Below are 1,136,924 nucleotides of genomic sequence, written 5' to 3' on the forward strand. Positions count from 1 at the left end.
ACACACACACACACACAGCAACTTCCAAAATGGCCACCTATCCATCTCTCTAAGCTTTATATACTCTCTTACCACGCCTTCTCAATTCAAACTGGCCTATGACATAATCCTTCCAGAGAGGGAAAAGAAGAACAAAGAAGATTAGTTTTCACAATTAATCCTAACATTATCAATCACTTGTCAAAAATTGAAGCAGACATGTCATATACAATTTAATGCAATTTAAAGGTCATTTCACACTTCTAATTATTTTAAATTTCTGCAAAAAGCTGACCTACCAAATACCTACTCTTTCCAGCTCAGATCCTTTAAAAGAGCTGCATTTGAGGTGGATTCCTTTTTACCAGCAAGACAAGGTAGCTGCCACTGAGGTTTAAGCTGGGTAACTTACACCAAACATTTTGCTTCTATTTTGGCGAATAGTGAAGGACTTAGTGCTTCCTGACACTCGTTATAGTTTATGTACATTGTTGAGTGCTGTATGCTGTGATACCATCTGTAGATTTGTGACTGTCACAGTGGACATTATTAGACACTTTAATGATGTTAGCCTGCGAACATGAATGCCAGCTTAGATGATAGTAGGGTTAGGTTAGCTAGGACCCTATACTATGCTAGCTAGCTATTTTACTGTTTTTTCATATCCATTATCCACTTTACTGCATTCACTGCACCTTTGTTTTTCTTTAGTAGATGGTTTGAATCATAAATTGACCATGTTGACATCATACAATTTGAATTAGCCAAAAATGATTTTAAGCTAATCTTAATTTCATACATTATGTAAAGTTGTGTTTTAAACCAATGTTAAGTTGTGAAATGTGCCTAATGTTTAGTAGTGAGATTAAATATGAGTAGGTGAGACAGATGGTGTTTTTTTCGTGCCACCAGATGGCACTGCTCTTTTTGAGCTACGCCTGTTAACTAGGAATGCTAGGGAACGGCGCAGAGACAGTCATGAAAGTATGTTTGTGTTGCTGTCACGTTTATATGCTGGGATATTTCCAATCAAGTTATCTTGTGGTAAGTAATGGCATGTTTTGTACTAAATATCCATTGATAAGTATTAAGGAGTGTTGAAGTCATTCAGTGCTTGCGGTTTGTCCTTGAGTGCAGCTGTATTTATTTGGATGTTAACAGAAGTGTGGAGAACTGTTTGAGCATGAAGGCTCCCAGGAAACCTGTGTAATCTTATTTGACAATCTTGTGGACTAATACACTGTATTTGTTTTACAATGTTACTGTAACATAAAAAAGTACAATATTTTTTAATATTATTAGCAATTTGATGTGTTTAATATCGATTAAAATACCATTTCTGGTTTCAGCATTGTTTCAATACAGGTGAAGGTGCAAAAGTGACTAAATACAAGTTCAGCATTGATTCAGTGCAATTATTGAACTTGCATCAGTGTAGCCCAGTAATGTTCATGGCCTTTACATGTCTTTATGCAGTCCCTACATCCAGTAATGCTCCTGAAGTCACAGTGGATGATGCACTGCAACATCCTCTCCTAGGTTTTGATCAGGGCCTTACTAAACTGTTGAATAGTCTATGGCACCATTTGGCAGTGTTGTAAGGATACATTACGTTCCAGAGGTTTTAAACTTTCATTCATGTCTGGGGAACATGATGCTCAGTCAGTGGCATCAGTGCCTTTGTTACCCAGGAAAGGCCTACATGTTCTTGACATGTGATGCTGGGCGTTTTCCTGCACAAGGGGGAACCCAGGGCTACTGCAACAGCGCAAGATCTGACAGTGACAAGTATTTTGTCCCTGTACCTAACAGCAGTCAGACTACCATCGGCTAAAAAGTGGAGGTTAGTGTGAAGCTCCAAGAACATGGAGACCAGGGACTGATTCACGATGGTTTATGCTTCCTAACTGGACAGATTAATATCGCCGGAGTTTATCTGACTTATACTAGAATGGTCATTAATGATCATTCTTTTTTTTTTTTTTTTAGCAGTGTAGATGCTGCTGGGTTAGATGACCCGGAGACATCTCAGAATTATGCCAGATAATAACAGGAAGAAATCCCTAAGAGAATACCTTACAGATAGCATCTGTCCCCGATAAAATAGAAAACGTGTAAGTTAAATTTGTTGTGGTGCTAACAAATGTGTGCAGTAGAAGTTGACAGCTGTTTAACAACTATGGTTGCAAGAATATCCACTCTAGTATTGTAAGGTGAAGAGCAGACAAAATTATACAAAGAAACCCAGCAATCAACAAGCCTATGAGAAAAACAAAACAGAAAACTCTCCTCTGTAACAAGAGGAAACCTCCAGCTGAACCACGGAGGGCGTCCATCTGCTGCAATCAGTTGGGGTGAAAATAAAGCGAATACAGGAAAGAACAACATAGAGAAACAACAAACAAGACCAAGAAATGGGAGTGAAATAGTGGAAAGCAAATTCAAGGTTCTTAGCACAACATAGTGGCATCTTCGTAACACCCTTGGGTAGCTATTTGTGCAGCTGTTTTGAAGCCCTTATTTAAATGAATAGGGAGTGACACATAACTTTAATACATATGCAAAGTGTTGTGACATTATTACTTTATTTATCCAGAGTACTGACAAGATCTACCCCCACTGGACACTTTACTGGGTAGGCCTTGGTAACGCAAGGTTGGAACCCCTGCTGCTTTCAGCTGCCCTGATTCTTAATTTCATAGGTTCAACAAGGTGCTGGAAACACTCCTCAGAGATTTTGGTCTATCTTGACATGATAGCATCACAGAGCTCCTGCAGATTGGTAGGTTGGAAATCCATGATGCAATCTTCACCGCACTCCAAAATCTAATCAATCTATTAGATTGAGATGGAGTGACTGGGCTTATGACTGAGACCATTTGAGCATAGGGAAGTCATTGTCATGTTCAAGAAATCATTTCGAGGTGAATTTTTGTGGTAATCTTGAAGATAGGTACATTGTGGTTGTAACAGGATGGTGACATTATGCTATTAATATGACATGAGGTTTAGTTAGTAAAAACATCGCTGGTAGAGAACTTGTTAACTTTTACTTGAGTAAACAAGTTGTATCAGTACTTCAACTTTGACTGGAGTCTTTTTCTTTAACACAAGTATCTGTACTATCAGTACTTCCCACATCTAAAGCACATTACGCCACCCGTTGTATATCCAGTCATATCATAAATTGCTATTTTTGTGCCATTTTCAATATCCTTATTTCATTATATACCACATCTGGTTATATTTATATTTCTCACAGTGTTTTGGGAAAATAGATTTCCTTCTTTCTTTTTCTATTACAGCTGTACAAGAAAAGCCACGTATTGGAAACTGGAACAGTGATTAAAAGTTGATCTGACAACATTGGCCTGGATCCAAGACACAAAAGGTCCACATCTTAGTCAAAGCTAAAAAAAACCCAACAACAGCTAGAAATTTCATTTGTTACATTGTTACATAGTTTCATTTTGAAATTTGTCTGAACTTAAAAATAGCATTTCCATCATCAAATTATCTGGTTCTCCAAAATCTGACTGAGCTTAAGTACGTCATGATTTATGCAGTGTATCTAAAATGATTTTTATACATTTACACATTTATTCTGTATCAATTCTTAATGCCACCTTTGAGTTTATTCCCACTGAAAAATATGGCGGGATAGTGAGAAAGTGAGAGACGCTCTCATCATCTGAGAGATGAGGCGGTGTCAGTGACAGGAACATAGACAGGAGATGTGTTAGGAGATGATGGGTTGGGCTTTTCCAGAAGAAAAAATATGATGGGGAAAGAAGAATATACTATATACCCCAGTAGAGAACTTCAAGGGGAAAAGTGATACGCCATGATTATGATGATGATGCGTAATGACTTGGCATCACGAATAAAGAGGTTTAGGTGTTCAGATTTCAGTGTGTGTCTTGGGCGTGAGTGTCTCTGAGAGGAGGGTGCTCTCTGGCTGCAGCAGCTATGTCAAGGGACCACAGCAATGACAGCAGGCTCATTTGCTGCATGATTATCGACAGAGTTGTTGCGACATAGAGGAAAGGCTGCCTACGCACACACTCCCTGTGATGCGTGCACGCGCATGCACACACAGATACTGCACACTCTGTTTCTTGTTTAAGCCAATTATGCAGGCCAGTAACCTGCCATATGGCTGCTGCTAGTTCAGAAACTGTATTTGTGTAGATTGCGTGGACATGGATGGTGTCATTGTAACACAAAGTCGGTTCCAGCCTAAGGCCACAAAGCAGATGAAGAAGAAAGACAAATTTTAACAAGTGCCAACAGTCTAGCACTGTCTAGGCAACTGCTGGGGTAACGTGTTGATGATGCTTCAAAGGACATACTTATTTATTTATCTCTCAGTTATCTTGTATTTAATGAATTTCCATTTTATGACCTTTAACATTGGTCAAAGAGGAATTTGTTTTGTATGGCTGACGGACATTCAGCGACCTATATACACAGATCAGCTGAAGGGCGTAAGTAGGAAAACGTGCTTTCAATTTGGGGTAATGATATCAGCACTACCTCCACAATAATCCATTGTGGATTAATGGATTGGAAAGTTCTGCAATGTCACAGGGGGACACTGCTGCACTGTTTAGTTGAGCGACAATTCAGCAGTAAATTTGGTCTTTTGTTGTCACACAGATCTGAGAACAGCGTACAACAAGCGAAGAAAAAAAAAAGAAAATACCAGAATTTTTATATTTTTGCAACATGGGCCAGTACAATTATTGATATTATTATTTTATTAGTTTCTATACACTTATTAGTTCATTTAAAGTAGTCCAAGGAGCTTTGAAAGAAAAGCGTCTGGACTCCTTTAAGTTGCTTGAAGGTGTTTTACCTCTCATCCAAGAAGCCTCTTCAGTTCTAAGGTCAAATGGTGGAAAGTCCCAGATCAGATTTAAGCCCTATGGGAGAGATATGGACCCCCAGTTGATCATCTAGAACTAAAGAAGCTTCTCGGATAAGAGGTGAAACGTCTTCAAGCAACTAAAAAGAGTCGCTTAGACTATGATTACCTGGATGACTGAGAACTATCACAGACATATTCATTTAAAGCACTTTCTATCACCAGCAATTCAGCATCTTTGTTCTTGAAAATGAGGCTTTAAGCTGTTTTATCAAATAAATCTGATTTATTCTTCATCTCAAGGAAGAAAATAATTAAAATTGCTGTGTGGTTTTTTTGGGGTTTTTTGGTTTTGTTTTTTTGGCTATTAAAAATGACCGTTACCTCTGGTAACACTAAGGGGAATCCATGAAATTCTCTGAGATGATGGACTGCCCACTCGTTTTTTTTTTGATGTGTTGAAAAGAAAAGCAAACCCCCGGCTTAAGAAGACCACAGAGATTAAAAAGAAAAAAGAAAAAAGAATAAAACAACACACACCTTCTCCAACCTGCTACACACACACACACACACTCACTCACACACACATCAGTATGCACCAGCCTTAGAAGAAGAGGGTCTGCAGGCTCTTGTGCTTTTGCTTTGATGTGTGTAAAACAGTGTGATGTCTGTGTGCATGTATGTGTGAGTGTGGTCACATGCATCCTTTTGATATTGTGACATTAAGGTCAGTTGAGCAAGTCCAAGACGGTCTTAACTTTTTAGACTTTGTGACAGATACAATTCCAGTCATAGGAAAATGTGCGTGTCTGATTGAGGGTCTTGACTCCTCTCACGGAAAAACATTAGCGCTCCGCAGGCACAGAGTCACAGGTGTTTAAATTTCCCCCATTACTCTAAGTGGACTGATTTCATTCTTCCATTATTATAATTCCGTTATTTGATAAATATTAGAAATCCACCTTTTGACACTTTTGAAAAGCCCCCTTAGAATTTCAGTGGAGTTAGTTAAGAATTGTTCTTCTTATAAAATTCCACATTAATTCAAATTCCACATTAACAATAAGGCGCAAGGCCTTGTCTCACTTACTAAAAAAAAAAATTCAAAGTCAAACGCCATCATAGCCTTTGCTACACATAATGAAAAGATTACACATTAAAGGCCCATGTTGTAGAAGGTTTTTCATACATACTGAAGTGTGAAGGTCATAAAGCTCTTTTGTTACATACATGCATGGTAATGTGTTAACATGATCAGATCGTAATGACAGTATGACTAAAGCTGTTTGAATATATTTGTAGAACTTTCCTTTGTGTGCTTTATCCCATCAGTTCATGGTCATTTTTCTAACAAATTTTCGAGCAAATACATTGCCTCTGATAAAGTCTTAACAAGGTTTCAACGAAATTATTGCCAGATCACAATCCACACAACATTATTGTAACAGGCTAAAGATTGAAAAGTATCACTAACATCACCAAGGGGACAAATTTTCAGCACTAGGATTGCGTGGTTCCACTCAGTGGGGGTTTTGCTCTCTGAGAGGTTTGCTGGGTGAGGATTTAGGGCAAAATAGTGTGCTTTCTATTTGCAGTTTATACATGAGAAACTATTCAGGAAACTGTTTTAGGCATAGTTTTGAGAGATATTGCCAAAAGTGAAGTTAAGATAACAAACACTGGAAATATTTGAAAGTCCTGTTGTTTGTAATTGCGTGATTACTTAGTTGTTTTTGTATGAAGCCAGATTGCTTCTTTGGCCAGCTTTTCTCGTGTTGCATCACTTAAAAATAATAAGAAGAAGCTTTATCCCTTCAATAAGCAATCTATTCACTTTCATCTTAAAAGTTTAGTTAGCACTAACCAGTTAGTGGTTTTTTTGTCTTTTGTCTTTTTGTCTCGTCTTTCTCCAGTTCAGTGGCTCGATCGCTGGTGTGCCAATCGTCAGTGTCATTCTATTGCCTCTCTAGAGAGTCTCTCCTCCCACAGTTGTACTGCAGCTGGTGACGATAGTCCTTGTCCTGCTCTGGAGATCTGCTGGAAGGTTGAGGGCCACTTTAAACAGTAGGAAAACTGTTTTATGTTATTCCGCAGCAAGCTCACCGAGCCTGTAGAGCAGAACAAGGACCACAGATGCCAGCTGCACTCTAAGACCATAGAATTGAAGGTCATCTGTGGGATAAAAGACTGTCTGGAAAGGCAGCTGATTTTTTTTAAAATATGTTTTTATTTATCAAAGTAATTAGTTCTTTCTTTTCTGCAGCTCATATGTCTAATTTTGCACATGTATACAGGTCACCACAAATAAAATCTTAGTATGCTGGAGAAATGGACTCCTACTCCTCTTAAGCCAAATGTTTACCTTCAAAAGTATGACATGTTGGAAAAAATCATTTATGAAAAGATGTATTTGTGAAATTCTAAAATCCAGTAAATATAAATGTATTTCAGAGCAGACCCATTTATAGATATGAGATTTGTTTTGTTGCAGTTTTTCAGAGCATCATATTTTTCTATTAAAGTTTTATCTGCCTTTCTTTCTTTTGGAGATGTTCTTGCTTCAAGTTGAATGTCTGGCCTGGAACACAACCTGTTATTGGAGACAGAGGTGCGTGATTGGAGCAGAACTACGTTTCAGGACTGATTAGGTCACTGAGGTCTAGTGTTGTGATTCCCAGTGCATTGATTATTTTTTTTAAAATGTTGAATTTATTTATTTTTTATCTTTCGGCACAGTATAAAGAACAAGTACATTGTATTATTAATGGAAATAAATGATTTTGGTTGAATGAATTTGATTGTTTTCAGTTTTACAGTTCAGAGTTACATTACTTGAAAATTATAAAGACAATTCGATGGAAACGTATTAAAGTGTTTTACTAAATATTTCATGAAGCAAATAACAGTATGGAAACAAGAGAAAATTCAACCTCAGTAGCTGATAGGTGATTCTGCAGCATTTGTAAATAAATTTGTTTGCTTTGGAAAACCCTACCACTGAGACAGCCTACAGATCTGGCACCCAACCTCCGACAGTCACCGTATCCAGCGAAGAAAATTAAGCAAATGAATGGGTGTAGATGAACCACTCATTTTAGCAGCTAAATTGTGACTCAGTGTAGTCTGACATGGGTTTGCGTGTCTGTGATATTGGATAATGATGATTATTGGTATTTTCCGAGCCAAAACACTTATCTGCAGAGCTAAAAAAAATGGAAAAGAAGACCAATAACTCTTCATAAACACCTCAGGACACAGATGTCAATGGGTGGAATAGATGTGAGGTATAATTAGGGCCATTAAATAACCTTATAAATCCAGAACTACTTTACAGTATGCTAGCCTGCACAGCCAAAAAAAAAAACTGGAGAAGTAATAATCGACACCATACACTGCTTAAACTACCTGTGCCACCATCCATGCTGTGGTCCTAGTTATGTTTGTGCTTTAGGCAAGATCATGCAAGTAGTTCCTCACACACACACACACACACACACACACACACACACACACACACACACTACTCAAGTACAGCACAAAACATCATGTAGGCACATGCCACATGCTGAGCTGTTAGAATTCACTAATATGTGAAGTGAAATGTTTCCAAGTGAAGGTGAAAATAATAAAATAACATTACAGCCTATTGAGTGTTTGGCTGAAGATACAATTTTTGCAGCCTTATGAAGATGGACTACTGGCTGATGCAGTATACCAATCTTACGTGTGGTTTCCCACTCATCTCCTTTTTAGAAGCCAAAATGTTACATAACAGAATAAAAAATGCTCAGAAGGAAACATCCTTACTTCTTCCTTTGTCTAACTTATTCCCTTAGTCTTTGCGCTCACTTGTAAAGCCCCGGCAGTGCCCTTCTGCTCCCTGTAAAGACAGGAGTTTAGTATGCAGTGCAGTAGGCTGTGTCACGGCGGCAATAAATACTGTCAACAAAGTTATCTTTAGTGGATCTGAACTGGCTACTTTTGCCCTTTTATTAGTTAATCAGCAAGTCTTGTTTGCACTTAATTTTATGTCTGTATGCATCTATCCTCGTCACTTTCTTGTTAAATATGCTTAAGGACGGCATTAGTCGAGGACAGTGAGAGCTGGATGGGTCCCTGAGACCACTGTAGAGTGCAGGGCTCAGGCACATAGTGTCCTTGCATCATCAAAGCAACTGTCCGTGCTATTTCAACTCAAAAAAAAGGAAAAAAGTATGCAAAAAAAGATGAAGTGTCTTTCTTGTCAGGTGAAGGTCACTTCACCTAAATAGTTTTCTCGATGTGAAAAAAATGTTCTAACATGCACTACATCAGCAAGAATTTCTGAGTATGCTCCCCTTTTGCATTTATATTCTGAGAGATCCCACATGTCTGATACAGGCTATGCCCTGTATAATCATGTTTGACCTTAAGGATTCTGCTCAGCTTGGTAGTTTTTCCTCATAGTTTTCTTATTCCTGGTACCAACTGATATTATGTAGGGATAAAACTTCATCATATATCTCCTCTTCTCTGATAATCCTCCTGCTTTAATGATTATTTGTGATGTTGTCATGTCATGCAATCACACATTTCAGCCCAACTTGCATGAGTGAAATATCTATTTCTGTTTTTCTCTGCTTAATATCAATTTGTTAGAAAAGAAACAGGAAATACATCATGTAAAACCCTGCTGGGCAGTCTAACAAAAGGTGCCCTGTGCCACACATTCTTTACTACTCTCCACCACCCTCCATTTGCTTCATATACCCCGCAGGCACTGGCTGCAATCAGCAGTGTAATTTTAGGTAGCTCTAGTATGGACATGTACCTGCCACTTTTCCAACGACCTAAAATTGTCCCTACCTCGAGTGAAGGTTCACTTGCTGCCAAATGATGAGAGTGAATGTCTCTGTGCTGCTGTGTCTCTTACATTCAGTACCTTAATGACTGTGTAAAGTAGTCACAATATACAGTTTTATTTTATGATAATCGTTAGCTTTGATTAGTAAATCTAGGTCTTTTGTTTGTTAATCACGCAGCTATCAACAGATTTTCAGAGCTTTTTTACAAGCGTATCTAATAGACCCTGACCAATACAGGATTATTCACACCGACACTAATATTTGGTGTTTAATCAGAGATTTCTCTGATAGATAAACTATGCAATGTCAACACTCAACACGGGCTGAAGGATGTTTCTCTCATCTCTTCTTTACTTTTTACATTTTCATTTGTCGTCTAAGTGCTGATAACGGCACATCGGTAAATAGCTTACACGAGCTGATAATATTAGCCTACCAATATATCAGCCAGGCTCTAAACTGCTAAAACAGACTTTATCCTATCATTAAATTTGAATTCAATTAAGTATCATAGTAAATGACAAACACATGTCAACACATACCACAGACCCAGAAATAAACAGTTATTGTAGAGTAAATATGACTTTTTGGTGCTAAATTTGGGAATCTCTAGTCTGGAGTTTAACCAAAATTGATTTCATTTTTTTCATATAATATATGCCTACTTTGAATTTGTTGAAAATGGGGCACTGCAAGGCTTCTGTGGATTATTATTATTTCCTAATGCTGATGGTCTTTCTAGGATAAAAATTATATCTGTGTCTGCACCATCATTTTGTATTCCTGCAGCACTGGTCATTTTGGAACATTATTAGTGATAAACAACAAAAATGTCTTATTACATGCTACTCATTAAAAAACATTATTAGATTTGTATTACTCTGCAACAGCAGCAGTAACACTCTACATTGCTTGTTATATAATTTTGCCACACCTCAAGCTGTTTTAGTTTTCTTCACTAATCTATTTTGTAAAGAGATTTACTGAAGATGATCTACAATATCTGCTTTAGTGACCACCATAATGTTAGATTGGATTCCAGCAGATGGGATAACAGGAGCAACTCAACCTCAGTGTTATACGTCTAAGTGTGAAATTCACAGTTAATTGTGTTAAACATGAGGTGGAACATCGACCAGCTCTTTTATGAAGGCAGATAATCCATAAGCAAGCAAACAAATATTTTATTGTCTCTACAGACACTTTAAATGGTTGTACTTCACTGTGTGTGTTCTGCAGAGCTGCACGGTGATGCTTCATACCAGCCCTGGGGTCTACAGTTGATACATGTAATTTCATGCAATGGGCGGTGGCATTGTGTTTTCATTTTGACTGTGACTCCAATATAAAATTGACAATGATCAGCCATTTTTATTTATTTTTTTTGTACAATGTAGAGATGTCACAATACCAGAGATTTTCTAGTTGATACCACCACTAGTAGAATTACACAATACACAATTTGATACAGATAAAATGAAATAAAATCCAATGACAAAATGAATGTGTGTGTTTCACAGTGTTACATTTTGATGTAAAGGACATATTGTCTGTTGTTGTGGTTACCTCATACAATAGTCTCTCTCTCTCTCTCACTCACACACACACACACACACACACAATCAAAAGCAATCAAAATGGGACTGTAATATGGGCTAGTGTAATATTAATAAAAATTGCACAACTTATTTTAAGCAGCTGGGGAGCAGGAAGAAAGAGGGATGCCAACGGGGGGCCTGACGCAGGCTAAATTAATGACATTAAGAATCTCTGTTTACAATAAATCAATACTAATAATATTAATTAAAATAATCATACAAAAAACAATAGGCAAGATAAAATTATAAAAAGGTAACTTAACTAGACAGAGAGGGAATATTTACAAAAACAAAACAGTATCACAGCCATCATAACCAATAACTGGCTGTTCTCTGAGCTCCTCCTCCTGTTTCCATGGCGTTTTCACTAAACTGAACCCCTCCATGGCCACTCCACCATGGCTGCTGATTAAAGTTTGCTATCATCCACTTTCCGTTAGGCTCCCTGCTGGGTTGCTCTGCTGTCCAGCTCCTCTTGCTTTACTGTGTGCCTCATGGTGTATGTCTTTCGATTCATCTGTTGATTGGGAAGACACGGGTAGGAAGTAAAAATTTATGGAAACAAATTACAAAATAAATGCATTCAAGTGAAATCTAAAGAAAACATGCAAATGATAAGTAAAAAGTATGAAAAGACACAATAAGTAACTACATGGCATATGATAAACTTTTCCCTGGAGAAATAAGGAAGGAGAGAAATCCGAGGGTACATCATCGGCCAAAATCTGAACAACCTCTGGGTTTGTACCCTGGCAGACTGAGCTGACAAAATACTGACAGAGCACCTCTGTGCTGTCAATGATTTGAATATTTTGAATTTGTATACCTGTCAAATATGCAACCCTCAACTTAAACAGTGAAGCTGTTTAAAAAGAAAAAAACCTCTGAGATATGCAATAAACCCTCTTTTGTGTACACAGGCACACAGCAACACAAAAAACTTTCTCTTCTGCATCACCTTTCTCTCTCCTTAGTCCATCAGAGCCTATCCTATTTTGAGTCTAAAGCGTGTCTAGAGAATATTTATTTTGACCTGTTTTATGGCTCCCTCGATGCATTGCAGCTGTGAGCAGTCATGTGTCTCATTGATAATGAAAGACGGGGGAAACAAAGAGAGAGAGAGAGAGAGGGATGGAGAGAGTAATACAGAAAGAGAGAGTAAGCATGTGAGTCATGCCTCTATTTGATAATGATGACCCATTGGTTCAGAAGTCTGTGTCACAATCTCAGTGGTGAGAGAACGCATTTGACACGCTCAGGACATTCTTTGGTTCCTGCCTGCTTCAATTAAGTTCCTGCTGTTTGTGGCTTTAGAGCCTGTGGCTCCACTAATCTGATGTGTGTCTACGTGAGTGACTGAATTAGTGTTTGTGTGTATCTTTGCCCGCATATGTGTGCGTGCGTGTGTCCGAGTGCCTATGCTGGTCATTGTGTGTATGTTTTTTTTGTGTGTTTGCAGTGCCCTGCTGCTGATGCATTTGGATCTTGCAGTTTTGTAAACTTATTCTTTTGAAAGGTGTTGTCTTTCACTCACCACCGAAGCAAAATTTTAGTTCATTTTATTAATTTTAGTCCAGGTGTAAAGTTGAAATTCAACAGCCAATCTAGCTATAGTAATGTGTTGTTTTTTGTTGGGTTTTCTTAAGTCAGACGGGTTTATTAGCTGCTATCAAGATCGATGTTATGCTGCTCCTTGGGGATATTTGTCTTGGGCTCAGTTTCTGCCATCTAGCGAACCTTTTTCAGACAGGAAATAGAGTGCCAAAGTTCAAGTGCATAAATAGATATTATCAATATGTAAAAAATAAAAAAAGCAAATGTCACTATGTAAAATATTGCTCATGTGCAATCCAATGATATCTAAAAATATAATAGTGGTTTTGATTATAACCATGATATTTAAAATATGAAATTTTGATATCATGCTGATTATACAAATATGATTAACACATCTGACTGGCACCAAGAAGACTTTGATTCTCTGTTAATATACATGTTAGAATGTCAAGTTACTTGGGAGTAAGTCAAAGTTCTAGAAACTATCCTGAAAGCCTGATTTTTAAGGCTTCCATAACTTAGTCATATTCAGTTGTTGGTTTGAGGGAGTCCCTTCCTTTTGGCTTCTTGTTGTGCCATGCTACTCCAGTCTTCCTGTGCGTCTGGACTTTTGGACTGAGCACTTCACAAAGGCTTTGTATATAGCACTATCTGCACCAATACTGTAAATAAACTCACTGAACTTTCATTCCTGAGCCCTGCATTTGACTCCAGCCAGACAAACCACGACATGTGGCAGCAAACTTTAGACTGCATTGACAAAACAGAGCAGTAAATGAATAGGTACTGTGTTTTGTAAGTTTGAAGCCACATGGAAATCACCTTTTCTATGTCATGTAATGTGTCATGTGTCCATGACACATTACATACACACCCAACCCATATCACATAATCAGAAAAAAGACACAGTGCAGTCTTGTTACTCCCATCAGGAAATCCACCAGCCTGTCATTGACAGTCATTGACAGCATGTGTTCGCCATTTGTTCGGTTTCTGTTTGCTTACATCTTACATGCTGAAGCTTTTCCCCCATCACATACGATACCTGGAAACTGCCTAGCTGTTCAATCCTGGGATCACAGACTTATGTTCTGGAATGGGAGTTAAGGTCTGAGTACTGGTGTTGTTCCAAATAGTGATCGTCTGCCAAAAAGTGATTTCTGATATTTGCCAAAAAAAGACTGGCCCTATTTAAAGTGTCGGAAATGATTTCAAACGTATGACTTCAACATATAATCTGTCAAACATGTCTCTTACGTGTTATATCAAGTCGTTTTGAGCCCGAAACAAAATTCCTCTTACGAGGTTGAAGCAACAATCAGTTTAAAGTGACCTTTATTTATCCAGGTAAAAAGTGTCGTTGACATAAAAACAGACATTTTAACAAATATAATATTAAAGTTCTATTAAGGTATCCTAAGTGGCCAAAAAGACTGGATTGACTATAGCTTAGGGACAATAATGCAGATTCATACTTGTCAAAAAGGTAATTAATTCATTATATATGTAACCCCTGCATGAATCCTGTTGATTATAGTCTATTGACCAATATAAGCAGATGTATTACAGATAGAAAACATATAGAAACAAAGACAATCACTTGTTAAGACAAATTCCCTCTTAGTGAGAGAGTTCACCTCTCGTTTAAATTCATAGACCGAAAACAATCTGAATTAACTCTTGAGTCTCTTGCTCTGAGAACTGTTGTAAAAAGCCTGATTTAATGACTGATATGCCTTTGTAGGGCATCAAAACTGGATACTAGACTACTAACGGACAAACAATCTGAACCGATCACATGCTCTCACTTCAGAGTGGAAATTAGCAGCACTAGGACCAAGCATGAAAACATTTTAAAATTTATTGCATCACCAACTATGTAAAAGTAAATTCCTGTGATAATGAAATACATAAAATACATGAACTACTACACATCTGCTGTAACTTTACTTCAGGGATTCATTCAGTGGTATTATTGAGGTACATGTCAGCTTGTTGCATGCATTATTGTAGTGCTTCAGCAGAGAGTCTATTACACGCTAGAGAGCATATTACAGAAGAATCGGTGAAAATGTGGTTCTCGCAGCAAATTTTAAACCAAATTCTGGACCAGATTAGGTGTCAGCAATAAGCTACCATGGTGATCTATCCAGACTTATCCTCCTTGGCACTGCAAACAGTAACTTTGAGCTCAACATACCCAGTTAATCCATTAATCTCGTTTGATAGTACACCCCTCTGGTCTTACAAGGAAACCACAAGATCCAAAGAAGACAGAAAGCTTTTACTTCTGTCCTGCTCTTAAAAGATCAGGTGCAGCACAACTCATGGCAGCTATGAAGAGACTCTCCAAATGTGTGAAGTGAGTCTTACTGTGCCACACGCAGAAGAAGACATGACTTTATTTTTTAATAATTTCAGGTAACAAGTTCGGGATTGCTAGATCATGTTGATTTTTTATTAAACATGTGGAAAAACTTTATTCATTCATTCAATTAGTCGAATCAGTCAGGAGGATCAACCTGGATCAGTCAGGAGTAACTCAGACAGTTGAACTGTCACATGCACACTGTAAAATTACACTTTTGTCACATTTTGGCTGCTTTTTCAAAGGTCAGGATAGTTATTTTAAGTCTGAGCTAAGTTTTTCTTGTTAAGGTAAGAAAAGGTTACTAAGGTAAGAAAAAAAAACTAGCAAGATTAATTTTCTTTTTTGTGGTTTCCTCCTGAAATCAAAGTCAGCAGTGATGATGTTATTATTGTTGTGCATATGAGTGTTTATCATAAAGAGTGTGTTAAAACATGCAACAAATTGGTTGTTAATAATGAATGAATGACTGAACTGGGCACTGTCACTGTATGCTGGACTTCTCCCTTCACAAAAGTGACATCTCCTATCAAATAAACAGTGGTATCTCACCATTTTGGCTATTTAAAGGGCCAGTTCATCCAAATGACCAAACCTAAGTAGAGTATATGCTGATAGGCTTCAAAGGCATGCATCATTCCCCTTCACAACCCACAGTGATTGTTTGTAGGAAAAAAAAACAATCTTATAAGTCTTTCTTTTACTGTTTCAATTTTCACTGACCTTAAGAAAATGGAGGTAAGTAGCCATGACAAAGTTGGAACATTATTGCACTACTGATGATGATACATAATATGCTGCAGTGGAAACAGGCTTTAAATAGTGTGTTTATGGTATGGTTGTAAACTTTGTCAACTTTGTTGAGAGAAAGTGTTTTTTTTTTCTTATAAAAGTCAAAAAAGTTATTTAATATCTGGGATCCTCCCATTGCCATGACTAGTTCCAAGCAGGGGCACTACCAAAGGGGGGGAACTGGCCATCCCCCCGGCAAGACTGTCCTGTGTTAGTAATAACAATAAGCTGGTGCCAATCCCTGTACAGATCACTGTTGTATCTCAGGACCAACATACAGTGGTGATTATTATGGATTTCAAAATCTTATTTTCAGTGATATCAACTTTAATAGCAGGAAATTAACTAGGCATATAATTCACTTGTCAAATATAATTCTATATTTGACACCAGCATAATAAAACTGGAAATTCTGCTTTTGGTGTGTGTTACGTCCCCTGGCTAGTCTAGGGGGTTGAAGGGACGAACATAAAGGTGGATAGAGAAGGAGGAGCCAAGATGGTAATTTTAGAAGGTTTATTTAATACTGGTGATGGGATTTGGGTTCAGACTGAGGTATAACGTCAGGGAGAGCCAAGGCCAACATAACAAACAAAACATCCCTGATGTAGAAATAAAAAAAACTTACCTAACTCCAAAGAAACAAAATATACAACCTATAACCATAACCTGCCTAACAACACATAAACAGGAGAAAACAGGGTGTCAAAACAAAAGGCAGCTCTCCCCTACAAGCAGTCCGAACATGAAAACAACAATGCTCATACAAGATACAAAGGCATGCAAGCCTGCACAAGTATGGCAACCAAAATGGCCAGAGGGCACAGAAGCACAGCTCCACAGGCCTTAAATAGTGCTCTGCTGATTACCAATTAGCCGGACTCTGCGCAGCATCCAATCAGGACAGAGGAGGTGGAGCCTGGACAAAACAAAGGGTTAGTAGGGAGAAGAGACATCCTCCTGGGGGATGTAACAGTGTGCCACTCCAATATTTTTAGTGGACCCCATATGGCCACGCCTATGAAAAAATTCTGGATGTGGTCTTGGTTCCATGTAATTTGTTTTATGTAGGAACAAAAAAACAAAACAATATCAGAAGTTAAATTAAAAGAAATATACAACCCAGCGTGCCTTAAATCTCATTCTACCGACTGGATTCTGGGCAGGTCGTGTCAGGTTGTTTTTTCCCCGTCACTATTTTTTATGACTCTGTTAGTCAGTTTGTTCCTAATGATGTCACATCTTTCTATTTCTGCTCGGATTAGTGTTTTTTTTTTTTTGTTTGTTTGTTTAAATACAAATATTTTGGGATCCCACTGGAGTCTAAAGCTACGTTCACACTGCAGGCGAAAGCGCATCAAATCCGACTTTTTTGACCATGCGACCCATATCCGATCGTGGTATGACGGTGTGAACAGCACAAATCCGATATTTTCAAATCCGATCTGGGTCACTTTCGTATGTGGTACTGAATCCGATACATATCTGATGTTTTAGAAAGCGACTGCTGTTTGAATGGTCATGTTGCATTAAATCCATCTTTTACGTCACTGACACAAGACAGACACCAATTATCAGCTCCGGAGAAGCGCCTGAGAAGACATCGTGAACGCTTTCTGGCCATCCAGTGAAACTGTTGGGAAGACAACGTCGGAGTAACGGGAACATTTTACTTGTACTGTATAATCTGCAGATTCTGACAGAAATCTGCAACGATTCTTTGAAGCACCGCTCCTTTCTAAAACAGCAATAAGGATCATTATTAGGCCATATGTAACTAACAAAATAACTTTATAACTTAACGTAAAGTCAGAAACAAGTCTTGATATGCTGTTTGGTCTGGGTCTAAACAGAGAGCGTTGTGTGTGACGTCTTCTTTTGCATATGAATCACATTATTAATAAAGCTTCGAGGATAAATAGTTTTTGCTGTTATTATTTTGCTATTATAGTTGCTTCCAGCAGTAAATAATTCTTCAGGTCCCCAGAGGGACCCTGGTTAGGGTCAATGTTAAACAAGAAAAATGCAACTTAAGTGTGTGTGTGCGTGTGTGCGTGTGTGTGTGTGTGTGTGAGAGAGAGAGAGAGAGAGAGAGAGAGAGTGAGAGAGAGAAAAGACTGAACAAATCTTATTACCAGCACTGGATATGAAAAATTTTAAGGCTTTTCTTGAGCACATTAACCTTTAAAAAAAAAAAAAATAAATAAATTTCATTCAGAGGACACAAATTCATTGCAGTACAGTGTCTTGCCCCTGCCTCTGTGTTGCGATACACAAAGGAATTGCATGTGTTTTGGACAGGTTTAAATGAAACAACTAAGGCTTGAACTGTGTTCCAGTAGAGTTAGACGCTATCACATGAAGGTGTCACTTAGCCTTCTGCTGACTGTTCCATTGACTGTCTTTAGACCATTTTTTCTGGCCTTTGTGTCAAGTGAGTGACAATTTGTTTAAACAGTCCACCGAGTCATTATTTTCTTGTTACATAATTGCTGAAACATTAGATTGCTTGGGAAACAGATCAACTGGAACCTTTTGAATGGTGAATGGTGATTCATTTTGTTATGTATTACTAATAGTCCAAAGCTAAGTAAACCCAACACAAATCATTCCACCAAGATATATCAAGTTTTAAAATAATTCATCATACAGTGGGGCAAAAAAGTATTTAGTCAGCCACCGATTGTGCAAGTTCCCCCACTTAAAATGATGACAGAGGTCAGTAATTTGCACCAGAGGTACACTTCAACTGTGAGAGACAGAATGTGAAAAAAGAATCCATGAATTCACATGGTAGGATTTGTAAAGAATTTATTCGTAAATTAGGGTGGAAAATAAGTATTTGGTCACCTCAAACAAGGAAAATCTCTGGCTCTCACAGACCTGTAACGTCTTCTGTAAGAAGCTTTTCTGTCCCCCACTTGTTACCTGTATGAATGGCACCTGTTTGAACTCATCATCTGTATAAAAGACACCTGTCCACAGCCTCAAACAGTCAGACTCCAAACTCCGCCATGGCCAAGACCAAAGAGCTTTCGAAGGACACCAGGAAAAGTATTGTAGACCTGCACCAGACTGGGAAGAGTGAATCTACAATAGGCAAGCAGCTTGGTGTGAAAAAATCAACTGTGGGAGCAATCATCAGAAAATGGAAGACATACAAGACCACTGATAATCTCCCTCGATCTGGGGCTCCACACAAGATCTCATCCCGTGGGGTCAAAATGATCATGAGAACGGTGAGCAAAGATCCCAGAACCACACGGGGGGACCTGGTGAATGACCTGCAGAGAGCTGGGACCAAAGTAACAAAGGTCACCATCAGTAACACACTACAACGGCAGGGAATCAAATCCCGCAGTGCCAGACGTGTTCCGCTGCTGAAGCCAGTGCATGTCCAGGCCCGTCTGAAGTTTGCCAGAGAGCACATGGATGATACAGCAGAGGATTGGGAGAATGTCATGTGGTCAGATGAAACCAAAGTAGAACTTTTTGGTATAAACTCAACTCGTCGTGTTTGGAGGACGAAGAATACTGAGTTACATCCCAAGAACACCATACCTACTGTGAAGCATGGGGGTGGAAACATCATGCTATGGGGCTGTTTTTCTGCCAAGGGGACAGGACGACTGATCCGTGTTAAGGACAGAATGAATGGGGCCATGTATCGTGAGATTTTGAGCCAAAACCTCCTTCCATCAGTGAGAACTTTGAAGATGAAACGAGGCTGGGTCTTCCAACATGACAATGATCCAAAACACACCGCCCGGGCAACAAAGGAGTGGCTCCGTAAGAAGCATTTGAAAGTCCTGGAGTGGCCTAGCCAGTCTCCAGACCTCAACCCCATAGAAAATCTGTGGCGGGAGTTGAAAGTCCGTGTTGCTCGGCGACAGCCCCAAAACATCACTGCTCTCGAGAAGATCTGCATGGAGGAATGGGCCAAAATACCAGCTACTGTGTGTGCAAACCTGGTAAAGACCTATAGTAAACGTTTGACCTCTGTTATTGCCAACAAAGGTTATGTTACAAAGTATTGAGTTGTATTTTTGTTATTGACCAAATACTTATTTTCCACCCTGATTTACGAATAAATTCTTTACAAATCCTACCATGTGGATTCATGGATTTTTTTTTCACATTCTGTCTCTCACAGTTGAAGTGTACCTCTGGTGCAAATTACTGACCTCTGTCATCGTTTTAAGTGGGGGAACTTGCACAATCGATGGCTGACTAAATACTTTTTTGCCCCACTGTATTGTCATCTGGAGTAATCATTTCCTTCCCTTTACTAATTTAACACCAAACATCACATCTAATATAGTCAGACACATCACTTACATTAGGTGCAGCCGTTGCAAATTTAGCCCATAAGTGTCATTGAATCCTCTGTGACTTCTGTGCATCCCAGTGAACCCATTTGTCTGGTCCCAATAGACCAGGCAGTTGACTTCATTTTATCTCACTCACTCCTCCTCATGCCACTCCTCCCTCACTTTATCTATAGCGTTCAGGGTCAGCTGGCTAGACAGACAATTAGGATGTTGCTCTTAGGAATGCATATGTGTGTTTGTGAGTGTGGGTGTGCATGTGTCATTGCCAATGTGACAATTTGATGCAGCAGAAGGACATCAGTAGATATTATATTTAGACTGTCATACTCTTGTAATACAGTGGACCCAAGCTATAGCTGTATATCTGTTGGCTGGTAAGCATGTATGTATGTATTTATTTATTTTTTAACAGAGGAGAGGACAGAGACAGGGGAAGACAAAAAAGCCTTATGGCAAAGATATTAATATACTCCATGCCCTGCTGACACTGCTATATTGGATTGATTTAGAAACACATGCAAACCCTCCACTTCTGTCGTCTTCTCTCATATTTAAGTAAGGAGGAATAACAACAGCAGCAATGAGAAGAGCAAATTCAGAAAACGGATCACCTCTCTCCTTCTCTCTGAAACAATTCAGGAAAACCAATGTGCGAGAGGAAATATGAGCGTATATGTGAGAGGGACGATTGATGGGGGACGTATTGATAGAATTTACACTCCTGGTTGAATTGACAATTATCCGCTAGATGAAATTGGAATTGGGTTGTAAAAGTGATGGGGACCTTTTTGCAAGGAAACCCAGATGCAAATATTGGGATAATTTACATCAGCTCTTGATACCCTCTCTGCTTCATATATCCAAGGATTTAATAGCCTACTTTCCTCACAACTGTTCTTTAAAAAAAATGGAGGAAAAAGGGATAGCGGTGTTGTGGAAGGAGGAGAATAGGGAAAAGAACGAAAGAGACAGATGCAGTATAGAGCTAGAAGCAAATTCACCCCTCAATTTGCAAAGCATAAGCAAATTATGGGTACATAATTTCTTCCCTCCTGCCAGTAGCTTGGGATGCTGCTTGGGTTAGATGGCTTTCCTTCCTGCTAACCAAAAGATGGGCCCAGAAACAAAGCCACCTCTCTGACCTAGGGCGAAAAGAGAAAAGGGGCTGAGGAGGAAAAACTATTGAATGGAAACAATTTTCTAGTAATAATCTGAAAATATTATATTCTACATAACAAAACAAAATCAGCATAGAAGAGAAAGGGGATTAAGAGACAAAGGAAATTAATAAACTCTCAGATGCTATGTATTAAAAAGTAATACAGTCAATCATCAGTTTTGATGCACGTTTCTCTTTGCTCTTCTACGCTACTACTTCAAGGGCATGGATGTTTAGGAGTGTTACTTTCTTGGTAAATGCCAACACATCAGAGGCTCTCTCAAAGGAGTTCACTTACCACCAACACGCATGCAAGCAAACACACTCAATCATAGTCACAATTTCAATTGTCTGGGAAAACCCAAGGAAGGAACTTACCTCCTATTTAACATATTTCTATGCTGTCTGTCTCCTCATTGGCTCAGCATGATTAATGAGGCTTCCCTAGCACGCAGCCTCTCAGGTTACCTTATTTTGCGTGTGTGTGTGTGTGTGTGTTTCAAATAGTGGAATATGTGCACTTGATTAAAGGGCAGTCCATTTTTACTTCTTTTTTCATTCAGAAAAATAATTCAAAGTGGCTTCTTCAACAGCTATGATGACATAAGACACATCGAAACACTGATTTCTCATTACGTAGCCCTTAGCATGTACTGTATATACACAAGTATACAGCTGTGAACCAGCTGCACGCGATCACAGTCTTACATTCCCACCTTTTTCACATGAAACCTAGTAATTTCCAAATGGACTGCCATTTTCAGCAACACTTAGAGATAATCTGTAAATTGAAGCCAGCCTCAGTGGGCTTAACATTTCATGTGTGGCTCAAATCCCAGCAGTTATGTCAATGCAAGCAAATGATTGTTTAGCACCTGCCTTGGCAGCTTTATTGTTACCTTTCAGGATCACTTCATTTGTGTGTGTGTGTGTGTGTGTGTGTGTGTGTGTGTGTGTGTGTGTTTGATTAATTAGAAAAAAAAGAACACACTCTGTGATTATTTTCTTATGAATGGCCATAACACAGAGGAAAATTGCTTTTTACTATATTTTGGTACAATACTGGTACAATATCATTCGTAAGATCAAAACCCATTGACCTCAGCACTTATGACATAAAAGCATTTTTTTAAACCCATATAAACTGGTAATTTATTTGGGCTCTATATTGAAGCAAGAGTCACACAGTATAGAAGTCACACTCAGGCATAAACAGATGGCCTAACATAGAGTAAGCAGTTTTCCAAAGGACTGTTATTCATCGCAAAGTTGCAAAATGAAAATGATTAAAGACACCACTGTATGTACCTCTGTATTTGTATGTGTGAGTATTTCAGCATAATCAGTCATAAACGTAAGTGTGTAGCTGGCCTTGACATGAAGGTGAAGGTAGGTACAAACAGAATTCGGCTGAAAGTGCTACAACGTTACATACTATAACTGACCACTTTTTTTTTTTTTTGGCAAAGGTCACCATACACTCATTGGCTGGTTTATAAGCTAACATCACACAGTTACTCCATATTTCTCAGCTCCCCAGCATGCAAGATGCTCTCTTGGATTAAGAATCGGTGACTGTGGAGGTGATGTGAGTACAGTGAACTCATCGTCATGTTCAAGAAATCAGTTTGAGATGATTTGAGTTTTGTGGCTCATGATGTTGCTGGAAGCAGGATGAATTTTGTGATGGGTCCTCACAAAAGGATGGACATGGTCAGCAACAATACTCAGATATACTTTTAAGAGCATGGCTGTGACTGTGGTTTCTAAATGCTGCTTGGCTGGTACCAAGATGCCCACAATATCCCCCACACATTACACCATCACTACTAGCCTGGACCCCATGTTCTCATGTCGCTGATGCCAAATCCTAATGTTGATGCCTTGGAATAGGAAGGAGGCCAACCCACTAGATTGCTTTAACTTTATCTTGGGCTTTAGTGTTTGGTACCTCTGTATCATCATCCACACAATCAACCATATGTCTATAAAACTCAGGAAAAAGGCTCAGCTTGGGTATGACATCAACTCAACACCGTGCCAACACATTTCCTCTAAAGCGTCCTCCTAAAAACCTACGCCTTACTTATCCAGCCTTCTCAGGACGGTCTGTACAACCTCAAAATCTCTGAACTTTTTACAGTCTAATGAAACTGTAAGTCTGTCAGTGTTTATTCCCATAGAATCTATTTCCTAGTTTTTTCTTCCTCTCTCCATATTATATGGTCCATTTAAAAGTCCAGGGTGCTTAACATATAATGCGTGACAGCACACACATTTCCCTCAAATGTAATCCTTCCCATTCAGCTTAATGTCCTCATGATACACTGGACCAATCCAGTTATAGTCTGTAATTACAGTCACTGTGCAACTATTACCCCACATCATGAGGTCTTAGTGAAAAAGAACTCTGCACAAGTATAAATATAATTAAGCATAGTGGGGGAAATTTTCCTACAGTGATTCTTTCTGGAAAAAAAGTTTCTTTTTTTGTGACAAATGTGAAAACAGATGATTTGCAAATCATTTAAAGCCTATATTTTCATTCTTCATGATCAGCATATTTGCAATGTTTGTTGAAATTTCAGTAACTTATGTTAGCTTTGTCTTTTATTTGTTTTTTGGGGGTTTTTTTATTAAGCAATTTGTTGCTCTATAAATTTCAGCTAGGCGGGTAGTTATGTTGTTGTTGCTTTCATGAACGCTTTTCATTTGACGTCTGATCAAAGAACTCCTATATTGTACTTGAATAGGTTTAGTACAAAGAGCTTAAAGTAAAATGAGTTCTGAGGATTTACCACTTTAGAGGTATTATCTAATGCAGCTTTGATTATAATGCATTCTGTTTGTGTCGTATATTGTAGGTTTTATTTCTGTGAATAATACCTGGTCTCTGCCATTCTTGTGTTATAATTTGTATCCAAGTCTTGTAAGCTGAAAGTGGAGCATTGCTGGCCCATAGCAAAAAAAATCTTTTTTAGATGACTGTAATCCTCACAAACCTAAACAAAGAAAGGATGGTGGGCACAATACTGTCATGTAGGCTTTACATTGGCTTTAAAGAGGCTTAACAGCGCTCTCCTCGGGGTACGCCATTTGGGACCCTCTCGTCAGCTATATTCATCTTACAGCTGCAGTAGGCAGAAAGCTAGAAAAAACAGCCAGAATTGAAAATAGTAAACTCTCATCCTGCTGCTCAGCCACCAGTTGAGTGCAGCAGTGCACCTGCTTGGGTAAGGTAAAAAGCCAATAATGAGTCTAATAAGTTAGTTCTGAGTTATGGCTTTATATAGGATTCACGCCATGCTCTCCTAGATGAAAGGCCCGCGCTACACCCATTGTACCATCATTTCTTGCTTTCTGAGCTGCTCTGAAAAGACATGTGAATGAGTCTCTTGCCACTGTGTAGATGTTCTAAAGTTTGAAAATATAGCCCCAAGGAAGTAGAGGAATCTAGCTACTCCTCAAACCACTTGAGTTACAAAAGGCACATACTGAAAGGTTATAAAAGATTTTTTTCATCCAGTGATGGGAAAAAACTTGGTGCCTACCTTGACAGACAGCTTAACATTTTGTGGCTGTCACATGTTGTTTTTCACTACTGCACTGCTGCATTGACAAAATTATGCCTGAGATGCTAAACTCTCTTTCTATGATTGTTTGCAGTTGGTAATTTGTTTAGAGTAGTAATCAGACCAGCAGGTTCCTCCCAAATTATGCTGTAAAGATAAATGTGCCTCTCTGTAGGTTGTGTTGATGTTGAAAGGACTGACTTTAAAACTTTTACTGTTGGCTTTCTCTTCAACCCCATACATCAATTATATTATAGTGCATATGAGTATGAATACATGTCAGACATTTAGTAGGAACAGAGCCCTCTGCTGTGGTCTCTAATTACTACAGGTTGCTGTGGACTACTTTGAGTCGACCATGCTCAGTGTTGCTGTCTGTTTGCTGACTCAGAAGTTAGCTTTGATATGAAAAGTGGGAAAATATAAACTTAACATGGTGTTTGACTATGAATAAATCACTTATTTTTTGTTGTTTGATATAGTCCAGATGGAGAGACATAATGAAATAATGCATTATATTTAGTTGATTTTAATAAGCCTTTGCATACTTAAGTTAGGATTATATTTCCATCGGGATCAATGAGAACATCTATTACCCAGGATGTTGGCCTCTTGATATTTAAATAGCTGCTTCCTCATGTATTAACAGATTAGGGATGAGTCATAGAAAGGGTCAGCAATCAGCCCATTGCCATTCACTTTAGAGAGCCAGTGATACAGGAGGGGGAAAAGAACTTTACAGAGACGAGAAGCTGTAACATCTCAGGCAGAGAGAGACAACAACATCTTCCCAAAGGTTTATTTTGTAAGAACAGGTTGTTGGACTGTTTCCAGAGGTTGCAGGAAATCCTTAAACTTTATGGATGCAGTTCAGGAAGTTGTTGACTTTCCTTTCTATAACTTAAAAAATCCCCTGAAGGTTTACATAAAATACCACTTCAACATTCTTTCCTTCATTTCAAGCTGAGTAAGCTTTAACTTAGCTATGAATGCAACCATAAATGTTAATATTATATCTATGCTGGGTTTTTTTGTATTTGGTGTTGCAGGTGGGCTGAAGTCTATCCCAGCTGTCACATGGTGACATGTATGTCTTTGTACTGTGGGGGTGGGGAGCCGGAGTACCTGGAGAGAGCCCACGCAGGCACAGGGAGAACATGCAGGCTCTATGCAGGCTCTATGCAGGCTCTATGCAGGGGGTGGCAGATGGCTGGTGGATTGGAACCCTACATCTTCTTGCTGTGAGGCAGCAGCGCGAACCACTGCACCACTGTGCCCGCCACTAACAATATATGATATCTAACTAGCCGTGCGAACACAAACATTTCACATGTTTTTGATTTGACAGTTTACTGTATATGTCAGTTGGCTTTGTTGGATGAAAAAACTGGGGGTGCATAATTTCAACATCATCCCACTACCCTATGTAGTTAAATTTGGACAAATTGTGCAATGAATGCAGGTGAATCCACGGGGCCTTTGATCATTTATTCCAGCCCTCCTACCTCTTTCCTTGGCAGCTGTGATAGAACACAATGAGTCAGTGAGCTGTTTTTACTTGTTTCATCCTCTGTTTTTCTACATCAGTCTAAGAGGTTATAACATGGACATTTTTCTGCATATACTTTTCGCATTTCTCAAAACAGTATCACATATACAGTAAATTCACACATTTTTTTCATTTGCATTTTAATTCAATAAAAAAAAAATGCATTTGACAAAAGCGCTGTGCATTTCTGTGTGCGCATATCGGTTTAATATCAGCTCGCTCTGCCCTGACATCTGTAATAATAACAGGACAATCATTTATCATCTCATATTTCATGTTCACTTTTGTGTGGCTGGATATTGTCATGCCAGTCATTGTTTGCTTTTGTGTGGTTGCTATCACACCAGTGAGTTCAGTCCTGGGCATTTGTAATAAAGTGAAGACAACAAAGGATGATTGTTATGGCCTGTAGTTGCTTATTTGTCAAATAGTTTCCAAATTCTATTTTCTTGTCTCTTCTAAACAACACATATTGGCTGTGTCAGCCATTGTATTTACAATACAATGGCTCCCTTTTCTTCTGTAGCGCTTTGTTGCAGGCTTGTCTCATAACCAACATGAGATCAACCAACTCTCTGATCAGTCGAGAAGGAGAGGGAGAGCGGGAGAGGGAGGTAGCGAGGAGGTAGATGAGCCGAGCAAGATAGATAGAGAGAAATCAAACATGAGAGATATGAAATGGAAGAGAGAGAAAAACGGGGAGCGATGCAGGATGGATGGATGGATGGAGGGGCTTCGCGGATTGTGTGGCTGCGCAACATGAAAGTGAAAGTGGGCCGCAGCTGGGCAAAAGCTGGGGCAGCCTGCTATTAACAGAGTAGTGACTACTGCGCAGGGACTTTAAATTGTGCTTCAATCTGTGTGGGTGCCGTCTCAGGGAACCTCGTTCATCCTCCCCTACATATCTCACATGTTATCTTTTCTTTAATATAACATAACAAGTGTTCTGTTTGTCGCTCTTATTTTTGATATTTGCTTATTATAGCATTAAATGTTTCAACAAAAAAAAGCTTGTCCATTGAAAGAACCTGCTGATCTTCTGGGATTTTCCCACACAGCCACCTCTGGGGTTTACAGAGAATGGCACAATAAAGAGAAACTATCTAGTGAGCAGTTTCTCTGGGGAAAAATGCTTTGTTGATGTCAGAGATCAGCAACAGTAACTCAAATAACCAACCAATGTATGCAGATAAGCATCTCAGGATGCACAACACATCAAACCTTGATGCAGATGGACTATAGCAGCAGAAGACCATACTGGGTGTCACCTCAGAACATAAACTGAAGCCACAGTCTGCACTGTAGGACCACACAAGTCTTGATTTCTGCTAATATTCGTATGACAGGGTCAGAATTTGACATAGACGGAAGCACGAATCCATCCTGCCTTGTATCAATGGTTCAAGCATTTAATGGTATGCGGGATATTGTATTGGACACCTTACTACCCGTTCAGTATCATTTAAAAATGACAGCCTACCTGAGTATTGTTGCTGTCTATGTCTATCCCTTTATGACCACAGTGATGTCACATACTTCAAATCATCTCAGACTGGTTCCTTGAACATTACAGTGAGTTCATTTTATTCAAATAGCCTCCAACAGCCTCTGTCCCAGCACTAGCAAGGTGATGAAATTTATATCTAGTTTTGTGTCTGCCCATTACTTTCTTTGTTCATGCTGATTGAATAAAAACCCCTATGAACCAGTATTAAAACAGAAATGCATGTACATCATAGCAACACACTTAATGTGTTGACTTCACTATTTCTTTGCTGTTTGCTAGAAGCAACAGCGACCACCTCTAGAGAAAGGTAGCACATCCCTTACACAGAAATCTGTCTTTTGAAGACCCCTGGTTAGCTCCTGGGCATTTAATTCCTCCATTAGATGCTAGTAGACAACAAATTAGGGAATGAGGCATCCATGCAATCTCCAACAGTGGTCATTGCAGTTTATGATTACTGCCTTAACACTTCAGCTGCAGAGTTTCACAAGTTTTTAAGGGGTAAGATTTTATTTTACCAGCATTGATAGAACAATTTGTTTTCTGCAAATTGGATCTTTTGTTCTCTTTTAAATGTTTGAATGCTTTTATTGTCTTTTAATTTATTTATTTTTAATTTTGTGTTTTTATGTAATTTATTGTGGTCAACTTTCATGGATTTTCATGTAATTTTATACTTGGCTTTATACTTTCAATGTAAACCACTTTGGTCAACTCTATTTTTTTTTTTAAATTCGTATATAAAAATAAAAATTGACCTTGAATCTTCTAGTTTGCTGTGGGCTGACACAACCTCATTTTACCTCCCTCACTCTCTTTTTTTAATTTCTAGTGTCACTGTTGAGGGTATAAAAATGGAACAATCTGTCAAAGCTACATATTTTTAATATATATATATATTTTTTAGAAGTGATTTCTGTTTTATACAAAATTAACTGAAGCTGCATAGACTGTTAGTTTGTATATGGTTACCATCACTGAGTTTATTCCTATTCTTGATAAAATGACTTTTGAAGATGCATTATCGGTGCTGGTTCAATCCAAGACGACGCCACAGGCAAGCTTGGATACATTTTCTGGATTTCGATTTGAGCACTTATCTCAAGCTGTGTTCTTGATAAAATACCTTCCAGTAACACATTAAATGTGAGAGGAAATCCCATAATGATTTCAGGAAGCCATTTGTTGACATATTGATAAAATGGGGGGGGAGAAAAACTCCCCGAGGTTTGGTCAAAATTTATTGGACTGTACAATGTTTAAATAATTTATCTAAAACACATGCCTCGGCAAGCATTAGGGGCATCCCATACAAAATTAAAGAGACAAATATTTGTTTTCTTTTTTTGTTTGTGTAGCTGCGTCAAAGCCATTTTGCTTTGGATTTAAAAAATAAAAGACTCATGAACTGCTTTTATTACTTTTGGCTTGATATTCATATGTACTGTATCTCTTAAATGTTTCAGAAAAGCAGCTTTTTCGTTTGGATTTTAATTCCAAATTTACTCAAAGCATTACTCATTCCAAAAAAGAGTTCCCTGTTGTGACGGTATTTAACAGACCAAAAAAATGTTTCTTTGAGCACAACATGGAGCCTAACAGATCATTTTTACTATTGTTTTGGGAGAAGGTTGAAACATATACCGCTAGTTTCTGTGTCCAGCTGTGATTACATTACAGAAAAAGGAATGGCATTTTAGTAGCAAAGAGGTTGTGTACAAACTGAAAGGAGAACTAGCAGGCTATCCAGAATGAATCAATACATGTTAATTATTGTAGTATGCTTGATAAGTTCACTGATCTTTCAACAGAAGTTGTACTCAGGCATGCAGCTGGATTACTCGTATTAATAGAAATGCAATATCCTATACATGATATAGGGAAACGGTGCCCATAATGTTGACAGAAATGTTCTTTATTTATGTGGTGATACAGAGTGTGCATGCAGTATTTTGCATGCGGGGTGTAGTGTATGCATTCTGTTTAATAAAGAACCACAGCAGGATGGACCTCTTCAGCACCAATCATGGTGACTCTTCCATTTCTTTTATGCCAGAGAAAAGGGAGCTTTTATATTTGAGGTGAAAGATGGCAGGAGAGAAAAAGCTCCCAGCTGGAAAACATTTGCACTATTACCACAGATTTCTTCATTTATAAACACTGTACAGCTCTAAGCTGATGTTGAGCCATAGAGGGTCTGGACAACTTTTCATTTCTGCATGTTTTTTTTTGAAAGACAGCGCTGGAGTTAAGCTGGGAGACTAAAGTGAGAGTATGATCCAATGTGCAGTGGCGTACTGGAGTGCTCAGACCTCATTTAAAGTGTTCAGGAGTCCAGTGGATGCATAGTTGGAATTTTGCTTGATTTAAAAAGTTGAAAAAAAAAGTTTTGATCAGTAGTATGGTGTTAAAACATTGAATAAAACAGGCAGCTATTAGTAACTGACCCGTAATGTATTATCACATTACTGAATATGTAAGGTTAACCAGCTTTATGTTTCTTTTCTTTTTTCTTTTAGCTCATACTGTTCACACACTGAGGACACGTAATGACTGAAATTTAAATAAGACACGAAAATATTAGCTAGACAACACCCCACTTCAGCTCATCCCATATAACAACCAGAACAGAACAAGGCAATCTGTTCTTCAGTACAAGTCACAGTGGGCGGCTCTAATGCTTTTTACTGGCAGAAAGTGATGCTTCTGGTCATGTAGGACGGCAGCATACATTCAGACATTAACACCTTAGCTCCGTCTGCGTCATGCGATGACTAAATCATTGTTAATTTACGATATTTGAATGAAGGACTACATTTGTTGCAGCGCTTGAATATCACACTACATCATGCACTACTTGGTGATTTCTTGGCTTTCCCAGAGTACTGAATTTGAAAATGGCCATGCAGTCACAGTGCCAGGATACTACGGTGCTTTCCATATTCAATAGGGCTGGCAGTGGAAAAATGCTAACTGCAGGAGGTTAGCAAAACAAATGACTCCCATAATGTGGTATAATATGAAAGGAGGTAAAATGAGGTTGTGTCAGTATTGTTGTGTGTATAAATCAAAATGTGTATTTTTCTGCATATTATATAGTAGTTATTCCAACTGAGCCAGAGCAGAGATTTTAGATAAAGAGCGTATTGTATCTCTATAGGTTTCATGTTTGCAGAGGGCTGCTTTAATGTAATAATGGGCTTTTGATGGGATAGCGTTATTCACCAGACCCAGTGACTACAATGGAGCTATGACAGAGAGCAGCAGAGCTGATGCTGATGCTTCTGTGTAGGAGTGCTGATTTAAAAAAAAAACAGACAACATGTCTGTTTTGTCATGAATCGCTGTGCGGCAGGCGGGAGTTGGACCCAAAATGCAGGACTCACAGACTCGAGGGAATGAACTCAAAACACAGCTTTATTTGCTGGTAAAACAAACATACAAACTAAACTAAACTGGGAAGCCACAAACTAAGAACTACAGCGAGACACAGGGAGATCCACACACAGCATGAGGGACGACGTCACACCGACTCAGAGAAACACAGGGTTTAAATACACTGGGGAGTAACGAGGGGAATGAGACGAAGGAGGGCACAGCTGGGAGAAATCAGGACTGACGAGACAAGCAAAGCAGGACACATTCACATAAGAAACGGACCTTCAAAGTAAAACAGGAAGTATCACACAGAGACGCGAACTTGACACAGTGGAGACAGCAACTAAGAAATACAGAGACATAAACCATAAGGCAGAGGTCTAAGAACCAAAATACACAGGGAAATACTCAGCTGGGAACACAAGAGACTAGACTAGAGAGAGTAACAAAAAACCAACCATGAGAACATAATGCACAATGCAGAGTGACAGAAAACAAGAAACTCAAACATGCAAAGACACAATTACACAGAACAGAGGGGACACAGAGAGACATGAAGGGCAAGGGATCAAAACTAGAAGCCATAGAATAAATCACACACAAGTACAATAATACGAAAATCACAAAGAACTAAAAACGCTGGGTCAGGAGACCCAGGACCGTGACATGTTTAGCATATACTTAGATCAGTTTCAGTGTGGAACACTTATTTGAGGACAGCGGGTTTTTCCGTGCAGGTGAGATGTATCAGCCTTAAAGTAAATTTATGGTGATTTTATATTTACCATTTGTAATTTAATAGATGTTAAATTGTATGAGTGCACAGTGGATCACGGCCCCTTACAAAACAACCATTAGAAAATCCTTGGGAATTTGTATAAGAAAGTATTTCACAGCTTCCAGCCATTCACCAAAGAATTTTCAGTATACACTTACAATCCATGCACTAATAATCAATGCTCACATTATATCTATCTATCAGTTTGTCTGTCTGTATATAGCTATATGTATATATTTATATGTATAGATAGAGATAGATATATAATATAGGAGAGCTTAAATACAAAAAAAAGAACCAGAATTTTTTGCATTTTTTTAATGCAGTTTCGAGAGGAAAATAAAATACAGAGATCGAGTCTATTGAAGGTTACAGGGGACCACTTCTAGTTATAGGTGGTTCAACTGCCACTGGGGTCATTCATGCTGAAAAAGATTCTCACTCATGGAAGTGTAAGCCGCTTAGCATAAAAGCATCCACCAAATATCACATGTTAATGGCCTATATTACCATATTTTAGCTCCACTGAGCAAGCACAGCTCCCAATGCTGTTTGAATGCCATTTTAAATTCCCACCCTTAGTAGATGGCTGCTGGCTTATTTATTTGCAAAAGCTTCTTATTGCCAAATATTTCGTCACGTGGTATAATAGAAGCTGATCAGTTCACCAAAAGAACTAAAGCAGAATATCAGTAGTCAGACTTTTCTCCAACAGTGTATGCCTGCACTAAATAGATTCCTGACTGTACCTGATGGACAGCTGCAATGATGCACACCAGCCACACAACCTTCATCTTATATAAGCCCACTGGCACAGCCAGCTGCTGATATTTTCCAGAGACTGTATGTATTTCCACTAGTAACTATTTGCAAAATGTATGCACTCATGGTGTTGTTCATCACTTTAAATGGATGAAATGTTGCACTGACTTCAGAAGCAAATGCAGTGAATAGTTCCAAAAAAATGTAACCCCCCCAAACTTCTCATTTTTATTACTAAATGTAATATTGAGCATGTTAAAAACACTTGGATAAAACCACACATTAAACAAAAGTGTCCAAACATACAAAGAAGCTCAGTCAAAAAGACAAACTTATGTTCATTCCTGCATACACACTCCCATAACACACAGCAGAAAAACAAGAAGGCAAAAGTTTAAGATTAAGATGAAGGAAATGCTAGGTTGTTAAAAATGAGTTTTCAGCAGTTGTTTACTGCAGATTCAGCCAGCCTGATGAGGAAGGCTATTCCTGAGTTTAGGAGGTGCAACCTCAAAAATGTGTTTTAAAGGAATGGGTAAAAGATCCTAATCAGAAGGGTTTCAACAGGTCTGCAGCATGTGGGGTTTTATATGTAATTAACCACTTCCTAAGCTGGATGCAGAGTAAACACAAGCATATGTCTTTTACTAAATCTGTCTATGCCTGTAGGTAATGTGTTATTTTACATGAAGTTACGGTTGTGAACACTGAGTACATTCTGTATTAAGAGGAGGGCGTAACCAGACATGTTAGAAGTTTAACATATTATCTCAAACATAGACAGAAAATGCATGTCCATATTCATACTTAGCGTATTTACATCTTGATTATTACGTCTTGATGCATTCTCAATCATCCAGGTAAGTAATTCTCCAAAAGTTGATTCTGTTCATGTGGACGTAGAATTTCTCCCACTGAAAACATTACATCCAGATGAACAGAATCAACTTTTGGAGATCTTGATTGTTAATTTGTTCAGTTACAGTATATACTGTTGTACCTTTACAAGTTTATTGGTGACCCTCTGATACTAAATAATGTTTAAATTCTTTACATTGATGCTAGAAAGATTTTGTCTGAAGTTTCATTTTCCAGCATGAGAGCCTTTATACTGTTCGAAGATGGCTATTATTCCACATGTGAAACTGGAGAGGCTTTGTTTGGGCTTTCAGCACCATCATATTGGAGAGCTCCAGAGCTGAGCTGGAGTCCAGCTGAACATTTCAGCACCATTGTATAAGGACAGCTCCCCAAAAATGCGTATGTTACCGTCTGGCAAACCTGCAACAGCTACATTTATTAAGAATGAAATAAAATGCTCTGTTCTACAAATAGGGTATTACATAAAAAAGGCAGTTAAAAATTAAACACCTTTATTACATCTGGCTAATACATTTAAAAATACACCCAAGTGTGTTAGCACACTTGCTTCCTCTGAACACAGAGTAGTTATTTCACACACCTTTTAGTAAAGCCAACACATGTTACAGTGAATGAATGCATAAAAAAGCAATTTTCCTTCCTACACTGAGTCCCTCGTAATGTATGTTCTTAGATATAAAAAATTGTGTGTCAACAATGTTTAAAGCAATGTATGCTTCCAACTAAAATCTTCACCTTTACGTTGTTGTAAGGGAAATGTCTTCATTCCTCATTCACTTGACATTCACAGCCATTAGATTTTCAAGGAAACAGAAAACTAACAGAATGAAGGAGAGGGTTAAATTTAAAAAAAAAAGGTGTGGTCCTGTGTAAGGCCTGAGAAGCTCCTCTCAGCACCTTTCTTAGCTCAATAGCAAGGCCCCAGGCTAGGATTTAACTCTTTCGCTCAGTCTTTCTTATGTTCTCAGTCTTTCAAATCTCTGCCTGCCAGTGCCCACCGCATCTCACTCCACACCCCACCCTACCCATTACCAGTTCTCCCCACCATACCCTTTTTCTTAATCTCCTGGGTCAAGTGGAATAGAGGAGATAAAGGGATTTCAGTTTATGGCTCTCTTCAGAATTCTTCATTTAAGCCCTGACATGTGATAGAGAGGTAAGTGTGGTAGGGAATCAAGATTTTGAATGCAGTTAGAATGCAAATAGAGACACGATGCGCACACGCACACAAAGAGCACATGCAGGTGCCTTGATCACGTTTCTTATCTTTGCACAACACACACCTTTTCCAAAAACTCCTCTCCGCTCTTTTCACCTTACCCTTTGTTCTTTTTCCTCCCCTCTCGCTCTGTTTGTCTGCAAGTCCTGCTTGTTTCTGTTAGTCCGACCACTCTTAGATAAGAAAAAAAAACTTTAATTAACATCAATTATTCACGAAGTTTAGCTCTGGGTGGTGGTTGTGTGCATGCGTGATCTTAATGCCACAGTTAGATTTACGGTGCCTGGGAATAAGGATCTCTGTGGGAGCTTTGTGGCATGTTGCTTGGGTATGTTTGGGATTAGACTGGGTCCTGTGATGCCAGAAAAAACATTCCTCTCTGCCACATTAGGTAGCCATTAGCATGCAAAAACCATAGGTAGGTGGACAACTGAAGCACCTCTAACATATTGCTAGATAAACACCAACTATAAATAAAGAAGCACTTACTATCATTAGCAGAACTGTGGTAATTCATTGAATTCATTACATCCACAGGAAGGGTTTTGATAGATAGCTTCACATTGTTGATGTTGGTGATATTGTACTCTCTGTGTGTGGCTTCATTTTCAACCTTGCCTGCAGAAAATGATTTTTCAGCAAGATGCACTTAATACCACATACAAAATACAGTGTAATTGGTTTCCAACTACCACACAGCTGCTTGGTATTGTTTGCATGGTGACAGAAAAGGAAAAGGGAAAGCAATAAAAATTGTTGACCCAAACAGAAGATAATGTTTTGCCGTTTAAATATCGTTTGACACAGTTCAACTTAGTTCTTAAATCATAGACACCCCGCTCCAAAAAAACCCAAACAAACCAAAAAACAAAAAGCAAAAAACAGTTTTGGTTTTGTTTATGAAAAACACAACTCAACTGATCTTTGTTCTTTGTCTTCTGTTTGAGAATAAATCATCTCTGTGGGTTGCAGACCATTTGAAAGTCTCTAACGGTGCTCGGGCTTAATAATTGCTGTCTGGTCTTTTGTTTGAAAGCACGTACATGCTGACACACAAACATAACACACACAAACAGATGCACTCAGAGGATGCACCCTCTTGATAGCAGGTTTTGCTTCTGTCACAATAATGTTGGCTTTTACTGGCCTGCCACTTAATGGCTTCAGTGGCATGCTTAATGGCTTCAAGCATGGTTAGCTTATACAATGTGCAAAACAGCTGACATTAACTCACACACACACGTCCATGTCCACATGAATATACAAATGAACAACTTCATCTACTCTTACCCCCCAAGACAGACAATGTCCTTGAGAGCAGTTGACTGTTGTAGATATGCATAACAATAAGCCACCCAGCTAAAACCTGAATTAATCTACTCTGTGAGGTTTGAGCACATTTTTTCTGTTTTCCGAATGTGCCTTTTTTGTGTTTTTTCTCTCTGTAGTACCCAGATAATAACTCTACTACACTTACAATCCCATAAACCTCCAAGGTAATTCTACTAAGTTGCACAAATAAAGAGCAACAGTCATTTCAGAATAATGGATGAGCTTTTGATGTATTTACTCTTGCAAACAGATTTAGTCATTGTTGTCCTTAATTTATTTTTAATTCATTTGCTATCAAACAGATACCAGGAGAGATGGGTGTGTAAATTAAAACAGAAAATACTTTGTGACCCAGATTACAGAGTTAAATATATTCAATTCAATTCATTTTTACTGATATAGAACCAAATCAAAACAACTGCAACCTCAAGGTCCTTTATAGTGTAGGGCAAAGACATCATGATAATAGAGATAAAATGAAACAACCCCCTATGAGTGACTGACAACAGAGGAAAGGAAAAACTCCCTTTTTTGAAGCAAGAAACGTCCAACAGAACCAGGCTCAGGGATTGGTGGCTATCTCCTGAGGGATGATGAAGGGAAAAAAGAAAGCAAAAAAAGACAGGACCAAAAAAACCCACAAATCATGGGAGTCATTGAAGAAAGCTAATATGGAGCAAATATTGGTATCCTGTCAGTACTCTCACTGCAGCATTTTGGATGAACTAAAGGCTTTTCCAGGAGCTTTTAAAACAACCTGATAATAATGGATTAAAGTAGTTGACTATATAAGTAATAAATGCATGAACTAGTCTTTCAGCATCACTCTGAGACAGGATGTTTCAAATTTTACAGATATTGAGCAAATGCAAAAAAGCAGTCCTACATATTTGTAGTATGCGCATAAAAGGACATATCCTGATCAAAAGTTACTCCAAGATTCTTCCCAGTGTTTCTGATAGACAAGGTAATGTCATCCAGAGAAAGTATTTGGTTAGACACCCTGTTTCTAAGATTGTCAGGGATGAGTACAATAACCTCAGCTTTATCTGAACTAAGAAGCTGGAAACTGGAGATCATCCAGACCTTTATGTTTTTAAGACATTCTTGTAGTTTCACAAATGAATGTGTATCATCTGGCTTCATTGATAAATAAAGTTGGGTATCATCAGCATAGCGTTGAAAAAGTATGTTATGATACATAGTAAGTTGTAGTAAATATAATGTAAATAAATCAAAGAGTTGTGTATGTATATGTTCCAATAAATTAGAAAAAACAAGCAATACTTTACTAACATTTTACAATATTTGACATTTACTTAACTGCAGTACCTAAGCACAAGTGCCCTTGCTTTTAACATGAGTTTACTAAAAAACTCAAAACCCATTTTTATAGTCAAAAAGTTTTTCCTTTGCTATTATTGCTTATGGGGTAAAGAGCGGTGGTGACATTCATTGCTTAAGTAAAAAGTGTATTTGTTTTCTAGTGTGACACACAAATTTCATCCCAGAGAATCAAAAGCTTTCAGAGGCGGCTGTTGTCTCAGAGATATGAAGAAGATTTCCTTTTTAATGGATTGTTTTAGGGTTAAATCCTCTGTTTGGTGAGGCCTTGCTATTTGGGGAGGACTGAAAAAAGGTTCTTCTCAGTTGAGCTTTTAGCAGTATGATGGCCTCTGCCAGCTGATGGTGCTGGGTTCCTGCTCAATAATGGGCATCAAGGACAGGGTAGCTGCAGACACCTGCTTCTCCAGAGAGATGACTAGGGCGGGGTGTTATAAGCTGTGTGAGTTTAGTACTGTAGTGTTGAGTCACTATGTTTGTTGTAACTTGTGTTCTCCTAAAAATCAGCTATGATAAGTTTATCCATATTTTATACTAATTATCTGTGTCTACTGCATCTGTCTGGAAGCACCAAATGTAGCATTATGAGAGATTGTGATCCTCTTTGAAGAGACCGTGGTTCATGTCCTGCTTGGGAGATGTATTTAGCTTTTTGCTTTTCTTGGTTTTCACTTGGTCTTTGTCTGGTTTTCATTTACTTGTTTATATTTGCTTTTAATTGCTGGTTTGGTTTAGTCCTTTAGAAAGAGGTCACATTTTTGGGTGAAATTATAACTGTCTGTCGGTCGGTCGCATATGTTTCATGACTTTTTGCTGACAGTTAACTTTTTGGTTAGTTAACAAGCTTCTCAGTGACTTTCTTCATTGTTATGTGAACAGGTTCCATGACAGTGTTGACACCAGCAGATAACATCTGACTACAGTTCCATTTAATCTATTTCAGAATTTTGTGTATTGAATTCTGTTAGGCTAATTTCTTGTTGAAAAATGAGACTAATAAGGAAGCTAGTGTAATAAAAGTTCCTGAGCAAATGGAATTAAATAGTCATGTATATACAACACAATCCATTTGAAAGCCACCATTTTTTAAACCATTTTCAGCTGTTTTTATGGATGATATTAGGCATGAAAAGTTTTTAATTTCACTATTTTGTATCCTGAAGTAATATGGATATATATCTATATCTATATCCATATCTATCTATCTATATTATAGATATAGATATATAGATATAGTATAGGTAGTTTTACAACTCCCAGATACCACATTTGTACATTCATTCATTGCAAAGTGACAGGATACTATCATTATCCACACCGTCCTCAGCTTCTGGGGCACCAGTAATAGAGGAATTACAGTTAGGGATCAATCTTCTGCCAAATTCAGGATAGATATCTAGGTCTGACGGTTCACTGTCCATCTGGTGCAAGATTTTACTCTTTTAAAGCAGTGATTATCAAAAATACATAAACTGGTGAGCAGGGATGCAATCATCTGAGTGGTGGTCAAGGTCTCACTTTGTCTGTTTACTCAACGGCTGTCAAGTATTTTCCAACATGTTAGACATTTAAGCTCTAGCTGAAGGTCTCGCTTTACTGGAGAGTTCACTACAAAAATAAAAATCCATTTTACTAATTATTTCATGACACAGAAATAAATCACTAGAAATTTGAGACAGCTCTTTTTTAAAAATGGTTTTCATGAATTAATTATATCATATTATACAACCTGCTAAATGTTTTTTTTAGCAAGCCATAAAACTTGCCAAAGAGTGCTTTAAAGTTTGTGGCTATGCACTGTTTTAAAATTCAGGAATTGGGGTGCAAATGCCTCAGCGTGCCAGAACAGAAGAAATGCTTGTAATTTTGTGTGAGCTGCCTGAATAAAAGGCGTATCCATAATAATAAATAGGCTCTTACCTGTTATGTGTTGGAATGGAACCAGCACACTAGAAAGACACAAATTTTTTGGTTATCATAAGCAATAAAATGACAAAAATGAAAATTAAAAATATAAGGAAACTTTAAAAAATCACTTTGCTTGACAGTAGAAACAGAAGTGAAACATAAAATGAATGAATGCTTTCAAAGATCTCTCTTTTCTCTCTGTTCATTTATTTAATATCAGTGATATCCTCATGGACACACCATACCGCCTCTTTACCAGCCACTTTTTATAAGTATTTTATTTTTAATGCAAAACGCTGGACTTTGCATGATTGAAGTCTTTCATTTCGTTTCCATCTATTCATTTTCTTCCACTTGTCCAATTTAGGGTGGCAGCTGGGCTGGAACCTATCCCAGCTGTCACCAGGTGTGAGACAGGTCACTTTGGAAGAGAAGTAGTAGTAAAATACAAAGTGAGTGGTTATATAAACATTTAATAATAAATCAATGGGATGAAACAAGGACATGAGAGAGCAACTTTGACAGTCTTAGTTTTGTTGTCAGTTTAATCCCTCATTCCTTGAATGCATATAAAATAGTCAGTCCAGTAGTAGCCTGTGGCTCCCAGGCCTTATAATCTCTAATCCACGGTCTGGGGCAGATTAAGAGCAACACAGGGGACTTCATCTTTCCAGGGAGGCAGGGAAGGGCGACAGAGGAGGACAGAGTAGAGAGTAGTAAATCGTGGTGGGAATAACTGTGGGGAAACTAAGCTAACTACAAGACACAGAGAGAAATGAAACCAGTTCGGACATAGAAATGTATGAAAGACAACTCCAAGGATGCGGTGTGACTGAGTGAACTGATCAGAAAAAAAGACAGGATCGCGTTAAAACAAAACATCACAGCAGGGTAAAGTTAATGGAAATGTTTTTTATGTAAAAAGTGTCCAGTTGATGAGACGGATAACCTCATACAGCACAGAAACTGGCATCCCCATCACCACCTCCTGTTGTACAAGGGGGTTAGCTATCAACGGCTGAGTGAAGTGCCCGTGGCAAAGCAGATTACCCCTCTCCTCATCTGTCTGTCTCTTCGTTAGACTCCCCTCTGCATCCCCCGCCCTCCCTGATATTCACATTTCATCTGTCTTTCACCAAGGTAATTCCAGACAGTAGATGCGCGCCCCGGCTGGCAACTGCTGCTGCTCACAGTTGCTGCCGCTTCTTTCTCTTTATCTCTCTCCTGGGTCTCCTCCTCTCTTTCTTTCTCTCTCTCTCACTCTCTCTCTTCACTCCAACCCCACCCCTCTCTCTTCCCCCCCACCCCTCACGGACGCAGCATACCTCCTCTTTACCAGCCACCGCGCGTGCTGCTGGGGCCGACGCTAACACCCGCATACGGAGTGCGGACCGCGGGAGTGTCGCTGCGCGCACCCTCGGTTAATTTTTCTCCTGGTAGCCCAGCCTACGTTTCCCCCCTCCTGGCGAAGAAAATAATAGTGGCTTTTGGAGCTCTCTATACTATACGTGTTAGAGCCCCCTCCTCTTTCTCTCATCTCTTCAGGAAGCTACAGATAATTCCGGAATATGGTACCTCTCCGTGTTAATGCCATGTGACAAGGCTTTTCATCATTTCTTGTATTGACTGTCAAAAGTCGCTGCTGGGTTTTGTCAAGGTGCTCTGCCTGTTGTGGTGGTTAAACGGTGGCTAGGTGAAGGAACAATAAAAAGACAGCCTTTGGGATAAATGGAAGTTTTGGCCGTTGGCTTGCTCCGTTGAGGCTGCTGCTGCTGCTGCTGGTGGTGGTTTGGTGATTGGTGCAGGGGGAAACTGCGTCGCCAGGTCTGAGAGGCTGGGGATCTCGAGTCATTATAACAGAACCTGCTTTTCAAGATAACAAGGTTTCCTCTCACGTTATCAAATGATTACAGATTTATTCCTTTAAATGAGCTGCCACAACCTCCAGCCCGTCAGCTCGTTTTAACGCGTCGGCGTTTGGATGCGGTTTGTTTTCTCCACGGCTCAACGTCTCTACTCGTCCAGAACATGATTTAATGTTGGGAGGAATTTCAACAGGGCACCAGTCTATGACTACCCAGGAATCTCTTCCTCTTTTCATCTACAGGCAAGCATTACACTCTCAAGAGAACACATAAAGACAGAGATCACCGGGAATTTCCTTCACCACCTTACGGATGGACTAAAAAAGGAAGCTTCTGTTTTCGGGATTTTAACTCAGTTTGCTCTCGCGCAGAGAGCTGTAGTTTTTCTCGGTTTCTGGGGGAGAATATTTCTGGACATAATGAAAGTTATATCGGCTGTGTTGCTCGTTGCCGTTTTTTGGAGCCAGGAGTGGAAGTCGACACTCTCGGATTCAATCATTCACATCGGTAAGTTACTGCGCTTTTCCTCCTCTAAATCGCAGCCAGAACGAGACTCTCTGTGAGTCTCTCAGGAAACAGACGGGATGTTTCAGCCTTGCTATGCGCGGTGCTTCTTAAATCACAGCGTCGCTGGCGATATCTTTGGCGCACTGTGGCATAAAGTGGAGTTCTTTGTTAATGAACTCAGTGCATTCAGGATGTAGACAATATATTTCAAATGGATTTCAGTGCGAATATTTGTGAATTTTAGCCTTTTGTTCCACAGCTAAAATGATGACCTGGAGATATGCTATGCGTCATACAAATGAAGTTTGCGTTAGTGCTGAGGGCATTACTGAAAATCAGTTGCATTTATAAACCCATTTTCTGTCTAGTCTACCCATAGTGGGTTTGTTATATATATATATATATATATATATATATATATATATATATATATATATATATATATATATATATATATATATATATATATATATATATAGTTGGGGCATATATTAACACATACATTAAAGGCGGACAATTTTCAGAAAAGAGTCTACCCTTAGAGTGCAGCGTTTGTCTTGCTTTGAGCACAGCGTGCGCGGAAAACAGGTGGTTTTGGATGGCGTGATGTTGCCCTGCGTGTCAGAGAGATTATCCTGGCTGGTAGGAAATTTTCCACTTATAGATTTTCCTGGAGCACGGGGCACTGTCACCTTTCTTTCGCGAGCTACTGCAGTGTCAAGAGGAAAAGAAAAGGTTTTGTCTGCCCTTATGTCTTTTCTGCCCTCCACCACCACCCGTGTAGCATGGCACTGTTGCGTTGAGAGTGATTTCCAAATCAAGGAGCATACACTTTGAGTCGATGTAGCAGCACCTCCGGCTCCTATAGGTTGGGGAGAGAGTGGGAGGGGGAGAGAAAGAGAGAGAGCGCGAGAGAGGGAGGGGGAGAGTTGACAGTGGAGAGCGTGCCTTGCAGGATGAGATGAGGACGCGAGGTGGTGGTGGGCACACATATTCGATGCACAACTCGGTGGCCTCGAAAATGCGATAGACCAGAGCGAGAGAGAGCATACACATGCAAAAAGATAAGCATCTGTCCACTTTTTATTTAACTCGAAGTGCATGGTCAAGATCACATCCAGATCCATTGACACACACACACACACACACACACACACACACACACACACACACACACACACACACACACACACACACACACACACACACTTAAAACCATCTATCTCACAGTATTATGCTGCCAAGGAGGGAAGACCCTGATCCATTTAAACCCTAGTGATTTACAGCGCTGATCCCAGGCCAGGTTTGTGGCTAACTGAGTGCAGTTTCCAAAATCACTGGTTGAGTTCGAGGTCCTTTCTGGGCCATGGACCAAGCAGATGCTCCACATTAGAACTACAACAGCAGTATGGCAAAACGAATGGGATTTGTCTTGTCGACAGCAAATGCATATTCTGGTAATTTGCAGAGAATGGAACCTGCCAATACTGAGTATAGTTTGCTCAGTAGATCAAAAACCTCCCTTTTGTTTCTGATTTAAATTTAGTTTTACATAAATTTGAGTGCTGTAAAGTCAGTAAAGTGCACAGAAGCTTAGTTGGGGTTGTGTGCTGTGGTTCCTGCCCTGTGCAGGTGGCAGCGGTTAGGCAGCTCATCCCCATGAGTGATGGTTTGATCACAGCAGCAGGTTCATGTTCTGCAAGTGTCTCACAGCAAGAGTTCAAATTTTTACCTGCTTGCTGACTGTAAGTTTCTTCAGATAAGAGTGCTAGCAACGTGCTTAAATCAGAGACATTTTCAGGCTCACCATAAACAAGACAGATCAAATTTGGGTAACTACACTTGTCAGCCACTGGAACTGTAGCTGGCAAGAACCTGCTGTTCTCTGTTCTTCATATATTTCAGACATGGTGTCAAATTTCCATTGTCTTCTTGGAATAAACTCTAGCCAATCATTTTTAAACCCAGTGTTTTACAACTGGCATGCGAAACCCAGTCATTTGCTTACGTATTACCCTTTAAATCTTTCTGAGAATGGGATTTGGTTAGTTGTTAAAATCTGCATTTTTTGCAGATGAAGTTTCTGCAAAACTGCAAAAATTCAACAAATCCAAACTGTAAACTAAACAGATAAATAGATGTAGATAGACCGGCCCCCGACTGGGAATTTCGACATATATATATCTATATATATATATCTATATATATCTATATATATATATATATATATATATATATATATATAGATATAGATATATAGATATATATGGATATATGTTTGTATAAGATGGTGTAAACAAAGAATGCTTTCAAAAATGGATGTGTTAATCATTTATTTTCATCAATCAACAAAATGCAGCGAATGAACAAAAGAAAAATCTAAATCAAATCAATATTTGGTGTGACCACCCTTTGACTTCAAAACAGCATCATTTCTTCTAGGTACACTTGCACATAGTTTTTTGAAGAAACCCGGCAGGTAGGTTGTTCCTAGTATCTTGGGGAAATAACCACAGGTCTTCTGAGGCTGTATGCTTCCTCACATCCTTCTGTCTTTTCATGTAATCCCAGACACACTTGATGATGTTGAGATCAGGGCTCTGTGGGGGCCATACCATCACTACCAGTACTTCTTGTCCTTCTTTACGCTGAAGATAGCTCTTAATGACTTTGGCTGTATGTCTGGGGTCATTGTCATTGCAGAATACATTTGGGACCAATAAACAATCATTTATATTTCTCAAAGCGTTCTTTGTTTACAGCATTTTTTCACAGTTGCTTACAACTTTTGCACAGCAACTTTTGCACAGCAGGGAACAAAGTTAGGGGAATAACTCCAGCTTTTAGTATGTTAAATCTACAATACAGTGGAAACCTGGGCAAGAAATGCTTTGAAATTAGCAGAACTGTGCAGTCTGTTATGGGCTGTTATTTCAGTTGGGTACAAGCTTATCTATGTATGCGTTTATGGAAGAAGGTTCAGTGCAGATGGTTAGCTGGGCAGTGTGATTTCTTGCTCAATCTCCTGTCCACCTAGTTTATTTATTTATTTCCCTACTAGATACTAGTACTTTCAATCACAGCTAAAAGTTAGAAACACAAAATGATACTCTTCCTCTCTCGCTCATAGTTTTCTTTTCTCTAAAATATCCATCCTCATCCTCACTTTTACAGCAGATCTTGGAAACGGTACATAAGCAAGGGTATGGAATTAGAAGACACAAGGTGCATTGTGATTTGATCTGTAACTCACAGAAGGTGGTACTATTTTAAGTAGAGGCCAATAGTGGAGATACTTTCTCTCGCCGTCGCTCTATCTCGGCTTGTGTGAGTCCACGTGTGTGTGTTTGTGTGTGTGCGTGTGTGTGTGTGTATCTTATTGACTTAGGTCAACATGAAAAATAAAAAAGTAGTATGCCCACCGGGTGCATCACGTTGACATGTCAGAAGTAATCCCTCTTTAATCTCTTTGTTGCTGTTGAAGATGGAATGAGGGGAAGAGGTGGAAAACTAGACATGCAAGGGGAGATGCATATCAAATAGAGAAAAAGAGGAAGACAGAGAGTAAAAAAGCACCAACAAAGGGAGACTTTATATCACCATCACATACCATTCAGCTGTCTAATCTGAGAACCTGTTGGTCTGTAACTGACTTGCCGTTATTTGGGTGATATTTGCAGGAGTGACCGGCAGATGTTTTCATCTTGCTCTATCCAGGCATTAAATGTGATTGAGCTGCAAGGGGAGCTGGCACTACTGCTTTGCCAGTCTCTCTTTTTTTCACTCTGTCTCTCTCCCATTTTGTCTCTCTAATGATCAGCATGCAGAGGGAAAGGGGGGGGGGGGGGGCAGTCCGCTTGCCTCTTGGCCCTCACTGCATCGTGTTCTGCATGGCAATGTCTCTTTGCTTTATGATGGCAGTTCATATTGGTTCTTCATGTGTGTGTTAGGGAATGAGAGAGACCGGTCGGTCTGGTATATATGTATAATATATATGTATATATATATTTTGATGCCACTGGAGTCTTTAAAAAACTCTGAACCTTCCCAGTTCATTTATCTGTGGTGCTTAATTAAAATCATGTATTTCCAGTGCTGAATACTGAAAGGTCAACCCACAGCATTTATCTAAAACTTCAGTAAATAGCTGACACTTCTCAGTGTTATCATTGTATTCCGGCTATGTAAGCAAACATGCAAACACTTCAACCTCGTGACCTTTACCAGAGAAGCACATTTGTATTCTTTGGTGATTTATTCAGCCAAATTAAGTCCTCACTGTGGTGTCACTGAATTTTAGCCACGCAGTGTGTCAGAGTGCATCCACTGGTACATCAAGCATTAGAGACGAGTCAAAGATGCTGGCTTCTTTCCCTTGTCTGTGAGCCTGGTTCATCCCGGTTCAAGCGATGTCTTGCACAGTTACCTTTCTCTGTCTCTCAGCACGATCACCATTCATAGCACTTTCAGTGCTGTTTATGTTTTTCACTTAGTCTGAGGCTACAGGTTGTTATTATAGTATATTATATTATTATCATTTTTAGTGATAGTGTAGTTGCTTACATTTGCCTAGTGAGCAAAAGATCCTCAATTCAATCCTGGACGGAGACACAAATCACATAGATGTTATGTCAGAAAAGGCATCTGGCATAAAAATCTGCCAAGTCAAATATGTGGAGCTACCCACTGTGGCGTCCCCTTCTGAATAAGGGAGCAGCCAAAAGTTGCTTTTGTTTTATTAAGTATTTGATGTCTTTTTGGTTTCAAATTATTTTTTTGCAAAAAGTGAAATATTTGTATAGTAGAAATTTTGAAACAGAAACCATTTTCATGAGGGCAACACTGCTGAGGTTCCTCGTAGCTGCCAGCAGGAATGCCATGTAAAACAATTTTTTGCACTGTTTTTCGACATGCTTGGCAGTGAGGTTGTTAGAGTTGTACCGAGGAACTTGGAACAGCTCTGCTTCGGAGGCTGCGTCTGTACCTTCTGTGATCCCAGGCTGACTCACTGATGTCGATCACACACTTCCCTGATGGCGCTGGTTTATGGGTAAGGATCTTAGCTTCTAATGTGCTGCTGACAACCAGCCCATGTGTTGCTAAAACTGGGCCAAAGACTGTGACCACAGATATTTTAGGTCCACTGAGATTCATTTGACACGGCTTAGTTGTTCTGTACTGTAGCTTAGCATGGGTTCTTTGACTACCCACTACCATGTACTAAATGATACAGATTCACGTCCTATATTGGTGAATGGCTCCTGGGATTCGTATTTAACATAGTTGCATTCTTACATCTTACACATCATGGTAGCTTCTCATGTTATGTAATACAGACAAATATCCAGAAACATAGAGCATTAATTTGTTAAAAAAAAAAAACCCTGTTTCAGTCAGTTATCACAGACTTGGTAAAGATAAAGCAGGCAAGCAGAAAAAAAGGTTATAAAGTGACGAGTGAGAGAATTGACTTCGAGATTATTGGATCTTTGCAACGCTTGAACACGGGGGGCTCAGTCCTTTCATACTGTTGAGAAAGAGAAGAATTTCTGTCATTTGGATGGGACGAGTTGAAAGACCAAATGAGAGGTTTCCATTATTTACAGGGTTTAGAAATTGGGGTGGCATGTCCTGGTTTTTCCTTTCACTTTGGTGCTATTCCGGTCTTTTCCTTGGAGAAGGATTTCTAAACATCTCAGTTTGTGTGAATGGCTGTTCTTGTCTGGTTTTGTCTCCAAGTTTCACAGCTGTCAACACCGCTTCCTTTTTGAAACTGTCCTTTTCTGTTTGTGTGTGCACACATATATTTAAATCTGAATGTATGCACCAATTCAGCAGGGTGGGCGCTTGGCAGCGTGTGTTAAACGCTTCATCTCTTTTGAGTTTTATGTCTGAGTGTTGACAGATGTGCTGGTCTGTGCTATCTTTGACTTGAAAGATTTAGCGCCTCATATTTCTTAGTGCATGAACAATAGTGGGGTTTTTTTCTCCTTTTTGTTTTGTATGTGAATATGATTCACTGAGGTTCAAATTGTTTGTCTGGTTTCTGTATGTTTGCGGTGTGGTATTTGGGACTGTTATGTATCTTCTTGTAAAGGAAAGAGACAGACAGTGGCAGCTGCTCTGACGTCTGTACCTGGTCACTGAGGCAGAACCCTTAACCAGGCAGAGAGAGAAATTGAGAATGTGTGTGTGTGTGTTTCTGAAGTTGAGATGAAGTGACAGGTAACTGTGAGAAGAAGTATGATTGCTTGTCTGAGGTTGACTGCAGATGCAGGCGAGGGTAGACTGGCCTGCCCTGCTGAAGGTGCTTCATCTCACTGTATCAGTCAGAATACAGGTAGAATGGACCAGATGGGTTGGGAAGGACTAGTACAACACAGGCCCTTGTTCCCGGATGATTGTATTGTGCGTTTATGCAGTTGGCACACGCTTAATGTCATCTGAGGACAAAAACTTTTGTTGCAAGTGTCAGCTTGCTTTTTGCGTAGATTGATTTAAACCACTTCTGGCAGCACAGAATGCATGAAGAATCCACACAAAAAATATAAAAAATGTAAAGGCGTGCCTTTGTGGCTCTGTGCTCTTAATATTGTGTTCTCAATGAAATATTTTCAGAAGCTAGCTGATTTTAGAGACTGTGCAGTGACTAGAAGTTACTCACATGGTAGAAATAACTGAATAACTATTCCTTAAAGCGAATATGTAATCAGCCAACCACATCACAGAAACCCAGTGCATTTAGGCTTGTAGACATGGTTAAGATGTATTCCTGTATTTCAAACTGAACATCAGAATGAGAATGAAAGCTAATTTAAATGATGTTGAACTTGGCATGGTTGTTGGTGCCTTGCAGGCTGGTTGGTCTCAGTATTCCACAAACTTCTGACCTACTGAGATTTTTCTGCAGAAGCATCTATAAGGTTTATAAAAAACAGAAAAAAATCCAGTGAGCAGCAGTTCTCTGGATGAAAATACCTTGTTGATGTCAGGTCAGAATAGAGTAGCCATACTGCTTGTAGCTGATGAGAGCAACAGTAAATCAAATAACCACTCGTTACAACCAAGTTATGTAGAAGAACACTTCTGAATGGAAGCCATGTTTTCCATTCAGATGGAAACCAATTTTTCCATGCTAGACACCTTGAAGCAGATGGACTACAGCAACAGTACACCTAAGAACAGTTAACTGAGGCTACATTTCACACAGGCTCACCAAAATTAGACAACAGAAGAATGGAAAAACTTTGTCTGGTCTAATGAGTCTTCATTTCTGCTGCAACATTCATATGGTAGAGCCAGAATTTGATGTAAACAACATGAAAGCATGGATTCATCCTGCCTTGCATCAATGGTTCAGGCTGCTGGTAGTGTAATGGTGTAGGCGATATTGGTAAATGGAGTGGTTTTTATATAGTGCTTTACTACTTGAGCATTCAAAGCGGTTTATACCACATTCATTCATTCACACCCATTAATATGAGCACTTTTTGTCCACACATAAGTGCTTTCTATCTAACATTCACACACACTGGTATTGTGATGAATGCATTAGAGAGCAACTTGGGGTTCAGTATCTTTCCTAAGGATACTTGGATCATCTAAATCCTTGGATCGAACCACCAACCATCCTGCTCCAGATGACCTGCTTTACCGCCTGAACTACAGTCACCCCACTGGGGATACTGGACCTCACAACACCAATTCAGCATCATTTAAACACCATCTCCTACACCTGTATTGTTCCTGACCATGTCCATACCTTTATGATTACAGTGTACCCATCTTCTGATGACTGCTTCCAACAGGTTAACTCACATCATGGGTGTGGAGGAGACAAAGCTGCAGCAGCTGTGGGATGCTATCGTATCAATAAGATACGATAGCATCACAATCTGAGGGATGATTCCAGGACCTATATATAGTACAAGGGTCCAACCCTGTACCAACAAGGTGTCCGTAATAAAGTGTTTGTAGAGTGTATGGGAAACCTTATTATAATAAATACTAGTGGGACTGTCAGCTTTATGTGTGTGTGTTTGTGAGTGTGCAGTTGCACATTTCTGTTGCATGTACTATATGACATATATACTATATGTGGGTGTCCTTGCGTGTTATTCATCCCTTTTGTTCCTCTTACGTCCTTGTAGCTGTGTGAATATTTACAGCTGCCCTCTCCTTCCTTCCTCTCTCTTTTTCGTGGTTTTTCACGGTCTTGTTCACCGTCTCTGCTGACACAAATGCTGTTTTAGTCTTCCAGTTATCTGCACTGTGTCTCACAGGGGTACAAGGTTCCCTGAATGTGCAGAAAATATGTTTTTGCATGTGTACAACATTTGTGTGAGTGTCTCAGGCACACTTGTGTGTGAGCATGCGAGCACGCATTAGTCGGTGTGCATATTGTCTGAGCTTGCATGCAAGTAATAGTGGTCATTTGTAAGCACACGTCCTGACCACAATCTGTGTGTTTGGCCACATATTCAGCATGGGTGTTTGTTCACGCATCTTTGTGCAAGCGTGTCTGTGTGAGTGCCAACATTATTAGTTTCTTTTTTCAAAAATATTTCCTCCACATCAAATTATGGAGTGGCAATCTAAAGACAAAGTAAACATGACATTTGGAAGTTTGTTCTGCATTGTGCACACACGCAGATACACTAACACATGTGGCCCAGTATACGCATGCGAAGAAGGACAAATTGGCAAGGGAAAATACCCCCGCAAAAAATCTTGACAGTTACATTTATAACACTTTGAAATCCAAAGAGCATTGCCTGCATCGTCCCTTTATGCTCTGTCTTTGCTTCATGCATTTGTGAATGATTCACTGAACAGTGACGCATGGAGATGATCGGTCACGAACTCTATTGTACTAGAGCTGCACAAATCTGATCACATGCATGACTTGTAGTGTGCTTTCTGCTTACTTTCAGTTTCACACTTTTACTGGTAATTTTCACAACTCTCTCACAATGATCCTTTTCTTATTTTCGGTGAGAAGTAGTTAATTAACACGTTGAGGAGGAAAAAAATATTTATTACACGATCCTGTCGGCGCGGCCCTTTTCAGATTTATTGATTTACTTTGAGAGCTCAAAAGAATATTTAAGAATCCTTTTTTTAGCTGTTCTTTGGACTGCTTTGCAGAAATGCAAACACAATACTTAACGTGTGACCTGTGCAACATCAAACACACAGACGCACATCAGCACACACACTCAGATGCTCACAAAATGAAAACAGTACATAAGCAGTAGTAGCTTTTACCTGATAGCGGAGGAAGAAAAACTTGTATTACTGTTGGACTCATTTCTGTTTCTCAGTGAATAACACAGTGAGACTTCACCCCTGACTTGGCCTCTGCTCCCACCTCAGTCTTTGTCTGGAGTCATATTCTCTGTGATATAATATTTCATATCTGTACCTGTGCTGTATATATACAGTGGGGCAAAAAAGTATTTAGTCAGCCACCGATTGTGCAAGTTCCCCCACCTAAAATGATGACAGAGGTCAGTAATTTGCACCAGAGGTACACTTCAACTGTGAGAGACAGAATGTGAAAAAAAAATCCATGAATTCACATGGTAGGATTTGTAAAGAATTTATTCGTAAATCAGGGTGGAAAATAAGTATTTGGTCAATAACAAAAATACAACTCAATACTTTGTAACATAACCTTTGTTGGCAATAACAGAGGTCAAACGTTTACTATAGGTCTTTACCAGGTTTGCACACACAGTAGCTGGTATTTTGGCCCATTCCTCCATGCAGATCTTCTCGAGAGCAGTGATGTTTTGGGGCTGTCGCCGAGCAACACGGACTTTCAACTCCCGCCACAGATTTTCTATGGGGTTGAGGTCTGGAGACTGGCTAGGCCACTCCAGGACTTTCAAATGCTTCTTACGGAGCCACTCCTTTGTTGCCCGGGCGGTGTGTTTTGGATCATTGTCATGTTGGAAGACCCAGCCTCGTTTCATCTTCAAAGTTCTCACTGATGGAAGGAGGTTTTGGCTCAAAATCTCACGATACATGGCCCCATTCATTCTGTCCTTAACACGGATCAGTCGTCCTGTCCCCTTGGCAGAAAAACAGCCCCATAGCATGATGTTTCCACCCCCATGCTTCACAGTAGGTATGGTGTTCTTGGGATGCAACTCAGTATTCTTCTTCCTCCAAACACGACGAGTTGAGTTTATACCAAAAAGTTCTACTTTGGTTTCATCTGACCACATGACATTCTCCCAATCCTCTGCTGTATCATCCATGTGCTCTCTGGCAAACTTCAGACGGGCCTGGACATGCACTGGCTTCAGCAGCGGAACACGTCTGGCACTGCGGGATTTGATTCCCTGCCGTTGTAGTTTGTTACTGATGGTGACCTTTGTTACTTTGGTCCCAGCTCTTTGCAGGTCAATCTCCCAGGTCCCCCCGTGTGGTTCTGGGATCTTTGCTCACCGTTCTCATGATCATTTTGACCCCACTGGATGAGATCTTGCGTGGAGCCCCAGATCGAGGGAGATTATCAGTGGTCTTGTATGTCTTCCATTTTCTGATGATTGCTCCCACAGTTGATTTTTTTCACACCAAGCTGCTTGCCTATTGTAGATTCACTCTTCCCAGTCTGGTGCAGGTCTACAATACTTTTCCTGGTGTCCTTTGAAAGCTCTTTGGTCTTGGCCATGGCGGAGTTTGGAGTCTGACTGTTTGAGGCTGTGGACAGGTGTCTTTTATACAGACGATGAGTTCAAACAGGTGCCATTCATACAGGTAACGAGTGGGGGACAGAAAAGCTTCTTACAGAAGACGTTACAGGTCTGTGAGAGCCAGAGATTTTCCTTGTTTGAGGTGACCAAATACTTATTTTCCACCCTGATTTACGAATAAATTCTTTACAAATCCTACCATGTGAATTCATGGATTTTTTTTTCACATTCTGTCTCTCACAGTTGAAGTGTACCTCTGGTGCAAATTACTGACCTCTGTCATCATTTTAAGTGGGGGAACTTGCACAATCGGTGGCTGACTAAATACTTTTTTGCCCCACTGTATATATATATATATATATATATATATATATATACACATATATATTAGGGGTGCAACGATACACAAAATTCACGGTTCGGTTCGGTTCGATACTTTGGTGTCACGGTTCGATATTTTTTCGATACAAAAAAATGTTCATGCATTTTTAATTTGTCATTTATTAAAATTATAAATATATATTTTAACTCAAAAGTACAGTTTTTAAATTTAACCCTAACCCTTGTGCGTGTTTTTTATTTTGACAGCGAATGCGCACCTGCGGACCACTTATGTGGAGCCCTGGTTATTTAGCTCGTCATATTGCAGCCACAGAAATTCTTTTGTCCATGAAACCATAAAGCTGCACTTTCTTTTTGCCTTATAGTCTGATTTGTCATAACTTCTCCGTTTTGTGGTAAGCTTTTCTTTGGCCGTCACTTCTTCACCCTGACCTGTCTTATTTGGCCCAGCAGAACTGAAATGCTTTTACACGCGCACTCACATAAGCTCAGCGATTCTCTGCGCGATCAACCTCTCACATGTTTAAGCTTGCTGCGGGAGATTTCACTTGTCATGTTTGCATAGTAAGCTAACGATTAATAAGACGATGTCAGAGGAATTGGTGCACAAATTATCATCACTCACAGATCAGTGCTGTCGCTCTCTATACACAGTTCGCACGATTGCAAAGTGAAAGCAAAAAAACAAGCGCAAATTCAAACGCGACTTCAATATGTCACATATTGACAGTGGCTCACCGATGCCAATGACATAATTACCCAGCTACATTTCTGAAAGAATGCAAAAGCATTGACATATATTTTTCCTACAATAGCCCGACGGGCAGGGAAGAGATAGATTTTGGTAGCCCGACTGAAAAAATCGCTAGCTCCGGGACGTCGGGCTAGCGATATTGCAAGCCCTGTATCTGATTGAGGAATCACTCATCTTTGGAAAAGAGAGTTTATTACAGAGAAATGGCTCTTTCCAAAATAAAAGCTATACTATCCGCTTCTTCTGGGCTATATTCTCAGCAGCATAAGGAGAATCATGTGCTAACAGCTGTCTAAATGACTCTGCTAAAGTTAGTAGCATGCTTGCTTTTTTTTGTCTGCTTCCACTTGTCTTTGCACTAGGATGATGTCGGCGTAAATGTGCAGTCATATTCGTTGTGTTCCCACTAGTGCTTTCAGGTTAATCTCGTTGAAATGACCTTAACGCCACAACACGGCAATTCTCCGTTAACGAGCTACCGCCGATCGCGCCGTGCATGGGGCTAGACGGCCAACACGTTAACGAGCTAACTGCGCTAACACACTAGTTCACACCAATGTAATTGAGCATTGCATGGCACATCCAACATACTGTTTTACTTTAGTCCATGACTCGCTTACCTTCAGGGTCATACGTCACATGAAAACCAAAATAATTCCAAACGCCAGATCTGAATGAGGGTGGGGGAGGTGCCCTGCGCTCTTCCTTCTGACGATGCTGTCTGTGTTGAGCGCTCAGTGGATCTGCGCTGGACAGTGCAGCCTAGGCGGAGTAGTCGAACGCAGATTCACTGAGCGCTCAACACAGACAGCATCGTCAGAAGGAAAATTGATAAAATAAATTACAAATGTTGTATTGTTCGATACACATGCGTACCGAACCGAAAGCACTGTATCGAACGGTTCAATATCGATACGAATATCGTTGCACCCCTAATATATGTATATGTATATATATATATATATATATATATATATATATATATATATATATACATATACATATACATATATACACATACACATACATATATATATATACACATATACACATATATATATATACATATATATATACATATATATGTATATATATGTCTATATATATATATATATATATATATATATATATATATATATACATATATATACATATATATATATCCTCTTTCCCCATTTTACCTCCCTCCGTTGTTCTCCCCTCTCCCTCCCTGTCTCCCCCTTAGTGCTTAAAATGCTGTCAGCGATTACAGAAATAGACATTGGAACTGAGAGGTGTTAGACACTTTGCTAATCACTGTGTTTGTTTGTCTGACACACTTGGCAACACGTCACAACGCTGCCTGCGTGTGCCTATCTGGATTGTAGCGTTCACTATAGTGTTCCTTAATGCTCTGAAAAAGAAATTCCCACAAATTCAAAGGGAGACAACAGCGAGAGCAGATATTTGCACACAGTTTGTTATGTTTGGTAAATTATTTCATCTTCTTGCAGTCATGGAGGAATTTACGACTTTTGTTCTTACCCATATGGAAAAGAAATAGTAAAAACTTATAAAACGCTTGCATAAGATGTGGCCTACTTCATATAGTGAATCATATAAGGCTTATATGATTTACTCATGAAGGTGGCCACTTTCTCATTACTTTCATATATTGTTTTAGTAAAGTATCCAAAACATACAAGTTTCATTTATATAATTTTTCAAGGGATCTTATATCTGTTTTCACTCTTGTATGCTTTTCATACAAGTTTCACACAAGACAGATACAAACTTTATAAGATTTATATATATCTTTTCCATATGGGTAAGGCCATCATTGCTTTTCATATGCCACAACTTACTGTGGTAGACAGTAAGTTGTGATTTAACATCGTAAATCTGAGCTGAGCTCTTTATAGGATAAAGTTTCATAAACATGCTCCATTTGTGCTGTTAAGGTGTTGTACCTCATATCTCATTCAACAAAGCCACATGTGGACTCTTCATTGTTGGAGTAGCGCCCCCTGCCTCTACCTTAAGTGCTGCAATGCACAGAAAAACCCCTCCCCCAGTTATTTCTGAAGGGCTGCCTCTGGCTGCCTGGTGCCCTGGCTCCTGTTTTAACTGCTAGTGGGTGCATTTGCTTATGTCTTCTACCGTGTGTTCATAGCTCCCAGTTGGGTTAAACACAGAGGTCAAATTCCTACACAGAGGTGCAGAATTCTTGATTTTATATATATATTTTAAATGTTTACAGTCAAACTATGTGCATCTATGGAGATCAGCACATACTTTGCATTAACACAGATCCGGAGGCTGAAAAGCTGTCCTGTGAAATGATTTATGCAGACGCTCCATGGAGTGCAAACAACATAAGGTAATAATAAATATGCTAGACAGACAGTAACAGCTGTGTTGGTCATTCAAACAGCACTACGTGATGAGAATGTGGCGCTGATCTAACTGCATTAATGCAGCTCCCACTGTTTCTTCTTATTATGCGTGGCGTGTCTCAGAAATGTAATCTACAGCTAATTTTAAATACATATTCCATTATAGTATATAAACATATAGCTCTTGTATCTCTTATTAAATCAACACATGCTTGTCTCTTGGATGCCCCAATGTGGCATAAGTCACAGCCTCATAATGGTTTACAAATTTGTATCCTTAAGCAAGTCAAGTAAACTTCATTCTTATTTACAGTAATGAATGCCACAGGGACTTCTAGCGAGGAAGCAAGCATATTGATTGTTGTTGCGTTTTGTTTGTTTTTTTGTGCTGATTATGCAGCCACTGTAAAAGTAGCAGCATCCAGATTAAAGTGGTGGAATATTAGGTAGTGCAGGTAGCTCCTGGGAAATGTTTTGCTTTTATATGTGTAAGGATCTTTGAACCTAAGAAAATAACATTCTACACTGCTTGCTTAAGGTTTAAATCATTACTATAGTTTCTATTTCTATTGCTGACATTCTTCAGACTAGAAGAATTGTTCACTCCAGAGCCCAGTGTATGTGATTTTAAAGAGCTGAAGTGTTGAAAAATAAATTAAAGCTGCTTTGGCGGAAATGATTTATTTTTAAAGGATTTCTACAATTTTTATATGTTTATTTATATGACACTGTTCTTTGTGTTCCGGTATTAAAAAAAGAAGCTATGTCCAGATAAAAAAAACTACTAAAAGAAATGTCTTACTTCATTGTACACTCAAGCACAACCACTACTTCGTGCACAGTGAATCTGTTATTGAGACGGCATCATTAGAACCCGTCTGGCTGCAGAGAACCCTTTGGGCTCTCTTTTTCTCACCCTCTATGCTTTTGACTTGCTTTTCTCCTGCTCCTTTGTCTTGCTCTCTATCCTTTGCGCCTCTCTCTCTTGCATTTCCTTTACTCTATGTTCTGTAACCATCTGTTTTAACCACTACCAAAGGAAAAACTCACATTTCTGTGTCCTTTTCATTAAGCCTATATTCTTTTAGTGCCTTCTTTATGTGATGTATATCTAAAGTGTATTCTCCTTGCTACCAGCTTGAGGAATGCATATTACTGGCGTTTCTCAGATAGGATTTTTCATAGTTTCAACAACAATGTTCAATACAGATGTAAAAGTGATGCTACCATCAATACCATCTGAAAATTAAAAAAAAGGTGTTTCGGATGTTTTCAGTCACATTGCCACAGTTGTGTAAACTCAATCACTTAGCTGTGCTTTAACAAATATTCATGAAAGATTGGATTGTTCAGAAGAGCTCACCGAACTTTTGTGTGGTACTGCATAAGGACGCAACCATAACAACAAGTCACTTTAGGAATTTAATGTTGATTTCTTCCCCTCTAGATACTCCACAATTAGGTGTAAGTGGTACAAAGTTTAAGTGCCATGAAGGCAAAGACAATGTAATGTTACAGAGCGAGATCACCAGTGCTTAATAACTGTGGAGTTCCAAACCTCCTCTGGTATTAACATGAACACAAAAACTCTGCCCCAGGTGCTTCACGGCATGAGTTTCTGTGGCCGAGGAGCTCCAGTAGGTGCAACGTGTATAGATAGCCCAGTACTTTTGTCCATGTAGTGTATAATAAGACAGTATTTTTGGTACTTAGATGACATCTACAGCTTTTTTCTATATTTATATACATTTTGAACATTTCATACTGATATTTTAACCCTTAAACCACAGATGTTGAACTCCAGGCCTCAAGGGCCGGTGTCCTGCAGGTTTTAGATGTGTCCTTGATGCAACACAGCTGATTTAAATGTCTAAATTACCTCCTCAACATGTCTTGAAGTTCTCCAGAGTCCTGGTAATGAAGTAATCATTTGATTCAGGTGTGCTGCCCCAGGGTGAGATCTAAAACCTGCAGGACACCGGCCCTCGAGGCCTGGACTTACCCACCCTTGCTAAAAACCCTTTGACTGATAATTGAGCTTAATAATTCACTGCACTGTAGTAACTTTTGTAGCATTGCATTGGAAAAGAAATACTGAGTAATGTTAAAAATGTTATTACAGCATTTTGCTAAAGTTTTGAGTCATCTCTCATTTCTTTTTGTATTTCTTTTCCCAGTAAACCAGACGTTCTTGTCATTTTTTAAAAGTGGTCTTGAAAAATAGCATTTTTCTGAAGGTCTTTCAAAGATTTTCATTGGGCATTGGCTGGTTATTCACCCAGTCCTTGCATTTCAAATTTTTCAGAACAATGTCTTTTTTGTTTGTTTGTTAAGCCACTTAACACGGAGCTATGAAGCATAAAAAAAGCATAAAAAACTCAACGGATGAACAAGTGTTGTGTCTATCTATGACAGAAAACTTGGCAAACAATCAATTATAAATTGTTTCTTTAGGCCGTTTGTTACTAAAGAGACAGGCTGTGTTTCTGCAGCCTGTTGCAATTGTATAATTTGTTGCCACTTCTTTAGCGGAACCTGTGAAAAAAGACAAAGATAACACGGTGTAACAGGTACAATCCCGAAAGGCTGTTAGATAAACTTGACATATCTGAGCATAGTGAACAATGTGTCCTTAAAAAAATTTGTGGAATCTAGACAAGTGGAAGAAAAGAGAAGAAATGGCATGCCACAGAAACATATACAATTTCTTAAGTCATGTCTTTAAGAAATGGGAAAACGCCAACAAAAACCTGACACAGGACCTGAGAGATGCATCTGGTCCTTCAGCTGATCCATCTACTGTTCAGTGATGACTCATCATAAATGGTCTCAGTGGAAGGGTGGCTGTCAAAAAGCCATTCTTAAGGAAGGGAAACAGGGAGAACAGGCTGAAGTATGTCAAATTTAACAAGACCTGGACTGAAAACAGGTGGCAGCAGGTCTTATGGAGTGATGAATCCAAATGTCAGATTTCTGGCTGAGATTGTCATCAGTTTGTACGGAAGAGGTCAGGAGAGAAGTGCAGCAGTCAGTGTCTTCTGCTAACATTTGTAAAGCAGGGTGGAGGCTCTTTGAGGCTGAGGTTTGAGGCTGCATTTCAACCAATGGTGTTGGAAATCATTTTCAAATTAATGGAGTTATGAACACAGAAATGTATCGGTAGATTTGGCTCCACCATGGAATATTATCTGGTTACCATCTGGTTGGGATCTACTTCATTTTTCAGCATGACAATGATCCAATACACACTGTCAATGCAGTAAAATCATAGAGCCATCAATTGATCTCCCCAAGCCCGGACATCAATAGTACTGAAACAGTGTCAGGCAACATTCAAAGAAGAGCATTGAATGTCTTCTAAGAATCCTGGAAAACTATTCCCCAAAACTCAAGAAGTAAGAAGAAAGCTTGCAACAGAGAGTTCGGGATGTGTTGAATAATAAAGGAGGTCATACCAAACATTGAATTAGAATCCTACAAACTCTGTTTTTGCCTTGTATGCTGTATTTGTATTGATGGTTTCAATAAATCGCTGCGCAATTTTCACTTTTCACATTGCAAAATATAAAGAAATGAGGACTGACTCAAGACTTTTGTACAGTGCTGTAAATCTCAGCGCAACTTTTTTAGGGAAAGCACTCTAACTTTTGGAGATACAGATACTTCACTGCAACATGTATTTTTGTGAGCGTGGTTTCTCAGTAAATACACGGGTTAAATATAGAAACTAGTAAAAACAGGCTTGAATTTTGCTCCTCTTTACATTTTTGCCTGGAGTGTTCCTAGGAGGGAGCATCCACTTGACTGCAACTTCAGTTGCAGAGAAATAGTTTAGCCATCTGGGTTGTATTTGCAAGATATATGTTCTTTGAGTGCTTTAAGAACATTGCCATTAATCTTCATCATCAAAAACATGTTAACGACGCCTGGCTGCATTAAATAAGATAAATTTCTTGAGTTTCATCTCAGTTCACACCGAGCCTGCTAATGTTAGCTGACAAAGCTCTGTGGGTGAATTATGAGAAGATTTGTTCCCTCGCTCTGTCTTACAGCGGAGTGTGCACGTCTTTCAGCTCAAATGTTTATGCGATCTGATCAGTCCCTTTATCTTTGTCACCAGGGTACCATTCTGCAGCTTGACTCAGACTCTCTGTTTAATGTAGCATCCAGATGCAGGGAGGATGGTGTCTACAAACAAAGAAGTTCTTAATGGTTATGGAATAGAGAAGTCCTCTTTTGAAGCACTCTTTATAACTGTTGGATTATTTATTACTTTAGTTAGTTGAATGATAACTACACTTTTCTTTTTGATTTAACACAGTGTAGGTCAGGTTTATGTGCATTTTTATTTACTCAAATCTATATTCAACTACTGCCGTTGCACTAATTTGCATTACTTGTATTTTTTGTAATGTCTCGACCCTCCTCTGGCTCGTCCTTGTTAGGATAGTCTCAACAAAATGGGAATTTATAAATTGTGTGTGAAGAATAATCTTGTTTAAGTGTTTATTGCTTCAGGGAAAGCAGTGAACTTCAGTCAAGAACATTTAAGCTTCATGCACCACGAGTTTTGTTGCATTTAACACACTGTAATTCAATTCATACTGTAACTCCATGTTTGGATGAGTAGAATTTGAATGTCTTTATTTTGCTTAATTTCTTGACCCTTTTACACACACTGTGATGTCAGAGGATACATTATTGCTTTACCTTTGTTATTTACAGCCATTATTCACTTGACTGAAAATATCTCTTTGCGGTATTAAATAAAAAGAATTAGAACTGGGTCCTGGTAATCCTTATACAAATGTCTTATTCAATTACACTGTGGTCCTGAGCATAAGTCTTGTAGCTAAATCTTAAAAAGTTAAGCTGAAAATCCTCTTTAGTCTGAAGGTCCCGGCTCTAATCGTCAGGATATTGTTGTTTTTGGTCCTATTAATTCCACTGATTTCCGGTGACCTCTGTGTACAGGAGAAAATACGAGTGGGCGTCCTTTTATTTATTTATTTTACTTTTTATATGTGTATGCATAGAAAAGCTTGTGGGGAAAGGTCAATCAGATTTGTGCTCCATTTCCAAATTTTCTGGTATTATTTTGAAAACTATAGTGCATGCTCTCACACATACATGGAGAATCTGGCTTACGTACACTCAAATTTAACAGAGTTCAATGAGCTTAGAACCGGACATGCACAGTAGGACAATGGGCTGTAATTCAGGAAAGGTTTAGTGGTGAGGGGGAGCGCAAGAGTGGATTAGTATGTAACAAGGCTACAAAGACAAGAGTTTAAAGTCAATATTCAGAATTAAAGTGGAATTAACTTTAGACAGCAAAAGTTAGTGCTTAGATATTCCTCGTCTCACTCTTTGTGGATGTTCACAGTTTATTGATGACACAGAGGTTTTTGTGTAGCATGTATTTCATTTGTTTTTTGTTTATCTGTGTGCATGCATGTGACAAGGCTTTAGTTGGATTAGTTTGTCATGTCAACAAATTTCTAGATTTTACATCAACAGAGAGTGATGCAGTACAACAAGACTTATTATGGTATTTTGGAAATGTTAAACCCTCCAGTACTGGCAGGAGAAAGTCAGCGTTAGAGGAAATATAATTTTCAGCTCACAATTTTATTATGAATGCATTTAAAAAAATATGATTAAACAAATCCCAGCTCGGTTAAATAATGTGATTTCTTTATCAGTGTGTCTCTGTATCAATAAATACACATATCAGATTTACAGTACACGCTGCAAGTGGTAAACCTAGGCAGTCAGCTGATAATGTGCACATACAGACACAGACACTCCACTCCTATCTCCTGCTGTCCTGTCTAGCTGTGCAGCTCAGCAGCCCAGTGGAATATGAGAACAGACAGTCTTATTTTTTCATCTCCATGTAGTTGCCGAGGGTTATGCACACTGGACAACCATCTAACCCCAGTGCATTACTGTGCAGTCAAGCCAAATCAGGCCTGTGTGCATTCTCTCATATTGTATGTGTGAGTGAGCGCTATAAGGATCATCTCAGTGCACGACATGCTGTACAGTATGCTTGAACGTGTTGGCATATTGCCATATTGTAAAAATGCCATGGTATGCAGCGTGTTTGTGTGCCAGCTTGTACTTATGGAGACTATGTCTGTGAATATACGTAGTACGCTTGGGGAAAAGAGTGTAATGAAAAGAGTGTAATGTGTAATGCGTCTTAATTCTTCAAGTGGAAAAATGACAGCGCTGCTGAAATGTAACATTAAACAGGGGATGTAAGAGATTACATGAAGAGTTGAAAGGGAGCTGACATTATGCATTCCAGTGGGAAGTTTCTAAACAGTGTCCAATTATGTAGCCTGCTTATTTGAAATTATGTTTAAAAGCTCTTCTTACCATAACAGGTTTATTTGATTTACTTTTATTTGCATTCCTTCCAAACTGCCTGAGAGCTGCTGATGCCGCACTATGTATTTTAAACTTTTTATTTTTGACAATAATTAACAGTCAGTACTAGTATTGACCGCCTTCATTCCAGTTTTTGCTAATTACTTGGATACTTGGAAGTGTGTTCCTTTAGATGTAAAATATGGTTATAACACAGATTTTATTTTCTGCACTGGTCTTGATCTTAAATCAGACAATAGAGAAATGTAATTAATGGCTAGAGAGCAATATGCATAATATGCAATACATTCTACTGCGCTTTATTAATATAAATGAATGGTTTAATGACTTTAGGGGTAGTTTATATGTAATACCAAGCTGAAGTCAGCTGGTATGTAAGGTTTCTTTGTGTGTTTGATGGCAAAAATCCTAGAATAATGGAGAAAAAAACGAATCAGGAAATTTTTTAAAAAGTTTTGTGAAAGCTGTTAATTTACAGATGCAGATACCTGTGGTCTGTTGGTGATTTACTCAGTCAACAATCAAGTAGTCAGTACATCCGTTGTGGAGAATGAGGAAGATGTAGTGCCTTTTAGCCGAAATAAGTACATGGTATGCACTTTATTCCAGGGAGGAGCAGCGTGTTTTTGCTGTGGCCTAAAGACATGTGGTTGGATGCTTCTGGTTTATGTGCATGCTTTTTAGGTTATTATGCAATGGATAGTGACTGTAGTCTGAGGGGAATGCCTTTGGCAGAGTGAGACAGGAATGGTAGCGTGCATGCTCTTTTAGCACCACTATCTCACATCAGTTGAGAGTTCATGCCAACTGCCTTAGGTCGAAATCCTCGATGATTTTGTGTCAGTGTTGGGTTAGTAATTTAACTTCAAAGGTGTGATTTCTACTACATTTAGAAAGTGATTTGACATTTCTGAAAGGAAAACAATCTCTTTCCTTTTCTTCATCCTGTCAGATAGCGATAGTGACCTGTAAGCACGGCCATAAGGTTATGACATGAAACGAGGCTGTCATACTAGCGAGTCGGAAACATCTAGCAATAACCTACATTTGGGCAAGTTCTGATTTTCAGGTACATCAATCTGCTAATGTCACCTGTGTGAACTGGAGGTTAAATGCTTAATGCATTAATTATGAATTTATTTGGCACAAAAGCTCTATTTGATTCAGCAAAAAAAAAAAAACCAAAAAAACTTCCTCCATCATCCAGTTTACTACTTGTGAATTGTGACTTAAGTGAAGAAGTATAGTGGCACATTATCGATGCCATAACATCCAGACTACCAGTACCAGTAGATTACATGACTCATGCCCAGTTTGATACCCTGGGATCAGAAAGCACTTTACAGTGATTTTTAGACATCACATGAATTTGATGATAGAAAGTTTCTTTGCAGAAAACCAGGGGAAGGATTAACCAGACTGAACTATCTGGTAAAGCATGAAGGAGAGAATTTCAAAACCTGGTGCTGTACTCACATTCGTGTATTTATTGATCATATCTCAAAACCCTGAAGTGAATGGAGGAGTTTGGTTGAAGGCTTTAAAGCATTAAGCAAAAAAAAAAATTGAAGTAACAAAAGTGTATCTGTCTCATGGGCTCATGGTCCAAAGAATACTAGTGGCCTGTTGAAAGAATATTTTGTACAGAGGAACTCAAAGCATTAGATCGGCTCTGACCAAAATCAAAAATGCACCTTTGCATTTGAGTTGTCTCAACTCGTCCATCAAAGAACACCAACTTGACTTTCTGTTTCTCAGTCAGCTTCACTCCTTCGTCAAAATGGACCACTGAGCACAAGACATATGAAAGAATGAATAAATTAATTATTGAATGAAGCTTAGCATATTTTCTCCTGCCACTGCCTGAATCTACCCCCTTCTTATAGAGGGCTTGATTTATTTTTAAATTTATGGCCGCTAGAACCACTAGAGTGTACAAAACACCAAATCCCATTTAAAATGTATTGCATTTATCTAAAATTCTAAGTTCAAATGGACTGTTACAACTGTTACTCAATGGATGACACATTGTACCCTTAAAAGCTGTTCAGTAACCATAACCAGAAGCAGTATAACACTGCCAGTGACAGAAATTTCATGAGGCCGGACCTTCCTTTCATCTGTCTCGGCAGGACATTAATGGAACCTGATGAGGTGTTGTCAGCTACCTACTTTGCCAAAATACAAGCTGCTGGCGCTTGTCTTGGCATCAGTTGTGATAGGCATGGAAAAAGCCAGCTTGATCTGCCTTATTTTACCACTCATGAGAAATGGTACAGGCGATGTGGGACTGATTCATTATTTTACAATCAAACTTTCTGCTTTTAAATGTCAGAGTTTTATTTACAGACACCTGTGCAACAATAGCCTTGATGAGAGTGACAACACTAACATACCTATCCTTTTATTAGGCATAAAGCTATAAAGAATACATCACATCGTGCTCCACAATGAAATATTTAGTTTCATCTCCTCCTCCTTCCAAAGAAAAGAAATAGCAAAATGCAGTTTACTTTATTTTGTAACCACTGCAGCCTTTTTACACTTTTGTATTTACTAATTAGTTTTGTTTTTTTTTTTTTTTATTTTTTTTTTAAGTGTTTATTTATTTTCACAGTTTTCTGATTTCAGTTGTTTTACGTGTTATTGCATGGAGAAAACATGCAGGAGGCAAGATTTTGGATACTTAGTACAGGTATTACATCAAAAACACAAAACTTTTTCAAAGCAGTTGACTCACACTCTTGTAGCCATCCAAACTCTCAATTAACATCTTCATCAAATCCACATCAGCCTAGCTGTGATACCAAATTTAGCCAAATTGCAAGGTCACAAAATTATTTCAGTTTGTTTTCTTTTTTTTTTTACGGTCTTGTCTTTATTTTTATTTTAGTTGACTGAAATGTTTTTCTCACTTCTGGTTTCAGTTTTTCTAAATATAAAAAAAGGTAGAAAAATGTGCTTTTATATTTCCTCTTGGTCCACACAACGTCTCTGTATAAAATAGGAAATAAACAGAAAGACAAGCAGTGTGGCTGTTTTCAATAACTCCTGTTCTTTGTTATGTCTTCAGGTCTGACAGCACTTTGATGGGGTCAACCTGTGGCACTAGAGAACATGCCTGTCTGTCTCTTTGTAACATTTCTCTAGCTACGCATCTGTTTCCTCCTCCCTGATATTGTGATGAAACACGTCTTTGTTGTTAGTACTCACTCATACAGACTAAATAAATTACACACGGTGATGCACAGTGCATTGTGTCATGGTTTACACAGTAGAACAGGAAGCTCGTCATCTCTTTGCATTAGCTTGATCAAAATAACTACATTGAAATATTTGGCAGAAGGAAAGCAAACTGAGATTGTTCTTCAAATCCGAGGCCAAATTTTATTGGCAAGCATCGCATTCATCTTGTGAGCAGGACCCTCAGGGGTCTTGGAACTGTGGGAATCCACAGGTTGTGGTAATCTTTGTTTTTGTTCAATTTCATCTCAAATGTGTACAAAAACATTTCAACCAAAAGTGATAGGCTTAAAAAGGATATATTGAGAAGATATAATTCAATTTCTTTACTTACCTACCTGCTGTGAAAACACTTGTTTTGCATTACAGCAATCTATAATGGAGAAAACTGTCTGGTGGTAGTGTAGATCCACCACACCTTCCCTCCTGGGAAATCTGACTCTCCAATCCATCTTTCTTTAAGCAGGTTGGTTAGTTTTTGAGTGGGATCGAGGTATTTATGCGTCGCTTGACAGAACAATGGAAATAGCACAAGATATGACTGCTCATTGCACCATTTACTTTGGAAATGGTTTAAGCAGGCGGGAACAGCAGCTACAAAGCCAGGTAATCCTTGACACCCAAACCGCACTCTGCATTGCATCAAGGTTAGTGGCATACTGCTCGGCTTCATTCATCATTTACTCCAGACAGAACAGTGTTTACAGAAAATAGCCAAAGTGGAAGAAAAGCACAGGCACAAATTAGCCATATGGGTAAGATTTAAATGTCACTTTAACTGCAGAAACTCCTGTCTCTGTGCTCTAAATTATCAAAAGATTATCACCAGTTTCCAAGTGTTTTTCTGATTTTTAACAATATTGTTGAGACAGGTATCAAGAATGAAATTTCTTTTTCTTGTAATAATGTAGCACACTGCATGAAATGGCATTTTACAGCCACATGCAACACACTGCACACGCGCACGATTATGAGAGAGCCAATACAAATGTTAAAATATTAATCTCAGTGGTGCAGTGGAACAGTCTTATGACAGTTCGCTTCTTACAGCCATGCGGTCTTTTTTGTCCTCATGAAGAAATCAGATATAATTTACCAGCTCTCTCAGTTCTTATTTAGGCCTTTCTGAGATAAGGCAGATACTCATAAGACATTTGGGAAGTTTGTTCTTCAAATAAAGAGAGACTTTAACAGTCTTGGCTTTCATTTAAAAACTTTTCTTATTTAATTTTTCATTAGAAACTTTTCTTATGTACTTCATACCATAATACCCAAATGGCAACTTGCACACAATGTTCATGGTGATATTAATAAATAAAGCAATGAAACTCTTGGAGTTGAACAAATAAAACCATAGCTGGAAAAGGGAAGCAAGAATGAAATATTGGGATGTCGTGAACACTGGACATAGAATGCAGATAAGATGAGCAGATGAGCTGTCATACTTGTTTACCATGAAAACAAAATGTAACTAGGTGGAGAATTTCACCTAAGAGTGTGCTCACTTAACCTTTTTTACCCTTGTTAAATTAAGTCAAACATGGTTTCAAGATTCAAATCTAATGAAGTCTTTGTTTTGTCAAACCGCCCTTGCCCCTCTTTTAAAAGTTCAGTCACTGATGGAGTCTGTCTGGCCACGGGATAAAGGAATCACAGCTGTACCATCTTGGACCACAGCTGGCAGCAGTAGTTCATTTTCTGTTCTGAGGTTCCACTGTAAACTCGCAGGTTACTCCAGCCAGAACAAGCAGTAAGAAGAGAGTGGGTTCATGGGCTGTAGAGCAGAACAAAGACTTCTATTGCTAACTGCAATCTAAGACAGTGGAAGCGCCCAACCATGGGAGGAGAGTCTTGCCGAAGAGGCCATAGATATAAATCAGCAGCTGATTCTCTGTTTATCTGTCATAATGTGTGTCTGTTTGTTTTTGCACAGGAGAACTGGATGCTTCTCCTTTTCATACACAATTTCCTCATAGTCACTTCACTGCAGATCCCCTGCTGAACAAGCAATAGCAAGAAAACACCTAACCCACACTACTGTCACTGTTCAATGACCATATTGGTAAACAGAAAACAAAAATAAAATTGCATTTTCACTTTCATCCCAGGCAAAACTGTAATTATGCCATGTTGTTTCATGTATTTTCTTTTCTATCCCTCTCAGAATTGACATTTTTCCGAGCAGATGCTCCAGATATTTTTGGAATCCGGATTTCTCAAGAAGACTAAGAGTGCTTAAAATGATTAGAGGGGTAAAGAAGAAAAAGATGTGAAAAGACTGCCAAAAGTAAAATCTGCAGGATAAAGGTTTCAGAAATAGGTTAAAGCAGTAATTCAGTAGATTGAGATTGGAAGATTGGGAGTTAAATAAATAGGAGTGAGAGTAATCATGAACTGCAATGCAGGCTCTCTCTTTATAATTTGCTCCTTTCATTCTAACAGTATGTCATTTCTTAAACAAACAAATGTGATTTTATGTCAAGTCAAAGAAGTTTAAATTGGCATCAGAAAGAACTGGAGTGATGCTGGGGCTATCAGGTTCAACATTAGTAAAGAAATGAGTTAATGGCCACCCTGCCCTTCCAAACTTCCACAGTCTGACAGCTTTCAAATAATACATTATAAGATGGTGCTTGAAGATTGCTAATTGAAATGCAACTTCTGTGGTAAACATTTACATAAATTAGACATAAGAAACATTAATGTGTAATTAAACTCAACATTTTTAACGTTTGTGAAAAGGTTATTAGCATCTATCTATCTATCTGTCTATCTGTCTGTCTATCTATCTAGCTATCTAGCTATCTATCCATCTATGAATAGATTTAATTTGAGTATTTCTGCCTTTGATGATTGGCTTTCTGTTCGTCAGACTTGTTTTGATTCAGTTATAACAGCTTGTGGAGTATCTTTTTCCTTTCTTTCTCTTCCCTTATTTTATTGACCGCTGGAGTAAACAGTTTGAGGCCACAGAGAGTATTAAATGAGAATATCATCCAAACCCAGGCTTCAGGTGCTACCTGGTAATTTAATCTGTCACGGTTTGCTTGAACGTGAAGTTTTTAGAAAACCGTTTGCCAGTTGTAGAAGTGTTTAGATGTTGCCCTTTGACTGAACCTGTGGTTTCCAAATGGAATGGTTTTAATCTAAAGTGATCACAGCGGGATGTAAAAAGACAGAAAGATGAAGTAAATAGTAAGAGAAAGGGCATGCGAGGGTGAGAGCACAAACAGGAGATAGAGCAGAAGAACTGAGTGAGGGGAAAAGAGAAAGAATGAATTTATAATTCAGAGTGAAATTGAAAATGACAAAGAAAAGTTAAAAAGATATTGAGAACAAGGGCAATTAGAATGAATAAGTCATTAACAAATTAATATTAAAACAGATGGATTCATATTAGAATTATAGAATATGTGCACACATTGGGGGTCAAACGTTTTCAGAGCACCTTGGTGATGTGATATGTGGTTAGGTTGCATTCACTGTGGTAATGTCCTGGACATTTTGTTCCCAGTTTGGCTGCTACATGCCATCTCCTCTTCCTCTTTTCCACTATTCTCTATCTTACTCTATTTTCTCTGGTTGTTACAGAAATACACAGAGTATAAGGATCAGTGAAGGATACTCTTTACGACACCCTATATTAATAGACAATCCTTACTCTGCCTTCATGCCTAAGGTTAGGGAGTTTGCATATGTTTGCCCTGCAGGTTTTTCATCTCCAATCATTTGCAGATGAGAGCCAGAATCTGCTTAATTCACTCTTTCCCATCAGAGCATTACACATTTATTTAAACAGGACTAAGGGGTTTAGGGAAAGCAACTCTTTCTTGCCTTTGCCTTGTCAGTGGCTGTCACACTGGACGGTAGAGATCGTTATGATTCCAGTTTCAATAGCTACCTCATGAGCCATGTTTCAGGGTATTTCTGTGAAGAACATCTGTCAGGCTGCTAGTTGGTCACACATTTAGAGGAGTTTACAGTCTCAATGTGAATGTCTCCACACACTTAGTGTTGGGGCTGGGGCTGAGGTGTTGACCTGCCGGGCTCGATGTGTTTTGGGATATATACAGTCGGGGTGATTGGGGTATAGCTCCTATAGTGAGATATTGAGCAAGGTTACGGGGGCGACCGTGGCTCAGGGGGTTGGGAATCGCATCTGTAACCGGAAGGTCGCCGGTTCGATCCCTGGGCTCTCTGTCCTGGTCGTTGTGTCCCTGGGCAAGACACTTTACCCTACTTGCCTACTGGTGTTGGCCAGAGGGGCCGATGGCGCGATATGGCAGCCTCGCTTCTGTCAGTCTGCCCCAGGGCAGCTGTGGCTACAACTGTAGCTTGCTTCCACCAGTGTATGAATGTGAGAGTGAATGAATAGTGGTATTGTAAAGCGCTTTGGGTGCCTTGAAAAGCGCTATATAAATCCAATCCATTATTATTATTATTATTATTATTATTAAGGTTTGAAAGTAAGTGCTTGGTTACTAGCGTAAACCTGGTTCTCTGAAAACTAAGTGAAGTATTGCACTGCCTTACTTCCATGGGCACATGGAAGAAATAGTTGGAGAAAGCCTGGTGGCCATTATGATACGCCTATCTAAAAAAACAATATATTTTTTAGACAGGCATGGTGACAGTCAAGCTTCTGTGATTGGTGCTTTACCCTGGTAACCAAATAGTTTGTAAGTCAACAAAAGACTGGGAACGTGTAGGAGTTATTTTTGTGTTCCTTTTATTGCTATAGAAAAGCTGCAAGTTAACCAGCCAGAGTATTAGCATGACCTTTACTGCTTTGCTTAGATTTTAATAAAAGCATGAAAACACATAAAAGGTGGTAGTGTATATAATCAGTCTGCTTAACGGACAAAAAAAGGTACCTGTCTGAGAAACCTTTAAACTCTTTGAATATAAAGAACATTTTCCAGAGTATAGTAGCTGTAGATTATGCAGCTACATCATAGAAATAGCTCAGTCAATAACTTAAAGACAGCTCATATTCAGAGTGACTCAGTCAGCCATATTAAATAAACTGAAGTGGATCGAATCGCTGTCGGTGCTGTAATCAAAATCAGTGCATTCACTGCAACTTTAGGTCTATTATTTAATGGGATTCACACCAGATAAGTAGGTTTTGTGTCAATAACAGACTGATTTTAAAAGGTCTTCATAGACAGAAATGTACGATAAACACAATATGTTTGATCTAGTAAATAAAAAATTAAACAAACTAAGCAAGAAAAACACAGAACAACTTCCTCAACAAATAAATGAAATAAATGCCACGGGCTGCTGCTTTAATCTCATCACTTAGATAAGTGGCATGTGTTTCCGTTGGTTACTAGTACCACACTTTTAGTGTCATAATCAAACACTGAGGTTTATGTTGATCCAATGCAATTTCTCTCTCATTGATCTGTCGTTTCACTGCTAATGACTTCTTATTCGCAAAATTCAGATGGATACCATGGTCGCAAAATGAGCTGTGGCAGAGCTGAAAAAATCTGAAAAGGCTCACCCATAATCAGCTCATCAGTTAAATAAACTGTAATGAGGGCTGACAGTATTGAAAATGTCTCTTGCAGAATGGCGACAAAAAGGAGAGACGGTGGTATGATGTAAAGGAAATTCAAAAACTGGCACCATGTAGAAGAAAGTTGAAGAAACACAACAAAATAAAAAAACATTTTTATGCAGTGGTTGCTTGACCACATATAATGAATGAAGCAAAGGAGAAACATTACTGGCATGGCTCTCAGTCTGATTACCCCTGTTTATGAATGAAATCTAATAGACCTTAATGGACAATATTAACTTGAAATATTGATGTTTTTGATAAACAGGAATATTTCCTTGATCTCGTGCAAGCTTATTAATATTAGGTATCTACTACATAGATCATGGCCCATTAGTTCATTTAGCTAAAAGCTGATTAAACATGCACATCCTTGCAGATGGAAAAGGGAATGTTAGCTTTTTACATCTTAGTCACTTAATGGACAATATTAACTTGAAATATTGATGTTTTTGATAAACAGGAATATTTCCTTGATCTCGTGCAAGCTTATTAATATTAGGTATCTACTACATAGATCATGGCCCATTAGTTCATTTAGCTAAAAGCTGATTAAACATGCACATCCTTGCAGATGGAAAAGGGAATGTTAGCTTTTTACATCTTAGTCACTTTATGTTTCATGAGCTACTCTTCAAAATTCTGATGGCTGTGATTTAAAACTATTACTTTATTAAACTAGAGAAACATACCTCGCTAAACTAAAAATCAGTACACACTGCAAAAACCATACAAGCCAAATAGTGTAGTTTTATTACCTGTTATTATCATTATTCTTTTTAACTGTGACTAAATTACAGACAGTTGAAAACAGGTAACATGATAATAAGAGCAGTGTAATCAGGGAAAGTAACAATCAGGAAAGACAGGCTTTTATAAATGGACTAAATTTGCCTGACCACTGTCACTGCTTCATTCACACTCGTGTATGAAATAAAATGTTCATTGTGTATCATTAAGGAGAGCAGCCGAGTCAGACCGTCTAGCTTAGGAAGACAATACACGTTAGGTGACACATTGCATAATGGTCAGATTCTGATCAGCCTTTATTGAGCCATTAAAAATGGTGACTCAGTTATGATATCTCATTTTGTGCTTCATATTTATTAATCAGTGTAACAGGATGACTTATTACATTTAATGACTCTATTTTGAATGTGGTGGTGCTCCACAGATGGCTTCAGATTTGTATAGAAATTGTTTGTGATTGTTTGATGTGTCACTTCTTGTCATCAAATCTCATCATGAATGTCAAAATATGTTTCCAATAATAGTGTCTCAAACTTTGGGTGGCTGTGGCTCAGGAGGTCCTTGACTCCTCTAGTCTGCATGTCAAAGTATCCTTTGGCTACATGCTACCCCTAAGTTGCCCCGATGCATCCATTGCAGTGTGCGTGTGTGCATGAATGTTAGACAGGCATAGAAAAAAAGTGCTTCTTCGTATGTGTGTGCGTGTGTAATTGGATGAATTAGGCTTGTAGTAAAAAAAATGCTTTGAGTATTCATTTAGAGTAGAAAAGCTCTATGTAAGTACAAGTTCATTAGCTGTACTACCTGCTAGAATCAGCTCTCTTACTCTTGCAAGCTGGCATTTCTGGATATTTAGAATCAACTGAACATACCCGGCAGCAATGTTTGACCTTTTCCCCTGCTACAATTTTTTGACAGCTTAGCCTGCTTAGTTTAGCTCAAATATTCTACTAGTTTGTGCTGTTTCTCACCCTTTTGCTCTTTTGTTGTTTGTATAGGCTATGTGTGTGTGTATATAGTATCAGTGGGTATGCAGAGTAAATTTGGCTTTTCTGCATGTAAGATGGTTCATGTAAGGAATTGTCAAACAACTTTAAGCAAACATTTCCATGTGGCTCTCCAAGGGAAACCTATGGTATTTTTGTTTGAATATACAGTATATTTTGTATATATTAGAATATATAGTGTACTCAGTTTATACACATCTTTAAGGCATTTTTTTCGCTTAGATTTTTATGTATTAGAAGGTACCACCAGGCAGGTGTGTTATTGATCTCCGGTACACTGTACAGCATGACAGGGATAGACTACATTAGGGCAGAACAAGGGAGCCTTGCAAAAGGTCTCTTGATCATGATAAAAGAACCTGTAAATGTACGTACTTTTGAAAGCCCACACACTATTACTACCTCACAGTTTTCCACATTGCTTTCTAAGTTTCTCTGTGGATGCCATAAACTATTTGCAGCATATATTAAGTTTGTGATCTCGTCCAGTTAAATATTAAAAAAAGAGCGCAGCATTCTAACATAGCATATTGCTAATTCTATCTAAATTGGTCACTTTTCATTAAAAATACTTGATAGGTTTTATCTAACTGTCTTAACAGGAAATAGTAGTGTCTGCCCTGCTTGATTTTTTGCCCGTTTTTTTTTTTTTTGCATGCATGCATGCAAATGCAGTGCATATCTCCCGTGTTCTTAATCTGAATTTCTCTTTGCTGTTTTCTTTCTCTTGCATGCTGCCGTTGGCAGCTCACCAACTAGCTGCTGTAATTTTCTACTCATTCTTTGTACAGGATGACATTCCTCCTCAAGATTCCATTCTGTCTGTTCTGTTTATCCGTGTGTGAGCAAAAACATGTCTTGGTTCAGAATGGACTGATTAATATTGATGGTGGAGAATATTTTTAAACTTGAGGTACTTTTCTCCGTCTAGATAGTGTTTCTGCTTGTTTTTGGCATATATGTATATGCATATGTGCAGCATGTGAATTCGTGTGGAACGGCATTTTCTTGTTATATAGTATCAACCCTGAGCTGGTTGCATATTCAACATGTCAGTGTTTCTTTGTTTCCTAAAGCCAAATTCAGCAGCTCTGTCACATTGAAGCACCTGTTTCTTTTCTTTTCCTGTATTTATTTTTTATTAATTTATACTCCTTCCTCTGTTAGTCTCTTTTGTTTACTTTCCAAATAATTTCAAGTGCACAATTCTCAAAGTCAAGGTTGCCAGCTTGGGGCAAGCACCAATGAAAAGCAACAACAAAATCACCTTGTACTTTTCCCCTAGTTTGGAAAAAAAGGGAAATACTTTGACAGGAAAAACTACAAAGCATTAGAGAACAAAGTTAATCACTGTGGGAGAATGCCAGGGGCTGATAAATGGAGAGACAGAATTGTAAGCACAACATCAGCTATTTGTTTTCTTTGTTGTGCCTTATTTTCTGCCTTCATCCTCACTGCTCTCTTTCTCCCCGCCTTATATCCCTGCTTTCTTTGTCATATCTCTCGTCACCCTCCTCTTCAATCTCCACTGCCTTTGTATACAGTCTCTTTTTCATACTTTCTATCTCTATGCCTTTCTCTCTCTTTCACCCTCTCTGCTTTCGCAGTAAAATTCTATTTGTAAGGTGTCAGAGGTCCACGGAGGCTGGGTGTGAGCTGAGAGAATGTGTCATAACAAACAACACAAAACAGAAAAGATTGATTTAACGTTTATCGCAACGGTGCAGTGGTGGTTGAGAAAATTGGTGTAGGACTCCAGAGCTGGGTGTGCTGCACAATGAGAGGGGTTTATATTCTTGTGAGCATATATTGTAAATCCAACGCACTGATACGAGTTGTTTTCATAAACACTTTCCATCTGCTAAACAGCTACTGAGAGTTATTGTCCTTTTCAATATTCTCTTGCTGTGACACGAGCACGAATCCTATTTAGAGGTGAACATTTGTTTGTTCACGTTTTGGTAAGTATTGGTAAGAAGAGGTTTATGCTGCCGCTCTTTGTTGTGTGCAGAAATTAAGCGGTATGTTTGATCACTTCAACTGTGTGTGCATCTTGGTTAGTGTAGGCCCGTATGGGGATGGAGTGTTTTACACAGTCGTCAGCATCCATAGAGAATTGTAGTGACAGCAGATAATTCTTTTAGAAGAGTCCACTTAAAATGAAGCGCAGGGGAATGAACTAAATATAGTCATCCAATAAACACCACATCATACTTGAACACACACAAAAGACTAGCTGGGCTGGCTTGATCTTGCATCATATCCCATCAATATTCTACAGTCTGTCACTTCTCCACATTTTTCAATTTGTCATGCGGGAATGTGCGCTGTAGCTGCCGTCGATTATAGCGATGTTTGCAAAAGTGCTTTGTTTTACTTTTAAGTGTGGCCTTTTCAGGAATGTGTTCTGTTAATAGAACTCAAGGGACTTTGGTATATCAAGATGGTTATGCCTGCTATCAGTGTGCGGTCAAATAGGTACTGTAATTACATGTAATCTGGTTTTGATAAATCTCTTGTCATCTACATTCACGAGAATTCACATTAAACAGAAATTCACATTGATGCATTGATTTAACTGCAACCAGATTACAACCAGTTGAGCAACCAGCCAAGTCAAGTCCTCCTGTCATTCCAAACATCAAAGCTACCAGTTTTATATTCGAATGCATGTGCATCAGAGAAGGAAATTCAGGTTAGGGCAGGGTAATATGGCCAAAAATATTTATCACGATATATATTTGAAAATTTGCGATAACGATATAACTGACGATATAATTGACGTGAGACAAAATACTTTACAACTCCAAAAAAAACCAACAACATCAATGTATTTTTACTAAAACAAGCAGTTGTTTTGTATGTGCATTAAAGCTATATAAAAATTTAACAGTGCAAATGAAAATTCCTTGCTGACAGTTTAACCAGAAGGCATTTCCAGTGGAAATTGGCTGACATATCCTCAGCATAACCACGTATAATATCTACAAAATTAAAAAGAGGTTATACACACACACGATATGGTAATATTATGTTGAAGCACAGTACGTATCACTCCACGAATCTCCTGACTACGGTAGCTGTAATGCTCCGACAATCCATAAAGTGGTGTAGCTTCGTAGCTTAGCAAAGTCATAGTAAAACATTTTATGACAGATTTTCGAGCGCCCTGTACCACATAAAATCGGTTCGAGGTCAGTCAGCACAACCGGAATTCATGTATAAGAATTATAAGGGAAACTGTCGATTTTTCAGAAAATCAAAGGATTTTAAGAGTGACTTATTTTCCGAAAAACACGGTAATAATGCTTGCATGCTCTACCAAAAATTGTGCTTTGGTGTGTATCTGACGGAACAAAAGCCAAAACAATTCCACACCACTGAAGTTGCAGCATTTTTACAAACCAATTCTGGTTCATCTGTTTCATTCAACAATCCACTTTCGCCCTTCTCATTCTCCGTCACCGCCATGCTTCTTCTGCCATGTGCATATAAAAACAAAGGCACTGCGCATGCGCGTTTTACCCAAATTCTATCGCGATATTTCATTTTCTTATCATTGCCTAACATTATACTGGTATTACTGTGAACGGTATGATATGGCCCAGCCCTAATTCAGGTGATCCACAATCACATGGAAACTGCTGATTGACTGGTTTGAAGAAGTTAGTGGGGTTGTCTGGGTTCAATGACTGGATGGACAGCAGATTCTTAGCCTTTATCTGACAGCCATCTCATGCTCTTCTTGCTTTCTCTGCACCCAACAAAGTGCCAGCAGTTAGTTTGCTACCAACGCTGTGATCTGCTGAGTGTTTGTTTTAGAAGCCTGATTAGAAGCTAGGAGTTGAATCTTGAATATATTCTAATATCTGTGTGGTTTGCTGAGAGACTTGTGTAAATACTTTTTGTAAACTGTGAATTATGAATACTTAAACAATATACATCTTGAGCACTGTGTAGCAGTTTAGTATGAATGAGAAGACCTTTTTTCCTTACAGTCCTTTTCCTCATGTTTATTTGTTACGAGTATAGGTTGGAAAACTGTCTTTTGTTTGCCTTTTACTTTTCTTAGGGAAACTTTTGTTTGTTGCTTTGGCATTGCTCACCTCAGAAGTGAATAAACTGCTGTTTGGCATCTTGAATTGATGCTGCAGGCCTTTTTTTGGGAGTGGTAGGAGTGAGGGAGTCACACCTCATGTTATGTCTGGGTTACCCCTACTCCGGGCATGTAACAGCAAACATTTGAAATGAGTGCTGATAACAAGCTGGATGTTCCCTCTCCTCTTTAGTCCAGAGGATGTGTGTGTGTGTGTGTGTGTGTGTGTGTGTGTGTGTGTGTGTGTGTGTGTGTGTGTGTGTGTGTGTGTGTATTTTCCAAAAATAATTTCAAATTTAAATTCGTCTGACCACAGAACATCTCTCCACTTTGCCTCAGTCCATTTTAAATGAGCTTTTCCCAGAGAAGGTGGCAGTGTTTCTAGATCATGTTCACATATGGCTTCTTCTTTACACGATAGAGCTTTAACCTGAATTTGTGGATGGCACGGTGGACTGTGCTTCAGATTTCATGCAGTATTTCCATCATACAAAACTTTCCTGTCTTTAATCCAGCAATGCCTGAGAGCCCGGAGATCTTATGCATCCAACATTTTTTAGGCCTTGTCCCTTGCAGACAGAGATTTCTGCAGATCCTCAGAATCTTTTGATGATATTTTGTTATGTAGATGATGAGATATTTAAAGTCTTTGCAATTTTTTGTTGGGCACCATTATTCTGAAATAGTTCCACAAGTTTAACTCTGAACTTTTTTAGATGCTCTTTTTATACCCAGTCAAGCTGCTGACCTGTTGCCAATTAACCTAATTAGTTGCAAAATGTTCCTTCAGTTGATTCTTTTTTAGTAACACTTTTTCAACTTTTTGTTGCCCCCTGTGCCAGCTTATTTGAAACATGTTGCTGCCATCCACATATTTCAAACAATTGTTAACACTGTAAACCCCAAACTAATTACCAGGAAGTTCTAATCTTTGGAAACTGTAGTGTTTGTCGAACCCTTTTTTAAAAAAATGAATAATTATACATTTGCATATACTTCCTTTAATTTGTATCATTTTGTATTATCCGTAAATGTGCTGTGGAATCTTTTCAGGTGTTTCAGGAAAAAGATCATGCTGATACCGTAAAGCTTAAAAAACTCATGTCAAATATGGCATAGTTCCCATTAAAGGGTTTAAAATGATAACATTTGTGAATAAAATGTGACTTTATGAGATTTGCAAAGTGTTGCATTCTGTTTTTGTGTATCAATTTACACAATGACCCAACTTTTTCGGAATTGCGGTTGTAGTATGCACACTAATGAAAAGAAACTGCTCTCCTAGAGTTCTGAATTGCTCGCAGCAGCAATTGTGGCAACATCCATAATATGATTTGAGAGCTTGTGCCTTAGAATGCAGCTCATCATTCAGTGGCCAGTATCGCGGCAATCTAAGAATTGGTAGCGACATATTCAGGTCACAGTTGTTAGCTGTGAATAAAGAATTGAGTTCTTTTCCAGGTAGTCGTCAGTGGGAATGGGGTGTTTGTCTAAGGGGAAATGTGAGTTTGAACAAATTAATGTGCACGGAAAGAAAAGGACTGTCACTCCCACCAGGGATGGTTTTGATTCCATCAATCTGTGACAGCACTGTTATTAGGAAGTTTTGTCTCTAGATAGTTATTAAGAAGTTTTCGTCTCGAGCCATCCATCCACGATCTGTCCTTGAACAGCACATTAGCTGACAAGTTCAGGTCTATCAAAGAGTGTCATTCATTTGTGCTCACCCGGGAAAATCTGGAGCACGTTTCATAGTGTATACTGTTGCCGACGTGTTCTTTTCCTTTAACCCAGCTTTTCCATGTCGTATGTGTGGCTCGATTTTTTTTTAAACTATTGGATTCCTTTGTTTTCTTTTCTTTATCCAGTTCCTTTATTGCTGTCTTTGAATGACAGCCTGTCCATCATTTATAACAGTTGAAGCGTGCGGCATTGATTTTCAAGTTGACAGGCTAACTGTCAGAGTTCATGTTCCACAGGTTTCAAGCTCGACTTTGATGGAATTGGAGATTTATGTGCACACATACGCTCAAGCATACAGCGCATTTGCCTACAATATTTAGTCACAAGAGAACTATAGCTACGTAATTGGTAAGCATGTAACTATAGCATGCCTCATTCACCCAAGCACTTTTTTTCTATGCTTAAGTGCTTTCTATCTAACATTCTCACACACTCATACATGCATTGGAGAGCGACTTGCCCAAGGATATTTGGCATGCAGACTGGAGCAGCCAGGGATCGAACCACCAACCTTCCAATTAGTAGATGACCTGTGCCCCCTGAGCTTCATCCACCCACAAGACATAGCGACATGATAACATGAAAGTAAGTAAAGTAAAATTTTATTCATATAGCATCTTTCAAGATAAAATCACAAAGTGCTTTACAAAGGTAGAAAACAGACATTAAAATCTAAAACAAAACAAAATCAACCAAAAGCAAGTTTAAACTGATACGTTTTTAACTGCTTTTTAAAAGACATGACTGAGTCCACAGATCTCAAACTCAAAGGGAACGAGTTCCAGAGTCTGGGAGCCACTGATACAAACGCTCTGTCACCTTTTGCTTTTAACCTTGTATGCTGGACAACCAGCAACCCCTGGCCACAAGACCTCAGGGAGCTGCTGGGGTGATAAGGAAGAAGAAGATCACTTATGTAAGTTGGAGCTACACCGTGCAGGGCCCTATAAGTCATGATTATGATCTTAAAATTCACCCTGAATATGACAGGGAGCCAATGCAGTTGAATCAGCAGGGGAGTGGCATGGGAGTATTTGTGATGCTTTATCAGAAGCCTAGCAGCATTTTGAACACCCTGCAGTCGTTCCAGGGAGGCAGTACTTAAGCAAGTAAACAAGGAATTACAATAGTCTAAGCGAGATGAAACAAAAACATGAATAATTATTTCCAAATACATTTATAAGGCCGACTTAGAAACAGAGGGACACACAGTTTGGTTTCATTAATAGTTTAAAGTGAAAGTTTTTGACAAAGCATGTCATTTCAGAATGAGATTTGTAACAACCTTAAAATGATTTGTGGATTATGTGTATTATATGTGTGCATCAGTGTTTTTGTGTTTGAAGTGTATCCTGCTATCTAAATCTCACTGAGACTATCCTTTGTGCAGTGTCATATATTCTCACAGGGCCAAGTGTTTACAGAAATTCATTCCAACTCCAGATGAAACACAAAGAACAGTCTCCTTACTCTGGGCTATTGAACAGATGCTTTGTTTGAATGTGTGTCTCTTTGGAGTTGTGAGTGCATGCATGTGAGTATAGCTTACTAAGCTGGCTGTTCAACCATTTCACTATACATTTTTTTTCAATACAAGTGCAATATACAAGTCTGTTTATGGAGTTTTCCTGCACTGGAACTTTTATTGATGTAATACATTTACTTTATTATCTGTATCAAGCAGCCAGTGGGCGATGGCTTCAGAAAATCACAAGGCACAATTGAGCCCCATTTTAAGTTTAAACTTTGTTTAATATTTTCTCGAAATACTTAGCGGGGCTTGTGGAAACACAGACCCAACAATACTGAGCCTTTATTTCATTGCGGTTTCAGTCACTAAATATGGACCATATACCAGGTGCATAGGTTGCCACTTTGGAATTGAGTTTTCTTTCCTAGAGGCTTTGATGTCTGCCACATGGCCACTGATGTGAAACTGTAAGTGAGCTCTCTTAGACTTGGAGCATCTGTTTAAGAATAAAATAAAGCAGTGACTCCTCTATTGATACTAATTATCTGCCTGGAGAAAAAGAAAAACATTCAAGATATCACAATGATAAAAGCCGCACAGAATTTTGCAGTAGGTTTAATGTTTGTCCTTGACCGAGTGCCCTTTTAGCACAATAATGCAGATAGCACAAAAAATAAATAACATTAGGCCTTGGGTAGACTGGTTCATATTTCCAGTAAGCTTGCCACTCAGTGTTGGCTCCAGTCCAGGGTAGCTGGGCATGTTTCCAGGGTGTGAAAGGCAACACCCTGAACCCTTGAACCCATTTGAAAAAAGTACGAGGTAAATAGTTTTACATTGTTTGCAACATTCCTGTATAACCACAGAAAGAGTGAGTGAATCTGCACTCTTGACTGCATGAAAACAGTAAGGTGTATCCTGTATGACTGACCTCCTCGCATCTATTTCAGGCGTTGCTTCTTCTGCTTGGTCGTATCATATCATGAACTCAAGCATCAAATAAGCTTAAAGAGTTTTAAGTCATTGCTTTTGGATCAAGGCAGTTAATTTTTGGCAAAAATAAAGGGGTAGAGGGGTAAACTATTTAGTGTGCAAGATACAAATTAAAGTAAATAATATCATGTCAGGCTGGTTATCTGTATCATAGCTGCCTTAATAGTGAGTAACACTCACTGGACCTTGATTTGGCCATTGGTAGTGCAATGGCAAAGAAATGTATTTCAAGGATCTCACATTTAATTCAACCAATCTAAATACGTCCCTGCTTTTGCTTGTGTTTTGTGTCTTTCTGTATGCCTGCATGTGTGTGCATGTGTTCCTGGATGCATGCCTTCCTGTCTCGCTGCTTGTCTCAGCCAGAGGGATAACTTGAGTTGGCAGCATCTCCATCTTATTACAGGGCTTTTGATTTCACTACAGAAGCCAAAAGGGACAGGAGATGCGAGGGAATGTGCAAGGCAATGAAAGAGAAAATGCATGTAATGTGGCAGCTAAATGACACAACAATTTAACTAACCACTTGAGCCTTTTTTGTGTCTGTGTGCCTATAGGTCTTCCTGTATGCTTTATATGTTTTTGCTTGACTTGAGAAGTTGAGGAAAGGAAGCCTTCGAGTCAGGGTCTCATTTACATCACGGAAACAAGGATGCGACTTTTGTTTTTCAAACCTGAAACCTTCACTGCTTTGATCTATGCATAATGTAATTCATGTTAAGCTACATACTGTTGGGTAGGGCTGCACGATTAATCATTAGAAAATCGCGATCTCGATTCATACTTATGTGCGATCTCATTTCCAAATGACAACGATTTAAAAAAAAAAAAAAAAAAAGACGACGACGACGATTGTACCGCATTTTTATCCGGGACGTAATCTGCATGAAAACAAGCGCTCACTCTTCATGCTCAACAAATGACAAGGGCGGAGCCTTATACCACGTGATACAGAAGCTGTGCCGTGTGATGCTAAAATTAGCAGGGGAAAAAACAACGGAGAGCACGTCAGGGATGACGAGAAAGTGACAGGAGAAAATCCGTTCCGGTCAACCACCCAAACACCAATAACGGGAACCTTATACAGCACTTCCCTATACCCGTCGAACTCAAAGAAATTACAGAGGCTATCACTTATCACCTGACCAAAGATATGGCTCCATCAACACTGTGCAAAATGAGGGATTTAGGAAAATGATCAACACCCTAGACAAATGCTACACTGTGCCGTCCCGCAACTATTTTTCTATTGTTGCACTACCTGCTCTATACACGCAGTGTCGAGCAACGGTGGAGACGGAATTTCAAGCAGTACAACATTTTGCGGCAACAACAAAACGTGAGACATTTGTTGTTTTTATGTTTATTTATTGTTTTTATGTTCAGTCTAAACTGTTACGAAGTTTATGTGCAGTTAATAAGTGCAATAAATATTTATACTGGAAAAGAAAATCGTGAGAGAATCGTGATCTCAATTCTAAGCCAAAAAATCGTGATTCTCATTTTATGCAAAATCGTGCAGCCCTACTGTTGGGTATTTACAGGACTCCATGTTGGCGTCTTTCCGTAGGTTGAAAACCCCTCTCCATAAGTTCTGTGTAGGCAAATACCTATGCAAACACACACAACCACTGTAACATAAATTGAACACAAGACTTCCAAGATATCTAAGAAAGAGTGTTTGTTTGTTTGTTTTTAAAAACTAGAATATCTTTCAAGTAAAGCAAAGCAAAAGACCATTTGATGGAAAGTTACAACTATCTAGACAAAATTACTTAGGTTGAGCCTGAATAATTTCACCAACTAAAAAAGCAGATAAAAAAAAAGGTAGATTTAACCTCCTAGGACCTGGTGTCCACATATGTGGACATCACATTTTGGGTTATTTAGACCAAAATACTCAATTTTGCTCTACATGGGCCCGATATCCACTTACGAGTAAACTGCTGCTGTTCTATCAAGATTTTAAACGAATATCCTAATATGTGGCTATAGCTCAGGTGGCAGAGCAGGTCAGCCACTAATCAGAAGGTCGGTGGTTTGATCCCAGGCTGCCTCCGGGCTGCATGTCAAATATCCTTGGGCAAGATACTAACCCCATGTTTGCCTACTGGTGGTGGTCAGAGGGCCCGGTGGCGCCTGTGTCCGGCAGCCTCGCCTCTGTCAGTGCGCCCCAGGGCAGCTGTGGCTACAATGTAGCTTGCTATCGCCAGTGTGTGAATGGGTGAATGACTGAATGTAGTGTAAAGCGCTTTGGGGTCCTATGGACTAGAAAAGCGCTATACAAATGCAGGCCATTTACCAAATGCAGGCCATGTGGCTCTTATTTTTCTTAAAAACAAAAATAAGGTAAAAAAAAAAAAAATCTGGTAAATCTTTGTTTTTACATTCATTGGGCCCCAATATGCCCAAATATCAAAGAGAAATTAAAAATGCATGTTGTGGAAGAGTTTGGGTCTTAGGAGGTTAAACAAAGAGCACAACAAGAGAAAAGAAAGAGCAACAGCAGTGACATCTACAAGCTGTATGATAAGAATGAGATCCATGCCAGTATGGTCACTTTCATTCTGGTACAGATAAAAGTGGATAGACAGAGCATAGATGAGCTAAAGATAGCAGATGACAACAAGGATCAGAGAACAAGAAGTGAATCATGTCCTGACAGAAACAGATGGAATCACGAGACACAAAATAGATGAAGAATATTTTAATAATAATAATAGATTGGATTTATATAGCGCTTTTCAAGGCACCCAAAGTGCTTTACAATGCCACTATTCATTCACACACTGGTGGAGGCAAGCTACAGTTGTAGCCACAGCTGCCCTGGGGCAGACTGACAGAAGCGAGGCTGCCATATCGCGCCATTGGCCCCTCTGGCCAACACCAGTAGGGTAAAGTGTCTTGCCCAAGGACACAACGACCAGGACAGAGAGCCCGGGGATCGAACAGGCGACCTTCCGGTTACAGATAGGCTTCCCAACCCCCTGAGCCATGGTCGCCCCTTAAAAGCGATTGGAATCGGTGGAAGAAGGGATCGGGAGATAAAGGCATCAGTAAATAAAACAAGATGATACAATTCAAAAAGTAACCTACAGAAAATCGGAGGGATAGGAAAGAGAGTGTCTAGGGATGGGGTAGAATACAAGAGAGCCGCACATCATGTAGATACAGAGAGGTAACAACACCAAAGTGATATAAAGAGGATAAAAATAAATGAAAAAAAAGCTGTCTTATCTGTATAAATTATAACAGCTGATAGTCATTCTTTAGTCTTATTAAGACTATATTTGGCATTTCGGGTGGACCTGGGTCTTTTAGTTTGTTTCTGTGTGTGTGTGTGTGTGTGTGTGTGTGTGTGCGTGTGTGTGTGCGTGTGTGTGCGTGAGCGTATGTTCTTCTGTTCCTCTGATATTAACTGTCATGCCCTGTGAAACTTCTTAGCAAACTGTTAAGGGTTCTGCTGTGAGCAAAAGATACAAGTTAATACTCTTTAAACAAAAGTTAATAAAAGTTCTTAATGATGGATCTCAAAATATAAATGATGACAGATTTTAGCTCAGTAAAGATGCAAAGTTAGATACAAAATTAGAGTCAGGTTTTTATTAAGTTAACTTTTGGGATGTTCTTTGAGTAAAGTGTAAACAGATAACAAAACACTGAGTCTGCAAAAGGGAATGAGGTGGAAATAAACATATTAGATAAATAATAGATTAATGAAACAGTTCAAAGATGAAACACTGCACCAGTATTCATGATGTTCGGGGTGATCGTGGCTCAAGAGTTGGGAGTTCGCCTTGTAATCGGAAGGTTGCCGGTTCGAGCCCTGGCTTGGACAGTCTCGGTCATTGTGTCCTTGGGCAAGACACTTACCCGTTGCCTACTGGTGGTGGTCAGAGGGCCCGGTGGCGCCAGTGTCCGGCAGCCTCGCCTCTGTCAGTGCGCCCCAGGGTGGCTGTGGTTACAATGTAGCTTGCCATCACCAGTGTGTGGATGACTGGATATGTAAAGCGCTTTGGGGTCCTTAGGGACTAGTAAAGCGCTATTTAAATACAAGCCATTTACCATGTTTGGAACAAGCATTTATAAAAATGTTTCATTTCCATGAAGTTTATTCAATACTCTCATTTAGATAACCTCGGGATAAACTGTTTGCGCACAGTATATGACACAAAACATTAATTACAAAAAGCTGGAGAGTCCTATTCTAAGCACCTGTGGGCTTTGAACCTGTTGGAAATGCTGCTGAGATGCATTCACATCTGCTGTCATGGTGGAAAGAAAGTACACCCTCTTTCATTTCTAAGTTTTTACATGCCAGGACTATATATTCCTTACCAGGTCATAAAATGAATTTGTAATTAGTCAAGTGCATTTGATTAGCAACACCTCGCTGCTACTTACCGTTTCAATTCCTATGGTAGCAATAAGGGTGTACATTGGTTTTCACACATTGCTTCTGCACTTGGACTTTTTTGTCATATCATGTTTTGTAATTCATCTGAGGTTGTTTCTAGGTTATTTTTTTTTTAATTAACCTGATAAATGAAACCTTAGAATTGAAAGAGGCTATACTTTCTCTTCACCGTGACTGTATGCATTTCATGTGTTTGTATAGATCTCAATATTATGACCAATATATTTCCAAAATGTTGATTTGAGTGACATTCAAAACTGTGTATTGTTCCCGTGGAAGTGCTTTGCTGAATAAAATTTGTCAGGCCTGGAGGAGTTTTGACTGCCGATGTGCACAGCACACAGCTGCACCCACAGGTCTCTTTGTAACAGTTTCCGCTTTTTATAAAAAGCGCAAGTGTGATTTTTGGGTCATGGAAAAAAACTCTATTGGCACAGTTACTGAGTCACTGTGTTCTTTCTGAACGCTTAAAACCCACAGACGGAGGCATACTGTACATCACCAAGCTATGAAAGGCGACACCTTTTTTTTTTTTTTTAACTTTGTTTGTATTGTTTTTTTTATTTTATTTTATTTTAAATAATTAACTTTTTTTTTTTTTTTTTTACAATTTTTTTTTTTTTACAATTTTTTTTTTTTTACAATTTTTTCAGCAATATGGGGAAAAGAAAAAGAACAAAGCAACAAAAAGGGCATCCAGGCTGATCAGTGAACACCCCAAATGTCATTGAAATACAGGTGGTATATGTATAATCTCTTGCTTCTTCTCCCTTTTTTCAAAAAAGGGAACTCTTTCTAAGGCATCAATGTTGCTTGTGCAAGAACTTCAATAAATAAGGCATATAGGACCCAACTAAGAGGCCACCTCTGCTGACAGCTTCCTTGAATGGGCCCTCTTGGTCATACCTTTATTTATTTTTATTCTTGATTCATTAAAACCAAATAGTTGCAATGTCAGAAAAAGATGTCTGTGAAGGTTCTCAGTCATCTAGGTATCCTGTATATCCCATCAAATGGAGTCGAAGGCCTTTTCTGCATCTAAGCTCAAAACAATGGACTTTTGACTTGACTGATTTTTGCTCATACCATCTATAAGTTTAAGGCTCACCTTACACTGTCATGAATTTGTTTAGTTTTGAGGAAACCTGTCTTATCATCATCTATAATATCGGCAATTACATTTTATCCTTACCTGTCTTCAGTATTACTAAGATTATGGCCTGTCTCCAAGACACGGGCATCTATCTGCCTTTAAGTATAAAGTGAAAACATTTTCATAGTAGGGGTGATACTGTGATACTTTGTAATATTCTACATTCATCCATGCCCAAAGTCCCAAGGCTAGACCTTCTTAAAAGCTAAGAAGCACACATTCTTAAAGCACCATTCACACTTATCTGTAAAATTCAGTAGTTATATTGAATTTATAATTCATATTGCAATCCCCCACACTTTACAGTGCAAGTAAAACTAATTCCGCCTGTCTTTATTGCCCACAAATCACTCAGATATTTACTGCAGCCTGACACATCGCCTTGTTGACGTCTGTTTAGTTTCTGCAATCTCTACTGCAAGAGAATTCACTTTCATTTGCCTGCTTCCCTAAACAAGCTTAACCTGACTTTATCAGTAGCAGAATTATTTTAAAGATAAGAGGTTAAGCTATCTACAGTATGAATTTTCTGTTTTGTTCAAGCTCATATACAGTTGCAGCTGCCTTTAATTAAGATCACATTTCAGCCTTGACGGTTGAATAAGTGGGCTGTCTGTTCCCCGGGCAAAAATAGCAGGCTAACATGTAATCACTGAGAACACAGAATCTGTGTAAATGCATCAACACTCCTATTTAACATCCATTTTGCACTCTGAAGTCATATTGATTCACCAACAATGTTGCATGTTATTTTAATCAGTGTTATTCACTCACTGATTAGACATCAAATTAACATTTACAGACTATAAAATCAACACTGCTTAATAATAATCAGGATTCTGTGGCAACGTGAGTAAAATAGACTGTCGATATCAGCAATTACACTGTATCAGTCTGACTTAGTTAGGCTGCGGTGGACATTGTTCATCAAACAATGACCAAAATCAAAACCTTTTCAATTAGACAGTATTCAAAATATTTTTACATGACATTACAGATTTGAAAAGCTCAAGTTGGCTGATTTACTTTATTTGACAATAAGTTAAAATTGATAATAACCTCTCCTATTTTAAGGGAGAGGAAAAATAAGTGAAAAGGAATTTAAAAGAAAAAGAGAAACCAGAGTTACTAAAGGAATTGAGCAGTTTTAGCCGTTGGTGACAGAAAAGAAAGAAAAAGAATGGTAATTTGTTTTTTAAATATGAGAGACTAGCAAATTGAACTAGTGCAAAGATGTGTCAAATAGGATTAAAATGAACTCAAAAAGAGCTGTTGGTGATCTTGTAATCCTCCACTGCAGTTTTACAGCTAGAATAACTGGCTTATGCTTTCAGGGCAGCAACAGTGCATCTTTACCTAAGACGTTTTGCTGATCTTCTTCTGTACAGTTAAAGGACAGGTAATCCTTCTGGCCAAAGCTCTCAGAGGTGCTGTAGCAACAACTGCACCAACAGTTTAATCATACTGGTCCACTGAGAAAAACGAGACTTCTGCTGCCCAGCAACATTTCCACTCCAAAGTGAAAGCAAAACAAAGATGGAGTTTGGAGGGGAAGGCTCTTTATCTGAACATTACCTGCTCTTCTGTTCAGATTGTTCAAAGCAAACAAAGACAGATTGACTCAGACTGTTATTGTACTTGTGGCCAGCAGACTAACAGCAGCAATGTGATTTTTTTTCTTCTAGCTCAAGCTAAAGACTGCACTCAAACCAGTTCCACCTTAGTCCTAAATATATTAATAAAACACTGGAAGGTGCTCCGGCTTATTCCGCTTTGGCGATGCATTCAAACTATTTCCATTAACTATTAAAGAATCTAGCATCCAATTTTACAATCCAAATTGAATTGTTGCAATTGTTTAACAGAATGGGAACTCATGATGCATTTAAATTTGTCATTATACGAAAACACCTGTTTAAAAGGCAAGCAGTTGGCTGTGGCTCTCTTGGTTCACCAGTGATTGATACCTATTAGAAAGGCTGGGATTGTTAATTATTGGAGTAAAACAGGTACAAAATTATTTTGATTATGATTTTTTATGTGGCACAGTTAACATGCAGAACTACGTGGTCTGTGCTATTATCAAATATCAAAAGTAATATTTTAATGGATTTTTTTTGTCTTCCTCTTGTTTGGGTTTTTTTTTTTTTTTTTGGTTGTTTTTTGTGATGTTAATGGTTTTGGTTGACGTTAAAGGCATTGGAAGTCTTTTTAGTACTTCCAATTCCTTGGAAGTACTAAAAAGACTAGAGTACAACATTTTATTTTTCATTTTAATAATGAAAAATGGACACGCTAGATGTGACTCATTACTTTTCAAAGCCTGCATGGATTACAGATGTGTCCTGTGCTTCTTACATTTAGCTGAGAACAGCCACCATTTATTCTAAAAATATTGACTTATTTCAATGGTAGCTTTGATCATGAAGAGATTTTTATGATTTTGTGGTTTTATTTTAATTATTTTATTTTATTAATTGTGAGTAAAAGCGTAATGTTCTAAATGTGGAATAGAATATATGTATAATATAGTCCATTGTTTTAGTGAAAGAGTTTAAATTCAACAGCTAGTATGCCTCATATAGAACTGGGTATTGAGGTAAATATCTATTTATAATAACTTTTTTTTTAAAGATAACTGGACTGTCAGTGTGCATTTTAGAGGACACTGCTATGCCTTTATTTGAGACTGTAATTTATTAACAGGTCAAGGTTTTAAATATTAAATCTTTTAATCTGCAAATATACAAAATGAATGATTAAAAAAATCAACATAATTAGTATGACTTGTCAAAGGAACTTCAAATGTGAAATAATATCAAGCTGACTAAAACTGTAATATCAAAATTATAACAACACCGTGCTAAACATGGAGAATTGTTAGCCTGGTAAAACTTACACATTACCACTTTTTGGGAAACTTCTGTTCCCTGTTTTTATATTCTTGGGCTTTCTGTACTTAACTTCTTCTCTGCAGGCCTGCTATCTGTCTCTTACGCACAGTGAAGCAGAGAAAACCATACAGAAAAAGACTGAAGCAGAAATAATACAAATATGCTAAAGATCAACTCCTGCCAGCTTCAGAGTGTTGAAGTCAGATATTAAGAGGAAGACCAAGAAATTGGTGTTTGTGAGGGCATTAAGTCATTTTTTTCCCTTCATAAACTAAGTACAATTGATGAGTCAAATGCATATCAAAAAAGTATGAAGCATATTTTAACAGCTTTTGGTATTTGGGAAGTACAATATTTATAGACTAAAACTTACCTTAGAACCAAAGAACATATCAAAACTGAAGTTTGAAACGAACTCAGTGAAGACAGAAAGCTCATTACTGTTCAGTCCCAGAGAGAATTGGGTTGTCACATGAAGAAAACAGTCATCACCCAGCTAACCAATCAAAGGTATTAAGAGTTTTGCATTAACAAGTCATTTAAAAGATTTATAAAACAATTCAATAAATTTCCTCTTCAAATGGATGTGACAGTGCTGGAACAGTGGAGAATCTCCCATCTGACTGTTCAAGTCCCAGATTACCCAGCTGGGGAGTCTAAACATAAGTGACTGAAATTAAAATACTAAAACAAGAGCCGTCCTCTTTTCTCTCTCCTTTGAAATTTATTTAGAGATCTCAATACCAAAGAGACCATGGTCTCCACATTCAATTTTAATATTGATAATGCTCTAGCAAAATGTGCACTTTCGCTGCTGTAGCTTTCAACAAATCCAAATAAATCAGATTTGTTATTTACTTTAAGCTAATACAGTGAGACTTTTGGGCTTTATGAGAACTGTTTGCCATCCGGAGCAGAGTCAATACATGCATGCTTGGTTGCATTATTGTTTTCCATGCATTGTCCTGCTTAAAGGCAAGTATAGGAATGCAGGCTTCCATGTGCAGTGTGCAAAAACTTTAGGGTTTACAGGGAACAAAATTCACATCCTTCTGACTGATAAAGATGGCATTACTACTGTAATAATGTGTTTTGTCTATTTTGGGAACTGGATAAAAAATCTTGCAGTGATGGCGGTCCTTTGGGAACAACAGTACACAGATAGAACTAAAAAAGAAAAGGAAAAAAAACGCTTGGTCCATAGTTCCAAAATAGTACATTTTGTGTAATTTACCAAGTTTGAAAAAAACAAACAAACAAACAAACAACAAAAACTTTACCACAGCCCCCCTCCCCCCCCCCCCCCCCCCCCCCCACACACACACATATTATACATTGTGTTAACAGAAACTGGAAAAGATTAGATTCTCAGATTCATGACTCGTAAAATTGAGCTCATAATACCCCTGAAAAGAAGTGCTGTGACTCTGTATGTGTAATGGAATTACTGCATTTCTTGACATTTGGTCTCTTCTTGTGTCAGCAAACAAGCTCTGCGGGTTATAATCGGAGTGTCATGAGATGATGAGTCTGTGACTTAAATATTGTTTTATTACACAGAAGCTCTGCCAGTGTTATCTTTGGATTCATAAATGTATGAACTGATTTATTTTTGATGTATTGTATATTGAATAACCTTTGTTTCCTTGTGATTGTGGCTTGAAACAATCTTCTTGTTTTAGTTCAGGTATCATTTTGCATCTGTTCACAAACTTTAATTAAAGACCACCTGCAGCTCTGATCGCCTTCATTTCCAAAGATGGTTTTTCAGTTTTAATCCACAGACGTTGCAAAAGTGCTATGAGGTTTCCCACTCTTTGTGGGTATAAACGTAAATCTAATATTCATAAACCCATGTCCATTGTGCTATAAATTTAATACACCTCTGCCTACCACCTTAACGATAGCAAAGTCTTCTTCCTGGTTTGTAATGCTGGCATTTTAATTTGCCCGTTGTAAATCCCTAATCACAAGCCAACGTTTCATTGTAATTGCCGTGAACAAGTGGGACTCTGCAGGCAAAGTGAATAACACAGGCCCGTGTTCATTTTATGCCATGCAATATGGCATAAGACCGATGGTTTTGAAATGAGCAGCAGTTAAACATGACAATAACTGAGGCATAATTATGACTCCATATTAAAAGTGTTTACAGTAGATGTACTGTAGTATTAATCTGTAACGCAAAAGTCAAGCTCATTTATAGAGACCGAAGACAAGGATTAAAAGTACCAGAAAGCGTCATGCAGTCATCAAATCTTCTATCTGTAATCTTTGTTTATCTGAGCAACTTAACAGATTTACATTCAGCTGCAATGTACAATATGGCTAATAGCAGTAAGAATACTGGCCAGTGGCTCTTAATGAAAGCAATCATCTTGGTCGAGCCAGGCAGGGTATTATGGCAGTATTTAATTCACAGCTTCTCTGTGGTTTGTAAGCTATTAAAACAAATGGGATTTCCATTTTTCTTTTTTGCATGGCAAGACCCCTTTTAAGCTTAAGCCAAATAACATATCTGTGATATCATGACTGCTCCCTCATGCTCCCCCCTTCTCATCCACATCCATATGAGCAGACTCCATACATATCTTAGACATTCTTAAACACCAAAGGCGGTGCTCATAAAGTTTAATGTAAGCTCTAACAAGATGTCAAGGTCACGCTGCTGTAATATTATAGGAAGCAAGGCTCTCTCACAATGGCAAGTAATGAAGTTCTATTGGTCATACTTGAGGGGGCTCATTGTTCGGCTCAGGGAGGGAACATTAATGGGATGGATTATTCACGACAGCCTGTTGAAAGGTTTATCACTCAGTCAAACGGGGATATATATTGTCTGCCATACCCCCTGTTGGTGCACCATCTTTGTACATAAACACATGGAGCATTAAGAGAATGCTGGGGACTTTTTCTTTACCTCAGAGGGTGTTGACTTCAGTATTTCCTGGATGTTCCATAAAATTGAATTACATAGGTGTGTATAAGCCACACTGCACTTTAGTAATATTGCATCAAATCTTGTAGCAAGGTCGAAAACTAATCTAAAAACTAATGAAAACTAATCACTTTATTGAATTTACCAAAACAGATTAGCCTTTGAATTATGTTAACTCAAAACAGAGTAAATAAAAAATCAGGGGAAAAAACCCCTCAATAATCTTTGCAGCACATCACACTAGAAAATGCTCTTTATATCATATTTCAACTCTGACTGGCACTTGTGAAAGCAGTGGTCTGTACATCTCTCTTGGAGATTAGAAGGCTTAGGTTGCAAGCTCCGATTCTTTCTGCGTTCTTCTTCTCGCTTGTTCTCTCCGATTATTTTGATCAATAATCCCAATGGATGAACCACCGTTTGGTGTGAGAGAGGGAAAAAAATGTCTTGAGAGTGGAGGGGGATGGGTGAGACAGGGGAAAAAGATTGAACAGGAGAGAAAGTCAGAGTGTGAAAGCAGCAAAGAGCTTAAGAGCCTTGTACACATGTTATTTGACGCAGAAGGTTGTGTAGCAAGTCCCACAGGTGTTCTTGAGAGTGTTGGCGGTTCTGTTTTGACTCCTCACCCCTGAACTCCCTATCATTTTTGTACATCTTATTCCTCCTTTCTTTCTGTGCTTTTCTTTTCTCCCTGTGCTCTTGCTCCTTCCAGCTTTATCTCCATTCCTTACCACCAACCTCCTAATTAGAGATGGTCCGATACCAATATCATAAATTTGGATATCTGCCGATACCGATATGAATCCGATATAGTGTGTTTTAATCAATAAAAATGTTTTTTAATATCCTGTATAAGTTCATACTCAAGTTACAGAAAAAAAAGAAACACTAAAGCTATTCTGTTATACCTGTATGCAAAAAATATACTGCACCCAAAATATTTCATAGTTCAGCAATACTGATCAATCTAATAAACTTCAACCTACTCCATCCTCCCTATTCTGGTATTTTAAAGAGTAAGCAACCTAACTAATAGGGTTCTAAAACTCCCAGCAAAAAAAAAAAAAAAAAAAAATAGGGAACCACCCACCCTCCACCTCATGATGCTTCATCGACGTAATCAACTTTAATTTGATGCAGTGTGGGAACTCAATTATTTTTTCAAGAATAATTAAATAGATTCAGCATCTTTCTTCCACAGAATTGCAGACTGCACAGATGGTGGTATAGCTGATGGTAATAGAAATAGAAAATAGAAAAGAATAAAAAAGTAGTATAGCTTACTAGGGTATATTAGACTTAATAGTTAACTATATACAGTAATGGACTTCTATACATTTTTCATCAGATTAAAACTTTGGGTGTAAGATTTGGATAATTATTTATTAAAAGCTACACATTTTAAATGAGACTAAGAAAGAAAAGTATGTCTTTGTGCCCCCCTTTTCCCTGTTCATGCCCTATCGGCCCCCTTGGCTACACTTTGCTAGATCCGCCCCTGCTCAGTTACCAGCCATCAGCTACGTAGAAAAGGATCCTGGTGTAGAAAGTAATATTAAATAAATTCTAACAACAGCTTATCAAGCTTAAACGTGCTGCTGTTGTTCAGCTGCTGGTTTCCTCCTTCTGGTGCGAAGTGGGCAATAAACAAACAAGAGACACGGACTCATGACAGAAAAGCCGATCAGCTGCTCATTGATCAGTTTCATGATTGAAGTAGCAGCAGGAGAGGGAGGGAGAGAGAAGAGGCAGTCGCATGGACTTACACACTTGCTTTACTTCTCTCGGGGATAACTTTGTCGGAGATGAAATGCTGGGTTGTCAGCAAAGCTCCAAATGCTCAACCAGACCACCGACAGGTCTTGCACGCCACAGCCGCCCTATCACGTGACACATACTGCTTCGACGTGCTAAGGTTATGAGGCGAGTTAAGGCGTGTTGCAAGTTTTGTGAGGTGCTTTTTTGATATTTAACGGATCGGATTACATTTTTTATTTCTCTCCGATATCCGATCCAGTAATTTAGGTCAGTATACCGATACCGATATGTAATATCGGATAGGTCCGTCTCTACTCCTAATATCCATTTACGTTTTTCATTTTCCCTTATAGAACACAGATGATCTACAGTCCTGTTATAAATTGCAACAGGACTGATTTATGAAAAATTGGGCATATTTTATGTTGCAACACTACCACATCTAAAGCGATGTACTAATCTGCTGTTCACGGTCATATAGACATTCACGACTGCACTTTGCTGCTGTTGTGTACCAGCTTCTGCTCGTTTCTAGACCATTCTGATTGACTACCCCTCTCAAAAAAGCGATCTAAGCAGCTGGAGTTGGGGGCTCCTGTGCTCTCAGAGCTGTATGCCTGAGATGATCAAATTATGGATATTCTTTCCATTGCTATTATATACAGCTCCGGAGAGAAAGGAAGGAAAACTCTGACAGTGTTTAGAGCAGTCTGAAGAAGAGTGCTCAACACATAAGACTTGCAAATACATTATCACTTACTTCAGACTTGGAAAAACTTTTTTGTGAATGTTTTCAAAATGATCAGCGCCTCCAAGGATGTTCGCATTTAACATCATCGTAGTAAGGTGCTTGTACCTGCTTTCAAGTTGCAAGATTTCACAGTCAGATTATTATTTCATTTATTTAAAGAATAATTTGTTTTTCTTAAACATTATTTACATTTTTCTTGCATAACACTTTATTAGAAGTGAGTGACTTTTTTTTTGTCTTTTTGTGCGTGTTAACCACCTGAAGGCCACAGCAAAACTGGCAGTTTGATAGAGATCATGTAATTACTTGCCACAGTACAGACACATTGAACTGACACCATCGATGCTTCTCTAGTGTGAATGGGTTTTTTTCCCTGTGATTGCCCAGTGGACAGCCAAAGATAACCTTCGTCTCAGCCTAATTTCAACCTAAAGATGATGAGCTCTATTTTGGTTGGCCTGATTAGTAGTTTGCATTTATCTGGGGCTCCCATGACCCAATCTGATATCTAGGGCTGCGCCTACATGCACATCCGTTTGTGCACGAGTGCATTTGTGTTAGCCTCCCCACTGAGAGATTTATGTAATGTTTTTTTACACCAAGGACAAAGTGTGAATGTGTATGGAAAGAGTTTGTCTATGCAGATTTGTAAGTCTGTGCATGGAAATTACTGATCTCACTTGTGTGTAACGTGAGAGACTGCCATAATCCAGCATCAGATAGATAGAAAATATCTAATGAGTCAACTCTTGCTCTCTCTTCCTTCTTTCTGAGTCAGTTGAGGTCAGTGCAATGATTGCTGCAGTTTTTCATGTGAAGGTTTTCTCATTGATACCAAGGAACAAATTAATGCTTTGGCAGTGAGGAGCACAATTACCACAGCTGCCATCCATTCTGTATTATTTTTGCTAAAACTATTATTAGTTATAAAACAAAAGAGAGGAAAAAGTGTAGCTTCAAATCAGAAATTTGTGTGTTCTGTTTTTATAAATCACATCTTAGTCTGAGTGATGCTGTGTCAACCCAGATAGCCCCACAACAACCAGAACTTGAAAGAACTACAGGTAAATCTCAACTGCCCAAAAGGTGGTAGGTCCCCTAGGAACATTTATTTAACTACCTCAATGAACTTGCCCCCAGTAGTAACCAAGTCATGCCCTTTGTTCCCAAAATCTGTTTCCACAACAGAAACTTTGTCAACAGGTTTGAGGAGATACTTGAAATATTACTTCCACCACCTTATTGTATTTTTTGTTAAAGTGAAAATAACCTGATCCCAACTACAGACAGTGTAAGATGGAAGCTACTGTCCCCTCCCGAGTCGCCTGATGGTTTGCCAGACTGGCTTTGAGGCTAATCAAAAGTCTTGTTCCATGGCCTCACCAAACTCTTCCCACACTGGAGTTTTTGCTTTAACTACTGCCAGAGATGCATTGTGCTTTGCCTGCCAGAACCTGTCAGCTATCTCAAAGCTCAAGAGAACTTTTCCTTCAGCTTAACCGCTTCCTTCACTTTCCTTCAGTGTATCTCATCTGGTACACTCATCTACCCCCATCAGAGACACCAACTGTCTTGTGGCTACAACAATGTACAGTCCCATCAGCAAGTGAGGTGTAGGACGTAGTCTTCTTGGACTAAATGTCCCCAGACTCCCTGGTATGTTTTAATAGTTCTGCTAGAAATGGGATTTGAAGACCTTGAATTGATACCAGACACTATGGATTCAAGTAAATTGTATAAATACTGTGTAATATTGTGAATCTCTCACTTAGTTTAGTCAGTAGACTGCTGATTCAACAGTTGTCTAGGGTAGGAGCTGGGTATTTGCTGGGTGCTGTATTGAGGCATTTAATGGTTTTCAATTTAATGGAAAAAGGTGCATAAGCAACAGTAATCACCACAGTCTTGAGAGGACTGTCAAGTAAAGTCCATTTAAGAACTTGGGGGAGCTTCACAGGGAGTGGAGTGAAGCTGGTTCCAGTGCATCAAGAGCCATCACTCAGGGATTTTGGGAAAGGGGCGACAGCTGTCACGTACCTGATAGCTAGCCACTTCGGAATCAGAGATCAAAGTACACTGCATGAGTAGGGAACAATGCATACATAAATTAAGCATTTCAGTTGGTTGTACACCAGACTGACACAGAGAATAAAAAAACTTAAACAAAAAGTTGGACCCACCTATTTTTAAGCAATCTGTTATGGATTGTAACACATTTCAGCATCATGTTTCTGTAACACTCTTCAGAGTGTTGCACTTTGCTTACGTAGCTTAAGAACAAATGTTACGTAACCTTAGTTGGCAACATTGTTATTTGGCTACTGTTGAATTTTATTTATTATATTCACCATTTTAATTGCATTCCAGAGCAGGTTGTACCAAACTTCATGTGCCCATGTGATTCAGGTTTGTCTCGCTACAAAGAGGTTCTCTGATCAGTTCAACTATCTTTCCATTAAAAGTTTGGACATTGAATTATAATTATGGCGGAAGAATTTTTGTTTTGTGTTATAATTTGTAGCCAACAATCAACATGAATAATTGCTCTATTCTCTAGAGTTCAGGTTAACATCCACCCTTACCTTCTGTCTGTCTGGTTGGTGTCATTTAAGGTCAGTGTTAGGTTGTGTTTTAGCCACATGGTACTTTTCAGCTGAAGCCTCATACATTAATTTTGGCCAAGGATTTCTCCCCCCCCCCCCCCCCCTTTTTTTTTCTCCTTTCAGTTATTCAACTATTAATAATCATCAATAAAACACAATTATTTTCAAAATTCGTCTACTAACGTTACTCACTGACCTAAACATTACAAAAATCAATCGCAGAGAATTGGAAAAGCAAATATTTTAAGCTCCACATATAGAGGAACTCCATTAAGATAAACTGTAGCCTGAAGGCTGTGGGGGTCTATTGTCATTGACATAGCTCACATTGTGCTGTTTACACAGGGTAATAGTTTGAGCCAAAGTAGAGATAAGGATGAACAAATGAAGATCAAATCAAGTCATGAAGCCGAAATATCAGACAGCAATATATAGGTAAAGGACTTGCTGACATAGACACACAGAAAAAGTAAGCGCGATAAACAGAACAGAGATAAGGAAAAGATTTAGGCTTCGAGAAGGAGATCAACAAAGTGAGGAAAAAGAGAAAAACTGATTTGCAGATCAAGCTCAGGGAGTGTTTTAGCTCGTGCTGGTAGCTCTTCCTGATGCAGCAGTATTAAGAGTTCAACTTTTCACCTCTACCTGAATAAAGTGACGAGAGTAGAACAATGTGTGTTGGGCCACTGAAAGCGTAATTGCATTAAAGGAAGACGCAAATATGTGAAGACAGAAAGTAGGGGTGGGTAATAGGAAATGGTAGAGCACAAGTTTTCAAGACTTTTTGAAATTCAAATTCTAAAAGTGGGAAAAGGCCAAAAGGATGAGATGCTGTTAGGGTTGTTCCCTGGCTCTGGATGGGCCTTTGTGGGGTAGATGCAAAAACAATCAAGACTGGTCCATGTAAAATAGGCAATGAGTCTTTGCTGTCTGTTATTTCTGAACATTTGATAACCTAAATTGTCTAATATAATTTGATCATAATTCTCCTATTTATTTGGCAAAAAATCATGTATGCAGGAAAAACTGTGTGTTCTAGGAAATAAAGGGAGGATAGGTACAGTGCAAAGAGCGGAAAGGAAGGAGACTTGAGAACTACACCACTTGCTTCCCTGCATAATGCATGCAGGGTGATTTGGTGCATGTAAACAGTCTCTGAATGTTTTATAAGATCAGGTTGACCAAGTAATACCACGTGGGAGAAACAAAAAATGGTCAGAGTGGACAAAGCAGAAGACATGGCTGTGAAGGTAAAAACCTGGGGGAAAATGATATATTTTATTGAACGTGCGCTTTAGTGCATTTGTTTGTGTGCTCGCGGTGGTGGAGGGAGAAGGAGAGAAAGGGAGTACTGAGATGTTGTGGTTAAGCTCTTTGTATGGATGGAGGCACTCCCTATCTCCAGGAAAAAAACGTTCTTTTCACAGTACAGCAAGCAAGTGAACTGTGGGATTATACAAAGCCATTGACAGAACAAGTTTCCACTTCAAAGAAATTATGGCTTTTAAAAGTTTCATAAAGCTGCCTTAGATTGTCTGAAGGACAGGGAGATAGTGTTGATAGCTGTGGGATTGCGGTGTGTGCCAGGTGCACTTGTGCCCCTCTAACTTTTCCTGAAATGTCCTTAAACTTACAAACTTACACATTAGGCGAATAGGCTGAAGTGGAAATAATTAATGAAATTACAGTTGAATTAAGTATTCAGAGTTATTCTGTCACTTTAGTTCTCTCTTTTTTTGTGTTTTTCATAATTATGGACCGGTCTCATACCGCTGCGTTTGACCTCAGTGGTTGAATGGACTCTAACAACTTCATCATAACTCCCCAGTTCTCATTGAGTAATCTAACCTTATTTTTTCTTAACATATCCTGATATCTTGGCCAAAAAGATATTCAACACACTGGTTTATTACTATAGGTCTTTAAAAATCATTCAAGCCCTCTGCCTCAAAAACTGTCAAATATATGAAATATAAATAAATAATTTGGTCACTTGCTCATATAGATGCCCAAAACAACAGGCACAGAAAGTAAGTGGTTAAGTGAGGGAGTCATAACGAGAGAGTACCTCTTTAGTCTTCTTTACTTTATGGGAAAAAAATGTCTTTAATATTGCCGCATTATAACGGTTTAACTTTGAAACTGCAGTGCACCCTTTTAAAAAACTGCTAGCAGGATGAAGACATTTAAATTTTTTACAAGAAGCGGCACCAGACTTGGTTTTGTTTCATCACAATTTCAAACCTCATTACTCATCAGGGCCTTTGGTGCAGAGAACTGGAGCTCGGCAGTATCTCCTAAAGCTGCAGAAGCACTTGGTTCAGTGATTCTGTGGTTCCTCACAGAAATCCCCACAGAAAGAAGGAAAAGTGTTCACCTGTAATGCTTCTTATTATACTTGTGGTTTACTTTCATTATTAAGCACATAAATCACAGTCCACACCCCTCATGTGTTGAGGGGTGTGGACTCACCACCACTCCCTTGTGACAGGACACAGACATGCATCATGCTGACACAAGGACTGGCACAATAAGGGTTGATGTCAAATAGATCTGCTGTATAATGACATTGTTAAAGGAATTAATGTTGGACCAACATAAACATAAACTCCATTATTAGTGAATAACAGTGCTGTTTACTCTCTCAAATCCCTTGACTAGCATCACATTTGAAAAGGGGTTCTGAAATTCTCCATTACTGCCATTACTTACAATTTTTGATGCTGCATTGATTATTGAACTCTCTGTCTTTTTATCCAGAGCTGTTGTGAAATCAATTTTACATCAAGAACACTTGCAGCATAAAGGTTTCTAAATCAAAGCCTTAAACTTCTAAGGGGGAAAGTCTTAGGAGGGGAAATTGAATGAAATATGCTCTCTCCTCTGCCGCAGTGGTGCCCTAGAGTAAGGCACTTAACCCTCAGCAGTTCTAGTGGAATAGCTCAGCTGCCCACAGAAGACTGCTGTGGGTTGATCCTACGCTTGAATGTGTGCAAATGTAACCAGCGCCTAAAAAGGTAGCTGCTGCAGAAGATCAGTACTAAATGGGGGTGTTAGCATCTGAAAAGCACTTCATGGTGCCATGTCAACTTTTGACTTTCTTTATACAAACTGGTCAAATGAGACTCCATGTGAGGCTCCCATGATCCATTATAGGTACTGAGTGTGTGTGTGTGTGTTTTGATGAAATCATTCATCAGTGCACGAAGGAACACTGTAGGGCGGATCTTTCTGGAGTTAAATCTGCATCATACATAACCATTTTTTAATCAGAAGAAGAATCAGAAAATGTTAAATGCTTCTGCCTGCACCCTGAAATGCTGTGAAGAAGCTCTGTGAAAAGGGGGATAAGAAAATCCAGCTCAACCAGGCAATCATACTTTGCATGATTTTGCCAGAAATAGGTCAGGTATGAATAACATAGTTGAAGAATGCATGATCATTCCACAAAGAAGCCAAATTCAGTTCAGCATTCTGTTCCACACGTATTTGTTCTGTAATCACCTCTGATGAAGCAGCTGCAGCTAACTAAGGGGAGGTTTAACACTACTGAAGTTCAAACCACTAGGCCCCAACCATTTTATTTTTAATTATATATTTATTAAAGCAATAAGAAAAGAACAAACTGAGAGGCAAGAAAACAAGAAAAAAGTTAATGGGAAGATACGATGCACGGTGTACTCAGCTACACAGGTGCAGTATGTGGAGAAAAGAGGAGAGCTTTCCCCCTACATTCCTCTAACAGATGCTGTTATAACATATGACTAGTCATGCAAAGAAACATAAATATGTCTTAAGTTTTCTTCTGGGGTTACTTCCTAATCCAAAAAAAGGTAAATAGAGTTGTTGGTGACTGTACTTGTCTGTGTGTTTGAAAATCTATTATACTTTTTGATGAGATTTCTATTTGTATATTGAAATAAAAAAGCACGCATTTGTTGTTTTTTGGTTTATTTGTCATTTTTACCAGTTTACTGTTGCTTACGAGCTAAGAGAACTGTATTCAACAGCATTCAGTGCAACTAGAAATCAGCATTTTTATTTTAGCAGCTGAAGCATATCATAATTGATGTGACAGTATTTGCACAGCTTACATTGAGATAAGAGGGAAAGATTTGTGAATGAATCCTGAATTACTTAAAGAGAATACTAACCAAAGGCTGTTTCACCAATTTAAAAAAACAAAGTCGGATCAAAACACTGACAGATACTATTGCGGGTGGTTGCTCGAGCAGACAACTTCGACCCTAGGAGTTCAAATGCCCTCTTAGGGCCTCTGGATTTCTGGAGTCTTGATCTCCTCCATACCTGCTTCATGCCCTGGTGGATGGGGCTGTGGCTCCCCACACCCTCTAGCAGATCATTACATGAAGGAACCTTTTAAAAACAAGCGCGTTCATGCTCACAGGTGTACACACGGGTGCTCACACACACAAACTACACCCTTTTTGGCTCCTACCTCAAAGCACACTGTGTGCTGTCGATATTACGTGCTGCACAATAATGTTTAATATTTAGTATTTACTGTTATATTCCCATATATCATCGTGATGTTTATTGTATTGCTCTTGTTTTCTTCTGCTTGTTTTCTTTTTTCTTTCTCAACAGGTGATCCAGGTGATTGATATATGTATTTTTTTGTCTGCTTATTTAGTTGGTTTTTGTTTTTTTTGCCTTTTATCCCCGTCCCTCTTCTCCGCTGTTTTTTCCCCCTCTTCCTTTCTCCCTTTTCTTTTCCTCATTCAAGTCTGTCCCGTATCTAGCAAGTGAAAATAAAAAATAAATAAAATAAACAATAAAAGGTGAATCAAATAGACCAATTACGGCAAGGCTGGGATGGTCAATTTGGTAAAGTAAATCCGTTGGGCATCTTTCTTTGCCTTTAGACAATAATTCTGACGGCAAAAGAGCCAAACGGGACAGGCAAAAAAAAGAAAAGAAACGTGGTTGGTTGCAGTTAATAGACTTACATTAGTTTTTGTTAGCTAACTAGTGACAGAATCGGTAACTCAGGGGAAAATAAGGACACTATAACTGAAAATCTGTTTAAGGGGATCACATTTGTGCTGCAGCAATGAGTTTTATGTTAAGAAACAGAGGACACACTGTCCACTTTCACTGCCTGTCTCTGTAACTCTCTGTCTCAGTGGCTGTTCCCTGTTTGGCTAGTTGCACTCAAACAAGAAAATCAGCTATTTGTTATGCAGTATATCCTCGGCTTCTTAGCAGAAAAGAAAAACAAAACAAAAACAACAAAAAAACCCAACAACAACTAAAAAAAAACAACAAAAAAATGCCCTCTTTTAAATCCTTAAAATACTCTTTGTTTTTTTAAAACAGTAACAAGGGGCAGGAAATAAAACCAGCAATTATTGTTAATGCTGTTGGAAACCATGACAAATTGTTCTTGCTATTTGTTTTTGCAGTGATTGGTGGTCTGCATGCAGAAACAAGTCCAGTTTTATTTAAACTTCAAGCTTCCATGCTAATTTTGGAATAGTAGCTCTAGTGTGGAGAGAGAGAGAGAGAAGAGGTTCTGGGTTTATTTGAAAAAAAGGGCTTCAGACAAGTAGAAGGACAAAGTAGGTGTAAAGTGAAGAGAGTCAGGCATCAGAAGGAAAACAAAATGCAAAAAACAACAAACAGCAAACAAGCAAATGTTTTTCTGTAGTACATAGAGGAGATGAGAACAAAGAAAACATGGGACCCATTAGATTGAAGGATGATTAACATAGACAGGAGCTGTAAAGGATTCAGAAGGCGAAACTGAAAGTGAAAAAGATTTGTAAGCAAGAAATAAACAAAGGGAAAGTCGGGAGAGGACTCGGGGAGGTGCATGGTCGGCTTGAGCGATTCCCTACAAAGTGAAAGCAGAGTGATGAAGTGCTGATATATGGAGTCAACAAGTCTGAAGAAATCGAAGAGGCAAGGAAGAAGGAAGCGGGGGGTGTAAGGGATCTCCAGCAGGGGGTCATGCAACTGACTCAAAGTCGTAAAAGAGGTACAGGTCTAAATCACACGCATCAACCTCACATAATCATTCTTCTTTTTTTTCTTTGGCCTGTCCTGCTCTTATTTTCTCACCTTTTCTGCAGACCAAGCAGAGTGAACTGAGCTTTCTCTTCAATAGAACCTTTTACCTCTCTCTGTGTACTGGACAAAAAAAGGAAGCTTGCAATCCTGCCATGTCTCCAATGGATTAGTTATATGATTATATATGCTGTTTGACAAAAGCTTTTATCCGCAGAACTCAAAGTGATGCACCAGGCGATCTATAGGGAAAAATTGTGGGCGAGTCTCATTCGCGTACACAAAAAAGGCTTAGCGCAGCTGCACAAAAACAGAAACAGTCGATGCAACATATGTGGCATACTAATAAATACTGCAAAAAATAGATTCTGTTGTCATTTGAGTGAACATGATGTGCCAGGTGAAAGATTTAAGTAACTTCACTGATCTGGATATTAATGCTGCTCTCTGTTATGTAAGGACACTTTTTATTCTCTTTTTATTTTTCCTATGTGTGGCAGTTTTTTAATATGCAAAAGGGGGAAAAAAAGAAATCCTACAGCAGGAGTCCTGTGGGTGATGAACAGCTTGTTGGTGAAACTCACAGCGGATTGCAAGGACTGCGCAAGCCAGCAGAACGGCTGCAAACAGGCAAAAATTGGCAGACAGAAAAATGTTTCTTTTTTTCTAGTCACTCCTTCCTGTATGCGTGCTACAGGAACCTAAAGATATCCATGCAGTCAGTAAGTGGAACGGACACTTGTCAGAGCTACATTAAGATTTAGAGATTTATGTTAGACAGGCTTAAACTTATCAGTTTAATGTGCCTCTTTATTTCCTTTATGTCATCCTGTATTGTCAGTTGCTTGAAAATTAAACAGTTCTTTTAAATGTCTTCTTTAATTAATGCTATTCACTTCGATTTTATTCTTCTCTCTCAATGTTCTTTTAATCCAACCATAAATCTGTTAATGACTTTTCCTTTAAACATTTTCTGATACCTCATTCTTTTATTCACTCCCTCTAACCTGAGCTGCAATATGGCCTATGTCAGGTTGGCCATAGCCCATGATTCCTATTACCATTTCTCTCGAAAACCCCCTTACGTGCCACGAAGACTATTAACAACTGGTAGCATTCCACCTCTTGTTGCTGTCATGCTGGGCTGAAAAGTAGGTTCTATTGGGATGATCATATGTGATGTAATGACAGGTGTGGTATTTTGGATGTTATAAAAAATTACATTCATTTGTTTATTCAGGTGGAGAGCAACTAAAGGAGGGGTGGCAAACCAAGGAAGCCTTGCTAACACCAAAGTAACTATTGAAAAAAGTATTTACAATAGAAACCCAAAAATCAATTAAGATTTTAATTACACTAAAAAATAAGTCAGTAAAAGGAGCCCAGGTTAAACAAATAAATAAAAGTTAAATAGAAATAGTCTGAATTTATGAGAAGAAACTGGCTATGTGCTAGACACCACAGCCTCTGAAAACAACCGTGCTAAAGATCCTCGATTTACGGGGCAGGTCCGATCCTTTGTTATAACAGTAACTTGCTGTCCACTCCACAGCGGATGGCGCTGACCTCTGGTACAGAAAGGAGACAACTCGGATGATTCCCATGGCTCTCTGCATCCAGCTACTGTCTTGGAATTAATTTCCGTATATTTTCTGTCAGTGTCTCTGCTGTCTTGCTCCTTTGTTGTTGTCTCCTTCCCATGCTCCTCTCTAGTACTCTCTTTTGAAGTGGTAGACTGCTGAGATTTGGTTAATTTGTTGATAAGGGAGACCTGGATAGGAAGTAAAAGCCATCTACAAATACTATAAAGCAGCAATTTTCAAAGTAAAAACATGCAAATTATAAAATAGATTTAATGTAAAACAAATCAAACCCAACTCTTAAGGCACAGAAAAAAACAGATTATTTTTTCTGGGTTATGCATATTTTTTCCCTTCAACTATGATATGTAGATGGTGAAAACATTGTGCTGGCCATAGCTTAGAAAAAGTGGCACTTGTTCATTAAGTTAAAATCTTGAAAAAACAAACCAAAAAACCCTCCTCTCTTATATTCGATACTGTATGTTTATAGTTTCAAGGTCAAGAACAATGGGGAGATAAAGTAATACCATCTACCCACAGTACAGCCTGTCAGCATGCCCCTGGGCCTGCCTAACATGCCATTACGTGGCCAATGGTGTGTGAACTTGGCCGTATGTATAGCGGCTTGTTCAGCCAGGATGTGCACATCATGTATGTACGAGATGTCCAGGCATCTACCTCTACCTCGCTGTAACTCACATCCCCTGAACTCAACTGATTCTTCACATGAAGTGCGTCTGCTACTTCCCACTAAGTAATGACAACATAAAGCATGTTTATGACCACGGTACTCACTCAAATGGGAAAGGCGAGCATATACCGAGCACATATATGTGTTAGGATATATATCAATATGCTAAACAACATCATCCACAGCTGTTTTTTTTTTTGTCAAGTTTGGATAGATAGGAGGAAAAGGAAGCAGAAGACAGAGGTCAGGGTGACCAGTAGAGTGACAGCGCCAGAGTAGTAAGTGTTAGAACAGATAAGAAAAAAAGTGAGACAGTGTGAGGTCTGCTGTCTATCTAGCCTGTCTCTATGAAGTTAATAAACTGCTCAAGAGCAAAGCATCATGGCCATCAATCATTCCAAAATGGGAAGTAGGAGAGGCAAATTGAAGAGGAGGGGAGCGATGAAGGGCAGTTGAGCAGGACACAGGAGAATGGGTCAAGGTCGAGATGAGAACTTGAGAGAAAATTGACAGTTGGTGTTATAGTAGGACTGAATGGCCCAGATATTTGTTGACTTTGTCCTTATTCCCTATTCTGCTGGATGCCCTTTCGATATCAGAGGAAGGGATAGACTGGAAGAGACGGGAAGACAGTAGCAGGCCAGGAAAAAAGAGAGAGATAAAGTTTGACATACTAAAAAATGTCTTTCCGGGTAGAAGTAGAATAAGACTAAAGATTAAAGGCAGTCATGTCAATGTAAAAAAGAAACTATTCATTTCCTTCTGTTTCTACCTTTAACAGCTGCCAGAGAGAACCTAGAAAACTTTGATTCCCACATTCAAACATTGACTCAAATTGGCCTCATTACTAACGCAACTATCTGGATTTCTCATCTAATGTAAACTTTCCAGGTGTTTGTGTGTTCATGTGTGAGCACATATGCCCTGTCTTTGTGTTCACCTCCTTGGCACAGATTAATTAGCTTCTATAAATCTAGGTGGAGTACCAGTTGTCTATGTAATGAGCAGTGTGGAGTGAATAGGCGGAAAATTAACATTAAATTGCACATCATGCTCTGGGTCTCAGTGTATGGCAGCTCACCTCATTTTCTGAATAAGAACAGCATGAGGCACAGATGTTTCATCTCGACTTGGAAAATATTTCTAATTCCACTCTTGTTATTAATAAGAAAGGGCTTCTAACAACCTTGACTGAACTCCCCATGGTGTGCTATTAGCAAAGAACACAATTTAGTCGTTGACAGATATTTTTGGCTTTTGATTAGCTGCTGTTCTCTCAGACAAACCACTTTGATTTTGGGGGGTGTGTGCTTTTTTTTTTTTATATAAAGCGTTTTACAGACATTAGCATCAGTTGACTTCACCATTTGAAAGAGTTTTGTGGTCCCCATTTGCTTTAGTCAGTTTCATATAAAATGACACTAGTCTGCTATAACCCCGGTGACTCTCTCTGATGCTGATTACCAACTAGCCTGGCTGAGCTGCTGTATGTAGCATATGACACAGCTGGAAACATCTATTTCTTCCAAGGAAAAATGGACACAGGACTCAAAGGTCACCCCTAGAAACTCAGAAATGGGATCCATTTGTTTTTCACATACATACTGGGGAAAAACCTCAAACCATTCCTAATTTCTTTAAATATTTCTTTTAAGGAGTCAAACTTTCTTAATAATACTTTTCCAGGCTTCCTGAAGGTCATTCAAAGTTTTCCTTTGAACAATGACTGCTTTTTCGCTCATTTGTAGTCCAGTCCAGAACGTTTCTTAAGCCACTTAACACTGAACTATGAATCATTCATTCAAAAGGCACCTAACTCACAACCAGTGTTGTGTATACACATAGCATACAACTTAGCAAAGAACCCATTTTAAATAGCATCTGTAGGTGATTTGTTAGAAGCAGCCTATCACAAAAACACATAATTTTTCACATTAGCTGAAAGTGTGAAGACATAAAGTTGCGTACACAAGGTGATTACAAAAGTAGAAATATGATAAATGCATCTAATCCTCCAATTCTCTATCTAGTACTGAAGCCCCATCAGAAATGGTCTCAATGGAAGTTGGCTGTGAAGAAGCTGTCCATAAGGGAGAAAAACAGGGAGAAAAGGCTGGGGTACACAAAGTTAGACAAAACTAGACTGAAAACCGGGACAGGTCTGTTTAGGAGACTTCCCTGTCAACATGGTAGTGATTCCTAAACACATTGCCAAAACAGTAAGAGTGTACCGAGTATTCTTGGATAAGAAAGCAGACAGTGGAACACAATCAGTCATGTACTGGCTACCGAGAGCCTGGACCTCAAAGAAAAGCTTTGAAATGTCCTTTAAGAAGCCTGGAGAACTATTCTTAAACACTACCTACGTGAGTTCAGACTGTGTTAAAGAATAATTTTTTCCTGGAATGATCTTTGTAGTTAGGTTAATTCTCATGACGTACTATTTACATCTCCTTTCGTCAGCTTGTGGCCACCAAGCAACGTAATACATAATGATGAATTAATTAGGAACTGACGCCTTGTTTCATCTTTGGTCACCAAAATCCCTCATCATCTACATGTCAGGCTTGTGCTTGTCATTTTCTGACTCTCCTCAGTCTTTTTTTATGGCACAAGAGAAAGAGAGGTTATTAATAAATTGATGAAATGGTGCTGGGCTATCTTTCATTTTGAGTCTGCATCTTTTTTCTCTTTCTCCCTTCTTTCTCCTTTTGTCCACGGTTCTATCACAGTTTTAGTGTTTTATTCTTATGCAACTAGTTTCTGCCTCTTGGTTCATTTCAGTGGCTGTTGAAAGCCTTTGTGGCTCAAATGGGTGGAGGCGAGCTGTAGAATTGGGCAATTGACTCACTTGGAGAATATTTTAGAAGGTGTTTTTTTCTTTATCAAATACCTAATTTATTGTAGTTTGATTGTAGTTGTGTGCTTGTCTGCATTAGAAATTGTACTCTTTATGTGTATCTCTATCACTGGAAACACTGGGTATAAAGAGACTCACTCAAGCCAGTTGGGTCTTTTGTGTGTGTGTGTGTGTGTGTGTGTGTGTGTGTGTGTGTGTGTGTGTGTGTGTGTGCGTGTGTGTGTGAGTGAACTGTGCTTATGACGTGTGTACACTGGTGTATGAAAACACCATGCGCGTTCCTTCCCTCTGTCTGCAGATGCTGTATGAGATTGGACAAGCCCAGTCAAAGCCGTGTGGGATAAATTTAGCTCGTGCTAACACCCTTGGAGGCCTCTTAATAATTGAGAAGGCATCTGCTCCAATTAATGTGGCCCTCTAAATGGAATCCCTATTTAAATTTTCTCTAACTGGGTCACTCTCTTTCTCACTCTTCTTCTTCTCCTCTCGCTCTCCTTCTCTCTCTGCGGTGCAGTAAGGAAGAAAATGAGCTGCCTTCTACTTTTAAATGGTTTTTAGGGTTTCTGAAACATCATCTGGGATGTTTTGCCTGAGGTCTCCCAAGCGCGCGCGCACACACACACACACACACACACACTGTGTACACGCACTGAAATAAAGTTTTGACAGATTTTTCATGCAGCCCTCTTTTGAATGAGAAAAGGGAGGATCTCGTAACTTCTTTGAACTTTGATATGGCTGATAGATTTAGCCTATTAAATCAAAAACTGGGGGGAGGTGTTACCAGTTGGGCGTATAATGACTGAGTAAGCAGTTACATTGCCTGCCTCCTGGATTCTGATTAGTTACACTTTGAGACAGTTAGTTCTCAAAGTGGATAAAAACTTATTGATTTCCAAACAGCAGGATATTAATTTGAGTAGTTGGCCAGATGAGTGTTTAGACTATATCATGTACATATGTAATCAACAATAATCAATTATCAGTATCATAAATACAAAGCAGTAAGCAGTTGAGAGGTAGATTGATATGTTTTCATAAAGGTAAAAAAAAAAAAGTTTAGTTGAGTTTTGGGCAGGGATAGCTCAGTAGGTAAAGTGGTCGCCCCATGATCGGAAGGTCGGTGGTTCGAATCCACTTAACGGCTACCCTGAGGTACCCCTGAGCAAGGTACCATCCCTACACACTGCTCCCCGGGCGCCTGCTTAGTGGGCTGCCCACTGCTTCACTGAGTGAATGGGTCAAATGCAGAGAAAAACAAGTAATTTCCCCATGGGGATCAATAAAGTATCCATTATTATTATCAACAGTATGGTGAGAGCAAAAATATGACTGATGATCAAGTAATCCATGATATTGAGTTGAATGTATGTCTTCTCTTAACATATGGCAATTTTAGCAAGATTTTAACCAGATTTGTCCAAGACCAGATTGGTCTTTAAATTTTGGATTACTTAAAGTAATCACAATTGCTTTTGACAAATCACTTCCCTGTGCTTTTCACCAGCTATAAATCAGCTTTATCCGAGTCTGTCACCAAACGGGCTGGAGTTCTCTTCTTGAATCCCATCTCTTTTTGCTTTCCAGTGTCCTTAACCACATTGACTTCTCATGCTTCCCGGCTTCACCTCCCTTAGTCTTTACCTAAACAGCCGTGGTATAAAATCATGACTGCTATGTAATCCCCAGTGGCTTTTCAGTATTTGGGCAATCCCTCCTGAGTCACACAGACTGTTTTGTTTGTGTGCGTCTCCACACTTTAGCTTTTCATCTGTCTGCTGCAAAAAGAAGAGAGAGAAAAAAATTAGGGTGCCTGATTGCTTGTGTATTACTGTGTGTATGCATCTGCTTGTGAGTATGCATAATATGTGTGGGTGCTTGTGCTTGGGGGTGGGTGTGCAATGCTAAAAATAGCTCTGTGGGCCATAGCGACAGGGAGATCCAGTATGCAGCTGGAAGCTGACTCACAGGGTGGACACTTTACTAGATGGATAACACACTGCTCCTTCGCCCTGACCCACTGTACTTCTTTCCTCCTTTCTTTCCTTTCTTGCTTCCATTTGATCTAAATGGCTCACAATCGCAAAGGCTCATAGAATTGTAGAAGTCGGCAAAAAGATCAGTGACGTGTCTTTTAGATCTCAACTGAAAATATGGTTTTATGAGCATCTCTAATCCAGATCAGGGAAAAAAGCAGGTTCTCACAGTGGAGTCATTCGCAATGAGAGGTAGACTGGTGTTTCACAGAAAATGAATAACACAACACAGCAGCTACAGTGCAAGTATTTTAAGGGTCAGAGTTTTAAAGTGTACATATATAGTGTATGAAGACTCCCACACTGGGAGAGTGGCTCCAGCACATTCCTGGAAAGACATTTGAGATCTCTGTCTGGAAGAGTGGATACTTGGGAACAACAAAGATACTGTGCAGGACAAGCTCCCAGGCCTCTGGTAGATGTCCTGAGCTTGAAGGATAAAGTCTACCCACAGTGTGAGTGAGGAACTGATAGATAGATTTTTTGATCTGATAGGTTTACAGAGGGTGGTCATGAAAAGAGAAAATACCCAGTGAGCGGCAGTTCTCTGGGTGAAAATGTATCGTTGATGTCAGAAGAAAATGGCCACGCTACTGTAAGCTGATAGGACGGCAACAGTAACTTAAATAACAGCTTTGCACAGCCAAAGTATGCAGAAAAGCATGTCTGAATGCACAACACATTGATCAATCGAACCTTGAAGCAGATGGGCTAATGCAACTACAATGCTAAACCACACCAGCTACCACTCCTGTTACCTAAGAATAGGTCTGATGTGCACATTTCAGATTGTGGCATAAACAACATGAAAGGATGGATCTATCAATGGTTCAGGCTGATGCCACTGATGTAATGGTGTGGGGAATATTTTCCTGGCACACTTTAAACCTTTAGTATCAACTGTACATCATTTAAACACTGCAGCGTACTGGAATATTATTGCTGACCATATACATCCCTTTATGACCTCAGTGTAGCCATCTTCTACTTCCCGCAGGATAACCTGTCATGTCACAAAGCTCAAATAATCTCAAATTGGTTCCTTAAGCAATGACAGTAAGTTTGATGTACTCAAATGGCCTCCACAGTCAGCAGAATCTAGTAGAGCACTTTTAGGATGTGGTGTAGAAGAGGAGATTCACATCATGGATATGCAAATGTGCGATTCTATTGTGTCAATATAGACCAAAATCTTTGTTTCCAGCACTTTGTTGAATCTGTGCCACAAAGAATTAAGGCAGTTCTAAAGGCAATGATAGAAACTCCGGCCTACCCTTTTTAAAAACTGCATTGTCAAATAGCTTACAGTCTAAGCAGATTCCGTTTTGAATAGTACCCACATATGACAAGGAAGAAAGAAAATGGAACTGCAAGAGACGGAGAAAAATAAGGAGAAAAAAAGGTTTAGTTAAAGAGAGAGTGAGGTGAATAAGAATGAGAGTGAAAGAATGTAGAATGTCATTGAGAAGAAAAAGAAAAAAACAAGGAAAGGGGAGAGAGTATGTGTCCGACATGAATCTGTCTGCTTGTGTCACACTGCGTCTGGTCTCTTTTCACCTCTCCTGTGCCTTGGTGATCTAAATGGAAAAAGAAGTCCTAATTTGAATTTTGCATTCACATTGCATCTTGACACAGTTCTGTCTCATGTTAAAAAATGAGACAGTGCAGGACAGTCAGAGAAGAGTGCAAACTAGAGAGGGCGAGAAGAGAAAACTGGCAGAAAGTCAGACTGTATGACTCAGAAAGGGGAAAAATCAGGGCTTAGGAAAAAAAAAGTTCACACTGAGATGTAGGGGGAAAGGGGATGAGTAAAAGACAGGAATAGTTAATGAGGGGATAACATAATTGTGGAAAACCACAGAATGTGATACACCTGTACCTTTCTACGCAGAAATGTTAAACTTCTCCAACTTACATCAAAACCTGCCGACTCACGCTCTAAGTTAAAGCTATTCTAATTGACAGCAGCAGCTACCGCAAGTCAGAAAGCGGTTTCTCGTAGTCATTGGTTACGTTCTCAAAGGTCAGCATGCAGGTGGTTTTAGCCTCAACAAAACTGCCAAGATTTGGTGTAGAGCACTTCATAAACAATATAGTGAACACCAAAGGGGTGAAAGTACCATGTGGTGATTACCAAGTAGCACTCAAAGCAGATTTTTGTCTATAATTTGATCATTGTGCTAGTTTAGCACACATATCTTTACTCCAGTTTTCTTAGAGAGGTAGCTGGATGTTAGTGGTATTTGTGGCTAAATGCATAGAGATGCAGGTCTTTGAATAATGGACATTACTGCATGTGCAGGTGCCTGTTTTCCTAACAAAACATGGCTAGTTGCACCCCTGCTGGGTGTATAGATGCCCCCTGTATAATGAGAACACTGCCTCCTCTGCACATACACGCACACACGGACACACAACAGCAACTTGGATCATCACCGCACTAGCAGAGCCATTCCACATGAGCACCTTTAGCCATTAAAATACACAGCTGAATGGAATACAAAGAATGGCTGAGAACTGCGTGCTGAGCTTGTTTCAGGGGTACTACAAGTTTCTTCCCTGAATCTGACAAAAGAACTAAACAACCTCAATAAAGTCTAACTTGTAGTTGCTAATTTAAAGCACAAATTAACTTTCACACCACTAATTGTAAATAGAGACAGTAGCAGGGAGCGAATGCACTTTAATTTTGGATAGATAATTGCTGTAGTAGTAGAAGGTAGTTGAAGGAATTATAGACAATATAGTGAACAAGAATCATTTACCAGCAAATGGGTGATTTGGGCACAAGGTTGGTTATTATGATGTTTTTAATGTCTCATTATTATCACATTTTTTAATGCAAGTATTGCACAGATATAATATTTTTTTTGTTAGGAGGTTAATATAAACTATTATTATACTATTATAAATTGGTACCCTTAAACATATTTCCATTCATAGCCTTTGTTTCTGGTGATGTCCTATTCTGTTACATGAGTTACATCCTCTTATTGAGATATAGTGTTGCTGCTACAATGTTAGTGCTATTCTTGTGAATTGGTAATACAATTTCTTAAAACAATCATCTTTATTCTTATCTAATTAATACCCCTTAAAAATAATGGATAAAAACTGTCATTTGCATTTTTGTCTGTAAAATCCATCATGCATTATCAACTGCTGCTTTACCTCCACTCCACAGGTTTCCTGGTTCTCTTTCCTGGTGCAGACATAGGCAGCTAAGAAAAGGAATGGATGAATGGACCAGGATGGAAAGGGTTATTTAGGGGGATATTCTCTGCTAATTTAAAGACCAATAACATAAAAAACTGTGGTGCTTTCTGTTTAATTTTGGAGTCACAGAAATGAATTCATGCCTCATTCTCCGTGTTAGTAGCTCTGTCCACAGAGACCTAAAGTAGATAGAGTTGTACACTCTGTCCCTTACAGTTTGACAATTAATTTGTTAATTAGATATACTGATGCCTTGGTTTTTTAGGTCCTCTGTAATTAGTTACTAATTGGAATTACATCTCAAGCAGGGAGACACAGAAACAGAGGAAATTGGGTTTTGTGAGGGCGTAAATTGATTATGTGCTCTTACTGTTGTTTTAGTCATACCTGCTGTTCAGTCTTGTGAGGGAAATACATTCCTAAAGCCAAACAACATGGTCAAGAATTTATAAGTTATAAAATACTGTCTAAGAACTGGTTCTATTAGTAGCATTAAAATAATGGATGTACAGATAGCACATTTTAAAGAAGAAAGCTGTGCACTGGATTACATTTGATCCGGCTGCCCTTGTTAAGAGAAAACCTGTCAGTTGGTGGATTTAGCTTATGATGTGTGTATGTATTCATTTTCATTTTTTACTATCCCCAACACAATTAGCTTTTCTGACCTAACGAGGACAAAAATGAACTCCACTGAGAATGTGGAAAACAGAGACGCAAAGAGCAGGACAGAAAAAAAGAGCAGGTGAATGGACAAAGGAGAGTTATAAATTCACAAGCTTATTTCAATTTCAGAAATGAATACATGAACTTCTTTTTACAGGTTAGTGTTGTGAAGTCTGGAACCACTATTGATTCAAACATCTTTTATATTTTTCAAATGTGGAGAGCAAAATAGCTTTGTATTTCAAAACACTGTAAGAAATTACATTTTATTTAGCCAAAATGCACATTTTGGGGCGATCGTGGCTCAAGAGTTGGGAGTCCGCCTTGTAATCGGAAGGTTGCCGGTTCGAGCCCCGGCTTGGACAGTCTCGGTCTTTGTGTTCTTGGGCAAGACACTTCACCTGTTGCCTACTGGTGGTGGTCAGAGGGCCCGGTGGCGCCAGTGTCCGGCAGCCTCGCCTCTGTCAGTGCGCCCCAGGGTGGCTGTGGTTACAACGTAGCTTGCCATCACCAGTGTGTGAATGTGTGTGTGAATGGGTGGATGACTGGATGTGTAAAGCGCTTTGGTGTCATTAGGGACTAGTGAAGCGCTATACAAATACAGGCCATTTACCATTTACAAGCTGTTGATTGATTTAGTGGAGACCTATTGCTGGATGTTATTGTGTAAAAATACATTGGTTTAGTCATAACTTTGATTTTAGACAGGATGAAACTCAAAGTCTACTTACTTGCTTACTTACAGAGTCTACTAACTCATTATTTGTGATGACTGGACATCAGCCGAGCGTCTGCCTAGTGTTAGCTAACCCCCAGGGATGGACAGACTAAAGTCCAAACAGGGCACAGATAAGACTTCAGTCTTTTTTCCTCTTGTTAGATGCAATTCTAATTTTTCTAGAAGCCAGTGTTGGCTGACCATTGTAGCTGAACTCTTGCAGATCTGCACAGACTGTCACTACTCATGCCTCAGTTTATGGGATGCTGGGACTTACTAACTTATACAGTAATAATGATAATTATTATATAATTTAACTTATATTAGTTAGTGATACCACATAATAATTATATCATACACATCATAATGATACATTGGAGTGTATTGTCATCAGAGGTGGAAAGTAACTAAGTACAAAACAAAGAGAGCTAACTTCACTCAGAGATGGAGAAAGATCAGAAAGGAGAGGAAGAACAGAGGTTAGATTTAAAGGTAAGAACTACTCAGTGGGATTTGATAAACTGGAAATGTAAAGGTTACATGTAAATCTTCATGTTTTTAGATGTTTAAATGTTGTGAAACATGCTGTAAATAAAACGGAGGTAGACTAATTGCTATTTAAAGGCTGTATGAAAATACTCTGCAGTTTAGTGCAGGATGAACAGGTTTGTTTGCTGTACTGTGATGGATTTAGAGCAGTGGCTGTGGTTTCATGGTCAGAGTAAGGTTACATCAAATGTAACAGAGATTCGTATAAATTTTAGCTGTTGATGTTTAGATTCATTCACTGAAATCCACCTTCATACCAATTTTATACCATCTAGAAAAAAGATAGTATAAATAGTGTACTGTCATTGATGAAAATCAGCCAGGACTACTTAACATCTGCTGACATCTGGTTGAATTAAGTTGTGTACATCCACAAAGAGCAGCAGGTCAGCTGATCACAGTCTGTGAACTGAGAAAATCTACTGGAGAGCTCGACAGAAATTATTGTGGGTTATGTTTCTTTTCCCCATACTGAGCCATTACAACCAATTCTAGTCTTCCCCACCTAATGAAACCCACTTTAACTCCTCACTATACATATTTTCCTGTTTAGAGGCAAAGTCACCCAAAGCTGATTATAATTAGAATATAAAGAAGTTAGACTGAAGTTTGTATTCCCATCTGCTGATTTTATGTTATTTCATCATTATGTTGTGTTATTTTATCATTAGGTTAATATAGCACAAGGTTCAGTTAGCTTTGCACAAAAAATATAAACCTCCTCCAAAGAGCTACTTTAATACTTTGTGCTTTATACTTTGAGTATATTACAGAGCTGGTACTTTTTTACTTTTACTTGAGTAAAGAAGTTGAATCAGTACTTCAACTTTTAATGGAGTATTTGTACTTCTTTAAGTCTGTACTTTGGCCAAGTCTGATTGTCATAGATCTTAAAGTGTTGAATGGTTTCTGGTAGGTGAGGATGTCTTGTGACTCAAAAACCATAGGTAAATATTCTGATATCACAGCTAGATAAGAGTCCTGCTGGGGTGCTGTAGGTTCTCTAAGTGCTGTACTGGCCTTAATTGCGTAAAATTTGTTCTTATTGTGTACTAATTGTACCCATTATCATGTAGTACCCCTCAGAAATGTTTCACTTTCCTACCTTTGAAATAAAGGTACTGAATGATAAATATGTGCTTAATAATGTGTTTGAATAATTGTTGAACAAACCGAGGCTTTGAATGGTGTCGGTTCTGGGTCAGAAAGATGTTAGAAAACAAAGGCTAATGTCACAGCTATGTATGTGATGTGCTTTACACTTGGTCACATTGAAATCTAGAACCACCTTGTTGTTGGTCAGTCAGTGAAATTTCTTTTCTCTAAATATCTAAAATTCAATAAACTATAAAAGTTAAAGTCTTTCAGGCACTGAATAAAATTGCTCTTGTCGATCAAATCACCCAAAAGTTGGCTTTTGCACTGATAAGGAAGCAAATATCTCAGAATATGAGAATAACTGGTTGCTTCAGGACTACATGGAAAAGACAAGGCAGGAAATGGGGTTTGTTTTGCTTAAAATAGATGCTGTAAGACCAAAGTTGGTGTTTACAACAGTAAGCACCAGCTGTGTTCAGACAACCATGTTTACTATCTGTAAATTAGACATATGTATATGTATACTGCTGTGTGTTGCTGCTAAGTATACCACGTTTCCACTTTCAGTTGGGAAGTAGTTAAAATAGTTGGGTATATATATGTTAAGCCATATCCATGCAATAATTGCCTAAATGCTGTAAAATGAGCCAGAAGGACACTGGTTCAGTTGCAGAACTCTGTACTTTTCCACATAGTTCTTTCTGGCTGTAATAGAAGTAATTTTTAAAGCAGCTTCCCGGTAGTATGTCCAACTCTGCTGACCATCTTTGCCAAGCTTAGATCTCCTTATAAGATGCGTTCAAGGGGAATCATTTGCACTCAATTTGAATTTTCATCTATTTAATATGTCAAGTAATTTATCAAAGCCACCCAAAAAAGACTAAATCTGAATTTGGTGGAGGATTTGGACTTGAACCAGATTGTTAAAGCAGATTGGAATTTCAGATACAAACCTTGTGGAATAATATGCATTTTGTGCACAAAAGATTTCTTTGGGAATTCACTAATCTCAAATTTAATATGCTTCCAATATAATTCTCTTGATTGTTTCAGGGTATTTTATTGTCTTTCTTGAATGCTTTAAGTGACTATTTTTATTCACAGGGCTGAATTTCAAAAAGACCAATGTGTCTTTGAAAGTGTCACATGATTATTTCCTAAATTATGAAATGGAACATTTTAGGATTAGGCTTTATTACTCCTATGCAGCATTTCTTCTCTCTGTCTTTTAATATCAACCCCTTCCCTCCCCACTGTACGAGCATGGACACACATAAATCTTCCTAAGGCTTTGTATGTGTGTATATTACAAAGAGATGCAATGAAACTGTCTTAATTCATTTTTTGTTTCCTGAGTGGTAGCAATACAGATTACTGGCCTGAATTTGACCCTCTTCTGAATGCTCAACTTGATTAGTAATTGCATAGCTGGATAATAAAAAATCTTTAGCCAGGGGATCTAATAATATAACTGAATGTATTTCTTTTATGATAATAGTGTAGAAAATCTCCCATTTATACACATTAATGGAGCTTATGGAGCTCATAGGGAAGTTTAAGGCTGGAATATAAAGCAATTTCCATCACCTCCCGTAACTTATCTCATTCTGTTTCAGTTACATGCATGTCCACAGAACACATTGATCATTTCAAAGAAGCTCAGTCTGCCGTTTGCCTGTGCGAAACCCAGCTCAGTGGATACCATTACACTGTAAGCTGGAAAGCATCAACAGCCACCCCAAGCTACTGTTATATTTTCGAGATGTTGCTTTCGAGCTTTGCAATTCAAGATAATTTTGTTTACAATGAAAAACTATGGATTCAAGGCTCCATTTAGCATCTTGTATATATTGTTACATACAAGGGTTAACCAGCTCTGTTCCCTTTACTCCACTCATTTATGTTTCTGTTCTGACAAGACAGTTTCCTGATTAGGCAGGAAAGCTGGTTGCAGTACATCAAGGTCAGTTGTATTTTCCGTAATGATGTGTACAGGGAGGGCCATTTATATGGATCACCATAATAAAATGGGAATGGTTGATGATATTAAAGTCCTGTTTGTGGAACATTAGTATATGTGAGGGGGCAAACTCCTCAGGATGGGTGGTGACCATGGTGGCCATTTAGAAGTCGGCCATCTTGGATACAACTTTTGTTTTTTCAATAGGAAGAGGGCCATGTGACACATCAAACTTATTGGTAATGTCACAAGAAAAACAATGGTGTGCTTGGTTTCAACATAACTTTATTCTTTCATGAGTTATTTACAAGTTTCTGACCACTTATAAAATGTGTTCAATGTGCTGTCCATTGTGTTGGGTTGTCAATGCAACCCTCTTCTCCCACTCTTCACACACTGATAGCAACACTGCAGGAGAAATGCCAGCACAGGCATCCAGTATCCGTAGTTTCAGGTGCTGCACATCTCGTATCTTCACACCATAGACAATTGCCTTCAGATGATCCCAAAGATAAAAGTCTAAGGGGGTCAGACCGGGAGACCTTGGGGGCCATTCAAGTGGCCCACGACGACCAATCCACTTTCCAGGAAACTGTTCATCTAGGAATGCTCGGACCTGGCACCCATAATGTGGTGGTGCACCATCTTGCTGGAAAAACTCAGGGAACGGTCCAGCTTCAGTGCATAAAGAGGGAAACACATCATCATGTAGCAATTTCAAATATCCAGTGGCCTTGAGGTTTCCATTGATGAAGAATGGACCCACTATCGTTGTACCCCATTGGAGGGATCCATCCAATGTGGGTTAGTGTCAGACCAATAGCGGTTTTGTTTGTTAACTTCACCATTCACATAAAGGTTTGCCTCATCACTAAACAAAATCTTCTGCGTGAACTGAGGGTCCTGTTCCAATTTTTGTTTTGCCCATTCTGCAAATTCTGTGCGCCGATCTGGGTCATCCTCGTTGAGATGCTGCAGTAGCTGGAGTTTGTAAGGGTGCCATTTGTGAGTAGCTAATATCCGCCGAAGGGATGTTTGACTAATGCCACTCTCCAGTGACATGCGGCGAGTGCTACGCTGTGGGCTCTTGCTGAATGAAGCTAGGACAGCCACTGATGTTTCTTCATTAGTGACAGTTTTCTTGCATCCACATTTTGGCAAATCCAACACTGAACCAGTTTCACAAAACTTAGCAAGCAGTTTGCTAACTGTAGCATGGGAGATGGGTGGTCTCGTAGGGTGTCTTGCATTGAAATGTGCTGCAATGACCCGGTTACTGCGTTCACCAGATATCAACACGATTTCGATCCACTCGTCACGTGTTAACCTCTTCGACATGTCAATGGCTGTGAACAAAGAGAAACTTGTAAATAACTCATGAAAGAATAAAGTTACGTTGAAACCAAGCACACCATTGTTTTTCTTGTGACATCACCAATAAGTTTGATGTGTCACATGGCCCTCTTCCTATTGAAAAAACAAAAGTTGTATCCAAGCTGGCCGACTTCTAAATGGCCACCATGGTCACCACCCATCCTGAGGAGTTTGCCCCCTCACATATACTAATGTTCCACAAACAGGACTTTAATATCACCAACCATTCCCATGTTATTACGGTGTATCCATATAAATGGCCCACCCTGTACTTTATTCTACTTTTACTGACAATATCATAATCTCAAATCAGGCGGTACACATTTACTTCTTAAACGCGATGGTATATCTGGTAATGTTTTTACATTGTTAGTTTGTAGACAGCTTCAGTTGCTGGAGCTGCCACAAAGGTGGGTCTGCCTGGTGTTTATATATTTGCCTCTATGTGGGCAACTGTTCAACAAAACAGTGTACAGTGGTCCCTCGCTATAACGCGGTTGACCTTTCACGGCCTCGCTGTTTTGCGGATTGTTTTTGTGCAATTTTGCATGCTTTTTTTTTCTTTTCTTACGGCGCATTGTGTTCTGCGTCCTGATTGGCTGTAGACCATTGTCAATCAATCTCCTCCGTACCGTGTCTCCTGTACAGAATGTTTCAGCTTGTCAAATTTACATAAATCTTCGATTGCTGGCAGTGTGACTCTGAAGTGCTGTTTGCAAGTTTTCTCGCCAACAAACACAGCAACATCGACTAAACGTTTTGCGCCATCAAAGGCACCTGCAGTAGCAGCCAAAAGGCAGGGGAAGATGCTAACCATCGCACAAAAAGTTGGACTTTTAGACACGCTAAAGGAAGGTAGACGTTACAGTATTTTTCAGACCATATGGCACACCGGATTATGAGCCGCATTAAGTGAAACATAACAGTCAGAAGATAAGTCAGACTTTACTCAACTCATTCTTCTTACTTCCTCCACTTCTGTACTATTGATTCATTAATGTTAAATTCTCTCACAGCTCCATGTTCTGGACCTGAAAACAGGGTTTGATCTTTGGTTTCATTCTATAATACTGGACTTATTTTTCTACGAAGGTTTGAACTTTGAGAGAGAAACAAGAGAGAAAAGTGTGAAAATGTTCATGCCTGTCTGAGAAAAGTGTATAACGTGTGTATTTAGGGATTTTACAGCCTTTAAACATCTATAATAATTGTAAAAAAATAAACCTGGCAATTTCAACTATTGCGGGTTATTTTTAGAGCGTAACTCCCACGATAAATGAGGGACCACTGTACATCAAATTAAAGGCAGAATTTGAATGTGCTTGTGGTGCGAGACCCCACTGGTGTGGTGGCTGGTGTGATTCTGTTATAGGTTGGTCTCTAGTTATATACAGTGAGCTAAATAATTATTTGATTTCTCACTTGAATAGTTGCTAATTGTGATGGTAGAGACATAATATAAAACAGAATTCTGGATTTACAATACGCATTGCATAAAAGTTCTTACTTGATTTGCATGTGATTGAGTGAAATACGTATTTGATACCCAGGCAAAACATAACTTAGTGGAAAAAAACACTTTATTGGCAATTACAGCTGTTAGATGTGTCCTGTAGTTGGTCACCAGGTTTTCACACATCTCGGGAGGGATTTTGGCCAACTCCTCTTTACAAAAACTCTTTTAATCTTTTAGGTTTTGTTACTGGCATTTGGTTTCCACTGAAGTCTGGAGACTGGCTAGACAACTCAATGACATTAATGTGCTCCTTTGTTTCCTTGGTAGTATGTTTTAGATCATTGCCATGCTGGAGGACACACCCATGATATATCCTCAGTGGTATGGCTGAGGGAAAGAAGTTCTTATCCAACTTCCAAATTCAGCACGGGATCAAATAATTATTTCCCCCACTGTAGGTTGTTTGAAATGTCAACATGGTGAAAGCCTTTGCTGCTGCATCCTGTTGCAAGATGATCTCTAATTACATGCCTACTTACATCTCTAATTACATTTCAGGGAAAAGTAAAGAAAGGAGTTTTTTTTTTAAATATAACATCCTTGTAGTGTCTTTCTGTTATCTTTAGTAACTAAAGACTTAATTCATGGTCACCCCTTAAGTAATCTACAAGTGTTTTCTCTTGTGAAAATGTCAAAGCCCTAAAATGTCAAATACATTGTAATGTGTCACTGTTTCCTTGCAAATTGTAAATGGCTGAAGAAGTAATGTGTTTTCTCACTGGTTGCATTCATATATATGGTTTATGAGTGTTTCCCGCTTTTCTGTCTTCCACCAGCCACCACTGAAACACTTTGGCTATAGATAAAGGAAATTACTTTCACAGAGATAAAATGATGATCAGATCGAACACCTTACCATTTGGATACCACATAGAACTTCATTTATATTTCTTTACAAGGGGGGGACTGTAAATGTATTGCTGACACACACAGACGTAGATCTTGCCACCTACACCTCCTGTACACCACTCAGGGGGTGTTGGAAACTAAGGGCTACCTGGCCACCTACCTTACTGCACTAATGAATAAAACAACAGTCACTTGGAGCTATGTCTGTGTGTGTGTGTGCGTGTGTGTGTGCGTGTGTGTGTGTGTGTGTATGGCAAGCTTCTGCTGACGTGCTGGCTTTTAAATGAACTCCTCTGGCTGGCTCTTTGGCTTGCGACCTGATTTAAGTGTCTGCATGCATATACGATAACCTGAGAAGCAGCAGTAAATGACCACTGTCAGAACAAAGCCAGACTCATCCACTTGGCATCATTCATCTTTCACATGCCTTTGCACTGCGACTAAGGCAGGTCAACTAAACATCGTGCTATTATTTTTCTTTTTGTTTTTTTCTGACTGGAAGGTCCACACTACTACTTCAAAGTGTGATTTCTAATGATCAGCGTCTTTCACTACATTTTGTACTGAATAGTTTTAGACCTCAGCCACAAGACCTTAAGACCTGTTGCTGGAGGTTACTGGCTAATGCTAGGTGAAATCGACTGTAAGCAGGGTGCTGGACCAAAACCCTCTTTGTGTTTGCTGCATTTGCTTGTATTTTGGATGAAGACAGCAACTTGTCTGCAAACTATTTGTTTGAGTGGTAGTACCATAACCTGAGAACATTCACCTTCAAAGTAAAGACTGTGCCTCACCCCACCGAGGGTTCACAACCACTTGGGTAATAAAAGTAGTCTCTTGTTGTTTGCAGGGAATATGGCATGTATCTTACAAACTACTGTGACAACCTGCTAGTTACCAAAACAATGGCAAAGAAACTATTCACCAAACAGTTGTGGGATATACACTTTTCCCTAGTGTCCGATATTTGCCAAGGGATCATTAATTAGCTTCCTAGGCCTGTGTGACTGAGGCCTTATTGAGTCATTTTACTCAATAAGGTAAAATGACTTAACGTTGCAGATACTCAAAAAGTTGATTCTATTTATCTGAACGTAGTGTTTCCAGATGATGTCCAGATGAACATAAACAACTTTTTTGGGAATTCCTTACTTTGAGCATGCATCAAGACCTTTGCAGATACCTTTCGCAACTTTTTTGCAAAGCTCTAAACACATTTTAGCTATGCACTTTCTAGTTTCACAGTTACGTTTGCAGAAGCTGCAAGCACAAGGTTAATGATTGCAACGGTCTATAGACACAATCTTGAGAAGCAGAGTAGGAATAATGAGTGTACTGTAAGAGACGGTGGGCGAAAAGGAGGACAAGAACAAGACCATGAACAGTAATGTAAGATGAAATTGTGTGGTAGACCATACCTTGCTTAATGGAATTACATCTTTTATAACAAAAACAACGTCTCATTTCTTCTAATAGTAAATGTGCCATGTAGATTTATTTTGTAAACTGTATGATGACCACATGAGGGTGAAAGTGCTGAACATTTTTTTGAGTTACTTTGTGAGTGATCTGAAAATTATTTTCTCTTGAGCATTGGAAACTGTTTTGATGCAGTTGTTGGTTGTTACTCATTCACTCAGGTTTTGTGAATGAAAACTGAAAACAGTTTTTTCTTTTATATTTTGATAGTTTTGAGAAATGGCTGAAAGGTTTCAAGAAACATCTTTTAAATTGTAAAAACTTGTAAAACATTTGTCTTCAGGTTAGATTTTGTGTTGGTTTAGGTTTTTTTTTTTTTTTTTTAAACCTTCATAAGGGGTTTTTCAAGCCATTTACGCCTTGATCTCTGCACACGGCTTTTGACAGCAAACTTTATTACTTGACTGCCTGAAAAAATGTCAAGGGCTTATGTACTCAGCTTCAAAATTCCTTGAATCTTGCTCACTCAGTTTTTTATCATGGAAACCAGGCCTTTTCATTAATTCTAATCAAATATGGATCCCACAAAAGTGATCCTAGAAATGCATTTTATATTTAGGGCCCGAGCACCGAGAGTGCGAAGGCCCTATTGTATCTGCTCCGTTTCTTATTATTATTATTCACCCCAAACAAGGGCCTTTTTGAGGGCCTAAACATGCTCAAAAACTCATGAAATTTTGCACACATGCCAGGTTTGGTGAAAAATTTTGTATTTTAATGGTTTTACATATGAGCACTGGGAAATGGCTCTAGAGCGCCACCTATGCCTTGTTAAATGCAGCCCTACGACCACGCGGTTTGAGCTACATGTATGAAATTTGGCACACATGTGTATCATGCCAAGACGAACAAAAAAGTCTGTGGGCCCATTGACGCAAACCCAACAGGAAGTCCGCCATTTTGGATTGAAGGTGACATTTTGGCTCTGATTTTACCGTTTCCATGCCTTGTACTTTAACGAACTCCTCCTTGGGATTTGGTCCTATAAACTTCAAATTTGGACAATGTCAACTACACCCTTGTGCCATGTTAAATTGCGGAGCTTTTGAGTTTTCACAATACTATGAGGCCGTGGCGCCATGGCGAATTTCGAAGACTCGCCATGAAAATCTTATTGCCTCTCATTTTGTCATACATTTTCTGACCTTGACCAAAGTGAACACATATGATAAGGCTCCACCCCTGAACATATTTCAACTGCCATATTTGACATCAAGGACAGCGCCACCTAGTGGGAACAGGAAATGTCATATTTTACACTTTGGGGTACAGTATAGTGATGGGTGACATCTGCAGCCTCAAATTTCTCCAGGAAAGCCTTAAGGAGTTGGTCTTGGGTTACAGTGAAAACTGTGAGTTTTCGCGAAAGGGTGTGACCCCAGCAGCATGGCGAACTTTGATGTCACGCCATGAAGAAACAAATTAGTATAACTCAATGAAATCCAGTCTGATCAGTACCAGACTTTACAGGCATGATGTCAGACCCGCCCTGAACAGATTGATGTGCCCATTGTCGGAAATACGGACAGCGCCACCTAGTGGCAACAGGAAATGTCATGGCTTTAACTTTGTTGTACTGATTTTCACAGGTTGATCGTGGCCACCTCAAAAGCGGTGAATATCACCATCAGTCCCTCGTGATGCTTCAGTGCAAAAATTGTGACTTTAAACTGAACGGCGCACCCTGGTGGCAACGCGGTTCATCATGAAAGATGAAGTGGCTTTTGAGGGGCTTGGAAAGTTTATAGAGGCTTGAAATTTGGCACACACCTCCAAATGGATGAAGGCATTGTTGTTATGTAACCATTTTCCTTGAATAGCGCAAAATGGCTCCACAGCGCCCCCTACAATATTTCAAAACATCAGCCTCTGCTCTGTGTTTCATCTATGAGTCTGACACTTGGTAAGCTTGTGTAAGATATCAAGATGTACAAAAAAGTCTCTTGGAGCAATATCCCAAATCCAACAGGAAGTCAGCCATTTTAAAATTAATGTGTAATTTTGATGACATTTTCCCCCCTTTTCAGGCCTCATACTTTGACGAACTCCTCCAAGGGATTTCATCATATTGAAGCATTCTTCAGTGTGTAGAATCTAAAGACCTTTGTGATGTTAAATTGCGAAGCTTTTTCTGGTCAGGGAAACGGGGTGGTCATGGCGGCACTTAGAGTTTGAATCACTCGCCAAAAAGCAGTAATCTGCTGTCACTAAAAAACACAATGTCCAATCTCTCCCAAAGGTCGCAGGTGTGATGAGACTCGAGCTTGGAAATGTTTGTTATGCTATTTGTCAATAATGGTTAGAGCGCCACCTAGTGGCATGACTATAATCCTGGTTGAATAAGATGAAATGTTAGCTGGTGATTAAAAGCATGAAATCCATCAATGTGACATCACATCGGACGTGCCGGTTTGAGGTGTTGGCAGTGGCTCGACGTGCCGGGGGTGCGAGGGCCCTCATAACGCTGCTTGCAGCTTTAATTAAATATGCTTTACAAACTCTGTTCTTCTTTTATAATGGCTTTTAAGTTAATTATTTGGATATTGTAGTCATATAAATGTGAATTACAGCTGAAGCAGAGAATGTCACTTTAATGGACCATAACATTATCAGATGGCTGTACCACTGACCCCCTGCCTTTCTTTAACTTACAATAAGGAAACTATTTCCCAAGTGAAATATTACATTGTTCTGGTTGCATAAATACTGTGAACGTGCGTTTAAAAAAATTCTAATGTTGCTTTTATGGTCATATTAGTGAGTTATTGTTCTGGAAAATGTATTAGATGTTTCTGTGAGTTTTCTATGTGTCATTTTAAGTTTTCTTAAATTTTCAAGAAAGGTACAGAATATTTCAATAAGATCCCAGATAGAATTCCCAAAGCAGGGGATTTGTACTACATTCTTTCTCTAACTTTAATCTTTGCTGAATTTCCAAACCTCAAAAACGCAGAAGGAATTTCTTAGTTGATGAATGAGAAGTGCATCAAGATTCTGCTTGTTCACAACGACGCCACCGCTTTGGCAAACATCCATCATGTAGCTACAAACACTGACGTGTTATCGCTGTAATGAATATCTAACATCAGGATTCATTAGGAGTTGATTATAACCACTTAAACCTACACGGAAACGCAGGCTGGCAGGTTAATTTTTGCATGTATGAAGAGCATGTGTGTGCACGTGTCCAAATATGTCAGTGTTTTTGTTTCTAGCATGCTTGTGCAACCGCGAGGATTGCCCATTGCTAATAGGTTTGTAGATAGAGGAGCTTTATTATGCTCTTTATGACTTTTTAACGGACTCACAGCTCACTGTTGAGCATATATGTGTGTGTGTGCATTTGCATGAGTGTGAATATTAGTAGTGAATATGAGCAAGCTGAGTGCAGGTTTGCAACAGAATGTATTCCGTGGGGGTGGTAGTGTACTGAGAAGAGGCCTTGAGGGAATGAGGGCTCGAGAGATAGGTGGTGGAGAGAGAGCATGACAGAGGGATAGTGATGGGTGGAGGAGAGAAAATGTATTTCATCAGAGAGAGAGAGAGAGATAAAAGGATAGGCAGCGAGACAGAAAAAAGAATGATGGAGTGAAAATGAGGAAAACAAAAGTGGTACTAACTCTGCTCCATGCTGTGTGTGGGCAGATAGAGTGGCAGTAATGAAGAACAATATAGTAAGACAAAGTAAATGAAAAAGAAAAAACAGTCACTCATTTATGAAGCAAATATACACCTGATACTACCATTGCGGCTCTAAAATCCAACCTAATTTTGGACTACAAATGTAGTCTCATGTTACTGTTCTGTGTTGTGATTATCCCCCTGCTGAACCATCTACATCGGTCTGTCATTATCTTACAAAGAAAGGCATATAGCGGTTATAAAAAGTACGTGCCCCAACTCAGTACATGAATGAAAGCAGGGAGTCCACGGCTATTACACAATAGCTGTGGAAGAGAAATGTGGGGAATGGTTGTTGCTGTAGCTAACTGGATCTTTTCAGCGGCTTGTGTATGATGGGCTGAATGAGAAATAAGTAACTTGCAGTAAGTAATGATATGCTAATAAGCCATGTTTTCATTCTGTTATGCTAGTTAGCCACACGGAGCAGTTAATCATTCATTAACACATGTTCTTAGAACGTTTATTTTAAGCATTAATTACAAATAGGTCAGCATAATGAAGTACGGTTTTCCTTTATGATGTAATCATAATCAAGCGATCACATCTGTTGTATACTCTTTTTTTTCTTGTTCATCCATTTCAATGACTTGAGGTATAAACTAAAATGTGGATTTAGGAAATGATTACAGATCTACTTGATGATATCCTCGTGAATTGCAGGATTGAGGACCCAAATGGAGACACAAAAGATTCACTGACAAACAAAAGACAAACCTTTATTTCAGCTGATGGAAACTTGATAATATAAAGTTCACCAGGACAGTGAAGAAAATTCAAAACTGAACCACAGCAATGATTGAAGACCCTAAGATAAACATGAAGGCAAAATAGCACTATCTGTATGTGAAATGGCAGTCAGAGAGTTAGACACAGGAGGGTAATAAGATGCAGGTGGAGATAGTAAAATACAATGAAAATGGAGTAGAAGTAAAACTACACACAAGACACTAGAGACAAATGAAAATAGAACGAGAAGACAGTAACTAAACAGGGAAATGGAGACAGATGAATAGACTTGACAATTAACTTGAACTTGAACCCAAATCCAGACACAAAAAATGGACTGAAAAACAAAAGCAAAACCTATATTTCAGCTGATGGAAACTTCACAATATGAATTTCACCAGGACAATGAACAGAATTCAAAACTGACTGGTGAAACACAGCATGGATAATACACACTGAGATGAGGACTGAGGGAAGACAGCACAATTTATAGACAAAAGGATAATCAGGGAAATAGACACAGGAGGATAACAAAGGTAGATTGACAACAACACAGAAGGGAAAGCGAAGCTAAACACGAGGCACTAGAAACAAATGGCTACCAAAATACAACAGAAAGTAAAAAACAAACAGGGAAATAAAAACACTTGCATAAACTTAACCTAGGAGACAAATGAGAATAAGACAGGAAACACTGAGGAAACAAATTAAATTCTATAACTAGGACTAAATTATAACAAGAGTAAAGGCTCCCAAAGAAACAACAGAAACAACAGAAACCAAACTAAGAACACCTAACACACAAGCTGGAAATAAACCTCAAAAAACACAAAGACAAATCTGAGATCATGACAGTTCTGCTTTGGAGTTTGTTTTTTGTTTTCATTTATATTAGTGCTGCTTTTAGAACGAGTGCTTTCTTTCACTGAAAACATTCATGTTCCTATTCTTGCGTGCATTCGTGTAGCCCAACTAGTATTTAAGTGCTTAAGCAGAAGAGAAACGTTGTGGCAGCATAACCAAGGACAGGAAAAGAGAACTACTTATTATTGAAGTGCTTGTGTAATGATAAACAGAGCTCAAAAATCTGTAGAGGACAAAGAGAGGACATGAGGTTGTGAGGAAAAACAAGCGGGGAAGATGACAAAATGGACAAGACGGGGGATGTGAGAGGAAGAAGAGAAAGATAAGTGACGAGAGAAGGGCCAGAGGATGGCAGGTGATGACAGGGAAAAAAAATCATGTATGTTAGATGACATAGATGACAAGTATGTGATGGAGGGATAAAGATTAGGCTGGGTGAAAAGAAGGAGAAGCAGAGAGGCTATGTGAATTAGAGAGAAATGTGAAGGAGTGAAGTGAAGTAGAGGAAAATGCTGGAGAGAAAAAAGAGACAAAGGGGTGGAGAGTTTAGAAGTTTTGAAATTGTAACTATAGGGAATTGGGACAAGGATAGAGTTTGATAGCGTGAGGTTGAAGAAGACTACGGCAGGAATATAAATGTCAGAAGATGCTGAAGACATGCAGTTTGCTGGAGAAGGAGGGCAAGAGAGGGCGGATTGTATAAATCCATCCTTCCTTGAAATATAATATGACATTTATGATGTGTACAAATCTGGAGCCTCTTACCAGCGCTTCAGGCAAAATCCTCCCAAATGTTCGGCATTAATCAGGAGGGTGAGCTTTAAAGACTCAAGGTGCTCAAGTAGAACGGCTTCGTGCGTTAAAAGCAGATATGAACGTTAAATTCAGATGTTTTTTGATACCTGTTTTTATTACCATTTCTTTCAAGTCCCTTACAGTCTCTCTTACACTTTCCTTTTAAACACATTTCCTTCATTTTTGTTTGTTCATTTTTGTTGTTGTTTGTAATTCATCAAATACTGAAAAAAGTCTTCCACAAAAAACAAGCCAGCTTTGTGTAAGTTTTATTAATTTGATTGTTAAAGGGTTAATGTTTTCATATGCTGATGGTCAAGGTTTGCTTGTTATATTCAAGTTGAGTTTGATTTTTAATATAGTGTGAATGAATTGCTGTTTGGTACTTAACCTTTGGTTGTTGGATATTACCACCATTCAAATGTGCCTGAAAGGCTTTTGCTTCATTATGACAATGCTGCAAAAGAAAGTAAAGAGAGAATCGTGCCTTTCTCAATAGAGGACATATCTTTCAGAGTTTTCTGTTGTATTTGAAAACAAGGCCTCTTGATTCTAGGAAACATAATCACCTGCAATACTGCATACTGTTTGGCGAAGTAGGAACAGCAGAGATAAGTACACTAGGATTTTGTGTTGTTTTGCTTTGCTTTGTTTTAAAGGAAATACCGAAAGTTATTTTTGGCCAAGTTTGACAGCCCTTGTTGGAAAAATAGAATATGTGATTTGTTTTAAATGATGCAGGAAACATCTGAATTATTGATTCAGTAATAAGAAAGCCTCTGTCTGCCTGCTACGCACAAACATATACACATTTTTAAGTACATCGAGTCTTTTCATGCCAGGCCAGATTTACTTGGATTAGATGTCACACACTGCATCACATTGAAATAAGAAAGGGCGTGGGGGGGGGGGGGGGGGGGCAAGAGTGATAACGACAGCAGAGAGAGGAGATAGTTAGGGAAATATGAGGAGGGAAGCAAGCAAGGAAACATGGGGTAGAGAGCAACAAAAATGGAGGAAGGTTGAGCTAAATAAGGAGTACAAAATGGAAAACAGCTTGGAAGGGAATGTAGGCATGACGAAGCATGATAGAAAGGCAGAGGACAAAGAACAAAGAGAAAGAGAATTAGGGAAATTGGCTAAAAGAATGTTGAAAACAGACAGACCTAAGGAAAAGTATGTGAGAGATGGTGAGGTGGAGAGGAAATGAGCAAGTTAGGATAGTTGACAAAGAAAGGGAAACTCTTCAACAGGTAAAGCTCCAAATCAGGAAGTAGGAAGGCAATAATCCAATATTTGGATCGATTATCAGTCTGGTTTTGGCTCAAAAAGCTGGATTGGCCATGAGTATTTTATGCTTACTATGCCAGTAACTATACACCAGTTGCTAGAGGGAGAGCTAACATACCATGGTAGGTAACAGCAGTTTGGACGTAACTCATGCTGTGAGGCAAACAGTGTTTCTTTTATGTCTATAAAAGTTTTGACAAGCCCCTATGACAACACTTGTCCCTCTCACTCTCATTATGGAAGCTTTTATTGTGCTTACAGTAACATAGCATGTTGTTATTTGTTCAATATTATTTTGCCTATTCTGTATCCTACTCCATACATTTGTCTGTGAGGAGGTGCACTCACGTGGTTGCTGGAGATGTTTGCAAGTTGCTAGGTGAAATCAGTAGCAAAATGTGTGCTGCACCAAAACGTTTTTATGATCGTGGCAGTCATTGTAGTTGGCATAGAAGGCAAGACAAGTTTATTTATATAGCACAATTCAACAACAAGGTGATTCAAAGTGCTTTACAGAGACATTAAAAAACAAAAACAAATAAAAAGCATGATTTAAAATTGATTAAAAAAAACAGTAGATAAAATCAGTAGTTAAAATGTAAGTTTTGAAATTTAAGCTTAAAAGTGTGGATTTGGTGTTGTATTCAAATGCAGCTGAGAACAGGTGAGTCTTCAACCTGGATTTAAATAAACTGAGTGTTTCAGCTGATCTGAGGCTTTCTGTGAGTTTGTTCCAGATATATGGAGCATAAAAGCTGAATGCAGCTTCTCCGTGTCTGACAGTGTCTAGAAAACACTGACTGGTGCCTCACCACTGTAGCCAACATGTTTGGGAAAGCCATAACTTTTAGTTTGAATGTTCTCCGTTTTACAGCTTGTCTTACTTTTCAAATCTTTCATACGAACTGCAGGCAGTCTGCTAGCAACTAAAGCAATCTATTTGAGTTTGTACGTGCAGCACTGTACACGTATAGATCTGTGTGATTGGAACTTTAGAAACTTTATCAATTTCATTCTGCCTAACATCACCCTCTAGTAACCACTCGCCAACTGGTTGAGGAATACACATTTTCCCTTGTGACCAGTGGTTGCCAGATGGCCTCTGTGATTGGGGCTAGAGTAATTTCTCACTCAGGTCACAATTAATACAAGAAATGGATCAGTGCAAGTTTTGTCTACATGCTGATATGATAGATAAGAAGGAGAAGATAGACACTTTATCAAACAGAGCTATAATTTCACAGTAGCTGTCAAGGGTATACACAGGTACACTGAAGATACACCTTAGGTCATTCAAGTGGTACATTGCTATCACTCTAATTATCATTTACTTATAACTTGGCTTGGGCTTCAGTATATTTTCATAACTGGCTCACAGCCACCTACTCTACTGTTTCCAGATCCCTGACAATGCTGGCCAGACAGGAGCTGAGTCAGCTGTTGTTTGGAAATCAGCTGGACCTTGCCAAAAAACAGTCCAGAGCTGACTTAAAGAGAAACACAAAACAAATGTTGCCGTCAGTTTTCTGTCCCCGGTTGCACACAAAGGGATACGAATTTAAATGTATCTCAGATGAGCTAGTTATTTCACCTAATGCTTAATGAATGAAGACACACAACAAATGTTTCACCTACTAAAAGTATATTCATATGTGTGGGAGGAAGCAAAGCCTTGGGTATCAACAGTAGGTCTCTACAAAGGAAGCAGTAAGGCAAAGGTCTGTCTAGATTAGAAGGGAAAAAGGTAAGACATTGACAGAGACGTGGCAAAGAAAGGGGCGACCTTGGCACAGCTTTGTGTGACAGTTTGACAAAGAACTGGCGTGCTGCTGAACTACAAATTCTGCTGGCTGCTCGCCTCCTTAACGATGGAGCAAATTAATTTACGTGCCTATAATGAAAGAAGTGAAGGAGGAGGGAAGCAGGGAGGAGAGATGAAAAAAGTAGGAGAACGAAAGATTTTTCTTGCACAAATCAGGTTACCTGGGAGATTTGTCCATGAATGCACAAGGGGATAGACGGCAGTCAGAGGCATCCCTCTGACATATAGTCAAGCACGCACACAGTTTGCTTCCATATTTCATTTAATTGTGCACACATGCTAGATATGGTCAGAGTAACCTACTGCAGATGCACAACCCTGATAACGAAGTAACCATGTTTCTGGGAATACTTGAACACAATAGACCCTGTATCTAGCAAAACTACATGAGAATTGTGTATGTGAGTATATTCTGGTGTGAGGTCATATGATAAATATTAGAGCTGTTTTTATATCTGTTCCTGTCATACTCCACTGGCCTGCTCTGGTCACCAGTGACCATTAATTCTTTGTCCTCCTCCCTTTCCTTTCTTACACACACACACACACACACACACACACACACACACACCTACACACACTTACACATTAATTCTATACTCCCTTTCAGCTCTCACATCATTGCTGTAAATAACAGTGTGTTTGTGTGTTTCGCACACGTGTGTTTGTGTGCGAGTGTAATTTAGGGCATTTGACACTGTAGGACCATAACCTCTGCCGTTCATCGCCATCATCACTCAGCACTGCCGCTACCTTGCTTTCATCATCACATTGAGCCGGAAACACTTAAGTCTAGCCTTGTCACAAATCAGTAATACATCATGTGATTTATGCTGTGACGTGTGTTTGTGTGTGTGTGTGTGTGTGTGTGTGTATTCCTACACATTATCCTTGTCAGGGTTCCTGTCACATTACTGTCATCAGCTGCAGTTTCAACAACAGGTGTGTGTTTGTTCGAGAGACAAAGGAATGATATTTCAGATATTTCTTCAGTGCCCCGTTTCGAGTCGTCCTTAAGAAAAGAAGAGAATCAGATAGAGGCATATGGTGATAGGGAGAGAAAAGAACAAGGGGGAGCTTTACAGTAGTAAAAAGCTTGAATGGATGAGCGTAAAAGGCCAGAAGGCAGGTGTAAAAACTAAGTGAGGTGGGAATGGATTTTCCAAAGCAGCATACAGGGAGTGCAGAATTATTAGGGAAGTTGTATTTTTGAGGAATAATTTTATTATTGAACAACAACCATGTTCTCAATGAACCCAAAAAACTCATTAATATCAAAGCTGAATGTTTTTGGAAGTAGTTTTTAGTTTGTTTTTAGTTTTAGCTATTTTAGGGGGATATCTGTGTGTGCAGGTGACTATTACTGTGCATAATTATTAGGCAACTTAACAAAAAACAAATATATACCCATTTCAATTATTTATTTTTACCAGTGAAACCAATATAACATCTCCACATTCACAAATATACATTTCTGACATTCAAAAACAAAACAAAAACAAATCAGCGACCAATATAGCCACCTTTCTTTGCAAGGACACTCAAAAGCCTGCCATCCATGGATTCTGTCAGTGTTTTGATCTGTTCACCATCAACATTGCGTGCAGCAGCAACCACAGCCTCCCAGACACTGTTCAGAGAGGTGTACTGTTTTCCCTCCTTGTAAATCTCACATTTGATGATGGACCACAGGTTCTCAATGGGGTTCAGATCAGGTGAACAAGGAGGCCATGTCATTAGTTTTTCTTCTTTTATACCCTTTCTTGCCAGCCACGCTGTGGAGTACGTGGACGCGTGTGATGGAGCATTGTCCTGCATGAAAATCAGGTTTTTCTTGGATGGATGCAGACTTCTTCCTGTACCACTGCTTGAAGAAGGTGTCTTCCAGAAACTGGCAGTAGGACTGGGAGTTGAGCTTGACTCCATCCTCAACCCGAAAAGGCCCCACAAGCTCATCTTTGATGATACCAGCCCAAACCAGTACTCCACCTCCACCTTGCTGGCGTCTGAGTCGGACTGGAGCTCTCTGCCCTTTACCAATCCAGCCACGGGCCCATCCATCTGGCCCATCAAGACTCACTCTCATTTCATCAGTCCATAAAACCTTAGAAAAACCAGTCTTGAGATATTTCTTGGCCCAGTCTTGACGTTTCAGCTTGTGTGTCTTGTTCAGTGGTGGTCGTCTTTCAGCCTTTCTTACCTTGGCCATGTCTCTGAGTATTGCATACCTTGTGTGCTTTTGGGCTCTCCAGTGATGTTGCAGCTCTGAAATATGGCTAAACTGGTGGCAAGTGGCATCTTGGCAGCTGCACGCTTGACTTTTCTCAGTTCATGGGCAGTTATTTTGCGCCTTGGTTTTTCCACACGCTTCTTGCGACCCTGTTGACTATTTTGAATGAAACGCTTGATTGTTCGATGATCACGCTTCAGAAGCTTTGCAATTTTGAGACTGCTGCATCCCTCTGCAAGATATCTCAGTATTTTTGACTTTTCTGAGCCTGTCAAGTCCTTCTTTTGACCCATTTTGCCAAAGGAAAGGATGTTGCCTAATAATTATGCACACCTGATATAGGGTGTTGATGTCATTAGACCACACCCCTTCTCATTACAGAGATGCACATCACCTAATATGCTTAATTGGTAGTAGGCTTTCGAGCCTATACAGCTTGGAGTAAGACAACATGCATGAAGAGGATGATGTGGACAAAATACTCATTTGCCTAATAATTCCGCACTCCCTGTAGTGAGTCCCTCCACCAATTATTATTATGTCACAGTCACACTACTGCCTGGAATACTGTGAATTTTGGTCCATAGGTATTGTTCCTCAGTTGACGATTATTGACTCTGGTAGCCGAGACTTTTCCTGTTGCACAATGGCAACGCTTATCTCTCCTTTAAAAAAAGAAAATTCAATTCAACTCTTTGTGTACATATTGCAAATGTTTATGTTTCTCGCACACAGCATCTCACTAAACCACAGTGAGTTATACATATCCGATTTTACACAGAATGAACAGTAATCCCTTTGTTTTTCAAAAAGCAAACCCATTTTTCTTTGATAAGCAGCATTTTATGTTGTATAGTGCTAATTAAGCACATTAAATGTTTATAAAGGTTATCATTCCTACATAGTAAATTGCAGTGGTTCCATTGCACTCTACAGCACAGCATCACACGACTGCAACTGCTAGCGTGGGTGTAGACTCTTAGCCTTGTTAAAAATCTAAAAATAAAAAAAAATTAACCTCTAGATAAACTTCTGTTGTGCAAACCAGATAATTATGCAGATAAATATGCATGTGTGATTACACAATCATGGCAATAAAGCTGACATTAAAGCCCACATACTGACTAATGATCATCCTTTTTTTTTCTCTCTTATTTTCTTTTTTGAATGTACTTGTATATTGTTCACATGTTGAAATAAATTACCAATCAATCAAATCCTTTGATCTTTCACAAACACACACACACACACACACATATATCTATATCTATATATATGTATATATATATACAGTATATATGATGATGATTGAGTGTGTGAATCAAGATTTTGTTACTTTCAAATCAGAAGGAGAAATTGACCAAATAAGAACATGTAGATGCTGCTTTGTTTGTTAACTGCATATATTTACAGTGAATAAAAAGAGAGGATATGTAAAAGCGAACATTACTGAGATTCCAGCAGATATTGGCTGGGGCAAAAGAAAAGACTATTCTAACTTATTTGTGGCTTTGTGTGACAACACATTCCCCTCTTTTTTTTTTTTTACCTCTAGCATCACTCATCCATCCCAGTCGGTTGTTTAGCAGGAAGTAGATAAACAAGTTATTTATTACCTCTTTATCAATGTAAACAAACTAGGAAATGAATACTAAACACTTAAATTTGATCGATACTTCCTGACCAAAACACTTTAAGTTTTTGAATCCTACATCACTAGAAATTGACCACTGTTGCTGATAATGCTGTTGACGTCGAAGGCATGGTTGGGGAAAAATGTTGATGATTTAGTACTTCTGCTCACACGCTGTATATGTGTGTGTATGTGTGTGTGTGTGTGTGTGACTGCCCTTGAGGCATCCGTGTAAAGCAAGATTCAGTACTTTTATATCCTGGCTTGCTGATTTATGCTGTGACGTCTGCCTTTGCACTCACAATCACATTACTGGAAGGGAGGAAGAGCCAGGGCCCTGTGTGTTGTTTGTGTGTGTGCATGTCTGTGTGTGTGTGCGTGTCTGTGTTTGCTAATCAGCATGCAGTAACGCTGTTGTTCCAAAATAGCTGACAGTGAACAGCAGACATTTACCAATCGTCTGTTCTCATCTCTTGTCTTGTGCTTTCTTCTTGTGAAAAGTTAATTATTTTTTTAATATGTACACATTAAAGATGGTAATATTTGGGAGATTCCAAAATAGTTTGATTAGTGTTTGAGTTCAGAAGCCTCAAAAGGTTCATGCTACTCTTCAATCATTAGGAACAACAGGAGCCAAGTTTAGCTTTAGTGAAATAAAGATGAGAAAGAGTCAGCGAATTGTAGTGTGTTTATTTTCCAGACTTAATTCAGATTCTTTGTTCACATTTACCTTGGACTTTCATGCCCCCCTGCAGTGACTCCATGCCCCAGAAAGGGGCCCCACCCACAGCTTGAGAACCACAGCCTTAAGGCATAAAAGCATGTTTAAAACACATTTGGATTAAGATTCAAATCTGCTTCACAGACCAAGGACTTTTTTTTTTCATTATCACCTACATTTTTTTCTCATCTCCCTTTCTGCATGCACACTGGGTCTCGATTAAAGAGTGTTATTTTCAGTCACATGCACGTAGCTAATATATCACCGTGCAGGTGTAGCAGCTTTGATAGAGAAATGATATAGGTGATAACAGAAGAAAGAAAAGTGACATGAAAAAATACTACAATACGGTGTCTTCTTCTCCATTTCAATATCTTTTGTTACCATTGTGGTCACTAGATCCCAAAATGCATTGCTGGTGTGATAAAGGAAATACACACTTTACAAGGAAACAAACCATATGCAAAGAGAGTGGTGTACGATGCAGTAAAGCTTTTAACATATGCCTGGGAGCAGGTTACTATGGAAACATCCTTGTAGAAACCTAGATTAAAGGAGCCATTTACTGTTCCCTCTGCATGTTTGTAAAAAAAAAAAAGACAAAAAAAATATTACAAAACTTTATCCACAAAGGAAAACACACAGAAAGTCATAAATCAGCTTACTAATGTCAAACATTTCGATGTGCTTTTGTCCTCTAGACATATAACCTTTACAGTGTCATGGTTCCAGTTTAAAATCTGTACCAATCCTCTCCCAGCAGTGTCATCTTCAAACTGATTGGGACCTTATTCAAAATTTATCACTAATGGAATAGTTAATGTCTTTGTTCTTCATTCTTTATCGCTTTGTCCAGGCCTGCTTGTCTCACCTCATCTATACTGCATGATTATAAAAACAACCAAGACTCAATCAGTTGCCTGGTATTTACAGTTGCCTAATGCTGAGGAATCAAGTGATTGAACGATACATATTTAATGAGGCCTTTGACGCAGAGGCAGTTAACATATCATTCCTAACCGCATGTGGTTTTGAATGAGGTGTGCGTATAAAGGCTGTGCTGGAATGGATTGCCCTTCAGAAGTTGAGTTTAATCAAAACGTTGTTTAAACTGTTGCAGATGTGATTATATTTAGGGTTTTACAAATTTTGCTAGCCACATATCTTTTTCTAATTAAATGTATTGACAATTAAATTATTGACAGTTTAACAGATTCCAGTAACCTAAAAAAGAGCATAAGGAAGAGATTTTTTTTTAAACAATTAAAGAGGCAAGTGGATTTCTAAAGCACAAGAACCAACTAATCTTATTGTAAAAATGTAATACTGTATATGATTTCCTGGATGATGTATCCAAAGTACTGCAAAATAAAGACGGTGAAGTTTGGGCTCTCTGGGATTTAGTCCACAACCTTTGTGGTATTAACATCAGGCTATGCACAGCCAATTACAGATATAGTTTTCTAAATGTGGTACAAAACAGCCCTCAGCCAAAGCAGCCTTCTTGGTTATTGATGGATTTTGCTACCTGTGTCTTACACACATGCACAGGCACACACATCCACACTATACAGTATGAGGCTTATTTTCTGGTCAATGAAATGCGGTTAGCAGTGCTTCACTGCGCTGGCTTACACAATTAGTGGCCCAGTGGATTCAGGGGATAAACTGGGTTGAATTGAGAGGCTAAAGAGAAGTAAAATAAGAAAAAAAAACATATGGTTAATTGTGTGTAACAGACCAAAGCATAGACCGAATCTCTGCTAGCCAGTCAACACCCCACATTGCCTCATTTGTCTGTCTCAGCAGCACTGCAGGTTGACATTTATTTTTATGACTAATTTAGTATTCACTAGTGGGAACTTTATCTGCCACTACAGATACTAACACACACCAGTTCTTCTTCCATTTCCCCTTGTGGGGCAACTGTTTTGTCTGAGTCAGTGCCCTACACTAGGTAGTTTTTGACACCGGAATGAACATTCATGTAAGCCCATTAGTCCCTTCTTTTTCATGCAGGATGCCAGAACAGGGGCTAAATACTTAAAGTCTATATTTCTAGACTTATTTGAAGCTGGTTTCATGAATGTGGGTAATATAATTGGTTAAATTTTGCTGCCTTTGGTTTCCAATACCAGCATTACAAGGCAGTTAGCCATTTAAAGAATGTAAATGAAGGAGATTCCCTGTAAACACATTACTAGCTATTTAGTGAGTAGTAGTGAGGTGGTTATATATTGGGGAACTCAAGCACAGGTGGAAAAGGCATCAGCGGCTTTTCTATAGGTAGGGTGAACACTAAATCCACTTGGATGGAATTATATTTTGAGGCATTTCTTTGAAGAATTCCCTTTGTAGATTACATACTTCAGAGTTCTGTAAAAATAACCCAAAAGATAATGCCTTTTTTGTTTCTTTCCTTCTTCTTCTAATAGGTGCCATCTTTGATGAGTCAGCACGGAAAGATGATGAGGTGTTTCGCCTTGCTGTGGCGGATCTCAATTTAAACAACGAGATTTTGGAGACAGAGAAGATCACCATCTCTGTGGAGTTCGTTGATGGGAACAACCCTTTCCAGGCTGTGCAAGAAGGTAGGGAGATAATACTGTGTTGTAACATTTATGCATTGCACCAACAGGACTAATAGAATGTATCTGTTTCAAATTGAAATATGTTTTTCTTAAATATGTTGATGCATGCTCAGTCATCCAGGTAAGGAAATCCCCAAAAAGTTGATTCTGTTCATCTGGACGTAGAGTTTTCTCCCACTGTAAACGCTACGTCCAGATGAACAGAATCAACATTTTGGGTTTTCTTAAATAGCTTTTCTTATATTGGCCTTATATAGGGATGGGTGTAATTCTGTGTTTGCTTCACATATTCTAAGTTACACGTTTGCTTTAAATAGATTTAAACAAAAAAAGGAATCATTTGTGTTTATTTTGATACCCCAGCTCCTTTTTTGATTTTCAAATAATCCTGAATTGTTTATGTAACACAGTTAAATACATGTATTAATTTCCATTTGATCCAATGCAGATTTAATTAAAATGTGTAAAATTTCCAGTATTTCTACAGACAATCTTAGTCTTGTTATCATTTTAGAACTGAAACACATAAGCATGCGGTGCTTTCACAGTCATTTCAGCATTTTCCTGACCTATTCTATCTTAAGAACATGAACTGATTCATGTGGGAAAAAATAAAGATTTGAAAAGTTGGCCAACTTTTAAAAATATTTTATTTTTATTTTGCATTGCTGGCAGGCCTTTATGAGTTGACCTGCATCACAATCAGTTGAGGATATGAGGTTTTTTCCCTCTCTCTTTTTTGTTTGGGTTTCCAGCCAGTTTAATTAATTAAAATCTAGTTTGTAGAAGAAATTGACTCTGGGATGTTCATATTTTTAATCAGTGGACATTCTGAATTATACAACTTTTTTTCATCCATGTGGGCATTTATATTTTAATATTATAGCTGCTGGTTCACAAGCCAAACCAACAGGCTTGATTTTTAATTGGAATTCAATATGAAAGAATCACGTATAACTAAGCTTAGTTTGACTTGTTGACTTATCACTGGTAGTAATAAGAAACAGGATTCAGTGAGGGCTACTGGACGTTTGTGCTTTTTATATGAACAGAAACATTTACAAAATTATTAAATCTGAGCATGTTTTCAGTGCATATACATTTTTCAAAAGTTGTTACTTTGTTTTCCTTCCAAAGAGTCAGATTTTCTTTTAATTTTTCAGAGTGGCCTTTCCAAGGACATCCTCAGAGGAATGCCTTCATTTTGTTTGTTAGTTTGTTTGTTAAGCCACCAAACACTGATCTATGAATCATTCAAGCATAAACATCTCTCCCAAGGGATGAACCAGTTTTGTATCTACACTTAACAGACAACTTAGCAAAGAACCAGTCTTAAATTGTAACTTTGGACACTATGTTACTAGCAGCCTGTCACAGAAACCCATCATTTGTGTAGTTGTTTTTGCTTTTTTTCTCCTTTCTTTTGTGCAATCTGTGAAGAATGCAAAAAAGAGATAGCAAGATAGTTTGACAGGCATAAAATGGTATTTTTGCACTAACAAGGTGATTTCGAAAGAGCTATTACTGTAGCCCAAAACTTGCCACATTTCGGTGTGCTGGATACCCTTAAAAAATTAAGGAAACTGGACAAATGGAGAGAAGCTGGAGACCTGCAAAATTATTTACCAGGCGAAAGATGGGATTTGATAGACATATCTTTAAGAAATTATAATAACTTTAAAGAAATAACAAAACCTGACATACTGTAGGACCTGTATCCTGAAGCCTCATCAGAAATAGTCTCAATCAAGGGGAAACTGTCAAGAAGCCCTTTTTAAGGAAGGGAAGCGGGGAGAAAAGGCTGAGGTATTCCAAATTAACCTCAGCAACTTAACATTATTCAAGCAGTGTGGGATTCTTTTGTTGGTTTACCTGCTGATCACATGCTTAAACGCCTAGCAGCAACCCTTGTTCTCACCAATGGGCTCTGTAGCACAACATAAATTAAAATAACCCAGAACATCATTAAAAATAAGCAGAGAGAGAAAGAATGTGTGGGTGTATTAATTGACAGTGCCACAGGGCATACATGAACAAACATACACAGTGAGCACACCATAACATCATGCAAGATGTGAACAAATAAACATATACATTAACTTTAAGCTGGGGCTGCTGGAGATACGAAACAAAAGAACCCAAGAACAGCTTTCTTTATAAACATTTACCTTAAACTTTCATTATTTTTATTTAAAAATTAATCTTAAAGTCATCATCATTCTTTTTTAAACAGATGGCATTGTTGTTTAATGAAGAGTGCTGTGAAAAATTACAGGATGTAATTTAATGATGTGGACATTCAGTTCAGCTAAGCAACTTTGAATGACATGTTCACTTTATTGGTGTAAGCATTTGAATTCAGAAATATTGCAAAATACAAAATATAGAAATGAGGCAGAAGTATTGGCACTGCCTACATGACTAATGAGTCATCTGACAACAGGCTGTGTCACACACATTCTTTTCTACTACACTGTGTGAATTGCTAATCAGGACATTTGTCTAAATTGTCTAATAGTCATCCAAAAGCCTGTGCAATGTAAATAAATTCTCATCTATTGTCTTCCTCTCAGGATGTAAGGATTATGTGATTTTAGAAATGTCATGGTTGATTCACTCTTACAAACGTCTACTGTGTAGTACAAAATTCTTTCTATAGAACATGGAATTAACAAAATCCAACAAGCAGGCTATCACGAGCAGATACAACTGCTGCACATATGGGCTAGTATCCATGATTTGGGAACCATTATACTGAGTTCAAGTTTTTCACAGAGAAGCTCGTATTTTGGCTCAATGAAATGGAAGTGAAATGGAAAGACAAACTGATCGTCACACAAGCATCCATGTGCCTGTGATCGTTTTTGACTGGCGGGCTGCCTTAGAATAAACAGAGATTTGATCAAGGCACAATAATGAGCAGGCACGAAAAGAAACAAACATTTTGTTGTAAACCATGTTTCACCCGTGTTTATGCCCTTTTAGTTTATTTGCTTCGTCTGATACTTGTGCATGCATTGTATTCGTATTTATATTTGAAATATACCTTAGAGTACACACAGCTGACTGTGATTAATTTGTAGTTTTGTTAAATTTACATACATTGTAATTGGGATGAGGTTCAGCCCTTCTCCATGACCCTTTATTCTACCAGCAGAAGAAGGGCAGTCAAGAAATTGCAGTAATTACATATTTAAAAGTGAATTCAGAGTGATCAAATGCATAAAGCTTTTTAATATTGCACGACAAAATTACTACTGATGATTTGCATTAATTCGTATTCCTTCTTTCAGTATTGGATCCCTTTTTTATTGATTAAAGAAAACAAGTGAAGAGGAGGGTAGAATGGGGTCAAAGTTAGAAACGTGAATAAAACAGAATCACTGTTCTCACTGCTTTGCAGGTTTTTTTTAAATTGACTTTAGAGATTTAAAAAAAGAAAGGGGAAAAAGCCCTGAATGGATTTCTAAGTTCTGACAGTTTACATGTTAGGACTTTGAATCCCTTCCATGATTTAATTAACTGATAATCAAATACAAAGAGCCCTATTATCAACATCCATTCACACACTTAAGTAAGAGCACACACACATAAAACATTATATTAGCTTTGGTGAAACAGAAAAGGGAAAAACAGAGAATACATCTGTGGGCTTGTTTGCATTTCACTCAAAACAGGCAGCAGGATTAATGCCCATAGCAAACAATGGTGGCCAAACTGTAAGTGTATCTCCATTTTAGAGATTCCCTCAGGGGAGTTTGTGTGGATGCATTGTATGTGCATGAGTGCATGTGCACTCGTGTACCTCTAAGAGCCTTGTTAAAGCTGTTGCTTTGATATAAGGGTCTACAGTGATGTTTGGCACTCAGGCTGTAATTCTTTGAAGTTCCAACCTTAGTCATTCCATTAGCTGGGCTCTACGTGCGTGTTTCTGCAATTGTTTCTTCCTTATTTATTTCAGTGAAATATTCAGCTTGAATCTCAAGTGTCTTATTTAGAATATTAGAACCATGTGAAATAAAGACTGAAGAGAGATGTGACAGCGCTCCAGGAGACTGCATTTGAATGCTTGCTCTTTGACCGGGCACACTAAGCCACCAGCATGCTTCTGAATCCTCCAATACATGTCTTTATTTGTCCTTTAGTGTTGCTGATAGTGCACATTTTGCATTGAAGACTAAATTAAATTGATCTTTTAAAATTTGGAATCTAATGATTACTGATTAATAACTATTTTGCTTCTCTCTCTCTGTCGCTCTCTCTTTTTCCCTACTTTCATTTGTACTGGCTCCTACAGGCCTCAGAGCCCAGAGCCCAGCCCTCAGTGTGTTGGTCAGTCTGTCCAAACTTGTGGGCACTGCAAAAAATGAAAAAATCTTCGCAGTCTTTCTGTTTCTCTGGTACTGAGCATACTGCCTGTCATTTCTCTGCCAGTCAGCCTATTCTTCTTCTGTTTGCCTGGCTGTTAGTGTAGCTGTGGCTGCTGAACTTGTCTATCAGCCTATTTGTCTGGTTAAGTAGTGACATGGTCGACCTTGCCATTGCCTGTTTCTCACGTACTATAATTTAAATGGATTGGTGGCAATTTAAGTAGATTAAAAGTAGTGAATTACACTGCTTCAAACAGAAGTACTATTTAACTATGAGTTTTCTCTGTTATAAACCTTATAAGCTACAATTAGCAGATTTTCAGAAATTACTTATATGCATTTCACTTATCTTTTTGCTAACTTACAGTCCACTAATGAAAAATATTGGAATTTGTTGCCATATAAATTCAACATTTAGTGGCACTAAATTGGCTTTTCGTGAGGGATTTCTAAAGATAATTGACAATAAATGTCAAAACCTACTGCAGTCAGAAGTATGAACAGCAGCATAAACAACATGTCGTCTTTAAGGGCTAGATTTACATACATGAGCGTGGCAATTTGCACCTCGCCTTTCAGTCACTTTATGGCGCCAGTCTAAGTGTAATTAGCACCAGATTTGCAAAGGTAGTAGCTCATTATGCAGTCAGCACTTGGGACTCTCTCTAAGACACATTATGTGTCTGAAGCAGAGGGTGGTGGATGCAGTTCAGTAGAGGGATTAGTTGGAGATCACCAAGCTAAAAAAAAAAAAAAGTCATGATGTAATAATGCTGTAGGGCAGCAGAATCTCAGATGTTTCACATCTTAGTGGAAGTGATAGGTTAAAGAAGCCAGGTTTATGATCAAAAGAAGCAATTTGCCAGATTTTAGTGATATGATATGATTATTATATGATATGTAAGATTTATAAACAAAACAAGTTGAGGTCCATGCTCTGCATCTCTTCTGTCTTTTGTATTATTAATTGATACAATTGTATTATGTATCAGTCATATATATACAATTTGGTTGATTTATTATCTTCATTTTTTATGCATAAAGACATATCACAAAATGCACCTCTTAGTCATTAGAGATTTCAGGTAGTTTAATTGAGTAATTTATTTTTCAAAGGTGTGACAAATTCTGTGACCCACAGTAAATCTAAGAAAGTAAATCAGTGTCATATTTAAAAACAGAATTTCCATGTTCTTGTACATAAATAGAGTCTACTATTAAAAAGGACTAAAGATATGTGTCTGTGAAGGTTCTCAGTCATCCAGGTCATCGTAGTCTAAGGAGCTTGGAAAGAAAACCGTCTGGACTTCTGTAAGTTGCTTGAAGACTTTTCAGAGTCTTTTCTAAGCACAACATCCCAGTATACTTCAGACCCAGCCACACACTCAGACAAAAACTGGTTCATCCCAAAGACAGAACTACTAAACACAAACTTAACAACATAGTTTGTGCTGTACAGTGTAGCGAGAAATGCTTAGACCTCTACATTGGAGAGATCAAACAGCCACTTCATAAACGCATGGCACAACATAGACGAGCCACCTCGACATGGACTCAATGGTCCATCTGCATCTAAAGGACAAAGGTCACTCTTTCGAGGATGCCGTTGTTCACATTTTGGACAGAGAAGACAGATGGTTTGAAAGAGGAGTGAAAGAAGCCATCTATGTCCACTGTGAACGACCATCTTTGAACAGACCCGGTTTACGACACCAACTATCTGCAATCTATAATCCAGTTTTGAGATCCCTTCCCATCCTGGGGCTTTTGACCTCAGGAAATCACATGGTAGGGTGTGGCTAGGTTTCACAGCGGGTTGTCCTGAAACCTTGGCTGATTATGACCTACACCCGTTTTCACACCTTGACTCGTGTGATTAGGTAGAGGATCATTAGGGGGTCTATTGTCCCTCTTGGGGGAACACTCCCATAGGCCTTAAATCTGTGACTCTCCACCATTTGACCTTAGAAGTGAAGAAGCTTTTCGGATGAGAAGTGAAACGTCTTCAAGAAACCAGACGCTTTTCTTTCCAAGCTCCTTAGACGACTAAAAATATGGTTTACGTTAGTTTGTTTCCATAGAGAGTGAATTCATTTTTTTTACTGCTACTAACTCCAAGATACATGTTGATAATACATGTCAAAGTCACAGCAAATATATGAGATAATATAAACCACAGTAGAGTATGCCTGCTAATTTTAATTGAGAGACCACCACATCTATGTCTAAATCTGCATCTGTGCCACAGTACATCTGAACTGCTGAAAGTAATCTCTAAGCCATAAAGGATAAGAACTTTTACAGCAAAGTGAGTTATAGAAAGATGGCACATGTCAGTATCTGCATCTCTAAAACTGTAGACCATTCTACAAAAGAGCTGCCAAAAAAGATTTGAGTCTCACAGAAAATTATGTCTTTGAATGATTTATTCAGATGATTTACTGCTCCCTTTGCCCGATAGCCGTGTGTGTGTGATTGTACAGAATTGTGTCAGAAGTGTGCAAAGTGGCTTGGATTTAATCACACACTTTCCCTCCCTTTTGCCATCCTGCGTGGCACTTAATTGTGGGTCTGCTCCTGTCACTTATATTCACATTTCACTCCCTACCCGATATCTCTAATTTCTATAGTCCATCCACAATAGACACTAGTTGTGGAACAGGTGGAGCTTTCTGTGGGGTGGGTTATTTGTATGTGTGTGTGTGTGTGTGTGTGTGTGCATGTCAGCCTACCCGTTCATGTCTCTATCGATTAAAGCAATGAGAATCACCTAATTGGATAACAGTCTATGGAAAAGTGGGGGGTGAGGAAATGGAAAGCAGAAGGAGACCACAGGATGGAGGGAACTCAATAGTTGTCTCAGCTTATTTTTCATCTCAGCTTAGTCTTGACACACATTGCACACAGCTGCATTTGCATGCACACTGCCACACACTGTGATTTAAGGGAAAGAAACAAATATCAAACCAACAAACAAAAAGAAACATAAAAATATTGTACCTTTTCTAGAAGGTGTGCAGAGTTATGACAGAGCTTGCCAGCATCACTGGCTAATATCTAAATAGTTTAGATAATTGAATCGCTAATATTTAACGTTAAATACTGTAATAGCTAATTATTTTATTTTATGTATAGAATGACTAATCTCATCACATGACTGCAAATGATCCCTCAATTATACGCACAGCACAGTAGACTGAGTACAGCATGTTAGCTGCTCTAAATATATGAGAAAATCTCCTCACTTCCCAATATCTCGAATGTTTTCCTAGAAGTCAAAATTCCCAAGCAATTCCCATGTTTTGTTTCCTGACACTTTGAATTTATTCATAAAGCAAAAGTCCTGAACATTCATTCCATTGTTGTTGTTTTTTTGCCTTTCTTTGTTTGATATTTTTTAGTTGATTGCGCATTGATTTTCTTTCAGTTTCGGACTGTTGAACAAACAAAAAGCTATTTGGCAATGTCACAACAGAGCTTTTAATTAATTATCTGACAATTTACACAACAGCAGATCGTGTCATACTTTTTACAATCTTTTTACATTAGTTTTCTTTTTAAAAATTGCATTTATTGTACCGTCAATCGGTTCTCAGACAGATCAGCACCGTGGACAGTGCCAAACCTCAAACATTACCTTTTAGGCTTGCCTTGGACTTGTGAAAAAAATGGGCTACAAGCAATGAAAGGTTGCAGACACTAATGCAGTTGCTTCAAAGTATATTTGCTTCAACACTTGCACATATAGAATTAGCTTTAAAATGACAGTTTCTACATATTTCTCCATCAGTCTACATTGAATAATAAAATATTTGGCGCTATGTATTATTTTGCAAAGTTATTTTGTTTTGTGTGCCCTAATTATGCTTTCACGTGTATCTAGAATATGAGTAAAGTAGACTGGATCCTTGGCAAAATGAACAAGCCTTGGACACCACACTACATGTCCATGAGAAAAAATAAATAAATAAATAAATAAATAAATAAATGTAGCAAAAGTCTAGAGTAAATCGAGGAAACTGTGTAAAACTATTTTTTTAAGCTTTGATTCTTCATGAGAACACAGTGGCTTCCAAAACTAAGAAGAAGAAAGAATTGAATAGAATAAAATGGAAAAGAATTGAATAGAATAATCCTTTAATTGTCCCACAAGGGGAAATTTGGGTGTAACAGCAGCAAGAAAGACATATATACAAACAAACAGTACACAAGACACAGAACAGAAACAGACACAATTTTTGCATATTTACACAAAGGACAATGGTTACCAAAAACAGAGTACTGTACCATTATTAAATTAAAAATACAATTAAATACAGATAAATTTTATGTAATTTAATAACGGTACAGTACTCTGTTTTTGGGCAAAAATCTGTTTTTGGTCAGAAATGGGCAAAGCAGAGTAAGAATGAAGGGTTTTGATAGAGGTGACCAAGTATGCAGAGATAGAACCTGTGCGAAGAACAGCCATGTTAGAACACTGTCTTGTTGTAGTGGTGCTTGACACAAAAAGACTTTTCATTATAAAGCATTTAACAACTGACGTAGTCATTTAACAAGCCTTTCTTAAGAACTCAGACACCGTGTGGGAAGGATTCTTTGCTCTGATAAGTAAAATATAACGATGTTTGGCAGAACTCCAGGCATTATGTCTGACATGCACCAGAGACTGCTCATTACCTCACTGATATCATCACTAAAGTCAAACATGATGGTGGTGATAGCATCATTCAGTAAAATTCCTTCCCAGTGGCAAGGATAAGGAGAATGGTCAAAATTTAATTTGCTTGCATGCAAATATTCTTGAAGAAAGCCAGCTCCAGAACACAGACAGTCTAAGATTGGGGCGTCAGTTAACCTTTAAAGTGAAGTTAAGTGATTTTTATAACACATTTAAAACAACGGGAGAACCAAAATATGCTTTCCAAACAGATTCATTTATTTTCCGGGTTGCCAGAAAAAAAAAGAAATTACAAAACATAGAACTCTCATAAGTATAATGAAGCAGCTCAGCAGTGAACAAAAACCATGCAGCTCCAACAGTGAGGTCAGCGTGAGTCAGGATGAGTCTTTGACTGTCAGGGTAATGGACTAATGGGCAAAAAGTCAATTTCATTAATTTAAAAGGAATTAAAGTGAAACATCCCTAAATGACCTTGCATCTTTTTTTTGTTACATCTTAACTTTCACATGATGTGAATCTGTTTTCATTAAAAACACCACCAAGAGTTCTACGTTATATAAATGAATTCTTGCATGAATCTTATTTGCTTCTTGTTGGATTTTTGGTTACATTGCAAAGGTTAAAAATCTGATTAAACTTGGAATATGGTGGTTTCTGGGTAGAGAATAGCAAGATACATGACATGAACATGCAATCACATTTACAAGCTTTTACATAGTTCACAATCCCAATGTTGTTTAGCCTAAAAGATCATGGCAGTCTTTTTCCCCCAAAATATTTTCATGTGTTAAAATGACACAAGCTATAGTGGTGGAAATGTTTCAGCAGCAGTGAAGATTAATTAAACGGGATGCTAATGCAAAATAGGATGTGTATAAAAATTAGAAAATACGTCATCTTCTTAAGATCTTAATTAAAGTTTTAATGGATTTGAGTGACTAAAATATATTAAGAAGTTTTTTCATCTTTTCTATATATATGTTCTGACACAGAAGTCGTTGTGATTCACAGGAACGATGTGGTATAGTGCCAATGTCAGCATGAAGCAAATGCCTTTAGGGTGTGAGAAACATTTGACTGCATGAGCGTGTTGAGAATAACTCAATCAGACTTTGCCATGTTGATGAAGCAAAAGCCTGTACCACTATTATGGGACTTACCATGTATGTTTCATCCCAAATATTTTCATATTGTACCTACAATGTTTAATAATCATACATCTTTCCTTTTTTGAAGGATCCATTTTGCCCAGAATGCAACAAAGGAAGACTTAAATTCTGTAATCAGGCTACAGGCTATTTTGAATTTGTTTTCTGAATATTGCAGTCTTCTCCATCTGTAAAATATTAATCTGGCATTTAAATGATTTAGACAACCCCACACCCCTCTGTTGAAGTCTCAATATGTATTCCAAACATAATCAAGTGCAGAAGCATGTATGCCGTAGCACTCGACATTTGGTATAGAATTCAGTGATCTGTAACGTGCAAGAGGAGGGAATGGTATTGGATTTAGAACTTAAGGCTTCTTTATTTAGACTTTTTCGAAGCATGTTTTCACACCTGCACTATTCAGTCCATTTAAACAACTCTGGTTCATATTTACCTTTGGTGTGGTTCAAACATGGTAATCGCACTCGGGTGTGGACTAGGGCTGCTGCAAACAATTATTTTGATACTCGACTAATAATAATAATGGATTGCATTTATATAGCGCTTTTCGAGACCCTTAAAGCACTTTACAATTCCACTATTCATACACTGTTACATTCACACACTGGTGGAGGTAAGCTACAGTTGTAGCCACAGCTGCCCTGAGGCAGACTGACAAGCTAGGCTGCCATATCGCACCATCGGCCCCTCTGGCCAGCACGAGTAGGACACAACGACCAAGACAGACAGAGCTGGGGATCAAACCGGTAACCTTCCGTTTACAAGATGAGCTTCCCAACCCCCTGAAGCACAGTCGCCCCAATTATTTTTGTGATTAGTCAGCTAATCAGATCATGCATCCGTTGGACATAAAACGTACAGCTTATTGCACCAGCATGCTCTTACATAACTATCATTAGCTTACAGCTTGAAGTGTTTAAGGTATGTGCTAACTAAAAGTAAAGACAAGATGATAGTTTATTAAACTTTTAATGAAATTTGCAGGTTGTCTCGGTGGAGTTTAATAAACTCAGCCATCTGCTCCTTGCTCACTAAAATATAACAGGACACTGGAGTAAATTCTCTACCATCTCACATTTCTGTTTAATCAGTTTTCTGTTTGAAGTTTATTCAGCTGTGTGAAAACTATAACTTTAATCTGAGTCAAACCGATTTACTCAGGAACAAATAAAACACTGAAAAAGTTATCTAAGTGACTTAAATATCATGTTTAACCTGAGAAAAAAAGGGGTTTGAAAACGGAGTTCGCTGTTCTTGCCGGCTCTAGTGAACCTTGACCTCCCGGTCAGCTATCAAGCTGGTGGGTAACAGACGTCTTCGAAAACGTCGGAACACTTTTGCAAATATGTGACATCTTGATAAATCGAGCACATATTTGAAGTCTACACACCTACATTCTCATCTACAAATATCTTAAAAGTTTACTTTGTGACCCAGAAAGAGTAATATTAAAACTAAGTAGCTGCAGCCATTGTTGGATACTGGAATTGGCTGGGCTGCGCTATGAATTCTGGGATAGGTCGGGCCACAAAGGATACACCCGACCCATCCTTCAAATCTGGGGAAAAGGAGTTGCATTTTGACATTCGTCAGGTTGCTGTGATGTAATCAACCTACAAATGCGGCCTGCGAAGGATGCGGCTCCTGAATTTGGACACAGCTACAATACCGGAGACTGCTTCTTCTTCTTCTTTGGCGTTTAACGGCAGCGGGCATCCTTGTAGATGCTTTGCTGCCATCTTCTGTTTCCGTCTGTTATTACACTCTTAAATCCTACTACTTATTCCTGCGTCTTTCAGGATCTTACAAAGCTTCAAACGAGATGTCGACTATTAAATTAGTCATTGATGATTTTGATAGTCGAGTGGACCAAAACAACTACACCAAGACCCTTTGGAAAAGGTGGTCTCAATCGAGTTCCAGACTAACTCCAGAGCAGTTTGTTTGAGAGTCCAACCTGATTACCGGGGCTATACTGCAAGTTTGAGCTAAATGCCTTCCCCCAGCCTGGTATACTTTGCATTTTGGCATGTGGAACCGTACTATAAATGTGCAGAGTACTCAAAGTGCTTGATGTTGCCCAAATAAATATAAATTTGAGGACAAAATTCAATGACATTCCAGAACTTGTCACTTTTTTTCTTGTATATACTTTTTTTGCTCCCACCACAGACACATCTAGCCAATAAGTAGACTGAACGTTCTCACATGGTTTGTAGTGATGCATTTTGGTTCACTTTCAATTCACTTGAAGTTTTCTCTGTGAATAGAAACCAAACTATAGGAAAAAGCAACCATTTTACAAACTCTTCCACCAATTCAGACCAGAGTAAATAAGGTATAGGTGTGAAAATGCACTAAATCTCAGAAATACGGTTCAACCTTGTGGTTACGGTTGAACTGTTGAGTCATCGTGCTCATTAACAAACATAGTATTAAATGGAAAATGTTTTTCACGTTGAATGTTTCTAGTTAAAAAATTGCATGTGATACAAATCTTGAAGCTAATTTTTCAAACCCTGATTATTTTCCTAATTTCATGTAAACCTGATATGGAAAACAATCAATTCAATACAAGGTGTAAACAGCTCGTGCTTTAAATTAGCACCCGATGGAGGTATTTCCCTTCTCACCCCTGGGAGGGGTTAGCGATCCTCGCTAATCACAATTCATTTTAATTATCTCTTATGTGTGGCTAAAATCTGAGCCATGGGCCTTTGCAGAGCATTTACATGGCACAGTAGTTTAATTTATTTGTCCTATGTCTCATGTTTTATGCAGGTTAAAATAATAATCCACAATAATAAAATAACTTATCATCTTAATTGACCAGATATTTATAGTTTCCTGCCTTCCTAAAATAGATTAAATTGATCTGCCATGAGAAGGCAATAAAAAATCCTGCCGTGATTCACTTTTATGACGAAGTATTTACATCCTTCCTCATATAAGTGATAAACAAGTCCTTGCTCAAAAAAAGCAATCTTTTTCAGCATTAGCATTATTTCATTTAAGGCTACATTTGATTAATACAACAACAATTCAATTTTCCTTCAATGACATCATCTAGGAGGTGCATTTAAGGCTGCTAATACAAAATAATATAAAATGTACTTGATTCATTTGAGGAGTTAATTATGTATTTTTTGTGTATTGTTTAAATTGCAAACTTTGTCCTTAAAATAAATTTTCAAGTGTCAAATAAAGGAAGTGTTAATGCTCATATTTAGGCGCCTTTTTTGTTGAGTTGTGTAGACTGTGAGATCGTGTTTATTCTCACTTTAAGTGACACTTTATTCAAACTAATGAGTGCGCTCATCTCCTATATGATATGGCAAAACAATCTGGTTGGAAAAGCAAACGCTGGCTCTCAGAAAAGACTTCAAACGCAAAATGAAATATCTCCTACTTTTAGTTATACCTTCTTATTTAGGCTTTATAAGAATGCAGTGTTCTGAATATTGCATAGTTTGAACAAAGACTGTTATTGAAAGCTGGTGAGTTGCTTTTGTGCATTACGGAGCCCTTCACTCAAACGCTAAAAAAAAAAAACAAGGAAAAAAAGTTGTTTTGTCTTCAAAGGTAGTTTAAAACTTCATCTATGGCAGAAATGCAAAAGTGTTCTAGGTTATATTTTCTGTTCTGACATCTTTTAGTAATGTTCTCATTTGTTGTTCTATATCACATAGACTGTCATATCTACACTTTGCTGCATTTGTGTACTGGCTTAGTATTGTGCTTGCATCAGTTTGACATGCAAGGCAGACTTACACTAATATTATAGAAAAGAAACCGGAGGTGGCAAAATTACAGACTTTCTTTACATCAGTAGAAGTACAGAAGTACAGACATGTAAAAAAAATACTCCACTAAAAGTTGAAGTAGGGAAGCAACTTTTTTACTCAAGTAAAAGTGCCTGCTCTGAAATGTTTTCAAAGTAAGAAAGTACAAAGTAGTTACTCGAAGGACAATTCTACTAACCATTTTTGTACAAAGGCACAATCAGCGAAAGATAATTTTAAAAATGAACTATTTTCTGTTGCCTGCGTAGTAGAGGGTGACTTTGCCTCCACACCAAACAGTAAAATGATTACAGTCAAGGGTTAAAGTGGGATTCAGCAGGTGGGGTAAATCCCAAGCTCTGTGTAGTGGCTCAGCACAGGACAAAGAATTATAACTCACAATTATTTCTAACAAGAGTGCCAGCAGATTGTCTTGGTGTACATGATGTGATTAGCTGACCTGCTCTTCTTTGTGGATTTACACAACTGAATTCGATGAGATGTACGCAGTTTGACATGTTGCCTGATGTCCATCTCATACACTGACACTACACTAGCTAGATCCTGAAGTACCGCAAATGCAACTTACGGACACCTGCACCTCTTCCGGCCCACTTTCACTTCCGAGCATAAACGCTATAAATGATACTTGTAAACCTAGTAACGAGTCTGTTTTGAAAATGTTAGGAGGATAAAGTAGAGATATTTGATTAAAAATGTAGGGAATAAAAGTAAAAAGTTGTCGGAAAAATAAATACTCAAGTAAAGTACAGATACCTGAAAATTATTCCTAAATATAGTAACAAAGTATTTGCACTACGTTAATTTGCAACTCTGATAGAAACTGACACCCGCATCATTTATTCTTATGCCCCACTGTCCTCCTTTCCTTCCTTCTTCCACAGATGGATGGATGTTTTTATCCATCCTCCGCATTCTGTCTTCATTCTCCAATGAAAATGCACAGAGCAGTCAGCTGCCATAGAGACCAACGAAATCTCTTTTTCTGAGGCCCTTCCATCACTCAGAGCTCAGATGACCTCCTCCTGTTTGCCATCCTGTCTTGATTTGTCCATTTATCCAACTGCCAAACAAAAAACTGTATACACAGTGAAACATACACCTACACAGATCCACTTATACAGAGGACATGGTGGCTTTCGTGATGCACTGACATTTCCCAGCTCATTCTTCTTCACTAGATGTATCCGTTTATCTGTCTGCTGTAGTAATGGCTGAATTTCAAAGATGTTAACATCTCTCTTCTTTAATCTTTATCCGTTCCCATCATTTTTTTCCCCTCATCTCTCTTTTCCACTTTATCTTTTTCTCTTTCAATCTTAGCTTTATTAAGTAATGAATGGCAATAATTCAATTAACCTCCTATTTAATCATGGGTGGGGGTGGAGGGTATCCATGGCAACGCTGACATTTTACAAGAGGCAGTTTGATGTTATTTTGTGCGTGTGTGTGCGGAGTCCAGCAGCTGACAGCTGGGCACAAACTAGTTCCAACCAGACTTTTGGAGCTTTGAGTAATTTATATGTTGTGTGTGTGTGTGTGTGTGTGTGTGTGTGTGTGTGTGTGTGTGTGTGTGTGTGTGTGCTCAATTGGTGGTAGGTCTGTTGATTGGTTGGTAGATAGAAAGTGTCATTTGAATAGAAGTCAGAAAGAGAGGACTAGGTTTCCTTCCTGCCCCTGCTGAGCATTGACCAATGAAAACTCTCTTTTCCTCTACTTGGCTGCTTGACAGCCAACTTCCCCATTTACAAAGTTACAAAGTTGTCTTTGTCTTCACGGTAGATGGGGAAAAGATGACTGTGAAATTATTTTGCTGTAACTTCTCTTTTCAAGTTAGCACTCAATAGCAACGCTCCCCTGGAGGGACATCATAATTTCCCTCCTCTGCACACAGTGCAGCACAGTCTAGCAACTGGCAAAAAATGATATTGATCCTTGGTCATAATACACTGTGACATATCTATGAATAACCCCAATCCAACACCCATTTTATATGAACAATAAAGCATGTTGTATTGGTGTAGATGTCACTGTTTACCGTGGTTACTTTGCTAAACTTTCAAACACATATCACTACAATTACATTAAGAGGTATTAGAACTAAGTAATTTGTAACTCTGACAGCATTATTTATATCTTTTTACCAGTAATACCAGGGATGTAAGTCATTCTCCTATTTTTGGTGTGAAATAAGAGAGTCTAGGACTTGTTATTAAATCCAGAGTATGCCTGGGAGAAAAATGAATAAACAATATTTTTTGTTTAATATCCTAGGTAGCTTTGAAACACAAAAAATGTTGGCATAAAGTTAAGGTTTCTCTGTCAAAGAGCCGTATCCTGCATCAAGAAAAAAGGAGACCCAACTAAATGGGAAAGGAGGTCATATTTGCCTTTTTAAGCTCGCCAAACATACTGTGAGAGTACCGATGATAATATTGCCCAGAGTACTTTGTGCATTATTTCTTACTTTCTTCATATTACTGCATTTAACTAATATGTCTACATACTTTCCTTACAGAGTTGGAGAGTATTCTGATTTTATCGTAGTACATCAGTTTTAAGATGTTTAGTAGAATTGGCCAACACTACCAGTTCATTTGTTTCCTTTTTGATATCTATTAATTTGCATGCTAAGTTTATGGATATCAAATACACTTTGTTTTAAGAATATTGTAGTATATTTGAATCATTAGCCCTGGTCACTCCTTTAACCATTTGTATCCCAGCAGAATTCTATTATCATGTTCCAGAATCCTGAGAGTCTGGTAAGGTAATTCATTAGTAATGAATTTAGTTTAAAAACTATTGAAATGTGTAATTTTTGAGTTTTGAATTTGAAGACTGAAATGACCCACTCAAACTAGGCATTACCATTTAAGATTTTACATAATTTTACACCTCTTTCTCCTCTCCATCTTCATTTGCCTATTCCACTATTGCTCTTTTCTACCTCATCTCCACCTCCCACTCTTCCTCCTGAAGCCTCATGTTTTGAACTAAAATCAGGGCTTTACCACAACAAACATGTATAAAACACTGTTTTCCCCTGATATCATTACAATTACTCTGTGTCAGCAGATATGGGATCCTCCACTGTCTTGAAAGGCGCTTTTAAATAAAATGTATTATTATTAATTCATTCATTTATTAAAATGCTGGATGTCTCTGGCTATTATGGGGATGGATATGCAGAGCAGGCGGCTGCAGCCATTATGGGGTGCAGAGGGTTAATGATTTTCATTGGACTGAACATAGCTTTAACATTTCATTGTCATTTTATGCAGCAAGCCACATTATATCTGACTGCTCATCTCAGCTCTTGGGAGTGCATTACTTTCTAGACATTAATGTCTAGACTTTCTAGACAGTTACACATTTTTCAGACTCTGTGCTTCAGAAAAATTCACTTTGAAATAAGACATGGACTTGTGACCAATAGTGTTAAACATTCAAGAAAATTAGATAGATACATATGACGCTATTCAAAGTCATTGTTTTGATTTTTTGTGGAAAATTCTGTAAAGAAATACAGCAGATGTTTTCACCTTCCCGGGTTTCTATGTATTTAAAAGAATATATATATCTACAGTTCAGTTCTTCACTTAAAACTCAGATTAAAATTTAAAGCTTGGAGCTTGATTTTGAGCTTGATAATGAGCATTAAGGATGCTGATCTCTAAATACTCTCAAGTAGAGACTGAATCAACTTAGCATTGTTTTTATTTATTTGTTTTTGTATTTGTCTGTTTTCTTAATGTTATGATCATGTGCACAGAGATTTAGACAAATACCGGCACAAGCTTATAAACATGTGCAAATGTCATAACAGCAAACAAGAATCGCTATGCAGCATGAAAAGTCCCTGAAATAGCTTGAGACGGTGGAGTGCTGCTTCACCAGTGGACAAAACCCTTAATAAATTGCTAAACAGCACTGATACAGTGTGGCAGCACAAGTGCCCACACATCAACACACATAAACACAGTGCTACTCATAGCTACCCAACTCTAATGCTTTGTGTTTTTATCAGAGTCCCCCCCCCCAAAAAAAAACAAAAAACCAAAACTCCATCCTGATTTGATTTGATGCTTTTTGGAAATAAAGTGCTCTTTTTTGGTCTCACTGCTTTTTATTCTGCCCAATTGAATTCAAGGTACTACTGGCATCAGAGCTGACTGCATTACAAAAATCAAAAACAAATAATCAACGTGATTCAGGCTATGAATTTTATCCCCATTACACCTGTCAGTGTCTTCACGACTGTTCATGGAATTATGTGTTCGCACGTGCACGCCCTCACTGAAACCCTTACACACACACACACACACACACACACACACACACACACACACACACACACTCCCTTTATCTTTACACAGCTTTGCCTGCTGCCCCCTCTGTGGCCACTGCTGTTGTGATTTTGGCTTTCTTCCCTTTTTTTCTTTCTTCTTCTCTCCTCATTTTCATTTCATTTCATTCAGTTACATTCAGTGTTGCTTCCAAAATAGAGACAGAGGAGCGACTGGCTGACAAATGAAGGCGAGAAACAGGTGAAATAACAGGTGGAACATGATGTGCGGTGTTTCTTTTAAATTCAATTTTGAAATGATAACAATTCATACTGAAATTATGCCTCAGTCTTGTTTGAAACTCACGTAATCTCACGCAACTTCTGATATTTGCAGCTGCGTCAAGAAAAACGTCAACCCCTCCTTTCTACTCCTCTATTACAGCTTTTCTCTTCTCTCTGCCAAGTTTTAAACTCTGCCATTTCACCCACAGGGAAACTATTTCACGCTGATGATTGACACGCAGTTGACAGTCTGTCAGTAGGACCGCTAATTTACCATAGTGGAAGCTAAAACTGCTCTTTCTCCATCACAAGTGGCTGACGTGTGTAAATCATGTGGGTGAAACTGGTTGAGAGATTTGAAAATAGGAGAGCGTAAAGGCGAGGAGGAGAAAAGAGACCTAACAAGGATATTTGGTCTGTTTTTTTTAGGCAATAAGTGGAACCATTACTGGCAGCTCCCCAGGGAATGGTTGCGCACATGCCCACCTACAAACAACAGTGTTAGGGTCACAGAGGTGAATGTGGAGAGAAGTGAGGTATACGAAGCACTTTAATGAAATGCTCGGAACTGCCAATGCAGTGGCACTGGCCCTAGTCAAGCACTTAAAGAGATAGATAGGGAGAGTGAGATATCCATTCATGAGAGATGAAATCAGAGAGAGATGCACAAAGCAGAAAAAAAAGAACAAGAAAATAAGTTTCACCCCCTGTGGTTTGAAGAAGAAAATTGGGAAAGGGGAAGGTGAATAGGGAATGTGCCCAGAGGAAATGAGCTATTTGACTGTTAAATTGTCTATTCTTCATGCACTTGGAGCCCTCCTGGGTGAAGATGTCAATAATGACTGAAATGTCAGCTCCACATGAAACATAATGTGAATACAAAGTCACTTGTGGCATTTTTTTTTTAAAATTCAGCTTTACTCCAAGTGACATAAGTGCTAAAATATCCTTTAACATTAGCTCAGAAACTTGAAGCTGCACTAATAAGTACATTCACTCTTGTCCATGTACAAAGAACAGCAGATGAAAACAGGATGTCAGTATCGCACAAATTCATTAAAGTCCAAAACAAGTCCTCTTTTTTTTAGTTTGGTATTATCTGCGCCATCTTTTTTCTCCTCAATTCTTGTACACGGGTGCAAAAGGCACACAATTTTCTTTGGCTTTATCTTTTCTTTTTTTTTCAACTCTTACTGTACATTTTTCATCGTGCTTGCAGTCCTTCATTTCAAGGTCCAAGCCTCCAGTATGCCTCAAGCAGACCTCATGAGATCCCCTTGAACAAAAACCTTGATATCTTTATCCTTCATTTATTGTTACGGACTGTAATTCTAAGCCTTAGCTTCTGGCATAAATATAAAGCCCTTAAGTCCAAAGGAAATTGTTACATTACTTCTGAGAGTTACAGTGCAAATAGCTCTCATATTAAGTTATATATATTTTTCCCTTGGGGTGAATCACATGTATTACATATTAAACTAGTGCTTTATTAGTCATTACCAAGGTAAAGATTTCTGATTTGATGGGTTAGAAAAGGTATATTAATAGATTACATTTATATTTATTTATCTCACTTTCAGGTCCATCAATGTACTGCATCTTTGATGAAACTGCATACTAAGATGCTGGGTGCTATTCTTTGTCTACATACAAGAATAGGACATTTATTCTTTTGTCTAGTTACACCCTCTTTATTGTTCTTTCATTAATTTCACCATTCTTTCTCTTTAAGGGGACAAGGTGGGACCGAGCAAGTGTTCGAAAATTTCCGACAAAATAGATTGAGCACTAGATAAATCTCTGCAGACAGCTCCCTTCTTTCCCTCCCACAGGCAGGCAGGCCCGGAGCCACACAGGCATAAAGGACAGTGTTTATAGACAGGAGAAAGCACTTAGTTCCTCCTTCACACCTTTTAGCCAGAAGGTCTTCTGAGACTCAGATAAAGAAAGAGAGACCAGTAGAAGGAGAAAAGAAAGAAAGTCAAGATAGAGGAGAATAACAGGGTTAGAGAGGTTATAGGAGGTAAACTGTGAGAATAAAAGGGGTGTGGTTGTCTCTTTCTGGGGATGAGAAAAGAAAAGACAAAGTGAAAGGAGATGAGCAGATGGGTAGAATAGAAGAAGAGAAAATTAAAGGAATGAGAGCAGCACTGACATAAGATAAGATAAGATAGAACTTTATTAATCCCTCGGGTGGGTTCCTCTGGGAAATTCGACTTCCAAAAAGCACAGCAACGACCGAAGTTACAGTTACAGAATTGTTATATATATATATATATATATATACACACACACACACACACACACACACACACACACACACATATATATATATAAATACAGAGACAAATATAAATAAAATATACAAAGGGGATAAATAGAATAAATAGGAATAAAAAATAAAAATACAAGTGAATTGCACATTTCAAGTATTGAGTCTATTGCACTGTTGACTATTTACAAAAGTATTGCACAAGGTATTGTACAGTGAGGTGGAGAGGCACTACAGCTTAGTTGTTCCCTACTTTGTCCTCCTGTTTCCCCTCCCTCTCCCCTCCAGAGAGGAGTTAAACAGTTTGATGGCGTGTGGGACAAAGGAGTTTTTAAGCCTGTTAGTTCTTGTCTTTGGGAGAAGCAACCTGTCACTGAACAGACTCTTCTGGTTGTTAATGGCCGTGTGCAGAGGATGCCCAGCATTGTTCATAATGTCCAGCAGTTTCTTTAATAACATGTACTGCCAGTTAGCTTTGAAATGTGAATCCACGAGTCTAGCTTCATGAATAATGGGATTGGGGCATCTAATCATCTTAGTGGCTGAAACAGTGAAATAAGAGGTCTTAATGGGTCATGAGAAAGGAGTTAGGAAAAAAAGTAAGCTGTAGCAAATGCTCAAAGTTAACAATAAGTACATGATACTCTGGAAGTTAAAGGCAGATCAGAAGAGGATGGCAAATAAGAGCAGCAAATCTAAAATCAAAGTAAAAGTTGGCCGCTATAAAAAGCTGAGGGTTGTTTGGAAGGTTGGCTGGCATTGACAAGCAGGGAGGAAAGTTTAAATAACAAAGAAAAGTAGAGAAAGATGCCTGAATAGTTGGCTAGTGACACTATTTTCTTGGTAAGATTACTGAGCGGGTGATGTAGGAGCTTTGAGGAAGAGACGAGAGGTGTTTCCACTGGGTGAAAAGTAACAGAAGAAATGGATTTTGGACAAAAGCGTAAACATTTAAAAAGGAGGAAAGAGTGGATGATTGTGGAGAAAAGATTGGCAAAGGAGACTAGATTGACAGCAGAGAGTTGAGGAGAGGACAAGAGGATACACAGTGTTTGATGTGTATTACCATGGGACCAAAGCAGTTAGAGCTCTCTGATATGTTGTCTGTTGAACACAAATGGCTTTCTGATTTTTCTGTGTATGCGCATGTTCTTGGCAGCCATCAAGCTGCGATTTTTATCACAAATTTCCTTTGGGAAATATGTGCCTGGTGTAAACCGTTCTTAAAAGGAAGGCTGTCATCTATTTTGTGTGAAATAACCTTGTGTAACCACTAATTCATTCATATTTTATAACTGCCCTGTGGAGACCACAAGCACTTAATGGAAGAGGGGTTTTTTTGGACCCACAGAATGTTTTTGTGCTTGTGATGTCAGCCACCTTTGCTCATTTATTTTGTATTTGAGCACCCGTAGCTTTAACATCCCGTGCTTATTACACTCCAAGATTCTGGAAAACAACATGTTTAAAGTAATTGTCAGCATACAGAACTAACTGCAGAGATGACAAGCAAAATTAAATGGGACCATGTTGATCTAAGTGAGCAGCCTTTTACTCATCTTCATTTAGCTCAAAGTGACTAAGGTTTCATTGATTGAAGTAAACATGAAACATTTATTTAGACTGTGAAAGTCATAAAAATTCTTGATATGTAATCCCGACTAGTCTAGGATGAGGGCTAACTGGAATTAATCAGGTCTGTGGTTTGATTTGTAAATTGGTGATAGCCTGTGATAGTTTAAAAGCTACCTTGGGCTCATAGCTGGACTGGCCGGTATGGCCGATGGTGATTTTTCGTTTTTATGGTCCGATGTTTTTTTTTTTTTTTCCGTAACGGTATAAACACTGAAAGGTGATGGATTGGCCAGATGCTGGGAGATGTGTAAAAATAACTCAGTTGTTTGGTGGTGGCTATTGCGGAGCTTCCACAGATTCAGTAACATTAGCAAGTGGTGGAGGCCAGCAGATGCAACGTGCTGGCAGGTGGATGACGGAAAGGCAGGAGGAGCAGAAACGCGCTGCTAAATAACAGCAGCGCGTTTAAGCTTGATCAGCTGTTGTTAGAATTTATTTAATATTAATTTCTAGTATCAGCTGATGTTTGCTGGAGCCACAGCTGTAAAAGCTGCTGGTCGTGATATCGGTTTGGTTATCTGGTGAGAGGGAAACATGAAGATGAAACCAGGAGATGTTCTTACTGAATCATCAGAGCTGAACAGGTGATGGAGAAACAGGTTTACCTTTTAGGTGACATGAATGAGTTGAAGGGAAGTTATGAACTGTTTCTGAGAGACAAATAACACCAGGATCCTTTTTTATGTAGCTGACAGCTGGTAACTGTGCAGGGGCGGATCTAGCAAAGTTTTGCCAGGGGCCCAGGTAGGGCATTAACAGGGAAAGGGGGGCACAAAGAAATACTTTTCTTTCTTATTGTCATTTAAAATGTCTCGCTTTTAACAAATATTTATCTGAATCTTACAACAAACGTATTCATCTGATGTAAAATGTGTAGAAATCCATTATTGTACATAGGAATTTATTTTAGGGTCCCATCATAATTTCGTCAGAAGTAGCTAAGTACTGTATATGATGCCAGTATTTTCCCACATTTTCTAGATACTGTACCAGTACTGTGTGTAAAATGCCCTCAAAAAGTCAATTAAGTTTTATTCTTTCTCACCTGTCTTTCTATCTCCTTTCACTTTTTAAAGGTTGCCATGTTAGAAAAAATATTTTGCCCTGCCGTGCTGTTTATTGATGTGGCAAATGAATGGTTTATGAAAATATATCTAAATCTGTCATCAGTAATCAGTAATGATCATGTCTCACCTCTAGTCTTCTCTGTCTTAATTTCAGGTTTTCACCATATGCTGTAGATAGTTCAGGAGGTTAACTCGACCAAGCAGTCTACTTTCGGGTACTGTTTAGAATACCAGAATAGGGAGGATGGTGTAGGTTTAAGTTTATTAGACTGATACATATATACCAACAAGACAGTGTACATCACTGTGACAACAGCGTTTGTTGGTGGGCCGGTCTCTAGTCAAAATGCCCGGGCCAATTTTTTGTCCCAGTCCAGCCCTGCTTGGGCTGCTCCCTTGTAACAAGGGGTCTCCATAGCGAGTAGCTCCACATGTTTGATTTGGCGGCGTTTCACACAGATGCTCTTCCTGACACCACTCCAAAAGGGATTTGTGTCTCTGGTTGGAATTCAATCAGCAACCTTTTCTTGTCACTAGTGATTGTATACTATAAGTAAATAAACAGTCCTCTATAGATGTCTTTAGTTTTTTTGTCCACTCTCTTAACTGCTCACCGAACTCAACTTGGAGTGTGGCTGGAGTCTGTCCCAGCTGTCACAGGCAGGGTACACTCTGGATGGGTTTCCAGTCCATTACAGAGCTTTAGATTAACCCAACACACACTTCCTTGGACTGTGAAAGGAATCCAGGAAAAAAAAAAGGGGGGGGGGGATTAAATGAGCTAGGTCCAAAAACAATGTTTCAACATGGGACATGAGCATGAGCCTCCTGGTTAAAGGTCCTGTGTTTAATCTGCACTGCCACCTTGCCCCTGCCCTTCCAGTGGGGACTTCATTTAAATTTATTCCGCCTCACTAAGAGCACATTGGTAATTTTGAAAACACCCTCTTTGTCATCATGCAAACACACTTACATGTTGTTTCTGGAGTCCTTGACAACTGGTGCATCTGAGGACATATTCCACAGTTATCTAGTTCCCTGTGGTACACTATCTGCAAAATAGGAAGAATACAAACTAAGTTCCCAGATAAGATAAGATAAGATAACACTTTATTGATCCCACAACGGGGAAATTTTTGCGCCACCTCAGCTCAGGTACAGATATATGAAGGAAATACAAAAATACAATTAAGTACAATCAATGAAAAAAAGTAAGATAATACACTATATACAATGGTAGCATACACAGTATGTGATTATGGATATAGTTGGAAATATGGAAGACATAAACTATATAGCTTGGAAGGTCATGGAAGGTCCATTATGCATGAAGTGGTGACCGTGGATGCTCAGTGTCCAGTGACTTATGACATCGTGATTGAGGAGTTATAGAGTCTAACTGCTATTGGGATGAATGATCTGCGAAAGTGCTCCTTCCTGCAGCGAGGGTGTTTCAGTCTCTGACTAAAGGAGCTGCTCAGCCCACTTACATACTCATGCAGTGGGTGATGTGGGTTGTTCATGATGGATGTCAGCTTTACTAACATCCTCCCCTCACCAACCACCTCCACAGACTCCAGGGGACATCCCAGCACGGAGCTAGACCTCCGCACCAGTTTGTCAATCCTGCTCCTGTCCCTGTCCGTGCATCCACTCCCCCAGCAGGCCACTGCATAGAAAAGGGAAGATGCTACCACAGTGTCATAGAATGTCCTGCAGACTCCGAAGGACCTCAGTCTCCTCAGCAGGTGGAGTCGACTCTGGCCCTTCTTATACAGGACGTCTGTATTTGTAGTCCAGTCCAGTTTATTGTTGAGGCGAACACCCAGGTACTTATAAGAGTCCACTATCTCAATGTCTTTCCCTTGGATGTTCACCGGTGTTGTAGGGGGTGACTTCCTCCTGAAGTCTATGATCATCTCCTTTATCTTGCCGGCATTGATTTGAAGTACGTTGGTCTCACACCAGCCAACAAAGTCACTGATGACCCCCCTGTATTCCTGATCATTCCCGTCTGATACGCATCCAATGATGGCTGTATCATCTGAGAACTTCTGTAGATGGCAATTGTCCGAATTATAACAGAAGTCTGAAGTGTAAAGGCTGAACAGGAAGGGTGAGAGAACCGTGCCCTGTGGTGCCCCCGTGCTGCAGATTACCACCTCGGACACACAGTCATGGAGCCTCACATACTGTGGTCTGTTGGTAAGGTAGTCGATGGTCCATGCAGTCAGCTGTTTGCCTACTCCGGCTCCCTCCAGCTTCCCTCTCAGTAGTGCAGGTTGGATGGTGTTGAAAGCACTGGAGAAGTCAAAAAACATGATCCTCACAGTGCTCCCCACCTGCTCTAAGTGAGAGAGGGATCGGTGTACTAGGTAGATGACAGCGTCATCCACCCCAATTCCAGAACGGTAGGCAAACTGCAGGGGATCCAACACTGAGCCCACCAGTGGCTGAAGGTAGTGCAGGATGAGCCTTTCCATGGTCTTCATCAGATGAGAAGTCAAGGCAACAGGCCTGAAGTGGTTGGGCTCCCTGGGGTGTGCGATTTTTGGCACCGGAACCACACAGGAAGTCTTCCACAGTTCAGGTCCAACATTGTCACCCCCTATGTAGCCGGTGTATCAGAGAAACTCAGGAGAGTTTTCTCCAAGCATGACATCCCGGTGCATTTCAGACTCAGCAACACGCTCAGACAAAAACTGGTTCACCCGAAAGACAAAACGCCAAAACACAAACTTAACAATGTGGTGTATGCTGTACAGTGCAGCGAGGAATGCTCAGACCTCTACATTGGAGAGACCAAACAGCCACTTCACAAGCGCATGGCACAACACAGAAGAGCCACCTCCACAGGACAAGAATCAGCAGTCCATCTGCATCTTAAGGATAAAGGACACTCTTTCGAGGATGCCAATGTTCACATTTTGGACAGAGAGGACAGATGGTTTGAAAGAGGAGTGAAAGAAGCCATCTATGTCCACTGTGAGCGACCATCTTTGAACAGAAGCGGGGGTTTACGACACCAACTCTCTGCCATCTATAATCCAGTTTTGAGATCCCTTCCCAGACGCCTTAACGCCCACTCACATCCTGGGCCATCTGATCTCAGGAATTCGCATGATAAGGTGGGGCCAGGTTTCACAATGAACACACCCGAAACTCTGGCTGATTGGGACCCACACCCAGTTTCACACCTTGGCTCAGGCGATTAGCGGATCATCAGGGGGTCCTTTTGTCCCTCTGTGGGGGGTTACTCCCACTAGGTTTATATCTGGGACTCTCCACCATTTGACCTTAGAACTGAAGAAGCTTCTCGGATGAGAGGTGAAACGTCTTCAAGCAACTTAAAGAAGTCCAGACGCTTTTCTTTGCAAGCTCCTTCGACTACGATGACCTGGATGACTGAGAACCTTCACAGACATTCAAGTCGTTAGCCCACCCCCGGCCAGCAGACACTGTGGCTCCTCCATTGTCCTGGAAATGTCCAGAGATTTGTTTCATGTTCCTCCAGACTTCTCTGACGTTTTTATGTTGGAGTTGGTTTTCCATCTTCCTCCTGAAGCACTCCTTGCCTTCTCGAATCTTGTATATAAGATCCTTTTGGACTTTCTTAAGTTCCTCCTTGTCTCCCGACCAGAAAGCACTCTTCTTCTTGTTCAGCAGGGCCTTCAGTTCTGGGGTGACCCACGGTTTATTGTTTGAGAAACACTGTATCTTCTTGGTAGGCACAGTGTTCTCAACACAGAAATTAATGTAGTCCATGATGCAGTGAGTGAGGGCGTCGATTTCCTCACTGTGAGGCTTGCAGAGTTCCTGCCAGTCTGTGCATTCAAAACAGTCTCTTAAGGCCTCAGTGCATTCCTCAGACCACACCCTTATCACCTTCTTCGTGGGGGGGTTCCTCTTCACATAGGAGTGTAGGTGGGGTGGAGAAGGACCAGGTTGTGGTCTGAGTGGCCAAGCGGGGGGAGGGGTGATGCACTGTAAGCCTGCTTTGTGAGATGAGGCATTAAAAAAACACTTAAAATGTATAAAAGGAGAGGAAGTTAAGCCTGTGTTCAGCTTGAAAACATGAAGATGATGCTAATGTGACATATGTCCTGCAGCAGCCAATTGTCACTGCCTAGCATGCAACCTGAGTTCAGGGACTAAATGGGTTGTGACAGCTAAATCCACTGATGTGCAAAGATAGGATTCAGAATTTAATCTAGTAGGACAAAACTTATTGTTGCTGTTGTTTTGTTTTTTTGGCTTGTTTTTTTTTTTTTTTGTCCACACAGAGTAATGGCTAATGATGAAAAAGATGAATAAAACCTAACTGCAGTACATAGAGTACCTATTCAGCTGGTAGTTTTTCAACAAATTGGTAGCAAAAAACATGATCTGAAACCATAATTTAGCTTAATGACCTTCATTCTAACTTTGAGCTTTTATTAAACTAATAAAGGTTAATAAACCTGGTCCTGTAAAATGTGCATTTATCTACTTTTTGCATCTTATTGATCGTTTCATAAGATAAGGTTACAATTTCGGTGAAAGAGTAGAGTTTCTTACAGAAAAAACACTAACTCTAACCCTATATAAAAGAGCAATAAAAACCATCAACCAATAGTTTCAAACTCTGCATAGCTCAGTTGAATAACATCATGTAACAATCACTAAAACACCATAATACGTACACCCATAATGAATAAAAATAAAACGCTTATTAAGAATAAAGAAGGCTAATACCACTACTTGTATCACTGATATGAATGATGTGCATACACAGGAAGCACAAGGCTTTTTTTAAAGTATATTTTAAAATGCTGGGATTCAAGTGATATGTGTAGGAGTGCAAACTCCCAGTGTCAGGAACCACAGCAAGACATTGTTTTAATTTGCCAAAAAAGGGGCAGTTTAATAAATAGTCTAATTTCTGATGCCTTTTTAGTAAACTATTCTTGTCCAGCAAACTTAATATTTTCCTTGAATGATTGGAGAAATTTGTACACAGAGGGGGTTTCTCAGATAGTGTAATTCACCCTAAAGTTCAGTATACACAATATCTCAGTGACCTTTAGTGCAATCTGGATAATTAATGAGTATTGGTACAAATGACCAACAACACAACTAATTGTGAGGTCTCAGTATGTCCTGCATTTAACTTCAGAAGTGCCTTAATTTTTCACATACTCAACAAGGTGCTAGAAACATTCCTCAGAGATTTTGTTGACATGATAGCATCACATAGTTGGTGCAGATTTGTCAGCTGCACATCCATAATGTGAATCTCCCTTTCCACCTAATCCCAAAGGTGCTCTTTTGGGTTGGCATTTGGTGACTGTGGAGGCCATTTGAGTACAGTGAACTCATTATTATAAGGAAACCAGTTTAAGATGATTCCAGCTTTGTGCTATCAGAAGATGGGTACACTGTGGTCATAAAAGAATGGACAAGGATAGTAACAATTCTCAGGTAGGATGTGGCATTAAAAGGATGTTCTATTGGTGCAAAGAAGTACAAAGTGTGGCACGAATATGTCTCCCACACCATTACACCACCACCTGCACCCTGAACTGTTCATAGATGGATGGATCCATGCTTTCATGTTTCTGACACTAGCATTTTTTGGCTAGAATTTTTTGGCCATTCTCTTCTGACCTCTGGCATCAAAAAGTTAGTTTTACTCAAAGTTTTACTTTTTCAGATCATTTTCTGTTACTCCTGTTGGAAGATTAGAGATCAGCAATTTCTGAAATACTCACACTAACCCATCTAAAACAAACAACCATCATGACTTCAAAGGCACTTAAATCATCTTTGTTGACCATTTTGATTCTTCAGCTGGTCACCTTGACCATGCCTACGTGCATAAAATGCATTGCATTGCCACCATGTGATTAGCTGATTACATATTTACATTATCAGGCAGTGGATATGTCATGTTTGACAGCAATACATGTTAAGAACAGCAGAACATTGAACATACTACCCTGTAGAGAGGATCAATGATCCGAACTTTGTTAAATACCTGTGTTTAGTAGAAAGGAGGGGCATGGGACCATAACTGGAGCCTTTATCAATTTTACCCTTGGTCTGTTGTTTGCTGGAAGGGGATGTTGGTGTGTAAAGTACATGATGTGTTCAGACATCAGGGCTCAGGAAGCTTGTCACTGTACTCCTCCATGCTGCCGTCATCCAAATGGAACACCATGAGAAGAGAGCACCAGATCTCATCAGTGTTTACCCTTGAATCACTGGAAAGCTGTCCAGGCATGCAGGTGGATTTTCTGTGCTGACAGCAGCACACTCGGTGCCAAGGCAGATGAAACATGTCTGGTGATTACAGAGAGACAGTGGCGGGGGGGGCAAAGGCAAGTGGAGTGTGACAAAGCCAACCTTGGCTCTCAACATTGTCTTGCTGGTCACTAAAGAAAAATGGATGAGCAGTAGATTGAGTGTCCATTATGAAAGGCCACTTACATAACATACAAATCTGTGGATGAAAAGCATTCACACATGCAAAGATGAGGTGTGAAGCCTAGGAGTCCCGTTAGTGCAACCATGCACTCCAAACCTATGCTATAGTTTACAAGTAGGATCAGGAATTGCAGATTGTTGTACATACACTAAAATATGCAAAAACTACAGTATGATACTCTAAGCAGTGGAATAAAGAATCTGAGATGAGACACAAAGAGAAAGAGAAGCTTGTGCTATAAGTCAAGGTTGACAGACACTGATGTCCTGAATCCCCTTCCCTCTCTGCCTCTCCCTCTCCTTTTACTCATGCGTGCTCTTGCTCAGTTCCTTGCCTCAGCTCTGAGAGATGGTGTGTACAGCATAGCAATGAATTGGTTGCACTCCCCCTGGCCTGGAGAAAGGGCCCCCATTAAACTGCATTAAAACACAATAAGGCCTCTGTGTGCACGTGTGTGCGTGTGAGTGCGTGCATGTGCTCGCATGTGTGATTGAAAGCCAATATTTGTCTTCCTTTTGCCCTGCGTTTCATTCTCACTCTTGATTTCTCATCCATTCACTGTCTGGCCTCATGGCACTCTCCCTTCCCTCGTGCCCCTCTCTGTGCCTTAATCTTACGCTGCCCCCCCTCCCCCCGCCATTCGTCAAATCAATATTAAGTATGTTTTTATTTATGAATAATTTTGTTGTTGGCTGCATCCACACCCCATATGGGCAGTGTTTACGCTATAATCACACTTTGTGTACTGGATATGTGTACGCAGGTACAAGTCTTGGGTTTTCTTTTATATTTTGAATTTGTACGCACTTCTCTTTGTGAATGTCTTTGTTAGGTAGCTGCACATGCGTGAACGTGGTCGACTTTAGATCCGCTCCTGTGTATTCAAATGCTAGAGGATTAAGAAGCATGACTTCCAATTTCCAGACACTGCCTCTGTGCCTTTCAACCCCCAGACTTCTAAAACTGGTAAAAAAAAAAAAAGAGGAAGAAAAAAAGACTTAGAGCAGCTCAGCCCAGCAAATAGCACAACACAGCAATCCAGACTGTAAAGTGGAATGCACGTCGCCACAGGAAAGAAACAAACAAGTGCCCCAAGAGTCGTGGAAAATGTATGAATATAAAAAGCTGATTTCTTCAGATCGTTTCCTTCCCCCTCCTAGACTAATCTGTGTTTTTCCATTGACTGTTTTGTCAGTGCAATGCATAAAGAATATGAACAGTCGCAACAGAATTAGATTTAATCTTCACTATCTTGTCATGCAATTGAATTACGCCCTTTTGTCAGTTTTAATCGGCACTTACAATGACCGCTATTGATCTCTACTAATTAACAGTACATACAGGAAATCAATAAACCAATAGCCAACAACTTTTATCATCTCAAAGTACAGAATATCTATGAAAGTAACACCAGCATACTATGTGAGAAGAATTTCTTCAATAATTACAGAGCACTGCGCTGATTTTCTTTTTTCATCTTGAGAATAAGCCTTGTTAGTCACCTTACCATAAATGTCGTACCCACAGTATCAAAGAGATCTCTCTCCTGTACTTCTTGTATGGGGATCAATGACACTGTCTGATACAGACAATGAAATGCTTTTTTCTTTCTTTTTTTCCAAGCAAGAGAGAACAAAGGCTGCTGTGTGGTAATTCTTTGATCTCCGGAAAGCAATGTGCCAGCTTGCATTGCTCAGAGAAGAGGAAAGGTGAAGACGCCCCCTCAATCCAGCCAGAAGCAGAATAACAGCAAGACAGGACAATAAATGTTATAAAAATTATTTTACTTCATGGTTTTTTGCATTCATATTTATTTACATTTTGCATAGCAACTTAACTTCCTTGGAAATAGAGTTGTACTTCCCAGAACTTAAAAAGCACGTACATAATGTGTTCCTAAACCTTCCTTATCCAGTTCTTTTTGACTTGACAAGTATTTCCTGAATCTTCATCCATCTAGCACCATCTATTTTTTTTATTAGATCCTGCTTATTAAGTATTCCAAACATGGAAAGCGCAAGGATGCTTGTTAGTGCTCTGTCCATACAAATTCAGAAAAATCACTGACTGAACATCTAGTTGAGTTATCCAAGGGCATTTGTGACTCATCTTTTTGTGATGCCTTCGATTCATATATTCGAAGCTGAATACACGTATTGCAAGCCTAACTAAATGGAAGGGAACAGAAGGGGAATAGAGACATATGCTGGAAGGCAACCTTTTCTTGCAAGGCAGTCTGTGTTAAGAGACCTGTGTAATACAGAGTGGAAAGTCATGTTCATCGTCTAACCAGTGAGATTTATGTCACTGCAGCAATGACAGAGTTAAGGCTGTTGTTGCATGCCCTAATGGGCACTGCTGTTAAACTGTGTGTCGAGGAAGTACTTTCATAACATATCAAAAATTTAAAATGAACATTTAAATGGTTTCGAGGCAGGGCCTCTGGTATTCGTTTATCAAGTAGCTTGTGAAGAATAAGTTGCTACAGTTTTTGTTACCATTATTTATTTGTTTATTTTTTCATTTATTTATTGGAACAGACTTGATGCCAGAAATTCCCGACACTTTACAAGTTAGGCCTGAAAAAGCAACAATTAATGACAGACTGACAAATATGTGGATTTTATTTGTTGAGTTCTCAGGTCTTTAGATAACCATAAATTGGATGCATACAGGTCCTGGCAAGTGGCACGTGCTATTCTGAGGACGTCTGATGAATATAAAAATAATGAGAACTGTTGATGTGTAGTTTTTAAACATAATTTCAAGCTGGTTCTTTGTATGGTTGGCACAAATGTTTGTGTAACTGCAGCAGAGTGTGTTTTTTGTTTTGTTTTCCAGTCTGAAGCTCCAGTTTGTTGCTGTGCAGTTGTTATATTGACACATTAGATTAAGTTGAAAAGCTGTTTTCAAAGCAAGCTTACCGCGCTGAATAACTAAAAGAATATGGGTCACCATTCTGAGCTTTTTTTTGCATCTTTCTTTTTTTTTTTACTAAGCAAGCGTCTTCTTCTTCTTGCTGCTCCTTTTAGGGGTCTCCACAGTTAATCTTCTGCCTTCACACTATCTGTAGCCTTCTCTGTCACACCAAACCCTATGCATGTCCTCCTTCCCTACATCCATGAATCTTCTCTGTGGTCTTCCTCTTTTCCTCCTTCATGGCAGCTCCATATTTAATGTTGTTTGTAGTTACAGAGGCAAGGCTAAGATTGTTTGGGAGGGATAGTGGATAAATTGCACAGCTGGTATTTCTTTTCCCGCTCAAATATAAATATATAAGTATAAGTTACTTTGTTTCCTGCTTTAGTCTCACTCCTTCTTGGACTCCCTTGTTTCTTATCGTTAATAATGGTGCTGTAATTATGCGTCTGCTGTGTTTTCTATTGATTTGTAATGCTAGCTTTGTTAGCTTTACATCTTTTATATGCAGTTAATAATCTTTTGGGTTGGTCACTTTTTTCTGTCTCTTCTTGCCTCTCTCTGTCTCACCTTGCTGCTTTTCGTCTTGGGAGCCAGAACAAGTCAGATGTTGAATTCTAATGAAGACCAATCATTGTAGCAGTTGGACAAACGTATGATTCACATGTATAGGGAGTTGTCAGTGAAGAGGGGAGCTCACAGATACACCAACAGTTTGATTTCTCTCTATATCTCTTGAGTATTCCCATTAATTACAAGGGCTTCTGAGTCTGCTGTCTCCTCAGTATCTATGTGTCAGTCTTCTCTTTGCCTTGTTTATTTTTCACTTCTGTATGTTTTTGGTCCCTTATGACATGCACACAGTTTTACCTATTATCCCCCTTGTCCCTGTGTTTTTGTTTTCAGTCTCTTTTTTTCTTCTCTTTGTTCTTACCACGCAGCCTCCTTCTTTTCCCTTCTAATCATCATCCAAGTTGTCCTCAGTTTCCCTTGCTTTCATTTCCCACTTTTTCTCTCTGTACTTTCTTTTGCAGACATGATTCATTTTTACTGTATTTGCTTTCTTTCATCTTCTTTTGTCACCCTGCGCCTCCCTCCAACCCTCCCCCATTGTCTCATGAGAGAAGAGGACCTGGGTGTGAGAATTGTTAGAAGTCTTAATAGCAGTCCTGGACCATCCCCCGGGAACGCTGTGTCTGTTTTCTTTTTCCTTTTTAAAATCGTTTTTACATCATTCCATTTCCTCATCTGTTTCCATCACTCAGTCATTACTGTCTTCTGCCAGCCTGTGATAAATGGTCCTGCAGAGCGCTTCAGGTTATCTGCGTGTGGGTGTGTGTATGCAGGTGTGCATGTGTGCATATATGCACGCCAGTGTGTAAGAGAGGAAATGCATGGTCACTCAGATCCAATAATAGTTATTAGGTTTGACTTATACAAGGGAAAAAACACAGCTGAACTGCATTTGGATTTTCAGATTAAACGCTGCTACACATCTATAAGAGTGTGTAAAAAGCCTATGGAAGAATAAGATTAAGAATATTTAGTATTGGCTGTTTAAAGTCAGATTAAAGTCAATATCTACAAACATACAGGGATGCAAGGATAAAATAACAATGTCATATTTAAAAAATAATAACACTTTAATGTGATAAACTTACAGGTCTGTCATCCGGCAGGCAATAAATAAAGAAAGCAATAATCCATACCACTATTGCTGTTACACAAGGTTACCTTGTTAATAGGAGGTGTTGTGTGTTTGTGCAAATTGATAAATGGCTTTCTTAATTACAATGCTCTGTTTTTTTTCTCAGTGCATTATTTCCATCGTATCCAGGTTTAATAATGAGCAAAATGCCTAGCATTACCATTACAGATGATTATCTCACCAGGGGACACATGAAACTGAGAGAGCAATGCTTCAAAACAAAATTAGCCCGTTTTGTATCCCTAATCCAAGATACATAATGCCAGGCCATGTGTCCATAATGCATGTCTTTATTCCATGTGTCTATGTGTGTTATAAGAAAGCTACACTGATGCTGAAAAAATGCTCCATTGCTTCAGTATACATATGTGTGCAGCCACTGAGAATCAGCTGTTGATTCTGAACACAGTTCAGTAAATTCAGATGCACAGTGAAAATCCAGCATCTGTAGACATCTTTGTGGCAGATGCTGCATAACACAGTGTTGCACTGGTTAACTGAAATCTATTCTCGGGCTATGTTGATGTCATCAGCCACACTGGTTTAGCATGATGGAGACTCACTGTGTGCCCCAGTGGGAGTAGAGGCACGGCGGATCCGGCAATGCCAGTCCAGTGAAGTGCATTGCCACTTTGGTGCCAAAATTTTTTAAGTCTCACATAATCTGCAGCCCACTTGTTTAAGCCTGGTCAACTGTTTAGTGCACTTACAGTGTTGGGAAGGTTACTTTTAAAATGTATTTCATTACAGATTACAGAATACATGCCCCAAAATGTATTCTGTAACATATTCCGTTACGTTACTCAATGACAGTAACGTATTCTGAATACTTTGGATTACTTAATATATTATCATGCTTTTTACAACTACGTGAATGTACTATTGCTGTGATTTATTACTGTTACTGAAGGTCCGAACCGCAGTAAAGGGACCTCTGGCTAATACGTTGGGTTCCGTGTTGGGCTGTAGCCGAAAAGTAGCTTTACTTTGTTGTGTGGAGAGGCGTTGAAAGGCTGCTCCAACGGAACATATTGTTCCGGAAAACACGAACACAGCGTACAGTCGAGTCTTAATAGCTTACTTAGAACTGGGCTCGTCAGGCACTCTTCTTGGCTGCAGTGGTTATTATTATATTTACATGCTTCCAGCTCCTGTTTCTGCTCGATGACAGCTTGTACTTTTCCACTCGCCTTTTTCTCCCTCCTCGCGCTCACAGACACATAACGAGTATGGCAGTCCATTGTCCCTGCAGCACGGACTACACTGCCCATGATGCTACATTCTTTAGAGCAGTAGCATTCTGTCAGCAATCAGCTTAGCACAAACAAACAAACAAACAAAAGTTCCGCCTGGAATAACAGAACGTAGCTGTCAAACAAAACCAAACAGTCCCGACCTGCCACAATATGAAACAGGAAAGTACCGCCATGTAATCCATTTATCTCAACAAAGTAACTGTATTCTAAATACCACCTTTTAAAACGGTAACTGTAACGGAATACAGTTACTCATATTTTGTATTTTAAATACGTAACAGCGGTACATGTATTCCGTTACTCCCCAACACTGTGCACTTATTGGTTTGTATGAAATCACACAGACTCATTCATTCTCTCTTTTTGTGGAAAGAAAAAGTATACATTTTGTCCAGTTATGAATTTTTATCTGGCTGACTCTCTTTACAGCCAAATGAAAGCAGCAGGTGTCTCTTTCATCAGAAGTCTCATTTTGGAGTGGTGTTTCACACTATCAAGGACCAATTGCAGATCTGCTGGTTAAGTACTGCGCAACGAGCACCAGACTCTGTCCCTGTCGGCTTATTAGGTATTCTAAGCAATGCTCCGCAGTTTCTTCTGGCCATTCGAAGTTGTGTTGAAGTCAGTTACACTGAGAACAGTTTGTGCAGCTGAAAAATTATAGATCAGCTAAAAAAGATAATTTCCCTTTGACAGCCTATTCCTGTCAGTCATGAAGATGTGTGTCTATAATGAGCAGTTACAAAGATTGTTCAGTTGTTAAATTTTGTTGTGCTGCGTCTACAAGCAGTTTATTTGTGGAACATTACTGAGACATGCCCCCAATGCTAAATAAAGATTCCGTACTACACTTTTAATCTCGAAATTAAAAAAAGAAAATGAAAGAAAAATAACATGAAAAAATATAGAGCAGTACTGTGTGTCAAGCGTTTTCAGCTTTACATCACAGAGGCAACAATTCATAGATGTTTGTATGCATGGTTTGCATGGGACTGACATCTTTAAGTCACACTCATGAATTTAAAAGCTAGTGAGATTATTGAACAAAATTAACAAAAGTTACTGGCTTTTGCCTTGTAATCCAAATATAGCGGCCTGTTAGCAGCTAGCAGATTGCAGCTGTACCTTTGCATATTATACGTGTGAATGTGCTCTTTTCTTCTTGGTTGAATCAATTTAAGGTGCCTTAGAGAGAAACTCTAACACTTGAAAAATATCAGGCTCCACAAACCATACCCTTAAGCCACTATATTATTGTGTCCATGTTCCCAGTTGCCAAGATACCACTTACATGTATTCACGTTGAAGAAGTTGGCTTATGTGTTTAAGAGCCCTTGGGTAGCAACCTGCATTTATGTGACCATGGATGCATGAAATGTTTAAATGTAAGGTGGCTGTACACTGTAGGAGGCTACAAGAATGAATAAAAGAAACACCAGGGATTTACTGACAGTAGACAGTGCTTTAAGATTTAGAATTTGTCTATATTTGGCCAGCTTGTTTGCTTTTGGTTGACTTTGGCCTGTGTACTCTCCAGCTTGTACTGCACGTTGGATGAATTGTGTGTCACCAACATCTTCTTTTCCCCTGTGATTAAATAGCTTGACTCTGAAGGGGTAAGGGTTAAGCTAGATTTACATTAGAGTAGAGGAGGCTGCTACAAAAGAAGGATCTCCTACTCGATAAATTCTAAACTAAAGCAAAACTGAACTATTCCAGTTTGTGGGTAGATTTAAAGTTAAATATTTCCACACGTCTGTGTAGCTGACCTGACAGTGATGCTGCTGAGCTTTGCTGAGAAACTATTTTAAATACCCATGCTATCAGCATTAGCAGCATGGATCACTGTGATACAAAGCATGCTTTACTGACGTGACAAATGTCACTCATGTCGTATAGTACGTGTTTCCAGGATGTGTGTTGCTATACTTATAGTAATAAACTGTCTCTCCCTGCTGTCAACTTAAAACTAGTGCATATGTGAATATTGCTGTGTAGGTGCACTGCAGCTGTACATACTGCACTAGTGATGCTAGCATCAGAAGGTAGATATTACAGTCCGTGGAGATTTATTTATAAGCAATGTTGTTTGAAATGGTTACATCATCCCAGAGGAGTGTGCCTTCAACTGTGAGGTCACACATTAAGGTTATGAGGCTACAATTTAACCTGCACTGTGGTATCATCATTTTGTGACATCCCTCTGCAAGTTGGCAGCTTTTCAACAGGGAGAAGATCCAAAAAATGAGACCCCTTTCATTTCGAATGACCTCGTACTCAGCACTACACTTACTTGAGTCCTTAGCATCCCCAAAGTTTGAAATTAAGAAGATGAACCGTTGTTGAAACAAAGAGGTAAAAAAAAAGAAAAGAAACATCCATTACTGAGATATTAAAAAGGAAGAAACTAAAAAAACACATTTACTATAAAATGTTAGATGGAACTACTTCTAGAAATGTCTGTCATTCAGTCTAAAGGAGCCTAGTTTATCCTCATCTTAATCAGTATTTGATAGATATCGCCAAAGGATAATGCAAGACAGTAGAATCAGAATGTGACCAAGAAAAAGTGCAAATAACACAGGCTACTAGCTATGTCTTGTGTTATACTGTCAGCTTATTGGAAACAGGACGTTGAAATTTATGTTGCTGATTATGTCAGGAAATCCAATTTTAGACAGAGGAGGGAAGAGGAAACAGTGGATGATTACAAAGGAGATGTAATGCACAAATAGATAATGGAGAAAAAGGTTGTAAAAAGCAAGAGACAGAGTACACCCAGAATAGTGTAGATGCATTTGGACACTGATGTGTGTAGAACAAAAATAGAAAAAAGAGAGTTCTGTCCAATAATTTCCCTCAAACTCAAAACAAGTGTAGCTTTAAAGTTGATTATAAGGGATTAAGAGCTGTTATATAGTTGTTACCCTTTTAAAATCTTAGTCACAGATTTACAAAAGTATAAACAGAAATCCATTATGTAGATATGATAAGTGCTGAGACAGAAATGGATAATGGCACCAAAGTGGGGACAGTAGGGTCAAGGAAAAACCATGCCAAGAATAAAAAGGATGTAGACGTTTGGTACTTAGGTGTTTATCATGCTATAGCCCACAGTACAACGTTAACATGATCTGTCTTGATAATAAACAGAATTCACTGTTAGGGTTAGGGTTAGGGAATAAGATGTCACGTGTGCATTGTTGCCTGCATCTGTGTGATTTGTTCGTCTTTAGTTTTGTGCAAGCTTCTTTTAGACCAAACAGCTAATAAAACTATTTTCTTCAGCTACTCTCTCTGCTTCCTGTATATGTTTCCAGCACACAACATGTAACTGTGAAAAGACTAAGTCAACTTTAAGGAAGTAAATGAAGTATTCAGTTCCAGCAGGATGCTTAGATGTCATGTCAATGATCTGGATTGGTCAGTTTTGTCAAAGCTCCATGATTAGATGCGCATACAAACAGCTAGATAGATAAGTGGGCAGACAGATAAATGGACAGTGATAAATTAGAAAAGCTTGGCAGACAAGAGAACACGTTTGCAAACAAACAAATGCCTGCATCCACTCATACACACAGACAGACCTATTATGACTGTATCTTATGCAGATCAGCATGTGAAGGCACTGATAGATGTGTGATAGCTTTACCGCCTCACCCCCCCCCCCCCCCCATCTCCCCTTAAAATATTTCATATTTCTTATTCAACCTATTAGCTAATTCACAAATCAATATCAGTGAAACTACCTTATAATGGTACGTGAGTAGAAATCCATATCAGTGAAAGGATTTCTAACCAGCATGCATTTTAGTTTGTTTTTCTCAGTCTTGTGGAAAATACATTTTCTACACTTGTCTCTTCCTGATATCAGTCATGGTCTTAACAGTATACGCAAGGATTCAGTATTCAGTATTCAGTATATACAGAACTACTGTGTTTCCATATTTGTCGTATGTTTAGAATCCATTTAGATAACATTTTTAATGTCACTATGTGGCTGGTGCTTTTGAGTGAAATACTCAAATTGCTCCGTCTTTTACCAAGTACACAGAGCAGAGCTTGCTTGCTACATAAAGGAGTGAATGTATGTTAGATAACTTGCAATGATCGCGTGTGCATCTCATTAGAAGGAGCACAACTTTGTGTGTTTCTGTGAATGGAAGGATAATGAGAGTGTAATGCGCCGGATAGCACCTTGCAGTCACACTTCACAGAAATCAGGATAAACACAGCATGGAGACAAAAACTGAACACCATGTTTTAGATTAAGTACAGAGTCGATACTAAATCTGCTGTATCTATAATAGTCACATTTCTATGTTAGAAAGGCATTTACTCTCATCTTTAGGCTGTTGTTTCTTTTTTTTCTAGTGTGGTCTTTTATTATTTCCAAAGCAGCAGCTCATTTTTTCAGCCACTTGAACTTTTCACTTTTTGTCAATGTAGTAAATCGCGCAATGATTCAAAATGTTGTGAGGCTGAAGATCCAAATGCTCCATCTGTGAAAAATGGAAAAGAAAGAAAGGATAGGTGTCTGTTAACATGGCATTACAATATATAAGAATATGTGCATGTGCTCATGCACGTATTCAATAATAAATTTCACACAGCATTTTTGTTTTGCACTTTGATGCTTTTAGTCTGGCTGTGTACAAGCACTTTTCCCTTCTTTGTGAAATCAGTATTCTAATCCAATATACCCACCTTTGATATTTTTATGTGGTGAAGTCAGACAGAATGAGTTAATTTCAATTCCAGCAAAGTGTGTAATCAACCACCATATCATATCTTCATCAATCATGCTTTTTTAAAAAAAAAATCCTCCATTAAATGCATATGCACTAAGAAAAGAACAACAATTTACTGATTACACTCACATTGCAACTCAGACCACAGGCAATCTGTTCCTCCACACTGGTGCACCTGTTTCATAAATAGGATGACATTCCTTTTGTTAGTGTTGGGCTGGTAAAGAGAAACACTGAGCATGCCAGACTGTTAGAGGAAAACACTGAGTGGTCTCAGCTATACACTGTGTGGAGCTGTCTGACCTTTCCCTACCACCTGGTCTCTCCTGTCTGCAGTGTATATTAGCTGACTGGCATTGATTCAGGATGTGTTCGCACTCCCCTCCGCTTTCTCTACCCCAATTTCACCTCCTTCCATCTCATACAGATGGGTCAGTCCGTTTGCCCCGCGGTGCTCCTATTCATTGGCAGGTTGTAGTCACAAGTCAGCTGGCTTGTCATTTTTCCTCACAGGGCTGTTATCTCTCTTCCCAGTTCATTGTGATTTCTATGTCCATGTGTCTTGTGGCTGACAATCCTTTTTCACTATCTTTGTTTTTACCTCATGCCAGGTTTGCCCCGCATACACAAAAATGTACTGGAGAGCTCATTGCACTAAAACTGAGGAAAACAAAGCAAAACAAAAACACAAAATAAGCACAAACACATACAAACACACATAAATCTGCATAGCATTTAGAAAAATACTGAGAATATTCAAGTAGCACACAACAGTACTAGCTATATTTCCAGGGGTTGCTAAAAGGTTAGGGACATAACAGGAACATGCTTGTTGTTGAAATAGTTTATGACTTATGAGGTAAATTTCAAAATTAACACACAACCGATTAATAATTATAATAATAATAATAAGACTTATTATTACAGACAGCCTTATCTACATCATTTCCAGACCTCTCAAAAGCCACTTCATTCAGTTTTAACTGTAAATTGAGAAACTGCGTGAAGCGTCACATTTGTTTACCCAGAACTACCAAAGAAAACAAAATGATAAATATAACCTGCCTATACTGTTGAGATGAGCAAGACAGTCACTTTTGAGCGACTGCAAAATAAGAGCCACATTCTGCAGAGATTATATATTATCTTGTTACACTTTTCTGGGAAGATCATCCGGATACATGTAGTCATATGTGTCCCAGACCACCTCAACAAGTGGTTTAAGTACTGGATCATAATGTGCTCTAGCAGTTTTTACAAGTGTACTCAGTGGCGTCCAGCTGACATCTGATGTTCAAAAATGAATGAATCCACTGGCTCATGAATTTTTAATTTTTATGGACTTGTGTTTTTTTTTCTGTAGTTTTGCATTTTATTTCTTATAAAGACACAATACCCACACTGGTCATTTTATTAAGTGAACCTGTTTAACTGGTTGCTAATACAAATATATAAGTCGTTTAGGCATAAAGGCTTGCTGAAAGATGGCATGCTGAAATTCAGATTGCTCACCAGAATGACAAGAGGATATCTGAATGCACAACATGTCAAACCTTGAAGCAGATGGACTACAACAGCAGAAGACCACAGCGGGCAGCGCTCATGACAGCACAGGAAAATACGGGTACAATTTGCACAAGCTTACCAAAATTGGACAACAGACAAGCAAAAATAAAAAAATGTTGCCTGGTCTGATGAGTCTCGGTTTCTGTTGTGACATGGACTGGTTCTTATACAGCCATTTGGATGGCAGAATTTGGCATAAACAACATAATAGCATGGATTCATCCTGCCTTGTATTAACGGTTCTGGCTGTTGGGGATTTGAGGGATGTTTTTTTGGCACACTTTGGCTTCCATAATAGCAATTCAGCATTGTTTAAATGCCAAAGCCTACCTCGTTACTGTTGCTGACCATGTCCATCCCATTATGACCACATTGTACTCTTCTCCTGACAGCTGCTTCTAGCGGCACAACGCATCATGTAATTAAACTCAAATCAGCTCAAACTGTTTTTGTGAACATGACGATGAGTTCACTGTACTGAAATAGCCTCCACAGTTACCAGATCCATAGAACACCTTTGGGGCAAATACGGAGCAACTGTGTAATGCTATCGTGTCAATTAGGACCAAAATCTTTGACGAATGTTTCCTAAACCTTCTTGAATCGTTGGCATAAAGAATCAAGGCAGTTCTGACCGTTCAGTAATACTTGTGACTAATAAAGTGGCGGCTGAGTAAACACTGTAGACGAAAGACCAGCTGAATGAAGTTGTTACATTTGCTTTTGTCCCCCAAGTTTCTATTATTTTGTATATATTTTCTTTATTTTGTGGCAGTTATAGTGTTCCCAGGAACAGCTTGTCTTTGTGCTATTGTAATGATAAATACTCTTCATGCAGTTGGCACTTTATCCCAACAGAAAGGCCAAATCTCAGAGGGAACCTTCTTTTGGCCCAGCTTAGTGTCTCTGTTAAATTGTGATACCATAATGTAGTTACAACGCTGTGGAAGTCTTGCGTTTTGTTTATTTTGCATCACAACTTCATCTGACTTGACTGTGGATTAAATTATATATTTAATATCATTATAATATTTGAGTTTTTACACTGGTAACATGACAGCATTTATTTTAATTTGAATTTATGTTAGCAGTATGAAAAGCTGTGACATATCACACACGCAGAGAGATTTTTACCTCTCTTGCAAGCCCTTACCTTGTGTTAGCTTGGCACTGAGTAGCACCTTCCTGGCAGAGGTTAAGCTGTTTATGCCATGTGGAGATACAGCTTTCCCCTCTCTCTGCAGTACTGCACTTGCCCTATGCTAGGCTGGCACATGTTGGCCTCATCTTGGCAGAGGTTGCATGATAACTCCTTCCCACAGGGGCTCTTGTTTGGCAAAAGGTTGGAACAGACTATACCAAACGCATCTCCGTGTTCGTACCTCTCTGGCAGGCTTTCATTAGTTCAGCCCCATCATGCTCAGTCTGGGGCAAATCTGTCATTTTGCTCTCTGCAGTAACACACCACAGTGGTTATCATCTTTAGAATTACAAGATTGCAAGGTTTCACTTTGAAGTAAAATGTCACATGCATGTTTTCTAAAATTATTTTACTCCTCCAACTACTGAGAAATATGTTTGTTCCTTGTCTGAAATGCCGGATGCCCTTTAGCTGGCTTGTTGAAGACTTAGAAATATTATATTTCGTGTATTTTTTTTAATTAATGTGTTTACACATTGGTAGAAATATTAATACATCCCTTGACTTTATGGCTCCAAAGCCAAGAAACCTGGTTGGCAAAGTTCGCCTTTGAGTCACAGAGCCAGCTTGTGGGGGCTTGGACAGTACAGGTCAGTTCAATACCAATGGCATTTTCTTGGCTGAATATCAACAGCCCGCTCTGTCTTTTGCATGGCTAATGTTTCCAACACTCGCTCTGTGAGTTCCTGGGAGGCCTCTGTACCAGATAATGCCCTGCAGGTTAGCAGTTTTGGCAGCTATTTTTCTGTGAGTTAGTCGGTTTTTTTCCCAAGCCAGTGTCTGTGTATTAGTGTGCCCATCAGGGTCAGTGAATACTTCAGGTCCTTCCACATCTTTTGTTTGTTTCTTCTCTTTCTGCCTCAATCTTCATAGAGGATTTTTTTTATTTCTGTGCCCTCAGTGCTTTTGCTTCCTTTTCTGTCTGTTTTTCTCCACCATTTGTGTTTTACCTTTTTCTTTTTCCTTACCTCTGTCCCTCCTCTTTCTCTATCTCCCTTGATTTCTTGCTCCTTCGTCTGTTGTTCATTTGTTCCCCTGTTTATTCACCCCCACTTGTTTCCCTGCTGTCATTTCTGTCTTCTTGTATTTTGTGCTTTCTGATCTTCTTTTATCTGAGCTGTCTAAATGGTGGGCTGACAGAAACACAGACACACAGGGGAGCACATAGAAACACAGTGATTCACAGACAACACACGCATACATACATACACACACATGCTCACGTACATTGACAGTCAAACTTTTTAAAGAATTAGCACATATGATTCATAACTACATACAGGCACATGCACACTACAATACTGTGTGGCTTTACTAAAAACGTGGCGGTTTTTAGGGTGAGTCACTCTATACAGCGTGCATTTCCCTCCCCCTGTTGTGAAACAACAGCCTTCAGAAGCTAAAACCATGGCAACAGCCTCTGCAGCCCTGAGTATGGGATCTCGGCCACATGACATCACTTTAAAAGAAAAGATATGCAGGCAGAAACTTACAAACACAAATGTAAGCCCACTAACACACACATACACAAACTCTCGTTGTGTCCAGGACTACGGATTCACAACGCTTTTGGACCGCTCATAAACCCCATTGACTTTTCTTGGAAACTCATCTTTGTCTTTCAGAATCCTATTATTTCTGTCAACTTCATGTGTGCATGTTATTCACAAGGTGGAGAGATGTGCCACAGGGATGCGTGACAGATATTGTGTGTATTCATTGCTGATGAAACACTGGATGAATCTATTAAGCAACTAAGCTTAAGAGGAAGGAAAACCCACAGTAGCCCGAGTCTGTAAGGAAAGAAGAAACAAGCAGATGAGATGTTCCAGACATCACCAGCATCACAAACTACACATCTGAATGTAAATTTTATTTGTATTTACTGTATAATGCGTTACTAAAGGCACTAGAGTAACTTATTGTCGTAGCTTTTTATATTTAATATACAGTAAAAGTTATCCAGTGGTTTTCTAAAGATTTTTTTGTTTTGTATACTTCCTTCCTCCTGTAGAGGCAGATTCATTTTTTTGTTTTATAGTTTTCGGGTTACACAGTTTATCCCTCTATAATTAAATGGAATTCAATTAAATTCCCGAGAATTCCAAAAGAAAGCGGAATTCTGATGAACATTCTACACATTAAAATTCAGCTCAAAAACTATTTAAAAGTTCTACTTATAAGCTGGTTTTAAGATCACAAATAGCCCTTTTCAAACTTTAAGATCTGCGCATTCAAATTTTCATCTCTTTCTCCTTTTCTTACCTCGCTCCTCACTCAACTCCACCTCATCCAGGTTACTTATTGTTAGCAGATTCAGCATGCAGCCGTTGCCTGTCTCCAGTAGCTTGCTCTAACAACAACAGCTGATTAAAAGCTAACGTTATGCAGCTAAAGTTAGGCTTGACTGACAGAAAAGTTCAAGATCACTGTCATTGGTCAGAAGTAAGCTTCATTGACCCATCGACCCGAATCGGACTCCTTTCACAAAGCTTTACAGCCTCCTCAAGAGTAAAGAGACATGGACGTTTCACACCTGGCATTTTGACAGCTGAGGTAAACGGTGGACGGACAGCCTACATTTACTACACTGGCCAGAGTATTTGAGGTGACCTGGGAGTAAAAATGTGAAAAATTGAAAAATATTTAAGTTAAACACATCAGGGTTTTTTTTTCTAATTTCCTATTTATTGCTCAAATTTATGCAAAGACAGTAGAAGAAACTTGCCAGCCATTCATGGCCATTATGGGTGAAATGCAGAGCGGCCAGAGAGAATTAAAGAACGCTGGAGACAAGGTATTGAAATATGTACATCACTGGCTTTGTAACCTGAAATTATGCAGGAGCTGAGGCAGATACTGGAGTGTTCTATAAGAGCAATTGTGCGTTTTGACAGATCATTTTTCTCTATACCGCTACACTTTGACTGACCAGCACACATACACAGACACACACACATGTTGAAAATTACCATATGAAAGCAGAAAATGCATTTCCTGTTTTCCCTCGGAACATTTGGGTGTTTTTACAGCTGCGTTTGACTGTTCATTAACAAAAATGCACACACACTAGACTTTTAGTCCCCTTGTTAAAGGCAGAACTGGTCAACAAGTGAAACTATATGCTTAGCAGGTCTTGCACTTGTCCAGTACATCTGGACATACTGTAGTCATAAATGCAGGCACACACACACACACACACACACACACACATACACATACATATATATATTTGTAGCTCAGATATTTCTGTTTTGGGACAAATTCATTTTTCTTGCCAATTCCGGTCTGAACAAAAGATAGAAATAGAGAAAACTAATAACACCCCAGAGGTTTTAATGGACCAAGGGGTGATTATGAACCATTATTTAATTAAGCCACAGCAATTACTTAGTTTTAAGGGTTTCTTCTGTGATTTTTGTTCAAAGCTTTCAAACAACTTGCTCAATATTCTCCTGGTTTGATTGTCAATCTATTTCTGGTCTCTGCACTTGAAAAAGGAGCATAAAACAAAAGGATTACAGTTTACTACACACAGATGTATGGTCTTTGACTCTTCAGTGTGCACGTGTTTGTTTGTGTGTAACTGGCATCCTGTCTTTTTCCATCACTGTTTAAATCAGTTAAACCATTCCATGTTGTCTCTATTTCTATTAATTATCAGAAATATTAAGCAGTGTATTGTGATATTTGTTAGCGGGGTAGGAATTTAGTCTTTATTTGGGGATTTGGTTATTTCTTATTTTGATTTAATATTCAATATATTCTGTACATCTCACTTCAGGCGCCTGACATTCTTTTCGCTCACAGCAGGGATCGTTGCGCTTCAGTTCCCCTCATTGTTGCTAACTTTTCATACCCCTTTAGCAACTTTTTTTTTTAAATATCTCCCTCTATCTAAATCTGTTGAGAGCAATAAGCAGCAGCACCCTTGAATGAGGATGTTTACACATGCGCAGTGTTCTTGCGGTTTAGAGACTGTTGCAGAAAAGAATAAAATTAAATTAAAAAGACAGCCAGTTGCTTCTTTCTCTCTGAGTGAGGATTTTAAATTTAAATATAGCCAACAGTCAACCAACACAGCACACTGGCTGTCTTCAGCTAATATGCATAGTGATTTACTACCCCCTGTAATAACTGCACAGTGTAATTAAAACCTCATAATGAATATAGGTGGAACACATTTTGAGTACTGAAAGCAATCCTGTGTGAAACAGCCGTAGAACAGCCTGCTCATATTTAGCATGTTCAAAGCCTCTTATTATTATCAGTCAAAAGTCAGTGAGAGCGCTTTTTGTGACACATGCAGCAAAGTCCAAACAGGCCAGTGGATTAGAAGTCATTATCACAGATGGTTTTCAAAATATTAAACATTTTATTATCGATGTGATCTAATGATGTGGTCTGCTGAAGTCACCCTTCAATTATAAAACATACAATGTGATAAGTTAATAGGCTACCTTATGTACTGGCACTATATATCTAACAGTGTATTATTGGTCCTGTTAGTTAATTTAATAAGCATCAAATTACACTAAATGTCTCTATGAGATTAATGGCTCTTCCTTGGGGGACACCATGGTAAAACAGTTGGTTTTAAGAGGGTTTTATATACTAAATACAGATTTCTATATATGATTCATGTTTCCCTCTTCTCCTCAACATCTATTTGGTGCTGTGAATGCTTGGCTGCTCTGTTTAATAATCGCAGGAAGAGTTGCGAAAGGATCACTGTTTGCATCTGTCGTGAGACCTTAGTGGGTTTTGTCTTTGCATTGTTTGTAAGAGAGAAACATAAACTTGCAAGTGGGAGAGACTGTGATTATTTGGCTACGGGAGAAACTCTGTTTAACTGGACCTAACTGAGATGATATATGTACTGCTTTGACATGTGTGGTTGTGTTAACCACACATCAAAAAGACCACTCTAATAGGCTGACAGATATGAGTTGCCATCTTGTGTCACATGTTGAAGTAATTATAACCCACCAGATGAAATGCAGCAGTGTCACATTTGTCCTGCTGAGAAAGGACATTCAGTGTCTTCAGTCACCCGAGACCTTGCTTTGTAGTTTGCTGTGTGCTCTTACATCATGGTAAGGAGGAGATCCAAGCTCCCTACCATTACAAACAGCATATGTGATCTATGTGATTTGGCAGTTTACATTCATGTGAATGTTTTCTCAGTGCAGCATCTCTCAGACTAATAAGACATGGTCTTATGGTGAGGCTAGACTGAAGAGTTTGCTCCCTGCACTGGAAAATAGGGAAAAAATTACTTTAGAGAATTACTTCGCTCAAAGGGGTTTTTTTTCCACTAGAGAGAACAGGAACCTTTTATGCAAGCAGGATTCTCTTTGCTCCTGTAGTGTTCATTAAAACAGTACATTAACCAGCAGTAACAACTGGTACTTTACCTTTGATTCTATGAACCTGACTTGTTTTTACCAGGAAGTGTCCAAATTTCTCCTGTATAAAGGGTGACAGCTATAATGGTGAGGCAGACTGTGCAATTAAGTGCTGTTTTGTGTCTTGCTGTCTTGTGGTCAAATGAAACATAATGATTTTTTTCTCTAATTTTCCGCAAGTGCCCAATTATTTTTCCATATAACGGTTTTAATGCAGCTTTTGAGATAAGAACTGAAGATGCGCCACATTTATATAGTCATTTATATATTATGGAAACATGAAAGGAAAATTCAACACCTGCCTATTAGTGAAGTTAAACACTTATACCAGCACTTTGAGCGCACTTCTCTTTGTAAAACATACAATGCTGGAACTTCATGTATCCGGATCAAAGTTATTCATCGTCTTACACCATCCTTCCCCTTCGGCGTCTTTCCATAGTCACTTGATTCATACCCATCACCCTGAGTGTGCCATAAAATGCTAAAAGGAAAAAAAAAACAGAGGTCAAAGAGCAGCTAACACTGAGTGTACAATGACCACATACATATCTAACCACAGAGTCAGCCTTGAGGACACTAAGTCCCATGTCACCTCTAGCAAAACAAAGCATTTATCTCTTGGACAGCCACACGGGGCTGTCCTTTTTATGGATTTTTCTGCAATCTAATACCCCATAAGAGCATGAAGATTCTTGTGAACCACGGGCACAAAGCTCACCCAAGAATCGATTAAAAATCCTTTGTCTTTAATGAGGAATACTAATAGGTAATGTGCATATTTTTTAAGCTTATGCTGTTTTTTAGCTTATCTTAAATGGTCTAATGTGACCTTGTTTGTTTGCAGACCACCATGCAATCATTAACCTCATTATGTACAACAATGTACAGTGAATGGAGGTTAGGCCTGTCCTTGAATTGGGATTTTTTTCCTCTTAAGTTGCATCTGATTTTAAATTCAGTACAGCTCATGATTTTTTTTTTATTAGTCTACTATCAAATGCATTTGCCTGAATAATGAGGCAGGTCACATATCGGTATTTCTGTTCGAGTAAGGCTCTTATAAGCTTTCTTCACCTTAAACAACATGGAAACACATGGACATAAGCAAATAACACAAGCCAAAGATCAGCACCTTTGAAAGTTATTCGAAAGTTCCAAGTCCTGCTGTCTTTTACGGAAGTGTAGAGCTTCCACCCAGGCAAAAGAAAAATACAAGTGTATCACGTTATAACGTGAAAGGTTTATTGTTCTAACAAGATACTTTTCCTGTTTGTACAATATACTATCATGTTTGTACAATATACTTTTCACGTTTGAACAACATAATATCACGTTATTACAATATACATAATTATCACGTTCGTGCAATATAGGATCACGTTCGTACAATATAAATATTATATTGTACGAACGTGATAATTATGTATATTGTAATAACGTGATATTATGTTGTTCAAACGTGAAAAGTATATTGTACAAACAGGAAAAGTATCTTGTTAGAACAATAAACCTTTCACGTTATAACGTGATACACTTGTATTTTTCTTTTGCCTGGGTGGCAGCTCTACGCTTCCGTAGTCTTTTCTCAAGCCTGGATCATTTCTTGATTATCCATACAGGGAGTGCAGAATTATTAGGCAAGTTGTATTTTTGAGGAATAATTTTATTATTGAACAACAACCATGTTCTCAATGAACCCAAAAAACTCATTAATATCAAAGCTGAATGTTTTTGGAAGTAGTTTTTAGTTTGTTTTTAGTTTTAGCTATTTTAGGGGGATATCCGTGTGTGCAGCTGACTATTACTGTGCATAATTATTAGGCAACTTAACAAAAAACAAATATATACCCATTTCAATTATTTATTTTTACCAGTGAAACCAATATAACATCTCCACATTCACAAATATACATTTCTGACATTCAAAAACAAAACAAAAACAAATCAGTGACCAATATAGCCACCTTTCTTTGCAAGGACACTCAAAAGCCTGCCATCCATGGATTCTGTCAGTGTTTTGATCTGTTCACCATCAACATTGCGTGCAGCAGCAACCACAGCCTCCCAGACACTGTTCAGAGAGGTGTACTGTTTTCCCTCCTTGTAAATCTCACATTTGATGATGGACCACAAGTTCTCAGTGGGGTTCAGATCAGGTGAACAAGGTGGCCATGTCATTAGTTTTTCTTCTTTTATACCCTTTCTTGCCAGCCACGCTGTGGAGTACTTGGACGCGTGTGATGGAGCATTGTCCTGCATGAAAATCATGTTTTTCTTGAAGGATGCAGACTTCTTCCTGTACCACTGCTTGAAGAAGGTGTCTTCCAGAAACTGGCAGTAGGACTGGGAGTTGAGCTCGACTCCATCCTCAACCCGAAAAGGCCCCACAAGCTCATCTTTGATGATACCAGCCCAAACCAGTACTCCACCTCCACCTTGCTGGCGTCTGAGTCGGACTGGAGCTCTCTGCCCTTTACCAATCCAGCCACGGGCCCATCCATCTGGCCCATCAAGACTCACTCTCATTTCATCAGTCCATAAAACCTTAAAATAATCAGTCTTGAGATATTTCTTGGCCCAGTCTTGACGTTTCAGCTTGTGTGTCTTGTTCAGTGGTGGTCGTCTTTCAGCCTTTCTTACCTTGGCCATGTGTCTGAGTATTGCACACCTTGTGCTTTTGGGCTCTCCAGTGATGTTGCAGCTCTGAAATATGGCCAAACTGGTGGCAAGTGGCATCTTGGCAGCTGCACGCTTGACTTTTCTCGGTTCATGGGCAGTTATTTTGTGCCTTGGTTTTTCCACACGCTTCTTGCGACCCTGTTGACTATTTTGAATGAAACGCTTGATTGTTCGATGATCACGCTTCAGAAGCTTTGCAATTTTGAGACTGCTGCATCCCTCTGCAAGATATCTCAGTATTTTTGACTTTTCTGAGCCTGTCAAGTCCTTCTTTTGACCCATTTTGCCAAAGGAAAGGACGTTGCCTAATAATTATGCACACCTGATATAGGGTGTTGATGTCATTAGACCACACCCCTTCTCATTACAGAGTTGCACATCACCTAATATGCTTAATTGGTAGTAGGCTTTCGAGCCTATACAGCTTGGAGTAAGACAACATGCATGAAGAGGATGATGTGGACAAAATACTCATTTGCCTAATAATTCTGCACTCCCTGTATACTACTGGGACGAATTCTGCAGTGATGGGTGGGAGGCAGCGAGAGCCACTCTCATAGCATTCCTTTTTTATGGGGCAACGAACATGAAAACATAAAGTTTGGATGGTTGTTATTTTGGTTACTTTCAGGTTGCAACACAGATAATTGGTCCCACAAGACTTTAAAGGCACGACCTAAAGGAAAACAATCACAAGTATCGTTCGAGCTCAGGTTTCAGCGTCTCTTGTCAGTTAATCATGGGTCCATAAGTCCAATGTGAGAGTCTTTCGGAGGAAGATGCAATACTTTTTAATTGAAAGGTAATAGCTGAATCATCCGGAAAGGTAGGATAACAGATAACTTGTACTTTTCATAATAGTCTTTAGCCTGTTTGTACACAGCCTTGAATTGATTATTAAAGTCTGATTTCTGGGAACCTGGATCCTGCATTAGTCATTTTGTCTCTTAATCGGATTCTGTTCTGAGGTTTGTGTGTCTGTAAAAAACAAAACAGAAAAATGTGTAGTTACTGATGATAATCTGTTTAGGCTGCAGACAGAACTCTCTTCTTTCAAACACTCTTTAAACTTTTTCCCTGCTTGTAGATAACAGAAGAGACTCTGAATCATCGCTCTCTGCTTTTTTTCACCATTATATCTGTTTATCACACTGTTGACATGATGCCTGCCAATTTGGTACAAAAAATATTTTTTTGATTCAATAAAAAAAAAAAAAAGAATTAAGACGCTGTGTAGGAAGTAGCTCACTAAGCTCCAACTCTAAAGTAGGCACTTGATCGTGCAAGTGCTTGTGTTATTTTTATAGTCAAAGCATCAAAATACCAGTTGCATGCATGAATCAGTACAAAAATATTTGTGATGACTCTTCCCACTCATATGTCTATGAGCATTAAATAGCTGAACAGATTGTACTGTTTAGAGACTTCACTGCTTCACTGTAAGAAGTCTCCAACACATGTTTACCAGTGGTGTTGTTTAGCCACTTGAAGAGGTAAGAAGAAAGAAATATGTTGACATTTTTTCCTCACAATGAATCTAAAGTCTTTATCTGTTGTAGGTACATGTTTTTCATGCATTAATAAGGGAATACACACCTTCTATTCAGCAACCTCAATGCAATATTAATGTATTTTTAGTTAGAATATATAACCCGTTTCACTTTACACATAATATCTGGTAATATCTGCACAGAATACTTGCACATTTTTGACTGGTTTTACTTGCTTGGATGGGCCATTAAGACACTGAACAAGTTGGTGAAAGCCGTGCCTGAAGAAAAGTTTATTGTAACAAAATTTAATATTTTAAATTGAGAGAAGTGAGTGAAGAAAAAAAACTTGGGCAATGAAAAGCAAAATGGCCTTTCAGTCCATTTCATATACAGCCTGTGAATACCTTCCTCTCCCTCTAACTGTGCCTAATTTTTTTCAGCTGCTTTTTAAAAACTGGTAACATGAAAATAGAGACGGTGAAAGAGAGACCTCGGTTTATTGGTAGTTTCAATCTCTCTATTTTTGCTTTCTCTGTTTTCCTGTCTTGTCTTTTTTCACTCCATTTATGACAGGTCCCTTAGTGTCCTTCAGTCATGACTTATGGTTAAAAGGCAATTGCTCAGTTAGACTGAAGGAGTCTGAATCAATACACACACACACACACACACACACACACACACACACACACACACACACATAGATAGAGTGAGAGAGACTGCCTTTATAGATCCCCTGGGAAAACAAAATGTTATTAAACACAGTTTTTCTCTAACTTTTGTACTTCTTGCTTAGACTAAGCTGCTGCTCGTCCTGTATGTGTGTGTGTTTGATGTGTACGAAGAAAATCCTGAGTTAGTCTTGTGATCGGAGGTTTTTGGCCTTCTTGTCTTCGCTGTGTAGAGAGACACACAGTGGCACATAGATGCAGTAGTCACACTTTTAATTTAATCATCTTTTGGTGGCTTTTTGGTTGTTTGAATACAAAGTGTGTGTGTGTGTGTGTGTGTGTGCGTGCGTGCGTGCGTGTGTGTGTGTGTGTGTGTGTGTGTACGTGTGCTACATCTGCACTCTGCCTGTGGTTCTTCTCCTTTGTTTCCAAACCATGGAATATCCTGACTAGAAGGTCTCTTCGATTCGCTGTAAAATGATTTGGCACATAGAATAGATTGCAACAAAAATGTATATATTGATGTGGATCTTTGTGATAGATAATATTTAAATAGCCACACATACCTGTTTAAGTGATATAACTTGTAAAAATAAACAAAAATATCCTATTCATTATTATCTTTCACAAAAGTATGTTGGTCATTGGTATTAATAATTAAACACATATTTTAGAGGAAGAAGTATAGTAATTGGAGCAACGCCAGCAGCATTAAGGAATACTTCATAGTTACAGTGGTTAATAAGGGGCTGTTGATTTGGATGGCTGGCTTTAGCACTCTCTAATGTGGAAGCTTGGAGAGTGAACCAGAACTACAGCCCAGTGCACATGTCACCATTTTACAGTTTAATGTAAAAGATGGTTAGTAAATTTGATTAAAGAAATAGCCGTGTAATTTCTACAAAGTAGTAAAAATTAATGAGGCACTAAGTTCTTGCTTATATACTATTATGAGCGAAGGGAAAAAAGGAATTGGCTTCATTTGAAGTAATACCACTCATTGTTAAAAACCCCTCCACATTTAGTGAAGCAATACAAAAATGTTCCTGTTTGAAAGAAGTTACTTGAGTTCAGATAGTGTTGTCAGTAAATCAAAAGTCTTTTTCCAAGGATCAAAACAGAATTAATGCAGAGTCTCTTCTGCCCTTGAACCGATTTGGTGTGTTTTTATTGAGTCTTGGTAATATTTAACACTGCAACAGCTTGGACTGGACTCCTGTCAGTTTTGTTGTTATGCATTATTCATCAAATTCAGTTACTGGCTATTGTGAGCCTGGAAACATTTCTAAAACTATGTTTTCACTTGATCATTGTGGGTTATTCAGTTTAGACTGAAGGGCAAGAATGCCAATATTAGTTGAAAAATAACTTTTTTTGTTTTTATTCTGTGAAAAAAAGGGTTTGGGATGTTTTCTGAAGCAAATGTAGAGATGAGGAGGCGCTCACTGCAGCTAATTATTTGTTGTTTTAAAAATATTATTGTGTATACTTACAGTATATTCATATTTTTATTATCATGTAATATGCCCATTTAACATTTGTCAAATCAGCTAATTAACTTTTATTGGTGGCACAGTGGTTAGCACTGTTGCTGCACAGCAAGAAGGTCCTGAGTTCAATTCCAACATCAGGCCGGGGTCTTTCTGTGTGGAGTTTGCATGTTCTCCCCGTGTTTGCGTGGGTTCCCTCCGGGTACTCCGGCTTCCTCCCACCATCCAAAGACATGCAGCTTGTGGGGATAGGTTAATCGGAAAATCCAAATTGCCATTAGGTGTGAATGTGCAAGTGAATGTGAGTGTGAATGGTTGTCTGTCCCTGTGTGTTGGCCCTGCGACAGACTGGCGACCTGTCCAGGGTGTACCCCGCCTCTCGCCCTATGACAGCTGGGATAGGCTCCAGCGCCCCCCGCGACCCTGAAAAAGGATAAGCGGAAGCGAATGGATGGATGGATGGATGGTTGAGATTACATTGCAGTTATTTTAAGTCATCGTGAGCTTCAGGTTGACAGAAAATAGATAATGGTCACTAATCTTATTTCCATATCAAGGAAATAGCAACACTTTATCATATGCATGCAAGAATTACCTTGTTGCCTTGGTGACATGGCTGTCAATGAGCCTTTTTCTGTGTTCTAAAAATCTTACATTGGGTAAGAAAGATTTTGATGACGAGTCCATTAAAGCATCTATACCATACTATCTTAAATTCTAAATCCTCTAATGATAGACTTTGATTAGTTCACGAGAACTCATTACTTGTAAAGACGAAAATAACTTGGAAACGCACAGATGCTCACACAAACTATGTTCATCCTTTTTATTTCAAAGAGTTGATTAAGTAGGGATTATTATGCTGTGCAGTTACCATAGCAACTCAGATTGGGGTCAACTAGGTCAATCTGTAGGAACAATATTTATACTTTCCTGCTAAAAACTCCATCTGCAAGTGCTATAGAATTATGTAACATTCTGATTTCTTCCTGATATAGATTTTACACTTACCTTGCACTATTTTTAGGTACTCCTTGCTGGTACTGGTTTTGAACTGCATCAACTTTTCAGTGCATGGAATCGACAAAGCGATTGAAACATTCGTGACAGCATTATGATTATATGATACCATCGTACACTTTGGGCAGATTTACTGGCTACTGTTCCAGCACTTTCCAAAAGTGCTCTACTGGATTAAGATGTGATGATTGTGGAGGCCATTTGAGTACAGTGAACTCATTGTCATGTTCAAGAAGCCATTTTTAGATGATTTGAGATTTCTGACAGTGTTAGAAGGGATGGACATAAAGGTAGGCTGTGGTTAACTAACAGGAATGGCAGCCAGGGTGATCTTTTGCTGCTTAGTTCCTCTGAGTTTAAGTTTAACATTGTAATATTTGACACTATTATGCAGATATGCAGAAAATTTAGGGTGCTATTCTGCATACTTGGATTGTACTGAGTGGCTATTTGAGTTATAAGCAACCATTCATAGTCAAATCATCTTCCCCATTCTTATGCTTGGTTTGAACTTCTGTCTTATGACCTTAACCATGTGCCTAAATGCCTAAAGATTGGCAACAGGCAGTTGAACAGATATACCTAAAAAGTGGCAAGTGAGTCTATATGGTTGTTTGAATATTGTATGTACTCTTGATAAATGTAGAACCATTATGGTTTATACTGTATTTGTCACAGAGAAGCGAATAATGTGTTGAATTGATTATGTTTTTTATACATTACCACTGAGTCACAAATTTTGATGTCTTTAGCTCTACAGTTTTCATGATACAAATAATTTGCATAATTTGGCATAGGCCTTTTTTGTTTGTTGCTCAAATTTCTACCAGTGCTTAAAAAGAAAGATTGAAAGTATTTAAAATCGCATATATGTTTGTGTGCAGTTTCCGTTACCCAACAGCTATGCGTTGATGAAACAGATGAGGATTCACTTACTTGTTATGCATCCTTCATAAATGTATGTCTAATTACATTTCCCATGACAAAGGAGATAAAGGGAAGCCAGTATCTCTTTCTACCTCTGTGTCTTGGTCCTGCCATGCATATGTGTGTATTGGCTCTATAGCTCCTCTGAGCACAAGGATTAGCTCCGGGTGTGAGAACCAGTTGCCCAGCATGATTACTGGAGTGTAAGCTATACTTTCATAGCCACAGAGATTGTTACCATGTTCAGAAAGGGGAAACGGTGACAGATGAAGTAGGAATAGTCCTCCAAGTTTCTAAATATCGACTTTTACATCGCTCCAGAGAAGTCAAGTGAAGTGAAGTGGAAGAAAAGTTGAGACGACAACTCTAAACACCATAACAAACAACTATAAGAACACAAAGGAAGGATAACTGGTTGCCACTAGACTCACACCAGCTATAGCTCTTGCAACCCTATATGCAGTTTCTGTCATTTTGGCGAGATTTCCCTTGCAAACAATTGGATGTTTTCATTGTATTTGATCAAATCTTGCATGAATGAGAAATACTAAATTGGTTAGGGCTAAACATTTCAAGTTATGCATCCATAATAAGGCATATTGTTTAAAAAGAAAATGTCCATAAATGTAACAATAAGACAGACAGCCACGGCTTGAATTAGACGTGGCTTTCACTGAGGACTATGAATTGGTAAAAAGTGAGCAAAAGACTTCGAATGGCATAACCATGGCAGATAAAGCAGAATTTCGGATTACATGCAGTACCACTTACAGTGAAGGATGTGTATGGATTAGTCTAATTCTGTGTTGTAGAGATCTTTCCAACAGGGGATTTGTCAATCAGACCTTAGGAACGCAAATACATTGCTGTTTGTAAATGGGGTGTTAATATCAAGTAGCAGTGACACAGATTTTTAGGCAGCTTCTGTGATTAAGTAGTGTTCAGTACATAGAGTTGAATTTTAAAAGCAGTGTCTTAACTGAAGAAATATTTAAACTGGTTATTGTTGGTCTGTTTCTTTTCTATGGTTCTGTGGGTATTTGGTTATTGTTTGCTCAGAATAGCATACCCATTATAACATACTGAAAATGTTTTTCAGGTCAATCCGCAGGAAGTTGTGGTTTTTATGATGAAAAACGACGTAGGAACAAATAGATACAAAATAAGTATCACTTATGGCTCCTGTATAAGAAAATTGTATTTGGTTAAACTAAAAATGTAGTTGGGGTTTGTTAAGAGATATATTCTAAAACACTTCTTCAGCAGAGAATCAGAGAAGAGAAACACACAGATTTTCTTGCTAGCAAGGGCAGCCTCCAGAACTGACACTTCAAGAGTTAGGCTCAGAGACTCGGCCCTGAGGACTGCCCTGGTCTTTATTTATATGCTTCAGTGAGCGTTTGTTCCATACATTGAAATGTGGAGGTGTACATGTGTGTGTGTGTGTCAGAGTGTGACCCCATAAATGACTTCCCTACACCTGCTGGTCTCGAAGTCCAGCAGTTCATCAAACCAAAAGGCACTTAGACTAAAACAGATATAGCTACGTTAATCCTACCGTAAAACAATAAGACAAGGTACGACCTCTCCCATACTCCTAGGATGTGGGGGTGAACGCCAGAACACCCTGGGATGTTACAGACCTCCTAGGATGAGACATTCTTTCAATATGCCACCAACTGTATACTTCTAAACACAAATGATTACATGCAGTATTCTACCATATGCAAACTTATATCATTAAAAGATTATACTGACTACTAAATACAATTTTCCATTGACAGGGTTACAGCCACATGTGCACCAGCCACTGACATTTGTTTCTCTGCTGACCTTTATTATAACTGTGTTATTATTACTTTATTATTGTTTGAAGGACTGAAACATAATTCTACCAGTGGCCGTCTCAGTAAATGTGAGAGGGCCAATGGCATTTACAGAGAGTACAGGTTGGCTTATTACTTTCTGAGGCTTTTTAATATCATCGGTCATTGGCTATATGTTTGTGCTCACAAGACAGTGGTCAAGTTGAATACACGTATAAGTTTAATATCCAGTATTCACTTGGATCCTAACAGGAAAATGGGAAATGGCTGTAGTGTTTTATTGAAACGTGCAATCATACATTGAAATCCAGTACATAAAGCAGTTTTTACAATTCTAATGAGCTTGAAAGTCATTAGGTGGTAAGAATGCTTTCATTCTTCAACACAGTGTGAACTCTCTTAGTCAAGCTTTCTTCTAATTTCTTTAAGCGGTCTTCAGGAATTGTTCTCTAGACTTCTTACAGGACATTCAAAGCTCTTCTTGGATGTCAGTGGCCTTTTGCTCCATTCTGTCAAGATGATCTCATAGTGCTCCACTAATGATGAAGTCCAGGCTCTGGTGACAGTGGTAGTGTCCCATTTTCTGTTGCTCTATCCACACGTTTGTGATTATTGTCATACTCAAAAATAAAACCACTGCCAATCATAAGCTTTTTAAATGGTGGAATAATATTTTAAAGTCTATTTCTGTGTTCATAATTCCATCTGTTTTGACGAGATCATCACCATTTGCTGAAATGTGTACCAACTGGTAGCAAAATATAACGATATGAGGGGTGGCTCAAGACCTTTACACAGTATTGCATTAGATATGATACAATACTTGCTCAAATTAAGGACAACTAAGGGGAAAACTAGGGAACACATGGAGGTAGACATCTGGAGGGAAAACTGATGAGAAATCAAAATCAACACAGGAGGAGATTGGCATTTTCACTGGGGACTGATTGAAGACACAGGTGGAAACATTCAGATTCAATCTAACAAGTAAGAATAGAAAACAAGTGGAACAAAATAACCAAACCAAAGCAAATAAAGTTAGAACAGGAAGTATTTATTACCGAGACACTTATAGTGAAAAGAGAGGCACACTTGGCCCCTTTCTAATGTCTTTCTTTATATAATCCTTCCCTCGCATACTCTCTTCACATCCTAACCCCTCCTACCAGAAAAGGCAAGGAAGAAACATGAGGAGTTGCAGTAAAAGGACATTTGACACAATGAGAAATGTCGCCTCTGAGCTGTCGTTTTAAAGTGATGTCGAATAAATACGGTGTGTGGCACAGCTGCATCATCTGTCCAGTGTTTTGTTACAGCCTGCTGCTGCTGTATTTTGTGCGCTTAGATGTTGTATTAGCATAACCACGTTTGTGACAACTTATATATTTAGGGGTTCTGTTAATTAAATTCACACTATAACACAATGTGACAGTAAAGGGCAGAACGTTTGACCATCTTAATAACTTAAACAACTCATAAATTAAAAAAAAATTCTTATTTGCAGAGTCCTTCTGCACTGTTGCTGTTTCATGAATGCATTTTCTTTTTGTGGTTTTAATGCATAATGTAAAACAACTGTGCAAATGTTCTCTCTAAAAACATCTGTTGCATGGTAGTTTTGCCTACTTGCATTATTTAATAAGTCGCTTTATATTTTTCAAGATATCAGAGCACGTTTTTCTAAACTGTGCTTTTTAAACTGTAATAATATGCTCAACTTAAATGGTAAATGGCCTGTATTTATATAGCGCTTTACTAGTCCCTAAGGACCCCAAAGCGCTTTACATATCCAGTCATTCACATTGGTGATGGCAAGCTATATTGTAGCCACAGCCACCAGGACCTCTAACCACCACCAGTAGGCAACGGGTGAAGTGTCTTGCCCAAGGACACAACGACCGAGACTGTCCAAGCCGGGGCTCGAACCGGCAACCTTCCAAGGCGAACTCCCAACCCTTGAGCCACAATCGCCCTCAAGAGTGGGGCTCAAGGGTTAGCTGACATTTAGAGTCATTGAACATTTTGTAAAGAAAATATTTCATATACTTGATTTATATGACCTCTAATCTATTGTTTGATTCCTTATTATATATTTTTGCCAATATGGAATATTTGTAATAAAACAAACCAAACCAAAAATCACAGTCAAAAACTGTGTCAGTTACTATTAAACAGCAAGTCGGCCGTTTAAGTGGTTGACCAACCAAAAAGTCTCCCATTCATGCTCTTAGACAGGCTGTCAGTCAGAGCTCTGTATGTTACAGCGAGTCAATGTGGGATCAAAAGGCTGGAGCCTTACACTGGGGGCCTAGTGTGACTTCTCCATGAGCAGACTAATGTGATTAGAGTAGACTGTGTGATATTTCAGTCATTTGGCACCAAGCAGGCAGATGGGAAACATGTCATGAATATGAAATGCTGCTTTAGAGGAGTGATGGATTGATCAGCTTTACATTTCAATGTGAAATCTGTTGCCCCATTTATGGCCCAACACCCCCTTTAACCCAGGACTCATCACTTCTGTGACTGCCAACTCTGAGAATCAAACGTGAAGCCAGAATTCACTTTTCTTATAGAAAAAGGATCTAAAAAGATCAACAGGTGCCAATTTTTATACAGCGTAGTTTCACCAAAGAATGACGAATATTTCGTTCTTGATGGTCGCTGAAATACCTGAAAGCGTGTTTTTTTTTTCTTTTGAACATTCCGTCAGTCATACTCACAACATTTTGAGAGTTACTTTGTACATCCCCAGTTTGTGTCAGTGAATATACAATCCATTTTTGACCTGAATAACACCAAACAGCAGTATTCCCCAGTCAGCCAGAGAGTGAAAACACATAAAAAAGAATGAAGAGTTTGTATAACAGATTATATAACTGAGATAATATACTAATGTACTAATGCATACTCTGTATTGGAAGCACTTACAGTATTTGGATCATTTTACAAACACATACTTATCATCACATTATGTCACTGCATCACATAACATACTGTGACTTTACAGTAAATTCTTGTTCTAATACAAGTAATAAGAACATATTTCAGACTCAGGTGGCATTTCTCAGTTAAGACATGTGAGTTTATTATCGTGTTCCCTGCAGATTCACATTATTTCTGTTTTTAGGAAAATAAAAGACAAGGCACAACCTGTCACCAGTGAGCCTGCAAACCTGAGAAGCAATACATCGAGTTCAAGTTTGTTTAAGGTTTTTCTTTGCCATAATTGCTCTTCACTATAATCTTGAGAGATGTGTGTGTGTGCAGTGTAGAGATCCTTCTATAATTTGGGTAATATAGGAAGTGGACTCAATCATTTAACCCCTTCATTTATCAAAATCGCACATGATTTCAATCAGTTAAACCTGTTTTCTTACGACTACTTTGAAGAGGGAAAAAAAGAGAGCGAGAGAGAATTTTCTATGTCCATTAGAAGAATGTCATCGTAAAGGCCAATAGTGTGTGAGACATTTGTCTGATTAGAATAGGGGAGCTGATTAAGCTTTGCCTTAAGTGTTGGTGGTTCAAGAGAAGAATGAAAGCACTCCAGGAAAGCACTCGAGAGTTTACAATGTTGTCCAGTTCTACTAACCACGGTCAAGGATTTGGCATGGTTTATTAAGCATTAAGCATGCTATTATTATCGCCAGCTATAATTAAATGGATATGTAAGTCTAAAAATGATGAATATACGTTTAAAGAAATTTAAAATTAATAATTAAATAACAGCACTGGACACAAACTGCAATTTCATGGGTGTGAGTACTGTATATGATGCTATATTCTCTACCCCGTCAGGCTGATTTTGTAGGTTTTTGTGGCTGTAATATCACAATACTGTGATATTTTAAAACAAATACATTGTACCCATTGTATATCTATTTTATGTTTTAATGTGAAAAGCAAAGACAAACAGGCCCACAGACATAAAACATAGGTACCTTTATTTACAGCATATGCTTAGAAATCATGCACCTTTTTAATTATATTTCAGTGGCATCACTTTAAAGGTAGTAAAGTAAAAATCTTAGTTATATATATTTTTTTCATAGATTCTGATTATAAGTCAGCTGATTGAAATTTGGGCATAGTGTGTGTAGCACGCTTATGTATTCTCCTTCCGCATTCGATTTTGAAAGAGGAAATTGTTCATTTGAATGAAGCATTATTATCAGACTTTTATGAATATTCAATGTAGGAGGGCTCTCATGCACAGAAATTGACAGCAGCAATTACCACGGTGAATCATAAATTGTTGCTGGTGATAACAGGAAAATATTACTTAAGCTGAATATTAAGTAGATCAACAGGGGCTTGTCAAACATTATTGCTGGAAGACTGGACCGCAAGATTACTGGTTTCTATGGAGGTTTCTACTTTCCTTTATTGTCCTGCTTATTGTGAGTGATTCTTCTCTTTATCCATGTCCCTATGCCTCTCCTCTCTCCCCTTTTGTGTCAGATTATGAGGACTGACATGAAAGATCAGGTCCCTGAATAGTTGTTTAGGTCAGCCATGCCCTTTATGACCACACTCATAAATGTTTCTGGGCAGGAGAAAGCAGCTGGTTCTTAAAAGTATGAAATGTGGAAATGCTGTGTTGCAGTGATTTAATGGAAAGGCAATCAGGCAGGGGACTGGGAGAGAAGAGAGGCTGGAAGGGTGAGTGGGTTTGAGGACAATGATGTAGAGGTAGAGACACAATGAGATTGCACAGTTTAGAAGGAGACATTTTGTCTGACTGAGAGAGAAATGGAGAGGAAGAAGTGGAGGTCATTTTTTCTCCTGGGCACATCCATTTCGCAGTGTTTTCCTCGAGGCTCCCTCTGGACATTACCCCAATTATCCCTCCATTCGCCATTATATATGTGGCCTAAACCTTCTCTCACATGTGCCTGCCTACTGTAGCCTGTCTGTGCTCTTCCACCACTATTAGCTTTCCATGACAACCGAGGTAGACTTCTCAAGTGCTGCAGCCTGCAGATCTGCCACATTTATTGATATTGTATTAAAGCTGTTGTTAATGCCCCTTTCGAAAAAGCCAAACACAACAAGGCAGCCTCCTATTCATTTCCTGTGGAGCTCTGTCAAAAGTCACTTTTGCAGAGCTGTTAACAGTCTGTTAATGGTTAACAGTGTAAAAATAAATAGGAATTTTAGAATGGAGGACTGTATTTATATCACATACAACAACGTTTCCAAGCTGAAATTAAGTGAAGGATATTACCATTAGAGGCATCCACTTGCACCTTTAGGGGATCCATTAAAAGTTATTTTGGTGAGCATTTCACCACTTTATCTGTCAGTCACTACCGCCTTATTTGTAAAACAGGCACGCTAAAGTCCACTGTATTGATTGGGTCAGCCTTACAAGTGAATTTTGATCATTCATTCCAAAACTTTCCATCTCCATCCATCCTTACACTCCATCTGATCATTAAAATAATTTCGAGAGACCACTGATGATAGAGATGTGATGCTTTGTATTTCTTGTGAATTTTTTAAAAGGTAGCTAAATGTTAGAAAGCAATTTGTATTTTAGGAAAAATAAATTCAGCTCACATTTATTTGTATAGGACAAATTCACCTTAAAGGGTTTTAAATTCTAAGGCATTATACATTAGACTGGGAGGTTGTGGGGGAACATGAAAAAAGAGAGATAAGAAGAAGAGAGAGTAGACAAAAGTCATGTCATGCACGTAAAACACAGCAGAAAATAAATAAAATCAAACACTCAGCAGTCCTGTTGCTCTATTTTCACCTGTATAGCAGGAGTGGGGCAGGCGGAGGTTTGCCCTGGTGCAGGTGTGTCGTAGCGGTCAGTGGAAGGATCTGGGAGTTTCACATTCCCGTGGCAGCGTACTGTATTATCCATATATTATCCATTGTTGATCTGCACACAGCTGTTGCCACGAACGTCGCACTCGCCTACATCATTGTCATGAGACACTCTCGCAAAAAAAAAATCACAGTTTTAGTAACGCAGTAACGCAGCGTGCTTATGGAAACATAACAGTAATCTAATTATCTTTTTTGCTATAGTAATCCCTTACTCTACTCGTTTCTTGAAAAAAGTCATCGGATTAACGTGTTACTGCCCATCTCTGTGCACTAGTTTTTAAGCATCACTCTTATTACATAATACGACATAGTACTGTGCTTCCTCACAGCAGTGCTAGAGTATAAAGTAATGCCATCCAGAGTAAGTATCTGGTCAGATGTTGGATTTTTGACAATTTTTTTAGCCAAATACAATGACCTCACTTATTGTCCAAGTATATAAGTGAAATATTCAAGTCATCCAGGTCTTTATGTCTTCAGGTTGTGCTTGTACTTTATTTGTATCATCTCACTTCATAGATACGTGTAACTGCACAGTTGCATAGCAATAGAAATTAATGCAGCGCCTTTATATATCCTTTTATTGGTTTTATTCCTTTTATATTCATATTTATTTTTGTTTGTCACTGTAATAAGTGCAACGAAGATATTGTGATTCTGATTTTTCTCTCAGTAACACTGAGTAAAGAAAACAATACGTAACATAAAATGTATTAGACCCATCACAGAACCTCGTGGAACACTGTGGATAACAGTTTATGAACAAATTGATATCGATCAGATGAATTTCCTTCAATGTAAATTGTGTACTCTAGTCTTTGTAGTTAAATGTTTTGTTCAGTAGTATTACACGCTGCATGGTGATGGAGGAAGAAGCACAGAGAGCACTCTCTGAGGCCATGAGATCCTTGGTGTCTTTTTTCACTGCTATGACGAACTCCTGTCTGAAATTCTAAATGAAACTCTTCAAATAAATTTTTCATTTGCAAACGATAGCTCATTTACAAGAACTCTTTCAAGATTTTTTTTTAAATTTATAATTTATAATTAAAAACATCTTAAGATTCTGATTCTGTTATACAAATCATGAAATGAATTTTTTTACACTGATGTGTGATTCAAAAGATAATCATTTTCCTTTGAAAAGTTTTTACAATAATCACTAATTAAAGGCACTCAAAAGTTAAGTTTGCATTATATCTAACAATTGAAGTTTATTCAATTTTTCTTTTAAATAGTAGCCGTAATAATATTCCACTACTGAGTGCTTGTGGGCTTTAAAAGCAATAAGACTGATGATTGGCATATGCTGAACCAATCAGAGATGACCCCAGTGATGTATTTATGGGAGATCAAATGCAATATTTGAGACAGCAGTTTTACTATTTTTCATTATTATGGAGGGTGTAGATAATCACTTAAGCTCATTGACCTTGTCCTTAGTAGAAAATGACTACACCACAGCCATGCTGTAAAAAGCATTCTCAATCATCAAAAGCCTCCGTAATTTAGTAAGGTTGTGCTCCCTGTGGTATATTTTGCTACCAATGATTTTCTTATATGTATTTCTAGTAATCCAGGGAATATGCAGTTTAAAACGACAGGAAAGACAAATACCCTGTTCTCTTGTAGCACTGGTGTTCGACAAAATTCTACAAAACTTATCGTGGAAGGTGACCCAATTGAATTTGTGGAAATTACACACACTTCTCAGAAAAGAACAAAGGTGTTTCTTAAATGGCAATAATTGTCTTGCAACATCGAAAAATTAGGTTCACATTTAAAGAAAGATCTAAAGACAAACACATCACAATGAAGCCTGCTTTCTTTAAAATAACAGTCATTGAGTTTATTTGGCTATATTTCTTGATTATCCATACAGGGAGTGCAGAATTATTAGGCAAGTTGTATTTTTGAGGAATAATTTTATTATTGAACAACAACCATGTTCTCAATGAACCCAAAAAACTCATTAATATCAAAGCTGAATGTTTTTGGAAGTAGTTTCTAGTTTGTTTTTAGTTTTAGCTATTTTAGGGGGATATCTGTGTGTGCAGGTGACTACTACTGTGCATAATTATTAGGCAACTTAACAAAAAACAAATATATACCCATTTCAATTATTTATTTTTACCAGTGAAACCAATATAACATCTCCACATTCACAAATATACATTTCTGACATTCAAAAACAAAACAAAAACAAATCAGCGACCAATATAGCCACCTTTCTTTGCAAGGACACTCAAAAGCCTGCCATCCATGGATTCTGTCAGTGTTTTGATCTGTTCACCATCAACATTGCGTGCAACAGCAACCACAGCCTCCCAGACACTGTTCAGAGAGGTGTACTGTTTTCCCTCCTTGTAAATCTCACATTTGATGATGGACCACAGGTTCTCAATGGGGTTCAGATCAGGTGAACAAGGTGGCCATGTCATTAGTTTTTCTTCTTTTATACCCTTTCTTGCCAGCCACGCTGTGGAGTACGTGGACGTGTGTGATGGAGCATTGTCCTGCATGAAAATCATGTTTTTCTTGAAGGATGCAGACTTCTTCCTGTACCACTGCTTGAAGAAGGTGTCTTCCAGAAACTGGCAGTAGGACTGGGAGTTGAGCTCGACTCCATCCTCAACCCGAAAAGGCCCCACAAGCTCATCTTTGATGATACCAGCCCAAACCAGTACTCCACCTCCACCTTGCTGGCGTCTGAGTCGGACTGGAGCTCTCTGCCCTTTACCAATCCAGCCACGGGCCCATCCATCTGGCCCATCAATACTCACTCTCATTTCATCAGTCCATAAAACCTTAGAAAAACCAGTCTTGAGATGTTTCTTGGCCCAGTCTTGATGTTTCAGCTTGTGTGTCTTGTTCAGTGGTGGTCGTCTTTCAGCCTTTCTTACCTTGGCCATGTCTCTGAGTATTGCACACCTTGTGCTTTTGGGCACTCCAGTGATGTTGCAGCTCTGAAATATGGCCAAACTGGTGGCAAGTGGCATCTTGGCAGCTGCACGCTTGACTTTTCTCAGTTCATGGGCAGTGATTTTGCGCCTTGGTTTTTCCACACGCTTTTTGCGACCCCGTTGACTATTTTGAATGAAACGCTTGATTGTTCGATGACCACGCTTCAGAAGCTTTGCAATTTTGAGACTGCTGCATCCCTCTGCAAGATATCTCACTATTTTTGACTTTTCTGAGCCTGTCAAGTCGTTCTTTTGACCCATTTTGCCAAAGGAAAGGACGTTGCCTAATAATTCTGCACTCCCTGTATTGATTATCCAAATATTTTTTACATGTAATGTTTTTGTTAAAATAAAAAATAATGCAAGAAAGAGCTCATGATGGCATGCATTCTCTCCCCTCAAATGAAATACATTCTCTACATGGTTTTTCTTTAGCTTCTAGAATTCTCACAGTTTCTACATAAACTAATTGCTTAAGATACTTTTCCAGATAATTTCCAAACACAGGAGTCATGCTTCTGGTGATATTATAATTAAAACAAATTTCTCCATCTGAATCAGTTTCTTAAAGTGAAACTGTGCAAGTCTGAGGGGTTAAAACATAGCATGCATTACATGACTGTCCTGCTGTAGCATCCATACATCATGCAAGCCGAAGCCTGCAATCACACAGATTGATTATAGCTGACTAATCAGTCACTTCCAGCTGGCCATTTTTCAAAGACACTGGCAAAATCAATACAGACTTGAGAGATGAGAGGGCTAGAACCTAATTTCAAACAGAACTTGGACCATGATCTGATGGGTCTTAGTAGTTGAAAGAATAATAAAGTGCTCTGATTTGCCCAGTGGCTTCTGGGTTAGGCCTCCTTGTGGTCGATGGTATGTTCGATGTTTCATGGTCATCACCTTGGTACAAAGCGACCAAACCATTCAAAAATGCATATGGTGCAGTCAGTTAATTGATTTGCTCCTCCGGTATGGAAAACGGTTTTTACTGGTCTCCCTTTGGATCATTTCTGATTAACGTCTTTGACTGCTGCAGTGCAGTGCGAAGTGCAACTCTAATTTTTTTCTAAATGGAAATGCAAATAAACCAGATTGAAAGACTATCTTGCTAAATGCTGTTACAAAAGGTGCTTTTAAAACCATTACTTTTTGTCTCCAGTCTAATACACAAACATATTGATAATACAAAATCTTCCACAAAAAGAACGTCTCCGTTTATTTATTTATGTTTTTAATCTGTGTTTATGAGTACTTTACTGAAGCCCCACGAGGAAAAGAAAAAGGCTGTAAGTGATCTTTACTTCTACTGTGGCTACTGATGATATCACAGCAGCACTGAAAGAAATAGCAATAAAAGAGCTTTAAGTACCAAAAAGAGCTGTTACCTGGGTTAAAAAAAATACTCCAGTAAAAGCTGAAGTAGTTGAACTCTTTTTTTACTCAAGTAAAAGTGAAAAAGTATCGGCTCTGAAATGTACTCAAAGTAAGAAAGTAAATTTAGCTCCTCGAAGTACAATTCTAGTAAGCATTTTTTGTACAAAGGTAACTGAACCTTGTGCTATATTATAATAATAATAAAATATTATTCCTGTATCAGAATAAAAAAAATAATATTCAAATTTAAATAGTGATTATGGTAAATGGCCTGTATTTATATAGCGCTTTACTAGTCCCTAAGGACCCCAAAGCTATATTGTAGCCACAGCCACCGGGACCTCTAACCACCACCAGTAGGCAACGGGTGAAGTGTCTTGCCCAAGGACACAACGACCGAGACTGTCCTCGAACCGGCAACCTTCCGATTACAAGGCGAACGCCCAACTCTTGAGCCACAATCGCCCCATTATAATGAATGTACTTAGCTTGAATCTGTTATGTAGAGCACAAGCAGTGAAAGAACAACTATTTTCTGCACTGCGCACCAGTGCAACAGTGCTTTGCTGTGAGTTCACCACACTGATGCAAGCTAACCCATTTATCCTGGACAGAACTACTCAGTATTTTCATGCAGCAGTTGAATTACACTAAGTTAGTACAGATGAGTTTGTTTTGCAGGATGTTTTCACAAACATACATTTTATCAAAACACAAAATATACTAATTCAATATGTGATTGAAAATGATGGGATTATCACATGTAAGCTTTAAATTAGCTGTTTATCACTTTAAATCATCACTGAGCAGTCCTGACCTTTAAATCTTACCACCGTTCTTCCTGTCCCCTCTGTCGTCCGACATCTTTCTCCATCTCTTAGTAAAGTTAGCGCTCTCTTATTTCTCTCCATGGGAAATACAGCAGCTAACAACACACTGTGCAACAGACTGCACACAGACAGTTTGTCTGTTTGCCAGTGTTGGTCAAGTTACTTGAAAAAAGTAATCAGTAACTAATTACTAATTACTTCCCCCAAAAAGTAATCCCGTTACTTTACTGATTACTTATTTTCAAAAGTAATTAATTACTTAGTTACTTAGTTACTTTTTAAAAACACGATTTACAACCTGAAGAGGTGATAAAGTGATAGATCTTTCAGCCCAATTCTACTTTTTCTACATAATCCATCATACAAAATGTAATCAAATGGAAAAGTCTCTTTTTAAAACTTGTTTTATTAGTTTTAATCTTTTAACTTTATGCATGAAGCAAAAATTTAATTATATGCAACATTCTCTGACTTGAATAAATTAGTTTAACATTTAAACCTATTTTCTACACATTCCAGCACATAATATAAAATATTTTTTGTGTTTACACTCAGTCTTTCAAATAGATGCAAGTAAAACACAGCAGAAAATAAATAAAGTCAAAGACTCAGCGGTCCTGTTGCTCTATTTTCACCTGTAAAGCAGGAGTGGTGTAGGCGGAGGGTTACCCTGGTGCAGGTGTGCTGTGGTCAGTTGAAGAATCCGCGAGTTTCTCTGTGAGTTTTCCATTACGTCGTTGCGCACTCGGTGCTTGCTCGGAAGTTTAGGGTTTTTTTTCGCTGCAAAAAGAAGTTTTCTTCCCACGCACGATGGACGCTAATGTTTTTGTCACTTTTTATGGAATCAAACTCAAAGTAATGTCAGTACTTCCACGCTTTAAACGCTGCACGCTCATACTCTCTCCCACAATCGATATGTGATCCATTGTTGATCTACACACAGCTGTTGTCACTAGCGGCGCACTCGCTTACGTCACTGTCGTGAGACATTATCGCAAAAAATCACAGTTTTTGTAACGCAGTAACGCAGCGTTCCTACGGGAAAGTAACAGTAATCTAATTACCATTTTTGCAATAGTAATCCCTTACTTTACTCGTTACTTGAAAAAAGTAATCAGATTACAGTAACGCGTTACTGCCCATCTCTGCTGTTTGCTGATGTATGTTGACCTGATAGAAACACTGAAATTGAAATGACTTTTTATGCTTCTTCCCATGCTTCTGTAGCACTAGCTAGATGCTGAAGTATCATAAACGCAGCTTACGGACACCTGCACTCCTTCCAGCTCACTTTTACTCCCGAATATAAACGCTATAAGCGATAGTTGACCCTAAAGTAACTAGCCTGTTTTGAAAATGTAAGGAGTAAAAGTAAACATTTCTCAGAAAAATAATTATTCAAGTAACATGTAAATGAAAATTCTACTTAACATTAGAGTAACAAAGTATTTGTACTTTATTAATTCCCAAATGATGGGAAAAGATGAGTGCTAAGAGATATTAACTGCTGTGGGCAGTGAGTAGAATAGTTTATACTGTACAGCAGGTCTGGAGTTTTGTAACCTTTTTAGAAGAAGACCAAGTTTCTTGGAGAAAGTACAGAAAAGTCTTGAGATGGACAGTCAGTTAAAGGCATCTACAACCAAGAGAAAAAATATGGACTTTCAATTTCACTGTGGGAGAAAAAATGGATTTAAATGGTAAGGAGAAAACAAAAGGAAGAGTAAGATAAGCGAGATTGATGTAGCCCAATGTATAGGCAGCTAGTGAACAAGTTCCCAGGAAATTATTGACTTGAGGCCAGTATCGATCTTGACACCCTACATAAACACCTCCACATTTATGCATCAGATTCACTTAAGTAGGAAAAGGTGAAGGGAAATGCCCTTGGATGTATTATCAGCACTAAAGTTGTTGCTCACATATCTTTGTCTGCTCATAAAGAGCGCTCATTTTCTCACATCAGATGGCCTAATGGTAAAAAAGAATAATTCTGAGTGTGCTCCTATTTTTTTTTAATAGAAATATAATAAATTTGATGTAAGATTGTTGCAATTACATGGGATTGGAGTGGTAAAATAAATACTCAGGAAGAATTGCTTAATCAGATTATTTACTGGAATAATCAAGTCATGCGTCTATTCTTTAATTGTTTGAGTTCACTGACAGAGGCCAAGGCTCCCTGTTGCTACAATATTGTTATACATCACAGTCCTCCCTAAATCCTTGATTGGCTCCAATGTGAAAGCTTTTTCAGTAAGTCTTTAAAGTGGGTCGAACTGGCAGTCGATTGTTATGTGATTCCATTTAAGGATGTGCTAGTGATAGTGTAAGGGGTGGTACTGTGGGACACAATAGCTTCTAGAAATACTTAAAGCTATTACTGTCTCTTTATTTAATGATTTTGTGAATGGGACTTAGTGTGTATGCATGGTTCAAATGTGCACAGGAGAGAGAGAGAGAGAGGAAAGAGTAAAGTTCAGTCCATAAACATAAATTGATGTGCTCTTATTTGCTTGCTCATGAATCTAGTTTCAGAGTACACATCGGGACCTGATGGACCCAGTGGTTCTGAAAAGGAACGCTGCAGACTCATTAGTTCCCAAAAAGAGAGTAATTTCAAGTGGTTTCATCATCTTGAGGCAATTCCAGTGTGCGTATGTGTTTGTTGGCGCATATCCAGCAGTTTTTAAGTGCACCCATACCGCTATTAAAGATTAGGGATGAAGTAGAGCAACACCCTTGTGTGTGTGTGTATGTGCGCGCGCATGTGTGCATTAACATGTCAGTGTGTGCTTTTTCACAACAGGATAACAAAGACGATTTCTAACATCACTTTATAACCCTGACCAGAAAGCTGGTCCTTTCCTTCTTTAGAACTGGTACATTAGCACCATATTGAGCCCTTTGTTGCAGCCACGTGTGGTCATCTATATAAAGATTTTCATTACCGGACTTTACAACCGTGGTGTGTCTGTGTCTATAAACAAACACAATACACAGGGTGCTAGAATTCTCGTTATACTATCACATGTGCGCATACTGCATGCTTAAGAGTGTAAATGCACAAAAACGCACAAACACACACACACACACATTTACACGCACACACACACACGCACGCACGCACACACACACACACACACACACAAACTTACACACAAACACACAATTGATTGAAACACAAAAAGATTCAGCAGTGAAATATGCAGACTCAGCTTTGTTAGCTAATGCTATTTTTTTAAACTCCCGACTGCATCCCCAGCTGCAGATTTCCCCAGAGAGATGAGTGAAAAAAAATGACCACCGAACTCCAACATAAGGAAGTTTACATAGGATTTCTTTTTTGTCTCTTTGCTTTTTTATTGCACTTGAAACGCTCTTCTTTTGAAACGCTTTTCTCTCTTTATCCCTTCAAAGCTCCTTAGTGTTTTAAAAAAAAATGGATTCTCCACTTAGTCTTCCTTCTGTGTTTTTGAAATATGATGAAAAACAATCCCAGTACCCTTCAAATGGTCTAACTAAATAAGAAAAGAAAACTCAAAGGTCAACAATTCACTTTTTGATTCAGTAATAGATTTTAGATCTAAATTTATAATGTCTTTCCGACTGAGCCTTATGATTTTTCTGCTTCAGCAGGCATTATCAAGGAGCGTGTCAGGAATTCTAGCTCTGTATGTTGCGGAGCAGGCCAGTATCTCTGCGTGCGCTCGTTCTCTGAATTTTTGCAAACAGGCTCAGACACTATGCTATCCTAGTGACGGAATCTAATTGACATAATGCTTTCCCGAGCTGCTTACCCTAACCATCAAAAATGAATGCCTAACCCTAACCTTTAGGCTACGTTCACACTGCAGGCGAAAGCGCATCAAATCTGATTTTTTTGACCCTATGCGACCCATATCCGATCATGGTGTGACAGTGTGAATGGCACAAATCCGATATTTTCAAATCCGATCTGGGTCACTTTCGTATGTGGTACTGAATCCGATACATATCCGATGTCTCAGAAAGCGACTGCTGTGTGAACGGTCAAGTCGCACTAAATCCGTCTTTTACGTCACTGACACAAGACAGACGCCAATTATCAGCGCCAGAGAACACATCGTGAACGCTTCCTGGCCATCCAGTGAAACTGCTGGGAAGACAACGTTGGAGAAACTTTAACATTTTATTTGTGCTGCATAACCTGCAGGTTCTGACAGAAATCTGCAACTATCCTTTGAAGCACCGCTCCTCTAAAACAGCAATAAGGATCATTATTAGGTTATCTACATTATTATGTAAATAACAAAATAACTTAAAGCAAAAATCGGGAAACATGAAGTCCGAAGTCTTTATATTAAGGCCATCAGTCAAACAATATAGTTTGTTCTGGGTCTAAACAGAGCGCGTTGTGTATGACGTCTTCTTTTGCGCATGCGGGCCGCTTTGAGCGTTCACACTAGAGAGCGTTTGCTGTCGCATTTTATTTGTAGTGTGAACGAGCAGACAAAAAAAATCGGATTTGATCAAAAAATCGGAATTGAGCATTAAGACCTGCAGTGTGAACGTAGCCTTAGTCTAAACCTAACCATAACCTAATTGTAACCCTGAGTCTCAAAAATGTCTTCAAACTCGTGAGGACAGGCACCTTTGAGGACAGGCACCTTTGTCCTCAAAAGTGGCTGTTGGTCCCCACAAGTATGGTAAAGTTCAGATGTTTTTGGTCCCCACAAAGATATCTAAACAGGTAAACACACACAGTCAGTAGTTGTCTCAAAGCTTTTGGCAGAGACCCTAACAAGTCATTGCAATTAGATATAAAGCTACAAATAAGAAATGAATCCTGCAACAGAATGCTCCCCTATCTGCATAGTTAAAAAGCGTTCCACAACGCAACACAGTGAGAGAGATACTATTTCAGTTTCACCAAGCAGCCACAAAACTCCTTGGGTTAGTGAAACCTTTCTTGTTTTGTACATCTAGGCAAATTTTAGTCCTATTCATTTCAAAGGAAGAGGAGTAGGTGGAGAGGCAGACAGACTGAAAGGTCTGTGAGACAGTCACGCTTCCACTTGAGAAACCTGGGGGGTATGAGCTTGGGAATTGTTTATGAAGGTTTTTAAATTTCAGCTTTGCATGCTGCATTATGACTGTATTAAAGATAGAGAAAGAAAAAAAAGGTTTGGGCATCAGGGAGAATAAATTGAATATCTTCTTTCCTCACAGGGTGTAGTAATTAAACGCATTTATCATTAGCAGAGATCCCAACTCTATCTTGCAAGATGGCCAGGCGGCATAAAAACGAGAAAAGGAAACTCAGCGAGATTAGTGAAAGACAGAGGGAAATGAGAAAAAATATTGCTGCTTTATATCAGTGAAAGCCTTGAATATAGGGTAATCACATAAAAACCACTGACAGGCAAAGTGATGCAATTCAGTGTTCAGCTGGGAAACCTTAGTCTAATCATTTATGTGGATGCTACTTTGACACATACCACCCACTTAAAGATTTCTGCAGACCACCCATAGCAAAGGCACTTCCACAGGGAATCCTCTTTATCCCCACAACGCCACATAAACTGCTCAGGAGTGGTTCAAGGAACACAGCATCGAGTCCGAGGTGCTGACCCTGTCTCCAAGTTCCCCACATCCAAATCGGATTGAGCGTCCACAGGGTGTCCTGAAAAGCCCCCAGAGGCAAAGGCTGGCTGCCTTAAGAGGATCTATACAATATTAAGCAAGTGGCTTTAAGGTTGTGCCTTATCGGTCTGTGCTGTATTTTAAATAGGTGGGATATATTTTATATATGTATCCATTACTCCACTTGTCCAACTTCAGCCCGTCTCAGCGGGGTACATCCTGGACAGGTTGTCAGTTTATTTAAACATTATGAACTTAATATTAGTTTCTGCAAGATGTCAGTTGCAGTCATTCGGATCATTTCTATTACCTTCCCGCATTTTTGCCTTTTGAGTTGACTTGAGCAATTTGTGTACCACAGTGAAGATCAACCTCTCACAACCACAGCAGGAAATTAACAGTTATCCTTCTCATCTGTCTGTTTGGCATTCTCACTCTATCCTTCTAACTGTCTGTGCATGTCTGATTCCCTGTCTGTCTGCGGAATTTCCTCTCTATCATTAAACTAAAGAGTGGAACAGGAAATTAACAATTATTCTGCAGAGTTACTTACCTTACAATGACTGTCTAGAGGCTGCAGGAAGATATCAAAGGTTAATGTGTGAGTGTATATGTGGAAGCATTAACTGTGTAGTGGGGAAGTCACAATGCAGTCAACAGAATTTTGTGTGCATTGGTTTGGTCTAAATCAATTCTGTTGTCAAACTTAAAGATATGCAACACCCACATTGTGTTTGCTCTGTAATTAAAAAAAGTTTTGTGGTCTGTGAAATACAGTAAAGTAATTTCAGGATGTAAATAAATCTCACATTTGTTTGTCTTTCCCATTTTTTTCATGCTTTCCTTCCACATTGGTGTCACTTCGCTTCAACAAAGGTAAGAGAAAATCATGTGTGCAGTGCAGTGTGCATGGATATGTGACAGTCAATAATACCTCTCGGTGATGAGAGAGAGGTAGACAAAGAAAGGTCATGCCAGAAAGTTGGAAATTGAAACAGTGGTAACAGTAACCCATTACAACTTTAGATTTCTCATTTGTTAACATACGTTCCTTTAATAGTCTGATTTAATTTCAACATTTTCAAACATGAAAAGTATGGAGGGTATCCAGGAAAGTTTGTGTACAGTTAATTTAGGACACATAGCCTTGGTGTACTGAGTCACAGACAGCTGTGAAGCAATGCAGATTACATAGAACGGACACCAAGTTAAGAATATTTGTAGAATTGAATGAAATTAAGTATAACAGCACTATAAAAAAAGCAAAGCTTTTCATGTTCAGTTTTGTTCTAATTCGACCTTATACGCAGAATTAATAGAAATCATGCTGTGTTTGATTTAAGTGATTTATACGAAACAACCATGCACTTTGCTTTTTCAAAAACAATTACACTAATTTTTTTCTATAGTAGAAATTATTTTTAAATAACACGTGTGTTGTACTTGTTCTTATGGGTATAATTTACAATCCCTTTTACTTCAACTACAGTAGCTGAAGAATGCTTGACCATCTTATTCTGTGAGGTCCAAATCAAATGTTTAGATTCTGACAATGTCCTCACAATGTACTTATTAAATCATAATTCCTGTTTACGAGAATCACTTAAAGGATTTTAAGAGCATAAGGTCATGACCGATTCCTGGTCCATTTCCATCATTTAAAAAGATGTAATCTTGAATTTATTTATCTTCTAAGGAGATTAAAGATAAGATAAACTGCACTGATGCCTGAGGACAAATTAGCTCTGTAGCAGTTCAGATAACAGAGGACTCTGTAGATAAATACAATAACAACAAAACATAAGCTTTAAGTTGATATCCTCATCATGCTAATGCAGATCTATCAGGAAAAAGGGAGCACTTATCATATTATTTATTGGCAGGTTTAAATAAATTATGAGAAAAAACAGACTGCCACTTATTTGTGAAAGAGCACAGCAAAGCTTAGACCATGAATCATACCATAAGACAGAAACAACCTTGTGTAGACTACAACAGCCAAATCACAGATGACTCCGTTAAAATGGAAACATAGCATGGCAAAATGTTGCATGTCAGTTCTGCTCTACATGATTGGAGTTTTTTGTGACACTGTCATCCCATGAAAGGGCAGTTGTCCTCAAGGAATCTGTTTTGCTGTGACATTTTATGTCTTTATATAAGATTTTCAGGTTGGTTGCAGCTCAGCTGTGTTGTTCTTGACTGCAATGCAAACAAGGCATTTATAAACTATCGCTCCAAGCAGCGATGAGGGGGCCAAGCAGTTCAGTTGGGCACAGTGGCAACTTGATCTGATCATGTTAAAAGCACTGCTTTAAGAACTGATAGGATAAAGAAAAATACATTTTTGTTATTACAGTACCACCGCCTCCCTTTCACCCTACTGCCCCAGTACATAAAAGTACTTTATTGGATTACCGCAGGAAGTGGTGTTAAGTCCATATATCAAATTTTGTGTCAGTTTGTCAAAGTGTTAATGAGATATGATCCCATCTCTTTTTTTGATGGTTTCACTGCCAATTTTAAGTCACTGCAGTTAGAAAATCATTTGGAAAGTCAAAAAAAAGTTATTGTGAAGCTCATTTGTCACCTGTGAAGAACTCTATAAACCTTCTGGTAATACAGCAATAAGGTTAATATGACAATTTGACATTTCAGTGGTTTGTGAGTACCCACATTAATGCCTAACACAAGTATTACTGTATGTATTTAAGGCAAACATAACCATTTTTCTGCAGTATTCGCAACAGTAGCCGTCAAATAGCACATAATTTCCTCACAACGGGGTCCAAAGTCCATGTAACAAACTTGGTTTTGATATATCTAAGAGATGCTGAGAAATAACCACACTTTCTGTTAAGCAGAATAGCTGCCGATTTAACTAGCTTTGATAAACAAAAGCTTTAAAAATAGTTGTAATCATAATAATTCAATAAAAATACACGTGACTGCTGTGAGGCTTGGTCTGAAAATCATCGGAGCCAGTTTTAATGACGACTCTGAAAAAATATTGCAGAGGTATGTAAGCCTAGGTGGCTTCTTTTATACAGTATTTGTTTGTATGCTGTGCACTTCTACATTTACTCCAACAGCTGAAATCTTCTTTAATTAAAGCTCTGCAATTTATTGTACCTGGGTAAAGTTCACAGTTGGCTGCATTTCTTGTCTTACGAACACACATATACACACACACCTCATTATGTCTAATCACAGTCTACATCATCGCATACATATAAACCTTTTTCATCAGCCAGTGCTCTCACCTTTCAGAGTTCTACAAATGTCTTGGATTGTATTTGTCCCAGCGTGCTATTTATTAAGCCAGTTAGTACGTTGGGATAGCAGGCAGTCAATGAGGCCCATAGTCAGTGACACTTACTCTGACTTTTAGTGATATTAGTTTCACCATTAAGCAAATGAACAGCCAGACAACCAGTCAACCTGGAAAATGTGTGAAATCCAGTATTTAAGCAAATGACGCTCATTAATAGTTTTTAGATAAGCAGCACTAAAATAGCTGTCTACTGCTAGAGGGGAGAGATGAGTTTTTTCTTTTCTTTTCTGTAAGGTGTTGTCTTATTATCATTGTTAAGGCAATGAAAGTGATTAAGGAAACATTGTGAATGGAGTGAGAAGAAAAAAAGGGTGACGAATGAGGTTAGGAGGATAAATGAGAGAGATGAGTTTGATAGTGGGGTAAAAAGGTAGATGGAGATATTTTGAGGTCAGTCAGTGTGCCGTCGGAGCATTATTATATGAATTGGAAAACACGTATACACACACACTCAAAGCAGCAGAATGCCACCGCTTCAAACAATAATCTCTTCATCCATCAAATGTATTATAAGAGATCCATCACAGTCCCCACATGTCAGCGCAAATTGATGTTGTTCCTCACACTTGCATACACATTTGAAGCATGGATGAAGATTGGGCATTGCTTACAACTGATGCGTTATTATCTAAGGCCAGATATCCATCAATACTTCTTTTTTAATCTAACACTGACAGATATATTGCTTCTGAGAAATAAGAAATGAGAAACACTGTGCAGAAAAGCTTAATCGTCTCCTTTAGATAGGAGATGATTAGTTCTTCGGTGAAAACTACATTATCTTACAAATAAAATGGAAATTGATACTATTTTACGGCAAATTAAGTAGGAATTTACACATAGTGTATACCCACTCAATTAATATTTTTTACATTTATTTAATTGCACACATTGCTTTCAGACATTTCTGTCTGAAAGCATAGGCAGTGTAATGTACATTTCAATATTGCAGTTTATATAATTTTCTTTTTATTCATAAACTGCTGGTGTTGGTTCCTTTCGTTCTGCTTTTTTGCATTTTTGTGTATGTACTATGCTGTTTTGTAGACATTTGCATGGGCACCCCTGCAGTTTATCTTTCAGTTAGTTACTCCATAGGTTTCAAAAATAAGTCTGTTGCTGTTCATTACATTTTTAACAACATCTGTATTACTGTTCAGTTACACAGAAGAAAGCAGAAACAAAAAATGGAATTGAACAGGAAACAGTGATTACTGATATACGTCTGCAAATATAAAAAAAATTAAAGATTTCAATTTTCTTGTCCATTCAAAACATACAACAAATCCAAGATGTCATGGCTCACAAAATCCAATTAATCAGACTGACTTTTTCTTTTATACACTCAACAAAAATATAAACGCAACACCTTTGTTACTGCTCCCATTCCCCATGGGATGGACGTAGAGACCTAAAATTCATTCCAGATACACAATATAACCATCCCTCCCAAACAGTGGTCACAAATCAGTCCAAATGTGTGGTAGTAGGCACATCTGCTATATTGAGATAATCCATCCCACCTCACAGGTGTGCCACATCAGGATGCTGATCTGACATCATGAGTAGTGCACAGGTGTACCTCAGACTGCTCACAACAAAAGGCCACCCTGGAATGTGCAGTTTTGTCTCACAGCAAAATGCCACAGATGCCACAAGCAATGAGGGAGCGTGCAATTGGCATGCTGACAGCAGGAATGTCAACCAGATCTGTCGCCCGTGCATTGAATGTTCATTTCTCAACCATAAGCCGTCTCCACAGGCGTTTCAGAGAATATGGCAGCACATCCAACCGGCCTCACAACCGCAGACCTCGTGTAACCACACTAGCCCAGGACCTCCACATCCAGCAGGTTCACCTCCAAGATCGTCTGAGACCAGCCACCCAGACAGCTGCTGGAACAATTGGTTTGCACAACCAAACAATTTCTGCACAAACTGTCAGAAACCGTCTCAGGGACGCTCAACTGCATGCCCGTCGTCCTCATCGGGGTCTTGACCTGACTCCAGCTCGTCGCCGTAACAGACTTGTGTGGGCAAATGCTCACATTCGATGGCGTCTGGCACGTTGGAGAGGTGTGCGCTTCACGGATGAATCATGGTTCACATTGTTCAGGGCAGATGGCAGCTGAGAATGTCCCAGTTCTTGCATGGCCAGCATACTCACCGGACATGTCACCCATTGAGCATGTTCGGGATGTGCTTGACCGGCGTATACGACAGCGTGTACCAGTTCCCACGAATATCCAACAACCTCGCACAGCCATTGAAGTGGAGTGGACCAACATTCCACAGGCCACAATTGACAATCTGATAGACTCCATGCGACGATGTGTTGCACTGCATGAGGCAAATGGTGGTCACACCAGATACTGACCGGTTCTGGGTCCCCAGACCCCCAATAGCGCAAAAAACTGCACATTCCAGGGTGGCCTTTTGTTGTGGGCAGTCTGAGGTACACCTGTGCACTACTCATGATGTCAGATCAGCATCCTGATGTGGCACACCTGTGAGGTGGGATGGATTATCTCAATATAGCAGATGTGCCCACTACCACACATTTGGACTGATTTGTGACCTCTGTTCGGGAGGGATGGTTATATTGTGTATCTGGAATGAATTTTAGGTCTCTACGTCCATCCCATGGGGAATGGGAGCAGTAACAAAGGTGTTGCGTTTATATTTTTGTTGAGTGTATATATATATACATATACATATTAGAGATGGACCGATCAGATATTATTACGTAATTCACGGTTCGGTTCGGTTCGATACTTTAGTGTCACGGTTCGATATTTTTTCGATACAAAAAAATGTTCATGCATTTTTAATTTGTCATTTATTAAAATTATAAATATATATTTTAACTCAAAAGTACAGTTTTTAAATTTAACCCTAACCCTTGTGCGTGTTTTTTATTTTGACAGCGAATGCGCACCTGCGGACCACTTATGTGGAGCCCTGGTTATTTAGCTCATCATATTGCAGCCACAGAAATTCTTTTGTCCATGAAACCATAAAGCTGCACTTTCTTTTTGCCTCATAGTCTGATTTGTCATAACTTCTCCGTTTTGTGGTAAGCTTTTCTTTGGCTGTCACTTCTTCACCCTGACCTGTCTTATTTGGCTCAGCAGAACTGAAATGCTTTTACACGCGCACTCACATAAGCTCAGCGATTCTCTGCGCGATCAACCTCTCACATGTTTAAGCTTGCTGCGGGAGATTTCACTTGTCATGTTTGCATAGTAAGCTAACGATTAATAAGACGATGTCAGAGGAATTGGTGCACAAATTATCATCACTCACAGATCAGTGCTGTCGCTCTCTATACACAGTTCGCACGATTGCAAAGTGAAAGCAAAAAAACAAGCGCAAATTCAAACGCGACTTCAATATGTCACATATTGACAGTGGCTCACCGATGCCAATGACATAATTACCCAGCTACATTTCTGAAAGAATGCAAAAGCATTGACATATATTTTTCCTACAATAGCCCGACGGGCAGGGAAGAGATAGATTTTGGTAGCTCGACTGAAAAAATCGCTAGCTCCGGGACGTCGGGCTAGCGATATTGCAAGCCCTGTATCTGATTGAGGAATCACTCATCTTTGGAAAAGAGAGTTTATTACAGAGAAATGGCTCTTTCCAAAATAAAAGCTATACTATCCGCTTCTTCTGGGCTATATTCTCAGCAGTATAAGGAGAATCATGTGCTAACAGATGTCTAAATGACTCGGCTAAAGTTAGTAGCATGCTTGCTTTTTTTTGTCTGCTTCCACTTGTCTTTGCACTAGGATGATGTCGGCGTAAATGTGCAGTCATATTCGTTGTGTTCCCACTAGTGCTTTCAGGTTAATCTTGTTGAAATGACCTTAACGCCACAACACGGCAAATCTCCGTTAACGAGCTACCGCCGATCGCTCCGTGCATGGGGCTAGACGGCCAACACGTTAACGAGCTAACTGCGCTAACACACTAGTTCACACCAATGTAACTGAGCATTGCATGGCACATCCAACATACTGTTTTACTTTAGTCCATGACTCGCTTACCTTCAGGGTCATACGTCACATGAAAACCAAAATAATTCCAAACGCCAGATCTGAATGAGGTTCAATTTGCCTGTTGCAAGGAGAGCTTAACTTCTGTCTTGCTAGCTTGCCCTGCGCTCTTCCTTCTGACTATGCTGTCTGTGTTGAGCGCTCAGTGGATCTGCGCTCGACAGTGCAGCCTAGGCGGAGTAGTCGAACACAGATTCACTGAGCGCTCAACACAGACAGCATCGTCAGAAGGAAAATTGATAAAATAAATTACAAATGTTGTATTGTTCGATACACATGCGTACCGAACCGAAAGCACTGTATCGAACGGTTCAATATCGATACGAATATCGTTGCACCCCTAATATATATATATATATATATATATATATATATATATATATATATATATATATATAGCCAGTAGGCGTGGTTCACGCCTACTGGCTGAAGAAGCTGACTGCACTCCACGAGCGTCTGGCAGCACAAATGAGCCAGCTGCTAGTTAACGAGAGACACCCGGAATGGCTAACTGAAGGCCGGACGGTCCTGATCCCCAAGGACCCCAAGAAGGGACCGGTCTCCTCCAACTACCGACCAATAACCTGCCTCAGTACTACATGGAAGCTCCTGTCAGGCATCATATCGGCTAAGATGAACAGGCACATGGGTCAATACATGAGCGGGACACAGAAAGGAATTGGCAAGAATACCAGAGGCGCAAAACACCAGCTACTGGTAGACAGAACAATCAGCCGAGACTGCAAGACCAGACTGACCAACCTGTGCACTGCCTGGATTGATTACAAGAAGGCCTATGACTCAATGCCCCACAGCTGGATACTGGAATGCCTAGAATTGTACAAGATCAATGGGACCCTAAGAGCCTTCATCAGGAACTCAATGGGGATGTGGCGTACAACACTAGAGGCCAACTCCAAGCCCATAGCACAAGTCACCATCAAGTGCGGGATCTACCAGGGAGATGCTCTGTCCCCACTGCTGTTCTGCATAGGCCTGAACCCCCTCAGTGAGATCATTAACAAGACTGGCTACGGAAATTTAAAATAAATGTAATCTTGTTTATGTCCAATGATTCTTTTTTTACGGAACGGAGCAGTTGTCAGCCACCTCCTGTACATGGATGACATCAAGCTGTATGCCAAGAGTGAACGAGACATCGATTCACTGATCCACACTACCAGGCTATACAGCAATGACATTGGAATGTCGTTCGGACTGGAGAAGTGTAGTCGGATGGTATCAAAGAGAGGGAAGGTAGTCAGAACTGAGGGGATTGAACTACCAGAAGGCAACATTGCAGACATAGAGGACAGTTACAAGTACCTGGGGATCCCGCAGGTGAATGGGAACCATGAAGAGGCCGCTAGAAAAGCTGCAACCACCAAGTACCTGCAGAGGGTCAGGCAAGTCCTGAGGAGTCAGCTGAATGGTAAGAACAAGATCCGGGCCATCAACACGTACGCCCTGCCCGTGATCAGGTACCCTGCTGGGGTAATAGGCTGGCCAAAGGAGGAGATAGAAGCCACTGACATAAAGACAAGAAAGCTCCTTACCATGCATGGAGGGTTTCACCCCAAGTCCAGCACCCTGAGGCTGTACGCTAAGCGGAAGGAAGGGGGCCGGGGACTGGTGAGTGTCAGCACCACAGTCCAGGATGAGACAACGAACATCCAAGAATACATTGGGAAGATGGCCCCAACTGACCGAGTGCTCAGTGAATACCTCAGGCAACAGAAACCCAAGAAAGAGGAGGGAGATGAGGAACCATCATGGAAGGACAGGCCCTTGCACGGTATGTACCACCGGCAGATAGAGGAGGTGGCTGATATCCAGAAATCCTACCAGTGGCTGGACAAAGCTGGACTGAAAGACAGCACAGAGGCACTAATCATGGCAGCACAAGAACAAACTCTGAGCACAAGATCCATAGAGGCTGGGGTCTATCACACCAGGCAAGACCCCAGGTGCAGGCTGTGTAAAGATGCCCCAGAGACAATCCAGCACATAACAGCAGGGTGCAAGATGCTAGCAGGCAAGGCATACATGGAACGCCATAACCAAGTGGCCGGCATAGTGTACAGGAACATCTGTGCCGAGTATAACCTGGAAGTCCCGAGGTCAAAATGGGAGATGCCCCCAAGGGTGGTGGAGAATGACCGAGCTAAGATCCTGTGGGACTTCCAGATACAGACGGACAAAATGGTGGTGGCTAACCAACCGGACATAGTGGTGGTAGACAAACAGAAGAAGACGGCCGTAGTGATCGATGTAGCAGTTCCGAATGACAGCAATATCAGGAAGAAGGAACACGAGAAGCTGGAGAAATACCAAGGGCTCAGAGAAGAGCTCGAGAGGATGTGGAGGGTGAAGGTAACGGTGGTCCCCGTGGTAATCGGAGCACTAGGTGCGGTGACTCCCAAGCTAGGCGAGTGGCTCCAGCAGATCCCGGGAACAACATCGGAGATCTCTGTCCAGAAGAGCGCAGTCCTGGGAACAGCTAAGATACTGCGCAGGACCCTCAAGCTCCCAGGCCTCTGGTAGAGGACCCGAGCTTGAAGGATAAAACCGCCCGCATGGGCGTGCTGGGTGTTTTATAATTTTTTTTATTTTTTTATTTTTTTACAAAGTTTTAAAAAGTTGTGAAAGGGTTTTTCCAAATTCAGATCAATGCAAGTATATTTTGAAAGACAAACAAATGTGTCATTCTGTCTATCCATTTGTCTGATATGATTTTTTTCTTATCCAGTGTGTAACATTTGGTCTGTTGAGCTACTTTTCCAAAACAGTGCCATTAGCCTTTTGGAATTTACAGCAAATGCTAATGCCCTATAAACTGAATTTTCATAATAATTTAGTACATTATCCTAAATTCGAAGTCTATTACAAATGTATCTAACCATATTTTTATGCTTTTACTTGTCTGAAACTTTAAAGGTAGATACGGACTCTCAGCAAAGCTTAAAGTTAGTTTTGATTTCTCTCACGCTTTAGTGTTACTAAATGTGTCAAATAATAACGTGTATCACAGTTAGTTGGGTAAGTCACTCATTATGAAGTCTGATTGCAGTTCTAATTAAACAACTGCCAAAATGCTCAATGCATATCATGTGGGGAGGGAGTTAGAAGATGCATGTGTGTGAGTGCATGGATAAGAGTGTTTGGTCCCCTCTTGAGTTTAAGAGGCGGAGACATACTTGGTTCAGTTGCTTTATTGTCAGACTAAACTGTGGGGAAAGTTTTCTGCTTTATTCCCTGCAGGTAGGCATACTCTACCTTTTAAGGTGACATTTACTGGTAAACCTACCAATGGAAGAGTAGCATTGCCTGTTAATGTACAATAAAAATGATGAGTAATTATAATAATAGTTACATTATTAGCTGTGGAATAAAAACTGATATTTTAAGAATTATGAATAGTATTATGTATTTTATTGCAGTTTATTATTTTATTCTTTATTTCTTTTTTAAACAAATAGTTGTAATAAAGTAATAAAGGTTTAATTGCTCATCAGTGAGCCCATTAGCCCGTTTAGCTGATTGCAGGTTGTTGGCCAATCCCTGCTTAAATGTGCAGATATTATGGCCACTGGGTGATATCACTTTTGTAGATGCTGAATCAGAAGTCACATTTTGAAAGCTACAATATACTGAAGTTTTTATTCAGCAGTGGTCACAGCAATTATGTGGTGTTAAAATGAAATAATTTATCTTTCGGATATATGTAATTGATTTTAAATGTAACAAATAGTCCCTTTCGTGGCTTTTGTGACACCCGTGTCTGCGACAATGATTTGATTTCACTGAAAAATTTGTGTGCATTCACTCATGATTGTCTTTCTGGGCCATAGTTACAAAAAATGACAGCCGCAAACACAAATACATGCAGTTATGTTTACATCAGTTAAAAGGTCCTAGCATGTAATTACACTACTTCTCTGGAATCTTTCTCTAATGCTATCCATTACCGCTGCTTACCGAACCTTAATCCTAGCTTTAAACCAAGTCTCAACCTAAAATTCAATATTTCGCATTAGGGGACTTGTTTTTATTGTCAAAAGGGAGTGCTGTGTGATTGTGTTTAAATTTATGTTCTCACAATATAAGTAATACAAGTATGCATACACACATAAATCCGATAAGATCTTATCTGGATTTGAGTGGCTACACATAGTAAAACCTCTGTTGTGCAGAGACACTAGGTTTCATATCATATGTGTGTCATGGCCAGATCTTTCATCATCCCTGGAGCTTCTTTCTCTCTGTTACTCTCTTTGTGTGTGTGTGTGTGTGTGTGTGAGAGAGTAAAGAGTTCAGCCATGAGAAGCCATCCAGAATGCTTATCTTGTAAATTCAACAGCTCGACTGCTTTTTTTTGCTGTGGCAGCAACACACAGACGCACTTTTTGCCACACATACAGTGCTCACAAACACACACGCACTTCACACACTCAGAACGCCTTACCCCATGCTGCTATGCCTGAGCTTGACGCGCCATGCATTGACTGCCATCAGTTGAGCTCAGATTTGATGATTCTCACTTCTTTGAAGTCCCAGTCATAGTCCTGTGTTTGTGTGTGTGCATGTTTGTGTGTTTGCATAACAGAGAAGAGAGTGAGACACAGAAAGTGAGGCTGGACACATGAGACATTGTTCTATTTGTACCTATATTCTGACATTGTTCCAGTTTTTTCTTCTGTTTTTCCCTTTTCCCCTGCCTTTTTCTGTTCCCTTATCCCTCTCCATTCTGTCATCCCACTCTCTTTTTTTTACATTTAGATGACAATATATTGTAGCATTGTGTTACAGTTACCTATACTCCTGTTCCTTGTATTAAGCTGTGTTAGCCTGTCTTCAACTTACAGTTAATACCTTTAAAATTAAGTGACTATTCTTTCTGGATACAATGTACTACTTCATATACTACTAAAAGTAAATATTTGGTGTGACCATATTTATTCTTCAGCACAGCTTGAACTGTCTTAGAGAAGATTGCTCATATCTATCATAGATAGTGTTTGGTTTTTTGTTTTTTGTTTTTTACTGTATTGGTAGTAGGGCTGGGTGATATGGCCTAAAATCCATATTACGGTATATGGTAAATGGTAAATGGCCTGTATTTATATAGTGCTTTACTAGTCCCTAAGGACCCCAAAGCACTTTACATATCCAGTCATCCACCCATTCACACATGCATTCACACACTTGAATTTGAAGCATGTGTGGTAACGATATATTTTGCGATACATATATACATGTATATGTATGTATGTATGTATATATATATATATATATGCATGTATGTATATATATATATGTCTGTGTGTGTGTGTGTGTGTGTGTGTGTATATGTATATATTTTTATGTATATGTATATATATGTGTGTGTGTGTGTATATATATGTATATATTAGGGGTGCAACAATACTCGTATTGATATTGAACCATTCGATACAGTGCTTTTGGTTCGGTACACATATGTATGAACAATACAAAATTTTAAATTTATTTTATCAACTTTTCTTCTGACGATGCTGTCTGTCTTGAGCGCTCAGTGAATCTGCGTTCGACTACTCTGCCTAGGCTGCACTGTCGAGTGCAGATCCACTGAGCGCAGTGCAAGCTAGCAAGACAGAAGCTAAGTTCGTTGCAACATTGCAAATTGAACCTCCCCCACCCTCATTCAGATCTGGCGTTTGGAACTATCTTGGTTTTCATGTGAAGCATAACCCTGATGGTAAGCACGTCATGGACAAAAGTAAAACAGTATGTCGGATGTGCCACGAAATCTCAATTACATTGGTGGGAACTAGTGCGTTAGCGCAGTTAGCTCGTTAACGAGTTGACGCCGTCCAGCCCCACGCACGGGCGATCCGCGGTAACTCGTTAACGGAGATTTGCCGCATTATGGCGTTAATGTCATTTTAACGAGATTAATGCTGACTGCACTAGTGGGAACACAACAAATATGACCTAGTTTTTGCAATGAATTTTGTTCACTCAAATTATTTTTTCGTCCCTCAAAATAAATTTCTTCTCAAAATGCAACATTTGCACCTGTAATTTTTTTTTTACGTGCGTTCAAATTGTTTTTACATGCACTCAGAATAATGGCACAAAAAAAACGGCATAGTGTCAGTGAGACAGAGAGAGAGAGAGAGTGAGAGAGAGCGAATACCCCTCAGGCTATGAATGTCACTTCTTTTCTCCATCCATTGATACAACTGTGTATTCCCAAGTGAATGGGAATACATGCTCAATCTCGCCATCTCTTTCTTTTGCGTCCTCTCAGTGTCATTTTCCATACACAGCTTTCATGCTTTAATAACTCTGGCCATCTTTAATATCAGTAGAGGTTAAAGTGGTCCAGAACGATCCGGAACAGTGTTCTGGCACCTTCAGTTACTGAGTAATTGAAACTGATTGGCAGATTAATACATAGGAAAGTCAAGTGAGTTAATTTTTCATGAGCTGCAATCTGGCATTGCTTGTAGCTGACGGCATGAAGAAACTTGCTTAGTAATGAGAAAGTAATGTCATCCCATGGTCCTGCTGACGCTGTAAGCCTTTTTTCCCTCATCTCTGTCATGTGTTCATTCCTCATCTCAACAAAGTATCTATCTATCTATCTATCTATCTGAAATTGAAATTGAATACTTTCGGTGGTTTGAATGTTGTATACAGAAGAGTTTTGCTTTGCTCTCATTAATAATGGAAAGGTTAACTTTCTGTGCAAGGTTCAGTGAGCAATTTCCTTAATAACATCTTGTATGTAGTTTGGTTTACTTATTAAATGAAAACAGAATTGTATTGGCTTTGAGTAGCTAAATTTAATTATACATGATATTAACTTATCTCTTCAGATGAAATGTTATAGAACAATTAGCTGAAAATTGCAAATTGAAATTTTCAAGTACCAAATACCTATACAGTAGGATATAAGTTTGTTGAGATTGTGCTTCAAGGAAGAGAAAGAAAATCTTTCTGCTAGATGAAAGTTGACATCAGTGAGCTAAACACAGACTCACACACCACAGACTTCCAAAGACACACAAACACCAGTAGCAGCATGTCAAGTTCCTCTAGCAAAGCTACTGTCACTGTTTGTACCCAAGAGCCAGCTGCTTTGAGAGCATCAGCAGTTTGGGAGGCGTGCTTGGATGTGTGTTTGCATGTAAGCACATGAGCATTTGGTGTGTATCTGTGGTGGTAGACAGCCACCACTAAATGAAATAGTAAGGCAAAACCACTCCCCTGGCCTTAACAAGGAAACTTCTCATAAAAACATTATCACCTTACCGAAACCTTAGCATCTATAATTGAAAACTCAACCCAAAAACCTCCACCACCCCACAGACACACCCACACAGTGACTCATCAGCCCACACACACACGCACACAGACAAGGACTTAGCTTTTTAACATGCTACACAGACACACATTTAATGTTTAAACATGGCATTGTGAGATAAGAAAGAGATGAAGGGCATCTGGGTGGGAATAGAGGAAGATAGTGAGTGCGAGGAAAATAAATTTAGCCCAGGAAAATATTTCTGAAGATGGCTGCAAGTTGGATTTCATTTTTCAGCTTTTTAGACAGAAATCCATGTTGAATAAATACTCAAATCAGAAGGTAACAGATTTGAAATAGATTGGAATGTTTCACACATAAAAAAGTGATCTAGCTTGTCATTGTAGAAAACTGACCCTTACAAGTCACTTTCCTCATTTTAACCTCTACCAAAAGAGTGCATGGACAGTTAGGGAGGCTAAATATGAAGTGATATTAAGTTAAATGAATGTGAATTGTGTCTGAAAACTTGCAAAGATCTGCTTATGTTATTTTTGGTGTTTCACTAAAACCAAACTTGAATAGTTTTTGTTGTTATTGGGACTGGGGGATGAACTGTGTTGTGCTATTCGATGGGAATATGCTACAAAAGTTTGTGGAGATTCTGATATACTGCATCATATGATCTATTTCTCCCGTGGTCCTTTATGTAATAATGATTAAAGCAGGAGCCTGGTTGAGGTATTTGTTACTATTCTCGCTTTTAGGAAATATAAACAGTCCTTCCATCCTGCTACTTTCATCTGAGGTATTTGCAAGGTTATATTCAATGCTGAATTAGGCTGCAGTCAAACTATTCATGTTTTTATTTCATCTCGGTGAGACTATTTTAACAGTGTTGACAGGTACTGTACAGGTAGATTCATCATTAAGAATTTGCCAGTTCTTTTAGGGACCAAGAAAAATGAACAACTCTGATTTTAATTACCTTACACAGGATACCCATTTATTTGTTTATTTTAGATGTGATTTATTTTGATTTAGCCTGGGCCCTGAATGTGTATAGGAAGTGTTGTCCCAGCACTAAATAGTGCTCATTCTGTAGTTCTTAGGCAGGAACCTGCTGACCTTTCATACTTAATAAATGAAAGAGTAAAGGTGACCAAATATTCACTGTAATGTCTCCCAGGCTGTGGAAGAAGTTAGCTAAGACACTCTGGTTTGTTAAATCAGTATTTTCTTTGAAATAACTTATAAAGACCTATTTGTAACTCATGGGTTGTAACTTTTCCTCTAATTTTGTTATTTTACACTTTAGACTGCTGAGTTACGCTTTATTTTATCCGTTGCACTTAGGTCTTGGTTTTAATAGTTCAATACACTTATTTTTAAATTCATAAAGGTGTGAAGTTTAAATTCATAGTAATAATATTAATCATCATCATCATCGTTATCATCATCTTCTCACTGATGATTGGAATGATCTGTATGTTTGTTCCCAAACTCCTCCTGGACAGCATGTTCAATATTTGAGATATTTAGTCTTCATGGTATTCTATGTTGCCGAGCAACCAGACTAGAGTTATAGACCAAAGAGTACTGGTGCATGGGCTTGTAAAAATAATAATAGTTTATTTGCTTCATTCAGTGCTTGTGTTTCGTTTTGTCTTCTTCCATTGGTCTGTATATCTTTTTTTGTCATCTAGCAACATCAAGATAGCAGAGTTGATCTAATTATGTAGCATAATTTAAAGTCACGAATCCATGTTAAACCAAATCTATAGGTTGTTAGTCAATACCATACTAACTGCTATAGTACACGTGAGAAGCTGTGAGATGTGAGTGTGGAGATATGAGTTCGGCTAAGAACTCATAACCTTGTTTAACTACCCTGATGAGACTAGAGACAAGTGGGACTTGATCCAGTTTACCTGAACATTTTATGTCATACTTTATTCATAGAAGTTAAATTAAAGTTAAAATCGTTTAGGTGTAGGAGTGGAAAAGACAAAACAAAAGCAGCAAGTAACAAATGGTTTAACCCTCCGAGCTCTAACCCCGACACTAACCCTGATTCTTCTTTAATCATCCTCAGCATGCTATAATGATTTGATGCTTCTTTTTTTTTTTACAGCAAAGATAGTTTTGCTTTTCCCTAAAATTAACATTTGGTGTAGAGTTAAGGTTATCATCAATAATGACTCTCAAACAGTTAGTGTTTTTTGTATTGGCTTTGACCTCGAGTCCCTGAACTTACCGCTGTTTCAGTGATGTCAAAGCGTAGAAATGATTGGGCCTTGAGGGGAACGTGATAAGGTAATTGGAATGGTGCTGGTGCCAGAAGTCAAAGGTTTGTCAAATACTACTTTGTTAAGTTATGGGATATGGGTTTGGGTTAACCCCTTGTGAATGCCAATGGTTTGGTGTCTCGTGGGATTTTTATGTCTCTCACTATATTTTATATTAAATCTATAAGAGTAGATCCCTTTTGTTGGACCACTTCCATATGTAACTCTTAGTTACATATTTATATAGAAAATATAAACATGAACTATTTATTTAAGGCCATGGACAAATTTAAATTGAGTGGTTTGAAAGGGAAAAATAGTTCTGTTCATTTCTGGCTTGCAGTAGGAAGTATTTATCAATGAAATACATTTTCTTGCTTACATTTTTTTCTCGCATTTATGACAGTAAATAGAAAATATCTTCATCAAAGACTAAAGAAAGAAAACTGTCAACTGACATTTCAAGCTTTCACTGAAAGTTTATATTGACCTTTATGTGATCTGTAAATGTAGCAATGAAAGGTAGTGTGAAAGTAAATATTGAATCTCAGACTTCAGCTTCGGCATTTGGACTCTCCAGCCTTTGCAGCTTAAACGTAGCTGAATGCACTGTTAGTGTTTCCATGTGGGTTCCTGCAAACAGAAATAACTTTTTCTCCCATTATCATATTGCATCTTGCATGCAACCTTTTTTTTCTGCCCAAGACTGCAAAGTAGTTGCTCTGTGAACTTGGGAATGCATCATGGGAATGAGTTGAGCAATGGACCTCATCTTTTTAGAAAATTTTTTGAATGAGAACAGGACTTAAACCAAACCAGTGTCTACATTCAGACTTTGGCAATAAATAATGATTGCAGTCAATTAACCAAATAAACACTGGTTTTATCTAATTATTAACTCCATTACTAACCATTTTAATCAGTATTTAGTGCAGTGGTTTTTTGTACCTCTCACAAATCATGGTGCGATGAGGATACATCACTGTTTTTAATAAAACATTTATATTAAAATCTTTTTAGATTAAAGTCCTACATGTAAAACACCATTTTTTTTTTTACTTTTGAAATTATATTTTAGATTTAGATTTGTTTTATGAAGTAATAATAGCTCCCAGCCTGTCTCTCTCCCATCTGACAGCACTTGTCTTTCAATTATCAAAGCAGATAACTCTGGAGAAATTACATTGTGGCACAAAATTTAGCCTGCCTCTGGATCCCACAGACTGGCTGTTGATTCATCCTTTGAATTATAAACCCCAGCCAGGATGAGGACCCCCAAATATCCATCCTTCCAATTCTCGCAAAATACACTGTCCTTTTAGATTAGTCATTTCAACAATGATTTTCTATATGGAGTTGGACACGACCAGCTCAAAAGCTAACTTGATATCTATCTTTGCCAAGTCTCTGCCATTCTAGTGGGCCTTGGCACTGTCTTTCATGCAGATATTTTTGCCTGATGTATATTTGAGAATGAAGACCACTATATTTTACCATTTTTGATGCGATTGTCTTGCTTTGAGGGATGTGAATAGCAGTTTCCTCATTTGGTTCATAATCAAAATCATCAGATTCTGAATTGACCTCAAGATAGCTTTCAACTTCAGACGTATTCTCTTCAGACAAATCTCTTCCTCTATAATCAAAGTTGAGTTCCAGAGCCTCCAGGGCTGTCAACTGTTTACTTCTGCTGCTTATTTTGTAAAACTCTGACAGAGGAATATATCATATGTAGCTGCAGAGTGCAATGTTGGTAGGACTGCCTTGCAGATAATCTTTATATGTTTTGCTCCTGAGTGTTCACTCAGTGTGGGTGGAGTTTGCCCATGAGAACAGAAAAGCTTCCTGTCCAAAGTTATAACACCACCTGCATTTTTGTTCTTTACACATAGGGTCAGTAGGTCAATAATAATGTGTATATGTGTAAATGGACTGGTTCTGTTATAGCGCTTTTCTACTCTATCTGAGCACTCAAAGCGCTTTACACAACTCGCCTCATTCACCCAAGTACTTTTTTCTATGCCTTTTCTATACAAGTGCTTTCTGTCTAACGTTCACACACATACATACTCTGATGGATACATTGAAGAGCAACTTGGGGGGTAAGTATCTTGGCCATGCCGCTTGGAGCAGATGGAGATCAAACCACCAACTTCTGATTATTAGGTGACCTGCTCTACCGCCTGAGCTGCTGCCATCTAAAAAAAAAACTGTGTGTGTATTTTGGTAAAATATGTTTCACAGTTGAAAGAAACTCTTTAATCCCCACTTTCACTGCAAAGGTCAAATTAATCTGAACAGTATATATGTAATATAAATATCTTTTTTTGGGGGGGGGGGGGGGATTACAAATATATCAAATTAAACTTTTCCATTTTATATGTTGATTACATCTTTCACGACAAGCAAAAACTGATCATATTTAAAAAGTACTTTTAACAATTTATTTTTTTTAATTTTTAAATTTCAAAACTGGTCAGGAGAGTTAAAGCATATAAGTTAATGTATACTTTCATGTATACAATCCTCTTTTGGGGCAAAAAACTAAACAAAACTGAAGAAACACCCAATTCACATTTTTACAAATGTGTGTACACAATATAGAAATGTTTGCACACACACTACATCTGCTCACGCCACAGACGACCTTCCTCTTTAGAGCTATAACAAGCCATCGCCTGGTTCTGTTTATGTGGGGGACGCTACATTAGTCAGCAGACACGACACAGCTGGGAGGTGCAATGTCTCCCACACGTTGGGCTCTCTGTATGTCATTAGCGATCTTGTTTTAGCCATGAATCCTGTGCATAAAGATTTCCACAAATCTCTGCAGAACATCTCTAATGTTCATTGATTCATTACCTGAACATTACCTAAGTCCCATTCAGACCCGCAGAGCCATTTAATTATGTACTTGTTAAACAAAGACCAGTTACATTTTTGCCCAGCAGACTATTAATGGCCAAACCATGTGTTATTGTTTCTGTTAAGATAGCGTTGTGTTATTTTTGCTTACTGTTTTCAACTCGTGCCATAAAGCAAAAAGTACTTTATGTTTAGTGATGTAAAAGCTGTTTTGTGAACAGACCTTTATTGTTGCCTGCCTTCACACCTACACAGGTAGTCAGTTTGCTCCAGCAGTTTGGCTTTGTTCTTGGACTGTAAAAGTGTTGCAGCAAAAACACCAAAGTATAAATTAGAGAGAACTGTAAAATTGGTAGTTTTTAGACTTTGTGTAGGCCCGAAGACATCTGCAGTTCAATTCTTTGCAGTTCTAGACTTTTTATGGCGAACATTATTCAGTGCTTCACCAAAGGCTTTGTGAAAAGCTGGCCGTTTTTGAACAATGAGATTCTGATTGCATGTGATGTAGTTACACCAATAACACATTTTGAGCTCTGACAGCAAAGCTAGAGCTTCTACAACATTATACAATGCAAAAAGAACTGTAATAATTTTCAATTCAAGCAAAGAAAAACGTACACCTCATCGTTATAATATTAAATCAAGAAAACAGTTTTTGTTTTAGCAGCTCTCTGCTGCTGAGGAACTTTGAATGTCATTGTGAAAGAGCTCTGACACCTCAATGAGTAAATTATTATTTTCTAAGAACAACAATGTCCTTAAAGTCCAAAGGCGAAAACCAAAGAGACTTCTGGCAGTCGTCTGACTTTCTCACTAACTGTCTTTCCCTCACTCGATCTCTTTCATCTGATGTAAGGTACAGAGCAGGCTATTATCTGTCAGGAGCTCATTTTCTGGTTCCCACACTGCCACTGTGGCCGATCAACATCTGATGGGATAGGCAGTGTCAGAGAGCTAATCCTAATGATCTGTCTGGTGAGAGAGATTGAGTGACGAGTGGAATTAGGAAAAGATAAACAAGCATAGTCTATAGATGCACGGTTCTGAGAGAAGAGAGACAAAAAAGAGGAAAAGCACATTAGAATGAGCGAGAGAATAATGCTGCAAAATGGAGGGGAGTGAGCAAGCAGCTGGATTGCCGAGGTAAGCTGGAGAATCTGCCTATCACCGTCACTCACCCTGCCCTATCTGTCTAACTGAGCTTTGCAGGCTTTCTCATTCATGCATTCTCCAGCTGATACTTTTGTATTCATGGCTGTTTTGAGTGTAACTATCAGGAATATCTTCTGTAGATGAAATACCCAATTGCATTATGATTATGATTAAGGACTCAAAGCCACAGTTTAACTTAATAGTAACCATTGGGAAGTAAAACAAAGCCAGTGCTGCTTTGGGCAGTCATTTTATTGTGTCATCTTGATGTTTTTTTTTTCCTTTCTCTCATCCTCTTGCTTCTTATAGCTTGGACATTTTTTATTGTTTTTAACTTTTCTCCCTGCATGATCTCATTGCCCCTTCCTCATGTTTTCTTACAAGACAGGGGTTAATGGAGAGATAGACCTGAACTTAGGAACTGTTTACCGTGAGCGTTACTGTAAACATTCAGTTTACATTCAGTCAGTCAGAAAAAATAGATGTTTTAGCCAACCTTCGGTTCAAGATTGACTCAGCGCGGTTTCATCCTTCTTGAACGCATAAAACTCTTTTTTCGTCAGCCATTCATTCATCATCATTCAATTCCACCCATTATTAGAGAAAATGCAATTTAGTTTGACATAGAAAAGCTTCATAACATTGTTCCATTTTGTATTGCTATCTTAAATGTTCTTTACCGTTATCATAAAATTGGATGAAATCTAAGGTAAAGGTTAAAAAATACCTAACAAGGTGGCAAAAGAAAATATAAACATTTGTTTATTTGCCTCCTGTTACCGAAAATACGTATAATAGAATAGAATAGAATATATAATGTTTATACTAATATCTGCAAGTCAATCAAGCCAGAATTCATCTATGTTATTATCCCATTAGCGAAACTTTTGAATTTCCAAGCTCTTCTCTGGTTCCAAATATTGTCACTCTTGTCAGATGAAAAATAAGATACTGAGTGTCCCAGTTCATATGCATAAAGAGATATATAGTAATTATCTGTGAGAGACAGCAGCATAACTGTTGTAAAGCACTGGCAACTGTCAGAATGGCTGCTTGTCAAAGAACAAACAGTTTCAGCACAACTTATATATTTATTAATCTCTCATTTCAACTTTTACCATAATCATCAATACAACATCACAAGTTGCTTGTAAGGTGGGAAACAGATGGTCTGGTTTGTTCTTCATAGCTGTCTTTGTTGTCATCCGTTTAGATGTTGTCTCAGTTTCTAAATCTCCTCCTGCATGACAAGAACATTGCCCATCTGTAGACACACACACACACACACACACACACACACACACACACACACACACACACACACACTCTTTGCATCTCTGTATGTTGACAAAAAAGTGCTCATCCTGGTTGAGTGTGTAATTTTGTCAAGTAGACTTCAGATTCACAAAGACAAGAAAAGAAAATTTCATTCCCTCCTTTTTCCTCCGTGCAAAGATGTGCTGTAAAGCTAATTTGGATTACAAATAATAATTTTACACCTAGTAGTTCAACAAATGGCACCACATGGATATTTAATTTCAGTATCCCGCAGAGCATGCTAGGTAACTGGTAAATAAGAAGGATTATTTAACTTAATTATTTACCTCAAATATTTACACTTCAAATATTTCTACTTAGCATATCATATTTTTTGTTATTAACCACCACAGACAGTATTAAAGATGGACGTAGTGACATCACCCTTTGTTCTGTCCTATGTTGAAGCTTCGAGAACAGCATTTTCTTTGTCACTATCTTGGTGTTTTGAAACCAAATGTGATGATGAGAGGCAGAATTGACATTGTTGTTGCTGTTGTTTTATACACCATGACTCGAAATGACAGCCTGAGCTGATAAACACAGCAGCAAAGAAGTCCCGGCAGAGGGCTATTTTCCTGTAGCCTTCTATAGGATCAGAAGTATTTTTGCAACCACAACTTCATCCCTAGTAGCTTTTAAAAAGAATGTAGGTTTGAGGCACTTCTACATTTTTTTCCACTCATGCTATGATGTTAATTCTTTTCCTAAGAAATGGATCTAGGGCCCATTTGTCTGGCTGATTATTCAGTTTGCTTCCAGCTCATTGTGGAGAATCTCATGTCATTCCCAGGTCAACCAGGATATGTAATCACTTCAGAATGTTCTGGGTCTGCTCCGGGTTTTCCTCCCAGTTGGTCATGCCCAAAACACATCCATGTGGAAGTGTGTAGGAGGTATTTTAATCAGGTGCCTGAAAGCACCTCTCAAGCCTCCTTTCAAAATGAGGAACTGGTTTTATGATGAGCTTCTTCAGGATGTCTCAGGGCTTCATAGGGATGAGCCCAGACGCTCAAACAAGGAAACTCTAATCACACTTTTGTTGGATCACAATTTGAATATTCCTAAACGGAAAATGAAGTCGAATATCTGTGAAAGGGAGGAAATGTATCTAATAAATATTTATAGTGGATAATATAGACGATAAAGATGACTCTTCACATATGTACTGAAGCTTATAGTCAAAACAGCTTCTTTTTTGAGTTGACATATGAGTAGCCAGTGAAACGGCATGTGTCATACAAATGAAATTTGATTACAGATTTTCATTCCACAAATTAATATTTTGAACATATATTTAACTTAATTTAACTGAAAGAATATGTTAAGCTTTGGCCACAGCGTCTGTTGAAACCTACTATTGAAGCCTGTCAAATATATAAAATTGTTTTTCATCTTTGTTATGGCCTACAGACACAATATTATTATGTAATCATGTATGTATGTTTGTATTTTTTTATTGGTCATTTTGTCATTCCACCTAGTCTTTAGTCTAGTAGTATGGGTCAAGTGTGTCAGTCTTATTATAGTGAAAGGTTGATTTAGGATAAGTTGTCCGGGTTTCTGGAACTGTAGAGAATTTTATAATATCCATTCAGAGGGCATATGTGCCAATTAGCTTAGTTAACACTATGCCCTTTGTGACTATTGCAATCTTTACAGGGCATAGAACTGCCAGGAAGTACTTCACCTGTCTGTATTTTATTGACTGTCTGATTTGTGACTGATTTGCATACTCTAGCTTACTTGACTGAATAGCATGCTTTCACACTGTGCTGTGTTGATGCCTCTTGGTTATTGGAGGGTTGTCAATACACTTGTTAGCCAGCTGGTTTAGGTGGATCGGCACATTCTATTAATTAGTCATGTGGCTGTGTGGTGAAAAAGCCAAGCAAAAACCAACCACACTTCAGGGATCTTTAGCTGCCTCATCATGATGAAGAGTCAATTCTAAAATAAGAATTTGCACATTTGAAATCCCACACATATATATATACATCGGTATATGTATATATATATATATATATGTATGTGTGTGTGTATATATATATATATATATATATATATATATATATATATATATATATATATATATATATATATATGTATGTGTGTGTGTATATATATATATATATATATATATATATATATATATATATATGTATGTATATATATATATGTATGTGTATATATATGTATATATGTATATGTTAGTATGTCCACATATATAGTTACAGGGGAAATGATCCCTCTTGGCAAAAGACGGGAAGTTATTAGTTTTAACTGTTGCTATAAGTAATAAAATAAAATAAATGTTAAAGAAAATCTCTTTTATAATTTTAATCATAATTTTATGAGATCACACAATCTCATATTTATTTTATTTTAATACAAACAAAGTACAAATACTAAAAACAAAATTTATACATGTGCAGTTTTCCGTTAATAAATGCGTAGCCGAATATTATATGCATTGTGTTAAATATATTTTATTGCATGTATGTGTTGCACATATGTAGTATGACTATTTTGTAACACAGTATAACACAGACGGTTCAAATACTATTACACTGTTATCGACAAATGTTCATTTAAAAGAAACATTTCTGAGGGTTTGGACAATATTTCCTTTAACTCTTTATATCTTATCCTAATAAAGTTTACCAGAAAGAAGTAAATGAAATGTAGGACCCAATAAGACATGGGTATTTTATCCAATCATCTTCCAAGTACTACTGCCTTCTTTCTTTTTCTAGTTCACTTCACAGATGGTTTTGTTTAGCAAAACATCTGGCACATCGGTTAATTGATGAAAAGCTTTAAAGTTGTAAAAAAAACCAAATGTAACTATTACAATTGTGTTATTTTTGTTTTTTGTTAGTTTTCTGTGGGTTTACTACACCATGTGTCAGCAGTGGTGCACTGGTTGGTGGGCGGAGAACTAGAAAAGCATGGAGGAAGCTATTAGCTAAGTGACAGCAGTTTTGAGTTGTTTCAGTTTGTAACACTAAAAGCTTCTCCGTGCATGATGATGATGATACTTTCTATGGGTCATAAAAATCCACTCTTATGTTATGTATTTTGCTGCTTTGTCTGGTGACCTATTTCATTTTTTGTTCCATTATTTATGTCCCAAAACTCAGAGACGGATTAAAAAAATTGGCAAGTGAATGGTTCTTTAGCTCCGAAAAATACGATGTGTCGATTTGCTAAACTAATCCTTGCAAGTCATGATGTGGAGCAAATAGGACATTACAGGTGTTACAAAAAAGGGCATGAATTATCCAATTCCCAGCCTATGCTCTGGTAAAATGCCCATGTAAATGGAGATGATGATATGAAAGTGGTGCATAAACACAAGCATTCTTTTCATCAAAATTTATAAAGCTGTGTGTATCCATGTGCCTCTTGGATCAATTTTATGTGTTTAAACATCAAATTTTCATTTGTATTATACTTTTTTTTTGAAGTGAAAAGGACCGCAAAGAAGTGCAGTTTCACAAACTGTCAAAGTCACGAAAGGAGTAGGGAAAAGGGAAAAGTGCTTCAGTCACAAATCACAAACAGAAGAAAAACTGCTGTAGGAAAGGAAGTCACTCTAAGAGGAAAGGATCCTGGCAGAGGAACAGGAATAGTCAGCTTAGTAATAGTGAAAACAACCAAATGATTATATATGGCTGCAGCTAATAATAATACTAAATAACAATAAGAGGTGAGATTATACCTTAAATTATTTATGCAAAGTTTGGAATGATAAATTGCACGTAAAATTTGTATTTGAGTTTATTAGCAGAAAGCAGTCGGATTTGTTTAAGATAAAATTCTCTCACACCTTATTTTTCCCTTTCTACTTCACTGTATTGTCCTTGCTTTCCTCAAAAAATATGCTGGAGGTTTTTGTGATCTACTTGCAACTTTACTACACAAACATAATGTGTATTAAAAATGCAGTGAGCTCACATCCGACCCTTTGTGTTTGTAGGTCAAAGCTAATAGGCGCTTGAATGACCAGTTCTGTCATTACATTGGTCATTAGGCAGCTGTTGTTGTTATACCTACAGCGGATAAAATGATTGAACACGTCACCAATTTGGTAAGCAAATATATTTCTACTGATGCTATTAACATGAAATTCTCATTATTACACATAATTTATGGGCATCTGTGGTCTGATTTCTTTGCATGTGTGGATTGGATAGGTTGTTACCGACATCTGCTGAGAACACCAATGTTCAACACTTATTTTACCCACTGTATATGTTCCTTGGCTTCAGGCATACTGCTGAGCTAGACTTAATCAACTAGTGAAGGTAGGTCCACAACAAGAGAAACATTAAAGGTAAGGAATGGGAAATAAGAAAATAACTACAGCAAATAGACTTAATGAATCCTCCAAATGAGCACCAAGTGTCAAGAAGCAGAGGCATCAGCCCCCCCCCCCCCCCCCCCCCCCCTTATTACATCTCTAACAACACCCAAGCCCATGTAAGCTCCAATATAAACACCAGCCGACGACTGAAAGATACCAAAAATGACTTTTTTAAAGAATGCAATTTTACACAGCCTTGTAATAGTGCCCTGTTTAGTATAAGAAAAATAACAAATAAATAAATAAAAACAGCCATTGAGAGTCCAAGGTTTTTTGGCATCACTGTAAAACTGCAAGAATTGGATTTCATGTTGCTGGAGAACTACTTTTATCTGTCAGCATACAATCTCATTTATCACTAGGACAGGCTGTCCAAGAAGCCTCTTCAGAATAACAGTGGGACCAAAGGAAAACAAGATCATCACTTCATTGCTAGACTATATCTTTAATGGGTTTATTCACTGAAATAGCATCATTTATTTAAAACCCTTTGTGGATTTCTTAATATGAAACAAGAAGGGGGGGTGTAACGATATAACTACCTTCTGCTACTTGTTGGAGTAGATGTGATTTGTGCAGCACTGTCTGTAGAGTCTAGCCTCAGTAGTTTGAGTTTTGCACACTAAAATTCATCCACTGGTTAGCATAAATAGACCATGGAGTGGACATATTGTAGAGAGGTGAAGCAATGAGTCATTACAAAAAAAGTAAGGGCAATTTCCTTTTTGGTCATTATTGATTGACGCAGGAAACGGTATTCATTATATCTGATAAAAGTGCAATGATTGTTTTTCCCGTGCTTCCTTCTGCATATATTGGAGTCTTTCTAACTTTGCCTTTTGTTCTCATTTGACACATTTGAACACTGTGACTCAACAGCATCACACCATTCCCAGTTGAAAAATGGTTCTTTGGTGAAGATGATATATTTTATGAAAAAGTGCAATTCAGATGGCAGAAATTGTGCATTTTCTCACCAGTGGTGAATAATTTATCATTCCGTGTCCAATTTAAGGCTTTTATCTTTATAACCTAGCCGGCCAATAGATTTCATCTTCCTCAAAACATTTTCCATGCCAACATTAAATTCACTTTGACCTCTAGCATTTTAAAAAATATAGTGAACTTAGCCGGGGAGTTTTATGGGCGGTTCATCATCTGGATTTGTCTTTTTTACAGTTTGTGGGTATGAGAGAGTAGTAATGCACTTACTAAGAGGCTCTGAGTCAGTATGTACCAATCTTAGCAAAGACGATGGACAGCGGAGGAAGCTGTTGCACAAAACAGCACTTTATAAATGATGGATTAATGAAAATTGTTCACAGGTTGTATTTTAAAAAGAAAAGAAAAAAAAAAGAAAAGAAAGGGTTTTATTGCCAAATGTTGAGCAGGTTTACAACATTAGGAAATTGCTGCGGTGCTTCAGTGCAAACATACTGTCATAAAAATATAAAAATAAGAATAAGAATTAAAAGTGCTAAGTGGATAGATATATACATGATATATACATGAGTGCAGGTGGTGATCAGTGCCAAACATGGAATGATGCAGTGAACACAGCGTAGGGTCATGTGTTAGTGGTGGGAACAGTCATATGGTTATTGTTCATGTGTCCGACAGCAGAGGGGAAGAAACTGTTCTTATGGCGAGAGGTTCTGGTGCGAATGGACCGGAGCCTCCTGCCTGAGGGGAGCAGGTCAAACAGACTGTGTCCAGGGTGAGAAGGGTCAGCTGAGATCCGAGCTGCACGCCGCAGTGTCCTGGAGGTGTACAGGTCCTGCAGAGATGGGAGTCTGCAGCCAATCACCTTCTCAGCAGAGCGCACAACACGCTGCAGTCTCTGTTTGTCCCTGATAGTGGCTCCAGCGTACCACACGGTGATGGAGGAGGTGAGGATGGACTCGATGATTGCAGTGTAGAACTGCATCATCGTCCGTGTTGGCAGGTTGAATTTCTTCAGCTGCCTCAGGAAGTACATCCTCTGCTGGGCTTTCTTAATGACGGAAGTGATGGTGGGCTCCCACTTCAGGTCCTGGGTGATGGTGGTACCCAGGAAGCGGAATGAGTCTACAGAGGTGATGGGGGTGTCAGTCAGGATGATGGGGGGGAGTGGAGCTGTGTGCTTCCTGAAGTCCACAATAATCTCCACTGTCTTCTGGGCATTCAGCACCAGGTTGTTGTGGCTGCACCAAGACACCAGACGTTCAACCTCCCTCCTGTAGGCAGACTCATCCCCGTCCGAGATGAGTCCGATAACGGTGGTGTCATCTGCAAACTTGATTAGCTTGACAGACTGGTGGGTGGAGGTGCAGCAGTTGGTGTACAGGGAGAAGAGCAGAGGAGAAAGAACACAGCCCTGAGGGGAGCCGGTGCTGATGGTCCGGGAGTCCGAGACATTCTTTCCCAGCCTCACATGCTGCTTCCTGTCCGTCAGGAAGTCAGTGATCCACCGGCAGATGGGATCAGGCACATTCATCTGGGAAAGCTTGCCTCGGAGATGGTCTGGAAGGATGGTGTTGAAGGCAGAGCTGAAGTCCACAAACAGGATCCTGGCGTAGGTTCCTGGGGAGTCCAGATGCTGCAGGATGAAGTGTAGGGCCATGTTGATGGCGTCATCTACAGACCTGTTGGATCTGTATGCAAACTGCAGGGGGTCCAGGAGGGGGGGCCGTGAGGGTCCTGAGATGGGAGAGAACTAGGCGCTCTAAAGACTTCATGACCACAGATGTCAGAGCCACGGGTCTGTAGTCATTTAGTCCAGTGATCCTAGGTTTCTTGGGGACAGGGATTATGGTGGAGGACTTGAAGCAGGCAGGCACATGACATGCCTGCAGTGAGGAGTTGAAAATGCCAGAAAACACTGGGGCCAGCTCGTTTGCACAGTGTCTGAGGGTGGCAGGAGACACACCGTCTGGGCCGGGAGCTTTTCGAGCATTCAGGTTCTTAAACTGCTTCCTCACATCTGCTTCATGAATATGAAGAGTTGTGGTGGGAGGAGGTGGTGTGAAATCCTCTTTTGTGTGGGGTGAGGAGGGGGGTGTTGTAGGTGAACAGTTTGAAGGTGGTGATGGCTCTATGGAGGGGGGAGAGGTGGGGGAATGAGTGTCCAAAGTGTCTCTATTGTTGGGGCCGTTGGAGGTGTGAAGGCTGCCTGATGGCTCGTCAAAACGGCAGTAAAAGTCGTTAAGGGTGTTGGCTAAGAGCAAGTCATCAGTGGAGTGGGGGGGTTTTAGGCTTGTAGTTGGTGATATTCCTAAAACCTTTCCACACAGAGGCCGAGTCATTCTCTGAGATCTGCTGCTGCATCTTCTCAGAGTGCTGATGTTTAGCAATGTCCACTTCTTTAGTGAACCTGTACTTGGCCTCTCTGTAGCAGTCCCTGTCTCCGCTTCTGAACGCCTTTCTCTTTTCCAGCCACAGCTTTTTGAGTTTAGGAGTAAACCAGGGTTTGTCATTGTTATAACTCACCCTGGTGCGTGATGGCACAATGCTGTCCTCACAGAAGTGGATATAGGAGGTGACAGTGTCCGTAAACTCGTCCAAGCTGTTAGAAGCAGCCTTCATTGTGTCCCAGTCTGTAGACTCCAAACACGTGCGAAGCTCCTCCACAGCCTCGTTGCTCCACAGTTTTTTGGTCCTCACGACAGGTTTGGAGAGCTTCAGCCTCTGTCTGTATGCGGGGATTAGGTGGATCATGACGTGGTCAGAAAGTCTGAGTGAAGCGCGGGGCACCGCACGATAGGCCCCGCTGATCGTGCTGTGACAGTGGTCTAATGTCCTCTCCTCTCTGGTCGGGCATTTAATATACTGCTTGTATTTGGGAAGCTCATGGCTCAGATTGGCTTTGTTAAAGTCCCCAAGAGCAATGATGAGAGAGTCCGGGAATGTCCGCTCCATGTGCAGTATCTGCTCCGCGAGTGCGCACTGAGCTGCCTGCGCATCCGCATCTGGCGGGATGTAAACAGCGGCCAGGATGAATGAAGCAAACTCCCGCGGAGAATAAAACGGTTTGCAGTGAATGAAAAGGTATTCCAGAGAGGAAGAGCAGTGCTGAGCAATCACTGTTACATCTGTGCACCAGCCACTATTAATGTAGAAGCAGACACCTCCACCTTTGGTCTTACCAAAGAGAGAGGCCTGCCGGTCAGCGCGCAGCAGATGAAAGCCCTCCAGCTTGAGCGCGCTGTCCGGGATGTCCTCACAGAGCCACGTCTCCGTAAAACATAACACACAGGAGGAGGCAAAGTCTCTGTTCATGCTTCTCATCAGGGCCAGTTCGTCTGTCTTATTCCTGAGTGATCGTACATTGGAAAGGAAGATCCCAGGAAGAGCAGTTCGCAGTCCACGTCTCCTCAGACGCACGAGTGCGCCGGCTCGCTTACCTCTCTTTCGGCGTCTCACTTTCCTGATCAGAGTCTGCAGTAAATCTGCCGCGGATGCGACAAATATTGGAAGTAAATCCACAGGTGTTGTAGTCCTGTGGTTAAGAAGCTCTTCTCTGGTGTAAGAATATCCAGAGGAGTGCCCAGACAGAAGTTATGCACAAAAACAAGACAGAAGTAACGCACTGAAGCACCAGGGCATCCATACGCGGCGCCATCTTGGATCTAAAAGGTTATATTATAAATATGTCCTGTTCCCCACCAAGCTAACCTGTGTTGAGTGCATATCAGTCTTTTGTTCTGCAGTGCTGAGTTGTATGACCACTGTTTTTCCTCCTAATTCAGGCCACCTCATTGTGAGCAATTCCCAGGCACTTTTGGAAACTAGATTTTTAAAATATTCCCCGTATTTCGCAACCCTTCAAAATACAATAAGCAATTTGCAATTTCCTAACTTGGTAGAATACACTGTGAAATGATTGCCAGGCTCACCTTGGCTTTTTTCATCCCCACTGTTTCAACTGATGAAGTATATGGCTGATTACTGAGATATTTGTATATCGCCATACTAATTTATAATAAAAATCTTAGCATGTATTACCATGATATATGTAATATTCAATATATTCATCATAAAAATAGAAACCCCTTTTGTGATTTGGACATGATTATTAGAGAACTGTGAAAAAGAGTTGAGCCACGTGTTGCCTCATTTGTTTGTATTGTAGTAGCCAGACTTGAGTCTGACTGTACTTCTTTAAGATTTTCATTGGTCTTTTTTTGTTTGCTTTTTGTTGGACATCAGCTGCTTTTTTACTCATTTTAAAGTGGGGTTCCATCAAGACAACAGGATGACTAAATGTAATGTGTTTGACGATCTACTTTTCCCCACTACATTGCTCAAGCCTTTTAATTCAATTTTAAGACTTATTTGTAGTTTTCATAAAACATTGTATTCACAATTAAATTTACGATTTTAAGTGTGGTTAGATCATTTCATAGTGTTCTTGTTGTTTCTTTTCCTATTTTAATGGTTAGAAATATTTCTCCACCTCTTGTCATTTTAAGCTAATAGTAAATAAAAGTAAAGGTTTTTTGCTAATATAATAGATATTTATTTAACTACAAAGGTAATAATATTTTACAATTCTTCAGCCAGGAGGGAGTGCAGAAAGGTGAACTTGTCCATGTAGAGCACAAACAGTATGTTTTAAAATGTGTCATGTTAAACTGATAAATTTTGGCAGACGATGTTTTTCTTCAACAATTCAACAATTTCTTCAGTTGGATATATGAAATAAGCCAAAGTTTGTCAGGCATTTAACTTTACTTTTGTGCAAGCAAGACAATTCCTAAGGAGGTATTAGTTAGCAAACATGAATCTTTGAGGCACTCTGGTACTGGTGCAAGTGTGACAATAAAACATGTTCTGCAGCTTCAGGGTCCTCACCATAGTTACAGTTCCCTATGTAGTGTTTCCTTATTATAAAAAGCTTATGGCCATGCCACCCTGAGCACACCCCATCTCATCCGGTTTTGGAGGCTGCCTGGGAAGCGCTGTAAGCTTGTAATACTGGAGGGTCTTTACAATATAAAGCACCTTGAGGCAACTGCTGTTGCGATTTGGTGCTATATAAATGAAACTTATCCCACAGGACCCACAGGAGCCCCTATATGGGTTTTCTTTGGGCAAGCCCATTATGGGTTTCTGCCACAAAACAGTCATGGGGACCCCGACTAGTAAAACTACATGGGCCAAGCTTGTATGGGCTGCCCACGGGGAGAAAAAAGAAAAGCTGAGGTGTGTTAAATTACACAAGAATTTGACTGCTGTTATGTAGTGATGCATCCAAGTTTGAAATTTGTGTTTCAGGTCATCATCAAGTCATCAGCTACTTTCCCTGAAAACCGCTTAAAGAAGTTACAGGAATGCTTGCCTAACAGAGTTTGGTCTAAGTTTACAAATAAAGGTGGTCATACCAAATATTGACTTTTAAGCTGTACAATTATTGCCTTTTTTACTCTATTCCCATTTATGTCTGGATATGTTTCAACAAATCACTTCACCCATTTCCCATTTTTCAAGCCAAATATTTTGCATAGTACAATTGCAATTGCTTTTTTCTGTCCAGCCATTCAACATTTAGGCTTGCTTTCGTTCCAGGAGACTACAAACTCTCATACAGACTACCGCTGTGTCATGGCTTTAAATGTCAGCCGTGTGACACAGTCATGTGCAGATATTAATCTTACTGCATTAGAAGTCATTTGCAGTAATTAAAGCTCAACCTACACATGCTGCATGTATGTGATTTAATATTGTTCATTATATTAGAAAGTGAACAGTGTAGATGTCCTACAGCGTACTGCCCCCTAATGAAGTTCGCAGCTCACAATCATCACAGACATCACCCACCAACATGAAATGTGTGTGTAACTGTAGTTGGCCTGCAGAGCAATATTTATACTGACTAATTGGTGTTGTCAGTGTTGTCCATTCGGTGGCCTGATTGTTATAGTACACATCCAGCTATTTAATGCATTTCTCTGCAACATTTCTGCCAGCACTGTAGTGTCTGATCAACACTCCTGATGTACTGTAATCAGGAGAGATGCTGGATAAAATCCCTTTATTCAGCCCTGTGTGTGTATTAGAAATCTATCCATGTAATAGCAAGCCCCTGCTTGCTCGTTGTCTCTATATTAATTAACCTTTATGGACTGTCTGCCAGTTCTTCACTTTATTATCTATCTTCTGGAGCAAACACACTCACTTGCATACATACAACCAAAGACAGATGAACATTGTGGGGTCTTCACTCCACTCTGTCTGTGACATTTACCACTCTGGTAGAGTGTAACACTTAAGTAGCAAGGGTATTGAATGCAAATGTGTGGGTGTGTGGTCAGATATTGGACTGGACTGGATGTCATGGAGACTAAGGAGAAGGTTACCTTTTTGATAATGGTGTTTGATATATAGGAAAGTATTGTCAGGTGTACTAGAACTCTAGAACGTTAGAGTTCATTATCGGTGCTAAAAACAGAATATAGGTTTAGAGAATCTTTTAGAGAATGAGACAGATGAGAGCACTATTCAAATCTGAAAATCCAGATGGGATTGAGTAACTGTATGTGGAAGACAGGATAATGCAGATTAAAAAAAACCCCACTGAAGGTTAAAGACAGCACGGTGGAAGGACAATAGTGAGAGATAAGTGAATAAGCAAGCCCTTCTCACTCCTGGGGCTTCAAATGTTGCCATTCTGTCAAAGCCCCTCAAAGACATGAAAAAGGTATCCTTTCTCTTTGGTGCTGTGACTCGTCTGGTAAAGCAGTAGGAAGACTGATGTCAGTACCAACCATGAACATATGGACCCTTGTTTCACAAAGTTCAGGGTTGATAAACCAACCCAAAAACCTCAAAGTGGAAAAATAAAACAGAGTGAAAAGTGAACGAAAACGAAAGTGCAAAATACAATGAGACCTGGACAACTGCCTTGTCATGCAGATTTTATCACTAATTTAAGCAGAACTCTTATTCCCTAGGAGGAGAACACAATGGGATTAGCATTCAAATAAGGGTCTAAGGTGGATAGTGAGAATAACAAGGTAATAAGTACAATGAGGAGGACATGGAGATGGAAATATAAAACACTGCGGTAAATATTAACATTGGCTGGGGAATAGAAGACATATTCAAAAAACAGAGTAAGACATCTCTATTAGGCTGTCAGGGACGATACCTACATTTGTTCCCCAAAATCAAAAATAACAAATCTTCAAGTGTGTTTCTGTTTTATACAGTATAGTGGTTTTATTTTAATCACCAGCTACTATCTGCGTTTCTTTGAGTTTAATGAATCTGCTTTCTCCTCTGGTAATGACGCGTGTGATATATTGATTTGTGCCTGTTTTATATATCTTTTCTGATTTGCACTTGTTCATATTAACAGATGCTGCTGAAAGTCAGACCTGACGCAACAAGCCCATTAATACTGCGGCTGGCGTAGCAAAGCTTGGCATCCGTCTCCTATGTTCTTTGCATTCTTCTGTTTGGCTCACAATCTCAGAAAGCCAGCAGATTTTAGATGGAGGACTCTCCTCCGTCTGTGTTGGTCTAGACAATTGTCATCTGGCAGGCACTCAATATCCAATGCCCACAGTTCTTGTCTCTTGCTTCCAGATGCAGCATATACTTGGCATCATCCTCCACATTGCCATCCGCTTTCCTATGGGATGGAAAGCCATACTCACTCCCTCCTCTTTCTAAACCTCTTTACAGACTATCAGTACATCCTTTCAGTGCCCTCAGTAAGCAAATCATTGGTTTACAAGGGAAAACAGGTGTAAGAGCCCATTCCTGCCAACTGCAAGAAGGCACAGCTGTACATGCTTGTCCTAACCGTGCTGCAGCACATTTGAATAACATTTTGATCTGGGATGAATGCCAATATTACTGTGGCAGAAAGTGCAGACAAAGAGGAAACAACACAGTCCTTTTCTCTATTATGCATGTCTGACTATGTCAAAGTTTAGCTGTAAAGCCATGTGACATGGAGTAGGTCCTCCAAAATGTAGATCTTTCAAATGAATTGCTTTCTTACTGTGATATAAAATACTTTGACAGTGTAGTTGTGGATTTCTTTCAGTGTCTCTGATGGTCAAAATAGGTAAAAGCAACCTGATGATATGTAATAGAGTATGCTTAAATATTAGAGATGAGAGATGTAGTTTTCAATGTAAACAAAAAGAAAAAAACAAAAACAATAAAACCCAGCTTCTCACGTGTTACAAGAAGCACAGGTTACCTGCTGCATTAGTGGCTCCTACTGGCTTGCTGAGTCACGTGCACAATGACAGATGGTAACATATCAGCCTCCCTGTGTGCGCTTCTTGACAAGTGGAAAGGTGCAGCTGACGGGAAAGTCCTTCCCCGAGCAGACTTAACAGACCACAGGAAACTGAAAATAAAAACTTTCGGGAAAATGAGAATATTTTATAGGAGGAAAAAGTTATACCTTTTAGATGTTCAGATTACACAGTTTTCAGTGTACGTACAACTAATTTGCCTTGTTTTTAAAATTGAGGAAAAAAAATTCTCATTTTTATGGAAAGATTGAAAAAAGTGCAGTAGTCTTCTGTAGTCGACTAATTTGGCCTGGTGCAAGGCAGATAGTGGTAAGTTCACTGTTGGGTCAGGTCAAGGGCAGAAGTCATCAATATTTAGTTTATAAGCTGATGATACTCTTAGACTAAGGACTTGCAAGCAGTCACAAAAGTGCAATAGTTTATTTTGAAGAATGCAGTGGGCTAGATCCACAATGAACAGTAAACCTGAGAGATGCAGCAGCAGCAGCACAGATCATCTGCTCACATAGCCTGTGCACAAAGAAAACAAATCTAGTGGAGCTCACAGTACAAATCAATGCGAGAGATATTTTGAGGCATCTGAGTCATTTTTCCTACTGCATAGCTACACTAGAGCTTAGGGTTCCCCTACCTGCCAAATCCCACTTTAACCTCTGATTACAAGTGACCCTAAGTCAACCTCTCTCACGGTCAATGTGTTCAGCCTTAAACCGTGGCATCACTAGGCTGTTTTTCACTCTGCTCATCACTGTCTCCTCTTCTCAACCGGAGGGAACGGGAAGGATGGACAAGGAGTGAGTGGGTATGAGACAGGGAAAAAGTGCAACATAGGGAAGAAACCTGGCCAAACAATTCTGCCCCATCATTAACTGGCAAACAATAAGGCTGTTTATACCTGCCAGTAAGAATCTGGGGCCCTTGGCTAGCCATTTCTCAGGGCTTCACAGTTTGATGATCTCCTGTAATTTATTTTTATCTGGCTTACATTGTGTGTTTAATTTTGAATTCTTTTAAGCAATTTAATGATTTTTCTGCTCATTCTCTTTCTGTTTTCTTTCTTTCGTTCTTTCTTTTTTCTCTGAATTAGGCAGCCAATAAGGCATGACATGAGGTGAGAGGGAATTATGGGTACAGAAGTTTATTGTTCCTACACACATATCTCATACTTTTTACCTTATTGCACAGGGTATATCCCTGGGATCTTTGCCAAGTGTGTATGTGTGTGTCTTCATCATAAAATCATGTCTCTTCTTAGGTGACCAAATTTTGTCAGAATGCAAACATTGTGTCTTTTTTTAAACCTCTCATTTACTGCAAAGGATTTCATTTTCTGACATGTGATTATATAATTTCTATAACTGATGACAATAAAAGTAATTCATTCAGAATTGAAGAAAGAAAAAAAATGCTGTTTTGGATACTAACCTTTTAAAATTGGGGATAATTGCAGCTTAGTTCAATAAAATATTTAAAATCCATTAATTTGAAACTAAATAGAGCTGTTGAGAGGTTGTGATGATGCAACAGGACCCAAAGACTAAATTATACTAATGTAATAGCACACAAAACAAATGTCAATACATGAAGCCTAGGCAGGCCTAGAGGAGAGGTACTTCTTTTTCATGAAACTAATTGAAGCCCAAGTTTGTCAAAATGTACAGCTGGTAGGGGGAATGCAAGGAAAGAAAAGGTGTTGATAAACATGAAATTACATTTTAAGCTTTTTTTATAGTGTCCTTAATGCCTTTTTCTTTGCTTTAGTATTATTATGAACACTCATTGTACTCTGCACACACACTTGCACTATACTACTGTGATCTAATGCTTACTTTTCCTTAGTTCCCTATTGTCTTTCTCTTCACTTGTCTTTGCTCTTCTTACCTCCCGACTGGTCTTTTCATCACAGTTTTCTAGCATTCTGTAACAGGTTTTTATTATTCTGCTACTACCCTCCCTATTGGTATTGTCCCCTATCGTTCTATTGGTAGTATTTATTGATTACACTTTACACTGACTTGCATTTACATTCACCTGTCACATCATTAGTTACACCTTGCAGGTCCCAGATTGGATCCCATTCTTTCTACAGAACTGCTTTAATTCCTAGATAGATTCGAGAAATTGCTAGAAACACTCTTCAGAGATTTTTGATCATATTGACATGATAGTGTTATGCAATTGCTGCAGATTTGTCAGCTGCACATCCATTATTCAAGTCTCCTGCTCCACCACATTCCAAAGGTGATGTGGTGCCTAGTGATTTTGGAAGCCATTTGAGTACAGTGAACACATTGTTAGTGAACTAACTCGTTGTGATGTTCAAGACACCACTTTGAGATGATCTGAGCTCTGTGAGATTATACTGCTGGAAGCAGCCATCACAAGTTGGTTACTTTGTAGTAATAAAGGGATGGACGTGGCCAGGAACAATGTTCAGGTAGGCTGTTGCATTTAAACAATGCTCACTTTGTTCTAAGGGACCCAAAGTGTGTCAAGAAAATATCCTGCACACCATTACACCACCAGCCTGAACCACTGATACAAGGAAGGAAGGGCCCACACTTTCATTCTTCCTATGCTAAATTCTTACCCTACTATTTGAATATTGCAGTAGAAATTGAGATTCATCAGACTAAATAATGTTTTTCCCTGTCTCCTGTTGTCCAATTATGTGAGCTTGTATGAATTGCGGTCTTTGTTTCCTGTTTTTAGCTGACAGGACTGGCACCCAGTGTGGTCTCCAACATGTTGTGCTCTTCTGCATGTCTCGGTGGAAACGAATGGTTATTTGAGTTGCTGTTGCCTTCCTACTAGCTTGAATCAGAGAATCGCCCCTTACTGGATACTTGTGATAGTTGTGGGGAAAATTCCCACTATCTGTGAGTATCTCAGCATTTTCTGAGATACTCACACCGGTATGTTTAGCACCAACAACCTCATTCAAAGCATTTTAAATCCCCTTGCCTTCCCATTGCTAATGGCCTCCATGCTACGTCGCATACAGGCAACACTTTGTGGTAAAAAGGATCCAACTCCAGCTCCAAGTAATGAGTGTTTAAAAGACAATACTTTTCAAAAGCAGGGAAACACAAAGGTGTGGTGGTTAGCACCATCACTTCACAATAGGAAGAATCCACTGGCCAGCTAAAGAATTTCTGTCTAGAGTTTGTGTCTTCTCGCCTCTCTTCAACAGTCCCAAGACAATTAACACATTAGGCTGATTGGTGATAATTGACCACGGGTGTGAAAATTAGCATGGATGGCTGTCTGTGTCTAAGTGTTAGCCCTGTGGCAGATTTGTGATGCTCCAGGGACTCTTTTCTTACAACAACTGCCATAGGCTCGAGCCAAAACCGGGACCCTGAATTGGATATGCAGAATCAAATAGATGAATGGATGGATGAGTGGTTAGACACCATCTTAGAAACATGGTTTTAAACAGATGCTTACTCTGGATGGTATTACCCTGGTCTCCAGTTGAGTAGTTTTTAACCAGGATATATCCTTTATATTAAACAAATCTGTAGGACTACTGTCTTGCGTTTGTGGAATATTGCTAAAATTAGACACATCCTGTCTCAGAGTGATGCTGAAAAGCTAATTCATACATTTATTACTCCTAGGCTGGACAATTGTAATTCATTATTGTCAGGCTGAAACCCTCTTTTCACCCTGGAAAGAGTACTGACAGGTACTAGAAAGAGACAGCATATTTCTCCCAAATTGGTTTCTCTTCATTAACTCCCTGTTAAATTCAGAATCAAATTTAATAAATAATAAAATGACAACTAAATAATTGGTCAGGCCCCATCTTATCTTAAAGACATCATAGCACAGCTTAGTACTATCACCCCAATAGAGCACTTTGGTATCAGACTGCTGGTTTACTTGTGATAACTTGTGTTCCTTGGGTATTTGAAAGTAGAGTCAGATGTATATAAACTCCTCTGTATTTAATTATTAGATGACTGCTCTTCCCTCAGTCTGGTTCTGCCAGAGATTTCTTCCTGTTTAACGGGTGTTTTTCTTTCCCACTGTCACCAAATGATTGCTCAAAGGGAGTCGTCTGACTGTTGGGGTTATCTCCGTGTTATCGTAGGGTTTTTACTTTAAAATACAAAGCGCCTTGAGGTGACTTATGTGTACTTACAAAAACCAGAGTTTAAATTGTTATACACATATATACACTTTTAAGCAGAAGCTACAAGTAATGGCTGGCCATAATTGTTCATTTAAAAGTGATTAGAGAAATCAATATAGAACCTGCAGCTCTAAACAGTCAGTGCTGGGCTTAGAGTGGAGAGTAGGGGCGATTGGGGGGGGAGTGTCAGGGTGGGTGGCTGTTTGTGTGTTGTTTTTACATTGATTGCTTTTGCTGATGCACGTGCATGTTAAATTGTGCTTGCCGTGTTGTCCCTCAGGGGTATAGACTAGTGATTATTTTAATGGTTTCAGTACATTTTAACTGTGCAGTAGCTTACCTGCTATTGCTTTACTTTATTTGTGTCAAGCCATGTTGCTTACCTTGATTTCTGGTTTTGGTCTCTTTGTCTATATATCCTCTTTCAATCTCCCTTTCCTCTTTCCTTTCTCTCCTCCATTATAGTTTTGCTTAATGTTCCATGCTGTATTGTTATTATTTCTAAATAAACCTATTTTCATTCTCAGCCTTGTCCATGTTGTTTTACTTGTTGCATTACCTTTCACAACAACCTGTTCGATTCTGTTACGGGTCTTGTATAATTTTTTTTTTTTATGTGGCCTTTATGTGGCCCTCAGGGACCCATGGAATAACCCACCATGCTTACCATAATGACAATTCACCCAGTGTATTTAGATTTCCACATATACACAAGCGTGAAAACACACTTGTTTCACACAACACCTCGCTACAAACATTAACATCCTACACCTCTCTCTTAGCCTGGGGTGGTTTTAACGAATCCTTATAATGTGCGTGTACTCACATCAACATGCAAATAGCAAATACACATCTACACACACACACACACACACGCACACACACACACACACACACACACACACAGTATTTCTTTTTCTTTTCTTCTCTCGCCAGCTACACAAGACATATTGACTGTGAAGTCTATCTGTTCTGGCTCACGGTTAATTGCATGAAGCTCATGTTCAAAGCTATTATTCACTTCTGTCTTCTCAGGGATTATTTACACACACACACACACACACACACACACACACACACACACACACACACACACACACACACACACACACACACACACACACACATACGTGGACACACATATGTGTATTTCTTCTGCTTAAGCATTGATTTCTTTTCAAGTGAGTCCAGTTGTCCCTGAATATTAACATTTAGTGTTTTCTATTGTACAGCAATCATTAATCATTCAGACACCATTGCCTTCTCAGACACACTCTGTCACACACACAAACACACCTGCATGCAAAGACATAAACCTACATAAACTACAACACCTTTTACGTAAGAAAAACAAAACAAAACAGAGACACTCTTTTTGTGACAGTGGGCAATGCTAAAACAGCACTTCTTCAGGTCAGATGTCTTCAGTAGTAGGGTTCAGCTCCACTTGGACAAAAAAAAATTGTACACATGATATGTAAATTCATCTCCTGGCAATGGGAAATGAGTCCTTCAGCTTATTTTTCAGGTTTTGTTTGATACTTTGGCTAATTTTATTTTGAAAAGGGTGTAAATGTGTTTTTATTTGGCGGGCTATATTATAACAGGTATTAGCTGCACAAATAGTGGGGAGAACACTGGCCCACCTTGGCCATTGTCTCTGTAGTTTCACAGAAGCCCATAATCACAATCTGATTACCATTTATTCCCCTTTGTTTGTGTGTCCACCTACTTCAGCGTGTGTGTGTAAGTTTGTGTATATTTAAATGAGTTGGAAGGTTTCTGGTCGAGCCACGGAGATGGAGAGGTTGCAGGTGTTCTTGTGTGCGTCTGATTATTCTTGCTTCCTTATAATGGGATTGAATACATTTGTATTCATATACAAGTGCATGTGTGTTTGTGTCTCTCTGTACCCTTATTATGTAGATGAATGGATATAAAATTGTCCCATATTGTAGTCATGCAGACCTGGACTGACAGCTCACATCCCTCGAGAAAGAAGCAGACAGGCAGATCATACTTTATGACTGACAGGGGCCAGAGCCATGTTGCTCATACACAGCCACTTCCCTTTTACTAACATCCTTTAGTTATTTTGTGTACAGTTTTCAGGGTTGTGGGCTTCATTTGAACACCAGTGAATGTGTGTTAGTGTTAACACCTGCATGTGAGACACTGCTATGCTTGCATTCATGCATGTTCTCATGGGCTAGAACTGCACAATGTCGCCCATTTTTTTCTTTTTACTGGATTCAGATGTAAACCAAATCATCATGTGAGGTCTTATAAACATAAAAAAGACTACATTTCAGCACACATCACTCAAAGCAGTCAGCTTCTCTGCCAGGAGACATTAACATTTTCTATGATTTAGTAGATGGAGAGGGAGAATGGGGTTGGGACTTAGCTCGTTGTGGAGAGCATTAAGAAGGAAACATACAAACTGCGGCAAGGAGTTGGGCGGGAAAAATGAATTACATAATGCAGCATCAATAAACACAAACATTATTGCCTCTATGTCTCATTTGAAAATATATTAATATAACTAAAAAAAGTTGATACAACTCCCAGCCTCAACATTTAATTATTTATTAGCTGCACCACCATGTACAACCTGTAAAAGTAAATGTCAGTGTATAATTAAAATAGCAAAAACTGAGATAAGATAAGCGACACAGGGGTCTAAGCTCTGACCCAATGGTTACTGTGAAGATTGAATCTGTGATCAGACTTGGCAGTGTTCTGAGATGTTGTTTAAATGTCAGCTACAAAGCAGGTGCTCATGCATCAGGTAGACTTTGCAGAAACGAGTAAAAAAGGGAAAGAAGAAGTAGAGGGAATGAAAAGTTTTTTTTCATCTTTCACAATGTACGAGATGGTCCCAAACAAATTCTTATTTTTGGGCAAAGCTGGAAAGGTTTACGATGTTAATTTGAGAGATCTTACTAAAAAAATCTCTTTGCATAGGTTGAAGAGTAAGTCTTAGGTAAAAGATTTAGGTGTTATAAATACTGTTGGTTTAAGATTCTGCTGATAGCATGACAGTATTCCTGATGGCCTTAACATCTTTCTTAGGCAGAAATGTGCCATTGCAGTATTTATTAAAGAATTAAAAAAGTAAAATGAAGACAGTGCCATGTGAACCAAATATGCAGTGTTTCTTGATACAATTGTGCCTTTGTGGCTTTTAAATTCTGTTACGTAAAGTAACTTCAAAGATAATCACAAGTATATTTCAGATTCCCTCACTCTTAACAGCGTGTGCATGGCAGGAGGGTGAGACACTGTGCTGAGATGACTTTGAGGACTATAAAAATGAATAATCTACAGATTTTTTTCATTATTTAATTCTAGATATATAATTATCTTATTCATTCTCATGGTCTGAATACCTCACTGCTATGCAGAGGTGCTGTTTCTATACCTTCTTTGTCTTAATTGCATACTTGAAGTAATTGTTTTTCTTGCCCCACACTGTGAATTATTAATTATTATTATTTTTGTACTGCATCAGAAAGAGGTGTGTGCTATGAATCTGGTTAACTGCATGAATCTTGGGTTCAGTGCGTGTCGCTGATCACATTAGCCTTAACCATTGCTCACCCACAAATTGGATGGGGATGTTTAATAATAAAACGTTTAAATAATAAAAATAGGAATTTGTAAAAAAATATATTATTCATCCACACATCGATCCACCCATCCATGCATTTTCTGCTGCTTACCCAGTTCAGATTCATTCACAGCCTACTGCAGTTGCCATAAGTCAAGAGACTGGTTACACCCTCAACCAGTCACAGATCTGGAACAGAACTAATGTATAAGCACGTTTTTTAAAATTGTATTTATTTGTTATTTTTCCACCAGTTAAATAATAAATTGTCCCACTTGCTCAGTTTCTCAACAGATGGGAATAAAATATGAAAGAAAAGAGGTTGTTATGTTTGCTGTAATGTGTATCAGTTTTCATACATTCATTAAAAATATGCAGCCGCACATTTTTTTATGAATGAAAAGTAAAAGAGAGGAGTGTAGAAGAGGGTTTCTAAACCTAAAACGGGAGATTCCCCTGTATCCCGTTTCTGTAGCTGCATAGGGAGAGTTCAGGGTCAAGCAGCAAAATGTTCAGAAACCCCTGAAATACAAAGGATACACATGTGTAACATTGCTGGATTATTTCAAAGCACAAAAGATCACCATTGCAGTACTCCAAAGCTGAAGATTAGTGGCACAGTCGGCTGGAGAAACTGTTTTGTTGAGACAGCTGAACTGAACACATCTTACTTTGGGATGTTGTTGTGATCAATTTGGCTGTGAAATGGCATTGCTGTAATCACATTACAAGTCTTTGTTATTAAGACAGTTGACGATTAAGTTGGCATTTGCTATACAGGAGTTAGAGTACGTAGTTCCCTCCACAATGGGTTGATAGAAGGGAACAACATACTGGAATAAGTGTAATGTCACTAAATAGTAAATTTTACATTTTTCCATCTGTCCAAAGCAGAGTTTTCCAAATCTTGTGGTGTTTTACCAAGAAAAAATGTGTTATCTTAACAACAAAACTATTGCCAGTGACCAGCAACGTGACTCAGAAATGTTGAAATGAGTCCCACCTGGTGAAATATTAAACTCTGAGGCATTCACTAAAACAAACGGCTAATAAAGATTATGTTTAAAAAGAAAGGGGAGGGGGGGGATAAACTATGCAGCACTTCTATAACTTAATGTACATACATAATGTACACTCATACTATATTATATTACTCTTTTCTCATTCTTGTAAACATCAACATTTCTATATTTCTATCAGGCTTCACGATTTTTAACTTTATCTCTTTTTTATTCTGATCTTCTCTCAGATGCACATCATCGGTGCACCCTCTGTGTCCTGTAAAAGGTCTACTATGTACCTAGTAATTGGTTTTTAATTGACCTGATTCTCAATCCTCTGCTATCACTGTATCACAACACTTTAATTACTGCTTATCAGCCACTGAGCCACATGATTCTATAAAACATCTGAACATTTACGAGAGTTTGATGGGAATAAAGACAGGTAGAGAAAAGGTAAAATTGATAATAAAAGAAAATAAATCAGCAAAGGCATAGGCAGCCTGTGTTTGAAAAAAAAAAAGCACAAGCCTGTGCTTACAGCTAGAATAAGCAAAGATGAGGGCAGACAAGTGTGACTAAAGTGACAGAGGCAGCAAGATAAGGAAAAATTGTGGGCAAAGAGTAATTTTAGCCTTTGTGAAGAGGCACACATAAATTCGTTCACCTGAGAAGAGCTGCTTTGAACTTGTGGATCCTTTGATCGGCCACCATGTTTTGTTTCCTATAGCTATCAGTCCATCTTGCGACAGGTATCAACCCTGAACTGAGCAGTAAAAGTGCTGACATGAAATGGAGCCACGTTTATTCTTTAAGAACGAAGAGGAAAGATGAAAGGGAAGATAAAAACGGGACAGAGATAGAGAACGATAATTCTCCACGAAGATTGAGGAAGAGTAAAGTGTATATCTTTTTTGTGAAATCAGTTAGCTCATATTTAGTTTGACGAAAATGCATTGGGTGGTCATAGCCGCTTAAAGGGTAGTGTTAGCTGCATAAAAGATTAGGTAAACATGCATTTGGCTTCTTTGTAAGCTCCTTTGAATGCATTTGGCTGTTGCAATAACAGCATCAGGGTGAAGAAACTCGAGAAATACCAAGGACTAAGAGAGGAGCTCAAAAAGATGTGAAGGGTGAATGCAGCAGTGGTCTCCTGTGGCAATCAAAGCACTTGGTGATGTCCAGAAGTCCTAAGAACAGCAAAAGTACTGTGGAGGAGCTTCAGGCCTCTTGTAGACGACCCCAGCTTGAAGGATACGCTTGGCTCGCTTGAAGGCGAGTGAGCAAGTTTGATCTCTATTATACATTTATCACCCCAACCAGTCACTCAGATGACCGCCCCTCCCCGAGTTCTGCCGAAGGTTTCTTCCTATTAAAAGGGAGTTTTTCCTTCTTCCACTGTCGCCAAAGTGCTTCCTCATAGTGGGTCATATGATTGTTGGGAATTTCTCTGTATGTACTATTGTAGGGTCTACCTTACAATATAAACCGCCTTGAGGTGATTGTTGTTGTGATGTGGCGCTGTATAAATAAAATAAAATTGAATTGAATTGAATTAAATATGGATGGTTTCAGGCTCCTGGAGACAGTATATCAAGTTTTGACCACAATGGTATAGACTAGAATTACAGTCCATTAACCCCCCCAAAAATAAAATACCAGTTAATAAAATTATATAGTTAGTCTCAAAAAGGTACTGCATTGTTTAATCATTTTATTTTCGTTGCCTTGGTCTTACATAGTCCCTATTTGGTAATATTTTAAAGGTGTGGTTTCTACATTTTCAGATAACGTTCCAACCCCCCTCCCCCGATCCACTATCTTTACTATGTTTAGTAATAAAATATGAAATTGTTTGGTTATTATTTAGTTGGAAGCGACTATAACTCCTTCTTCAGGTAGAAATGAGGAGTGTAGAAAATGTATAGTTATCGCTTCATTTGCCACTTTTGTTAAACTTTATATGCATAGCAACAAAGCATTTACAGGATTTTACAAGACTGTTTCAAAGGTAGGTCACTAAACATCACCATGTGAGATATGCTAATTTTCTGTAATTATCTGATGTTACACCATATAAATATGTCTACACCTATTTTAGTGATATGATATGTTCAAAATCACAGAATATTCAAGCTGGAAAGATACACTCAAACGCAAATGTAATAAAGAGAGATAACAAAAACCGCAGCTGTCTGTCACACTTCTCTGACGGCTAGTTGTTTCTCTCTTGTCATAATTTCAGCTCATTTTTCAGTTAGTTGACCTTCTTCAGTTATTTCTGTAAGTGCTCATGCCACATTAAGTCAAGAGCTGCAGTGAGTTATTGAACAAAGTGGGTGTATCAGCATGCGTTAGCTCTTCTTTTTGTTTTTTTTCTTTTATCTTTTTTATATCAACAGTTTGTTTTGTTTTGTTTTGCTTTTTAATTAAATGACATGTCGCTATTTACTTTGTTATTTTGTTGCAGCGAAGCATCATTTGGTTGAATAAGTTTATTCAGTTAAATGAGTGAAGTTTTCAGTTTTGTGATTCTAAGTATAGTTTAAATGGCAAAGTTAAAGAACAGCTACAAATATAACCACAATCCTTCTGATTATCAGGTTAGAGTGAGCCAGAAAGAACTGGAAGGACATTCCAACACCTTCAGTTTATAGTAATTAAATCTGATAAGCCAGTTTATGCATATTATGGTTGAATAGTCAATTTTTCAAGTGCTGCAGCAAGGCATTACTTCCAGTAATGGCATGCGGATACTTATGCAGTAAAAAGAAAATAATTATTTCCCATGCCTGCTTACACCCTGAGCACATCCCTTTTTTCTTCCTGTCCTGTGATACGTTGGTGTTGGAGATGAAAATAAAGTTGCTTGCAATATCCCAGCATTTAGCTTGCGCCACAGAAGAGGAATTAGCTTAACCCTCTCAAGGCAGGCGTTGCAGATTTGCAACAGTTAAAAGCTAACAACCTGATTACCCCACATACATATTTTATGAGGTTTTTTTTTACTCAAAAGTACCACTGCAGGTATTCTTTTGTGCATTAGCAACAAAAACTTAATTTGAGCCTGAGAGGGTTAAACAGAATAAACCTTTTGCAGGTTTGCAGGTAATTGTAGGTAAATGGCAAATGGATCAACAAATATTACCAAACACACACTTCTACTGCTAGCTAAATAAATCAAAGATGTATTTATCAAAGATTGAGACAGTAACAAATACACAGCAGGAGAGAAAGAGGGAAAGATTATTTTCAAAGGTAGGAACTATGCAGCAAGTAAAATCTTATCAACTGGAAATATTAAGCTTACATGTAAAGTTCTAATTAATTTTGGAATCTTAGGTTGGTCATTTTGGATTTTGGAGAATTGCTGCAGAAAGTAGCAGTAGCAGTGTATGCAGTTCTATTAGGACAAAAATCGCAAACAAGGAATACCTCTCATGTATATTGTATGAGGTGGTCTCACTAATAGTAGTGTTCAAGCACTTTGGAGTTTAGATCAAGAGGACATCATTTCAAGCCACTTTTAGTTTAAAGCCTTGAGTCACACCCCACAGGCAATCAGAAAAAAACTATGGTTACTATATTACTATATATATAAATATTACTATATAGTTACTAATGAACAGCCATCCAGTAGCTATTAGTGCTGATCACAGAGGCGGGCTTCAGCATGACAGATCCAATGACAGCACATGTCTCACCATAACCCCATGCATATGAATGAGCCATACACTGGTAAGACGTCTTTGATAGGCTATGCAGATTTGTCTGACTCATTATCTGAAGTGATTTTCACTGCATGGCGTTAGGCCCTGAAAACAGATGTGAGGTGTGAATAAGTGAGCGAAAGCATGAAAAGCACACCTTTGGAATATTGATGTGTCGTAACCTTGGTAAGAACCCATGCTTTCTGCGGTTGTGGATGAGTGTAAACTGATGCAAGAACTGATACATATAGTAATTAATAAACTTATAATTACATGTAGAAAATTATAACACATTCAACGACCCGTTACTCTCATTAAATAGTCCTTTTCACCTCCATGACCAACAAAAGCATTTCAGACATATACAAAAGGCATCACACATTCATACAATTAAGACCTTGTTGATGCTTTTTCAGTTTCTTAAGAAAGTTTCTTTTTTTCTTGAGTTGATCTACAAGTTGTACTTCTTCTCTGCTTCACACAGCACACCAACGAGCCCCCTCGTGCTCCTCAGCTCTCAAACAACATGTGATATAATTTCGAACAATTCTCGAGCCACCGCTTTCGCAAATTTTTATCCCACTTGGTTAAGAAAGTTATACTGTACAGGTTCGGTATTGTGAACCTGCGTGTCGTGGTTACCTCCAGGGTATAGCACTAAATTAACATGTTTTGTTATCTTTTTTATGTGCCGTTGCTTGACAACATAGTGTGTGAGTGTGACAGATCTGGTCACACTGTATCCTCTATTCTCCTTATCTTGTCACCCCGGTGACTCCAGACTGTCCTGCCGACTTTGTCAGATAAACTTTGACTCTGAAAATACAGAAGAGCAAAAGGGTCATTCTGTAAAAAAAATCAAAATAGAAAAATCATGTGCACGTGGATGAATTTACAATATTACATAAGCTATAACTAAATTTTTTTAGTAGTTCTAGATGCTTCCACACAATCCATGTATGAGGTTGTTTATCATGGAATGGGTTAACTCGTTATTCGAAGAAATATAAGTCATGCTTAGAATTACTCTGTGTCTTCATTGTTAGTCTGAACATATAAAAAACGATTTTTCTTTTTTAATCGGCAGCATATTTTTGAGCACACTCCCACAGTCATAATCATAACGAGAAAGAATGTAGCCAGTCTATCTGGAGCCTGGAAGTCAAATTTTCTTGAGGTACATGGCAGTTTGGTTAGGCAAGGTGGGATGTACTAAATGTATACATGAAAATGTACATGAAGTCTAAACTGTAATCTCAATTTCTTAAAGAAACAAAGTTTATTGCAGTGTCCACTTTGAGGTTTTTGCCCTTCTAGCAGCATTTCCTGCCCCTTTATACCCTGGGGGATGCAGAAGCACATCAAACCGTGAAAGGAAATTATAATCTGAGAACCATTTCATGGGACCTTCAACTACAAAGTGAATGCTACGTCCATATAGCGATCTCTGTAATAGCACACAGTGCCTGACTTTTTTTGTGTCTTTTTGTAACCTGTGCCCCTTTGCTATTCTGGTGACATGCTGTTAACTTGATTGCTTTCAGAAAAGCAGTATGCGGAGGTGGAGTGAGGGGTGGAGGGTCGGAGGGTGTCAGCAGTAACCAAAGGAGTGCAGTGCATCTTTGTGAGGGAGGGTTTTCCAGCTGCTGCTGCACTTACTTATATGCATTCCACTCTAGGCTTAAATCTGTTTGAAATTAAAATACATATGTGTTCTGAATCTGAATGCGACACACTTTTTTTTTTTTTTTTTTTTTTTTGGCCTGTCCCGTTTGGCTCTTTTGCCATCAGAATTGTTGTCTAAAGGCAAAGAAAGATGCCCAACGGATTTACTTTACCAAACTGACCATCCCAGCCTTGCCGTAATGGTCCATTTGATTCACCTTTTATTGTTTATTTTATTTTCACTTACTGAATACGGGACAGACTTGACTGGGGGAAAGAAGGGGAGAAAGAAAGAGGGAAAGAGAAACAGCTGAGAAGAGGGACAGGGGAGAAGGGCAAAAGACAAAAACCAACAGAACGGGCAGAGAAAAAAAAATGCATATATCAATCACCTGGATCACCTGCTGAGAAAGAAAAAAGAAAGCAAGCAGAAGAGAACAAGAGTAATAGAATAAACAACATCACAATGATATATGGGAATATGACAGTAAATACTAAATGTTAAACATTATTGTGCAGCACATAAGATCAACAGAACACAGTGTGCTTTGAGGTAGGAGCCAAAAAGGGTGTAGTTTGTGGGTGTGATCACCCGTGTGTACACCTGTGAGCATGGACGCGCTTGTTTTTTGTTTTTTTAAAAGGTTCCTTCATGTAATAATCTGCTAGAGGGTGTGGGGGGGCCACAGCCCCGTCCTCCAGGGCGTGAAGCAGGTGTGGAGGAGATCAAAACTCCAGACATCCAGAGGCCCCCAGAACACAAGAGACCAAGGAAGACCAACAGAGGGGCAGCTGCGCCACTGTCCCAGAAAGAGCTGAGGAGAGTCCCAGATGAGGGCTCACTCAGCAGCCGCGGAGCAGCTGAGCAGCAGTGTGAATGCGACACACTTGACTGGCCACATATATTTTTATCTTAGTGCTATGTCTTCCTGCGACATCCACTGATAATGGATGACATTAAAACTTTTAACTTGCAAACTTTGACTCATTGACTCATATATAATCAATAGAATACAGTATAGTCAGCTCTCAGTGCACATGTTCTGTGAGTCATTAAATGCATTTTCAGCTATAGAGCTCCTTATCTCGCATGCTTTTTAATTTGAAGTAATTTTTAGATATTTGCATTACCTAATGCATCCTTGTCCTGCCCATCCCTTTATGTAGGACGACTTTAATTTTTTAAAAATCTCTTCTAAAGTGCAGCTAATTGCTACTTTGAACCATAGAGGGAAAGCAAAGTGAATATACTATTAAAATACCATTAATATCAGAGAAATGTTAAACAAGGAGCACATAATGGAAAAACACAATGACAGAGATTTCAGCCATCCCTCAGACACATACACAACAACGTGCACGTAAAACATTCGAACAAGAAAGCATTTTTCTTTGAATCTCCCCCTTTTGTGTTTCCATATGGTAATGTAAGACGCACTAAAAGCAGTCTGGTCTGTCAAATGTCTTCACAGAGAAATGTGAGTGGATGTGTAAGCAGTTATATTCGTGTGTCTGTGTGTATTTATCAAGTGCACATAAGGTTCTTTATATACACTTTAAAAGGAGGTTGAAAGTACACAGGTTTTTAAGAGTTTGCCTCTGTGTGACGTGAGTTTGTGTATGTGTGTGTGTATGTGTACTGTACGTGGGGACAAACCACTGCACTGCAGACATTCTAGCAGCTTAAAGCACCCCCTTGTGAGCCACATGCTGCCATCATTACTTAGAGCTTGGCCTGGTTCAGCCGCCAGCACTAAATATGGGGTGGTAGACACTGTGCCTTACGGGGTCTTTTAACTTCACAATTGGTTGTCCCAGATCTGTCATCCCACCATGGAACAGAGTGTGCACAAATACACATGTGACTGTGTGTATATGTATGTAGGACAGTGCACCTTCGTGAATGCACGTCTTGGTTTATGTGTTTGTTTTCTCTGTCTTTCTTTAGGGATGTTTTCTGAAAGATACTGAGCAGAGCTCAAACTATTTTTGTTGGTGGGTAAATGACAAGTTCTTATTCACTAGTACATAATGCTTCAAGTTTAACACAAAACAGCTTCTGAAAGCATGGCTGATCATGGTGGAAAAGTTCAAATGATTTCCCACTTCACTCTCAGGGGTTTTATCAGAAATGTATGTTTGTGATATTTGGCTATATCCACAGGAGGCGCACTTACTTAATGATATATTTTTCCAAATGCTGTTAGGTCCAGTTAGACTTTAAATCATTTTAAGCCTGTTCTTTGGTCTTGTCGTCATTCAGTCTCTGAAAGCCTTAAAGAAAATACACAAGATCTGTTAAATTACTGCTTGTGGACCAAGGAACCATTTAAAAAAAATCAAAACCAACACAACAGTGAATAAACACTGATTAAAGCAAAAGCTACCTGGTTGTTCATAATCTATCAAGGGTCAAAAATGTGTTCCTATTGAGAAGTAATCCGGCCTGCCTGTATGGCTCATCCACTACACCATGGTAGTCTGTTAAGACCCCAAACACACATGCACAGAGCATACGCCCACACTGAGCCACTGATTGAGTTGCTGCAGTAGCTACTTACTACTGTTCACTCACTGTTTTTGGCAAATAGCAAAAAACCATAGGGAAGCATTTTCATTTCCTCTTTCAAGATTTTTCTTTGGGCTTAATGAGCGCTTAACACTACCCTGACAGTAGGGGTTTAGAGAAATAAACACGAGGCCACATTCAGAAAATGATCACAATCATTGGTCAGAGAAACTTTTTTTTCTATTTTTACATTGCACCGGTATCATTACAAAGTCTTTTTTGCATGTGTCACAATATAATAATTGGGTTTGACAGTTTGATCCCATTTTAAATTCATTTAGCTGTTGACATAGTCAGACAAAACTTCTTAGGGAAATAAAGCCAAAAATCTTGCACGTCATTGTTTATCTCAATTTAAATATTCAGGAGAAGAAATCATGCTCAACAATGGACTTGACAAACCTCAACTGACAAAGCCGTTTTGAATTGCCACAACAGCTTTTTTCCTATACGATGCATCTGGCTCCTCCCTGATAATGGTTGCAATGATGAAACAAGTTGTCATTGCATAATTTGGCAGATGAAACGCTTATTTGGGGAAAAAAAATGCACTGCTGCAGCCAAACAGCCATTGAATGCTGGAAGGGTCCATCTTTCAGCCTTCTGTGCTATTAACCTCCACTCAAAAGAGATTAACACACAGAAACCGAGCAAGCCTAGTTGCCAAGTACAAATATGTGCACATCTGCCTTTGCACATGCAAATAAACACAAAAATGCAAATATGCATATAGAGAAGTCTAGACACATATTGCTGTTTTGGGTTATGCACACGTGTATCCGTCTTTGCCCCGTCTTTTAGACAAACTTCTTCTCAAAAACAAAACATTTTTTAACTTCTGTTTTTCCATTTTTGGCTACCAGTCAATATGAACGCTTTGACAAATGTATAATACTTTTGTTATTATAATAGTTACTTTACAGCCTTTCTCTGATACTTGAAATACACTGAAAAACACTGAGTAATTTTAAAGTACCTGCTTTTAGCTTGTGGCCGGTTAATAAGCTATATGCATATTTATTTCAATTTGATACTACATTTATAAGTGAAAACTTGAGGGATTATTTGGTGATTATTTGTGATATGCCATTACATTTGCAAATATTCCCTTGACTTCCTAAAATGATAAACATTTTAGTGTACCACTAAATTCATGTTTGGATAACATGCAAAAAATGTCCATGTATTTTCACTAGCTATTCACGAGCTATTCTTTCATTCATTAGTGATTCAAAAATCCTCCATTTAATACACATCTTATTATGCTAGGTAAATGCTCTGATCAAGTACATACAGTGGGGCAAAAAAGTATTTAGTCAGCCACCGATTGTGCAAGTTCCCCCACCTAAAATGATGACAGAGGTCAGTAATTTGCACCAGAGGTACACTTCAACTGTGAGAGACAGAATGTGAAAAAAAAATCCATGAATCCACATGGTAGGATTTGTAAAGAATTTATTCATAAATCAGGGTGGAAAATAAGTATTTGGTCAATAACAAAAATACAACTCAATACTTTGTAACATAACCTTTGTTGGCAATAACAGAGGTCAAACGTTTACTATAGGTCTTTACCAGGTTTGCACACACAGTAGCTGGTATTTTGGCCCATTCCTCCATGCAGATCTTCTTGAGAGCAGTGATGTTTTGGGGCTGTCGCCGAGCAACACAGACTTTCAACTCCCGCCACAGATTTTCTATGGGGTTGAGGTCTGGAGACTGGCTAGGCCACTCCAGGACTTTCAAATGCTTCTTACGGAGCCACTCCTTTGTTTCCCGGGCGGTGTGTTTTGGATCATTGTCATGTTGGAAGACCCAGCCTCGTTTCATCTTCAAAGTTCTCACTGATGGCAGGAGGTTTTGGCTCAAAATCTCACGATACATGGCCCCATTCATTCTGTCCTTAACACGGATCAGTCGTCCTGTCCCCTTGGCAGAAAAACAGCCCCATAGCATGATGTTTCCACCCCCATGCTTCACAGTAGGTATGGTGTTCTTGGGATGCAACTCAGTATTCTTCTTCCTCCAAACACGACGAGTTGAGTTTATACCAAAAAGTTCTACTTTGGTTTCATCTGACCACATGACATTCTCCCAATCCTCTGCTGTATCATCCATGTGCTCTCTGGCAAACTTCAGACGGGCCTGGACATGCACTGGCTTCAGCAGCGGAACACGTCTGGCACTGCGGGATTTGATTCCCTGCCGTTGTAGTGTGTTACTGATGGTGACCTTTGTTACTTTGGTCCCAGCTCTCTGCAGGTCATTCACCAGGTCCCCCCGTGTGGTTCTGGGATCTTTGCTCACCGTTCTCATGATCATTTTGACCCCACGGGATGAGATCTTGCGTGGAGCCCCAGATCGTGGGAGATTATCAGTGGTCTTGTATGTCTTCCATTTTCTGATGATTGCTCCCACAGTTGATTTTTTCACACCAAGCTGCTTGCCTATTGTAGATTCACTCTTCCCAGTCTGGTGCAGGTCTACAATACTTTTCCTGGTGTCCTTCGAAAGCTCTTTGGTCTTGGCCATGGCGGAGTTTGGAGTCTGACTGTTTGAGGCTGTGGACAGGTGTCTTTTATACAGATGATGAGTTCAAACAGGTGCCATTCATACAGGTAACGAGTGGGGGACAGAAAAGCTTCTTACAGAAGACGTTACAGGTCTGTGAGAGCCAGAGATTTTCCTTGTTTGAGGTGACCAAATACTTATTTTCCACCCTAATTTACGAATAAATTCTTTACAAATCCTACCATGTGAATTCGTGGATTTTTTTTTCACATTCTGTCTCTCACAGTTGAAGTGTACCTCTGGTGCAAATTACTGACCTCTGTCATCATTTTAAGTGGGGGAACTTGCACAATCGGTGGCTGACTAAATACTTTTTTGCCCCACTGTATAAGGTTCTCTGTGCGAGGCCATCTGTCAAAACACTAAAGCTTGGCTGAACACAACAGGACAGTGATTCCAAATACACCAGCAAATCTGCAACAGAATATCCAAAAAAGTCAAAGTCCAGATCTCATCCCAATTAAATTGCGATAGGACCTTAAGAGAGCTGTGCATAAATGAATAACCACAAACCTCAGTGAACTGAAGCAGTGCTGTTAAACAGACAAGAGACAAGTGAGCTAAAAGTATTAAAACATAAGGTCTACTCAGTTTTTTACAGGGCTTTGTCACAGGCTAGCTCTAGGAAAACTTTCTGTAGACCCAATTAAGTTAGCAAATGGCTTTATGGAAATAAATACTTTAATTTACATCATTTATGTTAAAGTGCAAAATTTCTTCTTTGTATAAATGAAAAGCACTAATGCTATAATTACTCACAGGGTGATTACAGGGGCAGTATGATTTGTTTTCAGTTTTCCTCTACTATCAATTAAACTAAATTATGCTCTTTTTCTTGTTTATGTTTCCCTCTTGGTTCCCACTGCTTGAATACTTACACTAACCTGTAACACATGGATGCAGCTGTGAAACGGTAGTCTTCAAGTACAAAGTAGGCTTTAAGTAACTTATATAATGTTTTCCATAAATACAGATAACTTGTCTTTTATTAGTGACCTTTGAGGAACGTTAAAGCAAAGTAATGTTTAAAGGACACAAGTGAAATGTGGGTTAAATTTTTTATCTGAACATAACCGGTATATATAAAAAATAAGTAAATATAATAAATACATAATATTGTATTTGGAGCTCCTTTACAGTGAGCACTCAACTCCATATGTGAGGTCTAGAGAGGTAGTGTGTCAGATAAATGGTTACATCCGTGGTCATTTCATCTCTCTATAGTGCATTGATCCTGTTCGTCTTAACTGCACACCTGAGGCATTACCAGAAAAAAGAATCAATATTGAGTCTTTCTGAGCTTGTGTTAGACATGATATTTTGTTTTTTTCTCTTTTTCTTCCTTTATGTGAAAACTCACACTACAGTATGCATGATGAACGGCCTAGCAAGTTCACTGTACTACATTTTACAGCACGGAGACAATGCTACTCTGAGTCTACATTAGATTCTGCACAGCCACAAGATACATGCTAATTATGTATTTGAGTTCATTATGACCGCCATTTTCAGAAGCTGTTGATTTAATAAATAATAAAATAATAATAATAAAATCCACAAAATGCTTTGTATTGTAACAGCATGCATACTGTTACATAACATTTCACCATAAACAAATTAGTATCTTAACACATGACATTAAAACATAAATGAATAAATGATAAATAAATTATCACTTAAATGATATTCTGGTGTGTGCAAAACAAACACAATTCAGTTTAAAACTAAAACCAAGTGAGATACAAAATCACAACCTTTTTGCTTCCCATGGAGCTAATTATAGGGAAGAAAGTACTTAATATATGGTCTATTCACTTACCAGCTAATAGAAAAACTGTAATTCTCATGCACATCTGGTGCTTAAGCCATATGTAGAGATATTTGAGAGAATTTTAATAAATCGTTTTTAAAATTTAAGCCTGCTTACCTTTTCCACGTTTGGAATGCTGGAATTTACCAATTATCAATTGAATTTTTTTACTTCTTTCATGTGTATACATATGTTGTATTACCTTGAATGTTAGTCTTTTCTAACAAAAAAAAGATTAGATATATTTCTTGGATCAAGACTTGGCTGGAGTTCAGTGTTCCTTGTATTCATTATTTGCAACAAATCATGACATGACTGACTGTTCGTGGTGTCACACTGGAACTTGCAGTCTCCTCTGAACAGTAGAAGTCTCTTGTAGTAGTCGAAGCTCCCAGTTAGATATCTGAAAGGTTTTTTTTTTGCTTACTCATCTCAAACAAATGCCCCTGTATTCCACTACTGATATTTTATGGACATTTAAATGATTAAGAGAGCAATTTTGTGTATATTTGTGCACATGTATATCTGTTTGTGTATTTGGGCTTTTTTCTGTCTTTTGGCTGTGAGCTGGAATGGACTGGGTTTGTTTCTGTCTGGACTGATAAGAGGAAGCCGCTTACATCCCTCTCTTATCACTCTGCTCAGGGCTAATATCCCTTTCATTTTTTCTCTCTTTCACTCATCATCACCCTTTGTTGTTAGTGGACTGGGAAGAGGTTCAGCAACTTTTTTCTCATTTTTCTTGTCTTTCATCATCGTCTATTTCTTTTATTTTTCTTGCATTCAAGCCACCATCATATTTCTTTAAATTGCCCCAGAGAATGAACCCATCAAGAGGTCATGTTTGTTGAGAGAACGAATATTATTTATTATACAACTGTAAATGTAAACTTGATCATTTTTTTTAATTCGTCAATTTTTGTGATTTTTGACTTCTGTGCATAAAGATGGATAAAAGTCAAAGCGGCTTTGATGCTGACACACACACACACACACAGACACACATGCAATAGCTTAAAATGATTTGAGTCTTCTCATGTGGGGCAGAATGTGGGATGGAATCAACATCCTATATTTAGGTTTTCAATATCTCTCCTATCTTATTTCCTACTTTACAATTTCTGATGACTTTTTGTTGGGCGGAATTGCATTTCCCAATATATATGCTGGATAGATAAATTGATTTCTGTTGCAACATATGACAAGCTATGCCTCTTCGTCTCTCATATCAGATGCAAATGTAATGCAGCATACCCACACATCATTCTATCGTCAGGTCTGTCAATCCAAACAGCAGCGAGAACTTTAAACTCCCATTACAAATGTTTTGCGCTTAAATATACATTTATCCATTATACATGCAGCATAATACATACAGTATGCTATGTACTACATGTAATATAATTATATATTTAAGCCTATCCATTAATTCTACTTTTCAGAGACAACAATCTGTATTTTTATTCACATTGTCAAAACATAATTTATTCACTATATTACTGAGGTTGTAGTTTGCAGTGAATGCAGGAAAATCATATCATTAAAAAAGCATCAAAGTATCAAAAACATGACTAACCACTGTAATAAATATAATATACATTTCACTTTAGCTTTACTATTCACCCCCTCAACACCTTTTTTGCTTCAGAATTGCCTTAATTCTTTACAGATTAGATTCGGTAAAGTGCTCAGAGATTTTGACATGATGTTGATATTGACATGATTTGTTGACTGCACGTCCGTGATGTAAATGTCCTGTTTCACCACACTCCAAAGATGCTCTATTGGATTGAGATCCGGTGACTGTGGAGGCCATTTGAGTATAGTGAAAAGAAAGAAACCAGTCTGAGATGATTTGAGCATCTGGAAATCCTGTGAATGCAATATAACTCAAGAAGGAAGTCAACAACATTTAACGTCTGAGATCAAATGTCATGTTTTCAGAAAATCTCGTGAAGGCTGGCACAAGGTGACACGGGATTTTGAAATTGGTTCCATAGGTATATCTACTAGCCAGCTGAGGGGTAGCACTGGTAGCAATGACCAAGGGGTAGCACTGGTAGTTGCCAATATTTTTTGATTTACTCTTGCCTTCCTAACACCTCAAAGTAATCTAGCTATTCTCTTTTGACCTCTCCTCTTTACAAAACATTTTTGCCTGCTTACAGTTTATTTTATTATATGTTTTTTTCAGACCATTCTCTTGGTGCCCTGTAAACCTAATGAAACGGAGGTTTACAGGGCACCTTAATCGAATACCCATAATTGACACACATATAACACCACCTACACTTTTTATGTATAAAAAGCACATGTTAAGACAGGAAGACAAAAAAATGCCACATGAGTTCTTACTTATCTTCGCATCTCCTTTCAAAGCCATCACTTGTGATCTGTTTGCTGAATGAGAACCACATGAAAACCAACAATCAGTGCCTTTCATCCTCAACATGTAATCTTGAAGCAAAACCCTCATTCAATGCTGAGACAAGGGGCTCAAGTAATGTTATTCTGATTGACTACTTGAAAGGATGCAGTGATTTAGTCACTACGAGAGTGTCCCCTTGGCACGCACACACACACAAACACACAAATGCACACAAAGTACCATGACTTTTTTTGCAGGCATCAAAGCAATGTCTATGTCGAAGAATGTGTCCTTGTGAATAAACATATATTTACCTTGGCTATGTGCCAGTGTAAGCTGAATATTTGAATTACAGAAGTCTATTTTACCGTTATTGATGGAAACATTACCTATTTGTTCTGAGCCCTCTATTCTTTGCACACTGGGACAGGCGAAGAAGAAAAATGAATTATACTATGCGTCATCTTTTCCCTGAAGGCACACTCACTAGAGAGCACGAGGAAAAAGTACCTGCAATGAAATGGAATGATATTCCCAGTCCACTTCTTTCCCTTTTAAATTTTATGGCATGAAATACACAAAGCAAAAACACAAGCACCCATTTCAGAAAGTACTTGACAGTGGGGAGAGAAGAAAAATTCAATCAATCAGAAGTAAGCACACACTTTAGTTTCTGGTAAGACTTCTAGCCTCATAACGAAAGTAAGCCAGCAGCTCTTTATATTACAGCTGTGAAAAAATGTGTCTTCTTAAGCAAGAAACTTCTGCCCATGACTTTTAATTTCATTTAAAAAAAAGGATCAGTTTGCATCCCAGGGCTGTTAGTTTGTATCAACAAAGGACTGATTCATTTGTCCGTCATAGTACAAAAAACCAAAAAAGGAGAACAAAACCAGGGAATCCAAAAAGGCAGACATCACTAGGATTACCAAGTCTTAGAGAACACAGAGCTAGAGGACACACTACTATGGGGATGACACAACAAAGGAAAAATGAAAGTTGAGATATATAAGAGATAATGAGGAAGGGGGAACAGGTGGGAAACAAACTCAGCTGAAGCTGATTAGGATGACAAGACAAAGGAAGTCAAATTAATTCAAAAGATTAGAAACAAAAGACTATCAAAATAAAACAGGAAGACAGACAGCTAAACAGAATAAGCCTGACACAGGAGAAAACTGAAAGACAGAGGAAAAACAGGGGGAGCAGAAAATGAAACCACAAAAAGGAACTAACTAAATACAATGTGAAAGTTGCTGTAGTTACAGACTTATCCAACAAGGCTAGAAAATATACCATTAAAATAAAAAAAAAATGTTTATAAACTTTCAAATTTTAATAAATAAATAAAGTATACAGGAACAATAAATGTAACTATTGCAAACAATGCACCATTAACCGATTAACTTGATTCATTAACTCTCAAAAAATAGTTAAAACCCTGGGTATAAATCCCAGAGCCATAACAATAATAAATATAATACTAGTGCCACTGGGCTAATGATACCACTTGCTTCAAGTAGCAATCAAATTAAGTGCTCATTACAAAGTTAGGAAAGCAGTTTCCATCTTTTTCATCTTGAGAATTTGCTATTCTGTTTGGTCTGACACTGTTAGCAGTTCTCTTATTTTGTCATATTATAGATTTAACTACATCTGCAAAGCATGTTTTAACACTTACTTTCAAAGATGCCATGGAAATAAAGTCATGTATTTCACAATAAATGACAAGTGATATTATGATAAAAGTGGCCTTTTGCTTTAAACAGTTTCATCTGATCTGTTTTCGGCTTAGTATAGCAATATATTATTTTTGATAAAATGATATTATGCCTCCTTTGTCACCAGCAAGTGGAGTTCTTTAAAACATGTACATGAGCCCCACTGGACTTGTTTTGAAAATTAAATTGCATGTAAAGCTAATATTCTCAATTATGCAAGCAATATATACATTAGGTCATATTGTTGAGCATTGCGACGCATGGGGCTATCTTAAGCTTTACCTATATAGTTATTGTTTACCTGTGAGTGTGTATTTATTTGTTTTTAGGGTTTTTTACATATCCAAGTTTCAGATGCATTGGCATTCATTGGTTTGTCATCTTAAGAATATGAAATGTTCCAACTGTTATACCGAAAAGGCAAATTCTAACAATATATTTTTTTGTCTTTTCTCTCTATTATCACCCACCCCACCAACTTCTCTTCTTCTCTCCTTCCCTTGTCTTTTTGTCCAATCACTATGTGATGTCTCTCCAACAAGGTAAGAACCAAATGTCCACAAGTCTCTCACCATTTGGTACAATGCCATCGACTTGTCAGCACCTTGTCAGATTTCTACTAACACAGCTCTGGCAACAAGACACGCACACACACATGCACCCGTACATGCACATTCACACAGGCAAACTTCTATTTAACAGTGTGATTGTTTCATTCCAACTTCACAAACCGACCAGAAATAAAAGCCCTCCTAATCTGTCCTCAGTGTGTGGGGCTTTTCAAACATTTTACAATCTCTGTTTGAGGCAATCACCCGGCCATTATTGCTTCTGCTGGGATTTGAGTCCCTTAATTTCCCCATTACCTTAGAGGGAAGACATTTTGTGCCATGTTGCAACCATTTTAAATATGCTGATACCATGTCTGGACAAGGTGCATCTAATTTTAGCTATAGTGTGTACATAATCGGAAGTCTGGTCTATTTGTTTTGGTCGTTAAAGAGGGCCAAGGGAACAATTTGAAATGAAAATCTTCCCAAGTGAATTTATAAGCTCTTCAGTAACATGATAAAGATTAAAAATAATGTTTACTCTCTACCTCATTTTTATTGTGGGAGAGTTAAAGGTGAAAAATTCACCTATCAGTTCTAAGTAAAAGTATTTCTTTATGAGCTAATTAACACACACTGTACTGCCTACTAAATGTTGATACAGAGGAACAAGACTGTTTTAAGCTGCAAGTATTTTATCATTAAGTACTAGCTAGTGTTCAATATCAATAAACTGAAATTCAGTCTTTCAAAGTTTAATTAATGCGGCATTGTAAATGAGGCCTCTATGTAAGTGCATTACATAGTAGATGCATAACTTTATCTATAGTGTCCTGATTTAGTTCTAGAAAGTTCATGGTTTTCTGCTCAACCTACTCGCATGTCAAGGCAGTAAATTTCAGGGAGTTATTATCCAAAGTGTGAACGGCATTATTCTTCCCTGCAGTCAGAAAGTGTTTGCGTTTAGCTGCTGAGACAGTGAATGTTGCACATTTCTATCAAAGAAGTATTTTTACACGCATTACTCACATGCCCTCGAACATTGTGAAGATGGGGATGATGAGGCTGTCTCGCTATTAGATTATCCAATTCAGTGATTTTTAAAATGTATTTATTTATTTATTTTTAGTTTTAAAAACGGTTATATGTTTGCAGGATCATTTTATATGCATTGTCCTGTATTTTGATTTTAAAATTCATGTTATAAATACATTATTATTATTATTGTTGTTACAAAATGTTAGGGCAACATTTACTCTGCCGAAGCAGGAGCTCAGGAAAAGTATTGACAGAATACTGAGTACTAAGTTCTGCCAAGTCATTCTGTTGTAACTCATCCTGCTGGCCAGTCTTGCACATTGTGTGGAATATATAGGCACTAATAATTGGTAGCGCAGGCAAGGTTATTTATCTGGGTTCAGTTGCTCTTTGATTTATTCCCTAATTAAATTAGTCTTAATATTAAAAGCATGTAAGAGAATTTGTTTTTTAGGATGCAAAAGTCTATTTTTTTTCCCTTTTTTGTTTCTTCATTGAAAATAGGGGCAAAAGACGACAATCTCCCCCATTCTTTTTGATAGAGCTATAAGTGTGTCTTGCTACAATTGCACACACATACCTAGAGATCCTTCTGTCGATATTGGTCATCCACCTCCTGTGAAGCACCTTGTGTTCTAGCGCTTTATCTTTTCATGTGATGAGCTTACAAGGAAGTAGCTGAAGGCCACTGCCACTTTAGTATGCATGTGTGTTTATATATATATTTATATATTCTGAGTAACTATTCCTCCGCTGTGCTTTTTACTTCCTGCGGTGAAGTATGTGCACATGAACACGATAACACGTACCTGAATCCGCACACAAACGTGTTTGTCTTTACATGATATGAAACATGCTCTGATTACTGAAGATAATTGTCTGCCTTAATCATCTTTGATTACCAAACTTAATTGAGCACTTTATATTATTAAAGTGCACTCTTGAAATGAAGTTACAAACTTTTGTCCAAGCCTATCTAGGTCACTGCTTTTATGGTTGTTTCACTAAACAACAAAAAAAAGTTTTTTTTCTTAAAAGAAAAAAAAACTGTTACTTTAACAGCACCCTTGCTTGATATGACCAGAGCAGACAGTGACCTTTAGTCAGTTAACTTGCAAACAGTTTCATTAGGGATTTTAGCTAATTTTCACTGACATGTGGTGGCTTTTTAATTTTGGAACAGTCAACAAAATTAAAAAATACTTTTGAAATACTAACAACACACATATTTAATCTCAACTAATAGGCTACAAATCTGAAAATCAGATTAAAAGTTATTACAGCTATAAACAAATATGGACACAAGAGCATGTGTGCGTGCATATACAGTTTAACCATTGTTTATTATTGCTTAGAACTGTTCGTCATGATCTATGCAGGTTGCCCAGACCCAGACCCATTACAATCTCGGATCTTTTTTTATCTTAGTTTATGAAAGACCAAGGTTTTATTTGTTTTTTTCCATAGAAAAAAGTTAAACTTCAGATGTGGTGATACCGATTAAGCCTTTGTCTGGCAATATAATTCAACTACACAAAGCTTGTAAAATCAAGTAAAAAGTGATGATTACCTTCCAATTTACACTCAGTTTAAAAGCTTCAGCAAGAGTTTGAGGGGTCACTTGAGAATGCATAATGCCAAAAAATAAAAGAAATCAGTTTAGACTTGAGAAAAACAACCGCTGATCCTCTCAAAGCAGAAGCTGGTGATGCAAAATTATCACAGCTTTTCCAAGTGAAGAACTGGAGCGCAAAGTATCATCAAGGCATTCAATGAGAGCCACACAGTACAGAACAAGCCTGACAGAGGTAGGAAACGAAAGACTCTGCAAAGAAAACTAGTGAGAGACGTATCGAAAAACCCCAGAATAACTGCCAAGAAACCAGTGAATGACTTAAGTCGGGGATCGTAGTCTCAAAAAAGACCATCACTAGAACCCTGCCCAGGAACGGATTGTGAGGTTGCAGATCAAGAACAACTCCACTTCTGCAAAGCAGACACTATAAAGGTAGACTAAAGTATGCTAAGGACAATGTCGAGAAAGATTATCCATACTGGAAGTTCATCTTTTGGTCACATGAGATTAAACTAGACCTCTTTGGCCACATAGGCACTGATTATGTCGTCCATATTTAATAATTTCGACATCGATTCTCATGAATTCTCTTCATTTCTAATTGTCAGTTCTCATGTCTAGCTGCTTGTCATAGCAATAATCCTAAAGATTATCTTCTTAAAGTTAAAACAATTGAAAGCAAACTGCAAACTGAAACAACCAAAACTTGCCTAAGAAAACAGGACAAAAACATTTGGTGTCCTAAATACAATATCCTGTCAGCAGAGCACAATATTAGATTTACTTTTGTAAGAAAAAAAAAATCTTTTTCTGTTGAAACTGCAGTTCAGCACTGTTTCCCCCCCACAATACACATATGAATGTACACACATACACATGCACACACACATAACTGCCAGGTAAAACAGAAGGCAGAATAAAGATATGAAGGCAACAAACAGAAACGTGCTAATGCCCTGAACCTGCCCTCCACAAGAGAACACACACACACACACACACACACACACACACACACACACACACACACACACACACACACACACACACACATATATGGGCAAACACACACGCACACTACTCCTTTTCTTAGCCGTCTTTCTCATCACTCCAGTGACTATCTCTGACATCATTGGCTATGCTAAGCCAGCAGTTTTGATTCCTTCATGGCTTCACATTTTCATTATCTTTGTACCACTGTTAAATAAGTCTTGACTGTTATTATCATTTTTTTCCCTTAACTCCCTCTCCAGTCTACATTTTCGTCTTCTCTGTGCCCCATTTACGTCGTTTATATATCTTTAATCTCCAGTCTCTGTCACTCATACTTTTTCTCAGTTGTTTGAAGTGAGAATAGAGGAAGATCGTGGCTGAAAGGCTGGGTCAGTTTGCAGAGGACAAAGGGAGTCGCTGTATTTCACTGCTTTCTTCTTTTATGGCGAGCATCACTTTAATCACTGCTTTAAGGTTCCTCTCCATCGTGACCTTATCGATGATGTAATAATAACATAACTGTATTTTATAATTATTTTTTAAAAAGTATGCTAAAGCTTTCCTAGACTAGAGACAACATATACATTTCAAGCTTCCTTTCGTTGAGCACAGTTGAGCTGCTCTGCCTGTGTGACCAATTATATTCTAATCAAGGTGTCAAGATATTAGACACCTGCTGTGTAAATCAATGACATCCACTCAATCTGTTCAGCAATTAGAACGGCTCAGTATGTGACCTTTTTGGCCCGGTTCTTGAATTCTTGGCTTTTCTTTTTCATGTAGCGTATTTACTCGTTAGAAGAACAATTTTACACACACACACACACACACGCACACACACACACACACACACACACACACACATATATATATATATATATATACCCATATGGAAAAGATATATATAAATCTTATAAAGTTTGTATCTGTCTTGTGTGAAACTTGTATGAAAAGCATACAAGAGTGAAAACAGATATAAGATCCCTTGAAAAATTATATAAATGAAACTTGTATGTTTTGGATACTTAATAAAACAATATATGAAAGTAATGAGAAATTGGCCACTTTCATGAGTAAATCATATAAGCCTTAAGCCTTATATGATTCACTACATGAAGTAGTATATGAAGTATATATATATATATATATACACACACACACACACACACGTGGAATACCTTGATTTTGTACTATTGGCATTACAGACTAACATGACAGTAATTTGACTTGACGACTGGAATTCTTCAAAACTAGTCTATTGTTTCTGTAGCTTGAGATAACTTCCCAGTGCCTAGTGCTCCTAAAGTAGTGTTTTCTCTGCTGTTGCTGCCGTTATTTTGGTTTTATGTGGGCAACTAAAACATTTGTTACACAATGATGGAGATAATCAGTGTAAATTGTCGAGCTGGGACAATTTTGACTTTGAAAACCTCCATTTTTGTCTTTTGTTTTACATCTTCGATGTGTAAAACTTAAGATATACACCGAGATTACCAAGATTGTATTAACTACGTGTGAAATGTGTTCATTTAGGCAGACTTGTGGCTTGTCTTGTTTCTTAGTTTTGAGTTCTACTTTCTTTTCTTTAAAAATAAGTGATCACAGACACACAAAGAAGCTGCTGCTGCAAGAGGCCCTTTGCTTTAACTTTGACTAACAGTCTAGCTCTGACTACTTAAACACTGCATATAACTAGGACCCCCTGCTACCACAGTGGGCTGAAGTCTGACTCACACACACGATCCCACAAACCCAAACATGGTATGAGTGGGATGCCTGCGTGTGCTTGTGTGACATTCCCAAGTGAGAGTTTATTTTCATGAGCACTGGCTCCCCGGGGTACCTTCCCCATGATGACATACATTCGGAAATTTCTTCTCTGATGATGTCTTCACAAGAAAAATGACAGCGCTGATAACTGTTTAATCAGAAGTTAAAACTCCTCATTTGCATCTTCTGTACAAGCGGCCTCTTGTGGTACTGCTAATAATAACTGTTCATTCTCACACCAATGCCAGAGATCATGGGATGCATCCTAATAATGCTAATAATAAGCCATTTTAATAAGTTATTTGACCTTTCAGAATCAGAATCAGAATCAGAATACTTTATTGATCCCTGGGGGAAATTATTTTTTGTTACAGTGCTCCATTTTAAACCAACATTAAGACAAGACAGACAATACGCTAACTAAGAATAGTACAATATATACATATATATACATACATAAGTCACTTATAAATAAATATTTGGAAAAGAAACATGTGTAGTTGTAGCAGCAAACAGTGTGTTAAGTGGATGCGTTGTACAGGGAGATGGCCACAGGCAGGAATGATTTCCTGTGTCGTTCAGTGGTGCTTTTCGGTAATCTCAGTCTCTCACTGAACGAGCTCCTGTGACTGACCAACATGTCATGGAGTGGGTGGGAGGTGTTATCCAACATTGTCTTTATCTTGGACAGCATCCGCCTCTCCGACACCACCTTGAAGGAGTCCAGCTCCATCCCCACAACATTGCTGGCCTTTCATTAACTTTATTATTTTAGATCAGAACATATTAAAAGGTGGCAGAAAAGAAAAGTCTTTTATAAATCATTTTCATCACATGTAAAACAAGGAAGACATCGCATATTTCATGTTTCACATGATGTTTCCGATATCTTCAGTAATCCTGGCCCCAGCACCTGGGCCACTGGTCTATCATTTGTAATGTCGAGGGTTGAATTATGTGGATGCTTACTTGGCATCAGAGAGGCTTATTTTTAGCCAGCTGAAACGGATGAATCATAGGGCCACAAAAATCCAGCTTTAAAGCTTTTTTTTTTCCATGAGTGTATCATGAAGTGAAAGGACCAAACAGGGCTGGTTTTAACTTCAAATAATGATAAGGCAGTAGATGAAAGCCTTTTAAAATGAATCTGGAATGCCTTTGATCCTCTTTTATCCATACATAATACTGATGTTTTAGCACTTTGTGTGTAATGGGCTGAAAATGTATGGAAAATGTGGAAATGCAGGGGAGACAGAAGAAAAATAGAAGCCCTTATTTTCTTCTTTAACAGATTACTGTGTTATTTTATATTCTGACCATGAATAGGCTACAGATGGATGTGAGAAGATCTCTCTGTATATGATTAGGTCCCTAAAAGGTTGTGACCTGATTCAGGGATCTCTGCTTTATTTACTGCTAAGAGTGTTAGATGTAGACAAACTGTTGAACAGTATGATAATCATACCTGCTGTAACACATCTACTCGAAATTCTTCTGCTTGATATCAAGTATTTCCATAATAAGTATATTTATAGTTACACTTGTGTCTCCTGAAATATTATTTCTGTGTGACTGAACACCTGGTCAAACAATAGTTTCTTACCAGAGTGTTTATTTGAAAGGACAAATGGCAATTTCTCAACTTCAACCTCACACAGTTCTGGAAAATAACAGACGCAACATCTAATAATTTGAGCCAGAATGAAAATAGATTAAAAGCGGCTGGCAGGTTTGATCCAGCATGCATGGCATTGACCACATTAATTTGACCAACTTTGAGTCCGGGATGTGCAGAAAATAGCTCCTAAAGCTTCTTGTAAGCAGAAAAGTTTCTCTGTGAAGGCTCAGGTCACAGAAGAAAGTTGATTCTGGGCTGAGTTTTTAGTTGAAAAGTGCTGAATGTGCATGTAGACACAAGTACCGCGCTGTGGAGTGACACGAACACATGGGCACGTGAACACAGAAGTGTGCGCTCTCTCTCTCCCTCACACACACACACACACATGCACACACACACACACACAAACACACAGCTGACTGCGACACTGTGTACTGTTGCACCGAGGGAACAAGAAAAAAAGAAACCAGAAACATAAACCCCCAACAGCAGGTATTGAATAATGTAGTAGAGAAACCACACACACACACACACTCAGGGACACACATATCTGCCTACACCTGGTTTTTGGGGTCTAGGGGGCATGAAGCTGGCATAAGGCCCGCTGTGCCTGTCAGAAGCAATCAGAGCATTCGGCTGAGGGCTGGCATTTACAGCTGATTTGTCAGGATCGGTGGGCCCACAGGGTTCGGCCAGTAATAAGCCTCCACCTGTGGTGATGGATCACCTATGACACAGCTGGCCACACAGGGAGAGACATGGCCACTGGCATGCTTTGAGACAAGACAGAACTAGACACAGGAAGGACAAGAGGGAGAGAGAAAAGAGAACAGGAGGAGAGTGTGCACAGGGGAGTTTTCTCTCCAGTTTTGCACTGCACACAATTCATAAACGGTAAAATTAAATCCCAGGTGACTTTATCTATCTGTCAGCCTCTTTAGGCTGTATATATATATATATAGAGAGAGAGAGAGTGTGTGCAGAGGTTTAGTTTAATATAAGTGTTTAGCTTAGCTAACAATTTCCTTCCATCCTTCTGCTTATCAGTCAGGGTCACGCTAGGGTGGGAGCTGGCTCTCATGGGGCAAGAAGCGCGGTCCACCATGAACGGGTCACCAGTCTGTCGCGGGACTAACACATTAGAGACAGACAACCATTCATGTTCAAATTCACACCAATTTAGGATCACCGTTTAACCTAACATAGACGTCTTTGGACTACGGGAGTCACTAGTGAGAGCCCATGCAGGCATAATAATAATGGATTGCATTTATATAGCGCTTTTTGGGGCCCTCAAAGCGCTTTACAATTCCACTATTCATACACGCTCACATTCACACACAGGTGGAGGCAGCTACAGTTGTAGCCACAGCTGCCCTGGGGCAGACTGACAGAGGCGAGGCTGCCACATCACGCCATCCACCCCTCTGGCCATCACCAGTAGGCGGCAGGTGAAGTGTCTTGCCCAAGGACACAACGACCGAGACCGTTGGAGCTGGGGCTCGAACCGGCAACCTTCCGGTTACAAGACGAACGGCCAACTCTTTGAGCCATGATCGCCCCAGGCATGTGGTGACCAAAAAGAAACAGTAGTGCCCCAGCTGGCTGGTGGATTCAAGCCCAGAACCTTCTTACTGTGAGGTGACAGTCCTAACCACAGCAACGCTGTCCTGCAGGTTTTTTGAAAATGAATTAAACTAATTATTTTTAAATTAATATAAATCTTGATTGTTGTTAAGTTGATGTAGTATTTATTTAATGGCTATAAGCCAAAGATTAAAGAAGGACAAAAACATATAGCTTTTCATGATGGGTTTTATTTTTAAAAACCCCTAGCATAAAAATTACAAGCTCTATTTCTGCCTGTGGACAGGCAAGCTCAGAGGCGATACTTAACTAGACAGCTTGAGATCAGGTGAGAGCAGGAGATCAACGAAAGGATGAGAGCTATTACCGTTCAGGCTTATCTGAGCAATTTGCGAAACAGTGTAAGTGTATACATTGACCACGAAATGATCAAGCAGAGGAGGTGTGCATCAACAAGTGCCTAGCTCTAAGTATGATTCACTTTACATGGTGGCGTATCTGTTAAGTCTGACCAACTGTTACAGTACAAGAGCATCAACTGTTGCCTGCAGTGCAAGTCCTGAATCACCAGAAGGACCGCCGATCTGAGATTTACTGTGGACAATAAGGCCATATAGTCAAAATTACTTGAGCTTGACAGACATTCTTCAGATCCATTTCTTCTCATAATACTTTCTGTAGCAGCTTGCACTGCCATATGATGTATCCTTTCTCTCCCATTCGCTTTCATTCTTTCTCAGCACACTATAACTCATGGGAATGCTGAAACGTCATGTATGGCTGTATGAACGCAAAATAGTGCTCATATATATTAACTTAAATTTTCCTACTTAAAATCAGGCATAGTGCTGTTGGAGGCAGCACAAAGAGCGATCCTGCTCTATGACAGCATAGAGCAGCAGCAGAGTTATTACAAGACCAAAGCTGAAAAGATTCCCTGCTGGTTACCACATTCCTCCAAATGCGAGAGATTTCTGTCATATTTCTGTCCAAGGCTGTGAATGACTAGATCATCACGTCTGTCTCTGTCTTTCAGAAGTCTCCCTGTCAAATCTTACTATTCACACATGGTAAATAACAGATCGAATGTTCATATAGATATCAGCACATGCAAACGCACAAAGTCATATCCAAAGACCAACTCGTGCCCAAACACTCCAACCCAGAGCCATCACTTAGCTCAGTGCCTTGTCAGTCGTTCGGTGTTTTATTTTAAGTAGCACTCATCAATAATGGATGTGATGAAGGGAATAATTGATGGGACACACAGCTTCCTCTAATGCTGCTTAGTTTGACGGATGAAGGGACTGCAGGAACTCTTTGGTGAAATCATCCTCCACCTGCCCACACTCACACTCATATACACCCACACTTATTTTGATGGATGGATGAACAGCAGGAACTCTGTGGCAGGATCTCTTTTAGGACTTTTACAACACTTATTATCCACATCATTTAAAGCAGTATCAATAAACTTTTAGTCAGAAAACCAATAATGGGCTCCAGCCCTCACTACAGAGAGGAGGTATGTTTGGAATATGTGGATGAATTCCCTCTTGTGGTCCGTGGTCAGTGATTACATGTAAAAAAAAAAAAAAAAATGCAGCAATGCTTGTTTGCCAGATATGTCAAAAAATGATATTTCAAATTGCTAACCCAACTTAAACAAGCAAACTAGAAAGGTAATTCTCAGATTCAAATCTAGACTAGAGCATCAACATTTGAACATGTATGTATGGATTACATCATGTATGGATGTAATTCCATACAGGAATTCATGCCCTGTTGATGACCCAGGTACTAAAAAGAGGACCATTTGTCTTTTTTTTCTGTTCATTTGCATGTAAATGCATGCCTTTAAACCAGAAGAAAAAAAAAACTAAAACAGCTCTCTCAGCATGGAAAACTCTGTTCTTGCCTTTGGAGATGTCACTGTCATTTTATCTGCACTGACATCTACTTGCTACTGCAAAGCTATTTCAAAACTGTGAAGAGGGCAAAGGAGGGTGTAGGGGAATGTAAGGCCAGAGCATAAGTGTGTGCTGAATTGTGTGTTTGTGTGCCTGCCTACGCCTGCATGTGTGTTTATATCCAACTCTTAGGCTGTTGTTCTTTGTTCTGTTGTAAAAATCTAGCAGTCCCGTAAGCCATAAACAGTACATTATCCAACACTTCACACGGCAAAAGAAATATATTTAGATTTTTGTCAAAGAGGAGGGATACGTCCCGTCTTTCCCCAAGTACTGGTTTCATTAAAATGCAATGGCTTTAATGTACACTGTGTGTGTTTTGTGCAGTTTTGTTTGTGTGTGTGGACACGTGTGTTAAAGTGGTACCTTGTGTATGGTCAATGCAGTAGAAGTTATGGCTGACTTTTCTGGGTAAGGTTGCCATTCTGGGCAAAGAAATCAAACTCTGATGCTATCTGGCAAGTTGCATACGCATCAGCTCATGTGTATTCGCTGTATGTGCTCTTGTAAACATTAGTATTTCTGCAGACAAACTTACATTTGCTTGTGTGTGTGTTCACTTTACCATGTCCATGATTTGTATGTGGCAGGTGTTCAGGGGCATGAAAGCTCTAAATGCAACTGTCTGTGTGCTTTTTAAAGACTCATTGTAATAGTAATGGAAATGATAGTGTTTCGATACTCCCACTAGGTTTAAATCTGGGACTCTCCACCATTTGACCTTAGAACTGAAGAAGCTTCTCGGATGAGAGGTGAAACGTCTTCAAGTAACTTAAAGAAGTCCAGACGCTTTTCTTTGCAAGCTCCTTTGACTACGATGACCTGGATGACCGAGAACCTTCACAGACAATGATAGTGTTGTTGTTTTTTTGATTCTCCATCTCATGTGAGAAACTATTTGAGTGAGTTAGACTGTTTGTCTGTCTTATGATCTGTATAGTATAATGAGGAGTTTAACTGGAACAACCAAACTGCCACAAGAAATGTTACAGAATATATTTACACCAAAACTACTGAATTCAAGCTTGAATTACAGCGATTACTCACTTCTTGTTTTCCAGAAATGAATATAATTAGAAGTTATCAATATTTTTTAAGTGCCGGTGCTCGAGGTGTGTAATTTATTTTAATTTGCTTTTGTCATCAGCTTCATTACTTTTTCTTAATCCACTGAAAGTGGCAACGGGCAAAAATGTTTAATAGCAGGACGTCATTATATTTCAAGATTTCACGTTGAAGAGCTTTGCAGGGGTTGCATTAAAAATTAAATTAAAAAAATGAGAGAGAAATAAATCTATATTGTTCCAAATAAAGAGTTTGGTTGTTTCATTTCAACCATCCACTCTACAAAACATTTAGTTTTTACTTTAATACGCTTGGAAAGCTATAAAATGGAAGGTTATAGGTTCCAGATTAGATGCCAGTGATTTTAATCTCTAGAGGAAGTGACAGGTGGAGCTGGTCTCATTTAAACCTCTCACACCTGGGGTCTGGTATTCTCTTTGCCATTGAAGTATGTTGTGTCATCATGTCAAGATCCAAAGAGTTCTTCAAAGGCCTTGGGATGAAAGATCAGGGCTGCCTATGAGTCAGGGAATGAATCTAAAAAGGCCTCCAAACTGTGTGAAATAAAACATAGAGAAAGTCATTTACAAGCAGAAGATTCCAGATTTCAAATAAATTCAACCATGGACCAGGCCGCATCATTAAAACACAGAAAGATACACACATATACGTGCGCGTGTGTGTACCTCAAAATAAATTTTACAAATATGACCTGCATCAGAAGCTTACCAAGAAAAAGCTGTTCAATAGGAACTTTAGAGCAACAACAGTTTGCCAATTACCATTCTGGCAAAGGTTAGGAGCTTTATTCATAAAGCTTCTCAGTGCAAAAACTTTGCAGAAAAGTTATTCACAGTCCTTCAGAGAACACCTAAAGGCAGTAAACTGAGCAGAGGGGAAAACAATAAGAATCATAAGCAGGGAAGGAGAAAAACAAGGGAAAGGCAAAGAGGTAGGAGGAATATTTCTCAAATACTGAATGACAGTGAGTTAATGAAATGCTACAGAATAGATCGCGCAAGGATAATGTTTGCGGTTGATCCCATTAGGAATGCGTTCGCATCTCAGCTCTGCTCTCTACCAATCCAATAATGCTATCACAGCAGAAATGAAAGTCATCACAACACGAAGATGTGTTGTAGCTGGATAATGTAAAAGCAGTGATGACTTGGATATATCATCGGGTTAGTAGAGTGCTCACACAAACAGTTAGGGCACTTTTTAAGTCACACAATGAGAAGCTGTCAGTTTAATTTCCACTGGATGTCCCAACCTCACACACTCACAAAAAGGCATTAATGGATATAACAGGCTTCCCTGGTTTTACCGGTGGGATTCGTGCCAGCGTACTGTCTAAAAGTCACCTGAGACAGCTTTTAAAATAATATTACAGGCCAGCCAGTTGCCACATCTTAGTGGGCATGCAGCCTCTGGCTTTTACACTCCTTAATGTCATCTAGACCAGGGACTGGAGCTAAATAACAACAGGTGATCTGAACAGTAGAATAGCATAGAATTATTATGCATGGAAATGACATTTGAAGCACAAAAACTGTGCTGAGTACTTTCGTATTTTAGTCGATAATATTAAGACTTACCATCCACAGGGAGAGGAACTCAATCTGCTATTGTCAGGTCCAACAGGGACGGTTCTGGAGCTGCAGAACCAGGAAAGCTTAACTGATGTTGAGAGCCATACACTTGTGATGTTGAGGGCCCAGCTTTCCCTGATGGTTGGATAAGAAAAGGAAAAAACACCAGTCTTTTTAACTGTTGTTTCATGTTCTTGATGATGGCAGTAAAAGTGAAAAAACCTCCAGCGCTCATAAGTTGTGTAATACTCACCAGTTATTGAATAATGTATCTGTGCTTCAATACCTCTCACTGCATTGCGAACATTTGTTGTGCATCTAAAATCAGATGATCTATAGTGCTGTAAATGTACCTCTTGCTGCAAAACTGGAGCTGATGTTTCCTTTAAAAGTGTTTTATGCTCTCACAGACTTTATGTAAAAGACAGAAAAAGTCCACGTCTTAAAGTGAAGGCAATGCAGAATTGCCTGAAAGTTGCATTCTTTCTGATGGCCAGCAGAGGGTTGCAAAAAGTCAGATTGTTTAGAAGTTCATACCCGCTGTCTTATGTGATTTCATTAAGAGTTTTAATAGTAAGTTTATGGAGATAATTGCAAACTTCTTCTATTCTTTCTCAGTATTGCTGTAAACTCTGTTCTCATTCGGGGTAAAGGAAATAATAAAGCAGGGCATGGTTTGGGTGTGCCCGCTTGTGACTGACAAGTCTCCATATAGGTTTGTCCTCTGGTACTCAGTCAGCTCTACCCCTCGCTTGTCACATCTGGTTTAAGAAAACAGGATTGCAAATGCCAAACTGTCAAAGTCAGGCCTTCAGAATGATATCTGGTAAATGAAAAGATAATGTTATTGTTTTATATGTGGAATGAAATGTTGTGGTGGAGATTTGAACTTTCCGTACACACAAGACAACCATTAAAAATGCAACTGAGAAGATTTTTTACATTTTTCTGCATGCATGCATTAAAAATGATAGACAACAAACTTATTTCTGCTAAAGGCTTCATGATGTTGAGTTTCTGTTGAGTTGTTTCCTATTTTGTTCCTGTTTGTCTTGTAGTTGCAGTTAGTTGCACTTCCAGTCATTGGTCTGTCTCCTTTTTGTGCCTCACCTCTTTCCAACTAGTCATTAGTCTCATTAGTGTATATTCTCTCTGCTTTGCACTCGTCACTTTCCAAATTCTCTTGTGCTCTTGTTTAGTACAATTAAAGCCTGGGAATAAGGGTGTACTACTGTTTAGACAAAGGGATATTACATCTGTTGATATTCTCAGTGGTCTGAAAAGGCTGAAAAGGAAAATCAAGTATTTGCTTGCTCATGTGTGTTTTCATTCCCACATTTTTATCATGTAGGCATGAAAAGCACCTATAAGTATGTGCACTTCTGGACAGTTATGATTAGTAATTAGCATTACTAATGTTACTTTGCAACTTTTCCACTGTTTTAATAAGTCTGAGATTCTGTGTTCTAGAAAGTCTCATATTTTTCTTTGAGTTGCACATCTGCTGGATTTTTTTTCATTAATGTATTACAACTGTTCTGTTATTCTCTCATGCTGCTGTGCTTGCCTTTAAAAAATATAGAAGGCTTTTGGTTATGCTAGGATTAATCTGCCCTGATGCTTCATGACAGGAGCTGGATGTGAACATTTGGACACATATGCACACACAGTCCTCTTGCATAGACATGTAAGCACATGGCTTAATATATCAAACCTGACTGATGTATACACTCACACCAACCCCATCACTGGTGAACAGAAGGAGAGAGTTCACCTGCGTCGTGCGTTCTTGTCATATTTTCAAAAATGATGGAAGATGTTTTCCAAGTGGTACTGAAATGCTAGACTTGATGTACAAATGAGGCCATTGTCTTTGTAAAGCTCTCTAGAGATTCAAGCATTCTCAAGTTAATTGCATGACTGAAAGAATATATTTTTTGTGCAACTTAAGGCGTTATTATAATGTCAAATGCACTCTTTGATCGCTGGCAATAGCCTTGTTATTATTTGTAGGGCCAGATGTTGCATGACTGAAATCATTTGCATAACAAGGAATATGAAGTTGTTAGCATCCTATTTTGTAAATGCGTGTCCATGTGTATTCATCCATATGGACCGTAATTAGTGAAGTTAATCCAGGTCAGAAGAAATTAGAAAATGTGTGGGGTTTTTTTTTCTTACTTCATTTGTTATACATATAATAAGACAAAACATTTTTTGACCTTAGCCTTTTTCTACATCTGTCTGAGGGTTCAAGGCGAGTAAGACTGCTTTCATTATATTTTTGTGACTTTTTAAAAATAATTATTCTGCTTTCATTTCACTCAGTCTTTATCTCTCAGGTCCAGATTATGTGCTTCCACAGTGTAATGGCAGCTGTAACAAGGAAAGCCCTATAAACACTCAAGTTCAAAGAAAACAAAGTTGAAAAGAAGAGCTAAGCCTATAAAGAATGAAAATGTTGTTTAGCCCTCCCAGAAGTGGCTGCTGTGTATCACCCCACTTCAGAGAATTGAGCATACAGATGTACCCTGCATCACAGAAATCCCACTCTTCGCCATGTGCTTGCTAACCCACAGCTGTACTTTTAGCACTCTTAAGTGGACTTTCTGGAAATAATTTTGTTCTGTCTGCACTGTGTAGACTTCACGAGGACTGAAAGATGACATTTTGTGTGTGTTGATTTGTGTGTGAAAGACGAACTAAAAGTACAAGATGTTGGTGAATAACATGTCTTGATGCTATTAACTAGTTTTCTCTAGTTTAACACTATTAAAACAAAGAGAGCATCAGCTTTTGGGGAGGCTGTGGCTTAGGAGCTGAAGCGGGATATCTACTAATCAGAGGGTTGGTGGCTTGATCCCTGGCAGCTCAAGTTTGCTTGCCAAAGCATCCTTGGGCAAGGTATTGAATCCCAAACCTCCAACGCATTCAAGTTTATAGATATAGACAAGAGTGCTTGTATGAATGTGTTTGTGCTTGTGAACTGGTAAATGTCATTTCTACTCAAGTAGAGTAGAAAGGCACTTTACTTATACTCTCGCCTTTACATTACATTTTCGTTATCCCAGATATCCGTTATATCATGACTATAGTCCTGCAACTAGGGTAATCACCACCAAGAATGAGGAATCCTGCATAAGACGCCAACACAACACAGATTTGTGCTCTCAGTATCGCTGATATTGTCTGACCAAAAATAAATTTGACAGCCTACAACCATAACAACTGCTGCCAGCTTTCCAATGGGCTTGGAACAACCTCCCTGCCAAGGGTCATGAAATATTCGCTGCTGTTTGAAAAGGAAAGGGTGCTCACATCAAATTATACCTAATTTGCATTTTTCTTGTTTACTTCATTTTTTACGAAACTACATTGGGAGGGGAGCAATTCATTAAGTGATATTTCAAATCTCCACAGTACTTTTAGTGGCTGAAATGTCTGCTCAGTGTCATACCATTATACTAAGACTGATATTGACTACTGGACAGTTTTAAATAATGCTCACAGAGGCTCTCAAAAATGGAACCAAAACAGTCCACAGCAAATTGAGTCCCAAGGTACACGCACAATAACACCACTATCTAATGGCACTAATTGATGAAACCACAATGTTCTAAATGTGCCCGTAGTTGGCTGCGTCTCTGTTTTGACATCGTGTGCTTACAATGCATTTTCCAAAAAATCTGCCATTCATAAATGTGGCACATCATCCATGAAGAAAAAGATGGGTAGATAATTAACGAGACTGCCTGTAAACATAATGCGGGCAGTGATTACATTTTACCTAACTGTAATTAGGTTATGTTCCTGTACCACACTTTCATTGTATAGGAACATAATATATAGCTGGCAGGGTCACACCTGGTATTAAAATGCGCTCCAATTATGTTGATTGTGGCTGCAATTTGATGCAGCCTCACTGTGTAAATAAGTTGTGCAGAGCATGTTGACATGGCATGGTAAAGAGAAGGCATGTGGTTGTATTGTTTCTATTTGGGTCTCTTTAAAAAAAAAGTGTATTATTGTGTGATTTTTATGCAGTTCTTAGAAACTCAGAGGAAACACTGGGATACAGAAATGCAGCACCTCCATTTGTTGCTCAGTTCAAACATTAAAAAAAAAATAGCAACAACCAATAGCAATAATAATAATTGTTGTAATAATAAAATAAGAACAATTATATATACGTTAAATACAAGTAAAACATCATCATTTTACAGGGAAAGAAAAATAATACAAATATTCAAATAATATCCATGCTGCTCGTTCTGTTCTGAGGCCCAGGAACACTCTGTCCCTGCAGGTGGCTGCTGCAACTTCTATCCAACCTTTTTTTGACCAGTCTGGTTCCAGCATTTTGAATCATTTTGTTATGGAGGTGGCGAGTGAACAACTCAAGCAACACTTCCTTCCATTGTAATATATTTTAGGTATTTCCTTTTGGATTTCATCACTTTAAAAAAGTGAGAAACGTGTGCCATCATTGCAGATTACAATATTACAGCTAACAATAATAATAATAAAACTAAACTTTTTTCCTTTTTTTGTTTTATTTTGTTTTTTTGCCTTCGAAACCTCTTGTAATTTTTCATATGTTAGTAATGTGGTTAGATCCGTCTTTTTCCTACATAATCCCACATCCAAAAGTGAAAATGGAACATCACAAAGAAAAAAACAAAAAAAACAATGAAATTCTAAAAAATAAACAGTGTAATAATAATGTATACTTTATTGATGCCCCGTGGGGAAATAACTCTCTCTGCATTTGACCCATTCACTCAGTGGGCAGCTACTAAGCAGGCGCACTGGGGAGCAGTGTGTAGGGATGGTACCTTGCTCAGGGGTACGTCAGGGTAGCAGTTCAGTGGATTCGAACCCTCAACCTTCCGGCGACCACTCTACCTACCGAGCTATCCCCGCCCTGTATGCCCTGTATATTGATTTGGCTACTGGCTGGTAATATATCCTTTTAATATACCCAGGATGTCACAGGAACCTGTCCTTGCTGACTGCAGGTGAAAAGCTGGGTTTACTGTAGCCTAATCACCAGATTTAAAAAAAATTCACTGTTCTTAAATCTGTTCTTTTTTTAAATTTTTTTATGATAATAGTTAGGGCATTAATGTAAAAGTCTAAATCTAAAAAGAGACCATCGTTAGCAAATGTACACTTATCCAAAAGTTGCCCCGATTTGCTAGAATGAGAAAAAGTGTTGATGAGCTGGTGGAGTTCTCAAGAGACACCAGCACACGTACATGCATTAATCTTGTATAACACTCGAAGTAATATTGCAGAGAAGCTGTGGAGGATGACCCTATGGGAAACACAAACATACACACTTGTGAATTTGTACATTCACAGAAATCTGAATGTTTAGTGTGAATAATTGGTGTAAGCAGATAAAGAAAAGCAATTTTCAGTGTGTTGATTTATAGGCATCAGGCAGGAAACAAGAAAATGAATTAACCGAGGACCATCTTGTGATAAGATCACAGCAGCTGCAACACCAATCAACACATTGAGGTTCAGATGCATGAGTATTTGGGAATCAATCAACGCTATTACCAAAGTGCACAAATACACACACACACACACACACGCACACACAAATCAATATCAGCTATTCTATCACAGCTGGTAACAATCTGGGATTCACACTTCATCCAGAAACACATGACATCATAAACAAACTGAAAGGTCAGTCTTGCATATTAGTCACACTGCGTAGTTAATCTTCATGAGTGGATTAATGTTCATAGTTTTACACTGAGTAAGACAGAGAGTGACCAAGTTAGCACAGGGAAAAGTCGACTGTCTTTTCAGTAGCTAATTGATTTTTTTGGAATAGTGCTTTTCATAAATAGTTCTCTCTATGGCTTTAAAGCTTGAAGAATTGGATTAAAGGCAAATCCCATAGATCATTTTTGTTGTAAATCTTTCATTTATTTTTTCTCCCTTCCCTTCTTGTAGTAGGCTGGATGGAAACGATGCCTTTTAGCATTGACTGAGTGCTTCTCAAACTGTCTCTGAGAAGGCCACATGAACTATTAGCTCAAATATATAATTATACAAATGTTATTTTCATGCCCATGCTGGGGAAAATGTGTAAGTAATTAGCTTATATTTGAATGGATTGTCAGTCATGTTACATGACTGGCAATCATTTTGGGCTTCCAGCCAAACGAGCCCTTAGTGGTTACTCATTTCATACCAGCAATAATCAAGTGGGACATTTTCTGCAGTTAGGAAAACTAGATTAGATGACTTTCCTATAAAACATTTAGTGCACCTTGGCAGCGTGCATAGTGTGTTGAAGAGATATAAAATGAGCTGAATCAATTGGTCATGACTCATTCTTCCATCAATACAGCTCCTCATTTATTTTAATACAAATATTCAAGTTGAACTGTGTCTGTGTTCTTTAAGGATTCATATTATGCTTATTTCCTAATAGTTTTTAACCAGGAATGGTGTAAAAGTTGCTTTCAGGATTGACAGTTCAAAAATATCTAAGCTGTTTCTTAGGCAGCCCCTGGTTTAAACTACAGTTGAGCCTGAAAATCAAGATTTAGATTTAGGTTTTGTAAGACATCTCTCATTAATATCACACTGTCCCCTTGAGTGCCCAACCTCCTGAAACCTGCAGAGGGATAATACCCACAAATTCATCCTTTTTGTTAACGTTTTGAATGGAGTAACATAAGGTAACATAATGCCTTGTTCTCGCAAAAATGTGAGCAAGCTCGTGTACAGCTTTAAAAGTAGTTTGCTTGCTCGGACCACATACCTTTAGGTTTAGGTTTAACAGCATTTCTAGTAGATAAAGGCAGATGTCTTGAACGTGAATTAAGGCTGCGTTTTGGGGAAGGCCCCAAAAACGGTCCCATCTAATATCATGTATAGACACAGAACAGGAAGGGGCATGTATGGAGGTTTGGTCCCACTCCTGAAATTCTGATAAATTATCTCCAATTAATGGTCAATCTGATACCCAGCAGGTAGCCAGTGTAGGGTATCAAGAATGGTAGTGATATAATTTTATCTCAGTAAATATGTTAAAAGTTTATCAGCTGAGTTTTGAATGAGCTGTAGGTGGAAAATCTGATGGGAATTACAGTAGTCCAAACATGATAAAGAACCACATAGATGTCTTTTTCACCATCTTATCAATAAGGAGTTTAGGTACCCACGAGAAGGATCTCAGATCGGACCTGATTTGACCTGTAGGACATTTTGTGACATCAGCATTGAACTTAAGAGAGAAAAGCCACAAGATTTGAGATTGCCCTTAGACTACTGTCTGTCAGCAGAACATATAGCTGGGTATTATCCACATAACAGTGGAAAGTAACACAGCATTTATAGATAATCTTATCCAGTGGAACCGTATAGATAGAGAATAAGAATCGGCCACTGTGGAACACTCCGTGAGAGAGAAAGGATGAGGATGAGATTTGTCTGATAAGTAGGGGCAAAACTGGGAAAGAGCAGCATCCTTGGTGCTACCAGGGCATTCAAGGTAGTTTATAAAGATGTAATGGCCAGATGTTTCAAATGCAAAAGAATCAGGATAGAGCAGAATCCACTACAAACAATAAATCATTTTCATGTGTTTTAAAGGTAAAACTTCCTAAAACTGACTGATAATTTGTCGGTAATTTCGCCACTATTTAGAAACATTATACATTTTTATTGACAGACGTCATCAAATTTAAGCACATAGTCTGTGTTTTCATACAGCTGGATACAGTTAAATCTGTTTTTATTTATTTTTTCAATTATAATCACTGAATGTCCAGGTGTTAGGAACTTTTCATGAACAGCACAGTGTGACAGGGCTTTGAAATGGCAATAGGCTGTTTTTGCAGTTCAACCCCACTAAGTGTTAATCCGATGCACCTGTGTGCTAGCTGTTGGAAAATCCAGCTATGGTTGACTGGGCTGCACAGCCAAACAAACATTAAGCTGTGTTAAGGTGGTGCTGGAGGTGCCTGTTATATTGTTTTATTTTGTTTTTGTTTTCCTTTTTTCTCTATGAACCAAGTGATAGTGTGTGTATGTGCACGTTCTTTCTTTCACCGTAGTTTCATGTGTAAATTGTGTGCATAAAACGGTATGTGTAAATTGCCGCAATTCTCTGGCTTATGAGTCACTGGCTGGCAGTGTGCAAAATGCCATGCAGAGAGCAACAAACAAGCAACATTAAGAGAGACAGGTAGAGCAGTGGGTAGGTACAGGTTGCAAACTCTGCTTTCATATGATCCGGTAGCAGGATGACTCAACCTGCTGCTGCTTTAAGAAAGATTTTGATCTTACTTTTCAATTTAAATATAAGATTTTAAGCCAGCCTGTACTTGTTAGAATCTTCTCCTGCATGTCCCTAAAGTTTAAAAGAAAAAGACTTTCTCTGTAACAACCTTATTTTCCCTAATCCATTTTAGTAGCAACCAAGCCAAAGCTGACTTTTGGCTTTACACAGAATTTGAACTTCGTGCTCCCAGGTGGAAGATCACTGCTTAATCCACTGTGCTACATGTTGCTTCCAGTGCAGGTTTTTTTCATTCTTCACATTGCTTTATACTGCTCACCTAACCCTTCTTAGATTTTTAGGTGTTTAAAAAAAAAGACAGCCCAAAAAGATACAATATACTGAATGGCTGGTATGGCTGGTGTCTTTCACTTGTTTAATCTTTTGCCAAAAAACATGTTGCATCCACAAACTTTCTGAATCTCAAGACTGGAGAGAGCTGTCCTACGAATTGAGATTACTGGCATAGCAAGCTATGTTGAGTTTAAAGTCAAAACCTTTCTGTGTCACTGACGTGGCTCTCTGTATATCTGGCTTAATAGTAATCAGCTCAATGGTAACTGATGCGGAACACGTAAGCTGGTCAGGAGAAGGTTTTGTTCCGAGCTTCCGTTTACGGTCACCTGGAAGTGACACGGTTCTGCGGATCCTCTTAATTACAACATGTTTTAAGTGCAATCTAGATTCTCCTCTGGAGGATTATGGGTTTTTTATGTGCAAGTTGTAAAGCTGTGTCGTTACTTGTCGGTAATAAAACCACTAAATTAAGTGTAAACTGTGCATTGCATTGTCACAGGAATGTGCATGTATTATTTTGGTTATTTGGAAAATTTAGAAATGTTTTTATAGTTGGTTGTAATCCATGGCTTAGTCTGCTTATTCTGAAGAACACCTATTATATCAGTAAAATTAATATCACTTTTGATCTGTAATTTCCATGTTTTTGATTGCAACTTTTTTAGCCTTTTGAAGCTTAGAATATGTCCAGTTTAAAGTTGCATAGCTCAAGTCAAGTTAGAAATAAACAGCAGCACCAAAAGCACACATAACAAATTAACTATTTTCAAATAACTTGAATTAAAATAATTATTTTACCGCTATATGGGCTAAATCACTAGCTTAATGATTTTCTGTGGCATTAATCTCTTTTCCTTTAACATTTTACTATGATTTTATATTTTGTTTTGTTTTTAATTTAATTTTAATCACTATTTTATCATCATTTGATAATGTCTCTGATTGGAGTGGCACTCATAGGAGTAATTTTGTGTGGAAGAGGGGTCACATGGACCAAAAAATACCTATTCTTATAAGTTCGCACAGAGCCAGAAGCAGAAAGCACCGTCACAGTTGTAATACTTGTAATCTTTAACTGGAGTTTTAGGTTTGTTGAGCCAGCTAACCCAAAGAAAGCCCGACTGTGTTGAACTTTATTTGTAGGATACTCCTTAAAAAACTCCTCTTTGTCTAGAAGTTGAGAAACTCTACCCTCCACACATAATGTTATGTTTCTTGCATGTTTGTTGACATATTTTACAAAGATGATCAAACTTAATGTATATTAATAGGAAAAAATATAGACGTTAAACACAATGAAATCATCACAGCTGCTTGCTTGCTTGTCTTAGAGGAAAAACAGCAGTACAGTATATGTAGGACTGCAAAACAAGGTATGAAAGTGGGTCTCCAAGCCCTTTGGTCAGTATAACTGGAAAAGTCATATTAATATAAAATCTGTCAGTCAACAGACTTATCAGTATCACCGTATTGGGAGACTGGAAGTTTCCCAGAGGCCTAAGGGTGACTTTGGCCTGATGTAGACTTGAATAGCGACATTGCTAAAGATGGAAGGAGTTGATGGACCTCTCAGATTTCACGAATTAGGGGTGGCTCTTTCACGCTTGCCAATCGGCTGTTGGCTCTAGCTGCACTGTCGACAGTTTTAGCCTTATTCTTTCATCTGCATCCCTGGCTATGTTAAGTGATCTGAGAACAAGTGAAGAACAGCTGAATTCAAACTAATACAGCCGTTGTCAGGAGTTTGCATTTGTGTATAAGCTTAAACATTTATTTGAATTAAGTACACATATACAAGGCTTGGGTGAGGAGAGATGTTTGTTGTCATATTTAATAAGACATCCAAGACCTCCAATAGCACACTAACTATAGTGCGCCTCAGTGCGTTCAGGCTATTCTTCCTTTTTGGCAAAATTACCCTTCTTGATTCTCTGTAACACATGAGAAATACTATTCTAATGAGCTTCATTCATTCTTTTTGTCTCTCACCCAGTACTGATCTACTGTCAGCAAACAGTACCAGTAATCCAGACACCTGGCATCATAAACCTGGCATTCACCTCGCAAAGCTGTCTTGGCCAACAGACTCCAAAATCAGAGGAGAATTAGAATTTCCTGCACTTTTTTTGTATGTTTGTTTGTTTTTCTTTTGTATCTGCTGAATGCTTTACAGTCAGTTAGATTTGGAGCTATGGGGAAGAGAGGGAGGAATCAACGTGAAGAGTGGGAGTAAACACTGAAATAGTCATTTATTTAAATTGGTGTGCTTACTGGTGCCAAGACACAGCTAAATAGACTGTAGTATATCACAGATTCTTTTGAAAAGAGCATAAATGTTTCTCTGGGGAATTTGATTCAGCTTTTTGGGCACGAGTCCACGTATGTGTGGAAAGCTGTGCGAGTGTGTGAAAACATGTTCACATGTTAATTGTGGTCCCTGTCATCCTGGTTTCTCTTTCATATTTTCCTCTTTAACAGTGCCTGTGACTCTTTCTCTTACACATAGGCACAGCTTTCTTGCAACCTGGTCTCGGTTTTAAAATATGGGTCATATTTTTTATCACCTGGCTTTCCTGTGGGTTTTCATGAGCTTAATACTAGCATAGCAGCAGGCAGAGTACTTTAGATACTAAAATAATTCATCTCTGCCCTCTGAGAACAAACATAAGCCTGTTGCAGCTAATTTAAAATCCCTATGTAAGAGATAGCAAAGTTACTAAGAAGCAGAACACAGAGGGATTTGGACAGTGTCCTTGTTCAGAACATTCTCTGCCCTTGTAAGTTGTCCTTGAAGTGGTAGAATAAACACTTATGCAGCTTTGTTTACCTGAAAGTAGAGAACAACATAACTAACATTTATTGCTGATGGGTCAGGCAAAAATAATACATAAAAGAGTTACATATATGAACGTGTTCTTTAATAGTTTTGAAAGGGACAAAAAAAACATAGAAAGATACTTTTATGATTTTTCCTCATCTGACATCTTCACTCCTGTCCTCTAGGTTTAATGTTAAGAATCAGGAAAATAAATAAGAGACACGTGTTTTGATTGTTTTGTAATATTTCTTTTCTCAATATATTTTCTTTTCCCTTTTGTTAACTACCTCCAGCAAGATTTGTCTGACTCTGGCTGAGACGGATACAAAACTCACCTCAGGAGGCCTGTTGTCCAGAGAAACAGACTGAGATCATAGAAAGGATTATATACAACTCTATAGCCCTGGGCCCTCTGATAGGCTGGTGCCAGAGGAATAGTAAGCTGGTGTTAGCAAGCAGTCATACTATAGGAAAGCTTGAAGAAAAAGAAAAAAAAGCCTTGTAATACACGCTTTAATTGGGTCGATAGGCTTAGAGCTGAATAGGTTGAGATGACATGACTTGCCATGTCAGATAACAGTTTTCAAATTTTATACAAGAAGAGAAAAAAAACTTTGGCAGGAACATCTCTGACAGTTTGCTGTAGCAGGACTGCAATTTAAAACCAATATAATTCAAAAGTTACTCCGTAAGTCTTTAAAACGATGCAGCTCGTGTTATAGTTTAGTAAAGAAGAAGATGAAAAGCAGTGAGCAAAGTACGTGTAGTTTTAGTGTTTTTATGCAAAAAAAGAAAAAATCTACACACTTCCTGCAGCAAAACTGACAAATATATAACAGCAAAAGAAAAGAGGAGTGACATTACAAGAAATTACATGGGCACACATGAAAAAATATCCACCTGAAACCAGTTTATCCGCTTAATATGTTAATTTACTGGGTCTCATCCTTTCTTACCTCACCTCTTGTACCTCCTCTTATCCCTATGACAACACTGACTTCTCTATTTATTTTTCTATGCACATATTTCATGTACTTACAGTTATGTTTGGAGGTGAAGGATTGAAGAGGGTGCAGCGACATGACAGAAGGAAACTGGCAGGATCAGGGAAACGTGGGAAAGTCACAGATGTGGATAACCATGAATCTTTCGGGTGTATACTTCATCCTTTAGCTCATTCAGGGAAAGGAGTAAATGAAAAGTGGCAAAGCGATAGACGGATGAGGAGATTAATGTGTAAATGGGGAATAGAAAGGCGGATAGGTAGATGAATCGATAAGTGAAGAGATAAATGGACCAGGGTTTAGAGATTTAGGATCATTACAGCGGCACAAACCTTCAGTGGGGAGGGAAAAACTGACTGAGGGGTTTCTGGAAAATGACTGCAGAAAGAAATGATTAGGTTAAGATATTTAAATAATGAACAGCAGTCACATCATCAGGAAACATTAGTGGCCCGGCAGTCATACATGGCCACGTCATAACATTGCTTCCAACTGGTTTGACGGATGATGTTGTATGTTCTGGATCACGAGTTGCATCTTCCACCATTCTGATTCAAGTTAATTGCAGCTTCATATTTCCAAACATTTTTTTCCAGATGTGATTTCACCTTGCTGTCACTTTCATGAAAGCATCTCTTGTTTAACAATAATGTAAAATGTTCCTGGAGTGTTCTTGACTTGGTTAGATGTTGTGAAGGAGTTTTTCTTAATCATGGAAATAATTCTGTCATTAACCACTTTGGTTGTATTCTCTGGTGCTGCTGAGCTGGCAACACATTGCTTATCATTTAGATTGTAAAAGATGTCTTGCTGATGGGTTTTTATTTTCTTTTATTTAAGCTTAATTATCTTGTTCTTGGCTTGCATTGACAAATTTGACTTTAGCAAATCTGACAAATCCACTTTGGTAGTGTACAGTAGAAAAATACAAAAAAGGTGTTACTTACACCTAACCGTATAAGACCTAAGCAGTTTGACTACTTCCTTCCATATTTCTTTATCATATTGTGCCTGCTGCACCGTGAAATTGCTCAAAGAGTCAAGAGACACTGAAAATCATGGTCTTATCACAAGTTATTATCATCATAGTAATGATGACACATAAATAGACTTACATTGCAGTCTAACAGTCTGACACCACATGAAGAAGGAGGTTTTCTGGCACTGAGCATAATAACTGAAAAAGGTCAGTTACTTAAAACTGTATCCCTTCCACTTAAGTGCAGTTTAATTTAACCATTGGTTGGATTGAATTTCCCAGCTTCCACAATCAAATCAGTGTGCAGCCATAATTTTTTGTAAATATGACTGCCAAATATTTCTGCAAGGCAGGGCTAAAACTGTAGGAAACGTGGCGTCAAAAGCAAGTTTACAAATGTAAAATATTATAAATATTAATATTAATAGTAACAGTGTTGCTGTCTGCATTAAATCACTGATACACTGTTTCTAAGGGGATGGTGCATGGCATGCAGTCACGCAGACATGAACGTGACCACATTAGAGAATCGATACATCAAGCTTTGTTCACTAAGGGTTAGAAAAGCAGCTTCATCAATAAGTCTGAAATGTTTAATGCAAACACTAGACTCCAATCAAAAAAAGCATTGTCAACAGAAATGAGGATGCACAAGGCGCCTTGTTTGGAGGCAACATGTCTCAGTCAGACTTGGACTGACTGGAATCACTCAAAGAGTTTGGCAAAGATTTGCAGTTAATCGGCGCCTAATATATAAAAGCAGACAGATGAACGTCGCAAATGGTCAATGCATCAATGAACACAACACGTCTGCTACATCAAACAATGAAAAATATAAACCTGAGTTACTAAGGTTTGTTGCAGGGAATATAAACCAAACTGAACACTAAAAACATGTCTTAATTTGTTCCTAATGTGTGTGCAGTAGTTGCCACTAGAAAAGTCTATTTATTAGGAACGAGAGATGTTATCAGAACAAGTGCGTTATTGGCATGGCTGGATTTCTCAAAGCTGTGAGCACAATGCTGAAACTTTGACTGTCCTGTTGCTCTTTACTCAGCCCTCACTGGTATTCATATACAGCAGACCTGAACTGAACTTAACAGAGGGAGGGAGAAGGAGAATCCTGACATAAGACACATAATGTAGAATTCAGTTGAATTCAGTTTGATTTATACTTTACAGCGCCAAATCACAACAACAGTCCCCGTATCAACAATGAGATAAGACCCTGTAATAATGCGGAGAAACCCAAGCAATCTGGCAACTACCTATGACCAACCACAGGAAGGAAAACCCCCCTTTTAAAAGGGAGAAATCTCCCCCAACAAGCTCAGGGAGGGGCAGCCATCTGCTGCAAACGGTTGGGGTGAGGACATGGATACATCTTGTTTTGCTTTTTAAAAGTGAACTGAGCAGGTCCCAGTGTTTCAGGCTTTTAATCACATTTCTACACAGAGATCGGTATACAACGAAAACATCTCTGCATGTTTCAGCAGTTTTCGCACACTGAGCAACAGTCACGTTTCTTTCTTTTACTTCTCTCGATAGGCACAAGAACATATGTCTGTCAAAATTATGGCAACCTAGTATTACGGCAAAACGTCTAATAGAAACACCGATCCACTGTGTCCATTTCATGGTTTGCCTCTCCAAAACATGAAATGAAGTTGCATTACTGCATGCAGAAATTGCATTACCAGCAGGGGGAAACATTATATTTAAAGCCACAAAGTCGGTAGTGAGCAAAAACTGTCAGGGTCCTTAATCGTCAGAATCGATTAGGCTAAGGGACTAATATATATATATATATGTATACATGTAAATGTTTTAATAATGTCTGTTTAAACACTGTTGGCTTGAATTAAAATACAGTGGAACCCCACCTTACGATTACCCCATTTAACGAAAAATTCAAGTTATAAAGGCACTTAACGGCAATATTTCTGCCCGTGTTACGGCAAAATGCCCGTGTAACGAAATGGGCAACGTATTGTTGTTGCAGTTAGCAATTAGCCTATAGCCTATCATTCAGTCAAAAGGTGCGATGGGTGCTTCGACTTAAGAAAATTTTCGACTTACGAAAGACCATCGGGAATGAATTAATTTCATAAGCCGGGGTTCCACTGTATCTCCCTCTGCTTTTACTGCAGATTACAGTAACCTATGGCGACTTCTGCATGCATGCCTATTTCACTTTTTAAAGAGGCAAAGCATGAAATGCCACTGCGGACCAGGGTGTCTATTTTTGCGATATCAGGTTGGCTATTAATAGGATTGTGTTAGTGCTATATTAATATCTGAATGTTATAATATGTTACTGTTATGCTTAGTTAAATTAATATGCACAATATCCCCAGTCCCATGCTTTTCTCTTCAGATATCCAAAGTCAACATACCAGAAATACTGTAAGTGCTCCATCCAATTAGTGCTATTTGACCAGCTGTACCAAATGTCAAATAATGTCAAAATGCTTTTTTGCAGGGGGCAATCATGCTTTTTTTTTTAATCTAAAGAATCTGTAGGGAATAGGAGGCCTGTTGTTCCATTTACGTAGATCACCAGCAGATTTTCTTAGTTCGAGAGTTAATTAATGTGCAAAAATGACTCAGCTGTGTAACGTGTTTTACAGCATAACGGACAGTTTTAATGCTGGTGAATGATATTTGGGTTAAGGCTGTTCCTCTCTATCTGTCTGTTACAGCAGCTGCACCATCAGTTGCTGCACCATGCATGTAGCATTTCTTGAGAGACCCTCTCACCGCAAGGCTTTGTAACTGTGGGATGTTAGACAGCCTGGTGTCCTCAGTTTCACACACTGCAGAAAAACCCAGTGTGTATTTACACATGTGGCACAGTAACAGCATCGTCATTAACACATGGATGCCTCAGTAACTGACAATAAATAACGATCTGTGTTCGCATACATAAAAGTTACGCACAGTTTCAGCTTTTTATGGACGGACATTTTGTGAGGAGCTATACCCTTATCACAAACGTAGTGATTCCTCTTCAGCCTTCTCTCATTTATGCACGCTGCCATGCTATTTTCAGAGAGAAACACATGCATTACACTGTATTACACTGTAACACAGCCTACACTCTATTATTCTGTTCGGACTTACTTATGCTCTCATATTTCTGCCTCATATTTAAGCTGCTCTTAATAGAATGCTGGTCATTAATAAACTGAACTAGCTGCATCTTTGTTTTTAAAGCAATTATTTATTACAAATTTGTCTCATTTAGACCTGGCCCAGTCTGTGGGTGAGAGAGTTGTGCTGTTTTATTTCCATTTTATCTCCCTCTTGATACACCAAACTCGGTTTAAAGGCAACAACTAAGTCCAAGTAAGCTCAAACTTGGTTTATATTTCTCAAAAGGACCATAAAAGACGGGGCATTATAAGCTGATTGTGTAAGTCATGCCATCTCCAACCATGCTTTTCTGTAGTGTGACTGTAAATTTAGATGACTGGAAAAGTACTTTTAATTTTTTAAAAAAAAAAGTTTAAATTTCAGGTCGCAAAAAAAGGGTGCTTCACCCAGGAATGAAATTGAGTGTTTGGATTTTTTTTCTTTTTGTAGAAAGGATCTCAGAACTGAACGTTACCCTATAAGACATTTATGGGGGGGCACTTGGTGACTGAAGAAGTCAAGCTTTCCTGAAGTCATATTTACATGGATTTTGTCAACACTATTTACGACGACTGAAACAATATAATAGAGTAAAGATACATACATTTAGTACTTTTTACACCTGTGATAAAATGAAAAATTAACAGCGCACTTGTTGTGGCAGAGAGCCTTCAGTCTCAACCTGAGTCTATAACCCGTTACCATGGCAATCTGCAGCAAAAGGGGGGGACTCAAAGAGGGTACATAAAGAGAGAGAAACAGAATGGGAGGCGTAAATGGGATAAATAGACAGAAAAGGTGTGATAGAAAAACAGCGACAATGTGTCTGTGAAGGATGCAGCACTGCGACAATGATGGACAGACTGAATGAGAGACATGGAGCAAATGAGTATTTACCGAGTGCTGCTTATCAAGGATTCATTCCGGCGCCTCACACAATGATAAGGTTTAGATTACAATATTCGATCTGTCAGATACACTCTGTCCCATACTCTTTAGCCTCCTTTTTGCACTATAAGCACATTGGTTCCCATTTTAGAATAGAATATGGGCTCATCTCTTTGTTGAATTGTGTGTGTCTAAAGCACAATAGAGCGACTCTGTCGATATTCCATTATGCAGTATAATGTTAGGGCTCCAGAGGACTGAGAGAGAGTGAAAGCAAAGAGGTAGAGAGTAAAATATGAGAAAGAAAAAGGAGAAGTCATGTAATCCTTATGGCATTCTACTCATAGAGCTGTGTTACACACTACATCAGCAAATGGGATTTGATAGGCATATTATGGATGATTTGTCTTGCTAATATTCACTCCAGAATTGAACACTCCCCGATTGCTTCACTTATATCTGTATAACTATATTTAGGATGCTTCCTTCAGTACAGCCCTCTTCCTCATTCTTTTGTTTCTTTCTTGTCTTTAAGTTCTCCGTTTTCATAAAATGTCCATGACTATCTGTTCACTTTCTTAGGCAGTCTTATACATCTACATGTATAAAATATTCTCATCTTAAGCTTTTTAGCATTGTAAATCATGTGAATCATGCAACCTCTTGTAAAAATGTTCAGAAAATCTATCCAGCAGACAGGCCCAAGTGCAGGTCCATTTGATGACATTATACTCATGAATCATTTTGACTGGGTGGTCAACCATTGAATATTCAGCATCTCAGTGTTTGCTGGGATACTGCCCCAGGGGGGAAAAAAAACTATTCATGTAATGTAATGTGATTCTCAAGAATGAAGAAAAACAAGGTTAACAAATAGAAAAGAGAAGCAGACTGAAGCAGAAAACAGCAGGAGGGTTTGTGAAATGAGAACAGACTAGATCATTGGTGTGTGCAGTGCACCTTGTTAGCGGTGGTCTGTAACTAGGGGTGGGTTTTTATAATCGATTCATCGATTAAAATCGATTCTGGCTTGGATAACGTAAAATCAGTTCATTAAAATCCTGAATCGATTTTTTAATATAAATTTATTTTGTCCGAAATGCCAGAATCTCTGGTGACATCTCACAAAATTTCAAGAACCACCAAACAGTAAATGAGAGCAGGTACAGGGATTCTGCACATAGACTTAAACACACAGCGCGACCAGCGGATCAGAATCAGTTAGATGTCGCCTTTCTCACAGTCGGGGCTGAAAGCCGACAGCTCGCTGATCCGGGTCCGCGCTTTGTGTTCACGCCCTTTATGCGCTGATTCTAAAGCTGTTAGTTTGATCTCTCTCCAAACAATATTGACCGAACCAGCAGAAAAAGAAGATCCAAACGCTTCACATAAACATCGTCATGAATTCACTCTTTTACTGTTTTGCTTCCATTGCGATGCGCAGCTCTCTCTCTCTCTCCCTCTCTCCCTCCCCCTCTCTCTCCCCCCCCCCCCCCCCCCCCCTCTCTCGAACAGTTTCCCTTTCTTCATTATTCGCTTGCTTGTTACACAAGTCTACTGTTGCTTACAGCGCTGTCGGCCGCTGTTTTTTCCCCTTTTACATTCTTCCGAAAAGAAAACCTAATTTCTGCTGTTCAATACTGAACAAATTGAAACTTTTTAAAATTATTCAAAATGCAAAATGCTTAGCCGTGTCTCTAATAAAACCGCTGTAACGTCAGAGGTAATGTTGATTAATTAATGGTTTTCTTTCGTTTTTGATGTACTGCAGAATATTTTTATAAAATCCCAGGCCAGGAAAATCACCTACATGTTTTTCTGTGTTTTATCTTCAGCTACTTTGACACAAAGGCATCTGCTGTGATGCTCACACCTTGGATAAAGTCTTGAGAGTGTCAGCTTCCTTTTTATAGATACAAAAATATGTAAATGTCCTGATCTGAATTATATCTCTGACTGTCAAAATTTCCCAGATTTAAATCGAATCGAATCGAATTAAATCGAATCGTGGATCGAATCGATTCGGGACCTTGTGAATCGGAATTGAATCGATTCTAGAAATCAGTGACGATACCCAGCCCTATCTGTAACTGTCTAAAGGATGTGTGATCAGCACATATTTCAAGATGGATTCAAAACAGAAAGAGAAAGTCTGAGAGATGGTGTTCAGATGGTGTTTACATAAGCTTGTCATTCATTTATTCCTTATTATGTTTGATAATCACCACTGTTCAGTTGTCAAACTGGACTAACACACGTCAGAGGTAAAATAAGAAATATCCGTCTGTTGTCACTGAATATTTTCTTTTATTCATCTTGCAACCTTCTGCTTACGACCGTCATCACTATGTTTAAAAATTTCTAGCATGGTAAGCAGTGGTCACATTAGCATGAAATTGGCTTGTTTAAATGACCATAAAACATTCAGCGATGGCACTGGTGCCTCTTCCACAGTTTCCTCTTCATTACAAAATGCTGTGTATATAGATACACTGATGTTGTGTGACTGTGTAGCGTGATGTGAAGACAAAGCATTATGTATTGTTTTTGTGCAGCTTTGTGAATGTCTATATTCAACTAGGTACTTTTGTGACTATATACGTGGAAAGAGTGTCGTCATTCAAACATGATTTTCCTACAAATCGCCTTCTCCTCGATTCCTTGCTCTGTCTATGAACATGTACATCAGTCTTCACTTTTTAATTAGCTTTGTTGAACTTTTTTACTCATGCTGTTTCTTGTGGGAGAAAGGATTATTTTCTTTGTGAGCTCCCAGAGGTGTGAAGCAGAGAAAGGATGGAGAGAGAACTAGAGATGGATCCACAATAATAATCTGCAAAAGTAGACTCCAGAGAGACAGCGAAGGCAAGGATTGGGGGAGATGATCCCTCAAGGATGCGGGCAGAGAGATAGTGTGCAGACCATCAAGTTTGTTTCCTCTCACTTGTTCTTTAGAATGAAAATTGACTTCTGTCTCAGTCAACCATTAATCCTATTGCACTGACTGAATGCCAGGATATAACAGCATACAGATAGATACTTAAACATGTAGACGTGCAGACAACGAAAACCACTGGTTCAATGGTGCAGTTCAAAATGATTATTTCCTCTGTTAGAATGCTGTCTCAAGCACTTTGATTTGCTATAAGTGACTCGGTGTCCAAGGGTGCCAAATTCGCAGCTCTGTAAGATACATTTACAGAGGCATAGGTTTTTTTTAATTATTTATTTATTATTGTTATCTGCACACAAACAGCTACAAAAATTCAATAAGGGGAAGAAAAATTTCAACATGAGGGATTTCGCAGCTGGGCTTAGTGTTTTAATGGTCTTTATTATAGAGGTTTTCCCTCAATTTCAGAAAAGATACAATATGAACAGTTTGGACTTTGACTGTCATTCTCTTACTTTTTTCTTCATTTCATCAGTTGTTTGTTTAGGATGTGGCACCGACTTAGCTTTGCTTTGTTTAGTTAGGATTTTTTTTTTGTTAGGAAAATATAATTTTATAGCTTGAGCAAAAGTATGCTCTTTGTAATGTTAACCACATATTCTAAGGCAGAGTATCTGTAGTAAGCTTCTTACCATGCCATGCCATGTATGTGTTGTGTGACATGGGCGACACGAGAAGAGCATGTTTGCCTACTCTCTCATGGTGTCTATGTCAAACACTGACATTTTAGAGTCTACTAGGCCACTCTCAACACAGTGAAATCCTTTTAAAATTATGCTAAAGCTACAGTCACACTAGGGTGGTGGTCAGAGACCACTGTTCTCCCACGTGCTATGAACTTGCAATCTTGTTGCCTTTGAAATGGTTGCTTCGAAGATGAAATCAACCAGTTGGCTCAGACTGAGTCAGATGGATTGCAAACTGTTGGCAATCTTTCTGCATATATAAATTAGATAGCAATTATCTGCAAACCTTTGTCATAGGATGGCAAGCTGTCCAATTGCCTTCAAATTCCAAGTTGTCTCCGATAGCTTACGGTGTTGCAGGTTCAACATCTGGGTGACCAAAATGTGAAAAAGTTAAGTGCAATCAGCTGGCTGCTACACATTTTTTTCTGCTCACAAGCAAGTTGCTGTCATTAGACAGCATGCGGCCTGCAAGCTGTGGGTTGTCAAACCCTGGACTAGAGTAATGATGTCAGAATTAAGTTTGACAGCGTGGAAAAAATGAAAATGGTGTAAAGAATAGAATAGCAGCCAAATACCCAGGAATTACCAAAGATGTGCTGCCTCTATTACAGATTTTCCTCATTGAACTTGTGCATAAGCTTCATTACTATAGAAAGGAAGCCACATGTGACATGTAGAACCTCCTCCTGTAACAGCTTGTAAATGCAGCAGATAATCCCTTCTCTTCTCTCCCATGTGAGAGATGAAGATTCATATAATTTTAGAATTTATAACTGTATATATAAATCAAGTGTTTAAGTCAAATTTACTGAAACAGTGATTGAAATACATTTTCTGAATGAGTGCTGGTGATGGGTTTACTGAATCTTGAACAAAATGTCCAAATCCAGCACAGAAAACCTGTGAATCTTAATAAACAATACTGATTCCAGTACCATGAATACACATATATACAGCCTGGTTTTATATTGATAAACCATTTTCATTAATTGTGTTTTAATTGATGCTTTTGTCACAGATTAGTGAACAAAGCATTTTCTTTGAGGATTGGAAACACAGAGAAGCTCTCTAACAATCAGGAGTAGCACATGCGCACACATTCACCTTGAGGCAACCCAGTATGACCATTAGCAGCTAAATCAGAGCATTTTGTAGAAAATGATTTTGACCAAGGGGAATATTGGCATTCAGTCATGGAGGGATGGTGGCCACAGCTTGCTTCTAAAAAATGAAACAAAATGTTGTATAATGATGTGAAATAAGAGGGGAAGAGGGAACCAGATCCCAAGATTTAACTGGGCCACACTATTGATATGGGGATGAGAGAGAAGTTGAGCGAAGGCAAATGTCTATGAGGTCTGCTGTTGATGTGTGTGCTAATATGCATGTAGACACATATAGAAGCGTATTTGCTTCCCCTTCACATCACAATTTAACATACTGGGTAAATATGCTTTGTTAGTGCAGCTGAACGTGAATAAAAACACAGTGAAAGCATAAGAAACTCCAAAACAGGACAGAAAAAAACCACCAATATCCAGTGGTCGTTGTCTTTCATACAGGAGTCTTTAGCTTTTTGTATTCTTTATTGTGGTTGCTGCATCCAAGCCCCACTCCCCGTTGAAGTTTAATCTTTCTCACCAAAAAAAGGAGTAACACAGGAGCTAAAAAAGAGATTAAAGATGGGGCATTTAAGAGGTTAGAAATCAGCTCAGTGTGAAATGCTAGACTCAGTCGTGAAGAGGGAAAAAGGGAAATGGGCAAAATAAGGAGGCAGTGAATCAGTGAAGAAGAAGCGATAACCACAAGTTGCACAACAAGTGGGTAGCAGCAGAAAACCAAAGGGCAGCTGCATATCAATATGGACAAGGGACAGATGCGGAAGGTAGAAAGATTGGAAGGTAACAAAAACAGCAGCTTATTCTAAGTATAGAAAGAAAATCAGTTGAACTCGCACCCTTTGGGAACGAGCTGCAAAGTGAGGATAAAGAAAAATTGCTGGCGAGGAGAGCTGAGGTGACTGGAGACAAGTGAAGGATGGGGGAGAAAGGAGAGGTGATAAGAGCACGAATAAATGTTGAACTGAGGAAAAATCAACCCCACTTTACAGCATTGAACTGGGTTAGGAGGGCACGGAGTGCGAATAACTCAGAATAAAAGTACTGACAGAAATTACAGTTTTCAAGGTGGCTTCACTTATAGCTGCCAGTGGTGACTGTGCCATGTTATTCATATCCCAGTTGGGATGTGATGACTATCTTCTGTTTTTATCTCCTTTATTCCCTTTGTTTATTTGTTACGAGGCAGGCTGCCTCACCTGCCTCCTTGGTTTACTTCCATTCTACTGGGTTCAGTTTTAGATGGGAAATTTCACCATGAACTAATGCTTCAGGTAACATATCCCAGTGTCACGGAAGAACTAAAACCCTTAACCCTGAAGAACTAACAATTTGTAGATGGGAATCTTCTATTAAAAGCAGATCATAAAATTTCCTGAAGGAGTTATGGGAAGAATAAGGAAAGAAGAGAGTAGGAGGCAGGAAAGAGGTGTAGAAGTTGGAGAGAGGCAAAAGCCTGAAGCAAAATAAGTCATGAGGAGGAACAGTAGCAGGACAGGAGTGCTCCCCTGTGAGATCAGAGTGAGAAAGAAGGAGAAAGAGTTAGCAGTGTGTGTTTGCCTGGAGGGAGTTGGGGGAAGCCAAAAAGAGGTAAAGACAGCTGGGGGAGGAGGGATGTGGAACATGTGGAGGAGTGAGCAAAGTTCAGAGAGATAGATGGGGCACCATGCAGTGTGAATTAAAAAACCAACAAAAACCAACAGGGCAATCAAAGTGGTTTTTAATGGGGGCAAAGTGGCAAAGATATATATCACACAAATGCATATTTACAGTTCTGTCTTCACATAAAATGTGCACTTGAAATAACATTTAGACCATATTACACCAAGTCTTGGAAAACAACGTTTCTTCCATGTTTGGGAGGCTGAAATAAGCACATTGCTTTTCTCTCTCTTCTCTGTCATTTTTGTTTTAGAGTTTTTAGACAAAATATGTTAATTTTTGTGGGGATAGGTTAATTGGATAATCCAAATTGCCACTAGGTGTGAATGTGAGTATGAATGGTTGTCTGTCCTTGTGTGTTAGCCCTGAGACAGACTGGCGACCTGTCCAGGGTGTACCCTGCCTCTCGCCCTATGACAGCTGGGATTGGCTCCAGCACCCCCCGCGACCCTGAAAAAGGATAAGCGGTAGTGAATGGATGGATGGATGGATGTTAATTTTCATTTTTGAGGTAACATTATTACAAATAAGGATGCAAGATGGTGTGAGTACAAAGGATGGCCCTGAATGCAGGCATTCATTCAAAGAAAATTGTTTATTCAGACCACATAAATAGAAGGAACTTATCAATTTCATAAGGTCAAATGTTTAGAGTACTCTGCATACAAATTTAAGGTTAACCCCCTCTCTGCCAATGCACAGTGCATTCAGACAAGTACTGTTCACCTGGAAACTTCCAAACCCAGACACATCCATCGGATTTCCAGACGGAGAAGTTAATTTGTCACTCCAGAAAACACTTCTCCACTGCGTCCAGTGGTGGTGTGCTTTACATCACCATAGAAACCCATTCCATGAAGCTCTAACCTGAAGGCACCTAGACGTTAGAAGGCACAGGTATGTGCCTCAGCATCTGCTGACTGTATTCTGTTGTGTTTGTTTGTGTCCTCCCAATTCTTGGCTGAGTTGCTGTCATTCCCAGACACTTCCACTATCTTATAATACCATTAACAGTTGACTGTTAGTGGAATATTTTGTGGTAAGTAAAATTTTATAACTGGACTTGTTGTACAGGTTGGATGGATGAGTGAATACTTTTGGCAATGTAGTGTAACACAGAGTGTATTTACTTCATGTCTCAGTTATTTCAGCAAGATTGTCCTTTCCAGGGAGTAATAGTGCAGGGTACTAATTGCCCAGCTAATGGCCAAAGTGCCTTTCTCAATAGCAGAACACTTATTTCTTCTCAAAAACAAGGTGGACTTCTCTTTGCCTAGTTCCCATTAGATGACCACTATCTCCAGTCCAGTATATAAACAGTGTTGGGAAGGTTACTTTTAAAATGTATTCCATTACAGAATACAGAATACATGCCCCAAAATGTATTCTGTAACGTATTCCGTTACGTTACTCAATGACAGTAATGTATTCTGAATACTTTGGATTACTTAATATATTATCATGCTTTTTACAACAACGTGCATGTACTATTGCTGTGTGATTTATTACTATTACTGAAGGTCCGCGTCTCCGAACTGTAGTAAAGGGACCTCTGACTAATACGGCGGGGTCCCTGTCGGCTCATAGCCGAAAAATAGCTTTACTTTGTTGTGTGGGTCAACTTTTCTTGCGAGAGACAGAGAGAGGCGTTGAAAGACTGCTCCAACGGAACTTATTGTTTTCGGAGGAAAACACGAACACGGTGTACAGTCGAGTCTTAATAGCGTACTTACAACTGGGCTCCTCAGGCACTCTTCTTGGCTGAAGTGGTTATTATTATATTTACATGCTTCCAGCTCCCGTTTTTGCTCGATGACAACTCGTACCTTTCCACTCCCCTTTTTCTCCCTCCTCGCGCTCACAGACCCATAACGTGTATGGCAGTCCATTCTCCGTGCAACACGGACTACATTGCCTATGATGCTACATTCTTTAGAGCTATGCTTGTAGCATTCTGGCTGTTAGCTTAGCACAACAACAACAACAACGAAAAGGCGCTCTCTCACCCAGGAAACACACAGTCGCAGAGAGAGAGAGAGCGTCGCCCTGTAACCATGGCAACCGTAACGCTGCCGCCTGGAACAACAGAACTGCTGTCAAACAAAACCCAAACAATCCTGACCCGCGACAATATGAAACAGGAAAGTACCGCAGTGTAATCCATTTATTTCAACAAAGTAACTGTATTCTAAATACCACCTTTTTAAACGGTAACTTTAACGGAATACAGTTACTCATATTTTGTATTTTAAATACGTAACGGCGGTACATGTATTCCGTTACTCTCCAATACTGTATATAAAGCATATTGTACCATAAACTCCTTTCTAGACTCAGTTACACATGATATTATTATTTATATATTTATCCTACCCATAGTCCTGGAAAGCAATGCCCATCAACTGCTAATAAGTCACTGGTGGTTCATGCAGTCGAAGAGATGGGAGTAAAATGAAACAGACCTGACCCTGGAACCAGGAAGACAAGTGAATTAATTATAAGTAGGGTCAAGGGGTACTTGCCGGTAGCCTTCAAAGAGTTTTAAGATTATTATGTACTTGGCCTTGTCTGACTTCTCCAGCAACTCATCAATACAGGCAACTGGATATGAATTAAAACAAGAAGTCTTCTTCAGTTTTCTCATATCTGAGGAAAACCAACAATGAGGTGCCAGGACAATAGGATTAGACCAATCACTTTAAATGGTTCAGTGAGTACCATGTCTAGCTTTGTTTCCACCTCTCGCTTCAATGGTTCCACCTGCGTTTCTGGAATCCTGTGGGGTCTACTTAGGCTTAAAGATTTGGTTTCTTTAAACATACAGTTGTTCGTTTTGTTTTGTTTTTGGGTTATTTCATTAAAAAAAGATAATTATACTTATATAAATTTACATCAATTATCTTACAACAAATCAATGCATTCTTATAAACTTTGAATTAATCAATTAAAAATAGATAGGAGTGGATGCCGGTTTGTGAAAGATGTTGCCCCACCAACCCACCAGCCATACGTGTAGTATGGAAAAGGCAAAGGAAAGGGGAACTTGTAGACATTTAACCTAACATCTAGGGACAAGAAGTATGAAAAAAGAGAAAGTCTATCTTAAAAAACAAAACAAATATGTTTGTCCTATAGTGGCCACAGTAGATAGGATTATGCACCTGAATTGGGAAAGGTAAGACAACAGAATTCAAATACTGACATCAGTGGTGAATGTTTCCCACACTGTACCTTTACGAACAGACTGTCTGAAAATGTCTTATGGCTGATGTCTGTTCTACCAGGCCAAAGGTTTACCTCGTTTAACTAGATTTGTTGCACTGATCATGCTTAGGTACTAAGAAATATTGAATATTGTCAGCTCAGCTTCATTTATTGCTTTTAATTTGTTCATATCTTAGACCTGGATCTACAAAAGCAGCTGTTTTGTTGTGAGTTGTGACTCTATAAAAATGCTTCTATAAAACTATTTCTGCAAAGACCGAGGTTACAACCCCGATACAGTATATAGGCCTTCATGCTTCAAGTTTACATAGTCGCAAAGGAAGCACCAATAATACTGTCTATCTAAGTTGCATGTTTTTCTGTTTATGGTATCTTTATTATAACATACATTGGCTTGCTCCAAATGTTTCTTGACCATGAAATTCTCCAACTCGTTTCTCATGTTAAGGATGCAGAAAACCTAGCTGTGTGTTGTGTCGCCTTATCATTCACGCTCTACTCATTGATCATTTCTGTGATATTCTGGATTAGGCTCTTAAAAGGATCAGGACAGAAGGACGTGGATAGGTGCCTTTATTGAACAGCAGGACATCACACACTAACTTGTTGTTTCTTAGCGGTGCAGAAAACTACCCTTTTTTGTTGTTATGTATTGGTCAACCAAGAACTAGCCCTGTAACAGGCACTTCTGTATTTTACCACTGGGGGGCAACAATTCACTCTATTACATTCCTCCCCTTTTAGATTTGTAATTGAAGTAAGCAACCCTTTAAAGAATGTATTTCACTGCCCCCACCAAAAAGAAATATTCTGTGGCCCTTACGAACAATGAACAAATGTAGCCATTACTTCCATTATTAACTCTTCACTTCTAAAATAACTGGCAGTAAATAACTAAAACATAACTCTACATTTTCAAAGATTCAGTCTCTTTGGGGGAACTCTGTGTCTCTCTGGGTATCTGCGTTCCACAGATGGGCTTTGGGTGGTTTCTGGGTTGGATACTGGTGGTTCATCGGTTGTCTGTTTAGGTGGTTCAGGAGGTAAGGAGTGTGATGTTAAAATCCCAGGTGGACTTGGTGGTATCTCTGGAACAACACTGTCCATAATCACTTCTGGCCGTCCCTCTGAAACCGGTGAAAATATAACTGGGGGTTTCTCCACAGTGTGTCTCCATGGTAACAGGTGATCCACATGTATTGTGCGTGTTCTCTGTCCCTCTTGTATCAGGTAAGTAACACTTCCCATTTTCTTCAGAACTGTTCCCTGAGTCCATTTTGTTTCCCCCCCCCCTGAAGTTTCGGATACGCACAGCGTCTCCCTCCGAAAAAACACGAACAGGTTGGGTTTTGTAATCATGGTGTCGCTTCTGCTCAGACTGTTTCTGTTCAATGTGTCTGCTTAGTTCAGGTTTCAGCAGGCTGAAGCGAGTCCGGATCTGACGTTTCAGGAACAACTCTGCTGGTGTACGACCCGTTACAGTGTGCGGTGTACTGCGATACATGATAAGGAAGTTTGCCAAACGATGACTGAGTGGCAATGTGGCCTTACCATCTGCTTCCAGCACATTTTTCATCAGGGATCGTTTCAGGATTTGTACTGACCTCTCTGCTGCCCCGTTTGATGCAGGATGATAGGCAGGAACAGCTGTGTGTCTGATCCCATTTAACTCCAGAAACTGATTGAATTCCTTTGACACAAGTTGAGGTCCATTGTCTGAAACAAGCTCTTCTGGAAGTCCATATGAAGCAAATAACCCTCTCAAAACCTCAATGGTGTTGTGTGAGGTAATGGATGGCATAGGGAACACTTCCAACCATTTTGAATGACTGTCAATGACAACTAAAAAGTACTGCTTGCCTTTTTCAGCGAAATCAATGTGAATCCGTTGCCAAACTCTCTCAGGCCACTTCCACGGATGGAGTGGTGCAACGGGTGGTGACTTCTGTACAGCCTGACAGACTGAGCAGCTTTGAACCAGTTCTTGTATATCACCATCACAGCCTGGCCACCACAGGTAACTGCGAGCGAGTGCTTTCAAACGACAGATACCTGGATGTTCATGATGCAGGTCTTCCAGCACTTTCTGTTGGTAAACCGGTGGAATGATGACCCGTTGTCCCCAAAGAACACATCCTTGTTCTGCTGACAGCTCATGTATGCGTGTAAAGTAAGGCTTAAGTGATTCGTCTTGCATATAACTTGGCCACCCATTCATGGTGTAGCTCCAGACCTTGCTGAGGATTGGATCCTTCATGGTTGCTCTCTCAATGTCTTTAGCTACTATTGGTAGCTCTTCCACATGTGAGAAATAGAAGATACTTCCCTCAGCGGCAATGTTGTCTGGCGTATTCCGAGGTAGATGTGACAATGCATCTGCATTAGCATGTTCAGCTGATCTTCTATATTCAATGTCATAATTGTATGCCATTAGAATAAGAGCCCAGCGTTGCATTCTTAGTGCAGCGAGTGTTGGGACAGCTGACTTTGGCCCTAGTATAGCCAGCAGTGGCTTATGATCTGTTATGAGGGTGAATTTCCTTCCATACAGATATTTATGGAATTTCTTTACTCCAAAAATTATGGCAAGGGCCTCTTTTTCTATCTGGGCATACTTTCGCTCAGCTTCAGTTAATGTTCTTGATGCGAAAGCCACAGGCCTTTCCTCTCCATTTTCCATGACATGAGAGATGACTGCGCCCAATCCAGAAGGTGATGCATCGCAGGCTAACTTCAATGGCAGATTTGTGCTGTAGTGCACCAACACTTTGTTCTGCAGCAGTAGACTTTTTGCATCCCTGAATGCTTTTGCACATTCCATGGTCCAAATCCATTTAGCATCTTTTCTCAACAGGTTATGCAAAGGCTGAAGAATGGTGGATGGATTTTCCAAAAATCGACTGTAGTAATTTAGAAGACCAAGAAAGGACTTCAGTTCAGTGACGTTTGTTGGTTCTGGTGCATTTGCTATGGCTGCTACCTTTTCCTCTAAAGGATGCAGACCATCCCTGTCAATACGATGTCCCAGGTACTCCACACTGCTCTGAAGAAAGTGGCACTTGGAAAGCTTCACTCTGACACCATGCTTCTCCAGACGTGTGAGTACTTCCTCCAACCTCTTCAAATGATCCCTTTCAGATGAAGCAGTGATGAGGATGTCATCCAAAAAGCAGGTGACATGCTCCATCCCCTGAAGGATTTGATCCATCACAGACTGGAAAAGAGCCGGAGCACTGGAAACACCATAGCTGAGGCGATTGTACTTATAGAGACCTTTGTGTGTGTTGATGACCAGATACTTCTCTGATTCTTCATCTAACTGTAGCTGCTGATAGGCATGAGAAAGGTCAAGTTTACTGAAGGATGTTCCTCCAGCTAAAGTGGCAAACAAATCTTCAGTATTTGGAAGTGGATATCTTTCCTCTTCAACACACTGGTTGACACTGACTTTGTAGTCACCACATATCCTAATTGTTTTGTCTGCCTTTGGCACAGTAACAATAGGGGATTCCCACTCACTTTTCTCAACCTTTGAAATAACCTTCACCTTTTCCAATCTGTCCAGCTCCTTTTCCACAGCTTCTTTTAGTGCATAAGGAACTGGGCGAGCTTTACAGAAAATTGGTGTGGTGTTTGGTTTAGTGTGGATTCTAGCTTTAAATCCCTTTATGCAGCCTTGGTCATCCGAAAACACTGCCTGATGGCGCTGAATCACTTCTAGTACTCCTGGCTTTGCTTCTTTCTGCACCAGTACCTTGTGTACTGTGAAAATCTGTTTCCAGTTCAGCTGTAGTTTCTTTAACCAGTTTCGTCCAATCAGAGCTGGTCTGTCTCCCTGAACAACGATCAGTGGTAGGGTGATGTTTTGAGTCCCATACTGTACTGGTAACATAATATATCCACGCACAGCAATGTGTTGGCCTGAGTAGGACTTGAGCTTTAGCCCACTGGCTGGTTTTATAGGGAAATGAGTGAGATGCATCTGATAATACTTGTCTGATACTACCGACACTGCTGATCCTGTATCCAGCAGCATGGTGGTGTTCTTGCTCCCAAGTGCAACATCCACTGTGTATCCCTTCTCACTGGAGGTGATGGAGTACATTGAATAAACTCCAAAAAGTTCAGCTTCATCATTCCTACTTGAGCATTCATCCTCAGTTTCCAAATACTGAGTTTGCTGACTGAATTTTTTATTCCTGCAAGCACGTGCAATGTGTCCTATTTTTGCACAAACATGACACTTTTCGCTCCTAAATTTGCACTCACGTGCTGAATGCTTTCCACCACAACGATAACATGGTTGCTTCATTCCTGTGTCTTTTTTAGGTCCCTTCCAGTTCTTTGGCTTGTTATTGCCCTCTTGCCTGTTCTGTCCTTTCCATCCTTTGTTGAAAAAATTTGGAGCATTTGTCAAGGCATTTACGTGGTGAGGGTCCTGGCGTCCTGAGAACTCCATCGTATTTTTCGAAGCGAGTTCCATGGATACGGCAATCTCACATGCACGTGGAAATGTAAGATCCTTTTCCGATAGTAGCTTGCGCTGCACAGCATCAGAACGCAGCCCACTAACAAAACGATCCCTCAGAGCCTCATCCAAATATTGTCCAAAATCACATGTGGCTGACAACTGCCTCAGGGTGACAACATAGTCAGAAACTGCCTCCCCTTCTTTCTGGTTACGTTTCTGAAAACGAAAACGCTCAGCTATCACCACTGGAGTCGGCTTATAATGCGCACTTAACGCCCCAGTCAGCGCTGCATATCCCATGGTACTCGGTACCCTCGGAGACACAAGATTCTTTAGCAGCCTGTATGTATCTGCTCCGATCACAGAGAGAAACGTGCACACTTTCTTCTCATCGGAAACATCATTTGCCAACATCCATTGCTCCAACCGCTCCAAATATGACTCAAAATCTTCCTTCGATTCATTATACTCTTCAACACGACCCACATGCATCGCCATGTTAGCTCACCAAAAGCTGTTCCGCTGCAGCCGTGAAGAAAACGTCTTGATTTGTCTTTTTCTTTACATGTGAACACAACCCTCCTACAGCCTCTGTCACGCTGTGGAAATCTTTAGAATCCTCGTCGCCAGTTGTGATATTCTGGATTAGGCTCTTAAAAGGATCAGGACAGAAGGACGTGGATAGGTGCCTTTATTGAACAGCAGGACATCACACACTAACTTGTTGTTTCTTAGCGGTGCAGAAAACTACCCTTTTTTGTTGTTATATATTGGTCAACCAAGAACTAGCCCTGTAACAGGCACTTCTGTATTTTACCACTGGGGGGCAACAATTCACTCTATTACAATTTCAGTTAAATTTTCATTTATATTGTTCCTCAAGGAACTTTATATTGTAAGGTTAAATAATACAAAGAAAACCAAATTACTTGACCCTCTATGAGCAAGTGCTTTGGCAACAGTGAGAAGGAAAAAGTCCCTTTTAACAGGAAGAAACCTCCAGCAGAACCAGGCTCAGGGAGGGGCGGCCATCTGCCACAACCAGTTCTGGTGAAGGAAGGGGCACAGGGCAAAAGACATGCTGTGGGAGAGAGCCAGAGATTAGTTTGGAAAGCTACTCAGGGTTCCTGTTGTTTTTATCAGAGTAGGTAGGGTAGACATTGGGAGGTTAGAATTGTTAGGAGTTCATACTGTAGGATCAGAGACAGGACTTTTTTAAACAGAGAGCCAATCCAGACTTCCTGTAATGGGGTGCTGGTTCCACAAATCGGCAAAGGTTTGTTTGTTTTCTTTCTTTACCTGTATTATTGCTTTCACCTGTGTCTCATTACCTTCCTGTTGGTCTTAAACCTGTTGTGCCTTTTGTCCTGTCTTTCTCCCCTCAACCGGTCGTTGCTGTTCCTCCCCCGAGCCTCCCTGAGTTTTTGTTTTTTTTGTGCATCAGTATGACATCTAATTTTTTCCACTCAACTTAAAATGTCAGTTAACAACTTTATTGGTCTACAGTGTAAGCATTAATATGATGATATACTGAACTAGCATGGCTATTTGTACTTGTTGACCTCATATGAAATTTACAACTATGCTAAATGCTGATTTTAATAATATGGGTTTCTTTGTATTTGTTCTTGCTCTCAGACATTTAAACACTATCAGGACTTCAGCTGAATGAATGAGGCTGAAATTGTTTCACGCATATCTGAACATTATTGGAACATGTAATTATAGTCTGTTAGATTCGTCCATGTCTTAGTAAAAGAGCTGCAATACGAAGGATCTATTAAAAGGCCAACTTTCTTGCTTGTCATCAAATAAACTAAATGCTATTCACATAGTAACACTTCCAGTATAACTAAGCAAAGCACTTTCATACAGTGATTTTAATTCTACATTTTTCCTCTTTTGCAAACTCATACTTTACTGCTTAGCCCAATTGCTAGTGTTAGAGTAAGTGAAGCCAGGGATTGGAGGATATTCTGGGTATGTTGAACTTCCATTTCTAATAAAGGGCTTACGGCCTGCAATGCTAAATGTTGCTTTCTAGTGTCCATTGTTTTGTGTCACTTTTACAAATGAGTCTTTGAATAGAGGAAACTGACTCAGTTGTCCCCTTTAGTTCCCTTTTTGAATACGAAGCCTTGTATATTAGGTGACTCTGGTATTTTAATCTAAAAAAACCCCAAACATACATAACTTAGTGTTGTTATGTTTGGATTTGGGGTGCATGTGAGAAGGAAAAGAACTGACTTTACTCCTCGAGATGTGTTGTTCTTGGCTTCATCTCAGAGAAGAAAATGTCTTTATATCATTTGATGCATACAGTAAATTAAGAAAGACAGCTGGATAAGAAGAAAAAGCTGGATAGATATGTTTAATATCATTTCTGCTTTATTTGTTCGGATGATTATGAAAAGGCATAATAAATTAATTAAGAAGGAGACAGCTCAAGTGGTCCTTTCTCCTTTCTCCTTTCTGTTCCTTCTGTTCCTTCATACCGTGTACATTATAACATACCATAATAGACCCATTTCTGTAATATACTTACATATCTATACTATTGCTAATATATATTGTAATATATCTATATCACTAAAGCACTTCTGGATGGATGCAAACTGCATTTCGTTGCCCTGTACCTGTGCATGTGCAATGACAATAAAGTTGAATTCTATTCTATTCTATTCTATTCTATTGCATCCTTAATAATGGCCTTGTCGTTGTTTTGTTCTCTCCAGTTTTTTTTCCTAATTACTTTCTATCACCTCCTCTATTTTCTGTCCTAGTCTTAAGAAGTGAAAATACTAATGAAAAAAAAAAGAATTACAAGTGACCATCTTAATCATATCTTGAAAACACCCTATGGAGAGTTTTAAGAGAAGGTTATAGCTTTGTCATTGAATTAACAATAATAATGTGTATGTGATCTAAGTGTTTTTTAATCCACTGTTAGCCCATTACACCTTTAGACACTATGATCAGAAAAATGCATTCATGACAGCCTGCAGCATTATAATGACGCTCAGAGTGAACACTGTTTGATATTATTAGTATCAATTACATGACATAAAAATTAGAGATGGCACGATACCACTTTTTTATGTCCGATACCGATATCATAAATTTGGATATCTGCCGATACCGATATGAATCCGATATAGTGTTTTTTAATCAATAAAACTGTTTTTTTAATATCTTGCTGCATTTTGTATAAGTTCATACTCAAGTTTAAATAAACAACAACACTAAAGCTATTCTGTTATACCTGTATGTAAAAAATACACTGCGCCCAAAATATTTCATAGTTCAGCAACACTGATCAATCTAATAAACTTAAACCTGCTCCATTCTCCCTATTCTGGTATTTTAAAGAGTACTTAGAGAAATATTAAGCAACCTAACTAATAGGGTTGCAAACTCCCAGCAAAAAAAAACAAAAATAGGGAGCCACCCCCCACCCTCCACCTCATGATGCTTAATCGATGTAATCAACTTTAATTTGATGCAGGGTAAAAAAAAATGCACAGAAATAAATTATTTTTCAAGAATAATTAAATAGATTCAACATCTTTCTTCAACAGAATTGCAGAATTTACAGATGGTACTTTCCCAAAGGAAAAAGTACTAGCTTACTAGGGTATATTAGACTTAACAGTTACTATATAGAGTAATGGACTTTCATACATTTTACATCAGATTAAAACTTTGGGTGTAAGATTCAGATAATTATTTATTAAAAGCTAGACATTTTAAATGACAATAAGAAAGAAAGGTATGTCTTTGTGCCACCTTTGTGCCCCCTGGCTAAACTTTGCTAGATCCGCCCCTGCACAGTTACCAGCCGTCAGCTACGTAGAAAAAGATCCTGGTCTAGAAAGTAATATTAAATAAATTCTAACAACAGCTTATCAAGCTTAAACGTGCTGCTGTTGTTCAGCAGCTGGTTTCCTCTTTCTGGTGCAAAGTGGGCCAAAAACAAAGAAGAGAGACGGACTCGCAACAGAAAAGCTGATCAGCTGATCATTAAGCAGTTTCCCGATGGAAATAGCAGCAGGAGAGGGAGGGAGAGAGAGGCAGTCGCTCCATATATCGGTTGTTAAACTAAACAAACATTCAGAGATGAACTTACACACTTGGTTTACTTCTCTCTGGGATAACTTCCTCAGATGAAATGCTGGTTTGGTAGGCTCCACGCAGCCGCTCTATCACGTGACGCATACTGCTGCGATGTGCTAAGGTTATGAGCTGAGTTAAGCCATGTCGCAAGTTTTGTGAGGTGCTTTTTTGATATTTAATGGATTGGATTACATTTTTTATTTCTCGCTAGAGCTGGGCGATATGAGATTTTTTCATATCACGATATGTTTTTTTCATTTCAGGCGATAACGATATCTATCACGATATAAGCCAAATAACTATATTTGTAAGATTTAAATGTGCCGTTGCTCACAAGTAAAATGTGAAATAATCAGCAGCTTGTTTTTATTTAAATATTTATTTCCCATAATAAGTTCAACAGGGTAGATGTACTTAAGGAACATGAGACTTTTTCAGATAAATAAAGGCAAATATTGCAAACTACACAAAAGGCAGCCGCTAAAGCGTTTAAGTTTCAAAATAGAACAAATGAAACAGACTAAATTGTCAATTCCACTTAGAAACAAAATATTAATTCTAAAAATAAATCTTAGTTTGTTTTACAGAAGAACAGACAAAACTGACTAACTTTTGTCAATATCAAATAAACTGAGAACTAAAAGGAAATTCTCAATCTCTCCTTGTTGTATAGCTTAGCTTTTCAAACAGTGTTAACAGTTACTTTAGTCTGACAAAAGCCGAATGACGAATTAGCGCTTCCAGTCAGAGACTGAGGCTACGTCCACACGTACACGGGTATTTTTGAAAGCGGAGATTTTCCGTTTTTGTTTTAAAAAATAATCCCGTCCACACATAAAGGCAGAAATGAAGGAAAATGCTGCTATGAACATGCCAAAGCAGCAGGTGGCGCTAGATTCCTAACCGTGCAGAAATGTTGGCCAATCAGAAGTCTAGAAGCCTCGGTGGGAAAAAGTAAACAAAGCTGGGGCATAGAAGCAGAACCGAGTCGTATGTGTGGACGGACAGTAACTGTGTGTATATGTAAGCATTTAAACACTGCAGAGAGTAGAATTAACAGTAACAGTATTGTAGAAATTCATTTCACCGAAACAATAACGTGGCGCACAGTGTGACGCATGCACCAGTTTATTGTATTTCCAGACTTGCTTTCGGCACAATTTACAGTGCACGCTACTCTGTTTTTTGTCAGACTTGAAATAGCCGAAATACCTTCACACTACGGAACTTCTTTGGCTCTTCCGTTCGACAATCTCTCTGGCATTGGAACCGTCATCTGTTTTCTCTTCGGTCACGCTCGGTTGATTTTTCTAGTCGGCACACTCATTTCCTCCATTAGCGCTGGCTGCTTCCCAAACAGACACACGTGCGGCTTGGCACTTGTGCTGTACGTAACAAGTCACGCGACGTGACGCTGCGGATGTGATTGGTTCGGCTATGCGCTACTTAATTTGGATTGGCTGACCTTTTTTTTTTTTTTTTTTAAAGAGGACAAGAGCGGCGAGGTCTATCACGATAGCTTAATTTCTCTATCGAGTAAAAGTTATATCGCGATACATATCGTTATCGTTCTATCGCCCAGCTCTATTTCTCGCCGATATCCGATCCAGTAATTTAGGTCAGTATCGGACCGATACCGATACGTAATATCGGATCGGTCCATCTCTAATAAAAAATACATGCACAGGTCTTCATATTTGCAAAGATGTATAAAATATACAAACAGATGCTTATGCTATCCTTGCTTTTGCAGATCAGACATCAAAGCTTCCTGTCTGTTTCTATGCAGTAATGTTTAGTAAAGTTTGTGTGTTTAATTTAATATGTTGTATTTTCACTGAAAAGACACACAATCAAGTGAAGAGTTTCCATGTTATTGAGATTCAGCTCATGAAGTCTGCACAAATGTAAAGGCTATATGGGTTGAAATGGGAGGAGATGGATAAATGTGTGATGGGGGACCTGAGAGGAAAAGAAAGAAGTAAAGCAGAGGAATCATTATAACACTGGAAATCCACAGAATACAACAAGACCTTGTTGTATTCTGTGGAAGTTGCATAACACAACCTGGAAACTGGAAATTTATTACAGAAGCACATAGAGCAAACACTGACGAAAATACTCAGTAGCTTTTTCGTTTAAGCTTTTTTGTCATGAAATAATGGTCTGTTTAGCAAATGATGTACATTCATGTAATGTACTTTAATGTAAAATGCATGGAGAAAGTTAACCTTTATTTTCAGACCAGATTATCTGTTTATTTTTTCTTTACAGATTCTGTCAGTATAATTGTTCACTTTATTTAATATTGTCATCACTTTACAAATTTGCTGACCAAATTTCAGCTTCATAGTCCTTTTGCTCCATCAGTCTCAATTCTCAGGCTCAGATGTTTCACATAAACAGTTATTAGTTCATTTTAGGAGAGTAGTGTGAGAATAGTTCTCCCCTGTCTGCTAGACTTGGAATATCTAGGTTAGGAAAGATAAACTGATTTTAATTAGCTAGTTTACTTTCAGTTCAAAATGTGCCTATTCAGGAGGGGTGGTGTGGAGCTTGCATCCTAAGTGATTAAGTGAAATCATTTGTGTCCATAAGAATGTAGTATTTCAAGACCGAGTTGCAATGATCCAGCCATAGTATTGAACGGCAATCCAGATATATTATGTAGATTTATATTACATGCATGAGTAAAACATTTTGTGCACATTCTGCTCCGTGTGTTGCTATATAAAACAAAATATCCAAAGCAAGCAAGGCATTAGTAACTACCCAAACACAAACTGATTTATTAGTCACTCAATTTAAAAGGTATGTTGCAATAAAATATCGTTGGACTGTGTAGGAAGTATGTATGGAGTTTAGCTGACTTTAATATGAGCTATCAGTGAGCTTTTGAACGCCTCACACAACCACACAGACTCATCTCAGAACTCAATCTACAAGCTGTTTAGGAGGGAGCGTCTTTAAGGAGGTCTTCAACTGAGATGTCAAATCATCATTTGGCTGTTTAACGGAAGAGAGGTTGTGTTTACTGGAGTCTGTGGGTTTGAGTTGTTGCTGTGGAGCAGAATCTGTTCCTTTACAGCCCTGGGTCCCAAACAACCGGCTGTCTTGCCTGACCTGTGTGAGAGCATAACAGAAAACAACTTTTAATAATAATGGATTGCATTTATATAGCACTTTTCGAGACCCTCAAAGCACTTTACAATTCCACTATTCATTCACTCTCACATTCACACACTGGTGGAGGCAAGCTACAGTAACCAAAATATTAAAACCAGATAATTACAGGCTCATTGCTAGACCTTTGGTGTTGATAAATACAACACAGAAATACCTAGTAAAGTAGACTGGATGAACTATTGTATTGGCATTGATAAACAAAGGGGAAGATTGGGAAAAGACATTCAAATCTTTAATTTAAGAAAAAATAATTTATTAGTATACCAGCATATAGATATTTTTAATTGGATAGTGACATATCATGGTGAAATCAATGACAAGACAGTAATGAAGTAATACAAATTGATGTTTCAAATTGCTTTCAGGCTAATACCTTCAAAATTACAGTGTGACTCAAAATTATTTACCCCGATGTTTGAAACAATCCGTCTTGTTTGAAGGTTACATTGTATAAATTGGAGGTTTAGTTATAGAACTTTTTACTTGGAAACACTAGTTGATAGTTTCTGTAAAATAACTTTTTTTTAATATGCTAAATGTTAATAACGTAGTATTACATAATTAAATAATTGCTCAATTAATTACATGGTATTTACTGGCATTAATTCTTTATTATCAAATCACACTACCACTCTTACATTATTATTGATGTTGTTTTGCAGCGCTTGTATTTACACTCCTGAGAGCATCTTCCAGTTATAGATTTAGAGAATAATATACCTACCTCTTCTAGGAAGCGTGTTCAGCAAACTTTAAAAATTAATTGATTAACTTTGGCAGCTCTGTGTTTTGTGTTAGATCACTCAACTTTGACTATGATCCCAGGTTAAGCACATATGTGAGTAAAGACAGAAAGTCATTGTTAGTGGTGTGCCACGACTCACCATGGCATCTGGTAAATAATAAGCAAAGCTTCCAAAACCTGTCAAAGTGGATAAATATATTAATGTTAAAAAATGGCAGGAAACAAAAGAATATTTTTAATCTGTCATCTTCAAAGACAGTGTCAAAATGTGATATAAAATATTTTCAACTTGAATTTTCATTTATTGAAGCCTAGTGAATTTTTAAATGTAATTATTCAGCTGTAACGTGACAGTGGCAAAATGACAAGACACAGTTTACCGGTGGGCATTTGGTATTAGTTGGACAGACAGCATTAGACCATCCACTTTTAAGTAATTTTTTCATTAAATAAAAAATGCAACAGTTCATGGCAGAATCCTTTTTTCAGCAGATGCATAATATATTGTGTAATATTTAATGACCTCTTTTTTTTCTTATAGAGAGAATACATTATTTCTGCCATTAGTAGATAAAAATAAAAAATAAAAATTAGATTCACAGAAAATAAAATAAAATATTTTATTCTAAAAATAAATAATAGATCTGCAATCAAATCTCCACCTCTTTGCTTTTAGGTATATTGACAAATGAATGATCGTAAAAGTGACCATGTTAAATACAAAAAAACTAGCAAACTAACAACTAACTACAATTCCAGTGTTTGTAAAACTGTAAACTTCCACAAATTGCCTTGCTATGCATTTTGATAGCAACTTTGTTAATGAGAAAATTAATTAGAGGGTCAGTCAGCTGGTTCAGCAGTGGCAGCAGGAGGAGTTAGAGAAAAGCTCAGGTTGTAGTAGAAGACCTGCCAGCAAGCACAGTCCATTATCTCAGTGAGTGACTCAGTTTTTGGAAACAGGTAATGCAGTTTCCCTCAACTCAGTTAACAGTCTCAGAGCTGTTAGCCAAACATGCTTACTGGAATAAGTCCCGGTTGTTTTCTTCCCTCTATAGTGATTCATACTGATTAATTTTTGAAACATGTGCTGCTAATCTTTGTTGTTCTTCTTACACAAACATACCTAATTCACACTTTCTTTCACACTTTTACAAAGACTGTGTTTTCTGCCACATGTTGCTTAAAAGACAGGTGAAGATTTAGTCAAGAGGACTACTTTTCTTTTTCTCATTACATGTGCATTTACACATGCCTCCAACACACACATAATTATGTTCAGTGAGCTGTAATCCATTAACTGACAAGAGCAGATTGATTTCTTAAAAGGTCTATTCAGTTACACACTGTTCCCAATCAGAGCAAATTGACAAATGTGGATAGCAAAGAGCAATTACCAATGATGGTTTAAACTTGTGTGTTACACAGTAGACCGGGAAATGTTAAATCCAACTGCAACCAAAAACTGCAATTTCATGAGTTGACTCCAAGAGTCTGATACTCCATAGAGGTCCATGTTTAAATGTGGTCATTATTTTGTATCTAGTTTTGTTGTAAGCCAATGTTTTATTTACATGTAATGTCATTGTGAATTGCAAGCATACATTGCAAAACCATAAGCTAGCAAGTGCTGGCATTAATGTATACAACCCCTCAGCTTTCTTTCATTATCCAGCTATGTTCACACAGTCTCCAAAGGAGAATAAGATCGTAACCAAAATTGCATACTGGAGGTTTCAGTTTGGATTCTTTTCTTTTGTTAATGGCCTGCAACAGAAAATAATAAATAAAATTAAAATAAAATAATTTTTAAAAGAAACAAGTGAAAGCCATTAGTTGTTAGAATGACTGACTGTATGTCTGATTCAGTCCTCCGGGAACAAAGGAAAGTACATACAAAATGAAAATGGAGAGGATTTTAAAATTAAATGAGGTTTGTTAATGCAGGTTTAGCATTTGAGCTATTTTTGTTGTACTTACTTCCATGGATATATTTTTGTAAAAGTGTTGTGATTTAATGAACTTGGTTGATATATTCTTTGTATCTTTTAAATATTTCATTTACCAGAAAACTTTATTAAAAGTATTAAAGACTTGAAAAAAATCACTCAGTATAAACACTAAACTCCTATAAATATATGAAAATGCTTTTGTTTGTAATTGCAATTTCCTCTAATTTAAGAAATTGCGGGGGGAAACATATATCAGCAGCCCAGTTTTCTAATTTTAATTAAACCTTAAAAACAGTCAAAATAAAGTTGCTAATTGTGCTGTAGGTCAAAATAGAAAAGTCTCTGTTATTTATAAATATAATAAAGAATTTACCAAATATAATTCTGGTCAGTTTTTCTGCGCCTTCTGCCTTTGCTTTCCATAGTTTTCCTATTTACTAAATAAGCAAAAAGTATTGAAACAGTATACTTTTGTATTTGAATTTACATTACTGGTAAAAAGATTCAGAACCACCAGGTTTTTCCAGTTTTTTATTGAAAATTATGTTTGATGTCTTATTGCACTGTGAAATGAAAGCACAGTGTATATATACAGGTATATGTATTAGAGATGGCACGATACCACTTTTTTATGTCCGATACCGATACCGATATCATAAATTTGGATATCTGCCGATACCGATATGAATCCGATATAGTGTTTTTTAATCAACAAAACTGTTTTTTAAATATCTTGCTGCATTTTGTATAAGTTCATACTCAAGTTTAAAACAACAACTACACTAAAGCTATTCTGTTATACCTGTATGCAAAAAAAAAGTTTCATAGTTCAGCAATACTGATCAATCTAATAAACTTAAACCTACACCATCCTCCCTATTCTGGTATTTTAAAGAGTACTTAGCATAAATATTAAGCAACCTAACTAATAGGGTTCCAACTCCCAGCAACAACAAAAATAAATAAATAAAAAATAGGGAACCACCCCTCACGCTCCACCTCATGATGCTTAATCGACGTAATCAACCTTAATTTGATGCAGTGTGAAAAAAATGCACAGAAATCAATTATTTTTCAAGAAATATTAAATAGATTCAACATCTTTCTTCAACAGAATTGCAGACTGCACAGATGGTACCTTCCCAAAGGAAAAAGTACTATAGCTTACTAGGGTATATATATTAGACTTAATAGTTACTATATACAGTAATGGACTTCTATTCATTTTGCATCAAATTAAAACTTTGGGTGTCAGATAATTATTTATTAAAAGCTTGACATTTTAAATGAGAATAAGAAAGAAAAGTATGTCTTTGTGCCCCCTTTTCCCTGTTAATGCCCTATCGGCCCCCCTGGCTAAACTTTGCTAGATCCGCCCCTGCACAGTTACAGCCGTCAGCTACGTAGAAAAAGATCCTGGTGTAGAAAGTAATATTAAATACATTCTAACAACAGCTGATCAAGCTTAAACGTGCTGCTGTTGTTCAGCCACTGGTTTCCTCTTTCTGGTGCAAAGTGGGCCAAAAGCAAACTAGAGACACGGACTCCCGACAGAAAAGCCGATCAGCTGATCATTAAGCAGTTTCATGATTGAAGTAGCAGCAAGAAGAGGCAGTCGCTCCATATATCGTTTGTTAAGCTTAACGCAGGAATGCTTTACAAACATTCAGAGATGGACTTACACACTTGCTTTACTTCTCTCGGGGATAACTTTGTCGGAGATGAAATGCCGGGTTGCTAGCGAAGCTCCAAATGCTATCCAGAGCACCGACAGGTCCCGCATGCCACAGCCGCTCTATCACGTGATGCATACTGCTCCAACGTGCTAACGTTCTGAGGTGAGTTACGGCGTATTGCAAGTTTTGTGAGGTGCTTTCGTGATATTTAATGGATCGGATTACATTTTTTATTTTTCTCCGATATCCGATCCAGTAATTTAGGTCAGTATCGGACCGATACCGATACGTAATATCTGATCGGTCCATCTCTAATATGTATATGTATATGTATATACACTCAACAAAAATATAAACGCAACACCTTTGTTACTGCTCCCATTCCCCATGGGATGGACGTAGAGACCTAAAATTCATTCCAGATACACAATATAACCATCCCTCCCAAACAGTGGTCACAAATCAGTCCAAATGTGTGGTAGTGGGCACATCTGCTATATTGAGATAATCCATCCCACCTCACAGGTGTGCCACATCAGGATGCTGATCTGACATCATGAGTAGTGCACAGGTGTACCTCAGACTGCCCACAACAAAAGGCCACCCTGGAATGTGCAGTTTTGTCTCACAGCAAAATGCCACAGATGCCACAAGCAATGAGGGAGCGTGCAATTGGCATGCTGACAGCAGGAATGTCAACCAGATCTGTCGCCCGTGCATTGAATGTTCATTTCTCAACCATAAGCCGTCTCCACAGGCGTTTCAGAGAATATGGCAGCACATCCAACCGGCCTCACAACCGCAGACCTCGTGTAACCACACCAGCCCAGGACCTCCACATCCAGCAGGTTCACCTCCAAGATCGTCTGAGACCAGCCACCCAGACAGCTGCTGGAACAATTGGTTTGCACAACCAAACAATTTCTGCACAAACTGTCAGAAACCGTCTCAGGGACGCTCAACTGCATGCCCGTCGTCCTCATCGGGGTCTTGACCTGACTCCAGCTCGTCGCCGTAACAGACTTGTGTGGGCAAATGCTCACATTCGATGGCGTCTGGCACGTTGGAGAGGTGTGCGCTTCACAGATGAATCATGGTTCACATTGTTCAGGGCAGATGGCAGCTGAGAATGTCCCAGTTCTTGCATGGCCAGCATACTCACTGGACATGTCACCCATTGAGCATGTTCGGGATGTGCTTGACCGGCGTATACGACAGCGTGTACCAGTTCCCACGAATATCCAACAACCTCGCACAGCCATTGAAGTGGAGTGGACCAACATTCCACAGGCCACAATTGACAATCTGATAGACTCTATGCGACGATGTGTTGCACTGCATGAGGCAAATGGTGGTCACACCAGATACTGACCGGTTCTGGGACCCCAGACCCCCAATAGCGCAAAAAACTGCACATTCCAGGGTGGCCTTTTGTTGTGGGCAGTCTGAGGTACACTACTCATGATGTCAGATCAGCATCCTGATGTGGCACACCTGTGAGGTGGGATGGATTATCTCAATATAGCAGATGTGCCCACTACCACACATTTGGACTGATTTGTGACCACTGTTTGGGAGGGATGGTTATATTGTGTATCTGGAATGAATTTTAGGTCTCTACGTCCATCCCATGGGGAATGGGAGCAGTAACAAAAGTGTTGCGTTTATATTTTTGTTGAGTGTATATGTGTGTGTGTGTGTGTGTGTGTGTGTGTGTGTGTGTGTGTTTGGGTTTTTTTTCTATTTGAGAAATCAAAAACAGCATATAATTTTCAATATGATAATTTGCATTCAGTCAGATTTAATCTTGTATAAATGATTCAGCACACCAAAAGATATACAAGACAAATATAAGATATACAAAAGTGTAGAATGAGGTATACAAAAATATGATAGTTACTAAACACATCAGAATTGACCAAATAGTTATGATCTCTTGAGAAAATATAGCAGTTTACTATTCTATAATGAGTTTTACTAAACAGAGCACATGTACCCATTTAAATCTTCCTCTTTGTCTGGTAACAGTTGCTTGCCTTCATTCTTCAGTGCCAGATGTCTCTTTGGGTGGGACTGACAAGTAAGTACTGCTTGCTGTAAAAGTAACACTTTAAAGGTACTGTGCGATACTGAAAGTATGTACTACACATTACTTGTTACTTTAAAAAGTAATAAATTACTTGTGGCATCTTCAAATTAACTCCTTCATATGACAACCTTAAACAACCTATAAAGGTGTTAAGAGGTATGACCCAGTACTTCTTTTTTTCCATAAAAGGTAAAAACTTGCTCCTTTTTGTGGGTAATGCATTTGGTTGTTGTCATTTGTTCAAACTAAGCTTACTCTTATTTTAGTATTCTGGCAGCATTTCTTTCTTTTGGTCTGCTCTATTATCGTACGCTTCCCACCTTGTCTAAATCTAAAAGAGAAAAGTTGTTTTTCTGCTATCATATTCAGGAAAACAACACAGGGACTTAAAATATATGCCAGCTCTAATAAGCCTAAAACTTCATTCAGTCAGGAAACAGAAACATTAAAGAAATGAATCATATGTTTTAAAAAAGTTCTTTTTTCTTTTTTATGGTCAACAAGCTGTGGCAGTTTAGGAAGTACCTTTTCTATGAACACAGGCATATAATGAAAATCTAGGTTTAATAAAAATTGATTAGAATGGGGGGGAGCATTGGCTGCCACAGGTGCCTGGTGAAAAGAATATACTGGTAAGCACATAAACAGAATCTCTCTCTCCCTCATCCCTGTTTAAGACACAAGGTAATATCTTTTGGTTCAGATCACAGTGGATAGTTGAGCCCTGAGGGAATTTGGAAGACACAGATTTTCATTAAGGGGTACTATCGAGATAAATCCTACCTGTGATACTGGCAAGTATTCCATTTTCTTCCCTGTTTGCTTGTTCCAGGTTGTGCATCTTTTAACAAAGATCCTATGTGTAACTTTGGATTGAGGCTGTATTTTCCCACCAATATTCTCAGTGCAAACACGGGTGCTTTTTATTATTGTGATTACTGGAAGATGAGAACATAGTCATTCCATATTACTTACATTTTATTTAGGCTTGCAGCATAATTAAAATCACACACTGTCTGTGTTTTAAATCAACACCAAACTCAGTTTTTATTTCATTAAGACCTTTCATTTGGGTTAATGAGTTATTCTTTCCAGTATTACAACACACAGCTGTTTGTAGTTAATCTAACCATTCATCTATTTATAGTCAGTACATAAAGCCTACAGTTTTCCTTATGGCAGTGTATTACACTCTTGGATCAGATGTCACTAGGGTTTTTTAGGAAGTGTACCAGAAAGATAAAGACACCTGTTACAGTTGTTTAGTTGCTCAGAAACCCCCCCCCCCCCCCCCCCCCCCCCCCAAACAAGCAGTAATAAGAGTGTCCATAATAACTTTTGGATAATATGCTAACTGTGTCTGTCATTAGATATTTTTTTTTTTTAAATTCTCTTTTGTATTTATATTTGGGCGTGTGGCATAATAATTATTATTAAATCAGCATCTTGAAAATTTACACCTCTTGTAAAAGAACAATAACTTCCTCTTACACACTGGCCTGGATTCAACTCTCAGATGATTGGAAACCAGTCCGTGTGTCATCGCAGGGAGTCCTCAACTTTTAAAAGCAATTATAAGAGCTGATTCGATTGAATGGCTATTACTGGTAGCTGTCTCAGCTCCATGTGCTAATAACAAATTACTCCTCTTCAAAAGTGATGAGCACAAGATGAGTATAGAACAGGATGATGCTCAAACACGTCATATAGCTTACTCTTCATGTTTCTTAAAGGTTGTACATGCTCCTCTAGTCAGCAGTTCACCCTCATGAAACTCCAAGTATTAATTAAAAGGGGAAATAGGTTTATGTAAGAGCTTGTGTGTGTGTGTGTGTGTGTGTGTGTGTGTGTGTGTGTGTGTGTGTGTATCAATAGACATGTCATGCTTCTAAATGATAAATCATCTTTTTTTCTTTTTGTCTTTGCCCTCCCTCTAATGAAACTACAAACCCATGCTGTGAAATAAATATAAACATGCACCCTTACAAACATGTCAACTCACAGAAATAGCACAGAGTATAAACTCCGGGCCTTCTCTGTCTGAGCGGATGCCAGCTCGTCCAAATTGGATCACAGTGTCTTCGAGGGGACTAGGTGTACAAGTATCAAAGAGATTGAAGGGCTGACAGCCAGCCAAATTAAAGCATTAAACCTTAGCATCCGTCTGGTTTCTGCACAGAGCGGGGCAGGAAAGGGGAGTGAGTGGGAGAGAGATTATAGAGGCGAGATTTAAGGGAGGGGACAGACAGGTGGTAGGGAGTGAGAAGAGAGAAAAACAGAACACAGCAGCATGAGATGAAGCGGAGGGAGAAGAAACAGAGAGGAAACCAGTGAGCAGGAGTGGGAGGCAAAAGGGAGAAGTGATCCGACAGCAGAGGGGGAGACAATGTCAATCCACAAAGGTCAGATAAAGGCAAAAGCTGTTACAGGAATGAAAGCACTGGGAATAAGAAATAATTGTCAGCCTAAATTATTATGTGTGACTCTGAACCCACAGGAAGTACATGTACACACTCCATATTTACTATTTTGGAAACAACAAAGTAATTTGCTCTGATTTTTCCTGTGAAAAGTGCTTGAGGCAAGAATAAACAGATGAACAAGCCAAGCAAGTTTTGTGAAAAATATACTTTACATAGAGTAGGTTATTGTTTTTACATTTAATGCCACACAATTATATATATACATGAATAATAAATGTGCTCAGTACCGGAAATTGTATGCATGACAACCATCCGTTACATTATACTTGTTTTCAAGAACATTCATTACACGTAAAACTACATGATATGGAAATGCCATTGCACTAATTACAGTAATTACTGATGGTACTGGACAACTAAAATGTTCAGCCTGCGTGTATTTATATTTCTTTATAATATATGCTTTTGCTGTGCAATGCAACTCTATGGACAAAAGTATTGGGCCACCTACACATTACACCTACAGGAGTTGTTCTGCAATGGAAACCAATGTCAAGTCTCCCAGTGGACAGTTTTTTGTGCTGTGTTAATACCAGAGTTTAACATCTTGATGCATTCTCAACAACTCTGCAGTTACTGAGTCAGCAGAGTGTTGGCAATTTTGATGCAATATGCACCTTAACAACCCCCCCCACCCTTAACTTTACTTTAATTTTATACACATTTGGCAGTGGGACTGAAAACACCTGATTTAAAAAGTGAAGAGGTGATAATGCTAATACATTTGTCTATCTATTGTATGTTGTAGCTTTGAAGTTTAGATTAGAATTAGAAATGTATTTTTGTGCTCTAACACGTACCTTCAGAATGAAATAAATATAGTAATACTTCCTTCAAAGTACAACTTGTGAAGTTGGGGGTGGGTTTGGCTACAAAGAAGTGTTTTTATTTATTTATTTTCCCAATTCAACATGCAGAGCAGTAAGTAGTCCACATATCGCACATATCCCTCATTTTAAGCCAATATAATGCTAGTACGTATCTATATTGGAAGTCCTGAAATTTCCACATGATATTGGTAGGGATCTGCCTATTAAATTATGTGTTCTCTAAGAACCAACCAATGGGCAAATCTGTTGTGAAAATTGATCTTGAATAATAGTCATTCACTCCTGAGTAACATCACCGTTTTCACAGGTTTGGAGTTCCAACAGACAGATACTTGTTCCTTAGATAACAGTATCTGGGTATGACAGCAGGAGATGCAAACCGCTTCAACACAATGACAGCAATAACAGCTTTTAGCGCTGTGCTGTCGAGTGGCACAAACAGCCGGGTGGAAACGGGACAACAGACAAACCACCACTGAGATTCAGACAGCTAGAAACACAAATGGATACTCATACACTGACACACAAACACACACATGCCAATTAGTGACAAACATTGTAATTGCATCTCATAAGGATAGCAAAGTCTCATTAAAAATGAAATGAAAAAGGCCTACATCCACCATACTGTGTACACACAGACAACAGCAAATGTCTTTTTTTTGGTGCTTCATTTCTTAAAAATTAATTTGAATTTGATGTGTTTACCAAAACACTGATTGCTTTAATGAGCGGCACATTGTTGAGTGGTTGTTTGTGTGACCCCCCTGATGAAAACTAATTGACTTTGAGTCTAAAACTTTGATTAGAAATGTTGTCTTAGTAGAACATTCCTCTGTCAGAAGAGAATTGAGAGCCATTTCAGTTACGCTATGAGTTTTACACCTATATTGTTTATGTACTTTATAAAAAAATCTTTCCTTGTTGCTTTTAATGAAGTGAACAGAAACTGGGAAAATAGAGAAGGAAATTGATTGCTTAATTACGAATATGCTATGAACGCAAAGCAATTAACAAAAGCAATCTTTCTCTCTCACACACATTCACACACAACTTCAGCATTGCTTAATAATGTAGCTATAAATAGTTTTATATAAATTATTTTCATTCTGCTTAACTGATCAAAGAGGGCATTAGGGTCTCTTTTTGCATATTTAATTAAATTGAATTCAAAATAAAATAATAAGTTATAATAAAAACTAAAATGACATTTTAAAGATTGCATTGCAGATATAAACCCATGGTGTCAAAAATAGTAAATATGATATTCATATCCTGTTAATCAAGTTTATTTAATTTTATTCTATTCATATAGCACCAGTGGACAGCAACAGGTTTCTCAGGATGCTTTATATTATAAGGTAAAAACCCTAATATATCAGACTGCAATGACCCCAACCCTAAGATGATCCTCTTTGAGCAAGCGCTTAGTGACAGTGGGGAGAACGAACTCCCTTTAAACTAGAAGGGTCCTCTGGAAGCAGCAGCCTCAGTGATGGGCACCCATCTGCCATGTTGAGGGTGTGAGAGGAAATTCAATTTCAAAATCCTAGGTGATTTCAAACTTGGGTGTCCACATTGCCTGCTCACCTATCTGGTGAGGTGATGACAATACCCCACCAGCCCGAGAGGTAAACAGAAAACATCTCCTTCCTTCAAGAATCGCAAATAAGCCTAAAGTTGACAACAACAGGCTGTGGTAGCGTGATGGTAAAGTGGAAACAACCACATTATAATGGTAACACAAGTTTGGTGCTTTGCAAGGATCTGTACAGACAACATGCAAATACAAAGCTAGGCAACAACCCAGGCTGATTTTAAAGCTGAGTGCATGTTGACCCCAGCTTAGCAGCCAGACCTTCAACTTCAACAGGCAACAACAGGCAGTGATGGGCAGGAAAGCGTCTAGCCTCCATTTCTCCCTGTTCATGTTTCTAAAGTAGAATCGTTGGGCTGGTTTTCATCTTTGCTTTGAATAAACAGAAAGCAGAAGTTCCACCTTCGTGAAAGCATCTCCAAAAACAAAATACGAAAAGACAAAAAAAAAGTAGAATTTGGATTAAATACATGACAAATACGGTCACTCCACACACTGTGGTGATGATGGCAGTTTTGATGATGATGTAGGTGTTACTGGTATGGTATATATTAAAAAATAAGCAAACAAACAGTTTACTCACATAAACTTTTATGTAATCCACTACACGCTCTATATGTTTTAGCTCCAGACACCCAAAGTAAATTTTAGTAGTTGTCTTATTATGTTCAAAGTTAAATAAGACTTTTCTGTCATATTCTTGCATTGACAGTCTACCTAATACTAGGGATGGGTATCATTTAGGTTTTATCCGATACCAGTACCAAACTGGTACTTTTGAAATGGTGCCGGTGCTTAAACGGTGCTCAAACCGGTGCTTAAAGAATGGAGAACACAAAATTAGTCCAAAAGCCTCTCATGTTCAGCTGTTTTTTTGTAAAAAGATAACAATGTTAGCCTTTTCTGCAGCTATGGGGCATATATGGTATCACTCTTGGCTGGAAGCAGTGCTTAATCAATGGAAAAAACACAAACTTTGTCCAAAAACCTCTCATGTTTAGCTGTTTTCCACTTTTTCTTTGGTCATTTTAGCTTTTTTGGCCAGGGTGAAGGGAGTATCTGCCATCAAACAAGAAGACAGCCGCATGTAACTGCGACGGTGTTTGCTAGTTCACCTTACATGCATTAATGTAATAACGTGGTTAGCCTACTCAACGTAAATTACACACGAACAACATTAAGCTACTCACGCAGGGAAGAACGGCTGCTGCTGCCATCATCATCCGTCATCATTTCTGCTACACTGGCAGGGCTAGGGGCCAGGACTCTCCTCTTTGGGTTCTTGGGGGATGTTGCTAACTCCGGGTCAGATAACAGGCAACCCACGCGCAGTAGATGTGCGCGGTGTGAGGTCTCGCAGCAAGCTATCAAATACGGCGCATTTCTCGGCTTCTAACAAAATGCTATACGTCGCCAGGTGTTTCATCAGATTCGAGGTGTTACCTCCTTTGCACAGTATCAGCTTAAAGCACTTGTTGCAGGCTGCTGAGTTTGCATCTTTTGCTGTGAAGTACAGCCAGACTTTGACCGCTTCTCCTTGGGCATTTTTAATCTGTAGCTCTGCTCTAAAAGAACGTGCGTACCTGGGCCCGCCTACTATGCTTGCAAAGGTAAAATGATTGGCTGGAATCCAAAGTGTATGACATCTCAAGAAAAAAAAAAAAGCACCGAAATGTGCGCTGCTTTTCAGTCTGGTTACTACCGTTTATGTCAGAACCTGTGCCATAATGGCACCAGACACCGGTACCCCCTACCTAATACTAGCACACAAGTGCACATGCATACATGTCCCTTACGCCACTCATTTAACTCTGACAATCAAGGTCAGCGTCTTTTTGAGAGTGAAATATTTGTGCCATGTTTTCTATATTGCATTATCTAGAGAGAGTGGGAAAAAATGGCTCAGATCAAGGCCTTGACAGACTAAACGTGGCAGTTTGTGCAAGATTTATTTCTTTTTTTTAAAGCAGTTATTGCAGTCATGATCACAATTTTACATTGCAATCGTTAAAGGATAAAGTAGAGGGCTGCTTTAAAAAAAATCTATATTTATCAAACACAACTACAGTGGAGGACCCCAAAAATCACAAAGCATGTCTGTTTGTTAATGTTTTCACGCTGTGTGATTGACTATAAACATTTGCTCATTCAATTATGGATCAACAGAGTGACAGCAGAAGGGGCTTTACTGAGTACTTTGAACAGATTCTGCTGTCGCTTTTCAACTTGAAATACATCAGTCCCTTGCTCCTGGCTTCTCTCTAGGCCTTCACAGGGGGCCTGCCATCTGTCATGTGGTGCACGCACGTCATACACACGGTGTCCACAGTATATGAGCAGCGATGCACACAAACACACCAATATAAAGAAATTCCTGGGAACAAGCATGCAGTGGCATAAGCGATCACACACAAAAACCAGCAAACTCATGCTCACGTGCACGCACTGTTTCCTCCCTCTGAACTCATTCATTCTTGTTACAGCAACATAAGAGTTATCAAGCATCCTGTCAGGGGAATGGGAGAGAGAAATACAGTGGGGGAGAATGACAAAGAAAGGATGGCATGGCTTTGGCTGCAGTGTAGCTCTTGTATATTTATCTCAATTAGATTTTCTGGGACACTGTGTATACATAGGGTTTATTCCACCAGTCTTTGTGCGTTTCAGTTTGTATTAGTAGATATCAAGATATTTGTTGGACTAGATATGTTGTTCCGCTGTAGTTTAGAAAAACACTGCAGTGGAGTGAAGATTGGAAATGTTGGTGTCTTTTTTTGACTGGATGTCTGCAGTTTACCTTTCTTACCTCACAGTAGTCCATTTTTTTCTTCTCATGATTTCTATGCAGAAGCCCAAAAAACTGCTCTATTGCCTATTTTCCAGTGTAGAGTTTATTTACTTCAGTTCCATATGCTTTGTTTTAAGTGTTTGACAGTGTGTGCAACTGTATCCAAATACAATGGGAAACCATCATATGGAGCACAAACTCTTCTCTCTCTCTCTCTCTCGCTCCTCTGGATCTGTCAGTAATCCGGTGCCGCTGCACTTGAATCTCTATTTTTCTCCGAGCTGTATCTTTTGCTGTCTTTGTTCTCCAATTCCTCTTTCTCTGTCTCTTCACATCTCTATTTATGTGTTTCTCAGTCTTTGCCATAACCTCATATGTGCTAGGATCTATTAGCCTCTCTTCCCCCCCCCCCCCCCCACTCTCTCACGTATACACTTCTCTGTCAGTTTTCTTTCCTTCCCCTCCCCTCCCTTCCTCCATCGAGATCATCTGTAAAATAAAAGGTGAATATAGCCTTTAGCTAGGTACTAGCACTTCAAAGCCCTCTCATTTTCCCTCTCTCTTTTCATCATTGGAAGGTTGAGTACTGTTATAAACCCACATAACCTTTTCACCACATGGCCCTGTCTCTGTCTGATCTCTTATCGATGCCAATTTTATCTCAAGTGTGAAGGAGCTACTGTACATTCAGTTTGAATATACAGTATATGGCTATGACTTAAACCTTCTGTTCCAAGTATGTCTAAGGCTTCCTAATTACATCTACTTCTCCAGAAACACAAAAATGCAATGTGTGTGAGCATGTAACAGGGAAGCCTGAGGATTTGAGTACCAGCTGCATATGCATATTTGTGTATATGAGTACCTCCCTTTGAAACTGTTGGTGCTCCTTGTATTTCAGCCTGGCCTCTCAGCAGTTTTGAGGAGTACTCTCAAAAACTGGACATGAATTGTTAAAATTTTCATGTCAGTGAGAGTGAATTTATAGGTAATGAATAATAATAGGGAGCATATTTCGCGTCAGGAATAGTATTTTTGTCGAGGGATATGTCACCATGACAACCAGGAAAACAAAGTTTTAAAAGACATGGCAAGCTGTATTTTAACCTAAAGCGTAAGCCACAAATTTGTAATGCATTACGTTAACCAAATGATATTTGCAATTAATAACATATTTTAAAAAAATATGTGAAAAAGCTGTGAGGTGTATGATTCAAAACTTGAGTCTCCAGGATGAAAGTCAAGACAGCCTACTCCACCACCATCGCTCACAACTACCAGACTTTTTCTTGCATCTTGATCAGCACATGTAAGAGCTGAGTGTTGAAAAATTCTGTTCAAGGACATAAAATAATGTTGGGAAATTCATGCCAAAGACTCGAGGAATAAAAAAGAAAGAAAATTGGTGTCCAAAATCACACTCCAGTAGATTAAACCTTGTGACTATATCACAAACTGTTGTTAGACTGAGTTGTGTAGTTGTAGGTAGGATAATCAGTGTTATTAATTTCTTTGTGTTTTGCAAGTTATGTCTAATCAGTGTATTTTTTTTTTTGTTCTTCTAGGCTGATTGCACTACTGGGGGGAAATATAAATCCATGTAGAAAAAAAAACTGATCAAGTTTATTTTGGCGTTGTTGATTTATTGTTTTCTTGTATTGTTTCTTGTATCTTCTAATTTACTTTGTCTTTGATAACTTCAAACTTGACACTGTACGATTTTTCCAACAACAAGTTTAAATTAGTTATATAAACTGTCATTGCCGTAGGCAAAGACTGCACAGCCAGACAAAGAAACATAGGTGCTACGTGGGCTATGCATCACATGGTGCAAAGCACTCCAGTGAATAATCAAATAAGCAAGAATGATATAAGATCCTTCTGGGAACTCATTTCACCTTTTGGGTTGAAAAATGGTATAGCTGCTATTTTTTCTAAGTTTGAAATGTCATTGCAATATTAGAGAGCCAGAAAAGAGAATAGTTGATGCTGTACTGACTACTGCTGCTTGGAAAAGACAGTAAGGAGGTGGAAGAACACAAGACACTTGCTGGCATGTTGCACTGGATGGGTGCCTGGAAGAAAGGGGCTACAGATCCCTACACAGTCTTGTTGCCAGTACCAGGATTTTTAGGCATGATACAAGCAGCTATGGTCAGCTAGTATACAGTTACTCTGTCAGTGCGCATTTGCGTGTGAGTGTATGTCACCCCAACTGACTCACTGTATTGCTTATGGATGCTGGAGAGATCCATCCTTTCTTTCTCTATTTGTTGTGTTTAACACCTATAGAAATAAATATCATATCATTGTTCGATGGGATCATCAGCATTAGCAGTGGTTACTTAGACACCTACAGATACCTCTATACTCTGATCCCTTCATCACAGTCCACCCACCCTTTACCTCTCTTTCTTTTCACTTTAGCAAACTAAGTAGCTACTGAAGATATGCAAAGATGTAGCTAATTTTGAGCACATTTAAACAAGGCAGCTATCTACCTTCACTTCCATTAATTTTCTATTATTTTAGGCAATTAGCAAATGGCTTAATTATAAATATATTAATCAAAAAATAAGGTATTGTCTCTGGTTTTAAAGGATCTTGATATCTTTTTCTTAATGACTTTTTTATGAAACTGAAGTGCTCAATTAATGAATTTTGGATAATCAATCAACCCTTCCCTTCACATTTTTATTAACTGCTCTCTGTCGTTTCCTATAATATTTCCATCTGTGGGTATGCAATCCCTTTCTTTCTTACTGAAGTAACTCTGATAGAGTCTTGTATCATTATGGAGTTCTCCATATTTCATCTCTCTGCGGTTCCCTCCTTCCTTTCATCACCTTCACCATCTCCCTTTACTGCCCTATGATTTGCATTTGTCTCCGTCTTACTCAACAAGCCTTGATACCTACTTTATTTCCCTGAGCTTTTTACTGTAATGCATGCTTTGAAAACATCTCAATCCAGCTTTTCATTTGTCCTCCCATTTATTTTTAATTCTCCTTTTCTACTCGTTTGCTAATGTTGCTCTCACGATTCATCAATGTATTTACTGTCTTCCAAATCTATGTACACAGCTGCAGATAATTAAGTTTTTTCATGCTGGCTCAGGCACAGGGAAAGGCACCAATAGCATTGGGAAATCCCTTTCTGGTAAATGGTGTAAACACTGCTAAATATTTTGTTTGATATACAGTATGTCACTAATGTGTTAGATAAACACCATCAGATCAGCCTGTTTGCGCAATCCGTGTGTAAAATACCAAAGAGACACATATTCACCCACTCAGAAATCAGAAAATCTTGTTTCCTATAAATAATACAGTTCTGGATTGGGTCAATCTGTTACAGGTAAATGAACATACCCAAGCTCCCCATCTCATGCCAGTTATTGCCAAATGATGACAAAGTGAACTGATTGAAATGCAGTTCCTGTAGCTATTTTGTCAAAATCTGATCAGACTTTCTTTTTTTCTTTCTTTCCAGTGAAACGTTTCACTTTCTTTCTTTCCAGTGAAACGTTTCACTTTCGGAGAGTAATGATTGTGTACAAGCGTATTACACATTTAAAAATAATAGTAATATGAAAAAAAAAACCTTTCCCCCTACATGTTCACATGATAGATCCACTAGATTAAGGAAGTGTTGGGGTAAAAAGAAAACGACACACATCTGTCCTAGCGAAGTAATAGCAGTAAAAGCCCAAAGGCTGTAAACAGAAGAGCTGTGGATTTTCCCAGGGGACACGTTCATCTCCTTGACTTTACAATAGATTGAGCCGGGGCACAAAGATATATATGGCGTCAGGTTTGTCTGAATGGATTGAGGGTGGATGAGCGAATAGCCAAAGGAAAGAAGAGATGAGAAAAAGGATAAACTGTCAACCCATGGGCCACTATACCCACACCACATATGCCCATAGTTTATTTTGAGTCTGTACTTTCTCTTGTGAGCACACACACACACACACACAATAACACACAATAAAAATTAATTCACTGGCAGGCACTGAGAAGCATCAAATAGCGAGCAAGTATCACATTTCGCACTGTCTTTTTTCCTTGTGTAGATATTGTCTAAAAGAAATCACTCTTGACTGTGGGTTGACATAAGACAAATGGATTTTTGAGGATTACTATTTGCTGAAAACTGAAAGTTATGCTAATTCAATGGAAATCACATAGGTGGTAGATGCTGAAAGAAGAGTGGTGAATTTTAACAGGGGATGAAGTAGCCACTAGAGAAGAAGGGCATGGGGTGCATTGTAATTGGATTTAAAGAACAATTGAGTTGCTGGATTGATGAGTGGATGAATGGAGAAAAGGAACAAAAAAAAAACTTCCCACAATTATCTCCTGTACATGTTTCAGGTAATGGAAAACAAAGTAAAGGAATTAGTTTTTAGACCAAATGAGAGGAAAAAGAAAATAGAGCACGGCTGTGGTAAAGAGGCACTTATCTGGCATCCTCATAAAAACTAGGAACTAAAATCTGGGTTCATTATACAGTTCACTTCAAGTTGAATTTGTGAGAGGCAGGAGAAGAGTAGAGGAGTTACAAAAGAGAGCAAGGTGGAAGGATGAGTGGAGTGAAATTAAGGGTTATTTTGCAAAAATAAGAGAAGAGGGAACGTAGGAAAAGTGGCATGTTAGGAATTTCATTGCAAATAAAAAAAGAAGAAAAAACTGTGAGACAGATACTGAAATAAAAGGGGACGGCTTATTCATCTGGTGAGTGTGATAACAGTGAATGCAGCCACTGGATGAATATAGTGGTAAAGGGTACTGAGGGAGAAATGAGGAGAGAAATGAGGAGAGGAGCGCAGATAGAGTTACAGACAAGACAAAAAGAGCCTGGATGAAAGAGAGGATGTATACATCTCCAGGGCACAAAGACTAGAGCTGAATAGATGATGTTAAATGTGACAAGATGAAGGGACCAAAGGGGGTCCATTAAATGTTAATGGGAACAGGGTAGACGGTCGAGAGGCTACCCGGGGCAAGAATAAGAACAGATTGTGTTTGTGAGAAATCATTGGTCTGGTATTTTCAGCAACAGGAAGTGCCAGAAGTCTAAAGAACCTACAGTGATAAATTTCTAAAGAAACAGAGTCGAAAAGGGCACGTTATCTTTTACTCATTCTACCCCCCTGAGCACATTAATTCAAGTGCAAATTCCCTGAAGGAGCGTATATCAGCAAACTACGATTCCACACATCCACGCAGGCGCTCACAGAGGCATTTACAGTATAGAGCAGAGCATATTTTCAGCCTGCCAGCTCTGTGACTAAGCATCTCTCCCTGCCACTCAGTGCTTAGTCGTGTATGGCACTGTGCATGGCAGCAGTTTGGAACTGTGGACCTTCAAACAATACATGTAACAATATACGGACACAAGTAGGTCATTCAAACACACACTCACACACTAAACACAGAGATACACTTCTGGCTAGGACAGTGCTTTGTGAGCTTGCAGGACTTCCTATTTGTCTATGAATTTCTGATCAAACCAGCCACTTTCTTTTGATTACACACTCATCTTACAGCCAGGGGATACATGGTTTTTCATTCAACCACTCTTCTGCTGAAAACAAACTAAGTCCTACCTGTTGCTGGAAGTATAATCATAACCTAATGAATAAATAATACAATATCTGTTTGCTAGGTGTTTTTGTTTTTGCTGCTGAATAGAGACACTTGGGAGATTTGTGAGGAGACTCCCCCTTACACAATGGCAGTCTTTTTTAATATCTTTGTTGCATTGTAGATCATAGATTAAGAGGACTGTTATATTAGAGATAATATGCTAATGTTAACTACACTTTCCCCTTATTTAACATAAAATAGTTCCACAGAGAGGCAGAGGCTGTGCTTTAGGGAGAGAGAGACTCTAAATTTCTTGTGTTTATTGGTTCTCTTCAGGTATTGATTTCCTTGCTTCCTATCCATCTGTCTTTCGCTGTTGTTTCCATCCTTCAGACACCGGGTCACAGAATCTGGAGGACAGTGTGTCAGTGTGATAAAGTCTGTATGGTGTGTGTCAGTGTGTGGTGGAAGGAGAGCTGCTTTGAGAGACACAGCTAGAAGAATCGGTCACACCTGGACGCAGGTGAAGTGCTTGCAGTTCATTTATTCTGACAGACCAACAAGCAGGAGACAGTGCTCAATAACATGCTCTGCTGCAAACAACTCATGTAAAATGCACGCTGACATACAAACATAAAAACGTCTGCATATAAACATTAAGTGGATGGGACAGAGTGTATACTTGATTTATGTAGTGTGTGTTTTTGCAATGGTACTGAAAAGCAGACGAGGCTAATAAAACCCCCATGGCCAAGCACCTGAAGTTGTAGAGAGACACCTGTGTTTAGGAATGACTGATATTTACATCTCTCACATGAACACCTCTCCATAGCTGTTTGTCAGGTCTTAGCTGCTTTAGGGAGACTGAATCCGGCATCATTTATCATGCATCACCATACTGCCCACACAGGGGTGGGGCGTTTGCGTGCGTGGGTTGGCGATGATGTTGGGTTGTGAGTGTGGTTTGGTGGTGGTTGTAGTTCATGATGATACGTCAAGAATTCCAAATAGCAATACTTTCTATTTTTTGCCTACGCCATGGCTCACAATATGAAGTGCTTTGAAGTAACTATTGTTTTAATTTGGCAGTCTAGAAATAGAAGTTAATCGGATTGGATTGAACCGAATTGAACTGAAATACAGATCTATCATTTACTCTTAAAACATTGTTCATCCCTACAGCTTAACATTGTACCAGTAGCTCTAGCTCCTTCTCATGTTCATTCATTAAACTGTTGCCTACATCAGAGTGATGTAAACTTGGGTTGGGTTAATGCAACGAGCCCTTTAAGTTATTAGCAAAAAGTATTAATGAGGCTAATGCTTAGAAGCCCCCCACAGACTTAAGGATGTGTGATGTAGAGGGGATGAGGGCACTAATTCTCCAAAGTGCCCCAATAACTAATGGATTAGCAAAGCTTTCCATTAGCCAAAGCCTTGATCGTGCTAGGCTAATGTGCTGTTTCTAGACTGGAACAATGCAGCTAGTTAAAAAAAAAGTTAGTTAGCATGCCAGCTATAATACACATGTACAGACTGAGTAATTTCCCTAGATGTCCTCAGCCCAAAAATCAATCTCAGTGCCAGTTTTATTTAAATAGCACAATCCATTTCACGTGAGCTATGAAAAATAAAAACATTAAAACTATGGCAAAAATAAGAGAAAACAAAAAAACACGACAAAAACTAAAAAATAGAAATTAACATGCACACAAACTCACACAGTTATTAACTGTAAGCTACTTAGAATAAAAAGGTTTCAAGTCTATTTTTGAATGTAGACACAGTTGCAATTGACCTCAGGTCAGCGGGCAGCTTGTTCCAAAGAAGAAGACCACAGTAAGTGAAAGCACCTTCAGCACACTTAGATCTAATTCTGGGAACTGTCTTACGATCCTCAGCCGATGACCTGAGGAGTCTAGTTGGGTTATAGACACTGAGCAAGTCAGAGATGTACTGAGGGTCCAAACCATTGAGTGCTTTATGAACTCAAAGAAAGATTTTAAAGGCGATTCCGTAATGAACTGGGAGCCAGTGACGTGACTTCATCACTCGGGTTACATGTTCAACTATTCAGAGACATGTAGGCTCACTCGCACAGGTCTAACAACCCTGTGATAGGCCCAGGTGCAGATATTTTTCAGGCCCTTACTGCCACATCATATTGAGCAAACACACATCATATACTCTTTCCTCCTCTTTCACACAGACACACAAACACAGGCTGCATTTACTAGCATGTGAGCTGCATATTCCTAGATTTTATACTGTGCATTTAGACATTTGAACATTTTATTTACACTGCCTTTGACATAGTATTTTATTCTATTCTATTGTTTTTTCTTAATTTTTGCTGCTCTTAATTTCGTACTGTCCACTTTCTGCCGTGACCAAGCAAATCTTATCTCTCTCATCTCTTAAAAAACATTGGCCTTTGGTTCACAAGATCTGACCATCTGACTGTCTTTGCTCACTTGCTCACTAGACATGACTGGACTTACCTGTGCTCAAACATTAGGTTCCTGGTAGATCGATTCTGGGCTCAATGATTTTTAAGAATAGAGGCTGTGACTAAGCAGCATGGTGAGAGTTTGTGAAGTTTAATCATATATTGTTAGAGTTTAATTAATTCCTCAAAAGTGGACTTGAACAATGGGCAGTGAGACTGAAACTGTATTAGCTTCTACACATTAATCATCTACATCAATGCAGAATGAAATGGTTTTTTGGAAAAAACCCTTCAGCTATTGCTAAAAAGGAAAATTGCTTCCAACAATGTTTTTGCCAGTTAATTACAAAAAGGGTTTGCGTTCATATATTTAAAGTTATTGCTCATAAAATCAGATCAGTGTCCTGGAACTGCTTGAGTGACAACTTCAGCCAGTCAGTCAACTTCAAGTCAAACTGTTTTTGAGCAGACCATCCCTCATACGTATTTAATCTTCTGTGTTAACTTTTTTGTTTATAATTTCAGACAAATAAAGAGTGACATGAATTTGGTTTTAGGGTGACTGTAACATCTCGTAAATAAATAAGGCCAGTGATGCTTGAACTAACGTGAATTAATTAAACTTGATTTAATTAAACAAACTGAATAAAACTACAAAACGAAATTAATCAGACAGCACGCTATGCATCAGTAAAACACGCATGCACACAAATCTACAGGCACACATACTAATTTCTCCTGATTTGAGACTTCATCCTCACCTCTTTGAACACTTTGAAATCCAACTCATTAGGTTGTTTTTGTGCAACCAGCTGACACGGTATTCATTGTCATATTGTATAGGTCACATGTTACACACACACACACACACACTTGCACACATGCAGTGCTTTATTCTGCCCTCTCAGCACGATGATTCTGTCTCCTCGAGCTTCTCTTTTTCTAAAACTTTTTTTCTTTTCACTTTCTTTCTTTGGCTTTATTTTTGCAGTGTCAACAGATTACTCCCTGTGGCATTACACAGGCTGACTGTGTGTGTTTTAGATTGTGCTAACTTGCTTTTATACATTGCCATTTCACAGTTTGTGTGTCTGCATCTCTGTTTGTGTTGCTATACTGTCTTTAAACAGTCTTTCACCGCTCTTTGTTTTTCTCAGTAAATCTGTGACAGGATTTTAGTCAGCTAGGAGTAAAATAAACACTGCTAACATTAAAAGATGCAGTGAGGAGCAGAAGAGGAGGATGAAATGAGGATCAGGATAGATAAGGGATGGAAAAGGGAGAGGGAAAGCTGGGGACTTTCAGAGAGGCAAACAAAAAACCAAAGCAATAAAGAGGTGAAGAGTCAAAAGAGTGAAGAAGCAAGGATAGGTGAATGTTTATGTTACCATGAGGGTAAACAAGAGATGATGGAGAAAGCGGCTGGTGAGTGAAGATGTTGCGAAAGATTGGGAGGTGAAAATCGAAAGATTCTGAAGGAGGAATGTTAGATAGGATGTGGCACAGGAAAGCAGATGATTCCAAACTGAGGACACTGTATAGTATTCTGCAGTGCTGTAAGGCACTTAAAATAAAAATCACTGCAAGACTGTGACTCTGAAATGATTGGGGCTGAAAGGTAAGCACTCAGAGGGGCTGTTTTGAACAAGAAGGGAGATAACAGGGGAGTGGGTTGAGAGGGTAGGAGGTAGAGGTATATTTGATAGCACTAGAGGCCTAACAGGAAGGAATAAGAAGTGAAGTAAGCACACACAAAGTGTCTCATTGCTGAGGAGAATTTAGGAAGCGGAGCACAAAAAGTCTCTGGCAAAAGTGACATATTTTGAATAGATATATTTATGAGTCCTTATGTTTTCTAATAGCGTTTTACATCACGGCAACACTGTTACTACTCTGCTACCATATATCTGTTTAATTATACTTCCTTCTTTCTTTTTCTAGACAACACAACGTATGACTGTAATAGCTTGGTATTCATAATAAATGTCCAGTGCATTTGGAAACAATCTCCAAAATGTTTTTCCGGGCCCTTTAATTAACTCTGCAATGTGGTGACCTTGCCTTGGTGCACTCTTACTCTTTTACAAAGACTCCTAGGATCAACAGTATGACATATACTTTCACTGGTGATTTTTCTTAGAATAAAACAAGTAGTACAACATTTTTTCTATGCTTTGAAATCTAATATATGCCTTCTTTTTTTCTTCTTTGTCTGCTCCCTCCTTCCGTTAGCCTGTGAGCTGATGAACCGTGGAATCCTGGCTCTGGTCAGTTCAATTGGCTGCATGTCGGCAGGCAGCCTTCAAACTCTAGCTGATGCCATGCACATCCCCCACCTCTTTATCCAGCGCTCCCCAGCGGGAACACCCCGTTCAGCTTGCCCACCGACCAGTCGAGTCCCTGGAACAGATGACTACACCTTAATGGTTCGCCCACCTGTCTATCTCAATGAGGTCATCATGCAAGTGGTATCTGAGTATAGCTGGCAGAAGTTTGTTCTCTTCTATGATTCTGATTTCGGTAAGGAAATATCTATCTATCTATCTGTCTGTCTGTGTCCATTACATACAAACGCGACATTTTAGTAGGTTATGAAGACGATCTGCTTTAACTGCCGTCTCCAACAGTACATTACAGAGAAAGATAATGGACACACTTCCTTTTTGTTTTTTTCTTACCTTCTCTCGCCCAAACACACATGGATAGACAGGCGTATACATGCGTATACGTGTGCCAGGGCACACTGAAAGAGGCAACCTGTGTCTTCATGCAAGTGACACATCTGTTTGTGTGGATGCGTTACTTTTCTTTATCTCGCGACCACGCTTTCTGGTCCATTAATTCTATCATTAGACCAGAAACATCTGTGTGTCCCTTTTATAAAGAGCCGAAAAGATTTGTCAACCTTGGTCAGTTTTCTTCTAATATTTCTTTTGCTGTTGGTGTGTGTGCAGATATATATGTTGTTGGGTTTTTTTGTTTTGCTTTTTTGTAGTATCTGTGCATGATGTTTGTTGGGGCTGCATAAGTTGTACGATTAGTGACCCCACCCATTGCAATTCCTTGTCTACAACAAACCTATTATCTCTTTACTCAGTTGATCCTCTCCTTGTGTTTGAGGTTACAAACTTGATCAAACTCTCATATACCATATACCCTTTCAGTATATGTCTACACAGGGTCAAGAGCATGTTCTGGTCTGATTTATCCTCCTCATCACTAGATTGACTGCCTGTCATTGTAGGGCTTTCCTTCCAGGTCAACCATCTATCTTTACTTTCATTTCAAAAGGTGATACAGAAGATAAAGGTACTAAGGCAAAGCTTCTAATAGGTTAAAACTCAGAAAAAAATACTTTGGTATCATGCTTGCTAATGGAAAACACCAGCAGTGACATCATTCATTGGTGGGTCGACTGAAGTACAGCACTAAGAGCTTTAGCTCATAGAAAGCAATGTATACGCTTTCTGCCCTAGGTGATTCATTGTTGATTTACTTGTCATAGCCATAATGGAGCTCCATTCCTCTCATTGCAGTCAATTTACATAATCAATATGTTGTATGCATTGAACTCCGATGGGATCACTCCTGTGGACATATTTTTAAGTTGAAGGTTGAAGCATTTAGTCAGTGTACTGAGAACAGTAGGTCATAAAATGTATCTTCTAACTAGGCAGCTCTGCCAAGCATTTTATACTGAATGAATACTGAACATTGTTAATGGTGCCCTTTTAGAAATGCTAATGCTAACAGCATGATAAAACAACATTTGAAAACAGAATTTTTATCCAGTCTGGTAGTTGATAGTCTATATTCCAAAAGCAATTTCAAGTGTGCTAAGAACCACAGTCTTCCTCTATGAGTCTGCTACACTGTTAGCATAATGTTAGCTAATGTTTAACATGGCATTAGTTTGTGGAGAAAGATTAATGTTACAAGGTCTTCAATGATAAAAACAAAACACACACACAAAAAAACCAGAGAAAACCTCAACAATCAGACAACTCCCTGCGAGGAAGCACTTCAGACTTGACAATAGAAAGAAAAAAACTCCCTTTTAATAGGAAAGAACTTCTGGTAGAAACAGCTAGACCGGTCGGGGTGTCGCATTGAATATATAGATATACAACTAATGTGTGTCTGACAATAACTTTTAAATCCAAAAGTTTTTTGTCAGAGTTAACTGGTCGAAACCTTTCATTATACTCAAACCCGGTAGGTTTAGTTTCCTCTCTTGATTATGCAAAGTTAAGCAATCCTGTGGAAGCCTTCCATACAGAACACGAGGTCTTTAAAATTGCATGCAGATTATGAAATGATATATTTATTCCTTCAGGGATAAGTTTTTTCTAACCTTGCTTTTATCATGACTGTACGTGGATTTTTTTTTACCTTTTCAAGCTAGCACTTGTTAAACCACCCATTTTAAATCTAAAATTACTCCCAAATGTACCGTTTACATGTAATATAGTAAAACTATATGTAATATAATGTACAAAACATACATATACACACACGCATGCAGGCACAAGTTGGTACTTCACTTTAATCCCTCCACTCTCTGTGACCACTGATTCATCAGATGGATAATCTGGGGTTTCTCCGTGCTGTTCTCTCAGCCACAGAAGGCCCCTTTAAAGACATCACTGCAGTTCCCTAATGGCCTAACCTCCTGTTTAAGGAAAAAAGGCAGAGGCAAGAGAGAGGGAGAGAGGGAGAAACTTAGAGAGAAGCAGAAAGAGAAACAGAGATGGTCTTTTAAGATGATAGCAATGTTCCCAAAAGGCCTTGCTTCTGTACAAGGAGAGTTCTTTAGAGAACAGACAGTCAAGTGTGTCCTCTCAAATGAAGCTACGGTGAAACTGTCCCAATCCCTATTTTCAGCTCTACTGGTGCGTTCCGGACACTGAGAACACATGTTTTCTCTCTATCATTTTTCCCTCCCTTCTCACGGTTTATCTCTCTTCTCCATTTTCCTTTTCTTCTCTGACCACCTATGTGATTTTTCTTCCAGTTTTTCCTCAGGTGTCTAATATTCTAACTGTAAAATATGATGTATGTTGAAAATTAGAATGACAGTTGTCATTACAACTGAGTGACCTTGCTCATAATCCACTCAGAACCATAGGATCATTGGCCTCGTTGGAAAAACACAGGGAGCACCGCTTTGTGGAAAAAACCCTGTTGACATTAAGATGATTTGTTTTGCTTTGCTGTTAGCCAATGACAAGAGGGACCTTAGGCACAATGGAAAAAGGTTAAAGCACGGAAAAGCCATTTTAAAACTGTGCTGTGTGGTTAACAGCATTTTATTTTTTCTTATTCGGAAAAATCAATACAGTTGCTGAATATAAGTTTCTGTGTGGATAAATGCACTTATTGCTTTTAGAATGTTACTGGAAATCTTATTAGAGTGGAGGACAAATTCATGTGATCCCCTGTTGAATTTGTAAGTTCGCTTACTTGCAAACTACAAAATATCAACCAAAAATTCATAGAAACACATTACATAAAAGTTGTAATTTGATTTGCATGTGACTGAGTTAAATAAGTATTTGAATCATAAGTAAAACACGATTTAGTACTTGGTAGAGAAACCTTTGTTACCAATTACAGCAGTAAGCTGTTTTTCTGTAGTTGGTCACCAGGTTTGCCCACATTTCAGGATATTGTCCCACTTCTCTTTACGGAAACTCTCTAAATCCTTTAGGTTTCTTAGTTGCTGCTTGACAACTCGAACTCTGGCCACTCTTTGACCTTAATGTGCATCTTCTTTAGTCACTCCTTTGCTGACTTAGCAATATGTTTTGGGTCATTGTCATCATGAAAGAACCATCTTCAGTGTTCTTGCTGAGGGAAGGAGGGATGTTTCTTTGTGCTTGACTGTCAGAACGGTGTTTTTTGGGTCATGTTCAGCATTTCTCTTGACAAACATAGATTAGTTGAGTTGATGTTTCTAAATAACTGGAAAAGCAGTTGTCACCTTTTCACCAAACTTCCTGCTAATAGTCCTGTAGCCCATTCTATCCTTGTGCAGGTCTACAGAGGATGTACCTGACATCCTTTAACAGCTTTTTGGTCTTGCCCATGGTGGTGGATAAGTTGGGATGTATGAAACTGGTTCTGTGCACAGTTGGGCTTTATCAAACAACAAATGTCAATCAGGAGTACCCATAATAGATTAATTGATTGATTGATTGATTGATTGATTGATTGATTGATTGATTGATTGATTGTAATCTGTTTGCCACATGGGCACAAGGTCAATCTGCAGGACTCAGAATTCGGGTTGTAGGGGCTCAAATACTTATTTCTCCCAATGGCATGTGAATTCCATATTATCTTTGAGGTCACAGATAATATATACTTAATTTTTGACCTCATTAATCCACAGATTGTGACATCGAAAACAGCTATATGCCACTAGACTATTGAGAAGTCACTTACGTATATGCATCAACAAGGGGCACAGCCACTTACCTCACAAAGACTCCAACGCTAAATTTACTTTGGAGGTCAATAGAAAAACTCTGCAAATGAGTAGCATGCACCTCCTTGTTCCATTTTTCCCCACTATTGCACTGTGAAAAGTGTGAAAATGCCACTGCTGCCACAGCTTGTTGTGTATGACTTTGCTGTAGTGATGTTACACTAAAGAGTGTCATGCCACCTTGCATTGAGGAAAGAAAGAAAGAAAGAAAGAAAGAAAGAAAGAAAGAAAGAAAGAAAGAAAGAAAGAAAGAAAGAAAGAAAGAAAGAAAGAACTGTAATACTGTTGACTACACAGTCAAGTGGGGAAAGAAAAGTGTTTAAACACTAGGTCTTCTGGGATTTTTCTTTCTGAAAATGGTTTTACATTCAGAAATAACAGAATTGAAAATTTGTCTATTTTTTAATGAAAAAACAAAACAAAAAAGCAATAAAGATATCCATGTTTGGAAACACAGTATTGACTTTCCACTGCACATTGCAGTCACTTGTGTTATACAGATGAGCAGAGGTGTGGACTCGAGTCACATGACTTGGACTCGAGTCAGACTCGAGTCATTAATTTTATGACTTTAGACTTGACTTGAAAAAATGTTCTAAGACTTGTGACTTGACTTGGACTTTTACACCAATGACTTGGGACTTGAATTGGACTTGAACCGGTTTACTTGAAAAGACTTGATATTTTACCCCAAATATAAAATTTAACATGCATATTATATAGAGATTGAAAATGTGACGTCATTCACGGGTAGAACCGCAAAGGATTCTGGGAACTCGTGGCAAGCGGTACTAGCGCACGCAGGCTTTCAATTGAAATCAGTCACACAGCGATAAAAAGAAACACAAAAATGTCAAGAAGCCGTTGTATTATTAACTGCAATAGCCGGTCGCATGACAGCCACGGGAAGCCGACGGGTAAAGAGATCGGTTGTTATCGGATTACGTCGTTGAAGAGAAATTGTTCAAGCCATGTTTCCGAAGTAACAAAGATGGCCTGGATTGCAGCCATTCAAAGATCAAATATAACGTCCCAGAACACTCCAGCTCACAGGTTAGTCTGCTCCAAGCATTTACACGAAGGTCAGTGTTTTTTAGTAGTTAATACGTCATTTTCATTACATAATTGGTGATATAGGTTACAAGCAAGTCTGGCGCTGAACAGAAATTGTCGCGCTATGCTCCTTTGTTTATTGTGCATAAATAGTGAATTGTCCTGACACAATATTGCGTTTCGCTTCTGTTATTATGGTACATTGACAAGAACATATACTTTTATTCACAGGATAAAACAGGGTTTTTGTATCACTAATTGCCCAGTACGATTACAGCATACAATATTGTTGTCACTGCTACATTTCTGTGATGGGTACCAGAAATTATTTCCACTACTAATTAATTACCGTTGAGCTCAAAGGTCCTATTAATAAACGGTTAAGGAATGTGTATTTATGACGACAATTTGTGAGACTGGTAAACTTATGATACGTACGATGGTCTTTCTTTCTACACGGTGCATTTCAAGGTCCTGCACCCATCCGTCGGTAAACTGTACCTGGGCTTGTTGCAGTGACCTGAAGTTACTAAACTTCATGAGTGTATGCACTCACTCCAAGAACCGTATGATTATAAATATGCATATAAATATGCTACAATGAGATAGCTGACTTCATCTAACTAGCAAATGTTGTCCAGGCTACGTTGGTGATACAGTTTTTTTTTAATGTGTATGATATTTTTGTCATGCGATTTTAAAGCCGGTCCTACAACCGCATCCAAGAATAACATGCAGCTTATCTCAGAACTGTCGGTGAAAATTATTCTTGGAGCTAGGTTTAATTGAGCTGCATTTTAAAGAGGTGCAATTTCACAATTTGTGTATATTTTCTAAGTTCACTATTTTGTCATGTGTTGAGAAAAACACAGATTTTAAAATTACATGGTCTAATATTTACATTTAGCATATAACTGCAACATTATTATTATTATTTTTTTTTTTAAAGACTCGAAAGGACTTGAAATTCAAAGTTTCAGACTTGTGACTTGACTCGAATTTTACACCAGTGACTTGAGACTCGACTCTGACTTGCCTGACATTACTTGAGACTTGACTTGAGACTTGAGGATAAAGACTTGAGACTTACTTGAGACTTGCAAAACAATGACTTGGTCCCACCTCTGCAGATGAGTAACAAATTAAAGGAGAAAGCCAACATCAGAAAAAGTAAGAAAATGGTAAATCGAGTGGTGTTTATGCAGAACTTTTCTATTCCATCACTCAGTCACTTTTACTTAGTGTTTTTTCTATCAGAAACATTCTGACATTGAGAGATATAAGGGGGTAAGTAGGGGTTGAATATTTTTCCCTAAGAATACTTTGACCTCATTTGGTATTTTCATAATGGGGGTGGGGAGCATTGTCATACCTCTCTCCATAATTCGCCATTACTCTTCATTATGGTCAAGATCTGACTTTATCAAGACTTCAGCAAATTAATCACATTATTTCATTTTCATCAAACTATTCATCATTCATAGATGCTGGCATGGAATATACCACTCCCATCAGGACAGAAATGTTTCATCACCGGGAAAGGTGGTTGCGCAGAACAACTTTATGTATATATTAACATTTTCTTTAATACTAAGTTTGTTGGTATGCCTGCTTAAGTATGCCTGTTTTACATTTTAAATGGAAGAAGATGATCAGTTGATCTCCACACCATCATTGGAGTGCTATATATTTATAGCATGACAAGCATATTAAAAATCACTCAGAGCTAATTATTTCTTCTCAGATTGCTCCTAAAGGGACAAAGTACCCACTCACTAGGGCTGCAACGATTAGTCGAGTTGTCAAGATTACATCGACTATCAAAATCATCGACGACTAATTTAATAGTTGAAGCTTTGTAAGATCCCAAAAGATGCAGGAATAAGTAGTAGGATTTAAGAGTGTAATAACGGACTGAAACAGAAGATGGCAGCACTGCATGTACAAGGATGCCAGCTGCTGTTAAACCCCTTTAAACTTTTAGGAGCCAAAAAGGGTGTAGTTTGTGTCTGTGAGTCCTCATGTGTACACCTGTGAGCATGTATTTGTATTTAAAAGGTTCCTTCATGTAATGATCTGCTAGACACCACATATTTTCAAAAGCGCTCTGACGTTTTCGGAGACGTCCGTTACCCACCAACTTGATAGCTAGCCGGGCTTCAAGGCTCACTAGAGCCTGTGAGAACACCGGACTCCCGGCAAATCGTTTTCAACCCACCACCGTCTTTCGCTACTCAGGTTAAACAAGATATATAAGTCACTTAGATAACTTCAAAATGTTATTGTTTGGCTTTTTTTTCAGTATTTTTTAGTACATTTGTTCCTGAGTAAATCGGTTTGGCTGAGATTAAAGTTATCGTTTTTATACAGCTGAATAAACGTCAAGCAGACAACTGATTATCAGAAGTGTGAGATGCTCGAGAATATACTCCGGTGTCCTGTTATATTATAGATAGCAAGGAGCAGACGGCTGAGTTTATTAAACTTCACCGAGACAATCTGCAAATTTAATTAAAATTTAGTAAACTATCATCTTGTCTTTATTTTTAGTTAGCACATACCTTAAACACTTCAAGCTGTAAGCTAATGATAGTTATATAAGAGCTGATGCATGCTGGTGCAATAAGCTGTACGTTTTACGTCCAATGGATGCATGATCTGATTAGTCGACTGTTGTGGGATTTCTCTTTAGTGTATTGTCCTTTAATGTATTGTCTTGATGAAATGCTTTCATGTTATTTAGTTTAGTACGTCTGGTTCACACCTCATTCACGCCGAGAAACAGATGGTGAGAAACTGGTGAATGTCTCCCAGGAGACGGAAGCTCACACAGGAAGACTTGACCCCAGAGTGGGGGAGATTCACACAGGTGATAGAGAGTTTTTCTGTTTAGAGCCAAGGTGTGAACTGCAACTGTAAAAGCCTTTTGTTCTGCGACTGTGTATAAAAGGGACCTGAATTGTTCATTATCAGAGACGACTTTCAGTGCCCCCTGACTGACGTCCCTCCTTATGCATGAGATAGTTCAGTTCAGTTCAGTTCAGTTCTTTTTTATTTCAAACATATACATTCACCAACGTTTCATAAAATCATTCCATACAGTTGTTTGAAAAGGAGTAGGCAGAAGTATATACTTATTTAGCCCTATCCTCATCATCTAAATTTGAACAACAAAACTGTATATGCCTTCAACTTAGAACATAACATCTCAAAAAAATATTTGCACATGTTCAACTAAAACTATATTTAGATTTGCTAATTTGCAGAAGAAAATAAACATCAGTTTGACTGCTGTCTTGGGTTAATTGCATTTTCTTCATTCTTATACTTATTTAAAATTTCTTTTTTGAGTTTTATTTTAATAAACTGGTTTATATCACTACTGACCTTTATTTCTTCTTTTAACTCATTCCAGAATTTAACTCCCGCTATTGAAATAGACATCCTTTTCAATGTTGTTCTTACTCTTTGTAATTTTAAATTCCACTTCCCTCTAAAATTATACCTCCCTTCTCTTTCTAAGAACCATTTACTTATTTCGATTGGGAGCATCCCTTTCCTTACCTTATATATTATTTTCACTGTTTTAAACTTCACCAGATCCTGGAATTTTATTGCTTGCGTCCTAATAAACGGTGTGGGACGGAGAGATTTCGCAGGTCTTTCCTCCCCACTGCTGTCAGACTCCACAACAAAGACTTTAACTGAACAAACACACACATCCACACATGTGCAATAACACTAAGTGCAATAATCTTTTCTGGCATTGTTGTATTTTTACTCAGTTGTATATAGCATTCGTATTCTATTTTTATCTTATTGTATATTTTTATTCTATTTTATTCTACTGTATATAGTATATTATTTTATTCTATTCTGTACAGCTGTGTACTGTATTTATTCTTATTGTATTCTAATTTTTGCGTCATAACTTTTGCACTGTCCACTTCCTGCTGTGACAAAACAAATTTCCCACGTGTGGGACTAATAAAGGTTATCTTATCTTATCTTATCTTATCTTATCTTATCTTATCTTATCTTATCTTATCTTATAAAGAGTGCATTTGTGTGAGCCCTATACCCCTCCTGATTTATTAGTCTAATGGCCCTTTTCTGCATTATGATTATAGTCTGAATATTACTTTTATATGTATTTCCCCAAACCTCTACACAATAACTCATGTATGGTAATAGCAAAGCACAATATAACATATACAATTTTTTCCTATCCAGAAACTGTTTTACTTTCCCCAAGACAGCAATGCCCCGTGCTAACTTTCCCCTCACATAAGTGATGTGTGATTTCCAACAGGCCTTTTGATCAATGATCACACCAAGAAATTTTATGGCATTAACCCTTTCTAGATATATATTATCGACACAAATTTCAATGTTAATGTTTTTCTTATAGTTTCCGAATAACATAAATTTTGTTTTATTTAAATTTAAGGACAATTTGTTTCTATCAAACCACTTCTTTAATATCTTCAACTCCTGTGTGATCACCTCCAAAACCTGTTGAAATTCTGCACCTGAACAAAGTATATTGGTATCATCTGCAAAAATTACAAACTTTAGTATCTTCGATACTTTACAAATATCATTTATATACATAAGAAACATTTTCGGACCCAATACCGATCCTTGAGGTACTACAATATTCAATATCCATCAATTTAGATTTAAACTCATTTATTTGTACATATTGCTGTCGATTCATCACATAGCTGTTTATCCAATCCAGTACCACACCCCTGAACCCATATTTTTCCAGTTTGATTTTTAGAATTTCGTGGTCAACAGTATCAAATGCTTTTTTTAGATCTAGAAAGACTCGTAGTGCATACTTCTTGTTATCCATACATTCTGTTATTTCTTTCATTAAATCCATCAATGCCAAAACTGTTGATCTATTATTTCTAAACCCATACTGGCAATTTGCCAACAGATCATATTTATCCACAAAGCTATCAAATCTTTTTAGAAATAGTTTTTCCAGTATCTTAGAAAACTGGGAGAGTACCGACACTGGTCTATAATTTGTAAAACAATGCTTTTCACATGATTTATAAATAGGAATAATTTTTGCAACTTTCATTTTTTGTGGAAAAAAAATGAAAGTTGCAAAATAGCTGACATAAAGGTGTTGTTACAACTCATCGTGTCTGCAGGCTTTGGTAATTAAAATTTCCACAACATCGACTAATCGCAAAAATAATCGGTGACTAGTCGACTATCAAAATAATCGTTTGTGGCAGCCCTACCACTCCCCCAGAGATTTAGGCAAGGAGTGTTTTTCTTAGTTTCTTTAAATAACAATTGATTTTGTCTCATTTCTGTACAACTCCTTTTTAGAATTTCTTTGCATAAAAAAGACACCAACCAGCAGAGACAGAGTTCCACCTGTTTAATGAAGACGTGGCTGCAGCAAAGGGAGAGGTGGGCTAGAGGCTCCAGACAATGAGCACCTTCGTTATCACTATAGGTGTAGATAGGTGTGGCATCAAAGAAAAACAACCCACTAGGAACATTCCAGATCCTAATCCAACAGCCGGAAACAGCAAAAGAGAGCAACTGACGTTGAGAGAGTAGCCCTCACTGAACTGAAAACACAGAAGGACGGAGGGAGAAGCTAGCTACTGTCTGGTATGCTGAATGGCAAAAAAAGGGGCAAGGAAAGCTGTACAAGCCCAGCACCTTCATCGCAAACCAGTTCGGATTTGTGCTACTGGGACAGAAGCACAGTGGTCACCTGTTTTTCTCAACTGAGACAATTAATAGCTACACAAGATAATGACCCCAAGCATGGAAGTCCAGACCTCAACCTGACTGAAATGCTGTGTATAAAGGAATGCTTGCAAATGTCCCATCCATTCGCTTCCGCTTATCCTTTTCAGGGTCGCGGGGGGTGCTGGAGCCAATCCCAGCTGTCATAGGGCGAGAGGCGGGGTACACCCTGGACAGGTCGCCAGTCTGTCGCAGGGCTAACACACAAGGACAGACAACCATTCATACTCACATTCACTCCTAGTGACAATTTGGATTATCCAATTAACCTATCCCCACAAACTGCATGTCTTTGGATGGTGGGAGGAAGCTTGCAAATGTCATTGATTTGAATTTATTGCTGCTAACTGCTGGTTCTGTTAACGACTCAATCATAGAATGATGTCTCCACGGAGGATTTAGGCTGTCATCTGCTGAGGCCAGCTGAGGCTAAGAGGTAACAATCTTACCGCCGTCGTTTAGCCGCTCCGGTTCCGAGTGCCAGGACCCTCCGTCCTTTCGCCTGTCGGGACCGGGAAGGCCCCCGGTTCTGGTCGGTCCAGCTGCCTGCGGTCTCCGTTTTCGGCCGCGGAGCCGGCCCTGCTGCTGGCGCTACTGATGATTAGCTGTGGCGTTTGTGGGTGTGCGCGGGAGACAGCGAGCAGGCCGTGCACGGAATCAAGGATCAGAGGATGGCCCTCTGCTCGGACGAGGTTTTTCAGGAACTATTACAAAGAATCCACGACATGGAAATGAAAATCCGACGCCTTGAGGAGAACGCCAAAAGCAAAAGCAATAAAACTCTGCCGGTGGCTTACGGCAAGCAACAACCGGGCGGATCAATACTGTTAAGAAATATACTCTAAAACACTTCTTCAGTAAAGACTCAGAGAAGAGAAACACACAGAACTTCTTGCTAGCAAGGGCAGCCTCCAGCACTGAGGCTCGCGCTGAGAAACTGCCCCGGTCTTTATTTATACTTCAGTGAGCATTTGTTCCTTACATTGGAATGTGGAGGTGTACGTGTGTGTGTGTGTGTGTGTGTGTGTGTGTGTGTGTGTGTGTGGGGTCAGAGTGTGACCCCATAAAGACTTCCCTAAACCTGCTGGTCTCGAAGTCCAGCAATTCATCAAACCAAAAAGCACTTAGACTAAAACAGATATAGCTACGTTAATCCTACCGTAAAACAATAAAACAAGGTACGACCTCTTCTCATACTCCTAGGATGTGGGGGTGAACACCCTAGAATGTTACAGACCTCCTAGGATGAGACATTCTTTCAATATGCCACCAACTATATACTTCTAAAATGATTACATGCAGCATTCTACCACATGCAAACTTATATCATTAAAGTATTATACTGACTACTAAGTTATGTAGATGTCCCCGTCCTGTTGTCTCGGGATGCATCACGCTGCCTTGCCTGGTGTTAGCTTCTGTTTCTGGGGATGAGGGTTGAGTGTGCTCCCTTACCTTCTCAAGGTAAGCTAGGTTAGCCTTCTTGTGTGAGCTTTTCAAGCGCACTTTAAGGTTTGTGGGATTTTTTTCCCTTTAGAAATGTCCCTCATAATTTGTCTCTTTCCACTACAAGACACTTGCTTTATCCAAAACACAGTCATATTCAAAGTAATCCCAAATTGGACTCTGGCGCTTTCTCCTGACTTTTCCTGACATGATTCTGCGCGTGGACGGAGCAGCGACACAGACGACTCGACTAACATACTTACCACCTGCTGGCATAATGAGACACAGCAAGAAAAAAAATCTGGAAACGAAACTTCTTTTTCACCCTTGGCTATTGTAGAACACGCACACATCAACGAAAACTAAACACATTTTTGCTATAAATTCAGTTCATTTTAGTTAGTTTTGTGAACACTCATTACAGTTTTAGTTAGTTTTCCTTTTTTTGTTTTTATTTTTATTTCCGTTAACGAAAATGTTTTTTCACTTCTAGTTTTCGTTATTTCGTTAGTTTTCGTTAACGATAATAACCTTGATCTGGACCGATTCCAGCAACGCCCTACGATGAAGAATATAGCAGGGTGAAATGGTTCAGCAGGTTTGTTAAAACTGTCTGTGCTGAAAGGTCAATTCGATATCTAAATAATTTTAAGATTTTTTTGTGGAAGGAAGCACCTGCTTACAAGAAACGAACGTAACATTAATAAGAAAGGTCAGAGGCTTTATCTTCTGAACTCAGTGTCTCACGTGAACTCATCGCCCTGTTCTCAAATTGAGATAAAGACGTCAGTATCAGCGAGACACACAGTGGACGTCAACCAGCTTTATCACACAGAGACCATGACGTACTTGCACCTTTCAGTGATAAGCCTGCCAGAGACGTATCAGCCGACCCAAAAACAATGGCACCTGACGACTCTCGAAAGAGAAACAGAGTTTCAGCAACACTGTGCAGAAACACATCAGTTGACATAGCTCAAGCAGCTGAGTTAATATGCCAGCCCCCAACAACTTCACTTCCAGCAGAGTTTACAGCGACTCCAGCCAAATATGCAGGTTCAACTCTGTGCAGAAACTCACCAGCTGATGCCTGTACACCTTCATCATCATCATCCTCATCAGTGATCATATCACCATTTAAGTCGTTTCTCGAACCCCTTCAAACCCAAATAAACAGAGGGATTCGTCTGACACCAAAAGTGGGACCACACCCACCTACTAATTATAAACAATATGGTTCTCCACTCCACCTCTGATATCTGATACCGACCGGACGCCGTTACCAGATTGCATCATTCCGACCAAAATGTGTCCGGTCACACTCATTCATATACTGAAAGCAAAATACCAGTTATTATAAGCAACAGATCCTTACACACTAAAAGTACTTATAATCGAACAGTACAGAATCTGAATATAATACTGTGCAAAAATAATCTCTCAATCACTGAAAGAAATATTAAAGCAGCTGTACTAAATATTAGATCTCTATCAGGGAAGTTTCTCCTAATCAATGATTACATCATTTCACATGATATACATGTTCTCTTTCTTTCAGAAACTTGGTTAGATAGAAATTCAGAACAAGCTGTATTAATAGAGACTTGCCCAACTGATTATCACTTCATTAGTGAGACCAGAAAAAACAAAAGAGGTGGTGGTCTTGCTGTAATCTTTCACCAATCACTAAACTTTAAAAAGGTGAGTTCAGCACCTTTGAATATTTAGCTACTGAAATAAATGAACCAAAGAAAGTTTTATTTCTAAACATATATAGACCACCAAAATCTAATACAACTTTTTTAATTATTTTAATGACCTTTGCTCTGCAATATGTCTAGACTATGACCAGATAGCAATTGTGGGAGATTTTAACATTCATACTGACAAGCTTAAAGATAGCGGAACAAAAGCATTAATTGATGTCCTCCATAACTTTGATCTAATCCAGCACATTAGTGAGCCAACGCAAAATCGAGGACACACTCTGGACCTACTTATTAGCAAAGATCTAAATATCTCTAACATTGCCGTTACTGATATTGCATTATCTGATAATTTCTGCATTTCATTTGATAGCAACATCTAATCAGAGTAAGATCACTGTTAAAAAACGCTTCCTTAAAGAAAACTCAGCTGAATATTTTAAACTGATGTACACTTCCACCTTGTTTAAATCACCAACATCCACCAACACACATTCAGTAAACAAACTGACAGATGATTTTCTATCCACAATCTTAGACATGATGGATAAGATTGCATCATTCAAGGTTAAAACTGTCTCTAGTAAAAAGAAGTCTCCGTGGAGAAGTGATCCACTGGTATGTAATGAAAAAAGAGAGTGCCGGCGTGCTCAGAGAAAATGGCGGAAAACTCGACTCCAGGTTCACTGCGAGATACAGTGGGGCATAAAAGTATTTAGTCAGCCACCGATTGTGCAAGTTCCCCCACTTAAAATGATGACAGAGGTCAGTAATTTGCACCAGAGGTACACTTCAACTGTGAGAGACAGAATGTGAAAAAAAAATCCATGAATCCACATGGTAGGATTTGTAAAGAATTTATTCGTAAATTAGGGTGGAAAATAAGTATTTGGTCACCTCAAACAAGGAAAATCTCTGGCTCTCACAGACCTGTAACGTCTTCTGTAAGAAGCTTTTCTGTCCCCCACTCGTTACCTGTATGAATGGCACCTGTTTGAACTCATCATCTGTATAAAAGACACCTGTCCACAGCCTCAAACAGTCAGACTCCAAACTCCGCCATGGCCAAGACCAAAGAGCTTTCGAAGGACACCAGGAAAAGTATTGTAGACCTGCACCAGACTGGGAAGAGTGAATCTACAATAGGCAAGCAGCTTGGTGTGAAAAAATCAACTGTGGGAGCAATCATCAGAAAATGGAAGACATACAAGACCACTGATAATCTCCCTCGATCTGGGGCTCCACGCAACATCTCATCCCGTGGGGTCAAAATGATCATGAGAACGGTGAGCAAAGATCCCAGAACCACACGGGGGGACCTGGTGAATGACCTGCAGAGAGCTGAGACCAAAGTAACAAAGGTCACCATCAGTAACACACTACAACGGCAAGGAATCAAATCCCGCAGTGCCAGACGTGTTCCGCTGCTGAAGCCAGTGCATGTCCAGGCCCGTCTGAAGTTTGCCATGAGAGCACATGGATGATACAGCAGAGGATTGGGAGAATGTCATGTGGTCAGATGAAACCAAAGTAGAACTTTTTGGTATAAACTCAACTCGTCGTGTTTGGAGGAAGAAGAATACGGAGTTGCATCCCAAGAACACCATATCTACTGTGAAGCATGGGGGTGGAAACATCATGCTATGGGGCTGTTTTTCTGCCAAGGGGACAGGACGACTGATCCGTGTTAAGGACAGAATGAATGGGGCCATGTATCGTGAGATTTTGAGCCAAAACCTCCTTCCATCAGTGAGAACTTTGAAGATGAAACGAGGCTGGGTCTTCCAACATGACAATGATCCAAAACACACCGCCCGGGCAACAAAGGAGTGGCTCCGTAAGAAGCATTTGAAAGTCCTGGAGTGGCCTAGCCAGTCTCCAGACCTCAACCCCATAGAAAATCTGTGGCGGGAGTTGAAAGTCCATGTTGCTCGGCGACAGCCCCAAAACATCACTGCTCTCGAGAAGATCTGCATGGAGGAATGGGCCAAAATACCAGCTACTGTGTGTGCAAACCTGGTAAAGACCCATAGTAAACGTTTGACCTCTGTTATTGCCAACAAAGGTTATGTTACAAAGTATTGAGTTGTATTTTTGTTATTGACCAAATACTTATTTTCCACCCTGATTTACGAATAAATTCTTTACAAATCCTACCATGTGGATTCATGGATTTTTTTTTCACATTCTGTCTCTCACAGTTGAAGTGTACCTCTGGTGCAAATTACTGAACTCTGTCATCATTTTAGGTGGGGGAACTTGCACAATCGGTGGCTGACTAAATACTTTTTTGCCCCACTGTATATAAAGAGAGGCTAAATAAGTATCAACTAGCCCTGAAGGATGCAAGGGAGTCATTTTTCTCTGAGATTATTCATAGAAACAACAATAATGCTTGGAAATTATTTGCTACAGTGGAGAGATTAACTGCTACTCCAGTGGCAATAGCCCCCGAACTAAGCTCCACCAGGGCCTGCAATGATTTTGCCAGCTTCTTTATTGAAAAGATCTTGAAAATCAGAAGATCGGTGGGCACATTAGTTTCAACCCCAATACCGACGTTAAGCCCAATTAGCACTTATGCAGAGAAAATGACTCAATTTCAAATAATAAATCAATCAAGCCTCGATAAAATTATTGAGAATCTAAGCTCTGCCACCTGCTGCTTGGATATATTACCGACAGGTTTTCTTAAAAAGGTCCTCCCAGCCCTCAGGGAGGATCTGATCCAAATAGTTAACGCATTCCTCCTATCAGGTGTCTTTCCCAAAGCCTTAAAAACAGCAGTTATCAAACCAATATTAAAGAAAAAGAACCTAGACAGCACATTAATGCAAAACTACAGACCAATCTCTAATCTTCCATTTATCGGTAAAATTATTGGAAAAGCTGTTTTCCAGCAGTTAAACAGCTTTCTCACAATGAACAACCGCTTTGATATTTATCAGTCTAGTTTTCGTAGGCACCACAGCACCGAGACAGCCCTTGTCAAAGTGTTTAATGACATCCGTATAAATATTCAAAATGGGAAATCCACAGTATTGGTACTACTGGACCTTAGTGCGGCGTTTGACACCGTTGATCATGATATAGTACTGGAACGTCTAGAGAGCTGTGCCGGACTCTCTGGTACAGCACTCGACTGATTCAAGTCCTACCTTAAGAACAGGAACTTCTATGTGTCAATTAGCCAATTTTCATCACAAAATATAGAAATCACATGCAGGGTCCCCCAGGGTTCCATCCTAGGGCCCCTCTTATTTAGCATTTACATGCTCCCGTTAAGCCAGACTATAACCACCAATAATATTAACTACCACAATTATGCAGACGATATTCAACTTTATATATCAATGTCACCAGGTGATATTGAACCTATCCAAAATCTTAATAAATGCATTGAGCAAATTAATAATTGGATGTCTCATAATTTCCTTCAACTGAACAATAACAAAACTGAAGTACTTATCTTTGGACCCAAAAAAGATCGATTAAATATCAGTAATCAGCTCAAACTGGTCCAACTAGAAACTACCGATCAGGCCAGAAATTTAGGTGTAATAATGGACTCAGACCTGAACCTCCAGGGCCACATAAAAGTTATAACAAACTCAGCCTTCTATCACCTGAGGAACATTTCTAGGATTAAAGGACTGATGACACAAGGAGACCTAGAAAAACTCATCCATGCATTTATTTCTAGCCGCCTTGATTACTGTAACAGTATCTTCACAGGTTTACCCAAAAAATCAATTAGACAACTGCAGCTGATTCAGAACGCTGCTGCTCGTGTTCGCACTAGAACCAAGACAATAGAGCACATTACTCCAGTTCTAAAGTCATTACACTAGCTCCCTGTAGCTCAGAGAATAGACTTTAAAGTGCTTTTATTAGTTTATAAATCTTTTAATGGGTTAGCACCAGAGTACATTATGGATCTGCTATCATGGTACAAACCATCTAGATCAGTCAGGTCCTCCAGCTCTCGTTTATTGACCGTCCCTAGAACCAGAACTAAACATGGAGAAGCAGCTTTTTTTTTCTCTGCTCCTCACATCTGACACACTATCTGGAGAATGCAAAGCTGCAGAGACACTGAACTCTTTTAAGTCTGAAATTAAAACTTACTTATTTAGACTTGCTTATGAGTAACTGATCCTATTATGGCTCTCTACCTGTTTGTTTTAATTTTTTTCATATAAATTATTGTCTTGATTATTGTTTTGTTGTAAATGTTTTCTTGTATTTTACTTTTATAGTGTTTTACATTTTATTTTTTGTGTTTTATTTTAATCATGTAAAGGACCTTGAATTGCCTTGTGCTGAAAGTGTGCTATACAAATAAAATTGCCTTGCCTTGCCTTGCCTTACCTCAGCCACTCTTACAGCTACACTGGGAGATCAAAAGCTTGATCACTGGAACACTATCCCCACCTCCACCTTGCATCCAGTTTGACATCAAGCAACCAAAACTGAAAGAGGTCAGGGAGGTCATGCTAGCTGGTCACAAGTTAGTGCCTGATCACCCCCAGCTGAGTCAGTCTGGAGAAACACCCAGTGGCCCCAGGTAGATCACTAGTTGCACCAAAAGGTGTGTGTTATAAGAAGACTATGACTGATTAATAGTTGTTCACCCACACCCTTGAGATAACCGTCAAGACTTTGAAGATACCACCTTCATGCTTTGTAACCCTTACTACAGGCAGATCTTGAATAGAGAGCGAACTAAGTTGTTTTCCATAAGTCTACTTGATCTTTGAAGAAATCTTTCCTTTGATTTTATTCACTGTTATGTGGTCCATTTTGCTGCTGCTCCTTCTGGGTCTGCCTGCACAACTTCTATTTCCAGTCCTGAATGTGAACCTGTGTTTGAACTGTGCCTACAGTAAATTGCACAAGACACAGCTGAGTGAGGGCTAATGAAGATGAAAAGGGGGAGCTCGAAAAAAATGGCTACTGTGAAGTTGTTTAATGGTGTTAATTTTTTTATGGGTCTGGTGGACTCATGGTATTACTGGGTTATTAAGTCAATACCTATAACAGTTAACAGATGTTTACTTTGTCCCCATTTCAAACAATATAGACCACATATATAGTTAAAATCTGGCATTTACCTTCTGTCCACAATTTGGGTGGAAAAAAATCCAAACATATTTTTCTTGAAGCAAGGTTTTCAAATCCTATTGATGTTTACTTCTTTGAACTTAATTAGAAATGGAAAAGATTCACATTAGCCCGACCGAATAAATGGCCTTTTCGTATCCCGCCTATACAACAACTAAAGGGCAACTCTGACCTGTGTGTTGCATATGTACAGGGAGTGCAGAATTATTAGGCAAATGAGTATTTTGTCCACATCAACCTCTTCATGCATGTTGTCTTACTCCAAGCTGTATAGGCTCGAAAGCCTACTACCAATTAAGCATATTAGGTGATGTGCATTTCTGTAATGAGAAGGGGTGTGGTCTAATGACACCAACACCCTATATCAGGTGTGCATAATTATTAGGCAACGTCCTTTCCTTTGGCAAAATGAGTCAAAAGAAGGACTTGACAGGCTCAGAAAAGTCAAAAATAGTGAGATATCTTGCAGAGGGATGCAGCAGTCTCAAAATTGCAAAGTTTCTGAAGCGTGATCATCGAACAATCAAGCGTTTCATTCAAAATAGTCAACAGGGTCGCAAGAAGCATGTGGAAAAACCAAGGCGCAAAATAACTGCCCATGAACTGAGAAAAGTCAAGCGTGGAGCTGCCAAGATGCCACTTGCCACCAGTTTGGCCATATTTCAGAGCTGCAACATCACTGGAGTGCCCAAAGGCACAAGGTGTGCAATACTCAGAGACATGGCCAAGGTAAGAAAGGCTGAAAGACGACCACCACTGAACAAGACACACAATCTGAAACGTCAAGACTGGGCCAAGAAATATCTCAAGACTGATTTTTCTAAGGTTTTATGGACTGATGAAATGAGAGTGAGTCTTGATGGGCCAGATGGATGGGCCCGTGGCTGGATTGGTAAAGGGCAGAGAGCTCCAGTCCGACTCAGACGCCAGCAAGGTGGAGGTGGAGTACTGGTTTGGGCTGGTATCATCAAAGATGAGCTTGTGGGGCCTTTTCGGGTTGAGGATGGAGTCAAGCTCAACTCCCAGTCCTAATTTTTTTTTTGCCTGTCCCGTTTGGCTCTTTTGCCATCAGAATTATTGTCTAAAGGCAAAGAAAGATGCCCAACGGATTTACTTTACCAAATTGAACATCCCAGCCTTGCCATAATGGTCCATTTGATTCACCTTTTATTGTTTATTTTATTTTCACTTGTTGAATACAGGACAGACTTGACTGGGGGAAAGAAGGGGAAAAAGAAAGAGGGAAAGAGAAACAGCTGAGAAGAGGGACGGGGGAGAAGGGCAAAAAACAAAAACCAACAGAATGGGCAGAAAAAAAAAAGAGAGAAAAAAAATGCATATATCGATCACCTGGATCACCTGTTGAGAAAGAAAAAAGAAAACAAGCAGAAGAGAACAAGAGTAATAGAATAAACAACATCACAATGATATATGGGAATATGACAGTGTTAAAGTTCGTTCGATTTGGGTAAGAGAAGAAAGCAGGCTGAGTCCGGGGTAGGTGTCAAAAATAGTGATCTTTATTGTACACACTTTGCGCAGTCAGTGTGGGAAGACAATTTGCAATACAATCCTTCCTCGAATGGACCGTCCCGTATCCTTATATTGCCATGATGACATCACAGTTAGATCTTTACTGGAAATGATAACAATTGCCCACCTCTCAAAAAGTTCTCCTTATATGGACATCAACTGCTACTTTTAGAGAAAAACAAGTGTGTATTATATTGTGCATTTTGTGAAAGTGTATCTATCAGAAAAACTGTCCTCAGACGACCCTCCTATTATTACTAAGTGTGTGTGTGAACGTGCGTGTCTTATATAAGTGTGTGCATGTTGTTACAGGCCTGAGTACGTGCAGAACTGAACGCAGACAGGCCTGGGTCCAACAGGACTTGTGGGTCCGAGCGGTGTGATTGCAATGATGTGCAACAACTTAAACAGATAACAAGAATAATACAGAACCTCAATAGACTGATTAAAGTGCTGATAATCTGTGTGCATTAATATTTGCTCAAAGCAACATAGATGTGCTTCAAAGATTATTCTGTCAACTGATTCAACAATGGTAAATGATTAATCAATGATAATTCTGATTATAACTGTGGTCATAAGAATACAAAATAAAATATCTCCTGGGCACAACAGTAAATACTAAATATTAAACATTATTGTGCAGCACATAAGATCAACAGAACACAGTGTGCTTTGAGGTAGGAGCCAAAAAGGGTGTAGTTTGTGGGTGTGATCACCCGTGTGTACACCTGTGAGCATGGACGCGCTTGTTTTTTTTTAAAAGGTTCCTTCATGTAATGATCTGCTAGAGGGTGTGGGGGGGCCACAGCCCCGTCCTCCAGGGCATGAAGCAGGTATGGAGGAGATCAAAACTCCAGACATCCAGAGGCCCCCAGAACACAAGAGACCAAGGAAGACCAACAGAGGGGCAGCCGCGCCACTGTCCCAGTAAGAGCTGAGGAGAGTCCCAGATGAGGGATCACCCAGCAGCCGTGGAGCAGAAGCCAGGGGGAGTTGCAGTGACGCTCCTGTGAGCTCCGCCGGCAGCCAGCTGTGCCTGAGTGACCAAGCCCCAGGCCGAGAGGCCGGGGGCACCCCACCTCCGAAGTGGCCCGAGCGAGCCCCAGGCTCCAGGCCCCGACAAGTGGCCGCCAAGGAGTGAGCCGGTGTGTACCTGGACGCCCATCCCCGGACACAAAGAACCACCAACGCACCGATGTCTGAGGGAGTCCGCCACTGGCAGGGGAAGTGGTGGTGGGGGGAGATAGGCCTCCAAACCTTGGAGGGCCTGAGATGTCCTCAGAGAGGTGGCGCCTGACACCCAACCTGACATATAGACACAGACATACAGGCACACACAGATACAAACATCCATTCCCACCCTCATGCTCTCATATGCACTTACTCCACACTCAACCAACGTGGAGACAGACATAAAGAGACGCTGTACACACGATCACACTCCCCAAGCGTACTCTACGAACCGGGTCTAGGTACCCTTGCCCCTGGAGGGGGGAACTGCACCCAGACTCAGGTGGTGTGGGGTCCGTTCTTCGTACCTCGCTAAGTAAGCTAGCTGGATTTGATTGTTGACGATTTCGCGTGATCCTGGATCGTTCGGTTCCCCGAAGCTCATCCGGGACTTGATGTAATAGCAACAGATCCGTAAGCGTAAACCTGCTTGGGAGCAGGCTTACTTTATGTAAACAAGATTAGATCGCGGCCACTCAGGTATGTCCGCTTCATTTATATGAAAGCAACAGCGATATTTTACCACTGTTTTACCATAAATAAATATTATCAATGTAACTAAAGATAATGCAGTACTTGATCCTTTTATTGATTTCATACAGATACATACAGGTCATTTCCTAAAAAAAGGGAAATGTACTATTAATCATTCTATTTCATGTATTTGATTATTTCAGATGTAAGTCACAGTTTAAAGTAGTAATAGTAAATTACTTCATGTAAGCAAGATGAGAGACCACGGCTATAAAAGCGAAGGTGGATTTGGGAAGTCTGTCGCAGCCATGTCCTGTCCGTATACGCGAGCAGCCCATTGCGGAAGGTGCAAGATTGATAAGGCAAGGCAAGGCAAGGCAAATTTATTTGTATAGCACAATTCAACAACAAGGTGATTCAAAGTGCTTTACAGAGACATTAGAAATAAAAGCAAATAAAAAGCATGATTTAGGAGAGTTTTCAGAATTCAGCGTATATTGCGGGATAGACAGGATCCTTTAGCTCAGCGCGACAGTGTGCTCATAGAGAGATATCGATTTTCCCGTGAGGGTATTATTTACTTAACCAACTTGTTGACGAGGGGGTGCAGGACCACCACCTGTCTTTTTTTGCTCTGCCCTTTTCTTGGTTGCTGTTATAAACAAACAAACAGATTATTTCAGGGTCTCTTTTCAAGAGACTAAAAGCAATATAAGTGATAAATATTACCATTCTGTAGAATATTCTTATATTTCACTTTTTCTTGTTCCCATGTTCTAGTGGGTCCTGTTGTGGCTCTAATGTGAAAGAGGATATAATGTAATATAATATAATAAATTTACCCTACCGCCTACTGGTGTTGGCCAGAGGGGCCGATGGCGCGATATGGCAGCCTGGCTTCTGTCAGTCTGCCCCAGGGCAACTGTGGCTACAACCGTAGCTGCTTCCACCAGTGTGTGAATGTGAGAGTGAATGAATAGTGGCATTGTAAAGCGCTTTGGGTGCCTTGAAAAGCGCTATATAAATCCAATCCATTATTATTATTATTATTAAATTACTTACGAGTTTAATTTGTCAGCAACTTTCTGCCAGCCCTCTCTCCTTGCTTTTGCAGCCTTTGCAGTGTTCCCTTGCGTTTTAATTAAACTCTGAAACTCCTGAAATCCCTCAATCAAGAGTTCTTGCTCCGCTGCCGAAAAATACCGAGCGCGCTCCTTCGACATTTTCGCCGACCAATCAAAGGGTTGCCGATCAATGTTTCTACTATCGATGCGTAGCCCCTGTTAAGCCACCCAGTGATCTCACATTACTTCATCCAGCTATACTAATCGTCAACAACAGGTGTGTTCGGAGAACCGGAATAGCGAGCTCAAAGTTAGCGCGATGATTTGATCTTGGATGTGTCATTTGATCTTGGATGTAGTAAGCGAGGTACGAAGAACGGACCCCTGATGTCCTACACAAGAGTAAACACCATTTGTGTTGGCCCTGGTTTTACCATCTTGGCAACCAAGTATAGTTGGCTCATTCTTTGGGCAAGAAGGCCAATCTAATGGTCGATCTAATCCTTCTCTTCAAACTCACTGTCAGACCCTGAATTGGGGTTGCTGCTGTAGCTCACCTGGCTGAACAAGTTACACATGTAGTGAAGGCTGGAGTCCTCGCTGCAGAGACTGGTTTTGAGTCTGTCTCAGACCATCTCCTCTCATTCTCTCTCCACCCCACTTTCTACTGTCCTATCCAATAAAGAAAAAAAAGGACTCATGTTCTGAAAACTCATCAGCTTCAAAATCTTCCTTTCTTCTAAAATCACTGAAGTTCTCAGAGCGGAAAATCTTTTCACTGTCTTGATCAATAAGAAGCCACACGGGCAAAGCTATTTATTTGTTGTGGCCCACATCCAATCTGCTGCTGGGACAGAGCATGAGAAAATATAGAAAGATTCCTGCAAGGCAGAGGGTAAAATGTGTGGGAATTTGGGAGCAGACAGGTGTAGGTGATAGAAATATAACAATGCTGCAACCTTGTAAGGGAAAACACACTTATACAAATACACACTGCACACACACACACACACACACACACACAAACCAACAGTGAAGGGACACAGCACCTCCACAACTTTATGACCCATGGGTCCAGTGGGCCTGAAAACCACGTGAGAGAGAGAAGATAATCTAATCCTCATTAAGAGAATGAGATTTGGGAAATCCTACAAAACATTTCATAGGACCAAACCATGCTATTGTGGTTTGGTCTTCTGTTCCTTTAGTATTTAATGTTCTGTCTGTGGCACATTTTAATCGTAATATTCTATATATTTTCATGTCCTCAATAATATCCACTAGCAGAATAACACATAATCTCTTTTTCTCAGTTATTGACCCAGGAGGCTTGGAGTGACATAAACAAACTAGGAAAGGCTAATCCAAAAAAACAGAAAGGAAAATAAAGAAAAACTATAAGATTAGAGACTCATTTATATTCAGGTGGAGATTCATTGTTTCTTAGATATAGACATTGTTAAATGACCAGAGTGGTAGTTCAGTTCAACTCACAAGAAGGTCATGATCAAACAATATAGAAAGAAATATCATTTAAGAAGAAAGAAGGCAGCTTAGAGCAGGGGAGAAGAATTTGGACACTTAAGGCATATGAAAGCAGGAGTAGTGTGTGTGTAGGTGTGTGTGTGTTTGTGTGGAGATAGGAAAGTGATGCACATCTAAAAGGTGCCAAGCCTTTTATAAAGTGTTGGTTTTTTACAAGTGTTTGTTAAGCTCTCTGTGGGGACTCGGAGAGTGTGAAGCCCCAGGCTTTAAGGTAAAACGAATAAAAAGAGAGCAAGAAAAAGAGGAAAATAAAAAAAGTGGTGAATGGAAACCAGCACTTGTCATAGGCAGTCAGACGCTGATGGTTTAGAACCTAAAGCGTTTATTTCTCTTATGGAACTAAACTTCCCAAGTTTAGGCTAGCCCCAAAGGGCTGTGTTTCTAACCACAACTTTAAATGAGAAATAGATTCTCTAGAATTCTTTTACAAGAAGAAGTCCCACATTTCATTTTTAAGGTGTAAGTCTATATTTTAAGAATCACTGCTTTCAGCAACAGTGGAATGCCTGAGGCAGGTATTCGGATAGCCAGAGGTAATGGCCGAGGAGAAAGTAAATATGCCTCCTGTTAGTATTCGGTGCTTTTTCTTCCCACTCACCACTTACAAAACTGTTTTGAACCCACCATCTGTTGATTCTGACAAAGAACCTTACCTGTAAAGAAGTATTCCTTGCCAATACTTTTAATTATGTTAAAACCATATTATCCACAAGTTTCAAAAACCTGAAATAGTACACATCGATTGGAATTATACTCTACGACTCCCTTTGGCCTCAACCCAATTCACCATGTAAAAAAACTCACCCTGATTAAAAAAAGGGATGTAAGGTAACTCATTTATGTTAGCATGGATTCTGTGGCCTCAAAAAATTCATATTATAATGTGGACAATGTGCAATCAAATGCCATTTCAGGCTGTAGGGCAAGCACAAATCATTGGAGAAAAACCTGGTAGCTTGATCAAGCTGTTTGGATGGAGGGAGGGATGGAGGGATGGATGGATGGATGGATGGATCATCTTTTACAATTTAAGTTTGGGTATTTTCTAATAGAACTGGAACAAAACAAATGCAAACAACTTAAGCTTTAAATGCCTCATGCTGGAAGAGTGCTGATGAAACAATGCAGGAGGAGGGAAAGGCACAAAGTCAGAGTAGTCAGTAGTTGCAAACTTGTGTATTTTCTTTCACATGAAGGGTTTCAAGTCAGAAAGGTGAAATAGGGAGAATGGGGTAACTCAGAAGGCAGATATTGTGTTGCATCAGCTGAATCTCATTTGCAGGTGTTTGATGTTACACTTTCTCTACACCCAGAGAAGCCTTCTCGCATGTGCTAACACTTCCTTTTCACATTCTATGTGTCCTTTTTACATTATGCCAACTTGTCCAAAGGGTGGACTTTTATCAATAATTGCAAATTTGATTTTAAGAATTTTAAGAAGCCCAAGCTATTTGTATATATAAAGGGGGGGGTTTTTTTGGTCTAATTTCATATTAATTCTACATTGTCGAGGAAGTTAAAACAGCTACAGCTATATAGGTAAAGTAAAAATCACTTCCATCTAGCAGAATGCAAACACTGGTCTCCAGTGTGGAATTGATGGACATTAGACACGGCACAGAATCTGCCTCTCGGAGTGGAATAACAGCGTGGACTTCACAAACACTCAAAATGAGAATTCAGCCCAAGAGAACAGAAAGCAAACAGAGAGAGGTTTCAGATGAAAAACTAAGCGAAAGCAAGAGGGATCGAGGGAAAGCAAGCAAGGGAGAAAATAGTGGCAGCGTCTGAGCAGAGACAGAGTACCACAGAGCTGTTCGGTACATGCAGGTGAAATCCCTGCGTGCTGTTGGCGGCTGCACTACATTAACTCTAGCTTTCAGTTTGAGCCAGGGACTTGGGGAATAGATGGGATGAGGGCAAAAGGAGGGAATCCTAACAAATGGTAGTTCAGGGACACACACGGAACCTTTTGCTATACAAGCCTTGACCTTGTTTTATACGATATTATTAAAGCCATTCCAGCTGATGAGCTCTCGTCACAAAATGCCTTTTTTCATTTCACTGAAAGAAGTCATGAAAGGCAGTGACGCACAGCCTCGCAACTAGAAGGAAAAGTGCACCAAGAATGCAATTAGGTTCTTCTCATCCTCAGTGGAGACATGACTGGAGCTTTTGTTTACCCTCATGTCATTTCAGTCTTTCTTCAATAATATGAAAGTCAATAATACACAGATTGTGTTTTAGGAAGACTTGCACTGGTTAACGTTACACCAGTTATACTGTAATCTCAGTTAAATTAGCCTGGGACTGTGTGGATACACTGAGTGACTGCGTAAGGTGACAGCCCTTTGGGGAAAACTTTTGAGGTGATGGTTGATCATGGTGTTAATGTACCAGTACTGTGTCACAGAGGGATGTCTCTCAAACAGATGGTTGCCTGGGCTGGCAAGGTTGGTGGCAATTTTACCCCTCTTTTTCTCTACTGTCGAGTCCCTAAGCTCCTTGATGTTAAGTAGCTGACAGTCAATGATCCACTCAGCAGTGGCGAGGTACACGCTCAAGCCTTGTCCTCTGAGAAGCAGGAGGCAGGAACTCAAGCAAAGTTTGACATCAAAGACATGTATGTTTAAAAGTGAATGAGCCAGTGGGCTTTCTAGCTCATCTGTTTGGATGTTTACTTGCCTGTTGGTTTGTTTTCATTGGTCTTCCATTTCTCTCACTGTATTACAATCAGTCACTATTAGTAATTCATAAAAAGTGTTGTATAAGTTTTATTTTTTATTATAATTTCATTGTTTTTTTTTTATATTCGTTTTGCTTAATCCTGTGGGCTGGAAAGACCTGCATGCAGTGAGAGGGTCAGGTTAGTTCTTTAAGGTCCTCACAGAATGGGGCAAGGCAAATGAATTAGACACACAACCTGTATTATAAGCTAGGGTGGAGAATGGATTGATGATGGCAAATAAAAGCAGATTGCCCCACCACCCTTGAGCAGACAACAGCACACCATGACAGACACGTGATCAGGCCCAAGCTATTATTTATAACATAAAAATGCAAATAAATAGCTATGATACAGACTTCTCTTTGTTCTGTTGGCAAAAGCTTTTTTTTTAAAACTGTAACTGTGATTATTAGCATGTGTAACCAGATCCCAGGTTCAATTCAGACCTTCTTCATTTTTAAAGTTAGGCTTAACATTGTCCTTTTCCATCAATTTTATAGTTGGGGATAGATCAGGTGATCCTGAATCCTCTTTTAGTTACACTATAATAAGTCTAGGCTGCTTGGGATTTCCCATGATACACTGAGTGTTTCTTCTTCACCCATTTCTGAGCCTGGTTCTACTAAAGGTTTCCTCATGTTTTTAAAGGGAGTCTGTCCCCAAGTGGTTCCTTATCAAGGCTTGTTTGGTTGTTGGAGTTTTTTGTCTATTATGGTAGGGTCTTTATCACAGCACCTTAAGGTGACTGTTGTTGTGATTTGGCACTATACAGTATATAAAACTTAATTCAACTAAATTAAATTAAATAGTGGAGATCGGAGGGTTGGCCTTGAAAGTTATGATTAGCCAAACTGCTGACAACTTAGTTTGTTTCACTACAATTAATTTTGTTTCTCCAGCCTTAAATATATAGATAGATGATGGAGATAAATGTTTTCTCATCATCACTCACAACTAAGTACCCAAAGTGACACAGTAATTTAATGAATGTTTTATTTACATGCATGCACATTTACACTCACGCAGAAGCTTTTTCTTCCAATTTAAAACTAAACCGTAAACAGTTGTTGTTTAGCCGTTGTCCTCTGGAGTCTTGCACCCACATACTGTATGTATTGTATGCTGCACAAAAAAGAAAAAAAGGTCACATTTTTCCTTGTCATGTAACCCTACTATTGCTAAACGACTTAAAGATTGACAAATCAAGGAACTCATTGTGATAATTTCTGTCTTGTGTGCGTGCGTGTGTGTGCACAGGGATTATGTTCGTCTTACTTCTAAATACCATATTTTTCTGAATCAATGCTGTTCTCTCTCCTCTTAATACTTTTATAAACCTCCTAAAATTGGCATTGATGAAATCAGAGCATCTCCCCAGCCCTCTGGGATTTAACAAGAATAATCAATCCAGTTAATTGTTCTGCCACGACACTGGCAATGACGGCGGTGTCATCCGTTTTCCATATCAAATAGATCATTAGGTAGTTACATAACTACACACACATACACATCCTTTGACATCATTAGCAGTGGCCTCAACCAAAATACCTTAATTAGGATTACCTTGACCTGGAATGTATCCCATTAAGAACAGAAGAGGCAGTAAAAATATCCATACTACCATCGTGGTTCTGTTACCACACAAAAATAAGTTTAATGGAGATAATTACAGTGGTTAGTGCTCTCATTGAAAAGTCTTAATAATGACATGACTTATTGGTTCTCTTAGTGGTGAGACAGTATCATGGATTCAGCAATATTTTTTTAGCTACTGTTTCCTCTTCTATTAGGACAGGTATTAACAGCTATCGAAAACGACAACAAATCACTGTCGGATTAAAGGTCAAGATTTTTGTTTTTTCCCCCCGTAACATGGCTAGAGTAATGAAGTATGTATACAGGGATATTTATTGTCCTTAAGATTACATAAGTTCTGGTTTGACCAATATGAGATTAATTTGCTCATTCATTCTCCAAATTGTTATGTGTGCTGTGCTGCTGCTTGACTGGTACACAGCAGCATGATATATTTCGAAAAATTTATATTTTCAAAAACAAACCTTGCTCTGCTTCTGACATTCGGTTGCCATCAAATTCATACTGAGAAAATGAGACAGAAAAACATTACAAATTTTGGACATAACACTGACAGAAACTTGCTCTATTTAATGAAAGTATTTCAGATTTGGTATGTGGTGTCATATCTGGGGGAAATCACACTGAAGTTGAATGAAAATGTGATTTTTTTTTCACATTAAAGCTTAAATATCAATGAGACCTGATGTGAGCTGTTTCCAAGAATATTATGTGCCTCGTATATGAGCAGCTGTGAATGATATATCAGTGCTCTACCTGCAAACTACAGACCTCCAAATCTGCTGTGAGAGATCGGACATTCAGATACTCGAGCAGCCATTGTTCTGTGTCATATGCATAGATCTGCAGTTCCAGATATTTGGAATACAGATTTTGATGGACTTGTTTTGAAATGGCTCCTAAAAAATTGTGAATTCATATTAAAAAGTCTATTATTAGTCTAGAGTTTATTTGCAAACATATTATTAGTTTATACCTTATTAATGTTTTAGTCCTTCATCATAAGTACAAACAAAGTATAATCATTGTATGCCTGTACTACCCAGAAAGCACACCTCTAATGACCTATTGCAATATGCTTTTGATTTAATGTATTTCTGATCTATGTCTCTGTGTGTGTGTGTGTGTGTGTGTCTATATCATGCTTTCAGCATTGAAATTTCCATAAAGAAAGCTATGTAGTAGTAGCATACAGTGTGTGCTTTTCAGACAATGAAACACTGAGCTCAAATAACACAAAGGATAAAATCTTGAGTCGAACAAATGTAGTGATAGTGAGGATTGCTTACCAGTAAGAGCTTATAAATAGAGATATTTACTAAACCTATTCCTGCAGAGAGATAATCCGTCAACTGAAAGAGAGAATATGGTGTAAAGTGATCAGTGATGCCTCTAATATTTGTTTGATATTTATGTCCTGTCCAGTCCTGTGTCATTTTTCTGCACGATGCTTTCAGAAGAATGTGGTTGCTGTTCTGCACAGTTACACCTCTATCTATCTTTTTTTTCCAGATATCCGTGGCATTGAGGATTTCCTTGACAGTACTTCTCAGCAGGGGATGGATGTATCCCTTCAGAAAGTGGAATCCAACATTAACATGATGATCACGAGTCTGTTCAGAACAATGCGTGTGGAGGAGCTGCATCGCTATAGGGATACACTACGCAGAGCTGTGTTGTTCATGAGCCCAGCTACGGCCAAAGCGTTTATTACCGAGGTAAGATAAGTTAGATTTGAGCCTTCGTTTGTCAGTTAATAAAGTAGGTAAACAACACCAGTGATGGCATTTTAGAAGTTTTGTGGAACCAGAACTACTGGAGCAGGACGAACATTTCAAACTCACTGCCAGGGAGAGCAGAGATGATCACACACGTTGACAAGACAAATTGTCATCCAGTTTTGAAGTATGTTCCCTAATGGCATGTTTACACTCCTTCAGCACATGCACCCGGATATCCAGATAAGGCTGACATAAATGTCTGACATATGCCTCTCTAATACTGCATGGAAAGGATGCCAATTAGATGCAGATTAAGAGCGAGGAATTTCAAAAGCCACTGAGTCATTATGACTTTTGAGGTCTTACTGAAAGGAGAGAGCTACTTTAAAGAAAAAGTCCTCTACAAACAATAGTTTAAGCCTTTCTCAATTGGCGAATGGCATGTTAAACAGGTAGCTTACATTTTAAATAGCCTCACAGGACTTTATATAAAGATGTTAGCAAGTCTGGAAGAGCTGAATGCTTTGATGGAATACCAAATTAAATATGCAAACTATAGATATAGATTTTATGTTGTTACATGAGTAGCAAATAAAAAAATGTAGTAGGAATCTGTCTTACATTCTTCACGGTTAAGTGATTAATGGTATTTTGAATTGGGTTTACTCTTGTGACGCTACCAATGTTACCAGGCTTAATGAATGTTTTGCTAATTCACGTGAGCCCTGTGTGTCTCTATTAACCAGATCAGATGAAATTATTGGAGTTTGTCCTCTCAAGGCCACTGAAGTATTATTTGTTAAGCCCTGAGCATGATGGGAAGATATGAAAGTATTCATTGGTTTACTTCTTTCACTCCCGCTCTTTCTCTTGGTACGAGTCGGTGTTAATTTATGGTGCACAGACAAGGTGCATGTTTTTAATGTAATTTTTAGGAAACATGCATATTCAAACAGACGCACACAGTTCTCTTCCCCTCTCATCATACTCTTTATCGCTTCAGAAGAAGACAATTAGAGGAGTTCCTTTTCCTCCTATACATAAATGATATGGAGGTCATGGTTGAAAGCAATAGGCTCTAGCATTAGTTATGAATTCTTAATTTGAATTGGTAGGATGGGGCTTAATCCCATGTGTCATGTTCTCATCTCAGTTTAATTAAAAGTGACCTCGGAAAGAGCAATCACAATCTAATTTGGTTGGAGGCGTGACAGGGGTGGGGGTGGATGGTGGGGGGTGAAAAATGGGGTGTTATTGTGTGACTGTGAGTGTGTTAGTGTCAGTGTTTGTGTATCGTAGTGTTTCTGTGGCTGTGTTACAGCCTTTTAAGTTTAGCATGGAAATACACTGGCGGTAGGCCTCTTAGCTTCAAGGCTTTGCACTCGCATTCAGAAAAGATCGTCAAGCTCACTTTAGATGACTTTCAGTGCTGAGGTCGTTAATCAAACAAACCTGATGCATCATGCAGTACTTGTTACTCTTATCCAATGTAGTGCATTATGAAACTTTTTGTAGAAAGTAGTTCATTACGTCACTCTTTATATTACTTTACTGCAGTCTTCTTCTGGACGATACGTGTCACAACTCGGAAAAATCTCTGCATGGCGTAAGATTTGACAAAGAAAGAAAAGTGGTTGTAAAAATCTAACCTTTTTAAGTTGTTGTAGTGTCTTGTTCTTTCTGAGCTTCTGACTTGATATATAATTGAAATAGTGGTAAAGGCCAACCTGCTTGCACACTTATGTCTCCAACCCGTTGGCGCTGCTCTGTGCTTGCCAGGTAACAAAAGTCAAGAGGTGCATGACAAGCTGAAATGACCGTAACACGCCATTGATCAGCAGTTGTAATGTCAATTTTAATGTACATTATCATTTGTGAGTGCAACAATGGTAAACATAAATAAGTCATACTGTAATTAGTTCTCAGGTAAAAATATAAATCTTCAGTTACAGTCCCACACGACAGAGGTCCCTGTAATAATGACGCGACTCACAAGGTCTTTCTTTTACTTTTTACCCCTGAGCCGTACGAGGCTGATAAGGTATTGTCTTCACCCTGCCATTGGTTACTCGAGAACGAAGCAATACTGGAGTTTCAAATTGATATCATAGCTGTATCTACTAAAAATCTCAGATGATTTCGTATCTCTGCGACCTCGATCTCAAGGTCAAGATCAGAGTACAAGTTTTCTCATAATCTTGTGAATACAATGAGTGGAGAATGAAGTCACCTAAGATTTTGTATCTACCACTAGGCTGAGTGGTACAACTGGCCACCACCAGTATTTTTAAGTATTCAAACAGAGCCATTGGCAAAGTTAGTAAAAACCAGCCCAAAAGAGCACTTCAGGGAAAAATCACTTCAGGGAAAAATCAAAGTCAGAGCAATTCTGCTGTAGAATCAGGGGTGAGAAATGGAGCCCAGACTGCTACGAGCCTGGCTGCCCATTTGTTACCTGTTGAAGGTCAAACTTTAGATGGAGCCAGGCTTCTTTACTACTAGCGGTGTGTTAGCATGTTGTCACTGCAGTTGTTTGAAAGCAGCTGATTTCATGTTAGCAGTGGGCAGTTGTCAAAATATCCCTTATTGTGCAAGAAAAATTTATTTACATATCTCCACTCCTTCATTGGTTTACACCATTTTCTTGTTTCATATGATTGTAGCAATAAAAGGTGCATTTTGTTTTTTTTATTCATTTATTTTTTGACCTTATTTGGCTGTCAAATCAACAAATGAGAGATCCCTCTTTCAGTCCTGGGAGTTCACACAAAGGTTTCATGAGAAAGAATAAAATCTCCCAAATCAAAAATATGAAGGAGTAACCAAAAGTATTTATTCATTTATTTTTTGCCCATTATATAGATAATGATCTAGTAACCAGTAACCAGTTAATGGGATTCCAGTGCAAAGTCACAAAATATGCATTTTGTTGAAGTTATTCTGACTGAACAGGTTATGTCACCTGTTAATTGCCCCTTGTCTTCTGATTCTGATTCAGATCACTGAATGGTTCCTTTTTTTATTTATTTCCTTGTTTCATTTTATCTTGACTTTGGTTTACTTGCTAACATGAATCACTGCTGGGTGAATGGGGAACAGGAGAGAGGATCCTTAAGGCATAGAGAACAGCCAGGCAGGGATAGGTGTCAAACAGGCAAAATTAATTAATTTTAATCTCTAATCTATTGGGTTGTCTGTCTTTACACGTTCCTTGGGATTCGTTTTTTAAATATAAAAAAGGCCTACGAGAAAAGAAAAGAAAGCAGAACAGTACATAGAGTCAAAATGTAAACCGATGCTAGAATGCATCCTTATTATAATTTATTCATTTAAACTACGAAATCTGATCTACAGTTGGTGTGGAATATTGCTTTGGCTATTATACAATATGAAAGCACCCGCCTCAATTTCAGTGTGTGACTGGAACCCAGATTAGTTTTCTAGAGTTTCTCTCTCTTTCCTTTGGGAAGGTTGACAAAGCAGTCATTTAATCTAATTTAGTCAGACATCAAGTGGAAAGGGGTTTCTGAGATGAAGTGTCGGGAGACGGTAAATATTGGTGGATAAGATTGATGGTCACAGATGTCTCTTTCTCGCTCTACCTGGGAGGATGCTCGGGGTGGGAGAAACATATACACCGGTTGAGAGACAGACACAGACTGTCATGGAGACAGCGAGAGATGAGTGGGATGTTGTTGTTTTTTCTCTCTATCAGTTATTTGTGAGGTCATTTGTCATGAAAAGCACCTCCCACCCAGATGCTCTAGGCTACGGTGGATGTGAACTGAAAGCTGTTGCAAAATAACAAGACTTGACAGAAAGAGAGAGAAAGGTGCATAAGATGATTGAGCAGAGAATTATACACATTTAAGACAACGTAACGTTGCTTGAATATACAACCCAAAATGTGATGTCCACATATGTGGACACCAGGTCCTAGGAGGTTAATTTTAGATGAGTGAAATTATCATTTTTACCGTCAATCGAGGCTAAAAACCCATATTACCATTTCTCAAGTATATCCTCCTGAGAACTAGCCTATTCATTCATGTCCTCTGTAATGGACATTTGTTTACATCTTTGTATAAGATCTTTGTATGTATATCTTTTGACTTATTTGAGCTTCCCTACTAAGTCCTGATGTACTAAATAGAGGACATCTTGGGCTTTCCATTGATATCTCATGTGTTTGGGTGGCCTCTTTTAGCTCCAAAGAGGCAGGAAATCACAAAAAAAAGTTCAAAAGTTCAGAGATTTATTTTTATTTTTTCGTGGTGTATTGAAAATCCAAATATCATTTACGTAAATGACATTTTGGATTTTCATCTAGGGCACTGAGCTTTGACATCTGGGAGCTCTTATGCCACTTGAGGACAAGACAACTGTCTTATATCTACTTCAGTGTTGCAATACTACTTAATGCCACTCTGGTGCTGAATAGTAATCCATCATCCCAATCTCATGTCACTGTGTTTCTTCTAGGACCTCTATGTGTTTGGCTGCATTTATCCCTCAGTTTAGCCCCTAAGCACTTTGACCCTGTTTGGTGAGAAACCCTACACAGTGTTTTGATGCCACTTCTGTGCTTCACTGTAAGGATAGTGTTAGCCAGGTGATGATGTCTGGTGTTTGTGAGAGATAGTGCTTGGAAAAAAACAAACAAACATTGGAGAACATTTTTATCTTGTGAGACCAGAGAGGGATTTTTTTTGTGCTCTCAGAGTCCTTTAAATGGCACTGGGCTTTGGGGAACACTCAATGCTTTAGTAATGCTTTTATACTATTGCCCTGATCTATGCCTCACTGTCCGAGGTTAACTCTTGTTTTACTTTGAGTTTCTGTCGCTCTTCGTCTTCACCTTCTTTGACTCCTCTGACGACTAAACTCTTCTTCAATTTAACTGCTGTCCACTTACATTTTAAGCTGCACAAGGACGTTTTGTACCCGGTGGCAGATATTACCATGTTACCGAATGCAAACATATTTGCAACTAATCTGAAAACTAAGTATGTCATTACATAGCCACTAAATTGTTCAATCACCATTAACGTCATGATTATAACTTAAAGCAACAAGTTTGCCAGTTGCCTGTTTAAATTTACAATAAGGTGAAGTGTACCTCTTGGCTTATCTCTTGTTAATTGTCAGATTATTGTTTTCATCCATCCTTCCTTTTCTAAATTCCTTCTTGTGAAGATTATAGTCCAGCATCTTCTGAATTCTCAGCAGAACACCCTCCTCCAAGCACATCCTTTCACTTCACCACACAAACTAATCTGAAGCCCAACATTCCCATTCAATTTTCTGCATTATTTAACATTTTCCTGCTCTGTTGCCTTTTTTCAATCTGGTACATATGGCCGAGTTGCTAGCCACTGGCAGCAAGGTTTCTTGACGATGCATTCATTTCCTTATTCCATCCACTTCATGTAGACATAAGAGTAAAGTTGGATTTTTACCCTGGGACTGTTTTTCTATTAAAAATATTACTCTTTGTGATTTCCCTGGACTCAGTGCAAATAAATAACCAATAAGAGTTATAATATAATATAAAGACATGAAAGGCGATTTCCCCTCTTATGCTCCTTTCATGCAACTTTCATCTTACGTGCAGCTTGAGATGATTCTTAAAGCAGCAAGAGTAACACAGCTGGTAAGTAGTCAAAAAGTAGAAGAAAAGTAGAAAACAGAAAATAAATAACTAAAATGGCTCCATAAATTAAGAACAATAAATGATAGGGCACCATAAGTGATAACTAGGTGGTCCTGTTCTTTAAAAAGAAAACTTTTCTCTCCAGTTGTGCATCAGTCAGCACTTTTTTCACCACTAATAGTTTTGTTTTTGCAGATAAAGCATGAACTAATGAGTCAGTATTTATTGTTAAGAACAAATGTACTAGTATATAATACAGTAAGTCGGAATTTACTCTGAGAAACTGGTCTTCTGCCTATCCTTATCTCTGCCTCAACACATACACACAGAGACTTCATATTAGATTTGCAAAGAAGTTGAAAATATGAATTTTGCCATTTGATCTTAAAGCGTTAAAATTTTAAAACGTTGACATTTTGGGACTATTTTCTCTGTAACTGATATTTCTTACTTGAAGGACCATCAAACAAGTTGGAGATTATTCCAAAGATGACAGATGTCACAAATGAAACATGAAGAAAAATATTCTTTATAGGACATGTTGAATAATGTATTCACTGAAGTCTCCATCCACTGCAAGAGTGTTTTTTTTTTTTCTTTAGTAAAGCCTTCTCTGGTTGTCTTTTATGCCTAAAAAAATCTAAAATAGAGAGGCAGTATTGAACTAACACAACTGGGTAATGTAGAGTATATGAATCAACAAGGACAAGAGTATTTCATATGGTGAAAAGTATATGTCAGCAGAATAGGGGGAGGTAGAACGTTAAAACATTCTATGTATTCTACACAATAAGAAAGCCAGCATAATGCACATAATGCATCTTGAATTGCTGGCTGTTTCCCTGCCTTGGCTCAGTCACTTGATGAATTATAATACCAACCTGGGACAGCTTGCTTCTTATTTATGTATCCTTGATCATACTTTCATGTCTGTGTAATCTCTCTTTTGCTGACAGTTTTCCAATTTCACATAGAAATGGTACATAAAGGCCTCATGATCTATGATCCTCCTCTGCCATGTCTGTAAAATGCCTGAAGAAAAAACATTAAGCACACAAGGAACTTGGAAAGTTGTGAAATTTGTTGGTATAGTACAGTTATGTGGCTCTTTTTGTTGTTGTTGTAACAGCTTCAAGGGTGGTTTTTTTGTTCTTTTTTATCTGTTTGCATTTTCCTCTTTTTTTACATCTTTCTGAGCGCTAATGTTAGAATTAATTCAATTGCAAAATCTGATGATAGATAAACGTAATGGGGACTAGACTTTGAAAAAAGATGAATATCTATTGGAGTTTTGAATGGATATCACAAAGTGGATGACTAAATGTATGGAGAACTGGGGAGGTTTTTTGCTGCGTAGGAAAGCAGGAAAACCAGAACTGAAGTGAGCAGAGCTGTGAGCTTCCCACATTCAGAAGCGGAGTCTGATGAGCAGGGTGATTGGGGCAGTTCAGAACAGATGGTAGATGATTGAGAGTGACTGCAGGTTAGTTGAAGTGCAATTACAAACTTTCACTGTTTGACGTCTACAATAAATAATGTTTTTAAATGTGTTACTTTCGTTGTTGTAGCAGGCAGTTTGATGAAATTTAACATTTAGGCTGTGACATGTTTAATATGATAAATATGGAGCGCTGTTGTTTTTTTTATATACTCTTTTTTTACAGATAGGCTGAACCCAAACAAAATAATATTCTTCCAAATTAATTTTTAAGTTTTCCATAATGCTGATATCCTGCAATTATTAAATTATTCAGATGTTTAAATCAATGTTTTCTAGTCACTGTGTATTGGTGAATTGTAACTAATATAAATTAATTTTTTACTGTTCTAAAGTGATAAACCCTGTAGTTGTAAAATAGCAAACGCAATGTATAAATATATAAATTAAATAAAAAATACTATAAAGCCATTTCATTTATGGTGCAGCCTGGAACTCTCTTTCTACTCAAGCCACTGATTTAGTTTAGTCACTCATCCTTTTTCAGAATGAGCTTGTGTTACTTTTATTTATCTTATTTCTCACTCAAATCTTAAAATTTTATGATTCTTTTTCTTAACTCTTATCATGTCTCCCTATGTTTTTATTTCTTTTAATTATCTTAATTGTACAGCACCTTGGTCAACGGTTTTCGTTTTAAATGTGCTATATAAATAAATTTGACTTTGACTTTTTCCCTTTCTCATGTACACCCTCACAGTACTTCTGCATCTACCTAGCTGAAAAACAATCTTATGGAGCAACTTTTTAGTTGTTGTTTTTGTTTTGGGGTTTTTATATTTTTATGTTTCTTGCTTCATTTTTTTTACTCACATTTTTTCAAAAGTCATGGCTTTCATCATTACACACAAATTGTTTTTACGATGTGTTTGTGACCAGCATGTTTTTATCCCCACACTTGAGCTAGTTCACTGGACTTCTCTGCGAAGTCAAAAATTTATTAAAGATAACATTCAGTCACTTTCTGGGTTGCAAGAAAATATCTTTAATTTGGCATCTTAATTAAAAAAAAATAATTATGTGCTTTGGATTTTTGTAAAACAACACATTTGAACATTTATGGATAACAATGATTATATTTTAGCATTGAAAATATCATTTTGATCATGAACTTGCTCATATTGTTTGTTTAACCACGGCAGAAACAAAAAATGATTTTGGTAATTACCAACACTGCTTAATTTATTGCACCTGTCACATAAACCTTATATTGGGTTGTGATCTAATAAATTTATTAAGCACTGTAGTTGGCTAAATCCACAAAGAGCAGTTACCCTCAGGAAGTGCAGCAGCATGTGGCAGCTAACGGCCTGTCCAAAAAAAAATCTCCTTGCATTCAGAAAATGTAGGAATATGGAAGATATAGCTAATATAAGTTGAACTGACGCAGACAGACATTTAATTTAATTCTTTCTTTACGGTAAATGTGATAAAATTCGGTTGACTGCATCTTGGCATTTCACAGGATTATTGTACTGTATGTATAACATTTCCCTCCGCTATACTTTGTTTGGCATTATTTTGTGTGGTATCAAAGTTTATGCTGACAAATGAATACCTAACTGACTCATCAGCTGTGCAGCTGTTACTATATGAGATGGTAGAAAACTTTTAGATGTAGATGTTGATTTCCTCTGACTCTCTTTGATTTAAAATACATCCACATGCTTATATAAACCCTTCTCACAGCAGATGTCTTCAGCTATCACAGTAGGGAAAGCGGGGGATAGTAATAATGGCTGTGCTCCACTGAGGCAGGCCCTTCTTTGGTGCATACAGATTCACTGTCATGTCTTGGGCGCTTAATATAACCATATTAATGAGCCATCATTATTACAACTGTGCTTTCTCGCTGTAATGAGTCAAAATGTCTGCGATGAAACAGGTATATTAAATGTACAGTTTAATCAAACAAAAAGCCTTTAAAAAAGCTATTATATAAAATAATGACTTATGGTTGGGGCTGATTTTACCCGTTTAAAATAATGGTACGCATTATCAGAAATAACAGTCAGAGAAATAGTGGAATGAGAGACAGTGAGAACAACTGCTTTTCTGAAAGGGGTGACGGTGGGTGAAATTCAGGTCATGAGCCACAATGGAATTTGTTATAGGATTTTTTTAAAACATTTTAGATTGGTGCTTCATTGGCAATTCATTCATTGTAAATTCTGCTGACAGTGGACAATACTTTACCAAAGGACAATTGTTTTGAGAATTTTTTATCTATTTTGATTTCAGTGAGGGGAAGCATATAATTGGTCAGTTTAAATAGATTGTCATGACTCAGATCATTTGTGCATCATAAATCATTAACTTTGGTTTGCACAGAGAATCTTTTATACTTTTGTGCCTAAACAAGGGCAAGTTTTAAAAACTGGCTTATCAGAATAGATTGGACTTACTGGGTTGAAGACTTACAAACAATTACACTGCAGAGGCTTTTTTTTTTTTTTTGGACAGAGGCTGAGCCAAGAGAATACGTGAAGGCCATTTTAAGATAAATGTGTCTTTTTAAATTGTAAATCATGCAAAAAATACACCAGTGGGGCACCAGAATGAAAATATGGACCTGGAAATGTGCACTACATGTCCCCTTTAATTCATTTGCTATAATCATCCCCGAGGGGACGGGATTAAGAGGTTTCCACTGCAAATGGAGCCTTAAATCAGGTGTTGTGATTCTGCCCTGCTCCATTGCCACTGATGAATATGTATTTTCTCATCAACACTCTGCATATAAATTTTCCACAATTTATAATAAATTATCCTGATTCTTTTTGGACCAAAGGGCCGTGAAATATATGCTTGTGAGAGACAATGTATGCTGTCAATTACCGTAAAAAAAAGACAACCTTTTCTACAGGACATATTGTATTACATGTATATTATATTTCATTTTTCATATTATATTAGGAATGAAAAAGAACTCCTAAGCAAGCATTCATTATGCATCGATTTACAAGATAGATTGATGTCATGGCTAATCTGAGCGTATTAATGAATACATTCAGTGGTTTGATTTAATAACTTTGGTGTAGATTCATACTCTGGCTGACTGACACAGTAATTGTTAATTATACTGAGAACCACAGTATTACTGGACTATTTGAGTAAATATCAAATAGTATAAGAAATTAAAGGATTTTGGAGGAATGCCAGCACAGAAATATACAAACTGCGACTCAATATTGTTGAAAATAAACTCCAATATAATCCCTCTTTTCGTATCTTCCCACGTGCTTCCTCTTTTGCTGTTTGCTTACTGACACATGACACATAAAGTAAACTTTTACTGAATGTCTCCTATATTAACCACTCAAATATTGCTGGGCCTTGTCAAAATAAAATTGAAGGTTAGAAAATGACAGTTATTATCATGATGATTTGTGGGTAGTTTGAGTGAGTTGTTCGAGTTATTTAGGTTTTCTTCATCTTGGCATTACACACAGATTGCTGCTCTGTTGGCGTCTTTACTTTGGCAATGGAGCTTGAGGAGCAAATGTTGACCCTTATAATTACGGGACATGTAGCAGACGGCGTAAAAAATAGGAAAGTAGTTCTTGATGGAATAGCATGGAGGGAAAGGGTCGAGTGAAGGGCAATGAAGTTTATTTTACGAAGCAAAGTTATGTAAAGGTGACTACTGCGAAAAGAAGGTGGGTGTGTAAAGAAAGGAGAATGAAAAAGATCTCGAGAGAGCAACTCTGGTAGAAAAAGTGGCATGTGGGGGTGGGATATAAAGAGGAGCAGAGATGTGGTGATTTAAGTTATTGTAGGGAAGACAGAAACTTATTGAGTTTCTGCCAGTTACAATATAGATTATTCAGGTTAGTTTTGATTAATAGTACATGCCTGGCACTTTCATGAGTGTAAAAATTGTATTTACTTCTTGGTACAGGTCACTGGAAGAATGATTAAGAGTGACTCAGAAACAAGACGTCGAAAACTAGATATAAACAGATGATGTAGAATGTGAAGGGTGAATATTTGGAGATGAAATAAACGGATGAGGTAAACACTGCGGGAGAAAACACACAGATGTGCTCTCTTACGCTGAAGGAGCAAGAACAAAGGAGAGTCAATACATGTGAACACATACAGACAAATTTGTCTCCTGAATAAAGTGCTGCATTTAGGTGTTCCTCCTTCCGTGAAGTGACATTTAGATTGTGTCATCCAGCACAGACATATACACAGTCACTTTCTCAGTGGTTCCCTAAAGATATGAAAGAAAAGATCCCTCTTAGACCAGACAGCATAGTATTGGCCAAAATGGCCAGACTGAAATTATTTGATAAATGAGTCTTCAAAGTCGAAATATCTGGCCTATAGTCAAAGGATGTGGATCTGCAACATACAGCCACGTGAAGAAGAACATTTCTAAGCAACTTTTGATGTTTTGAATAGGTGTAAATTTTGAAAGAATTGCAGTCCTATCATAAACAAAGTACATTCTTACTGTTTCTCCAATGATACAAGCTAATATAAATGCACTTGATGAGCTGAAAAACTGCAAGTGTGGGTACCTCTATAAAAGCAGACGTTTTGGCAGTTAGTTGGTCTGGAGCATGTGTTTACGCAATGCCACGATCTTCCCAGAAGTGGACGTTACAGCAAATTTACCTCAAGGTCACAGACTGTGAAATGCTTAGAGAAAATACAGCAAATCCAAGAGCTAAACCTTATATTACACAAGCCTCATTTAGCATGTTTAATGTTTAAGTTCAAGACAGCACAATTAAAAAAAGAGTGCACAAATATGACCTTTTTTGGAAGGGTTGCCAGAAGAAAAAACAAAACAAAACACGGCAGCACGGCTTAGGTCTGAAGACTTCTGGAGCAAAAGCTTCACGACTACACCACATTTGACAAAAAAACACAACAAAATACACAACATATCGGTACAAACACCCCATAGAAAGTGTCAAGCACAGTGGTAGAAGGGTGATGATTTTGGCTTGTTTTGCAGCCACAGAATCTGGGGATCTTGCAGTCATTGTGTTGTCCATGAACTCATCAGTATACCAAAGGGTGTATGTTTGAAAACTAAAGACGGGCCCAAATTGGATAATGCAATGCCAACAAATTTATAAGAGAATGTAAAGAGTGTCAAAGTGTTGCAATGGCCCAGCCAGATTACAGACCTCAACCTGATTGAAATGCTGTGGTAGGACCTTAAGAGAACCATGCAGATAAATTCTCTGTAAACCTCAATAACCTGAAGCAACTTTCTACAGTAGAGTGGGGCCTCCACAATGGTGTGAGAGACTGATTCTGAACATTTTTACTTGATGTCATTGCTGCAAAAGGAAGTCCTGCAAGCTAGCAAATCATGGGGTATATTTAGTTTTTCACATGAGTGCATAGAGTGAGCTGTACATGTGTCATTGCTTCCCACAACTCCAAGGCGGTAAAGATGTGATTCTAGACATAATAATAATAATGATAATAATGATGAAACCAAACTCTGGTTTATTGTGGATTTAGTGGAAGACTTAAATGAGCCGCAGCTTCATTTGTGTTTTGGGCAACTGCTCAAAAAGAATGAAAAACATTTCATTGTGCAACCTCTCTTTAAACGTCTTCATATGGACTTTTTGACTTCTTTCTCTACTGCAGTTTTCTAAATCACCCTCTGGAGGTTCTCTGTCTACCACTTTTGCTTGTGCAGCTGCAACATTGCCATAGACAAAACCAACCCCATATTTTAGCTCTCCAATCTACCTCTCATCACTGGTTTCAGACTATGATGGAAAAGATGAACAGCACTTTTAGGGGGAATGCTGTTTTCATGACATTTATAGGGTTGCGGTGTGGATTCAAGCCTCGGGGATAGGCTGTCAGTGTGCAGTTCTACTGTAACATCCTGAGCATTCTGATGGAGAACATTTACCACAAACAACCTAAATTGTGGTGTGTGTATCTTTTGTGCCAACCCAGCAGGAGTTTGTTTTATTGTGTGTGTGTGTGTGTGTGTGTGTGTGTGTGTGCGTGCGTGCGTGCGCGCGTGCGTGCGTGCGTGCGTGTGTGTGTGTGTGTGTTTATTATTTTGCCAGCGCAAAGCAATCTTTCTCACCACCTGTACTACATGACCACAACAAAATAACCGAAGGTTGATAATTACAGTATTCCTTCGCTGCAGGGTCTATTGAAGGTTCGTGTCCCTTTGAGGTTATGTCATAATATTTGTACTTTCTGCGTGTGTCTGTTTGGTGTCACACGAAGCAGACACACGCTTACCTGGAGAGATAGCATTTTCTGCTCACCATTTTCCAGTGCACTTAAAAGGGCCCTTCAAGGGCTCCTTGAACTTTATCACCAGACAGAGATGGTATTATGTTCTTATCTTAACAAACAGGGTGTGTGTGCGTGTGTGTGTGATGTGTGATGACATTAAGGCTTTATCGGTGCACATGGAGCTGGGAGCACAATGATTACAGAGCATTACAACTAAAGGGCTGAGAGGTTGTGTGTGCGTGCGTGTGTGTGTGTGTGTGTATATGTGTGTGTATAAATACACACGTGTGTGCGTGAGTGTGCGTGCGTGTGTGTGTGTGTGTGTGTGTGTGTGTGTGTGTGTGTGTGTAGAGCACCAAAGGTTAGCACTATTGACTGCTGCTAGTGGAGCCACTAATGGGGATGCCAGGAAGTACTTCAGAGATGATACAGGTGTGTGTGGTGGTGAAGGAGCCGGGGGTTGGGTATAGGAGGGGAAGGCCTGTGTAAGGTTGTCATTGCACATTTTTTTTCAGTTTGGCAATGTGCTTATCTGTTGCCTCTTTCTCTTTCCTCTGTTTTCCTTCTTTGTACACAAGCACCTACATACTCATGCAAACACACACACACATAGATGCTTAATCTCACCTGCACACTCCTCATGCACTCTATGCCCTCCCAATTTTTTTAACCACTTTCAAAACATAGTTACAAGCATACAAATAGTTGAAACTTTTCTCTCTTTCCTCGAGCAAAGATATCCTTAAAAAATGCAGGGCCTTTTGTATTTGCTATTGGAATAAAATAATTTAATGATAAACTATATTTATATAACACTTCTTACAAGATGCATTTGTGTCGTCTGAACTGGGTTACACTTGTGTGTGGGGGTGATTTGAACTCAAGAAAACAGTGTAAGTAAAGTAAAACTAGCATGTGTGTTTTTTACCGATATAAAGCAGGGCAATAGGTATTAATAAAAACAAGAAACAATATGTTGGCGACAGTTGCCTCCAGTAGGTCTGTTTGTGGTGAAGTTTTTGGATTGCTGACAATGGCAGCAGTCCTAAAATGTCCTGATCATTAAACTCTTCTTCACATAATTCACTGAGCAAGTGCAATCCTGATTTACATTGTCTCCATACTGAAGATTGTCCTATGACTTGTGTCTTACATGGTAATTACATGGAGACATTATTAGGGCTTTGGTTTAATAGACACAAATGTTGGCACAAAAGGTGTTGTAATATCCACACGAAATTTTTAAATATGCAAATTTATCAGCTTTTTAAATCAAATAGTACAAAATTTAAAGGAATTGGAGGAATCCTCAGTTTCTATCTTAAAATTGATTACTCTGTGCACTCAAACCAGTTTCCATAAAGAAAGTGGCCTCGGTTTTCTCTAATTGGTTACTGGAGACCAATGTAGTATATGCTGTTGAATCTAATGCCTTCTTAATTATTACTGATGTCAAGCCTGCTGACACACTGGGTTTCAAGCATATTTAAAATATCCCTGCTCAATAATGGTGATGGTCCCAGCCATGGCGCGAATTGGCAAATCATTAGTCCTCCTGTGGTGCTCAGTGGACAAGCCGTCCTTCAAGTGAGAAACTGCTGTTTCATGTCACGATGCAAGATGTCCCAAATCAAAGGTCTAGGCACAGTCAGGGTAAATTGTACCTGCTGGCAATGATAACTATAAATGATTTTTCACATTTGCCTTTATCTGGGCAATTTATAATAGGGGACATTTCTTAACACAATTTTAGGAAAAGTCAGACACTGAGTATTAGAGAAGTGTTGCAAATATTTGACGGGGAAAAAATAGCAGGGGAGAAATTTCCTAATCGTGCCGTGTTTCCAACAGAAAGAGAATGTGGCTGTAGTGACACAGGCTGCACATATATGCATGCATAAGCTCTGTGCACATAAATGAATAAGAACAAATACACTCTGATGCTGATGCAACAATAAGTACCTCATCTGGTGTATGAACTCTAACTCTGCCATTTTGAGCAGCAGCTGGTGATGCTAGTGCTTGTTCTGCTCTGCAGCCCTTGTGAGTTACTGAAATAAATCAGAATATATACTGTATATATACCCTCACTGTCTTCCCCCGCCTCCAATTATAGTGCGTGTGTTGGAGTACACAGTAGTAGTTACCCAACTTAAGATTGGCCATGATATACCCACCCACTGATGAGAGTGTGTTGTTTAGGGATAAATAATAGAATAAGTAGGATGAAAAGAAGCTTTCTACTTCACTTTTTCTCCCATCTCTCTGCGCATAGCCTGTAATAGGATTTATGGTGTTGAAGATGTAGTAGATGTTAATACATGGTATTATCTGGGTTGAATGAAAAAGGAGAAACAGAGGGAGATGAAGCACAATAAAACCAGAAATGAAAAGGAAGAATCCAGAAAGAGTGTGCAGTGAAAAAGGACAAATGGGAATATGATCATGGTTGAAAGACTTGGAAGGGTGGGGTGGTGGGGGTAACAGGGAACTGATAAAAGCATGCAATGTTTCAGCAGAAAACGCAGAGTTGCTGTAAGTACAGTACCCCACTTATGGCTGACAATAAAGAATGAGGCTTGCCTACCCGAAAGCCTCTTATTGTGTATGGCTGGATGGTCACAAACAACATAGTAGCTTTTAAGAAGAACATCTGACATTTACACTGTTGTGCAATGTTGTCTTTTTTTCTTTGCAGAGAGTACAAGTAGTATCTAACAGATAAAAATGTCTGACTACTGAAGAATACAGTTCCAAAAAGTGTTTCCTTACTAAAATTCAGTTAAGTATATAATCTCATATAGTTATAAATAAACTTGAGTCTTTTTCATATTTGAACTGTAGCAAGAGGAGAATATTGTGAACTGTGGTTTTAGCTTATGTGGTTTGGATCTTTTTCTCAGCTTGGAAGGTGTTTTGACCTCCCAGAGCAGTTGCATTACACCTTATTATTTAAGAGCTTGCAGAATAGCTGATAGTTGAAGATGGCTGAAAGATGTGGCCTTTTCACTGTTGCCTTGTGGTTGCATTTTTCATATCACCTTTTTCCTTTTACTATTCTTCTTGTCTTTTATCCACCCATCCCTTAATCTCATTATCCCTTTCCCTGTGTTTTGTTATAAACAGATTCTCCTCACAGGGGTTGATGGTGTTTTGATAAAACTTCAGATTCTCAGAATATACTTGAGGGTTTCTCTCTTTTCCTCTCAGATGCAAAAGATACAAATTCTGCACTTGAACATGGTTTGCAGGCTTGCAGACGGCTACGTTATCCACTTCTCACTCATCTCTGTAATCGGATCAGGTTCAGTGTCAAAAAGTCTCCCTCCCACAGGCCCAGCAGGAAATAGAGGACTAAAATGATTTGATAATTGAGAAGGCAGAAGATGTAATATGTCTTTAGGGTCAGTTGATCTAATATGTGAGCTTTGCTTTAGTTTCAGGGCACAGTGCCTCGTGAATTTGATTTTTGCAGAAGGCATTTTGCCTCCATGTTGTGTTTAATAACTTATTTATCAAGCAGCCTACATGCTCTCTGATCAAGAGCATAGTGGGAGGTTCTTGTTGTAAATGAAGTGTGTAATTGAAATTCTAAATGAGATTGTTTAGTTTGTGTCAGTATGCTGTACTCATTAGATGTAATACCCAGGTATACGCTGAAATAGCTGCAGTCTAAGTGTGGCCATTTTAGCACCACACACGCACAGCAGCCCCGATGTTTTTGAACTTTATTACGACCTGACAGAGGTGCATGAAAAAGCTCAAATGATCAGGCATTAAACTTGCCAGTTTTTGAGTGCAGATTATTTGTCATTTTGGACCGCACCTGTGTGTCAATAGTGAGGCTAATATCCCAGTGCAGTTACTGCTAGTCATACGTACTGCCTGCTGTGCACTCTGTCCAGCTGGTGTAAATGTATCTGAAGTGGACCATTTTAAATGACATTTTTAAGACAGCTATGGAAAATATCATGATCTGATTCCCTGGTTTTGTCCAAAATTCAGGTGAAAACAGCTTTTGACTGAGGTATACAGGGAGTGCAGAATTATTAGGCAAATGAGTATTTTGTCCACATCATCCTCTTCATGCATGTTGTCTTACTCCAAGCTGTATAGACTCGAAAGCCTACTACCAATTAAGCATATTAGGTGATGTGCATCTCTGTAATGAGAAGGGGTGTGGTCTAATGACATCAACACCCTATATCAGGTGTGCATAATTATTAGGCAACGTCCTTTCGTTTGGCAAAATGGGTCAAAAGAAGGACTTGACAGGCTCAGAAAAGTCAAAAATAGTGAGATATCTTGCAGAGGGATGCAGCAGTCTCAAAATTGCAAAGCTTCTGAAGCGTGATCATCGAACAATCAAGCGTTTCATTCAAAATAGTCAACAGGGTCGCAAGAAGCGTGTGGAAAAACCAAGGCGCAAAATAACTGCCCATGAACTGAGAAAAGTCAAGCGTGCAGCTGCCAAAATGCCACTTGCCACCAGTTTGGCCATATTTCAGAGCTGCAACATCACTGGAGTGCCCAAAAGCACAAGGTGTGCAATACTCAGACACATGGCCAAGGTAAGAAAGGCTGAAAGACGACCACCACTGAACAAGACACACAAGCTGAAACGTCAAGACTGGGCCAAGAAATATCTCAAGACTGATTTTTCTAAGGTTTTATGGACTGATGAAATGAGAGTGAGTCTTGATGGGCCAGATGGATGGGCCCGTGGCTGGATTGGTAAAGGGCAGAGAGCTCCAGTCCGACTCAGACGCCAGCAAGGTGGAGGTGGAGTACTGGTTTGGGCTGGTATCATCAAAGATGAGCTTGTGGGCCTTTTCGGGTTGAGGATGAAGTCAAGCTCAACTCCCAGTCCTACTGCCAGTTTCTGGAAGACACCTTCTTCAAGCAGTGGTACAGGAAGAAGTCTGCATCCTTCAAGAAAAACATGATTTTCATGCAGGACAATGCTCCATCACACGCGTCCAAGTACTCCACAGCGTGGCTGGCAAGAAAGGGTATAAAAGAAGAAAAACTAATGACATGGCCACCTTGTTCACCTGATCTGAACCCCATTGAGAACCTGTGGTCCATCATCAAATGTGAGATTTACAAGGAGGGAAAACAGTACACCTCTCTGAACAGTGTCTGGGAGGCTGTGGTTGCTGCTGCACGCAATGTTGATGGTGAACAGATCAAAACACTGACAGAATCCATGGATGGCAGGCTTTTGAGTGTCCTTGCAAAGAAAGGTGGCTATATTGGTCGCTGATTTGTTTTTGTTTTGTTTTTGAATGTCAGAAATGTATATTTGTGAATGTGGAGATGTTATATTGGTGTCACTGGTAAAAATAAATAATTGAAATGGGTATATATTTGTTTTTTGTTAAGTTGCCTAATAATTATGCACAGTAATAGTCAGCTGCACACACAGATATCCCCCTAAAATAGCTAAAACTAAAAACAAACTAAAAACTACTTCCAAAAACATTCAGCTTTGATATTAATGAGTTTTTTGGGTTCATTGAGAACATGGTTGTTGTTCAATAATAAAATTATTCCTCAAAAATACAACTTGCCTAATAATTCTGCACTCCCTGTAAGTAGAAAATGAAAGGTTAAACAGCATTTTTTATTCCAGTCCTTCTGAAGACCAATGAGAACCTGAAAGTGGACTTTATGTTACTCTAGTCATTTAATTCTTGTCAGTTAGAAGTAAAAGCCCGTTATTATGTGAGGCACATGGAGTACAGTTATAGCTGAGAAAATAAGTCTCATCATTGTCTTGATGAGACTTATTTTGCTATGCTTGTTAAATAAAGGAAACGCCTGCGACTCGGTGTGAGTTTCCTCTGGGCCTCACCCATGCACGTTTGAAAAGACAAATCTAAGGTCTCTGTGTTTTATTGCTCCAAGTACTTGTTTAACGAATTGTTTCCTCTAACACTATCTGTTCCTGCTTGACAATGGCATGTCTCCTGCTATGGGGAGCCAAAAAGTCTTGTGTGTGGCTCAAAAAGCTGTGTCTTTTAATCTGAATTCTGGCCTCCTGCATGAACAGGCCTGTTTGCTACAGCACACAGCATGCAAACAACAAAATACTGCTGTGCTAATGCTTTCACTAAAGAGCACTTATAACACAAAAAATGATCTAACAATTACTGTGTTAAAATGTTCCTAGGTGTACATACTGAAAGCTAAGTGGCATTAAAACAAGCACAATTTACTGAGAAGAGCTGTTTAAGTAAATGTAGAGGAGTAAATGTAACTTATTACCACCCACCTCAGGCACAGGCTGCAGCTGTTTAGAGTTGGTTTCCTGTGAAAACACAATGAATCAGCACAAGGTCACATGCCATTCCATCCATTTATTTTGATAACCCAAATGTGACTTTTATCTTTCAAGTGTTTTTATTTTAATTCCACACGGTATAGATTTGCTCCTGTACAGATGCCTCATGTTGGAGATGAACAGTTGTCTTTTGACAAGGATAATTTAACACAAAATGACTACCCTCTGTCTTTGGAAGTAAAAGGCATACTGTAGAGGTTGTTTACTCTGATCAAATCACGAAAGACACGTTGAATTTATGTATCAAAACTACAGAGTAACTTTAACAGAGTCAGTTAATTTTAAGTTGTGTCAATAAAATGTGAGCTCAGTAACTTAATTTCACAGCTGACATTGTTTGCTTACATCATTTTACAATACTTAAATGGCCTTATATCCTTATAAGTTAGTCTTTTCATCGTTTGAAACTGAGGAGAAATTAAAGTTTGTAAAAATTACCAATCCTACTGTATGTCAAGGTCTACAGAATTAACTGCAAAGCATGAGTGGGGTCATCTCCTCCAGCTGAAAACTTTAACATATGCTTCAACCCATGGAGACCACATCAAATGTGTAACTGAGGACCACAGCAGCTGCTGCTCTCACCATATACAGCTGGTTATTCCCTTTACTTGCTCAAACACCAGCCCTTCATTCCATGACACTAATATGAACTTTTTATTTCTCCCCATTGGTAATTGCTTAAGTTCATGTTGTAAGGTTATTACATGATTATGGTTACTAATTCAGAACGTGACTTTCCTTGGTTCTAGTCATCAAAGAGATGACTGAACTAGAAAAACTAGAAAAATATAACTGATAAATGCAAAGCAGTGCTAAATATGATGTGACCGTCCAAGTGCACAACCAACGCAGATGTCTGACAATTTTCAACTAACAACTCATATAGATATTGAAAATAAGACATTGATGTATGACAGCAACATAGATCCTGATTGTAATTTCTTTAACAATAAGACAAATGAATGCAATTATTATACAAATGAGCAACTTAAAAAGGAATTCAAGGTAGAACAGGGTATAACAATGGTTCACTTTAATAGTCGAAGCTTATATGCAAACTTTCAATCCATCAAAGACTACATAACACAGTTTGAACAGCCATTCAATGTGATAGCCATATCGGAGACCTGGATAACTCCTGGAAAAGAAGAAGACTTTAAAATAAATGGATATGAATTCCTTCATGTAGACAGGATCAACAAGAAAGGAGGTGGGGTGGCACTTTACATTGATAAAAACCTAAAGTACAAAAGAATGGGAAGAATGACAACTGTTATTGATGGAGTGATGGAATGTTTATCAGTGGAAATAATTATAGAAAAAAGGAAAAACCTAATTGTCAGTTGTATATATAGAACACCAGGATCTAAGATTGAGATATTTAAGGATAATATGGAGGACTTATTTACAAATATAAATCACAAAAGAATGTTTATTTGTGGGGACTTTAATATTGACTTATTGAATCCAAATCATAATAAGAGTACAGAAGAATTTATTGATTCCATGTACAGCATCGGTTTATTTCCACTGATAACAAGACCGACCAGAATAACATCTCATTGTGCAACTCTATTAGATAATATATTTACAAATATAATAGAAGGAAAGATAAAAAGTGGGCTGTTAATCAATGATATAAGTGACCATTTACCAGTCTTTGCATCGTATAATTGCCATTATAAAGTGAACAACGATGGACATAAGATTATTTACAAAAGAATAAGAACAGAGAAGACCTTAAATTGTCTTAGAAATGAACTTTTAAAGCAAGATTGGAATATTGTATATGAACAAACAGAAGTTAATAAAGCTTACGAAGGATTTTTAAGAACATTTAACACATTACTTGATAAAAACTGCCCAGTAATTGAAATCAATAGGAAACACAACTATGCAGGAAGACCATGGATGACAAAAGGACTACAAAATGCCAGCAAAAAAAAGAATACCTTATATCGAGAATTCATAAAAAAGAGAACAATAGAAACTGAAATGAAGTATAAAACTTACAAAAATAAATTAACTAATATAATGAGATCCTGTAAAAGAGAGTATTACATTAAAAGGTTAGAACACAATAAAGATAACACAAGAGATATATGGAATGTATTAAACAGAATAATCAAAAATGAATCAAGGAATAATGATTACCCTGGGTACTTTATAGAAGGGACAAGAAGTATTAATAACATGGAGGAGATAGTAAATGGCTTTAATGAATTCTTCGTAAACATAGGGCCAAAACTGGCAGAAGAAATAAAGGTTGATGGAATAGAAAGGGACACTGGTGAAAATATTGAAAGGAATAGTAGCTCAATGTTTTTAAGAGCAGTGGAAGAGAAAGAGATTTATGACATGGTTAGAGGACTTAAGAACAAAACCAGTACAGACTGGAATGATATTGATATGGTAACGGTAAAGACAGTTATTGATGGTATCGTAAAACCATTAAAATATATATTCAACTTGTCGTTTCAAAAAGGAGTTTTTCCACAAAAAATGAAAGTTGCTAAAGTTATTCCCATTTACAAAACCGGTGAAAGACATCATTTTACAAACTATAGACCAGTGTCAATACTCTCCCAGTTCTCTAAGATACTGGAAAAACTCTTCATAAAAAGATTTGACAGTTTTGTGGAAAAATATGAATTAATGACAGATAGTCAGTATGGGTTCAGAAACAACAGATCAACAGCTTTGGCACTGATAGATTTAATGGAAAAGATAACGGAATGTATGGATAATAAGAGGTATGCGCTCGGAGTTTTCTTAGATCTAAAGAAGGCGTTTGATACTGTTAATCATGAAATTCTATTAAAAAAACTGGAAAAGTACGGGTTTAGGGGAGTGGTTTTGGAATGGTTAAAAAGCTATGTAGGGAATAGGCAACAATATGTACAAATAAATGAATATAAATCTAATTTGATGGATATAGCTTGTGGAGTACCTCAAGGTTCAGTACTGGGTCCAAAAATGTTTATTATGTACTTAAATGATATCTGCAGAGTATCGGAGATTTTAAAGTTTGTAATATTTGCAGATGACACAAATATACTGTGTGCAGGTGGGGAATTGCCACAGGTTTTGGAAATGATCACACAGGAATTAACGATATTAAAGAAGTGGTTTGATATAAATAAATTATCATTGAATCTCGATAAAACCAAATTTATGTTGTTTGGAAACCAAAAGAAAAACATCGAAGTAGAAATATGTGTTGACAATGTATATTTAGAAAGAGTAAATGAAATAAAATTTCTTGGGGTGATCATTGACCACAAGCTCTGTTGGAAGCCACACATTACTTATGTTCGGGGGAAATTGGCACGGGGCATTGCCGTCCTGGGAAAAGCAAAGCATATGTTGGATCAGAAAGCACTGCACATTTTATACTGTGCTTTACTACTGCCATATATGAGCTACTGTGTAGAGGTCTGGGGAAACACATACAAAAGTAACACACAAACAATAACTATAATACAGAAAAGGGCCATTAGATTAATAAATAATGTAGGGTACAGGGACCATACAAATGCACTCTTTGTCAAAATGCAAGCTATTAAATTCCAAGACTTGGTGAAGCTTAAAACAGCGCAAATAATGTATAAAGTCAGAAATAAATTGCTTCCCAAAGAAATCTGTAAATTGTTCATAGAAAGAGAAGGTGGGTATAACTTAAGAGGGAAATGGAATTTAAAAATACAAAGTGCTAGAACAACTTTAAGAACTATGTCAATCTCAATTGCAGGAGTTAAATTATGGAACAGTCTAACAGAAGAAATAAAAGACAGTCAAAACATAAAACAGTTTAAAGTAAAATATAAAAACCTAATTTTAAATAAGTATAAGAATGAAGAAAACGGGGTTAACCCAGGATGGTAATGTTGCTGGTAATGGTGTTGCGGTTCTTTTTTGTTTTTTTTGTTTTGTTTTGTTTTGTTGTTTTTCCATAACTTGTGTATCTGCAAATATACACATTCTGTATTTTTCATATGAAAGAAACTATACTGTGGTGGGGCTTGCTAATTTCTTGTTTTTGATTTATGTATGTTATGTTTTGTTTTACTTCATATGTTTCATATGTTGTTTGTTTAATTTAAGACAAAAGAAAATTAAATGAATGAGAGGTAAAACTTGAGGGGGTAGGGACAAATAAGTAAATACTTCAGCCTACTCCTTTTCAAACAAATAATGGAATGATATTTTGTAATGATTGTGAAGGCACATGTTTGAAATGTTTGAAATAAAAATGAACTGAACTGAACTGAACTGAACTTGACTCCATATGCAAACGTGTTATTTTCTTGGACAGAAGTGGATGTTCTCTGGTTATATTTGGAGCAGAAGGAATAACACATGTGAAATCATAACTTACGTACATCGGTATCTAACTGTAAATACTATTTACAGTTAGTTAGCATAAGTTATCTTTTGTCCTAGCTTTAAGTTTGGATAAGTAATACATTGTCACAGCTATAAGTAGCAGTAAACGTCTTTAAAACCATGACATTAGCATTTGATGTTCACTAAAAACTGTCATCTTAACCATCTATGGTTGGTTAACACAGCACTACCAAAAAACAAAACAAAAACCATGACTGTACTATGAGCTTGGACTTTCCTTGCATTTAAAATTGTTGCTTCACAGTCGAGAAGCAGTTCGTCAGCCACTCCTGGTGAGTTGCCATCTTCAGAGCAACTATGTTAAGTCCGTCAGTTTGTGATTGAGTTGAGTGGATTAAAGCTATTAATTACATTCAATTTGTTTGGGATAATTAGGTAATTAACTGTGATTAATCAGTTGCAAATATGTTGCAGCAGATTCACATTAAACAGAAAGTCAATTTCAAAATTTCTCCACATATAGTGACATAGTTGCTGCAGGACAGCAACTGAACTGTAAAGTGACACTGGTGTTTAGCAACCTTGCTTTTATATAGAAATACCACCAGAATACAAACACTTAGCAACCAAGGGAGTCGAGTCCTCTATTACAAAGTCCCATATGTATGACGCTTATTGAGGCAGACTGACTCAAATTGATTGATGTTCGCAACATGTTTTTAAATTAGACAGCACTTATTTGAAAACCTTCCCCAATCTGGCTGAGAGTTGTTGCAGTTACTCTGAGCTGAACAGAGTTTGTTTAGAACCAGGCTGCTTCCCAACAGGTGACCCATTTAATCACCTTGTGATTGAAAGTGGTTATCCAGAGGTTAAGAGTGTTGCATAGTCAACCTCTGGATGACCAGTCGGTCACTGCAAGTGCCTTCAATCAGTCACTGAATGCAAAAAAAAAGAAAAAGAAAAAAAATGTAATCCCTGGGCAACCATTAATTTTTTTCTACTTGCAATGAGGATGCTTTACTATATTAACTCTACTGAGACTGAGCCATAAAGGGGACCTTCAAGCTAAAGTATTGGTTATTTTTTATTTTATATTTTTTGTGCAAGTTTAGACGTCATATTTTAAATTTCAACGTGTTTTGTTCACAAGCCATTGATGCAGATACATAGCTAAGTAAATGTAATCTTCAATGAGGCACAATGAATGAAGCTCAATTTTTATTGTTCAGCTGGGGAGATGAATAGAAGGTAGACGTATTTAATATTGTCTAGCCTTCTTTTTGGGACATTATGGTTTCAGTTTCTTCAGACAGACTTTTCCTCTGCCTTTTGGCTTTTTGGTGCAGGGTTAGGGCTCTCACTTGCAGCAGCATCACTACTTTCTTTGCTACACCTGGAAATAAAAACCTTTCTGTATCTGTGTTTTGAAAATCATATGTATTTAGCATAAACCTGCTGTTTCAAAATTAATTCACCTGTGTTCTGTTCTCTTCTGCTTTGTTTTTCTCTGTACTCACTTGCCAGTAAGCAAATGCTGACAAGGATCTGGCAAACAGTAGATAAATAAAGGGCTATTCACTTCACCCAGTTTTTGTGTCGGCTCTTTGCTGGATTTTGTACAATTTCTTAAGGACATGAGTCTGTCTCAGGAAAAGCAGGGCCATCACACGTGACCCGTTGCACCCTGCTCACCACTTGTTGGACCTGCTGTCCTCTGGTTGGTGCCTCAGGTCAATTAGCTCCCACACTTCCAGACATTCAGACTGTCAACAAACACTATATCACTTGAAGTTCAGATCAGTCTTTTAGTCTATTTTTAAACACTAAAAAATTAAGTTGACCTTTAATACCAAATTTTAATGTATTTTTAACACGACTCCACTCTACACCCCTGCTAGGCTTTCTCAGAATGTATTAAAAAAATTGAGCTATTTGTTTAGAGACAGAGTGATGATATATGCACACAAATAATATGTGTTACCTATTTGGTGGAACTGATAAATTAAATTAAAACAGAAAAACAGATTTCTTTGAAAATGGTCAGGTACACGACTGGACTGAAAATAAAATTAGTTCCATAATTCCATAGTTGCTAATATTTTTTAATAGAGTCCAAAAAAATAAAAGGAACCCTTGAAAAGAAGGAAGCTTGTGATCTGAGTCAAGCTTGCTGTAATAGCCACTTTTCTACTATAACTTGAGAGACAGAGGAATATTTTATATAGGTTGTGGACATAAATAGTGATGTGTGAAATGAAAAGACCACACCCCATTTTCTGCTGTACTCCAAGAGAAAGCAGCTTATAACTCATTTAAAGTCCTATAACAATATAAAGAACAAGCACACACACACACACACACACACACACACAAACACACATGTGCATAGACAAATATGTACCTTGGGCCTATCAAGACAGCTTATTCTATTTGTTCCAGTCATTGATCCGTTCATATCTAAATGTCAGGTTGAATAGACATCGTCATATTTGCTGGTGGTGGTTGTGGTGAATGTGTGCAATTGTACGCGCACGCTGTGTTGTGCGTGTGTTATACAATCTCTCTGTGGATTCAGCAGTGCTCGGATCTGTGGTCAGATCAATAAACCAAAAGGCCGACAAGCACACGCATACAGTGCACGCAAAGTCTTGAGTGCTCCGCTGTGCACACACAGACACACACCAAAACACACAGTTTGAGGATGATAGATGCCTTCCATGTTGGCCCTGCTACTCCTTGCCGTCACAACACATACTTTTGCAAGACCTTTGCTGTCCTAGCCTTACATTATACAGTATGTCAGACATAAAGAGGAAAAAGAAAGACAGAAAGTAAGAAAAGAAAGCTGCTGCTGAAAAAAAACATCTGCAGACAGCATTCAGAATAGGTGAATGACTCTGCTGCTCTTTTCTCCCCTGTTTTCATCAAAAAGCAAGTGATTGATCAGCAATGGCAGTCTCTTGTGCAATTGGATGGTGAACAGTGCGAGATCTACTCAAGATGAGGTTTTCCTTGATTTTGTTGAGTGTGACAGGTGTGTGCGGGAGAGAACTATTCAAATAGGATTTCCAAAGAGACAATAATCTGTGAAATACTCTCACACACACAAATTAATACTCACACAGGCATAGTCACATTGTGTAATGTTTAGTATCTTTGTGTCTCTTCCACCTACCGCTCTGTTTTCACAATGCATGCACAACCGTTATAGGCTTTTTAGTTCATTGGCGTGTGACCGCAGCTTGATCAAACTAATTAAACAGTTATGGTAGTGATTTAGAGTCATTAGTTGTTGGGAAGAATCGCAAAGGTCTTACACCCATGTGATTCATGTCACGTTTCTCAAGCGCGTTCAGCACAAAGAAGGCTGTTTTCCTTTGGCAGCATGTACTGTAAATACAGTAAAAGCCACAGTTATAATTATTTGTTATTTAGTTTGTGTTTTAAAATTTGGATTGTGTCTTAACTATGGCCTTGGAAATGTATTAGTTAATTAACTAGTAAGAACCAAATTGATTGGTTGCTTTAAAGTTGCAACCTTTGAGGCTATTACATATATTTATATAATTTTCATAATCACCACACTTTTCATTGACCCCCTCGTGACCCACAGATGACAAGACCACTGATCCTGGAAGGAAATGCTTCAACATAGAATAGAGGTGATCGCTCAGAACAGATTTGTATTGATTTGCAGTGACCCTTACCTATAAGGGGACAAGTTGGTCCAAACAATGCCAGCAAAATGCTCACCGCAGCATAAATGAACTACACGATCTATATAATGGTTTCAGTTTTTCTCTTTTAATTTGCCACCCATCTACACAGTTTATGCCTGTGTGGTCTGACTGTTTTTATTGGATAGTGCACACCGAAGTCTTGAAAACACAACAGTTACTGTGTGTTAGCAAACAGCTGTCTGTTGCTTGTGTAAAAAAGTATTTGTGTGCCTGTTTTCTACATACACAGACACACAGTAAATCAGGATACACTGTATTATTTCCCAAAGGCACTATCTAACATGATAATTTACTGCTTCATTTATGACTGTCATATCCCAGATGCAGAGATACATGCATGTCAGGCGAGTTTATGTCGCTACATGACAAGCAGGTATCACAAGAGGAGGACAAGCAGGATGTCAATGTCAAGATGATGTATTTGGGTGAATGTGGTGTGGGACACCCTTTGAATTTCAGTTATGTACACAAAAAAGAGGCTTAACATTAGAAGTCTAGTTAGCACTGTAATTGCTGAAGTCTGTTTGCTTTGCTCTGTGGATTACATTTTTGGCAGTGCTCAGGCTGAGCACAGTCATAATGCACCACCCTTTGCTTGCCATCTTGTCTTTTAGCACAGTACGAACAGACGTGCTTGACATCAAGACACACAATCTCAACCATGCATCATGCATAAAGCACACTGTGGGAGCAATGTGGGTGAGGTGCTGACATACAGCAGTTACTGTATGTTTCGGGGAAAAGTGCTTCAGTTGGTGAGTGCTAAATGCTTATTTCATGCACAGGGAGGCTGAGTAGCGGGCTGAATAAATGGGGGTAATGGGTTAGTAAAAGCCCGCTTTGTGTTTTGTATAGCTGCAGTTTTCATATGTTTTGTAACTTAGATTTGAAAGAAGGAAGAGTCGCTGAAGAAGGAGCAAGTTAATGGTAGATGACTATGTAGAAAGTATCCCTAGCTTGATCTGACAGTGGGACAACCATGCTAATCAAAACCAAAAGTGGGAACTAGAGAGACTCCCATCTCTGGTAATAAACAAATTGGAAACCATTCATATGAATGCAACACAGCAAGATTGTTTTATTGTGTATAATTTAGATTTAACAGATTTTAATTCTGATTCTGCTTTTTGAGTCCTGACTCTGATTTCCATCATATTATTTTAAGTAAGAAAATAAACCCTGCCACAAATATAACTTTATTTGGTTAACTAAGCATTCTCAAATCACTGGGTAGCTTAATTTTCCAGCAGCACAGTGGCTGAGCAGATAAGTAGATGATAAAAAAAAAGCTGGAAATATCATTGATACAAAATATGGAAAATAAAAAAGATGAAGTAAAACACTGGTTATAATGCATTGTGTCACTCCATCAGTTTGTAAACTTCTTTATCTGTCTCTTTGTTTCGCTTTCATCTGTTCCTGCTTTCCTAAAGTTTCTCTTCTGTTCTAGTCCAAGTGTCTTTCATATTATGATTCCAGGTGGAATGAAGGGTTGTAGATGATAATAGTAATCACAGACCCCTATGTCCACACTCAAGCGCAGACCGGCACACACTTGTGCACGCACAGGAACACAAATTAATTACAGTGATCAAAAACCACACTTGGATGAACCACAGTGTTCGTGTGTGTGTGTGTGTGTGTGTGTGTGTGTGTGTGTGTGTGTGTGTGTGTGTGTGTGTGTGTGTGTGTCAGTAGGCGCATAATCATATAGCACATCTTGCTTTCCAGACAAGAAATGCAACAGGGGCTGGACTGTGAAAGAAGAAGAAGTAGAAATGGATCACTGTGCTTGTGTTTATAGATTTTTTTCTTTGTGTGTTTATAAATTCACAGCTTGTGCTTGCATGTTCAAATGTGAAGCTGGATATGCCTAGTTTGGAGGGTTGGCTGTAGGCTGTTTGCTTGATTTGATCACAAATAGTGCATGAAATTAAATGACACTACTAATTTTTAATTTAGAGCACTTTATTCAATAACAACACCCACTCTCTCACTTCAGGCATCATACCACTGCTTTTACATTCTTAACCTCTCACACAGAGTGCCCCACTATACAGGGAATATACAGCAGTCTGTAAAAGAAGTCGTATATCCTTGTTTGTTTGAACAGTTGTCTAAAATGTGCTGTATAGGCTCATATTTATTATGCGTGTGCATTAGCATAACGTGTGTGAGTAAAATATTAGCAATACGCCCTCTTTTGTCAAGTCAGACCTCAGTGTGAGCGGCAAACCCTGACACTTGTGTGTCAAGCTAAACCATTTGCCAAAATCAACAATTTCTCTTTGTTGTACTCCTTCGGGAGTGACAGGTGAGCAGAGGTCATTTGCAGGATCAAAACAGTGTTTGGTGGTCCCACGGCCGCTTGATAAACACGTACAAGACTGGTGTGCGCTGTAGCATGATGTTACAGATCAGTCTTAGTTCTCTGTGTGTGCTTTCAGACTTTGAGAAAAGGCTTACTTATATTGACACTAGGTGATTGGATTTGTCTCAGACCACGGAGCTGGTTTTAGTGCGATCTTCTGACTTCAGAGAAGAAGAACTGTGGCGAATTGAAGCTTTTGTGAAGGTGGGCCGAGAGGTCACAAGGATTTCTTTGCTATCACTAAAGGAATGATGCCCAGGTGACACCCCCCCCCCCCCCCCCCCTACCTTCCTCCATTGGTGGCACGAAGGCTGTAATGTTTTGTAAGTGTGTGTACATCTGGACAAATACACAAGGGCAAGCACACAGACAAACCAGCCTCGGGACTTAGCAGCAGTAATTGTTGTAGCTGTGGGTGTTTGGTTCTTGTGTGTGTATGAGTGTGAATATGTGTGTGTGTGTGTGTTTGTCTGAGAGAGTGTATTGAACAATTCCAACCCCTGAGGAGTCATGTCTAGTTCTATGAATCTTCCATTTCACTAATTAGCTTAAAACATCTGTCCATACGGATGCTAGAGGGAGGTCATAATGGGAAAAGTGGAAGCACTTACTACAGAACCAGCAGTAGTTGCGTACAAGCAGCGACACCAGACAACCACAACACTGAAACCGCTGACAGGTGAAGATCATTTATCAGCTCATTACAAAGTAATATTCTGCTGTAAAAACTTTGTTTGTGGTCTACTACCCACGTACTATCTGGCTTAGCAATGTTGCAGTCCAAGCACATTCACTTTCCCATGATCTTGAATAAAATATCAGATTAAAGTTTTTCATATTTAAAAAGCGGAAATATTGCAAGCAATCCCACACAAATACTCATAATTAATACCAAGAGAGAGGACTGCAAAAAAGGACATTAAGCCAGAAAGAGAGCTGACCAGAAAAGTTGAGTTTGAGAAACCTGTGTTGTCTTTCTCCCCTCTCCTTTTTGCCTTTATCGCTGCCCACTCATTCAATTTTTCAGTGGAGATAAACAGAAACATTGTGACAGGACAAAACGACAAAAACCACATTACTTACATTTCAGATCCCGTACATGGAGGGGATAAGTGAAAGTAGAGGGGAACAGAGGTTCTGACAGAAAAAACTAAAATTAAGAAAAATATTGTGTCTTACAGCTCAGTCACTCCGCCTTACACCTTGTCTATGTCGAAACTATGTTTTCTGTCGAGTGTTTTACAGCAGCCTTCTGTGTTATAAGTTTTATGGCGATTCGGTGGGAGATTAAACCATTATTAGCCACACACCGCCACCCTCTCCAGCTGTTGCCTTTTCTTTAAAAAGTGATTTATGGCGTGATGTTCTATAGTCACCTAGACAATTATAGCTAATGATAATATGAGTGGCACTCTATTTTTACTCTGGGATTGAAGGGAGAAGGGCTGAGAGCGAGCGAAGAAAAGGAGTAGGAGCAGTCACAGAGTGAGAAGTGAGTAATTAAAGCCCGATGATGGGATGAGAGGTGAGGGGAGAGCAACGATAAGAGAACAAAAATTAGAGGGTGGTTCTGGGAGGATGAAAATGAGAGACAAAAGAGGTAAAAAGCAAAGGTGAGTGTTTTTGACAGCAGAAAGTCAAAAGCAAGGTAAGAATACTCAACCCTCTGATCTCTGTTCAGTCTGTTCAGTAAATGTTTAATTTTGCAGTTCACCATGACATTGCTTAAGATGCATGGGGTTGGCCATGACTCAGGTTTTAGAGCAGGCTGTCCAGTAGTCATGGGGTTGGAGGGCTGATCGCCTTCATGTGCCAAAGAGTCCCTGGGAAAGATACTAAACCCCATGTTGCTCCTGAAAGCAGGTAAACACCTCGCCAGCTCCAGCCCTTTGCCAGTGTGTGAATGGCTAAATGAGAAACACATAACAAAGCTCTTTGTGGATCCTAGCAAAGGTTAAATGGGATATAAATATAGTATGCATAATATATAAATGCTAATAAGTGCAGACCCTTTACTGTTCCCGTTACCAGTTTCTTCCTTTTCCCATCACATAATTGTCTTTTTTTGGGGGTGTTTTGTTTTTTTCTGCCACTGATGCAAACCTCGAGCATTTATCTACCACAACTGAACTAATTGCTAGTAAGTGTAATGTGATTACTGACTTTGGTAAAAGTAATGAACTAGATTACTGTGTTAAAGACAAAGCTAATTAGATTAGGTTCAATAGATCAATACCAAATACTCCAAATACTAATGAGAAGAAGTCTGTTGTTTTATTCAAACACACACTCACACACACACAAACAAAAATATCTACTTATTATGTCATTGATGTCCTCATATCATATGTCATTGTTAAAAGTGATCACAGACGAATAACACACACGTGCACACACACGCACACACACACACACAAAGAACTGTTACTGCTATACGTATATAGCAGAGCAGATTAGCCTTTTAATAGAAATGTACGATATGTGCAAATATACTGCAGGTATGTCTGAAGTTCCAAAGGTTTAGCCTTGACTATAGTACTGTTCGCTCTCTGTTCTCTGCGGTAGACAGCCCTTTTCCAATGTGTCCTCACTGCAGCGTTTAACATTTGTGTAGCTGCTGGTTAGATAGACACATATAAATATTTAAGTTGCACTTCATGGAGACTGTTTTGTTTTTCTCTTGGCTGAAAAACACACAATTCTGAGGCATTTTTTGTTTGCCCCTGATTTTGTCTTGTGTTATTCGCACACACAGAGATCACTGCAGGAGGAAAAGCAAATGAAATCCCCTCAGAAGTTTGCCTAAATTGTGTAAAGTGATAAAATACTTGATGTTGAAGGCTGTATTTGGGTCAGGCAAGCATGACTACATTTGCATGTGTTTGAAAAGATTTTTGACTGATACCTTGAGCACCTTTGATAGAAATTCTGTGTCGAGCTTCACACCTTCACGCTTCACCGTTGCAGCTTTCCACTAAATTGTTTACCATCATATTCACACTTTAGAAGTCGTGATTCACAATGAATCAGTAGCCTTTATATGAAAGTCTGTAATAATTTATTTTACTGTAAATCATAAAAAGCCTGACCACTGTTGCCTTTGTTGGTCACAGAGATTAAGCGCAATTTAAAAAGAAAATGTTGTGTCTTGTGTTTTCGTAGGTGGTGGAGACAAACCTGGTGGCCTTCGATTGTCACTGGATCCTGATTAACGAGGTAAGTGCCATGACAGTGTATCATGTACTTTGTATGCTTTGTGTTGACCTTGTTATTTTATTTATTCTGTGAATACTTCTGGCTGTATATCCAAAAACCCTTTTTTGACTCCTATCTTTTGGATATTTGAGAGAAAACTTGGCTCTTTTTGTTTCACATCAGTTTTTACAAAAACACACATGCCATCGGTGGATGACCTTTAAAAGTTCACAATCAGTTCTAGTTCAATGCTTTTTTGGATTAACAGTTGTAGACAAGACCAAACAGTTCACAAAGTCAATTTCCTGTTCCTCAGAGTGTACAGTTATCACCCTGTGTATTTCTCTCATCCGTGTTCATGATCGCTGATCAGAGTGAGCGCTGGTCATAAGCGAAACATAATGAAACTTTAATGCTGGCTGTAATTTCCCATTAATTTGAATAGGAGCCGATCTTTGATCTTGCTTCGCGAGAAATGCCTTTTAGAAAAACAGCAGAATTAGCTACATTTTTTGCGTGTGCATGTGCATGTTAGGGGGTGTATGTGCACTACAAGCTAATGCAGTGTGTCTTGGCAGCCTCGGGCATTACAATGAACTTGCAGGGCACAACAGGGAGCCCATTCTGCCACACACTAACAAACACACAACCATATACACAAGCAGATACATCGGAGAAGAGCAAAAAGCAGCGTACACGCAATGTGGGACAAAACAAGAAAATATATCTAGATGCTTGAGTGTACTGTAGTTTCTCTCTTTTTCTCTCTCTTCCATTTTCAAGCCTCTAACTGTAGCATAACACTGCTGCTAACTGCTGCTAGTCCTATTATTTGCTCGGTTATGCAAAGAGAGTGTTTCTCTTCATGCATTGGAATGCATGACATCCATTAGTTCTGCAGGACAGCCAATCTTCTTCTCTTTGATGTTTAGTGGAGATTTTGAGACTTTGAGGCTCCAGTAACACTTACAATCTCCCCCAGTACCTTAGATAACCCCTCAACTTTTTTTTATTTATTTATTGTATTTTCTCACTTCAACAGAGTGGAGGAAACCAAGGGAGCCCTGGTTTTTATTCAACATGATTGTTCAGATGTAAAATGTGAATAAATCAGACCAAAACAATGACTCTGTTTTACTTAATTACTTCAGACAGGGCTTTTTATGTCACTTATCTGCTAAATAAAATAGAATGCATATCATAATGTCCATTTCCCATGTACCATTAGGGATTTTGACAAAAGCTTGCTTTTACAAGATGTCTTAGTATATTTTGTTTTTCTGATGGCAATAACAAGCAGCCTGTGAAGAAGACTATCATTATTTAGATGCCTGTTTGGCTAAATACGGATTCAGCGGCCTAATAAACTATACTTTGCTTTCAGTCTGAGTTCTTGGACCAGTCACATAAATGTAGGCTTCTGTTACAAAAAAAGCAAAGGAGGGAACACTGGTGAAGTCCTGAAACTGTAAGCTGTCATCTGGCAACATTCTAGCCTTTTATTAACTGCTTAAAAATTCTAAACAAAGACCGGTCCACGGCACAGCTGTTCTGTTTTCCTGCCTACAGCAGGAACAGAATAGGTCTATATAAGAGCATGGCTGCATGTTTTACATCTAAAACCAAAGTGGAAATGTTTGGACATAATGCTCAGTGCCATGTTTAGCGAAACACAACAAAACCACACCACAAATACCTCATAACAACTGTCAAGCACAGTGATGGAGGAGGGATGTTTTGGGTTGTTTATGTGGCCTCACAACAAACCCCGTACCCATCTCCTTACTCTTCGTACAGCTTTAGAAATGGCTTATAACCTTTTCCACATTGATAGATGTGGAAAAGGCTTTGTTTTTCATTTGTTCCTGAATTTCGTGGGATCGCAGCATGATGTCTGGCTTTTAAGAAACTTTTGGTCTACTCCACTTTGTAAAGCAGATCCTATTTTAGTGATTTCTTGATTGAGAACAGTGGCAGTAATCAGGCCTGGCTACTGCCACTTAAATTGAACTTAGCTTTCCAATGATGTCACACCAGAGGGGAGTGCAATCACTTTTTCATACAAGCCATGGAGGTTTGGATTTTTTTCCCCAGTAAATAATAAAGACCTTCATTTCGAATGTTTTTGTTATCTTTGTCAAATATTTACATTTCTTTGATTATCTGAAATATTTAAGTGACAAACATACAAAAAAAAACAGGAAATCAGGAAGGGGCCAACACTTTTCACACCAGTGTGTGTAGTAGATAAAACCGCGTTTCCAAAGAACAGATTGGAATGAATGAATGAATCATTAGGTGATGATAAGATCATGAATACGTTTGAAGCACCGCAGCTAATATAGATTCATTCTCTACAAATTGCGTAATCATTAGCTATTCTTTTTGTACTGCCTGTGGTTTGTTACTAATTATAAATTCATAAGCAAAACTCAAGTAGCTGCTTGTTAGTTATTTAAAAAAAAGAAGATAAACCTTTACTTTGAGGGTAGCAAAAAACAGTGGTCAGGCACCTATGACTTTAAAAAAAGCTCATTTCTAAGCAATTTCAATCGATGCTTACCAAGTCTCCCTGCATAAAATGTAAAAATCAAGACAAAAATATAGTCATAGATTTCTGTGATGCGCACACTATATTCCATTGGCCACATGAAATGGTTCAGAGGGTGTTTAAAATAGATGAGCGGTTAAAATATTTTGTCATATAGAATGTCCTCTTGTACTTCTTCTGTGGAGAATGAATATTCCTATGTGTGAAAGTCCTCTCCATCCCTGTAGATTATTATGGATGAGAGGGTACTGTATGGTTGTCATAACTGTGCTTTATCTACAGCCAACAGTCAGACAGCCCCACTGAGGGGGAGTTCACAGTTCATAATTGATCATCCTTCCTTTACCCATCTCCTTTGCTCTTCTCAGGAGAAGAGGATGAGGGGTGTGGGGAGAAGAAGTGATAAGAGATGTTCATGACTTCTCTTTCTCTCTGTTTGCCCCTTACATTTTGGAGGATAACTCCACTATTGACCCCGCTCATTCACAATTTCCCCATTATTCGTTATTCTTGATCTTTTCTGTGGTCGTTCACACCCGTTTCCTTTTTGTTCTTCTTTCGCTCCATTCGTCTGTCTCTTCTGCCTCTCAGAGGAAAAATGCATAGTAATAAGATGCTTTGAGATTAGCATTTTCTGTCAATTTGGAGCTTAACACGTCACTATGAAAGCCATGTAACTGGAACTATTCGGATTTTCTTTTTTTTTTTAAATATAATTGCTGGATTATGAGGTCTTGTCCAATTTAAGAACATTCTACAGACTTTCGCATAATTGAACTCTATTAAAGCCTACTGTGTGGTGGTTAGTTTCATTTATTGTTCTTGGAAACAGATTAAGGATACAAAGTGACTCTAACTTAAGGCTGCAATCTCAGCTAAGTTAAAGAACAATTTTATTTGCTGCTCCAGAAGGACTTGCTGGGAGAGAATGAGTCTACATTTGTGCATACTGTGTCCACAGCTTGAAATTGCTCGCTATGACTTCAGCTATCTCATACCCTTGTTGTTAATAAGTGGCTACGCCGAAACTGTCGGATCTTTTTTTTTTTGCCTTGTTAAAGGAAAACGTGGCACCTCTCTCATCCACCTTTCCCTGCATGGCTTGGAAATCTGAATTAGAACACATTTGATCATAATTCTGTCCTTGCTCCTGCCTCATAACTTGTCTGCATAGTGTTGGTGTGTTGTGTGTTTGCATGGTATTTCACTTTGCCGCAGATTTTCTCCATCATCTTGATGCGTTCTTTCTATCAACCTTCTAAATCTAATAGAATTTAAGGATTTAAAGACTTAAAGTACATTTCTTCTGTGGCCGTGTGCTACAACCCTCCCTTTCTTAACACTAACGGCAATAGTTTAAATAATATGATTATTAGTTAAATCCCATTTTACTTTCTTTTACCCTTCTTTGCTTTTTGAAGCCTTTATGGATGTAATGCATTTCTTAAAGATTTAATATTTATCTAGACATTATCAGATATGGGATGTTAGTCTTATCACTTCCATCATGTCTAACATTCACATTGTAATACACTGTGCTTACTGATCTCCTATCACCAGCAGGTAGGCTGGTGTAATACAGCAGACTGTAGTGAATTTTGGGTTATACTTTCTTCTGAGTATTGCTTTGAACAGCTTCATTCATCCTAGTCTCTCTCTTCTTCATGCTCTTTTTTTTTTTTATTCTTTCCTGAAGTGAACATGTGAGAAGACTTAAAGCCAGAGGAGATTATTATGGGCACTGATGGGCTCAGCAGTTGAGTAGCGGAGGACAAACAGAAAACCCCCCCAAAAATAAATAAAAGTAGCTTTCTCCTGTCATCCAAGAGAAATGAAAGGGAAGGGGAGAAATACCATGGGGAAAGAAGTATCTGGATAAGGGTAAAATGGTCGACAAGAATGGGGATAAATTGAACGGATTTGATTTACAGAGTAAACAGCTCATGATGAACTCCAGAAATTAGGTTTAGGGCATTCTGGCTGTCATGACTGACCTAGTGTGTTTAGTTTGAGGTAGCTGGCCTTGGTGTGTAGAATTTAAGCCCACAACACCGACATAAGGACCAAGTGATATTGTAATTAAATGCTAATCTTTAAGAGGATTAAAAGGAATGAGTGATAAAACAATCTCACCTTTGTTCAGTTGTTGGTTAGGACTAAAAGACTGAGTAAGTAATTTGAAACTAGACAAAAATGACGATGGGCATGAAAGAGGGAATTAAAGAATTAAAATTTTGAGCTGGTAATTAGATAATGAGCAGTAATTATTTCATGGATGTTTCAGGGTCATTGTTGTAAATCCAACTCGAACCTCACCCCTATTTTAACTCAGTGTTGCAGAGGCATTTAGCGTTGGTCTTATAATGTTTTGATTGAAGAAGTCCATGAAAGGTTAATGGTTAGTGGCCTGAGGGAAGGTTGGGGTAAAGTGAAACTCGTGAAAAAGAGCGAAGTGATTATATGAGGTTAATATCAACTGTGTAGCAGTACCCTCTCCTTCCCGAGACTCTAGGGTTGTAGATGAGAGCATGTGTGTTTCTTCACGCCGGTCTACTGTATGTGCATCCATGTGTCATATTCATTTTGTCTTAGCTGTTAAAAGGCTAACAACTTTCAGAGCACTGAAAGTCACACTGGGTGATGTCACTTTAGTTTATCCCCAGGGAGATCCGGACAAAGAGCCAAACAGAACATGACAAAGGAAGAGGGACAAATCCCTGTTTAGAGGGCAAACCTCAAACCTCCCAATTCAGTGTGTCTTTGTCTCTGTTTTTGCTGTGTGTTGGTTCATCTATATTTGTTTGCATTTGATCCTTTGAGTGGTGCACTCTGGATAATTTTTGTCTACCGATCTTTCTTTGCATGCCCTTGACGGCCTGCTGTGCATCTTAATTCTCTTTCGGCCCACAAATCTGCCTTTTTAGCAATTTTCAGCATTTTCTCTCTGCTCTGGATCTTCTTTTTTTTGTTGGCTTTTGTGATATTATTCTGCCGTCCGGACGTTGTAATGCTCTTATTGTTGAATTGTATGCAAATAAATGATTGTTGATTGAGCATTGATACACCGAGTATTGTCCCTCCTTCAGCCCAAAGATTCAAAGAACTGCGTGTTTTCAACACTTTGTAATTCAGTCCCCTTCAGGGTTTTATGTCTTCAGCTGTTTGGGATTTTTGCCACGTTTTCACCCCTAAGCCAGCAAACGGATTCCTTATTTGGACTGTTTAGAAAGTATATACTTCAGAGCGCAGAGTGTTAATGCAAGGTTAAACATGTTAAGTTGTTTGAGTAATTTGTCAAGGTATAAATTCCATTCTTTTGTTGTTAACTTTTATAAATAATTGAAATCCACTGTAGAACTACATCTGGTTCCAGTAAAATATGACCACAGAGGTAAAAGTATAAAAAGCAGAAACTTGAAAATCAACTTCTAAGCAGAAGCAAATGAATATTTTTGTGTCTGGTGGTGTGGAGATCTAGGGGCCATTGCAAAGGCAATACATCATCCTTATTAGTGCAGATGACACTGGGTATACCAATAAAGTCCATATAAAACAACCTCTAATCACCATTGATCATATCCCATGAGGACTCACGGGTCTTAATGGACGTTAATTACACTCAATTAAAATCCATTCCTATTAGTCAATGAGGTGTGTTATCTATAATATTACCCTTCACTAATACAAAGTGTGTGTGTGATGGATTGTTTGTGCATGTGCATAATCTGAGTCCTTTCAATCCTATCAAGTGGACTCAGGTGCATACACAAGGGAATCATAAGGGTTTTTCATGATTGTACGGCTTAAAAACAGTCTCATAAAAAAAAAAACCTGACTGATTTATGCACAGACTGGCATGGGCACAAAAGACACATGAAATCACACACAAACACAATCACTGCATACACATACAAAGGAAGTAAAAGCTGTTTCAGTTGATGGCAGCATTACCTCCACCAGGGACGATAAACGTCAGTTCTCATCTCATCACCACATGACCCTCTGCATGGAGGATGGATGGAGATCCATGGATGGAGAGCGGGGGAGGAGAGTGTGTGTCCTAGGGCTAAAATTAGCAGTGATTCCTCCCCCAAGGTTTTGCAAGGACATACAGAGTACGTGCAAACGCACATGTGTGCACATAACAAACATATGCGCACAGTCAGGCCAACACGCAGATATTTTTTACCCTTCTCTCTTCCTCTTTCCATAGGCTGACTTGTACCTTTCATATCTAATAACTATTTTTGCATATGATGTAGACAGCTTTTCATCGCTCGGTGTGGCGATAACGAGAAACATAGGGTATCTAAAACAAAGCCTAACTTTTACTTGTTTAGGAATTAGATCTGAGGCTTTTGAGGTGTAATATTCAACCATGTTTTTCTATTTTTGCTTTTATTTTGTGTGCGCAGTTACAGTTCTTTTGTATTTTGTTCATGCTGGCTTTATGGCTGCATAATGAAGTTGTTAATTTCATACCTACATTTACTTCATCCCTTCTTTCCTCTCCTATACCTATTCCTCTATTCTACCCTTTTTCAGGAGATCTCGGACTATGACTTGCAGGAGTTAGTCATGAAGTCTATCGGTCGGCTGACGTTGGTGCGCCAGATGTTCCCAATGCCCCAGAACACAACCCAGCGCTGTGTCAAACACAACCATAGAATTAACACTTCCCTCTGTGACCTTAAAAACCCAAAGGCTCAGCAGCTAGAGGTGAGTTGGCAAGTTATTGATTTTCAGTATTATGTTGAATACTAGCTTAATTGTCCAAATTCTGTTGCTCACTGCCAAGAACACTTTTCTGTTATTTGTGAATTTTTTAAGTAATACTCAAATATGTGGCATGACTTGCATTTGTTTTTGTTTTTTTTTCATACATGTCTTTTATATTTCAAGCTATGAAATAAATAACTTCAAAATCAACAGGGGTTCATTACTCAGAACAGTTATTACACCCATTAAGGAGTTGTGAAAAGAGTGATTGATTTGAGAAGTAGGCTTGCCTAATGTTACAGAAAGAAATCAACAGAGGATTGATTATAACGTAACAGATGACTCACTGAAAAATATGTGTATTCTAATAATTTGTTTTTAATTTTTAGCTGAAAAATTGTGCAGAAACGGTTATTGGCTGACGTACACTCACAGCGAGCAGAAAAGTTCCTCACAAAAACTGTCAACAAAAATCAAGCTATTGTAGGGAGTTGAGATGAGTGGCTTGTGGCTTAGTCTTTGACAAGTTGTCCCCTTCCAGTTTAATTAAATCGGGTAAGAAAAGATGGATGTTCAGTGGGAATACAGTCGAGTCGATGGAAATCTTTGCCCCCAGTCATTGATGACATTGTGAATGAGAATAAGTGACTTTAAATACACTTGGTGTAGCTCTAGTGTATCATTAAATGCAAACCTCTAACACATTCTGCTTTTAATGATGTAATTTTTTTTGTTTCCTTTTGTTTTGACACTGTCAAGGCAGATCGTTGTCATGGTGAAGTTTTACTTGCCAACTTATTGTGCTGAGTTGCATCCTGTTTGCATCGCTTTACCTTTGATGTGTATACAGAAATCCACCTGCTCCAGTCCACCAAGTAGCTGTGCATATATTGTTTTTTTTTCCACATGTGACCACAAAAACCAAGCCATGATGTCCACTCTCTATAGACAAAAAAGCATGGCTCAGTGGCAAACAAAAGATACTTCTATATTTTGATTAAAAATCACAATGGTAAAAGAGAAGAATTGTAAAACTCAATAGCTTTTGATTACAATGCATGTGACTGCTTGATGAGAGTTTGACAAACATAATTTAAAGGAAGCACGAGAAAGAACATTCTCTGGTCTGACGAAAGAAAAGCTATGGACATTTGTATTAGCTATGGGAACTGAAACTTGTATGAAAAGAAGAAAAGATGAACGAAGCCAAACATACATTAGTAAGACATGGTTTAGCAGACTACAAGCCCATTTAACATCTGTGGAGACGCCTGAACAGCCTTTCTTTTCAAATCGATGCAGCTTGACAGGCTCTTTCATAAAGAATTGGAGAAACTGTACAGTTCCTTGTATGGAAAGCTGACAGAGACTTACCCTACACTTAAACCTAAAAGTTATATCTGACAAAAGAATGAACTGAGAATCCGGTCTTTAAGTCGGACGTAATTAGCTGTGTCTAGGCCCAAACTCCGCTGCAGGTCCCTAAGTCAAACAGTCACTGCAGCATCACTGACTAAATTCTTTCATCTGTAATAAAATGATCAGTGTGGCTGCTCTACCAGGTATAACAATTAAGTTTAGCATCCAGACATCCATCAAAACAGAATTCATGAAATTTATGAAAATTAGAAGTTAGCAGGGAGTTAGCTCGCTAGTTTCAATCTAAATATAAATATACCATCTTCTGACTGAGGGATTTCTGAAACAAATTAAAACGTACAGCTCTGCTACCACTTCCAACATAAATGAAGACAGGAAAGTAAACAGCAGTGGCATTTGTAGGGTTAATGAAGTTTGGCTAGTATATAACAATGTGCTACGTGATTGCTAGCGACACAGCTATGTTAGCATAATATAAAAAGTGAAGCTGGAGGATGAACGCTAACTTTTTTCCACTTGATAAAAGTTAACGTGAGGATTCTCAATGGTCAGGGACAAATGCAGTCAATCAGGATGCTGTAAACGGACCAAACTTCAGCCAGGAGAACAACTGCGATAATCCATCAACAATACGAGGTTAGTCATTCATATACTGCTGCATGGGCTGGGCTGTAGTTACATCCTAAGGTTTTTTAAAACTAAGCTTTAAACTGAATATCCAAAAGTTGATTCTGTTCATCTGGACGTAGCGTTTTCAGTGGAAGAAACGTATCGTCACTCATCCAAGTGACTTCTTCAGTCTTAGTTGACTGCAGGTTTCCCCAATCTTATGAACAGTACATTTGCATAATGTACTGTTTATAATGTAACGTTTCTTCCACTGAACGCTACATCCAGATGAACAGAATCAACTTTTGGAGATTTACTTTCCTGGATGATTGAGAATAAAAACCGAGAGAGGCCGACAGTGATCACTGACTGTTTTTAGGTGCTTGTTGAGATTAAATAGAACAAGATAAAAAGCTTTAAAACATGTTAAAAACACAACAGCCTTATTAAACACAGGGTAGTTTGGGCCCGGAAGCAGGATTCATCATGTCATCACCTAAAGACCGGATATGTTTATAAAAGGGAAATTTCACATTTTGAACTTCCAATAGGTTTCCAGAAAATTTCAGAAATTGTCACTTTTTCATTTCCACTTTAATTTCTCTCTAGAACAGAACAAAGTGTACAAAAAGTAAAAGGATCTTTAATCTAGTACAATGACAACTTTAATTAACTTTCATTTCTAATGAGAAAAATCTTAATTTTAATAATCCTAACAATGTCACCAGAAACAAGTTTTTGAAACTTAAGGGACCACACTTAAATGTATTAAAGTGCACTTGCTATTTTTTTTTCTGTGACTCTCAATGAAGATGATGCCACACCCCAATTTGTGTTTAGCAGCAAAAAAGACAAAAAGACTGGCCATCCATGAAATGAGCCTTATGACCCAAAACTTCCCTTCCCAAACTAATGAGGCAGGAAAGCTAAATAAATAAAGCCTTGGAAAAACAGAGTACCAGGACCTTCATCCCAAAAAGAAAAAAATAAATTCCCAAAGAGAAGAAGGGGTCTGGAGATGCTAGACAGCTCCTTGGTCTGGGTGACAGAAAAATCCTTTCTTAGCCTCCTTTAAATTGGGGCAAGGCAATTATCATTTACTTCGCCCGGTCACACCAAGAAAAGAATGAAGAGATAGGTATGGGAGTAGAGAGATGGGAGCAGATAGGAACGAAGGAAAGTGGATGCAAACACAAGGGGGAGGGCATGTAATTATATGTGGGATGGCTGTATTTAATTTTGACCCATGCAGTAGATTCCAGTATCATTACATATACTGGTTCACACTATGTCTGAATAATGTGGGTTTATTTAAACAGAGACAGAAACTACTATGGGCAAATGTTCCTCTGCCTTGCTCTGTTTTTGCATCTTTTAAACATGCAACAGGTGTTTCAGTATGACATTTAAACATGTCACTTGATCCTAATGCTTTGAATTACAGCAGGCCTCCTGGTTCGATGTTGTCCAGTCATCCATCCATTGTTACTGAGGCTTTTTTTAACCTGTAAAATTAATAATTTTTGACCACATCCTTATGCAGTTTTATGTAAGACCTCACATTTCATTTACAGTACGGCAATGGAAAACACAGAGTGACAGTTTATTTTTCCATCTTCACATTTTGTTTACTATTTTTGTAAATGGCCCCTGGGGTGGCAATACATACGCAATATATGTATTTTTTTTTTATTTTTATGTGACTCATCAAGCTGCCATCAAATGAACAGAGAAAAGGGAGCACAGTCTCATTTATGTGTCAAGACAAAAATATCAAATTAAATTAATATGCTGTTGATTTATGTAGAAGCGCAAGACCCTGGAGGAACATGTTTGATGAATGTTAGAATCACATTGAAACATTTGGATATCTGGAAGAGTTTGTTTCTAGACTTTTGCCTACTAGCTGCTTGTAGACATTCATAGAGGAAAGATAAAGAAATGCATGTGTTTATGTAATATAGGTGTCAACATGCAAGTCGTTTAAGTCAAGGGCAATGTGTTTTTGGGTGTCTAGCGAAAAGAGTGATCTCAAAAGTCATGCACTTGCTGCATGCATGTTCATTTCCATATGCAGACTGATGGATGGCTGAATGAAAAACAAAACAATGATGAGGATGAGGATGAGGAGGACATAAGAAAGAGCGAGTGGGAGAGAGCGAGCTTGAGATTGAGGAAGCAGATCAGCTCAGCGGTCAGAGAGTGGCCCAGAAGCCCAATTTCACACTGCAATGAAGCACATCAACTCAGGCTGACCACACAAGCACACACACTCTCATACAAAGCTTGCTCGGAGAGCCGAAACCAAGCTCCCCACGGAGCAGTAGAGTTTCCCTTTAATTTTAAAAGAAAAAGAACGATAAAGAAAATCACCACGTGGAAGACATAAAACAATGCTGTGAAAGCTAAGATACTTTGAAGGAAGTTAGATGTGAGGAAAATTTGGCATGTCCTTTTGTCCTGACTGTCAGTAAACAATTTGATAAGCAGTAAGAAAGACAATATCTTTTGTTATCCTTTCATCCCCCATGCCAACTTTTTAAGAAACCAAGAAACCTGGTTCTATCCCTTACATTTTATGATTTAATGTTTTTATTCTGTATGAGGTGTACCTGTAAGCTTGGCTGTTATATACTGTGAGGCTTTGGCCATGAATGTCTGCGTCTGAATTACAATATCCCATCTAATATGGGTGGCTGTAGCTCAGGTGGTAGAGCAGGTCATCTACTGATCGGAAGGTTGGTGGTTCGATTCCCGGCTTCCCCTAGTCTGCATGCCAAATATCCTTGGGCAAGATACTAACCCAAAATTGCTCTCCGATGCATTCATCGGAGTATGAATGTGTGTGAATGTCAGTTGTGCTTGTGCGAATGGGTGTGAATGGGTGAATGCACAAGTTGTGTAAAGCGCTTTGAGTGCTCAGAAGAGTGGAAAAGCGCTATATAAGAACTAGTCCATTTACCATTTAATATAAACAGCTATGTTTTCATAGCTTTCATGTTTTGCTGGTTGTTGTTTTTTTACTTTAACAATATCTGAAGATTATTCAGTGAATAACATCTTTGACCTGAGTTGGAATGAATCAACCACAAGGGTTTGTTGCCATGCAAAAATGGCTAATTATAGTGCTGGGATAAAGTATTTGTCCCTGTCTTTGATTTTTTTAATGTTTGTCTGACTGGCATGTTTCTGATAATTAAAGAATTTGTATTATTAGACAAAGATAACCTAAGCAAATACAACATTATTTTTATGTGATGATTTCATTTGTTAAGGGAAAAAAGCTATCCAAACTTTCCTGGTCTTGTGTGATAAAAGTAATTAGACCCCCCTTTTAAATCACGAATTAAAAATGTAATCACATTTTTCTAGGCGACATCTATCAGCCTGAAAGGGGTTACAAAAGTATTTGTAAGCCTTTGGAACACTAGCAAACCACACTGAGAGCCATTATCCACAAATAGAGAAAACTTCCCAGGAGTGACCGGCAATGTTCCCTCTAATTTTTCACGTGTCTGAGCGAACACACAAACTCCCTGAGCGGTCCCTTGGACCACTGTGAGCGACATCAGACGTGTGCACTGTGGTCACTCCAGCATCGAATCCATCCAAGTTACATGGTTTATTAAAATAATCAAATTACAGCATTTATGTACTTTTAATTAACTGCTTTAGCCCACTTACAATGAAAATGTAAAAAAAATCTAGTCATTGACCTGTGCAGTATGTTAACACTATTGGAAGTAAAAATAACTTGAACTCCAATTTTGAAAACACAACTTTCTTTCTTTTTTAAAAAAAGCTCTGACTTGTATTATGAGTCTGTGGTCTGGGAGAGAGTCTGTAACTCTCTGTCTGCAAAATATAGTATATAATGACCAATGCTGGGCAATTAATTATATAGTTACTTCTTCAAAAAAGTAACTCAGTTTGGCAAACAACAAGGTTTTTTGCAGCTATTTTTTAAATGCAGCCAAGGCATTTTTAAATAAACATTTCAAACTATTTACAGAACAATCAGCTGTTCTGCATCAAATCTGATGCCACACAAATTATTTGTGCCACTCCAAAAAATAATTTCTGTCCACTATGAGATAAAGGAGAACAACAGCCTGATACCTGCAGGCCTGACAACAGGAGATATATCACTCCTGTAACACCTGTAACATTCAGCAGTTGCCTCATTGTTCTGACACACACACAACAACACTATACTACACTCTAACTACACAAGATTTGTGCTAAACGTCAAAAATCTCTCACATCTCAAAACTTCCCCCCGTTTCTTAACAACTAGATGCCACGTTGCCATATCATTTTTTGATTGGTCGACATGGTACTTTTTTGGACGAATAGGAAAGGGAGAGGGGGGTGGAGTTTGTTTTTGCTCACACTCTTTCCAGCGTTTTCCTTATAAAACACAGTTTTTACCGTTTATACCCGCAGTAAATATAAGCAACGATAGTATTCAGGAAGAAAACCAAACATTGAATATTTTTTTAATCACAACTGGGGCTGCCACAAACGATTATTTTGATAGTCGACTAGTCACCGATTATTTTTGTGATTAGTCGACTAATCAGAGCATGCATCCATTGGACGTAAAACCTACAGCTTACTGCACAAGCATGCATCTGCTCTCATATAACTATCATTAGCTTACAGCTTTAAGTGTGTAAGGTATGTGCTAACTAAAAATAAAGACAAGATGATAGTTTATTAAATTTTAATGAAATTTGCAGATTGTTTCGGTGAAGTTTAATAAACTCCTTGCTATCTAAAATATAACGGGACACCGGAGTATATTCTCGAGCATCTCACACTTCTGATAATCAGTTGTCTGCTTGACGTTTATACAGCTGTGTAAAAACTACACAGCAAATCCAGCATGTCCAAATTAACACTGTTGGATTTGATTTCAACACTATTAAAGTGTCTATATGGGTCCACACCAGAGAGTGTTAATTTAACTCTTTTTGGAGAGTTGATACGTTAACTCTGATTTAGTGTTAAACACCAAATCTGTCTGGAGTTGATAATTTAACACTTGGTGTTAAGAGTTTATATATTAACTCTCAAAGAGGATTTTAGTTTAACTACGTAAGAGTTATCTTCTAATTCATTCTAAAAAGCGGGAATTTTACTGTTCTGAACTTCTAGAAATTTCTTTTGGAAATAAACATTTACTAAAAAGATGCAATGGTTTTTGAAAAACATTTATTCTGAACTGTGCACCACAATTTCAAAACATTTTCTGAAAGATGTAACAGTATACATGTTCTCACTTTCATTAGAATTTTGTTTATCAAAAGGTCTGACATGGTAAATGCAAATAACAGCATTCTCATCACTTATTTCTTCAATACAATATGCATGTCCTTCATTCATCCCTTTGTGGAACTTCAACGCACTTCTGCTCTCCCCCATATTCCATCTTCACAAGCATATCCTGTGCGGAGATTGAATAAAAATTAGTTGACACTAATTAATGGCACAAATAATCCAGTAATCAATTGCAGCACAGTAAAAAAAAAAAAAGGAATCCTTTTTGAGCCATTACTTGTGTAAAGTATTTTCCCAAAAGACAAGGACACAGGCAACAGGTAGTACTGAACTAAATGTAAAACCTCAACCTTTTTCATTTTTACCTAAACCGTGTGCACAAAACTCTGTAGGGATCTATGCTAACGTAGAACCCAGTCAGGACGTCTGCTACTGCTGTTTGGTTGTTTTGTTTTGTTTTTTATGGGCGATCGTTTTCAGGCTTCAAGTAGCACCATTATACCAACATTTCACATTCTACACATTGTTTTAGGTGTATTTGACCAAAGGTTTGACTGAAAATTCACATGCAAGCTTTTTTTCAAGGCTGTGGTATTTGCCCGCAAACAATACCTTTCAGCTAGCTAAAACAGAATATTATGCTATCACCGAGCAACATGGCTAATGCCTTTCACACAGCTTTGTATCAACTCCAAAGAGCCACAGAAGTAAAAGCTCATAATAATAATTGAAACAATCTTTGAATGACTTACCAAGCATGGCAAACAACTCAAATATGTAGAGCAAAATGTTCTGAAACGGCTTCACTTCAGCTTCGATTGGAGCCGTGCTGGGGGCGGAGTCTGTGAATTTACTCTATTGGTGTCATAGCCCCTGTCGGAGTTCAGAGTTAAGAGGTCAAGAGTTAATGTTTCCATTGTAACACCTCCAGATTTGACATAGAAACACTCATTTTTAACACTCGATTTTAACTACTATCATTTTACACCTCAGAGTTACATTAAAAGAATGTGACTCTGCTTAGAGTAAAATTAACTCTACTTTTGCAAGAAGACTATTAACACCAAAACATTTAACACTTTTGAATTTGCTATGTATAACTTTAATCTCAGCCAAACCGATTTACTCAGGAACAAATAAAATACTAAAAAAAGCCAAACAATAACATTTTTAAGTTATCTAAGTGACTTATATATATTTAACCTGAGTAGCGAAAGACGGTGGTGGGTTTGAAAACGATTTGCCGGGAGTCCGGTGTTCTCACAGGCTCTAGTGAGCCTTGCCCCCGGCTAGCTATCGAGCTAGTGGGTAACAGACGTCTCCAAAAACGTCGGAGCACTTTTGAAAATATGTGGTGTCTTGATAAACTGAGCAGATATTTGAGGTTTATACAGTTACATTCTCGCCTGAAAATATGTTAAACGTTTAATTTTGTGACCCAGAAAGAATAATAAGACTAATATTAAAACAAACTAGCTGCCGCCATTGTTGGAAACTGAGCTGGACTGCGCTATGAATTCTCGGACACTGCTTCTTCTTCGGGGTTTAACGGCAGCTGGCATCCTTGTACATGCAGTGCTGCCATCTTCTGTTTCAGTCCGTTATTACACTCTTAATTCCTACTACTTATTCCTGCGTCTTTTGTGATCTTACAAAGCTTCAAATGACGGGTCGACTATTAAATCAGTCGTCGACGATTTTGATAGTCGACGTAATCGTGACTAGTCGACTAATCGTGGCGGCCCTAATCACAACTCTGGTTTTACGTGGCCTATCAACACAATTTAAAAACTGGTATAAAGTCCACACTTTTTCCGTCAGTTGTTCCGTCTGTCCTGCTCACATCTCCAATGGTTGTACACGTCATTAACGTGGCTTCACTCCACATCAGCCACGCCGCTGTGCTCGCTAAAACACCGGTGTCGGCACATAAGGATGCTGTCATAGCCTGTCAACCACATTGATTAGCTGCATATATACGAATGTGAATCGCATCATTGGCTGGACTATGGGATAAGGTGGCATCATTCTAATCCCATACGGGAGCAGCCAGTCACTTACTGACTAACACTGCAAAACAGAATTGTTAAAAGTATTAATTTTAATTTCAATGCAGGTTAGATTTTTTTCTTTTGTGCACAACACAGATTTCCTGTGCGCAGAGACCGTGCCAGCAGTGCGCAATTGCGCACGTGCGCTGCTTAGAGGGAACATTGGTGACCGGTCTATCAGCATTACTCCAAGACCTCATCGGCAACTCCTCCAAGAGGTCACAAAAGAACCCAGAACAACATTTAAAAAACTGCAGGCCCCACTTGTCTCAGTAAAGTCAAAGTTCATGATTCAGCAGTCAGAAAGAGACTGGGCAAAACTGGCATCCATGGGAGAGTTCCAATGAGAAATTTACTGGTGGCCATAAACAATACCAGGGTTCGTTTCACATTTCCCAAAAAATATCTTGATGATCCCCAAGACTTTTGGGAAAAATATTCTGTGGACTAATGAGACAAAATTTGAACTTTTTGGAAAGTTTTTGTCCAGTTGTATTTTGCCTAAAACTAGTACAGGATTTTTTTCATGATAAAGTTCATTCAGAGCTATGGGCATTATGTATTTCCTCGGGCTATCTTTGTCTAATATTAAAATCAGCTTGGTGATCTGAAACGTTTAAGTGTGACAAATATTAAAAAAAACTAAGAAATCAGGATGTTGGCAAATACTTTTTCACAGCAATGGAAGTACTGGGCAAAAAGTTGAAGAAGATTTAAACACTGTGTAGTATAATATATTTTAAAAAAATATTGTGTTCAAAGCCTCTTTTTGGTGTACAAAATGCAATATTAGAGAGATCAAGGCTTCTGCTTGTGTTGTGTGATTGTATTCATTTGTCCATTAATGTGAGTGGATCCACACTGCTTGCTTGCTTTTTTGTGTGTAGGCGTGGATTCATTGTAGTTCATTTATTTTACCCCATTCCCATTTACACAGAGACAAGAGGCTTGGTACTGTACATTACACAATGATCAATCACAGAATGAGTGGACTCCTCCTGTCTCCTACTTGTTTTTGTTTTGGTGTCAATGACCTTTCAGTACATTAATTAATTTAATCTTGAAAGCTTTTTTTTTGTTCTTACTTATAAGAAGTACCCAAAAACAATGTTGGCTGCGTAGTCAGGCTGTATACTGTTGATTTTAAGGAGACAAGGTAATATTTTTCTTTTTTGATCAAGAAGCTGCTGAATTTGTCCGGAAATAAATTGTTTAATTTTAATAGCATTTTAACCTGGAAAGGCTTGGACTGTTTGTTTTGTGAAACTTATTACTGATTACAAGTTTGTCTTTATTTTCTCACACAATTCAAGTTGCATTGCCTTGTTTTATCTTCCTTTTTATGTTTCTTTCTGTAGATCACCAACCGCTACATCTATGATACAGTCTTACTGCTGGCCAATACCTTCCACAGAAAGTTGGAGGACAGGAAATGGCACAGCATGGCCAGTCTGAGCTGCATCAGGAAGAACTCCAAACCATGGCAGGGAGGCAAGAGTATGCTGGATACTGTCAAAAAGGTATAAAATGGTGAAGAAATTCACACTGTGTTTTTTCCTCTCAAGGCTTACAGGAAGGTGCTTCACCAAGTGTGCAAGCATAATGTGTACTTGGCTGCTCTGGTGAGTCTACCTGAGTATACACAGATGTAGGCACAGAGGTAAGCTGGTTGTTGTTCTGCAAGCAAGCATCCTCAGTTCATACAGTAAGAACTTTTCATATGTGGTTAAAGACTTGTGAACCTTTTTTAGGGAGCCTACTTGCAACTTATTCTGTTCACTTCATTTCGCAATGTCTTAAACACATCAATTACCATTAATGAGAAGTTCACGCAGTAATGCAGTGCATGTGTCACAGGAGTGCAAGCAGAGACAGTGAAGATGGTGATTATTGGTGAAAATAAACAATAGCTTCCTGACAGGTTGAAACAACCAGAATGGCTAATAATTAGTATGCTAATTTGAGATTAATGGTGCGTGAGGTACGATACATTTAAGACATTAATATGGAGTCAGTACCTACAGCTTCCTGTGGCTTTTAGTCAAGAAAACAACTATATCCTATTAAATCTGATCCCAGTTTAATAAGATCCAGAGATTTGTTTACTGCTAACTACTTCACAAATACAGCCAGCTGTCCAATGTTTGTATCAATTCAATTCAATTCAATTTTATTTATATAGCGCCAAATCACAACAAAAGTCACCTCAAGGTGTATCCACTTAGATTATCAGTGTATCAGTCTGAAAGGTGTCAAAAAGCATTCATAACCCTTTAGAACTCTAGCAAACCACGGTGAGAGCCGTATACTGTTATATGAATGGCAGACAGACCTCGCCATAGAACACCTGTTCTATCACAGAATAAGCCTACGTGTTGCAACATCCAATTCAGTTTCCATAAAACATTGTATTTTCTTTCCAATATTAAAATCATTCATATGAGCTGTTCGCACTAAAGTAAAAAGCACCATCACTTCATGCGGATACCCTTTCGGCGCCAGCTGTGGTCGCAAGGTTGGAGCCGAACAAAAACACCCTGATAATGACTGTGTTTAGTCTGTTCCTTCCCATTCCATGCAAGGCCACCTGGGTTGGCTGGAAAACTGTTTACTTAGCATACCAGGGCGAAGGACACTGTCTCAGCTGAACTCTGGACACGCACACACATACGTATACACTGATATGCACACACTAATTCCCCCTCCCTTTCCAAACGCCTTCGATGCTTGTTCCCTCCTGAGCCCGCGCTGGGCAGGATGGCTGCTGTGTTTGCTTCGGATTACTCCTCACCCCCCACCCGACCCTGTGGCTTGTCACGTGTTCCATAATGTTGTACTGTGGACATTTATGTGTTTTTTTGTGCAGAGAAGTTTTTTTGTTTCCTATTCTCATGCTGTCCTCCCAGGAGCCCAGCATGAGTAGAGGTCTCTTTTTTTCCTCTTGTACTTTCCCATTGTAGTGTATATTTCAGTGGTTTTTTTCTGTAACGCTACCGATCTCCGACCTGTATCCCCATGTGATGTCTGTGTTGTGTGTGTAAGGTCCGGGGGGGATGGGGGTCCTATTTCACTTCAGGGCAACCTGCACGTGGCGAATAAAGCCTTGATTGATTGAAATCTGTGGCATGTTAGTTCAGATAGTTGTGCAGTCAGTGAAGAGCAGAATAGATCTAGGCTCCTAAACTTATAGCCAGCTTGAACACAGAGTTTGTCTTTAACTGTGTTTGCATTAATTCAGAGTAAGTCAGGACGCAGTTCAACAAAAAAACGAACCAATCCAGTTTAAGATGAGTCACATGCTGAGGTTAATAAACAGCTTTTGTATTTACAACTGATGGGTTTTCAAATCCAACACCATTGCACCCAAATGTGCAACTTTAAAACCATACAGACATACATATAAAACCTTACAGACTGATTCGAATGCAGAAATGAAACAGATTCAGATTCACATGCTATAAAAGTAGCATATCACTAGGTGCTAAGACGAAATACAAATTAGTGCACAGCACTCAATAATAGACTTGCTCTCTTAAAACATAAAAAGAGCAGTAAGGCACCACAGTTTTTTATTGCAATACCTTCACCAGAATATAAAAAAGGCATATTACACTGTCATTATGTATATAAAAAAACAGAGTCTAACCATTTGTTTAACAAGCTAAAAAAGTGTTTGCTGTTTTCTGACATTGTCCATATTTCATTAGCATTCATTTCCCAATGGCTATGAGTATAAAACCCTCCAAATTCTGCTCCTGAGTTGAATGCTTGATCAATTTCATTGTGCAGAAGAGGGTCATCAAAAATGTTTAGACCAAATCTATTGTGTGATACACCCTGTGAACCCTGTGTTCAACTCCTAGAGGAGAAAAGAGGAGCACAGTTTCTGCATGCTGAATATCAATTTCTTTTTAATCTGTGTCCATCACACGATCCCCCATCTCTCACGCAGGCTGTGACAGTCTGCATATTCATTCACTGGAGATTTTTTCAGTAGCCCTAGTGTGTGTTGAAGCATGGACAGCCCAGACTGTAAATTCTTGACTGTTTTGTCTTCATCAAAACATTGGCATTTACTCATGTCCTGAAGTGCTTTTGGATTTAGACCATCAGTTTTTTAACATTTAGAAATTATGAGGTACCAGACACACTAGATCAGCATGAAGTATCCCACACTGTAGGCATCTGCAATTTATACATTCGGATGCTGTGCTAAGAATAATGTTTTGGACATGGATCCCAAGGGTTGCCAATGAGCTGTGTCCACTGCAACTCCACACCCCCCTGGCATCTCAATGCTTTTTACTATCAGTGCTGCCTGCATTTCCTTCTCACATTTGAAATCTCTGCGTTATTTCATAATATTTCAGTATTTGCGGTGTCACTGTCTTTGCCAGATACATTTATTTATTTGTTTATTTGTTATTAATGAGCACAATTCCTGGCTTTGAGACACTTTAGAAAAGGCCAAATCAGTGTGAAAATGCCGAGGAGCACTTGTAACAATGCTCAAAAGTAGGGATGTGTATTGATAAGATTTTCACGATTCCGATTCCATTTTCGATTCTGTTTAACGATTCGATTCTTTATCGATTCTCTTATCGATTCTTTTTAAAAAGGAGAACACTAAGTTCGATTAGCTTAGAACTTTGTTTTATATTTTCTCTTTGAACAAGATAGAAATTTAGGAGTAACATGGCCTTATAAACCCAACAGTGAGATCTTAAGAGATCCACAGCCTACGGCTCTTCAATGGGGTGTCACAGGGTCCCCAGGAAAAAAAATTGTAAATGTAAAATAAATATTCTTCTGTAGCAATAACAAAGTACTGATGAGTTTTCTCATTTTCTTATTTCATCTTCAGTTTTCCAATTAATTTCAGATTTAATTTGATGTTTTTACATTGCAGTCACTACTTCTAGTATCTGACTAATGCTTGGATATTTTATTAGCCTGTTTATATTGATTTATGTTGTAATACCAACACTATAATCTGTGATTAATATTGGAATTTTATTCAAAATTTTACTATCCCAAGGACAGCCAGGAAAATATTTCTGTTATTTTTTTTAAACAATCCATCTATTTCATCACTCTCCTGCAGTATGCACATATGTGTGTATATGCCAGTTTGAAGAAAATAAATCTTTGTTTAAATAATCATCCATCCATCCAGCCAGCCAGAAAGTACTTGGCGAGAAACCACACAACCCCTACAAACACAGGGAGAACAAACTTCACAGAGTTTACATGTCCCCTGCCAGATGGTGTATTCAAACCCAGGATAATATTAATCATAGTAATAATAATGATAACAGCAATAATAATAATAGTAGCACTGTTGCCTCACAGCATGAAGGTCCTGAGTTAGACGCCATCATCTGGCCTGGGGCCTTTCTCTGTAGGGTTTGCATGTTTGCACTTACTGTTAATTGGTGATTCTAAATTGCTCATAGGTGTGAATGTAAGTGTGAATCTTCATCTGTCTCTCTGACTTAGTCCTGTGTCTATCACAAGTTTAAGACAGGTTGACTGAATTGTTGACCTGTCCAGGGTGTATTCTGCATCTTGTCCTATAGTAGCTGGGATAATAATAATAATAATAATAATAATAATAATAATAATAATAATAATAATAATAATAATAATAGAGATGGACCGATCCGATATTACGTATCGGTATCGGTCCGATACTGACCTAAATTACTGGATCGGATATCGGAGAAAAATAAAAAATGTAATCCGATCCATTAAATATCACGAAAGCACCTCACAAAACTTGCAACACGCTGTAACTCACCTCAGAACGTTAGCACGTCGGAGCAGTATGCATCACGTGATAGAGCGGCTGTGGCATGTAGGACCTGTCGGTGGTCTGGATAGCATTTGGAGCTTCGCTAGCAATCCGGCATTTCATCTCCGACAAAGTTATCCCCGAGAGAAGTAAAGCAAGTGTGTAAGTCCATCTCTGAATATAAAGCATTCCTGCGTTAAGCTTAACAAGCGACTGCCTCTCCTGCTGCTACTTCAATCATGAAACTGCTTAATGATCAGCTGATCGGCTTTTCTGTCGGGAGTCCGTCTCTTTTGTTTGTTTTTGGCCCACTTTGCACCAGAAAGAGGAAACCAGCGGCTGAACAACAGCAGCACGTTTAAGCTTGATAAGCTGTTGTTAGAATTTATTTAATATTTCTTTCTACACCAAGATCTTTTTCTATGTAGCTGACGCTGGTAACTGTGCAGGGGCGGATCTAGCAAAGTTTAGCCAGGGGGGCCGACAGGGCATTAACAGGGAAAAGGGGGCACAAAGACATACTTTTCTTTCTTATTCTCATTTAAAATGTCTAGCTTTTAATAAATAATTATCTGACACCCAAAGTTTTAATTTGATGTAAAATGAATAGAAGTCAATTACTGTATATAGTAACTATTAAGTCTAATATATATACCCTAGTAAGCTATAGTACTTTTTCCTTTGGGAAGGTACCATCTGTGCAGTCTGCAATTTTGTTGAAGAAAGATGTTGAATCTATTTAATATTTCTTGAAAAATAATTGATTTCTGTGCATTTTTTTTCACACTGCATCAAATTAAGGTTGATTACGTCGATTAAGCATCATGAGGTGGAGCGTGAGGGGTGGTTCCTTATTTTTTATTTATTTATTTTTATTGTTGCTGGGAGTTGGAACCCTATTAGTTAGGTTGCTTAATATTTACGCTAAGTACTCTTTAAAATACCAGAATAGGGAGGATGGTGCAGGTTTAAGTTTATTAGATTGATCAGTATTGCTGAACTATGAAACATTTTTTTTTTGCATACAGGTATAACAGATTAGCTTTAGTGTAGTTGTTGTTTTAAACTTGAGTATGAACTTATACAAAATGCAGCAAGATATTAAAAAAAACCAAGTTTTGTTGATTAAAAAACACTATATCGGATTCATATCGGTATCGGCAGATATCCAAATTTATGATATCGGTATCGGTATCGGACATAAAAAAGTGGTATCGTGCCATCTCTAAATAATAATAATAATAATAAGAATAAGAATAAGAATAAGAATAATAAATGTTATGAATCAATCTCTTTCAAAAAAAAATCAAATGATATTTATCCTTCTTTTTGAAACAACAACAACTAATCTGCAATTCAAGACACCTTTTTACAGCTCTTATTTTTCCTTGGCTGAAACAGCAAGATGTAGTCATAGCTAAATTGACTAATACGTTAGAGTCACCTGTAACTGAAGAATGCGAATGGATAAGGTTCTGAAAAAACTCTGTCTTAACTTTTATATTGTTCTGATCACAGAGAGATCAATTTTTTTATCAATAAATCTAATGATAGCTTTCTACCTTTGTCCTGAGTACACCTTAGACACAAAGTGATCGTGCATTCAAAGGACTGCATGAACAAAGTAAATCCACCAGTCGGCAATTTCTTCTCAGTTCCTGCATATTTGGCTTTTGGCAGGTAGAGGACTTCATTCTGCAGTTGTGATTTTAGGAATCTCAACATTTCACCTTGAGTTTACGCGTGGGTTTGGCAACACTTTCATCACTGTTAAATCCAATTGGATCAATGCCCCCTGTTTTGATATCAATAATTAAAAAAAATACTCCAGGGATGACAGTTTGACTGAATGATGAAGCCAAGTGAAATGCTAATTTAGGATTAGTGTCAGACAATAATAAATGCAGCGCAATGGCTTTCATATCTATCTCTGCACTTCACCTTGCGATCAGGCTGGGGTTTGGCAACACTTTCATCAGCCAGCCCCGGCTGCTAAACCAACCTTGATGACTGTCTCAGCAGAGCTCTGTTAAAGAGCCCTAAGCAGTAATAGAGTTGATTTCAACAGCCTGGCATCAGTTCCATTTCGCACTGTATCAGCAGTGTTCTTTACTTGCTGTGCGTGCCTGTGTGTTTAATCAGTGTTTTGGTATGTGGGGCCAATATGGTAATGATAAATACTAATTTGCAGGTGTTGATGAGGAGCTCTATTGATGTTGTTGCCTGGTGTTCATTGACAAACTCAGAGTGGAGAATAAATGCTGCTGTTACACCTGAAGTGCGTGTTGTGTTTGTGCTTAGAAGACTATGTATTGCCTGCTACATTTTCACCTTTGAATCTCTGCGACATAAACTGTTAAGGTTTAGGACTCATTTTAAAATTTTATTGATTACTTTAAAGGCATTGTAAGGCCTGTGACCCAGCCCCTACATCTTCTGCAGCACCTGGGAGACTGTTTTCAAATCTAGGCTTAACGATTCTCAATTTATTTTTGCTGTTATTATAACACACATACGCTGTTACTTTCATCTTAGTTCTGTCAAGCATCCAAAAATTAAAAAGTCTTTTTTTTTTCATTTCGCTGTTATTTTATTTCTCTTCTTAGACTTAATAAAACATCTTTTCCATCCAGGTTCTCCTAAATGACTATTAAGGGCTCAGTTTCAACCTCAGCTGTTGATGCAGAGATGTAAACATGTAATATACTGAGTGTGCGTCTAAGTACGTGCACTCATCCCAGGTGAATAAAATATTTACATAGATTAGTAATCCCAATAGCACATTACCATATCTTATGAAGTGCCATAGACATACTAATATAACTAGTTGTTCTTCAAAGCATATCAGCATTAGGGGTATGCACGCTTATGACAGACACACATATACATCTGGTGTGTTTGAGTACAGAAAGAGAGATATTACTGCAAATTCTCAGAATATTATTTACAAAAATTGGGAAGACTGTCACTATTCTATAACTCAGACATCAGATATCAAATAAGGAGGGTTCAATAAAAAGAGATTACTTGAAAGAATTGAACTTGGTTTATTTAGATAGAGATATTAATGTATATGGCGATTACACTCCGCCGATCAGCCGTGAAAGGATTTATTGCAGGACCCCCGGGAGTCTAGACACTGGTGATGGTGAAGATGAAAAGCTCTGACTGAGGTGTCAGTGAGGTGAAGTTGGGGATGAGGTGGGTTGCATGAATGAGAGTCTGAAAGCGAGAATGACGGAGAGCAAAGATTTAAACTATGCAAACTGGAGGCTGATCGCCCCAAAGAAGACGGGTAAAAAGACGATTGGACTAGAATGATGATGTCAGTATTGAGATTGACAGCTGGGAAAAGTGAAAGTGATGTAGAAAACAGAAAAGCAGCCTAACACCCTGTAGAGCAGGCAGATGAGTGAATATTGATCTTCCTTATTGAAATTAACCATAAGCACATTTATTTGACTTTCCTAAAATATAAACAGTTGTTGCTTTCATCAGTTCAAATCATTATAACTTCTATCCTGACAAACATCAACAGAAGCTGAAGTTTTCCCACTGAATATATGACAGCAGCATGAGACAACGGCATGCCCTTTCAGTCCTTCTCCAGCGTCTGACAGTTGCACAAATTTATCCGCGTGGCGAAACCACAGTAACTTGAATAATTATCCCTAAAAATGACACGAGGTATGACATTGGCCTGTCTGCAGACTCGCAGTTTATACGCTACAGATTAATAATGCTCTGGTCCATTCACCGAAGGTTACTAAAGTGTATGTAGGTGAAATGGAATGTTTATTCTTTTGCTATCACAGTAACTGAGAAAGTAATGCCTCCATGATGAGAAAAAAAAATCACAAGAGACCACCTGTATTATGTATCACTGTCAAATGTCACACACAATACCTACGACTGTGATAATATGAATGTGAATGTGATGTAAAAATCATACGTGTCTCGGTTTCGCTGTGTACAGTTACCATCACTTTTTTTTTTTGCTGAAAAAACTGTTAGTTTTCTAAGATTTGTAGGGAGAAGTGACAAAACAAAAGCTGACATCATTATAGTGATGAAAATCACAATAATAATTACAGTAATTTTGACGATAACAACAATAATTGTAAGATAAACCAAAAATAACACATCCTAAATCTTTTCCTTGCAGTTCGGGGTGAGCGGCCTGACCAGTTTCTTGGAGTTCACTGACAACGGCACTAACCCCAACATCTTCTTTGAAATCTTGGGCACAAATTATGGAGAAGATAGAGGACGGGGAGTCAGTAGGGTAAGTAGTTAAAACAGAACCTGTGTGGCGTTCTACTGTGGGTGAAGGCAGGATAATTTCTTCAAATGCGTAGAGTAGATTTGCATAATTCCTGGATTTACTGGGGAATTCCATTGCACCTAGTCTCTAAATGATGTCTCATATTTACACAGGTATTTCTTCATTTTGCATGTCACCCCTGTAGCAGCATAGTCCAGCTGCTCTTTCATATTTATACCTGTATTCTCTCTTTCTCTGTCTTTCTTTTTTTCTTTCTTTCCCAAGCCATTAACGTCTTGAACAGAACAAATGATTTTTTTGTGTTTTCATTTTTTATGTTTTCTGTCCACCCGTCGGGTAAAGCCTGAGCACTGCAGCTCGCCTCCCCTTCAATAAAGCATGGTGTTAATTGGATTCATTAGAAGCATCTTCAAATGCTATCTGGTAATGATACGTGCATAATGAATTTTAACAGGCATCATAAAAGACAGCCATGCACGCACATATTCATAACATTGTTTGTTCATGGATTGTGTGCAAGTGTGTGGTTGTGGGTGTATGTGTGCACTTAGTTGTGTTTTGCAGGCTATATTAAAAAAAAGATGTTGTACATTCAAATCTCTGATTTTTATTATTAAGATGATCTATACATCTGTGGTAAAGAATACACTTCTGTGAAAAACCGCTGATAAATAAATTACTACTTAAATTACTTGTTTTATGCATAATACTGATAACTTTCTACTGGACAGTGCTGTGAAGGTTCTCAGTCATCCAGGTCATCGTAGTCTAAGGAGCTTGGAAAGAAAAGCGTCTGGACTTCTGTGAGTTGCTTGAAGACGTTCTCAGTCCATGTTCTTGTTTCCAATACACTTACAGAAACAGGACACAAAAATGATGTCCTCAGACACGTATGCACAGTGCGTCTGTCTTCACAGATAACAGTGATCTGTGATTATGGATAATGTGGTGAGGCACCAACATAACACAGCATGCCATCACAGACAAAATTAATCTTTAAAGCACAGGATAATTACATTAAGGCACAATTCCCTAATCGCAGAGCATAATTACTTCTTAGGGAATTCAAGCACTTGTTATACAGTATTCCTGCCACAGTCTCCCTTAATTCTCTGAACATTTGTTCATTTGTCATAGGGATTCAATTAAATTCATACATGGCCAGTGTGTACGGCTGGAAATATAGTGAAATATACTGAAATATTCACTCAGAAACAGAAAAAGAAAGCTAGAGGAAAGTCCTGCTGGAACCTTTTTATGTATATAAATCCACGGAGAAGAAAAACTAGAAAAGAAATTAATATCCTGGTATATCAGCAGAAAAAGAACTATCACCAATACATCAGCCATTCAATTAGTTGTAGTCCCTGAATGCAAATGTGGGTACGTTGCAGAAGTTTCACCAATGCATGCTGATTGCAATGAAAACCAAGAGCTGTTATTTTTCCTTTCTCCTCTGCATTGTGTGCTTACCAAAAAAAGCTAAGAAAGAATATACTTAATTGAAATATACTTAATATTATGAAAGCTATCTGGTTCTCTCACTCAAGTCATTTTTTTTCTTTTGTACTGTGTGCTTAAGTGATACATAGGTCTTGTTTTATTTGCAAAGTAAAATGTACAGCATGTAAAATAAAGTAACTTAAATCAGTCTAAATCAAAAGATTTATTTTTTTTTAAAGAAGAAAAGTTGTCCTTACTGCATAATTTTCTAAATTTCTAAAATATGTAGACCAAGCCAATAACTGTTATGTGTTAGGTGCACATATACTACAAAAATTTATAATAATAAAAAAATGATTGCAAAAAAAATACTGTAATAAAAATATATATTTGTCACCAACATCCAATTTTTTTATCATGGTTAAAAAACTGAGCCATCAGAAAGGAAAGCTGGAAGAAAAAGGCTCGCACTCTATAATTTTCAATCCAAGCTGGTATTCTTATGAAAGAAATAATAATGGCAAAGTAAAAAACAGCAGTGAAATAAAAGGAACAGAAACAGTTTCTTTCATTTGTATGAATTACTGATAAAGTTCCTCAGTTTCATAGACTCTGGGTCATTTACACTTCAGAGCAAACAGAGAGAAGGAAGCTTTTGTATAAGCTTTGTCATATGTTTGCTGAAAAGAAAATTCTTGAAACTCAAATAAACCCACGTGTTCTGTTCACTGCTGAAATGTTGTAACATATTTATTTAACCACCCCTGAGGTCTGGTTACAGAAGTGTAAACAAATAAAGGGACCACATTCCCTATAGAAACTTTTGATCCGTTATTTATAAATTGCTTTGTGGTTATCTTGTATTTTAACATAGGTGGTGAAGTCACATGACATTTCCCATAAAAAATGAAAAAAAAAAAGTCTAAGTCTGGAACCAAACGCAATTACCATTGGTTATATTCCTGCATAAATTATAGATCATCTCCCTTCTCACACTTCATCTTTAGAACATATATATTAATCATGCCATATGAAGTTTAATGTGTTTTTCTTGTACCTGACTACAGTTCTGCATTAAAGCTTTATCTGTTTTTGACAAGTCCTCAAAAAGCCCAGCTAAATTGCAATCAATGTTATTGTGTGCCTTTTTGACCTAACCGGACCATTAACAATACATGCTTATTCCCCTAATTATAGTAATACCACTGGTTTCATGTGAGCATACCACTTAACCTGACCTTTCTTTTCTGTTCTTCCTCACGGTTTCTCTTTGAGCTTTCCTAGGCCTGCTCACAGTTTCATTAATAACTTTTGGGGTTTTTTGTTATTGTTGTTTTTTACTTAATTAATGTATTCTTCTGAGCGCCTTTCTCTTTTACGACTTCCTCCTTCTTCATCTCCCTGTTAGATTCTTCTTCACCAATCCGCTTTGACTTTATCCCCATCATACTTCACACAGATGCATACAGCTATCGAGCGATAATAATAGTAGCAAATACCTGAGATCCGTCATAATTATTACCACTACACTGTGGTAGAATTGGATTTTTGCTCCATTACCTTCGGTTTCTATACACAGAGCCTATATATCTCTCTATATATACATATACAGGCATGTCAGGCTCCACTGATCTCTTACAGAGAGGCGACAAGACTGCCATGTGTAATTGCTTCGTTAGCTATCAGCTACATCTTAAATGACTTCAGAGAGAAAAACGGCATCGAGTACTTTAAAACAGCCACAATAAAAAAAAAGGCTTGTGGCTAACTGAGGAGATAAGAAGGAAGGAGGTTTAGATTTGAAGAAAAGAGAGATAAAATGAAACAAGCTGAACAGCACAAGAGACAGCTAGAAAGGAGATAGATGACCTAATCCTTTCAGATCCCATGCAAGCGATAGAAACAGCAGCTCAGGTCATAATAGAGTCACAATCATTACATTCTTACTCTCACATATGCCCATGGTCTCCTTCCACTCACACACGGGCTCATATTCTCCATCTTTTGGAGGAGAGATTGAAACGTTCTCCCTCTTTATGCAAATCAATGGCCTGCAAACTGCAGTGTTCCTAAATTGAGGTCACTTCAATTATCATCTCCAGTCTTATTTGACATATGTGGTAAATTATGTTAAGTGACTTCAGAGAGTCATGGGACCCTGGGAGCCTTTTCACAGTCCCGCCACCATGTGAAAAACATTCCCCACCATTACATGTTTTGAATGATTGAAAGACATTTTTCTTTTATGCGATCTCTTAATGCGCGCACAAGCTCAAATACCCTTAATAGCTGCAGTCACTTGGGAACACATGCAAGCCCATTCACACGTGCATTTGCATAAATCTTCTGACATGTTTGAAAATGTTCAGTTAACTCTTTTTCTTTTTGCATAACAATTTATGTCAGTCTGCATGACCATAAATGCGTGACACAGAGAGGGAGACGCAGAGTTTCCTCTCGTTTAGCACATAAACACACAGAGAGATTCTGCTATAGAAACAAAGCCAGAAACTGAGTTCCAGACAGGGTTAATTACTGTTAAAATTTGAGAAATCCAAGCCACAGTGACACACAAAGCTGTTTTTCACCAGCACTCCACAGACATATGAATTAACCTTTGGATCAGGATGCAACAAAAGCTTCTATGTAGTTTTTTAAAGGGACAACAATGGTGAATTTTTATTCTGAACACATGTCCCAGATATATTTTTACTTCAATACCACTACAGTAAGCAGAAAAATGTCAGACAAAATTGAGCACTGTCTTGTGTTTCCTTTCAATAACACACCTGTTATTGGCTCACAGACTAATATCCTGTGGTTTGTCTCTGTTTTGATGTTGGCAGTGCACTGTCCCAACAGGATCCTCCATATATCTGCTGAAATAGCTTTTTACTGAATTCAGAGCCTAAACTAATGTTACCTGACTTATCACCTTTTTTTCTAACCAGCATTAAGTGTTGTTTAACATGTCATGAAATGGTTCACCCGAAGAGAAAAAAATGCATATATATAAATAAAGGGACATCCCCGAGGAAGATTGAGGTAGTATTTTTTTTTTTTTAATAAATAGGCATTTGTAGCTCAGCTGAGACAAAACTGAAATCCCAAGACCTACAGGCCAGATAAAGATTCCTGATAACATCAAATACATTATAGCTGATAACACAGAAATAGGCATATTAAAATGTTTAATTAATTTGGATTATTCATGCACAGCATGTTGAGCAGCGCTTCAGATTATCTGTGATTATGGAACATATCTGAGAGGCAACAGCCCTCAAGGGCAAGTTACCAAGCTCTATGGATGAGGGCTAATACCACTGAAACTGACTGTCAATGGTATATGAAAAGGTCCAGGGTGAGACAAATAAGGTAATGGTAAAACACAGAGAGAGGTTAGAGTGATTGATCTGAAAAAAAGACATTTTGACTGGCTCGTGAAGTAAAGTAAAATTTTATAAATAAGCTGCAGAAAGCTGGTCTGGTTGGAAACATGCAGTGTTATGGTAATTGAAGAATGGAAGACAGTGATAGACAAAAATGTCTCCAAGGAGAAAAATCTCTATTTTCCTCATTTTTTTCCATCTTATTAAGTAGATTTGCATGACTCTTCATTCACCATGCCCCCCACCTCCAGGCCAGGTGGGAGATTGCAGAAAGGATGGAAAGAGGAAGCTGTAAAAGATGCATGAGTGAAAGAAAGATGGAAAAGGGCATGGAAACAGGAGAGATAGACATAGGAGCAGAGTGATGGAGAGAGAGGGAGAGACAGAGAGACAAGAGGATGTCATTGATTTATCCTGCTTGCAGGTTCCTACATCTCCACTTCTCTGGTTCTCTCAACTGTTAGCATTGTGCATATGCATCCATGCACTTGTGTATGGCTTCCTTTGCCTTGTGTAATGTTCTTGCATGTTGCTGAGGCTGTATTGTAGTGTGGGATGACAGAACCTGGATAAGTAACAGAAAACAAAGTTGCAATTTCACAAAAGATCTTTAGTATCTATGTTTCAGGCGCCACTAGTGAACAACCAAACTTTTTCAGCATTAATGAAGTTAGAATTTAGTACAACAACACTGAACAATCATTCAGATGAGATTCATAGATGTAGTGAAGGAGGACATGCACACAGTTGGTGTGACAGAAGGCATCTGTACAACCACAGTGAGTGTTTGGTCCATGTTGCCAGTAATAAGTCTTACCCATTCCTGGTTGGTGTTGGAATCTGACAAGGCTGCCCTGTGCACTTTTGCTGATTCCGTCCATAAGTTTTATGGACAGAATTTCTAGGCACAGCCAAGTGTTGTCACCTCTGTTTTTGTGATGGAAATGAGAATTAGCACCTCCAAGTCTGAGTGCATGGTTCTCAGCTGAAATATGGAGAAGTGTCTGCTCAAATTTAGGGACAAGTTCCTGCTCCAAGTGGAGGAGTTTAAGCATCTCGGGATCTTAATCACAAGTGAAGAGAGATGGGAGTGGGAGAGGAGCAACTCTTGACCAATCGTTGTAACAAATTAGAAAGCTGAGCATGAAAGCGATGGTGTCAGTTTATTGGTTAATCCACATTCCTATCCTATCCTATGGCTACGCGCTCTGGATTGTGTCCAAATGAGATCGCAGAGACAAGCAAATGAGCTTCCCCAGATAGGGTGAGGAGTTTGATCAATCGGGAGGGACTCAGAGTACAGCCACTACTCCTCCACATCAAAAGGAACAGGTCGAGATGGTCAAGGTCTCTGAATAGGATAAATTCTGGGTGCCTCCTAGATGAGAGGTTCTGGGCATGTCGTACCAGGAAGAGGTTGTGGGTCAGACACAGGACATGCTGGAGAGATTACATCTCTTGGTTGACTTGGGATCGCTCAGTACCCTCTGGATGAGCTGCTACCCTTGTGACTCAGATCTTGATAAATGGTAGAAAATAAAGAGATGTAAAATTTTTGCAGATATTTTTAACATATGAAGATACATTAAAAACACAGGAATTAAGAGAATTTAAAAATATGTAATTCAAATGAACATTTATATTTCAAGGCTTAACATTTCATCCCTAATCGCCTGGCTCTTATGTAAAATTGGCCGTTATGTACAAAGATTTTATTACAGCAAAGTGTTTATGTACTCAGATCCCAGTAAGTGGTACAAAATAACATAACAAATAGACTTTAGTTATTTCTGATTAAAAAAGATGTATGACATATTGTGAGAGGGAAGTTAAAATAACCTGGTCAGTACATAATTTGCAATGAAAAGACATCAGAAGCCCAAAATAGTAGAAGTACAAGCACAGTAGAACAATAACAAATTGTGAATGAGTACATGCAGATGACGGGGAAAAAAACAAAACAAAACATGTTACTTTAACACGGAGTAAGCTTACTATTAATAGTGATAAGCTCAGTGATAGCATACACCATCTGATCTGCGAGGTGTCAGTCAAACATACTTGGTAAAATGTCAAAGTATCCATTCAAGTCCTCAGTCCTATCACATTATTCTGTCCATTTCCAGTGTGGTCAGGGCAAGAGCACACCAGATTATTTTTTTTCAACCTTTGTGGTAACAGCTTTTACCCTTGTGAACTCATGAATACTAGAGTATTTGCAGGCTTCCTCTGTGGGACTGATTGATGTCTTCCATTTGTTTTAGCTGGAAGGTCGTGTCAGTCAAGAGTTAACACACATGCACTGACCAGCAAGTTATAATCCGGGTGACCACAGCACAGTGGACACTGGATGCTAACTGAAGCTGACGAAGTGCCTCTGGTGTCCATGGATCAGTCTACGTTTGGCAGCGCATATGAATATTATCTGTGTGTGTGCTTGTGACTGAACAGCAGAAAACATAGAGAGAGGCAGAATGAAGAGCCGGGTGGAGAAAAAGAACAGAATCAGATAAGTGAGGCGAACAAATGTGAAAATACAGAGGAGAGGGAAACAGCATTTTTAACTATTACTTGCTGTCAAACAAACCCCATTGGGAACTTCATTGTGGTGCCAAACAAAAACATCCGTTGTGCAAACAGTATGGGTAACACCAAACACTAGCCCGACAGCCACTCTTCTTCTTTTCTGTTTGTTGAGACAAGCCAGGAGAAGTTTTATTCCCCAGGTACTCAACTGTCAATCCCGTCTCATGTCTCCTCCAAGGCAGATTCTGTGCTGTGACATAGGGAATCTGAGCATAAGCACACTGATTTTTAAGAAAATGCCGCAACTGTAATAGGTGGCTGCATATACTGAGGTTCCGCTGTGTATTATCATTTAAAGAATTTGGGAGCATGATGTACTGAAGCGGCTCCCTGAATTTTAAGGAAAGACAGAAAGACAGAAAGTGAGCACAAAAGAAGGGATAAAAGAACAGCAGTGTTATTGTGTGTGCATTATAAAAGTTTTACATTCTGCTCCATACCTATTTCTGGAATACTGCAGGCACTATTGTCTCTATAAACCCTTACCCCTGAAGGAAAAAAAAACATGCAAAGGAGTACTGAAAAAAAGACAGAATTAAATATCTCTGATGTCAGAACCCTTCACCCAACCCTATCCTCTTTATTTCCATTCTGCTGTAGTAAAATATGAAATTGTCTTGTCTCCGCATGAGCTTGAATTGCCCCTATTTAAAACATACGAGCCTACAAGACCAAACATAAGAGTCTTTGGTCTTGCAAAGGGGCAAGATATATATATATATATATATATATATATATATATATATATTAAATAAACTATAAGCAGCTATACATCTTTAAATTTATTAGCTTACAGAAGAAAAAGTAAATAGAAGACTTTAGATTAGTTGTGTTATTCTACAGTGTACTGCAATACTCTATATATTCTTTATCCATTCTTTATGTCTTTTGCACATAGTCGGGCTGCATGTGCACCAGTGCCACCGAGGTACAGAGATCACTGTCAAATCGTGGATGTTATGTTATTAATATAAGGCATATAGCAGTGAGAGGGGAAGAAAAGGTTAGACTGATGTGCCTGGGTGGATGGAAGAATAACGGCTCAGCGAGGTGTGAGTAACATATAAAATTGTGAAAGGATAAGAGGATGGTTATATGAACGAAGGAGAAAAAGGAAACAAGAAGCAGCCCTGTTTTGCCCTCAAGCTAATGTTTTTTAAGCCAGAGAGATGTATGGATAGATGAGTATGGAGAGAGAGTGATGGATGGACAGCAGAGAAGTGGAGTAGGGAAATGAGGTGGGTTATCAGTCCTTGGGTTAATCTTTGCTATGTAGTGGATGGATGGATTGATGGATGGATAAATGGATTGACAGGATCAGGAGGAGACATAAGGGAGGAGGCCTAATTGCCTGTGACCTGGTTGTAAACATAGCACAAGTAAGGTGACAGCTGAGAATGACTGAGAGATCATTAGCAAAGAAGTGAAGGTGATTGATCAGTGGGATCTGACACCAGGTTTGTTTCCTTGTCTTAAGCATACAGTGGATTTCTGAATAGTGGCAACTGGTGCTAGAGGGGGTGGAGATCTCATGTAGAAAAATACGTTTTTACAATAATTTTTTTAAAATAAATAACAGACTTTTGTATGCCTACCTAAAAATAGTGACATTGGAAATAAACGTAATATAGTACACAAATTGGCTACACGGTCATTCAATCATTCAAATTAACTATGGCCTTGATTAGCAGCACACAATGGTGAAAACGAATAGCAAGGCACAGCCTGAAATTGAGTTGTATAAGGAGGACCTGCGGCAAACTGGACTAGTGTATTGATGTGGAATACCATTACCTAACATTACCTTATTTCACCATGAAATTGGCAAATTTCCCATAAACTTTCCACATTTTCTTCAAGCTAAATCTGTGCTGGCTCTGTGACAAATATTACTGCTGGCACCAGCAGAAGCAGAGGCTGCTGCAGTGATGGAACTGATGAAGGAGTTATATGAACTGATGGAACCTATCAGCACATCAGTCTTACACAGTTCTGGCTTCAACATCCTGTTCTTAACTACATTATCCCGCAAGAGATATTGCTTCTATTTAAAATGAGCACCCTCTATGATCAGTTTTAGTCACAATTTCACCACCAAAAAGTTTTATTTTTCTTCTGTAATTTTGCCCCTGTTTATTAGTTTATTGGTTAATATGTTTACACATAAATTTAAAGGCACTCAAACGCTGTATAGAGAGTTTTACAAGAGTAGCTACATGACTTCTTTCATTATAATGTTGCACCATTTATTCCCATTTTATTCATGATTTTCAGCACTCACTGGGCACTTTATTAGGTATTAGGTACTGGTCAACAGCTTGTCAACAAAAATATCCAGTCAGCCAATCACCTAGCAGTAACTCAATGCTTTCTTGTCTCTACAGCTCATCTATCTTGTTAAACCAAAGGTTTGTTTGAGCAGTATTTGATAAATCACCTTATCTAAAATTCAGCAAATTTATCGGAATATATATCTCACACTATGCCATACTTTGGTCTTAATAAATAACAAGGTCTTTTTCACTAGTTTTTAAAAGCAATGGCAGTTTCATCAATTTTTAGATAAAATTCATATTTTGGAGATTAACATTATGGATTTGTAGCCAGTAAATAGTATCAATATGGACCAATGTCTGTGAGGAATGGCTCGAGCAGGTTGTTGAATCTAGCCCACAAAGACAGTAGTAAAGTACTAAGACTAAGAATTAAGAAATGAGCTAACAAGTATATGCCCTGTGTGTGTGTGTGTGTGTGTGTATGTATGTGTATATATATATATATATATATATATATATATATATATATATATATATATATATATATATATATATATTAGGGGTGCAGCGATACACAAAATTCACGGTTCGGTTCGATACTTTGGTGTCACGGTTCGATATTTTTTCGATACAAAAAAAATGTTCATGCCTTTTTAATTTGTCATTTATTAAAATTATAAATATATATTTTAACTCAAAAGTACAGTTTTTAAATTTAACCCTAACCCTTGTGCGTGTTTTTTATTTTGACAGCGAATGCGCACCTGCGGACCACTAATGTGCAGCCCTGGTTATTTAGCTCGTCATATTGCAGCCACAGAAATTCTTTTGTCCATGAAACCATAAAGCTTCTTTTTGCCTTACAGTCTGATTTGTCATAACTTCTCCGTTTTGCAGTAAGCTTTTCTTTGGCTGTCACTTCTTCACCCTGACCTGTCTTATTTGGCTCAGCAGAACTGAAATATAAATCCTGCTGCTTTTACACACGCACTCACATAAGCTCAGCGATTCTCTGCGCGATCAACCTCTCACATGTTTAAGCTTGCTGCGGGAGATTTCACTTGTCATGTTTGCATAGTAAGCTAACGATTAATAAGACGATGTCAGAGGAATTGGTGCACAAATTATCATCACTCACAGATCAGTGCTGTCGCTCTCTATACACAGTTCGCACGATTGCAAAGTGAAAGCAAAAACCAAGCGCAAATTCAAACGCGATTTCAATATGTCACATATTGACAGTGGCTCACCGATGCCAATGACATAATTACCCAGCTACATTTCCGAAAGAATGCAAAAGCATTGACATATTTTTCCTTCCTACAATAGCCAGACTAGAAAAATCGCTAGCCCCGGGACGTTGGGCTAGCGATATTGCAAGCCCTGTATCTGATTGAGGAATCACTCATCTTTGGAAAAGAGAGTTTATTACAGAGAAATGTCTCTTTCCAAAATAAAAGCTATACTATCCGCTTCTTCTGGGCTATATTCTCAGCAGCATAAGGAGAATCATGTGCTAACAGCTGTCTAAATGACTCGGCTAAAGTTAGTAGCATGCTTGTTGTTTTTGTCTTTGCACTAGGATGATGTCGGCGTAAATGTGCAGTCATATTCGTTGTGTTCCCACTAGTGCTTTCAGGTTAATCTCATTGAAATGACCTTAACGCCACAACACGGCAAATCTCCGTTAACGAGCTACCGCCGATCGCCCCGTGCATGGGGCTAGACGGCCAACACGTTAACGAGCTAACTGCGCTAACACACTAGTTCCCACCCATGTAATTGAGCATTGCATGGCACATCCAACATACTGTTTTACTTTAGTCCATGACTCACTTACCTTCAGGGTCATACGTCACATGAAAACCAAAATAATTCCAAATGCCAGATCTGAATGAGAGTGGGGGAGGTCCATGTTGCAAGGAGAGCTTAACTTCTGTCTTGCTAGCTTGCCCTGCGCTCTTCCTTCTGACTATGCTGTCTTGTGTTGAGCGCTCAGTGGATCTGCGCTCGACAGTGCAGCCTAGGCGGAGTAGTCGAACGCAGATTCACTGAGCGCTCAACACAGACAGCATCATCAGAAGGAAAGTTGATAAAATAAATTACAAATGTTGTATTGTTCGATACATATGCGTACCGAACCGAAAGCACTGTATCGAACGGTTCAATATCGATACGAATATCGTTGCACCCCTAATATATATGTATATATCTTGTTAATATGTCTAATGACAATATAATACTCTATTTATATTCGTCTTAAGAAATTAAATTAATTTCTCTTCATCTTCATTCATCTTCATACTCTTCATCTTCATTTTTAGATACCCCTGACTTCAGTCTTTGGCATACACAGGCAGAAACTACCAGAGGACTGAAAAACACAATGGTATCATTGGTTGATAATCTCTGAGTAAATCACCACATGCCTACAGTAGATCTTCTCATAGGCTTGATAAGCAAAGACAAGACGGATTTATGGTGTGCCTGTTCCAGTTTGTGTGTATGTGTCTGTGTTGTTGCACATTATAAAGGGATTATAGTGGGGGCTGGGGGTGGGCAGATTTGTATTGGTTTGATATGCCATCATTCTTTCGCTTCCTCTTCTTCTAACTCTTGTCAGGCTGTTCTCTCTCATTTCATTTCAATGCACCTCCTTTCATTTTATTCCATGCCACACATTCTTTTTTGTTTACAATACAGTCCTTTAAGAACTTAGAGTACCTCAATTAGATAAGGTGTGACTGTCCACACCATTCCCTTGGTCAGACTATCTGTAATCTTCAGTGTGAATGTATGTAAAAACTACCTGTTACCGTACTGTGCCACAGTGTGTGTAATAAAAAAACCCCATCAGAAAGCAGTGCAGAAGTCAGCTTTCATCCAAAAGAAGAGCTTTTAGACATCCTTGTAAAAGCCTGCAGGACTATTCATGAATACTGAATACTAAAGAAATTGAAAAAAAGCCTAAGAGAGTTCCCTCAACTCTAAGGGCAGAAAATGAAACCAAAACCAATGAGACCACAACATACTGGTGATTGACATATTTCAAAGTAGTTAATACATTAGAGGATCAGCTAAACTACTCGAGCCCAGAATGTGCACTACAGTCAGTGTCAAAGCCACGAGCAACAATTCAGTGACTTCCTGTGTCTACACAGCTGTTTGCTGTTTATGTAAACATGTAACTGTAATTTCAAAGAAAAAAACATGCTAATAAAAATGGTCATAACTGATCAAATCTGTGAAAACAATGTTTACAAAGCCTATAAGTAAATACTATTTAGAATGAAACTTGACTAACAAAAGAGTTTCGATGAAAAGTTCAGACTCTTTTTTTCTTCTTCTCTGTGAAATGTATTTAGCTGTTCATCTGCCTATCCTTAACACATTGTAGTTTATATATGAGTAGATTGGTCTAGTTCTAAACTTCTTCAGTGTATCTTGCTGCTTGTATTTTTCTGTCTCTCCATGTTTCTCTCCACTCTCTATCTAAAACTTTCTTCCTCGCTCTATATGTTTAATTTGTGATTCATATGACTGTCCTTTCTTTAGCGACTCATTTTTTGTCTTACCTACAATGTCCTTTCTTGTCTCTCTCTTTTATTCTCCCTCTCTTTCTGTCTGCCAGCTGGGCCTGTAGGCTTTCAGCAGCATTACAGCTTGTAAACCTCGGATTACAGCACCCAGAATCTGCCTAGCACTGCATGCTTCTGTGGATCACAAATACACAAGTGTGACATTCACCCATTCATCATTTACATATAAACATATATGATATTTAAATAGCTTTGGATAAACATGCGCCTTAAAGTAAGACAATGCTGTGACAATTATACATTGCGGTATAGGCACACAATGACTACACAAGCTTAGTGTCTACACTGTTCTCCACTGCATTAAGTTCCACAACGTCCCTTCACTATCATAGTGAGCTCACTAGAGGATTACCTTTCTGCTCCTCAGTATGTTTACCTAATTTTTCTACTGATTATTGCTATTGTTTGCCTATTTCCCCATGGCCTCTATTCACATTGTGCAAGGACATGTATAGGCATAATGCCTTTCAGCATTCAGCTAAATCACCAGTTTTTAATATTGAACTTACAGTACCTGCAAAACAACAACTAAAATGTATTAAGTTTAGTCTTTAAGTTTTCTTATTTCTTAAAAAAGCAGCCTGCTTATAATAGCTTGTGTGATGAAATAGAGAAAATCATTGTATTTACCTACAAGGCCTACTTGTTTTAAAAGTTTTGTTTCATACTTTGGAACGTTTTTGGTTAATAGGTCCAGAGTGTAAGCAGAGCGGTTTAAGGGCTAGAATCTTCCACGAAATGCGGTTGAAAATTTTACTTTTGCATTAGTTTACTGAAAACAAGTGGATTCACCTTGGTTTATTTTACTATAGAGCATTGCTCTTAAAATACACACAGCTTCATTTAGTTTTGGCCTGCTTCCCTGTACACTAAGGCCCTCTCATATTAGCATGGACAATTTGCTTTTTCTATCTATCATTAATGAAATCAAGCGAGGAAAGGCAACAGCTCTTCTGGATCTTAATGATTTATGTTTTTTTTTTCTTTTCATAGCAGAGTTTTAACTGTCATTTGCTGAGCAGTGATGAACTATGTCTGCTGAGAGTTGCTTTCAGAAGCATTCCTGATTCCTGAAGTAATGATTTCCCATCAAGAATCCTATGTAGTTTAAAGGCTATTCTGCTTCCATAGACTGTGCAGCTATTTAATATTGGTTGTCAGCCTTGTCCTGTGTTATAAGATTATGTGGAATATAAATTCCCAATTTCTTGATTACTTATATCTTTCAGTTTGGTTATTCTTTAATTGTTGAAATCCCTTTATACCAGTGTAAAAAATAATCTTTTAAACATGTGGCTAATAATAAAGTAGAAAGCGTTTATTTTTATTTGCAAAAATCTTTCATTTCATTTTCAAAATTTCTATAATGCTACACTTAGAATTAAATACAGGGTTGAAATGATTTGCATTTCCTATATCATTCTAACCTTTTTCTTTTTTTGTGATTTAATATTTTATTATTTCCTTTCCTGCTTGAGGCTCTGTACCTCTGCTCTGTGTTTTCTGTGCCTGTTGTCTTTTTCTGCTAGGTAAATATCAGTTTACAGGAGAGGTCAAGAGATGTGCTAATGCAACAAAATAACTGCTTTTGGACATACCAGACTCTGAGACAGGCCCTCAGTGAACAGTAAGAATCAGAGTGATGGGTGACAGGACTGAATGTGTTTTTGTGTGTGTGAGTGTATTGTATGAAAGTGAGAGTAAGTGAGTGTTGGACAGCTGAGAAGTGAAGGGTGCTAAGTGTACCAGAATGGCTGTAAAACTAACTTTAACTGTATCCACATGCGATAGACACATGCAGCTCTTATCCTAACTTTAACCATTACAACTGAATAAACGTCCATGTAGCCCTTAATGCTAAAACATGCCTTAACCCTCAAATAGTCATTGAAATCTACAAGGTCCCTCCAAAGCTTTTGGACCTTAATAGTATGGTGAGATCCATTATCAGGATCTCACCTTATAATGCAAACAAACACACACAGACAAACACACAGAGATCTGTTGAGGGACCAGCTAGGTGGTTAGACTGGCACAGGTTAGTCTAGCTGTCTGAGTGCTGCAGATATCATATTGACTGAATTACTAGGTAGAATTAGTTTTTTGTACCTATGAAAAAAGGACTATATCTACTCTAGCGTAGCTTGACATAAGATGTAAAAAATACATTTTTGTCAACATTCTTACCTTGCTGTGTTAAGAAGTAAACGAAGAAGATGAATAATTAAACAACTTAAATATTTACATAAACATTTACAATAGGGGTTACTGAAAACACTTACCTGCAGTTTGTCTGTAGAAAATGAAGCAAATAATAAGAAATTACATAAGACAATACATAAGAGTGTTATGATGAAGGGCCATGAAAGTGTAGAGCAAATAAAGCACGCAATAACGTATTACAGAATAAGCACTAGGATATGTTCCTGTACAAACTGTGAGATGTAAAAGGTTCTCAAAACAATAAAAATGTTACTCTCTTATATAACAGAAATTCAGCTACCAAAAGATTGTGCATGAGCTCTACACAGAACGAGCAAAAAAAAATGTAATATTATTCATTGCTTACGTAAGATACAGTCAGTGGAATCAGAAGAAAAGCTACACAAAAATGAAATAACATTGTGCATGTTGCCTTTCTGATGTTCTCAAAGTAAGATTTCAGATTTCATGTTATCATGATTGTATATGTACATGCATAATTTCTAACTGCAGATGTATGCACATGTATTATTTAAACCCCTGTGGTATTTAATGGCTTAAATGTTCCCGCTATACTGAAGACATCCTTTTTGGCTCTCGGAGGAGGCGGACACACTTTTTCTCCTCTCCCTTATCTTCCCTGCTTATGTCCTTGTCTAGTCTCGTGTTTTCTTGTATTACTTTCCCTGGAACACTCTCTCACAGTCTGTTTCTAAAACCTAAAGAAAATTATGGATTTGATCAACTGGTCTCTGAATGCTATTGACATCCTTTTGTCAACGAGAAGTCTGGGCTCAGGAGAGCCCGAGTGCCCTGGAGGGACTTTCCCTGCCGGATACACGATGGATGGGTGGCAGGAATGGAGGGTCGTGTGCCTGGCGGGACTGTCGATCGAGGACGCTGAAGATATCTACCTATTCGGAACCATGATAACAGGGTTCTTGCTGATCGGAGCTGGCTTGGCCCTGGCTTATCGGAGAATTAAGAAAGCGGAACCGGCTGTTCAAACCCCCCCAAGGCCGCCCGCTGGGATTGAAACGGTGGGACGAGGCGCAACTTCTCAAAACAGGCTCATTGAGAGCAGCATGGTTAAGATCTTGGAGACGCTTACAGCTGCCGTGAATACTCAGAATAACACCTCTGAGCGTATATTGGGTTACATCAAGGAGAGGCCTGCTCAGAATAACACCTTTGAGTGAAAGTTGGATTACAGCTCACTGCAGCCGTGAGTTCTCAGAATCGGTTCTCTGAGCAAAAGAATGACAACACCACGGAACCCAAGTTTGATACCATCATGGGGAAGCTCGCGGTTCTCCAACGGGAGACTGAGAGACCAGTGTCGGAGTGTTAAAGAACAGCTTTGAAATTCTCATGAGTTGTTGCAAAAGACAAATTACCATCATAATCCGGCTACCCCTTCGGCGCCAGCTGTGGGCTCAAGGCTGGAGCCGAACAAAAACTCCCTGATCTGTGCATTCCTGTACTATCCTTTTGTGTTACACATTTCGATGTTTTTTTCCTCGCTACCTAGCCTGACCTGTCTCCCCAATGTGATGTTTGTGTATTGTATGTACGGTCGGCAAGGTCTGTCATCTCGGTTGTGGGCAAAAGACCTGCAACTGACAAATAAAGGCTATCTCATCTCTCTCTCTCTCATCATCAACATTAAGAGTCCCCATGGCTTTACATCTTTAGCTGCACTTTGATAGCTTCTGTGTGCTTAGAGTGCAGTGAAAATTTCTGATTCCTTAGTCTTTTGCATATTTGTCCCATTTACGTATTTCATTATCATCAAACAAATTTTAATATTAGACAAAGACTACTCAAGTAAATACAAAATGCAGTTTTGTAAAAGATAATTTGATTTATTAAAGGGAAAAAAACATCCAAAGCTCCCTGGCCAAAAATCATTATCCACAAATGGTAAAAATTTGGAACAGTCATGAACCTTTCGAGGAGTTTCTGGCCAAATTACTCCAAGTGAACGTTGACAACTCGTCCTGGAAGTAACAAAAGAAGCCATAATAACATCTAGATAACTGCAGGCCCCACTTGCTTCAGTTAAGGTCAGATCATGATAGCAATAAGAAAGAGACTGGGCAACAATGGCGTCCATGGTAGAGTTCCAAAGTGAAAACCACTCCTGGCCAAAAGAACACAAAAGCTCATCAAATCATCATTTTAAAGCTGAATTTTCTGCTTACTAAGGTATTCTTTGTCTAACATTAAAACTTGTTATATATCTGAAATATGTATTTGTGAGAAATATGCAAAAAAATAGAAAACCAGGAAGGACCGAATATTTTTCCACACAACTGTATATGTTGGCACTGGTGTGTGTGTGTGTGTGTGTGTGTGTGTGTGTGTGTGTATAGCAGGGCCTTGACAGTGAGCTGTTTCCCTTAAACATCAAGTCTTTCAGCTTGACACATCGTCAGTGCTTCCAGCCACGGTTTACAGTATGAGAGGCTGGGATGGCTGAAACTGGTGCAGAGAAACGCCTGCAAACCCCAAAGTGTCTATAAATAATTAATCTGTGCATGCTGTATAGCTGTGTTTCTTTAGCTACATGTAAGTGAAGTTGTGTTAAACACATATAACTACTTACTGTAAGCCTTAGCATTTTTTTTCTTTTCATCTGTGATGATTGCAAAGCAAAAAGCAAGTAAATAGAGTTATTTGCATGCCTACCTACCTGCACTTACCAGGCAGACACGGTGGAAATAGTGGAAGATAACTAGATTTGAGAATTTTTACTTCTGTTAAGACTTTTGGGGAACCTTGCGTGTAAACTCTATTAGATCAAACCTGTATTCCCAAGTGGAGTCTCACCCTTCTCCCACTCTTCCTTCTGTTGTATCTCCCATTATTCACCAAGAGTATTTTCAGGGTGAAGAACATTTTTTAAATCACTTTCCCCATTTTTTAACAGCATCTCCTCCTTTACTTATCTCTGCTCTACTTTCCATTTTTTTCTGTCTGCCTTTTTGTCTCTTTGTCTTTTTCTCACGTTTCAAGAGAACAGAAAAGACAAACGCCATAAACACATACAGAGGTAAATGCACAAATTATGTATCACCTTATCAATAATTAGCATTATTTTTTTCCTGTAGTGTTAATCATAGACTTTTATATAGCTTTGTTTTAGACAAACACATTTTTTCTCATTTGCCAGACATATCTCAAACACAAAGGTTAATTGATTTAAAAAGCATTTTCCAAGAACTCCAATTGCGCTCATCTTTTTAGGCAATAAGTGATGAAACGTTTTCTTCTTTATTCAATTAAAAAGAGACGGACACTGAATTAAATGATAGCGCAGTTTAATTATTAAGTTACATATTAATTTAAAGTTTGGTATTTAAAAGCACATTAAGTAAGGAAGTTTCAATTATATATACATACCAGAACCCAATCTAACCCGCACTGCACACACACAGACACGCGTCTTCCCAACAATTCAAGTAAGTCATAAAACAGCTTGTGGCTCATCTGGGAAATCAGAACAGGACTTGTTGTTGTCATCGTTATATTGATCAGAGACTGCTCAGTGTATTTGTGTGTGTGTTTGTGTGTGAATGCAAGTGTGGATTCGTAGGTGTGTGAACATGTGTATATGTTAGCATGTATATAAGAAAGAGAATAAAATCTATAGTCAAATGTTGTACTTCAAGTCATGAACATGAAGTACTCCCACTATGAATAACCCCAATTGCTACAAAATAAAATAAGCAATAAAACAAAGAATATATTTTTGCCCCCTGCCTTTTTCCTTTTTTGATTTTATGCAAATTTCACATGTCTGTATATAAAGAGGTTATGAACACTCATAAGTTAATTTTCTGTCTCTTCTCGAACACTTTTTTGATTTGTTTAGAACCCCCCAAAAAAAGGGGGGGGGGGGTTGCTTAGATACTAGAATGCTGAATTCACATGATAGTCCACTGTGGATTTGTATAGATAGATCAGAACTCCTCTGTATTTTCACAGTTGGATAAACCCAGATCTATTTCATTTGATCTTGCTTCTCTTTTTAATACCTCTTTAATTCAGCATGGGTGATTAAGAAATCAAAATTTTAAAAAGTAATTATTAAAATAAGCTGTATCTTTATAAGTTTTATAGCTTCGGTCAGGTGTAAACTTCAGTAATGTTATTATTTCTTTTTTTTTTTTTTTCTTTTTTTTGCCTGTCCTGTTTGGCATTTCATGTTTTTTCAAACCTAATGTGTACCTATGTACACTAGTTTGTTTGAAATGGTGGTTGTGGTGCCTTCAGCTAGTCAACATTCACTTCCATCTGGATGAATCACCTCACACTTACGTCATATGGTTCATCTCGTACAGCCAGAGTACCTACCCTAAAGGAGGAACCAAAAAAAAACAACACACCCTTAAAATGCTATTCTAAAGGCTGCAATCATCCTCTGTTTCTGCAGTACAACCACATAAAATAGAGTACTATTTCTACAGTGGTTTTCAGAATTTTTAAAAAGGTCCAGAAGGGCCTAGTGAAATCATCTAGTACGGTGAAGTGATTGTCATTGCTCAAGTAACAAGTCTGAGATGAATTGAGGGTTGTGAAATTTTGTGTTATACTGCTGGAAGCAGCCGTAAGTATACGGGTATGTGGTCATAAAATTCAACAATCAAGATTCTTTACTGTCATTTTAAGGAAATATACAATGGAATGAAGTTGCACTCAAGGAATATAAAAATGGTAAATGGCCTGTATTTATATAGTGCTTTACTAGTCCCTAAGGACCCCAAAGCGCTTTACATATCCAGTCATCCACCCATTCACGTACACATTCACACATTGGTGATGGCAAGCTACATTGTAGCCACAGCCACCCTGGGGCGCACTGACAGAGGCGAGGCTGCCGGACACTGGCGCCACCGGGCCCTCTGACCACCACCAGTAGGCAACGGGTGAAGTGTCTTGCCCAAGGACACAACGACCGGAGACTGTCCAAGCCGGGGGTCGAACCGGCAACCTTCCGATTACAAGGCGAACTCCCAACTCTTGAGCCACGATCGCCTTATTAAAAATAAGAATGAAATATCAGTTAAGCCAGCGGTCCCCAACCCCTGGGCCTCGGACCGGAACCAGTCCGTGAGTCGTTTGGTACCGGGCCGCGAGAGTTTAGGCTCAAGTGTGAAATGTATGGTTTTCAGGGTTTTTATCGGTTTTCAGCGTTATTTTGTTATCGTTTTGATCGTTAACTCGGTTTTCCTGGGTCTTTTCACGTGTGTTATGAATAAATCTTCTTTTTTTCGGTACCGGTACTAGTTTTATTTTATTGTATTTATCCGTGACACATTAAAGGCCGGTCCGTGAAAAATATTGTTGGGCATAAACCGGTCCGTGGCGCAAAAAAGATTGGAGACCGCTGAGTTAAGCTATAAATATAAACAGTTCATTTCGCACACATAACAAACATCACAATTTCCCAGTATTTCCACTATGCAGCACATTCATTGCCACTGTATGCATTCATAAAGTCCACATTGTGATTTACTCCTGTTATTGTAATTGCTGTACGTTTTGTATATAGGGGTGTACTTCAGTCCATTGTTCAGGATGGTAATGGCTTTAGGGTATAACTGTTGATGAATTTTTTGGTGCATGTTTTAATGGACTGGTAACGTTTTCCTGTGGGTAATGATTCAAAGAGATGATGAGCCTTCCAGTATACTGTTGTTGTTGTTTTTCTTCCAACAGCAGGAGGTTGAGATGTCTTCCAAGGCAGGTAGCTGTTAGTTTGTGATGTTTTGTGGACATAATCAGCAACAATCTCCTCAGTTGGTACTAAGAGGCCACATGGTTTAAACAGAATATCCCCCAAAATGTTATACCACCACCAGTGGGATGATATGAAGCAGGATGTATCCATGCTTTCGTGTTTAGGGCGAATTCTGAACCTACTATCTGAATGTTGCAGCAAAAATTGAGGCTCATCAGTCCAGCTCATCTTCTGTTATCCAGTTTTGGTTAGTCTGTGTGAATTCTACTGAAGTAGGTGAAGGAAGGCACCCGGTGTGCTCTTCTGCTTCTAGAGCTAATCTACTTTGAAGTTTGACCTTTTGAGCTTGCTTTTCTGCATACCTTGGTTGTAACAAGTGGTTATGTGACTTACCTTGGCCTTTTTATCAGTTTAAAGTAGTTTAGCCATTCTCCTTTAACCGCTGATGTCAACAGGGCATGTTCTCCTGCCATTCACTGCACTGGATATTTTCTTCGTTTTTTGGATCGCTCCAAACCACAGAGATGGTTGTGTGGGGAAACCCCAGTAGATCAGCATTTACTGAAACACTCAGAGCAACCTGTCTGGCACCAACAACTATGCCACAATCAAAGTCACTTAAATATCTTGCAATATAGATCACATTCTATATGAATTCTCTATTGAATTTTTGATTTGACTTGCTGTGACCATTTAGTTAAAGGCATACAATGTGTAATATGAATGTACAAATAAAGACTAAGCTTTGCTGTTATGTAAATAATATCGGTAAGCAATGGAATTTTGTTTTTCCTCAGGAGAGAAGAAGGGGGTCAAGAGGCAATTGCTGGGCATTGCTATAACCTCTCTTTTGTCTGTGAAGGTTCTCAGTCATCCAGGTCATCGTAGTCAAAGGAGCTTGCAAAGAAAAGCGTCTGGACTTCTTTAAGTTGCTTGAAGACGTTTCACTTCTCATCCGAGAAGCTTCTTCAGTTCTAAGGTCAAATGGTGGGGAGTCCCAGATTTAAACCTAGTGGGAGTATCCCCCCAAAAAAGGTTTACGACACCAACTGTCTCCCATCTATAATCCAGTTTTGAGTTCCCTCCCCAGACGCCTTAACGCCCACTCACATCCTGGGCCATCTGACCTCAGGAATTCGCATGATAAGGTGGGGCCAGGTTTCACAATGAGCTTACCCGAAACCCTGGCTGATTGGGACCCACACCCATTTTCACACCTTGGCTCAGGCGAATAGAGGATCATCAGGGGGTCCCTTTGTCCCTCTGTGGGGGGTTACTCCCACTAGGTTTAAATCTGGGACCCCCCTCTGTGGGGGGTTACTCCCACTAGGTTTAAATCTGGGACTCCCCACCATTTGACCTTAGAACTGAAGAAGCTTCTCGGATGAGAGGTGAAACGTCTTCAAGCAACTTAAAGAAGTCCAGACGCTTTTCTTTGCAAGCTCCTTTGACAACCTCTCTTTTGACAAACGTTATCACAACAAGGAAAACAAGAAAGTCTCCACTAATGTTGTTCTGTTGACTGAAGACCTTATGAATTCAACTATGCTGGAAAAAAAATCTCTTTAGAAAAAAATTTGTTTCTTTTTACATTATTAGCTTTTACATGACACACTTAATCAACAATTTGCCATCAGTATAGCTTTTGTTCTTTTAATTGTGTCCCTCAAATTCAATTCTGTTTAGGAAATTGGTGGAAGGGCAGGACAGAGTAAAGTGGCTTTTTGATTTTAATTGCCATTCAGGTTGCAGTTTTTGTGTTCAAAGACACAATGATTGGAATGCGGCATGCTTTGCTATATTTTATAATTTTATTTTAATAACACCAAACAGCAAAATAAAATAACACAAGTAAGTGAAAGAAGGGAAGAGAGGAGACGAGAATTCCTGTACACTTGGAAGTAGTTTTCATGCTAGAGTGGATGAGCACACAGACTATGAGGTAGAGAATGGGCAGCTGGTGTTGCAGACCTAGTGTAAGTGGTGAGACAAGCACCCTGTGTTAGCTGAGAGAAAGACGGAGAGGGCGGGCTTATTGTGCATTAAAGTGCACATATTGTTGTTTAAGTAAATTCATTATTGTAGAGTTCATTTACTTATTTCATTTGATCTTGCTGCTCTTTTTAATACCTCTTTAATTCAGCATGGGTGATTAAGAAATCAAAATTTTAAAAAGTAATTATCAAAATAAGCTGTATTTTTATAAGTTTTGTAGCTTCGGTCAGGTGTAAACTTCAGTAATGTTATTATTTCATGTTACTAATTAAACACTCTTTAAGCACTTTTTGAATAATTACAAAACATACTGTGGAAATAAAGAGTAAGCCCATACTGGGCTTCTGTTCCCACAAACAGATGCACAGCTGGATAGAGCTGAACTGAGAAGATATTCCTTAAATGGTGCATTAGATGTTAAAAGCAAAAAAAATTTGGATGTAAAATCTTTACTTACTGTGAATCAGCCCTACCGTTACTATTACTACCACCAGGAGTGTAGGACTGTCATGATCAAAGAATGATTATAATGAGGCATTAGTGTTTTGTTTTGTTTTTTTAATAGTTTCATCGCAGGAATATTTTTGAATAAAACTGTCCAAATAAATCAAGGCAGTGAATAGAATAGATTAGAGCTATGCTTGGAACTGCTTTCGAGGCCGATGGATGAGCCTGCACGCTATAAGGTGGAGAGAAGGCAGTTGGTGGTGCAGAGTTTTCATACTAGTGCAAGTGGACTGCTTGCTGCAACAAGCTGGTGCTTCTCTGACTGCCACTGAACTGGTAGAGAGCATGGAGTGGGGAGAGAACCTTGGACTTTTAGTTGGTTCGTTAAAACATGTCAACCAGCAAGCACAAATATGGCCGAGGGAGGGGAGAGGACAGAAGGAAGGCTTGGTGTGCAAGCTGTTCGTAGACTGACATGCATGTTGCTCATTAGCAAGGGAGAAACGGAGGTTCGGGTGGTGGTAAGAGAGGGGTCACTTGAGAAGAGGGAGGGAGACAGGAGTAGTGGAACTGCTCTTCGGTTTGACTGTGCGCATGTCTGGCTGCCCTCTCTTTATAGCAATGGCAAACATATGACTGCATAGTGGAGTCAACAGAGGGAAGATTATAGCACAACAGATGCTGAAAGCAGAACACCTACTCCTGGGCAGGTGAAATCCAGTTAACACAGGGAAAAAAGAAACAAAAACGAAAAGAGGGAGCCACGTATGATCATGGAGGAAAGCCCTATAGTATTTCTGCTGCTGAAGGTGAAGCAGATAAACTACTAATAGCTAAGAGTAGCCTACACCAAGAGTCCATTATTACACTGCATTAGAAAGTCCAAAATCAAATCTCTCTCTGTGTCTATCCACTAGTGGAGCTCATCATATAAGGTGGGAGGAAGTGCAGCAGCAGCTAATACAGCAATTGCCCAGGTCTAATTTCATGGGGAGTTGCTCTTATGTCTACCAGCAGTAATTTGAGGTAAGGTGTAGAGCAGAATTTTGACAACATTTATTCATACATCTCTGTTTTACTTTTACAACTTCCTACGCATATTGATTTTGTTGCAGTCGATAGTGTCTGTCAGCGCTGTGTACAATTTTCCCACCTCCATGGCTTCCAAATGTCACCTGCTATCGACTGCATTTTGAATTGCTACGAGTCATGTATGTAACAATCAGGCCAGAAGCCACAGTTTGTGTCACAGTGTGCTTTGATGTGTTTGCCACAGGGAGAGAAAATAAGAGATACATGAAATCTCAAAGCACCCCTTAGTGATTGTAAGATGCTATTTAGGCTAGAGGATACCTGCATGCTGTTTGATTGTGCATCCACATACAGTATTCGGGGTTTGTGTTCACATTGATGTGTGTTCCGAGAAAAGGGTTTGTTGTAACAGTAAATGACTCGTGGCTCCAACACAGCACTGGTCGATGGTCCAATTACCTTTAAATGTGTGTGGTTACACATCCTTTAAAGTGCCTGGGGTCTGTCTGAGTCTATGCAAGTGCGGTGGCTGGAAGTAGGAAGGAGACTGATATATCCATTTTTTGTTCAGTGTTATAATAATGTTTTACAGATCACAATGACAAACAATACTGAAAGACTGACACTTTAATGTAGATGTTTTTATTTGTACACTACTGTGCAGTCTTAGCCTTTGTGAATGTCTTTTAAAGATCTTCTTTGGACATACTACTACTTTTTCACTTATTTTTAGTCCAGTCCTTGCACCTGACCATTTTTAAACAAGTTTTTTTTAAACCCTTAACCCTGACCTAGGAATGATTCTAGCATAAAACGCCACCTAAATTAAAGAATGAACCAGTGTTGTTTCCACACATAACAGAAAACTTAGCAACGAACCAGTTTTAAATTGTATCTTTAGGCACTTTTATACTAGCAGCCTGTTATAAAAGCAAACCATTTGTTCACATTTCTTTAGATGAACCTATGAAAAATGCCAAAGATAACACAGTTTGACAGGCATAACATAATAGTTTTGCACCAAGAAGTGCTATTAGCTAAAAACTGGCTGTGCTGTGCAGCATCTCCCTAAAATATTTGAAGAGGCTGGACAAATGTAGGACAAAAGAATGAGTTTCAGGCCTAAAAAAACTAACTGCAGAAGATGAAGAGTATGTGAAAGTCATATCCTTAAGAAATAGGAAGAAGCCCAGTAAAGATGTGACACAGGATCTATGAGATTCATTTGGCCCCTCAGTTGATACGGTTGTTGCAATATCATCCAGAAAACATACGATCAGGAACAGCTTCCTTTTTAAGCTGTTGATTCCAAACACTCTGCTAATGCAGTAAACACAATTGTGGATAGAAAAACACACAATGGAAAACTATCAGTCGTGGAATTGTCTCACCAGAGCCTGGACCTCAACGTTATTGAAGCAGTGTGAGATCATCTTAACAGAAAATGAAACAAAAGGTATCCAGCATCCAAAGAAGAGCTTTGAATGTCCTTCCAGAAGCCCATGGTGATTCATCAAATGTTGTTGAAACACAATTTTGGTAAAATGAGAAACAAAGAGATAGCATGCTTTGTCAAAAGAAAAACTGAACTGAGAGCAATAAATGATGAAAAAAGAGAAATAAAAAAGGAAATTAAAGCAGTGATAGAGAAAGGAGAGAGAGTGTGGGATGTTAATGGCCGTGTTTAGATGCTGTCTTCTTCCTAATGGTTATAACATGCAAAGGCACACAAACACTCACAAATGCACATTTACTTCATACTGTCAGGCTGAGAGCCATTATCCAGAGCTATGAAGATAAGCAGAGGTTGGTGGCCACTCTGCTAGTCATCCAACCATTTTAACTCATCACATGCACACCTCTACAGTGAAGCAGCCTCTATTACTCCTTTTAGGTGGAAGCAAATGCATAAGAGGATAAAAGTGAAAATACTGACATTTACATTTGTTGAAATATTACAAAGGTTCTTCCATCTCCTTCGAGCTTATGGCTTTGTCTCTTATTTCCTCTTTACCGTCCATTTATAATGTCAAAGAAAAAATGAAGATAGTAATGTAAAAACAATGTATGTACTGTTAAGTGTACATACCCTTATCAGTAAGGCTGTTTTTGCATGTCATTGATAAAAGAAGACCATTTAAGTGGATGCAATTTAAATGACAATGGAAAAAAGTAGGAATGTGCCCAAACTCGGCTTTAAGTTTTATGTTCTCACAAACAGATGGACAACTGATCCAGGAAGATGTTTTTCAAAAGAATGAAAGAGCATTTACAGTAAACAATGTGGATTAAAATTTGATCACTTCCCTCACCAGAAAGTGGGCTTTAAAAAATAATTATTGTAGTAGTTGGCTATGACGCATTTAGGTATTGAATCATACCTTTCAAAGTGCACTATGTACATCTATTGTGGTTCTACTGTGGCTCTATATGAGAGTGGGGGAGTGAAATTTGATGTAATACGTGTTGGTCTGGGTGGGTGAGTGTTTTTATCTATAAGTGTACATTAATGGCTAAACAGCCTGACCCTGATTAGTACCCTCTATTATTACTTTAGTCCTTTGCTTTTAGTGATTGATATGTTTTACCTAATCTTATTGACTTATAACTAAATGCTATGAAGAATGCAATAGACTGCCTCATTGGGTTCACTGCTTTTCTGTGTTATTGTGCATATTCTCTGTCCACATTGTTTCTGTCGGATCTAGCACCTCATCAGTAGTTGGAGCAACTGACTGATTTAACTAGTGCAAATGCACGTGGTTATTAAACCAGTCTTTTAGGAACTCTTGTTTTATTAATGCAGTCCCAAGAAATAAATATTAAGTGCCTTGCTTAAGGGTAAGATGACTACAGTAGGCAATTCCTAGGCAGTACAGGAAACACTAATGAAGCAAAACCATGTGGTTTTGATTTTTTAACTCTTTCACTATCACTAACTCTTATCTCAGTACAATCACTGAGTTTTGATTACCACTGTTGGGGCTCACTGCTGCATAGCTCAACAGCTCTGTGGAAGCCAGGATTACAGAGTGCCATAGCAGGTGTGCTTTTGCTGTTAGCCAAAGGCTTTTTTGTGTGTGTCTGTGTAAAAATGTGTCTCGCTGAACCCTTTTTCTTTTTTTTTATTATGAGTTCCGCTTATAATCCCTTTGCTGGATTTTAGATAATGTTCTCTTTGGAGCAGGTTCACTTATATGTGTTGTTGTATGGATTTGTTTTCCTACAGATGTGGTCAGGTGTGAATGTAAAGTGAAAAACAGAGTCTGCTTTTGGTTTTCTAATCGGCATTTTGCTACAGGACTAATATTTTATTGATTATACACATTCACACTTTTAGAAGCACTTATGGCAACTGCTGTGCTGCAACTATTTTTTTTTTTACAGTGTGTCATCATCTTTGTTTAACACCTATCAACATCTTGTTTGTCTTGCATGAGGTTCACCCATCTCCATATCTATTTTTTCCTCCCTAAGTGTCTCTGTTTGGTTTGTGTTAACTGTTTCTCACCTGTGTTTTTATTCGTGAGACCGTTCTATCTTTTTCATGTTACCACAATCTCCTTTTCCAAGTTTGCTTCTGTTGCCACTCATATCAACAGCACACAGGCGCAGCAAAAGAGTAGCGTGTACAAACACATTCACACACTTTTATTAACGGCTGTATTGACAGTGGGTTTGTGGAAAAAATTATTCAGTAGTAGTTTTTCTGTGTTGCAAAATAAAGGCTAGCAGGCTAATATTAAGAGCAATACAGGTTTACAGATACCTCTGTATTTTGGGTCGTTATGAAATAGAGAAATGAGCTACATTTAGCTCCACATCTCCCTCTCCAGGCAAAAACATGGATAGCATGGAATTTGATTTACTTGGGTTTGTCTTGTGATTTGGGTAAATGCAGAAAGATGAGCAAAGATGAGCACTGTATTGTTGATTTAAGTGCTGGAACGGCAACAATGTTGTATGGTTGCTTTAACACATAACAATAAGACAGTTGTACATCCTACACACCCTCATATATCCAACTCACAGTGAAGGTTGATGAGGCTCTTGTGTGAATTATCTAAGGTCACTGGACTCTCTGTTCTAATAGGAATGATAAAGGTTGTAATATTTTCCACTACAAGGAGCAACAAAGAGGGCACGTTGCAAATAAAAATAATAAAGGCTCTTTTAAAGGGCAAAACCTTGCTCACAGCGTGCATTTATAAAAGCCCTGCATGTCTACTTTGGTATTGGCAGTTCAAGCACACATCAGCTTAGTTTAACAGCAAGAATGCTTAAAGATGTTGAAAAAGGTGCTTCAGTGATGTTGGGAAGATGCCAGTGAAGTACACCCACGCATGCTTGAGATATCAAATAAGAATTTAAAAATGTAAAAAGTACCTGTGGACGTGCAGTATTAACACATTTAAATGTGTAATGGATGAAATCCCCAGTGATAGTTACTCTCTCCCCATTGATCAACAGTGCTGTCTGTCATGGTTCACTCATGAGGAAAGACCCAAACAGGTAGGCAGGAAGGCTACAGAAAGAAACAGCACACACACAAAAAGAAAAGAAAAGAAAACACAAAAGTACTCATAAAAGGTTGCATAAGTAATGACAACAAAGAAACATCAAGGATGTAGAAAATAGACTAATGCCACGTTATATGAGGGTACCTTAGCTGTACCTAGGACTGCGCTCTTCTGGACAGAGATCTCAGATGTTGTCCCTGGGATCTACTGGAGCTACTCGCACAGCTTGGGGGGTCACTGCACCGAGTGCTCCGATTACCACTGGGACCACTGTTACCTTCACCCTCCACATCGTCTCCAGTTCTTTTCTGAGCTTCTAGCACTTTTACAGCTTCTCGTGTTCCTTCTTCCTGATGTTTCTGTCATTCGGTATCGCTACATCTATCACTACAGCCGTCTTCCTCTGCTTGTCCACCACCATTACTATCGGTTGATTAGCCATCATCAGTTTGTCTGTCTGCATCTGGAAGTCCCACAGGATCTTAGCTCGGTCATTCTCTACCACCCTAGGACGCATCTCCTATTTTGACATTGGATCTTCCAGGCTATGCTTGGCACAGATGTTCCTGTATACAATACGAGCACTTGGTTATGGCGTTCCATGTATGCCCTGCCTGCTAGCATCTTGCACCCTTTTCTTATATGCTGGATTGTCTCGGGGCGTCTTTACACAGCCCCTGCACCAGTGGTCTTGCCTGATGTGATAGACCCCAGCCTCTATGGATCTTGTGCTCAGAGCTTGTTCCTGCGCTGCCATGATTAGTGCCTCTGTGCTGTCTTTCAGTCCAGCTTTGTCCAGCCACTGGTCGGACTTCTGGATGTTAGCCACTTCCTCTATCTGCCAATGATACACACCGTGCAGGGGCCTTGCTCCTCTTCTTTCTTGTGTTTCTGCTGTCTGAGCTATTCACTAAACATGCGGTCGGTTGTGGCCATCTTTCTGATGTACTCACTGATGTTTGTTGTCTCATCCTGGACAGTGGTTCTGACACTCACTATTCCCTGGCCTTCTTCTTTTCTCAGGCTGCTGGATTTGGTGTGAAACACTCCATGCATGGTGGTTCATCTGAATCTTTGATATAACGCAGCAACAATATAAAGGGAAAACAAACATAATGACTTAGTTGGTGGTAGAGTGGGTATAACTTTTCGCACTTTTACCAGAGGTGAAGAAAGACACAACCACAGACAGACAGGAACTAAGAGGGCAAAAAAAAAAAGTCATGGGAGAAACACCACAAGAATAAGTCAAAAAGTAGTTATAATACAGCACCGGCTTCTAATGGCAAATCTAGAATTAACTCACACACATGATCCGTGTCTACAAAAATCATTACACGAGGAGTGATTTAAACTGTTGGCTTTGATTTTGAAAAAAAAAAAAAAACTTCAAACAGGATGTAGCAGGGCATGGAAAAAGCCACAATTTTAGAGAAGCTTTACCATAAGTACTGGTCCCAAAAGGGAATTGATCAGAATTGGCAGAAAACTGTATATCCAACAGTAACTTCTGGCTTTAGAAAAATGGATAATCCCGTATTTCCCTCTGCACTGTGTCCTCTGCTTCTCTGATGTGTTTGTGTTTTCTTTTAAATACAAATCATCGCATGCAGTTTTGTGTGTATCATAGTGTGCTTGTGATACACAAAAAACAGTTTTTTCCCCCTGTTTTTTTCCCTACTGCCTCTATCTCCACAGGGAAAACAGACTAGTCTGATCTTTGAAGCCAAAAACAATATTTTATTGAACACATCAGGCAGATTTAATAATTTGGTCCAGAGGAAGAGAAAAAAAAAACACTGGGTGTTTATGATGCAATTTGATAGAAGTCTGGGTCAGAAGGAAATAGATGAAATCTTGTATACTGGGAGTTAAAGCAGTATATTATGTGCTGTTTATGATTATGTTGGGGTCCTAGGTAACTCAGAAGGTAATTAATTCAGTGCTCAGTTAAGTCAGATTTTGTAATGATATGGGATATCATGCTGAAGCAATCATATAAGCCTTGTGTTTGTCATTTTTCACATTATGCATCATGCACTTGGGGGTGAACTGCAGATTGTAAACTATACATTCTAGAGAAATTTGATCAAGGGTTTTTTGGCGATTAGCAGGAATATGGAATGGGAACCGTCAAAACATAAGACATAAAAGTTAGATGAGCCAAATGTGTAGCTGAAATGTGAATATGCCTGATTGGTGGTTTACAAGAAGGTTTTTTAATTGGGACATTCTGGTTGGTCACCCATAGATTAGTTAGTCGAAATCCTTATTTTGCTTAATTGACTCTTTTTAATTTCCAGAAATAGATTAGAGTGCAATATTCATGATGCTCAGTACTAACTGCACCCAGTGTACAAAAAAAGATGTTCAGTAAATGTTTGGAACAAAATGAAAAAAATAAAATTTTGTGGAAATAAAAAATAAACGTAGGAAAACTTAGGTGAAGCTGAACTTGTCGAACTCTTAAGCACCTCCATGTGTTGACAAAAATCAGGTAGATGAACAGGCTTTTCGTTTTTATGGTTGGTCTCCGTAAAGACAAAAAGCCTGTTTACTTTTAAGGTGAGACTAGAAGACTATTTTCTTGTTTTATTGCTCATTACACAAGTATTTAAGGGACACACTATTTTGTGAATTGTACTTTTCTTTCGGGTGAACTTTCAAGAAATTGAGCTGCGTTTAAGAAAGGAAACCTTTGTGTGGCCAATTACATTTTTACAGCTTTACATATATATATATATATTATGAAAGAAGTTTGTTCTCTTTTATGTTTGATGAAGTGTGTCACCATTACAACTGTGTATTCTGGCATTGCGTGTGAGTCCATCTGGGCTGGAAATAAGCTACCAAAGTGCTGGAACTACCGTAGTGCACCAGAGATAATGATCATTTTGTTCAAAACAATAACTTAACACACTGTTAAATAAAGGTGGTTAAAACACTGCAAGCTTACAGTTTATTTTGAATATTTAAAAGAATGTGAAAAAACACTGAAATCTAGCTCCATTCTGATGTGGCTCTGTTAAACAACCAGCCTTTTTGGATTTCAATGATATCAGTGATACTTACATTGCAGTGTTTGGATAAATCCAAGCATGTGATTGATGAATCGCTAAGTTTTTGTTCTTACTGAGGAATTAACCAGTCTTATGTTTCAGATTTCTGTGTAACTAACTGTTTGGTGTGTTTCTGTGTGTTTTTGTTTGTGTACATTACAGCTAGCCACATGGGACCCAGTTCATGGATTGAATGGCACTCTGACAGACAGAAAATTGGAAAACAACATGAGGGGAGTTGTGCTACGAGTTGTCACTGTTCTGGTGAGTTTAACTGGTCAGTTTGTTAATCTGTGCGTGTGTCTGTTCTTCGATTATGACAAGATTTCCAATTGTCCAAAGACAAAGAAGACCGATTTCAGTCTTTATACAACTTTTCTATTTTGTTCATCTTGAAGAATCAGGAGAGACTGTATTAATTTGGCATTTCAAACTTTTGCTCCTTTATAAATCTGTCCTTTTGTCTATTTTTGTGCCAATCATTCCACTTTATATATATGGGAATGGATCTAGGGGCAGCTTAAGAGCTTATGTGAGGGCATGAAAAAAAAACAGTTTATCAGACAGTGTTAGGAGTAAAGATGGGGATCATAAAAGCCGAAGAATACCTACCACGGTGAGCTCACTAATGGACCAAGCTATCATAATTTCATTAGCCTTCATTTTGACATTTGACAACTATGTGATGGAGTCTTGATGGTGGTGGGACTCTGGCTTTCCAGCTCTATCTGCCTCGCCCGCAGCATCGATTTGAGTATATCCCTTGAGTGCTTTAAAGATTCACAGCTATAAATTCTTCATATCCCCCCTTTGAAGTGAGAAACAGAGGGAAAAAAGCGATAATGCTAGACATCTTTGTGGCTATCCCTTTTTACTGATCTTTTCATACATTTTTTTCAGTCTTTGATTTTCATCATCCTTAAAGGCAAAAAGGATATGGGCTGTGAATATTGTCCCTCTTCTCATTTTTGGGAAGGAGTATCTCTAGTAATGTGAGAAGGTGTATTGTTTGCACACTTTTAAGTTTGTGTTGCTCTTCCTGTTCTGTAGCTCTGCCTGTGTAAAAATGTTTATGTTTTACCCAAAATGCCTCATCCCCCTTGTCGGCCTACTAGCAGAAAAGCCTAGAAAGGGTGTGAAATGTCCATGTGCATTCCCAGATCTTTCCATGTGTAAATTGTTGCGGTTATGACCCATAAGTGTGCAGGCACTTACGGATGGGAGGAAAAGCCATGTACAGTAGTTTAGTATTAAATGTACTGCATGGGTTTTGTTCAGTAAGACTGGAGAAGAGCTACTATATTAAATACTATATAGTATATTAAAGTCTGGCATATTTCAATCTGCATTTAACACTGATGCTCACTGGGGAAACACAAAGACATTAGACATTATTAGAAAACTTCAGACACTTGTACCTCCTGCTATCCATGCACAGAAGGATCTTGCAGGAACGGTGATGCTATTTGGTCAGTAGGATTTCATAACCTGCTCTACAGCACGTTAGTTTTGCAACATATGTTAGAAGTAAGAAGTGACCCAATTTCAGGGTACTGAAAACTCGGGTTAACAGTGAAGTTAGCTGGATAAGAATAAATCCTGCTTTATAATATAGAGTCAGGAGTAGAAAAACTTTTGGGCACAAGTGACACAATTAGTCAAAAACGATGTTTTAAAACTAAAAAATATAGTTTAAGCGCTTTAAGCAGTTATCAAAATGTGGTTTTCTTTATACTATATGTAAGACTATATAGTTAGCTGGCCTAACAATCTAAAATTACTGTCTTATATATGTTTCTAAATTAAATTGTTTAATATCAGCATGGCTTTCTTCTTTTCATCATATGTAGTGGTCTTGTCCTTTTTTATGCGAGGGTGCACATTTCTCTGATTTAAGTAGCAAGCTGTGGATTTAGCTACAGTAGCCCAAATATGCAGCCAAAGGCAAAATATGTCCCTTTTTAACTTGAGTTCATATTTTTGGAGATAATGAAGAGAGCTCACAATGTTCTCTCTGAATAAAAAGTAAAGTTTTACTTTGAGGGAAGATAAGACACACAGTAACCACAAGTGTAATTAATGCCACATTTGTTTTGCAAGGTGGCTAATGATATCGATCACTGAAGATTGATGAATTAGCAATCAAATTAAATGATGTTTACAATTTGACAGTTGTTCCTTTACTTTCATTTGATAGTCCATCTAACAATAAAATGTATTTTAAAGGGACCATCTGTAGGATTCAGTCTAATGATGAGGTTGGAGATTGCAACCAACTGCTTACCCATCTTTTTCCGAGTGCTTAGAAGAGCCTTAAGTGAATGCAAACTCAAAATGTAAAAGCCTGCTGATAGAGCCTGTTTGGTTTTTCTGTTCTTGGAGAATAAATATGGTCGACCATGGAGAATGTGACAGTGCTCTATCGATACAGATGATTGTCTATACACTAATGAAAACATAATTATTAAAATTCCTATATAAAAAAAGAGCTCTCTAAAGAAAAAAAACTTGTCCACTGTCTTGTACACTAAATATGAATTTAGTGTACATTTTTCTTTGCGTCTCAATTTGAATTGCTTTTCTGTTGTTCTGAACTTTATATCGTCTTTCTTTACCAAACTGAAACTGAGAGAAAAATCATTATCACACAATATAAAATCTAATCTACTGCAGGCGCTGTCTGGGCCTTTCAAAATAGATTTTACTTTTACGGTACACATAGATTTCTCAGAGTGTTTTGGAAATGATCACAGTGGCACAACTTACCACATGACTCTGTCAAAACTAGCATTCCCTAGAGGGAACTTCAAGTGGTATTGCTTAGTTTTTGTGGAGGGAGCAATTCCTGTTTCTGGTATTTTTTTTCCAAAAAGAATAAGAGGAACATTTCCAGTTACAGGAATTAGTCTTGAGGAAAGTTAGGGGAAATGATGGAAATGAGACATGGGAACAGTAACTTCAAGGGACGTGAGATTATATACTGCATGGTGACAAGTGGGAGTATTGTAGCTTGATGGATGTGGGAAGATGAGGTATTCTAGACATATGTTCAGGGAAAACTAGAATCTACAGACATTGCACCCTGGAAAGATGCAAAGTGTTATATGTCAGCTGGTAAGTGGCAAGAGAAACAAAGGGGCTGTAAGGAAAAAAGCAGAGAAAGAAAAGCAACTCGAGAAATACAGCCCAACAGTTTAAAATCAGACTAAACAGCGCAATGTTCAGATGGTTACATGACTCTTTGTTGACTTTTAGATAGTCTCATTATTTTGCAAGTGAAAAAAAATATCAGTTGCATACCCACAAGTGTATTAATTCTCTCAGAGCTAAGATAAGATGAGATAAGATAAGATAAAACACAGTCATGACTAAAAGAAAGTACACACTTTCACAAGTACACCTCATGATTCAATAGCTTTTTCTTCACATTATTGTGGAGGATTTCTGGTGGACACCTTCTTTAGATCCTTGAGGTTTGCAGGCATTCATTTATGCACAGCACTCTTGAGGTTGTGCCACAGCATTTCAATTGGGTTGAAGTGTAGACTTTGGGTGATTGCAATATTTTGATTTTTTTCCAACATGGCCTCATATTTGGTTCTAGAATACTTTGATTATGATCACTGTAGAAGAAGCCCAAATCTTCCCCCCTTCGCCTCTGTGCTTGACAGGTGTTATGAGCTGTTTGTGCTGATATGTCGTGTTTGGTTTTCACCAAATGCCCAAACATCTGCACTTTGGTCTCATCTGTGTAATGAACAATATTCCCGAAGTTTTGTGGTTTGAATGTATCTCTGTAAACCAAACCTGTGCTGCCATTGCAGCCCTTTCCAAACAAGCCATACTTATTCAGTATTTTTCTTTTTCTATGACCTTACGTTTGTAACACGTTAACTGCATTACTAGTAGCATCGCATAGTCCGACCTTAGGCTCCACTCCATATCTACTCATTGGAGGATTAGCATCTGTCTTGAAAGTTTTCCACTTGTGAATAATTCTTCTTACTATAGAATAATAGATGTGAAATTGTTTGGATCATATAACCTTTCCCAGATTGATGGGCAGCAAGAATTACTTCTCTAAAACTATTGCTGATGCCTTTCTTCTTTGCTATTTTGTTAACACAGATCTGCAAAACTTCTGCTTTATAGAGGTCCTCACACCTGTTGTTGGCCAATTAATCAAGTGCTTATAGTGAAATGGCTAACGTTAATATGCATGCCATTTGTGATAACTCTTTGATACTTTAATGTACTTTAATACATTAATGCTATGGAAAAAAAAGTTAAGCTTAAAAAACGTTAACTGCTGGTGTTATGTGTTTTCCACACCTACTCTGTCTTTCACACATAATGTAGTTTAAAAGTTATATAGTGTAATTAACTGTAGATCAGGAAATTTGTACTATTACTTTGCCTTGATTGTCCTGCAGAACAATGCCAACCAGCTTTTCTCCACCATGTCTATTTGTTTATAAAGGTTTACAGAACCCCCCAAATAAGGAAGCAATCAGTGTCAGTTGAGGGGAAAATCAGTATGTATGGCTGTTTTTATTAGTGGGTGTTCCCACCTGAATTGATGGATGCTTGTGGTAAGAGAGGGACTTGGTATGCATGTCCACTCACTGTCTAATAGTTTATTGAACTGCAGCTGCTAGCAAGGATTTGAAAATGCCAAGTTAATGTGTAGAATGCCCTGTGTGTATATGTTTCTGTTTGAATGTCTGTGCTTAATGTGCACCCAATATCCTGTCAATAACACAAACAGTCTCATAAAATAAGACACATTGGTCTGCAATGTTTCACTCATCAGTAAGGATTTATTAAACAAGAATTGTGTGGTAAACGGCTAGAAGGAAAACACATAATCCAAGGTGTAGGAAATGAAAATAAGTCTCATGTTGCTTTCTATTTTTTGTATAAGCAAAGTTTCCTTGAAAATTTAAAAAAAACCCTTGTTTTCCCTTGTGCTTTGTTCACTTAATTGCCTAAAATGACAACGCTTTTGGATGTCATTTAACCTCAACAGAGAGCCAAGTGCCAGAAATCAATATACAAGAGATTTAGGCTTCCCAATGGTATTTAAGAATGAACCGTTAAAAACAAAACTGCTGGAATTTAGGGTGCAGTTATTGATCTTCAACATTTTAATTCACTTTAAGTTGTCAGACAGGGTACCATTTCAGTAAATTAATAAATTGGTTCCATAAATGAATACAAGTATGCCGAGATGAGAACTTCAAATAATGGGGTTAATCATGATTTTCACTTGTTACAGTCAACATACACTCACTCAAAAGGTGCTTCAGCATATAATTTAAATAATGAACATATGCTGAAAGATGTCTGCTTGCTTTCATACTTTGATTTCTTCTAGAATAACACATATGATTATTTTCACATTTGCAGCATTAATATCTCTAGTAGGTAGTAGAAAATAAACCCCAGAGAAGAGCCTACCTGTAACATATAGTTTTACCTTTTCAGGCATTGCTTGTATCATTATCTTTAAATGTAAAATGTAGATTCTCTCAGATATGCTTGCAGCCATCAAAATGATCTTTTGTGCTGCTAACATGGTTATTAGGGTAATGGGGGACTTGATGCTTGAATGAATGGTGCATTGATTGGCTGCTTGACTGACTTACTGACACGCTGACTGTTCGTTGCCTTCTAGGAGGAGCCGTTTGTAATGGTGTCAGAGAATGTTCTTGGGAAACCAAAGAAGTACCAGGGCTTTTCCATCGATGTCCTGGATGCTCTGTCAAACTACCTGGGCTTTAAGTATGAGATCTATGTTGCTCCAGACCACAAATATGGCAGCTTGCAGCCTGATGGTCAATGGAATGGACTGATGGGCGAATTAGTCTTCAAGGTAAGAAGATCACTTGCATACACAAATGCACATGAGCAAACAAATACATATACAAATACATGTTCCCTGTTTATGCACACGCTTATACTATATCACTGCAGAAGGAGGAGAAGCTTGCATGTAGACACGAATCAATTGCTGAACAGAACAGCCTCTCTTAGGTTTAGTTCACACTCGGATGGGTTCCATCATCACCCACTTGGTAACCATTGGATTTATGTCTTTAAACTTCTTTAATTTGGAATGAGACATTTAGACACTCATTCATAAAGAATTGTACTATGTAAGCTGAAGTGGATTTGGGAGGCGCAGAGATTAAATATTGTGTGATTTTGCATACTAGAGAAACACAACAACTTTATAATAATTTGACTAGCTTCAAGTATCTTCAAGTGTTATAATTGCTGGCAGACACTTGAACTGCTTCAGTGGAAAGTGGAAAAGTGGAGATGATATAGTGACACTATAAATGTGGGTTCACCAAAGATGGAGAGGCCTCTAGATTGAGGGTAGTAAATTGGCATATTTGAAAAATAACTACTTTGACCATGACTTAGCCCTACTGACATAGACTTCAGTTGACATACTTCAAAATTTACCAGTTTCATTGCTGTTTAATATTCTGTTATATCTCAAAGTGCCCTTATTATATGTGTGAGAGCAGTTTTTTTAGTTTTGTTCCTTGCAGCATATCCTAGAGAAACATAAATGGAGACCTGGCAGCTTATCTTGCGCTAGTTGTAAATGCTTGAGTTTGATAACTATTTGTCACATCATACATATATTTCATATCATACTCACACCGTCTTTTGCTGATTAAACAAAGTCACACAATAAAACCAAGCTGAACTTTTACATGCAGGAAGTCTAGAGTAGTCACATATGAATTTCTGTTTTTAATATCACTGAAATGTGATGATACTAATAATCATAAATATTTCAAATCTGAAAAACTCCTAGCACATGCAAGATTGCTGTTGCTTTGCTTGGAGTCCATCTTAAAAGACAAGGCAACACAGGAAAGTGTTTCTTGTGAACCTTGTGAAAATAACTCATGATTTGACAGGCACTTTCTGTTCCTCTGTGGCTTTGATTGTTTAAAATATTCATTGACTGTTGTTATGTGGAAGCCAATAATAAACCCTGAGCTTACCTTAGTTTCTTGCAATCAAGTCATTCTTTTATGCTTAAAATAATTTATGTTTTGCTAAAACTTTTTTTTATTACTATTTTTTTCCTATTAAATATGAGGTCTGAGCAAAGGTAGGACTAAATAAATATTTTAGGTTTTAAACTCAACATTTAAGGTGAGTTTACCTGTTTTTTCCTGTTTATTCTTTCGTGACTGCACTCACAAGTAGGGATGGGTATTGATAAGATTTTCACGATTCCGATTCCATTTTCGATTCTGTTTAACGATTCGATTCTTTATCGATTCTCTTATCGATTCTTTTTAAAAAAGGAGAACACTAAGTTTGATTAGCTTAGAACTTTGTTTTATATCTTCTCTTTGAACAAGATAGAAATTTAGGAGTAACATGGCCTTACAAACCCAACAGTGAGATCTTAAGAGATCCAGCCTACGGCTCTTCAATGGGGTGTCACAGGGTCCCGAGGAAAAAAAATTGTAAATGTAAAATAATAAAATAAATATTCTTCTGTAGCAATAACAAAGCATAACATAAATTATTCAGTAGCAATTACACAAGAATATCCAGTAATGACCCTGCCTACAATTAAACACATTCACTTACCTAAAATTGGGGGCATCTGCTGTGGCAAATGGGTTCAAGCCAGTGTTTCCAACTTAGAGACTTTGTCGCTATATTTAGCGAGTTTTCAGACCCCTTAGTGACTAAAAAGTCGCTAAAAAAAGGACGTGAAAGCGCGTATCGATTTTACTCTCAACAAGCAGTGGGTGCTGTAACGCAGTTAGTTCTTCTTTTACTGTTTTACTCTTATGCTGTTTTGTGGATCACAAGGTTTAAAACTACTTATAAACACACACACAAAGTAACTCCACCAGAGCGCCTATTTCAGGTCACTTTTGCCGGTCCAAGCCCAGGTAAAGGAGCAGGGTTGGAATTGTGACATTTAAAAAAACAATAATTGCTAAAATAAATTTAATTTGTAGTTCTAAATAAACTCTAAATGCATTTAGGACGTTTTTTACGCACTTTATGTCTCTTCCACGATGTTATTTCTCTCTCCAACAACATAGGTTACAATTAGATTAGCATGACCAATTATGCAAATTAGGCGATGACGTCATTTAGCGACTTCTAGCAACTTTTAGGACAACCAATAGCGATTTTCCTTACTGAGGAGTTGGCAACACTGGTTCAAGCCTTTTACCACAAACTTAGTCACTGCTCGGTGACATTCGTCTATCCTGGCCTGAAAGGAGACGCTACCGGTAGACTGCAGCGAGAACTGCCAGCATCTGAGCCAGCCAGACTCTGTCTGTCCGTCTCATCATGGTCACCTAAATGCACAGTAATAGCAGGTTTTGTAATAAGGCAGATTGCGCTAACATAATATGCACTGTTAGTTGATTATTTACCTGCCGCATTAACGGGAGAGGACGTGCAAACGTTACCGCTGCTGCTGGGTTGAGATTCACGAGTCCGGAGCAGAATTAAAAACATGACATTCATTTAAGGTTATCACGTGTTTTGTGAGCAAATGCTTTTGCATATTCGTAGTGTTTCCTCCCTTAAATTAAGTATCTACTTTGCAAGTATTGCAAGTTGCCCTGTTGTCATCCGTTCTCGTAAACCTTTGAGCGTTTGAGCCGCTTACGCGCCGTGTTTCCTGTCAGGTAAATGACGCTCCGCAACGCGGTGACGTCATTCGGGGCGACTGGAATCGATAAGGGAATCGTTTGCAAAAATGGCAAACAATTCCAAGGAATTGAAACAGTGGGAACTGATTCTCAACAAGAACCGGTTTTCGATACCCATCCCTACTCACAAGTGAACAATTCTTTTGAACTTCACACACTAAGGTGGAAAAGGGGAGGAAAGAGTGGAGTTAGGTCCAAAAATATGTGGTTATTAATGCAGTTTTTGTAATTTTGCCTCTGTCCACCACCGTATTAGATTTTAAACAAAGCAACCAAGATGTGATTTAATTGGGAGCTTTTATCTATAAATCGAGGGGTTTGACAAAGTTAGACGTTTGGGAATTACAACCATTTTGTTCTTTCATTATTCCATGACAATGAGCTGATAAAAGATCAGTTGTTGCAAAGTGTGGAAGTTGCATTTGGCAGCTGTTCACTGGAACTCTCAGCAAGAGGTCCAAAGAGATATTGAAGCAAGGCAAGGTGTCCATCATTAGAGTATAAAAACAAAATAAGACAACTTCGAGTAGCCAAATCGACAATCTCTGGTACATTCTTAAAAGGAAGGCACTTACAACACCAAAAGGCCTGGAAGATCATTTATGACAACTGAAGTGAATGAATACAGAAGTCTTTCTCTGGTCATGAAAAACCACCTTCACACCGTCTTTCTAATTCATGAACACTCTTGAGGAGGTAGGCGTATCATTGCCAAAGACTACAATCAAGAGATCCCTTCATGAATGAAAATACAAGAAGGTGTAAACCACTGGTTACGCTCAAGAAGAGAAAGGGTAGATTAAACTTTGCCACAAAACATCTAAAAAAGACCTGCACAGCTCTGTAAAAAAATTCTGTGGGTCCATGAAACCAATATTAACTTAAAGCACACTGATGGAAGACAAAGCTGTGGAAACGAGATAAACAGCTCAGGATTCAAAGCTTACCACATGTATATATAGCAGCCAATGAAACAAGAGGGGTTTTTTATGTGACTGCAGAGAGGAGTAGCAGGATGAATTGTAGTGTACAAGGCTGTAGTCTCTGCTCAGATTCAGCCAAATGATGCAAAACTGATCAAACAGCACTTCACAGTGCAAATAGATAATGACCCAAAGCACATTGCAAAAGCAGCCCATGAGCCTCTCGAGGCAAAGCAATGAGATATTCTTCAATAGCCAAGGTCAGTTACCTGATTTCGACTAACAAAGCTTGCTTTTCAGTTTTGCTGCACTTTGATCGCATCTTGAACTGTTTGATTTTAAAAAACGTGGTTTAGAGGTGTGCATCTTACCAGATCCTTTCAAATCAATAGTACAGTGTTTTTCTGCCATGATCATCTCTTAATGGCAGGAAAAACTTTTTTTTCAATTTCCAGCCCAAACACGCACCATTTTTATACAGTTAGATCTAATTTAATTTTAACAACCTTTTTATGACTACGTGAAAGTGTTTGTGCAAGTTCATATTTATATCTGCATCTGCACAATACCTGCTGATGTCCTTTGATGAAATCATATTAACCTGATGCACATTTTGTTCACCCTAGGTCAAGTATATATTTTTCTTTGATTGTTGTCTTTTGTTTTCTTCAGTTGAGCAGTGTTTTCTCAGAAATTTCCGATTCCATCACTTCATTATTTTCCTTCGGCTGTGTGTCAGGCTTGAGTGATTTTGTAAGACTTGGCTCTCCTTTCCTTGACCTTGAATACTTGCAGTTTGTATTTAACATTTCTAGGCCCCTCTCCCCCAGTGGCTCACAAAATTACCGAGAAATGCTTCAAGCACAATGCATATTTATGTGTACACAGATGAGCACAAGTTGCAAATAAACTGAACATGCAAATAATTCTGTTTTCCCCATCAGTCAGCTACAAGGTTTATCTCTCCAAAACCAAATTATACCAGATAATTATTACCCAGAGTGCTTCCTGTAAGTTTTCATATTGACTGACCACATGTGTCAGCATGGCAATTCATCTCATCCTATACACACACACACACTGTTGTATGCATATCACTGTTGTCCCAACCCACAGCCATCTTACAAGAATTCTGAAATTTTCGCCTTACGCAGTGTAAGTGACAATTTCTCCACATTTAAGCATTTTTGTTTTTTCACTGAGCTGTAAAATTTGGATGGAGGGTGGGAATTAAGTTTTTTGTTTGCTTTTGTGTGTGTATGTAAATGTGGATGTGGTCTGTGTCTATATAAGTACATAATCTGTGTGTACGGTACCTGTAGGGCTCAGCGTTTGCCTACAAATTCACCTAACTTGCTAGAGTCAGTTGTTTATGGCAACAAAGAAAATCTCATTATCGAACAAGTTCATAATATGTGCCCTCTCTCACTGTAGTATAGATTTCAAACACCAGCATGCGCTCACAGCAGCATCTTAAATCCCTATTATAGTATAAGCAGATGTCTGCAGTTGCTAGTCAAGCACTGGGGACTGAAAACGTTTTAATTATCCATCATTGTTTCTGCATTAAAGCTAAGCTCAGCCTGTTTTCCTTGGCAGACGCACTCAGTGACGGCTGTTTTTTCAACTTAAAATCTTTGCACATATTTAAAGCAGTCATTTGTTGTCTCTTAACAAGCCTTACAAGTGAAGAGAAAGGTTTTAAGTGCTTCAGAAAGCATACTGACAGAAAACAGATTAATTAATTCATTTGTAAATGATTCAAACGCCACATATTAGAATACAAGTGCAAATTGAGCCAGGGCCTATATGGATTTAAATCTCTTGCTGATATCTGTCAGATATATCTAAATTTAGTAGGGTGTTACAAGGGGGTTCATTATGACATTTTTAAAAGTACTGTAATTGTAACTACTAGTTACCATCACTGTGACATGTGTTTTCTTCCTCTATGCCAGATATTTCCAGATAACTGTTACATTTTTTGCACGCTGTCCTTCGATTCTTTATTTTAGGTGATGAGAAGGCGCAGATGGACTTTAAGGCTGTTATAAGAATCCACATTTTTCAGCTGACTTCCTCACTGACACATTTTCACAGTTTTAATACTTCAAACTTCTTTGCCTCTTGCAGCGAGCTGATGTGGGACTTTCTGCCTTGACCATCACGCCTGAGCGAGAGAGCGTTGTGGACTTCACCACACGCTACATGGATTATTCTGTGGGCGTTCTGCTGCGCAAGGCTGAGCGCACAGTGGACATGTTTGCCTGCCTGGCACCCTTCGACCTGTCACTGTGGGCGTGCATCGCAGGCACCGTGCTCCTCGTTGGCATCCTGGTGTACTTGCTCAACTGGCTCAACCCACCTCGGCTCCCCATGGGATCTGTGTCTTCAACAACGCTGTACAACTCCATGTGGTTCGTGTACGGCTCGTTTGTACAACAAGGTAAGAAAGCAGGATAGAGGGGGTGAAACACAAGTTCAGCAGCAGCAGAATAATGGTTTATTTATTTATCTATTAGTCATATTCATTAGTCATTTTGTTTTCACTTGTTGCTTAAGTTATGTTTATGCACCAAGACTGATGAGATCTGATTAGGTCATGGTTTGAGTTCATTAGACCTTTTCACAATGTTAACCAAATGTTGGAAAGTTCAAGTTTCCGTTTTATTTATTTTGACAGGGTGGCAAACCCTGTCTGCAAGAATACATTCCCAAAAACCTATCTCTTAATAATCTACAACCTTTAAAACAAATGCAACCTTTAAAACAAAGCATGTTTTTTATGCATTGGGCCGCTGTGGTCGATGGGGTCTTTCGCATGGTTTATTTGCAGGGTCTATCTCACTGGTAAAACAGGGGAATAATGGTAGGGATGGGAAGCATAGATGGAAAAAATGAGCTTGTGAAAGCAATCTAATTTAAAAATAAAATAAAATAGCTCCTCTGAGTACCATAGGTGTGAACTGCCTTTTCGTGTTATAGCACAATAGTCAAATTAGAACAAAAAGGAGGAGACATTTTGTTCCACATGGATTGAAGGAAAGATAATGGCCTTATCCCGGTGATCGGTCTGAAGATTTTTCCAGAATTCATCAGGCTGTGCTCAGGTGTGAAGATCAGACAATTGACACGTGGAAAAGGATTTAAATTTCATCGGCGTAGAAACAGATGCACAGCATAAGGAGAAAATTTCAAAAGAGTTAGGAGTGTGTATTTGTGTGTGTGCATACGAATGTGTCTGTTTTCCATCTAGGGCATGTGTTTCATAAAGTATCCATATAAAGAATATAGAAGCTACTTTTGAAGATAAGCATCTTAATATTCTCAGGTTCAATCTTGGGTTTCTCGCAAAATATGTGCTATTTGCCAGTGAGCACAGTGCTCTTTTGTTGTCATGCTCTGGGCCTTGCAATAGTAAATTTTTTAAGCAACATTAATTATGCAAATTTAAGGAGGAATGTTTTTTTTAACACTGCCTGTGAAACATTTCAAGCCCTGAATAAGCAACTGATGAGCATTTCGCCATTTGGTAAATAATCCTCCATCTTGTGCTGCAGCTAATGGTGGTAATGATGATGATGATGATACATGCTAATTGCTGTTTGATATTCACAATCATTTCTCTTTTTAGCTGTAATTAACATTTTAGTCATGGCATCGTTAGAAAGAAAAGAAGAGAGAGAAAGGATCTCATTCTTCCACAGTGGGGTTGTCCTGCACTTGTGTATGATATGGTATGTAGAAAATAAGAGAGCTTACTGAGACAGAGTGTGTCAAACGAGTGGCATGTTTTTCACTTCCCAAGAAAATGAAGGTTGTGAAGTTTGCACCACTCAGTCAGGTTGTTCATCAAACAAGTCAAGTTCATCAAAAATGACCGATTGTTCAGGAAGTACTATTAAGCTTCACCATTCCTGATATTTTCCTCTGTCTACAGATTTTTTTCTGGACTTTTTACATGACACACACACACACACACACACACACACACACACACACACACACACACACACACACACAGGTACATTGAATATTCATTCAGCAGCTTTCTCACAGCACCTCTATAATGTCCCAGACCTTTGTGCTTCACCTAGAAATATTACCCCCAGGGAAAATTGATTCAGATGAAAAGACACCCACAGCAGGAGATGAGTGATGGGAGTGAATAGTCAAACTTGATGCCAGAATTTTGCTTTTGGCTCTGTCACTCACTGCAAGACGGAGCAAGGGTGAGATGAGAAACAGAGAGGTGCAAAGGGATTACACTGATTTTTACAAACCTTTCTCTTTTCTTTTCTTCTTCCCTTTGACTTTTTCTTTAGGTCGCTCCTTTTTTCTTTTTTTTTACTGCACACTTCCATTTTTTCATCTTTTCCCCTTCTTCCTTTCTAAGAGTCTGCCTTACAAATTCTGTTCTTCACTGTGGCTCATGTGAGCCACTAGGGCAGCAGCCAAGTGACTGTTTGTTTACAACCTCACCCAGAGGTCTCTCAGTCTGGCGTGTGTACAGAAGATGTAGTGGGGAAAAATATCTGTACTCCATTAACTATTTCTAATTGGTCTCAATGAGAGTGAAAGAGACAGAAGAAGGAAGCGTGTATAAAGACGCAAAGGGAGGGACTGCATCATATGAAATCTGCTGCTTGGTTCTTGACTTCCTAACTGCTACATCAAAGGGACAAATAAAATCATGGGATTTGGTTTTATTATGCACTAGTAATACAGTATCTTCTCAAATAAAACAGCACATCAAAGAGAAAATTCTGCAGGAAAAAAAAGATCAGTTGTTCACAGATATAGTTTGACGATATGCTGCAGGAAGGGGAAGAAAGAGAGCAAAAAGCCATAAAGCAACAGGGAGCTATAAAGTGAATTAGTCTATGATATTAAAGATTAATAAATAAGTTACAGAATCCATCTGACAGCAGACGGTGTCTCCTTTGCTGCCAACACAAATATAATGTAAGTGTTTTAGCAGTCCTCAAGGGGGACTAAAAGTTGGAAGTGCAGGAAAATTAGTAAATTTGCAGGCGATCACACACAGTCACACACACAATAAAAAAAGATATCCAGGGTAAGAATGAAGTATGTAAGCAGTCAGCGCAGAGGAAAGGTTATATAAGAGAGGAAATGACTTAAAAGATGGGAAATGTTCCTAAGGAGATTAATTTTCAGCTTCTGCTGTGTTGCACGTTAGCCCTGGCTGAGGTGGGAAGGTCATTCCAATATTTTTCAGAACCAAGAGGACGGGGGAGGCAAGGCTGGGATGAGTGATTACCAGGTCACCAGCCCAGCAGACAACATTAGCTTAGTGCAGGGCATTGACTGACTTGTATATAGGGCCTCGGACAGAACATGGCCTGGAGGGATGGGGATATGCACTAGTTTGCAGTCTTGTACACCTGGTTTTAGATCTGAAATGAGCCACTACAGGCGGGCAGCGAAGATAGAGCAGGGGGGAGGGTGACATGCAAGAACTCAGGATGATAGAAAACAATACACCCTACAGCAGTTTGGATGACATGCAGGGAGGATGGTCAGAAGAAAGTTGCAGTACATCAGACCAAAATTCTCAAAAGATTATTCGGAAGGGCCTGCCTCACTCAGCGTAACTGCAGACAACAATACGTGCTCAAAAGGGAAGAAGCTTTTGTGAGATAGACACATTTACATGTCATGGAATTAAAGTGTTTGTCATTACTGAGGATAATAATGTGGTTCTAATTATAGCCTGTAAAGAATAAACAGAATTTTCTAGGGATATTAGAGACAGAATAAATCCAAAGGCAAATTAAAGTGTTCGTTTTTCAGCATGTTTAAGTCTCTCTAAAGAATTGCATTGAATATTTTAAAAAAAAAAATACAGTATTGATGCAATTAATTAATAAGTGATCCCTTTCTTTGATAGCAAACCTCAAAGTGCTAAGACTAAGACAAATATAAAAAGGAGGGAGGAAGCATAAAATAGAAAGCCAAGAAATAAAATGACAGACAAAAAGCGTCTGCAACATATGTCGTTTTAGAACTGCAACAACTGCAACACTTTTTATTTTGACTGACTTTTTTTTTTCTTTTTTCATCCAAGGCTACATTCTCTCGTCGAGATGAAAGCAAAAACGGCCAGACCGAACAAATTTGCTATAAACTCTGTCGGTATTGAAATGGGTAAATGGCCGCATATCTGCTGACCTGTGCAGCAGGGAGAGAAGCTCTGTTATGCAAGTTGGACATCCTGACAAAAAGAAGCAATGAAACTGAGATAGACAGGTTACTCTGTTCCCCGTCCCGTTTCCTCTTTTAAACTTCCTGTCTCCCCGTGTCTGCCTCAAACTTCTCTCCTTTTCCTCTCTGTCCTGTCCTGACTCCCAAGTTTTGCCCGCAGAATTTGAGCTAAAGTAGAAGAGTCAAAAGCAAAACTCTGTTGTCAAATTGAATATTTGTCTTATGCAAATCTTTGTCAGCCATTCTCTCACTTTCTGGTGTCCATAATTAAAAACCAGTAGGGGAGAACAAACACCATGGAGAAACAGACTGGTATTTTGGGTTTTGTTTTTTGGTGTTGTTTGCACATATGTGTGTGTGTGTTACCTGTCAGTGTGAGTGCCGCTATAGCTCAGTTACAACAGTTTTTGTGAGAAAAGCATATGCAATCACACAGATACAGCACACACTCTTACAAAATTAGTTTTCACTGTATGAAAAAATGCACGCGCACACACACAAACACACAGACACAAGCACACACTGAGTCAGGCTCATAGGCCACAATCAGTGCTTTCATCTTTCCATCTGCTTCTCCAAACATCTCTCTCTTCCTCTCTGTGCTTCTCCCTTTTCCCACCAACCCCTGCTGTGTATCTATCTGTATGTGACTATGTGTGTGAAGGAGAGAGAGCTTTGTTGGAGAACCATATACTGTACTGTATGAAAAAAAAAATCTGTTTCCCTACTCTCTCCGTTTGCATTTCAACCCAGCATCCCCCAGTTCTCTCCATTCCCCAAATCTCTGTACTCACTGCTGAGTTTTCTCAGTGTGAGTGCGTTCACAGTCTGCACTCCTCATTCTGTCTCTTGGTTCCTCTATGTGTCTCTCCCTCAATCATTATCTCTGTTTCTGCTGTGCCATACTGCTGGGAAGCCAACGTTATCATCATTTTCCTGCTCTCTCCTTCTCCTTTCCTCTCTTTCTCTCTTTATGACTCCCTCTAATCCATTATCCCTCTCTAACGACTCTTTTGTGCTTCTGTAAAGTGGACCCAACTTTAGGACATCCACCCCTCCTGACTTCAACCCTCTATCTCCATCTTTCCTCCCTCTGTTCCTTTTTCCCGTCTCCCTCAAAGTGTCTCTCCTGCAACAAAGATGCGCCACAGTGAGAAGAAACCGTCTCTCAGCAGTTCCATTAAATGCATCTCTCTCTCGCTCTCTTCCACTCTGTGCACTTTTGTTCTGTTCCTGTTTCTGTCACAATTGCTTCCTGTCCTTCTCCCCTTTTTTCTCCATTCAGCAGCAATCTCTCTTGGCCCCCTCTGTCCACTTCTTTCTTTCTGCTCATGTATGATTACATCCAGCTGGTGCAATCTCATCCTAAAAGCAGGTTTGAATAGGATGTGTACCTTCTGTCCTCTTCACATCTGTCTTCCCCTCGTTCCTTCAGTGGGCAAAAAGTTATTTAAGTACATTTACTCAAGTATGTACTTCAGTATGAGGGTCCTAGATTCTGCCAGTGAAAATTCCCCGTACTGAGTTCTCATGAATACATTTGTCTGAAAGTGTTTCTGTACTTAGTAAATTTCTGTTCTTACAAATCGATCCAGTCTTACGTTGCCATCAAGTACTTATAGGGTGTTTTTTATTGCTACTTTTACGTAAATCTGCTTGACTATTAAGGGCCAGTGAGCCAAACTGTCAAGGAAAGCTCAGAAAATGAGATTTTAGCTGACATTTTCCTGTCACAGACAAACTCAGAGACAAACTGTGCGACGCAAATCCCTGATCATAGCTCAGTATTTGCAGTATCTGATTAGATTTCCTTTTTAGGGCAGTACAGAGAAACCGGTGTTGATGTTTGCATCTGTATATGTTGAGGAAACAAAATGATGAAATATGTGAACCTGAATTAAAAAAAAAAAAGTCAAAATAGGTATAAAAACTTTTATTTGTTTAATTTCACTTTTACTCTTATGATATTAAAGTGTTAATGTAAATATTCCTCAATAAACATGCAAATTATAATAAATAATAACAGCTAAAAGTAACATTGGTTTATAGATGTCCTAAACTCAGTTATAAGCATCCATAATTATAAATATCACTAAAAAAAAAATCATGTTGAAACTAATTTTCAGTCACTGCTTTCTTTCTCAAGTGAAATATCTGCAATCGTGTGATGCGGACAGATGTTTGAGGGTTGAGTAAAGCGTGTGGCTGAGCTAGCTAGTTAACAAAATTTTTCATCATCCTCATGGTCATCAACAATGTCTATTTCCACATATAAAGGTGCGCTGGTCACACCTTTTTAATACCAGCTTGAGAACGCCTTCAAATTCTTTGAGATGTAGATTCAGCAAGTAACTGGAGACATTCCTTAGATATTTTGCTTCATATTGGCATGATAACATCACATAATTGGTGGAGATTTGTAGGCCGGGTATGTCTGTGTTTTCACGCTTTTTACGGCAATTTCTGACTCAACCATCTGAATCCCACAGCACATGTGTACAGCCTCAGTTTCCTGTTATTAGCTACCGGGAGTGGAGCCCGATTTAGTGTGATGCATCCCCTCTGCATTAAGGTTCAAGATGTTCTGCTGCATACCTTGGTTATAACAAGTGATTAAGTTACTGTTGTCTTCCTGAGCTTGTTTAGTATTTTCACCCAGAGGACTGCTGAATGCTAGAGATTTCCTCTTTGTCCAATCAGACTCTGTAAACCTTAGAGATTCCTGTGCAGGGAAATCCCAGCAGCTCAGTATTTTCTGAAATATGTAGACCAGCCCATCTGATGCCAACAACCACATTCAAAGTCACTTAAATCACCTTTTTTCTCCATTCTGGTGCTCAGTTGGAACTTTATCCAAATTTCTATATGCCTGAATGCATTTGCTGCCATATGACTCGCTGATTAGATGATTACCTTTATTAGCAGTAGAACAGGTGTCCCTAATAAAGTGTCTGGTGAGAGTATATTTGTAGAAAGCCACTGTTTGTGAGAATTTTCACTTCTTGTGTGATACTGTATTAGTATAGACTTCAGATGTTGGTTAAATACGATTTATATTCTTGTAAATGCAGCAGTGTCGTTGCCTTTATGCAGATTTCCTGTCTGAATATCAAGATGTAGTTTCACCAGATATGAGGATGTCTTGAAGTCTGGCATTTCAAACAGTTGTTTCTATACATAGAGGGAGATGGTAATTCTGTGCAGTTGTCACTTTGACCAGCTCCTCATTATGATTCTTCTTGTCTGGATTAGCTCTTGCTCTTAATTTATATCAAGACTTTACAATTTATCCTATTGTAAAGTGTCCTTGGGTGACTTGAAAGGCGCTCATAAATAAAATGTATTAGCATTATTATTATTATTAAGAATAGGAACTGCTCTTCATGAGCCTTCTTTCATTTTTGTCTCCATCAGGGGATTTTCTGAGACTTTGTTAGTACACATGACATTTTCCAGATTCAAAATGCATAACAAAGTAATGTTAAACAGCTTCACTTTTTACATGAAGAAGCACATTAAAAATTGAAAAATGCCAAAGACTCCTTGTCTCTTTTTTATAGCTGGCGTAGGGCAACAGATTTGGTCTTTGGTGTTACCACACCGACACATTCAAATGTCCATTTTGTGTTGACAAGCATTGTTCGGTCATATCTTTACATGACTCTTACATGCTGTGTACTCTTTCTCTCGCATTCTCTGTTTTTCCCATCTTTAAATGTTTAATCATACTTAAATGTAATCAAACTTTCATCTGCAGTCAGCAAAAAACGAGCTATGTGAGGACAAATAGCGAGATGCATTGCAAACATTTGCAAAGGAAAAAAATTCTTGAACTAAAATACATATAATATCATGCTTGCCTGCATCTTACCATGCTGTTAGTGACTGAAGATGTTTATCTCTTACTAAATGTGTATCTGTCAAAGCAGCTCCAAAGCACACTGCAATCTGCTGGTCTTGTTTTATCCAGATTCTTTCTCCAGGGAGTCCAAGAAGCTGTAGCTACCAGGGACAGTAATGAGGAGGGTGGCTTAATTGAAATACAAGCATATTTATTTTGGGCACTGTTTTGTTAACTGCCTCGAGAAAACAGGCTGAATGGATGCAGTTTATTTCCCAGTGAATGTGTTGTAAAGGTCAGGCATTGTGCAGAATGCAAGTGGAAAAAAAAAAGATCTAACTGCTTCTTGGTGGGTGTGCTCACAGTAACTTTTGTTCTCTGAATTTGAATGAATGTACAGTTGTTTAGGGCATTTCTTGGGCAAATGTTAAAACTTGTCCACAAAAATTAAAATCCAAAAAGCTCACAACATAATTAGTAAACACATCATAACTGATAAGACGCTTATAAAATTTACCAGTGCAGGATCGATAGCATTTATAGGGTTTAACGCTTGTCAGAAAAGCAATAGAGCAAAATTACTACTTTCTTCTTTCCCAACTTGCACGGCAACAAATGAAGTCCTGATTTCACTCAGTAAACCTCCACAAATCTAGATAATTGCGAGATTTATGAGATCATTTATCTTAACAAGGCAGCTTCTTTTTCTACCAAACCCCAAGAACATTGCAAAATCCCACAGCTGGATAGAATTTTTTTTTAAAAAGAGGGAGAATGGAGGATAGGTCAGTCAAAAGAGATCAAACTGAGGGAGGGCTGGTTGTTTCGCACCTTGTTAGACACCTTGTTAGTGCTCAGCCAGTCATTATAGTGTCTGCTGAGGCAGGAGTATCTCTAATAAATCAAGACATATCTGTCTGTCTTTTATTCAGCTATCATCCGATCTACTTCACTTGGCAAACACAAATCAAGCTAAACTTTTCCCCAGCAATTGCAGGTCAAATTAGTAGTTGAAACATGGGCAGAAATTTTGTTAACTAGCTAACACATGGATGAAAAAGTGGGATTTGCACATCAAACTTTCCTTAGTGTACCTCTCAAAATATTAGTGCCATACGTGCATAAATTCAAAGCCTCGATGGGTTTCACATTACAGATTAGAAGCGAAGACTAAAAACTGCCCACCCCTGGGGTATGCAGTACGTGTTGGTTTATGGTTATTGAATGAGAAAAGGTGCAGATCTGTGTAACCTGGCAGTGTGTGTGGACCTGCAGCCCTTGAAAAAGGGAGAGGAAAAGAAGATGAGACAAGAAAAGTGACAGGAAGAGGGAGGGCATGTGGCGTGCAATGTGCGAAATATTGAGAATGACATTGTTAAAGTTGAATATGAGCGACTCAAACACAATCACCATCAAGAGAGAAGTCTAAGAAGTGTATTTTTTGTGAGCACTTGTGTGCATAGGAATGCACACACTTTGTCCTAGTCAAAGGGAAAATTGCTGAGAGAGCCATCTGTCAGAAGTTGCACTCAGAGAGGCAGCCATGGTCTTATTGGTTTGATTGAACAAGACACAGTCTGCATACAGCCACCTATAATGAGTCCACAGTACTGTACTTTCAGCTTAATGCAATTTGCATGCATGTCTGTGGATGTGCACATGTATAACTGTTCTTACTGGCTTTGTATTACATCCTTTTTGTGAGTGTACGTGTTTATTTTGCTCTTTTTTTTCTTTGTATGGGAAGCTCCATTGTTACTGTGGGCTTGAAACGCACAAAGCTATTGGAATAGTTTCCATCAAACTTTTCCTCAATTCCTTTAACACCCTCTTTGGGATTAATTGTTGAGAGTAAAAGGCATTATCTAACAATCGTCCACAGTTTTTATGTTATTTATGTTTACTGTTATTGTATGGACACTATCGGGGAGGGATATTAAGAAATAGCCTCATTATTTGTGACTTTTTCAGCAATCTTAGTGTTATGGATTGGATGTACACTGGTGTGGGAAATGTTGTCTGGGAAAAGCCGTTAGTTGTGGCCTTTAGAAATAAGCAAATACAAAGCAGCCACATACACATGAACACAGGCACATACAGCCTCGACTTCCTGTTGGCTGTTGTAACCCTTATATCGTACACAGACTGTATTGATCCACGTATAGGAGCCGAGCGGAGAAACATAGCCTGTAAATAAGCTCAAAGAAATTTCTGCTGACCCCATCATTTTTATGTTCCTTTCAACGGTGAAAAGGAGGCAAAAAGTGCTGATGAGGCTTGAAAAAAGGAAGAGAGAAGAGGGGAAAGAACGTTTATTTAATAAGTCCAATGTCAAGCAGTTTGCAGTCTGCATATGGTACATACACTTACACACGCATTCAGAGGAGGACTTTTACCGCAGCTATTTTGGGAGGGCGTTAAGAAGTTGCCACACTAAAGCGTGCACACACGCACACACCCTGACACAGAAAAAACTGCTGTTTATCGCCAGTCTCCACACTTGGCCTGTTGCAGCCTACAGGTTAACTGGCTGCTCTTCATTCATTTTAGGGAATGGGAAGCTGGTCTCCCATCCCAAAAAGCAACCAGTTTTAATGAATTTTCACAAGTGATGATGCAGTAAGTTGCAGTTTTTGAATGGCAGGCGAACAAACTTGTATGAATGTACATGTGCTTGGGTTTACAGTCATTTTGCAAAAGTATATACTTAGTAAGCGGATCTAAACACAAAACACACACGAAAGCACAAAAATCATATTTGATCGATATGACGTGTCCAAATTAGTACATAGAAGATGTGAACGCCAATGTTCTTTCGCCATTTCATATCCTTAAGCTACATTCACAAGTGTTACATAGTCTGAGTCTAGAGGCTGCCTAGAAGATGAGCTTGTTATAAAGTGGGTAAAAAAAAGGAGACCCACATACCCACATTCTGGTATTAACCTTGAAAGTTTACCCAAAATGCACTCTCCCCCCCCCAGTGAACCATCAGAAAATAGAACATTCCGGCCCATTTATGAATAAACTGGTTCTGTTTTTTAGTGAAAGTACCCATAATACTGAAGCTGAATGCCAGTTATAGAAAAAATCCTGCTGAACAAGAGCGAGACTTTGGCCTCATATCGTGACACTTGAAATGGGTGTAAAATTGATTTGGTTGCAGCTTTTGAAATAGGATGTGCACCTTTCTGGTGATGCTACTTAAAAACCACAACATTCCAGCCCACATCCATGTAAGCTGAAGATCTGTAACTTGGGAAATTTGTATGGAAGTAGAACTTGCCTGAGTGTGTGTGTGTGTGTGTGTGTGTGTGTGTGTGTGTGTGTGTGTGTGTGAGAGAGAGAGAGAGAGAGAGAGCGAGAGAGAGAGAGAGAGAGAGAGAGACAGAGACAGCATTTGTCAATAAATATGTTCACTGTCTGTCTGGGAGAAAGTTAATATGTCTCTTTACACCACAGCCAGAACAATAACAGGAGCAAGCAGTATTTCAGAAAGAAAGGCAATGTTGTCGGGGTACAGTTAAAGTTAAAATACTTTTAAATAATACATTTAGTGTGAAGACAGTAAAACCAAAGCAGTACACCACATACTCCCCAAAAGAAAAAATAAAAAATAAAAACTGTAACTGATGCAATCCAAAAGGTCACTGCAGGGTTTTTTCCGAGTTTTGCATTTTCTCTGGCCTATTGTGTAGCGAATGTCTTGGCTGTATTGTGATAAAGTGTCACGTAGACCCTGCATGCTGAGCTTTGACTGCACAGGCACAAAACTTCCCTTCTGCATTTAAAAGAATACTAGTGAAGCTAGCTCACCAGCTCTCTCCATGAACGCTATGACTGTAGCTATGATCGTTGCTGCAGCTTTGTAATTGCATACAGTAACTGTCTCTCTGACTGGTTGTACTTTGGTTCTCATGAATCTGGCTGTGACATGTTCATTTTTAATTGGTATAAAACTGACTACATGCAGCAGTTATGTGTTCAGTGATGGGTTTGCTTGCTGAGCGCTGTATCGAATCTTTTCTATTCCTGAACTTCTGTGCTATGATGATCTGTCATAGAAGGACATCAGGTTCAAATAGTAACAGCTGGACATATCCATAACACCACAGACTGAGCCATACAGCATACTCAGCCTCACCTACACAGTCAGTCAGACTAAGCATCAATAGCTGTTCTCACAAGCAGCAGCTGGATACTGTTAGAGAATCGCCTTTCATAATGAGGAATGAGCGATAAATGCACCATGTAAATGGTCACATTATCGAATCATTTCCATATCTGTATTGTGAGTCTTTTAATTGGCACTGTATTATAACGAGACTCGAACAACGTGGTTCTTATGGCTCAGAAGGAATGCAAAAGCAAGGCGATAGCGTTTGTTTGGTTTATGGCTTTAAATACCAGAAAGAAAACTATCATCTTGATGTGGTTGTTGTTCTTTTCCTTATGAAAAATGCTAAATGGTAAATGGCCTGTATTTGTACAGCGCTTTACTAGTCCCTAAGGAAAAAAGCTTGATGAAATGATGAAATGAAACGATGCGTTATTTCTGCTAAATGCACACAAACACATATGTTAAGTACACATGAGCGCGAAAAGTCTGCTTTGGTTCGCTGTTTCCGCCGTGCACTAATGCAGACATAGCAGGTTTTTTTTTCATGGTGAGCACGCTCTGAAGCACAGCTAAGTGAGGGAATAATTTGCATTTCAATCTTTTAATTTGTTCCCTTTTTGTGAAATTGAGCCAACTTCTACAAGCTAACTGGAGTGAGTACAGAACCCCCATTTCAGCATCCCCCCTAAGGGCGATCCTATAATATTTGAATATCTCTTTCCCCCAGTTGAACTTATATTAAACTCACATTTATATTACACACATTGAATTCTTTGGGGGTTTCAACTTAAGTCACGTTCTAAACATGACACGACTGCAAGGATCGCTTTGATTTGCTGGTTTCTTAAGTGTGAGTAAGAATGTAGAGAGCAAGTAACGAAGAGAAACACCTTTCTGACCAAAAAGAGGACTTTGCTTTTCAAATTGTCATTTACGAAATAACTTCTTTAAACCTAACATTTAAAGAAAAAAAAACAAATGGCTTGCAAAGATTTGTTGCAGTTTGATGGCACATGCTGCTTTTCTGATATCTGTTAGAACATGGGTTTACCATCTATATAACGAACACATGCACTCAACGGTCTAATTTTAATTAACTTAGCTGATCCATGTTTGGCCAGCTCAGTTTGGTCTTGTATTAACTTCTACAAACATACATAATACGTGTATTCTATACATATGTATATACTACACAGCATGTGTCTGTATGGAGTGCACACTTCAGTAGAGGGAGGGTCCAGAGCAATTTGTCGGGCGCAGAGGTGAATCACAGCAATATAAAAAATTAATATAACGTTCATGAATATCAATAACTCTGATGCAATTGCCATAATATCAGCGCTTCTCCTTCACATCACATGTAGCTCTAAAGTACAATACAAATAATCACAAATCACAAAATAATATGGATTTATTTGCATTATGTGAGTTTAATGTGCTACCGAGTAATTAAAGTGCTTACCTCTGAGCAGTATATTGGGCTTCACATTGCCCACAGATCACACCTGAATGTTATGCTGTAGCTTGAGACTGTGTGGTGCAATATTCTTTATTTTATCATAGTGGCCTTGTTCAATAGCAAAATGAAATAATTATGTAAATGATATTGGAAAAATGTGAGTCATATTAGCCTATGTGCACACGCAAGGGCTGCCTACTTTGTCAGCGGAAATGCACATTCATAGGAGGATTTTTTCTGAGATGCAAATTTGGTTGTCAAGTTGCTGATTGCGGTGTCTATTTGTTATGCTAAGTGTAATCAAGACTTTGCTGTCACAATCAGAAATTTAGATGACAATCATTTAACAATCAGTTCAAATTTCACTTTATTAAAAGCTTTTTGTTGCTGTTGAGTTACTGTAATTTCAATTAGCCTGAAGTTAAACTGTGTGAATTGCTCAGGGGGGTGGCTGCGGTTCAAGAGTGAGTTGTCTGCTCATCGGAAGGTCGATGGTTCGATCCCCAGCTCCTTTAGTCCGTGTGTTGAAGTGTCCTTGTGTAAGATTGCGAGAGTAATAGATTAAAAGTGCTTAGTAAACCTTGCTTTTTGGTGTGTGTGAATTTGAACTTGTGTATAAACTTCAGCCATATTTTTTGAGGATGTCTTAAAGTTCCTATACGTATTCAGGGAGCGTACAAGGAAGGGAGACACCATTGGGGCACATCCCTGAATTGGAAACTTCGTGCATCTCAGCTCAAATCCACAACATTACCAGCCTGCTGGATCTTTTTAATGGTTGCACTTGATGGCTTGAAAAAAAATTGCTAACCACATGGAAAATCCCTCTTCGCTTTGGCTTATAGCCAGGGGTATTAGAGGTGGCACATGTACAATGTAGAGATTGAAAAGCAGAAGGCAGGAGAGGTGATGGAGGAGGGATGCATGCACTCTGTCATCCTCCTCCTCCCTTTTTCTATTCTCTCGCTTTTTCCATCTTCACCCCGGCTCCTGCACTGTAATATGTCTTTCCCAAGTTGTTTATAATCACTGGGACACCGTCAGACGGGAGTGATTGAAGTGCTAGAGGAGAAATAGATGGTAAAAAAATAAATAATGATTCCAGCAAGTCATCAGACGGTGGAGGGGTATAATCTGAGGCAGTGGAGGTGCTTGCTCGGTGGTGAGATTTGAAGCTTTACAAGAAAGCCACACATATATAAAACCCTTCAGGATGTGCCCACCGCTCGACTGGCTTCAAAGCTGCACTCATCTCGAGTTACCTTTACTGCAGAATGTCAACAAGGATGGGGAAAAGAGGAGAAGAGCAGAGGAGGAAGGTAGTAAGAGATGCAGAAAGGAGGCAGGCAGAAAAACTAAGAATGTGTGATGCAGATGAATTGGCTTATAGAATAATTTTGTTTGCCAAACCTGCGGGAAACAACAGCACCTGTATCTGTCAAATTTTTCATCCTCCTTCCTGGATCTACATGTTTATTCCTCTCAAAGCAAACAAATAACAGTGTATAGACATATGCATATTCCTTTTTTTGTGAGTTTATGTTTGGATTCTTTGATTTTGTTTGTCTTGAAAAGCTGTTGCATTCGTTGCCTTTAACAAAAAGGAAATCAATAGCACTAAAATTATAGCCTACCCTGGGAGCAAGTTCTTATACTGTCAGGAACTCTAGCGTAAGTCTTTGAGTTTCTTTAGCAATCCAGTTCACTTAAGATCATTGGTATTCAGGAGGTAATACTGATGATATTTTGTTGGAACCTGACTTTAGAAATCAGTGCCATGCATAAACACATAAACACTGCCTGGAGCTGGTGTAAGGTATTAATTACATAGCTCATAATTGCAGATTTAAGAGATTATAGTATTTTTCCGATGCACTTTTTTCCTTTTTTTTTTTTTTTTTGTCACTTAAAATGGCTCTAACTAGCATATTGGGGGAGGGTGATACATTTGCATCTTATTTCTCGTCTTCATTTTTTCCCTCTGTGCTTCATTCAGTTAAAGTAACACTATATTTTATGTACTATAAATGAGTAATACTGAATGATACTATATATATCATTTAGTGTGACCTTGTGTAACCACATGTTAATGTGACTTTCAGCTGACATTGTGATGATTTCATACTAAAGATGTAGTAATTCATTATAAAGTACTGAGATGCTTGACATTTGTTTTTAGAGAATTTAAGAATCTCTAGATTTCTTTTCATTTTAAAGTCTGAGGAAACATTGTTGCAGAATTCTGTGACATGATGACAAGACTTTTGATGATGTGGGTGATCACTGACATTTATTTGATATCGTATAAGACTTAGACAACAAAAGAAAGTCTGAAACTTTTCAAAATACTTTAAAAGATGGATTGAATTTTATAATCATAACCTCAGTTTAACATATTTCTGATAGTGTTGACACATGTACAAGCAATGAAGCAAAACTGGTACTGTTTGGTGTTTTTCTCTGCTCAAAATCCTATTTGACTGTCCGTTTGGTATGAAACAGCCATATGTGCAAAGCTAGATTGTGGAAGACTTGATACGTTCATGTGTTAAACGGAGATAACCTGTTGTTATTTTTCGAGACACTTTTCAGTGGTGTGGAAGAATGAAAAGTGAATGCCTAAAGTGTTGTTAAAAAGAACCTTACATCATCTTACGGGAAGATTGCATGGATTCCAACTGGGGGATGACATCAGCTGAGCACACTCTAGCTCTTTTTTACTCATTTAAAAAAACAATACTCTAATGAACTACTCTGCTCTTATTTCATCCAAGAATAACCAGAGTGTGATGCTTTAAATTTGAAGAGATGGATCAGAAAGGTTGGCAGCAGGAGTGTAGATTTGAAAAACTGATGATGCATTTGAGAGAAATTGATTTCCAACACTGGGTGCAGACATTCCTTATCATCTAAAATTGCGGAAAGGGAGAAAGATACAGATTTTTTTTTTTAAACACATTACTTCTTTTCTATATGATGATAAAGATGATATGGGATGAGATTAATAGTCAGTAAGTCTTTGCAAATGGGCATCTCAAACACGCACTGCACCAGCACCATAAACTAGTGTCTTGAAGGAGCTTGTTTACACTGACAGCATGCAGTAAAAGAGCAGAGAGTAGACTGTCGATATGGACCGTGCACAGTAACGGAGCTGGTCCTTATCATCAATTTGTCCAGCGTCGTCTTCTAGCGGTTGACCTCTTTGTCTCATTTACTCTGAAATGTGGCTTTTTTCCCGACAGAGAAGATAAATCTCTCTATTAGGCTGCTTTACTGCAAGTATTTACAAAACACCTGTACATAGAACAGAGAGCATGTTGTTTCCCCTGACCTCAGGTTGCACTTTCAATTACAGGTTCTTTACTTTTCAGACTAAAGAACAGACAAATGCATCACTTATCTCTTACGGTAATGGTGTTACTTCAGTTTGGTTCATTATTCTGCCATTGTTATGTCTAAAAATGACAACATTAAGAATATGGAAGCTCAATGAGAATCGTTTATTGCCACTGTAATACTTTTTATTGCCTCACTGAGATTTTTATTTGCTTACAGTACACTAAGACTCATTGTGTGCTTTCATCAACCAGTTATGCTGCACTCTATGTCCTGACTGTCCACGGGCCAAGTAGCGTGACTTAACCTTTGACCTTTTAAATATGAATTGCCATCACTTCTGCATCTGTATTAGTTGATCATATATGTCACAATACTCCTTGCCATTTTTTGCATAAAAATCTTTAACAATCTCTTGCTTTCCTTACCTATTTAGCTAACTGAAGTGCAAATTCAATTTAAAATTCAAGAGCTGATTTGTTAAGGTGCTGTGACTCATTAAGTCTTACGAGTGACACTGAAAAGGACTGTCCTGCACCTTTGGCTGCTTTTGAAACAAAAAGTCTTGGTCTGTAAATCACCCCATCAAGTTTACAGCATCATACATGGGATCAAGGGCTTTTTAGATTAATCATCATTCTCACTGATTAATTTGAGTCAGGGCTGTGGGATGGGGGTCATATCCGGTGCTCCCATTTATCTAAGCACTTGATGTTCTTCCCTAATATTTGGGCAGTGGATGTGTGTGAGTGTGTGTTTGTGTGTGTGGTTACCTTTGCCAGGACCCCTAAAAATGTGGGATATCCAGAAGTGCAGTTTTAACAAACGAATCTACACGAGTCTCATCCTAATATTAGTTCATATTTGATACCTTTAGCAATCATGCTAAAGGTATCAAATGTATTCACTCAACAGGTTGGGAGTGGTTGGTGGAGATGGTTGGTGCTACTTTCCAAGTGGTAGTGAATCTTTGAAAAGCAGTGCAAAATAGAAGTAAAAGTTGTGCCTTAATGCTGCAACCAACACATTTCAAAAGGTTCAGCTTTTACTTTCAAGGTGAATATCCTCTGTTTCTGGTTTCATCAAGTCATCATCAAGTTTTATTATAGTTCAGAGAGAAATGGTGAGCAGACATCTTCCATGCAAACTGTGGGTGATCCAAAGGAGTCAAAAGGAGTCTGCAACCCCTTTCACCAGTCAACAGCCAGCATCAGCAATGACTTGTAACATGTTGGGGAATGCACTTTCTTTACTAGAAACCAGCAGTTGCCAACTGGTCTCTGAGCTGTGTGCCTGAAGTTTTAGATATTTCAGTAAAAGAGCAAGACGTTGCAAGTTGAGAGACAGAATGTATTAAGATCCACAAAAAAGTGTGTTATCTGCTTAAAGGTGGGTTTTACACAGCTCACACCGCAATGTCAAACTTTTATTGTGGACATTTTCACTCTTACTAATATCTTGTTGCATTCTCAATCATCCAGGTAAATCTCCAAAAGTTGATTCTGTTCATCTGGACGTAGCGTTTTGTGGGAGAAACGTTTCACACGGTGGACCGACACATCAAATTCACCAGGGAGGATATGAAAAGTGGCAGGTTAGCCTTCTTAGACTGTGAGATTTCCATCAGTAATGGGGGACATCTAAAAGCTGACGTGTACCGTAAACCTACACATACGGATCAGTATTTAAGGTTTGACTCTCATCATTCACTGGAGCACAAACTGGGTGTCATTAGGAAGCTACAACACAGAGCGAACACCATCGCCAGGAAGGCAGAAGAACATCACATCAAGAAGGCCCTGAGTAAATGTGGTTATCCCAGCTGAACTTTTGTCAAAGCTGGAAAGGCACCTAAAGAAAGCTCCAGCTGATCCAGGAGAGAAGGACAACCGCTGCCCAAGCAAAAACATGTAGTGATCCCATATGTGTCAGGAGTATCGGAGCAGTTGAGATGCATTTTTTCCAAACACCGGGTCTCTGTGTCTTTTAAACCCCAAAACACGCTGCGCCAAAAACTGGTGCACCCCAAGGATCGGGTCCCCCGACACAAACAGAGTAACATAGTGTACGCTGTTAAGTGCCAGGAGGATTGCCAGGATTTATACATCGGGGAAACCAAACAACCTCTGGCGAAGCGGATGGCACAACACAAAAGAGCTACCTCGTCAGGCCAGGACTCTGCAATCTATTTACACCTACAGGTCAGTGGACACTCTTTCAAGGATGAGGATGTACACATCCTGAACACGGAGGAACGCTGGTTTGAGCGCGGTGTCAAGGAGGCCATTTACACGAAAAGGGAAAGACCATCTCTGAATCGAGGAGGGGGCCTAAGGGTACATCTTTTGCCATCTTACAATGCTGTGATTGCAGCCATTCCCCAACTTTCTGTGAATGGTACTCATGGCCATTGATCAGTGAGTTTTGGTCAGTGGTTGTTGATCAATGGTCATGAGAATTTGCATAATTAAGATTAAGGAACTGACCTCCCAGCCCATTGTTCCTTCAGTGAGCTGGTTTCAGTCATTATGCAAATGTACTGTCTATAAGATTGGGGAAACCTGCAGTCAGCTGAGACTGAAGAAGTCACTTTATGAGTGACGAATCGTTTCTCCCACAAAACGCTACGTCTAGATGAACAAAATCAACTTTTGGACACTATTACTAATACTTTATAATACTCAACTGATCTGGTTTGCCTGGCCAGAGTTTTTCCTTGAATTTATAGCTCCACTATGATTGCTGTGGATGAGTCATCAGACCTATGAGGAGTTATTGGCTAATAAATTCACAGTGTTGGACAACAGGTTCAGGGGTCGACCAATCATGTCCCAAACATTTTGGATGAAACTGCTTGCTTTTGTCTTTTATTTTCCCGGTGAAGATTAAAAAACAAAAAACAGACTTATAACATAAAGGTTTTTGCTGCCAAGCCCTATTGTTTAATTATCTGACTGTTTAAAGATGTGCCATTGTTCTTGGTTGTATGCATATGCTTCATCCAAACTCATGCCAAATAAATTTCTGAAAGTCCCTGCCCTTTTCCAAGAAGTTTCCAAGGACAACTTCCCAGATGGTTCCGTGTTTACCAAACCATCTGGAGTGTCAGGTTACAAAATATCCAATCAAGGGCTGTTTTTTTCTCAACAGAAATCAGTCTCGAGGGTTGGGAAAGTCAGGTTGCACTACAATATTCTGAAGGGCTTCTTCTTTTTTTTGTCCAATAATACCCAAAACATCAGTCTGTTCAGGCAAACAAAATTAGATTGTGAAGCTGCAAAAAAAAAAAAAAAAAAAGATGGGAAAATGAAATGCCAAGGGGTCTTTTAGCCAGCAAAATTGCAAGTTAATCAGTCGGTCAGTTACACGGCCAAGGGGCAGCTATCAAATTAACTAATCAATTATGTAGATATCCAGCAATCCAATTACTCTTTCAATCAAAAAAGACAGAAAGCAGCACTTAGCATCAGGCTAATGGAAACCTGAAAGTTAGGGGAAAATACATTAAAACTTGAAAGACAGCCACATGGTTCATAGAGTAATTTGAAGAACTGCAGCATCCTTAGTATGCCTCTTTAAATGAAGTTTCAGTTTTAATTCCTAGTTTTGAGTTGTGTAGGAAGAAATAAAGTAATCCTGTTTGCCCAGAGCTACACGAGTCACAGCTGAGAATAAGAGGAGTAGCAGGAGAAACATGGGGGTAAGAATGGAGAGCTATATCGAGGGGACACAACGGGGTGCTTTTGAAGCCGCCGAGCTGTATTTGCAAAAGCTGCTTCATGGCAGCTATGCTTCTCTTAGGATCCTTACGTGTACCCGTATGCAAACTGAGACACCCATACACTCCTACCTTTAAAAAAAGTTTTTCAGGAGTTCAACCAGAGGAAAACGTAAAAGTTCTTTCAGAAAAGAATCTCTGAATCCTAGACAGAAGATTACTATGATTTATTTTAGTAGTCTTGATTAGCTTAGTCAAAGGAACCCCGAAGAAGAACGATAACATTATTAGTCTTGTATCTGTATAGAATGAGTTAACCCAGCTGTCACCTCCTACCAGTCAATCTGAATCATTTCGATTCTGAGATACATGTACTCTGTTCAGAAAGTCTGTGTTTGAAATGTCATGCTGACTTCACACTATCCGTTGAGATAGCTGCTTAGTCGTGAACCTCTAATAACGCACAATTTTTTTTGTCATTTATCCTCAGACGCCATTTTCTGATGAAACAGGATAAAAGGTGTATTTTAAAATGATATAAAAGGTGCCGTACATGCTTTATGCCTGTATATGTGCCCATGAAACCTGACACAACCACTCACTCACTTGGAGCGTTTGCTGACTGCTGTTTCAATACTAAATGATAACATCCATCTAAGTCTTTCCCCTACTATGAAATATGGTTTTGAGAGCACTCACTATAAATGATGCTTCTCTTGGTACAATATACTTTAGTATTGGATTTTATAGAACTATACATTTTTACAATACCAGGCAATGCTTTTAGAATCTTCTACTGTCCAGTTTTGGTGACCGCATGTAAACTGTAGCCTCGGTTTCCTGTCCTTAGCTTACAGAAGATCCACCCAGTGTGGTCTTCTGCTATAGCCTACCTGCTTCAAGGTTTGATGTGTTGTGTGCTCAGAGATGCTCTTCTACATGCCTTTGTTTGTAGCTAGTGGTTATTTGAGTTTCTGTTGTCCATCAAAGAGTTTTAACTTTATCCTTTGACCTCAACAAGGCATTTTCACTCAAATATCTGCTGCTCACTGGATATTTTATCTTTTTTTGACCATTCTTTGTAAACCCTAGAGATGGTCGTGTGGGAAAATTCCAGTAGATTAGCAAAATACTGAAATACTCAGTCCAGCCCATCTGCCACCACCAACGATGGCGTGTTAAAAGTCACTTAAATCACCTTTCTTGGTTTAAACAGCAGGTGACCTATTTCGATAAGTGCATTGAGTTGCTGCTGATTAGCTATGTGCGTTAATGAGCACTTGAACAGATGTCCCTAACAAAGTGACCAGTGAGTCTAAATTTCAAAAGTGTTGTCCTGATCATCTTTCCCTGAGGATTCAGGGTTTTTTTAAATTTATGTGAGCTATAGATCATTAAAATCTCTGATGGTAGTTGGTGACGCGTGAAAGGTGAACAGTGACATATTGCTCAATAAAATCATATATATGCTTTTTGGCCACTCACATTTAGGATGAGATAATGAGACACTAAAAGTGTCTAAGTGTAACGGTATTATAGGCTTATAGCTGTTAAGAGATAGAGATAGAGAGATGGAGATTATCTCACATTTTTGAGCTTTTAAATCAATGCTCGCCTTATGATCAAATAAGCTTAAAGTTTCTGTAATATTAATCTGCTTCTGTCTTTCACACACACACACGCGTATGTATATATATATAGATATATATATAGATATCCATATAAAGACTAGGAAACGAAATGACCTTTTCTAAAAATCTGCTCTACGTGATTTGATTCCGAGCTCAAAATTTTGTGACACTTGGATGTCTAAACTCGCCAGCTACATTAATATTTTATAAAAGTCACTTGTGCAGCCAGAAATCAACATAAAAATTGTTCTGAGACTGGACAATGGCTTTTTTTTCAGTGAATTAATTGGTCCTCCGTGGATATTGCCAGTGTGAAACCCCAAATCCCCAAATACCTTCTGCAGCTGGAACGATTCACAAAGGTCATGTTTTAGAAGCTATTGAAGTCCAAGATACTGCAGTCACGCTCAGGCATGTACTCGGACGTTTTTTGGCACCAAAAAGCATCTCTGCCTGCTGGTTGCTTTCATTCATGAAAATGCTTCATCTCATCTTCCCACGCACATTCCCATGCACAGTGATTTCTTAGGAATACTGTGCTGGCTTATTATTTCGATCATTTCATTATAAAGTTTCTTTTTCATAAAAAAAATAGCTGTTATGTAATTACAGTGACACATACTTTTCTTCAGGTTACCTGATAAAAAATTAAAATTATTACACAACCACTTTATGTGTGACCATTTACTGAAAAAATGAAAAGATTGAAACATTTTAAAGACATAATTCACGATGCCATGTCATCCATACAGTATACGTTATAATGCCTTCGGGCTTGTGCTAAAACCTGGTGTCAACAGCAAATCATGCAAAGAAGGATAACAGAAAACATGTAGAGGGAAAAAGAGATAGTACGTTTAAAATAAATCAAACGGTATACAGGAAGGGAAGATGGAAAAAAAAAAGAATCCAGTGGATATAGAGAAGGTGGTGAGATAAAGAGAGAGAGAGATTATGTGGGTGTCAGATATATTATTGAGGCTGGGCTAAGGGAAGTGGGAGACATGAGAGCATTGGCTGGTCTGTGCTGATGTAACCGTGATCACCACAGGTATAAAAACATACATTTACTGCATAGCTACAGTAAATGTATGCAAAAACACTGTCGTCAGTAAGCAAGTGTGTGGGTATGAATAGAAAGGCTACCCCACACAGCTACCTGAGAAGAATGGAAGAGCCAAAGATAAATGTGTCCCGTTTTCTGCGCTGGTTAGTACACAAACAAATAGATTCCCTCTCTCTGTCTCTCTCTCTTTAGTTTTTTTTTATTTTGTTGTTTTCTTGTTTTTTGAGGGCTACATTTGGAATGACAACCTTTCTTGAAAAACATATAAAGCGGAGCCAGTTTGTGTTTTACTGTTGCAGAACAAGATTTCAGAGGACAAGGCCAGAAAAGCTGTTTATAACACAAGAGGAGGATAAAGCGATTTTATATTTGAAGACAAACAAGCCACTTTTCATTGTAATGTGTTCCCGGCAGCATCTTAATGGGAAAGCCTGACAAGCATTTTGTTCGCATTCATCACATCTTTTCAACAGTATTTATTGCAAAAAGCAGGTTACCGTTTTTTTTAAATGTGCATCCAAATAGTTTTTTTTTAGTTCTTAGTTATATAAAGTGTATTAAAACATCACGAGACAATGGAAGACAACCTCTGATCACTCGATGCTTGCCAAGACCTAAGATTTCAAATGTTACTTAATGTATGATTATTTATAAACTGGTTTTCATATATCAAAGATTTTCTTATCGCAGTGATTTGGAATTTGTTATTTTGATGTTTTCCAGTTCACAGCAATTTCTTGCAGTTGATCCGACCATGTGAAGATCAGATCTATGCCAAAGCATCAGATCAAATCCTGTTAATCCAATGATAATCGTTCAGGATGTGCTTTGCTGTTTTCACAGCTTTTTCTCCCGCAGCAAAGAGCTGCTTTTTTTTTCTTATACCGTGATTTTGACTCTCTTTTTTTCTCTCTTTTGTTTTCTTACTTTTGTTGCAGGTGGAGAGGTGCCTTACACCACCCTAGCTACAAGGATGATGATGGGGGTTTGGTGGATGTTTGCTCTAATTGTCATATCCTCATATACTGCCAATCTAGCAGCTTTCCTCACAATCACGCGTATAGAGAATTCTATACAGTAAGTATTCAACAAATTTTTTTCACCTACTGTTTTTAGTGGTAGCTACCATACTGACTGATATATTGATTTAAATGTTTTCAAGTAAAAACTGCCACCTTTATTGTATCCTTATTGTTGTCATATTTAGGTATATTTAAACCTATGGAGTTAAATGATTCTCAAAAGAGTTACAAATGTGTATTGAACATTTTGTGTGTGATTTTGGGTATACACAATTGCATACTCCAGTCCAAACATAGAGCAGTTTGAACACATACAACCCAAATGCATAGGGCTAAAACCTGCATAAATACGGATCATTTACACGCTAATCTGTAAGTCCATCTTCACAAATCTTTTCATTTTCACTTTCAAAAAGGTTCCCGTGCAACTGTCTAAAGATAGTTGTGACTTTCTGTTCATTCAAATATCGGGAAATACGTGTGCACCAGTCACCTGATCATCATGCCACATGTGCTCGCAGGGTGCTGGGGTTTTGAGACTCTTTTCACACTATCAGTTTGGTACAGATGCACAAATGTGAAACATCTGTTTTCCTTGAAATAACCCAGGAATACAAAGGAGGCTTGAATGTCCTAGTTTTCCACTAGCACTTGAACTCAGCTTAGATTTGTGGATCTGTGCCAAGCTGGCAGTGTGCAAAGACTAAGAGCCTCAAAACCCCAGAGCACATGTGTTGTGATTTGTGCATATCAGGCGACTGGTGCGCACATATTTGATTTATCTGTAAGTGAGCGAAAAGAAAGTTGCAAATATTTTTAGATATTTTCATGCACGGGAAGCTTTTTAAAAGTGAAAGTGGTCAGACTGGTTACATGGAAAACTTGAGCTTGAAAATATTGTGTTGTAAATGATCGCTGTTTGTTCAGGTTTCGACACGAGAATTTTTAAAATAATGTTCAAATTGCTTTGTATCCATGTGTAGATTGGCGCATGCGTTTGTAAGTACTCAGAGTTACACACAGATGAATTGTTTTACACATTTATAAATCTGGTTTATGCCTGTGGATCATATCATACACATTTGTAACCTCTTTAAGACTCATTTAACTCTATTTAAAACTGCACAGCACATCTAAATAGATGCACAACCTCTGTACTGCAAAGAAAGATGAGCCCAAGGCAAAAACTACATATATACATATAGTGCATTTGTATAAATGTGTGCTTTCAGTTATGATTGCACGACACCACGAACACATCTTTCTGTATAAGTATACAAGTATACATGACAAATCGTGCCTAACACACAGACACACACTGCATGCACCTTCAGTGTGCTGAAACCCGGCAACACACAAGCATGCATGCGCATGCAGATTGCTTACACACACGCGCAGTTAATTCTTTACCCTTTCTTTTCTCAAGCTCAGTCCTCCATTATATTAAACTGTCTCACATATGTGTGTGTTTGTGTGTCCGTGTGTGTTCTACTGATCAAGGTAGGAAGAAAAAATGGCAAAGAGAGTTAGTGAAACAGTCAAAGTATGTTGAAATTGTTTTTAAAAGTGTTTTTGCAATCTATTTTTTATTTTTTTTGCCTAGGTATCAAGGCAACTAGAAAAGCTGCCTACGTTCAATGCACACACACACAAACACGCACACACACAGACATTTCCTGAAGCGCTGTGCCCTCTGTTTATCTATCCTTGTGATAATATGTTTGCCTGCTTCTCTCCTGGTGGCACTAGGAAACGCTCATCTCTCATTGGACTAATCAGCATGCCGAAGCATCCGCTATGCCCGGCAGTGCCACAGTTAATTGTGCTTGGCTTTGGAATAAACAACATTTATTTCTCTAAATCTCACAACTATCTGTTTCTTAATTTGGTTCTGTCAGTTTGTCTCTCTGTCATTCTCTTTTATGTGTTTAGAAGACCTTTCCTTTAGTTTACTTTGGTCACACTGCGCCCCTCATTCATGCTGTTGTTTTTTCTTCTTTGTTCTACGTCCTTCCGCCCAGCCTCTTGTAAAATGTGTCAATCTATAGTTTCTTTCTTTCTTTCTTTTGTCTGTCCTCAATTGCTTTTTGTTTGTTTGTTTTTCACTTTGCTGTCATTAATGAGTGGCTCTCAGTTTGCTGCCTCATTCAGCATACATTGAGCTAATTAAGGATTTCCATAAATTTTAATGCATTATCTTTAGTGTGTTGACTCTTCTTGGGTCATTAGTGTCATAATTACCAACTAAACAGCAGCACCCACATGGCCCAAGGCCTCCAAAGATGGGTTTTGGGGATAAGTGGTGAGATGGAACATTCCTAAAATAAACTGAGAGTAATTGTAAAGTGTAACAAAATCTCAATGGAGAGATGAGAAATGTAGCCATGCAGAAAAAAATAGCAGTCTGTGATGTTGTGATTAGCATGCACTTTTATCTGATAATCTTTGATTAACATATTATGCAGATAGAATTAGATTGAATGCATTTGTGTGATTGAGAGAGCGAATTAGTTAGTATGGAAAAGAGCAAAAGAGCGCACACATGGGCAAGAAAGGAAGAGAAGGTCGGGGGAAGAATGGGGGCATTCATCTCCTTAGTGTCTCCTATCAGGACAGACAGGATTTTTAAGTATTAATGCCCTTGTTTCATCCTGAAAATGAAATAACAAGTGAACGCTCAGAACTCTCTCTGGACTATTTCACGCTTGGATGTTTTCCCTCAATTTCAGTGTGAATCCTTTAGGAAAACAGTGAGAGATGGCAGTGGAGAGTAGCAAAGAGAGGGTGCTAGAGAGGAATGTACGAAGGGAGAGACAAAAGGGGAATAAGCATTATAAAGTGGAAATGAAGAGCGCAAGTGCGTGGAAGGAAAGATGAGATGGAGGAAATGGGAGTAAAGAGGCAAAGGTTAGAGATGGAGAAGGAAACAGAGAGAAGAGGAGCGGAAGGAAGCATGGTGAAGGGTTTTGGTAGTGGTGATGAGTCAGAATGGGGAATTTATTTTTCAGGGGTAAAAGTGAGGTGAGAGACAGCAGAGCGAACAGAGAGAATAGATGGAGCGGAAGAATTGGTTAGGCTGGGAAGACTAAAAGATGGATGGAGTGTTTGAGGATAAAGCGCTTCTTTCCTGGCCCAACCTCGTACAGGAGGAGACATATTTTATGGTTGATAAAGATTGCCAATAAAGTCAATCAGGTCATTTCACACTTGCTTGTGTGAATATGTCTGCTGGCTTTATAGTTACAGGTGACTCTTTGGTGGCTGTTGCATTCTTAGTAATCAGATAAAGCAGATCATTGTCCACTGGCAGATATTGATTACGTAAAGCTTAAGTAAGAAATGCATGATATGAAATCTGATTTGATCTGCTGTGACTTGGCTTGTACGTTCATTCTGCTTCTGACATCGGTGTCCCTGAAAAATGAACAGGAATACAAAATATTGCATGCTGCACCAGCACTTCAATGATATTGATGATCTGATGAAAACATAGAGACTGAAATGGCCACACAGATCAAAAGAACTTCTGGGATTTTTAAATTATGAAACAATAACGATTTTCAATTTAGCTAACCAAATGTGCCACAGCTGGAACCACTGCCACTTCAGCTGACTTCAGTCCGAGTATCGATTGCCTATTCCCGTGTACAGTATAGTTAGCGGTTAATGTGTTTCTGATAAAGGCTTCTACATTTACAGATTCAGTCTCCTACAAAACTGTGTAGCCACGATCATCTATGTCCTTTCAAGTTCATTTAGGCCAAATTAGCACCAAAATTAGAGTTTTTGGAGCTGATGATCTTTATTGACAGAAGCTTTTAGCAAAGGTGACCAGGTGACCAAATATGCAGAAACAAAGCTATGCACACAGGAATTATTCCTGCACATATTCAGATTAACCTGCTATTAAAAGGGCCCCTCTCTAGCTATTCAGTCTTTAAATCATTCTCTCACCCCGACACACAGACACACACACACACACATATTCGCTATTTGTCACACAAAACATTCAGCTGCTGTTCACTCCATTTACTTGCTCATTGAGCTGCTTAGGGGTAATATAATTGGTTGCAAAATGAGCTAGCATACACAGGACAGGAACACAATTTTGTGGACACACAGATCCACAGACACACACACAGAAATTAATTTCACATAAAACACTCACAGAAAGACAGTTAAACACATAATGCATATGGGCATTTTTCCATGAGACACCCACACAATAGTAAAAGAATTTGAGGAATTTAATAGTGTTTAAAGAAAAAAATACATTAAAATAAGAGTTATAGATACTTCTTACGTTTACAGATTTTGGTTTGACCACTATGCTTTCATCTAATTTTTTAAAAGTAGTCTTCATGAATAGATCTCCCAGCTTCTTTAATGACTGTCCAAAACTCTTCTTTGAATGTTGGCTGCTTTTTGATCCGTTCTCTGTTAATGTCATCACACACAGCCACCCTTCCACTCAAACCATAACTCAAGAAGTAAGTCACGTAGGATTTTGAAGTTGATATGAAAAGTGTATATACTAAAAATCTTGTATGACTTTGAATCTCAGTGACCTTGACCTCGAGGTCAAATTCTTTGAAAATATTCTGAATGTGATAACTTGAGAACAAGGTGGCATAGGATTTTGAAATCTATACCATAGGTGTATCTACTAGGAGGCTGAGGGGTACCACTGGCCGCCGCCAGTATTTTTAGACTTTGTGAACCACACAATTACACACATTTTCAGTTTTAAGGTTTTGTGTTTTCCTTGCCTTGTCAATCGTGGAAATATATGCAGTGCTTGTTCAAAAAAGGGTAAATCATATGAGATCTGTATTTTCTTTAAACATACATTTCAGTTGTATGCTGGATACTATCCTTGCGATGTTTCATTATTAATCAAAATAGTCAGTGAAACCAACACAAACCATTTTTATCTGTTTTTGGGGGGTTTCTTCCAAATGAAATTTGGTCTAATGTAATGCAGAGCTAATGCATGATTCTTTCTCTCTGTCTCCTGCACACGCACCATTAAAGAACAAGCTTAGAGTTACTATGCAGTGAAAGCAATTCACAAAGGGGGAATCCCGGTCAAAGAGTGTGCTGACAGGCGTGCATATTCACGGGGGAGCGGTGGGGAGGGGAGATTATTTAGGCCAAAGATTAATTGGCGGAAATAAAAGATTCATGTTCATGGCAAAGTTCATTAAAATCTTCAAAGGATTTTTTCTTTCTTTAGAATGGGTCAGCGAGATATTTAAGGAGGGCTGGAGCCAAGGGGGAAGCGTAAGAGCTGTCCCTTCCATATTATGTCACACGTGTGCGTGTCTGTGTGGGTGTGTATTTATCAAAATGAACAGTGTAGTAATATTGCAAGCAGTAGCTACTTATATTTGTGCCCATTGTAAGTCTGCTTCGTGGGTGTACTGTATTACAACTGAATTAATGAAGTAAGATAATATATACTTGTTGTTCTTCATTAAGCAGGACATGTTGAGTGTTTTTGTGTGCATGTTTTGTTTCCCAAACGTTTGTCTCTCAAATCCATGGGTGGTATGTAGCAAACAAACAGTAATTAGTTTTCGTAATGGTTCTCCATTACATTTCTCAGCGGCCAAACTCTTTGAAAGGAAACCCAAGCACCGTTGCGTTATAATTAACAATAGCTTGTGTATTCCCCCAGAGGTGACAATTTATGGGTGAGAGGTGGAACGAAGGAGAAAGGAAGAGAAACTTGTATGTGTGTTTGTGTTTTTCAGTTCTTTATGAGTGTTTCCATTTTCTTGGTGTAGTTCTAGAAATCTTGAGTATGTGGTTATCCTAGCCATCTTATTAGTGCTACTGTTGAAACTGGTTTCCAGCCACATCTTTTCATACCCATTTGTCGTGGCCAGTTTCCTTTTTTAAAATAAATCCTGAATGTCAATTAAATGTTGCTGCCAACTCCTGCTTTTGGTCCTTAGAAAAATTAATGGCTAGGTGAGTGTCTGAACCACAGTACAGCTGGCCACTCCGTTTATACTCAATTTGTACTAGAGATGGACCGATCCGATATTACGTATCGGTATCGGTCCGATACTGACCTAAATTACTGGATCGGATATCGGAGAAAAATAAAAAATGTAATCCGATCCATTAAATATCACGAAAGCAGCTCACAAAACTTGCGACACGCCGTAACTCACCTCAGAACGTTAGCACGTCAGAGCAGTATGCATCACGTGATAGAGCGGCTGTGGCATGCAGGACCAGTCGGTGGTCTGGATAGCATTTGGAGCTTCGCTAGCAACCCGGCATTTCATCTCCGACAAAGTTATCCCGAGAGAAGTAAAGCAAGTGTGTAAGTCCATCTCTGAATGTTTGTAAAGCATTCCTGCATTAAGCTTAACAAGCGACTGCCTCTTCTTGCTGCTACTTCAATCATGAAACTGCTTAACGATCAGCTGATCGGCTTTTCTGTCGCGAGTCCGTGTCTCTAGTTTGCTTTTGGCCCACTTTGCACCAGAAAGAGGAAACCAGCGGATAAACAACAGCAGCACGTTTAAGCTTGATAAGCTGTTGTTAGAATTTATTTAATATTACTTTCTACTCCAGGATCTTTTTCTACGTAGCTGACGCTGGTAACTGTGCAGGGGCGGATCTAGCAAAGTTTAGCCAGGGGGGCCGATAGGGCATTAACAGGGAAAAGGGGGCACAAAGACATACTTTTCTTTCTTATTCTCATTTAAAATGTCGAGCTTTTAATAAATAATTATCTGACACCCAAAGTTTTAATTTGATGCAAAATGAATAGAAGTCCATTACTGTATATAGTGACTATTAAGTCTAATATATATATACTGTATATACCCTAGTAAGCTATAGTACTTTTTCCTTTGGGAAGGTACCATCTGTGCAGTCTGCAATTTTGTTGAAGAAAGATGTTGAATCTATTTAATATTTCTTGAAAAATAATTGATTTCTGTGCATTTTTTTTTCACACTGCATCAAATTAAGGTTGATTACGTCGATTAAGCATCATGAGGTGGAGCGTGAGGGGTGGTTCCCTATTTTTTATTTATTTATTTTTGTTGTTGCTGGGAGTTGGAACCCTATTAGTTAGGTTGCTTAATATTTATGCTAAGTACTCTTTAAAATACCAGAATAGGGAGGATGGTGTAGGTTTAAGTTTATTAGATTGATCAGTATTGCTGAACTATGAAATATTTTTTTTTGCATACAGGTATAACAGAATAGCTTTAGTGTAGTTGTTGTTTTAAACTTGAGTATGAACTTATACAAAATGCAGCAAGATATTTAAAAAACAGCTTTGTTGATTAAAAAACACTATATCGGATTCATATCGGTATCGGCAGATATCCAAATTTATGATATCGGTATCGGTATCGGACATAAAAAAGTGGTATCGTGCCATCTCTAATTTGTACCATCCAAAATCCCCCCTTTCCAGCCCCTCTTAGGTATCACGGGGAATTACTAAGACAGCAACAAAAGACTGATTATTCACCATGTCCTGTAGAGCCAAGCCCAAAGCTCCAAAGTTAGGATTTCAAGTCAGTGAATGGATAGTTGATTTAGGTGTTTTCTGCTTTCATATAGTTATATGCTTTGTAATAGGTGTTTCATGTTAGGCTGATTCCATCATAAGTGTACCGTATGTGTAAAAGTGCAGACTGAGCTGTGTAGTAATCTTGTACTGTGAAGTGAGTGAATAGAAAGCTGAAACGAGTGTTTTGCTAAAGTGCAGTTAACCTGGGGTCTGATCGTTTCTGTGATTTTAATACCACCGTCATTTGGAAAAGCATTTTACAAAAGAATTACCCAGAAAGTATCAAATGAAATCGTAGTGTCTGCTATTATTACGAGCACTAGTAGAACAAGAGTGATGCTGTTAAAAAGTACTACATCTACAGTCAGCAAGGATCAAATGTGTATCAATACAGGTGAAGGATCTTTCAGGCTCAGCCTTTTTTACAGTTGATAGATGAATGAAGATGATGTGAATATTAACCCTTTTCACCACCTGTGTCTCTGTAGGTCTCTGCAAGACTTATCCAAGCAGACAGAGTTGCCTTACGGTACAGTGTTGGACTCTGCAGTTTATGATCAGGTGCGCTCCAAGGCAATGAACCCCTTTGAAAGGGATCCCATGTACTCCCAAATGTGGCGGATGATTAACCGCACAGGAGGAGGCGATAATAACGTTGAGGAGTCAAAAGAAGGCATTCGCAAGGTACGTCTTTTCATTTTTTATTATTATTTTTTGGTTAATTAAACTTTGGCACAGACAAAATGATTGTGGTTAATGAAATAAACACCGGAGTCGAGTCATTCCCCTGATAGGGTTTGAATGAACAGGACAGGTGGTGGTGGTGCCGGTGGTGTTAAATATCTCTTCTACAATATAAAAAAATAGCAAGGATTAGAGGATTAGGGGGATTTGAGTACTTCTAAATAAGCTTTTACTGTTCACTTTAAAAACATACAGATGGGTGTCAAATTAAAAGAAATGACGTGAGTCCCCTGGTGAAGTGAAGTGGTGAAGTGTGAGAAAAAAAAATAGTGCAAAGTTTTTCTGAGTGTTCGCCTTTGAAACCATTGTCATCATAAAACTATTTTATATTGATGTCAGTGGTACCATCTAGTTCCTTAGTCTCTCTAGGGGGATGGGGGGAGGTCACTGAAGGGTTTTTTTGAGTGTAGAAATGATGTGAATCTGTGATACTGGTATGGCTGTTACCACCTCTCACCGCAAATGAGCACTTGAGATTTTGAATGTTAGACAGCACTCTCCACCACCATCATCAAATCACCAAATGAGGAAATGTGCTTTGGAAGAATAATGCTCATCGGTCCAGCAGAGGTCCAGAAACTTGGAGAATCAATGCCGGGCGGGGGAGTGGAAGCTGCTCTGGATGCACAAAATCTTACTAAAACACATTATATTGGCTTTTCACTTTATTTGTCACCCTTCTGCATTTCATGGTATAGCATCCCTAAAAAACAAAAACTCCTTAGTGTTGTGGCTCAGTCTCTCTCCATGAATCACCCGACATCTTTGCTCTCCAAGAGGGCAAATTTACTTGAAAGCATTGCTGTCCAGCATGTTGTTAAATGTTCAGACTCATCATAAAATTTGTCATGTGACTAAGGCGCACGTCACGCACTGTGCGCATATGTTTTTGGCAGCTGGAGTAGATTTTCACGTTCCAAAGGTTTTCATGCTCCTTTGGCTGCTCGTAAGAAGGAAAGAATTGCAAGTTTTGCTATCGTGTATTTTTAATACAGTGATATTTGTGACCATTCATTATTAGTGTGCGTATTTTTGATGTATTATGGGTATTGAACAATTTCTATTGTTGGGATGTTGTCTTTTAAAAGTTTCACAGACATTTTCTATCCTTTCCAACATTCACTGTCATTACTATGTTTTTATGTACTTTTATGTATTACCCAGTCATTTTTATCAGGTGCACTAATATGCAGATTAAAGTTTCTTATTTTTTTTCTTACATAAGTTATGCAAATATCAGTGCCCATTCAGCATTTGCTAGTAATGCCTAATTCATAATGCGTAATACAGAGAATTGAAGATGTTTACCGTATGGTCTACAGTGCATCCTTACAAAGCACCGACTCAGCCCTGTTTTGACATGCCGCTCATGTTACAGGGTCGTCTGTGTTGATCGGGGATAAATGATGTTAATGATACACAGATAACGTTCGCATGACTAAATACTTAATTCCCTTGGTGATTACCCAGCATCATAAATACCTGACTGCTGCATCTCATTTGCATGCATCCCACTTTCTGTTTGCATCGTGCTTCGCTCTTCCAGAGGGTCCCACTTTCTCCTTTCTCCTTCCAGAATATATTAGACTTAAACCGGAGCCAGCATTAGAAGGAGTGATGAAAGTGGCACACGGTAGTTTTAAAATTATGCATTCAATCCAGTGTCTAATAAGATGGAAGAGTGGAACCATTAACACTTACTAAGAATCATTTTTTGTTGGTCATGTAAACATGTTTACTTAATTATTATTATCCCCAGAAACACAAATAAGGTAGTATTTTATTGTAAAATAGGGTTGTTTGTTGCATCAGCAAAAGTATTTATCACCTTCACTACAAACTTGACACCGACAGCTTGAGAAAACACGTTTACCTAGTGAGCTGACATCTGTGATTCTGGCATAATGGGTTGAGAAATAGTGGCACCAAAGACAAATCACACCTCGAATTTTCTGTAACGATTTTTTAAAGGATTTTAAAATTGTGGTATTTCTGCAGCACATGGGCTACCACAAGCTAGTATGGTACAGAGAGATCATGAATACACATTGTCATTTGATGGCTTTGCTCGGGAGACAGTCCTGTTCACGAACCACGATGAAACCTGTCATTATGGCAACACATAAGATAATAGTGTGCTCTCCCACCACTCTGGATATTTGGTTCACATGAAAACAGCAGGTCATAGCCGTGGCGCTCGCCATTAAGGTCGACAAGACCAAAGTCAAACTCCGATTGGCAGCAGGAAGTTGTGGGAAAAAAAATCTGTTACACCCTGCGTGCGAATCACTGGAATACCACACTTAACAAGAACAACTCGAATGTGAAGTATCACTGCAACTGTACAACCCAGGGGAACACCTGAAACTCCCTATGTGATGCAATTCAGACACAGTGTGCACGCTTTAAATGAGTTCATGGCCAGAGACACTGTCAGACATCATGCTGTTGCGGAAATGTAAAAGTCCAGTTCCTGCTAGCAGACTGGGTTGGGGCGACTCATAAATATATATCAAGAAGCAGTTCTTCTGGGCAGTGCTTCAGTAATTATCAGCTGAGACTGAATTTTCCATGATAAGTAAGTCATATGAAAAAAAAAGGGCTGCTTTTCAGAAGCAGCACAGTGGGAGGAGGCAGGACTGACAAGAGGCAGGACTGGATGAAGGTTTTTGAGAGAGGATCTGCTTTTTCATGGATAAATTCTCTATGACGGGGTGACACCTCCAGAGTGGTAAGCAAGCACTGCAGAGCAGAACTGAGAGCGAATACAAGAAGGAAGCCGATATCCCCTCTGAATATGTCTCTCTTGATTTTATACTTTACTTTATTCTTTCATCCCCTGCTCTGCATTTCCGTTCCTTTCTTCTCACCTGCATCTTTTTTCCCCCTCTTTTTTTTCTTGCACTGCACCACCGAATATTTGGCTGTTAGCGTTCTATCTCTCCATCGCGCCCCGCCTCCCCCACTCTCGACTCCTACCCAAATCTTTCTTTCGTTCTCTGCTTCTCCTTATAATATTTCATTCTGCAACCCCGCTGTCTCTCTGTCTGTCTTTTTTTTTCATCTACTTTGTGTTAAAAGCTACAGGGTGCACTCTAGTGGTTCACTAATGCCTGTCCCTCTCTGCTGACTGCATTGACACAAGCTGATTTTTTTTCCCCCTTCTGCTGCAGTGCCACTGACAGTGACACTGCCGCCTTGACTGTGTACGTTTAAGCAAATGAATCAAATTAACGGTTTAATTATTCCTAAATTTGGTGGAACTGGGAAACACTGGATACATCCTCTACATTCTGTACATGCAGAGCTTACCAATCATTGATTTTTCCTTTAGAGAAAACATTTTGTCAATGTGGAGACTTTCAACCTGTTAAGAATTCTTCTCATGCTGACAAATACATTTAGAAGGTAGTAAACAGACGCCTGAAATTATTTATTTTTTAAGCTGGAGGCTAGACGCAAAGCTATAATATTATTAACAGACTCCATGAGTCAGACATTTTTGGTTTTCTGTCTTTGTCTGATTTATTCTGATCCGTTTGTCTTCTTTAATCCCGTCCCTTTTGCTATATTTGATTCCCGTGAGGTTAAGAACTTGATATATTTTCCCCCTCAGTGTCATGCTCTCTCGCTCCCTTCTGTCTCTTCCTGCACTTTCTCTCTGTTTTTTTTCTCCTCTTTCCCAATAAACCTCTTACCCCTCTCCATCACCGTTGTCTCCTGTGCACTATGGATTTTCTCCCTTTTCAGTTTCGATCCCCCGTGGCAGAATAATATTATATGTCAGAACAGGTCAGTGTCTGGGCTGTCTCTGCTATCACTCACACACAAACGTGCAGCCTACACACACACATAAATGCACATACACAAAGACCTACTCAGATTCAAACACAGATACAAAATTTGCATTTCCCCAAGTAGCATGCTTTACACATGCATTAACACATTTCCCCTCATGCACGCCTTGCATACTTTGATACACAAACACACACCAAGCCAGCCAAGCGCTCCAAGGTGAGGCCTGTCAAGGAGTAATATATGTGTCGCTCCCATTTCAGTCAATGATCAAGGCACTCAATAGAGTGAGAGGTGTTGCACCTCTGCCTTGATATCTCATTAACTTTGTGTCACATATGATATCTAAGACCGCTGTGCTCTGTGTCACTGTTTGACATAATGGCATCCTTATTTAAGTCAATGGAGGACTTACTTGTGGTCCCATCTATTTATTATTGCATTGTCTCAAGAGTGAAAGCAAAGTCTTTTTTTGTCTGTCAGTATCAGTTACTTACCCTCTAAATTATATGAAACCCTTACTGACATCGATAATAATAAGATGCGCCGATATTAGCGACGGTAACTGTAGAATCTCGCAACTCCTTAAGCTGGATCACTGAGCATTGTCTTACGTTTTCTTTATATGACTCTATATGGTTAATAAAATGCTCTACTTATGCGACTACAGTTTAAAGCCTCATCTAGTGATTTTTGTTGTTGATAATAATTTCAGCCAATGTGACAGGAGACTGTACCATGAAATGGAAACGTTTTCCACTGAGCGCCGTTTATGTCCTAATACTATAGCACGTACATGCATGCTTGGCATACTCTATCACATTTCACTTGAAGCTCACAAAACTAAAACCTTCAGATTTGCATGTTTATTCACATACGTGCCAATGCCGACACGTACACACACCTGACTCGGTTGAATTAAGTATCCCTGTGTGAATATTTGACAGCTACTCTCTGTCAGGCTTTAAGAGTCTCTGATGACCGCTGAGTGATTTTAGAGTTGAGTGGATTGCCAGTGAGTGATTTTCTGTCTGTATGACTTTCTGCTCCACCATGGGAAGGTACCACTTTAGAAAATGCATCTTTTCCCCTCATGACATTGCCTACTATATATTACCGTTATTCCTAAAAAAAGAAGAGCAGAAAGTATTGAAACTTTCACTGCAACATTATCAACGATAGGCTGGGGAAGGGGGGGCTTCACGGTATAAAGGTCCTGTTCTCCAACAAAGACAGGCAACACTGTGTGAATTCAATATCCTTCCAAACTTACCCTGCAATAAATAATTTTCAAAAGGACGATGAAGGCTTTGGAAAAAAATTTCCCATACTTGTAGCAGCCAATGAAAGCTTGGAAATGGATGGAGAAAAAGAGGTCAGACGAGTGGGCTGAAAGCAGTGAATCTGAAATTAAATGCTTCATACATTATGAATATATTTGGATTATACTATATAGAGGAGCATTTACTTCAGGTAAAGCGCTTTTACATAGCTGCTGTCACTTGTGAAGCCGTCTCTTCACTGAAAAATACCAATTTCTTGGATCTGAATTTCAAATTCTTATTACCTGAAAATGGATCTGACCCACTGAGCTGATAAGGTCACATCAATCAAGAGAAGCATATAATATATAAACATTAATTCACTTTCTATAATCCCTTAGTATACTTTGTTCATGAGGAAGTTTTCTGACCACACAGAATCGTCTTTCATTCCTGGAGACGGGAAATAGAGGTAAAGTGAGTAGGAAAATGATGCAAAGTAAATGGCCCAGCCAGGCTATCAGTGGGGGGACACGTCAAAAATACCTGTGAGCGATGCTATGTAATACTATGCAACGTTTACCAGTGAAGGAAAATTCCTCCACTTATCCTACATATGCTCAACTCCATTGTGCAACAAGCCGTTTTCTGCCACTTAATTTCATCCCATCACCGTCTCCCCATTTAGCATAACGACTCTAGAAATTGTACTAAAAATTATCATCATCTCTTCACCTCTGCTGCATATATCTTGAAACAGGAAGTAAGTATCTGTATAATGTAAGCCTATAAGGTTTCGCCAATTTACCATAATGACTTCAGTGATGATGATAAAGATTATGCCGAGTCCTCATCCAGATAGAGCTGGTGGCAAATCATCCAAGACCTGTTTGGATCCTTCAGCCATCACAGCACTCTAGAGGACAATCGAGACAAAGCAGAGGAGAGATGAAGGGAGGAGTGGAAGATGACATAGATGGCGAATTGGTGCTCGAGGAGTAGGAAGACGGAAATTGGGAAATTTAGGTGGCATGAGGGCGATAAAGGGGGGAGGGAGATGAACTAGTGAAAATTGAGAGAGTGAATGCATGTGGATATGAAGGGACAAGAAAGAAGTGCAAGGAGAGGACTGAAAGGAGGGATGATATAGAGATAGAGAATGAATAGGTAGACAGTGACCTAGACAGAACTGAAGAAAAGGATTAGCCATATGTTGCTAAAACATATATTTTATTTACTATATTGTTTATTTCTTACAGTTTCACTCTTGCTCTAGCAAGGCCTTAAATGCATACATATATGAGACCAATGATTCTGAGTGCTATGCTCTGAAAGGGTTACAAGCACTTGGAAGGGAAGAACTCCCTTTTAACAGGAAGAAGCATTACCAGCCATGTTTCCAGTTTCTGATTAGTTTCATTTTTAGTGGTTGGTTATTTTTGCTGTTTGCCCTCCATTCAGATTTAAGAACCAAACTCGCTGACAAAATCTGCTCCTTTACAACATAAGCCGTCCACTTGAAGGCTGATGCTTGCCCCATGCATTCAAATGTGAAGCCAAGGAGTCCTTTTGGAAGTGAGATTCACCGCTATGAAAACCCAAGCGTGTCGCTGCATCAAAGTCAAAGGACACGTTGTTTGTGAGACTCCAGCGACTTTGATAAGACACTGAGAAAGCACAGAGATTCAGAACAGGTTAATCAAAAATCACCCGCCCATTTAAGGTTTATGAGCGCTTGTTCACTGCCTCTCTCTCTCTCTCTTCATTAGTCAGCCATCCAGTGTGAATCAGCGAGGTGGACTGGGGGTGTGTGGGGAGTAGAGATGGACCGATCAGATATTGCGTATCGGTATCGGTCCGATACTGACCTAAATTACTGGATCGGATATCGGAGAAAAATAAAAAATGTAATCCGATCCATTAAATATCACGAAAGCACCTCACAAAACTTGCAACACGCCGTAACTCACCTCAGAAGTTAGCACGTCGGAGCAGTATGCATCACGTGATAGAGCGGCTGTGGCATGCGGGACCTGTGGTGGTCTGGATAGCATGTGGAGCTTCGCTAGCAACCCGGCATTTCATCTCCGACAAAGTTATCCCCGAGAGAAGTAAAGCAAGTGTGTAAGTCCATCTCTGAATGTTTGTAAAGCATTCCTGCGTTAAGCTTAACAAGCGACTGCCTCTTCTTGCTGCTACTTCAATCATGAAACTGCTTAAATGATCAGCTGATCAGCTTTTCTGTCACGAGTCCGTGTCTCTAGTTTGCTTTTGGCCCACTTTGCACCAGAAAGAGGAAACCAGCGGCTGAACAACAGCAGAACGTTTAAGCTTGATCAGCTGTTGTTAGAATGTATTTAATATTACTTTCTACTCGAGGATCTTTTTCTACGTAGCTGACGCTGGTAACTGTGCAGGGGCGGATCTAGCAAAGTTTAGCCAGGGGGGCCGATAGGGCATTAACAGGGAAAAGGGGGCACAAAGACATACTTTTCTTTCTTATTCTCATTTAAAATGTCGAGCTTTTAATAAATAATTATCTGACACCCAAAGTTTTAATTTGATGTAAAATGAATAGAAGTCAATTACTGTATATAGTAACTATTACGTCTAATATATATACCCTAGTAAGCTATAGTACTTTTTCCTTTGGGAAGGTACCATCTGTGCAGTCTGCAATTTTGTTGAAGAAAGATGTTGAATCTATTTAATATTTCTTGAAAAATAATTGATTTCTGTGCATTTTTTTTCACACTGCATCAAATTAAGGTTGATTACGTCGATTAAGCATCATGAGGTGGAGCGTGAGGGGTGGTTCCCTATTTTTTATTTATTTATTTTTGTTGTTGCTGGGAGTTGGAACCCTATTAGTTAGGTTGCTTAATATTTATGCTAAGTACTCTTTAAAATACCAGAATAGGGAGGATGGTGCAGGTTTAAGTTTATTAGATTGATCAGTATTGCTGAACTATGAAATATTTTTTTTTGCATACAGGTATAACAGAATAGCTTTAGTGTAGTTGTTGTTTTAAACTTGAGTATGAACTTATACAAAATGCAGCAAGATATTTAAAAAACAGTTTTGTTGATTAAAAAACATTATATCGGATTCATATCGGTATCGGCAGATATCCAAATTTATGATATCGGTATCGGTATCGGACATAAAAAAGTGGTATCGTGCCATCTCTAGTGGGGAGATTATGTTTAAACAGAGGATAACATTGAAGCTCACCCCAGATGCCTCACTTTGTGTGCGTGTGTGAGTGCAGGCACATGTTACTCTTCTCTCAATTTAGAGAGGCCTCTCTAACACCTGTTTACCCTCTCAAATCACGGTTAACGTTGTATCTGTAGGCAGCAGTGCTCTCTGAGTCTGTATGTGTTTGTATCAGTGTCACAGTTCTTTAAGGACCTCCTGCCAACCACTCATTGGTCAGGGAGTTGCCAAGGTTACCGAGCAGGGTGGCCCAGCTGTGCTCAGGGTGACAGATCTCTGTGTTTATGATTCCTCTCCCCCTGTGTTTGAGAGAGGTCGACTTTTCATGAACAAAGCTCTCGGGTCCCAAGGTTGCCTACAGCTATGTGACTTGTATCTCTTACACTGCACCCACTAACACAATATTCTCCCTGCGCTTCCTCTTGTCACTCCTTCAATTTTGTTTCTTTCTTCCTCGTGTGCTCTTGGTTCCTCTTTTTGCTGATGTTGTTGCGCTTCTGTAGTCCGGAGTGACACTTGCGGTATTTTTGTACCTGAGCCAGTGCTCTGACACGGTGCACTTACAAGAGGGGCTGAGGCAAGACCCGTTTCATTAGATTTTTAAAAATTGATGCCATATTTATGTGTTTGTCATGTATTTTATTGGATTTGAATGAAATCTCTGCTGAGCCATATAAGCCCGTGATATATATCTGTCACTATGCCATGGTGCAATATCCTCTGTAATAATCCAGGCTATGCTATGACCAGAAAATGCCTTTTTTGGCTGCTGGGCTCTCTCATTTTCTATTTTCTAGTAGTGCAAATCACCCCGACAGGAAAAAGAGAAAGCTCTTTTCCTGCAGAGCCTGATAGCTCATTAGAATTCAACACAACAAGCCCAAACAGCAAACATATTTTCCTGCTGTTACAATTCTGTGCCTATGTGATGACAGTGTTTCTGTGTTGTGACTGAGATTTGGGGAAAGCAGATGAAAAGAGGACTAAAGACGAAGGAAATGGGGGTAAATTTACTCTCCATATTAAAGAGGGAAGATTGTAAGGATTGAAAGAGACATTTGAAATAAGGGAATTATAGATGCTAAACAAAAATGGAGAGAGGGAGAGATGGAAGTTCATCCTTGCTCGCTGTGGTGATTGATTAAAAACTGGCATGTTTGCTGGAGATGTGACAAATCGGCATAGAGTGAAGGGAACAGAGGGAGAGAAAGTATTGAAGTAAGGAGAGGAGATAAGGGTTCGGTATGGTTAAAAAAAACTCAAAGAAGAGAAGAAGAAATATTTATGTTATCTATTTCTATCTATTTATGTTTTCTTCTCTCTGTTCTTATATTTAAGAATGATGCCGAAATTGCCTTCGTATCGGTTTCTCCTTCTTCTGCCGCCCAAGCGTCAATCCATCTGACAGCCGCACAACAGTCTTCTTCTGGATTTAGTTTTTTCTTCCTCTGTTTGCCTCCCTCGCTCACCGAGTCAGTGTGTGTTTTTCCTCTCGTTCCCTTTCATCCCGCGCTATACCTCTTGTGTCTAATAATAATTACAGCACCTCACAAAGAAATCAATGAAAGTCAGCAAATGAATGCAGCAATTTATAGACCTGCTTTATTGCTGGATATAAATTGCATTAATGCAGCACTTGCGAGCACACATCTGTGTTTGTGAACTCGAGTTTACATTTTAGTGTAGGTGTGTGTGTGTGTGCGCACAGTATACTGCTGTATGCAGGTCTGTTGTCATAAAGGTATATCTGCATGTTCATGCAAAGCTCTATATCTGTGACACGGCTTTACAATTTGTAACCAAGAAACTTTTTTTTTTGCATTAAAAAGAAAGAAAGAAAAAATAAAAACAAGTTTGGCCAAGAGATTTAAGGTTGCGTCCTGTAGAAATAAGTTAGAGAAAATAGGAGAAACTGCTCAGAAGGTTTAAAAAAATCCCTTGTTGGTCCATATTACTTTTCCCCCTCTCATTTTAACGGTCTTCCCCAGAAGAGTATGTGAGCTTGTCCAGGCAAGCATGTAATCCCGGCAATGCAACGTGCACTTGTTCATGATTCACTGTCCTCAACATATGCAGGACACATCCTCAATATTTGGCAGAAGGGTGCAAAAAAAGTGCAAAGATTTCTCCCTGTGTGATGTTATCGACCCTGCTGCTTCCCCTTTCAGTCCCTTGATTACCCAACAATCACCTGTAGGCCCCCACACAGTGGATATTTCCTTATCACTTCCTAGTTTTGGAACTGAGATCTACACTTTGATTTTGTTCTTTAACACCTCGATTCCTTTTCTTTAGTTTTCTTTTTTGGTTTGTAGATATCCTGCTGTGTTTGGGATCATTGTCCTGTTGCCTGACCAAATTTCTGCCAAACTTTAGCTGTCAGACAGATGGCTTCATATTTGCCTCTGAATACTTTGGTATACAGAGGAGTTTGTGGTCGACTCAGAGTCTTCAAGGTACCCAGACCACTGTGCTTGACAGCTGGTAGGAGGTGTTTGTGCTGATATGCGGTGTTTGGTTTTTGCCAAACATCTTCACTTTGGCCTCGTCTATCCAAAGGACATCGTTCCAGAAGTCTTCTGGTTTGATCAGCTGCAGCTTTGCAAACCTAAGCTGTGCTGCCATGTTGTTTTTAGAGAGAGGAAGCTTTCTCCTGACAAACCTTCAAAAACAAGCCATACTTATTCAGCCTTTTGCTAACTATACTGTCTTGAACTTTAACATTTAACATGCTAATGGAGGTCTGTGGAGTCTCTAATGTAGGTTTTTGTTCACTGATACATGCACAGTCTCGCCTTGGGGAGAATTTGTTGGGATCACACCATTGTGGTTTTGTGTTGACGCATAGCTGAGTGCTCTACACCAACGGCTGCTTTTATAGTTACTGGTCATCAATTAATTAGAAGAATAGCCTAATACCAGGCCAAACACAGGTTAAACTCTGGTTCTGGTTCAAAGAAATTCTGTTTGGTGATCTTCTATGAAATGCACTCTCATGTACCCGTAACCATGCTTAACACTGCCGTAACAATATCCAATCCATTGCATGTTCCCCTCTCCCCTGCAACAAGATGGCAAACTTTGATAAACTCACATTCCAGCTGGTCTTAAGTTACTGTTTAAGCTCTTTGAGCTGTGCTGTTTTTAAAGACACTAACAAAAAGGAAACATGTCACAGTTTGCTTCTCATGTGTTTGGTAGAGACAAGCGCAGAAACAAATCATCTCCCCAACATGTTTCACATTCTTTACTTGTGGTGTTTAGTAAATATTTCTTATTTTTTCCCCTTTTACTTTAAAGTTTTAAAGATATTATCTTGCAAACACAGAGGCTTTGCTATTATGCTTTTGATTTTCTTGTTTGTTTATTTTTTAGGTATATAAAGGATCTGGGTCTTTAAATATGTGAAGTTAAAAGTAGTCTTTAGCTAAACTGCTTTAAAAAATATGGTTGTGCTGCTTATGTTTTTGTTTTAGCCCAAATTAACAAGAATATACCTACTTATGTATCTTTAGATGCCAAATGCATTACTTGTAGTTGTAACTAGTTGTAAGCTGTATTTGTGTACTTGTAAGTTGTAACTAATACTTAACCAAACTTCAACAATAAGTCTCTCCAAAGTCTGCAAGCAGAGTTATGTTTGGAGGATAACCAGCAACAAGCATTTAATTTAAAGAATATGATGTCCTCTTAGCGCTCTAAGGTTAAGATTTAGTGTTTAGTAAGTATGAAAAAAGTCAGTATGTTGCTGTCTACGTTAACTGAGCTGAGTGGTGTATGAAGGTTTGTAGTGGTTTGTATCAAACTTTATTCATCAGCAAGCACAAACAGCTATGTATCGGTCAGTCTCCATGGGCATTGCTTTAATCAAGCTGAGCTTTCTCGCTTGTAAAACTATTTAGGAGTAATTTCATTTACATAGTTGGTGGTTAATTGGGTAACATAAAAGCTGTGTAGGTAGAGGAGATGAAACCTGTAGTCAGTGTAAGATGTTAGAATAAGAATACTGAATATTGAAGTAAAAACTGCTTTGATTATTTTTTGGCAAGTAGCATAAGGCATATTTGAGAGTTTAAGCAAAAACATGTGTTTTAATCTATCCTACAGTAGTGTAATCTAAAAAAGCATGTTATCTTAGCCTTTGTGGGCAGTTACTGTTGAGAACTGTGTATTCTTCTTCCTGAAAAGCATCCACTTTACTCAAAACATAGAAGTTTGCAGCCTTAATGATTTCTCCTACACCTTTAATGAGCCAGCCCACATTCTCTCATCCATAGACTAACAAGAGATAACCATGCAGAAAAAATACCAAAGTTATCTACTTATTGCAGAGAAATTGATTTAAAAAAACTTCTAGCAATTAGATGATACACATAAAAGAATTTTGATTTTACAATACAGACAACACCATAATTTAAAAGGGCAATCTCAATTCCAAATAGTAATTAAAATGATAAAACATTCCAACAACCTTTTTTTTTTTTTGAGGCAATAGGATTAAATTTTTTTTTTTTATTGAATTCCTTTTTATCTATTACTGAAGTCCAAGATGAAAAAGATAGCACATAATTATTGTATTTATAGGCCCTGCTGGAGATTAAAATGCACACAGTCTGGCTGAGAGAAATATGAAAGGGAGCACAACAGCAATTAGGCCAATAGAAGCACAAAGAGCAAAGTTGTGAAAGTTAGACAATAGTATTATTCAAAGAGCCAAATGCTCCTGCTGAAAGAAAGAAAAATAACCGTTTTTAAACACATTTTTCATCTGCCTGCTCTCCGTCATGTCTAGCCAACTCTGCAACCTGAAGCAGACTGTTAGATTACATCTTAATTTCCCAGATAAAAAGAGGCTGAAACTGAAAAAGCAGAGAATGGATCACTTAGTCCCCTGTGTTTTGAATGAAAGTGGAAAGGGCAAGTTTAATCTCCGGATTGTAGATTAATTAGGAGGACAAAGTAAGAGGTGGAGGGAATTTAAGAGAGAAAAAAAAAGCATTTTATTAATGATTTCGTGGTGGGATATCTGGTTACAATTGACCCTCATCTCTTATCGTCGCCTCACGTTCAACCCGTTCTATTTTTCATTCTCTCCTCCCTCCCTCTTCTCTGGTATTTCTTAGCCTTTTATTTATTTCTCCGTTGTCTTCTTATGTCTACACCACTCTCACTGTGAATAGAAGGCTTCTCTTTCTGTCTTTTCTTTCACCTGCATGTCCTGCTCTTTTCCTTCATCTCCTCTTTTTTTTCTCCTCCTGGTTCTCGCTCAATGGTGTTTGTCTTCATTTTTTCACTCCTTTCTGTTTGATGTCTCCTTCTGTGTTTGCATCATCTATCCCCTTTTCTATCCCTTCCATTCATTCTCTTCACTTCACCTATACTCTTGGGCTTCTCTTCATTATCAAGGTGTTTTCACATCCACACTCCTTTCTCTCTCTCTCTGTGCCTCTCGCTCTTTTCTCCCCTGTTCTCCTCCATACTTCTTTTTCCACTGTCCTCTCATTTTCATGCGACTCACTGGGCAGCCACACTCAGCGTCTTTATCTCTGTCTGTGGGAGAGGAGGCAGCCCAGTGCCAGCAACTAATGGACTTTTGGAGAACACAGACAGCCATGCATCACAGTCCGGAGAACTACATAGGGAGAAAGAGAAGGAGGATTTGGAGTGAAGCCAACGGGAGAGTGATTTGGGACAGAGAAGGAAACAGACGAATGAGGGAAAGAGTGATAGCGAAGAAAAAAATTAAAATTAGAGGATCCTCTCAAGCAATACATGGAAAGGAAATAGGGGAGAAAAATATTTTGCTTGTGGGAGCTATAATCAATAAAAATTCTTTACAGATTTAACACTGCACATCTTTCCTTAATTTACCAATGCAACTTTGTCAGCCAGCTTCATCATAGTCATGCAAACAGAAAAAATGCCTATAAACGTTTTTTTTTAAAAAGTGATGTGGTTTAAAAGCTTGCAAAAAAATAATAATGGAGCCCTTTTTCCAAATGGTGGCAAGAAGAGTTAGAAAGTGACTAAAGAGTTGTTCAGTTTGAAGATTATTCAACTATAGGATTACTTGGACAACAAAGTTTTTAGAAATAGCCTCTTTTCACACTTTTTGTAGTAAAAATATAAATTCAAGATGTGTGTGGATAATTTCTTTCTTTTTGCCTGTTATCATCTGAGATATTAGAATTTTAATTTGACAGAATTGTGGAAAAGCTGATCATCACGATCAATAGACTAGCTATTTAATTTCCATATACCCTTGACCAGCTATTGTAGCATGCCACGAAGGAAGAAAAATGAGTTGCTGTAAATATGTATAAATTTCGGGGTTAATGTTGAACATTGCCACAAGCCCAAGGCTTTTTAGATGCAAGAGGGAGATTGGTTCTCAGCGCTACACTTCTGTCCTGTGAAGCCTCCCTCTGTGGCATTAAACCACTTCCAAAGAACCTTGAAGGCAGGTTGTGAAAGTATGCAAAGGATTTATGGTGCCATACAGTATCAGATTGGTAAAAAAAAAAAAAACAGAAATCTACTAAGAAAAGAGTGTGTTGCATTCTAACATAATTGTGTAATGCAATCTTAAATAAATAAAGAAAATCTGTCTGTGGATGTTAAATGTAATAGCTTCTTTGCCGAATGAGGGAGTTTAGCTAAAGTCCTGCTCACTTTATTACATCTGCAAAGCTTTGCTGTAAGTCAGCCAGACTTAAGCTCCCAGTAACAAAAACTCTGGCCACCCAAAGAGAACAGAATCCACAAGTAGAAAATGGGTTTTTTGTATTTGAAATGTGCCTCCAGATACACAAAAGCAGAATGAACACTGTGAGTTGTAGCTTACATCTTAGCAGGTAGAATAATCTCTGATGTCTAGGTCGCACCTATAGGTGAGAAGAATCCAAAGGATGCATGAGTCTGGAGGTGCACACAAACAAATTTCTTAGCCAGTAATGCATTGCAGAGTTATGACCTCTAGTTGGAATGGAGAACAGAGTTCCAATGACACACACCTACACATCCAGCGACTTGCAGAGTAGTTACAGCAGAGTTCATTTCCACACTGCACTTTCTTCCTTCATGGGCGGTTTGTGGTCAGGTGGACATTGAAATGTATCTGTAATAACCAAGTGCAGACTTTCAATGGCAAACTCATTCCCAGTCTACAGCGGACTGCAATCAAACTGCAAGGCATGCATCTCTAAGTATGCTGACAGCCTGTGAGGGCAGAAACTCTAATTTGCACTGAAGATCTTATCATTCACCTCAAGTCTGAGTCGAACTCCTGGCAGGTTTTTGTGAACCTTAGCCATAACTTAATGGGTAGCCTAGTGTCTGATCTTTTCTTTCCATCTGACAGGTGCTTGTGTTGACTGAATGAGTAAAGGTACATTAATGATTTTCACTCTGTCTCACATGTTTACACAAGGAAGAGTAATGGCCTTTCAGTGATCAATGCTAGCATCACTTTGGGTCAGATAGGCCATAAATGCTGCATAAATAGCAGTCAAGTGGTATTATAATGGCAGATGTTTTTAAATGAAGTTGTGGCTAAAGGGACTGTGTGATCTACAAGATTTGTTTTAGCAAACACCAGCTGTTCATTAATTTTGCGCGAGTGCGACTGCGGAACCACTCAAATTAACCGGAGTGTTGTGAAATACTGGCACAGCTTGTCAGTCACTCTGCTAACTGATGGTGATGATGATCCTACGTGTCAGGCTTATTGACATTCATTTACTCATATGCTACAGTAGTATTTTCAGGTACTATACAGGTAAGAATTTTTTTGTGAAATTCAAATTATTCTGAAATGAATAGAAACTATTGAGGAAAAAAAAGTAACTTCTTTTAATTACCCTCGGGAGTCGATGGAGCTACAGTGACTGATGGTGTGAGAGCACTCATGCACCTAAATCTGTTGCTGGAAGAGCATCTGAGTGTATCAGTCATCATTTTCTCTCCTCGCCTTCATAACTATTTCTTTCCCACGGTTCCAATTAAAACTCCTCCAAATCAGGCTGTATTGCTTCCACATTAACATTTGCAAGACTTTTTTTCTTCTCCCCCATACAAGTAGTAAGATAACTTGAAGTTTTAATAGAAATTCCATCTGAAATAGACATGGAATCTGTCTGCAATATGGGCCAGTGTTTTCCCTTGCAATTACTCCTTGGTGTTATGGAGGGCTTTTGACACTGTACTACAACCATTTGGCACCAGAACTTACCACTGAGACCAATATTAATGAAGTAAATAGAGGAGGCCTGGCACGTTGAACTCTGCAGCCTGCATTTAATCAGTATTTTATACTCTTGGGCAACTAACATGTTAAACTGACAGGGGACATTCAGGATCATTGTTGAAACTGAGCCTGCATACTTACAACCAAAGTAGCGCTACAGTGGTATGGTGTGCTTTCGACCTTCTTTGGGCTGTGATCTCTACAGTTCTTCCTTCCAAATTTATGCCAGACGTGGATGGCTCTATTCACATGTCCTGATTCTTCACTTGTTTTCTTTTTGATGCGTGTCTGTGATTGCAAAATGTGTAACGTGACCACAGTGCAGAAATGTGCCACCTGCCAGATGAGGGCACACGCAGTGTCTGGTCTCACTGGTGTTGACAGGGTGAGGAGCTCAGTAATCTGTGATGACCTTGAAGTCAGCCACTGATCCTTCGCACTGAGAGGCACAAGGTGGGAGACACAGTTCATACATTTAGTGTTATCTGCTGAGCATGACCGAGTATATGGCGATCAAGGGGTTGACCGGCAAGACCTGCTCATTTATAGGTTGATGGGCAGATGGACAGACAGACGTTCTGTAATGAATGCTCTGTCTGACAGGACTGATAGCATCATGTCCCTTTTTGTTGGTACGGCAATATTGCTCATGGAAGCCAATGGATTGTGACACTCAGTAATGAGAAGGTGGAATACTCGTAAGCTGTTTTGAAGTAGTGTGTTTTACTACCCTGACCTGCAGCATAAGGAAAACTGGAAAATCAGTGAGAAAATAAAAGGCCTGGATCCAGAGTCGCATTTATATAGTCACAAATGAACTGACTCAGAGGTGAGGGGCACTATAAGAAACTCTGCACCATTTTCATTTCTGTTAGTCCACCTGAAAGCTGTCAAATGGGCTCGCAGGATGCAAGCAAATAAGGTTCTCTGTGCATGTCTGTGTAGAGACAGCGAGTACTTTCATGGTCTTGTGTTTTATGTTTTGAGTGTCACTTTTTATAGTAATTATTTCAGCATTGTCCAGGTATTAATGGCAACCCTATTGATATGCTTATGACTGTTAGCGGAATCCATAAAGCAAAATCTGCATACTGAATAGGTTCCTATTCTATGCTGCTGTTTCATCTGCAAGTCACAGCATGCTTTGTATATTTTTTTTTCACATTTAACTTGCTCTCACGTCTGTCTCAGTCTGTCACCGTCTGTGTTTGTCATGGACAGATTTTGCCTCTCTTGCCTTTTGTCTGTGTCAGTGTGTGTGTGCATCTTATAGCTTCTTCTCTGTTCTGCCACCCCGCAGTGCAAATGTTGATGTTGATGATTTTTTGATCAAAAAAAAACAAAGACTGCTTGAAGGAGACTCGGAGTGCTCATTCTCTGCCAAACCCAATACTCAGTTTCAAATTAAAGAAAGTGATCTGAATATGCATAAAGTTTAACGGGTCCTTCTTTTTCTCTCGCGTCTCCTTTCTAGCAAGTTTTTGCAACTTCAACTTTTTTTTTTTCAAGCATGGCTTTAGAAAAAGAAAGAAAACATAGCTCTTCCTTTGACTCTCCTTTATTTTTGAAACTTTATCTGAGATTCATCAGTCTGTGTCTGTGTTTGTTTCGCTGACTTTTTTGAGGACAGTGTCGAGGTTGTTGACCACCTTTGTTTTCTTTTTTAGGCAGAGAACATTTCACAGACATCTCCGAGAGTTTCTATTTGTTTGACTCTCTGCCTTTACTTTCAGAAACTTCTGCAGGTACCTGAGACATAATCCTGGCTAGTTTATTCAAACGGTACACCAGTTCTTCACACATTCACTGATTCAGTTCATTTCATCTTCATTGTCAGGGCAAAGTTAGCCGGGCCAAGCTACAATCAGCATGACCAGCAATCGCCCTGGTCACTGCGTTCTACTTTTAAATTTGATGCCAAGCATCAGAAATTTAAAAGGAACGGCAAAAAAGGGTTTAATGACACGTGACCCAGCTGTGCATAAAGCTCAGCTGTTTCTGGATGTAGATGAATATATCTATATTTTCATTACATGTAATGTAGTTGCACTCTCTCAGACATCATTTCTTGTTTCTATTCTTAATAGAAATGTAAAGCATAGTCTAGAGCAAGGGGCCCTAATATAACTATAATTTCTCTCCTTTGATTCTACTCCTGTGATAAGTCAGGGTTTTTTTCATTGTCAGCATTAATAATGTCTTGGTATGTTTTCATTTGGTGCACTGCAAAAATCTTTACAATTAAAGAGTACTTTAAGGTATTTGTGTAGACTATAGCAAGTATAATTCTTTAAATTAGTTACTGCTGCGTGTCGTCTTTGTTGTGGGCTGTTTAAGTTCCAATGTTGTGTGCTGCGTTGCCCAGCAACGCTGCATGCATCTAACAGTAACCCAGGAAGTAAATGAACCTCTCTTGATATTTGTCACAAATTCACATCGTCTGGGTCTCCTAGAAAGCCGGAAAAAAATTGCAAAAGACAACACACACAAAAAAAAAGATTCATACTTTGTAAAGCCATGCAAATATAACATAAGACTTCATTATGAAAAATACTGTTGAGCAAAGGGAAGATGAAAAGGAAACAGAGAGAAATAATTTTTTCTGCCAGATCCTATTAAGGCTGGCATCTTAGTTTTGGCTCACTGATCCGTCTCGGATGATCCGTCTTTCCAACATCTGTCTCCAATTACTTCTCTCTTCTAGTATCACATCTCTCATCGGCTTAACGGGGTCTGAGCAAAGATTTTCATAGAGCGTGGCAATAGGCGATTAATTTCTCTCTTTTCTTTGACTCCCTCTTCCTGGAGAAACAAAGACGACTAATGACAGCTGATGGTAATGAAACAACAGAGAAACAAAGGGAGGAGAGGGAGTGAAGAAGTTGTCATATTGCGTCTCTAAGGATGTAGGCGGCTGTTGCCACTAGAGCGAGCAGTCGGACGAAACAACTCAGGAGGAATTGGCGCAACCTGCATGCCAGGCTTTAGCATCTCAAACCTGGCCATCAGTATGTTGTTGGAAAAGGTAGATAATTATTCATTCACTAGGTAAGAATATAGATATTTTATATATTTTCATCTTCAGTCCAGTCCTTGTAACTGACCATTTTCAAAGGGATATTTTTTGCTTCTCTGTTAAGTCCCTTAACACCGACCTATAAAAAAGCTACCTCTGGGAGCTAGTGTTGTGTCTACACATAACAGGCAACTTAGCAAAGAGCCAATTTTAAATAATGTCTTTAGGCACTTTGTTACTGGCAACCTGTTGAAAAAGAACTAATTTTCTCCTAATTTGTTTGTTGAATCTATGAAAAATCCCAAAGATAACATAGTTTGACAGGCATAAAATTGTATTTTTGCACCCAGAGAGCTATTAGGAGAACATTTGGTATATCTCGGCATTGTGTGCTGTATGTGTTTTAAAAAACTTAAAGAAACTGGACAAGTGGAAGATCAAAAGAGAAGTGACAGGTCTCAGCAGATGAAAGGTACCTGAAAGTCTGGTTCTTAAAAACATCAGGGGAAAAAATCCAGCAAAGACCTGACACAGGACCTGTCAGATGCACGTGGCCCCTCAGCTGATCCATCTGCTGTTCACCGAAGACTCATAGAAATGGTTAGTCTAATGGAGTGAGTAAAACGCAAAATATTGTTCAAATCATCTTTAGTTTATAGAGGAGGTCAAGGGAGAGGTACAACAGTGAGTGTCTACAGCCATCCGTAAAACACGGTAGAGGCTCTGTCTTGGATTTGGGGCTGCTTTTCAGCCAGTGCTGTTGTGAAAATTGATGGAACTATAAATGCAGCTTTTGATCCGACATGCAGTACCATCTGGAAAGCATCTTATTGGCAACGGCTTGATTATTTAGCCTGACAATCATCCCAAACACACAAACTACTTACCTAAATACAGTGGAACTCAAGCCTCATCCATATTGAAGCAGTGTGGGATCATCTTGACAGAGATCATAACAAAAGTGCGACCAACATCCAAAGAAGACCTTTGTTCTTAAAGAAGCCTGGCAAACTATTCCTGAAGACTACTTAAAGAATTTATAGGAAAGCTTCCCTAAGAGACCCTAAACTGGTCGCACCAAATATTGACTTTCAAGCTTGTTTGAACTGTGCAACTTATGTTTTTGCCTTATAAACTGTATTTCTGGATATGTTTACACATGCTTCAATAAATGATTGCACCTTTTTCCCATTTCTTAGCATACTATACAAAAGCTGTGATCTTAAAGCTTTAAAAAAATGCAGCCAAAAAGAAACTGTAGAATTATCCCAACACATCACCTCGTACGTTTCAAGGGAACCTGTCCTGAAATAACCTTCCTCATGTGTATTTATGCAGTAAGATGCATAGACGGGGAGTCGTTGTCTCTCTTTTTGGTGCCCTGATTGATTCGCCTGCACCTAATCTTATCTTTATTCGGATCTTCATATATCTACAAGAAGCCAGCTAGTGCAAACTGGGGCGAAAATTTGGCTGGGGAGCAGCCTCTCATTGTAATGCTCTCTGAGCCTAAACAAAGGCAGTAAAGAGCATGTGGGATGCAAGTAAAACAAGACAGAGAGAGACAGAACTAGCTGTGAGGATGTGGTTTGAGTGTTATGCCGCAGTCAGACCAAAATCCGCTTGGTGAATTTTACTCACGTGGTGTGGACAAAAGCAGGACGGTAAGGTTGCAAGCATAACCTGTACTGCTCACAAGCTGATAGCAGCAGTCATCAGAGCTGTGATACAAAATGTATTTTATCAGACAATGTTATTACCCTCTGTCATTGTCCTTACACTGCAGACACACCAAATTCTCTCCTATCTACTGCATGTATTATTTCACCATTCACTACACAGAATCCTCCAGTTGTATTTTGTGAATTAAAAATCAGTTCTACCTGTTCTCTTTCAAACTGGCAGAAAGGTGGAAAGCTTTGTAACTTCAGCCCTTAAAGATCAATCTGGTTGGACTGAGTAAAAGCATAAAGTCGGTTACCAGACGTGAATGTTTCTAAATGCTACAGACGTGAAACATACGCCTATGGACTGATTGTGTGACGTTTGTGAGAGCGACAGAGACTACCCATAAAGTTTAGAAATCGGCAGAAGCGTTAGATCTCTGGCCTGAGATGTACTGCAAGTAAATTTAAGTTTGTCTCTGGGCTGTTGGCTTTTTTCTGTCAGAGTCTGTCTTCCATCAGTCGCTCTCACATTTCTCAAAATCAAACAAATCAGCGTCAAAAGAGAGTGATGCAAGAAGACATATGCAGAAGTACGCCGTGAGTGTAGGCTGTTGGGAGACAGTTCTGAGCTGGTAGCAGTTATGAGTAAAGATGAGAGACTTCACTGTAAAATACAAAGCTTAATGATGTAATTTCTGAGCTAGGTAATCTTTTTAAAGTTCACTCATTTCTATGAAGCGAAATCAAATTATGATGGGGTCACCGAACAGGCAGGCTGCTCTGCCTTTTTCCCAACAGAAAAACGACACCATAATCTGTCTGTTTAAATGTGTAAATGATAAATGCTCATTCACTCTTCTTGTCTATAAAAAGCAAACGCCATCAGTAATTTAAAGTAGATTGACCTTCCCCTCTAGGTCATGCACTTCTAGATCACTTCCAGCACTGCTGCTCTTTTTAGATCACACAGTAGAAATGTTGTTTTGATCACTTACACATGGACATTTCATCATGGACATCAATCTTTTCAGTAAAGGAACATCAGTTGCCAATTTAAACTAATCCAGGTTCAGATGATGAGAACTAAGGCCAGATGGACTCACAGACAAAACGGGAGTCGTGTCCAAGCTCAAAATCAAAATAGGAGACAAGGCGGTCGCTGTGCCATAGCAAAGGTGGTCCACCAGGTACTGCTGGTCAGTGGTACAGAAGCTAAACCTAACCAGGTAGCTGTCATTAGAGGTACATTTAAAAATTCAAGTTGAGGTTTTTCTTTGTTGTTTTATTGTTGTTTATTTGCTTGTTTGTCTTTTTAATGTATGACTAAAGATCAGTTTCTGTTGAAAGCTGATTAATTCACTGGGAGAATAAACAAAAGAAAAATGTGAGGATAAGCTGTAACAAATCCACGTGGATAGCACAAAACTCAATACTGAAATAATATATGAATAAAAATTAGGAAGAATGTCCTTTATTACAGCCATGACCTTTCCTCTTAAGTTTCTACTGTTTTGCTGCAACTTTGTCAGTGTACTCTCACTTTAAAGAACAAAGCACACAGCCTCCCATGTGTAAAACATTTCACATACATTGCTTTAAGGCTAAATGGTGATCATTTAAGAAACTAATTTCACACTGGGGGATGATTTGTTATGTGCCACTGTAAAAAAGTGTTTATAATCTAAGATGTAATTTATGGATGAGGGAAAAGATTTTTGATATACTTTAGTTTAAACTTTGAGCGAGATGAAGAATCTGGTATTCCTTTGCATGCTGGGTGCCCTTCAAGGGATCTTTCTCAGAGAGGGGGGGAGAGAGAGAGAGGAGAAAAATCAGAGAGAGAAAAAGCAAGTGGACCCTGGAGTAGTTTGGGCATTTTGAAGTTGCAGCATGCCTAGACTCTTAAGCCAAACTGTTTGAACCATGGATGAGATAGAAAGACCTCTTGAAAACTGCAGAGACACACGCACATGGGGCTAGTACTGTAATATAATTGCAATGTAGCGTCTAGAGAGAGTTTTATAAGTCAGAATGTATGTGCAGTCACCCCAAGGAGTATGAGTAGGTGGCCACTTTTCATTTGAATGGCCCTCAAAGTTCAAAGTTCAGCCTTTTGTTTATTTCAATGCTTTTTTCTTCTTCTTCATTTTCTTTATGTAGAAAGAAGGAGGTTTCATGTGCTGTTTGGATATTGTTTAAGGAAATATTTTTATTGCACTTTCTATAGTTATCTTTAAAATAAAAATACACTGTTATGTGTGGAAGCTCTGCTATAATGGAAATTAGTGCTGTCGGGTTATTTAAGGTTAGGCAAGTTAGGGAAAGTTAGTGGACTTTGTAGTCAGTCTTTTTTTCAGATAAGACCCATTTATATGCTTAAATGTTGTGAAGCTTTACTTTTCCAGGGCTTTGAAGTTACCAGCCAGTGAATTCAGGCTAACAAATCTGGCATCCTTTCATTCTAAAATAGCATTTCGGATCTGTTTGGGTCGCTAAGTTAACCTGTCCTACATTTTCTCATGTCACAGTTGTTTCTTCTTTCTTTCTTTTTTTCCAGTATAATGTAAAACTACTCACTTTTTCTTCTTTCTGTTGCAACATAGCTGCAGTGGCACCCCAATACACCGACTGTGTTAGACTGTGGTTACGCAAAATGATGTTATACAACATGTTAACACGCTCATCACAACCCAGTTGGTGATTTTGCTCCCATAATAACAAATAATGAAGCAAAGACATGAATAATTAGTTTCGATTTAACTATTTCCATCTTTCGTGTTTTCTTGCTCCTGTGGTTGGGTGAAAACACAAATCAGAGCTGCTGAGAAACAACTCTGGCTCATGGTTCAGTGGTGTTATGGCTTCATTAAATGAGCTCTACCATCACTAAACCCCTTTAAAACTGATAAACAAGATATATAGACCATAAACAATGAAAGAGCAACAGAATTGGTTTCATTTTCTCTCCTTGAGGCAATTGTTGTTGTGATTTGGCGCTATATAAATAAAGTTGAATTGAATCCTTTTCAGGAAGGAGGGATGGAAATGAAAAAGTGGCGTGAGTCATAGAAAAAATAGGAAGCAGAAAGAAGAGAGACGCTGCAATGACTTTAATTTAGTGATTATGGATCTTACCGAGTTGTCTTTGTCACATTCATGAGACAAGAAAACAAGGCCCAATGCAGTGATTAGGATGCATTGGTGGTTGATAGTGTGTGTCCGTGTGATTGTGTGGTCTGTGTTTGGGTGCGACTGTGCTTGGGTGTGTTTGTTTTGGTATATCTGCGTGTGACTGTGATTGTTTCCAGAGTGTCAATGTTTCTGGGAAAAGTAGCTTATGATTTAATTACCTTGGCCCAAGCAGAGGCACAACCCTGGACCTGTGGAAGAGAGGAAGGAGCACGTCTGTACAGTGTGTGTGGGTTGGATATTAGATGCAGCAGTTAGTGTTGCATGAGATAAAAATCACTTGCATATCAAGTACATTCGGCAAGAGCATGATAACTTAGACACGCATTGAAAACATTTTCAAGGATTTTAAAACTTGAGCCTGAACGCAATTAATCAAAGTTCACTCGACAAATACAAACGCGGTTATTACCACCAGAAGAACCTGAAGACAGCACACCTGCAAATGAAAGCACCAAAAAATATCTCCCAGTGTAGTCTAAGAATATTCCAACCCCCCCCCCAGTCACCCCATTTGTATGATAATGGGAGGGTTTATGAACCCCTAAAATGCGAAATGTTATTTAGCACCAAAAATACTCAGTGATCATGGCACACTGGTGGATTGTGTTCATTTAAGAGATCCTGGAGATCATCTGAAAAACAATTAAATGAGCTCTACATTTGATAAAACAGTCGTCAAATAGTCATAGTCATCAAAAACATAACCCAGTAGAAATTTTATTTCTCATCATATTGTAAGCATAATTTGTAGATGATGAGATTTGCTATAAACAGGTTTTTAGTGAATAGTAACCCATTACCTATTAACCCTTTAAAGCCGGTCAGAGCAGCACGCTCCGTTTTGCGTAACTATTTTTAAATCCCGGTAGAACTGCAACCATGTAAGCTAGCGCAATAATTTTTTTTGCATATGAAACCGAAGGAGTTGTACTTACATCTACTTATGCCATCAGCTATAGTTTTGCAAAAACTGCATAAAAAGCACTTGCAGCAGCAAAAACATAATATTCCAGAAACACGCTTTGCCGATCCGATCAGCTGTTTGTAACACTTCCTATGTCCATCAGCGCGAACTATCGCATATCCGCCATGACCTGCCTGAAACCGGAAGTGACGTCATTTTGCGGAAATGTAGTTTTTTACCTTCAGGGCGTTATGAGCCTATACTGGTGTTTTTAAAAGTCATGTTTGATTTTATGACTTTCTGTATCGTTTCTGGGATGCTTAGAACTCATATTGCACTGCTGGAAATAGTTTATTTTAATGCATATGCTGTTTTTTTGCAAATTTGCATCATACTATTTACTTTCGTTTTTACTGCAGTATATAAAAATTGGTGTATTTCAAAAATAAAACTATAAAGACACTCAAAATAAATTTCCTGTGATGGAAAACTATTTTGCGCAACTCCTTTGTATTTGCAGTTTTGAGGGATAAGCTTCTTAAATTTCTCTAACTAGAAATATATGTTAAAAAAACAAAAACGATTTTAAATTTTTTGTAGTTGATTGCACTTTTTTGCAATTTATGTAATTACTATGCACTTAATGCATACATATTATGAAATTTTGGGCTATAATGGTTGTATTGATGTATAGCAACTTGAAATGCTCCCAAAAATGGCACTACAACATGTAAAAATATAATATAAGCTCTGGCGGACTTGGTAGGTCTTAAAGGGTTAATATCTTGGTACTTCTCTGACTATAATTTGAAATAATGACATGAATATACATAATCTGTATATGCATTCCTATTATTGTATACCTGTTTTTAAAATTGTGTTATATTACTAGTGCAACTGTGGATGGACATTACAGTGGGAAAAAGAGAAAAATATGTAAATACGCAATGGTAAAAAAAAAATGTTACATTGAAATCTATGGGTTTAATAGATGGAAAAGCATTACATTTTTCATTTCAAAACATAAACTCACCCTCATGTTCCTCACAGTTATTTGGTCCGCTGACAAGCATCCCCTATCTCCTTTACTGTGAATTGCAAGTGAAGGATGTGAGAGAAAATGTTACTTCTACCATTCAGTAAAAATTAACATTATTATGTATTTACTGTGGTAACCACGCCATTTTTATTAGGTTATGTTCAAACAGTTTTGATGCAACAGCTTTAATGCAACTGCCAAATTGTTAAGGAGAAGCTTCTTCAGCCGTGCACATGGAAAATCATTGCAATCGCTCAAGCCGCTGCCTTACATTTACCAGCAGTGACATTACTTTTTCTATTGCGATAAATGCTGAAGTTGAAGACATTTTAGTCTCTTCCCTTTTTCCGTACCACAGTTCTGTTTCATTCTTTGCACACCTGAGGGTCATGAACTACAAGCGTCAGACACAAGCAGTGGTACCGTTCATAAACTGGATAAGAAATACCATGAAAGAGAAAGTCAGAACACAGTGCTAATACATTTCAGATACACTATGTAAAAAGAGGTAAGCTGGCCTTCAGCACATCACTCTATGGTACCATTCTAAGTGAGATTTTGTCGTCAGTAATTAACCAGGTTACGAGCCTTTATTAAGCTTTGCACGTAGAGTGGCTGTTCTGGTGCATAAAATCAAGTGCTCCCTATTCACACATATTGTACATTGTTTATGAAACAGCTGCAGCTGGAGGCAAAAGCATTTCCCTTCACAGGCTACAGCATCCTCTTCATTACCGGGACAATGCCTTTTTTATGTGATTGCGCTGTAACGTAGTGGAATTGATGTAACCTTTAAAAAGACATATTGAACCGGTGTTTGTATTAACTGATCCTGTGAGATCAACAACCTCGTGACTAAAAGACACAATAGGAAACAGAAAAATCACGGCGCTCAGTCATAACCAAGTGACATTTTTACCATAAAAGCACTACTGAAGAGTTTTTCATTATTACTCAATGTGCAATTCATTAAAAAATGGAACAACAGGAAACATTTCTGTCACTAAAAATTGAAGCTGATGTTCTAAACCTCTGCTCCCCCATATTTTCTTTTCTAGCTAGTCATTTAGGCCACAGGCTAATATTTTATGTCAGTGCATTTTTTTAGAATTTGCATAGCTCTCTGCTGCCTTTAAACTCACTCATTTTTATACAATTACATTCATATTTTTTGTGTTCCTGTGTAAAGCCAACTCTATTTTTGTTTCCCCAATATTACTCAAAGCAAACACATGAATTCCACTCTGTCTTAATTTCATCCACACATAGAGGCTTTTACATCCATCCTATTTGTTTGCTTGCATTCTCTCCCTTGCAGGGCACCATTTACAATTCAATACACAAGCTAAAACATTAAATGTTAGGAAAATTACAAATGGTGTCATTGGGGTATATTACTGGCACTTTTTTTGACTGATTGTTGGGGTTTTTACACAAAGGGCAATGACAGTGTTAATCAGATTAGCAGAGCTTTGGTTGATTTGACATCAGAGGTCACTGCACATATATTGTGCTTAATAATTGATTTGAGCTCTTTTCACCCAAATGTAGGGGAAAAGTGCCCTTAATGCTCAATTTTAAGCTGTTGAAACAGATTTTTTTGCTAATTTACGTAGCACAAAGCCCATAATCTTTTCAATTCAAAAGCAATAATGAAAAGCCATTAAATTATTCTTAAAAGTAATAAAGTGTTCTCTTCTCTTTTTAAGGTTGTAAAGAGCTGAATTTGCTATTCTGATGCCCTGCGGTGAATTATTGAACACACACACGTACACACATGTACACACTGCAGAGAGCTACAGGCTGTGAAATTACCCAATCACAAGGTCTTGTCAGTTCTCAGACATTAGTCATCTCACATAGGCCAAGTGAGGTGATACACACAAAGACAGAGGGTTTTGAAAAATTTATAAATCTCCATTAAAGTTAATGACACACCAAGTCCAAAATAATGTATTAGAGGAGAAGTGTGTGTCTGTGTGCCTGTTGTCACCCGAGGCTATTTATGTGAGTTGTCAAGAGGTGTTAAGATGTGAATGTCCCAATCTGGTTGTTTATTCTCCATTTTTCATTTTCTTGCGAAAATATCCCGTAGATTTACAGAATATTAACTAGAAGCTATGTTAACAACAGGCACCTTGGCTTGTACTGTGAAATAAACTGTGATTCTCACCTTGAGTCCATTTCCAATTCTTCTCACGGACAAGCTGCTATCTCACTCATACCCGCAGTTTGACCATGCACATACACAACAAGGACATGAAAATGAAAAACAGATCCAACACACACCTATGCAGGGTTCAATGAAGATGAGCCAAAACACTACATGAATCTACAGTCAAGGGGGAATGCCGAACAGTAAAATTGCTGTGCTGTGCTATGAAGTTTGCCGTCCTGCAACGCACAAATAGTGTAATCTTGGCTCGACACAACATTTTTGGACTAAAACTGCTGACTGTAGTTATGAAATTTCAGCACTGGGGTGAATTGGTCCCCTTAGAGCACGTTAGGCAGAAAAGGTCTAAGACGATTCAGCCCATAAATATCTTTAAATAGTTCAATTTTCAACCTGTGAGACATTCTTGGATCTCTTAGAAAACCATCTCAATAACTCAAGTGCTGAATGCTCTGGGATGTGTTCTGCATGACCTCCGATGCACCTTTCTGAGCATTGTTAACCACCTTGTAAATGTCTTTCAGGTGAAGTATGGCCGGTTTGGTTTTGTGTGGGATGCAGCAGTGCTGGAGTACGTTGCTAATAATGATGAGGATTGCTCCTTCTACACCGTCAGCAACAACGCACCAGACCGTGGATACGGTATCGCCATGCAGCACGGCAGCCCCTACAGGGACATTTTCTCCCAGAGGTAAGAGCCTTATAACAGTAAACAGCAGCCAGCTGCATCGTTAACTGCATTTTATTTGTTAGTTTACAAAGAAAGTACATATTTTACTTGCTGGATCTGTTCTGTTTCATACCATTCATCTCAGTTAGATTGTCTTCTCTTTTAGGTATAGAAAAATCCACCTGTTTTGGAAATGAGTAGCATTCAAAATATATTTATATGTATCTTCCTAGTTATGGAGAAGTCCAGTAAGTTGTTTTTTTTTTTTATTGCTACTCCAGATTAATTTCTGTAAAAAATGGCCGCTACCATAAAATTTGCCCTTGTACAGTGCCCGAAGAACCTTAAGACATCAATCTAGACAACAACAAGGTGGCAGATAAAAATTGCCAACTTCTGTCTTCCAGAATTAAGAATGCAATGGCCTTTTTCCCATCTTCTGTGCAGTTATGTGAGGCTTAACGTGAGGTTATCCAAGTGTGACTACCTTGCCTCCCAAATAAGTCAGCAAAGGTGCAGTGCAGACGTAGCCAAGCTGTTTCTGGTTGTGTATCTTGTTACTGTAGCACAAAGCTGAGACTCTGTTGCTTCTCACTGCTGAGTACAGTAACTGAATTTGTTCATTTTTTTCATTATACATCTAGTTTCTTACAGTGACCAGGAATCTTGGTAGTGTCTTGAAATGCAACACAAAGTCATACATCTACACGCTGAGAGGCCTCATTTGTTTTTTGCATTAATCTTTATTGCTGTGCAGTGATGTCACATGAGGTGAAGTGTCTGTGAAAGCCATGAGCGTATTGGTTGCATCTTAATCCTGTGGGTTTATGAGTTATGAGTTTTTTGGTCTATTTGTGGATTTGGATTTGTGTGTGCTGTAAGTGAGTGGAACATCTTGTGTGTGTGGGCCTAACTTTGCAAGCTTCACAGAGTTTGAATGGGTAGGCCTGTCTGTCTGCTCCATATCTGGTGAAGCGTTACACTTCTGAATATTGCCTATCATCACTTCTATTAAAATAAACAAGGAATTAATTGACAGGCTATGGAGGCAGTGTCACACTCTTGGGAAGTCAGTTTTAAACCGTTAACTCACACTGGTCCCCATGCTTCAAACGAAAAACCAGAGAGAAATCGTCAGGAGAAAAAAAATTACAGAGGCATAATTATTTTGTTTTTCTTTGCAGTGAGTTTTAGATTTTACGTTGTGCTATTCTCTAATATACTGACAAAGCACAAAGTCTGGGTTTAACAGGAATCATATGAGCAGTCAGTGTCTTGGCACCATGGAAAGAAAGGTTTCATTATGTTTAGTCATTGCTGAAGGCCAGGTCATAACAAATCTGGAGGCTTGACACATCTTTTGGTTGGATTTGTGTTGACTGGGAAATCCAACGGTATTTGAGAGGGATACATTGTGTACATTCCCTTGTTCATTTGTTCAATTGCTTATTAACACAATTATCTAATCAGCCAACCAGATGGCAGCAACTTGTTGCATTTAGGCATGCAGTCATGGTTAAGATGGCCTGCTGAAGTTCAAACTAAGCATCAGAATGAAGAAGAAAGGTGATTTAAGTGTTCGTTGTTGGATCCAGAGGGGCTGAATATTTCATAAACTGTTGATCTGCTGCATTTTTTTCACACAACCATCTCTAGAGAATGGCCTAGAAAAGAGAAAATTTACAGTGAGCAGGAGTTCTCTGGGCAAAAATGCCCTATTGTTGCCAAAGGTCAGAGGAGAGGCTTGCTAGGAACGCTAAAGTAACTCAAATAATTGCTTCTTACAACCAAGCTATGCAGAAGAGCGTCTTTGAATTGACCTGACAACCCGTCAGATCTTGAAGGAGCAGGTTCCATAAATTTTGATAACAGAATATTGGAAAAACATAGCCTGGTCTAATGGGTCTTGATTGCTGTTGCAACTTTTGTTGGGTTGGTAGGGTCTGAATTTGGAATAAACCACATGAATGCATGTGGGGGATATTGGCTTGGCATGTCACAAAACTCAGATGATCTCAAATTCGTGCTTGAACATGGCAGTGAGTTCACTGTATTCAAATGGCCTCCACAGTCACTGGATCTCAATCCAATAGAGCACCTTTGGGATGTGTTGGAACAGGAGATTCACATTCTGGATGTGTAGCTGAAAATTCTGCTGCACCTGTGTGATGCTCTCATGTCAGTATGACCCAAAATCTCTGGGGAATGTCCAGCGCTTTGTTGAATATATGCCATGAAGAATTAAGTCAGCTCTGAAGGCAAAAGGAGGTTCAACTCAGGAATAGCAAGATATACCTTAAAAGGTGCCCAGTGAGTGTATTTTCCCCACTTCAATAAATAATAATAAACTGTAGATTACATCTTTTGTTCATAGTTAAGTCTAGCCTAGTCTTGCTTATGTAAATGTGTAGCAGAAGGGGATTTTTTTTGGTCAGTAGCACAAACTGATGAGGTTGTTTATCAAGCAGTCAATCACATTCTCTGTAGGCAGCAGCAGTGCAGAGTGGAGTGATGGAATCTATCCAAAATACTGAGGAGAAATGTTGTGGAACTAGTATACAAGCTTGAGTGTTTATTAAGCGTACCAAATGGCACATGCTGCGTTGTCTACAGAAATGAGATGGGCATGATTTTATTCATATCAGTGCATCGCTATACTGGTATGAATCTCGTCTACTAAAAGGGATTTCAAAGGCAGTAACACAGTGTATGGGTAGACAACGCTCAAGCTGGCCAAAAACAACTAGAGCCAGTGGGAGGAATTATATAACCAGCCAACATCTGTTAAGCCTGCAAAACCTTCTCTGATTCAAGTACAAGCACATGTGTCTGAGACCACTGTGTCATTTTTCCCTCTCTTTTTGCATCTTTTTTGAGATTTCATTTCTTGACATGACATGACAGAACAAATATAATAGCTATAGCTGCAGGCTTTTCTGCCTTTGTGTTAGAAAAACACATTTTGTATTAGGATCTCTGTGAAGCTTTTTGATTCTATCCCTATGTAAGTTGCTTTTCGTGGCTTTGGGTAATTCTGCCTAAAGCTGGTTCTCATGTCTTCCTGGTAGGCTGTTCTTGCTTTCAAATCGGTCGTAATGAAATACTTAGAAACATGTCTCAGAAGGATCAGTTTTAAAGCACTCCACCTATGTACACTCTAGATTCATTTGCATATATTATCCCCATAACCTGATACTCGTTTGAAAGCATAACATGCGTTAAATAGGCATCAGTGTGTAGTAACTTTTACTAGTGAGAGTTTCATGTTAATGCATTGTCCTATGTTAGAAAGTCCTAAAAAATACTACTAATACAAACACCATTAAGATAAGCAAGATGATTAAAATATAGCAATGATGAATAAAGATGTCATTGATTGGCTGGTCTAACTGGGGAGAGCTTTAACCACTTCTGAGGAGTATTTACTTTACTTTGTATTTACTGTGTGTATCAGTGTGCGTCTTCTGCATACTTGAGGAGTGTTTGCTATCTGCATGCCCCTGGAGATAATATGAGAGATGAAAAAGAATTTATTTGCTTCGACACTTTGAGGAGAAAGAGAAAAAGGCAGACTGCTACAGCTTCATCAGTTTAAACCATTTAGTTTGTAATGAGAAAACCATCGGCAGAGTTCAAGTGCAGCACCAGCGCATGCCTGCTTCTGTTTGTGTGACTGTGCGGATCTAAAAGTTTTTGGCGGCACAGTAGAACAAATAGAGTGCAAATGTGTACATGCTTGAGTATGTGTGATGCTCTGTGATTGCTGGAGACAGCCTGCAGATTTACCAGTCAAAAAAAAAAAACCAGTGCCGTAAAGGAGTAGTCCTCTAATTTAAACCGACAGCTTCTGACAAGTTGCTTTGAAGTGCTGAAGGGCCAAGAACTTCAAAAAAAACCTTTCTCCCTGGCAAATATTATTTTTGTCTCTGTTTGTCTGAAGGCAGTGATGTGAAGATTTAATCCATAGCTGATGGACATCTTGAGGGTGTTGGTGCCCAGATAGATAGACAGATAGATAGATACCTGGGAAATGTTAGGAGGAACACTTCAGAGAAAATCAACTACACGACCAATATTATATCAAATTTTGTCTTTCATTATTATCTTTCTCAATTTAAGCACATTTGAGGTGAGCAAGGAGAGCCACATCTACCGTATGAGTTTGGCTTTGGTCACAAAGATACATTTATATAGTTGTTTTATTACCTGTCTGCAGGCAACTGTTCATCAGTGGCCTGAGGGCTAATCATTAACTGCTTCAAAAATAGAGCCATGGTGGGCTGTATATCTGTAGGGACCTTGGCAGTGCATGTTGTATGGTACATTTGAGGGGTGAAATGGCGTATACACCTGCAACAAATCACTGCTACAAACAGATAAATCACACCTCAGAGGCTGTGGCTTGGATTGCTGTGGTGAGCACCCGAGCCTGGCTTCACTCTGGAGAAATTACATTATCTTCTTAGACTGTGTCATGTAATTTCTTGGCATGGTTTATATGAAAGCAGGGATTAGAACTTTTGGAGGTCCTGAGTTGGCCGTTTATTATTTTATTATTTTATAATTTCATATATATTTATTTTTATCTTGAAAGGAATCATGTGTTTCTCCACAAAATAACTTGGCAAAAGTAGGAAACCTACCGTGAGGGCTTGGTTAGGGTTCAGTATTGTGTTATCAAATGTAGATTTGTTTGGAGTAGCTTGCCATGATGCCACTTTATTCAGAAGTGATTATTATTACTCTTATTTAATTATTTATTTCATTTTGGTATCTTAACACCATGGCTAAAGTCTTTATTCAGCCTTTAATCCAGCAATGTGTGCATATATTCTTTGTTGCTGTTAATTCCATTTCCAGATGAAAAATCAAAGTCAGCAATAGTAAGTGTTGTGTTGAGAAGTGGAAGTAGTCTTTGACTAAAAGTTATTTTAAATGATGTTAAAGCGCATCGAGTCCCAGTAAATACAAGGTAAACTATATATGGCACATAAACAGTTCGTTGTGATGCTTTCAGCATTCTGGCAAGCTTTTATATCCCCAGCTCTCATGACAATAAAATTGTCAGCAATAGTTAAAAAACTCTTGATGAACTGACTTCTGAAAGTTTGGTTATTGCAAACCTTGAAGGGAAATTTAATGAATTGTATAGTGTTTTTTTTTTTCTTTGGGAATGTATATGATAGTGATAAAGTAAATTACACCAGTGAAGGGCACATATAAACGTTTTTTAAAGCTGCCTTTGCTCATGTAAATCTTACATTTTAGTCCCAGCAGAGGGGTTGTAAACAGAACCTGCAGAAGAGAGATGAAGGTATATTGCCTTGTCCTGTCCTGTCAGAGGTGTCTCATGCATTTAAAAAGAAAAATCTACTATATCTACTGGTGAAAGACGTTTTTACTATCTAGTGGCTAACACAGATGAAATACTGAAATACATTTAATGAAAGTCTATGTAATTGTCCTTTCACCTGACCAATAAAAATTCAAATATAATCTGAACATTGAAAATAAAAAGGAGGTCAGGTCTAATTGAGGAGGTTTGCCTGTGCTTGTGAGTCACACTTACACAATTGTATAAAACTCGCAATGAGAAGGAACACACAATTATACTGACTGAACAATTAGCATGGAAAATCGAACCAGTAAGTCAAATCAGTGACAGAAAAGTAATAGTAGTTTCATAGTCATTTAATAATCGGCAGTGTGTCATACTGTATCAGCAATGTGACTCAAGCTTTACAAGTGACCATTTCTGCTTTCTTTGGCTTTCACTCATTATGAATGTTTTAACTTTGAGACAAAACAGGGTGAACTCATGCTCTAGGATTTGTTAAATTAGAAAAAAAAAATCTTTTTATTAATTAAATAAGCATCAAATGACTATAATGGAAAATTACTGATCTGTATTTTTTGGGGTTGGGTTGCTCATTTTACTATTATATAGTTCAATTCTACATGCTACACTTTCAAAAACATGTTTTTCCAATAGCTCTCTTGTGACCTTACAGCCCCTACGTGCACTGAGTGGTGAGTTGTATTCTGAATTTTCTGCAGCAATCAACAAATAATTAGATGATGAAGTATCAGTTTTCTCCTGTGCACCAACTCCCAGACTAGCCTCATCCCCCATTTGGAAACTTTGGACCCAGCTGCTTTGCTTGCCTTTGTGATTTCTCCATCAGACTGCCCCTGCAGGTGAAGATGTCTGCAGTTGATGATAATGGCTGATGATAATCTCGTACAGGAGGCAGAGGAGGTATTCTTTGACATTCTACTGTAGAGTCGGATCCAAATAACAAGCCAGACTCATTGGCTTTTTCTCAGTTCTCTTTTGGGACCCTTTGAGCCTAGTAATGAAGAATCTTGAGTTCCTCTTTAAGATGATATATGTGTCGCTCGTCCCACTATCCTGCCACAAGTTGTTCATAACAGTGAAGCAGAACAGTGATTTTCCAAAGGACGTTGGTTTTCTACTGTTATTTTTGGAAAAGCGTAACCTAGCTTAGGTGCTACATCCCAGGGAAGCCTTTTCAGAAATTTAAGCCGGATGCTGCTCAAGATGTTGCAGGGCAAACGTGGCGAGGTTATCCTCGCCTTGTCTGCCATAGCAATTTAGCCCATTGCTCTTTCCACAGAGATAGCCACGGACATCAGGAAGCACGGCTTCAGCCTCTTTGCAATAATGACAAAGTGGACGATGAGCATCAACAGCATACTTTTGTGTTTTAGCTTTCTCCAGAAGTCAGATGGAGGATGCTGGATGGCCCCTTATCCCCCGAGTGAGGCGTTTAGACCACTCCTTGACAGAGCCATGGCTCGTTTACACTAAACAATCAAGGAACCAAAACGATAGAAGACCTTCACCGTCACAACATCAAAATCGCAGAGATGCTCACCTCAAGAGGAAGTTTGCTCCAACCATTACTAACCCTGGGTCTCCATGTTTCAGTACACTTGGTCCCGCAGCCCACCCACAATTGTTTCTTCCATTGCACACAGGTGGCACTACTGTGTAGGGAAGGGATCAGATGCTGGTTTATCAGGACCACCAAGATGCAGTTCTGACAGACTTACTTGTGCAACATTGTTGAATTCTGGGCTTCCCCTTAAAACCAAAGCGCTCTTCTTTTCACCAAACTGAGCATTTATCTACATAAGAACTAAACCACCTTGACAACAAAGTTGTCCCCAGTGAAACTGAAAGTGCTAAACTCTCTAATATCACTTGTTGCACCCCACAGAGTGGCGCATGTGCTACCTGTTGTACGTCTGCTGGATTTGGTGCCTGAAAGTGTTGTGGTTGTCCCCTTGGGAGCCCTCCACATCAGGTAAATTCAGGACAATTTAGCTGCCTGCCCCTCAACGAAATACAGTACCAAAAATCCATATTTAATATTCCTCTCCCACTGCAGCCAGTTTGTCATACATAAAAATCCCACATGTTCTCTCTGCAGGGGAGCTCCTTTGGGACAACTGTGTCAGACATACCAGAATGCAAAGATGCATTTCTCTCTACCTAGAGATGAATATACCAATCTTAAGTCGCTGGTGGGAAGTGAAGAAACCTTTGTCTCCTCGCATAATTTTCACTGAACTGCACTTACTTCCCCATTCATTCTGGTGGCACCAGAACAAACAAGCATAGTATAGCTGTTAGTGGGGGAGCTGTGGCAGTTGTCTTGTTACAAAGACATATGAAAGACATATGGTAACCCAATGGACAGGAGTTTTGATAGAGATTCCTGTTTAAGCTGGGGTTCCTATCTGAACTCTGTGAAGGGATCTCAGAGGTCATTCGTGGTGGCTTACTGTTAGCATGTACGAGTGAGTAGGCAATGAGTCAGCATCTCATTTGAGGCGCCACGGGCTTAACTTTTCAAGTTTACAAAAAACCTTGCATAGTTAGCATGCCTCATCTCCCTTTTGAAACCTGCTGCATACATAATGTACGACTTGAAGCACACTATTTTCCTCGGCTGAACTTCATTAAATACTCTTGCATAATTCGGACTCTGCAGAGGCCTTTCCCTGCTTAATAGAACCCAATATCCAAGGAGCAAGATCTTCTACTACAGCCTTCTACTAAAGCCTGTCATGCAGGAAAATGGTGCACTTTCCAGCAGTGGTGCATGGACAGAAGCTCAGACCTCATGTTGTGTCCCCTATCCCCTGTGGTGACCCATCTCCACATGCTTAAGAGCATAAACAGGTTTTTCATTATATGTTGCACATGGCTAACATCAAACAGATGTAACTGTTTATCCAACACAAAGTACACTCATGAGGTATGTCTCGCTGACTGTGTGAAGCTATCAGACAAGCCTACAGCAGCAGGAACAGAGCCTCCATAGGGCATCTGTGCTCACTTTGCGAGCACCTTATCTCATTCACATCCCTCCTCAGTGGGATGGAGTTGTCGAACAGCTGCACAGCGGCATCTTGGGTCTCTCACATTCCCATTCATCTGTTTCCATCTGCACAATATATGTTAGTTTTCCCTGACTAACTCATTTTTATGCATACTTGACAGCTCGTAATATGTTGTCAAATCTCACCCTTTTTATGCACGTGCCAAGAGGTGTTCCTCTAATCCCATCATGGATTAGTGAACTGCGCAGTGTGTAATGCCCCACTCTCCCCTGCTGTTGCAGGTGTGTTGTGGCAAAGGAGTCTAATTTTCACTCTTTTTCTTTCCACACATGGACTGACATAGTAAATTATCATGAAAAAAAACAAACCCAACCTTATTTCAATACCTTATTGTAGCGTATTGTTTTGTGTGTGTGTTATCCACTAGGAAACACTGGTGTCGTGGTGGGATGTTGACCACATGCCTTATCCTAATAACGACAGCTCTTAGAGGAATTAGCATGTGCATAATACTTACTTACAGCAAGCCCAGATTCTGTGATGACAGACCAACTCATTAGGCTGTAAGCTGTGTTTGTTCCCCCTGTGTCAGAAAGAAAACGCTGACTTACAGAACACAAGGGCATGAAAGAAAGTCTTGAAGGTTGGACAGGCACAGAGGGATAAACACAATAGCTCCAACCTTTAGCAGCTTATGCTTATACACACAGAATCTATGGTTACAGTGTGTAACCAACTGTACTGTATTACTCTGTATTAAAAGAATAATCTAAGGCCTGTGGGTCAAGTCCTTTTCCAAAGAAAACTTTCACCTAGATTCTTAGTGAGAAAATTGTATTTTAGCTTTACTTGCTGGTTTGATTTTTGGGGCCCCGTTAAGTATTGACGTTTTTATCTGAGTCTCTTTTTCATGCTCTCTCCCTCATCTTTCTCTTTCATATTGATTAGTTCATTTCAAAAGCAATTTCAATTGCAAACAGCACAAGTTTCAAATGCACCAGCAGCTGTCATGCATTCACTCGATGAATACCCTCCAAATAGTGTATAATCAGTTTTTAAAGTTCAGATTTTAAACAACAGAAATTATTTTATTTTGAGAACTGTGCCTTTGATCTTTTTGGTGTCTTTGTAGTAGCATAATACCTTGAGCGACAAGCGTGATTAGGCTTGATCAAGGCTTCTGCCAAAGAAACCAAAAGCTACATGCTGGTTATTTGATTCACTGCATCGCTCTTTCTGTTGTACTCACTAAGCTCCAGTAAAGCTGGAGGCTCTAAAGCCCTTAGTTTTCACTGCATGGAAATCACACCCAAAAAAAGTCTTTTCTAAAGAAACTCTTGTTTGTCTTTGAAATTTATGTGTTTGTGTGTGTTTATGACACATTGTGATTTAATGTCAGGTGACAGTCTAAGCCCAAGTCTAAGTTGTCTAAGCTCTCTCAGTCTGTAACTGTCACTCTTTGTCATTTCTCAGTCAAACTCAGCCCATGCATTAATTTAATCTTTGCAAATCATTCATCAATTAACGATGAAGGTCTTTTTTCTTACCCTGTTTCTTTCTCGATATGTTAATGACAGTTAATGGCTGTTTTACTTCTGTGCGTTGTTTATCATAGTTCAGCTCGATAATCTGTTTCACTTCGTGAACACAACTGTGGCTTAATGGTCCTTAATTGAAAATTTTGTTGACAGTGTGTATGAATGTGTATTGAACCCTGAGGGTGCTAATTGGTATAATTAAGCTTAGCAAACTTTACTTGAGGGACCAGAGACCCAAGGGTGAATAACCTCCCTCACTCCAGTCCTCGGGATTCATTGTAGAAGCGATATCTGTGTTGACATGGGGCCTTATATTGTGATTATGAGGCCAAAACAGAAACAAAATGCTTCATATGAATGACTCAGTCAAATAAAATAAACAAAGATGGAAATTTGAAATGTTTCAATGGAGTAGTTCCACTGAATAATTATATTGTGTAAACAACTGAGCCTCGTTGCTTTCAGGCTGCTCCCTGTACGTGCCCTCCAACCTGCGTTCCTTCCTCCATAAATGTGGACATATTCTTCTCCAAATGATAAAGCACGTGCCACTGAGATAGAGTAGCTGTTGAAGAAGATAAATGCATAAAGTATTGATCCCTTTTGTGCACGTCACATTGATCGGACTAAGTGTGAGCAGCTGATGCGAAAGCTTCGATCGTAATGAAAAAACGTTTCCTTGCAACTGAAGCCACTGTTAACTGCCGGAGCAATCAGAGCAGCTTGATGATTATCACTGGTGGCTCGCAGTAGGATAGTCTCGTACTTTAACATCATCCTGTTTCTTTCCCTGCAGAGTTCCCATGTTATGGCGTGTTGCCATGCTCTGTGTGTTTTCCCAGCCTCTCAAAGATGACACAGTGATCTTAAACGTGAGGCAGAGCAGTGTGCCATCTCTGCTGCTAGAATGAGGCAGTTAAAATGCTTGATCTATGCCTAGCAAGGTCACTGGTGAGACTTCTGGGTTTCTTCTTTTTATAGTTGACATGAAGAATCTAGCTCTGTAGCAAATCTATGCACCAACAGTGCTGAACTAATATTTCTTCTATCTGAGATGACCAGTACTCTGTGGCTGAATAAACAGACTACCTAGAAGTTGCGGTATTGATGTGTGCTGGTGGGTCAGTCTTAGCTTCTCACAGCTGTTCTTTGCTAAAACACAAGTGTGCAGTCCAGGTGCAGGTACACTACGTTGATTGGTTTAAGCCGCCGAGTCTCTCTGGCGCTCTGTCTTGGCCCTGCTCACAAAAGTGAGATTTTTACAACTCAACAAGGTGAATGTGACACATCAGTTTGAAGCTGACTTTTTTTACCTCCTTGTGATATATTCTGACAATTTTGGCTTGTTTTTCTAAGGCAGGTCACAGAGAAACACGATGTGATGCAGCGAGAGTGATCCAATGTTTTATTGATTCCCCTACACACCTTCCACACACAGGTCAAAATAAACAGCTTCAGTAGGCCTTTACCTGTGGTGATTCAGCATTTAAGAATACTTGGGTGGGTTGTTTGCTGCATCTTTGAGTTAAGCTCTCAAGTTGAAGGCTGGCATCCCTAATCAGTGTGTGAATCTCACCTACCCGAAGTAACTGAAATATAGACAGTTAAGGTTTCATCTTAATGGAGTCTGCATGGTTTCTAACCATGTCCAAACACATGATTGTTGGGTTAATTCTGAATTGTCTGTAGGTGTAAATACAAGAATGAATGGTCTGCTGACCCAGTGATGGACCTGTCCAGGGTGAATCCCTAATTTGGATGAATAGACTTAAGTTTTGTTTGGTTAAATTCAGTCACCCAAACTCTTTAGGTTTATAAAAATATCAGGATTTTGGTTAAAATACACACATTATGAAGTGAAAGGTAGAAAGCTATGTACTAATTCACGTCTGCAAGAGGTAGCATATCTGTAAAGCAGAATACTTTCTGTTTATCTGTGATCAGAATGGATGACAATGCACCTTCTGCCCTACTAGTAGGTCCACAAGGGCGCCTACGGGAATAATTAAAACTGAGATCGAACATCTAATGGGCTGATGGCAATTCAAGCTAGTGTTGTGATTTAGTGCACACCTTTCACATCTTTTCTAAGACAAGCCAAAACATTTAAGGCAACATTTCTTACCCCGCGCTCATCAAAACTACAGAGAAACTACTTTTCGTCTTTATTATATGGACATTATTCTCAATCGTGTATTCTTATGGGTCTAACACGAGTGCGGCGGCTAGGGGCCCGCTGATGCTGCCAGCTTTGTGTTAAGCTAGTAAGTGAGCTGTCAAACCAATGTTGTTCTCATTTAAGGAGCTGACAGTCAGCAGTCGTCTGTGAGCCACAAACTCATTTTAGAATAACACCTCTGTCTCTCATCTCCCTCCACTACCCCTTCTCCGCTCATTTCATTCCACACTCTTCCTCTGTTCACTCATCATTGTCTTTTCTTCTCTCTTTACCCTTCTTGGCTACCTTCTTACTATTCTGTCTCCTCTACTTTCCTACCTGTGCTCCCCCTTTACCTCCATTGTATGATTCTGTTGTCAGTCATCCATTCAGCCAGAACACACTGCCAGGGTTTTTGCACCCCTCTCATTTTCTCTCACTTGGGTTTCTTCCCCCCTATCTTCAAATTCTTTTTTTTTTCCACTTCTCACTTCACTACGACTTCTACCTTTCATTGTCTCCAACTTAAAATTGTGTTTGCTACAGAGGTGACAGGAGATGAATGTTCATAGAACTACTGCAGACATGTTTCACCGCTCCACAGATGTTAGTGTGCTCCAAAATGATGCACTCTGCCTTTACCCCTCTTACAGAAACAGTTAAGTCTATGTAGCAAGCTCTGAAATTCACTGAAGTGTTTCACATATTCTTGATCATCTAACTCTCACTGCTCTGCATTTTAACTGGCTACAGCTGCAGTAAAATCTGCTACTAGGAATGTAAATCTTGGGCCACCGCCTGCATTTATAGGCTCCTTATGGATGGGCCTGGGGAAGACTGCAGAATCAACACAATATATGAAGTTATAGCGCATTTAAAGGGCAGTAAGTGAGATTTTTATCATCCCATTGCAGAAAATAGCCCTAATATATCTAGACGGGGTTGAAAGCTAAGTTGATCAATACCAGTGACTCAACCATCAGTTTGCCAGGTGCTGAGATAACAGGCTTTCAAAACTCACTTTGTAGCCTGTAGTCTGTTTGGAACAGCCTCGCCATCCATTTGAGTTCGAAAGACAGTCCCCATACCCCAGCAGTGGTGCAGCAGCACAGTGTGACATCTCTGAACAGTCCATTTTCACCACACTAGGGATCTAATTTCTAACATTAGGGGCAGCCTATTAAACCAGTTACAAATAGACAATGCTGTCAGATTAACTTGTAAAAGCTCTCTTTTCAGGTAATTTAACTTTAAATGTGATATATTTTGGACATATTCAAACTCTGACTGGGTTTTTGACTAAATCAAGCACAAGGAAATTACTTTTAAGTCCATTAAAGTTAATATGCAGGGTTTTTTAGTTTTTTATGACAGTTCTTTAGCCTAACTCGCGCTATTACCACCTGGAAAAACATCTTCAAATCTGTCCAAATGAGTTACAGCAACGGAAATGTCAGGCCAAATTAAATAGCCTAGGGCTCTATGGACGGCAAACACTTGAGAGAATTTTGGAATATCATGAGCCAAAATCCCCAGGCCTGAATGAAGTCTCAAAACTCTAAAATAGAGATTAAATTATAGTCTCGTAGTAGTAAAAGACAGCCTCTTTACACTGTACCATGTTTGGTGACCTTATGAAAATGGAAAACGTTTCCTTTAACAGACACAGCTTAGTCACGGTGCAGGTCCCTTCGGGTGGGAAAGGGAGATTAAATGTGTAAAACAGTGTTTGTGCATATGGTGGCTTGTTTGTACTAAAGGTCTGCGCCTGACTATAACCCTCGTTTAGGGTCAGTTTTGCATCTGAAAGGTGGCGACGGGTGTTTTTTATGTCTATGTTTTCCCTTTCAGAGTGAAAAAGTTTGGAAAGGGAATATTTAAATAAATCACAGAAACATGGAATTTACTGTAAATTGTGCTTCGCAAATGCCAGAAAAAAATCCTGCCACATTTTGCATCTGGAATAGTTTTGATAGTTACAGGTAGAAGTTTTCTTTTATTTGGAATGAGAGGGGGAAATATTGTCAGTGTATAATTGGCATGGCTGGATGGTTCAGAGCTTAGAGCACAGTGCCAAAACTTTGGCTCTGCCCTGTAACTCTTCACTGAGTCGTCACCCTGGATGTTTGGAGCACAGTCCTGAAAAGTAGTCCTGGTATTTTGATGGGACAGATGTTTAACTGAGCTCAACATGTAACGTCGGAGAGTGGGGGAGAATCCCAGTACTCTTTATTTTGCAGGCAGTCGCACAGAGAGACCTTCATGTTTTATTTTTATTTTATTTTTTCTGTTTAATTCTCTCTTTTACTTCAGGGTTACATGTTGTAATAGCTTATAATATATAGCACAGCCCTCCTCTGGATGAATTCTGTGCTCCACATGAGTCTCAGTCTTCAGCAACACATACAGTCCTTTGCTATTTCTATCACAGGTGCTTGCCCTTATATAAAAAAAAACATATTGATTCTCCTTCAGCTGCCTCTCACCGAACTGAACTGCCACACTGTTATCAGAGAATAGCCCGTATGTAAAACCTGCTTTTCCACCGTGTTAGTTTTGTTTGCATCTTAATACACCCCTCGCCCAGCCTGCTTGTTCATGACCCGCTAATTTGCAGTGCTCTCGGTATGAAGCTGGTCATTACTGTTAGCAGAAGTTTTCCACTCCCATCAGAGGTATTTTTGCATTTGCAGTGTGACGCTAAAATCTGGGTCTGCACATCTACACCTGAGAAGACAGACATTAAGAAAATGCATCCTCAAACTGTACCCACCAAACTTGTAATCAGAATAAAAAGTTCAGATTTATCCTCACAAAGACAGAATCACAAAACCGCCCAGGAGTGTTTCTTCGTAACAAAAAGAAGATTTGCAAATGCCTGTGCCCTTTGTGGCTGTCTTTCTCTCCTTCTTTTTAAGTATGTGCCCACATTAAACGTGTTGCTGAACGCTTTTCTTCTTGTACTGTTCCACACTCTAGCTCTCTTCTTGTGTGTGATCTCGTTATATTTCTGCCTTGATTGTGTGTTGTCGTTTGACAGAATTCTCAGGCTTTTCTCAACTTAAACATTTTTCTTTTCGCCCCCCTTTTCTTTATTCTTGTCTTCTGCCCCTTGGTCCTTTATCCAAATCACTATGGTGTTCCTTCTTTTTTTCAGTTTGAGTCAACTAATAATGTGTGATCATCCCAGCATCAAGGCTGCTGCCATAGAGTTGCCATGGCAACACCTAGTCCACACACAGTAATGGCCACTGCAGAGAGAACAGGGAGCCAGTGACAGAGCGCACACATACTTGTACCCACACACACACACACACACACACACACACACACATAGAAGCAAACAGTTGCCCCCATCACATGGAGCAAACCCTTGCTCATTTGCTTTAACAACCAGTGGGAGTGTTAAAGCCATTATAGATCTCCCCAGTCAAAGTCAACGATCTTAAAGCAAGGTGATAACTCATTACACACACGGTGTTAATGCGCACTTACAGCACACCAGCTGTTTCGCAGATACACTCAGAGACGCCCCATAAACACATACCATGTGTAAATATACACTGTTACTAGGAAAGAAAATATATGTGTATATATCTACCCATCCAGAACTTATGGCGTACAATATATGCCATATATTTTACCTGACAGTGAAGCATTTAATTGGATGCTAACATGTAGTTGACATTAATATGGAAGCCCCACCATTATATACTGCTAGACCTGACACTAATAACGGTACTCTATGTCCTTAGATTTAAATGATGTATAGTAGATGCTATTCTGGGTGATTAAAGTGATCTATTTCCTGATACCTCTGGCTGCAGTGTGGTGAGTGATGAACCCCTGGGGGGGGGGAATGCAACAGACCTTGGAGGAAAGGGGGGGGATGAAAACAAATACACACTGGTATGTTATGCTAAAAGAAATGAGGGGGCAACTGAGCCTTATTATGATCTCCCATCAGACTCAGTGTGATACAGCAGGTATTTCATGAGGATGTGCATGCTGTGACACACACAGTTTAATACTTTAATTAACTGCTCACAGATCCCTTTAGTTTATTATTGTTTCAAGGCAACTTTGTGAATAGGCCACACTTCCAACTGAGTTGATGTATATTTTGCTCACACTGGCAAATTCCTTTTTATTTATTTATTTTTAAGGAAGATATGTTTCTTTGGTGAGACGGTTAAATTAGAGCGTGAAACAGATGGTGTACTGCGGGAGCCCTTTGACTCAACCCATTTTTTTGTCAGGCCTTTCATATTCCCGGTCAGGAACGGGATGGAGATGAATGAAGAACAGTGGTAACTGCTTCTGTTTGCTTAAAAATGAACATCGCCATGCCCACTTTCTCACACATAAGTATGCCTTGCTTTGCGTCTAAATGTGACCACAGCAGTTTGGAGCTGTGTGGTGAAAAGTAAGCATACGAGTTATTAAGTATCTGTGAGTTTGTCATTCCGAACTCACAGATTCTGAAGGCGCTGACACATCATCGGAACAAGAGCTATATTGACAATATTCTATTTACAAATGAAAATGTTAGTCTGACGTCAGCATTTAAAGGGTCCTGGAGTTTGACGAGTAAAGATGTTTTTCATAGTTTGAGTCGCATAACTCAGACAAGGTTGGATAACAAAAAAAAAAGGCAGCAAGCATCGCAAAATATTATCAGCTTGGTCGTAAATTCTTACCTTTTTCCGCAAGTATTCTGCGATTCAGCGACTGTGCATGTGTGCCTGTGTGCATTTGTCCAGGATAATTAACCTCAATGAGATAAATGTAAGCTAAATGTAAATGTGGCCAATATGTGTGTGTGTGTGTGTGCATGTTCTTGCGAGTGAATGTCAGTGTTAGGGTTTGATTCAAGGGCCTATCGGGGAAGCAGCCTTTGCATAACTCTGATAGGCCAATTAGTGCAGAATGATAGATGATGAGCTCCGCGGAAGACAGGGTCGTAATAAAGGGATGGGAGAAAGCACTCTGTCCTGAATCTTAACTCTGTTCTGCCTCTGTCCTCCTTCAGAGACTCAGAGATACACGTGGTGTAGCCCTAATATTCCTTTACTCCTGGTGTGGGGAGAAAGCTCTTAAGTTATTATTTATTGTTTTGTTTGGCATCCTTCTCGAGGGAAAAGAGGTTGTAATTTGGTGAGTCATTGTATTGATATCTGAAAATCACATTTAACTCAGCTGAGAGGCATTTGACAGAGCTTGTATTTAAGCTCACCTGAGTTTTCGTGTTGGTATTAATACCGAGGTGACGTCAGTCACTGTTCAATGTCCTTTTTCGCTGATAACAAGGTTATTAATTTCCCTCAAATGTCAACAACAAAACTCCTTTTGTAACATTTACTGTCATAGTCACTGTGTTTACAGGTGTTAAAGTAGATGAAACATGGTAGCGCCGCTGCTTATTGCGACTCACATCTCATGACATTTTTGACACATAAGAACAGTCAGCTCATGAGCAGAGATAAGAAGCAGCAACTCTAAACAGAAAGCGTGCCTCTCCTCTCAACAGACATGAAACAATATGAACTCAGACAAGAAATCTTTAGAAGATGGCTGATTTTCAAGCGAGAAATGATGAAATATTTTGACAAAACACGGCCTGCCTTCTTTGATAGGTGGGATCTCTCTTATTCCATCTCATTAGCCTGGTGTGTAATTCGTCTTTCTCTGAAGCCGTCTGTCAGCGCGCGTGCTTGTTTGTGCGCCTCTGTGTGTGTAAAGCATCTGTTGTTGGAGTGGCAGATAAAAAGGGTCAGTACAGTATGAAAGGCGCAACGTTTCTCTTGGGAAAAATGCTTTGCTTTAACTTTTATAAGCTGCGATGCTTTCAACGGCTGAGAACAAAATGGTAAAGATGTTGTTTAAATTTTGAAAACAGAACAACTGCTTGGCATTGAACCTCAAGAGTGTTAATGTGCTTGTCTTTAAAGGAGAGACGTTTGACATTTTTAAAATATTCATTAAAAGGAGATTGAGGAAGTGGATGAATATAAATATCTTCACTGGGTGTCATTTTAAACTCTTATCTCAGTATTATTGTCTATATTACGAGTAAGATCACAGTGTGGGATTAAGCAATAACTTGAAATTTTTTGTGTGACTTTATCAGTTTCTCGCATTGCCGTGGAGGAATTCTGGCCCACTCATCTTTATAACACTGCAGGTATTCATTTATGCACAGCTCTCTTAAGGTCCTGCCACAGCATTTCAATAGAGTTGTGGTCTGGACCTCGGCGCTTCCTTTTTCAGCCATTCTGTTGTAGATCTGCTGCTGTGCTTGAGATTGCTCTCCTGTTGCTTTAGACAGATGGCCTCACATTTGACCCGAGAATCCTTTGGTGCTGCAGAACTCAGTGACTAAAAGGTGTCCAGGTCCTGTGGCTGCAAAACAAGATCACATTATCACCACTGTGTTCCTGAAGTCTTGTGGTTTCTTCAGATGCAACATTGCAAGTTATTTCTTTTTAGAGAAAATAGGCTTTTTCCTGGTTTCCCTTACATGTCATACTTATTCAGACTTTTTCTAATTGTACTGTCATGAACTTTACCATTTAACATGCTAACTGAGACCTATAGAGTTGCTTTTGTGTTTCTTACAATTTCTCTGTGCATTTCACAGGATGACCTTGGAGTCAATTTGTTAGGAAGGTTGTGGCATTGTGTTAACACACACCTGAATGCTCCAGACAAGCAAACCTCCAAAACTTCTGCTTTTACAGAGGTGGTCACACTTCCTGATGTCCAGTTAATTAAGTTTGTTTCATTATCAGCACCTGGCTGCTTTCCTCTTAATTGCTATAGAAGCAGTAAGGGTGTAGGACTGCATTGAGTCCTGTGAAAGCTTTCTTTTTTCACATGACTGTATGTGTTGGGTGCGGCTGTGTGCAGACAGGAAAAGGACCCAAGGTGCAGACTCCAGAGACAGATGTAAACTCAAAAAACCGTTTTAATGTTAAACTCAAATATAACATAACTGGAAACAATCAAAAAAATAAACTAATACCGGCGGACTGACAGAACACACAGCTTGGTAAACGGTAGATCGCAACACAGACACTAAGAAACACAGGGCTTAAATACACAGAGGGAGCAATCAGGAAATGAGTAACAGGAGGGAAACACAGCTGGGGCAAATCAGGCCTAACGAGACAAGAGGAAGCAAAACCAGACACCTTAACATCAGACATGGACTTTCAAAGTAAAACAGGAAACACATAACACAGACTGAACAAAGACACAGACTCATATGCAGGCACTACAAAGGGAACAGAGACGTGGGAACAGGGCAGACACAAACACTGACTGAACACGGGGATATAGGAACTTAAGATACACATAGACGCGAACTAGACAAGGGGATGCAGGTGATAGGGGAGACAGAGCAACTAAAGAAGACAGAGACCTAAGCCATAAGACAGAACTTAAAGAAACCAAAAACTAGACAGTATAAATAATATCGTAAACTCAAAAACCCTGGGTCGACGACCCAGGCATCCTAACAGTATGTCCTTCCCACAATCAATAAAACTTTAAAAGCAATGGGCGTAATATGAGTGACAGCATACCGCTGTCAAATTTTCCAAAAATATGATGTAGGTCTTGACACTTTCATAAGGTTCTCATTCATAAAACAATGTTTAACTGCCCAAATGGCTTTGCCTCAGATAATCTGTCCATTAAATAAAAAATATCACAGTGAAAGAGTCCTGACTCGTTGTGGCATTGAGGGATAACTGTCAAGTTCCAGCGCACACAAAAAGCTTTTCGCAGTAAAACCCTTATCTTCATGGAACAAAAGTGAATCCATATCTGAAACCACAACAACAAATATTTAGGAGTGATATGTTGTTGAATAACTGGCTGACTTATTATACCTATAGCTACAGTTAAAAGTGCACAATATCACTCCATTTGTCATTAAATATACATCAATATATAACCCCTATAATCCCCTTTGTGGTTGCATCCAGAAGGGCATCCAGTGTAAAATATGACAAACATGCAGAGCTACCTGCTGTGACGACCCAAGGGAGAATCCAGAAGTAGCCTCCTCTTATTCTTTTTCTCTGTCTTCTCCTATATGACTCCAACTACATCTAGCCTAAACATACCCAACCTGGTAAGTACAAAATACAAGTTTTAAATTTGAAGCAGAAATGTTACTTTCACTCACTTTTTTTTCCCAAAAGAAAATTAATTGGGCACTGCATTGATAACTGGTTGCTGCTCAACTGGACAAATCCAGGCCTGATTACTACCAGCCCTCTTCATTAGTTAATTAGACAATTTTCAGAAGCATGGTGTATGCTAAATGGTCCCACCTGTAGCACACCAACACCAAATAAACAAAAAACAAATAAAAATCCACCAGACACAGGGAAGAAGATGTCTGAAACACATCTTCTGGAATGCTTTCAAAAATATGTCTGAGACTTTTGGACTCCAATGGTGCACAGTGTGAGAGATTATTCAAAAGCTGAGAAAACTTGGAGCAATAGTTAGCCTTCTGAGAAGTGGCCAGCCTTCCTCCAAAAGCGCCACGGTGCCTCATCCAGGAAGTCTAAAAAGATACAAGGAAAACATCCAAGCAAGCACAGGCCTCTCTCACCTCAGTAAATCTCAGTGTTCATGCTTCCACTATCCAACAGACACTGGGCAAAATGACAGAGTGGTGAATTGAACACCACTTCAATCCCAGAAAAAAATGAAGGCTTGTCTGATATGTTTTGGGAGAATTTTCTGAGGTGAAGTACTTAGAAGACAGGAGCCCCTGCTACATATGCTGTACACCACAGACTACACAGAATTTTATACAAATAAAAAGCGCATTATACTTACAGACATACACAGAGGTAGGAGTAACTGCTTCAGGGCCAGGGCAACTCTCCATAATTGAGGGAAACATGAATTTGGCTCTCTGGCAGAAAATCCTCAAGGATAACATCAGATCATCAGTGGGCGAGTTAAAGCTCAAGCGCAAATCCGTTATGCAGCAAGACAATGATCACAAGCATGAGAGCAAGTCCACCTCTGACTGAGTTGGGAATAAAATTAACGCTTGGGGGTGGCTTAAGGTCTAGAATTGAACCCCAGCGAAATGCTGTGGTGTAACCTCAAAAGAGCCTTTCATTTTCACAAACCTGTGCTGCAGAACTATGAGAAGAGTGGGCCCCAAACCCACCAACAATGTCCGACAGTATTCAGCTGCAGTTGTTGCTGTTAAAGGTGCCACAAATGGAACAAAGCCTGCAAGTCAGTTCAGGCAAGACAAGTCGAGCTGTGCTGCATCACAACCACGTAACGTGCCTCACTCTGTTTATGTAATATACCAAGCATATACTCCCAATTTAGCATTTTCTTTAGGCTGTGTGTATTCCCATCCATCCCTGTGACTAGACAATGCCTCTGTCGGCTCTTTCAACCCCTTCTCCACCACAGAATCTGCCTGTAGGCACTTGGAAATAATTTCTCATCAGCCACCAATTTGTATGTCCTCCATGTTTCCTGGCAGTGACGTTGTCACTAACCTGCAACTATGTTCTCATGCAGAAATGAATCATTTCAAAAGTAAACTGTCTGATTGAACTAGTTATTACTTTCAAGGGCCGATTGGTTTTTCACACTTGCCTTTTGGCATCGATAGATGTAATTATTATAATCTAAAACTCACATTTTGTGTTTACTCAGGTCGCCTTTTTTCTGTTGTATATTTGCTTTTCTGTCCTGATGTTCTGATCCTGTTTAAAGTTGGCATCTGCTGCATCTCTTTCCTGTGTGACCATGTGTGTAATAAACAAAAAATAATAATAAAATAATCAAAACAAGGGCTCGGTTCAACAACCTAATCTTAGGCATGCTAACTTGCAGTTCAGCAGTGCGCCCTGCATGCAACAGTGAAGTGTTTTGGGGCTATTGCTCCTTCAGCAATCAGGAGTCTAACTCAGAAGGGGGCAGGGAGTGGTCAAGCATGAAGCAATTTGGGAGTCCTGTGTTATACAATATCATAGTCTAAAAGTAGTTTACAGTTTTTTCTGATTGCTTAAGCACATTTTTTGTAACTATTGGCTAATTTTGCAAAACTCTTCACACAAATAAGAAAACCTGTCACCCAATAATCAAAACATTGTAGTTCTCTTGCAAAAGCAAACACAGCTAGATTACAGTTTTTTCTGATTGCTTAAGCACATGTTATGTAACTATTGGCTAATTTAGCAAAACTCTACACACAAATAAAACAACCTGTCACCCAATTATCCAAACATTTTAGTTCTCTTGCAAAAGCAAACACAGCTAGATTAACTCTTCACACCTTTGTAAAAATGGTGTTTCCGTATCAAACAGTACACACAAGCCATCATCTACTAAGCACACAATGCGCCAACTGCACACCGATGGTATGAATACAAAACACATCTGGCGTTTGCCTTCCCTGTGCACAAGGTAGGCTATGTCAGTTTGAGCTCATACTTCTGTCATAGATCCATAAGCATGGAGGGATCCAAACTTCAAGTACTGGTGTTTAGTCAAACACATCAAAACAAACACAAGTGTTTATTTCCAAGTATAGGATTATTTGCAATCGCCATAATGACTATATGGGTTACGTGGTCTGCAGTGAACATGCTTCCTCTGCCCCCTCCTCGTCTTCCTCTTGCTCCTCCTTGTCCTTGTCGTCCTCTTCATCCTACTTCTTCACCTCCACGTCCTCTTCCTCGGCCTCCTCTACTTCTCACTCTTTCTGCTCCCTCCATTGTACTCCGCACACACAGCTTACCTGTATTATAGTGCTTAGGCTGATTGCAAAGTGAACTAATTATCTAAGAAAGTTTTCACATGTGAAAGTGTGCCAGACAGTTGGCAAATTAGTGTTAATGATAGCCATACATGTGTATACTTTTGCTAGGAGTGTGTTGGAAATTTGGAAATTGAGTGTTGTGCAGTGAATTGTGCCTACAGTCTTGCAAAGTGTGTGTTACAAAATTGCAAACTGAGTGCAAAGCAGTTTTTGTGCTTTTAGTTTTGCAAACTCAGTGAGTGGTTTTGCTATAAGTCTGAATAGTTTTAGAGATTGTGCTACAGGAATCACAGTTAGGGTTTAAGCATTCAGAAAAAACTGTAATAACATGTTTGAAAGGAAAAGAAGCAGAGCAGGCTGTGTTACCAAGAAGAAAACAAATGCACGGTTGATATGTGATGAGAGAGTTTTACAACCAGGACGTGACTAGGCCAGTAGTGTCTGTTTACTATAATGGCTATCAATGCAGATCGGTTCGATTTGAGTGACTAATCCGCATCATTACTATCAAAGTCTTATCTAATCATGGCACTAATCTGCGCTGATTTGAGCCGAACAATTGCACAATCAAGTCGACAGTTGACGGACATGATCTCTCATTCGAGTGACTGTCGGTGGATTTGCTGTTCAAATTAGTTTGTTGTTGTCTTATTTTCTTCCTCTCCTCTTCATTTCTCTTCCTTCCTTTTTTTTCACCCCATCAATTTCAGTCATAGCTGCCATTGCAACTGTACAGTGCCACGCATTCCCACCAGCATAGAAAACATCCCTAAATGAGAGTGGCGTTGCTATAACGCGACGTGCCGTGCATGTTTACCTGATTTACATCTAAATGATCTATGTTGTTTGGGTTTTTGTTTTTTTTAGGTATTGTGAATGAAATTAATTATGTAAACTAACTGCGGTGCTCATTTGCATTTCTTGATTGATTTCTGTCCGTTTTGTGTGATGAAAAAAACGAAGAGGGGAGATGGGCACTGACGTTTGTGTGACCATTGAAATTGCAAGAAAGGCGTTTGCCCTCAGGAAGTTCTGCAGATAATTGCAAGCATCTGTCTTGATGTGCACATGTATGAATCCCGAATCAGTTTGAACATGCGTGGCAGTCAAATGTGCGACCTTTGTGCACGCCTGGTTGTGCATCCACAATCCTGGTGCCAGTCAGTGTGGAGGCTTAGTTTGTCTTTGATGAATCTATTTGTTTTCTGTGTTAGTGTGTATGTGTCTGTAAGGTACTGGATATGCATATTCCCAAACTCCTCTCTTTCTCTTTTTCTGTGCCCCTCTCTACTCCTCGCCAGATTACCTGTTAAATATCTATACGCTTGTGTGTCTGCAGCTCTCCTCCAAACTGAAATGAACGACCCAGTTAAATAATAAGCTGAAGGCTAACAGAGGGACCCCATCAACCTCTGAGCTGTATCCTCTCTGAAGCCATCAATCGTGAGACTAAAGCTAGGCTGCATAATGACATTGTGGCAGTGTACTCTCGCTGTGCTGCAAAACATATTAATGTTAGCCATAATGAGTTTGACAGCCCAATATGGTTGTCAGGGATCAGGGCGAATTTCAATTGGCAAACACTGCCCTCAAATGGAAGAGAGGAGTTACAGCAGCTGCAGGAAACGCTGCAGTGTCGCCAGGTTGTGTGACATGCAAACATGCTGTGTGTTTGATTGCACTCTTTAATCATTAAAAAGTCGCTCAGATACCATCAGTTACTTAATTAGTCTAATTCTGTGTAGCTGCTGGCTTGCTGAACATTTCCTTTTCTTTTTTTTACATGAACTTTGTGTGTGTTGACATTTTCCATTTGCCAGAAATTTGAATATGCCTAAACAGAGATTTTGAAGTACTTATTTAAAGTATGGATGGATAATTTTATGACTAACATGCCTGCCTTCCTTGCCTATATCCTAGAATCTTGGAACTCCAGCAGAACGGTGACATGGATATACTAAAACTCAAGTGGTGGCCCAAGGACAGCCCCTGTGACTTCTACAGTTCAGTCCAGACACGACAGCGTGGCAGTGCCCTTGATATCCACAGCTTTGCTGGCGTTTTCTGCGTCCTGGCTGCTGGCGTGGTGCTTTCCTGTCTCATTGCCATGGTGGAAAGCTGGTGGTCACGAAGGAAGGGATCCAGGGTCCCCTCCAAGGAGGTAGGGTGATGGATGAGTGACTGAAAGGAGGAGCAATGATATAGCAGGAGGTACAGGACCTACAATAGATTCTACCTCTTTTCATCCCGTGAAAAGGGAAAAGCATAAATATGTAATAGGTTGAACAAAGGGAATGGATGGATCAAGACAGGGAAAAAAGTGTAAAGTGAGAGTAGAGAGACTTTGATGGAATGGGGGATGGGTTTACTTACAGGTCAAGCTAAAGAAAGGGGAGAAGGATATAACAAAAAGTTTAGACTTTAAATAATTATGTAATTAAAGTTATCAACAAATCCCTCCAGTTTGGGATGCAGGAGCACCAAACACATGAGCAGAGACTTCATAATAAGGGAGGCGTGAACTCTAACAGCCCCCAAAACTGCTGAAAATCACCCTCGTTCACAACGTTACTTCCCCTAAAGTGAATTTGCACATAAGCAGTGTCAGCAATACACTTTCTATGGCGCACATTGTAACTGCATTATTTGCTATGCTTTTGCATAATCTGTCAAAAAGAATTTTGGAAGTCCTTTATTAGCTCTCCAGTAATATAACTGGCATTGATCTTTTGCTTAGTCTTGTGAATATAAAGCTCTACAATGGTAGAAAACAAAAAAGGTAAATCACGACTTCAACGATTTCAGAAGCTCAGTGGAGGGAAAAAAACAATTCATTTTACTTTTACCCACAATCACCATCTGAACACACAGACTATTAGCTTATAAAACATGCTGTCATGTTTTAAATTCCAATTGTTTTTGTAATTAAAGTAACCATCAAATTATCGAAATGATTAACCAGAGACATTGTCTTCCAAAAGCAAATTGAATGTCAGTGTAAACTGAATTAAGCAGCAAATTAAACTTAGGTTAATTGAAGTGAGTGTTAATTTTTCGCTCATGTGTTAGTCCTACTTAATCATCATTACGGTATACTCCCAATTTATAGTGATGTCAAATAAAATCAAATATTAATAACTGACAACGATCTGGGTGACACGTCCAAGTAGATTAATATCTTGACAGTTAAATCGCAAGCCCAACACACGTGCACCAACGCCTGGTTAACTCTGTCATCACAAAAGCCTCTACAGGATTTGATACAAAACATACAACCCCAGTTTGGACTCAGGTTATTGATAAACTGTTGTCATTACTCTTTTTATACTCTTTCAGAATTAGAGAATATTTGCCCTATAATGGATTTAGTTTCCCACAGCTGCTGTCCTGTGAAATCTCACCTCATTTTTAATGCTTAATTAATGGTCTTTTGATCGCGTTAGCTAAATAAAAGTGGCACAAATGCATCAGTGTCAACAGGATGATCAACCACTTATTTTTAAGTTAATATTTTGTGAGAGAGAAAAGAGGACACTGGCACTGTTAAAAGCAGAATACAGAAACAGCCAGAGGGCCTGTTGGAAAGCTGCAGACCAAAAAGCACTGACTCACAGTATTAAACATGGATATTTATACCAGCGTACTAAACAGTGGCAACACTCCACCTTGTAAATTAGCAGCAGCACCCTGTGAAATATCCAATCAGGCTGTGTGTGGTTGATCACCTCAGCAGGAATATCATTTGAGGCAATCAAAATGACTCTGGTAACATCTTCTTCTGGTAGGAACCCTGCGGTATGTGTGACATGGTAGCTTTGTTTGCTCCCTCATTAATAAAACTGCTGATATCTTCAAAGAAAAGCCCAAATGGTAGTATTTTACTTTTGATGCCACATTTGGTGGCATCCAACAATTTGCCCTGACACAGACTCATCAGGCTCATCTGCTTTAAAGACGCGATAGCTATTGCTGCAACCACTGTGCTGATTTATCCACGAACTCAGTTTGCCAGAACAGAAGGAGAAATTGTTAATAAGTATATATGCATATGCAAAACATGCCATTGATGAACTGAGAGAAATGTAACTATGTGTGAAATAATATTTTCACTTTTGCTGAAAAGTTTATTATTTTTGCATCTGCAGCAAATTAGAGTGAGACATGAAGCAGCACAGATTAATTTTTAGCTGAAAATGTTTTTCCCATCAGGTAAATTACTTTAGCTTCAAACAGCTGCTTTTTCCCCCCTTTCTCAGGAGGCTGTCTAATGAAGACAGGTTAAGGTTAACCCGTATGTAATGGTTTAAAAAAACTCATGCTAAATTGATTCTTAACCAGAACATCATAAAAACATCTTACTGGCAGTCAGATGAGAGGTGTTTTGAAATGTCTAACATAATGTGTTACTGATGTTTGGGCTGCGGAAAAAAAATGTCTTCGGCTACTGATTTGTTATCTGCGTGACTCTGAAGACGAGAAACAAGTAAAAGAAGCCTGTCCCCTCTCCTTAATCACCGGTGTCACGCTAATTTAAAATTCCGCTAAGAATAATTTGGAAAAAATGACAAATAGAGGGGTAGTGGAAACTGTGACTGTACAGTCAGGATGATTTAGAGACTGTTCAGGTTACTTTTCATGATAAAACACCAATAACACTACTCATCTGGAAAGTCAATTAGTTGAAAGTTTTAGCTTGAAAACTCTATAAATCATTAAGTGAATGTGGAGAACATTGATATGTCATCAGAAAATTACTGCATCGCTACAATATCTAAATTCTCTCTAGTTATGGTAATTTAGTAACTTAAATGGTGATGTCCTGTAACATGAAGGGCAGAATTACACTAGAGGAGAGCAGAGGGGTGTTTTGTTGTTTGAACAATGCGCCTCATCGGCTAATGTGCACGAGACTGTTTGGCACAAAACCTGAAAGTTGGACTTATAGCACCTTTGTTCACTTCACTCCAATATAGCACCTGCAACGGCTCAATGGGAACAAATGTTTAGTTGTGTTTATTACACATCCTTCAGGCTCCTCGTCCACTGATCAATGTAATTGCACAGTTACATTCGGTCTCAGTGTTGATTCTTTCCTCTTTAAAGACTTAATCAATTTAAGGCTTGATTTGCTAATGTTATGAAGGGCTTTGTGCTCTTTTCTGAATATGTAAGAGCGAGCTATAAGGTCATATGGGAAGTTTTCCATGCATCTGGTATAATGTGTCATTAAGCTGACTACAAGCTGCGGTGAAAATAGAGCAACATGTTGACTGCAGTCCTCTCTGCTTGACTGTTATTTAGTTTCTTCTATACTGAGGCTGTAATTTCATTTTCTATCATCTAATTGCTTTGGTAAATCAAGTTAAATGTATTAGATGTTTACCCAGCATGCTTGCACTCATGTAGAGATCATTCTAGATGTAAGTGAGGCAGAGATGGTATATTTCTTAGTTGAGTTCCTGCCTAAGCATTGTAGCTAATAAGAAAAAAAAACAGTTATTAATTGTAAGCTCTTCTTCCACAACATGCGTCGGATGGCAACATATGCAACATTGGCAGTTAGTCAAGATGCCAATGTTTCATTGTTTATTATCAGTCAGCTTTTTTCTAGCTCTCTCTCTCTCTTTTTTTTTAAATACACACTCACACACAATGTACCCCCTACCTCTAATTCCCGGCTCAGTTAGCAGCTTTAATCTGTCATTCAGACCAGTAGTCATGTCTGCCACTGAGCAGACACAAAGACACCAAACCTTGAGTTGACCCAAAGTCATGTTAAGCCCAGTGTGGCTCAGCTGAAACACAAACAAACACACACACACACCCCCAACCCCCCTGCTATCTTCATTAACCACTAAGAGCAGCCAGTGGAATCAGCCCCAGATTGAACACGGGAGTGGAATCGCGTCAATGACGACAGGAAGGACAGCAGGCATTTGATTCTCTTTGTGGAGAATAAAGGTTTTACATATCAAGGACTCAGGTAGTCACAGAGAACTCACTATTATTATCAATTTAGTTGGATGCATGTCATGGGTGGCAGCTGGATCTGGTGATCTTATATTTAACATGTTAAGACACTTTCCCTTTAATATGGATGTTATATAACCATAATGGATATATGTCAGTGAGAACCAATAGTTGTGTAGATGAGGGAGTGAGATATTATTGTGAATCAAAACAAAGCCCTCGTAAAGCAGTGGGAGCAAACAGATGGGATATCAAAGTTAAGACCAGACTAATAGAGCATCGTTAAAATAGTCCATTCACCGGCTCCGTGTTGAAATGAAGTTGGCTCAGTCAGCCGTGATTGTTTTTGATGGCTGACCCCTGACATTCATCCTTCACCCTGTCACAGCATTGACCTATTGATTGCTGTTGTATAGCTCAAGGTTTGCCCAGAGCAACCGCTGAACATAAAGGAGTCAGTATGCTTCAAATGCAGTGCCTGCCGGATCATCGAACAGCATCTGAAACCTTCGACACCTACACGTTTCCCATTCGCAGCCTCTCTGAAACCAACAATCTAACAAGCGTGGTCAGCTCACTCAATGATAGACGTGGAGGGGGAAATGTAGGCAGGATGTGAACTTGTCTTTCAAGCTCTCTATTTTCACTCTCCGCGCAGCTTCTACCATCACTTTTCACCAAACATGAAATTCATTGAGGAGTTACTGGCCCTACGTGTGAACTATGTGCATCCATATATGACTATCAGATAATTATGTTTCACCGCAGCTTTGAACATTAGAGCTTTCATAGTCAAACATGAAGAAAAATGTATATTTGTCTACAAAGGTAAGTTTAAAATAGAATTCGCCTCGTTGGACATTTTTATTTGGCCGAAATGGTATTTCGTGTCTTGCAAAAACTGTGCAAATGCCACACTCTGATCTCAAATCACCATCTGTGCAGAGTGTTTTCAAACGGGCAGCCAGCTGCAAAGACGGTTGCTGAGAACAGAACAGGAGAGTGTCAAGCTGGGACCACTGCAGCATGTCCTGACTCAGTGGAGGAAGGAAGACAAATTTAAGTCAACTTCAAAGCAGCTAATTAGATAAATTGCATATGTTGCAATTTATCGACTTGGGAAATCTCTGCATCTGCATGCAATTTGGCCTTAGTCATGGCCAGTGGAGTAAGCCTAGTGCGTTCAAAGTCAGCTTCCAAAAGTTAAATTAATAAAGTGAATCAAGCCATAAAGCTTGTAATTAACTCCATGCTTTACTTTCTAACAGTTTAAATAAAGAACTTGATGGCCTCTGTCTTACTGTCAGAGTGAATGTTGAAACCACTTGAAACCATTACAACGGGTCAAGAGCGTGTGGCTCTTTGTTCATTTTTGAAAGCTTCACATAAAGTAGGAAAAGCCTGGTGACCCACTCTTTATGCGTGGGCACAGAAAAATTGGCTTAGTAAGATGCACTGGCAGCTGAAAGATACATTGGGAGTGCAGACTTGGCACGAGGACTCTTTCCACTGCCCTACTCCAACACAGTTAGTTACTCTGTCCAGTAAGCATACAATTTATAGACTATCTTTATAGAGAATTCACTTTGATATCTGCCACCCGGTGGTTTGAATGATTTCCTCTACAAGTGAAAAAAGATAAAACACGACTGAGAAACACTCTAAGTGTAAATATGTCACTGGGGTGATCAGATAGGTCGCTCCTCCCACAGATGTTTGTCAAAGGAGACAAACATCTCCAGATTCTGTACTAAAAAGTGCACTTATACATGTAATCATGTCTGATTAAAGAACATCAAAGACAAATCCAGATTTGTCGCCCATGATACATGAACATGGCCTCCTTTACACCTAAATAGATCTTTTGAGTTCACCCTCATGCGTGCATGCATACATGTCATTGCTGCCTCGGTTTTAGCTCACCTCTTCCATCATGTCAGGCTTGCCTCAAAGTGACGAATGCTCAAACTTTGCGTAAGATATGCCATGTCATAAAAACCCATTAAAATCAAGGTATACAATTTGTATTAAACATGCTTCGTTGGCCCGGGTGTACGTCCATTCACCAGCAGCAATGAAGAATCGGGTTGTTTTGCTCTTAGCGGGCCACATGAGCACCCTATGATGAATGCAAACCACTCATAAAAAGTAATCACTTGCACAAATCATGACTACATTCATCCATCAAACATTTGGCCAACGCAGCGCCTTCACTTGCACATACCTACAGCCATACAAGCTTTCTGCATACCTGACGATCAGCAATTCACTGTTCAAACACTAATACAACTAATTGTGTCTCTGTGTTTCTTATAAATATTAAAACATGCATAATCACATATTGTACATGTCTTTACATGCCTTCACATTCATACTATACGCTGTATCTTGTGTTGACTGTGAGCTGTCGGTGTTCATGCTGCTGTTGTGTTCTGTGTTGTGGAATGGCTGACATTGTTATCTATGAGCCTGCTTCTGTGCATAGAGTTTGCTTAAGAGGTTTTTTTTTTGTTTGTTTCTTTGTTTTAAATCGGGCTTATACACTCACAAATACACAAAGACACACTTCCACAGGCCTGACTCGTGTGAGTAACCAATGATATTAATTTCATCCTGAGCACACTTAAAAAGGATATTATGTAGGGAAAATAAAGGGGAGTTTGTATGACTGTGTATTAACAGTCTCCCTGCAAGTCCTTCCTGCAGTTCTTTGGGGGTTTTTTTTACAGTCATTCACTCTTCTCAAATGAGTTATGACTGCAGTTCATGTTCATTCTTAAGGCACAGGCATGATTTCTGAATTCATTATGTGCTAATGGTCACAAGGGTGGCTAAAACTGATCAACCCTTAACGTTACTTTAGAAGTTGCTCTTGATGCTTTTTTTGACAAGCTCTTTCTAGATGAGTGTCTGAAGCCCATTTCATTCATAACAGGGTGGCTGTGCTGCTTTACCCCTTTTTGCCTATACACACACATACACACACACACACACACACACACACACATATATATGTTCAACCAGAGGTTTGTATGAAAGAGTTCTGTCATTGGACTCAATCTTCAAAACTTCAAATCTGAGAGGAACTTCGGAAATCACATCACAATCACTGTCAGAACTCTTCCATAATGGTAACATCTGTGGTTTTGACTGTGTAGATTTAGCATGAGAGGAGCTGGCACTTCCTTGTGTATCAGGTTCTTTGATACACACAAAACAGGTGACTTCTTATCGCTCTCTCTTTTGTTTTTTCTTGGTGGTTTGGATGGGAATTGCCACTCTTCTTGTTCTACCTCTACACAATGATCTGTGTCACTGTGGCTCAAAGCTCTCATATTGCCTTTTTGCTTTGTTTTTGTAGATAAGTACTCTGTGTTGAGGGGTGTAGCGGGCGAGGGGGAGAAAGAGAGAGAGGGAGAGAGCAATACAAAATGGCATTTAAACATCTCCCCTTTCCAGGTATATAACGACTGTGTGAATGTCTCTCTGAGGACAAAACACAGAGCGACCTGCTTAACTGTGTGTGCTGACTGACTGCCATGTCTTTCTTCTCACTCACCCCCCACCCATCTGTCTTTCCAATTTCCTTCTCTCTCTCCTCCACCTTACCGTCCTCCCATCTGCCTGATCTTGTCTGTCACTCATCCCCTTCTCCGTCTCTGCCCGTCTTCCGTTCGTCTGCCTGTGCATCAATTTGGCTTCTTCCTTGGCGGGGTTCTTGTTTTAATCTTCTCACTCAACTTGCATGAACACAAACACACATACATGCGTATGATTCACTCCACCGCTCTCTTTCTGTCTCTCTTCTCTCAAACCTACACACTTACGCGCTTGCACATCACACACTCACACCAGACACAGGCAGATGGCCCATCTGCCAGGCAAGCTGCCGATCCATGTTCTCACAACCCCAGCGAGCACCCCCTTGCCCTGGGCGGTCAAACCCAGAACCAGACCCCCAACACTGCCAACACCACTGCCCCTACAGCCACCCATTACCAGCCCCCAGCATGCTGTGACATTCCCTGCGCCCTGATTGTCCAGCACTCTTTCGAACCCACAAACCCCTCCGAGCTCACCCCCAAAATGAGAATGACAACCTTCACCACCTCACCTCCAACCCCAAGGTTATATATACAATAGAAGATTTAAAAATATATATATAATTGGTTATTAATGCTTGTGTGTTTTTGAAATGTCAATATGAATGATTATTTATTAAGAGATATAATGAAAATCAGGAAGAATGGTGCAAATGCCGGATGCAGAAGTACCTCATTTTAAAGAAAAAAAAAAGTTTTGTCATCTGGCATGGTGCCAGCTGAACTGTGCAATCATGCCTTTATACCACGAGAGGGTGCTGTCGCTCTATTTTGAGGCAAATTAAGCACCATCTTTCTAAGATAAATGTGTATGTCAGGTCAGCGAAGTGTTTATTTTTAGGTCACAGAGACTTTTGCTACATTTTATATCCCAAATGAAGCCACAAAATATTCTGTCTAAACCAAACATTGTTCTTCAAATATGGCCTTGACTGAAAAATTTGAGTTTTACATTAATTATTTTACTTATAGGCCATTATAGTTCTTAATAAGTGACTTAGTGTTGCTATATCTTATGTAATGTTATAATAGATCTTGTGATGCTGGGAAATGTTACACTCTTCACAGTATAACATAATCTTGTAGTCAGATCTGGCTCTGGGATCTTCTTAAAAAAGAGGAAAGAAACCTTCCATTTTTCCTTGCTTCAGTCCCTTTTGTTCACCCAGTTACCCATTAGTCTCCTTTCACAGACAGCAGGCTGACCATTTGTGATTCACTCTTCTCTTTCAACTCCCCCGCATTTCTTTCTGTACCAACACTGCCCCATTGATGTCCCCTAACTCAAACTTTTAGTGTTTGTATGATAGTTTCACGACAGACGTTAGCGCCCCCTCGTCCTCTCCTTCCTCCCACTGTCCCTCCTTTAGATGGGGCATCACTCCTGGTCCCCTCGTCCTGTGAACTACATACAGTAGGGCCAGAGCCCCCTCCAGAATCCCCCAGACCCAAAGGACACGGTCAGTAAAACTCTCTATCCCCCCTACCTGTATTAATGTGACTCCTATCATCACAAAAACCCTGTATGACGTTACCTAAATAATACTACCCTGGAATTTAAAACACCAAAAATGAAACATCCAAGTTATGTGGTTCCTCCCACCTCACCTACCTCTGAGACAGAAAACCTTACCTCATCTCACCACCTAAAAACCTACAGAAGCACACTGGCACGTTTGTGGACAATGAACAACGTAAAAGTTGTGGAAACTTCTCCAGCACTGTCTTCTGCTCACCTGAGCCCTCTCTCGTCTATGTGCTCACCTCATTCATTGCAAACTGAACTCCCCTGCACTACTATCCACCCTACCCTATGCAGTAAAAGCATGAAACACCTCTCACTGAGTGTTACCATTTTTTAGACTATGTGGATAAGTTATCATATAAGTAAATGTGAATATAGTCATATTTCTTTATAAGTTTCATTTAACTGATACTGTAAGTTAAGTTAAAGCTTAAGTTAATGTATTTGCTGTGTTTCAAGTGGAATTGTTAAGATTGTTAATTGTTAGACATTTTTTGATTTAAGTTAATGATGCAATCCTAAAAAAGAAGAACTTCAGCAATAAATTATGGCCTGGTACCAAATTTACGAGATGTTAATCTCAATGTGAATTTTCCTTATCAAAGTGGCCATAATGAACCAGGTAAAATACATAAGACAAAGTCAGGTACTGTCCAACATTTGAACTGTCTTGCATAGAATAAGTTGTATTTGAAGATTAAGTAGATAATGTATGGTAATGCTTGCTTGATAATTGACCTAACACCCTGGAATCACAGAGCACACAGCATGACTGCAGTGTGTTTCCTGCTGGTATTCCAGATTATCTGCACTCCCTTACAGACCTTGTACAAGTGTGTGTATGTTTCTCTCTTCCAATATCCTGACCACAGCTCAGAGTGTGCTTCTCTATCTTTCCCTTCCATCCTTCCCCTCCTCTCTTTTTGCTCTCCCCGCTTCCTGCCAAATCCATGTTTCCCTGTGGCCATCAAAACATTTTTGTGCTGAACTATTGCAAATACAACGACTTGAAATCGTGTGTCATGTTTGCTTGTTGTCCCGCCCTCATCGTTTCACCATCTGCTTTGTCTAACACCTTTCTCTTGCTTTCACTATTATTTTTAATAACCATTTATACTGGTTGGATGGATGACATCCCTTTTGCTGAATACAAATACACCCCATACTATGTCCTCTCTGCACATACTCTGTTTCCTTTGTTGTTCTCTTCCTCTCTTCCTTACTCCTGTATTTGCACTACCCTCACTCCTTTCCTTTACTCCCTTTACCTCCTTCTCTTCCTTTATCCAACTTTCCTCAATTTATCCCTCCCATTTGCATTCCTCTTATCTTGTCCTTCTCCATATCTCCTTATCTCCATCTCCCATTCTTAAACATTGTCCCTCGATCTTTCTTCTATCCCATCCCTACTCGCCTTTCCTTTCAAACGTCTTCTTCCATTTTCCCTCACTTCCCATTAACATTTTCCCCTCTTTCCATTTACCATCACCTCTTCTCCGTTCTACTCCTTCCCTGCCCCTCCCCACCTACAGGACGATAAGGAGATCGACCTGGAGCACCTACACCGCCGGGTTAACAGCTTGTGCACCGAGGACGAAAGCCCCCACAAGCAGTTCTCCACCTCTTCCGTCGATTTAACACCCCTTGACATGGATGCGCTACCTGCTGCCCGCCAGGCGCTTGAGCAGATCAGCGATTTCCGCAACACCCACATCACCACCACCACCTTCATCCCTGAGCAGATCCAGACCCTAAGCCGTAGCCTCTCTGCCAAAGCCGCCGCTGGATTTTCTGCTGGTTTCAGTAGCGGTGGCAGTGGCGGGGGTGTCCTCCAGGACCACCGGACTGGTGGGATGGGCCCTTTCAGGCAGAGGGCCCCCAATGGTGGCTTCTTCCGCAGCCCCATTAAAACAATGTCCTCCATTCCCTACCAGCCCACAGGTCCAGGACCCAACTTTGGCTATGGCAATGATCCAGACAGGGGCACCTCCATATGAGGAGTTGCTAAGGTTGTTTCAGGAAGAAGAGTTATATGCAGGAGGAGGCGAGGTGGTTCTAGTCAGTCATAGGTGGTAGAACAGATATGATGTGGCTAAGTTCGAAAGTCAGAAGGTGGAGATCTGTGTACATAGGAATCTTTCTGTTTTCAGTTTCAGCTGGGGTGTTTCCAGGGGTGTCTATTTTATACATGGGGAAGTCAAAGGAGGTGGAAGTCTGTTGGGGTGTTCCTCATTTGTGCAAACCACGGTGGTGAGGTGCAAGAGGGGAAAGGGTGCGGGAGGGGGCTTGACTCTTTGCTTTATTGTTGTTGTTCTTGTGATTGGGGGATTATTTTTGAGATGTGTGTGAAAGGGAATCTTGTTTTTTTTATTGTATCAGTTTTATGACATGGGATCTGCCTCATGTTACGGGATCTGATGAAACAACCTGACTCCTATTACTATCTAAACTCCCGTCTCGGAGGGTTTAGTTTATACTAGTTCAGCTCCAGGAAATACTCTTATATTCTTGTTAGCTCCAGGGCTGTCATTTGTGGATGACTGGTGATCTCTTTAGCCATGAAACAACTTCAAGGGGGCTTCTACTACTAAGCAATTATGGGGCTGTTATTTTGTGAAGGTATATAAAACACATATACTTTTGTCAGTGGCCCTCGGAATACATACAGTACACAGCCCGTGTAGTGTTTTGAAAAGGCCCCAACTCAATGAATATTGGAAGAATCCACTTCGCCAGTTTAACTCTGCCTTTTCACGCTGTTTTCTCTTTTCTGGTGGCGTTTCACCAATACCTGGGGCTCTAAATCTGTAATCATCTCCAAGATGGTGTCCACACTGTGGCCTGACTAAAGAGAAGGCTGAACACATAGCGACACCTTCCTGGTGCATCGATCTGGAAACTGTTGAAATGCCATGACAGTGCAACAGTATGACACTGTAGAAATTGCCAGTTTGGTGCATCAATCTTAAACTACTTCTGCCATTTTTTTTCTTTTTTTGGTGCATCAGCTTGAAACTGTTTTCACCATTCTGATGCACATTAAACTCTTTGTCAATCCCACTGCACTGTACCAGTGCCCACAGACCTGTAAGTGATTGTATGTAGATCTGACCTTTTCTTTTCTCACCTGTACTGTGCTATCTGCTTTTCAAGTCAAGGTGAGATCCTCTAATCTGACTCTAAGAGGTATAGTAAAAAGCAGCTTAAAAAAAAAACTAAAAAAACCCATAAAGGACAAGCTGAAAGACTTCAAAAAGCTTATGCTTATTATATGTCTTTTATTGAATTTTGTTTTTGGAAAAAAAAATAGATTTTAATGCGTGGAATGTGTTTTGGTCAGGAAGTACAAGAAAAAAAATTAACATTGTTCTAAGCTGTCTATGTTGTTTTTTTATTTTTCAGCAAATTTTGAAAAACTGCTAAATGAGTGCTGTAGTCTCTGGTTTTGCATCATTAAGTCATTCAGACGTTTGATTTTTGTTTTTTCTTTGTTTTGCTTACTTTTAGTGCTACCATGGCTCGGGTGTTTAAAAAAAGATAAAATGTCACTCTGTAATGTCATCAAGTTCATGAATCACTTCTTATCAGGTTCAAGTGGTGAAATGGAGTTTTATTTTGTGTTGAGGAGAAGCCATTGCAACAGCATCTTCAGTGCAGGCCTTACGTGACAACTAGTTCGCTGTAACCTCCCAGCTTCCAGTTAAACCCAATATATCAGTGTACTGGGACTATTTAAGAAGAACAGATCAGTGGTTGTGCTGCGGGTGATGGGAAAGTTATGAAGATCCAAAGGCCATCACAACTCAATGGCTGCCTTTTGCGAGACGAGTCCAAAATGCGGTTCTGTTTCATACTTTTCATGTTAAGGGTACTGTTTATATAACTTTTTGTTTGTGTGTCTGTTTGTTTGTTTGTTTTTTTAAGTGCCAATTAATTAAAATGAGACCATTAAGGTGCATTTTGGGGTGGGGAATGGTACACTGAGAGCATTAAAGGAATATTTTATGGGTCACGGGAGGGGGGTGGGCGGGGTTGGTAAAACGGAACCAAACCTTTTTCACTAACGCTGTATTAATAATTGATAACGATAGTTGTTTAGAACAAGTTTTCAGTTTGTTATCTTAAAGAACTAAAACTGCAAAATGTTGTGTGTAGAGAATTCAGTCACGCCACAGTGTTTTGAAGCAAGCGTTCTTAGGCATTCTTTTCTTATATTAGGCTACAGTATGGCTATCGAATGACAAATAGGACACAGACATTTAAAAATTTTTATTTAGTATAAACAAAAGAGACATTATAAAAATGTATATTTTACATGTCAATGCTATTTTTGTTTAACAAAAAGAAAAGAGTATATCACATTGGGCTTTGGTGTTGAGTTTGAGCAGTCACATTGCTGCATTTGGCTTTTCCCTTGTCTTGCCCATGGTAAACATGAACACACACGAACCGTTTGCTTTTCTCATGTCATCCTGAGTTCATTTTATTATTTGCTAGCTAAATAACGAAAAGTGGCAAGTTCACTAAAAAGAAAGCATGCACAAACTTGCTGTTTTGCTATCTGTTAACATTTTTAATTTCATACATAGAACTACAGGATTTACTTGATAATTTTCAAAAATTTATGATGTACAGTATTTAATATAGGCCTATTTTGTTGTATGTGTTGCATATTATTCAAAAACCGAACAAACTGGGGCCTCTGTTACAAGTGGCAAAGCTTTCTGTGTATAATTTGTCTAATAAACAGGTTTTCTACAGTGGGATGGTATTTGTTGTCTTTGCTAATGTAGACAACCATCAGAGGAAAGTCACACTTCAAAATTCAACATGAAAAAACACAACAGTTTGTGAATAATTAGTTAAAGAAGAGGATATTTATCGTTCCTTACATTAAACAGCTGTGCTCAAACTTATTTTGGCATGTTCCCCCTGCCCCATGACTTTCATCAATTCTTTACAATATAAAAACAACCAGATGAATTCTCTGTGATGTAAACATTAGCACAGTAACATCAGCAAACTATTGTTTATTTCTGAGGAAAAAAGTAATTCTACATAGTGTCACTTTTGCTTTTTTCTAACATGCTTGGCTGTGTCCCACCTGCAGTGGCTCTAAATCCCACCACAGACTGAGAAACACTGCACTAAACATATCACTTCCTGGTTCCCAACACAAGGGAAAACTCTTCACATTTTTTTCTTATAAAGGAAGCATCTAAAGATTTAAATTCACAGCTTTCACCGTTTTCATGTATTTTACGGCAGCGTTGATCCAGATACTGGATATCAGAATCATGATAGAAGTGGATACAAATGTTTTGTGAGTTCATTTCATGTGTGGAATACGTGTGAAGTTCAAGCCTGAGCTAAGCTTTTGTGTCTTTCCTATATAGGCTATCACTTCAAAGGCCCATATACTGCTGTTAACAGCTGGATAGAGATCCTGCTAAGGATGACTGCTGTCAAGTTCACTGGAGCATTACACTGCAATAGCCTTTGTGAACCAGATAGTGGCACTACATAGCTCCCACAAGTGTCTCTCTGAACTTACTGTTAGCACTCAGTGATGAGTTGAATGGTTGTCAGGCATTCCCAGAGCTAATTAGAATTAATGGAAGACAGTGATGGACACAGCTGAGCCACAGCAAATTTGAACTAAAGGTCTGAGATCACTGTAAGCAACTTAATGTAGACTTAACCACTCACATTTCACCCTTTTGAAGAGGAAGCATATAGATTATAGACTCTAAAACAACTATGGATTCTTTTTATGGCATAAAATATAACTTGTAATAGATCTCTATATATTTAATGAGAAGCCTCAAGAAAATAATATAGACACGCACAAAGCTTTGTTAAATATGATTTTACTAAAGATTAAGTCTATACTGGTTTAGCTATAATGAAGGGAGTCTAGTTGAAATGCTGTTAATTTCGAGTTTTATTGACACAGCTCCTGTAGGTAAAATGGATGAGTTCCAGTGAGTTCCAATTAAAACATCAAGTATTTAAATTCCATGATCTTCATTTTTCGGGAACAGGAAGCTTCCCCTCCGTTGTTTCCTATTTTAAAGTTACACATTTAGAAGATTACTTCATCCGAAGCAATCCCTGATCTATGCGGGTTTAGTTGATTTAGTTGAAACGCAGATACGTTTTGAAATCCCTGTCCAGCTCCCCTCACCCCAGTCTCGTGCCCGTCGCGCCCCTGTCTCCAGGGAGATGGGAATGAGAAGGGGCAGCACGCAGACTCCTCTCGCGCACTGGAATGGGAGCCCGCCACTCTCCCTCGAGGAGCCCCCCAGGCGTGACCAATGGAACATAGAGTCTCCATTGTGGCTGCGACACTTTAATAATCGTCAGCTACAATATCCAACCTGTCGGTAGCTTCAGGAGCCCGGCACAGCCCGTTAGATGGGGGGGCTCGTAGGTGGGAAGAGGGGGCAAACGCTCGGCGCCAGACCTCTAGCCCGCAAGACGTCCCCATGATGAATACATGAATAAAAAATGGAAAAGACTGATGTCGGATTATCTCTGAAATTATGGGGTTCCTTCACACAATTCCTTGCCATATATTGTGTCGTGGATATCTCGCGGATTATGAATGAAAACGCAAAAAAAAGAATTCTTTATTTTTTTTTATTATTTGATAAGTTTATTTCATTTGAATTTGGTTAGATTTTTTTTTAATATTACCAGGATACTTTGGCAGCTACATTCGGGTTTGCATCTCTTGATCTTTGTGTCCCATACACCGATCTTGTGCATATCCTTCTAATCCTTCTAATTGACTGCGCTGAGCCCATTTCCCATCAGCAATCACCCTCTTGCTATTTTGCCAGATGCCTAAAGTTTACATCTCGGTAAGCACGGCTCCTTTGATCATCAGACTGAACGTGGTTCAATTTGCTTCCCGTTGATTTTTTTTAACTGTAGCTTTAAAAGCCGTATTTCGTTTTTCTAAAGGTCGCCTATCTTATAGAAGGCATGGTGAAGTTTGGCAATAACGTCGGTGTGTGTGTGCGCGCGAGAGAACCCTTCAACTGCGCGCCACTTGTGTCAGTATGGAAACAGTGTTGAGACCCCTACTCATGTTTCCGTTCCCTGTGAAGCCCTTTTTTACCGAAAGGGCGGTTCCGAGAGCTGGATCAAAAGGTTTTAGAGCCTCTACAAAAGAAAAATGGAAACTGGAGATGATCTGAGAATGAATGAATGAGCGCGCGAGCCCCAGGAACCGCTACATTCTTTTTTTTTTTTTTTTTTTTTTTTTTGGCTTTTGGTCACGCTTCATCTACCCACGACTTTTCTTCCTCAACTTTGTTCATTTCTGCTACTGGTGAAATCCAGCAGTTTGGTTTTGGCTGAAGCGGTTTTATAGTGGAAAGCATTAAATGAACTAACCGAGTCGCCGCTTCCACAGCCGTGGGTAGCAAATTAACCACTTGAACCTTGCCATGCGCCTCTTTAACCCTCTCCCTACTCTGCGTCATTCCTGAGATGTAACACGGGCTCAGAAGCAGGTAGGTGTTCTTGTCCCGTCCACGCTCCTCACCTAAAAACCGTCATCACTTGCACGTGCGTCCTGTGGGAGGTTCCCCTTACCTCCCTTGTGTTAAACACCCCCTTAAATTGTAACGTTATCATAAACAGTCCACCGTCGGGGGGTCATAATCGCCTCTCTCGGGCTTTACCGAGACTTCTCATTGGACGTCAACACGCGACCGACGCGAGGAGGGGGGCTTCCAGGCGCGTGCCGCTTTTTAAACCGACGCCGCGCCTTGAGACACCAGAGAAGGAGTCTCGCACGCGACACTCACATTCACACGGTGAGACAACATAGCTGTGCGTGCCTCCGATAACTTTTTTTCTCCACAGTGTTTTTCTTGGGGGGAATCATGGATGTCCTAACTGTGGAGGGCTGGAGCAAATGCGCACGTGAGGCGCCGGCCACGCACTCGCGGCAGCAGAGTTGTGGGAGCCCCAGAGAGGTGGAGAGGGGAGGGAAGCAACAGTTCGAGGAGTCCCGCTACGAACCTGGGCTGACGCTCGTGGACAGCGATAGCGACCCACGCGCCTGGCTGGCTTCCGCTTCTGGCACCTGTGCGGCACACGCCACTTCACCCGACTACCTGCGGCACTCGCCATGTCCGAGTACCGGCTCCTACCACGGTGAGGAACAGCACCAGTGCGTGCAACTTTTGAGCAGCTTTTATTATCTAAAAACCGGCTCATGCAACAGGCAGCAGGGGCTATTGGTGGTAACTGATGTAATTTATCAAGCTCTGGAAGTTAAATATAAACAGAAGGAGCGCTGCCTTTATGTAAATTATAACGTTTTTTGCGCAGTTGGAAAGTTGTAACGAGTTTATTGTCTAAAATAGTACTGATACGCTTTTTTCACAACCCAGAGTGTAGCTTAATTTCTTTTCATTTTTCAGAGACTGGCTCCCCGGGTTCCTCAGGCCATCCCAGCCCACAGAGCTACAGAAAACCTGCCAAGAGCCTCACGTCTTCTTCTCTCAAAGTCAGGGAGTTGTGTCGCCTTAAAGGCACCCTCACCGGGCCCGAAGAGGAGGCCTCCGTGAGACAGAGAGCCCCCTCCCACAAGCCTGTCAATGGGATTCAAAGGCAAAGGAGAGTGGCCGCCAACGCGCGTGAGAGAAGGCGAATGCACGGGCTCAACCATGCGTTTGATGAGCTGCGCAGCGTCATCCCAGCGTTTGACAACGACAAGAAGCTCTCGAAGTATGAAACTCTGCAGATGGCGCAGATTTACATCAACGCCCTCGCCGAGCTTCTCCAAGGTCCAGTGTCCTCCTCCTCTTCCTCCAGCAGCAGCAGCAGCAGTAATAACGACATCTCCAACAACACCAGCTCGCCAAAGTGTGACATTATGCTCTCGTCCACCGCTGGTTATGACGGGATGAAGGACAGGGCCTCTCAGTCTCCCTCAACCTGCAGAGCAGCGGACCCTGCGCCCGTTTCAGGTAGCAGCTTACCTGTGCACATCAGCGGGGTGCCCTTCTGTTCCTCCTTCGACGAAAGTTCGTTTTCCACTAGAGTTGAAAAAGCGATGTGTTCCCCGTCTCCTTCGGCATCTGCTCGGGCGGGCAGTTCGCAGTTTGCAAATGGGAGGAAAGCGTCTCCCCGGAGCGACGGAGAGTTTTCCCCGCACTCCCACTTCAGTGACTCGGATGAAATAGCGATGGAGCTTCATTCGAGTGAAGAAGACGATCTTTCAGAACTGAAGCTGCCCTCACACCATCACCGCACAATTTCCTTCTAAATTCCCACATAAAGACACAGTATAGCGAAGTTTCTCTATAGCCTACAGTGAAGTAATGTCCATAAGACGTGTCAATCATAGCGATAGTCCTGCGTTGACGAAATGCGTTTGTAAGAGAAATTCTTGCTTTTTGCAAATAAAAGAAAAAGAAGTTTAATGTTTAATTTAACATGTTGCATCGTTTAAAGATCTTTTTTAAAAATGTGAGTAAGGCCTAATTCGATTCTGCCAATAAATATCTATCCTATAATTTTTCAGTCTCCATGGAGACGTGGTTGGAAGACCCCTCTGCCATGTCGCGCGCAGCACTGCCACGGGTATTTCCCACGTCCCTCCAACCAAAAAGCTGTCTTCCACAAAAAAATCACAAGTTTATGGATAATTGCTTATATTTGATAATGTAAATACGTTTTTGTAGCTATGAAATGAGTTTTGTTGTGATTTATGTTTTTTTTTTGTAAAAATGAATTTTGTTTTGCAACTTTAAAAGTTCACGATGTGCACTTTAAACTATAAGAGCCAGAGGCTTTGTTTGTTGTTTGTTTGTTTTCACACCATAAATATAAAAATAGAGGTTTGCTTTGTTTGTTAGTGTAGTGCTGCCAACTCCATACAAATAGCCTATTTAATGTAGCCATCATTGCTGCCGCCTTTTGTATTTTCTTTTTTTTTATCTTCACATCAGCTTGTGTGTCTTTTTTCTTTGGTTGGTAACTGTTTTTGTTCTTGTATGTAATGTATTTATTGCTCATAGCCCATGTTTCATGTGATTTGCTTTTTTAAGTTAAATTTGCCCCAGGAAAAAAGCAATCATTCGCCATTCTTAGTTATGTTAATTTGATTTTGGAAATAATAAAAAAAAAAAAGCAAACGAAAATGTCATGTCTCTGTTTCTGTGACCCTGTTGATGATGATAATAATAATAATAATAATTTCTTTATTTCTATGGATAAGTTCCAAGTAAAATAGCACCAAAACGTTTTATTGCCTAATTCTTGCATATAATGCATAAACCTTAACGAATTTTGAATCGATAAAATAACGTTAACGTCAGTTTTGGTTCCATAGGTTTTATGAGTTAGGCAAATACAAATAGGCCAAGAAGTTTGATTTTATCCCTAAAGCTATAGGAGGAAAAAAACAAATTTAAACACGCATTTATGTCTAATTATAGACGCTTTTAATATTTGAGCTTCTCTTATGTAATGTGATGTAAACACGCGCTCGCATATGTTGCAGGTACACGCGCCCCCCCTGGCTTGTTGCACCTTGTGCTCCAAAGTTGCAGTGATCGACTTCTTCAACACAGAAAAGTTCGCTTTAATTAATTTCAGTCTGTTGCTTCCTTGAAACAAACTTTTTTTTTCTTTTTCCTGAACTCTTGCCACGCTGTCCATTTGGTGAATATCGGATTTATTAATGGGGAATGTGCATTAATTTCAGGCTATTGTTGGCAGGCTCGTGGGCCGAGGTGTTGGATGGCCTCAGTGAAGCACGCTCTGTCAGCTGGTGAGCGCTCACGGGTCCCCACCGTGTCCCCGAGGACCTGACTCGAGAGGGAACACACTTTTCTCCATTAAAGAAAGGCCTGCACACACACGGGTGCGCGCACATACACGCACACACTGACACACGTGTACACCTCTTCGCCTCCGCTTCTTTCTTTCTCTTTCTTTCTTTCCGTCAACTTAGACAAACACGCACGTGGAACGCACGCACCCCGCTCGCGCGGGCTCTGGCAACCTGGGCTGCTGCGTGACTCAGGCTCAAATTAGTCGTCCCCTCCACCCCCGCCCCTCTTTCTTCAGGCTATTTACTACAATGCTTAAAAACCCTGGCGGATAAAGGTGCCTGCTACAGAGGAGAGGAGCAAAATAGGCACCTTCGAAATTATTCATGATGGTGAGCAACCTGTTTGCTACCTGTCACTGCTATGTCTCCCACCCACTGTTATGAGCCAATCGCAGTCTGCGCCCCTGCGCTCGCCCCTCGAAGGCAGGGAATAAAGGGGAATATAATAAGGAATCCGTGTTAAATTATTAAAAGAATTTATGCAGCTAGAGCTGTATCCGAGTATGATCGGACAGCAATTTGAGCCGAGTTCGTTTTGCGGTGAAGCGAGCTCAAGTTTCGTAAACATTTTTTTTTTCAAATGGATACAGAAGAGCCAGAACAGTAACACTGATCATCTGTGTAACCACCAACCCCCCGCAGAGATGTTTAAGACGTAACCGACTAGAATGAGGCCACAACAAGTATTCAAATTCTGGTCTAGGATCGGGTTCAAAGAATCACTGACACTTCTCGTTATTCAGCGCAATGTTAACAGCTGTCTGAATCAGATAAAAACAAATAAATAAGTAAACAAATGAAACGAGATTAGCTGTAAAACGACATCCACGCACAACAAAGAATGTGGCGCCCGACGCTTTATGTTTAAGCGAAGCAGTTTGTTTTTATTTCTAGAGCATTCATGCTTGATGGGCTATGCAAATACTCAGGCTTAACTGGGAAACCCACAACCGCTGAGCTTTCCGAGGAGTTTCTATAATATGACAGGCTATTTGGATTTAAATTGATGGTTTACCGCAGAAACCACAGGATTCGACTTCTAATAATGCAATACCTTTATTTTATCTTATTTTTTGCAGGGTAGAGTAATTTGCTGACTTCTTTCTTAATATAAAACGACACAATTTTTCGGCTACATTAGGGTTAAAATTTCTATAAACAAACATATACAAAGTTTAAAAAAACATTTTAAAAAAAGCATATCTGTAACAGGTGGGATGCTGGTAGGCAGGTGGAGGTCTCGCTGTTTCAGGCACATTAATTATTAATGCATGGACGTTATGAAAGAAAAAAAAACAGAGTTCGGGAGAATGGGGCCCCTGACGCGTGTGGATACTGCTGCGAGTAAAAGGAGAAGCAAAAAGTAGAAACAGAACAACAAACGCACATAGAGCTTAATTTGCTTGTGGCTAAAGCTTAAACTCAGATGTAAGTTTTGCACATTGTCTTTACTGCTTTAACATATTTTCGACCTCTGCAGATGCCAAAAGAATAAGAAACTTAAATGCATCATGCACAGTGCATAACACTGAAAAAAAGGTGCAAGTTTTGTGCAAACTGGTTAAATCAGCAGGGATCAATGAAATAATTATTTTTTAATTCTATTTTTCCTGCATTAAGAAGTTTAAAAGTTCCAGTGAAGTCCTGGGATGATAAACAGTCAATGCATCTGAGGCTTGTGTACCTTCGTGCTCATTTCTATAAATATATTCAGAAAATGTGCATTCCCCAACTTTTTTTTAATGAAAAGAAAGGCACTTGCATTTTGTATGAGATATGGGGAGCCGAGTTGTGTGCTGTCCAAAAAGCCACTGGTCTCTCTGGGGACCCAGAACAAAAGGCAGAACTGGGCCATAGTTTCCATCTGCTGTCTCAGAGACAGAGAGAAAGAGAGGTAGAGAGAGGGCAGTGAGTGAGGACACCATGGGCAGATATAGAGACGGAACAATGAGTGAGTGTGTGTGTGTGTGTGTGTGTGTGTGTGTGTGTGTGTGTGTGTGTGTGTGTGTGTGTGTGGTGCTGGTGGGGGGGACGAAAGAGAAGAAGAGCAGCAACAGGGAACAGGATGAGAGTAAGGGCAATCAAAAGTTGGAATAACTTAATTTCTATTCGGTTTAACCAACTGTAAAGGGCTAACACACACACGCAACAATAACTAAACACCTATTTGATCTTTATTTGATCCTCATATTAGCCTAAAGAACCCACCTTTCATTAGTTGCCTATTATAACGCGTTGCAATGTAACCTATAGTGACCAGCAAACACACAATGCAGCTGTGATGCAAGGAGCACCTGTTGCATTGCATGCTCCAACTCAGTGATGCTATTAATTGTTAATGAGTTTCATTGGAAATGTTGACACTGAATAACAAAGTTATCCTTTGTGTAATTTTACAGTGAAACTACTGGTAAAAACAGAACTTGTCACATACTGTAAATAAAGCAAAGTGTACACTGGATTCAGATGAGCACAGGTCTCAGTGTTGCTGACTGAGGAACAGCCAAAGAGTGGGAGGACAGCATTTATGTAATGCTTTGGGAAATATTACATTTTTTTTTAATGGATTTACTTTGCATTTTCAGTGAGCTTGTGATAGTCAGTCTGTGTAAAATCACCTAATTTTATATTGTAGAATAGATTTTTAAATGCAATTTAGTTAAATTAAAACTCATAGCAGGAAAGGAAAACGTGAACAATGGGCACGTAATTTAATGGCAAGTATGAATTTCCCTTTGAGATCGATAAAGTTATTTTTGAGTTATTTTTGTTCTAAGTATTGTTTGATAAGATCAGAGCTGGCACAAATGAGACATGAGTATGAACATGTGATGTGCTCACACAGGCACTGCTTCATTTTACACACATGCCTGCGCTCGTGTCTCTCTAAATTTTTGTATCCCCACTCCGAGACTCGCTGACATTAAAAATGCAACAAATTTCAGAAAATTCTGCAAAATTAAAAATCTTCACAGTAGCAAAATGGCATATATGTTTAGGATATATATGGATTTCCTCCTAGAAAATAAAGCTATGAGTAAGCATAAAGATATTTCTCAGTAGGGTTCAAGCAAGAAAGTTGGGAGTTTGAGTTTAGATAATGTCCTGATTCTCTAAAAAAATTTTTAAAAAATAAAAAAAGAGCCACAAAACAGAAAATACAAAAAATGTGATTGTTACAGAAAAGAAAATACTATTAAGCACACTTCTGCTTTTATTTTGAAAGGGTCTAAGACCCCAGGGCTGTCCATCCTTGTAAAAAAAAAGGTGTTAAGCTATTTTGACAAAATACATCCTGTGGTTTCAGTGATTACATGCCGCCCATGCCTCAGAGCATTTCAGCCTGCACACGAACACACCAAAGCAGTCGCACTACGACAAGGAAGAAGATCATTTATCTCTGCGGTTCGCTCCATGAAAGATGTCCATGGGTGAAGCAGGGTCTCCCAGGGCTTTGTTCTGGGCAGGGTTCACCTCTTTGTGTCCACCACCTTCAAAGCAAATGTACATGAACACGAACATGAGGCTTCTTGGGTAACCGGCCCATTGAAGAACAGCACAATGGTGCTACCAATTATCCACAGAGCTCAATGCTCCTGTGGAATCAGTTACATGGCTTTGTGTGTGTTTTTGTGTGTGTATTTATGCCTGAGAGAAGGGGTGTGTATGTTATATTTGCATGTTTGACGATGTAAAGCTTTGATCTGTAAGTATGTGTCTGGGTACATCTGTGCATGCAGCATTACTCAGTGTGTGTCTTTATATGTAAGAGAGTGTGTTTTTCCTTTATGGTCCTATGTGCTAAATCTTGTAAACTTTTATTTTTTTTCTTTGTTTTGTGTGTGTGTGTGTGTGTGTGGGGGGGGGGGGGGTTACTTTTTAAAATGAGATATAAATATTTCACATATTTTTTATTTATTTATATGACTTTTTTGGAAATACTTCCCTGAATTTTATTGACATAAAACTGCTGGCTATAGACCTCAGCAGTGCCTTGATTATTTCTATTTATAGTACCCGAATTGCAGTTCTTCACCCCAATATGAAGACACCTTAACTGCAAATATTTTTACTCCTTTTCACACAGCGTGATTTTCACCAGGGTTGGATTACAAAGGGTGTTCAGCCCATCCTCTGTGGAGTCGGTCTGCATTTAGAGACCTCCACCAAGACTCTGCAAACATGAAAGGAAACCTCTGTAAGCTTCTGAAGTGATTTGGCTGCAGGTGCATTACTATCTTTTTCACACATTTAAACATGAGAGGTCCACGAGGGCGTGAATGTAGAGAGCTAGCTTCAGCTCATTGGTGTGTAAGTGTGTGTGTGTCTGTGTGTTTACAGCTTGATACACACCTAAGCTTCTTTAGTGTGACACCAACTCTTTAACTTGACACCAGTGATTTTTACCAGCTGTAACCCTTGCTGGCTATCTGCCAGATTCACGTGTACAATACAAACATGTGTGCATGCCATAACACAAGGTCATACATCACCTAGCATCACTTCAAAAGGCTCTATTTGCTTTAAAAATGTGACCAAAGCTTGTTTTAGTATAAGCTTCATCCCTGCATTAAAAGGCTTAATTAATTAAATATTAGTTTAAAAAAAAAAAGAAGAAGAAGAAGAGGAAGAAGCAGTGACTGCATCAGTCTGACCCTGATGATCTGACAGGCTACAACCATTGACTGTAGAAAACAGTCAATGGTCTTTTCTACAGTCATTGGCTAGAACCAGCATCTGTGCAATGTCACATATTGGGTTTTGGTTTCAAGAGCTCTGAACTGCAAAGGCTTAAAGCTACAGTACGTCCTGTTTAACAAGAAGAAGAAGAAGAAGAAAGGTTTTAGCAAAAGAAGAAGAAGAAGAAGACGACGTAAATAAGAATAAAAGGAAGTAAAGAAGAGTGTGAGGGGAAGAATAAATATGGACACTTATCTAAAAACCATGTAGCCATATTTTTACATGCTGTAGTGCCATTTTAGGGAGCATTCCAAGTTGCTATACATCAATACAAGCATTATAGCCCAAATTTTAATAATATGTATGGATTAAGTCCATAGTAACAACAGAAATTGCAAAAAAGTGCAATGAACTACAAAAAAATTGAAGATCGTTTTTGTTTTTTTACATATATTTCTACTTGGAGAAATTTAAGAGGTTTATCCCTCAAAACTTTAAATACAAAAAAGTTGCAAAAAATAGTTTACAACAAGAGGAAATTTATTTTGAGTGTCTTCATAGTTTTATTTTTGAGATACACCAATTTTTATATACTGCAGAAAAAAAGAAAAACAATCTTATGATGCAAATTTGCAAAGAAAACAGCAGGTGCATCAAAATAAACTATTTTAAGCAGCGCAATTTGAGTTCTAAGCATCACAGAAACTATTCAGAAAAGCCTAAAGTCAAACATGACTTATAAAAACACCAGTATAGGCTTCTAAGGCCTACATGTAAAAAACTACATTTTCTGTGAAAATGACGTCACTTCCGGTTTCGGGCAGGTAATGGCGGACATGCAATCGTTTGCGCTGACGTCTATTTCAATGTAGGAAGTGTTCTGAATAGCTGATCGGATCGGCAAAGTATGTTTCTGGAATATTATGTTTTTGTTCCTGCAAGCGCTTTTTATGCAACCTTTGCAAAGCTATGTGTGGAAGGAAACCGTGACCTAGGACAAGCTGATGGCATAAGATGTAAGTACAACTCCTCCGGTTTCATATGCAAAAAAAATTATTGCGCTAGCTTACATGGTTCCGGTTCTACAGGGATTTAAAAATAGTTACGCAAAACAGAGCGTGCTGCTCTGACCGGCTTTAAAGGGTTAATTCAGGTCAAATTCAAGGGTAGAAGATTTTGATAATTGGAAAAAAAAAGTTTCAGTTTTACTCCACACGTCTTTTTGATATAAAAAGATCTGCTCCCTCCTCCACACGACCTATAATTAAAACCATAAAAATATAAGGTAATCCAAGCAGAACACATTGTGAGCAGGATGGTGCAGGGTCAGCCGGGTTGCACTGTCAGTGTAGCTCAACCACATAGCAGACTGAATGTACCTGCAGCTCTAAGATTACAAACATGCACTTTGGCAATGCAAATATTGGTGATCTCTTGAAGCTTGTTGTTATTTTACTTCTCAGTTTTGCATAAAATGCACAAATACAGGTTGGGAAAGGATTCGTGTTTCACCATTAAGTTGACAGAGGTCAACTATGAGCCCTTTTCCTCTTGTACCTACTTGGGTTCAGTTCGACTCAACTCGACTTGGTTTTTAGGGTTTTCTAATAAGTGGTAGTACAGTACCTGGTACCAGGTACTCATTCAGTACCTACTCAGCCGGGTTTCCAAGGTGATCCAAAAATGTGACATCAAGAGACTGCACGCAACTGATTGCCTAGTCAGTAGCATTGCGGAATCATTTTACAGCATCTCCTTCACAAAAATAAAAACTGCCTTTTTTGTAGCCTGGTAACGAGGGCAATGGTTGCACAAAAAAAAAAAACAGGGTGATGCTGCAGCAGTATATTAATAACTGACCTCATATGTCGCCGAAGTACTTGCTCATAGGGGGTCATATGATTGTTGGGTTTTTCTCTATATGTATTACTGTAGGGTCTACCTTACAATATAAAGTGCTTTGAGGCAACTGTTGCTGTTATTTGGCGCTGTATAAATAAAACTAAATTGAACTGAATTGGTATACCATCACCTCGACGTCCTCCAGTGTTGAGATTTTTGTGTAGCATACAAATGATGACATAGGACTAGGGATGGGTACCGGTGTCCGGTGCCATGATGGCACCGGTTCTGACATAAACGTTAGTAACCAGACCGAAAAGCAGCGCACATTTCGGTGCTTTATTTCGGTGCTTTTTTTTCCTGAGCTGTGATACACTTCCAGCCAATCATTTTACGTTTCCGAGGATAGTAGGCGGGTCCAGGTACGTACGTTCTGTTAGAGCAGAGCTACAGATTAAAAATGTCCAAGGCGAAGCGGTCAAAAGTCTGGCTGTACTTCACAGCAAAATATGCAAACTCAGCAGCCTGCAACAAGTGCTTTAAGCTGATACTGTGATACTGTGCAAAGGAGGTAACACCTCAAATCCGATGAAACACCTGGCGACGCATAGCGTTTTTTTAAAAAGCCCAGAAATGCGCCGTATTTGATAGCTTGCTGCGAGACCTCACACCGTGCACGTCGGGTGGGTTGCCAGTTATCGGACCCGGAGCAACATCCGCCAAAAACCCGAAGAATAGAGTCCTGGCCCCTAGCCCTGCCAGTGTAGCAGAAATGATGACGGATGATGATGCAGCAGCAGCCGTTCTTCTCTGCGTGAGTAGCTTCATGTTGTTTGTGTGTAATTTACGTTGAGTAGGCTAACCACGTTATTACATTAATGCAGGTAAGGTGAACTAGCAAACATCATCATAGCTACATGCGGCTGTCCTCTTGTTTGATGGCAGATACTCCCTTCACCCTGGCCAAAAAGGCTAAAATGACCAAAGAAAAAGTGGGAAACAGTTAAACATGAGAGGTTTTTGGACAAAGTTTGTGTTTTTTCCATTGATTAAGCACTGCTTCCAGCCAAGAGTGATGCCATATATGCCCCATAGCTGCAGAAAAGGCACACATTGTTATCTTTTTACAAAAAAAAACAGCTGAACATGAGAGGTTTTTGGACAAAGTTTGTGTTCTCCATTCTTTAAGCACCGGTTCGAGCACCGTTTAAGCACCGGCACCGTTTCAAAAGTACCGATTTGGCACCGGTATCGGATAAAACCTAAACGATACCCATCCCTACATAGGACTTTCGGCCACGTTGCTATAAAGATCTCACACACATTAGGTGGTACTCAGTTGTAATGGAAAACATCCAAAACTGAGTCGAGTTGAGTCAAGTTGAGCTGAGAAGGTACTAGCTATAAGGGCCCCAAAATGCATCAAGAATATATCACCCACACTATCACATACCCAACAGCAGCCTTAATCATTGATGCCATCCCAATGTTGCAGCAGGATTAGACATTCATTGACATGCACCTGGTGTAGAGTTCTGCTGCTGTAGTCTGTCTTCTTCAAGATTTGACGTGTTGTGGGATCACAGAATCTTCTGCATACCTTGGTTGCAATCAGAGTTTGCTTTGCCTTCCTAGCAGATCGAAGCAGTGTGACCATTCTCCTCTGATATCTGACATCAACAACACAGAGACCCGAGGCTCACTTTTCAGCAAGTCATCTTGACAATGTCTAAATGCATAAATGCCACCATGTGATTGGTTAATTAGATATTTATGTGAACAAACAGCTGAACAGTAGTAAATAATAAAGTGAAGAGCAAGTGTGCTTGAAAGAGTACATGCTGCTAGTATTGGAGTACTGCAGTGTGAAAGCTAATTGTTTATTTTCATGTGTTGATTCACTTTTTGGCTCAATGCATTTTTTTGGTGTGGATGTGCGTGTATTTTTTCCCATCTTGTAAATAATAAAATGGCCAGTAAGTGTATTGTTTTATAATTAGTCAATCTGAGTGTGAGATTGAACAATCACTGCAACTGTCAGACCACACAAAAGATGAATGCAGCATTGATTGAGAATTTATTTCCACTGATAAAGGGAAAAGGTCTTCTGACCCGAACAACCATTTAGGATGTTTCCATATAAGTGTCAGTTTTGCATACTTTGTTTGGGTAGTTTTTGTTCTCTCGGTGTTTCCCTGTCTGTTCCTCCCATTGTCTCTTTTGCTAATGTGTCGCCTCCCTGTGTCTGATCTCCTATTAAGTGTTAGTATCCATGCCAGTATTAAATATCTTGCTTGTTTCCTGTCTTACTTTGAGGGCTGGTTTTCTTTCATGCTTAGTTTTGCTTCCTGTCTCTTGATAGCCTTGACTATTTATTTCCCCCTGTGTTGATAATGTGCTGATTTCCCTGCTTTGCCTCATCCCTAATTGTTATGTCGTTGCTTCCTGTGCCTGTTTTTGTTTTGCATCATGTTTTCAAATGGACTTTTTTCCAATTTTGTGTTGGACTTGCAACCAGCCTCAATAAGACCTTGTCTTTCGCTTAATTCAGCCTGCAATGAGGACCTTACTCCACTCTGCATTGCAATATGTAAGGTGTTCAGGTGGAGGGAATGATAACGTGTTGGATTCAAATACTCTGTTGCAATATTAATGAACACAATGTAATGAAAAGTAAACTTTTTAACCAGGGAACACACAGCTGCCAGTAGTAAAAAACACAAAGGTAAGGTAATGGAGTGGTCATGGTTAACTTTTCTCTCCTCTCTGATCTCCTGTCTTGTCCTTCCTGTGCCCATTGTACAGTTGCCCTATACGAGCTCTCCTTTCAGCTAGTTGCCCTACTCAGGTGAGGGATACAGTATATTGAAGGAGATTTTTCTTGTATTTGATTCCGCTCCTTTTCAGAGCAGCTGAAAGCCTGGCCTCCATGCTGCTCCCTCCTCCCTGTCCTGTCCAGTTCCCAGGGGACCCCCACTCTACCGGGCTGGCCTGGGTGGAGCGGTCTCAGAGTGGGGCAAGTAGGGAACAGACAAGGGTATCACTTACAGCCTCCCTCCTGCACTTACACAGCGCAGAGTACACAGGCACCAACAGCGCACCCCTTCACCTTGCCTATCTCCCTCTCTCGGGTGCACACTCAGTGGTTTTGATGTGCGTTCACACGTACATGGAGACACAAGCGTCTTTTCCAAGTCTTACCAATTCGAGATACATGTCCTATCTTTTTCATCTGTCTTTTCAACCTGTCCGCTCAGTCACTGATCCCGGGTGGAGGCAATCCACAGTGGAGCTGTGAAAAGTCATTTCTTTGCACTGCAAAGCCAGGAATTGAGATTTAGTGACTAAGAGTTATGCATAAGTTTATAGTATCTGGATAATTTTAAAATGTTCAAACGCTTATGCACACAACACATAGAAAAATTAATCAATATTGGCTTTCCACTATTGTCAGTTCAGTGTGTCTTCACACACCTTTGCCCTACTTATTATACCCACCAGCTATGTCGATAGGATTCAGTGTTAGAGGCACAGATTGCTTGATTACGATCTGATTTTCTTGAATTAGCAATCTATGTGTGTATTATTGATTAAACCTGAAGCTTTCATTAAATGCTGAAAAGACTGATTATGTTGTTTGCTTCTGAGTTAAAGCTCAACTAACTTCACACATCACCCACTTAATCAGCATAGCAGTGCTGTCACGTGGTTCTTGACTGGTTCTTTTACACACAGAGCAATAGCTATAGGGCATACTCAGAAACAACAAGCCCCCCAGTAGAAAAAAAACAACAGCACGATACTTCCTACAGTGAAGGAAGAGGATTAACACAGATCTTTTCAACTACACAGGAAGGAAAGTGGCCCCTCCCCCCCCCCCCCCCCCGCCCAAAAAAAAAACCCTCACAAGAATGTTGTTTATAAGATTAAGTTTGTTTGTTTTTTCTTTTTCATTTTTTGAAATAATTTAATTGTGACAATTTAAAAGCATATCATAAAGCTTATGAAACCCTTAACTCTTAACATTTCTAAGTATTTGTTTTCTGTTGGTAGGATGAGCTGTGGGGCATTTAAAGGAATCTGTAGGATCCCAGCAGGATAACATAGCCAGACATTTCTGAGCACTGTAAAGGACTAATGAGCTTCTTAGCGGGGCAGCACAAACACACAAAAATGGTTGTTTAACTAACTATAAGATGTGACTCAAATTCCACCTGTTAACCTCATCATTTCTCCTGGTGAGACATAAACCACTTGCTTTCTAAAAACTGAAACTAGCTGTGTACCACATTTCCATTCAGATTTCATTCAGACTCTATTTAAAGTTAAAAAAAAAAATACCGTATTTTCCTGCTTGTGGAAAAAAAAGACTTTAGTTGATTTTTGGAACTTGGAACTCAAATGCAAGCCTAAACAATATAAGACATAAAAACCTAAATTAACTGTTGCACGGTCAAAGGAGGTTGAAAAATGTAAATCAGGTTTTTTAATGGAAATTGGAAAAAATATCTAAGCTCACTGATGGAGTTTGTGTTGGCTAATTTTACCATCCTGATCTCTCTCCTCCCAGATCTGTGCTTCATTTTCCTTGTTTTCACATCATTAAGGCCAATCCACATCCTCCTCTTTGGGGGCGGGGTCCTGTGGAGATCAGTGACGCCTCACTGACCACATCAATCAATCATTCTCCATCTGACTAGCTCTCTCCTGCTTCCTTTTGTCTCTCTCTGTATGTATCTGTCTCCATATCTCTCTGTCTCGCCTACACAACTTTAATATCGCTCGCTTCCTTCTTTCCCACACGCAACATGGGAACTATTTATCATAAGAACACAGATAAATGTTGTCGAGCAATTCTTAGAAAAGCGGCCACTGAAGAAGGCTCTTTGGGTGGTGAACTGTAACCATCAGCAAGTAGCTGTTATTATTGAGGTATTTATTACTGTATATTTTTAATTTTCTACATACACTGTAGACCACAATTATTCAATTTCAGTTTCACTAGCCACACCCAGACCTGACTACTGCCAGATGAGCTGAGTCGAGAAATAATTTAAAAAGCAGAAAACAAAAGCAACAAATAATGCCATGATCTAAAGAAACTCAAGAACAGATGAGAAACATAACATTGAGTCTTGAAAGGATTACAAAGTCATTTCCAAGGCTTTGGCACTCTAATGAACCATGGTGAGAGCCATTATCGACAAATAGAGACACTTAATAAGGCAAACCTTCTCAGGAGTGGCCAACCTACCAAAATTACCCCAAGAACGCAGCAACTGCTCATCCAGGAAGTCCCCAAAGAACCCCAAATAACACTTTAAGAACCCCAGCCCTCACTTGCCTCAGATAAGATCAATGTCTGGGAACAAACGTCTTCCATAGGAGAGTCCAAGGAGATATCCATTGCTGACCATACAAAAACACAAAGGTTCATCTCACATTTGACCAAAAAACATCTTCATGATTCGCAAGAATTTTGGGGAAATATCCTGTGGACTGACAAGACAAAGGTTTCATTTGGATCCATCCACATAAAACTAACAAAGCACTGTATAAAAAGAACATCATATCAGCAGTAAAAACATGGTGGTGGTAGGGTGATGGTCTCGGGCTACTTTGCTGCTTGAGGACAATTTGCTGCAACTGATGGAACCATGAATTCTGCTCTGTACCAGAAAATCCTAAAGGCCAATATCAGTCCATCATTTTGTTCCCTGAGTTTTAAGCATTATTGGGTAATGCAGCAAGACAATGGTTGAAAACACACCAGCAAGTCCCTCTCTGAATGGCTTAAAACAAAATGGAATTTTTCAAGTTGCCTAGTCAAAGTCTGGTTTCAAATCCAATTGAGATGTTTTTGCTTGACCTTAAACAGGCTTTTCATGCTTACAAAACTTCAATGTGCCTGAGTGAAAACAATTCTGTAAAGAAGATGGGAAAAACTCATTGCCTGTTTTTGCAAGGGCATTGTAGTTTGTGCTGCCAAGGGTGGTATTGTCTTTTCTCTGTTTTTCTACTTTGAATTTGATTTTGCTGCTCTGTATTTGGTAAATCCCGTTTTTACATATTCATTCATTCACAGAACTGAGTGCTTTTTGTGTAACATTCACACTCTTGGAGAGAAACTTGGGGTTCCATATCTTGACCAGAGTTCTTTGGCATGCAGACTGGAACAAAAAAAGATACTCAATGACAAGTACAGTGATAGTCTCGATGTTTCCTCTTATCAGATAATCTAATGAACATGTGAAGCAAAAGGCCAAAGCCTTCCTGATCTCATAAATCAGCGGTCCCCAACCCCCAGGCCTCAGACCGGTATCGGTCCGTGAGTCGTTTGGTACCGGGCTGCGAGAGTTGAGGCTCAGGTGTGAAATGTATGGTTTTCAGGGTTTTTATCGGTTTTCAGCGTTATTTTGTTATCGTTTTTATCGTTAACTCGGTTTTCCTGGGTCTTTTCACGTGTGTTATGAATACATCTTCTTTTTTTCGGTACCGAAATTATTTTGTTGTATTTATCCGCGACACCTTAAAGGCCGGTCCGTGAAAATAATGTCGGGCATAAACCGGTCCGTGGCGCAAAAAAAGGTTGGGGACCGCTGTCATAAATGCTTGCTAGTTCAGCTCACCATCAGTCATCAACAGCTGAAAATCCATTTATTTCAATTTATTTAGTGTTTGCTAGAGTGCCCTTCTATTTTATTGTCTTAAATATGAAATGATCGATCTATTTGTGAACTACTGTTAAAAAAAATGTGGCTCCTGAATCAGAAAAAAAACAATTTAGGTTTGATAGTTGCAAACAGAGCAGGAAATTAGGAGTGCGATCGCTTGATGAATTATTTGACAACATGAACAATCCAAGATGGTTATCATTATGCATAGTGGCAGATACTGATATGAAATGGATTACAGTATATGGGATAAAATGAGACAAAGATACATGCCTCAGCTATCTATCACCCGTTTGTTGTTTTGAATGCCACCCTACACACCCGATTTTATTTCTCTCCTTTTTTTGTGATTTGCACACTTTGTTGTTCTGTCGTTCTCTTATCTCACCTGTCTGTCTGCATACCAACCTGTCTGCTTCTTAGTGTTCCATTTTACCTCTCAGTCTGTATGTCTGCCAGGTAGGAAAGGTCAGGGCTAAATGGGCTGAGTGTAAACAATGCCTTTGGTACCTAGGACAGGGACAGCCAACGTCCCACAGCCGCCGTCCTGCCATCAGTGCATGTTGTGTGTGGTCACTGGTCACCTCTTTATTGTTTTCCATTTTTCTCCCCTATGCTTTCTGAAATTGTTTAATGATTTTTGCCAACCTTTTCTACTTTTTCTCCTTCTTGCCTCTTCTACTTTCTACCTCCTTTTTTCTACTCCATCTCCATATCTGCCCTTTCTTGCTTTCCTTTTCTCCCCTCCTGTCCCCATCAGTCCCCATCAGAAGGAACTTAATAGGAAATCAAAGTTTCTGGTGGAAGAATGGAGTAGGGCTTAGCATTACTGTCCCCTGGGTCCTTTCTGCTGAAAGAGGAGTGCAGAAAAGACTCTATGCTGGCACTGTGGAGGGGAAGGTTAATGCAGCAGATAGTCTTTCCCTTGCTCTCTTTCCATGTCTCTTTATTTATTCTTTTCTCTCCGAGACACATGCTCTTTCCCACCTGTCTTTTTAGGCCTTTTTCCTCTTTTGCTGCCTTACATTCACTCAAAATCCACACAGTCAAAACACATTCTTCTTTTAGCGGGTGTGTTTGGCTTTTACTGGCTGAATACCATTTGGTGAGGTTGAATTTGCAGCCCGCCACTGCACCATCCGTCCATTGGGATGCAGTTTGGAAATGGATTGTGTGTGTGCATTTGTGTGTGTGTGAGTAAGCCTCCCCCAGCTCTGCACAGAACACAACCCCTGCCCTTCAAAGCACTGCGTATGTGTAGCAATTGACTCCATTGCCCCTGTGAGCTCAGGTACTATTGCCTTGTCAAGCATGTCAAGAAGCATTTACAAAGGCTGTCTGTGTGCCTTGTTAACCACAGAACTCTTTGACTCATAAGCAATAATAATCAGCAGATTATCAAATATACATAATCAGTGAGCAGGTAAACCTTTGCAGGAACTCTCTTGTCTATTGTGACTTAAGATTAAAACTAAATTGTGATAACTGATTTTTTAAAAGTATTTTTCTTAAGGTCAAAAGCAGAATTTATTAAATGAAAGTATGAACTTTTCAGTATGGCTCTTGGAAAACTGCATTTGGAAAATATCCTACCAACGAGAGAGGAAACAGAGTAACAGAATGCTTTTGTTAAAGGACGAAGATGTTAAATGGCTTGCATAAAGTAAATATTTGCAGTGCCTGTGTACCTGCTTGTTGGGCATCACATATCAATATCAACAGACTGGCAGAAAATGCCATGTAAAAGTCAGGGCTAAGCCTAGAATTAGTCTTGTATTAGCTGTTGAGCATGAGCCGACTTTAGGCTAAGTGGTCCAGATCCTGCTGTGTTAAGCTTCTTAAACACTCAAAGGTGGAAAAGCTTAAACAGTGTGAATGCCTGAAGGCACGAGGCAGCACTGAGAGCGCTGAGCAGAGGGCAGGGATGCTGGTAGTATAGAAGAGGGTGGGGCGCAGGAGTCAGAGAGCAGGAAGGGGCAGCAAAAGATAACAATTCATTTAGTGAAGACACATAAAGCACAGAAGAACGAGGAAGACTACATGTGCAAGAAAAGAGAAGATGCTGTAGCAGAATCCATATTTTCCCCTCCACCCCCAAATTTCCTCCTCTCTGCTTCCCTGCCTCCCCACTTTCTCTCTCCTCATGCCTGCACACCACCCACCTGCCCTCTGCACTCCCCCACAGAAGAGTTCGGATTCTTGGAAGGTGTTGGGTGTCTACAGTGTCACAACTAAACAAAACCATTTGAAAACAAAGTGGGCTCGTGAATGTGCCGGCGCAATCCGACCCCTGTCCCTTTGTGGCCGTAGAGAAAAACGGCCTCTCAGAGCGAAGGGGACGGGGGAGGAGGGAGGGGGCGAGCAAAGGGTGGCACACTATTTCAGTCCACGGGTTAGCCCTTATCCACCCACCCAGTCGCGCTTTTACCGCCCCCTCTCCACCCCGCATGCACCCAGACTTTTAAGTGCACCCTTCAAAGGTGAACATGCTATCTGAGACAGAGCGGTCTGTGTTACAGTACCTCCAAGAACGAGATGCTTCTATTTTTCTCCCTCTCTTTTATTTTTTTTCTCTTCTGAGGCATTTTCATTTGCTTGCTTCCCACATTGGATTTTAGCAATGCTATCTTCTCGTAAGAATTTGAAAGCAGTCAAGAAATAAAGAAGTAAATAAAAATTGAACAATATAAAAATAGAGAAGTGTTGCAAGACTTATGAAGGAAGATCACCAAAGAAAAAAACAAATAGCTCAATTATGGCATAGATGAAAATATATGTCTTCTGGGAAAGTCCCATAGCTGACCACAGGCAGGATTTAAGGATGATCTTTAGGTAGTAATTCCATTGATTTATATGAAATATGACAACTTAAGAGATACAGACAAAAGGGGAAACCATCACATGGTTTCTCAGCCATTTGCTTAAATAAGTACATTAATGTCCATCCATCCATTCATCCATCCATCCATTTTTTTACCACTTATCTGGATTCAGATAGCAGGGGGCAGCAGTCTGAACAGAGAAGCCCAAACTTCCCTCACCCCGGCCATCTCTTCCAGCTCATCCGTGGGGGATACCAAGTCATTTCCAAGCAACCCAAGATAATTGTTAAGTATTAATGACTTTAACATTCAAAAAACAACAACAAAAAGAAAAAGGAAAAAAAAACCTCTGTTTCTTCACAACATATGCAGGAACAGAGGTACTACTAACTTCTTGTGAATCATTTACTTTACTATCTTTTACATGTTCAGTTGAGACCTTTTATTTATTTATTTAGTATCTTTATTTCAGAACAGGAACTGTGTGTGTGTGTGTGTGTGTGTGTGTGTGTGTGTGTGTGTGTGTGTGTGTGTGTGTGTGTGTGTGTGTGTGTACATGCATGTGTACCAGTGTGATGCACTGTCTGTCAATCAGCTTCTGAGTTAATTATTTTGTCACCCCACTGGGTGTGAGTGTGTGTCAGGAACTCTGACCTGGAGACCTGGGGTTGAGTCACCAACACACACATCAACACATTCTTCCCCCTGAGAGCTGAGGGGTCCACCCAAGTACTCAAAGGATGGTTCACTGGCCACCTGACTACCCCCTGTGTTGACCAAGATGAAATGAATGTGTTAATATGAGTAGTTATGAACAATTTTTACTGACTACAGTCAGGATTTCAGGAGACATCTAAAAATGTAAAAATAATATAATATTTTTTGTTTGTTTATTTGTTTGTTTGTTTTATTAATCTTCACTGATTTTTCTTATAGCATCTTATTCGCATCAAGAACTGCATAATAAGAACTGGTAGTTTTGTGTTTTTTGTTGGTTTTTTTTACATTTGCTAACTAGGAGTGTCTTTGTCCTCTATTCTGACTGACCAGTAGCAGATATCAAATACAAACAATGAGTGCTAAGCCACCATGCTTGAACAAATCTTCGCAGCATGATCCAATAGACATTGCATCTGTAAATAAATAATAACAAAAAGCACCCATTCTAATGACATCTAAACCAAAAAACCCTGCACTTCATTTTCCCACAGGAGAGACGCGCTTGTACAATAATCGGCACCTACATGTGTCTCGGTCCATAAGCTCCACCACACACCGTGAGCTAAACTGATGAAGAGTAACCCAAGAATGAAAATTAAAACACTGTCACCTTGTTTTTGAAGATGAAAGATGCCGAGTAAAAGAACAGTGAGCGAGGACTTATTGGATTAGCAGCCGACACAATCGCATCTGTGCAGATTTGCCTCTGTGCTGTAAATGTGATTGTGGGCAATAACATGTCGATTAAGGGGCCGTGGCTGGACTATTGGAGGCTTTATGTGAGACTGCAGAGGAGATGATTTGATTATCGAGGGCTAAAGTGAGAAACCTTCAGGGAGAAGGGGTGAATACTGATGAGAAGGTCCAGAAGTAACCAGTCAAAAAAGTAATACTTTTTACCACATGACGTATTTGCTTTGTTTTAGTCTGAGAACATCAGGAAGCACTGGAAATTTTTTTTGTACATTTATGATAAAATATCCAAATCACTTAAACTCTATATTTAATGTAGAATATTCTGTAACAGAAGTTGCAACCTCTTCTATTTACAGCACTGTGTGAGTGTTTGAAAACTGAGGACATGAAGACAGTGTGTTGTAATTCTGAAAGTATCATGTTTTCCAACTCTTGCTGATACTGGATTTTCATTGGTCAACACTTTGGGCCCCAACTAAGTTTCAAAATGTCCCAAATGTTTTCAGCAGGTACGGAGCCCCGCAGGGGACATGGGAGAAAAAAAATTAAGACGGACTTTTGCAAAAGTTGAATTCCAACAATGGCGGCAGCTACTTAGTTGTAATATTACTCTTTCTGGGTCACAAAATACTTTGAGGCGTGAATGTAGTTGTGTAAACGTCAGATACATGCTCGGTTTACAAGACATCACATATGTGCAAAAGTGCTCCGACGTTTTCGGAGATCTGACACCCACCATCTCGAAGCTAACGGGAGGTCGAGACCTACTACAGCCGGGAGGAACACCGCTTTCCCGGCACATCGTGCCTCGACCTCCCGGTCGGCTTTGAGCTGGCGGCCTCCAAAGAATGCGAGATCCCGAGTTTGTTTTGCGAGATCTCGCAAAAGTCCGTCTTAATTTTTTTTTCTCCCATGTCCCCTGCGGGGCTCCGTAAGCAGGTGACCAGTGTAGGATAAAGTCTATTTTACTCTTTAAGTAAGTGCAAAGATGTAGTTTGGCATTGTGTTGTTGAAATAAGTAAGGCCTGGTCCCAAGAATGAGCTCTAGAGGAGAGGGACCAGAGGATGCATCATCCACAATATTCCAAAAGAATGTCAAACTTTGATTGGTCAGACCATTGAATAGCTTTCCATTTGGGCTCAGGCCGTGTTAAATGATATTGAAATTGACTTTCACTTTAAATCTTTGCCTCACTTTTCGTGACTTTTAGACACAACCAAATTTCAGGTGTCCTTTTGGGACAATGTTATTGCTAATAATAAACACACAAAAATCACCTTGGAAATCTTTGCAATCATTCGTAGATATTCCTGAAATTTTGAAAAACAATATTGCACTAGTATTTCTCTTCTTGAGCTCCTTCCTCCATCTCTGTCCTCCTGGTGATCAAAAAGAGGCCTCTCTGATTTCCACCTTACAAATTGTCTTATCGGTCTGTGAGCTGATTGGGGAGAATGAAAACATGACCTTCTCAGACGGGGTCTCTAACAGAAAACTCCAGGTACACTGATCGGGGCCGATAAAAGCTTAAGGAAGAGGATACTGCAGAGTCATAGAGAGACTTATCTCTGGGTTCACTGATCAGCAAAGATAAAGCCATATGAGGATAAGGGAGAGCAGTGGAGTGGCAAACAAGCACCATTAGGGTTATTCTTTTCCTACGTAGAAAGAGAGAGGGGAGGGGGGGGGGGGGTGCAGGCCTGGCAGTTAAGTGGCTAACAAGGTCCATTATTACTTCTTAGACTTTCAGAGCAATGGCGGGCAGACTGACTGAATGACTGATTAGGCTGCGGAGTGACAGGAGTGATGGGTAGAAAGAAGGAGCATTAAAAGTAAAACGTGATTACATACACATTTGTACACATAACTTAATCACTGTCTGGTTAATTTATGTGTTAAGGTGAACAAAAGTTCAAATTAATAAAACTTTTTCATACAGTGTATTTATGTTCACTTATAAAATGATTTAACATCCTTTTTTTGTAATGGGGCAAACTGCAAAAGTCAGTTTTATCACTTAATAAATGAAGTGGCTATAAAAAATGTAATTTGATTTACTTCTCACAGTTTTTAAAAGATAAATGGATAGAATGTGCCACAAAGGGTCACTAAACCCAAATGTGAGATGATCTCATCTTGAGACTTGCTTGTGAATATGCCAACACAGCAGATCACTAGAAAGATTTTTAAGTGGGACATCCGAGCAAAAACTATAATTGCACATTATGACTATCTACAGAAAGATTCAGTCTTATTACGCCGCCTTTAATAGACACTATTTTGTGCAATGTGTGATTTTTATTTTTATTCTTTACCTTAAGCTCATAATTTTTTTGAGAAATACCAAAAGCATGGTGCATAATGGGTGGCTATCCGGTCGTTAAGTGATGACGTGGCGAATCCTACTTCTGGGCCTAAAGTAGTCTGTGTTTAATATGGCTTTTGTGTTGTTAACATGTTTAATATTTTGTATTTCCTTCTATTTAATCTCAAAAAGCTCCTAAAACAGTCAGTGATCACTGTTGACCTCCCTCGGCTTTTATTACCGCTAATCATTTATTTAAGCTCAGTTTTTAAAACCTTAGGATGTAACTACAGCCCAGCCCATGCAGCAGTATATGAATGACTAACCTCGTATTGTGGATGGATTATCTCAGTTGTTCTCCTGGCTGAAGTTTGGTCCTTTTACAGCATCCTGCCATGCGATTACATTTGTTCCTGACCACCGAGAACACTCGTGTTAACTTTTATCGAGTGGGAAAAAAGTTTATATTATGCTAACATAGCTGTGTCACCAGCTGTCACGTAGCACATCATTATATACCAGCTAGCCAAACTTCAGTAACCCTACAAACGTCACTGCTGTTTAGTTTTCTGTCTTCATTTATGTTGGAAGTGATAACAGAGCTGTACGTTTTAATATGTTTCCAAAACCCCGCAGTCAGGACATGCTATATTGTATTTAGATAGAAGCTAGCGAGCTAACTTCCTGCTAACTTCTAACTCTGTTAAATGTCATAAATTCCGTTTTCATGGATGCCTGGATGTTAAACTCAATTGTTACACCTCGTAGAGCAGAACACTGATCATTTTTATTAAAGATGAAAGACTTTAGACAATTTTTCAACTCTCAGTAATGCCATAGTGATCGTTTGATATATGGACCTGCAGCGGAGTTTAGGCCCAGACACGGCTAGTGACGTTCAGACTTAACGACCGGAGCTTTGTAGGTAAAGTGGGTCATCTCCCAATTGGAAGGTGAGTGGTTTGCTTCCCACTTCTTCCTGACTGCATCTCAAAGTATTCTCAGGCAGGATACTGAACCCAGAGTTGCCTGTGATGCATCCATCAAAGCGTGTGTGTGAATGTAGACAAGGTGCTTAGGTATAGGAAAATAGCATTTGTATGAATGTGTGTGATTGGGTGACTGAGGCTTGTTGTAAAAGATTCAGTTAGAGTAGAAAAGCACTATACAAGTACCAGGCTATAAGACATTTTTTAAAATGAAAAATAAAAATAATAAAAATGGTCACAAATAATAATATTAATTAACTTATATTCAAAGATTTAAACAATTAAGGCTTGGGGTGGAGAATAAAATCAGGTCTATGTAGCAGCATAAGAAAGAGAAGGCTCAGCGGAGGGAGGCGAGTGCATGGGGATACAGTGCAAAGGGCTGGCTAAACTTTCAGATCTGTCCCATTGTTCCACATTAAAAGCATCGGTGTCCATTGTGAGAGCTGGGAGGGCAAGGTTTCCATGCAAGCTGCGGATGGCTGGAGGGAAAAAAAGAGGGGGAAAAGGAGACAGAGAATGACAGAAAGTTCAAGAAATTAAGGAGGATGTGTCGGAGCATAAACAATACATCAAAACAAAAAGTATGATGGGGAGAAAGAGAGGAAAAAGGTGGGCGTAGAGGTAAAAGAAGTTGTGATGTGTGCACATGATAAATACCCCCCCCCCCCCCCACCCCACCTCTCCCTTTAGCTCACGCTTGGCTGCTCCAGGATGGAGAGAGAAGGAGAGAGAGGGGATGGGGGAAGAATAGAGGGTCATATTAGACAGTGGGGGCTTTGTTGACACTTATCAGACTGATGGCAAGAACTGGACCCAGAGAGGAGAGACAGTGAATAGAAATGGACCAAGGTGTGTGTGTTTCTGTGTGTGCGTGTTGGACTGAGGATGTGGAAGTGAATGAGGAATGAGCCCAGAAAAAAAAAGGGATGATGCAAATACAGATGAGACAAGAAACTGTGACGAGCAAAGGGGGATGAAAGAGAACGGAGACGAATGAGGAGAGCCATAGCACGCTGGAGATCACTTTACCAGCCTGAATGCACCTTCAGGAGAGACTGAAGAAGTCGGAAAGAGGTGGAAGAAGGGAGCGCAGGGACACTGACAAAGAGCGAGAAGGTCAAGGAGAGGTATATCATATGGAGTCCGAGAAAACAGAAAGCTAAGGGAGGAAAGGGCCAGAGAAGATTGTATTACACAAGAGTACACCAGAGCTACATCCACATAGGTGGAGTTTCATAGACAGAGGGACTCTGCTGTGTGTGTTGCTATGTATCAGGGTGGTGAAAAAAGTTATTCCCCCCCCCCGCTGTTTTCTGTAACTCACTTCTTAACTTCATTGCTTTCCTTCACTTTCCCAATAATACACTGAGACATACAGGCACGCACCGTGGCAGCTCCCAGCTCACTGCGGTGCGCCTGCTGAGAGGGGTCATGTCAGACATCAACTCCCGTCGCGTCAGCTCTTTTTATCCCACTATTCAGCACAGCTGAGCCTGTCACCACACTAACCTCCCCCCACCCACAAAAAGGCCCAGACACGGCCTCTAACTTCCACGTAGACGCAAACATATTTATGATGTACGCACATAATTCAAAACGCACTCACACACTCATTCACAAGCCCCATCAGACCCACCTATTTAGATGCAGTGGCGTTCTAGAGGGGACAGACCCCCAACTGGTGTCCACCAGCAGGGGTGCTGATCTTATGCTGGCATTCCCATCTCAGCCACCTCAAACGTCCCTGCCACTTTACAGACTAGAGAGGCCAGGACACGCACATATGAACTCACACAGTCACGACTGTCCCAGAAAGACTGCCAACAAACAGAAACAACCTAACAAGACTTTGTCCGAGCTCTCTTCTCTCAGGACAGCTTTGTTTTTTTAACAAGGGTGAAAGTTTTCCTGGAGCTTGCAAGTGTACATTTGTGTGCATAGGTGTAAAGTCATGGAGTCAAACAACCTGAATCTCTTCATACAAAAGGCTGAAAGTGAACTCCTGACACAGGCAGGTGCTAAAATACTGCAAGTAAACATGTGTATACTTACTTTTAGGGCTTGTTTTCAACCAGAAACAAGCCCTAAAAGTAAAAATATGGCAAATACCACTGAACAAGTTCAGGCACCAGTAAATCGAATGGACACCTAGCACTTATTTCAGTGAGCCAAGTCATGTCCTCTAGTATTGTGCCTGCATTTTATATTTCACTTTTTCCCACTTCAACGGTAAAGTTTAAGGCAGACCCTCCCTTTACATTAAAATCAACAGTTTCAGGCTAAACTGTGGGGACAAAATTGTAGCAGTAGTAGATTACACCAAGCAATCCAAGTAGGACAATAATCAGTTGGTAAAAGCAGAAAAATAAATCATGAAGCCAACAATATTATTTGTCTAAATGACAGAGACATAATTGGCATCATTTGACTCAAACAATTGCAGACAGGCAGACAATGCAAAGGCATGGAGCGCCAACAAAGCTCTGTCTGAACAACGTCGTATAAGGCAGCCTGGGGATCATTCATTGTCCGCCTGTCTTTCTGCATGTCTCCTTCTGCTTAATTAAAACACTGCAATAATGTGACAGAACCATCAGAGTTGACTGCAGCCGCTGAAAGGAAGGAAAATCACCGTTTAGTTGTGCCACACTTCAGGCAAACACAATAACGGGACGCTATCGCTACAAAGCAAATGCAGAGATTACAGTAGCAATATATATTTTCATTTTTTGACACAGATCTAATTAACAATGTTTCATTAACGGAGTGCAAAGAGGACAATACAGAGGAATGCAGCGCTAACAAAGCTCTGTTTGACTGATGTTCTGTAAGGCAGCCAGGAGGATCAGTCATTGTCTCTCTGTGATTGGTGTGTTGTCTCGCTGCTCCGCAGCATCACCGCCAGCAACAGGGGAATTCTCCCCCACTGCTGTTTCGCTTTGCCTGCAGAGAGAGAGGTTATGAGTGATGACTAAACAAAAGCAGTTTTTTCTGTAAAGTGTTTTATAAGTTTTCTGACAGCAGATTTTCAAGTGGATATGTTTTAATAACCCAAATGCTGTCCATAAAAAGCATATTGCTGCAGTCCTCAAATCCTGTCTTCTTTCTTGGTTTGTGTTTTTATGTCACTGTAAATTATTCTGGCCACCTTTTTCCAGGAAATCATATTTATTGGTTGCAGTTATTATGCACTGCACAGTCTTGTCTGCTAACCTTTTGGAAATATCATAAAAAATCTTTATGATATTGTTTGTTTCCCGGTGCATGAGCATAAGCTAAACTTGACTTATAGGCTATTTTGATATTGTTTGCCAAAAGTGAAAGTAAGATACGCAGTTAGTGATACTCTTTTATTATTAAACTTTTACCCCTCTACGTGTCAAATGTGGATATGTGTGAGTTTCTCTCTTTATAGAACAGTTGTGGTCACCTTGACTTTATGTCAGTTATACCAAAATGTAATAGTGACAAGTTTTCCCAGCAGAAATAAGAGTCACCACATCCATAAAAGTTTTCACAGCATACTGTTCACTCGCATGTGTTGGTATTTCTTTTTATACACTGCATCTCTGGTAGCAACCACAAAGGAACAAATAAGGTTAGGTGACTTATTTCACTTATTTCAGTTTCCTAAAGCAAAACTTGCATAAAGTGCCCAGTGGCTGGCTATGACACAATAACAATAATTTGCTAAATAAGCTCATGTAAGCATAGCATTGTGGCGGCAAATTGAGGCGGCACATTTTTTTATACAACATCAATGGAAAACCTTCTGTTAATTGAACATACAGTAGCTGTGCAGGGTTGGCTGTATAGACAGAGCTGGATATATGAGAGTAATCTACAGCTCCACAAATGTATTATAGTGTCTGTGGTGTGGAACTTGGTAAATGAATGTTAGTAGAGCTTCAAAACTGTTTTGAAATATCATAAGCTGTTTAAAACCAATAGCCACATCACAATGAGATAGTGCTAACATTATGTTTGGTGGCTTTGTGCAAAAAAGAAACCTAGAATCTGTTTCTCAGTGTTTTCACATCAGTTCATGTTGATTGTTACAGTTACTTCTAACATGAAATATGTCCTACACTCAATGAGTGTGTGTGTGTGTGTGTGTGTGTGTGTGTGTGTGTGTGTGTGTGTGTGTGTGTGTGTGTGTGTGTGTGTGTGTGTGCGTGTGTCCCTGCATTTCTTGGGGGAGTTGGGGTGGGGGGGTTACATCCCAGACGTGTTACCAGGGTGACAAGGTGCTCCTTGCCGCCGTCGGGTCTCGGCCAAGTTGGGCGCCATGGTGACTGGGTGGTGACAGACACTGTGACAAGTCCACTGGGACATCATGGATGGGTCAACCTTAAAAGTGCACACACAACGAGCGCGCGGGCATGCATGTAAGGCGTGGACTTACACATGCACTTGACACAGGCCCTCATAAACGAATATGTGGATGCAAGCTTTTCACATATTACAGGAGAACATAAACACTATTTAGATTTACAGTATGAGAAGTGCAAGCAAATTATCTGTGTGTGTGTGTATTTGTTACATTAATAATTTGGTTTTAAAGCAGCAGGATGTCATATCACTTGCTTCACTTTTGCTCTGTGTATGTTTCCATACTTTTGTTTCGCTTATTAACTCGAGCAAAAACATACCGTACAAATGGTTCTTGCCTCACACGTGGAAACACGACATGCTTGCTTGTTTTATTTTTGAATCTGTGTGCAATCCTGAGTTTGATAAATACATAGTAGAAAAGCCCATGTATAACAACCCTGACAAAGCAAAACTAACAAAGGAAAAAACATTCTAACTTTAATGGAAAGTACAAACACACACGCATACACACACATGCACGAACACATATACACACAAACCTTGACCAGGAGACAGGAGAAGCCAGGAGCCACAGTTTGAGCATCCTGCTGTGAAGGGTCACAACCCCTATCAGACTCTATGTCAGTCTGTCTATTGTGCTTTGGGTAGAGTACAAACACACACACATACACACAAGCAATGCTATAACTTACATGGTCTCCATGACAATGGTGGGGGCGACAGTAAGGCGGCAAAATGGCGCTGTACTGGCTGCTGAGGTGTTATGATGAGACGACCAAATGTAACCATCAACACTGCTCTGACGCAAGGTGTAGTGACATCATGTTGCCAGGTTTGGTGAAAACTGGGTTTATGGAAGAGGCCGGTGTTTTAAAGTGTTTTGTGATGTGTCATTAGAAGAACATTCAAAGTTCAATCATGTCTTACTGCAGACATGTTTGTCTGACATGTAGCCAGACCATCTCTAACACATAATCTGTGCACACAGTCTGCACATGAAATACAGTTTAAATCCATCTGTCACCACATCCTGTCAAACCACAACCTGATTCAAGCTCTGTGTGTGTGTGTGTGTGTGTGTGTGTGTGTGTGTGTGTGCGTGTGCGTGTGTGCGTGACTGCCCAGGAGGAAGGCAGACCAGTTGGATGGTTGAGGAACTACAGTAGAGCTCAATCTTAGTTGTTGTTGCTTCACAAATTTGCTTCTCTTAGGTGAGAAGATTTGTTAGAAAGCAACATTTTTAACTTGTAATGGAAATAAATAACTTTGCTTTCTTTGAGCCAGCTGTGAGACAAGTGCACAAAGAACATCTACAAAGTGCAGGACTAAAAAGAAAAATTTATATATTTTATTTGCACAGCCAATATAATTTGAATTTATGACCCTCTTTAGTTTCCCTTTGTTATGTATTTAGTAAAAGCAATATATTGTGTAGTGGTACTACTTTATGTTATAAAATAGAGAACACCAAGTGTGGTGTATGTGCGCATTGATATGCCTGCGCCCTTGCAAAACATGTTAAATAAAGTAAGTTACTTCAACAAAAAGGTGTTGTTACCATAGCAGTTAAGTTATAAGAGAGAACATAACACCCTTGTTATTTTTTTATTTAAACCTTGGCTCGGGTTTGGGGTGGCTGTAGCTCAGGTGGCAGAGCAGGTCAGCCACTAATCAGAAGATTGGTGGTTCGATCCCAGGCTGCATGCCAAATATCCTTCCCCAATCCCATCACCAGTGTGTGAATGGGTGAACGACTAAATGTAGTGTAAAGTGCTTTGGGGTCCTCAGGAACAAAGTAAAGTGCTTTACAAATGCAGGCCACTTACCATTTAAACAGGCATGACATTTTATGTAACTTATGTTAATATACTGAATTATGTGGCTTAAGAGAGAGCAGCAGCAAAGGTCAGCTGATTAAATAACCTGTCAACCAAAAAAAAAAAATCTGCAGAAGCCCAATACTCACTTGATGATTGTTATTATTATGCTACCTTACATAAAAATAGCTTCAAGTACACACCAATAACAGGTGAGTGCCTGCTCCGCTCCCAATGGTCTGCAGTTACTGCTAAGTAATATCACTTAAAAGCGTCTGAGTATCACTTTTAAGTGAACCGGTGGAATTCTCTGAACTGAAACAAAGCATGCTTCAATTCTTCCTTTCTTGATCTCCTGTAGCATAGCAGATACTGAAACATCCATCCGACAACAAAAAAGAAACACCAGATACATCAGTTTCCACAAATACATCAGTTATTTAAATTATCACTGTGATCTTCATCTAATGCCAGAAAATTGGCAATTGACAATAAAGTTGTTATTTCTTTAACAACTTTATTGTTTCTGCGCCCATTAAAATGGGCTGTACCTTGCACACAGAGATTTAATATAGAAGAACTAGTTTGACAGTTCTAGGACTGTATAATGATAGGGTTTTTTTAATATATAAGGATGAACAAACTGTATTCTCCCAAAGTGGTACTTAAATGAGAGCAAAGAGAACACACCTCCAGAGGATGCTGAAGTTACAAAAGGAAGTGAAGGAAACTTTGTAGTCCTTTACCCCATCTCAAAAAAAATGTATCTGCTGCCACCTGCTGATCTGTGAATGTGTGACAGTGTTTGGCACTTTTTCATTTTTTTCGTTTTTAAACTCTGGGGGATTTGGTTGCTGAGTAACGGGATATTTATCAGATTATAAGGACAAAATAAGTTTAAACATCTTGTATATTTATTGCAAAAATGCATCAATACATTTGATCTAAATGTGTTTTATACACTGTACTTTGTGAAAGTCTTGAGCCACCCCTTTCATTGGGAAGATGGGAAAATAGCTGCAGGAATTCATGGAAACACTGCTAACCGTACAGTACATGGAAATACAGGATATAAAGCTAGAACAGAGTTTGTACAAATGTAACAGGCTTTGGTATCACACACACACACACACACACACACACACACACACACACACACACACACAATGAAATCTCACTATTGTTGGTTTTAAAATATCCTCTTCAGTTGGATTTACTTAACATATGAGTTTTTTTAAGTTTACTTAAGTTATTTGTGTTATTTAAGTAAAATTAAAAAGGTTATTTCAAATGTTTCCACCCAACTGTGTTGAGTAACTCCAAAGAAATTGACTGTTGTACTCTAAATTTTTAAACTGAGTGAATGTAAAGGCATTGAGTATTTACAGTATTTAACTGAAATAACAGATAAATAAAGTCAAAATTAAGATGTTTCATATGAGTTACTAAACATAGTTGTGTGAAACTACTTAAGTAAATTAGAAAAAAAACATTCTTTGAGTTCAAGATGATCCCACACTGCTTTTATAATGTTGAGGTCTGGCCTCTCCTTCCAGGTATGCTTTTACTGCATTGGCAGTGTGTTGGAGCTCACTGTCATGCTGAAAAGTGAAGCCATCCCTGATCAGATGCTTTGCTATTCTTTGCTAAATGGTCTGCTATGTGAACACTCGTTCATGCCTGCAATTAGGTGTGTTTTTGTGCTTGAATGATTCATTGGTCAAGCCATTGTGTTAGTGTTAAGTGGCTTAAGAAACGACTACAACAAAACTCCATTCATTTGAAAATGGTAAGGTAGAAGGAAGGACTGAACTAAAAATTAGTGGAAAATCTGCCTTTGCCCAAATAAAAACCTTGAAAGCTCTTCAGAAATCCTAGAGCACTCAAGCACAATTTCAAATATACAATAAAGTCTGGCTCCTTAAAAGCAAAATTTAGAGAAAAAAAGAGTTTCTAAGGACTTCATGCGTCAAGTCAGGGGATAAGAGCCTTCTCCTGACAGAGCCAGATTTTACATATTGGGTATTATCTGGGGATAAATGGCATATAGAGCAGGAAAATTTGTTGTATTTAGAAGACTTTGGGAAAAAATGTATATTCCCAATATAAATTTATATTTATATTTCCCATTAAGAGTTCTCGTGTTGGATGGTTAAATGCAGAAGAAATAAGTTATTATTGCTTTGATGGTAATAAATACATTAATGAAAACAGAACATATCCTTCCAAGACAAATCTGGGTTCACAAAAACAGGCATTCCCTGTAGGCATGCAATGCTATTTGTTTTCACAGTACATCCAGCAGTTTGATGTTCATGATGGAAATTATTATCATCATTATTAATATTGCACCACGATTTACTTAGAATTGCTCATTGTCAACGCTCTGTAAAAACCGACGACCCCATTCTAAACAAATTTCATGGACTTGGCTAGTACCTGTAAATTGCATAGTAATTACAATTTAGAAAGACATGTCTGTATCTTTGTAATTAGCTCATACCCAGACAATTTGAAACAAAGTGCATATTGCAGTTAATGATCCATACATTCAAATGATATGGTTACCCACAAGTGCTACCGGGTGTGTAATTTTATACATCAGTGATTTCATAAGCGACGTCAACACTGCCGTGAAAATAATGGACCTCCTTCTCTTCTGCCCACTAGTGGAAAGGAAAACGCCGTGATACCTCACGGATGCATTCATATGTATTTATATTCGCGATGAGACGCTGACACTCATTACATTACCATTAGCCCTGTAAAACTCAATGTGAGCGAAAGCGGAAGTATGCTACAGAGTACCATCTTGACTTACCGATGAGTTTCCGCCCACTTCTTCCTCTTACCAATGAGCTGTGCCGGCTCGGATTCCTCCAGGGCCGAGGGAGTTCGCGGGAAACCGGGTATAGTAGGGATGCAGCATACATAACTCGAGAGTTTAACCGCTTTCTTTGTTACAAAACCCGTGTGACATTACCGATCAATTTTAAGCTAATGCCGTTAAAAACGGAGCAGTGACACAGCTTTCTTACCCTCTATGCTAATATCTGGTGCTAGTTAGCGGACTCACATCGTGCATCACGTTGTGCTTCGTACGGCTGAACAGGAAAAAAATACGGCTGAGTAGGAAGAGACAAAGAAGTGCCGCTGTCAGGCACATAAAGGACCTGGTAAAATGAGTCTCTTCAATTTAGACCGGTTCCGTTTTGATGAGAGGGCATGCAGCAAGGACCAGGTTAACGGGTCAAAAAGTCCAGAGTCTGAAAAGGAGAACAAACCAGGTAACCAGCAGCTACATGTAAAGGCTAGCTCTGCATTGCTGATAGCTAGATGTGTTGAAATGCTATCGTTAGCATGACCTGTATCACTTTAACAGCTCAGCATGGCTTCCCCCCGCAGCAGTATTGAGGTAGATATTTAGAAATAATTCTTTCAATCTATAGCTGGCCATTTACACAATCAAATATTACACCTACAGCATAAAAGACAACAATTGTTAAGCCATTTCAGAAATCCTATTAGAGATTTGAGGTGATGTCAGTCTAATCTTCATCTTTTAGCAGCATACAAACACTAAGCTCAGTATTATGATGATGTCTTGTGTACCAGGGTTCACAAGTCAACCATAATTTCAGGATTTGGTCCTTTTCATATCCACCTTCTTTAACTTCAAGTAGTTCCATGCATGTGGTTATGTTCCATGTTTTGCCAAGAAAAACGTAAAAGCAGACATGTGTCATACAATTTGTAGTATCACTGGTCTTCTTCACTGGTATTTTTCCTGCAAACATTAATTTTAATATATCGAATGAAATTTCTTTGTCTGCTGTTAGGAAAACATCTACCAACATGTTTCTGCTGTCTTTTTCCCCCCCAGCTCAGACAAAGCCTGTCAAAGCCCCACCAAAATCCGTCGCCCGAGGAGTTGTTTTTGAGGAAGTCTTTACTATTGATTTAGAGGAGGATGAAGTCATTTCTGAACCAAAAACCAAGATGTCGTTAACAAAAAACTCCAAGTGTGTATATGCTAAAATAACTAGTAATTATTTTTTTCCCCCCAAATGTATGCATTCATTCACTGATCCACTGCATATTTTAGAGTTGTTATCTTTCTTTTATAGCAAGCCTGCTGGTAAAGCATCCCAAATTGTAGTGCTGGATGATACGGATGTGGACGATGATACGGATGTGGACAATGAATTGGATGACAAATTGAACAGACTAATGGAGATGTTTCCTGAGCTGACAAGACTGGATGCGCTGGAGGTGAGTTTCAATAAAAGTTTTGTATCTTTTAGGGATGCCACGATTAGTCAACTAGTCACGATTACGTCGACTATCAAAATCGTTGACGACTGATTTAATAGTCGACCTGTCGTTTGAAGCTTTGTAAGATCACAACAGACGCAGGAATAAGAAGTAGTATTTAAGAGTGTAATAACGGACTGAAACAGAAGATGGCAGCACTGCATGTACAAGGATACCAGCTGCTGTTAAACCCCGAAGAAGAAGAAGTAGCCCTGTCCCAGAATTCATAGCACAACCCAGCTCAGTTTCCAACAATGGCGGCAGCTAGTTAGTTTTAATATTACTCTTATTCTTTCTGGGTCACAAAATAAACATTTAATATATGTTCAGACAAGAATGTAGCTGTGTAAACCTCAAATATCTGCTCAGTTTATCAAGACAGCACTACTTCGGCAGTAACCGATTTACAGCACTAAATCGGTTTGGCTGAGATTAAAGTTAGTTTTTACACAGCTGAATAAATGTCAAGAAGACAACTGATTATCAGAAGTGTGAGATGCTCGAGTATATACTCCGGTGTCCCGTTATATTTTAGATAGCAAGGAGTTTATTAAACTTAGCTGAAACAATCAGCAAATTTCATGAAAATTTAATAAACTACCATCTTGTCTTTATTTTTAGTTAGGACATACCTTAAACACTTAAAGCTGTAAGCTAATGATAGTTATATAAGAGCAGATGCATGCTGGTTCAATTGACCCTGTGCACGAGAAAATGCTAACTTCCTGGTTTGAGACTGGATGTGGGGTTGTACATTTCCGGTAGCTTTACTTTGCGGTCAATCGCTACTGCGAAGATATACTCCAAAATCATGTCCAAAACGGAAAGATCGCGTTAAGTTACAAAGAGCAGAAGGTGGGAACACTCACCACTGTTGTGTCATAAAAAATCTAATGATCAATTTTGACGTTTAAAGAGTTTAGATCGATCAGTTGTTTACATCACTCAACACAAGCAGAACTGCATCACTGCAGCAGAAGACACATCGTCCACATTCAGAAGCACATCTCTGTATAGTGACTGGTCTTATGATTTAAACAGGCAAATGTTCAGCATTCAAACTACAGGGGAAGAATAGTCAAACCAGATGTTTCCCCCGTTATGTCAAGATCAGCTAGTCAAGTACACACATACACAGCATGTTAACAAACCGTGAAAAAAGCCACACAAAAATGAATGATTGCTGGTAACGGTTTTTATACATTAGTATTTACGAAGGGTATGTTGTGACTTACCTTAAAAATTACAGCGGTCCCTCACTATAACACGGTTCACATTTCACCTCGCTGTTTCGCAGATTTTTTAGTGCAAGTTTGCATGCTTATTTTTTTTACGTCACCTTGTGTCCTGCGTCCTGATCGCTGCAGACGATCTCCTCCGTGCCGTCTCTCCTGTACAGTACACAATCGCTGCATCGATCGCTAGCAGTGTGACTCTGAAGTGCAGTACTGTATGTCCACGAAATGTTTTGCACCGTCAAAAAATAAAATTGGCTACTTGATTTCACCTATGGCTGATTATTTTTAGAACATAACACCCACGATAAACGAGGGACAGCTGAGAAATATAACATTTTTAGAGCTGGGCGATATATCGAGTTTTTAAAAAATATCGATATATTTTTATACGAGATATAAGATGTGACAATATCCTTTATATCGATATAGTCTATGTTACGTTATAATTATACTTGTGGAGCCACAAGTTTGCCTCTCTTTCGTCCACTGTAGTCTTTACGCAACGTTACTCGGCCTCGCCTCTCCTTCACTGAACACAACTCCCCCTCCTCCCCCATCGCTTCACCTGCAGGAAGCGACAAGATGGACACGGCAAATCTCCGTTAACGAGTTACTGCGCATCGCCCCGTGCGTGGGGCTGGACGGCGTCAGTGTGTTAGCTAGCTAACCACGCTAACGCCATGCAGCCCAGAGGTGCTGCACGGACTAAAATCCTTTCATTTTTTCAAAAGTTGACAGCGCGCCTTATGTATGAATTCTGGTTGTGCTTGATGGCCGCGAACCGCCGCGAACCGATTTTATGTGGAACACGGCGCTCAGCAATCTGTCAAAAAATGTTTTAGTACGACTTTGGTAAGCTACGGAGCTGCACCGCTTGATGGATTGTCGGAGCATTACGGCTGAGCCTCGCGGAGTGATACGTACTGTGCTTCAACGTAATATTACCCTGTGTATAAGGACCATAAATGGCACCTGTTAAGAGACGTGGTTGCCAAGCGGATTTAAAAACTCCAGGCTGTCAGTCACGCAGTACAAGTTGGGAACAGAGCAGCTGTGAAATCTGTCTTTGTTATTGTGCTCAGCGTCTTTTAGTTTACATTTTGACTGCACAATTGTGATCTTTTTGTTATGCACAAAAACAACATTGTTTTCTTTTATTTATGGAGCATTATTATTTAATAAATGCTCATAATTTAGTTTTGAGTAAATTTTATGTACATCTGCTCTATGTTAATAAAAGTGCCTGTGTGACATCTGGGACACAGCTTTGACTAAGAACTCTCTTTTTGTTCTTACTTTATGGCTTTAAAAAAAATATATCGAGATATATATCTTATATCGCCATCCAGCTAAAAAATATCGAGATATGAATTTTGGGTCATATCGCCCAGCCCTAATTTGAATCCCTTTTCTCTTTTGCTCTGAGGTGCGGGGGAAAAAATATCGACAAGTCGATGAACATCATTTACAGATACAGTATATTGGGTAAATGCCCAAGACATCTATAGAAATGTAAATCGCCGCTTGATTCATTCATTTGCTTAACTTGTTTTGGACCGTAAACCAGGCGCGAATTGGACACCGGAAACAAAGCTCCCCACAGCAGTTTCCGCACCGGAAGTAGCATATGCTAACGTGCACATAGTCAATAAGTTGTACGTGTTACGTCCAATGGATGCATGATCTGATTAGCCGACTAATCGCAAAATTAATTGGTGACTAGTCAACTATCAAAATAATCGTTTGTGGAAGCCCTAGTATCTTTATGCATTAATGCCAGTTGCCAAGTATAAAACATTAGGGGTGAATGGGTTTTTTTGTGCCAATAAGAGCTCAATGGTCTGTCCATTTCAGGCTACATTTTTTTATTTATTTATTTTTTTAGCTAATTCTTTGCTCAGTAAATAATCAGCCCACTAATGTTTACGATTGATTTTCTTTAACCCATGTTCATTTACTTTAGTTAAATTTGTGTGTGGCCTGTAAACTGCTAGCATTGAATATAACTTCTTCATAGAGAATACCTAAAATAAGTTCTATATTTTTTATGTTTGCTTTAGAAATTATTTAGTGTTTAAAAATCAGAACCAGCCTGCTGCCTGGTTTTTCAGCACCCTTCCCAAATGTAATATTTATAATGGTGATTGAAAACTGTATTTATATATTAGCCACTTCAAATGTAGTCACTGTTCATTAGAGATGATCCGTTCGGTTTTCCTTTCAGATCGTTGAAAGTACAAGCACACTGGATGGGGCTGTAGCTGCTTGCCTTTTAAAATATGGTGATAAAGAAGGTAAGTATTTATTTTACTTTTCATATTGAGGTTTATTTTATAACTTAAAGGGAAATCTTTAGTTCTACAAAGAATATACCAAATCTAAACCTATAGAGAGTAAGTAAGAGTAAAAAGAAAAAAAGAAGCAATTATTAGGTGTGAAAAATAATTATTCCAAATATATGAGCATGTTATTGTAAAAATAACATCCTCTTAAAGTGATTAAAGTAGATAGATCTGTTTCTTAATTAGTTAGATTTATTAGGAACACTGTCTGTTTTGTCCTCTCAGGCCCGAGTCAAAGCAGGAAGAGAAAGCAGGATGGAAGCAGCAGCTCTAAAGACAGTGTTGAGATTCAACCTAGCAAGAAGACAAAACCATCAGCGGTAAGCCTTCTAACTGTGTCTTAATAGTTTAAAATGGGAAGAATTGTGCATCTTTGCGACACTAATGGTGACTTCAGTCATGATACAGCATGAAAACAGTGTGCACAGAACACTGGGAATACTTTAATTTTCTTTTAAACAGAACAAAAGCGTGGTTTACAAGAACTGACTCCTGCTTTGTTTTGTTTTTTTGTAAATTAAAATGGTAATTTTATTGCATTTTTTAACGGACAGGCCTCTGATGAGGAAGAAAATGAGGACAAAGTGCCAAGCTGGGAGAAGCAGGCATCTATGGTCAGAAGACTGCAGAAGAAATTTCCTGACCAGGACAAGGAGGTGAGTGAGAGACGTCTTAAATTCACAATGTCGCAATTAACATTTCCACTGATGTAAAAAATATGTTACAAAAACTGTATAAAATGGCCTGCAACACTGCAGTAAAAAGTAAATGTGTCAATGTGCCACTTTAGTTCGGCTGGTGAGAAGGCAACCCTTGCTGTAGTGTCCTGGTTCAATTCCACCCTGGGAATTCCCCTTCTGGCTCTGCCTTCTTTTTTACATGCCACAGTCCTAGAAGGCCAACAAGTAAACTTAAAATATACATACAGTGCTTGACAAATTTATTAGACCATGACCAAGTGTATGGTTTTTACCACAGCTGCCTTCTACAATGGTCTATCCACCAGTATGTACAATGTCTTTAAGTGAAAGTTTTTGTTTAAAACAAGATTTCTAAAATGTTTGTTTTCATCCCCTAATAAATGTATTAAGCACCGTATAAAGGTGGAGAAGATGTAGTTGAACATTTACTGATGAGTTCAAAGAAAATTACATCGACACAAAATAGTAAGAAAAGGAAGTCGGTCAAAATTACAGCTGTTTCTGAAACAATGTTTTGTGTTAGTTTGACGACTGATCCGTAGTCTGTGTGTTGTAGGAGCTGAGGATGGTGCTGCAGGAACATGACTTTAATTTTGAAGATGCTCTGCAGGTTCTACAGATGTTCTCAGACACAGGTGCAAACACAACAGCTGTCATCTGAATATTTTCACTGTTTAACAAGCAGTTTATATGTACTTTCAATTTAATGTTGAAGTGCTTAACTGGTTCTGAAACCTCCGTTTGTTTTCTGATATTAGATAATACAAGTTTCAGCTCGCATGGGTCAGAAGGAAAGGTATCCAGCAAATCAAAGAAGAAAGACGAGTCAAAGAGAGAGCTGAGGCCCCGAAAAGACCAGAAAAATGCTGAAAAGAGGCAAGACCATGTCAGTGAAACGGAGGATGACAGTACAGATGATTCTGAAAATACAATGGACAGTGAAGATGATTCTGACTTGGAAGACAACGAAGACTCCAAAGAGAAAAGTGCCACTCTGTCTTCTTGGATTGTAAGAAAATCTGGTCCAGCGGCTTCATCATCCTCTGCCAACAAAACTACTACCTCTTCCTCGCTGAAGTCCTCTTCCTCTTTATCTGCTGCCCAGACTTTGTCCAGATTTGCCAGTGGAACCAGCATAGCTAAGAAGCAGGCGGCAGAGAGAAAGAGGAAGGCGCGTGCCTCCGATGAACATGTCAGTTCAGAGGGCGAAAACGACTATGAAGACCCAGTAAGCAGCGAGTTTGAGGATTCAGATGATGAGCTGGACTCTAAAGTAGGCTTGACAGAAGTGAAGAGGGAGATTCTTGCATTCTTCCAGGATGCATCACTAGACGAACTGTCACTAATGTCTGGGTGCTCCATTAAAAAGGCACAGAAAATTGTGGAACTGAGACCCTTTAAAAGCTGGAAAAGCTTGGTAAGAGGCCATGTGTTTCTAAACAAGAAGCATGAAACCACAAATAGATTTCCAGCAGATTATTTATGTTAAATAAAACAGTTTGATAGAGTTTTTGTCCAAAGAGGTATAAAAACAAAGGGCTGTATTCACAGTCTGAAATCATCTGACTGAATGCAGCCTTTTGTTTATGCTGTATTGGCTTGTTCTGCAGATAACATGCTCTGTTCAGCACAATAGTTTTATCACAATAGTTTTCTTTTTCTCCACACCTCTATCATCAGAGGGTAAATATGCAAAGATGGATAAGATTTATCAGAATGTGTACAAATAGAGTAGTAATGACTCCTCTCTATATTTAGTCAGATTTATTTGTCATGTTAATTGTTGTTTGATGTTTTTCTCCTCCAGGTTGATGTTCTCAATAAGAACAATGGACTTTCAGAAGACTTGCTGGCGGGCTGCAGAGTCGTCCTCAAGGAGAGGAAGGTTGTCCTGGGGCTGATGAGCAAATGCGAGACGATTTCATCAAAAATGGTCAAACAAGTCACTCAAGTGATGGAGAAAGGGACAGGAACCATGAAACAGCCCACAGTGCTCAACACCCAGTGAGTACAGTGTAATTCTTGAAAACAGTTTGTGAACCATCTTAAATTTCTTAAGTTTTTGTGTAGTATGACCAACATCAGATTCTAATGCAAGGGTTCAAAGTAAATATTCTGAAACGTACTTCTAGAAATTAAAAGAAAACTGTCTCCGAGAGTTCAGGCTGTGTTAAAGAATAATGGGGAAATAATAGTTCAGTGGTGGTAGCATGTGGGCTGTTGTGAGGAGCTTCAGACTATCTGCAGAGAGTGTCTGTTGTCAAATTGGGGCAAGTGTCAAAAATATGTGGTATAGCCGGTCTGTGGGCCGCTCTTACATGTACTGCTATTGGTTCATCTGTCAGCCATGGGGAAGAATGAAGTTACAACATATAAAGAGCTGAAGTGAAACAGTGTTTAAAAAATTAAATGTCTCCACTGATGTCACTGTTTGTACTTTTCATGCTATATTTTTTTAATGGGTTTTTGTTTGCACAATTGTTGAATGTATCTCTATAAAAAGACGAAGGTCAGTTCAAGATATTTGTGCAAACTGTCGATTGTTTCAATAATTTGTAACCAAAAAAATTGAAATTTCGTAATAAAAAAAATCAGTTCTTTATTATAACAAGATTGTTAAAAATGTCTTTACAGAACTTTAAAAAAATATTTTGTAACTTGATAAAGGAGGCTTTCTGTTGTCATTTCAATGTATAAGACAAGCAAATGTGATACAAAAAACAAGCGAGTATGATGTGCAGAGTATTAGAAAGAAATGTCTGAATGTTTTTGCTACTGAGTGAAAGCTGAACGATCTTTAACTTAACTCTCCAATGTTGGAAGGAAAGTGCAGAATTTGCAAACAGTGTAGGAACCAATGTAGGAAGACTGAGGTGATTTGTGACCTCAGAATGAACTTGGCCTTAACTGCTGTTATAACAGCTTTTCATCATTTCTCCATAAATTATGCATGCAGGGTGTGTTTGGGAAAAAAAGACAGACCTAGTTCTTTTTCTCAGTCTGTAATTATTGTTGTTCTTCAGGTTCCAGCTGAAACCCTATCAGCTAATTGGGCTAAAGTGGCTGCTGCTTCTTCATGAACACAAATTGAGCGGTATCCTTGCTGATGAAATGGTGAGGCAATAAGCTTGGGACCTGTTGTTAAATGTTAAATCCGACATAAGTTTGTATAAGTTTGTTTTTTTCTTCCCAAAAAGTATAAATATGGATACTGAATTAAAGCAAATGTGTTGTTTTAGCCTAAAAATGGCAAGAGAGCACTGATTTGTGCAGTTGGTCAACATTTTGTTCTTAATATTGTTGAGAAACAACAGTGTTCAAACATAAGTGTTTGAACACTGTTGCTACTGTTCGTGTCTCATGTCTGATTGTATCGCTTTGTCTCTTTCACTGTCCAACCTGCAGGGTTTAGGGAAAACTATCCAGGCTATAGCATTTCTAGCTCAGCTGTACCAGAATGGTATTGAAGGGCCTCACCTCATCACTGTGCCTTCTTCTACACTGGGTAATGAACTCCACATGTCACGCGCTTTGCCACTTCACTTTATACCGTGTAATCTTTCAGCTTGAATAATAGTCCACATAGATAGATACTTTATTGAAATTATAACTTGAAAATTGAAACAGAACAATATACACACAGATTTTTATCTTCATTAACATTTATGGTACAAACTTCAATATTTCTATCTGAATCTTTTTATTTACATAAAACCTAAAGAAATGACTATTTCTGACCTGTGTTGTTTTCAATTTGTCTTGTAGATAATTGGGTCAGAGAGATGAAACTCTGGTGTCCAGATCTCAAAGTTCTCGTCTATTATGGTAAGGTTATAGTTAATTAAGTGTTGCTAGAAAATTAACTGAAACAGTTTTAGGAACTCGAGGATTTGTGTTCTGTGGAGCATGATGTTCACATGTAAATATGCATAATCTGTGGTGATTGTTAGAAGTTTAGCTGGATGCCACATGTCTGCTGTGTGCACTTGCACAATTAAAAGTTTTTTTTTAAATTGTGCATTTGATTTTTGCTTCAGAATGTTTGTATCTGACCTTGCTTAAAAATCTAATTTCCTCAGTTTGTAAACAAAGCATTGTGTTTGTGTTCCTTTATTCTGTATAGGATCTATAGAAGATCGTCGCTACCTCAAACATGACATCCTGAATGGAGATGTTGACTTCAATGTCATTGTGACCACGTAAGCAAACACAGATCACTCATCATTTTAGCAAACATGCTACCAGGAGATCGAATTAGTGCAGTGAAGAATGAGCTCCTGGAGGAAACGATAGAAACTTTTCACTCATACCTTTGCTTTTATTTCATTTGTTTGTTTCTTTATAGTTATAACTTGGCAATAGGAAACGACAGCGACCGCAGCCTGTTTCGTAAGCTGCGGCTGATATATGCCATTTTTGATGAAGGCCACATGCTGAAGAACATGAACTCTTTGCGCTATCGGCATCTTATGGCTATTAATGTAAGCTGACCTCTGTGTAGTCTTTTTTTTTTTTTTTTTTTAACACCACTGTGGTTTTTCTTTGTTGCGCCTAACGGGGTTCGGTTTCTGTCTGGTTCCCTGTAGGCAGAGCATCGCTTGCTGCTGACAGGAACTCCGTTACAGAACAACCTCTTAGAGCTGATGTCTCTTCTGAACTTCATCATGCCATCTATGTTCTCCAGCTCCACTACCCAGCTCTCAAAAATGTTTTCTATGGTAAGTGTCTGTCAAGTCGATTTTGTTTTGACAGAAGTGGGGTTTTTTGTACTTTTTAAGCACTAAATAACTCCAGAATTACAAGAAAATGCAACTCCTTTCTCTTTCTGTTAAACTGTAGTCGGTCATGTCTTCTCTTATTAAATAAGAATTTGAGTGATTAAAACAGCTCAAATACCAAAACAGGTGCTGCATCAAGGAACAGGGTTTGAAAATAAACTTGAGCCTCTGAAATTAACTGATTATTCATTGTCCCCTGGTTTTCACTTTAATTACAGACAAATGTCATGATCTTTTGTTTCACAGGTTAAAACAGTGCAAGAAGAACATGCAAAATCTGTTTAGTAGTAGCGTGTTCTGTTGTTCTGTCTCCTGACTCAAATTGCTTGTTACATTGCATGTTAGAAATCACATGAAGAGCAGAGTCGTTTCGAGAGGGATCGTATTTCTCAGGCCAAACTCATCATGAAACCTTTCATCCTCCGACGGATCAAGAGCGAGGTCAGTTAATCTGAGAAAGTTGCACATTTGTACTGTACAAGTATTATGAGAATTTCAAGTATTTGGAATGAAAGCCTGCATTACAGCTTTCGTTTTTTTTGCCCAAGATGTGTGAAACTCTTAATAGTAATGAACTTCAAGTAATAATCGAGTTAGAATTAAATAAATATTCATACACTTTCTATGAAAATCCTTCTTGTCTGGAGTTGATCTTATTTAAATGACTATTGGGCTAAAAGATAAGCTTCCAGGAAAAACTAACAAACAGTTTTAATCATACACATTTACAGGGATTATATGTACTAATTAACTAATGGTGCTCCTTTTCCCCCCCCCAAGGTCCTTCAGCAGCTTCCAGCAAAGGAAGAGACTGTGGAGTTCTGCTCAATGAGTGAGAAGCAGCGGGGTCTGTACCAGAACCTCTTTCAAAAACTCAAATCCACCACGAATGGCGAAAGTAAGCCCCACATTAAATGAACTAGGTGGAATTAGAGCTCTTTAGTATAACTCGGGATACTATTTTACAGTAATATAGAACAATGTTTGATTAATAATTCTTGACATGCATCTTCTCTTCAGAGCGAGAGTTGTGTAATGTGATGATGCAGCTGAGGAAGATGGCCAACCACCCTCTGCTTCATAGACAGTACTACACCACTGAAAAACTAAAAGCCATGAGCAAGCTTATGCTCAAGGTGAGGATACTCCCCGACAACCACTGTTTGTGTTCTTTATTGTGTTTTGTTTGTCTTGTTGGCTGAATTATCGATTAGCTCATGCTAAGACAGTGAGCCCTCCGTCCACATTTCCGAAGAATCACTACTATGTTCTGGAGGACTCCTTGTTTTTGCACACAGTGATCACCTAATAAGTCTTTGCTGATAGTGTTCAAGTTCAATGTCACTTTTGGTGGTTTTCAAGGGAATTTGATTCTCATTAGTTCAATACAACCAATGACATGAAAACATCACTTTCTCTGCTTCACACATTACAACAACCTTTGAATCGTGAAGTTATTGACATTCTGGTTTTTCATTCTGTTATCCAGAAACGTCTTCAAGTTGTGATATTTAGCTTGCAGATTTGGCTCACAACACCAAACATTTAGATTTCTTTGTCATCATCATGTTTTTGGATCCTGGTACGCTGTTGACTAGCTGAATGCTGGACTTTGATTTAGTACATTTTCACACGTTTTGGGTCGTCTCTTTTTCTCTCTCCTCAGGAGCCAACACACTATGATGCAGATCCTGTTCTGATACAGGAGGACATGGAGGTGATGTCAGATTTTGAGCTGAATCGTCTGTGCCAGCAGTACTCCACTATCAGCTCCTACCAGCTTGAAAATGATCTCCTGCTTGACTCTGGAAAATTCCACCACCTTACAAAGCTGCTGGCCTCACTTAAAGAGAAGGTAGATAGAAATATACCGAACCATTTCGTTCTACGTTTTTGATTTTTGGAGCACAGGTTTAAGATTTTTTACAGCACAACCTTCCTGTCGTCATACAGGGGGACCGAGTGGTATTATTCAGTCAGTTCACCATGATGCTTGATATTGTGGAAGTGCTGCTGAAACATCTTATGCATCGTTACATCAGACTGGATGGATCCACACCCATAGCGGACAGGTGGGTTTCAAATATTGAAATAAGATCATTGTAGCTAACAAGGCATCAAGCATTTGATGTTATTAGGTCTAAATCTTTTCCTTTAAAATTATTTATTGGACTTCATTCTTGCGGTTCTCAGTCATATAGGTCATGCTTATCTAAGGAGCTTGGAAAGAAAAGCGACTAGACTTCTTTAAACTTCTTTTGAGTCACTTTTTTTCCCCAAGCTCCTTAGATTCTAGTTATATTCTATGTTCTGCAAACCAGTAGAATAAAATTGTAACATGATTTAAATTTAATATCTAAAAGGTCACGTTGTGCACATGTGGATGTCTATACAGACACTTTGACTGGAACTTCAACAACATCAGATATTACATTACAGTAAAGGCACCTTAAATCCTGCAGAAGTGTTTGTTAAAGTTTAAGCTGTTTGAAAAGTTTAGCACATCTGTTATTCTAGCTGTTGCATCAGGTAAAAATGTGTCAAAATGGAACCAATGTCTGTTCAATTCAGCTTGTACCCACCTGTAGCTGTTAAATGGTTTTCTTTCTCCTTCAGGATTGTGTTGATTGATGAGTTCAACACAGACCCTGACATATTTGTGTTCCTGCTGTCAACCCGTGCTGGCGGCCTCGGCATAAACCTGACCTCAGCTAACGTTGTGATTCTACATGACATCGACTGCAATCCCTACAATGACAAACAAGCAGAGGATAGGTGTCACCGTGTGGGCCAGACCAGGTTAGATGGAATCTGTGTACAATCCTAGATATATTTTACCCAACAATGTCTTGTGATTGTGCCTTATCATGTCAGTTACTGGGCAGAAAAGCGTTTTGCAATATCAATGCAGGTTCTGTTGGGAGGAAATTCTGTGGTTAGTATAGTTGCACACATGCAGTGTGTAGTGATGGATCTACTTCTGTGTATCAGAACTGTACAGGTGATTAAGCTGATCAGTAAGGACACTATAGAGGACTGCATCCTGCAACTGGGCAACAAGAAACTAAAGCTGGAGCAGGACATGATCTCATCTGAACAAAGTAAGGAGATATTTAAAGATATGTGCTGTACCTATTTTCACCGAAGGTTTCTCTAGTAGATAAATTCAATTAGATAAATGCATTTGTTTCGGTTTTTAAAATAAACATGAAAAAAATACTCAAAACATAAAAAAACAGTAGTGAGGATTTCATTAAGAAGTTCTAGCCTTTAAGGCCCAAAGTGTGCTTCTGTTCTTTTAAACATGGTCAGCTGCTTTCACAATAAACTCCTGCAAATTTTGTACGAGTACCAAATTTGTCAGAGAGATTATTGCCCCTCACTCACGTCTGTGCTCTGCAAGCAGACACTTTGAATTTTTATTTTAGCAAGTAATACTTACTGGCCATCTGACACTTCTCTTTCTCTGTGTGAGCACCCGAATCGATACTCTATTTTGCTTCTTTCTGTCTTTGAGTGACATTTTTAAACACCACAGCCGCTATCTTTAGCTTATGTGTACGACATATTTTTGTCAGATAAAGGTTGCAAGCCTCTGACTGCAGTGTCTACATCTGTAAATATTTGCTTTTGATTTCTGCTAAAACTCCAGCTGACTTTAAAACTGGGTCCACGTTTTATGGGGTTTTTCTGTTTGGAAAGTGCATGAATTCCAGGAGCAGTTATTGGATTAACCTGATTCTATTGTGGAAAATGTGGGAAATTGATTAACATTATTAGGCAGGTGAAGTGCAAACAATGAGGATTGAGAAGATAATCACAGGAAAATGTAGATATTTTTTGCAGTGTGTACCCTGCCTTTTGTTAACTGGAATAGGGTTAGCTAAGTTGGTTAGGATAATGCAAAAATAATGCTAACAAATGATTTGTCCTTTAGGTGATGAGGGGACCATACCTGAGGATATGGCATCTTTGATCAAAGCCTCACTGGGACTGTGATACACAAATATGTGAAACTTGAAACTGTACAAATGCATTTGTATGGAGTCTCCTGAGATTTCGGGAAGACTTGAGTATTCTGACTGAGCTAACACCATTGTGTCTGTACTTGAGAACTGCTGTAAACCATAAACTGCCATGCAAACACTGAAATCCAATAGATCAGATTTACAGTGTGACATGGCAGCTGTGCCTAAAACAGTTTTTACATACGCACAGTTTTTGCTCTCACTTTGACTACACGACCAGTATAAACTGCATTTTAGCCTCTGCATTTTGTAAGTGTACCAAGCAGTAAAAACTTGAAAAAGTGTGATTTTTAAATCTTTAGTAATAAAAAAGTATTTAAAGTACACTATCACACTGGTCTGACAGAATTAAAGTGTCGTTTAAGTTTAAACATATGCAGTGTTGCACTGCTCCCATTCAGATAAAAGTAACATGGTGGTAAGGAGAATGATGCTTACTTGCCAAACTTTGATACAGGAAATATTTTAAAATCTAGGACTTAAAGAAAAAGGTTCGAGCATGGAGAATGGTGGATATATTTTTACCCGCCGTTCCATACAGTGTTTACGTGTTCAGAGAAATACAGTTCACATAGCAAGTATACTGAAAATGTTGTTCACATTAAATTCCTCTACCATTTCTGATTTAAAATTTGTGGCTGCATCACATGCATATGGACTCTGTCAGTGTTAAGTGTAATGTCTTACATTTCATCCTGTTGTCATCTTCTAATTACATATTTAGGAAAGGCAGACTGCATCAAGCATACAGATATTTTAATTCTTATCCTGGTATGTAAGAAAAAACCTATGGTGCTTGAATTTCTTTCATAGCTGTTTCTACTCCTTTAATTATCGTGCCGAGAGAAGACTTTTCGATTTAAGGAAGCAGCTGCCGCATTCGTGTACTGTATAAGTAGATAATGTGTTGTTATTGTAAAAGTGTTACTGTAAAAGCTTTTACTAAGTCATGTGTATGTTTGTTTGTTTTTTTTAGTTTCTTGTTAAAACTGAATAATAAATATTGGAATAATTGTTTGTGTGGTGTCTATAACAGTGCACCAGTAGAGGGAGCCAATGACAATTTTTTTTAACTATTATTATCAGAGATTACAAAGATCCTCCCAAAGGCCAGAGTTGGTAACGGTCTGTAGTAGTATACATTGCTGAACTATAATTACATTTCCAATTTTTCATTTGGAGAAACTGTAAAGGATTCTTTGATTAATCTAATGAAAGAGTGCCAAAATAATCACAGAGCAATAATATAAGAACTTATTAATAAACTGAAATTGGGAGGTCTGATATTTTTTCAGAAAATAATTGTTTGTATAAGTGCGTATTGTTACCTTGTTGCTGATGTAGACAGTTCCAACAGGCTTAAGAAAAGTCAAGGGTACTTAAAAATGAAACTGGTAATGTCTTGATTCAATTGTTTTTTTAATTTTGGTTTATACAAAAATGCTGCTGACATGTATATAGAAGACTAACAACAAGTAGGCTATCAAAATGTATCAATACAATATAATGTACAATGGCACACTTTATCATTCATTATATATGTATATCATTAGAATGCATTCATGTCAGATTAAAAAATTAGGAAAAAATTGTTCCTGTAAAAATATGCTCAAATACCATTTTGGTGCACATTTTACCAAGTTGTTCTGTCATATAGGCAAATCACAAGAAGGACTTAATGTCTTGGAAAACAGAACCACCAAATGATTACCGGTATATAGAGTACTGTGCAAAAGTCTTGAGCCATATCTAATTCCTTTTTGTTTCCAAGAGTTTATTGTAATTTTTAAAGTGTCTTTGTTTTTATTTGATCACTCATTTAAAGTCCAGTCCTTGTACCTTGTACCATGCAGCACTGACCCATGGCTTATTCAAGCATAATAAAAAGCACCTATTCCAGTACTGTCTATGCACAGATAGCTCGGCAAAGAAACAGTTTTAAGTTAAAAACGGTTAAAACTTGACATATTTCAGCATGGTGTTCAGCGTGTCCTTAAAAATAGGAGGACTTAAATAAGTCAAAGACCATAGATGGTATCTGAGAGAGAAATCTGTTTTTCCAGTTTATCCATCGACCAGTCACTGAAGCATCATCAGAAATGGTCTTAAGAGAAAAATGGCTGTCGAGGAGTGTTCAAGTAAGGGAAAGATAAAAGGCTGGGGCGTGGCCAATTACACAAGAACTGGACTGAAAATTAAAAGCAACAGGTCTTAACAGCCACAGCCATTGTAAGACATGGTTGAAACTGACTTGGTTTGGGGCTGCATTGGAACCAGTGGTTTTGGGAATCATCTGAATGGCCACAGCTTCATTTTTCAGCATGACAATATTCTATCCATGAATGCAGTAAAAGCATGCATGGATAGAAAAACACAAACGCTCAGTCATAGATCAGAATCTGGACGTCAGCATTATTGAAGCAGTCTGGGGATCATCTTGACAGAGAACAAAGCAAAAAGTAGCCAACATACAAAGTACAGCATTGGAATGTCCTTCAAGAAGCCTGGAGATCTACTTCTGAAGGCTACTTAAAAAAAATGACAAGAAAGCTTGTCTAACAGAATTCAGTCTGTGTTGAAGACTACAGCTGGTCATACCAAATATTGACTTTTAAGCTCATTACAAATGTACAAACCCTTATTTTGTCTTAGATTTTTTTTTAATAAATGTTGATCTTGTAATGTTTGTTGCTGCACCTATTTCCTGTTTTCATAGCAAAATATGGAGGAAAAAAAGAAATGAGGTACAGACTTTTGCACTACTGTAAATCCATACCTAATCTACTCAGCATTGGGGGAGTATCGTCCACACCTATATCCTGTCAAGTGAGCATCACAGTTGATTCTGTAGGTAAAATAGAGAACCCCTTTGCGCAGCTGACAGCTTAAGGAATGAATTCCTCGCTCTGGAAACACAATACACCTCCCTGCAATATCATTGTAAAGCACGTCCCTATCCCAGACTTCAAACCTCAACTCCTGACCCAGCTCCACCGAGCCAAAGTCATAGGTGGCATTCCATATCGGGTCATTGTCATCCATCACCGTGTCAGTCTCTTCATATATGCCATTGTAGAAGATCTTCACATAGGCATCTGTTTTTTTGAAGGTGTCTGCCCTCAGGCCTGCAGCTCTGTGAATCTCCAGTTGGAGAGTTCCTCTACCAGCCCTTAAAGGGCAGCAGTTATGGTCCAGGTTGGGAGTCGGTGAGCAGTTCTTGAAACCAAGTTGGTCTTCCTTCAGCTGGTTCTCTTTTATGTACTCTGAGACAGTCCTTATCAGATTAGCGCTGATTTGTGAATCCTCCACCAAGTGATGCAGAGGGAAGATGGCATAAGAAACCACATCGGGGTTTTCATGAAGGCTGTTCATCCAGCTGTGGTAGGCTTCAGATGGGTCCTGCTGATAGAGGATGTCAGGGAAGTACCTCTCTCCTCCAGTAACCTCAATCTTATGGGTCATGAAGCCTTGGTAAAAGCCCATGCTCATGTTGCCTTTAAAGAGGCTGTCACACCTGTTGGAGAAAGATACATTGGCCGGGAGGAAACCCAATGCCATACGGAGTTCAACATTCAGGCAGTTTTTGATCTCTGCCTCTGAAAAGCCCTTCAGGGTGGCCAGGCAGGTCCTGAAGGCAGTGATTCGCCTCACCTTACCACCGAGCTGGACCTAACACAAAACAGTAATAGAATGCATTATAACATCACCATTATTTTGCACCAGAAATGCTTTCCACAGCCTACATATTGCAGCATTAAACCCCTGTGTATCCAACAAGTTTCACTGACCTGATGTATATAGTGTGTTCCATAAGTGTCTATTAGACGTCTGTATAGGGCTCTGTTCTGGCTTGTGTTTAAACTCTGTGGGAGTCTCTTGAGATGCTTTGTGAACTCTGCACTCAGCGGTGGATGATCAGCCAGCCTGTAGCTGCAAAAACAAAAGGCATGTAGAGTTCAATCATGAAACAACAGCAATTGAACCTTGCTTTTCTGTAAGAGGGACGATAAGCAGCTCAGTCCACTGAGTCCAACAATTCCAAAAGTAAACATTTCTCTCACATTGTAATCAAGGTCATCCTTTCAATTGTAACACATACAACTGAAAGGATGAGCCTGTGTTGCTTTACCTGTAATAGGTGCAACTGATTTCATGAATGGCAAAAGTGGCTTTGTCCACACTGTGCTGCGAACGTGCAAACTTTGCCAAATCTGAGCGGCTTCCTCCCAGAACTGCCTTTCCAATGTTGTCAAGGCTCAAACCCAAATCCCAGTTGTTGTTAACCAGCGAGTTGGAGCTGCGCAGCAGGGAGTCCACAGAGTGGTGAAGTGCACTGGAAAGCTGCTTAGAGCAGCGGCTGAAGGGACGCCAGTCAAGCACTGAAGCTGGGAGTCTCTGAATCTGTGGAGCAGATGAAAGGCAGGAAGTGGAGCGGGATGCAGGTGGTGGAGGAAAATATAGGAAGTTGAGGGGGAGGAAAAATGCAGGAAAGTACAGAAAAAAACAGGGTGAAGGAATGAACTTGAGGCTGATAAAGAGTGTGAAGGTTAAGTAGTAGGTTTCATGTTTTCACCTCTCCTTTTTGGAATCGGTTCGGACACAGTGTGCAGGTGTGGTTGTCAGCTAGGTGGGCTTTGACATTGATGACATATGCTCCTGTCCGACGCATCCGCACCACGTCAAAGCCTTCTCCAGCCAGATTGTGGCCTGGTACAAAAGGAGCTTTCTCACACTGGGACCCTGTGCCACTCTGACAGGCCTGGACACTGCAGTCTTCCAGCATAATTGGCAAAGCCAACATAAACAGGAAAATGTGTCTCTGCTGGTATCCTCCTGCACACATGGTTACCTAAAGGTACAGTGAGGGATAAAAAAGGGAGTCAGTGGATATTAATGGTTACTGTGTATAAGCACATTTTTGTAACTGAGTTATTTTCCTTTGAAATAAAGAAAATGTCATTTTTTTTATTGATGTAAATGCAGATGAGCTTCTAATCCTCTTAAATATATAAGCTGTAATCAGGCCACAGATATTTTGTTAAAGCTGAGAATGTGCACATTGGTGGCATACATTCTTACCTTGTCCTAGCTTTCTTTGTCCTCTACGTTTCGTTGTTGTCCAGTATTTTTTCCACAGCCAAAATAAATCTCTTGATTTTAAGTCCCCCTCCTTATTTGCACCGTTGATTGCACAGCTCGCTGTGAACAATGGAACCTCAAGCTGACGTCTCGATCCTGCTGGAAATAAAATCACGGTTGGACGAGCCTTAGCGTTGCTGAGAGGTTGTGCTGGAAGCCTGCTGCGTGCACACTTTGGTCTATCATCTGCCTTTTAAAAAAAACATGGAGGGAGTTGCCTGGCTATGCTGCTCTCTCCCTCTCTGTCTCTCTCCCTCTCTACCCCAAGGCCTTCCCAATTTCCTCAGCATGAGCGGGTTTGTTTTTATTCTCAAGACCCAGTTCTGTAAATCCCTCACAGCCCTGTATGTCTGTGCACGTGCATGTGCATTTGTGGGGGAGGGAAATTTTGTGTAGTCACGAGAGAAAAGATGAACAGTGGTCTGAGCAGTCTTTACGGGAAATGGGCGTGTATTTATGTATGTTTGTACATGTGAGTGTACAGTGCACGGGTGTATGTCTGCTGGACTGAATCTGTGCTTTCGTTCACATAATGTCTGAGCTGGCCTGTCTGTGTGCTGATAACCTTACCAAAACCATGAGCTCAGCTTTGCCACTGTCTATTTCTGGATGTGGGTGGCGTGTTTGTGGTTTTTTCTCAGTGAGGACAAAGGAGAGAAACATGTCTTTATGCAAAAGGTTTCATTCAGTGTAAGAGGTATTCAGTTCATATTTGAATAAAGAATATTTTGTGTGGTGCCACAGATTTATGCAAGTTTTCCTAGTGTAAGTTCCCTTCACTGTTAAAATTTTGTTCTTTACACTATACAAACTATAAAGCAGGTATACTATAAAGTTCCAGTTAAATATGCTTTGTATCAGGTCAAAGATCTAGCACAAATTCATTTGTTGTATCATGAAAAAAATTCATACACACCCTGATCTAGGTAAGTCTTTTGTGAGGGCTGTTTCTTTGCTGACCATGACAAAGTATAAAGTAAAACTGAATTAAATGTTTTATTTGAGGCAAATGTACAACCAAGATCTGACCTTGATCTCTCTAATAATCCTGTGTTTGTTTTAATGTCGGCCTTCACTGATTACCCCGTCCCAGATTCACATGAACTCTGGCCCACAAGCACTTGAATTGTGATGGACACTGCTGTGTATATAAGATTTTTATCTTTCATGTTGTTTTAGTGAAGCACTGAGGTCCGTGGGAGCACTGCACTTTCAAGTTCCTGTGTATGAGCTGTACATATGTTTTGACAATAAAGCTGACTTTGACTTTGACTAATGTTAATGACTGATTAAAAATGGTTTGGAGTGGGAGTTGTGAACCTTGTTTGCCTTCTAAAGGGAGTCTACATGGTTAGAGAAATACCATTAATCAATACAATGATAAAATAAAGACTGATCCATATAATGTCTGCTATGCTCTAGTGCACTTTCAGAGTCACACCAGTTTTTATAGTAGGCCTTAGAGACAGAAAGTATCAACATAAAAAAAAAACATGTGATACTTTAGATTTGTACTCCAAAAGATTGATTTTGTTCATCTGGACGTAACGTTTTCAGTGGGACAAACATTTTGTCACTAATTCAGCTGAGACTCGAGAATTCATGAATCTCAGCTGACTGCAGGTTTCCCCAACCTTGAAAAAAAGTGCATTTGCACAATGAAACTAGCACCCGAATGAACAATGGGCTGTGAGGTGAGTTCCTTGATCATTAATGTGCAAATTCTCATGACCATTGATCAACAACTACTGATCAAAGTGGTGCTAGTTTCAGTCATTGTGCAATGTACTGTTTATAAGGTAGTCAGCTGAGGGTGAAGAAGTCACTTGGATGAGTGATGAAACATTTCTCCCACTGAAAACACTACGTCCAGATGAACAGAATAAACTATATGGGAACCAGGTATTTGTCCAATTAGGCTTGTTAAACTCTAGTTTCTGTTTGCTTGTGTCCACTTTTGGCTCCTTCTCCCGCACTCAACCACAGGTTACTATATAATACAGCTGTAGCATAATATTTGCCTATGAAAATCATTAGGACCTGTCAAAACATGTCCAGTTGCAAGTAAATCAAACCTCCATTGAGTTAATGAGAAAGACACATCTGCTAGTTCTTCTTGCTGGAGGACAGCAAGAAGAATTTAGACACTCTCAAAGCTCATGTTCCCTCTGCTAAAATTGAAACAGCATCCTCCAAAAGAAGTTGCCCGGTTTTGTGCCAAGGTAGGTATCCCCAACAGAAAAATTTCCCCTGCATCAGGAGCACGCAGCAGCTGTCTAAATCATGGACAAATAGTATCTCACATTCTTGGTTTTTAGTTCACAAACACTTCTTAAAATAACTTATTACTCCAGACATTTTTGAGGTTTTAGCTCTTAATACAGTAAAGTTAGGATACAAATAATTATCAGGCAATTATTTGTATCCTGTGTGGTGCCACAGATTTATGTCTACAGTAGTTTTTGACAATTACTGTAGACAAGGCTTAGAGTTAGACCAGTCTAGTTCTTACTTAAGTCGACTTTAAAAAACCATCTCATAGATCTTAGTAACTGGTCCATGATGCAAACAGCATCTAAATACAAAAATAATGATATACTTTGTATTTAGACATTGTGAAATTACAAATAAAGTGTTCTTCGTTTATGAATTATACACGGTTTATTGCAAGCAGTGTGAAAATCATACACAAAGTTCTTTTATTGGAGCAAAAATTGAATTAATATAAAACATGGCATGTGCATATTGACCTCAAGGGGGAGCCGTTGGGCTTAATGTTAACTTTGAAAATCTCTTCACCTTCTTTTTTAAAAAAAGAGTCAAAACATTTTTCCAGAGCTATAGTATAACAGTATAAAGTTCTCGAGTACAAAACACAAAAAAACAAACTGAAAAGGCTGATCCAAAATAAAAGCTCTTAACATTTTTCAGTGCTGTAAGAAGCATAACAACCAATAGAGTCACATTACTATAATCTTTGTATCTAGTTGATCAAGGTATTACGTTCTTATTACATCTTGTTGTGTATCCATTTCAGCCTCTTCAGGTATTTTCTCATAACCTCTCATAGTTCTAAACCCTGACATCCTCCTCCTTCTTTTCACCAAGAAAACTGCCACTATGGCCACCAGCAGTATCATACCGATCACCCCAAAAGCTACACCTGCCTTTTCGCCACTAGACATCTGATTCAGTTTAGGATGAAGATTTTGAATAAATTCCTTGATTTCTTCTGGTTTGGCAAGTTTCCACGTCTTGGTCTGGCCCACTCTCACCCAGCTGTTTTCTCCTTCAGTCATCACCATCACTGTGTTGGTGGCTTGCATGCTGATAAGTGGAGGTTTGGTGAACGGAGGCAGATCGATGGGATTCAGCTCCCCACCTGTGAACAGTCCAGACTGAACACAGTAGAGGATTTCACAGCCATCACTGATTGCAGCAAGGTGCTGACTAAACTTGGGAGGGCACCTGCGTTGACTCCTTGCCAGTGGGTTGGTTGACTGACAGCTGAAGAGACCTCCGAATGGTACTGAGAATCTGGTACCTGTCTCATAGTCATTACTCATACAGATTACCTCACCATCTGAGAGGAACTTTAGCGGAATAAAGTTTGGAGGACAGCTTTTGCTTTTCGTGAGGGGGTTTGGGAGATTGGGGTTGTAAATACCTCCAAACAGATACCCTGAATTTTCTGGAGCCCTTCCATTTACGGAGCACCAGTAGGTGTTGATGCGAGCAGAGCGAACATAGGTGTTGTCCCGACACCAATGATCATAACAAGTTGACATGTCAAAAAACCCACAATCATAGCTACGTGTATAACATTCATTCTTTGTTTCAGTGACATGTCTCAAAATGTTGAAACATAAGTGTGACAAGTGCAATAAATAAGGAAGAGGAAATAAGAAAACACATTTTCAGAGTGCTGTACATACTCAAATATAGTGGATATGAAGACAGATTACAATCCTGTAAAACAGGAGAGATAACAAGCTGAGGAAACATGCTGCTGTTCGCCAGAATGGCAAGTTTAAGACGGCTATGCGAACAACTGAGTTCCAAGGCACTCTGCTGCCCTCTACTGCCAAAGTGACACACATTCACTTGCAACACTGTTTATTTACTGGTATAATGAGGTTCACAATGTGAAGCATACAAGATTACCTGGACAGGTTGCCAATCTGTTGCAGGGCTAACACAGAGTGGCAGACAACCACTCACATTGGCCAGTTTAAAATCACCTCCACTCCAATCAAACTCCACTGAGAAAGGCCAGATGATGGATTAGACATTAGGACCTTCTTGCTGTGAGACAACAGTGCTAATCATCGAGCTACCTTGGTCCCCCAGTCATCCAGCCTTCACATGTGAATGACATTTGATTAATTTGTGCACTAAAGGATATGTCCTGGTCAAAAATGACTCCAGGCTGTTTCACAGTGCTACTGCAGGTCATCCTGATTGAACATCAAGTCTGACATTTTTAGTGAAATGCAATATCCAAGTATTTTTGTTCTTTTACATGCATGGATATGGTTTAACCAATATGTGTCATCGGGTGATTAAAAGCTCTGATGACCCTTTGTCAGTGAGCTGAGGGAGTCAACAGGCAGCTTGTTGGGTTTACTTTGACATTATAAGACTTTTTTAAGTTCCACGTCCACACTACTTGCCAGAACACTCATGCATCACCTAATGGAAGGCTAAATGAATCCCCATCATTGGCAACAGGGTGTGGAGATGTTCTATAGGTGGAGTGTGAATGCTATACAAACCATCTGGGACTCTCCACCATTTGACCCTAGAACTGAAGAAGCTTCTCAGATGAGAGGTGAAACGTCTTCAAGCAACTTAAAGAAGTCCAGACGCTTTTCTTTCCAAGCTCCTTAGACTACGATGACCTGGATAACTGAGAACCTTCACAGACATATTGCCGTTATGCGGTTATCCTAATTGGGCGTTTATAAAGTCAGCAAAGAGTAATTAGTAATTAGATATGTTACTAATCTCCCTGTGCAATACAGCAGCTGGACCTTTAGCTAGCAACACACTGTGCAAACTGCATACAAGCAGTTTGTTTCTTTACTGATGTTTGTTGAGCTGATGGCTAGCAAGATACTGAAGTACCGCAATTTATGGACACCTGCAGTTGTTCCGGTGTTCAACAAAAAATAAATAAATAAAAGGAAAAAGGACAAACATCCCCACTTAAACCCCTGACTATAGCACTCAGTTTTGCCTCTTTCATCTATTTTTATGCAACATCCTCTGGTGATTAATACAGGAACAGGATTGAGTTTCATGTGTTACTTTTAGGAAAATTAGTTTGATGTTTAAAGGCCCACAGTGACGAAATAATAACGCAAATGTGTCAAACCAAAAGTAACGAGCCTGTTTTGAAAACACAAGAAGTAGAAATTACAGATATTTGTTTAAAGAATGTAGAGAGTAAAATTAAAAAGTTAACGTAAAGTAAACAAATAAACTATAGATACCTGATAATTGTACTTAAGTAAAGTATGTATTTGTAAATTGTTACTTCCCGCTCTCTGGTTATGTGTGTTTTATTTAACGTAGTTCTAAACAAAGTTTCATGCAACCTCTCAATATTTGTACAAAATTATTTATAATCAACATGGAATTCTGCAGCTGGGCCTGAAGAGGGCAGTATTGGTTCAATGTGGAGTTTGGAAATCTCTGATTTCTGTTTTAAAAGCACCACTTAGTACTTTCAAAGATGGTGTGACAAAGCTATCTGTCCACATATACAGTACCCAAAAATAAGACGGCATGGTTGACAAACCATTGTTGGCAAAGATGCATAAGACAGTCTCTTGTCAGCCTCACACATGTAGAGCTTGGAAGTAGAAGTTAAGATCAAGATAGAAACAGTACAAACCAAAGATAGCCACTTCCTCCTCCATCAAACACATCCTGCATCAAGACTGATGATGATGTGATCTCCATAGCACAATCTTCTCTGTGCCGCTATCGACTTACAGAGAAAGTCTTGAATTTGGCGCAGATTGTATTTTATTGTAATTGTACCGGTAAGTGTTTTTAAAAACTCTGCCATAAGGGGTGTCATGTAAAAGAAATACAAACTTTCATAGCCGCTTTCATTCTGGGCCTCTACAGGGCTAGAAGCATACAATGCATAATATTAGTAATGTGCACAATAAAAACAGTTTTCATTTTAATCAGCTTAAGATACATAACAGAAAAGGTGTGCAAGAAACTACACAAAACAGAAAACTCTTTTTCTTTGCTTGTTTATTAGAATATATTGTGGAAAAAATGAAAACCCTTCTCAGATTATCTATTATACATGTTTTCTTGAAAGTATTTGCAAACAAAATCATGCATACAGTGCTTAGATATTTACAAAAAAATTTTTACAGCATGATCTTATGCATCTTGGGCCTTAGTATAAAATCACCCCTGCTTTCCCTTTTTGATGGCTCCATCTGGTGATTTCAGAGGCAGACTGCTACAAAGTCATTTCTCCCTGCATATATGTTAATAGTCTACAGGTTAAAGTACAAAATGTGGAGCATAATAAACTAAAGTAATGCAAAGACTGATTCAAAATAGAAGCTCTTAAATGTAAATATTTTCCAGTGCTGTAAGAAGCATGAATGTGGAGACAATCAAAAGAGAAGTTCAAAGCTAAACCTGCCACACCGGTTTCATTTCTCTATGTGAGTGATCAAACTTCTAAGCTGTGTTCTGCTCAGGAGCCTCATCTTCCTGTGACTCCCTCTCAACTTCTTCACGTATTTCCTCATAACCTCTACTTCTAAGCCCTGACATCCTCCTCCTCCGCTTGAATAGGACTACTCCCACTATGGCCACCATCAGCATCACACCCATCACACCAAAAACTACACCTGCCTTTTCTCCATTAGACATTTGACTGAGTTCAGGGTTAAGGCCTTGAACAATTTCCTGGATTTCTTCTGGTTTGGCAAGTTTCCACATTTTGGTCTGGCCCACTCTCACCCAGCTGTTTTCTCCTTCAGTCATCACCATCACTGTGTTGGTGGCTTGCACGCTGATAAGTGGAGGTTTGGTGAATGGAGGCAGACGAATTGGTTTGAGCTCTCCACCTGTGAACAGTCCAGACTGAACACAGTAGAGGATTTCACAGCCATCACTGATTGCAGCAAGGTGCTGACTGAACTTGGGAGGGCACCTGCGTTGATTCCTTGCCAGTGGGTTTGTTGACTGACAGCTGAAGAGACCCCCGAATGGTACTGAGAATCTGGTACCTGCCTCATAGTCTTTACTCATACAGATCACCTCACCATCTGAGAAAAAATTTACTGGAATGAAATTTGGGGGGCAGCTTTTGCTTTTCGTGAGGGGGTTCAGGAGCGAGGGGCTGTATATGCCTCCAAACAGATACCCTGAGTTTTCTGGAGCCTGTCCATTTATAGAGCACCAGTAGGTGTTGATGCGAGCAGAACGAACATAGTTGTTGTCTTGACAACGTGTTTTGTGACAAGTGAAAAAACCCCAACAGGAATGACTTTCCCTATGACATTCATACTTAGAGTAACTCTGAAGTCTCACCTCTGATCTGAGTAAAGTTGGTGAGTAAGGTGGACGACAGGAGAAGTCACCTGTATCTGGGTTTTTCTGGGCCAGGGCATCACATAGTGGATCTGCATCTGAGCTGATTTTAACACACTCTTGGTAGACACCACCAAAACTGAGGTTTGTAGCGGGACCCTCACAGGAATTATCATCCATGTTAGCCTGGAAGTTGAAGTTCTTGGAGTTGACATCAACACACCCAGGGCGAGTATTGATCTTGTAGTAGCGCTCTACAGCCTGACTGACTTTAAGAGCAACTTTTCCAATCGTAGGGTGTGGCAGATCAGTGAGAGTGTTGGTGTTTATGAAATAGTGCAGAGGAAATCCTGAGCGATCGATGGCAACGAGGTTGTTTCTGGTACTTTCCTGCCACTTCTGCAGAGTGATACCAGGATAGAAAGTTGTGCCTCCGTGGCTTTGAATGAGGGAGTACTGAATATTGGATTGATATGTTTGAAGTGATGAGCTCTGTTGGGCACTTTGACTGCTAATGTCAAATTTTAGTTTATCAAAGAAGTTTAATCCAGCCTGTGCTTTCACAGAGGAGCTTTGTGACTGGCTGTCTGACACATAAGAGGAACAGAGATAGTCCTCCTGCACCAAAGCCGCCCCAGCATCCACACTAGTGATGACATGAGTCCCATAGTCCAGCACCATCTTCTCCGAGAGATAGTCTGCACTTCTTGTCTGGTTGTTCTCAATTGCATCAGCGATGTCTCTGACCTGCTGAACAAATCGTGTGTCCAGAGTGAAGTCTGGATAAGCCTTAACTGTGTAGAGGAAGTTACGAACCTTTGAAAGAGAGGATTATAAGATTAATTATTGTTGTACATCACTGTGTATCTCAATCTCTTCTTTATTTTCTGTAATTAAAATTACTTTTAACATATGTGCTGAGACTACAGTTAAAAAAGCTTTTTTTTTGGCTAACTCTAATATTTTTACAGTGATTTTAAAAGTGCATTATATAGGATCATAAAGGAATAAAATGCTAAAGCTAAATTTCTAAGGATGTTCTACAACACTGTGCTGGCGTCTGCTATTTTTATGCTGTGGTCTGCTGGCGTGGTGGAATGGCAGAGAGGGACATGGGGAAACATAACAAACTGGTAGCAGCTGTCAGAATCTATAACACAGTTTAACATGGTTATCTTACTCATTACCGGTTTAATTGACATATCACTTGTTTTTAATTGCTGTTAGTCATTTGCATCTTGTTTGTACATATTCATGGTATTCATAACCCCCTCCCCCCCTCCAACACACACACACACACTTTTGTACATGTCTCTGTACACTTTTATGCATATCTCAGTGGCTTATGTATATAGGACTACTTTGTGTCTATATTCCTCTTGCTATAAGAGTTGTATAGCACCCAAATTTCTCATTCGTGGGATAATAAAGGTTTATTCTATTCTATTCTAAATATAATGTCTTAGCATACTGTACAAATACTGTATGATTAATAAATGGTAAATTGCTTAATATAAAAAAAGTCTCAACATCAGTACTGTGCATTTTCCTTTACCTTGTTATTGTTATTTATTCAAAACATCTGAAAACTTACCTGCACTCTGGCTGTGGTTGAAGAGTCTCTGACCTGATGGGTTTTCATTCTAGTGTTCTCAACAGAAAATTTACCATTGAGCACCGTGAGGAAGGATATGTCTGCATTAATGGAGTGAGATGTTGAGCTTTTCTGCTCAAGCCAGGAACTGATGATCTCTGAGCTGGTCTCCACACCTGTCTGTTTTTGAGGGATGACAAACACTTCATCTGGAATGAGGTAGAGCCCATCCTCAGTGGTCTGGCACTGGGAGTAGCTGAGGTTCATGACTCGACCCATGTCCATGTTCCGGAGGTTGTCCCAGCCTCCACCTGGCAGCACCTCCAGTGCTGTGATGGAGAGGTTGGTAGAAGCACGGCATTGTCTGAGCCAGTTTGTTGGACGGCTCACAGGTACTGAAGAGCAGACATGAAGGAAAGAGAGAGCCAGGAGGGCCACTGCAGTTTTCATGATGACTGTGTCAAAAGTGAGTGCTGACACCACTGACTATAAACCCTAAGCCCCTCCTACTTTTGGGCAGTTTATCATATGACAAAGAGGAACATCTTTTTCCACAACTTTAGCTTATTAGCTTATTCCCACACATAAAAATGTCTTATCAGTAAAATGTAGCCACAGTAAAGGCACCACACCTTTTATTTCTTTTATGTTACTGCACATAAACCTGCAGTGATTTATCTAATGTTTCAGGTCATTTAAAGCTGTTATTTCATCAGTCAGTGGCAAAGTGTGCTGAAATGAATTCAAAATTGAATGAATTCATAGGAAAGTGCAGTTAGTTGGGTAAATGAGAGCTCCTAGGAGGAAAAAAATATTTATTAAACTTGCAAAAATGCACAATAATCTGGCAAAAGAAAATAATATTTAAGTAAGAGAAGTAAAATCAAAAACCTCTGCACCAGAAACGGGTAGACTGGTTAAGTCTTCCTCATATTAAAAGGAACTGAAAGTTGATCTGAAAACATGTTGTGTCTGTTTTTGCAAGTAAGTCACATGAGTACACGTCATTGGGGTTTTCCTGAAAATTTCTCAGTTTCTACCCAGAAGTTGATAATAAGCTTTCTGCATGTTTCCTCTTACATGCATGGTGATGTCTACCTCATTTCCAATAGTTTATTTATGATGTGTGACTTCTTTTGGTTATGTGAAAAAAAGGGGCAGGGGGGTAGGCACTCTCCACACATTCAGCTCTTGTTTCCTGTCTGCTGTATGGAAAAAGCCTTAATTGTGACCTCAGTTTTGACAAGATCCCCAACACCACTGTCTGAAATGCAACACCCCACTGTTCTACCTCTTTCCTTACCTCCTCCACACATGCAATATCAACTAAAAAAGGTCAAGTTTGGGTTCATCACTTCATAAAACCCGTTGTCCCTGATTTTCACTCCATTTCTTGTGTAATTTGGCATACATCTGGCTTTTTTTTCCTGTTTCCCTTCCTTAAGAATGGCTTGACAGCCGCCCTTTTGATGAGATCATTTTAACTTTTGACTCAAGGCCCAGATGCAGTTTTCAGGTCCCGTGCGAGGTCTTTTAGAGTCTTTCCTGTTTCTTAAGGACAGGACTTTTAGATACAGTTCATCTGCTGTTGATGTTTTTTTTAGGCCTGCAACTTCTTCTTTTGTCCTGTGATTGTGCATTTCCCTCTTTTATTTATTTATTTTTTAAATTGCACCACATGCCCGGTTTTGCTTATGCAAAATCATTTTGTTTGTGCACAAATACTATTTTATATCTCCAAAGTGTTGTCTTTGACATAAAAATCTACTTAGAGTCAACTAAAGAAATGTGAACATATGATGTGTTTTTGCAACAGGCTTGTACCGTGCACAGGTACATGTTGTGAACTGAATTTCTTTTAGCTTCTTTTAATAATGCTATCAGAGATGCGAGGGCTGCCTATTTCTAACAAATGGTTACAAAGAGCAGAGGTAATCATAAGGTGTTATTCAACCATTAGTCACCATTGTTACTCCTGCTCTACCTGCAGCCCCTATTTCCTCTAATGAAGATTGTGAAAATTTTCTGTCTTTTCTGCTTGCAAAAATTAATAATGTAAGAATGATTTTTTTTACAATCAGTACCTGTTTTGTCTGTCTCTACCCCATCTCGGACCATCATCTTGGATACTTTCTCTCCTGTTTCACTGCCTGCGCTGGTAAAACTAGTGAATTCAGTGAAAGCATCCTCTTGTTGTTGTTGTACCTGTATCATTATTCAAAAATGTCTTCCAGTCTGTTGGTCCATGTGTGCTCACTTTAATCAACTTTTCACTGGCATCTGGTATAGTTCTGGTTTATTTTAAAAATGCTGCTATTCTCCCACTTTTAAAAAAATCCCAGTCAGACCCTTCTCTTTGGGGCAGTTACAGGCCAATCTCTAAATTACTGTTAATTTCTAAGCTTCTAGAAGAGGTTGTGGCTAAGCAACTTATAGAGGCTCTGGACAAAGATAGCTTTTCTTGATACGTTTCAGTCCGGCTTTCGTAGAGTTCACTCCACGCAAACAGCCCTTCTTAGGGTCTCTAGCAACATTTTGATGAGTAATGATGCAGGAAAATGCTCTGTTCTGCTTATGTTGAACCTCACGTTGGCGTTTGACACAGTTGACCACCATATCCTGCTTGAAAGGCCAAAACTTTGGGTTGGTGTATGTGGAACTGCCTTAGAGTGGTTCTCCTCATATTTACATCACCAATGTTTTTCTATGGGGTTTCTGCTTTTAGGTCATCCTCTACCTCCCTTACTTATGGTGTCCCTCAAGGTTCGGTCTTGGGGCCTTTATTGTTTTTAATATATCTTCTCCCCCTCCAGCATATAATGGGCTCCTTCAAGGACATCTCTTATCACTGTTATACTGATGACATTCAGTTTTAAGCCCCAAGATTTATCCAAGCTCCAGCTTCTGAATGACTGCCTAGATTATATCAAAACCTAGCTTTTGGTTCATTTTTGCCTGTAAGTCATAAGGTAAGTCATAAGTCATGAAAGGTAAAACAGGCTGTTTTACCTTTCATGACTTATCTTTTTGCAGCATTTCGTGATTCTGTCTAGAAAGGTGCTATGTAAATAAAATGTTATTTATTTGTTGTTTATAAAATGTTATTCTCAGTTTTCTGTTTTACTTTGGTAATCCTTGTCCCATGTTTCTGGTTTCAGTGTTGCTTCCCCCTCTTTCATCGTCCCTGCATTGTCCCAGCTGTCTCCCTCCTGTCTCGCATTCCTTTATTACGCCAGTATGTATTTAAGCCCTGTGTTTTTCCCTGCCCTTTGTCGCGTCCTCTGCGTTAGCTGTGTGTTCATCCCTCATCCTATGTCGTCAGGTTATGACATGCCACACTACTTAATTACATACAGGTACACATGACTACCAGTATACTGTAAGGACCTGAAGAATGAGACTATTTCCAGTCACAGAAAAATTACTTCAAGCAGACTAGATTAAAATCTAGCCTTAATAAAAGGCAGTGTCAGAAAAACCACCATTAGAGATTATTAGGTTAAATGTTTAGGTAACAGCCATGATGCTGAATCTGTTGTGCAATTGGACTATCAGATAACACAGTGATTTGTGTTTTTTAATTGTCTAAGTTCAGTTTTAAAGGAAAGTTCCATGTGGACAACATGAGAAGCCACTTAGGAGAGTTGCAAGTAAACGAGGGACCTTTGCTTTCTTCTGTCAAATCTATTTTATTCATTTCAAAAGTAACTCACTACTTTCTTTTTTATTAGTATTTACAAACACAAAAACTGTTACCTGTTCAAATACAAGTGAGGAAGTATGCAGCAGAAAAGGGAACTAACATTTATTCTTAGTATAAGCTAAGACTAGCACAATGTCAGTGTTATTATTAAACAGAAAACATGAAGTAAATGTATAGCCATGCTTTGTTTTCAAACATACGGTTCCGTAGAATCCAATTCATCATCATGTCTATTTGAGTGCAGACCTGATGATGATTTAGGTCATATTCATAAAGAAATGCAGACAATTGAAAACTGTTCATAAACTCAAATGCACCACTTTACATGGCCAATGATCTCCTGGTACTTCCTAAGCCCAACAATAAAGTTCTAATCTTTAGCAAACTACATATTTTAATGGAAAAAATAAACAAAAAGAAAACGATTTGTACGAATAAACTGCAGAATTTCAATTAATGCATCAATTCAAAACAGCAAAGGGAGAACAACTGATTGTTATTTGTTTCGGTTTATTTTGGGTTAATGTTTGGCACTGAATAGATCAGTATGTTCACACTTTTCTCTCAGTTCCTCTCTCATGCTCTGCCACTGACAAACGGAGTAAAACTTCCAGAGTTACAGGAAATACATTACAGTAGCATGGGCACTGTCTCCATTTTAAACAATTTTAACATTTTTCATCTGTTATTTAATTTACAAGAAAAAAAAAAGCTCACTCAGTTTTATGACAATTTTTTGAGTGAGAGGGATGCCAGCTTGTATTTGTGCAATAGGGTTCTGTAAAATACTTAGTTGGTTACATTTTTCGTCAGTAATCTGCATGTTACAGTGAAATTAAACCACACACAGTCTATGCATCTGACCCCAGATAAACGTTGCCTACATTTCCAGTTAACAGTTGTTAATTAATCCCGCCAGCAGGTGGCAACACTAAACCACTCAGCTAATGAATCGCACAGTGGCGCGAGTCACTGCTGTTTGGATACCTACAGTCTTTCTTTGTTTTGCTTCTGTAAAGCACCTTCAAAACGCAATCAAGGTGTGATTTTAAATGTAGGCTTTAGTTTGAGAGGCCTTATAGAAATCTACTGTTGATGGTTTTGTCATTTTAACTTACTTGTATCACGTGTCTTTAATTGGTCAAGCTGTGAGCTTGGTTTTTAGTCAGGAGTCTATTTATACTTAAACCTTTGTGAAACTGGGTGTAATTTCTGAGTAGTTAAATAATTATTTTTGAGGTACCCCCTGGTGTGAATGGTTTTGTAGATTATTTCGCATTAGTTTAAAACCTCATGAAGTCAGAATATAATAATTAACAACAATATCACCCCTTCATCCCTATCACGTTCTCATGCTAAGCTCAGAGGAACAGCTGTCCTCTGCTGTGTACATTCAGTCATAAACTGCGATAATGAGTGTGATAAAATAAGCCCCTTTTGGGAGATAAGCGGAAACCATGTTGTGATACGCCCATGAAGCCTCACTCTTCTTAGTATTGGTGAACTCTTATGGGTGTCACTTCCTGTCGATTTTCCTTTTTTCACATTTATATGAGTATCTAACCGGTTTCTTTATCTATTCTTTTTTTTTTAAATCAATGTGGAATAATAGGAAAAGTGAAAACTTTGCATAAGTATCTCAACAATTTAATTTAATAACTCAAACTTCTGAGAAAAAACTTGACTACTAAGTAGGAATTTTGAGATAATAACCCGACGTTGTGACATATGGATAAGGATGGCCCAAAGTTTTGTGTTTGTTTGTTTGTTTGTTTGTTTGTTTGTTTGTTTGTTTGTTTGTTTGTTTGTTTTACTACTTACTATCTTCCATAAAATCGTTTGACACTGTGGGACTAAAAAAGATAATCTACCACTTCCCAAGAAACGGATTACATAGAGTTGAAAACTATATAACTCTGGGAAACTAGCTCCCTGTGCGTAATTGTGCGTAATTGCGCGTAATACGCACTCCTCCCAAACTTAGCCGTGAGTCAGGCAAATCAGCTGTTAAGGCGTCACGCACCAAAAAAAGTTAACCGCCGTTCAGAAAACATCGATTTTTTTCTTTTCCCGATATTGTTTGTTTTTTCAATTAAATTTTATCAGGCTGGAGAATTTCTTTTTCAGATAAAAGCACACTGTACGCTCTGTAAATGAAAATAATTTTATTTCAAGCAAGTGCTATTCAGTTCATTAAAACATCATGACAGGAAGCAGGAAAGAAAGGCTTGTACAAACTGCGAGTTCATTTTTTCTACTTTAGAAAAAAAAACCTACTTAAAGCTTGACTTGAATGCAGCTCAGTCCGCATAGAGTCCACAAAGACCGGCATTTAGTGTTCAGTGGAAGAGCATTCACTTCTTGGCAGCAGACCTGGTCTTGGAGACTCTGCGTTTGGTCTTCTTTGGGCTCTTTGGCTTCTTGGGCTTCTTGGCCGCAGCGGGTCTCTTGGCTTTCTTCGGGCTCTTTGACTTTCTCCTTTTCTTGGGGGACTTCTTGGCTGCAGGAGTGGCTCCTGCTGCTGCTGTTTTCTTGACGCTGGCCCGCTTGACCTTTTTCGCCTTTGGCTTCTTCTTTCTCACCACCTTCCTCTTCCTAGGTGTGGGGGGCTTTTTGTTGAGCTTGAAAGAGCCCGAAGCCCCGCTGCCCTTGGTCTGGACCAGAGACTTTTTGGTCACCAAGCGCTTCACGGCGATGAGAATCCTGGCATTGTTTTTCACCACATCATATCCACCGGCCTTCAGAGCCTTCTTCAGGGCTACCAGAGACACACCGCCACGCTGTGTGGATGTGGACAGAGCCTTCAGTATCAAGTCTGACACAGTCAGGCCTGTTTTCTTCCTCGGAGACTTAGCTCTCTTTTTAGGAGATTTGGCCGGAGCTGGCGGAGTCAAAGCAATCGCAGCAGAAGACATTGTAACAGCTGTGATACCGAGATGAAGTCAGTGAGGGCCACAGACAGAATCAGTAGAGAGTGATATCTCTGCTTGCCCTCTTGGCTGGTTGAGGCTTTATAAAACCCCAATGAGAACCGTGTAGAGTCAGTCCCACTGCCACAGTGCGCCTCTTCTCCTCCTCCGCCACTTGATCAAATTTGTGTTTTCTTCAACTGGATAATTCTTTAAAATTCCAACGTTAATTGTCATACAACTATATAAAAGTCACTTCACAGCAATCAGGGAAATGTGAACTGTCTGTCTGTGTGTTTTTATTCAGCATGCGTTCAAATATATTAGCACCTGTTGAGCGATTAGAAGCTGACAAACGAAGAATGCAATGTGGGAATCGTGCTTTTAACATTTTGACTATGTTATACTTCCCAAATAAGTAAGAAAAAAGTTTTACAATTAAATAAACTCTAACATAGCGACGTGTCTAGTACACCGAGCCCAAAATTTAGTTTTATTTCCACCGTTATTGTGAAATATTTTCACCTAAAGAAGACTCAAGAAACACACTTCCCTTGATTCTATTTCGAGGTAACCACAGAGAGACTTCTAATGATAAATATTCAACTTGGAATCAAAGCAAGGGCGGTCTTTGAGTTGGGGATGATGTGTTAAAGTATAATTAATAGAAAATTTTGTTTGATATGAATATATGTAACATGAAAGTGAAATTAAGGCTACACATTGTGTATTCCCTGTGTATAGATGGACCAAAGCCAGAGTAGTTATCAGCCTGTGAGGAGGGGCAGCCCAAGAAACGAATTTCTGATTAATTTCCCGGGCTTTCTTTTTAACGAGACACTTTGTGGAATGACTCCAGTGGGGTGCTTGTACATAAATATAAATTTAAATTAATTTGAATTTAGATCATTTCTTATTTATGCATCAATTAACTTTTATGAGGAACTGCTGCGTAAAAATTGTGCAAAAATAACTTCACTTATGAGATTATAACAGTTCTGCGCATATAAATGCAAAAACACGAATCATGTTTCATTACACTGCACTTAAATGTCCTCGGGTCAGTTTTCCTCAGCCTGTGTTGGTTTTGGTAAAACAGCACAGCACACATGAATGTACAAAAACCATCCTTTACTTGCGCATCTGTGAAACCAAAACAAACTTCAGGCACTCTGACGCGCTTTACACGGCTTAGCTGTTTGACCTTTTAATGATAAACCATCGGTTTTATTGGGTTTTACAGGATTGTTACAAACCCGTGGGGGACAGGGGGGTTGTGATATTTGTTTACAAAAACACGCAATAAAATCTGCCACAGGTGGAGCCAAACAGCGGGAAAATAAACCAGAAAAAACTAAATCGTGTAGTCCAACATTGGAGTCTTTGTTTTATATTAATTTTATATTATTTTTATATCAGTTTTAAAATGAATGCAATTATCAGACATACTTCTGGGAATGTTTTAATATTACAGTCTTAGTGCAATCCATCAAAAACGTCTCCAGTGAAAGAGGGATGTGTTTTTCTCTTCTTCGTGGTTTCTCGCGCTACTTTTGTTTGTTTTCTTATTATTAATGTGAGATAAGATATGTACTTGTGTGTGCTTGCGCGCGAGGGAAAAGATTGGCAAATGTTTCCGTGCCTTCTGTAGTGCGCTGATAGCGCCTCCTCACAAACACTGGAGTTTTGTTTGGCTGGAGTGCAGTTCTGATGGACACCTGTAGGTGGTGAGAGTGTTGTCACGGGAGACCAGCTTGAAGTGCCCACTGAAAGCCTCAGATGTGTAGTTTTTGTTTCCATTTCTCGCGTGTGGAAGCTTTTAATCGTGGGCTTGTATGCAGAGCAGGATGATGCAGGTATACTGCAGCACGTCTGATAAGGCTGCAATAAACTCTTGGAATTTGGACCCAGAGTGGGAGAAACTCCCTGGCAGATGCTGGACTTTCATCCTCTTTAACAACAAAGCCTTGACTGATTTTGCAGTTGTTGGTCATCTTGGCCTCATTATCAATACAAAACCTTTACTTCTATAGGCAAAGAGACCTACTCCGAGGCTTCTACGTGTTCCTCTGAATAGCGTGCAGCCGTGGTTTAACAGTTATAACCCATGTCACAGTCGGAAGAGCAACTGAATATTTCTGCCGCTCCCGCATTCATTTAAATGAGTGTCAATTGCTTTAATCTAAATGTGTCAGTTGCTTTAATCTCTTGCAGTGATACAGAACTGAGCGCATACAGGTCAAACGAAGCCTTCTGCTGAACTACTCTGAATAAAACAATTGTTTTTGTGGCTGCAAATTGTCTGTGTTGTGGTTTTCTCTTTCTATAACTCCCATCCACATAACCTTTTGACTCAATCCGAAAGAATAGCTGCCTATTGTCCTCAGAGTTACTGCAAAAAGAGTCACTACTTAAGCATGCTTCACACGACTAAAATACATATTTTTTCTGTTATTAATAACAATAAAAAAAAAAGAAATGTGACCCCCCCATTATCTCACATACTTAGACAATGAAGGACAATGAATCTTGTGCTGTATTTCACAACCAATGACTGTATAATTGATGCCAACATTAAATTACATTACTGGAGCACATCGGTGGGATTAAAACCAATATGCAAATTTGAGACATAACCTTCAAAAAAATGTATGCTTAAACAGTAAGCTTAAACACACCTTCCTCATGCAGTGATATGAAAAGCATGCTGCTTATGTGCACTCTTCTTTGCCTCGAGCATTGGAAGTTCCATCCTTTGTGTATTTGTTTTTATTTTTATTTTTCTAATGGCTGTCACAAACTGCAAATAGGTAATTTTATTTTCTACAAATTTATAAGATCTTTGGCTTTATAATGGAACTTAACTGAACTGCATGTTGAATTAAAGGGGGGAATGAATAAAAATACATTTTTAAATGCCAAAGGCATTTAAAAGTAGAATCCTTTCTACGCAAAATTATGTTAAAATCCTTTAACCAAAATAAAACGCGTGTGATATCAAGCAGCTTGATAGAGTCTCGGGCTTCCTCGTGTGAGACTGATGTATGACGTGATGCACGGGTTGGAGTGGGAGGGGGAGCTGCAGGATCTGCTGTGTAGCTTTGCTCTCCTCCCATCATCATGTGACCAGGTGATCAGTCGGTACAGTCAGAACACAACGGAAACTTGTGACCAAAGCGGGCGGGCAGCTGGAGAAACTCGGCGTACATAAAAAGCGACATAAAAAGCTGGACATTCGGTCTTTTTCTTTCTCTCCTCCACCATCCACTGAGACGCCATGGACTGCGGAGTCGCCAAGCTCATCCTCCTGTTTATCAGCTTGATATTTTGGGTGAGTCGCTGTGTAATTCTGTCGTTCGTCCACCTGCAGAGATTTTATTTCCTACTGACGACGCTCTGTGATGCGGAAAGGGAAAAAATAAATATGTGGGGGCTTTTCTATTTGTGTTTCTCAAAAAAAAAAAAAAATCTGCTGCTATTTGTTTTCTCTTTACTCCTCCTGTGTGAATTGTGCTGTTTGGGGTGTAAACAAATCAGTATTATGGTTTGATAAAGATCCCAGTAGTCAGCCCCCCGCCCTCCTTTTTTTATTCTAGCACAGTCGCAGCATTACAGAGCACTTCCTCATTTCACCCCACCTACCCTTTAATAGACTTCTAATTGTATGTAGCTCTGAAATAAAAAGGCCTGGGAAATTTTCATGAGATCACTGACCTGCCCGACTCTGCTCTTATTTTTCCGGCCATTCACTCCCTCGTGCAGTCATGTCTGTCTTTGTGTTGGAGTACTTTCAGTTGTGTGCTGCTCGTTAATGTTGACTTAATAAACCCAAGCTTCCCCGCCTGTGTCCTCTTCAGTGACCTTACGAAGGCTTTTGAAAGGAGTGGGTAAATTTCCCAGCCTGTCCCTTCCGTGGTTAATGTGTGTGTCTAATTGGATAACTGTAAGACAGAAACAGCCTGTGTGTGTGATTATTTACCAGAGACAACATGGACGTGCTTTAATTTGAGTATTCAAATCCTTTTTTCCTCTCCTCTCCACTTCCTAGTTTTCCTATCTTCTGTTCCAGCCTGTATACTTTCTCTTTCTATGCCACACTTACCATCTTACATCCAGCAGCCTTGGGTTGGATTACCGAGCCTCTTTGAATCAAATGAAGGTGTTATTGCATTTCTCTGACCTTCACTTTATTTCAGTAATGTTCACTCCCTCCCAGCATGTGAGCATTACAGACAACAAATGACTCCATATTTTAAAAACACCTCTGCTTTTTTTTTTTTTTTTTTTTTTTCCTCCTTTGTTGCACAGCTCAGATGTGGAGTTAGTCAAACCTGCTGAGATGGTTTAGCCAACAAACAGCATTCCTGTGTTTGAGCTTCAGGCTGAATGTGCAAGTTTGACATTTTTTTTTGTTGCTGATTTATCAGAGCAAGAGCCCTGATTAGACATGAGTTGATGAAGAAATCACGTATCCGGTTGAATTAACTATTGACCTTCATGATATACCCAGCAATTTGATAAATTAAGGAGTTTCAGCTTTCTGTGGGAAAGTGAACATTTTTTAAATGATAAACAGCCAGTTTCATTCTGGGGGATTGTTTAAAGAAAATCATTCAAAAGATTGAACTGAACTATGACCCACAGTGATAAACATTACACAGATCCTCACACGTGTTTTAAACAGTTGCTGATATTTCATGGTTAGATTTAGTGAACATGTTCATAGTTTGCTTTTATAAAACAGGATTTCTGCTGCTTCACAGCAATAAAGTTCATGTATCTGATTTAAGGAAACGATAAGTTAAATGGTTCCTGGTTCACAAAATTTACAGTAAGTCTTGTCTTTTCCTGGAATCAGATTGAAGCTGGACCTTCAGAGAACCCCTCATGGCCTCAGAGAGCTAGTTACATTCCAGAGAGGTTGCGTTTTACGTTGTGTAAGCCTCTTTGTGCTGCTTCTGAGCCCCAGGATCTGAGATTCTGGAGGGATTAGGGGGTGAGCACTGGATGGGCGGGGGGGGGCACAGCGTAACAAACCCACAGGGTTCCCGTGACCGTGAAGTGATCAAGAAAAGTGAGTCATGGGGCTGAGCTACAAAGTGAATTGTTAGGATGCGCTAGACACAAGCAACCAATGTATAAGTTGCTTAACTATGAGGGGAAGTAAAACTGAAAATTGCATGAATGACTTACCTCGGGGAAACTTTGTGTCTGAGACTTTCCGTCTGCTACAGAAATGAAAACGTTGCTGGTTAACACCTCCTCTGTTCCTGTTTTCTGACTGACATCACCAACGTATGAAGAAAGAATCTCTTATAGACTAGATGAGGGCCCGGTGGCGCCAGTGTCTGGCAGCCTCGCCTCTGTCAGTGCGCCCCAGGGTGGCTGTGGCTACAATGTAGCTTGCCATCCCCAGTGTGTGAATGGGTGGATGACTGGATATGTAAAGCGCTTTGGGGTCCTTAGGGACTAGAAAAGCACTATATAAATACAGGCCATTTAGATACAAAAATGTTAGCTTATTAGTTAATGAAGCCTTTTTTAAATGTCTTTTTTTTTCATTGCTAGAGTAGATTTTTTGTGAATCAGTGTGATTTCTTTTCTTCTTTTTTTCCCCTTTGTTTTTAGGCGTGAACTCCCTATGCACAAACTTGGCCCTCATACCTGCGGTCATATGACTGGTGATCTCACTACTAAAGCATGACTAGCAGAAAGGTTGTGATGGCAGTGTGACTTAACGCCAGATATGCATCAAAGTTCAATGGGGCAGACTATCAGTGACCCTCACAGAGTATGTTAATCACATGAGAGCCAGTAGGACAGAAAAATAAGAACAAACATCTTTGTGCTCAGTTTTAACACAGTTTTAAAATCAATACAAAAAATAGAACTAAAACAAATAATTGATTTTAACAGTTATAGGTTTGGCCAGTGTAACATGTCAGAAACAGAAGTGTTGTAGAGGAGGAAGTATGATGCGGTGTGTCTGGTTTTAATGTTGTGTTGACAAAGCAAGGAGCATGTGACTGACTCGAATTTTAACAGTGTAAGCTTTTAAAAACCGGTTGCAGTCTGGTTTCTAGCAACTTCATGTCTAGAACGTCAGTTTCTTCATGAAATCGTCAGAATGACTTGTGAAGGTGCAGATGATTTAGCATCTATTGTAACCTGTGTTTATTTATAGTGGAATCTTTTTTTGTTCTGTCCCCATTTCCTTCAGGCTGCAGGTGCAGGACTGGCCTATGTCGGTCACTACGTGATCAAGTCCTTCGGCAGCTTTGACAGTCTGATTCAAAATAAGTCAACTCTAATCCCAGCAGCCATTATCATCGGAATCAGTGCGGTGATGTTCTTTGTTGGGATCGTGGGATGCTGCTCAACCCTCCGCGAGTCCAAATGTGGCCTCAGCTTTGTAAGTGTGTGTGAGGGAAGTAGGACAAGACGTGATTTGTGCCTTAATCATATTCCCAATTCCTTAATGCTTATATGCTCATCTGTAAAATCTGAAGGTAGAAGTCCAAGAGCAAACCCTTATCACCTCAGCTATGATGCTACTTACCATCCTTTCTGTTACATTTATGTTTGTTTCTGTTGATCTTTCGCTCTGTTTTAGGATCCAAATTTACATCTCATTTCTTTTTTTCCATTCGTTTTAGTTCTTTCTGATCATCATGTTGATCTTTGCAGCTGAAGTGACTGCTTTGGTGTTTAGCTTCATCTACCGCAGCAAGGTGAGTCACAGACGCTTCAGGTGTTCTAAATAATCCTAGAATATTAATCTGTGTTTAGTTATTTATTTTAAGTAACAGTAGGGAAAATATACTTGTCGTAGCTCACGGTTAACTTACATGACTGCTTACATTTGGGGGGGGATTTGTTTCTCAACAGATCAATGGACAGCTTGAGAGCCCCATAAGAGACTCTCTTTCCAAGTATAATGGGGAGAAGAACTCTGATACCGAAGCAGTGGACAGCATGCAGACTTTGGTTAGTGTATTTTCCACTTTGATAATAGATTTGTTTTCTTGATTCTACTTTCATTCTCCATTGTCTCTTTTGCTGTTGTGTGCATTCTCTCTCTTACATGGTTTCACTTCCTCTTCTCCCTCCAATTTTGTCTTCAGAAGACAACAATAAAAATAAAAATGAACAGCTTCATGACCTACATGCACCACTTTGACTTCTCCTGTGTCTGTCAAACGTAACTGTGGGAAACTGATAACTGGATTAGAAGAAGAAACCGATCCAGTGTGTACAAAACTTGAAACACTGCAACACAGCCGCAGTACCATATTTCCCTTAGCTCAACTTCTTGTAGTACCTTTATCTTTACCTGTACCTTTATCGCTGTCTTTATCATAGTTTCCGTTTGCACATGACCCTTTTCTCTTTGACTTTTTGCAGTTAAAGTGCTGCGGTGTCAAGAATTACACCGACTGGACCAACACCACCTATTTTTCTACAAACAAAACGCTGCCTTTGTCCTGCTGTAAAAACTCCTCATCGCCACAGTGCAATGGCAAACTGGAAGAATGGCAGCAGTTTAACACTGAGGTGAATCACGCTTGAGCCAACTTTGCTCTTTCCGTGTCCCTGGGGGTCACACGTTTTTGTCTTTCTCTGGACTGTACGATGTTTACTCTGACTGCGTGTTCACCTGCAGTTTGGATACTTCTGTCATTCAGTCTCAGATTATTATTATTTTTAATTAAAAAAAAATGTTATTATGACAGTTATTAAGTCTGCAAAATCTCCCAGCAGGGAGGCAACGAAAAAGGAGCTAAAGTCAAGTAAATACCTTTGATGTGCATGTACTGTATGTGTACTCACAGCGGTTGTGTACGTGGTTTTTAGGGTTGTGAGACCAATCTGGAGAAGTTCATACAGGATGTTCTGACCTACGCCATGCTGGTCGTTGTTGCTTTTGCCATCATCAAGGTAAGATCAAGCTAAAATGCGGTTCGGCAGGTAAATGAGGATATGTCATTTACCTGCGTCTTTCAAACTCTGAAGTGCATGGATTTGTTAACTTAGCACTACTTGTGTGATCATTTTGGTCTGCTATGTGAAGAAAAAAAGATGAATTGTTAAAAAAAAGTAAGTGAAATAGAAGCGGTTGGTGTATGATCCTGTTTATTTCAGTATTTCCTTTGTCTCCTCCCCCCAACTGTTAATGGCAGATGGCTTCCCCTAACTGAGCCTGGTTTTGCCAGAGGTTTCTTCCTGCTAAAAGGGAGTTTTTACTTCCCACTGTCACCAAGTGCTTGCTTGTCTCTATTATTGTAGGGTGTTATATATTTATATATAAAATTGAATTATGTATTTCAAGGGGGGGGGGTTCACTCAGGAAGCCAAACTTTGTGATAGGTTTGTAAGACAAAAAATTTCATCCCCCTTATTAGTCGGTTCATGTAACCTAAACAGAAAACGTATTTTAATTGTGTCTCTGATTTTTATTTTTTCCTTTTCCAGTTTTTTGGGATGGTGAGCGTGTGTGCGATAACCTGTAAAAGCCGAAGGAATGGTTACGAACCCCTCTACGCTTGAAACAGTTCCCGCAACCTCCCACTGTACCTCCTCCTCATTTAGCTCCACTGGGATTTCTGAGTGCTTGCTCTACATTGCACAGAAGCATCTGTTCGTTGTGCTCTTCTAGTTCTATTTAAGTAATTACATGACGATCATTGTCTGGGCCTTAATGGGGTCATACCGGAACATTCCTGCACGAAAGAAATCTTGGTGAATCTTTTTGGTTAATGTGAACGCAGCTCTTTATTCGTAGTTTTTGTTTTCCAGCTATGGTTTGGATTTTTTTTTTTCTCTCCTTCATTTCTTTGGTATCGTTTTCAAAATAGTTTAAATAATCATAAATGTTGTTCGCAGCTCGATTGTGCTTCCAGCGCAGGCCATCGTCATAGCTGCCATTTCATCAAAGGGGAAAAAAAGAGAACGAATATGAACATTTACTCATGTGCTTGTAAATCCTGCTGGGCCCTTCCTGCCCTGCTGCATCTTGTAGATACTCATTAAGAGGAAATTACGCTTTGCATTTCCACTGTACTTTAATGAATGAGCTCTGTCCTTGTTTTAAGCTGTATGTGATCGTAAACAAAAAGACAGCAGTTATATGCCTTATCTAGGACAGCAGAGTTTATAACCACCTGCACGAATGAATACATGCAACACTTTATGGTCAGTTAACTCTGGTAAATTGAGTTGTAGTTCCACTTTGACTTTTACTGTGTTTATTATATTTCTAAATTAAAAAAAGGTGAATATCTCACAAGCGTGTGGTGTGGTTGTGTCACTTTCTTTTTTTTTTTTCTTTTTTTTTTTTTTCTTTGTCAACTTATTTGCAACATTCAATGATTTTTATAGAAATGGCAAGCATCGCATTTCTTGTTTCTGTTGCTGTTGTTCTGAACTGAGGGCAGAGGGAGCAGTTGTCTACTCCTGTGCCCACTTTAGTGCCTTCTAGCTTTACTATTCACTGCTGCACGGTGTTCAGAGCATCCTATTAAACGTGACCCAAAGCATTTATCTGTTACCTCCTGACTCTGCTGATAAAGAGGCCCCTCAGTGTGGCACATACAGAAGATAGGAGTATTCATATTGCATAAGCAAAGTTAGCGTTCAAAGAGATAAATAATACAGACTCCTGTGCAGGAGATCATTATTCAATCAATGTGCAAGAGGAAACTGATATAGCAGACACTGATGAAGCTGTAGATAAAACTATTTTCAACCATTTAATCTCAAATGATCCCTGTACTACGTTTTTGAAATTAATGACACATTCAAGCTGTTCACACTTCAATCCTTATTCGTTTCCCTATTTGTTCCTTCAATTTTTCAGTTTGCAGCTGTGACATTTGATAATGCATAGTCATGTTGGATGCTGTGTATTTAGTTGCAATAACATATAAAATCCTGTATATGGTGCTAGAGAACCTTTTATCTGAGTTTAAAGTTTAAACCATCAGCTGTAGCTGTGACCGGGACCTCAAAACATTGACTTCTGTGGAAGATAGTTCATAATTTGTCAGTAATTACTTGAAAGGTAAGATGTGATGGTTTAGAACCTAAAGAGACATCTGAAATTTTTTTTTTTAACCGTTACATTTACACTCGCAAATCTCACATCTCTGATAAAGTTTAGTTGCTCTTCGTCTGCCTGGGATCTTTCCGTGGTTGCTGCTGTATTAATGACATCGACTGATGTAAATGACCCTGCTGCTGCGTGTCATTCTGGGTCCCTCTCATATCTCCTGGCTGCATATCTTATGCCGTGCACATCCCCACTGCCCCAGGCTGTGTTGACATTTAGACAGGCTGTTCCTTTTCAGAGAGAACTTGGCACGCACACTCCTAGATAACCTTGTCAGCTCCGAGACTTGCCTGTTCCTCAAACTGCTTTTTTCTCCTCTCTCTCTCTCTCTCTCTTTCGCTTTCATGGCAGTTTCTTCTTGTGTGTTTGTGCCATTTCCCTAGCCTCACCTTCTTCTTTCTTGTCATACATTTTTGTTTGCTCTTATTCTTTTTCTTTTTGTTGACATTTAAAAGTGTATTTGCATCTCTATCTGACACCTGGAGCACCCATCTGTTTTCTGTTCTGTCTTCTTGTTTTTCTGAACTTCTCTCACGAGTGTTAACCCTTATCATATCAGCTGGTGCAGCAACGAAGATAGTGCTCTTTCTCACTCACTCTTGCTGAATACTGCGAATAATACCAATCGTTCTCAACACAGCAGCTGTCTATAAAAAGTAGGTCAGTTAATTAAAATCATGAACTAAAAAGGTGTTAATTTGAATTAAGCACTTGCTTAACTATATTAAGCAAGTCTATTTAAAAGTTGTGTCTAATCAGTGCATAAAATGCATATTAGAATAAAGCTCCTGTGTGAAAACAGTGTTATACTCTTATATTTATACAAACCCAGTTTCCAAAAAGTTTAGGAGGCTGTGTAAAATGTAAATAAAAACAGAACCCAATGATATGGAAATCTGATGAACGCATGTTTTATTATAGAACAGAGAAAACACACTCTTTCTATTTCATGCAAATTATTAGCTCATTTTGAATTTTATTGCAGCAGAAGGCTGCGAAAGGCTTTTTAGGGGGTACTAAAAAGAAACAACTGGAGGAATATCCAACAAATTAGGTTAATTGGGAACAGGTCAGTAACGTGATTGGGTATAAAAAGAGCATCTCAGAGATGCAGAGTTTCTCAGAAGTAGAGTTGGGCAGATGTTCACCAATCTGTAAAAAAAACTACAGATTGGTGACAAATCTACAAATTTTGCAACAATATTCCTCAGTGTTAAAATGCAAAGACTTTGAATATCTCATCTACAGTAAATAATAACATCAAAGGATTCAGAGAATATGGAGAAATTTCTGTGCAAAAGGGACAAAAATCAATATTGGATTGGATTGGGGCCCTCGGGCAGCGCTGCATTTAAAACAGGTACGATTCTGTCATGGAAATCGATGTAGGGGCTCAGGAACACTTCCAGAAATCACTGCTATAAACACGGTTCATCGTGCCATTCTCAAATGCAAGTTAAAGCTCTATCGTGCAAGGAAGAAGCCAAATACTGTATGAACATGATCCAGAAACGCAGAGTGGAAAAATGTTATGCGGACAGACAAATCAAAATTTGAAAATCATTTTGGAAAACATGTACAGTGGGGCAAAAAAGTATTTAGTCAGCCACCGATTGTGCAAGTTCAACCACTTAAAATGATGACAGAGGTCAGTAATTTGCACCAGAGGTACACTTCAACTGTGAGAGACAGAATGTGAAAAAAAATCCATGAATTCACATGGTAGGATTTGTAAAGAATTTATTCGTAAATTAGGGTGGAAAATAAGTATTTGGTCACCTCAAACAAGGAAAATCTCTGGCTCTCACAGACCTGTAACGTCTTCTGTAAGAAGCTTTTCTGTCCCCCACTCGTTACCTGTATGAATGGCACCTGTTTGAACTCATCATCTGTATAAAAGACACCTGTCCACAGCCTCAAACAGTAAGACTCCAAACTCCGACATGGCCAAGACCAAAGAGCTTTCGAAGGACACCAGGAAAAGTATTGTAGACCTGCACCAGACTGGGAAGAGTGAATCTACAATAGGCAAGCAGCTTGGTGTGAAAAAATCAACTGTGGGAGCAATCATCAGAAAATGGAAGACATACAAGACCACTGATAATCTCCCTCGATCTGGGGCTCCACGCAAGATCTCATCCCGTGGGGTCAAAATGATCATGAGAACGGTGAGCAAAGATCCCAGAACCACACGGGGGGACCTGGTGAATGACCTGCAGAGAGCTGGGACCAAAGTAACAAAGGTCACCATCAGTAACACACTACAACGGCAGGGAATCAAATCCCGCAGTGCCAGACGTGTTCCGCTGCTGAAGCCAGTGCATGTCCAGGCCCGTCTGAAGTTTGCCAGAGAGCACATGGATGATACAGCAGAGGATTGGGAGAATGTCATGTGGTCAGATGAAACCAAAGTAGAACATTTTGGTATAAACTCAACTCGTCGTGTTTGGAGGAAGAAGAATACTGAGTTGCATCCCAAGAACACCATACCTACTGTGAAGCATGGGGGTGGAAACCTCATGCTATGGGGCTGTTTTTCTGCCAAGGGGACAGGACGACTGATCCGTGTTAAGGACAGAATGAATGGGGCCATGTATCATGAGATTTTGAGCCAAAACCTCCTTCCATCAGTGAGAACTTTGAAGATGAAACGAGGCTGGGTCTTCCAACATGACAATGATCCAAAACACATCGCCCGGGCAACAAAGGAGTGGCTCCGTAAGAAGCATTTGAAAGTCCTGGAGTGGCCTAGCCAGTCTCCAGACCTCAACCCCATAGAAAATCTGTGGCGGGAGTTGAAAGTCCGTGTTGCTCGGCGACAGCCCCAAAACATCACTGCTCTCGAGAAGATCTGCATGGAGGAATGGGCCAAAATACCAGCTACTGTGTGTGCAAACCTGGTAAAGACCTATAGTAAACGTTTGACCTCTGTTATTGCCAACAAAGGTTATGTTACAAAGTATTGAGTTGTATTTTTGTTATTGACCAAATACTTATTTTCCACCCTGGTTTACGAATAAATTCTTTACAAATCCTACCATGTGGATTCATGGATTTTTTTTTTTCACATTCTGTCTCTCACAGTTGAAGTGTTCCTCTGGTGCAAATTACTGACCTCTGTCATCATTTTAGGTGGGGGAACTTGCACAATCGGTGGCTGACTAAATACTTCTTTGCCCCACTGTACGTTGCATTCTGTGGGCTAAGGAAGAGAGGGACCAAATGTGACAAAGAACTGTTGAGCAGCAAGAATCTTTTTTTTTTTCAGCTTAAACATCTGACATGTTTTCTGTGTTCTGTTAAAAATGAAATATTATATTTATATTTTACACAGACCAAACACCTTTTTTTTAGGAATCCCGTTTGCATACTGGAGGAAAACACTAGGTTTGTTTGTTGTTTTATGACAGTATCGTGTTCACTTTGAAGATAAAAAGAACCAACCAGAGAGCGATGAATTCATGAGGTTGTGAGTCACTTGTGTGGATAATTTATTACCGTGGCATTTTCTGTTGTCTTACGTGGACACCTCCAGATGTGGCCCCTTTCTCGCTCTCTCACACGCTTTCCAATTTGGGCCATCAACTCACAGGAAGAAATTCCTCACAACCCAAGTGCACATGCCAAATGTCATCACAAGAAGATTTCTGCCTGCCCTCTAATTTATTTATTTCCTTTCCTACTTAGAGAGGGATCTTTGCTTTTATTTATTTATTTTGACAGGAGCTAACCTGAGGAGGACGCACATACAGTGCTGCTGCTCACTTCCTGCAGGAAGATGGACAAAAAGTTCAGAAGGACTGTTTTTCTGCCTCTTTGAAAAGATTTGAGGACACTTACCTGAAGAATTCCTTCATGATGTGTGCAGCTATTCAGCTACTAAGTGTCTTTTCTGGATTTGTTTCATAACTGCTGCCTTTGTCAGCTTTACCATCAAAGGTTTAACAAAGAACATGCCTTGAAGTGTATCACATGGTGGATTAGGGGGATGTTTGCTTTCTTATAGGTACAGCAGGGGGAAAAAGGTGGGATTTGTCTCCTTTTTATTAAAAAGTTATACAAACAAATTGTAGTAGAGTTGTAGTAGTGTCAAGGTTTATTTGATTTTCCAACCTTTCACCATCCTTTGAGACCAAATATTAAATATGCATTGTCAGGACCAAGAGCAGGTGCTACTGACAGCAAGCATGCCCACTACTGTTTATGTGTGCTTCTCTACATATTCATCCACAACCGACGCTGTGATGTCTCCATTTGTTCTACGCCATCACTGTTAATTAGAGAGGGAAGCCAGAGAAGAGGCCCAGACACACAGGACAGAGAACAGAGGCTGAAATAGACCACATGAGGAGCAGCAGGTCACAGCTCTGTCCATATTACCTATAATTGTGTATCTTCACAGCATGCATTGTTGAAGGAGATATCCGTATCTTCTAGCTCCTTTTTTTATATTCCTTTGCCCTTTTTCTCATTATTCCATCGTCTCCTCCTTTCATTTATTTATTTATTTATTTATTTACCTCATTTCCTTTACACCCAGCTTATGTTGCTCAACAAAGAATCTGATTTGCCACATGAACGATCAGAACAGAAATGGAGAATGAATTTTAAAAATATATCCCCAAACAAAGGGTTATTTTTGTCCATCTTTTCTATATCAGTATTTTTTTAATTTTTGTCATTTAAGTTTGTTGCAGAAAATATTCACAGGAAAAACAAAATCTGCAGACAGATGTGTTTTTGAAATGTCTGGTCACCAGTTGCATAACATAGCAAAAGGTGTCCATCTCTGTTTTACATTTACAAGGATTCAATGGACTAGAAACAGGCTTTTAAACAAGGGGGTGGTGCAGTGGTACTGTTGCCTCACAGCAAGAAGGTCAAACTGAGTCGCCTCCACCACCTATGTGGGGGGGAGTTGCATGTTCTCTCTGTGTCCGAGTACTCCAGCTTCCTCACACAGTCCAATGCAGTTGGTAGGGTTGGGTTATATGATGACTCTAAATTGCCCATAACTGTGAATGTGAGTGCAAATGGTTGCCTGTTCCTCTGTGTCAGACTGCTGACCTGTCCAGGATGTAACTTACCTCTTGCCCTATGGTAGCTGGGATAGGTTAGCTGGGATATCGGTCAGGATGGTTGTCACCATGCATTTTGATTCTTTTCCTGCTACTGAATAAAACCATCCTTAGAGGAAGTCTCTTTGGGTGCAACTGCAACCAAAGAATTTCACAGTTTTCTACTTTCCATTTGTAAACCTGTTCTATTTTTGCAGGACAAAGAGCAGATATGCTTCTGTAAGATGCAAATTTGATAGACTATACCAAGATTCCCTTTAGATACATAAAAAAAAAGGAGAGCGAGAGACAGAAATCCTGTTGTTGGAAATATTTCTTGTCACTTTTCATCTTAGCGATAGCAGCGGCTCTCTGGTTTCAAACCTCCTTCTGTAATTACAAAGAAACCACAGACCCACTTACTGGCTTGTGTTTAGCAAATGATTCATCAATCATCAAACTGTTTTATGCCACGATGTTTCAGATTAGAGGTGAGAAAGACATCTTCATCTGTGCTCTCACGCCATGAATCCCCATTAGCTTAGATATCTGTACACTAATGAGGCAGAAATGGAACACAAAATGCAGAAGTGTATCTGTAACTGTGTCTTCTCCTTGACAAACCCACAACATCATAACAGCATCACACACAGTTCATTACATTAGGTGACTCATGGATCTGTTCTCTGTGGAGCCTCTCTCCTCTTTATTAATCCCTCAGCTGAAGCAACCCTGCATAATTATTACGCTCACCGTGACCTTCCAGCGGCTGCTGAAGTTTGTAAGTCAACAGATTATTGAGATGCTGGAGAAACTTTGCTTTTTCCTGTTTTTTCCGCTCTGTTAGTCTTCATAAAGGTCAACAACCCACACACTTTGAGCTCACGCAGTTTTCTGGAGTTGTCAGAAAAGGGTTTAGGAAAGCAAGAAATCATATCTTAATATGGCTTGAGAATGAGGAACCAATCACACTGCGTTTATCCAACTATAGCTGTAGATTTACCTTTAACATCACTGTTTTTCCCCTCAGTTTTTTAGCAACAACAGCATGGCTCAAATGGCTTGTGAAATAGACTAATTTCATCATAATTTATATAATAAAACTGGCACACTTTAGTTCATCAGCAGCCATTTTCTTCTGTTCCTCTTTTAAACACTAACCAATGCCATGCTCACAAAAGCCGTGTGTTTTTCATTTTCACTCTCCTCACCAGCTCCTCACCAGGTGGATGTTCTGCAGAACCCACAGTCAACAAAGGCTCCTCTCTGGCTTCCTGTCTTGGGGGATCTCAGACCCACAGATGTTGTGCCTGTCAGGATGATAGATGGCCGTGGTAATCATCAAGCTATAATAACGAAACTGGAGTGAGATGGAGGGGCGAAGGGATGAGAAAGATGGGGTCTGAATTATAATTTTCTCTTTGTTTATCCTTCAGCGGGTTTGGAGACCAGTAACTGTGACACTCGTGGAAACTAAGGTCTGGGAGATGCTGCCGGGAGTCACGGAGATATGAGGGAGAGATGTGAAAGTGAGGAGGGAGAGGGAGAGAGATTAGTACTTAATCGTGTGTGGTGCAGTGTGTGAGAGAGCCTACGAGGCCACTCGGGTCTGCTGGATGCACCTGAATCGGGGTGATCGCTTCCTCTCCGCCCCCTCACTCAGATCATCGCTCTGAAGCGCTGACAGAGAGCGGACAGTCGCTCACAATAACCGGCTCTGTAGCAGCCTCCGGCTTATCTCATCTCCCCCCAGCCCCGGTGCCGACCCGCACCGACTGTTCCCCTCTCTATCAACTGAATCTCCCCGACACACCATAGAGGCAGAGCTGCGGTCGTGTTTCACTTTCTTTGCTTGCACGGAGCTCGCATCGTTTCCCCGGATCTTTGTTTCTGGACGGCAGGCTGCGGCTGTGTAATGCCCCGGTGAGTGCTGGATGGTTCCTGGTGTTATCTTTGCGTGTATTTCTTTCTTCTTCCTCTTGTCGTTTGCCACAGAACAGATGCTCTGATAAGATATCTGAGATATGTGTCTGACATAGGGTTGTTAATGTTTGGAATACTTTTCCCCTTATAAACTGGGCTTTATGTTTTATTACATGCACTTCCATTACATTGTTTTTGTTCTGTCAGAGGGGCGTTTCTAGAGTGTGTGTAGACACACAAAGGCAGCTGCATCAAGCCAGCATGCGCAGAGGAAGAACATGTAGTGTTTCCCATGATGTAAAGTGGGCTAAAACTGCCTTTACGCTTATTGGGAAGTAAACCGAGTATAAAAGAGAGCGCGACAGAGAGAGAGAGAGAGAGAGAGAGAGAGAGAGGAAGATGGAAAAGAAAGAGTAGAAAACAAAGCTACAGAGGTTCCTCTGGGACAGAAAATCATCAGCACAAAGCCAGGAGTATGACAGATGTGCCCTTATTTGCTCATATCTGCTATCACCTACAAATTTAGTAACATCATATTGGCTCATGCCAAGAGTTGACTTTTATTTCCCTCCTCTTAAATATGAATGAATAACTACATTATATTATTTTAAAAAGCATGCACTCTGAATTTAAATCAATTGTTTTTGACATAAACATTTTTTGGACTGGATAAAGCCACTGCATTGTTATTCATAATATATAGCACTGTTGCATAACCCGAAGAAATATAGAGAATAAATGCTCAGTTTGTGTGTGTGAGAGAGAGAGAGAGAGCACCAACATGTCGTTAGTGGTTATGCATTATTTATAAAGTTACCCCAGTGCTGCACCTCCCACCCAGACCCACTGTCAGTGCTGCCTCTCTAGTCTCTCTGTTCTCACCTTACACTCTTGCAGCCTCTGACTGAGCTTAACATGAGTATGTAAGTATTTTAAAGGCTGTGGAAATGGGGGGGGGGGGGGGGGGGGGGTAAAAGCACCTGCAATCCAGTTCAGTTACAGGGTGTATGCTCTCCAATTCAAGTAAGAAAGAGCTAAAAGAGGGATGAGTTCATTCTCAACCGTGCCTCGAGGCTTCTGGTAGCACAGAGATTTGTTTTATGGATTGATGACTTCACCTCTGGGGCTGAAGAGAAGGACAAAGTCAATTCTTTTGTTTGCTACCTCTATGTGACCTTCCTGGGTTAGAAATTGGAACTAAAATTGTCTAAAGCAGATCAAAAACTGAAAGGATGAACAAGAAACTGCAATCATGTCAATCTAGTCCACCCTGTCAAATAGACTTTTTGCTTTGATGTGATAACAGTTTCATATAGCGCATATTAAAGCACCATAAAATTGATCATCCTCTCTCTATGCACTCAAAGTTGCTTGCATAGATTAGGTTACACTGCCATTTGGTGTTATGTAATGGTAACTCTGCCGCAACAGACAACGTTAACACCCGGGCTCTGCTGCCGTCTAACTTTCCTTGTTATCTTCCTCGTCTCCAAGCTCTCACCCCGTTTCCTCTTTCCCTCCCCAGCAGCAGGAGCAGCAGATGTGCTGAGCGACGCAGCTAATGGTGTTGTCTTCCTATACTGGCCTTGATGCTGATGCTGCTGAAATCCCTACATTCAGGAAAAGGCAACAGGAAGCAGATTTCTGAGGGATTACACCCAAGCACATGTACAGATATGCATACTGAGCGGATACCACAGTTCTAGGATTTGGCTGGCACCCAGGTGTGGAGCTCCCTTTGAATGAACTCGCGTGCCTGAGAGAGGCACTCACTGGTATCATGGAAGAAGAGGAGGAGCCAACAGAGTCTTATTGAATATAAAACACATGACTGCTCCTCCCTTTTTTTTTCCTTGCCTCACCATCAAAGGCTGCTTGATGACTTGTAACAAACAGCGGAGCGTGCATAAACAGAGAAGAGTGCAGAGCCGACCATCCGCCTGCTGCTGCTGCTGCTGTCCCATGATACATCAAGTCAAGAATCAGCCACACGGAGGGTTGTTTCTATGGATACCCCATGCCCTGAGTAGTATTAATAAGGCTCCCTGATATTCTGACTATCTGTGCATGAAGATACAGGCAGAGATTAGAAGTACACCCCTGCAGCAGACTTCAGCTCTAAAATAAAACATCTGTGAGGGAGAGACAGACATCATCACCATCAAGAGTCAAGAGGAAGATGCTGGAGGAAAAAAATAAGTTATTTTTAAACATCCACTGTAGAGGCTTTACCAGCATGTTAAAAGTGTCCCTGTGTGATCACTGACTAAAGCCGAACATTACAGTTTTGCATATTTTTAGCTGTACTGAGTTTGAGGTTTTGCTCAGTTGCACCTTTTCTCAAAGGCATCAGAGTTCATCTTCTTTGTCCTTAGTTTGGGACACACAGGCAACAGATGGTGAAGTACAACTTGAATTGCTCCACACTGGACTAAATGAAGAGGTCAAATGACGCACAAAATCTTATTCTTTAGATCCCATGGAGATCATTTCTTTTCTTGCAATACTAAGAATAGCTCTGAAATTCAGCACAAGCATTTCTTAATAATCCCTTTTAAAGTTTTGGTTGGTCTCTTGAATTGTCACCATTTTCCGTAGGAATAGTCCTGCATTGTGCTTTTGTCTACAAGGAAACATCTATCTACATGTATCTAAATGCAGCAGCTAAGTAAATAAAATTCAGGTCTCCACTCACCAGCAAGATGTAACGTGTGCATAAAAGAGTGAAACAATCATTGCTAATCAAGAGATTAAATCTACCGTCTGGTACCTCGAATCATACATCCCTGTTACCTCCAGAGTGAGCAGCGATGGCCACACAGGACACACCGCACTTTCTCCATGGCTTCGACCTCGGTGGTCACTTTGTTGACCCTCGACCTCTCGGTACAGGTGTCACAGGCTTGGTCCTGTCTGCTGTGGACCAGCGGACTGGAAAGCGTGTAGCAATTAAAAAGCTGGTGATGCGAGACGCCGTGACGGTGAAACATGCCCTGCGGGAGGTAAAGATCACCCGACGGCTGCACCATGAAAATGTGGTGAGAGTCCATGAGGTTTTAGCTCCATATGGACGGCCCTTGCCCCGAGATCCAACCCAGCTCAGCGCCCTCTACATTGTCCAGGAGTGCATGGAGACTGATCTGGCTCGACTGCTGGAGCAAGGGCCGCTACATACAGGTAAATAAAAGGAAGAATACAGAAAACTTGCCCAGCAAATCACCACAAAGTTATAAACAAAGCAGGGTTTTTTTATAACAATTTGGCAAGGCAGAAATCTCACATCAAAACAGTCAAGATGGATAAACAGAAATACAGGCCAGAGGGATACGTATTTATTTTTTACTATTGCCTATATCCAGACATGATAATAGATGTTTTTTAAAGAAGAAAATATGTGCTTATACATTGCATATGGACATTGGGGTACATCGTGATGTGCTGATTTGATTTTTGCCCTTGAGCAGGTCATGCTACTCTGCTGTTCTACCAGCTGCTGAGGGGACTGAAGTTTATCCACTCTGCCAACGTCCTGCACAGAGACCTGAAGCCAGCCAACACATTTATCAACACGGACCAACTGCTGCTCAAGATCGGAGACTTCGGGCTGGCCAGAATAGTCGACCCTCATTATTCTCATAAGGTAAGCGTGAAGACGCACAAGGACCACTGAAGGACCCACGCACACACAGGCACACAAACACACACAGAAGTGCATGATCTGCAGGGAGACTCATGCTGACAAGGTGGCAGCTCATTGCATGGATAGCTCGCTCAAAAAAGTTTTCCAAATGGCCTACAGTGTCTTTTCAAATTGGTAAATGGATGAGTCATATTACAGCAGTACTGTGCAAAAGTCTCGAGCCAACCCTCATTTCTTTATATTTTGCAAGGAAAACTGGAGATTGGTGCATCGATTTATTAAAACACGAGTTTGTACAATTCTAAGAAGTTTGAATGTCAATATTTAGTGTTACCAGCTTCATCCTCCAACACAGCCTGAACTCTCCAAGGCAAATTTTATTGTCATTTCTTCAGGTAGTCTCCAGGCTTCCTTAAGTTCTTCTTTGGATGTTAGCTGCCTTTTGTTCCGTCCTCTGTCAAGATGATCACACACTGATCCAATAATGTTGAGATCCAGGCTCTGCAGAGGCCAATCTATGATAGTGTTTCAGTGTGTAGTTCTATCAGGGCATGTTTTTACTGGACTGGCATTGTGTTTGGAATCACTGTCACACTGAAAAATGAAGCTGCTGCCAAGCAGATGCTTTCAAGATGGTATTGAATGGTGGATCAAAGTCCGACTGTACTTTCTGCGTTCATAATTCCATCAGTTTTGACGTATTGTTGTACCTCTATCCGGACCTCCTCCATACATCAGTGACAACGATTAGAAACAAAATTTTCAAATTTGATTGATCATGTCCTCTTGCCTTATGACAGCTGGGATATGCTCCAGCCCTCCTGTGACCCAGAACTCGATGGATGGATGATGAAATAAGAAGTGCTCAAGCTTTTTGCACAGTACTGTAGTTTTTGTAGTCTTTATTTAAGTGCATGTCTATAAGAAAATACTGGTGTGATGACCAAAGAAGAGATTGTGATATGTGCACAAACATTCCCAGATGTATCCCAATTATTCTCACTTAATGTTTTTGTAGGGCATGTAAATAAAGCCAGAGTGCCAAGATCTATTTTGACTGGAAGCTAATTAATGCCTTTTCATTTTTTTATATAAATCTTTAAATCCCTGATCAACCACGAAGGGCTCTGTTGGCCACATTGATTTTGAAATCAAAATAAAAAAATAAAAAATGAAATACTTTGTGCAGCTTGTTCTACAAAAACTAATCATACCAAACATTTCAGCCAACTTGCGGGGGATTTCTTTTCCTCTCTTCTCATTTCTCTGAAGCACCGTATGCCATTCAACTGCTGATGGCTACATCTAGGCAGCACATTGTAATATCAAACATTATCTCTGCTCCATCTCATTATGGTAGAGTTGTTATTAGGGAAGAGACACCAATTCCTCAAACCCTATGTGGTTATCAGGCAGCTGATCACACACAATAAATAGTGTAGTGCTGTAAAAGAATCCTTTCAAAGAAAATTCTTTCTATATTTCAATTTGCAATGAGGAATCTATCAGGTTTCCATTTTATTTTACAACTGGATGCTTATCAATAGTCTGATCCTGCGTATGTAAAGTGCACCTGTGGACCAAGCAGCCAGAATTTCATAATCTCCAATTTTGAGAAGTGTGTAACTGATGTATCTCTCCTTACGCATTGCAGTGCAGGCTAATGTTTGTTTCATATATTCTCTGATTACACATCTCCCTGTTTGATATTGCCAACCTGCGTTTTTCACAAGAAGCTTCCCCTTCACCCCGAACCCAGCTATTTATGTCTTCTTCCCAGAGCTGATATCAAGTTTTTCACTAATTAAACTCTGTGGATAGTCTGGCAATGGCATATAAAGACTTCTGAAAGATTAGTGTGAAGATTTACTGCTCTATTGTTCAGCTTTATTGTGTGCAAAGAGCCCAAAGCCACACTGTAACACTAGCGGGACTGAATGTGTGTGCAAGCTTATATGTTTGTGTGTGGGGGGGTTTGGGTTTGTGCTTGTGAAGAGGAGCTCTTGTGAAAGGCGATCTTTGTCAGCTCAGAGCACGGGACTGGGGATCAGCTGGGTGCAGACACAGGGGTGCATTCGGAGAGGGGGGGTGGAAGGGAAGAAGAGAAGGGAGAGAAAGAACAGATGAGAAGCAAGAGTGAGAAATTTTAAACCGGGGAAGGCTGAGCGAAAGAGCTAAAAAGCTTTGTAAAAAAGTATGAAAGCAGAGGCAGGGAGAAAAAGAAAGAACGTGGAGAAAAGCTCAAAGTGGAGACGTCAGACAAGGGCGAGAAAAAGTCAGAGGCTACAGTTTTTCAAACACATTTCTCCAAAACACTATTTCAGTACTGAAAAAGTGTTTTCCAACACCACTCACACAGTCATGTGAATGTGAAGTACACTCGCTTTTGGTTCTAAGATTTTTTTATTATCAAGATACAATTTTAATTTTTTTTGTCCTTATCAGGTCTTGCAATTAGATAAATGGAACCTCAGACATATTACATGTCACATCTCATTATTTATTTAACAAATATTAAGCCTAAATGCAGAAGCAGTGTGTGGAAAAACACATATTCAACCTTTCTCTTCCAACACCCACCAACTTCCATAGGAATTAAGAGAGTAAGTAACAGACAGGTGCTGCTAATCAAATCAACCCGATTAACTGAGCACATTTATAAAGCAGAGGTTTTGTCATTTTGCTGGTCTGCAGTATTCGACTGCCTGTTAACACAATGCAAAGACATCAGCAATGATCTCAGACAAGTAACTGTTGCTGCTGTTAGAAATCCATTTCTAAACAATTTGAAGCTCGTGATTTTACAGCGAGAAAGATTATTCACAAGTGGAAAACATTCAAGTCTGTTGCCAGTCTTCCCAGGAATGCACGTCACAGAAGATTCCCCCCAAGGTCAAACTGTGTATTGCTCAGAGACCCTGCAAAAAAAAAGCAAAAGAAATCCACCAGCTATATCTCAGACTCTATAGAGTTCAGTTAGCATGTTAAATGTTAAAGTTCATGGAAATACAATTAGAAAAAAGCTGAACAAGTATGGCTTGTTTGGAAGGGTTGCTAGGAGACAAGAGAAAGTCTCTTCTCTCTCTAAAAAAAAAACAAAACCAGGGCAGCATGGCTTAGATTTGAAAAGCTGCATCTCACCACATTACAAGACTACTGGAAAATTTCCTTTGGACAGATGAGACGAAGGTGGAAATGCGTGGCTATAATATACAGCAGATTCTTGGAGAAAACCAAACACAGCATATCAGCGCATACACTTCATACCAACTGTCAAGCATGGTGGTGGAGGGATGATGATTTGGGCTTGTTCTGCAGCCACAGGAAGTGGGCACCTTACAGTTATCGAGTCAGCCGTGACATCCTCTGTTTGCCAAAGTTTTCTAGAGTCAAATGCGAGGTCATCTGTTCGTCATGTAAAGCCTGGCTGAAACTGGGTCATGCAGCAAGGCTATGATCTCAGACAAACCACCAAGTCTACATTAGAATGAGTCACAATGACAAGAATCAAATGGCCCAGTCAAAGTCCAGGCCCCAACCTGACTGAAATGCTGTAGTGTGACTTTAAGAGAACTGTGCAAATGCCCACAAACCTCAATAAACTGAAGCAATATTTCAAATTTGAGTGGAATCCTCCACAACAATGTGAAAAACTCATAAAGTCAGACAGAAAATGCTTACTTCAAATTATTGCTGCCAAAGGTGCTTCCTCAAACCACCGAATGATGGGGTGTAATTAGTTTTTCACACACTGCTTCTATATTTGGCTTGGCTTTAGTTTTTAATAAATAATGACATGGTGTAATATGTTTTGTTGTTTAACATCTGGGTTTGTATTTTAATAATATAGACTACAGACAATATTCTAAATTATGTTTATTGTCCTCAGCACTGAAACATGGTGTCTCTTCTTTTTCACACGACTGTTTCTTGTCCTGCGTATCATGACTGATATTATTGTATCAGATCATTGATTTGCTGAGAATAACTGACTGCTAATACGAATCAAAGCTAATACTCTTTGGATGTTGTTTTCAAGGTTTTAAATTCTACCTTATAAAGCAAAAGATTAGTATTTGTTGTAGAAAAAGAATCCTATAATTGAAAATGAAGTAAAATACAGCAATACAAAAGAAAAAGGAAAAAGATAAAAACAGAACAATGGCATGCAGACTGTCAATGCCAAAAAAAAATAGGCTTTATTATAGTAGCAAAATAGTCTTAGGAACCAGTGGACATTCTGTCCCTCTGTTTGGCTACATGACCAAGCACTTAATACTCTTCCTTGTACTGCAACAAGGGGATGTCTTCTGTATTCTACCCACATCACATCCTTCATCTTCAAGGTGGTTGGTTATTACCCCCATGAATGTTTATCTAGGCAGAATCCAGTATGTTCACAAAGTGCTGCATCTGTGTTGCACTTAAGCTCTATAAATATGCTTTAAATGGTTTTGACAACAACATGGACCAATCTTCAGATGACAGCTCACACAAATTAAAAACGTCTAAAGATTTTTGCAAAATATTCAAGAAAAGAAGAATAATCTCATTCATAAGTTAGATAATGCTGCAAAGGATTTCTCAAATTATTATGGATGGATAACGTCTGATGCTATTTGGGCTATTTGTGATGCAGTTTTGATACCAAAGCAGATGCTTTCAGTGAATACAATAGCATTCTCTCTCTGTTGCTCTTATTCAATAATGCAAACCAAAAGTGCCTTTTCAGGCATTTTCTGTTAATGGGCGTAGGCCGCATTAACCTCAGCTGTGATGGAAATTCACAAATGCTGTTAACTTTAAATAAGACTGGTTAATGCTTTAGTATCACAGAAGAACTTATGAAGATTTTATATCATGTTTTTTTTGAAAGAAAGTTGTGATGTGTAATTCTTCCTACTCAATGATCAGACAGACTTCTTCTCTGCATTAGCCATACCTTTTAATACTTGTACTGTATCTCAGTCCAGGCATTGAAATTAGGTTGTTTGAAGAGCTGTCTGGAAGTGTGTTTCTGACTACACAGAGCAAACATTTACTCAGGCAGAGAGAGATGACAGAAGGGCTGAGAGGAGAGAGGCAGAAAACAGAGGGGGAAAACAACATTATTTGTGATGTTATTTACAGTCTACACCGGTAAGATCTTGGTGCTTCTGTGAATGTGTATGTGTGAATGCCACCTGCTGAGGCAGTGCTGGATCTGCCCAGAAATTATTCATTACCTGGATGAAGGTCAGAGCAGAGGAAGGGGGAAGACAGTTGGATAAGGACAGAGTGTTTAAAAGTACCTGGAGAGAAGAGAAGGAGGGAAGAAACAGATGAGAAAGGAGGTAAAGGAAGCTTGTTGAGATGCACTAAAGGCTAGAAGAAAGAGAATAAGTGTGAAGAAAAGAGGAAGGGAAGGCGCAGCTAATGATGACGCAGAGAAATACTGAGGTGGGAGGTTGGGATGAACGAATGATAAAAAAAGTGGGAGGAAAAAGCAGGAGGAAGAAGGTCAATGGGGACAAAGAGGAAGCAAAGATGGGGGAAATCACCCCATAATCTTAAAGAGTAGCAAAAACACTAAAACAGAAGTGGGGATAGTTTTGGAAACAAAGCAAACACAGCTACAAATGACATATGTGACCACATCTATGCATTGCTTTATAAAACTGAGGCCTAAATTTGCTTTTCCCTTAAAAACTGTGTCCAGGCTTGGGTTGGCCCTGAAAGAAATGTACTTTGGTACTTTTGAAACATCTATCAAACTCTCACCAGGGAGCGTAAACAAGAGCTCAGATATGAAAAGGCAACAGCGGGCCAGACAGATAGAAGATAAGGTCACTGAGTAGTCAGCATCATTTTTTGCACTGTCTCCTGCCACAAAGAAGAGAACAGGCAGTGACTTAGCAGTTACATTCAATGCACGTAGGAGTAGTCTAACTTTTTAAAAAAGAGTTGTACAGTCGTTTTGACATGCAAAGAAAACCTACTTCGGCCAGGCACACCGCGCACAGCGATGTCTAAGTGGGAATCTTGGTGTGGGTGGCCCACAGTGAAGAAGACTCTGAGTCATACTCATAACCTGCTGATCAAGAAAAATTACCCTTTTTCTTTTTCCTATCGAGAAGGCACTTATTTTCAAGCTGTCGAAAATATGAAGCAGCTTTGGGACGCATCAAAAGCGTGAGAAAGCAGGCCAGCCCTTTTTTGGCATAGTACCCCCAGATGATTTACTGACATGAAGAGTTTCAAGTGTGATAGCTTATCTGAATGAGGAAAAAAATTCAAGCTGTCTGTATTTTATTGGCTTAAATAGAGTAACTCTTTCCCCCCAAAAGATAGATAAGAAGATAGGAGACTGGTGAAAAGGAGAATAGAAAATTACTTTAGGAGAGCGGAGGATAGAAGGAAAGAAGAGCAACGAGGATAAAAAAAAATGAGGGCTAGAGAGGCAGAAAGGATAAGAGAATAGTGCTAAGAGGCATATTAGACATGTATGCCATGAGCCATTGTGGGGTTCATTTTCTATCTATTTCTGATCTTTGCCAGTTAGTCATCAAATTCAAATTAGCCTGAGAGATGGGCAACAGAATAGCGTCCCAGCACAATGAAAAGTTTATGTGAGTGATGTCAGTCATTATAAAACAATTCACAGCAGCTGAGTGGAAAAGCAGTGAAGACTACATCTGCCTTTTCCTGCCAAGAAATCTAAAAATGTGTGAGGGGAAATATAACCGCATTTTCTCGTGCAGTCTGCTCTCTTTTCAAGCTGGGCTGTGAAGAAGTTTAAGAGCCTGGGGCAGTGAAATTTGGCTCAGGAGAACTACGAGGGGAATAGAAATATGATGTAGTAAGTGAAGGTATTTTGAGATTTTACAAGGCTGGAGAGTGAGAGGTGGGGTGATATACAAGAGGTGGGGAAAGTGTTAATGATAGCAACAGGCAGAAACATCTCATTATCTCTACATCAGGGAATATGCGGACTTATCTCTGTGGTGACTGGCGTATCTCTGTGCATAACATCATTATTCACAAAGAGGATTTTTTAGAGAATTAGATAGAGTCCTCTGAATCCTGTCAGAGCAGCACTAATGAGGACTTATGTTGTTGCTTCGGTGGAAATTCAGGGCAATCCATTTTAAAGACAAACAACTACCAGCAAACTTTATACGTATTCAAGTACATGCAGCCTGCTAACAGTCCAATCTGATGCATGCCCGTCGTATATGAAAATAACTTAAGATTCTCAGAGCTTTCATTTTCTGTATTTCTCACTTTCAACAATTTTATCCCTCTGCTTTCCTTATCCAGGGCTATCTGTCGGAAGGTTTGGTAACTAAATGGTATTGCTCCCCACGTCTGCTGCTGTCACCCAACAATTATACCAAGGCCATAGACATGTGGGCTGCGGGCTGCATACTGGTTGAGATGCTCACTGGACGCATGCTATTTGCAGGTATGTCAAACCGCAGATAACTGCCCCTCCCTGAGCCTGGCTTTGCCGGAGGTTTCTTCCTCTTAAAAGGGAGTTTTTCCTTCCCACTGTCACCAAAGTGCTTGCTCATCTGATTGTTGTTTGGGGGTTTTTTTTGTTTTTGTTTTTGCATTTACTCTAAAATATAAAGCACCTTGAGACAACTGTTGTTGTCATTGAACTGAACTGAACATAATTATAATAATTGCATCACACTAGTGACGCCATCCAGTTAGAGCAAAGAGAGTTTGGTTTTTTTTCCTTTGACAGTGTCCTCCACCAAAGACACTTTGCTCTCTTTCTGCACACTACTTCTTTGCCTGACTAGAATGACAATGATGATAGAGAAATTCTCACTCTCCAGAGTAGATGTAGTTCTTCCTCACAGGCTGGTTTGACCTCCATCAGCCCTCTACACCACAGGGCTGACATCATAAACATATAGGTGTTCTTTGTTCCTTAGTGTTCCTGCATTTTTTAAATTTCATACATCAGATGTTAGAGGTGTTTTCCTTGGCTTTTACTTAACCCGCAGACTAGAGTGGAAACAGCATATATTTGTTTACCAGAGAGGAGACCGCATTCTCCCTTCCAAACAAACTACCACTGCTTGCATATTTCTTGCAGCTACGACTCTGTTGATATAGCTCCACCTGCTGGTGTCCATTGGCTTTATGAAACATTTAAAGGGAACTTCACCATGTGTCAGATGAGCTGAAAATGCTGCTTTGCTGCTCTGTGTTAGAAGAAGACTTGCATGCCACAGAAGCATGCTACACTTCTGATTACTCCGCATTCAGTGACTTCAAAATATGAATTTTCCCTCCAGCTGTCAGAGGTAAAATGCTCTTTGTGAACTATAACTGAGTGGAAACTTACGACAACTGATTCCTCCCAGTTGATGCAGGCACAGCAACAAGCTAGGGTAGTTAGAGTAGATGTCTGCCAGTGTAGATGGGTTGCAGGATGTTTATTCCTTAATGTGAGAGTGGCCAAAAGAACAGTGTGCCCAAAGTTTCAAGTTTACTGATTCCACAGGGTGTGGTGTGAAATTTGAATGCTTTAGTAGTAATTTCCACCTAGTTGTTAACTTACTGTGTCTTTAAATTGACATCTTCCATCTCCCAGATATTCATGCTTGACTCTTAAAGTTGACGTTTCCCCCCAGCTTATGTAACTGATCCTCTGTCTCTTCTGAACTTGCTTCTGATTGGTTGTGTCTTGCTCCCAGGAGCTCATGAGCTGGAGCAGATGCAGCTGATTCTCAACACAGTGCCGGTGCTGAGAGAGGAGGACAGGCAGGATCTGCTACAGGTCAAACATCAGAGGCTACTGCAAGTCATATTAGCATTATAATGTCTGACTGATTATTAAGCCTGACATTCATTTTCCCAGCTTTGGAGAGCAATTTTTTTTTTTTTAAAAAAAGAAATATTGATTATGTCAAGAACTGCACATATTATAATATCTGAAATAATCATGCACTCCCCCCTGTTTTTGTTATGAATGTAGACTAAAGACTATGTCACTTCACCTCTGTGAACTTGCATTTTGAATTTAATAAATCTAACAAGACGCAATAAGACGCATGATAAACAAAATATATGTTTCATTCACCCGACCATTTTATTGCTTTTACTTTTTCCCCAAATTTTCTTTGAATAGTGAGATATTATCATTTTTATTAATCAAGTTATTAACGTCTGATGTTCTGAAAGGCTTAATTTTGTACAAGGTTAAATGTGTCTTTTTTCAGCGTGGAATGCCTTAAATGTAAACAAAATAAATAAATAAAATAATGAAACATAAGTAATATTTTAACCATGCATTTTTAGGTGATGCCTTCATATGTCAGTCATGAATGGAAGGTGAAGAAACCCTTTTCTGAACTTCTGCCTGAAGTGGATCCTCAGGGTGAGTGATGGGGACTGAGTGATGGGGAGAAGAGGAAGGTCAAGGACTTTAAAGTATGAAGGGAACAAATAATGGAAGTGCTAGAAGGGAGAAAAAAAGATATAGAAAACCACAGCTCTTCTGACCTGTGACAGATGAAGTGATGCTGGAGTCGTGTGAAGATGTTTGGAGGTCTAACACATATAATTTAGGCTTTACTCCCACACCTTCTTTTCCCCTCCCAGCTGTGGACTTCCTTGAGCGTATCTTGACCTTTAACCCCATGGATCGCCTGACAGCTGAAGCGGCGTTGTCTCACCCCTTCCTTCAGCAGTACTCTTGTCCAGAGGACGAGCCCACTTCATCGCATCCCTTCCGCATTGAGGATGAGCTGGAGGACAGCCTCATCACTGAGCAGAGCCTCAGCAACAGCAATAGTCAGGCCTCCAGCATCCAGTGGGACAGGTGTGTGGATTTTTTTTAATCACCAGTGGGGAAAATTGGATCATGTTTTCCTAGTCATTCTTAGTATGTTTTAATAATAAAAATACTACTAAAAATGATCTGTTGATCATTTTCTCATCAAATCAACTACCAATCTCAGCTGTTCATTCGTGTATTTTCAGATTACAACTTAAATGTATGTGTTTGAGCACAAATTATTTACTCCTGACTTGTAATTTCTGCCTTTCTGCAGGTACGAAAACAGTTTATCAACAGTTATGTGCTGGCAACAATCAGGTGGGAGGTGTCGCTGCGTGCCCCCTTGTCACATTACCTCTGACCTGGGAGACACTACAGAGGAAGAGGAGGTGCAGAGAGACCCCCGGGCCAGTTCCAGCTCACTTGTAGAGGAGGCTCAGGTTGGATATGCTTCCTCCCTTTTCTAGATACTAGGAGACTGCTGTACTGGCACTACTAGTACTGTAATGTCTTTGTTATGCAAAGACATATGTGAAGATGTTGGATGTTGGTCAATAATTTTTCTACATTTTAAAGCAGGGATACTGCAAGTGTCAGCAGTTCTTGTAACCCTGTTGGCTCTTGTCACAGTGAGATGACCATATTGTCTCAGTTCCTATAATTCCCCCCTCTTCTTGCTTCCTCTCACTGGCTTCCACAGAGATTCAGAATTCATTTAAAATGTTATTAATTACATATAAAACCCTACATGGCCAGGCTTCTGAGTATATTTCAGACCTGCTGATAACTTATTCTGGCAACTTTTGACTGTGTCACACTTGACTATGCTTTTGTCCTTTCTCTGTAGTATTTATTCTGTCATGAGCTTAAGTTTCATTGAACACATGGGATGTGAGTCAACACAACTAGAATTAATTGCCTATTGAAATTAATTACTTTTCCCTCACCAACTGTCTCATATAGGTTGATCCACGCAAATATTCCCACAGCAGCTCGGCGGAGCGCTTCCTGGAAAACTCTCACTCCTCTCTGGAACGTGCCTGCGGTTTGGGATACGGGGAGGTTGACTGTGGCCGCTCCTGTGATTACAAAGTGGGCTCTCCTTCGTATCTGGATAAAATTGCCTGGCGAGAGGGAAAACCTCAACACTACTCAGAGCCTAAGCTCATCCTTGATCTGTCACACTGGAAGCGTAACATTAACAGCCTCCTTGTGCCTCCTGAGCCTATTGGTGGCAGCATGGAGGATCTGGGAGAGATGAAGGAGGAGGAGGCAGCGAAGGAAGAGGAAGACAAGGAGACAGGGGATTTGTTCCAGGAAATCTCTCGCTGGGTTGAGAGCACCCAGTCTCGTCTGCACTCACCCAGTCCCAGTCCTTCTTTGGAGCAGCAGTCACCTTCCTGCTACACTTCCTCGCCACCTCTCCCTCTGTCCCCTACTGACCTCCCAACTCCAGTCTTCCACTACACGGAGGTTGTGCGGCAACCATCAGAGTACGATGAAGGCAGACTAAGCCCATTTCGCCCTATCATGTCTTCCTCTAATGCCCTCCCATTACTTCTTCCTTCATCTCCCACCTCCCTACATCCTCCTCATTCATATCAAACGGTGTCTTCCCCCACCACCACCACACAATTTTTCCAGCCCACAGAATCTCAGCCGCTTTCTTCCACTTCTTCCCTTTCTCAGCCAGTAAACGCTGACTCCCTGGAGTCTCTTCCTGTCAAACAAAAAGAGCGTCTGTTTGACCTAGATGTGTTTATATCCCGAGCACTGAAACTGTGCAGGCAGAGAAAGGAGAAAGCAAGCGGGAAGAAAGCGAAAGAAGGAGGATGGATGGAAGAAAGCAAACAGCCAAACATTAACCGAAAAGTACCCGGCTTCCCAGAGCACAGGACTCCATCACCACAGACGCCACAGACTCCCAACTCTTGATGTTGAATTTCAACTGCAGGTACACCACAGCATCATACCGGGTAGCACTCCCAAATGCTCATAGTGCTTTACATTGTGAGCAGTGCCCGTGGTTTAATATGCTGCTTAAACATTAGACCATAGTGTTAGCAGCTTTTGTCTTTTTTGGTACTATTGCAACAACGCACTATATGCTGTGATAAAACAACCCCCTGACTTAAGCAAGCAATCTTCCAGCTTCGTCGTGAGATGTTCTCAGGCAATTAGAGGTCAGAAATGTGGACCACATTTGCCAATGCAAGCAGCAAAGATTTGATTTACATGAGCATATTTTAAAGCAATCAGCTGACATTCCTTATTAACTGAGGTTTGCTCTGATCGATCAGACAACAATTTCATTTTGTGCCACAAACATTTGCAAATGACAAAAGAAGGAACAGTCAGCTGCTGGTATCACCTCCCTACGCTATTAATAACTAATAGCTTAAGCCTGTTTTAGGCTTGCTTTCAATTTGTTTTTCTTACAAGATTCTGTACTTATTCTCTACTTCTTACTGTTTGTAATCCTTTTCAGAACAAAAATTCAAGTGGTCTTCCAGCGGTGAGTTTCACCAGCTAATAATAGTGACACAGAAGGTGTTTTTCCGGTGTGTCTCTGAATGTATTTATTGGAAAAATAATCCATCATATTATGCTACACGATGACCCATAAGGAGTTTAACACTCTAACAGCAACTTCATTTTGTCACTGCTCCAAACGGCCTGTCAACTTGTAAAAAATACAGTCAGATTTAATTACATACTATATTTCTCAATGACTAGTATTTTTGTGTTTGTATTTTTCTTGTGCTCTTTGTTCATTGCTACAACCCATGTTCATGTTATTTGGAGTGAATTATGTTCTTGTTGAATGTGGAATGCCCTGTGGTAGTAATTTTTGACTATCAGACAGCTATGGTTTCTTGTTTGCTTGATGCACCAAGCAAGGTCTGTTTTACACTGAACATATACTATCCTCTCGTTCCAAGACAGCCACACAGAAAGCTTTCATGCAAACAACGGTATACTATATTTTGAAGTATATGGATACTTTACAACCTTTGCAGGAAATTATTTGTACTCAAAACTTTTTAGTGGTTTGCAGCAGCCAGATTAATACATGAAACTCAAATAAAAAGAATTAAAAAAAATAGACCCAGGTAAATGGCAGGTGAACATTAAGCAGTAGGTGAAGGCTGCTGGCTTGTGCCTCATAGTCTGTTAGTCAAGAGCTTCTCACATTCTCTTGAACTGTGGAGCTAAAACTGGCTTTACAAAACTCTTCAACGCTAGTGCCAAACGTAACCCAGTTAATTTAACATTCCTTTTATTCTGTGGCCTCAATCCCTCCATCTCAAATGTCACTGTTTGAAATGTGATATTCTGCTGTTAACTGATCAAAGAATGTACGAGTTGAGTTGTAATGCTGAAATACACTATATGGATAGAAGTACTGGGGCACCTAAATATTACCCCTACAGGAGCTGGGATGGAAACCAATTCCACGAAGCTCCCCGTGCACAGTTTTTGTCCTGATGTGAATGCCAGAGGAGGTTTTGATCACTGCAGTTACTGAGTCAGCAGTGCAAAAAATAACCCTTAAAGTTGATAATGGAAGATAAAATACATTTGAAAAAGTGACAAAATCCATCCACAGACACACATAAATACAAACTGGCATTGCAACAGTGGCATTCTTACTGTGTAACTGTGTGTTTAGCATCCTATTACTTCCTTCACATATGTTTGTACAGGTAGACTGTATAAATGCTTGATTTTATATACCACAGGACTGAAAACACCTGAATTCAAAGATTAAAGGGTGTGGCCTGTCACTTTTGTCCATATAGTGTACGTGAAACATACTGCCAGCAACACAACAGAATAAGAATGTTTTATTCCTTTCGTATTATCAAATAATAAGTTGAATCCTTCCTTAAAATCCATACAAGCCACACACAGGTCGAAGTTGTCTCGAGTCTTAGCTGTTAACTGTGCAGATGTAAGTTGTTCTAAAACTGTTGACTCTCATGCTGTCTGCACCTGTAATGCATGGTGTAGCCTACATACAGATGCTGTAGGCACATTTTCACTTGCACAACTTAGTATGACTTCCAAAGAATTGAGCCATACATGAGATTTGCCATAAGTACAACCTACGAGACAGCAAAGCCGAGTTGGTTCTTTTAAACATCACAGTGAAGCACAGGTAGTGTCACTAGCACATACAGAAATACAGGAGTTCACCCTATTTTTTGCCAGTAAACTGCGGTCCACCTAATCAAAAGGAATTTTGCTTTAAGTCAAACACAAAGGATCATATTTTGCATTAGCAAATTTCTTCTGAGCTGCAGGTAGAGCAAAGCCAGCAATAACATCACTGAAAAGTATCTGTAACACATGTCGGTACTGAGCCGAAGTTAATTATTTTAAGTGTTTAAAGCAATGTAGAAAATGTGCCTCGGTACACCTCAATACTTCCAGCTTGCTGAATGTAACGTGTCCTTTTCCTTCTGCATGGCTCTTCAAAAAGCTCAACGGTTGTTGTTTTCATCATGTGTCACTTTGTGATAAGAGTCATGTTTCTGTGGGCACCTATTTATGTTGTATCCATGCTTCAGGGAGGCCTCAGCTTTTCATTTGGGAGAATCTGTGACATTTTTAATTCTCTCTATATTGATAGTATCTCTTTTGGAGTTTCTGTTCTTGCTGGAAAATTAATAAAACAGTACTAAAACTATTTTTTGATGTCATATTTGACTGCACTGGTATAATAATGTAATGGTGGGGAAACTCAGGCAGCAACACTCCCTAGCAGGAAACACAACTCCAATCCTAACTCTGTCAAGCACAGATGGGAGTCTCAGCCCAAAATCCACAGAATCCAAATGATCTGCCAGCTTTCACAGGAAGCCCCCACAGTTTCTATGTCCACATGTTAGAGTTGTTTTGGCAACACGAGGGGGAAATGTTATGACTAATCAGAATACAGAATGTATATTTCGTTACTCAGTTTATGATAATGCACTTGGGGGGAGGGTTGAAAAGACTGTTAGAAAATTGGCTTGTTTCGCTAAATTTGTATTTTAAATTGCATTTAAAATGTAAATGCATTCTCTTGTATAAAATAGTGTGTTAAAAAAATATCAGCATACATATCGACTGAAAGACACTGTCAGTTTTTATGTACAATCTACATTTAGCATTCATTAAATCATGCCAATAAATATACATTCCATTTTTGTTGCTTTCAGATAAATATATAAATATGCCTTTCGTGATCTTTTTGCATTCTTCTGTTAAGACCTCTAGCAATATCCTAACATCTGTTAATCTGTCAATATTATTGTAGGTTAGTTTAGGAGAGCAATGAGTGTTTACTCAGAGCATAGGCACTATTAAACTCAGTTCATCATTATCTACCAGTTTCTGTGCTGTGTAGCCTTCAAATAAATATATATGGTAGATACTTCCTTATTCACAAGGGGTGAGCACAGTTGGTAGCTCCGCATGTCTGATTTGGCAGATTCTTTACCCTGGATGCACTTCCTGACACATCCCAGAGAGATGTCTTCTCCTAAGACTGAACAGGGATGTTTTGCTTCTTAGATAAATATGTAAACCACGCACGCACCACATAGCCACAAATTTTCTACGCAATACAGTACCACAGCTTAGGATAAACTAGTAATATGACATAACATGCGCAAAATAAAATGCGCGTGTTGGAGTATTTACGGTAATCGAGAGGGGAAACCCCAGCATCTGATTGGTCGAGCGGCCGGGTTCTTCTACAGCGTTTCCTCTCCTCGCGACTCAATCTGGTGTATGTGTGCTGGCAGGCAGGCTAATCCCAGGGTCAGTCCACAGAAGTTAGGCACAGCGAATATCATAAGAGTTGTGCCTAACAGACATTGAACGGCAGTATTATATTACTCAAGAGCAGGTAAGCGGAGTCGTTGTTCTCTAAATTGTAGAAAGTGTGTGTCATTTGAGAACTTCCTGCTTACTGAGCCAAGAGAGATGGCAGCAAGCAGGGCTGTGATGAGTAAGTGACTGCATTTAGCTAAGTCATCCGAATAAAAAGTGCCTAGTGTCGGTGTGCTTAATCAGTTTAGTAGCTTCAGACATTAAGACTTAGGTGACAGAGGTGTTCAAATGACGACACCCTCTGCTTTATTTTAACTTAAAGTTAGCAAAAGGTTAGCTTTTAGCTCCTGTGGTTGTGAGGCTAATGGCTTGCAGTTGTGGTGGATATCAGTTTTTGGGGGGTTTTGTTTTTGAAAGATCTCCAACATGTTATAAGGTCACATTTGGCATTTGCCCCCAATTATCTTCTCATTCCCTTGAGTGTTAAAGCTTGGGACAGTTGAGTATTTCCTTGCCTTTTATTGCAGGTTCTGCTAATATTTAACCTCCACCGGTGGGTTTTTTACGTTCAGTGATCAGACACACTGACAGGGTGAGTGAGAAAGACTGAGAACAATAACCTGTTAGTAAGGCCACACCTAACAGCTGTGTTAAGTCTGTCTGGTCAGTTGAGGAAACTAATAACCTAAAGTATCATCTGTCTTCAAACCACTTTACCCTGATCATGTGAGACCATAAAAGATTTACACTTAAAATCATGCATGTGGGTGAGATTCGGAGCTTGAAAAAAGGTGCCCAGTGTGCACAAGAGGGTGGATACAATGCATGTTATTACATTATGACTGGTTTAGTTAACACAGTTGTTGTTTGCACCAGTTATTATTCCAGAACCAATAAGAAAAGATTTATTAGCAGTTTAAATTGTACTGCCTTATTTGTCTCACCTGTTTACAAAGAAATTAAATTACCAGTACTCCACAGGAAGACAGATGGCAAGTGAGATGCCTGATTTTGAATGGCATTTAATTAAACGTTTCTAAGTTATGGTTTCTAAACTTACAGAGCATCTGTATCTAGCTGCAGTACTGGTGAGCTCATGCTGTACATTTTCTGATCTCAGCACAATTTTGCTATCATTTTGATTCCCATTTAGAGCAGTCCAGGTGCATAATTATAGGCAGGTTTCTTGTCTCCATTCATACTCTGTTTGCAGACAATTACTCCTACAAAAAGTCCCAAGCACTTTCTGGCTGTAATGGTGTGCATTCATGCTCTGTGTTACAATAATGATGCGAAGCTGGCACATGTACAAAGATTACCTTGTTTGCTACAAATGGAAAAATTATTTGGTATCTACACCACATCAAATATTATCCTTCCCATTAGCCGTGGCCTTTTTTTGCTTCTGAAAGAGGTCGCAAACCTAACCTAACAAGAAAAGATCTTTGTACAGTTTGAGTCATAAAGACTGACATTTCACAGACGCTGCATCGAGACAGCTTCCTCTTTGATATCAAATCAACAGATCATTAAAATGTCTGCTGGTTGTTGGAGCTGCTTATGCAGTCTGCCGCTTTAATGCTGCTTTCTAAGCAGCATCTCGTCCAGCTGGCTCCACTTGTTGTTTCCTTCATCCAGACATTATGGTCAAATAGAGGGATACATAATTCAGTGTGAAGTGCTTGAATTTGTTGATCAGAAAAGGATAGGCTAATTTGCTTTTCAGTTGTTTTCTTGTTTTGATATAGCTGCTCATCAGCATAGCATATTGTATTTTTAATATTTGTTTAGCTTAATACAACTTAATTTTGTGTTGGTAATTTTTAATTATGATCAAATGCGGATTAACAAGGAAAGGAAGGAGGCAGGATAATACTGACCGCACACATGAGTGCCTTTTGTCACATTAACTGACACCAACTTTGTTTTTTTGCCAGCTGAGCTCAGCTGCATGTTGTTCCAGGCCGAGAAATGAATACAAATTCTATTTCAAGCCTCACTGGGATTAAATTGCAATGGAAAAATACACTTTGTTAATTCTTATTTCTAATAATCTGCTGTGGTTTCCTTGTGCGTCTTGCATTTCAGTTTAGTATGTTTTTTGCAGAAATGCAAGCCTTGGCTGCTTATTTAAAAGGAACTGATATAGAAACTGCAATGTTGTCAAATTGCATTTCCTGTGACATTAAGGAAGGCTAACAGGAATTTTGCTAGATACAAAAAAATTGTAAGAAGTGGTTTACATCTCTTTTAACATCTTCACAAAATTTAAAGAAGTCCAATCGCTTTCTTTCCAAGTTCTTTACTGGGGTTTTTTTTTGTCTGCTTTAGTCTAAAAGTAGTGAAAATCTTTGCATTCCTTCTTGTTTGCAGTCCACATGCCAGATCATTTCTGCAGTTATTAGTTGGAGTCTTGCTTTCTGTCATGCGATCCCTGTTGTTTGTCTGTCTTTCCCATCGGTCCATTGCTGGATGATTTAAAAATTTTAACTCTGTGGTGAGAAGGAACTTTTAAACCCATATGCTCCTGCTAGGGCTTTAAGGTCATCCTCACAGTTACTGCTGGTTCAGCCCAGATCTCGACTGAAATCTAGAGGTGATCGATCGTTTGCTCTAGTTGCACCAGAGCTGTGGAACAATCTCCCGATTGGCATCCGGGCGTCTGATTCTATTCATTCTTTTAAATCACAGCTAAAAACATATCTTTTTAAACTTGCCTTTTCTACCAGTTAAATGCTGGCTTGCTTGCAGTGACCTATTGACCTATTGTATTAAATTCTCTGCTATCTTTCCATTATTGGTGTCTTTTATCATGGTGGTACAGTCTTACCTTGCTATAACCTATGTGCTGCAGTTTACTCTTATTGGTGGCTTTTATCTGTGAGCATAATTCGTTACCTTTATGTATTTGATGTTAATGTGTGAACTGTTTTATTTTTTTATTGTTTTATGTAAAGCACTTTGGTATGCCCAAGGCTTTTAAATGTGCTCTATAAATAAAGATTGTTGTTGTTGTTGTGATGCCATAGCGATTTATCTTGTTCTGTGTCTTCATGCAGAGCTCATCACGAAAGGGATTATGACAATCTGTCAAAGCTTTGTTTCTTAGAGCGCACACTAAATCGCTTCAGGCCACGTCCAGATTAATGTTGGCCACTGCTTCCAGCATTTGTAATCCTCAAGTGCTGTCCATGCACACAAAGAGGATTCATTGGCTACTGTGAATAGGTGTGTGTGTCTGTAAGCTGACAGCACTGACTGCGGTTAGCTTTATAACATATTAAGATGTGATAATCTGATACTGTCATATTAAAAGGCTTTGGTAACAGTGCACTGCACGGTTTGACTGTCAGAAACAAGAATAATTAATAGTAAGTCTTTGACTCTAACCTGCCAAAAAGCCCAAATGGTAATGCAACATGTAGACAGTTAAGACTTAACAACTTAAAATCTGAAATGTGTCACCATGGTGATGTAATCACTGTGCTGCACATCAATGCTTTTGTCAGTAAAGCTATAATCATTTCTACAGCCAGGTTGTGCATATCATTTGCACATGGTCAGTATTTTTTCATCTTTCCCTGTCTTGTCTCCCTCAGAAACCAGTGGATCTTCTAGAAAGCACCAGTGGACCCACACCGGTGACTGTCTACCATGTTGTCCAGATTAAGGACAACCTGGTCTCTGAGGCCATGCATCTCTCTTTGCAGATGGGTCCACACCAAAGAAAAGGGCAAGCCCCTCATGCTCAGCCCTCGCACCAACAAAGTAGGTGGACCTACCTTGTGTTGGGGTTTTAAGACACGGTGACGACAGCCCGTTTTTGTCTTGATCAATGTTAATTATGTCATTATGTGAAGAAGGATTATTTTTCTCTGTGTGCCTGGACAGAAAATAACTATAATGAATTGTTGAAATGTTATTGTTTGGTTACAGTGTCCAGAAATGAGTAGAAATTTACTGCAAGATGTCATAACAGTGGTTATAATGTAATCTTTTAAATTTTAGGCCTGTATATTTTCCACACGTTTAAATGCCATAGTCTATCCCACTGCAGATGCCAATATCTGTTTATATCTCAGACAATAGAATAGTGGGGAGCTAAGCTTGTGTGTGACTGATATAAACTGGCATAACCATTTTTAGTAGTCTGCAACCAAAATACAAAAGTTGTAAAAGAAGTTTATGCTTCAGTTATTTGTATTCCCATATCTGTAGCTATTGACTATTTATGATGAACGGTGCCTGTCTGTCAATGCCTGTCTAGCACATTGTTATTTGGCTGCTTTCTGGATTTTTCTTTAAGGTGTTTGTGATTTTCGCTGTCTGTTTTAAAATGCTCACAGCAGGGTATCTAGCAGTGCGCATACAAGTGAGACAATTACAGTGTCGTGTATTTGCTAAATTGAAATGATGCTGTGAAGCATTTGGCTTGGAGGGTTTGATTTTTCAGGAGGTTTGCCAACTACTGAGAGTTACAAGTGATATTTGTAACATGTACATTTTGCTGCTTGAGGTGATTTGACCTTTTGCTAAACTTAGCCCATACCAGATAAATATAGAAATTCCAACCTACATGCAAACTGGACACAGACCAGCTGACCAGTGGTCCCACAAACTGGGGTTTCAACTACTGTTTTTTCAGCCAGTTTTTGAGCTCCTGCATAGCTCCATGCTTGATTTAATAATGGTTTGTAAAAGCAGGCTTGCAATGAAGACTGTATATAGAAAAACACTGATATAAAAGGCCTATAGAGCTGCTTTCAGGTCTGTCAGTACTCCCCTCCTCCCTGACTACCTCACAATACAACTAGCAACCATACCAACCAAGCACTGCCAGACAATATATGGCATGCTGTATTCTAAAGTTAAAGGCATGGGCAAAATGACTGTAATTGGCACCTATTAAAAATCCTGAGTGGGAGTCCGAGAGTTTGCAGGCATCCAGGAAAAGGACACCCACATACATAACTGAGATAATAAGTAAACAGCATTAGATAAAACTTTAAAATCCATTTATTTATTTGCTCAAATTAAAATTATTGCATTATAGTAAATTCTCTACAAATTGAGTTTATGTACTTGCACTCAAGAAAGAGGCACAAACCTAATTCCATGGTTTGGTTCGGCATTTTTTTAAAAAAAAAAAATTTTAAAGTCAACTTGAAATTCTTCTTGCATTAAAAGTCTGAGTTTCTAAACGAGAACATGCCAGCTGGTTCTAGATTACAAATATAAGAGCAGTACTTGATGTGACTTGCATCAGCAGTGTACTGTAGCAGTAAAGGTCACTGTGTTTGAAATGTAGTCTGGTATGACTGTTAAAAGGGCTAGGATCTCAAATTCCTTCACCCTAAATGTAGGGTGAGCTGTGCAGGGAAAGTGTTCACTGTACAGAATGTATTAATACCTTTATCCAGTATATTCCTGTCTTGGAAGTGTTGAAATTGCATTTCTAAAGTGCTAATCATGGGCTTGCTCAAGATGGTCTTTCATAGGGAAGTGCTCAGCTCCTGAAATCTTACAAAAATGTTACTTTCAATTTTATGCAAAAGGACAAATGCTAGATTAAGGTGTTTGCAGCATGTGGCATTGCGCTGAAAGGAACTGATTGGTAGAGCTGTGTGAAGTGAAATGCTCTATCAGCATGACTAAGCATTTTTCGAGGGGAGCCCCAGCATTCATCATTCTGACAAAATAATCCGCCCCCTTCTGCAGCCCCAGGCATGGCGGCCTCTTTGTTACGCCCATATTTCAGTCGGATAGGAGCTTGTACACTGCAGGGACATGCAAACACATTGCATCCACCTCTCACCTTCCCCATCCTCTCATTTAAAAATTGGGGTGTTTCAGCCCACAGTGGTCTTCATTGGTTTCTTTGAGGCTACTCCTCCTCCTCCACTACTACCCCCACTCTCCGTCCGTCTTTGTCCTGCTGCAAAATTGCTTTCGTTTTGTTTTTCTTCATTCCGTCAGCCTGAATTTATTTCTGTAAATGCTGAAAAGGTAAACTCAGTTAAAGGTCCCATAATGAGGCAGTGCACCGTCTAAACAAACTCCATTACAGTACATGAACAGTTAGTCCAGAAACTGCTATATTTTATAAAGAACAGGACAGAAATGTGGTATGCCTTAGCCATGAGTAGGGGGATGGTTGACATAAACAAATAAAGCCCTGCCCCCAACTACAGGTTGCAGGAGGAGTCCTGTTTTTTATGGTTTGCCAGTAAATTTCACAAAAACGGTCCTGTTAAGAAATGGCTACAGCAGACTTTGATGTCAGACGGTTACAGGGGGTGTTGCGTTAGTACTTTTAGCGTCCCAAGTAGAGGTTGATAATAGACGCAATATACAGTAGTGTGCAAAAATCTTGACTCACCCATTATTTCTTAATATTTTGCTAGAAAAATGGGAACTAGGTGGAGCAATTTATTGAAGCAAGTGCAGATTTATATGAACATGTCTTATAAACACAAGGCCACCTTTTATTCTATAATACAGGCTGAACTCTCAGACAAGTTTTCTTTCAATTTCTTTAAGTAGTCTGAAGAATGAAAACAACCCTGACCACACACATTAAAAATACCCCTCATATTATTCATGAGAGTGCAGGCAGGGTCGAGCGGGTGGAGGCAAGTGTCAGAGGTGATTTGTGACAGAAGGATAGCAGTAAGAGTGGAAAAAGATGGTGGTGAGACCTGCTGTGTGTGGTTTGGAGACGGTGGCAGTCAGGAAAAGAAATGCAGAGCTGAAGAAGCTAAAATATCATGTTTTTGTGTTCCTCCACAGGGTATGGCCTTTTCCCTTCAGGAGCGTCAGATTTTGGGGATACATGGTCTGCTGCCTCCCAAAGTGGAGACTCAGGAAATTCAGGCCCTGCGCTTTCAGAAAAATCTCAAAAAGCTGCACGATCCCCTGGAGAAGTAAGGATGCATTTTTCTTGTTGTACTGGAAAGCGTAAACATGTTTTTAAATAAAAACCGAGCATTTGTCTTCCTGTACACAGCTTAACTTTTCTTTTTCCATACAGGTACATCTACCTGATGGGCATCCAGGAAAGGAATGAGAAGCTTTTCTATAGGGTGTTGATGGAAGACATAGAGGAGCTGATGCCGATTGTTTACACTCCCACTGTAGGGCTTGCCTGTACGCAGTATGGACATATCTTTAGAAGACCAAAGTAAGGCCTTAGCAGATAATTTGAGTTTTTAATGTAGGTTTTGTTGCTCCAGTTCTACACAGCCAGGTATTTTGTCGCTGGGAGGAAATCGTCCAGAGGTGTGCAGAAAAGCTTGATATGGAAGAGAAGAGAGATTGCTATATGTCTTGACACAGCATATTGACAGCCAGTTCTGAAGGCTATATCCTTACAAGGACAAATAATACTGTGTTCATGTCTGAGATTGTCTATCCAAATATGGCTAACACAGCTCTTATCTTCAGTCTAAAGGAGCAGGAATGTTATGTATGCAAGATCCTATTGATTCTTCTAAAATTAGGACAGAAGCTCCTTTCAGGCGAGACCTTTGAGACCTTACCAAGTGAAGGGAGACCTGCTTTAGTCAGGAAAAGCTCTTACGTGTTTTATTTTTGATGGCAGGCGTATTGAATCTTATGCACATAATGTTAAAAAGTGGTTTTATGCTGAAGATGCATTTTCTTTTTCTGCTTAGTTAAAGTTAGGATTTAATCACGATTGCTGCAATAGCTAAACTGTCATCCTGTTTATCTCTCTAGAGGCCTGTTTATCTCCATTCTGGACAGAGGACATATCCGCTCCATCCTTGACAACTGGCCAGACACTAATGTTGCAGTAAGTCTCAAAATCCTCACTATAGTAAAACCTTTTCAGATATTACATTGGAAAAAAAGTCTAAAAATATGTCATAAAGATATGACAGTTGCTTATAAATATGTCAAATTTTAATCTTCAGTTTTCCAACTAATGTGCTTCCTCCATCTCTTCTTTGTGTAGGTAGTAGTAGTAACTGATGGAGAGCGTATCTTGGGATTAGGGGACCTGGGTGTTTATGGAATGGGAATACCTGTTGGGAAACTTTGCCTGTACACTGCCTGTGCTGGCATCAGACCTGAGAAATGTCTCCCTGTGGTGATCGATGTTGGGACGGATAACGAGGTAGGAAGGCTAGGTGTTGGTTTTTTGTTTTGTTTTTTTTCTTTCTGTTTATTGCATGTGTGAGAGAAGAGAAATATAATAACTGTGTTTACTTTGGCTTCTCATGGTTGCCCTTGTCCTCCCGTTAGACTCTCCTTAAGGATCCGCTTTACATGGGGCTGTACCAGAAGCGAGACCGCTCCCAAGCATATGACGATCTCATTGATGAGTTCATGGAAGCTGTCGTGGACAAATACGGGCAGGACACGCTGATCCAGTTTGAAGACTTTGGGAACCACAACGCGTTCCGCTTCCTTAGAAAGTACAGGGAGAAGTACTGCACCTTCAACGATGACATCCAAGGTTCACACATAACCCCTGACACAGCACTTTGAGACTACTGTAGTTAAATAGGTGCAGATAATGTCTACCTTGTTGTATGACTCTGTCGTCCTAATTCACATTCAGGTTACACCACACAAAGTGCTCAACTTACAGTTTTATGTTTATGTATTTTTCCAGCTGATTCAAAGGCTCAAAGTTCAGCAATATTTACAGATCGGAGTATTTCCTAAGAACAGTTCTATAAGATTTGCAAGTTTAGGCCCATCCATACAAATGACTTACGGCCTTAACTGTTAAGTTACTGGAGCTGTTTCTAAAAGGATCGCTGCTTTATTAGAGTCCACCTGAAACTCAATGTAAATTTTTATTGTTGGATTAAATTACTGTGGAGCATTTCAGAAATCATCTGTTGTGAGTGATGCTGAAATAAGATGCATTCATGAGCTGTTTTCCTTGAAAATCTTTCTGATTTTAGACAAATTATCATGAGTGTTTGGATGTCTTTGAGGCAGAGACTCGATTGTTTACTCTTCTGTTTGTCTACATGTTTCCAGGCACTGCGTCTGTAGCTCTTGCCGGTCTGTTAGCAGCTCAGAGAGCAGTTGGCAAACCCATCACTGAACACCGGGTGCTGTTCCTGGGAGCAGGAGAGGTAAGCTGATATTCATCGTTTTAATCAATTGAACTTCTCAAGATTTTCTTTGTTTTTTTGTTCTCTTGACTTTGCTATATGAAAGTTACGTATTTGAAAATGGCAAAAAAGGCACAATTGGAAGAAGCGTACTGTTCCCGACTGACCACAAACAGAACAAAAAACCTGAGGAGTTGCTCCATTGTCTATTTAGAGAATAATCGTTCATGTTTTCTTTGTGTAAATTTTTTTGTGTTTTTATTTTGTTTATTCATTCTTTTATTTATTATTTGGTAGGCTGCCCTTGGAATTGCCAATCTGATTGTGATGGCCATGATGGAGACGGGAATGACCCAAGCTCAGGCCAGGAAGAAAATCTGGATGTATGATAAAGATGGCTTACTTGTAAAGGTAAGTGTGTGCAAGCAAGCAAGCAAGCAAGCAAGCAAGCAATTTATTTATATAGCGCTTTCAGATCAGCCACGAGCTGAACACAAAGTGCTGTACACTTGACATGCCAAACATGATACATTGAGCATGTTAAAAAAAAATGAGAAAAATAGTAATATAGTAATAAAAATAGTAATAATAATATAAGATAAGTAAAATATATATATATATATATATATATATATATATATATATATATATATATATATATATATATATATATATATATATAACACATTTAAAACAATAAAATCAGCACATTAGATTAAAACAATAAAACACAGGAATTTATAATAAGAAAATGATACAATTTTGTCTACTTTCCTGGCTGGTCCACGGTCTAAACAATCAACGGCATTTTCACTGAACAAGTGTTTATTAGTAATTGTGTCTAATGTGTCACATGTGACTCCAGGGCAGACAGCAGGGAACTGACTCTAACCAGGAAGCATTTACCCATGAGAGTCCAGGGGATGTACAGAGCTTCCTAGATGCTGTCAATGCCATCAAACCTACAGCTATCATTGGTGTGGACCTTTAATTTATTTATTTATTTTTTTGTATTCATATAATTGTAGCCTTGTAGCACTGCTTGCCAACCAGAAAGAATTATACAAATATCTATTTTATTAAAATATTGTTTGTTAATAATAAACAATAAACTCAGTCAGTTACAAAAAGGTTGTAGTCTTATTTCAGACCTTCTTTGAACAGTAATAATAAATCAGTCTCTCCTTTTTTCCAGGTGTGGCAGGAGCTGGACGTCTGTTTACCCATGATGTCATCAAGTCCATGGGAACTCTGAATGAACGGCCAATCATCTTTGCCCTGAGCAACCCAACCAATAAAGCAGAGTGCACAGCAGAGGAGGCCTACACTCTGACAGATGTACACATTTTTTTTTCTAGGCTTAACTTTTTTCCTCTTTTTTGTCTTTTTTGACAAACTCTTAAGTTATGCATTCAGATTGTGTTTTTCCTACCTCATCACCTCTCAAGATTTGTTTCTGTGTCTCACAGGGAAGATGTCTTTTTGCGAGCGGCAGCCCTTTCGGTCCAGTGACTCTGAGCGATGGTCGCGTCCTTACACCAGGACAAGGGAACAACGCTTACATTTTTCCAGGTGAGAGGGGGGAAAAAAATTGATTATTCATTATTTACATTGAATGCAGCACTCTTAAGATGGTATGAATTGCATTACATCCTGCAAATTTGAATGCAGTATGTTGTAATTGGTCTTCATGCATTTCAGGCGTGGGCCTGGCTGTGATCCTGAGTGGAGTGAGACACATCAGTGACACGGTTTTCTTAGAGGCTGCCAAGGTCTGAAGACACTACTAAATATTTTTCTACCTGTTCTTTAAGTTCATCTTTAACTTTTCCCTCACTCCATCCTGTATTGTCTTGCTGACTCTTTCATGTATGCATATTCTTCATACAGTTTCTTCCCAAAGCCCATAACCACCCTTATATCCATCCATATATACATAACACTATTTATTACATATTTACTTTTTTACACTGGTTTGTATATTCGTACATTTTATATATTTTTTTCTCTGTTAATACTGTTCATATGTATATAGTGCTGCAAAACTGACCCCCCCAGCATGTTTGCACTGAGTAGGAGATGCTCTGTATCTCATTGTACAATTGTATAGTGACAATAAAGGCATTCTGTTCTTCTATTCTATATTCACTATATGCTCATCTCAGCCCTGTTTAACCCTTCGATGTCTCCTCTTCCCTCTCTTTTTAGACTGGCATAACAGATGAAGAGCTTCTCTTTGCTGGGCTGCATTTGATACATTAACACTAATCAGTGCAACAGATGATCACTGTGCTTTGTTGCCAGTGTTTTTGTTACTGTTCAGTGTCAGAAACACTGATTTGCATGGTGTTAATAGTACTAGAAGGGGTTTGATTACTTTTGTAATTACAACTGGCCAAAATCACATGACTAGTGTGGGTAGACAAACAGTAGTAGTAGTTTTGTCTGGTTTTTGTGACCTAGAAATTATTCTTTATTGTAAATGCAATCTTACGTTCCTTTCAGACACTTTCAGAGCAGCTGACAGATAAAGAGCTTGCAGAAGGCAGACTCTACCCTCCTCTGTCCAACATCAGGGAGGTCTCTATCCAGATGGCTGTCAAGGTAAGCCTCCTCCAGTTTAAATTTTGGTTATTGTCAAGGTCAGTTTACATATTAACAGTCTCCAAGAAATAATCTCTGTGTTCAACGGATTTTTTTTTTTTGAAAAAAGAAATTCATGCCCTGCAGCCGGACAAACCGTAACATAACCTATCAAACACTGTTCTCCTTTTGGTCAAAGTCATGTTGTAGTTCCTGTGTCACTCCTTACGTTTGGTCAGTGATAAATTTTCTCTTTCCCACTAAAGGTGGTGGAGTATCTCTATGCTAAAGGCATGGCGTTCCACTACCCTGAGCCAGTGGACAAGGACGCCTTTGTGCGGGCTACTGTCTGGAAGACCGACTATGAATCTTTCCTGCCGGACACCTATGATTGGCCAGGTGTCAACTTTAGCCCCAAGTCCATCTAGAAATAGGGCACACTCACTGTGGCTCATGTCATAATGGCCTTCTCTTCCTTTTTTTCCTGCTTTATACCTAATCACAGATTTTGTAAGATTGCCTTACTTTAAACATATGCTTAAAAATAGACCACAGTAGCCATGCTGCTACATTTTCACCAAACCAGTCTTATTGGATCTGTGAACAGTCAAAGTGGAAAGTGAAGAGAAGGGCATTGAAATGAGATCAGCCATTCTCATTTTAAATTACACTTCTCCATTATGTGCATAATGTAGAAACCTGCACAAAGCCAGATGGCCACCTGGTGGTGGAAATGGGCAGTGGTTACATCTATTTTCCATGCTGCTCCATCAAAAACTCAGCACTAAATTTGCATAAATTTCATGAATTTTTTTTCCCATTAATTTTTAAGATGTTATTGTTTCACTGTATCTGTAATCTAATAATGACTAATCTGTCATTTTGTTGTGTACATTTCTGATATTTGCTGTCTTCAGTTAGCACGCACAAACTCCATTCTTTACTTGTACTCCGTCTTCTAGTATTCTTGCAAGCTTGCAAGAAATGACCTCAATTTCATAACATTTAGTAATATCCAGTATGTATTTGTGTATTGCCTTTGTCCACCTTAAATAAGGCTCTGGTCAGTTTTCCTCTTCTCATTAATACCCAGTATAAGACATCTAGCAGAGCAGAGGACTGAAGAGGAGAGCCTTTCTGTTAGAGACAAACAAAGACCGATTCACTAAAATTGAGATTTTCTGAAGGGAAAATACATGAGTTATATATTTAAAAAAAAAAAAATGTAGGCAGACAACCTTTTAACATCCACTCCAGCCTTTTGTTTGTTTGATTAATTGTGTCACCTAATATTTATTTCTTTGAATTCATGTTTTTTTTTTTTTTTTTTTGTATTCAACTGTTTTGAAAAGCCTCTCTTCAACACTCCTTAAGGAATGGTCTCATGAAGAATGTATCCCATAAAATGAACAATTTTGCTTAAGTGTTATATGAATACTTAAGAAAATATGTGCAGTATATAATCATTAGATACTCATTTATGTTGTTAAATGAACTTTTTTGGTCTGATGCGCAGTGTGTGGCATTGAGGTATGTTGGTTTTACTACTATTGTTTCGTCTGAGCAGACTGTACAAACTCACAGGCCAAGCTTCTCTTCAGTGTTATGATCCACCACGAGGTTAAAACACAGGTTATGTATTCTAGCACAAGTGCTCCTCATGTAATAAGTCTGTTTTGACTCAGCCAAGTGATGTAAACTGTGAACTGTTTGAAAATATTATTGGGATTAGAAAATATTGACTGAAAAGCCCTGGTTGATTAAGTCCTTCGTACTGAATAGCAATGGTGCCTAAGCACTGTATAGACTGGCAAAATATCTTTGTGATAAAGTGCAAGTCGGCTATACAGTGTACAAATCCACGTGTCAGTTTGATGTACTGACCTAATACCAGTAGGACACACTGCTGACCGTTAACCTGCTGAGGTTCTCTGTTAGCGCTTTGTTTTTGCTCAGTTCTGTGACAGATTGCTGCATTGTAATAGCAAATAAACTAAAGGTATACCACAGTGTTTCATGTAAAATGCAGGATTCAATCTATGCTCTGATCATATTTCTAAGACTTTAAACTGCTTTATGACAGGGGCATTGGCAGCATTGCACATTGGTCTTCAGAGATGTGTGTAAAATGGAGATGGTTGACAGGTTAAAGAAAGAAAATGAGTATTTTAACAAGGAGAGGGCACCTACATCAGGATAGAAGTGCTTCATGGTTCATATGCAGTGAATGCTCCCTGTAACCATGCCAGCAAAAAGCCGCCTTCTTTTTCCTTTAAATTGTCATCCATCGATTTACACTGTAAAACTTTAACTCAAGGACCTTCCAACCGCATACATTTAAGTGCCTGCACAAATTACAGTGTCCCTTCATAGTCACTCCCATGCCTCATTAAGTTAACCATGCAGATAGCCACACTATAATTATTGACATTATTGTTTTGTTATGAAATGGTGTAACTGTAGCATTGAGCATACAGTGCTTTCTCTAATAAATGTTAGATTTAATGCAAACTTTTCAGTGGTTTAATGATATGTAAACGCTGTAATGTCATCGGTGTGTTGCTCACGTGTTTGTTAAGATGTTGACTGTAATTGTCCAGTTTGAGGTTTTTGCTGTTTTGTTCGATGAGTGGTTAGTTCATGTGACTCTTAGTGGTTTCAGTATTCATAAGTATTCCCATGCAGTCTGACACTGATTTTTGGTGCAGTCATGTTTGTATACCAGAGTGCAGTATGTTTGTTTTATTATACTTGAGGTGTGAAAACTCCAGAATAAAACCTATTTTTACATCGGCTCCCTTGTCTTTCAATTTATTATTATTTTTTTTAATCCCATTTATTTTTCTTCCTTTTCTTTCTTAACAGATTCATCTTTTAAACTGCTTTTAACAGGCAGTTTACTACAGTGACCTCCTTTTTGAACCCTTACTGAATTCTCTCTATATTCTCACTATAATTTAATCCTGCTGATACCAAAGTACGTTCGTCTAAACAGCTAGCTGTGTCCAGTTGTTAGGAGGACGATGCATGAGTCCGCTTTGAGTCAACAACTGGAATGTATTTTGTGGACCACTTAAAGAGGACACTAACAGTTTTCATGGCTGCATTACCGAATGCATCAAATTGTAAACATGCCAACTTACCAGCCCAGGACTGCATGCTGCTTTGAGAACAATAAGACTTGGATCACTACTGATCTTAACTGCTTAATAAAAAGAAGAAAGCTGAAAGAGGAGAACTGAGGAGAGTGCAGCCCGACCTAAGGGGGAAGCTGAGGAACTGCAAGGACTCCTACAGGAGGAAGCTGGAGGCTGAGCTCAAGCCGAACAACATAAGTGATGTGTGGTGTGGAAAGAAGATCTCTGGGTTTAAGGTGACAGCCAGCCAGTGAGCACTCTATGGAGAGGGCAAAGAGCTACACAGATTCTTTAGTTCACAGCTTTCTACTGCCTTCTCTACCACACACTGGCCTCCACGCTGCACTTCTTCAAGTGAATTCTGTAGATAACACCCCCACATCGGTTAAACACCTTCTGTTTGAGTGTGACTTCTGGCCAGATTAGGAGACAGCCTGAGAACCAAAGCAAGGCTGCTGGCCCTGACAGCATCAGGCCCGAGGCTGTGACGTCCTTTGTTTTGAAGAAGTACAGGTACATGGGCATCCATACTGACAACAAGCTGAACTGGAAAACCGATACAGAGGCTGTATACCAAAAGGGGGTGAGAAGTAAGCTGCAGAAATGATGGTGATACTCTTATCACTCAGTCGTGGTGGGCCCAGCACACTGCTGTGGTCTGCTGGAGGTGGGTTGGAGCTGGTAACACGGTAAACAATAGACTAAATACAGTGATCAGGAAGGGTGGCTCTGTGATTCACTGCAAAATGGACACTTCTGAAGCTGTGGTGGAAAGGAGGACACTGAACACTCTCTGCACCATTTACAGGACAGATCCTTTACAAAGAGGTCAAAAAGCGGTTTCCCATTCATTGTTTTGCTTTTATAGATATAGCAATTTTGCATGAAACAAAATCAGACTGATAAAAAATACAACAGATGAGTCTTTCACATTGAGCTCTGTGATTCCAACCAAAATCAAAACAAAAACAAACAAACAGCAGAAAATCAGGTTGGACATTAATAGATCAGAGCAGCAATGTCTTTCCGAAGGTTCTGTGAATGGGTACATTTTCAAAAAATAAAAAAAATGAATACATGTCCACGGATAAGCTTACAGAAAGAGTAGGAGATATCTACATAAGCTTTATATTTCAGAAGGAAGTGTTTGGTTGGATAAAAGAAACTTTTTTAACTTAATAAGAATTAAGAAATTTTGTGGAAGAGGTCATATTTTTACCCAGTTCAATTTCTCCCCGCAGTTTCCCCAATAGGATACAGAGGGAATATAACATCGTCTTTGATATGTGATCTTAAAATTACGACCAATCGTACCTAACCGGACACGTCACGCATCCTACGTCATCAGCGGGCGACAGTGTTTTCATTGACATGGCATGCTTGCTACTGTGTGGCAGATAGTAAAAAAAACAGTTTTCTGTAACTCCGGGAGGATGACCATGGATTTGACTTTCCTCGGGACGGGCTCGGCGTACCCGTCCCCTCACCGCGGTGCCTCGGCTCTGGTGCTGCGGACGGACGGGGAGTGCTGGCTGTTTGACTGCGGAGAGGGAACCCAGATCCAGCTAATGAAGAGCCAGCTCAGAGCCGGTGTGCCACTTCAGATCCTCACACACACAGTCTGTCTGTCCTTTAAATATTTCTGGAAAAATAAAAAAAAGTTTTCCCCTGAATAAACTTCCTGTCATTGAAACAAATCTGTTCATGCCTTTCCATACCCCAAATCATTTGTTTGTAGGCTAATTAAGACTTCCTTTTATAAGTGCTCATAAATATGAAACAGACAAAACAGTGCACAGTGTTGTTTAGGAAAAGAAAAAAAATTCCTCATCTCCATCTTGACATGAACCTGTTTTAAGTGCATATAGTTTAATTCAGTTTACAGCAAAATGCCCGACTTGATATGAAGGTGTAAAAATGTGATGTGCTTTTCACACAGGGCGAATCACCAAGGTTTTCATCTCCCACTTGCATGGAGATCACCTGTTCGGTTTACCTGGTCTCCTCTGCACTGTGAGTCTCAACACCAGCCCTGAATCTCAGCAGGACCTGAACTGTGTGGACATCTATGGGCCACGGGGTCTCAGACACTTTCTCAGAGTCACTCTTGGCATCACTGGATCACAGCTGCTCTTCCCTTACGCAGGCAGGTCCAAGGCCTGATAAATTGATCAGGCCCAACATTATGACCACCTGCCTGACGTTTGCCCCGGTTCTGCTGCCAAAACAGCCCTGACCCATCGTGGCACAGACTCCCCTAGACCACTGAAGGTGTGCTGTGGTGGCGTCAAGGTGTTAGTAACAGATCGTTTAAGTCCGTAACTTGCGAAGTGGGCATCCATGGATCAGATTCAATTGGATTGAGATCTGAAGAATTTGGAAACCAAGTCAACACATCAAGTGTGCAGTGCATATTATCCTGCTAAAAGAGGCCACAGCCAGCAGGGAATACCATTTCCATGAACTGGAAGCTCAATACAGAAGCTATATGGGTGTTTCCCAGGTTTTTTCATACACCCCCCCAGCCATCCACATGATGTCAAAGAACATATGATTCATCACACCAGGCCAACTTCGGTGGTCCAGTTCTGATGCTCAGATTCCTATTGTTGGCGCTTTTGGCAGTGGACTGGGGTCAGCATGGGCACCCTGACTGGTCTGCAGCTATGCAGCCCTATACACAGCCTTTGCTCCCCACGTGCATCAGTGAGCCTTGACCACCCATGACCCATATGCTGGTTCACCACTGTTCCTTACTTGGAGCACTTTTAATAGAAACTGACAAATGCAGACCAGGAACGCTCCACTGGAGCTACAGTTTTGGAGATGGTCTGACCTAGTCATCTAGCCATCACAGTTTGGCTCCCAAACTCACTCAAATCCTTACACTTGCCCATTTCTCCTGCGATTAACACATCAACTTTGAAGACAAAATGTTCAGCTGTTCCTTAATATATCCCGCTGATTACCATGTGGCATGATGGGTTAGTCAGTGTTATTGACTTCCCTTGCACGTGGTCATAATGTTATACCTGATTGGTGTATTGATACAAGATTGAAAGCATTCAATACAGGGGTTTAAGAACAAGCAGACGGTGTAGCTTGTTGTGGATGCTCTGTTTACTAGTTTCTCTGAGTCTGAATCTTGTTCCCTGGGCTATTTATAATTTGCTGCTGTTTTTTTTTAATGCAGCTGCATCATTTTAAAAAAGAATCTTTAAGAAACCTAGTAGATGGCTCAGATATGCTGCTTGATGAACACTGATCAAATAATTCAAGTTATACCTAAGTTATATCCTGGTTAAAGATATAATAGTTCACATCTTTTCTCTTGGTTTTTAGTGCATGAATTGGAGCCCACACCTGACCAGAGCCCAGAAGAAGGAAAACTTAACCCAGAGGTAAGTCGTTGATTTTGTTGTTTTGATGTTCCTGTGTTGTAGAATATCACCTCTCCCTGCTGTCAGTCCCTGTTTTTACTAAATGATGAAATCTGGAATTCATATTTTCTATTTAGAAAATGATAAAGATGTAGTGAAAGTTCCTAGTGATCTTATGGCCTCTATCAGTGGTCTTGTCTTTGTCCTTGTCCTGCTAGACCTCAGTGCAGCTTTCAGTACTGCTCATCACAACATTTTAATACAGACTTAAATACACCACTAGCTACACCAATCGTGTTGATCTGACAGAGTGTAAGTGTTATATTTGTGAGGACATTCACTGACAGTAATACCTTCTTAAGATTCTTACCCCTAGGTTTAACTGTGTGCTAAACCCTCAATCTAAACCTAATTCCAACTTTTACTTTAAAAGTTGATCTTAGCCCTAAAAAAGACTTTGAAGAGGTATGAAAAAGTCTATGTTTGCCAAAAAGATTTAAAAAAATTCTCTTTTTGTGGGTTCATCATTTCATTTATGTTTTTATAAAAATATATATGATTTTCTGTCATGCAGGACAGTCATACTCTTCCTCCAGAGAAAGTGCATCTTCACAGCTTTTCTCTTTACATGATCACTTCCCTGTGTGTGATGTGTTTAGGGTCATCTTTAAATTGTAGCTTTTTTCTGTTTTTTTTTTTTTTTTATTACTATGCATGATAGTTTAGTTGTTTATTTAAAAGACATCAGTGTGCAAATTGTTGCTGATATGCCTCCTTTGACTTGCGCTGGTACATGTTTGAGCATATCTCCTCAGCTCACCAGTTATGGCAGTTTCCACCTGAGCATTTACATTTTGTATTTTGTCCACTTGTATGCTGTTTTTTTCTGACGAATACTAGCACCTCTCTTGTCTCCCCAGATGGCAGCAGAGTGCGGTCCTCTCCATCCTCAGGAGCAACCAGGCAGAACAATCTCCTTGGATGTCTCCAGTGACACTTATCTTCTCTTTGAAGACCAGAAGTTTGCGGTCAAAGCCTTCAGGTTGTTTCACCGCATCCCTTCCTTTGGTTTTTGCATTCAGGAGCGAGATCGACCTGGAAGGTTGAAAACAGAACTGCTGAAGGAACTAGGTGAGAGGCATTTTCTGTTCTTTTAATATCTCTTCATTATTTGTGTAATATTAAAAATATAAATTCCCTGCATATAAAGTAGATGGAAATAACTGTCGTCACCAATTATTTATTAATGCAAGAAACAATTTCAGAAAAGCAACCCTTGCAGCTGGTCTCATTTTGTATCCTACAGGCCTGAAACCAGGCCCTCTCTATGGGCGCCTCAAAGCTGGGGAGTCAGTAACTCTTGAAAGCGGGCGTGTGGTGCAGCCTAGTGAGGTGCTAGAAGAAGCTATTCCTGGGAGGAAAGTCTGCATTTTAGGGGACTGTAGCTCGGTGCTTGGGGAAGGGCCGCAGAGGTTGTGCAGCGGAGCGGACATTCTGGTTCATGAGGCCACCCTTGGGAACGAGCACCGAGAGAAAGCAGTGGACCATGGGCACAGCACACCTGAGATGGCAGCGGCAGTAGCACGGGCTTGCTGTGCACGGAGGCTGGTGCTAAATCACTTCAGTCAGCGGTACAAACCCAGCGCCATGGTGAAGGAAGGAGATGAAGACCATGTTTCAGAGTTAAAGAGACAGGCTGAAGAGGCTTTGCAGGACACTGGGGTAGATGTGATTCTGGCAGAGGACTTTCTCACTCTACAGATCTCTCTCAGAAGATCAAGATAATAAGCAGCTGGTTTAGTGAGTATAAAGCTGGTAGTGTTTTTGGCTAAAAGCAGAGGAATTGTCTGTATATTTTATGATGTAAGGTGAAATTGTCTGCTCTTTGTCTAACTTGTTTTTATTTTATTAAAAGACAAATTAGTGAACTGACAAAAAAGTCAAGCTCAAGGTCCTCTTGTTTGCAATCTACGTTGATAATCTATATTATCATTAACTATTTTTCTATTTTAGGGAATTTTATTACCTGTAATACATGTTGGCTCTGAACCTGAGCTTGGCAATGGCAGTTTTTGCAGTGGCCAATATGCTTCATCTCAGGCTTGATTAATTTTCTTTATTCAAGTCTTATATTCTGGTTCCTAAAAGCAAAATTGCTGAGTGCCAATGTCACGTTGCAGTTAAATCACTGTCCTCCAGCAACTATATCACTGGTTGTGGAGGAATGTCTCTGTAAGGTTCTGGCTGAATATAAGTAGCTGTTGAGAATTTCTGTAGCTATTTTGCAGATTTTTAACAGTTAATTAATCAATGAATTACAATCAGGCAGTGAGTGGTTGCAAACCTGATCTTATATCAAGGAACAATTTTAAAAGAAAAAGACAGCAAGTTTATTGCACGCAGTCCCAATAATGTTGTTCATTATTCAATCTCTAGCCAGTTTTCCCTAGTGTGACTAGGAATAGTACTTTTTAGTGCTTTGCCTACAAAGTAAAGGTTGCACCTTTGTGTTGATTGGACAGCTTTTATTTTGTAGACAAATGTTTTCATTTACTACTTAATAGTTGACAAGTGTTTGCAGACATGTTGCTGTCTTCCATGCAAACTGTGGGCACCTGAAGCAATCTGATAGAGACCAAAGTAAGTGCAAAGTTTTATTTTGGTATAACACGTGGTTTGTGACCAATTTCACCCAGCAACAATCAGCAACCACTTGCTAACCAATCAGGCAATACATTTTCCCTACCAACCTGTGGTTGTAAGGATTTTAGGCTGGTTCAGATGGAACAGGCAGGTAAGCAGAACTTGAGCTGAGATTTTGTCAGTTTAAAGAATGGTTTTGGGGGGGCTGTAAATAATACTTGGTCCAAAAACTAATGACTAAAACTTTCTTTTTTAATATCACGAGGAATTTAAGCCTCAAGTTTTGTTAAACTGCCGCTCTCATGTAAAGAATAAACGTAATGATAAAGATGCAGCAGTAATCTTAGAACCTTTTCCAGAGCTTTATTTCTGGATCTGTACACAAGGTATTAAAGTACAACATAAAATACAAAATAATGTTTAACAAAAGAAAAAAAAAAAAACAAAAAAAACCTCAATGTTTATGTACAATTTTTATAAACAATAAAGATAGCTTCTTGAACATTTCTCATAGTGAAGTTTTTGATTGTCTATATTTCTGGATATACATTTTTAAGTTTTGTAGGTTTTTATTCACAAAGGTGTTTTTATTTTCATCAAAGGACTTTGTTTCCTTCTTCAAAACCACAACTGCTATATTTTTTTCTCTTTTTTAAACTTCAAAACACAATACAAAATATAAAATAAATTTGTTTAGTGCTTGCTTGCACACACAAGTCTCATACCAGAGATATCAATAAAATATCACATTTTCGAGAGTTCACAGGGTGGTGAAAAACCTACTTCTACTACTTAATGGCCTTTACATTCTGACAGTTTTTCTGAGTCTTTGTACAAACCACAGGTGAAATAAATATCACTGGACTGCTAAAGCTAGAAGAGCTTGGAGGACCTACTGCATTATGCACATTGCATTAAAAGAGAAACTAGCTCTCCACACACTTACAGCAGCAGCCATCCCGTTACCATCGAGACAAATATAGACGACGACAACATGTAAAAACTCTTAAGGAAAGAAACATGAGTGTCTTTTACACATGGCTGCATGTTTTGAATGCAAAAATTGCAACATTGAGTAATATCAATACGTCTTCGGGTAAAGCCGTTTTCAGTGGTACACTTGAAACAGGGCACAGCTGGCATGCGTGGTTTCAGCTGTGTCCTGGTGTCTGGGTGACTTTCCAAGGAGAGAAAAGAAATGAAAACACCAAGTCAACCAGTAAAATGCAAAACCCAAAATATCTGTACATATCTACAAATTATTGCCTTTCTGACAAGGAATCAAAGTAAAACCTTTTTATCAACACAGATTCACAAGTGTAAGAGGTCAGTTAATAGACTTTTTAAAGGCTATTTGCTAATTATTTACATGAAACACAGATGTGATTATCCTCTCTGACGCTGGCCGTTGAAACTGAACTGCTTGATTAAACTTAAGGATTATTAGGCATGAATGGACACAACAAACATGATGTACCCCTGAAACAAACTAAATAGTCATAGCACAATGCATAGATAAATTAAGTAAACACTACTACTGCATCCAATCAACTGACACTGACCTGCTAAACGTTTTACAACTCACAATTATGAACTTCAGTCAAGCGAAAAACAGCTCCATTTCTGCTACTAGGCTCCAAAATATTGTCAACCGGATTTCAAAAAGGCATAACTAGGCAGTACAGGCTAGGCAGAGGTTCAATACAAACTCAGAGAAGCTTTAAAAAAAAAAAATAATAATAATAATAATAATAATAATAATACTGCTAGCAGGTTAGGGGGGAAAAAAAAAGAAAAAAAAAGGCGCTACTTGATTTAGGAACATATCCACTTAATTAGGACACACACACAGCTTAACTTGCCTAAGCGTAGCGTGAGTGAAAGCATGAACTGAAAGGGTGAAATAAAACTTTAGAATGAGAAAAGTATATGCAATAAATACATACTTTACTGTGTCGAGGTTTAAATGGCTATTAACCCAACCAGAAATCTTTGCATTGCAATATTGCTGTTATGGTTCGTTGATATTCTAGCAAGTAGCAGGATTTTAAAAATATATTTATATACTCAACAGTAAAACAAGGTGACTCCCAGTATATTAATTTGCGCCGGTATTTTTCAATCACCTATTTTGAAATGTAAAGAAAAAAACAAAACAAACAACAACAACAAAAAAAACAAAAAAAACAAAAAACAAGGCCATTCATTTGGGTTTGACTACATGGGCATTATTAAAAGGAAAAAAAAAAAAAAAAAAAACCTCCAGTATTGGCCACTTTGAACAAAGGTAAATAAGCAGACAGACTACAAAGCACAAGAGAACATAAAGAGAAGAAACCCAAACAAGATGGCCTTAGCAGCTTAAGCCACGACACTTCCTGGTTTCCAAGCTAATCTCCATGCTAGTGTTGCTCTTCGTACAGTTATGTATCCAGGTAGATTCAAATCATATAAAAACCATTTGCACAAGTTGGGTTACTGGAAAGTACCTGTAAACAAAAAAAAGAAAAAAAAAAAATAGTACCACCTTAAACAACAAATACAGGCAACTAAATGCTAACACCAGAGCTGGGGAAACTAAGTTTTTGGCAGCTAGAAGAATGGCAGGATAAGGTACTGAAGCTCTGAAGATGGTGGGTGTAGATGTGGAGGAGGAAGAGACACATCTCTCCTACTGCAGCCCCTGGGCCCTGCTGTACATGGACGTTACACATCTCAAGACCGCAAAACAAAAATAAAATAAATGACTATATAAACTCTTGAGAGAAATCAAGATTTTAGTTCTATATGATAGACATCACTGATGTCATATTACACAAAAAATGAAAACAAAGTATAGTCATATACATATATATAGATATATATATATATATATAATAGAATTTAAACAAATTGAATTTTCCAGTGAGGTCAGTCTTATGTACAAGCAGGAAAAAAAGGGATCTTAAAAGGGAAGAACAGGGAAGAAGATGAGGAAGATCACTCTGACTGAAGTGCTGCAGTGTGCTGTGTGTGGTGCCGTGCATGTGCTCCCAGAAACCCGTTGGGCTCACCGCTCCCAGCCAAGCTCCCAAAGTCTGTGACAGATACTGCCATTTTGGCGCCGGTGATTCGGTGGTGATGCGTCGTCGTCCGTCGTGCATCAAAGTCCACTCCGAGGTTACCCACGGATACGTCATTGATAAAGGAGTCAGGCAGCGCCATCTTGAGTCTCTTGGAGGGCCGCTCACAGTCCTTGTTGACGCACACGCCTCCCAGCTGGCCCAGATCTGAGTGGTAGAAGCCAGCCTCAAGCATATTGAGGCAGTCAGGTTCTGCACCATTTGCAGGGAACCCAAGGGATTCCTCGTGGTTCAGGGAACCTCGATGGAGACTGTCCAGTGGAGGAAAGCTGTAGGAGTCCAGGCAGCTAACCTCTGCAGGACTGCATACTGTGGCTACAGTGTTGCTCAAAGCTGCAAAGACACAAAACAGTTAACAACAAGAAGTAGTCATTTATTTTTATTTTTTTAAACCATCGCTGCACAACTAAGGTCTGTAACTAACCCGTGAGGTCGCTGGCAGTGATGGAGTTGAGCAGGCTAAGCTGCTGTTCTGTGGTTGTTTCCAGCCTTCCACCACCACCAGCACCTGAACACACGGAGGAGGAACTGTCCACAGCTAACCCCTCCGCTTCATCCACCAGCCTGTCCATCAGGTCACTAGAAACAAAGAAATGTCACTGGGTTTGTTTCTTCCATATTATGTGAACTTTTTTCCATTTTATTGAAGCAAAGCAATAAAGACAGACACTCCGTTTCATTTCACTTACGTTACTCCAGGATAGTTGCTGAACTTTTTCTTCCCGAACCGATTCTGCTGCACAAAGAAGTCAAAGCGCTCTGACTTTTTCCACATGTAATAAAATGCCACACATTCTGCTACTGTTCTTGTTGTGACCTGAGAGGAGAGGAGGGGGACAGAGTTTACAAAACTTTGTATACATTTTTATTTGCATACACTTGTAAAGGGAACCATAAATTCACACTTACTTTGTGTTTCTGAATGAGGTGAAAGTTCTTGTCATACATCTGAAGAGCATGTTCAAAGTTCTTGCATTCCTCTTCAGACCATGGAGGTGATTTTTCTGCAATGAAACCATGAATCCATTTTAACAATGGGTGTGCAAAGGTAACCACAGGCCATGTCGAAACCAAGACATGTCCCACCAATAAAATTCATCCCAACTGAATGGTCCATTATTCCAAACTTAGTATCAACCATTTAGGAATAACAGGCATTTTTATATAGTCTCCCATATTCCAAAGGTTCAAAAGTAATTGGACAAACTAATAATTTTTAACAAATGTTTAAATTTGCCTCAGATCTAGCACCCGTGGACAATACCAAATGTATTGATTTCTGTCGCGATGCTTTCATTGGAGCCGTGTTCAATTTCTATTTGTTTGTGGATCTTCTGCCTTCAGCTCCATCTTCAGCAAATGTTAAGGGCCCGTAACACTCACAGCGGCTACCTTGCGAATTGTAACACACACTAGACTAGAGATCGCATGATAACAATAACAAAAAAAAAAAATAAAAAATACACTGGGATAGCCTACTCAGAGATGAAATGCCGGTTTGGCAGCATGTAGCGAGGCTCCCGATGCTTTTTAGTGTGAAGTCACTCCAGACCGCCGACAGGTCTCGCACACAACAGCCGCTCTATCAGGTGACACATACTGCTCCGACGTGCTATGGTCGCGAGCTGGTGTATGCCATGTCAAAAGTTTTGTGAGGTGCTTTTGTGATGTTTAATTCATTTTTTATTTTTTTTTATTTCTCCCTGATATCCGATCCAGTAATTTAGGTCAAGATTGGACCGGTACCAATACTGTATATCGGGTTGTTCCATCTCCAGTTACATCCTCAGTCCTGCGTCACACATTGACATTATTTCGACTCGTTCTTCAGCTCTCAGTTTTTGTAACCCCAAACGGGTGGCTTGGCCAGACTGAAGGCAAAAATACACAATGTAGTGACCACAATGGGTCCTTAAGGGATACTCCGCTGGTTTAAGATCAGGTCACTGGCTTGGCAAGTGAAGAATATCCCATTTCTTTGCCTTGAGAAAATCTTGTTGCAGTCTCCATAATCAATAAACACATGCCATAACATTGCCTCATGTTTAACACATGATTTGGTAGTCGTTTCTCTCCTTCCCCATACTTTTCACTTCCAATCATTATGGTACAAGTTCATCTTGGTTTCATCTGTCTAAATGTTTTTAGGCAGAAGAAACTGCTCCTTTAGAGGATTCCTTGGCAGGCCTAATCAGGCGTTCTTATTATTCAGTGAAACTAGTGGTTTGTAAATGTCGTCATCAGACAGTAAACGTGAGAGTTTGCATGCCTACCTGTTTTTTGTGACCGCGCAGACTTGTCTGCTGAGACAATACAACCATGCATGCGCTCAAGCAACGGACTTCAAGTTGATTTTAAAGAAGTATAACAGGAACGAGAACTCAGGCATCAGGCCTCCAGCTGTCAGTGTCCGCAACAGATTATAATCCAAGCTTTAGTTGTCTTATGTAGTCTTTTGGTGTTGCTGAGCGGCAATGTTTTCCTTTTTCAAAGACATCTAATTTGTCTAGTCCCAAAGGTTTATTTTGGTTTTTCAGCCTAATGATGGCGTCCTACATTTGCATTAACATCTCTCATATTTTGATGTCAGTGAACAGCCATCAAGTCCAATACTTGCAATCAGCTCGACCTCACATGATCAAGAAACTGTTCATCAATTCTCATTTGTCTAATTACTGAAAAGGGGGGGCCCCATGTACAATAATGACTTTGAATGAAAGTGAAATCTACATGTGAAGCATTTTGAGTGTCTTGAGGTGCAAACGAATCACAATGACATTTCCTATGAGAAATCACTTGCTTACCTTTTGAGGACTTTACATGGTTGCAATATCTTTCTAGTGCTTCGCGGGTGTTGTAGTTGCATTTTACAAGCTCACGTAAAGCCTACATTGAAAGAATGAAAGAGTAAAAATTATAGCATTTGCCAAAATTGATCAGAAACAATTAAACAGATATGAATGTCAGAGAAAATACCTTTCTTGAGGTGCACTGCTAATAACACATTCATCATTTTATCAAACCACGTAAAGGACTGAGTAAGACATGACTGACCTGCTCATTGTCTCGCACGTGCATTCCTGGTTTGTCACACCCCGTCTTTTCATCTGTCGTCCGTGACAATACTTCACACAGGAAACTTCTAACCTTGTTTTCTGATAATACACCTGGACTCCACAGTAACTCATCTTCATCTTCATATGCTATACAACCAAATACATGATGTTAAAATTAATCACCAGGTGTACATCACCTATTCTTAATTGAATGGTTAACAACACTGTAAGCAGCCACATTAAAGAATAGATTAGGAACGTGTGATGAAAGCAAAAAAAAAAAAAAAGAAAAAAAAAAAAGAAGTAGTATTCACCTTTCTCCTCATCTTTGTAGTGACAGAGGCAAGAAGGAACTTCTGCTTGGTATTCCAATCCCACCATTATTTCCTATTACAAAGCATAAGAGGGCATGTCTGAATTCAAAAGCAACCTGACTTAACATGAAACAAACATGAAACGGCGAGTAAACTATATCCTATATCCATGTTTCCAAATGAAACAAATCATTTACCTTTCTCGAGTCCTCTGGGCATGGGCCATCTTCATCACACTCTGACTCTTTATCACCGTCAGAAATAGCGTTTGCTGGGGGGTTTTTTTAAAAGAAAGAAAAAAAAATGTTTAACAATTAGTAAATCTTAAATACTTTAGCACACCCTGAATTTAAATGGCAGCTGCTTAATGCCAAAGCCGGATGTTTTACCCAAAAGATTTTTTTTCCAGTTTTTCTGCTAAAGGTTGTAAGATCTCCTCAAACATACTTGAAGCTTTCCAAAGAATTTAGGTAAAGTTATGTGTAAAGAACCAACACTGTTTCAAACCACAAACCCACGGTAAGTTGGCTGAGTAACACAGCTGCAAAAACAAATTTATGACAAAAATATTTTTCCAGTAAAATGACTGAGCTAATGATTCATTTTTGTTATGCAAACTGCATAACAAATCCCAGCTGTTTGTCTTTATTTTACAGTGTTATAATTATGGTTTTATTTGAGTTACTTTTCTAATCCAACCTATTTGTACTTTTTTTGATTCTGGCTCTATTTGGACATGCTAAAAATTAAATTTAGTCTTAAATGGACTTGAGAACAGCAGTCAAGAGACAGATAAGCTAAGCTTAACTTACACAAATAACTGCATTAGCTGCAGACTTAACACATCTTTATCTAAATGTTTTGTTAGACAACGAGCCTTGTCGAATTTTATAACCTTAACAGTAACTTTTTCATCAACAGCTAAGTGGGAGAAGTGAATATTTCACAGTGCACAACAGTAAGTGACCCTCCTTTATAACACCAAGATCCACAGTCAAATTACCGTTTTATTGTGTGACATATTACACACTAGGTTTTAAAATAATTAAAAACTAGTCAGCTGCACCAAATATCTGTGACAAAAAGAAGGGAACTGCTACTACATTTAGCATTCACAACCAAAATCTAAATTTGAAATTTAGCAAACTACACATCTTAGTATTCTCAGTATTCTCATAATATTAATATAAAAAAAATAATGAGCACATTAATCACTGTATTGCACACACTAAAAAAGATTTAATTCTGACAGTTGCAAACATAAAATACTTTTAATTTAAAAGTAGTAATCTATCACTTACATCTAAGTGTTCTTGGGAAGAAATCAGTGGCCTCATGGGAGGTAACTGAAGGAGTCAGATCATCAGCTGAGGACTGGGTCTCCTCCTCATAATCTCCAGACAGAAGGTCTTTAGCTATTTCCTCCTAGTGAGTAAAAGGAATATAAATTGTACACCATACAAAAACCATAAGTTACAAATATAGCATTGTTTTACAAATTAACGCTATATTTATTGCCAATTGCTTCTCACAAATCTACTTAGCAACTGTATAACTACCAAATAACAGCAACTCCTTACCTTATCCAAAGTCATGTCGGGGAGCTCATCAGTCAGGTCTCCAGAGGAGCTGTCTATACTGGAGCCTGCTGAGGCCTCATAGCGATAAATGGCCAACAGTTCCTCTAAAGGCATGTTCCCTTCCTGTTAAAAGAAAAATGAATGGTAAATAGTATCAATTCCATTTCACAGGGTTATACCGTTTTCATGTACGAAGTACAAGATGGTCAAGTTGGACAAATTTATACACTGCACCTATCATATGACATTTGGAATGGCATATGGATTTACTGATTTATTATAATACCTTTTCCAGATCTGCAATTTCAGATCTGAAATTTGTTCCGCCTTCCAGAGACTCTTCCTCCTCCAGAGTCCTCTCATCATCATACTCATGAACTAACATTTCTGCTGTTGGATCAAAGTCATGGTCCTCTGATGATAAAGAGCCAACTGAACGAGAAAAATGGAAAGAAAAATAAAAGAATTATAAATACCAAATTGTTATCGTGCAATAAGCAAAACCTTACTTTATTACAAACTCATAACATTTTCAGAAATTCATCTCGATATTTCTGTTTACTATTATTTGTGAAAAGTAAAAATAGAGTTTTGAAAGTAAATTGTATTACCTGGACTTGAACTCCCTAGGGAAGCCTGGAAAAGAAGGGAAAAAAATACCATAAATTGGAGCAAGACAGAAAATTTGAATTAAAATAAATTACTCGGGGGCTTTAACCTCAAATATTAAAACAGGATGACCAATAAAATATTTTTACGTTGTGTGTAATATGACCCAAGGAAATAGCCGGGCAGGAAAACTGCAATTGTCGCTAATGTTACCCGATATAGGTGGCTAATACAACGCTAGCCGAGCTGCACACTCAGGGAAAGATACGTTTTTTTAAACGCTGGAATAAAAAATTTCCCCAGAGGACTGAATAAAAAAAACCTCGTATAATCGGTTGTATATGTCATTGCAGATCCAGTACTGCTTAGCTAGCCGGAAAGCTATTTCCAAATCCAAATGTTAACGCTGTCCACCGAAAAATGTAAACACTAATTTCGTTTGCGCGGTACTGCAATCGATAAAGTCGAGCAACCTTTTAAACGTAGGTGCCGCTACTCCAGCCTGAACATCAAAAAATATTTTTCCATTCACCATAAAGATTATATGGTCTGCAATTTACTTGAACCAGCAAGCTAACGTTAAATTTACGTATGAATTTACACAGCCGCTTCACCGAAGCAGCTGAGAGCGAAGGCGCAGAGGCCTCGTAGTGAAGGATCAGTCCAGACATTTAAGCATATTTAAGAGAAATAAAAACAACAATTATGAGACGAAACACGCTACACACAAGGCAAAAAGCATTGTTTCTTCAATCGATTGCGTAAAAATGAAAAATACAGCACACAAATTTTAAAAATGTCGATTTAACATCGATTGCTTCTCCCCTGTTTTCCCTCTTACCTCCGCCATATTGGTACCTTTAGCTAATGGGCTCCTTCTAGCGCAGTACCCGGATCAGCGCTCTGAGCCAATCAGAGATCCAGGTGACTGCTTGAGTCGTGACGCCGTTCAAACCATCTACTGGTCAGACTAACGGTAATTACTAATAAACGGGTAATTTACGGTATAAAAATGTGAAAAACTGAGATTACAAGTCAAATTGCCGATACACATTCTACCTACAACATATCGGTGTCATGGCGTTGGCCGGTGCCTTACACAAAGACGGTTTACTGGAACATTCCCGGCACATCCCAGCTGATTTCCTGTTCTCCTTACCGTATTTATCGAAGCTATGGCATCTAAACTACTGTGTTGTCAACACCGTCTTGTTTTTCCGCTGTATTTCTGAAAGAACAGTCCAATGCGGAATTCAAATAGAAATCAGTTAAGGTTTTCCAGCTGTAACACTGGATATTAGGACAGTAATGTGTATGCTACTGTAATATTGCTGTTAACACACCTGTCTTCTTAAATAAAAATAATGCACAATTTAGCTATAGATAAACATTTTTTATTAAGTTGACCGTTTATTTATCATAAAATTATTTTACTTGAATTTTGATCCCTTACCAATCAAACTCGTTGGTCTGCACATTCCTCAAACTCTTCAATGAGCAATTTGTTGTATTTCTATTTGAAAAATAATACTCTTATAAAGCACCATACTAATTATTTTAGAGATAAACATAGCAATAATTACAGTTTAAGTATGTTTTTAATCTTTTTTTATATGTTGATATATTGTACTGTTGGTATATATTTAACTTTCTCATGAGAAGCTCAACTTAATTCTGCTCAATAATTATTTTATCTCTGTTACAGCTCTTTTTCTTTCTTTATAAATACCTACTGGTAAGAGTAAATTAGACGTTACAATTAGGCAATGAAAATGTGAAATAAATAGTAGCAGCATTTTATCCATCCATCCATCTTCTTCCGCTTATCTGGGACCAGGTCACGGGAGCAGCAGCCTAAGCAGTGAAGCCCAGACCTCCCTCTCCTCCAGCTTGTCCGAGGGAACACCAAGGCATTCCCAGTCGATCATTGACCTGCAGCCTAGGGTGTCCTGGTGTCACGTGCACTTATGGACAACCTTATGTTCAACATAAGGCTGTTTGTTATGGACAAACTGCGGTTTGCACATAAGTCCAACCAAAAAACACCGCTTGGGTTCAGATCCGGGAGGCCGTTCCTCTCAATCACACCCCTCCAGGTCTCATTGCTGTTGCCCACATGAGCGTTGAAGTCTCCCAGCATTTTATTGTTATTTAATCAACATCCCCCAAAACAATTGTGAATGAAATGTGCATACTTTTGCAAAATTTCAGAGACTTTTAACTTTATCCAAAGTGCTATTTCTGTTTTGCTTGGACGGGAATTTTAAAGACAGTGTACACATGCTCACCGCTGAGAGAGGATCTGTATTGTTTGTTCTCATATGAAGATAGATCCAAAGAGAACCAACATCTTCTGAGCATGTCTCTGACCATGTGTGGAAAGTTCTTCTATTTGAGAGTGATCTGCCAGAAGTGAATCAAAAGTGCTTGTGGTAAAGGTAACTATTTTTGTTACCACATCAACAACATGGTTAATATTTAGCACTGAGTCACACAACACCTCCAGTTTCAGTTCTGCTGTCATTTCATGTCTCTTTCTCTTGCATCCACTTCAAAAGTCTGAAATTTTTCCCTGTCAGATTTGGACAGCCATTGGCTGCGATACCGGTTTGTCCATTTTCAACCTCCATGAACAATTCACTTACTATCAGAGTCTGTTTCACTGAGTGCATTGCTGCCAGCTCCTCTGTAATCTCAGACTCTTTCGTTACCACATGTACAAAGATGAGTAACTGAGGTGTGTGGTGAACATCAGAGCTCTCATCTGGAGCCAAGGAGAAAACAGACTAAACTGTCTGCTTTTTCTTTAAAGTTAAGTGCCACCAAACATTCTTTGATAAACTTACAATTTTGTGGGAAATCACAAAACTGGTCTTGAAAGTTCCATCCCTGGATGTGTAAAGCTTGGTAAAAAGTCCTTGCTGCTTTTGCAGCTTTGCTAGCAAAGGTTCAGATGTCTGTCCGCACTCTGCATCAGTCAAGAGCTTGTCGGTGTGTGCTTACTTTCATAATGGAGAATGTGATTGTAATCGTTACACACACAATCAGCTCTCCACAAACTAAGCATGCGGTTTTGCCTCTGATTTGAGTAAACGCATTCTTACAAGTCCAAGTCTTGTTAAAAAGTCCACATTCTGCATCGGTCTTTCTTTGTTTAGTGTGAGCTGGCATCTTTCGGCGCTGGCAAACTCACATCTCTCAAACATGACGCTGCATTTGCTTGTATGTAAATTTAAAAAATAATAGCCGGCAACTTTAAAACAAAAGCAATACATTTGTATAATGATTTCCCACAAAATCACAAAAACCAGTAAATCATTTTCTTATGGGGATCATTATGGAGTGTTTGGGGGCTAAAATGGGACAAACTGCATGATGTATTCCATTTTTAAACCATGGGGTTGAATATGATGTCAGCCCACCCTTTTCACCCTTTTGCAGCTTCAGTCTGCATGCCTAGGTGCTTGATTTCATAAACCAGAGACCATGGCATTAACTGAAAAACCTGAATTCAACAATTTGGATCAGTGATTTAATAGTTATAGTGTATTTATGTTTAACCTCCTAGGACCTGGCGTCCACATATGTGAACATCACATTTTGGGTTATTTAGACCAAAATACTCAATTTTGCTCTACAAGGGCCTGATATCCACGTACGAGGACATTATACTGCTACCGTTCTATCAAAACTTTAAACGAATATCCTCATATGTGGCTCTTATTTTTCTTAAAAACAAAAATAAGGTAAAAAAAATCTGGTAATTATTTGTTTTTACATTCATCGGGCCCAATCAGCCCAAATATCAAAGAGAAATTAAAAATGCATGCCGTGGAAGAGTTCGGGTCTTAGGAGGTTAAATGCTAATTTCCCTTTTACATCACGTGGGCTGGTAAGAGACTACCAATGGGCTGGATGTGGCCTCCAGGCTGTACAATGCCCAGCACTGACACTGGTTACACTTACAAGACACTTTATTAACAACACTTTGCTAACACTGTGTTGCGCCCACCTTTTCTTTTAAAGCTGCCTTAGTACTACAGATTCAAGAAGGTGCTGGAATCATTTCTCTTGAGATTTTTGGCCAAATAGTCGCTGCAGATTTATTAGCTGCATACCGTGATATGGATCTTCTGCACCGCTACATGCTAAATGTGCTCTATAGGTTTGAGATCAAGTGACTGTGGAGACAATCTGACTAAGATGAACTCAGTGACAGGTTCAAGAAACAACTTTAAGATTATTTGATCTTTGTGACATGGTAGATTATCTTGCTGAAAACAGTCATCTGAACATTAGGCTGTGGTCATAAAGAGAGGGACATGATCAGCAAGGCTGGATCAGAAATCAAGACTCATCAGACCAGACAATGTTTTTTAAGCCTTCTGTTGTCCAAATTTGGTGAGTCTGTTTGAACTGTAGCCTCAGTTTCCTGTTCAGGACGGACTGCTGTTGTGGCTTTCTGCTGCAATTCATCTATGCCAGTGATTGAGGTGTGATTATTCGATTGACGGTTGCCTTCCTATCGGCTGTAAGTAGACAAGCCATTTTCTCCACATTTCTGGTATCAACAAGGCATTTTCACCCACTCACTGGGTATTTTATTTTTCAGACTCTTCTCTGTAAACCCTAGAGTTGTTGGGGTTCAGATACTGAAATACTCAGACCAGTCCATCTGGCCTTAACAACCTTTCCCAAGTTCAAACAATTTCACCTCAAAATTTCAATTCACTTCGGCAGGTTGTATTGGGCGTGTCTGCTCGCCTAAATACTAGAGTGTGAATTTTGTTTGAATTGCTGTTGTAATTATTTCTGTATGACATAAAATGTGAACTACCTCTTTAAGGCAAGAGTTCTGCATACCAGAGAATTACTTTTAGGAAATACTAAAACAATATAAAATGTACTATATACAATATATAGGAGTTTGTTCACAAAACTGAGCTCCCCACACAATCTTCCCTCTTTTCCTGTTTTTGGAAAAGAGGGAAATGGGATAAGAGTCGTGAAAGCTCTTATCCTATTTGTTCATGCAGTCACATATAAAAACAAACTGACAGTTTTGGCAAGGAGTGGTGTATGTTGGAGAATCTAGATTTCAATCTATAAGGTAACAGGCAATTGTTGTCGTTGGTTCTGTATTTATTTAGGGATTTCAAGCTCTTGAACTGGGTTCACAGGCAGTAAGCAAGGTTTCTTAAAGTTGTAACTTGAGTTTTTGCTATTAAAGCCTTCAAATGTTTGTACACAGCACGTCAAAGATAAAGGGGCTTATTTCCTGGTCGGGTCAGATTCAGAGCAGAGGTGAGGGGCCTTCCTGCAGTATAACAAAGTTATCTGTGCGCTTTTGCCATGTCAACCACTACATTTGTCTTAGACTGGGGACGTGAATACATTTTTTGGTGTCAAAAGCTGGGGAAGGGGTTTTGTGTCTGTATGATTTAAAGAACAAGAACAAAAAAAGGATTTAAAAAAAGTTAATATTCCAGTTTCCGCTTGTCCCATTTGGCCATTCAGAGCACAAACAAAAAAGTGGAGTTTCCACAGGAGTGATGTGACATTAAAATCCACATTACACGTAGAAGAGGGTCGAACTGCTTGATTGTGCTCGTAATGGTTGCCAGCACTGAATTAGATGACACAGAATTGCAATGGTGTTGCTGTGTTTGACCAAAAACCTTGTATTCATTGGAGGTGGTTAGTATATATACAAAGACTACACTCGGATAAACACATCTTAACCTTGTGATGCAAACCAGACGTAATATCTAACTAATAAACACTGATTTGTGAGTTTCAAGTGGTGGGCGTTTTAAACTTATTGTAGCAAGTAAACACCTCTGTGTCTGCAAAACAGAATCCCCAGTAAGGCGTAGGAAGAGGGCAGCGTGGGCTTCGTTTGGAGGACTTTACAAACAGATGAGTCACTGTTTTTTCGGAGAGTTCAGAAACCCATCTCTCTGTAGGCCACCACATTTGCTAATTATCTAAGCTACTTTAGACCACTAAAAGTTAAACAACCACTGATGCATACACTGCATTGAGTTGACATCTTAAATGAATGAATAACCTCCCCAAAAGGTTTAGGTCATCGTATCCGGCAGATGATTCTTCTTTTTTGTGTTTCTCTTTGCACAGGTGGTCATGTTTGGATGTGCATACTAAGTAGAGTAAATAATTAAAGCAGAGTGAAATGTCTTTCTTCCTTCTCTACTCTGTAGATAATTTATGATTGCCATAATTATTTGAAAGCCCAGTTTTAAAACAACAACAATGTAGCCAGGAAGATGTGGGCCCTTACCCAATGAGTGAAGCTGTCAGGTCAACAAGTTATCCTCTGACGTAGGTTATGGGGAGGCGGTGATAAAGGGTCATAGTACATTGTTATAGAGTAAAAACGGATGTGGCTAATTAACACAGAAGCTAACCTACACTGTTTTTTCAGCTTCCCGGCAAATGCCCACTCTACTGATGTGCTATTCAATACATTGTAACTGTAATAACGCATAATTATCTATTATATTTCAGGCCATCTGAAAACATCAACCACATATTCTGTGATTTAGACGTCACTGGAGGATGTTGCACTGAATGAACTGTTAGTCTTGAAAAATTTTAGTATTATTATTTTTTGATTCTGTACCCTAAAGCACTAAAAAAAATTGTAATCTAATTTGCATGGTTATCTAACGCAGTATGATGTGTTAGATAACCATGCTTCTTTGCAAATGTAGCAGGACAGGAACAGACTCATCAATTTTGTCAAGAAGACCATTAAATCACTACTGTGCAAAAGTGTCAAGCCACCTCTCATTTATTTATATATTGCTAGGAAAATTGAAAATACGTGCAAACATGCATGCATATAACTTTAAGTTTGTACAATTCTAAAAAGCTTTACAGTCAATATTTGGTTTGACCACCTTTATTCTTTCACAAAGCCCAAACATTTTATTTGGGCATTTCTTTATAAAGTCTTCAGGAATAGTTTTCTAGCCTTCTTGAAGGACATCCAAAGCTCTTCTTTGGATGTTGGCTTGTTGATGTTTTGATGATGCAACAATGGTTCAATAATTTTGTTGCCTGAGCTATGAGAGGAGGACAATCCATGACTGACAGTGCTCAATTGTGTGTTTTTCTATCTAGGTATGCTTTTACCACATTGGGAGTGTGTTTGGGGTTAATGTCATGTTGAGAAATGAAGCTGTTGCCAATTACACACTTTCTAGATGGTACTTTTCTATGTTCATAATTATTGATCCAAAAACACAGTATAAAAATACAGTTATCTTTGGTATTTTTCATAGATTAAACAAAGAAAATAGGAACTAATTATGTGTTTTCAGGCCCTGAAGTACCTAAAGATAAAATGTGTGTGTGTGTTATTTGTGGGCACAAAACTGGTTCATCTACTGTGTTAGGTGTTGTTTTTAACTTTTGTTATTGAATTATTCGGCTCGAGACTTTTGCAACGTACTGTATGAGAATAACAATATTCTTTTTGCATACTGAAACTAATGAAAGGTAGAAAATGCAGCGCATGCAATACCTTTAATTGTACACAGATTACAATCCCAAATGGGATGCTGTGTAAAATGCAAATTCAGTTCAATTCAATTTTAATTACCGTATAGGGAGACAAATCACCATCGAGGTACTTTATATTATAAGGTAAAGACCCTACAATTAAAAAACGAATACAGTAATTTGCAAATTTATGAAACACATATTTTATTCATAACAAGTCAGAAACATTACTGGGTACCAAAAAAAAGTTTTTCTTGGAAGCAAAGATGAGCATTGGTTCACCTTCTTGCAAATGAAGCAAAACAAAACAATCTGCAAACTGGGACAGAATTATCATCCTCAGCATAAAATTGCACAGGCTTTGGATAGCTCATCATAAAGTACATAATATCAAACATTTCAGTGAATGTGGAGACAAGAACAGGACAGAAAATTAATACTGGATGGTTGTTCTAATAGCACTGCATGAAAAACAGGCATGATTCGGCCATGGAAATCACTGCATGAAATCACACTCTTTGGACACAGTTCCCTGTGCCTTCCACAAATGCCGGTAAAAACTGAAGAAGCCATACATGAACACTGACAGGGCTGGACTGGGACAAAAAATCAGCCCGGGCATTTTGACTAGAGACCGGTCCACCAGGTATTATAGGAAAAACCATAAAGTCTTTGAATGAAAACAAACGCTGTTGTGACAGTGATGTACAGTCTTGTATGTATGATTTCTATATGTTGTACATCAGATAAAAACTTTGGTTGTAAGATTCAGATAATTATTTAATAAAAGCTAGATATTGTAAACAGTGTTGGGAAGGTTATCTTTAAAATGTATTCCATTACAGAATACAGAATTCATGCCCCAAAATGTATTCTGTAACGTATTCCGTTACGTTACTCAATGACAGTAATGTATTCTGAATACTTTGGATTACTTAATATATTATCATGCTTTTTACAACAACGTGAATGTACTATTGCTGTGTGATTTATTACTATTACTGAAGGTCCGCGACTCCAAACTGTAGTAAAGGGACCTCTGACTAATACGGCGGGGTCCCTGTCGGCTCGTAGCCGAAAAATAGCTTTACTTTGTTGTGTGGGTCAACTTTTCTTGCGAGAGACAGGTGTTGAAAGGCTGCTCCAACAGAACTTATTGTTTTCGGAGGAAAACACGAACACGGTGTACAGTCGAGTCTTAATAGCTTACTTACAGCTGGGCTCGTCAGGCACTCTTCTTGGCTGCAGTGGTTATTATTATATTTACATGCTTCCAGCTCCCGTTTTTCCTCGATGACAACTCGTACCTTTCCACTCCCCTTTTTCTCCCTCCTCACGCTCACAGACCCATAACGTGTATGGCAGTCCATTCTCCCTGCAACACGGACTACACTGCCCATGATGCTACATTCTTTAGAGCTATGCTTGTAGCATTCTGCCTGTTAGCTTAGCACAACAACTACAACAACGAAAAGGCGCTCTCTCACCCAGGAAACACACAGTCGCAGAGAGAGAGAGAGAGCGTTGCCCTGTAACCATGGCAACCGTAATGCTGCCGCCTGGAACAAAAGAACGTAGCTGTCAAACAAAACCCAAACAGTCCTGACCCGCGACAATATGAAACAGGAAAGTACCGCAGTGTAATCCATTTATTTCAACAAAGTAACTGTATTCTGAATACCACCTTTTTAAACGGTAACTGTAACGGAATACAGTTACTCATATTTTGTATTTTAAATACGTAACGGCGGTACATGTAATCCGTTACTCCCCAACACTGATTGTAAATGAGAATAAGAAAGAAAAGTATTTCTTTGTGCCCCCCTCTCCCTGTTAATGCCCTACCTGGCCCCCTGGCAAAACTTTGCTAGATCCGCCCCTGCACAGTTACCAGCTGTCAGCTACTTAGAAAAGGATCCTGGTGTTATTTGTCTCTCAGAAACAGTTCATAACTTCCCTTCAACTCATTCATGTCACCTAAAGGTAAACCCGTTTCTCCATCACCTGTTCAGCTCTGATGATTCAGTAAGGACATCTCCTGGTTTCATCTTCATGTTTCCCTCTCACCAAACTGATATCATGACCAGCAGCTTTACAGCTGTGGCTCCAGCAAACATCAGCTGATACTAGAAAGTAATAGAAGTTAATATTAAATAGATTCTAACAACAGCTGATCAAGCTTGAACATGCTGCTGTTGTTTAGCACAACAACCGCTGGTTTCCTGTGGTGCAAAGTGGGCGATAAACAAGCAATTGATCAGTTTCATGATTGAATGAGAGAAGAAGAGACAGCTGACAGCATAAAGACAGAGAAAAACTCCAGCTTTGTGTCTTTTTCCATTGTAGCTGAAGTCCGGGACAAACTGTGTTCCTTTTCACCTCAATACGAAACGCGTAATATTTTCTCGGAATACGGGACAATTCCGTTTTTTAGGGGACGGTTGGCAACTCTACTAACTAACCTTATGAATAAAATAAAGTTCACTATCAGTAACATAGCACCCACCCAGCTGTAGAAACTCCGTCATGCTAGCTAGTACGCAGTACAAGTTATTGTAAGTGACGGTAAAAAGTCAGCACAATGAAAATAAACTCCACCTAAACTTGGTTTATATCTGACCCAGATAGACTGCAGGTCATAACTTCTTACCTGAAGTTCAGTTCACCTGACACTCGGACCGGCGGCCGCCTCGGGTCTCTCCTCCTCCTGCCTCACCTTTCCCTCATCCCTGGCCTCTTGTGGCAGCTCCGCCATAGCCACCACCAAACAACTGAGTTATTTTTACACATTTGCCAGCATCTGGCCAATCCATCACCTTTCATTGTTTATACTGTTATAAAAATAGATAAATTAAAAGTCCAGCTATGAACACTGATGCAAAAAGTAACTGTCTTCTTTGGGCCAAAACTCATTTAAAATGAACTGAGGACAACTGGAGGTTATGAAGTTTGCAAATCCTTGCTTTTTCTTTTTCTTTACATTTGTACACACCTATTTATTTGGAAGTGGGGTTTGTACATTATGGTCTTTTAAATCTAAATTCAAAGTGGCTGCACACTTGTTAAATTAAATGTGTTCATAATCATGTATTTTCAGAATTATAAAAATACATACATCATATATGAGCTGTTCTTTTATAGAAAACGCTGTAGTAATTCATTGTTTACTTAAGTGAGGCAATACATTTATGCACCACCAGGTGGCAATATGTGACAGATTTGTGTTCCTCATGACTCAGCTTTAGCCTTTTCCATTTCCTCTGTGCCCCAAACACCATCCTTCAGGCTTCAACAGTGAGTGTGAGCACTGACTATGTGTTGTGTTGATATTTTAACATGAATCATGTAAAACTCCAGCATGTGCAATGACACAGCTTTGTTTGGAAGTGCAGTATTTATTCCCACATGCTGCTCACTAAACAGTCAGCAGCTGCAGAGCAAGTTCTATAGCATCAATAAATTTTCTGTAGTACTCGGCCATTTCAAACGTTTATATTATTCACCAGTAACACAAACAAGCTGCTTTCTTTCCTGTAGTATTTTGCAATTTCCATGAAATCCTGTAATACTGATTGCGCACATTAATAATTGTAAAATAATATGACATGAAGTGGCTACAAATGCAAGCAAACAGTTTACAGGGCACTAAATTTAACTCTATCAACAGCTTTTGCTTGCTAGAATAGTCCAAATGTAACTGTTGTTGCAAGACTGGTGCAACCATTATTTTAGTGCCGTCAGATGCTCTTTTAGGAAGATATGAAGGAAATCTTAACATACTCACTGGGAGATTATTATGTTTTATAAATGCCATAAACATACTGTAATCCTTTAGCAGCAGTTGGTACATATAGGTGCAGAGGGGTCTTTGAAAATGAAAGAATACTCTGTAGTACGTTTACATCGCTGTCTGTGCCTGAGATGCGACACCAGCTCAGATTATTAAAAATGTAAAGCATAGTTGAAAATAACCTTAAGTGGTCAGAAATAGCGTGATTACGATCACAGACTTTGCTAATGGCTGTCCTTACCTTATCATTATTGCTTATATTAGTTCAGTCAGCATCAAACAATTTGTGAAAATTGGCATTTCATTCACACTTAAGTGGACTGTACCAGATGGTAGCAACTGAGACTGACAGACTGAGAGATTTTTCATTAAATCAGCCCTTAAAGTACCCACTGACACTACTTTAATGCAGCCATCATGGGCTGGTACACGGACTTCTCCAGTTTGTTGGGTATCTGTTATATATTTTCAGGTGATGCTTTGGTTGGGAATTCGAGGCGTGCATTAACTGAGAGTATTAGCAGAGCTCCATCTCTGCACCCATGCTGAGCTCCACAGCAGAACACCACAGAGCTCATCTTTAACTGTCTGATTTGATTTAACTTAAAACATCATGTATGAATGCAGTCTAATTTAACAGTGCTTTAAATCCGTCCTACTACACTGTTTATCAGTGCACAGTCAGTGTTAGAGGTTGCAAATGTTGAATAAATCCAGTAGTAAAAGCTTGGCAGTTCAGCGTGTGCTCTCTTCATTTTTGCAAATGCTGGAACACTGAGTAGTGAGAGCTCACTTCAAGGCGGAGTAACAGTGAGTGGGCACTGCAATTTCCTCTCTTTCTGTAGTCAGACGCAGTTGTGGAGGTGTTTGTATATATCCATAACCTGCGTCATACTGTGTACTCACATGCTTTAATATGAGATCACTTCTTTCAAAGTCTTGTTTTAAATAGCAGTTATGGAAATGCCCATATTTGTAAGAATGATGGGCATTAAACGAGAGAATTTCCAATCTCAAAAAACACAAAGTGGAGAAGAGAAAACGAGGTACTGGATCCAGCAGTAGGCTCGTGTAATGTTTATTTTCTTATATTTATGCTCCCTATACAAGTATTGATTCAGCTGTAGCCGTGAACATTACTAAGCACCAGTTCTCACCAGCGGGTAAGGTTTTTAGTGTGAGCAGGATGTCGTGCTCTAAACGATCCTTTAATTTGAGTATTGTGCAGAATATGCAAAGTGATGAGCAACGTACCAAATGTGAAGGATAGAGGAAACAGCTGTGTTGTCATCGATAAGAGCATCCTCATGATGAGACATGTGGGTGATTCTGTCTCCATGGCAACCCAAGATTCAACCGCTAGAACAGTTTGTGAAAGGAGGAGAACTGTACTGTATTTATTCTTATTGTATTCTAATTTTTGCCTCATAACTTTTGCACTGTCCACTTCCTGCTGTGACAAAACAAATTTCCCACGTGTGGGACTAATAAAGGTTATCTTATCTTAACAGAAGATGCTGAGGCTGAAAACTTGGGACGTTTTTGAACTTTTTTTCTTTTCCTTTCTTTCAGTATAATTTCATTCAGATATCACACATACAACTCCCACTCCTAACAGAGACATTTTTACAGTTTCTTTATTACAATGGTCTGCTGTCGCGTTTAGCCACCTACTCGATCGTTCCCAAATGATTGTAGAAAAAGAGACTAATTAGACAATTGTGTCTTTTGCCTTAAGGACACAGCTGGCTTTTCGATTAGGGGAACAAGTGAAATGGTTTGAACTACTACTCTTTGACTAATTTTCACATCTATGAAAGCCATATACAACCCTGAAAATAGCAAATACTTTTGAAGGGGGAACGAGCCTTTAGAAATTTGAGAGCTACTGCTTTAGATTACTTTAATTCTCAAAGTCATATTAATCACTTCTTTTGTAACAACAAAGGAGAAAATTACTGTGTGAATGGGAAAAAGGTTTCTTCTGATAACTCCACAAAGAAGCTGTGCACTTATAATGAACTATTTGGGCTTTTTCTGAATCTTTCATTTTTGGTTGTACAGAGTATAACTTTTCTTTTTGTTATATTTTGCTTGCGATAGTTTCTTTATCCAAGAAGACGCACATGAATGCACATCCTAAGATGATGATATTGTTTAGCACAGAAAAGATTTGTTGACTATGATAGCAACATTATTTGTACTTTATGCTTAACATAATATTCCATCATTTGTTCCCATTTCTTTTGCAAAATCCAACTATGTCTTGGTGTGTGTCTATAATAATAAAGGATTGCATTTATATAGCACTTTTCGGGGCCCTCAAAGCACTTTACAATTCATTCACTCTCACACTGGTGGAGGCAAGCTATAGTTGTAGCCACAGCAGACTGACAGAAGCTAGGCTTGGCCAGTAGGCGGTAGGTGAAATGTCTTGCCCAAGGACACATCAACCGAGACTGTCCGAGTCGGAGCTCGAACCGGCAACCTTCCGGTTACAAGACAAACTGCCAACTCTTTGAGCCACGATCGCCCTATGGTGTGCACTGTGTCCTTAAAAAAAAATGTGAGGGAACTGGACAAGTGAAGAAGTGGCAGAGCTATCTATATAGATCTGACATAGGAACTGAGACATCTGGCACAGCTGATCTATCTACTGTTCACGAAAACCTCATTAGAAATGGCCTCAGCTGTCAAATCAAATCAAATCAAATCAAATCACTTTTATTGTCACATCACATGTGCAGGTACATTGGTACAGTACATGTGAGTGAAATTCTTGTGTGCGAGCTTCACAAGCAACAGAGTTGTGCAAAATACAATAATGTAAACAAGCAAAATACAAGAATGGCTACATCTGAAACTAATAAATATATGTACAATATATAATAGTATATGCATTTCTGGATGTGTATACTAAATATTTTTCTACGTGTGTGTGTGTGTGTGTATACACATATTTTACAAATTAAATAGAGTAAACAATAAATAAAATATATAAAAATATACAGAGTTGAGACATGTGCAAAACAGTGGCATTACTGTACAGTATACTGTACAGTCATTGCTGTCAAAAAGGCATTCTCAAGGAAGGAAAACAAGACAGGGAGAAAATACTGAGGTATGCCAAATTACACAAGAACTGGAGTAAAAATCTGCGGCAACAGGAGTGTTGAGTACAAATTAGAATTTTTTTTGATGATCAACATTTGAAATTGTTGGTTCAAATCATTGTCAATATGTATGGAGGACGTCAGGAGAGAGGTACAATAGTGAGAGTCTACAGCAACCTGTAAAAACCAGCAGGAGCTCTGTCATGGTTTGGGGTCATAATCTGGTGTGGGGGATCTTGTCAAAATTGCTGTAGAAAAGCACCATCAGATTCTGATCCACCATGCAATACCATCTGATTTCCAGTTGCTTCATTTCTTAAGATGACAATGATCATAGTAGAGTTTTAGATGTCCTTTGAGAAGCCTGGGGAACTATTTCTAAAAACTTAATGCTTACCTAGAAGAGTTCAGGTTGTGTTAAAGAATAAAAGTGGTCATGTGTATTCTGTGTTTCTATGTATTTTAATACACGTCAGTAAATTGCTGTACCTATTTCCCATTTTCCTACAAAATCTAAAAATATTAGTGGCGGTTCAATACTTTTGCACAGTACTATATGCAAGTTGAAGTTGGAAGAGAACATTATGACCTAAATTTAGGTCAACAATTAGTTCTGAGTGACTATATCTTTTGATGTCCAGCCATCTGGCCATGGTTCTCTATTAAGTTGTGATTAAAGGATGAAAGCCAATCTGTGGGAGGACTTTTTCTTAAAAATAAACTTAGAAGATTGTCATTATCACACACTAAAAGTAAGAACGTCTTCTGATGTTGTCAGTTATACTGATAGGAATCAGTTGTGGTGCCTAATTAAATTGAAAAATTAATGAATTTGACTTTGAAGGAAGTAGAAATAATTGATGCTATCTTCAAACAGAAAACCCGTCATTTAAAGAGCACTCAACTGTATCCAGAGTTGTGTGTCTTTATATAAAAGCCGTCTGCAAAGTGTGATAAGAGGATAATATATATATATCTATAACTATTTCCTCACCTGAAATTTTTTATCCCATGGGTTCTCAGCCAAGGCAGACAGTGCTTTTGTGCTGCTTCACAAAGAAATCTGATGGGTGACGAAAAAGCAGTGCAGATATCTGATTGTTAAATATCTCTATTCACTTGTCAGACTTTTGACAATGTTCTAAATTTGGTAAAAGAGGAAGAAAAGAGCCAAAAAAATGGTTAAAAAAGGAACTTAGTGAGAAGAAATGATAAGGGATTTCTTTATTGAAACACTGGCTCACAGGAGAGTAGCTCTAAATGCACGAGTTTAGAGTCTCCCCAAACTTTAACAACTGAGAAATTCAATCAAAGTGCTTATCAAAGAATATATTTTGCTGTACAATTCTTTTTTTATAACTGGCGAGCGTTAGCTCATTGATACCTCTGAAGAATGGAGTCTTTGAAGTTACACGTACGTGTTCGAAATGTGTGAATCCTGCTTTTATCACACCTCTATTTTCCGTGGCTTTATCGGGAGACCGTAGGTGGTTAAATTGGAAAAGGAATAAAGGATGGAACTCCCTGGTGGAGTAGCATTTAGTGTTACATTACATAATAGTTCAGTATTACAGTACAAGCTGTACACCAGCTTGTACCGTGTATTGCCTCCATCTCTTCCTCTGTACGGCCCTAGTAATGCACCGCTGGAACTAAAGATATCTAATGATGCTCCGAATTCAGCTTTCAAGTGCATCAACTTGTTTGCTGTTGCTATTAATATCAGTCTTTTGAGAACAGTCACAGAAGAGTGTCAAAGCCGGTTTGTCATCCACAAAAGACACAAAACAGGCACAAAGGAGATCGTTATATCCCAACGACACTAAATATAGTGCCTGTGAAACATCCTGCAAACAAAGACGTACGTGGCTGTAAACTTCCACCTTCCTTGCTATTCTGATCAGTTTTGAAACGTGAGAATGCTCATGACAAAAGTCTTTTTGGCAGATAGCCTGGATTCTCGGACACTCGGCAGCAGTAAATGGAAATTTTTAGCAAGTGTGTGGGACCAGTTTCATTATTTTGGTCTTAGTTTGACTGCTGAGCAGCTTTACTGTAATGTGCTGTAATGTTGAACATAAAATAATTTAAAAGCATGAAGGTTTTAACTATCTGTGTTTTAATGATACCTTAGTAATATAATAAAATTACATTTACACTTAATTTTACGTTTTAAACATTTGTGGTGTTTTTATTTTTTCCCCCTAAAAATATCTCTAACTGAAGATTTGTCAAGGCTGAGGTGGAAAATGGTTCCAGTCTGTGTGTTTATGTTGTACAAACTATGGAAACAGACATCTTTGAATTCTCTTATTAGGTTATTAGACGATAGGTGTTCCAACACGTGGTTATGCAGCAGCGAAGGGACGTGCTCCGTTCACCTCTCTGCTTTCTGATTCACAAGCACCTCACCCCCTAACCTGGGTGGTGGCTGACTTTCACAGCATTGTTCCAAGCCTCCCATTCTCCGCCATTTTGTTTCCTGTGCAGGTCAGGAAGTCCTGCTTGCAGCTGTTCCCAGCATTGCGAACTAAAGAGCTTTGCAGGCAAAAACACACACACACTAAAACACAACAGTAAACACACATCCCTTTCCTTTGTGCTTCCCCTCAGCCTGTGCTCAGGATGCCCTTTTCAGATGTGAAGATGACCCCCAGGAATGATGGGATGAGGCCAAACGCATGTATGCTTTTCTTTTGAGGACAGCATCGCTTCTTGTACGTAAGCGCTACGTGTGCAAAAAGCTTGCAAAAATATTGCAAAATACAGGTACTTCTGAACTAGCTCCAACGCTAGGAATATTAGCAGTTAGAGTAATGTAACAGTGAGTATAAAACAAAATGCATTATGTTGTAGGATCTTTCCAGAAATCTCTCATTTATCCGGGAATGTGTTCTCAGAATCATTACTTTTGTATTTAGTATTTCTCGCAGCGTGAAAATGTAAATGAAACCGTGATTCTTCTCAATAGCACAGAATCTGGGCAATTTTACAACCGTGGGAAGACACCTAATGACCTTGTTCTTACTGAGAAGCTGATGCCCTCAAGTCTCCATGCTGAAAAAGTTCCTGGAGAATGAATGTTGATATTAGCTTGGCATCAACAACTACATCACACAATTGTTCAGACACCTCATTTGCACTGACTCTTGATAACCCTTTTTGTCTTCCAGTCCTTTAACCATACGGTTTGCAATCACTCACATTCTTTCAGCACATAAAGATCACATAGGCTATTTGATGCTAATGAGCAGCCTTCACAAGCATAAATGCACGTTGTTGGCTTTAAAGGCAAAAGTACCAAATGCAGACACAGAATTCTTGATTCTGCAGCCGGGTGTCAATCTGTTGTTTATTGTAAGATAAGAGCAAAAATCAGCTGGAAATTTGCAGCATTGTTCATTCAGCACCAGTAGAGTTAAATTCATCACTTTGAAAGTTTGGTCCACACCACAGAGAGTTAAAACTACACATCTAAAAATGTGTCAGATACTTTACACCATGAGAGCTGCAGAGACTCCCTTAATAACTGAAATGTAACACTTGTCAACACGGGTCAGGATTGACGTTATGCAAGATGAGCGTGTTTTAGCAAACATTAACACCGTCATATTTATTTTTAACGCTAATCACGACTCTGTCATATTAGGAGTTGCAAATGTGACTTATTGAAGTCTTATTTTTAAGTCTTGTAGCACTGATTGACACTTCAAATACTATAAGGTCAACTACCACGCACAGTAGAATATTACTGCAAAAAAGTTTGTACTTCAGGCAAAATTATATTAAACAGATGTCCATCCATCCAGTTTCTTAACCACACATCAAATTTATGGTTGCAGGTGGGGTGGAGCCTATCAAGTGTCATTGGATGAAAAACTGGGTACACCCTGGAAACACACACTGTGCTGTGAAAGTAGCTTACTGCTTTTATATCATTAATCCCCCTTCACTCATGGTACAAAATAAATTCTTCATGGACAGCAACTGTAAGCTATGAGGAACTCTGTAGAGGTGGGAAGACCAGTAACACAAATGTACTACACAACTATAGTGCTGTAAAATAGCCTCATTACATACTGGTCCAGAGACACATTGTCTGAAAGAATGCTCAAAGTAACACTAATGAGATCCTGTGAAATCAGCACTGTATTTTGTTTTTCACAGAGTACGACATTGCACTCTGTGTATCAACACCGGCTTTTAAAGAAAAACCTCCCTTGTAGTTAAATTGGAGTAAACAGCTCTCCAACACAAAAATGACAAACACTTAAATTCTTTATTTATCCATTGCCTAGTTGCATCAGATCCCATTACAGTTAGTATTTGCACTGATATTGGTCCTCATTTGGCCCACTTTTCCCATGGTCACAGGGGATTTTAGCTTATCAGCACATTTATAGGGTGGGGTGGCAGGAAAATACTCTGGACATCTTGTTAATCCATCAGGCTTTACATCCTCTCCCATACCTGAGGGAAAATTTAGGCTGCAGTCCGTTTGAGTTGGAGTGTGAGAGGAGAAATAAAGGTTTGGAGGGAACCCATTAAAAAAATAGATGCATGAAACTTTACATAATTTTAAAGGTCCCATTGCAAAATGTAAGTAGGAGGTTTGATGTTAATTAACACTGACATTATTCTGTCCTTGAGTAGTATGTATGATTACTCACGGTATAAGAAAAACGCTGCATAAAAGACATTTGAAACTGAATTAATATTTTTTTCTCTATGGTTGCAATATGACATATGATGTATTGCATATTTAAAGAATAAAAATCACTATATGTAAAAGTTCATCAGTGGAAATTTTTATTATAACGTTTATTTCACTTCCTGATTCTCATCTGTCCACATCAGTGTTTTCAAAAGGTGAGAAATTACAACAGGGCCATTCGAGACGAGCACTCAGGACTAAAAAAAAACCAAGAATGCAGACAAATATTTCATTTGTGGTTCTTCCTTTGCAAAGAACACAATGGCTGAGTACATTTGAGTACAAGTACACAATTAACCAGCCATCACTGGCAGTATTAGGTGATGAGCAACAATGGTGACTAATGAAATCAAATTACTCTTCAAGTGTTATTCATATTTATCTTTTGCATCTAAGTAAGGGTGTACTGCAAGGTACTCTTCAAGCACATCCTTCATAAAAGAAAGCTGCTGTGTTTAAAATCTTGCTGACTTCAAGAAAAAAGAAAATGGATCTCTCACATTCCAATAATTAATTGGGCTTCCTCTCCATATCCTTTGTTTTACCCTCTGGGGAAACTTGCTTCCTCTTCAGGACCTCTTCCATGTGTTTCCTTTATAGGAGGATGCCACTCACACCTCTTCCACTCGGAGGGTTCCACCCTTTCCTCACTTAAAACCCTTGACCCAGTGATCCTGGATTGGGTGTGAAGTATTAAGTAATGCATTGTTTCATACATTAAATCCCAATCACATCTGTGTTAATTATGGGTGTGTGCCTGTGCATTTTTTTGAGTGAATGGGAAATATATGTGCTTTGTGTGCAAGGGGCTGTTTAAACAGTCTGGGAAAGTCATAAGTAGTTCAAGAAAAATCAAAAGAAAATCCAATTTGAGACATTTTATATGAAGTTCTTCTGTAAGCTTATGCAACATAGCCCGGATTTTATAATGTAACACTAAGCCGTAGCACTCCAGGGATCAGGATATGTTGTTTAAGGAATTAAATCTCTGCATTGGTATGTGATTCAACTTGGAAAGCAATAACTGGTTTATTGACACACCAGAAGAACAACATAACTTCATATTGCAGACAATTCATGCGAAGCATATTTCAGTGGAAATGAGGACAATGTGGGGGAACTTTCTTTTTCATAGTCTCTAAAGATGGCTGGATGAGGCTTGCAGTTGCAATAACAGCAGTCGAGCACATGGGGCACAATCTGCCCACACAGGGCATCTATATCCGTGGATTTACTTGTGACTCACTGAAAATAAAAAGAAGGAAAGGCTTTCTGACTAAAGGGAAAGAGGAGGAGTGAAAAGTCGGAACAGGCAAAGAAAGGAGAGGATAATATGCTCGAGACCAAGGAAGGTTAGTGAGTCATCACAGGGATTCCATGAGTGGTTGGTGAAGCCTCCCTCATATCACTTTCAGAGGAAGAATCTCCCAAAGGGCAAATATGCAAGAACTAGAGAGCTTCCTCCTGCAGGGGAGCACTCACCTCAACTTCAAAGTTCGGTCATCTGAAAATGAAAAGGTGTGAATAAAGTTGGGATCACTCAGATCAAGAAGTATCAGAATCCCTGGATGCTGTAAAACACCTGAAGCTCACTGCCAGCCCACTTCCTGATCAGAGTCATTAAAGATTAATGCTGGGTGCTTTCAGCTCACTTAAAAGGCATTCAAGAAAATTAATGCATGCCCACATTTCCCCAATTTGTCAAAGGCTACTTGTCTACATTTCTGGCATATTTAAAATGTTACTTCATAGCCTCTGAAAGGCTTATGCTGATTTTTCACACGTGTGTAGGAATGTCCCTGTGAATGTGGCCCCACATGTGTGAATACGTAGTTTTCACCCACCTGTGCGTGGTTATGTAGTAAACCGGAATTCATGTCATTGGCACTTTCAGCAATCTCAACTTGCAAACAGAATTTTTAATGTGAACATCCAGCAGAGCACAGCAACAGAAAAGTAAATCCTGTGATGCATGTCATATGAAATACATGAAAATATCTCTAAAATGTGGCAAACAGAGTTAAATTCTACTCTGGTTAAATAACCTTTGTGCCCGTTGAATGAATTTCAGTAGCTGAGGCATGAAAAGTATGTCATTCAAGTGGCACAGTTACAACTAGTAGTACGACATATTTAAGGTAACAGTATATTCAAAGCCCTGTTATAAGAAGAAGTATTGTTCAAAGACTTTATTAGAAATGACTCCATGCTCTACATGTAGTTCAACTACTGTGTGAATAAAGTACCATTCGGTTTCCTGTCCAAAAATAAAACTGTGCATTCTATTTTTAGTTACAAGGAAACAAAAAGACACAAAGCTTATCATGACGTATAGACTGTAGATAAAAGATGGACCGACTGACGTTGTGATGCATTTTTCAGCCTCAGTGTTAGCATTTAGCCCATTGCTATGTTGGGTTCAATTTTTTAGACAGAAGTTGCAATATTTGGACAAGAAAGGTGGAGAATTATCAGCTAACATTAGCAAGCTTCATCCATAGACTGAATAGATGCTACCCACACACACATGCACATATACCCATTAATTAATAGCAAGTATAAAAATAACATACTTTAATTTTCAATGCCAGAAGGCCCAAACTGTATTTTGTACCTGGCTGTATGCTGCTTAGTAAGGCAATTTAACATGGGAGTCACTGGGGACTAACTTACTTTTGGAGTCAGACTCAGCTGGACACTGCAGTTTGGGTCCAGAGTTTGCTGCAATACCGTACTGACTATTTAATCTGACAGGAAATAGTAAAGCACTGGAAGTCAGCTGGATTTGTATTTTTAGTTTATCACCGCTAACACATTCTTTAGTATAATAACAGAAATTGTTTACTAAATGTTTGTTGTGATTTGCTATTATTTTTGTACTTCCTCTGTTAGCTATGTTACCATTCCCAGTGAGAGCTTATGTGACAACACTTAGCTAGGTGGGGTACTGCTCAATTAGGGATATTTTTTGTGGCTAAAGGAAATGTCCTATTTCAGCCATCTAAAACAGTAAGATAAGATATCAGCTTCATTTTGGACTGCTGATTGATCAAAGAAACAGGCTGTCAAAGATGCAAATGCACACACACACACACACACACACACACACACACACACACACACACACATATATATATATATATATATATATATATATATATATATATATATATATATATATATATATATATATATATATATGCATATAAAATATATGTATTTACTGTATTTCAAATCTTCCCCAAAAGCCCAGTGGCTGCACATGGCATTTGAGGTGCATGGGCAGACAGTCCTTTATATAATAATCCCAAATATCAACCACACTGACATTTACCCCTTTAAGAAATTCCAACTTTGCAAATTTTCTTTGACACAGAGAGCGCTTGAAAGTCCTGCACTAAAGCCCATCTGCAAAGTGAATATTATCAATCTTACAAACTCTGTTTGTAGTTATGTTAACTATTGTTTTGGTCAACTTCTAAGCAATGCTACTACTGCAAAATTATGAATTATAGTGTGAAACTTACTTATCTTGAACCTAACTTCTACAATCGAAAAGGCGTAGATCAAGGCGGGATGTAGAAAGAGCTTCCTCACTGGATGTTTTTCTCTCATGAGCGATATTTCTGAATATCAAAATGTAAAGAGCTAATCAAAATCCAAATCTTTGCTCTAAACATATAACACTCTGGAACATTATCATCATTAGCTTTACAGTTTCACATTGAATATGTCAAAGTCTTAAGTGATTAAGTGGTAGTGATTCCTCTGCTCTGAACCTAATCTGATTCAGGCACAGTGTTTTCTATCAACAAACACTGTATCCCCCCCCCCCCCCCCCCCCCCCCCCCCCCAGCTGTTTATAAAATACAGTCTAAGGTCGATGTCATCTGTGTCAGTGTTTAGAGCTAAATTACTAAGCCCGGAAATAATGGATGAGGTAATTTCTGCTGGCAAAAAGTCTTCTAGGGATGTTTTGAACACACAGGATAGGGGCTGGGCATTGTAAGTGGGGAGGCAGGAGAGGAAGGGGAGGACCTTGTAGGCCTTGTCTCTCAATGTGTGCAGCTGCAGGAGCGAAACAATAATGCAAAACAAACAGTGAAAGGAATAAATATGACCTCTCCCTCAGGAAAGCCCCTCTGGTACCTGGAGGATAATATGACAGCCTGTGATTAAGGCACTACCATCACTTGAAGCTGTCATGACATCAGAAATAATTAACTTCAAAGTCAGTTTCGGTGAGAAAGCACAGGCAACCAGATGGTCCGGTGTCCATTTTTATTGCTAAGCTAAGAAAGCTGTACATTTTTAGTGTGCTTGCTAGAAGCATGTCTCTGAGGAAAGTGATGTCAATGTCAATCTGAGTATTGTTTAAACACCACTACCTACCTGATCATGTGCCTTGCACATGGTTTCAGCAGGATAACACATGAGGTCACCAAGCACAAATCATCTCAAACTTAAACTGAGAGTTCACTGGACTCAAATGGCCTCCACAGTCACCAGTTCACAGTTAAAGAGAGCACCTTTGGGTTGTGGTGGAACAGGAGATTCACTTTATCAGCAAACAAATCTGCAGGAGCTGTGTGATTCTATCATGTCAAGATGGACCAAAATCTTAGAATATGTTCAGTACGTTGTTGAATCTATGCCATTTGGAATTAAGGTCTTGTAAAGATACTAGGTACTAGCACTGATCACAAAGTGACCAGTGAGTCTAAATTACCATTACACAGACAATATTGATCCTAAGAGAATGCGGTATGATGTTTACAGTGATCCCGTTATTAATTAAATGACTTACCATAAAGTTATATTGAGACCTTTTCTGTCTCTGGATACATTTTGACATTTTTCTAATAAATCCCCAAACTAAACAGTCACAATGAACCAACATTAAAGGAACCAGAAAGTCCCCTTAAGGAGTTGGGTTGGGCAGTAGTAGCAAAAACACACCCAGCTTTCAAATGTTGTTTGGTTAGGTTTAGGCACTGGCACTACTCGGTTAGACTTAGGCATGATTGTGTTGGTTAAAAATACACTAGTTTAAAATGGTGCCAATTTCCACCCCGGACCTTCTGTAGGCGAGGAGAGCTGTGGTGGTTCAAATCAGCTTGGAGCCAGTAACATGTGTAACATGTGTTCATATTCTAACATTTAACTTTGATGTTAGATTCCCAGATTACTATGTTAGCACTTACCTCAAAACACTGCTGTGCCTGTAAGTGCAGCCTTACAGAGGTACTGAGGCTGCTGACTTCAGTTAGACAAACATGGACATTTTATTGCATGAATTATAAATAAACTGTCAGGCAGACTGTCTAAAGCAGTCGGTTGAGGGACAACCTAGTTAGGATGGTATAGGATGCCTTCTGGGCACCTGCTTTAAAGGTTATCCAGCCCAACTGGGAGCAGAGATTATATAGGTCATCTAGCCTAGGAATGCCTTGGGATCCCTCAAGAGGAACAGGAAAGTGTGACTGGGACTAAGAACCCCAGGAATACTCTGCTTAGTCTGCTGCTATTACAACCTGACTTTGGAAGATTACAACAAAAAAAAATCATAAAATAATTCTGAATATAAACATCCCCAATTACATGTGCTATATTTCAATGAAAATCAGTTGAAGTAAAGCTTAATTAACGTCCATCATTCTTGTTATTATCAGTTAACACCGCTCTAAGCTTCCAGTGTCCTCTGAGTCATCAGAAAGACTGGAAATAAGTGAACGAGAGGGGTGGTAAGCAATGTTCTTGGCATCCAACATTGACGTGTGGTTATTTTTATTTTGTCAGTTATTGTTCTACTCTCTGTAGTCTATCATTCTTATTCATGAGCTGCAATTGCTATTTTTGTTGTTGTTGTTTTTTTTAACCACAGATTGATTTCATTTTGGTCGCAGCATGCAAAATGTAATTATTCTAGCCCCCTGGATGAAACATTGCATCACCTTTGTAATGAGTGGGGAGCCAGCACGAGAGGCTAAAATACATTTTGTAGCTAGAGAGAAGACATATATAAATCTTGATGCATCAAGATACTCTTGCATGCAGGTTTCTGAAAAATAATTGCAAAAATCGGACATGTGTTGCATCATCTGTGGAGCGGTCTCTCATCTCCGTATTCAGTCCAGCACTCACTGATTGCAGCAACCCAGAATCATTTGCTGACATAATGCCTCATGGTTAAAACAGAGTAGTGCTGAAATTACATTCATTTATTTGTTAGATGTCCCCACAACAAACCGTGGAGAGCAGTATAAATGTGACATTTCTTGGACAGAAGGTCAGCTTGAGTTCATAAATATTTGTCTCACTATGCCTGACGTAGCCCCTCTCCCGTGCTGTTTCCCATCCTGTTTACCTATGCACTCGAGCAAGAGAGCCTCCTCTATATACCCTCAACCCATCATCTGGGTCCTCATTAAAAAGTGGAGTGCAGTTGCTTGGACAACGTGGGGGCAGTTGTTGCCCTGAACTCTGGTTAGTATGGAAGTTCATCACATTTGAAAGCCGCGAGTTAAACACCATTGACCTTCAAACTGTCTTATATGCCGTTACCATGCAGAAAGCATGCTATAGAAGAACACAGAGAAAGGAAGAGGAGACAGTGTGTGACCTTTAGTAGACAGTCTGTAGTTTGGAAAGAGCAGCACAATCTTTTCCAGCTCTCTGAAGAGCCAGAGAGGATTCTGGGTGCTTAACTCATTGTAATTACATGTTAGTCCATCTAGATGAGAGGACAGAGCAGTCAGCTAGGGCAAGTGAGTCGGAGTGATTGGCACTGTGTGCAAAAGTACTCTAGTCTATAATTAAATTTGGCAGCAAAATGTACTTCAATAAAGCCCTAAATGTTCAAGTGTTTATTCTGCAATACTCCTTTTCAAAATGTTAAATTGGCGCATTAACCTGCTTGTTTTGATTTGTGTAGACCATGTTTCTTGCACACAAAATTAATACGATTTCATACATTGAGCCAATTTATTTTTCTTGTTTTTTGGGTGTGTTTTTTTTTTTTCTACAAGTCAATTGCCTTGGACTAAGCGTATTAAATGTAAATGTGGAGTAATGTCAGTACTTTATGTGCTACATATGCAAGCTATTTAGTGCAAGAGAAAGAAGGAAGGGCAGGACGTTCTGTAAATGCGTGACAGGATGCATCTGTGCGTGTGAGCGCTACTGTGTGTCTGTGCTTGTGTGTATGTATGTTACCCAAAAGTGTTAAATAATGGCCACATGGGGTAAGGGTGGCTAGTGTTGCTTGGTGGTTGGTTGGACATGATGATTCTTGACAAAGTGTCTGTGTGGTTGTTTTTCTACATGAATGTGTTTGTGTGTGGCTGAAGGGACCAAGGCTCCAGTGGAGCTGACAGTAACTCCAAGCTTCTTTGTCTGAACTTCACCCCCAAAGCCCCAAGGCTTTGCACAGACATGAAGAGACTGAAAATGACTTTCAAAAGAAAATCTTCTCTTTCTCAGCAGCATCGACACGGACGATATCAGCAGAGACACATGTGGGTTAACACCTGCTCAAAGGCACAAAAATAACATTTGTCAATTTTAACAAAAGTAGTCATTCTTTTTCATCATATTGTTACTATTTTTAATTTAATGACAATATACAAAAACACATCATCAGGCATCATCAGCAAATATTTCTATATATTATTGTTTTTATTTATGTTATTTTCTCCACGATTTAGTAGTGAATAATCATCATTCTAACTTCCTATTTGTGTTCTGTCCTATCAGACGATGTTATGTACATTTTGCTACATATATTTGGTTTTGGAACCCCAATAACTTGCTATGAGATATACATGCAGATATATCCGGTTTAGATTGTTACAATAAAATATTTAATAATTTTATTTGATTACTATAGTTATATTGTTTTAGGTGAACTGCTGCAATGTTAACACTAGCAGTGACTCATCCGAGCAAGGAAACTAATCGTAGTTGATGGGGATGACCTTAAGAATGAACGTCTCCTTGACACATTATCTGTGTATCACCATGGATACTACAACGGGAACCAGGCCAAACTTGAGCTATGATGATCTAAAACCAACGTGATGCGTCCTGGCAACTGAATGGCCTTGTTTGGTAGTTTTAATTTTCAGTCCAATAATGCTATGAATGTGCCAGCTGTTCTAAGTGAGGCAAGATTTTTCAGGAATGATGACATTTCTACATTGCCCAAATTTCTGCGTGTAATTGAGTTTAATGAACAGTAATAATTCAGTCACTGCACACAGTAAAAGAGCAGATTGTTTTATTCTGCCAGTATAAATGGTGCTTTGTTAACAAGGGAAGGATATGATGTCATAGCAAGATATTACAAGTGCAACTGTTTAACAGTTTCTCTAGACCAACATTTGAGATAGAAAAAGAAAAGACAGCAATACCATTGTGTGCAATGAGTATATTGCATAAAATGCTTTCAAGGCATGTTTTAAGCTTTGGGAGCTCAAAACCTATGCCTGATTTTATTGTTATTTAAAGCTCTCAACTTTGGTGAAGGTTGGCATTTCTTTTGTGGTCATAAGAAGCCATAATAACGATGGTGCATTAAATTCTATTGAACATCATAACCAAGTTGTAAAGGGCTTTAAAAGTTAGTCTATTCATTTCTCATGGAACAATTACAAATATATCATTTTATATATATTTTTTTACATCACTTACCATTATATTCTCGCCCATGTTAGGTCGCATAACTGCAAAACAGTGCAAATATATGACTGATTGAAGTTAGCTTTATAATGACTGACTAGCAAAACTTGCAAATGAACACAAAGGAACATGCAGTAGCCTGAGTTCCTAACCGAGATAGAAAGATAAACAGTACATATATAGAAGGATAGATGGATATGTAATCACTGTGACGTAACCTTACTTTGTGGAAATTCTTGAATTGTTCGTCTTGGTTTTTCACATCAAAATTGAGTATATTTTGCATGTTTTGCTAAGCTAACACTTACATTAACTATGTCAACCCCCCTCCAAGGTGCCTCTCTATGCCAGAGCACATACTCCTTGGACAGTATGTCAGGACAATTATCTGCATGACCATATTATTATTATTATTATTATTTTAACCCACTAACAGAGTCAAGAGGGCCAGTTCAGGGACTTGAGCTAACACCTAGCAAACAGCTAGCATCTGGTTTGGGTCTGTCACTCAAAGCAGCCACAGCCCAAGTTTAACAAAACTGGAACAAATGAGTCTAAAATTGTACCCTGTACAATTTGCATGAAAATAGTTACACTGAAAACTACATAGTAAGATTGGGTATATGAGTCTCTGGGGCTATGACTAGCAATATGATGAACAGCAGTTTTTAGCACTTTCATGCAATCATAATTTTTCAGCATCAGTGACTGCAATTTGGTTAAGAGTTGTCACAATAACAAAGACAATGCTTTTCTATGAGGTTTGCAATGAGGCTATACAAATCTGATTTAGTGTTACATGTGCTTCAGCTGTTTATGCACAGCATGGCACAGGAGAAGCCAGTGCTAAAGATCACCAAAAGAGTATTGCAACAGGTTTTTTGTTGGGGGTTTTTTTGTTTTTGATTAGAGATTTTCTTCCATTGCTTGATTTCTTTCACTACTTACATTGTTTTGTCTTCATATATTCTGGTATATTTAGCTCAGTATATATTTTTTTCACTACAAAATTATGCAAAATAGACTACCAAGCAAATAATTTTAACACGTCTAACAGGAGAATTGCTTTGTGGATAGGGATGGAAGCTCTCTGTGCCTTGATCCAGGGACACTGTCAAATAATGCTGACATGCCCTTTAGCATATTTTGATATTGGTATTTCAGCTGTGTCCGAACAAAAATACAAAAAAATTTTTAATTCATTTATCAAATTTTCTGGCGTTCGATAATGTTGTCAGCCTTCATTAATGATGAATAATTCAACAGGACCGCTTCTAAGATGAATTTCAGAGCTTCTAATGGACCCTGGCAAAGATCTCTATTCATTTATAGTGTTTCTTTGTGGTTGCATAACGTGTGCAATGTAACCTTTGTGGTGGGGGGCGCTGATCGCTACAGGAGCAAGAAGAGGATGCAACAGAGACAAAGACCAGAAAACAGAAACGAAAGGTGGTTAAATCAAATCACAGCCGTCCAGATTAAAAATGAAAGGCTGCTTTTGGTAATAGGGCATAAAATGTCATGGGAGCCAGAGAATCATCATCACAAAAAAAAGCACCTATGCCTGCAAACACGTTGCAAACTGTCTGTATGAAAATGGGGGAAATGCACCAGATGAGGAACAGAGAGCACCTGCTTTCCCATTCAGCGATCAGTGCTGAAGTGAAAAATGAATATTAATTAACCTTGAAGATTATGTGGTGAGCAGCGATGATGTCATATTTCATTCATGTGCTCTAATGGAAATATTTGTGTGTGCGTGTGTGTTATAGGCGCTCGAAATTTTAGCTGCTGCTTAAGGTTGTAAATAGAGAGAGAAGAAGCAGACACTGCATCAGAATTTGAATTCAGCAGCATTACCCCAGGCTGCTTCGCTCCCATTCAGTACTCACCATTGTTTTGTTATCACATGGTTTCAATCAGTTTGGGCTGTAATCATGATTCATACCAAGATGTTCTTCAAATTCCAACAGTATTCCCTCTGCTATGACGGTTTTTTAGAGAAAGCTGCACTTTTTTAACAATCTGTCTTGTACATTATATACACTACAACAGGTCACTAAAATACCATAAAGGTGCATACTAAATAAGGACCACCCATCTGGGTATAACAGAGGATAGCGATAATCCTAAGAATGCTTTTTTAAAATAACTAACGCTCTCCATCACTGACGTTAAGAAAGATGTGTCCTCATATCACTGCGTGCTGTTCTCATCATCCTGAACTCTCCCGTTTTGCTGCTATAATTCATGAGTCATGCTTCACATTCTTGACCTTCACACGTCACATCTTCTTTCGACAATCCCTTCATAGTCTTCAGGTCTTAAGGATTTCTCTTCGCACCCACTCTTTAACATCCCTCCCTGTGTTTTTCCTGTCACACTAGCTCTCTCTTCTTCCCTCCCCACTAACTCCAGCATCCGGCTTCTTCTATCTCTTTTTCTCTCTGCCTCCTGTTCGCATTAGTATTCAGTTCAGTCCCAGTCGGTCTAAGCGGGGAAGCTGTGGGTGTCTGCTCCTCTAGTTTGAAGCCACTGGAGTGAGGCACCCCGGCATGGCAGGAAGCTTTATTCATCAGAATTTAATTACTGAAAGAGACACACAAACAAACAAATAACTTCACAAAAAAACCCAACTTGCTAAATATCTACCCAGCTTTGTTTGTCATCCTGTCCCCCCACACCCACCCCGCTATCTTTCTCACTCCCCTGCGTGGTGGTAAGTAGTGCTGCTGCTGCTGCTGCTGCAAGCTGCCCCTGAGTGCAGTCTGCTCTGACAGATTTCATTAGAGCTGTAATGCAGCCTGTCTCAGTCTCTGCCTGTGATAAGTCCTTAAGGACAATGCAGACCTGAGACATCACGACACACAACACAGTGTTCAACAGCACGCTACAATACAGCATGACAAAGCAAAAGAAGAGGGTGGGTGGGGGAGGGGGCATAGTGTGGCATAGTCACCTTGAATTTTCAGAGTCGATAGCAACAGCGTTTTCATTTACCATCAATCATAGATGAATGTGTGTGGTGCAAGTATGCAAGTTAAAACATTCCACGCGATGTCCATGCACATATTATAAACACTACACCCTTGAGGGACTGGGCCGCACCATGCTGTGACTTATTCTTTTTCTCACTGAATACCTGCTGCATCTTAGCAACCCAGATGGCATTTGTAAAGACATTCAAATATCCACTGAAGCAGAATATGGTAATTCACACTTCAGTGCCAACTCAAGCAAAGAAGGGTGCTTCAGCCCCTGCTGCAAAAATGTCATAATTTCAGTGATGCTACAACATCCAAGCCTTCATGTTTTTCCACTCTCTTTTCGCTATTTATTGCACACAAGGGCTGCTCAGAGAAATAAAGGCAGAGTTTTGGCCCTCGGGCAACACTGTGAAGAGGTATCAAAGGTTTGATGTTGTCCTTGGGATCTATTACAGGAAAAAATGTGGTCAGTTCTGCAGATTTCACATCTCACTGTCAAAGGCTGTATTTGGAAGAAAACTCAAACACAATGTGCTGAATCTTTGGATGGCAGAGTTTTATTGACAACAGATATGAGCAAAAGGCACTGCAGAGACCTGGCAGGATAAACTGTGTGATGTGCATGAAAGAAGAAAATAAACTGAGGTCCAAAGAAACAAATGGAAAAGAATACTGGGCTATTTATATATGCTGAGAGTTGACGAGTGAAGAAAGGTGGTGAATGAGACACAGTTGAAGCTGATTGAGACAATCAGACAAGGAGGAAGCAAAACGAGAAGAAACTGCCAAAGTAAAACAGGAAATACAACAAAATCAAGATGTAAACCAAACAGACGGGGAAGGAAGTTAAAATATTGCAAGATATTGAAGGAAATTAAACCAAACAAAAGACAAATACTAATCACAGAGACAAGAGGTAGACAGGGGAACAGGCACAGAAAGAAGAGAGCGACGGAGGAATAAACAGGGAAACACTGAAGGAACTGAAGCTGCTACAGGTAATTTACTTCTGGTAATAAAATTCAAGAGAAAAACCAAAACACAGGGTCATAAAACTTATCACCCAAATAAAGTAGATGAAGGAATCAAAAACTCTGTAATAAAATCGCCAGAAATGAAAGTCACAATCTAATAGAATAAGAAATGAAATCAGGAACCCAAAGTTTCAAAACTTCAGAAATAATAAATTCCGAACAGGAACTCAAACTCAAATATATTCAGATATATTCTCATACTCAAACCTGGGACCATGACACTGACGCCACACAAACCATGTGATCTTCTCATATTCAACACATACTTGTAAGTTGCATGCTGCTCAAAATTTTCAACTGAATCATTTTAAGAGAACAACATTAGAGAGGAAAGATGCATTTAAGTTTGTCACTAATTTGGCATCATCTGTGGTTTCTGGTCACTTCATAAAGTACAATCTAACAACAAACATACTAAATATTACCTTTTTCCATCGCACCATGATCAGCAGCAGTCTTATAAACCACCTCTCAATTATGAGCGATGTTGTCATTGGAAAAAAAAATCTCCTATCCTTTACTCATTCCAGTTTCATAAACTACATCTCGCATGCAAATTCTTTTTCATACTGACATATGCCACTGTGATAATGTGCCACTGTTTTGCTGCTTGTGTCATATCTTAGTGGTGTCTTGCTGTTATTTGATCATTACGGGAAAATGATTAAAACTGTTAAAATTCTTTACATATTTTGTACTGGTCTTTGGCACTCCTATAATATGATGTGCAAGACATGAGTCAAATAAAAACAGCATAGCGAGTGACACTCTCAGTCACTGGAATTAACACGTGTTACACAAATCACATTCTAAAAACTATTATTCAATAAATGAATCAACAAATGTCCTTATGAAACTAGTGGTAACGATCAACCTTTGTTATAGGACTATCACCAGGCCTGTATTAGTAGTAGTTGTAACAGTTATGTAAAATGTAACATTGTTACAGAGGCTTGTGAAGGGGATGCGATAACAATAGGAATTAACACACCTTACACCGAACCCTAATGAGGCATTGTATGTTAAATTGTTTAAATAATTGAAATACTTATTGTTTAAATCTAGATTGCTTAGTTATAGCTCAACTAAAGGCATGACAAAAAATTGCAAAAAAAAAGGAAGCAGCGAGCAATTGTGTCTAGCTTACTGTAAATTTCAACAGAAGAAGAAGAAGAAGGTTTCGATCTTTGTTAGGAGCAACCTCAACTGCTAAACACTGTTGAAAAAGAGGACACGAACGACAGAGGATTTATATCAGACATATTCAATGAGTAAATATGATGAGTAAATTTCTTAAACTGAGTATCTCTTATTAAATCAAAGAGTGTTGTGTGTTGTCATTTATGTGTAGGTGCAATGTGTGTCACAAACTGGTAGCCTTTTTTTTTTTTACTAGTAACTATTCAGGTTGGCTCAACTCAACTTCCACTCTGTTTTTAGGGCTTTCCATTAAGTAGTAATACCTTGGTACCAGGTACTTTTTTAGTACCTACTCGGCTGGGGTTCTAAGTGATTTGAGGCCATCTGAAAATGTGACATCAACAGACTGCATGACACTGATTGGCTAGTATATGGCATCATTCGATTAGTCATCAGTGCATCTCCCTCACGAAAATCAAAACCGCCATTTTTTTAAAAGCTACCAGTGAGGGAAATGGCTGCACAACAAACAACACCACTGAGTCCGACAAAAAGCCATACACTGAGCAACAGGTATACCATCGCCTCAACATCCTGTTTTGGCCACATTGCTATAACGACCCCCACACATGACCGAACTGAAAATGAAAATGGTACATATATTGTAACCTTAACTATCTGTATATATGGAAAATAAGGTTATATTCACAACTGGATTTTACAGTCTTTTTCTGTAATAAATTAATAAATAAATGAAATTTTGTTTGTTTTGTTTTGTTTAAGCAACACTTCTGGCATGCTGATGCTATCTCTTCATTCGTAGAAAAAACACAGTCCTGCACTGTCAGTAATGTGGGCTTTGATGTGTGTGTGTGTGTGTGTGTGTGTGTGTGTGTTTGTGTGTGTGTGTGTGTGTGTGTGTGTGTGAGAGAGAGAGAGAGAGAGAGAGAGAGAGAGCCATTTTACCTCTGAAATATTAAGACACTGCAGGTAAACACTGATGCAACCCCGCCTTAATTCTCACCTCACTGCCTGCAATAGAAAGGTGAGTCAGTTTTGGGAAGGTTGGTATGCCATTGAGCAACTAATAACTGGTATGAACAAGCTTTCAAAGGAACAGTCACACGCAGGAAACACCATGGCATTCTTGCTTTACTAAACAATCTTTAGTTTGTGCCAAAATCACTTGTCAGTTCAAACCTGCAGCTGACAGCAGGAAGGCAAGGTTATCATAAAGACAATAGATAAAATCTGCAAAACCTGCAGTTTCGGTATTCGCGCTTGTTTTCATGCTCTTGAACTTTATGTGAGACATGCTTGGGCCACCTCTGTAATTGTGGCTCAAAATAAAGCCTTAGCAGAGCAGTCTCCTGATCCTGTTACAACACAACAAGCACTTACTTTAAACATTTAACTGTCACATCAGAAAGAAGCCGATAGATACTGATGTGTTTGAACATGTCATCGGTTAAACTTTTGTGGTGCTCAGGTACACAATTGAGTTTAGTATTATTTCAACCTGTGACTTCCTGGCCTTGCCCAATTTGCTGTGATATGACACAACAAATTTTGAATTGCATAAAACTGTGCTGCCTTGTCTTGTACTGACTGTCTTGAGAGAACCATTCTATATTTTCTCACACTCAGCAAATCAGGAGGTGGGGCACACCAAATAAATAGCTTTGTCTGTGCATCACAGTTAAGATGGCAAAAAAGGTCTCTGTTCGCAAGACTTTAAAGATGATTTTCGAAAAGAGTGAAGCTGCAGGAGATAATGAAGAGGATGAGTTTTCAGAATTTAAAGATCACATTTCTGGCACTTCAGAGTCTGATAGTGAGTTTCAGGATGAGGATGCAATCGACCTTGAGCAAAACAATCTGGTCAGCAGCCAGCCTATCAAAAGACAGGAAGTAGATGAATATGTAAAAAACAGTGAAATTGAATGATCTCTTTGACTGTGTCGCACTGCAGTGCTGTCAATGTGACAAAGATACAACCAGGGCCAACATGTCCAGGACATCAACCCAGATGACATCCAGAAAATCGTTCTAGATTGCAATAATGTATAGGGGAAAAAGGTGGAAGAAGATGGATCGAACCCATTTACATGCATAGTTTGGGCTTTTTATTCTTGCTGGAGTTTTCAGACCTAAAGGAGAATCCACAGAATCCCAGTGCGATGCAAAAACTGGCAGACAACTTTTCCATAACACAATGTCTCTGGAAAACATTTACACTATATCTAGTTTTCTGTTTTGATAACTGAAATGACAGACTTGCAATGGATCGTGGGAGTGCACCGCCTTCCCTTGTTCTACAATCCTTGCCATAATGTTGGTGAGCAGCTGATGCAATTTAGGGGCCGGTGCCCTTTCAGTCACTACATGCCATCTAAACCTGCAAAATACAAAATCCAGATCTGGGTTGACTGTGATGCTTAGTTTAAAACTTCATCATGAAGATAAGTAAATATTTTCCAAAGTGGCCTTTGGTCAAAAACAGTTCTGCGATTACACTGTTCACTTTATTTGCTTGTTTCACAGCATTCTGTAATCTGTGCCTGTTTTGCACATTTAAGGTTCCAAACCATGCAATTAGAGAACAAGAAAGCACAGGTTTAATAAATAGGCTTATAAAACAGTGTCATAATTTTCCTGTCAACACTGAAGACGTGCAATCTTGGGCAGGCCTATAATCTTTGCTGGCCTTTTTTATAGAAAATTTGCAGACTTGACTGAGTGTTGGCATTGAAATTCTGTTTATTATTAATAATGGTGCTCAGATACTTGGGCTGGTGAGATGGTTAATAGGTAAGAACAAATTGTGCTCTTCCTAAAATCAGCAACCATATTCTTGGTCTTATTGGTGTTTAACCTCAAATAATGTATGTAACTGTGTCTTGTGCATACTTTAAAATATCTTGGTGCTGTATTATTTAATGCCACCTCTTCAACTCTGGCATATGTGCAACTCCCAGAATTGCTGATATTTAAAGTCTGAAAAACAAAGTTAGTACTGATTACAGTTTTTTTTTTTTTTTATTAAAAGAGTTCTTCAGGCTGAATGCCATTAAACCATTATTTTTAAAAACATACTTCTTGGATATAGTATTGGATTAAAATACATTTGCACAAACACTGATTCTAATGCAACCAAATGAATGTAACACATATTTTAAGGATACAATTTCCAAGCCCTTCCCAGTTTCTGCAAACTAGTTGACTAGTTGTGAGAAACCTCATCGAAATTGTATTTATGTGAGGCAGGGGAATTTTCACACAGAGATCAAAGTAATGTGTACAAATTAGCAATACTAATTGTATTAATCAGTTATTATAATTAGCTCAGGGTCACAAATCGAGTACACACAGTAGTCAGTCGTTCTGGATTTGGAAAAACTGAGTGGACATGAGTACTCTTCAGCCCAATGGGAACTTTGCAGTTTTTGTTGCATACGAAGTTTAAGAGACACCGTTTTAACAGAAAAGCCACTTTTTGTTGTCCCACTAAAGGCTTTGCTGCACCTGCCGAGGGAAGCAGAGACAATGGGGTAAAACGAGCTCATCCATCAACTCCTCTGAGCCCTTCCCATCTCTCTCGCCCTGATCTCTGTTTCCTGTTGTGCAGGAAGCGTAGCTTTATCTGCTCCACCCACTGGTTGGAAGGCTAAACACTGTGTGGGACAGAGATACAAAGCAGGGGTGCGTGACTGACAACCTACCTGAGTTTGGATCACTAAATAGATCAACTGAAGTCAGAGTTAATGCATTTGAAGAAGGTGACACTAAAATAACCTTCAGAGCATTAAAGCAGATTTACTGAATGCAACCCACAAAGAAAGCTCTTTGCAGCTGCACATTTTCATTGTAAGAGGCTAGCAACGGTTCATTAACTCAGGAAACAGTCTGGCAGGAAAAGTACTGTTGGGTTAAATTAGGCTGCAGGAAGCCTTGTGCTTAGACAGCCTTCTCTTTCCTGCTGGAAGGAAAGGTGTGATCATTGATGCACTCTCTGATCTGCAGCTGCAGACCTTTGTATATAAAACTAACATTCCTCTGTTATATATGCTAAGTGGGGTGAAAAATCCCGCTATTAGAGAGGTCTTTACACAATACGTACACAGTTAGCTGTCGTTTCTTCAATATAACCATTAAATAAGTTTTCAAGTTATGAGCCTAAGCAATTGACATCAGCAGGGCATCAGCACAGTGCACAGTGTGTATGCAAATGGCATGTTAGCAACGTTAGGCGAAGATACCACTTCACACCAACGCATTCATAGAATCATTTTGTGTGCGACTTTTGCATACTGATCATTGTTCCGCACACACAGATGCCACTGTTTACATCCATATCAGAAGGTTCTTCACTCTTAATTAATAAGCTCTTCATTGGCCAGAAACTAGCCAGATGAGACCAAAGTAGTGACGTTTGGCCCATAATCTGCAACATTTATTACAATATCAGCACAAACAGCTCATTAATAAAGTCCTCTGTATGTAAAAGTATTACAGAGTCAAATGTGAGCTTGGCTGAAACTGAGCCATCCAACAGGGCCCACGATCACCAGGAAGTCTTCAATAGAAAAGAATCCAGATAGTGATAGTGACCGAAGTCATGCAAAAAGTCATACAGTTACTGCTGCTAAATGTGGTTTCACAATCTCCTGGATCATGAGGTGTGTTCATTTTTTCCACCTGACTGAATAGAGTCATGTGAAAACCTTTTTTTCCATCTAAGTGTAAATCTGTGAAAATAACCGCACGCAAGCTGCGTGACACATAACAACAAAACGCCAATGCTCAGCAGCGAGAATGACTTCCTTATCTTCTGAAAAAATGTGTGGGTATCTAACAGCACAGTCCTCAGGAATATGGGGCTTTCGTTTTATTATGAGCACTAAGGTCTGCTATGGATGATTTGGTGATGTGTCTTTTGTTGAAAAACATCGAGGTAACAACTTATTATAATATTCATCTCAGTATACAGTCTGACAGCTTCCGTTAAATTATTTACAGAAGAAGAAAATCAGTGCACATAAAGCACTATTAGCCTTTTGTTGTTGTTGTTGTTATGGCTCTGTCAATGAAATGGTCCACCTGATTGCCAACTGGCAAATCAACAAGTACCTAAAGATGCATTAAAGGGTATACATGTTTCATGTGTCGATTTGTTGTTAAACAGCAAAATATGCGATTGCTTCGGGTGGTGATGCACATATGTGCTTATCTGTTAGCTGGCAGTTCAGTCCTTATCCCATTCCTGGGCAGTCAAAATGATTCAGCATAAACATGAGACAAAGCCATTGAAGTTGTGAAGAAGAGTTTAACAGCTCTCCCACAGCTGAATAATGAGCTGTCATTTCTGCTGACGTCTTTCAGAGCTTTGCACAAGCTGCTCAGTGCTGCACTTTTTGTGAACTTTATCTCGGCAAGTCTATTCCAGGAAACAAAAGGAACAAACCTAGTTAATATTCACAAGGTCCCTACTGACTTAAAAACTTCAGTGACCAATGTTTCTCTTTAGCCTGGATATTTGGCAAGCAAATGGCAGCTCTCTTATGATTTGGTTGCATTTACCTATGAGCTCTGAGAATCCCAATCTGCCCTTTCTGGGCCAGTAGTACTTTCTATTTCTTAGGAATCACACAACTACTTTCTATTCCTGCAGAAATGCTTTCTCTTAATTAAGTGTTGCCATGTAGCACACAACCATGTGACACACACGCTGCCATACACACAGGCTTTGCACTAATTGGTTTGCTGTATATGTAGCTGGCATTCTCCACAGTGCTGTGACAGTTGATTGCTAATGGACTGAAACTATGGGTCCTGCTGTGAGGCTGCTGCGTCACCTCATCGTCATTCCAGATCCCCTACTGTAACAACCAATGCCTCACTCTTCCACCAAATCTTTTCAGCACCTAATTCCACCATTAGGTGATTTTCTTTTACCGGTAATGACTAACAAATCAGCTCTCCTGCCAGCCTAAAATCTTTTTCTTTTTTCATTCTTCCTGCACCTTTGACACAGGAAAACAAAAACCCTCATGCTAAGTAAACAACCTCCTGACTCTTTTGTCACTGCACTGTAGGTGACATGATGCTGCAAACTTTAAATTCAGTCTAAATATGATACTAAGTTCTAACAGAAAATTTACACTGACAGTTTCATCACTTCACAGATGTACAGTAGAATGTTTTATCATTGTTTAAAGCAGGATAAAACACCAAGGTAGTTTAATTCAAAACTGGAAAAAAAACAAAAATATTTTTTTCTATTTTTTTTGCTTCTTTCCATTATTTGTACTTTCCAGTTCAGGGCGCTGAAGCTTGTCCCAGCTGTCATAGGGTGAGAGGTAAGGAATTGTCCAAAGAATTGGACAGGTCACAATGTGTCACAAAGCTAACACCTACATAGAGACAGCCATTCAGACACACATAGATTCACACCTATGGCCAATTTTGAATCACGAGTTAACCTGAACCTATCTGTCTTTGGACTGTGGGAGGACGATGGAGTTTCACACAAGGGGGTAAACCTGCAAACACACAAAAACATCCCAGCCTGGATTCACAGATATACAATGTTTGCCAGTATTTAAAAGTCTTTGGCTACAACATGGCAATACTTTAGCGCACAACTCTAAAATAGCTATGTTATATAATAATTACATTATAATAACTGTGTTATATTACAGATTAAGTTGCCCTAATATGTTAATTATAGCACTGACTAAAGTCAACCTAATAATGTAATATGTATTTAAAACTAAAGTGAGTCATTTAGCAATATGAAAGTAATCTGAATATGATGCTGGGGTTACTTTGTAATTTACTGTGAGGCTTTCTTTTACTGTTAAACATAATTCATGCATTTAACAGAAATGAGCCATCTGCATTAATTACCAGTAAAGTCATATGAGTGTTATAAACAGCAACAGAGAGCCTTGTATGACCTATTAGTTTTTAGTCAAAATGGGAAAGTTTGAGAATAAAAATAACCCTCTGGGCTATGTTGTCTATTGTCATGGATGACTGGATCGACACAGAAGACCTTTAGTGTAGTATCTAACGAAGCAGAGAGGAAAAACTCCACCAAGCCCCCTGGGGGAAGGTTTCCATCTATCTGCATGTTATATAAACACTACAGCAAGTAAATCTATTCAGATATAAAAGTCACACAGACTAACTGTAAATGAAACGGGGTTCTGTCATTCTCACTTTTTTCAGTGATGCATTCCACTTTAAGTGTTTAGACATCAGTGAAATACAGCTGCTGAAAACAACTTTTCTCCTCTGTGTTGCATAATCTTTGAGGAGTTTAAGCTTAATGAATTTTTAAAGTCTTTCTTGGCAGTAAAATGTCTGAGCCGAGGCACTGATGCTGAAGTCAGTCAAGTCGCACAGGACTCTTGTCTAGTCACTGTGTCAGAAGGGAGATTTTGGGGGGGTGGGTGAACAAGTGAGCTCATCTTGTCTACCTCCCACGACAGGCTGTGTAAACATGTGATCTGATTTTGTGTGTATCTTGTGATCGGCAAGAAATTACATCATCATCAGCAGAGGCAAAGACATGAGACACTGACAGATTTTTCATGTAATGAAACGCTCTGAGAAAAATGCATGAGGACTGACTCAAAATCTGGAAACGGAGAGATCGATGAAAATACCTGACAGGATGTTTTAATGAAGTGAATAGAAATGTGCACCGTGGCAGCTCTCATTTCCAGGTGAGGTGAATCAGCGAGAGAAACACTGACAATCTTCTACTTGAGCTACCCAGTCGACTTGAATTTCAGTGACAAAGACAAAAATAAAATGACTTTAATTACTGTGTCTATTCCACTGCCTTGTGAAGTGCTTCCTGAAATGTTGCAAATACTTACAAATAGAGTTTTGGAAAACCCTTAACATGTGCGTTTTTCTGTGTGTGTATTAGTATGTGTATTTCATGTGAGATTCCCAGACATCTCCACCTTTCTGCACTCTTTCCTGTCTTCCTGGCTCGTTCTCATCACAATATTTATCATTAGGCAATAATGAGCACTGGAGGAATTTTGTGTGTAATGTGATTAGCTCTTTCTATCTACAGGGGATAAAAATAGGACTAATATTTAATTAAGGTGTCTTATTAGCAAATCAGCTGTTAAAATCAGTACATTTAAATGATTTCTCAGAGCTAATCTGAAGGTTATATTGGGGCCTGCACCTGTTAAGCTTGCCTGTTTTATTATACCCAGCATGGCAGAAGTTGGGTCATCATCAAAGCTTTCCTTACTAATGTGCTGAAGGAGTTTCTGGCCATGGTGGTTAATAACAGAAAAGTCATCTGTTAAAATGATAAATGACAGAACATTAATTTACTTGCTAATGCTGGCTTTGTTTCCACACAAAACTCATATCATAATTGATCTCACAGCAGTGAAAGCAGAACCAGCAGCAGCTTGTCTAGCAAGCTAGTTCACCATCAGCCTCCCATCAAAGACCACCAACGGTTTATTCACAGTGCACATCTCATCCAACCAGAAAAAAGCTTCTGGCCTCACAGCTTATTAGTCAGACAATTGGACAGTAAAAAAACAGAAAAATAAAGCAAGTTCAAAGGTGTCTTGAACTTGGAATTGTAAGGCCACCAGATGGCGATAGTGAAAGTTACAAAAAGACTTCTGGTTCTATAGAAGTCTATAGGAATTCTATACCTTGATCTCTGTAACTGCTTTACAGCCGAGTTTATTGAACCATTTGTGGTCATACTGAATAAAAATCAATCTTGGTCATACTGTGTTTCATAATGGGGGGTTTCGATATACACCGTGGCAATGGCTCCTTATCCTTATAAGATGGCAGTAATATAGGAGACTACTAGCTTTCACTATGGGAAGTTTTAATTGGTCTCTGCTTTTAGATTTCACTGGACAAATACTGCTTTCCTTACTTGCCCTGACTAAACACCACTGATTGATTTTTCAGTTTTCCATCAAAGACAGCTGACGCCAGCTTAGAAACTTGCATCTCCATAGTATGTAGGTATCGTTATCATTCTTTGATTTTGGACAAAGGATCCTCACATTAAGAAACTTAAGGAACAATAAACAAAAGCTACCACTTGCAGAGTGAGATTGCAGAGGCAGATAGAAGATAAACCGCCGGAAGGCATTTTTATTGTCTAACTACATAAAATATCTTCCTCATTCCTGATAGGTTTGAACATTGGACTAGGAAGCATGCCCAGACTTGTTCACACTCTTGCAAAGAGTTACTTCATGTTTGTTTTGAAAGGATAGTCAAGGAGGTGTTTTTCCATCACTCTTATCAATTTGCTGATAGCTGATAGAGGTGAAATTCTTTTTGCAAGGTGCTGTAGACTGTATCCAACAAAATTGACAGGCTGGTAATGAGCAGAATCCTGCTTCTATTTTTCCTGTCCCTCCTCTGATTTGTGGAAACAGTGACAAACAACTGAGACACAAGTCCATCCACATCCAAAGTGTTCACAGACATAATGAACATAGACACTGTGGTGCCAGACATGTGTTTTGGGACTCTGGTTTGAAGCTTTAATTTCATTTGTGTTTGGAGCCAAAAATGATCCGAGGGTGGTAACAGCTAAATGTATCCATAAACTGTATGAATGAAATACTTTTATTTCACTCAGTAAAACTGGAGGACTTTGATGGGCTGTTAGGACAATAAACCACACAGCAAGACATATTATTCGGCAGATAATTGCATTAAAAGATATGTGTGTGTGTGTGTGTGTGTGTGTGTGTGTGTGTGTGTGTGTGTGTGTGTGTGTGTGTGTGTGTGTGTGTAGTGGCTCTAAAAGCAAAGCAATCTCACAGACTCCTTAATAAACACATAAAAAGAAATGATATATCAGAGTAGAATGCAAGTATACAATTGCGAGGAATCATAGCACTTCACACAGTCACAGTCATCCTTAAAAGAGGTCATCAGAGCATTGCAGGATATTTACACTCTATAGCTCAGAGTCTGTTTTTGTGCCAGCAGCCCTGAGAACCTGGGGGAAACCCATACACAAAAAACAAACACTGCTACAAGTGTGAGATTTAAATCCCCTGACCTGCTGTGCAGCGGTGAACTTGCCACCGTATGCATTTAAAAGGTGTTAGTCAAGCATGGATACGGGCCTGCGGGTGGGCTTTTAGTTGACACACACACAGATGCACAGACACAACTCGCAATTACAGTCATCGCATCACTCTGAAAGGAGAGTGAGTAAAGCTGTTTGTCTGTGTTTCTGCACTTAGCTGGTGTAGTCACACAGGTGACCTCAGGAGAGCCTCAGAGTACGTGCTGACACCTGCTCCTCAGCACGTGTAAATGTATCTGAAAGAAAACCAGACAGTCCTTATATGGAAGTCACAATGCAAAGTCCAAAACAGATACATAGGGTTGTGAATTTCTTTGTACTCTTTTAGAATCTGAATACATGATTATAAATATGTGTATATGTCCAATTCATTTCAGCCTTACTTTTCTACCTTCTACCTAAGCTGAGCTATCCCACTGCCACATTAGTTTCTGTCCTTTCTACTCAGTCACAGTGAATATCTTAGCATCTTCCAGTCTGCCACCTCCAGCTCTGCCTCCTGTGGCCATTAGTTCCACTTGCTCCATTCTGCCTGCACTCTTTTCTTCACCTCTCTTGTTCAGTGTCTGTAACTTTGGATGGTTACTCATCCACCTTCACTACCTCCGCTCCTTGCAGCTTCACTGTGACACCTGTGTCCATCCCATTGACACACATGTGTTCTGTCTTGCATCTCCTTACTTTCATTCCTCTTCCTCCTGAGCATACCTCCACTTCTCCAGGCTCTCTTCCACCTGCTGCCTACCCTCGCTACAGACCACAATGTCATCTGCAAAAACAGTCATGGTCCACAGAAACTCCTGCTTGACTTCATCTGTCAGCTTGATCATCACCAGTGTAAACAAAAAGTAACTCAGACCTGACGTCTGATGTAATCCCACTTTTTGCAATATATTTACCTTCATATATCCCACCCCCGCCTTGAAACCACACGACACTCCTACCGCACACCTGACCACTGTCTTGTTGTCTTCATACATGTGCTACACCACCCTCACATGCTTCCTTGCCACTCCTGATTTCCTCATGCAGTACCTTTCCTTCTCTGTACTTCTTCAACAACTGTCTAAAAGTAAACATTGCATCTTTCTCATGCCATTTTATTTCATGTCATTTTAACTTTGGGGATAAAGATAAAGAAAAAACATTTTTTCTTCTTTTCTTTTTTGTTTTGTCTTTACTGTATCTCCTTGTTACCCCTTAGCCTTATCCTGAAACCCCTCAAGGGAAACCCTCCCCTACAAAATTGGACATGACATAATCTAAGTGACATCACTTATGAAACACAAGCTACTCCACCTGCATCTTTGAACATTCAGTTTGTCAGTGATGTCTTGGTTTTCCCCTCTATTTACCGCACTGGCTGTATTTTGCTTTAATAATTTATACATCTGCTTAACCTTTCTTCCCTTATCTACTATCAAAATCCAGCATCATCACACGCTCATCCTGCTATTTCAACAGGATTGTTGGGTTAGAGTCCAGCTCGCCATTCTCCTTCCAGCTCTAAATTCATGTGGCTTATTGTTCCCATTTCATCCGCTAAACTAAACAGAGGATATCCAGTAGGATGTGTTCCTGTTCACTTCCTCTGAAAGGAATACAAACAGTGACAACTGCTATTGTCCTGCTGCTTCGTTAACAGTAAATGGCATGACAGTTCGTCAACAATTATCGTGTCACATTTGGCTAGCTGAAAATTTATTCATGAACGCATGTACCTCAGTGACTGTCACTGTCTATCACTCCTGTCTCAGTCAGTTTCAATCATTCAGAAGAGCCATTGCAGCAGCTGCTCCCCATTTGTTGTATAACAAGCAAAACTGATTTGTAATGCAGTGATTATGGCTCTCAAATTACCCATATCATATGGGTTTTTACTTTATATATTATATAGCATATTTACTTGCCATGTTTTTGTCTATTTTAAAATGCCTAAACTTTGCTCTTAACTCCGGGGTATTGTCAAATGGTCCAAGTAAAACATCTGTGTAACTTGTTTATGCAGACGGTGTTATCTGGGTGGATACTTCCTGTGGGTGTCAGGTGATTAACACAAAATAAACACAAGTGTAAAGTAAAAGCATGGTGATAAGGAAGATAAGTTTTGGCAAAAAGCTAAGACAAAGACAGTCTGAAAATACTGTTGCAAGCATCATGAGCAAGTTACCAGTAAGCTGAAAGCAATGAGAGAAAAGAACAAAGCTGTGATTAGGAGAGTCATTTGTGAATCAACTCTTGCAACAATATGAAGTTCACAACCTTAGTTTTTTTGGTCACCATAACATAAAAATTGTTTAGATATTATCACTGATTAAATCGAATTCATATTATGTCTACAGTAAGCCAAGAAAAATGATAAGTTCATTTACCTACATCTTTACTATGGCCTCGGTGACACAGTCCAAAGGTTAATGACCACCCATCACCTATTGATCACTAGATAAAACTATTCTCCAACTGGTTGGCAAGTGGTTGTTGGAGGTTTCTGGCTGTTGCTGGGTGAAATCAGTCACAAAGAGCATGTTGCCAGAAACAAATCCTTGTAATTGCTTTGGTCACGAGCAGATTTGCGTGGTTGCCTTTAGTTTGTATGGAAAGTCGTCGTCGACAAACACTTACCAAAACCATTCGCCAAGTGTGAGTGAAACTGGAAACAGTGCAATGCAGTTGCACCTTTTGGAACACCTTAGTTGTAGCAGCAGGGATGGCAAAACTATTACTATGAAAGTGAGCGTTCTCAATTTCAGGTTTGTGCGGCACTTTCACTGTGTGCAGTTTCACTACTGCTCTGAGAGTAGTTAACGAGTGTTTTGAGACAAGTCTGTGTTTGCTATACAAACTATGGGCGACCGCAGCAACCTGCCTACAATCAAACCAATCACACAGAGGTTTCTGGTGTACTGATGTGTACTTCTTTGTAACAGTATTAACTTAGCAACTGCTAGCAAACACTCACCCACCAGTCATGAAATATGTATAAAACGTGGATGTTGCTTGGAAACATTAACGCAATGCAAAAGTGTACTTGCATTGTATATAAAGGCCAAGAAATATCTCATAAACAGGACTTTCACAAGTCAGTGCATGACATCACAGCAACTACATCCATACTGTCTATGAGCAATACACATTTCTAACTGCATAACTTTTGCTCTTTAAAGCATTATGAGCCCTTTTTTTAATTCGGTTGAACGTTTTAAATGATGTGTAGGGAAAGATCTCAGTTTAGATATAATGCTTTCGCATTTGTACCCTGTGAGACTTGGTTATCAGTCTATGAAATAATATTATTGCAATGCTTAACCAAGGAGGTGTGCACGCAATTCAGGATGACTAACAAAGCAGCCAAATTAATAACAGCTGGATGTTTACGTGCGGGCGAGGATGAGAGTGCCAGTTGCCATAGGAACAGTAGTGTCTCCCACTCAGCTCAATAGCAGAGCAAGTGCACACTGCAGATCTATTATTGCAGATGATGCATTGATTGGCTCATTGATGGGGCCGTCAGGCAAGCCGCCGGAAACATTTATCTTGACCACGCGAACCTCATACCTGACCCTCCCGTTTCCTCTCTGTCCTGGCATTTCAATTTTTCTCTCTCTTGCTATTTCTATGCCAAAGCTGATTTTTTCATGAATGAGTGAGCGTAGACAAAGGAGAGAGCAAGAGCATCAACAAAAGGCAGTTTCAGCTATATAATGACAGCTTCTTTTCTTCCCTTCAGTGAATATTTGCACCTGATACCCTATATTTAACAGCACACAAATACAGTTTAGGTTGTAGCTATTCTCAAACAGAAATTTAGATTTGAAAAATCGCAAATTAAATATAACTTTAAAAATGTTTTCCCTTGAGTGTGTAAGCACTGGCCCTGTGGAGATTCATCTTCCCCCAGCCGTCATCATGGAGAGTCCTCCTCCATCCAGCACCACAGTCCATTTGTCCACCCCTGCACTTGCCTAGTGCATGCTGGGAGAATGGCAATCTGGGTAACAGTACTTTTGGCATTTACCAGACGAAGGCGTGTTAATGTGGGCATGGAGAAATGCCAAAGGTCCATGGCTTTTTGACACAGACTTTTCAGTTAGAATAGCTGAACAAACTTTATTACTGAGTCAGAGATCTAAACTCCTTGAAGTTCAGATCTTGTTACAGCAAGTTGACATTCCTACAGCGATATTAGGAAAAGACAAGAGCTTCTGAAGAGCTTAAAGAATACACAGTCCTCTGTATCGAGCAGTTTTACTGGCACTTAAGTGTGTGGGCAAGTTATGACAATGTGAAAGGTGCAGCACTGAATCAAAGCTTTTTGTATCAACAATGCTGAATCGGCTAGATTCAGTGACTCTGACATATATTTACATAAAAATATAAGATTTATATTATGTTAAATCTTTGCAGCACATGAGCAGCTTCAGCACAACTCTACAAAGGCAGGTTAACATTAAAGTGTGAACTTGTTGAGCAACCCAGCCCCACTTCTAAGCGTGTGTGCATGTGAGTGCCGTGCAGGATTTGCTTTGTCCATGTGTCTCCAATGTGAATCACCGGATTGAAATGCTGCTTTGAAGCCTCGGGAGTTTCCTCCCTCCACAAAGCAGGGCTGTGTTTCAACACTTGCCACACGTTGCAGATCGTTACTAAAAGCTTTCCACACTTGGTGACACTAACACTGCTTTCCTTAAGTACCCTTTGAGCCGTGTGTCTGTATTATTTGGCATGACAGAATCATGAAGAGAGGACCACACTTTTCTTTTAATCTCACGCAGTGTGAGCAGTACAGCAACCAGTCAGTTTGCTTTTTAATTTGAATTTTATTTTGTATTTTTATTTGGTCGTATTGTATTACTTAGCCGGATTGTACTTTTACAAACTACTGTGGCAGCTTTTGAAAAAAAAATCACTAAGCTGACCTTCAAAATGACAGCTTGAGGTGATAGCTGGAACAAATAAAATTGCGAGTGACTCAGCTGTAACTCCCAGACATGTTGAAACTTTGCAAATGTAAGAATTTTAATATGAGAAAGGGACTTTCAGAAAGCCTCACAGCACATCCGTTTATGTGCTGGTATGGATGGAATTTTTACTTAGCGATACCAAACCATAATTATCTCCCAACCCGATGCATTTCAGTGATCATGTGTAAAACCACAATGCTATAATGAAACGGATGCGAGGATGCTGCAGGACTTTTGGACGAGCTTTAGTTTCCACAGGAATTGCAACCAAATGCCTGTAATGCTGGTGACAGAGACAGGTCTGACTGTTTGTGCTACCCTAATCAACGGTCTACAGAAAATCTGTATTATGTATCGTGTTTTATGTGGTAATGCCATAGAGGGTATGTGAAAGATAATGGTAACCACATGTTTGAGGACAAGAGAGCACACTTGTAACTAATTGGATAATGCTTCCATGGACACTGCATGGGTCCGTGCCAGACCAAATAATTCATGGTAAGTAATAGACGATTAAAATACCACAGTTTCACTCCCCAAAACAGAAGCACAGGCTTCTCGGATGGCATCTTAGTGGAATTAGCTACATGGCAAGTCAGTTTTTTGGTAACACAGTTGCATTAACAGTGACTGAAGCTAATGAGAATCTAATGACAGCAAAAGTTTATTTATTGATTGATTTCACTGACCAAGATGTAAACATCTCCTGCAGAGTTGGGTATTTTAACATGAAAGTCTACAGGGACTGAGCTGCTTTTAGAGGAACTCCAGTTTTAGGAAGTTGCGCTGGCTTTATTTCTCACCCCCAGAGGTTGCCCCTCTTTTAATGCAGGCTCTAAAAGCAATTCAGTCCCCACAGGCAGAAGCGAATTGAATCATCCCAGTTAATTGTGTGCTATTTTCTGCTAGCAATAGTGGATTAAAACTTCTACGTGGCAGAATTTTTCATTTCAGATAAACCTCTTGCAGATTTTAAAACTTTTTTCTGTTAAGTTCCCCCCTTTTAGTTTCATCCTTTCCCTCTTGTCAGAGGTCTGCCCACACATTCATGTGATGTGTTTGTGGAAATCACCAGCAAGTCACATTCTCTACTGACATCACACAGGAGGATGCTGGCAGAGTCAGCGAAGACGTAAGACAATCTGTCCTCAGAAAGGGACCCACAAGAAATAAAAAAAAAAAATCAGTCACTGAAATATAATGATCAGCCTGTGATGCTCATCCACTGCATGTGACAGTGTACGACAATCCAACAGCCTTGTTACGCAGGCTGTCTGCAGTGGTTCATCTCGGTTCATTCCAGTATAGTTAGTCTGACACATGTGACTAATATCTGAATAAAGAACCCCCTCCCCATGTAATTATGTGGTAATTAGATGCATTTAATAAAAGATGAAGCTTAAGCATTTAACTAATAGAGTGCGTTTGAGAACAGGAAGAACTGCAGCAGGCAAAATTATTATCTTGAGGAAACTGTGAATGACTGGATAGTATAGAAAACTGCTGATTTACCAGTTGTGTTACTGGTTCTGGTGAAAGGTTAGATCTTTATCAATACCCTTATTGATTACTAATGCATGTTTTTAACATCAGAGTAGAATTGGTAGAAACAGGCTTACATGTGGCTAAAAACATTTTGCATGTGATATGCATTTTACATGAAATTACACAATTTAGTACCGGTTTTTGATTCCCGTCTCTACAACATGGTGCAAGTGAAAGAAACTAAACTTTGTTGGAATAAAATACAAGCAGCGATCCAGTGATGTTTGCTTTTGCTCATGAAATCTGCCTTTATCCTTCTTACATTCTCTGAAATTGAGCTGGACAACTCTGTGATCCACGAATAGAGCAGAAAGTATTTTAGACTCAAGAAGGTTCTATTTTCAGCCAGAGTAAAAGACCTTTTCCGAGAGTTGATTGTAGGAAATTATAGGATTCAGATGGGAGAACATGAACGTCACTCTGCTGAGCCACTGAATGACCACTGCATCGTGCAGGGTGACTCACTGGGAACATTATACGTCTTTGAACACCTGAAAGAAAACCAAACATACTGACAAGCAGTCACGTGCACACAAATTTTTGGCATGCTTGAGCACACTCAGGAAGCACATTTTCTTAATAAGATTACAGTAATTAGCTGGAGTTTGTGCTGTCAACTTTGCAAGTATGACTGCTGAGCATTGCTCATCGCTCTGTTCAGTAATGTAGGCTACAGCAGAGAATGGGCAAAGCTACAGTCATCCCAGCTCTTTCTACAGTACATCTGTTTTTGTACACATAGTAGGAGGAGGAGCATTGACATTTCATATGCAAAGGCTTTCTAATCCCTCGAGTGCATCCCAGTGTGTACGTGTAAGAAAGAGTGCTTTTCTCTTCAAGCAAAATATGCCTACCATCACTTTTAATACTAAACTGACTCATTCTTTGGCCTGCAGAGAACTTCATCATAGACGCTGAGGTATAAAGATCGCCTTTGTCATTTCAGCTTAGACTCGTTCCAGAGCTAAGCCTGCCCGCGTGCACAAGACTTTTCCCACCGTCAACGTGACATAGCAGAGTAGCAGCTTTGTGTGGGTGACACTGAAAACTAGCAAGTCTAAACATTTTCCCTCCAAACAGCAGTGACACTAAGAACATCAAATAAGCTTGCACTGCTTTCCTTTTTGGTCTCTGCAAGGTTAAGTGCTTTACTCACAAAAAGCCAATGCAGCTAGTCGGGTAACATTTGCTGACTCACTGGCAGAATCATTTATATGTATGATCTAGCCACCATAACATCATCCACTTTCAGGACTCTGCGTGCTGACCCTTCAATATTAGCTTGATGGCCGTCAACATGTTGGATTTTTTGGAGCAGGTAGTATGTTTCAGTTAATTTGAAATAGCATCTGTGCTTCAAAATGGATATGCTCCTAACTAAACTTTAATAAGAGCAATCAGAGAGCTCAACTCCCCACGATGGGTAAGGGCTTTACCAAAACTTTGATATTTTTATTAGTACAATGGTGTCCGCCTGTTATGGCATCATTGTCACATGACAAGGCATAAAAAAACAAAAACAAAAACAAAACATGTGCTGTATAGTTGTCACCTTGCTCTTTCGTTTGTTATTTTTCTTGATATGGTATTTTGAAAGAGAAAAAACGTCAAGGTCAACTTTGACCTTGGGCACTAACAATGAAGGTCAAGGTCAAAGGCTTAGCCTAGTTACTCATGTCGCCCAAATCATAGTATGTCAATGTGTAGTGAAGTTTGAAGATCATCCATAAATAATGTAGGAAATATAAAGTTTTTACTGATTTTCACATTTCATGTGACCTTGACCTTGACCACCAAAATATTAAAAAGTTGTTAGTAGCATCTACCGTCACACAAAATTCAAATGCGATATCTTGAAAACTGTGGATGCTAGAATGCTAGCAAATAGACAAACACATGGAACAGATTACACACTCCCTCCCTTCGGGATGGGACAAGGCTTAATAAGGTCCAGGGGCCAGAATCAGCCTGCCAACTATTCCAGTCCAGCCCAAAAGACAGCTTTGGACAATGTGAAGAATGTTTTGGCCTTTTTAAAATGCATCTAAATAAGTTTACAGATTTTCCCAAGAACTTCCCCATGGCAGTTCATACTACACTAAAGTAATTAAGTAATAAGTAAAAAAAACAACAAAAAAAACGGTAAATGACAGAAAAGTTTTTGTTTTTTCACTACTATATACTATAAGTCTTCTTTTGTTTGTTTGTTTTTTATGTGTTCCCAGTAAAAAAAAAGAAGAAGAAGAACATTTTCTGTGAATAAACAATTCTTTTACTGTTCTTTCACTGTGATGAATGAGGAGTGAATCTAGCCAGGAGATCAAGGGATGCTGCAAATTCATAGGCCTCCTGTTTGACTTTACTGTGCTATAACTAAATTCAAAAGCGTCAGTATAACTTGAAATCACAATGTAGTAATATGTAAGTGTTTACTGCGGCAAAGGAGCTAAACAGAATGTCTTTTGCAGCAAGTGAAGTCATTTCCTGCTCAATATTTAAGATGCTTTTGCATTGGCTTCATTTTTCGTCCCCACGGGCTGTCGCTTTGTTTTCGATCAAACAACCTCAGAGTAAGTGCCCTTCTACCTCTACCCTGCTAGCAAAGAGTTACCATCCTGTTGTCAATTTAGCTCTGCCCAGTGTATCCATCAGACAGAGATGCTGCACTCATGTTAAGATGTTAGGACCAGCGGTAAATGCCCTTGAAGAGCAAAAAAACTTTACATCGACAATGGGATCTATTTCTGTCTGACAGATGCATCCATTTCAGAGGCCATTAATGTCAAAAAAACCACACACTCAGACCCGGAGGTGTCGTCATGAATAATTCCTGAGCAACTCTTGCAGGCTACTTCCTGTTCTGGTTCTGTCTGTGTGGGTATGTTTATGCATGAGGCATTCATTATTGAACTCTGAAGAGCACAGATATTCTGAGATAGCATCCAAAGGGATGACTCAAGCGTCCATGTTCAACTTCCATCATTACATAAGCCGGGAAGGTGAAGAGGTGCTCAGCAGACAGCTAAATCAAATACTCGCGGTGGAGAACAAAGAGAGAGCGGCGAAAAGCCTGACCAAAAGACACAAGTTACACAATTTTATCACAACTGTGTGATGACACGAGCTCTGACTCTCAACGAGGAGACGCCGTGGCAGGTGTCTTACACGCAGCCCTCATCGATTTCCGACTCGAGCAAAATTGGTCGGTGCCGGCTTGTTTCTATGGTTACAGCCAGTGAACGTGAAAGGATGTCCAAGAACCACTGAAGCCACTTTGCCTTAAAAGCTGTGATGCAATCGCTGACATAGTTGGGCCAGCTCTTTCGTTTTGCGTCTCGCCTCGTAGCTTTACGTCACTGTCAGTGTCTTCTCTCTTTCTCTTCCTCTGAACAATCCAACAAACCCATGTGTTTCTGAGACAAGGCCAGCCATATTGCACAGTCACTCATCTTTGCCGTCTTCCATTTATCACTGCAGAAGAAAACTCAGCAAATGAGAGGCCTTGAACCACGGTATAAACAACTGCGCTGTAAACACAACCTCTATCAACCCATCTCTCTCACTGCACCCATTTCCTGCTGCAAGTTTAAACATAGGGAAGATAAAATACTTGCTTTGACCTAGGCCCCTGCACAGATATGGGCATAATTAGCTTGAATCTAATTCTCACCACACTGAACAGGAACCGCTTATTTTCTTATGAAACAAGGGCAGCCCCCGCTCCCCCAAGTATGTTTGAGAATAACCCTAATACATGGCATGTCCCTAATCTATTATTAAGGCCACTCTCAGAAAGAGTAACGGCATGAAACATCTTAACATCTTCAGGGAGTTTGAAAATAACAACAGTGAAAGGTCTGCACTTGTATACTGTCTTTTAACGTAGCAAGGCTCTAAAAATCAATTTACAGCACTTCACATTCACCCATGCACATGCACGGCAGTGGGGTGAAGCTTACATTCAACCTACTGGCTGATGTTGGGAACATCTTTGACTGTGGCCACACCCCAAAAAAAGGACAAGTACTCTTTTTTTTGATAGAAAAAGCTTGTTTATTAAATAAATAAATACTGCGCTTTTTTACACAATAAGTTATGCAGGACATGTTTTACCCAGGTGACAATGGCTCTTAAGGGATCCTCAGAGGATGTATGGTACTAGTTTTTTAGTTGTTTTTTTGTTGTTGTTTTTTTAACGTCATTTTCTCCTCCTGCCCCCTTCCCCCATATCACCCCTTTGGTTCTCAACTTAATAAGCTGAACCCATCTGTCAGTAAAGAGAACAAATCACAGTTTTTAAAGTTAGTGTGACATTACACCCTTCCCACTCAGACACACACTCACTCGTACACACAGCCAAACTCTGTAGCATCCTCACATATTAGCCAGTAATTCCTTTGCACTGGTGAGTTGGCCGCGACATAAGCTGTACAACATTTACATTATTCCACAGTCAGGCTCTGACATTCAGAGCATCAATATATGGATTCCCTCTGGATTAATTCAGCTATACTCTATACAGTGAAGCTGGTGCCAGCCCAGCATTTCTCTCTACTTCCCAAATATCCCTCTTTCCCCATCCCCATAAAACACTTGGGGATCGCATTCGTACCAACATACGCCCTCCTTTCTCTCCTTCCAACAATCCACATACAAGTCAGCCCTTTTCCATCCACAGTTATTGTGCTACATTTCAGTTTCTCAGTCTTTCAGTCTCTTGCTTTTTTATTTTTTTCCACACCTCGCACTGGTGCCCGAGTGATTATGACACCGCACAGCTGGATTAATTTACTCTGCTCAAATCCATTCTTGAAATCCACTCGTCTTCCACGGATTCTTTCGGCATCCTCATTCCACCGCAGTAACACGTTCGGTAGGTTTGCTCGTCTGTCCAGCACACGCTCTGTGTGGGTTTAGCTGCATCTCTGCAGAAGCATGTTGAGGGAATACACCATGCGCTCCCGCAGGTCAGTAGGGCAGCCAGACTTCAACAGGGAGCTGAGTTTGAAGGTTTTGGAGACGCGGTCTTCGTTAATGTATGTCAGCATGTACTCCTCCCTCTGGCAACACAGGATGATCTTGGTGTGATCATGGTAAAAGTTAACCTTTAAAGATAAAAACAAACAAGAAAACTGATAAGTTTGGAGAACAATCTTTTTGTCTATTTGATTTGTGGTTTAAAGCTCCTTGATGCCATGCATCGCACTTGTAACTACGCTTCTACTGAGCATGCCCAGCAGCAGCTATGCTCCTGTGATAATGTGTGTTTACCTGGAAAGTGCCGTCATTAAACAGCATCATGAGGGCGCGGTCTGACTTGAGCCACTGCAGCAGGTAAAGTCTGGGCATGTGTGAGTCTGTTATAGTGCCAAGGTCCCCGCCCTGAGAAAGCAAAAGAGTAGCACATCAGGTCTAGACAAGCTGCAACGTCTCTAAGGCTACAGGGTGTGGAAATACAAAAGGAACATAACAGCAACATAACAATTTTTTTAAAAATGGATAAAGGAGTGGAGGAATAACGATTTTTTACTTACATCCATGAGGTTTTCCTCCATGTAATGGGAGAAGTACTTAAGCACAGTGACCTGCCCGACAAAGTGTTCAGGAACCTCACAGGTGGGAAAGACAGAGCGCTGGCCTAGCTCTGCGTAGTAATGGATGGTCCTGAAACCCAAAATAAAACAAAAAAGATCAGATTCGGTTAGATGACATTTTTGAAAGATTTGACACGATAACCGCAGCATGCTTAGACAAGTTAATGTTGTGACTAATAACTTTTAAATTTAAGGGAGGGCGTTGAGAAAGAATACATACTTTCGGTCGGGTAGGAGGCTCATGTGAGTGCCATTGTTGAAGAGAACTCCCACGGTGTGATCAGATAACTGGTATCCAAAACCGTACTTGTTGGAGTAATCCACCCATTTAGTCACCCATTGAAGACTGCAGCTGGTTGAGCCCTGAGGAATGTCACTGGCTGCAGGGTGAACAGAAAGAGGAGGAGGGTTAGAATACAGTTAAAGGTATAATGAAACAGTGAGCTTAAGTGCACTATTAATTGCAGCTAAGGCATGCATGTAGAGGTCAAGGCTTTGTTAGTTCACTCACCTTTAGGCATATTCTCCAGACACCCCCTCAGCACACTTGCAACAGTCTCAGCCACACTCCCTGTCGTGCTGTCTTCCAGGCCTTTTGGAGCAATAACAGGTGCTCAGTCAGCTTGACATGACAATGGTACTAAACACTCTAGCTATGGCAGCAGCTCTCTGTAACACTGATTTCTTTTCCATAATACATCAAAAAATAATTCCAGTCTGTCTGCGCTCTGTTAAACGTGTGGGTGAACTTACATTCACTACTGCTGCTGCAGCTTCCCAGACTCCCCCTGACGATCAGACGGATGGTGTCTTGCGTCGTCGGGGACTGGCTCTCTGTTGCCGGGGCAACGGGGCTCTCGGCAGATGGCGGAAGTAGACTTCCATTCTGAGGTGGGAATGAGTGACGACAGGGTTTAGAATCTGTGAGTTTAGATCATACCTTCCTACTATGACTCAGTGATCACCCACAGATGCAAAGAGGTTGGCTTAAAAGTTGAAAATAAGTGCTTTTAGCACTTCGGGAAAAATGTGCTCGTTATAACGTTTTGGCACAGCTCCAGAATGACTCACTGGATTCTCCTCAACGTGATATCTCAGATCTATTTAACTGCCGTTATGATGAATCTACCTGCAACATCACCCACACTCTTGCAAATATCCTGTCTTCAGTTCTTACCTCAGACACCTTTTTGCTGTGCTGTTGGCTGATGGCAGTTCTCTCCAAGTCATGCTGCAACTTGTAGATCTCCTCTTCCTCTTTGGTTAACTTATCTATGAAGGACAAAAGGAGTGCAGAAAAATGAGAGGATGACCTCCATGACCAGCCTAAGGGTGATAAAATGGGTCATGCACACTCAGTTAACGCTAGGTGTAATGATGCCCGTGCGTCGAGCATAAATTCAGACTCAAATACAAACTATTAGTGTGACAAGTAGTATACTGAGAACTTAAATGCTGTTGCAATACTCACTCAGAGTCTCGTAGTACTTGACCTTGTCCCTCTTCCCACCAAACAGCGCAGCAGCAGCTTTCTTGAAGAAACTCTTGGCAGGGCTAGAGATGTGGAAATCTGGTGCTGAATGGCAGCAGCTAGCAGGCAGACGTTCTGGACTGAAGCCCTGTGAAGAACCAAAGTGGGTCATCTGGTGGGAAGTGGGGGGGGGGGAGTGTAATTGTTAAACTCCTACGCTGTGACATTTACAGTGTTCAACATAGAGTGACATAGAGTTGGCAATCGTGTCTAACCTGTGTGAAGAAGTCATGCCTCAGAATGTGGTCCAGGTTGGGCCTGTCCTCTGGCATCTTGGCAAGCAGGCTGGCGATTAGCTGCTTAGCCTGTGGTGACAGGGACGAGGGGAGGGAGTAGCGGGCTTCTCTAATACACCTGTATGTCTCCTTCAGGTTGGTGGTTTCGAAAGGAGGTCTGCCCAGCAGCATAGTGTACCTGGAGGAGGATAGAGGGCATTGAGTGAGGGAGCTATTTATGCCATAGGAGATGCATGGGTAGTTTATCACACATATCACATATTTCTAAGTGAAAGAAGTAAGACAAGAATAGGCCTGTCCATAACACCCGATGCCAATATAGATAGTTTCTTAATAATTCATTACTAAACCTTTTGAAGTTCCCTAATGCTAAATTTATAGATATCCGACTCACATTACACAGCCCAAGGCCCAGATGTCTGATTCACAGCCGTGGCCCTGCTTGTTGAGAACCTCAGGGGACAGGTAGTTGGGAGTCCCGCAGATCGTCTTCCTCCTGTTTCCCGCTGGCTCCAACTTGGCAGCCAGACCAAAGTCCCCGACCTTCAGCTCCATCGTCTCGTTCACAAAAAAGTTACCTGTCGGGAAGAAAGGGAATGAGATGATGAACACTTGATATTCAAGCCAGGATCAAAGCATGAGCACAGCAAATGTAGAGGTACAGACTGAGGTTTAGTTACAAGGAATGATGTTCTCCCTGCACACAATGAAAGATTATGCACAGCACTGTAATATCACTAACCAAGTTTCAGGTCTCTGTGAAGGATTTCCTGTTCATGCAGGTACTTCAGTCCAGACACAATCTGTCTCAGGTAATAACGCACCTCTGGCTCAGTAAGCACTTTGCGGACCTTCAGGATATGGGCTAATGACTGCGGGAAAAAAAACAAAGCATAGAGATGAGAATAATTATAGAGCTTTCCCAAGATATAAGCACTGTCCTCTGTGCAGAAAAGCTTATCACACTTGACTACTTCCCTTAATTTCAAACCCCGTGGTAACACATTAAAGTTTTCTACTTTCGACAGTTAATTAAAACAGTAAAGCTCTTTATAGAGTGGGGCACATTCTGAATACCAAGTAGTGCCTCGCTGGATTTTGGGTGCAATGCAGGTCTTGTTCACATTAGAAACACGGCGGCAGTAAAGTCATTTCAAATTTACCATGTGGAAAAAACAGCACTTACTTTCCTGCTGCAGTACTCCAGCAGGATGTAGATGTTCTCCTTGTCCTCAAAATGGTGATAAAAATGCACGATGTGTTTATGGTGTAGTAATCTGTGCAGCTCAATTTCTCTGTCAATCTAGCGAAACGAAAGACAAAACACGTCTTAAATATATATATATATATATAAACATATAAGTTGAACATCACTGCGCTCAAGGATCGGAGTTGCGCGCTTACCTTTTCCCGTTGGTGAGGTTTGGAGACGCGCGCATGAGGGATGATTTTGGCTGCGTAAACTTTGCTGGTGGAGAGGTCGGTCATCTCATAACATTTAGCAAATCCTCCCTGGAAAAAGGAACAACACTGTTAACATGTTTTGTCTTCGGGTTAGGTAAATCCCAAGGGGGGAAAAAATGTTTTTAAAGAAAAGAAAAAACGATGGAATGCTTGCGCTACCTTTCCCAAAACTTTTCCACGGCAGTAGCACTTCCCCGTGGCAGGATCAGTGATTATCCTGGCCATTTCTGAGGGTGCACTGCGCTCATCCATTTTCTTTCGGCGAGGCTCGCAGGACCTCTGCGTGGATTCACACATGGTGCTGCCGTTTGTCTGTTGGTGCCCGGCGCTTCTCTGTACTTCCATCAGTTATAGGTCTGTCGTACAAAACTCAGAATGGATCCCGGAGAGCTCGGCCAGGAGTCTTTATACTCTGGCGCTCAACCCTCCCCCTGTCTGCCGCCCTCTCTCTGACGTCACGGGCATGAGAGAACGGGGGTCTGGCTGTTATCGATTACCTCACATGTACGTTTGTGTTGGTGGTGGCACAGATATGGAAATATGTAAAGCGACGTGCGAAACTTTGGTTTTTTAATAAGCATTATATATATGCTTATATATATATATATATATACATATATATATATATAAGCATATATATATATATATATATATATATATATATATATATATATATATATATATATATATATATATATACATATACATATATATATATATATATATATATATATATATACATACATACATACATACATTTTGATATATACATACAGTTTGATAATGAAGATAGACACGTGCTGTACTGTAGTATTTATTTAATCGAATCTGAATTCATCGAATAAATAGCCCCTTTAAGAAAATATACTTGCACATATCCACTATGCTGAAGAGAATCATTTGCATTCTCTTCAGGCTCACACCATCCGGTTGCTGCACCGAGGTCAGGTTGGAGCACGAGCGCCCTCAGGTGGAGATTTTGGACACTATTCAGATTAAAATGCGGGTTTCAGACATACCTTTGGGACCTGCAGTATGTTTATCAATGTAGTGCATGCCAGTTGAGCAGTGACACGTGGGACTTCACTCAGCTGGTTAGCGGTTGTATCTATAGATGTAGAAAATGTTGTTTTCAGAGTCATTTGCCTGTGGCAGTAGAAAGACCAGATTCATCCATGTGCAAGGCTGAATAACCCAACCTCATATGTATCCATTCCAGTCTTCTCTTCAGTGGCTCCTTGTTAAATTCAGAATTCACACAACTGTTGGGTTTTCTTTCTAATACTACTGAGGTGACTGTTGTTGTGAAAACTAAATAAATAAAACTGAATTGAATTGAAACAAAAACAGAAAGACACAAAAACTTCACCTCTTCTCTGCCTAAAAGTGAAATATTCCAACACATGTTGTTCAGATTGCTGTAAACAAACAGGCAAAGTGCATGCACCCATGTATTGCAAAGGGCTCAAATTACCACTTGCAGTTATGGCGTGGCTGTGCGGGCCATAACAACTACGTGCAGTGTCGAAAGACCAAACAAACCTGACCTCCAGCTGTGGCCGCAGACATTTATTTTAGAAAAGCCACACACACACAAGAAACCACAGCATTTGAATTTAATGTCAGTGTCACAAAACCAAAATGAAACAAAACTATTCACAGACTCTCCTGCAGCATCCCAGTGAAGGACATTTATCGGTGCTGATGCTGGAAATAAATGGCTTGCAGTGTGAGAGCTCTCGAGGAGAGATGCAGTCAGTCACAAACATATTCTTTATAGTGAAGCATGATAACATTACAGCCGATCGGAGCGGGCACGCTCTGTTTTGCGTAACTATTTTTAAATCCCGGTAGCTCTGCAACCAAGTAAGCTAGCGCAATAATTTTTTTTGCATAAAACTGGAGGAGTTGTACTTACATCTTATGCCATCAGCTTGTCCTAGGTCACAGTTTCCTTCCACATAAAGCTTTGCAAAAACTGCATAAAAATCACTTGCAGCAACAAAAACATGATATTCCAGAAACACGCTTCGCCGATCCATCAGCTGTTTGTAACACTTCCTATGTCCATCAGCGCGAACTATCACATGACCGCATGACCTGCCCGAAACCGGAAGTGACGTCATTTTGCGGAAATGTAGTTTTTTACGAATGGGGCCTTATGAGCTTGTGTTTTACTTGTTATGTGTTTTAAAAAGTTATGTTTGACTTTATGACTTTCTGTGTCGTTTCTGGGATGCTTAAGACTCATATTGCACTGCTGGAAATAGTTTATTTTGATGCATATGCTGTTATTTTGCAAATTTGCACTATAATATTTATTTTCGTTTTTCCTGCAGTATATAAAAATTGGTGTATTTCAAAAATAAAACTATGAAGACACTCAAAATAAATTTCCTGTGGTGGGAAACTAGTTTGTGTAACTTTTTTGTATTTACAGTTTTGAGGGATAAGCCTCTTAAATTTCTCTAACTAGAAATATATGTTAAAAAAACAAAAACGATTTTCAATTTTTTTGTAGTTTATTGCACTTTTTTGCAATTTATGTAATTACTATGCACCTAATGCAGACATATTATTAAAGTTTGGGCTATAATGGTTGTATTGATGTATAGCAACTTGAAATGCTCCCAAAAATGGCTCCACAGCATGTAAAAATATAATATAAGCTCTGGCGAACTTGGTTCTATGGTAGGTCTTAAAGGGTTAAAACAAGGACTTCAGCATTATGGCTTAAACTCCATTGGTTCTGAAAGTGCAAAGACTTAAAAAAAAATAGTACACGCGTCAGGTGAAATCATCCTGACATTTTGCTGCCGAGTCAGAGTCCTTCCATGTTCAAAGACTTCTTTGAACGATCTCTCCTGGTCAGTGCTTATAACTGCCAGACTACCAATTTATGCTCTCTTTGTCTGGGATTCTTATCATATTATATTGCACTTACTGCCCAAGAACAAAGTCCCAGGAGGGTACAGTGCTGTTTTGAGTTACAATTCTAGAAAGTGCTGTAATTTTATTGCACTGCTGGTTTTGCTTCGCTTCTAAGGTACGAGCGCACAGTGCTGATGTCGTAAGCAAAGGTCTGATCAAGTCCGAAGCCAGCGGATGACTGCTGTGGCCAGTTAGGGAAAGGAAAGCGACAAGCGATAACAAGCGCGTCATCTGAAAGCTCTTTCAACAGCTTCTCTCCGAGCACCTCCATCTGTAAACCAGCAAGAAGAGCCAAATTAGCACAGCATCAGATGACCAAAAGCAGAGGAAAACAATCATTCTTCACGGGAAAAAAACCCACTCACCACTCCCGGAGCAAGGAACGCTGTCACATTATTGTATGGAGACAAATCGGTCTAAAAGCAAGAGACAAACATGGTCAAACTACAGCTATTACCAAGTGTAAAAGACTATATTTCTATCACAGTCTTACCTTCCAGAAATCTTTTTTAACAAAGACTGCCTGCCTGGAGGGGACTCCTGTCCAGCAGGCCTTGCTCCTGGCATATGCCACTAAAATGGAGTTTATTTCAAAGCCTGTGGACTGGAAACCAGCAGCAGAGGCTGCAAATACCTGGCAAGCAAACAGGAGGAGTTTCCAAAACAGTTCAACTCACAGCATATTCACAGATACCTTTTTCTCTAAGACAGGTACACTCACTCACCAGTCTTCCATCTCCTGATCCCAGATCTGCCAAGCGACCTGATCTACCCTCAAGCAGCTTCATCACGTTCGCACTCTGATCTTTACTGGAGGGCAAATAGGGCACCTGGACAACAGTGCAAACATGCAGTGAGTCAGTACACATGGCAGGCATGATGTCTCAAGACTCTCCTTTTCAACACTGCCCTATTGCACAACTGACAGCATGCATTACAAAGTAATTGACATGAAAATATCCCAAATAAAATACAAATTGCTTCCATCTGTTGTTAAAGCTCCAAATTAAATGTACTTCTCTTCACAACAGTCAAGCCTGCTGTGACTATAGCCTTGAGTCAGCTCTCCCACTCACTGTCAGTGGAACTGCTTCACAATAATCTTCCAAATTACAATCTCAGCAGGACTCTCTGGTTCCCAGTTGTGGTAAACACTTTAAATCTGCCCATTATACAAAACCATTTTTCTCCTAGCATAACATGTTTTATTTGAGCTATAGCTGGAGTCATGTCATTAATCCAAACCACACGCATGCGTACACACACTCCTCTATACGAGGTAAACTGGTAAAAGCAATTTAAATTATTGCATATTCATATTAACAAAAGATCATGGTGCAGTTCTCCATAGAAGGTCATCATGATTAGACTTACCGCTGTCTTCTTTCCCACATTTGTTGCATGGAGCTTTATGCTCCAAAGCAAGCAAATCAATGTTAATGTGCAAGTTATGTTACATGATCTGATTTCACACATGCAACATTTGATATGTGAGTCAGAGCAGGTAGGTAAAAACCCTAAATCTCAGGGCGATCTCAGGTACCTTGAGCCTCCATGGGATTTTGCGGAAGCCCGGTAGGGTGAAGAGGCTCCATAATCCGTACAGGCCTGTAAGCAGAGCACCTGTGCAGGCTGAGAAGATGGGATGAGGTCTGTTGGTAGGGAAGACCCCGCTATAGTTTTGCAGGATTACTTCAATGGAGTCTTCCATGGCAAACTGTGGCAGGAGGGGTTAAAATACAGCAAATAAGTGGAAATATTACTGCAGCCTGTATGAAACAAAATGCTACTTGTATGTGAGATATTCTGATTAACTTACTCTCTGTTGTAATAGAAGGAAACTGATTTATTCATGTTGAGTAATACTGATTATTTTAAACATAGATAAAGATACAGGGTTTCAGAAGTATTTTTGTGATAGTGGTTTGGTCCTTCAGAAATTGTCTAAGTGGAAGCGTGGCTGTCTAGAAGAAATTCTTAAGGAAAGAAAAGAGCGAGAAAAGGCTGAGGTATGACCAATTACACAAGAGGAGATCAGGAGAACAGTGAGTGTCTACAGCCATCTAAAAAAAAATAACACGGTGGAAACTCTGCCATAGTTTGGAGCTGCATTTACAGCCTGTGATGCTGGGAATTGTGTCATAATCTATTAAATTATGAATGCCGAAAAGTCCTGTTAGATTTTGATCCACCGTGCAACACATTCTGGAAAGAATCTGATTGGTGACAGCTTCATTTTTCAGCATCACAATGATCCCAAACACACTGCTAATAAAGTAAAAGCAAGCATGAATAGAAAAAGACACACAGTGGATCACTATCAGTCATGAATTGGTTTCCCCAGAGCCCGGACCTCAACATTACTTAATCAGTGTGGGATCATCTTGACAGAGAACGGAACAAAATGCAGCGAACATTGAAAGAAGAGCTTTGAGCGTTTCAAGAAGCCTGGAAAACTATTAAGACTTCAAGACTATGTAATCAAATTACCAGAAAGCTTGTCTACAAGAGTTCAGTATATGTTGAAAAATAAAAGAAGACATGCCAAACATGGACTTTCAAGCTCATTAGAATTGTACAAACTCCTGTTTTTGCTTTATATACTGCATTTCCATGCATGTTTGCACTCGTTTCAACAAATTGCAGTGTCTATTTTCCATTTTCCTAGCAAAATATAAAGAAAAGAGGAGAGGCTCGAGGTTTTTCAATTCAATTCAATTCAATTTTATTTATATAGCGCCAAATCACAACATAAGTCGCCTCAAGGCGCTTCATAGATACAGAGAAAAACCCAACAATCATATGACCCCCTATGAGCAAGCACTTTGGCAACAGTGGGAAGGAAAAACTCCCTTTTAACAGGAAGAAACCTCCGGCAGAACCAGGCTCAGGGAGGGGCGCCCATCTGCTGCGACCGGTTGGGTCAGCACTGTGGTTATCAGAGCAGTTAGAGGCAACAAAATTGCAGATTTCAATAAATTCACTGTGATTATCTGGCTCGACATTTTCCATTTCATAAATTAATTCTAATTTAAATGACTTCCTTTCTGTACTGCAGTTTCTAATTGGACAATAAAACTTAAGACCAGTAGTGGCCATCATTCTGACACAGCTTACCTGCTGGATTCTGAAATACTCCATATATACATCGGCACCTTTTTAAAGAAACTGGTTACCATGTAAGTTTGTAAATGATCATGGTGTGAGTTTGCCTTAAAATATTCACAGAATTCAGCATTTACAGCAAAAATCAAAAGCAAAAAAGTTTTAAACTATATATTTCACACAATCTAAGAAGAATTTGGTATGTATGTATGTATGTATATATATATATATCTTACTATCGACCTCTTGTATTTCACGAGGAAAGCAACATAACAAATAATTTCAAATTCCTCTTATCACTATTAAGACTATAAAGCAAGCTGATTTCCACACCACATAGCATACACCACCAGAGCAGCGTTTCCGACAGCAGGTGGGGCTACAGTGACCTTTCACTCGCCCACAAACCTTCTAGAAAAAAAATATTGACAACATTTAGGTCATGCACCGAAACTACTCGAAGGAACAATCCTGTTTATTCTCGACAACAAGGAGTTTTACCAGTACAAACTATCCCGAAAGAGCTATTTTCAGACACGCAGACATATTATAAGAGTTTTAGATTCTGGATGAAGTCGATGCAAGCGCATGCACAGTTAACCCACTCACAGCAGGACAGACAAACAGTTCGGTGTGTGTGTGTGTGTTTGTGTGTGTAGACTGGAGAAATGTGCAAAGTTCTAACAACACCTGAAAAACTCAACTATTGTTGACAGTTAAGTCTGTCTACCTTACCTGACCCTCCCCCTCGTCTCCTGCGCACTCAGCAGCACGCACGCACGAACAGATCGTCCAGTCAAACAGCGTTCAGTCAGCATGTCCCGCCCTCTCGCTTCACGCACTTCACGCACACCCTATCAAACGTCTGCTTACTGCCTGACAAATGAGCTCTGACTGAATCCGAGTTGTACTCCACGGTAATTTCATGCCTCCTGGGTCTGTGCTGCTTATCGCATGGCGCAATAGTATAAGATAAGCCACTTAGGATTCAGGTGTGAACGCGTAAAAAAGCCTCTAATTAAGGCTGTTATATAAAAATAAATGTGTTTAAAATGCTTTAAATAGGTGTTTAATTACGATCATACATTTCAGGTGTGAATCTCTCTGCTCCATCTAATTATAGGCGCGATTATAATTGCAAAGATATTTTTTGTTGTTGTTGTTCATTTCCGCCGCGGCCTCATCCCAGACTCATTGAGCCGAAAGGTTCACAATAACAATATTCATCAGCATTCAGGGGTAGGCTCTTATTTGCACAGCCGCTTGTTCTCTGAAGTGGGGCTTTTTTGCTTCATGGGCGGGGGGACGGCAGAAAAACCGACCGACAGTGACGCAAAAGGAGAGGCTATTATATTTGCTTCCTGAAAAAAAAGACGAAATTATGCTCCTGAGCTGGGAGTTTATTGGATGCAAGAGAGAGCTGTAAAACAAATATTTGGAGAGAAAAAAAACTGATAATAGAATGGACTTGTATGGGAAGGTAAGATTCGCCATTTTTAATATATAGGCAAACTATAGCAGATACCCATAAAAGGTTTTTATCCCTGCACTCTTGATTTTGCATGGCAGGGGTCTGTACACGACATAGCCTACTGTTATCTGTTACTCTGACGCCCGTCAAAGGGTGAACTACAAAGGTTTTCTCTTTCTCTAAATATTTCAGTTGTTGACAGTTGGACTGAGCTGCATGCTGAGTAATGTAGTCAAATCTCTTCTTTTGATGCTGCAGTTTTCCTCCGCTCGCCTCCGGTGCAAAAACTACAACCCCCGTCTACGGGGTGACGGTGACGTCACAGACACGCACGAAACCCGCTTTTCCACCCTCCTCGTGTGCTCGTGCTCGGCTCACGCGGGCCAGCCTTTTTCGTCAGCTCGCGGGGTGGAGGGGAGGGGTGAGAGGCGGGCGCGTGCCAGATCGGAGGGGGACAGCTCCCAGGTGCTGAAATTGGTCGGAGCTCCACAGAGAGAAAGCGAGAGGCAGAGGGGGGAAGAAAACCAGCGCCCGCGTTAGATTCAGATATATACATATATTAATATAGATTTAAAAGAAAACGCATTCTACTAAAATAAAAAATAAAACAAAAAACAGGGCCAGATACAGATAGAACCGAGGCCTCCAAAAACAGGTTTGTTCACATAAATGTCCTCAACGCTTCTTCTTCTTCTTCTTCTTCTCTTTTTTTCTGTAGCTTGTAGTCGTAATTGCGTGGAAGAATTTCATTGATAGATAAAAATGACCTGCCCAGAATTGGTCGCCGAAACACTAGCTGGCATGCGGCTTCTCGCTCATCCGCGGGGTGTAATTTTATAGCAGAGCTTCTTGCTTTATGCGGTGCGTGTAAATGACATCGTTGCAGCGATATTTTCAACACTGTGTCCTTGCAAAAACACTCCTCGGTGGTGTTGTTTCATACGCGGAAGCGAACCGAAGTCCTGATCTTGTGTGTGATGGAGGTCCGGCATCATTTATTAACTGCACAGGTTTGGCACAGAGGCTTTGTCGGAACATTCACCTTGGAGGCGGATATGACTGTGCTGGTGTCGTCCTGTTCGTAGTACTCTCGTCCTCGGAGGTCGCTGGCTGCTGACAGCTTGCACTGAAACGGTTTGGGTAGATGCTCTGCTAAGGTGAAAGATCCATGTGTGCTCTGTCCTTTGTATAACACCAGTGTGTGGTAATATGGGATGAGATTTGACGTTTTTATCAAACAGAAGTCAATTTCTAGAAGAAAACTTCACAGAGGAAAAAATCAGTGAGTCTTAAGGTTTAAATAGCTCAATACAATATGAATAGGAGTTGTGTAAAATTAAACATTAAAAGATCTGAATCTGAAATATTGCCTTCGCTCTCTCTGCCATAACATTAATCATCTTCATATGTTAAAGAAAGTATTTTAAGAAAAAATCAGGCTTTTAAAAGTCCTGGTTATCCAACAGTCATCGATACAACAGCTTGTGGTGCTGCTCATGCTGGTTTGCCTTACACAGCCTTCTGTCACCTCTGATCTGGCCTTGTAGAACAAGCTTGCACTTTTTACTCTGCATCTGTCTGCAGCACTCTCTTTTACTTTGTGGTCAATGGACATGAACCATCTTAAAAAGCACTTTTCTAAAAATGTTTCCAACCCTTTGCATTAACCTCCCCTCCCCAATCTCTTTTTTTTTTCTTTTTTTTGCAGATGGCTGCCACTCAAGATGCGAAAGGAAAAGGAGAGGGAGGGGAAAATTTTGACTATATGTTTAAGCTGCTGATCATTGGTAACAGCAGCGTGGGCAAAACGTCTTTCCTGTTCCGCTATGCAGACGATGCCTTCACCTCAGCTTTCGTCAGCACCGTGGGCATCGACTTCAAAGTGAAGACTGTGTACAAGAATGACAAGAGGATCAAACTGCAGATCTGGGTATGAAATATTCAAACGCGAGCATTAAACATTTAGCGACATTGAGCCACAAAATATTTGACTGACGACCTAGCCAGAAGAAACAACTTGACAAATTTTGTTGAGAAGGAACGCTCTTTTAGAATCCGGATTCCTTTGTAATGCCGTCTGAGCACAGGCAAAAGTTTGTGTTATATTTGAGTCTGTTTGAGGACGTAGGAGACCTGAAATGACACCAAAGCAAGCTTTAATGGTGATAGTCCAGGGCATAAACAAAGTCCAGAATCTATCAAATGAATTGCAAAGTAGGAGTTCCAAAACTTAGTAATCACTAGGAACATCAGCTAAGTAGGAGTACTCGACAAAGGAAAAGGGGAGACTGAGATAAAATATATAAAAGGTAATACAGGAAGTGGAAACTGCAAGGAACACAGACACAGAGAGCAACACTTAGCAAAATAAAACAGGAAGAGCCACAACTGAACTGATAAAAACAAAAAGACCAACACAAAGATGAGACTGAAGGAACAAAATGGGAACACTAAAGGGAACTAATAAACCTAAAGTCAACTATGCCTAAACTACAACTAAAGACACAAATAACAAAACAATAAAGAACCAATCCTGAGCATCAGAAGGAGGAAAAACTCATAAGCATAAGGAAATACAAAATGAAAACTATACAACAATCTCTCGTTTCCCTCCACCTTTGTGTTCCTGCTGAATGACCCCTGTTTGTAAAAGGCTGTCAATCTATCACTTTGTCCTGACCTCTGTCCATATCTTCTTGTGTTTCAAGGATTCGATTGCTTTATATTTGGCAAAGTAAAAAAAAACAACCCACAACTGCACACAAAGGTATTAATTTAGATATTGGATAGAACATAACCACTTTAGCTCTGTATTTGGATTTGAATTTTATCTATTATCTCAATTGACATCAAAACATATCTCTAGTGATTTCTTCATCATTCCTATGGATTTCTCACATTTCTCTCTAATTTGTTTACATTCTTCCAAAGCAGTTGATAAGTTTGTAAAATTTTCCCCGTGATTGATGTCTTTTCACACAGAGAAAAATCCAAGTGAACCAAAATGCATCACTGCAAACCACGTGAGAATGGTCAATCTGTTTATTGGCCAGATGTGACCGCGTGCGACGCAGCAAAAGTAAATACAGGAAGAAGGTGCTGTGCTCTAGACTATTGGAGAACATGGAGAATTTAGGTGTGAAGACGCTCTTAGAAAACGTGTGGTGCATTAAGCTGGTCACTTAATTAACTCCATAAAGCTTCAGGAAAGGCTATAATGTGTTTGACACTCTAGTGTAAGCACTGAGACAGATGGAAGCTTCAACATCATTGACAAGATACTAGTAAGTGTTAGTTTGCCGCCCAGTGGGAGAGGAAACAGAAGCAACACCTTCTCTAGAACGTGTGGGAAACTGAAGAATGTCTGAGTTTGTTTAATTAGGAGTTCATCTGAGCTGTGAAACCAGATTGTCTCACTACACCTCTGAGATAGTGGGGAGAAGCAGAAAGCTTCTTGCTCTCTTTCTTTTTCTTTGACTTCTTTTCTACTCACTTACTTTCTGTTTTCTTTCTGTATTGCCACAAGTGTCAGCTTTCCTTCAGAGGTTCTGCTCTCTTGTTTGTCATCATAGCTGACTTTCTCAGCAATTAGCGATCCCCCAGACATTCGGCGTCTGCAAATCACATAGCGAGACAAAGCAAAGGCGCTTCGTCAGGATGTGGAAACAGACTTTGAACAGTCAAATAATTGGCTAATGGAGTTAATGTGTTTCCATCATAAGCACAGAAAAGCATAGTCAGAGAGAAAATCACTGGCCTCGCGTTCATGTAATCAGCCTATTGCTTTTAATTGGGCTAAGAAAGAGCTGTGGCACACACTAAGTGCCCATCTAAGGTGATGGGTGTTGGCTAATGTCACTGCGGTATGCACATCCTTAATCTGCTGAGGGATAAAACCGCATGTTGCATCACAGAGCTGTCCCTACTGTCGCATTAGGCTGAGCTGAATGAAACCAAGAGTGCTGGCAGCGTCATCATAGTGGAAAAACAGAAACTCACTTCACTCAATGAAGAAGAGAGTCGGGCTCCCTCTCCACTTGAAGCAGTCAGCTTGTTGGATTGATTTCTGGTGAATTGCAGACTACAAGCGAAGCTTTTCAAGGAGCTCAAATTCTCTGTACTCAAGCAGATTTTTTCCCTCTCGCTCCATTTTTTTAAGCAACTCACTAAAACATCCTTGAAATGCAAAGGTCATTGTCAAGCACTCGGCCAAGAATCAAAAGGCTTCTAAAACTGAAAGAAAGGAACAAGACTGTGGTTACACTAGCATTCATACGATTGGAGGATAACTTCATATATGCACAGTGAGAGTGAACAAGTTTCTGAAACATATCTTCCCCTTTTTATGTTGGTCAGTCCACAAAAAAAGCTGTTTATGCAGAACCACACAGACTAGCTGCTGACATTAAAATGCACATGTTTGCATGCATTCGTTTTTGCAGCATTGTCAACTGACAAAAGGTCCGAGCCGTGCTGTGCGTGGAAGCTCGGCAGGCTGTGAGCTCTGTCTTTGTGGAGTGAAGGTCAGAGCTGTCCTCTGGCTATAACAGGCACACTGTTGCGGTTATGTGCAGTATGACAGAAAGCAAAAGTACTGTGGCAAATACAATCCACTGCTGCCTTCTGGGCTTCTGTTTAACAAGAGCCAAGTAGATCAGCCAGAAGTCCTCTGTCATGTTTCACAGACGGCTGTGAGCACACTTGTTGTGGGTGTAACAACAGCTCAGTAAACATACAGTATCTTACTGGGCTTTCTGGTTATGTAACTGTGTGTAAAATTGCAGGTCTGCACATATTTAAGCAATCACAGGAACATTTATCGTGATATAGCTGCCTGGATCTATTTTTCTTTGTTTCTCATGAACAAAAAACTTCATCTGTCTGTACTGACATCTCAGCAAAGCCTGTGGCGAGTGCTTGCTTTTGCCAGGGCGATCTGTGTGCAGTGTGCTGCTCCTCAAATGCTGTGTAATCACTCGCTTTGCTTCTGAGCATTTGGTCCAGACTCACAAACAGCGAGCAGGTTTCTCGAGGTTCAGATCATTGTACTTCTATATTTAACCCCCTTTTTCTAAGAAATATATGTCACGAGGCTGAGCTTTTAATCCTGCACCACTGAGTATTCAACACTACTGAGCGATTATCAATTATTACTGAGGAGAGAAAAGAATCAATCACATCAGCCAAAACTGAATTGCTCTTTTTTGGCACTTCATCAATGCATCACCAGTGAGGCAATTAGTATAATGATTGTTTCTGCATCATGGGCACAGTAAATGAAGCTGTGAACATGTGTACATAACATTCCAAACTTGAGTTGATTTAAACCAAGCAAATGTCTCAGTTTGAATCATGTTTGCGCAATCGGCTTATTCATATGTTGCATGTGGCTGAACCTGACAGTGTAAAGTGCAGTTAGCTGCTCACAGCAGTGATAAATCTTGTTTTCTGTGCACAGGACACAGCGGGCCAAGAGCGCTACAGGACCATCACCACTGCCTACTACCGCGGGGCCATGGGCTTCATCCTCATGTACGACATCACCAATGAGGAGTCCTTTGGTGCTGTGCAGGACTGGTGAGTTATGGCTGCCCATATTCGTCAGTTTTGTGTGACAGGTGTCATCTCTAGGCCCTTTTTATTCTGGATATCATTTGCATCACATCAGCATATCAGGCCTGTTTGTTTTCATAATGCATGCAGTTCATATCTGTTGAGGCTGATGTGAGTAATGGCAGTCTTTAGTCTGATTTTAAACATGCTGTGGTGGAGCCTGTTCCTAAAAATTATCCAACTTCAAACTTCATTTCTAAACTCTCTTTAATTTCCGAGGTCCTGGAGAAAGTCTTCATCTCCGGTCTCTCAGTTGGATCATGTTGTTGGAATTAAAGCAAATACAGTACAAAGGTTAAAATCATATTCAGCCGGGCTATACAAAATTCTCATGCACCCCACTTTTATGTGGGGCCCTCAGCCTTTTTTTCAACTTTTATACTGGTCTCAGTATGGTTCATATTAATGTTGCACAGTTTTATCTGCCACTGGAACATAAATCTATGATTCCTCTGAAAGGCGTACTGGGCTGTCTGGAGAATGTTAACACATGGATGCACTAAATCTTCTTAATTGAAAAAACAAAAACAGATTTTATTGTGTTTTTTATAAACCCTCACCTCCACCACTTTGACCTTTTTTAAAAAAGTTTTTTAAAAAGCCCTTTGCAAGGAACCTGGCAGTTATCTCTTACTTCTGATAAATAGATAAATGCTGCATTTGAAAATCCGTTTTTATTCTTGGGCTTTTAAATCAGACTGAGTTCTGAGTATTTTTATTTGTGTTGCTTTTCTCATGTTTTCTCACTAAATGTTTTCCTTTTTAATTTCTTGTCTTTTTGTTCAGTGTTTTATGTCATTTGTTTCTTTTAACTGTACAACACTTTGGTCAGCAGCTGCTTTTAAGTGTGCTATAAACTAAACTGGACTTAATGTTGTACATGATCGATACTTCTTCTATTCCTCTCCTGTGAATATCAATGCATTTGCTATGCAGCTTTCTTTGAGTGTGCAGGAACTGTTTGCATGGACTGATTAAATTCTGGTGGTCTTTCTTTTAGGACACTGGCATAGGTCAAGTCTCACCTTTACTTTGTTTATTCATATTGTGGGACAACACTTTCCTTGCAATTATTCAACACCACAACTGTTTAATAGCAGATAAGACTGTGACATAGTCATGGATATAAACTTAACCTAACTTGTTAGCGGAGATAGTTTGAGTTCCTTGTGAGTCTGAGCTGTTTTAACTTTCCAAAGTCCTCGCAGTGGCCACAGCACTGTCTCACATTTGACAGGCTTGTTATGTAGTGTTTGCAGCGCTGTTGTCAGATTTAAGAATCAAGGAAGGGAACTTGTCAAGGTCATGGCTGCGGTCCATTCATGAGTCACTGAAGTGTCTGCGGGGTGTAACAGTAAGTCTGAGCCAAGTCCAAATACCACAATATGTACACTTGGGTTTTAAGGGGTATTTATTATTTTCTTCTTTTTTTTTTTGGGTTGTGTGGAAGCCCCAAACGCAATTTCATTGTTCTTGACAATGACAATAAATAAATAAATACTAAATACTAAATACTAAATATCTGTGATTCATGATGATGCACCCAAGTCTAAAACGGGACTTAGAAGGCTTCATCGAATCAGGAAGTGGGTTTTGTGTTAGAATTTTCACTCTAGCAACAAGAAGTTCTCCTCAGTGTAACCATTACAGCACAACAGCATCAAAGATTCATTAAAACATCAGATCCACACACACCCCCCCCCCTCCCCCGACATGTCTTTTGGTTTATATTTTGCTGATCCTTCCTCTTGACTGTACAAAGGTGTTGGGATGGGAAACATCTTGTAGTTTATTTACACTGTTTCTTGCACTTTCCCAGCCTCACCCACTGCCAGGCAAAAGAGATTACAGGAGCTCAAACATGCATTTTTGAGAGGAAAGATTTGTGAATCATCAGAGGCTCATCCTTATGATGTAAATGTTGTAGCAGCTGCACTGAGTTATACATATTGCGGCACTTTTGCAGTTGATCCAACTTCATACTTTATTTCTAAAGTCTCTTTAATTTCCGAGGTCCTGGAGAAAGTCTTCATCTCCGGTCTCTCAGTTGGATCATGTTGTTGGAATGAAAGCAAATACAGTACAAAGGTTAAAATCATATTAAGCTAGGCTATACAAAATTCTCATGCACCCCACTTTTATGTGGGGTCCTCATAAAAGTGGGGTGCATGAGAAATTCTTTGTGTGACTTGTATGATAAATACCATTACTGTAAGACCGCTGTCTTCTCCGCTCCAGTCACTCAGCTGTTAAAGTGTTTAATCTAACAAAACGCATATTTGTTGTTTAACTGGAAATGAAATGTTTAAAAAAAAATCTGCTGGGGTTCTGTACATCAGCAGGAACTGCTTCATATCATCTGCCTGATTGGTATTCAAGTGCTTTTTCTGTTACTGTAAGCCAGAAAGGCTTTCTTGTAAAGACAGCTCAGAGCCAGACACACCTATTATTCTTTTAAGGCCTGCTTGACACTTTAATAGAGCGCTGCAGTCTGAGCACAGTCTGTGATGGGTATCTCAATTAAGTGAGCCAAGTGTGTCACTCGCAGCAACCATCCAGGAGAGTCACCTGTGAACTTGTTCACCAGACGGTGCACAAATCCATCAGCTGTACACAAAAGAAGAGGCTCTTTTTTTACCTGCCACATAACCAGAATCCTTCTTTTTTTTTTTTGCCTTTACCACAGGCCTCAGCTCTGATTTCTCTCTCTCTACCTTGTTCCTTGTGACAAGGTTGGAGGAAAAAAAATAGAGGTTGCCAAGGCAACGGCTGCTTCCCTGACAGTGGCTGACTAAAGCCTGTGACGCGCTCATTTCCTGCCTATGTCATAGGAAAATGAGGGAAGCGCTGTGAGATTGACATCAACTGCTTAAGATTCCAATAAAATAAATATTGGACAGCAATAGGAAAAAAGGCACTTACCTGTTTAATTTAACACCTCTTAATTACTTGTGTTGCTTCGTTAAATGCGATACAAACACCAGTGCTATTTTTTTCTTGGTCAGTGAATAATACCTGCACGTAGATTCAGACTGACCCACATCTGAAGCAATAAAACAAGACAGAACTGGACAGAGAGCAGCGGTGTGCCGACATCATGCTGCTTTCTCTCTCTCTCTCTCTCTCTCTCTGAGATGTTGTTTCTTCCTTTTTCTATGGCTGGCTCCTTCTCTCCTGTTTTCAGCCTGTGGTGTGTTTACTGCCCTACTTTCTGTCAAAACTGCAACACCACGGGAGGAATTTGTTCCTTAAATTCCTTCCCAGATTGCAAGCAGCCTGCAGAGGTAAGAGCCATTCAAGCAGCTCACTGATTTGCTGTGAAATCCTTGTTCATGTGGATGTCGTTATTAGCATGTAATGATATTAACACTTGACACAGTTCACAAAACTATTTTAACAATGGAATCCAGTGTTTCCCGTGTGTGTGTGTTTGTGACTAAAGCCAAAAAGCTTTATAGCTATCTAAATATAAATTGTAAATATCTAAAAAATAGCAAATAATCACCTACATTACAGCAACAGTGACTACGAATTTTCAGAACAGAGCTGCCACTGACCCACTTTTCCGCAATGCCATCAGTGACTCAGATATGACACGATGCCAAACAAAAGGAGATGCAATCACTGTTCATGACCGACCCAAATGGTGGACAGATTTACATCTTGCCCTTTCTTCCAGTCCAATAAAAAAGTGGCACAGAATCTGTTTCTAGCACTTTCTGAGAAACCCGGCAAACAGCACTAATGTGAATGTGATGTATTTTTGTTGTGTTTTCTTTCTGATTACGTGCAGGTCAACCCAGATAAAAACCTACTCGTGGGATAACGCGCAGGTGGTGCTGGCTGGGAATAAGTGTGATATGGAAGAAGAGAGAGTGGTCTCGGTGGATAATGGCAGACTGCTGGCGGAGCAGTTGGGTGGGTCTCAGAGCAACATTCAGCACTTGGTGTTTTTAAAACTGGGTTGCATCACAGTCTGGTTTTTGCAGAAAGACCTTTGACATTTATTTGTTTTGTACAGACAGTCAAGGTTGTTCTAAACAAACAAAAACACCCCACATTTATCTTGTGATCATTAATCGGTCATTTCTACGTTCTGATCCCAAGGTTTCGAGTTTTTTGAGACAAGCGCCAAGGACAACATCAACGTGAAGCAGACCTTTGAGCGTCTCGTCGACCTAATTTGCGACAAGATGTCTGAGAGTTTGGACGCTGATCCAGCTGTCACTACGGGAGCGCCCACTGCCAAACTCACAGACAGCGCTCCACCCCTCCAGCAGCCCGGCTGCAATTGTTAGTGAGCCATGTCAAGGAGCAGGAGAGCAGCACAGGTCCTGTAAGGTGGTAAAAAATTGTTCTCCCTGAGCGTTATCACTCCTGCTATAGTGCTGCTTTCCCCTGGACTACACTTCAAACCCCGTTTAGTAGTAGAATTACAAAAATCTGTCCTATTATCTCTTAACTTTATCACCTTATATCAATAGCAAATAACCAGGAAAACAAACGTGGCTGTTGTAAGATGCATAACATTACAGTATAACTTGAATACACAGACACCATATTCTCATTCTTTGGCTAGTTAGTGTGGTTACAAACCAAGTATGTTTCATAGGCTGCAAATAGTTCACACTGTACACTTAATCCTTAAGACCTTTAAAAGCTATAATAATGATGATAATACCTTGAAGGATAGTCAGTGAGTGCTTTAATAAGCTTTTTATTTTTTATGTTTTTGTACAGTATGTTTTTTCCTTTTATAGGTTCCTGAAGCTGCCAAATCTATGATTTAGTGCACTATAGGATGTAGCGGCTTTCTTTTGTGTAACGCGTGTGTGTGTGTGGCTGTTGTGTGACTGCACAATAAGTGAGTGCGGGTTTGCGTGAATGCGAGTATTATGTCCGACTGCAACTTCGCCATCTTAAAATCATCTACCTTGGAAAAAAGTGGCCTTTTAGCATCTTCAATACGGCCTCTGTAAGTCCCTCTGTCCTGTTTTACTGTTGGAGTGTGTGTAACGTTGACGTGAGTACTGTTCCACCCTCCGCTGTCTGTAGATGTGATTCCTCTAAGTATATCTAATAAGTATATCTTAAGCAACCATTTCCATGTGCTTAGCCTCCAAGACACTCTTTTATAGTTCGATCCAATGAGCATGCTGCCAAAAACTCAATAATGTGTGCTGTTTTATTTTAAGATAGGCCTTACCCAAACCTAACCATCCCCTGCTCCATATGAAAACAGTGATTTAGCATTCCATTAAAGGAAAAATCTCTTACTGTCAAAGCACAGCTCACTGTGTGCGATACACAACAAATGATCAGCTCTGTCATGGAATAAACAGCCATATATTAAAATATGTTTAAGTTTTGACTCAGCATGCTTAAATTCCATGTTTGTATGATAAAATGAAGTCCTCCATCCTACCCCCACCCTCTGAAAAAATTGACAACAATGTAAAAAGGGAAACTTCTCATAGCGGGCATATACCGTACTCTAGTGTCTTAATGTAATTCCATGTAATAGAAACGTTGTAGGTTGTTTGAAAAGCCAGAAAAGTTTCAGTTCTGCTAGTCTTAGAAGAAAATAAATTGTGCCAAAACATTACAGTTCTTTTCACATCGTCGGTTGTTTGTCACATAGTTGAATAAAAGCTCTAAACAATTGCATGAAGTCAGTCCTGATATACCTGTGTAGATTTATATGATAAGATACTGTATATATCACGCTGTGTTACAGATTTAGGAGCATTGTCATGGCGTTCGCCGTGAGATGCAATGGGCCAATAAGTGCAATATTTTATGAATTATACCCTGTACATAGTTTCTCCCGTCCTCGAGTACAATGACCCCAGCTGCCGTATGTGAGTGACAGTAGGTCAGAATAACTCGTAAAACCCGAGGATGTGCTTCATTCAGTAACTGAATGTGCGACTGTAAGTGTGTATGTGTGCGTGTACCTGCCATATTGAAGAGACAAATTACGTAATATAGTGTACTGTTTGTGTATACCTTTTGTACAAATGTATTCACATACTATATGCTGTTCCTGCTAACTGTTGGTTGTTGACCGAACTTGTATTATCATGTCAAAATGCAGTGTTGTTGTGACAGATAGTCAGGGAGAAAACTTAGTCCATGACATATGCCATACTGTTTTACTAATGCCAAGAATAGGAATACACATGAACTAGTTTAAAGCGCCTGCGTGTACACATCTGTGTATGTGTGTGACATTATGATTTGATGCCAGTAGCCATGAAATAAATTACTGTAATGATCGCATTCATTTCATAGAGGGATGGTTAGCCTCAGCCCAACAGTCACTCGAGTAAAAATGCCATTTTAAAATATTATGTCTTTACATATAACTGAATATATTTATTTGTTGGAGTGCAAGCAGACTAAGAAGTATGTTTTTGAGATTATAGGAAATAAATCCAATTCTATCTGCGGGCGTTTGTGTCCTTCGTGACTCTTTGTTCACTCGTGAAGCGTGAAGATTGCTCTCCAACCCGCACCTGATGTTTCAGTGAAACTGCTCTGGTCCCATTTTAAGGCAAAGTGCGCCACCTAGTGACACGATGCTGGATTAGCACCAGAGCGGAAGTGACGAATTTATGGTGAGTCGAACCCACTATGACTATATTGTACATTTGAACGTTGTACTTTTATCGCACTTATTTTGAGTAGAAAATGTTGCATTTATCGTTTTATTTACTTTTTTACTATAGTTTTACCTGATAGGCATTGTCATAGGTACACACTGTTAACTGTAACTCCATTGGAGGTGCAATAAAAACACAATTGTGAAGCTACTTTAAGTATACAGTCACCAGACATTTCATTAGGTACACTTTGTTAGTATTGGGTCAAGCTTTGCTTCATTCTTCATGACAAAGTGCTGAAAACATTCTTTAGAGATTTTGGTCCATATTGACATGATCGCATCGGACAGTTACTGCACATCCATGATGCAAATCTCCCCTTCTACCACATCCCAAAGGCGCTCTGATGGATTTAGATCCAGTGACTGTCGAAGCCACTTGAGTACAGTTGTCATTTTTAAGACAACAGTTTGAGATGATTTGAGCTTTGCTACATAAACAGTTTGCTAGGTAGGCTGTGGTGTACTTCGGGGTGACTGTAGCTTGGTGGTTGGTTGGAGGTTCGATCGCTCACTCTACAATCCAAACGTTGCAGCAGAAATTGAGAAATTAAGACTCGTCTCCTGCTGTCCTAATCTGCTGAGCCTGCGTGAATTGTAGACCACACTGTCTAACACTTTTGACAGTTCTTAGTTGACAGTTCCAACTGCTTTAGTGTTCAACATGTTGTGTTTTCCCTGTTCTCTTGTGCATACTTTGGTTTAGTCTTTCATTTATTTAATGTTGCCTTCTGATCAGCTCGAAGCATTCTGGCCATTCTACTCTGACCTCTGGCATCAACGAGTTATTTTCACCCTGAGAACTGCTGCTCACTGGATATTTTTTCTTTTTCAGACTGTTCTCTGTAAACCCCAGAGACGGTTGTGAGGAAAAATCATAGTAGATCAGCAGCCTCTGAAATACTGCCATGTTAAAAGTTGCTTAAATCACCATTCTTCCCCACTCTAATGCTCCAACTGAACTTCAGTAGGTCATCTTGACCATGTCTACCTACGTATCTACCCAAATGCACCAAATTGCTGCCACGTGATTGGCTTATTAGATATTTGCATTGATGAGATGCTAATGTTGTTTGTCCTAAATTGCTCACAAAGCCTATCCTTGTTGTCACAGGGCAAACTCTGGTGCGCATCCTGGACAGGCCGCCAGTCTATCGGGGCTAACGCATAGATGCACGGGATCTTTCACACCTATGGCCAATTAAGAATCACGAATTACCCTAATACCCACGTCTTTGCCTCAAAGACATCATGTCACTCAGATGTACAGCTGCTTTGTCTTGGCTCTTCCTCTTGAGCATTTCAAAGCAATTTGTGCATTCATAATTGCTGAGAGACACGTGCTCTACAGCAGTGGTTTGCCTTAGTATTTTGCACACCAAAGGGCAAGCCACAATTTCAAGGCACCGCTTATATTCATATCAGCAGAAAGTTTCTATTTTTTCACTGCTGAAGTGTCAAAACTTATGCCTCAATCACCTTATGAGACACCTTCAGAGTTCAACAAGTGGTCTTGCTGAACCCTGATTCTTTTGAAGTAGGTATGAAGAGATTGTTTTATGAGGAAACTGTGACTCAATTCTCCAATACCTTAAAAAACAATCCAAGCAAGAAGTGATTAGGCAGAATCAACCCATGCTTTTATTTAATCCATTGCATATAAAAACTTTTTTCATTCTTTTTATTTGTTTTTTACATAAAGTTGTATGATCTACAGTGCTATCCAATAGACTGCAATTAACAAGGAATCCATTAAAATAAAATTTTAATTGTCCTGTGAAACGTCCAGACAAGTTGGCATTCTAAAGACATAACCCAAAATATAATTGTCCCAAAGACCTTTTTTTTCTTCTTTTTTTTGTCTTAAAGTTACAGTTTGTATTCTCCTTTCATACCATTAAAAAAATAGAACACATAATGAGAAAAGAACCCACTATTTCCATTGGTCCAGGGCTGTTTAGAATCTACAGTATGTGTGTCAAAATAAGAGTCCATGTTTCAGGACAATGATGCAGTCGCCCAAACCCCTTGAATCCCACCCCATACCCCCACCCCTCCCTTCACTACACAAATATAATAAACCCTTCTCCTGTGCAGGCAGAGAGATGTCAGTGGTTTTGGATATTGCAAGTAATGTGAGTGGTCGTGCGGGCAGAGCATAGATAAGCAACACACCGCCAGTGTTTCAGCCATAATTAATGCAGCAGTGGCTGAACATGCAGATGTGTCTCGAAGCCTCTGTGCTTTGTAGGGCCGTAGTCAAGCAACAGCTATACACTACTGTTGCGCCCCATTCAGTGTTTCTGTAGCTGCGAGACAGCCACGCAGAAGCAGGTGATGCGGCAGCCAAAAAAGCGACTCCCGCATCACGTCTCCTGACAGGCTGAATCACATCTGTGAGTGTAGAGGCAGAGCGTAAAGGAAGTGTGAGCTGTTCAGACCAGGTCTACAGCAAACTCGACTCTGGGGACACCCGGCTGGCTATAGGCCACACATCACTCATGTGGTAAATCTCAGGCTTGCGGTCGAACCGAGTCTCCGCACACGTCTGCACCGACGGCGTATTTTCAAAGCAGCGCCGTAGCTGCGAGACAGAGCAAACCGTGTTTGGCTGTGATTGTGGAAAAGGCAACTTTTCTCAGCAGGAGATCGGGCCGACCCAAGCCAAAAAGATTCACCACTGCAGCAAAAAGAGAACTAGAGAATTCAAAAAATAAAAAGGCTAAAAGTAAATGACGTGTTGAATTTAAGGCACAGCCCATGGGCCAAGGAACAGTTTCTTTTTTTTCTTAAAAAAAACAATTTGGCTTTCCCTCTCTCTTCACTGAGCTACTTCTCAGCTAAGCAACATGTCGATGGATCGTTTTTGTTTTGTTTTTTTCTTTTTTGTTGTTTTTCTTTTTTTTTTTTACACTGAAATTCATGTGTAAATAAACATTCTCTCAACAAGAGGTACATAATACAGCCACGCCATCACCAAAAGGGATGATAAGAATCAACCATTTACAGCAAACTGCATTATGATAGTAATAACATTAATAATTATATATTATGTACAGCACAATAAATATATGTTTGTAAACAGCGATAAAACCAGAAAATTTTTTATTACAGGTAAGGGCTCTGGGTGAGGATGGGGGGGAAAAAAGAAAGAAAAGTATTGGCACAAAATGAAAGATTAAATAAAAAGTTTTAAAATGACACATAATCAAAACGAGCACTCTTTAAAAAGCGGTGTGCAGTACTTCAAGTGGTTTTTTTTTCTTTAAAGAGGTGGATTTTCTTTTAAATATTGTATGTACACTGGGGTTAAAAAGTATATTTGGATATTGTAACCTGCAAGCCTGCGATGTGGTCTATGCTACAGTAAAATATTTACTGTACCATCTTCATAATGCAAAAAAACCAAAAAAAACACACACACACACACACACACACACACACACACAAAGAGGGGGAAAAAAAAGAATCAAGCAATAAATAATAAATTGAGGCGTAAAATATGATAGAAAAAAGTGAAGAGTTTTGGCTGTGATGTAGGGCGACAACGTTCAAGCCTATGTGCGCACGCGTTTTGGCGAGTTTAAATAAAACAATAAATGTAATCATAAACGAATATATGTATCTGTGCAAGAGTATCTGGATATCTGTAGAGGATATCTGACGACTGCACGATGGAGCTGATTGTCTTGTCGAAAACAAAGACAGTAACTGGAGTTAACGTCGTGTAGGCAAAAAAACCCTATAAAAACAAAAATGTGTTCGTGATGAAAAGCACATTTACAACAGGTAAAAGAAAACACAGTGACTGGAAAAAAGCAGCAGTTCTTGATGTGCGTGTCAAATAAGGGCAAGAAAATGAAAAGAAGGACGATAAAAAGCTTTCGTAGCATTTGTATAAAATCACCCTATAATACCATTTCTATTTCTGTATACTTGGAGCACTAAACAAGCTTCTAAAAAAGGTGCTTTTTGTATCAACTACAAAGCATTGCATTGTCTTAGGATGTGTTCAAAAGAACTGCAGGCAACGACAATTAAATTTAAAGGCTTGTAACAATGTAACTGAAGTGTGAAAACCTCGGCTTTCACGCTTCCTTCTCGGTGAAGACGCTCACCAAAAACAATAGTTATTATGAATGAATTCCAAAATTCAAACTGACAGGACAAACCAAATATGAGTACAGTGGCATGGAAATAGTAGTATAAATGCTATTGGAGCAAGTGCAAACAGCTCAGAACACTCAATGTAACCCAGCTGTAAAGATATCCCCTTCAAGAAAAAAAACAAAACAAAAAAACACTGAATATCTACGACACGTTTCTCCCCCATTAGTTTCCAAAAGTGCCCTCGTTTTCTTTATTTCTAACAAAACAGAGCCTAAGATTGCAAAAGTAAATTCTAGAAAATATCTGAATCTTACATACAGTACGATACAAAAAAATTAAAGAGGTCTAGGACAGCGACACAGCCGTTTCGATTTGAGCTTGGTGTCAGTCAGGTTTTCAAGGAAGACTTCCACAGCAGAAATGTGTCTCAAAAAGTTCCCCGGTGTGCTGCAGCTTTCATCTCTGCGGCGCCCCGTCAGGTTTTCTCGACCGGATGACAGCATAACGTGCCTCCTAATTTGTAGCGGGAGGGGGGGGATATGACCTAACCGAGAGGGAGGTTCTCCTTGAACACGCCAACAACTGTCTCTGTAGAGTATGGGCACTTAATAAAACACGGAAACACTGGCAAACCTTCGGGCGAGGCTGAGACGAAGCAGAAAAGGAGGAAAACGTGATGTTACGTACAGTAAGAACAGCACGGAGGAGACTGAACTGCTGGTCCACAAACTTAAGCCTGTAAAAGGGAGGGGGCTGTAAAGGTGAAATAAAGACACACCACTTCAGTACAAATGGGAATGGAAAGGAGTTTTCCTGAGTGCAAAAAAACTTGAAGTAGTACCAGTGGGCGTGTCTGAACAAAGCGGGCAGGGAGGAGTGGCCAAGGTGGGGAGCAGCGCACGCTTTGGAACCAGAAACATGGATGTATAAAAACCACACACAGATTCAACAAAACCCAAAAAATATTCTATAAATAATCATCTGTCATTACTAAGAAGAAGAGTTAATCAGATGCTGTCCATAAACTGCTATGTGTCAGGGGATTTCGCTTTCTCTTCTTCCTCCTCTTCCTCCTCCTCTTCTGCTACCTCTTCCTCGACAACACATGATTGTGAGCAGGGTGTTTCTCCCTCTTCTACTACCTCATCATCATCGTCATCGTCCTCCCCCACCTGTTCGTCCAAAGGTATCTCTGTTGATTCAGAGTCCTGCGTACAGAGTGTTTTAGAATCAGTACAGCTGTTTTCCTCCTCCTCCTCTTCCTCCTCCTCCTCCTCTGGCTGGCTGCCGCTGTCTTTCTCAGTGTCCGACTCCCCGTCCTCCTCCAGGGTGAGCTCGAATTGGAACTTGTCCCCTCCCGGAGGTCGAGTGCTGTCCTCAGGCTCGTCCAACGCAGGGGAGGGACTTTGGGGGATGGTGCTTTGGTACCACTCTCTGTTGTCTTCTAATGTGTCCAGGATGTCCTGGGCATCCGGATGGACCAGGTCAGCCCACGTCTCCCACAAAGGGTGGACGATATAGTCTATGAATCCAACCTACAGAGGACACGCAGGAAAAACAGGACTCTCAGTGTGTGTCTACACAGCACACAAGTACAGTACACTTATCTGCCTGTGTGTGTGTTACCTGGCTCTTTTCTACTGAGGCATTGTGTTTGTCACACATGGGGCTGATCTCCATGCCCCTCTCCCGTTCTCGGTCACCTTGGCTGAAAAACTCTTCCATGATGCGATCCGTCCACTGCCGGTACAGCTGCAGAGGCTTGGTGGGGTTGCTCAAATCTGCACAGTGCACCATGTTCTGGAGAACCTGAATGTGACCGGTAACACAATCTAAAACACAGCGCCAATGTCCCAAAAGACAATATAGACAGCAGCAGGAAATACTACAACAGAGACGTGGATATTAGACAGCCAGTTTTACCTGTATCCTGTCAGAATAGTTATCCAGCAGTAAGACACCAGAGCTGGTCACTTTCTTAGTTTCCACCATTGTTTTCAGATCAGCCAGCAGATTCATGTGCTTGGACATGTCTGTAGCTAGCACCTTATAAAGACCAACAACAAACTGTTACTAGTACTCAGCAAAGAACACTGTCGCTTAATTTGTACGTAATATACTACACAAGGCTTTCTACTCAGCCTTTATTACAAAAGATGAAACTCTCTTCACTTACGATGTCAATGACCATCTTTCGCAGTGATTGTCTTTGTTTTTTGGTCAAGTTTTGGAAGATGTCACAGTTCTCCTCTTGCAGGAGCTTGAAACCGACTGCTAGATGATGGTTCTCTAAGACGGAAGAGTCATTGTACATCAGTGCCAACTCTGAATCTGCAGGGGGGAAACGGTTGGTTAGTTTAGTTTGCAGAAACTTAGCAGGAAGCTGATAAGTCCGCTGGTACACTTCTGTACATCCAACTGGAAATTCTTTTCAAGTTGCTTTTAGGCTAAGCTTAAGTTGATACACGCTGCACGCCACTTTGTAACCCACCCCATCTCTTCCTTTTCATGCTTTGTCCTGTTAAATCAGTGTCTGCAGTCATGCATGCCTGCTCTTGTTCTGTTCTGGAGGTGTTGCTGCTGCTCTCAGTGCCTTGTGCTTTCCACACATGTGCATGTGCCAAAACCATACTGCCAAATACAAATTACCATAGATGGGAACAGCAATTCTAAACTGTGCATTTCAGTTTAATTAGATCCATAAGACAATAAATGTGCAACAATCGCCTATTAGTGCAACAAATTTCTCTAATGGTGTCTTGCTGAATTTTATGTGTGCTGCTATGGATTCCTTGGTGAATGAGCAGCAGAAGAAAGCCCCATCATGTTTACCGCTGAGAGATTTCCCACTCGCGGTCATTTGAAGGACCTCTAGCTGTATTTAGATTTTCCATTAAGATGCATTAGTCTTGGCCACAGTGAAACCGAGCAGCAGAACAGAGAAAGGGGATCCTGCTCCGTTGCTCTCTGGCTGACAGCAGATCATTCTGGTGGCACTTAACAAGGATGACTCACACTGCCTTTACTGCAGGGATTCCCCATTTGGGGCTTATGGTAAGCACTACACATTTTATGTGTGTGCTACGTGTATGCGACTGCATAGTGTGCCTTCTGTTCTGAGGCTGGTGTTAGTAATACTCTTATGCATTTGTGCCCAGTGGATATAAACTGCTTTTGTTTGAGTTTTCCTCTAAACCGCCAAATTAAGGTGATATTTGTGATACTGCTAACCATAAGCAAGTGAGTCAGTTAAAGTGAGATAACAGGGGTTTAGTGTCTAGCTCAGGGATACATTAACAAACACAACAACATGAAGCAGGCATGCAAGTCTGGCATGGTTATAAGCTCAGTTGAGATGCTTCTATCACTACTCTTGGTGTTAGTGAGTCACACAGATTATCTGGCTTTTATTTCTTTAGGTTTTGATAAATCTGTCTTTGTGATGTCTACCCTTCACTCAACAATGGAGATTACTGGAATTTAGCAACCAAAATGCAATGGCCTATAAAAAGAAATAAGACTCTCAGCGTTGATTAGCTACCGCTTGATGTAAACAAGAAAATATTGAGGTCAGCACATATAGTGTGGCTACATTTGTCCTCAGAAGGACGTTTTCCTAAGAATCCTGAATGATGTTGAGTACAGGGATTAGGGCAATTATTGATCGTCTCTTTGAACTCCTCTGCTTTGGAATCACATGTCAAAGCCATCACACGTGCCTGCAAAAAACATGCTGGTAAACACGTGCATGTGTGCAGGCACTAAGTGTTTAAGCCCAACCTGCACATTTTGGAGTTGATGCAAGAATCAATTCAGAGTTTGGATTAATTATGAAATGCGATTTATGAGAGAAATTATATTTATAATGCAGAGTGTGTGCATATGTATGCTTGCTAACGAAGCAGAGGCATCAATGTGCATGTTCTCACCTTTGTGCCAGAGTGTGTGCGTTTGTGAATACTTGGTAATGACACAGTTGCTAACACTCATATTCAGGCTTACTGGTGTTAATGAGGAACTGGTTCGAGACTCCGGGATGGTCCACGTCATGAATTGCACTGGCAAAGATGGCAGCGAGGATCTCAAGGTCTGTGAACACAGCCTGGAAAGAAGAAGAAGCAAGTGTTGAAGGGAGAGCGGAGGGCACTGATGCGAGAGTCAGCTCGCTGGATAAAAATACCCTTTCAAGTTTAGAGCCATTGATTGGACGTGGAGAAGGAGTTTGATTGAAGCTGATTGTGGAAGCATGGCCTACGTGTTTGTGAGTATATGCATGTCAATGCATGTGTACAAGAGTGCTCCATGTCTTTGTGTGTGTGCGTGCACTTGCACCTCACCTCAAGGGCAGGGGTGGATAGCAGCACGTGAGTTGACTGGGTGACGTCAGCAGCATGGATGTTGTTATGATAGGCCACATCGGCATGGTAATGGTCTTCTAAGGTCATCAGGTAGGTTATAAAGGTGTCAAGTGGAATTTTAAAAGTTTTTAACAAGTCTCTCTCCTGCAAATAAGAAATAAAGGGGGGGGGGGGGGGGATTACAATTAAGACGATTTGGACAATTTGGGGATTCATCAAGCAGCAAAAGAGCCAGAAAAACAGAAGAAGGAAGTCTTTACCTGGAATATTGTGTACATCATGACTGTCAGTGGTCGATTCCCAGAAAATTCGGAGATTTTAAAAACATTAAGGCCCCATTTATTCACATGCTCCAACTCCTGAAAAAAATCAAAACCCCAAAAAACAATGAGATAAGATCAGAAATAAATTCCCTCAACTATATACATCAAATTGCACACACTGTGCACTATATTTATGTAAACTATGCACACAAACACACCTTAGCAAGTTCATCTTCGGTCTCGGTCTTGACCCCAAATCGAGGGATGTTCGAGTTTGTGAGGCTGGATGAGTGCTGCAGCTTTTTCACCCCACTGATCTGAGACATGGGCTTGTTCTTCTTCTCCTTCTCCTTTTGCGTTTGAGGGGATGGCATCTCGACTTCATGCTGCTTGTCTGGAGAGACACAGTGCAGAAAAAAAAGAACAGAAAAGTGAATACAAAGATTGTCACGACGCAGGAAGGAGGGCGAGTCTATCTACCCGTGTCATCACTCACCCAGGAAGGTGTTGGAGATGAACTCAGAGACTTGGTTCCCAGAGCGGCTCATCTCCGAGAGGTGCGTGAGCTCTCTATTCAACATCCTCTTGAACTGAAAGCGGAGCACACACGTATATGAATAATGGGTTCAGTGTCTCGGAAAAAGGCATAATCACAATTACTTGGTTTTTCAGGTCAGAGGTGTTCAGAGGCACTTAATAATGTCATTTTCAAGTAAAGAACAGAAACTGAAAACATAGTTCAAGTTCCAGAACGTGAAAAAAAAAAAAATCTATGCATGTAAAGAAAACAGATGATTTGATGGCATACACATTCCTAATAGCAACAGTCTTTTGCAGACAGATTTTTAAAATTTCAAGGAACAATACAGTAGTTATTCCCAGAAATTTCACCTTCTCTCACTTTAACACACACACACACACACACACACACACACACACACACACACACACACACACACACACACACACACACACACACACACACAGATTTAGAGGGCTGCTGCCCTGAAAAAACTGACAGCATTTATTTATTCCTCATTTGCTCTTAGCTCTCCGGTGCCTAATTGAAGTGGCAGGCCCAAATTTAGCTGCAGCTTTGGTTTTGAAAACCAAATTGATTGATGTGCAGGCAAACGCTTTAAATCACTGATGTTCCAAACCACAAAGTTACAAAACAGATATTTAAAAAACCCCTCAATGCATTATTTAATTATGAATGAATTTAATTATGAAATTGTAAAATGCACAGTGTATATCAATGATTTATGTAAAGCCATACTGATCACTTTAAGCAAGCCATAACACCACAGGAGTCTCTTTAGAGCTCAGTCCGATTTAAGAACACCCACAGGCTTTTTTATAATGATGACACCAGAGGCTGCGAGCCACTTGCAGCCATTGTTGCAGAAAAGCGACAAATACAATAATTACAAACATATAAAAATAGCAACATATAAATAAAAATGCAACCTACAAGATTTCCAGATATCTGTATAAAGTAAAATTAAAAGATTATGGACCTAAAAAGGAGAGACCTAAGAGTTGCTGTTTTCTTTGACCTAAGAGGCCACTTGTGCCGTTTAACCTTTGAAACAACCAGAATGGAAATAACGATCCAGAGATTTTGCGAAAACATCTTTGCTCTTGAATCCAAAGTCACCTAAATTATCATTTTTTTCTGTGAATTACACCCAGGCAGCACCATGCGAGTACAACATTGGCTCTTCACATCAAATGCATCAAAATGGAAAACGGACCCAGAAATCTCACACCAATGCAGCAACAGTTTGAGGAGATATATGACGTGCTTCGTATATCTCAACTGGTCTGAGGGATGAAAGTTACAAAAAAACCACGTCCTCTCGATGAAAATTAATTTAAGCAATCACGTCAAACTAGGTGTGAAGCATATGAATATATAAAAAAACTACACTAATATAAGAAGGGATCTTACCTGTATGTATCCCCAGGACACAGAGAGCAAATAATTTGCTTCAGGCATTTTGACAAATCAAGCAAACCGATCCAGAAGCAGAAAAGGTGCAGGTTTATAGTCCGGTATACTGCTCAGTCAATGAAAACACTAGACAGCTAGTAAAACAAAGGCAGTTCCCGCCAGTTAAAAGACCTCAACCTGAGGAGCCCGCAGAGCTCGATTCCAAGTAAATCAGCTGTGCAGAGTCTGTAAGTGAAGCATTGCGTTCTTGCCCTGCAAATAACCAAAGAACCAAGCCGAAGAAAAACAGATTCTGACAGAGAAGCGGAAGAAACGTGTCTCCCCAAAGATCCGATGCGAGCATATTGTGACCACACACGGTGACACAGATTGGCATGTGAACACACAGAGTCAGGCACAGGGATGCACTGCTGAGTCTGTGAATAATTGATGATGGTGCGGATGCTTAGTAGATGCCAAAGCACCAGGACAGCAAAATTTTTCTCTCAGCAGCTCCCAAACAGGACTGCCTGGCTGCTTCTGTATGTGTGACACAAGCTCCCATGTGAAGCGCACAGGCTGCCTCCCTCACACGGTCGTACGACGGCAGCGAATCAGGGCCCGGATATGAAAGAAGTGTGAGCTCATCATCATCATCTCTGATTGGTTTGGATTGGAACAGACCTGAGACTGCCTGCTGTTTGATTGGCTGGGACTGAGGTCAGTGGAAAAATCTACCCCTTCCCTTTCCTTTAATTCCTGCGGTGCAAGGGGGATGTTAGTTTGCGTATGCATGTGTGTGTGTGTGTACAGTACACACCTACATTTGTGTGTATGCAAAACATGTTCATATAAGATGCATGGCCAACTGTTCTAACCTTCTGCACAGCTTGATATACAAGTGCAGGTTACCTCATCCAACATGATATAATATTTAAAAAAAGGTCACCTTCCACCCCGGTATTCAAGCGAGGTGAGTCACAGCAGCATCACTGATGAGATGATGTAAAAACACACACAAAAAAACCCCATCATTAGTCTTACAATAAGAATGAGCGTCACAGTTATCTGAAGTGGGCTCAATAGGACAGAAACTAAAAGTGCTGCAGCCACACAGGCTGCTCCGTGTGCGTGTCAGCAAGCTCGGGAGGTCGTCGCTTTAATCGAAGGCAAAAGATGAAACCGTATTCAGGCTGGAGTTTTTTGTTTTTCTTTCTGAAGCAGCACCAAGCGACAAACACCTCCAAAGTGAGTATATCCACCTGATGCTTTATGAGTGCATTTCATGTCTCCAGCAGTCATTTTTTAATGTTGACATCCAGCATTATTGAATTATCCGCCGATAATCTCAAGTCTTAAATTTGAAATTTTACAGGAAAACCCACGTTGAGTCAGCTCGCCAACGATGTCCCAGTGAAAAAAAAGGGCATTGACAGAGAGCTGTTTGCAGTTTGCTGCAATTCAAATGTACAGGGCATCTGAATCTTGTCCTACCAAAATGAGTGATATTAGATGTGTAAGCTCAAATAATTACTGGACTGCTTCTTGTAATTGCAGGTGTGGAAAATTCTGAACTGTGATACTATTCTTAGGATCTGGACAGGGGGTATTTCTAAGAAAAGCAGAACCAAACTTTGGTGAAAAACATGTTTACTTTGGACTTTGGTTTATTTAAAGAAATGTCTTAGTATAAACACTTGTGTATGCTCTTCAAATTACCTGTTGAGGCACTGGTCCAAAAACATTTCCAATCAATGTTCAGAGTTCAGACAGCGTGCAAGTTTTGATATTACAGCTTTACTGATAAATATTGCAGTGATGATGATGATGATGATGATGATGATGATGATGATGATGATGGATCATTTTTCTAATCATCACCACCATCTAACTTACCCCACCCCATAAACCAGGGGTGTCTGACACATGGTCCTATCCTTATTAGGGTTGTGGGGGTGGTTGGAGCCTATCCCAGCTACCATAGGGCGAGAGGCAGGGTACACCCTGGACAGATGGCCAGTCTGTTGCAGGGCAGGGAATGTACAATGAAGAGATAAAACTTGAGAGAAGAGCATGTTTGCCCCTGAAAAAAGGGCGGCATCAAACATCTGGGAGATGAGGGGAAAAAAGGCCCAGCATTTTATTAATTTCTATCGGCTGGCACCACATGTAAAACAGTGGAACACAACCGCACGGTAATTAACGCGTAATCCATGACACACAAGCATAAATGTCGGGGATGATGTCGGCCGCTAACATAGCTAACGTCGAAAGGACTGCAAAGGCTGCCTGCAAAAGGCCTTAGTAATGCTGATGAGCATTAATAAACAGAATATAAAATTACAATTGTCAAAGTTAAAAAGATTATTCCAGATCTTTATATGGTTCATATAAACTTCTTTTTAAAAATTTGAATCTTTAAAAAACAGTGAAAATTTGAACCATAATCAGGTTATTGAAACTTGCGCACACCCACACAAAACATCCACAGCCCCTGCGTTTCTTTAGATTTAGAGTCTGTTCTTTCTTTTTCATGTTGTGTATGTAAACGCACATGTGTGCATGCATGTGTCGAGTGTTTACATTGATTGAAAAGGGACCAAATCTGTCTCTGATTACTTTACGCCCCACTTCCACAGCCTGTTTGGCACTGTGAGTAATTTACAGCTACACTGGAACAGATGAGCCCACCGGCTCGCTGAGATCCAGTCGCTTTGATTGACTCACAGCCAAGCAGGCCAGCACAGGCCCAACACACACGCACATGTGTGCACGCACAACACATGGTCTCCTCTCAGGTGGACAGTTTAAACAACGCCCGCTTACACCTCACTAATCCACACAAACTCCCACTCGCTGTCACGCAAACACACACAAAGCAATAGCTTAGCCAAGAGGTGTGAACTCAAACTATTGGGTAAAAATTGGAAAGTGTCACACCGAGCATAGATGTGTGTTGTGACCAAAAATATCTGTTCCTGCTGTGTATATATAGCTCGCAACACCTCCAGATCAATGTATTTTTTTCGTTTCTCACATTCTGCATTTATTCGGGCAGCAGACGCCCCCTCTCCGCAGAGGGAGCAGGAACACTTTAATTGTTGTCAGTGTTATAGATGAAATGGGTCTGTCACCCATTCATGACATACAGAAGACACCAAGGAGGAAATCCATATGTAGGAAGGCTACAAACAGGTAATGGTAAGACTGGTTGGTGGTTCGATCCCCCGGCTCCTCCAATCCACACATAAAAATGTGTCACAGGGCCAATACATAGTGCATGACTGTTAGGAAAAGGGCTGTACCACACAAATACTAGTCCATGTACCATTTATAGCACAAAGTATACCTATGAAAACTAAGATCAGCAGCAAGATGCAAAAGCAAAGAGAACTAGCCACTAATTCAGCCACTGAAGAATGAGTCTGAACCGCATCGCATGTGTAAGCCCTCCTCGCTGAACTAGATCCAACTTTTAGGGACAAGACAGTTTGAATTCTTAAGGGAAGCTACATGTTATTCAGAAAAAGCAGAAACCTCTCCTCGCACAGATCTGAGATCAGTGATGTGAGGCTGCTAAACTAGGTGTTTCCTAAGGAACCTCTTGCTCTTTCTTGAAATGAGCTGCTAAGAAACACTAATAGTGAAATATCAAAAGAATAATACTTTTAATCATTTAAAAGTATCACTGCAACAAGTGGAGGAGATATAATCAGTTACTGGTTATACTTGCACATATTGTCTGTCGGCCTCATTATTTGAAACTTTGGCCACATTTAATAGCAGCACCTGCCATTATAGCAGTGTACATATATAACAGGAAAAGCATAATTTAGCACAGGTCCATATTACAGACTTTGGTATTTACTTTACCTGCTGCAACAATTAGAGAGTCATTATGAAAACAGAAGATATCCACCAACACCCACTGGCTGCTGCTGATTTGCAAAAGACAGGGAAGCTCAACCTTACAGGTTTAGGTTAAAAAGAGAAGTGACACGATCCAGATTCTTGTTCAGGTGTGGCACCAGTCGCACTGCAAGTGAATCAGACTTACTAAAACGGTGATGCCAGAAAAACAGAAAGAAAGTTTTAATGAGTCACTTGCCATATGCCAGGAGATCCGCAGATGAGATCACGACACAACCAAAATACACAAGTCTTAACTCCTTCCCACATAAAAAGACATTTGATCACCTCCCCAGTACCCTTAATGACGAGTTCTGAGACCTCAATAAACATCAATAAAGACAATTTTTGACGACCATCAGAATAGGTTCTAGGTTTTTCCAAGGGACGCCCTAGTAAGTTGTATACAAAAAGATCACAATCACTAACTTCTGATTCACACCTTGTCATTTTGTTCTGGAAGAAACCACTCAGTTCAGAAAAGAGTAACAACAGTTGCCCATAGTAGGAGTCCAAAAGGGGGAAAGAGTTCTTGCCTTTAGTAAAAAGGACACCTTCGAACCTGAACATCCAAGCATGACACCCTGATATTTCAAATGAGAAAACAGCCAACGCTAATCAGACTTGACTAGTGCACATCGATCTTACAGAAGAGCAAAAGAATCCTCGAAATACTTAATCACACACAAAGGAAAAATATCTAACCACGGGAGTATCCTGAACTTGAACCCACAGAGAACCAACAAGTGTCACCTCAGAGACCTATACGAGATTACAGCAAAGCGTCTAATAGACACGCTGTCTGTTAGACGTGTGTCAATTTCACACTTTGCCTCTGCAAAAGGGTGAAATAGACACACATGCAGAAGTTGAATTACCAGCAGGGGGAGATAATAATAATAATAATAATAATAATAATAATAATTTTTAAAAAAGCCAAGAAGTCAGTAGTGAGTAAAAAAACATGTGAAGTACATTTCAGGGTCCTTAATCAGTAGAATCGATTAAGCTAGGTGGCTAATATTGTCCGTGTAACTGTGTTAATAATGTCTAAGAGTCAAAGCTGGAAATGGACAAGCTATGCCAGTGGCTCAGCGATTCTATTACAGGTTTTGCCGTGATACTGGGTTGCAGAGACATGTGCACTTTTAATGTCAAAGAAGGTGTTACAACTGCAAACGACTTGTTTCATTTGGTGTACAATGGGTGTGTGTGCTGTGTGTGTTTTTAGCTACTGTGTGAAAGTGCATTAAGTAGAATGGCAGTACGAATGTCCTGGAGGGCAAACTGACCTTGCCTAACCTACTGTTACAGCAGCCTCTAAGCCTAACAGAGTAACCTTGGGAATAGTGATATTCCGAGGTGACGTGCAGTATTTCACCAGAATATATTGTGACCTGATTTGAGGGCAGAGATGATGAATGGGAACCCACAAGGAACTGTACTTTATGGGCGGTGAGTTTTAACAATGGTCCCAAACACTGAGAGAAGTGATTTTTCCGTAATTTTATTCCATTTTCCTCAAATGAATTCAATCTTTTTTTTTTTTGGTTTCTTTTATTTATCTCGACGATGAGCTGAGGATACCTTTAAACACCGATGTTAAAGTCTGCGGGCTCCACACATAAAGTAATGGCCATGTGTGGGAGATGTAGCGACTGTATTACATGTGATGTCTTTGTCTGTACGTGTGTGAGTGTGTATGTGTGCATTGCTGGAGTGAGATAGCAGGGCGGCTGAGCCTGTGGCTGTTGCCATGACGACCAAAGATAGCTGTGCTGATAAAAGAGAGCATGTTACAGTTTTTCTTTTACCTACCTCTCTCTCTCTCTCTCTCTCTCTCTCTCTCTTTTTAAAGAAGTGATTTTTTAAAATTTAAATGAGGTAGATGTGCAGCGTGATGTGTGTGATCGCACTAACATCAGAGGTGAACCTGTGCTTTTTGTTTGATTCCTTTGTCTGTCTCTCCTCTTGGTTCGTCCCACCTCGTGTGACATCACAGTGTGTGACATCACCACAGCCCAGAGCTGATCAGCATTCAGAGCAGCACACTAACACTCTCACACACACGGACACACACACGCAGTGGAAGCGACTGAGCATGCTCATACCAAAACTCCTCGCTTGCATGACGATGCTATCGCTAACATATATAAATGGTAAATGGTAAATGGCCTGCATTTGTATAGCGCTTTTCTAGTCCATAGGACCCCAAAGCGCTTTACACTACATTCAGTCATTCACCCATTCACACACACATTCACACACTGGCGATATAGACCATACAACATAAACAGACCAATGTGCGGTGTAATGACTGACGAGTATTAAGAAAGACATTAAACCACATAATCAAGCAGCACATAGATCAACCACACACACAAAAACAAACAAAATGTGGAAGAATCAAGTTTCTACAGTGCTGCTTTTACAGTGGGTTCATAACGAGTCATTATTAGGGATGAGGAGGTCTAAAGACAATGGAATTATGTTTAAAATCAACTACATCGACAGCCTGTGATACAATGGATCTCACTATTGTTTGTTAGTTTGCTAATGCAGTGCTAAAAGTGACATAAGCTTTGTCCAAGAAAAAAACCAAGCCATTACGGCATTTAAACTTATACAAGAGTTTTGTATAAGATGAGTAAAATGACTGTATTTTTACATTTCTTTTTCTTTTAGATGGACGTGTAAAAACACAGGCGTGGGTTAGCAACATGACAACTCCCATGAAAGTGTGCTGCACAATTTCTTTTTAAAAGATATATAAAGTTAATCATTGAACGCAGTTCTGTTAAGCAGTCAAGCTTCATTTAGTAGTTTAGCTTCTTAGCACTTTCAATCTGCAGGAAACTCTGTATATACTGTAAATATTTGTAAAAGTGCAACTTCAAGTAGAGTTTAGCACATACAGTGTACTGCATGTCCCACACAGCATCAGCACTACACTATATTTTGCTCAAACGCCACAAAATTAAAACAAAGCAGACAAACACTAAAGTGAAACCCAGGAAGCAACTTCCACATTACAGAGACAGAGAATACTTATAACATATACTGCCATGAATTTAAAAAAAAAAACCCACAACAACAATTTTTTAGCTATTCTTACCTTGTTTGAAGCCATCTCACTGACTGAGTGTCTCGTCTGCAGCGTCTCCAGCTGGTCCAGGCACCAGTCCAGCTCCTCCAGGGTCTCAGTGGCCAGTTTCTGGTAGGCCTCCTCTGCAGGGGCAAGACAGGAGGGCAGGGGATCAGTAAGGACCCGCTTCAGAGGGCTAGTGGACGGTCCAGGCCCGGGGTCTCCCACCCCACAAACAGCTAAGCTGGGATACCCCGAGTAGACACATGGGTGACTCTTCATACTGGACAGGTGAGCCAGCTGAGGGGGTAGGGGTGGGGGGCGTGGGAGCAGGGCCTTTATGTCCCGTATCCTAACCCGCAGATGAGCAGAGGTCAGCTGTAGCCAAGCTCATTGATTCCCCATGGAGAAAAGAAACCTTCACCGCAGTCCCACAGTTCCCGGCTTCTTCCTTTTAAGTCAGATACAATCCCTGGGAGTATGGCTGTGAGAGATGGATGGCAAACAGCCACCCCGAGTCAATTCAGTGTGTCCAGATGCTCGTTAACAGTAAGGAAACATCGGCAGAGAATAGAGACGTAAACCACAGAGCAAAGAGAGCAACAGCAGAAAAACAGACTTCCTCACTATCACCCATACACAGCACACATATTCTACTCAGTGATCTGGGTGTATAGGGTTTACTGTATGATTCATAAGAGAAGTATAATTCCAGTCATGTAGCAAGATGAACAACAGTCTGCTTAGCAGGCCCATGTCTGCCATAGGAGGGATGGAGCGAAGACGGGGATCAGGGAAAAGAGGATCCAGTGAGAGGCTCAGAACCAGGCAAGATCCATGTCACTATTGTCCAGGGTGGAACAAACACAAGATCGTTCACAGCAACTTGACATGGTTAAGAAATACATCTCACAGACACACACACATACAAAAACACGGACACCAACAGACGCACACATGCATACACATGCACACTCACACCAGACAAAATGCTAACCATAACACATCATGATTTTGTCTCCATAGCCTCTCTGCCAATGAAAACATCCATGGTATCCGGGAAGCAAAGGGTATAATCCAGTGCTGTGTGTGTACGCTGGACAGTGTTTCCTATGGATGCTGTGTGTGTGTGTGTGTGTGTATAGGGGGTGGGCTGCTGTTGCTTCAGCGTCCCTGGTAGCCAAACGTGCTGCTCTCCCCAAGCTGTACCTAAAGCCTGAGAGGACCGCACTGTGGATGGGGAAGGGAGATCATCAAAACATGGACTGGACTGCTGGAAGTGAGAAGCCAGAGCTGGGAGCTCCCTATACTGAGTGTGCATGCATGCCAATATGTGCTCAGCATACAAATACACCAAAAGAGAGAGGTAAACAAATAGATGGCAGACCATATGGTGAAGATGGCAGCGGTTTAGCGTGATGAGCCCGACATCGCAGTGCCACGGTATCCTTTTCTTTTCGTTTGAGATCAAAGACATGCACCTCTCAAAGTCAGCCTATGTTAGCAGAAAATGTCACCTTGTCAGAAGCCAATTAATATTGATGCCTTAACTAATTTAGGAAAGCACACAGGGGTTTAATGCAATGTGATCTGTGATGTGTGGTCACTAAAGCCATAATTCAGTTACACAGACAAGGCAGCGGCAGATTAAAACACACGAGGACTACATTTAGTTTCGTGATGCCATATCAACTTAGCATTTGTAGGAAGTGTTTAAAGTGCCTTAAAGCCTTTGGGAAACACTGCTCTGTCTTCATATTGACTTTACTGATGTAAATGTGTACAGTTAAGTTTTCAAGTTCATAGCTCTCGATTGCACAAGTAGGACAAGATAAGTAAATTTTATTAATATCTCATGCTTTATATTTGGAAGAGATGCACACTAATTTTGTTACCATATGGGTCTGTTTTGTGCACAACAATGCCTTTCTATGACCTCATACTCTGAACCCCTATCCCGCTTCATTGTCTTTGACAAATCTTTCCCACCCTGCTTCCATTAGTCCCCTTCCTCTCCCACACTTCTCCACTGATCATCCTTCCCCTCTTTGTCTCTCTCTCTCTCTCTCTCGCTCCTATTTTTTGTCTCTCGCTTCGCTTCCCCTCAGTCTCCTTTTCTCTCTCGGTGTCTCTCTCCCTGGTGTGGTGTCAGTGGCTGGGGTGCTACTCTTTCTGACAGCAACTGCACTGACGTCAATGACATTCTTCTCATGCTTAGTGCGACATCAGACACCGGCGCTCAGAGAGGCCACTCTGCTGCACAGACGCAGGGCTGCAGCCAAACTATGTACCGGAACAGCTTGACAGTGAAGTTGGAGTGGGAGACGATGAGAAGAAGAGAGAGGAAGAGGAGCAGCAAGGAGGAAAAGGAAGGAGAACGCAGAGCTCGGGAGGAAGGACAGCTCTTGTGACACTGAGTTTAGCATCAGCTTTGAAAATAGCTTCTGGCCGCATCGCGTGCAATAAAAAAAGGAAAAAGAATGAATGTAACCAAAAACATAATTCTACTGTGTTGAATACTGAATGCGAGTGACACGTGCATCTCTTTAAACTCACCTCAGTGCCTAAATGTTTAAAAAGCTGCCATAACCGTTTGAATCAATTATGCAAATTACTGCCTGCCTGCATTGCTTGAAACTTGAAATCGTTGTCTGTCTCTCCCTCTTTACTTTAACCAGCAACTATTCTCATCCACAACAGGTAAAAGGTCAAAGAACTATTAGTGCATCTTTCCGATAACAGAAGAAAAAAAAAACTGCTCTGGCAAGCAGGGGCAGGAAGCTAAAGATGGAAAGACAAGCAGAGGAAGGGGCAAAGAGCCCTACATGCAATCTCACTTTTATTGACCAGCATCTTCTCCTTGACTGATTTACCGACTTAATTTTAATTATACTCCCTTTATTGTCTTTCTCTGCAATGCGACTTGTTGCAGGCTCAATAAGCCTTTGCGTTACAAGTATCAGTCAATAGTCTCAAATAATTATGCTCATGACTCACAGCTGTCACCAGTTTATGGCAGGGCTGTGCACCAGATTATTTTCTAAATATAGCACGATGTCAGTGGTTCTTAATATATAAGCAGGTTGGTAAGTCTTGAGATTTCGATTTTAACATCTGTAAGGATTGCCCACAAATACAAGAGTAAGCAAAAATTTGGCACCCTTAATAAATGACTATTATAAATATATAGAATAATATATAGTTTTGTCCTTTTATTGAGCATATCTATGTCCATGTGTTTGTGCGTGCGCGCTCATGATCATTTTACCGAGCAATGCACAGTGAAATTATTTATTAATGGTGAAGGTTATTTGGTCTTTCCTGCAAACACAAGCTGGGTTGCAGCCATTGACACTGCTAAAAAGCAAAGTGACTGTCAAGGGCAAGTCTATTCTAGCCAGCTAACACTGTCTGTGCCATGTCTTCCTCACAACAAAAACACTTAAAGCAGACCAGACAATCTGTGCAGTACAGGGTATCTGTCCAATGTGTTCAACACATTAGGTTATCCAAGACAAGTATTACTATATATATATACACACACACACACAACCTATTAATCTGTTATGGGAACAGTGATCTGTCTGTTGCTACAGCCCCATGAGTGCTTCTTAGAATAGAGACGTGTTACCAAATAAAAACAAACACTTCACCATACTATCGGACAGTCTAATTATTGTTGCTGTGAACCACTTCTCTGTGAAATATACAGTTCATATTTATATTCTGGCTCATGGGTTTGTTTGTTTGTTTGGACTTATTGCACAACTTTTTGTGTGCTTGACAGCCCTTCATTGTTATCATATTTATCATCTTAAAACTGATAAAAGACATCATGATAATGATAGCGCTTCCGTTTTGTTACTATAAACTATTTAATCCCAGTTTCAGTTATGGATGAGACTACTCTGGTAAGGCTCTCCTTTTAGTTCTACTCAGAATTGATCACCAGCTTTTAGACAATGAATGAGCCATTTATTACATATTTTAAGTTATTATCTGTATTTCACTATCGTTGCTTATCATCTGCTTCCGCACTAGAGATCCCTGTGTGCCAAAGTGAGGTAAATACTGCTTTACAAAGTGCCGTGAACCACACGCGTACACACAAGGACACACAGTAGACAAAGATATCATCAAGTCATGCCGTTCTTCTGTCTACGTACCTGTGAAGGTGGTCTTGGTGATAGGTGGTGGGTTACACATGGGTGATCTTCTGTCATGGGGGAAACAAAGAGCCACACAAAACAGTCGGTTATTAACTCTAAAAATAACAGTAAGTAAAGAAACGTAATCTCCTTTTGCTGGTTTTTTGTGACTATTACAACAGTCACACTGTTGTTGTAATACTGAATATATCCAGCAGAGGGCGAGCAAAGCCCGACTATGTGTGAGCACTGGAGACAGTGCAGGCAGGTGAAGGATGTGAACAGTAGCGGTTCTTGATACGGGCGACACGGGCGGTTGCCCGGGGCAGCATCGTGGTGGGGGTCGGCATCACGGGCATCGGCAAAAAAATTTTTTTTAAAAATTGCTCGTTCTCATGCTGCCCTGACGTCATGCCAGCGCATATTAGGAATGGCACATGCACCGATCGGTTTTCTATCGCCCATTTGCTGGGAGTAAGGGCGCCCTCCGTTTGCAAGGTGCGCCTGCTGCGTGCGGCACAGGGAGGAGAGGACGGGGCGGCGGGGGATTCTCTGGCTGGCTGAAGCAGCATCTAATAACCAACTCGCAAAATAAAACAAAATAAAAACAAACAAACCAACAAAAACACCAGACAAACAGCCTGCTGCTGAAGTCAAAGTAAACTTTACTGTCATCTCCGCTACATACAGTCCAGTATATAGAGAGACGAGACGACGAGGCTCCAGTTACAGCAGTGCAAGTAAACAAACAATAAATATAAGAAGAGTAAGAAAATAAACATACACTTTAGGACCAGGGGTAAAGAGAGGGGTAACAATTTAAAATTTCTATTTTACAGTTTGATGATTTAAAGTCTCAAACACACAACCCGTCGAAAGGGGAGGGGCCGGCTGCTTCGAAACAAAGCACATTTCATTCATAGTGTTGTAAATCCAAGCCCATTATGTATTGATGTTTTGAGTCCTGAGTTGTGCGAAATCCCAGAAATAAACCCTAGACAAAGCGAGTCTGTGAATTAAGGTGTAGGTCTATTAGGTTATGTCGTGGCGATCCTCGAGTTGGGGGATTTGTGTTCATATTGGAGTGCAAAATTAAAACCAATGGAAGATGGACAAGAAAAGTTCAAAGCCATCAGGTGCTCAGTTTAGAAAAAAGAGAAAAGAAGAGGAGGAGAAACGAGCAAAAGATACAGGTAAGCAGATGTGTCATTGGATAATGGCAGGTCATCCTGAAACCATCAGAATCAGAATACTTTATTAAATTAAGGAAATTATGTGGGTTACAGTAACAGACTAAACTCCAAACAATACAGTATGTTACAGATTTTAATATTAATTAGTCATTGTCAGTTGTTGATTGGTCCTGTTCTCATTGTATGATGAATTATGATGGCTGTTTGGTAGCCGTTTGCATACTATGCATACTCTCTCTCTTTTCATATGTGTGTGTGTGTTTCTCTGGTGAAATTCAGTATGGTTCCGACAACAGTTTTTTGTTAATGTACAATCCTTAATATGTTTTATGTGTGTGTGTGTGTGTGTGGGGGGGGGGGGGGGGGGGGGGGGGGGCGCGCCAGAGGGAGAGTTCGCCCAGGGCACCAAACAGGCTAGGACCGCCACTGGATGTGAATGACAAATTACTGCCACATGCAGAGTAGAACAACTCAGCCATAAGGTGACTGTGATCAGATATCATAAGCTGGTCACACTGATTATTAGAGTCCTCTCACTACAGCAAGGTTTTGTTTCAGTAAAGCTTTACAGCCTTCCAAACTTACTTATTGGATGTTCTGTCTTGTTGTAGGTTAGTTAATGCACCAAAGTTGTTTCGTACAGTTCTCAAGCTTGCAAGAACCTGAGGGGGACATGACAGAATTGAACGTCACATTATGGCAGTATGTAAGGCGTCAAGACATCAAAACTGGTGCAACCGCTCACCTGTGCAAAGGGTGTTACAATCATGTCATCACCATGACTGGAAGAAACAGAGAGAGTTTTATGTTAGACGCAGACTCACAGTATAATGATAATGATTCAGCAGCAGAAGGGTGATTCATTTCCATGCCTTTGTCCCTATGTTCACAAATCAGAGGAGGCCATATACTTCACAATGTTCAATAGTTTAAAGGCAGTATTAGGCTTCAGTGAGAGAACTGAGGGGCTTTATTGTTGTGTAACTGTACACGTAAGGTAGCTCAATGACATTTGCAGTAACTACCAAACCTATTCTCATGGTACTGGATAATGTAAAACATGGAAGCTGTTTTTGCACCTCTTCTTTCCATTTCCTTGCCCCTATCTACACCTATAGGGATCATTAAGTTCTTCTTTCATGTTTTTACTGACTTTTATTTACCCAGGTAAAAGTTAGCTAAGCACATTTCTGTCTTGTCTTCACTGATTGCCCCCATTTTTTTTTTTATTGTCGCTAGACACGCTGCTCCTGGAGCTGGGGTTTATGAGCCTTGCTTAAGGACACCTCAGTGAACACTGGGAGAGAAAAGCCTTTCTCAGTCAACCAAGGTAAAATAAATTTAATCAGTAAACTTTGAGTCAGTACCTGCTGACCTCCAAGTTATGTGAACACCATAAACAGCTTCAGGTGATGATTAGTGTCACAGAGCCTCTTTGCTTTACTGCACTGCTGAACAACCCCACGGCTCTGCTCTGTGAACACCTGGCAGCACCAGTGCAGTAAATACTGCAAATTTTGGTATCGATCTGACAGCAAATACAAGGCCAGTAATGGCACTACCAATACTGATACCAGTAGTTTTAACCTAAAAAGGCAGCTTATGGGAAAGCAGTCTATTTCGATTTATAAAGCAAATGTCATCAATTTGCAAATTCCACTAAATAAAAGCACTTTGGGTCGACTTCTGTTTTTTAAATGTAACAGGCAGGGGCGCGACGGGGGGGGGGGGGGATACATCCTGTCCTACCTCTATTTCGAGAGAAGCTGGGATAGGCTCCAGCCCCTGTGACTGTAATGAGGATAAGCGGAAGATAATGGATGGATGGAATTTTGAGTTTTCCTATAATTTCTGGAGAGTTCTGAACTTTAGAGGTCGCTGAAAACAATTTCCTTCCATTGACTTGACCTGGATTTATGTTTATAAAGCTATGCTATTAAGTATTTCATAAAGCTTTCTTATTGTACTTCCAAATTTCATCCTGTAAGATGTAAAAGAGAGAAACATGCAGGTTTTTTTAAAACATGGTAACTAGTGTAATACCACAGAGCAAAAAGCAGCAGCAAGAACAAGGTCTAAGGTTACTGCAACTCCTTATTATTCATCCTTTTGTCTATTTGTCTTTCCTTCGGGCAGATCCAAGTGCTCTTTTTGTCAATATTTTTATTTCCTGTAGCACAAAGTGTACAGTACATGTAACTGGATAGGCACCATTGTGTGGGAAACACGAAAGAGCTATCAATATATATACTCTGACCCTGGAGATACCAGCTGATTTGTGTGTTACTGGGAAGTCTGAGTTCTTTGCTACAGCTGTAAGATAATGTAAAATCACGATTATAAAAGATAAATGATAAAACAAAGACATAAAAGTGAACATTTCAGAGCACAAATCCTTCCCATTATCTTTAGGAGACACAAACCAGTAACTCTGAGAAAACAAACCTATAGACGGATGCTTGTGAATGGTTTGTTACACCGTGCCCTTTCTGTGCTGCTGAATGTAGCCAAGAATAGATATGACACCAGAATCATCTGCAGGCCATGCACACGTTCCATAAGGCCCAAAGGATGGAAGCTTTGAGACCTGGGGACTGTATTACAGGGCGAGTTGAAAATACCTGGGACATCTTTCTGTTACATGGCTCCACTAAGCCTAACAGCCACAACAATGCTAAGCAGTCACAGTGACCCTGACACTGCTTATAAACACAGTAAGTCAATCCACATTTTTTGGGCTTAGCTGTGTGCAAGTTCACGTAAAAAGCTTGGTGCTGTCGCCAGATGAATAATCGCAGACACGGACAGCTGCACATTTTTTCATATGAAGAATAAACTTTAATCTAGGAATAGTACGACGAATTAAAAGAACATAATCAAGGCTCAAAGCAATACAGATACTGCAAGCAAAGCCAGAAAGGAAAGACTGCACACTCTGTCCTGTCATTAAAGCAAAGGAAGATATTTCTGCAACTACATCTGTGTACGCTATAAAAAGTGTTTCTTATATGCATTCAAAAGGTGTGTAGGACATGTTTATCCTTATTCCTTCAGCTGGAACCATGACCGAGAATCCAAATTCCTCTCAAAACTGGAGACACTCACACTATCCCTGCATTGAGCAACACAGGATCTTCTAAAAATTGTGCTGCTATTTTTTTAGAGAATGGGTTGGTCAGCTGGTCATGGTTTTCTGTGATCTGTTATACCCAACCTAATGTGCTCTGATGCCAGTTATGATTGAATTATCATCTTTATATAACTCTTTTAGAAGTAAACCAGCATAACTTTGCAAACCCAGATTTAAAACTAAAGTTATCTCACTAATCCCAAACTCTACCGGTCTCAAGTTCAAGCTGAAGAAGAAGACATTTATCAGGATTCAACAGGATTATTGTTAATTTTATGAAAGTTGGGATGGAAGCAGAAGATACCATTTACTCACATGTCACTGGCAATGGAGGAGTTTCGCGACATGGACTTGGGTGAGAGGTCATAGTCGCTGTCAGAGCGGTAGAGGAATGACTCTCTCCGTTGACTGTGGACAAAATTGGCCTGCAGGATGAGGCCTGAGCCCGGGCTGGCCATTGGGTCCAGGGGGCTTCGACCTGATGATGTGCCATTGTCCACATCGAAACTGTAATTAGATAAAGAGAAAAGAACAAATATCAGAATCAGTATGTGAAAAAAGTTATTTGATCTTGCAAAGTGAGATTTCTACCACTGACAGATTCAAGCAAAATTTCTGAAGTTCAATGGTGAAAAAAAGGAAGGGAAATTTCCAGAATAAAACCCAATTATCTATGCTTCCGGAAAACACAGGATTTATGTACACATTAGTCACATGTTAGCGATGCTGATGACTTTTCATTGCAGCACCAGGCTCTCATGTCCACTGGTTGGTTTGGTAAATCTCCAAATCCATAGTTAGGTTCATACCAGACATGGTTTTAATTATTAGCATAGACCGTACAGAAAAGAAGGCCTTTATAATAATTTTTTTTGATTTCTGGTTGGGGGACTTTGTGAGCAAGACTAAGCCATTACGCTGAGTTTTTCTCCCCCAGAGCAATATCGCTGACACAGCCCAAGTATCAGCCTTACACTCCTGGGACCATTCATTATGCATGGGCTGTCTCTTTCCCACTCACTCTCTCTGTTATATGTTATAATCCAAGTGTCACTGATATCCACGTGATGTCCAGTGTAGGAATTGCATACATGGCATAGGAATAAAATAAAACAGAAGAATTTTGATGTGCAGTTTTTTCTTAATCTGCCCAATCTAATGTGCATAACATGCTGGACTTATTTTTCTTTTTAAAAATGTCTTTGTAGGGCTTAGCTTCCAGGTCTGAAAAGCAAAGCATACAACCTGCATTCTGTTTATTTGCCAGCGGGAAGCAAATAATGTGGCTCAAAAAAAGAAATCCAGCTGTAGAAAGGTCAATGTGAAAACAAATGTATGTTCCCCTTGGATAATTACCACGGTAAAAACTTATTAAATGGAATAAGATAATCATTTTGTATATTATGGTACCTGCTAGTGCCCATGAGGGTAGTAATCCAACATACCTATTAGAGCTGGCCTACTTTGTTACTCACATGTTCTCTTCACAATCAGATCCACATCACACTTTAAAATCTAAGCTGGTGACAGACAAAAAATGTCCATGTTGTTTTCTATAGTCTATGATTCACAACGAGTTTAAGGGAGAGATAAAAGTATCTTATCACCCCAATCACAGTCACTTAATTAATTTAAGATTGGATCATCAACATAAAATAAACTGCGTAATTCTGACGCATTTTTTGTTCTCTTTATCTGAATGAGCCTTACACATTAGCTTTGTAGAGACTAGCTTGCCTTAACAAGTCATTACTAGCTCCACTTGGCTAACTAGCATGAGCAAAATGAGCATATGGCTAATTAGCATATTCTTACATAATGCTGTTATTCATCTTATATTCTTACATGTGCCCTGTCCACCAACACAAAATGTGCTCTTAAAGAAATAGTTCAACACACAGTCACACAATCCCTCAGTTTTTCTCCCTTACGTGCTGTTGCATTTGACTTCAGCAGCTCTAGGGATAACACGCTCCCCCCATTACCCAAGGTGATGAGCTTTGAAAAAGCATAACGCACGTCTACTCCATAGGTATGTCAGCCCCACGGGTCCACGCTACTTGTGGACTGTTGGCTGATATTAAATTACTCACGAGTTTCATCTATTACAATTATAATGAGCCATCCATTTATTATGTAGCTGATTATGATTGGTGGCAGGCTAATTAGCACATCATTAACAGTAAACGACAAATGTTGCACAATACAGAGCCATCAAACATACAACTACAGACATTAACCTTTGTTTAAAGACTGCACAGAGAGCCACTGGGAATACCCCTGCTCCAATAACGCCACTGACTCATAGCTGAGAGGTATTTCTTAACCAGTGACACCATTTCCGGCTGGGACGTCATGGTGAGCTTCTTAGTCTCCTAGGTGATTGTTCACCCAGGTGATGACTAACGCTAATCATCAGGGATATCTGCCTTATTGCTACAGCTACTAAGCAGTCCCATAATCTTGTCTGGTGTAAATGCAAAGGTCAGGGGGGATTCCCCTCAGGAAGCTGCTCAATGCACATAAGAATGACATCTCTATCATTATAATTGTTATCTTCTTGATTATCAGCATCCTCTGAAATAAAACTAACACAGATTTAACCTGTCAGTGGTGTCCAGTACTCGATCATCTTCCATGTGGAAAAGCACAGGAAGCCAAGAACAGAGCGAGCACTTCGAGCGTGCACAAATACATGCTTGCATAGTATAGAAAGCATGTCCCTAAAACATTACTGAAACATTCCTTCTCACTACAAAACGACAAATTATTGATCTTGTACGATTTCTGCAGTTTATTTCCCAACTTAACCCTTCATAAGTATCATAGAGTCATAATTCTCATCTTTCAGGAACCATTTTAATGTTCTCTCTAGCCCAAATTGGTTGAGGAGTTACGGTAACCTGAAACACATAGTAAAATCTAGGAAGCGCTGATTTTCTTACTGTGTTTAGACAGCAGTGCCTTGTGAGTGCTTTGGGCTACCGTGATACACCAAATATCTTCACAAAGCTCGTTTTCTCTTCTTTCCGAAACCGTTTGCATTTTGTCTCTTGCACAAATGGTAAAGGTGTTACAGTCGTTTGAAGACTGCTTATAAAATAGGCCCGCCGCCGGGTTGATGGTTACAAAAAAAAGGGGGCTAAGCAAAAGACAACTCACTGACCCAAGAGCTACATCTAATGACTTTATAATGACAAAATCTGGGTTTTTGTTTGTGAACACGAGGGACTTTGTGAGGAAGAACAAGTCATTATGCTGAATTTTCCTCCCCCAGAGCAATATCGCTGACACAGTCCAAGTATCAGCCTTACACTCCTAGGACCATTCATTATGGATGGGCTGTCTCTCTCTCCCACTCACTCTCTCTGTTACATGTTATAATCCAAGTGTCACTGATATCCATTTGATGCCCAATGTATGAATTTCATACATGGTATAGAAATAGGAATACAATAAAGCAGATTACGTTTGTAGTGCAGTTACTTTGTAATCTGCGCATCTAAATGGTCAGATACCCAAGGTAATACACAGGACATGCTGGGCATATTTTCTACAGTAATTAAATGGTTAAATGTCACCGCTGTAATCTCATGGAGTGGCAGAAAGATAAACAAGTGCAAGCTTTGATTGTGGAATTTGATAGCTTGGCTATCTGCCTTATGCAAGAAAAGGCAACGGTATTGCCCTTGTCACCTTGCAAAGTAGTTTGCAGTCATGGTACATGACTATATCCATCTTTCTCTCTCACACACACAAACACATGCCTACTCAAACTCTTATAGCAGCTCTTGCCTTGCATATCACCCCATCTCCTTCCCAAAGTACTTCTCTTCTAGAAGTGTGTCACTCTAAACCAGTTTTATCTTCACTCACACACACAACCCCCTTTTCCACACACTTTTTTTATCACGTCAGGTAATCCATCTGTTTTCCTCACTGCAGGTGTGAAAACACATACTCACACAAGTGACTGATAAGTTGGCATTCCTTGCACAAGTCGGTCCGTTCTCCAGCTGCTCTGTAGTGAAGTGTTAATGGGTGTGCCGCTCATGTGTGCAAACAGGACAAAGATGACACCGTGAAAGTGTTGAAAGAGAATACTCAGCATATGCGTAACGACCGATTCATTATCGCACCTACTTTGACATCACCGTCTACTCCCATTTGCGCCTAAAACCAGAGACACGTAACCCCTCTCCCAGCATGCGAGGGTATGTGTACAGTGTCATTCCACTGACACACCCTCTTCAGGAATGACACAATGGATCTATGTGCTTGAATTAGTGGGGTATTGAACGGGCAATGACATCATAGTGGGAATATATAGCTTTTTTCCTGCGTTCAGCAAGCAGAAAACAGAAGAACAGAATAACGTCAACACCCCTATGACTATGTTGTGACAATCAACAACAACACATGAGTAAATACATGAGAATTACTGTTAAAAAAAACAGGGGGGGAAACCCTTGTGTTACCTCAGGGCTTAAGAGAATGGAAATCCTCTGTTTACCCAAAAAGGAGTGATCCAGAACTGAGATGTATATAATAGGCAAGGAAATAAACATTTGATCTGCAAGCACTAGATTGATGACAGAAAGCTCTTTAATAGAGTTCCAGACATCCCATCTGCTGAACATCATAAGGATAACACTTGTCTTATTCCACATTGAAAGGTTTAAGGTTGCCTCACTATTTTGTCTTGGACAAAATAAGGGACAGACGAATAGATAATAAGAGTCCAGGCTAGTTTTACACTGGCCTTTCCTTTTTTGCACATGGTCAGAAAGCTTCCTTGGAATAGGTTTGTCAATTTGGGTTAAAATGCCAAATAGCTATAGTTATACACAAGTTTATAACAAAAACTTCATTAAATGCACTTTTCCAACCTATTAATTTATATAAATATATGTCTCTCTATTACACGTAAAGCTCAAAATCAGGCCTGTGTGAGAAGATGATTCACTGAAAAAAAAAGAGAAGAGGACACACATGCTAACATAAAAGTACCTTATAGAGTGCGTGGCATCCACAGTGCGCAGCTACAAGAGCATACATGAATATTTGGAGCAAAGTTTCTCACAGGAGTGGAGTTTCATGTTTGAGTTTGGGTTGCATGGGGGGAAAAAGGGAGGGTGGACTGTTGCCAAAAACCTTTCAAATTTACTGTAGCAAAGCAGTGGTCCATTTAAAAATAAGAAACTTTAAGCGCACTGAGATAGATGAATAGTGGCTGCTGTGACTTTCTACTGCAGGACGTGGCTGGGTCACATACATGCCTAAGGACACTGCACAGCTCTTTTATCGCCTCTCTTTTTGTGTCTGGCTCTACATCATTTTTGTCTCCGTCAGTTCTCCCATTCTGTCCGTCCGTCTCCAGCACACACTCTAAATGGCATAGATCACTGACTCATTCATTTTTAGCCCTGGGTCACTTGAGCAATTACAAACACCACGGGAGATGACGTGATAGAGCTACGGGGAGATGCACTGGAGAAAGAGGTCAGTGCACAAGTGTCTTTGACAAATAATAAGCCGAGTTGCAGATAGTGAGGCTCTGTTTTTCCAACAGTCATTCAGAGTTGGTGGACAAGAAAATCTGCACCAGTACCAGACACAATACGTAATGGAGACACAATGTTTTCCTTTGAGTTTATGCACAGTGTCTAAAAAGATCTCATAAACTGAAAAAAAGTGAAAGGGATCATTTTTAAAAAATATATATAAATAATCAAATTGATGCATATTTAAATGTGGAAAGTGTGCAGTTGTGCGAATCAGAACAGAGACGCGTTGAAGCAGACAGAGGAAAGATGACACTGGATTTATTTTAGAAAGCCGAGGGCACAGAGGGGAGCAGGCAGCAGAGTTGGACAAGGAAAGAACTGCGCATGTATAAGCATTCAAATGTGTATGTATTTAAGAGGATTGTGATCCCGTGCATGTTTGTAGGCGTGAGGTACATGATCCTGAAGTGTGTGGTAAACCTGGCCCTGCTCTAAATGCAAAACAACCACCCATGACTTAAGATAAGAAGAAAAAAAACCCACAGTACTGTAACATCCACAGATGGAAGAGTGGGCACGGATGACACATTTGTTGCAGGCATATGTTGAATAACAGAAAAGCTATGTTTGTTTGCTGGAGATACTGCAGAGCCAACACCTCTGCTTGATGGTATCATCAGTCCTAAATGTACGTGATTTATTTTGTGATTTTTCACCACTGAAAAGCACACAGGCTAAACACAATGTGCTCTGATAAAAAAAAGTAGCATATGTCTGAAACTTTTCTTTTTTTTTTTTTTCATATGTCTGAAACTAAAATTATGATAGTTTAGAACCTGTCTCGGAAACGACCATGTTGTTGGGTAGTACATGTGCACCTGGCTTGATTTTAGTTTCTATGAATGCAAACTTTTTGAATAGTTGTTAAAGGTAACACTGGATGTAATGCAAATACAGTACAGTACAGTACAGTACAGAGTGACTTGACTATTTTGCATACTTAAAATAAAAGCAACAATTTTTTTGAGGTTTTAAAATTATGTCTAAATTCTTCATTCTGAAGTACAAAAAGAGCTGTTTTGGTACTGTTAGAGCTGGGCGATAGAACGATAACGATATGTATCGCGATATAACTTTTACTCGATAGAGAAATTAAGCTATCGTGATAGACCTCGCCGCTCTCGTCCTCTTAAAAAAAAAAAAAAAAAAAAAGGTCAGCCAATCTAAATTAAGTAGCGCAGAGCCGAACCAATCACAGCCGCAGCGTCACGTCGCGTGACTTGTTACGTACAGCACAAGTGCCAAGCCGCACGTGTGTTTGTTTGGGAAGCAGCCAGCGGGTAATGGAGCCAGCGCGTAATGGAGGAAATGAGTGTGCCGACTAGAAAAATCAACCGAGCGTGACCGAAGAGAAAACAGATGATGGTTCCAATGCCGGAGAGATTGTCGAACGGAAGAGCCATAGAAGTTCCGTAGTGTGAAGGTATTTCGGCTATTTCAAGTCTGACAAAAAACAGAGTAGCGTGCACTGTAAATTGTGCCGAAAGCAAGTCTGGAAATACAATAAACTGGTGCATGCGTCACACTGTGCGCCACGTTATTGTTTCGGTGAAATGAATTTCTACAATACTGTTACTGTTAATTCTACTCTCTGCAGTGTTTAAATGCTTACATATATACACACAGTTACTGTCCCTCCACACATACGACTCGGTTCTGCTTCTATGCCCCAGCTTTGTTTACTTTTTCCCACCGAGGCTTCTAGACTTCTGATTGGCCAACATTTCTGCACGGTTAGGAATCTAGCGCCACCTGCTGCTTTGGCATGTTCATAGCAGCGTTTTCCTTCATTTCTGCCTTTATGTGTGGACGGGATTATTTTTTAAAACGAAAACGGAAAATCTCCGTTTTCAAAAATACCCGTGTACGTGTGGACGTAGCCTCAGTGTCTGACTGGAAGCGCTAATTCGTCATTCGGCTTTTGTCGGACTAAAGTAACTGTTAAAACTTTGAAAAGCTAAGCTATACAACAAGGAGAGATTGAGAATTTCCTTTTAGTTCTCAGTTTATTTGATATTGACAAAAGTTAGTCAGTTTTGTCTGTTCTTCTGTAAAACAAACTAAGATTTATTTTTAGAATTAATATTTTGTTTCTAAGTGGAATTGACAATTTAGTCTGTTTCGTTTGTTCTGTTTTGAAACTTAAACGCTTTAGCGGCTGCCTTTTGTGTAGTTTGCAATATTTGCCTTTATTTATCTGAAAAAGTCTCATGTTCCTTAAGTACATCTACCCTGTTGAACTTATTATGGGAAATAAATATTTAAATAAAAACAAGCTGCTGATTATTTCACATTTTACTTGTGAGCAACAGCACATTTAAATCTTACAAATATAGTTATTTGGCTTATATCGTGATAGATATCGTTATCGCCTGAAATGAAAAAAACATATCGTGATATGAAAAAATCTCATATCGCCCAGCTCTAGTACTGATATTGTATGTTTTAGTAAACTGAAACTAACTATCATAAAATAATATTTAAAAACTGTCTACAAAAGTTGGACGTAACCACAGAAACGTCACCCGCTTATTAGTGAAGTCCCATCTTGAGGCAAAGATGACACCGTCAAAGTGTTCAAGCATAAAAATCAACATATGAACATAGAAGTTTTCAGTCTTGGGTAATTAGCAAAGAAACATGATGTGAGAATATAATTAAATTCTTTATCAGAAGGAAAGTGTGATTTTTTTGGACACTTGAACCTAATGTTAGCTGGTATAATGTTAGCTTATAACTAGCTACTGTTGCTGTAGCAACTCGCTAACATTTTTAAAGAACATACTCCTCACAGTAGCACATTTCTGACCGGTGAGCACTCATTTATTGTGTCACGGTGTTATGATACCTCTAAGATTAAGTTGTGATGAGTCTAGAAAAAGGAAATTCAGTGAAACGACTCTGACTCTAAAGGAAAGAAATTTAGCTGTGCGAGCATCTGGGGCTCAACCTTCTTCTCTGCACAGGCTTATAAGCACAATGGTGAACCTAATAATGGGAGAATGGCTCCCTCATGTCTGCTGTTCCGCTTTTATACTAAGAGACCTGGCCAAAATACTGTACCATGGTAATGCTCAGCACTTTCCCTGTCATATTTTATTAAAAATGACAGAAAAGGCTGCTTTCAGATTAAATTAACAACAACAACAACAACATGAGTAACTGAAAAAACAGACTATGAGGAGGCCAATACCCTAAATGCATTAGGTCAGGCTGATAAGTGTCAGACTACTCGCTGATAACCAAGACACTCGTCATCTATCTGCCCCGTACTCATGCACAGCCCTTCATCGTCACACATTCATTGGCACAAGCAGCTTTGCAAATGCACACACATTACATGAAATTAGCACTCATCCGTTGGCAAATGCATCAAAAATCTGTCTTTGGCGTTTAAAATCATCACTGAAATTCACTGTGTCACTGACTAGTGAATTTTAGTGATGGTAACATTTTATATAGGAGTTTATTTAAGTGTAACTCTAACATAGAAGAAAGCAAATTGTAATGTCCTTGTTTTCAGTAAAGCTTTATGTTTGTTTGAATTTAATTCCCAGCTTCTTGCAGTCTCTTGTTTTCCCACTTCTTCCATCTGGTTTTTCTTGCCCTGTCAAATACAATAATGCTAATCCTTCACTGTAAGCTGTGACACTACCTTAGCGCACACTCTCTGCACCATTCAGAAAAGTCAGTCAATCATGAAAGACTGACAAAGACGGAGGTCACCATGGCAATGCTGCGTCATCTCGGTTCACATATTTCAAAGCAAAGCAACACAGCTCTGCTCCTACATACATTGAGCTCCACTTAAATATAGACCTATTTTCATTTTCAGTCTAATGCATCATCTTAGGACTGGCTTGCTAAAGGTCAAACCTGGGAAAAATGTTTGATAACTTGCACATTTTCAGGCCCTATGACAGGCCAGACACGTAACCTTTGGCATTTACTGCCTGCCTGAAATGCTCAACGGGGACTGACAAAAGCCAGATGCAAACGCTCAAGTTTAAAATCACACATTTCCTGCTCTTTCATTCTTTATCTGATCACACCAGATATTACTGATGATTACAAAGTGGGTGGAAAAGGGGAAAAAGCGCTTCTTCAGGTATGAAGTTAACCAGATATCACAAACATCCGATCCTTCCCATTTCCTTATCCATCACCTCCAAAACTCAAGCCATGTTTACTGAGCTAACACTCTGATGGATACCAAAAGTTCATGTACACAAGCCTACATTTGCAAGGTTGGGTGGAGAGGGGTCTGTTTGAGTTTGTTCAGGTCAGGGGACAGATCGCACATCCAGGCCGCGGAACAGTGTTATACAGACTCAAACACGCAATCACATGAGCATTCAATTGAGCATACAGACACACGCTCTGTCGCCATAACCATATAGCTACAAAAAAGCCTACAGTCACCCATAACTTGAAATAACGCTAACGATTCAGATATTTAAAGCGCCATTATTAGTCACAAATCTATGTTTGCCTTCTAAGTGTAGCAATAAGAACCATGAAAGAGAAGCAGTGCTGTGAATTAGTGAAAGAACCCTTCATATAACAGTAAATAACAGAAGAGAGGAGGGCAGGACAGACTGAGGAGGCGGCATGCTTCGTCCAGCTGAGTGCTGCTTTTGGTAGTTGTTCAAAAAGATGGCTCATACAAACCTAGCACTGCCAGATTCTCGGCTTTATTGAGAGAAAGCTACATGCTGCAGTCACCACTAGCACCAGTGTCAGTTTTATGCACGGCCACACTGTGAGTTTTACACCCTCTCAAACCGTATCAGGTACAGTAATGACTGTTAAGAGGACTATTTGGAGAAACTAGTGCAGTGGAAGACCTAATTACTGCTGCATGTCTTCACTTCATTTGAGCCTTGTTTTTCTGTTGGGGAGGTTGTAGAGCTGTTTAAAATATACCAGTGTGAGAAGACTGACGCAAGGTCGGTCAGGTTTAAAACACGTGCTGCTGGGCCACACAAGCACTGCCATCACCTCTGACACTTCAGCACATTATACACTTGCCTAAGGTTGTTCTGATCCATTATCCATGTGAAAAAAGTGAATTTTAACTGCCAAAGCTCAAGCCACAGGGCAGTTTCTTATACAGACATGAATGCTAACAGGCAAGGACAAGCTCAGGCAGGAGGGGGAAGGAGACAAGCCGGGGACGCCAGGACAAGTTGCGCTTCTGGCACTGCATTCTGCATCCTGAATTTAATGGGAGCCATGTGCATACACGAGAGCGCATGGTGCAACATGACACGCTCCTTGATGAATGATGCCTTTGCTGTCTTGTGTTTTAAATAATCTCCTCGGCTGAATAGATGAGAGTTGGGAAGAGCATACTCAGGGTAAGACTCTGGGATCACTTCGAGCCAGACTCATGTCAATGAAGTAGTCTGATGCAGTCTAACAAATAGTAAGGTTCATGATCTCAGAGGAAGCCACAGAAAACAGTCCCTGAAACACATAACTGGCATGTGGGAGAAGTTTTGATTGGAGAAGAATGATGCTACACACCACACAGTAAAGCATCACTGACAAAAACAATGAAAGGAAGGATTTTTGACTGTGCCAGCAAGGAAGAGCAAAAAATATTTGCGACAGAAACAAACAGGCAGATGGAGAACAATAGAGCAATACACACACCTACACACACAAACCACAAAAAACACACAAACACATGCAGCAGGATTAACATGGAAACGCAGCCAAAAGGGAAAAAGTTTCTGGTCTATTTACCATATTCCCTCTGTGTTCTTCAATGAGCTGGTGGAGCGTGACCGTGGCTTAAGAATGATACTCATGGTCTCGCTCTTCTTTCCACATTCAAACACAAAACATATGCGCAGTCCACATGCACATAGAACCAAACACACACCCGCCCTCTGGGCCACCTGGAGCCCACTGGCCAGCCTCCGCTGTGCTCCTAAAGTCCTCTCTGGTCTGAAGAGATCCAGAGAGAGCTCACTTCCCACAGTCCGGTAGAGTGGTTAGGTCTGCCGAGCTGTTCAACAGCAAAACCTCCGTCCCAGCACAATACCACGCTGCTGCTCCTCGTCAAGCTCAGATCATTTGAAAGTAGGCGGCTTGTTACCCTGCTCTTCCTCTCCCTCTCACTCAATTGCTCTTATCTTTCTTGCCAGATCAGCATGTGGTCTTCCACTTTCCTAATCCAGCCATGCACTTGCTCTGTTACTCTTTTTCACTCTTTCCCCCCTCCCCGACTGATTGAAATAAGATCTCCTCCTGTTCCTCCCCCCCTCCCGCCCCTTACCTCTGTCTCCCTTGCTCTGTCTTTTATATGTGTCCCTGTCAAAGAGTTACATGACTCCCCACTCTGTCTTCTTCCCTGAGCAGCAGCTATGGGCTATGTCCTGGGTGGGAGGAGTTGTTTTGGTAGTAGTAATTCTTTAAAGGGCGGGGCTTGTATCCCCAGGCAATTCAAACAATAGTCTCAAGTGTCAATCACTCTGCTATCACAGTAACCTGAAACCAGCAGCTATGAATGCCACTGGTCAAGACAGTCTGATACAGAAAGGTACAACCACACTACACAGGTGTCTTCTGTGAAGACTCATCACTCAAATTGAGAGTAAACACTGAGGGAATAAACTGCTAAGATATGAATAGAATAGAATAATCCTTTAACTGTTCCACAAGGGGAAATTTGGGTATATATATATAAAAATGAACTTATTCACCTCTAAACTTCTAAAAATGGCAACAAGATAAAGTCTGACTGCCTTGTTGTATTCAGGAAAATACATTTCTTTCCACTATTATCTTAAATATTTTAACATTAAGTGATCTCATTTCAGCACTCACACTCAAGATACATATATAAGAAGCTCAACTGGCTCTACCAGGCCCAAACAGACAGCTGTCTGTCACACCAGTCATTCAGCATCTGCAGCATGTGATCCCAAAAGAAATATGGCACCTTCCAAGCAGACAACACAGGGAATATTCAGATGCAAGTATGGTGCATTTATTGAGAGTCTGATTAAAAAATATTTAATCACAGCTTGCTTATTTGCTTAAAAAATGCTTTAAATATGGGATCAAAGGAAAAAAACAACAATTGTGCCCTAAGAAATAAAAATCTCCAACCAAGTGCAAAAACAGGGAAAAAAACAATCCATATAACAATAAACATTATTTGAGCACTTTTATTTTGAAAGCGCCGAGAAGATTTTCTTTGTCACCCACAGTGCGAGTGACATCAGTTGAGTTATCCTCGTCTTTTGTGAAAAAGTGGAAATAGAGCAAGAGATAAAAAGCATCAGAAAAAGGATTTACATATACAATTCAATACAAGACAGAGTTTATATAAAAGGATCTGCTTCCAATGCACAGGAAGGAAGAACCATGAGGACCTGAGGAAAGTGAAAGTGTCACAGTATTGACATGGTCCACTAACCGTACATGTATACATGTAACAAATTAATCCCCACTAAAAACGTATATGTGCACAGTTACAAAGCACTAGCCTGCTTGTCTTAAATCTCATGCTGAGGCCCTGTGTTTAGGTTTACATACTATCCACTTAAGATTTCATGGGAGACCAAAAATGAACACTTTGAGAGCTTTCACCCTGATGGATATCTCAGTGCCTCTGCCTCTATAAGCAGTGCCTTAGATGGGTTGGTAGTTTTTTATACAGTTAAAAAATGCAGTCATGTGATTCAAAGTAATTGTAATAGGCACATCTAAAGCTTTCAGTGTAGCATGGCAGAATGATGTACTTTATAACATGGCCAAAGTGGTGAAACTAATCCTATTACCACGGTCTGCACATTCCATGTGGTCAGAGAAAGAACAACAAAAGACATTCCTCAGAAAACTGGCAGCTTCTCTTCTACGTTAAAACCGCACGAGTCCCAAATCCCTCTGAGCATAACCAATATACGGCTCCCCTCCCTACTGTATCTTGTGAATAAAAATGTAACCCACAAGCAAACGCATCTATTCACACAAACACACATTTACACATAGTGAGTATTTAGTCTATACTAAGCCGTTATCCCCGGGGCACAGAGGTGCAAGACACAAAGATCAAGAACAAAATTATCCTGCTTAAGAAGAGAGTTGGGTGTGATCGTTTGAGGAGGGGGTGGGTGGTTTACACATGTGTGAAGTGAGGGTCTTACTTGCTGTACTCTTGGGGGGATTTTTACATTTTATTTGCTATTAGCACTTGTTTTATGCCTTGTTATGTTTAGTTATATATTGTTTATAGTAAGCTATGTATAACACATGCATAACCAATTACTATAACATGTATACGTACATTTTCAGAATATACTGTATATACTTTAACTACTCTCTAATAAGCACATTAAATTACTGGCTTTAAAACAACTGCATAGCAGACTCTGCAATTCAGTGCAACTCAGAGAAACACTACTGCCACCTAGTGTTGAAATGTGTATATTCCTCTTATGAAACCAGTAACATGGATGAAGCAACCTCATTAATTGACAGCATTATTGATTTCTTCTTCTCTCGCCCTCTCTTTTTTTTTAAAGAGCCTCTCTCGTGGACGATGTTCAGTATATGGTGCCCGAGCCAACGCTGATATAAATAGCACTTAACTAAGGGAGTGAAGCACAGATGGCAGGTCACAGTATTGACAGGGCTCCATCCATATCTATATGTTTACAGTCGCCACCAGCCATTACTGTTGCTTCATATTTAAATGCTACAGAGGCACACACACACACACAGACACACACACACACAGACACGCACGCACAGGCTGATGAGCACACTTAGTTTCAGGGGTACATGTTTGTCAGAGAAATGCAGTTGGAAAATTGACCTAACAAGGTCTTAACAGTTCTGTGTGAGCCTTAATGGACAGAGTGCTCCGATGATTGGCTTACGCTCAGGTCTAGTTAGTGAAGGGACCTGTCCTGCAGAAGGACTTGAAGCTTTCCATAATGACTTGATTGGACCTGCATATTTTTCATTTACCTTGCTCGCAACCATGTTTTGTAAAAGAAGACATTTTTCCTCATGGAGATGCAATGACACTCAAAAATGCACACACACACTATTCAGTCCAGCACTAAAGGTTTAGCAGAACCAAGACAAAAAAAGCAGAACTAAACTAAACAACACAAGCAGCCACCAAGCAACGACCATTTACACAACACTTGGGTGTGAACACTGCTCCAGGTCTGTGTTGTCCAGGTGAAACTATTTATCAGTTAATGCTCTGATAACAGAGAACACACAGACTTTGTGTACATTTATAGAAGTAGTACAAACACAAATTAAAACGCATGCATATAACATAGTCTCAATATACACACAAAGCAATAAAGAGAAATTACTCTGACGCATAACTACCCTTGAGATTCACTAAATTTCCCTTCTGAGTTCTCTTACCACTTATGTTCTTATTTACTCCATAATTTCGACACACAAGACAAAGAAAAAGTAAAAGAGAGAAAAAAAGCAGAATACATTGAATATCCAACAACTCGAAACATGCAGATGAAAAAAAATTAGGTCCCTTCTCTGGCATACCCTCTGCGACATAGTTTCAGTTTCTAAGATGAGCCATACCCTCTCCTGCCACGAGGTTTGATGTCGATGGGCTTGTTTGTAGCACAGGGTGACCCGGTGGAGCAGGCGTGCCGGTACCGGGCTATCTTTTCCAAAGACAGATAATTCACTGGCAAACTCATTTTGACGCGGTTCTTAACCAATGATGAACATGGACTCACGTCAAAGACAGATGTGGAGAGAGAAACAGGGAGAAGTGACAGAGCGGCACGCCTAATAGAGCTATCTCGAAAGGAAGGAGGGAGGAGTGTGTGAGGAGAGATAGGCAGGTGAAGAGGGGAGGAGAGGCGAGCAGAGGGCTCAGTATGGGTTTGACTAAAAAAGAGGAAAGCATGGAGAAATATGGAGACTGAGGAAGGGGAGATGCATGTGAGGAAGAGGGAGCTAATGAAGCTTTTCTTTCAGAAAATGAAACTGAGCAAAGCAATGCTTGAATTTGTTTCTTCCATGCTGATTTCTTCTGCATGCAAACTACTAGAAGATTTTAAAAAAATGTGCAAGAAACTGGGTGGGATGATTGCACGCTGGCTTGCATGCATTTAAACCAATCTATTTTGGAAATAGAGGAGCAATAAAATAACAAGCTTCTAAGGAGTGTTTTAATGTTAAATTCTCTCTCAGTTTTTTAAGAGTTCTTAAGCCACTTATTATGGGCCATCATGCAAATGATGAAATTAGCTTACACTGATGGTACAATGTGTAAAATAATACTTTCCAAGTACTCCAAGTAAACATTACACAAAACAGGAGGAAGGTTGTTTATAACGTTGCTATAATATACTTTAATATATGTTAAACCAGACAGTGTCTTTTAAATTCTTTTTTTTTTGGGGGGGGGGGGGGGGGGGGGGCAAAACTATGACTGTGCAATGCACATTTACACATAATATGACGACCTGAAAAATAACAGCAACAAAAGAAGTAAAGTACCTCATTCCATATAGGGGCGATGTTTCATCCTGGTAGTTCCTATATTTTACCTGTTGATGGCAGCAGAGCAGCACAAAACATGCCTTTCACTATATTACAAAATGTAAAATGAACAGTAGTAACTTAAGTTTGAGCCAGAACACTTGTAAACGAATTATGGAAAGACATGTTTATTATTTTTATTTTAATTTTATTTCAAATGAAGCCTATGGGTGGGTTTTGCAAGATAAGGTGTCATAATTAGAGTTGCGAGTGGAATGGGATCCACTAAGCAAGGAGATTTATGGCCTTTAAAAGACACAACTATCATTTATTATGTTATATCATTTTCAGATACTTCACTGCTATAAAGACAAAGAGCTCTAAATCAGCAGTCCCCAACCTTTTTTGCACCACGGACCGGTTTATGACCGACAATATTTTCACGGACCGGCCTTTAAGGTGTCGCGGATAAATACAACAAAATAAAACTAGTACCGGTACTGAAAAAAAGAAGATTTATTCATAACACACGTGAAAAGACCAAGGAAAACCGAGTTAACGATCAAAACGATAACAAAATAACGCTGAAAACCGATAAAAACCCTGAAAACCATACATTTCACACCTGAGCCTCAACTCTCGCGGCCCGGTACCAAACGACTCATGGACCGGTACCGGTCCGAGGCCCGGGGGTTGGGGACCGCTGCTCTAAATCACTGGAGTGTTTTGTTTCTTAGCTGCCAGCAGGGGGCAGTCTGCTCTGCAGGGAAAATATATGCACAGGTGGGTAAAGAAGGCAAACACAAAGCAGCCCAAACCCACAGAGCGGTAAACCTCTGTGGGGTTGAGGCTTCAGCTCTGCTCTGACAAAAGCAGCCAGCATGTGACAACGGCTCCTGGGTGGACAAGGAGGCTGTCAAAGTCACAGACGCAATGACAGACAAAACAGGCTCCTTCATTCGTACTGAGCCGGCACCATATGAGCACACCTACACAGACATGCACACACCTACACAACGCTGTCTGACTGCAAGTATTATAAATACACACGCCACAACATATACAGACATAAAACACACAGGTCATTACACCAACGTGATACAGACCTCTACATCTCTTGTGTATTCTCACAAACACAACCTGTAACACAAGCGTATGTTTGCTTAGCTGCCTAGTCAGCCACACACCATCAGTGCCAGCGACATGCTGTGACAGAGCGCCAGGTGACAGTTTGACTGTCGTTACTCAGTGTCCCTGAGGATCAGAGCTATAAAACTGGAACTACCGTATCTGAGCGCTACATGCAAGCTGCAACACCTTTTCAAACCAAAGGTGTGTGTTATACAAACTATTTTTAACAGTACACTGTAAATCATACTTAAAGGGATTTCATCACCATGACTGTGCTGTGACTAAACTCTGGAAAGAGGGTGGAAAAAAAAAATACTGCAGAGCCACAGAAGAAGAAAAGTGAAAAGAAAACAGTGGAGGGAAAAGCTGAATAGTGTAATCAATGACGAGGTCAGGTGACAGGGTTGCAGAGTAGTAGGTTAGGTTAGGTAGTAGTAGCAGGTTAGTACAAAGGTGAATACAGTACACGGCTAACAAACTGGCTGTGTGCCAGAGAGACAAGGAGGGCTTCGATTTACTGCGTCCTCTCATGACTGGCAGGGACAATGCACCCTGGGAGTGGGAGAGTGAAGGAGGCAGAGAGAAGACAGAAACAGAAGCATTAAGCAATCCGCAGGACATACTGTATGACATCAAGTCACTAAAAATATTATTCATTTCTTTCATTTCATGTCATAAATACCGCTGAAAAGGTGTATTCTCATGTTAAACAAGGCAAAAGTTTCAAATAATGTGGAAAAAAACTCAAGGTTCTCAAAACTGAGTAGTACCATTATAAAAAATGTTCTCATTGCCTGGACTGATTTACACTTAATTGGCTGCTCTTTTAATATTCCGATGAGATCCAGAAAGCAAAAAAGCACTGACTAGTATGCAGCACCTTGCAGTTTTTGTAATATTTTGTTATCTTGTGCAACTACTATTTCTTCACAGCTCTGCCTTTTTAGTGAGTATCGCTAGAGTTTGGGCAACAGCAAAGATACTCTTCTCACTGCTCTGTGACTCATGGCTTCTTCAATGATTTAATGATTATAGGGCAGCAGATTAGTAAGATAATCTTATTAAAGCGCTCAGAAGACAATTATTAAGATGGGCTGTGAGGAATAGGCATAAGAAAGGGAAAGGGCTTTATTAGTTGGCCCACTGTTGCCAAGCTTTTTCTATATACGAGGACAGGGAATGAGAGGAGAAGCTAATGAAGAAAGCGTCTCCATTTGAGCTAACTGAACGGCAGTAGTGTGATATAAGAAGAAAAAGAGAGTCGTAACTATGAATTAATGCTACTGAAGCAGCTCAGGGCCATGGCAACTGCACCTACCGTTGCAAGAAGACTGAATATGATTAGAGTGATTGGATATTTGTTTTCAAGTAGATAAATCAGCAAAGGTAATGTGATTAAGAGACAACAACTGATTGGTAATTGAGCTTCAGGCGGTACTGTATTTGCAGCTCTCTGCCAGTCACGCCGCATTAAAGGCAGCTGTCATGTGTGTCAAGGAGCAATTCCTTCGCCTCAGCTCGACTCGCTCTTCCCGCCTGCCTTCACAGTCCCCCTGCTAGATTCATGTTTATAATGTGGTTGCCATGGTGACCTGGCAGAATTCAAAAGGGACAGGTAGGTCCTCGCAGCCAATCAGGTATCAGTTGCTAAGGACATGGTGGCAGACTGTGTAATGAGAAAAGGAGAATTGACAGGGTCAATGGTCCACTCAGGGAAAGGACATCTGTTGCCAAGAATTTCATTCTAAACAGCAGCCACCTAATGTGTGACAGCCGCCATGCATGAGTTACCTGTGATCTATTTATATGTCCAGCTGAGTCACAGGCTGGGGAGGATTTAAGCTTTCTCACCTATTGTTTAGGTCAGAAACTCACCAGAGTACAGAGGAGAATAGAAAGCACATGCAGCGCAGACCGGAGGGAGAAATAAAAGGCTGGAGAAGCGTGACTGCTTAAGATAAGACCAACAAAAGCTCTTAGTTATGCTGTGCAATATGCTCTCTGTAAGTGCAGATGCATTCTGCTGCATGCAGTACTGAGAGCGCAAGTGGCGAGAGAGAGATGTCGTGATGTGTTAAAGCTGAAGCGAAGCCGGACATTATGAATGTGAGAACCGTGTATTGACACCAGCATGAAGGATTTTGTCTCAGAGGCATAAAAGCACTTGTGTCAGCACAGCTCTCAGAGTCACATCAGAAAGTTGGCGAACAGGATCATAAATGGCTTCAAGTAACCACTAACACTCCTTCCTCCTGAATCTGCCAATTTCATTTCTTTGTTCACGGTTTAGTTTATAAAATAGCAAAATTTTAAATGCTTTACATGGTCAACATCGTCATGATGGAGGGTGATATCAGAAGGTCTTTTCTTATGCTTTCATGTAGACTGACTAATTGTGTCTCAGCGTCCAAACTATATCTGAAACAGACACGTTTATACATTTAACACCTGCAAGTACAACAAATACTACTCTTCCTTCAGGCAGGGGTGGGTGGTATACAGGTTTTGACACCACCATCGCAACATTACCATCATATCGTGTTTCGCAATGTTGCAGTTTTGCAAGACATGTTTTGACTTTTGCAAATACACAAAGGACAACGTGCAATGAACAATGTCTAATGCACACGATAATAATTTGGAAGCTGATCTTATGGGTAACGTATATTGTCCCTAAAGGTTAGGGTAGTAACACTTGGATGAACTGCCACTTGCTTTAAGATGGTAGTTCTAAATGAAGTGTCAGTTTACCTGTAGTCTCCATTTAAGACAAAGGATCTTCTTGTTAGGTGTAATGAAACAAAGAAGTGTCTAATCTAAATATAAAGGGGTTTAAAGTAGGACTGGCTGATATTGTGCGTGTATTACAGTTTAAGAAAAATGGGGCAGTCTAATATGTTCAGGACACAGGTTACTCATTGCTGTGGGTTAGTTACATGTTCCACCTCTGTAAAATAAAACATGTGGATGATATCTACCTTTTATTTCTTCTTTCACAGGCAGAACTTTTAATTTTCTTTTTATATGTGCTCCCACACATTGCAGATTAAGGAAGGATCAAGATTGAAAGAAATACCTCTCTCTATATATTTCACATAGAAGCATTTATCGCATATATTTATAATACATTGTCTCCATTAAAAAGTTCCACAAACATTTTGGGGTTAGGCTTGCAGGCATGGAGCTGTTGTTGATATATCATCAGGGGTTTTAATATTCCATTGTTAGAAACAGCTGTGGTGCACAGACTTAGTCACTAGTCTGTTGGCTGCAACCCCAACAAAGACAACTGTTTACAATTAAGGCTGATGCTATTTAGCGGTTTTATAATCTGGAAAAAAAAAACAGTTTAAGTAGCCTTTGCTTGTACAGTCCAAATGTGATCACAGCACTAACTATTAATCTCAAAAGTGGTTTTTCTCAGTGACGCTTGCTGCCGCGCGTTAGAACAATAGAACAAAGCGCTGACATGAAATTTGTTTTGGGTATGACTTCCATGAGCCTTTGTGTGCTTTGGGCAGTATGCCAGTGTGTACTGACAATACATATTGAGTAATAATATTATGATATGGGTCTTGAAGTGCTTTTCATTGTCACGGCTGTTGACCAGCTATGTTGTTAATTCAAAACCACTCAGTAGAGACTCAGCTATGGACATCACAGATACTGTTTTGGCTGGCAAGCTGAGGCAGGTTTTTTTTGAAGGACACATTAATGGGAAGATGAATAGATGGAGAATAATGCAAATTCCCATGTCCTGCACAGCTTGCTCAATAAGCTCCTACATATCACACACACACACAGAGGGTCACAACTCCAGCTCTAGCGCACCTCAAGCACATGGTGAGGCTAATAGGCTTAACTTGGCAGCAGTCCCGGTGATGTCAGAATAATCCCTCATTAAAACCCTGATGACATCACCACGCTGTTGAGAGTAAGTAAGAGCCGAGGCCACATATTTACGTATGTAAGGGATACCCTGCCAGTATACGCCAAGGATGCCCTCCGTAAGAGATTATCCAGGTTAAGCTGTTCCTCAAAACATACCCAGGGAACACTAGCGTCAGAGCGGCTAGCTTAATTATAGTCTCTCCTCATATGCAGTTTATTAGGTACGCCTTCCCTTTCACGCAAACAGCTCTAATCTCCAGAAATGGTTGATGGGATCTTGTTAACCTTACATGAAGGGTTAATGAACTGCAGACCACGACTGTGTTTGCAGTTCAAATAGCGAACAATAAGGACTACCACTTCAAATTCAGCAAGACAAAAGGAACTAAGCCTTGTCTTGAAAAGCTTCTGTGAGTTATGCTGCAGCTTAAAATTAGCAAAGTAAATACTTTAACTAAACCATGCTTTGAAGACAACCCAGTATGCAGGCTTGGATCAGCAAGATGTGTAAAGTCGACTGATTTCTTCATTTTTTCTTTCATTTAAGGACAGGCTCAAAATGGGACAACTCAACAGTGTGTTGCCAGGCCCAAAGACTTGGATATTAAGGTCTAAATTTAGAGACAGCGGCATGGATCTATCCAGGTGTTGTCCACTGTGCAGGATTGCAAGCCTCACTCAGCTCACTGAAGTTTAACTGGCAGTTTGCATGGCAGAAAATGGCTTATGTGATAATGCAGTTAAAGCAAATGAAACCTGAAATACTGAAACAGCTATTCATGCACTTTTAGTACACACAACAGTAATGCTGCTGGACAGTTTCTGATTTAGGCTGTTGCAAATCTCCTAAATAACAACAACTAAATTAACAGGGAGGAAACAGTCACCACATCTGGGAGCATGAACTAATTTAACAGCTTTATTAGTTCAACCATTCCTAATTCTAAGACTAGCAGAATGGATGGATAAATAACTGAAAAATATTCAATTATTTTAAACAAGTTTTTAACAAAAACCCAAATTTGCTTCAGTTCAAAGCTTAAAACTTCCAAAGCCTACACTTAAAAAAACAGGCTCTTCTCTTGAACATGTTCCTGCCTTTACTTTGTCCCTCTCACAGTCTGTAGTGGTACTAATGCAAATGCATAATGCTTACATAGGCTTCTTTAATGGCTTAGTAAATACTGTCAGGGCACAGAGAAACTAGGCTGATTTTTACTTATTTAGAGAAGACACAAAGGCAGAAAGTCTCTAACAGACAGCTTCAGCGCTTGCCCTGTGTACCAAGTTAAATAGAGAATATGTGCAGGTAGTGTTGTCACAAATTCGCTCAGTGTCCACGTTCATTCCTTTCCTGCTGCGAGAGTGTTAATCTCCACCCCGCGAGTGAGAGTCTGTCTTACCGGATGGATGAGAAGTGTAACAGTTTGGATTGTGCAAGTGGGAGTTCCCTCAAAGGAAGCACTCAACAAATACATTCATAAAATGCCAGTGCTTATGAGAATACCGAGAAAGGCGCATTATGTAGACTGTTTAGTCTGTTTAGTTTACTGGTTATAAAAAGAGAATGGATGTGCAGCACCTGTAAAGGATCTCTAACTCAATGCACCAATAAAACTGAAACCGAAAATCTGTAACAAGTCATTGCAGTAACATTTTGACTGTCCAGGTTAGTGGTTTTATGTGGACCTGAATGTTACTTGTTGCTCAGCTTTATAATATAGCAAAATATAGTAATATAGAAAAAAACAAACAAGCAACAACCCAGAAATACATCTCAACAACTAACTTCACCTTCCTTTGTCTTGGGATTGGAATTAGTTGAAATAACAAAACTGCTTGTGTCTGTAATATTTCCAAATCCAGTCAGGTATGTGTGCATGCAAGAATGTGTGTGTGTGAGTGTGAGGGGACTCCCTCTCAGCCTAAATCCTCCTAATCTGTTTCTATGCCTCCTCATAAATGCTGCCGTCATCATGGCAATCCTAATCCCCATCATCGTCACGAGCAATTCCCCCCCAGAGACAAACTCCGTCATCAACATGTTTTCCTGCTATTATGAGGTAACTCCCAGTACGTGTGTGATGTGTCCGTCTCCTATGTCTACGATACGCATCGCAAGGGAGGTGTCTCAATTAGACCCGGCTGATGGGGTGACTAAGAACTGAAAATTAGCATAATTTTTATGGATTACTAAACACCTGTTTGGCAATGAAAACCTACAAGGGCTTAATCATTAAATAACAAAAACAAGCAGCCAAGAAATGGAAGCCATATGACCCTTGACCCCAACACACCTTCTATTCTCCACATCTTTTTCTTTCATTACAAGTGTTTGTTTTTAGCTGCGCTGACAGTTTATAACGAGCTGCCGCAGAGGGCGGCTTTGTTCATCCAGGAAAGGGCCTGGGCCCGATAACATCTGCTGGCAAAAGAGAGGTTTTGTTTAGGTCAAACAGTGACGTACAAAGCTATAATGATATTTCCTAATTTCTTTGTTTTTTGCCATCAGCACTTTTGAATCAACAATGACATTTGAATGTCAAGAAAACAAAATGATCATGGAACAGCGAGCGGTGAAGGACCTTTGTCAATAGGCTGTGTAGCATGAAGGACAACGGAAGTAAGAAAATGCTAATTATAGTTGCCTTGAGCCCAAATCTTAACATTCCATCTTTTGTACAGTCAACAGGCCATGGATGGATGGATGGATGGATGGATAGATGGATAGATGGATAGATAGATAATCTCCCTGTCCCTTGATCTGTGTCTATTAATCAAAATCATATCTGTGTATATTTCCAGTTGAGAGCTGTATTTAAAGTTCAAAACTGAAAATACCAACACACTAAATACTGTGAGTGCATTTTTTTAGTTTTATCACCCACCAGAATATTAATGCAAAGATACAAATGGCATATGATTATTCAAACATTTTTTAAATGCTGAAAGCAGTCCATCATTAACTCAGCAAACAAACAAAGGTTGATTCATTTTATTTGTCTGGCCTGGATAAAATTGATAATTGATTAAATAATTTTAATACTGCCAATGCAGCTAAAATGTGTTAGCCCATTGTTGTCTGCCAAAGTGAAGGCGTGCTTTTGGCTGTGCGATGCTGTAATGAACAACAACAAGAGCGCCTTTGGACGCTAGTTGTCATGGACTGCATCTCTTTGGGTATATTTCATGTAACACATGAGGAGTTGCTGTATTACACACAGGAGAAAGGGATCAACCGTGAATAAGAGGCAGCATAACACAATGAGAAATCCAGGAGCAGCAATGTGTGAAAGATACATTGGATGATGAAGCAAGTGGAAGGCTGGGGAAAAAGAAAATCTCAAGACTGCCAGTACTGACTGAGTCACTGTGTGTGCTCTGACAGACACGCACCAACAGCAAGATGTCCTGGGAAAATAGCTGTGAAATAATGATCATTTAGCAATTCAAAAAAAGGGGCTAAATGAAATTTCTCCAACAGAGAGATGGAAACACTGCTGTTGAGTCTTTAAGTCCGCAGCAGCGTGTGCCAAACAGAGAACCTCAAAAATATAAGTAAAAACATGTCAGCCAGGCTTCAAGGAAGTTTATATTCAAGCTGGGATGGCAAAGCTCCAACTAAATTCTTACTAAAGAAATGCTTGCACAATGTATGACTTTTATATGAGCAGAGACTACATACAATAATAATTCAGCCCTTTTGTCGTAGGTGTTTGCCACCCAATCTGCTTTTGCACTGTAGATTAATTAAATAGTCATAGATCTTTTGGCCTGACTGGGCTGTCAGATATGCAGCTGCTGGCTTCTCTGTATGACTGAGAGTGCAGACAAGTTATAACAGGTCATCATGTTGACTTGATGCGTTTGAAATTGGTTATTTTATTATTTGCTCTGAGGCAGACGTGGCTCAGGTTGTGGAGCAGCTTGTCAACTAATCGCAAGGTTGGCTCCCCCTTACCCATCCACATGCATCCAAGTGTCCTTAAGGCAAGGCACAGAGGCCCCAGTTGATCCTAATGGCAGGCAAGAACCTTACATGGCAGCTCTGTAGGCGCTGGTACATGAGTGTGTCTGTGCATGAACGGCAACCGTGCTGCAAAGCACCCTGCAGACCAGCTAAGCTTAAAATTTACAATCGATTTAAGATGCATTTGTGTATGCAAACCATAGCAGCCAATATCATTAAAATATAACCAGCAGTGCAGCGAAGAACCTGGTAGATTTCTGCTTCAAGAGACACCATTCAACAATATCCTGTTACACTGCTGGGTCACAGCTTTCTTGGCACAAACTATAGCTAGTATTTTTCTTTTCATGATGCTCTGATTTGCACTGTAAAATGGAAAATAATCTGAGCTGCATACAAGCCAGGAGCAGTTATCAATCATTTCATTCACCATACACCGATCCAAAGCAGGTAGAAAGAATGCGGCGTGAGAAAATGTGTGAAGAAGAAACCGTGTTAAACTGTGTGGCCTTTATAGGGGGGAGTGAATTGGGAGAGCTTTTAATAAGGCTGAATATATCAGCATCACACTGCACAGTAGGCTGGCAAAGATTGATGCTGTAGGTGAGCAGTAACGCTGTATTTCTCTCTCTCTTCCACACACACATACATACATATACTCCTGTTCTCCGGGACGCCAGTGACTGATGACTTTGTCTCCCCAAAAGTGACAGCAGGTCTCTGCAGCCTCCAAAAAGCCCATTTTAAAATCTCTGCCTCAGTCCCAGCAAAGTAACTCAGAGTGATAGAAAGCAATCTAAAGTTTGGCTGGGATTGGCCCAGAATCAATGACAATGTGCAGTGGGAGAAGGCCTCAAAGAAATGAGATAACAATGTCTTGTGTCTTGTTATCTTACTGACAAAATGCGGTACATCTGAGGTAGCCACCCTCGGGGCCAACGACAGTTAAGGACAGGAGGGAGAAATGGAAGGGAATGAGACCTGATGTACTCCAACTGCTTGCATTTTTTTTTAAATACCCCTCAAAAATGTACTATTTGACAGTACAGTAATAACTGACAGTGACAGTACACACCACCAATGTAAAGCAGAGGGAGGAACAGAGAAAAGCGATGCGGCAATTCATTTCCAGCCCATGTTCTAAATATAGACTCTTCTATTCTCTCTCCCCAGCCTGTAAGGCGATGGATTCACTTAATTGGATTACTACACACACTTTTCATTTCCTTTCTGGTGAGTGTTTAATGAAGTTTAGACAATCATACATCTCAGTTTATTCATTGTGGGCCTGTGGGCAACACCCAGCACAGTCAAACATTGCAGGACGGAGCAGTTACTGCACAGCTCTCGAGAGCCTGGGTATTTTAACTTCAGGTATACAGAGGCTGGAAGCACGGTGATCGATACAGATGCAAAAAGTAAAAATAACCTGACAATAATGCAGTGAGGAGGCAGAAAGAGGGAGAGAGAAAGAGAGGGTGCATAATGTTCTTCCATGGCTTGTGCAGTGAGTCGCATCTGCTCAAATGCGTTATTTTAGCTTTTAAAGGTTCAACGAATCCAGTTACGTATTCGCGTGTGGGTGAGTGCATATATGAATTCATATTTTAGACAGGAATGGATTTATCTTTTTAATCTTTATCAGCCTTCTTCTCTCAGTGCTTCTTGACTCGTATGCCACAGGTTTAACACGCAGAGAAGGGGATGTGTCCATTATCACGGTGCAATGAATAGCTCCTCCTGAAAGCTCCTCTTCACTCACACACCAACATATCAGTCAGTGCTGTAGAGAAAGGGGGGGGGGGGGGAATCCTGCCTGAGGTATAAACCGAGTCTGACAAGCACATCGCCCATTTTCAGATACAAGTCTCTGACAACTGTGACAGGCGTGAATTGTCCAACACTGTCACGATATTTGCTACATCCATCCAATTCAGCACCGCAGTGCAGCAGACTGTGAACCGCATTAGTGAGATTTTGCTCCAGTAAATCAAAGAATCTCATCCATGGAAGATTATACAAATACCTGTAATAGCTTTGATTATTTATGATTGTTTATCATTTGTGGCTTGTGAATTTCAGGTGAAGCAACAAGAGAGTAAACTAGGTGCAAATGAAAATGCAAAAACCTAAGACAGGCTTGGATGGTAACGTACAGCGACTTACCACTTACAGGCTAACTCACTTAATCTTTACACAATAGGCCCCTATAGCCCCAGGCTATGTTTACACAACCTGACATTGCATGAATGATAATCACTTCAGTGTATGTGGAAAGAAGAAGAAGGAACCAGGATGTTTTGCTGTGTATCTGTTTACAGTATGTGCATGTACAGTGTTACCAAGGAGGTACTGCTTTTGTAATCTGCTACCTGACTGGAAGGTAAACCCTGTGTGTGCATGCAAGTGTGTGTTTGTATACGTATGTCTCACTAGCTGGGTGGACACGCTTGCGTGTATCGCATCCATCTGCTTCATCACATTTATTCTTCTGTGCTCTTTCCACGTCTACAGAATTTTCACTGTCTCTGCTGGAAATGTCACTAAATGGTCCCGTGTTTGCAATATTCAGGCGAACAATACACTCAGTTCATGGCGGGGTTTTAGATTCGACATCTATTTCATGCATTTATCATGCACATGCTGTGCAAAATAAGCAGATATGTCAGCCGAATTATCCCTCTGCTTTTACATGCATCATGCACCAGTTTACACCGGGATAATCCTAAAATACTGTGCGCCATACCAAAAACATGGTGAAGCTAGAAGATCAATAAATAAATAAATAACACATCAGTCCTTTTCTGAGTGCACTGACATTAAATCTATTTTGCATGATTAGCATGAGAAAGTCAAACCACTGGAAATAAGAATGCTGCTCATATCCCAACAGCCCACTCTAATGACATCACTGACTGCTGTGTCCCTCCCAGTTTGAACATAGCTGGGAGGCAACTATTCCCATAAGATAGCCATCCTAAGTATGACTAATCAAAACAACAGCAATAAAAACCTAACAGCACGGCCCTTTTATCAAAATATTTTTCCAGCACTCAAAAAGGGGTCTAAGTGTTAGAGCACCCACTGTGAGCGTGTGTGTGTGTGTGCGTGCACTATTCCTGACTCGCTCTCACATTTATGGATCAACTGAAGCATTTAGTGTGGGAGAAAATGACAGGAAATGTCTGGCCCATTAAACAATAAATTTCCCCAAACACATCTGAGCCAAGCTCGGGACAAAAATGCCACAAGGCTGGGCTAGGCTAGACCTAAGGGAACTCTAACCATGCTATAAAATCAACAAACGTGCACAAACTGTGCGTGTGCTAATACACAACTTCACGTGTTTTAAATTAACTTCTGGGGAAAAAAACAGAACAAAACAGTAAACCCACTTGAAGATAAAACCAGAAACAAACAGTTTCAGCTGCATGTTTAAAACCGTCACCACTACAAATACTCACCATATCCAGGAGTGCCTTCTAAAAGGAAAATGACCGAGGTGCATCATGGACCTGTCAGTGGGAGCACCTGGGCATTGTCCAGGCTTCATACCAAAGCTGTGTCAGCGCTGGTCCCGCTTCCTGTTAACCTTTCACCCCTTAGGCACCCCTTTTTAAAAAAAATCTATTTAGCTATATATCCACAAACACTGCCCCACAGTGTACGTGGGCCGCGGCACATAATGTAGTGTCCCATGGTAAAGTTCACTGTTGTAATGCGTACATTCAGACCAGTTCTCAAGTAAAGAATGAGCTCTTTCTGAGTTTCCAGCTTCACTTGTTAGGTCCTAGGGCATCATTACCAAAAGCGCCAGCTTGTATCTAACAAGGCAGTCTCACAAATCAAACTATATAGCACCATAAAATCCATTGAGATCCTTAAGGAAGATAAAAATCCTGCTAAATGTGACGGCTTAAAAGAAAAGAAACGTAAACTGGAAGAAACTGAAAAGCAGACTTAAGCCCAGTGTGAACTCAGTTTTTAAGTGAGAGTTTCAGCAGAGCAAGCACACAGGCGGCCACCCAGCAGGACCAGCTAAGCTCTCCGGCCGCTGCTCTTTTTTCCGTGGGATTCTTCCGGCAAAGGTTTGGAAATTACTGTCCCACAGCCACATGGTGAACCGGTTCAGGGACTCATTCCTCCGGAAAGCATTCCTTTTCCTGACAGCCAAACGACGCCGGTTGGGGAGGCAGCGGTAGTCACACCAGCATGACAGAGCATGTTACACACAGAGTCACTCACACATTCACATTTGCTTTCATCCTCTCGGCTTTGCCCCCTTTGTCTCTATTATTTTGCGTCTCCCTCTCTGTTCTGCCCTTTCACAACCTCCCAGGGAGCGAAGCGAGGAAATAGAGAGGGAGAGAGAAGAAAAAAACAAAACAAAACAGAGAAGCGTCTCTTCAGTATCTCGCCGTCTCCCTCTGTCTCGCTGCTGATCGTCTCTGCCCTCCTTCTTCCCGCCTCCCTCCTCCCTCCAGTCAGTGGGATGTCCTGACCCTGTGTAATAGGTGTGCCTGCCCTATCCAGTCAGCTAAACCTATGGATCCTCTTAACACTTCATTCAAGAGAGGAACAAGACAGCACATGTGCAACTTACACACGTACACATACACAGAAAACCTCACTGCATAATCAAAATGTTGACAGAAGTAATCCCTTTCATTTCCTCCCCTTAAATCAGCTGCTTTACGTTTCATAGTAATGTGTGTTTGTCTCCGTTGGAGCCCTCCTTCGTCATAACAACGCAAGCACTGCTGCTGCCCTGTCAGTTTGTTTTTGACTTTTGCCACTCTAAGCACACCCTCTGTCTGTTTCTGGCGTCTGTGTGCATGCCGGTGAACCATGAAATTTCAAACCACATAAAGAAAAACCATTGTTTTGTTTTGCTTTTTCTTTCCCTTGCACATATTTGTGTGTATAGAGTGTAACTGGCGCCTACAAAAGCATATAGGGGGCCTTCCAGGCAGGTTTGTCTCAGAAAACTTGATGTACAGGATGTATAATGCATTCCTCTGTTCTTACACCAGCGGCTCCAGATGGACTTTTAAATTCTGACTGTAAGGAATTTAAAAAAGTAAATGTCATGCTGTCTTTTATGTATACTCGGTTACAACAATAACCAGATAAATCACAGCATATCTACAGTGGATTAATTTCCGTGTCAGTAAGAGTACATGTCTGTCCGGTGCAGCAGTCTGCCTGCCTGAGTGTGTGTGTGTGTGTGTCGTGTGTCCGTGTGTGTATATGCGTGTGTATGTGTGTGTTTTATTAAAAGCCATAGCTGTGGCTAAGCTCCAGTAGCTGCGGTCTGAAAAACAGGATCCAGCGCTGCTTCTTACACACATCCTGCCCAACATACACGTCAGCAGCTTCTCAACTCCTGCCAAGAGTCAAACCACCTCGCAGCCTCTCTAAGTCTGCACCTTCAGCCACAACAGCCACTCTTAAACAGGGCGGAGGAGTGCTGAATGTTGAGGAATCTCGCTTGTAGGGAAATGAATGCTGAAGAAATGCGGCTCGTTTGGGAAATGTGAGGAGTCTGTGTGCATGGACGGGGCCGGGTTGACAGCTTAGGCAGCAACTGGGAGTAAAAATAAAATTTAAGTGTCTTTAAAAGTTAAACAGGGGAGCAGCTAGAACGCACTGAAGCACCTGTTATTCATTATATACACATACAGAAAAACATTAAATCTCCATCTGTCTCTCTTCTTTATTCCCGAAACAGTCATATTGTTACAGAAATCATGTCTACAAACGGAAAGCAAACTCAGATGTCTAATATATATATATATATATATATATATATATATATATGTAGCTCGTTAACGGAGATTTGCCGCGTTGTGGCGTTAACGTCATTTCAACGAGATTAACGCTGACAGCACTAGTGGGAACACAACGAATATGACTGCACATTTACGCCAACATCATCCTAGTGCAAAGACAAGTGGAAGCAGACAAAAACAACAAGCATGCATGCTACAAACTTTACCCGAGTCATTTAGACAGCCGTTAGCACATGATTCTCCTTATGGGGACCTGATATGTTTAATATTGTGGAGACGGAGGTGTCGTTTGGTCTTGCTTCCCATGAGCTAGCCAGGGAGCACAGCCGTTTATTGACATCTGCAGAAGAACACTGCCGCTAGCTAACCGCTCAGCGCGGCAACCGCACAGCAACAACAACAACACACAGGGCGCCCTCTGACCCCGGAAGGACACACCGTCGCAGCGAGAGGGCGTCACCCGTCACTATGGCAACATAAACAAAACATAACTGTACAAACAGAACCCCGAATAGCCCTGACCCGCTACATAGCCCCCACCTAAGGGGTCAGTCGTCCCCGACGACCCCATTACCCCACACAAAGTCCTGCAAATGTCCAGGTGCCTTCTTTTGGCGCACCGGCCGGTCACGACCGGCGGGGGGAAAGTCACTCGGGTCAGAACATGGGGTGCCACCATCATCCCACTTCTGACACCAATGTGGCGAGCTCAGACAACGAGGAGACGGAGGTGTCGTTTGGTCTTGCTTCCCGTGAGCTAGCCAGGGAGCACAGCCGTTTATTGACATCTGCAGAAGAACACTGCCGCTAGCTAACTGCTCAGCGTGGCAACCGCACAGCAACAACAACAACAACACATAGGGCGCCCTCTGACCCCGGAAGGACACACCGTCGCAGCGAGAGGGCGTCACCTATCGCTATGGCAACATAAACAAAACATAACTGTACAAACAGAACCCCGAACAGCCCTGACCTGCTACAATATGCTGCTGAGAATATAGCCCAGAAGAAGCGGATAGTATAGCTTTTATTTTGGAAAGAGCCATTTCTCTGTAATAAACTCTGTTTTCCAAAGATGAGTGATTCCTCAATCAGATACAGAGCTCGCAAAATCGCTAGCCCGACGTCCTGGGGCTAGCGATTTTTCCAGTCGCGCTACCAAAATCTATCTCTGCCCCGGGCTATTGTAGGAAGGAAAATATATGTCAATGCTTTTGCATTCTTTCGGAAATGTAGCTGGGTAATTATGTCATTGGCATCGATGAGCCACTGTCAATATGTGACATATTGAAATCGCGTTTGAATTTGCGCTTGTTTTTTGCTTTCACTTTGCAATCGCGCCAACTGTGTATAGAGAGCGACAGCACTGATTGGTGAGTGATGATAATTTGCGCACCAATTCCTCTGACATTGTCTTATCAATCATTAGCTTACTATGCAAACATGACAAGTGAAATCTCCCGCAGCAAGCTTAAACATGTGAGAGGTTGATCGCGCAGAGAATCGCTGAGCGTTATGCGAGTGCGTGTGTAAAAGCAGCAGGATATATATTTTAGTTCTGCTGAGCCAAATAAGACAGGTCAGGGTGAAGAAGTGACAGCCAAAGAAAAGCTTACCACAAAACGGAAAAGTTATTACAAAGCAGACTATAATGCAAAAAGAAAGTGCAGCTTTATGGTTTCATGGACAAAAGAATTTCTGTGGCTGCAATATTACGAGCTAAATAATAACCAGGGCTGCACATAAGTGGTCCGCAGGTGCGCATTCGCTGTCAAAATAAAAAACGCGCACAAGATAAGAAGTTGCAACGCGTGTTTGCCTACATAAGATTTTCAGGAGGAGGACAGACATTTGTTTAGAACTCTTAAAGATGTCGAAGAAGCTCCTTTAAGCAATTACTGTGATGTTCCTCCACCTCCAAAGAAATGTCAGAAGGAGTCCGAACCACAAAAGAAGCACGTATTCTCGGAAAAGTAGTTGCAGGAGGTGAGCTGGCTTCAAACAAATGATGAACGCACAGAGATGTGGTGCGGAATGTGCCGTGAAAATTTAATAAATGACAAATTAAAAAGGCATGAACATTTTTTTTGTATCGAAAAAATATCGAACCGTGACACCAAAGTATCGAACCGAACCGTGAATTTTGTGTATCGTTGCACCCCTAATATATATATATATATATATATATATATATATATATCAGGGCTCTAGACTAACTTTTTGCCATGGGCGTACGCCTAACTTTTTAAAGTTAGGCGTACCGGCACAAAAGTTAGGCACACACAAATTTTATAATAATTTATATAATATAATGTGTTTTTCTGGATACACTGTGCTTTTTCAGCATTCAAAGATTGATGACACCGTGTCAGAGCACTGGCTATGAATTTCAGAAGGATCAGGCCTTAACTTAACAGAAAGATTAGCAATAGTTCTTTTCCTATTACAGCTACAACCACTTCTGTCATGCCTAGGCTGCTCACTAGGGCTGGGTATCATCACTGATTTCTATAATCCATTCGATTCCGGTTTTCAAAGTCCCGATTCGATTCAACTTAGCCGCAGACAGTCAGAAATATTATAATTCTGATCATTTATCAGTACTGACTTGATCAGAATTATGAACATCACAGCAGATGCCTTTGTGTGAAAGTAACTGAGAATAAAACAGAAAAACATGAAGGAGATTTTCCTGGTCTGGCTTTTTATAGCAGATAACCTTAAAAATATTCTACAATGTTCTGCATATAAAGTTTAAATTTCTTCAGTATTGAACAACAGAAAAAATAGGCTTTCTTGTCTGAGGTCATTTAAGTGAAAAAAAGAAAAGAAAAAGACAGCAGCCGACAGCGCTGTAAACAACGGTAGACTGGTGGGTAATAAGCGAATGAATAATACAGAAAACAGAGATTGGAGACGGGAAACTGTTCTTGAAATACAGAGAGAGATAGAGAGAGAGCTAGCTGTGCATGAAGTGTGATTTTAATAGTCGTGGAAGCAAAACAGCAATCAGACGCATCAGAATCGCTCTACGGGCCGTCGGGTGAGAAAGTCGAGAAAGACAAAGCTGATTGTGATGCGTCGGTCCGTATATATATATATATATATATATATATATATATACATACACACACACACATATATATATATATGTATATATATATATATATATATATATATATATACACGCACTGTCCCAGCATAAATGTGTGTGTGCTATTGCATAACCCAAGTCACTGCTTTGGGAACTGTTGGTCCCTGTTCTGCACAATGCTGGTGAGCTGTCATGACTCATCACGGAGAAACTGGAGGAGAGAGGAAAAAAATAAAGCGAGTGTAAAAGCAGAAACAAATAAATACAAGAGAGATAGTGACAGCGAAAGAGGAACAGAAAGCAGAGGTATGGCGCAGGGTTGAAGCAGCAATAAATGCCAGCATCTTTAATATATATATATATATATATATATACACACACACACACACACACACAAAATTGTACTATGTAAAAAGTGTACCAGTGACAGATCTAGGTGAGACCGATGAGCTATACATGAAATGCAGCGGTAACGCAGGGCACGGAAGCCTTGAAACAACCTAAGGCTAGCACAATTACATGTTGTTGGCATAAAGTACTGGAACAGTATTAACGTATCATCATCGGTGACCTCTGCTTGTAAGCAGAACAATGTATTTTCCATCTACAAAACATCATATTTGAATCAGGCCTTTTCCATTACATTAGCGGTCTGCGTCTATAACTGGGCATCGGGGGGGGGGGGGGGGGGGGGGGGGGAAGGGCTGGATTACACAACGGAACAAGTGCGTATCGATTGCATGATGTACTGACATTTAGCAAAGTACTTTTCTTTGGTTTGCTGCAAATCGATTGTCCAGAGAGCCCAAGCTGAACAACCTCTGCGGTCTAGTCATAGAGCTGGCCCAACAGCATGGCCTGCCAGCAGCATAACTGCTCCAGGTGTTTGCAAACCAACACTCCTTTGACTCTTGACGCTCTAAATAACCCTCAAGAAATGTAAGGCGAAATTTATAACAGTGGAATCAATACTGTGTTAATCAGTAATGCCTAATAAACATGCTGTGACATTCAATTAACAAATTAAAAGGAGAATTATATCAATACAAGCCCACAGATCTGGCAGTTTAGCAACTCAATCAAGGCATCTGTATGAAAAAATTCCACCTATTTTACATTCAAATATCAGAGCAAATCTCTCTAGAGGTTGACAGAAAACTGGGCCTGGTGTGCATTGCTCCTCTGAGGTAAGCCAACTGTCCATCACTCTGAGTGTCACCCTGGAAATGCCTTGCCCCTCCCCCCTTGCCATTCAAAGATGGTTATGCAGTGGCATTTCAGCAAAGGTTAACTCATTCCCCCTTCAAATCAGATATTTGTAATTAGATTCCTACATCTAATGGGGACACGGAGGTTTCAAGGGCCGTTTAAAAAATGTGAAGAATGTTTAAGTAGCCACAAAAATCACTCACTTGTGCAATGGAGAGGTTTTACAACTCTTTGATTCTTAAGTCAGACCAACAGACTGAAGGGAGGGGCTTAATTTATTAGGAAAATATGCAGTGTTACAACAAAGCAGCAGCTGTGGTTAGTGACGCAGAACGTGTGCTGTGCAAACTCAATCAAATAGCTCACTTTCACAGTGATGAAAACTAGACTGCATACGTTTAGGTAACTAAGAATTGAAAACACATCAAATTCAGGCCTATAATGAAAGTGAGTGAAAGATGACTAACAGCACAAATCTGCCACAGTAAAGATTATCCTTCAATTTAAGCTTGTGCCAATATTATGACTGCATTTGCTCGGCAAAACAGTTTAAGTACAATGTGACGAGACTAACAAACAAACAAAAAAAATGTTCCTTAGCAAACAAAAAAAATGGATTAAGATAAATTTGACAGGTGCCTAATGTGCCTAATTACACAACAAAAATATCTATACATAAGTGAGAGTTAGACTCTAACACTGTGTCAATCTACCACACACAGATAGTTAATCCATGGATGTTCTCATCAAATGGTAAATGGCCTGCATTTGTATAGCGCTTTTCTAGTCCCTAAGGACCCCAAAGCGCTTCACACTACATTCAGTCATTCACCCATTCACACACACAGGCGATGGCAAGCTACATTGTAGCCACAGCTGCCCTGGGGCGCACTGACAGAGGCGAGGCTGCCGGACACTGGCGCCACCGGGCCCTCTGACCACCACCAGTAGGCAAACATGGGGTTAGTATCTTGCCCAAGGATATTTGGCATGCAGTCAGGAGGCAGCCTGGGATCGAACCACCGACCTTCTGATTAGTGGCTGACCTGCTCTGCCACCTGAGCTACAGCCACCCCAATACAAACTATGAGTTTAACAAAGCTCAGGCCTAACATCTGAAGAGTTACACTTGAGCAAACATGACTGAAATAAATAATTCAAAGCGAAGATTCAAAGCGAACAGACACGAGGCGAAATCTGCCTCAATTAATAAGTCGTCTCAATGAGACGGTGGGCCAGACAGCGCGGTTAAAGGTTTCACGAACATCCCGTTCGAAACCACCATTGTAAATGGTTAGGTCTATTTTGAATTCTTCGCAAGGCTGTTCTCTGAGAGCAGGTACAGATGGGATCGTGCTGAAATATCAGCGGTCCATTACCAAAGGCAATCCTCGCTACAACACCATCTGGTGAGGATGGCTCTCACTAACAGTTGGTGCAATCAACTACGCTCTTCTCTCTGATACCTTCATTATCCAACTACTTACAGAAGTAAATGTTACTGCTTTAAAGTGCCAATAGTGGAATAAAAGTTAACATGCTTATTGTAATTTATTACAGAAAACCTGCTAAGAAACCACATTTAAAGAAGCTTTAAAGAACAAAGAGCACACAACTGCTTAAATACAGAGCACTACACTAGGTATGGCTGTGTGATTATTTACCTGTAATTGCCCACTGACTGCTACATGAAGATATAGGATATTTTTGAAAATTATTAGAAAATTCTCTGGATAGTTTTTCTGTGACTTGTGCCGTGGAGTCACGCAGTATGTCCAAAATGACAAGTCTCTTAAGCCCTAAACTGTCATGCGTATGTAAATGTCCATGTGCAGCCTACAGATCACAGTACTTTCTAAGTGTTGTGTCATCTGGCGGCATTGCGCTTTTGATCTGTTGCCATCAGAGAATAAATGCTGCACTGCACATTTCAAGGACAGCTTTGTACCAGGGACATCAAATTAAGATCACCCACTCACCCCACAGGGGTAAGTACATTTTGGAGGCTGGTGACTGTGGGAGCAAATAAAATTTCACTGCTCTACAGTCAGATGACTGTTTTGTATCCACTTTAAAATGCAAGGGTGCATTGTTGCTCCTACCGCTCACTGCTACGGATCAGACAGTTTGAATTTAAGGTATGCTCTTTATGCAGTTTTGTCAGGATTAGATGCTGAAATTGTGTACATTATAAAAATGCTTGATGCCACAGTTTACGTTTGTTTTACACATAATATTAGCAATAGCAACAAATACTTTGTTTAGTTTAATAGTAATATGTGCCTGTTTTTATCCTACTAGAACAAGTCTTCTTTAAACGGAGAATATAGAGAGTAAATCTAGCATATAGAGAATAAAAAGTCCTCTGTGGGATATATGAAGCTGTCTAAAGCTCCTGTCGAGCATGCACTCAGATGACATTCAAACACATTTCATGCCTGAGTGACCATAATAGTCACTTTGCCTTAAAAAGTAGCAATGGCAATCTCACTAGATTGGACATTTAACATTTACATATTACTTTCAATATGAAACAAGACTGAGCAGTGCACAACTGCATTAATGGATAAGCAAGAGCATGATTCCAACTGTACATGCGTCTGTCTGACTTTCTCAACTCACTATGAAAAATAGTGGCGTTGGAGAGGGCTCTAAATGCCAATGTACATAACAAAAATCGAACTCGCCCACTTTGTCTGCCTTTCTTTTAGTGTTTAAATATTAACACAAAGCCAACTGCTAAGTTGGGGAAAACCAGCTCAAAGAGCACTTAAAAAAAAATGTTGTGGTCACAGTGATTTAACTGGAGAAATGAGTACCTGACCCCTCCTCACTGCTTTTGTTACACGGGAAAACCAAGTGTTAGATGCTTGGCTTGGGTCTGCATGGTGTCATTTTTAACATGACTTCTCTGTCGGGACTCTTCTGAAAACCTATGCCACAACCTGATGTGTACATCTCTAGAAATGCGATGCGTCGACAGAGCTGGCAAATTTTGCTCTGTTGAATATCGTCGATTCCTCCTGTGTATTTCCGGCTACTTTTTAACAACGTTTTTTGAGTGGATGGTTGAAAGAATAATAAGGAATAGTGCAGACGCTAGAACCACTCGTGTGGGTAAGTCAGCCGTTAGTGAAAGTGTATCTTTTGAAATGCGTTGGTTATAGCAGTAAGTCACAACTTTTACTTCAAATGTCAATATTCTTGGTTTTTGGTTTATGGGCCACTTATTCAAGTGGACAAGTCAGCAACTATAGGCAACTAAAGAAATTTGCTAGCAATCAGAGCAATCACAAGAAACAAGTTGGAGATAAAATATTTTTCCCTAGCAACTGTAGGGGAGTGGGGGAGTCGCTAGTCTGTAGTACTGTGTGACTGAGGCCTAACTGCTTGCTGCACAAGTCTATAGAAAATGTTAAAATTAATTAAATACTTAATTAAATTTTAAAATAAATAATCCAGCGTTATTACTGATTTTAATAAACTGTGAGTGAGATTACTGTCTTACAAAGAAATAAACTTTCAGTAACATGTTACTTTGTAATTCAAATGAGATACCATGTGTTAGAACATCCTTCTCACAAATGGAAACTGTTCAATTTAATTGTCCGTTTGGCTTAAACTGTCTCTGTTGTTTTTAATGCTGTGGTCCTCTCTAGGCTTGTTTGTTAATGATGTAGAAAGATGTCTAGTCTACATACTGTTTGCAGATATGTTAAAATAGCTTGTACTGTATATTGCTATCATATGTATACAGTTTGCCCAGGGTCACACTGCATTAACATCTGTGTATATCCTATCCAATATTCCCCGTACCTCCATTACCAGCCTTGGTGTCAGCTCTGTTGCTGAACTCCTCCAAAAATAGACTTCTCCTGCATTGCACCAACGTTGTGTCACAGTTGCAGCCAAAGCATTCGGCTGGCTCCCCCTGCATTGTCTGTGCCTTAATCACAGCACTGGATGAACCCAGTGTCTGGGTGTGATTAGTAGTTCCTCTGAGGGATTATATGACCCAATGATGACCTCCTCTGATATGCTAATTACTGTAGGCTCAGGGGAAAATTCAGGTGGCTGTTACTTAGATACCATTCAGCCTAGTCTGTTTATTATCAGCAGCAGCAAAAAATTGTCTTAGAAAGTATGACTGTTTTGTCCAGTCATTTTTCGCACGCGAAAGCTTTTAATGTGACACCAAAGCCTACTGGAATTTGTGCACCTGTTCGTTTCATTTATCTACCACATTAAAATGCACATTTCATTTCTCATAAGATGAGATTTTTATTTTCAAAGTATTTTTAACTGCTTTCAACTCAGAAGACAGGCATTTGAAAAAGATTTTGATAGACATATGATATCTTTTATGAACTGTCTGATACACTGTGGACTAAGACTGCTTTAATCCACACTCTGTTTGCTTTCACTTGGCTCAAACATGTGATTGTCAGTATGCCACTGGAGGGTAGAGTGATAGTTTTATGATTTATACATCATATCCAAGACAAAGAAGAATTTGTGTTCTCTAGCAGCATAATCTGCCCCTGATATTGTACCATGTGGCTGCCGGCTGTAGCTGAAATACGATTTTGAAAGAAACAGATAAGGTAGTAAACAGTGACAGGACTGCAGCCATACAGAACTCATCTGCATGAGGCTCCAAAGCCTCTTTGCTTTCATATAAGTTTATCAAAAAGAAATAAATTCAAATCAGATAAACAGTTTCTCTGATCTAAGATAAGATAAGATAAGATAAGATAAGATAAGATAAGATAAGATAAGATAAGATAAGATAAGATAAGATAGAACTTTATTAATCCCTCGGGTGGGTTCCTCTGGGAAATTCGATTTCCAAAAAAGCACAGCACCGACAGAAGTTACAGAGTTATACACACACACATATATATAAATACAGAGACAATATAAATAAAATATACGAAGGGGATAAATAGAATAAATAGGAATAAAAATAAAAATACAAGTGAATTGCACATTTCAAGTATTGAGTCTATTGCACCGTTGACTATTTACAAAAGTATTGCACAAAAGGTATTGCACAGTGAGGTGAAGAGGCACTACAGCTTAGTTGTTCCCTCCTTTGTCCTCCTGTTTCCCCTCCCTCTCCCCTCCAGAGAGGAGTTAAACAGTCTGATGGCGTGTGGGACAAAGGAGTTTTTAAGTCTGTTAGTTCTTGTCTTTGGGAGAAGCAACCTGTCACTGAACAGACTCTTCTGGTTGTTAATGGCCGTGTGCAGAGGATGCCTGGCATTGTCCATAATGTCCATCAGTTTCTTTAATGTCCTTTTCTCTGCCACTGTACCATCTGTACTTTTATCTCTGTGATGCTGTACTTAACCTTGTTAGCTAGGTTATCTGTGCACTAAGCTAGCATATCACACATATAATAAAATAGCTAGCTTACTGTTACCATCTTGGTTTATCTTGTTGGCTTCTTATGAGCACAAAAGCCATTGCACAACTAAAACTGATGATGGCTTTTGAAAATATTTGTTCAAAACCAAAAACACGGAAAATTTGCTCCAACTGTACCATGAGAAAATTTCACTCAAAACTATAAATGTCAACTTTATGGTGGGACTAGAAGAAATGACAGAATCACCACATTCACTGAGATCCACACTAAAATGCGTCATCTGGGAACCACTGACGTGGTGGCCACCAATTCCAGACTCATGGCTAAAAACAGTCAGGGAGAAAAGAAAGACGAGAATAAGGAAGAATATACCCCTTCAAGCCAATGAGCTACACCAGAAAATTCCTTGAAAGACGAAATGGTACGTATGGCTTAAACATGGGAATGACTATACTGAAGGAAATTTGTGTAATGGAAATTAGTTGCAAGGCATCTCCCTCTCATGTGTTCTCTGACTGTCCTAAATTCCATTAAAGGGCATGAATTATGAAGAAAGAGCAGCATGTAGGAAAGAGCACTGTGGGGGACTTGTGTGACATTAAACTGTTAAAGTAATTACACGTTAGGAGGAGGCTTGCAGGCTGTAAAATTATCTTACTCTGAAAATGGCTGTCTGTGACATTCTGTCTGCAAACTGAAGAGGAAACCACTGAACTCTGTTCACACAGAAGAGCACACGCCCTTCCAAATACTTGTATAACGGGCTCACAAGTTTAGATACACAGCAATAAATGTTAAGCAAAGGGCCAGAGCTAATATAAAAGGTAAAAATCTAAGAACTAGTAATAATAAAAAAATTCTAGACAATTCTAGGCATAACCTGCTGGTTCACAATAATCATAAACCTCTGAAGTATCATATTAAAGGCATCATTATACAGACAGATACATTTTAAAATGTGCAGCAAATGTGCATACTCATCAAGTATACAGTTAAAAAAAGGTGTTAAATAGAAAATAAAGTGTGTGATACAAATGTGTTGCATATTTATTCATTGAGTCACTCAAAAATCAGTATGCTATTTATTAGATTTACAGAATACTATATGTGGCAAACAACAGTGTATATGCTAGTAGCCAGACATATTTTTTTAAAACTTGCACAGTAATAAACACTGTATCTGTCTTGATTTATAGCACTGTGTAGAAGTCTTGAGTTACCGCTTTTTATTTATACCTTGTAGGAAAATGGTAAATAGATGCAGTGCTTTACCAATTAGCTGCGGTAATGTCTTAAAGACATAAATAGCTGGATGACCTCTGATGTTCTGCTTTTAAATTCAGATAAAACTGAGGTTATTGTACTCGGCCCTAAAAATTTTAGAAATATGGTATCTAACCAGATTCTTACTCTGGATGGCATTACCTTGGCCTCCAGTAACACTATGAGGAATCTTGGAGTTATCTTGGAGTTTTTGACCAGGATGTCCTTAAATGGACATATTACACAAATATGTAAGACTGCTTTCTTCCATTTGCGCAATATCTCTAAAATTAGAAACATCCTGGCACAGAGTGATGCTGAAAACTAGTTCATTCATTTATTATTTCTTGGCTGGACTACTGTAATTCATTATTATCAGGATGTCCTAAAAACTCCCTGAAAAGCCTTCAATTAATCCTAAAATACTGCAGCAAGAGTACTGACAGGGACTAGAAAGAGAGAGCATATTTCTCCTGTATTGGCTTCTCTTCATTGGCTCTCTGTTAAATCCAGAATCAAATTTAAAATCCTTCTCATCACATACCAGATCTTGAATACTCAGGCCCCATCTTATCTTGATGACCTTATAGTACCATATCACCACATTAGAGCACTTTGATCTCAGACTGCAGGCCTACTTGTTGTTCCTGGAGTATTTAAAAGTAGAATGGGAGGCAGAGCCTTCAGCTTTCAGGCCCCTCTTGTGTGAAACCAGCTCCCAGTTTGGATTTGGGAGACATCCTCTCTACTTTTAAGATTAGGCTTAAAACTTTCCATATGATAAAACATATAGTTAGGGCTGGACCAGGTGACCCTGAATCCTCCCTTAGTTACACTGCAATAGGTGTAGGCTGCTGGGTAATTCCCATGATGCATTGAGTAATTTTTCTTCAGTCACCTTTTCCACTCACTATAGACCTCTCTGCATTTAATCATTAGTTATTATTAATCTCTGCCTTTCTTTCACAGCATGTCTTCCTTCTCTCACCCCAACCGATAGCGGCAGATGGACGCCCCTACCTGAGCCTAGTTCTGTTGGTCGGTTTCTTCCTGTTAAACCTAAGCGCTTGCTCATAGGGGGTCATATGACTGCTGGGATTTTCTCTGATGTATTATTGTAGAGTCTACCTTACAATATAAAGCGCCCTGAGGCAACTTTTGCTGTGATTTGGCGCTGTATTAAAAAAACTGAATTGAAAAGTTTATTAATGCAGTGGTTTATAAATCTGCAAACAATAATGGAAATACAGTGGATAAGGCAATTCTTCAAAAAAGTCTTAAGAAATAGTTCTCAAGGCTTCTTAAAGGACATTCAAAGATTTTCTTTGGATATTGGCTGCCTTTTCTTCCATTTTCTGTCATGATATCCCACACTGCTTGAATATTGTTGAGGTCTGGGCTCTAGGGAAGCTGACAATGCACTGTTAGTGTCTACTGTGTGTTGCTCTATTCAGGTATGCTTTTACTGTATTGGCAGTGTGTTTGGGATCACTGTCATGCTGAAAAATGAAGATGCTGCCAATCAGATGTTTTCCAGATGATACTGCATAGAGAATCATTATCTGATCTTTCTGCGTTCATAATTTCATAAATTTTAATCAAGAGTTCCCACAGCACTCCTTGAAATGTAGCTCCAAATCTTGACAGAGCCTCCGCCATTTTTTTATAGATGGCTGTAGACCATGATTGATCATGATTCAAACCAAAAATTTCAAATTTGTATTATTGAATCTATGAGACCATTTGCCACTGATTTTCAGTCCAATTATCATATAATTACCTCAGCATTTTCTCCCTGTTTTCCTTTCTTAAGACTGTTTTCTTGACCCTTCAGCTGAGACCCTTTTTGATAAGGCTTCAGTGAAGGGTAGATGGATCCAGGTGCATCTCCCAGGTCCTATGTTAGGTCTTTGCTGGATTTTCTTTTCCCCTGCTCCTTAAGAACATAACTTTACTGTTCATCTGCCGTAGATAGTTTTTTAGGCCACATCTTCTTGTGTCCTCCACTTGTCCTGTTTCTTTAAATCCTTCAAGGACACACTGCACAGCACACGTTTTTGGCAAGTAGCTGGGATTCTTATTGGTGCAACAATGCTAATTTTGCATTTTTTTACAGATTCAATTAAAAGAAAAGGGAAAAACAATATGTCTTTTTGTGACAGGTGTGTCCAAAGACACCCTGTAAAACTGGTTCTTTGGTAAGTTGTCTGTCATGTGCAGACAACATTGGTTTATCCCTTGGATTAGGTCCCTTTTTAATGCTGGAATGATTCATAGGTCAGTGTTAAGTGGTTCAAAAAAGAAAAAAAAAACAAGGACTATTCTGAAAATGAGCCACTGTCCAAAGAGAATCTCTGAAAGACTTTCAGAAACCCTGGAGAACTATTACTCAATACCACTTACAAAAAAAAGTCTTGAAGCAAAATATAGAGAAATGAGACATTTGCACGGTACTGTAGTTCCTGTTAAAATGAGTCATTGTTGTGTGACTGGATAGGAAAAATGATTTCCATTATCCTGAATAAGGTTGTGACAACAATGCTGTAACCATACTGATATTCCATTTTGGAATTTTGACCACTATATAGTCATTATTAGTGGAATACAGTGACTTTATTTCCTAGTCTTTGCACAGTATATTGACAATATTCAGATAAATAAAATCTTTCTTTCACAACAATAATAAATGTAATAAAATGACCTCTATTACCCTCTGAAATATCACATAAAGCATAGACTCCAAAACAATAAGTCCCATTATGGTTGCATTAACTTTTTTTTTCTGTAATCAGTATCATAGTACACATTCATCATTGCTTCTTGACTAAATCTGACAGGAAAAGCTGAGGAGCAGACAGCAATGGCCATGCCACCCCTGTCTTCTCTCTAATATGACATTTAAAAGTCAAACTATCACCTTCCTTTCTACCACACCTCAACATCACCACATGAAATCTGCCAGCATACTAGGAAATGCTCCGCAGGTGGGTTCAAGTTGGAAATGGCTGGTGAGAGAATACTGTCACTAATAACGGCAGAACAACATTTAATGTAAAATAGATCCTATGATGAGATGAAGAGAAGAGAAGAGCATTATGTGGCGAGAGATCCACTAAATGTTTTATAAGATGCAGTGTTGCAATTGGGGATGGGATGGGAGGGTAAATGGAGTTTTAAGATGTGTAAAGATTCTGTAAAAGTCAGCGTGTGGGTGAGAGGAGATCTGTGTAAGGCTTGTTACATTTTTGTGAAATCTACGCGAGGCTGGTGGGGTGTGGTGAACTTTTCACATCATCTGGAAGTAGCTCACTTTATTCAAGAAATAAAGAGTGAGAGTTACTTGGAGTGTGGTGGAATAAAGTAAAGTAAAGTAAACTGAACTCATTGTTAAGTTCAAGATATCAATTTGAGATGATGATATGGTGTTTTATCCTGCTGGAAGCAGCCATCAAAAGATGGGTAACATCTTGATGGCTGAGCAACAATATTCAGGGGTCATGGTGGCCTGTGGTGCTTTATGGTGTGGTCCTGGCACCTTGGAATACAGAGTGACTTCACTCCCTAAAAGCAAGGAAAACCTGGATTTGTTCTGGTTCTTCAGCATGGTAGAGCCTTTCAGGTATCACCAACAATACAGCAAAATACTTGTATGTTTGCGCTTAAAAAAACGCTGCACAATACACAACAGTGGCAGAAGAGATTAGTATTTTTTAATTCAATTCAATTTTATTTATATAGCACCAAATCACAAGAGTTGCCTTAAGGCGCCGTTTTACTATTTAGGTTCACTGTCGACATCTTGGACCGTTTACTTGGTTGGGTTGCTCCAACTTTTCAAGTAGGAAATTTCTAGTTGCCATCTGGCACCAACAACCATGACAGATTCTAATTCCAACAGGGAACTTGGAAATTAAGACTTTGGATTTAATCAGGGATGCATCAAAAATGATGGTCAGGGGGTAGCAGCCCACAAAATCCCAAGAAAACATCCCCCACACAATTACACCACCACCAGCAGCCTGATACAGACTAGGATGGATCCATGCTTACATGTTTTTTATTACACAAAATTCTAGCCTTATATTTTGCCTAAATGTTGCAGCAGAGCAAACAATGTTTTTCATATCTTATTGTGTACTATTTAAGTGAGTACATGTAAACTGAAGGCTCGGTTTCCTGTTCTTAGCTCTTTGGAGTGGCAAAGAGCTGGTGGTTTTCTGCTGCTGTAGTCTAAGGAGCTTGGAAAGAAAAGCGTCTGGACTTCTTTAAGTTGCTTGAAGACGTTTCACCTCTCATCTGAGAAGCTTCTTCAGTTCTAGGGTCAAATGGTGGAGAGTCCCAGATTGAAACCACGTGGGAGTATCCCCCCAAAGGTGGACAAAAAGGACCCCCTGATGATCCTCTACCTAATCACACAAGCCAAGGTGTGAAAACAGGTGTAGGTCACAATCAGCCAGGGTTTCGGGTGAGCTCATTGTGAAACCTGGCCAGACACTATCATGTGATTTCCTGAGGTCAGATGGCCCAGGATGTGAGTGGGCGTTAAGGCGTCTGGGAAGGGATCTCAAAACTGGATTATAGATGGCAGACAGTTGGTGTCGTAAGCCACCGCCTCTGTTCAAAGATAGTCGCTCACAGTGGACATAAATGGCTTCTTTCACTCCTCTTTCAAACCATCTGTCTTCTCTGTCCAAAGTGAACATTGGCATCCTCAAAAGAGTGACCTTTGTCCTTTAGATGCAGATCGACTGCTGAGTCTTGTCCCCTGGAGGTGGCTCTTCTCTCTTCTAAATCTGGGACTCTCCACCATTTGACCCTAGAACTGAAGAAGCTTCTCGGATGAGAGGTGTAATGTCTTCAAGCAACTTAAAGAAGTCCAGACGTTTTTCTTTCCAAGCTCCTTAGACTACGATGACCTGGATGACTGAGAACCTTCACAGACATTCTGCTGCTGTAGTCCAACTGCTTCACGGTTTGAGATGCTCTTCTGAGCACCTTGGTTGTATCGAGTTATTTGAGTCACTGTTGCCTTCCAATCAGCTGGAAGCGTTCTGGCCATTCTTCTCTGACCTCTGACATCCACAAGCGATTTCGGTCCAGGAAATTGCTCCTCACTGGATATTTTCTCTCTTTCCTGAGATGGCTGTGTGGGAAAATCTGAGCAGCTCAGGAGTTTCTGATACTTAGACCAGCCCATCTGGCACCAACAACCATGACATGTTCAAAGTTACTGAAGTCACCTTTCTTCCCCATTCAGATACTCAGTTTAAGCTTTAGCAGGTCATCTCGACCATATCTACATTCCTGAGTTGTTGCTATGTGACTGACTGACTAGATATTTGTGTTAGGGATATACCTTTTGGCACACAGGCCTGCACTTGATATAGCTGTGGGCTTCAAAATTGTAACCGGAGAAGAAATCACAACTCTGAACAGTTTTAACATGAGATCAAAGGAAGAGCCTACTGCTTTACTGGGAGCCATAAAACATCTTGTTTCAAAAATTTAACTTACGTGTAGACTGACACAGAAGGGTGTATCATTCCAATAAGTATATGTCATCCAACAAGGTGACTCTGCTCACTGACAAATATTCACTCCAGTTCAAGTAAAATTCCTCCCTCGGATATGTTATATAAAGCTCCCTGATGCTCGCTGCATTCTAGGAATTATTTTGTAATCAAGTGTTATATCCGCTCTCTCCTAACCTGCATCATCCACTTGGTTTTCTACAGTTCCAGGATGAATTTTCAACAGGCTCCAGGGAACATTTCTGAACACTCTGTATTGCAGTTGTGCTGTACATGTGGGTGGAGGAATCAATGTGAAAATGACAGCCTAATGAGTTTTCCCAGTCAATAAAAGTGTGAAGTCATTCCACTTAGTCAAAGTGCATCTTCAAGCATGACAACTGAGGCTTATGTAGAAAAAAGAATGCAGATGCTTTCTCTGTATTGGATTTTAATTTCTCTAAGACTGTTAAATCTTAGAGGAAAATGCGAGTAGTGGACACTAAAATTGATCACACTTTTGATGCCTCAAAGACATGCAATTAATAAATCTGATTATAGATGAACAGAAAATATCTCCTGTATTATAAGAGCTTAAGTCACAGCTCTGACACAGAGAGAAACTTTAGCTTTCTAATGATTTGCTTGATTAAAAGGAACAAAAGGAGGGAAAAAAACAGTGATAAAGTGACAAAAACGTAATTTTGTTTTGAAAATAAATAAAGTCTTGGTAGTGGCGCTTCGCAGTTAAATGAAAACATTTCTAGCTGCTGTGTTAATACCACCTGTAGACATTGCCAGTACTTTTAAAAATGCAGATGCAATATGCAGCATCGACCATGTGTTCGAGGGTACTTGTGTGTGTGAATGAGACAAATGAAACAGGCTGTATTTCATAATGCTACTGGAGGTCAACAGGGTACCTTTTAATTGAAACACCGGTTCTCTTACCAGGCCACTGAAAATCTGATCCCACCAACACAGTCCTGTGGAAGCAGATGTAAATGCCATCCTCTTAAATAACTACAGATGTTTTCTTTCAAATTCTGTGGACTGGCTGGCTGAATTGAAAAGGAAAGAAACATGTTTCTAGATACCCTCAGGAGAAAGCCCATTTGCCTAATGTTAACATTTACACAGAGGAGTAAATGGGCATATCCAAAAGCTAAAGGTAGGATGTTTTTTCTTTACAGGTGAGGCAACCATAGACTATATATAGAAGAAGGATAAAGCCTCCAAGGTGTACAAAAATGAAGCTAACGCAGAAGTGCCTTAAACCTGCATTAAGACCCACATTAGAGGGAAAGCAAAGCTGTTGATATACCAGTTGCTTTATGTTCCTACCCTGACATAAGGCCCTGAGCTCTGGGCAGTGACCAAAAGAATGATGTCATGGGCTCAAATGAAATGTAGTTCCTCATAATGGTGGAATCTCCCTTTGAAGAGGGAGGGCCTGAGGGGAGAGACAATACTCTTCCACATCGGAAGGAGCCAGTTGAGGTGATTCAGGCAACTAACTAGTATGCCTCCTCTGTGAGGTGTTTCAGGCATGCACTGGGGTAGAACCAGGACATACTGGCTTGAGAACACTGTGTAGAGGGAAGTCTGGACCTGAACAACCATGGATGGATGGCCCTCGTGTTTACTTGATCATATTACTTTGCTGTTGTAGTCTCAATCATCAGTTTCATGTCTTAATGAATACAACATGATGTTCAATTATGGTTTAATTTAGATGAAAAGAGATTGCAAAGTACGAATTATTGTGTGGCTACCTTGTGATTGACAAGTCACAACCGTGTAAGCACGAAGTGTGCCTCGGTTCCTCAGCTACATTTACCACTTGCTCGTCAAGCCCAGGCCAGCAGAGTGGTGCGGTGGTTTAAAATGTCACTTAACGAGATTGTCCTGGATTCTAACACACCACTGAGCTGGTTGTATCATATGTCCCCCTGCGTTTCCATGGGTTCTTTTAAGGTACTCTAGCATCCTTGCATAGTACAAAGATATGCATATGTACATGTCCATAGGTTGGACTGTGAGTGTGAATGGCTGTCTGGGGTGCACCCTGCTCTTTGCTCCGTGGCAGCTGGAATAGACTCCAGTCCATCCATGACCCTGAACTGGGCAAGCAGTTAAGAAACTCGATGGATGATTGTCAAGTTGAGTTTGAGAAAAAAGACGGCAATGGTGAAAATGCTCAAATAGCATGAAAATCGCTTCACAAATGAATGAATCTCATTACGGCAGCTATCTTTAATATATAGTCTATGCACCTGACACAGTGTCAGCCACAGACAATAACAAAGCATTATGTTACTGCTATTAAGTGCTACTGACTGAGTAGCGGCTAATTCCCACAGCTGAGTTATGGACAGTGAAACATCTACTTAGCAAGCCTGGCATGCCATCAGTCAGTCAGCTGTTGCTGCAAGGAGTGTTTCAGATTTAGTAGATGTAAAGTATAAAGAAAAAAACATGCTTTAAAAACAAATAATTACCTGGATTATATTATGCAACTGAACGGTTCAATAGTCAAGATATAAATGTATTTATCATACGTTCTTCTCATCTCCTAAAACCAAGAAGAAAACAAAAAAGAATCTCTGCATTTTTTCTTTATGAGGAATATAATAGGTCCCTAAGAGCAGAAATGAATTCTCTTCAAAGTGACTGGTATAAAGGGAGTACTCATAAAAATTCTTGCTTTCTCTGACCGTGACTGCAGTTGTATCACAGGAAGTATGCTGCAGAGTGGGTGGGGATGGATGCATGAATACACCAACAAAGAGAATACAGTTATATTACAAGGAAGGCACAAGCAGAACGAGGCACAGAACAAAGCAAAGACAGAAAAACAACGAGAGAACAAACAGAATGCTGATTTGAATGCCTCTACAAGTTGTTGTCTACAAGCTCCGTATCAGCACAAAAGATCCCTTAAATCCCAACCAAACTCCACATCTCCAAAAATTGCTATACTCCACACAAGCAGTACATGTACAAATGCAAAAAAACAAACCCCAAACAAACAAAAAAAGTAGAAAGGGATTGAGGAGAAAAAGAGAAGAGAGAGTGAGAGAAAGGCCAATAGTATGAGAACATGACAACAACATAGTTACATAAGAGATAGAAGCAGCATGGGAGCTACCATAGGGTAGCTCCTGGGCTTCTGCGAGTTGCAGAATGACGCATTGCCCTCACATACACACACACACACGCACACACACACTCACAAACCCCTCTCAGTGCAGTAAATGGCACATATTCACACCGATGTGCTCTATGCAAGAGAAGCCACACCCACACATTTATCACAATCTAGCTCATGACAGCAGGAGTGACAATACACTTACTATAACACTGCCTAGCAGCAGAGGAGCAGAAATACAATATTTACAATCAGTTCAATCCATGTACTATTAAGAGACCACAGGGTACAGCAGCCATGAGCCAATAAAATAATAAGTAGCCTTATATCCACCCACTCTTCTTGTATGGGGTCCCTAACTGATATTTTGGCTTTTCCCAGCCATTACAGCTGCTTCATACCTCTGCATGCAGTCTGACTGATAATAAATGGTGAGATTTATCAAGTGCAGCTCAGCTGCTAAATGTCAGATTTTGAGCCTAGGCAGGAATAGATGACTGATGGGGCTAACCTTTTTTTTCTAAGATCTATAAAGCAGGAAATTTTGCAATCAGCAAACCTACTATCTACTTAATTTATTCTTTCAATGCAATTTATTTATATAGCACAAAATCACTACTGTAGTCATCTCAAGTCACTTTCTGTTGTAAGGTAAATAGGGCTTTCTTATCCCAATAACGATATATATTGCAAAATAGTACATTTTCTGTAAATTCTGTGAATCTCGGGCAACTCGACTTGTGTGAAATGTTTTCAGCTGAGCATCGTGTACCTGGAGTCGAGTGTTTTGACCGATGCATGAAGCTACACCTTTTTAGACACAAGTAGTAATGGCCGCCGTTTTCTCTGTGAGTATTTATTACACAGCGTGCTGCGGGAAAAGCCTGTTCTAACGTTTGAGTCTAAGGTTTATTTTCAGCCCTTATGTATAAGTAAGCGTATAATATGAAACGATAGATGTTTTCATATCGTCATACATCGTCGTATCGAACAGCCCTAAAGGTAAAGACCCTACAAAAACACAGAGAAAACACCAACAATCACATGACCCTCTTTGGGGGCTCAAACGCTTGGTGACAGTGGAAAGGAAAAACTCACTTTTAACAGGAAGAAATCTCTGCAGAACCAGGCTCAGGGAGGCAGTTTCAAGTGTTGATACATTTCAAAATAGATGAATATTTTGACGCGCTTTCTTACTGATGTTTATGAAACAGTGTTCATTTTCAAGCCCATCTTTGTGTTAGATCTTTTTCACATTGTCTTTAAAAATACAATTTGCTTTTGTAGCAATCACGCTGCTTTGGTAGCTATTTTTAAATGCGGGCACACACACACACACGCATAGGTGAGATCAACTGATGAGCTTGAGGAACCTGCATTCCTCCCATCTGGGAATGTAGAAGCAGGCTGCTGTAGAGCGCTTTGCCCTAAACGCAGGAAATCAATATCCTGCAAGTTAATGAGATAGACCCCCTAACCTCAGCATCTGATTAGATAAACAGATTAGCAGCAAAACACACCACCGCCATTAGGTGAAGGGAGTGCAGATGCACACTGCTCATGATAGGCCCATTACACACACTGGCAAACTAACAATTAGTAATGAACATAAAAACAGAATGAAGCTGCTGATGTTCCTCCCAGAAAGATTCCCTTTGCGTTATTATCATCGTGTTAGGGATTAGTGCTTAATGCACTAGAAGTAGCAGTAATTTGATGGTGAAGGTGTTTTAATTGGGTTGTTTTTCAGTTTTTAACTATAATAAAAAATGTATTCACATCACAAAACAGAAAAAAAACAGCTACATTACCTTTTGAGGCATCTTATGTTCACATATAATCCATGCTGTTTTGTCACTTACCTAAAAAAGAGAACCGAAACAGAAGGGAGACAGAAGGGGAGAGAGAAGGTGGGGAAACAAAAGAATAATAGTTATCAGGATAATCTGTTGACTGCCCTGAGTTGTAATTTGTGCTTAAACAGGTAGCAGGGTATATTGTATGTTACTCCACCTGCTTCTTTTCACTCACATACACACAAGCTGGAGAAATGAGAAAGGCTGGGATTGTATATCAATACACTGCAGTGATGAAAAAGCTGCTCTCTCCTTATCTTTCTCCATCCCAATGCAAGAAACTGATCTGTGTCGAGCCTCCCATATTCAGCTTCCCATACCTGCCCCCCTTTGTTATCTGTGTCCAGAACTGATTAAAATGCCTGTATAATTATAGCGATGTCATAGATGCTGAGAAAAAGAAGGCCACTGCAAGAACCACATATCACTAGTAAACTAATGTAGTTTAGGAAACTGGGGGAGAGCAGCCTGCCCTTTGGATAACAGAGATGAAAGAATACTTAAACAAAATAAAAATTTGAGAAAATGAAAATTTTAACTAATAAATTATACTAGTACTATACCATTAAAATGGTGGTTAAAACACACAGACACACTCACATACACACACACACACAATCATACACTTGTGCCTTCCACCTGGCTGCGTCAGCAACAGCACAACACAAAAGGTTATAAAAAGTCAAGAGGTGCAAGACTGACTGAATGCCATTTGTGTGAGGTCACTTTTGTCAGGCGACACTATTCGCCAGGGTGAATATAACGAGCATAATAGTACATTTTTAGACACACCAGTTTTTATGATTAATTTCAAAAGGTCAGTCAAGCTCTTGTTCCAACAACAGGAGCAGTTAACATAAACAGTTAATATAAACCTTGGCTCATGTGTGGATTAATGTTAGCCATTTAACTATTAGCAACTCCACATTTTGACATCTCTGGTTGGTTTTGTTCTTACACTATCATAGTAACCTGGTTAGATTAGCATTACAACGGATCTATGACATAGTCAGAGTCTTCAGTTAGCATTAGCCAAGATGTTAGCTAATGCTAAAAAGTATCACTAGCAAACCAACAATAGTAACCTAAATTTGGCTAATATCAAACCTAACTTGATAATATATTTATTATATTGGCATTTTTTGAACCCACATTTCAAAGCTATGACATCCCAACAACATGATTGTTCAGTTGTAAAGTTGAATTTTAAAAGGTCAGTAAAACTTCAGTGTTTCAACCACACTTAAGTATTTCAACCACACAGTTGGCATAAACATTAACCTGGTTCATGTGCACATTGACGTTAGCCGTTTAACTAGCAGCCGCACGATCTGATATCCTTGTGTTGGCGTTGTTTCTACGTCATCATAATCACATTGGTCCAGGATCAACATTGCAACTGTCCAGGGACATTGGCTAAGCATTCAGTTAGCATTAGCCAAGACATTAACTTCTAATTAGCAAGCTAATGTTATTAAAAACTATCACTAGCAAACCAACATGAGTAGCCTAAATTTGGCCAGTCACATAGTTTATCCTGGACTAACATTATTATGGCAAAGGATGCAGAAACAACACCCGCACCTGGATATCAGACACACCATTTACTCATATTAGCTGTCTATTAAGTTATCAGCAAGGTAGCAGCTAATAATGTGGTCGCTAGAAAGCAAATGTTATCAATCTATTTTGTCTCTTTGAAATTCTAGTATCATGACAATAATCATCACTACATTTTTCTTTTATTAGATACCTGGAGCAAAACTTGGATCAGTTTTAAAAACTGTGACACAAGAGAAACACTAAACTGAAACAATGAGCAAGCAGCATCCACATAAAGGATGACTTTTTAGTATAGGTAAAGTCACTACTGCTGCACTGCAGTACTGCAGAGCAATATTAAAATATATGTTATAGAATCATATAAATGTGTTTATGTCCTGCAGCTGTCAGACTGCATTTATACTGTTTATACTGTAAAAGCTATCACATTAATATCGGAAGGGGCACTATCTTTAAAAATTTGAGGTTTTAAAGCTTTTTTTTTTTTTAATTACTACCTCAGTGCTTAATTAACAATAAAACACAGTATTACTATCAAAGTCAATATTCGTTCATACTGACAAGACTACAACCCACCAGTGGGCCTTTTGATTTCCATCCATCAACTCCCATCCCCCACACGTCTTCCTTCCCTGCATTTTTCTGTCTATCTTCCCTCTTGGCCAAAAAGATTTGTAGCACGTTTAAATTGAAATGTCAAACATCTAGAAGAGGCACACCAACCAAAGTGAATGGCTGGTGTAACAATCAAAAAGGCAGACTCAAAGGAAATGAAACTAAAATGTTTCTTGCAGAGTTATGCTCAGAAGAAATGAGGCAAACTGCAACACAGAACGAAATCTAGATCCACAGATATGACAGTAAGCAGCGTCTTAAATGAAAAGGCCAGACACACAGGCAGGATGGCAAATGAAAACCGGCTTTCTTCTTCCAGCCATTGAAATCAAATTTATATCCCAAACTACTGATAAACACTTAAAATGTCACTATGCATCATTCAAGACAGTGAGAAAGAGCCTCAAGGAAAATTTTTAATCCTTATTTACTGAATATTCAAGAACATTAGAAATATTCTTACTGTTGATAAAATGAAAACTTGCTTTCCTTTCAGAAAGGAACCACCTACCACCTAGACATTTTTTTTTTGTCCTTAAAGCATGCGTGATTTATTCCACCGACAATTTGAGAAAGACATAAATGTAACATTGACGGCTCTTGCATAACCATCTCAGTCTACTCTGTCAGTCATTATTCAGGAACATCTTTGAAATGTCTTGCTCAAGGGACAAAGAAGAGCCTTTTAAAGGGAGAACCTGCTGGAGATATAACACTATCCATTCGCAAATTGTCATTGGTGACATTTATGGAGAGGCAGAAGGTTTGCAGGCAGCAAAGACACCAGGCTTTAAAGAATACACATACTTTCAGACTCATTTCTTAGTATGGCAGCCCAGACCTGACTGCACATTACTTGAACTAAAAGATATAACTTGGAAATATGTAGAATCATCAGTTCAAAGCCCTTTATTTTCTACAAATGGATGTGCACACTTGACTGCACTGGGAGAAAAGGGAGGATATGATGTATTTCATATCAGCTATCCTTCAGCCCGTATGTAACCTCAGCAAAAGCCCCATGACTCATGAAACCAGGCATCACCAGTCCCTTTGACTGCACACACCGTGAGCTCATGCTATACATGTCCTGAATGGAGCCAGTGCCAAAGGGTAGGCTGAAAGCTACAGTGACTAAAGCCCATTCTGCTCCAGGACTGTGAGTGAAGGGGTAAAGGACAACTCTCTTCAGTTAGCAGATTCTAATGAGGCATGTTTCCGTGGTGACTGGATTCTCAGCAGGTGATTTATGACATTGCGTAGTCATCACCTCCAGAGCTTCTGGTCCTAGAGTGAAGGGCGACAGCTTGTGATTGGGAACAGCTGTGGAAAACAGGTGTGTGCTTCTCATTACGGCCATAGCGAGATAATGATGCTTTTTAATCACTAGCCCAAGATACGAGACTGCGTGCGTGTGTGCATGTAGGACAGCGTGAAGATTCTTAGCTTTGTATGTGCCTAGTTGCATTGGAAGTGCATGTTTGCACCTTTCATGAAGGATTTGTAGAGAGATTTGCATGTCTTTTCAAGTGTAATTCTGTACATGTGTATCTGTGTTCTGTGAGCACTTGTGTGAGAGTGGATGGATAATGAAAGAGAAAAATCAACCGGTAATAGGATACGAGCACAAGCATCCTCTCCCCAGAAAATACTTGCTTTTTTATGGGCAATTCCAAAATGAAAGCACCAAGCAAGAAAGCAGTGACGCAAATAGTACGAGGGCCACATGCCGCTTTTCCACAAACTGCAAAGCATTGTCTCCATGTTGTAGTGTGGATTAAAACCCTGTTATCGTGTCTTTTCCCTCTCTTTTCTTAAGCTCAAGAGGAAGAATAATCAGGACTATAAAGGAAGGTGAGGGTGGTATAAAGGCAAAAAAGAGAGAGGAAAAAGAAGGTCTTCAATTTTGAGGCATCACCTCTGAGCAACACTTAAGAACTTAAGCTCCACAATAAACAGAAATAACAAAGCTCTAATTAATCATAGCAGCTTATTCCTCATGTCTCGGTCTAAAATTGGGAACCCACCGATAGCTGCTTTCCCACCCTGAACAAGTATTGTGGATCCCCTCATGGGGAGGCAGGCTTGTACACATGCATTACATAAAGTACACAGGCAGAGGAGAAAAAAAGCACACTTAAAAAACAAATGCATGCATTGGTTGCACATTCAGTTTATCAACAAATACTGTCTGCTCAGCCACCCACTCGCAATATATAACTGCACCGTACAAGCCCTGCATGCACTATCAGTAAATACACATTAGACTTAGTCTGAGCACTTGCTGCTAAATTTTGGAAAGAATAGAGAAAATATGTGTGATTTAGCGATCAATGTAATGGATTAGAGTTAAAGTGGAGTTCTTAGGCCTGGTCATCATAACAAATGCCTTTAGTTCAGTTCAAATCATTGATCTCGCTCTGCTGTTTTTCAAATCATCTCTCGGTGGTGAAACTGAAGCAGGAATTATGTGCATGTACGTGCACCGAATAAGAAGCAAGAATGGCCGAACAAAGGAAAAATTACCAATATCACATTTTGGAGATTTTCTCCAATGCTTTACTTGTATTGTTTCTTGTACGCTCCTAGCTGCACATAGAAAAGGTTTGCAAAGTCTATACCAAAGTTATTTTCATGTAAAAACAACACTGTTGCTGAGCTGTCAGAAATAATTAACCTGAGGAATAGCTTGGCCTTGTAGCCCACCAGTATTTTCTAGAGACACTTTTGCAAAGTCAAACTCTAAAATTCATCAGTCATAAACAAAGTCGAATGAACCCAAGAGCCTGTTTATGTACGTCCCCACAACAATTTATGGAATGGACTTCATCATATGTTATTTATAAACAGACAATAAATGCCAGTTAATACGTTACTTTATCATACTCCATGATCATCACTTCATCAGCAAAGTGGTTACTGAGTTCATAAATTAATTAAAGGGTTATTTCCCATAGACTTCTACACAAATTAGCTTCTTTTTGCAGTTTGGTGAGTCGCCCCTTGCTGGCAAACGGAAAGAATGCAGGTTTAAGGCAGTTGTGCATTGGATTTATATACTATAATTCATACTAATGTTGCACAATTAAATTAATTTTCATCTCTAAATGAGCATGACTCCATCATATTTAAATCAGCATGTGCTACATTCTGAGGCTGAGTAACACTGGGTTAAAGGCAGATATGCAGCAAAAATCATGATGCAAGAAAAACATTTTTTGCCACTAAAATCAATAAATAATTATGACAAGTAATTGTGATCTCAATGATGATCAAAACAATCATGATGATCATTTTGCCTCCCAGTCATGCAGCCCTATTATAAACCGTACGCAAAGCGAAAGCTGTTGTCTTCCCTTTCCTCTAGAAACATTCTGAAGGCAGAGATTTTGTGAATAATTTCAGGGGACAGGAACAAACAGCCAGACAGGGCAACAAATTATAGATGATAGAGAAACATTAATGACATTGCATTGCTCATCTGCGTAGCTTCTTGCCTTGTTTTCACTCCCAATACTGAGCAACGAAAATGAATTAAAGTAGGAATGCTGCCAGCATCTCTAAGCAAGGTGACGTCTACAATTTTACTTAGACTTGACTAATTAGGAAGGGATTCACGGCATGAATGACCTAGCATATATTCCAAAAGGAAAACACAAGCTGCTTTAGGCTGTACATGGAGCTGAAGCCTTATAGGAATTATGCCGAGGATACTCTGCCTGTCAGTATACATTAGGTTTCCATTATATTTATGATTTACTTGTACGGTTGGGCTACGAAGGTCTGTTCATGTGCAGTTGTATGGTTGTTTGTTTTGCAGCGTTATACGTTGAGTAACAGTCTGTCACGTGAAATGAATTCCTCCCAGCAGACAATAAAGATATCATCGTCACGATCATCAAGTTACTCTTGCATCTTGTCACGGTCTTTTCCATCTAAATGAATAATGCAGGCTTCCTCTCCTCATGTGGAATCAGCCTCCGAATGCCAAGATTCTAAATAAGGTTGTACAAAATGAAAATTTAAGCCCTCTATGATAATATTCAAACATTAAATCTTAAACAAGCTCTGCATCACTTTCAAATTTCATACATTTTGTTTTAGATTTCAGTTCCAGTGCACTCATTTAGACTGTAGTGTTACGGATGTTAGAGTGTTTTTGTGATCACAAAGGTGAAGATTTTTAATACAACAGGAGGATGTGACAGCAGTTGCACGTCTTGCATCGCATTACTTGGCTCAAGATCAAATGCTAGTTGCTGAATCACACGTAAACATGTTCATCAGCAATCTAAGAAAAGGGCCTCTGGAAGTTAATGTGCTGATGCACGCTAAAAATCAACTTTGTAATATATGGTGGATCTTTCATCACTTACTTCACCATCTCTTAAAGATAAATGGATGAGGTTTTCTTATTTATGTCTCTGCTTAGGCTTGAGTACTGTAACACCTCACAGAAAGACAGCAGGGTTTTGTTTGGTTTGTTTTTTTTGCCAAGCTAAAATGGGCCTTTGGGAGGTTACTACACACATAAATCTTTATACATTTAAGACAAAGAGTCGGTGTCATCTTACCTAACAGCGGTCTATGTGTTTTCCTGTTATTTCTGGATATTTGAAGAGCAAAAGTGTTTTTTATGCGCAAGTAAATGAAACCCCACAAAACAATTTTGTCACACTAATGGCAATTTTTGTTTGAGGAAAGACCAAAATCTCTTTAGCGGGTGCCTATTTTGTTTTATATGCAGCCCTGGATAGAAACTTTAGGAGGTGCCATATCAACAGCCTGGGGCATTGTTAAAAAGAGGGCTTGCACTGGCCAGCTCAGCAACCCAAAAAAGGCCTGTGAGACCACAGAAGAAAACTAAACTGCATTCCTGGGTGAAAAAAAGCCCAACGCAGAGTAAGGAACACTTTTGACAAGGTAGGTGTGTTATTATCAGCATCTACAATCAAATACGTACCTTATGAATATCTACTGTTGAGAAGGTTTCCTTCAGTATGCAACGCACGGCTAAAATAAAGAGCTAAATTAGCTGCAATGAAACCACAATTAACTTGTACCGGAAAGTGAAGAAACAATCCATCCACCTATCCGATTCAGGGTGACGGGGGCTTAGGTACACCCTGTACATGTCAATAGTCTGTCGCAAGGCTAACACAGAGACAGACACAATTTGCACACACATTCACACCTATGGGGAATTTTAAAATCATCTAATACCACTCTCTGGATTTCTTTGATCTGTGGGGGAAAGCAAGAGTACACCAGACGAACCCACACCACACGACAAGGGGAGAAACTACCGGGCAGATGGTGGATTCAAACCCAGAACCTTCTTACTGTGAGGTAATGAACGACACCACTGTGTTACCTCAGGAAAGCAATGGTTCTCTGTGGCTTTTATTGCTGGCAACTAACTGGGTCTATTGATGATATGATTGCTGATTGAAAGCATGAATTCTGAAGCATGTAGAACTTTCTGCTCAGATTTTGTTGCAAAACTGTCAGGATGGGCCAATCCAGTGCTGACCGAGAGTCACTTAAAACATACCATGAAAGCAAAGCATTCGCTTCCTAAGGCAAAACATTAAATGTTATAAAAAGTCTCATCAAGTATGCTTTTCACTAAACTGAAGGCAAGTGCATTAAAGGCTTCGCCAAGCATCACAGTGCAGCAAACTCAGCATTTGGTGTTCCAGACTCCCACGCAATCACTGACTGTGAAGGATTTGCATTCAAGTATTAAAGATAATTCAGAGTATTTGCAATAACTTTTAAGCTTTAGGGGGGATTACTTAAAAAAAAAAGTTTAACTTTTAAATGGTTAATTACTTTACAGCTTTAATTGCTCCCATCAAACAAAGCTGCAAGCCAACACCTTCATTTTTCAAATCCAGCGGGGCAGTCTGAGAGCCCGAGATGCAGCCGAAGAAGGCTAAACAATGCAGACATCCTTTTCCTCAGCTATATCCATCAGCCTCTCCCGTGGGACTCTGCAAACCGTATTCAATGTGTACCAGGTCTTCTCCCAGTTGGACGTACCTTATAACCTCTGTTGGAAACATTCACAAGAGGCAAAGAGCACCTTTGGTTCTTTCATAGCAAAATTCCAGTAGAGCCCTTGTTCAATCTCTGCGTGTCAGCCCAAACACCAGGAGAGTGAAATTCATTTTAACAGCTTGAGAAATCAGATTTCTCTCACACTAAACCACAATATACTTCTTTCAGAAGAGGAAGAAAAACTATGTGTGCTTCTTGGATGGACTTTTAATATGGATGAATACTGCTTTAAGACATCTGGCTTCGATATATTGTGTGTCCCTCTGCATACAAGAAGAAAAAAAAAAGAAACACAGATTGCAAGTCCCTTGCTTTATGCAGCAGAAACAAGTTAGAGTCTAAACAAAGAAGCCAATGCAGAAGAAGGCCACTGATGCAAAAGACACCAATCGCACTTTCATTTTCTTCCTTCCATTCCCCCCTCCCCCCTCCCCTTCCCCTCAGACCTCCACATCCTCCTCTCTGGCATGTGAGATAAGCTTTCTGTCAAATACCAATTTTAAAAGAAGATTAAGTAGTTCTGGCTCTCAAATCAATTTTACCCCCCACTGCAACATGAAGACAGCTGCATACACATAAATGCACACCAGCACATAAGGGCCAGCACACCGAGATATCAACACACATTTCATTCCTGAGAGACGACACGGCACCGCGGCGCCTTAATCAAACCCACAACAGAAGTAATTAAGAGACGCTGTGGCATGATGGCCATTATTTCTTTAGTCAAACATCAAGGTACATTGGATTCTAAAATTAGCTCCTTATTTCCAGCTTATTCAATATGCCAGAGCACAATGAGGTTGGAGTCTAGCAGTGTTTTTTAAGTCCAGTGACAGCTCGGCGCTGTAACACACACACGATAACATTTCTATTGTGATCTAAGCCAAATAAACAACTATTTTCTCCTCCTTGACAGAGAACCTTTTCCACCTTTTATACAAAATAAATCATTTATTAGATAAAGAAGGAAAGGAAAGCAGTGGTTGAAGACTATGGCTTGAACAAAATTCTTGCAATGAATTTGGATCCTTTTTCCATTAAAATGCCCACTCGCAGTCAGCTTTGCTGTGTCAAGCCATGGATAAAATGGCAATAAAACTGAGTCAGTCTGCTATTAGTTTGTAATTGAATGGGGCAAGTTAGCATTTTGGTCCATGCAATCTAATTGTGATAATAAAGATTAATAGTCACAAATTCACATTAAGTATTTACACTCAGATTCCAGCCACAACTTCATAGAAATTCAGAAATTCCTCCGCAAACATTGACATAGTTACAGCAGGACAGGGATTTAACTGTTAGATGGCAATTATTTGCAAGTCTTCCTCAGTCTCTCAAATCTGTTCTGACCCCCCCCCCCCCCCAAAAAAACAAACAAACAAACAAACAAACAAACAAACAGACAAACAAACAAAGAGACAAACAAAGAGACAAACAAAAACAAAAATGACCCAGGTCAAAATGATCTTGGTTCCTCCTTTGCCCAGCCTTTGCTCTACCTCTCCATCAAATCTAATCAAAATCAGTCAGGTGGTTTTTGTGTAATCCTGCTTACAAACTGACAGATGGGAAAATATGACCTCCACCAAGGTGCCACCTACTCTGCGGAGTTACAGTCCAAAAGTGAGTATAAATGAGTGCTGAAATTTAGGTTGCATACTCCAGAAAATACAAGACAAGCAATCAAAGCTCAAATCAGGTCGAGCAAAGCAACAGTGAAACAGAAGAGCAATATTTCCACAAACGGTAAGAAAGCAAGAGGGCGTTTGATCACAAAGCCTTTCAACATCCTTGGAAACACAGCACTGCCTCAGCACTGTTGGCATGAAGAGTTCATTTCCAGGTGAGCTCCCTGTTGTCACGGAAACCAGTGGGTATATTTTTCAGTGACCAGTCGAAGGAAGGCCCTTTTCTCATAAATCAATGAGCAATTCAAACGTGACAAGGTCCTCTGACAGCTTTCTAAAATCAACAGCTCTATTTTTTCTGAGGCTTAATGCATTCTTAAGTGTACTTTCAGTATGTATGCAGTGATGGGGAAACTAGTTTGAAAGCACAGCTTTACAGGCTACCAGTTACATCACTGGAAGAAGCAGTAAGAAAAAGTTAGCTTATGGAGAAACCAAGTTTGATTAACAAAAAAATATGATAGTTTACTTATAATACAAAATCAGAATAAAATATCATTTTAAAAAAATCACATGCCAGCAAAAGCGGCATACAGAAACCAAGAAACATAATAGTGTTCTTATAATCCTATAATACTGTGAGAAAGTGGAGGAATGTATGCTTGGTAATGTATATATTTGTATTTGTATGCATCCATCAGTCAGACACCTTCCTTCAAGCTGGTGCACTCATTGATTACTCAGGTAACCTCTAAAGTTGCACAAATAGGCATTTCTAGACACTTGTTAATTAAAACCAGTAATCACTATCTGCACTTTACACCTAATATGTTCATGTTTCTTTTGATAAACATTAAGAACTACTGAACTGAAATAACACTGACCCAAAATTGTTTGTACTACAGTAGCTAACACAGAAAAAAAGATGATGACAAAAAAAGGAAATTTAACAGCTTCAAACATTATGGAAATATGAGTACAGCTACCAGGAGTGCAAAATTAATTCACTCAGACTGAGCCTTATATCTGCTTATTGTAGATTTAAAAAGAAAAAACATCATAATGTTATACACGTTGAATGCAGGCTTCTTGAAGTGCAGGAGCTTTTCAGCCAGAACAGGTCATTCAGAGTTCATATCGTGTGAATCACTCTACCTCACCTCGCTCTCATCCTGTGGCAACGTTCAAGTGCTGGACAGGCTACATCCTGGATTGAAAGTATTATTTTCTTGATGAAGCTGTGCTGTTACTGCCAATTACATACTGTATATAGCGACGGCATGGCCATGCAATGTCACTGGAAAGACGAGTGGAATTGTAATAATATTACAGTTTTGTCTACTCCTAAACTGTCTACATTTAGGAGCATGATTGTGCTCAAAGTATTCATCCACTTTAATCATGCATGTCATCAGTAATCCTTTTACTGGCAGTAGTAGTTGGGGAGTCAGAAAATAGCAAGACAGTGTAAAAAGGAGAGAATTTAATACAAAACATGAAAGAATTACCATTACACATTACCTTGACTGTCAGTGATCGTGTGTGCACACTGAATACGAAGCTACAGCCAGTTAAATCCCATCACTTCTAACACCAACCACCCCTTAACTGTTTTACCTTGAAATTGTTTATAGCAACTATTACCCCACGGATCAGAATGCACACCGACCTGTGATCCCTCATTGTTAGCTAGCTTACTAACTGATATAAAAGACATTTGTATTCACTGTAAGCAAAATGATTTTTTTTTTATCTTTTAAAGTCAGTGTAATGCTGCAATATTATATTGATATTGCAATATTATATTGATGAAAACCATTGTTTGCTGGGATCAGCAAACAACACAGCCTAATGCCACAGTGTATTCAAATATTAGAGCAGCAGAACCAACACGATTGTGCAGCAAAATTAATTTACAGCCCGGAAAAAGTGGACCATCTGTTTTATTTTTTTGGTGTTTTTTTTTTAAGGCCTCCCAACTTTCTAAGCTTGCTACATGTAGTCCAAGGAAAGAGATGAAGGTTTTCCAGGAACAGCACAAAAAGTTATGGATGTTTAGGTACTTGGAGGAGGACCACATTCAGCAACCATCAGTGAATGCAGGCTTCCAAATCTTCCTATGCTGAAGCCAGGAGAGGATGTTTTTAACAGAAGAGGTTCCTGTTGCACTGCTGCAGATTGCAGTGTTTAATCAGACTTATCTACAGTACAGTATGCACACATGACTGACAAAGCTTTTTCTGCAGAAATGATTTTATACTTTCAAAGCCATCAAACCGTGCGGATAGCTTTTGATTAAAAAAACCCAACACTTATCTGCATTACGAGGCAGCATTAACTCACTGCACTATCCTTTGTATTTATACTAGCCGTCTGATCAGAGGTAATTTGTAATTCTCTTGTCATTCATCTGTCTGAAGTGGATGTTGCCTGACCATTTCCACCTACAAACAGCACTGAATTAATAAAACCTTTTCAAAAAATTCACCGCATGAACTGACGACAAGCTAAAAGCAAGGCTAACAGCTTGTATCACAAATATATCTCATTTACATATCCTGCATTACAAGATCCTGAAAGCATGTTAACAGGGAGGGAAACACTCGTGTCTGACACTTCCAAAAAAAACGTATATTTGGCTGAAGTAAACCTGCAGACTTTTGGAGTTTGTGCGTATGAGTGTGTCCGTGTGCTTTTGTGTGCTGTGGGGGAAGTGTGATGTAACTATTTTCCAGTGTGTTTCCTGTTTCCCTGTTTACACTGTGTGTGGGCATTACTGCACTGTGTGTTGCCAAGCAAGTGAGCCTTGGGACTGAAGAGCAGACATTTTTCAGTTTACTGCGCCATCTACTAAGAGGTAATAAGAGTCTGCTGTATACAATCCAAGCTAGGTTTACTGAGCGACTGAGAGTAATGCTATGTCAAGCAACTTATAATGCTGAGTACCTATTGTAAAATTTGTGAATATGGTTGGCTTTAAATTTGAAAAATATCGCGGTGAAATAGGGACTAAAATGTCTAAAACCTGCCCAATGGTGTATAGCATATGTAAGCTTATATCTTACATATGCTATACACCATTTTTTCACTCTCCTGTGGTTTGACAGTTGCAATGAGCATCCATTTGAAGCTATTGGAGGGCTGAGATCAGTTCTAAGCACCCTGAACTAATCTTTTCCCTCCAGGCCATTAGTCAGGCACTCCCTAAAACCCAGCACAAAGGCTAGTTAATGTAGCTGGACACAATGCACGGAGCTGGGTCTACAATGTATTCACAAATCTCAACATTTACTGGATAGCACGCAGCATTCATTTTCTTTTACTGCAATGATGAAATATTGTTAGCTTTACTAGATTGCAAATATATTATTTACTAAGCGATTAGACATATGTATTCCCCAGCCAAATTCAAGTGGCTGCTGGAGGTTTCCCGGCAGTCCCTGTGAAATTACTCAAGCCCCAGTCACGCAGGGCTAGTGACTGGAAGGTGAGCCCATGGCAACCACTGGTCGCTAGGGAAAGGTGTGTAATACCTGACCATTTGGTGAGCGGTTGTTTACTATTGGTCACAAAGAGGTATGCAGTGCTGACTGAAAATCCTCTTTCCAGTTGCTTTAGTGGGTATCTGCAAAATGCTAGACACCAATTTGACTGCAAATTCTCACCACCTAGCCTCTTTGATAATTTAAAGAAGGATATGCAAACCAGGAACGGTGACTGATCCCTTTCAAAGTAAAAGTTGCGTCTTTAAAAATATGTTGGTTTCAACAGCAAAACTTTTACATCAAACCGCTTCAACTCATTTAGCTGGTTAGTTTGTGAGTTTTTGAAGACAAAAACAAGAAGGTTTGTGATGCAGCACCCTCTTTGTCACAGATTTCACCCAGCAACAGCAATTCTCACCAATCGGTCAGTGAATAAACATCTTTCCTTAGCAATCAGAGGATTCCCGGGGCCATGAACCAGTTCCTAGGCCTGTGTGGCTGAGACCTTAGTGAGACAATCACACATAACACATTTTTTTTCTGCTGAAGTACTTTGTAGTAAACTATGGGTGAGTCTTGTCTTAGGGGTGACTTCAGCTCAGGAAGTAGAGCTAGTCATCTGCTAATTGGAAGGTTGGTGGTTTGATTCCTGACTGTTGTAGTCTGTATGCCAAAGTGTCCTCAAGCAAGATGCGTTCATTAGAGCATGACTGTATGTGAATGCCAGATAAAAAAAACAAACTTTTAAGTGTAGAAAAAAAAGTGTTTGAATGAGGCATGTTGTACAGAGTGCTTAAATAGTGAAAAAGCACTATATAACAACCAGTCCATTTACCAAATGTGCACTGATAAAAGCGATGAAATTATTTTGTTCTGTTTTGAAAGAAAAGGTCAGTGACTCACATTCAGACCAGTTAGATTTACCTGACCTTAACCAAAGCGTTTTGTTTCCAAACCAAATCAAAGACAGAAATCTGGATGCGAAAGCTAGTGTCTGCTGTGAGAGTGATCATCGCATGGCCGCCATCCACTTTCTGACGAGACTTATTCTTCCAAACCATCTGCTCACTCACAGACAATCCTGCCAGTCAAGCATCTGGCCCACACAGCAAAGTGGCTCTGCAATGCAAATATCAGCTTCTTTTTTATGGTGCTGCTTTCCACAAAACACACACACAAACACCCATTATGTAGAACTAGCTAAAACTAATGCAGTCCAATAAAACAGTCCTGTAGTGAATCCCACCTACTGCATCCAGCCTTCACCACATAATTGGGTGGAGAACTAAAACCAATTGAAATTCAACTGAAATATAGTACAGCCCTGCAAAAAATTTCTGTTCATGAAAGTGCAATTTATTGCAAGAAAGCTGCATAAGACGGTACCCTGTTTAGCCACGTGTGCTTAATAGACAGCCAACTGTGTGCTATAGTGTTAGCAATGCATGAGCAACATTGGGTTGAGAGAACACGGGCTGTCAGAACACACGTCCAATTTTCATGCTCTTGCCACTAAAATCCCACAGAAGCATGAAGATCACAAGCCTTAAATGTTTCCTATTACCCCCGCCCCCAAAAAGCAAAAGACAGAGATGCTCGCACAAAGCAGCACTCGCATGATTCCCTCGCACACTAATGTCTCCTAACATCCTCACCCTCAGTCTCATGAGAGCGATGAGAAGCAAGGTGCAGGCCAATTACCTCATAGTCAGAGCATGCTGTTCATTTTTCATCTTTCATTACAGCATGCAGCGGGCACTAAATCAATGCAATCAAAGGAGACAACCCTAGTGGTCAGACAGGCAGCGTAAGACTGGTAATCAGGATAGGAACCAACACCGACAAGTACACACATACACACACACACACACACACACACACACACACACACACACACACAAGAAAATGTTTTAAAAAGGATGCACGGAGGAAGACGCGCACACAGAAATTTGAATATGCACGTATACATATTGCACAAACACAAAGCCACCAGATGTATTTGCACAGTCTATATTTGCACACATATGCACACAAATGCTAGCACATAAAAGATGAAAACAGGCTCTCATAAAGAGCAGGATATTGGAAGCAGCTGTGAAAAATGATCAAGGGATGACATCAATAACAGAATGGCTCTCACAACACAGGAGGCAGCTGCATCTTAATTGGACACGCACCTCATTAGAACTGCTAGAGGTGGACCAAGACCCCATTTGGGTAGATAAAAAGGAAAAGGTGAAAGAAAATGACCGGGTCACAAAGGTGTTTCACCAACAGGATTAGGGATCAACCTAGAAATGCCAGTTTTCCCTGTCAATATATAAGACCACTGAAGACTGGAGCGAAGTGAAATGGATTGAATTCAACAGGATCAGACTGGAGATAACTGATCAGGTAACAGAAGCTGTACAACACCGTGAGCTCATGTCTGCATTTTTTAAATATCAAACCAGGTCTTAAAAGTCTGATACAGACAAGATGACTATTATGTGAGTGCCAACCTAAGGAAAATGAAGAGTGGAAGAGCACATTGTAGAAAAAAAAATGTAGAAAAAAGGTAAAGAATTTGCACAACTTTTTCCCCCCATTTATATTTATACCCCCAATGTTTTACCAGATGTCTGTGCAATCGTTTTCGTTCAGCAGCCCTCTTCATAAATACCAGAAGTGATTCGTGAGACCACAGAAAGTGAATGATATTTGGCAACTGCGAAGTGGTTGGGATATGAGATAAACTTCAGGCGAGCCACTGAAGCATCTACCAGCGAGAGTGAACAACACTGTTGATTGGCATTAAAGTAAGTACATTAGAGGGTCACCTAGCAACCGGTGCCCAGGATATGTGTAAGCAACCAGCCATCGGTTTCAAAGTGATGTGCAACGAGCGTCCAGTGTACGCGCAGCTCACAGTGTCAAACCAAAGCAGCTTTTTTTTGCAGATGTTACAATATCTAGAGCTACTTTCAGCTGCCGCCTTATTCACAACTGGTTTTCAAAGCTCCACATATTTGATTTTTAGGTCATATGCAATCCCCAAAAGATCTGCGTCTTAATAATATGCTGATAAACCAAAACCTGACTGTTTCAACCATCTTGACATGTTTTCCAAATATAACATGGACAAACTTTTCTGCCTCTCAAATCCAAATATTAGAGAACTTTTCTATCTATCATACAACTAGTGTGCAGGTTCAATATTCTTTTGAAGAGGTGAGTTGACCTGAACAAAAAGAAGACCTTAAACTAATGGTTTCTAAGTCGAGAAAATGGGCATTATGAATGGAGAGGGTGCTACTTTCAATTATTGTTTAATGAGCTGAGCCTGCCAACTATAATCACACATGACCAATGGATTTACCACATCCATGGATCATTAATGGATCTCACCTCAAGCTAATAAGGCTCTCTCAAAGAAAAATGATAAAGGAAGCTTTAGGCCACATTGAAGTGTCTCTTTGAGTTTTGAAAATCTTCTCTCTCTTTTTTTTCCTCCCCTCTTGTTACATTTAGGAATGTTTCGACTGTGGTGGGAATGGAGCTGTGAAAGAGATGGAAATTTAGCCAGCACCTCTCAAACTACACAGTAGCTGCATCAGATACGCCTAAAAGAGTGCACGGCCATCTGCAATCTGTTACAAAGATACTCAAAGCGATTAACAGCTTCCCCTTACATCGCCACTCCTCTTCTCAAGGCTCTCAGTCCTCAGGCTATTCTGGTGAGGCCCTGGTGCAGCTGCAGTTATCAGTACAGCCCCCTCATCAGCGGCTGAATTCTCCCTTAGCATTCAAGTCGAAGTTCAGATGGTGAAATCAACCGAAATATAACACGGCTCGAAAAGATAATGAAGGTGCGGCAAAAAAAAACCCTAAAGAAAACAAGTGGGAAGGCGCTAAAGGGGCAGTGGGTGAGAACGGCAATGTCCAACATGTAGACTCTGACGTGGATACGCCGATCAATCTAGAGGTAGATAGATGCGTACTGCACAAAACAAGATGAAAACAAAAGCATATGAATGGCTGACATGTCGGACCAAGCACAGGCAGAATCTTTCAGTAATTTGGTTGAATCAAAAACACATCAACATATCAAAAGGCCTTTGATGAAGCCCCCGCAGCTGTGGCCTCTTCAATGCAGATTAATTCTGGTCATCGTTTAATTAAATCTGGTAGTGCAGTAACAGCTGCTAAAACACCTTCATGTGTCTGGACCTGTTGGATTCAAATAATTATCAATATGCACATAACCCCCCCCTTCATTACGGATCACTGTAGACCTGCGGCTAACTGTGCTTCAGGGAAATTACAATGTTTAGCCTGGCGTCATGACTTTTAAGGGCTGAAAATACACATCAGCAAGCAGAATCTGAAGCAGTGTCAATCTCTTTTGGTTTTCAGAGCCATATTTCTATAGCCATATAGAAATTTTGCATGTAATAGATGTGAACCTTATTAATGCTGGCACTGAATTCTGGCTTGATGTGAAAAAACGTGGAAAGTGAAGGAAGGGGACCGAGGGCAACGGGAACTCACAGAAGCTTGGACAAGCTCAGGTGGACAAATATAGACGTATCCACTTATTTCAATATTTAAAAAAGGGCAAGAGGTGGTTTGTGACTGCGACTGGGGACAATGAACTTGTGATCTCACTGTCTTTAAATGAGGACCAGCCCTGCAACCATTCTCAATCAGTTGCTATCTTCTAAGCAGCATTGGTGCTTCACGTGCTAAACAGCAATAAGAGTCAGTCTGTTTCTAAGTGAATGGGGCGGTTACATCCAATCTGTTTGTGACAGTACAGTGATTACTGAAACAGCTAAAATTAGCAAAACTTACAGAGGAAAGAGAATTTAACATTTTTACTTTTAAAATACTTTCACAGTCTACTTCTGTTAATGTGATTGTTGCCACCTTTGAGCATCATGAATTCGGTCCAGTTGGTGCTTTATTGCAGGTTGCGCTCATACATGCATCAGAAATGTTGAGGCAACACGTGCGCTTTTTTATTATTGCCATGAAATATTGAATACATTATATAACATATAATGTCATTTTGAAATTCGAGTTTCAAAGTCAATATTAACAATTTGGCATTTTGATTATTTTATTGTTTGAAGTTAAGCACGCCACTTTTCTTTTTTCTTTCTTTTTTTGACTAATTGCAGAAAATCAGCAAAATGAAAGAAAATCACATTAAACAGAAATTCACATTAGTCACTTCAAAGTCCAGATCACAGATTTGGAACAGAAGTTCCACCACAGATAATGATGCAGATGCTGCAAGACAATAATCTAACTGAAAAAATATAGGCGCTCAACAACCTTGCTATTATATGGAAATATAACCAGTTATGTCAAGTCTCCTACTGTAAAACAACGCTCTGCAGACAAATTGCACTCACTGGTGAAGACTAACTGTGACTAATTGGAATGTGCCGGCAAGACTGCAGTCAGTCTGACTTGGACTTGGACTGACTTGGATTGTTTGGAGACAGGTTGCTTCCCACAAAGCGATCTATGCAATCATCTTGCAATTGAAGGAGGTCACCCAGAGACTGAGGTTGGGTGACCGATTTGTCACTGCAACAACTTCCAATCAGTTATAAAATGAGAAAAAAAATTAAATGTAACCCACAGGCAACAACTCGTTTTGTTGTAAGGAGGTTGCCAACCTATTTTCACTCTTGTATGACTGAGCCATCAACTTCGGCCTTAAGTAAATAATTAGCGTTACGCTATGGTGGCTCTCAAACCTTTCACTGACACGCCCCATTTCAGAAGCTGAAAACAGTTTGCTGCCCACAATAAATCATCAACTACAAAACAAGAATTCAATTTCAGTTTCTGTGAAATAATGGTCAGCACGATAGCATCAGCAAATTCCTTTTGCTTACTTTCCCTTCAAAAAAGCCCTTTATTGACGTTAGTTTCACATCCTGGGTTTCCTTTGGTCATTCATACCCTAACCTGCATTGGCTGCATTCACCACACGTGGGGCCGAAAAAAGTCCAGACTAAACTAATTATTATTACTGCAATTCTCTCAGTGTATCACTTTCTACTTTATCACATCCTCTCGGCAAGTATTCATGTTGATCATAAAACTAAATTGCACAGTTCAACCTGTACCTGACCCAAGATCAGGCAGTCCGGCTCGGATTACCTGACTAGAATTTATTCTGTAGCCTCAAAAGATGTCTTTGAATACTAATTTGGCATTTCATAAAGCAGTGATTCCCAATACAAAATAAAAAAATTTAAGAACATTTGTATTACGTGTTCAGCAGCAAGTCAGGTAGGTGGTTATAGGCAAAGGTCACTTTGCCGAAAAGCCTTCCTGTAATCTGTTTAATGAATGGCCACTCTGCAGTTACTCCAGGTCAGCTGATAGCACAGAGTGACCAATTCTATTTATACTGAGGCAATGAGCCACTGACGTATTAATAATTTCTCAAACAATGCAGTTATGTTCTAAAACTGTACAGGAAATGGGATGATGAGATTACTGCTGTTCTAGAGGGCATTTCATTAGTAAAATATTATTTCTGGTAAGTTCTAAAATACAGTGTATAAAACATAAACAATCATCACTCTGTGCCGTACTTATCGTTGCCTCTTTCACAGTCTCTCTCTGTCACACAGTTATATAATCTTAGCTTTCTTATTCATCTCAGCCAACACTGACTCGGCCACTACCTCAGAATACAAAGTCAAAGCTGAGTCATATAACCGGGGTCCTGTCTAATCTCTGACAGTGAGAGAATGACACAGAATAAGCATGCACATATCTATTTGTGTACGTTTGAGTGAATCCATGCGAAGTCGTGTACATGCTATTGATTGTTCTAAATCTGACTGGTCATGAAAGGAAAAGCCTGAACTGTGCCGATGTGTCGTGCAGCCAAGACTGTTAGCAGAGCAGCCACAGCAGCATGGCTCAAATGCTCATATGTATGCAAATCACAGGCGCTCTATTCTCCTGGGAGGGGAGCGGTGTTTGGGCTGATAAAACCTGTAGAATCCGTCTTACTGCACAGCAGGATGAAAGCTGCGAGCTAAAAAACGAATCGAAGGTAGAAGCTACATCTTTAAAACAAAATTTGTTAGGAATGTGTGAAGTATGAATTGGATATTATCATGCCAGACAAGGAAAACTCAGAGGATGTCACATTATCTGCAGTTTGCTTTGGTGTTATTGCAGATAGTAAGCAGATGATTTTAGCATTAATATCCACAACAAATCAAGCATGACAAGCCTCTTGTTTGAAAACTTTGCTAAATTAACCTGTTCGCTTTGAGAAATATGCTTTCACGTATCCATTTTCTGGCAGAGCTGGCTCACAGGAGCGATGCATCTCTCGTGTCTGTATAGTAAATATAAAACTACTGCCATTAGCTGGATACTGCGCCTCAGCATATCTGCCTACCAAGCTCGTCTTACATAACACATTATACACGGTGTTGTTTTATCGACACAAAACAAAAAATTGAAGGTTTCACGCCTGAAGCACTGACTAGCTGGAGCTACTGTCAAACTAATTCTTTAAAAAAGAAATGCATGTTTTGTTAGACTCCAACCATGGCCAGCTATGAGTCATAAGGCTGTTAAGCTGTACGGATAAGTTGTGAACAAAAATGGGAAACCTTGACCAACAATTACTGTAGGAAGTTTGTCAGCCGCGTTAAGATAAAAATGAAAAAATACATAAATAAATAAATAATATATAGTGAGGGAGAGAAAGCAAGACAGACAGACAAAGAGAGATGATATAACCAAGTGAGAAGTGAAGTGAAGACAGTCATGCTCTGCCTAGATTAGCACCACTGTGTTTAGCTTCAGGTCCTCTACTCCCACGCTCTTCCTCTCTTCTACCTTGCCTCCCTCCCTCCATACCACCCTTACCGCATTTATCCACACATCAATCACGCATCCATCAATTCAACATCCATCTCTCCTCAACGGTCCAACCGCTATCCCCACCTAAACCCCTGCAGTCGGACCACTCAGCAGGGGGAAGAAGCCCCGGCATCAGCACCACCAGCTAAAGCCACCTGTTCTCCCCTCGCTGAAACCCCACTCTCCTCTTACATAAAGAGACACTTACACTGTTGCAATGCAGCATCAGACGGTGTTGTGCAACAGCATTAAAAATACCTCAGGGTCAGTGAGGAGGAAAGTTGAAAACAGGATATCATCAGAGATATTCTGGTGGAGAGAATGCAAAAAAGAGTCGTGAGTGTGTCTGTCACTCGAAGGTGAGAGCACACCGTTCGACGCTCCCTTTTTGTGCACTCTTCAGCAGAAGAGCTGAGAAGGGATATTGACGAGCACCTCAGAGAGAGCACGGGCACATTTCAACCATAGCCATTGCGGGGGTCTGCAAGCGCAGTGTCAGGACATGGGACGTGACTCTTGAAAGCGATTAACCTCCGGTCACGCTGTATCGCACAACCAAAATGGTAGAGAAGCCTCTTGGTGATCAATGTGTCCATATGCAACAAAAAACAACACAAAAAACCCCCACATACATTTAATTTGGCAACTGCTCTCCGGTTAAACCAATCACCCCCCCCCCCAACTGACTCTGGTGGCTCTCAAAGTAATACATCCCTTTATTGCAGGGCACAGTGCCAATCTGAGTCTTAAGTCTGTTGTCAGCACACCCCATTTTGTAGATACTACCTAATTCCATAAAGAAAGCCACACTAATGCATCTGCTGCTGTTGGAGGTACTCCTGCAGCTTAGGTTACGATAATGCCGGCAACAATTAAATAAGAACTACCGCACTCTACTTAAAATCCTCTCAGCTAAATGAAATCCAGCTCAAATATTTACTTCTTTCAAAATTCTATTATATCATCGCTGTATCTTCCCAAGAACTGGGACTTTAAAAGTGTCGCCATTAAATGAGGCCAAACCCTTTTTTCGAGGAACTCTGTAAACCATTAAATTCCATAAAATCCCCCATAATACCTTTTTTATGTCTTTGCAAATAATTACGCCAATCAAATTCACTCAGAACAAAGAAGCCAATCAGCATTTGGGATACATTCTCTAAAGTGTTCTCACAGTGACTGTAAAACAATTTGTGAATGGTTTTCACAATGTCGAGTCCCTAAGAACAGCGACGCTGTACATCATACCAATCGGCCCGTGGAGGAGGATTGTCTTGTTAATGAAGTGTGGAGTGGCGCCACCGAGGACTGTGTATGTCACCAGATTTACACCACAGTGGTCTGTGATTCCCTGCAGCTGTAAAACAATGAGGAGGTGATTGGAGTAAATTACACTGCAGTTGTCAACCTCCGGACCGCTCACAGCCATTTTATGGTGTCTCCCTCTTAGAAACAAATTGTTTCTCTCCCGTTCCCTGGCTCGCACATGCACACACAAACAGCCATTCTTCTGCTTTCCTCCCACACTCTCTTTATCTCTGTCTGATATTCTGTCTGCTGCCTTTTTTCAAATGTCAAGACACAACACAGGTACATGACCAACAAGTTAGTTATTAAGTGGCCATTCTTCTTTCATGCTCTTGTTCTTCTCTCACCCCAAATGTCATGATCCAAATACCAGTATCTAACCAAATACACATTTCACAGATCCACACAGTCACCCTGAAGCAAACATATTTGGTCTCTCCATTTCAAGGACAGAGATGTTTTCTTCACCAGGATCGGGGGAAAGAAAGAAACTAATTAAACATTCATTCATCCAACTATCCATCCTAATTACCCTACTCAGGTTGCAGGTAACCCAACTGTCAAAGGCAGAGAGCCTCAGCAATGGCCAATCCATTGCAGAGCTTCTTCAAACATCCATTATGAATTTTAAAAGTGTTTTATTAAAAGACACGAACATATAAAAACAGAGTTGTGGTGTCTTACAGCAAAATGTCCTGAGTTCAAATCCACCACCCAGCTGTGGGCTGTCTGTGCAGAGTTTGCATATTCTCCCTGTGCTTGCATGGGTTCCCACAAGGTTTTCTGACCTCCTCCCAGAGTTCAAACACATGCATGTTTGGCTAACTCGTGATTCTACATTGTGAGCATCAATGCTTGTTTGTCTCTATGTGTTAGACTGGCAATCTGCCCAGGGAGTACCTCACCTCTCGCCCTATGATGGGATAGGTTAGGCCCCACTGCTATCCTGAACTGAATAAGCAAAAACAAGAAGGACGAAATGCTTAAGCCACAACCTGATTCTACTCCTCTGTGTCATAATCCACATTTTCTTTGTGCAGTTTAAGCTGAAGAACTTCTGTGTTTCTTTTATCAGTCTCAGGAGAGTATATCTATTTGTGGATGTTGCATGACCATCTCTCAGGCTTGTGGTTATTTTATGGGTATTCAATATTTATTGGGTTGCAGGGGACATTATTCCCATCAGGGTGTGGCTTTGCAGACAATACTGGTCTTTTTATGGGATGTTCCAATAACAATAAAAAATACTCTCACAATTCATCTTCCTTAACAATAAGAGTGTAGTAATTCCTGATAGACTTTTTCCATATACATCTTAAGCAAAGTAAGAAAATCAGTTGAGCGACAGTCACCAAAAATAGAACAGCTAACTCGTCACGATGGTTTTTTTTTAAACATCACTGCTATTTTCTCATCTATAATAAATGACTCATCACGCCACCAGTGTCACTTCCTTTCTTTTTGCACCTCTCGTATTTTCACCTGTTAAAGATATATACCATTCTAGGAAACCAAGCCGATGTGCCCTACAAGACTGAGCGTCATTTAGAAAAAAATGAGGAAAAAAAGAAAAATCCCAATCCAAGAATAAACACATTTCTGCTTCTTAATATGGAAGAGCGAGAAATAGCTTCCTTTTTAGAGTGGCACTCGGGAGAGATGGTGTCGAATGTTACATAAGCTTAATTAATAATCACATACAGACACCCACATTTGCATGTACACACGCAGAAAGTGTATGAATCTGCACATGGATAATTAATTCACAAAATTAAAATGGTACAAACACGCAGGAGGCTGCACTAAAATAGCAAGAAGCCATGAGATACTGTACATCTTTTATCAGGTATTTGTGCCATCGGCTACAAAGAGCAAAGAAAAAGAAGAGAGGGCACAAGACAAATGACCAATAATGGCAGATTTATAAATTAATAGTGAAAAAGAAAAAAATGATGATAAAAATCAAAAGAATATAAAGGAGAGTGAAAGGCAGATGACTGGATAAAACACACCTTGACGTAGAATCAAAGGGTGAAATAAATAACAGATCGGGGAGTAAAGAAATCCTGATATATGATTTTCTTTATGAGAATATGAGTTTTTGATCATGAGCCAGATCCAAATGCCAGAAGGGAGACAAATCACTGAAGAGATTGAGAGTAGAGGAAGTGGGACAGAAGACATTCTGAAAAAGAAAGAAGGAAAGAGGCAGGAGAAAGATGGAAGAAAAATGGAGAGGGAAGAGAAAGAGAGATGAGTCGCAAAAAATGGGGAGGGTGAGGCGGAGGAGGAGGGGATGGGGTGTAGCGGAGGGGGTGAAATTGATTAAGGGGGAGAAACAATGAGAGTGGGGAGGAGGCGAAAAGGCGCAATGGGAGAGAGAGGCTGGAGACTGGAAACGACTTGAAAGGAAGGGATGAGGTAAATGCAACAGAGGCTGATAGACAGCCAGGAAGAGACTAATTAATAGTCAAAAACTGCAGGGAGGCAGGCAGGTGTGCAGAGAAACCCACAGCAGGAGGGAATAAACATAGAGATGGATGGCTTCTCCTGCCTTGAATTACCTAACAAGACAGGCAGCTTTGGGGTTTATCTCGTGACATATTGCATGACTATACATCGCAGAGAGATAAAAGCAGCAACAGCGCAGGAAGGCAGATGGGGGGGCTGCATAGTGCAGAGGGACACTGGAGAATGAGAGAAGTAAGGGGGACAAGCACTACCGTGAGGAAAAGGCAGAGAAGATCTCATTATCTAGAGGTGGGAAAAGGGTTTAGACATGAAGAAAAGCTAACAGGGGGATTCGCTCACACACATACCTGGCATTTCTGCAAGAGGAAAAGCGCTGAAGTCAAACCGCGAACAAAGTTTAATTACACAAATGGCTTTTCACACTACCGCCTCCCACCGCGCACACAGCGCTCAACAAACACAGTTGCGACCTTGAAAGTTTGCCACGGGTGTGGTTTAGACCACATGTTGTCTGATAAAAAAAACAAACAAGACACATTCCCTTTATCAGCTTCCCATTTATCAGCTCCACATCTACAGCCGCCAGCACACTGAACACCTGTCTGTTTAGCCCTCACCATGTATGTGCAACAGTGAAGCGCCTCTGTTTGTGGATGTTGTTGTTGAGCAACATGCGGCGAAGCAGTCGCGGCGAGTTGCGCGGAGAAAGGCGGGGGGAGATGGAGGAGGGCGATCGCCGGTGTCCTCGCGGCCTCTCTGGCTGCAGCAGGTTCTCACGCAGGATCTTCACCAGGTCTTCGTTCAGGCCGGAGTGTTTCGGCATGGGGGGCACTGCCAGGGTGTCCTGGTGGGTCACCCCCATGCCTGCCTGCTGGGCCATGCCTACCCCGGCTTCACCACAAAAAGCACCACTACCAGCCAAATGAATGAATAGTAAAGGTAGCCAAGATAAATCAGATGTAATGCAATAAACACAGGTAAAATATGTGCCGCTCCTTTGTCACAGTCAGAGTTTAGTAATGTGCAGAGAGAAAAAAGAAAAGAAAAAAAAGCAGGCGGAAAAAAAGAAATGACATCCAAAAATCCTGTGGATAACAAACTACAAGAAGCTCTGCAGGTAATTTGTCACGATAGCAGCTCCCTCTGTGCAAAAGCGAGGGGAAATAGAAGAAAAATCCCCCACTCCTTTTTTGTCTTTAAAGGAGCAAGCACAAGAACAGGACTGAGAGCTGCTGCCTTTGTCTGCTCTGCAACACTGAATATCTGCTGTGAAAGTGCAAAGGAGAAGATGAGCGCAGCACGAAAGCAGGAGAGAGGGAGAGCGTGATGCAAAATCTTGGAGGTAAAAAAAAAAAGGGGGGGAATTCCATTCCAGCCCTTTATCCCCCAGGCCTGCAGGCAAACTCAACACAGTCCAGTGAAACCAAGCCAGCCAGAGTTGAAATAATTCTGAAATAATTCAGTCGGTTTGAGCACAGAACAGCCCGGTTCTGTCTGGCTAAAGCCAACGGTGAACCTGTGGTGGTTCACTTCACTAAAAAGCCCCAGCCCAGTATGACTCAATCCAGAAAGGAATTCTGTTCCATCCAGTCACAGCAATTTATCCTTTCTTCCTCTTCCTACATAGAGTGACTGCTGAGTGCAGCCAGTTTATAAGCTACTGATCCTTCAGAGCTGAGCAGAGCGCGAGTATGTGTGACTGTTTGAGAGAGAGCGAGAGGGAGAGATGGGGAGTGTGTACACAATAGAGAAGAGAAAACAGAGAGGTATGGAGGGGGAGAGAGAGAGAGAGAGAGAGAGAGGGAGAGAGGCAGAGAGAAAGAGAGAGAGAGAGAGAGGCAGAGAGGTTGAGGTAATGGTGCTGTTTGCATGCTTGCGCTCGAGTCGAGGCACACGCAACTCTGCAAGGGTACATTTCCCGATGCAGCAGACCGCACTTAAGTCACACTTTTGCTACTGAGTAACCCTCAATCCAGACTGAGCTTCAGGGGACATCCCCTCTAAAAGCAAACAATTCCATGAGTACAGCTGTGTGTGCACATGTGCACAAATTTGCATTTCCATTTTACTAACATTTGCACACCCGAGGGAAAAAAACCAAAAAAAAACCCAACAAGCTAGGAGAGGGTTGCAACCAGCTAAACATCTTCTGCCACTAGCTGTGATTTCTTTCAATCAGGACAGACTCAGTTTTACTTTTGTCAGTATTGTCTGCTGAATTTAATAGGTAGCCACCTAGCCTTTATCCTCCTCCGCCTAGTGATTAGTAACTGCCTCCAACAAGCTTCTAGCCATTCTCATTTAAACCTTATGTCAACTGTTTCATTCTCCTATGCTTACATGTCCAGCTTCTTCCAAGCGACCCACAGTACTTAAATATACTTTAGCTTTAACTAGCCCAGCAACAAATCTACAGCAACATGTGTGCTATGACTTCAATGTTTCTTCTTAAGATTTTCAAATCACCCTAATACAAATAGAAAGATATACAATTAAAAAACATTATAAGTTTGGTTTTTGCTGTTACATGTTGATAGCCTATACTTGTATGGCATACTCAGAGTTAGTTGCACAAGTCTTTCTTTGAACAAGGACAATTTTGTAATTTTACCTCACCACGGTGGATTTTAAAATAAGCAGTCAACATGTGATTGAAGTGCAGTGTGACAGAACTGATTTAAGTGACTTTTTGCTTTAATTCAAAAGGTTTGGCAAAAGTATTATATTGACTGTTTGGGAATTTCAGCCATTTTTATACATAGTCCCCCATTTTCAGCAGTTCCAAAGTAAATGGAGAATTTAAAAGCAGTACAGGTGAGACCTGTTCTGTTGTTAGTCCAATGTTTTTTAAGTTGTTAAACTGCCATTTTATAGCTTTTCACTTAACTTTCAGTTTGAGGGCCAGAGAGATGTTGATGCAAGTGAAATGTGCTGAAAAAGCAATTTTAGATAGCAAAAACTTTAGGAGTAACCTAATAAACAATCTGTACATTCTTAAAAAGAAGGAATGCCCTGGGTAGCTCACAGAAGACAAAGTGCATGATGACAGAATTATTTCCATGATTAAGAATTACACCTTAATAACATCTAACCATCTCAGTAACATGTGTATCATTGTCAAAGTCTACAAACAACACAAAGCTTCATGAATGAAAATACAGTGACTTTACAACAGTGTTCAAACCTCGAGTTACATTCAGGAACAAGAAGGCCAGATTAGTTCTGGAGTAAAAAAAAAACATCTTTGGACAGATGACAGAAAGACTCATTTGTAGCAGAATGATTGGAGGAGAAAAGTATAGAGATGGAAAGGAACAGCTCAGCTGATCCAAAGCAGGTCACATCATCTGTCAAACATGGTCAAGACCATGTTATTCTACAGGCATGCATGGCTGATAGAAATGAGAAAAAGCTTCTCAAGGATCTGAAGGCAACTGCAGCAAAAGCCTGGCAGAGCTTCTGCAAGGAGGAAACACAGCACTTGGTGACATTCACAGATTCTAGATCTCCAGCATTTTCATCCAAGTACCAAAACCAAATTATGTTATCTTGGCCAACTACTTTCAAACCTCTGAAAATAGAAGAAAATGGCTTTAAGTCCTAAACAGGTAATGCAATACTACAACAATCAGATCCTAAATGTATGATTGAAAATGCTGGTGTTCAGAGACAAAATCACAAATATTCCGCTATTATACAAATACTCATGGACCTACCTGTAACTATTATGTGACCTCCATGAAGGCATTCCATATATACAGTAACTTAAAGAATAAAGACACACACAGCACCTCTGGCTACAGATTCCTACACAACAGTGACGCTGTAGAGGTATGGATAGCATAATTGTTCACAGTGACAATGTGAACATGTAGCTGTGTTCCAAATATGTATAATGATTATTCTGAATAACCAACAACTTTGAATTTTTGATCAGAATACTATACTACTATGTAGTAGTGCTCAATTTATGCTGTATGTATTATTATATAAATACATTCAAAATATCAAACGTTGCAAGCATAGTATTAAAAGCACAATTGGAACCCAGCATGCACTCACAAACACTCTAGCAACACTAGCTTTAGTATTTCAAAAAGAGTGGGTGCTCCTCAAAGACTAGGAGCAAGGATATACAAATGATTCCAGTCAACCACGTTGGAGGAATGCCCAGTTGTGTTCTACAGACACAGTGTACTTACATTTTTTAAAAACAAATTAAAAACACAGTCAAATACCACCAGGCAGAAACCATCTGAAATGTCTCCTAACACCACAGAAAAAAGCAAAAACACTACCACAGGCTACCTATTTGACATCTCCCAGAGAGGTTTTAGCTAATGTCAACATTTTTTCAGACAAGATTATAAACTGAAATAGAAACGTTTGACTTCCTGCAATCATAACTGTAACTACGCTTTCTGAATGATAAGCCAGCCTTTTCTGGAACATAACATTCTGCAGTGAAGCTAACTCCCCAGCACTTTCCAACCAATATTTCCTTACTAGCAGGCTCTCCAGGTTGCTGTTGTGAGAGTCCTGGCCATTATTTACCTGTCTCTCTATAGGGAATCTTTGGTCCACTGGTTGGACTAACTCGTGCTGCTGTTACGAACAGCATTTGTGTCAGTAGTTCTTGCCTTTCTCAAGCTCCTCTGTGAGCTGGAGGGCCAATCTAACCTGAAACTGCAGCAACACCAAGCTTATCTTGCTGCAGGGCAAAGCAAGAAGACTAGCGCCACCAGCTGAATCATTCTGTGTATAAAATCAGAAAAGTTCCCACCTGACCATCACAGAATCAGCTGACGTTATTTTGTACAATAACTTTAGTACATATTTTGAAGTCCTGCTAAACTTTACTTTAAGATCTATCCAGTTTTATATCCAGTCCCACCAAGTGTGACAATCTAAAGCAAAAGTTCCTTTTTATATATTATGATACCTCAGAGTACAGTAACAGAAAAAAGCAGTGGTTCCCTGAACGTCTCGCCTGTGCCCTGGACAGTGGACTGAGTGAAAAGGGAAGATGGTCATTGCTCTGGTATTTAGTTCCACGTTGTCACTGTAGTTATTGTTATTTATTGGCACAGTATTTATAACTTTATTTAATAATCGGCGTGGGAGAACCTCCTTTCACACACATGCGCGCGCACATTTCCACGTATGGGTGCGTGCACTTTAACTCTACCACCACAAATAGAATCAAATCCTGTGAGGAAACAGAAGAGAACATTTTATTATTACTTCTTTTTGTCTGTGGGAATAAAAAAATTTGATTGCTCAGCTGATATTTATTACGTGAGTGTGTAATGGTACCCAGAGGAAGATTTCAAATCAGGAAATACAAAACTAACAAACTCAAGCTGTTTGGATGTTGTTCTTTTCCCACCAGACAAAAAGGACTATCAAAAGACGACTATAGGCTACTATATAGAAGACTGACTATAAAACCCACTAAATGTTTTCATCATTTGGGATATCAAATTTTTGGATATTATCTTTTGCACATCTATCGCGTTTATGGTTCCTTCTAATTATCACTTTTATGCCACAGATTACTGTTTTGTCAAGTAGAAGTGCTTGCTACCAAATGTAAGCCTTTCTATAGTCAGAAGAAAAACAGACTGCAAAATGTATAGATATAGAAGCTAAAAAAAAACTTGATATTACTATTAGAACCAACAAATATAGGATTTTTGAGACCAGTACCGATACAGATATTGAGCAATTTAAAAATCTGACATATGGACCCATATTTTTTCTTTCAAGCACACGAAAAAAGCTGATTTCCTGAAATTTTGTTATGTGCAGGTTTATGAATCTTTACTAAGACAACATGACCTGTCGGTTTAAAAATAAACTTTTTATTGTCATAGCAAGCTTTGGATTATTTGTTAACACTCTGCCTGACACTATCTCTGTTTATCCTGTACTTTCTTTACTTTGTTAAATTCTCATTTATTGCCTGTTGTAAATGCTGATGCTCATATATTGCTATATAGCCAACAAGGACCGATAACATTAGACAGCCAATATATCAGTCTGGCTCTAATTCCAATAAATTCTAACCATAACACTTGCAAACATGCAAATACAACCCAGTGACCACTACAGGCACTTTGGATCCATCTGTCTAAAATCAGCTTTCCCTATGAACAAAAGCAGCGCACTGGCTGCCAAAAGATCAGAGAATGCATTCAATAATTTTTTTTAAGTTAGTTACAATGTTGCATCAACTACAGCAAAAAAAGATCAGGGAAAGCAGATTTTCTTTAAAATCTAATTAAGAGGATGCATGTTTTAATAATGTGTATAATATGGACTACCCATTTCATTTTTGCAGATTTGAATAATATTTCACACATATTTACAGAAGTAACATACATTTAAGACAGCAATGCAAAAATTAGACAGAGGCAAAACTAAGTCATGGTCAATACATCCTTCTGACTGATGGTTCAGCAGTGAACTTCTCACACATGAGGAAAAAAGGAAAATGAAACCACAGCAGGGAGAGTTTCCTCATTAGCAGTGCCTCCAACCTGGCTGTGTGTTAAATATCATCATAAATGTCATCATCTATGCATACTTGGAATAATGGCTTTTAAAATCTTTTTTAAATTAATTTCAAAAACCTTTAGTTGCTAAAAATGTGACATTTTGGAAGCTGTAATGGTTGGGGCATTTGGCCTTTCAACACCATCACAGAGCAACCTCTACTACAGGCAAGCTGATGCAGTCAGTAAGACACTTCCAGCCACGATGACAGTGGAGAGCTGTTGGCCTTCGGTTGACGGCTCGCAATTCATTATCACCTTACAACAGTCAGTCAAAAGGGATGAATGCCACTCCGTGAAAACATGTTTTATTTGTTTTCCTCTGACGGACTCACATACAGTAATTGCTGTCATTGTTCCATTGTTTCTCTTCTCGTGCTACCTTTCTTACGCCTCATCTTCTACGCTTTGTAAAACATTTCTTTTTTCAGCGATTACTTCCCCTTGCCACGCGTGACGTCAGTGTGCGTTTCCCCCTGGTTACCAGGGGCAACATGGCTGGAGAGGGACAAGTAGATTTTTCAAGAACCAAAGGCTGGAGGAACAAAAGCAAGAAAATGGAAGCCAATCTACAAGACAAAACTCAAGTGCATCACGCACAAAAAACAGTCTCAGTTGCTGCAAACACTACAACACATCACTGTGGTGCACACATATGACACCTCAGCATAAAGCACAAGCGACCACCTTCATTAAAGCAACAAAAAAGCGATAAAGAAAGGCATGGCAACGGCTAAGTGGATAAGTAGAATCATAGATTTATTTACTACATCAAGTAATGACAAGATCTGAAGGCTTGTGCATTATATATTAGCCTTATATTAAACAAATGATTGATATCCAAGATAGCAGAGCAGAAAATAGAGTTCACCACACCTCGAAGGAAACCAGATATTACAGAGTGTAGCTTTGTATGCATTCACATTCATACATATTTTAACTATGATTTAGTTTTGTCAACATTTTAATTTTCCATTTCTATTCTTTGCAAAACAAACTAATAAATCAAATCTTTGTGTCTCTACTCCTTGAAAAAAAAAAAAAGCGGGGGTAATCTTGACAGATTGCGTGTGTTTCTTTTGGCAGCACACAGCATGCTGTCACCTCCCAGACTGCAGCCTGGAGTCTGGCCTAGTACTGGCAAAAGGGCCTCCGCAAGACACTAGATAATCAGATCAGTGCACCGTATTTCTTAATTAGAGCTGGGCGATAGAACGATAACGATATGTATCGCGATATAACTTTTACTCGATAGAGAAATTAAGCTATCGCGATAGACCTCGCCGCTCTTGTCCTCTAAAAAAAAAAAAAAAAAAAAAAAGATCAGCCAATCCAAATTAAGTAGCGCAGAGCCGAACCAATCACAGCCGCAGCGTCACGTCGCGTGACTTGTTACGTACAGCACAAGTGCCAAGCCGCATGTGTGTTTGTTTGAGAAGCAGCCAGCGGGTAATGGAGCCAGCGCGTAATGGAGGAAATGAGTGTGCCGACTAGAAAAATCAACCGAGCGTGACCGAAGAGAAAACAGATGATGGTTCCAACGCCGGAGAGATTGTCGAACGGAAGAGCCATAGAAGTTCCGTAGTGTGAAGGTATTTCGGCTATTTCAAGTCTGACAAAAAACAGAGTAGCGTGCACTGTAAATTGTGCCGAAAGCAAGTCTGGAAATACAATAAACTGGTGCATGCGTCACACTGTGCGCCACGTTATTGTTTCGGTGAAATGAATTTCTACAATACTGTTACTGTTAATTCTACTCTCTGCAGTGTTTAAATGCTTACATATACACACAGTTACTGTCCCTCCACACATACGACTCGGTTCTGCTTCTATGCCCCAGCTTTGTTTACTTTTTCCCACCGAGGCTTCTAGACTTCTGATTGGCCAACATTTCTGCACGGTTAGGAATCTAGCGCCACCTGCTGCTTTGGCATGTTCATAGCAGCGTTTTCCTTCATTTCTGCTTTTATGTGTGGACGGGATTATTTTTTAAAACGGAAACGGAAAATCTCCGTTTTCAAAAATACCCGTGTACGTGTGGACGTAGCCTCAGTCTCTGACTGGAAGCGCTAATTCGTCATTCGGCTTTTGTCAGACTAAAGTAACTGTTAAAACTGTTTGAAAAGCTAAGCTATACAACAAGGAGAGATTGAGAATTTCCTTTTAGTTCTCAGTTTATTTGATATTGACAAAAGTTAGTCAGTTTTGTCTGTTCTTCTGTAAAACAAACTAAGATTTATTTTTAGAATTAATATTTTGTTTCTAAGTGGAATTGACAATTTAGTCTGTTTCGTTTGTTCTATTTTGAAACTTAAACGCTTTAGCGGCTGCCTTTTGTGTAGTTTGCAATATTTGCCTTTATTTATCTGAAAAAGTCTCATGTTCCTTAAGTACATCTACCCTGTTGAACTTATTATGGGAAATAAATATTTAAATAAAAACAAGCTGCTGATTATTTCACATTTTACTTGTGAGCAACGGCACATTTAAATCTTACAAATATAGTTATTTGGCTTATATCGTGATAGATATCGTTATCGCCTGAAATGAAAAAAACATATCGTGATATGAAAAAATCTCATATCGCCCAGCTCTATTCTTAATACGTTATGAGAATGTCAAAGGTGACTTAGGCTTATTAAATTAACCTTTTATCATAGTTATAACTCGGATTACTGTAGCAGACATATGAATGGGAAGGAAGCACAGATGAAATACAAGGAGCTGGTGCACCAGGCAGTTTAAAAGCAAACAAGATGACCTGACCAAGACTGATTTCACCAAGAATTTCTGAGCAATTCCACGTAGCAACTACCAGCTGCAATATTAATGGCACAATACAGCCAAAACCTTAATGCAGCTCTGTCTCCCCCAAGTGGATATCTCCTTTTATTGTGTGAGCCAGGACTAGTCTAGAACACACACCGACTGTATATATCACTAATATACGGAAATTACCTCCATCACATCATATGTTTTTAAAAAGGCACAGCAGAGAGAAATATGACGCAATAGAAACAAATTTTACAATTTGCTCTAATCTTGTTTCCCGCCAAGACACATAATAAAGTCATAGCCCTGTAAATGTCTGCATTTTAGCATCAGCTATACCACCCTGCTGTGGGATCAAATATCCATGCATTCTTGTAAATCTAATATTAAATGAAACATTTATTTAAAATTTGAATTTTTATAAATTTTTCTTTAATGCTGCAATATTGGGTGGCATATGATGTCTATACATAAAAATGCATTGTTTGCTGCACAGAAAGTGATAGAGATTCTTTGTTTTCTATAAAAACAGACTATTTTGAAGGCAGTTGCAGATGACACAGATGCAAAAGCTCAGAAAAAATCTCTGTGAAAACGACTCCTGGTTTTTACACTTCCATCTGTATTTCTGGTCACCATGCTCTTTCGTGTAGTACCATATACATATAAGCACATTATGAAAATAGAGTAGTGGCTGATGGAGAATCTGATGCGAACCACTGAGTTCTTTTTGTTCATTTTGCTTATTGGACCAATAGATGGCAGCATTTTCTCAGAAACATGAAGACATAAAGCAAGACCACACACGGCAGTTCATATAAACCATTCAGAGGCATCTTTGTGTGTCCTAGACAGAAACACAGCTCCATATATGTCAGACTTTCCACTGTGTGTTGCCCAACTGAGGCCATGCAGGGGTGCTCAGAGCTGTAATTTCCTGAAGATCTGTTATACCAACTGTCTTTTTCAGCACGACTACGAAGCGCTACAATTTTCTACTTTATGGGCAGTGACATTTTTCTTTATAGTTTTAACATTTAAAGAGCTCTCACTTTAGATGACTCACAGCCTGCGGTGAAAACAGTAAGTCTAGTGAATGCAAAATGGAGCCAGTCCACTCTTATGGAAAAGAAAGTGAGACATGAACTGTATATTAAGTATGAATTATCAATGCCTCTCTTGCTAAGGACACTGTAGAGCAAAAAAGATATGATAGTTCTCATGTTTTGTACAGTTTTCTCAGCGTTTCTCCCCCCGACTGCAGCATACATCACGGTCCACTGGAGAGGCTTGCTATCATACCTTATGAAGTGCTTTTTCCCAGAAAAAGCAAAGGAACGCAAACTATAGATTCGGTTGGAATTATCAGCGTATCTTGAGAAAGAGCCAAATAACTCACTGTTCCCTCACGAGAGAGAAAAAATACTGAAGGCAACAAAACACAGTGTTCACGAGCGGATATGAATATGGATAAAAGAAATTCTTTGGGACACACTAGAGCAATACTTAATTTGGAGAATAGTTTCCATGATCTTCCGCCCGTTTTCCTGCTGTTTTGTGCAGCTGGTGTCTCATGCACAGTGAGAATATTTCATGGTCAGAAAAGCTGTCATGGTGACCCTGGCAGGGACTGTGGTCTAATTCCCTCAACCCCACTGATAGTAGAAGGTCACACGCTCTTGCCTCATGGTCTGAAAGCAAACACAGACATGCTGGGGAATACAGAAAGATAAGAATCCGAATCCAACAGGATGGCTGTGATAGAACTAGATTGTTTTGCTGCTTCCAAACTCTGCGTGTAATGGGCAGTGAATGTTTCAGTTTGAAGTGAAAGATCAGACCGTCCGATTGTTAATTATCTTCCTTCTGCCCGCAAGTACTAAGTAAGCTATAGGATTTGCTTTTCAATGTATCATTATGAAATCAAGTGTGTAGAAGCGCTTCAGTGCCAGGAACACTCTGTAAATATGTAAGGGGTGGCTGTAGCTCAGGTGGCAGAGCAGGTCAGCCTCTGAAGGTCGGTGGTTCGATCCCAGGCTGCCTCCTGGCTGCATGCCAAATATCCTTGGGCAAGATACTAACCCCATGTTTGCCTACTGGTGGTGGTCAGAGGGCCCGGTGGCGCCAGTGTCCGGCAGCCTCGCCTCTGTCAGTGCGCCCCAGGGCAGCTGTGGCTACAATGTAGCTTGCTATCGCCAGTGTGTGAATGTGTGTGTGTGAATGGGTGGATGACTGGATGTAGTGTAAAGCGCTTTGGGGTCCTTAAGGACTAGAAAAGCGCTATACAAATGCAGGCCATTTACCAATATGCAAGAGTGTTATTAAAAATAACACCAAGGCAACTTATTAAATGTTGAAAGTGAGATTTTTCTTTTTTGCAGGAAATATTTGTTTTTCTTTTCCTTCAATTTAGATGCTAAAAGGGCAGCAAGTCTATAAAGCATGCACAAAAACACAACTGGTTAGGTTAATTGAAAATGAAAACACTAAGTGAGCAAAAACAACTTTAGAATAAAATGTTTTAATTACAAAAGAAATGTGGGATTTCATCGTCTAATGAATATATCATTTAAAATACAGAGAATCCAAATAACTCTGTGCACAAAAGAGAAGAATTGAACTTGATGGCTACAATTTTTAGGCCCTTAGACAGAGATGGATTAAAAACACACATGACTCTATAGTGGAAATCACTAAACGTGCACCTCTGACAAGCATCGTCAGTGAACACAGTACTTATGACAGGAAGACTTTAAATGATGCACATGCTATGGGTAGCTTATAAATTTGTGAAAGCACCATTATGGCTAAACGACTTGCGCATGTTTTTGTGCGTTCCAATTTTACAAAGAATCAGGATACTTTATGGTTACGTTTTTCAAATCACTGCACTTCTCTGTAGTTGACTCTAGCTTTGGATGTGAAAATCTGCTTCAAAAAAATAAAAGAACTTCCTTGCCTTGCTGAACTAGCCTGGCTGCAGTTCAGACCTGTCACTTACTGAAAACATTTGGCGCGTTATGAAATGAGAAATGGTGTACAGTTGAAATCCCTTCTGAAGCAATAATAGGAAAGCATTTTGCTTTCTAAATTGCAAAAATTGCTCTCAAATGCTTACAGAGTGCTGTAAAAAAGGAAAGAGGTGATGGAGCGTGGTGGTAAACATGCCTCTTTCCCAACTCTTTTGCGACATTATATACGTTTTATACCACATCCAATTTGAAAACCAGAAGAAGGGTGGGAAAAGGAAAGAAAACTGAACAAAAACAAATGGTGAATAACAATCTATTAGAATTATTTTTTTGCAATTCTCAAAGCATTATGAGTCAAAGTCGATGTGCATCAGGACTGAATAATAACCCAGTAAGCTAAAACTTCAGGGAGTCTTTGGTTATTACTGGGTTCACTGCCAAAGGAAAGTAATATAGACCCTGGTCAGGATCCATGAGAACACTCCACTGGAACGTTTGATTAAAAGCGTGCATGTGAGTGTGCATGCCGTTGAATAACTACCCTTGTGCAGACGTCTCATGTTCAGTTGTGCTTATTTTGGAGCGCGGTAATAGTTGTTATTTTATGAGCGGCACTGCATGCAGCCTGCCATGATGAGAGGAAATGGGAAGGGGGAAGGGGAGGTGGTCAAAAGTGAGGGACTGAGGGGAGAAAACTAGAGGAACGGCGTGCCAAGTGAGAGAGAGAGTCAGAGCAGGCTGTAACTGATGCAGGGTGACAGTAAATGAAAGTGGATGAATACAAATGACCACGGGGATAAGGAAGAGGGATCGCGAGAGAATGAGAGGGGAAGAGGACACAAAGATCAGGGTGGTTCCAGAAATAACCAGTGGTTGTAAACATGGTGGTCCCAGGAAGTCAGAACTTCCTGTGTGTCTCTGTGTGAGGGGTGTATACCTGGAAGGAAGAGCACGTTTGCTTACTTGTGGACATGTTTGCATACATAGACCAGTGCATATAATACATGCACAGGCCAGTTTATGCGTACTTTGTAACGCTACGGATTTAGGAGTAAAAGCTGTGTTTCTCAGTGTTTTTGTACTAATGTAAAATTCAGTGAAAATCTAATTTTTTCACCTCACTCATACTCTATTAAAAGTGCATGGGCCACAATTCACACTTCCATTCCATATAAATATACATATGCATGAGAGAAAGTGTTTCAAATAAACACTTTCTCTCATGCATAAAGAAATAATGATATAAGATCTCAGAGTGTACTAAATTATGGCTCGCACAGGAAGGGAATACTAGAGCGATAATGTTGGGACTTGGATGTGGAGTGGCCACTGGTGGATAATGAGATGGGAAGTGACAATGAATAATTAATGACAGTGAATTATTTGCAAAATAACACCTGGGTGAAAAACATTAGGCAGGATTAAAATAAGGGAGTTTTTAAGTGATATGGGCTCAATTTTGTGCTGTGACTTAACACAAAACCTGCACGGATAACCTCGTAGCAAAGGCTGAAGGGTTCGAATTATATTATTGCCAGTAATTATAGATTTTATTTTTATCTCCATCTTTATCTGGTTCATTTACATCTCAAAAAATAACATAAATAACAAAATCTAAAGAGTGTAGGGTAGCTTATATAACACCTTTTTTTTAAAATTAACATATAAGGAAGAATAAAATCAGCTACAGAATCACGACAAGAGTGAGAAAAAAGAAAGAAACATTAGATGATTAAAGGCATTGTCACACTAAACATTTATCACAACACTGAATAATTATGTTAGTTCTATACAATGTTTTTACAACTATATCAATGCGCTGCACATTTAAAAGTGCGCCATGTTAGGGTTGCATAGCATAACAGCCAGTGTAACATCTGTAACTGTGATGATCATGAATGTATTGAAAGCATGATTTTTCCCTGGCAAATTATTACACCATCACGATTATCCATGATGCAACTCACCCACGGGCAGTTCAGTGTGTGAATTTCAGGTTTGTTGTGATAAACATGGCTAACGCATCCTCAAGCTGTTAGCCTAAGGCTAGCCTCAAATAGAAATGGCATCAGGTGATGCTGACTTTGCAACGCTGACTTTGGGGCTACAAAAAAGGGGGGAAAAACAGAAACCTATGATAATAAAGTTTAAGTAAGTAAAGTTTATTTATTAAGCGCTTTTCATAGACAGGTAGTCAGAAAGCGCTGCACACAGAGATTAAAATAAACAGTACGATAAATAGCAATGGCTGAATTCCATTTAGGCTTAGGGTTGGGGTTTTATACGTGTATCTGTGACACTGTCATAACTAACTGGAACCAAAGAGAGAATAAAAGGTGGCCATAGCTACTATGACATTCTCAGTTGGCCTTGAGATTTGTTTTCTCCTCCTGTGAAGCTGCTTTCTCATTGGCTAATCACTTGTCAATCACACGTTGTTGTGATAAAAAACTAAAAATTCTCTTTTATGAAACACAGTATGACCATTAATTACAAGGTGGGTTTGTTTTATCTATCTGGCAATATGGCCCAACATGAGTGACTGAGCACATAAACTTAAAAGAGTTGAGGACAGAAAGTCATCTACATACATGGCCCTTTCACACTGGAAGCAGAATGCGCTGCATTGACTGCTAGACTGAGCAAATCGCCCAAAATTTGTGTTGAGCTGTCAACTGTGCTCTGCCTGTATCTCATTTGCATGCACAAGCAAAAGAAGAGAATGGGGTTGAGAGTGCATTTGAATGCACTGTTACCTATGTGAAAGGACCTATTGCCTTCTATAGGACCAGGAGTCTTCTTGCAATCTCCATCTGGTGACCTCCAGATAGAATGCAGATGTAAAGCACTTCAGCAACAGATTCATTTTTCTGTTTTGTACCATCTGTAACTGGAACAAAGCAATTGTTCAAGACAAACTAGACCGCACTGATGTCATGATTTAAAAACACCAACTCCTTTAACTAATCCTAAGTGGCAAAAATAAACCAGCCTTAGGACTCGGAACTTAACTTTGATACCTTCAAAAATAAAAACCAGCTACTATGTCGCAGGCTCTCTTACATTATGCAATATTACAAACACATGTCAGAAGCATGCTGAACAGAGATTTGGTTCATGTGTTTTCATTGTGTTCTGAGGCTTGAGTCACATAGTAGCAGTAAATAAGTCCAAGAGATGTAAAGTATGGCTCCATTTTATCAGACTTGATGCAAATAGCATACAATGCAATATGCAAAAGGGCAGCGCTGCCAAGAACAGCAAAACAGCACATTTGATGAGACGCTTCAATGTGAACAGAATAAATATAAGAGCGGAAAGTTGCTCTGTTTCACTACAAAAAGGAACTACAGTCAACTTCTTCTCAATACTCAGACCTGTCTGATATTACAAAGCCGTCTGAAAGAGTCAGCCTCTCCAGGGTGTTCTTTCACTCCTGTTACGATTAATCCCATAAGTCATGAGACGTCCCACCAGGCCTCTTCTATTTTTCACTCCTGTCATCAAAGGCAGATTTTTTTTTTTTCAAGTTTCTATTTTCTAGTTGAAATACTTTTCAGACTGTTTCAGCTTATTAACATTTATATTACCAAGCCCAGTTTCCAAGCTCAGAGCCAGCAAGTATCGAGTTTGTATCACAACTTCAAATAAGAAGTTGTGGACAGTTTCAGGGCAGTTTCAGCTGGTGGATATGTGAACTATAAGTCAACAGTACTGACATTTACCCAAAAGAGCATAAGAAGCAGGCAAAAGAAGTGTTGTATTGTCCTGTACGGGCTGTTTTCCTGCTGTGAAACCGATTTCAGTGAAAAGACTTGATGGGAGAAGATGGGATATGTCCCAGTACCTGGAGTGACCCTGAACTGGGGTTAAAAAAAATGGACCGGGAAGGACTATGACCTTGAGATATCCAGAAAAAGCCTCGAAACTCGATACCATTTTCATCACCTTGGGGGTAAAAACAAAGACAAAAAATGAAGTTTTTTTGTCTAGTTGCTAGTCGACGTTTCCCTGCTTAAATCTTCAAAAGAAACAACAAAGAAAAGACACACAAATAACTGTGTTATGATGTTAAATTAACACCATCTATTAAAATTACCAATGAGCAGGACAGATCATGTTTGCTGCCTGGCTCCTACATTAATGTCCTCATTTTTATTATTAGCGCTACCTTAATTATAAACTTAACAATGGATAATCTGGCCCTTATTTCCCAAGGGGTCTTGGCATTAGAAACACACTAGCCTGTGACCACCTGAGGCTGGGTTTGTATCATGTGATTGCTAATGTTGAAACAGCTAATATTAAAGTATTTATACACTTCAACGTTTTTGAAAGGGGAGCTTTACTGACTGCTCGAAAGGGTTGTGTAGCATTGTGAACATCAACTCCTTAAGTTGCTGTCAAGTAGAAAGCAACTTGTATATTAATTAGTACTTGACTATCAATACCTTTCAAGAGGTCAGTTAAAGGCTCATCGCAATATCAAAGCCAAACACTTTTAACATATTCAATAAAATTGCACTTGCAAAACAGCACACGACTGAATTTGCTTAAAGGTTTAAATGTTTTTAACTTTTTTATAGAAAGTAAATCTTTTTTTTAAATATATAATCCCTTTAACGTGACTTTACAGTGGACTTCTGTGTGCTGCAGGCCTTCAAATAAAATGGGCTGAGTCATTTAGACTGTACAAAATCTTATTTTAAAGCTTGCACTGAGGTTAAACTGGCTTGGTTTGATATACTTTTAGAGTCAGACCTCACTTTTTTTTACTGTCCAGTTCAGCTACCGGCTTCTTTATGCTCTCAGTCCTCTAGTAAAGTTACAGAGAGAAAATCTTGAATCTGAAGCCAACATATTAGTCTTTCACACACCCACATAGCAGCGTGGCACATGTTTTAACACCAGCTAAAGCAAAGCACTTCCATCCAGTTTCCGGGCCACACTGGCATAACAAAGATGCACAGTGAGACCGTGTGAACTACTAAGTGATGGAAATAAAATTGAGGAAAACTGAAATATTCAAAGTTCAAAGATCTTGTCGGAATACGAAATGATGGCCGTCGAGAAGATGAACACAAGTTTAAATTACAAAGAAAAAAAATTCATTTGCAACTGCAAAAATGGCCTTTTGGTGTACTCGGGATTTGGTGGATTTCACAACTGCTTTTCTGGTCTACATATCCCAACCTCAGTTAAATATTATTTTTAAATCTAACCACAAATGTGACATCTGCAGATTCATATTTCAGCTTGTTGAAATGCACTTATGCACCAGGTCTTGTACACCAGCCAGGGGAGTCTCTGAAGAAATGTTATGCACATGGTTTGTTGACTTTGCAACTGATGCTGCAGCCACGCCTGACAGCTATCCACTGCATCATTCACAAGGTAGAACCTGCAGTCCATGATGGTGCAAAACGCATTATAGAGCTGAGTCATTTTCAGATATTTACTGGCTTTCAAAGTCCAAACATCTGCTGTTAATCTCAGTAAACGCAGCATGGCCACCTCCTTCCCTGCCTGGAGATTTGCGCATGGAGGTAAAAGAGGACCAACACGCCTCAGATGACCCTCGATGGGAAAGCACAAAAAGTCTTTCATTAAAGCAGACTGTTTTCTCGTTGAAATGTGCTGTACATGAATATTTTTATTTTGACAATATTTCATATTAAATATTACAGCTAAGTGGCACGTTTGGTTGACTGGGACTAAGTGAAAGGTTAAATAGTTAACATTTGACCTTTTGTAGTTTTACATTTGGTTCTGCATGAGGAGAACACGAAAGTCAGTATATTGCAATGGTGGTTATATTTTCAAGTTCTAAACTTGTGTAATTGAAGTTTATGATTATTCTATAGATGCTACATTGGGCAGTAATAAATAAGAAACACTATCAGGCTTCAGAGCATATAGGACTTCTCTAGGTCCCAAATTACTTTATTAGAATAGCTGACTCCTGGGCATACTTAGTAAAAAAGAAAAGTTTTCAAATATCATAACTTCCAGAAAAGGTAAATTTCCTTCCTCTTGTTGAGATGAACTGAAACTGGTAAATGTCAAGCTGATATGTCACAGCATGTCATAGGTCATGCTTGCATCCTCCTCACATTCTTGTGAACATGGTGGCTCAAGAATGATGAAGAAATCATTACACAGGTAGCTCACATGGAGAACATGACCTGATTAGATATTAATGTGGCTTTGTGAATAGATTTGGAGGGTAGATATTAAAACAGTCAAATTTAATGGTAAAAGGCGTGTGTGTCAGAATAGTCATTATTAAATTTTGATTAGTTTCAATTAGGGGCTGAGAAATTTTCATTATCTTAGTTACTAAGATAATGACATAACATATTAAATACCAGGTTGCATAAAAAGGGAACTGTTTCTCTTGCCCATGAGCCCAGTGAAGACATTGATTTTCTGCATCATCATGAACTTTTTAATAGGGCTCCAGCTCTTGATATATAACTGTACACACAGCCTGGATTGTTAAATGCATTTTTAAACACACAGCCATTAGGAGAATTGCTGCTTACCTCTCCACATGTTTGCATGGATTCTCTTTCTGGCATTTTCTTACAATCCAAACATATTCATGGGGTTAGGTTTAATGGTAATTCTATATTGGCCACAGGCATGAATATGAGTGCTAAAGGTTGTTTGAGTCCCTGTGTTAGCTCTGCGACTGACTGCCAACTTCTCCAGGGTGTACCCTGCCACCCTAAGACAGCTGGAATAGGCTCCAACACCACATGATCCTCAATTGGATAAATAGAAAAAAATGGATGCAAGGACAGACCCTTGTGTCACCTGGAAAGAAAAGCTGGCTGTCTTTGCTATGGTGTATTAAACTGATGTGTGTCATAATGTCCGCTGTTAGATAAAGTAAAGGAACCCAACACATACAAGGAAGTATGTGTGGACTCTGAATGTGTGGTGAGTTCCTAAGTGATTGTATGCATGTTAAACAAAAAAGGCAACTAACTGGTTTGTCAGTCTGCCACCTGGAGGACGAGAGAGTGAGAGGATGTGACTGGGCTGCTTTATAGAGGTTTCTCATGTGACATCATGCACACACTGCCTGAAAGCTTTCAGTCATATTGAACGTGATGCAACCACTAGTGAGGAAAAAGAGGATATGTGTTTCCTGACCAGTTAGCAAGTGGTTGGCTGGCAATCGCTAAGTGAAATCAGTCAGAATGCTGCTGTTGTCTGCAATCTGTCACTAACTAACTAACCACTGAGTGGAAATGAAACTTATACAAATGCAATGCAAACTGGAAGTGGAGAAGGTCTGCCTTCAGAGTAAAAGCACTGAAACCAACACTTTTCAAAAGATGCAATTTTTTCCTTGAAGGTGAGCAATATTCCTTTCTGGTTTTTGTTGCTCTTTTGACAGTTTTACTAACAGTCAGAGACCAAATCAATCACCTACAAATCAGAGCAATCTCAGGGAGATTGCCAACTGGTCAGGGTAGACACATTTCTCTAGTGTCCAGTAGCTGCGAGTGTGCCACTGACCAGTGTCTTGGCCTGTGTGACTCAGGATATCAACCTCTACCACTCGGCAAAGAGTCAAGGAACACACTTTTTTTTTTACTAACATCCGATGGTTGTCAGATGGATATCACCATGTTTGTCACATGTATAAATAGCATATAAATTAATGTTACACAGTTAGTCCCAGTACCCCATTATTAACCTCCTAGGACCTGGTGTCCACATATGTGGACATCACATTTTGGGCTATTTAGACCAAAATATTTAATTTTGCTCTACAAGGGCCTGATATCCACTTACGAGGACATTATACTGTTACTGTTCTATCGAAATCTTAAACAAATATCCTCATTTTTCTTAGGAACAAAAATCAGGTAAAAAAAAAAAAATCTGGTAATTCTTTGTTTTTACATTCATCAGGTCCCAATCAGCCCAAATATCAAAGAGAAATCAAAAATGCATGCCGTGGAGGAGTTCAGGTCTTAGGAGGTTAAGGATATCTCTGTACCTAAAAGGCATCTTAAGGATAGAGAACAAAGGACAGAGTATTCACAGGTGTATCCTATGCGGAAGTGTTCAGAGTATAAGAAAGGCGTGGTACACAAGTAGAATTTACAAACCGTAGCAGGAGGAGAACTCTTTAAACAACTCATCCTTTTTTATTCATATGTTGTTTCTGTAATTTAAGATGCTGGGATGTTTCTGTCCTTATCTGGTTTTCTCTTTGTGTGAGTAAAAAAAAAAATCTTGTTACATGCTATCATGTTGTGAATTTAATAAAAAAGTTACCCTGACAATAGATCATGTTATAAACATGTTATGAACACTGTTGCACCTGAGACAATAAAACACAGCTGCACTAGGGCTATAAAAACCCGCCCAAATATTTATGATGCAGATGTGGAAAACGTCATATTTAACTGACATTGCTTTAAAATGAGAGCTCAGAAGAAGGATGTCTCATTTCATTAAATGCATGTTGCCCCGACTTCTTCACTCGTATGTATTGAGGGAGGGACTAAACCGGTGAGGAGAGAAATCCAGTATGTGCAATTTGGGAAATGAGAAAGGGAGTTTGGTAGATCCTTCATTTCTTGCCTTGCTTCCTTTTTTTTTCACATCTTAGTCCTTCCCACCAGAGGGAGGGAGGAGTTGAGGTGATGGGCACTTAGAAAAATGAGACATCTTGTCTCAGAGCTGTCATTTTTAAGCATTGTCAATTAAACATGATGTTTAACACAGCTGCACATCATAAATTGCTTTGTTATAGCCCAATTAATGATGTATTTTATGATCTCAGATGTAAAAGTGCGCACTACTTGTTTTAATCCTTCACAGCCCCTTTTAAATTAAATTCACAAAGCCAATGTGACAAGATATCACACTTTTTTTGTTAAACGCACACAGACGGTGAAGGACAGAGAGTTTGATCACCGTGAAATAACTGAATCATCTAATAAACAAAAGGGATGAGTTGTATCCTACACCCAGTGCGTTTTGACTATTCCAGCTGTGAAAACAGCTGTTTGTAGCTCCTCTGTCCTGTCTCTTCCAGATGCATTTTAAGAAATGAGACATCCATCAGCACGGGATATTGAGATTCATTTCCAAATCAGGCTGAAGGGCTTGGGACAGACAAGAGGAGGCTGGTGAGGTGACAATTTGCCTATTTTTTGTATATGGCCAATAAAAAAATGAAAAAAACTTGGCACACTGATGTGTAATACACACTAGCCATGCTTTTACTCTCATGATAGCTTAAGAGTAAAATTCATTCCTTACTAGACCTATTGACAGCAACCGTTTTATCACAGTGCTGTGGAAATTTGCTGATTTTTTTGAATAGCACGACTGTCTGCGCTCATTATTATTTTTAGCCTTTAATATTTGTGTTTGTGCCTGCAAGAAAGATGAAAGAGGCCATGCCATGAAGTGTGTGGGGGGTCACGTGGTAGCTAATGGTGTGTGTTGTGCCTGCTGTCAAGGGAGAATAATCCATAAAATGAATTGGCTGGCTGGGATGTCTGGAAGAAAACAGGTTTTCTTCCACCCACTTCAGATCATCAGATTTCTTCTGAGGCAGAAATACAGTGACATATGTAATGTTTGTCTACTCAAGGACCAATCAACTCATCAAGCATACTCAGTTTTGGATTTTGTTAATTTTTTTTTAACACGATAACATCTGAAGAGTCAGCACAGTGGTTTTAATCTAATCGTGAGCGCACATGCTCGCTGCAGTGATAGCTTTATGTCCGATATCCTCACATCATCACGTTACTTTTCGAGACGCAGCTGTCCTGCTCTCTGCTTTATCACAGAGCATTACAATATCTGTTCTAGCCTTTGACTCCTCTGAGCCTCAGAGAGCAGCATCATCCACTCTGCCTCCCACTGATCCTCTCCCCCTTCCTCCATCCCCGTTCCCCTCCCAACATGTCATTCTTGTGGCCCCAGAGGACATGGTCGGTATGACCCTGTCTGAGCCTGATGGAGGAGGAGGAGGAAGAGTGGGGGGTGGGGTGACGGGCTCTTTGTCCTCTCCGGTGTTGTCCCTCTTCACTCCTCTGTGGTCTCTTTAAGCGAATCATGTTCAGGGACGCCGCGCACATCCAGTGTTTTTGCTCACATCGTCACAGAATATTTACTGCTCTCCTTCTTCTGATTCCTTGCTGAGCTAGAGTTAGCAGTGGGTGTTTTTCACAGTGGGCTGGTAAAACGTTAGGTGTCTTTAGATGAGGCTCATATACATTGATGCCTAAATGTAGATGCCCTGAAAACATGCTGACTTTGCAACACCAGCCTCTGCACACTTTACACCGAGCCATAAAATTCACTCTTAATGCCCTGTTCATATCACTTGTTTAAAATAAGGCATGTTTAAACGCTTAAAAATAATAAAATATGCTTATCTGCTTTTGCTGGGAGTCAGATGAAAGCATCTTTACAGCTCTTATGAACATGCACTAAACATGAAGCTACAGTCATGTAGCATTGCTCAGACTTGAGAAATACTCCTCACAGTAATTTGGACCTTGTCATAGTGCAGGGGTGCTCAATACGTCGATCGCGATCGACCAGTCGATCGCAAAGGTAGTATTGGTAGATCGCATGGCATTAAAAAAATAGATGCCAGCCTATCATCCATCCCGTCACTTGATTGATACAGGGAAGCCAGTCAGATGACAGCAGATTTTTTCTGACGCTTAGGTCGCTGCGCATGCGCAAACAGCGGCGCGAAGTGTAGTAAAACTGACAAGCTAGTCAGCGAGTTAACTCCAATTTTTAGCTCTCGGTTTTTTCTCTTAAACCTGGCCGTCAGCAGCTACTGTCCGGACTATGCATCCCTGGCTGATTCAATTCAGTGCAAGTCATCAGAGTAAACTCAGGTAATGACAAAAAATTTACATAGTTAATTGTGTTGTGAAATATTGGATATTGCGGTTATGCATGTATATACATTGTAGATATAAAGAATCCTCAATATATTTATAAATAAGTATATGTTTTGGATTTTTGTAGTGGGTAGATCATTTTGACTTGGTCATTTTATAAGTAGCTCACATGCGGAAAAAGTGTGAGCACCCCTGTCATAGTGTATCACGGAGTACAATGGCGGCTATGGGATGGTTGTTAGCAAACAGCTGCAACATGATACCGCATTTGCTCAGGTCTTACTCACACATCAACATAGCAAAGAAGTGGAATAACCGTTAATATGACTGTTACTGCTTTAGTCCTGCCACTGTGGCTGTCAGTCAGCCTCGGATCTATGCATAGTGTAGTGCACACAAGCTTGGAGGACTGCACATATGTGCATCGATGTAGTATGTGCGGTTTGTTTTTGGTTTTTTTGCATCATTTGCAGTAGATCTGAGCATATGGACACCTGTAAATCAAGCTTTGCTCAGCTCACCCGGCCCCTGCATTCCCTTCTGTGTGTCTACCGAGTATCAACCTTGTTTTCATCTATACGATCTTTAACAACTCCACAGCACACACGACACATATTTGCTACTTGATCTGCTGATTTTGCTAACTTCCACCCTCCGACCCTTTGGCTCATTTTTATTTTAAATTTAATTTGATCCAAGCCAGTCTCTTGTGTGGACTCCCTACTTCTCACTTTTGTTCGAGCCAGTTTGTGACACTATTTTTTTGACCAGGCACAGTGACTTCCTGGAGTCTCCTAGAGTTGCCTAGCAACCTCACATTGACAACAAGCCTCACAAATAGGCAGATTGTGTTTGGACAGACTTGCTGCTTCCCCCTGCATCTAGTCTCGTTGATAAGCTCACTAACCTCATATTTAAAAGAGAGATGCGAGAGTGGCCTCAATCTTCTCAGGTAATAAAGTGAGTAAGTGTGTTTCTCAAAATAACAAACCTTTCCTATCTTTTAAAAAAAAAAAAGAAAATACCCACACGGGGTTACCCGCGATCAGTTAGGATTTAATATGCACACTTTTGACAGCACAATCATCTTGTTGCAAAAGCACTTACTGAAGCATGCAGCGCTCTCTTACACACACATGCCTCCTGTGGCACTGAGACTCCCTTGTCAAACCAGGAATCCTATTAATGTCTTCTACCAACTACATTAAAGTTCTCTTTTTCCTTTTATAAAAACTTTTTAAATGTCTACACAGACATTAAAAAGTACAACAAAAATGTGACAAGTTGTCTTAAAAAAAAAAAAAAAACCTCTTGAAATGCACTGACAAGTGAGAATTTTTTTTTTCTTGGTCTTTTGAACTAATATTTTATGTGAAACAAAGTTACGTTAAATAAAAATGCAAAAACGTTTTTTTTGGGGGGGGGGGGGATCATTTTATGTGAGGTAAAATAAAACAAGAAGAGACCGAGGTAGAGAGTTGAAGAGATTCTGGGGAAGTCGAGAGTTCACACTCATGTTGCACAGAGAAAGAGTGGAGCTTCTCAAATATGTCCTGCTTTTTTTAATCAGAATCAGAATCAGAATACTTTATTGATCCCTGGGGGAAATTATTTTTTGTTACAGTGCTCCATTTTCCATTTACACGTGCTTTTTACAGAGCAGCCACTTAAAACGGCTCCACTTTCGTCTTTTCTGGTGTAAAGACATTATGCAGTCTCTTCGAACTTCAAATAACACCTGCATTTCTCATTGGGCCTCTGTGATGTATAGCCTATTAGCACCTTCGTGTACAGTATGCAAGGTTTGCCGGGGTCATAACTTATTCATGACTTGCTCTTAGCTGCGTTTGTAGAATATGCTGTGCGGACATCTCCCACACATTAATGTTATTTCTGACTGATTCTTTTACAATTTCATTCCTTTTAGCCCTGGGTGATTACATTCACAGCACCAAATCAAATTTACACGGATCAAATGAAAGTACAAAGTGCTGCGTGATTTTCAGATTACAGAAAAGCTCCAGCCTGGCAATTACCATATTTCAACATGTGCATCTGAAATAATTATTGGCTGATATTTGCTTCATATTAAATAAACTTGAGTGTCTCTCCCTCCTCCTTTAGATCCCTGACCACCTTTCCTCGGAGCATCTGCAGCATCTGCATTCATTGGTTCAACCAGACAAGGTACACATTTCTGTTCTGACAAATCACCATAATTAAGCAAGTCAAAGGTTGCTCTCTTGCTTGGAAAGCAAGAGAGCAACAGTAAGGGCTAAAAAGATCCAAAAAGCACATTTCTGAGAACTACACTGTACAAAAAGAGGGTGCCATTTCATTCAACAGTTCTAAAAAACATGAAAACATTCATTCAGAAAGCATTGTATACATTGGGAAAAAGAGAAGAGAGTCTACCGTTTCATTGCAGTGCTAACGTGTCTGGGATTCAAACAACTATATTTGTTCAATCTGTCAGCCAGACCATGAGTCGTGCCCCCGGTCATGCTCACACATCAAAAGCAATACAAACAAGAACAAAAACAGAAAGATAAAAGCAGCTGTGTGGCACTGAAAAAAAAAACATAGGTAAAAGGGAGTTTAGCATGCAAGAACATTGACAGTGTAGCCGAGCAGAGTAAAAGAGCACAATAATGGCCCCTCATTTGTGGCGTCCAAATGGACCCAGGAGCAACACTAGAGATTTTTATTTTGTTACACACTGAAAGACGGAGGAATGTATGGATGACTGACTGAATAACTAATAGACGTGGCAAGCAGATGGTGGATAACCGGAGGAGCAGCTTGCTTTCCGAATGAAAATTTGGTTTAGAGCCCAACGGATCCTAGAGTTTTGGGACGGATGCCGAAACTGATTTCTATGAAGAAAAAAATTATAATAAAATGTTTGGTACAAACTATTAATCAGCTTATTGTGAAACGCCGTTTGACCGTGCATCAACTCTACACAATATGTGGAATATGCTTGCGTGGACAAACTATGTGATAACACAGAAACACAAAAATGATACTCTTTTACCAAAATATCGGCCATACTCTACTCCGACTCAATAACTGGCTGCTGTTTCTATCATCCTCTGGCTGGGGAATTGGTTATATGGCTGCCTGGCAGACTGGTCTGCTGGCCAACCTTCTGTTACTAAGAGGAAAGCTGCCCAGAACATAAACACATACACAGTTAACCTTTTACTTCAGTTACCATACTCAGCTTTGCAGGCTGTTATTAATGAGGGCCTGAGACACATAATGCAATAGATATATTAATTCTAAAATAAACTACATTTTAATGAGACTGTGTTCGTGATATCATGTACATTACTTCTGCGTGCTTGTCACTGACTCGCTCGTTACATCTACAGCAAAAATTAGATTGCGGTTGCTGTCTATCATTGCTGTAGAGTAGAATGTCTTACATATTATAGTGATATAGTATAGTGAAATATATCAAGCTTTACTTGTCTTAAACTGCAGGCAGCTTCATGTTCAGGGCTGAAACATGAAGCAAAGTCTTCAAAAAAAAGTTTTTCATTTTTTCTTCTTTTTTTGAAAAGATGAAAAGAAAGTGGAGCAAATTTATCCTCCATGTCTGTTTGCTAAGCCCCATAATGGTATTTTCAGAACCAGGAGTGGAACCTTTCAGTCCCTAGCTAAATGCTTAGACAGGCTTTGCCACTAATAGGAAGAAAGTAAAACATACCCTATGGCAGGAATTTTAAAATCAGCAAAGCTTTTAGTGTGCACATATTCTAATAAAACAAAAAACAGACATAAAAAAGCAGGTTGTGGACATTAAATTCAGAAAGCTCAAGCAAGCAACAGAAATAGTTTGTCTCCTTGACTCTAGTAATTATTATCATAATAAATGATATCAGGATCATAGAAGCTAGCCCTTTACCAGTCCCTATATTTAAAATCCCTACTCTCACCTCCACATCCCTGCCTTTCCATCTCTCTTGCTATCTCCAAACATGCCTTATCTGTGTGTCTGTTTTTATATCGTCTGACTTCATTAGCCAATTCTGAGACGTTTCTACAGTAAAATAGTTCAAATTCTGTTCTCCGAGGTGTCACAAGAAAGTTTAACGGCTAGCTATCCGTGAAGAAGGATCTAGAAGGTTTGGCAGCATTGGAATTTCTGCTAGCTAATAGAACTGCTAGCTTAAAAAAACTAACAAATGTAACAGCCCATATGGAAAAGAAATAGTAAAAACTTATATGATTTACTCATGAAAGTGGCCACTTTCTCATTACTTTCATATATTGTTTTAGTAAGTATCCAAAACATACAAGTTTCATTATATAATTTTTCAAGGGATCTTATATCTGTTTTCACTCTTGTATGCTTTTCATACCAGTTTCACACAAGACAGATACAAACTTTATAAGATTTATATATATCTTTTCCATATGGGAGTGCTATAATTTTAGACACAAAAAAGCTGGAGAATTAAACAATGTCATTTGGCAGTGGCAGAATGTCGCCTTTGGCAGCAAAGATATGGGATGACCGTTGACTTGTTGTTAATAAGAGTTTGTGTTAAGTGCACCCAAGACAAGCAGAGACAAACACCATTAACCAAATCTTAGCCAGAGTGTTTTTTTATCTGAAGCATTCAAAAATTTGATGTGTGGGACACCGTGAGCCCATGGGCTGTAGTGTACACCGCAAGCTTTAAAAACATAAAGACGCACCTTATATAAATAATGCTAATAAAATCCTTAGAGATAACAGAAGAGACCACAGATTACTTTTGGGGATTTTTTTAAAATGTTGATTTTTAAAGATGTTTCTGTTGAGACAAAAAGCATTATAACACAGCCTCAATCAATGGACGCTTGGATCTGGAAACAGAGTTGATACGTCATCACTTAACAAGCAGGTAGGTTCAACCGGATGGTAGCACCCAGCAGGCACGCCTGCAGGATGTTGCCATGTGTTCGTTCATCAGCAGCTGAAAATAACCACTCGTTTAAAATCTGTCTAAAGTATCTGTTCAAAACTGGACGAGCAGTTTGTTACATTTAATATGGAATTTGGCAGATGCTCACGTTCTCTCTCTCATGCACACCAAGGGCTTTGTTTATTAATTAAGCTCACATTTAATTCGTCCCTACAATATCAATAATAAATAAGGTCAACACCTCAATGACAGTGTCAACAAAAAGTCAACATTACATTTTCCTGTCTATGATAACGCGTTTTAATTTTGCCCAGGGATATGACACTCATTTGTTCATGTCAGCTGATGTGAGCCTCACACTGCACTCATTGTTTTCATCATAAATAAAGTGACATCTAATGATAAAGCATTTGAAAATGCCATGGATGTGAAATGTCGGTCTGCGCACTGGTGCACTGACTGAGAGCAATCCATTTGGGTGGAATCAACGCAGACTTAAGTGTTCAAGAGGCCCAAACACAATCAATGGCCCTGATTGATTCGTGTTGGTCAAGTAAAACACTATTACATCTCACACTGCATTGATATGCATCACCAATAAGCAAAGCACCACACTACCTCTGTGAAATGACCTCTGTTGACCTCAACACTGCAAGCTACCTCTCAACATCTCCTTGTGCACAGATGCACTTTATCACCTTTTCAGCCATCTCGCCAAGGACAAACACTACAAAGCTTTTTGTAGCACTAAACATGTAAGAATGACACCTTATTCTGCAATAAGAGGCTACCACTAAATATACCAATGGTATAAAATGTGAGTACCGTGAATACAGTAACTGTCCCCCAGCACAATTCTGTTTTCATCCATGTTTTTTGAGTGGATCTGAATGCACGCAGGATAACTCAAAACATATTAAGTATTCATGCTAATTATGTGTTTTGTCTTTTACAGTATTCATGAACCAAAGGGAGACTGAGACTTGATTAAGAGAGTTGCATCCTTGTAGTTTGCATTCTTAAAAATGCTTCATCATTCTAATTATTTCATAACTTTTCAAAATAAAGTTTTAAACGCAGTTGCGTAATGTCTTTCACTGAGATGCGCATAACTGAATTGCTGATTTTAATGCTTTTCTTTTTTCAATAATAGCTGAAGGAAACAGAGAGACTAATTGCACTACTGTGTTTGTTTGTAGAGCACTGGCTTTTCAGGGAACCCAACAAGCTTTTAGTTTCACAGCTGCTTTTTGATGACATTTAACAACTATATCCCCAGAAGGGTTTTAATATATAACTACAGCCCCTAAGGAATCGTTCCCGCTTACAACATAATCAGTCTGTAACAAAGCAATGACAGGCGGCCGAGGTCACCAGCAAAAGGAAAAAGCTGTGTCTGTGTGCCATTTTATGGGGGCCCACATTAAATTAGGAAGTCCCTTTGCATCTGTGTTATTACTGCAAACAAATTCATGCAGCATTACACTACTGATGTGTAAAGATAAAATGTCTACAGCTGAAATACATGGCGATGATTTGTCTTACAATTTCTGATACAGAGGAAATGGTTAACAATTGTGTTGGACTGCACAGTTTAAAACCCCAGGCTCATTAGCCTCAGCTTCGTGCATTATCTATTTGATTTAAAGCCACTTGGAGCAGACTAAAGCACAACACAGTAGCATATTCCATTTCTGCTCAGTCCATATGTCTTACCAGTTGCAGGACAAAACAGGCCCTTGGTGCTTTTGTTATTCAGCTGTGGGAAGATGCAGAAAGCCTGTTAATTTTAGTAGCTCTCTCTCATTAGTGGAGTACATATCAGGTAACAGACATCTGCAGAGGAGTGGACCTCGTAACACTTCAACTACTCTAGCCAGATGGCAGGGACAGGTTGACCCCCACAGAGACCACTTAGAAACAAAAATGTCACGGATAAAGAGAAAAACCTGTCGGATAACAAAAACAGTTCATAAACCACGCTGTTGGAATTTTAAAACACTTGAATGTAAATTGCAATTAGAATACCAAATGCATTTAATATGCTTTTCGACTTATAAACAAACAACATTAGCTCATTAAGTTCATTTCAAAGGCACTACGGCTGTATAAAGTGCCTGAAGCCTTTTGTGACATTTTAAGTGTCATGGGGCAATTTATTTGTGCATCTCTCCAAAATAACAGAGTGTTTACCCAACAGTTTTCAGGTTTTTAGTCATGGGACCATGAGACTACATTCACACGTACACGGGTATTTTTTACAAAACTTTTTCCAGGTCAGTTTTGAAAAATATGCCCGTCCACATAAAAACTCAAAAAGCATTATCAAGAACATGCCAAAGCAACAGGCTGTGATATAACACAGTCTGACGTCAATAAAGAATATGAAGCAATGTCAGAGCGCATCTCGAACGTCCATCCTGGCAGGAGTTTTTCATACCTGAGATTTCAGTGATCCAAAACACCGTTTACGTGTAAATAGAGAGCCAAAGTGCATGCTTACGTGTGTATCTAGCCACACGTCTGGATTCATTTTAGACCGGTTAGCAGTGATTTCAATCTTAAGCACAACTACAAATACAAGTACACTATCTGCAGCATATCAGAGGCAGTAACCTATGGTGGGTGAACCAAGCACTGGAACCAAAAACAATAACATTCAATCGAATATATTCGATATATATTCAATTTATTTGAATATATTGCTCCCTGCCATCTGGCAAAATATTTTATCAATGTCACCTCCTAACAATGTTATTTGTTTTACAGACATTTTTTAAAATTACCTACTGTAATGAAATTTGGGCTTTGTTCATAATTCTTGAAATTCAAGTAGCTCACGAGGGCAATTCTGCTCATATTAAATCTAAAAAACACATGACATATAATCTAATTCACACCCACTCAACCATTATTCGTCTGTTTAATCATTAAAATGGATGACACATTTCAGATTTGAGTATTGTGACTGAATTTGCCTCTTAACAATTAATCTCTCTCAGTATTGGTGCACTTCACCTCTTCCTCTTCTACTGAATGTTCTTCACTTTGTCCCAGATTTCAGATGAGAACGTTTTCACAGCCACTAAAGGTGCTCTAAACAGTGTTTTGCTGTCATTGAGCTTTGTTAATGTATCTTAGTTAGGGTTTCTGTTTAGGTTTTCCTGCACACTAGAGCTTCAGAGAGTTTTTCATGTGAGTTTTCTTCATTGTTTGGTATTTATGTTATTTAGAGAGTTTAAAGGATCTTCTAGTCCTAGTTTTGAGTCCTTAGTCTTTATTTAGCTCCAGCTTACGTTTGAATTGGTCATTTCCTGTGTGCTTAGTTCCCTCAGTGTTTCCCTATGTGTTACTTCCTGTCTAGTCTTTCAGTGTTAATGCCTTCGTCCTCCAGTGTTCCCTGGCCTCTGTCTTCACGTTTGGTGTGACTTTTCTCGTCTCCGTGTTTCCTAATGTGTCTCTTTTGGTCATTTCCTGTGAAAGATAGTTTCCTGTGCTGTCTGTGCTTTACTTCTTACTGCATGGCTATCCTGATAGTTCTCATCTGTGTTTTTTTTCTCTTTATGCTCAGCTTCATTCTCATTTCACACCTCGCAGGTGTACATACAGCACTATACTGTATAAACTGTATATACAATATAGTACTGTGTTTCCTTTGTCCTCTGCCGCATCCGCGGAGGTACATGGTTTATTCTTTGAATATAAACTCTTGCTTGAATTCATAGAGTATCAGATTTCCAACTCTCTAGCTCCTTAGTGATTTCTGAACTTTCTGTTTCTTCTGTTTCTGTGTTACATTTTTATATTTTGGACTGGAATATCAGCTTTAAAGTTTGCCAGTCGATGGATTATTTTGGTCCTCTACACTCCACACAGCTAACTGTGCCAAATAGAGTCTGAAGTCCAAAACAGTTTTGTCCATTGCCTGATCTTTAGTAATTAATACCAACTTAATACAATATGATGGGCGTAATTTTAGAATGCCGTAATTATTTCTCGATATAACCAGAATACAAATACTGTGGAAAAGTGAGGCTACTGGAGACAGAAGAACAGATTGTGGTGTTTACTTACCTGGATGATTGAGCATGCATCAAGACAAATGATTACATGCCTTTTCATAGGAAACATCTATGAACTTGTCTTTCTCTCAGGAGCCATAAACGAGTTACAAAGTTGCACATTAAATGTGCAACACAAGCACAAGGTGCTCTTTGTATGAAAAGAACCAAAGTTTTACCATCAGCTGTGTTATGTTCTGCCCAGCCAGTCAACTTCCCTCTGCGCAGCAACACCACTAACAAGGCAATTTCCAATTATAGAACCCAGACACCCCTCCAGTGGTTCTTTCACTTTGCCAGCATGAAACAACACATTTATTAAATCAATATTTGACCTTCTTAATTCTTTATATTTCTGCTGTCTACAATAGAGAGCATTTGCCGCTGTTCAGACATGCTCCCAATTAAAGCAGACGGCAGAAATCTGGATAAAAGTAACAAAATTTTAACTAAGACAGCTCTTTCCTGTCTCCATTTCTGTTGTGAGTACATTCTTTCCTCACCTGAAAGCTGTCAACCCTGACTTTTGAATTTAGAGAACTTCTAAAACGCCTCTTCCGGACAAGAGTCTTGCAATTTCTTTTGGTATGTAACTCACCACGAAAAAAGAGAAAAAGCACGCTTCTTTCTGAATCATCAAAGCACGGACAAAATGTGCTTATTAAAGCAGCAATAGCACCACCACTCTATCACCCGATTTAGAGCTCAGTAAATCTCAGTCACCATCAAACTGTCTGCACATTCACTTTCAAGTCCAATTGAGCCACAACCAGAAATACCGCACGCATAATTTCCACCCCAATTTGGTATACGATTTCGGATTAGGATATATTACACTACTTATTTGTGGAAAAACAAAAGTTAAATGGAATGCACATTAAACATCACCCAATCGATCTCTGCCGTAGCTGGATCAGTGACGCGGTAAAAACAGATCAGATTTCACCACAGAAACAAAGAAGGCGGTCATATCCGCCACAATAAAATAAGTCAAGAATTGGTGGGTTTTCTGTCCCACTGCACCGTCTGTGCTTCAGAGGTTTTCTTTTTTATATTAATGTTGAAATTTATCTTTGGAGTGAAAGGAAGGAAATCTAAGGTCGTATTTTTATAGCTACTCATTCCAGTCACGACAATGCATGAGTCCGTGATATTAAAGCTGGTGTAAAAAGCACTTATTTTTTTTGACATTATTAGCCAGAAATCCATAATAACCTTTTAGCATACTGTAGTCCCACTGCGTTCAGAGGAAGGTAGACGCTTGTACCTCTTGAGGACATGACAAAAGACTACCACTGGTCTCTTCAGAAATGCAGCATAAAGGCTAAAAAAAACTGAATGAAGAACTAATGCGTGGTGGCACAATGCGTAAAGCAGAGGACTTTCACCTGGGAGAATAGGCCAGAAAGTCAGCACTACCTTTGAAGGTGGTCTGGTGGAAGCGCCTTTAGTGCAGGAGTATGGTCAAGTTTGCAGTTTTTATATCATCAGAGAATCCCATCTGATGATGGCAAACAGTTATTCAATATGATGCTCAGACCTACAGCCTTATTAAATACTGGCTCAGGGGAAATATGCTAGAGGATATACCTCACTCATTATGGCACACTTTCTATGTATTATTTGAAAACTGTGCTGCTCACAGATTTAAAAACGCACTGCAGTGCACAACTGAAGCATTTATTTGATTGTAGATATAGCAAAGCTGTCTGAAGTTCTGAAATGTACTAAAGCTTCCTGTAAGATCTATCATTGATTTACAGGGTATGTACTGGATTTTTAACAATGTGATGGGCATAAAAATGATTTGCTCTCTTTTTACGCTGCCTCTTCTTTAACGTTCACGTCATCCATTTGTGGCTATTGTGAGTCCTGATAGTAAGGACAAAAGACAGATGGAGCATGACAAAAGAAGACAAATAGGTGACATTTCAGTCTGTTATAGCACACCCACTGTATGAGAATAGTGTGGTTTCAGACTGTCAACTCATCCGTAACCTCAAGCAGAACCTTGCTGTGTGAGTGCAGAAAACGCTGAGGGACAAAATATCGTTAAGGTACTTTAAGGTCATATTCCACTCTACCTTTAAAAACACAAAGCAGCATGGTAGTGGTGTGTTTAGTCCTGTCACTTCACGACATTTCTAGGTTCTTCCTGTGCTTGCCTGGATTCTCTCCAGGCACTCTGGCTTCCTCCCACACTCCGAAGACTTGCATGCATGTTAGGTTAATGATTTTAAATGGGCCATAATGTGGATGCAAGTGTGTGTGCAGTTCTCTGTCTCTCTGTTTGCACAGTGATGGACTGGCAAGCTGTCCAAAATATATTCCACATCTCGACTGCCGTCAACTGGGATACATTCCAGGACAATGGTGAATTTAATCTGGAGTCTAGAGCACATTGATTGGTCAGCATAACATAATGCTATAGAGACAACAGTCCTTTTGCATTTAGTGAGCGCACAGCTGAAGACTGCATGATGAGGGATCTTCGTTAGCTTGAACATCTTCCAATTGTTTTGCAGCAGTTACATTTCGAGGCGCGAATAAACAAACTCGCACCTTCACACTCTACCCTGCGGGAAGCTACTGCATGCCAGGATTTGTGTGAATGCAGCTGAAAAACACAGTTCATCCTGTACGTCGTGTGTGTCTACACGTGTGCATGTGAGTGTGAATGAGAGACCAGAAGTGATAAATTCTGAATTCTGGTTGTTAATTTTTTATAAAACCCTGACTACCCGCGCGCGGGATTTGGCTCATGACGAAAAGCTGCAGCCCAGAAACTTCCTGAAGTCCACAAAAATATGATGAAATGAAAGAGTAAATACACCGCGCACCTCATACAGGTTACAAGTCATGAGTATTGTGCTTTCTCCTGATACCTGTACATATATATTTATGAATGTTATTGGTACGAAAATGTATAGATAAATATTCAGATTCATTTAGTTATCATATTTAGTCAAATGAACAGTGGAGAAAACTGAGTTGTGTCTCACATTGTCAAGATAAATTAAGCATTTCCAGCTTTCTTTTTAACACTTTCAGAACCCTGCAGCTCCTGAAATATATCTGTTAAGGTACAGTTAATCCTTGAGTCATCTTGCGCAAAATGACGTAGATGCATACAGGCAAGTAGGGAACTCCGGAGGGAAAGGAAGGAAGTAGGCCACAGTCATCCAGTTCCCTAAGATGCCCTGCAGATGTGTGTCTATTTTTTAATGCTGCTGCATTTAGAAAATAATGAAATCAACTGTGACTGACTACTTCCCTAGCCGTGTACGCAGCCATACATGGAAGAACAATTGAGTATGGCAAAAATAACAGGGAATCCCTGCTTGCATGAAAACCACAGCCTGGCAAACTGGCCACAAGAGAGATTGATGTTAGTAGACATGTGTGGCGATCGTGGCTCAAGAGTTGGGTGGTCGCCTTGTAATCGGAAGGTTGTCGGTTTGAGCCCCGGCTTGAACCGTTTCGGTCGTTGTGTCCTTGGGCAAGACACTTCACCCGTTGCCTGGTGGTGGTCAGAGGGCCCGATGGCGCTAGTGTTCGGCAGCCTCGCCTCTGTCATCTTGCCATCACCAGTGTGTGAATGGGTGGATGACTGGATGTGTAAAAGCGCTTTGGGGTCATTAGGGACTAGTAAAGCGCTATACAAGTACAGGCCATTTACCATTTTAGACATACATTTAAGACTAAAAGTATTTCAACAACTGCACAGTTTCTGTAATTGCCTCAAGTTTAGAACCCATGGGCATCACCAAAGGCTGTGTTTCCTCCCTTGAGATGCTCTGCTAGGCCTTTACTGTAGCCACCTTCAGCTGCTGCTCGTTTGTGGGTCACCCTGCATTCAGTTTTGTCTTCAGTAACTGAAAAGCATGCACTATTGTGTTGATATCAGATGACTTGGCCATTGAAAGATATCCTATTTACTCAGTTGTATATAGTATTTGTATTTGTATTCTATTTTTATCTTATTGTATATTTATTTTATTTTATTCTACTGTATATAGTATTTTATTTTATTCTATTCTGTACAGTTGTGTACTGTATTTATTCTTATTGTATTCTAATTTTTGCCTCATAACTTTTGCACTGTCCACTTCCTGCTGTGACAAAACAAATTTCCCACGTGTGGGACTAATAAAGGTTATCTTATCTTATCTTATTCCTTTGCCTTGGGAAACTCTTGTGCTTTGGGTCATTCTCTACTTGCACTGTGAACACTGATCAGTTCTGCATTTTTTACTTGATCTGATCAGACAACGTGGCTCTGTACACTTCACAATTCATCCTGCTACTTCTGTCTACAGTCACATCATCAATAAATACTAGTGACCGGCTCAACTAGCAGCCATACATGTCCATGATATAACATTGGCTCCATTGTGTCTGATGATGTGGTGATGTGGCATGTTACTCCCACATACCTCTCTCTTTCCGTCATCCTGATACAAGTTAATCTTTGTTTTCCAGCAAAGTCTAATATCTCTTTCCTGTTCTTGAGTGTAACCAGTGGTTTTCTACTTGTGTTGTAAACACTCTATTTATACTCATGAAGGCATCTCTTGATCTTTGACAATGACACATCTACCTCCTCGACAGTGTTTTTGTCTTGGCTAGATGTTGTGAAAGTTTTTGGTGTTTAACCAAGGAAAGAATCCTGTAATCATTCACTTCTTCTTCTTCCAGCTTTTTTGGTCCTTTTGGATACTTCCATCTTATCCCTCTATATCTTCACCAAAACTGAACTCACTGCCATTGCTAAGAGTTTTTTCCTTGGAACAGCACTGCAGCAGCCAATCCTAAAAACATAGATTTGGGAAAACCCTTTTACAACAAACCTCAGGAAATAATGCAGTCACTGACGACCTTGAATGAAGCCTATCTAACAACAGCAACAAATCATTAGCTCTTTAATAATTTTGTTTAGAGCTGATGTTGTCTATGAACAAATTGCTTACCATCAGCTCAGCAGTCTCCACAATGGTTTTAATGTACGGTTGAACTAGTTTCTCTCTGTTCGACTGCTCTCTGCTTTGTCTCTCTCTTTTTCTCTCTTTTGTAGCAAAGAAGAACATCTTCATTACAAAGACTACAGTAAGAATTTATTTAAAAATATATATATAATTCTCAGAGCTAATGTTTTGGTTCAAGAGCAGGTGTAATTTCAGTGAACCCAGACTTTGTTTTCCTCATAAAAAAAACTTCCACTTTAAGATTTCTTGCTTTCACTGATGCTTCTTTGTACATCACAGGCACCAATGCTGATAAGTAGAATAACATGAAATGCAAGGCCAGCGAGTGTTTTGCAAGCTCAAAATGTGGATGTGCATATGCCCTTGAGCAGTTACACAGTAAAAACAAAGTGGGGACCTACTGGTAAAAACATCACTCCACAGCACTATCAGTGTTTCAAGTCTCTGCTGGGTACCTTTTGTAGATTTCATTTTTAGCTTGAACAGCTCTGACTCATGTTCCTGTGTTCCTGCTGTTGGAGAAAATGATAACCTGAGCAACTTAATTAAAAATCTGTTGGCACAGGGTATGGTTGCATGGGGGAAAAAATAATTTAGCTGTAGACCCAAAAATGCTAAACCCTGAAGACTGCTGCTGGCATCCCCTTCCAAGTCTTAAAGTTGAAAAACTTTAAGGTTGAGTATATTTAAAATGCTAGCACAGGGTAAAAGAGATGAAAAGTGCTTCAGACAAAAACTTGCCCATCTCCGCCTACTCTCCAACAGATAATTTCCCCATGTTCCTATTTCCTGCACTGTGCTCACTGTCCTCCAAGCATCCTCATGAGATCTCATCTCTAATGAAATCAGCGCACCCCTCTAACTAATGTAGCCATGGTGACTATTTCCCAAATGAGCAAGGTGACCTTCAGTGGAAGCATCCAGGAAAAATACAAGCAGATTATAATTCGCCTTAAATAGGACAGATCTATTTCATACTACAGCATGATATTTAAGGCACGATTGGACCTCAGTGTCAGTAGTATGTGTAACATGGCTTGCACGCTTCACTCATTTTTAAAGATTTTTCATCAGTATTCATAATACTGACGTCCTGTAACTTTGACAGACAAGGCCTAGCTTTCAGCTTGCCTATGAACAGGCGGCTGATGGCGTCCTGTCAAGTGTCAAGCCTGGGAAAGGTGAAAGCTAAAGCCCTTTTGTGGTTTTTAGCCACCCTCTGCGGGAGTCACACTGACATGTTTTGATATGACAAAATACCTATCTTTGGAGTTAGACTTCAAAAAGCAAGGATCAGACTGATGTCAAGGAGGTCACAGTACAAATGGATGGATCAGAATTATTCGAGCGCATCTGACGGATGCTTGCTCGGATTGGGAATTGGGATGTTCACACCCCGTGTCAACCAACCTCCGGCTCTTTGTCATGTTATTCAAGCAGTATTTGCAAGGGGGTTTGGGAGGGCTCTGCACTCAAGGAGTTCACAGATGCAAGGTTGCCAGCAGAACATCGTTAGCCATTTTAAATGGCTAAATTTGGTTTCCATAAATGTTATTTCATGCCTCCACTGACCACATTGAAGATATTTTTTTAAAATCACCTTCCTGCAGAAACTATCCTTAACACTCGGCAAAATTAAACCTTATTAACAGTTAAAATGTACAACTCATTTACAACAGTGACATTTTTTCAGATTTAGATCTGCAAAGACAACGATTTTGTAAAGATCATTTCAGCTCTAACACCGGAAAGCTGAATAATCCTACTGGGTCACATTTTGTCTCTGATGATGATGTAAGTGCAGAGATTGTACAAAATGTGAAGAGATCCACTAATGGCTCTGTAATAGGAGTGGTCAAGGCCAGCATTTCCATCCTTCCCCATGGAGTCCTATGAAATCCATCTCCCATTAATAAGCACGTTGTCCCGGCCCATTCATTAGCCAGTCAAATCCCTCAAGTGACATGAATTCAAATCCAATTCATGAGTCACAGTTTTAAACTGCACCAAAAAACCTTTACAGTTTTAAGCAGAGACACATTATACGCTTGAAAGTTAAACCCAAGAGCCAGTATCCATTACAGAAAGCATGTCACAGTCATACTGCAAAGATTCAAGTTAAATGTGAACTCTGAAAATGAAGCATCATTTCTAAATGGAATACCGCTTTAGAGGTCACAGCCATAATTTTGCATATAACACATATAGGAAGAAGAAAAAAACATTTTAAAGTTTTATTTATTTATTTATAGTTTTCAAACCAGTGGTTCCATTCCCTTCCCGGAAGACGACCACTATCACTGCCACTAGTGATGAACCATGAATTATGCATGCTACTCAGATGGGCTGCTTTTTTCTGTCTCAAGGAAACTAAAATGCAAATAGCAGATGACCTTGTTTTTCTTCAGGGTTGTTACGACTGTACACCGAAAAAACTGCTTCACACCTGCTAGCCAGCCTTGCGGTAACTTGACTGTTGATGCCCCCTCCTACCACCACCCCCAGTTGCAAATTTAATTCATTTGCTTTGTGACTATATAAACTACACTGTGTACTACAAAAGAGGCAATACATTCGATTTATGCCTCCACGATAGCCATGTGCCCTCAAGGGTCTGAATAAGATGAATGGAAGCCTGGATTAGGAGGATGCAGACTTCTCTTCCTCTATCTTGTGGATCTGATCTTATTAAGATGCTTATGTTAAAATCTATAAATGCAACCTAATTTCAACTACTCAGCATCTAATCAATAGCAAGAGTTTGCCACGCTTAGCTTTCAGAGTTTAGGCGAGGTCAGAGGGAGCCCACAAAAGGCCTCTGAACATAAGTGAAATGTGTGATTCATAGTGAACTGACTTTTATGGGTAATAAACAGAGTAATATACACTCACTGGATGCTTCATTAGGTACTCATTAGGTGTTCAACTGCTCATTAAAGCAAATATCTAATCAGCCAACAACATAGCACCATTAAGGCACATCGACATGGTCAAAGCTACCTAGTGAAATTCAAACTGAGCATTAGAATGAAGAATAAAGGTGATTTAAGTGACTTTGATCATGGCATGCTTGCTGGTGCCAGACATGCTGGTCTGAGTGTTTCAGAAAGTGCTGATCTACGGGGATTTTTTTCCAGTGAGCAGCAGTTCTCTGGACAAAAAATTCCTTGTTGATGCCAGAGGTCAGAGGAAAAATGCCTGATTGCTGTAAGTTGATAGAAAGGCAACACTAACTCAAATAAATTTACAACCAAGATAGGGGGATAATACCACAAAGCTCAAATCTTCTCAGACTGGTTTTTTGAACATAGCTGAGGTTTTACTGTCCTCAAACGGTCTTCACAGTCATCAGATCTCGGGAGAAATGCATAATGGATGTGGAACCACCAAATCTGAAGCATTTATGTGACGATATCATGTCAATATGGACCAAAATCTCATTGAAAAGTTTCCATCTTCTTATTGAATCTGTGCCACGAAAAATGTAATCCAGTTTTAAAAGCAAAAAGGTGATCAACCCTAGCATTGCATAGCTGAAGAAGTGACCAAAAACTGGCCGGTGGATTTCTTCATATTATTGAGTCTTAATCAGGGATGATGAAGTGGCTCAGGAGTTAGGGTAAAATCAAGAATCATATAGTAATGCCATGACTTGATGCAGTCATAATGACTGATTTTAAACTAGGACTAGAACTCATACCTCGATTAAAGTGGCACTGTGGAAGTTCATACCAACAGAAATTTGAGAATCGTCAAGCTTTCCATGTTTACAATTAATACAGACGTTGTAACCTCTGATTGCTTTGCATCTGTTGTATTTATCATATGGATTTCATTCATGGACGTGCACTGATGTGTTTTTCTCATTGTGCTGTTTATGTTTATATATAGCTGTAGTTATTCTGCTGCCTTTTTCTTCTACCTGACCAGGTACAATGGGCGCAAATTACCAGCACGCTAACTTTGGTCCAATTACTTTTAATTGTGCAGTGTCTCTATAAAACCAAACGATAAAAGTAAAGGAATAAATAAATAAAATACCAGTTCAAGCCCGGTCAGTGACATTTATGCATGCCGTTCCCTATTTCTCCCTCTCTATATTTCGTCTCTCATTTCCTGCCTGCTACTCAGAATATCAAATAAAATACATAAAAATACCTAAAATTGCTTCTTGATGATGAAAATGATTTGGTTCAAAAGAGAAATGGAGGAGTTTTTTATTACAAAATTAAGCCACAGTGGTTCCCGTAATGCAAATAGAGAAGTACCCAAGCTATTTAGAAGAAAATGTGGCTCGTTTATTTATCCTTTGTTAAGATTAAAGTAGAGCTAGTGGAAGCTGGTTGCTAAGATGGCGAAGAGCCACAGCAGGGCTACTTTCATATTTCATGACAATTGCGGGTTAGCTCACGTGTGTGTGGCAGGCTTACTGATAAAAGTTGATAGATGTGACAGGAGACATGTGGAGCTCAGAGGCATATCAGCCAAGAAAAGGATGCTTAAAAAAGAAGGGAGAAAACAATATATAGATGTATATACATATATAGATACAGCATATGTGGAGCAAGAGACACATAAAAAGAGAATAGACGAAGATATGAAAACAGGAGAGTAACTGTAAATCATGGTGAAGCTATGTCCTTAAATCAGCAGCATTTGTGAGCGTGCCCATGCCACATGTGCCCCTGCCTTTGTTTAGTTAAAATCCATTTTCTCAAGCAGATGGCAACTGCCATCTTACTATCTGTCACAATGTGGTCACTGCACATGCAAACTTTGCCAACAACACAGTGCTGTACCCTTTGCAATTCAACTTTAGACTTTTGCCGGAGTCGTCTTCTAATGACAGGTGCCAGCGCACGTCATCGAATCACAGTCGGGGTTTGTTCCACAGTTTTCTGCAAAAATGACTTTTGCGAGTTGTCGCAACAATCTCCCTCCCTTTGTGCCATCTGGAAATCCGTATGCTCGTTATTGGTTTCAAATTTGCTGTTCAAGTTTCCAAAAATTTCTTACCGTCCCTTACTGTGGATCAATTTGATGAGAGCTAATGCAGTAGTGCAGCGCGAGTACGAACAAATCCCTGCTGATGACACAAATGCCCTCCGGAGACAGACCTGCTCACACACTGGCGCCTCCAGTCTGTCAGTGTTGGATATGAACCAGGTGAGCTACTGTGTGCAAAACTTGGGAGGTGCACAACCAACCGTAACACCAAAAGTGACCAGTACGCCAGTCAGCGGCATAAACCCAGCTTCACTGCTCCAAATACAATAAGTGAGATCACCAAGAAAATCACTGAATGTGGGTTCTGTTGCCACTGGAGCTGTGTTAGATTAGAGCTCTAAACAACACTGCTGTCATACTCACTGATGACAAGCATCTCACTGCCACCACAGAGAATCTGGTCACCAGAACTTGAAACACAGTTTGATGAAAATGCATCTTTTTAGTCTTTATTTAAGGAATTACTAACATTTAAAAATGCTTTGCTGTCATGTATTCTATTAAAATTCAGAATTTATCAGTTTTTTTTTAAACTGCATCCTGACAGAAATAATGAACAACTGAAAATTCTGCACAGTCCGTCTAAAAGCAATCAGCGTATCTTAGACTAGAGCAGTTGCTAGCCCAGCAACACTCTTTATTACCCTGTTATGTGTAACATGATCAGCACAGCCAGCCAAGTGCTCAGGAAATCACCCAGCATCAAGCCGGCAGTCTGGAGTGGCTTTGGCTTGTAACCCCTTACAAGGCTGTCCTTCAAAAATGGGTTTCAAGCATTTTATTAGCCTAGCAGATGACCAGCGAAGGCAAAAGAGCCAGGGGAGGGCTATGAATAACAAATGGCCGTTCCTGCTGGTAAAAAATTAGATGACCAGTCTCCTCCACTTCTCATACACTGTTGAGCTCTGCTTGTATTTGAGTTTCACCATTTCAGCAAATCTCCTCAGCTTTACAAAGCATTTTCCCCCAGAGCCACAATCTGAACATTGTCCAGTGTCAAAACCATAAATAAATGATTTTCCTGAAGCGGGACGTTTTTATCATTCATTTCCATAATGGATGTTTGCATTAAATATTCATGTTTCCAGTTTTTCCTGCTAATTTTAAATATCATTTGCTTTGGTAAAGAAAAAAATAAACAGGGTGCAATCCACTTTTCCTCCAAAACTGCAGGCTTGATTAGACATAGATGCATTATGTTTTATTCAGAAATGTTGGTCTTAACCTGAAAACACAGAAAGCAATTCCGGCAACCACTTATTGTGACATCAAAATTGCTTGCACATACTGACGCAGTTTTTTGTTGTCATGAAAACAAAAGCATCAGAGGAGGCTGACCGGTCATTTGTCGAAAATCGCTGCATTTCTATGCTTCAGAGCTCCATTCGCTATTAAATAAAGCATCTACTGTAGGGACAAAAATACAGTATGCTGGAATCAACACACCATTTCATATATATTCAAGTCCAATGAAAAGAAAATATATGTTGCCTTAAAACCTAGAAAAAATGCAACAGCCACTAGACTTGTAATGTACCCCTCTATTGTCAGCCTTGTTAAAGAGTTACAGCTACGAGACACTGAGATCAAAATGGGAAGACCTGTGCTATATGGATGAGAGACAGTTGGGAGGATTTTGAAATAAAGTAAGTCTCATTTTGCTTATAATCAGCTGAGATTGAAAAACTCCATCTAGCTACGCTAAAGCCTTTCAGCTGAATATCTTATCAACATATCAGCATATCTTATCATGAGAAAAATAGCACAACAAATTAGAGATGTCACAAGAATCAATGTTTTTTGATACAGAATTATGAATCATTATTACTTTGTTTTTAGTATCGTAGGTACCTCAAGCAGTGTGTATACTGAGTCCTGTTATCAAACAAATATTCAGTATTGAAGAATGAAACAGGTATAATAAATTTTATGGTGACTAATAAAATGGTAAAGTTGGGGCAAATGTTATCAGTCCTGCCCACCTGTAATGTTGACGGTCAGTGTTAATTAGATGTGTCTAAAAAGTTTTATGCTCCTGACTGAATTCGAGGACAGTCTATCAGAAGAAGTGGCAGCAGTCCACCTTAGCAAATATTTGATCGGCAATGGAAGTATGGTCCCAAGTCACCAGAGGCACAGGTAATAAACAGGGCTATAGCTGAGTACATTTTTACGGACCAGCATTGCTCTGATCTTGATTTATAAACAAATACACCTCTTAATTTGTCATTTTTCCCCTGAAGTATCGAAAATAATCCTATATACTGAGCATTTTCCTGAATGTCTATATCAAGTTTATAATAACAAATCCTTTATCTATTTTATACAGAATAGTAGACGTTGGCATGTTTGGTGCAATGTGTCCTGCTTCGCAACTTTCAATTAATGCCCATGCAGTTTTATAACAAACAGCTGGGAGCCACAACACTCTGCGGAGGAAGAGGTTAAAAAAGTAGGCCTAAGTATAATCCCAAACACTCGTGGAAAACAGCAGTGAAATTCAGGCATTATTCACTTCACGCTTAGACAAATAACATGACTTAGATATGGGTTGAAAGTGTATATGAGAGAAAACTGGTGGTAAGGAAAATCTCCACCTTAATTACAATTTCCTATGGTTTTATGACTATTTGGATGCATTTACATGGGCATTCACTATATTCCTTTAATTAAGCATGCATGTGACTGCATGTGTTAGGAAACCTGCTCTATATGCATGCAAAGGGCTGTCTGAGATATTTCATTATATAAGATCCTAATGCACATACTCAGCCTTCAAAGCCTTGGTAAATCACAAAGCTGATCCGAAGGGTAAACTCAATACACCTTCCATTTCTGTACGATTGAGTAGGTCGGCAAGTCACAGACAAGGGCTTAGCGTTCGTGTAATTATCAGCTCTGCCTGCCTTTCATTCTGCGACATGAAACACAGCAGAAAATCATACAGAGTGCATTTCACTCATGCCCCATTTAATTACCCAAGACACGCCATGTCTGATGCTGATCTCTGCTAATGGAAAGTTTACTACCCAGTTCCTAGTGTGTTTATTAACATGTTCTAGACATCTTCCTGGATGACAAAAGCCTTGCAGTAGATGTCTACTGTGACAATACAACAGCATGTGCAGTAAAGTTCTGTGCAAAAGTCTGGAATCGCCCCTTATTTCTTTATATTTTGTTTTCAATAAGCCAGACTTTCTTGTAATTCAAGAAAGCTTGGCCTCTGGACTCTGTTTCTCAAGGTTTTGAGAAACAGAGTGAAAACCAGGCTTTTTAATTATTTTAATCCCGGCCTTGATCATTTTCAGAAGAATGTTTTTCTTTTTATTTAAAGCTGCTTAACCCTGACCTACAAATGATTCGAGAATAAAAAAAGGCACCTAACTCAAGAAATTAACCACTCTTGTGTCTACACACAATAGACAACTTAATAAAGAACTAGTTTTAAATTATATCTTTAGCCGTCTGTATAAAAAAAAAACCCTAATTGTCACCATTTGTTTCATCGAATCTATAAAATCTGACAAGGATAACACAGTTTTACAAGTATTAATTTTTTTACACCAACAAGATGATTCTCAAAGAGCTATTAGCTGAAAACATGGTTTACAGTGTGTCCTTATAAAATCAGAGAAAGCTGGACAAGTGGGGGATAAAAGATCAAGTGACCGACATGAAAGTCATGCCCTTAAGAAACAGGACCTGAGACATGCATCTCTCGTATTTAATACTTCACCTGTTCACTGAAGTCTCATCAGAAATGTTCTCAATGGAAGGATTCGGGGAATCACAGAGAAAAGGCTGAGGTATGCCAGATTGCACAACTGGACTGAACATGATGTCTTACGAAGAGACGAGTGCAAATTTGAAATTTTTGGTTCAAATCATTCTCAGCATGTACGGAGGACATCGGGAGAGCATGACAATGATCCCGAACACCCAACTAAAGCAGTAAAAACATACCTGGAAAAACACTAATGCTATGAAATACTATGAGTCACGGCTTGTCCTCGCCGAGTCTGGACCTCAACATTCTTAAAGCAGTGTGGGATCATCCTGACATAGAACGGACCAACAGGAAGCGAAATACAAAGAAGAGAGTTGAATGTCCTCCAGGAAGCCCAGAGAACCACAACTGAAGACTACTTAAAAAAATCTACAAGCTTGTCTACGAGAGTCCAGGCTGAGATGAAGAATAAAGATTAACCCTATCCCAAATATTAACTTTTAATATGCTCATTAGAAATGTACAAATATACTGTTTTTACCTTATATGCTCCATTGCCATTTATATTTTTATATTTCAAATCGCTGCACCTATTCCCACTTTCCTAGCAAAATATTTTAAAAAAAATGAGGAGTGACTCAAAATTTCTGCACAATACTGTATGCCTGTGATTATGGCTGTGAGTGGTTATATATAACCACGTACCGAAAAGCAGTTCCGTCTTCACTCTCTAACACCCATGGGATCTAATGACACAGCCAGGGGGTTATGCTTCGTCGTGGCTAAAAACCTCACTGGTAATGGCATTCACAGCAGGAAGACTGGCTGGAGAAAAATCAGCGGCCTTTAAGTACAATGCAAAGGTAGAGGACAGAGATAGAGTTTCCAATCTGCCAGCCAGTGATGAAGTAACTAAATATCCAAATTAAGCACTTTTCATCCTTTCTCACTTCCCTCCTCAGATGTTTCTGTTTTGTTTTTGGGGGGTTTTTTCTTTCAGTTTTGACATTTGCTTTTCCACCCACTGAATCATCAAATCTTAAATTGTGTGATTGTACAGCAAGAAGGCACCATTATCCTCCTCTTCACTGACATCTCTAAAGATAAAGATAACCCCCCTGTAGCGTCCCCATGGCAGGGACAGGCAAGCAGCAGGAGAGGAATGGGAGAGATGCCATCTCCTCATCAAAGAATGCTCCAGATTTTAGCTGAGGTCTCACAGAAGCCCTGAGCAGCATCCAGGCCCAGCCTAGCCTAGACTGTGACACATTTGGGTGATGTCTTTTACCTTGGGGCTGATTGACCTCGCACCAAACCAGCTACTCAGGCACACGCAGCCACATCGACAGTCCTCTCACTGAAAGATTTGCTGTCTCTTTCTCTGCATAAGATTGACATCAATTGTACGTGTTGAGCAAGTAGCTGGCACTTCTTATTAGTTTTCTACTGGGGCACTGCCGCAGAAGTTGTTTATGTCTGTCTGTTACAATCAGGAAACACGTCTTGTTTAGCTGACTCGCAGCAACAACTTGATTGCTGAATTTTCATGTGAATTTGTGTGACCTTCTGGAGCCTTGTTAATTAAAACCGTCAATCAAATAGGTAAATAATGCATGCATCACACATGAACACTATGTAGCAATAAGTGTATCTGAAGAATGAAAAGCTTTTAAGCCTGCAGGAGAAATAAGCTGTGTTTCTTGTCAAGTAGCCTAGAGAAGGTTTTATGTTCACAATGGCGGTTAAAGGCTCTAAGAGAAATCAGAGTAAATGCCAGGAGGGCAAGCACACTGCTGTTTGAATGACAAAATCAAAAATGCACAATGCCAAGCAATGTTGTTTTAATGAAACTGCAGAATATGTATTTTACATGTTTGTATTTTTGTGCTCATGTGCTGTTTGGTTTCATTTAAAGCAACATTTACAGCTCAGTCACACTAGAGTAAAGAACGGGACAGCAACCGCCTTGAGACATTGCCTATAGTTGCATTGAATGTTTTTGCTGTTAGCCGACAACCCCAAGTAGTTGGGGCAACCAACAGAGATTGAGAGACTAAGCGTATAGCATCCTTGACCTCTGGGTGACCTGTTTCGATCGCCAGGTGACTGCACAGGTCACCTTGTGGGAGGCAATCTGTCTCCAACCAATCCCGGTCCGACTCGGACTGACTGCTATCACTCTCAGACAGGTTTTCAAAGGTTTGCAAACAACTGGCCACTAATTTATAAATGCAGACAGATTGCCAATGTGTTGCAATCAATCTGAGTCAATCTGCATTGGTGACTGCAACTCATCCATATTCTTCCACTTATCCCACTCAGGGTCAAAGAGGGGACAAGCGGAGAGGCAGGGTCTACTCTAGACTGGTCGCTGCTTTGTCACAGGGCTAACACAGAGAGTTGGACAACCACTTACTCTCACATTCACTCCTATACTCCGTTTGGAATCAGCAATCAACTTAACCTAACGTCTGTGGGAGGAAGCCACAGGACCCAGAAAGAATGCACACAGAAATTGTGCCAACATGGATTCAAACCCAGGACCTTGCAGTGAAGCGACAGTGCTAACCACCACCACTATCTGCGACGTGTCTCTTTACAATAGATGACTCCACTATATACAATGTAACTGCTGCAGGATGTCATTTTGCAGTTAAATCACCATCCGGCAGCAGTTACATCACTATTATTTCATTATTTCTGATTCCAATCTAACCTTGTGACAGCACTCTAAAAATAAGTAGTTAATATGAATTTCCGTTTGATGAGAATTTATGTGTATCTGCAACAGATTTGCAGTTTTCGCCGATGTATTCAGTTAATTATTGTATTATCACAAATATTTATGTACTGATGGGAGACCAACCTCGTGTTACTGCCATTTCATCACTGTTTTGATGCAGTTGTTTGAAGATGGCAACTGACTGTGAGTGGTCTTTAAAGCAACCATTTCAAAGGCAACAAGATCTCATGTTCATTGCACACAATTATATTAGATTTGTTTGTGCTGTAATACATCAAGGCTGGTCTTCTGAGTGTTTTGTAATATATTTTGTGTCACACAATAAGCCCAACACTTGGGAAACGGTGTAATAATCCGATTATATATCTAGACTGATGTTCATCTAATGACATGGTCACTGAATGAAGGTCCCTGGGGGGGGGGGGGGGGGGGCAGTTCCTGAAGACACTGAAATCAGTAATTACTAAAACATGCAACCCATTGAGCACACACAAAAATCAACAACCAATTACGTGAGCCTATTGACCAAGCGCAAATAACAGTCCAATGGGCTGCGGTGTTCAAGGGCCATTGATTTGGTTTTGTGTTAATGTTCCTGCATATGTGCTGGACTGCAATGTGCCTCTTGCGTAATTAGCCACCTGTGTGAAATTCAATTTCTTTGGGTTAATCCAATTTTAATTTTCCTTCTGAAGCAAATGTATAAGGTGCATAAACAATCTTCAAATGTGTGCGTGCATTTTCTTTTGCAATTGAAATCAATATATTTTCAACATAGCATTGCACGGTTGTTTTACTAGGCCCACACACCACCACCTCTCACCACTCCCTCCTTCCTTCCCCTCTCTGTCACTCGCTCGCTCTCTCCTTCTCTTTAGCCTCTCCTCTTTGTGACAGGAACCATTCGGCTGGCCAGACGAGCCAGTGTGCTTTCTATAGCTGACTGGTGACTGGACGCTGCAGGCGAGTATCACTCATATCTAAACCAACAATTATAAAGAAAGGAGGAGGAAAGAAGAAAAAAAAAAAAGGGAAACAGCGAGCCATTTGACAGAAACTTACATCCACAGCAGTCACTTAAGCCTGAGAGCTGAGGTGACCTTCTCAGATTTCATTTCATTTGGTCTTTTTTTTCCCCTCCCTCTTTCCCAGAACATGTGAGTAATTAGAGCAGAAACATTTCCCTCACACAACCAGGCTGGCTGTCTGAGCACGGAGGTGCTTTAGTGTCTCTGTCTGTATGCAGACGAGATTCACTAAAACTATTCTTATAGCAAACATTGTTACAGTAGCTCCTCTGGATAGCGGATAGCCTGTGAAAACACAGCAGTTGTCAAGAGCACGTGTGTTGTGATTATCCATATTGTCGCATGCAGTGAGTCATTTCAGAAGATGTGGTGATCATATAGCAAAGACATTCTACTATATCTACTTTGCTTATCGAGAGCAGAGTAGTGCCAAATGCAGTCATGAACGCCGGGCTTCTTGGAGATACTAAAACTAAGTGGAGCCCATCCCTCAAGACCCCTAAACACTTAGGATACAAGGAGGTTGCATATGTGTAATATATTTAGGATACATCATATATGAATAATTCCTGTGACCTTCCTTTGGTTAAAGCCTGCCTCTGACTCCCACAAGACTCTTGTCATTCCATACAATGACAATTGTGCCAAATATAGACCACCTAATTGATATTAACAGAGAGAATGGCTTGTGACAACCAAAAGAAAAAACTCTTTCTCTTTGCATCGTTATTCTTGCTTTTCTTCTCTCCAGTATGACACATCTTTCTGACCCAAATGAAACAGCTATGCGTAATCTTCCGTACTCTCTGTTATTAAAGCATATTTAAAAAGATACAAGTTATGGGATGAGGTGGTTTTATAATTGCCAAAGAGGGTTTATACCGATAAGACTGTGTCCGTTGTTTCTTTTTAACCCTTTAGCGCTGCACGGCATATAGCATATAGTTTATTCACCATCTTCTTCCTCGTTACAGCGCAGTAAATGTTTGGGACCTTATGTTACAAAAAAAGTGATGTAAAACAGAGGTCGAGCACCGTGTAAGCAGAAAGATGTACTGTAACCTTCTCAAAGTTAGGACTAAATAAGAACCGAAACACTTCTTCGCTCAGTCAGCCACACAACGCCCATCTTCATCGAGGGGGAATTAAAAGGAAACAAGCCGAGGATAAGCAGTTTCCTTTTATATTTTTTCCTTACCGTCGAAGACCTTGAAAGGACGACGGCCACGACATCCTTGATTTCTTCAGCCCGGGTCGGTGCCCCGTGTCCACTGCGTAAGTCCGGTCCATGTTCCTCGGGTTGAGGTATCTCTCGGTGTCCGAAAAGCCTCTTTGTCTTACACGGTCGTTCTTGCGCACTACCAGCGCGTGGTGGAGCGGAGAGAGCGCTGCCTGATTCTGCTGCCTCCACAGATGTTTGGGCGCCTTTGCACTCACGCCGGTTCCGCCGCCAGCGACCAGAGGCGCCGTCCCCACTTTGCCACAGGCGGGATCCATCCTCCTCCCCACGCTGGTTATAAAATTGTTTTTTAAAAACTAAATCTACACTTTGGGAGCATTTAAGTTGAATGAGTCAGGAAAGCTTACAGGAGGTTGACTAACAGCTGCGAGTTTTTTTTAATAAAACAAAATCAAATAATACAAGCAAGTAGACAACTTTGTTGTTTTGTTTTGCTTTTTTTAGCTACCCGGGTGCTTCACGTCCAGTTTTTGATTTTTAGCTCACGTAATGAGCTTAACTCCATCAACTTTATCGCTGACACCATGCGCAAACACACTGAAGCAGTGAGATAAAAACGAATCCATTTACGCATCACGAGGAAGACCTTTAAACTGCAGTTTTGGGGATGTATCCCTGAGTAAAGCTACGAGAAAGAACTCTCAGGTCAGTCTGGTTTCCAAGTGCTCCCCACTTCCTCCGCACACGCCCATTTCTGCAAGGTGCTTGTATTGCTGCGGCAGTGCGAGATGTTCAGCACAGGATGGTCCAAACGGACGGATGGTCTCCCCAAATGATGCAAACTTGTGCAAAACCAGTTCAAGGTAACTTGGCGCAGAGTTATGCGTAAAAGCATCCGGACTTGACAACACTGTCTCCCGTCTTCATGTCCCCTGCAGGAAAAAAGCGGCGACAGGATATAGGGAACAGGATAATACATTAAACATGAGGGACCCACCCAAAGTACCTCCCCTAAAAACCTCCATGATTGGAAAAAAAAAAGAAAGAAAATCAGGGGGTGGGATTGTGCAGAGCCGCTATATCATATAATACCACTGAACCAGTTTTATGACACAATAGTCCAAATGAGATTTAGGTTTAACACACACACACACACACACACACACACAGAAACAGTTTTTGTGGAGATGCACTGGATGGAATGAGAAAATGAGAAGCATTTTTATAGCAGCTGACATTAAATACACTGCAGGTAAAACAAGTTCACCTTCACACTAATTAATGAAACCATTCCTGTGATGTCCACAGGGTACAGGGGAGCGCAAACATCCAGCCACCTTGTTAAATCCCCCCCGACTCTCTTCTGTTTGTCTTCATTTTCAGGGAAAGGGGGACTATCAGGGAAGAGTTCTTTATTTCCTTCCTCTCCTCACACTTCCCTTGCAGCTCAAGCCCATTACTCAAGAAAATAACAGCGTGGGGATTGTCATCTCTCCAGTCTTAAGCGTAAAAACGTAATCTGAGAAACGAGGGGAGAGAAGACTGAAGTGGCGAGTAAGAGTATTGGTAGCAGGACAGAGGAGAGAGAATAAAGAGCACATGCCTGCCATGTATGCATACACAAGAAGCTCATGTGCTTGCTTTGTACGCGTCCAAGTTTACCTACTTAAGCCAACCAAACACCCTACAACAACACGCACGGCAGAACCAAATACTCTACATACACTCTAAGAACTGACCTGAAACTTAAACCACAGGCTATAGCCATTTCATTTACTTTCCATTGCTTTGTTGCTAAACAGGGTCATAGGTATAAGAGTATCCCAACATGCATTTGGGGTCACCTTAAAGAAACACAATACCGACTAATATTAGCAAACCCTCTATAAAATGTTTCCCACTAATGTTGCAAACAGCTAACATCTGTTGACGCATAAATCTGTCAGTAGCCAGCACAGCCATGTGTAATCTTCTGCATGCTCTGTTATTAAAAATATTAAAAAGCTACAAGTTATAGGGCGGGGTGGTTTTAATTGTGAAAAGAGGGATTATACACAATGCTCTAATGCTGATAACTCTGTACCCTCGATTTCGTCTTCTTCTTTTTAACCCTTTAGCTCCGAACTGCTCATAGCAACACAAAACCTTTGGTCGATATAATGAAAATACTGACACAGCAGAACATTTTAAAGTCAAATAACTGCAACTGAATCAATGTTTATCCCAGCTGTCACTCTTGAAACATCTGTGACATTAACTGGCCGCCTGCTTGACCTCCTTCATGAATGTTTGATGGACATTGTTTTTGGATGTTTTAGCAAAGTGGATCTTGTTCAGAAGAATTTTTGTATATTATTCTTTTATTTGTAAGATTGTTTTTAAAGTAGCACAATGGATGAGTCAGACACACAAAGGTTTATTATAATGCTTAAAAGAGAAAAGCAGACAGGTAATTGTTATGCACTGTGACACATTTGGCACAAATTTGTTTTTGTATTAATAAAAAAACTGTCTTCCATTAATATTAGTATATGAATCGAATGCTGCATGGCAATGGGTTTGTACTGAAATGTCCCTAACAAGAGAAATATGATTTCTTTTTCTTTTTACTGGTTTGCAAGCTAGGGTCTGATTGAGTGACAATTAGATGTGGAAACAATGTCCCCTCTGGCCATCCACCTCAATAACCACACTGCGCCATTTCTGGCACAGGATACATATATAAGATATTTAAACACAGGTCACGAGTGTTTAAATATCTTATATATGTTTTTATATATACAGTGCTCAAAAATAAAGACATAAAATGACATGTTCTTGGACAAATGTTAGTGGGCTGTGAGTACAGGCCTTAATTCCACCTTCTTTGTTCTATTTCTGACAGTTTAGTCAGAAACACGCACGAGTAGTCCGCTGGAGGTCATTTTTCTAGAGCTCTGGTAGCTCCTTCTGTTTCTCCTCCTGCTGCTGGGTTGAACCCTTCTATAACCCTGCTCAGCTCTCCTCATATAAGAGCCTGTCTCATAGTATCACAGTATCTCCTCCACACTCTTGAGACTGTGGTTGGACAGCGACCCTCTTTAAGATCGCAAGCGTGGGTGTGCCCTCCGGAAGGTGAGAGATGGACTACCTGTGCAACCTGAATGGGCTGCATGGACCATCTCATGCTACTGGCAGTTAAAAGGACATGACAAAAAGCAAAACTGGAGAAGAAAATACTCAATTTTTGAGGGCTATGTTGTGGTTGTCTCGGCAGTGTACCTGTTCACCTGCTTGGATTTCCACCAAAAGCAGGTGAAAGTAGTTTTTATCTCTGAAGTTTAACTGACTGTCTGGTATACTGCGTTCCCTTCATTTTTTAGAGCACATTTAGAATCCTTAGATTGTTTCACGTGTCACGCCAATTTCCCCCCAATATGTGTTTCTTTTCTGTTCGTGCTGAATTAAAACGCTAGGAGATAATGGGAACGGGATAAGTATAGTGCGGTCAGTAATTAGTGATTACACCTGATTGCTCCAATACTGATCTTATTAGTACTGGAGGATTCTATCAGACACACTTTGCTGATTTACATTAAGTCGTATTTTTAATCATGACATGGTTATCTAAGCTTCCTGTAATAACTATATTTGGCGCTAGCCTAAAAAATATTTGCATTTAAATGTTTTTTTTGGGGGGGGGAAAGTAAGTCAAGCTGCAGGCTTATGTTTCCTCACATACAGGAGAATGAACTCAATCAGTTCCTCGCAGTGAGCTGTACAGACTTTTAATGAAGAAAGAAAAAAACAGAACTGCTATTGGATTGTTATCAAGGGAGAGAAAGTGGAATCTCTAGCCTGTATCTATAACGTGTGTGTGTATAAAATGAAAAATAAATAAGTGTTTATTTCCAGCTGATCTCTCACATAACACTCCAGAGATGACATTTTAGTGTCTGGAAAATCAATAGAGTGGTAGCTGATTTGATCCAGTATTGAGTTAATATCCAGCGCTGATCTTGTTGTGCTGTTCTCAGTTAATGTCTTTTAAGACACTTTCTTTCTCATATTAATAAGTTAATTAATACCTGTTAGCTGGTGTTGAGCTCTTTTGTTGATTTGCTCCTAACATGTTGGGCTCATGTGCAAAAGAAATCCATGCACACTAATTTGTATTTAATGTAAACTGTATACAAAAGATGGGCCGAACTGCTGCAAAATAACACACAGATGCCTGACAATCAGGGCAAAGTAGCAGCTGAATAAAATTCTCACTGAGCCGTTCTTGGTAAGTTTGTTAATACAATCAGCCACACACGTGAAGCCATATTATTGGTCAGATGACTCAACTGAAATGCTTCAATAGGCACCAAACATGACAAAAAGTGAGAATCAAGAGCTCAGGTTCCTTTCTTCCTCTTCTTCGTCTTTCAACTCCTTCCTTTAGGGGATCATCTGTCTTCAGCTCAACCGAACCCTAGCATCCTCCTCTCTCACATCAACCCTTTAAATGTCCTCCTTCGATACATCCGTGAATCTCTTCTGTGGTCTTTCTCTTTTCTCCTGACTGAGAGCTCCACATTCAGCACCCCCAACAAAAATTTTAGCTCCTTCTACTCTGCCTCCACCTCGTCCCCCAGTCTTTTTGTTAGCATCACAGACACCAAACCATCATTTAAAGCTTCCCCTTCACTCTTTCTGCTATCCTTTTGTTATAAATCACCCCTCTGGACCCTGCACCAAGGTCTTCACCTGTTTTGTGCACTGTCCAGTGCTTCGGATGTTTGACCCCAGGTATTTAAACTCATCTAACTTCATTATCTTTACTCCTTGGACAAAAACTCCAGTTCCAGCCACTGGAAGTAGTAGAAGTGACACATCAGACAGCGATGGTCTAAAGCCCCCTGTAGCAGTATCCACCTGTCAGTCAAAGTGGTGATAAATGGATTGGTATTTGGCACTTTTCCTCTCTGATTGAGCACAAAAACCTCACTCAGCCAATCACACACACATTCACACTTTATTCTATGCCTAAAGCACCTTGTATAAAATGTAAGCACACACTCACAGTCCAATGAATACATCAGGAGAAATTCAGTATTTTGCTCAAGGATACCTAGTAGACGGACCCACTGTATCTTGTTAGCTGAGCTATGTGATGAAGATAACAAAGTCCAACGGGTCTATGATTCATTTTTGGAGGATGCATGAAGTAGCCCAGTTCAAGGAATTGCAGCTTTTGGCGCTTCTGTGGCAGCTTCATTTTTCAGCTCTGGAGATTGTTGGCTGTTATTTAAACTGAGCAGGTTTTCATCCACTATTTTCCACTGTTACATTATTTATAATATCAGCAAATCAGCTTCTCTTGGGATATTACAATAAGCGTGTGTTTATATATTGTAAGGCTTTGGGGGGAACTCAGATTTTTTAGCTGTTATGCAGCGGGTAAATGCTGGTGGTCGTATAAGAGAAGCAAAGAGAAAAACACTGAAACGGTTTCATGCATCATTCTTTTATATTAATTATGTGAGGGCATCTAATGGAAAGACAGCGCACCACTTTTTGACCATTTCATTAATACTGAAGACAGTCTCATTTGGCAGCATACAAAGTTAATGTCACTGAATTTTACTAAAACACCGCAGTTGGAGCATTTAAAATGGCACGCTTTCAACCCTAATGCTTCCCCACTGTATATTTCTTCCACGCTGCTGTGCTGAATTATGAATGAACGGAGCTCGAAGCAACGTTAAGACATATGACCTTTGTTAAAACTCATCCCAGCATCCATTTCCTCCCTAAGCCTCTTTTTTTGTCTTTAATTGATCATTCTATGTTCAGTTATGAAAGGAGTCAAATTTACTGGATATGGGTTTAAAATAATGGATTGTGATTTTGAGTCTGTCAAAGCTGAGTGACAATTAATCTTAAAAAATAATCAGTAACATAATCGAAATGTTGACAAGCGTATAATATATTACACCACAAAACACTGATCTAACATGTAGCAGTATTTTTGGTACTGCTGGCAGATTAATTTAGAGAAAGATGACAAAAAAATGTTCCCCCTTTCATGTTCTCCTTAATTAAGAAAAGGCTCATTGGGGCAGAGAGAAGTCAATACAGCTACGTGAAGTAGAAAAGGAGATGACAAGCCCCCTCCTGTCTTTGTCTTCTTAAAATAATCTCTCAAACCACCTTTAAAAATACCAAATCCCTGTCTCGCAAATGCAGCACGCTTTTTAAAGAGTGGTCAGCAGCCCACACTTGGGAACAGTCTGCCCTTTTGTGAAGTTCAAATAAAAGGGATTTGACACTTTTTGGCATTATCACAGTGCCATAATAAATTATTCAGTATTGACTATGTTTCTGTATTATGGGTAGCAGTTTCTGCTGCTTATACAGTGCAGCTGACAATGTGTGACACATCAAGCTGCAGACGACACCGCCAGAAACAAAGACACAAATACACTGTATTTCCTAAAATGAAGATGCTCTTGACGTGTAACAGCAATTTTGAAGACAAAGAAAGCCTTTCAGCGCTATTGTGAATCAGAGTTGCCTTGAAAATTGCTCTGCCTGCCTGAAAATATAATTTAGACACAACTGAGTGTCACCAGCTTCTCACGCTTCCTTACAAAAGAAGTCTACAAGTCAGCGGCACTGTCTTCTTGCTAAAGTGTGTTCACAGCACCCTATAACAAATTCCTCAATCTTAGGCTTAATAAGAGCTGCTCATTTCTCTGTCGGTTGTTCGTCGTTTGGAGTCAAACTTGCCAAAGAGAGAAAGGGAAAAGGACAAATCAGCGGCACCAAGGGGAAAATCAGAGAAGGCCGATCCATTTACTTTCACATCTGGCACAGGATGAGCCAGCGAACAATGTTATGCAGGTAGCACAATGTGTGTGTGAAATACCGAGCTTCGTGAAGCATGCCAAGGCGATCAAAAATGAGTCAGAGGGGTGTCACTTTCCCCTTGGGTTGATGAGTAGATTTGTCACGTTTCTAAGTGCGATACTAACCCAAGACAATGGGGATTTTCCACTGACAGATAGGTTTGACCACTGAAATTATATGCTTCTTCAAACTGCCTGAATATATTTCCTTTTCTGAGTTAAATTATGACTTCCCACTAGACCACTGGCTCTGATACAGAATGCTGTTTGGTACATTGTTCCTCTCTCCCCTCAGAGCAAGCTGGTTGGAGGCTTGGTGTTTGTCTGTGCCAAACCTCATTTCATCTGAGGCGCTCATTCTCCAACATTCTCCGGAGAGGCTGCGATTCTTTTCTTAGTTGTGGTGCAATCTTGTTTTCCAATCACGGAGAGGCTGCGAGGCTACACTACAGACTGTACAATATGTTACAGAACGGAGGATAAAAATAAACGCCACCTAAAAGGACTCGGCGCACTACACAACAGATCAATCAAATCCACAGTTCAGTCCCTGATTTTAACTTGTTTAGCATGTTTCACATGGTAAATTACATTCACTCTTTTAAGATTAGTGAGTGTCGGTGCTGACAAACAGAACTCTGTTAGACCTCTACATCTGATGAGTCACATTCTTAACAGCATGTAGCCGACAGGAATGATTTAAATGCATGTTATTTATCCACTAAACAACAAGCACACTCTGCACTGCTGTCAAATCATGCTGTATTTGATTTCTTACCTTTCTGATTGTTTCTATTCATTTCGCCACGCCATGAAACTCAACTTAAAGACACCTTAAAGCTGTCAGAAGCAGGTAATCTATCACAATAAAGAGCTGTATTCATATCTTTAGTTTTTGCATTATCATAGTTATCATATTATCTAGTTAGGCTAAAATAATGTGACTGATCTGAAAGCTCATATTGTTGCTATGTTTAGTATACACGGGCATCTACAAAGTGAGAGTTGGCTGTCCAATGACAACCTTTTTCACTTTGATTGATGAACAAACCTCACTGCCAGCAGCTATTTTTAGCTACTTTTGTTCTCTGGGTTCTTTGCCTACATTATATGAGTCCTGTTTCACAGGAAGGACTTTAACTATGTCTGTCATTTGATTCTAAAATACAATAAAATGCTGCTGTATGGTGGCTCAGTGGTTAGCAGTAACAGTAAGAAGATCCCGGGTTCAAAGCATCATCTGGCTGAGGCCTTTTCTGTGTGGAGTTTACATGGTCTCCGCATGTCTGTGTGGCTTCCTCCCACAGTCCAAAGACAAGGAGCACCCACATGTACTTAGTGGGTTAGGTTAACTGGTGATTCTAAATTACCCAAAGGTGTCAATGATTGTCTGTCTCTGCGCTAGTGCTATGTGCCCTGCATCTTTCCCTGTGGTAGCTGGGACAGGCTACTCCCTCCTCGTGACCTTCAGTTGGAGAATAGATGGACTATTTTGCAAATAGTAGCTTGACGATTTCAGGGAATAGTTGGATCTCTGTATAAAACACACTAGAATCTCAAAATGTCTCGCCATCATTCGTTGCCGTAACGACAGCATACACTTAAGCTGGCGTGAACTCAGTGGCGGCGCAAAAATTTGATTGCCTGTGTTCACCCACCATGATTTAACAATATTCCAAAGATTTTCCTCTTGGTTTTTCTCAGCCTTCAAGAGTCCCCACAAAAGTTCAGCTGGGTTGAGGTTGGGTGAGGAGTCATCTTTGATCTTTGTGTCCTCGATGTGCAGAATATGAATCCTTCTCTGAAAAGATTTGTCTGACGGCTGAAGTGGTGCCATAAGCTCAGCCTGGGTAGACTTAGCTCATTGCAGGTGTACAACTCCAGAGAAGTGAAAACATCATCAGACTTGTAAATATCAAACGCTTTATTTAATCAGTAAATAGTCATCTGTGAAATGTTGGTATTTCTTCACCTACCTGAAGAATTTGAGGTTATAAGGCAGCGAGACTGCTGCTTGTCTTCTTTTGACAGCCCTTGTACTGACTCAGGTAATGTCTATGAGTGGGCAAAAACTTGTATGTACCTGCTGAAACCTGTTTTTGGCTTGTAGTGACAACTAAACATCTGATGCTACATGTGCATTTCTTTAGAGGTAAATATAGTTCCCTTAACTCACGGCATAAAGCTGTCAAGTTCCTAACTGAAGTATGAGTATTTTTCCAGGAACAGACTTTTAAGCATGAGTATTTAACGATCAGAGCTCAGCCACCAGTAAAGTTTGAACACATTTTCAAACTGTATGTAAAATGAAGTTACCTGGAGGACTTAAAAAAACACTTTTAAGAAAAGCAGCACACCCACATCGTCCTACCTGCTGGTATCAGCCGCGGTTATAGCAATGAGTGGCGGTGTGCGCAGTGGCAGTGTTGTGGGCCGTGGTGGGACTGTCACTGTGTCCGGCTCCGGCTTGCGATCACAGTAGTACTGCTCTGCCTGTCGAAAGGCTAAAGGGGGCAACTGGACTGTCCTGCAGGAAAGCCTCCGCACCATGAAGGGCTCCATGCAGGTGACTGGCCCCGGCTCTGGGGAGTCGGACGAGTCATCGGACACCTGGAGGGGGATGATAGAAAAGCAGGTAAATTGAAAATGCCTCACAGATAACAGATTTCATCCTAACGAGGGTGAAACATAATATGAAAAAAGAGGGAAAAGCAGGATCAGAAAGAAAGGGAAGACAGAGACTGAACTCCTGGTAGCAGCTTGGAGTAAAATGGCAGTCAGGTGGTTTTGGTAAATACAGAATCCCTCGTTCTTTCCTTTACTTAAGGCGTGCAGTGTTTGGTTGGTAGTTATGTCCATCAAAGGGCATAAAAACCAATGAACTGTGTGTTTTAGGCTTCTGATGCTTCTCTTAGCACAATTTTGCCTTGTGCTCAAAGCCAAAGATTACTCCTGTCCAGAAAAGTCCATTAAAAGACATCTTGCTCTCTCAGCCTTCAATATGTGGCCAGACCATTCATCCAGCACCACTGGTACAAGCTTTCACTTGACTGTTTATTGATGAAAAGCACAATCTGATTAAAAAAAAAAAAAAAACAACGAAAAGAAAATCGGGCTTTTCTTGAGATCTACGGCATCCTTAACTCTGACTTTTAAAAAATCTAATTTTATTAAGTACACTTTGCTAAACCTAAAGCAGTATAATACAACTGTCCTGCAATAGATCCTAATCCCTGACAGAGAGAGGGTGGGCAAAAATGATCAAATTTCCAGTCAGGATAACGTAATATCCAACAAACTACAGCCTCTAAAATGATCATAAAGTTGAATCATCGGCTCTTTTAGCAGTTTTTATAAAAACTGATTACACTGATTTTTTTACAAGTCTCTCAGACGCCATAGCTTTTAAAAAGTTCAGTTCAGTTTTATTCATTTTGTGTTCATTTGTAGTCTTCTCTCAGGGCAATTTACATTACTTGCTTACTTTCTCACAATATCATAAAGACTCAAACTCTCTTTTAACAGGAAAAAAAAACCCTTTGAAAATCAGACTTAACCTTTCAGGCCGGGCTGAGGGACAAAGAAAAGAACATTTTAAAAGAGGAAAAGCGGCTGCCATAACAAAGGTGTCCCCAGTAGACCTGCCACTCCACACTGCCCATGTAAATAGGGAGAACATATCTTGGTACTCCTTGTTAGATTTTCCATGTGGATAAAATGCTAACTAGCTGCGCTTTAAAGTTAAAGCATGTTTATTGAAGGGTAGTGTTTACATTTGTACAAACAGTAGTTTTATAATTAAAGGGAAAGTGCAGGTGTATTAATGGTTGCTTGACTAACTTAGGGGAGGTTCTGCTTTTGTGTGTGCTTCTCACAGTCATGGCTCACTCAAAACGCTAACAGAAGTGAGCTTTCAGAAATTCCATCAGTGCTTTTTCAACTGTGACAAGTGTGAAAAAAGATCCCTAGGTCATTTGTGAAAGGCATTTCTCAGGTCACCTTTTTTATCTTTTTCACTTCAAGACACAATACGTGACTCGTTCAGGGGCCCAGTGATGGGCTATTTCTCAAGAAGTGATGGCAAAACAGATATACAATGGCTTGCAAAAGTAATCAGCCCCCTTGAACTTTTCCTCATTTTGTCACATTACAGCTACAAATCTTATTGGAATTCCACATGAAAGACCGATACAAAGTGGTGTACACGTGAGAAGTGGAACGAAAATCATACATGATTCCAAACATTTTTTACACATAAATAACTGCAAAGTGGGGTGTGCGTAATTATTCAGCCCCCTTTGGTCCAAGTGCAGTCAGTTGCCCATAAACATTGCCTGATGAGTACTAATGACTAAACAGTGCACCTGTGTGTAATCTAATTTATAGATTTATATTTTTTATTGGAGGGTTAAATATCTCCCGTGAGTCTGCGTAAACTAGCCTGTGGATATTTGGACCAAATTCCTCAGAATCTATCAAAATTAACACCGCAACCTGCAGTCCAATTTGTTTAGTTAAATAGTGCTCACTTTCTACTGTGATGCAGGTGAGTGACCCCCTGTTACACACAAACTAGCACTCATCGGTCGGGTGTCTGTTTTCATATAACACTTCTGTGTTCTGCGTAAAAAAAAGAAGTATACATTTGAATGCATCTTGATGATTAATTTATCCACCGCGAACTTGTGAAAATTGTTTTCTTAGTTCAGTATTAAACATAACAGAGGTAAAAAAAAAAAATTGCTTTCTCTGAAACCTAAAAAAAAACAACCATGATTGTAGGTTATAATTAAAAAAAATCTAACAAAAATCAAGATTGATTAAATACAATGAAACACAATTTCTGAAGGGCAATCTGTTGGATTTAACAAATGTTCAAATAGGAAGTTGCTCGCTTAAGAAATAGAGGAAGCTCAAAGTGAAAATGACATAGCACATGGGGTCAAGACAGAAGGGAAAAAAACTGATAAGAAGTTCAGCCGGGGGGCAAGAGCTATCTGAAAGACTGTGTGTGTCTGTGGTGACACAAAGTGAGAAGGGACAGAAAGTCATTTACAGCAGCAAGCTAACCTGGAGGAAACACATCAGGTGGTCAATGTGCCATTAAGGAGTTACCAGAAAAGTTGATTCTACTGCTTTGATGGCAGCAGCAGAGCCTCTGTTTTAAAAACAGAACTGTTTTAAGCAAGCTTTCCTGCATTAGAGTCCATTTTCTCAACAAATCATGCAAATTCCTTTAATAATAATAATATTACTATCAATTTTGGGTGGCACAGCTGCAGCGGTTAGCACCATCATTGGCTATATTAGAGTTTAGCAGAATAAGCCTTGAACACAAAGCACGACCACTGAAGAAATTTGAATTCTTCTTAGGTACGCTCTCCTCATGGACAGGAAGGAGGCAATCAGTTATTTGTGTAGTGAGTGGCTCCAGGACAATCTTTGATACACGACACACTTGATTGCACACACACACACACACACACACACACACATATACACACACGCGCGGACTGGGTTTGTGAGGTGGTATGATAAATCAAGGCTGATTCTGTGCCATTAATCTTACAGCAACCACAGGGAGTTTTTGCTCTGCATGAATAACAAGGGTTTCCTATTAAAGTAAGGGTCAACCATTATTCTTTTACAGGTGATTACTCCCTACATAACAAGCCTTTAAAGTGAACGTGACTTTTCATTCATCTTCCATAGCGACAGAATTAACTAATAATAATGCTCATTAGCTGATTTTATACTTTAATTGTGAAAATTCCCGCACAGGTTTGCTGCTAATCAAACAATTAACACGACCAGCAGACCAGGAGCTTTTTGTAGCACCCATGGGGACTAAGACCTGAGGCAAGTTACCCATTTTGTCAACTCAATAAATTAGACCTACTTAAAATAATTCAGCTGTCGAGGTCCTTATTCACACCATGTATTCCTGGTGTTCTTCCCTTCCTCTTGTTCCTCTGCCCTCTGTATATTTCTCTTTTCGGTTTGGCATCCTTCTCGTCCTCTACGGCTGCGGTCAAACTGGATGCACACTGCCATCCTTTCATAAAAGCTGGCACTGCGCCTATGCTTACCGAGATAGGAAAGGAAGCTTAACAGCACCTTTATTTAGCATTTAGAAAATGTGACTAGCGCTAATCATGGCTTCTACTTTAGATACTTCCAGGCCATTTCACTCTGTAAGGAGCTTTCCTTAGCAAAAAGAAAAAAAAGACCATCTGACTTCTTTTGATTGATGATCAAAAGAACCCAGCAGCACATCAGGCCCAGATTTCCACCCACTCTAGGCTAGTTTGTTCACTTAGCACGGTCCAGTGCCCCTTCGTGTGTTTGCCTGCTTGCTCATAATGTTAGGAGGTAGGAGGAGATGGAGATAAACTAACTCTGTATTTCTATCATGGTCTCTGTTTTGAGTTTTGGGATGTTTTGGGGTTTCTCTGGTTTTGTGTGTTTGATTATTCTTTGTTCTATATTCTATATTGTCTCCCTGGTTATGTGTTTTTTGGTTACTTTCCCATTTTATTTTTTATAGTCATCTCGTGTGTGTTGTGTTTCGTTTTGCGTCCCCTGTCTCATCGGTTGGATTCTGTTCAGCTGTTTTCCCCAGTGTCTCCACTCTGCTTTAATCTCCTTGTGTTTATTTAGACCCTCAGTTTGCTTCGGTTCTTTGTTGTATTCTCCCTCGGGGTTGGATCCTCCTTTGCAGTTTGTGTTCCTTTAAGATTACTCCGTGCTTGGTTTCCTAGTTTTTTGGACCTGGATTAATTTGTACTTTGGGTAACTTCTGCAATAAAGCTGTCTTTTAGTTTAAACTTGGTTTTCGAGTCCTGTGTATTCGGTTCCTGCCCGTTACACAGCCAGCATTTACCTGCACGCAACCTTAGCCTTATGCTTTCCTAGCTACAACACAACACGTGACAGAGGACATGAAAGGACATACATGTTTATGTGATGTTGCAGCAATCTTAGGGCCAATATCAAAGTTAGGGTTGGCATAAAAAGTCATCCTATTACCTAAACAGCTGCTTACTGGACACTTAATATTTCCCTTCCTTCACGCTACTCAGCCCTGCCTCTCCAGCCACTACCTTGCCTGCCACTCCATCCTCTCATCCACACTCACTCTCTTCCCTACGTCCCTGCTCTGCCCACTCCACCAGCCTTCCTCCTCAGCCCCACTAAGCCACCAGCTCTCCCCGGCCTCTGCCTGTACTCACCACTACCTGCTTCCCTCCATTACCTCACGGCTTCAAAGAAGCTGCTGTCGTTTGAACTTTTAGTCTGTGTCCTGCATCTGGGTTTGACACCCCCCCCCCACACACACACTTTTTCTCCCTCTGATTGCAAATGTAATAACAGAACGCTCAAAAACACATGTTCACCTTTCAACGACGAAAAGTAAATTTTCCAAGCAGATCACTCTAAAGCATTACATACGTATTACCCCAGAATAACCTTTCACGTCAGTGACTTGTGTGTGTGTGTGTGTGTGTGTGGTTGACTTCCCTCTCCACCTCTGTCATGACTGTTCTGCCTCACCCTCCAGTGTACAGCGCAAACACCTCACCCTCCCACCCGTCCATGCTTGCATTAATCAAGATGCCAATCTTCATCCGTGAAGCTATTGAGCCTTTCATTCCTACATAATTACCTGTATTAGACTCGTTGCCACAGACGGTGGCTTGCAGAGGGAAACGAGGGGAGCTGGCATGCTTAACCTTCACTTTTCTGCAGGCTAAATGTAAAGCAGGCTCAAATGAATCAATGGGGCCCAGTCAGGATTAACCATTCCTCCAACAGTACATTCAGAGTCCTTTAAGCGATTTATGTAATAGTCATTCAGTCTTTTGTCAAAGCGATACAGGCTAGTGCTATTATATTTGCACTTGCACTTTATGTAATATGCTTCAGGCCCTATTGTAGTGCTCTATTAGAATCCTGTGAATTTAAATTCCTTTGATTCGTATTTGTGGGCAGCACGGTGGCACGGTGGTTAGCACTGTTGCCGCACAGCAAGAAGGTCCTGAGTTCAATTCCACCATCAGGCCGGGGTCTTTCTGTGTGGAGTTTGCATGTTCTCCCCGTGTTTGCGTGGGTTCTCTCCGGGTACTCCGGCTTCCTCCCACCGTCCAAAGACATGCAGCTTGTGGGGATAGGTTAATTGATTAATCTAAATTGTCACTAGGTGTGAATGTGCGAGTGAATGTGAGTGTGAATGGTTGTCTGTCCCTGTGTGTTAGCCCTGCGACAGACTGGCGACCTGTCCAGGGTGTACCCCGCCTTTCGCCCTATGACAGCTGGGATAGGCTCCAGCGCCCCCCGCGACCCTGAAAAGGATAAGCGGAAGCGAATGGATGGATGGATGGATGATTCGTATTTGTTTGTTTTTTTGTTTTTTTATTTGACATGCTGTCACTAATGTCTACAACAAGCATCTAAAAGACCGTTAATCTTCATCATGACAGTGTAATCAGACAAACAGACAAATACTGAGAAAAGAAAAATGAAACAAAATAACGTTTAAATTATAAACAAAGGAAGACGAGAAATTCAAAGTAAAACTGGAGGGAACACGAGTGATCACGATGATTTCAGTGTAATTAAGAAGCCATGGGTGAGAGGTAGTATAAAAGTGACTGAGGTTGTGAGACTTTTGAAACGTGTGTGCGTGATTATGGACACAGTACTTCATTTTTAGGCACTTGTGCTGTCTCTCCTGATGCCTGAAGTGGCTCTTTATAATAAGTGGGATCACTGAAAGGTTAATTGGTCTGCTGTGACTCTCCTGGGTTCTCTGCACACTTCATATGCCAACCCAATGATGGTCAAGTCGAAATGCGTGAATGTGAAAATCAATGAACAGTTTCTGGTAAACAACCAAGATGTGACAGGTTTTTAATTCAGTCTTTAGGAAACAGTGAAGGTGATGAGGAGTCTGATAGTAAATACATAATGAAGAGAACTGATTTGCCACTAACACTATCGCTACTCCATCCTTCAGTTCTCTCAGGGAGTTAATAACAAGAGCGGTGGCAGAAAAGCAGCACATACTCAATAGTAACTTTGACACAGTCTAGGCAGAAAGTTAGCACATAAATCCATTTGTAACAGCTGTGCTCTTGGAAAGGTGCGTATCTAAAAGTCCAATCAAACATCAAAGATGTTTGTCCCAGCCAAAAGTTAAAATCGGTCAATATAAAACTCACTAACCACTTTATCAGGTACAGCTGTTCAGCTGTTAAACTAAATATCTAATGAGCCAGTCACATGGAAGCAAGCATTTATGTAGACATGGTCAAGATGACTTTTAAAGCTAAAACTGAGCATGAGAATAGGAAGGAAAGGCGATTTAAGAGTTTGAATGTGGCATGTTGATGACAGACAGACTGGTCTAAGTATTTCACAAACCGCTGATCTACTGGGACTTCCCCACACAGCCACTACTACAGTTTACAGAGCATGTTCCAAAAAAAGAGGAACTATCCACTGAGCAACGGTTCTCTGGGTGAAAATGCCTTGTTGATGCCAGAGATCAGAGGAGCATGGTCAGACTGCTTCGAGCTGGCAACAGTAACTGAAATAGTAACCCACTTATTACAAGAAAATTTTGCAAAAGAGCATCTCTGAATGCACAATGTGTCAAACCTCAAAGCAAGGTGAGCTACAGCAGTACAAAACCACACCCGGTGCCTCCTTTCAGCTGAGAACAGAAAACAAAAGCTTCATTAGAACCAGACAGTAAAAGACTAGTCTGTCTGATCTGATGAGTCTCAATTTCTGCCTTGACATTCAGATGGTGGGGTCAGAATTTGCAAAACCAAAATGAAAGCATTTAGTCTGCCTTCTATCAACGCTTCAGGCTAGTGGTATAACGGTGTGGGGGATATTTTATAGGTGCACTTCAGGCCTCTTAGTACCAAGTGAACATCAGCCTGATTATCACTGATGACCATGTCCATCTCTTTATGACCCAAGTGTACCCATCTTTTGATGGCCGCTTCCAGCAGGAAATACACCGTATCACAAAGCTCAAGTCGAACTATTTTTTTGAAGATGACACTCTACTCAAATGGCCTCCGCAGTCACCAGAGCTCATTCCAATAGAGCACCTTTGAGATTTATTGGAACAGGAGATTCAAATCCTGGATGTGCAGCCAACAAATCTGAAGCATTTATGTGATGCCATTGTGTCAATATGGAGCAAAATCTCTGAGGAGTGTTTCCAGGACCTTGATAAAGCTAGCACAAAGAATTCTGCAGGCACAAAGGGTACCTAACAAAGTGTTCAATAAGTGTATATAAGCCTATTATACTACAGAAGTAACTTTGAGTTTTTTGAGTTTAACCATGTGGTGGCACTTAACTAAATTACAGTTATCCCCACCTCCCTATTTACTTGGATAGAGGATTGGTAAACCTACAGCTTAAATGTAGTTACATCAGCATGGTTACATGTTCAGATGTTTTGAATTTCCATAGTTGGCAAATTTACTTTCTTTCATAAACTATAAGAAAATAAAATCCCCTTCAGAGAAACTCTTAGAAATACTTATATTTTATCAGCCCAACTCAGCCTCGCGACAAAGTAACATGCTCCCTACTTCTTGCTAGTAAAAGTACTTAATTCACTTAATTTGGTTTTGGTGACAGAGGGAGTAGAAAAATCAATACAAAAAGGGTCATATTCCAACTCGAGCCCTAAGCTTACAGCTGACAGAGGAGCTATCTGCAAGAAACAGGAAATGTTCATCCAGTCTGATGCTTTGACCACACAGGTGCATCAGTATGTATCACCAATGGAAATCCCTCCAGCTGGGTAATCTGGATACCAATCAACATCCTGTGCAATATAGTTGACAATACACAGCTCACACTCTGCTTTGATTTTATGCTTTTTTATTATGGAAATGATCAAAAATGCATGTGAATTGAAATTTATCTGACAAAAAAAAGAAAAATTCATCTTTTCTGCAGGATGCTGAAGCCTTTGATGACGACTATTGATGTGAGTCTTCTTAGATATGCAGGTGGCTCAATTTTGGCACTATTCAGTTATTTTGCACACATGCAGGTCTCATTTATTCACGTAAGGATAGCCACACGCTCTCATATAATATCATTTCCTTCATGCTAATTCTGTCCTCTTCCTGTCTTTTCCTCTGGCGCTGTGAATAAGTCAGATGATACGGACTCTTTATCACTGCTACATATTAGTAATGGTCCTGCTGCACATCAAACGTTACACATTTCCATGCAGTTCAGATTTCTAGTAACATCACTGAGGATTCAAACTGTTCCTCCCCCTTTCGTGTGCATAATTTATTAATTAATACATGTCAATTAGGCCACAGCAAACAGGAAGCCATCCCTTTTTCATAAACAGAATTTTTCATTAGGCTCCCTTTTTTTTTAATTGGTTGACCTTTTGGGAGGATTAAGACGAAACAAAAAAACAGTTGGCTTGGCTTTTGTAGAAACAGCTGAAAGTGGTATCTAAACAGGCCTTTTTCTTTTTTTTGTGGATTTAGTTTGTTTTTCATCTGTTCCTTGATGCTGCTTTCTTTGTCTTCCTGCAACACCATCTGCAGAAAGTGTCTGAGCATTGCCGAAGGCAAACTGAGGGCATTTCCTTATTTTCTCTATTAAAAGAAAAGAAGAAGATGAAGAAGCATTACCTTACCGATGTCAGTTTATTAATATATGCTATTTCATTTGACTTTCAAGGACTAAAAAGGGTCACTCACGTGTGGAACGATGTGTGCTAAAATAACAGGTGTGTGATCTTGAAATTTATCTAACACTTTAGTTTGTCAGGCTACTTAACAAAGCGGCTGTGATCAGCAGCTGGAATAAAATACAGGGTTGCACCATTCCAATTTCAAGCCCGAGGTAGCCTGCACTATACTCAGTATGTGCAACCCCTCATCTTCAGTCACATCATTCATCTCTGTGCTCAGAATTTAGCAATTGGTTTTTATCGGAGAATAAATCTTAAATGGATTCTGAGTGAAGCCCAGAGGGGAATGAGAGAAGTCTCAGAAGTGGGAAGAACTTAACACAAAACGGAGGAAGAGAGCAGGGGACTGAGAGAGGAGATGAAGGAAGAGCGATACCTGCAGAAGATGCAGTAAATCTCCTGGTTAAAAACAAACAAACAAATAAACAAAAAAAGCCGTTAAGTTCAAATTTATCTGAAAGCATAGTGAGCTTTCAGGAAGTCACCAACACATTTGAAGCAAAAAACACAAAGGTTTTATCTGCTCTGTCTCTGAATGCAGAATGCATACTGTTTGCAACCGCGTCTATTTTGGACACTGTAATAACCACAGCTTCCAGCATGTTACTCTTCAATATGAAAGCCTCACTTACAGGTTTGTCTGCTCAGTAAAAGGGTCGCTGTAACAACGCAGGTTTATATTTGGCTCCATGGTGAGAATTACTGGCATTTACAACCAGGTGTGTTTTTACTGCTTGGCTTAGTGGTTAATGTAGCTGTAAAACACAGCATCCCGTGGGGTAATAAAAATTAACTTCAGTTCATCTTCCACAGCACACAGTGATCACAGCAGTTTTCCCTGTATTATATTCGGAAAGTGAAGAAGGGGTGCAGTGGTCTGCAAATCAGTATTATTTAAATTTAGCACCTTTATTAATAATATTAAAAGAAGCTGCACAAGGAAAAAATACAAAACACAAAGGGATTCCAACTGGATGCAGACAACAGATGACATCATGGGATTTCCGGGGATTTACAGTACAGCAGAGTGCATTCGAGACTAGGCGTGCTTTATTGTACGCTGACATCAAGGTTTTTATTGAAAGAGAAAATGTGTACATCTCTAGGGATTCTGTGAAGGCCTTGAGGCTTGATCACTCATTAGAAAATGACTGACATTTCTTTGTGAAGTGCAGAGTGTGAAAGCAGCTGCACAAAGATGGCATTAATAGTACATCATACCTCCCTCCTACCAAACTTGCAATTGTGAAGAGGGTGGCGGGGGGCAAGTTCTGAAACACCTCCCTCCCTGCTAGGCATATGCAGCTGCTGTTATATGCAAATTGTCTTTCTATTCGTAGACACTCTCGTCATACATGAAGCCACAGGATTTCTTTTTCTTTCTATTTCAAGCAAACATTTCAGTTCAGTTAAAATAAACATGTATATTTTATTGAGACATTGCATGCATGCAATGCTTTAAGACCGTAGGTTGTAAAAGCAAAACAGACACATTGCAGTGACGCATCCTTTTGTTTACTTGCTATCACAGCAGCATTTTGGACAAAATAGGATGTGCAAAAAAAAAAAAAGAGATTACTGAGAGAAAACTAGAAGGCGGGTGATAAAGAAGCCACAGCCTGGTTGTACTGACATGTCACCCTGAAGGTGAGGTAGATGAATCAGTTTGTTTCAAAGAGCCCCCTATCTGGTAGCCTCAAGGCAGAAGAATAAACGTCTGGAAGGGACAAGACCAGATTTTTCTTGGCTTCAAGCGTGGCTCTGTGATGCTCTGGCCTGAGAATAATAAAATGAGATGAAAGTGCCTGAAACCTACTGTTAGGAGAAAACTTTGCAGAAAAGTCAAGAAGGCAAAGCTTGATAAAAGTGAAAACTAGAAGAGATAGGGTCAAGATACTTGAAATCCAAAGCGCGTTTCCTTACCTGTGCAAAGGGGAAAGGTCACTCTACTGTAATATATCCGAGTCTTATTGCAGTTTTTGTATCCGTGCACAATAATGGTGTTCTGAAGATTGAGCATTAATGTCCTGAGGGTTTTCTTTGACGCAAACATGATCAATGTGTCATCCATGAATTAAATATTGGTAAATTTTGACACTTAACAGATTTAAGATTCATCACTCCACGCAGCCACTGTGCCGACCTTCCCTGGCAGAGTTTATACACCCTTCATGCATCAAACCCACATCCGGAACAGGCACGCTGCCAAACATCTTATGCAAGATTAATCACACTTAAAATGCAGTCAACAGGCTGTGAAATGAGAATGGCGAGCAGGTGGTAATGTTTCTTTACACACAGTGTAGAAGACTAAATAAATGTCAAGCCTGTCTAGATAACATAAAGACCAGAGGCCTCAAATCTAATGTAAAAAAAAAATACACAAGGCCTGTGCCGCTTTCCGTGCACATGTTGGTGCCTACAAAACCAAACTTGATGGGAGAATGTGCACACCTGGGCAGAAACTCTGATCCATTCATGTGCACAAACGTCTGAGAGGCAGAGGAAACTGACAAGGCAGATGGTGCATTTGTGAATAAAATGAAATTAGTACACATATATGAAAGCCTGACTCACACATTTAGTCTCACTTTTAACTGCACGTTACTTCAGAGCCGGTTTAACAGTCAAACCTGCAGTCTTATTCGCGTGTGTGGGATTAGGCAAGCACCTTTTAACTGTAAAATATATGAAATCCCAAATCAAATTCCGCTCAGTATTTCATCAGCACCATCTCGCTATCACATTTCCCACTCCTGGAGCACCGGAGAGCAAGTCAGCCTGTATGCTGCCTCACTCACACCTGTGGTTAGCTGAGCAGTTGCAGTTGTGCGACGCGGCAGGTGGATTTAGGAAGGTTTTGCCGCACTTTACCTATCAACTGTGAACACAGGCCGACTCCATTTAACTTCACACGGGCTAAAATAATGACTTTCAGTGTTAGAAATTCAAGACAAGAAAGTGCATGAAATAACTGCAGATCAAAGTCTCGGTAGCTTTAATCTCCTAATTCTGTGCATGTATAACTAGTCAGATTAGTTGTGGTTCAGTTTTTGTGTTTAAAATTGTGTCTGTAAACACAATCTGTGTCGTGCAGCGCACAGAGTGCACTGAAAACTCTGCGACGCACTCTGTTCCTCTTCCAGTCACCACACCCCGTAGATGCACATGTGGATTGTCTAAATCTGCAGCTTCAACATCTTCTTTTCTTTGATCCCTTTTCCTTCAGCCTACTAATTGGCTGTCCCTTCTTAACCCGCTTTTATTGGATGTCACTTCCTGTTAGATAAAAGTTTTTCCTCTCCACGGTCGCTGAGTGATTAGTCACAGAGCATCAGAGAATCAGATTCTCTCTAACATTGTAGGATTTTTACCTTATAATATAAAGCACCTCAAGATGGTTGTCAGTTGGTGCTGTATAAATAAACCTGGAAATACTGCTTGCAAAGCTGCATGAGGGACGCGGGCACTACACGCGAGTATAAATGGACTGGAAGAGCCATTGATCAGCAGGCTTATTTCAGTTCATTAGTATTCACCAGGTGCTTTGCCTTGACCATTTATGGCATCAAGAAGGCAGAACATTAGGCTGGTCCACATGAGCACATTTCCAGGTGGATTGCGGTTTATAAAGGGAACACTGCATGCAGGTGTGCATGAGCACACGTTTCAGAAATGTGATTATTCCTTTTTGGAGCACGCCATTTTCAGCTTTTGTGCACATGTCCACTTTTAGTATGCTTCCAATGCACTGTTTCATAAATGAGGCTCCAGACAGATAAAACAAATTCACCTAAGCCAAGTTTTGGCAGGGTTGAGAGGAAAACAGACATAATTTCCCTGAGTGCTTGAGTATGTCCCCTTTGTATTGAGCTGCTAATCTAATTACATGTTCAAATATGCAGGACATTGGTCCCCTTGCTCATAAATAAATAAACAGGTAGATAGGCAGTAGCTCGAAATCAATTAACATCGTTTGCACTCAACCAGACAAATCAGAGATAAAGAGACCGCTAGTGTCAAGTGTGTCAGTGACCCCTGCTGTGCATGATGCAATAAAATATTCATTTAAGTGAAAATATTTGTTGAAAGCGGTTTAAGCGCAAAGAGAAACTGCCATTATGCTAATGTGCTAAACATTAAAAACAAAATACTGCTTGAATTACTTTGGTGGGTAGCCTCTAATCTTTAATCATGAGAGGGATTCCAACAAGAGTCAGAGCAGTGGCTTTGTTTTTTCAGCTTTTGTCAACTGATGAGCTCTTGAAACTGCACTTCAGAGCTCCGCTGCCTTTCGTGAGACGCCGGCAAAAGAGGACGGAGAATTAAATAAATCATTACGTGCTGTCCGATCCTTTTATTCCATTACATTGTTGTCCATTTTCTTTACTTCATATCCTGCCGCTGTCTCTTGCCGTGCTCATCCTTCAGTCACTTTTCCGCTTCTCCTCCTCTGATCCTGTTCAATTTAATTTCCCAGCTCTTTTCATTAAACATCGTGTCATCCACTTCCCCTCTGCTCGTCCTGCCAGCTCTCACCTGTACGCGCTGTGTGACAACTGGCTTTAATGTGATTTTTTAAAATCATCAAATGATTTAGGCTTGAATTGAAATGTACCTCCCCTCCCCTGTTACCACTCTTCCAGACACATTAAATTTCTAACCGTTACCTTCACCGCGCCCCTTTGTCTGTTCACCTCACTGCAAACCTGTTTACCTTGTCCTCGATACAAGCACATGGCCTGGAAGCTCCCCTGCTGGGCTCTAATTGGTGATCGAGATGTGCGCGGGAAGGAGACGGGAGCAGCGTTTGGCCCATTTCTATTCCCTCATCACATTCACAGGGCCACAGTCACATCTGCGTAACCATGGTGATGCTGATAAGGTGACTCATGACTATTCATCAATGGCGCCACCTGATTGGACAGCCCCCGAGAGCCTTGCAAAACGTATTCATCAGCGCAGCCTGTGTCCCTGCTCTACCTCAATATGCCCCTCAGGATGATGAGGAAGCATCTCTGCTTCTGTTTGTTTTTAACACCCGCTTCTTGTCTTCACCTCACCTCCCACCTCTCCCCTCTAATTACCTGTCCTCTCTTCACGTCCCACCTATACGTCTCCCAACGGTCTCTCTCTCGTCTCTAACCCAGTGGTCTGCTCTCTTCGCTCTGTCTCAGTTGATGAAGACATCAATCACGTGCACATGTGACATGAACTCTTGCTCATCTCGCCGTGTCCCTTGCTTCTACTTAGAAATCTTGCACGTATCTCACACAGGTTATTTAATCACCACAATAACGTTGGAGTAGTTTCTGACTAATAACAAAGGGAGAAAAAAAATAATTTAATCATATTTCCCCTGGACATGTTTTTGTTTTTAGTAAAGCGCAGTTTTAAAGCCCCACAAGAGACACCAAATGTGACTCATCAGCCAGTTTTTGTCCCATTAGTAGTGTTATTTTATTCCATTTCAAAGGTCATTTGCTCTTGTCATTATCAGTTTTTCCAGTAACCCTTTTAAATAATGTGCTTTCCTTGATTCAATACAATATTATGAATCAGTTTGAGCGATCTATCTTGCAGGCAGCTGTTCCTTTGGATGTTGTTAACATGATGACCTTTGACCTTAGATCTCCCAAAAGGAGATGCAGGGAGCTCATCAGAGCTCACTGACCTTCAAGTGAAGTAAAGCTTGCAGTTTGCAGACTAAAATCCACAGTTTAGTGCAGAAAGCTGTATTTACATGCATTCGCAGCCCACATCATGTCGTTGGAACTGTAAGGTAGATAATAATACACACCAAGACAGATTGGAAATGTGTGGGAACCTATAAGCGCCAGGCTGTAATAGCCATTTTGACATTTCTATCTAATCTTTCACTATGATTCACACAGAAATGAAAACCATGTGGCAGATTTACAACCGGAATGAAAGTATCATTTTTTTACTCAGCTGAAATCTGTCATTTATATTTTGGCTAATAATCCCACTACAGTGTTTTGTGAAGAGAAATTTTCCGTTTTTATTTTCCTCTCTGATGTTTCAAAGAGCCAAGACGTGGCCCAACATTTGAAGCTCAACCCAAGTTCAAGTGTATGACTGGATATATAGCATCAGTAGTTTTTCTTTCTTATTTTCAAACACAGCAATAAGAGAACAAATTCAGAGAAACATCTTCAGACTGATTCAAAAAATGAATAGAAAATAGAAATAGAAAATAATTTGTTACTAAAACAAGTGTCACAGGTCTCTGTGATTTTTAAGGATGAGCCAGTTTATCAACTATATGATTGCATGTTTCATTAATACATATGCAGGTAATCCTGCTACTGTTTGCTGCTATGCAATACTATCTACCCTCTTATTTCTCCTGCTATATGGGATCTCTGATCTCTGACCTCTCTTGTTTTTCAGGATTACCAGAAAGCTGCCAGTTAAAAATCCAGATGGACAGCGGTCAGTGATGGGCAGCTTGCACATAGCTCAGGGAACATTATGTGAGAGCACAGACATATTCTGTTTAGGTGGTAGTGTAGCTGTCGTGGGGGATGCGTGATGAAGGAGGTATGCACTGAAATAAAAATTCCAGTTTTGAAATGTGTGGAGTTTGTGCTGTAAAGTATAAATACTTCAGGATGTCTAAATAAGAAATGAAGTCATTCATGCTGTCTGAGCATACATGACAGCCAATAAGGATTTAATGTATGCTCAAAGAGCATACAGCTATGAGTTAGCTTCGCTGGCTGTATGTAAAAGATGGGCCTAGCTTTTCCGTCTGAAAAGCAAAAAAAAAATCATAAAAGCTGCAGTCTCTGTAATGGCCAGCAGAGGGCGACTCCTGTGGTTGCAAAGAGAGGTCAGATTGTATGAAAGCCTATTGGAAAATGACCTTGCAGCTCATTTGTCCACTTGATGACCTCGGTAAACATTAGGTATGAATAGATTTGCTTATGTCTTATTTGCTGGTTTCTCTTAATGAATACAAATGATGTGTGCATATATAGTATTGTGCAAAAGTCTTGAGCCACCCATCATTTGCAAACGGGCAAACATAAATGGAAATGCAGCATAAAAGACAAAAGCAGAGTTTGTATCATTCTAAAAAGCAATATCTGGTATGACCACCTTTTTTCTTTATCACAGGCAAGCTTTCTAGGGATTTCTTTAAGTAGTCTTCAGGAATAGTTTTGTAGGCTTCATGATGGGGATTCAAAGCTCTTCTTTGGATGTTGGCTTCCTTTTGTTCCATTCTCTGTCAAGATGATCCCCGCTTCAATAATGTTGAGGTCTGAGCTCTGGGGAAGCCAATCATGACTGATAGTGTTGCACTGTGTGTTTTTTACTGCATTGGTAATGTGTTCGGGATCACTGTCATGATGCAAAATGATGGTATTTAATGATGGTTTAAAATCTCACTCTATAGTTCATGTTCATGATGCCATTAATTTTGACAACAACACTGGCTGAAACACAGTCCCAACTCATGTCCAAGATGATGGCTGTAGACACTTAATACTGCACCTCTCTCCAGAGCTCGTCTGCACAACACTGACAGTGATTTGAACCAAAATTCCAACTTTGGATTCGTCATTTCCTAAAATCTGTTGCCACTGATTTTCTGTTCAGTGCTTGTGTCATTTGGCATACATCACCTCCCTATTTCTCCCTATTCTCCATATTTAGGAATGGCTTCTTCACAGCACCCTTCCACTGAGACCATTTCTGATGAGGCTTCAGTGACTGGTCAGGTCTTCGCTGGATCTTTTCACAGCATGACTTTCAGATACTGTACATCTGCTGTAGATAACTTTATAGGTCGACATCTTTTGTGTTGTTAGGTGCCTTTTTATGATTCATAGGTTGGTAAATGGCTTAACAAAAAAAAGATCACATTACCCTGAAAATGGTCTGGTTCAAGGAGTGGACTGAAAAAAAAGCAAATGTGAAAAAGCATCTGATGTCCAAAGACAATCTTTGGATGACCTTTACCAAGCCTGGAGAACTATTGCTCAAGACCACTAATATGTTTTATATCCAGTCTGCCGTAAGCTTGTTAGTTGTGTTGTATTTGTAGTGCAAAACTAATCAGTTGATTATCAGTTAGTTGACTGAGGGAAAAATAATTGGCAAATATTCAGAAAACTGGTTTGAAACCATTTTAAGGAACAATTTGCAAACAGAATCTAAATTAATATTCTCTTGTGAAAATTTGCTTTCTCATGCTAAGTGAGAGAATCTCACAGTGTGTCTTTGCTTTGTAATGGGTAACGAGAAATGTCACATCAGGTCAGGCTCTTGAAAAGTTTTTTTTTTTTTTACATTCAATGAACCAACCAATTACTCTGGAATGAAAATAATCATCGAGGAAAATTAAAATTAAATTAGTCACTGATGATGATGACTGAATGACTAATTAAACCCTAAAAACATGATTGCCGAGGTGAAAAACATTTGTCAGTCAACAGCACAGCTTCTTACGTATAACAGTCCCAGTAACCCAAGCTCTTTATCATCATCTAAAAGAAACCACTGGGCTTTAATCACAGAGTGATGAACAAAAAGATTTAATTTGTGTAGGAAAAACATTGACTCTGCCATTTATAAAGCTAATGTTAACATACATGAAGGCAAAGGTGTACATATGGAGATCTTTGAGGCTGGACTACATTTTATATGAGGTTCATTTAAAAGAAATCATGCTCATATTGCAGGTTTATAGCAAACATTGAAATGCCATTTTCGTCTGGGCATGCAAGGGAATTTGTGTTTTATTAACACATTATGAAGACTAAGATGTTTTCAAAAATAAAAAATAAAATGCACTATCTTCCTAACCCTTACAAAAAGAGACCTCTTATTTTTTTTAAATCACAAGTTTGTTTGTTTTTCACTAGATTTCACAGACCAACCCTATAAAATGTACATATTTAGTACATTTAATTTGAGGTATGTCCTCCTCTCAATGTGAGCCAAGCAGTTACCCATTTGAGCATGGACTCTACACATGTCCAGATGTGTTGTTGCATTGCTCTCTGTTCCTGAACGAGTGTGACTGTGCAATGGTAGTAGCTGCCTCGGATAAACATGTTGACCCACTATGTTCTAGGCATGCTCAGAACATAGTGGACATATCAGGACTAAATGCTGGCTAAAGAAGTCTCTGATTATGCTTCTCATCCAGCAAGGATCTGGCAGTGTGTGGGCGTGCAGTGTCCTGCTGAAACAGCTGCAGGGCAGTGTGCTGCTGTGAGAATAGCAAAAGTACAGGCTCGAGCACCTTGATACCTCTGTCCAGTCAGATCTGCACCAAGAACAAGCAGAGTTGGTGCTCGCATGGATGCAAACCTGCAGCAACAACTCCGACACATATACCAACATTCAAAATCCCAATAGCCCAGCCTTGGTCAACTTTAGCGATGGCTAGGCTGTGCATACACTGTGGCAGTGAAATTAAACAAATTCTGTGGTGTACAAGTGCACAAATTACAAATCCCTCCATTAACCAAAAACGACTTCCTGAACACGTTTGGCTTTTCAAAGAAATAAGAATTATAGACCAAGAAATGGATTTAAAACAAAGATTAAAAATGTATTTCAAGACACTGAACTTGTACAACAGAATCTTTTTGGCTTATGAAGAGAGAAAACAGAGAATACTGAGATGTAAATGCATGTAAAAAGGAAAAAAATCAATAAAGCTGCAAAAATTGCAAAGCTGGTGTTCACTCACGCTGTCTCGCTGGCTGTCGTCCCCGGACCGGTCATCCTTTTGCATGGTGCGGGCCACCTCTGGCAGGGCTCAGTCAGTCAGAGTTAATCAAAAAGTGGGCTAACAAAACAAAAAGAAATAAAAAAAGATATAAGTATTATTTGTACCCATTTCACACATTTGTATTAACCTAATGTCATTATCAAACTGGTGATGTAAAGTGGTATAAAAAAATCCAAAGTTCTGCTTGTTCTTTGTGAAGATTAAACCAAATGGAAAAAAACAGATAAATATTTAAAGAATTTATACGCTGAGTGTGGAGTTTCTAAAATGTACTACTTATTATTTTCAGGTAAGAAAGCAGTAATTTGACAGGCTGAGGCTCTTCCACCTCCTGGCAGCTTTGTGGTTTCAGAATATGAAAGCTTTGATCTCCCAGACAACATGCACATGTGTATACATGTGCATGTATGTGTGCGTGCGTGGTAAATGGGGAACATAATGCCCCGAGTGTGTTGGTAAGAAAGGAGGCATGCTGGGATCCACTGGCCTAATAGGATGCATTAGAGTGTAAAATGTAAAGGTCAGTGAATTATCAGCCAGAGTTGCACAACCCTTTTCTGTTTACCTGGCCTAATAACCCAGAGCCTACACCTGTCTCATTCTCTCTCTTCTTCACTTTCTTTCTCTCTCTGCCACACACACACACACACACACACACACACACACACACACACACACACAGATAGGACCAACTGTGTTTAAATGGATGTCCAGAACCATTCCCAGAGCCTAAAGTGTTTTGACACATGCACAAAATCCGGTGTAGCTTCAAAGAAATGAATAATCTAATTGGTATGGTCTGTTTGCTGCATAGATAAATAGTCTATTTGAGTGTTAGCATTCTTGTCATCTCTTGTTTTTATGCACCTGCGAGAAGCATCAAGAAAGTAATCAGACAATTCAGAATTCCTCGTTTCACTCTCTCCTGCGGTTCTGCCTATATTTCTGTCAAGGCTAGTGCGAATCCATATGTGGATTTCTCCAACAGCAACTTCTTCCGTCTGTGTTCCGCATGAGTGGTACCCAGCCAAGCAATGAATTTTTATCAGCCATATAAAGCAACCTATATACCTTCACATCACTTCTTATTTACTATATAATCCTTTGTTTCCATGGCCCACGAGCCCAGGTACAACAGCAACTCCATTCTGTCCCTGCCTGCCTGACAGGACTCAGCAGAAACACTGGATGTACTCTAAGTGAGAGATCAGCCAAAAAGGTCAGACATTATCCTTCTGTCTGGTCTGTCAGACCAGGTGCATGTCCACTAAAAACATGTGGAGTGACAGGATGGTCAATTAATCACCACAGACAGAAAAACTGAAGGGCTGGACAGACTTTATTGATTAGTCTCTGAAGAGAAGAGAAGAGAAGAGAAGAGAAGAGAAGAGAAGAGAAGAGAAGAGAAGAGAAGAGAAGAGAAGAGAAGAGAAGAGAAGAGAAGAGAAGAGAAGAGAAGAGAAGAGAAGAGAAGAGAAGAGAAAGTATTGCTTTTTATGTTAGTCCAAATCTTAGTACTCATCATCATCATGAACATAGGGTAAACATGTTCTTCACTAAGCATGCACAGGCACCTAAAATTTACACACAATGATAATACTCAGACATTTTCACAGACAAGTTGCATTCAAACAATGTAACAAACACACAACAATGTAATGTAAGGCACACAAGGCAGATTATAGTGCGTGCAGAGCACAACACAACCTCAGGGCAAACCACAGCCTTGACCTATGCCAAACGCTCATGATCAACTATTTGTTCATTTGTTAACTGTTATGAACCCATACACTTCCCCACATTTACTACAGGTCATGCATTTCAACTGTTTTGCTTCAGTGTTTTCTGATTTAGCTTTAGTTTTAAAGTGCCATGAATGAATAAACAACAAAGATGCAAATAAATATTTGTTTGAATCGCTTATTTTACTTTTCCTCTACAGTCACCTCTTTCGTGACAATGCAAGGGCCTGTGATTATGCTGTCTGCATGTTCTACCAGTGCCCGTCTGGAAAACCCTGTCAATTATTTTGAATTTGGTTATGTTGCAGTTTGGCAACACTATGCAGCTATTTATCAGTCAGTGCAGCTCAATGCTACCAGACTGACAATGCTGGAAAAACTCTGACAGACAAATTGGTAAAAACATTCTGTAAAGTTTCATAATTGTAACCTGAAGAGTCGAGATACCATCATCTGACAAAACCCATCCACAGACAGACATATAAATACCTGCCAAAGAGCTCAAAATGGCCTTTGAGGTAGTCACCGCAACAGCAGGTTTCTCCAGGACCAGATTTTCCCATTATTGCACAAACACACACCAGCTGTGTTATTTTTGTGCTTACACACCATAAAAAATACTTCATATAACAAATGTAAAAGAGTGTGTGGCAAGAATGTAAAGTGGGCCTGCATTTAAAAATGGAGATAGCAACAGTGACATCATCCATTGGTTTATGGAGATTGAGTGGAGAAACTTGTTTGGGGTTTTGTTTGTTTGTTTTTTAATGGATTTTAATGGAGAGTCATTGCCAGCTAGCTTGCTTAGCTAAATGCATCTGCAGAGTCACAGCAACAGAGGCTTAGAAATCGGTCTTGCAACCACCAGTTGTGAGGGGAAAATGTGTATTCGCTGACAGGTTGTGAGTGGCTACAGTGCCAGTCATACAGGGCTTCGGGCTGGTCATCAACACCCTGGTCATTAACTACCTATGGTAAAACATGTACTCCTCACCCCGCCCCCAAAAACCTCCTTGTGACTGCTTTGATAGTTAGTATATTGCTGTAATCACAGTTTGAATGGAAGTGACAGACGTGTCTACAAACATTGTTTTGTTACAGTGAAAAGTCCAAAACGACGTGGACATGAGGAAGGTGTGCCTTCAAAGTAAAGGTTTTGACTCAACAAGTTTCAAAAGACTCAACTTTTACTTTGAAGTCACGTTTTCAAGTATTACTGCCACTCGTCTAATAGTTAGCAAGTGTTTGCAGACAAATATAAAATATACTGGGAACCACCAGTGCCCCCCCTCAGACACACCTATGCTATCAATTTCAAAATCCCACTTTGCTTTGTTCTTGAGTTATTTCATTCATAACATTTTCAGAAAACTTGACCTCTTACCTTGACCTTGAGGTCAAGGACGCTGAGATTTGAACTTGTCAGGGACTTTTGAGAGAATTTTTTACAGTGAGAGAATTTTTTGCAGTGGTAAGAAAATACAAGAAACTGTAGCCATCTGCTAGCAACCAAAGGAATTAGTAGGAGGATTTGGGTGCAGGGCGTAGTTTGCAACCAATTTCACCCAGTGACAACCAGTAACATCCCAGGAACCACCTCCAAGCAGTTGGGCAATACACAACTCCCTAGCAAGCAGTGGCTGCATCATGTTCAATACGGTCGACAGCTCTTGAGCAACGTGTGCATGAAATATGTACACTAGAATTATGTTCATACAAGGGAATTCTGGACTTCTTGGAAGGGGCTTTAATGTTGAAATAGATAGCTACAAGATTAGTTGAGGTGAATTTGGGATTTTTAACTTGGATTTCTGTAGAGCTTTCTCACAAGGTTAAGCCCACCTTGCTGCTGAAGTTGTATAAACACGAGAGGTTGTATCATGTGCAATATGGACATTGTGCAGCGCTCATGAGTCAGCCAATCCATCCATCCAGTAATCATAAAAAAATATGTGCACAAATACATGACATCTGTACATCTTTCAAAGTATTTATTTTGCCATGACAACACACACACGCACACAGAAGTTGAAAACAGCCACACTGTTTTGGCTTTTAAGGGGAAGAAGCTCTTAAGGAGAATGAAGCAGACTTCTCTTCCCTCGCCATCTCTCGAAGTCTCTCTGGTCCTGGCCGGGAGCCCAAATCTGATGATTCCTCAAAATAATCAGAAGAATTTCAGCCTTGAAAGCACTGGGCTAATTTAACAAAAACGGAATCAACAGGAGACATGGCTCAGCTACAAATACACAGAGAGAGAAATAGAAGGATAAACGGCATCGCACTCTACATCTCAGCCAGCTATTATTATTCACCTTGTTATAACACGCTGCTGGGAGCTACGCTAAGTGGATGAGAAGAATACCAGCATGTAAATTCTCAATTAAAAGTGCAGACAATAATTACAGTTATCTGAACTGTGCTATAAGGATTGGTCATGCATTCCTGCACTCCTGACAGAAAGTCTAAATAAAGAGTCAAAAAAATAATAATAACAATGGCACACTCTCTTCCGGAAACAGCAACACCTCCCCGACAATTTACTTGTCTAACTGATCTCTCACAGACATACGAGTCAGCAGCACCAGAGTTTGTGCATTAAAACAAATCCTTTTGTTATTTTTGTTTTGAAGACAAAGGGTCCTTCTTGCTTGTGTGTCTGAGTGCATGTGCTGGATCAGCGCAGCAGAGCATGTGCCTGCACCGCGACCACAGGGGGCTGATTTCTGTCTGAGCTCAAGCATTAGTTACACAAGGCACGATTAGACTTACACATCCCCAAATCCAGACATGAGAACTGCCCTCTGCTGGTGCCAATTTCTTCCCATGTCCCTTTGATACATCCTCTGTTGGCTTTTTCAATTAACTTCCTGCCACCTTTAGGAGAGCAATGAGAGTTTATCCTGTATAATCACATTAGGCGAGAGAGCAAAAATACGATGAGGCACTGTATGGCCCCCCTCCCCACACCCAACTCAGTAGTAGAAGGTCACGACTGTCTAATATGCTCTAAATTTTAACTGCTGTTTGAAATGTGTCTTTTTTTTTCTTGTTGAGAGCTCACAACTGGTTATTGAATAATCCCTCAAAAGTAGCTCAGCCTTTTATTGTAGCCGTTCAATCAGCTGAGATGAGCAGACACTGCGGCTTTTGTTGAAATAGCCAGTCGCTTTTATTCTCTTTGTAGGCTGATCTGCCTAGACTCTATTAGTCAGTCTAGGCAGTCTTTTTGTACAATTTGTCAAGCTAATATTTTGTCGACAAGCCGCTGGGAAGTCATATATAAAATATTAATATTCAACCTTAGATGGGAAACGCTGAAGTGGGACAAATCCGTAAACAAATCAGTCAAAGCTGTTGCAAAGCTTCATATTAGACTCTTCAAATTAAAATAAATTACAAACCATTATGAGGTACATTAAAGTGTTTGCTGGGTGAATAGGCAAGGAAACGTGTTTGATGCGCACTAAAAGCTCCCCACATGCCATCCAATTATGGGTCTCATTTCTCAGCCACTGACAGAAGAGGGCTTTTTTTTCCCACCTCATGTAGCTCCTCCACTTATCTGAAGATGGCAAAACAAATAATATCCAGTTGATTTAGTCATTTGATTTTGGTCACTGATTGCTGCTTTAAGATCGCTGTTCAACCCCTTTTGAAGTAAGATGAGCTCTCGCACGGAGGAATAAACTGATTTTTTTTAAAAAGAAGTAGAAGAAGAAACCTGGCTTCTCAGTGCTGAGCAGCAAGCAGCTGTCTCCCCACTCACTGACTAAAACATAAGCTGAAACAAGGCAGTGGCTCCTCCAAGTGGTGCTCTGATTGTTAGTTATGACAGTAAAAGCAGAAAAGATGAGGCTGAACTTGTAAGGAAACAGCGATGCCGACGCCTTTATTTGCCTGACCTTGTCTTGTCCTATATACTAAGGGCAGCCATTTACTGCCATTCATTACATACGTCAGCTAACCAAACCACTGAAGGGCACACACACACAAACAAACACTCACTTATACTCAAAGGCATGCCACTGTAGATTTGCAAACACGCGCCCTTGGAACACAACACACAAATTATAGATGTGTGCTGTCACTTCAGGAGGGATTGTGACAGTCCTTATTCTCTACTTCAAAAATATACACTTTATCTTATGCAAAGCTCCAATTCACTGTCAAGCACGGACGAATGGAAAGCGTCTGTAATAAAGCCATATCTGGCAGAACAGCACAAATTTCCTCTATTCATTATTGCAGCGCTCTGTTGACAGTGATGAAGTCTTTGCGGCAGCTCGAAACAATTCCACAGCAAGTCGACCGTGAAAATACAACAACATTTTACCTGAAATGTAAATTGGCTACCACCCCTCAAGCCTCCTTAAAAATAATTGTCTTATATTCCACCTATTGTCTGACAGACCCAGGCGTGACTCAGACACTACACTGTTTTCTTGTTGTGTAGTGAAATTGAGGTCGTCACACGTGGGAGTATTTCGAAAACAATTTGATATTCAGCTGCGCCGTGACAACAAAGTGCCATCTGATTGAATTTCCTTCAATTTTAGGCAATTCAGACACACGTATTGGATCGCTCACCGCTAAAAAAAAAATAATAATTGATTGGTGTTATATTTTTAAAAATCATTGAACGCTTAAAAAAAGACAATACATTTCCGAGATCATCTGAAGACCAACTTTAGAGTCACTGAGATCTTTCCTAAAGCACTAAAATACAACCTGGTTTTATAGCAAAGCATGAAATAGTCATGAAAAAATAATAAATATGTTTTGTTTTTGCACAACTTTGAAATGAATGTAGTTTAATAGCAGGTATACAGGCAGACCCATAATTTAATGGACAGACACACACATACATGTCGCACTGGCTATGAAAAAAGTGACAACTGTTGTGTTTTATCTCAAACGATCATTTTTTCTCACCCTAACCAATTCCTAAACTCTAAACGATGGCTAAACCTTTCCATTACTGATGCAATCACCACCACCACCACGCCCTCCAGATTTCAAATGTGGATGGAAAACCTTGAAAATTAAAGGTGGAAGATTTGTGTCCAGTAAACCGATAAAAAAAGAGTCCATTGATTAGAGCAAACGCAGTGAAAGGATTTAAAAAGTGTGAAGAAGTGCATAGATTTTGAACTTAGAACTACATGTTCATGATTTTTTACAGGTTCTTTCTATTGATACAGACCTCCCCCACTGCTATTCATACTACACCAAATAGTTACTTAATAAAAAAGTAACTATTTGGGCAAGATACTGAACCCTGAGTTACCCCTGATGCACCCATGTGAGTGCAGGAATGCTTGGGTAAAAGTCTCTAGAAGTGCATAAGAAAGTGCTTGGTTTGTAGTAAGAAAGCTCTTTCTACTAGAACAGTAGAAAAGCATTATAAGCATTAGTAGTCCATTTATTTCACAAACTGCCTAAAAGACTTTTATAAACCATGAGTTGGAATATACAGTGTGGAAGGTTATGTGCTGTAAATTTATATAACTTTACAGTTTTAACTGCTGCAGCTGCTGTCAATCTTCCATTTTCACCAAAGACCACCTCTTCAGTTTAAGAAGTCCTTGAATTCATGACAGTTTTCAAACCCTTTGACCTTTCATATCTAACCTATCGCTTCTGGCAACTTCTCCAATTTATCATAGTTAATACAGCACTAATTGTCTCATTAAACCACTCTAATCAGAGGGCTGATCCCCCTCCTCCCCTCATACAGGATTTTGCTCATTAGGTTCAGTTTATCCACTGCACTGCAATTCTTGTGAAAAGAGCAGAAAATGTTCTGGGTCTCAGAGGGGAGCTTTCTAAAGCCTGAGACCATTACCAGGTAAGTGGTGTCTATTGGAAGATAATGCTGAGTAAAACTGCAGAGCTACAGTCAAACAATTTTGGAGACTGTTGGGAACTAATGGGATAGCTTAGAGTCTATTGGCTTGACTTATTTTTTTACGTGTTCCCTATCGCAGGTCCATTAGCTTAATGTAAGCACAATACAAAGCCAGTGGTGTACCCCATTAGTATATCATGTATATGACTTAATAATTGTTTAAAGAAAATTTCCCATTGCTCTCAGCAATTACAGATAATGGTTTAATGGTCTTTTATCAAAACTTGTGAGTGAATGTTCTGATAAATGCACCAGTCACTGAACGGTGCACTTTTGTGCACTTTCACTGCTTGGTTCAGTTTTCATCAGCCTCGCATACAGCCTCAGAGGGCAGCTGTTGTCAGGAATAATGCACAGAGAAAGCCCTTGTGTGCTACTGCCACATGACAGTATTATCTTCCTGTACTGTATTTACAAAATGTTGTATTGTGTTTGCAGGCTGTAAACTTGGATCAAATAAAATGTATCTCATCCTATTTGAGACAAATGTAGCTGGAGATTACAGTATAATACAGTAGAACTCGTTTTTTCTCTCTTTACAAGGTATTGATGATCTCAGGACTGCTGTATTAAAAAGTGAATTGGAGATGCTTTCCTATGCTTTCATCTCCTTGGTTTTTAGTTTTGAGGCCTCCACCTACATAATCAAACTCCTCCACCCCTATTCTCCAAGCCAGGTTCTCAGGGTCTCAGATCAGGGCCTTCTTCTGATTCTCTGTACCCAACTTAAAAGCTCCTTAGCTAAAAAAAAAAACAACCTTTGGAACAACTGACCACTCCCACTTTGCACCTGTGGCTCATTTGGTCAGTCAGGCATTTGAGCAGTCTTTGTGTTTTGTTTTGTGTTGTTTTGGTTTTCATTGGTGCATCTATAAAACACTTTCTGCTGATAAGCAGCTTTGCTGTTCCATTGCTGCCCCCTTGTCTTCATTTGTTAGTTGCAGTTTACCAGAAACTTCATGATGTATACTTTAAGTGCTGATGTTGTGTTTGTGGCTTGCTTTGCTGACCCCTGGTGGCCAAAATATATACATATGAAATTATGCTGGGCTGATAATGATTTAGTGTCATTAACAGCATAGTATAATATTACATTTATGCAAAAAAAAAATCATTGCAGATTCTGCATATAAATGTGTATATATTTCTATCTATTTTATTGTCGGATACGTCCTATACTGCAGATGCATGGAAGAAGTGTTTTGCTTTAAACTTCCAGCAGAGGCTCCCAGAGAACCAAGATTTATTTCTTGCCTTCTACTCTGTATAAATTTTAAAATGACAAAACTTAATGATATTATAAGACATGCTGCAAAACAATACGCTTTTGAATACGAAGCAGCGATATATATTCACTATATGCTGCTTCTAGAACAGGTTTTTCTTCTATTTCCGCTAATATCAAATTGCAGAGTTGTAAATATTTGTGGTTTTTCCCTGAGCTGTGATACCCAAAGACAAAGTCTGCTATCCAATGTCCCCCCTAAACACATGGTACTAGCCCTGTTGACATCATCGACCCCAGGCATTAGAAGGCCCTGCAGAGCTGGTGATGAGTCACTCCTGTCGGTCCAGGCCAGTAAAAAGCAGCAGACACACAGTGGTGGGGCTCTATTGCAACTTGCGTCTCTTTCATCAGATGTGATTCGATATGCACGCTGATGACCAGCAGGACAAAGAAATGAAGCAAGGTCACGAACCCGCGTCTGCTGGTTTCTGTCCATGTAATGACCCGGCTAGCCTGACAACTCCATGCTTTCACAAGAGCTCGTGGGTAAAATTCTGCAAGCTAAATATGAGAAAGATTTTGGAAGTAGCCTTTCATAATCACATACAGTTGATTTTAAACTTGAACTGCAAGTTGTTGTACTTTAATGTAATTATTTTATTAAGTCATACAATTAACTAGAAGAACCTTTAAATGGATTGTCGGTTATTGTAAACATCACAGTCGACAGTCTTCTTATCAGACGTGTGATACACAAACTGTTCCACACACACATACGCACGAATACACACTTCAGGGGGAAAACAAATGTGTCAAAGCACATTAAAGCATTTCCACCTGAGGCTTTTCATGGTATTTCTCTTGGCTCAGTAGCTTTATCTCGTGCGAATTTCTGCAGTGTTAGTGTTGCACCTTTTCTGCCCCACAATATTTTAACAGGCAATTTTTATTCCAACTGAATGAACACAGCTCTGCCGAGTGCCTAGGCTTGTGGGTTTTTTTTTTCTATCTGTAGTACAAATGAAAAACTTTTTAAAATATAAAATATTACATTTAGTTGGTAATTTCTTGATTTGATCCTTAATTTAAGCAGTGTTAGTGCTGGTCTTCTGCACACTCCAACGCTTCAGGTCAAAATTGCCATAAAGCAAGCAAACAAGATACAAGTAAACAAAAGTGGCAGACTTTAAGTGCCCTTGTGGATTTTGTTATATTGAGGTCTAGACTGAGAAGGAGCATTAGAGTAATATCAGAAATAATGGTGATTGGGCCCCTACAGGCAGACATTTTCACTCAGCTGGGAATGAAATCAGCGTGTGTGGCTGCACTGATGAAAAGGGGTGGTGATAGGGAGCGGAAACTTCTACAATAGAGAGGCCTATTTCATATATCATCTGCAAACAGTGTATTCTGAAGGATTCAATGATGAACTGTTATTGTCCATGTCTGTAGTTCTTATTAAAGATCCTACCACCTGTATAGAGACTGACTATTGTAGTTCCATGTAATGGTTTGGAGATAATCATTGATTTTCAGATGTATACTTGAGCTTATTCAGACAGAATATTTCATTTAGGATTTTTTTTTTCTGTTATGGGTTTTCTAATGTGGGGTGAGGATGGTACATTTTAATACCTTGATAGAAAAACACACAATGGAACAGTGTTAGTCATGGTTTGGTTTCCCCAGAGTCTAGACCTCAACATTATTGACACAGTGTGGATCATCCTGACAGAGCACACAACAAAAAGCACATTCAAGCTTGTTAGAGTTGTAAAAACTCTATTTTTGCCTTATATACTGCAGTTATATACTGAGTTAGCATATGTTTCCATAAGCTGATATACTAAAAGCCTGTATAGATACACTACCTACAATTTTTACACATAATTGTGAGCATTTAAAATTCAAACTATAGTTTTTACCTCGAGTTTGGTGATATGTGTTTCATCATTTGTGTCTGCAGGGAGAAGCCTTGCTCTTCATGTGGTTTACAACAGCTTAGCTTTGAAGGGGAAAGTGCTTTTGTTAGCTAACTAGCTAGCGAGCAAACATTCAGGAATATTTGGAGTTAACTGTGTATCTAGATGCAAGTTAGGCCTACAGGTGATAAATAATACATTAAATGCCTTTAATCCTCAAGTGACCAAGCTATCATAACTGAATGAGGTCATTTTAAATTTCATTTTACACAGGAATACTTTCAATGGCTACATCAGGTTCTGTAGAGCACCCCCGGGCCATGGACTGGTTTGGTACTGGGCTGCGAGAGTTGAGGCTCGGGTGTGAAATTTATAGTTTTCAGGGTTTTTATTGTTATTTTTTTGTTGTGTTTATCGTTAACTCGGTTTCCCTGGGTCTTTTCCCATGTGTAATGAATAAATCTTTTTTTGTACTGGTACTGGTTTTATGGACACCTTAAGGCCAGTCCGTGAAAATATTGTCAGACATAAACCGGTCCGTGGCAAAAAAAAAGGTTGGGGACCGCTGCTGTAGAGAACACTTTGAAAAGCTACAGTACCTAGATAGCTAGATCATTGTGTTACAGCATTTACAATAAACAACAAATAACTAACAGTTGAAATAAAAAGTAAAAGAAAAGTAAACAATTAAGTTAGGTAAAAATAGTAAAAGTAGGACAGTAAGAGTGTAAAAGGAAAATGCCATTGTAGGAAATATTATCACCCCAGCCATCTCTACATGTTAAGTCAGTGCTCATTACTACATAATTTAAGGAAGACAGTGATCCAATCTGCTCCTTTATTTTGTAAGGCTGGGGAGAAACATTTGTTTGCTGATTCTGACCCCATGCAAAAATGGTAAATGGCCTGTATTTGTATAGCGCTTTACTAGTTCCTAAGGACCCCAAAGCGCTTTACACATCCAGTCACACACTGGTGATGGCAAGCTACATGGTGGCCACAGCCACCCTGGGGTGCACTGTCAGAGACGAGGCTGCCGGACACTGGCACCACCGGGCCCTCTGACCACCAGCAGAAGGCAACGGGTGAAGTGTCTCACCCAAGGACACAACGACCGAGACTGTCCAAGCCGGGGCTGGAACCGGCAACCTTCCGATTACAAGGCGAACTCCCAACTCTTGAGCCACAATCGCCCCGGCAGAAATACATTTGGTTCTGTTGTCATGCTTTATTGCAATCATATACCCTCAGTTTACATTAAACTGGAAAACCTTTGTTGGCCAACATGACAGCAGCATTTCCCAATATTTAATTAATTTGTTTGTTATTTGGTCCAGTCATAAATTAAACTCTGATGAAATAAAATGCTTTTACAGCTTAACGCTCATATCGAGCAATGACTTTTGTCTAGAGCCAGATGTAACACTAAAAGAAAGTTAAAATATACAACACCTGTAAATCTAATATGATCATTTTTCTTTCTTTATAAGCAATATGAAATTATGCAGCAACAACCCTAATAGATTCTAGCAAGCAAGCTTGCATCTTAGTCTTTACATTGGTTCCCAGTTGATTTTAAAATGCATTTTAAACTTTTCATGCTTAAATACATATGACTAAATGGACTAGTTCACTAACTTATTCTTGTTCATGCTCAAAATTAGATTGAGAACTAGGGGGAGCAGTCTACCACCACACTACTGCAGCTACATTTATCTTACCCTGTGGACTTTTCGGTTTAACCAGGTCTCCTGGGAAGAAAAACTTTAAAATCAGAGTATAGCAGGAAGTCAGTTAAACTTATCTGGACAATTATGTATCAGAAGAGGTTCTTAATCAGTTACAGCTGCTTTTGTGTTAATTATATTAACAACAGGTTCACTAGAGGGGCAACAATGAGACAAACCCCAAAACAGGAATGGGTTTATAGGTTAGGGCCACTGACATTTTTTCCCTCCTCATTTTTTTCCGACTGTTTTTTGCATTTGCCTAGGCTCAGTGTCTCTACTGGTAGCATGACATACGGTGGCCCCTAGAGACAAAGCACGTGCAAACTCCAAAACACTTGCAAACTCCAAAACACTTGCAAACTCCAAAACACATGCAAACTCAAAAACACATGCAAATTCCAAAACACAACGGAGGTGCTCCAGGACGCTAGGGGCAGTGTTGTTGCAAAATAAACGGCAAGTTTGTCTGTATGGGACGGTCTAGTCTCCATCTCGCTTCCCAGGTTGCCTAGCAACCATAATACTAACCGCTGGAAACGTGTCATACAACTTTGTTTGACAGAAATGAAGGAGAACATATTTTGTTAATTTGTTTGTTTGTTTCTACAAGAGCTTTGTGTGATTTGATAAGTATCTGAGGCTGAGACCACAGGACAGTAAAACATGATTTTTGGGCTTCATTTCTGTACTGAACAGTCATTTAAGATTAGTTAGTAAATAACAATTAGCTAATGTTGTTCATGAGACTAAAGTCATATCACTTTGGTAATGTAAATATAATATGGCCAATATTATAGTTATTATATTAATCATTATTAGCTATTACAGCAGTGAACATGAACTCTGTGCCAAATACTGAGCCTCAGTACAGATTCAAGTTGTTATTTATATGTCTTATCACCTTAAATCTTCACTCAAAGACAAGTGTCTTTGACAGTGTATATATAGGTGTATCATATATAAGAGACAAATGTTGTTCCTTCAGTATGTTGGCATTACTAAATTTGCCGAAAAATATAACGGTGTACAGAAAGAGTTGAGCGCGCACAGGCAGAAATGTTGAGAGCGTAAGCAGCACATTGCGAGCAAGCGCAAGTGCAAATACTGAGCGACAGGGGCTGCTAGCAAACACTGAAATACATTTTTGCACGCAGCAATGAATTTTGTTCACTCAAATTTAGCTTTTCTTTGCTCAAAATAAATTTCTCCTCAAAATGCAACACTTGCACCTGCAAATTTTTTTTTACGTGCGCTCAATTTTTTTTTTACGTGCGCTCAGAATAGTGGCACAAAAATAACGCCATACTAAAGAGGTAGGACAGGTAGGTAGGATGGCACATCAATACATGCTGTTGCTGTAAGGTTTGCTGTGTCTCCCAGCACAGTCTCAAGAGCATGAACGAGATTCCAGGCAGTTACTCTCGGAGAGCTGGACACGCATGTAGAAGGTCCTTAACCCATCTGTGCAAGGAGGAACAGGATGAGCATTACCAGAGCCCTAGAAGATTATCTCCGGGATACCACTGGTGTTAATGTCTCTGACCAGACAATCAGAAAAAGACTTAATGAGGGCACCCTGAGGGCCTGATGTCCTCTAGTCAGCACTGTGCTCATTGCCTGGCACCAGAGCCCAATTGGAATTTACCATAGATACCAGAATTGCAGGTCCACTCCTGGCAGGTTCACCCTGGGCACATATGACAAATGTGAAAGAGTCTGATGAAGCCGTGAAAACCATTATGCTGCCTGTGACATTATTCAGCATGACTGGTTTGGTAGTGGATCAGTGATGGTCTGGAGAGACATGTCCATGGAGGGATGCACAGACCTCTACAGGCTATACAACGGCACCCTGACTCCCATTAGTTATTGGGGTGAAATCCTTGGACCTGTTCTCAGACCCTACGCTGATGCAGAAGATCCTGGGGTCCTCCTGGTGCACCACAGCACCCAACCTCAATATGCAGGTAGGAGCATACTCGCCTGACCTAAATCCATATAATGCTACCAAGAACGCCGCCAGGCTGCACCTCAGACTGTCCAGAAGGAAGGGATGCCCTAGTCCAGATCTGAGAGAACATCTCCAAGACATCACCTGATGTTGTCAGGCCCCTGCATACAAGCATGTGGGGGCCGTACAAACTGCTAAGTACCATTATGAGTTGCTGCAATTAAGTTTTGGCCAAATGGATTAGCCAGCTGCATGATTTCAGGGTGTCTTTAAAGTCAGCCGTCTGTAGGTTTATCATTTTCATTGTTCCTCACACATTACCCAGTCCATATCAGTATAGATATGATATTTTTCCCATTTCGATCCTATGTGTTTTTTGAGTCTTCCTTTAATCTACAAGTTCTCTTCTGCATCTTATTCATGGCACCCCTTGTTGATTTAATCTACCATTATCTAGCATTCTATATCGAACATTATATGCAACAAAACCTTTCATATCAGGAGGAAATATAATCTCTTACAAACTTTACTCCAAGTAATTGCATTCTGTGGTACCATTGTACAAATAAGTGATTCTAATCAGCTGAGCTGTCCTGAACTACATGGTTCAGAAAAATTATGGCTTCTGTATACTGGAGGAGTTTCCTCTCATGGGAACGCTGTGTTAAGATCACCATGGGTTAATCATAGCAGGCAAACCAATGAGAGCAGCAAAATTCTGCTGCTCTCACTATGATTTCGTGTTTCTGATTTCTTGTCATGTTATGTAAAGAAGACCCACCCTCTGAGGCTTAGTCTAGCCTCGGATTATATCAGGAGAGCCAGAAAGCTGATTACATATCTGTAATCTTATTTTTATAAAAACATTTCCAGTGGCAGAAATACAGAGCAGGGCTCTTTTTTTTCCAACAAACCTCCCGTGATAATCAGATTTGCCAATTTGAAGCAGCACCAAAAACCACGGAGAAATGTTGCCATATTGTCTACGTAATAACGGTCAGCTATAAACCCAAATACTTTCCAGCAGATATGCTTACACAACTGGTTCATCAAGAGAAAACATTTGCCATTAATTAACACTGTAAGTCATTTTCGGTGTTTCAAAGTGAAACAGGACAAGAGACTGATCACAATCCCCTGAATTCTCTTTTTAACCATTTAAAAGGGGCATAGCAAGCTAATCGTACAGATACACAAGACCAGAAGAGTTAGAAAAGCTCATTTTCATAGACATGTCATAAACACCTGGCCTGACCTCTGCAGGCATCAAAGAACTATGTGAATACTTTTTGGCACAACTCACTGTTCAAAACTCTGCGACTACATAAGTGACCCACCTTTATGCTATAAGACAACATGTTATGAGATGTGAAATTCATTTAGGTCTCTCTGAGACCTGTGATCCAGCATCCTTAAACGGTCTCATGGCATTAAACCCTGTTCCACCAAATATGGTGGGGAAAGAAAGGAGAGTGGGAGTGAGAAAGCAAAGCATGAGTGACATTTTAGGACAGAAAGCATTTGAACCAAGAGAAAAACTGCCGATAAACAATGTCGTTTTTTACTTTGCATGAGAGTCTGTGTTGTTCGAATAGGAACATTTCATTTTAGTGCAATCTCATATCTGTGTGAGGGACTATTAGAATAAGTATAGGATGAGGATAGATAAGAGTGCGATGATGCATACAGATATCTGTAAATGACGGAGAGTTTTATTGGGGCTTTACTATTGCACTGTGCTAGCAAGACTGTGACTTACTGAGTGATTCCCAACTTGATTAAGAAAGTAAGGACTGTGGTGTTGGCCTGTTCGTGGGTTTCAACTGCATCCGGAGACCTCTATATTATGTTAGCGTTTCTAAATGTCCTGTAGGTGAGGATCTGAGCATGAATCTGTCCAAGGTCTACTCTGTCTCATGTCCAAAATTAGCTGAAATATGCTCCAGCCTCCCGCCACCATAGAGGGAGAAAGAGAGAACAGATTAGTGAAAACCTCCTGTTTTAGCCAGCCGCATGGGAAGAAGAAGTTTCACATGAGTTGATTATCTGTGACAGAGCTGATAGCTGGCATTTTCTGATCCAATTACTCACTCACCAGAGTAAATGAGGGTTAAGTGAGTAGCTTGCTGTATGTTGCATACATGAGTACCACATTGAGTTCCTTGGTACCCTTGCAATAAAAATATGTAACTCAAAACACACTAAGGTAAGTACTGGACTGCCTACACCTACATTACAAGGCGTTTACACGCTGTAAGTAACCCCACTGAAACTTTACAATGTAACCTACGGCTAATGTGCACCTCCCCAAACTATACATCACATTGGCACAGTCTGTAAAACTACTGTGAGTGGCCTGTTCAGTACTGTTGACTCCTCCTGTGCACTTCCAGCTACTTTTTCACCACAGATTTATCAATGACAGCATAAAAATCATTGCCTCAATATAAAGGATTTTAATAACAGCCTAGATAAAAGAACTAACAGATATCAGCAAGAGTTCAAAATCAGAATGGGCACGAGACGATATATGAAGATGGCTCTGAAAAAAGCTGATGACAACAAAGGTTGGGGACACAGGCAGAAAATAAAGTCCCAGCTTTTAATCAGTTTGTATCCATATAAAAAAACAGCAGGACACAACCACAAGCTAATTAACATACAATGTATTATAATGCACAAGTATTAATGCTGCCAACAACATCACCCACTTGCCGAGGTCATATATAGATTGTGCAAAGACTTTCATAATCTGACTTGTTGCGGCTGTGGCTTCCTATTACAGTACCACACTCAAATTAATTGAGCTCTCTAAAATAACTATACTGCATACTGCATTGTTAGGTGCTTGATTTTATACACCTGCAGCAATGGAAATGAAAACACCTGATTTCAAAGATTAAGAGGTCTGGCCCAATGCTTTTGTCCGTATAGTTGACACTGAGTTCAGTACAGAGCAGAGAAGTCTACTTTTTCATCTCCAGTAAATATTTTCCAGTGCTCTACAAAGTGAGATCGATTGATCTGAGTGCATAAATCCTTCTTCTGTGCTTCAGCTGGCTAACACATGTCACTAACAAAACAGATAAATGTTTTTTCTCCGTTTAAACTAACAAAAACCCCTGTTGGACAAATCAGCCACCACTTGTGACATCACATCAGATAGATGGATATTAATACACATATTTGCAATGAGCGCGTCAACAGCAACATAAATCAAAAAGCTCAGCCCACTGGATGTCACGATGATGCGAAACAGAAGAAGAAAGCTGTCACATTAACCTTTCACTTCTACGCGGAAACATTCTCCACATGATTAGTGAGGAAAATGCATCATTGTGACGCAAGTTATAGTTCCCAAGAAGCTAATATAACAGGAAGATCCTAGCAATGCGAATGGCCTCAGAGAAATTACAAGATTACTTTCACTGCTGACCCCAGCCTGCTGTATCAACAGGAAGCACTCCCCAGAATAAGGAAAGAGCCTTGGGGGAGAAAGCCTCATTTTCTCTCTGTTTTGTTTAGTTACCCATAAGCCACGCCCAAAGACAAATTATATTCTCATGGATGGTAAGAGTTTTTATGAATGTCAATATTGAACAGTTATAGATGATCTTACATAAGCCTAAAGCAAAGCCATCTGCAGAGCAAACATTTTAACTCAACCATTAAAACGATAAACATGTATAATAAGTACAAATGTAAATACTGGATGAGTGTTTATATGGACAGTTTAAAAGTAGAAACCAGCAAACAACACACACGCAATTTATCTCTGAATTTTTTATAACTTTGCAAAACCTGAAAATCGAACACTCGTGTTATTTCCTGTCACTTTTCTTCTGAAGAGGCAGGCTACTTGAGAGTTCATGAATGCATGGGGCATTATTCCCAAAGTTCCATGGGTGGGAAAATGTTGGATAACAAGTGTTATTGTAGCATACCATGCTGTTAATGCAGGAGAGGCAGAATTCAACGCACCAACCGTATGAACCCAGTGAAAACAGGATTACTCTGTCCTGCAACATGATTGGACTGTTCCCAACACAGTTTGGCGGAGCTTAGCCAGTTTAAATAGACAGCTGTGCTTAGTGAAGACAGTGCTAAATGCTGCAGCAGGATAAGCAAATCGTGGCAAGCAGATATCACTCTGTTCATAACGTCCTGGACCAAGCAGGATTTCTATCAGGGTCATGACCTCACAAATACTCCACAACCAAATGACCAATTATAAACTCGCTAGCCAACTGGCAGGCCATCTCTACTGATAAGCTGCTCATATACCGGTACTAGATATAATTTAGCTGTGGGTGGAGGCTAGTTATCATGAGCTAAAGGGGGTCATTTTGTGTTTTCTTGCCAGACAAAAAAAAAGTCAAGTAATCCATTTGCCACCCTTGATGTTTATTCATCCCTTCCTTGTACAAACACTAGCTGTCAAAGGCACTTAACTCCAATTACTCTGTGGGTTGTGCTCACTCCAAGCAGTGCAATCAGTTCTCAGTGAGAAACGATTTGACATGTTACAGTGAAACTCAATCCAGTTGTTTGACTGTGCTGGAGACGTTGTGGTGGGACTGGAACGATCATTAAATGCTGAACGCTCTCGTTTCGCTGTTAATCTTGGACGTGGACTCTCTGTGTATGTGTGTGTCTGTGTGTGACACAGCAACCCAATGTGGAATAACAACAAAAAACGAGTCGAGTCTCAAAGAAAACACTATTCAAGTCTCCAGTAGCACAAAGCCTTTCTGGTCTCCTGGACCAGGAGCAGCATCGCTGTGACCCAGTCCAAACACTGGAAAATGTCAACATTTGTTTACGGAAAGTTTTCCGAGGTTGAGGAAAACAAAGTATTTTGTATTTGTTAAATAAAGCACGGGGATGTGCTGTGAAGGAGATGACCAAAACATAACGAGCACATACCACCACCCTCTAGAGACATTATCAAGCCCATCCAACCCCCACCACCCCCATTCTCTCCACAATTAAGTCCCTGGGCAGTTCCCAAATCCCTAGTTGTGTTTCTATAAAAGTAGTTTAAGCTCTTAAACTTTATTTTTAAAAAAAAGAAAAGCCAACAAGCACAATGGCAGGACTTCCAGAGTGACAAAGGGAAAGGGAAGTACAAGTAAGCTGCAGGCCCCAGATGCTTCTCTCTTCTTCTCCTCTCTCGTGTCCCTCAAAGGTCATTCTTCCTGTTTAACGCAGCAAAGTCATCACACACAAAAGCTGCAGAGGCAGAGATCCTTAAGAAATGTCATCTGCTTATGTCTGTGTACATGACTTCAATTAAAGACTAAATCTGCCCTACTGCTGGTCATTACAGTGTGGTTTATTAGTAAGACTTTGTGTTGCGGTTCTTTTGGTGCTTTCCAGCTGTGCTGAATGCTCGTGGGTTTTTTTATTAGCTTCATTGAGGTCGAATGGTGGAGAATCGATCTTCTTGTAAGTTTCTGTCGACACTGTTAAACACGTGTCTGTCTAAGTCTTTACACGCCAAGGGATATCGTTATTACATGTCACATTTGTCCTTGGACTTAATATCAGACAGCGCGCTTTGTACTGGAATCGCTACAAGGTTGCCAAACATCTGGAGTCAGAGAAACACCCTCTGAATAAGCAGCAAACAATTCATGACTCAAAAAGCGTGTATCATGTCACCTTGAAATGGAAAACAGATGTAACATTAATTGCTGAGAGTTTATTTCTTTGCTGGTGATCTCACAACTAAGGCGAGAGATCATGACCTGACTTTAACTATCTGCAAGCTCCGCAAAAAAAAAATGGATAGTCCCAAAATGACTCCTAACATCCAGAGTACACAGAGATTTTCCTGCTTATGGTTATGAGAAAACAGTTTCCAATAAAAAGGCACTTAAATGCTGTTGGCTTTGCCTGCTTATATGTTCTTGTGCGTGCGTGTCAGCGAGTACGTATGCATATTGCAGTGCTTTTGCTTGAGAGCTTTGGAGGACTTTAGCATGCTCTTACTTCTACTTAGTAGAACAGAAGAAAATAAACATTATTACAATAATGAATATGCTTTGGGAAGCAAATGATATAATTTTCCATTAACTCCCACTCATAAACAGCCAAGAATGGCTCAGGGAAGCCTGTGACATTTGACTTTACTGGCACAAACACTGCGGTACTCCGCTATTGCTTGACCCCTGACCCCTCACTTCTGAAAACTCACAAGACTTACATCGCTATTTAACTCAAAGCCTCTCATGCTAATTGAGCCATCTGAGAACAACAAAGTCTGATAAACACTGGAGTTGACATTGTCACTCTAAGTTAAGGTCTTAAGCATCATCACGGCTGTCCACATGCAGTGTGTGCGGACAGTTCGCCAAAACCTGCAGAGACCTTCATTACAAGACTGATACAAAAGACATCAGCAGCAGTGCAGATGCCTCCTGTCCCTGCACACTACACACACAGTGCACTGAGCCAAGCTCATTACTCTGCATTCACACTGAGCAGCAGCAGCACTCATTCAGAAAAGAGACCCAGCCCAACATAACACCAGGGATAAAGAAAGAGGCTCGTAAGATTAAACATTTTCATGTTGGTGGTTTTAATGCAGTCATTGTCTAGTGAGCACAGTTATTCATTATTCATCCTAATCTGACTTGTTCTGATCTCTGCAAAGTGGAAAAGAGCACAAACACTCCTTCATGTAGGTCAGAGTCTAAGCTTGCGGTTTCAGCCACTATCGACGCACTCAGGTGCTGCACAGGTGAAACAATGGGCTTAGTGTGTCGCTTGCATCTCGCTGATTAATCCATGAGGAGGTGGAGTGCGGCACTCTACTATATTTGCATAGTAGAGGTCAGGTACAACACAGGGCTCACTGTGTTCAGCACGATAACAACAAGGAGCTTAAACAGACAGGAAGGTATTAAAAATCGCACCACTTAGAAACTACAAAGGAGACAAGAAGTGTCATCATTTCCACAACTTTTAACTGGCTTCACAAATAAGGTGTGCTGAAGAGTCACCGTGACATCACAACAGTGGTCACGGTCATGTCATGAATCACAGTCTCCATCTGTGAGGTGCAACACATAAACAGGTCCACATGTTTGTTAGCTGGTCATCTGGAGCCACATTAAAGCCTCCTGGATCCAATGAAAGTGTAACGCTGTGTGAATATGATCTAACTTTTGAAACTTTTCCTGTGTTCACACAAGCGAGCACACATTATCCCGAGACAAAGCCCAGCTTCTTGTATGGGCTCTAACACACCTGTTTAACAATCTGGCGAGCTGGTTTGACTGGAAATTTGATAATCACGTCTATGGAAATCAAGAGAGCAAAGCATGTGACAGTTTAACATTACTAACTGACACTTTTCACACCCTGTGCATTAACTGAGTCAGTCCACACTGGGAGACAGACTCCCAGGAAACACTGTTTGTTTACCTTCCTCTCCTTCTTTTCCCATTCATAAGGCTGTTGCTGTTATGATAAAGAGATGAAAGATGGGTAACAGGTTATCCTGCAGTGTGTATTATCAATCATATTCTGGAAGGAACAAAGTTTTCTTAAACAAAAAATCTAACAAAAGAAGAAGAAGAAGAAGAAGCAATGACTGTGTTCTTTCTTCCCCCACCCTGAATTTATGTGTGACTGCAGCACAATTTGGAGCAGGCCTATTTATAGCCGACTACCGCCACAACCACCCCGCAGCCTGAAAGTCACACCAGGAGATTTTGGGAGGGGAGTCCTTGAGCTCCTCTGTCAATGCAAAGCATTGCAGTGACAAGTTTGCTGATGAGGTTGGTGACTGTGAAGTCGCACTGCACCGGTCCCTCCCCTAAAGCACAAGCCTGCTTTCTATGCATTCTTCCAACACACCGAATCTAAGTCCAGCGCATGTGCATTTACACATAAACCAACCGCACGCACTTACTTGCACACACATGCAGATGGCTTCTAGTATTTGATTAGCTGTAGTGATGGGCTGGTGATGATGGTGTGAGTGTTTACTATAACCGCTGTCACACTGTATCAATATTTGCTCTGATGTCATATTACAATCGCACGTGTGTGACTTTAGCTCCACTGCCAAGTCCACAGAAAGATAAGCCACTGTCCTACAGCTACTGTTATCAATACAGAGGAGTGACAGACAGAAAAGGGAGGGCAATGTCAGAACTTACTTTAAATCCTTCTCAGAAAGTTCCAGAAAGAGATTATTTGTCCTCTAATCTTCTGTTTCCTCTCTGAGTCCAAATGAAAGATCAAAAACAAACAAAAGTGTATTGTGTGCATCTCACACACCGCAAGTCCCACTCCACTGCTCACTGATGTTCTCTGGAATAAGGAGGGAACTCTGTTGCCAGCTCCCAGGCTTACAGCCAATCCTGTTAAAGTTCTTTCTGACTCTTGGCCAATGGCGTGCGCCTCATTCTCCGGCCCTCCCCGCCCCCCTCCTCTTCCTCCTGCTGCTGAAGCTTCTCATGATTGTGGACAAACTCATAGTTGTGGAGTATGACAGAGTAAGAGGAATTACTGTAGTATTTACAGTGTGAGCAGCGGTGGGGAAGATTTCCATTACGAAAGAGCGGCGAACAAGTGGACAGATAAAGAAGCCAGAGATTAATTATAGTGGTTGGTTTTAATCTGTCAGGATACTTTTCCCTTTTTTTTAAAGGGTGATTTATCAGCATGGATTATTAGTTTAAAATAGTACAATCCTGCTCCGTCTTTTTAAACTTAGCTCAGGCGCTGACATGTTTAATTATTACATGATTGTAATAAAAGAATTATGATGGGGGTTGACGGGTCACTCCATCCTCACGATAGATTATCTGCTTATCTTTTTAGCATCTGTTCACATGAAAATAAGGACTGTGACGCAAACAGCGACAAAGACTGAATCGTGTTTGACATGTTTTACTACATAGCTGCAGTTCTACAGATGATGTGACACCCTATTGCTTCAGTGGCCAGAGGGAATATAGCATGCTCCGAAAGACATGAATTGCAAATGCTCCCAACAACACACGGACAGATATGGCTTGTGTTCCAGGGCCAGTGAGCATCTGCTCTGCTTGTATATCACGGAAGCCTCTCTAGCTATCAGTGGTACTGATAACAACTCACTTGATAACATGCACACTCAGACATCTTTCTTTTTGCTCCCGAGGGGCTGGAGCCATGGTGTTTGGTCAAGAGGGATTCTCCCCTCAGTCAAGAGGTGGAATTAGTCAGGTTGCTTTTACTCCAGCAAGTCTTCGGGCAAAAGCATGAGCAGCAGTAGCAGAGAGTCTTTTTTCGAAGGGTAGATAATAACGATGATATTTGAATCAAACTGCGTTTTCAGCCCGTCTCATCCATCTCAGGCGCAAGATGAAAATACTTTATTTATTTATTTTTCAATTTCTAAAAAAAATGCAATTCCAGGAAAATAATGGAAAAGAGGAAGAAAAAGTAAAATCATAAACAAAATGGTATTACATATGAAAGTCGTGCATATTAATTTATTTTCAAACACAGTCTTTTATTTGAGGTTAAACAGGTTTCACCTTCGAGCCTGTGTTCATAAATGAGGATATGACTTTATTAATGATTAAAAGCTACAGTTTGTTTGATGCCTATTAAGACTCTCTATTGACATATGATCTTTATTTAAGGGATTTAAGTGACTTTGAAGGCGTCGTGGTTGTTGGTAACAGACGGGCTGGATTTAATATTTCAGAAACTGCTTATCTACTTGGATTTTCTCATTCAACCGTCTCTAGAGTTTAGAGAATGATCAGGAAAAAAGAAAAATATATTAGGTGAGTGCCAGGTTTCTGTTGATGCCAGAAGTCAGAGGAGAATGGCCAGACAGCTTTGAGCTGATAGGAACAAATGATAATCCACCTTTGGACACTGAGGATAGTCTATAAGACAGAAGTACAGAACATTTGGAAAGAAAAATGTTGCCCAGTCTGATGAGTCTCAGTTTCTATTGTGACATTTGGAATGTGGGATCAGCATTTGGTGTAAACAACATGAAACATGTCCATCTTTTTATGACCACAGTGCAACCATCTTCTAATGGCTGCTTCCAGCAGGATAACACAGCACAGAGCTCAAATCATCTCAAACTCAAACTGAGTGTTCACTGTACCCAAATGGCCTCCAAGGTGACCAGAACTCAAAATCTGCAACTGTGCAACGCGAACTTGTTTCCAGTACCTTGTTGAATCTGTGGCATGGAGAATTAAAGCAGTTCTGTAGGCAAAAGGGGAGATCAACACATCACTAGCAAGCTGTAAGCAACAAAGTTGCTGATGATACTTTTATTTATCCATACTGTTGAGTAGATATGAACTCGTATTCCTTCTCGTGTTTCTCCATGTTCATATTTCCTCCTATTTCCTTGTTTCTTGCGTTGCTCACCTTTGCCTTCCTTTGTTTAAAATTTGTATTCTCTGTCCCTGTGGTTTTTCCCGCCCAGTATTTTAGTCGTAATTTTCCTGGTTTGTCTCTTGTTATGTTGCATCCTTTGATTTCCTTCCTTTGTGGCCATCTACCCCACCCTTAGCAGGTTCATTGTGTTCAACAGTTATCACCTGTGTCCAATCAGCCGTGTGTGTATAACAGTGTCACTCCCAGTGTCAGTTTATGTATTTTCCCCCCTTTCCTCTGTTTAACCTTCTCAGTGGATTTCTCTTTTGTTATGCCAGTTATGTGAACTGTTTTTTCTTTTTCCTTGTTTCTTAGCTGCAGCTTATTCTGGTGTTTGCATTGCATTTTTTGGTAATACATAAAATCTATGTATTACCTTAAAAGTAAAATTGTCTTTCGGGAGTAACTTTGTGGTAAATATCACAATGGTGGTTCAGTTTTATGACAAGCATGCAAAAAGGCAGGCAGGGATACATGCAGCAGAGCTGGGAAGCCCTCAGAGAACAGCCAGGCATTCAGGTTGGGCTTCAGCAAAGAAAGCAGAGTCCTACTACACAAAGCTGTCTGGCCCCAAGGTTTGTCAAACTCACAGGAGTGGAAGGGTTATGCTAATACTGTGCAAAGGGTGAACATTTTGTTCTTCTTTTGCATTGTGGCATCAAAACATCATACACAGAGTAAACAGCAGGAAATGAACACAAACTTACAAATGCAATTTGTCGGAGGAAAGGGAAATTGTTTTGAGTTTAACCTGTAAAAGCCAAAGAGCGGGAATTCCTTGAAGACATGAGAAAGTGGGAAAAAAGCACCCATTCTCTGCTGCCTCTCCCTGAGCAGACATGACAGGTTTACAAGCACAGAGGAAGCAGCTGACAAACACACACACAGTGTGCCGGACTCCGTCTGCAGAAGCCTTATTGAAAGACAAAACGGCAATCGATAAGTCTGCTTTGGGACGGGTAATACACCGCTGCAGATACATAACTGCATAACATCCCCCTCGCCAAAACGCACCACATTTGTTCCACTGCAGTGAACGGAGAAGTACCGCAAAAGCTGTTGACAGGAACCATCTCTGTGGGGGAAAGGTGCTCTTCATGGTGTGAGTTATGGAGACTCAGTACTGTGTAAAAAATAAAAAATAAAAAGTTCCCAAAGGGACAAACACACGGAGGAAAGTAAAGAAAGTAAGCACTGTGTTCCAGTGTTTTCCTAAAAGCAAGCATGAGATCATTCCATGATTTCAGCTGTCATTTTTCTCCAATTCTTGGACAAAGATGAGTAACAAAGGATCCGGACATAAATAAACGTAGTGTTTGGCTTTGAAGAGACGGCTCATCGCAGCAGATTATCTTTGCGGTGAGTGACGTTAAAAACATAACGTGATTACAAGGTGTCGAAAACCACGTCTTCCTGTAGAGCATCACCTCTGTCAGCTCCGTCAGTTACAAACCTCCCCCCCACCAGGCTTCATTTTTAATGAGCATATCAGTTTGAAAACATTACAAATGAAACCTGTAAAGGTGGGAGCACTTTATATCTGTTATTTAAATTTTGATCAGCCAAATCGTAACTATCTTTGGCCTAAAGGGAGCGTAGGATGATGAGAAAAGAGGGCAGAGAAGATTTTGTTGTAATTAGTAAAAAAAAAAGAAGAAAAAAACCCCCAAAACACTAATAACTGACAGAGAACCATCTGCTCTCAGCTGACAGACCCAGCAGTAGACACACAAGCATGCACAAGCACACACATTTGTCCCGGTCACATCACTCAGTTTGATTCACCTTCATTAAACTGCACTGTGCATAAACTTCTCGTGTCACAGAAGTTTATGTCAAAGAGTGGCTTTTTTTTTTGCCTCATCTCTTCTGTTCATCCTCTTGTTCTTTCTCTGGTCACTCCTCCCCTCCAGCAGCGTCTGTTCTCCCCGATACAGCCACGATTTTTTATTTTTTATTTGTTCATTGTTGTCCTCTGGAAAGTTTCCAAGGTGCTGTCACTCCTGAAGAAGACAGGTTATATGCTTTCCAAACAGTGGTCAGGACTAGTATTAAAAAAACAGACATGCTCAGATCTTGTTGCTGTTCCACATGATGCCTGGAAGCATCCTGATCTGGTGAATTATAGAGCCCACAAAGAAAACAGTTACCATTACTGTCTCTGCCTTTATAAAAGTCTAGTTATTCTCCTGACAGTCACCACCGCAGTGGGCAGGACCACATTGTGTCATCCAAGGTGGCTGTCTCCATCTTTTATGTACATGGATATATCCCCCACAGCCACGCCTGGTGGTTTCAAAAATCCTTCCTCTCAAATCACCTCATGTTCATATGAGGTCAGCTGAATTTATTTGAAACTGGAGAACTTACAGCTTAACATTTCTGAATTGTAGCTGTTTATAAGGTTTTTGGCTACTTCTACGTGACCTTATTTGATGGCTGAACTCACAACAGAGCAAAAAAAGGATACCAACCTTCTTGCAACAAGAAAAAAATCGGTGGTTGCCGGCTGCATTCAATTTTTCCGCAACCTGTCTCCAAACAGATGTGGGTCCAGTTCAGACTGACAGACGTCACTCTCAGACAGATTGCCAAGAAATTGCAATCAGTTGCAATCAGTCTGCACAACGAGTGGACACACCTACTTTGCAGTAGGAGACTTGACTCAACTGGTTGCCAGCTGGTGTTCTGGTTGTATATTTATATATAAAAGCAAGCTTGCTCACCGCCTGTGAGGTTTTGCAGTTAAATCGCTATCCTGCAACATCTATGACACTATTTAGGCAAGAATATCTGAATTTCAGGTTCGGATCTATGAGGTTCTGGCTGGACTCTGAATTTAAGTAGTCAATGTGAATTTCTCTGTATAAGTAGTATCCGTAGTAGCCATTCACCTTTTCACAATTATTTATCTCTTTTGATCACTTAAATAAAAAAATAAAGAGTTATCTTTATCTTTAAGCATTTCTCAGTCGTTTTAGATATCTCTTAATCTTTCTTCTCAAACTTGCTCAGACCCACTTAGTTCTTATATATTTATTTGACTTCATGTTTTCACGTACTCCAACGATGTGCAGAAATCCTGATTAGGATGCTTCTTGGACACCTCTTAGGTGAGGTGTTTCAGGCATGTCAGATTGGGATGAGACCCTGGCACTAACCTGCAATGTGCTGGAGAGATTATGCCTTTCTGCTGCCATGGGAACACCTTGGTATCCACCCAGAATAGCTGGAGGTGGTGGCTGGGGAGAGGGAGGCATCGGTGCCTCTGCTTAGACTGCTGCACCCAGAAAAGATGACCAGGAAAAGTGGTGGAAAATGTTGCATGAATGCATCTTTAAAAAATAATAATGGTTAAACTATTCAGAGTTTGTGTGTCCTCATCAGGACTGTAAGAGCCCAGTAAAGGAAAAACACACTATGCCTTCAAGACAGAAGTAATGCGCTAATCTAATTTCTAAAATCAGTCTTCACAAATATTTTATAACATCGGAACTACTTAGTTAATATGTATTGCTTAGGCCTACTGTACATCAATGTGATTAACAGGGACAGAAATGCTACAAACCGATGGACTGTAATAGCATATTCAACGATCCATTTAAAATGTAATACTATTAAAATAAGTGGCACTGCACAGATGCAATTAGAGCTTCTGGAACTCATATATTAAACCACTGTGGCACAAAAACTGTTGTTGGGAAGAGTGCTTATTTCCATTATCAGGCCTAACTGACAGTTATGTCCGTTTAATTGGGCATATCAGGATTTTGTTTGTTTTATTCCTAATGTTTAAAATGCAGAGACGGCCGTAGCCGACACTATCCGTACATCTGATTCAATTTTTTCCACTTCTGTTGTTCCTCATTAAGAAAATATGAGTATGAGTGTTTCAATGCAACAGTAAACATGACAACACTAATTAAACCAATTAACAATTTGAATTGTTCGTGCATGTATCTTGCAGTGAAAGACGGGAATAACTCACGCTTGATTTATTTTATTTCTTTTTCACATATTTCCAGTGATAAGCCATTTTACATAGTCATCCTCTATCACAGCGTCTCCTACACTGAAACTAGGGAAGGACCTGTGAGGGTGGCTTGGAGACAGACAGGGGTTGTTGGAAATCGTCACAGAGCAGAGCAATCATGCATGGCCTTCCAGCGTCGGTCTGTCCTGCTGCTTTTTCCTCATTTTCTCCATTCAACCGGGTCGTTTCAGCACTCGTATGCCACAGTTTTAAACATATTTGTGGGAAGCACAGCAGACTTTATTTTTTTCCATCCATAGCTTGCTTCTTAAAAATCTGACAGGCTGGATTGAGATACTGAATGAATTCTTTTTGAAGTGCAGCCATAATTTGAGCTGCAGCACATTAATATCTTTTTTTTGGTCAGTTAGCGGAAGAAAAAAAAATCTGTTCCTGTTTTAGAAACACACTTTATAGAACTGAGTCCTTCACCCAGCACAGTTTGTTATCCTGCATGGACTCACACAGAGGCACAAGCAAGGATCTGAGTAAAATGTTAAAAATACAATCTTAAGTCACCCTTTACTTTTTTATTTTTAGCGTCCAAGGAGTTGGACTCTGTTGGATTTTTAAAGCGGTCTTGAGCAATAGTTCCTCAGGCTATTTAATGGTATTTCGAAGTTTTTCTTTGGACATCAGTTGCTTTTACACTTATTTTCAGTCCAGGCTTTGTACCTGACCATTTCAGAGGAATGTTTTTTTTGTTAACACTGACCTATGAACTATTAAATCATTAAAAAGGCACCCAAATCACAGGAGTAACCAGTGTCTACACATAACCTTTGAGTTTAATCTACAGTTTGAAAGGCACCAAGATGATTTTTGGAGAACTATTAGCTGAAAACTTGGCATATCTTTGCACGGTGCGCAGTATGTCTTTAAAACTAAGAGGAAACTAGGCAAGGCAAATTTATTTGTATAGCACAATTCAACAAGGTGATTCAAAGTGCTAGATAAGTTCAGATGAGAAGTATCTAAATGTCATGCCCTTAAGTAAAGAGAAAAAAAGAGAAAAGAAACCCCAGCAAAGACCAGACACAGGTCCAGGCTGACAGATGCATCTGGCCCTGCAGTTAATTCTACAGTTCACTGACACTTCATCAGAAATGATCGGCGGCAGGATGGCTGTCAAGTCATTTTTAAGGAAGGGAAGCAGAGAAAAGGCTGAAGTGTGACAAATTAAACAAACATGAACTGAAAATGTCCACAGGTTCAAATCGCCATCAGTATGCATGGAGGTCAGGAGAGAAGTACAACATTAAGAGTGCATTTTAGTCAGATGTGATAAATCTTGTCAAAACTGATCAAAAGTACCATTAAAAATACTGTCAGATTTTGACCCATTATCTACCAACACCATCTGGAAAGCATCTCATTAGCAATAATTTCATTTTTCAGCATGACAATGAGCTCAAACACCCCATCGGTGCAGTAAAAGAATACCAAGATATAATAAAATCGATCAGATTGTCCTTGAAGTAGTTGAAGTAGTGACAAAAAGCAACCAGCATCCAAAGAAGAGCTTTAAAACCTGGTAAACTGTCTCTGAAAACGACTCCTAGAAATCACAAGAAAGCTTTGAGAGTGCTCAGGCTGAGTAAAAGAGTAAAGGCGGCCAAACCAATTACTGACTTTCAAGCTTATTAGCTTTGTGCAACAGTTTTTGCCTTATTTGTGCCTTTTCTTTGTACCTCTGTCAGTGCGCCCCAGGGTGGCCGTGGCTACAATGTAGCTTGCCATCACCAGTGTGTGAATGGGTGGATGACTGGTTGTGTAAAGCGCTTTGGGGTCCTTAGGGACTAGTAGTGCGCTATACAAATACAGGCCATTTACTTACCATTTTCCATGCATGTAGTAAATGTTTGATGCAAAACAGAAATTATGAGTGTCTCAACTTTACCACTGTATTGTTCAGAGACTTTTAGGAGTGCCTGTCAATCTGTCTGAATTATAAATTTGTGGTGGTCAGTTTTGTAATTAGATTAAAAAGATTTAAAAAACTGTGGAGCAACGAGGCTGTGGAGGAGCTTCGCACGTGTTTGGAGACCACAGACTGGGACACATTGAAGGCTGCTTCTAACAGCTTGGACGAGTTTACGGACACTGTCACCTCCTATATCCACTTCTGTGAGGACAGCATTGTGCCATCACGCACCAGGGTGAGTTATAACAATGACAAACCCTGGTTTACTCCTAAACTCAAAAAGCTGTGGCTGGAAAAGAGAAAGGCGTTCAGAAGCGGAGACAGGGACTGCTACAGAGAGGCCAAGTACAGGTTCACTAAAGAAGTGGACATTGCTAAACATCAGCACTCTGAGAAGATGCAGCAGCAGATCTCAGAGAATGACTCGGCCTCTGTGTGGAAAGGTTTTAGGAATATCACAAACTACAAGCCTAAAACCCCCCACTCCACTGATGACTTGCTCTTAGCCAACACCCTTAACGACTTTTACTGCCGTTTTGACGAGCCATCAGGCAGCCTTCACACCTCCAACGCCCCCAACAATAGAGGCACTTTGGACACTAATTCCCCCACCTCTCCCCCCTCCATAGAGCCATCACCACCTTCAAACTGTTCACCTACAACACCCCCCTCCTCACCCCAGAGGATTTCACACCACCTCCTCCCACCACAACTCTTCACATTCATGAAGCAGATGTGAGGAAGCAGTTTAAGAACCTGAATGCTCGGAAAGCTCCCGGCCCAGACGGCGTGTCTCCTGCCACCCTCAGACACTGTGCAAACGAGCTGGCCCCAGTGTTTTCTGGCATTTTCAACTCCTCACTGCAGGCATGTCATGTGCCTGCCTGCTTCAAGTCCTCCACCATAATCCCTGTCCCCAAGAAACCTAGGATCACTGGACTAAATGATTACAGACCCGTGGCTCTGACATCTGTGGTCATGAAGTCTTTAGAGCGCCTAGTTCTCTCCCATCTCAGGACCCTCACGGCCCCCCTCCTGGACCCCCTGCAGTTTGCATACAGAGCCAACAGGTCTGTAGATGACGCCATCAACATGGCCCTACACTTCATCCTGCAGCATCTGGACTCCCCAGGAACCTACGCCAGGATCCTGTTTGTGGACTTCAGCTCTGCCTTCAACACCATCCTTCCAGACCATCTCCGAGACAAGCTTTCCCAGATGAATGTGCCTGATCCCATCTGCCGGTGGATCACTGACTTCCTGATGGACAGGAAGCAGCATGTGAGGCTGGGAAAGAATGTCTCGGACTCCCGGACCATCAGCACCGGCTCCCCTCAGGGCTGTGTTCTTTCTCCTCTGCTCTTCTCCCTGTACACCAACTGCTGCACCTCCACCCACCAGTCTGTCAAGCTAATCAAGTTTGCAGATGACACCACCGTTATTGGACTCATCTCTGACGGGGATGAGTCTGCCTACAGGAGGGAGGTTGAACGTCTGGTGTCCTGGTGCAGCCACAACAACCTGGTGCTGAATGCCCAGAAGACAGTGGAGATTATTGTGGACTTCAGGAAGCACACAGCCCCACTCCCCCCCATCATCCTGACTGACACCCCCATCACCTCTGTGGACTCATTCCGCTTCCTGGGTACCACCATCACCCAGGACCTGAAGTGGGAGCCCACCATCACCTCCGTCATCAAGAAAGCCCAGCAGAGGATGTACTTCCTGAGGCAGCTGAAGAAATTCAACCTGCCAACACGGACGATGATGCAGTTCTACACTGCAATCATCGAGTCCATCCTCACCTCCTCCATCACTGTGTGGTACGCTGGAGCCACTAGCAGGGACAAACAGAGACTGCAGCGTGTTGTGCGCTCTGCTGAGAAGGTGATTGGCTGCAGACTCCCATCTTTGCAGGACCTGTACACCTCCAGGACACTGCGGCGTGCAGCTCGGATCTCAGCTGACCCTTCTCACCCTGGACACAGTCTGTTTGACCTGCTCCCCTCAGGCAGGAGGCTCCGGTCCATTCGCACCAGAACCTCTCGCCATAAGAACAGTTTCTTCCCCTCTGCTGTTGGACACATGAACAATAACCATATGACTGTTCCCGCCACTAACACATGACCCTACGCTGTGTCACTGCATCATTCCATGTTTGGCACTGATCACCACCTGCACTCATGTATATATATCTTTCAACGTAGCACTCTTAATTCTTATTCTCATGTATATATCTCATGTATATCTCATGCACATATCTTTCTACGTAGCACTTTTAATTCTTATCCCTACTTTTATTTTTTTTCATGTCTATTTAAGTACTATTTATGACACTATGTTTGCACTGAAGCACCGCAGCAATTTCCTAATGTTGTAAACCTGCTCAACATTTGGCAATAAACCCCTTTCTGATTCTGATTAAAACAAACAGGCCATGAGCAACGTCAGTTAAACAGCACTCCCTGCTGGTGACAACTGCTCATTACAATCTGGTCAAAGCAATTTCACAGTCAGTGTGGAGAGAATCTACACTGGGGTTTGTCCTTAAAACAATGTTTAATAACTGTAAATGCAGTCTTGTCTCGATGGCATCCATCTACCTAATTAAGGCCAACTCGCTCATCTGAAACAGTCAAACGGGACATTAGCCTGTTAATGGCGTTGCATCTATGAAGTTGTCAAAAGTATCAAATATCCAGAGTTGAAATAACAGGCCGAAAGCAAGATTACATTTTCTGAAGTCCATCATTTATTTATATAAATACATATAAAATACAATATAAACATTTCATTTTTTGTTGCATTTTTCTCCATTAATACAAGGCGGGGTCTGGGGAAAAAGCCATTACATATCTGTAAATATTTTGTGTTGTGCATTTGCAAATGGGGAAAAAAAGAATTAAAACAAAACAAACAAACAAACAAAAAAACAAAACAAAACAAGTGTAAATCTTTCCACACAAATCTCAATCCTGTGTCCTCAGTCACCAGAGACGCAGAGTGTTATATTCACTTAAGGTTAAAAGGTCATCATAACATACAAAAACTATTCAAGAATTACATCCAAAAAAAGCTAACTCCAGCTATGTGAAGACCCCGTTAGCTTAACAGAATTTCAACACATGAAGCGTAGCAGTCAAGCAAAGCTGCTCATATCTTCCAACTGAATGGCTAAGTTGTGCATATTGTGCAAGTCTTGTAATAGTCTTAATTTTTGCATTATGTCTCTGCAAGGAAGCAGCAAAAACTCACTAGAGCTCTGCTCTGGATCCTACAAGAACTTAAGTCTGCCCTCCCCGGCATGTGTCACAGCAACGGTTCATAGGAGACTCAAGTCAGAAGTGAAAACTGATGCCGTTTAAAGACTGCATTTTCAATGAATGTCTACACCACGAGCAGCAGCTGTGAATCAAGCAGCAAAGGAGTGGACGTGCGCTCTCAAACACCTAAACCCGGTTGTGCTTGCTTGTAGCCCTTTGAACAAAGACCTGAAAAACAGGACGCGTGGCTTCTAAACAGTTGTTCTTTTAGGTAGAGTGAAATAAACAACCCTTGATTTCAGTGCACAGTCTTTAAATAATAATAAAAAAAAGTATATTGAGAAGTAAGATCAAATCTGAATAAAAAGGGTAAAAAAAGAAAAAAGATCTGTTTTAGAAGCTTTGTGAGGAAGCCAGTATTCCTGTACAGCTCAGGCTCTCACTGGAAGAGCCCTGTAGAGCAGGTGGTCAGTTTCTAAGACTTTATTTTATTAATTTCTTAAGTGTCGACATCTGTGGGAGAACTTTGGCCTTACCTTAAGTAGAAATCAGAAAAGCTAAACCTTTTGGTTTGGTTCAGTAACCTTAAATATAGTTTCGCTTATAATTTAAAGATTGTCTTTTGCAGTTTGTAAGTAAAGGAGTTATCAAAAAATATATATAAAGTCCAGACGAACTGGGTTTGCATCTCAGACTACCACAGTAGTTTCCTTATTTTACTCAACCCCAAACCCCTGAGAAGCTGCTGCGTCACTCATCCTTGTCATGATTGGCATTTCCATTCATGACGCCGTTGGTGTGGTGCGACCATGTCTGAGCCTGAAGGACCTTTGGCAGTCTCTTGCCCTTGGTGTAGGCATGGTACCAGAAGTTGAGGAAGAGAAACAAGAAAATCAGCCCGTACAGGCCGATGATGTAGACGAAGATTGGGAACTGGTATGGGCAGTCCTTTATGAAGAAATACTGGGAGATGTGGCTGGTCACCATAACAAACTGAATCTACAAAGCAAATAAAGAATATAGTGGTTGACTTATAGTGCCAAAGTTTAACCCAGGTCTTTGTAAAGAAGAGCAAAAATAAATATAAAAAGCCATTTGACATACCAGCTGGATGGTTGTGAGGTACTTCTTCCACCACAGGTACTTCTGGTATTTGGGTCCCATGGCAGTCAGCCCATAGTATGTGTACATGATTACGTGAACGACACAATTTAGCAGGGCGTGGAATGTTCCCAGTCCACCTGTAACAGGGAGTGGATGAGGCATGGCATTGCGAAAGAAAATGTCAAGGAGTTCATATACTGTCATGAATGAAGGTTGCTTGTACATCGAAGAAGAGGAGGTGGTGGTTTTTACCTGCAGAAAAGCGGACACCAAACCACCAGGTGAATGGCATGATGGAGTGATGGTAGACATGAAGGAAAGTCACCTGGCTGTTCTTTTTCCTCAGCACAAAGAAAATCTGAAAAGAGATGCAGTGCTTTAAAATAAACTGGGTGAGGCCTGGGTGGATATTACAAAGACATAGGTATGCAACTTTCCCCCCCCACTTACTGTGTCTAACATCTCAATGAACTTTGAGAAGTAGTAAAGCCAGCACGTTGCTGCCATCTGGAGGAGAAGTGAGAAAACTTTAGCGCCAGACCCACATACGTCAAAACCTTGAACTACTCGTTTGTAATCAGCTCATCTGAACTTAATAGTGACTTACCCTCAGGCCTTGTGGCGAGTCAGAGTAGTCCACCAAGTCGCAGCGGAAGGAATATCCGGTTCCCCATCCTGACATCACAAACTATGACACAAATGGTGGAAGTTTCGGTTACATGAACAAACAAGACAAGCAGGAAAGTTCCATGTATCAGCTTCTCACGTCATTCACTTTCCACCACCTTTTCATTTAAAAACAGATTTTTCATACAAATAGAAACAAAAGCAGTTCTGCTAGTGTACACCACCCAAACCAAACCCTATTCCAGGACATGCAGTTGGAATTTCTAATTCTGCCAAACCATTTCATCCACTTATTTCTCATCTCTTCTTACTTCCTTTTCACCTTCACTGTAACTCAAATCATGCTGCTGAATCACATGTCTGCAGGTTAATTTCTTGACTTGCATCACCTGCTCCACCCAAACGGCACACCACATGTCTACAATTAAATCTAGCTGCAAATCACAGCTTTCCAAACAGACATGAACACAAACAGCAGCGCGTCTGTGGCTGAACATTCAGTGCAAGTAATTTACAAATTAGAGGTTGTCCTCCATCAACCCAATGCTGTAATGTTTTCCTTCAAGTTTACCTGAATATATCCAATCTCTGGTGTAAAAATAAATTCTGTCACTCAGGTTCATTCATGGCTCATTGGAAAGCAGTGAAACCAAAGTTATGTGGGACCAGAGAAGCATTTGCTGAATACAAAGCATTTTAATAAGGAAATGACACCTGCTGATCTGGTTTAACCTCAAATAACCAGTCCATGAAGGGGAGAAGAAAAAAAAGAAAAAAGAAAAAAGTGTATTTCACAAGAGGGCATGTGTCATAGCAATTTGAAGCAATGCAAGACGTTCACTCCCTGTACGGTATGGAGTGCAAAACCTTCCAGGAAAGGATTTCACTTTTAAAATACCCGTCAGCACCAACTGAGGTTAAAAAAAAAAAAAAAAAAAAAAAAAAAAAAAAAAAAAAAAAAAAAAAAAAATAGTATGTGGACTCACCTCATAGCACATGTAGAGTGACAGGGCCACCACGCTGAAATTGTAGACTACAAGAACTCCTTTGAGGTCAAAGGCTTTGCGATTCTCCATGATTCGAGGCCCCAGTGATGTCACAAAGTAAATGTATGCTGTGATGATGATGGTTTGGGGGATAGGAGACGACATGAGCAGCCAATTCTCCGTCCGTGTATCTGCAAAAAAAAACATGTAGAGGGGTTTGAAAAAAATATGCAGACAGAAAACCAAAAGTGATAGCACAGAGTTAGTTTTGGGCAAAGACTCACCTGCATTTTGCATGAACTCATCATAAATCAGCCCAACAGTGGACTTTATGCTTCCAAACTCCATTTTCAGACAAGCTGCTTGTACTTCACCTAGAAGGAGCAGAGGCAAAGGTCACAGTGTCAGTTTAGACTACAAGTTCAGTGGTATTTGGATGAAAAGCAGAGCACAGAAGCAGGCTCGGTGATATTTGTATCTAGCAACTTCAACCCATGTATGTAGGGGCTTTTGAATATGTATGAAGACTTTACTAAACAAAAATAATAAAATAATTGTAAAACAGATATTTTTTTAATTTAAAAAAAAAAGAAAGAGCCATTAATGGTGGCAATTGTTACTACCTCTTGAATGTTTTATACAAAAAGCACAGAGGAGGAACTGGAATGGTTTGTCTAGGGGGAGGGAGAAGGAAAAACAAGTGCAACAGGACTGCTCACTGAGACAAATTCCTCAAGATGCATTATCGCAGGATGAAACTTTAACGCATGTTCAAAATCAAAAATCATGAACCATGTTGCCGTTACAGTTCGGGTTAGGGCACACTGAACTACAGTCAACTACAAAGTCTCAAAGACTGGACTGTTTGAGGGAGGAAAGAAAAAGAAAAAAGAAAAAGGCCACTCAGCTATTCTTGGCTGCCCTTCTGAGGCAGACAAAGCGAGAGTGTGATGGGAGTACAATGAGTAGCAGCCCCTCTCTCTCGTCAAAAAACAAGCCACTGTGTGACCAGAATTCATTCAGTAATGAATCAAAACCCAACTTCAACATAGTCCACGTCACACAGACTCTTAGTAGGCTTTGTTGACAGTAATCTACATGCAGATACTGGGCGCTGTTGCTTTTATGACACTGAACCTTATTTAAAAACTGTTCCTGATGAGTGAAAACACCCCATCTATACAATGGATTCAGGACTAGTGCTGAACCAAGTGAAGGTAAGCAGTGAGTGATCAGACAGGTTTTAACCTCTGTGATACTATATAAAGTTTGCCAAAGGGAAATGGCTCAATCCGTCATGCAGACAAAGCAGAAGTGAAGCAACTGTAGAGCACAAACCAACAGGTTAGCCTACAGTATTGTTGTAGTTTGTGAAGAAAGAGCAATACATTTGCGAAAGCAACACGTAAAACACATCATCCCTCGTCTGCTGTGGAACCTAACCCTACATGACAGGTTTTCGAGGTGTGTCTACCTGTGTGACACAGGAGCCTAACTGGCTAAAGTGATAAAAGGCATGGCCGTCTGGATTCTCCTCACTAATCAAGACACGGCAAGCCTTGACACGCCAATTAACGTTATAGTCAGAGATGATGATGTGAAAGCTGCTACTCCCATGGCGTGGCTCCTCAACTTCCGCAGGTTACTAAGACAGAAATGTACTTTCAGGTAGGAGGTGGCTACCACCCTCAATTATTAGCTTTTTATAGACCACGAAATAAAATATTTAATATTCATATTATGTGCCACAGAGTGAGCGACAGTACTAAACCCAGACTGGGATTTAGTTGTCAATTAAGAAAAAACAAACAAAAACTTAAGATGAACTTAGTAGACAGCCACTTCGTTTTAAGCATCACAGCAAGTTTAAAATGTGCTGTATAAAAACGTTCATCAATGTATGGCCTATACTTAACATTCTATATCTATAAGCTGAAGATTTACAGTATCCAGGTGGAAAGTTTAGGTTTTTTCGTCTTTTTTCAGAAAACAAAAGCAGCCATCATGCGTGTCACAGTGACCAGAAATGTTTCAGTAATCACGGGCAGGTTTATGGTCGTTGCGCCGGTGTTTTTACATCCTTCCCGTCTTTGTATTTTTACCCCCATTAGAAAGAAAACTCACCAGCCCTCAGCGCCACGGCAGCTGAAACTCAACGACAATCCCCCTTCAACCGCCGAATCGTTGCTATCCAAATTCCCGTTTCCACCTGCAGCCCTCCTACAGGTGTACGCTTCGCTCTCCTGTCACTCGCTAACAGCGCACGCGCTGCTCGCTACCTTATGCCGGCGAGCCGGAGGCGGGGTTCTGCCTCACGCCACGCCCCCCGCGCTCGCTGATTGGAGCAGTTGTGGTTCAACTGGACCCAGTTTAATTCTTGAGCAATGGCTCATCCGAAGCGACGTGACATTTTTTAACAATGATACATGTCTATCTTGACACGTAATTAATCATTTGTTTCAGTTGGAAAACTGCTAAATTGTAATTTTCCACTATAATCACAATAACAGTGGCATTTCCTCTGATTTTAATAAAGCAGACGGACAATTATCCCTAATGTTTATGACAGTGATGTCTTAAATGTTTATATGTCAATAAAACCAATGTGTAAAACTTGTAGGGGGTGTGTCCAACAAAGGTTTCGCCATCGCTTCTTTACTAAGCCCTGACGGCACAACAAATGCAAATTTTTTTAGTAATGACAACAGGACAATCTGTGTTTTTGAATGCCACCTGGTTACTCCCATGTAAGCAATATGGGTAAAGTCTTTTAAAAATCAGGTGTAGACTGAAACCACACCTTTTTAAATGGCCTGCAGATGTCTAGGTAAAGGTTTCATTTCAATAATGTAAATGTAGTATCAGCATTGTGACAGTAAGTATTTATTCAGCTTCCTTTAACAATAGCAGATACTGCCTAAGACTAAAAGAGACTTACTGAAAATACTAATTAAGGACCATTTTGGTTTTACATGTTTAAATAAAAAATAAAAAAAGTAACAATGATTTATCAAACGTACAAAAACATTTACAAAGTCATACCGTTGTTAACACGTTTAAGTTTTAAGGCTTTTGGAGCATTTGTTTTACAGTAATTGTGAATAATCAGACATTAAATGTTGTCCACATGCTCAAAACAAATCCAGCGTTAGTCTTCATCACTGCTCCACGCATCCTGAAAGGCAGGGTTCACCGAAGACTGGCCAGCAGCACCCTGTGAGAGACCAAAACATTTAACTCAGTTTGCACAATAAAGAAAGAAAAAATACAAGTATCTGCAGTTCCCATCAAGTGTGATAGACAACTATGTAAACATTATTTATTAACATGAAGATAACACTGAAGTTTCATAAGTTAAATTCTTCAGATGACACGTGCTTATCTATGATCTCGTTTCTGGAAGGAAAAACAAAAAATCCAGAAAGGTCCAAATCAGAGGACGTTCATTTATAGTAAATGACCACAATTATTGAAGATTAGCTTAAAAACATATATATTTATATATATGAAGATTAAAAGAGGTTTGCAGACTATAATCATTATTGTTTGCACTGGGTATGATGATGTAACATTCATGGCCTTTCTGTACAAAAAACAACCCTACAAAAGCAAAAAGAAGAAAGATCAAATCTGTTATATCATCAAGGGCACTTTATGGAAGCTCTTCTTCACCACTGAAAAACAAGGCAGGTAGAGCCACGACAAAATTTTGAATTATCTCCAAATATTTTGGGTTGTTATGTCAAAATTTCAACTTTTGTCTCAAAGTTGAAACTCTGGAATATCTAAACTGAAATTTTGAAACACTAAAAAATTTTGACTCATGCATAGCAGTTATTATTGTTGTTATTATAATTATATTGTTTTATTTTTTTTCAGTGGTGGAAGCAAAGTTCAACAGCATTTGGATTCCATAATTTTTCAGATTCTTCCATCTACTATTGTTTCCTGTTGTTATGACCTTTACCTTTACTTCATGGTCTGAGTCTTCCTCCACATCTGAGGGACGGAGGACAGGGACCCATGCTAGAATGTTACAGTCTTTACCTCCACTGTACACCTCCTACATACAGCACAAACAACAGGGACAATAATGTACACATCGACCTTTTCAGCAAACCTCAAAGTACTTCCAATGACATCAGTGCGGGGAGAAAACCAGTGTCAACAAGCATAACTGGTACCAAAAGCAAAGTAATGAACACACTTAAAACTGTCCATGTACAACAGGTGATGTCACAGGGGACAGTTTAATGACTGCGGGTCATTATATCATACAGGAAGCATAAAACGTTTTCAGAACAAGGTGTCCCTTCCTGTGACTCTTCAGAGTGACAAGCTGCCAAACTGCATTCTTATAACTGTCAAACACAGAAAATCGATGTCACCGGATGCAGCAACTCCTAATAAGGAGTGCACGGGTTAGACGGCCTTCTCCATTTGTGCCGATACATAATAGGCTGTTTCTCAGCACAAAGGACTGGCTAAATAAACATAACTAGGATTTAAATTAATTAAGGAACACTGGAGTAGAAATACATAACTGAAGTACTAAACAAAAAAACACCATCTTGAATGAAAACAAGCACTGTTTTCACTAAAATATTACTCTTAAAATAAAATGAATACAACCTATCTGAAGAATAATCTTGCAATTAATACTTATTTAATAAAAATAGAATATAGTTACTGGAATCACAAAGAATAGGCAGGGAAACCAGTAGCTCTAGATTATTGCATCCACGCTTTCATGTTGTTAAACCAAGTTGTGATCCTACAATCCAAATATCACAAAGAAGTCATTAGTACAGACAGCATTTTCAAGTCTTCCATTGTCCAAGTTTGATGAGCCTGCATGAACTTTGACACATATTACACCTATTCTTATCAATATTATATTGAAAAGTATCATATAATCAATAACTGTACATTTATTCTCCCATTTACATGTTTCGTCTCAGGCACAGTGTACAGAAAAGATGACAATAGCCACCATGACTTCACCCATTGATTATGAAGTCCCATTTTGACTTGAGTGGGAGAGTGAATTTATCTGAGAAAGCGACAACGTTGCATGCTAACAAGGAAGTGACTCGTCAGTCACAACATAGGCCTACACTAGAGTGTACACTGCTTTAATAGCACTGTAAAGAGAGGAGAGAACAACTGCACCACCACTGCAAGATAGGAGTATGGTTGTTTTCTTCTGGCAACCAGCGGTGTCACTTCCTGCTTGCCTTAAGAAAAAAGTAATGGGTTCACTTTTTAAGATGCATAACTTTTCTGTATATACAGTCGATGATTCTATCACATTTTGGACTTGTGACACCTGTGAAGTAATCCTGAATCACCTGTTGCCTGTCGGTTAGCACATATGTCCATATACACAGATTTTAACATGACTCATTCACTCATTGCCTCGATTAGGTAATTCATTGAGGCACAAATGAAAGAAAAAGCTTTTGCAACATATCTGGTAGCACTGACGACTAAAGAGTCAAGAATTTATTTAGTCGAAATGGCTGTGATAAAGCACAAATGTCACATGGAACTAACTGCTTCCAATTCTGTCAACACAAGCAGAGCGTTTTACAAGGCAACAGGAAAACAACAGTAAGACAGACTGCACTGTTTTGCTCCTAGATCTGATAAAGCAGAGATAAATGTGATGGCATTAATTTTCACACATGGTAAAGAGGCTATGAGCACAAACCTGAGTTTCACATAAGAAGCACCTGCATTTGCATTTATGGAAGTCAGTATTGACTCTACCCTGTTATCTATCCGCAGGAAGTAACTCATTTGAGAGTACCATGGTGACTGCAGATTACTTACAGGTACTACTGCAGAGCTGATGAAATAAAACAAAAAGATGAGGAACAGAGAGAATCCAGCAGGGTTACTGTAAGCATGCGGGGGACAAACCACTCTTGACTGTGAGGTGATAAATCAGATGGACTCACCTGGTAGTCTGGGTGGAACTCACAACAGTCCACACTGTTATAGTGACCCCTAAGCATGGTGACCAGCTCTCCCGTGTGAAGGGTGTACACTGCAACAGAGCTGCCGCATGGCACAAACACAAACTCTGGGCTGCAGCCACGTGACACTGTGAACTGTAGCCTTTTCCGACTCTCGTTGCAGACCTTCCCATAATTTACCTGAGGGATAACGAGTGAAGGGGCACACGGTTCAGATGACATCCGAATAAAAAGTCCAAACATAAACCTCAGGCATTTTCTGCATAAGGATTAAGCCATTTTTAATCGAATGCCAAGATGTTGCAAAACATTCTGGAAGATTAGAAATTTTCTGCACTTTCATTTGACAAAAAAAAACTTCAATTAATTCATGAAAATGAAAATAAGATTATCCAAAGAGCCCATTAAAAGACACTAATATTTAAAGGCTTCTAAAGCTTAACTGTGGACATAAAACTTGGACACAATTCCTTTAAAGGCTTTATATATCATGGCATTTCCAGCAGACTCTTCTGTATTGCTTTTTGGTCTAAATTATTTAACTATTTCATTTATCAGTATAAAACTCACTCATATCGTGAGGCTTTTATAACTGATCGCATTTTATTTCAATTATTTGACACTGTTTTTGTTTGATATCCTTGTTCTTGCAAAAGATGCTAGATTTTTTTTTTTTTTTTAAGTGTGTCACTATTTTTCAAGACTTGGTAGAGTTTCCAAAATGAAGACAAACAGAACTTTAAATAGGGCAGCTATGTGAACTTGAAGGCAGAGAATAACTTGTATTTTTCCTATGCATCTGTGAAACAGGCCGAATGAGGTAACACATTCCAAGGCTCGCAAAATTTCTAAATCCCTGGAAGCCCTTCGGGCCGGCACTCTACAGTTTTTGGTAGCCCAAAATAAATTTAAGTAGCCCGAATAAAAAAGGGAGCAATTTTTTTATGTTTTGTTTCCGTTACAATATTATGCTTTAATGTTTAATATTGTAACGGAAACAAAAATTAATCAAAAAATTTTTAAAATACAAATCACAACAACTGTATAAAGATTCCAATCATCAACTCAAATACTTGGTTCTCACTGAACAGAAATTTCTATGAACTTGTAAGAACTGTGTAGAACATGAATCAGTCTGTGTCAGATCCTGAATCTGACATTTCCACTGGAGTCACTGGTAAGAGGTAAGTGGAACCAAGATCTAGGACATTTGCTTTTTGAAGTTTGCAAAGACTGCTAAATTTTGCCAAAGGTAGTTCACTCTTTGCAACATAGTACGCTGTTCTAAACAGCTTTTTCAGGACTTCTTCTCGTGCTTGGTTCATTTTTAGTATGTTTTTTGCAATTGCTGTTTGTTCTGGGAAAGATATTGCAGACTGGGAAATAATGCATTCCTTGCATTTCTCATGGGTTCTGATGGGGTCTTTCTTAAAATTACTGGTCCCAGTAACAAAGGCGCTTGTCGACTCAGAAATTGAATGAAACTCACAACACACCTGGCAGAACATCATGTTATTTAGTTCGTCATATTCCAGCCACAGAAATTCTTTTGTCCATGAAACCAAAAAAGCTACGCTTTTTTTTGCCTCATAGTCTGATTTGTCATAACTTTTCCGTTTTGTGGTAAGCTTTTCTTTGGCTGTCCCTTCTTCACCCTGTCTTATTTGGCTGAGCAGAACCCCCCCCCCCCCTTCCTGACACCATGACACCCCCCTCCTCCAATCCCTCTCTCAGCAGCAAGACATCTCCCCCCCTCCCCTCCTCCCAAACATCTCCCAGTGTCACAGTGGATCAGGTCAGGAGGCAACTGAGGAAGCTTCGCCCCAGAAAGGCAGCAGGCCCAGACAAGGTGTGTCCTAGGATGCTAAAGGCGTGTGCTGCTGAACTTGGGGAGCCGCTACAACGAGTCTTCAACCTCAGTCTGCGACTGGGGAGAGTGCCCGCCCTATGGAAGACATCCTGCATCGTCCCGGTCCCCAAAAAGAACCGGCCCAATGAGCTGAATGACTTCCGACCGGTGGCACTGACGTCACATCTTATGAAGACTCTAGAGCGGCTCTTCCTCAACTTCCTCCGACCACAGGTACAACATGCCCAGGACTCACTACAGTTTGCATACAAGGCGGGTGTCGGAGTGGAGGATGCCATCCTGTACCTCCTACACAGAGCCCACTCACACCTGGATGGGGGAAAAGGCACGGTCAGGATCCTGTTTCTTGACTTTTCCAGTGCCTTTAATACCATCCGGCCCTGTATGCTTCAAGAAAAACTGAACAGGATGGAGGTGGACCCCTGCCTGGTGGCTTGGATCTCCGACTACCTCACCGACAGACCACAGTACGTCAGGCTGAAGGACATCACGTCTGACACTGTGGTCAGCAGCACAGGAGCACCACAGGGAACTGTGCTGTCCCCTCTTCTCTTCACCCTGTACACCTCTGACTTCTGCTACAACTCTGAATTATGCCACATTCAGAAGTTTGCAGATGACACGGCCATCATGGGGTGTATCTGGGATGATCAGGAAGAGGAGTACAGAAGTCTGGTGAGGAACTTTGTCGCATGGAGTCACACAAACCACCTGCAACTCAACACCTCAAAGACTAAGGAACTGGTTGTGGACTTCGGGAGGTCCAGAGAAGGTCCACTGCCGGTTCAGATAGAGGGGGAGGAGGTGGAGGTGGTCAACAAGTACAAGTACCTCGGGCTGTGGGTGGACAATAAACTGGACTGGTCATGCAACACAGAGCACCTGTATAAAAAAGCCCAAAGCCGACTGTACTTCCTCAGGAGGCTGAGGTCTTTTAACATCTGCAGGAAGCTCCTGAGGATGTTTTACCAGTCGGTGGTTGCTGGAGTACTTTTCTATGCTGTGGTGTGCTGGGGGAGCAGCACAGCAAAGAAGGACTCATCCAGGCTGGAGAAACTGATCAGGAAGGCTAGCTCTGTGGTCGGCATGAAGCTGGACACTCTGGTGACAGTGGCAGAGAAAAGGACATTAAAGAAACTGATGGACATTATGAACAATGCTGGGCATCCTCTGCACACGGCCATTAACAACCAGAAGAGTCTGTTCAGTGACAGGTTGCTTCTCCCAAAGACAAGAACTAACAGACTTAAAAACTCCTTTGTCCCACACGCCATCAGACTGTTTAACTCCTCTCTGGAGGGGAGAGGGAGGGGAAACAGGAGGACAAAGGAGGGGGGAACAACTAAGCTGTAGTGCCTCTTCACCTCACTGTGCAATACCTTGTGCAATACTTTTTGTAAATAGTCAACAGTGCAATAGACCTCAATACTTGAAATGTGCAATTCACTTGTATTTTTATTTTTTATTCCTATTTATTCTATTTATCCCCTTTGTATATTTTATTTATATTTGTCTCTGTATTTATATATGTGTGTGTGTGTGTGTATATATATATATAAAACAATTCTGTAACTGTAACTTCGGTCGTTGCTGTGCTTTTTGGAAGTCGAATTTCCCAGAGGAACCCACCCGAGGGATTAATAAAGTTCTATCTTATCTTATCTTATCTCTCTAAAATACCGGCTTAAATCCTGCTGCTTTTACACATGTAACGCTCAGCGATTCTCTGCGCAATCAACCTCTCACATGTTTAAGCTTGCTGTGGGAGATTTCACTTGTCATGTTTGAATAGTAAGCTAATGAGTGATAAGACGATGTCAGAGGAATTGGTGTGCAAGTAATCATCACTCACCAATCAGTGCTGCCGCTCTCTACACACAGTTCGCGCAATCGCAAAGTGAAAGCAAAAAACAAGCGGAAATTCAAACGCGATTTCAATATGTCACATATTGACAGTGGCTCATCGATGCCAATGACATAATTACTCAGCTACATTTTCGAAAGAATGCAAAAGCATTGACATATATTTTCCTATGATAGCCCGATGGGCAGGGCTGAGATAGATTTTGGTAGCCCGACTGGAAAAACCTTTTGCGAGCCCTGCATTCCTTTCACATGTCACTCATGTGCAACACAAGTTTTGCATGGAAGCACACTTTTTTTTAAGTACCCAATTTTCTGGTATCCATATTATCTCAGTCTAGACAAAAAAAAAAAAAAAGAAAAGAAAAGAAAAAAACAAAACAAAAAACAATCCGCCTTTTTTATTTTATGCTATTTCTTTGCTCTGATTTCTCTAACTTCTGGGCAAAACTAAAAGCAAAAGTCGAATATTCAATCTTTGAGGCTGTGAGATCTAACACGTAAACCTGGTTTTTACAACCACTAACATTTTCTGATCGTTGGTAACCAGTTAGGGATTGTCAACTTGTTTTACCTGTTTAAAAATCTGATGGCACAAGTTCATTGTTCCTGGCAGATCAATTATTTTGGGTAAAACAGAACAAAAAAGGCAAATTATTCAAAAACAGATTTTTTTCAGAAGTACATTATGTGAATTTTAGTAGCTTATAAAAAACGAACATTTAATACTTACAATAAGAAAATGTTTAATCTGTTTGTTTGCCTGGGTGCCTGGGTTTCACTATATTGTATTTTGATGCTTCGGCAATATTCTTTTTAGAATTTAAGCATTGAAGCATCTACGAATCTGAATTTTAGTAAAACTAAGTCTGAGTCTCACCGGGATAACGTACACTAAGAAAGCCTGTGAAGTGCGTCTGTTATAAAGCCTGTGTAGCAGCATTCTTGCTCAGGTAGTTCAAGCCCTGAAGAGAAGGCACCATAGTAACCTAACTCACACCCTTCTAGGATTGAAATTCTAAAAATCTGTTAACTCCTTTCATGTTTCTAACTGTTTAAATGGTGTAACTACAACTGGCCAAGAACCAAGAACACTTGTAATAGTCATCAATATTGATTTCATCAATTCTCACACCTATTCTTATCAGTATTATACTGATATAACATATAATCAGATAATCAGCACCCAGCCTGCAGATATACTATTTGTTGTGTTATTTAGCTCACTGATAGGATTTCAGGCTTCATGTATGCGGCCTTTTGTAGCTAAAACTGAGCATAGTATTACTTCTATCAAGCTCAGCTGCAATTTCAACAGCTCAGTTGATATCAGCGTCATCAAAGAACTGCAGGGCAGCACGGTGGTGCAGTCACTGTCTGCAGGAAGGATCTGGGTTCAAATCTACTGACCAGTTTGAGCCTCTGTGTTTGCTGTGTGTGTTCTCTACAGGTACTTGAGCTTCTTCCCACAGTTCAAAAACATGCTAAATTGGTCTGGATGTGCAAGTACATGAATGTCTGTCTCACTATGTTGCTAAGCTGGGACAGGCCTCAGGCCCCTTCATGGCCATAAACTGGATAAGCCCTTAAGGAACTGGTTGGAAGGATATAGTTGTAGGATAGTCCTGACTAGATTATGACTGAGCCTCTGTTCAGCAAAAGACAAACTGGTTTGTTGTAACAACATTACATGAAGTGCTTTTTTACACAGGCTGTGAGGACAAAGCCTTCATACACCTTACCAGTGTATTCTCCCCGGTGGCACTATTCCATAGCCTCATACGGTCATCGGTTCCAGTAGTGAGCAGGTAGAGGCCATCACCAGTGAAGCACAGGCCATTCACTCTGCCGTTATGGGCGGTGTTTACTGGTTAAAGACAGATTAGATATGGTAGCAGTGTATTTGTCACCTAAAGACTTTAAGAAATATTTGTCTTATACAGTGACAATCCATCAATGATAAGTTTTTAGTGTCCATCAAAACCATATGTCTCCCAGAAAAACTGGTTTAATTGTAATCGGCTGTTCTCTGAACTTCTGACCCCCTGGTTTGAATGCAAAGGCACTTCAAACAGGAAAAACAGATACCATTTATGCAGAATGTTGACCTTTTCCCAAGTGAGCCAAACTCAGCACTACCCTGAATATCTTGGAAGTCATTAGACATGACAATTCAGAGGAAAACAAAGCTGTCGTGGTTCATATAAATTAGAAATGTATTTTTAATTTAAAGCATCAGCAATCGGATTGGTTCATGTTGATGCTCTGAGGTCTCCCATCCAAAAGACTTCCGCTGAACTATTTTGGTGACAGGACACACCTCAGCTCCCATTTATCTACTGCATGTAAACTGTATATACAGCACCACTGTACAATAAATACTACATTATGGGGCGAAAGATGGATAAATGGGGTATTGAGGTACTGAACTAGAACTGTTTCTCTGTCAATGACATAATAACACAACAAGATCTCCTTGAAGTCAGCTCCACTCAGGAAAAATGAGACAAAAAATTTAATGAAAAGAAAAATGCCAACAATACCTGCCTCAGAGGAGGCTTTCGACTTGTCTCCATTGTGTTGGTCCAGAGTGAAGAGACTACCTGAAGCACGGCGCACATCCCATACTTTCACCTTGCTGTCTGCACTTAAGAAGGAAAACCAGGGAAATGACTTGTTTACTTTCTATGCTCCCTAAAAATTCAGGTACTTAACAAAAACATGATTTGTGTTTAAATATTCCATTAAGAGGATACAAGCTGAGGCTGATGAACTACAGACGAGCTGGTTTGTGTACCCTAGTGTTTGTTTTTAAAGGTCAGTTTTCTGTAGGGAATTAAAACGCTGCTCCATATTAGAATATCATACACGTGTGTGTGTGTGTGTGTGTGTGTGTGTGTGTGTGTGTGTGTGTGTGTGTGTCTCTGTGCCAGTTGTTTTCAAAATCACTTACACTCTTTGGGGACAGAAGCACAGTGATCCCAGTGGGTTAATTAGCAGGTCTAATGTGGCATAAAACAGGTGGGGACAGTATCTACCATATGCTAAACTGGCAGGCCTGCTAGAGCGCCACGGTGCTATCTAGTAGTGTTCTGGTGCCATTATCCTTGATGCAGGGTTGTGATGTAGCCAGATGGCTGGGAAGTGAGATGACAAGAACTGCTGGGAAATTACATAGAGGGGATTGTCCTGTAGCTGGCGTTTCACTTTGATGTGGCTCTGAGGGCAAACTAGGGTAGCCAAGAATGGCAAAGAGAGCTTACCTGGCAGTGGCTAAGATATGCTCGTATCTGGGTGACCACCGCACAGACAGGACCTCTGCTCTGTGACCTGCAATGGCAAATACGTTACTTTCTTTCTTCTGCGTGGGTGGATGAAAAGAACAGAAAGAACAGAGTAAAAGCACTGTGATCAACTAACCCTGAAGAATATGAATCCGTGAACCGGACTTGAGGTCACACAGTTGGATTTTAGGATTTGTGGTGCCCACTGGAAACACAGAGACACAGACATAGTTCAAAGATTAGACTTACAAGGATGATGTAAATAGTGAATAGGGGCACTCCTTCTAAAATGTAAAATCCCCAATTATCGTTATCAATGTGTAAAAGGTGTGTTATCAGGGTAAAAACAGGAATTTGAGGTTCTAAGAGAACGAGTATGATACTGTAAATATTGCTGTTTAGGAACAGATTCCCTTAAAACAGTTTCCCTTGTGTTAGTGTCTTTCTAGAAAAAACCGAAGGTATTGGGGGAGGGGGAGGGGATTCACTCAAAACTAGTTTGACGAGAATCTGTAAAACTTCTAACGAGGAATGAATTGTTTAGGAACCAAAGAAAATAAAAGAGATTGACACTGTGATTGTCTCTGAACTAGAAACAGGTGTGTCAAGGGACTGGTTATGTAAAGGACATAGAACACATTCTCCAGTAGGTATTAACAACCTGTTGGTCCAGCTCAGTGAAACAAGAACACTTCTGCTGACCGAATTATGCACCCCAACCCCACCCCTTCATACATGTAAAGCACTTAGCACCTTGCTTAGTATGACAAAGCAGTGACAGGATAAGTATTGCGATTTTTGTTCAATGAGTTTGAAAACACAATGACAGAAATGCAAGCAGCTAGTGCAGCTTGTTTACTCTGTGTCACTGAGATCAGCAAAAACTCACTGGGATCATGCACGCACCTGCAATGAGACTGTGCTTCCTGGCAATTGGGGACAGGTGGTGACAGTAGACGTTGCCTTCAAACTGAAACACTTCAGCAGGCTGCATAATCAAAGAAGGAGACGGAGAGAAAGAAAAATGTTACTTATGGTAGAAATACAGCAATCTCCATATTTAGACCTGTGTGTATTTGCTTATGTTTGCCTCAGTGACAATCTATAGAAATATACAAGCACAGTTTTAACATTTAACAGTGTTAGAAAGTCACTCTGTGAAGGGAAAGAGCTCCCAGCTTTAAGTAAAAATAAAAGGGCAATGCAGATCAGAGCTCAGAAGGCAGATCGCCTGAGCACCAGTGGCGGTTACAATGCAAATTCTTCAGCAAACATAAAAAGCCTCTCTGTGCTCCATCTGTAAGTGTGCGCCAGCACCCACGTGGCCTTAACCACTGGCTGCACACACAGAGGAAGCTCTGTTTGCATAAAAATGCATCCACAATAATGCAAAACACACACTAATGGACAAACAGCCATGAGCAATTAGGAATTTAATAGATGCAACTGTGTGTGTGTTTGTGCGAGAGACAGAAACACACAGGTTAAACCGAGTGAAAGGTTGACAGGTTCTTTTCTGTCCCTTCCCTGACCTTTTAAAGCAACTGCGGTGCCAGTGTAACTCTAGCACAGTTCAGAGCCTGCCATATGGGACAATGTGGCATAGAAAGCTAGAAAGCATGAAGCAGAAAATAAGAAAGCGAGGGGAAGAGAAAATGAAAAGAACAAAAGGCGGGGGTGGGGGTGGAGAAGCCATAAATTAGAATTTGATAATGAAATGCAACACACTCTCTGTGAGCTCTACAATAAATCCCACCTTTGTGGAGTTTTAATACAACACTCAGTATTTATTGAGGCTGCACAGAGAGGTGTTGATTTAGCTCTGGTATTACTGAGTTTATGTTGGGTGGCACTGTAACGCTTCCAGTATCTCTATCTTTGTTCATGCCACTTCACACACATTTTGCAGGTGTGCCTGACAAAACTAAGCTAGGTAATAAACTTGTTAGGCATTAAGCCTCTCTGCAACCCCTACTGGCTTTGCAGTGCCAGTACAAGAGCCTTTAGCTGGCAGATGTGTTTAACTGTTCGCTGTCCACAGCTGTTACCTTATGTATAAAAGCATGACTGATTTAGCTTAGAGAAGGCCACAACTCCTTGCAAGACCTCCTCTTGCTCATCTGGCTGACCTTAAACAATCATTTTTCTAACCTCTGCTGTCAGTCTCCATTTCACCTAGTGGCTTGATTACCAGATGATACAGTAGTTGACATGCCTTACCTTTAATGTCTCTGTGTCCCAGACTTTCATGGTCTTGTCAAAGGAACTGGATACAAACATTCCTGTGTCATAAGGATACCACTGGACTGTCTCTACACTAAATTTATGGACATAGCGGCTAGACCTAAAAACAAGAACAAAAAAAAATAAAAATAAAACATGGGGTGAAAGCCATGTGTCATGTTTTTGATTTGGGATTGACAAAACCAGATAGCGCAGGATGTTTTCTGTAAGAAATGAGAAAAAACTCTCATGTACAGTTAGTTCTATAAATGTTTGGACGCTGATACAATTTTCACATTTTTGGCTCTTAACTCTGACAGCTGAAACTGAAATAAAATAATCAAGATGAACCTGAAATGCAGACTTTAAACCTTAAACTGAAGCGGATGAATAAAAATACTGAACTGAAGAATTAGAGACATTTTTACACACACAACTAAACAAGTTGCTTAAAACCTGTATCATGGATGGCTGTAGGCTGTCTTTATTTCCTAATCAGTTATGCAAGCAAAAGATGGGAAGTTGACTCCAAGGCTTTCGGTGAAGCCTCAATAGTTTTCAGTGAAAGTGAAGCCAGCCAGGTCTGCGTTTTGATTGCATCTTAATTATTTAATTTCAGATTTACTGTGGTAGATCTCTTCTAGTTTCTGTGTATATTTTATAGCCAAAACAAAAAGCTGTAGGTAGCTGGGGACAGCACTGTGTGTACAGCCCGCAATAAAATGCTACTCTCTAGTGGATGGAATTAGTAAATGGGCTAACATTTACCTTCCTACTGTGCAGACTGCCTTGCAGGTGTACTGTAGTTTCCCACTGAAGTTCTCCAGGTCATAGATGACGATTACTCCGTCTGCACCTCCAGACAGCATGCTGAACAGCAGAAAAAATGTCATCTGAAATACTTTTTTTTACTTTGTCTTACAAACCTTGTAAAATATACACACATAGATTCAATCATCAGGCTCACCCTCTGAAACCAGACTTCTGCCTTCATATTCACTATACTAACTAACAAAGATTGGGGTTACTTGTTAAAAATATGAATTTCCAGAGCAGTCAAGTCACAGTGCAGGAACGTTTCAATACTATGAATAATTGTTCTTTCATCTAAGGGTTAAATGAGTGTTTAATGTGACGTAAATATACTTACATTGTTATCTTTACTTCTACTTTATTGGGTTTTGCTTTGTTGTCATTGCTTTTATATGTTAATCTGTCTTGCTGAAATAAATTGCCCCTTTGGGATCTTAAGACTTATTTCCTATATTTTTACAGCTGCAAAGGTCTTAAACAGATTAAAAAAACATCAAGCACTTGGGTAATGTTTTTGTATTGTTTTTACTTTATTCTGGTCTGTATTTTGACCATCTTTTGTAATGCCTCTGTAAAGTACTATAGTTCTCGGATTGGTTCTTGTCTTAAAAAGCGCCAAAATAAATTAATTTTACTTACTTACATACTTATCATTGAACCACTGACAGTGATTCTGCAGCATTTCAAAACTATACAGTAGAGATGGACCGATCTGATATTACGTATCGGTCTGATCCTCAATAGTTACCCACAATAATAATAATATGAATAATAATAATAATAAACTCTCAGACCTTTACAGAGAACCCAAGGTTGCTTTACACATAAAGGTTTAAGGTCAAAGCCTCAGTGAGTAGTTGGCATTTCAACTATTTTATGAAAATGTCCAGAGACAGCTTATGGTGGATCTCAAGCGGGATCAGCAGCAGTGAAGGTTGTCCTCCGAAAGATCGCAATGTAGTGTGTGTAGAAATTAAATATTACAACTTTCACAGCCTATGGTTAAGATATTTATCTCTGTGTCAGGACAGCAAGTTATTTAGTCAGATAAATTTTACTTTTCTGCATGATTTTTCCAATAGAGCTTATTTTTTGTTGTTTTTATGCAACATCCCAATCACTGCAATATTGCAAGAATTAACATTCCAAGGGGGGATATTAATGAATTATTTTATGAACCTGTATGGGACATGGGAATGGCACAGTCTGGGTTCAAATCCACTGGCCGAACGGGGGTCTTTCTGTCTGGAGTTTGTATGAAAGAACTGAATAAGTGATTAAGAAAATGGATAGATTAAGCTTTGTTTACTATGTTACTCAGACTTACTATCTTCCCTCAACTGCTTCAATGTCAATGGTATTAATGCCATTTCCATGGATTCGGTCCACATCTCTGTCCGGATTCAACTGCAGACCGAGGACCCTTTGGAAAGAGAGAGATCGCTGGGTTTCTTAAGTGAGTCACACATATTATAATGTAAAAATGTATGAAGGCAAACTGAAACCTAAGTAGTTAACTAACTCTAAAACGTTAGAGATGAATTAACAAACAATGGCCCAGACTAAGGCGCTTAAATCTAGAGTTAGTGTTTCTTTCTTTTGTTAAAATAAATAACTTTTCAGTTTGTGGGAATTTCCAAAACATAATAAGTCTGGCACATATTCGAGAGTCGTATGTAATACAGCAATGATGCTAACAATAGTTAAGAACTATTTATAAACAAAACCTCATGTATGTGTATTAACTAAGATGCTTGTTATGTTACATAATGTTCATATAGTACCGGTATAATTTCGATTTCATAGTTTTATTAGTCCAAAGCTTGCTGTGGACTTCTTCTTGCTAGTTATGTTTATAAGAGCTTCTCTCTCACCTTCTCGTTGATTCCGCTCGTCTCAGTCTCAGAGGGTCATCCAGACCAGCCCGCCTGGCTGTCAGAAAGCCCAACATAGCTTCAACATGAAGACAACTTCTTTCTGTTTTAACAGTTAGCCAGTATTTAAACCGCGTTACAGTTCAAAAGCTAACATGTTACCCACAATGTAGTGACGTTTTAATCCAAAGTAAGTCTCGGGACGTCCTGTAAAACATTACACGATATGAAATAGAAAAATACCCAACTTAAATACTTCCATCGTGATATTTTTACAATTCATTGCTTATAATTCAAAGAAATTTAAGTGGCCTCTCAAGAATTCAAAACAAGTCGCCGCCATGTTGGATTCTAAAGCATTCAACTACAGATGCGATGATTGGTGGGTCTGATACCGTCACCCAATCACAAACTAGTTTGTTCATTCTGTTCCCAACCCATGAACCCTTGCATAAACGATCACCGTGAGAGGACAAACAGCGGATAGAGCTGCATTAAACTATATTTATATATACATATTCACACACAGGGGCTTTGGGTAACCCTATAAGATGAGCAGGATTGCTGCAATCCTACGGCGTGGCTTCGGAGTAGTACGCGAGCACGTCGGGACCGATCATTTGGGGAACAAATATTACTTAATCCCAGAGCAGAAGACATGGACAGGTAAACTAACATGTGTGCTAACATTAGCATCTACAGCTTTAACTACTGTTTAACTACTGCTTCTTTCACTTTTAAATAGTTATTAATGCTAGTTCAGTGCCAATGCATGTGACATGTCTTCTTTCTCTGTATTGAGTTTTTCATATGCACGTTAGCCTTGTAGTGTCATAAGATTGCCACTAGATGGCGTATTAGTCTTAATAACAACATTGTCGTATTGGATGGAAGATTTAATGCATATAGTGAAGGAGGACCTGCACAAAGATGTGTTGACAGTGGAGGATAGTTACGGATTGGGTGAGATGCAGGCAGATGATTCGCTGTGATGACCCCTGAAGAGAGCAGCTGAAAGAAGCAGAAGAAAAAGAAGACGTCCATGCTGCAGTAACTGCATTTAAGGTTTTTTGGCAGTGAAGTTTTCTGTGATGAGGTTTAAATACCTGGATTAGTTTAAATACCTGCGGTCAACCATGCAAAGCAATGGACAGTGGACAAGACAGGTGAAGAAGGGAATGCAGGCAGGGTGGAGTGGGTGCAGGCATCTGTCAAGGGTTGATTTGTGATAGAAGGATAGCAGCAAGCGTGAAAGGAAAGGTTTACAAGATGGTGTAGTGAGATCTCATTTGAGGGGTGGTGTGACAGAGGAGATTACTAGGCAAAGAGTGAAATGGAGGTGACCCCTGAAGGGAGCGGCCGAAAGAAGACATAAAAGGTCATATATCCCTTCTGAGACGTGGCAGTTCTACGGTATGTAATGCTCAAGCCAAGCAGTAGAACTGTGTCAGGCCTGTGGGATGCCAGTGGTGTCCTTCACACCCTCTCTGACTGACTTAAAAGGGCAACAACATGCCTTGCAGGTCACAGAGCAGGACCTTTGTCTCCCTTGGACTGATATTGCTTAGAAAACATCAGAGACATCTGGCTTATTGATTCCAAAGGATTTTTCCAGAATCACTGCATGTGAGCAGGATTTGCTCTCCTACACAAGCTTGTGTTTGTCTCCCTCTCTTGGTCCCACATTTTACAGGCTAGATAAAGTTTTTCTTTCACTTGCAGCGGGTGAATAGTCATTACACACCGAGGTGCTGTAAAAACAAAACAAAAAACCCCGAACTGCTTGTTTGTCTGCGTTTTTTTTGGTTTGCTGAAGAGGAGCGAATACCTGGCAGGTTGCAAGCCTGCTTTCTTTTTCGACTGAACTTGACTTTGTGCTTCACCTTTTCTCAGCAGTTTGCGGGGAAACCTGCACCCACCTTGTATTTATAATTCATTACAAGGCCGCTTCTCTACCCCTGGCTGTCAGACTATTCAAATGAGACATCACAGCAGCCCATTTTTTGGCACGCTACAGGAAAAAGTGTTCACTGTCCCATCACAATGACTGACAGAGTAGAGAGGCTAGTTGGCTTATAGGAAAACTGGTACCTAGCAGACACCATCATGACTGTCAGACAGGCACGTATACAGTCTCATATATACATTCATAATAAACATAAAGGAATATATGGCAGACACATTTGCTTCCTTTTATTTCTGGCACTCAGCCTGTCCAGCCTTGTGGAACTAAAGCAGATACATTATTCAGTCCATATGTTTCGCTAAAGCGAGCTCTTTTTGATCTTAAACTGATAGGCCAAGAAGGGGCTTTAGGTTCTTTAGGCATGGACCGCAGGGCTTTCCACTGCAGCACATGAGTAGCAGTCGATGCAGGTGAGGCGGTCATCCTCCGGCATTATCTTCACTTCATTTTGTTCACCCCTAGTGCTCCTTCCATCCACCTCTACCTTTATCCATGCTTTCCTGGTTCCATTTTCTACCTCTCTCTCAGTCTGTTATCTTTAGAAATCTGGGGCATAAGCAATCCTGACAGCCAGGGGTGGTCTTTTTTGTGTGCATCTGTCCTATCTGATTTCAACAACTTCTTCTTAGGTTGCCCTTCTTATTTGCGTTCACGTAGCCCTTCCTTCCCTCGCCCCTCCCTTTCATCGCTGCCACTGGATTTTTCCTCCTTTGAAGTATTTCCAGTGAAGATTTCTATTCAAAACACTGGAGTATTTCAGCAGTGAGGAGGGCTAGACCCAGCAGAGAGCTTTCTAACCCCTTCTCCTCAGATGCTGCTCTTCATCAAAATGAAAGAGCCTGGGTCTGAAGCACTTGCCTTGAGAGAGAAAGAGCGAGAGTCTCTGTCTTTATAAAAAAGGTTGGGCTATAAAGGCCTACCGTGTGCTGCTGCTTCATAGAAAGAAATGCGCTATAGGCCCAGCGATTGTTGTCTGTGGCAGAGCTACTAGAGAGCCACTGGCAATTTGGCCATTGGTCTTAGAAGGTCTTTGCTTCGGTGTTGTCTCCACAGAGCTAAATAGAGAATCTATATTCTTTCTTTCTGTGTGCATCTCTCCCCCGGGCCCGGCTCTTCCTCACGCTGCATGGGGCTCCATGTCATGCTGCCCAGATGAAAGCAAAGCATTCTGTGGATGGGCTCATTTGTCTTCGGCAGTGGGCCTGCAGCTTTGACGCCTGCCTTCCCTCCCTTTATTTAGTAAGAGAGGCGCACTGACATTATCGGCCGCTGCAGGCACATTTGAAAATAATTGCCTGTATGATTGCTATTTTTCTTACCTCTTTGAGGAGGTGTAGCCTTTGTCTTGGAATCAATGGCTGCTCAATACTGGACAGGGGAAAGGCAGTTTCCTTTCATGTCTCAGTGAAAAGGATGTATTTTTAGCGCTATTCATTTTCGCAGTGTGTGCCATGCAGTTTTAATCTATTGGTCCTCTACGCTGCACGGAGAATGGAAGAGATTCAGAGGTGCACCACGCTGTTGCAGAGAAAAGATGCATTGACTTGTCGTCCTATCACTATCCCTCTTTCTTTGTCTATTATTTATTTGATTCCCCAGCTCTGTTCTATGAAGTGAAAAACTGAAAAGGCCTCAGTTCTGCTATTTCAGGATGGGCGACTCTGGGGACCGAGGGAGGAGGTGTGCGCTTTTTGCACTGGCGTACGCGTATTTGATTGTGTGTGGATGTCTTTAAGTGAAATGACAGCTACACACTTTGTGTACTATCAGCTTTGTATTTAAAAAAAAAAAAGGAAGAAGAAGAAGATCTGCCATTGTGTGTTTTCTCTCCACTTCATGCCCTAACACACTTAAGATAACAACAGATGGCTGTGTGTCATCAGAGCGTTGATTCAAGCCGCATATTTCCACGGAAAGGAGTCACAGCGGAGAGCGACGAGGGTCCAAATGGCTGTTTATTCTGCCATGACTCATCCCCAGGGTGTGATGAAGGAAGGTCTACCCTAGAGTAGGACACCAAGTCGGCGTTTGCCACGGTGCAGCTACGTCCAGAGACGCCACAGTAAATCACGCTAATTGATGAGCAGCTTTGCAATGCTTGCAGTTTAAATGAAGGTTGTTTAATCATTATAGGCTTTAGCTCATCTTGGTGTATACTGGCAGGGTCCTTCTAGGCATTTTAATGTCTCTAAAAATGGCTGCCAAGTGTGTATTTGTATGTGTATCTGGTTGTACATCATGGAGTGGCTTAACTACTTCATTAAAAAGGCATTTGAAAGGATAGAGGCTGAAAATGAGAGATGGGAACATTTATTTTCTATGGCGGAACATTTCAAGTGGGCCTCCATCCAATATTAGGGGTTTAAGTGGCATTTCGCAGGTCCATTAACCACTGCCTATCTGCAGTAGGACTGTATCTGTAATACATTAAGTCTGAATGTCAGTTGCATTGTTTTCACATCTTCCAAACGGACATCTTGCCAACAGAAGAAAGACAGCAAAATGGATTTAAAGAAATGTTGCCAGATGACCCAGATGTGATTCACATCCAGCACGGTCACAGCTCTGCGCGGTAAGATAGCCAGCGAGGTGTTTTGACACCTCGGGGGTCTTTGTCGGTCAGAAACTCAACCAAGAAGGCTGACAGACAGGCCAGCGCACGAGCAGCCTGCCACTGCTCATTCAATTCAGAATATTTTAATAAAGCAGACAGGCAGAGAGAAATAAGGTGAGGAGTATGGGAGAAAAGATAAGGGCGAGGGAGACTCGCGGAGGGTGGAGAAGAAGGTGGGTAACGGGAAAGTGAGTGACGAAGAACAAAGGGAAAGCTGACATATGGGGTGAAATTATAGAGTGTGGGGAGAATGGAGAGAGTAAAAGTGAAAGAAGGGTATCCTGACAGAAAGAGGGTGAAATGAGTGGGTGGAACAGGCGGGCAGATAGAGGGGGAGAGAGGGGAGGTTGGGGATAGGTTAACGCGGAGAAACAGTGGGGGGACTCAAGGTGCAATGGAGGGAAAAGGAAGAGGGCTGGATGGGAGTGATGCGGGTGAATAGAAAGGGGTGGACAGCTTGGTGTATGGACATCACACAGATGGGCCTCTTAGGAGCCGCTGAGGTAGCAAGGGGCTCCATGCCGCTCCACAGCCTTACAAAGGACGCTGACTTCCTGGCTCACTACATTCCTTTTTTATAACCACTGGGCAGGAAGGAAACTTGAATTTGGGTGGTCTTGGGCAGACGGGGCCACGGTATCTCCACTAGCCTTAAGCTTTTAGTTAAAAGTAAAAACACAGGGGAAATCCAAGTATTCCTCTTAAAGCGCTACTACTTCGATATGAGTTGTTCTCCCCTGTTCCTGCAGTGAGGCGCTCCAAGCCTCAGCGGGATCGACGGCAACAGGGACAAACAGAACGAGGGCTGAATGGAACTGAAAGCAGCGGCAGGAAGCCTACTTTAGACCTAAGCTCCTCCTCCCAGCTGAACTGATGCAAAACAGCGACTGGCCTTTTCCCTCTAAACCGCATCCTGCATCACTTGGCTCTGGGCTAATGGGTAACCATGGTTACAGGCCTCACACATCCCCTCCATCTTTTTTTCCCAGGGAAAGAAATTGGAGTGAGGGAGTTGTGGGGGCTGTCCATATTGTTACCTGCTTGCCCTTGTATCCCTGAAGCTTATCGGATCACTCCATCTTCATAAAGCTGTCCATTACGATGCACGTACTGGTCCCCCATTCCTCTCCAGTAGCACGGAGAGGAATAAACGAAGCTCAAATACTGCTCGCTGCTTCAGGGTGGCTTTTTTTGTTTCTGCACTGAACCAGGCCTAAAAATCTCTGGTTCGCCTCCCACAAGCACAAGGAGTGGAAGGAGAAAAAACAAAAAAAACAAGCCTCTTTCTGCTGAGATGTTGTTGCAGTTTTTTTTAAAGTCTGCAGTTTTTTTAAAGTCTGCATTACAATTCAGACCCACAAAGCTGGGGTCAGATGCAGAGAGCTCATTCAGCTGCATCCTGTCTACGTTAAAGGACTCTCATTACCCGGATGTTGCAAATCGAAGTGCGTTCCCTTGACATCCGCGTCTGTAATGAAAAACGGAGTGCGGGAGAAAAGTGTGCAGTGGAGGCGACAGCGCAAGATGCCTGGAATGACATTGTGGAGGTGAAAAACCTCTCAGGTCGCCCTCAGCGGTACTCACCTGGGAGCTGATGTGTGAAGTTGGGTGTGTGCGTGTGTGTGTGTGTGTTGAAGCAGGTGATGGAGTTTAGCGGGGTGTGTTCGGGGTTCAAAGAGCAGCCCTCGGAGCGCATCATGTCTTATTTTAACGAGTGGGAAGGATTGAAGTGTGGCTGCCACAGCAACCCCCCTCTGTCACCTCCCTTCCTTCTTTCCTTCCTTCCTTTTCCTCTCCCATCCCTCCCCCACAGGTTCCACAGCTAGGCTCACAGATGAGTTGCGTTCAGACAGGTGAGATGGCTCATGAATATTTATGCAGTGGGATTTCATTCCTGTTGCCGGTGGCCCCTCCCCTTCTCCAACGCAGCACTGCGTTTGTCCTTCACAGTAAGAGGCAGCGTCCTCGCTCCTGTCCCTCAGGTTAATCTGCCTGCTCTCCAGCCAGTTGTGCGTACGCGCGCGCGTCCGTGGTTGTGCGCATTTGACTGGTAAGTAGGTTTCCCCTAGTGAGTGATGAGAAGGCAGACCTGTCACAAGGGGGCCCACCGAGATGGAGAGCTCCCAACACCCTTCATACCTCACTTTCTCTCTCCCACCGCTCTCTTGCTCTCTCTAAAGGTGGGGGAGTAGGTGTGTGCAAGGCTGAAGTGCGAAGCAGAAAGATGGCTTACACCTGGTCTGATGACTGTATGTGTCAGGAATCCTAAAGTCTGTAGACTCCAGTAAAGCTCACACTAACGATATATAACTGAGATATTTTAGGTACAAACGCAGACGAATATGAATGATATGAAAAGAGATGATTTGTAAATATAGTCATTTTTATTGTTGTTGGCAGTTTGGTTATGATACATTAATTAAAAAGTAAGGCTGTATGCACTAATTGTAGTTCTAATACTGCGTTCTTATATCAGCTGTTGTAGAACTATGACTATGGCCCGTGTCTCTGTGTTTGTGCATGTTTCATTTCATAGCCGTACAAGAACAGCGATTACCTACAGAGGGAGATTCACCATATCAGACTGACACACCTCCACCCAACACGTATGTGATGGGAGGATCGGTCGTGTTTCATAAATATATGTACATACTGTATTTGTTATTTAAATGCGGGGATAAAGGCTGTGGTGGAAGGGCTGCAAAAAGCAACAAGACAAGAGGACAGCCATGTTGGAGTGTGACGGAGAGTAAAGGGGGAGGATGCAACCCAGTGAAGAGCGATGGAGACAGAGAGAGACAAAGTGGGTGCCTCTCTTTATGCTTATTAGCCAGGCATTAGCTGCAGCTAAGCACATTGCTTGTGGGGACTGTAATATAATTGTACCATTTTTGTCTGCTGCCACCCACACCCGATGCAAATATGGATATGATCTGTTCATAATTAGCATACCTGTTAAATGCATTTGTCAGTATTGCCCGGAGAGCACAGCACTTTTGCTTGCTGGCAGTTGTTTTTGTGTGTGTGGGGGGGGGGGGTTTCGAGGAAAGTATTTCTCAGAAGACATTTTAAGGCATGAATGTAAATAAGTGACAATGTTTTTTTGCACATTGCCGGGCCTATTTTGCAGTTTTGGGGTGTTTAAAGTATGCAGTGTTTTGTCAGACCTGGATACCACTAAAATAAGGCTGCAAAACTGGAGCCTGTGGGGCCCTATAGTGACAATCTAGTGGGAACCAAGGCAGAACCAACGCAATAGTAGCCTAATTAGATGACCTGATTACTATATAGGCTGGATAAAGTATGGAAAGGAATCATCCTCATAAGAAGTAATTACAGAAGGGAACATGGATGAAAAATGCTTTTGTCTTCCCCAAAACGAACTTGAGCGGGACAAATACATTTCAGTGACACAAGTGAAGCAAAAACACAGTCGACACTTTCTTCTTCTTCTTCTCTTTTTTTATTTCCAGGATGTCATCATTTATCCATCCCAGTGCCATAGCTATCTGTTATGGCTGAAGTAAACATTAAGGCCATCAGTCTGCAGTGTGCATGGAGGTGGTTGCCTCCATTTGTCCATGTCCAGTCAGCTGCGGAGAAACTGTGATGGATTCCTGACAGATTGTCTGTGTTTTGGAGCGTGTTGTTTTTCCTTGCCCATCCATTTCTCTCCTTCTAGCCATGTTTGCCATGCATCATCACTCTCCCTCCTTCCACCTCCTCTTTCTTTTGCCTCATCATTTCTCAGAGGGATGGAAGCGATAGGATAGACACCCGGCTACCTGTGAGGAGAAACTATGGAAACACAGCGCTTGTTATTAGTGAACACTGTGTGACACTCTGTAGCACCACCCAAAGACATACACAACTGGGTCTTTTTTTTTTTTTTTTTAAATTCTCTTGCTCTCTCTCTCTCTCTTATTCTGCCTATATCACTCTCCGTTGCTCCTGCCACCATCTCCGTGTCATTGTGTGCCAGCCCGACTTGTCTAATCAGCAGATTTGTCCAAAATAATTGGCGGTGGCCTTGCTGCTAGCAAGCGTTGTGCTGTATACAGATAGGGAAAGGAGCACTTAATATTCCACGCAGCTCGTGCCTCTCCTGTTCTCTGTCATATCTGACCTCTTTTGTCTCCCGCTCGGCTTGATGTTGATTTTGGAGGGCATTGTTAGCCGGAGAGCTGTGATTGGAAGAGGTTGTCAGTGAGGAGGGCTGTGGTTGGTTGGTTTAAAGGAAGGCTGATTTGCATAAAGGCTTAGCCCAGATTTAGAGCCACTCAGCAAGATCTGAGGAGAAGGGCCCGAGGGCCGCGAGGTAATCATCCATGGCCTGTCACGGCGCTGTCATCCCTCTGCGTATTTGTGTGTCTGTCTGTATCTGTGCGTCTGCGTGAGCAGGAGACTGAGAGCATTGTGTCTGCGCTTTGTGTTTGTCCTGTTTCGCGTTTTGTATGCATCGTTGTTGGGCGTCTCTATCTCACTCTTGTTTCCTCATGCTGTCTTTTTTTTTTTTTTTCTTTGCTTTTGTTTTTTTTTCCAGGAAGGATTGTCCGTGCCAAGCGGATAGTAGAAGCAGCCAATGCTAAAGAATATGAATATATGGAAGGCAGCATTCCGATGGAGTGGGACGGTAAGTCTGGGCAGTAGCATCACTGTTACATATTTTAACTATCACTAACATGGATAAATGGCAGTGTTTACAAAAAGAGCTATCCGGGAGAGTTTATTTAAAAGGAAAAAAAAAGTGCTGCACAAATAAACTGGAGTGACATATTCATGGTTGCATCTTTTGGGGCCTCAGCTAATCCACTGATTTGTTTTTTTCTTTTCCCCCAAACTGCAAGATGGAGTTGGGGGGCGGGGTTGTGAAAAGGGTATTCATGAGTTTATCAAAGATGCCTTCTGCTAGTGTTATACAACCGTACCATAAAATAGTGTTTCAAATTTCTTACAACTGGATACAAACTGTTCCCTCTGTCTCAGACTGGCTTTATCCACCTTAAACCCCTCATCCTGCTTCGCCCCATCCCTCATGCATTTTCATCAGGATGCAAATAAGAAAGGGATAAAAGAGGCCCAGAATCCCCGTGCTAGCTGGAGGAAGAGTTACAAAATCTCTCTCGCTCTTTCTTGCTGGCTCCCTTTACCCTTCTGTGCTGTGCAGCCAGCTCAGCCAAAATAGAGCTTCTTAAAAAGAAGAAGTGTGTGGGGGGGGGACAGACAGACACAGTTCTGCTCGGGAGGAAGAAGAAGGACAGAGGTATTGATGAAGAATGACAGAGTGTGTGCTTTCAAATTCAAAGATCAGAGCAGATCCCCTCTTTCCCCTCTGAGATGCAGAGCCCGATGGCCCTGTTCTGCCTACACTAAAGCAGTATTAGTGTTTTGAGTTTGCCATGTGTATAACTCTGGATGTTTTCCCTATAGAGTGCTAAGTAAAATGAAACAAAACAAACCAAAAAAAAACCCCCGCATACAGTCCCCGAGCTAGTTTGGTTACCCGGTAGTTACGCTGAGCTACTGAAGTGCCCCCGAAACTCTGTGATGCTATAGTTGCAGCTTTTAAATATGACTGCAGGTTGTGTTTGTGCAGCATATGTTTGTGTGGGTGTTCTCACTCGTCTTATTTCTGCTCTCTCCTCCTCCTGCTTCTCCTCCAGCTTGGATCCGAGGCAGACGGAAGGAGCCCCCCTCCATCGAGGTACGTCTCCACCCAGCCTCCCCACTGTGCTGATGGTTGGACTCTGGGGGACTGGTTACAAGGGAGGGAAAGAAGCAAAGATGGGAAGGAGAAAGGCTTTGATTTGTTTTATCTTACAGTCTCGAACTGAATCCGGGAACTTTGGGGGACAGGTGTTAAAATAAACAGCAGCTGAAGTGCATTGATGGTGAGGCTGAGAGCAAAATCAGCCTCTGAACAAGGGGCTCACTGACACCATGTCCTAGTTTACTTTCTTTCTCCTTTTTTTTCCAGCAGAAGCCTGCATCTCGCCTTTTTTGTGTTTTATTTCTGGCAGCCTGTGATATGGGAATGGTGAAGGAGTGCAGTTTTTCCCCCTTGTGTACCTCTCACTGGGTTTATTGCTCTTTAAATGTGAGAATGCTGGAAATTATTTGGCCTGTGAAATGTAGGTCTATAGGAAATCCCTTGGAAGGCCAATACCCAGGCACTCTTTCTATCTCTCTGTCCACTCTGCCTGCCAGTAGCCAATGCCATCCCCTGCCTCTACTGCCAGAACATTCTCTTCCAATTTTCTGCCTCGCGTCTGCCCAATAGCTGCCATCGACAGCTGGACAGTGTTGATGTGGCCAAGGCTTCACTCCCCGCACATTACCCTACCCCTTGTCACGCTCCCTCTTTTCCCGGTCCAAGCCGACATAAATTGATTGGATTAAATCCTGTCATTAACAGGCTGGAAAAGCAGCTCAGTATGTTTGTCTCCCTCCCCAAAGCAGGGCTTTTTGGCCACAGCTCTCCCCTCTCTTTTCCAGCCCTTCATTTCAGCCAGCACACAACAGCATTATGCCCATTCCTCCCTTCCTTTCTGGCTCCTTGAGCTAGGGCGAGGCTAACATCACTGGACACTAACAGTGGCTCAAGTGGGTAACTATTCCACCAGTGGACTATGACCAGTTTATAACTGTTTCCATGGAGTGGTTTATATTGCGAATGTCTCCTGTCATGTTAGCTTACCGATGTGTTCCAAGTACTACATTTTTAACCAGGTTTTATTGGACCAATCCAGGTTAACTGAACACGTTTGTTATTCTTCTGTTGAATGCCCTACTTCATACTGGACACGTGCACACATTTGTTCCTGGAAGCTTCCCAGTGCAGCTTAATTTCTCCTTTAACTTTGACTGGTGAGCAGCTGACGCTCTAAGACGAAACAGAGATAGTCGATTAAGGAGTGGAAATTATCACCGCTTGAGTTTTGCAGGAGAGTTTGTAGTTTCCAGCAAGTAGGACATACTCAGATTTTCCTATCTTCACAAAACTGCCAGCTCAAGATTTCCAACACCACAATCAGATAATGTCCAGCTGGGTGGGTGATGCAAATGGATAGAGTGTCAGAGATGTTGCGTGCCCTCGTGATCTCAGGAGCTCATTTTAACTTATTGTTAAGAGGTTCCAAAGAGTGCAGTGTTATACATTCACAAAGCAGAAGTGGTCTATTTTTAATCTTCTCTTTCTCTGTTGAGTTTCACTGAGCTGAAACCTGCAGAAAACACTGCTAGTCAGCTAGTCCTGAAAATGTTGACTGAAGTTAATCTATTTCCTTTGTTAAAGCCAGCTTTCCTCTGATTGGTTGCTGCTTGCAAACAAGTAAACGTTAAAAGTGTTTGGGGCTTCTGGGGCTTAAAGAGAGAGCTGTTTGCCTAAACTCACTGCATCCAGGATACCTGCTCTCGCTGACATCATAGAGAGCTGAGAATTAAAAAAAACTGTAAGAAACAGAGACATAAGTGCAGTCTGAAGTCTGAGCTTGACCCCCAGACTTCAGACTGCTTATCCATATACAAAACCTGGAGCCTCAGCCTCTCTAAAAGCATAATAGGGTAAATTATTATATAATAAATGAATAAGCTTATGACATTTATCTGAGTCCTGGTCAGGGGAATTATTGCTTCTAATTATTATTGTTATAGTCTATATCTAGAAACCACTGATACAAGTATTATTTGAATTATTATTATTATTATTATTATTATTAGTCAGAAATATCCTCATGGGATTTCCATTATTCTGTGACATTTAAAATGGTGTTCAGCTGCACTGTGTGCAGTATTGAAAATGTCTTAGAATTTGACGATGGCTGCAGAAACCCTGAGTATCCACGTATGTTTGTGCATTTTATAGGAGCTGCTGAAGAACGAATCCAACAGGGAGCAGATAAAAACAAAAGCCAAGGAGGTGGAGGAGAAAGATCGGGCTCTGCTGGCTAAAGAGTACAAGGAGGGTCTGGTGGCGACTCCAGCAAGGACTGTGGCCAAGGGCCACGCAGCTGCCACCAGCTTCGACAAGCAAGAATTCAACGAGGAACCAACCAGCACTGCAAACACGTTCCAGCCTGGCTCCTGGATGCCCACTTCCAAGAAAGACTAATCCAATCAACAAAAAGGGGCCCTACAATAAAATTACTTGAGATTTAATATTGGAAATTCCTTCCAGTACAATGTCGTCAACGTCCCCATAAATTTTGGGTGTTTACGTTACCAGGAAAGTGAAATAAGTATAATTATTAAATGTGGTTACATTAAATGAACTGTTGTCTCTTTGTTACAGAATATTGATTTGAAGATCACAAATAATAATAATAATGTTGCAGTTTATGGATTTAAAGACATTCTTCTCTCACTTATGTTGACAGTATATGTTGGGCAGACACGGTTCTGTGTAAAGTCTTGAGCTACTCCTGATTTCTTTATTTTGCTGGGAAACTGGGAAATAGATGCAGCAATTTATCTGAAATGTGCAAACCTATAAAAATACAGTAAACTAGGCAAAAAAGTCGATATTTGGTATTCCTGCCTTTATTCTTCAGAACAGCCTGAACTCTTTTAGGCAGGTTTTCCTTGTAATTTCTACAGGAATACTTCTTGAAGGACATTTAAAGCTCTTCTTTGGATTTTGGCTGCTTTTTGCTCTGTTTTCTGTCCCGATGATCCCACCCTGCTTCAGTAATATTGAGGTTTGGGCTCTGGGGAGACCAATCCATGACTGATAGTGTTCCATTGTGTTTTTTCTATCCACGTATATTTTTTACTGCATTTGAAATGCATTTGGGATGATTTTCATGCTGAACAACGGTATTGCATGGAGGATCATAATCTGATGTTCGTAATTCCATCAGTTTTATTAAGATCTCCAACATCAGTGGTTGAAACGCAGCTCCAAACCATGACAGAGCCTGTGCTGTGTTTTGCAGATGGCTGTAGATGTTCACTGTTGTATCTCTCTCCTGACCTCCTCTGTACAATGCTCATGACGATTTAACCCAAAAATGTCAAATTTGCATTCATCACTGAATTTTCAGTCTAGTTCTTGTAGAATAACTCAGCCTTTTCTTCCTGTTTCTCTTTAAGCATAGATTCCTCACAGCCACCCTTCCACTGAGACCATTTATGATGAGACTTTTGCATCTGTGTCAGATCTTTGCTGCATTTTTTTCCCCCATTTCTTAAGGACATAACTTTCAGATACCGATCATCTTCGATAGATAGTTTTGTTTAAGGCTGTCACTTCTTCGTTTGTCCAGATTCTTTAAGGGCAAACTGCTCAGCATGCCAAAATATTCCTATTTGTCACCCTGTTGTTGCAAAAATACTATTTTACACCTCTACAAACCATGTTGTCTTTGGCAGTTTTCATAGATTCTACTACAGAAATGGTAATGATGTATTTTTGTGACAGGCTGCTAGTAATAAAGTGCCTAGAGGTACAATTTGAAATTGTTTTTTTTTTCTTTGTTATGTGTAGACACAACAGTGGTTCATCCCTAAAGTTATAGGAGTCTTTTAATGCTTGGATGATTCATTGTAAAGTTAGTGGTTAGTGGCTTACCAAATTTTTTAAAAATCCTCTGAAATGGTCAAAGATATACTTTTGCTCTTTTTATTGGATACTAAGTAGAGATGGACAGGAAATTGGGGAGAGAGAGAGGGGAAGACTGTTAGCTTAAAACAGTCTTCCTTCTCATGTCTGTCATTCTAAAAGCAGTCATGAGACATCAGTTCTCTGAACGCAGGGAAGTAAAACTAAGAAATAGAAAACAGTTACACTAAACTGCTTTGACTGCCTCTTTATAGGCTCACGAGTACTCAAAGCCAGTCGCCACCCATAAAAATACCAACCCCTGTGGACTTTTGAATGTTTTATTTTACAACACTGAATCAAAGCGAAGGTTCACTTTCTACTTATAAACAAAAATAAAAAATGTCTAATAAAATGAGCAAAGGTCTGCATCCAAATTAAAAGCATACAGTACATGAAACACGAGTTGTTTAATATGTAATCCTGGTTTACTATTTTTAAATTGATATTTAATAAAGGCACACCTGTTAAATATTACTTTTCACCTTCCTGTACCGCAGATCATGCTGATTTGTTTGATGCTTTTATATTTTAGAACTCCATAATCAACAATAAGACCTTGCACATACAGGAGTATTACCCTTAAATGCACTTGCTGTCACCTTACTGAACATTGCGAGCCTACTTTTTTGAATTTGTGGTAGTGTATTTTATTACCAGCCCTCTGATTCAGTGTTTATGGGTAAATAAGTACACAGCATAATATTAAATCCAAAAAAAGGAAGCTTTCTTACCAACCATGAAAATTTTATTGATCATAAAGTAATCATTTGGATAGCTTGCAAGTTATCAAGCTTAAAAAGTTCCATTATTCTCATTATGTCATCATTTCAGCAAAACGGGGATGCCAACAATGGAATGCAAGGTGTTGCAACAGCTGCACGATATAACAGCAGGTCACTGTATAAAAACGTTATACAGATGACTACTGTGCTGTTGCTGACCAAAGTCCCACTGAGACAAGCTTCCTCAGGGCAGTACTGTCCATCAGCACTGTTAAGTCTGTGGGGCCAGCGTCCCTCCTCCTACCCTGGACATGAGGCATAGTGGCCCTGTGCTGAGAGTAGGTCTGGGAGAAGGAAGGGCACCGTGTCATTGTTTAGAAAAGGAGGCCTGCGAGCGTGATGGTTTGCTCGTCCTTTGCAATGCCCCTATCCTAGCCCTCGCCAGCTCAGTCTTTCTTGGTCCTCTTGGCTTTGGCTATGTTTTCCTGACGTTTCTGCTTCTTCTTCTGTTCGCGGTCACGTGCCTCGATCATCTTGGCCAGCTTCCAGGACAGCAGAGCGCTGGCAATGAAGAGAGGGGTGAGAGCCAGTATGATAGTTGTGAGAAAACCATAGGGGTCTTTGGCAGCCCACTCCACCACATACTCTGCCCATGCTTGCACGTCGATCATCCTGTTCAGGAACGATGAGGCTCAGACCTGAGAAAGATGGCCACGAGAGAAAGCTATGAATATGTGCGACATGTCATACTCAAAACATATGTGTATATTCAAATATTACAAAAGGGGGAGTATGCTTTATGGACAACTTTCAGAATGAACTTAAAGGAAAGTTAAATATAAAGTTGTTTATAGGTTATAGTCTTAGTTGCTCTTTTATATCATCATATATCTTTGGTTTGTAAACTGTTGGTTCCCCAAAGAGTAACTTGGCAGCATTACAATCAACTCTCAAATCAACACAGATATCATTTCATTTTTCTGAAAGGTAAGATTAACCAATTGTTGTATTAACTAGTAAATACACTGATCAAGGATACCATTATGACCACTAGCAGGTAAAGTGAATAAAACTGATTACATCTTCATCATGGCACGTGTTGTTGGTCGTGATACATTAGGGAATAAATGAACATCGTCTCCTCGTGGTCGATGTGTTAGTAGCAGGTAAAATGGGCGGGTGTTAGGATTTGAGCGAGTTCTTTTTCCAAGGGCCAAACTGTGACAGCTAGACGACCGGGTCAGTTCATCTCCAAAACTGCAGCTCTTGTGAGGAGTTCCTGGTCTGCATTGGTCAGTATCTATCAAAAGTGGTTCAAGGAAGGAACGGTGGTGAACCAGTGGTCGGGAATGTTCTGCTGGGAAACATTGGGTGGATGTTACTTTGGCACCTACCTAAGCATTGTTGCAGACCATGCACACTATTTCATGGTAATGTTATTCTCTGACAGCTGTGGCCTCTTTCAGCAGGATAATGTGCAGTGCCACAAAGCAAAAATGCTGCTTGAAAAATGTAATGAGGAGCACACCAACGAGTTTGAGGTGTTGACTTGGCCTGTGGATTCTCCAGATCTCAGTCCAATCGACCATCTGTTGGATGTGCTGGACAAACAAGTCCAATCCATGCCCCACCTCGCAATTTACGGGACCTAAAAGATCTGTTGTTAACATCTTAATGCCAGATACCACAGCACAGGGGTCTCAACAGGTCAGGACTGTTTTGGCAACAAAAGGGTGCTCAACACAATATTAGGTGGTCATAATGTTATGTCTGATCAGTGTATATCACCTAACAATGTGAGGTACTTTTTAAAATTGTAGCAAGAAAAAAAATCTAGAACTGAATAAATGGAGAGAAACCTGGGAGGTGTTCAAGCAGCAACTGCATTATAACACAAAAACATGTCTCACTCTCCTGTCATATACCAAACACAACCTCCCAGCATCCACCTGCAGGCTCCCAGAGGATGTGTACACACCACACATATTTGCAGGGAGTGATAAGTCTTACCGGATACGACAGCAAGACATTAATGAGTTAAGTAAAGACATTTAAACAGAAATAAAGAGATCCAATACTGGTGAGACAAATGCAAGTTCTAGAATTAAATATTTCTAACACACTGATAAGGAGGAAAGTCTAATTCTGTTACTTTAGCAATCCTAAGCTTGATATCAGATCAAACTGGAACCATACAGTCTCATGGACCATACAGTCGCTGATCCTCACAAGCATGTCCGATCTTGGTGGAAGAACACCTCACTTACACATTTGTTTAACATAATATTGCCAAAACATCTGAAAGATCCATCTGGACACTGTTGAACTGCTGTCCTCAGATGTTTAAGTACATTTAAAACAAGAACAAACATGTAGAAAAAAGCTTTTACCCAAAAGCTACAACAGCACTAAACACTGCTGAAACCGAACCTTGTAAGATAATTGTTTTGCATGTGTGATATGTGTGTTTTACCTTCTTTTTTATGATTACTTTTAGAAATTTCTGTGTGTATTTATAGACTTTTTTTTTATATAAATAATTACAATGGGAATACTTTCAAGCCTTTTTTCCCAGACCTTTGCACTGCACCCGATTTCGTTGTACATGTGCAATGACAACATTATTATTAGTTTAACTGCGGTCCTTTTACCCAAACACAGTCACTAACTTTGTCCAAGTGCCATGAATAAGAGGACAACAGAGGCGCACTTCTTTCATTGCACACGGACCAGCTGGGCTGTAGTTAGCCCCAAAGGATCATTCAGAGCAAGGAAGTATAGCGAAGTCTTTTTTTTTATGTTTGATTACAGTTAAAAACGTCAAATGGACTTAGATGATCTGTTAGATAACTGAAGTTACCCCCAAAGACTTCCGTTCCCACAGTTTTCGTGTATCGTCCCTACGACAGTGAAAAGATTTAGGGCGCCATTCAACAGGAGTCATTTGTAAAGCGCTCCGACCAGCGGCACACAAGCAGCTAATGACCAACGACTAACTAACTAGCTAACCAACTAACCACAGTCTCTAGCTACAACCTTAAGACATCAAGTTATGCGAGCGATTTTAATGTGTATGCATATAGGAACAGATATGCATTTCTTAGACGCGGATGAAACATTTAGTTTCATTTCTACTGCCGCTAGCTAGCCCACCCGTACATTAAGGCCTGACTTTTCGATACAAGAGCACTTACTCTCGGTTAAACAGTAAAACGACCGTCTAAATGAACGCAACAAACCGCCTAATTTATGTTTTCAAAACAGTTAGTCCTGATAAAACTCAGAGTGGCACAAAATACACCAACTTACCAAAAGGAACGGAGATTTGTGTTTGTATCCGCGATAAACTACCCAGCTCCTCCTTGTTCCGGGAAGTGGAACTGGTGTGGCAATGAGGCATTCAGGTGATATCGGCAAAATGTAAAAATAAGAAAAAAAACATTGGTTTTTGTTTGTATTCATGAATTATTCTAAATGTGTAACACTTTCACTAATATTAGATGCCAAATATAAATAAATATCTAAATATAGATAAGATAAATACCCTTCTGTGTTGCATTTGCAGACCGTCAATACCAAAAATGCACCGGTATAACTTATGTAGAACAAGCCAAATCGTTCAAATATAATTCAGAACGTAATTGTAATTCCAGCTTAATATGTTTTTTTTAATCTTTACTTAAAAGGGTATGAAATTGTCTGAAATTTGTAATTTTTTCTGTTTCCCCGCTAGAAGTTTTCGAAATTACACTTAATCAGTATTATTTGAATGCACCATGAGTTCTCGCTTGTGGTTGGACATGATGAGATTCCTTGGTTATTGGGATATGTAGTCCTCTGTACCATCAAGCTATAGGAATGACTCTAAAATCTAAATATATTTAATACATTTATTTGCCAGTTGCTCTCAAGAAAATTAAGGAACATTTAGTTTAGATGACCTTATTTATACTCTAGTTGGAGGTTGCCTGTTATGTCCATCAGTATCAAATTGCTCAAAAGAAACACGGAAACGCAGCAGACTATGCAATAAAGACATATAGAACAATTTATAAACATATATATATATATATATATATATATATATATCAAAATAAAAGCAAATACAACAGCAAACAATCTGAACGTTGCTGGAGTTTCTCTTCAAGGCCTCAACCCAAAGATGGGGGCTGAGGGTGACCCAGAGGACTGGAAGGCAGTGCACAAGATGGTGGTTGATGGATCCAGCTTTATTTCAGCTTTATTTATATATATATATATATATATATATATATATATATATATATATGTATATATAAAGCTGAAATGTCTGATTGTGTGTGGAGCTGTTCTGTCTGGAGAATAAAGCAAATGATAACTGTGTTAAAATAAAATAGAATAAAAAGGCTTCATTGACCCTCTGAGAAAGATGACTAACATAACAAAGGAGGACCTGCTGGCTTTGTGAACTTCCTGTGGGGAAGTATTGAAACCAAATCAGGTTAGGCCACATCTGCTCCGTCCATACGGCATGGATCACTTTCAGAGCAGTTCAAAGGCCAGCCTTTTAGACTTACTCACAGAGCAATGAGAGGGGCAGCTGGGAACACATGCGGCAGGCAGACACATTGCAAACACACATTCTGGTATACCAGTGTAGTTTTGAGCCAACTTTTATAGACAATTTAGAAAAACATACCCCAACCTGGCAGCTTTTCTTTGTTACTTGCTTATAACAATTAACTTCTGTAGTGGCTCATCATACAGGAAAAACCAGGGGGCAACAGCAGCCACACCCTAACCCCTGATGAGTATTCTACCCCTATAAAATTGGGGGGGCCCTTTCATGACACACAGACATGGAACTAGCATTATCAACAGACAGGGTGGGGGCCAGTAAAAATGAGTGTACCACAGTTTGTGGTTAACTGGCTACACTAATCCATGTGTCATAAGTGTTTCAAGAAAGAAACACACTAGGTCTGGCTCTCCTATGAGAATTTTCTAGCATTTCTTTTCCTTTTTTTGTTTGGCAGAATGATAGACTGAAATACAGGAAAGAGTAAAAAGAAGATAACGTGATGGCTATGAGAACTTTAAAAAAACACACAAAAGCCTAAAAGTTATACCTATAGCTATCTAGAACTACAGTTGTGGCCGGTGCTGTCTTGGTAATGTGAGGCTTTCAATGACTTCTTTGGACTGTATTTTTTTTCCCAGGGTGGAATAAAAAACAAGAACTGAGTGCATAAGTTTGAAATTATTTAGAATTGTTACTAATCCACACAGGGCCAAACCCCTTAATGGATTAATGCCATTAACATTTTGTGAAATGCCCCTCAACGCCTTCCACAGATGTTTCTGGTAGCTGTTAACAAGCTTCTGGTATAATTCTTTATGGATATCTCACAACTCTTCTTGGAAGAATTTGTAGAGGCCATTCCAGAGTTTGATTTATCTACTCCAAAACCAGTTTTGATTTATTTGGGATCATTGTCCTGTTGGAACACCCAATTCTATGCAAGTTTTAACTGTCCAGCTGGTGATTTGAGGTGAATTTCAAGAATTTGGAAGTTGCACTCCTTAATTACTCTACTCCACTTTGTGCAATGTACTAGTGTCACCTTCAGCATCCCCAGAACATGATGCTACCACCACCATGCTTGGGAGAGTGAATAGGTTTGAAAGCTTCACCTTTACTCTGCCAAACCTACCTTTTGTAATTGTGGCCTAATTGCTCAATCTTTATTTATTCTGACCATCAAACTTTTCTTCGGAAGGTATCTTGCTTTTTCATGTAGGCAGCTGCAAATTTCAGTCTATAGATTTTGGAACAGGGAGTTCTTTCTTTGTCAGTGCATTCGTGGTCCATGGTGATGTAAAACTGGCTTCACTTTGGGCAGTGATGCTGGTATTCCAGCAGTTTCCAGTTCATGGCAGGTTTGAGCCTCGGATGGTTCCTGGGTTGTTTCTGAACATCCTAACAAATTTCCTGCCATCTGAGGGTGGCGGTTTGGGTCTTTCCAGTCCTCGACAAAGTGTTGACATGTCTGAATAATTTGTGCTTATGTACAGTTGTTGGAATTGATGATCTTGGATCATCATTGGATCATCTGCAGTTGTTTAGAAATTCCCCTATGAGACCTTCCCAACTTGTTTAAATTAGATCTTCACTGAGGACCTTGGACTTTCCTATAGTTTTGAGTACTGCTGTGTCAAACAAATCCTTTTGATACAGACAAAGAAAGTCAATAGGGCTTGGAATCGTCAAGTTAAAAGGCACTGTAGAACCTTCAGAACCACTTATTAAAATATTGATGTGAGTGTATGAATATATTTGAACCTGTATGTTTACTTTGACCCTGTGTGGATTAGAGAAAACCCAAAACAAACTGAAACTTGAGCAAACAATTTTTGTCGTTTTGAAGTCTTCAAAGATTCATGCAGTGCAATCATTCCACCCTGGAAAAAAGAAAAGTTCAAAGAAATTGTTAAAAGCCCCAAATTACCACTACATCGGTGCCCAGGATAAAACTTCTACTTCGAACTAGAACTCTAAAAAACACTACCTTGATAGCATCATTGACCCGTATACCTGGTAGTATCTTAAGTTACCGCAACCAAACTTTTGGACTTATTTTCTCAGACTTTATGTATCCAAGCAACAATTATACTGATCTCCAAGTAAAAAATCAATAGAGTCGCCCCTTAAAATAAATAATATAGGCAAAAAGCTTGTCTTTCATGAGTGCATATGATTACTTGTCAATTGGCTGCACCATATAAGAGCTGATGTGACTACAGAGGACAGGCATGTCCACCTTCATATGTTCTTACCCTCTGCGGCCTGACAGCTGAAACCACTTTTGGACTAAAAAGCCGCAAAAACAACGATCAAGTTGTTATTGAAGAAGCTGGAGCCCGGGGTGGTAGCTGAGGCTCCAAAGGAAAAAAAAGTCAGTTTTCTTGCCCCCTTTTACCCCTGTGGGAAACTGCGAGGCCGCCCCTGGATTAAGTCCCCGCCTTTAAACTCAAATAAGAAGGAAACTTCAAAGGCCGTCGGCCGCTGGGGCTCCACCCTCGCGCTCCCGAAAAGCTTCACAAAGGATTTGCCGACGTTCGGGAATTCCGCCTCCAGTTCCTTTTATAGCGCCACTCGTGCGCTGGCAGCTCTCCAGGATCCCGCCCATCCGGTTACTTTGACAACACAAAGGACTTCACTGAACTCACAAGCTCCGCCCACTTTTCCAAATAAGGGCAGTCTCTCCATGTACGGCAAACAATCGGTGCGAGATTGCCCTTTTCTCTTCCTTATCCCGTTTATATGATCGGAGAGGAACTGCGCTTCAGGTTGGAAGCGGTGCGAACATGGCCGAGCGAGTCCAGCAGCCCCCAGCCAAGAGGCTCTGCTGCCGGCCCGGCTACAACCCGGCGTGCAGGCAGGGGCAGCGGGCTGGAGGTGTCCTGTGTGGCGGCGCGGGGTCCGCTCCGGGAGGGTCGGGAAATGGGAAAACGCACAACCCCGAGTCGTTGCTCGATATCGCGGCTCGCAGAGTCGCGGAGAAGTGGCCGTTCCAGAGGGTGGAGGAGCGGTTCGAAAGGATCCCGGAGCCCGTCCAGCGGAGGATCGTATATTGGTCTTTCCCGAGAAGCGAGAAGGAAATCTGTATGTATTCCTCTTTCAACGCTGGAGGAGAGGAAAGTGGAACTAGCGGGGACAATAATGACGAGACCCAGCTGCCTTTCCTACGGGGTGTCACTCTGTTGGAGGGTGGCTGGGTGGACAACGTATTGCAAGTCGGTGAGTGGACCATAGCGTTAGAGTAACGCAGGGAAACAGCATATAACCAACAAAACACCCAACTAGCACGGTTTGCCTTTTCCATTGGAGCCATGCCAGACTTTTAAAGGGCTCGTGTTTGCCTCCCTTAGTCTCGTCTATTATAAACAATGCAGGGTATTTCCACACCAGTCTACCCTATAGCTGTGTGTGAGAGCAGCCTATTTTCAGACAAGCCCGTAATAGTAGCCCACTTCTTCTTGTTTTTACCCACTGAGCTGCGCGCATTGAATGGCCCACAGCCATCCCAATTGGAAGCTTAGCACTTTGTTCCTATTTTTGTGTCTTTCTAGCTCTCCATGCCCCCACCGATGGGTACGCAGACAAAAGCCCCCTATATCTTTTCACCGCTGGCTAAATAGACGATATTTAGAAAGGGTGGGAGGGACGGTGATTTAAAGCCACAGTGCTTCTGTTTTGTTTGCCAAACACCTTTGTGAGACGGACTGAAGTCTTTCTTTCTGCCTTTCCAATATTCACTTAAAGCCCAAGCTATATGCACGGGGTAATGACAAATATGTTTTTTCCCCTTGGCGGCATTATTTTTGGTAAAGCTCGGGGTAATTAGAGGTGCTATAGGCTCAGCAACCCCCTGGCTGGCTGGCTGGCTGGCTGCCTTTGCCAGAGCCACAATATTTCACTGCAATCGTCAGTGCAATAGACTCAGCTGTCAATCCGACTCCCCACCCTTGGAAACGGTTCAGGATTCTAATCCCATTACCCTCCCCAGTTCATCTGAATCTTAATGCATTCTGCAAACAAGATTTTATGCATGATCTTCTTCCTCCTCCCTCCCTCCCTATCTCTCTCTCTCTTCCCCCTCCTTGTTCCCTCTTCCTCTCTCACTTCTTGGCTTACTATCCCTCCAAAGAATCTGTGTGGAGATGGCTTCAGCTCTTGTGGGCTCAGAGAATGTGCAGTGCACAATAGTAGCCATGGAGTAGGCAGACAGGAAGGCAGCTCTCCCTCCCTCTCTCTGGCCTGTTTACCAGATTCCCCAGCATTAGTCTCATTTATGGGCTCGGTCATTTGGGGCTTTAGGAAGCAAAGCACTCAGCTTAGGGTTAAATAAAAAGTGTGAGGCGTCAGCGAGGTATATGTAAGCAGTGTGTGTGTGTGCTTTGGGAAATAGTGACAGGCAGGGTAACGAGGTCATTTACTGTGGCCATGCATGTGCTTCTGTCTGCTTTAAAGAGATGGAAAAGTGTGTCAGAGTGTGTGTGTGGGCTTGATAAACACAGAGGGAAATTGCACATGCATCTCTCTCCCTCTGTGTGTGTGTGTGTGTCTGTGTGTCTGAGTCTGCATGGGCTGTCAGTCTCATCCCGCATGCTCACAGAGAGTGGAGAATGACAGGCGAGTACACAAGCAGGAGGAGGGCATGTTATGCTGATTGCAATTTTCACCCCAGAATTTTTTATTTTTTTAAAGCTTGGGAAGATAAAGCCAGGAAGAGAAAATGATAAATAAAAGATGCAATCTACTCCAGGGGACAGGCAGCCACTGGAGGATGAGGGCTTAAAAGCAGGGCAGCGTGGGAGGGAGGAGGCTGTCAGCCACATCACACACCACATGTATTGGCCCATCAAACACATACAGTGGGTCTGGCCTGGAAAACAGTGCAGGGTGGCTGTTAGGGCGTGTATGTGTGCGCACACAAGCGTATATGCATGCATGACTTTGTGTGGCTTCTTGTGTGCAAATGTGTGTGCTGTCAGTGGGATGGGATTCAGTGTTGATGATGAAAGACAGTAGAGCAGTAGAATAGATGCAGAGGTTATTGTGTATGGGGGTTGGGGGGAGCTAATATACTTGAATGGATCTGCTGTCGCTGTATTCCACTCCTTCCCCTCCCATCCCGTCCTCTACCTCCCTCTCTCCCAAGTGAGCAGCTATAAAACTCTCCATATTTACTCCCCTAAGGCCAACTACCAGCCCCCAGTCTCCTGTGATTATTTATCTTTTTCTCAAAGACATTAATCACAAGCCTTTTTCCTTTTTTTTTGGGTCCCTCCATCTCTTTCCATACATCAGTGCTATGGAGAGAATGGATAGGGGGATGGCACTTAAGGGGAAGAGCAATAGATCGGGTGATATCAAGAAAAAGAGGGGAAGCCTAGAGGGAAAATGTGGGTGGAAAATGCAAAAGAGGAAAGAAGCATTGAAATGGTGATTGCAAGAGAAGGGAGATGCATGAAAGTAAAGAATGAAGTGCGGAAAAAGGGGGAGAGAGTGAGATGGATGGCTCGCTCTCTCTCCCATGCGGGCTCATCTGTTCCAATGCCAGCCTCTGAGATAAATTTTCATATACGAAATTCAGGCGTTATCTTAGCGGTCCACTGCTCCTCGGTTATAGCGGCGTTATAACAACCCGGCTTCGGTATTTTTGCGCTCCTCACTGATGTTCCGGTCAGCCACAGAGCAGGTGTCGGACCACATACCTAACCTTAACCTCTAAAGGCTTCTGTGTGTAATAATACATGAAAAACTGCAAACGAACAGCATTAAATATGCATCTTGCTTTGGAAAGCAGTCCCCCTAACAGCAGCTGTCTGTCATAAAAAATTACATTGTCATGAGGTGATCACAGAAACATCAGTAAATCTCACCAGTGGTGCCAAATTTTGAATCTTTTTTTAGCTTGTCAATCACACTGTACCGTGTGGCAACTGAGCATCATTTACCAGTATAGAAAACTTCTAGACCAGCCTGTTCTGATCACAGCATCTGTTCTCTGGTCCCCTTGTGTAATTTAGACTCAGCGGCTCATCTTCCTGAAAAGGAAGGCTAGTGTTATTGTGCCCCATCCTCTAATTATAGAATTCTAATCCTATGGCTGTAACATGGCATGACAAAGCATGTTTGCACTTCATTACCCTCCTTCCTGTTTTAGTCCTCCAGCATGGGTCAAGTTCATCTCCGCTGCTGTCATTTATTCAAGACTTGTACCTTTCCCTTGAACTCTCATCCCTGTGTTTCTAAACCCTCCCACCCCCCGTCTGCCTCCAGGGCTTTGTACTAAGAGTTAAAAAGGAAAAACCCCATAACTCACCACCGTACACACCACCACCTTCCTATCCTGTTACCGTAAGCCACCATGTCCCCGAGGAGTGACATACTGATGCCTGGCATATGTCGCTCTCTGCGTCGTCATTAGCATAGTCTACGCGGGACAGCCTGTTTATCCAGCTCCGCTTGTTAGGCTAATTTTTTTTTTTTTTCTTCCACATGAAGCTACATGTCATTTTTATCATCCTTACTGCCCCAAATCTGAGTGATGAGGCGGACACTTTGAGGGCGCTTTAAATTAAACTTGAATGAAAGTAGATACGCCATAACCTGTGGACCATTTTGCTGTGTTTTCCATGGTGGTGTTATCGGACTAAATGGCCTGTAATATTTTGCCTTGGCCCTGCCAAAAATATCACTGAGTGTCCATGGCAGTCATGCCGGTGTAAGTGTGAATGTCATCCTCCCCGACTCCACCTATTCCAGAGATAAACTGTTAGGTGTGTGTGTGTCTGTGGGTATGTTTGCATATATGTGTGTCTTGTCTTTTGCTTCTGCATGCTCATAACTCAGGTTAATTTGTTCACGCTCTGGAGAATCTTAATTAGGTTTCTGCGTCATCTGCTCTCACCAACTCTCAGTTTTCTTCCTTCTTTTAGAAGAAAAATAAAAAATAAGTCATGATGTCAATGAAACAGTGAAATAACAACCAGGCGAACCACCCGCCTGGTTGTTATTTCACCTGTTTTTTGATTGTTTGTTTTTTTTTAAACCTCTTCCTATTTGTCACATGGAGAAAATCATAACACAGACTCTGCTTAAATTGTCTGTGTGGCTCCATTATTGTGCACCATGGGTGTGTTAGTGGAGATGCTGCACAAAAACTTTTATTTAACATTCGGCCAATATGAGACGACAATACAACATACAGAGAACAGCATTTAAACAAAAGGCTTGGTAAAAACAATGAAGGTTTGCACACATTGTTAAGTTATTGCTGGTATGACAATGCCAAAGAGAAATATTTTACAAAGTTGAAGGAACACAAACTTGTTTGTGCAAGAACAGACTCATGGATCCACATCCTTTTTTTTTTTTTCTTTTCCCCTATGCACTTCTTTTGAGCTAAGGATTCATAAGGCTTTTTAAAAGAGCTTCTTCGGGGCCCACATCGACAAGCATTCAAACATTCTGTCCACAAAGGTGCAGAATTTAAGATGCGCAACGCAAATCTTGCAGGAGCATGTCGTCTGCGAGACGCTATCGGGCTGAGCGTTAAGGCTGTTTTTGTTGGGTGAGGGCTTATTCTTTTTGTTTGTGTGTGGGCTGTTTCTTTTCATGTGGGTGGATCTGGTTTTATTTTCCTGTTAGGTTAGAGAGTTCCTTTATCTTTTTTACAATGCCCGTCGAGAATGAGCCCACATGCCCACCGCTGAAGACAGGGAGAGCTAGAGAGAGAGACTGAGCATTATTCGAATATTCTGGGAGGCCATACTGCTGTAAAGAGGCAGAAATTGTGATGCCGGACTTAAAGAAATGCTGTCACAATAGAATTCAGAGGCTTTTCAAAATTATTCCCCATGAAGGTTTTGTGCTTTCCTATAAAGCAAAAGTTCTTTTAGAGGATTCTGTGAAAGTCAGGGTTATCAGATGTCTGTAGATCAAGCTTGAAGGTGATAGCGACGAGGGAGCAGTGATCCAGGATCCGGTGCATCAGGTCTACCCCTAGGCATATGACTAACCCTGGGCTTGTATCGTCATGGAAACATGCCTGAGCCTAGAGCTAGTGTAAACATCTGGCTGTCCAAGAGGGAGCGAGAGGGGCAGCAACTGCGTCCATGTGAAGAGAAGTGGAGTCTTTAAAGAGAGCGCTCTCTCTCTCCGTCTGGCTTTGTGTATCTGAGCCTGGGAGAAGGAGATTCCAGGGCCTTGTCTCATTATGTTGGCCGAATGGAAAGAAGATAGGATACCTTTCAGCTGTCGTGTAATGGAAACACGTTAGCTTAGTACCTCCGCGTGTGTGTGTGCGAGTGTGTGCACATGCAAATGCGGCTTTGCAGTCGTTTGGTTAGAGACAACAGATTGTGTTTTGTGTTTATCTTTTGATCTCGCTATTGTTTATTTCATAATATTACTTGATGAGAGATAATGCCTAGATTGGCAAAGCATCCAGGAAAATTATTATTATTTTTTGTATGTTTCCAGCTGAGCAGAATATTTTCCATCTAAAGCAAAAGTTGCGTAAGCGTCACAGTAAATCCAAAATGTGTTTGCATGATAATTACTTTAATTCTGCAATAATAAGTTTCAGCTCGATCTCAGTTTCCGCTTTCTATCGCTTGAAAGCAATGTGGGTGGCCTCCTTAAGGATATACCCTATAAAGAAACAATGCCATGCTGCAGCCACTAAGTGATAGATGACCACTGGTTCCTCTGCTAGCTGTGCCTCGATCCCATCATGTCAGAATTTTCCAGAAGGTCCCTAATGCTTGTCACAGCCTTAGCTCCAAACTCTAACCAACCCCGTTCCCAGATGTGCCTTTAGATAGATTTTTCCCACCACAGACCATAACTTCCTGTAGCCAGCCATGTTCCATCTCCTAAACTTGGCTTTAACTGTCCCCTGCTCCTCCCATTTCCAATGCCTATACCTGTAGACAGTCCTGTCATTTCAAGCTCGGACTAATGTCTGTGTGCCCTGTTTCCAGTCTTTCTACCTGACTGGAGCCAGCCTCTGTCTCATTCTCAGTCCCAGACATAGCCGTTTCCTCCCTACCCCTCTTAAATGAACGTTCCCAGTTCCAACCATAGCTTCACTATATCTGCCACACTGCCAGACCTATCGCAAGTAGACCAAAGACTTCTTTTCAAAATGACCCTGCACACTAATAGAAGCATATATTCAGAGATGCTCAGCGTTTAAGATCAGCGTGTGTTGGTGCTTGTTAAAATAAACCAGCTAAAGTAATAAAGTTCCAGCATGAGCTCTGTAACGTCTGCCCCAGTCCCTGTTCCAGCTTGACTTGTCTCCTGTCCCAGACTGTGGCTGCTGTGTGTGCGTCAGCACAGCTCCTCGGCTGGCTGACTCTGTCTAGGAATCCAGTCCTTCCTCCACACAGCTCCTGCCCCTCTCTTCTCTGTCAGCAGAGGGAATGAAGCACAGGGAGCAGGCGATAGAAAGGGTACTAAATCCACAATGACAAAGCCCTATTAAAAGACGTTTTTTCTATTTCATTTAATGACTTTTATTACCAGCCACCCCTCTCACTTCGATTTGGCAATAATAACAACAGGGGAATGCAGCACTCAGCGTTATCCTATCTGATTCTCCCTTTCACTTTTTTTTTCTTTTTAATGAATTCCACTTTGCACCAATGTGCTGCTGAAATAAGCACAAAAGCAGTCCAAGTCTGTGCTTACTGCAGCGGAGAGCTAAATGTGTATATATTTATTGTGGATGGATGCCTGTCTTTGTGCCTTGCATGCATGCTTGCATGTACATCTGTAGTAAAGACTTTGCACACGTCTTCACTGTTACCACAATCCAAAGCTTCTCCATGTGGTTTGGTCAACAGCTGTTGTCACCTCAGAAGCCAAACGTTTTGCGGTTTTGTGTGTGTCTGTGTGCGTACATAATCACTGTGTGCTTTGCTCAGAAAGTAGAAAGCTACCTGCCGTGGTCCAATATTAAGAACAATTACTTTGGTCTATCCTAAACAAATACACAGAATAATGATAATAATAATAATAACACAACTTTCCCTTGTAGTGAGTGTATAATTCTTGTATCATGTTCGTCTATATCAAACGAACAGCCCAGGGCTTTCTAATAAGAAGGCAGTCAAGGCCATAAAGATTTGGACTTGGACTTTAACTCGGGTGGATCTGCCTTGTAAAGCTACTTCTGAGACACAGCTCGCCCAAATTCCTGCACAGCTTATAAGTAAAGGCAGGATTCTTTCAGTCTATTTAACTTTGTGTGAATAGGCGAATGTACGTGTGTGACTTTGTGTGTTAATGGCTCGCTGAGCGTGTTTATGGCTGTGTGTGTCAGGCTGAATAAAGGTGAGGCATGTTAATGATAAGAGGGTGGATGACATTCCCGTCTGTCATCATTCCCACCCTATCTCGTTTCCACTCTTGCATGTACACACACACACACACACATTTACCTCACAGTGCCGGGGTGCCGGTGACTGGGCGCCTTTGAATAAACAACAGCAGAGGATGAGGGTTTACCTGCCACTGACCCCTGTTGCTCGCACACATACATACTGATAGAGGTGTTCACTCATTGACTGGTCCCTCCCCCATCACTAAGCTGGCCCAGTGTTGACCTCTTCATCTGATCTCCAGGGATTTACCGAAGTCAAAGGTCAATCTGGTCAGACTGTCCCTCCAGTGGCTGACTGCCTTCCTTGAAAGACAGGCCCCTGCTCGCATTATTGTTTTCCAATAAGTAGCACCTGACCAAAGGAAAAGGCTGCTTGCTTGATTGAATGTGTGCATGCGTCTTTACACGTCCCAATAAGCAATTTCTCACCCGAGAGAACGGTCCAGGAGGAGACAAAGAGTATGCCCACTTTTGTTGTCCCTTTTGTGGAACAATCGGGAATCTGAGCCAGATTGAGACGAGGGGGGTTATCCCCTTCTCTCTTCTTGCCTGGCAGGCTCAAGTGCCGTGTGAGCTATGTAGAGGAGGAGGCTTTGAGAGTGCAAGGTGCCTCTGGCTGTGCCTGGTCCAACGATGTCGTGGCGGTGTGGCATGTGAGACATGCATTCATTGCTTTGTGGCAGAGCAGGGCTGAATAGAGCTGGAAAGGCTCTCCAGGCATGAGAGACAGAGAGACAAAGAAAGAGAATGAGAGAGATTCAGAGGGAAGGAGTAGAAGGCTTTCAAATGACTATGGAATTTAGTTTGCCCTTCTAAAGAGGTTTTTTTCTTTCTTTCTTTTCTCTCACTTCTATGCTCTTTTTTTTTTTGTTTTGTTTTTTTGCTTGCTTAGTTTTTTTTTCATATTTCATTCCTGTTTTCCTTGTTCTTGCCAGCCTGTTTTCTTGGTCTTACCATACCTCCATACTTGCACTCCCTCTCTGTGCTTCTAAGCTCCCATTGTCTCTGTTTCTCTACTTCCTGATTTTCAAGTTTCAATTCCCAAGCCAGGCTAAAGACACCCATATTGTATTTTACACGGCTCCTGTCTAGATACAGCATGTTTCCATCAAGCTTCCTGTGTCTAAAGTCCCAAAAGAAGGCTAACAAGCTTTCTAATTCCTCCTCTCTGTGCTTTGCTAGAACTACCAGTCTGTGTCCAGGTCTCAGGGGCAGTCGCTCTTTCTACATTCACAAGCTCTCTGTTTACTACAGGATTTATGAGAGAAACAAGACTTGGCCTACTTGCTGTGACGTGTATTTGTCTGAAGTTTTTAAATGATCCTCAATCTGATGTTGTTGTTTTTTTAGGCATTGCAGACCATCCTGGAACCTTTTTAGGTCGACACTGATGAATTACACTTGTTTATTGCCCTGATCACAACACTTCTGCCAGGCCACAAACATAAACCTAACTAAAAATCCTGACTGATCGGCTGATCTGAATGCTAGCCCACAATAGCAGATAAACTTCTACACATCAAAATGGCAAATGTCATACACGGTGTGCTGTTTAAGATGCTTTACACAACCCACAGTGACTTCTGCAGGCATCTGCAAGCTGCTTTGCAACCCGCCTCCACTGCAGTTCCTCTTTTCACTGCTGTTTCTCAATCAAATCTGCTGTGATGATGCCTGCTCTGTTCTCTGCTGGGGGTTTTGCTGCTTCTCTCCCCTCTTCCCACTTTCCATGTCTGAACATGAAATGGGATGCAGGTTCCCAAGCAGAGCGAAATGTGGAAATAATAATCTTATTTTGACTGAAACCGGTCTATGCCTGTCCCACGCTCTGCTCGTTGAACGGCATGGGTATAGTGTGGGTGAAGTATTGACGCTAGCATTATTGCCTGGCATTGTTGAGGATGATTGTATGCCATTGTGTGTCACTGCCAACCTGTCTGTCTGCATTCTAGCTGAGACTGGCTTGCTGCTAGCAGGCTAGCTGTCCCTCCTGGGTGGCTACATCACCTCATCCTATACCCTCCTCACAGCCAGTGACAGCCCAGCCCAGGGAGACATAGGTAATGGTCCTCTCTGATGTACACCCCGACTCAATTGAACTGGATGGCAGACACACGCCTAAAATAACAAAAGGAGGGGAGCGAAAGAGAGGGGGTGGAAAGGAGAGAAGGGGAGGGAAGGAGCGAAGCGATCGATAAAGCAGGGACACATTGCCTAATAAAGATTTATTCCTTTCCCCCCCCCTCGCCATCCGCCTTGGCAGGGCAGACGAGGAGGGGGGGAGGAGAGAATGTGATTAGTGGACTTCTTCTCCCAGGGTGCTTCTGATAGCATGTGTGTATGCGTGCATGGCGGTGCACTTGGCCCCATGCGTTGTGTGTATTTTTGCACCTCGGTGTGTTTATCGCATGTGTTTGTCTCTCTCCCAAGAGCAATAGGGGTTAAAAACGGTCTCTGTCGTTTGTTCTGCCAGCAGCGGCACTAGCAGCTGCAGCTGTGTCCCTGCCTCTCTCTTCCTGTCAGCTAATATTTAGTTAATCTTTGGTCTGGGACCTACGGGACTGGCCGGAGCTCCTGGTGCCCCATCCATCTCGCACTGATCTATATTCCACGCTGGATCCCTGTGCCATTAACCACTACCAAGGGGAGGAGAGCAGGGGATGGAGCGGCGCAGAGGTAGAACTAAGAGGAAAGGGCAGATGGGTGGAGGTAGAGCTGTAGAGAGACAAGAGAGTGATGGAGAGGAAGCGATAGAGGGAGGAGGAGGAGGGGTAGCTGTCTACCGTATCAGCGCTAAATAAGAGGGAAAAGACAGGCAAGGAGGTGGGTCAGCTATTCCATACATGGCAGAAATTGCTCCTAATAATTTAGGGGAAAGTGCAGCAAAAGAAATATGCACAGATTTATTTATTTATTTTGAACTCTGCAGCTCCATTTATTTCCTGCTTTATTGGATGCCGTCCCGATTTAAGTCTTTCATATAGAGGAGCAGGTGGAATTACTTCAATCCGACAATAAACAACAGAGAGGTAGAGTGTTTCCACAAGGAGGTGTGAAAGGTTGAGGAGGAAAAGGCCGACGTAGGTGGTGGAGGAGGATGGGCAAAAAAGAGAGAGGCAGAGGCGTGGGAGTGAGCGATCCATATGCAGTGAGTGGGCCACTTCATTGATATGCATTGTGTAGTTATGAGGGGGTCCACCTGTGAAGGCTCCAAGTGCTGAGTCACTCAGTAACGCACAGACTAAATGCTTTTATCCCAGACGCCTCGTCCATCTGAATGGAATATAATAGGCCGTAAAGTGCTTTGCTAGCAGCGGCTGCTTGCCCCATGGCAAACCCTTGCCCCTCGCTCTCACTCACCCTTCTCCAAATCTCATTTCGCCACTTTCATGGAAACAAAGTGTGCTTAGCTTTAATTACATTGTTGTTTTTTCTATATATTTTTGTTCTTCTTTCCATCTTTCCATGTTGTTCCTCCTGCAGTGCTTTTCTGGCAGCAACACTGAGCTTTCTCTCTCTCCCCACTACAGCCCTTCTGTCCACACTCCCTGCATATCTTCCCCCTACAGTTAAGTGTGATCCCTCTGCTGCTGCCGCTGCCGATGCTGTGTGTCTGCGTGTGTGTATTTTGTGTGTGGGGCACCTGTTTGGGATCTCGGTGTGTGTTCAGGGTCACGCCTGCAGGTCGTGCGTAATGAATAGCAGAGCTGTTGGCGAAGCACAACTGGTCGGGGAAGGAGGTGGCCAGAGAATAGCTCACCAGTGACGGAAGGAGAGGAGGAGGATGGACGGATAGATGGAGGGAGGGAGGAAGGAAAGAAAGAAAGGGATGATGGAGCGAGAGGACCAGTAAGGGAGGAAGTGAAGAGTGGTTGCGAAGCCAGTGAGCCTTAACCACCTTCTGTCAGTCTGTCTGGTCTTGGTGCTGTTTTCTCTCTCCTCGGAATCTAATGGCTTTTCCACTGTCCTCTTTCCAAACCTCCACACCTCCCCTCCTCACCCCCTTCTCTCTACTCTTACCCCTCTCTCTCTCTCTCTCTCTCTCTCTCTCTCTCTCCCCCCCCCCCCTCCCCCTCCCTCCCTCCATTTTTTTTCTTTCTAATTCCTCTCCATCTCTCACTTTCCCAGTTAAAATTCTCCAACGAAGTCCCTGTCTTCCCTTGCTACCTCCCCTCCCTCACTCTCCCTATGTACTTCCAGCTGCTGGCCAGGGGAACAGCTGACTAAATCTAAAGCTGGGGCCCCTGGCTCTGGCTCTGGCTCTGGCTCTGGCTCTGGCTCTGGCCCCAGCTCCAGCTCTGCCATAGCCTCCTCCTATTCTCAGCCCCCCTTTTCCCTTCCTCCAGCTCTCCCTCTTCTCTCTGGCCTCTAGCCCTGGCTCCTCTCTCAGTAGCCCCAGCTCAGCCCTGGCCCTGCCTCTGAACCTGGGCTCCAGTTTTGCCTGACTCTCAGTGGTTCCTTCCAACCATCCCCCTCCATCCCACTTTGGAGCTGAAAAGCCTCAAAACCCTTCGCTCTCTCTCTCTTTCTCTCTGTTTTGCCTATAAGCCTTCTGTTTTGCTTTCTCTTTTTCGTGTGGGTGTGTGTGTGTGTGTGTGTGTTGGCTTTTTTGTTTTGTTTTTTTTAATTGTGTATTTCTTGCTACTTCATTTGCTCACCCTCCTCCCTGCTCTGACAGGCTGTAGCTGGGCCCCTGGTACTGTCCCAACATATCTGGACTGAGGCCTCATCCAGGTTGGCTGCAGTTCAGTTCTCTGGCTCCTTTGCCCAGCATCCATTGCCAGGCATCTTCCTCTCTCTGGCTATAACGTTAGTCACTGTAACTCAATGTGGCTCGCTTTACTCCAAGCCACACTCGGCTTGTACATTCGGTTGTTTCTGGCTTAACACTTTCCGTGAAGCTCTCAGACTCGTCGCGTGTCTCCTCCGTCTCCTCGACTCCAGTTTCCGTGCGTGTCTTTAAGTTGTGTAGACGGGCTCTGGCTCAGGCAACGGCACAGACACACACGGCAGGCGCATGAAAGCATGCGTCGTGCGAGAGTGTGAAGCATATGACACATGATTGGCAGTAGGGGGAGGATGGGGAAAAGCAGCGAAAGGGGAAGTGGGCCTTGTCACAATTCTAGACAAGCCGAGGGCTCAAGTTTGATCGCTGCCCAGGGAAAGGGAGCCTTTGTTCACTCCCCCCGCCCACCTCCTCCCTAACCTCTGAGGCTGTCAGAGCGAAGGGTGCAGGCTTGTGTGATTAGGTGCAGGCACAGGTTCCATCATCACTCTTTTGAACAGACATTGCCCACAGAAGACACACGCCAATACGCTTCTTCCTTCTTGACACAGAGCAATTCTGAAAGGGCGACTGTAGGGACTGACAGGGTAAAGTTCAGAGAGCAGCCTGCAGCTACACTGGGATACACATTCCCTTTGAGTGGAAGTGGGCCAGTGAAGCCCAGGCAGGAAGAAAAATAGTCTCTCCTGTGGAAAAACTTGCCGTTCTTTGCTTATTATTCAACCCATTCCTGTCTGTCTAATGCCCACAGCAGTCTCCCCCCCCCCCCCCTCCTCTCTTGTTGCATTTGTTGTCGGCTTTTGTTGTTATGTTTTAATTTTGTATGTATGCGTGGAGAGTGATTTGCTGGGTGGGGGTGGAGGGGTGGGAGAGCAGCAAAAGTTTCCTTTGGAGTCACGTTTTCTCTTGCTGACTGACAGACGCGGGATGATGAAAGCGAATCGCAAAGTGCCACAGACATCAAAGGTTCCTGTCTTCCCTCACTTATTGGCATCAGTGCACAACAACCCGGCGTGGATTCCTCAAAACAGGGAGGGAAGCAGGGGCGGGTGGGGCGTGGAAGGAGCTGCAAGACGTGGAGGCATATGACAAAAGAAACTACCGTCCAAACAGCTTGAGGGGGCAGAGTCAGGAGGTGGGGCCGCTAAATAATCAAACCTAAGCGCTGTAACTGAATCGGACTGCTTTTCAAGAGCATTTTCAATCAAAACGGGCTTTTGATGTGCACTGATTCTGATACCAGCAATGTTTGAATAGAGAAATAGTGACAGGCTTGAAGTTATGAAGAACTCTGCTTTGGGCCCTCACTTTGAGGCTGCTTTCTTTTTTTGGTGTGCATGTATTTTTTTGTATGGACCAGTGCAACAGTAATTAACTGAGTGTTAAAGCTGAGATGAAGTAAGCCGCTTGGTTCTGCTCTCCTAACCTTATAGACCCCCGCCCCACCAACCCCTCTTCTGTGTCTGTCTCTCACTCCCTCCCTTTTATCCTTTCTCTTGTTCAGGATGGCACCCATTGACTGCCTCTGACCTAATTTGGGCAAATTTCACTGACCTACTTCATGGGTGAATGCTGACTTGCCCACGGGAGGTGATTCTCTCACACACATGCACACATAATCTTTTCTATCCTTACGGTTAACATGCAGGCCCCTCGATGCCCCGTACAGTGGATGTGGTGGCGGGCAAGTGACCCCCCCTCAGCTCACCCCCTCGTTCCCCAATCAAACCCCCTTCTATCCTCTCCTCCTTCAGCAGTCTGGCATCCCAAATGAACATAATGAGGATATCAAAGTGTGAGCGCATAGTAAAATATAAACAAAGCTGTTGGCCTCTGTTTGATGTGGTCTCAGAGGTGACATAGCGCTTCACTTCACTAGTCTCTGAAGAGATGTAATCAGCATAATTGGGTAAGGATACGATTATTCTTCTGTCATTTATGAAAATGCTAATTTGAGGTAATTCGATCAAATAATCTGGAGGTACTTTGGGTGTACTGGCAATCACAGTAATTCATTTTTTAAAGTTTAAAACGATACAGACTATGTGCATGTTGAGCAACCTGAGAATTAGTCTGTTAATGTGCTAAAAATGAATTCAAGCATCATTGCATTCCTCTGGCAGATTAATTCCCAGTCAACTGGACGAGGTCCTCTGGAGGGTTTTGGAAAGGGTGTTGTCATTCTTGGATTAGTTTCCCCCCCCCCCCCCTTTTTTTTTTTTTTTTCTTTTTTAATGTGAGGATGATTAGTAATAGACTTCTCTGCCTACAGGCCTTCACAAGGACATGATGGTTAGAATGAAGTCTAGCTTGAAACTGTGTTTCGGTCACGCTTGTTTTAGTATTCTTTGTAATATTTTGTGCAACCGGTGTTTTGTGTGTTTGACAAAGAAGATACTTGTGTTCATATTTTTATTGTCTGCATATTTTGCACTGTGTGTGTGTGTGCTTGCCCCCTGAATGTACATGCATATAGACCCAACACCGGACAGACACACATTGTCATGGCAACGCACACGGATGTCAACAAAAGAGGCTCCAGGGTGAATATTGTCCCCCCTCTTGTCCAGCAGGGTGCAATTTATCTCAATGTAGCCATGAAAGGCAGCTATTTACATGAAACCAGAGCTGTTTCTGGGAAATAAGGGTCTCTCTGAAGGTTTTGATGTCAGCTGCCTGCTTTTAGTCCAAGAATGGAAACCTTAACCATCCAGAGAGAGAGCGAGCGAGCGAGAGAGGGGAAAGGAGAGGAGTGAGTTGTAAACCTACCGAGAGAGATCTCAGTTCCCCCATGTGTTTCAGGTCCTCACCCTGAAAAGTCTCTCATCCTTTCCCCTTCGACTTGCTTTCTGAAGGCCGAGTGTAGCGTGTGATTTCAGATGCTTACAGTTTGCACAGAGTAAATCTGACTCTCTCCCACCCCCCCACCCCCCTTTGCTTTATAGCTTATCCTTAAGAGAGTGGTGCTAACATCAACGTCAATATTTACAGGAATAGCCCGCAGGCAAGCGAATCGACCACCTCGATTCAGCAGAGACATCAACCTTTCTCGTGCTCCCCCTCCTTCCTGCCCGTTCTCTTCTTTCCCTCACTTGTCTTCATCCCAGCTATTCCCGTTCTCTGCAACAGCCCGTCGATCAAGGCGCCAGGTGGCTGAGTTATTTGTCTATTATTTGTGTGTGTGTGTGTGTGTGTGTGTGTGAGCACAAGGTGCGTCCTGTATGCGCAGGATCTTTGACAGGGCCACGGCTTTGACACAGGCTCAGCTACTGTTTGAGAGATGCTGGATGACGCGTGTCAAGCGATATTAAATGTGAGAGAACCTCCCCTCCTTTCTTCCTCCATCCCATCCCCCACACCCCGAACCCCCACTCTGCCCATCCTGCCACCGTGGACTGTGTCTGCTGTGGTTAGTGTGAGCTATGACACTTTCCACTGGGTCTTTTTTTTTTTTTTGTTTGTCTTTTTAGGGAGGGGGGTAGGCGGCACATCTGATGCATGAAGCCTCACATCACTTCGGGTATAGAGTGGAGAGAAGGTCAGCAGATACACAGAGGAATAGATGCAGTGCACAGACACCTTACCTGTGTCAGGTTTTTCCCTTTTTAATGGTCAAACTGATTATTGTGCAAGCTACATATTTTTCAGTTATGGTGTTTGAAAACTGCTGCTGTAGCTGTTGCACAGTTTTGTCTTATCTGGGGTGTCGCTGATGAAGCCAGGTCACTTTCCAATAGACTGCCCACCTGTTTAATTGTTCCATGTAGATTTGTTTATTTTCTTTGTGCAGGGAGACGATAAATAACTTTTTTGTACATTTCACTGTGGCACTAACACACATGTGCACCTGCTTCCATCTCTGCCAGGTAAGGCAGAAGCACAAGTAGCATGCCAGCAGGCCTGATGCTCTAACAGGACGCTCCGAGATGGGGGGGGGGGGTGCCGGCAGAGGCAGCTTTATGGCAGGATGTAGCACGCGCCGGCGAACAGAGAACAGCCAGTGTGACCTCAGTGACTCCAGGAAAGAAGGGGTTAAAAAAAGCCAGCATGGCTACATTGGCTGCGTTACGCAAACTGGCGGCTGGCTGGAGCTGAAAGGGGAAGTGCTGAGCTCAGAGGAACACTGGCTCAGAGCCATCGCTCCCTCCTCCCTCCTCTGAAACACCCCCCCCCCCCCCCCCCCTACCCGCCATCCTCCCCCTCCTCCCCGCTACAGCTGAGTGCTCCCCATGCTTCCCACCGCCAGGCGTGGTGATGTGTGTTTGTGTGTCTGTGGGCCTGTGCTGGAATGCAGCTTCCCCCTCGGCTGGGGCCTGTGTGTGTGTGCGCACGTGTTCGTGTCTGTCTGGAATGATGCCTCTCCTTGTCTATAGTGTGACGTCAGTACACACACAGCAGGTCAGCTTAGGGCTAGGCAACATTCTGTGTGTGTGTGTGTGTGTGTGTGTGTGTGTGTGTGTGTGTGTGTGTGTGTGTGTGTGCGTGTCATGGGAGGGGGAACAGGGGAGGAGTCAGTTATTGGAGAGAGAAAAAGGAAAGAGGAGGGGCTGTTTGTGAGCAGAAGGAGGTTGACTGCAGGGAGTCACTGAAGCCAGTATGCGTGCATGCATGAAGGAATCATGAGTGTGTGTCAAGGGGTGGGGTTTTGTGTGTGTGTGTGTGTGTGTGTGTGTGTGTGTGTGTGTGTGTGTGTGAGAGAGTGTGTCGGGTGACTTTCCAAATGAAATGGGAAGGGTAAAGAGAGTAAGGTTATTTCCTGGCGTGGAGAAGTGAACCTAAAAACACGCACATAACCCACGCATGTGCACTCGCAGTCATGCTGCAGTTTTCAGTCCAGTGCCATTAGTGCCCAGCTATTTTCATATGCAAATAAATTCTGTTCACTTTCAGCAGCATTAACTTTCACAGTGGCTTTTTGTCTGTGCGCTGTGCTGCATTTACAGAATCTTTTTTTATTTAAACCACACTTGCTCTTTTTTTTTTCTTTTTTTTTTCTATTATCGATTTTAATATTTGAGCTTTAGTGGCTCGACAAACTTCTAAAAGCTGCATTATCGCCAAAGGATTTCTGGGTCAAAGTTCAGATTAAGTGAACGAAACGCATCTACAATCTATTTTGCATGTCAGTCTGGGAGTTTCTGCATGCAGATTTTGCATAAAAGCTGAAAAACACACTTTTCAATAATCCCCATTTATTCCTTTTACTTTGTCTACTGAACAGACCAGCTCATTTTGAACAAGGCTAGTGCTTTACTGTCTCAACTTACTCTATAGGTTTCCCACCAGAAAGTTACTCAAGTGCTGTAGTAGCAAACAATGGCTTTTCAATGGATCCCTTTACCTTCATCTATAGCTTGCGTGGGTCTTCTGGGACAGACTTCTGCTAATTACACGCATTCATTTCCAGCCATCTGTAATTTCATTCACACTAATGAACCTTGCACATGGATTGGGATAATGTATAGTTAATTTACAGATGGGAGACAGAATTAGCAGGCTGCTAACTTATCAAGTGACAGCAATTTGTTGGATACCAACTAAAGGAACAGTTCACCCAATACCACACAGGTGAAATTACACCTAATAGTAATTTTAGACTTAAGCGTTAAATACTTAAATACAACTAACATAGCACGTTTTGTTAGACCCCAATTTTAGTTTCTCACAGTCACACAGGTCTGAATGCCAGCCATGTTCACCGGGCAATTACTGGTTGTAAGGAAAAAATGTAGATTTCCCTAACCAGTTGGTGAGTGATTGCAGGATGTTGATGGTAGTCACTATGAAACTGATTACTAAAATCCTAGTCACCCTGGCCTAGAGACTGGTCAGTGACCTCCTGGCAACCACAGGTCATTAGGGATAAATATGTATTTCCTGACCAGGTTGTTTGTAGTCAGAAGATGAAATTGGTTGCAAAGAAGTGTACAGTTATGATTGCTTTGATTATAAGCAGTTTGCTTCAGTTGCCCATTTTTGGAACGGGAGACACTAACTCGACTGCAAACACTTGCCATTGAGTCTTCATGCAGTAGTGAAACTGAGAAGTGCAACACAAACCGGAAATTGAAAATGCTTGCCTCAAAGGAACATTTGTGGCTTTTGAAATGTGTTAGCTGCAACTTTTGTGCTCAGTACACACTGTAGATGATCTGCTCGTCAGCTATAGGTTTGCAGCTGACTGCTGGTCACTTGCCTCCATTCCAGGCTCTGGTCGCCTAAGCAGCCTTCTAATATATTTACTATCTGATCATATGTCAGTCGGCTGTATTCTTCTTATAAGTGATTATTTCAGTCGTTTGCATGGAATTTCAACAATGTTTATGCTGCTCATTTCCCATCACTTGAAGTCGTGGGATGTCATTCACTTTTTATGCTTTCTGGTCTGACTGAAGGCAAAGAACGCCTCAGGATGCCAACAGCTAGTGTTCTCCTAGTGGCCCATCATAAGCCCAGATAAACTGGAGGATTGTGTCACATAAAATCTGTGCCAAATCGATATGTGGATCCATCCACTGTGGGAAGTAGCTGAAAGTATTTGCAGTCAAGCTGGCATCCCTCATGCAAAATACTGGTGACCTTTCAGGGAGGTTTTTCAATCTCAACTGGTGGTTCTCAGATGGCCAATCAGTCTCTAGGCCTGTGTGACTGAGGCCTAATAAACTTTTACAGACTTTTATGTATCTTTTTATATAGAGTCATGCTAGCTGGTTATCCCTGTTCCCCAACATTTTCTAATGAATATCCCTTAAACTGTTTTTTGTTTTGTTTTGTTTTTTTTTTCCTCTTGTCTCAAGCCCGTCCATGACGAGAGGCTTCACTGTCTTCCTATACTGGTCATTTTCTTGAACACCAACCTTTGGGATCCGTCAGCAGAGCAGTAACACCATCTCTGTCTGACAGGCCCAATCCAGCAAAATTAGAATCCATTTTGAAAGTGATAGTTAGAAAATTGCAAGTCATTCCTGATGTACCGCGTGGCAACGAAGTGGCAGCAGCCCAGTAGTCGACTGTCATTTCAACCGCCAGCTGATGACAACTCCAATCACCCACACATCCGTCAGCGTGCGCGCACACTCGCACGTAGACACAAACACACAGACATACACGTATACTTTCCCTCCCGTCCCTATGATTAACATTCAGATTTTGCTGTCAGAATCTCAAACGGAAGTAAATGCATTGAAATTCATAGAATATCTCAGAACATTAATTTATGCTTATGTGTGTCTTGTCAGGATAAGCATTCGGACTGGGAGCTTGTGTGTGTGTTTGTGTACAAATATGCATGTGTAAATGTGTGGGTGATGAAAACACACCCGGGGAGGAAAAATACTTTTTTTTTTTTTTTTTTTTTTTTTTTTTTTTTTTTTGGTGCACCAGTGGGTTTAAGGCATGAATATGGCTGCCCCTGGAGCTCAGTTGTGTTATTCAAGCCTGTCCCATACCTAGGACACACACACACACGCACGCCTGGAGCAAGGTCTCCTGCAGAATAGCTCTGATGTCTGTTTATAGTCTCTGTATGGGTTCTTCCTTATAGGACCACACACGCATGCACTTATTGTTACTCACACAGACCTACCCTTTTAGATGCTGCATAGCCTTGTGTACGTCTTTGTAACCTTATTAATTGGGCCAGTTCAAGGAGCTGCGACGAAGGAAATGCTCCTTTAGCTGTGGGTGGGATGGCGTGTTAGAGGGTGGGGGTTGTTCATCAGTTTATGTCCCTTTTCTAGCCTTGTAGCAGTTCAGATCTCCTTTCAGCAGGGCCTCTCAGTTTAGTCCGACCAAATGGATTGGATTCCAGGCCAATAGCCTTTTCTCTGTTAGGTTTAAGCAGGCTATCTTTGGTCAACATAAAATAGGATCCCATGTTAAAGCTCACACTGCTGCAGGTGGTCCCCTCTGGATCAGAGAAGCTCTAGCAGGGCAGAGTCGGATTTAGGTGTTGCTCTCTCTCTGTCTACAGCCCACGAGGTAATTTGATTAATGTGCAAGGCTAAAGTGAATCTGTGCAGGCGACTGGGCCTTAAATATTTGCTCTGGCTGTTTCTCCCTCTTTGCCTTTGTTAACTTGCTTTCATACCGGCCCATTTGTTTAATCTTGGTTCTTTTTATTTTTTTTTGGTTTTGTTTGTCGTCTTTTGTTTTTTCATTCAAATGCATCATTTTTTCAGAATAAATCACACACAAACAAACTCTCTCTCTCTCACACACACACACACACACACACACACACACACACACACACACACACACACACACACACACACACAGAAAGGATGAGTGCTGTCTGAACTGCAGGGTGCCATATTAGATTTAGGTGACAGTCACTCATGGACCAATTCAGCCAATAAACTTAATGACCTTCCCACTGCTGGGCCTGAATTTTCTCCATTGACTTGGAATCTTAATTTGATTGCGGAAATATATGTATGTTGCTCAATCTAATTTAGTTCACTGATTTTGGAACACTGGGCACTTTTGTGCTTAGCGAAGCAAACCCCCTCTCCCCACCAACTGCCTTCATGTGGGAAGCTAAATCCTGTTTCATAGGGAGCATATAAAGGTGGCATTCTTCCGTCACAGCAGACGTACGTTGAAGGGGCTGCAGGTCTTAGCCCAGGTCTTTCCTCCCTGAAATAAGAGCACAAATCTGGCATTTCAGGGGGGCCCTTGTTTTTGGAATAAGCAGAAGTGGTCATAGCTGGTCAAGACGTCACATACTGGCTAATCTGCACTTACACAATTTGAGAATGAAAGATCGAAGTGCAATATGAAAGAATGCTTTGATGTGGGTCACCCAAAGAGTGTGGGTGGTCCACAGACATTTTTGGATATCTATCTGTCTGTCTGTTTAGCTGTCTAGCAAGCTAGCTAGCTTTATACACACACACACACACACACACACACACACACACACACACACACACACACACACACACACACACACACACACACATTCTCACTCACTCTTTCACACACTGTCATTGCCTGCTTCCTCTGTGTTTTGGGCCAAGTGTGATTTCACCAGGGCGGTCAGAAGGGGTTTCTAGGGCAACCTCACAGAGGCCTTGTTCTAAAAATGGCCGCCATGGTTACTTTGAAAGCCAACACTGGCCTCTTGAACATGCACAGAAAAGAGCCCTGAGTACCACTTGGGGAGGAAAGCTGGGTGGACTGGGTGAGGGGGAAACCAGGCTCTTTAATAGCTAGCACATGAGACATTGAAGGTTTCATACCCACCCAACCAGGAGTCAGGGGAGGTGTGTTTGTGTGTGTGTGTGTGTGTGTGTGCTAGTGCGTGTATCTAAACAGTAATATCCCTGTACTCAGCGCTTGGCTAAATTAAAAGGGCATTTTTGGCGTGGGGGGCAGGTTTTGGTGCCCAGACGATTGGACGGGGAAAGGCGAAACTCATTACCTACCCATCTGTCAGAGAGTGAGAGAGAAAGAGCTGTGGGAATGTGGATGGATGAAAAGGGCTTGGAAGGGGAGAGAGTGAGAATGCCTATTAAAGCAAGGGAAACACGACAGAATTTAGCTTTTTAAATACGCAAGTCTTTTATCGCTGTTCAGTGTTTTATACTCCATGTGTTCTGAATCCAAAAAGTATCCCTGTTCATTTTCTCTATGAGAAAGAAAAATAGTTTTGGTTTTTAAAGTGCAGCTGGTTTTACAACCGTGTGTGTGTGTGTGTGTGTGTGTGTGTGTGTGTGTGTGTGTGTGTGTGTGTGTGTGTGTGTGTGTGTGTGTGTGTGTGTGTGTGTGTGTGTGTGTGTGCAATTGTATCAAAGGTTCATTTTTTTTGGGCTCTCTAAGCCCCACATGTTTTTGATGTTCTCTCTTTCTCCCCCCTCTGTGGACCAGGGGCCACTCTCGAAACACAAGCTTGACATCCGCGTGCACGCACACACACGCACGTACCGACAGACTAAATGTAGCAGCAAGAGTTACAAACAAAATCCTCATTTGTATGTTTTGTTTTTTTTTACAGCTTAATAAGCTAGCTTTCTGCTCTACAACCAGGTGCACCATGTCAGCGTTTTTGTCTAGTTTAAGATTGTCTCAGTGCTGGAGTCTCCCACAGCTGGAGACATATAGGCTTTGATCACTGCAGATGCGAGTGGCTGCCATATTTGATCCACACTCAATCTACTGTGGATATTGTTAACAAACATGTGTTTCCTCTGCCAGCTGGCTTTCAGAATGGAAACGCATATCTCCATGGCAGTGTTGTGCAGTGTTAGGTTTTTGCAGCCAGCATTTCTTAGTTTGCAGATAATGCTAAGCGAAAGGGTAAATATCATAATTCATTGCTCTTTCTGTTTTACAAACTCCAATTACATTCATGCTGATAGAGCTTTTTGAATGTTGTATTGATAGATTTATATTAGGCATCCGTCTCATAAAACCGATAGCAACTATTCTCATCCAAGGGAACAAGCATTAAATGGACACAAATGCTCAACTAATCCAAAAGGGGGGGGAATTCAAAGCAATTTAAGAATGGAGGGGCCTGAAGAGGCTTGAGAAGAAAAGTTAACTGCTAACTGAAGTTAATGGATGTGAAGCAGAAAACAGACAGTCAAAATAAATAGGAACACATAGTTTATTCACAGTTTAGATAAACACGTGAAGTGGTTATCTAAAGTTTACTCAAAGTAAAGCTAGAAGTTAAGTTTGTTAACTAAAAATATAGATAAAGAAATAAAATTGTTAGTTAAGCAACAATAATTTAAATTGGCTTGTAATTTAAATTGTTAGCTAACTGTTAAAATGATTATTTTCACTATTTCAACTGTTAAACTATAACTAAACCGTTTAAAGTGGTTTAAAATGATTACCCAAATGCATGCCTTGTAAGTGACATTGTTAGCTAACTGTTAAAACAAATAAAAGTCAAAGTATGCTATGCTAAGTATGCTATTCAATGCTAAATTAATAAAAAGTTTGAAATTAATAGTTTAAAAAATTGGTTGAAATTGAAATTGTTTCCTTAATGTATTAACAGCTTAAATATTGAGAAAAGTATCCACAGTTTGTTAGCTAATTGTTAACTAAAAATAATGAATAAACATTTAAATTAGCTCAGTAAAATTTTAAATGAAGACTCTGAAATGAGAAGCTAATGGTATGGCTTGCTACTGAAATATTTAGCCAGATGTATTGATTAACAGTTGAAATGGTGAGATAAAAGTGAAATAAACAAACTAAAATGTCTGGATAAAATGAATTAAGAGTTTTAAATGACTAGCTGAAAGCATACCATGTCATTAAAATAGTAACTATTGAAAGGATATAAATGTATAAATAAATGCTTGAAATTGTTGGCTAAAAAGAAGGAATAAACCAATGAAAGTGGTCACCAAGTATGAAATGCTATTAGATGCAGGACTAACTAAAACTTGTTGGCAAAAACTGTAAGACAACAGCTATTGACAGCCTTGTGATATGCAAGATATTTAAATGAAGTTTCCAACTATGCTTTTCTAGAAGCTGCTTTAGGGACAATGCTGACATTTCACATTATCACTATTTTAGTCACCCGCTTTCTTATTCCACTCATTGAGGACAAAGAAAGAAGGGTGTCTATTTTGACCTCTGTTTAGCTTTCCTGAATAATCCTCCACTCATTTCCATCTATATCCTATAAAATATTCAACTCCTGCCCCTCCCTTCATACCAAATATAGAGCCCCAGAAAACACTTTGATATATGCGTTAATACATGCTTGATATCACATCTATGTACGCGCTCGGTCCTTTGATAAACATATTAAACATATGTATGTCTTTGCATGGTCCACATGAATTTCAGAGTTCTCTCTTGAGCGCATAAATGCATTCATAAGCTACTCCTGGCCTCTGCTAACCACTCCCATTATTAATAAATGCATGATCGCACGCTGTGCCTCAATATGTGTGTGTGTGTGCCCATATGTGTGTCTCTTTCATATGCTCATAAGTGTGTGTTTTAGGCCACTGCTGGGAACCCCCACCTGGTTCATTCATATGTATTCTCGAATAATGACTAGCCACGCCTCTGGATGGTGCAGTCAGGACAAGATCAAACATTATATTCAAATGAGAGCCTGTATAATTCATACTGGAAAAGTCAAGCACGCTGCTCACTTCCTTATCTCTTTCTCAATTCCTTTTGCCGTGGATCAGCAGTTTCCTGCATCTAGATTTCTGTCAGGCCCTTCTACTCTCACTCACAGTAATGGTAGTAGACTGCAGCTGGTCCTGATCATACTGATAAGAGAACATGGGGCCTTTGGCAGGTGACTGCGGCCGAGTGAGTCTGTTTAACATAACTCCATCCTAAGTTTATTCATTCTTGTAGACAATGTGCACAGTAGTGTCATTTATTAAAGAGCACACTTGGTGAACTAGCTGCTGTAGTACAAAACGTCTTGTTGCCTCTGTGTGTCTGTAGATCTGTAAACCAAGCAGCAACCTTCTTGACTAAAAACTCAATCCAATGCAGAAGCTTCAAACGCTGTACTACCTCATGTGGCTACCTTAGACTAGCCCCTTTTACTCAAGCAAACCACAGTGAGAAGCATTATCCACAAATAGAGAAAACTTGGAATAGTGGTGAACCTATCCAAGAATGGCCATAATGAGCTCTAAGAGTGCATCGATGATTCATCGAGGAGGTCACAAAAGAACCCAGCGTATGATCTAAAGAACTGCAGGCCTTACTTGTCTCAGTTAAGGTCAGCTTTCATGATTCAGCAATACTAACAGTTGTGGTCATTTGTATATTCTTAAATCTGGCTCAAAAGTAACACAGTATTTCATAAAAAGAACAACATACCAACAGTCAAACATGGTGGTGGTAGTGTCATAGTCTGGGACTACAGGACCTGGACCATCTCCAGCTGAGATCTATTAGCATCACCCTAAACAGACCTTTCATGCTTAAAAACCCTCCAAAGTAAACCAATTCTACAAAGAAGAGTGTAAGCACCGTTAACTAGTGGCTGATGGTGGTTATGTCCCTGTATTATATAAGACGTTGCTTAGTTGTCTGCTGTTTCTGTAGCTTGGCTTGTTGTTTTAGTTGCAAAGACAAATGGAAAACAATGAAGGATTTAACAAAAACGTTCCTAAAACAAAGCACGTTCTCTTTTGTTTCTAACATTTTCAGGCTTCCACCTGAGCGGCACAGTGACGGACCCCGCCACCCCCTCGTCACCGGAGCTCGTTTGCAGCGTCAGCGTGAGCTTTGATCGTTGCAAGATCACGGCGGTAACGTGCACTTGTGGAAACAAGGACATCTTCTATTGCGCCCATGTAGTGGCGCTGTCGCTTTACAGAGTACGGAAACCGGAACAGGTCAAGCTGCACCTGCCCATCTCGGAAACCCTCTTCCAGATGAGCAGAGACCAGCTGCAGAAGTTCGTCCAGTATCTGATATCAGTCCACCACACTGAGGTTCTGCCTACTGCGCAGAAACTGGCAGACGAGATTCTGTCACAGAACTCTGAGATCAATCAGGTCCACGGTGAGGAAACCTGTGTGTTAGTGTCTTTGTGAGGTAATGGGCATGTTTAAGATCGCATGTGGGTTTTAACAGCCTCTACGTGCGCACGTATTGACTGTGAGGGGAAGGTGAAGTGTGGCGGGATCAATGTTACTCATTAATAAGAGCCAGACAGCAAGCAGAGATTCTGTGGCTGCAATCAACACTATAGAGCTCTTCTTTACCTCTGAGAGAGAGAGAGAGATATAACAATGCAGAGATACAGATCAAGAGGTTACTAGACAGATTTGTTTATCTCTTGTTATCAATGCTGTACTTACTGCTTACCCAGAAGAGGTAAGCAGCAGGTACAAATAGAAGGGCAAACAACTCGGGAAGAGAAACCAAGGAAACCAAGAAGCACAAAAAGGCATAAAAGAGTCTGGATGCGTTTTTTTTTTTTTTTTTTTTGTCTGTGTGTGTTGCTGCTTTGTAACTGGAGAAGTGATGAAGGAAGCAAAAAAGAAGTTATGGGGAGGTGTCCAAAAATAACGGGACACAGGAAACAGACTTGAGCAAAGGAAACTGAGAAGGAGGGCCAAAAAAAGAAGACGGAGAACAGAAGAGACAGAGTCTTTTGAGAATGAAGAGACCTGTCAATGAGCCATCGATAGCTCTAGAAATGTAAACTAACTCTTGCTAGCAGAGTTACTCCTGTTCAGGTTCTCAGTTTGAGCGTCTCCTCAGCGAGTCTTCGGAAAGACATCTTTAAAACTCAATTTGTTATTGCATGCTTTTAACAAAAATCTATCTCAGTGAAACCAGTTAATTTGCTTAATCGGTAATGCAGTTTAATTATTGAGGGCGGCACTGAAATAATGACGTTATGTTATATTAAAATTAGTTTTATTAAAATGCAATGGTGGCAAGTTTGTCTATTGTTAAGATCAAATAGCTAAATGGCTTTGCTGATGTGTGCTTGGTAATGTTATAGAAACAAAACACCACATTGCTGCCTGCAGTACGAGTAGTGCACTTGCAGGTTGCTGTAGTCATAGGACATAAAGGTGTAGAAAGATGAGTTACATTGTCAGTCTTTTTTTTTTTTTAAATTTCGTGGCTATTTATGGAGATATTTTTGATCTTTTTCTTAAAAGGAAGGGCAAATGAACTTGGAAAGAGATGTTTTTTTGGGGTTTTTTTTGTAGACTTAGCTTTTAACTGTGTTTGCTAAGATCAAAGTGCACTGTTTTTGTGCTTTTCATGAACAAAATTAAACTGACTTTCATCTCATTCCCTGGAATATAAAATCTGCACGGGGTTTTATTTGACAAATATATATTCACAAATGTCCTATACCAAAAATGCCATAGTATTAATTAGGATAAGAGATAATGAGGGGAAAAAATGTTATGGCCTTATGCACATTTAAGATTTGAAGTGTGTGTGTGTGTGTGTGTGTGTGTGTGTAGGGGCCCCGGACCCCACAGCGGGAGCTAGTGTGGATGATGAGAACTGCTGGCACCTGGATGAGGAGCAGGTTCAGGAGCAGGTCAAGCTCTTCCTGTCCCAGGGAGGATACCACGGCTCGGGCAAGCAGCTCAACCTGCTCTTCAGCAAGGTCAAGACCCAGGAACACTCCCACATACACGTACAAAACACACCAGCTCTCATACAGTACATACCAGCCCTGCCAGTCACGGACACGTTCACGTTGCTCTTTTGTCTTTCTCACAAGAACAAACAGCTACTTTGAATAAATATTTTCTCCATAATGTTAGCGCACTTTTATAAGAAGCAGGAGTAAAAACAACATAATACAGAGAGCACATACACTGAACGTCATGCTGGAGCTAATTGCAGGAGGGACAGACACTGTAAGATGAAGAAAGAGAGAGGTATCGGAAGGCGAAAGCTCGCGCTGTATGCTCCTTTATACCCGTGATTAAATGATTACATGAGAGACGTGCCGTTCGCTCCGTTACCTGGTATTACAGTGGCAGAGCTAGACCAGCATTAATGCGCTGTGTGCTATGTAAAGACTGCAAGCCAAGGCCATTATCATCCAGTCCGCCTGGCTTTTAGAATATCTCTCGGCTTCATGCTCTTTGTTGCCTGTTATATTCATTTCAGTGCGCGCGCACGCCCACTAACAGCCGCGTATATGCTTACACAGACGTGCACGCCCACATCGAGAGTCACGTACGCACTTGCGCTTACGCAGAGCTCCCCTTAAATCTAAAACACACATCCACTGCATTTGAACTTTTGAATCTACTGCAAGTGTCCATGCGTGTGTGTGTGCGTGAGTGTTGTCTCCGCACATGTTGCAAAGTTGAAATTGACTGTTTTTTGTTTTTCTGGTGTTTCACTGAAAAATCCCCTCCCCTGTCTTTAAAGAAGTAGCAAATCAGATTAATATTTGATATTCCTGCACACCCAAGAGTGTTAATGCCTCCTAGAAGAAGTTGCTGACCACCATAGTTTACAATAAACCAGTCCCTCTTGTGATTAGCGCTTCTCACGAAAAGTGAAGTAGAGAAGAGAAAACTATGTTTATGCACAAAGAAACATGTTTACTTTTTTCTTCTAGTAACTGATTTTATTGAAGTTGGATTCTCATTCTTTTTAATTTTTTTAATGATGCCATATTGTATGTAATGTAATGAATGGATTTTCTTTGTGACATCTAGTTTTGCAGAATATTAAAACCCCTAAGTGAAATCGGAGAACTATTTAGAAAACATAAATGATTATTCCGTTTCTGTGTCAAGAACTGGATTTAAAAAGCACAGTAAGTATTTAAAACAGCGTTTTAAGGAAACAAAACACGACGAGAATGAGAGGAATTTTGTCATGCGACCATTAAACCTGATTTGACCGTTGACAAGTGCAGTAGCTGCAAGATTAAAATATAAATGTTTGCTGCCACTGTATTTACCTCTATCACCAAGATCAACAGATTACACACAGTAGATATGAAAACATGCCCGGCCATCTTTAAATGTGCTACATGTGTTTTGCGCCATCCCGAGGCATAAAAGTTGTGTTCTTCATTGATTTAAGCCTGCGTACGTGCCATGAATATTTCAGCGCGCACACGATGTTAGAACAACGTGCCGCTCGTGTTATCGCTGCTCTTTGTTCCTCAGCTGCTGTAAACTACATGTGTGCGCGGGCCTGTCCCTCTTGTGTCCTCCTCTAGGTGAGGGAGATGCTGAAGATGCGTGACTCCAACGGAGCGAGGATGTTAACACTGATCACAGAACAGTTCATGGCAGACCCTCGGCTGGCGCTGTGGAGACAGCAGGGCACCACCATGACCGACAAGTACAGACAGCTCTGGGATGAGCTGGGTGAGAGCGAGAAACACTGCACACGCACATACTGTCCTATAAATGTGCACACACCTCTTTGCCTAGACGGATTTAGCAAAAATCGACACAAAGGTGTTGTTTTTTTTTTTTGTTTTTGTCCCGCACACACTTGTCACTGACAGCCCAGTCACTTTCTCACTGTGACTGGTGGTGTATAAAAGTGTCTTTGTGAATTACAAGCTATTTAATGCATCGTGCTGAAACCCTAAATGTTATAACCTCTGCAGTGTTTTCAGACTCATCTCATTACATATTAAGCTGATGTGACAGAGTGCCGCTCGCCGTGCTCTCGCTCGGCTTGATACATCCTGTAGTTCTCCTGACAGACGTGCTGTACCTACAGCAAAGCACATCCTCACAAGCCACAAAACCAGCGGGCTCATCACCAGGACAGCAGCCGTGTTGTCTCCGCGTCTTTGTTGTTCTTTCTCTAATGCCTTGGTTGCTGCTGTTGTTGTTGTTTTTGTTGTTGATGATGATGTTCGTTTTCTCCCTTTGGTCTTGTTCTGCACTTTGCGAGGACAGCGCAGTGATCTCATCTGTTTCAATCCCACGTATTTTTGGAAGTGTGTGTGTGTGCACGGTCTCTTTGAAGTCCACACTTCAAAACCTTCTTCCCAAGTCCTTATCACTCCCCCTGATGTGTGGTAAATGCTGCCTCTTGGCGCCGCTCTCTTTTTCCCTCTCTCTCTCTCGCTCTCTCTCCCCCTCGCTCCCTCTTTTGTCTTGCTCCTCTTTGAGTTGCAGCTACTCCTCTCCTCCAGACACAAAGCCTTGCCTCATTCACTTGTCCTCACCCGTGTCTTCTCGTCCACATCATCCGCGCCCCCATTTCATTTTCTCCCCTCACCCCCTCCTTTTTACACTTTCTCTCTGTTCTCCGCCGTGTTTTCTTCTCCCTTCTTATTCTGTCTATGTCCTTGCCTTCGTCCTTCCTCCCAAACTCTGTCTGCACACATATGCATCTGTAGAATACAGTCACACACAGTCTCTCTCTCTCTCACTCACACACACACACACACACACACACACACACACACACACACACACAATGTGAGTGTATACATATCTCTTGGAGTCTGGAGAGTAAAATCCCCGATTGTGCTTGTATCCCCAGAGACATAGCCACTTTTCATATTCTGTTTGTTCCAATTTACTCTAAAATGATGTGTGTGCAGTCAGCGTTGCCTCGGGACTAGTCAAGTTCTCTGTTTTCACAGAGTTTTGTATTCCAGTGCAAGATGGCGGCAGCACGTAAAATGTGCTCCTAAAAGAACAAGAAACAGTGTTAGGGTGTAAAAACAGCCCCGAGCTTTCAATCTCACATGATATCTGTATTAAAGGTATTTTAAATCTCAAAAGACACACTTTATGGCTTTTGTATGACTCATTGCTTACATCACTGTTACAAACTGAGAAGTATGGCAGGTAACTGAAGTGTGTGTTTGTGTGTGTGTCCAGGTGCCCTGTGGATGTGCATCGTACTGAACCCCCACTGTAAACCGGAGCAGAAGTCATCATGGCTGCGCCAGCTGCGCAGATGGAACAGTGTGGACGTTTGCCCCTGGGAGGACGGTAACCACGGCAACGAGCTGCCCAACCTCACCCACTCACTGCCTCAGGGCGCCCATGGCAACCAAGGTAAGACATCGACAGGTTTTGTATGTCTGTCAATAACGTATTTATTGGTCGTGACACGTGTCTGGCAGTTGTAGCAGGTGAGAGGTGAGTCTCGTCACAGCTGTGGCACCTCCAAGATCTGTTGTGCAGGAATGAATAGCGAGCAACCAAAGAACTGTTTTGGCAAATTTCTTTCCCATAAATTTAGTCCATTCACGGTGGTGCTGTTAGCAACATCACCTGGTCCAAGGTTTGAGTCCAACCTTTGTGTGTTCTCTCCGTGTCTATGTGGCCTCTCTCTGTTCCCATAGTTCAGAAACATGGGGATGGGGCTAGGTTGCTGATTGCTGATTGGCCATAGGTGTGAATATGAGTGCGACTGGATGTCTACCTCTGTATGTTTGCCCGGCGGCCAGCTAATTAATTTTGTTGACCAATAATTACCTTCATTTTTTGTGTAATTCAGACAATAATTACATAGAAATCAAAGCACAAGGACAGAAGATATGCTGAAACACATTGACGAGATCCAATAAGAACTAATTAATTTGTTCAGAAAGGCAGGAATGTGATCTGTGGTGCAGTGAGGTTAGGTGCACACAATTGATCTGTCCATGAGAAACGGTTCTCTGTTTTTCATGAAAAGACAAAATGTCAAAACTTGGAAGGAAGAGAAAAGTAGGCATATGAACACATTCCACATTAGATGTTAAGGCAAATAAGACGCTTTGTTAAATCGTGTGGAGCAACTCTCACTGGTAAAACCACGACAAAAGTCTACACTTTATTTTTTTTACTGAATCATCTCAAGTTTGCTGTCAAAATGAACACGGCCTTGCCTCTCGCCCCTCCGTGACCCTGATTCGGACAAGGAGAAGAAGATGCTTTCTTTTAACGATCGATTCAAAAATGAACAAGAAAAAAGAAAGTTTTTTTTTTTTTTTTAAAATCATGATGTCAGCAGAGAAGTTCAATTTCATATTGGTGTGACTCATATTCGGTTTATTTAAAATGAATTAAAAATTGTAAATCAAAGAATTGTTGCCTCACTGTGAAAGGGCTCAGGAGCTTTGGCTACAGGGTGGGCGTATGTGTGTGTTCGCTTATCAGTCTGTCTCTATCCAGTATTTGTCCTAAAAGATAATTTTACACAGGCAGCAATTCCAAGCTAAAAGAGCCACGCATGTGCTGGAGATGAAACAACAGATTTCCATTTTTTTTTCTTTTCCTGTTTGTTTTCATACACATTTTATTTTCTTACAAGATGGACAAAACAAAAGAAACAGAGAAAAACCGCGTCGACGATAAATCTCAACTCAACAACGAGAAGTACAATTCCATACATTAACCCAACAACTGCAAAAACACAATAATTTTCCTGCCCCACATAATTGCTGTGTGAATCCGGTCTGCTGGAGTCGAGAGGAGGCCGCTTAGATTGCTGTTTGCTTTCCGGCTTTAAAACACCACAGCAGATTTTCTGTGGTACACAAGCCAGATCAAGCTGCCAATCTTCCGAGTGATGGTTTTTTGTTTTTTTTGGGGCGGAGCAATTATGCTTATGTCAAAAAATTAAGCTATTGAAATGCTAGGGCTGTCTTTTAAGACAAAAAGAAGTCCACAAATTATCGAGCGTTTGGCTGTTATCCATCTTTTTCTCACCTCACCTTTCCTTCTCCTTCAGAGATGCGCCCCCACAGGACTGTGTTCACACGGGCCATCGAGGCCTGCGACCTGCACTGGCAGGACCGACACCTCCAGCACATCATTGCCAGTGACCTCTACGCCAACTACTGTTACCATGACAACCAGGAGGGTTCTCTCTTCGACTCACGTGGTTGGCCCTTATGGCACGGTGAGTGTGTGTGTGTAGGTGTGTGTGTGTGTGTGTGTGTGTGTGTGTGTGTGTGTGTGTGGAGGTGTGAGTGAGCACGTGCCAGAAAAGTTATTTATACAGAGTGAGCCGAACTGAGATTGTCCAGGAGGTGAGAGAAAAACGCTGGTTTTAAAACTTCTGTCTTTCCCTCAGAGCATGTCCCAACAGCCTGCGCCAGGGTGGACGCCCTGCGTTCCCACGGTTACCCGAGAGAAGCCCTCCGTCTGGCCATCGCCGTGGTCAATACGTTACGAAGGCAACAGCAGAGGCAACTGGAGCACTTTCGTAGGCACAAGAAAGGTGAAACTAAATTGCGGTATTCAAGCCTTATTTATTTTTTTATTCTCAGAATCCAATTTGGCAGCAAACCATTCTTGGAAACTCACTAATTACCTACAAACAACACCAGCTCACTGTGATATCATATATAATGCCTAATAATCTCAAAGGAAAATTTAAAAAGGAACAAGCCAGAAATGCTTTCAGTTCCTGTGAATCCTTTTGCCTCCGTAAAGTGTAACTTCTAAACATCTAATTACTCTTGCCAAACTTCAGAGTAGATGAGCTCTTCATGCAAGGTACTGAAAAATAACAAATACTCATGCCATTGCTGAGATATGGTCTGTATTGATTTTTGGTAGTTTATGGGGCCTATCGCTGCTGTTTCTTAATCAGGTATGGATGACAGCTCTGTGCATATTAGTTTTCATACCCTTGCGCATTTCACTTTAAGGGGTGGAAGAATTAAGATGAGGTCTTGCTGGGACAGACAGTGGTTATTTGTGTGTATATGTGTTAATATGCTGTTCAGCTTGCAGAGGCTAATGATGTGCATTATTACTTTAAGATGTTGTCAGTTTTTGCACTGAGACGTGTCCCCGTTTGCTTTGTCCTTTTCTAGAGTTGCTCCATAAAGGCCACACTTCCATAACCAACATGGAGGGCTGGGTGGGGCATCCCCTGGATCCCATTGGCACCCTGTTCAGCACCCTAACAGAGTCAGGACGAGTGGGCGAGGAGGGCTCTAACACCTGCTTAGACCTCTCAGGTACTGCTGGTTTATGGAAACTGGCCTCTTAAATAGCTACAAAAAACCCCCCACACACATCAAAATGCGACTTTATCGTATTCTTTATTCATCCCACACCCTTTTACAAAGTGATTCATGTGTCTGTCTTTATGTATCTACATGGAAAAATCAGCTACTACACACAAACAAGTCATGAAAATACAGATGTTTTTGTGTAATTTAGCACAGATGTTTGTTCTAATTCTATAGGACTGATTTTTAACATGAGATAGGAAATTTATACTCTCCATGTATATTTCTATCTCATCGATTATAGTGGAGTAATTTTTAGTCTATACAAAGCATAGTTTAAGTGTAGCTTCACCTTCACTCTCTTTGTCTTATTCTTCACCATGTTTTTCAAATTCTCCTCGCCTACTCGCTGCGATTGCTCCGTCCCTCGGTGCGTCTCCTGCTTACAGAAATAGCCCACTCCTCTGAGGAAGAGCAGCGAACAGAGGAATGCTCCTAAGGGGTCGATCTTTATTTTGGGTGGTCACTGGATTAAGACCTGCACTGTGTGACGAACACAGTGTGTTTTTCACAGGAGACGGACTCCTCTATTGTTCAGCGCCTCAGAGAATTACACAAACGTTCCCAGCCAGTTTATGCTGACTCATTTCTTCTCATCTGCCTCTTTGTCTTCTCCTTTTCCCTCTTCATAGATTGCTCCAGCGTTGTAAGCCGAGCGGACCTCCAGCGGATGCCCGTGCAACGATTGCTGGGGGACGGCGAATCGTACGTGGCGCTGGCCGTGGAGACCGCTCTGATCGGCCTAGGCCAGCAGCGGGTGATGCCCGATGGGCTGTATGCTCAAGAAAAGGTGTGTCGCAATGAAGAGCAGCTCTTGGCCAAGCTGCAGGAAGTGGAACTGGACGACTCCCTGGTCAAAATCTTCCGTAAACAGGCCGTCTTCTTGCTGGAGGGTAAGAGAGATAACAGAATATATTCCAACTATACTTTTGTTTTGGTTTGGTTTTTTTAAATTTACATTTAAATGGTTGCTCCCAACGTGGTCAAGTGGGTGTGTGCTCCTCCTGTCCACATGATAAAGTGTGCTGAGGCAGCACTGAACTCCAGCATGCTGTATGGGTGAATGAGAGATAAAGTCTAAAGCTCTTTTCATAAGTGTAACCTGTTTACAATTTACTTTTTTTCACCATATTTCCCTATAGCTCTCTTTCTCTCTATATATAATATCTATATATTTAAATCTATCTATATATAGGCACACCTCCTCCCTGTTCTTCCTCTACCTCCCACACACCAAGAGCCTACACATTCCTGCTAAAACAGGAAAAACACTTTTGACTCTGTCTCGCTATTTATTATCCTTTCATTTTGTGGTGCAAATAGAGGCTGAGCTGCCCTGGGCCAGACCAAAATGAGCTCTTTACACAGTAACACCAGGGGTATTGTGTCAGCACACATATATGCGTGCACGCACACCAGTGTGTACATTCACAGGAGTGGAGCTAGAGCAGAATGGGGTTTGGTTATGGGAAAATGAGAAGGAGGAAGAGGAGGAGGAGGGGTGCGGTGGTGGCTCATCCCTGAGGGCCCAGCCCAGTCAAACTCTACTCCAATCCCCACCCAAACCCCAACCCTGCCTCATCCCTGGCGCGACCACCCACCTCTGGCTCCGTTACTAATAGAGCACCGGGCTCCGAGGCCTCTGTGGGTCCCTGGAGACTGCAGCCGCGCCACTGTGTGATGTGGTCTGTGGCTTAGAAGCCTGTTGGGGTTTAAAATAACCCACCAGAGATGAGGGGGGAAGCACAGGAAGAGGGGGAGGGAAGGAAAAGTGTGAGGCCAAGGCTGCACACACGGCCATATGGTTTTTGACGTCAAAGTTTGTTTTAATGCCGCGTGGCTTCACTGCTTCCTGGCTACGAGGGACAGACCAGATAAATCACTCGTCAGTGTGCAACAGGAAAATAATGACTTAATGTGCAGCAATACCAGAATGTGTTAATTGTATGGTATATATTATAAAATATAATAACTTGAGGACACACTTCTTCCTCCTGTGTGTTCCATAGCTAAAAAGGACCCACTTTTCTCGGTGTGTTTATATTGTTTTCTTGTGCTTTTTGTCACAGCTGGTCCGTACTCTGGCCTCGGAGAGATCGTCCACAGAGAAAGTGTCCCCATGCACACCTTCGCCCGCTATCTCTTCACCTCTCTCCTACCTCACGACGCTGAACTGGCGTACAAAATTGCACTGAGAGCCATGCGGTAGGTCTCCTGTGTTTGTGTGGGCTTGTTTCCGTAATCATGTCAAAACCTTGTAAATCAGATTTTTACCAGCTGTGACAGCAGGTCTCGCTTTGTTTTCACTTTGTGCGTCTGCGTGTGTGCGTGCATGTGTGTGTGTGTGTGTGTGTGTGTCTCCGTCTGTGCCATGTCATCATGGCAGAATGTGATCCTGGGCACCTTCTTTAACTATTACCAAAGCTTGGCAGGTGTTTATATGTCTGTCTGTGGATGGGTTTTGTCAACATGATGGTGTCATAAACATGCAAGGGACAGCTATGAAACTTTACAGGTGTAGTTAAGGTGACTATTGAGGAGAAGGCTCTAGATGTAGAGAGGCCCTGTTTGGACTCTCAAATAAAACTTTTTTGAGCTTTGGAGATTTCCTATGAAGTAATGAGTAAAACAATCAGAGATGGAGCAGTGCCCCACGCTCTAATAGGAGCTGTTGTGGGAGAGAAAAACTGGTGATCGTGAAGCAGTAGCATCCATGTTAGCATCCATGGCCACAAAGTTTTAAGTTACCACTCAGTGATGATCCTGAGTGTGTTTTACAGATTTCTGAAAAACAAATGAGCTTACCTGTGCAGCACACTAATATGTGAACAGCTGAATATTGGTATGCACGCCCCAACCCACTATATGATGTATCCTCGCATCCTGTATAACCATAAAATATTTACGTGCGGCTTATAAATGGTAAAATGGACTGATGCTCATGTAACACTTTTCTACTCTGCGGACTCAAAGCACTTTTTACTACAAGCCACTCTTATCCATTCACACACACACCCATACAGCGCTCTATTCTAAGCACTGTCTGACGATCACACACACTGGTGGGGAAATTACGGTTCAGCTGTGGTAGTGCATTGGCGTTGGCTGCCCGTCTACCTGCAGAGAGCATCTGTTGTCAGATGGGGGCAGTGTCAAAAATATGTGGCGTAACTGCTCTGTGGGATACTCTTATTTGTGCTGTTGTTGGTCCGTCAGTCTGAAGCTGTAACGTGCGATTTGGTGTTCACTAACCTCCCCGAGGATATGACGATGCAAACTGCATGAGCCAGCGATTCACCAACCTTCTGATTCATAGACGACCTAGTCACCCTCGCTTAAAATCTGAGTGAGGATTGAAGCGATTTGAGAGAAAAAAATCTCCTCAAGTTTAAGATCCCTCCTATTTGTGCAAGCTTATCTTCAAGCTTTAAAGCTTGTAATGTCTGCAGCTCAGTGTGCGTCTGTGTTTTGAAGGGAATTCCACGCTGTTTGCTGGCCTGTGCGTTGTCCGTGTGATCTCTCTATATTAAGCTCCTGTGTGTATTCATCTGTGGACAATGTGGACATGTGTATGTACGTTAATCAGTCTGCGCTGCTGTGTTTTGATGTTGTGACTAGTGGGAGCTGGATCAGTGAATATTAATTACATTAATGAGAGTATAATTAGTGTGGCTGTAATGAGGAGGATTCACACACGCACACACTTATGCACACACACGCACACACAAACACATGCATATGCCGAGCCAACGGGGAGAGGACACAGAGGAGGAAGATGTTTGTTATGTTTCTACAAACCTAAGCCTTGCGAAGTCCATCACTGTAAAACTAGCAAATGATTTGTGAACGACTAAAAATGAAGCGATTCTTGTTCTTCTTTTTAACTTTTTCGGGTTCTCGTGATGTGTCACAGTTGGCCGAACGGAGAACTAAAAGACAAGAAGCGCATCCCTTGCACCTTTCTACAGTTAACCATTTAGAGGCGTCAGGATGTAAATAACACACTTACAAAACCAAAACGAGATGGTTTGGATTTCTCAGTGTGGTTTCAAGGTTGCAAATCCAGCTGGTGTGTCCCTTCCATTCCCTCTAAACCCAAGTCCCAAGCCTGTTTTCCCTGAGTCAGCCACTCCCTTCCCTCCCTTGCTACTTCCCGTCACCTTTTTTTTTTTTTTTTTTTTTGTTTCCTTCTCCTCCGCTCCTCCATCCTCACTCCTTTGGCGTGAATGCGTCGATTTAGAATAATACGGCCACTTATGGGTGCTCCTGGGAGCCAGGGGTGTCTACTCAGCACATAATGAATGTGTGTAATGTAGCGTAGTGTAATGTGATAGCATATACCTTCCCGCTCCCACGGGACGGTGGACAGTTAAATATAGAGGAGGAGGTAAAGTAACCAGGGCTATTTTAATGGACCTATTATAACACTATCATTGATACAAGGAGAGAGAAAGAAAGTCTAGCTCTCTCTCTCTCGCTCTCTTGTACACACACACTCTCTCTCACACACTTTTTTTCTTTCTACTTGCATTCTCGATTTTTCTCCTCTGTCACAGTTGCTCTTAAAACGGCTTTTTTGCAAATGAGAGGAAGTCAGACTGCCTCCATGTGTGCATGCATATCCATGAGAGTATTTTAAAGTGCCTGGGAGTTTATGTGTCTTGGATGAGGTTAATTAAAGTGTGTAAGAGCAGCATATGCCGTGCAATGGCTCGACGTTAGCGGCCAACACAAAAACAGAGAAGCTGCCTACTAGTTCAGGGGCTGCCCAGAATTTGACTGCAGCCACAGAGGAAGAAGAAAGAGAAGAAGAAGCTCACTGCCTCTCCAGAGACGGTGCTTATCTCAACTCTTTTGGAAGCCAAAGAAACAAATCCCAGTCGCCTGTTATCATATGTGATTTCCATATGAGATATGAGCCTTCCAATGCTAATGACTCTGGATCTTCGCTGTAATCCACAACCTTTGATCCTCTGCATAATCCATAATCTTTGAATATAAAGTACTCTATATCACGATTGCCGTCTGAGGATAAGATGAGACTGATACATCACCAGTGCACACAGGTAGCAGCCATCATTTCAGTCGGGACCACTTTATTCCAAAGATGATTATTATTTCCAGACGGGGGGGAAGGAGAAAGACCTGTGGTGCACAACACAGCAGGCATTGGTGATATGACATCGTCAGACGTGGCATGATAAGGACGAGCTGGGATCAAGGCGGGCTGCAAAGCGGCTTGCATGAGCAACAGTTGACAGAACGTTAGAGCAGTTTAAATTGTATACCCTATATGAGATTCTGTTAGCGCTGTGTGATAATGCAAATTTTGGTATAGAGCTGATAACAAGTGAATACATGGCCAGTATTACCGATACTATTACCGATACTTTAAACCTATAAAGCACTGATCATGACTGTGACCTGGAATGTAAATGTGCCTATGGATATTTGGTTAGATCCGCCTACCTCTAGATGTTTCAGTAGGACACACAGAAGCGTATCAGCTGATGTCGTGTGACATTGAGATCTACTGTTAACAGCTAATGTGCCTTACCCAATGCTTTGGTGGCTTTTTTCTTTAGTCTGCATAGTAAAACCCCTATCTAGTCTCTCTTTTTTTTTTTTTTACATGACTTTCAGATTAAGATGCTGGGAATCATTGATGTGGGACATGTAAACAGCGCAATACTATCGTGCTGGTCCCAGTGAAAGAAATAGACGTAAACCACACTGCCAAAAGAAATACTAGTAATGTAATGGGTTGATTTCCCTTTGAAATATAATGTTTTATACAATACAATTTTACTATCAGTCAGTGAAATCTTTAAGTCTGTCCCTTGTTGCCTTCTACCTCTGCATATAATAGTTTACTGTCTGTCCACACAAAGCTATAAAGAATCACCACTACACAAACTCTCACACACGTACAGGCAGTGTATTTGCAATCACTTTGCTCATGCACATGTGTTTATTGTATTGTATGAAATTTATTGAACAATATAAAGAAACATGCTCATCTGTGAGTTGCAGAAAATCCAAGTGCACGGAAATAAACAAACCTCTCGAGAATGATATTTTAAACACAGATTTTCATGTGACTGCGACAGTGATGACTTTAATGTAGAACATGTTCCTCAAAAAGCATCACTCAAAGCAAATGTCGTTTTTAGCATCCTAGGCTCCTGACGGCTAAAATATCTGCTCATCTCGTTCATGTATGACTTCATCCCTGCTGCCAGGTGTTCTGCAGGTTTTATCCCACAGGAGTTTGTGTATGGTCTTCCACCGGATGTGTCACTTAGCTGATAGATGTGCGCTTGATAAATTCTGGAAGTGAAGGGTGTTTACAGTCAAAGGGGGAACAGAGAAAGAGGTAAAGAGGTCAGTAGTCATGGTGATGCAGACCAGAAACCCAAAGGGCCTCAGGATTTAGGTAAAACCTGCACGCACTGCTTTTTATCATTGTATCCTTGCAGCTTTTCTGCAAAGCGTTACGCATTTCATTCTTCTTACATGGGCACGTGAATGTGTGACCCTAAACGCTGGTTTACCCATCACTGCCTCGTCACAGGCTCCTCTTCTGTAATCTGTTGCCAGCTGCCTCCACGTTGACTGTATTGCATATTTCTGCCCCTTTCAGATGTGACAGCGTGCTACAGTGCCGCAGGAGACATTTGACACCAGAGCGACAAACCCTTCTCACTGACCCTCACAGGAATTGATTGCCTCTTACCGATCACTCTGTTTCTTTTTAGATAATATATTTATACGCAATTACTTCAAACCATGGCAAACCTGTAAAGAACCGTTTGTTACAGTTTTTTATTATACTGTAAGCACACAGTAAATTGGTGTTGGATTTAGATGTGCAGCATTTTGCACTAATTATATTAGCTGGCTGGGATTAAACTGTACTTGTGGTTGGATTGAATACTTTGGAGAAGTTCATGAGGGTTCATTTACCTCTCCTACATTGAGGTATTCTTCAGCAAATCCAGGTCCTTAAGCACCCATCCGATGCAAGTACTCGGCTCTCTGGTGAACACCAAACAAAAGCAGGAATGTTGATGAGGCCTCCATCTTTATCCAAGGCATTTTTTTTTTTTTTTTTTTTTTTTTTTTGCTTTGCTTTGCTGCACCCCAGGAATCTTCCAGAAGGTCCCAGTGTGGCAAAAGCTTTTAGCAGCTCTTAAGCTTTGTGTGGAATGAATCCGGCTGTTGCTAGGGCTTCCAAACATCTCCATTTTGCACCAAGTGTCAGCGTTCACACTTGCGTGCATCTCAACTGGGTTTTTGACACCTTCTGTCTCTGAGAAACGAGCTCCGCCGGTGCCCTCTTGGGCGAAACGGAGCGAAGACGAGGCTGTTTTTGTACATGCCTTTACTCGGGTGGCAGCGGTATCACATGCACCTTGCTCTGAAATTGAAACTGGCATTTAGCATTACATTGCTTTTACTGGGCTGCTTTGATGTGTTTTCAAAAGGGCAGGTGTGTGTGTGTGTGTGTGTATCTGATCTTGTGTGTGCGCGCGTGCGTGTGTATGCTCTGGGTTTTTTCATTGATGTGTGTTGGTATTTGTTTGATGTGTGTCCAGCCTTACGGGGCTAGAAGGTGAATTCCTTAATTTCCCCATGGACTCAATTAGCTTTGTGATTGGCTGAGAGAAGGCCAGGTTGCGCTGTCTTCTGAAGGAAAGAAGACCTTTGAAACTGAGGTGGGAGGGAAGAGAAGTGAAGCAGAATAGGAGATGAGCCGGCCACAGTGGTAACTGTGTTGTGCTCGTGGCTCTTGTGAAGACTTGGCCCTGTCAGTATTATTATAATGAGAGACAGAAACTAGTGAAGCTCCTCCATCCACTAGCAGGTGTTGCACGGCTCTGACTTCATTATGACCAATTAGAGTGAAGAAAATACTAATTATACCATGGTTTCTAGGTGATTAAATACTAGGTTGAAAGTAAATTGCTGGGAGAGGCTAACTGTAATCCCCCTGTGTCGACTGAAGTCATTTTGATTTTGAAGTGACTTTCAGGCATTCATAATGAAGCCCTTTTTTTTTCTCTCAGTACAGTATTCTGTTTGCTTGTTACAGTATGGAGGAAAAAAGGGGTTTCATTGATGATGATTCACGGACCTTTGTTGTCTAATTTCTCTTCACTCTTGTAGTTCTTTAATTTTGTGTTTTTGAGTTTAATATTCTTAATTAACTGAAATACACTTAGTTCTCCAGACTTCTTGAAGGACATTCCAAGCTCCTCTTTGGATGTTGGCTGTCTTTTGGTCCGTTTTCTGTCAAGATGATCCTACACTGTTTCAGTAAAGGTCCGGGCTCTGGGGAGGTCAGTCCATGACTGATAGTTTCCCATTGTTTGTTTTTCATTCCATGCATGCTGTTATTGCATTGGCAGCGTGTTTGGGATCATCGTCATGCTGAAAAGTAAAGCTGTTGTCAGTTACAGGCTTTCCAGATGCTATTGCATGGAGGATTAAAACCTGATGGTACTTTTCTATGTTCATAATTTCACCATTTTTGATAAGATCCCCAGCACCACTGGCTGAAATGCAGCCCCAAATCATGACAGAGCCTCGTACATGTTTTACGGATGGCTGTAGACACTGTTGTCCTCCATATATACCATTAATGATTTGAAACTCATCGCTCTATAAAACCTGTTGCCACTGATTTTTCAGTCCACTTCTTCTTCCACTTCTTCTCCCTGTTTCCTTTCCTTAAGACTTGCTTCTTGACTGGGTGACTGCCCAAAACCCACCTCTGGGTCTCGTGTCAGTGATGATAGTGTTCATCTACTGCTTCTTCCATTGTTCTCCACTTGTCTGGTTTCCTCATCATTTTTAAAGGCATATTGTACTCCTTTGACACTTTTTTTTTGCAAATTATTTTGTTGCTACAAAAATACTGCTCTTTGCTTAGTTTCCTCTAAATATATTCAGGCATAAGGATGGACTAAATCTGAGTGAAAAAGCAGCCAGTGTCCAAAGAAAAACTTGGAGACCTGGAGAAATATTGCTCAAGACCACTTTAGAAAAGTCTGGCTTCTTGAAAGCAAACTATAAAGAAATAAGGGGTGGCTCAAGACTCTACTTAATATTTATGTATTTAATTGAAGTACATAATTCTCCACAGAATATCTTTAATAATTGTGCTGTGGGTCTGTTTCTCCGTCAGGTTGCCGGTGTTGGAGTCGACGGCATCATCCGGTGACCTGTCGCGACCTCACCACATCGTGTCCGTAGTGCCCAACCGCTACCCGCGCTGGTTCACCCTGAGCCACATAGAGTCCCAGCAGTGTGAGCTGGCCTCTACCATGCTCACTGCTGCCAAAGGTGCACAGATATTTGCACAATTACAGATCCCGCCATTAACTTTCCTAATGTTGACGTACTATTAGTAACACAACACATGCGTTTGCATGTATACAGGTAGGGGTAGCAGTAATTTCTGTGCAATTATAAACTATTTCTGTGTTTGTACCACAGGCGACAGTCGCAGGCTGGAGACGGTCCTGGAGTCCATCCAGAAAAACATTCACTCCTCGTCTCACATCTTCAAACTGGCGCAGGACGCGTTTAAGATTGCCACGCTCATGGACAGCCTGCCTGATATAACACTTCTCAAAGTCTCTCTGGAGTTAGGACTGCAGGTATGCTTTTTTTTTTTTTTTTTTTAAGTGTACTTCTGTGAATTTATTTTCACCTTTTAGTGGAAGTCAGGTTGTAAATTTCCATGGCACACCTTTGTTTAAAAAAAAAAAAAAAGCCTAATAATACATCCACATGTGTATGTGAAGGTAATATTCTACTTATACCAAGCCGCTGTTCACTTGTATCTTTGAGTAGAGATATATTGGATCATTTTCTTACAAGAAAAGCTTGTAGCTCTGGAGGATGACATTAACCCTGTACATCACAAGGGTTTAGTTATCTTGGGTCAGTAAAAGGATTTTACCCTGATGTTCATGAAACAGAATTTGACATTATTGTCTTGGAATACAAGAAGATTACCTGGAAACGGCATTTACACTATAGGGTGCTCTTAATCCTGTAAAATAGCTCCATTATATGACGAGTGTAGAGGAATCAGAAAAGATATTGTAACAGATCTGTATCTGTGGATCCTTTGGTTTCCTGAATATTTAATTCTAGATGGAACAGCACTGCAATGCTATTTTCTAAGGGGCCTTTATTTTGTGCACCTCAGGGAGGAGAATGAGCTTTTGAGAGGTGATGCTTGGTAAATGTCACAATATTGTTCATTATGTTTTTTCACCTTATTCGCCTTTGCAGACTTTAATAAATTATTTATAGATTTACCTTGGATTATATATTTGTAAAGGTATTCACTTTGATGGTTTTCCTGTGGGCCTTTCCCCCCAAGGCTGTTGCAAAATGTACCACAGTCTTTTCCGCCACAGTTCTAGTGCGTCGTTGAAGTTACAGTTGAACTGGTTACAGGAATATTTATAATACTCTTCAGCGGTAATGGTAGATATAGCTCATCTTCCCTGTGCATTTTAATGCTTTACATGTCTGATCAGTAACTCACCTTTCATTCCCTCCTGCTCCATCATTTTTCACCTTCCTCAGGTGATGAGAATAACTCTGTCCACATTAAACTGGAGGAGGAGAGAGATGGTTCGCTGGTTAGTCACATGTGCCACTGAAGTTGGTAAGCCACGCTCTCCGCTTAAATTGGTGTTTTTCAGCTGTTTTAAGGATTATTATTAGCTTCTGCTCTATATCTCTCTTCACATCTATTCATGCCTCGATGTGTGCCCCAGGTGTGTACGCACTGGATAGCATCATGCAGAGCTGGTTCACCCTCTTCACCCCCACGGAAGCCACCAGTATTGTGGCCACCACTGTCATGTCCAACAGCACTATCGTCCGCCTGCACCTGGACTGCCACCAGCAGGAGAACCTGGCTTCATCTGCTCGCACCCTCGCCCTACAGTGTGCCATGAAGGACCCCCAGAACTGCGCCCTCTCCGCTCTCACGCTCTGCGAAAAGGACCACATTGCCTTTGAGACAGCCTACCAGATTGTACTGGACGCGGCGGCGACAGGAATGAGCTACACGCAGCTGTTCACTATTGCGCGCTACATGGAACACCGTGGGTATCCAATGAGAGCGTACAAGCTGGCGACGTTAGCGATGGCCCACCTGAACCTCAGTTACAACCAGGACACGCACCCGGCCATCAACGATGTGCTGTGGGCCTGCGCGCTCAGCCACTCGCTGGGGAAGAACGAGCTAGCGGCCGTAATCCCCCTGGTGGTCAAGAGCGTCAAGTGCGCCACTGTGCTGTCTGACATTTTGCGGCGGTGCACGCTGACCACGCCGGGCATGGTGTCGGCGCTGCACAGCCGCAGGAATTCTGGGAAGCTGATGTCGCTGGACAAAGCGCCGCTCAGGCAGCTGCTGGACGCAACCATTGGGGCCTACATCAACACCACACACTCACGGCTCACGCACATCAGCCCGCGCCACTATAGCGAGTTCATCGAGTTCCTGGGGAAGGCCCGGGAGACTTTCATGATGGCTCACGACGGACACATTCAGTTCACCCAATTCATAGACAACCTGAAACAGATCTACAAGGGCAAAAAGAAACTAATGATGCTAGTGAGGGAGAGGTTCGGCTGAGGGCGAGGCCGAAGGGGAGGTGGTGAAAAAGCCCGCCCCTCCCCGCCCTCCTCCCACTCTAGTACTTTTCTATTAACTTGAGTCTGCCTTTTGAACTTCTTTTTGGACTGATTAAAAATAGACAAGTAAAAAAAAGAGGGATGCGACTTGTAGAATGAAGCAAAAAAGAGAAAGGAAAAGATGACAAAAAAATCAACAGAGCCACACGCGGTATTATTGTTCTTGCTGTTGTTATTGTCATAAACATTATTACTATTATTATTATTAATAATAATATTATTACTACTATGTGTACAGAAGTGTTTTTATTTTTCAGAAGAGAGGAAATTTGTCACATTGTGAATGTTGTGTGTATTTCTCTACATGTGTGCGAGACGAAAACGAAAGCGAAACGGCTTTTTTTTTTCTTTACGTTCCTTTCCGTTCCTCTAATGATTTAAAGCATCTCTCCCCCCCCCCCTCCCGTTTCAGTGTATATTGAGTTACATGTTGTCAAGTGGCTGAAGCCCTTCTACAATGGCGCTCATGTTAAAAAAGAAAAAAAAAGAGGAAAAAAACACAACAAAAAAAAAAAGAAAACTTGGTATCCTCAAAGAGAAACTAAGGCTTTAAAAAAAACACACTCAAAACACACAGAGCACCTCCCTCTGTCCACGCCCTCACCGGCGGGCGCTGGCCAGCACTGCACAGCTTAGCTCGGCTCGGCACAGCTTGGGTTAGCACTGAAAGAAAAGCTGCCATCAGCATTTTCTCCAGACACAGCAGCAGTAGCAGCAGAAGCAGCAGCACTGGAGCAGCCATTAGTTTTCTCTGGGTTCCAGGCATTAGTTTCATTATACACAACAATGCTCTCAGCTAACTTGTGTTGTTGATATTGTTATAATCTCACCCACCTCCATAATGAGTACCTGTTCCAGACAGAAGACAGTAATGCAGGCGCTATAGACAAAGATAATGAGTATTCTTGTTATAGCTTCAACTACTTCAAGCTGAAGCAGAACCCCAGAGGCAGACGACTACCTCATGATACGGTATTGAACTGCTCCCAGATATATTTTTTCTTCTTTTTTTATTTGCTATCGTGATTGTTATCGTCTATGATAGCTGACAGTGTTAATTAAACAGGGGGATTCATCAGTGAGACCGAGGTTATGAGGAAGCTTCAGATTCCCGCTAAGTGTTTCTGCCCTTGGCTCTGCTGTACGTCATTGCTCTGGCATCGGTACTTGCACCCCCCTCTCCAAAAAGCTTCAACACACACACGCGCGCACACACACACAACATGTGTCAGTATATCAGTCCACTCTCATCTATATACAGCCGCCATCATCGTGGTGTTTTCCGACTCGGCCAGTGTCACCTCCCTCTGTGCATGTGAATCATAGAAATTAGACTTTCTACTGTTATAGTTGATTGTGTGGAACCTTCAGTAATTGTCAGCCAGAACGTTCTCAGGGATTTCTCTACACAGGAAGAAACAACAACAAAAAAAGGCGGAACATACGAACAACTGAACTTCGAGGAGAAAAAGAAAGAAAGGAGAAAAAAAAAGACAAAAACACGACACAACATGAGCGAGCATTTATTGTACTCTGTATATATGCCATAGTATATGTCTGAATATGGAGGATCTGAAAGTATATGTTAACTAATTTATACAGAGTATTCTATGTAATGTGAAATACTTGAAGCCGCTGTAGTTTGCTCTCTCTCCCTCTCTCGCTCTTCATCTCTTTCTCCCTTTTTGCCCTTTTTTTTCTTTTCTTTTTTTTTTCTTTTTTTGAGGGTGTGGGCTTTCCTCCCTCCCCTCCACTCTTTTGTAAAAAAACAACAACAACAAAACAGAACATATCAGAAGGACTCGACTGACCTTGTTGACAGCTTTTTGGACTCGCATGTGTTCACGCACGAGACGCTGGATCCTGTCAGAAATGTTGTTCCGCTGAGTGACGTGTAGAATGGGAAGAGAGGCAGACTACTCCACGCCAGTGGCGGATAAATGTTTAAAAACACGATACGTGATTTCATACTTAGTTATGCATGTAAGCTGTTGTAGTAGCCTAGATTTCCATGGGATCCTATTGGAAAAATACTATAATGTGCTTTATACAGGAGCTAATTGGCGAACAGAGCGTGTATTATGTGTCCAGCCTTACAGTCGTACATTTAAAAGGACATATTTTGCTGAGAACCTGCCTCATGTTCCAGTAATATATAATAACCGCGCAAGTAACTTATTAGTCATCAAACTCGACAATTCTGCACATGGACAAATGAGTGTCCTCAGCTCTCTCCTTCATTCCCTGCAGATTTTCCAGTGTCTCCACTGCAAAGTTCAAGCTGTCCCATCATTACCTGCCTTTTTACCTTCTCTCTCTCTCTCCTTCTTCTTCTCTTTTTTTTTTTAATATCTCATTTTCTCTGCGTCTTTTTTCTATCTTGTGTTGATTAAAGATAAAAGCAGCCTTTTCTCTTGCCTTGTCTTAACGCTTTAAAGTAACCAAACAGAAGATCTATCTAACAACCAAACGCGTTCTAAGAGGGGAGAGACAACCAACCTTGGTCCCAGCTTTAGTGTCCTTAATTAGTAAGTGAATGGCTGTGTAACTGATGCTTTAACAAAGCAATTCCTCACGTGTGTTTGGTGGAAAAGTTGTCCAGTGTCTCTTGTTCTCTTCAGAAACAATTTCCTCTGAGTCTTTCTAGCTGTTTGTTTTATTTTATTTTAATTTTCTTGTTTTTTTTGTTTGTTTGTTTTTTGTTGATTTTGTTCGTGTAGGAATGTTCTGCTCTCCCATTTTATTTATTACAATGACCCATGTATACATGCTTATGAAATTAAGATTTGATACACCGATATCAATTTATTTATGTAACTAAATCACTGTTTTATAATCTTGTTAATGAGTCAATAATTGATTCTTTTGTTTTTTGTTTTTTTTGTTTTAATAAAAGTTAGTTTTTTGAAATGTATATTTATTTCCTCTCAAAGTTGATTTTTTTTCTTTTATACTTACACCCTGCCAAAAACGGGAAGCATTTCTTTTATCTATTTATTTAATTTTTTATATGTTTTACAGCTGCACTTTTGTCTGAGAAGGTCTGTCGTAGATCATTATGTGACGCGGTCCCTGAGCATGACGGCGCGCGCTGCTCGGCATATCGGCGAGAGACGATCAGTCAGGACGGTTCAGATCTCCATCAAACGGCGATGTCAGAAAAAGGCAGAGAGGGATCACTCTCGCTGGCAGCAGCTTTCACGCTGTCATCCCGGGCGAGCTGACGAAGAATGTGAAATGTATCAATTGATATTCCCATGGTCTTTGTAGCTTCTGTCAGGCAGCCAGGCTCAGCCAACCACAATAACCTGTTTACATGTATCCAACACTGACAGTGGTGCCACAGAATGACTAAATCAGTGTATGCAGTTTGTCAAGTATGTGCGTTTGTGCAGGCATGTTTTGGTGTGTGCTGCTCCTTGTTTGCATGCCTCTGCGTGCCTGCATGTATTTTAATGTGCATATGTGTGCACGTGTGTGTGTGTGTGTGTGTGTGTTAAGGTCTTTAGGGAGCGGATGGGAACAGGTGGTAGCTCCAGACTACAGGAGCTCCTGACAGCAGTAAGGTCCCCAGACTCCCAGCCCCTCATTAAACATTGACACAAAAACACTGCAACTGTCTGTGTGTGAACAGTAATGAAGCGCAGACGGCTACACTGGTATACACACTGCAACTTAGCACAGCACGAGCTTGCAGTCCGCATCTGTGTGTGTGTGTTTGTGTGTGTGTTGTCCATCTGTGTGCGCTCATTAATGAGGTGCATTTGTCTGTAGAGGTGTCCACTTAGATATTGAGGAATTCGTCTGGTTCGCCAACAAAAGCACCGGTCTGCTGTCAGAGGCCAGACAGCACTGTCCATTTGTTATCTTATGGATGCCATCCTGTGAGAAATGGTGTGTGCGCTGAAGGAAAAACGCACTCATGCAAGTGTGTACACATGCGAGGAAGAATACACTTGCTTGCATGCGTTTGTAGGAGATACACGCTTCCTGTGTGCCTGACCTGTGCTCGGGTCCCTGCTCAGTTTCAGCTGGTAATGACGTCCCTTGGGTGTAGCACGTTACAGCAGCCTCCTCCAGTCTGTCTCACTGTATACTTCTAATGACATCATGATCACACGCTGGCCCCTTTTATGCCAAAAGCCCTCTTCCTCACCATCAACATCAAAAATCCCATCTAGGGTATTAATTCTGTCTTTCTCCCCCTCTCTCTCTCACACACATCACGACTTCACAACACATCAAGACTTTGACAAGGCCGTGGCTTTTTTTTTTGTCAGATGGTAAATTCAATATGCTTTATATTTTCACCTATAGAAAGTCAAACCTCAACTGTTTCTGAGTTTTAAATGTGCTGTGCAAGACAGCTTATAGTTGCGGGCGATCGCTGCCAAGCAAAAAATTGTACACTTTATATTGAAGTCGTAACCTGCAGACAAGGATGCTTCTGTACAGCTTCCCAGTAGAGAACACTGACAGCAGCATGTTACACCATGAGTTGCTCATAAATCATCCCGGTCTTGTAGGAAAAATGGACAGTTTCTTACCTGTTGTCCAGCAGACAAGTGACAAAATAAAGGGAAAACCATGAACAACCTCCAGTTGTCCCTTTAGATGAGGGGTGGGCAATTCATTTTTCCAACAGGCCACATAAAAACCTGGGCTGCACCAATAAGACATACATTCATATTTAATACAACTGGCTCTATTCCACAGTGTGTCTCTTGCCCTGTCTTCCTCCGCTCACCCCCAACAGTCATTGTAGATGTTCAATTGTTGTTTTTTGTTTTTATTTTACTGTAGCGCCTTGTCTTACAATATAAACCATGTTGAGGTGACTGCTGTTTGGTGCTATATAAATACAGCTGAATTAAAGTAAATTGAATTAGGTTCAGTGTATTGGTGCACACTCCACACAACAGTCCCAGTTTCTCATGTCCTTTGGGAAAATGAATTACTCCCTCCTGCTTTAGAGTTAACAGTCACTGCAAATTATTGCAAAGTTTTTCTGGGCAATCACATATTTCCTATGATTAATTATTTGCGTTCTGATCTGAGTACATCTATCCAAAAAGCACGAAAGTTTCAATGCTTGTATGGTTTCCGTTTTAATGAGTTTGATAACAGTTTTATAGGCTTTTCAGTTGTATCGCAACCCAACTGAGCACCTATGGGACGATTTTAGAACCAGCTGTTTAAACAGCTTTTTCAACCACTGTCTGTTTTCTTAGTTCTTATCCAATTCATGCTCACAGGTCGCTCCAGTTGTCATAGACCTGGACAGGTTACCCTTTAACCTAGCACCCATGGCTTTGGACCTTGGGAGTGAGCCAAAACGCATAAAGGCCCTAGCCTGGATTTGAATCCAGGAACTTCTTGTTGTGAGACACCAATGCTAGCCACTGTAGCACTGTGCCACCTTACGAAAAGCCTAGAGAACCACTTCAAAAGTACACTAAAGCATCTCTAATGGCACGTGTTGGGCAGCTCAAAACGAAGTTATTTTCCTTTGATTGTTTTTGTCTGCTTCCACTTGTCTTTGCACTAGGATGATGTCGGAGTAAATGTGCAGTCATATTCGTTGTGTTCCCACTAGTGCTGTCAGCGTTAATCTCGTTGAAATGACGTTAACGCCACAACACAGCAAATCTCCGTTAACGAGCTACCGCGGATCGCACCGTGGTGGGGCTGGACGGCCAACACGTTAACGAGCAAACTGCGCTAACACACTAGTTCCCACCAATTGAGCATTGCGTGGCACATCCAACATACTGTTTTACTTTTGTCCATAACGCGCCATAACGCACCTTCAGGGTCATACGTCACATGAAAACCAAAATAGTTCCAAACGCCAGATCTGAATGAGGGTGGGGGAGGCTCAATTTGCCATGTTGCAACGACAGCTTAACTTCTCTCTCGCTAGCTTGCCCTGCGCTCAGTGAATCTGCGTTCGACTACTCCGGCTAGGCTGCACTGTCGAGCGCAGATCCACTGAGCGCTCAACACAGACAGCATCGTCAGAAGAAAAGTTGATAAAATAAATTAAAAATTTTGTATTGTTCGATACATATGCGTACCGAACCGAAAGCACTGTATCGAACGGTTCAATATCGATACGAGTATCGTTGCACCCCTACTTTATGTCTATATCTTTTATGTGGAATTTTCACATATGTTTGAGTGCACTGTTTAGATGTTGAAAAGATACTGTGATATTATTAGGTTTAACAGGCATTGCTTTGTTTTTTTCCATTGGCCTCACATTTTATCCTTGCAGGCACATAGTTGACTTTTGTGGATCACAGAAATGTTTTATTGTTTACAATTGCAGATGGCTCTGAACACTGTAAGACCCTTGTGAACAGGAGTTGCAGCAGCTTCAAAAACCTTCATTGCTCTGGCAACAAAACCCACAATTCAACTCACAGAACTCTTCCAGGATCTAAACGTGACCCGCAAAAGCAATGGCTGGATGTTTCTTACTGAAATGTTTCTTGATCTTTGATTTTTCTTACATTTTATTGGCTTTTCGATGCTTATTAGCATTATTGGAAAACTGAGCTTCACACCCATCCAGCCCTTGAAAGACTGCAAGTCACCTAAAGTTATGCAAAAAAACAAGTCTTTATTATCTTTATTTGCTTGTATATCTGTGACTTAAAGCACATTCTTGCAGAAGAATATATGAAAATGCTTTTAGACCCCCAGAATTTGATCCTTGTATCTTTAATATCTCTGCAAATAGCACGCTTTTTGTGATCTTTTCAGCACTTCCAGCATCTGTCTAGGAAAAGCTCACAGGCTGAGCATTTACAGTATATGAGAGTGCATTCTGTATTCCTACTTACTACATTATTCTGCACAGGGTCTGGGGCCTTTGTGGTGCACTGAGCTTGCCATCATTACAGGAGTACAAAAAGAGGATCACAGACATGTGTTCTTCAGCACAGCCTTCAGCATCGGCCGCGCTACCACAGGGACTGACTTCCTTTCCTCCTCTTCTTACAGAAGGCCGTTGGATTTTGATCTCCTCTCTCCCCCTCCATCGGCCCCGAGGCATCTGATTAAATGCTAATTAAAGCCGTTAGCGCTGCTATCACCGCTGCTAACTCCTCTCTCTCTGTCACAGAGATTAATGTCCCTCGTTCATCATCCCACCTCTCCCAGCCTGAGTACCTGCCCGGCTCGCAAAACCTGATCAAGTCATCAGCCACCACCTCCCCCCCCCAAAACCCCCTCTCATCCACCACCCCTCTCCCATCGCGCAAAGATGGACGAGGGGTTTAAATTTTAATTTGAAAATTGCCCTCAATTACTTCTGTGCCGACCACTTGCCGGAGCTTCTCATGTGGTTGAGTGGGAAGGGGTTACAGCAGTGGGTCAGCGGCCATGATGAGCGATAAGGGGACATTAATAAGAAAGGCAGAGGTTCATTTAAAAGCAGAAAGGACAGTGGGAGCAGCTTTCTCATTATTTAACTCCCCCAGCTTTATTTAAAGGACTTTATTTAAGGATACCAAGTTAATGTGTCCTCCAGGACAGACGGTTAAAGCGCCTGACAGAGTGAGAAAGTTACAGCCATAACTTACACCCTGAGCACACACTGCGGTGCCATCTTTTTTACCTCTTTTGACATTCCCGCCGTTTTCAGGCAGAACGGAACGAGCCTCTGAGGGACATAAAATGTTAGAACAAAGTTACACACATCATTTAATTTTATTCTTTCACAATTTCTGGCCCACAAATGTTTTATTGGTTCCAATATCGGTAATCATTATAAGCTATTGGAATATATTGAGCTATGTATAACAAGTCAGCCAAATGTCATTTGAACTACCACCAGATTGGGGGAAGCTGTGCCCTGGAATATGCAACTGCTCTGCAGGGCCTCATCTGGTGTTTGTTTTATCCTTATGATTTTTACTGAATTGCACTTCATGACTCACGAATGATAAACTTTCCCAGCACCTAAGAGCAAACATGTTGCTGTTAAGGTAGCTTTTTGGGAAGACGTCAGGATGTTGAAACAAAATGTCACACTGATAACAAAAAACAACAATGTTCCTACCTGGCAGCCAAAGCAACACAAATAAGCCAAAAGTGCTGTCATCCAGCGATTTCCAAAGACAATTAACAAATATACAGAGATTTATGCACCTGTGCCCCAGCTGTTAGCACACCAGGAATACTTTTCCTTAATTTCTCACAGTTTTTTCCAACGCTCTGCCGGATGCCTGTCCAAAAGGCTCTAAATCTCCGTGAAAGTGTTTATAACATCACAGCGATTGCCGGGAAATGGGGGGAAACCCACTTGACTTCTCTTTTCCTCTTCATATATATTTCACTGACATAAGACACACATGTAAGAGGACACCATGCTCACAAAGCATGTGAATTGGATATTCCGTGGTACCACAATGGGGGGAAAAAATGTGCAGACTTTGATAAAGATGCCAAGGGGAAAGAATCTGAGCCACATTCTTTTGGGCTTGCAGGAAAAAAATCCTCAGAGCCAAAGAGAGTTTCAGCTTCTAGGTAATGTGACATTTAATAGGATGTGCAACACGCTCGGAGGATCTGGGGTTGCGCGCTGAGAGAGTGAACAACTCCACATAAAGGTGAGGCAGGCTTTACAGGAAGAGATAGCTTTAACATTTCACTGGTGCTTGATTAAAAGCCTAAATGAGTAACAGCATAATGTTCCCACTCCTTCCATCATCCGTTCATTCCTGCTTCTTCATCTTCATTTTTTCCCCCCCTATCCGGCAGCGGCAGGCACCATGTGTCCGGCGAATGGGAACAAAGAAAGGGGAAGAGAGACAGAGAAAAAGAAGGATGGAGCGACAGGAAGAGGAGAGAATTAGAGCATATATCAAGGCCGTTTTCTCTGACATTTGTGCTCTCGGTGTGGAGAGGCACTATGAATATCAATATGAACCCATGGAGAGGAAACACTTTTTTTTTTTAACTTCTCACTGGGCCATTCATGCACACAAGAAATCTATTCAAGTCAGTGTAATGGCCAGTCTCTGAGCCTGTGCACAGTTGTGTGAACAGCGCTGCCTCGCCTCTACATTTTTCCCTCTCATGAGTGTGGCCAGGCTTGTATTACTGAAAAACACTTTACGTCAAGTGCAACTGTGGTGAACACTACAGTATGTAAATCAGACTGGATTAAATGCTTGCATGAGTTGAGCCTGACAACACCAATCAGCAACACCTACCTACCAACAGCTTTCTCTGTATAGTTTTTTGTGTGTGTGTGTGTTTTCACACAGCCTCTCTTCTCCTCTCGGTTCTTAGAGATATAGAGTCAAAGGGATGCAAATCTACCCACTTCCTTCCTCCCCTCCCCCACCTGCAAACATAGATAGCCCCAGGCCAGTTCCAGACCTTTCTATATGCAGAACCAGTGACAGGAGTTACACACTATTCTCCCCCCTGTAAGTTCCCTCAGTAACAAGCTGCGAGCCATGCTCTCTCTCTCTGGGCTGCATGTATGAAGCTGTGTGATTGGTTTGGTATGGTAACAATATGGGAATAGTGCGATGCCCACGCCCCCACCTTCTGCCTTTTTTGCATGTGAAGCCTTTCCCTGCTCGCAGTCGTGCATGCATGAGTGTGTGTGTGCATATGTGTGTGTGTGTGAATGTGGACTGCTGGATCCAAGCTTATTACTTTAAGTTGTCTCCAGCCCCAGCGCTAATCCCTGTCTACTTCAGGGAGGGATAACAATAATACAACAAGATCCAGAGGTACTAATGAAATCCTATCAGGTTCCTGAATGTCAGAGAGGGGGCGGGGGCGGGGGGGGGGGGGGGGGGGGGACTGAGAGTGTATGAGGTATTGATTGAATAGAGACCAAAGCAAGAGAAAGATAAAGGGGGAAGTGAAGAGGAAGAGAAAGGCAAGGAAGCGTAGTTGGTGAAAAGTAAGTGAATAAACAGAGGAGTTCAAAAATAAAATAAATTAGAGGCAGACTGAAAGGAAGACGAGGGGAGAGGAAAGCAAAGATTTTTAGAGTAGATGCAAAAGTTGGGTGCAGTTGTCGACAGAATGTTTTCTCCTCGGTGACTGAGCAGGCAGCAGCTAAAGTGCATCAGCCCTGACTTGAATAGGTTTCAGACCTAGACCAATTCTCCCTCTGCGTCCCCGCCAGACCCACCATTCGCCCCTGGGATTGAATTAGGCCTGCCCCATTATACAGTTGCCATGGGGACTCTGACACCTCCGCTGACGAAGTGAGAGCCACGCAAGGCTGAGTTGCTGATCAGAAAGTGTGTGTGTATGTACGTGTGTGTCATTTGTGACCGTACAAATGTCTTTATGTTTGTTACTGATATGTGTACCTATTCTCTCCTACGTGTTTGTCGCTATAGAAGTAGCTGAAATAACTGAGGGCTTTTCTATACATCCAAAAGAGGGAGAACTGATTATGCCTCTAAACATCAGCACAATGGATTTAAAAGAAATTATTTTACATGTGATTAAAACTTTTAGCTTAAATATTGCAATAACGTTTTTAGGAGGCGCAGCCTGTTTTCTCTTTCAAAGCAAAAGAAGTGATGAAATTATATCTAGTAGCTGTCAATGGGAACTTTCAATATGTGTTCAAAGGAGTTGTTAATGAACGGAGAAGATGTCCGTGATCACAAAGCTGAAAACACACCGGATAATACAGTCTGGTGTATTACTATAATACACTGGCACTCTGACACGATCAGGAGTTCAGCATTAAAACGTAGACAAAACATACATCCTGAAGGTTTGTGCCTATATCAGATACTATGACCTTATTAGGATGCCTAGCAGCCAGCAACCTGAATTAAAAATATTCTAGAGATAGTACATAAAAATCATTTTTATGTACTATCTCTACATAAAAAATAAATAATAAAATTGCATGGAAAATTCTCTCTTTCTTTATACTTTATTTTTAAACAGTACGTTGTACTGTGTTTTTACTGACTTTTTCATTTTACAGCGTTGCTCTTCACCTACACCACTTTATAAACAAACAGTCTAACTAAGCTAATAATACACAGACAGATGTACCAAGCCCACTTAGTAAGCAATCACAGCGTGGGTTGGAAAACGTTGGAAACGTTGGAAAACGTTGGAAAACGTCGGAAAACGTCAATGAACTTTTGAACTGAGAAAACCCATTGGGGCTTACCCAGATGGCATGTATAGAATTATTTCAAAGCTGACATGCTAATGTCAAGAAGTTACTTTAAATGCTAAAGAGGTACCAGGTTTGAGTAACATTTGATATGTTTAAGGCCCAAATAACCCTGTAAAAGATACTGTATAGCTATCTGTATAAAGCACTTTCATCACAACCGTCAATGCCATGTTAAATCCAGACTAATCACAATGCTATTTAATTTTAATGAGGAAATCAGGTCTTACACCAGCAATTTAAGCCTGGCTAAAAGATTAGGCTTGACTTTTCTTTTTTCATTCAGCTGTATAACGTTTAGCTATTGTCATAATTTACACTTAAAAATGTCAGCTACTCAGTAGAATAGAATCTAGACGTACTCAATTATTTTTTAACGAGCACTCAATCTGAGTCAGCACGTGCATATAAAAAGTAGGTACTTACATAGTACTTCCAGTGTCATTTTTCCTTATTTCTGATATACCCTGTAGGTGCCCATTATATTTAGAATATTAGAACATGTTATTTTTCATTTCCACTGAAATATAATGTTGTTCTGCTGTCCTGTCAATTATTTATAAACTCATTTGATGTCAAACATAGTCTAGAAGTTCAGATAAATTTGATGAATTAGTAAAATGCAAGATTAATGACAAGCCCAGTTATGGGCTGAGCAACACAGGACTCTAATCATCTTAACAGAGATATTGTAGGGGAGACCGGGGATAGTTGTAACATTTTTGACATTTCTGTCTGTAAATTGAAGCTCTTTTAAGGTAGTGGATTCAAAATGTAATGCAAAGTATTTACATGTCTCTGCTATTAAATAGTGCAGCTATTTTCTCTGCAGCACAATTACCCATTGCATGGTATGGTCTCAAACACGAAGAGTGAAATGTTACAATTAACCCCATAGTCTGGGTTAGTTGTAACATATCCTGGGGTAAAATGTAACACAATGAAAAAAGGGTACTAACAAAACATTAACATGTAATCTTTGTTTATTCAACACATGAATGCACTTACATCCATTTATGTAGCTATGTGCAGAAATCTAGCTTTTGAACATATTCCAACCCCCCCCCCCCCCCCCCCCCCCCCCCCCCCCAAAAAAAGACAAGTTATGGAATTTTCTGCAACTGAATATTTCATTAATTTTGGTTGGTCTTCCTTGAGTTTGGCCTCATTGGATCAGTGGGCATTATAACCTACAACTCTTGCACCAATTTTGAATATAACAATGAAGCTGAAAAAATGTAGTTGTTCACCAGCATCACAATTCCATTACTTTTTATCATGGCTTACCTTTGTGTGGTTTGCAAAGTGCTTCAGAAAGATGAGGAAATCTGTTTCTTGCACCCATCTTGATTTATTTCCACTACCAGTACTTCCTACTGGTCCATCTCTGACACAGTGGTCTGCATAATGTATGTGTGGGAACACAAACAGTGGAGGAATTGTGTTGCCAATGGCATTAACTGCATATACAAATGCGACCAGTGAACCTCTCTCTGCTGATGTCGTTGCCCCAACTTGTTTAATATAAGTTAAAGTAATAGTGTGGTAAGTTTTAACATCTGCATTATTGTTACAACTAACCCAGACTGTTGCTGTTACAACTGACCCAGACTCCTATAGCCACGAACTAGCTAACATTACAGCCAACGGCTAAAACATTAGCACTAAAGACCTACGCAGAATATATCCCCATAGACATACAAATAACACAATTTAAGTTTGATGAGTTTAACTGCAAAGCAGATAATGTTATTAGAAATTGAAATAAAGTAGAAAAACGTACTTTTTGGCATACAAATTACTTTTTTTCATGTTAAATTGTCTGTGTTTGACAAAATGTGCTGATTTTTCACATGTGATAGCAGAACTGAGTTGGGCATGCACAGGATGAGTCACATCATTTGAAACTTAGCCCTGATTGGAGAAATTGGAAGTGTTACAACTGACCCACGTTACAACTATCCCCGGTCTCCCCTACAGTCTGAGCCTGGATTTTAGAGCACTGTGGTTCTTTTTACATCTAAGAAGGGTCAAATACACCAGAAAGATCTTTGCCTTGAGCTATTACAGCAACTGTACAAGAGGTTTCTCATTTAGGTCTGACATTTTCAGGTTATTAAAGTGAGAGTTGGTGGCTTTTCTTCAAAAAACGCTTTATAAAGTTTAAATATCTAATGTTTTCAAGAAAGATATATTATTATTCATGTTGACTTTGGAAGATGTAAGTTCAATGTTCACTTTGCTTTTACCTCAATTTTGGTCTCCACCAAACTCTTCTCATCTGACTTTTTTTTTTTTTTTGCCGTATTCTCTACTAATATCAAACTTTGTATGGCTGTTATTTGGTTTTGGAAAGGTAATGCACCATCTTCTAGAATTAAATCTTTTAATATCATTCAATTTGCAACTGAATCCACAAAGTAAATTTAGCTGTATGAACTCTCACCTTTACATATTAGTATACTAATATGTAAATATGTATTAGTATACTAATATGTATACTAATATGTAAAGATTGCAGAGTGCAGTGAACTTTATTCTGTTTTCTTATCCTGGCAATGGTGGCTGCTGTAGGACAAACAACTCTTGCTTCTATTCGTCTGGAGTGAGGAGTCCAGTACGATTTGATGAGTTAATTTCTGACCAGTGAAAACGATACTGAGGAGAATTATTCAGGATAACCTGAACGTTTTGCTTTTGTTATTTGCTATTGTCAGTTGGTGTTAGCCTCTGTTAGCTATTGTTAGTCTGTTAGCCAGCACTAGTGAAACTTTCCTTGAAATGGGTCAGACATTGTTGGACTTGGACATTTCACAAATAAACTCTCATACAATACAGTATGAGAAGGCCATCGGACTGTTTATCAGACTGTAGGACACTCAAGGTTAAGATTAGATGGCATAAGTTAGCTTATAACCAGCTGTTGATGTTTAGCTAGCTCGTTGTCAGCAGTTTGAAGACTGGAGGGTTGCATGTCTAATCTGTTGATAATAAGTAACTGCAATGAGTACCATTAATAAATAAGCATGTTTATTCTCATTGTCACATATCACAGCTGTGACTTCAGCTCAGGAGATGAGGTGTGAGGTGAGGAGGAAGAGGATGGTATTTCTTTGGTGACGGGGATCCCTTCTGAGATCATAAAACACAGGTACGATCCTTTTTATCTGGAATCTGAAAAGTAAAGGTGCAAGTAAAACAACTCTTTTCTAATGTTTTTAATGATTTTAAATGTCTGAAATAAAGATGAATTAATTAAAATATTCACTGAAAGCATACCACTTGAATTTTCAGGGAAAGATTGGATTTTGGTTGCAGAACCTTAGACTAATAATGTCTTTTTGTTGCCTGACCTTAACAACAGACTGCAGGGGAGATGTATATCTGCCATTCACCACCATATTCCTGCAAATCATTAAGAGCAGCAAGTGATTCAGAATTTTGTTATGCCCCATTTTAACAAAACAATAAATTGAACAATGATTAAAAAAACATAAAAAAAAAAAACCCCATCAGAACTGAAGGGATGGGAAACACAGATTTGAATGAATACTGACTCAATGTTTATTGCTGTGAGTGACCTCTACCACTTTTTGTGATCTTATAGTACTTTTTTTGGATCTATTTTTCATATGAAATGATTGATTTCCACAGCTTTACAAATCAGATCTTTGCTTGCTGTTTATATTTACGAGAGAAATGTTGCAAGTCTTTATGAGAATGCAGATATTCCTGTGACAAAAAGGGTCAGTGAAAGATTAATGCGTTTTTTGTTTAGTTGCAGTAAATAAAGAGGTGAGACATAACAAATTAATGGGCATATATTTATATTTCCAGCTTTTTCTAAGTCCCTGTGGCTTGCAGTCTTTAGTTTTCTTTTAGGAACATTTTGTAGGTTAGCTAGGAACTGATCATAAATTTCAGCATAGTTTCACTGTATCTAAATATATTCCTGAATTTATTCATTTCTCTAATTTAACTTGTCTCCCCTGAGAGAGCCGGCGTTCAAGAGATCTCAGTTATCCACTTATTGCAACCTCACTGCACAAACACCAAAACAAACAGTTGGATGGGTACTGAAAGCGGATACCTTGTCTGTCTCCTCACATTGGAATTTTGTCACCAACACAGTTCTAATGGATGGCCAGAGAAAGGATGCCACCCACAGCACCATCTGGCTAATGCCCCGTCCTCGGCTTATGAATTACGCTAAATTGTGCCCAAGAGAGAGAAGCCACATGTTCATTATGAAAGCTGCAGGGGTATTAGAGATCCCCTGAGTCGCGCCAAACGAGCTGCATGTCACAGGATGGTGTGACACACAACATGGTGCCATGAAGGGGGGGGGGGGGGGAAGACACAACCTTCTCCGGATTTAATAGGATGCATTCATCAGGCAACCTTGACTGGACTCTGACAGGGTTCGTTTTCTTTTGTTTCAACAATGATTCACTGTTCAGTCACAGCTGAATACATACAGTATGGCCAGGTTGTTTGGGAAGTACACTGATGGATACGACTACCAGCACCTGGGAACACCTGCGCCTGATGTGACAAGCTAGTATCATGAAATGGCGAATGAATAACAAGCCAGTTTTTCCACGTTATTGGTAGCATTTTGGGTTTTGACATGTCATTTGTAGTCCCAGCTGACTGTATTCATTCAGCTCTGTGCAAAGAAAACAACAAATACTATCACATATGGATACTATCACTCAAATTAACCAATCATTTAACCTTAATGTTTCCATGATTTGTAGTCATTCTAAAGATATTAAAAGATGCTCACAAGCCCACAATGTAAAAAGTCTGCTTGGGCTATTTTAAGTACAGCTAATGGACCAGCCAATGAAAAGTGTCCCAGCCCTCTACTAGAAATATAGCACAGATATTTTTCCTATCTCTGTTTGGCTATATTTGGCATAGAAAGAGGTTGAGTGCAGGTGAGGATCAGGGTTTGGGACTTTGTTGTCATTGTTAGGACAACTAACATGCAAAAAGGCCATGGTCAAAGTAATGTGGACTATCAGCTTGAAAAGGTAATGAACATTGGCTTTTGATGTTAAGGTCCTGTGTTTTATCCACTCGCCCATCCACACCACAGTCTTCCATGTAGACCATATGGTTTTACAATCCCATTCTTTTTAATCATAAGTACTATGGCTACTTTAGGGCAGCGGTCCCCAACCCCCGGGCCTCGGACCAGTACCGGTCCGTGAGTCGTTTGGTACCGGGCCGCGAGAGTTGAGGCTCAGGTGTGAAATGTATAGTTTTCGGGGTTTTTATCTGTTTTCAGCGTTATTTTGTTATCGTTTTTATCGTTAATTCGGTTTTCCTGGGTCTTTTCACGTGTGTTATGAATAAATATTCTTTTTTTCGGTACCGGTACTGCTTTTATTTTGTTGTATTTATCCGCGACACTTTAAAGGCCGGTCCGTGAAAATATTGTTGGGCATAAACCGGTCCGTGGCGCAAAAAAGGTTGGGGACCGCTGCTTTAGGGCACTGTTACAGTGAAGTGTAGCCTTACCACTGGTTGTAATGAGAGGCTTGATCAAAAAACCATTTGGTTAGTTTTTTTTTTTTTTTAATGAAATAAAGGTCTCCATTTGAAGCATGGTAGCCATTTTGAAGGAAAATGCCTGCACCAGCAGCCACTATTAGGTGTCTTTATCTGTGTCTAGACCATCATGAGACCAGGCTTACAGCATCTGTCAGTCCCTGCAAAAACTCCCTGGGTACCATAAAAGACCGGGCCCCCTCGCTAAAAGAACTGAGGCTAGAGAACCCAGTGGGGACCCATCGGACGGTATGGAGAGAAATAAAATTATCTGCTGTGGGTTTTTTTCTCCTTCTTTCATTCCGCCACAGTGTATGCCATGCATTGCCATGAAGGCAGATGGGGGAGGTGGAGGTGGAAATAAAACATGCATGAGTCGCCTGCAGCCCAGGAAAATAATTACTGTCATTTAGCAGACATGTAGAGGAGAGCAGCGCAGCCCAGTCTGCCCACAATATACCACCACACTCCCTGCATACCGATGAACTGGAGGCAAAACAGAGAGGGGTAGGGATGCACTGGCTGGGAGAGGGTTAGGAGACTGTAATAGATGCTATGGCTTACTTTTGGGGATGTTTTCATAAGTCGTTCATAGACGACAGAATCCTCACAAACTGTTGCAATCAATCGAAAATTAAAAAGAAAGAGACTTTCTTTTTTCTTTCTCTGCACTCACAGGAGCTCCAACATTGCTCGACACATTATTGAGCACTGTTCTGTCTCCAGTAGTCCCGAATGACACAAGATGTACAATATATTTCTCTAAAGATCAGAGGAAAAGATTTGACCTCCGTGTCTTGGCTGAGGCTAAATCAAGCAGTCCTTCTCTCTCATTTAGCCTGTCACTCATCTCTTTTCTCCCCCCCTCCTCTATTTTCTCCACATCTGTCTATCTCCTTCCTGTCTTTTCCTCCTTCCCTTCCACTTGCCTGGAGTCAGACCACAGCACAAATTTATAGGAGGTGGAGGGATGCCAGTGGAGGTCAAATGCGTGAGCAGCTTCCCGTCTGCCTCCCCTATCATTCTTTATGGCTGATCTATCGTGGCGGAGCCTTCATTACCCTGAATTATACGCTACGATTATTACCTCTCCCCCCGGCCTATGCAGGACGGCCCTGGCCTTATCATCTTCTTGGCTTACCCAGGAGGAACGTAATATAGGGAACCCTGGATATATAGCGCAACATCTGCCTCCAACATGACTCCACTGCGAATCTTTGAACTTTAGATCTCTACATTCACAGTATGTGATGTATGTGGTGTGCGACTGGGCTCACTGGGTTTATTTGTGGAGAGCTATAATGGGCTGCAGAGACACATCGCCTGCTGCGGGTGTGGGATGCCATGCTGTATATATTCTGTAGGTTTAATTACTGATCACCACATAACTTTAAATAAGAGGATATTCCTTCTGATGCTAAAGTGGAAACCCACCTCCTGTTGTTCCGAGTCCTTTGACTGACTTAGACAGCATGCTCTTCAAAAGATACACAGCACCTCAATTGTAACTATCTGCAATGTAGTATTTGGGCGTGCAGCCTGCATTTTGTAGAGCATTTTCCCAAGAAGCAGCAGCTTCCACATACTTATTTTCCTTCCATCTGGTTTTGATGTTTAGGGGAAAATGCAGCAATGACCCAGCTGCAAAGAAATCATGGTACTAAACTAAATGCTCACTCTCATTGAGTTTGCAAATGACAAAATCCTGGAATTTTGCACTGTATAAAACACTTAGTTTGGACTCCTGTTGATATTGTTCCTCTCCTCACCAACAGTGTCACTGCAGATGTTTAGTACCACAACTTAGTTGCCAGTGTGAAGCTCGATAATCTGAGAAATCAGCAGGGTGTTCAGATAGCAGCAGTCTTGATATACTCCACTTTTTCACAAGTCATTTTCGAGTGGGCGCGCTGAGAGAACCTGTGCTGAATCTTGGTGTAAATATCAGTGCAGGCACAGAGGGGGGTAACAGACAAGGACTGGATGACACATACACTGCAGCACACTTCATCATCTAGGCTGCAAATCAGAAGTATTTCTCAGGGGTTTTGCAAAAGTTTTGCCTTACAGATATCTTTCTGTAATATCAGAGACAGAGAAACAAATTCTTCTGCTCTAGTGAAACCTCTGTGGATGCAAATGCACACCAGGCGGAGCCAGAAGTAGAGTTACAAGCCCAATTCTGAAAATATTGAGATGCTGGGTAAAATATAGATAAAAATAGAACGCAGTGATTTGCAAATGTCATAAACTCTTATTTAGAACACTGAAAACATCAAGTGTTTAAACTGGGAGATTTTCATGAAAAATGGTAAATGGTAAATGGCCTGTATTTATATAGCGCTTTACTAGTCCCTAAGGACCCCAAAGCGCTTTACATATCCAGTCATCCACCCATTCACACACACATTCACACACTGGTGATGGCAAGCTACATTGTAGCCACAGCTGCCCTGGGGCGCACTGACAGAGGCAAAATATTAACTCATTTTAAGTGTGATGGCAGCAACTCATTATAGGAAAGTTAGGACCAGACTGGAAAAGTAAGTTGTACTAAAATTAAGCAGGTATAATAAGAGCAAGAGTTTCTCAGAAGTAAAAATGGTTCAGAGGTTCACCAATCAGCAAAAAATGGTGTAACACCTTCTACAAATTGCAAAGAGTTTGAATATCTCATCATCTACAGTAAATAAAAGATTCAGAGAATCTGGAGAAATCTTTGTGTGACCTCGGCCTTGCATATTTTAGCAAGACAAAGCTGTAATATTAATGCTGCATCTAGTTTAATAGAATGGCTTTTTTGGTAGAAGAATCCAGGTGTTGAACTAGAGTGCCTACAGACCAGAACTAACCAAGAAATCGCAGGACTATATTAGACAAACATGAGGCACTGCAGCTGCCTCCTCAGTTCCCAGATGTTTACAGACTATTGTTAAAAGTTGAGGAAATGCCAAACAGTGGTAAACATGGCCCTCTATTCAGATTTTACACAGCATCCCAACTTTTTCTGAATTGTGTTATCCAGCTGGAAATGTGTCATTTGGCTTGAAGCTGCAGACATAATCAGATCTGTAATAGCATTACACATCAAAGTCGCAAACAATCTTGTGTTTCAACCATTAGGTTCTTTCCATTTATGAGAATAAATTGGTATTAGTGCAGTTTAAGAGAACTGCAAGAGAAAGCCCCCAAATGGCCATAAATTTGAATGAATAATATTGTATTGCTTCAGCAGGTTTCTAATTTTGCCAGATGTTGTGGGTCGAGTTTATAAAGTTAATGTATGTCATATAAATAGCCATCATATTACACTATGAAAGGCAGCAAACTATAAAAAGAGTAAAAAAAAATCCTAAAAAACAAAACAAAACAGGAGGATGAAAATATTTGCTTTTTCTTCAAACTTAACTGTGTATCTAAAGTGTACTTTTTCTGTACCAGAAACATCCAATACCTATTAAAAGCAAACTGATTCACTCACCATGGAGCTGGACAGATTGGTTTGGTGGATCTTTGTACTGGTAGTCTAATAAATCAAAGACCAGCACTGGTTGTGGTCCTCTGCTGCTGTAGCTCATCTGCTTCAAGGTTTGATGAGTTTTACATTCAGAGATGCTCTTCTGCATAGCTTTTAACGAGTGGTTATTTGAGTTACTGTTGCCTTCTTGTCAGTTGTCAGGTTTTTCTCGATAAACCTTAGAGATGGCTGTGTAGGAAAATCCAACTCACTTGGATCACCTCTCTTCCTCTACCATCCTCAGGTCGTCTTAACTGTGTCTGCATGGCTAACTTGCTGCCCTGTGACTGGCTATTTTTCTTAATCAGCAGCTGTACAGGTCTACCTAATAAAGTGTCAGCTAATTCCATGTGAAAATGTATTATTTGCTCATCTTGGAAAACAAAATCTTAAAACTAAAGGATATTTTTTTTGTAAGAGATTACTGAACCAGTGTTAAAGATTTTAATAGGAACCGCAGGGATCAGTTGAACAGAGGAGTCGGAGAAGCCAGAAAGTACAGAGAGTTGGACATTGCTGGCTTCAGTCTTTTCGGAAAACTTGTTGACAGCAAGAAATAATAACACCAGACCTGATCTTTGAAGGGGTCCTCCAGCAAATACTGCTATAAAGTTTTGTAATCTCACCAGAGACAGATAATAAAACAGAATGGTCAAAATCAATACGGCAGAGATGAAGATCTCCAAACTTTTAGTCAGTAGTATGAGTCATGCTTCAAAACAGCTGGCCCAGCAATTCCCATCGTGCAACTCAGTAACATGTTTCATCAGGCCCTTCCTGTCTACAGTGTATATCTTTGAGCCTCCACACATCAAGCTTCTAAAGCATACATCAAGACATAATCTTTCAGACCTTAGAAACTCTTTACCGAGCAGCTGTTTTCTGTGGCTGAGAAGCACCACCCAAACCAAGTGAACTGACAAACATGTATGAAATCCAAGCATGCTGCCAAATAAGAGCGTCTTTATTGGACTCATCTGCAAGACTGGATTACATTCAGGGACCAAATGTTTTTGCCAGTAACAGAGACGTAAATGTACACATTTTGAAATTTATGTGAAAGGATTTGGTTACAGCAAAAAAGAAATACTAATTAAAGGCCTGCAATCTGATGCACACAGTCTCATGGATAAAGGTCTTGACATTCACATCACATTTTTTGTTTTATAAATAGGATACATTGCAATAATATAATCTTTAGGAGACTGTACTGGGATTGGAAAAGTGGCCCATAAAATAAAATACAGATACCTGAAAACTGATATAGTTACACCACAAACGTAGAGTTTTTTGTTTTTGTGTGAATGGCATTTATTGTATTGCACTACTTTCTTGTAGCTTACAAGGCAGAAAGCCAGCACATACAAAGCCATCAGCTCCACCGATGGGCACAATTACAGAACTTGTTGTGTTATATCATGTCCTAAGTGTAAGTACAGACTCAACAGGGGGTGGTAGACAAGATCTGGATGCCTCACACACACACACATATACAGAAACACACACTTCTCACCTCCCAGCATGCTGCTATATCGGGCAGTCAGGCAGGGAGTCAGGGAGCAGTAACAGGGCTATTAGGACTCTCAGGGACCCTATCGATCTCCTCATTGATCCCCTCCTGCCTTGGCTGGTTCAGACTACTGTGCGGGTTTATACAGTTACTCCAGGAAAGAGCAGTGAAACACTACAGGTTAAGAGCACAGTGTAACAGCTGAGGACCGACATTAAAAGAGAAGCAAAAGAGTCACTTAAAAAGCTTCAAACCTTCCTCTCCTCCCTTCCTACCTTTTTTTACTTACCCCTTTTCCCCCACTTTTTGTCCTATTTTCTTAAGAAGAAGCTTTTAGCTCACTTTTTCCTTTCGTGCATCTTCTACAGGATAAAATTACATCATCCCTAAAGAGTGAAGTGCATGGTTTCACAGTGTAAAGACGTTAACTTTGCGCTGAGATTTATAATCTGTGACAAAATAGCAAAGAAATTTAGCCACAATCCCCAGTGTGATAGAGCATCAACATGGTTATTGAAAACAGGCAGGCTGGAGCCTTCATCCTGCTTCAAGCTGGGTCATATTAAAGTTACATATGTGACTAAAGGAATAAGACATACATTTGCTCCACATGACGAACCCATCAGATTTGTTTTTGTAGATGAAAGGGATTTTTTTATGTATTTATTTCAAACCTTTCTTTATCCTGAGATTACCAAGCAGAGCTGCGGGGATTTCACTCTGTAGCCACAGGCTCTGGTAATAGAGAATAATACAGCAGTGCCCCCAGTGGGCTTGTTGTGGTACTGGTCTACAACAAACTGTCAATCTCGTACACACCTTTTTTTGTGTATGCATAAACTACCCTCTTGTATTTCAAGAGGGTCATCAAAACAGTCTTATTATTGATAATAACATTATTGATTGAGCGAATAACTGTATAAAAAGCGCAGTTGTGTACTGCTGAGTGTGCAGTGTGACCCTGATTAATGACAGGGGATGGCAGGTCCTCATCAGAGTCCATCTGATTAATAACCGGCCCTTCAGTCCTTCCCTCACAACTAATGGCTCTCTGTCTCGCTGTCTATTATTATCACTCAATAATGAGATCTAAAAGAAGGTGTGTGTGCTTGTGTGTGTGTGTGTGTGTCTGTGTGTGTGAGAGAGAGGTTTATCAGATATTTGCATATCTAAAATCTCTTGATGTGATGAAATGTAATTATATTTATTTACTCTGTATTTGACAAACTTTACTACTCAGTTCAGTTCTTCGTTATACCACCACTCTGCTAAAATGAGAAACATGCAGTACATTTAACTGCATCAGAGTGCAGAAAAAGAGAAAAGAGAGCACTGAAGGAAAATATCAACAGTGGGAATTCTAGTATGTGACCAAAAAGGTGAGGAGGGAAGAAACAACAAAAACAGAGGCTTCAGTATAGGTTTGGAAAGGATCACTGAATTTCCTGATAAGTATGAAAATGATATAACTTAGTTCCCTTGACCTTTGAAGTCATCAGTGTCCGTCCTCTCCACCTAGGTGGAGAGGACGGACACTGATGTGATATTATTTGATCTGCATCAAAAAGATTATCTTTTTGAGGAATTTTGTTGCAGCTCCACAAATGACTACTAAAGGTCTTCTGAATAAATTTTGTTTTAGGATTAACCTTCATTCAATTACTGTTCTGAAAGTATATTTTAAATGATAAGTACTGTAGGCTTTCTTTAAATGTGGGTGAACTGAATGTTTACAGTCATGTGAAAGAGATAGCTGCGTATACGACTGTAAGTTAATGGTACAGGGATCAATGATAACTGAATGTGTGAAAAGCTACTGTAGTTACCATGGAACCGCCATAATATGACAACAGATAATATCAGCTAATCAGTTAATGATAGGGGCCCTTGCAACAAAACAGCTGTTACGCTGTGTTGGTGTTATTGTGCTGTGAAAAAGCATTTGCCCCCTGCCTGATTTTTTAGTTTTAAATAAATACAAAATGCAGCTTTTAAATGGTGATCTATTTTTTTAAGGGGAAGACTTTAAGAAAAACGTATTGTGGACTGACGAGACAAAAGCTTAACTTTTTGGAAGGTTTGAGTCCCGTTACATCTGACGTTAAACTAACACAGCGTTTCATAAAAACAACATCATGCCAACAGTAGAAAACATGGTGGGGGTAGTGTGACGGACTGAGCCTGCTTTGCTGCTTGAGGATGACTTTCTATAGTTGATGGAACCATGAATTCTGCTCCCTACCAGAAAATCCCGAAAGACCAATGGACAATGATCTGAAACCCAGATCGGACATTCGTGCTCGAAAACCCTCCAATGTGGCTGAATTAAAACAATTCTGCAAAGAAGAGTGGGCCAAAAATCCTCCACAGTGATCTGAAAGACTCATTGCCAGTTATCACAAACACTTGATTGCAGTTCTTGCTGTCATGGTTAGCATGATCAGTTTTCCCATGGTGGTGAGCATTGTTTTTTCCATAATAAATGAAATCATCATTTAAAAACTGTGTAATGTATTTACTTGGGTTATTTTTTCTAAATGTGAGGAATAGGGGGAAAAAACTAACTAGGAAATCAGAAAGAGAGCAAATACCTTTTCGTGTCACTGTACACACACAGAAGAAGAAAGTTGGAGGTACACTGAGATATTATTTCTCACCTACAGTCAAGCTGTTGTAATGGCACAGACACTGAAATCCCCATGGGCAATGGTGCATTCCCAGATGAAAATTACACACAGCAGCACTTGTTCCTGATTATTTCCCGGCTGTCTGCTATGTACAGACGGCAAATTGCGTGTCATTTATGTCTTGCAGGTCAGCCTATTCATACTATCGGTCATGCCAATTTGCAATAGTGTGAGAGGTAAACACTCTTTTTTTTTTTTTAGTCGTCATCTCCAAATTCAGCCAAAGTGGTCAGAGTAAAGTTTCTGTGCTGCTAAAAATACCTCAGTTTGAAATCTCACAGGGCGCCGGGCCCTGTGTCAGGATTCTGAATTCCTGTTACTGATTCATAGGAGTCACTGTGCATGCTAATCACTTTCTAATTCCAGCATACTAACAAGCTGATACATGACACGATCGTCACATACAAACAAGTTGTTGCAAAAACATGGCTGTGGTGCAAGCTCTAGATCAGGGGTGGGCAATCTCAGTCCACGAGGGCCGGTGTCCCTGCAGATCTCACCTTGGGTCAACACATCTGAATCACATGATTAGTTCGTTACGAGGCCTCTGGAGAACTTCAGGACATGTTCAGGAGCTAATTTAGCCATTTAAATCAGCTGTGTTGGTTCGAGGACACATCTAAAACCTGCAGGGACATCGGCCCTCGTGGACTGAGATTGCCCACCCCTGCTCTAGATTCACATTAAACTGAGGGAGTTAACGCCACACTGATAAGACGCTCTGATAAGGTCCATAAAACCATTACACTCTGAAAGTGTAAATAAGAAATCTGATGACTGCTGCATTCATAAGAATTAGAAGGGGGGGTGGACAGCTCTCATTCATAATATCATTCAAGAGTAGCTCATATGCCTTTTATAAATAGGTGACTCATGATGATGATGACAAATAAACAAGGGCAAAGTGCAATGCTAAGGGACAAACAGAAAGGAGAGGCAGCCATGAATGTCACATAACAAAACATTAAACTCTCTTTACCTCTTACCTCTGAAATTTTTGCACATTTAAAACATGCAAAGCTGCTGTGGATGTAAGCATTTGCACAAATTTGAACAGATTTGTTTTCAGAGAAAGAAGCCTTTGCGTCAGTAGAAACTGTAAAGATAGACAGAGTTTGTTATTCCTCTTTATGTGACAGA

The 1,136,924-nt window shown here is 39.8% G+C and overlaps 21 protein-coding genes and 1 long non-coding RNA gene across 49 annotated transcripts; 10 read left to right on the forward strand and 12 right to left on the reverse strand.

Annotated features, from left to right (window-relative positions):
- The first annotated feature begins 41,040 nt into the window (after positions 1-41,040).
- On the forward strand, positions 41,041-589,275 carry grid2 (glutamate receptor, ionotropic, delta 2). 4 transcript variants are annotated; one of them, XR_014894671.1, is made up of 17 exons: positions 41,041-42,098; positions 140,883-141,038; positions 354,785-355,072; positions 385,844-386,049; positions 419,416-419,469; positions 426,545-426,718; positions 437,400-437,561; positions 446,001-446,120; positions 478,577-478,678; positions 484,092-484,289; positions 490,191-490,503; positions 514,395-514,533; positions 522,513-522,708; positions 551,809-551,975; positions 576,760-577,000; positions 584,171-584,268; positions 587,469-587,595. XR_014894671.1 is itself a non-coding variant. In XM_085294682.1 (17 exons), exons 1-17 carry the CDS (start codon positions 42,011-42,013, stop codon positions 587,572-587,574), a joined length of 2,982 nt encoding a protein of 993 aa, XP_085150808.1. In that variant the 5' UTR covers positions 41,041-42,010; the 3' UTR covers positions 587,575-587,713. The 4 variants fall into 4 exon arrangements, 2 of the variants coding, with proteins under 2 accessions (XP_085150808.1, XP_085150807.1); XR_014894670.1 differs by lacking the exon at positions 584,171-584,268 and adding an exon at positions 584,665-585,871 and having other exon boundaries at positions 587,469-587,593; XM_085294682.1 differs by lacking the exon at positions 584,171-584,268 and adding an exon at positions 584,665-584,936 and having other exon boundaries at positions 587,469-587,713.
- Positions 433,907-434,854, reverse strand: LOC146562676 (uncharacterized). Its single transcript, XR_014894552.1, has 2 exons — positions 434,743-434,854; positions 433,907-434,156 (listed from the first exon to the last, which is right to left on the reverse strand). It is a non-coding gene; the product is annotated as an uncharacterized LOC146562676 (long non-coding RNA).
- A 692-nt stretch (positions 589,276-589,967) lies between the features above and the next one.
- On the forward strand, positions 589,968-596,102 carry atoh1a (atonal bHLH transcription factor 1a). Its single transcript, XM_085294683.1, has 2 exons — positions 589,968-594,108; positions 594,378-596,102. Exons 1-2 carry the CDS (start codon positions 593,835-593,837, stop codon positions 595,223-595,225), a joined length of 1,122 nt encoding a protein of 373 aa, XP_085150809.1. The 5' UTR covers positions 589,968-593,834; the 3' UTR covers positions 595,226-596,102.
- A 30,390-nt stretch (positions 596,103-626,492) lies between these two features.
- smarcad1a (SNF2 related chromatin remodeling ATPase with DExD box 1a) lies at positions 626,493-642,096 on the forward strand. Of its 2 annotated transcripts, XM_085294685.1 has the most exons (24): positions 626,493-626,968; positions 627,565-627,703; positions 627,809-627,953; positions 631,458-631,527; positions 631,801-631,895; positions 632,130-632,231; positions 632,833-632,911; positions 633,035-633,285; positions 633,382-633,693; positions 634,084-634,280; positions 635,300-635,390; positions 635,682-635,781; positions 636,042-636,101; positions 636,400-636,475; positions 636,622-636,757; positions 636,863-636,994; positions 637,400-637,495; positions 637,835-637,952; positions 638,075-638,190; positions 638,721-638,909; positions 639,008-639,126; positions 639,671-639,853; positions 640,046-640,155; positions 640,992-642,096. In XM_085294685.1, the coding sequence occupies exons 1-24, from the start codon at positions 626,863-626,865 to the stop codon at positions 641,051-641,053; spliced, it is 3,084 nt and encodes a 1,027-aa protein (XP_085150811.1). In that variant the 5' UTR covers positions 626,493-626,862; the 3' UTR covers positions 641,054-642,096. The 2 variants fall into 2 exon arrangements, with proteins under 2 accessions (XP_085150811.1, XP_085150810.1); XM_085294684.1 differs by having other exon boundaries at positions 626,494-626,968; positions 633,035-633,693.
- A 388-nt stretch (positions 642,097-642,484) lies between these two features.
- LOC146562679 (perforin-1-like) lies at positions 642,485-646,550 on the reverse strand. 2 transcript variants are annotated; one of them, XM_085294687.1, is made up of 5 exons: positions 646,162-646,550; positions 645,656-645,931; positions 645,212-645,483; positions 644,871-645,012; positions 642,485-644,751 (listed from the first exon to the last, which is right to left on the reverse strand). In XM_085294687.1, the coding sequence occupies exons 2-5, from the start codon at positions 645,923-645,925 to the stop codon at positions 643,864-643,866; spliced, it is 1,572 nt and encodes a 523-aa protein (XP_085150813.1). In that variant the 5' UTR covers positions 645,926-645,931; positions 646,162-646,550; the 3' UTR covers positions 642,485-643,863. The 2 variants fall into 2 exon arrangements, with proteins under 2 accessions (XP_085150813.1, XP_085150814.1); XM_085294688.1 differs by lacking the exon at positions 646,162-646,550 and having other exon boundaries at positions 645,656-645,933.
- Positions 646,551-649,220: 2,670 nt separating this feature from the next.
- LOC146562680 (macrophage-expressed gene 1 protein-like) lies at positions 649,221-650,513 on the reverse strand. The gene is made up of 2 exons (XM_085295807.1): positions 650,443-650,513; positions 649,221-650,070 (listed from the first exon to the last, which is right to left on the reverse strand). Exons 1-2 carry the CDS (start codon positions 650,511-650,513, stop codon positions 649,221-649,223), a joined length of 921 nt encoding a protein of 306 aa, XP_085151933.1.
- Positions 650,514-652,477: 1,964 nt separating this feature from the next.
- LOC146562681 (macrophage-expressed gene 1 protein-like) lies at positions 652,478-655,862 on the reverse strand. The gene is made up of 2 exons (XM_085294689.1): positions 655,391-655,862; positions 652,478-654,612 (listed from the first exon to the last, which is right to left on the reverse strand). Exons 1-2 carry the CDS (start codon positions 655,838-655,840, stop codon positions 652,939-652,941), a joined length of 2,124 nt encoding a protein of 707 aa, XP_085150815.1. The 5' UTR covers positions 655,841-655,862; the 3' UTR covers positions 652,478-652,938.
- A 5,381-nt stretch (positions 655,863-661,243) lies between these two features.
- On the reverse strand, positions 661,244-662,075 carry LOC146562682 (histone H1.5). The gene has a single exon (XM_085294690.1). The coding sequence runs from the start codon at positions 662,006-662,008 to the stop codon at positions 661,448-661,450; it is 561 nt and encodes a 186-aa protein (XP_085150816.1). The 5' UTR covers positions 662,009-662,075; the 3' UTR covers positions 661,244-661,447.
- A 3,049-nt stretch (positions 662,076-665,124) lies between these two features.
- Positions 665,125-671,288, forward strand: tspan36 (tetraspanin 36). Its single transcript, XM_085294694.1, has 7 exons — positions 665,125-665,333; positions 668,223-668,414; positions 668,659-668,733; positions 668,891-668,989; positions 669,407-669,556; positions 669,857-669,940; positions 670,475-671,288. Exons 1-7 carry the CDS (start codon positions 665,280-665,282, stop codon positions 670,547-670,549), a joined length of 729 nt encoding a protein of 242 aa, XP_085150820.1. The 5' UTR covers positions 665,125-665,279; the 3' UTR covers positions 670,550-671,288.
- Positions 671,289-678,562: 7,274 nt separating this feature from the next.
- Positions 678,563-697,201, forward strand: mapk4 (mitogen-activated protein kinase 4). 3 transcript variants are annotated; one of them, XM_085294692.1, is made up of 9 exons: positions 678,563-679,090; positions 680,616-682,267; positions 682,555-682,730; positions 690,030-690,174; positions 691,424-691,506; positions 692,028-692,106; positions 692,331-692,550; positions 692,783-692,948; positions 693,472-697,201. In XM_085294692.1, exons 2-9 carry the CDS (start codon positions 681,901-681,903, stop codon positions 694,441-694,443), a joined length of 2,208 nt encoding a protein of 735 aa, XP_085150818.1. In that variant the 5' UTR covers positions 678,563-679,090; positions 680,616-681,900; the 3' UTR covers positions 694,444-697,201. The 3 variants fall into 3 exon arrangements, with proteins under 3 accessions (XP_085150818.1, XP_085150817.1, XP_085150819.1); XM_085294691.1 differs by having other exon boundaries at positions 680,619-682,267; XM_085294693.1 differs by lacking the exon at positions 678,563-679,090 and adding an exon at positions 679,956-680,013.
- A 1,073-nt stretch (positions 697,202-698,274) lies between these two features.
- me2 (malic enzyme 2, NAD(+)-dependent, mitochondrial) lies at positions 698,275-712,801 on the forward strand. Its single transcript, XM_085294696.1, has 15 exons — positions 698,275-698,407; positions 701,931-702,099; positions 705,121-705,254; positions 705,362-705,511; positions 706,069-706,144; positions 706,307-706,468; positions 706,597-706,810; positions 707,347-707,444; positions 707,721-707,834; positions 708,289-708,400; positions 708,619-708,761; positions 708,893-708,995; positions 709,125-709,195; positions 709,929-710,027; positions 710,273-712,801. Exons 2-15 carry the CDS (start codon positions 701,986-701,988, stop codon positions 710,432-710,434), a joined length of 1,752 nt encoding a protein of 583 aa, XP_085150822.1. The 5' UTR covers positions 698,275-698,407; positions 701,931-701,985; the 3' UTR covers positions 710,435-712,801.
- Positions 712,802-714,474: 1,673 nt separating this feature from the next.
- Positions 714,475-721,363, forward strand: elac1 (elaC ribonuclease Z 1). Its single transcript, XM_085294707.1, has 5 exons — positions 714,475-714,733; positions 715,083-715,289; positions 716,486-716,544; positions 717,444-717,654; positions 717,830-721,363. Exons 1-5 carry the CDS (start codon positions 714,520-714,522, stop codon positions 718,306-718,308), a joined length of 1,170 nt encoding a protein of 389 aa, XP_085150833.1. The 5' UTR covers positions 714,475-714,519; the 3' UTR covers positions 718,309-721,363.
- mier3b (mesoderm induction early response 1, family member 3 b) lies at positions 714,504-729,070 on the reverse strand. 8 transcript variants are annotated; one of them, XR_014894672.1, is made up of 15 exons: positions 728,689-728,868; positions 727,850-727,874; positions 727,525-727,670; positions 727,239-727,361; positions 726,960-727,083; positions 725,856-725,929; positions 725,659-725,731; positions 725,343-725,491; positions 725,093-725,174; positions 723,198-723,292; positions 722,978-723,105; positions 722,713-722,867; positions 722,220-722,621; positions 717,427-717,618; positions 714,504-714,785 (listed from the first exon to the last, which is right to left on the reverse strand). XR_014894672.1 is itself a non-coding variant. In XM_085294700.1 (14 exons), exons 1-14 carry the CDS (start codon positions 728,695-728,697, stop codon positions 717,602-717,604), a joined length of 1,602 nt encoding a protein of 533 aa, XP_085150826.1. In that variant the 5' UTR covers positions 728,698-728,868; the 3' UTR covers positions 717,334-717,601. The 8 variants fall into 8 exon arrangements, 7 of the variants coding, with proteins under 7 accessions (XP_085150826.1, XP_085150827.1, XP_085150829.1 ...); XM_085294700.1 differs by lacking the exon at positions 714,504-714,785 and having other exon boundaries at positions 717,334-717,618; XM_085294701.1 differs by lacking the exons at positions 714,504-714,785; positions 717,427-717,618; positions 728,689-728,868 and adding an exon at positions 729,007-729,070 and having other exon boundaries at positions 719,515-722,621.
- A 52,413-nt stretch (positions 729,071-781,483) lies between these two features.
- On the reverse strand, positions 781,484-786,748 carry plk2b (polo-like kinase 2b (Drosophila)). 2 transcript variants are annotated; one of them, XM_085294697.1, is made up of 14 exons: positions 786,439-786,748; positions 786,220-786,327; positions 786,002-786,118; positions 785,558-785,687; positions 785,210-785,393; positions 784,795-784,993; positions 784,520-784,691; positions 784,226-784,320; positions 783,802-783,934; positions 783,560-783,640; positions 783,269-783,428; positions 782,989-783,118; positions 782,726-782,836; positions 781,484-782,559 (listed from the first exon to the last, which is right to left on the reverse strand). In XM_085294697.1, the coding sequence occupies exons 1-14, from the start codon at positions 786,622-786,624 to the stop codon at positions 782,368-782,370; spliced, it is 1,998 nt and encodes a 665-aa protein (XP_085150823.1). In that variant the 5' UTR covers positions 786,625-786,748; the 3' UTR covers positions 781,484-782,367. The 2 variants fall into 2 exon arrangements, with proteins under 2 accessions (XP_085150823.1, XP_085150824.1); XM_085294698.1 differs by having other exon boundaries at positions 784,520-784,667; positions 786,439-786,745.
- A 312-nt stretch (positions 786,749-787,060) lies between these two features.
- Positions 787,061-794,851, reverse strand: LOC146562689 (ATP synthase subunit C lysine N-methyltransferase). Of its 4 annotated transcripts, XR_014894673.1 has the most exons (7): positions 793,051-793,115; positions 790,754-790,927; positions 789,936-790,040; positions 789,704-789,844; positions 789,576-789,626; positions 788,198-789,481; positions 787,061-787,387 (listed from the first exon to the last, which is right to left on the reverse strand). XR_014894673.1 is itself a non-coding variant. In XM_085294712.1 (6 exons), exons 2-6 carry the CDS (start codon positions 790,919-790,921, stop codon positions 789,293-789,295), a joined length of 654 nt encoding a protein of 217 aa, XP_085150838.1. In that variant the 5' UTR covers positions 790,922-790,927; positions 794,829-794,851; the 3' UTR covers positions 787,061-789,292. The 4 variants fall into 4 exon arrangements, 3 of the variants coding, with proteins under 3 accessions (XP_085150838.1, XP_085150836.1, XP_085150837.1); XM_085294712.1 differs by lacking the exon at positions 793,051-793,115 and adding an exon at positions 794,829-794,851 and having other exon boundaries at positions 787,061-789,481; XM_085294710.1 differs by having other exon boundaries at positions 787,061-789,481.
- rab3c (RAB3C, member RAS oncogene family) lies at positions 793,530-805,854 on the forward strand. 2 transcript variants are annotated; one of them, XM_085294708.1, is made up of 5 exons: positions 793,530-793,795; positions 795,495-795,716; positions 799,245-799,363; positions 803,193-803,317; positions 803,507-805,854. In XM_085294708.1, the coding sequence occupies exons 1-5, from the start codon at positions 793,778-793,780 to the stop codon at positions 803,695-803,697; spliced, it is 675 nt and encodes a 224-aa protein (XP_085150834.1). In that variant the 5' UTR covers positions 793,530-793,777; the 3' UTR covers positions 803,698-805,854. The 2 variants fall into 2 exon arrangements, with proteins under 2 accessions (XP_085150834.1, XP_085150835.1); XM_085294709.1 differs by lacking the exon at positions 793,530-793,795 and adding an exon at positions 794,219-794,441.
- A 1,822-nt stretch (positions 805,855-807,676) lies between these two features.
- Positions 807,677-1,011,569, reverse strand: pde4d (phosphodiesterase 4D, cAMP-specific). Of its 7 annotated transcripts, XM_085294715.1 has the most exons (17): positions 1,011,437-1,011,569; positions 988,740-988,838; positions 969,629-969,867; positions 832,511-832,702; positions 829,811-829,847; positions 829,651-829,727; positions 827,891-827,940; positions 823,755-823,867; positions 815,291-815,384; positions 815,013-815,188; positions 814,792-814,890; positions 814,511-814,675; positions 814,176-814,275; positions 812,350-812,504; positions 812,097-812,219; positions 811,800-811,982; positions 807,677-811,708 (listed from the first exon to the last, which is right to left on the reverse strand). In XM_085294715.1, the coding sequence occupies exons 2-17, from the start codon at positions 988,782-988,784 to the stop codon at positions 811,202-811,204; spliced, it is 2,355 nt and encodes a 784-aa protein (XP_085150841.1). In that variant the 5' UTR covers positions 988,785-988,838; positions 1,011,437-1,011,569; the 3' UTR covers positions 807,677-811,201. The 7 variants fall into 7 exon arrangements, with proteins under 7 accessions (XP_085150841.1, XP_085150840.1, XP_085150842.1 ...); XM_085294714.1 differs by lacking the exons at positions 969,629-969,867; positions 988,740-988,838; positions 1,011,437-1,011,569 and adding an exon at positions 960,401-961,398; XM_085294716.1 differs by lacking the exons at positions 969,629-969,867; positions 988,740-988,838; positions 1,011,437-1,011,569 and adding an exon at positions 910,145-911,165.
- A 10,792-nt stretch (positions 1,011,570-1,022,361) lies between these two features.
- On the reverse strand, positions 1,022,362-1,027,882 carry elovl7a (ELOVL fatty acid elongase 7a). Its single transcript, XM_085294725.1, has 8 exons — positions 1,027,737-1,027,882; positions 1,025,897-1,025,986; positions 1,025,613-1,025,803; positions 1,024,607-1,024,687; positions 1,024,450-1,024,506; positions 1,024,252-1,024,357; positions 1,024,000-1,024,136; positions 1,022,362-1,023,894 (listed from the first exon to the last, which is right to left on the reverse strand). The coding sequence occupies exons 2-8, from the start codon at positions 1,025,958-1,025,960 to the stop codon at positions 1,023,646-1,023,648; spliced, it is 885 nt and encodes a 294-aa protein (XP_085150851.1). The 5' UTR covers positions 1,025,961-1,025,986; positions 1,027,737-1,027,882; the 3' UTR covers positions 1,022,362-1,023,645.
- A 597-nt stretch (positions 1,027,883-1,028,479) lies between these two features.
- ercc8 (excision repair cross-complementation group 8) lies at positions 1,028,480-1,043,895 on the reverse strand. Of its 2 annotated transcripts, XM_085294723.1 has the most exons (13): positions 1,043,687-1,043,895; positions 1,043,521-1,043,578; positions 1,042,974-1,043,069; positions 1,041,602-1,041,703; positions 1,040,831-1,040,954; positions 1,039,517-1,039,598; positions 1,038,747-1,038,815; positions 1,038,590-1,038,656; positions 1,037,870-1,037,973; positions 1,037,069-1,037,193; positions 1,031,576-1,031,773; positions 1,029,580-1,029,675; positions 1,028,480-1,028,826 (listed from the first exon to the last, which is right to left on the reverse strand). In XM_085294723.1, exons 1-13 carry the CDS (start codon positions 1,043,736-1,043,738, stop codon positions 1,028,761-1,028,763), a joined length of 1,239 nt encoding a protein of 412 aa, XP_085150849.1. In that variant the 5' UTR covers positions 1,043,739-1,043,895; the 3' UTR covers positions 1,028,480-1,028,760. The 2 variants fall into 2 exon arrangements, with proteins under 2 accessions (XP_085150849.1, XP_085150850.1); XM_085294724.1 differs by having other exon boundaries at positions 1,043,521-1,043,887.
- A 47-nt stretch (positions 1,043,896-1,043,942) lies between these two features.
- Positions 1,043,943-1,058,172, forward strand: ndufaf2 (NADH:ubiquinone oxidoreductase complex assembly factor 2). Of its 2 annotated transcripts, none has more exons than XM_085294727.1 (4): positions 1,043,943-1,044,186; positions 1,052,644-1,052,733; positions 1,053,764-1,053,804; positions 1,055,965-1,058,172. In XM_085294727.1, the coding sequence occupies exons 1-4, from the start codon at positions 1,044,072-1,044,074 to the stop codon at positions 1,056,208-1,056,210; spliced, it is 492 nt and encodes a 163-aa protein (XP_085150853.1). In that variant the 5' UTR covers positions 1,043,943-1,044,071; the 3' UTR covers positions 1,056,211-1,058,172. The 2 variants fall into 2 exon arrangements, with proteins under 2 accessions (XP_085150853.1, XP_085150852.1); XM_085294726.1 differs by lacking the exon at positions 1,043,943-1,044,186 and adding an exon at positions 1,050,532-1,050,903.
- A 252-nt stretch (positions 1,058,173-1,058,424) lies between these two features.
- On the reverse strand, positions 1,058,425-1,061,835 carry smim15 (small integral membrane protein 15). Its single transcript, XM_085294728.1, has 2 exons — positions 1,061,733-1,061,835; positions 1,058,425-1,059,121 (listed from the first exon to the last, which is right to left on the reverse strand). Exon 2 carries the CDS (start codon positions 1,059,092-1,059,094, stop codon positions 1,058,870-1,058,872), a length of 225 nt encoding a protein of 74 aa, XP_085150854.1. The 5' UTR covers positions 1,059,095-1,059,121; positions 1,061,733-1,061,835; the 3' UTR covers positions 1,058,425-1,058,869.
- A 3,819-nt stretch (positions 1,061,836-1,065,654) lies between these two features.
- LOC146562696 (zinc finger SWIM domain-containing protein 6-like) lies at positions 1,065,655-1,114,243 on the forward strand. Its single transcript, XM_085294722.1, has 14 exons — positions 1,065,655-1,066,203; positions 1,091,313-1,091,669; positions 1,093,100-1,093,248; positions 1,094,833-1,094,983; positions 1,096,466-1,096,645; positions 1,098,309-1,098,479; positions 1,098,654-1,098,800; positions 1,099,402-1,099,548; positions 1,100,235-1,100,495; positions 1,101,672-1,101,807; positions 1,108,793-1,108,950; positions 1,109,104-1,109,267; positions 1,110,211-1,110,292; positions 1,110,405-1,114,243. Exons 1-14 carry the CDS (start codon positions 1,065,771-1,065,773, stop codon positions 1,111,268-1,111,270), a joined length of 3,402 nt encoding a protein of 1,133 aa, XP_085150848.1. The 5' UTR covers positions 1,065,655-1,065,770; the 3' UTR covers positions 1,111,271-1,114,243.
- Positions 1,114,244-1,136,924: the final 22,681 nt, after the last annotated feature.

This window comes from Mchenga conophoros, linkage group LG12 (genome assembly GCF_057382185.1).
Source record: "Mchenga conophoros isolate Kocher_MC1m ecotype Shallow Benthic linkage group LG12, M_conophoros_male_GT1.1, whole genome shotgun sequence".
In the NCBI taxonomy this organism is placed as follows: Eukaryota; Metazoa; Chordata; class Actinopteri; order Cichliformes; family Cichlidae; genus Mchenga; species Mchenga conophoros.

Bases quoted from the DNA above. Each gene is read 5' to 3' on its own strand.
- LOC146562696 (XM_085294722.1), top strand. From the start codon at position 1,065,771: ATGGCCGAGCGAGTCCAGCAGCCCCCAGCCAAGAGGCTCTGCTGCCGG. The intron at 1,066,204-1,091,312 runs GTGAGTGGACCA...TAACATTTTCAG, and splicing joins GGACAACGTATTGCAAGTCG to GCTTCCACCTGAGCGGCACA. The intron at 1,109,268-1,110,210 runs GTATGCTTTTTT...CACCTTCCTCAG, and splicing joins CTCTGGAGTTAGGACTGCAG to GTGATGAGAATAACTCTGTC.
- me2 (XM_085294696.1), top strand. From the start codon at position 701,986: ATGTTGTCCAGATTAAGGACAACCTGGTCTCTGAGGCCATGCATCTCT. The intron at 706,469-706,596 runs GTAGGAAGGCTA...TCCTCCCGTTAG, and splicing joins ATGTTGGGACGGATAACGAG to ACTCTCCTTAAGGATCCGCT. The intron at 708,762-708,892 runs GTACACATTTTT...TGTGTCTCACAG, and splicing joins AGGCCTACACTCTGACAGAT to GGAAGATGTCTTTTTGCGAG.
- mapk4 (XM_085294692.1), top strand. From the start codon at position 681,901: ATGGCCACACAGGACACACCGCACTTTCTCCATGGCTTCGACCTCGGT. The intron at 682,268-682,554 runs GTAAATAAAAGG...GCCCTTGAGCAG, and splicing joins GCAAGGGCCGCTACATACAG to GTCATGCTACTCTGCTGTTC. The intron at 692,949-693,471 runs GTTGGATATGCT...TGTCTCATATAG, and splicing joins CACTTGTAGAGGAGGCTCAG to GTTGATCCACGCAAATATTC.
- rab3c (XM_085294708.1), top strand. The intron at 795,717-799,244 runs GTATGAAATATT...TTCTGTGCACAG, and splicing joins GGATCAAACTGCAGATCTGG to GACACAGCGGGCCAAGAGCG. The intron at 803,318-803,506 runs GTGGGTCTCAGA...TCTGATCCCAAG, and splicing joins ACTGCTGGCGGAGCAGTTGG to GTTTCGAGTTTTTTGAGACA.
- LOC146562680 (XM_085295807.1), bottom strand. From the start codon at position 650,513: ATGTCTAATCCATCATCTGGCCTTTCTCAGTGGAGTTTGATTGGAGTG. The intron at 650,071-650,442 runs GTGAGTGGTTGT...CAACATTTTGAG, and splicing joins GTGATTTTAAACTGGCCAAT to ACATGTCACTGAAACAAAGA.
- tspan36 (XM_085294694.1), top strand. From the start codon at position 665,280: ATGGACTGCGGAGTCGCCAAGCTCATCCTCCTGTTTATCAGCTTGATA. The intron at 668,415-668,658 runs GTAAGTGTGTGT...CATTCGTTTTAG, and splicing joins CCAAATGTGGCCTCAGCTTT to TTCTTTCTGATCATCATGTT. The intron at 668,990-669,406 runs GTTAGTGTATTT...GACTTTTTGCAG, and splicing joins TGGACAGCATGCAGACTTTG to TTAAAGTGCTGCGGTGTCAA.
- mier3b (XM_085294699.1), bottom strand. The intron at 727,362-727,524 runs GTATTATAATAA...TTCTTTTAACAG, and splicing joins AAATTGCAGATCTGGAAAAG to GAAGGGAACATGCCTTTAGA. The intron at 722,868-722,977 runs GTAAGTGAAATG...CTTTGTTTCTAG, and splicing joins AGCAACTATCCTGGAGTAAC to TGACCTGATGGACAGGCTGG.
- ndufaf2 (XM_085294726.1), top strand. From the start codon at position 1,050,621: ATGTTTCATTTCATAGCCGTACAAGAACAGCGATTACCTACAGAGGGA. The intron at 1,050,904-1,052,643 runs GTGGGTGCCTCT...TTTTTTTTCCAG, and splicing joins TGGAGACAGAGAGAGACAAA to GAAGGATTGTCCGTGCCAAG. The intron at 1,052,734-1,053,763 runs GTAAGTCTGGGC...CTTCTCCTCCAG, and splicing joins CATTCCGATGGAGTGGGACG to CTTGGATCCGAGGCAGACGG.
- LOC146562689 (XM_085294712.1), bottom strand. From the start codon at position 790,921: ATGGAAGACTCCATTGAAGTAATCCTGCAAAACTATAGCGGGGTCTTC. The intron at 790,041-790,753 runs GTACCTGAGATC...ACTGTTGTCCAG, and splicing joins AAATCCCATGGAGGCTCAAG to GTGCCCTATTTGCCCTCCAG. The intron at 789,482-789,575 runs GTGAGTGGGTTT...GCTGGTTTACAG, and splicing joins CGTTCCTTGCTCCGGGAGTG to ATGGAGGTGCTCGGAGAGAA.
- grid2 (XM_085294681.1), top strand. From the start codon at position 42,011: ATGAAAGTTATATCGGCTGTGTTGCTCGTTGCCGTTTTTTGGAGCCAG. The intron at 141,039-354,784 runs GTAGGGAGATAA...TCCTTCCGTTAG, and splicing joins TTTCCAGGCTGTGCAAGAAG to CCTGTGAGCTGATGAACCGT. The intron at 355,073-385,843 runs GTAAGGAAATAT...TTTTTTTTCCAG, and splicing joins CTTCTATGATTCTGATTTCG to ATATCCGTGGCATTGAGGAT.
- ercc8 (XM_085294723.1), bottom strand. From the start codon at position 1,043,738: ATGTTTTACAGGACGTCCCGAGACTTACTTTGGATTAAAACGTCACTA. The intron at 1,043,579-1,043,686 runs GTGGGTAACATG...GCTTTCTGACAG, and splicing joins GATTAAAACGTCACTACATT to CCAGGCGGGCTGGTCTGGAT. The intron at 1,031,774-1,037,068 runs GTAAGGTGTATG...GTTATCCCTCAG, and splicing joins CCACCGGGGAGAATACACTG to GTAAATTATGGGAAGGTCTG.
- LOC146562681 (XM_085294689.1), bottom strand. From the start codon at position 655,840: ATGAAAACTGCAGTGGCCCTCCTGGCTCTCTCTTTCCTTCATGTCTGC. The intron at 654,613-655,390 runs GTAAGTTTTCAG...TCTCTTTCAAAG, and splicing joins CAACCACAGCCAGAGTGCAG to GTTCGTAACTTCCTCTACAC.
- smarcad1a (XM_085294684.1), top strand. From the start codon at position 626,863: ATGAGTCTCTTCAATTTAGACCGGTTCCGTTTTGATGAGAGGGCATGC. The intron at 632,232-632,832 runs GTGAGTGAGAGA...TGTGTGTTGTAG, and splicing joins TTCCTGACCAGGACAAGGAG to GAGCTGAGGATGGTGCTGCA. The intron at 640,156-640,991 runs GTAAGGAGATAT...TTTGTCCTTTAG, and splicing joins CATGATCTCATCTGAACAAA to GTGATGAGGGGACCATACCT.
- elac1 (XM_085294707.1), top strand. From the start codon at position 714,520: ATGCTTGCTACTGTGTGGCAGATAGTAAAAAAAACAGTTTTCTGTAAC. The intron at 715,290-716,485 runs GCAGGTCCAAGG...CTTGGTTTTTAG, and splicing joins GCTGCTCTTCCCTTACGCAG to TGCATGAATTGGAGCCCACA. The intron at 717,655-717,829 runs GTGAGAGGCATT...TGTATCCTACAG, and splicing joins AGAACTGCTGAAGGAACTAG to GCCTGAAACCAGGCCCTCTC.
- LOC146562679 (XM_085294687.1), bottom strand. From the start codon at position 645,925: ATGTGTGCAGGAGGATACCAGCAGAGACACATTTTCCTGTTTATGTTG. The intron at 645,484-645,655 runs GTGAAAACATGA...TCTGCTCCACAG, and splicing joins ACCGATTCCAAAAAGGAGAG to ATTCAGAGACTCCCAGCTTC. The intron at 644,752-644,870 runs GTCAGTGAAACT...GTTTTGTGTTAG, and splicing joins GAACACACTATATACATCAG to GTCCAGCTCGGTGGTAAGGT.
- pde4d (XM_085294714.1), bottom strand. From the start codon at position 960,699: ATGGATCCCGCCTGTGGCAAAGTGGGGACGGCGCCTCTGGTCGCTGGC. The intron at 832,703-960,400 runs GTAAGGAAAAAA...ATCTAATTACAG, and splicing joins TCCTTTCAAGGTCTTCGACG to TTTCGATGTGGACAATGGCA. The intron at 829,848-832,510 runs GTGAGTAAATGG...TGTTTCTTCCAG, and splicing joins TCCTCCATTGCCAGTGACAT to TCATGGTGATGACATGATTG.
- plk2b (XM_085294697.1), bottom strand. From the start codon at position 786,624: ATGGAAGTACAGAGAAGCGCCGGGCACCAACAGACAAACGGCAGCACC. The intron at 785,688-786,001 runs GTAAGTGCTGTT...TTTTTCCCGCAG, and splicing joins TGGAGTACTGCAGCAGGAAA to TCATTAGCCCATATCCTGAA. The intron at 782,837-782,988 runs GTAAGTAAAAAA...TTGCTTTCTCAG, and splicing joins TGGAGGAAAACCTCATGGAT to GGCGGGGACCTTGGCACTAT.
- elovl7a (XM_085294725.1), bottom strand. From the start codon at position 1,025,960: ATGGAGTTTGGAAGCATAAAGTCCACTGTTGGGCTGATTTATGATGAG. The intron at 1,024,688-1,025,612 runs GTGAGTCCACAT...TTTGTGTCATAG, and splicing joins CACTCTACATGTGCTATGAG to TTTGTGATGTCAGGATGGGG. The intron at 1,023,895-1,023,999 runs GTATGTCAAATG...TTTGCTTTGTAG, and splicing joins ACCTCACAACCATCCAGCTG to ATTCAGTTTGTTATGGTGAC.
- atoh1a (XM_085294683.1), top strand. From the start codon at position 593,835: ATGGATGTCCTAACTGTGGAGGGCTGGAGCAAATGCGCACGTGAGGCG. The intron at 594,109-594,377 runs GTGAGGAACAGC...TTCATTTTTCAG, and splicing joins GAGTACCGGCTCCTACCACG to AGACTGGCTCCCCGGGTTCC.
- smim15 (XM_085294728.1), bottom strand. From the start codon at position 1,059,094: ATGATCGACGTGCAAGCATGGGCAGAGTATGTGGTGGAGTGGGCTGCC.
- LOC146562682 (XM_085294690.1), bottom strand. From the start codon at position 662,008: ATGTCTTCTGCTGCGATTGCTTTGACTCCGCCAGCTCCGGCCAAATCT.